The 1,153,433-nt window shown below is 45.0% G+C and overlaps 1 protein-coding gene and 1 long non-coding RNA gene across 2 annotated transcripts; one reads left to right on the top strand and one right to left on the bottom strand.

Moving 5' to 3' along the window:
• Window positions 1–200,487: 200,487 nt before the first annotated feature.
• Window positions 200,488–958,676, bottom strand: PUDP (pseudouridine 5'-phosphatase). Its single transcript, XM_085622590.1, has 4 exons — window positions 958,562–958,676; window positions 633,168–633,386; window positions 501,168–501,397; window positions 200,488–200,774 (listed from the first exon to the last, which is right to left on the bottom strand). Exons 1-4 carry the CDS (start codon window positions 958,662–958,664, stop codon window positions 200,598–200,600), a joined length of 729 nt encoding a protein of 242 aa, XP_085478716.1. The 5' UTR covers window positions 958,665–958,676; the 3' UTR covers window positions 200,488–200,597.
• Window positions 944,216–967,337, top strand: LOC146805359 (uncharacterized). Its single transcript, XR_014967831.1, has 3 exons — window positions 944,216–944,358; window positions 944,447–944,532; window positions 967,040–967,337. It is a non-coding gene; the product is annotated as an uncharacterized LOC146805359 (long non-coding RNA).
• Window positions 967,338–1,153,433: the final 186,096 nt, after the last annotated feature.

Here is a 1,153,433-nt window from a genome sequence, read left to right as displayed (position 1 = left end):
ACACCACTGCACTGCCCTAAACCCTGAAACACCAGCCCAAGAATGACCCCCTACACTGCCCGCACACCACTGCACTGCCCTAAACCCTGAAACACCACCCCCAGCGCGACCCCCTACACTGCCCGAACACAACTGCTCTGCCCCATACCATAAAACACCACCCCAAGCACGTCCCCCTACACTGCCTGAACACCACTACACTGCCAAAAACCCTGAAACACTAGCCCCAGTATGACCCCTATACTGCCCGAACACCACTGCAATGCCCTAAACCCTGGAAAAATAGCCCCAGCACGACACCCTACAGCGCCCGAACACCACTGCACTGCCCTAAACCCTGAAACACTAGCCCCAGAATGACCCACTACACTGCCCAAACACCACTGCACTGCCCTAAACCCTGAAACACCAGCCCCAGCATGACCCCCTACACTGCCTGAACACCACTGCACTGCTCTAAACCCTGAAACTCCACCCCATCACAGCCCCCTACACTGCCCGAACACCACTGCTCTGCCCTAAATCCTGAATCTCCACCCCATCACGACCAATACACTGCCCGAACACCACTGCACTGCCCTAAACTCTGAAACACCACCCCCAGCACGACCCCCTACACTGCCCAAACACCAATGCACTGCCCTAAACCCTTAAACACCACCCCCCGCACGACCCCCTACACTACCCGAACACCACTGCCCTGCTCTAAACCCTGAAACACCACCCCCCAGCAAGACCCCCTACACTGCTTGAACACCGCTGCACTGCACTAAACCCTGAAACACCAGCCCCAGCACGACCCCCTACACTGCCTAAACACCACTGCACTGACCTAAATCCTGAAACTCCACCCCCATCACAGCCCCCTACACTGCCCGAACACCACTGCTCTGCCCAAATCCGGAATCTCCACCCCACCATGACCCCTACACTGCCCGAACACCACTGCACTGCCCTAAACCCTGAAACACCACCACCCAGCAAGACCCCCTACACTGCCCGAATACCACTTAACTGTCCTAAACCCTGAAACACAACCACTGCATGACCCCATACACTGCCTGAACACCACGGCACAGCCCTAAACCATGAAACACCACCCCCTGCATGACCCCCAACACTGCACGAACACCACTGCCCTAAACCCTGAAACACCACACCCTGCACGACCCCCTACACTGCCCGAACACCACTGCACTGCCCTAAACCCTGAAACACCATCCCCTGCAAGACCCCCTACACTGCCTGAACACCACTGCACTGCCCTAAACCCTGAAACACCACCCCGTGCACGACCCCCTACACTGCCAGAACACCACTGCACTGCCCTAAACCCTGAAACACCAGGCCCAGCACGACCCCCTACACTGCCGGAACACCACTGCACTGCCCTAAACCCTGAAAAACCACCCCCTGCACGACCCCCTACACTGCCCGAACACCACTGCACTGCCCTAAACCCTAAAACACCACCCCCTGCATGACCCCCTGCACTGCCTGAACACCAATGCACTGCCCTAAACCCTGAAACATCACCCCCTGCATGACCCCCTACACTGCCCGAACACAACTGCACTGCCCTAAACCCTTAAAAACCACCTCCTGCACGACCCCCTATACTGTCCGAACACCACTGCACTACCCTAAAACCTGAAACACCACCCTCCGCACGACCCCCTACACTGCTCTAACACCACTGCACTGCCCTAAACACTGAAACACCACCCCCAGTAAGACCCCCTACACTGATCGAACACCACTGCACTGCCCTAAACCCGGAAACACCACCACCAGCAAGACCCCCTACACTGCCCGAACACCACTGCACTGCCCTAAACCCTGAAACACCACCCCCTGCACGACCCTTTACACTGCCCGAACACCACTGCACTGCCCTAAACTCTAAACCACCACCCCCAGCATGACCCCCTAACAACCAGAACACAACTGCACTGCCCTAAACCCTAAAACACCACCCCCAGCACAACCCCCTACACTACCCAAACACCACTGTGCTGCCCTAAACCCTAAAACAACACCCCCAGCATGAACTCCTACACTTCCCAAACACCAATGCACTGCCCTAAACCCTAAAACCCCACCCCCAGCACGACCCCTACACTACCCAAACACCACCGCACTACCCTAAACCCTAAATCTACCCCCAGCATGACCCCCTACACTACCCAAACACCACTGCACTACCCTAAACCCTAAATCTACCTCAGCACGACCCCACACGACCCAAACACCACCACACTACCCTAAACCCTAAAACACTACCCCAGCACGACCCCCTACACTACACAAACATCACTGCACTACCCTAAACCCTATAACACCAGCCCTAGCATGACCCCCTACACTGCCCGAACACCAGTGCACTGCCATAAACCCTAAAACAGCAGTCCCCTCACGACCCCCTACACTGCCCAAACACCACTGCACTGCCCCAAACCCTGAAACACCAGCCCCAGCACAACCCCCTACACTGCCTGAACACCACTGCACTGCCCTAAACCCCGAAACTCTACCCCCATCACAGCCCCCTACACTGCCCGAACACCACTGCTCTGCCCAAATCCTGAATCTCCACCCCCACCACGACCAATACACTGCCCGAACACCACTGCACTGCCCTAATCCCTGAAACACCAGGCCCAGCACGACCCCCTACACTGCCGGAACACCACTGCACTGCCCTAAACCCTGAAACACCACCCCCTGCACGAGCCCCCTCACTGCACCAACCCACTGCACTGCCCTAAACCCTGAAACATCAGGCCCAGCACGACCCCCTACACTGCCGGAAAACAGCACTGCACTGCCCTAAATCCTGAAACACAACCCCTGCATGACCCCCTACACTGCCTGAACACCACTGTACTGCCCTAAACCCTGAAACACCACCGCCAGCAAGACCCCTACACTGCCTGAACACCACTGCACTGCCCTAAACCCTGAAACACCACCTCCTGCACGACCCTTTACACTGCCCGAACACCACTGCACTGCCCTAAACTCTAAACCACCACCACCAGCATGACCCCTTACAAAACCAGAACACAACTGCACTGCCCTAAACCCTAAAACACCACCCCCAGCACAACCCCCTACACTACCCAAACACCACTGCGCTGCCCTAAACCCTAAAACAACACTCCCAGCATGAACTCCTACACTTCCCAAACACCACAGCACTGCCCTAAACCCTAAAACCCCACCCCCAGCACAACCCCCATAGTACTCAAACAACACTGCACTACAGTAAACCCTAAATCTACAACCAGATCGACCTCCTACACTACCCAAACACCACCGCACTACCCTAAACCCTAAATCTACCCTCAGCACGACCCCAAACTACCCAAACACCACCACACTACCCTAAACCCTAAAACACTACCCCAGCACGACCCCCTACACTACACAAACATCACTGCACTACCCTAAACCCTAAAACACCAGCCCTAGCACGACCCCCTACACTGCCCGAACACCAGTGCACTGCCATAAACCCTAAAACAGCAGTCCCCTCACGACCCCCTACACTGCCCAAACACCACTGCACTGCCCTAAACCCTAAAAAAGCAGCCCAAGCACGACCCCCTACACTGCCCGAACACCACTGCACTGCCCCAAACCCTGAAACACCAGCCCTAGCACAACCCCCTACACTGCCTGAACACCACGGCACAGCCCTAAACCATGAAACACCACCCCCTGCATGACCCCCAACACTGCACGAACACCACTGCCCTAAACCCTGAAACACCACACCCTGCACGACCCCCTACACTGCCCGAACACCACTGCACTGCCCTAAACCCTGAAACACCATCCCCTGCAAGACCCCCTACACTGCCTGAACACCACTGCACTGCCCTAAACCCTGAAACACCACCCCGTGCACGACCCCCTACACTGCCAGAACACCACTGCACTGCCCTAAACCCTGAAACACCAGGCCCAGCACGACCCCCTACACTGCCGGAACACCACTGCACTGCCCTAAACCCTGAAAAACCACCCCCTGCACGACCCCCTACACTGCCCGAACACCACTGCACTGCCCTAAACCCTAAAACACCACCCCCTGCATGACCCCCTGCATTGCCTGAACACCAATGCACTGCCCTAAACCCTGAAACATCACCCCCGCAAGACCCCCTACACTGCCCGAACACAACTGCACTGCCCTAAACCCTTAAAAACCACCTCCTGCACGACCCCCTATACTGTCCGAACACCACTGCACTACCCTAAAACCTGAAACACCACCCTCCGCACGACCCCCTACACTGCTCTAACACCACTGCACTGCCCTAAACACTGAAACACCACCCCCAGTAAGACCCCCTACACTGATCGAACACCACTGCACTGCCCTAAACCCGGAAACACCACCACCAGCAAGACCCCCTACACTGCCCGAACACCACTGCACTGCCCTAAACCCTGAAACACCACCCCCTGCACGACCCTTTACACTGCCCGAACACCACTGCACTGCCCTAAACTCTAAACCACCACCCCCAGCATGACCCCCTACAAAACCAGAACACAACTGCACTGCCCTAAACCCTAAAACACCACCCCCAGCACAACCCCCTACACTACCCAAACACCACTGTGCTGCCCTAAACCCTAAAACAACACCCCCAGCATGAACTCCTACACTTCCCAAACACCACTGCACTGCCCTAAACCCTAAAACCCCACCCCCAGCACGACCCCTACAGTACTCAAACAACACTGCACTACAGTAAACCCTAAATCTACAACCAGATCGACCCCCTACACTACCCAAACACCACCGCACTACCCTAAACCCTAAATCTACCCCCAGCATGACCCCCTACACTACCCAAACACCACTGCACTACCCTAAACCCTAAATCTACCTCAGCACGACCCCACACGACCCAAACACCACCACACTACCCTAAACCCTAAAACACTACCCCAGCACGACCCCCTACACTACACAAACATCACTGCACTACCCTAAACCCTAAAACACCAGCCCTAGCATGACCCCCTACACTGCCCGAACACCAGTGCACTGCCATAAACCCTAAAACAGCAGTCCCCTCACGACCCCCTACACTGCCCAAACACCACTGCACTGCCCCAAACCCTGAAACACCAGCCCCAGCACAACCCCCTACACTGCCTGAACACCACTGCACTGCCCTAAACCCCGAAACTCTACCCCCATCACAGCCCCCTACACTGCCCGAACACCACTGCTCTGCCCAAATCCTGAATCTCCACCCCCACCACGACCAATACACTGCCCGAACACCACTGCACTGCCCTAATCCCTGAAACACCAGGCCCAGCACGACCCCCTACACTGCCGGAACACCACTGCACTGCCCTAAACCCTGAAACACCACCCCCTGCACGAGCCCCCTCACTGCACCAACCCACTGCACTGCCCTAAACCCTGAAACATCAGGCCCAGCACGACCCCCTACACTGCCGGAAAACAGCACTGCACTGCCCTAAATCCTGAAACACAACCCCTGCATGACCCCCTACACTGCCTGAACACCACTGTACTGCCCTAAACCCTGAAACACCACCGCCAGCAAGACCCCTACACTGCCTGAACACCACTGCACTGCCCTAAACCCTGAAACACCACCTCCTGCACGACCCTTTACACTGCCCGAACACCACTGCACTGCCCTAAACTCTAAACCACCACCACCAGCATGACCCCTTACAAAACCAGAACACAACTGCACTGCCCTAAACCCTAAAACACCATCCCCAGCACAACCCCTACACTACCCAAACACCACTGCGCTGCCCTAAACCCTAAAACAACACTCCCAGCATGAACTCCTACACTTCCCAAACACCACTGCACTGCCCTAAACCCTAAAACCCCACCCCCAGCACAACCCCCATAGTACTCAAACAACACTGCACTACAGTAAACCCTAAATCTACAACCAGATCGACCCCCTACACTACCCAAACACCACCGCACTACCCTAAACCCTAAATCTACCCTCAGCACGACCCCAAACTACCCAAACACCACCACACTACCCTAAACCCTAAAACACTACCCCAGCACGACCCCCTACACTACACAAACATCACTGCACTACCCTAAACCCTAAAACACCAGCCCTAGCACGACCCCCTACACTGCCCGAACACCAGTGCACTGCCATAAACCCTAAAACAGCAGTCCCCTCACAACCCCCTACACTGCCCAAACACCACTGCACTGCCCTAAACACTAAAACAGCAGCCCAAGCACGACCCCCTACACTGCCCGAACACCACTGCACTGCCCCAAACCCTGAAACACCAGCCCTAGCACAACCCCCTACACTGCCTGAACACCACGGCACAGCCCTAAACCATGAAACACCACCCCCTGCATGACCCCCAACACTGCACGAACACCACTGCCCTAAACCCTGAAACACCACACCCTGCACGACCCCCTACACTGCCCGAACACCACTGCACTGCCCTAAACCCTGAAACACCATCCCCTGCAAGACCCCCTACACTGCCTGAACACCACTGCACTGCCCTAAACCCTGAAACACCACCCCGTGCACGACCCCCTACACTGCCAGAACACCACTGCACTGCCCTAAACCCTGAAACACCAGGCCCAGCACGACCCCCTACACTGCCGGAACACCACTGCACTGCCCTAAACCCTGAAAAACCACCCCCTGCACGACCCCCTACACTGCCCAAACACCACTGCACTGCCCTAAACCCTAAAACACCACCCCCTGCATGACCCCCTGCATTGCCTGAACACCAATGCACTGCCCTAAACCCTGAAACATCACCCCCGCAAGACCCCCTACACTGCCCGAACACAACTGCACTGCCCTAAACCCTTAAAAACCACCTCCTGCACGACCCCCTATACTGTCCGAACACCACTGCACTACCCTAAAACCTGAAACACCACCCTCCGCACGACCCCCTACACTGCTCTAACACCACTGCACTGCCCTAAACACTGAAACACCACCCCCAGTAAGACCCCCTACACTGATCGAACACCACTGCACTGCCCTAAACCCGGAAACACCACCACCAGCAAGACCCCCTACACTGCCCGAACACCACTGCACTGCCCTAAACCCTGAAACACCACCCCGTGCACGACCCTTTACACTGCCCGAACACCACTGCACTGCCCTAAACTCTAAACCACCACCCCCAGCATGACCCCCTACAAAACCAGAACACAACTGCACTGCCCTAAACCCTAAAACACCACCCCCAGCACAACCCCCTACACTACCCAAACACCACTGTGCTGCCCTAAACCCTAAAACAACACCCCCAGCATGAACTCCTACACTTCCCAAACACCACTGCACTGCCCTAAACCCTAAAACCCCACCCCCAGCACGACCCCTACAGTACTCAAACAACACTGCACTACAGTAAACCCTAAATCTACAACCAGATCGACCCCCTACACTACCCAAACACCACCGCACTACCCTAAACCCTAAATCTACCCCCAGCATGACCCCCTACACTACCCAAACACCACTGCACTACCCTAAACCCTAAATCTACCTCAGCACGACCCCACACGACCCAAACACCACCACACTACCCTAAACCCTAAAACACTACCCCAGCACGACCCCCTACACTACACAAACATCACTGCACTACCCTAAACCCTAAAACACCAGCCCTAGCATGACCCCCTACACTGCCCGAACACCAGTGCACTGCCATAAACCCTAAAACAGCAGTCCCCTCACGACCCCCTACACTGCCCAAACACCACTGCACTGCCCCAAACCCTGAAACACCAGCCCCAGCACAACCCCCTACACTGCCTGAACACCACTGCACTGCCCTAAACCCCGAAACTCTACCCCCATCACAGCCCCCTACACTGCCCGAACACCACTGCTCTGCCCAAATCCTGAATCTCCACCCCCACCACGACCAATACACTGCCCGAACACCACTGCACTGCCCTAATCCCTGAAACACCAGGCCCAGCACGACCCCCTACACTGCCGGAACACCACTGCACTGCCCTAAACCCTGAAACACCACCCCCTGCACGAGCCCCCTCACTGCACCAACCCACTGCACTGCCCTAAACCCTGAAACATCAGGCCCAGCACGACCCCCTACACTGCCGGAAAACAGCACTGCACTGCCCTAAATCCTGAAACACAACCCCTGCATGACCCCCTACACTGCCTGAACACCACTGTACTGCCCTAAACCCTGAAACACCACCGCCAGCAAGACCCCTACACTGCCTGAACACCACTGCACTGCCCTAAACCCTGAAACACCACCTCCTGCACGACCCTTTACACTGCCCGAACACCACTGCACTGCCCTAAACTCTAAACCACCACCCCCAGCATGACCCCTTACAAAACCAGAACACAACTGCACTGCCCTAAACCCTAAAACACCATCCCCAGCACAACCCCCTACACTACCCAAACACCACTGCGCTGCCCTAAACCCTAAAACAACACTCCCAGCATGAACTCCTACACTTCCCAAACACCACTGCACTGCCCTAAACCCTAAAACCCCACCCCCAGCACAACCCCCACAGTACTCAAACAACACTGCACTACAGTAAACCCTAAATCTACAACCAGATCGACCCCCTACACTACCCAAACACCACCGCACTACCCTAAACCCTAAATCTACCCCCAGCATGACCCCTACACTACCCAAACACCACTGCACTACCCTAAACCCTAAATCTACCCTCAGCACGACCCCAAACTACCCAAACACCACCAAACTACCCTAAACCCTAAAACACTACCCCAGCACGACCCCCTACACTACACAAACATCACTGCACTACCCTAAACCCTAAAACACCAACCCTAGCACGACCCCCTACACTGCCCGAACACCAGTGCACTGCCATAAACCCTAAAACAGCAGTCCCCTCACGACCCCTACACTGCCCAAACACCACTGCACTGCCCTAAACCCTAAAACAGCAGCCCAAGCACGACCCCCTACACTGCCCGAACACCACTGCACTGCCCCAAACCCTGAAACACCAGCCCTAGCACAACCCCCTACACTGCCTGAACACCACTGCACTGCCCTAAACCCCAAAACTCTACCCCCATCACAGCCCCCTACACTGCCCGAACACCACTGCTCTGCCCAAATCCTGAATCTCCACCCCCACCACGACCAATACACTGCCCGAACACCACTGCACTGCCCTAATCCCTGAAACACCAGGCCCAGCACAACCCCCTACACTGCCGGAACACCCCTGCACTGCCCTAAACCCTGAAACACCACCCCCTGCACGAGCCCCCTACACTGCACCAACCCACTGCACTGCCCTAAACCCTGAAACATCAGGCCCAGCACGACCCCCTACACTGCCGGAAAACAGCACTGCACTGCCCTAAATCCTGAAACACAACCCCTGCATGACCCCCTACACAGCCTGAACACCACAGTACTGCCCTAAACCCTGAAACACCACCCCCAGCAAGACCCCCTACACTGCCTGAACACCACTGCACTGCCCTAAACCCTGAAACACCACCCCCAGCAAGACCCCCAACACTGCCCGAACACCACGGCACTGCCCTAAACCCTGAAACATAACCCCCAGCAAGACCCCCTACACTGCCCGAACACCACTGCCCTGCCCTAAACCCTGAAACACCACCCCTGCATGACCCTTTACACTGCCCAAACACTTCTGCACTGCCCTAAATCCTGAAACACAACCCCTGCATGACCCCCTACACAGCCTGAACACCACAGTACTGCCCTAAACCCTGAAACACCACCCCCAGCAAGACCCCCTACACTGCCTGAACACCACTGCACTGCCCTAAACCCTGAAACACCACCCCCAGCAAGACCCCCAACACTGCCCGAACACCACGGCACTGCCCTAAACCCTGAAACATAACCCCCAGCAAGACCCCCTACACTGCCTGAACACCATTGCACTGCCCTAAACCCTAAAAAACCACCCCCAACACGACCCCTACACTACCCGAACACAACTGCACTGCCCTAAACCCTAAAACACCACCCCCAGCACGACCCCCTACACTACCCAAACACCACTGTGCTGCCCTAAACCCTAAAACACCACCCCCAGCATGAACTCCTACACTTCCCAAACACCACTGCACTGCCCTAAACCCTAAAACCCCAACCCCAGCACGACCCCTACAGTACTCAAACAACACTGCACTACAATAAACCCTAAATCTACCACCAGCTCGACCCCTACACTACCCAAACACCATTGCACTACCCTAAACCCTAAATCTATCACCAGCACGACCCCATACACTACCCAAACACCACTGCACTACCCTAAACCCTAAATCTACCCTCAGCACAACCCCACACTACCGAAACACCACCACACTACCCTAAACCCTAAAACACTACCCCCAGCGCGACCCCACTAAACTCCCAAAACACCACTGCACTACCCTAAACCCTAAAACACTACCCCCATTATGACCCCTACACTGCCTGAACACCATTGCACTGCCCTAAACCCTGAAAAAACACCCCCAGCACGACCCCTACACTACCCGAACACAACTGCACTGCCCTAAACCCTAAAACACCACCCCCAGCATGACCCCCTACACTACCCAAACACCACTGCGCTGCCCTAAACCCTAAAACACCACCCCCAGCATGAACTCCTACACTTCCCAAACACCACTGCACTGCCCTAAACCCTAAAACCCCAACCCCAGCACGACCCCTACAGTACTCAAACAACACTGCACTACAATAAACCCTAAATCTACCACCAGCTCGACCCCTACACTACCCAAACACCATTGCACTACCCTAAACCCTAAATCTATCACCAGCACGACCCCCTACACTACCCAAACACCACTGCACTACCCTAAACCCTAAATCTACCCTCAGCACAACCCCACACTACCGAAACACCACGAAACTACCCTAAACCATAAAACACTACCCCCAGCGCGACCCCACTAAACTCCCAAAACACCACTGCACTACCCTAAACCCTAAAACACTACCCCCAGCATGACCCCTACACTGCCTGAACACCATTGCACTGCCCTAAACCCTGAAAAAACACCCCCAGCACGACCCCTACACTACCCGAACACAACTGCACTGCCCTAAACCCTAAAACACCACCCCCAGCATGACCCCCTACACTACCCAAACACCACTGCGCTGCCCTAAACCCTAAAACACCACCCCCAGCATGAAGTCCTACACTTCCCAAACACCACTGCACTGCCCTAAACCCTAAAACCCCACCCCCAGCACGACCCCTACAGTACTCAAACAACACTGCACTACAGTAAACCCTAAATCTACCACCAGCTCGACCCCCTACACTACCCAAACACCATTGCACTACCCTAAACCCTAAATCTATCCCCAGCACGACCCTCTACACTACCCAAACACCACTGCACTACCCTAAACCCTAAATCTACCCTCAGCACAACCCCACACTACCCAAACACCACCACACTACCCTAAACCCTAAAACACTACCCCCAGCGTGACCCCAATAAAATCCCAAAACACCACTGCACTACCCTAAACCCTAAAACACTACCCCCAGCACGACCCCCTACACTACACAAAGATCACTGCACTACCCTAAACCCTAAAACACCAGCCCTAGCATGACCCCCTACACTGCCCGAACACCAGTGCACTGCCAAAAACGCTAAAACAGCAGTCCCATCACGACCCCCTACACTGCCCAAACACCACTGCACTGCCCTAAACCCTAAAACAGCAGCCCCAGCATGACCCCCTACACTGCCCGAACACCACTGCACTGCCCTAAACACTGAAACACCAGTCCCAGCACAACCCCCTACACTGCCTGAACAACACTGCACTGCCCTAAACCCTGAAACTCCACCCCATCACAGCCCCCTGCACTTCCCGAACACCACTGCTCTGCCCTAAATCCTGAATCTCCACTCCCACCACGACCAAAACACTGCCCGAACACCACTGTTCTGCCCTAAACCCTGAAACACCACCCCCAGCACGACCCCCTACACTGCCCGGACACCACTGCACTGCCCTAAACCCTGAAAAACCACCCCAGCACGACCCCTACACTGCCCGAACATCACTGCACTGCCCTAAAACCTGTAACACCACCCCCAGCACAACCCCCTACACTGCCGGAACACCACTGCACTGCCCTAAACCCTGAAACACCAGGCCCAGCATGACCCCCTACACTGCCGTAACACCACTGCACTGCCCTAAACCCTGAAACACCACCCCCTGCAAGACCCCCTACACTGACCGAACACCACTGCACTGCCCTAAACCCTGAAACACCACCCCCTGCACAACCCCCTACACTGCCGGAACACCACTGCACTGCCCTAAACCCTGAAACACAAGGCCCAGCATGACCCCCTACACTGCCGGAACACCACTGCACTGCCCTAAACCCTGAAACACCACCCCCTGCACAACCCCCTACACTGCCCGAACACCACTGCACTGCCCTAAACCCTGAATCACCACCCCCTGCACGACCCCCTACACTGCCCGAACACCACTGCACTGCCCTAAACCCTGAAACACCACCCCCTGCACGAACCCCTACACTGCCCGAACACCAATGCACTGCCATAAAACCTGAAACATCACCCCCTGCAAGACCCCCTACACTGCCCGAACACCACTGCACTGCCCTAAACCCTGAAAACCACCCCCTGCATGACCCTCTATACTGCCTGAACACCACTGCACTACCCTAAAACCCGAAACACCACCCTCCGCACGACCCCCTACACTGCTCGAACACCACTGCACTGCCCTAAGCACTGAAACACCACCCCCAGCAAGACCCCCTACACTGATCGAACACCACGGCACTGCCCTAAACCCTGAAACACAACAACCAGCAAGACCCCATACACTGCCCGAACACCACTGCACTGCCCTAAACCCTGAAACACCACCCCCTGCACGACCCTTTACACTGCCCAAACACCACTGCACTGCCCTAAACCCTGAAACACCACCCCCTGCACGACCGCCTACACTGCCCGAACACCACTCCACTGCCCTAAACTCTAAACCACCACCCCCAGCATGACCCCCTACACTGCCTGAACACCATTGCACTGCCCTAAACCCTGAAAAAACACCCCCAGCACGACCCCTACACTACCCGAACACAACTGCACTGCATTAAACCCTAAAACACCACCCCCAGCACGACCCCCTACACTACCCATGCAAAAACAACAATTGATGGACAGAATGCAGAACAATGTCATACATTCACCCCAGTACAGAGATCTGGGCCTAAATCCATCGTTTTTCTGCTCACCATGCCATTCCAGTTTGAACCCAGCCATATGCAAATCAGTCTTGACCCTGTGCCCCATGGGAACAGTCCAGCCTGAACTGCCAAGCCAGGTCCTCCCTGGACTGGAAACAAGCATCCTAGGACCGGTTTCGGGCTTTCAGCCCTCGTCAGCCAGGATAGCTTGATTCCAGTGGCATGGAGAGCAAGGGACTCACGTCTGAGCATACCCTTCCCACTCGGGGTGACAAATGCAAAAACAACAATTGATGGACAGAATGCAGAACAATGTCATACATTCACCCCAGTACAGAGATCTGGGCCTAAATCCATCGTTTTTTTGCTCACCATGCCATTCCAGTTTGAACCCAGCCATATGCAAATCAGTCTTGACCCTGTGCCCCATGGGAACAGTCCAGCCCGAACTGCCAAGCCAGGTCCTCCCTGGACTGGAAACAAGCATCCTAGGACCGGTTTCGGGCTTTCAGCCCTCGTCAGCCAGGATAGCTTGATTCCAGTGGCATGGAGAGCAAGGGACTCACGTCTGAGCATACCCTTCCCACTCGGGGTGACAAATGCAAAAACAACAATTGATGGACAGAATGCAGAACAATGTCATACATTCACCCCAGTACAGAGATCTGGGCCTAAATCCATCGTTTTTTTGCTCACCATGCCATTCCAGTTTGAACCCAGCCATATGCAAATCAGTCTTGACCCTGTGCCCCATGGGAACAGTCCAGCCCGAACTGCCAAGCCAGGTCCTCCCTGGACTGGAAACAAGCATCCTAGGACCGGTTTCGGGCTTTCAGCCCTCGTCAGCCAGGATAGCTTGATTCCAGTGGCATGGAGAGCAAGGGACTCACGTCTGAGCATACCCTTCCCACTCGGGGTGACAAATGCAAAAACAACAATTGATGGACAGAATGCAGAACAATGTCATACATTCACCCCAGTACAGAGATCTGGGCCTAAATCCATCGTTTTTTTGCTCACCATGCCATTCCAGTTTGAACCCAGCCATATGCAAATCAGTCTTGACCCTGTGCCCTATGGGAACAGTCCAGCCCGAACTGCCAAGCCAGGTCCTCCTTGGACTGGAAACAAGCATCCTAGGAACGGTTTCGGGCTTTCAGCCCTCGTCAGCCAGGATAGCTTGATTCCAGTGGCATGGAGAGCAAGGGACTCACGTCTGAGCATACCCTTCCCACTCGGGGTGACAAATGCAAAAACAACAATTGATGGACAGAATGCAGAACAATGTCATACATTCACCCCAGTACAGAGATCTGGGCCTAAATCCATAGTTTTTTTGCTCACCATGCCATTCCAGTTTGAACCCAGCCATATGCAAATCAGTCTTGACCCTGTGCCCCATGGGAACAGTCCAGCCCGAACTGCCAAGCCAGGTCCTCCCTGGACTGGAAACAAGCATCCTAGGACCGGTTTCGGGCTTTCAGCCCTCGTCAGCCAGGATAGCTTGATTCCAGTGGCATGGAGAGCAAGGGACTCACGTCTGAGCATACCCTTCCCACTCGGGGTGACAAATGCAAAAACAACAATTGATGGACAGAATGCAGAACAATGTCATACATTCACCCCAGTACAGAGATCTGGGCCTAAATCCATCGTTTTTTTGCTCACCATGCCATTCCAGTTTGAACCCAGCCATATGCAAATCAGTCTTGACCCTGTGCCCCATGGGAACAGTCCAGCCCGAACTGCCAAGCCAGGTCCTCCCTGGACTGGAAACAAGCATCCTAGGACCGGTTTCGGGCTTTCAGCCCTCGTCAGCCAGGATAGCTTGATTCCAGTGGCATGGAGAGCAAGGGACTCACGTCTGAGCATACCCTTCCCACTCGGGGTGACAAATGCAAAAACAACAATTGATGGACAGAATGCAGAACAATGTCATACATTCACCCCAGTACAGAGATCTGGGCCTAAATCCATCGTTTTTTTGCTCACCATGCCATTCCAGTTTGAACCCAGCCATATGCAAATCAGTCTTGACCCTGTGCCCCATGGGAACATTCCAGCCCGAACTGCCAAGCCAGGTCCTCCCTGGACTAGAAACAAGCATCCTAGGACCGGTTTCGGGCTTTCAGCCCTCGTCAGCCAGGATAGCTTGATTCCAGTGGCATGGAGAGCAAGGGACTCACGTCTGAGCATACCCTTCCCACTCGGGGTGACAAATGCAAAAACAACAATTGATGGACAGAATGCAGAACAATGTCATACATTCACCCCAGTACAGAGATCTGGGCCTAAATCCATCGTTGTTTTGCTCACCATGCCATTCCAGTTTGAACCCAGCCATATGCAAATCAGTCTTGACCCTGTGCCCCATAGGAACAGTCCAGCCCGAACTGCCAAGCCAGGTCCTCCCTGGACTGGAAACAAGCATCCTAGGACCGGTTTCGGGCTTTCAGCCCTCGTCAGCCAGGATAGCTTGATTCCAGTGGCATGGAGAGCAAGGGACTCACGTCTGAGCATACCCTTCCCACTCGGGGTGACAAATGCAAAAACAACAATTGATGGACAGAATGCAGAACAATGTCATACATTCACCCCAGTACAGAGATCTGGGCCTAAATCCATCGTTTTTTTGCTCACCATGCCATTCCAGTTTGAACCCAGCCATATGCAAATCAGTCTTGACCCTGTGCCCCATGGGAACAGTCCAGCCCGAACTGCCAAGCCAGGCCCTACACTGGCCGAACATCACTGCACTGCCCTAAACACTGAAACACCACCCCCCAGTAAGACCCCCTACACTGATCGAACACCACTGCACTGCCCTAAACCCGGAAACACCACCACCAGCAAGACCCCCTACACTGCCCGAACACCACTGCACTGCCCTAAACCCTGAAACACCACCCCCTGCACGACCCTTTACACTACCCGAACACCACTGCACTGCCCTAAACTCTAAACCACCACCCCCAGCATGACCCCCTACAAAACCAGAACACAACTGCACTGCCCTAAACCCTAAAACACCACCCCCAGCACAACCCCCTACACTACCCAAACACCACTGCGCTGCCCTAAACCCTAAAACACCACCCCCAGCATGAACTCCTACACTTCCCAAACACCACTGCACTGCCCTAAACCCTAAACCCCACCCCCAGCACGACCCCTACAGTACTCAAACAACACTGCACTACAGTAAACCCTAAATCTACCACCAGCTCGACCCCCTACACTACCCAAACACCATTGCACTACCCTAAACCCTAAATCTATCCCCAGCACGACCCCCTATACTACCCAAACACCACTGCACTACCCTAAACCCTGAATCTACCCTCAGCACAACCCCACACTACCCAAACACCACCACACTACCCTAAAACACTACCCCCAGCGCGACCCCACTAAACTCCCAAAACAACACTGCACTACCCTAAACCCTAAAACACTACCCCAGCACGTCTGCCTACACTACACAAACATCACTGCACTACCCTAAAACACCAGCACTAGCACGACCCCCTACACTGCCCGAACACCAGTGCACTGCCAAAAACCCTAAAACAGCAGTCCCATCACAACCCCCTACAATGCCCAAACACCACTGCACTGCCCTAAACCCTAAAACAGCAGCCCCAGCATGACCCCCTACACTGCCTGAACACCACTGCACTGCCCTAAACACTGAAACACCAGTCCCAGCACAACCCCCTACACTTCCTGAACACCACTGCACTGCCCTAAACCCTAAAACTCCACCCCATCACAGCCCCCTACACTGCCCGAACACCACTGCTCTGCCATAACTCCTGAATCCCCACCCCCACCACGACCAATACAGTGCCTGAACACCACTGTTCTGCCCTAAACCCTGAAACACCACCCCCAGCACGACCCCCTACACCGTCCGGACACCACTGCGCTGCCCTAAACCCTAAAACACTACCCCAGCATGAACTCCTACACTTCCCAAACACCACTGCACTGCCCTAAACCCTAAAACCCCACCCCCAGCACGACCCCTACAGTACTCAAACAACACTACACTACAGTAAACCCTAAATCTACCACCAGCTAGACCCCCTACACTACCCAAACACCATTGCACTACCCTAAACCCTAAATCTACACTCAGCACAACCCCACACTACCCAAACCCCACCACACTACCCTAAACCCTAAAACACTACCCCCAGCACGACCCCCTACACTACACAAACATCACTGCACTACCCTAAACCCTAAAACACCAGCTCTAGCACGACCGCCTACACTGCCCGAAAACCAGTGCACTGCCAAAAACCCTAAAACAGCAGTCCCATCACGACCCCCCACACTGCCCAAACACCACTGCACTGCCCTAAACCCTAAAACAGCAGCCCGAGCACGACCCCCTACACTGCCCGAACACCACTGCACTGCCCTAAACCCTGAAACACTAGTCCCAGCACAACCCCCTACACTGCCTGAACACCACTGCACTGCCCTAAACCCTGAAACTCCACCTTATCACAGCTCCCTACACTGCCCGAACACCACTGCTTTGCCCTAAATCCTGAATCTCCACTCCCACCACGACCAATACACTGCCCGAACACCACTGTTTTGCCCTAAACCCTGAAACACCACCCCCAGCACGACCCCCTACACTGCCCGGACACCACTGCACTGCCCTAAACCCTGAAACACCACCCCAGCACAACCCCTACACTGCCCAAACATCACTGCACTGCCCTAAACCCTGTAACACCACCCCCAGCACAACCCCCTACACTGCCGGAACACCACTGCACTGCCCTAAACCCTGAAACACCAGGCCCAGCACGACCCCCTACACTGCCGGAACACCACTGCACTGCCCTAAACCCTGAAACACCACCCCCTGCACGACCCCCTACACTGCCTGAACCCCACAGCACTGCCCTAAACCCTGAAACACCACCCCTGCACAACCCCCACACTGCCCGAACACCACTGCACTGCCCTAATCCCTGAAACACCACCCCCTGCACGACCCCCTACACTGCCCGAACACCAATGCACTGCCCTAAACCCTGAAACACCACCCCCTGCACGACCCCCTACACTGCCCGAACACCACTGCACTGCCATAAACCCTGAAACACCCTCCCTGCAAGACCCCCTACACTGCCCGAACACCACTGCACTGCCCATACCCTGAAACACCACCCCCTGCACGACCCCTACACTGCCGGAACACAACTGCACTGCCCTAAACCCTGAAACACCAGGCCCAGCACAACCTCCTACACTGCCGGAACACCACTGCACTGCCCTAAACCCTGAAACACCACCCCCTGCACAACCCCCTACACTGCCCGAACACCACTGCACTGCCCTAAAACCTGAAACACCACCACCTGCACGACCCCCTACACTGTCCGAACACCACTGCACTGCCCTAAACCCTGAAATACTACCCCTGCACGACCCCCTTCACTGCAAGAACACCACTGCACTGCCTTAAACCCTGAAACACCACCCCTGCATGACCCCCTACACTGCCCGAACACCACTGCACTAAACCCTGAAACTCCACCCCCCCGCACGACCCCCTACACTGCCCGAACACCCCTGCACTGCCCTAAACCCTGAAACACCAGCCCCCCACAACCCCCTACACTGCCCGAACACCACTGCACTGCCCTAAACCCTGAAACACCACCCACCGCACGACCCCCCACATTGCCCGAACACCACTGCACTGCCCGACACCCTAAAACACCACCCCCCGCAAAACCCCCTACACTGCCCGAACACCACTGCCCTGCCCTAAACCATGAAACACCACCCCCCAGCGAGACCCCCTACACTGCCCAAACACCACTGCACTGCCCTAAGCCCTGAAACACCACCCCTGCATGACCCCCTACATTGCCCGAACGCCACTGCACTGCCCTAAACCCTGAAACTCCACCCTCAGCAAGACCCCCTACACTGCCCGAATACAACTGCACTGCCCTAAACCCTGAAACACCATCCCCTGCTTGACCCCTACACTGCCCAAACACCACTGCACTGCCCTAAACCCTGAAACTCCACCCCCAGCAAGACCCCCTACACTGCCCGAATACAACTGCACTGCCCTAAACCCTGAAACACCATCCACTGCATGACCCCCTACACTGCCCGAACACCACTGCACTGCCTTAAACTCTGGAATACCACCCCCTGCATGACCCCCAACACTGCATGAACACCACTGTCCTAAACCCTGAAACACCATCCCCCAGCACGACCCCCTACACTGCCCAAACACCCCTGCTCTGCCCTAAACTCTGGAATACCACCCCCTGCATGACCACCAACACTGCACGAACACCACTGCCCTAAACCCTGAAACACCACCCTCGGCACGACCCCCTACACTGCCCGAATACCACTGCACAGCCCTAAACCCTGAAACTACAGCCCCAGCACGACCCCCTACCCTGCCCGAACACAACTGCACTGCCCTAAGCCCTGAAACATCACCCCCAGCATGACCCCCTACACTGCCCGAATACAACTGCACTGCCCTAAAGCCTGAAACACCATCCCCTGCAAGACCCCCTACACTGCCCGAACACCACTGCACTGCCCTAAACTCTGGAATACCACCCCTGCATGACCCCCTACACTTCCCGAACACCACTGCACTGCCCTATGCCCTGAAACACCACCCCCAGCAAGACCCCCTACACTGCCCGAATACCACTGCACTGTCCTAAACCCTGAAACACAACCCCTGCATGACCCCCTACACTGCCTGAACACCACTGTACTGCCCTAAACCCTGCAACACCACCCCCAGCAAGACCCCCTACACTGCCCGAACACCACTGCACTGCCCTAAACCCTGAAACACCACCCCCAGCAAGACCCCTACACTGCCCGAACACCACGGCACTGCCCAAAACCCTGAAACATCATCCCCAGCAAGACCCCCTACACTGCCCGAACACCACTGCACTGCCCTAAACCCTGAAACACCACCCCCTGCACGACCCTTTACACTGCCTGACCACCCCTGCACTGCCCTAAACCCTTTAACACCACCCCCTGCATGACCCCTACACTGCCCGACTACCACTGCACTGCCCTAAACCCTGAAACACCACCCCCAGCATGACCCCCTAGACTGCCCGAACACCACTACACTGCCCTAAACTCTAAACCACCAACCTCAGCATGACCCCCTACACTGCCCGAACACCATTGCACTGCCCTGAACCCTGAAACACCACCCCCAGCACAACCCCCTACACTACCCGAACACAACTGCACTGCCCTAATCCCTAAAACACCACAACCATCATGACCCCCTACACTACCCAAAAACCACTGCACTGCCCTAAACCCTAAAACACTACCCCCAGTACGACCCCCTACACTTCCCGAACACCACTGCACTGCCCTAAACCCTAAAACAGCAGCCCCAGTACGACCCCCTACACTGCCCGAACACCACTGCACTGCCCTAAACCCTGAAACACCAGCCCCAGCACGACCACCTACACTGCCTGAACACCACTGCACTGCCCTAAACCCTGAAACTCCACCCCCATCACAGCCCCCGACACTGCCCGAACACCACTGCTCTGCCCTAAATCCTGAATCTCCACCCACCACGACCCCTACACTGCCTGAACACCAATGCTCTGCCCTAAACCCTGAAACACCACCCCCAGCACGACCCCCTACACTGCCCGAACGCCACTGCACTGCCCTAAACCCTGAAACACCACCCCAGCACGACCCCTACACTGCCCGAACATCACTGCACTGCCCTAAACCCTGAAACACCAGCCCCAGCATGACCCCTACACTGCCCGAACACCACTGCACTGCCCTAAACCCTGAAACACCACCCCCAGCACGACCCCCTACTCTGCCGGAACACCACTGCACTGCCCTAAATTCTGAAACACCACCCCCTGCACGATCCCCTATACTGCCCGAACACCACTGCACTGCCCTAAACCCTGAAACACCACTCCCTGCACAACCCCCTACACTGCCCGAACACCACTGCACTGCCATAAACCCTGAAACACCCCCCCTGCAAGACCCCCTACACTGCCCGAACACCACTGCACTGCCCTAAACCCTGAAACACCACCCCCTGCACGACCCCTACACTGCCGGAACACAACTGCACTGCCCTAAACCCTGAAACACCAGGCCCAGCACAACCTCCTACACTGCCGGAACACCACTGCACTGCCCTAAACCCTGAAACACCACCCCCTGCACAACCCCCTACACTGCCCGAACACCACTGCACTGCCCTAAAACCTGAAACACCACCACGTGCACGACCCCCTACACTGCCCGAACACCACTGCACTGCCCTAAACCCTGAAATACTACCCCTGCACGACCCCCTTCACTGCAAGAACACCACTGCACTGCCTTAAACCCTGAAACACCACCCCTGCATGACCCCCTACACTGCCCGAACACCACTGCACTAAACCCTGAAACTCCACCCCCCCGCACGACCCCCTACACTGCCCGAACACCCCTGCACTGCCCTAAACCCTGAAACACCAGCCCCCCACAACCCCCAACACTGCCCGAACACCACTGCACTGCCCTAAACCCTGAAACACCACCCACCGCACGACCCCCCACATTGCCCGAACACCACTGCACTGCCCGACACCCTGAAACACCACCCCCCGCAAAACCCCCTACACTGCCCGAACACCACTGCCCTGCCCTAAACCATGAAACACCACCCCCCAGCGAGACCCCCTACACTGCCCGAACACCACTGCACTGCCCTAAGCCCTGAAACACCACCCCTGCATGACCCCCTACATTGCCCGAACGCCACTGCACTGCCCTAAACCCTGAAACTCCACCCCCAGCAAGACCCCCTACACTGCCCGAATACAACTGCACTGCCCTAAACCCTGAAACACCATCCCCTGCTTGACCCCTACACTGCCCAAACACCACTGCACTGCCCTAAACCCTGAAACTCCACCCCCAGCAAGACCCCCTACACTGCCCGAATACAACTGCACTGCCCTAAACCCTGAAACACCATCCACTGCATGACCCCCTACACTGCCCGAACACCACTGCACTGCCTTAAACTCTGGAATACCACCCCCTGCATGACCCCAACACTGCATGAACACCACTGTCCTAAACCCTGAAACACCATCCCCCAGCACGACCCCCTACACTGCCCAAACACCCCTGCTCTGCCCTAAACTCTGGAATACCATCCCCTGCATGACCACCAACACTGCACGAACACCACTGCCCTAAACCCTGAAACACCACCCTCGGCACGACCCCCTACACTGCCCGAATACCACTGCTCAGCCCTAAACCCTGAAACTACAGCCCCAGCACGACCCCCTACACTGCCCGAACACAACTGCACTGCCCTAAGCCCTGAAACATCAACCCCGGCATGACCCCCTACACTGCCCGAATACAACTGCACTGCCCTAAAGCCTGAAACACCATCCCCTGCAAGACCCCCTACACTGCCCGAACACCACTGCACTGCCCTAAACTCTGGAATACCACCCCCTGCATGACCCCCTACACTGCCACAACACCACTGCACTGCCCTATGCCCTGAAACACCACCCCCAGCAAGACCCCCTACACTGCCCGAATACCACTGCACTGTCCTAAACCCTGAAACACAACCCCCGCATGACCCCCTACACTGCCTGAACACCACTGTACTGCCCTAAACCCTGCAACACCACCCCCAGCAAGACCCCCTACACTGCCCGAACACCACTGCACTGCCCTAAACCCTGAAACACCACCCCCAGCAAGACCCCTACACTGCCCGAACACCACGGCACTGCCCAAAACCCTGAAACATCATCCCCAGCAAGACCCCCTACACTGCCCGAACACCACTGCACTGCCCTAAACCCTGAAACACCACCCCCTGCACGACCCTTTACACTGCCTGACCACCCCTGCACTGCCCTAAACCCTTTAACACCACCCCCTGCATGACCCCTACACTGCCCGACTACCACTGCACTGCCCTAAACCCTGAAACACCACCCCCAGCATGACCCCCTAGACTGCCCGAACACCACTACACTGCCCTAAACTCTAAACCACCACCCTCAGCATGACCCCCTACACTGCCCGAACACCATTGCACTGCCCTGAACCCTGAAACACCACCCCCAGCACAACCCCCTACACTACCCGAACACAACTGCACTGCCCTAATCCCTAAAACACCACAACCATCATGACCCCCTACACTACCCAAAAACCACTGCACTGTCCTAAACCCTAAAACACTACCCCCAGCATGACCCCCTACACTTCCCAAACACTTCTGCACTGCCCTAAACCCTAAAACCCCACCCCAGCACGACCCCTACAGTACTCAAACACCACTGCACTACAGTAAACCCTAAAACATTACCCCAGCACGACCTCCTACACTACCCAAACACCACTGCACTACCCTAAATCCTAAAACACTACCGCAGCATGACCCCCTACACTACCCAAACACCACTGCACTACCCTAAACCCTAAAACACTACCCTCAGCGCGACCCCCCTAAACTCCCAAAACACCACTGTACTACCCTAAACCCTAAAACACTACCCCCAGCATGACCACCTACACTACACAAACATCACTGCACTACCCTAAACCACCAGCCCTAGCACGACCCCCTACACTGCCCGAACACTACTGCACTGGCATAAACCCTAAAACAGCAGCCCCAACATAACCCCCTACACTGCCCAAACACCACTGCACTGCCCTAAACCCTAAAACAGCAGCCCCAGTACGACCCCCTACACTGCCCGAACACCACTGCACTGCCCTAAACCCTGAAACACCAGCCCCAGCACGACCACCTACACTGCCTGAACACCACTGCACTGCCCTAAACCCTGAAACTCCACCCCCATCACAGCCCCCGACACTGCCCGAACACCACTGCTCTGCCCTAAATCCTGAATCTCCACCCACCACGACCCCTACACTGCCTGAACACCAATGCTCTGCCCTAAACCCTGAAACACCACCCCCAGCACGACCCCCTACACTGCCCGAACGCCACTGCACTGCCCTAAACCCTGAAACACCACCCCAGCACGACCCCTACACTGCCCGAACATCACTGCACTGCCCTAAACCCTGAAACACCAGCCCCAGCATGACCCCTACACACCCCGAACACCACTGCACTGCCCTAAACCCTGAAACACCACCCCCAGCACGACCCCCTACTCTGCCGGAACACCACTGCACTGCCCTAAACCCTGAAACACCACCCCCTGCACGACCCCCTACACTGCCCGAACAGCACTGCACTGCCCTAAACCCTGAAACACCACTCCCTGCACAACCCCCTACACTGCCCGAACACCACTACACTGCCCTAAACCCTGAAACACCACCCCTTGCATGACCCCCTACACTGCCCGAACACCACTGCACTGCCCTAAACCCTGAAACACCACCCCCTGCACGACCCCCTACACTGCCCGAACACCACTGCACTGCCCTAAACCCTGAAACACCACTCCCTGCACAACCCCCTACACTGCCCGAACACCACTACACTGCCCTAAACCCTGAAACACCACCCCTGCACGACCCCCTACATTGCCCAAACGCCACTGCACTGCCCTAAACCCTGAAACTCCACCCCCAGCAAGACCCCCTACACTGCCCGAATACAACTGCACTGCCCTAAACCCTGAAACACCAACCCCTGCTTGACCCCTACACTGCCCAAACACCACTGCACTGCCCTATACCCTGAAACTCCACCCCCAGCAAGACCCCCTACACTGCCCGAATACAACTGCACTGCCCTAAACCCTGAAACACCATCCACTGCATGACCCCCTACACTGCCCGAACACCACTGCACTGCCTTAAACTCTGGAATACCACCCCCTGCATGACCCCCAACACTGCATGAACACCACTGTCCTAAACCCTGAAACCCCAGCACGACCCCCTACACTGCCCAAACAACCCTGCTCTACCCTAAACTCTGGAATACCACCCCCTGCATGACCACCAATACTGCACGAACACCACGGCCCTAAACCCTGAAACACCACCCTCGGCACGACCCCCTACACTGCCCGAATACCACTGCACAGCCCTAAACCCTGAAACTACAGCCCCAGCACGACCCCCTACACTGCCCGAACACAACTGCACTGCCCTAAGCCCTGAAACATCACCCCCAGCATGACCCCCTACACTGCCCGAATACAACTGCACTGCCCTAAAGCCTGAAACACCATCCCCTGCAAGACCGCCTACACTGCCCGAACACCACTGCACTGCCCTAAACTCTGGAATACCACCCCCTGCATGACCCCCTACACTGCCCGAACACCACTGCACTGCCCTATGCCCTGAAACACCACCCCCAGCAAGACCCCCTACACTGCCCGAATACCACTGCACTGTACTAAACCCTGAAACACAACCCCTGCATGACCGCCTACACTGCCTGAACACCACTGTACTGCCCTAAACCCTGCAACACCACCCCCAGCAAGACCCCCTACACTGCCCGAACACCACTGCACTGCCCTAAACCCTGAAACACCACCCCCAGCAAGACCCCCTACACTGCCCGAACACCACGGCACTGCCCTAAACCCTGAAACATCATCCCCAGCAAGACCCCCTACACTGCCCGAACACCACTGCACTGCCCTAAACCCTGAAACACCACCCCCTGCACGACCCTTTACACTGCCTGACCACCCCTGCACTGCCCTAAACCCTTTAACACCATCCCCTGCATGACCCCTACACTGCCCGACTACCACTGCACTGCCCTAAACCCTGAAACACCACCCCCAGCATGACCCCCTAGACTGCCCGAACACCACTACACTGCCCTAAACTCTAAACCACCACCCTCAGCATGACCCCCTACACTGCCCGAACACCATTGCACTGCCCTGAACCCTGAAACACCACCCCCAGCACAACCCCCTACACTACCCGAACACAACTGCACTGCCCTAATCCCTAAAACACCACAACCATCATGACCCCCTACACTACCCAAACACCACTGCACTGCCCTAAACCCTAAAACACTACCCCCAGCATGACCCCCTACACTTCCCAAACACCTCTGCAGTGCCCTAAACCCTAAAACCCCACCCCAGCACGACCCCTACAGTACTCAAACACCACTGCACTACAGTAAACCCTAAATCTACCACCAGCTCGACCCCCTACACGACCCAAACACCACTACACCACCCTAAACCCTAAAACATTACCCCAGCACGACCTCCTACACTACCCAAACACCACTGCACTACCCTAAATCCTAAAACACTACCGCAGCATGACCCCCTACACTACCCAAACACCACTGCACTACCCTAAACCCTAAAACACTACCCCCAGCGCGACCCCCCTAAACTCCCAAAACACCACTGCACTACCCTAAACCCTAAAACACTACCCCCAGCATGACCCCCTACACTACACAAACATCACTGCACTACCCTAAACCACCAGCCCTAGCACGACCCCCTACACTGCCCGAACACTACTGCACTGCCATAAACCCTAAAACAGCAGCCCCAGCATAACCCCCTACACTGCCCAAACACCACTGCACTGCCCTAAACCCTAAAACAGCAGCCCCAGTACGACCCCCTACACTGCCCGAACACCACTGCACTGCCCTAAACCCTGAAACACCAGCCCCAGCACGACCACCTACACTGCCTGAACACCACTGCACTGCCCTAAACCCTGAAACTCCACCCCCATCACAGCCCCCGATACTGCCCGAACACCACTGCTCTGCCCTAAATCCTGAATCTCCACCCACCACGACCCCTACACTGCCTGAACACCAATGCTCTGCCCTAAACCCTGAAACACCACCCCCAGCACGACCCCCTACACTGCCCGAACGCCACTGCACTGCCCTAAACCCTGAAACACCACCCCAGCACGACCCCTACACTGCCCGAACATCACTGCACTGCCCTAAACCCTGAAACACCAGCCCCAGCATGACCCCTTCACTGCCCGAACACCAATGCACTGCCCTAAACCCTGAAACACCACCCCCAGCACGACCCCCTACTCTGCCGGAACACCACTGCACTGCCCTAAACCCTGAAACACCACCCCCTGCACGACCCCCTACACTGCCCGAACACCACTGCACTGCCCTAAACCCTGAAACACCACTCCCTGCACAACCCCCTACACTGCCCAAACACCACTACACTGCCCTAAACCCTGAAACACCACCCCTTGCATGACCCCCTACACTGCCCGAACACCACTGCACTGCCCTAAACCCTGAAACACCGTCAGTTCCACCCATTTTTTTCTGTGCCACCGAAGCAAACAGGCGGACCCAGATATTCACATTCAGGGGCGCTATAGTTAGTTGGACACTTCACTCGTTCAAAACCATAGAAATTCCCCTGTTATAGTTAGTTCAGCTAACTATAACTGGCGCGCCCGCAATGCACTGCTGATGACCTCACATATTACATCACTCATGACATGGTCAGTAACATCACTCATGACATCACTGATGACATCTCAAATGACATCACTCATGACATCATCCAGTGAATGTGTATTTTCTGAAAATTAAATATGTTTTATATTTGTATATCTCAAGGTCGATGGAAGAGTAAATGGGTATATAAGTGTCTAAATGGATGATTTCATTTTTGTAAAATTGATTGTATAACTGATTAAGTGTATCTTAGTGAATACATGGGTTAGTGAGTAATGTTTAAATATGTAAATATCTGTATCAGTCTCTCACTTTGTGTATAAGTGGCTGCTTGGGTTGGTGAGTAGCTACATGAGTGTCTATATGGGTTATTAGTTGGTTTTTTGAGTATCAGTATGAGTGTCTGAGTGTCCGTATGGTTTGGTGGGGGGTAATACTTAGTGCCTAGATGCATGAATGAGTGACTCACTGTTTGTATGTGTTGAAGACAGCATGTGTGCAGGACTGTATAGGTGGATGAGTATGTGTATGGGTGTGTTAGTGAGTGAATGACTGTCTCAATAGTGTCTTTATGAGTAACTACATATGTTTTAAACTAGTATATGTGAGTATTGGTGTATATAAGTGAGTATATGTGAGAGTGAGAGATTGGAAGAGATCCTGTACAAATAAGTAGGTGTTTCTATAAGTGATTGTTTAAGAGAGTAAATATGTGTAAGTTTCTGTAGAAGTAAGTGTGGTAGTGGGTGTATAACTGTATATGCAAGTAAATGGATGTTTGATACTATGTTTGCATGTGTGACTATGTGTGTGAGTAACTCTATGGATGAGTGGCAGTGTGTAACAGGATGTATAAGTGTATGAGTACATATGATGAGTGAGTACATGTATGAGTGACCGCATAAGGACTGTTGGTGAATGAGTGGATGTGTGTGTAGATCTTGGAATTACTGAATAGGTGTGTTGTAACTGATATTGGTATGTCCATTGTTTTGAAAATGTTAGTTTGTATTTTTGAGTGTGTGTATCAAAGGTTATATTAGGGTGAGAGGAGGTCTGCCACTCTATCACAAGGATGATGTCATCAGTGATGTCATGAGTGATGTCATTTGAGATGTCATCAGTGATGTCATGAGTGATGACACTGACCATGTCATGAGTGATGTAATATGTGACGTCATCAGCAGTGCATTGCGGGCGCGCGAGTTATAGTTAGCTGAACTAACTATAATGGGGGAATTTCTATGGTTTTGAACGAGTGAAATGTCAAACTAACTATAACGCCCCTGAAACCTATGTTTTTTCTGTGAATATATATATATATATGTATATAAAAACACAATATATACATACATAAATTCATACATATATATATGCCAGAATTGATTGTAATACCAACTTGACGGAAATTGCACGTAATTACAATGAATTAGATATACTATCCAATCCTAGCAACAAGGAGTCCATCGATAAAAGCATTAGAGAAATGAAGGAACGAATCAAAAAACAAGAAGATGTGATTAAGAACAGGAAAGCATATAAATTCGCTTGTGACAAGAATGACTAAGAGCGAGGACAGGACACTTTTGCGCGTAAATACGAACTTCTTAAAAAACACAAAACAACGGTTACAGCGCCAAGACAACTACCAGTGAACCCCAACACAACCAATAATATGTATGCCTCCATATCCGATGCCAGCACAATTCCCAGCGACACAGAATCAGAGCGCAGTGGGGATGCAGCATCATATTTAAGATCTGAGATGGGCCCTTTATCGTATGTGGGGGAAATGGATTTTATCAGGGAACAATGCAAGCAGTCATTACGACTGAGGAATACAAACGCGCCGTCAAACAAAAAAGGAACATCCAAAGGCACAAAAGGCGCAAATGTCTCAGGCTCCAGAGGAAGGGGGCAGCAGAAGAAAACCTGGCAGGCACGCTAACACCCGTTGATAAAACCATAATCAATCTTACCAATATCCAACTGAATGAAGCTGAGAAACAACCATTAGCATTAGGTCTAAGTTACTGCCCGGAGAGCAATTTTAACTATGTAGAAACCCACATAGACGTCTATAAATTTTTTCGCAATTTGAAACTAACGAAGTTCTTTACCATCAAGAATCACGGAATTAAAGCCAAAGATCACACCATACAAGTGCCCAATGTCGGGCTTACAGCCGGTGAAATGTCTTTGCTAAAAACGTTACACACATTACAAGAGGAGGCACTTGACAGCAACACAACAGGCAACAGTACTCAAAGTATGGCACAAGATGAGAGAATCAACATTTCGGCATAAGGGCGCAGTCCATTTAAAGCACCATCTACGTTTGTGCCAGTTATGCCTCGCGATGCGGTAGACATTTTCCATGACAGGGTAACTGAGGAATTGAAAAATCTCTATCGCAAGTCCAAATCCCTTATCAGGACTCCAAACCATCATACCACTCAGTATTTTCAATTAATGGCTAAACTAAAGAATAACTCTACTGTGGTAATCAACAAATCCGACAAAGGCACAACCGTGGTCCGAGGACTATCTATTTTTAACCATAGATATAACCACCCTGTACACTAGCATTCGACACGAAGACAGATTGAATGCAGTGGACTTTTATTTGAAAAAGAGACCTATGTCCATGTATCAGCACAATAACATGTTGTTAAAGATGATTCGATGGTGTCTTTGTAACAATGTTTTTACGTTTGATGGTAACATCTTTCAAAAAATGCAGGGTGTGGCTATGGGAGCATGCTTCTCCCCCAGCTATGCCTGTCTCCACGTAGGCTGGTGGGATGAGCATGTCCAACTAGTCCAACACAGGACTGAATGGGACAATCATGTTGTGGAAACGTGGAGATACATAGATGATGTATTCATTATTTGGAAGGGTACACAGGTACAGGCGAAGAAATTTGTAGACAATATTAATTGCAATTCTATGAACCTAAATTTTACGGCACATATTGGTCATAACACCACCAATTTTCTTGACATCACTGTATATATTGAGAATGGCAACATTGAAACATGTCTCTACATAAAACTCACGGCTGGTAATACTCTTTTACATGCCACAAGTTTTCATCCACGGCATACCATTACCAGTATTCCGTATGGGGAATTCTTGCGGATTCATAGAGTCTGCAGCACCAACGAAACATTTGCATTGCATCGAAATGCTGCCAAACAGAGGTTTATAGAGATAGGATATAATCCCATCAAACTATATATTGCTATCAAAAAAGAAAACAACAAAGATAGACAGGGTTTGCTCAATCAGAATGATAAGGACTTAATTACAGATTCCTCCGGTGACCAAACCTCAGTAGACAGTCCTTCACCCAACATCACAGAAGTAGCATCGTGTAGGCTTATCACCACCTACAGTAAACAAGCCAATGCCATCAAAGGCATTATCAATGCACAGTGGCCTATTGTTTTAACGGATGCTACCCTCAAGCAAATACTGACTACTAGACCCAACCTTACTTACCGCAAGGCATATTCCATGCACAATAACCTAGTCAGAACCAGCCCTGAATGCAACAATAAAATCAGTTGGTCAAAAAAAGGTTTTTACAGATGCAGCACGTGTTGTGCATGCAAATTTGGAGTCAATACTACCTCCTACTCCACTGCCTTTCCTGACATTCCAGTCAAACTCAGAGGTCATTTCACACGCCTTACCGAATATGCCGTGTACGTTTTACAGTGTAAATGTGGGTTATGCTACGTCGGTAGTACAAAGCTACAGGCTTATGCGCGTATTTTACAACACTTACGCGCAACAGTTAATTCAGATCCCACATATCCTGTCGCAAGACACATCAAAACAGAACACAATAACAACCTAAATGTTCTTCGGTACTATGTCATAGACAGTGTACCTCCCAACAAACCAGGTGGTAATCGAGAAAAAAAGTTAAGACAACTAGAATCTCAATATATAGTTGAACTTCATACCAAAGCACCACAGGGTTTAAATTTATGCGAGGATCTGCACAATTATTTATAACTATATATAGCCTTGTCAATTTTACCGGTAGCGTTTTCACTTTTCTGCATTATGATTAGTTGCCCTAACTCAGTTTTATCACAGAAGGGGAGTATCATCGTTTGGTGTCATTGAAGTCATTTTTTATAGGAATTACTACACTTAGGTGATATCTCTAGCTCTACCGTTTGCAGTACCTGGGGGCTCCCAGGCACATTAGAGATATGAGTCGTAGGTTTTACAATATTTGTATATTGCACCTTTACTATGATATTCACATCAGCTGCTAAATGTATATTTATCTGCACTTTTTATCCATGTAGTTGCACTTTTTGCACATTTGCACTATTCTTTTGCACTTTAATAACAGTTCTGCACTTTAGACTTTGATGATGTTTTTAATGAGTTTTTGCCATTCAAAATCAATGTGACAATTATTTATGAATCTCATGTTTACATAGTAGTATTTGCACTAAGAATTAGTACTCAATTGATATTTATTTATCTATGCCACAAAGGATGCTTTAACAATTGGCAGCACTTTGCTGAGTGTATATTTTCGAGGCTTTGTGTAGACGTTTCATTGTACCCGTTTAAGCACATATTATCACAGCATTGGTGCGCTTTACAGTTTGTGCTTTTAATGGTGTTTCCGCTATGGTTTCTTGAATAATGAATTTAATGTTGGATTTTTAAACATTTCATTCATTTTTTACTACGCATCAATACCTCGAATAATATTAAGCATTTGGTTTCAACTACAGAAAAACATCCATGCCGAAATAATAGTATTTTCTTTATGTCTATATAAGTTGCAGACTTGGTGTCACATGGTATAAGGGTATCCAATAAATCTTTCAATTACACGTAACGCGATCATGTGACCAAGGCCACTGCGTTGGCCGAAACGCGTCATGATCGACTGCACTCAAAACTAAAAAAATTAACGCTGTATTGGCAAAACCAGCATACGAAGTTGTCCAATTCTCTTGCCGTGCGTGAGTGCACATAGGAGTGGTAATTGGATATATATATATATATATGTACATTCAGTCAATCGAACGCTTTTATTTTAGTAGACTGGGCTGGACACAGGAGAGCTCCTAACAGGTAGCTGGAGAGTTACCAGTAGATGACGAGATTCTCGATGGAGAAGCCTGCCTTAAGAGCTGTATTAAAAATAAGATTCACAAAAATGTATATTTTCACGTGCAGACATTCACAATAGCATGGCCAGAAAGCTGCACCAGTCTGTGCTTTCCAGTGCTATTACTTGGATTATTGTCTGATGTCTACTATTTCCACAGGCAATACAGATTTACAGGAGGCAAGGTGCAGTGACAGGCGTGTTTGCAGAGTGGTGTGTAAAGGGGGCGTGGCCTCCTACCACCTCCCAGTAATTCCTCTGTGTGTGGCTTACTGGAAGTAACAGGAGGACTTGTTGGTCCCTAAGGACCCTCAGCAGCGAAGGGGACTTCATCCCCCAACCAGGAGCGTGCCAGGAGACGCATTTGCAGAGTAGTGGAGAAAGGGGGCGGGGACTCCGGTGAGTTGCCAGCTTTTTAAACCTGCGTGGCTCCCCTTCCCTGGCCAATTTTGTGCCCCAGAAACCCCATTCCCAGGATCCTGACCCTTTTTATGATTGCCCCCCCTCATAGGCCATTTTTGGCCCCAGGGGCCTCACCCCCGGGGTCTGCCACTTTTTAAATTTATTTTTTCTAAAGGGAGGGAGGCTGCACGGCCACACTGCTGAGGCCGATTTCAGCCCCGGGAACTCCATACCCTGGGGCTATGCCACTTCATTGGCGACCGTGGGGGAGCCTTAAGGCCCCCATGGTCCCTGCCGGCATTGCTTTTAAACACAGGGAGCTGCTGACATGCAGCTCCCTGTGCCTGATCTCAGAATATACAAATGCATCTTTTAGAAAAGATGATTTTTATATTGTGTGTTTGAAAATACCACTTTTAGAAAGGTATTTTCTTGCTTAGCCATCCTTTGTGCCTCTGCTGGTTTGTGGATTGACTGTTGGGCTTTGGAGTGGCCTTGGCTGGGAATGGGCATTCTCTTCAGACAGTCACTGGGGGGGTTGAGGTGTGTCCTGCCTTTCTTGGATGAGTCTGGGCTGGGCTGAATAGACCTGGGCTGCATTTAGAGTAGTGGCAGGAGATTTTCCTTTCACCTGAATGGGCCTGGTCTGCCTTACACAATGCTGTCTCCACCTCCTGCCGGGTAGCCGGACCAGGGAGGACAGACCAGCTTTGGACTGAACACAGAGCCACTCTGCCACAAGAGAACAAAGAGAAATTGAGCATCAATATTGGGGCACAGAAGCTAGAACTATGGAATACTTCTGGACTCAAGAGGAACCTCTGCCAAGGAGAAGAGCTTGGAAAGTAGAAGGAGAAGTACTTCCTTTTTGCTGTGTTCTGACTGGGGTTGCCTGCAGTGGCTGTGTCTGCCAAGGTGTGGACAACGACTTTGCTGTGTGCTGTGTATCCTGCTTGAAGAAGATCTCCAAGTGCTTGAAGTAGAGCTTGCCTCCTGTTCCGAAGTTTCAGGGACAGAAAGACTTCACCACCAGCTCCCCTGAACTTCCTTTCTGGGAGATCTGACCTGCCAAGAAGCGCCTGTTCCTGTATTGGGCCTCTGGAGGATGGTCCTGCTGCTGGTATCTGAGAAAAGAGAAGCAACTAAAGAAGCGTGACGCATCCACACCAGTTTCTGGTGCAACAACATTGTGGGAGAAGAATTCCCACACATCGTCAACGTGCTGCTGAAGAAACCGACACAGCGCCTTCCCGCGGCTTGGGAAATCACCACATGCCCAGTCTCGTGCACCGATCTCCGAAGTCCGAGATCACTGCACCGACTCCGACGCAGGCCCTGCTGTGCGACTGCAAGAACCAACGCATCAAGAGACCGTGGCTGGAGAGATAAACTTAGTGCAGTTACCGCTGCCGCATCGAGAACTGGCATATCACCGAATCCCCATGCATCCCACCAGGGTGCCAAGTCAACAACAATTTCAGTGCTGCAGTTAGAAACTGATGCATCACCACCCTACACAGTAAGAAACCAACGCATCACCTCCCCTCAGTAAGGAACTGACGCATCACCTCCTCTTCAGTAAGGAACCAACGCATCACCTTCCCTGGAACAAGGAACAAACGCATCACCTTCACTGTGCATAAGGAACCAACACGTTTCCTTCCCGGCGGCTGTTTTGGTTTATGATTTTGACCCATCCAGGGTGCTTTGTGTTGAACGTGTCACATATATAGTTTGCTATGGACAGAGATCTATACCCCTGTGAGTCGAAGAGGAACCTGACTAAAGCTGAACTGTGATCACCAATTAAACCCCAAAAAAGAACATTTGGGAATCCCAATTCTCGCGCCTCATTATTTTCCACCTTCACACAGTAAAACTTGGAATTACTCTTAAAACTCCTTTCCTTTGGTCCACACTTCAACGTTCTTGGGTTCCTCCCATCTCCCACTTTCATGCAAACAGTAGTCCTCCCTTTGTTTATTGAGGCTTATTGCCAAAAGTTCTCCTCCTGGACCTCACTATTTCTCACACACAATATGCTTTTCTCTATTCTTAAGATCATACAACTGCACCATACTACTGCACCTGCAGAGTAGATCAAATCAATGCAATGGGAATAAGCTTCTTTTAGAAGGTTAAACATTAAGAAATCCAAATGCTTAAGACCTTTGGTCACGTTAACGAAGCAAGCATTTCAGTACACGTTTAAATTCATGACTACAGATAGGTATACAGTTACAATATAGATGCAGAGTACTATTCAAATGAATACATGATTATATAGGAGTTAACAACATTATTCAAATCACAAAAATGGTGCTGCCTTCGTCGCATACAGTATGACCACGTTCGGCAGGCAGGGGCTTGGCGCCGCATTTGCCTGTCCCACGGACTCCTCCCCTCCCCATGATAATTCAGTTTGGAGGCGATCAAGCAGGATAGAAAGTGGTCAGCCAGCCCGCCCCCCAGGGTCGAGGTGGTCCCTTCTGGGGAAGAGAGCACCTTTGGGGGAGGGGCTATGTTGGGAAATAAATACTTGGTACCTGCAGTCTCTTCTCCACTTTGGCGGGCATTTGCTGGCAAGCAGAGGTGGTTTTGTTTGACGGTGAGCAAGGGTGGCTTGTTTTTGTTTGGTGGCTCAGGTCGGATCGTGAAGACGACAGCACTCACTACCACCTGGTTTTGGCCTTCGAGGAACAGAGGAGGCTTCGGTGTCGCAGAGGTGGAGGCACCCACTGTCCCCATATTTGGGCCTCACTTCATCTCTTGCAGAACGGAAATCAGCTCTTTGGACATTCATGTGAGCAGTGTGTGGGTGGTGTTTTCCCCAATTCGAGCTGCCCCAGTATTACATGTGTGCTCGTTCCCCATTATTATATTTCCCTGTGATTCTGGTTAAACCACTTAATCTCCCGATGAATACTAAAAACATAGTGTGTGTTTTATTAGCCACCCCAAGCCATATATGCATGCAATTCAGTTGCTGTACCTGAATGCAGACTCTCCTTCCCCTCACTATCTTTTATGCCCCCGCCATATGCATTGTACTGCAGATTCCCCACCGTGACATTTTGTTGGACACTTCTTACTGTACGCAAATTCAGCCCCTCTGCCCCTCGCTATCCTTATACCCCCAGCTCAGGGATATCCCCCAACCCATCAACATTGTTGACCCCTAGGGATTGAGTGGGGCAGGCATGGTTTATGCTTTGTTCCCCTCCCCCACATGCACAAGTGAGGATGGGTCATCACTATACCAACAGTTTGGGTTATCATCCTGCTCATGTCTAGGCTGGGTTTTCAAAACATGCCTGGATTCATGTTCCACTTTATTGTTGCCAAAGTTGTGAAATTATATTGTGAATTATAAGTGAACATTGGACACTGGACAGTATGCAATGTGATAATTTCAGTCTTTGGGCCTTGGGGCCATTACCAGTTTCTCCGATCCAACTTGCTTTGCATTCACTGTGTCAATAGCTAGAAAAGTGCCACACATTTTGTGCTGACTGTCTGGTCATAAGGCAAGTGCGAGGAAGTATAGCCCCGATGGAGATCCAGGTGCCTGCCCGCATTAAGGGGATTTTTAAGGAGTGCGCTGGGGGCACGGCAGGCGAGTCTGGTTGTGAAGACCGGTCAGCTTCGGTTCCAGGATGGCGTAAGGCCACTACAAGAGAATCCTTACCAGGAAAAGACCTTGGAAGTTAAATTCGGTTTTGGAGTCCTACTTATTGGGGCAGTTGAAATACTGCTAATAATGTGGGTTTCTCCCCAAGGTGGACAGTCATATTCAAGAGCAGCTATTCTAGCAACAACTGGGTTACTCTTTCTTGCATCAGGTAATTGAATAGAGAGGTTTAGCACAGTTACTGCACTTGTGCCACCATGTCAAAGGTCTAGGAACCGCCAGGGCTGGGGGACTCTAATGCTTAATCATGTTTTAGTCCTTAACTGTGGCAATTTTACAGCAAAAATTAATTTTTCTTTTTAAGGGACCTGACAAGGGGCAGCTTGTCATGCCACTTATCCCTATTTAGGTGACGGTGTTGGTCTTGCGTGTGAGTGAATTCCAGTCAACGGCCGCGGATATCGGTAGCGCCAAGCCATGGACAGCCAAGCCTCACCCAACCAACCAAAGAACACTGCCCACAGGTTACAGACAGAACCAGCAATAGGCCAAACACACAGTAAAAGGTTGAGTCCAACACCGTCACCCCTGTTCCACCAGCACGTACCCAACCCTTAGCCACGGGAACCACAGGTGGTGGAAACAGCAGTGCAGCAGGGGCCAGCAGCAACTTTATCAACCTCCATCACACCACCCAGCCAGGCACCAGTGCAGATGGCCTCAACAGCCTACCCAAACACTACGCCCTTCGTAAGCATCACAATGTTAGCATCAAGCCAATATTATCTAGCTTGGTAGGTACCTTTAGCAGCCAAGGAGGGCATATGGAGGAGGGAATTCATTGACATACACTCCTTATGCACAGCAAATATAGGGCGGACACAAGGAACATGGGAGGGAAACAGGATGACAAGAAGGGCAGACGACAAGGTTGGCAAGGATTATTGATAGAGAACTGGTTAGAGGCTTTTTCCATCTTGTCAGCTGTAATCAAGGAAAAGTACCCTGAGCAAGATCCGGCCTTTTTCCAGTATTCTAGGACCATACACAGCAAGGTTAGCAGGATTGGGGGGTTGGTTTGTTCTATTATGATAGGGGATTCAGGAAGAAAATGGCCATGTGTCCTGGCCTATGCTAGGACCAGAAGGAGGCCCTGCTATGGATGGAGTACATGGGGAAATGTATTCTCCCACAGAGAGATTTCTACAACAGGACACAGCAGGGACAGGGCCCCTTTAAATCTGCCAACAGGAGACGAAGCGAGCATTCAAGCAGCTCTTTTGGGGGTCCCTGGGAGGGGCTGGGCAAAAAGGTTTGTTGAAAAGGTTCACCTCAGGCAAGTGCAGGCTCTTCAATGCGGGTTCGTGCTCCTTGGGAAAAGCCTGCAGATTTGGCCATAGCTGCTTAAAGTGCGGGCCCACCACCCAGCTTCAACATGCAAGGGGAACCCAAAAAGCCCACATGACACAGCCAACAACTGAGGGAAGAGAAATGAACCCCCACCGGATTGCCATCCCATTGCCATGACCCCAGAGCATGCACAAGACAACTCCCCATCCGCATCTCTATGGACCAGAGGACCCTCCCTTATTAATGTGCAGGTCCTATTCCATTCATTGAGGTAGTACCCAAACCTCAAAGAGCGGGGTCTATTAGCAAAAGGTTTTCTTGAAGGTTTTACCATCCCTTAAAGCGGCCCCAGGGTAAGAAGGTGGACACAGAACTTGAAATCTGCCCTCGTGCATACGCAGGTGGTGGATGAGAAGCTGCACAAGGAACTAGGTTGGGGTTGGGTGGTGGGCCCCTTTCCAGTCACCCCTTTTCCCAGAGCTTATAGTGTCACAACTAAGCATAGTCAAAAAGAAGGAGTCCGGCAAATTCCTGTTGATTGACCATCTGTCTTACCCCGAGGGCAACACAGACAACAGTTGGCTTGACAGCGGGACCTGCTCTGTCACATAAAAAACATTTGATGAGGCAGTGGACTTGGTGAGGTGGGCGGGAAATGGGGCCTTGTTGGCCAAGGCTGATTTTGAGTCACCTTTCCGGTGGCTCCCAGTCCACCCCAGCAGTTTAAACCTCCTGGGCTTCCAGTGCGCAGGTGAATTCTATGTTGACAAATGCATGCCCATGAGTTGCTCTCTTTCATGTTCTTTTTTGAGGACTTCCGTACTTTCTTTGAATGGGCGGTGCAACAGAACACAAAAAGGGTTGGTCAACACACAACCTAGATGACGTTTTGTTCATAGGCAGGACGGGCACACCAGACTGTCTTTCTTGCATATGTTTCACAAGCTAGCAGATGAACTGGGGGTCCAACTGAAAAAACTAAGGGCTGGGCCACAACACTGACCTATTTAGGTATAGAATTGGACACAGTTAAAGGCATGTCTAGGCTTCCTGACGAGATCTCTGATATTGAGATGGTTTTGGCAAAGGAGAAGGCCACCCTAAGTGTCATATAAAGCATGCTGGAAAACTGAATTTCGCAGCTAGGGTCATCACGGCTGGGAGGGTTTTTGCCAGGAGACTGGCTCGGGCGACATCAAAAGTCACCTGAAAACTCCATTTAGTGAGACTCAACAAAGGGGTGAAGGAAGACCTACTAATGTGAGCTCAGTTCCAAAAACAATTCAACGGCTCCTTGATATGGAGAGCACCTTGGGCATCAAGTCCAGAACTTTCCCTGTTTACATATTCCTTGGGTAGACAGGGCTTTGGTATCATATTTGGTAGAGTGGTGCACTGCAGAAATGGCCCATTGCCTGGTGGAAAAAGAAGGTAACAGCAAATATTATGGTGTTGGAACTGTTCCCCATTGTGGCTGCCTTTCACATATTGCCCAATGACCTAGCTGAAAGGAGGGTCTTCCTCTGGTCTGACAATATGGTAGTGTTGCAGACCATTAATTCACACTCTGCCACCTGCCCCAAGGTACTGAGCTTGATGAGGGAGCTGGTGAGGGGGTGTTTCTAGAGGAAAATAGAGTTCAGGGTAAGACACATAGAGGGGGCCAGCAAAAATGGTGCTAAACTCTTTCTCGATTCCATTGGCAACGCTTCCAGGCAGCATGGCCGCAGGTGAACACCTCCATGGCACCTTTCCCACCCCAGCTCTGGCACCTCCTGCAGTGGACCCTGGACTCACCATGCTTATCGCTTGCCCAGGAACATGATCAGCTACAGGAACTATGTCAATACATTTGCAAGGGTGACTGTGACCAGGACCGGCAGTGCCCTCCCATTGGCGGCAAGAGTGCAGAAATGAGTACTATGGGCCAGGGAGGAAGGAAAGAGCCACTTCTGGTTAACAAGCCATCTTGCTGCAGTAGCTCACCATGCCAAGCTACAATGCCTCCTAGACTAAACCACCTCTTTTCCCCTCAGAGCGGCTTTAAAGGGTTGGGGGCATTCTGAGCACAGCGGGGTGGATAGCAGATCCAACATCAAATACCATATTTTGAGAGACATGTTAAATTGAGTACTCAGAGCCACCTACTAGTTTACCCAATTTTGTCTTGCCTACATATGCAATAATAAACCTGCAACAAAGCTTTCTCCAATAAGATTCTGGTGCGTCCTTGTCTTTTTTCTAGGTTCTCAGTCCAGGGTTGCATGTATGGTGGTGAGGGGGGCTATGTGATATCGATGCTATGGGACTGCCTGTGTTGTGTGCAGCTTGACCACCTTGGCGGGCAGGGGGTCTAGCGCTGCATTACCCTGCCCCACTGACCACCTATCCCCATGGCCATCCGGTTTTGGGGAGATAAAGCAGGTCATAAAGCAACCAGCCACCCCCTTGGGTCAAGGTGGTCACTTCTAGGGCAGAAAACACCATTGGGGGAGGAGCTGTGATTGATATAAATATCAAGTACCTGCAGGTCCTCATCCTCTTTAGCGGCCATATGGCAACAACTAACCCTTCCTTTCCCTATGCTTTCATGAGATTGTATGTCTTCGTGCATTGGCACAATGCTGTTACTGTTTTCGTGTTGCAGGCGTAGCTATGGGGTGATCCATAGGGGCTTGGTGCAGAAAGCAATCATGGAGTGGACACAGAGGGTGCGCTCCAGGCCAACTCCCCGGGAGTCCTTACAGCAGGACCCCAGGAAAAAAGTGACGGTGCCTCGTTAGTCCCACGTGCAGTTGTAAACCTGAGTAAATGAGGACCCCAAAAGGTATAGCGCCCGATGGTGTATAGTGCAGGCATTTGTTTGACAACCAGGTGGGCGGTCAGCATAGTTTGCTTGTCTGCTGGCCATCCTGGATCACCCATATGTTAACCCAATTTTGTCTTGCCTACACATGCAATAATAAACCTGCAAAAAGCTTTCTCCAAAATACTTCTGGCATGTCCTTGCCTATTTTTTCAGTGTTCTCAGTCCAGGGTTGCATGCATGGGGATGAAGGGGGCTTTGGGATATAGGCACTATGCAGATATATATGGGGAGTGCAATTCAATTTTATTGGAAGGAAAACATTAGCATGGCCACTTGTTCAAATGTCGAAATTATACCGTAAATGCCCTTGCTGTGGCTGTTCAGTGCACCACATCACGTTAATGATATTAAGTCACATGAATACACGCGGCCATGTGTAAACTTATACGTGGCCTGTTCACTCATGAAAAGGTGGAGCCAAAATGACACTCCAACACTGAGAACATATCTGTGACAGAAGGCCAACCTCAAAAGTCACTGGAATAATTTTAAGCCGTCTGAATACATCTCTTCACCGCAGCTTCTGTGTACCACACTTAATTAAGAAGCCCTGTTACATGTCTGTTAGTGTTGCTTGTTGTCATTAATCTTAACAATTCAGACTACTGCCTTCAGAGGCCAGCGTTTGAACGAGAAACTGTGCGTTGAATTCCAATGCACAATGATGCGTCGTCTTTAATGTATCATCATGCAATTCATCAGACGAAGATTTATGTTCAGGATTTAAAAGCATGTCTTCTTAAATCCTCACTACAATAAACAGATACTACTAGGTGTAATTAATTACCAGCTCTCGTCGATCGCTCGTTGCTGCCCTAACAAAGCCTCTTCTATTCACGCTTCATAGAATACAGTTTATTCCTTCTAAAATAGAAGCCACTATCAATGTTTTGTATTATTTATTCTACTGAATTTCTTGTCAAGAATGAACTTGGAGCTGACTTTTTGCACAGAAATTGACTAAATGAAAAGCATTTCTCCTCGTATCTTGTCTTTTTCATCTTCTATGGCGATTGTATCGCTTTTTCGCTTTGTCCAACTGCGCAGTAGCCTGTGAGTAAGTTACTTCTTTTCAACCTCGTCAATGTCCGGCATTGCGAAAAGGGGTTTGCTGTTTTTTTCCCCATGTTCCTTATGTATATTGCCTCCCTCGTCTACCTCACACCAGAGTGCAGTGACATCTTATCGTCTTAAGTTCCTCGCGCGCCCGGATGTGAGGTTCACCCTTTGATTTACTGCGAGGTTCACGCTTGTTTTTGTCCTCTGAGAAAGCCCCGTTTGATGCACTTTGTTTCCAGAGCTTCTCTGAAGCGCGGCTGCTTCCTTCGTGTGATAAGTTGATGGCGTGCCTAGTAACAGCCTCCTGCTTGCCCTTGAGTTCTTTTTTTGATTGAAAGATCCTTCAGAACACTTCATCTGAGAGTCACATGTACTCACTTGTCTTTGAAACGCGTGTTACCATGTGGCTGGTTCTGCAGATCTTATATTTTTCTTCTGTATTTTATTGCACCGCTGTTTTTTTCCTTCTGACACCACTAAAAAAGCAAATGCACAGTACGCTCAGAGACGTCATTTCAAGGCGGTACAAAGCCTGCGTTTACCTTACACTGTGCACGTAACTGGGGCTGAAAATACGACCCTTATGCCGGGAAAAGGGGAGCTCTGAAGAGATGCTTAGAGGTGGGCAAGATAACAAATTGAGAGAAACCAGTGGTCTGGCTTGGCTGTAAGAGCCTGTGCACGACCCTACTCATGTCCCCACTACTTTGGCAATGATGCCATTACAGAACCAATAGGTAAGTCATTTGTCAGGTACGTGAACTCGATATGTGGTCTAGGTTGCAATGAAACATGTAGAAACAATAATATCTATTGACCCCTTCGCTGCCAGACCTTTTCTCCCCACTGTGCTACACCCTTATTTGGCTATTTGGGGTAGTTCGTTCCTAGGCTCCCATAACATTTAGCCCACATAAGGTATCCACGTCATATATGCTTCCTTTCTTCCAACATGCTGAGGATTCTAAAGATACCCACGGTTTGTACAGAATTCTTTTGAGGGGACTGACAAATGAAGCGAAATAAAGCAACTTGTTGGGTTTTTGGGGAAAAATGGGAAAAAATTGCTGCAGGAGAACGTGTCTGTTTTTACACTGCAAATGGTGTCAACAAAGGGTTTGTGGTGCTAAAATCACCATCTTCCCAGCTTTCGGGAACAGGCAGACTTTTTTCAGAAAACCACAATTTTCTACACAATTTTAGCATTTTACTGGGACCTAGCCTATTTTTCAAATGTTTTGTACTTTCAACCTCCTTCCATTTAGTGGTAGACGTGGGTGTGAAACCAATAATGGATCTATGAAAGTTATACATTTCTGAAAAGTAAATACAATTATTGAATTTAGAAAGGGGTCATTTGTGTAGATCCACCAAGATTTTGTTTAGCAAATTTGAGGTTTGTAGGGGATTATGGGTAAGAAAACGTTAGGGGATCACGCAAGCCACACCTCCCTGAACTCCACTGGGTATCTAGTTTTCAGAAATGTGTGGGTTTGGTAGGTTTCCCTAGATGGACGCCTAGCCCAGGACCAAAAACACAGGTGCCCCCTTTGCAAAACCAGGTCATTTTGTGACACGTCATTTTGATGTCTTCACAATACGTTTTGGGCCCTTCCCTGTCACGGGTACTTGGCCCATCCACACAAGTGAGTTGTCATTTTTATCAGGAGCCCTAAGGAAATGCTGGGTGGTAGGAATTTCTTAAAATAAGACCTCTCCTCAGAGTGGTGAGTGTATGTAGAAGATTATGGATACACATTAGCCTCTCTGGTAAGGCTCTTCCCTAGAGTTAAAGTCCACACAATAGAGTGAAGTGAGGGGCTAGAGTCTCTGCTGAAACGTGCCCCAAAGGTAACAAATTACGTGTGCTAGAGAGTTTTTTTATTGAGCAGAAAGAACAATCATAGATACATGAATTGACTTATAAACACATGGCAGAAAATAGTGTTTGTACAGGTAATGGTGATGTAACACCAAGCTGCTAACTATACTCAATTGTAGATTATATATAATGCATGTTGATTAAAATGACCCAGAATCCAAGTTCACACCAAGTATCTATAACCATAGGCGGCGACTTCGAGCTTTTCTATAAGAAACAATAAAGTGCATATAATTAATTAGAACTGGTTCTCAAACTCATTTAACCTGTACTGTAACACCTCTTCACCCCATCCGAGGGGCAGATCCTGATCTAAAGCATGTGCAAAAGAGCAATTGAAAAGTGCTAGAATGCTCTTCAACTCTAAACAATACTATAGACAATACTATACCATTTTGTTCCTTATCTACATACATTCAACAAGGAAAATGTGTCAGTGCTTCCCAAAGTGCAATTATGTATTGATATAGTCTACTGAGGAAAAGTGCAAAAGTGCTTTGAAAAGTGAGCGGTGAGATTCTAGGTCAGAATGGCTTAATAAACAGTAGAGCAAATAATACAGAAACTTGCAAGATTTATCTCAATTTACTGGTATAGGCTACCCAGAGGATACTTTCTACTGAATCGATATAAAACTTTTTCCCACTGCTATAAAAACAGTTTTTGTGAAGGTGATATAGCACCTAGCTGCTAACTGGCCTCCATAATAGCTGATACATAATGCATGTAAATAAATGACCTAAAATCCGAGTTCACACCAAGTATATAAATCTATAAGCAATGACAATTTGTATAAAAAACAATAAAGTGCATTCAATTAATTAGAACAGGTTTTCAAACAGATTTGACCTCTGTTCTGTCGCCTCTGCTCTCCATCCGAAGCACAGATCCTGAACAAAAGCATGTGCAAAAGGGCAATTGAAAAATGCTAGAGTGCTGTTTAACTGCAAACAATACTGTAAACTATACTATACCACTCCATTCCTAATATAAATACATTCAACGAGAAAAGTACATTAGTGCTTCCAAAAGTGCAAATATGTATATATATATTTCACTGCGAAAAAGTGCAGAAGTGCTCTGAAAAGTGAAATTTCGAGAACGGGGGAGATTCCGATTCAGGAATATTTAATATACTGCAGATCGAACAATCCCAACATTTTACATGATTTATTGCAATTTGATGCTGTGAATTAAAGGAGCCCCCCCATGGGACACTTACTACTGGATCGATATAAAACATTTTTCGCTGCTTTTCCAGCTTACTGCCTGTTAGAAATGGGGATCTCTAGTTGGCAGCGGCTGGCGCCGATGTCCAAATAGCGATCCTTCTTCCTAAGTCAGAGTAAGGGCCTACACCCTTTGATAACCCCTGCTCAACCCTGTGGTAACGTAGCACGAGCAGACAGGCCTATCTCAGAGGCAGTGTGTGAAGCATTTGCGACCATACACAATAATGCAGTAAAGACACTACAAAGAGACACCACACAAGTAGCTATAGGAAAATAAGTATCTTTATATAGGCTTAACACAAGGCTCAAAAGCGATCAAGAAACCACAATGCACATAATTACAGATTCACTTCAAAAGCAATAGGGGCACTCAAAAAGCGTGTGGAATGAACTTAGTTTGAGGCCAGGGTCCACGCGATCCGGTGATGCACAATGTACCTGAGATTTAAAGGGGCACGGCACGCAGCCTCACAAGGAAGCCGCGGTGATGACAGGTTGACTCGCAGAGGCCACAGCTCCCCGCTGTAGCGGTCCGCGGTGTGCACTCACGATAATCCTGGGACGGGGCTTAAAGGCGGGCACCCAGCGGCACCCGCAGGTGATAACAAGATCCTCGAAGTGGTGACTAGTGCAGGCCCACAATAGCGACGATTCTCATAGGACAGCAAATGCGGGCACTCAGCGGCACAGCTCCTCAGCTGCAGCGGCCCACAATAGCGATAGCGATGATTCTCGTAGGACGGCCAAGGCGGGCTCTCAGCGGCAACAGCTTCTCAGCTGCAGCGGCCCACAATAGCGATAGCGATGATTCTCGTAGGACAGCCAAGGCGGACTCTCAGCGGCAACAGCTCCTCAGCTGCGGCGCCCACAATAGCGACCAAGATGACTTTGGTAACACAGGCAAATGCGGGCTCTCAGCGGCTACAGCTCCTCAGCTGCGGCGGCCCACAATAGCGATCGTGATGACTTTGGTAACACAGGCAAATGCGAGCTCTCAGCGGCAACAGCTCTTCAGCTGCGGCGGCCCACAATAGCGATCATGATGACTTTGGTAACACAGGCAAATGCGGGCACTCAGCGGCACAGCTCCTCAGCTGCAGTGGCCCACAATAGCGATAGCGATGATTCTCGTAGGACGGCCAAGGCGGGCTCTCAACGGCAACAGCTCCTCAGCTGCAGCAACCCACAATAGCGATAGCGATGATTCTCGTAGGACAGCCAATGCGGGCACTCAGCGGCACTGCTCCTTAGCTGCAGCGGCCCACAATAGCGATAGCGATGATTCTCATAGGACGGCCAATGCGGGCGGTCAGCGGCCCAGCTCCTCAGCTGCAGCGGACCACAATAGCGATAGCGATGATTCTCATAGGACAGCCAAGGCGGGCTCTCAGCGGCAACAGCTCCTCAGCTGCGGCGGCCCACAATAGTGATCAAGATGACTTTGGTAACACAGGCAAATGCGGGCTCTCAGCGGCAACAGCTCCTCAGCTGCGCCGGCCCACAATAGCGATCATGATGACTTTGGTAACACAGGCAAATGCGGGTTCTCAGCGGCAACAGCTCTTCAGCTGCGGCAGCCCACAATAGCGATCATGATGACTTTGGTAACACAGGCAAATGCGGGTTCTCAGCGGCAACAGCTCCTCAGCTGCGGCGGCCCACAATAGCGAAGCGATGACTTTCAGCCGCGTTCCCCACAGTAGAACCAGAGGCTCTGGAATTCTCAACAGAGGCCTCACCTGCGAGTAGAATCCCTCTCAAATAGGAATCCGGACGGCCGATGGGTGAAGTCTAATGTCCCTGAGACTTCGGCAGGAGGCAAGCTCAAATCAGGCCCTTGGGTAGTTGCTTCAGCAAGATGGATAAAAGTTTCAAAGTCCTTTCCCTATCGTTACACAGACAGAGGTTCGTCTTGACATCCAGAAGTAACACACTGTGTAGGGGTTTTAGGACAGATCTTTATACCTCAAAAGTCTTTGTTCTCAAAAAGTCACAAATCACTGAACCCAGCCAGAACCAGTTTGGTGTCATCCTGGAGCACTTTATTTACGAGGCTACATCCTGCCTTTCAGGGAGAGGGGGTCTGCCATCAGACGCACAGTGGGAGGTGTAGCCATCATTCACCTTGCCAGGCACAGCCCTGCTCAGATCAGAGGGTCACCCCTCCCCATCCTCCAACTGCAGATCTCTCTATTTAATCCAGGTTGGTCTCAGCCTGCCCTCATCCTCCAAAACCCGACAGCCAATACACATAACAGCAGAGCACACGGGAAGGCTTAGGCAAGAAAATACCTACTTCCCAAAAGTGGTAGTTTTAAACACAGAATATAAAAATAATCGTCACTAAAAGATGCACTTTAATATTTAGAGCTCAGGCATACTAAATTCGACTTTCCTATCATGTTCTTTGGGTCAATTAGGATTATACCAATTCATACAGTCAATTTACAATAGGGAGCATTCACGCTGTGGCACTGAATGGCCATGGCACAGCGCCCAGAGCATCTAACACCAGCAAACACAGAGGAGATAAAAGCGAAAAATGGAAGGGAGACCCACGCCAATGGTGCCAGGTCTAACACGGCCAATATTGCCAAATGTCAATAAACCTTTTCAGACCCCCTACTCACTTAGCATTAGCCTCTTCGAAATTCATAGTGCTAGACATTTTACTCTTCCAGTCTAAGACTGAAGGGACCTTAGCTGTCTGGAGAATAAATGAGCATGCAATGGTAAAAGCTATAGCTATACAATATTGTTGACCTTTTACGAATTGTTGGCTAACTTTGAGAGCTCCACAAAAAGCTAGGCAATAGTGAGCAATTATTAGCATGACCAATAGCCTTGAACACTTGTCACCAGAAATGTGTAAGATACGGGCATACAGATGACATATGGGGCCAACTCCCTTGGCCTGCTTGATGACACCAGCAACAGTTATTAGCAACCGCAGGATGCATCTTATGGAGAATTTCCGTGGTATGGTACACAAACCATCTAGACAAGAATGACATTCTTTTAAAATATGCTGCCCATAGAGATTTATTACTTATCTCTGCGATTAATTGACAATCTCTCACTGATACATGATATTGTGTTTTTTCCACTACCATAGAAAGAAATGCAGCTACATCAGGCTTCACAGAAAGATCCTGCAAGAATCTATACCAAGTTCCAATTCCTAGCACCTGTTCTTACCAAGAGTGCTGCTCATCGATTGGTTCCCTTGATTTTCATCTTTACAGTGATTTTGCACAAAATGCTTGATCTTATTAAAGCTTAAAAAGTATTGGATATATTGAAATATTGAAAAATTGCGGGCCACCCCTTTCTATTAGTACTTCTGATGAAATAGATTTCCCTTGTCCAAAGAAATCTCCCAGAGTTTTGAAGCCTAACGAGTGCCAGGATCTAATCTCCCAATCTGGCAAGGAAAGGCCCAGACAGATGCCCTTCTGCAACCAGATTAAAAAAGGCGATTTAATAGATTTACCCAGGGCATTCATCCATCCATAATTGTCTTGAAGTAAGTTGTATCTCGTTGTTTTTGGGTAGCTTCGCTATTTTTATATAACACTGGTAGGCCAATAACTGCTTCCTGAATCATCCTCTCGGAAAAAAAATGCATCTAACGCCCTATTTCCATTTAGATAACTTCAAAGTGCATCCAGTAAAGCATTGCTTCAAAAAAAGGGGGGAGGTAGAGGTAAAAAGGAACAAGCGGGCTTATCCTCCAAGTAAACACGTTATAATCACAGAGAGCCCTTCCGTTGAAAGGAGGGTTTTTTCCTTTCCATTCTGATGTTTGTTGGGAAAACAGTGAATTTTCCTCAGATAACCCTCACCCACCAGGGTTTCACCTTAGTACCATGCTTCATCATCGGGCTCTTCCCGTAGCGCTGTGGAACAGGGTACGACCTGCATGTTACATGGGAACACTTATTGTTGGTAAAATGTGTTTGGATGAAGTCTAAAGGTGTGAGGGGGGGGGAGATAATTACAAAATACCTGGCTAGTAGGAAAAGATTCTTTACTTGTACCTCTACCCGGGATGGTTTAAAATATGGGAAAATGTGGGAACTTAAAGGGGACAATGTGCCTTAGTTCCGCTAATCAACATGTTTCTTGCCCTACCCAAGGCTATTCTTCAGGACCAAGATTGAATGCTCCCTGGTACAACTCTTATATCCCTTCTTAGTCAGAAGAAACAAAATTGTGAAAAAGAATAAACATGATAAATATATACAGCACCGATTGGTGTTAGTGTCAGGATAAATCTGTGTAAACTATATGGGAAAGAAAAATTGAAAAAGAAAACCTTTGGGGTTAGCTTGTCATGGTATCAAGTCTAAGCACATATTGTGATGCCCAAATCATGGTAAAACATCACTTTGTTGATAAAAACATGATATATTTCTCACAATAGTGATGACCACTTCTTAAGAGGTTTGTCGCTTTAAAATGACACACAAGGCACTGCCAGGACAAACACACAATTAACATAAAGTGATCAGTAATGAAATAAAAGAACACACACATATTAGTTGCCTCACAATTTCAACATGAGACCGTATGGGGGAAGGCACACCTGTAGTCACACTCTGCATAAAATAAAAATAGGAGAAAGGCCCCCGAAACATGAGTTTTCCATAAGGGAGGAAGTATCAAAAAGGTTAGCAATACTGGTATGATCACCGGTAATGTGATCATCCGTATCTGAAGTGGCTATGGTGTACACATTGTCTCAAGGCTACTCCCTTGCTTAAGTGTTTGTGCCAGCCTGTGCCTCCATAGGTGCCTGTCAGTTGCTGCGGCAGGCTATTTACTTGGGATCACGGTGGTGAGATGTCAGCATCCTCGTGGCTGGGAAAACTGGGACGCTGACTTCACAAAATGGCCGCAGCTAGTGGCATTACGTCCTGGTTTCCAGGTGGGAAATCTCGTACTTGGGGCTATTTACATCGTGTTAGAACTGTGGTCATATTTTCAACAGAATATCTCCAAAAGGGATATAGACAAATAATTTACATAAGCTGGAGCAAAAAGTGTTATTTTAAAAAAAGTATATTCTGAAAATATGTATTTGAACAAATATGATGTTGGGAAGATTGGAAGCATTTTTGGAAATTTAGGAACCAAATATTGTGAAAAATTGAATACATTGAAAAAAATTGAGAAATTTGAAATTTGAACATTGGAAAAAATTCCCGCCCTGTTAAAGGTAAAGGGAAAAAAGGTTGTCACATCTCTTTTTATTTCAGACCCATACGCCAAAAAGGAAAACGTAAAATGGCTACTTTATAAAGTGACCCCAGGAGAATTTTCATTCAGACCATTGATATGAGTTTTTAGACGGAACACCCATAGTTGTTCCCTTTCAAAAAGTTGTAATTCTAGGTACACTCATTCAAGGATGACCAAGACAAAATCACTTGTGGTGTGGTCCTGTTATATGTAGTGAGATGACATTTTTGTGGTGGTTCACCAACATCTTAAATTGCTATGGTGTTCACCAATTCTCACTTTTACTTTCCTGCTGGTCATACTAATGTAGTGTAATTTACATGGGCAGGTAATCATATATAGCATGCATTTGGAGTTACAGTTGGTGAACTGCCTCAGATCTTATGTATTGTGATGTCATTAAATGTGATTGTACGTGTGGGTTGAGTAAGGTAGCAGACGTCACAGCTCCCACACGGGTGATGTCCTTGAACTGGAAAAAGCTGCATTTGGGTTTCTCTGGTGTTGTTGGTCAGAGGTCGTGTGTGTACTAGCATGTCCCTGAGACTACGCTCTCTCTTGTGAGTGAACATAGGTTTGGGAAAATGGAAGGTACCACTGTTCAAAGTGCGTCAATGTTTGTTAATGATCTTGCTTATTTGATTGGAAGCTGTGTTGTAGGTGGTGATCCATATTGGTCGTTCTTCCTGCTTTCTCTGTGGAAGAATCTCAAGTAGAGCTTCCCTATAGTTGTTCTTTGCCCTTTTCATGGGTCTGGAGATGATTCTCTCAGGGTAGTTTCTTGCTTCCAACTTCGATGATAAAGTTTCAGCTTATTGTCTGTAGTCACTGAGGTTGGAGCACTTTTGTCTTAGTCTTAGGAACTTCCCAAATGGCTGATTTTCTTTCAGATGCCTTGGGTGTAAACTGTCAAACATGAGGAGGCAGTTCTTTGCTGTGGGCTTAATGTGGGTGGTAGTCTTCAGGATTCCCTTGTCCGGAATGATGTTCAGATGCAGAAAAACTAGATCTGTACTAGAAATGGGGTACGTGAATCTTAAGAAGGTATTCTGGATGTTTAGTCATTGTAAAAATGCCAAGGCATTGGGCTTGTCTCCTTGCCAGATTACTAGGACATCATCGATATAAAGTTTACACATGTTAATGCGACTGAGGTATGATCTGTGTTGATTTAGGATTTTGTGTTTCTCAAGGTGATGTACATATAAACCAGCTATGCTTGGCGCAAATGTGCTGCCCATGCTGGTCCTGTGTTTTTGTAGGTACAATGTTTCTTCAAATCTGAAGAAATTAGAGGTCAAGGCCCATTTACAGCACTCCATTACAACGTTTCTAGGGGTCTGGTAATCCCACACAACCTTAAAAAGTACATTCCCAATGCTCTTTAGGGTTTTATTATGTGGGAGGCTAGGGTACAGGCTTTCAATATGTAGGCCTATCAGCAATTGCATATTAGCGTCAAAGGTGATGTTGTGAAGAAGTCTTAAAACATCTTTGGTGTCCTTGAGGTAGGTATCCGTGTTTTGTATGATAGCTCGCAAGAAAGCATCAGCGAACTTTGACAAATGCTCTAAAATTAAGCCAATCTCTGAGAAGATGGGTCGCCCTGGTGGAGATGTCGGGTTCTTATGTATTTGTGAATGGTGTAGAAGTATGGGGTGATAGGGGATTTGTTAATTAGGAAGAATTAGGACGTGTTGCAAAGTCATCCTGTACCCTGGGCACCCCCCAACTTATTGCTGACTGGTACTGGTGGTAACTGACTCTGACTGACCCTGGGCTCTGTCTAACCAGGCCCAGGGCCTGTGCCAAGCTGAAAGGAACACATTAGAATACAGTTAAAACACCTAACATACACTAGGGTACACTATGGTATGGTGGGGTACCCCTGTAATTGGCATGACCTACCACATAAGCTCCTAGTATATTATAGGGCAGGGGATTGAAACTACCTAGAAGTCCCCAGTACCCTGGGGCATGGCAGTTTAGAGACCAGCAGCTTTTTCTGCACTTGCATGTGTGCACTGCTGAAGCCTGAGGTCAGTTTAAAAACAGCCCTGGGTGCCAGGACTGCTTTTAAAAATAAATTGTGCCCAAACTCGACTTTGGTGGTAGGGGCACTTAAAAATGGATAACCTACGATGTTGTGGCATATTAGGGACCCCCAGGGTCTCCCCAAGGTATCCCAGGGGTTGGGGGTCATATATGTATAAGGTACACCCTTATAACATGAGTTTTTTATATGACTGGGTAAAGGGAAATTTCACATTTCACTCCCCACATTGTGGTAAAGTGCTGCTCAAATTCCACTTTGATGCTAGGAGCACTGTGGGAAGAGGATCAGCAATATTTCTGCAGATTCAGAACCCCTAAAGTCTCCCCTAGTTGCACAGGGAGTAGAGGGTCCTGTAGAAATTAGGGAAATACTTATAAAATATGTTTTTATAAGTACTGGTGCTAGAAAACTGGCCCAAGTCATTTTCCCCATTGTAAATCCCAGGCCCTATAGGTTAACATTGCAGGAAGTTATTAAATAATAACTCCTGATAGGAAAGAGATAGAGCTACAGTTCAAAGACTTCTCAGAATAGTATTGCTAAATCCAACAATATCGTATTGTTGAATTTCTCCTAAAGTGTACATACCAGAAGTTATAAGACTTTCTTGTTTGTAAGTCCTAATTCAGCCTTTCAGTGGTCTGCCCTGATTGGTCAGAGTTAAGTGGATTAGCCAGGCTGCTTTGAAGAGATGATAACGAGCCCTTGGGGTTACCAGCTCTGCTGGGAGGGCAGTGTGCTGGTCCATAGGAATACCAGGCCAGGGGGTGGCGTCGTAAACCATGCTCTTCAAAGGCAGAGGGGAGGCCTGGATGTCAGTTACACTTTTACACTTTTGACCCAGAGTCAGGGCTAGGATTAAGGAAGGTATGTGCAGATGGTAGTGGGAGAGTCTAGGGAAATAAGCCATCCCTGGGGATGTGTTTAGCCAGGTCTTGACTCTCTGCTGGAAAATCAGCCATTATGGATTTGGAAGATTTGATGCACTCTGGGACAAAATAATGCCACACTCTACAGGATGTGGTCATCGCCTTGAGGAGTCATCCTGCTCCCATTGGTCAGGAGTGACCTGCTGGTTGACCCAGAGAATTTTGAATAAGTATCTGAGAGGGGCAGAGCCCTCCAGATCTGCTGCTTGAAACTTACTGAAGCAAGAAGTGCCATGCTGAGAAGATTTTGCTGTGCAGTGAATTCTAAGGCCTGACCTCTGAAGACTGCACCATCTGAAACTACAGCAGCCCTGTGGATTACCTTGCTGGAAAAGAAGTAAAGAGTGAACTCCCTGAAAGCTACAGCTGAAAAGAGCTCAACTGGAACATTACCAACTAATTCCGCAACCTGGAGAACCACCAGTGGATTTGTAAGGGTTTTGTACTAGTAGATTGTGGGAACTGAAGTCCTCAACTTTCAACTACCCTCTTGGAGCTTCCAGACCCTTGGAGTGAGTTTTAGACACTTTAGTACCCTTTGAGGAACTTCAGGAAGATGTTCAAGAAGTTTGGAGAACTTTGGAGAAACTTTGAAAAAAAGCTCCATAGAGGGACGTACACAACCTGGCCAGCCAGGCTGCCTACCTTCAACCGCGAGCCGGCCAAGCCATCCAGGTTCGTCCTGCTAAAAGCTCCATCGCATCAACTTTCAGAGATTGACCGAAACTAGAAAAATCTGAAGCCAGCAAACCCTCACCGGATCCGGCAACATGAGGAGCGTCGAGAGACCCCACGAGAAAAAGCTCCAGAAAAGTTTCTAAGTCCGCTCGCAGAAAAGGTGACCGGGAGCAACTGCGAGAGCCAAGCCGCCTGCCTTCCATCGTGTGTCGGCCTGGATTCCTGGGTTGTCCCACTGAAGCAAACTTGAAATATTTTCCAGGGAAGTTGACCGGGACCTCGTCACAAGTCAAGCCAGCGAACCATCACCGGATCCGGACTGGCTGGGAGCTTCGAGGGGCCTCGCAAGAAAAAGCTCCAGAAAAGTTTCGACGTGTGAAGGTAGAAACTGAGACCGAGCTCAGGGCTCCATTGCTGCTGGCCTGAAACTTTGACTTTGCCCCGGTCTATCGCGAGCAGGTATCACAATATGGTGCTATAATCTTCTAAGTGCTATATTTTATTAAGACTGAAAATTCATATCTCCGGTTCCCTACATTGGATTTTTGTCGTTTTGGTGTCATTTTAAAGATACAAATATTTCCTATTTTTATAAATTGGTGTTGGATTTTTATTATGTGTTGTCTCTTAATTATTTACTGAAATGGTGTTTTCAAATGCTTTACATACCTGTCTGCTCGCAGCCTTGTTACCAAGGGTTGAGCATAGAAATAATTTTCTAAGACCTATGCTGAGTCCTATCATGTGTTAGTGGCCTTATTGCCAGTGGCAGACCTACATTTGCCCCTACCAATCTGCCACTTTCCAACAGGAAGTCACTCTCCTGTCATGAAATTCAGTTGTGTGACAGAACGTCTTCTGTCATAGTGAGTATATGTATCCTAAGAGATTCATTTTGGTCATCCTGGAGCGGTTCGTAGTTCCTGGTGTCTCTTAGTAGGGGGAGGCATTCACTTCTGTATGACTCCTCCTTTATCTGCTGGTTTTGTCACCATTTTTTTATCTGCGGTTAGTTATCTGACAGCCTGCTTCTGTTCCTTGGTGGTTTTGTGAAAGGTTTTTAGGGTATCTGGGTTAATCTCTCCGATTTCCTTCAGGGCGGCTTTTTCAAATGCTAGTATTTCTACTGGGATCACCGACGGTGGACTAAGATTTGATTTTGTTCGTAGTTCAGTATCTCCTTGTCTGTCCGTGTCTATGGGTTTGTTAATACAATATGCTCTCAACTTGAGATTTCTGATGAAATCATTTATTTCACAGCTCAATTTGAATTCGTCAAGTTTGGCTGTGGGGACAAAACCTACGCCTTCCTCCAGTACCAGTTTCACCCAGTAAAGCAGCCTGATAATAAATACAAATATTGGGACACCTCAAGCCTCTCTGTGATTTTTTGAGTTGTAGAACCCCTAACTCAACCCTCTCCGATTTTTTGTTCCAAATAAATCTCCTCAGAGCTGAATCTAGTTCCTGAAAGAAAGTATTAGGGATTTTAATGGGAACATTGGAAAATAAAAATATTAGTAATGGCAAGATCGACATTCTTATCATTGAGATGAGGCCTATTATAGTCAAAGGGAGTAAAGACCACTTATCAAGCAAACCCTTGATTTTACATAGCACTTTTCTATAGTTCATATGGAAGAGACTAGAAAAAATATTTGTCACAACTATACCAAGATATCAAATTGGGGATGCCACCGTTTCCCGAGACAGTAGTGAAATTGGGAGGTCATCAGCTGTTGCATTAAAAATCAGTAATTCTGTTTTGTTTTGGTTAATCTTGTACCCCCCAATCTTAGTAAAGTCTGTAATTGCCTGGAAAGATTGGTCTATATTATCCTCATCAGGCTGGAGATATATAATCTGTTGTAATTTAGATCCTATCCACTTGGTACTTTTCCCCACCCCTCCTGCCTTTCTTACTTTAGAATTTTCCTACAGTTGGGTCTGAAGCTAGCCTTAAAATGTTGAGAGAGATCTTGTGAGGCAAGCAGGATGTGGTGGCTGTGGAGCAGTGGAGGCGACTAATAAAGCCATTCTCTGGTATCCTCTTCGGAGTTTCTTTCTTTGCACCCACCTGCGGATTGAAGTCTACAACACTGGTGATGATTTGGCTTATGAAAGGGGGCATTTGCTGTCTCCTCCCCTTTTCTGTTCTCCACTAGTCACGTGCTGGAAAGGACTAAGCTACTAAGGTACGCTTTTACTATACAGTGCTTCACATTGGAAACAAGACTCTCCTCACTTGGTACCTCCTCTTGGAGATCTTTAGTCTGTCTGGATATCCTCTTCTCTTCATTTTTCATCCTGCTGCTGGAGAGTCCGGTTCTTTTCTACTGTTCTGTGTTCTCATAGTTCTCAATCTTTACGTGCGGCAACAGTTCCTGGCCTTCCTCTTTCAGAAGGTGCTCCGGTCTTTCCTCGTTCCCTACTCCTTTTACAAGCTGGAAAGATCGTTCTACATAAACCTCATTAGGCTGGAGATATAAAATCATATCATCAGCAAATAATTTAAGCCTCTCTATACCCTAAATGGGAGGCTTTCCATTATTGTTATTGCAAAGTGGGGAACAGCCATTACAATGGTTTTTACCACGCGTTGCCATTACATTGCATGCGTTACAACGCATGCGATGTTACAACGGGTGGTAAAAACCATGCATACTATTACATCGCATGCACTTTTACAACGCATGCGATGTAATGTGTAATGGCGGCGGAGGCGGCTATCCAAGTCGTTGTGAGGAAACTGAGGCTGTTTCCTCACAACAACGTGCAACAAGCAGGAAGGAGGAAGCAGGAACCTGTGGAGCAGAGACGGCGACGCTGGAGAGGAGAGAGGTAAGGGTGTTTGCGCTTGGGGTGGGGGTTACATTTGTAGGGTTCAGGGTAGTGTAAAAGTAGTGTTGTAATGTTTGTGTTGTAGTGTAGTGTAGTTATGTAGTGTTTGTTTAGTGTAGTGTATTAGGGTTTACGGTAGTGTAGTAGTGTTTATGTAGTGTAGTGTTTTAGGGTTTAGGGTAGTGTTGTAGTGTTTGAGTAGTGTAGTATTTTAGGGGTTAGGGTTGTGTAGTGTTTTATGGTTTAGGGAAGTGTAGTAGTGTTTGTGTAGTGTAGTGATTTAGGGTTTAGGGTAGTGTTGTAGAGTTTGTGTAGTATAGTGTTTTAGGGTTTAGGTTAGTGTAGTACTGTTTGTGTAGTGTAGTGTTTTAGGGTTTAGGGTAGTGTTGTTGTGTTTGTGTAGTGTTTTAGGAGTTAGGGTAGTGTAGTGTTTTAGGGTTTAGGGTAGTGTAGTAGTGTTTGAGTAGTGTAGTGTTTTAGGGTTTATGGTAGTGTTGTAGTATTTGTGTAGTGTGGTGTTTTAGGGTTTAGGGTAGTGTAGTGTTTTAGGATTTAGGGTAATGTAGTAGTGTCTGTGTAGTGTAGTGTTATAGGGTTTAGGTTAGTGTGGTACTGTTTGTGTAGTGTAGTGTTTTAGGGTTTAGGGTAGTGTTGTAGTGTTTGTGTAGTGTTTTAAGAGTTAGGGTAGTGTAGTGTTTTAGGGTTTAGTGTAGTGTAGTAGTATTTGAGTCGTGTAGTGTTTTAGGGTTTATGGTAGTGTTGTAGTATTTGTGTAGTGTAGTGTTTTAGGGTTTAGGGTAGTGCAGTGTTTTAGGATTTAGGGTAATGTAGTAGTGTTTGTGTAGTGTAGTGTTTTAGGGTTTAGGGTAGTGTAGTAGTGTTTAGGGTCATGTTGTAGAGTTTGTGTAGTGTAGTGGTTTAGGGTAGTCTAGTAGTGTTTGAGTAGTGTAATGCATTAGGGTTTAGGGTAGTGTTGTAGTGCGCGTGTGTAGTGTAGTGTTTTAGGGTAGTGTGGGGGGTCGTGTATGATAGTGTAGTGTAATTGTAGGGAGAGGAGTGGGGGGTGGGGGAGGGTTGTGTAGGTGTAGGGTAGTCCCTAACCTTGCAAACTAACCACGAGTATAGCTTTACCACGCATGCCTTTGCGTTGTAATGGCATGCGTGGTAAAGTCATATTCATGGTAATAGTTTGTGATGTAATGGAATGCGATGTCATTGACATCACGTAGTAATACCCACGTTGTAACTGCATGCGTGGTATTGCTATGCGATGTAATGACATACATCTTTGCAAAGTTGTATTGCCAGGGGTTCAATAAAATAAGAGAGTAAAATCGGGGCAAGGGGACACCCTTGACGTATTCCTCTTTTGATCATAATTGAACCTGCCATTTTGTAGTTTACCATCAACTTTACTTGAGCCCCATTATACTAATTGGCTAGCATTGAAATAAACTGAGAAGCAAAACCACATTTTTGAAGACTATGAAACAAGGCATCCCAGTTTACAAGGTTAAATGCCTTTTTGGCATCAATCATCATAACTAAGGATTTTAGTTAGATCACTGAGAAATAGTCAATTGCCTGAATTAAAAACTGGGTATTTGCAAATATTAATTGACATGCCCAAAACCACTATGGTCTACATGTATTAGCTGTTGTGCTGCTGGCATTTTACGGGCATCCCAGAGCTTCATCAGCAATTCATAGTCTGTATTGAGCAGACTGATCATCTGTATGAATGAACATATTTAGGATTCTTATCTCTTTTAAAAAAAATAAACTATTGTTGCTTCTTGAAAAGTGGAAGGGGTCTTACCCCCCTCTCTAATGAAGTTGAATAGATCGGCTAGAAATGGCACAAGTTTGCTGGAAAATATTTTTTTTAATTCTGTAGGTAGCCCATCATTTCCACAGGCTTTAGCATTAAGCATTCTCTTTAATGCTTGTTGAATCTCAGGGGGTGTTATCGGCTTCAACATTGCCTGGGTTAGAGACTTGGATTGAGAGGGGAGACACAAAGAATTGTAGTACTGTTTGATGAGACTCATTGGCACCGTGCATTGAGTCTGCTTAATATCAGAATAATGCTGAAAAAAAAGTTTAACAATGTCGTCCTGGTCTGTAATTACCTTCCCTGTGATCAGATTCTCTAAAGAATTAATCAATCCCTTCTCATTGTTAATTCATGTAGACCAGGCAAGGAACTTGCCAATATGCTGATTTTCCTCATATATTTTTTGTTGATAGTTATTCAATATTTTTGATTTTTTCTAAAGTAAAAAAATCTCTAAGATTTTGTTTTGCAGTTTCATCTATTCCAGACTCCATCTTAGTTCCAGCGCTTTGCTCACTTGCTTTGATAGCATTATCCAATGCTGCCTGATGGCTCGCTATCTGTTCGGAGCATTCCTTATTTTGATTTGCTTTACAAGCTTTGGTCCTCCCCTTAATGCTGCTTTAAAAGCCTCCCAAATTGAAAATAATGAAGCCGTATTACAATTGATGGTAAAAAAACTACAGAATAAAATGCTTTGTTTCATCCACCCACTGGGGATTGAAGAGCAGTGATGTATCAAATTGCCATCTAGGTCTATCTCTATTCTTTGACCCAAAATCAACTTCAAGGGAGACCAAAGAATGATCGGAATAAGCATTAGTACAGATATCCATCGGCCCCCTGTTTAATGATTTTGATATTTTATAAAAATCTATTTGTGAAGTAGTTTTAAATCTATAGGAGAAACATGAATACTGTTTAGCTTCTGAATGATCTTCTCTCCAAGGATTGATTAACTGATAGCTAGACCTAAAAGCTTTCATAACTGTTTTAGTTATAGGCTTAAGCTGCTTTTTATTCTTATTTGAGGTATCTTTAGCCAGATGATGAATACAATTTAAATCCCCCCCCCCCCAAATCAAGGGACCAACAGCTCCCCAGGTATTTTCAAAGATCTTTGTAAGAGCATCTGTATCATCACTTATTAGGACATTATAATTTATAAGATTGAGATTCTGATCATTTGTTCTTACTTTGACCCAGAGCCATCTGCCATATGGATCTCGAATCACTTCTCTCACCTACCAGTTAATACTAGTGCTTAAACAGATCGCGACTCCCCTTACCGTCCCCTATTCAGACGCGAAGAATGCATGGGAATACTTTCGAGGGACTACCAACTTCGGAGTGTTGCTCTTCAAATGGTTCTCCTGTAAGTAAATTACCTCTGGTGAAAAAGAGGCTAAACAACCCATCAGACTGCTGTATTTATGTTTATTGGCTAGCCCATTGACATTGCAAGAAAGCATTCGAATTTTGCTTTTTACAAATGAAGACATCATTTTTTTTAATCAAGATTTCTCTCAACATGTCTTGTGACTGGAATGTATACACAGCAGCTCCCTCTGTAGCAGATCATGTATCCGTTATTGGCTTGATTGCAATTCTACTTCATGTTGCAAGATCGTCTTGCAGCTAGATTTTTGCGATGCTGGCAACCCTTTTGAAATATCCTGCAGTGCTGTTTCTGTAGTGAGAACGTTGCTTTCTACGAGCGATCGACTTATTAATCAATCAATCAATCAATCAGGTGTCCGTTAAGAGCGACTACTTACCCTTAAGAGTCTGAAGGCGCTGGGGTTGGGGGCGTCGCAGGTTCCAGTCCATCAAGGAGGGGGTCTGTCGAAGAGCCAGGTTTTGAGGTTTCTTGCGAAGATGTGGAGCAATGTTATCTGTCTGAGGTGGAGCAGAAGGTCGTTCCAGGCTCTGGCCGCGTGGAAGGAGAAGGAGCGGCCTCCCGATCTGGTCTTTCTGGTGCGGGGGACCACGGCGTACGAGAGCTGAGTTGATCATAGGGTCCTTTGGGGTGCATGGAATTTGAGTCGGCTGTTCAGGTATGCTGGTCCAGTGTCGTGGAGGGCCTTGTGAGCGTGAGTTAGCATCTTGAAGGTGACTCTAGCTTTGATGGGGAGCCAGTGGAGTGTGCGCAGGTGCTGGGAGATGTGGCAGTTTCTTGGCAGGTTGAGGACCAGTCTTGCGGCAGCATTTTGGATGTTCTATAGCTTGCGGGTGAGGTTTTTGTTTATTCCGGCATAGAGTGTGTTGCTGTAGTCAAGCCTGTTGGTGACCAGGGTGTGAGTGACTGTCTTTCTGTGTTCGAGGGGGATCCATTTGAAGGTCTTACGTAGGAGGCGGAGGGTGTGGAAGCAGGAGGACGAGACGGAGTTGATCTGGCGGTCCATTTTGAGCTCTGAGTCCAGGATGATACCCAGGTTGCGTGCGTTGTCCGTGGGGGTGGGCAGGCTTCCGAGGACGGGGGGCCACCAGGTGTCAGGGTTTGGGCCCATGATGAGTACTTCTGTTTTGTTGGTGTTTAGTTGTAGGCAGCTGTTTTTCATCCATTTGGCGACGGCTTCCATGCCTTCTCAAAAGTTGTGTCTGGAGGAGTTGGGTTCGTTGGACAGGGAGAGCATGAGTTGGGTGTCATCTGCGTATAGCACAATGTTGAGTCCTGACAATGGGGGCGAGTGGAGCCATGTAGACATTGAAGAGCGTAGGGCTGAGGGAGGACCCCTGGGGGAATCCGCAGGTGGTAGGTGTTGGGTCCAAGAGGAAAGGGGGGAGTCTGACCCGTTCTGTCAGAGAGGAAGGAGCGGATCCAGTCGAGGGCCTTGTCTTGGATCCCTGCATCGTGGAGTCTGCATATTAGGGTGCGGTGAGAGACTGTGTCAATCGCCACTGAGAGGTTGAGGAGGATGAGGGCTGCTGATTCTCCTTTGTCCAGTAAGGTACGGATGTCGTCTGTTGCGGCGAGGAGGGTGGTTTCCGTACTGTGTTTTTTTCTGAAGCCGGAATGGGAGGAGTCGAGGATGTTGTGCTCTTCGATGAATGTGGCGAGCTGGCTGTTGATGGCTTTCTCGATGACTTTCACTGGGAATGGGAGCAGGGAAATGGGTCTGTAGTTTTTGAGGTCAGTGGGGTCAGCTGAGGGTTTCTTCAGGAGAGGGTTGATCTCAGCGTGTTTCCAGTCATCAGGGTATGAGACGGTTGCCAGGGAGCCATTCATGGTGTGGCAGAGCATGGGTGCGATGGTATCGGCAGCTCTGTTGAAAATGTGGTAGGGGCAGGGGTCCATGGGGGCCCCAGAGTGGATTGACTTCATCGTCTTCAGTGTGTCTTCGGTGGTGAGGGCTGTCCATTTGTCGATCGCTGGCTTTAGGGTGTCGGGGTGGTTGGGGGTTCAGTGTGTTGGTTGTCTTCGCCGAAATTGTCGTAAATGCTCTTGATTTTGTGGTGGAAAAAGGTGCTGAGCTTGTCGCAGAGGTCTTGTGAGGGAGGGATGTTGGTGGACTCGCTGGTGGGTCAGGCGAACTCCTTGATGATGTTGAAGAGTTCTTTGCTGTTGTGTGCATGAGTGGAGATTCTGTCTTCAATTGCTTTTTGGTGGTGATGGGCATTGGTGGCGGCTCTGAAGTTGTTGTGGGCTTCTGTGGATTTGGTGTTCCTCCAGGCCTTTTCGAGGCGGCGGCAAGTGCGTCTGGACTCTTGAAGTTCGGTGGTGAACCATCTAGCTTTCTTGGCGTGGGTGTTGTTGTTTTTCTTGAGGGGGCTATGGTGTTAGCGCTGTCGGAGATCCATCTGTGCAGGGTTCGGGCTGCGGTGTTGGGGTCTTTGTTTTCCGCGATGGTTGGGGTGGAGTTGCTGAGTGATGAGGTTAGCTGGTCGTCGGTGATTCTGGTCCAGTTTCTTTGTGGGAGTAGGTGCTGGTGTCTGTGGATGGTGGGTGTTCTGAAGGTGAAGTGAAGACATCGATGGTCAGTCCATGGGAGTTCGGTGGTGTGGCTGAAGATGATGGAGTTTCCTGTTGTGAAGAAGGGGTTGAGGGTGTGTCCTGCTGAGTGTGTGGGTTCGGTCACGATCTGGCGGAGTCCAATGTTGTGGAGGTTGTCCAAGAGGGATGTGGTGGTGCTGGGGTCCAGTTGGTTGTCAACTGGCAAATGTAATAGCTGTTGCGAATCTTGGATAATTTCCAGGGAGTTCAATACTTCCAGCGCTGTTGACTTTGCCCCCTTCAGTCCAAACAATGGGTGTGAGGGTATTTGCCCAAGACAGACGCTTTGTATAGTTGCTAGTACTGGGGTTGAATTCTCCAAAATTTTGGGATGCAATGTCTCACCTTGACCTGTTGCAGCCCCCTGCAGGGGTCTTTCCTGTTTTTTCTTTTTAGGGCTCATTTGCCTAGCCCGGCAAACAGCTTTGTTCCTGTAATTCAGTTGAAGCCAGAAACTAAGTTTGCTAACCTTTCAGATTCATGCTCTCATTACTCTCCACAATATTTTCCTCTCAATTTTCTGGGCTGATTGGTTCAACTTGTTTTTTCCCTCCCAGTACTTTTGAAACTTTGTTCTGTTTTGAAATTTTAGCCAGGGTGTGGGTTTTTGAGGTCCCATTTCATGCCCTTAATCTCTTCATAACCCCTGTTTCAGTGGGGTCAAAAGTCAGTTATTAAAGAGAACTTTAACACTGTTGAGAACCCCAAAAGAGTCAATGCAGGAGGCGGGGAGGGGGCGAGAACCGAGTGGCAGCAAGCCGCACCTAGGATGGCCGCCTTCCCTATCTCTCTTCATCAGCACCCTGATGGGAGGCCTAAAGCCCTCCAAGAGCAGTTCTAAAATTGCCCCTCTGAACTGATCCCCCTCCTACCTCGGAGAATGAAGTGGGAAGCGGGGGCGGCATACTCACTGAATATGCCCAAATCTACCAGAGCCACCTGCCTGAAGTATGCAGGACAGTACGTCAGGAAAGCACGTCATTCTTCACCAAGCTCACACATTTTCTATGTGTCAGTCAGTTTCCTTGAGCTGTGGTGTATATCCCGTAGGTGCTGCAGCTCCATTCCGCAGATGCCAATGGGGATTGGGAAGCCAGGGCTCCGAACTCGGGTCTAGGTTCGGTTCCCCACACTCCCAGCAACCATTGCCTCGTTGCCTGGTGCCACTGGTGAATCCGTAAAAGCGCCATACACCAACAGTGATCTGCGGGCGGTAATCAGTGGGAGTCACTGAAGCCTCACTCTGACCCTCTGCGTGGTGATCAGCTACCGGAAGTGTCCTCAGCTGAAGAGCAATGTGTACTAGAGTGTGTGAAGAGACACGGATAAGCACTGAGGATTCGCCTGAAGTTCTTACACACTCTTCTCTTGTTTGACACTTTCTACATAAAGATGAGGGGAGCAGTGGAAACTACAGTTGTACTACCTCTTTCCTAAGACCTTTGTTTTCAATAATATCTCTGCGTACTACCATGTCAAGAGGAAGTGTACTGTCTGCTGACAAATATCTAAAGAATAACATGTGCACGTAGCCAATTATGGAGAGACACTACCCTATTTAATAATACTGTTCTGCATGCTAACTTGTACTTAGTAGGCAATGGTTCTAGACAAGCCTATACAGAGACACCTTTCATCACAATGACACCAATTCATAGTAAAGTGTATACAGGAATTGAACTCTCTGATAAGAGCTCTCTCAGAGAGTGACCACCTTATGTAGTAGCATGTGCAGTGAGCGAATGAAGTCACCCATCACATCTCTTTAAAGATGTGTTTTTCCAGTACAAAAAAAGAAAACGTGTTATGCTATCTCTAGTCTGGGCATCTTATCACTATAACATTATTTTTAATGTAATCAAGTAAAAAAATGTTTTTACTTCTCAGAAAGTGCATTCACTCTGAATTTTTCCTGAACTCGTATATCAGGATACAAGCAGTGCGTATAATGTGAAAAATTCAATGTAATGCTATTCATCATTGAACTATGAGTGAAAATAAAGTATTAGGATTTTTTTTTTTTTAAAGGAATGTCTTTAAAGTATGCTAGATTAGAATACTAAACAGTTCCTACTAGCAATTACTGCCAGTAAGTAATTAATGTAACTTTAAGTTCTAAAATACACCTATTAGTAAAATAACTAACAGTAGATATTGTAGTTGAGACTAAAATATGGCAACTAGAAGAAAAGGATACATATTTGCTAATCCCCAGGACAGAACAGCTGTCTTTAAACTTTCCGGTTTGTAATATTGTGTTATGAATGGATACTGGAGTAATTACATTTTACTTTAAAGATGGCCGCACGTTAGCGCGGAGTTACACTTGGTATATATTTTGCACTATTATGTCCTACGATGGTTGCAACTTGCAAGAAGTTGGTATGTGTGTAAATTTGATTCGGCGGACTGTGTGGCAAATGATCGAGGAGAGATAGAAGAATTACTCAAGTCATTGGATTTTTGTTTTACCTGTAAGGATCAGTCGCTATGATGGGCAGATTTTGTCTGTCTTTGATGCTGATTAGCTATGTATAAGTATAAGTACCTATACCAAAATGGAACAGATGTTACATGCCGAACTTTGACGCATCGCCCCAACTGCTTGACTGGGAACCGATGCATTCAGCTTTGCCGCTTGCTCCATCCAAGGTACTTTTTTAGTGGGCCCTGCATGGGTCCTTACGCCATCCTGCCCACCATGGTGATTGGCCTGAACTTTGGATTTACCCCGGTCTAGTGTGACCTCATGTAACCTTTTAGCATTATTGCCTGCTAATCTGCCCCTACACGATTGGGGCTAGACCCTAAGTCTTTTCAGCTAAACAACTGAAAGCACTTCAGCCGGCCTATCCAGTTACATGTCAGGCATATTTGGATCCATCTTAAGGCTTGCAACATGCCTTTCATGTAACTTTTCATTTAATGTACTTGATAATTGCACGGAAATGGAAACAGGCAAGATACCCCATTTACAGATGTCGGGGTAGTAGATTTGCCTCCTCAAGTAATGAGCTAGAAAGTAAGTTCCATTTTGTTTTAGCAAAAATGTAAGTTTGTTACCCAGTCATCAACAGTTCCTTCGTAAATTTTCAATGGATCATACACCAGATGCTTTGTTTTGAACAGACACATGGTTGCAAGAGGCCGCTCTCCCAGATGTAATCGCAGCTTTGCCACCTAGTTACTCCATAGTGAGGAAAGATAAGACAGGGAAAACAGGCGGAGGGATTTCCATTGTATTTAAAAATAGTCTCAAATGCACCACTCAAGAACTTACAATACTGAATTGTGAAGCAAGTTCTTGAACTTACACACAAGTTCACTTTATCAGGTGCCTAAGCATACTGCCCTCTGGTTTATGCTGGGAATTGGTGTACATTGCTCCTAGATCTCTTTGCCCCTTACATTCTGAGATCTGCCAATTGTGTACTATTGGGTGACTTGAAGATCCATTTTGATAATGGTTCATGGTGTTTTAGTCAGACCTTAATCGAAGACCTCAGAGTCCTGTCCCTGGATCTAATTAACTCTGCAACTACACAGAAAGTAGAATTTCTTTTAGATTTGATCCTGGTGAATATACATTCACTGGATTCAGCTCCCCCTTAACCACTGATATGGTCAGACCATTACGCAGCACCATTTTTGGCCTGAACAGGCTATGGTCCGGCCAGAAGGAAGGATGGAACACAGATCAAGACCAGGACTTGGTCAAAACTGGACAGAGTAGGCCTCAACAGCCAAATGAGGAACTCCGTGCCCAGCTCAGTCCAAGTGTCCTAATTTGACCAGCCTAGGATCGATGACTGGCTGCGGTATGCACCGGACATAGTTTTGCTGGCTAAAATCAGTCACCTCTGCCCGGCATCAGGTCCCTTGGTTTACTGAGGCATAACAGGTAGAAAACTCTTTATGTAAGGGCCTAGAGAGGTCCTGGAGACTCGAATGTAATGGGGAGAGAAAGCGCATTTATAAAAATGCACTGAAAACATTCCATGGTCTCTGTAGAGTTGCTCACAGGACTTTTTATACGGAGCAAATTACTTCCACTCAAATTTGTCTGAATACTTTCTTTAGAGTGGTTAAAGACCTTTCTGATCGTCTTACCAGCACCAATACTGTCCCAACCTCAATGTGAGGAATTGGCGCGTTTCTTTTTTAAAATGGTGTCAGATATTCAGACTTCTCTAAAGATGGGAAGAAAGAATGCATCCTCACCAAGTATAACTATGGGTTCCCCAGCCTGCAGAGAATCACTGGGGTCATATTCAACCCAAGTGAGGCAGGAATTAAAAGCCTGGAAATAAATGGACCTGACTGTGTTTGTAGCACTATTGTCATAAATAAGATCCTCTTCTGCCTGCTCATCTCAGTACAGTAGACCCAGCCATCCTTCAGCTGTTTAGTGGGTCTCCTCGAAGGCTCCTTAAAGGAGGGGCATGTTCCACAGGCAAGGAAACATGCCCTGGCCGAGCCTCTTCTGCAGAAACCTAACTTGTATCCCAACAACTGGAGCAATTTTGGACCAGTTTCAATGCCTTCTATCATGTCAAAAATCATGGAGAAGCATGTTAATAGACATCTCTCCAGTTTTTTTGAGTCCCAGGGCTTACTACACCCTTCACAATCTGGGTTTAGGATGGGACACAGTACCAAATCAACTCTTCTAGGAGTCACAGAACATCATAGACGGCTCCTGGATCTCAGAGTGGCCATCGATACTGTGTCTCATGAGTTTCTCCTGGAGGGAATTCCTATATTTGTAGCTGAGCGCTATTTAAAATGTTATAATTTAATAATAAGCACTGTCTTTGGATTTCATTTTAAAAAATTAATATCTCAAGTTTTACTTATTGGATGTTTATCATTTTGGTCTTGTTTTACTCAAATATATATTCCCTATTTTCCTCAACTGGTGTGGAGTCTTTTTGTGGTGTTTTCACTGTGTTACTGTAATTAAATTGAAACAAATGATGGACGTAATGCTGAACAATGTAAATATTCACCCCCAGACCTGGGTTTAATCCATTGTTTTTCTGTCAACATGGCACCCCAGTTTAGATCCAGCCATATGCAATTCAGTCTAGACCCTGCTCCTCATGGGAACAGTCAAGCTCGAACTGCCAAGCTAGGTCCTTCCTGGACTGGAAATAAGCATCCTGGGTCCAGTATCGGGGTCTCACCCCTCATCAGCCAGGATTGCTTGAATCCAGTGGCACTGTGAGCATGGGCCCCACTTCTGAGCATACCCTTCCCACTTAGGGCGACAAGCCCTTAAAGAACAACAGATGGACAGAATGCTGAACAATGCAAACATTCACCCCCAGTCATAAAGATCTGGGTTTAACCCATAGTGTTTTTTGCTCAAAACGCCAACCAGTTTGGCCAATACAACACTTTCCCTATGTTTGCACCGGCTGGAGTGGGAATAGAAATTTGCATCTCCCGCACCGCTATGCAACCCCGACAAACAGCGCCCAAGGAAAGCTGCCTGGTTCACCACAGATCTCCAATAAGCCAGGCACACCTGTAGATGCCTGGAGAAGAACTAGAGAAACATCAAAACTACTCCACCTAGAAGGACGCCATGACAGACTAACACAAGCAAATCAGAACCACCAAGAGGAACTTCATCCACAACAAAATCCTCACCAACTCCACCAACTCCAAGGAACTCCTTACCGTCATTCAGGAATTCACCAACCCACACAGCGAAGCCACAGACATCACCCCAGCCCAAGACCTCTGCATCCACTCGAGGGCCCCCACTGACCACTGCCCTCCTCACATCCACCACAGAGCCGCAGCCACCATCGCACCCAGACTACAGTGCACCATCAACACCACCCTCCAAACAGGCACCTTCCCAGATGACTGGAAGCGAGCAGGAGTCAGTCCCCTGCTCAAAAAAGCAACAGCTGACCCCACCAACCTCAAGAAATACCGACCCATCTCACTCCTCCCCTTCGCAGCCAAAGTTGCAGAGAAAACAGTCAACAGGGAACTGACTTGATTCATCAAAGAGAATGCCGTCCTCGACCCATCCCAATCCAGATTCTGAAGCAACAACAGCACAGAGACCGCCCTGCTCGCCGCCACAGATGACATCCACACCCTCCTTGACCAAGGCCACTCCACAGCCCTGATCCTACTCGAACTATCAGTGGCTTTCGACACCGTCTCCCACCGCACACTAGTCACCAGACTACACAACGCCGGCATACAAGGAACAGCCCTGGATTGGATCCGATCGTTCCTTACCGGAAGAAGCCAAAGGATCAGACTACCACCTTTACTCTCCGATCCCACAAACCTCACCTGTGGAGTCCCACAGGAGTCATCACTGAGCCGGAACCTCTTCAACATCTACATGGCCCCCCTCGCAGCCATTGTACGACAACACAGCCTCAACATCGTATCCTTTTTGGCGACGACACCCAGCTCATCCTCTCCCTCACCAAAGACCCCACCACCTCCAAACTCAACTTCCAGAAAGGAATGCAAGACGTCGCAGTCTGGATGACCAGCAGCTGCCTGAAGCTCAATGCTGAGAAGACAGAAGTCCTCATCCTTGGAACCACCCCCTCAGCATAGGACAGCACCTGGTGGCCGACCGCCCTTGGATGCCCACCTTTCCCCTCAGACCATGCCAAAAACCTCAGCATCGTACTCAACTCAACACTCACCTTGAAGCGACAGGTCAACGGCGTCACATCCAGCTGCTTCAACATCTTCTACATCCTCCGGAAAACCTTCAGATGGATCCCCCCTGAGTCAAGGAAGACAGTCACCCACGCACTCATCACCAGCAGACTGGACTATGGGAACGCGCTCTACGCCGGCATCAACAAGTCCCTACTCCGCAAACTCGAGACAATACAGAACACTACTGCCAGACTTGTCCTCGGCATTCCCTGGCACAAACACATCAGCCAAACCTACGAAGACTCCATTGGCCCCCCGTTGAGAAAATAGTCCCCTTCAAAATCCTCACTCACGCCTAAAAATTACTACACAGCGACTGACCCAAATACCTCAACTACAGAATCAACTTCCACGTACCCAAAAGGAATCTCTGATCTTCCAGCTGTCACACTGGCTGAAACCCCGCACATCCACAGAGCCAGAGCAGGCAGGAGATCCTTCTCTCACATTGCAGCCAAAACCTGGAATAAACTACCGGAAGACATCAGATGCGCCCCCTCCCTGAACACGTTCAGGAAGGCTCTCAAGACCTGGCTCTTCGGCTAACAGATCTGCAGACTCCCCCCCCCCTCAGTGCCTTGAGACCCTCACAGGTGAGTAGCGTGCTTACAATTCCCGATTGATTGATTGATTGTATCTCTCCTGAGTTCAATGCTTTTCCTATAGTTGCAGAGACTGGAGTGGTAATAGTAAATGTAACCCCTCATGAGTCCAACACTTTCCCTACTGTTGCACAGACTGGAGTGGGAATAGTAACTTTTAGCCCTCCGGAGTCCAACCCTTTCCCTACAGTTGCACCAACTGGAGTAGGAAAGTTCTTTTTACCCCTCCTGAGTCTAATGCTTTCCCTACTGTTGCACTGACTGGAATGAGAATAGTAATTTTTACCCCTCTGCAATCCAACAGTTTTGCTACTGTTGCAGTGACTGGAGTGGGAATAGAAATGTTTACCCCTCCTGAGTCCAACCCTTTCCTTACTGTTGCACAGAGTGGAGTGGGACTAGTACATTTTACCTCCTGCAATCCAACACTTTCCCTACTGTTGCACCAACTGTAGTGAGAATAGTAATTTGTACTTATCCTGAATCCAATGCTTTCCCTAGTATTGTACCAACTGGAGTGGAAATAGTAGATTTGACCTCTCCTGAGTCCAATGCTTGCCCTACTGTTGCACAGACTGGAGTGCCAATAATACATTTTACCCTTCCTGAATCCAACTCTTTTCCTACTGTTGCACAGTCTGGAGTGGGAATAGTATATGTATTATTCCTACAAATGTATAGTTTTGTTTATATTGTTTACATTTAGATAAATATAATGTTTATGTGTATTTAAAATTATATTTTTTTTAATTGGTAATGTTTGTAATATGTAATATATTTTTAGTAAAATGTAATTTTTTATATTGTTTAATTTTGTATGCGCAATTAAATTGGTATGTTTTTTACATTATTTCCAGTCAGTTATTAAAGTTTACAAAAAATGTGTAAATTATAATATAAATTAAAATTATAATTTTAATAATAGTTTCAAAGTATATATGTCTGAATAGACATACATACATACATACATATGTGTGTGTGTGTGTGTGTTTTAGAGAGTAGAGGCATAACAAGACCTCAAAGCACTGCCACTGCGTTCTACTCTCATTCTTTCCCCCCTTTTTGGATTCCTGATTCCATTTTAAATACATAATGAACCTTCTTTGATAGGTTTGGTGCACGTACCACGTGGCTAGTATGCCAGGACTGATGTAGTGAACTCGATAACCAACAGTGGTGAGTCTTACATCTCTAATACATTTTTGACTTTATGCTCCAATGTTTTCTATATGTGATGCATGAGAGGATCAATTTGAGCTGTAACCCACTTTACAAACATATATTGAATATGTATGCACATATTATATGCTAATTTTGTTTCTTACTATAGGTTATACAGTGAGCATACTGAACAGATACCCTACTGGTTCAGCATACAACCTTTCTTGATTTTCATTATTACACGTTTTCTTGGTTTGTGAGCACATATATACACACTTTATTTTCAATCGCAGTAGCTGATCAACCGACCCTGACAAAGGCCATGACGCTATAATAGATCTCCAAGCTGAAACATGTTGGTATTGTATGGACACAGTCGCTCCTGTTAGCGTTATCTGTGTCACAAGCTGTTTGATTTGTTTCTAACCCTGACACTGGGTAGCAGAATAAAGTTGCTACTTAGCTAACCCCGTAGTCTGTTTTAGAACACACACACACCAGCACAGCACTTTTTACCACACCAAACTCACATAGGGTTTTAGTACACCTGCTGAACCAAAAATAAAACATCCCTGTGCTCCTCCCTCACAGAGAGAGGGTTGTAGCCCACGTAGGGACTAGGTCCCTCACGTGAGGAGGTACCCCTATGATGAAGCATGACACCTTTGGTGTGTGAGGGGAACTGTCCTTAAAAAGGGATTCCCCCAGCTATTAAACAAGTGGATGCAGCTCTTATTCTTGACCTCTCTGTAATATTTTGGACCCGTGACTTTTTTCAGTGTTATAATGAGGGGTGATACCCTGAAACCGGTCTCAGGATGCTTGTTTCCTGTCCAGGGAGGACCTGGCTAGGCACTGATTTGCATATGGCTGGAGCAAACTGGAATGGTATGGTGAGCAACACAACAATGGATTTAGGCCCAGCTCTCTGTACTGGGGGTGAATGTTTGACTTAATTCAGCATTCCATCTATCAACTGTTGTTTTTGCAACTGTAATTACAGTGTGCACACATAATTTACACATTGCTTCTTCAGGTAAGCCTGGCTGCTTTATGCCAAGCTACTAGAGGGTGAGCACAGGTTATGTATCTGACTTACCCTGACTAGGATACAGGGTGTATACTCTGCCAACCAGACACCTCAATTTCTAACATTTGTGATGAGCGGTGAGGATAGGACTTGTGTTTGTGCAGTACCTTACAATAATTTGGTGTACAATACTAGCCACATCTAAACCTATTTGATTAAATTGTTTCTGATTCTCATTGGCATTTTTCCATACTCTCTTTAATTGCCATTTTAGTTTTTTCCTAAAATCATGTCTCTGATTGGAGGTCCTACATCTGTACCTGCAAAACTGGAGTTTAAGCTGGCCAAACCGGAGAGTTACACAGTGGCCCAACTCAAAGATTTTTGCATAGACGTTGGGCTTCCTGTACAGAGCACCATCAGAAAGGCAGGGATGTAAGAGGCACCAAGGGTCTGGTCAGAAGCCCAGACTGCACTGAATGTGACCCCAGAGGTGGACGATATGATAATAGATGCGGATGTGGAACTGGATTCACTGGAGAATCTAGGACTGCCGGTGGGTCTGGGAACCAATTGAGTGAAAGTCCCCCCTAGGACAGGGAGCAGCATATCATCTGGAGGCATGCCCCCAAAGGAGTTGGAGGACAGGAGAGAGAAAAGAAGAGAAGGCTGGTTAAGCTCAGAGAGGAGGAGGAGGTTGAGAGAACCTTAGAGGAGATTAGAAGGGCTGAGGCTGAGAGAGCCTTAGCCAAGGAAAAACTTTCCATGGAGCAGCGGAGGCTGAGAGAGGCGTGGAAGAAAGAAAGGTATTGTGGGCTCATGAACTGAGTCTAAAGGAAGTAGACTTAAAAGCAAAGTGAGTAGAGTCCGGTGGTGGAATCAAAAGTACCATGTCCAGTGCTGAAGGGAGGGTTTACACACCCAGAGATTTAGTGCCTGACTTCATTTGGGGGTATGACATAGACAGGTGGTTAGAGGTGTATGAGATCATTTTAGCAGCACACAAGATCCCTGCGAAGGATTGGGGGGTTGTCCTATGCATGCATATACCTGGTGATTGGAGAGATGTCACCATGAAGGAGACCCTTGTCAAGAGGTATGGCTTCACCCCAGAAGAGTGCAGGTTGTGATTCAGGGGCAGTAGAAAACGGTCTCACCAATCCTGGAGGAATTTTGTGGGTCACTTTTGCAGGACACTGGATGGTTAGGGTAAGTATGGTGAACACTTTTGAGAGGCTGTGCAATTTTATTGCAAGAGAGCATATGCTTAGTCACCATTTTCCATAGCTACTCCAACACCTGGTGGATTCTAGGTTATCTGACCCCAAGGAGTTTGCAAAGGAGGCAGACCTATGGGCAAGTACTAGAGTGTCTGAGATGACATTGGAGTGTGAACCTAGGGAGGGTGGCACAGGTTCCCCCAAAAGAGTGAGGGGGTGGTAAATAGCGACTCAGACAGGTCCCAGTGTAGTAGGGTTCAAAAGGGTCCCATGTCCTTTCCAAGAGTAGGAGAAGGGGTGGGCAGAGGCCTCTGGTGCCCTATATCCACCCTATTTCCAGCGTCAGTTTTTGGATTGCTCTCAGAGGGGGAACAAGCAGGGGGTCTGGTCTGTACCTGGATACCATCCATTGATGGGAATCCCACAATGTCAGGAGAGCTGGGAGGGGCTGCTGCCACAAGCGCCCTATCAGGTCTGGTTTATGGGGGTACCACTCTACAGCTGAGTGTGCAAGGCCCAGATGGAGGGGCAGGAAGTGGAAACAGTCCATAGTGGGAGGACCAGTGGATCAGGGGTTACCAGTTCTGAGATCAGAGCTCCCCAAGACTGACCCTGTTTAAGCCACTTCTGGTCTGGGGGCTCCATGCACTGCCACAGGGACAGAGGCCTAGGGACCTGTGCCAGGCGGACTCTTGCACAACACATGCAAAATGTGTTCCCTTTGGCGGGCATAGTTATACTCCCCTGGAACTCCTGGCTTGCAGACCCTGAGTTGAAGGACCAGTCTAAGATACCACCCATGAACTGTTGGGAGGTGAAGTCAAAAAAGGGTGCAAGGCACCTGGGGCTACTGCCCCCCACTTTGAAAAACCACAGAGGTTAGAGACCCCTGGATGGCATGGGTCCTGGCTCGTGACACTGGCAGCTGTCAGTGGCCTCTGTTGGTTTGTGACCTTGTGGGTTGGGGTCAGAAATCAGACCCAATGGGTGGGATTGGCCACATCACTTTGTTGGCCATTATGGTACTACATGCCTACAGGGATACATCTGTGACCAAAGTAAGTTTAGGTGCTGCACACATGGGGTGTACAGATGGGTCAGTTCCCTGTGAGTCAGTTCAGTGGCCCCAGAGAGCATAGAAAGAGAGGGTTTCAACTAGGTTCCGAAGGGCATAGAACTGACATGTACCCCTGCAGGCAGTAGTGGGTCATTGTCCATGTTCTACCACCCCAAGAAGGGAAGTCCATCAAGGTACTGATTAGTCTGCCCTGACTTTAGGCTAGAGGGGGGTTGTGTTGGACCTGGTCCTTTCCGCGGGTCACCCCCAAATATTTTGCCTTCATCCTCCCTGTTTCTGAGCTTGTACTTGTTGGGTCTTGGACTCTGGGCACTTTACCACTGATAACCCCTGCTAAAGTGCATATGCTCTGTACTTAAAACATGCTAACATTGGCTTATCCACAATTGGCATATTTAATGTACCTATAATTCCATAGTAAAGTGCACTATATGTGCCCAGGGCCTGTACATGAAATGCTACTAGTGGGCCTGCAACACTGCTTGCACCACCCACTTCAGTGGCCTTTAAACAAGGCTCAGGGATGTTACTACAGAGCTTGTGTGTACAGTTTAAACTGTCATTTTGACCTGGCAAGTTAACCTACTTGTCAGACCCAAACCATCCCTTTTATTACATTGAAGACACCCCTAAAGTGCGCCCTAGGCAGCCCCATGGGCATAGTGCAGTGTATTTAAAAGGTAGGACATGTTCTTTTGAGTTTTACATTTCCTGGTAGTGGACAACTGCTAAATTTGTTTTTCGCTACTGTTAAGCCTATTTGTTCCATAGGTTAACATTGGGATTGCCTTAAACATCCTTTAAATGTAATCTCCAATTGGCAAAAGATAGATATTGTGGACTCACAATTTAAAATCATGGAGAAGTCAGATTTTAAATTGTAAGTCTGAAAATACCACTTTTAGAAAGTTGGCACTTATTTGCTTTGACCATTCTGTGTCTCTGCCTGTCTCTGAATACATATTTGGGTTAGTTGACAGCTGGTCTGTGTGCATTCCCTCTCAACAATGACATACTAAGGGAGAAACGGTGTGACATGTGAATCCTGATGGTCCATCACCAGACTGATGGGCCTTCCTGAGGTAGATTATGATGGGAGGAGCTGACAATTGCACCTGAATAGAGATGTGCCTGTCCCCACACGAAGAGTTGCAAACACTCCTGCAGTAAGTCTGGAGCCAGGGCAGGAAAGGCAGGGCCTCATGATCTTGAAAGGCCTTTTCTAAGTCTCTCCCACTTCAAAGGCACCTTTGGTTATGAGTACTGGACCCCCGACACTACCAAATCAGAACTTTGCTGGAAACAAGGACATTCTGCCAAAAAGAAGCTGCTGTGCTGTAGGAGGGACTGCCACTTTGCAAACTTAATTGCTGTGTTGGCCTGCTGAGTGTTGTGCTGTAGGAGGGACTGCTACTTTACTACCTGCTCTGCTATGTTGGCCTGCGGCTTCTTGTCTGAGAGTGAGAAGGACTGGACCTGCTCTCTACATCCTTGGACCCAGGTTTCTCCAAGGGCATGTTGGTTTGCCTCCTGTGCTTTGAAGTCCCAGGGTTACAAACGTCTTCTTGGAACTCTGCTGGTTCTGCTGGACTCCGTCATCTGTGAGTACTACCCTTGCCTAAGGTGCCCCCTCCAGTCTTGGGCCTCAGAAGTGGGTTCTGCAGCTGTTTTCTGCAAAATAGACGCAGTGACACTTTCCACTGATCGGAACAAACGCAGTGCTAATTCGATGACGACACGGGTCCCTACTGCGAGGCTCTACAAAGATGCAGCGCTGATCCGAAGACACCGCTACGAGGCTTGCCTTCGATGCAGCACCGGTCCTTTGACAAAGACAGCAAGGCTCGACTGCGTGACTCGGAACCAACGCATCGAATCTTCGACACCGACGTTTGCTCCATCCAAGGTACCTTTTCAGTGGGCCCTGCATAGATCTTGTAGCCGGCTTGCCCTCTAACACAGTTGACCTGAATTTTGGATATAACTTTGTCTGGCACTATTGACTTCTAAGCACTGTTTTTAGATTCAATCTTTAAAAATCCATATCTTACTTATTGGATTTTTGTTGTTTTAGTCTTGTTTTATGCAGATAAATATTCACTATTTATCTAAACTAGTGTAGAGTCTTGTGTGGTGTTTTCACTGTCATACTGTAATTAAAGTGTGCACAAATACTTTACACATTGCCTTATAAGTTAAGCTGTCTGCTCTGTGCCAAGCTACTAGAGTGTGAACACAGGTTAATTCAGGTAGAGTGTGGCTCCTGCTTTGAAAGGGTGTATACTCTGCCAACCAGAAACCTCAATTTCTAACAGTTTGGTAAACTAACAGCAGTGTCTCTATTTACACTTCTGAACAGAGTAAAGAGTCTCTGGAGGATTAAGGGAAACACTAGGCCCAGTGTTACCATATTTTAACAGGGAGGGTGCCGAATGTTTATGGTAAAGTTTAATGAAAAACCTCTCTATACAAGTTGTATCTAAGTGCATAGATTGTATGATTGTGTTCCCTGAGAGTGGGCTCTGTAGTGACAACTGTCTACAGAGTATAGGGTTTGTATACAAAAATGTATAAGAACAGTATAACTTGTGCAATAACATTTTAACTGGGTTCAAATTATTTTAATACAAGAACAGCTTCTTTTCTTAGAACTCTATACCTGGTCAATACTTTGGTTTCATAAAGCACAGCATCTCTACTGAGAGCTCTCTACAGAGTGAAATGTAGGTGTGAAAGACTGTAGAGAGAAACTTACCCTTTGCAAAAAAATCTTTTCTCTGTGTATACAGGGTGAATGTTTAGGTTCGCTAAGAGCTGCATCCGTACTGACACATCTATACAGAGTAAAGGCTTTGTGTAAAATATTTTACAGCAACACTAGGCCCTGTGCAATCACATTATAACATTCTGATTCTGTATGGTAGAGTTAAATACAAGACCTGATTCTTTTCTTAAAACTCTACACAGCATGAATGTTTGGTTTTATACCAAATTGGCATCTCATCTGACAGCTCTTTACAAGATGAGTAATAGATGTCAAAGATTATAGTAAGATACTTATCCTTCTCCAAACTCCTTTTCTCTCAGGTAAGAGCTACGTGTATAGTGACACCTCTGTTAGTAAAAACTGTCTTCACATAGTATAACAAAATCACTATGCCATTTATTATCAAATTTTTAAAAGCTACACATTCTGTATGGGAACTTGGATATAAGATTAGCTTCCTTTTCCTAGCACTAGCTACAGGGTAAATACTTCATTTTTATAACAACATATTATCACTGCTAAAACATCAGGATGTATGTTTTATTTTGCTAAGAGCCATATCTACACATTATGAGACAGTTCTAAATGATAGGTCTGCACTTCAGGATCTATGATTCGGTCTCCTATATGTAATCTAGTAAATCATACATAGTAAATTGAATAATTCCAAAATACATCAGCCATTCCAAAATGAACTCAACAAGATACCACACATACAAGCAGTTAAGGTTGAAGACAAAGCACTGCTCATTTATATAGGGGCACTTAATTTTTAAGAAAATTGACATTTTAACAGGAACAAACATAATAAAATAAACACAAATAACAAAGCAAAAACTCCAATTACCAAGGTTCTCTAAAACACCAGTCTCTTTCTATTATTTGTAATATTCACTTTCGACCATTATTATCATGTTTTTCACTATTAAAGTTCTTGACAATCACATTTTAGCTGTGACAAATTGTTAACACTCCCATAATAAGTACACAATTTTAAACTGTATTAAAACATTTTAAAGAATTAAAATCTTTAGTCATGGACTTCATACCTTATTTGCACTACTTTTTGAGGTAACTGAAAATGAAGCTGTATCTTCAATATAGCTCAATAAACCAAATTATTTTGCTCTCAAATCAAATTACCTCTGTTCCTCATGAGCCAAAGTGATTACGCTTGCTTCACCTCCACACCACCAAACGCAATGTCAATTGTCTGTGATTATGCAAGCGATATAGGTAGATGAACCTTCAAGCATTAATCATGTAGTGGGAATATCAACTATTGGTTAACCTTAATATTACCTCTGTCTTTCATTCTTAACATAGCAAATGTACCTTTGCCACAGTACTTGTAATACATGTACCATATTCCTATACAATGAATAGAGTAAGCTTTTAAATTAAAACAATTCTTAAGATGAAAAATCTGTGCTTTATTTATTTTGTTTTGTGTTTGTTTGATACACTTTATGACACTTGGACTGTCCTTTTTCACACGCTTTCCTAGTTCTCGCCAAACGATCTCGCAAGGATCGCGAAACACCACATGTCTGGGTCAATTGGTAAATTCCCATGCAACTGTCGTGACTGTTTTGTGGGATTGTACGAGTCCTACACAGCAAACTTCTCTCACAGGAGCTTTCTATTTACTCTTGTGAGTCTCTCTAAGGATCGTAGCAGAATTCCAAACTTACCCAGTTGTGCACTCCTTTACAAAACTCACACTCTTTAACCAATACCTGTGCACCGTGCAAACAGCAGTTGCTTACAACCTAACCTACATTTTTAACTGTCAAAAAACTATCAATAAAATGTGTAATGTTGCCACCAGCTCTAGGGAGAAAGTAGCTGAAGAAACCCAACCTGTCAAGTTGCTAGCCACTGAAGAAGATTCGCTGCTAGCTGCTGAGACCAATCGTCAACAGCCAAAAGTTGCATCTCAGTCAGTCGGACCCATGAATGCTGCCTGGGTCCGGATTGGTCGCCCAACAGGGACACTAACCACCACTAATGGATCTGTCTCTAACTGCTTTATCTGGAGATCTAAAGCCCAGCTGCTGAAGTACTTCTACACCCAGAAAGAGGACAATAAATTTGACACCGACCTCTGTGGACCAAGTCACCTCACATCACCCATGGACTGAGGAAGCACAACGAAGGCACCCAAATGAACCGCACCACAACCAGAGCATCTTTGAGTATCTTTTCATCTTGCATCCCCAGCAACAGGGCCACTCCATTAAAGTATATGGCCGTCATGCTGTAAAGGCTGGAACTGGACAGAAAAGCATTGTGGAAGCCAGGTAACTGTCCAAAGTATTCTTACATGCCCCCAGACCTTTGTCCTGTCAGATCTGGTCACATAATCCTGGCCAGAGTAGTTGAACTAACTTTCAGTAGCTTTTGAAAAGTTTACAAACTTTTTGTTTGCAGTCAAAATTAAATGTGATAACATCTTTGAAAAATCATATCTCTGGAACCTTCCAGTCGATTTTGTTCATCAAGGACTCATTGTTGTTTGGTATTATTTAATGCTTTACACTAAGTTCCTATGTTCATGCATTGCTTGCTGCTCGAAAGAACATAGGTGGTTCAAATGAGCCTGACTGGACTAAGTAAAGTTTTTTGAAGTGTGTTCCATTATAAGCCTACCTAGCCATACCATATAATACACCCAGATCCTCACATTCAGATCCTCACATTGTTGACTAGTGGAGGGGTCCATAACTTGTGTTTAGTTGATTTAGCTGTACCAGACAATGAATACTCATGCAGCAATGCTGGGTCTTCCTGAGTGGGATGGTGTCTCCACTGGAGCACAAAAGGCCTTAATTCAAGGGATTTTGGAACATGGAATATGGCCCAAGACTCTAGTTCCAAGAGGAGAGGCAGAAAGTCTAGCAAGACCAGCTCCAAAAGTCCATGGACCAGAAGGAGCCTAAACCTCAGGGAAGGGCCTGGTCTCTGAGCAGGAGGGTGCTTCCTTGAGAGATTTGCCAGACCTGGCAGAACTCCAAGGAGCAGGACTTAAGCCTGAGACAGTTGGATGTCACAGCGATAGGGAAAGCAAGATTAGAGGGTAAGGATTAATGGGACTGTAGACAATACAAATTTCAGTATAATTTACCATAATATGAACCAATACCCACCGACCAAAAGAGTCTTTTGATTCTGAAAGTAACTGTACAGTTAAATACTTATGACACAAAATAGCAACACCAGTCCTATTACCCAAAGCGGGAGAATGAAAGATGTATCCAACCCACTGTTGCTGAAGTTTAAATATGTCAGTTTCTGATAAATGAGTTTCTTGTAATAAAACTATTTGTCCCTTCAACCATGACAGATTTGTTGTCTCTTACTAGGATTTCTTTGGCCCTTAACGTTCCAAGTAATAAATCTAAGGTTCATTGTACATACTTATAAATCTAATAGTAACTCGCACTGATTGAAAGAACTGGAGTATATATAAGAAAGAAAGAAGCTGAAAAAGAAATAAAAGGTTGAAAAAGTAGAAGTATAGAACATGAAGTGGAAAGCAAAAAATACAAAAAGAAATGGGAAAAACATCCTGAACTAAAAGTACAAAAAGTGAAGGTGAAAATCAAAAAAATCGCATATAGAAACATTCCAAATAATGAGACAAACACTATATCAGGTGCAGGGAAGTGGGAACACCCACAGGAAGATATGCCAATCTTGGCTCATACACTCAAATGATATCAAAGACGAATTAATAACAAAATAAGGTAAATTACAACAAAATATTTATAAAGTGAACAATATTAGGCAAGAATTACACATAAAAGAAATGACTTTCAGCTATACAAAGGACAAATATATTGGGTGTGAAACATTTGACATTTAACAACTTACATCCATGGAACAAGTGTACTTACCAACATATCATCAGTACAGATATGTCTGCAAGAGAAGAAAAACTCATGGATTGTTATGAACAATCAGGGTAAGGATACTAAGAGGATACATAAAAATGTGTAATTATATTTAACAATGAGATAAAGTATGCTATAAAGCATGTTAATAAATTATTATATTGATGACAAAACTAATGTTTCACATTAAGCTGAAACTTTGTGGGAGTTGATGCATGGAAGGTGGTTAGTTCATGGTTTAGTATGCTTGATAAGTAATGGTAAATGACCTGGTGATGTGGGTGGTGGTTTTCCTAAGAAAATATCACCAACTAAAATTATAAAAATTATTAGCCTAATTGGTCTATTTCTTCTATTAAAATTGCTTGAAGTAATTTGCTTTAAACAAAACCTAAATTGTGGATCTAAAAAGAAAATGATGAACAGGAAGAGAAAGGGAGTAGAAACTGGACCAGATGACATCAAAATCAAAGAAGTATGAAGAGTTTAAAGCCTCAGCGAAAAAGAAGACAAAACTAAAAGTGATAAATCCTTTATTGTAGGGTTTTTGTATTGTGTTTTGTGACGATTTAAAAAATCATCGGGGTGTTAGATCAGATTTAATAATTAAACATTTAGGGCCAAATTACGATGTCGGGCAGATGTAACCGTTGTGGTCTCGGTACCGACAGACCTCCGGTCGGCGGTCCCGACACCACGATTACAATGCGACCGCTCATGGTGCGGTTGCATATTCCCATTTGTCTATGGGAGTTTGTGCTGTGGCCATAAACCGGTAGCACAAGCTCCCATAGACAAATTGGAGAATCTGTTCATCCCTGCACCACGTGGCAGGCACCTCATGGTGCCTAGCACACAGAGCAGGGATTAAAAGGGGGCACCATAGGTGCCTCCTCGGCCCCCAACCGGAGACCGCAGGGTGAAAGGGGCCCTGCTAGCGGATCAAAATTTCGCTTTCTGACAGACTTTCCATGTTGGGAAGCCCAACATGGAAAGCCTGTCAGAAACCAACATCATAATCCCTATGGCAGAAACGCCGTCCATAGGGATTAAGTGCCGGTCTTTGAGCCCATCGGAATCCAGCCTGGATGACTGGCCGGTTGCACTTTCAACTGCCTGCATCCTAATGCGGCAGTCGAAACTGAAACTGCGATGAGACTCGGAAAGCCTCCGACCTGTGGTCGGAAGCTTTCCGACTCTGATCATAATGAGGGCCTTAATGTTCATTTTTTGTATCTTTAAGTTGGCATAACCAGGCCTCGAGTTGACATAACTGAGCCCCAGACTGACTGTAAAAGAAATGCTGTTTTATTCTTCACATTTAAAAACCTGCTGGAGTTCTTTTCAATTAACAAGAATGTAGTTAATCTAACTTGTGCTTTAAAGGAAGCTCTGCCCGAGATGTTCCCATAATGTTGCATATCATCAAGGCTGTTGCTGATCCAAGCCATAAGTTTGTTTATTCATTTAAATTGTTTATTGTTTAGCAGTGCAATGTCATTTCTGCCTGCATGTAGGTCAAAGGAAACATTGGATTATTAATATAATTGGAGGGCTCTTTAGAATGCCTGTTTTATCAAATACAATTTCTCGAATGTTGATTGATTTATGTCATGTTACTTTATTAGTGCAGCCCTATAAAGCCACCTCACAGTCAAGAGTTTTCTTTTTCATTTCTCTGAATCTATAAGAAGTGTCTATTCTGGGATGTGTGACACACTTTCTCTTGATTACATATGAGGCAGACTCTCTGACAATCTGTCATTTGACCCTATACTTTCTATATAATTCTTAATATTTAATAAATCTTCATGGTTTTGACTTTGAATTTTGTCTAGTAAAAGTTTGTTTATTTGCCTTGGATCCTCATCCTTTAGGACTCACAGTGTCCTAGTCCTCAATATCAGCCCTTTCGCATGTATTTTGTGCAATTCTCCAACAAGCCTCTTACAGGCTAATCATAGGTGCTCTTCAAAGGTTATCTAGAAGCTCTAGCTCCAGTTTTAAATAAAACAGTCAGATAATAGCACATTCATGGACAGATACACACCACAACCCCAGATTACATTCCAATCGCTAAATTTCCTGTCCCATGTCAAAATTTGCTTCCCACTCTGAGACACTTCTGTGGTCATTTCTTCCAATGTTCCCACAAACAAACATGTCCTCCTGTTGATTGCTGAAGTCATGGCCTTCATCTCTTGCATCAGATCATAGAGCAAAGATTCATGGTGACAAAAAGGGGTCTGCACCCCTCTCAATTTCCTTAGAACACTTCCTCATGAAGCAGAACATGGTACAATAAAGTCTTTCTTTTCCTTATTTCCCTTACGTTTTATTGTGTTTATTGTCCTTCGGAGATGTCAGTTTATGCAGTAATATTATTGAATTGTGCCCCCCTCCCATTTTCTTTAGAAGTTCTCTTCATCCATGGGGGGCAATTACAGCAATGACCAGCATCACAGGGGCCATCATCTCAAATCCCACAAGTCGTGGGGAAGAGAAAAGTAGATCAGCCCCTCCAATTAGTGGTGTGCCTCCTAAACATGTCAGAGCAAAAAAGTCACCACTGTGCAGATTTTCCATGGACCCAAGTAGAATTTATGCAGAGAAACATCCTCAAATACTGATTTTTTTAAAATTGGGAATTGGAACTTTGGACAGTAAATTCCACATTTTCCAACAATAGTTTCTTCCAACAGTTGTAAAATGTGCTAAGAATCCTGCTCTTTGTGACCCAAAGGCTTTGGAGACCTTTGTTTTTATCTATATATTGCAACTAGAGTCGTTATTCAGTACGGAGTAGTAAATCGGTATTGCAGGGAAAAGAATAGGCCTACCTCTTATGTTGCAATGATAATCATTGACAATTTCTCTATATGTAGGAGGGACTGAGTAATTCATTAGGCCTATGATGCACAATATAAGAGCACATGAGGAGATAGGTTAATAAGAATCCCTGCAATACCTACTTTTCCTCTCCTTACTCATTTCCTCTCATTCTCTGCGGAAGCAGAAGGTTGATGCATCCAAGTATCCTCAAAGGCAGATTACTAGTACATCAACACATTGTATGGAAGGTAGCCATTTGTAAATTCGAAACATTTTATTTCAGCCATATTGCTTATGGGTTCCCCCTAGCTTAACAAATTAGACATACTCTGTACTGCAGACTTTTCTCTAAATTTTGGATGGATGTTTTATTTATTAGGGATAATGTATTTATTCCCATGTAATGCAGGGCACAAAAAGTAGGATTTCGACAAATAAGTGTACAATTTGTGGTACAGCCATGAAAAATACAGCTCCTACTGTACTCTATCAATATCATGAATAATAAAAAAGGCAATCTCAAGTTATGAGACATGAGCCTTCAATCAAAGCTGCATTTTTAATCCTTCCACCATTTTCTACTTCCCTTGTTCCGCGGAGATCTTATTATAGATTCATGTCCTTTTCATACATTTCATTCTAATTGTAGCTGTAGAGTACTGAGCTGAAAACCTATTTTTAATTTCCAAGGGTTTGATGTAAGGGAAATGAACTATTTATGAGCCGCAGTTCTGCCTGTGCCAAATAAGTATACATATCTCCACTTGATAGATCAGCTATAAAGTGAAGAATGTTCAACAATTGAAATATGCAGCATGTATGATGTCATGCGGAATATGTGCATCCGGTTTACACAAGTAGATGGATAGCTGAGTAGGCATGAAAACTGAGCTTTGAACAACATGGCTCCTGGTGGGTGCTAACTATTATCTATATGTTTTAACTAAACTAAGGGGCATATTAACAAGCCCCTATCGCCACCAGAATGTTACTTTTTTTGACGTTGTGGTGGCGTTACGAGCTTTGCCCTATTCAAAAGGCAGTGTTCAGCCAATTCACGTGGCTAAACGCTGCCTTGAAAATAAAGCACCTTTTCACACGTGAAAGGGGAGGGGGCAATGGGTGTTGTGGTGGGCGTTCCGCCGCAACACCCATTGATTTTGTCGCTGCCCTATATTTACAAGAGTGGCCTAAATATGGGGCAGCGCCAGAATTAAGACCAGAGAAAACCTAGCCTTAACAGGGCGCAGCAAGAAGAAATGCTTTATTTTTCCTCATGTTTGCTGTTTTAATGTGTGCTACATTGTGCAGAACACATAAAAATAGAAAAACGCCATGCATGATTGTTTATGTGCAGGAGGGTGTCCCTTCATGCACATAAACAATCATTTTAAAAATGACGAGTTGCAACTTCTATGTGTGCTGCACAAAGCAGCACACATAGAAGTTACAAGTAGCAATTTAAGATTGTTTATGTGCAGCAATTGACACCTTCCTGCACATAAACAATCATTCCCCACTGCACAGGCACCCTTGTACTATTGTGCAAGGGTGCCTGCGTTGGCGCTAGATAGCTAAAGTTAGAGCCAGCACAGGGGGAAACGCAGGGCTGCACAGTATTGTTGTAAATACAGTTCAGCCCTGCGTTTCAGAAGTGGCAGAGCGAGGCATTAAGCCAAAAAGGTTAGCACCGCGCTCCGCCACTTCTTTGTAAATATGTCCCTAAGGTCCTTAGAGTGTTGGTGGAGAGGGACATTTGCCAGAAGAGGCATTTAGCCTGTCCACTATATATAGAGTGTCAGTAACAATGAACAATACGATGGGCTGGACATCCACCACTTAATGGCTGATGTCCAGCATCCTCCCAACTCTAGTAAAAGACCTAATCCCTTTTAGAACAAATATAGTCAAACCTATATCTCAGCTTGCACATTGGCGTCTCGTAATAACTATGCCAATTTGAGTATCAATAAACATCCACTACCCCAGCTCACCTTAAACCACTCTAAGATTTTGCACAAAATGCGGAATATATTAGTTTGGGGCCTTTAAAGAGAAGTTGATGAATATGTGGCCTAGTAGAGTTATTTAATTTTTCTCTACTGGACATAGTCAATTTATTCCACTAAATTTGAAGCAAAGAAAGTAGAGTTCAAGTGGGAGGCCATATGCCACTGCCAACAGGGCTGATTAAAAAACTGGGGTAATGCTGCTGGCATAAATCTATTAATTTGCAGTTCTCATGACCAGTTTCCTCTCCTGTGCATCCTAGAGATTCACAGATCTGCCTGCAAGGGCTTATGCAATAAATAAACAAAAAGAGTTTAAAAAAAGAGTACATGGAGAGGTGCTTTGAGTCAGCTTGTTTGTTGATCAGCTTCTTAATGGCAGCCCAGCGTTTGAATTGCCAGTAAATTGTGTTAGTCCGCCTGAAAAGCTCCTTGGGCAATGCATGGTCAGTGAGCTGTCCAGCACTGTAAGGGAGATGCATAGTTCTCATTTGCTATACAAGACGTCTGGTAGGAATTAGGCCTAGTAGAAGTAACTAAGTTGTTGTATGTACACGTGCTCTTCCACCGGAAACCTTCTACTCGGACGCTGACATGCCCCAATCCTGTTGCTGCTTTCTGGCACTTTGTTTGCCTCGTCTCATCATTGATGTGCCCAAGGTAGTCTGCTGTTAGTCGCCTATGAATCTGGGGGTACCTGATCTGTCTACATCTCCTAGTAGAACTTAGGGCCTTATTTAGATCTCAGCCGATGGAATACTCAATCACAAACTGAGCGATATCCCGTCGGCCGCATAACAATCTCCATAGGATATAATGGGATCGTAATACGGCGGAGGAGATCTCCATAACGTTTGTGACAGAGTATTCCCCTCCGCCAAGATATCAATTAGACCCTTAGTCCAAGCCAGCCCTCCCGCCTCCCTGTATTCGAGACCTAATATGTTTTGTGCTCTTGTCCCACTGTCCTCATTTGTAGACAATTGGCTGTGAGGGCACAAAGGAGCAGAACGTAGTATGAAAAGTGCTGAAAAGAGCTGGCTGCTGATCAGGGAGGGAGTGAGTGGACAGGCTATGAACTGTTTACTGGAAGACATATGGTCTTATTATGAGTTTGGTGGTCCAGCCGCCCGAACACTAACAGCCACCAGGAGACCGCAGCACCAGCGGTCTTTAGACCACGTATTACGTGTTTACCACAGTGCCCACGGTGTGGCTGCGGAGAGTTTGTAGCGGTGGTGATTACATTTCCATATGTATCGATGCCTGTGTGAGCATTTCGACTGCATATGTGTCGGATGCACACATATGCATGAGAAATGTGGTGAAATACCACCTACCCATTGCTGGAGTCTGACCCATATGTGGGCAGTCCAGGCAATGGGTATATGATACAACAAGCATTTGCAAAGCCAATAGGTCTCGCCAATGGGCGAGCTATTGGTTTTGGCATTTGAGTGGAGGGGGCTAACGGGGAGGGGGCGGAAACAGGATTAATTTAAAAAGCGTTTTGAAACAGCCAGCTGTGACCACTTACTTTAATAATTTTATTTACATGGTATGATGCCCATTCACCATAAAAACTGCAGTTCTTCAGAAACCATCACAATGGAAGCCTAGAACGAAATTAAAATAAAAGCGGCGCCCTACATAAAGAATTAAAGGCACGCTTACAGTGAATGTGGCACCGGCGCACAGGAGAAGGCAACAAGGGAAATGGTTAATGGAGGAGGGGTATGGAGAAGAGAGGCTCGAACAGGACAGCAATTTATATCTACAGTGAACCAGGGGAGGGGGGCGATTGGGGGATGGGTGAAAAAGCAGCTGCTGAGCACTTTAGGAAAGGCAATAAATTGCTTTGCCAGTCTGAAATAAATGAAAATTAAAAGTGGCGCCATTCATAAATAATTAAAGGTACGCTTAAAGTGAATGTAGCGCCGTTCATAAACAAACGAAGCTGAAAGGACATGCTATATGTTATGTAGGGCGGGTACTCTGAGGTCTTACACCTGGCAGTGATTAAAAACTGATTGTGAAACGGTGCCCTACCAAACGAAGTACTCGGTAATTTATGTCCTCAACGTCACAGGGAAAAAACACTGTTTGGTTTGCCAACAATGACTGTAAAAATCCTTACGACAATGCATCTCAGAGATTCAGTTGCTGTTTAAATTTCACGTTTTGCTTCTTCCATTCCAAAACTGTATTTACTTTTTAAAGACGATACACTTCTGAATAGGGGTGTGCACAAATTTAATTTCTGTTTGAGTAACTACGTAAAATTAATTATCTGTAGATTATGCAAGATTGTGTAAAACGCAAATCTGGCATTAGTCCACTTTTCTCCTATTGTGAAATGTACCTTACCTCTAAAATAGATGCAAGGGCGCACACACTGGTACAACCCTATCTAACTCAATAAGTAGCACCGAGTAGGATTACAGTAATATCTGTTACAAAAGGGTTCGGAGCGCAAGCACTTTATGAAATATTATTGTTAAGCAGTGAGAATTGTAGTTTAATCACGGTTTACCCGCTTGGTCGCATTGTATAATCTTGGACAACTGACTCCGTGTGGCGAAGTTTCCTCATCTGCCGCAACCGTAGAAACAGGCTGAAAACCAGTTTTAAGGGTTGCACTAAACTCAACAAACAAGCCAGGTTCTGCAGATGAACTGGCAAGTAGAGTGTAAAAGGACGGACACACTGCCTTCTGCGAGAGAAAATCAGGCAGTCCGTGGTGGTTCAGAGTGAGAGAGAGAGAGCAAAGATGTAAATGCTTAAGTCGTGATCAGAGACAAACGGAGCCATAAAGATAAAGATCAGCATTCCGCGAGTGGTGCGCGTGCGGTGTAAGGAAGACAAGCAAAAGACCCAGGAGGAATGCAGCTGCCAGCCTGCTCGCTCCCGAGAGCAAAACGCCATGGGAGTGAACCTTTTAAGAAGAGGTGGGACATGCACCCGCCTTTGGCCAATTGCGTGCTTTCATTTTTTGAAAGAGACACGCAAAGGCCAATAGAATGTGAAAACCACACGCACAAGCTTTCTGAAAACTTTCAGAATGTCTGGAGTGATTCCAAGAGGTCCTCTCCTAGAGCAGCGCATGCGTGCTGCACTAGACTCGACCTAAAAAGGACTCACCTGCATGTTGCCACAAACAGGGTTGTAATACTTGGGGTGAAGATCCTGCTGTGAAGGGGGAACTGAAGAAAGAGACCCACATCTAACTGTGACTGAAAGAACAAAAAAGGGGTGAGTACGCACCCCAAATTCTCAGTTTCTGCCAATTTGAAGCTGGCGGTCACACCGCCGCAGTCAGCTCCTGGAAAAGCCAACTCATAAAATGAACGGCGGTAAAACTCCCCGGTACCGCCCTATGGGAGCTGCTTTTCACCAACCGCAACCCCGGCTGTCTGCTGTGTGCTGCCAGTGTCAGCAGTTCAGCTGCGGTCTTTGCAATAGCAATCCGTTCAACTTGTAATATGGCGGTTGGACCGCTGATTTCGCAGCATTCGGACCACGGCCACAGGAAAAGCAGCTCACAGACAGCCAAACTCGTAGTAAGGCCCACAGATTCCAGAGGCTGGATTGTCTTCGACGTGTAGTAACATGAAGCAAAGCCAGAGGTGAATGAATGGTGACAGAATAGGAAGTGAAGACAGTCTTTTGTGCGTCTTGTGTGCCTGAGATTACACAGATATCATGCAGATATCTGCAGAAACCCTTTTAAAACGTTTTATAAAATGATGTGCTGTGATATGTTTGCCCGTGGCTAGCTATTGATAACATACAAAGATTTTACATCTTTGAGATATTCATGATATTCCATCTAATTTACTATAAAAAAAAATCCCCCCGTCAAGCATGGTCCTTTGCAATGCATGAGAGGAACTGGCAAGAATATATGTGAAATAAAGTCCCTTTTACTTTATTTGATTTAGAAGAGAGCCAATCATTTTATGGAGGAAATGGAAATTTCTATCCTAGAAAGGTATAATGTTGGTTTCCTGGAACATGTTTTACCCCTTGGTGTTGCCGAATTAAGAACGTTTGATCATTTTCCAGAGATTAAAATAAGAATGGGGGATGTAGTAGCAGGGAATATAGTGAATTCAATAATCCCTAAAGATAGATGCAATTGAGAACGCCAAAGTGCAGGGTCAAAAGATGGCAAAACGTACGTGAGGTCCTGCTGGCCAGGACAAAATCTGTCATTTATAAAGCTTAAGAATGGTACATTAATGTTTGTAAGCACATTTTTGTTTTAGTAGAAGACTTTAAGGACTGGCTTGGTGGGCGTATTGACAAAAGGCAGCAGCCACATGTCATGGAGATGGACGGAAGTGGGCTGCGCATAGGCCTGCAATAACCTTGGGCCAAACCGCAAGGCATCCTCTAATGAGGCATCATGGCAGCTGATGACTTAGCCTGCTGTGAGGTACCTGACCAGCTGAGAGGCGTTGGCATAGCTGTTTGCATTGGAATGCAGCTGCGGACCAAGGATGAGGTGCATACCTAGCTGGGCTGCCTGGATGCAGCTTACATCTCTTACTTGGGCTGTATACCCTATCCCTGGCACCCCCATGCCTGCCAGCTGTGTCCCGCAGGAGTGTTCCTTGGGATCTATAGAAGTGGAGCCGTGAGCGGCAGGACCATCGATCAGCGGAAGCCTGAAAAAGTGTGCAGATTGGCATACATAAATTACAAGATTATTTCTAACTCTGGGCCCTAAGTATTGGCCTGACTATTAGCAGCATTTCACACATCAGCCACTTGGTTCTGGGTGAGCCTGCTTGTGCCCTCACCGTTATCTTCCTTGTCAGTTGGGTGTGGTGTAGCTCTACCTCCTCTGAGATGCAGAACTTTAACCTTTTGGGCCGCTGTGTTGTAACGTCTAGTGTGGACAGCCAATCACTTTAATTTACTCCCCTCTTTGGTCCTAACATTAATATTGTTATGTTAGTTATCCACTCTCTCTGGCTGTTAACTTACAATGTACATGGTAAAAAAGAGCCTCGCAAGGCCCACCAGGTGTTGGTCTATTTAATTAGGAATAAAGTTGAAATTAACCTCCTGAAAAAGACCCATCTGACTAATCTGGCCATCTCATGACTCTAAGCTAGATGGCTCAACTTTGTTGGTGATGCCTCTTATTCCTCAAACCTGAGAGGGTTTGCTATTATTATCAGAAAAGACATACCCTTGCAGCTGTACAAAAATATATGCGGTCTTGAAGGTTGGTTCATTATACTGCATGGTAGATTGTGGAGCAGGTTTGTGTCTACGGTCCGAATGGTTTGGGTCTACGGTCCTAATATTGATTGCCCTGACTTTTTCTAACATCTTTAGGTGACTGTGATGCAACTAAGGCAATTATTCGGGGAGGAGATTTTAATGCTATGAGTGATCCCCTCCTAGACAGATTGGGGGCAGCACTATGCCTCATTCTAAAGCAACATGATACTAAAGTGATATAATGTTTATGAATGCCGTACTTGATATTTGGCATGCTAAGTATCCTGACATTTTGGAAGGCATGTACATATCCGCGGTACATAATTCCTGGTCGAGATTTCATTAATACTTGGTAACTAAAGGCATCAGGATCTACACCACTCAAGTCGTACGTAAGCCCCAAAAATTACTGGGCCATGGCCAGATTCTTCACGAATTCTCATAATTGGACATAAAGTATTCAGTGAAGATGTTGCCACAGTGCTTTTAAAGACCCCATAATTAAAGACTAAACTCAAAAGTACCCAGCAATAATAGATTAGTTTGAGAGTACCGTCACTAGCCCTGACAAAGTATAGGAGGCCTTCAAGATCTTATTAAGGGGCGCTTGTCTATCTAAACAGGTAGGGATAATGAAAACTATCCGCAACCACCTTGAGTAATTAGAAACTGGTCTACCCAACATGGAAAGATGATATTGTTCCACCTGTAACAAAAATCCCCAGCAAGCAAGCAGAGTAAGAATTGTAGAATGCAGAGAGGCAGCTGAGTGGTCCATTAGCTACTTGGGCAGAGGCCAAGACCAGGACATACGGGGAGGGCAGGAGGCTAATCCATATCCTGGTCCGTCTCCTAAAGTTCCTGTGGGCTAGCTCAGATATCATTCAAATTAACCATGCTAATGATTCCATCATATACATGGCCTACGCCAATCTACAGGAATGGGTTGATTTTTACCTCGATCATAAATGTAAAACATCTCACTTCAGTGAGGATATCTATTTATTTCTTGACACAGTCAAGCTCGCCTGGTTAGGCTGTGCACCAAAGAGCACTGGATTTTTGCTTTAGCTAACCACTTGCCCTACATGCTGCCAACACTACCTAAGAGGTCAGCTGGATGTATCCGACTTGGATGATAAACTGGGGTTAATTCCCTAGGGTACTGCTTACTGTTAGCAATGATTTGATAATGCCCTTTGTATCGAGTGGCTGTTACTTTTTGTTGAATAAATTCAATAAAAAAGTTATATAGATGCATTTTTTCTGACCTTTACACAAATCTAGATGAAGTTCCTGCTGTTATTCACAGTTTTATAATGATTGTGCGAAAACTGTTCTGAATTCTATTCTCCATAAAAGCCAATTCCCTCAGCCATTATAACTGCAAAGGTTAATTTGTCTTTGATTTTTAGCAAGTATTTAGATGGAGTAAATACAAATGACATTCTGGGTTAAATATTGTGAAGTCTATTGTCCATGTATTCACTGCATCCTCAGAAAAAAACATGAAAGGCTAAGGAAAGCAAGAAAAGCTAAAAATGATCTACTTAAAGCATACTAAAATATGCTGCATTATTTGAGTTGATCCTACAACCGAGCCTAATAAACAGTGACCATCTTTGCTTGGTAACCAGTGCTTTTGGATCCATTGCTCCTCACATGTTACTAGGGTCCCAACTGAAAAAAAAACAAAGTCTGCTTCAGCCCTCAAAGCCAGAAAATAAGGGCAAATGTGATACTGCTTTGCAGACCGACAGCCCCAAATCCAAATTAAACACCTTTCAAATGGTCCTGATACCGGCGTATCTCACAAGAAGGAACATTCATGAGATATGTACAGCTTTAGGCTGAAACATGCAATGAAAGCCTGGAAAGGCAATAAGGCTCCTGTATTACAGTGGCAGCCACCACAAAACTCCAGTGGAGGCGGGGGTGGTAAGAGAGATGTATTAATTTTTTTAAAGTACCTGTCCTGCCACCGACGTGTCGGTGCTCCTCTTCACTCCTGGTGGTGTCCTAGCAGTCCCTTTGGACACTAGCACAGACTCCCCACCTAATTCAGATGCTGCTCTCATAGCATGAGAGCAGTGCCAGGACTAGGCTGAGCTGACTCGTTTGCTGCTCAGACAATGTCTTAGTGCCTCTGGCATTTCTTGAACCCGGCTGGGCAACACAGCCATGTTGGAGAAACCTACGTGCGTATGTCTGTTTGGCTGGCCTAAGGCGGCCAGCCAAACCGGCATGCACACTTTGCAATGCATACTACCCCCTCCTTCAGGCCATGCCTGGCCCGGTCCCATCAAAGACTCCTTATCTCAGTCAGTCAACAGAAAATCATCATTTTATTTTCTGCTGACTGACTCAATGTGACGTGCCTCCGCCATTACAGAAGAGCCTCCCCTGTTGTGTCATACTTTGATGGAGTTACTGCTCTGTGTGTAAGGTGACACTTAGGAATGTGTGGGGAACCAATTGTAATCTCTCAGGTGGTATAATCACTCTAGAAATACAGCAAGATTTTATCAGTGGCAGAATAAAGCTTTCCTTCTAATATTATTATAAGGTTGGCCAAATAACACAGGTCTGAAAGGGAATGGGAGGGTGCTACATGAGCAGGGGTTGATTGACCCTTAGCATAGAATACATTAAGAAAGGAAACCAGGAATAGAAGACTTTCAGTGATGTTCAATCATTGTAGTAGATTTTTTGTGTCTTTTTTTACAGATACAGTGGGCCTAATTACAATGTCGGTCGGAAAGCCTCTGACTGCTGGTTGGAGGTTTCCAACCCACATTGTAGGTTTAAAGAATGACCGCCGTATTATGATGATGGAGTTCGGAGTTTAAACATGCCGGGTAATCTGATGCGTTTCCGACGGGCTCAAGGAGCTGGAAAACCCTCATAATTCCTTCAGTACGGCCTTTCTGCTGTCGGGATTATGAGGTCGGTTTCCGACAGCCAATCCATGTCAGCCTTGCTATCAGAAACTGAATTTTGGGTCCCCTAGCAGGGACCCCTTCCCCCGGCCCTCCCCATTTGGCCCTGGGGTGCCCTATGGTGCCCCCTCAACATCCCTGCACTGTGTGGCAGGCACAGTGAGGTGCCTGACCGACATCGTAATGAGGGCCTATGTTGTAATACTGCAGAACTGTTCCAAAGTATGGAAGATATATAGTTGGATGCAGGATCAAAGAAAATAATATTTAGTCCCAGGAAATGTGAGCTATTACTGCCGCATTTTCTTACTGGCAAACAAGTGCATACTGGTAAAACCCCTGGACATGATACTTTTCTGAATCTCCACAAGGCGGCATGCTTGCATTCACCAGACTGTGCTTGTTTCACAGGATATCTTGAATGTCTGTTTCCATCCAGTGGCTAATGACGGGGATATTACTGATATTTTTAATAATGGACAGCAGCTAACTTTGTAAAACGCTTTATATCAATGATGGTAAAATTTGGTCTTCACCCTTTGAAAGTGTGTACCCGGTCTGACTCTGCAGAAAATAATACTTTTAGAATGGGTAGCAAATCAATTGGTATACATGCCTTGTCTAATATGGAGGCATGGTTCTTAGTGCCTTAGGGTGTTGATACATGTGCCCAGAAAGCAACTGCAATCCACTTTTTTATACTTTCATTTATGTCATTCAAGCTAGATGCTGTGTCCTCTTGCTCACTAACATTTTTATCTGAAACCAAATTGTGTAATATTCGGAACCCTCAAAATTATACTGCCTTGCCCCCGTCCTCATAGTGAATAGTTATAGGTCTGGGACGAAAAGGTGATAGTACTTTTTTGGCAGACTATTTATAGGCTAGCTGCTTTTTTGCAACTGTAGAAAAAAGTCCTTGTGAATTGTTCAATGAAGAGTGTGCAGGGAAGAAGGAAGACCCACTAGTTATAAAAGTATGTCATAACCCTCGAAAGGTTGAACCGGTTTTGGATTCCATGCATAAGGAGCTATTGGCCTATAAAAAGAAACATGCCCAGAGGAGTGTATGTTGATTTAAGAATGGCTGCCCACAAAAAAGAGACCACACATGTGTAAGAAATTATTACGTAGGCTATGCTTAGTGGACAAAGACTATGGGGCAGATTTACAAGTAAGTGACGCATCTGTGGAGATGCGTCACTTTCCATGTGCCAGCCTGCGATAACCTTGCGCCACCATGGATGCGCCGTATTTACAATACGGCGCACCATGGCGCAAGGATTAACAGATGCGTCAGAAATTCTGACGCATCTGTTGGCGCAAAAGTCACGCATTGCTGAAGTCGTGTAGCAAGCACGACGCAACTCCAGCAATGCATGGGGAGGCCTCTCTTCATTGTGCTGCAACACTCCTTACGGCTGCTCCAAGCAAGGTTTTGACGCAGTGGCATCCTAGAAGTGGCGCAGTGAAATCTTGTAGATTTCACTGCGTCACTTCTACTAGGCTTTTTTTCGTTGGAATGCCCACCCTGCATACATTATACCTGACGCGGGTATAATGTGACACAAGGCTTTGCAACGTGATGCATCTCCTTATATGCGTCACGTTGTAAAAGGGCCGCATTTTTACACCGCCGCTGCGTCACAAAAAGTGACGCAACGGCGGTGCAAACATGACACTAGGGGCTTGTAAATCTGCCCCTATATATCTAAGTGTTAGGGCTCATGAATGGCTGCCTCATTTTTTTCAGATGCTGACTATTGAGAATTATCTGTGATATTTACATGGTTTGACACAAGCAGAACTGTTTAAGTTGCAAGAGAGTGGAGCCTCTAATTTAGTGTAAAGAGGTACAAATACCAAAGCATAACGAACTCCCTTTGTCCAGATAATGTTCCAGTGGCTCTGTATCATGTAGAATTGAGCATACAGAGTCCTGTATTTATATTAGGTATTTGATGTACCTACTTCCACTGGCTTTGTCCCACGATCTTACCAACTCTTTTTAAGATGGAGCTGGAAAAATGTATCGGAAATTTTTGTTAATACATGCACACACCTGGGTGAGTACAAGTGGAGTTCTAATTATTAATCAGTCAGCTTTTATAAAAGGTGTGTGTACAATAGACCAGGCAGTAAGACTGTTTTTCTTAGGTACCACATACACTACAGTAAAAACAGTACTACTGTATGTGAGTTTTGTGGATCAGAACTCGGCTTTTAATTTGGAAAAATGCTAATTGATTGGGACCTATTGATTCAACGTGGATTATCCATATCCCTGTTCTTTTCTGTGCAAGGGCTACATAGCAAACAAAAGCTATAGACAATTCACAACAGCAACTTAGATTTATTTTAATGATATTCCCTATGTGGACGATTTAAATCTTGACATCCCAAAACAGAATAGTGTAAAAGTTCAGATGCTACTTTATGCAGATGACGTGGGTTCATTCCATTGTCATTGACATAACTCAACACTTCCTGACTTTTAAGATTTTAAAATGTATTCTATTGCTAAGCAGTTGAAAATTAATCAGTTAAAAAAATTAATGCCGTTTGAACAAGGCATCTCACTTAGAAGAACTTTTAATGTTAGTGCCGCTTTTCTAGAGCAAGTTTATTACATTAATGATTTAGGACGCGAAACACGGACACCGATCCCCACAAACCTTTGAGGCAGGAGCCGCCTCCATGACCTCTGCCCTGACTGCTGGTTGCGTCCGGAGGTGCTGAAAAGGGGCCATCTTCTCCCGCAGTACGGGACGCAAAATGGGGACTCCAACCCCCATAAACCTTTGCAGCAGGAGCCACCTCCGTGACCTCTGCCCTGACTGCTGGTTGCGCCCGGAGACGCTGAAAAGGGGCCATCATCTCCCGCAGCGTGGCACACGCACGGGCTGTGCCAGGGCAAAGCCTGGGCCAAGGACGGGCCCGTCCATGCCCGTCATTGCCAGGAAGAGGCAGGGCAGGCCCAACCCCCCCCCCCCCTCAACCCCCCCTTGGCGTTGATCTTTCAGCACAGCCACTCTGGTAAGACTTTTAAATGGACCTTTTACCATGCAGTACTATCCTACTGTTTTGTACAGTTGTCAATAACCCTCCCATACCTACTAGCAGGAGCTGGTGGTGGAATCAGGAATTTGCAACTCAGTGACTCATTTCAACAACAGTGTGAGTTATTCATGTATTGTAATAGCCTGGGCAGCACTTGAGACTTCTCCAATGTGATTATTGACTTTTCAACTTCCCTTTTTAAACATGTATTTTTGTCCCTCCTAACCGACCCATTGGATTGTATCTTGTTTTCCAGGTATAACTATAGGATATTTTCTAAGTCTTACTCTGTCGCACTTGGCTTACTCTAGGGGCGAGGCTATATCTTAGCTCTGTATGATCAAGAAATGGGTAAGCGCGCTTGTGTAAAAAACAACCCCAAGTGCCCATTTCCTCACCTATGCCCCAACCTCATTTGATAGGATGTTCCAGAGGGCTAATGGGGTGGTAACCTCCGAAATAGAGTTGACTGAGAGGCCCCTGTCTTTAACTCCAGATATCTTTTGTCCAGTGCCTGAGCCATCTACCTCCCAAGCCGTAACCCCTGTATCTGCTTCTAGGCTAACAGAGTCTATACAGAGGCCAATAGAGTCCCCTCCACCCTCACCCCAAGAACTACCAGTGAAGTCAGCTACACGCAAAGGTGGAACCACCACTAGTTTAGCTAAGAACGGGAAACACACAACCGTAAATGGGGTATGAGCTAAGAGGAAGAAAAACATTGAGTCAACCTCTAGGGGAGATGAACTACCTTGCGCGGTGGCAGTGATAGAAAACTCTACTAACCCTCGGTTAGAATCTGATTGATCACCTTGGGTCAGGAATCTGATAGCAGACCTGGAGACTCAGCTGAGAGCTATTGTAAAGGAAGAGCTTGCTCATCTACTTAATCACCTAGACACAGGACACTTAATGGGGCATAATAGGCACACTAACACCTCTGATTGTATTATCCAAGCCCCAGGGAAGAAGAAAGACTGTAACTCTAAGACAGACAGTGTAGATCAAACCTCCCGAGGCAAGCATGGTCCCCCGAGGGTGGCACTACCAAATGTGCCAATGGGAGCTAGTGGAATAGATGTTCATAACACTGAGACAGCGGAAACCACTGTGTCCCACTTAGAAGGGCTAGGTACCCAGCAGGCCCAAGACCTGAGGACTGTTCCTGGCCCCAGGAGCCTTATTAATGAGAAAGGGATCCATAACCTCGTCTCCCATATGGAGGACCCAAACAAAAAAAGGCCTACCCGAATTGAGCCCAGGGCAGGAAGGGAAGGGGAGGACCTTGTGGAGGCTATTGAGAAAGGCTAAGGAGTAGTGACTCTTCCGACTATAAGTCTACCTCCAGCCTGACTTCCATATGTCATTATACTGACAGGAGTACCCAAGATTAAAGATGGCCAGAAGAAAACGCAGCTGGACCTAAGGAACAAATGCCTTTATTGGCTGGCCAGGTACAGGCAGTTTTCCTATGACCAAGCAGGATAGATTTTAATGGTACGTAGAGTTGGCTGGGTAGGCAAGAGACCCAAGACAACGCAAGGGGACTGTATTGGTACTAATTTCAGCAATCCCCAAACTGTTAACACTCTAGCAGGCCATATTTCCTGTCCCTATGTACCATATACATGGGGTCAGGGCCAACACACTGGACTATTTTTACTTCCATAGTCGTAGCCAAAATAGGACCACTAAAACCTGTGCTCCAGCTAATTGGTCTCTCGAACAACCAACAGCAGGTCCACCCCCAGAACTCTCCTTTCTAACATCCCAGCGGCAGATAGGTTTGGGGTCTTAGAGGAGGTGGACTTGCTCCGAGATATGGGTCCTAGCGGTCTGGTAGGGATCTAAGGGAAACCAACAGCGGTCAGCTGAGCCAGAATACTCCCTGTGGTCATGGGGATAATCCAGGGGTTCCACAAATTGAAAACTAGCATGGAGCCTTTGACTTTCACGGGATTTGTGTAGACTTGTCTAGAAACCCAGTGCTGACTGCAGATGACTTCTTAATCCCTGGCCCATTCCAGTAGTGATTCCCCCGCAGAAGGTCTGGAAGTAGCCCCAATGGCCCAGTTGGAGGGCACCCAGAGTCCCGATGTTAACAGCCTTAATGCCCCTGGTGAAAACTCTAACCCTGAACACAAGCTGAGGGTCTTATCCTGGAACATCTACGGAATAAAAAGCAAACTGCATTGTCCAGAATGGGGGCTATTCGTAGGCAAATGTGATGTGTGAATGTTTCAGGAAACATGGGCAAGGGATGACATTGTGAGGATGGGATAAGCAACCTTCAAAGTGTTGGCCACGTCGGGCGGGAGAGGCAGACCCTCAAGCGGCTTATGTATTTGTGTTGCCACACACCTGTATTGTACAGTGGACCAGCTGAACACCTTGTCTAACGATATTCAGTGTACAGTACTCACTTTCTCATCTAGCCTTAAAATTGCCTTCATCAACATCTATTCCTGCCATGTAAGCATTTGCCACGAATCACATACCTTCGAACAACTGAACACTTTTATCGATACTGTCCCCTCGAACACAAGGCTGGTCATAGGGGAGACTTTAACTGTCAATTTGAGCCCCTTGCTGCCCCTACTGATGCTCTCTCTAACGATGAGGATCAACACTGGCTAATCCCTGACCCCCAAATCCAACCGATAAAGGCCTAGACACCATTAGCACTCCAGATCAATGCAGTAACACCAACTCATTCCCTAAGAGAGTGCAATGGCTGCACCAAGTCAGATGGACCAGGGAAGCTAACTTTTAATAGAACTGGACAATCCACCCTGTTGGATTATATTTTAGTAGAAATAAGACTATGGCAGTGGGTTGCTGATTTCACCGTCCTGCCAAGACAGGACAGCGATCACAACGCCTTGATTTTGGAGCTACAGCTCCCAGATCTTCATAACCCCATGGCCAGTGTTACCCCTGCTGGCAGCCTCCTCCGGGTGAATAGCGGCAGCGCCAGCATCGGGCGTCTTTTTGGAACAGCAGGAGAGAAGCCGGGGAAAGTGAAGAGTGATGGGGATGGTCTGACGATCTTGACCTCCCCCTCGGTCTCCTGTGCAGGTGGGGAGATCGATCCCCACTCTCCTGAGGAGGTCGCTGTTCCGTCTGGAGTTATTGACGCCCAACCGGATCGGCATCACCATTCTCCCCCTTATTGCCAGGGCGTCCAAGACGGTAGGAGGTTTTCAGTTCAACTAGTTAATGGTATTGAGAAACCAATAGCGAGGGAAGGTAAGAAACCTGGCAAAACTGTGTTTGGGGGAGAAAAGCGACAGCTTAAAGACAAGGTGAAAGTGAGTGGCGACCGATTAGTGGGGAAGGGGGCTAAAAATACTTTGTCTATTTCAAGTATATCTAAGCCTTCTACCTTGTCCAGTGATACTACAGCTTTTCTGAGCTATCAGGTCAAAGGCAGGAGTATAAAAAAGGCAAAGACTAAGGCTGTACCTAACATAGTGAAGGTCACCCCCTCCCTGAGGTCTTTTTTCAGGGTACAAACGGAGGTCCTACTCATTACAAATCAAGGTGAGATGCAAGCTACAGGCTCATCAGGGGTGGACCTTGAATCACTTGAGACGGCTATTCCCCCCCGCTGTCTTAGACATAACCTTCAAAACTGTTCCCCCCCCCACTATTGTTGGAACTGATGTTGTCAACATCGCTACTGCTACTGTTACTGCTACTGATGTCGGTGCCGGAGGTCAAACCCTAGGCGAAGGGGGATTGGAGTTAGGATCAGGTTTGGGGAACTTAGAGTCCGGGCACCTCCCTTCTTCACTTTCAATTACGATGGAAGCCGTATTTGCATCTTTAAAGGAAGACATAAAGCAGGGTTTTGCGGTATCAGCGGCTAACCAAGGGGAGATTAGGAGCTCATGTGAGATATTAGAAAAGAAAGTTGATCTCCTAAATACCAGAACAGAATTGCTGGAGCACTCTGTTGTCGAATTAAAATCCATTTTAGGGCGGCAGAGGTAAAAATCCAAGAGCTTCAAAAAGGAGAGGGTGTCCTGCGCGAAAGAGTGGAAATGTTGGAAAATAATTCCCGTAGGAACAACCTTCGCGTCTTGAATATTCCAGAGGGAAAAGAGGGCTCCGACTTGAGAAACTTTATGGCAAATCTTCTAAAAGAAACCCTGTCACTCGATGAACCAGTAGATTTTTTGATAAAAGACATACAGAGAATCCATAGGGATCCTTTCCGACTAAATCCAACCAGGACTAAGCCAAGGAAAATTCTTATTAATTTTCTGACTAACGCCGTGAAAGAAAAAATCCTGAATTTGGCTCTAAAAATGAAAACAGTAAGAAGTAAGGATTTTTCCTTTGAAGTTCGTTCGGATCTCTCAAGACAAACACTGGAAAGACAGTGGGAGCTTGGGAGAAGGATGGACAATTTTAAGAAGATCGGCGCCACGGTGCAACTTAAGTTTCCTGCCTTCCTGAAAGTGATTCATAACAACAAAATGCACAATGTTAGGTCTATTCAGGAGGCGGATGAATTATTGGAAAGTATCGGTAAAGGGTCCCCATAAGCAAATTTAACAGCTGAGGCGAGAGTTTTCATTTTCAGTAGTCTTCGGTAGTGATATGAGATATATATAGTATCATGATTTAGGAAAGGAAAGGGAAAGGTAGAAAGGGAAGAAGAAAGGGGAAAAAAAAGGAGAAGAAAAAGGGAAAGGAAAAGGAAAGGAGAGAAAAAATAAATAAATAAATAAATAAATAAATAAATAAAAGGGAAGAAAGGGGGAGAATGGGAAGGGGAAAGAAATAGAGCTTATACAATCAGTATGCACTGTTGCTTTTTTTCTTTTTTTGGTGGGTAACACAAACTGGGTAAATAGGCAGAGGAGTAGGGGGCCACAAACGCCACATCTGGACAAACAACTAGTCCAGGTAAATAGGGGTTGGGTTCTCCAAGGGGGGTGTAGGGTGGGGGGTTGTAAGGTGGGGGGTATGGGAGCACATGGGATTCATTAATAATAAGAACACCTCATTTGTCATACTCGTTATATTTGTAATACCTATTGTAGGTTTTGTTGACCAGAAAGTTTTAGTTATGCTAGGATTGTTTGATGAGAGGACCTGGAGGGAAGAGAGAGGAGTACTCCCCTAAATGAATTGTCTGCAAATATTATCCTGGAATGTAAATGGCTTGAGGGTGGGATCACGTAGAAGAAGAATATTACAATATCTAAGAGATTCCCCCGCTCAAGTCCTGGTCATCCAGGAGACGCATCTTCTTGAGGCAGAGACAAAAGACATACTGAAACCACAGAAGTGGGTGGACTCCTATTTTTGTATAGATCAGACAGCTAATATTAGGGGGGTATGTATTCTCTTTAAAAAATCAGCCAAAGCACAGATTTTGCAACATAAAATGGACCCAGGAGGGAGATGGATAATATTGAAAGTTACTGTTAGAGAGGTTCTTCTTACACTAGTTGGCTACTACGGCCCGAATCATGATGACCCCTCCAATCTCCAAACCATTTTTTCTCACTTACTGGACTTCCCTGAGTGTGGGCAGGAGATTTTAATATCGTTTTGAATCCCATATTGGACAAGACCCCGAATAGTAGAACAATCTCTTCTATGAGATCAAGGTCATCTCTCCTTATAATAATGTCGGAATTGGGTCACAAAGATATCTGGAGAGAAAGGTCAGGGCAACTGATGGGTGTATCATTCAGGAACTTTAAGTACGGTCATAAGTCACGGATTGACTATATACTGACTAGCCACACTCTTAGTGACAAAATAGAGGACATAATATATTTGCCATCACACTTGTCGGACCACTCCAGTATTTTATTGACTTCACGGAGCTTAGGCACCCAACAGGTCTTTTGACCGAACTCTCTTACTGGAAACAAGCGAGTTGAGTTTCCTTCTTTGGGAGACAAATCACTTTTTAGAGACCAATCTGGGAACTGCTGACATTACGATAGTTTGGGATACTCTTAAGGCTTTTTGGAGGGGTATAATAACTAACAGGGCAAGCTATAGAAGTAAGAAATACAGAGAAGAGATTGAGGACTTGGAGGTAGAAATGAGGAAGGTGGAAGCAAAATTAAATGCCCAAGAGGGAATTGGACACAAGGAAGATCTAGAAATTAAAAAGAAATTGAAGGAACAAATGGAGTCGGTTCTCCAGAGTCAGCTTATGCGTAGGTGGGAAGTGAGTAAGATGGCCCATTTTGAGTATGGGGAAGGCGCTGGAAAATTATTGGCTTCGAAGATCAAGGCAGACCAGCTCCGGAACCATATTAAAGAGATTTCATTGGGCAAAGAACCCCTATCTACTCAGACGCAGCAATAGGAGAAGCTTTCCTGGATTATTTCCAGGAAATATATAAAGAGACCTCCACAGACGATAATTCCAAGGCAAAATCTTGGCTGGAGAATATCGCTTTAACACCGATTAGCTCTAAACAACAACTGGTTTTGGGGCAATCTATTACACAGGAGGAAGTAAGGAAAGCATTGGCAAGTGGAAAAAAGGGCAAGGCGGCTGGCCCGGATGGGCTGCCAGTAGAACTATACCGTTCAATGGGAGAGAAATTAATATCTGTAATGACTCTCTTATTCAATAAAATCTTCATGGATGGTATTAGCCCACCGATGACATGGAATGATGCCACCGTAGTCCTTATTTTGAAACCCGGCAAAAACCCTTCCAGTTGTGGGTCTTATCGGCCTAAATCACTCCTAAATGCTGACTATAAAATCTACACAACTATCTTGCTAATAGATTGGGGGAGGTGGCTAAAGATATCCTTCATCCTGCCCAAAAGGGTTTTGTGAAAGGGCGAAAGTTAGCAGACCTCACTTACGATCTGGTCGGCGCAATAGATATTGCCTCTACATGTTCGCTTCCTCTCGCAGCCCTGACTTTGGACTCCACCAAGGCTTTCGATAGGGTGAACTGGATTTACCTATCGGAAGCCATGGAGAAATTCAACCTGGGCACAACATTTTGTCGGGCCGTACAGTTGATATATAAATCCCCAACTGCCAAGTTACTGGTGAACGGAAGTCTTAGAAAATCATTCAGTATAACTAGAGGAACTCGACAGGGTTGCCCTCTCTCCCCCCTGTTGTTCGATATATATATCGAACCATTCGCACAGATATTAAGGGATAACCCCGATATCGAATCATTTAAGTACGGGGAATGGGAGAGAAGGGTGGCCCTATATGCGGATGATATTTTGATTCTTTCCGCAGATCTAGATAGGACTCTACCGGCAGTAATTAAATCAGCGGAGGACTTTGGCAGGGTTTCCGGCAATTAGATAAATCCCGGTAAGACAGAAATCATGACTTGGAACATCCTGAATCCCGCACCACAGACAAGCTGTAGTATGCGTTATCTTGGTATTACAATCATTCAAGATATTAATAAACTAGCAGATACCAATCTATCACGAGTGTTTCGGGATTGCCGTAAACAAATAAAGTCATGGGTACATCTTCCCTTATCCATTCTAGGGAGAGTCAACTTGGTCAAAATGTCTATATTGCCTAAGGTTACTTTCCTTTTTAACGCAATCCCTCTCCACTTTGATAAAGACATCATAGGAAAATTCCAAGGGGAGATCAATTCTTTTATCTGGGCATACAAATCCATTAGAATTGCATGGAAGAAATTAAGACGAAGGAGGGAGAAGGGGGGCTGGATTTACCGGATTTACAATATTATGTTTGGGCATTTCAACTTACTCACTCTCGAATGTTGTTGAAAACGCCAAGCGACAAAGGGAGTGGAGCAATGTTTCTTGCCATGTTGAAAGGGGCGGGGTTGACACCGGAAGGGTTTATTTTTAAATTTGGCGATCAAAATTTCTTTAAGATAATTAAATTCAAAGTTTTGCAGGGGTTTGCCAGGATGTGGGCAGCATTAAGGAAGGCGACTGGTCTTAGCTATTTCTCCAAATTGGCCCCACTTTTGGACTCTCCAGGCTCCCCCGACTGCCTCCGGGATAGACTGGTTACCCCACTTAGAGATGCTGGAATTAAATTATGGGGAGATCTAATTAGTAATGAAATATTTATCATATGGGAAGATCTAGTAACGGTAGTGGGTAGCGATCTTTCAAAATTTAAATATATCCAGCTACATAGTTGGGTACAATCCCAGCTCAAAAAGGGAAAATCTATAGGTGGTGGAACTAGCTTGGAGCAACAGCTTGTGGAAAGGCCAGTAGGTAAAAAAGAAGTTTCTTATTGGTATTGGGCCATAGAACAGGAGGTAGATGGGGAGCTTAAGCTGGCTGATGAGCTGTGGAGCGGCTCGCTGCCTAATGAACAGTGTGACCATCTATGGCAGGAATCCTTTAAAATCCTCTTCAACATAGTTAAACCAGCATGGTTGAGGAGGAATCATTTATTTACGGCTCATCGTGCATATCTATCCCCCCTCAGACTTTCAAGAATTAGTAAAAATACACAAGTTAGTTGCCAAAAATGCGGTCACGTTGAGGCATCGGATCTTCATATGTTCAGAGACTGCCCTTCCATTCAGTCATTTTGGGAAAAAGTACAAAAAACATTGGAGAGTATTTTGGGGGCGGTAATTACAATCGATATTAAATTAATAATTTTCGGCTTACATACCCAGACACTAGGTCCAGCCAGACTTTTTCTCTTCTATTCAATCCTTCTGGCAAGAAGACAAATCTGTAAGCACTGGGCAGTCTTGGCCCCCCCTACCCACTCGGATTGGCTGACTTCTCTATATGAAACATCTAAAATGGATATGGCCAGAGAATGTAGCAGGAAAAAGCTCGCATACTGGGACTTGCTGTCACTTTGGAGATGAGGGTTTTTTTTTCTTTCTTTTGTTTTTTTTTCCCCCCTGTCCTATGATAATGCCTACTGGACACTCCCAGAGCCCATAAGGTCTTCCAAGAGTGGAATGATACCTAATCTCCCCAAAATAACAGTTGGGCAGTGCTCTTTGGTCTGATAACATGCCCCTCTAGGCTATGGGCTGAAAGCATCAAGAGAATCCGAGGGAGAGCCCATGTTATCCTAGCCTATCGATATAGGGGAATGTATAGACGGTCAGCACGTTATGGGTATTGGCGAATGAGGACAAAAAAAAAACAGCCTTTGATTTGGTCCCCAGAGAAAATTTGTGGGAGGTTCTTAAATAACAGGGAATCCCCCCTTTCTCTTGACATTGATCATGAGATTGCACGAGGGCAACTTTGCCCAGGTAAGGTACAGGAAATTTAGGAAATTAACCCCTCGCTTTCCAGTTAACAGATAAGTAAGGCAGGGGTGTGTGCTCGCCCCTACCCTTTTTTGTCTCTTCATCAACGCTCTGGTTGCCCAACTAAATGAGGTAGAGGACAACAACGCCCCCAAGCTGGTGCATAGTAATGTGCCAGCAATGATGTTTGCGGAAAACACCTTGCTGCTATCGGAGTTACCTATGGGCATCCAGAGGTTTCTTGACAGTTTTGTAACATTATGCAAAAACAGGGGGCTGGTGATTAATACACTAAAAAACAAGTTTATGGTTTTTAACCCAGCCAAAACATCTTGCCCAAACCCCTTCTTAAATGATACCTTGCTAGAGGGGTCACCATTGTTTACTATCTTGGTGTCACACTGTCCGAAATGTTTGAGTGGGATCCACAATTAGCCAAAGCAAGCCTCAAGTTAGCCCAGACGGTAGGGAGAGTCATGAAAACAAAAAGGAATTCCTCCTATAAACCAGCAGGACCGGTGGCTGAAATTTACAAAGTGCGAACCAAGAGCGCTGCAATGTATGGGGCTGAACTATGGGGTCATTGTACTCCTGGCAGAATGTCTAAAACAAAGAATAATTTTATGAGACAATTGTAGGGCCTTCCACTACGTACCCCTCTTATCCCCTTACACATGGACCTAGGAATCAGACCTATTGCAGAGGAGACGGGCCTTAGACCATTAACCTTCTGGCGTAGACTGTGGGTGACACCGGAACTAGCAGTCTATCAGTCAGAACTAAAGGAGATTTTTGGTCTCCCGGGTGTGGGTAAATTGCCATAGTTCTCACATATAAGGGATGTATGCTATAGGATAGGTCTTCCAAACCTATGGAGTAACCCGGAGGTATTGTGCCTGGTAATTTCACATCTAGAACTAGTAAGAGCCTATAGATCGCTCAAACTAGCTGAGATCCAGGGGAACACTCAACTTGGTCACCTAACTGCTGATTTTTTTAAATATTAAAACTGAGTATCACTTTGAGCCCCTTCTGGACGACATTCAACCTACTTTGACATGGAAACTATACATTCAGTTTAGAACAGGGACCTTGCTGCTTCGTGCCTTCACTAACAAATGGCTAAAAGCTTCCCCCCTTGGGTGCCCCGCTTGCAACTGTGTAGATGAGACTGCTATTCATGTCATTTTCTTTTGCTCTGGCTGTAAAATAGCCAGCTGGTGATGGCTAGTCCCACTTTGTAGAAATCTGGGGTGTAGGCAGTTCGTGGAGGCATTTAGAATATTGTAAACGGATACTCACCCACCTATTGTTTTTGCTGTCTCCCGTTTTTTGAACTCCATGTGGCACAAGCGAAGGGTGTTGTTAAACTCATCACTGCAAGTATAAAACATCCACAGTGTACATCTTGTCACTTTCTAATAATATTAATCATTTTAACTTTTTAACTCATTCTTAACTTACCTTTTTACCTTTTTACATTCCAAAACCTAATATTATTGATGAACTGAAACTCGACTAAACCAACATGATACGGGGTAAAATGTAGGATGACGAGATGAAGTTTTGAATTGTATCAACCTTTCTGTATGTATTATCCCTCTATAAATATAAGAGATGCAGCTGATTGAATCACGTGAGAATATCGTGAGAATATCTGTAATGGAAATAACATGTGAAGAAATCTGGATACATCTATTGTTTGTTAATATGAATACAAAATGTGAGGTGAATGAAAAATATTGTTGCATCAAACTCGACAAGATGCTAAATAGTATTCAGCAAAGGCCTTTGTTATGCAACTATCTAGCGGGTTGGCAATGTGAGGGGCATGGGTATTATTTGAATGAGATTACCCCTGAAACATGGTATATGATGTATTTAAAATTTCGACACACCCTTGGAACTCCCTCAGCTGTAACTTTAGGCATATGGGCTACTATCTTGTGTTTATGCACACAATCTGATTCTCAAAGTACCATGTCATTTCGTACATATATAGCAATACACAAAGAGGAATGCTCCCAATTCTATAAGTTGGTCTGGCTCTGTTTTCTCAAACTACCATTGAGCTCCCTTAACTAAGATCCTGTTATCTGGCCTTGGGGTAAAATTTCAATTACTTACTGTAGATCGATTTTGATGTTCTATTATCATTTGTAGTAGTCGTAGGAGTGGTATTAGTATTATTATTTTACTAATTACCCACAACTAGCAGCACACAATCTGGATCCTTATCAAGTTCAACAATCACAACTGATACTGTCTTTATCGCTGTTAATCCCTTTTAATTATCCTCTTTGTCGGTCTGGCATTAGTCAAGACTGTTTGATTTTACTAGAATTTAATGCATATTATACTTACTTATAAAAGCTTAGGCTAGCTCTCTTTATCCATTAGTCTGTTATTGTGTCATTGACATTTCACGTTCACTCACTACAGCTTAGAGCATGGCCAACAGGCCATCACTCTTCTCCCATTGGTGACGTTCACTAAGAATAACTGCATTTGCCCTTTTACACAGAGCATATCCACCCACAGTGTAGTTCCCTTCCGTGCCAGGGACTACTATGGCGATGTGTGCTTTTTGAGACTAAAATATATTTATACTTTTAGCCATTATTGTTCTTTTTAGTGTTTAAGAGTGTCTCCGTAGCTTTTGAAGCAATAGAGTTTTTCAAAAACCATGACAAAACAAGCATTGACAAAGCCAAAAGGCGGCAACCGGAGCCAGATTTATTGCCATTGACAAGGCTAGTTTGACTGTTTTTTGAAGGAAAGTTAACCATCCAATGTGAATGCCCAGTCAATATGTTTCCCTAAGCAGAAAAAAAATATGCCCCTCTAAATTCTTGTATGCATTGTCCCCACACTTTGTCTCCAGGACTGGATAGATTATATGCTAAATGTTCATGGTGGATTTATATTCAATTGCTTGTGTGAGAAATAGCTATCCGGAGACGCGTGAGCGTGTGATACAAAATGGCCGCCTCCCGGTGAGCTCCAGCACGATTTCGCCCGTTTTTACATAAAAACGACGAAATTTTGTCAGATTTTTGCCTATAATGAGGTCACTGTGGATTTGAAACCTGTACCTGTGCTGCGGAGCTGTTACCCACGTTTCTGGACAGCGGAAGCAGTGTTTCTTGTCTTCAGGCTCCTGCACCCAGCTCTGTCTTCAGGTACTGCCAGGCTTGTATGTCAAGGGGGCGGAGTGAACACTCAAGAAAGGGCCTGGCTTGGGCCTAGCCACTCCCACAGACCATTTTAGCTGCTGCACCAGTCATTTTAAGGATATTTTTACAAATAACGCTCTATTCTCTCATTAACTTTATATTTCTTTACAAATGTAATTCTTTATACAAGAAAAATTCTCTTCATAACAAAAGGAGACAGCAGGTTTCACCTCCGCCAATTAAATCTAAGGTGGTAGAGTCAACTGAACCATCCTTATCTTTAATTCTGGATGAAATTCAGGCACCTCGTGCTAATACAGATACAATTGCATCAGAGATTAAGAGCGTACGCAAAGAAATGGCCGGCTTATCAATGAAAACATCTGATAATTCAGTTAAAATACAAGATAATAAGGTTAGAATTTACGCTTTTAACCCACTGGTGGCGAAAATATCACCTATGTCTGCTCAATTCTTAGATTTGGAAAATCGCAACAGACATTAGAACATTGGAATGTGGAGCACTCCATTGTAGACAATGGAGTGCTCCATGCTTCTACGGGCCGGTAAAGGCCCGCAGAGCAACATTCCAATGTTTTACAAAAGCCACTCGAAGCTCGAGGGGATTTAAATCCCTTCGAGCTTCGAGAAGCCTTTGTTTAATTTATTAGAACATTCTGCCCTCTAGTGGCAGAATGTTCTAATAGCCTTATAGCCCTTCGTAGCAGGGCTATACCGCTATTAAAGTCCTGCAGCTATTGTTAAAGTCCCTCGCCTTCGGCTCGGGCCTTTAACGCTGCAGCAGGCCTTTAATAGCCGGTATAGCCCGCTACGGCGGGCTATAAGGCTATAATATAACCTACGCATTTTCAATTTACCAGAAGATGTTGAGGGTGCTAACTGAGGATTATATTTGGAAAATCTGATTCCTGGCCTCTTAAAAATCAAACTTTTTTAAATTGATATGGCACACAGGATTACTTCACATCGCAACCCTCAGCACACAAAACCTCGACAAATGATCGTTAAAGTTCTTTGTCATCATCATTTGGTTTTGATCAGGAAAGCAGCACGAGTAATCCCTTCCTTGATGGTCAATGGGAATAAAATATGTATACATCAAGATTTTGCCAAGGAGACTGTCTCAATTCGCAAGGAATTCACTGCTCTTCGTCCTCAACGAAGAAGTCTTGGTTTCAAATATGGTCTTTTTGATCCTTCCACAATGCGTATTTGGAAAGATAATTTTTCAAAATCCTTTCACCATCCTGAAGAATTAAGACGGTTTTTGGAGCATCAGTCTCAGCACTTAATGGATACTCATGACTCTGCTACTTGAATACTGCCAGTCATGTATTTTCTGACAAATTGATGATTTATTCTTGCATTGGGCTCCAACAGTTCCGGTCATGCTTGTAGAGGGTGTGTGCGTTTCATTATTGATATTAATGTATTATGTTTGTCGTTTTTTCCATGTTTCATTTCCTCCCTCCTTTCTGATTGTTCTGGAGCTACTATTTTTTCTCACTCTTTTCTTATTTATTGCTTTCCTCTTCTTGGCCTTTCTTTTTTCTCTCTTTCTCTTCCATTATGGCTAATGTTCATAACATTAAAGTAGTGTCATTAACTGTTAAAGGTTTACGTCATCCAGTTAAACGTACAACATTTTTTGATTATTTAAGTAGTTGTAAAGCAGATATGTTTTATACAGGAGACTCATATAGACAATAAAATCTTAGATTATATGAAGAAAAAGTGGGTTGATACAATTGTCTCCTCTCCTGCAAATGGTAAAAAAAAGGGGGTGGCTATTCTTTTTGCAAATAAATTACATAGCCTAATTTTGAGTAAAACTTCAGATGCTGACAGGAGATTTATAATAGTTAAAATTAAAGTTCATGATTCAGTCATATTTTTACTAAATGTTTATGGTCCTACTGCGGATGACCCTGTTTTTTGGTCTAATCTTACGACTGAGGTTCTAAAGTTGGGTAAAGTTCCTTTAATTGTGGGAGGTGATTTTAATGTTATATCTGATCCTTTATTAGATAGATTATCTCTTACTAAATTTCACCCTCCTAAGGTTTTTTACGCTTTTAAATCATTTATTCAAACCACTAAGTTAGTTGATATTTGGCGACTCCATTTCCCTACAGAAAAAAGTTTTACATTTCTTTCAAACCCACATAATTCTCATTCTATGATTGATTATTTATTAGTTTCCAAGCCACTAATTTACTCAGTGATTACTCCTAAGATTGGTAACATTGACATTTCAGATCCTGCTTTGATTTATTTTGTTTTGAATTTAAACTCAACTGTTACAAAGCAATCTAGATGGTGAATGAATACTGGCATTGCTCTTAATGAACATAATAAACCTAAGCTCTTAAATGCCATTCAAGATTATTTCCTATTCAACCCTGAAGGATCCACTTCTATGGATAATAGATGGGATGCTTTTAAAGCTTATATTAGAGGTGTAACTATTTCTATTATGGCCTATGAAAATAAATCCTTTAATGCAAATATTAAAAATGTAGAAAAACAAATTGCGAAATTTGAGAGACTTTTTATTACGTCCAATGATCCTCAGTATAGAGTTAAACTACAAAAGCTTCGATATGAGTTTAACACAATCCTTAGCAAGAAAGCTGGCATTCAGATTTCTAATTCTAAAGCCAAATTCTGTTTTAATGCCAACAGATCTGGAAAACTTTTAGCTAACTATGTACGTATAAAAAAAGATAAAACTCAAATAAATTCAATTCATGGCCCTAATGGTAATATTGCTTTATCTCACAATGATATCGTTAATGAATTTTTGGATATCTACTCTAATCTATATAACAAGCCCAATTTTCATGATGTCTCCTTAATTGATTCTTTTTTAACTACATGTGGTTTGCCCAAGATTTCACAATCAGATACAAATAGGCTTGATTCACCCATTACTGCAGATGAAATTTTATCAGCCATAAAATCTCTTAAAAAAAATAAGTCTCCTGGTTCCGATGGTATTCCGGCTGAGTTTTACAAAGAATTTCAGTTACAACTTTTGCCTTTTTTATTTCAACTTTTTACCTTTTTTGGCTCTTCAGGACTTACCTCCGGTTCTTTTACTGAGGCTTTAATTATTGTACTTCCCAAACCGGATAAGGATCCCACTCTTGTGTCAAATTATCGTCCTATATCTTTAATTAATCAAGATTGTAAATTATATGCTAAAATACTTGCTTCTAGATTATCCCCTGTGTTAGATTCTCTTATACACCCAGATCAATCTGGTTTTATGAAGAATAGATATTCTGCAAACAACTTTATTACATGTTATTGAACAAGGTTGTACTTTAACTATACCTTCAGGAGTTCTCACATTAGACGCTGAGAAAGCATTTGATAAAATTAATTGGCAATTACTATTTCATACCTTATTATCATTTCATTTTGGTGACACATTTATCCGTATGATTACTGCTCTATATTTTGCTCCTACTGCTAGTTTATTTATCAATGGCCAAGTTTCGGATCAATTTTCCCTTTTTAGAGGTACAAGACAAGGTTGCCCCCTTTCCCCACTTTTGTTTCTTATTGGTATTGAGCCTTTCCATACTTCTATAAGAAAATGTGATACTATTAAAGGAGTCAATATTAATGACGTTATTATTAAAACCTTAGCTTATGCTGATGATGTACTTTTATTTATTAGTGATCCTTTATCCTCATTCCCTTTCCTATAAGAGATTATTTCAAAGTATTCCACAGTTTCTGGATATAAATTAAATACTAACAAAACTGAATTTTTTCCCTTAAAAATTTTTTGTACTCCTGATATGATACCTATGAAGGAAATTATTTGGCAAAAGGATAAATTGAAATATCTTGGTATTTTATTCTCTCCTTCCATAAAATCAACAATAACTTTAAACTGTAACTGTATCTTAAATTATATTAAAGATAAAACATCCAAATGGTCTTCACTACATCTTTCATGGTGGGGAAGAATGGATTCTATTAAAATGACCATTACTTCTAAAATCTTCTACACCCTTGCTATGATTCCTACTCAGTTTTCATTAAAGTTTTATAAAGATGTTGATAAACTTCTCTCCAAATTTCTTTGGAATAGCAAGTCGCCTCATATTAGTTATAAATAATTAAAAATGCCCAAATGTAATGCTGGTTTTGGATTACCTGACTTTTTTCTTTATCATAAAGCTTTTATTTTGAAACAAAGTTCCATATGGTTTAACCATTCCTTATTAAATAATCCACCTATTTGGCTTCTTATTGAGAAGTCAATAGTAAATCCATTTCCACTACCCACTTTGTTAACCATGTCTAATAAATCGTAATTTTTCCATAAATCAGTTATTCTTAAATCCACTAAAATGATTTTTAATGATTTAGATTCATTTTTTTTAACTCCCATGTTTATTTCAGAAGACTTGTCATTATGGCATAGCAATGTCATTAAATTGAATAGAAATATCAATTTCTGGTATTCATGGATTAATGCTGGTATTTTTTATCTTAAAGATGTATATTCCAACAATGCTTTCATATCATTTGAGGCTTTACAAACAAAATTTAGTTTACCTCAGTCTGACCTTACCAAATATGAATATTTGTGTAATTTGATTTTAGATTCCTTTCCTAATGTTATTCCTTCTAATGTTAAAGCTGATTTATCAATCTATTTTCAAACTGTCTCCACATCATCTCATGGTGGTTCTATTTTGTATACAAAATTATCTAATACTCTAGGAACCAACATAAATATGATTTCTGTATTTTGGAATAATGAACTTTCAGTTTCCTTGTCTATGGATGCATGGAAAGATATTTAGCTTAGTAGTATTTCTAGATGGTTACCTGTTTTGCTTTATCAAACAAATTTGTATATTTTATTTAATTGTTTATGGACTCCATCACGTTTATTTCAAGCTAAACTTCTTCAGTCTGCAACTTTTTGGCATTGTAAATTACATCCTGGTACGCTACAACATATGCTTTTTGATTGTCCTTTAGTTTTTAAATTTTGGACTGAAGTTTGGGACATTATAAAAAAGATATTAAATATTCATGATGATATTTCATTCAAAATGTTAATATGCAAATCAGCTGTTCTTAGACAAAATTTAAATGACTTAGAAGGTAACCTTTTTAATTTCCTAATTTCAGCTGCTTTAAAATCTATTACATTCTGTTGGAAAGATGTTTTGATATTATCAGTTCATGCTTGGTGGTCCTGGGTTATTTTTACAAGAAGAGGAGCTCAGTTGTCCTTGACTGGAATTAATCATAATTCTAATTCTTATCACTCTTTTTGGAAACCTGTTGATGTATATTTATCTTCTTAGTTATATATTTATTGCTAGTTTTTATTTTATTGATATTCAATTACACTATCTATGCTATAGTAGCTTTATTTATAGTTAACGCAATAATTTTTATAGCTGTTTCCTTCCCCTTCTTTCCTTTTTATTTTTCTTGAATATTTGCAGTTTTCATTACCTACTGTAATTCATTAGATGTTCTTGTAATTTTATATAGTGACTAGGTATTTTCGCTCATTAATATATATTTTTTCTGTATTGTCTTTGTTTATTGTTTAATATGAAGATTCAATAAAATATTTTGAATTCAAAAAGAAATAGCTATCCATCTCCAACGGCTTGGGATACTTGGATCAGTGGGCCGGTCAACCGCCAACTCATTTTCTAAACTTATTTTCAAGTTCTTTTAAAAGAACTAGGCATATTAATGATATACATCACCTTGGGTATTTACTCTGATGCAAGTTAAGCTATTTATGTTAAATCAAAGGGGTTGTCAATACACTTTTAGTATGCGCATAAACCTTAACTCCCGATGTATAAAACAACAGCTTCTGTGAGCATGCTTAAGTACCTAGAATATAAGTTTGCTAATTTTTGGTGAGGACCAGGATGTTCAAACTGCATCTCCTACAAAAATAACAATCAGATAAAGTGTGAAGGGCTGCTACTTGTTTGTTTGTTCAATCTTGTGGCCCAGCATGTCACTCATATGTCTCAAAAGAATTATTGTATGGGTATTTCCGTTGCCATATATGTATCCTTTGAAGGGGGACAGATTTATACAGGGAGTGTTCACTTGGTTGACAGCATTTATTTTATACCTTACTACATGTTTTATGAATTTATTACAAATGTGTGACAAGCACGTACATTTTAACCATTGAATTGCTGGGCCTTAGAGTCAGACAATCAATTAATCGTTCGGTTTTACCTATATACGAAGGGACAGGGTTGGGAAATATGTTGTTTGTATGCCTACATTATATATCTCAATGGTCCATTTCTCACAAATGCACTTTTCATTAACCATCAGCTTGTTGGAAGATGGCCACATAGTGTGGCTTTGTGGATATCTTTACCAACATATGAAATGTGATGTTTTACCATATATGATATGATGTTTTATTTCGTCATACATTCATGGTGATTATGTGCTGATTTAAGTATTACATTTCTGCATCACAAACAGCTGCAATGGAACTGTTTTCAGAGACAGTGAAAAGAAAATGTATTTTATTTAGGCGGAATTAATGAGGAAGTATGTAAATAACATGTAATACTACAGTATGTTACTTTTTTAGATCGGAAAATAGACAGACTATTGAAATATGTGGTATTAGTAATAGTTACGTTTACATAATGCTAGAATTTGCATGACTTTTGTAATGGAAAATATATGTAACATATATCAGGCAACATAGGTGATAGATCTCTGTTGGGAAAATGGGCACAGCTATTTTCATCATGGGGAATTATTTCCACTAAATGAAACTATCTTATACCTGGCGCTGTAGGGCATGTGTTTCTGCAGGGAACATGGGCTATTTATAATATGGGGCATTATAGTTTTAAACGGTCGTTCAATATACTTGGTCCCTCCTTTACAATATTTATTCAGTAAAATCGCTATTTTCTACATGGGAAATTATGGGTGTTAAATTGCTGTTAAATATACCTGGCAATGTATGTTGGTGAAAGATGCAGGATGATCGAGGTGAGGCAGGTAGATCGAAGGGTGAGACGTCTTGATGAAAGTGTGACAACAGGGTCCACCCCCTCGGACTATCCCAGGTAGCAAGAAGCTGCCATCGAAAAGAGGAAAACAAAAGGGGACTTTCCTGACGAGGACGTAGGTTTGTAAGTACAAACCACACACATCATTCTTGCATTCCATAGTGCATATGTCTTTTTGTTTTTGGTCCAGACGGAAGCCATTTTGACCCTGAGAGGCATTAAAAGAAGATGGCAGAAACATATAGACCACACTGAGAAAAAGTGGGATATACTTAATATTCTACTTCCATCCCCATTGCTTTTACATGGACTTAGAATTACTCCATTAAAATGTTCACATCCAGTGTCAGGAAGTTTCGAGCCAATTTTAAAAACTACCTTTCACTAACTAACTCACAATCACTGATTCCGCCATCCCCCCCAAAAAAACAAGCTCCGCTGTAAACAGCTGTCCCAGCACACCCTGGAAGCACTCGGCGACCAGGGTGGGAACCCACTGATGAAGCATGTCACCTATCAGGTATGTGAGTGAGGGTTCTTTTAAAACACCCTGTGGGTTCCAAGGCAGCTTACCTAGAAAACTAAGAGAAAGTGGCTGATTATGAGCGTTATGGGGCTGAATAATACATCTGTCACTGTATTCTCTTGGTAGCTGTTAGGAATATGAAAATAGCAAACTTTTACACAAGGGAATATGGGTTGCAAATAGTTGCTGCATATATCATGCATGTCCTACTGTTGTGATATTGGGGATAGTGATTTTCTGCAAGGGTGATGACAGTTGTTAAATGACTGTTATATATGCCTGGCACTGGAGTTTCATGATTCCTGCAAGGAAAGGTTAACTAGTTCTTTTATTCACTGGGAATTTTGGCATTTGCCACAATGTTCTAATGTTACCCCGTTAGGAAAATTGAAATGGCTAATGTTTACACGGGAGATAATGAGTGATAAATGGCTGCTAAATATCAGGGACACAATGCTTTACAAACTCCCTTTGGGCTAATGGCTAATGTGGTTTTCTACATGAGGGATAGTGGGTCTTAAATGGATGTTACATATACTTGGTACTATATTTTCATGATTCCTTTAAGGCTACAGTAATAAGCTATTTAGCACATTGTGAAATTTGGGCTTTAAAGAAAAAATTGAATAGCTAATGTTTGCATGGGTGTACGGTTTGTAAATCGCTGTTAAATATCCTAGACACTCTGTTTTAATTTTTCATATAGGGATAATGGACATAACTATTTTCTACAGGGAAGAATATAGATGTTAAATGGTTGTTACTTAGACTTGGCATTGTATTTTTATGATTCCTCTGGTGAAACATTAATTAGATATTTTATGTGGTAGGGTTATCGGCTTTAAGGGGCTGGTGAATATACTTGCCACTGTGTTCTCATGTGTCTGTTGGAAACATGGAAATAGCTATTTTCTACATTGGAATTATGGGCAGTTAATGACTGATACATATAACTGGCAGTGTGTTTTCATGATTCTATGAGGATATAGTAATTGGTATTCCTGTTTTCCACATGGGGATGATGGGTATTAAATGGCTGTTACATCCATCTGGCACTGTGTTTTTATGATTGCTGTTAGGAAACAGTAATTAGATACATTACGCATGGGGGATTACAGGCTTTAAAGGTATGATCAATACATTTGCCACTATGTTCTAATGTTCCTGTTGGAAAAATGTTGACAGCTCATTTTTAAATGGGGGATTATAGAGGGTAAATGGCTGTTTCATTTAAAATTTTCATGATTCCTGTAAGGAAACAGTAATTAGCTATTTTACGTAACGGGATATGGGGTTTAGAGGGGCTCTGAACACACTTTCCTCTATATTCTTATGTTCAGGTTAGGAAAATTGGAATAACTAATTGTAAATGGGAGGAGACCTTAATGCTTTATTACCCATTGTGTGACCCAAATCTCTTTCTGGATATTTGAGTAAGTGGCTGCTGCATGCATATGTGTCATTTTTATAGCACTTCATAGCCCTGAAAAAGTTATGTAGTACAACAACTGCATGAAGTTTGTGGCCATACTTTGGTTCATTGCTTAAAGGGTTTTGGTTGCAGGTTGGCCTAAAAGAGTATGGATCCTGAATATCAACTCCAAAATATGGTGCAACGATAATTGTCAAAATATTATGCCTTTAAAAATATCGAGAAAGCAAATATCAGTATTAAGTTTCTCGTTTTTGTCCTTTTTAACATCAATACACTCTTTAACCTCTCTCGACCTGCGAGGGGGTCAGGGCTCCAAGCCCCAGACCTCCCTGTTGGGAATGCAGAGACACCAGTCAGAAGCTCCGATGAGCACTATTAAGGGCAGCAAGGACCCCCGAAGAGTGGGACGCTCTTCAACCTCTCTTGACCTGCAAGGGGGCCAGGACTCCAAGCCCCAGGACTTCCTGCTTGGAAGGGGGGACACCATTTGAAAGTGCAGGTGAGCGCTAGTAAGGGCTGGAAGGACCCCCACAGCACGAGACGTGCCCGGGTGAAGACTGGGCAAAGAGAGGATCCATCTGCAACCGTTCCCAGCCGGAGGAGGACCTGGGACCCATACTGTTCCTAACAAGGTACAACACATTGGGCGCTCGATGGGCGGGTCCGCCCAGTTGCAGACCGGCGGCTCTCCCAGTACGAGCGATGGCTAATAACACGATCTTCTGATAAGCAGCTCATCTCTGACCTGTACAGAATGCTTCAACTGCGATCCGCGCATACGTACAACGCTGGACGGACACGCTGGGAAAGAGAGCTCGGTCGGAACTTGACGCAGGAAGAGTGGGGGGGGAATAGCTTACAGAGCCAGACACTCAGCGTACCACATGGGCCTCACGGACACCCTCACGAAGATTGCGACCTATTGGTACTACACTCCGGAGCGCTTAAACGCGATAGATGGGCAGAGAGATGCACACTGCTGGAGGGGGTGTGGGCAGATAGGAACCCTGACTCATCTGCTTTGGGAGTGTGAGAGTGTTCAGCCATACTGGACCCAGGTGCTTGACGAGGTGGACAAACATTTCGACACTACGATCCCGCGCTTCCCGGCGTACACTCTGTTGGGCCTCCCAAACCCTTTGACATATCCGCTCAAATCACGCAGGGGACAACAGATTGCAATAGCGTTGGGGTCAGCGGTGCAGAATATACTTACTCATTGGCGCACTCTCACCATACCAACGTTTACAGGCTGGCTATACCGATTGTGGCATGTTCTGGGTATGGAGAAACTCACTTTGACATTGGCCGGAGAGGGTTCCAAGTTTGGGGAATTGTGGAGGCCCTTTCTGGCTCCGAGTTCAGGGAGGTTAATTGTCCTCGCTATCTGCGTCTGCTGCGGCTACCTGAGGAACAGACAGAGGGGTAGGGCTGGAGTGTTGCTGAGCTGCGGGAGGAAGGGGGATAGATGGACGTGGAAAAGGGGGAGGGGGAGGGGTGGGGTATGGGAGGGGGAGTTTATACTTTCGATATAAAGTTTGCTCCACGATAGCCAACAGGGATCACGTCGACTTCCCCAGACTAGCCCACGCTCGATTCCGACTGCGGAAGAGAAAGGTGGGGCTCATCCACCACTCAGAGACTAAGCACGGAGTTCATCTCTAGCAGGGTTGGAGCCTGTTTGTATGTTTTTGAAATGCCAATAAAAGATTTAAACCATAAACAAGGTACAACATTTATTTTGTATTTGTCTATGCATATCCACAACGGGAAGAGAAAAGCTGTGGGGTCTAAAACTAAAACTGGTGGAGTGGAGGGGTCCAAACCATCAGCTACGATTATGAAGCATTTGAACCTTGTTATGGGTATTTTGACATCAGAAATTGAATCTGTAGAAGAAAGCATTGGTGCCATTTGGTGTTAGTTACACTCTGCCCCTGGAACCTAGAGTTTTCATTGGAAATGCAGGAACCCAGAACCACATAGCTGAGCGCAATGCTGGCTCGGGCACTATTTCTGTGGAGAACCTACTCAGGCAAGACTTAAATACCTCACCTCATATAGAGATTTAAATAGAGGACAATCCTGTGAGTCTATTCAATTCTCTTCCCCAAAGATGAAAAAGAGCAAAGGGGATGCGATGGAGCAGCAGCAGAGACAACCATTGACCCATGACCGCTCTGTGCAAACCTTGACAGAGAAGATAATCAGGACCCTAACACGCGAGAAGGGGGAGAGGTTAGGGACCCATCTGGCAATATCAGTTCAGAGGTCCAGAGGAACATTAAGAGACAAGCCATGGATATGTTATCTGTTTTTTATGAAAAGTTGAACAAATCATGGCAGACATTTGTCAGAAGGTTGACTGTAAACTGAGAGGCATAGTTGAATCCATACCACCTAAGAGACATCCAATGGCACCTGCTAATAAAGAGGACCTAAGAGGACCCAAGCATATGGAAATACCTTCATGCTCATCAAGGTCTCTCATTCAAGGTATAGACCAAGCAAAGGAAACACCATTTGTGGGTATACATGCCCATGTGGTTTCACATCCTGATGTACAGATAAACCAGAAACATTATGATGACACCAAATTAGAGTCCCAAAAATCTCATTACAATGATGATGTATTCCACTTATCACCTGATTGTACGTCCTTCATTATCAGATGTACCAGGGGTCAGGCTGGACCATAAGGAGGATGGTTTATCTCTAAAACATAAAGTTGTACATTGGCTAAACATTAAATTGGGACTCCAAGGTGACCTCCATAATCAGATTTTACAGATGAGAAGGGGTGATGGACTGGCCCTCATAAATAGGGATCAACAAGTGACTGTGTTATAGTGAATTTTAAGGACCCTTCATTGGTGGGGCATTTGTTACATAATTTACATGGCTTAACTTCAGATTTATCAGGTATTCAGGGGCGCCCTTTAGGGTATTTTATAGACCAACTAGTTTTCTATGTAATGGACCCTGGTTGCCAGTCAGAGGGAGAGATTCACTGAAAGGGACTGGGAGGTGCTATAGCATTCCCACATCAAATCATTTTGCACCACTTGAAGGATCAATTCTAAATAGTAGACAACCATGCCCTACTTATATTGCCCAAACCACTCCACCTGAAGCCTCTACAGATGATGTATTAAATCTGGCTTCTCATATTCATGATGATCACAAATGCCCATTTCCTGTCTCTAAGAAGGGTTTACCTTGCGTTTCTAGGAATATTACAGGAGCCCAGTCTAAACTTCTCAACAATGATTGGTTAATATTTGTGAAAAAGTTTGACATTATCTGTTGTCAAGAGACATGGATGAGGCAAGATTTTTATGTTGATGGTTAGTATGGTTTTTTAAACATGCCACCCCTTCTACAGCAGGTAGAGCCAAGGGAGGACTGGCCACGTTTATTTCTGTTAACACTACCATGATCCAAGTACATAAAGCGTGGTCCCCACCGTTATCTTTAGTCACACTTTTACTCTTGAGATTTCTTTTGATATTTTACTGATACATTTTTATTATAATATTTTCAATCACAGCGATGGGGGACTAATAGATGAGTTTGAAGAGTTTATAGAAGACTTCTCTAAAAGAAGAATTCGCACAACCTTTTGATTTGGGCATGGGATTTCAACATATCAGCCTGTAAATTTTAGTGGCCAGTGAGTGTGTGGTATCTTGGACCACCCAAACCACATAATGATGCACTTTTCCCACTCTGTGAATGGTGAATATCTAAATAGGATAATGATGAAGTATGAGCTGGTGTTTTAAATGAGATTGACACTTTGAAAATACCAACTTATCTTGGTAGAGGGAATGAGAGCAAAATTGATTTTATATTAGTTTCATCTGAATCTTGTTCTTCCTTTAAGGAATTTGAAATTATTAGTAAGTGTTGCCGTGACCATAATTCTCTCACTACCTTTCTGAACATAATTATGAATAAGGCAGACTAAAATGGAAAGCTCACAAATTGTGAATACTCAAAATCGAAAGGTATACGAATAAAATGGAACAAGGTGTCCCCAGAAGCTTTTATTACTGGACTTGTTACTGCTAATCAGGCGTACTTTCTAACATGCCTGATTTGTATGACCAGAACTACATAATATCTAGTAAAGTTTTTTTTAAATATGCACATCTGTCTCATAAGCTGTCAGAGCTGAGGTAAAATATTTTAGGTGGTTTGATGCCACCTGCTCAGCTACACACAAACAGTTAAGCTCAGCCCTTCATTCAAACACTAGATGTCCCCTTGAGATTAAACAAGCCAGTGGCATTAATAAATGTGCACTGGAAGACCATAAGAGAGAGATAAGTCATAAGGCTTGGGAAGATGTTAGAAGCAGGAAGGGCGAAGGATCTTATGAGATTTTAGGAGGAAGTGAATCAGCTATTTTTCGAAGACTCAAGAACTCCCAAACAGGTGTCCCTAATATCTGCTGATACCTGGATGCAGCACACACTAATACTTTTCATACAGAAGAGACAGAATTTGATTCAAATGATGTGGGGCTGTCACTTGAGAAAGAACTGCGATGTCTCAGTAATACAATAAGTGTGGAGGAAGTAGTTGAGGCTATATCAAGGAGTATCGCTGGAAAGACCCCACGGCCCGACAGAGTTCCTGTTGTGATTTATAAATCTAACATACCCTTAAGGGTCCTAGAACTCACAAATGTATTTAAAGCCGCCATAATAGCTTGGCTCCCAGACTCCTGGAACAAAGCAATTATTGTACCAATCTTTAAGAAGGGAGATAGGTACCTGCCTAGCTGCTACCACCCAATTTCCTTAATATATTCAAGTGCTAAGATCTTATGCCGGGTCATTTTGTCAGGCTTGAAGGCTGGGCAGAAGAACATAAGATCCTGTCCAAAGTTCAGTTTGGTTGCCGCCCTGGGATTGGTACGATTAAACAATGCTTCAACTTGTATCTTGTGGCAGGGAAATACGTCTTGGCAAAGAAGGGGACCCTCGATTTAGCATTCATGGTTCTTTCCGATGCATTTGATTTGGTAAATCAAACAAAACTATGGGATATAATGGACCAACTGGGGGTAGAAAAGAACTGTTAATATTGAGAAAACCTTTGCATGCTAAAACCTAAATTTCAATCCTACATGGCACCACAGGTGAGTTAACCTCATTTGTTAGGACATACAGAGGGGTTTACCAAGGATATATAATGGCACTTTTCCTCTTTTTGTCGTATATAAATAAAGTAAATAAATATTTACTAGAAATGAGTATTGATATGCCGAGGATGGGAAATCGTTTAATTTCCCTTCTACAGTAGGCCAAAGATGCGGTTCTCATCTCAAGAACAGCGAATGGCCTCCATATTTTATTGCTTGCATATTAATCTTTTATGGAAAGTCTGGACCTAAAAGTAAACTTCAATAAGGGCCTGATCACGAGTTGGTGGGCTTGGGGCCGCCGGGACATCGGATCAACCGCTGTACCGCTGACGGTCCGACTGCCGTATTAGGAGACATGCCATCACATAGACAAAAGACTGCTGCCACCGCCAGGAAATCGTGACCGCGGCAACTTCAGAGTAGACCAATGAGTCTGACAGAGGGCAGACCGCCAGTGTAACCACCGGCCCAATTACGAGTTGCCTTACAGCTGGCATGAATGTTGCAGTCCAACCACCACATCTGAGCTGGCGGAAAGGGAGGGATATAAGGCAGAAACTTACCTTTACTCATTACTACACGTCCTGTGCCACCATGGAGCCAATTGTGCACATCTTTCCGCTGCTGTATATGCTTGATCATGTTCAAAACTGACACCGACGCTAACGTAACTGACGGTAAGTCATACTCCTACCCGTTTCCATAGACTCCTCAGCAAATCGATGCCCCGCCATGGACCTAGCAAGGGGGTTGGGGTCCCTTGGTCAAATATATTTCGTGGGACTCTGCTTGGGATTGTTTGAAATGTATAACCCAAATGTATCTATATGATGTCCTCCTTGGCCAAGTGACTGACACTGCACAGGCACACTGTACACAAATGGATGTGTTTGCATCTCCCAATCAGTGATAATGTGCGTGCATTAAATTGTGTCACACAACAGCACCTCTTCATCAATATCACACCTATCAATCTCCCTTACACCCCCACATTTCAAACATCCTAGGTTCTGTTGTGATATCAAATATACATCTGTATGGATGTGTCATCAAACTGAAAAACATATACTCTGCTACAACTCTGTATTGCACTCTCACCTATCATCCACAATAAAAGGTAATGTCAGTAAATTTTGACTTTTAAAATACTTTATTTAGACACTAAAGTCCATTAAAGTGCCAAATACTAGTTACAAAGAATTGTACAGGCATATATATTATATATATATTTTTTTTTTAATAGAAAATGTGCGCAAATAAGCAACAACACATTGTGCAGAGCATTCCATGCGTATAAAGTTAAAATAGCTAAGTTCATAACATAATATCTGCAAAATTCAACAAGCTTGCAAAGCCCTAGAGAAGTAGCGATCAGGGCAAGGTTCAGACTGGTTCAATTGTAAATCATACACAGATCTTACTCCACCAATGTGCTCATGTTCAAGCTTGGGCGCATACTTAAAGAAAATTGCCAGAGGGGGTGCAATCAGAGGGGTACCTTCTTTCATATTATATGGGAGTGCCCGATCATACAGCGGTACTGGCGGGGGTGACGTGAATAAGGTCGGAGGTAGTGGGACAGGAAGTATCGATGGATGCCAGGTGGCATGTGTTATGTATAACAGGGGAACAGACGTGGCCAAAATACCAGCGATTTGGCTGCTGGTGGCGGCAATGGCGACCAAAAGAAATATTGCGGGGCGTGGGGAGCAGTACAGCCACCAACAGTGAAACATTGGAAGAGGGATATGGACTGGTGCTGCGCGGCCAAAAAAACAGTATACAAAGGCAGGGGGTGTTCCAAGAAATGTGAAAAGCTGTGGCAGCAATGGGAAGTATACAGGGGTACCTGGGAGACACCTGGAGGCACAGAGCGGGAAGGGGAGGTGGGTAGGGATGTGTCGAGAGAGGAACCTGACTGAACAGCTGAATGGGGTTATAACGTTCAAATGCTACAAGACATGTACCACCAGATTATGATGTATTAACAAGATTGATTAGCAAGATGTTGTGTATTGAAACTGACGAATGTTCAATAAAAAGGAAGTTTAAAAAAAAATTCAACAATCTAATGCCATAGACTCATGACATTTAGATTGCAGCAAAAGTTAATAATAGGCTTTATGCCTTATTAATATATCTATCTATCTATCTATATATATATATTACCTACTGGCGGTCGCCAGTAGGTAGTTATAGTTAGGACCTATTTTCCATAGGAAATCCGCAACATTCTATTCCCAATAACTTTGGCGCCAGTTGACGAATCTTCTGGAAATTTTCAAAGCCTTTGGCCAGCTCCAGTCTGCTCCTATCCTGAAAGTCTCGAGGTGATTCGTCAAGCGGGGGCTGAAAAAAAAGGGGGTCCCAAAACGTGTTTTCCCCATGCAATTTTCCGTAGGAACATTTAGTCGCAGCTACAGCTCGAACTGCTGAACGAAATTACACCAAATTTGGCAAAAAGGTAGCCCTTGGTTCAGAGTCATGCCTTTTGGTTAAATGGTGTGAATCCGTTCTGTAGTTCCTGAGAAAATCAAAAGTAAAATCACATATATATCTGGGTGGAGCCTAACCACATATCTCATCGTGAGATCTGATTGGCTGTCAGCACTTCATCCAAGAAGTGTTGGCAGCCATCTTGGGACCAATATACATGATAGCACCTCATTAAAAAGCATTGCGGTTAATAGAAGGTTTTAAGACTTTAGTTACATTATAAATCATTTGTTGATGGTACTATACTCATTTTAGGATTTTACCATGTGAAAAAGCCTTCTGCTGGAACATCATGAATCATGTTTGAGAGAAAACTATTTTCTCATGCTTTTCTCACAGAGGTTTGGAAGGTGATCTATAAGCTAAACTGAGAGCATATTTTCTGTAAATTCACATTATCTTTCTCAGTCATGTGAAAATGAAGTCTGACATTCTCAGTAAAACATGTACATCCAACAAGGGCAGAGACTGTCAGTTGATTCCTTTGTGTTCTACTGCAGCTTCCCAGAGTGTTCTAAAGAACAACTAGAGCGCTAACAGTCTTACTTATGACAAAAGTATGGCACACCTGAAGCCATCTTGATTGGAATAAAGTGGTAACACTTAAAACATTTAATTTGCAAAGAAACAAAATGAGGGGGTTCATTTTGCCATAGGAATTATGATTAGTGCTGCAGAAAGAAAAATTAGGGCGCATTTTGACTTCTCCAATCCTCTTCTTTTTCATTAAAGAATTCTAACATGCAGACTGAAACATGCAATTTGAATACCTGCAGCAGACTTCCCTGGTGAGCAGTAGCTTTACTACAGTGATCTAATGAGCAACTAGAGTGCTAACATTCTGAATTTATGGCAAATGTGTGACACATCTGAATGCCTTCTTGATGGAATCAAAGTAAAAAACGGAAAGTATTTCCTACTGAGGAGACTGTATTAAATGAGGAAATTAGGAAACTTCATAACAAATAAATCCCCCAAGATGGCCACCAGAGACAAAAGAGCCCAAATGCAGCACAAATATCACCCAGATGTAGCCCACATGTAGCCCAATGACAGAAGTGTGCAAAACACTTTTTATTTTTTGTGTTTTTGTAGTTTTATTTAGTGCAGACTTGTCAAGTATTAGAGTGCTTTACATGAGCATTGGTTACATCACACAAGAAAAAAATCATTTTGGTTGTAGACATGGGGAGATTAAGTGATTTGACCAGAATCACAGAATGTCGAGCTGAAGCAGAAACTCCACCCTGGTTCCCCAGTTGCAAAGTCTGCAGCTCTGGAAGTAACACCACATCCTCCCCCCTATGTGCAACATTTAATCAAGTGGTCAACTGGATAAAAAACATAAAGATAACAAATAATATAAAAGTGCTTTGTCACTAATTCAAAAACTCAGAAAATATGTCCTCATTTTAGTTTTTTAGAGCACTAACCATACTTTTGATGCAAATAAGACCCTCTCATATATGTAATTTCTAAAGGAAATGCTCTAGGTATTACAGTTTTGATTACATCAAGATGACGTCAGGCGTTCCACACTTTTGTAATAAATATAGAATGTTAGCAATCTAGTTGTTCATTAGGATACTGTTGAGAGGCAGAGGCCAGGGGCAAGGACTCTGAAAATTGAAGGCAGGTAGGGGGGGCAGAGGCAACAATTTGACCACACGGGGCAGGCAGGAAGGGCAGTGGCAGCACAACAGACTATGGAGGGCAGTGGAAAGGGGGGCAGGGGCAACAAACCAACAATACAGGACTGTCAAGAGAGGCTGTGGCAATATAATTGACCATTGTGGGCAGAAGGAAGAGGCAGTGGTAGTACAACGATACATGCCAACAGACCCGATTCAGCCAGGAAATGTCCAATGTTTTTAAGCCAAAAATGGGCTTTATTTGATCTGTCTCCTGTTTACAATCTCCTCTTTTTCAATGTAACTCAAAGGGGAAAATCAATACCCCAGTTTTTTAACAAAATCTCCCTCTTACCAAGTTCAAAATGTTCGCAAGTATGGTACATTGGATCATGGAAGGCAGGAGGAATTGGGGTAGGGACATGGACTCAGATAACAGAGGACAGGAGGAACATGGAGAGGTGCACCAAACTGACCCTACAGGGCAGGCATCAGGGTTTGCAGCAGCACAATACACCACACAGGGCATGCGGGATGGGAGTGCAGCACAACAAGCCATAGAAAGCAATAGGGAGGGGACAGGACCATGCACATGGACAACAGAGAACAGAGGGGAAAGAGGCAAAGGTAGATAGCTGACCATAATGGACAGACAGGAGAGAAAGCTGCAGCATAACAGACCATTAAGGGCAGGAGGGACGGATCAGGGGCATTACAATGGAACAGACAAGCCAGGAGGGAGGGAATAGGGGTCTGCACATGAAAACAGAGGGCTGGGGGCAAGAGGGCAGGGCAGGAGCAGCAAGATGACCATGGAGGTCAGGCAGGATGGACACCAGAAGCAAGACACATCATGGAGAGCAACAGTGAGACTATGATGGCATACACACAGACCATGGAGGGAAGGTGGGAGGGGGTCAGGGGCAGCTAGCTGACCACACAGGGAAGGTGGGAGGGGCCGTGGCAGCACAGAAGACCATGCATGGCAAGCAGGAGGGTTAGTGGCAGCACAATGGCTATGATGGGCAAGAAGGAGGTTGCAGGGGCATGCACAAAGGACCATGGAGGATAGAAGGGAGGGTCAGAACCTGGGCACAGACAAGAGAGTTCAGGTAAAGGGACTCACAACAGACCACGCGAGGCAGGCAGGAGGAGCAGTTGCAGCACAACAGACCAGGGAGGGCAGAAGGGTGTGGACAGGAGGAAGGGGATAAGGGCATGGAATGTGGACAGGCAGGGTGGAGGTGGCAGGGACAGGTTACAGTCATCTGACAATGCCAGGCAGGTGGGAGGGGAGTGGCAGCTCAACAGAACACTCAGAGTAGATAGGAGTGGCAGGTCCATGGAACATGGTGGACAAAAAGGATGGAGCAGGGGCATGCACAAAGACATCGGAGGGCAGGGGGAAGGAGAATAGGGACAGCAAGCTAAGCACAGAGGCTAAGCGGGAGGTCAATGATGGGGCATAGAATTGGGCAATGGAGGGCAGGAGGAGTGGACTGGTACATCATGCTAAATGGAGGGCAGTGGCAGCACATCAGACCATGCATGGCAGGAGGGAGGAGGCTAGTCCATGGATTCAGACAACAGAGGATAGGGAGGAGGTGGATGGGGCAGCAAGCTAACTGTTCAGAGAAGGTGGGTATTAGGAACTTTATTGTTTTTAAAATGTGTGTCTGTGCGAACTACTCAAAATATGAACAAGTATGCAGCATAATCTCACTTTTATTCAGGAAGAAGAGGACGTTTGTGATGTGACTCCGGGCTCACTTGGCAGAAACACCCCCTGACCCTTCACCCCCATCGCAAAATGTAATGCCCGAGAAAAGGGTAGGTGAACGCAGTGTTATATAGAATATAGTCCTGAGAGCATGATTGAAAATGAAAACTAGATATAGTGTATGGTATAAACTATGCACCAAAAAGTGTGATATTAGATGAATCGGGCATGAAATATAATATTCAATACACTGTGCGCAATGACAGATTTATTGGAGAGCGCGAGATAGCACAGGCACTAGCGTGTGCTATGCGATATGCTCCTTGGAGTGTAATATGCACAGGGCAGTGTTGTGTAACCTAACTAGTCTCTAAAGTTGTAATATAAAATATGTGCTGGGGAGTGTAACGTTGCATATGCACTTTGACAAAGATAGGGATCCCAGATTGTGATATGTATGGCATAGCGCTGTTCGCCTTTATGTGGGAAGGGTATGCCCAGACGTGGGTCCCGTGCTCACTACGCCACTGGAGTCAAGCTATCCTGGCTGAAGAGGGGTGAAACCCCGAAACCGGTCCTAGGATGCTTGATTCTGGTCCAGGGAAGACATAGCTTGGCAGTTCGGGCTGGACTGTTCCCATGAGGCACAGGGTCAAGACTGATTTGCATATGGTCATGTCTGAACTGGGGTGGCGTGGTGAGCAAAATAACGATGGATTAAACCCAGAACTGTGACTGGGGGTGAAAGTGATGCCAATGTGCAACATTCCGTCCATCATCTTGTGTGTTTTGCTGTTCGCCCTTTGTGGGAAGGGTATGCCCAGACGTGGATCCCGTGCTCACTACGCCACTGGAGTCAAGCTATCCTGGCTGAAGAGGGGTGAAACCCCAAAACCGGTCCTAGGATGCTTGATTCCGGTCCAGGGAAGACATGGCTTGGCAGTTCGGGCTGGACTGTTCTCATGAGGCACAGGGTCAAGACTGATTTGCATATGGCCATGTCTGAACTGGGGTGGCGTGGTGAGCAAAATAACGATGGATTTAAACCCAGATCTGTGACTGGGGGTGAAAGTTTTGCCAATGTGCAACAGTCCGTCCATCATCTTGTGTGTTTTGCTGTACGCCCTATGTGGGAAGGGTATGCCCAGACGTGGGTCCCGTGCTCACTACGCCACTGGAGTCAAGCTATCCTGGCTGAAGAGGGGTGAAACCCCGAAACCGGTCCTAGGATGCTTGATTCCGGTCCAGGGAAGAGATGTCTTGGCAGTTCGGGCTGGACTGTTCCCATGAGGCACAGGGTCAAGACTGATTTGCATATGGCCATGTCTGAACTGGGGTGGCATGGTGAGCAAAATAACGATGGATTAAACCCAGATCTGTGACTGGGGGTGAAACTTTTGCCAATGTGCAACATTCCGTCCATCATCTTGTGTGTTTTGCTGTGCGTTATAACAAAGGCATCGAGGAAGGCACGTTAGATGGGGCAATATAACCTGTGCGAAGGCAAGTGTGGCATGACATATTCACAGGGTGGTGTTACAGTGCACATGGGCTAGAGAGTATCATAGCATACGCACTAGCTGGTGGAATACAACACAGAGGTGTGTGGCACTCGGCGGGCACTGGTGGGTGTAACACAGCATTGGGCTCAGCCAGGAGCACGCTGTCACTCTCAAGTGAGGTTTGTCTCCTTTCCAGAGAGTAAAATAAAAAGTATTACACTTCCGGCGGTGGATGTGTGTTTTAGTAACCGTGAGAGGGGTTTCTTGCATAGTTTTGGTCGAATTTTTGTCGATTCCCCTTGGGTGTCTACTTGGAGAGTATCCATCGGCGGGGGCGCCGGGATTAGGCACGGTAGGGCGTCAGACACATCAGAGCTTCACTAGGGGTGTAAATACATTACATGTGGATTCATTGCATGCATAGTCGCCTTTTAATGAATGTCACGCAAATCGTCATGGTGATAGGTACGTACGGTTTGTCCAGCATGTCCTAGGTGTTTCTATAAATATATATTTTTAAAAAAACAAAAAACAAAGGCCGGCCCCGGGGGATGGGGTCCCCAGGGCCATAAGTGGCCTGAGGAGGGGGGCAACGCAGCCCACCTCCTAAAGAATTTTTTTTTTTTAAAAAGGCCATGCCACGGGGTTTGGGGTCCCCGGGGCCGATTAAGGCCTCAGGAGGGGGGCCATGCGGCCCCCTTCCAAATTTTTATTTTTCTAAAAAAAAAATTAGGGGGCAGGTCCTGGGGATGGGGTCCCCAGGGCCAAATATTTTTTTTTTTTTCTTTCTGTGCGTTTTTTCTTCTTTCTTCACATGTCCTATCTCTGTAGGCATAGTTAGAAATTAGCATTTAAAATACCTTTGAAATTCACTGAAAAAAACATAGGTTTCAGGCACGTTATAGTTAGGAATTAGCATTTAAAAAACCTTAGAAATTCACTGAAAAAAACATAGGTTTCAGGGGCGTTATAGTTAGCTGGACTTTTCACTCGTACAAAACCATTGAAATTCCCCCATTATAGTTAGTTCAGCTAACTATAACTCGTGCGCCCGCAATGCAGTGCTGATGACGTCACATATTACATCACTCATGACATGGTCAGTGACATCACTGATGACATCATCCTTGTGATAGAGTGGCAGACCTCCTCTCACCCTAATATAACCTTTGATAAACACATTCAAAAATAGAAACTAAAATTTTCAAAACAATGGACATACCAATACCAGTTACAACAACCTATTCAGTAATTCCAAGATCCACATCCACATACACTCATTCATCAACAGTCCTATACAGTCACTCATACATGTACTCACTCATCATATGTACTCATACACCTATACATCCTGTTACACAAGGCCACTCATCCATAGAGTTACTCACATACATAGTCACTCATGCTAATAAAGAATCAAACATCCATTTACTTTCATATACAGTTATACACACACCACCACACTTACGTCTACAGAAACTTACACATACATAGTCTTTTAAACAATCACTTATAGAAACACATACTTATTCATACAGGAACTCTTCGAATCTCTCACTCTCACATATACTCACTTAAATACACCAATAGTCACAAATACTAGTTTAAAACATATGTAGTTACTCATAAAGACACTATTGAGACAGTCATTCACTCACTAACACACCCATACACACACGCATCCACCCATACAGTCCTGCACACATGCTATCTTCAACACATACAAACAGTGAGTCACTCATTCATGCATCTATGCACTATGTAATACCCCCCACCGAACCATACAGACACTCAGACACTCATACTGATACTCAAAAAACCAACTAATAACCTATATAGACACTCATGTAGCTACTCACCAACCCATGCAGCCACTTATACACAAAGTGAGAGACTGATACAGATATTTACATATTTAAACATTACTCACTAAGCCATGTATTCACTAAGATACACTTAATCAGTCAGTTATACAATCAATTTTTCCCAAAAAATCATCCATTTAGACACTTATATACCCATTTATTCTTCCATCGACCTTGAGATATACATATATAAAACATAATTAATTTTCAGAAAAACACACATTCACTGGATGATGTCATCAGTGATGTCATTGGAGATGTCATCAGTGATGTCATGAGTGATGTCACTGACCATGTCATGAGTGATGTAATATGTGACGTCATCAGCAGTGCATTGCGGGCGCGCGAGTTGCAGTTAGCTGAACTAACAATAACGGGGGAATTTCAATGGTTTTGTACAAGTGAAAAGTCCAGGTAAATATAACGCCCCTGAAACCTATGTTTTTTTCAGTGAATATATATATTTATAATATCGAAAGAGAGAGGGAGGGATATCAATCCAATGGTTTAAAAAAGCTGTCTCTAGTTGAGGAACTCAATTTTTTATGGAGAGACAAGATTCAAAGGAAACAAAGGAGAAACAAAAGGAGGCACGAACGTAAGAAGTGTTGCAGAAGACACACCAAAGAAGCAGATACATATAAAAAAAACTAGGCAAGGAAATAGTGGATAACACCTGCAATAATATCATCAACAACAATACAGTGATTAACCTGTCCAGCATGGAATTAAATCAGGCTGAACTCCATTTGCTTTCTCTGGGGTTATCTTTCTGCCCGGAGAGAATTTTCAACTATGCTCCACCTAGGGTTGATGTTTTCAAATTTATTCGCAAGCTCAAACTACTGAAATTCCATATGCTGAAACCCAAGAAAAGAATTGACTCCCAGACTGTAAACTCTAGTGATCATGTTGAGTTACAAATATGTGATCTGCATGTATTACGTAGGCTATGCCATGTAATGCCATTGATTATTTGATGAAAAATTGGTGGAAGAGGTGAAAAGACTTACTCATACGACCCAGCAGAATCGTAGAAAGTATAATTAGCAACAAGTTAGATACCATAACTTGATGAGGAAACTACGGAATCAGAATCAAGTTATCATTCGTAGTTCCAACAAGGGTGGTAATATTGTTCTTTGGCCAATTAATGACCATCTACAGGAGGCATATAATCATCTTAATGATGTGAAATTTAATCAGAGGAGTGGTTGGCACACTGTATGAGCGATAGATTCACAATATCGAGATCAGCTAAGAACATGGAGGGATGAAGGATTATTGAGATATAAAGAATGGCATTTCCTGAGAAATTACTTCCCTACAACTGTCAGAATGATATCTACTGCCGAAAGTACACAAGAACATGACTCAGCCCCCAGGTAGACCTATTATTTCTGCACGTCAGAGCACTTTTGAAAATACCTCCCATTATATTGACTTTTTTTGCAGGACTTTGTGCGCAATCTACCATCTTTTGCATTAAACACTGGTGACTTTCTTAAAAATATTTATGATATTCCTTGACATCCAGAATACCTCCTAATGACTCTTGATGTTTCTTTCTTATATACTAGCATCATTCAGGAAGATGGGTTACGTGCTGTTGAGCATTTTTTGAATAGCTGACCATTGTGTATATATTCTCATAGTTGTATGTTACTCTCAATGATCAAGTGGTGCTTAGAGAAACAATTTCTTTTATATCAATCGAGAGGTGTTATATCAGAGGCGTGGGCTGGCGATGGGCACCTGCTTTGTCCCAGGTTACGAGTGTTTACACGTAGGCTGGTGGGAGGAGCGGGTGCTCATTGCCGACCATGATGATCTGTGGAGTGAACACATAGGGACAGATTTACAATAAACTGATGCATCTGTAGAGATGTGTCAGTTTCCCTGCGCCAGCCTGCACTACCCTTGTGCCACCATCAATGCGCCGTATTTACAATACCGACCACCATGGCGCAAGGATTGACAGATGCGTCAGAAATTCTGATGCATCTTTTGGCCCAAAAGTCATGCATTAATGGAGTTGTGTCACAAGCACGACGTAACTCCAGCAATGCATGTTGTACTGCGTCACTCCTTACGCCTACTTCAAGCAGGTGTAAGATTTTGATGCAGTGGCATCCTGGAAGTGGCGCAGTGAAAATCTGAGATTTCACTGTGTCACTTTTACAAGGCTTTCCTGCATGTGAACACCCCTCTGCATACATTATACCCGATGAAGGTATAATGTGACGCAGGGCTTTACAAAGTGGTGCATCTCCCTAGATGCGTCGCGTTGTAAATTGGTCATATTGTTTACACCACCATTGCGTCACTAAAGTGATGCAATAGTGCCGCAAAAGGGTCGCAAGGGGCTTGTAAATCTACCCCATAGTGTCTTGGCTTCGTTATATTGACAACTTGTTTTTAATATGGAGGGAAACACAAGGAGATGATGGATGGAGTGCTGAAACCTTTCAGACACTCACTCCCAGTCACAGATCTGGGCTGAATCCATCATCATTCTTTAGCTCACTTCGCCACCCCAGTTTTGACCCAGCCATATGCAAATCAGTCTTGACCCTGTGCCTCAGGGGAACAGTCCAGCCCGAACTGCCAGGCCAGGTCCTCCCTGGACCAGAATCAAGCATCCTGGGACCGGTTTTGGGGTAACACCATCTCCTTGTGTTTGCTTTAATATGGAGGGGACAATTGAATCAGCCAAGTCATTTGTGGATGATATCATTAACAACACAGTCAGTAAAGAGGTTGATTTTCTTGATCTGAAAGTATTCATCAAAGATGATAAGATTGAGACATGCCTGCAGAGGAAGGCTACTGCAGTGAACTCTACACTTCATGCTACCAGCTTCCATCCCATGCACTTGAAGGCCAGCATCCCCTATCGGGAAATGATACGCCTGAGAAGGAATTTTACTTGCCCTGCTGATGTTACATGTATGGAGGAAGAAACTACTGCTAGATCCTTACAGCGAGAATATAAATGAAAATGATCTGTTTTGGACAATACCATAAAGAAAGCTTACCAGAAGAGTAGGGAGGCACTTCTGTTCAATCGCTGTCAGACAGCACAAGACTACAATACCAGATTAATAATTACCTTCAGCAAGAAGGAAAATGAGCTCAGAGCTTTTAGCAGGAAGCAGTGGTCTTTAGTACAAGGTGATCCAGTTTTAGGACCCACGCTCCCCAATTTTCCATCTATTACCTTGAGGGATGATTTGGTAAGACAAGTAGAGAGGTGGTGGCAAGGAGCAAGGAATGGGTTTTACAAATGTGTAAATGTACAATGTGCAGAGTGTGTAAATTTGGTAAGAATATGAGTGTTTTGTGAGAGACCACAACATATTACTGGTGTGTTTAATTGTAAAACTGAATACGCGGTCTACATTTTGGAGTGTGACTGTAAATTAAAACATGTAGGAAGTACCAAGTTACGGGTCCATAATAGGATTTTACGACACTTGAGAGCCGTAACTAATTTGACCAGTCGTATCCAATTGTCAAACATTTTGCTCAGTATCATAATAGTAATTCAAACTGTATTAAATATTTTTTTATTGATTCAATACCTAAATTGGTCCGTGGAGGGAACGGTGAGAGGCTGTTGAGACAACTAGAGACACGATACATTTAGAAACTGGATTTGAAGGCTCCCAATGGATTGAATCAGGAATATGATCTCCATAGATTTCAATAGGATGTCCCAAGTGCATATGTTCAACTTGGAGTCAGGTTTACTAAATATGACAGACATAAATATGTTGCTATTCCCTTGTATAATATGAATTTACATTTCACTTCTTGGTGTTGGTATGCGTAGTGGTTTTTGCACGTATTTATGATGAATTAGTAGCATCCCTCTTTTATGTATTTTGATGAGTTTTCTGTGCACATTTAGGGGTATATTCACAAGAACGTGTGCTAAATATCACCAAAAAATGCTGACGCAACTTTACACATCGCAGCCCATCGCGAGAAAATAACCCCGTGTTAACGTGGAATTCACAACACGGCGGTAGCATGCAATCAAAAACGCGGCCAATGTCTGCGATACAACCGCCCCGACGAAGATAAAAACACAAACCACAACACCAGAAAACTTGCGATGAGCCCATTCGCGATGAGGAAAGCAGGGATAAGCACCGCCAGGCCCGCGAAACACACGGCAGGCGGGAATAAGCACAACAAAAGCCTGAAAAAGTAAGACAGACCAAACAGAAAACAATAGCCAACCACAATGGAGGCAACCCGAGCCAGCAGACTACCCCACCAAACCCATTGGCAACAACACTTTGTACATGACAGGCCAACTTGGACAAGATGAATGCAGCCTGAGAGCAGAGGAGGACAATGGCAGAAAACCAGAACTCCAGCAATGATGCAAAAGGCACAAACAAGCAGAAACATGCCAACAAGAAGGCAGCAATGCACACCGGAGGTGGGGGTCCAGCGCCACACCAGGATCTGGATGACATGGAGGAAATGGTGTCCACCACATCAGTCTGGAGATGGTGGCAGGACTTGGGGACCAGAAACTGCACCAAACAACAGACACAACAGCAACAGGGAGAGGAACCAGCAGGGACTGGGGGACGGGGGGACATGGGCACAATGGCACACATGCACAACTAAGCACAGCACAACTGCAGACAATCCATGCCCAAGAGTAACAACACCAACCAGGAGCACAAGTCACACAACCCGACAATGTCACACCACTGAACAAGCACAGAAGTGAAGACAATACCGCCTGAAAGCGAGAAGGGTGAGCCAAATCAGAGCTGAAGGGACATCTCACACACAATGCAGCACACACACATAGGAAGCAGAGCACCCCAACATCCAAAACAATGTGGTACAACACCAACTTGTGCACAACCAAACACAGGACACAAGTGCACCCGCCTGTGGCCGGTAAACGGCCATACACATCTGGCAAAGCACGAAACAGGGACATGATAATGCACAAGTACAAACACACAGTCCTGATGGGGTAGCAATGTATGTATGGCAGGGAGCCAGAGAGTCCGTGACACACACATTGGCATACAAATCAAGACACAACACAGTTGGAGACAAGTGAAGGTGCGGAAACTTTATCAACAAGTGTGAGTCAGTACGGCCAAGTGAAGTGCCATGATACGCAGACAAATGCAGCAGCATGTCTGAATGAGGAACGTAGGAAAGCGCCTATGTCCAGCTCAGGGGAGTCCCTCACCAACACAAGTCAGTACCAACCAGCGTTGGTTGTCCGCGCCTGGAACATGAGTCCTGGCCAATGCAGCCATGTCCACTGTTGTCTCAGGACATGTGACCATATCCACAACATGCAACCATGTGTCATGACAAGTGCAATGGCTCACATCCAGTTGTGGCTGCAGGTACCTTGTCACTCGTCCATGAACGCGATTGCAGCTGAGTAGGCCAACATCTCCAATGAGCGATCGTCATCCACCACATCTGACATGTCGTTGACGTAATCCATCAGCTGACCCGGACAGATGTGCTAACTCCAACTACTGGACCCAATGTGCACCAAAGCCCAATCGGGTAGTGTTTCAATGTGCTCACTGCACACAACGACTCGTGCAATCGCCCAGGTCCAATTTCCAGCCTGCATGCCAAACATCCATGCATACCATAAGTGACACTCCTGGTCATGGGCCATCAGGGGACACACACTCACGTCGTAATCCAGGTCAGCTACCGTTACGTTGGAGAGGCAGACATCCATGGACCACTTGAATATGCACGAGCGACAATGCAACACAGGCTGCATGCAGGTGACGTGCGCAAGGCAGAAGCTCAGCCGGTAACTGATCCTCAGCACTGCCAATGGCAGTGCCCCCAGTACATGCAGCAGACATGCACGGTACAGCTCCACGTGACTGGAGTAGACCATGTGTTCGGGATGGTCTGCCATTGTGTCAGTGGCTCTGCTTGAAGCGGCACTGGCTTGCCCTGAGACAGTCCTGTGGATGAAATGGCACAGCTCGGTGCAATGAGCAGTGTCTGTGTGCAACGGGTGCAGGCCTTGGGTGGGGTTGGGAGTTCGTGTGAAGGCCATTTCACGCACGCCAACTATGACCAAGGACTACTGCGTGTGGGATGTGTACATGTTGGTCTCACGTCAGGCAGTGCATCCTGTGGGAGTCGCAAGCAAATGCTATTGTATCTGTCAGGGTGTGCTGGGCACATGCAAGTTCCTGCTTTGAGCTGCAGATGTGCTACCACCTGATAGTACAGACAAAGGACCTTTCATCCCTACAGTAACTTCACCAGCTGCATGCATACAGGAGACGTACAGAGGCTGGTCGTGGTGGGATGTTTGCGACCCTGGGAATCATGGATGATATGCCCAGCACGATGCACATGAGCGGACTCACTGTGTGTCAGGTTGCCACACAGCTGCTCCTCCCTGCCATTGGCACCCACACTTGTGTGCGCTGCACGGTTGCATCACATGCACTCTTACGGGACACCATTCTAATGCCTGTCCGCGCATGTCCAGTGCCATGCCAACCACACCGCGACGCTGGCCTTCGAAGGTATGCGCCCACTTGGGTGTAGGTCAATGGTCCGGCCAGGGCAGACACAGGTGTCCAGCCCATGGCTGGCTGGGATCGCGCTGCGAATGAGGGCAGGCAACAGACTCATGCATCCGCAAGACTGATACACATCACACCTGACATGCATGTGCCAAGACCCCGAGCGTTCTTGCACTCCTACATGTTCCCGTACCTGCGGGCCTCCTAGTACATGCCACATTGCAACATCGTGTACTGTGGCCCTGTTGGCGACAACAACCCAAAACAGAGACACACTTACCGCACTTCCTGCACCGGGCCAGGTCCGGACCATGCCCTGCCCCTCTGCCGAACCAGCACACGCAGCCTGTGCATGCAGGGGGGCAGGTGTGGGGCTACATGTCCAGGGTCACTGCCAATGCTGAGATGACATGGCAACGTCCACAGATGACAGCACACTGTGATGTTGCAGGGCCCGTGCCCATCAAGCTGACACAATGAACACATGGACACACTTGCTCAGATGGTGTGAATGGCTACGGTCATGTGTGCACGGCCACATTTATTATCAGGCACACTTACTGGGTGACACCTTTGTTGGATGTGTGTGGGGTGTGTGCACACCAGCCAGCAAGGGCTGCCTGAAGCAGTCAGAAATTGACACCAGTGTACATCGTAAAGGACACAACCATTCAACCATAAAGGCCCAATGATTTGTGCTGCACAGAGTTAGTAGACCCGGATGCACAGCGGCCTGCTCGGGCCTGCCGCCATGGGCTTCTGACTTGCAATGCACTGGGTCAGGGTCACGGGTGCAGAGCAGGTTCACGAGATGACAAGGGGCCTTGTCGCGGAGTGTCTCGATGGACAGTGGAAGGTGTACCCCCAGGGCAGGATGCAGAGGGCAGTCCCACGCTGATACAGTCACCATGGTGGAGATGAATGGAACAGACACATGTCGGAGACCAAGTCCGGTCCAGCCAGAAGAAGATGTAGAAAACCACCAGGCCATGGGCTCTGACACCACCAAGGTCCAACCCGATGGTGCCCATGACTCATTGCACACAGAGTTAGTGTCACCAGTACAGTTAGGGGATGCTGCCTGCGATGAGGCAGGTGCAATGATGTGGATTCCTCCACATCTTACCCAAAACACAGTTCCACATGTGTGACCTACTGGACCACAGTGTAGGCCTGAGGAAGCGGTCAGCACGGGTTATTCACCGAGTGTCGCTGGCATAGGTTGGATGGCCCCACCGGCCTGCGTAGTTCAGGTTCAGTGGCACCACGGGACGCGGACTTGCGATGAACAGGGTTGATGGCACCAGGTCAGTTGTTGATAGTGTTCGGTCACCTTCGTGACTCTGACCTTGCTTTCTTCGGGACTGAGCATCATCGTCCTCTTACTCCTCTCTGTCCAACCACTGGTGTGGACTCTGCCATTCGTGATTCACAACTAGGTGCTGGATGTGGGACCTACTGGTCCGCAGGGTAGTCCTGGTCCCTCATCCACCTGTCTCCGGCTGGCTTTGAATAGGGTTAGTGGCACCACGTGTCGCCGGCTGGCGTTGAACAGGGTTAGTTGCACCACGTGTCTTCGACTGGCCTTGAACAGGGTTAGTGGCACCACGTGTCGCTGGCTGGTGTTGAACAGGGTTAGTGGCACCATATGTCTCTCGCTGGTGTTGAACAGGGTTAGTGGCACCACATGTCGCAAGATGCCCATATGGAACTATGCCTCACTGATCGGGGGGGGTCTGGTGCTGCGGCCGCTGCCCCGGCTTTGGGGTCACTGCCATTCAGGACTCAGGACACAGTTTCACATATGGGACCTACTGGGCCGAAGAGGACGCAGGTGTACTATATGAATGAGGAAGGAGTAATGTGGGCCAGCGTTGGGGGACCAGCGATGGTCTGCGGAGGTTGCAGAGGTCACGGAATTGGTGCTTGGAGCTTGCACTGGCACGTGGTGGACCCTCCTTGACACACGCCGGTGTCGGCAGGTGATCAGTGTGGCCTGGCTGCGCAGGGGTGGGCCTGACGGGTTCGGGGTCCAGCGGGCCGGGGCACGGCAGGCAAATAGGATCACAGGCAACTCCGCTCACGAGGACGGCGTCGGCCTCGTGGCGTGGTGAGAAGTGCCACCCTGGCAGAGACGTTGGGCTTTCCGGAAGAGGACCACGCCCAGGGCTACGTGCTTTTTATTCACACCCCTATGCTGGCCTCGCGGATGACAGGCCATCCCACTCCGCTCATGCTTACGGGGGGATGTAACAGGCAACATTTCTGTGAACTCCCTCACTGGCCAGGGTGACATGGTTGCGTCCACTGTCCATTACACTCCATACACCAGAGGTGTATATCGCCATGGATATGGGTGTGTCCTGCATACTGCGGTCTGTCCAGCACATCTCTGCCACTCTTGGCATTGTGTGCTTTCCCAGTCATGGTTCTCCTGCCTCCTTCACACATGACTGGTTGTCACCTCTCCCCACATTCAGCTAGATGTGGCTGAGGTGCCATGCCGTTGATGGCTCATGTTCACAGCTTGCCCAGGTTACCATTGTGAGTTGTTCTGTCGGGTCTGGTGTGTGGGCATGTTATTTTGCATGTTGGTTGTGATTTTGTGACGTGTGCATTGCCAGAATTGTGAGTTGCATGGTTGTGGACTTGAGGTGAGTGGGGTGTTCATTTGGAACTTGCCAAGGGGCTGTGCATTTCCCTTGCTGCCATCCTGGGGACGCTGGTTGCTGATGGACTGTCGGAGGATGGAGGAATCGTGCACACTGGCTGGGTATTTGGAGGCGAGATTGGCGGAGGTTCCACGGTGTTCGGTTGTTGCCTGCACATTGGTGTGAGATGTGTGCTTTCTGTTGCAGTGATTGTGTGCTGTGTCGGCAGGGGGCACAGGTATGACATATGTGCTGTGGATTGCCCCCAACACGTGCGTGAATCCAGCTATGGCGTATGGGCCTTGCTTGGTGTCCAGTGGATCCTGCGCATTGTGTTGGACGTATAGGGACTGGGGTACCAAGCTGATGTTGATGTCCAGGACAGGTGTGAGGGACTTGGATGTGGCTGGCTGTGTGACTCCTCCGACTCTGGCGGGTGTTGGTTGTGAGGTACCAAGGGCCAACAGGTGCAGCACAGCCAGCAGCTTTGTGTGGGGGTGGGATGTTGGTTGTTCGCTGTGTTAGTGTCATCGTCCTGTTAGGTGTTGTTGGTCAGGATGCATAGGATGGTTGTCCTTTTGAGCCTGTAGTGGGCAATGACATTGTCAGGTGTTGGGTCTGTGTGGCTGGTGCGTTTCCTGGGGGTTCGCTGTCTTTGTCTGCACTGCCTCTGTGGTGGCCCGAGGGGGGATGTTCTGGGTGGGTGTTGGGGTCCTGGGGTGGTGGCGGTAGATGTTGTGGCCCTCTTGGGTGTCCGGGCCGCATGACCAGTGGCTCCGTGGCATCTGTTGCCGTTCCGATGTGGCTGTGGGCTGTGCTCCCTTTTGTGGTGCAGGCTGTGGTCCGACTTTGCACCAGGTCCGAGCAGGTGTTATTTTCCTGCTGCTAACGAGCCTTATCACCGGTTTTGTGCTCTTATCGCAGTTCTGGCTGGTCGTTGTGAATGTTGTGGAGTGGTGTTGTTGCGGCTTTGGGCATGGGAACACCTACTCTGCATCTTATTAGCGATAGTTGCAGGGGTCTTCTGTGGTGATGTTTATTACGGCTGATATTGCAGGAAAACTGGTGCTGTGGGCTGTCAACACCAGCTTGTAAATTGGGCTATACATTTATTGCAACTTTGGCTGTGATAAAGTGCTGTCAACTCGGCGATAGCTCCTTCTGAATATCCCCCTTAGTGAAATAGGTATGAAGTTGATTGTTTTCAACTCATGAATTGTTCTATTTTTTGTTTATTAGTTTGGGTGATTATAATTTTGAATCTGGTAGTTGTTCTGTTATCCCAAGATTTAGATACATTATTTATGATTTTGGACATGGAATTTACCTCGTTATATTTATGAATGTATTCATTTTGCCTGAATTGGATTAACTGTATGAAATTTGAGTCTTAAACAATTTAAACCTTTTCCTCTGAATTAGCACCCTCGATATTTATAATAATTTTTGGATGCAGTTTGTTTTCCTAAATTTGTAAATTGTGGATTTATCCAGTGAAAAATTCTGTTACACAAAGATTATTAATATATTGTCTTTATTGCATACCATTTGAGTAGCAACATTGTACATTGTACACGCAGTTGAGGGGTTGTGCAATCATTTTGTATACATGCCTGGCTTTTACGTAAATTAAATTATTTGTTTTTACGAGTTGTTCACAGTATGTTTTCTACTTCTATGCACCTTTGTGGTGGGTATAAATGTGTTTGGCACTATCAAGGGGTGTATGTGATCAATTCCAGGATTGTCCAAAATGGATCATGCGGACAAGACTGCAATGAAATAGCAGAGCAAGTAAATTTGTGCCTGTGCACGGTTCTTGAAGGAGTTTATGGGGAAGGCAAGCGTCGAAACATGTTGACTGTCCCTTGTGTAAAGCAATGGTGATTATACAATAAAATTAAAAAAATACCAATCCTGCGGTGCCGTTTTTGATTCCTGTGACTTTTATACCATTGAATAAGTCCCAGTTCGATTGTCAATTTGGAATAAAGATTTTGGGGATTGCCAATTTTAACCATAATGCATTATTAAAGATTCCGAATGGCTGGCCTATTGCAAGCGCCGCTGGTATAAAAGGGAACAGTCATGTTATAACTGGATTTACCTGCTATGCCCATAAAGAAGGTCAGAGAACCGAAACGCATTGGGGACGCACTCTTTGTGGCTCTAAGTGCCTGCATTCAAGTGCATCCTTATTTTTCTATGGGCATCAGAGAAATGGATTTATATATATATATATATATATATATATATTCACTGGAAAAAACAAAGGTTAGAGTAATGTTATAGCTAGGTAAGGCAATAATATGTAACTTTCCGTTTAAAAAAAATAAGAAATTCACTGAAAATAACATAGGTTAAAGTGATGTTATAGTTTGTTTTTGAAATAACATCAAAACTAATGTTTAAAATTCAAAGAAAACACTAGAATTGACCTGATATAGTTTACTGTTTATTGAGATAACTATAACTTGTGCCTCTGCCATACACTGCTTACGGCCTCACATATTACATCATTTATGACATGTAGAATGACATCACTGATGACATAATCCAATGAGTGGAACAGTTTTCTATAGGCTTTTCAGACTAGAAGTTATTCAGCAAGCTACACTTAGACCCACTGATGCCATCATCCATGATCCTTCTCTTGTCATTGCTTTGTGATGTAAATTGACATATTTAGATGTTTATATCACATGTATCATCTATTTTCATAAGTTGTGCATCCATGCTACTGCTGTCCACATTTATCTAAAATACCGAACAAAATTATGAACAGAATATTTTGACTGCCTGCAGAGGGGGAAGAAGCAGGTGCTACAATAGAAGGAGTCCTGTTCTCTCTTCTCTCTCCAAATGTCCTTTAAAGCTTAGAGGAGGAAAGTATTTGTAAGGAGTTTGCAGAGAAATAAACTACTTAAACGTTTACCTGCTTAAATAGTCCTGAATCCTATCTCAAGATATTAAATATACACTAATGCCCAGATTAACAAACATTTTGAGCAAAGTTTCAGCCACAAAAGTGATGTAAATCTGCAAAAAATGTTTTTTTTATTTATGTTCCAGCTCAAAACTTGTTTTCTACTGGAAAACTGCCTGTAACTAATGTAAAGCAGAGCAAAGCACTCCATTTGCATTACTGTGCATCAAGGGGGAGTTCTATTGGTGGTACATAGCCATTTCCATGAAACTACCCACGGTTTTTGATGCAAAAACAGATCTATTATTAATAATGCCAAAAAGATAACATGAAAGCAGGAGTTAAAAAGAAGAAATGCTTTTATTTCTCCTAACATTTACCACTTTGCCTGTGTGCTGCACTGCACAGCACACATCCAAAGTACGCAAAGTTTTAAAGTTTGTGTAGGTGCAGTATTTTGAGCTGGAAGGGTACGCTTCCAGCACAAATCCTTTGCTAGACTCATGCAGACTCCTTTGCAGCATGGTGCAAAGGTGTGTGCGCCGCGCTCGCTCCGCAGCCGAATTGTGCACAAGCACTAGGAAGAGAGCAGAAAAGTGCCACATCTCTGTAGATATGGTGCTTACCTGTGCTGTCCCTGTCATGCAATCAGCGCAGCAACTTTGGATACTGAGCTGCATTGAGTGACATTTTTGTTAATATGAGCTCCCCGGGCCTCTCTTTGTTATGCTGTGGTTAAGATTTGCCAATTCTATGTCTCTTACCTGTACTCACAGGTCTAAGGGTAGTATCAGCGTACAGGACAGTAAGAATACAAGAACATTTCAGAAGGTTAAACAATGCAACATTTCTTCCTGCTCAGTGTTTAATTGTAAAGTGAAGGTTGGTATTCACTTTGTGACCCAGTGAAGTCCGTGAGTGGAGTTTGTTGGAAGACATCATCAGACAAACGTGCAATAGCTGTGAGAGTGTCTGAAATTGATATGTTATGTTAAAAACAATTGTAGAGCGCAGCATATACCCGGGGTGTCTTTTCACTAAATATAAAGTGGATATAGAACAGAGGTTTGTTCTACCAGGACCTAAGGTGTAGTGATGCGCAAGCAGCAGTGCAATGGTTGGTGGGGTGAAGAACACTATTACAGGAAGGACTCAGAGCGCAGCATAAAGCAGTACCGGCAGCAGTTTTGAGGTTTTAGAACCCCACCACATGAAAGTAAGGGGGAAGATGTACCTGGATTGCCTGCATTGGGAAGCGAAGAGCCCAAGAGGGGTGTCGGCTGCTTCATGTACATCTTTTCAATGGAGTAGCCCAAAAAATCAATAAAGCTGCATTGAAAAACAAAACGCCTTATTTTCAAAGAATGCATGCACATATGGCAAGCCACCCATACCATATGAGTATGGTCAGTCATGAAATCAAAGGGGCATATGACTATACTTTCAGTTTTTTTCATTGCTAACTACAAACTAGACACGTGGGGGAGATTTACAAAAAAATCATTTAACACAGAGCAGCCCTCAGCGAGGCTGCGCCGTGTTGTGCAACAGGGAGGGAGCAGGAGAGCGCCATATCTTCAGAGATATGGCTCTCTCCTCCCCTTTCCCTTGTGCCGGCGCTGATTACAGCTGCCGTGCTCCACGCAGACACCTTAGCGCCATAGCGCTAGAGTGTGTGCATTAGTCTAGTATAGGTTTTGTACAGGAAGGGTACCCTTCCTGTACAAAATACAATGCCCAGACACCATGCATAGTTTTCCCCACTTTGTATGCGTGCTGCACAGTGCAGCACACATGCAAAGTTGGAAAAGGAAGGAGAAATGAAAGCATTTTTTTTTCTGTGCATCTACTTGAAAAGGGCGCAGTTTTTTCACGCTAAACCCAATCAACTTTATTTAGTAAATTGGGTCTAGAGTGAGAAGCCTTGGGTGGTTGCATGGGAACGCCCATGCTCCACCATTTGTACACCCCATGGCATAAAGTAATGCGAAGCAGCGCTATGCGCTGCTTCGCATTACTTTCCCATTATTTCCAATGCTAAACATGTTTGGCGCTGGAAAGTAAATAGGAAAAAAGATTTTGCGCCATGTTGCGTCACTTTGGTGACACAAACACGGTGCAAAATCTTAGTAAATCTCCCCATCTGTGTCAATGACAAGGTTGGCTATCTCTCTAGGCAGCAGCTTCCTAATAAGATAAATTCTGGACCATTCTCTTCCTCTATTCCAACACTGTTGCAATTTCTCAATCAGATGTCTGTCTTTAGAGAGGAAAGTACTGGCATTAATCGGTGCAACTAAGTACTGGTTACAGGGCACAAGGCCTGCTTGCACTTAAAAGCCTTTTTTCTGCTTATAAAGCAGAAAAAATTCTTTCATCATATTTGGGTTTTTTGTTTATTTTAAAGATGCTGAATCAGAGGGACCAGTTTGGAGGATGGCCTTAATAAACCACCAATACGTTTGAAATAAAGGGGCATGCTATATGTCAACTACTTTATCACTATGAAGATTGTACCAAGGTATTTCCTATATTGTGCCCCAGACACCCTATGAGTTTTCTGGCCAGAGTTAACTTTCGTTGGTTTGCTCTGAAACCATGGTGTAGCTCACTATAGCCAGGGCCACTGGATTAATGTGATTCAGCAGTTCCGGTGTTTTCCACATAATTACGCCCATGTAATTCATCATCTGCTGCATTGTCTGGAGTTCTCAACAAACATAAATTGTTTTTAGCTCGAATGCTAAAAGCGTAGCAAGGCACGTTGCCGCACAGTGGTTGGACCTTCACAGAGATTGATAGCATTGCCTTCCAGTTGCTTATTGATATGTCTGGGTGTAAAATGGATAGTAATGAGGTGAAACATTTGTCCATAGAGTGCTAACTTGAGTAAAATCACAATATAAAGAAGTAATACCATCACAAAATGTGCTGCATTATTTGCCTTTTCTTGGTGCATTATATAGTCAACCCTGTCACATAAAATGATACTCCCCTGCCACATAATTCTAGTGGCCCTGTTTACAGCAGACAACAGAAAAGTGTTACAGATGATCACAACAGGAATTGCTGAAGATCATATTACTTTTAAGCTAAATACCCAAGTATACTTGATCAGGTCTTAAGAATTGATCCATTAGAGGGAGGAATGTTGATGAGGCACAATGTAAAACGAAAGGTATAACCTGGAAATGATAGAGAACATAAGGCGTGGTAAAGTCAGAACTTTTCTATCCTAACAATGCAGCCTTAACTTTCAGTACTCTTTAAAATTGAACGTGAAACTCCATTTAAGTTCCTTAAAGTAATACCGAAATTAATTAAATTGACTGATTTCAGAATCAAGGCAATAGGCGAGCACAATTCGGAAATGAATTATTTTCTTACCTTTAAAAAAAGCATGTTATCTATTTTATTTGATGCCTCTTCTTTTTGTTCCTTGGGAAGACTGAATAGCATTTTGCGACTAGCCAGGGATTCTGAGAACAATCCCTGATTAACACTCTTAATTTTACATCTGCAGAGATCTTTGGCCCAACCACGTAGTCTCCCTATGGTAAAGTATATGCAAAATTAAAAATGTTTATTAAACTTGACAAATATATTAAGATGTTTGTATGATGAATATTGTGTAAAATAATATTGTATATTTAATACAGCACTAAATTAAAAAAATGCTACAGCACTATTAACTGAATTTTTAACTAAATGTTTAATTAATGAAAATATAATTTGCATTTAATTTTTTCCAGATGTCTAAATTAAAACATCAATTTCTACCTGAAGTAAAAAAATTACAGATGTTAGAAATAAGAAGACATTTAAATAAAATGTGTTGTTATAGTATTTATTAACTGGAAAAAGGTTATGAACATATTTTTAAATTAGATTAAATATATGTAATTTTTTAACTAATTATTTTTACTATCAAATTATAGTTTTTTATGTTTAACTCTTTTAAATAATTTAACTTAACATTACTTCCTGTGGTGTTTTATTCTAAGTCCCCAACTCCATTATTTTCTATGGGATGGGATTGCAATACCAGTGGTTGACCATGTGTGGTTCCAGTTCTGAGCTGGAGTACTTTATGACTGTTTTCGGTCCCTTTTTGGCTGTAGTAACTCTAGAAATGTAGTTTGTGAATAGCCATGGGCTTACTCTTGTGGGTGGGTTGAAGTCCCTTCCTAAACCTCTCCCTGGCCCTCCCTAAACCTTTCCTTACTCCTTCCTTAAAACCTCCCATTTATTCAAAAGTATCCCCATTTTCAATCCACTCTCATACGTCCATTCCACATTTACTACTTACCGTTCGGGCCAGATATCTCGGCACATAAAGGGATAGGATAGGCAGAGTCATAAACTCCGCACCTAGGTTTGTGAAAAGCATTTTGAATTAAGTTTTTAGCACTACAAAACATAGTACAAAATGCACTTTGTGAATAGTCCTCAATACATATCATGCCTCATAAAAGGAAATTAAAAAAGCCAAGAGGTACTTAATTAAACACTACAAAAATAGGCCTACCAGAATAAAAGGAGAATAGCAGCCTCATGCAGAAAATGGATTATTCTTGGAATAGTCTATCCATGAGGCACATTAAAGTCATTGGCTGTATACAATGTTCAGAAAAACATTTAAAGGAGAATGAAAGTTTGGCCTACAGGGTTCTGTGCCAGAGCTGGACATGCAGGGAAGCTATATAGGGGATGTGCCACTGAAAAGGAGTTCAACTCTTCCTCAGATGCTTTATAAGAATATTAAGACCAGACTTCTTTCTTAGACTTTGTTGCGACCTGAAAAACGTGCAGAGGTGTTTAACCGAAGCAATGCTCGTACACACACCATTGTGGTGTCTTGCAACGGGAGGAAATGTGGTATATGGCTGCTAATGCTGTCGAACTTGGACATGAGGAATCAGGTTCGATTTCCGGCCCCGCCACCCATCTTGTGATTCGAGGCAAATCTCTTGCTCTCACCTGCCTTTAGAGGAAAACACATTGGGGCATATGAACAAGCCAGGCGATAAAATTATCGCCGCTTTAGCGGAAGAAAACTGCCGCTAAAACGGCGATAATGGGCTTGATAATATGCTCTATGGAATTCCAATTGAGGCCCATGTTAAATGTGAAGGACACCTAACATGGGCTTCAATTGGAATTCCATAGAGCATATTATCAAGCCCATTATCGCCGTTTTAGCGGCATTTTTCTGCCGCTCAAGCGGCGATAATTTTACCGCCTGGCTTGTTAATATGCCCCTTAGTTTGCTGTAATGCCCTCGGGCCACGCTCACGCTATAAACAACTGCAATGTCATTCAGGAGCTCTGTTTTCTCCTATCTTCGTCTTATTTACAACAGCGACCACAAGGCAGGCAAGGTCAGCTGCAGATGGCTAAAATGTGTACTGCAGCGCGTACCTTTTGTTTGAGGTATGTGCCAATTAAACATGTTCAGCATACAAAGAGACATGCGTAATATCGCTATAAGTGAGGAATTCTACTTCTGCTTCATGTAAATGTTACCTACCTGCTAAAGTCAGCGAGGAAACTGAAGGGAAAAGGGTCTAGTAAGGGATGTAAATCAAACGCATAATGCAGTGCGGATTACCAGAATCGTCCGTGCTTTTATACCCATAGAGGTTTCCCATAACAAATGCTTGTTATTTCATGCCAGCTTCCCATTCACAATAATGAAGATGGCTTCATGGGTACAATGAGTCTCAGATGACAAAACAGTAAGCAACCTAATTATACAAGCCACTAGACCTATATCTAATCGCATTCTATACTTAGGACACATAAGGAGTAACCAGGGATGGGGCCCGAGTGTCTAGAATCTCAGACCTAAATAGAGGGAACTAGGACTGAATCCGGACTCAGCTCAACAGGCTGTGATTCTGGGCGTATAAGTAATCTCCCAGTGTGTATAATGAAAAAAAATAACATGTTACAGGCTGGTGTTCTAATGACCTCGTGCTATAAACAATTGCTGAAATATTTTTTCACATTGAGGGTTGCAGATGTTTTTGCTTTGAGTTTCCAAACCTGCCAACTACTCACATGATGCCACTGTGTGTCACACAATATCACCTTTCTTCATGCCATAGCCTGGAAAAGAGCCAGTATCAGAAGGCGGCTGCGAGGGCGAGCTGGAAACCCCTGCACTGAGTATGTTTCCAGTTTGTTTTTGGAGTTTCCAGGCAGCCGATGTCCATTAAGGGGTACAAAAAACCCCAGGACATCGGCAGGAGGTGGTGGGGTTTAGGGGCAGAGGGCAGAAGTGGCTCTCAGGAAGAACTTGGCTAAAAGCCGCACCCCTCCAAGGCCCTGCCCCTTCCTCACACAGTGCTTTTTAGGTCTCGCCTGAGACAGCGCTTTAGCGCTGCTCTCGCGAGAGCTTTTGTAAATGGGGGATCTGGAAGTGCAAACGAGTACTTTCAGGCCTCCAAATACAGTGCATGTGCGCCGGCCGGGCGCGCGCACCATTTGGAGGCCTGAAAGCACTCGTTTGCTTTCACTTTCGTGGGCCGCACGGCAGTAAAGATCGGCAGTAAAGATTGCAATCTCTTTGTTCCCAGCATCAGTGAGATGCAAATGAACAAACAGCGTCAGGCCAAAGGTCTTATTTTTTTAAAAACAAACCAGGTCACTGCTACAGTGAAAGGAACAACAAGCATTTACAATGCAATAGGTCTCGCATTTACGCGAGTTTGAGCTATTCACATTGCAAATAACAATGCCTTTTATTTGTGTTTTCGTTTTTCAAACATAAATAAAAGGCATCGTCATTTACCATGCCAATAGCTTAAACACGCGTAAATGCGAGACCTATTGCATTGCAAATGCTTGTTTAGGTTGGCAGGTCTGAATTTCTTCTAGGTGACAGCACTTTGTAAGCAGTGGTTGACACCTCAGGCAGTTGCAGCAAATATTATATTAACTACCAGATAGGCTGTGATTAAAAAAATATATGACTCATTTCTTTCACAAACTGTGCATGTTTCTTTTGTATTATGTGTGAATAACTTTAGGATACATCTCCGGGAAAGTTTCTGAGAAACTTTCCCAGAGACCAACACCCCTTTGAACCAGGGCTCCTAACAGTGCTTCATTTGTAAAAGAATAGGTGCTTGGACCAAAGATTTGCTCAGAAGCATGCAGCCAGGTTTATCAAAGGTCGGATGCCAGCCACCAATGCTACTTAGTTTTGCTTGCGCCTCGTGTGTTTTACATCCACCACCAGACCATCCGTGCCCCTATATATCTCTCTGGCAGGTTATTTTTTATCCCTGCTTTCTGTCTTTGCTTCAATTTTACCGTCCTTTTTTCTCTTCTTTCTTCTTTCCTCCTTTTATTTTTTCTCTATCTTGCTGGATCAAAGCCAGTTGAGGAGAAATAACTGCCAGTTCTAAAAAACGAGATCCACTGATTTCACCTGCAGCCACTGGCTCAAATTAAGCACTGGCATATTAAGATGTTTGCACTTACCAGCAACTTTCCAGATTTAGTGGTGCTGGCCGTAGTTGCTGTGGTCTCTCCTGGGATGCTGGAGAAGCTTCAAGGGTGTACAAAAGAAAGGGGCACTCGGTAGCCGTAAGGCTCTTAATGGCAGAGACCAAGGAGGATTGGAAACAGCTGCATGTCACAATAAATTTAGGTCACATTTAAAACGTTGATATGATGGCAGAACACCCTAGAAAGGGCAATTATGTCATTTATGGCTTTGTGAAGCTTGGCATGGGAAACAGGAGTTGCAGGGTGGAAAAGTAGCCATTTGCTTCATCTTCTAAGTCTGATATCCACGGGGCAAATGACAAGAAGAAGCTAGGCTTCAGCGCAGGGAAGGACAAATGAAATATCATTTTGGGCAAATGAGAGGGAAAAAAATGGCATTTTCCCCTGAAATCATTTCAATGTTATTGGCCTCTTATCAGTAAGAGCTGTGAAGGTAAGCAAATGCCAGCATCTATTCAGAATACGCTCATATTCAGTCCTTACCTTTAAAATATATATATATATATATATATATATATATATATATATATATATATATATGGCTCCACTAAAGCAAGGTCAGCAAAAGACGCTCTCTACATTTTTTAAGTAATGCACAGGTGCATAGGAGAAAATGGACAATACCAGTAGGGGTGCAGCGCAGCGCACCAGAGATGAAACAGACAAAAACAAACATATGCAGGAGTGTTGTGGTCTGCCAATAGAAAAGGAGGCAGCACTAGCTGCAGCAAAACAAGAGGCAGCATGCAGGAAGGTGGGAGAAGGCAGCAGATGCCCGGCAAAAATCATGGATGGCGTAGGCGATGTGCAAGCAACAAAGAAGAGGACAAGAGCAAAATGGGCATTGCGTGATTGGGAGTCAGAAAAAACAGTGGGACTGAAGAAGATCACTAGAAAATACAATGGTTGTCCTTAAAAAGAAAGAATATTGATGCCCTTATTAGGGGGTGGGTTTGGAAGCAAACAAGCAGAACTAATGAGAATGCTAGGTTACAAAGAGGGTAAACAATGTTAGGAATAAGTAAGAAGACTCCTTGGTAAACAATAGGGAGGGAGGTGATGTTCAGGTAGGTATCGGAGTCAGGCTAGTGTTGCACAGCTTATACTTTCCCAAGTAAAACTGTATGTTTGATGGACAACATAAATATAAGGGGATTAAGCAAGACTGATTCCAAACGCAACCTCAGGATATGGAGACCTTCGTTCTGCTAGCTCACAGTGCATCATCTGTACCCCTAACCTGGCATGGTAACAAATGGATTGTGCAACCTCAGAACATGACAACCCTGACTCCCCAAGATAATTGTGGCAACACATCTAAAACCTTTTTGTTTGGTTACTCATGGATACCCAAAGAGATACTCAAGAAATACACAGCAAGGTGTTTATTCAATCATTGTGATTCTTGTACAAAAGATGTGTGCTACAATAATCAATAGAAGGAAACAGAATAGCATAGTTAGCATTATGAGAATGGTGAAGAAAATCAATAATTCCACTTTTGTGATATAACAGTGAATATATGCTGGCATATACTTACTGTAACATATTTTACTCCTACCTAACTTAATATGTCTAGGGTGGCCAAATCCCTGTAGAATAATGTAATTCCCCATTACCTGTAAGTGTCATCAGGCTGTCTGTCTTGGTGAAGAGCTGGGAATCCCTCGTAGATGTAAACAGGAATCAGCTGGGTGAAATTCCGACTTGCAGCGACCTTGCAGTGTCAGCGAAATGCTCCTCTAACTAAACAAGTTGTTGATGCTGTTTATATACGAAACAGCCCCCATACTGTCATGGCGAAGCCTCAGTCAGGCTGCTTTTGCTTATTCTACTGTGATAGCTCTGTCGCCTAACGGACATTAACAAACAACAAAATTTGCACAGTTTATCTCTTGTAATGAATGCTCGAATATTGTGATAGTGTGCCTACAAAGTGGAAATGCAAGCAATGCAATTTGAGAGATTATTATCCTGCGCAGACATGCAAGCAAATGTATGTCGAATGGAGGAGAGAAGGCAACTGAACAACGTGAGCATGTAAAGTGCTGTTTCTAACTGGGCCTAATGCAACCACGTGACAGTGGGAGGGAAGAGAGAAGAGTAGTGCCAAAGTCGTACAATGGGGCAAGTGCAGGAAACGTGGCTTATCTGTAGACAGAAACAGCAATATAGAGGCTGCTCCTGGTGGGTAGAGGAGCATTATGTAGTGTGTGGCTTCATATGGTGCCTGTATTCTAGTCATCTCAAGGAAGGAGAGAGGCAGTCAGATAGATGGGGTATCCTATTGGGCTGAGCTATATTAGAAGTATGGCTCGTCTCTAAATTGTATGCTTAATTCTCATTCCAGAAATGCCTGGAATGTACACTCTGAACTTCAGCGGCAGCATAGGAGGAACCAGTCAATAACTGCAATATGTAAGGAAGTATTGTAAGGTATCCCTGGCTTTTGATAACCATCATCTGAATATCAGCTTGATTTCTGAATGCCATTGTGTGATTTTGTTTCCTAAATGTGGTCTCTCATACACAGAGAAAGGGTGGATTAATTAGTCCCATTATGAGTACCGAAAGTGCACTGGCATGGTGCTGGTATAAGATGTATGATTTGCTATAATTTGTTTTTCCTTAGTGTCAGAGCAAATCTTCCATCCTCCACATCCGAGGCTACACGTCATAGCATAAATTCGTCATGCCTGCCTCAGTGGCTACTGTCAGATTCATTGACATGTTTTTTGTCTTGCTTTCATTAGAGCTGGCCAGAATGGATGAATAGAACCTGGAATCAAAATTCAAAGTCATTTATGGAGCTGTAGAAACATCATTGTATATCAAAGTCCATCTGTATTCCATGTTGTTTCTTTTGAGTAGAGTGCTAAGCAGCAATAATTTGTATAATGCATTTTCATAGATGAATTATGCTGTACAACAGCAACTAATATTATGTACTTACATAAAATAAAATCCTATTTTTATTTTGTTAACAAGAAAACTCACTGTGAGGTTGTTTGCCTTTAATAAGAGTCGCAAACCCTGGACGAAGTTAAAAGGCTCTCTAACTCGAGTTCTGTATCCAAAATGTCTTTTGATTAACTTGACTGGACTCAATACTCATAAGAGATTCCTCCTTTGAACCTTAGCAGATATGAACTGTTCTATGAGGATTGCTTAAGAAGTATGTATAGGCAAAAGCTAAGTGCAGTCGGATTTAAACAGCGTTAGAATAAATTGCTTACAATTTAGACGGTGTAGAAACAAATAAATGAGTTTCATTATACAGTTAAGCTCTTATGGGAAGGCTGGTTTAATGGGACCGGCAAACATAAGAAAAAGAGGAAAAAAATCTAATGCAGCGTTACAGTTAAAGCAGTTGAAACTTGATAAAGAGGGAACATTAGAAAAATGTGGGAAATTAATTTTCCAATTGGCTTGCGTTGAAGTAAAGATTTTCTAAGGAGAACGCTGATATAAAACTTCTTCTAGCATCACAAATCGAAGGCCTTACAGCTTAACTTGAAAGCGCTGGCATGAATGTATATTTACTGTAAAACGTAGAGAGGGACCCCTTATCCGATCCAAGGGAAAAAGGGTACTTATAATAAGTCAAAGAAAAAAATCCCCTTGGATAGCCTAGTATCTCAAAAAACCATACACACCAAATAATCAGCAATAATAGAGGAGAAATGAAAATAGGAAAAATATAAACGTGTTTTGCCCAAACAATGAACTGAACGACAAATCGGCAATATAAATCAAAACAAAATTTATTAGCACCATTCATTTGTTACACATACAAGGAGTAAAAAATATATATAAATACAAACCATTTATACAGAAAAGTTTCTTGAAAAAAACACAAATATAAACTCAAAAGTTCATACATATGTTGAAGTACTCAGAACAGTTTTTAACATATTTTCCTAAGAAAAACTTTTTTGACTTTTTTCTGAGTACTTCAACATATGTATGAACTTTTGAGTTTATATTTGTTTTTTAAAGAAACTTTTCTGTATAAATTGTTTGTATTTATATATATTTTTTACTCCTTGCATGTGTAACAAATGAATGGTGCTAATAAATTTTGTATTGATTTATATTGGCGATTTGTCATTCAGTTCATTGCTTGGGCAAAACACGTTTATATTTTTCCTATTTTCATTTCTTCTCTATTATTGCTGATTATTTGGTGTGTATGGTTTTTTTGAGATACTAGGCTATCCAAGGGGATTTTTTTTTAACTTATGAATGTATATTTATGCATGCTTGCATTACTAGCACAAAGCTACATGGAATGCAAAAGAGCGCTGTAGATACTTTAGGGGTTGAAAAGGGACAGGGTTGCGGACATATTATGAAGAGCAGATTTTCTCATCAACTTCAATATGGGAGGCAAGAGTAACCAGGAGGGGGGCGTGGCTTGACGCCCGTGGTGGATGACAGCGCCAATGTGAGGCTCCTCGGGATGGCACGGACCGGCCACGTTTTAAAACCACCAACCTCTTTTTGGTAAGGGCCCACTATCACCGGAAGATGTGCTGACACCCGGGGCTCATTTTCTGAGCTTTCCCGGCAACGAACATGCCGCTCTTCCTCATGGCACACCTCTCATGTTATTTACATTGATTTCTGACGCCATCTTGGGCACACCGATTCTACCCAGGTCCGACGCCTGGTGAAAGTAGTGCTACTCCCCACCTTGCAAAAGCATTCTTCTTTCTTGTGAACTGATTTTTTTAAATGTCTGGTAATGCTCTTTATGTCTGAGGAGGCTGAAGAGGCTTGCTTTCTGTATAAATTTCAGCCAGTCACGCTGAAGCTGCCATTTTGTCCTCATGCATAATTTCTGAAACAATAATTTTGCTGGGGCTTTTGGAGAAGCTATTCCTGTCTAGTGTTCTCTCTAATTTTCCTTAAACAAGTAACTTGTGAGAAACACCTCTAGGATTGCTCATGTGGGAAATGTTTTGTTTTTCCTCATAACGTAACCTTCCTTCAAGCTCTGAAGAATGTGACCGTCATATGGGTGCACCGAATACTCCTCAGTTGAGTGCTTGGAGAGGTTGAAGAGGCTCATTTGCTGGGTGAATTCTATCCAGCCATATTATGTTTGATATCTGGTCCTCATACCTCACCCCTGCCATAATTTTGTTTGGGCTTTTGGGGCGCTGTTCATCTTTAATGTGCTCCATTTTTCTCTAGTTGGGTTATAAGTGAGAATTTTTCTTTTCACTTTCTTTTGAGGCAACTTAACATATTTTCTTGTCCACAAAAGGCCTGACAATATTCTTTAATACATCTCTGTACTTGAAAAAATAAAAAATCTGCATATTTGTGTCTTCTTATAGGCAGACTGAAACAATTGGGCCCCCCGGTGCTTTGCTCCTCGCAGACCTTTATTAAAAATTAAAAGATTTTTAAAGATTTTCTAAAATGGAGGACTCTTAGGTTGCTGTTTCTAAAACCTTGTCATCTCCATGCAATACTGCTCCTGAAGCGTTGAAGGCTACTACCAAACGTCTGAAAAAAGACCCTCCCTCTCCTTCACAATCTTCCTCACCTGCTTCTTTGAACATGTTATTAGAGGAGATACGTGCGCTTTGTCCATTCATGGAGGAAACAACTACCAAGCTGCAGCTTCTGACAGAAAACTTGTCCCAGATGAATGATCGCTTTACCTCTGTGGAACACAACGTCTCCTCTTATGCGCACACAAATGAAAAAGTTAATGTTCTTCAATCCCAAGTCTTCTCACATCAACGCCAAGTTGAAGACCTTGAAAACAGAAGTAGAAGAAATAATCTTCGTATTTATGGTCTGCTAAGGGGCTCAGAGGGCTCAGATCCTCTCTCTTTTTTTAAATCATTCCTTCCAAAACTACTACATTTACCAGAAGGAACATCATTCAACATTCAACATGCAAGATGCTCATAGACTCAGTCATCAACGCACAGATATAGCCTCTTCTCGGAGACCAAGAGGGGTTATCATGTACTTTCTTGAATATACGGATCTACTTAAAGTACGTTCAGCAGTTAAGTCAATGCAGCGCGTTTCATGGTCAGGTTCCATATTATTTTTTGCTCAAGATTACGTTAGAGCCACAGCAAACAAACGCAAAGAATTTCTCAACATCAGACCTGATCTCCAAGCCAATGGGGTCTCGATACGGCCTTTTCCATCCATGCCTCTTTAAGGTTACTTATAAGAAAGAGACTATGACATATGAAGAGCCTATCAAATTGCAGAGCTTCATCAACTCTGGCATGACCGAATCAATGGAACTTTCTGGGGCTGCGCCATCTCTACACGTTTGATGTTTTTCTAATATATTCATGGTTGTAATTTCTTTCCTTGAACTCTAATGTTACAGAGCTCTAGTTTATGGTTTATTAACTCGTTGTTGTTCACTTTTTACCATATTCATCGTTTATCAAGTTTATTTGTTATGTCATCCTATTTCATAACTTCAATTTATTTTTATGTTAACTGCTCTTTTTTTCCTTTTCCCAGGGTTGTCCTTGTTTGTTCCTGTCATATACCCTTTCCCCCTGTGTAATGAAATTATGTGGCTCGTCCCTCTTCTACGTTCTGTTAAGCCTGGGCGTGCCGTCCTTTCCATGTGGTCTCACCTCCTACCTTCCTATGTTTTAGATGTAGGTATGTTGTTTTTCCTTTATTGTTACTTTTCTGTTTTTTTCTCCATTTCCTCTTTTTTTCTGCTCTATATCATTTTTCAATCTATGTCTTTTCTTCTCTTCTCTTTCTGGTTTATTGCCTCATACTCATATATGCATTCATCGTTCTTGAATTCCCTCTATCACTGTAATCTATGCTCTCACAGTTGGATTGTTGCATATTCTATTCTACAATCTCTGATATATTTTTGTTATCCTATTGTTGTTTCTATGTCCTCAAAAATTATATCATGGAAAGTCAGAGGTTTGAATTTTCTTATCAAAAGACGTTTTTTTAACACATTTATCTAAATTGGGAGCCGATATTGCTTTTTTTACAAGAATCTCATCTCACTGCCACAGAATCTTTGAAATTGAAGAAAGGTTGGGTTGGGAATGTTTTTTTCTCACAAAGTGATGGTAAACGTAATGGTGTGATAACTCTTTGTCATAAATCAATTAAAATTAACCTGCTTTCTCAGCAATCCGATGAACAAGGAAGATGGTTATATACTAAATTACAAATTGGAGGTGTTCCAGTCTCATTATGTAAAGTGTATGCTCCCACTAATGGAGGTCCCATGTTTTGGTTGTCTTTATCCCAGCAAATGTCATCCTGTATTGATGAAAATTTCATTTTCACTGGTGATTGCAACCAAGTGTTAGACCCTTTTTTTTATAGAACGAAATTCAATGGTTTTGTTTAAACCTCATAAAGCACATACATTATTTACCCAGATTATTCAGCAATATAAACTCATTGATGCCTGGAAAATTTGTAATCCTACCACGAGGGAATTTACATTTTTCTACCCAGCTCATCAAATCCAATCTTGTATAATTACTTCTTTGTTTTGCACAATATCTCCCAGTCATTAAGAAATAAGGATATTAGTTCTATTTTAATCTATGATCATACTACCATTTCTATTCAATTGGATATAATGCCCTAGATCTAATTTACCTAGAAGATGGCGATTTAATAACCACTTCTTTTAGATCCGAATTTTAACTCCTCTTTTGTCTCCTTTTTCAATGAATATTTTTCCTTAAACCAAACTGACACTCTTCCCTTCTCCATCACCTGGGCTGCATTTAAAGCAGCTGCTAGAGACTTCATCATTGGTTTTGTTCCAGAAAGCGTAAAAACGCATACAAAATAACTTATGATTTTCTGGCTGAGATAAAGAGATTGGAACACTCCTATTACTCCATGAAATCCACATCTTGTCTCTCACAACTCATCAAGGCAAAGTTTCAATTTAATAAGGAGTCAACTGATAATGCTTCCCTTTACTTGTTGAAATCCAGTGCAAACTTTTACGCGGGTCAGAATAAGGCTGGCAAGCTTTTGGCGAATTACTTGAAAATTAGGCATAATAAGTTAGATATTGACTCCTTTATGGATGAACACAATACATTGCGAACTAAAGACTCAGAGCTATTAAATGAATTTCTTCTTTTCTATAAATCACTATACACACCTGAAGTCACTCCTTCGGATTCCGATATTTCGCAATTCCTCTCAGGTATTCGCAGATCCTCTAACACCCAAATTGATTTCACCCCTTAAGAATCTAACATCTCACAACAGGAACTTCTTAATGCTCTGCAAACACTCAAAAAAAGACAAAGCCCCGGGACCAGATGGTTTTCACAGTTGAGTTTTCCCACACTTCGCTCCAATTCTTCTCCCCAAGTTACTTACTCTCTTACACCTTTTCACACATTCAGGAGAATCATCGGAGTCCTTTTTAGAATCTCTAATTTGTCTAATACCCAAGGAAGGGAAAGATTTAAAATATTGTAAGAATTACAGGCCCATTTCACTTGTTAACATGGATTATAAAATCTTTTTGAAAGCCTTGGCTATTAGCCTTGAGTCTTTCCTCCCTCAACTATTGGGTGCAGAACACACTGGTTTTGTTAAGGGCCGTCTCATTTCTGATAACACTTGTTTATTTTTTTATATTTTAATTGAAAGCCACCCACTTACCACATTCATTAGCTGCTGTGGCCTTAAATGCGGAGAAAGTGTTTGATCGAGTTAATTGGTCTTGTCTTTTTCAAACACTCAATTGGTCTGGTTTAGGCCCAAAGATCATTTCCCTGATCTCCATTTTATATTCTAACCCACGAGCAGCCGTTTTTGTTAATGGTACCTCATCTTCCTATTTTGATCTGAAAAGAGGTGTCCGACAAGGTTGCATGAAAGCCGGAGTTAAAAAGAAGAAATGCTTTTATTTCTCCTAACATTTACCACTTTGCCTGGAATTATGTGGCAGGGGAGTATCATTTTATGAGACAGGGTTGACTATATAATGCACCAAGAAAAGGCAAATAATGCAGCACATTTTGTGATGGTATTACTTCTTTATATTGTGATTTTTACTCAAGTTAACACTCTATGGACTTTGGTGACACAAACACGGTGCAAAATCTTAGTAAAGCTCCCCATCTGTGTCAATGACAAGGTTGGCTATCTCTCTAGGCAGCAGCTTCCTAATAAGATAAATTCTGGACCAGTCTATTCTTCTATTCCAAAACTGTTGCTATTTCTCAATCAGGTGTCTGTCTTTAGAGAGCAAAGTACTGGCATTAATCGGTGCAACTAAGTACTGGTTACAGGGCACAAGGCCTGCTTGCACTTAAAAGCCTTTTTTCTGCTTATAAAGCAGAAAAAATACTTTCATCATATTTGGGTTGATTGTTTATTTTAAAGATGCTGAATCAGAGGGACCAGTTTGGAGGATGGCCTCAATAAACCACCAATACGTTTGAAATAAAGGGGCATGCTCTATGTCAACTACTTTATCACTATGAAGATTGTACCAAGGTATTTCCTATATTGTGCCCCAGACACCCTATGAGTTTTCTGGCCAGAATTAACTTTCGTTGGTTTGCTCTGAAACCATGGTGTAGCTCACTATAGCCAGGGCCACTGGATTAATGTGATTCAGCAGTTCCGGTGTTTTCCACATAATTACGCCCATGTAATTCATCATCTGCTGCATTGTCTGGAGTTCTCAACAAACATAAATTGTTTTTACCTCGCATGCTAAAAGCGTAGCAAGGCACGTTGCCGCACAGTGGTTGGACCTTCACAGTGATTGATAGCATTGCCTTCCAGTTGCTTATTGATATGTCTGGGTGTAAAATGGATACTAATGAGGTGAAACATTTGTCCATAGAGTGTTAACTTGAGTAAAAATCACAATATAAAGAAGTAATACCATCACAAAATGTGCTGCATTATTTGCCTTTTCTTGGTGCATTATATAGTCAACCTTGTCACATAAAATGATACTCCCCTGCCACATAATTCCAGTGGCCCTGTTTACAGCAGACAACAGAAAAGTGTTACAGATGATCACAACAGGAATTGCTGAAGATCATATTACTTTTAAGCTAAACACCCAAGTATACTTGATCAGGTCTTAAGAATTGATCCATTAGAGGGAGGAATGTTGATGAGGCACAATGTAAAACGAAAGGTATAACCTGGAAATGATAGAGAACATAAGGCGTGGTAAAGTCAGAACTTTTCTATCCTAACAATGCAGCCTTAACTTTCAGTACTCTTTAAAATTGAACGTGAAACTCCATTTAAGTTCCTTAAAGTAATACCGAAATTAATTAAATTGACTGATTTCAGAATCAAGGCAATAGGCGAGCACAATTCGGAAATGAATTATTTTCTTACCTTTAAAAAAAGCATGTTATCTATTTTATTTGATGCCTCTTCTTTTTGTTCCTTGGGAAGACTGAATAGCATTTTGCGACTAGCCAGGGATTCTGAGAACAATCCCTGATTAACACTCTTAATTTTACATCTGCAGAGATCTTTGGCCCAATCACGTCGTCTCCCTATGGTAAAGTGTATGCAAAATTAAAAATGTTTATTAAACTTGACAAATATATTAAGATGTTTGTATGATGAATATTGTGTAAAATAATATTGTATATTTAATACAGCACTAAATTAAAAAAATGCTACAGCACTATTAACTGAATTTTTAACTAAATGTTTAATTAATGAAAATATAATTTGCATTTAATTTTTTCCAGATGTCTAAATTAAAACATCAATTTCTACCTGAAGTAAAAAAATTACAGATGTTAGAAATAAGAAGACATTTAAATAAAATGTGTTGTTATAGTATTTATTAACTGGAAAAAGGTTATGAACATATTTTTAAATTAGATTAAATATATGTAATTTTTTAACTAATTATTTTTACTATCAAATTATAGTTTTTTATGTTTAACTCTTTTAAATAATTTAACTTAACATTACTTCCTGTGGTGTTTTATTCTAAGTCCCCAACTCCATTATTTTCTATGGGATGGGATTGCAATACCAGTGGTTGACCATGTGTGGTTCCAGTTCTGAGCTGGAGTACTTTATGACTGTTTTCGGTCCCTTTTTGGCTGTAGTAACTCTAGAAATGTAGTTTGTGAATAGCCATGGGCTTACTCTTGTGGGTGGGTTGAAGTCCCTTCCTAAACCTCTCCCTGGCCCTCCCTAAACCTTTCCTTACTCCTTCCTTAAAACCTCCCATTTATTCAAAAGTATTCCCCATTTTCAATCCACTCTCATACGTCCATTCCACATTTACTACTTACCGTTCGGGCCAGATATCTCGGCACATAAAGGGATAGGATAGGCAGAGTCATAAACTCCGCACCTAGGTTTGTGAAAAGCATTTTGAATTAAGTTTTTAGCACTACAAAACATAGTACAAAATGCACTTTGTGAATAGTCCTCAATACATATCATGCCTCATAAAAGGAAATTAAAAAAGCCAAGAGGTACTTAATTAAACACTACAAAAATAGGCCTACCAGAATAAAAGGAGAATAGCAGCCTCATGCAGAAAATTGATTATTCTTGGAATAGTCTATCCATGAGGCACATTAAAGTCATTGGCTGTATACAATGTTCAGAAAAACATTTAAAGGAGAATGAAAGTTTGGCCTACAGGGTTCTGTGCCAGAGCTGGACATGCAGGGAAGCTATATAGGGGATGTGCCACTGAAAAGGAGTTCAACTCTTCCTCAGATGCTTTATAAGAATATTAAGACCAGACTTCTTTCTTAGACTTTGTTGCGACCTGAAAAACGTGCAGAGGTGTTTAACCGAAGCAATGCTCGTACACACACCATTGTGGTGTCTTGCAACGGGAGGAAATGTGGTATATGGCTGCTAATGCTGTCGAACTTGGACATGAGGAATCAGGTTCGATTTCCGGCCCCGCCACCCATCTTGTGATTCGAGGCAAATCTCTTGCTCTCACCTGCCTTTAGAGGAAAACACATTGGGGCATATGAACAAGCCAGGCGATAAAATTATCGCCGCTTTAGCGGAAGAAAACTGCCGCTAAAACGGCGATAATGGGCTTGATAATATGCTCTATGGAATTCCAATTGAGGCCCATGTTAAATGTGAAGGACACCTAACATGGGCTTCAATTGGAATTCCATAGAGCATATTATCAAGCCCATTATCGCCGTTTTAGCGGCATTTTTCTGCCGCTCAAGCGGCGATAATTTTACCGCCTGGCTTGTTAATATGCCCCTTAGTTTGCTGTAATGCCCTCGGGCCACGCTCGCGCTATAAACAACTGCAATGTCATTCAGGAGCTCTGTTTTCTCCTATCTTCGTCTTATTTACAACAGCGACCACAAGGCAGGCAAGGTCAGCTGCAGATGGCTAAAATGTGTACTGCAGCGCGTACCTTTTGTTTGAGGTATGTGCCAATTAAACATGTTCAGCATACAAAGAGACATGCGTAATATCGCTATAAGTGAGGAATTCTACTTCTGCTTCATGTAAATGTTACCTACCTGCTAAAGTCAGCGAGGAAACTGAAGGGAAAAGGGTCTAGTAAGGGATGTAAATCAAACGCATAATGCAGTGCGGATTACCAGAATCGTCCGTGCTTTTATACCCATAGAGGTTTCCCATAACAAATGCTTGTTATTTCATGCCAGCTTCCCATTCACAATAATGAAGATGGCTTCATGGGTACAATGAGTCTCAGATGACAAAACAGTAAGCAACCTAATTATACAAGCCACTAGACCTATATCTAATCGCATTCTATACTTAGGACACATAAGGAGTAACCAGGGATGGGGCCCGAGTGTCTAGAATCTCAGACCTAAATAGAGGGAACTAGGACTGAATCCGGACTCAGCTCAACAGGCTGTGATTCTGGGCGTATAAGTAATCTCCCAGTGTGTATAATGAAAAAAAATAACATGTTACAGGCTGGTGTTCTAATGACCTCGTGCTATAAACAATTGCTGAAATATTTTTTCACATTGAGGGTTGCAGATGTTTTTGCTTTGAGTTTCCAAACCTGCCAACTACTCACATGATGCCACTGTGTGTCACACAATATCACCTTTCTTCATGCCATAGCCTGGAAAAGAGCCAGTATCAGAAGGCGGCTGCGAGGGCGAGCTGGAAACCCCTGCACTGAGTATGTTTCCAGTTTGTTTTTGGAGTTTCCAGGCAGCCGATGTCCATTAAGGGGTACAAAAAACCCCAGGACATCGGCAGGAGGTGGTGGGGTTTAGGGGCAGAGGGCAGAAGTGGCTCTCAGGAAGAACTTGGCTAAAAGCCGCACCCCTCCAAGGCCCTGCCCCTTCCTCACACAGTGCTTTTTAGGTCTCGCCTGAGACAGCGCTTTAGCGCTGCTCTCGCGAGAGCTTTTGTAAATGGGGGATCTGGAAGTGCAAACGAGTACTTTCAGGCCTCCAAATACAGTGCATGTGCGCCGGCCGGGCGCGCGCACCATTTGGAGGCCTGAAAGCACTCGTTTGCTTTCACTTTCGTGGGCCGCACGGCAGTAAAGATCGGCAGTAAAGATTGCAATCTCTTTGTTCCCAGCATCAGTGAGATGCAAATGAACAAACAGCGTGAGGCCAAAGGTCTTATTTTTTTAAAAACAAACCAGGTCACTGCTACAGTGAAAGGAACAACAAGCATTTACAATGCAATAGGTCTCGCATTTACGCGAGTTTGAGCTATTCACATTGCAAATAACAATGCCTTTTATTTGTGTTTTCGTTTTTCAAACATAAATAAAAGGCATCGTCATTTACCATGCCAATAGCTTAAACACGCGTAAATGCGAGACCTATTGCATTGCAAATGCTTGATTAGGTTGGCAGGTCTGAATTTCTTCTAGGTGACAGCACTTTGTAAGCAGTGGTTGACACCTCAGGCAGTTGCAGCAAATATTATATTAACTACCAGATAGGCTGTGATTAAAAAAATATATGACTCATTTCTTTCACAAACTGTGCATGTTTCTTTTGTATTATGTGTGAATAACTTTAGGATACATCTCCGGGAAAGTTTCTGAGAAACTTTCCCAGAGACCAACACCCCTTTGAACCAGGGCTCCTAACAGTGCTTCATTTGTAAAAGAATAGGTGCTTGGACCAAAGATTTGCTCAGAAGCATGCAGCCAGGTTTATCAAAGGTCGGATGCCAGCCACCAATGCTACTTAGTTTTGCTTGCGCCTCGTGTGTTTTACATCCACCACCAGACCATCCGTGCCCCTATATATCTCTCTGGCAGGTTATTTTTTATCCCTGCTTTCTGTCTTTGCTTCAATTTTACCGTCCTTTTTTCTCTTCTTTCTTCTTTCCTCCTTTTATTTTTTCTCTATCTTGCTGGATCAAAGCCAGTTGAGGAGAAATAACTGCCAGTTCTAAAAAACGAGATCCACTGATTTCACCTGCAGCCACTGGCTCAAATTAAGCACTGGCATATAAAGATGTTTGCACTTACCAGCAACTTTCCAGATTTAGTGGTGCTGGCCGTAGTTGCTGTGGTCTCTCCTGGGATGCTGGAGAAGCTTCAAGGGTGTACAAAAGAAAGGGGCACTCGGTAGCCGTAAGGCTCTTAATGGCAGAGACCAAGGAGGATTGGAAACAGCTGCATGTCACAATAAATTTAGGTCACATTTAAAACGTTGATATGATGGCAGAACACCCTAGAAAGGGCAATTATGTCATTTATGGCTTTGTGAAGCTTGGCATGGGAAACAGGAGTTGCAGGGTGGAAAAGTAGCCATTTGCTTCATCTTCTAAGTCTGATATCCACGGGGCAAATGACAAGAAGAAGCTAGGCTTCAGCGCAGGGAAGGACAAATGAAATATCATTTTGGGCAAATGAGAGGGAAAAAAATGGCATTTTCCCCTGAAATCATTTCAATGTTATTGGCCTCTTATCAGTAAGAGCTGTGAAGGTAAGCAAATGCCAGCATCTATTCAGAATACGCTCATATTCAGTCCTTACCTTTAAAATATATATATATATATATATATATATATATATATATGGCTCCACTAAAGCAAGGTCAGCAAAAGACGCTCTCTACATTTTTTAAGTAATGCACAGGTGCATAGGAGAAAATGGACAATACCAGTAGGGGTGCAGCGCAGCGCACCAGAGATGAAACAGACAAAAACAAACATATGCAGGAGTGTTGTGGTCTGCCAATAGAAAAGGAGGCAGCACTAGCTGCAGCAAAACAAGAGGCAGCATGCAGGAAGGTGGGAGAAGGCAGCAGATGCCCGGCAAAAATCATGGATGGCGTAGGCGATGTGCAAGCAACAAAGAAGAGGACAAGAGCAAAATGGGCATTGCGTGATTGGGAGTCAGAAAAAACAGTGGGACTGAAGAAGATCACTAGAAAATACAATGGTTGTCCTTAAAAAGAAAGAATATTGATGCCCTTATTAGGGGGTGGGTTTGGAAGCAAACAAGCAGAACTAATGAGAATGCTAGGTTACAAAGAGGGTAAACAATGTTAGGAATAAGTAAGAAGACTCCTTGGTAAACAATAGGGAGGGAGGTGATGTTCAGGTAGGTATCGGAGTCAGGCTAGTGTTGCACAGCTTATACTTTCCCAAGTAAAACTGTATGTTTGATGGACAACATAAATATAAGGGGATTAAGCAAGACTGATTCCAAACGCAACCTCAGGATATGGAGACCTTCGTTCTGCTAGCTCACAGTGCATCATCTGTACCCCTAACCTGGCATGGTAACAAATGGATTGTGCAACCTCAGAACATGACAACCCTGACTCCCCAAGATAATTGTGGCAACACATCTAAAACCTTTTTGTTTGGTTACTCATGGATACCCAAAGAGATACTCAAGAAATACACAGCAAGGTGTTTATTCAATCATTGTGATTCTTGTACAAAAGATGTGTGCTACAATAATCAATAGAAGGAAACAGAATAGCATAGTTAGCATTATGAGAATGGTGAAGAAAATCAATAATTCCACTTTTGTGATATAACAGTGAATATATGCTGGCATATACTTACTGTAACATATTTTACTCCTACCTAACTTAATATGTCTAGGGTGGCCAAATCCCTGTAGAATAATGTAATTCCCCATTACCTGTAAGTGTCATCAGGCTGTCTGTCTTGGTGAAGAGCTGGGAATCCCTCGTAGATGTAAACAGGAATCAGCTGGGTGAAATTCCGACTTGCAGCGACCTTGCAGTGTCAGCGAAATGCTCCTCTAACTAAACAAGTTGTTGATGCTGTTTATATACGAAACAGCCCCCATACTGTCATGGCGAAGCCTCAGTCAGGCTGCTTTTGCTTATTCTACTGTGATAGCTCTGTCGCCTAACGGACATTAACAAACAACAAAATTTGCACAGTTTATCTCTTGTAATGAATGCTCGAATATTGTGATAGTGTGCCTACAAAGTGGAAATGCAAGCAATGCAATTTGAGAGATTATTATCCTGCGCAGACATGCAAGCAAATGTATGTCGAATGGAGGAGAGAAGGCAACTGAACAACGTGAGCATGTAAAGTGCTGTTTCTAACTGGGCCTAATGCAACCACGTGACAGTGGGAGGGAAGAGAGAAGAGTAGTGCCAAAGTCGTACAATGGGGCAAGTGCAGGAAACGTGGCTTATCTGTAGACAGAAACAGCAATATAGAGGCTGCTCCTGGTGGGTAGAGGAGCATTATGTAGTGTGTGGCTTCATATGGTGCCTGTATTCTAGTCATCTCAAGGAAGGAGAGAGGCAGTCAGATAGATGGGGTATCCTATTGGGCTGAGCTATATTAGAAGTATGGCTCGTCTCTAAATTGTATGCTTAATTCTCATTCCAGAAATGCCTGGAATGTACACTCTGAACTTCAGCGGCAGCATAGGAGGAACCAGTCAATAACTGCAATATGTAAGGAAGTATTGTAAGGTATCCCTGGCTTTTGATAACCATCATCTGAATATCAGCTTGATTTCTGAATGCCATTGTGTGATTTTGTTTCCTAAATGTGGTCTCTCATACACAGAGAAAGGGTGGATTAATTAGTCCCATTATGAGTACCGAAAGTGCACTGGCATGGTGCTGGTATAAGATGTATGATTTGCTATAATTTGTTTTTCCTTAGTGTCAGAGCAAATCTTCCATCCTCCACATCCGAGGCTACACGTCATAGCATAAATTCGTCATGCCTGCCTCAGTGGCTACTGTCAGATTCATTGACATGTTTTTTGTCTTGCTTTCATTAGAGCTGGCCAGAATGGATGAATAGAACCTGGAATCAAAATTCAAAGTCATTTATGGAGCTGTAGAAACATCATTGTATATCAAAGTCCATCTGTATTCCATGTTGTTTCTTTTGAGTAGAGTGCTAAGCAGCAATAATTTGTATAATGCATTTTCATAGATGAATTATGCTGTACAACAGCAACTAATATTATGTACTTACATAAAATAAAATCCTATTTTTATTTTGTTAACAAGAAAACTCACTGTGAGGTTGTTTGCCTTTAATAAGAGTCGCAAACCCTGGACGAAGTTAAAAGGCTCTCTAACTCGAGTTCTGTATCCAAAATGTCTTTTGATTAACTTGACTGGACTCAATACTCATAAGAGATTCCTCCTTTGAACCTTAGCAGATATGAACTGTTCTATGAGGATTGCTTAAGAAGTATGTATAGGCAAAAGCTAAGTGCAGTCGGATTTAAACAGCGTTAGAATAAATTGCTTACAATTTAGACGGTGTAGAAACAAATAAATGAGTTTCATTATACAGTTAAGCTCTTATGGGAAGGCTGGTTTAATGGGACCGGCAAACATAAGAAAAAGAGGAAAAAAATCTAATGCAGCGTTACAGTTAAAGCAGTTGAAACTTGATAAAGAGGGAACATTAGAAAAATGTGGGAAATTAATTTTCCAATTGGCTTGCGTTGAAGTAAAGATTTTCTAAGGAGAACGCTGATATAAAACTTCTTCTAGCATCACAAATCGAAGGCCTTACAGCTTAACTTGAAAGCGCTGGCATGAATGTATATTTACTGTAAAACGTAGAGAGGGACCCCTTATCCGATCCAAGGGAAAAAGGGTACTTATAATAAGTCAAAGAAAAAAATCCCCTTGGATAGCCTAGTATCTCAAAAAACCATACACACCAAATAATCAGCAATAATAGAGGAGAAATGAAAATAGGAAAAATATAAACGTGTTTTGCCCAAACAATGAACTGAACGACAAATCGGCAATATAAATCAAAACAAAATTTATTAGCACCATTCATTTGTTACACATACAAGGAGTAAAAAATATATATAAATACAAACCATTTATACAGAAAAGTTTCTTGAAAAAAACACAAATATAAACTCAAAAGTTCATACATATGTTGAAGTACTCAGAACAGTTTTTAACATATTTTCCTAAGAAAAACTTTTTTGACTTTTTTCTGAGTACTTCAACATATGTATGAACTTTTGAGTTTATATTTGTTTTTTAAAGAAACTTTTCTGTATAAATTGTTTGTATTTATATATATTTTTTACTCCTTGCATGTGTAACAAATGAATGGTGCTAATAAATTTTGTATTGATTTATATTGGCGATTTGTCATTCAGTTCATTGCTTGGGCAAAACACGTTTATATTTTTCCTATTTTCATTTCTTCTCTATTATTGCTGATTATTTGGTGTGTATGGTTTTTTTGAGATACTAGGCTATCCAAGGGGATTTTTTTTTAACTTATGAATGTATATTTATGCATGCTTGCATTACTAGCACAAAGCTACATGGAATGCAAAAGAGCGCTGTAGATACTTTAGGGGTTGAAAAGGGACAGGGTTGCGGACATATTATGAAGAGCAGATTTTCTCATCAACTTCAATATGGGAGGCAAGAGTAACCAGGAGGGGGGCGTGGCTTGACGCCCGTGGTGGATGACAGCGCCAATGTGAGGCTCCTCGGGATGGCACGGACCGGCCACGTTTTAAAACCACCAACCTCTTTTTGGTAAGGGCCCACTATCACCGGAAGATGTGCTGACACCCGGGGCTCATTTTCTGAGCTTTCCCGGCAACGAACATGCCGCTCTTCCTCATGGCACACCTCTCATGTTATTTACATTGATTTCTGACGCCATCTTGGGCACACCGATTCTACCCAGGTCCGACGCCTGGTGAAAGTAGTGCTACTCCCCACCTTGCAAAAGCATTCTTCTTTCTTGTGAACTGATTTTTTTAAAAGTCTGGTAATGCTCTTTATGTCTGAGGAGGCTGAAGAGGCTTGCTTTCTGTATAAATTTCAGCCAGTCACACTGAAGCTGCCATTTTGTCCTCATGCATAATTTCTGAAACAATAATTTTGCTGGGGCTTTTGGAGAAGCTATTCCTGTCTAGTGTTCTCTCTAATTTTCCTTAAACAAGTAACTTGTGAGAAACACCTCTAGGATTGCTCATGTGGGAAATGTTTTGTTTTTCCTCATAACGTAACCTTCCTTCAAGCTCTGAAGAATGTGACCGTCATATGGGTGCACCGAATACTCCTCAGTTGAGTGCTTGGAGAGGTTGAAGAGGCTCATTTGCTGGGTGAATTCTATCCAGCCATATTATGTTTGATATCTGGTCCTCATACCTCACCCCTGCCATAATTTTGTTTGGGCTTTTGGGGCGCTGTTCATCTTTAATGTGCTCCATTTTTCTCTAGTTGGGTTATAAGTGAGAATTTTTCTTTTCACTTTCTTTTGAGGCAACTTAACATATTTTCTTGTCCACAAAAGGCCTGACAATATTCTTTAATACATCTCTGTACTTGAAAAAATAAAAAATCTGCATATTTGTGTCTTCTTATAGGCAGACTGAAACAATTGGGCCCCCCGGTGCTTTGCTCCTCGCAGACCTTTATTAAAAATTAAAAGATTTTTAAAGATTTTCTAAAATGGAGGACTCTTAGGTTGCTGTTTCTAAAACCTTGTCATCTCCATGCAATACTGCTCCTGAAGCGTTGAAGGCTACTACCAAACGTCTGAAAAAAGACCCTCCCTCTCCTTCACAATCTTCCTCACCTGCTTCTTTGAACATGTTATTAGAGGAGATACGTGCGCTTTGTCCATTCATGGAGGAAACAACTACCAAGCTGCAGCTTCTGACAGAAAACTTGTCCCAGATGAATGATCGTTTTACCTCTGTGGAACACAACGTCTCCTCTTATGCGCACACAAATGAAAAAGTTAATGTTCTTCAATCCCAAGTCTTCTCACATCAACGCCAAGTTGAAGACCTTGAAAACAGAAGTAGAAGAAATAATCTTCGTATTTATGGTCTGCTAAGGGGCTCAGAGGGCTCAGATCCTCTCTCTTTTTTTAAATCATTCCTTCCAAAACTACTACATTTACCAGAAGGAACATCATTCAACATTCAACATGCAAGATGCTCATAGACTCAGTCATCAACGCACAGATATAGCCTCTTCTCGGAGACCAAGAGGGGTTATCATGTACTTTCTTGAATATACGGATCTACTTAAAGTACGTTCAGCAGTTAAGTCAATGCAGCGCGTTTCATGGTCAGGTTCCATATTATTTTTTGCTCAAGATTACGTTAGAGCCACAGCAAACAAACGCAAAGAATTTCTCAACATCAGACCTGATCTCCAAGCCAATGGGGGCTCGATACGGCCTTTTCCATCCATGCCTCTTTAAGGTTACTTATAAGAAAGAGACTATGACATATGAAGAGCCTATCAAATTGCAGAGCTTCATCAACTCTGGCATGACCGAATCAATGGAACTTTCTGGGGCTGCGCCATCTCTACACGTTTGATGTTTTTCTAATATATTCATGGTTGTAATTTCTTTCCTTGAACTCTAATGTTACAGAGCTCTAGTTTATGGTTTATTAACTCGTTGTTGTTCACTTTTTACCATATTCATCGTTTATCAAGTTTATTTGTTATGTCATCCTATTTCATAACTTCAATTTATTTTTATGTTAACTGCTCTTTTTTTCCTTTTCCCAGGGTTGTCCTTGTTTGTTCCTGTCATATACCCTTTCCCCCTGTGTAATGAAATTATGTGGCTCGTCCCTCTTCTACGTTCTGTTAAGCCTGGGCGTGCCGTCCTTTCCATGTGGTCTCACCTCCTACCTTCCTATGTTTTAGATGTAGGTATGTTGTTTTTCCTTTATTGTTACTTTTCTGTTTTTTTCTCCATTTCCTCTTTTTTTCTGCTCTATATCATTTTTCAATCTATGTCTTTTCTTCTCTTCTCTTTCTGGTTTATTGCCTCATACTCATATATGCATTCATCGTTCTTGAATTCCCTCTATCACTGTAATCTATGCTCTCACAGTTGGATTGTTGCATATTCTATTCTACAATCTCTGATATATTTTTGTTATCCTATTGTTGTTTCTACGTCCTCAAAAATTATATCCTGGAAAGTCAGAGGTTTGAATTTTCTTATCAAAAGACGTTTTTTTAACACATTTATCTAAATTGGGAGCCGATATTGCTTTTTTTACAAGAATCTCATCTCACTGCCACAGAATCTTTGAAATTGAAGAAAGGTTGGGTTGGGAATGTTTTTTTCTCACAAAGTGATGGTAAACGTAATGGTGTCATAAATCAATTAAAATTAACCTGCTTTCTCAGCAATCCGATGAACAAGGAAGATGGTTATATACTAAATTACAAATTGGAGGTGTTCCAGTCTCATTATGTAAAGTGTATGCTCCCACTAATGGAGGTCCCATGTTTTGGTTGTCTTTATCCCAGCAAATGTCATCCTGTATTGATGAAAATTTCATTTTCACTGGTGATTGCAACCAAGTGTTAGACCCTTTTTTTTATAGAACGAAATTCAATGGTTTTGTTTAAACCTCATAAAGCACATACATTATTTACCCAGATTATTCAGCAATATAAACTCATTGATGCCTGGAAAATTTGTAATCCTACCACGAGGGAATTTACATTTTTCTACCCAGCTCATCAAATCCAATCTTGTATAATTACTTCTTTGTTTTGCACAATATCTCCCAGTCATTAAGAAATAAGGATATTGGTTCTATTTTAATCTATGATCATACTACCATTTCTATTCAATTGGATATAATGCCCTAGATCTAATTTACCTAGAAGATGGCGATTTAATAACCACTTCTTTTAGATCCGAATTTTAACTCCTCTTTTGTCTCCTTTTTCAATGAATATTTTTCCTTAAACCAAACTGACACTCTTCCCTTCTCCATCACCTGGGATGCATTTAAAGCAGCTGCTAGAGACTTCATCATTGGTTTTGTTCCAGAAAGCGTAAAAACGCATACAAAATAACTTATGATTTTCTGGCTGAGATAAAGAGATTGGAACACTCCTATTACTCCATGAAATCCACATCTTGTCTCTCACAACTCATCAAGGCAAAGTTTCAATTTAATAAGGAGTCAACTGATAATGCTTCCCTTTACTTGTTGAAATCCAGTGCAAAGTTTTACGCGGGTCAGAATAAGGCTGGCAAGCTTTTGGCGAATTACTTGAAAATTAGGCATAATAAGTTAGATATTGACTCCTTTATGGATGAACACAATACATTGCGAACTAAAGACTCAGAGCTATTAAATGAATTTCTTCTTTTCTATAAATCACTATACACACCTGAAGTCACTCCTTCGGATTCCGATATTTCGCAATTCCTCTCAGGTATTCGCAGATCCTCTAACACCCAAATTGATTTCACCCCTTAAGAATCTAACATCTCACAACAGGAACTTCTTAATGCTCTGCAAACACTCAAAAAAAGACAAAGCCCCGGGACCAGATGGTTTTCACAGTTGAGTTTTCCCACACTTCGCTCCAATTCTTCTCCCCAAGTTACTTACTCTCTTACACCTTTTCACACATTCAGGAGAATCATCGGAGTCCTTTTTAGAATCTCTAATTTGTCTAATACCCAAGGAAGGGAAAGATTTAAAATATTGTAAGAATTACAGGCCCATTTCACTTGTTAACATGGATTATAAAATCTTTTTGAAAGCCTTGGCTATTAGCCTTGAGTCTTTCCTCCCTCAACTATTGGGTGCAGAACACACTGGTTTTGTTAAGGGCCGTCTCATTTCTGATAACACTTGTTTATTTTTTTATATTTTAATTGAAAGCCACCCACTTACCACATTCATTAGCAGCTGTGGCCTTAAATGCGGAGAAAGTGTTTGATCGAGTTAATTGGTCTTGTCTTTTTCAAACACTCAATTGGTCTGGTTTAGGCCCAAAGATCATTTCCCTGATCTCCATTTTATATTCTAACCCACGAGCAGCCGTTTTTGTTAATGGTACCTCATCTTCCTATTTTGATCTGAAAAGAGGTGTCCGACAAGGTTGCATGAAAGCCGGAGTTAAAAAGAAGAAATGCTTTTATTTCTCCTAACATTTACCACTTTGCCTGGAATTATGTGGCAGGGGAGTATCATTTTATGAGACAGGGTTGACTATATAATGCACCAAGAAAAGGCAAATAATGCAGCACATTTTGTGATGGTATTACTTCTTTATATTGTGATTTTTACTCAAGTTAACACTCTATGGACTTTGGTGACACAAACACGGTGCAAAATCTTAGTAAAGCTCCCCATCTGTGTCAATGACAAGGTTGGCTATCTCTCTAGGCAGCAGCTTCCTAATAAGATAAATTCTGGACCAGTCTATTCTTCTATTCCAAAACTGTTGCTATTTCTCAATCAGGTGTCTGTCTTTAGAGAGCAAAGTACTGGCATTAATCGGTGCAACTAAGTACTGGTTACAGGGCACAAGGCCTGCTTGCACTTAAAAGCCTTTTTTCTGCTTATAAAGCAGAAAAAATACTTTCATCATATTTGGGTTGATTGTTTATTTTAAAGATGCTGAATCAGAGGGACCAGTTTGGAGGATGGCCTCAATAAACCACCAATACGTTTGAAATAAAGGGGCATGCTCTATGTCAACTACTTTATCACTATGAAGATTGTACCAAGGTATTTCCTATATTGTGCCCCAGACACCCTATGAGTTTTCTGGCCAGAATTAACTTTCGTTGGTTTGCTCTGAAACCATGGTGTAGCTCACTATAGCCAGGGCCACTGGATTAATGTGATTCAGCAGTTCCGGTGTTTTCCACATAATTACGCCCATGTAATTCATCATCTGCTGCATTGTCTGGAGTTCTCAACAAACATAAATTGTTTTTACCTCGCATGCTAAAAGCGTAGCAAGGCACGTTGCCGCACAGTGGTTGGACCTTCACAGTGATTGATAGCATTGCCTTCCAGTTGCTTATTGATATGTCTGGGTGTAAAATGGATACTAATGAGGTGAAACATTTGTCCATAGAGTGTTAACTTGAGTAAAAATCACAATATAAAGAAGTAATACCATCACAAAATGTGCTGCATTATTTGCCTTTTCTTGGTGCATTATATAGTCAACCTTGTCACATAAAATGATACTCCCCTGCCACATAATTCCAGTGGCCCTGTTTACAGCAGACAACAGAAAAGTGTTACAGATGATCACAACAGGAATTGCTGAAGATCATATTACTTTTAAGCTAAACACCCAAGTATACTTGATCAGGTCTTAAGAATTGATCCATTAGAGGGAGGAATGTTGCTGAGGCACCATGTAAAACGAAAGGTATAACCTGGAAATGATAGAGAACATAAGGCGTGGTAAAGTCAGAACTTTTCTATCCTAACAATGCAGCCTTAACTTTCAGTACTCTTTAAAATTGAATGTGAAACTCCATTTAGGTTCCTTAAAGTAATACCGAAATTAATTAAATTGACTGATTTCAGAATCAAGGCAATAGGCGAGCACAATTCGGAAATTAATTATTTTCTTACCTTTAAAAAAAGCATGTTATCTATTTTATTTGATGCCTCTTCTTTTTGTTCCTTGGGAAGACTGAATAGCATTTTGCGACTAGCCAGGGATTCTGAGAACAATCCCTGATTAACACTCTTAATTTTACATCTGCAGAGATCTTTGGCCCAACCGCGTAGTCTCCCTATGGTAAAGTATATGCAAAATTAAAAATGTTTATTAAACTTGACAAATATATTAAGATGTTTGTATGATGAATATTGTGTAAAATAATAATGTATATTTAATACAGTACTAAATTAAAAAAATGCTACAGCACTATTAACTGAATTTTTAACTAAATGTTTAATTAATGAAAATATAATTTGCATTTCATTTTTTCCAGAAGTCTAAATTAAAACATAAATTTCTACCTGAAGTAAAAAAATTACAGATGTTAGAAATAAGAAGACATTTAAATAAAATGTGTTGTTATAGTATTTATTAACTGGAAAAAGGTTATGAACATATTTTTAAATTAGATTAAATATATGTAATTTTGTAACTAATTATTTTTACTATCAAATTATAGTTTTTTATTTTTAACTCTTTTAAATAATTTAACTTAACATTACTTCCTGTGGTGTTTTATTCTAAGTCCCTAACTCCATTAGTTTCTATGGGATGGGATTGCAATACCAGTGGTTGACCATGTGTGGTTCCAGTTCTGAGCTGGAGTACTTTATTACTGTTTTCGGTCCCTTTTTGGCCGTAGTAACTCTAGAAATGTAGTTTGTGAATAGCCATGGGCTTACTCTTGTGGGTGGGTTAAAGTCCCTTCCTAAACCTCTCCCTGGCCCTCCCTAAACCTTTCCTTACTCCTTCCTTAAAACCTCCCATTTATTCAAAAGTATTCCCCATTTTCAATCCACTCTCATACGTCCATTCCACATTTACTACTTACCGTTCGGGGCAGATATCTCGGCACATATAGGGATAGGATAGGCAGAGTCATAAACTCCGCACCTAGGTTTGTGAAAAGCATTTTGAATTAAGTTTTTAGCACTACAAAACATAGTACAAAATGCACTTTGTGAATAGTCCTCAATACATATCATGCCTAATAAAAGGAAATTAAAAAAGCCAAGAGTTACTTAATTAAACACTACAAAAATAGGCCTACCAGAATAAAAGGAGAATAGCAGCCTCATGCAGAAAATGGATTATTCTTGAGGCACATTAAAGTCCATGGCTGTATACAATGTTCAGAAAAACATTTAAAGGAGAATGAAAGTTTGGCATACAGGGTTCTGTGCCAGAGCTGGTCATGGAGGGAAGCTATATAGGGGATGTGCCACTGAAAAGGAGTTCAACTCTTCCTCGGATGCTTTATAAGAACATTAAGACCTGACTTCTTTCTTAGACTTTGTTGCGACCTGGAAAACGTGCAGAGGTGTTTAACCGAAGCAATGCTTGTAACACACACCATTGTGGTGTCTTGCAACGGGAGGAAATGTGGTCGAACTTGGACATGAGGAATCAGGGTCGATTTCCGGCCCTGCCACCCATCTTGTGATTCGAGGCAAATCTCTTGCTCTCACCTGCCTTTAGAGGAAAACACATTGTAACTTAGCTTGCTGTAATGCCCTTGGGCCACGCTCGCGCTATAAACAACTGCAATGTCATTCAGGAGCTCTGTTTTCTCCTATCTTCGTCTTATTTACAACAGCGACCACAAGGCAGGTAAGGCAGCTGCAGATGGCTAAAATGTGTACTGCAGCGCGTATCTTTTGTTTGAGGTATGTGCCAATTAAACATGTTCAGTATGCAAAGAGACATGCGTAATAGCGCTATACGTCAGGAATTCGACTTCTGCTTCATGTAAGTGTTACCTACCTGCTAAATTCAGCGAGGAAACTGAAGGAAAAGGGTCTATTAAGGGAGGTAAATCAAACACATAATGCAGTGCGGATTAACAGAATCGTCCGTGCTTTTATACCCATAGAGGTTTCCCATAACAAAGGCTTGTTATTTCATGCCAGCTTCCCATTCACAATAATGAAGATGGCTTCATGGGTACAATGAGTCTCAAATGACAAATCAGTAAGCAACCTAATAATACAAGCCACTAGACCTATATCTAATCGCATTCTATACTTAGGACACATACGGAGTAACCAGGGATGGGGCCGAGTGTCTAGAATCTCAGACCTAAATAGAGGGAACTAGGACTGAATCCGGACTCAGCTCAAAAAGCTGTGATTCTGGGCGAATAAGTAATCTCCCAGTGTGTATAATGAAAAAAATAACATGTTACAGGCTGGTGTTCTAATGACCTCGTGCTATAAACAATTGCTGAAATATTTTTTCACACTGAGGGTTGCAGATGTTTTTCCTTTGAGTTTCCAAACCTGCCAACTACTCACATGATGCCACTGTGTGTCACACAATATCACCTTTCTTCACGCCATCGCCTGGTAAAAGAGCCAGTATCAGAAGGAGGCCGGGAGGGCGAGCTGGAAACGCCGGCACTGAGTACGTTTCCAGTTTGTTTTTGGAGTTTCTAGGCAGACGATGTCCATTAAGGAGTACGAAAAACCCCGGGACATCGGCAGGAGGTGGTGGGGTTTAGGGGCAGAGGGCAGAAGTGCCTCTCAGGAAGAGCTTGGCTAAAAGCCACGCCCTTCCAAGGCCCTGCCCCTTCCTCACACCGTGCTTTTTTAGGTTGGCAGGTCTGAGTTTCTTCTTGGTGACAGCACTTTGTAATCAGTGGTTGACACCTCAGGCAGTTGCAGCAACTATTATATTAACTACCAGATAGGCTGTGATTAAAAAAATATATGACTCATTTCTTTCACAAACTGTGCATGTTTCTTTTGTATTATGTGTGAATAACTTTAGGATACATCTCCGGGAAAGTTTCTGAGAAACTTTCCCAGAGACCAACACCCCTTTGAACCAGGGCTCCTAACAGTGCTTCATTTGTAAAAGAATAGGTGCTTGGACCAAAGATTTGCTCAGAAGCATGCAGCCAGGTTTATCAAAGGTCGGATGCCAGCCATCAATGCTACTTAGTTTTGCTTGCGCCTCGTGTGTTTTACATCCACCACCAGACCATCCGTGCCCCTATATATCTCTCTAGCTCTTAATGGCAGAGACCAAGGAGGATTGGAAACAGCTACATGTCACAATAAATTTAGGTCACATTTAAATGTGGTCTCTCATACACAGAGCAAGGGTGGATTAATTAGTCCCATTATGAGTAGCGAAAGTGCACTGGCATGGTGCTGGTATAAGATGTATGATTTGCTATAATTTGTTTTTCCTTTGTGTCAGAGCATATCTTCCATCCTCCACATCCGAGGCTACACGTCAATGCTACTTAGTTTTGCTTGCGCCTCGTGTGTTTTATATCCACCACCAGACCATCCGTGCCCCTATATATCTCTCTGGCAGGTTATTTTTTATCCCTGCTTTCTGTCTTTGCCTCAATTTTACCATCCTTTTTTCTCTTCTTTCTTCTTTCCTCCTTTTATTTTTTTCTCTGTCTTGCTGGATCAAAGCCAGTTGAGGAGAAATAACTGCCAGTTCTAAAAAACGAGATCCACTGATTTCACCTGAAGCCACTGTCTCAAATTAAGCACTGGCATAAAAAGATGTTTGCACTTACCAGCAACTTTCCAGATTTAGTGGTGCTGGCCGTAGTTGCTGTGGTCTCTCCTGGGATGCTGGAGAAGCTTCAAGGGTGTACAAAAGAAAGGGGCACTCGGTAGCCGTAAGGCTCTTAATGGCAGAGACCAAGGAGGATTGGAAACAGCTGCATGTCACAATAAATTTAGGTCACATTTAAAACGTTGATATGATGGCAGAACACCCTGGAAAGGGCAATTATGTCATTAATGGCCTTGTGAAGCTTGGCATGGGAAACAGGAGTTGCAGGGAGGAAAAGTAGCCATTTGCTTCATCTTCTAAGTCTGATATACACGGGGCAAATGACAAGAAGAAGCTAGGCTTCAGAGCAGGGAAGGACAAATGAAATATCATTTTGGGAAAATGAGAGGGGAAAAAAATTGCATTTTCCCCTGAAATCATTTCAATGTTATTGGCCTCTTATCAGTAAGAGCTGTGAAGGTAAGCAAATGCCATCCTCACTTCAGAATAAGCTCATATTCAGTCCTTACCTTTAAAATATATATATATATGGCTCCACTAAAGCAAGGATAGCAAAAGACACTATCTTCTTTTTTTTAAGTAATGCACAGGTGCATAAGAGAAAATGGACAATACCAGTAGGGGGGCAGCGCACCAGAGATGAAACAGACAAAAACAAACATATGCAGGAGTGTTGTGGTCTGCCAATAGAAAAGGAGGCAGCACTAGCTGCAGCAAAACAAGAGGCAGCATGCAGGAAGGTGGGAGAAGGCAGCAGATGCCCGGCAAAAATCATGGATGGCGCAGGTGATGTGCAAGCACCAAAAAAGAGGACAAGAGCACAATGGGCATTGCGTGATGGGGAGTCAGAAAAAACAGTGGGACTGAAAAAGATCACTAGAAAATACAATGGTTGTCCTTAAAAAGGAAGAATATTGATGCCCTTATTAGGGGGTGGGTTTGGAAGCAAACAAGCAGAACTAATGAGAATGCTAGGTTACAAAGAGGGTAAACAATGTTAGGAATAAGTAAGAAGACTCCTTGGTAAACAATAGGAAGGGAGGTGATGTTCAGGTAGGTATCGGAGCCAGGCAAGTGTTGCACAGCTTATACTTTCCCAAGTAAAACTGTACGTTTGATGGACAATATAAATATAAGGATTAAGCAAGACTGATTCCAAGCACACCCTCAGGATATGGTGACCTTCGTTCTGCTAGCTCACAGTGCATCATCTGTACCCCTAACCTGGCATGGTAACAAATGGATTGTGCAACCTCAGAACATGACAACCCTGACTCCCCAAGATAATTGTGGTAACACATCTAGAACCTTTTTGTTTGGTTACTCATGTATACCCAAAGAGATACTCAAGAAATACTCAGCAAGGTGTTTCAATATTTATTCAATCATTGTGATTCTTGTACAAAAGATGTGTGCTACAATAACCAATGGAAGGAAACAGAATAGGATAGTTAGCATTATGAGAATGGTGAAGAAAATCAATAATTCCACTTTTGTGATATAACAGAGAATATATGCTGGCATATACTTACTGTAATATATTTTACTCCTACCTAACTTAATATGTCTAGGGTGGACGATCGGCCAAATCCCTGTAGAATAATGTAACTCCCCATTACCTGTAAGTGACATCAGGCTGTCTGTCTTGGTGAAGAGCTGGGAATCCCTCATAGATGTAAACAGGAATCAGCTGGGTGGAATTCCGACTTGCAGAGACCTTGCAGTGTCAGCAAAATGCTCCTCTAATTAAACAAGTTTTTGATGCTGTTTATATAAGAAACAGCCCCCATACTGCCATGGCGAAGCCCCAGTCAGGCTGCTTTTGCTTATTCTACTGTGATAGCTCTGTCGCCTAACGGACATTAACAAACAACAACATTTGCACAGTTTATCTCTTGTAATGAATGCTCAAATATTGTGATAGTGTGACTACAAAGTGGAAATGCAAGCAATGCAGTTTGAGAGATTATTATCCTGTGCAGACATGCAACCAAATGTATGTCGAATGGAGGAGAGAAGGCAACTGAACAACGTGAGCATGTAAAGTGCTGTTTCTTACTGGGCCTAATGCAGCCACGTGACAGTGGGAGGGAAGAGAGAAGAGTAGTGCCAAAGTCGTACAATGGGGTAAGTGCAGGAAACATGGCTTATCTGTAGACAGAAACAGCAAGATAGAGGCTGCTCCTGGTGGGTAGAGGAGCATTATGTAGTGTGTGGCTTCATATGGTGTCTGTATTCTAGTCATCTGAAGGAAAGAGAGAGGCAGTCAGATAGATGGGGTATCCTAATGGGTTGAGCTATATTAGAAGTATGGCTCGTCTCTAAATTGTATGCTTAATTCTCATTCCAGAAATGCCTGGAATGTACACTCTGAACTTCAGCGGCAGCATAGGAGGAACCAGTCAATAACTGCAATATGTAAGGAAGTATTGTAAGGTATACCTGTTTTTTGATAACCATCATCTGAATATGAGCTTGATTTCTGAATGCCATTGTGTGATTTTGTTTCCTAAATGTGGTCTCTCATACACAGAGCAAGGGTGGATTAATTAGTCCCATTATGAGTACCGAAAGTGCACTGGCATGGTGCTGGTATAAGATGTATGATTTGCTATAATTTGTTTTTCCTTTGTGTCAGAGCATATCTTCCATCCTCCACATCCGAGGCTACACGTCATAGCATAAATTCGTCATGCCTGCCTCAGTGGCTACTGTCAGATTCACTTGACATGTTTTTTGTCTTGCTTTCATTAGAGCTGGCCAGAATGGATGAATAGAACCTGGAATCAAAATTCAAAGTCATTTATGGAGCTGTAGAAACATCATTGTATATCAAAGTCCATCTGTATTCCATGTTGTTTCTTTTGAGTAGAGTGCTGAGCAGCAATAATTTGTATAATGCATTTTCATAGATGAATTATGCTGTACAACAGCAACTAATATTATGTACTTACATAAAATAAAATCCAATTTGTATTTTGTTAACAAGAAAACTCACTGTGAGGTTGTTTGCCTTTAATAAGAGTCGCAAACCCTGGACGAAGTTAAAAGGCTCTCTAACTCGAGTTCTGTATCCAAAATGTCTTTTGATTAACTTGACTGGACTCAATACTCATAAGAGATTCCTCCTTTGAATCTTAGCAGATATGGACTGTTCTATGAGGATTGCTTAAGCAGTATGGAGAGGCAAAAGCTAAGTGCAGTCGGATTTAAACGGCGTTAGAATAAATTGCTTACAATTTAGATGGTGTCGAAACAAATAAATGAGTTTCATTACACAGTTAAGCTCTTATGAGAAGGCTGGTTTAATGGGACCGGCAAACATAAGAAAAAGAGGAATGCAGCGTTACAGTTAAAGCAGTTGAAACTTGATAAATTCATGCATGCTAACATTTGGGTACAGAGAAGAGGGAACATTAGAAAAATGTGGGAAATTAATTTTCCAATTGGCTTGCGTTGAAGTAAAGATTTTCTAAGGAGAATGCTGATATAAAACTTCTTCTAGCTTCACAAATCGAAGGCCTTACAGCTTAACTTGAAAGCGCTGGCATGAATGTATATTTATGCATGCTTGCATTACTAGCACAAAGCTACATGGAATGCAAAAGAGCGCTGTAGATACTTTAGGGGTTGAAAAGGGACAGGGTTGTGGACATATTATGAAGAGCAGATTTTCTCATCAACTTCAATATGGGAGGCAAGAGTAACCAGGAGGGGGGCGTGGCTTGACGCCCGTGGTGGATGGCGGCACCAATGTGAGGCTCCTCGGGACGGCACGGACCGGCCGCATTTTGAAACCACCAACCTCTTCGTGGTAAGGGCCCACTATCACCGGAAGATGTGCTGACACCCGGGACTCATTTTCGGAGCTTTCCCGGCGATGAACATGCCGCTCTCCCTCATGGCACACCTCTCAAGTTATTTACGTTGATTTCGGACGCCATCTTGGGCACACCGTTTCTACCCAGGTCCGACACTTGGTGAAGATATTGCTACTCCCCACCTTGCAAGAGCATTGTTCTTTCTGCTGAACTGATTTTTTAAAAAGTCTGGTAATGCTCTTCATGTCTGAGGAGGCTGAAGAGGCTTGCTTTCTGTATAAATTTCAGCCAGTCACGCTGCAGCCGCCATTTTGTCATCATGCATCATTTCTGCCACAATAATTTCGTTGGGGCTTTTGGAGAAACTATTCCTGTCTAGTGTGAAGTAGGAATAGTCAGAGTACTTTGATAAGTAGGAGGTTTTTGTTTTATTTGTTCAAACATGAGAAGTTCTTTTTCAAGTATTCCAACATTCAAGTTATATCCTTTATTGTTTATTTATTATATTGATTCTTTCTTCACACTAAAACAAAGCGATCAGCTGACACGTGTTTCACCCAGTGGCTAAAATTGGGCCAGGGCTTTTTCAAGGCTTAAAATTCGAAGTAGTGGCACATCATGTTAGCATTGACGTTTTGTATTCAAAAATACTTCACGATAGAGCAGGGCGAATATTTTAATCTCTTCGAAACAGTCGGAGTCCCGAGATAATCCCAACACGGCTCTTCCTACTGAATTGTCAATTACAAAAACAAAACGTCAATGCTAACATGATGGGTGAAACACGTGTCGTCTGATCGCTTTGTTTAAGTGTGAAGAAAGAAACAATATAATAAATAAACAATGAAGGATATAACTTGAATGTTGGAATACTTGAAAAAGAACTTCTCATGTCTGAACAAATAAAACAAAAACCTGTACTTATCAAAGTACTCTGACTATTCCTACTTCAAACTAACTAAGGAGGAGCTTTTGACTCACAACTTTGCGTATGTACTTTTTCCTGAGGCCATAGAGGCCCAGTGCCTCGAGTCAATCTCCTTAAGATATAAGTTATATATATTGGGCAATTCTCTCTGGAACTGGGACCCCTGTACCTTAGCAACTTTGCATTCCTGTCTAGTGTGCTCTAATTTTCCTTAAACAAGTAACTTGTGAGAAACACCTCCAGGATTGCTCCTGTGGGAAATATTTTGCTTTTCTTCATAATGTAACCTTCCTTCAAGCTCTGAAGAATGTGACTGCCATTTTGGGTGCACTGAATACTCCTCAGTTAAGTGCTTGGGGAGGTTGAAGAGGCTCATTTACTGGGTGAATTCTATTCAGCCATATTACGTTTGATATCTGGCTCTCATACCTCACCCCTGCCATCATTTTGTTTGGGCTTTTGGGGGCGCTGTTCATCTTTAATATGCTCCATTTTTCTCTAGTTGGGCTATAAGTGAGATTTTTTCATATCACTTTCTTTTGAGGCAACTTAACATATTTTCTTGTCCACAAAAGGCCTGACAATAATCTTTAATACATCTCTGTACTTGAAAAAATAAAAAAATCTGCATATTTGTGTCTTCTTATGGCAGACTGAAACAATTGGGCCCCCCGGTGCTTTGCTCCTCACAGACCTTTATTAAAAATTAAAAGTTTAGAGAATTTTCTAAAATGGAGGACTCTTAGGTTGCTGTTTCTAAAACCTCATCATCTCCATGCAATACTGCTCCTGCAGAATTGAAGGCTACTACTAAACGTCTGAAAAAAGACCCTCCCTCTCCTCCGAAATCTTCCTCACCTGTCTCTTTGGACATGTTAGAGGAGATACGTGCGCTTTGTCCATTCATGGAGGAAACAACTACCAAGCTGCAGCTTCTGACAGAAAACTGGTCTCAGATGAATGATCACCTTACCTCTGTGGAACACAACGTCTCCTCTTATGCACACACAAATGAAAAAGTTAATGTTCTTCAATCTCAAGTCTCCTCACATCAACGCCAAGTTAAAGACCTTGTAAACAGAAATAGAAGAAATAATCTTCGTATTTATGGTCTGCCAGTGGGCTCAGAAGGCTCAGATCCTCTCTCTTTTTTAAATCATTCCTTCCAAAATCACTACATTTACCAGAAGGAACATCACTCAACATTCAGCATGCTCATAGACTCAGTGATCAACGCACAGATATATACTCTTCTCGGAGACCAAGAGGGGTTATGATGTACTTCCTTGAATATACAGATCTACTTAAAGTACTTTCAGCAGTTAAGTCAATGCAACGCGTTTCATGGTCAGGTTCCACATTATTTTTTGGTCAAGATTACGCTAGAGCCACAGCAAACAAACGTAAAGAATTTCTCAACATGAGACCTGATCTCCAAGCCATGGGGGCTCGATACGGCCTTTTCCATCCATGCCTCTTTAAGGTTACTTATAAGAAAGAGACTATGACATATGAAGAGCCGATCAAATTTCAGAGCTTCATCAACTCTAGCATGACAGAATCAATGGAACTTTCTGGGGCTGCGTCATCTCTACACGTTTGGTGTTTTTCTTCTTTATTCATGGTTGTAATTTCTTTCCTTGAACTCTAATGTTACAGAGCTCTAGTTTATGGTTTATTAACTCGTTGTTGTTCACTTTTTGCCATATTCATTGTTTATCAAGTTTATTTGTTATGTCATCCTATTTCATAACTTCAATTGATTTTTATGGTAACTGCTCTTTTTTTCCTTTTCCCCAGGGTTGTCCTTCCTTGTTCCTGTCATATACCCTTGCCCCCTGTGTAATGAAATGATGTGGCTCGTCCCTCTTCTACGTTCTGTTGAGCCTGGGCATGCCGTCCTTTCCATGTGGTCTCACCCCCCACCTTCCTATGATGTTTTTAGATGTAGGTATGTTGTTTTTCCTTTATTTTTACTCTTTTCTGTATTTTTCTCCATTTCCTCTTTTTTTCTGCTCTATTTAATTTTTTCAATCTATGTCTTTTCTTCTCTTCTCTTTCTGGTTTATTGCCTCATACTCATATATGCATTCATCGTTCTTGAATTCCCTCTATCACTATAATCTATGCTCTCACGGTTGGATGGTCTGCTTCGACCTTTATATTTTTGTTATCCTATTGTTGTTTCTATGTCCTTGAAAATTATATCATGGACTTCTCAGAGGTTTGAATTCTCCCATCAAAAGACAACATTTTTTAACACATTTATCTAAATTGGGAGCCGATATTGCTTTTTTTACAAGAATCTCATCTCACTGCCACAGAATCTTTGAAATTGAAGAAAGGTTTTGTTGGGAATGTTTTTTCTCACCAGGTGATGGTAAACGTAACGGTGTGATAACTCTTTGTCATAAATTGATTAAAATTAACTTGCTTTCTCAGCAATCCGATGAAGAAGGAAGATGGTTATATACTAAATTACAAATTGGAGGTGTTCCAGTCTCTTTATTTAATGTGCATGCTCCCACTAATGGAGGTCCCATGTTTTGGTCATCTTTATCCCAGCAAATTGCATCCTGTATTGATGAAAATGCCATTTTCACTGGTGATTGCAACCAAGTGTTAGACCCTTTTATAGACGCAAATTCAATGGTTTCTTTTAAACCTCATAAAGCACATACATTATTTACCCAGATTATTCAGCAATATAAACTCATAGAGGCCTGGAAAATTTGTAATCCTACCACGAGGGAATTTACATTTTTCTACCCAGCTCATCAAATCCAATCTGGTATAGATTACTTCTTGGTTTCGCACAATATCTCCCAGTCATTAAGAAATGCAGATATTGGTTCTATTTTAATCTAGTGTAATCTCTGATCACACTACCATTTCTATTCAATTGGATATAATGCCAAGATCTAACTTACCTAGAAGATGGCGATTTAATAACTCACTTCTTTTAGATCCGAATTTTAATTCCTCTTTTGTCTCGTTTTTCAATGAATATTTTTCCTTAAACCAAACTGACATTCTTCCCTTCTCCGTCATCTGGGATGCATTTAAAGCAGCTGCTAGAGACTTCATCAGTGGTTTTGTTTCCAGAAAGCGTAAAAATGCATGCAAAATAACTTATGATCTTCTGGCTGAGATAAAGAGATTGGAACATTCCTATTACTCCACGAAATCCAAATCTTGTCTCTTACAACTCATCAAGGCAAAGTTTCAATTTAATGAGGAGTCAACTGATAATGCTTCACTTTACTTGTTGAAATCCAGTGCAAAATTTTATGCGGGTCAGAATAAGGCTGGCAAGCTTTTGGCGAATTACTTGAAAATTAGGCATAATAAGTTAGATATTGACTCCTTTATGGATGAACACAATACATTGCGAACTAAAGACTCAGAGATATTAAATGAATTTCTTCTTTTCTATAAATCACTATACACACCTGAAGTCACTCCTTCGGATTCCGATATTTCGCAATTCCTCTCAGGCATTCGCAGATCCTCTAACACCCAAATTGATTTCACCCCTTAAGAATCTAACATCTCACAACAGGAACTTCTTAATGTTTTGCAAACACTCCAAAAAGACAAAGACAAAGCCCCGGGACCAGATGGTTTCACAGTTGAGTTTTATACACACTTCACTCCAATTCTTCTCCCCAAGTTACTTACTCTCTTACACCATTTCATACATTCAGGAGAATTTTCTGGGTCCTTTTTAGAAGCTCTAATTTGCCTAATACCCAAGGAAGGGAAAGATTTAAAATATTGCAAGAATTACAGGCCCATTTCACTTATTAACATGGATTATAACATCTTTTCGAAAGCCTTGGCTATTAGCCTTGAGTCTTTCCTCCCTCAACTATTGGGTGCAGAACAAACTGGTTTTGTTAAGGGCCGTCTCATTTCTGATAACACTTGTTTATTTTTTTCATATTTTATCGAAAGCCACCCACTTACCACATTCATTAGCAGCTGTGGCCTTAAACGCGGAGAAAGCGTTTGATCGAGTTAATTGGTCTTATCTTTTTCAAACACTTAATTGGTTTGGTTTAGGCCCAAAGATCATTTCCCTGATCTCCATTTTATATTCTAACCCACGAGCAGCCGTTTTTGTTAATGGTACCTCATCTTCCTATTTTGATCTGAAAAGAGGTGTCTGACATGGTTGCCCTTTATCCTCGTTCCTCTTTAATTTGACTTTGGAACCTTTTTTGCCCAGATGACATAAAAGGATTTGACACTATAGACATACAAGTTAAATTAGCAGCATATGCTGATGATATCTTATTATTTCTCTCCAACCCACAATCCTCTGTACCTGCCTTTTTACAAGAAGTGGACCTCTTTTGCCTCCATTTCTGGTTATAAGCTCAATAGGGACAGATGCGAAATACTTCCTTTAACTAAATATACCTTTAAAGACAAATTTAAATCTTAGAATTTTGCTTGGAATTCGCATCATATTAAATATTTAGGTCTCTATTTTACCCCTTTAATTCCAAATACATTATCTCTATGTATGGAGAAATGTATACATAAAATCTCCACTCTAACAACTATATGGCATTCCTTATATCTCTCATGGTGGGGCCGTCTGGACACTCTTAAAATGTTGCTTTCCCCCTTAGTTTTATATACTATTTCTAATATCCCAGTTCCCATTCCCTTAAAATTGTTTACAAAAATCAACTCTATACTATCTTCTTTCTTATGGAATAATACAAAATCTTGCATGTCTCTGCTGAGGTTGATAAAACCAAAAGTAGAAAGTGGAGTCAATTATCCTAACTTTCCTATTTACCAAAAATCTTTCTTACTTTGCCAGGCCTCGAGGTGGCTATCTGACTCCCCACTGGATTGTCCTCTATGGGTTGATCTTGAACGCTCTTTTCTTTCTCCTTTCTCGTTTAAAGAAATTCTCTCTTTCACCCGTAGACCACAATCTATTTTTACCCCTGTTCCCAAACACACCTGTAAACTTCTGGAACCTACTCCAATTACTCCCCCTATTGACTCAGACTCCTTTTTTAACTCCACATTATGGCACAATAAATGTATTCTGATTCGTGGAAAACCCTTCTATTGGAAATCCTGGAGACACAAGGGTGCAATATGGACACACTAGCTTTTTTCCCAAAATGAAGCCTTGTCTTTTTCTGAAGCTAGTCAACTTTTTGACCTGCCTCCTTCCTCCCATTCCAAGTACAATCTGATTAAACAAGCCCTTTCAAGTGCATATACTCAAGTTTTATCTCATCCTGAACCTTTCCCGGTTAACAGTCTACATACTTTCCTATTTCCCTGCCCTAAGCTGCCACTATTTACACTCATATCCGATCCTCACATTCAAATAAAGAAAACACTACGGTTGAGCTTTCTTGGGAGGATGATCTTGATTTGGATTGGTCTCCTTCTTTATGGAATAAAATGTGGTCCAAGATCAGGAAAACCTCTAGGGCAGCTAACACCACACAAACATTATTTTTTATTTATAATAGGCTTTTGCTGCACCCGGTCGTTTTACATAAAAGACATAATGAAGTACCTGATACCTCTTGGCCATGCTCCTTCCCCATTTGCTGATTTGAAACTTCTACTTTTTAAGTGTCCACCTGTATATACATTCTGGAAAATGGTATGGGCTCAAATTAATTTAATTTCCAACTCCAACTTCCCTTTCTCTGTCACATATTTATTTTTGGGTAGTCTATCGCCCATTTGGGATGATTACATCTGCAACATAAGGATTGTTGATTTCTTATTGACAGTTGCTTTTCAGCAGATTATTAAAAATTGGAAAGATTCTACAAACATATCATTTCAAGCATGGTGGTATGCGATATGTTACAACCACAGACTGGATACAGCACTTGTTCATCCCATCCATTTAGCCACAAAGCATTTGAATCTATAGTTACCTGTTACAATGTTCATTGATTCTAGTGTTAAGCGTTCTTTCTCCCTAACTCCTATTCAACAGGAAGTTGCTCGACCTCCATGATATTCCGTAGCTTATGATAATATTTCATAATGTATTATTATTCTTGTGTTACTATTATATTGTTTCATACAAATTAGGTGAGATGCATTATTTTATTGGTTATACTGTTATCTTATTGCTTTGCCATTCGAACCTAGTCATGTTTGCATGAGGTTTTATACTAATTGACTTCCTTTTACTCTTTCTTTTTCTATTTATTTATTCTTTATCATAACATTGTATTCTTATTGCTTGTTTTTCTAATAAAATCACTTTTTTGAACTCAAAAAGAGTAAACAGGAGGTTTCTTGGCAGTGGCAGAAGAGATGTTCATTGAAGAAATGAATTATCGGTTCCTTTATGAAGAAGAGAGCAGACCTACACCTGTTCACATAGATTGTTGTTTAAGATTCTAGATGTTATCTTTTCAAGGCTTGTCTTCTGGTCATTTCTCAAACCGGAGAGATAGGAATAGAACATGTGTATTAACCCCTCATGTGCTTACAGGATGTTGAACAAGACATAAAGAATGAATGTGTCAAAAGCTGTTCACACATAGAGATGCACTGGGGGCAACTAGGTCCCTCACGAATGAACAGAAGAGTGTTATCCAGGACCATGATGGTCACTGCCCTTTTCCTGCATCATGCTTTGAAGAATGACTCATAGGTATGTAGGAGGGAGATGACTGATTTGTTCTTTAGGCGGATGGTGACTGCTGTCTCTGATCTTTCTAACCAAGAGTAGATGTGATAAGCTGCTAATTGGTGGGGTTGTAAGGGTCGAGGAAAGCGTGTTTTAGCAAGGCTTTATCCAGTCTTCAGTGCATTGTGGAAAGTGTCTTTTGCAAGCAAGGTTATTACTATGCTCAGGTGGGTATGTGATTGCTTATCCCAAAGAGGTCTATCAGGGTTGAGAGGATGTTATCTTCATAAGCATTGGTTTTCAGTACAGTAATACGTCAGAAGTAATTCAGGGTGATCCGCATGAAGGCCGTTCATTTAGTTGTGCTGCAGGAGGGGGGAACAGACTTGGTCCTCATTTATTTGATGTTGTAATCACAGTGTGTCTGATGTTGCTGGTTTTTCCTGTGGATGAATATCATTGCACCTTTGACTTGAGAAATTGTTTGAGGGATTTGGTTTCAAAGCGATGCAGTCTTTCACAATCGTGAATATGGATTTGCTTCTGGTTGTGGCTCCACTGATTATTATAGTGTAGTATGCAGCTTTCATTGTAGCGAAGATGTTTCTATAAGTAGCATAATAGCTTACATTTTTTAAAGGATTTTGGTTTTTTATTTTCTATTTGGAGAAGGTCTGTTTTCCGTGTTTGAGTTGTTTGAGGTACCAGGATGTGGGGGGCTTTGGTTTCTGGGTGTGTAGTTTCAGAAGGGCATTTGTACCATTGTTGCCTTTTAGGTTGTTGTTGAGTGTATCCAGAGGGATGATCACTTTTAATATGGAGCTGGCTATGCTTGCCTTGCTTGTGACATCTAGCTTAAGGAAGTTGATGTGGATGTCTTTCAAGACACTGCACTGTTGAGGCTCCGTTTTGGTTACCCATTGAGAGTGGATGACACACTGCTTGAGGATTGTGATAGCTGCAGTCAGATCATTAAAAAGGGTTTGAGTAGTAGCAGCTGAGGATCTTCATAGAAGTGAAGGCAAGAACAAGACATTTGCCTTTTTGCGTTGTTTTATTCACCCGGTATACTACATCTTGCTTCCTCATTCTGAAAGTTTGAAGTCTTTGAGGAAGATGTGATTTGTATGATTGATAAATGAGAATGTGATTAGACTACCTTCAAATGTTACTGCTGTACTTTATCAACCAACTTTCATTCATTCATTCATTCAAGAGGTCTGCGATTTCTTTGATCAAGGTTTTTCTGGCACAGTGAACACAGTATTCAGGTGGTATGTGGCTGTCTGGGAGGCTGAGAGGGGGTGGCAGAGGGTGAGACCTCCACTGGGATGAACGCTCCTGGAGAGCACAAACCTTGAAGGAATTGAAGAGGACAGCAAGGACTCCTACAATGTTTTGTATTCAGTCATTGCAGTGTATGAGGCAAGATTTGGTGGTTAGGACATCTAGAATATGTTTGGCAGTAGATAAGAACCGTTTTACTCTGATGATTACTATATATTGCTGAGGTGTGGTGATGATATCCTGTCACATGAGCTGGGGGTTAAAAAAGTGCTTATTCTTTTTAATTGTCTGGTATTGCCATTTGCTAGGCCAGGCCATCGAGATATAGTTAACCACTCCTTGTAAAGAGCATTCAAAAGACAAAGTCTACAATAGAAAGTTTGACTCGTTTAAGCATCCTTGACTCTCTGAGATATTATGAGCAAGCAGTCCAAGAGGGTTGTGTGGTTGTAAAAGCAGCATGCATGTCCATTTATGGTGTTTAAGTAATGTAATCTGTAACTGTCTTGATTTTTCAAAATGCTTGACCAAAGGATCCTGTGTGGTAAGAGATACAGGGTGCCTCTAGCACCCGAGGTAATATTTTTTTTAATCACTGCTTCTCTCGGAACTTTGCTCATATGTTCATACTTTTAGAAGATCATCTACTCTTGCTCATGAGCTCACTCTGCACCTGCTCATTATTTTACTGAAGCCTCCCTTACATGATTTATTCTAGAAAATTCATAATATGGAAATGTATGCTTCTTCTCACCTCTGGGAGTTTCAGTCCATGGCAGATACTGCAGCTTACTTTTGCTCCATTTTTTTTACTCACAGATTTTAATAAGTACATTTTTAGACTTGGCAGGGAGAGGTAGCATGGACTGGAATGGACCTCCGCTCTACAACTCAGTACATGCCAAAGGAAAGACAGAGACCACTCCATAGTGTGCATGGTTCTTTTTCTGTTGTACGGATCCTACTAATTCAGTAATACTGTGCGTTTGGGCAACATAAGTATCGAAACTATAGGGGGCTGTGTCCGTGCATACAATCAGAATATAATCAGAATATGTTGAACTAGTTCCTGGCTAGCTCACAGGGCGCCATCTGGACCCCTAAACCTTACAGGGTACCCAATGGAGTCTGCAACCTCATAGCATGACAACCCTAATTCTCCCAAGGAAATCGTGGGAACAGATCTATCCTAGCACAAGAAATAATAATAATACTTGGATTTGTATTGCGTGGCTAATCACCCATGAGGGTCTCTAGGCGCTGTCCATAGGCATGTGGAGATTAAGTGATTTGCCAAAATCACAAGATGTTGAGCCGACATCGAGACTGGAACCTGTATCCCCAGCTCCGAAGTTGACAGCTTCGGCCATTACGTCATACATCCTCACCCATGAAATTAGCATTTCAAACATTTATTGAAGCAATTGGATTTTTGTGTAAAATACGTGTGCTGAAATTATAAGCAAGTCATAGAACAGGCACCCGTCCCTCTCAGGAGAGTGATGGAATTCAGATGGGCTCGATTTCAGGCATGGGCCAAGCGCAACAATCCATTGAAATGCGACTCTGTTGAAAAAAGTCTTGGTGCAGTTTTTGTAATAAAACTGGTCCTATTCGTTCTCTGTCTGAGATCTGATCCGGCTGTCAATGTTGATTCTACTCACCCACAGCTGTTGCCGAACAGACGGCACCAAACAAGGCCAACCTGAGCAGTGCACTCTGTCCATTGACAGAATATTGTACGGTATGATAATGTGCCTACGAAGAAATGGAAGTGTACACAAACCCTTCGTGAGTACACTATCTAGTATATGCATGCATGCAAATATGTGCTAAAAGTCGGTTTAAAAAGATGTCAATTTTAAGCATGAGCTTGCAAAATGTAAGTGTTTGTGCTCAGGGCATACTAACCTCACGTCTCCCACTCCTTATCTGTAGGATGACTGAAAAGATTCATGTGAAACCTAAAAATATACTCAAATAAAAGTATAAATTGCTCATCAAACCTAAAACTCTGAAAAATATCTTTACTTTAATGACAAAGCACAAAGAAAGATAAATAGCATTAAAAGCCAATTTAAAAAAAAATGTGATTTATATCTGCATAATAAGAAATCAATTTTTGTATTAAAAAGCTGCCTAATATAAAAAGCTCTTGAAACTGCACGAATGTTTAAATGTTCTCCATCAGTAGAAACAATGTTGTTTTCAGCTTCTGCAGATCATGTTTTCATTGACCCCAATCACAAGTTCCAAAGAACAAACATGCTAGTATATAAATCAATCAGCAGCAGCTGAAGTTGTGACACTTAGTAGTGCATCTGCATAGGAAAATCCAGGAGTTGAGGCATTAAGAGAAGGCTCATAATTAGGGCTCCCAGTTTTCCGTTTTTACTAATTTTTTGCAAATAAATACAGATAGAAAACTATTTATTTCCTGTTTGTATTTATTTTTAAATACAGAAAAATACGGAAAATAGGCCTTCTTTGGTTGATTTTTTTTTTTCCTTCGTTTTACATTTTATGTTACGATTTGTTTTTTTTAATTTGTAGTGACTAATGTACTAAATCTGGCTATTATTTATCAAACATTTCCATTCTGTTTCTGTTTCCTAAGCTGTATCTCTTGATTACCTCTTAGTGGGTTAGCTCTGTAATCTGTACAGATCAGAGCGAGAAACCTTAGTAGGAGAGTCGGAAAATCAAATACTGGATTCATTATGTCATATTGCATAAGGGATAAATGGGGTCAGAAACGTGCATCGTTTCTGCATCGGAAGATGACATAATTCGTTTCTAAAGATTACGACAGAGCTGCTGCTATCTATCCCGCAGCTTCAGCTGTTGAGCTTTGGCGCGCACCTCAAATGGAACTCTGCAAACGCGCGCGCGCAGGAGTTTTGTTCCTCATGGGCACTCATCAGTGTCGTAATCCCTCAAAGATGGCAGGAAACGGGGCCAGAGCAGCGGAGGGAGAAGTAGATGCCACGCACGTGCAAGAGGCAGTGCTAGAGTCCAGCCGCTTCCCTTCTCATGGTGAATCTGATACAAAACAGCAACTTTCATCAAACTATTCTATCTAGGTTACCGTGTGCTGAGTTCCACTCAGTGCCAGAATGGGTTCGTGGTTGACACAAAAATGACAATATCTTTTTACCAAGCTTAGACTTATTTACTGTTACACATTACCTTGACTGGAAACTCTTTATTGAACGATTTCGGCATCATGAACATCAGCTGCTGCACAGGCCCAGCAAAGGCATGGTGTACAGTAGAACAGCCGCTAATGTCCAACAATGGGCCTTTTTGCATTTTAAAACAGCCTACTATAGACTTTCCTACTAAACTGGGCTCTGTCGTCATCATACTTTGTTTGATGGACACATAGCGGGAGTCTTTTTTACAATGAATATTCAGACCCATTTTGATTTACCCTTTACATTTTATAGGCTAACCGTTTATGGGGAACATGCAAATGATGTTACTGTAGAAATCGGTTTTAAAGGAAGATAAAAAGGTCAAGCACATATCTTTGAACAGAGTCATAATTGTTCTTTTTTCTATCTGAACAGAAATGAAGCACTGATGGAACTAGAAAAGGCCTCTCTTAATGCAAACAAATCAATACACAAAGTAGTGATGAAATACCATGATCTCCTAAAATACAATTGTAACATTTTCCTCAACTCTTGCTTTGTTATCATTAAAAGATTGTCCCACATAAAAGAACTGCAAGTTTTGAGTACTGTGTTTGCATTTGTTAAAATCGAGAAGGCTTATAGAGTCATACACTTGCATAGGTTGTGAACTATGAGGCTGGGACTAGACAGCATTTCTAAAGACTTGCGAGGCAGACTGATTACTCTTTTCTGCAAATCGAGCACTATTGATGGGATCTAGTGAAAAGTGTCCCTTACAATTTAGCTCTTCTTCATGCTCACAATTAGCACAGCTGTGGCATCTCTCGACACAATACGGCATAGTTGTGCCGCAGTATTATCTGTGGTGTTTGGTCAACTGTGCCGACAGGCTCATCACATAATTACGATCAGTGCTTAATTTGTAAAAGTGAAGTGCCAGGGCCTCATCAGGAGGCCGCTGCAGCCTACACCACCCTTTGTCCCTGCTCGTCCTACCCATGACAATGCCAAACCAGGTACTAACCATCACAGTCCTACAAGTGCGACAATTCAGACTATTTCAGGCCCCAAAAGCTAAAAGATTAGCATGGGCGGCAGGTATTAGTTATTTTTAACATATATTGAATTAGTAAACAAGTGTTGTTGTGCTCACTCTAAATCAGACAAACAGCCCATCATGTGGCAGACTGTCATAGGTGCCAATGCTGTCAATTAAGTGCGGGCGCTGAGCACCGGAAACCACCGGCTCAAATTATGCACTGATTACGATGAACTAAAACTATGGTTATTGTCATTCTACTTGGAGAGACAATACAGTTTCCCATCAGAAGAACAAGGATGGACAAAGAGCATTTTCTTGATTAATTCAATGGTGTCTGAAGGGATAGTTGGAGATTTGGCACTGTACTGCAGAAGAAGAACGTAATTGATGAAGGTATGGCAATCAAAGTCCTATATGTTAAAGAGGGTTATTTAATGTCAAGTACTGGACGTCGTCACAAATTCTTTTTAGTATTATTTATTATATCATGCCCATTTCATTCAAACCACAAACAAGAATTACATATTTTCATAATTTCCAGACAGATCCAGCTTGATAGGAGTTTCAACTAATAAGGCCCAGGCAGTATAAATCTTTAGAATATCAGCAAATCGTTTTTTGGAATGTTTCCTATTCTAAATTGCTTGCCAGTAAATGTAATATTAACTGAACAGCTTAATATAGAGTTCCAAACATCTTTCTATTGTACAACATTACTGAAAATGGCAAAGTAAAAAAAAAGTAATTATCTCTGATGGGGGGCAAAGTTGTGAAAATGAGGCTATGTAATTAATTTACTTCCAGCCCTATGTAATTCAGAGGTTGCTGCCCTTGTTCTCGCAGTTTGACAACTACCTATTGGTTGTCGCACTGATTAAAACAAGGCTAAAAAGCTTCAACTGACAATGGATGTTTTTTTCCCAGAATCTCCTTAAGGTCTGCTTTTTTCAGATTTCTTCCGATGGTCACTGATTGTAGGATTCCATCGACTCTACTCTGAAATCTTTTTTGGGCCCCATTACCGTCTGGCATTAAAATGCATTTTAAGCGTAACGCCTAAATATCTTCAACCCAAAATCTGTATAATGTCCATCTTTATTCAATTTGGGAATCTTTCTTCATACAGGACTATCACTCTGGATGAAGATACAACACAGTTTATAATTTGGAAAGGGAGCTCATAGTGCTAACATTATTGCACCTAACACATCCTTAGTAATTTCTGTCTGCATTTTTAATATGCAGCGTCTTGGTCATGTATATCCACCATTGACATATTAGAGCAGACAACATTTGTGTAATTTCTAAATGTTTCAAAGTAAGACTATTGTAATGTTCTCTAGGTATCAAATGTTCACTCTTAACTAGACCAGCCAGCCTACCTATTTAGAGGCACCCAACGTTACAGCTCTGCTAAGCCGATCGAAAGGCCATTCAACGATTGCCTATTCGAAAAACTATTAAAGACACTGTGTTTCATCCATTGTGTCCTCTATAGTAACTCTTATTGTTACATTTCCAAAAGATTCTTAAAGTATACTCCATCTAGATTACTGCTCTCTTTCTCTTCAGTAAGGTTATACATCCCTTGTTTTCACAGAGCTCGTTTTGGCGGCAGACCTTTCCGCTCCAGGCTTCTCTGGCCTGGAGAACCTTGCCAAAGTATGTACAATGTGCACCTAATCACGTAACATTCAGGAAAGGTCTTAAAACCAGGCTATTTCACAAATATAATGCTTCTCATTTAGAATCCTCATTAACTTTTGAGCAGGGAGACTGTTCACTGATAGTGTGTTAATAAATCAAAATAAACAAATACATTGGCTTTTCTGGTCCTCATTCCAGTTATGGAATGCCTAGATGTGGTTACAATGGTTGATACTACATATATAGCGATTTGTTAACTTTATTTCAGCTGATTACGGTTTCCCGTCTATCTTCTCAGCCATTTAAGCACTTGTCCAAATAACACTGTTATGTAACACAAACAACACACAATAAAAGAAACCAATTTGTTAATCATTTTATCAGTGGGTGGTGTAGTTCTTCTCAGAGTAGTGGCTGGAAGGTGTGTGGGGTGTGTACAAGATGAGTTTGAGAGCAATAAATAGCAATACTAAGGAGACATATTCCTATGCCTTTTATTTGTAACTTTCCACTGTTGGAAACATTAATAAAAAATTATACCAAAGAGGAGCCTTCTCAGAGTAAAAAATCAAATTCAATGGAACAGCTTTAATCATATGCTGGTAGACCAAACAGTTCAGGCTTAAAATCTTCCAAAGACTTCAACACCACTGTAGCGTCCTTTGTAAGATCTCGGTTCAGATTTTCATCGGGGACCATGACCACCTGCATCCCAGCTGTCAGTGCTGCCTGAACCCCAAAGGGAGCATCTTCGAACACCAGGCACTGCACATAAAAACAAAAGAAAAGAAAAATAAGATTTAACACATGCACAACACAAAAACACGAAGTTGAGCAAAGCATTTCAGGACTACTAAAATAAAAGGCATACAATATATATATTATACTTTTACACCACTCTAAGCTGTTAAAAGCTTCACGATCCACCGCTTGAAATAATGTTCTGGAAATAGATTTGACACACAGGATTCACAGAATTTAAAGTGAAAGCGGAAGTGAAACTACGTTAATGGTAGGTACTACTTTTTAGTCAACATGATTAGTGTTATAAACACAGATGAATATCAAAAAAAGTGAAAGTGAAACTTTGCATATTGTTGAAAACTAAAACAGCGATGGTTAAGCATTTACTAAAGACATTAACTTTCCTGCCTTAGAACATGTCTATTGTCTTATGTTGACTAATGTCTGGACTCCATTTTGTATTGTTATGTCTCCACGTGTTGTGCACGAGAAGAGTCCTTCCTTCTCCCTAGTTGCTCTTGTAATCTGCCTAGTAACAGTCTATAAATAGCTCCTTTGTCCGTCTGGCGCATGCCCAGACTTGACCACATCTGTTATCAGTTAATCCTTGCTTGACCATGTTTTCGCGGGCTCAGGAAATTGGTTACTCCGCCCACATATTGGTTCTGTATCGAAAATGCCCATAAAAGGTAAAAATGCTCGCCTCATGATGTATCCACCCATTTATGAGCCCCTCTGTTGTGTATAAAAGGGGACCGTGTACGCAAGTTCTTTGTACTACTCTGTGCAATACTGAAGAGTGTTGTATAGGTTGTAGGACCACCCTTAAGGGTTAATAAACTTTGTCTTTGTACTTTGCAGTTTCCGTGCCAACTTCCTTGTAGCTTCCATTACAGGAGAGCGAACCCTTGTATGCTGCGGGCCTAGCTGGGGCCTGTATTCATCAATATGGCAAGTACTACTTTATAACCAAACTCAAGTGACAAAACTCGAAAAATAGCAAACAGGTTTACAGACTTTCATCCGATAAGCAACTGCTTTAAATTTCTGAGACCATAGGAAAAAAGCAACAGCTTAAGCAATATTACTTAAAGGAGAGGGCACTCCCAGGTAAGTATTGACCAGGGTGGAATCAGAGAGTCGCGTGGCGAAGTTAAGAGCCCTACTCTACCTAAGTCAAAACCTATCTGGGAGAGCCCTCCCCGTGGTATAATAATGATGTTGTGAATAACCACTTTAAAACTTGGGGTGAAATACCCAAAATTGTTTGTTAGGTGGTGTAATTATCATGGGACTATTTAGGAAAAAGATTACAAGAGCCACAGCTGTCAAATTGTTGGGTGATAACTTTTGTCCCATTAATTTTGTAATTAATGCCTGGATTTGAGGCTTCCAAAAAGGTGCTCACAGAAAGGGTGACAACTGATTCTCATATTAATATAAACCATCTGTTTATGGGCATAGCAATTTTAATAATTGTTGGAAATTCTAAGGTGATTTCACCATATGAAAAATGTTGAGCGCCTGCTTGGATCTGATGAGTAAGGTTTTTGAGAAAGTGGTGCTCACACATGATTTTCTTATGGCAATGATGGTAAGTGCTTTAGAAGTTCAACGAGGACACATTTTCAACAAATATATTCCTCTGCCATGAGAGGGAAAAGTTTGATATGTCGAGTAACACATGCATTTCCAACAACAGCCGCAGTCAGTTAGCTGACACGTCAGTATTCTACTGCAGCTTCACCACAGGGTTCCAATGAGCAACAAGAACACTAGCAATCTAAGTTTAGAAGTAGTGTGTGGCACACTGGTAAGCCATATTGCTGGAATAGGAGTTATAGAATTTAGAAGAATTCCTACAGAGAACACTGCAGTAAATGAACACAATTATTAATTTAATTTTGTCATACAAACTACTGTGGGGAACACTACAATGATGACACATTTTCTATAAATTCTTAAATATTTTAATCATCCATGCCAGAAATATGTCTGGCAAGCTGAGTGAAACATACTTTCAACAGCAGCAGCAGTCTGTCAGCTGATTCCCTTGTGGTCATCTGTAACTTCACCACAGATTTCTAATGAACAACTAGAGTGCTAACGTAATATCTTCATTATAAAATGGGTGCCAAGTTGCTGAATAGAATGTGTTCAATTTAAAGACTTTTCTGTGGAGGAAGCTGAAGCAATTAGCTTCAAGGTGTTAAGGCACAAATGAAACCAGCAGGTTACAAATCTGTGAGGAAAGGCGTAGATTTATAGTCATTTTGGCATAATATATTTTTTAAGGTCTAAAACTGCTTAATGAGTGATCTCAATTTGAGTCCAACATCCTTTTTCAACATATGTTTCCTCAGACCACCTACCCTTTCTCGCTTAATGTGTGGCAGTAGATTTTTAGAGGTACAGGAAGTTATTTGCAGCCTGAGCTCGTATTTAAAAGGAATAGATTTGCGTTCCTATGGATAGTGAGACCCTTCAAATGAGTTGCTGTTTGGACATTTAATTTTTATTTATCTTTTTCTCATTTCATTTTGTCTTTAGTTTCACCTTCCAGAATGAGTGTCCTCTGGCCTTCAAGTAATTTTTATTGTGAAGTAAATATAAGGAAATTATAAAACACATTTAAAAAAATAAAACATGCATAAATATATTGTCTATAAAAATGTGCCGTATATCTTATAGACAGGGCCACTGGAATTATGTGATTGTGTGGCTGCTGCGATTTTCGCATCATTATAGATTTGCCACATTAGCCACATAATCCACTGCTAAAAATCCGCTGTATAATCTGCAGGTTTTAACCCCCAAAAACATTTTTTTTCTAGCTCAAACCGTTAAACATTTACTAAAACACAGTGACACGTGTTGCCACGCTGTGAAAGGCCCTTTCATAGGTTGAATGGTCACCCTTATGTTGCTTATTGCTATGTTTGGGTCTTAAACCGGTAATAATCAGGTGCAACCAATGCCTAGACACTGTTAACAAGTGTAAAAATTACAAAATTATGAAGTAACACTGTCAAAAATTGTGCCGAATTATAATGCATAAATTGCCTTTTCTTGCCGCATAATTTAGCCAACCCTGAGGCATAACATGGCCCTCTCTTACCGCAAAATTCCAGTGGCCCTGCTTATAGACAACTGCAAAGGTAATTAATGATTTTAAAAAAAAATAAGTAACGTAAATCAGGTAGAATACTGATGCCACTTTAATAAAAGACCTTTAAAGTATAATACAAACAGATCGAAAACAATGTTTTCAGGGATTCATTCAGTCCTCAGATAAGAACCATTTTCATGTTCATGTTCAGCAGTTGGTGCGGGACAGTGGATGATTCCAAAGCTCTCATCTCCAGCAGCAAATCTCCCAGTTTAGGTACAGTCTGTGACCTAGAAGAACACTCTAGTGCTTTATTAAAACTGTCCTTTTCACAGGTAGCTTTTATACTAATTAGATGTTGTGATAGTTGTGGAAATCTACCCTTGCGTTCTTGACTAGCGCTGACCAAGTTCTGCTACGAGATGTGAAAACAATGCATATGCGTTCGTAAATGCTAATATTGCATTGCTGATGTGGCTATGTCTGCAAGACTTTGTGCTATCACTATGTGTAACACCGAGCACTCATTCACTCATGTACGATTGTTAATCCTGTTTTGTTCCTTCTCTCCTTTCCCAAAGGTAAAACCTAATAAAAACATGTTTAAAAAGGTGTTGTGATATGTGGGTTGTACTGTAAAGTGGCTTTCTCTTGTAACAACTACTAATCTCCTCTGTAGGTATCGACTTGCTAGGAAGCAATCAAAATGCAGCATTTTCGGTAGTGTACAGCTGTCCGATATACAATTGTGCACACAATTGTTGTGATGTCCTCTGCAAGAAAAACCACTAGACAGGGGAATCGATTGGCTGAAAATGTTCATCAAACAGCACCTTGGGATTAGCAGGAAAAACATTGTATGGATTTTGACTTGTGACTGACTGTAAATAGAAGCGCACGAATTGCTGACTGAGTAGCCGAATGGAACTCAATCCCGGTTTTATCTTACTTTGTAAAAGCGAAAAGTAACTAAATAATTGTGTTGGTCTGCCAAACGCCATTCTCTTGACATAGGCGCTTGAATGCAAGAGGTATGGAAATTCTGTACTTAGCGGCTATTTGCTTTTGTTTGCCTCAGTTTGTGTGAAATGTTTGAAGAATTGAAAAATGGGCATTAATGGACAAGGGATTACAGCTCTATTTAGCAGAGCATTGAATTCTGAGCACACAATAGAATACGCATGTTTTTCTTATCCACAAAAGGTAGCAGAACACAATACAAACTGCAGCGTTGCTTTGATTCGCTAATATGACAATAGAACACACACGCTTACATATAAGAACATATGAATTTGCATTAAAATTAGGCTATATTTTTCTATGTTGTTTTCTTCAAAATACTGGCACTGCCATAATCTTTTGTCTCACCTGGTATTGTGGAAAATGTCCTTAGAAGCCCAATGTCATATTTCAAAAATAAGCAAGAGAGAGTATTGAAACCTAGCAGTGCACTTAAAAGGACTGAACAAAAGAGAGTGCACAGCCTTCACCAGAACAGAACTCCGGAAATTCATGCCATTTAGAGGTATTTGCATAACTTTAGGTGATGCTCGTCGTTTAGAAGGCACGTTGCTCTGTGGCCTTTACATGTATCTGAAGCAGTCAAAAATAAATAAAGTAAAGTTGAGTCACATAAGAAAGTAAGGAAGTTGGAGTTAAAAAAGAATCCAGTAAACTACGTGTTTGGATTTTGTTCCGTGTCAGTGTTCATATTTGGGTAGAGTCTGAGTGGGATGGCAGGACGTTGTAAATGTATTAATATAGCGCTTATTACCCACGACCAGGCGTTTAAGAGCTTTACGCTGGGAACACGCTGCTCCAGAAGCCAAGGTTAACAGCGAGTCCCGATCTATTTGCTACAATTGTTTTTTGGGGATTAGTTGTATATGCTCACGTAAATCATGCCATACCTTCACCCCAGTTTATTTGAGGTAGCTTAAATAATAGTCGTTAGGTGTTATTAGTGATGAAGTGCAGATGTTTGATGAGGTTAATAGATGATTTAGAGGGAATAAGGTAATATTAGGTTGTTGGAGTGTGACTTTTAAAATAGGAGACATAATACAGAACAAAAGGTAGAATAGCATAGAGGTATCCCACCGCCATATAAATATCATCAATCAGGTGTAAGCAGACGCTTAATGTGGGTGACAGAAACATTTGTATAACATGTCTTGCAAAAGCAAAACAGCACTTTTCCTCACCCTCATTTTTAGCAACTATATTGATTATATCGATCAGGTATTGCGAGAGCCAAAGGCAGCCTCATCTAGGGTACGATATACTTGCACCTATTATGCTTGGTGTGGGTGACAAATACCTCATTTCAAAGGCTGACTGATCATTAAAAAGAATTGTAAGAAATTGGGTTACTGGTTGACTGGGTGTAAGCCCTGGTCAAGCAGCAAACCCAATCCTTGTCAGGGTGAGGCACAAGCAAACCCCAAATGAAACTATGCTCAACCCTCTGGTCCCTTGGCGCAAAGCAGTCAGGCTTAACATAGAGGCAATGTGTAAAGCGATGTGTAAAGCATTTATGCAACACTTCAAACAGTAAAAACAGTGACACCACCACACAAAAACGACCCCCACCAAGTTAGAAAAATAGAGCTTAATTTAATATATAAAACTAGACCGAAATGGCAAAAATCCAATAAGCTAGACTGGAGATACTGATTTTTTTAAAGATTTAAGTTAAAATTTATTTATTTATTTATTTATAAATTTATAAAGCGCCTGGTGACCCGGAGGCATCCCCGCGCTATAGAGCTGTGATATCCCAAGAGGAGGGGGGACCGGAGGATTATTTGGGGAATAAGAAAGTTTTTAGTTTTTTCCGGAAGAGGGCGTGGCAGGGTTCCAGACGCAAGTGGCGAGGCAGTGCGTTCCAGCCTGAGGAGGCTTTGACCGAAAAGCGACGGCCACCGGTCCGAGCCTTCTTAAATTTAGGGACGATGGCCAAATGCTCGTCGTCCGAGCGCAGTGCCCTAGGGGCTTTGTAGGGGGCGACAAGGTCTTTCAGGGCGGCAGGGCCGGCACCATTAATGAGTTTGTGACTGGTGCACATTGCCTTAAACTCGACTCGTTGGCGGACAGGGAGCCAGTGCAGGGCCTTGAGGGCTGATTTGGCAGAGGCTCTGGGGGGGAGGTCCATTATAATCCTTGCCGCGGCGTTTTGTGCCCGTTGGAGTTTGGCTAAGGTAAACTCCGGTGCACCGAGGTAGACGGCGTTGCTATAGTCGAGTCTGGCTAGGATGAGCCCTTGAACCAGCAGTTTCCTGGATATTGGAGGAAGGAGAGGGAGAATTTTTCGGGTTGACCGCAGGAGGCCAAAGCATGATCCAGCGGTCTTGGTTGCCTGGGTCTTCATGGTGAGGCTTGGTTCCAGCCAAACGCCTAGCGTTTTGACTTCTGACTTTGGAGTGGGTATCTCACCAAAGGTGTCCGGCCACACCGAAGCGGGGATTGATGACCATTTGTTGCCCAGGAGCATAATTTCGGTTTTAGAACCGTTCAATTTAAGGGAAGATTCGCACATCCAGGAGTAGATGTCTTGGAGGCAGTTCCGCAGGCTATCTGGGTGTTTGTCCAGCTGGGAGAGGGAGACGACAAGTTGGGTGTCGTCAGCGTAGTTGACAATTTTGATCCCATAGGGGGTCACGACGTCTTCCAGGGGGGCCATGTAAACATTAAACAGGGTGGGACTAAGCGAGGACCCCTGCGGGACTCCACAAGTCAGTGGAAGGGGGTCTGAGCGAGAGTTGCCGTCCCACACCTGAAATGAACGGCCTGATAGGAAGGAGTTAATCCAGGCGTGTGCTGAGCCCACAATTCCTGCCCTGGCCAGGCGATGTAGAAGGACACGGTGATCCACCGTGTCAAAGGCGGCACTGAGGTCCAGGAGGATCACTGCCACTGATCCTCCTGAATCCAGAATGCGCCTTGATTCCTCAATGACGGAGAGGAGGGCTGTGTCCGTGCCCTGGCCGGGCCTAAAGCCAGTTTGAGATGGGCGCAGGATTTTGTTGGTCTCAAGGAATTGGGAGAGTTGGGAATTAACTAGTTTCTCCGCCATCTTGCTGATGCAGGGAAGGAGTGATATGGGTCTATAGTTAGACATATCGTCAGGATTCAGATGGGGTTTCTTTAGCAGGGCTTTGACAACCGCATTTTTCCAGTTGGGCGGCACTGTGCCTTGGCGCAAGGAGATGTTAATGAGATCCCTGATGGTGGAGTCTATGCTGGGGGCGGCAGCTTTTAATAGTCTGGCCGGGGCTGGGTCAAGAGGAGAGCCGCTTTTCATTTTGGCTAACGTGGCGGAGACCTCAATGAGGGAGGTTGCTCTAAAGGAGGACAGCCGCGGGCTGTTGATCCAGACCTCAGTATCAGTGGAGATGTGGGGGGTGATGCTGGGGAGAGAGTCCAATATTCGCGAGATTTTAGAGTCGAAGAAGGAGGCAAAGTCATTACTTCTGTCTGGGGGGGCATGGGAAACGGTGGGTGCTGATGGAATGTTGAGGAGTTCTTTGACAATCAGGTACGCTTCTTTTGTGGAATTGGTGGCGTTTTGTATTCTGTTGTCATAGAATCCTGCCTTAGCAAGTTTGAGAGCTGATTTGTAGCGTCTAACTGCACTATTGTAGAGGTCTTTGTTACTGTGGAGCCAGTCCTTTCTCCACTGCCTCTCGGCCTTTTTGCACTCTTTGCGTAGATCCCTGAGGTCAGGAGTATACCAGGGGGCCTGGCCTTTTATCCTGTTTTTGATCTCCCGATTTTTTATGGGGATAAGATTATCGAGAGTGGAGGATATCCAGTCTCTGACTTGGGAGTCGGCGGTGGAGGGGTCCTCAGAAAGACTGGGGGTCGAAGCGTCCAGGGCTGTGGACCAATCCTCCACCGAGAGTCTGGCCCACGCTCTGTCTCTGGTGAAGGTGGGGGGTTTTTGAGGCTTTTTGAAAGCTCCAGGGAGATGGGTCGTGACTAGAAAGTGGTCCGTCCACGGGAGGGGTTGGGAGTTAATGAAAAGGAGGGAAGGGATGTTGGAAAACACCGGGTCGAGAAGGTGCCCTTTCGTGTGAGTTGGTTCAGAGTTGGCGAGAAGCAGACCCAAGGCCGCTAGGTCGTCAATAAAGTCGGTTGCCCCAGTGTCAAGGGGATCCTCGAGATGGATGTTTAGGTCGCCTGTTATAAGGAAGTTAGGTGTCAGGTGTGCCGCGGAGGAAACGGTTTCCAGGAGGGCGGCTGTGAAGGGGCCAGAGTGGCCGGGCGGCCGATACACCAGAAGGCCTGACAGGGAGTTCGTCGAAGACAGCTGAATCGTGAAGAGGCAGCTCTCTGAGTCTTGGATCGCGCAGTCTTTGGATCGACAGATAAAGTGGTCCCTGTGGATAATGGCTAAACCACCTCCTCTACCTAGGGGACGGGGTTGAGACATGATGAGGAAGCCCGGGGGGAGAGCTAGGACAACGTCAGCGTTGGAATGCTCCGTAATCCAGGTTTCTGTGAGGAAAAGTATGTCCAGTTTAAGGTCGACAATAAGATGGTTGATAAGCAGGGCATGTTTGGGAAGTGATCTGCAGTTAAGGGTCGAGATTTTAAGGACAGGGGGAGGGACGGGGGGTTTTGGAAGGGAGAGATTGCCTGGTTTGCATTTGTCACAGCGGCGAAAAGGGACAGTGGGGTCGTGTAGTGCCAGACATGAGCTGTTTTTAGTGGGTCTAAGGCTGAGGAGCTCTCTGCGGGAATAGCTTACCTTAGAGGCGGCTGGGACAGGCATATAGTCTGGCCCTAGGCCCGGTCGTGCGCGGACGGGCGCAGACGGGCTTGCCTTAGGCGCGCCTTCGGCGCGCAAACGGCGCTCCCGCTGCGCTCGTCCGCTGCGCTGGAATGGCCGACACATTTGTAGTAGATGTTAAGGGCGTGGCCTCGCAGTGGGCGTGGCTTCGCCTTCGACCGCGCTGGCGGTGTGGGCGTTTTCCTCTCAGGCAGCGTGGGCTCGCTGTGTTTTGGAGGGTCTAGGAGGGCAGGCTGAGCGCTTGACTGCAGCGCTTCTGCTCAGGGGAGCTTCGTGGTCAGTTACCGAAATTAAAAACAACAGTAAGTGAAAAATAGTGGTGACAGCGTTAAAATACAATTTTTTGATGCAGCGTGCTAACCTCCGGCTTTCCGCCTCAGAGGGAGTATAATCAGAAGTGGGTGTTGCGCTCTCGGGAGCGTTTAAGTAGTCCGGTGGGCGTGGCCTCGCAGTGGGCGTGGCTTCGCCTTCGACCGCGCTGGCGGTGTGGGCGTTTTCCTCTCAGGCAGCGTGGGCTCGCTGTGTTTTGGAGGGTCTAGGAGGGCAGGCTGAGCGCTTGACTGCAGCGCTTCTGCTCAGGGGAGCTTCGTGGTCAGTTACCGAAATTAAAAACAACAGTAAGTGAAAAATAGTGGTGACAGCGTTAAAATACAATTTTTTGATGCAGCGTGCTAACCTCCGGCTTTCCGCCTCAGAGGGAGTATAATCAGAAGGTGTCAAAACGAACAAAGCGCCAGCTCTGGATATCTGGTCGCATCGGACCGCAACAAAGTCACATGTTCAGGCCGGCTGCAATGGAGTGCAGGCAGGCTACAGGGACCGAGTTAGGCCCGCTGAATAAGGTACCTTAAATCCTGGCATGCAGGGCGATGTGTGGATCCGTGTTGAAGGTGCGTCGCACAGCCAACGCGATGTATCGGTTCAGGGATATGGTGAGGCTGAAATGGAAGGGCTGCATCATCGTGGAGGCTCCAGTTGACAGGGCTTCCAATCGAAGTCAGGTGTCAAGGATGCAGCGTCCAGTCGAGGCGATGCGTTGGTTTCAAAGAGTTGCAAGGCTGCATTGTAGAGTCTGGTGTCACTGTCAAGGCTGCTGTTGACAACAGATGCAAGGGCCGGCACCAACGATGCATTGCGCAGTCAGGGCGATGCGGTTGTTCAGAAGAGCTGGGATGCAATACAGGTCTTTGCGACTGGTCCAATCCAAGCAGCAGCTGCAATGCATTGGTTCTGCTAGGGTTTGCCGCAGGCAGCAGAAGAGATGCGCGAGTTCTGCCGGATCCACACTGGCTGGCAGAGCACTATAAGCCCTCTTCCAAGGGTCCAGGCCTGAGATGGCACCACTTGGCAGGGTAAACTCACAGATGGCAGAGTCTAGATGCAAGGTTGTTAAAAGCCTGTTTTGTCCCTGAGGCTTCGGATCACAAGACCAGCCAACTAGCCCTTGGAGTCACTCCAGGTCCTGGGTTCATAAGATGCAGGTCCAGTCCTTCTCACTCAGCCAAGAGGGCAGCAGGTCAGCACAGCGGGGAAGCAGTGCCTTCAGTGCAGCAGTCCAGTAGAGTGGAAATCCTTGTAGCAACACAGCAGTCTTTCTTCCTGCCAGAGTATATACAAGTCCAGAAGTGTACTGAAGAGTTGGTGTTTGAGGTCCAGAATGTATACTCAGTTGTGCCGTTGAAGTGGGGGAGAAGCTTATAGAATGTTCCCTCTGAAGTCCCCAGGCATCCTGCCTTCCCTGTACTGGCTCCAGACTAACTGCAGGGGAGTATGCAGCCATTTGTGTGGAGGCAGGACACATCCTATTCAGGTGTAAGTGGGGCCGAGTCCAGTTCCTTCCGCCTGTCCTGCCAATGATGGGCCATCTAGGCACCCCCACGCTCCCTATTGTGTGCGGCTTTCTAGGAGGAATACACAAAGCCCAACTGTCAGCTACACCCAGTCAGTGACCAGAGACAGGCTATAGGCACTTAATGGCTAAGGCAAGAAAATGCCAACTTTCTAAAAGTGGCTTTTACTGGACTGCATTTTAAAATCCAACTTCACCATAAGTTAGGATTTTAAATTGTGATTCCAGAGACAAAAAACACGAACTTGTCATCTGTTCCCATTTGGAACTTACACTTATATAATGCAATAAGGCAACTCCAATGTTATCCTATGGGGTTGATAGTCCCCGCAGAAGTAAAAAACGAATTTAAGAGTGTTTCACTACCAGGAAATGCAAATCTTAACCCCTTCAGTGCCACGCCCTTTCCCCCTCCTGTGTGTCACAACTCGGACCTTCAGCGCGGCGCGAGTGAAGCGAGCGCGGGGCGAGGGACTACATCTCCCAGCATGCGGAGCGGAAGGCGCGAACACGGGACCTATATAGGCCCCGCCTTCCTTCGCTCCGGTGCTTGTCAATCAAGACTCGAATCCCAACGAGCCCAGAACGCTGCTAGCGTTCTCCTTCGTACCGAGATCTATTCGAAGCTACGCAACTACCCTCGGCAGATCGTCACCACGAGGGACGAGGAGCCCCGACGCGAAGTACTTTCCCAACCCGCCGAAGGCACTTCTCCACCTTCCTGACGACCAGAGAGTCCTCTACGGAGTTACCGCGCCCAGCACACCGGCCGTCGCCGTGGAGCTTCACCTGCGCTGCAACGCCGTAAGTCTCCCGACTTCAACCCGACACTTCTCGCCCATTTGACCTAGGAGTTACCACATCCCCATCCTCACGGGCAAGAACGCAGGGACGCCTTATCCGGACGCCGCGTTCGCCCTCAAGGGGTTGTGGTACCGCTCCCTTGTTTTTTCCTTCCGGTGTACCTTTCCCGATTACCGGATTCTGCACTGTGCGTCAGGAACTACCGGCGTATAATTGCAGAACACTCCCTCCTTCCCGCTTGGAGCCGATTGAAAGGCTCGGAGAGCGACCAAGACATCTTTTTCCCTATGCGCTTGAAGCCGCTTGAAAGGCTTGGAGAGCGGCATAGCCCATAGAATCATTCCGGGGTCATCACGCTGGACTTGTGAGTACGGGTCTCAATCTTGGGGCTCTCTGTAATCTCTCCTGTGCTGTGGTCCAGTCCTGGTCTCAGTAGCTCACTCTGTTCTCTCTTTCCAGGGTTACCCGGGATCACGGTTCCCATCGGAAGATCACCTCACCCCCAAGAAGTCTTACCTGTCCCCTTTCCGGGGTTCCCTTCCGTTCCGTCTCCCCCTTTAGGTGGTGTGTCACGCTAGACGTGTCATTCAGGGTTCGGCGGGCAACACCACATAGGGGGAGGGAATTATCAGCATTGCTCCCGCTGTGTCCGTCGTACAAGGTGAGTGGTTCTCAACCTTGTATCTCAGATCCTGACAAGTTGACAAGCCCACGTATACGTACAGCCTGAGCGATGGATGCGGATACTACCCTGACCGCTATATTGGACACCTTAACGGCCTTGCGAGGAGAGGTTGATGCCTTTCGGGCAGAAAACTTCGCTCTTAAACAAGAGATGGACACCTATACACGTCATACAGCCCATGCATCTGCCCCTCGCCCCTCCTGAAAGGTTCTTTGGGGACCCAAAGAAGTTTGGAGTATTCATGGGGCAGTGTAGACTGCATTTCTTGTGCAAACCTGCTGTCTTTCCAACGGATCAAGCTAAAACTGCCTTTGTGCTGTCTTACCTCGGAGGCAACGCAGCGAATTGGTCTTTTCCCTTGATAGAACGTGACGACCCGGTATTATACCACTTCCCGAATTTCTGTGTAGAAATGCGACGGCTGTTTGATCGGAAGGGTCATCAACTGTCCCTGGATAAAGAACTCCTCACTCTCAAGCAAGGTACTCAGGACTTGCTTACGTACATTACCACTTTCAATAGGTTGATTGTGGAAACTGAGTGGCCCGAAGAAAAGAGGACGTCGCTATTTTATCAAGGACTAAGAGGGGAGTTGAAGGACGTCCTGGCCCAAGTGGTTCAGCTACCTTCTACGTGTGATGATCTCATTGACTTAACCGTCCAGTTAGACCACCGTCTTCTGGAGCGAAAGGGAGATAAGCTACGAGTAGAACCAAGAATCATCCCTTCGAGGCCCCGTGTTAGTCCCGAGGACCGAATCTCTCCAAGCGACGGCTCTGAGCCTATGCAGATCGGGGGAATTCGAGGCCCCCTAAGTCCAGCAGAAAGAGAGAAGAGGAGAAGTCAGAAGTTGTGCTTATACTGCGGGAAACCCGGGCATTTCATCAAAGAATGCAAGAGTCGGATGAAAACGGCCAGCCCAGGAGGATCAGTGCACAAAACCCTGTCGGTGGTTAACACAGAGGCAGAATATCCGGAAAACTAACATCCTCAAACAGGTTGGAGACCCCCTGTTTGAGGCCTACGGTCACTAAGGTCTCACCAGCAGTCGCTAACACCTTAGCAATCATCCGTAGCCCACATGAACATTTGTGCGGTCCTGGACTTACCCTCGGAGATATCAGTGGTTGTCCATGCCTTACTGGACTCGGGGGCAACTGGAAATTTTATAGACCAACAGTACGCCAGAGAACTGCATCTGCCTTGCGATCAAAAGGAGGCGCCTGAGATGGTGAAGGCGGTGGACGGATCTGCTCTGACGTCGGGTCCTGTGCGGTTTCACACACACCCACTCCGGATGCAGATTGGAGAAAACCATGTAGAACGTATACGTTTCGATCTGATCGATGCTCCCCAGTTTAAACTGATATTAGGAATGCCATGGTTGACGTTACATGACCCGCTGGTAAGATGGGCCGCGCGCACCGTGTCGCTGAACTCTCCTTTTTGTCGAGAGCACTGTACCAGGGAGGCAGAGAACAACGCCTTACCTAAGCCAAGTCCAGCAGCGATGCTCGCGAGTGCAGGCGTGGAACAGCAGGTGTGCTGTCTATCGACCCTACCGGCAATATATAATGAATTCAAGACAGTGTTTGACAAAAAGGAAGCCAGTCATCTGCCCCCCCACAGGGAGTACGATTGTGTTATCGAATTGGAAGCCGGGGCTAGCATTCCCTGCAGCCGGGTCTATGCCCTCACAGAAGCCGAAACAACTTACCTGCAGCAATATCTAGCAGACATGCTGGCTTCGGGATTCATACGCACATCTTCCTCTCCCGCGTCCTCGCCGATCTTCTTTATACCGAAGAAGGAAGGGGGATTGAGGGCTTGTATTGACTTTCGTGCCATTAACTGGGTGACCATAAAAAATCGGTACCCGCTCCCCTTGATTCCCGTGCTGTTGGACCAGTTAAAAACGGCCAAGGTCTTTACTAAGCTCGATCTCAGGGGGGCTTATCATCTGGTCAGGGTAAGGCGGGGGGATGAGTGGAAGACGGCGTTCCGAACGAAGTTCGGGCTCTACGAGTACCGAGTAATGCCCTTCGGTCTCTGCAACGCCCCCGCCGCCTTCCAATTCTTTATGGACGAAGTGCTGAGAGGACTTTTGGATGTCTCCTGCATCGTCTATATAGACGACATCTTGGTCTATTCTGCCTCCACGGAAGAGCACGTGCATCATGTCTCAGAAGTACTAGAGCGACTAAAACAATACTCCCTTTACGCAAAACTGGAAAAATGCCTATTCCACGTCCCTGAGGTAGACTTCCTGGGCTATGTCATCGGTCCTGGTGGAGTGTGCATGGATGACAAGAAGACACAAGCCATTATCCAATGGAAAACTCCCGCCTCGGTGAAATCCTTGCAAAGTTTCATAGGCTTCGCAAATTTCTATCGAAGATTTATACAGGGCTTCTCTCATATCATCCAGCCACTTACCAAATTGCTGCGAAAGGGAGCTACTTTCGAGTGGTCGGAAGAAGCGGAACGAGCGTTTCAGGCCCTGAAGCAGTGCTTCATTACCGCACCGGTGTTGCGGCATCCAGATGCGGCGCAGCCCTTCGTATTGGAAACGGATGCATCGCATTTTGCAGTTGGAGGGATACTGTCGCAACGCCATCCAGATACGGGCCAACTCCATCCCATAGCCTTCTTCTCCAGGAAACTATCAGCTTGTGAAATCAACTACAGTACCACGGACAAGGAGCTGCTGGCAATTAAGAAAGGATGTGAAGAGTGGAGACACCATCTACTGGGAGCTCGACACACGGTGGAGATATTCACGGACCACCGGAATCTCCTGTTTCTGAAGACAGCCAGGGCCCTCACTCCCAGACAACTCCGCTGGTCATTATTTTTTTCCGACTATGATTTTGTGATTCAGTATCGCCCAGGACCGCAAAACGGCAAAGCAGATGCCTTATCCCGAATTCAGCACCCTCATGAACCCAGTGACATACCCCTAGAGGAACCCCCCATCATCCTGCAGAAAGCCTCCTTTCCAGAGGACCTCCTTGCCGCAACCAGCATTGACGACTTTCTAGCGGATGTACGAGCTCAGACAGAGAAGATGGACTCGCCTGCTTGGGTAGCAGAAAACCCCTCCCGTCGTTCCGCCTCTCAAGGCCTCTTGTATCATGAGAAAAAACTATTTCTTCCTTCAGAGGAGTTACGGCAGCTGGCTCTGCACTGGGTACATGATACTCCGTTAGGGGGGCATTTGGGAGCCCGCAAAACTAGGCAAGCCCTGCAAAGATACTTCTGGTGGACTACCTTGGGACCAGATACCATAAACTACGTCTCGGGGTGTGCTGTGTGCGCTCAAGGTAAAGCGCAGCATAGGAAGCCCTGTGGGATGCTGCGTTCGATCCCGATTCCTCCGTATCCCTGGCACACGGTGTCCATGGACTTCGTCGTGGACATGCCCCTAGTCTGGGCCTAACTACCATCTTGGTAGTGGTAGACCACCTTACCAAAATGGGTCACTTTCTAGCCCTCGACAAACTGCCTTCGTCCTCCAATCTGGCCCTCATTTTTCTGCAACAGATTGTGCGGTTACACGGAATACCGGCTGTTCTCATCACGGACCGGGGGACACAATTCACCTCTCGCTTCTGGAAGGCCTTGTGTGCGGCGATGAGCATTGACGCGCGCCTGTCCACAAGCTATCACCCACAGACTGACGGAAAAACGGAGAGGTTAAATCAAACCTTGGAACAATACCTCGGGTGCTTCACTATCTCGCATGAAGAGGAGTGGGGCAGACTGCTGTGGCTAGCGGAGTTCGCATATAACAACGCCGAGCATTCCTCGTTGGGGTGCTCGCCTTTCTATTGTCTATCAGGTCACCACCCTAACATGCTACCCTTCGAATGGCCAGTGCAAACACTACATCCCACCATACAAGAACATCATTCACACCTTCGCTCCGTTCTCCAGGCAGCCAAGGCACGATTAGCAGCGGCACAGAAGCACGACAAACAGTACGCAGACAAACGAAGGTCTCCTGAGCCAGCGTATGGGGTGGGGGACAGGGTATGGCTTAACACTAAGTACCTAAGATTCAAGGGCAACACCCGTCTGCAGCCACGATACGTAGGGCCGTATGCCATAGAGAGAGTGATAAATCCGGTAGCCATGAAGCTAGGCCTCCCCGCGTCGTGGAGTATCCACCCAGTATTCCACGTCTCGCTGTTAAAACCTTGCCTCCCTCATACCAGGCTCCATCAAAAACCCCTGCCTCTGTTGGTGGATGATGGAGAAGAATACGAGGTCAAGAGAATTCTAGACGTGAAACGTGTAAGGGGGAGACTCCTCTACCTTATTGACTGGAAGGGATACGGACCGGAGGAGAGATCGTGGGAACCCATAGCTAATTTACACTGCCCTGCTCTGTTGAAGAGATTTCACGCAACCCATCCTTCCAAACCTGGAGGCCCGTCGAGACGCTGGGCGCGAAAGGGGGGTTCTGTCACAACTCGGACCTTCAGCGCGGCGCGAGTGAAGCGAGCGCGGGGCGAGGGACTACATCTCCCAGCATGCGGAGCGGAAGGCGCGAACACGGGACCTATATAGGCCCCGCCTTCCTTCGCTCCGGTGCTTGTCAATCAAGACTCGAATCCCAACGAGCCCAGAACGCTGCTAGCGTTCTCCTTCGTACCGAGATCTATTCGAAGCTACGCAACTACCCTCGGCAGATCGTCACCACGAGGGACGAGGAGCCCCGACGCGAAGTACTTTCCCAACCCGCCGAAGGCACTTCTCCACCTTCCTGACGACCAGAGAGTCCTCTACGGAGTTACCGCGCCCAGCACACCGGCCGTCGCCGTGGAGCTTCACCTGCGCTGCAACGCCGTAAGTCTCCCGACTTCAACCCGACACTTCTCGCCCATTTGACCTAGGAGTTACCACATCCCCATCCTCACGGGCAAGAACGCAGGGACGCCTTATCCGGACGCCGCGTTCGCCCTCAAGGGGTTGTGGTACCGCTCCCTTTACTCTTTGTTTTTTCCTTCCGGTGTACCTTTCCCGATTACCGGATTCTGCACTGTGCGTCAGGAACTACCGGCGTATAATTGCAGAACACTCCCTCCTTCCTGCTTGGAGCCGATTGAAAGGCTCGGAGAGCGACCAAGACATCTTTTTCCCTATGCGCTTGAAGCCGCTTGAAAGGCTTGGAGAGCGGCATAGCCCATAGAATCATTCCGGGGTCATCACGCTGGACTTGTGAGTACGGGTCTCAATCTTGGGGCTCTCTGTAATCTCTCCTGTGCTGTGGTCCAGTCCTGGTCTCAGTAGCTCACTCTGTTCTCTCTTTCCAGGGTTACCCGGGATCACGGTTCCCATCGGAAGATCACCTCACCCCCAAGAAGTCTTACCTGTCCCCTTTCCGGGGTTCCCTTCCGTTCCGTCTCCCCTTTAGGTGGTGTGTCACGCTAGACGTGTCATTCAGGGTTAGGCGGGCAACACCACATAGGGGGAGGGAATTATCAGCATCGCTCCCGCTGTGTCCGTCGTACAAGGTGAGTGGTTCTCAACCTTGTATCTCAGATCCTGACACTGTGCCGGGCGTTTCACACGCTGGTAGGTTTCATGACGAGATAGTCTCGTCATGGGCACAGCGCGACCGTGCTCCATGACGAGACTATCTCGTCATGGGCACAGAAGAGGTTAAAAGCACATGTCCTACTTTTTAAATACATTGCACCATGCCCTCTGGGCTGTCCAGGGCCTACCCTAGGGGTGACTTATGTATTCAAAAGGAAGGTTTGGGCTGGCCAAAGTTTTTTTTTGCCAGGTCATATTGGGAGTTAAAAACTAGACACTCACTGGCTGCAATGGCAGTCCTGAAACAGGTTTAAAGGGTTACCTGAGTGGGTGACACAGTGAGTGCTTCAGACCCACAAGTAGCATATAATTTACATGCCCTGGGTACATGTAGTACCACTTTACTAGAGACTTACAAGTAAATTAATTAAGCCACTTAGGTATAAGTCAATGTTAACATGCTGAGAGGAGAGAGTGCAAGCACTTTAGCACTGGTTAGACAGCTGACATGTGCTTAGCCTCCTTTTAGCTTACAGGCCTGTGGTTTTCTCAAGGCTGAAAAAATAGTATAACAACAGAACCTTATTCACTAAACACCAGATAACTAATTTTAAAACCAAATGGTGCTACCTAGCAAGTGAGACTCACATTCCACTGCAAAGATGATTAAAGTATCCACCAAGTGAAACTAGGAGCTCTCTAAATAACGTCCTCAGTCTTTAACACAATTGCACTTCAGATAACCTCATGTGGTGGAAGAGCATGTATTGTGAGGAAATAGATAGCGGGAATCCTGCGTTGGGGCTTGAAAAAAGGGTATGAGTTGACTTTGTAAAAATTAAAACGTTGTGTATTGAAACACTATGCATGATGAATTTTGATAACCCCATAATAACGGTTTAGAAATGTCTTTATGTGTATTTAAACTAAATCGCATTCCATTAGGCTCCATTAAAGATGTGGTATTATTGATCCATAACAAAAGAAGTGTTTGTTTCGAGGTTGGTGATCGATTTGAATTGAGCACTCTCTCTTTTATGCGGTAGCCAACACAATGAAGATTCTAAGATCATTTGTGTTATAAGTCCTAACGCCTATTTTCAAAGCCATAAGTGCTAAACATTCTCTGAGGATGCTTTTAATTGGAGTTGCAATAAAATGTTCTGTGAGAAAAACACATTATCTTTGTGAACAAGCCATGGTAAATGCATCAGTCTGAGAAGATCACTCTTTTAAAGTTTGCACTATAAAAGAGTCTAAAGAGGAACTGTAGAGATTGTGGCAAAGAATCATAGCATTTCATGCAAAGTACCTTCATAGTGCACACAATGACTGTGACCTTGGTGGAGCAGCAAAGGTAAACACAGGCCACTAGGGCTCCCTGAAATAACGTAGAAGGACCCAAAATTTAAATTTTCCTTGTTCAGTTTTCCCTTACCTTAGTCTTACTTACAATAACGACTTACAAAGCAATTTAGGTCAGCTTCAGATGGCTGTGAAATGTACAATGCAGCCTGCATCTTGTTTGAGCTATGTACCAATTACAACATATTCAGTATGCAAGGATACATTTAAAATATCGTTACAAGGTAGAAATACGACTTCTGCAGCATGTAATTGTTTGCTACCTGCTAGTCTCGGAGACAGAAACGAAGGAATTGGGTCTATTAATGCAGGAAAAACAAACGCGCCTGGCTGCCAAAATTTCCCATGGGGGACTTACAGTCCTGAAGGGCAGTGGAAGAGCAGACATCTTTGCAAATTTGCAATTTGCAAATGGCTTCGCTTGGAGGAGGCGAAGAACTGTACTTTTCTTAAAGAACAGATTGCTACAGCGTTAGATGTTTGAATATTCAAAAATACTAATGTAGTTGCATCCCGAGGCTGCAGCAACGTTTCTGTAGACAGGAAGAGCTGAACAGATATCATTAAAAGGAAAATATGATTACCTTAGTTCAGTTATAAAGTGTGAGAAATTGGGCTGTTGGTTGACTGGGGTGTGATCCCTGGTCAAGAAAAGCAATCCCTTGCAGGGTGAACCAAAAGAAGTCATTAAATTAACCTGTGCTTAACCCTGGGTAGCTTGCCACAAAAAGCCATCAGATTTAACTTAGAAGCAATGTGTAAAGTACTTATGCAGCACACAAACAGTATTTACTTGAAACACAACACAAACAAATCCTAAACTAAATTAGAAACAGAGTACATTTTACTAAAGGGTTTGACACCAAAACTAAAAATCCAATCAGTAGAACTGGAGTTGTGAATTTTTAAATCTTTTAGTAAAAATTAGCAGTGAAAAGATCAATGCGCCAACCGCAGACATCTAGTCACACAAGATTGGACCAAAATTAAAAAATATGGTAGACCGCGATGGAGTGTGGTTCATATACAACAAGTAGATTGGGTCTGGTCAGTGCTTACCTTCAGACTTAGAAATATTTCTGAATATGATGTTCAGACAAGGTGAAGTTCAGCAGGGCAAGGTTACAGGAGTTGTCCGAAAAGGGAGCGGAGTTGTCAGATAGCCTTGGGTCAGAGCCGCGGTCAAGATTTCTACATTTAGACTTAGGCCCTAATTACGAGGGCCATCGGGTTGCACACCGACAGGTAGTCGGTGGCGGTCTGACCACCCTTCGGTCTAACTGCTTAATTAAAATGTCGGCAGTTGGACCCACAGTGGTCGGGAGGAAGACCGCTGTTTCTTCCAGGATCAGTGATCCAGACAAGGCGGCGGTCAGAATCGCATTCCCGAAAGGTGGTGGTGCTGAGGCAGGCACCACCGATGGGATTACAATATCTCTTTCCAACAGTAGTTTCATTTCGGGAAGACCCCATAAAAAGGCTGTCGGAAACAGAATTTTGGGGCCCCAAACAGGGTCTCTATCTGTCATGGAGCACAATAAAGTGTCCAGAGGGTCACATTTAGTGTTTTAACTCACCTCCATGCACAGTGTGGCATGGACAACATGGTTTATGTTTATGCTTTGTAAAGCGCATGGCTACCTGAAGGCTTCCCCGCGCTGGTGAGTACTGTGCTGAGAGTAGGGCCTCTGGTACATTAACAGGAAAACATCCATGTCTTTAGTTTCTTCCTGAAGGAAATTTAATTTTCCAGTGTGCTGGACCTGGGTGGAGGATCGTTCCACAACTTTGGTACTACGTGTGCAAACGATCCTTCTTCCCATCTCATCCTTTTTACCATGGTTGTACTGAGGGAATGAAGATGTGAGGATCTCAGGTGTCTAGTTTTAACATAAGTGGTTACCAACTCTCTGAGCTTTACAGGGCCCTTGTTATTTATGGCCCTATGAACAATACAGAGGGAGTTAAACTTAATCCTTACCTCAATTAGGAGCCAATGCAGCTGTTTGAGGGGTTCTCCTGGGGAGACATAACTAGGAACCTTTAGAAGGAGCCTTGCTGCCGCATTTTGCACAGTCTGAAGTCTCTTGGTTACCTATTTGAGTGCGCCCGCATAAAGTGAGTTGCCATAATCCAGACGGGAAACTATGAGGGATTGAATGACCGTTTTCCTTAGATGCCAAGGGATCAATACCAGTATCTTCATGCCACATGCTGCACCAAGGTGCCAATGGTTGCTCCATTCCACAGCGGCATGTGTGGCCGCCCTTTTCCTTGGCTGCAGCACAAGCTGCTGTGGTATGGAAAACTTTCCAACCACACAGCGGCCATATCGTAATGTGGTGGTCGGACTGCCGCATGCTTGTCGGGAGGTTTCCTGACCGCCGCAATAGCGGTCGGGGGGCCTACCGTCCGCTATTGTAAAAAGACCTTTAGTCTCAAAAATCTTCAGCTGAACAAGGCAGAGTGCTGATGCCTTAGACAGTTCCACAAGGTTAGATACCCCTTTGGTAAAGGACACTAAAACAGACTTGCTGCTGTCGTGACCAATGTAGCAGGAGAAGCCGTGAAGTGTATCCAACAGGCAATGCACCTCGGGCGGATAGGCGAGCAGGTTGGTCCCAGTCTCCTCCTGATTCTCAGTTGTTAGCCCAAAATGTTCCAAGTCCTCACTTTTGAGTTCTTGCTATCTGGTCACCTTCAGCACCACTTCCAAGGGTCAGAACTGGTGGGACACCTCTTGGACGGTCAGGACTTACTCAGGCTGGTTTCAGGTGTAGGTCCAAGGTGAAGGAAGCCTTTTGTGTCCCTGAGGCTCAGATTAGGAGTCCAGCAAACTAGCCCTTTGGAGTCACTTTGGGGATCCTGAGTTCAAGGTTCCAAGGACAGTACTTCTTCCCCAGGTAAGAGGGCAAGCAGGGCAGAAAGCCAGCATGGGGTCAGCAGTCCAGCAGTAGTTCTTCTTAGCAGAGTTTCAAAGGTCCAGAAATGTACTGAAGAATTGGTGTATGAGGTGCTGCTTTTATACCCAGATGCCCTATTTCTGGAAGGTGGGACAAGCTTCTACACAGTGGATTTGAAGCGCATGGAATTTCCTGACTCCCATGCCCTGACTCCAAGGTGGCAACAGAGACAATGGATACTTTGTGTGGGCAGAGAACTCCCAATTCAGTTTCTAGTGGGGCTGTACCCGGCTCCGACCCCTCATCCTGCCAGCAGATGACCCATCAAGAAAAATATCTAAACTCTCTATTGTATGGCTATCTGGGAGGAATTCACAAAGTCTAAGTGTCAGTTACACCCAGAAATGTGGCACAGAACAAGCTACAGGCACAAAAGGGCTAAGGGCAGAAAAATTCCAACTTTCTAAAAATAGCATTTTCAAAACTGTAACCAAAAACCCGACTTTACCATTAAATAAGGCTTTTCATTACAATTCTAAAGACACCCAACAGTGTATATTTACCTGTTCCCAATTGGAAATGACAGCTTAATAAATGAAATAAGGACTACCAATGTTATCCTATTTAGAGGTAGGCCTCACAGTACAGTAGTGAAAAATGAATTTAGGAGTTTTTTGTTTTTTTACTACCGGAACATGTAAAACTTAAAATTACATGTACAACCTTTTATTACATAGCACCCTCCCCTACGGGCTACCTAAGGCCTATCTTAGGGGTGACTTTTAATGTAATAAAAGGGGAGTTTAAGGCTTGGCGAGAATATTTTAATGCCAAGTCGTCATGGTAGTTTAAAACCGCTTTCAGGCTCCAGTGGCAGGCCTGGGATATGTTTTACAGTGTTACTTAGTTGGGTGACAAAATAAGTCCTGCAGGCCCACTGGTAGCATTTAATTGCCAGGCTCTGGGTATTCGGTATACCACTCTACAAGGGACTTACAAGTAAATTAAATATGCCACCAGGGTATAAGCCCATGTTTTAAGGAGAGAGCTGAGGCACTTAGTACTGGTTAGCAGTGCTAAAGTGCACAGAGTCCTAAGGTTAACAAAAACTAATTCAACAAAAAGTGGAGGGTAAAAGGCAAACGGTTTGGGGGTGACCCTGCATAGAGGGCTAGATCTAACATAAAGCTATACTAGAAGCACTCTTTGGTTTCACTACAGAGGGCTCACATTGTGCTATACAACTCACTTTACAAAAACACAGTTTATATTTCGGTGAGTGCTCACAGCATCTTTGTGCTCAGTGCATTTTGATGTTTTTCATACCCAATATAATCTGACAATGATATATGCTTTCAGCATTTCAAAAAGATTTGAAAGGCATTTATTGGGTGGGGTTTAATAAAATCTGAGGATATTTCTGTTTTAGAGAAGTTAGCATAGTCGTAGTAATAAAGAGGGTTTCAAGTTTTTGTTTTAAGGGATGAAGGGCGCTCACCTACACCGTGGCAGTATTGATCATTGGGTCAAATCCTTACCTTGGACATGATTGTTTTTAACAAGGTTGGGCTCCTGAATGATATGGAGCTCTTTATGAGAAACTTGCTACATATTTAGTATCTTACTGAGTATTTGAGCCTATTTTCTGATATTCTTCTAATACACTAAGCTTAATCTCATTGATTTCTGAGAGAACTGGGGGACCCCCATATAATTAAAAAATTACATTGTGGTAGACAATGGTATTTATTCTAGTCTCACTAATGTAAAGTAAAAAACAACATCAGACAAGAGTATAAATTATCCTTTGTATCCAAGCTCAACATGATTCAGCCATTCTGTGTTTTTTTAAGGACTGAGGGCCAAACTACACTGCCTACCCACTACCTATTAGTGAAGGTTTCTGAGTGCAGTGAGGGATGTGTTAGGATGTGAGCAAATTAAAAAAATGTAGTAAACATAAGGATTCTTCCAGTTGTTTTTATGCTTAGTATTTGAAGGTTCACGTGAGCCCCCCTCCCATGGATCTATTCATAGCAAACTACCCAACATTGCTCAAGTCAATCCAGAGACCTGCAGCGACCCATTGATAAAAAACATCAAAGATCATGTTACTTTTGAGGCCCTGCCTGTACATGTACCAAAATGTTCCCTCAAACATCTGTAAAAGAGCTGCCTTAAGTATATATGTGATGGGAAGAGGTGGAAGATGAGGAATAAACAGAGGATTCTTTACACAAAGCCAAGAGAGGGTTTGGGCATCCCCAATTTAATTTATTATCATTATTCTTATAGAGTGTCTCAATTCAGGTATACCTGGTGTTGACTGGGGACTAACACTGAGAAGCTGTTGGGCTCTCTGGATCATGCTCCCCGTGAGAGCTCCTGTGGATAAAGAAAAGATGCACTGTCTTAACAATGCTGGGGTCGTCGGTACTCAGAACAGCACTAAGGGCCTGGCATAAAATCAAGACCAGGAAGGAACTAACAAGTTACCAATCACCATTCAAACCCCTCTTCAGTAATTCACACTTCCTGCCAGGGCAGCATTTAAGAGCTGTGAAAAGAATAGTTATCAGAAATGTGGGCATATTGTTTTAGCAAGGGCAACATTAAACCCTTAGAACAAATAAGACTGGTTTAAATTTCGAGGAGCGGGAGAGTATCCACTACATGCAGATACATCATTGGGCACTACACAGTAAGATTAGACCTGTGCCAACGAAGGGGCTCACAGATTTTTTTAAAAAGCACCACTGACAAGAACAAACATCGTCGGCAGAGACGCTGCCGAGACGGAGCTTCTAGGATGCATGGGTAAGGGGATTGGGTGCCACGTTCCAGTGCCTAATTTGTGAAAGAAAGAGTGCCAGTGACCGAAGCCATGCTTATAACCCAGTAGCCAGCGCAATGAAACATCGGAGTGTCAAATACAAAGGCTGGTAATATTAAACCACCTCATGCCTCTTTAATACTCGTTAGACACTCCTTGCCGCCTTAAGTCTTTGTTATAGGTTCCTGTTTTTTCTGTTTGTGACGTTTTCTTTCAACTTTCTCTTCCTTCGTCTTTCTGAATTGTGTGCTTTTTCCTCTCTTGCTCTCGGTAAATATCTTTTGCACAAAAATAAGTTTCGGTCCCCAAAAATAACTGCAGGTGCTCTCCACCCGCAACCACTGGCTCAAATTAGGTACTGCTACATTCACTGATAAGGACATGGTTGATATTATGCATCATTTACATAGGGAGTAGAAATGTGAATGGGGCTGAAGGTTGCTCAAAAACCCCTTTTAGAGGTCCCCTTGCAGACGGGTGCAGTCAGTGCCTGCAAGGGGATGTCTGTGGGGGCCCATTGGACCCCCATTGCTTCCTACAGAGGGGTGCTCTCAGGGGGCGCACTCATAGTGCACTCACAGCACACTGTGAGTGCGCCCCCTGAGAACTTCTTTGCCTCTATGGCTGCGTCTATAATACGGCGAGGGCGCAGAGGGAAAGGAACTCCCTCACTTGCATAGGGCATGCCCCCATACAAACAAGGGAACACCCTCTGAAGGTAGCGCTGGGGCTTTAAGTGCACCTGCGCTATCGGTATTACAGAAGAGGCCGCACAAGTGTCTGCAGCACCTTCTGCAAACCCAAAGTGCCCCAGGGGCACGCAAAGCAGGCGCAAACGCTTGCTGCCCCACCAGGACACTTACTGTAACACGGCTCCTGGCGTTGTACAAGCCTACAGGGAATCATTCTTCTTTTTGTGACTATTCTTCGTGTAAACACTGGGGGCACGCACTGATACAAGTGAGAGCGGTCATTGACTGTTCTGGGCAAATGCATTTGCCTTGTTAGACACAACATGTACACTTTGTTTGAAAACTCTAACAAAGAATGGCAAAAAAACAATGGTATTGGAGCATTTAACAGTTGTGACAACCTATGGCGAAGGAGTGAATGATGGAACTGACTGGAGTTATGTAAGTGTTGAACATAGGACCGCTCAAATTTCATAGCTACTGGGCTTTATGCAGAGTGGTAGGGAAGGTGTAGGCTTTGTGCGCTGCATGAAAGGAAAGCCCAGCACCAACCAAGTGCAGAGTTGTTTATTCCTCATTATTTCAGTTTGCGAGGAGGGCTGTGTGGCTCACTAGGTCAAGGGCTGCTGATATCTGCTATATGACAATGCCTGCAGTTTCACCGTTACCAGAGGATTTTAGTTCATCCCATATGATGCCCGACTACCTTTCAGTCCCAAACTATTTTGAAATTAACCTCAACTACTTCAATATGGCCCAAGCCTGTGTTAATCTTGCACAAAAATGTAATAAAATAAATAGAATGCAACTTTTAAAATTCATTACATTGACAACCCTCAAACTCCCAGCTGGAACTCGACGATCTCATCTTGTTTTTGCTAATTACTTTATCACAATCTCTGAGATATATAAGAACGAGCCTCCTCTCGGAGTACCCTAACCAGTTTAAAGTCACAGCGCTCCCCCAGAAGGTCCAGCCGCGCCCACAGTGCTTGCCACCGAGACTACCACGGAGCACAGCTGTTCTAGAGGAAGACTCCTGGCGAAGCAGTAATAATTCCATATGCTGGGATACGTGTACCGGGTGCGGGAATGCCATCAAAGCAACCCTGACAATTTTATTGGAAAATATCACAACAGAAATATATCTGTTTCCTCCTTTTAACATCCTAGTTTACACCTCCTTTTCTTACATCTACTGCAGTGTTTCTGATAATATCCCTCCTCCTCCTACTATCATTAAAAAAAATACCTTTTTAATTTCGCCATTACTTGCTAACGTCATTTCCTGTAATGGCGGCGTTTCTATGGGATGACGAACCTATCTATCCCGCACATCAGCGTGGGTCAAACAGCCCCTTGCTGTTGCTATGCTGGCTGCTCGCTCTATTTGCAGACGAGAATACACAAATACCCTGTTTTCGTTTCTTCTGTTAGGTCCCAAGTGTCCGTGGGCTGTTCTCGAGAAGGAATGCCCTCACTTAACCCCGCGGTGCTCTAGCTGGAAGAACGCACGCTGCAAGTAAACTATAAAGCAGCCCTGCACTGTTCATTTGGGAAGTAAAATGCAATTTCTTTGTATGGCTGAAAAGAACTGCCCTATCGCCACTCCTGATAAGAGTGCATTTCTATTTGAGCGTGGAGCATACATTTCCCTTATTTATTTATTTGGGGAGAAAAGCTATTGGCAAACGATATAATTTAGCCAATATATGTATCACTTAATAACTCGGGAAATAATGCCGATATAACAATACACATGCACATAACGCAGGACCTGCTTATATATACATGTTCAAGGGTATGTGTAACTTCGAAAAGAACACTGAGCTCATTGTTTGCAGCTGAAAATGTAGTGTACGTATAGTCTAAGAAGAGCAAACAAAGACGAATAAAGAACCAGTGATCGATGAAATATACATAAGAAAGCCTTTCGAGCGGTCGACCTCAAAGCTGGGGAACAGGGTTTTAGTCTCAGCAGGGACGCTCAACATCCGGTGCAAACCACTGAATCTCCCCCTGCCTAATAAAAAAAATGAAAATATAACCCAACTAGTGCTCAGTAAAGCGCTCTGAGACCTTCGGGTCTATGTAGTTCGCGCCATATAAAACTCAAAATATTATTTTTATTTAAACCTGACCAACAATAATCAATATTTACTGGAAAAGCAATTAGTAAGGTGGTCCCCAGTGTTGTATACATTAGATCCTATAACGATTATATTGCCAGTTGACCATGTCACCCAACCCTGAGCATGCCTGTTTTGTCTTTGGCGAGAAGAGATCATCAGATTCCTTTTGCTGAATATTCAAATTGAATAGCAAAATGAAAGACAGTAACAAAATTACTGCATACTGCAAATGAAGGCTCATGTGCCTTCATAGGCAGTTAGGCAATAGTTCTGACAAATTCTGGCACTGTCCTTGGAAGCACAGGAGCCAGTTATTGCTGCAAGCTAAAAAAAATTGCCAGCTGCCTGCTCTTGAGGGTTTGAGTTTAAGTAAGTAAACAACTTCTAAAGCACAAATGCCGAGGCGTCTTGGCGCTAACGCTCTAAAACGGAAGCATATGATAAATAATTTCTTACCAGAAGTAAAACGCCATGAATTCAACGATTTCCTAAAAACCAAAATTCAGGGTCTTACAGGGTAACTTTATTTGATTAAAAATATAATCATTAAAGCAGGACATACATACCATACATATACAGAATAAGTAGTTAAAATGACCAAGGTGATATAAAAATGCGAGTTTTAAAACTAAGTAGCAGCAAAATATTTTTTCAAAATATTGAGAATGTAACAAAAAAGTAGGTGTTACTGTCAGAGTCTGTGAAGAAGACCCAGAATTACAAAGAGACCCAGAGAGTGTAAACATTTCATTAAACAGCTGTCAAATGTCGATATCGATGAAGGATCATCGTGTTCACATACCCTAGTGTTGCAGGCACAAAGAACACAGGGGAGACCTGAGTAAGGCTTTGTGGGTCTACAGTTTTGTTTTAGTCACCTGTAGCCCTCTTTAAAATTGCTACCGGGCCTACAATTTGCTGGTTAAATTTACGATGTACATAGTGAATAAAAATTGTAAAACTTATGTTTAAGGCTGTGTTCTCTGGGTTCAAAGCCACAATGATTGCCTGCCTACAGGACCAAACTCCCAGTCTATTCCATTCTGGCCTCAATTTTAATCTGCGCTGAGTCAAAAGTGCAGGCCAGAGGCATACGACATGCTCCATAGATTCCACCGGGGCCCCGCAGCCCCTGCACTGTTGGGTGTCTGACGTGCGACGCCAAATAGGTAAATGTTTCAGCAGGTGCCATTCCCCCAGTCTAAGCGCCATAAATCGCAATTTTAGATACAAAGGATATGCGCAGGGCAGATATAAAATTCAGTTCAGATCTCAGAGTGAAAAGCAATGTGTTCCAAAGTTTACTTGCAGAGTAGAGAAGCTTCTACCTCCACACTTGGTTTTCATTATCTTTGTGATAGACACTAATTTGGCTATTCCTGGTTCAAGACTACGATGGGGGGGTATACCAAGAAAAGAGTCTCTGAAAATAGAGGGGGCCAGTATTGTGCAGGGCCCAATGGACCATGCACAAGGCCTTGAATTTGACCCTCTCACAAACTGGTAGCCAATAAAGGTCAAAAATGCTCTTTGAGACAGAGGTAGATTTAGGTATCTTCAATAGTGTGCGAGCCGCCGTATTTTGCAATGTTTGAAGCTTAAGCTGTAACTGATTCTGAATTCTCAAATACAAAGCATTGTAATAATCAGTTTTACAGAGAACCAAGGCTACAATGACCATCTTTTGCATATCAGGAGGAATGAAAGGAAGAACACTTTTGAAGGGAGTAATGGATTTGATCAGTCAAGGCTTACTCACTCTTGGAGGGTAGCATGGGGTAGAATATTTAGTTCAATCAGCATATAGATCATAAAATTCATATTTTAGACTTTGCATATACGAATAAAATTACAAATCCTGCAGTATATACAAAAACTGATAATTCATGGGCAAAAACTTGTCATATTATTGCTTTATGAGGTATTAGAATATTGTTACCATATTTGAGCATTATTGGTAATGATTATGCATGTCAGCACATATGTTGGAGTTACTCCTAGCTGTCTACTTCAGCAGCAAAGCATTTTCTTTGTCCTAGCAGAGTAATAATTAACCTCACAGGAAGACAGCCATGAATATTGCCTCTGGTCCTCGTCTTAATCTATAAATGTGTGCTGAGCTCCATGAAGTACAAAATGAGCACTGAATATGATGAAGGGATCTAGCTGGCATAAATTCAGCGGTCCAGTCAAATTCAAAGTTAGTCCCAGATCTTTGGGGGAGAAAGGTCATTTAAATGTTAGTGTGCTACATCTTGATGCCAGCAAGTTTCATGGTCAACTGGCATGCTTAATTTGTGCACTGCTCTCAGAGAATTCTTCTTTTCAATAAAACAAAGCACAGGGCATTGGGTTGAGTAGGCAGCCCATCTTCATTGTATGAAGTGTGCAGTATTGGCCCTGACTTCAGTCCATCATTTTGTTCAGGAGTTGGTCTTGTCAGGCCACAAGCTCATCTGCTACAATCAGTTTGGTCCAATCCTGGTGCAGCCGAAGGTCCTGCATGCCTCATTTAATGTGCATGCATCCAAAGTCAAACAGATGTACTTGACTTCAGAATGAATGCTAGAGGTAGAGCGAAATCAGAGGAGCAGTGAATGGGGATTTGTGGAGAGCATGTTGATGCAAAAAGGCGAGAATGCCACGTAGGCATACTCACTCTTGAGCTCACTAGTGCTTGTAGTTGTAGATTTTTTTGGGGGGGATCTCGTGAGATCACTGGTGAGGAGTAGAACAGACTTCAAGGTTTGTGTCCACATTGCTAGACTCTTTTGGCTGCCTCGGGGTTACCACGCAGTACAGGTCAGTCGGAATGCAGGCTAGCAGAGTGTGGACAGTGGCCTTCAGGCCGGGTGCTCAGCTCCACTTTCTGGAAGCTCCAGCAGTAGCAAGTTCACACAAGTCCAGTTCAAAATGATATTCCACAAGCTGAAGGGAAGCTCATGTTTATATGTACAAGTTCAAGCAGTTGGCCAACACCACTGCCAATCAGAAGTGGTTCATGATCCAGAGTCCAATGGTCCAGTCAATGATGCAGTCACAGTTTTATTCCTTACAGAGGAGCTCAGGAAGGTCCTCTACCCAGAATGAAATGACGTGGTCACTGCCTACATTAGGATGACCGGTACACCATCTAGGTGGATGATCTGGCAGAAAAAGTTGAGTACTCCCTTGGAAGCAAAGAACATCAGAAAAACCAAAGAAACGGAAAAGGGCGTTATCGTCTTTTGGGGAGCATTCATTTATGAACAGCAGTCGGTCCCATGATAGACATCATAAAATTCACAGATTACCCGCACGACGGACTAACAGCAGCAAAAATGATAGTAAGAATCATATTTTAATGATAGAACATTGATCTTCTTTGACGTCAGCCAGAGGGCATATAACAAGAGAAGCGTTTATTTTGTTGAGAAAATGAAATGAAAATTATAGTTCCAATGACCTTCATGCCCCAGTTCTCCATCCAGCTAGACTAAAGGTTTTGCATATGAGAGTGAGTGAGAGAGCGTGTGTGTATGAGGCCTGGGTTGGGGAAATTGAGATATTTGGCTGATGTGTATGACTTTTCCTTGATGGTTTTGTTCTTTCCTAAAATAAGTTGAAAGATGCTAAACAAAACATTATCTTTGGTATATTTCTAAAAGCAGTAATTCATATTTGTATGTTCATTGGGCTTAGATGACCAGCAGTTCCCCCTCTCGCCCCCCCCAGTGCCTTGAGACCCTTACGGGTGAGTAGTTGCACTTTACAAAACAACTGATTGATTGAAGTCACAGTATTCGCCAACTAACTACCTGCAAAGAGATCACTTTCTGCAAAAAGAGACAGACCTGTCATGACTGATTTTCAACAGACGGCGATAGGTGGAATCAAAGTGCTTCTATAACAGACACGCCAGACTGAAGGTGAAAGTGGCGGACCAGGAGGAGGTGTATGCAGAGAGACGTTAAAAAATGAAGGACCAGATCCACCATTCCCATTCACAAACAAGGGATGTGCAGTTTGCACACAACGTGGTTTGAGAACGGGAATGGAATTTGCAACGTTACCAGTGTACTAATACGTTGAATTGCAAATTTACAATTCGCACGGGGTCACAAAACAGCCCGTCTAATGAATATCAACCAGTGACTGACTCATAAATGGCACCCTGTGACTGCCTTTGAATGCAGGGCTAAGGGCTTGCAAATGACAGCAGACTCCCGTCACTGCACTCACTTTCCCTAATGGGGATCCTTTTAAAAAATATTTTTTTAATAAAAGCAGCTAACGCACACTAAAGAACAGGAGCTGGTTTAACAAAAAATGTTTCCCATTTGGAACGATAATATGGAGAAAGCTGTAGTCCCATGGGAGCTTTTGTTTGCAAACCAGTTACCACTACAACACTGGGTTTGATAACTCATCAATGATATTAACCACTGATACATCTTTTTACAATACGCCACCTGGAGGGCAGCGCCCCTTTCACACCCCTCATGATCAGAAATCCAGGATGGGGCGAGTTGTGTGGCTCTCATCAGGTTCTCCTACCAAGAAGCCCCTGCAAACCTTGACAAAAAGCACATATTTTCTGTGAGGAAAACTACTGGAATCTGAGGGGAGACACACATTTCCTACCATCCAGCATATTTCCCAAGTATCTGGATATACATGGTACCTCACTTGTGTAGGCCCCAATATGGACACCACATTTTTCCACTGAAAATAAACCCTTTTTTTGCAATGTGAGTAGCATTTGATTTTGGGCCCTAGTTGAGCCGGCACCTAGGGAAATCTAGCAATCTTGCACATTTTTAAAAACTAGATACCCGGGGGAATCTAGGGTGTGGTGGCTTGCATGGCTCTCACCAGGTTTCCTACCCAGAAGCCCTTGCAAAGCTCAAACGTTGGCTTAAAATACACGTTCTATTGCTATCTGTGCAGGAAAGTCCAGGAATCTGTGGGGATCCACACATTTCATACCCCCCAGAGATCTCACATGTCTCCAGATAATAACCGAACCCCACTTGTGTGGGTAGGCCAAGAGACAGCAACACAAAATATCCTAAAGCGCTATGTAAAAAGATCAGTGGTAGAGGTAGCTGCATTATTTGGGGCAGTGTTTGGATGCCACCCAGGGAAACCTATCAACCACAGACATTTTGGAAACATGTGTGATTTAAGCAAGGTCTGAGGTTTGAAGAGCATTGTGGGTAAGAACATGGTGTGGGATCCACAGAGCACACCACCCTGGACTCATCTGAGTGTCTATTTTTCAGAAATGACTGGGTCTAGTAGGTTTCCCCAGATGGTGGACTACTCAAGCCCAAAAAGTACAACCATTCACCGAGGCAAGTGGACCGATATTAGGATTTAATCCCACTCTCCTGGACCATATGTAAAAATAATACCCAAAATAATTAAATGTCCTCTCATTTGCCATTGGGCTGGGATGTTTTAGTCAGCAGGGGAGCAGTAAGACTGTTGAGGCTTTAGGGGTGAGGGTGGGGCCCAATGATAGGATGGCCCAGACCCACCCCATCATTTTATAAAAGAATAAAATATTCCTGACATACAACAGGCTTTCTGCCCCCCACCCTGGCAAACTGGGGACAAACCATGTTTGCCCCTGATGGGGCAGATAGGCTGATTTGTCCTTTTTGCACTGGGGGTGTGGCCAATGCCAGGGTGCATTGCCGCACCCCTTTCTTTTGTCCCAAGTGCAAAATCTCCGGTATCTAATAGGCTTCTACATCCGCTGGGGGGGGGGGGCAGATTAGAGGCATCTTCCCCAAATGGGACAAACCTCTTATCTGCCCCCAGGGGGGCAGACAGACACCTTTGCCCCTTCAGGAATGGGGATATGGCTCGATGCCACGGTAAGACACCTACTTCTTTTAGCTATTTTGGCACCATTTGTTACTCTCTGCTATGCAGTGAGCTTTCTGCTCCCACCCGGGGAGGCAGATTGGGCCAAACCTCCAATCTGCCCTCTAGGGACAGCAAAAAGACTTCTTTGGGGGAGGGGGTCATGGCCCTACCTATGGGAGGGTAGATTCGTACAAATACCCTCATCTGCCACCTTGGGTAGAGAGACCGTTGGGGGTGGAGGAACATGTCCATGTCCAAAGTGGGCAGGCCCCACCACTTGTGTTTTTTTTTCCAAGTTTCCCTGGTGGGTGGGGCAGAAAGACTGGTTGACTGTTTTTGAGGCGGGTGCATGACCATGCCCATGGTGGGAAGACCTACCCCTCCTTTTACTACTATATATATATACTTTTTGTTATCCCTGGTGTCTAGTGGGCTTTCTGTCACCAGGGTAATCACCCCGATCCACCCACGGGGGGTGCTTGAGAGAAACATGCACCCTATTTCCAAGTGGGGCATGGACAGCATCCCTTTTAGTTCTTTTTTTACAAAACTATTCCCCGGTGTCTATGGAGCTTTCTGCCCCCCACCCCCAGGAGGGCACAAATACTATTTTACTCTTTGGGGGTGCAGGTATCATCATGCACGTGTTGGGCAGCGCCCACCCGTTTTTTAAAATTAATTTCCCTTGGTGTATGCCCCCCACCCTGGTAAACTGGCCCTCACACGGGGGATGGGCAGAATGGGGGTAATTATCTAATCTGCCTCACAGGGGGGACAAAAAGATAAAACGTTTTTGGGGGCCTGAAGAGACCACAAGCTCTTGCTCAAGGTGCCGCTCCCCAATGAAAAATCTCTGGTGTCTAAGAGAGATAGCCCAGCTTGCCATGCGTGCTGTTCGTCATTTTCTCTTGCAAAAAACAGAAGAAGACTCGGGCTGCTGGGGAAGCTCTTCCCCAGCAGCCCACAACCTCAAACCTAAAAAAAAGTAAATCCTATGGTGAAAGCACCAGATTGTCCTTTTGCTTGTGAATACCCAAACGTATTAATTTGTGGGCCAATTAAACCTTCTAGTTCATTCAATCCCCGGAATTCCCACACCATTGCCGCGGGGGGTAATACTTTTTTTTAAACGAGAAAGGGACTTCAGTGAATTAGAAAAGTTGGTTGCACTTGTAAAAAAGCACATCTGTGGATGTACGTCAAATTTTCAAATGCATACAACTAGGTGAGTAAGGCCCTCAGAATCTGCAGTTTCCCTTCTGGGCACTACTGTGGGCCTTGTTTGTCACACAGATATTATTCAGTGCTGTAAGTACATCCCCATGCGGTTCGTGCTAGAATAGTGCAGTCTTGCTTTTTGTCATCTCTCCACCTTACTCACCTCTCTCTGTACTGAGCCCCCCATGCCCCCAGTCGTCGCTCACAAATGGAAAGATTATACAATTATTTTTATTTTAATACTTTCTAAGTGTTCTAAAGGTCCCATGGAATTGCATAATTTCTGGAAGTGATCTGTTTTTTTCCACTGTGCTGCACCTGGACCACACTTTTCTAGTACCTATATCTCAATCTCTCGCTACTTTTTCTTCCTTATTTTTTCTTCATCTATTTATTTATTTATTTTTGAGTTTTATAGAGTGTGAACCAGACCCATGAGGGTATCAGAGCGCTTTACAGGATTGACAGGTGGTAAAAACAGTCTTAGGACGGGTGTATACAATTGGGATAGGAACAGGTAGATGCATTATACAAGGAAAGAAATAATAGGCTGTAACATATCACAGATACAGTTGGTATAAAAACAGGTGGGATGCCCATAAGTGCCAGGCAGGAAAAACCATGGGTGATGCCGCAATAGAAGGAGAGACAAAATCGCTGAGGTGGTTGAAATGCAAGCGTTAGGAGAGGAATTTGCCCATAAGGAAAGTTTTGGCCTCCTTTTTAAAATGTGCCAAAGATGGAAGTCTTCTGATGGTGGGTCGGAGTGAGTTCCATATTCTTGGGGCGGCTCTAGAGAACCCGATTGTACATTTTTTTTTCCGCAAGCGTGCTGGTTGAAGCAAAAGGTCTCTGGCGGATCGTGAGTTTCTGGCTCCTCCGGCTATCATGAGTTTCTGGGCGAGAAAAGCAGGGGAATTGGGGTATAGAGCCTTGTGAGTGATGCAAGCCAGCTTAAGTTGGATTCTGGCCTCAAGAGGAAGCCAGTTTAGAGCTTTAAGGTGGAAAGAGATATGGTCGAATTTCTTAGAACCTGTTAGGAGTCTGGCGGCGGCGTTGAGGCAGGCTTTCAATGGGGCCAAAGAGTTCTTGGGTAGACCAGCGAGGGTAGAGCATCTATATTCTAGTCCAGATTTGACTAGTGCCTGGGTTGCCATTTTTAGGTCAGGGTGTCGAGGAAAGGTTTCAGGTGCCTTAGGTAGCTCAGGTGAAATCTGGCAGTTTTGGCCATCGAGTTGATATGGCCACTCATATTCAAGTTGCAGTCTAGGGTTGTTCCCAGGGATTTAGCAGAGTCCACAATGGTAGGAGGGCAGTTTAACGCTGTGATAGCCTTGATCCTTTCCTGAATGTCTGAATTGGTTTTGGGTGGGGAGATAAGGAGAAATTCCGTTTTTTTGCGTTAAGTTTGAGCTGGTTAGAGGTGAGCCAATGCACCATCAGCTTCAAGGACTCATTCAGGGAGTGAATGTCCTCAGGAGAAGAGATTTTAATGTAGATCTGTGTGTCGTCTGCATACATGTGGTAGGCGATGTTGGCAGTGCGTAGCATCTCTGTGAGCGGTTCAAGGTAAAGAATGAAGAGGGTAGGGGACAGGGTTGATCCTTGGGGGACTCCAACCGTGACCGGAGAGGGAGCGGATAAGTTACCATTGATTAGGATTCTCTGTGAGCGATTCTGGATGAAGGACCTAAACCATTCAAGAACGGTGCCATCCAATCCCATCCAGAGTTTGAAACATTCCAGGACAGTTTCGTGGTTGACCGTATCAAACGCTGAGGATAGGTCTAGGAGGATTAGGGGACAGGTTTTGCCTTGGTCAAGGGCTTGGAGGGCATCATCCACGATGTGGAGGAGGGTGGTTTCCGTGCTGTGTCCAGGTCTGAACGCGGATTGGAAGTCATCAAGTAGGTGGAAGTTGGTAATGTGTTGGCTCAACTGCTGTTGCACACATTTCTCCAGAACTTTCGCTAGGAGTGGGATGTTCTATATCGGTCTATAGCTGTCAGGGGAAGCAGGATCCAGCATCGTTTTTTTTTAGATGGGGACAACTTGTCCGGCTTTAAGAGAGTCAGGTATCGATCCCAGTAGTAGGGATGCATTGATTATTGCAGTCCAAGAAGGGATGATTGCCTGAGAGGCGCCCGCTAGGCAGTCAGAAGGGAGAGGATAATTGTAGTGATTGTTCGGGTTTAAGGAGGATAGAATTTTCGAGACAGAGTGTTCGTCATACACTTTAAAGTTGGACCAGAGCGCTAGGTTTTTGGGTGAAGTGCAGGAGGGCAGTACGGAGAGAAGAGGTAAAGCAGGCATAGTTTGGGAGTGCGTTGCGGAATTAAGTTAGTTTCCTAGGGCAGTGATTTTGTCACAGAAGAAAGAGGAAAATTCCTCGCATGATTTTAGAGATTTAGGGGTTTCTTTGGAGGTTTTAGCCAGTTTGTTAGATTGATGTTTGACCAGGTCGAAAAGCTTGCGAGGTCTGTTCTTGGCGTTCTCCAGTTCTGTTCTGAAGAATTCTTTTTTTGAGTTGAGGATTTTCCTATTGTAGGCGTTTCTGGACTGACGGAGAGGTTTTAGATGGGCTGCTGACGGGTGCTGTTTCCAGTTACATTCTGACTGCCGGAGGGATCTCTTTTCCATGTTGAGGGAACCGTTGAACCTGGGGTTCCTGTCTTTGATCTGGGTTCTTTTTAGTTTTAGCGGAGCAAGGTCATTGAAAATGTTGGATATAGTTGTGGAATAATGATCAGTGAGGTTGTTGACCATAGTGAGATGGGGGGAGGAGGTCAGACTCACAGCGAGCAGCCAGTTTCCCGTGGTCAAGGTTCTTGGTGTCTCTAACCCAATGTTTGGGAATCACGGGTTGTGGTGTCCAAGTCTTGTGGGTGCCAGGCAGACGGAAGGTGATAGCGTGGTGGTCAAACCAATCACATGGGTCTATAGAGATAAGTTTGACCGCTGAATCCTTTGTGATGATCTAGTCCAGAGTGGCGCCTTTCGAGTGAGTTGGGAGTGAGCAGGCTTGGGTAAGGGCATGGTCGGCCAAGAAGTCTCTGATGGCATTGACCTTAGAGTCCTTGGGGTCGTTCCATTGCAAGTTGAAGTCGCCAAGGAAAATGTCATTAGAGTTAGGGGAGGCCTTGGCTGTGATGATTTCCATGAGGAGGTCAGTGAAGGTGTCATTCGTGCCTGTTGGTGGTAAAAGAGGGTGATGGTGTTGCATATGGAAAGTGCAAGGTATTCGCAGGAGTCTGTAGGATCAGCCAGAAGTTCAGTAACATGGAGGTTAGAGCGGTAGATGCAGGCAATGCCTCCCCCTTTTTTATGGGATTGCCTGTCCAGCCTTACTATGTTGTAATTGGGCGGGACTAAGAGGTCTAGGCAGGGCGATGAGGATTCATTGAGCCAGGATTCAGTCAAGACTGCTAAGTCCGATTTTTGGCTCAGGATGAGATCGGCGACATCAGAGGCATGATTTGCTGCTGAGCGGCAGTTAATTAGGAGGCCGGATAGTGGGGGGTCAGAGTGTGTGTCGTGAGTAGGGGCAGAGATGGGTACTAGGACTAGGTTGCTGTTGATCACTACTCTGTCACGGAGGGTAGCTGATCTGTTAGGGTTGATTGCAAATAGGGTGTTCGTCACTCAAATCTGGGGGGTAAGGGCTAATCAGTGCCGAATCGTAGCTATTGAGGAGGTCTACAACTTCTTCCTCCGTGAGGTCTAGAGAGCTAGGCGTTACGGGGGGCGGTTTGTAGGTACGGAGGAGGGCCAGAGTTTCCTCTTCTGAGAGGTGGCAAGGCTGCTTGTGAGGGCGCAGGTGTCTCAGGGATAGAGGTAAAGGGTGAAGGGGGGGCTCGGAAGAAGGGGGAGTAGAGTTCTGCGAGAGCTTGAAGTTCGAGAAGGAGAGTTCTGTGAGGCGCAGGAGGTTCTTTAGATCCAGAATGGAGTTGTGGATGATAAAGGTTAGTTCGGTAGCTCTGCGGTGGCAAGTATCCATACCCTAAAGGAGGGATGCTCTTGCGGGCCGGAGGAGTGGGAGCGCTTCTGATAGGATGTGTTGGTAGCCTAGTAGTAAGGCTGAGTCGGCCGGTGTCAGGAACCCTTGCCGGAGTTTCAATATCCCTATGAGAGGGAAGATTTTGCGGGCAGGAGGTTAGAGGTTTGGGAACGCATCTGTTGGCAAGATCTGGTAGCATGGTAGAGGGGCTGGGTCGGCTAGAGTCGAGAGTCCTAGGTGGAGTTTCAGAAACCATGAGAGAGGGAAGAACTTGCGGACTAGGGTCGAGAGTCCTAGGTGGAGTTTTAGAAACCATGAGAGAGGAAAGAGCTTGCAGGCAGGAGGTCACAGATTTAGGCATGTATTGGTTTGCATGTGTTGGTGGCATGGTGGCGGGGCTAGGTCGACCAGTGTCGTGTACCCTAGGAAGGATGGTTTGTGACGGGAGGCACCCTTGATGGATTGGGCGAGGGATGGTGCAGGAGGAGCGTGGACGGAGGACGGAGGAGGGTCATGCACATATTTTTTAAGGAGGGTGAAGAGGTCCTCGAATTTATTGAGTTCTTTGGGTGGAGCTTGGATCAGGATGATGCCATTTTTGTATAGGGTGATGGCGAGGTCGGCATGCAGGTTTACGGAGGGTGTGGTTCTGAGTTTATAGCTGTATGGAATGTTCCTGGCTTTGTGTGCCTTAAGGAGGTTCGAGAAGGCTTTGCGCCATAGGGATGTTTTCCTGGAGTAGAAGATGAGGTCATTAATGACTGTGCCCTTGTCCGCACTGTATCGCAGGTCGGAGACCAAGGTCTCGGGATGATTTTCAGGATGGAATGTTTGAAGGATTTAGCGGCGGTTTTGGAGAGATTAGGAGGATAGACCATGGTGTAGGTGTTGTCACCCATGGAGGTCAAACAGGGTTCTGCCATGCTTGGGAGCAGTTGGGAGGCTCCTGCCTAGGAGGTCCGCAGAGTTGCCGGGCTCTGGCCATGAGGAACAAGCTTCAGGGCCTACACAGGAAGACCGCAGTCTAGCAGAGAGTCCAGAAGGATGGGAGTAGCAAAAGATCCAGTGGCTGGGCGGAATGCGATAGAGTAGGGTGATTTAGGGGAGCATGATCTCAATGCACCTCACAATGGCTCCGTGGAAGAAAGTCAGGGGGAGATCAAATTTGCGGGGTAGAGGCAACAACGGGCCAAACAAGATGGGCGACACCCCATATGCGAGGGGCACGCAGTTGGCGTGGCAGATCTCCGGGCCACTTCATCCGCAAGCAGGATATCACTGTTATAGGAGGCCATCTGCAGGTGCGAGGCTTGCTGAGAAGCGCTGAAGCGACAGGCCGCAGGGTGAAGTTGCAGCGGGCTGAGATCAGTGGGAGACCTCAGGGCCGAGGCTGCGGCAGGACAGACCAAGTCGCGCCAGGGTAGGCCTCAGCACCTAAGCTCCTTATATGGGACAGGAATGCAGGGAGCAACATAGGAAGAGGTGCTCAGAAGCCCGGGTGTCAAGGCCCCATACCCTGGTAGATCAGCAGTTATTCCAGGGGACCCACCAAGCGCCATCAGGCCAAGATTTTCCAGAGTCCAGATTAAGTAGAGAGCGAGGAGGGGGGGGGGGCAGACTCACCAGAAACAAGATGCCAGGGGTCTGGGCCGGTCAAGGCGAGGAGTTGCAGTCATCCCCTGGGCAAGAAACCTGTGTCAGCCAGTGTAACATCTAGGAAAATAAGAGAACCCAGCCCCCTGCTGGTCCTGGACAAAGCATCGATCCTTCGGAGTTGGAGGACTGAGGCCGGATAGATGAGACCGTAAATTAAAATCCATGGCAAAGGTAGCGAGTAGCGGTTGCAGGTTCAGGGTTCACAGGATCAAAAAGTGCTGGCAATCACTGCCAGGCATCCTAGATCCGGGCCGGACAGAAGGGCAGCGAGGCAAGGCTGCAAAATGGCGCCGTAGACCGAATGGTGCCGGTGACCACAATCCAGGATCAGAGATCATGCTCCCGGCCAGGATGACCCATCTGTATTTCCTTTTCTCTGCTTAGTCTCTTCTCTCTTTCTATCTCAATCTCATTGATCTTTTTTCTTCCATCTTGTTCTTTACTATGCCTAGGCTGTGCCACTCCATTTCTTTTAGTTTGCAGGTCAGGCTATAGACAGCTTCAGCTGCTGTCGGGAAGAGCTCGGGTCACCAATACTTACAAAAACTACATAAGAAGTATAGAGAGTGGGCTTTAGTGTTAAGGAACATCTTGGGCCATCTATAGAAGCCAGCTGAAGCTAAAACCTCTACTATGGGAAGGTGGATGAGCAAGCCGCAAGGGTAAATGGTTCTTTACTGAAATGCAGCTTATTTGATTATGGTCGTCCAAAACCCACAATCATTGCTTTTAATTGAAAGGAAGAAACAGGACATGAATCAAGATAAAGGCAAATCCATATTCACAAAAATTCAGAATAACTCTTGGAGGCAGCCATGTTATGATGGTAAGTGTGATCTACCCTCTATGACTAACAATTCTGCAGCTTTTTAGCAAACAAGAGTCCAGGTTGGTATTGTATCTGTACATCACAGTGGCACGTAAGGTATGGCTAGTTTCTTGAAATCCTGCATTGTCATGTATTTATATGTATGGTTCGTCAGACCGAGCGCACAATGCATTGTCATCATCTGTTCTCTTTGGTGGCAGGGTGGTTGCAGTTCAGCTAAAGGGTTTTAATGTCAGAAACCTCCTTGGCATTAAGTTTTAAAACAAATTTCATTGTAGTTCATTTACAAGTGTCCAAAATTCATTACACTTCTGACATCATACATATGACATATTATTTCTTACTGTAATACTTAGGTCATTACCCCTTCAGCTATTGCATGGGTACTCGTAAACATTTTCCCAAGGGTCACAAAGTGTGGTCTGTGGTGTGACCGAGGGCCGCAATTATGCCAGTAGGGTGGCGGTAGGGGTCTGGATTGTTTAGGGAGGTCTAAAAAAAATGTTAAATAAACAGGCAAGCATTTATTTGCAGGTTAATAAATGCTTGCTTGTTTATTTAAGAGTTTTTCTGAATATTAGTGCTCAGCAACTAAACAAAAGCTTGTGCTGCTGTTCACCAGGGGGGCCGCATGTAAAGGTCAAGAGGGCCGCAAGCGGCCCCCGGGCTGTACTTTGAGCTATTGGCATTCTTGCTTGGATGGCCTGCCAAGCCCCCAGCATTTTGCAGATGTATACATTACTCCACTGACTTTTAGATTAGGGCTTTGGTGATGTGCCATAAAGTAGCCTTCAGCTGTCACAGCGCTTGAGTGCTGCCAATGTTTTTGCCATGAAATGTGGCTTAATATGTAGTTTTCCCTCCTCCCGTTGCCTGTGTACTCTCACACTAGGCAGTGTGCTTCAAAAAGGAATTCCACCCCAAAGTCCTCTGCCCATGGGTCTCTCTCTGCATTGCGTGAATACAGCACCCTGCAATAGTGGAGGCTCCTGTCATTACTGATGTGCTTCAGATCACCATCCTACACAACAGCTGGCTTACAACACTACCACCCAGAGCAATATCTCAATCGAACAGCTCCTTTAAGGTGGACCAGGTTTCGCAGCGGTGGAAACACGCTACTGTGGTCCCACTCCTAAATAAAACTCCTTTAGATCCAAATGAGCCTGAAAGTGTCAGGCCTATCTCACTGCTTCCCTTTTTTCCTAAGGTTGCAGAGAAATATGTAAATCAGAAGCTCTCAATTTTTATTGAGACAAAGGAGCTTCTCCTTAGGACACAGTCAGGCTTCCAACCCCTTTATAGCACAGAATCTACATTGCTGCCTGCCTCTGAGTCCATTTGCCAAATTGTTGACAAGGGTGACGTTGCAGCCATGTTGATGCTGGACCTTAGTGCTGCTTTCGACACCGTATCCCACAACCTTTTACTTGAACGTTTGTGAAACTGCAATGTCAGCCGTAAGACCTTGCAGTGCTTCACTTCTTTTTTACAGAACCACTCCTTTCAAGAATCATTAAAACCTTTAAAATATCAGATTTTTCTGCTGCAGCAGGAGGTGCCTCAGGGCTCTTCCTTGAGCCCTACTGTATTCAATCTGTATATGTGCCCCCTGGTTGATATCATTGGGCGTCACAGGATCAATATCAAAATGTACATCGATGATATGCAGCTGATTTATCACCCTGTCACCAAAGGAAGCTCACATGGCAGTTCTGCTTAGGGCCTGTTTGTCAGAGGTGGGCCAGTGGATGGACCTCAATTGCCTAAGACTTAATGCCAGGAAAACAGAGGTACTTGTCATAGGTAAGCAGCCTTAGATTTGGTCCTCTGCCTGGTGACCAGATTCACTTGGGCCTTACACCGCTTAAGGTCAAAGTCAAAACTCTTTGCGTCTGTTTTGATGCCAATTTCTTTAGACAGTCAGGTCATGGCCTTAGTGGGTACGTGTTTTGGAATCTTAAAAACTCTCAAGACGATCCTTGGACTTCTCCCTGAGCAACCAGGAAGTCTGTAGTCCAGGCCCTGGTGATATCCAGGCTGGACTATTGTAATGTTCTGTATTTGGGAGTCTCATAGTCTCAGCTGATGACACTTCAGTGCATGCAGAATGCAGTAACTCGCCTGCTTCCTGAATCTTCCTAGATGGTCCTCTATGGGCTCTGCACTCTCCAAACTGCACTGGCTACCCCTGAAGAAAAGGCTCTCTTTCAAAGCCATGTGCTACTGTAAAAGGATCCTTAAGGATAAGGACCCTTGTTACTTGCATCCTTTCTTCAAGCCCTATTCTCCCACAAGGAACCTAAGACCTGCTGGGGCCTTGTCGGCATGCATCCCAATTGTAAAGAGAGCACCGTATTGGGGGCTGCTCCTTTAGTTTTTTAGCAGCTAAGCTGTAGTACTCCCTTCCTCTTCAACGCAGACAGGAAAAAACTGAACTAGCTTTCACCAAGAATAAAGAAAATCAGGCTGTTCAGGTCGGCTTGATTTGTGATGTCTCATTAGTAAACCGTTTTGTTTCTGACCCTTGGGAGCGAGACCCTAGCGCTGGGACACTTTGGTAGAAGTAACTACGAGTGCTATAAATTATTTTATTGTTATAAATTATTATTATTAGCTCATTAAATTTCATCACGAACAATACCGCCTTTAAGGCGGAATTCCAAGTCCATACATGACTTGATGGCGGTACTCCAACAACAAAAGGATTCCGCAGTATAGTCGAAGTTTGAATAACTCTTCCAACTGAGTGAGACACGAGAAGACAATGATGCAGCCATTGGGAAGCAAGGCTCTTCCAGGTAAGTGCCCTGATATAATAGAATTTTAAAGATGGCTGCCACACTCTAGTTCTCATTTGACATGAATCCTTCATTCCATTAGCTCTGTCTTGGTTTGGGAAAAGTATAAATACGTTTATTACAGACACACACTACTCAATACTACGAAGTAATTTACAAATATACATAAGTCTGGTGGAAATACCTTTGGCAAGATTACATTTGGCCCCTGAAGGGTCATCAACTCCAAATTCGCAGTTATACCCCATTCGTGTATAAGGTAACACATAACTATTTTTGGGGGTGTCGATTTACATTAGATCACCGTTTTCACATTTCCAGGCTAGGATCACGTTATAGTAATACTTCGTTCATCACTAACTTCTGTAACCATAATCCCTCTGCACTTGTTAATGAGAGTCAAGCATTGTTATCATGTGCCCACATTATCATTAATAAAGCATGTCATCCCGGCATTATCGATAGTAAAGCATGACATCCTCTTCTACACTTATTAGGAGTAATCAGGCATTGCAATAAGGTGGTTGCATCATCAGTAATATACATTGCAGCCTATCAGGAATAAGGATTACTGTCAGCATTAACAATCCTTTAAAAAAAGGCTTGTCGTTGACATCTTTGAATAAAGCAGGTTCATCTAATGGTGCATAATACTTTGAAAGAAAGCATTGCCAAACTGCCATGAAGAATGCGTTTTCAATAAAGCATTTCAAGTCCTCTGACAATCACCTTTAAATAAAGCATTTTCAACATGTACTATGTGTCGGTTTTTAACAGCTTTTAGGCCACAATGCAACCATAAACTTAGCATCTAGAGGCTTTTGCACTCCCAGCTGTAAAGTTCCTGCTCCAGCCTGGAGAGTGTTTGAAAAGGTCTGGAATGATCCGAGTCTCCTTCACCCTCTTAACCAGGGTCATCTTTAAGGAACAGTGCCTTGGGAGGAGCTGCTGCCCTCCTGCAGCCCCCAATGCTCATTTTCCCTCATTGGCGGGGGTCCTTGGCATACTGGGTCTGCACAACAGCAGAAACAATGGGATTTTGCCAGGCCCCACTGGTCATTATGGGGCACTCCTCCATTGAGAGCTTGAATAATTGAGGTGCGGCTTCAGACACTTTTATTTTTACTTAGCGCCGCGTAGCCTCACATTGTATGGTGTGTCCTTTCTTTGTTCTTTTATGTTGAGGGTCTCAGTCACCCTTGGGCACCCCCATGCATCTCAAACGCTGTGGAAACACAGATAGTCCACCCCTGGCAGCCCTGCCGGCTTTGTGCCCCGCCAGCACTTCCCCATGAAACCACGGGAGCCGGCAGTTATTCTCCCCTGCTCCGCCTAGGACACGGGAAGTGGGGCATGCCCACCACTATTGGGGGGAGTGCAGTGGCGCTCCCCGTGCACCACCCTGGAGCTGGGGCCCAAGAATGGGGCCCAGACCCTTCCTCTGTCTCTCAGAGGGCGCAACAGTGCTCCCCCACTGAAAAAAAAATTGGGGGCCCAGAGTTGGGTTCCTTGGCCCCCTGGGGACTCCTTGGGCGGATGGGGCGAAAGCACTCCCCTGATTTTTTTTTTATGGTGGGGGCCCGAAGATGGGCTCCAATGGGGAATCCGGTCTGGGGATAGTGATCCTTGGGCTTCTGGACGCTCTGGGGAGGTAGCCCCATGTTAGAACCCTTCCAGCCTAATAAATATATAATGCTTGTTTTGACCCCTGGGCCCTGACCCATCCCGGGGGTTTAGGTTCCTCAGGCAGCAGAGTTCTACATGCTGCCACCCTTGGAAGGAGCCGTAAAAGGTCGAATCCTTTGTCCTATAGTATCTCGGGCCCCGTTAGGCCATTTTGCTCCATATTGGGCTCATTTTGCTTCTGGTGGTGAGCCCTAGCAACTTGGAGCACTTTCCTTAGCACTCCGGTCCTCTAAGGTGGTGAACTTTACAGGCAACAGATTCCACCAGCTCCCTGTGCCAGCCTTTCTCCTTGTTCACTTCTGGTGTTTCTCTCCTCCTTGGCGTAGAAGTCTAGTTCTCCCCCCAACTAGCCCTTAGGGTATTTAAGCTAGCTTCTCTGGTCATGGGAAGAGCTCCACTGGTCCTTTGGCAACTGTAGCCAGAGTCCTTAGTCACGATAGGCATAAGGGGGTTCCTCCTTCCAGTTGTCCATGGCTGCCCCTTCCAGTGGCAGTGTCCAGTTGAAAAAAACAAGTAAGAGAGCTCTCTACCTTGTGTAAGACCTTTTAGTGGGGGTAGAAGGTTCTAGAAGCGAGGCACCTCTGGCCTATCCTGGGGTTCTTCATCACATCTATACCCCTGTCCCAACCCCCTCCTACACAGCATGCTGAGCCAATTCAAAATGGGGACACCCAGGAGTCACTAGTCACATTTTCTCAGCTCTGTCCCTCGCTGACATCACTGCCAGGGCCTTTCCAAACAAATCTTCAAAAGAGAGCCTGCTTCTATGTTGGCTCGAGAGTTCTGGTCTTCTTCCTATATTTAGTGGGCTTTAGCTGGTGCATCCCTGGTACAGAGTGACAGCTGACTGATTGATGCAGATCCTCCATGCCTTGGAGAGGCCTTTGTTCCTGCTGCTGGGGCGAAAGGTAACTAACCTTGCACAGCAGGCTGACAAAAGGCCCGGACTCTGATCCTGAATAAAGCCAGAAAAATATGACATTATGAAGGATCCATAGGTTGTAAAGATATTTCGATATGTAACTGGCCTCTGTGGGCCAAAGGCAAGCGGAACGGCACTCTAGGGCACTCTTCCCCATGGGTGGATTTCACTGCAGACAAAACAGTAAACCACACTGACTTTCCGTTTGAGTGTACACTGACATTATGAGGCCTACCACAGGTCAATATCCAATCCTGCAGAGTCCCCTCAGCGCCAGGCTACCTGTGCACAGTTATCGGGCCGTGCATGACAGGAGTCTCACATACACAGCCCTCACACGTGTGCACACGTGTTCCAGTGTAACCAGGCAAATGGCCCTTACCCATTGATGCACCACAGAAGCCTAATCTTAAAAGGCAGACACAGGCGGTAAACATGCACTGTTCATTTACTGTTTGTTTACCGTGGGTGAGTTACCAATTATGAGGCTCACCCCCATATGTGCAGATTTAATGGACAGAACCCATCGTCTCACACTTCTGAACAACTAAAATGTGCGAACCAATAAGAATGTCTACTGTTTATGCTCACTCTACCTCGATTGCCCCCTGTAATAAATCCTTGCCTACTCTGACCACAAGTAATGCATCCCGTGTTGATGTTCCTGACAGCTGAATCTGTTCCGAAGGTGGATACGAGGCTCTCCTGGTGACTGTGAAGATCAATGTGTTGGTGGGCTACTCCTCCTAGTCTAGTAACCGAGGAATGCTCCCTCAGCAGGCTGACATAAAACTCACAGCCCTTTCCTGCATTTCAATAACCTTATTAATGAAATTAAGCACTTAAATCTTTGTGCCAGCAGTGTCATGGCCCATGGACAGAAAACAGCACCTTAACACAGCACTCAGCAACCATGTATTGCTTCAGCAGCCCTTCTCAAACTGCAATCTATGGTGTGGTAATCTGGTTTGCCCACTCCAAAAGAGACTGTGACTCACCATTAGAAGCGGCTCCTCCGCTCAGGCGGAGGAGCAATGCCCCCTGCCAGGAACCTTAAACACTATGTTTATTGTCGTTTGCTTTTTATTTCTACCACTGAGTTTTGGGGGCGGGTAAGAGTGGGGGCCAGGAGGTGTTTAGCACTGCTATTCAGTGTGCATGATGGTCTGGCCAGCTGTGTTGGGTTGTAGAAAGCAAGCACAGGCTCCCAGTCTCACTGGGAGTGCAAATCATCTGCACTCAGGCCAATCCTGGCGCTGCTTTTGTGCTGCCACCAGCAGCATGAGAGCAGTGTCAGGATTGGCCAGTGACGCCTATGCTTGCGGAGAAGAGTAGCCTGGAAAAGCGCGATGCGGCGATCCGCTGATATGGCACGTAAGTTGTCTTTTTTAGGTCTCGCCTGACCCAGTGCATGCGCTGGTCTGGCGAGACTTATTGAGAGGGCTCCAAAAAGTGCTACCAGGCAAGCCTAGACCTACAGTGCATGTGCGCGGGCGCGCGCGCCGCGCTTTACCGCGATTACTTTCACTTTCGTGGCCGCTTTGATGTTTGATCGCGATCACTTTCACATTCGCGGCCGCGCGGCTGCTTTGCATAGCCAATAGGTCTCGCTTTTGGGACCTTATAAGTATTTAGTTGTGTAACTGGTGCATAGCTAAACACTTATAAGGTCCCAAAGGCGAGACCTATTGGCTATGCCAATGCTTGTTATTTTTTTCGCACATCCCCTCTCTGTACCCCCCTGCCACTTCCGCTCCACACGCCACTCTTCCAAGATACCGGCCGCCACTGCTCACCATAAATTCTATATGTGCTAGTCACTTTTCCTGGGTCACCCGTCTAGACTGTCACGCTCTGTGAAAGTAGGAATAGACTAGGCATTGGCAGGTGCAGGCGTCATGCCGGGCAGGAGTGCATAGCTTAGCTACTTGAACATGCACACTGCATACCCAGCACGTTGCAGCACCCGAGCCCGATAATGGATATGGATTTTTTTTTTAACTAAGAGGGATAGTCAGAAGGTATAGGGGAGAGAACATTACGGAATAATCATTATATTATCCTATAAAATACTGTGAGTCACAAAAGTGGAACATGCCAATAAATTAGGATATTCAACGCAAGACACTTGAAAATAGACCGAGATAGACAATATTTCCTGCTTATTTCCCTTCCCGTTGCTGGCTCACTGTTCTTGCCTCTTCCCCCCAAGCTAATTTATAGAACTCTCCTATTTTTAGCTCTACTTTCCCTGTGCAGGTTTAATGCTGCTTCCCTGAGCGCACCAGTAATAGCTCTGGGGTTCAAAATGTATTCATTCTCTTATCATCAGCTGAGAATGTTGCTCTGCGTTTTTTAACTCTGCTCGCCAGGAAACTGAGACCGGAACATAGGGTGTTGGGAATTTATTTAATGCAACTTTAAAGCTAAACATAATGAAGGGATTGTCGGTTTCGCTTCTGGGTAATTAAGAGGCTTAATTGCGTCTGAGTTAGGGAGAATTAGTTAAGCTTTTTATCATGCATACTGCCAACCATTCTCAGTAGCTTCTCCTCCAGAGCAAGAGCAGTGACGTCATTAAAGTCATTTAGGTCTTTTACTGCAGACTGTTGAAGTGTTGGCATTTCATTATGCTGGTGGATATTACCACGTTTCTCAAAAAAACAACATAAAGTTGTTTTGAGAGGCATTTATGCTTATATATGAGAAGTACCCTGCATATCACAGTTGTTTGTGCCTTTTATGTTGGCAGAAGACAATAACTATGGAGACAGAATTAATGCAAAAAATTGTCTCATTCCATCGTAAACACTAATAAAACTTTAGGTAATGCTTCAGATTTTGACAGCAATTATGTTTCAGCATGATAACAATGACATAGAAACAGTAGGTTGTATTCGTAGAGACATTTCTTTAGGAGGCAATATGAAAGACAAATACAGCATTTCAAGAGCACACGCAAACAAAACCAGCCAAGAATAAAGTGAGGAAAGTAAATTATTTGCCTGCTGCACTCCATTAATGAAGAACTGTTATTATGTGCTTTGTTGAAAGGGAGAACAAAATGCATTGATTTCACAGACTAAAAACGTGATAGAATAAACAAACCTTGACAAAGTCAATAGTCTTTGCTGTTGACGTGCATACATTTACCAGCACACTTATTACATACATCAATTCTCAAAACGCTCAATAAGTATACAGGCACCCATGCACACACACCAACAAACATACAGGATCAATGAAATCCCACCAAAAGCCATACATGATCATATACAGCATGGAACCCAGAGTGGTACACGTTCGCAGAGCTCAGGATAATATGTAGCAAGGGGCAAGTCTACAGGCTATAGCCAAATTGGGCTCCACAAGGCTGGATACCTTGCCCGTGAGGTCCTGCTGAATTGGATTTGCTGCTACGTAAAAGCACAGAGCTGGAGAAAGCTGAATGGAATTTCTAGCAGTTTCCTCGCTGGAGATACCATTATTAAATGTAATAGTATATCCCAGAGTTTCTCTATGAAACAGCTAGCCTTACTACGGTGAAAATAACTTTTCGGTGCTAGTCACTGTAGGGACATGTTTAACATTACATTTCTACTTGTCCTATTTTTAAAAAGCATGCAGCCTGTTTTATGGGCTGTAAGGTCTACCTGGGGTGACTTAATAATATTTAAAAGGAAGGTTCAGACCTGTCTAAAGATTTATGTTGACAGGTCAAATTGCAATTTTTAAACTGCTCAGTCAGGCTACTGTGGTAGGCCTGAAGGCATCTTTTACACTGCCACTGTAGGTGATGACACAATAGGTGCTGCATTTCACTAGTGGTATTTACCTAACATGCTCTGTGCACATTTGTACCATATATTGGGGACTTATAGGTAAGCTAAATATGCCAAATAGAGTTATGCCAATTCAACCATGTTTAAAGGGAGAGCACAAGTACGTTACTACTGGTAAGCAGAGGTAAAGTGCACAGAGTTCTACAGTCAGGACAAATAAATAGAGCAAACATCTAGGGGTTCCCACACAAAATATGGTAATTTTCAACATATTGTGCAGTCCAAATCTAGCTGGGCATTCAAATCTTTATAGTAAATGTGAGAATTGTCTGTAGACGTACATGACCTCCCTTGAGGTGGACCTTGACAGCTCGCCCATTTATTTATTTATTCGCAGTTTTTTTATAGTGTGGTCAGACCCAATTTGTCTACAGAGCGCTTTAAAGCGGGCATGAGGTAACAGTGTAGCGGGTAGTACTAAACACACCAAGGATTAAATAGGAAAATGCACAAGTCTCAGATGCATAGATAGAGGATGACAAAAACAGCTAGAGAGAAAAACAGAAAATTAAAAACTACACTTAACTGCTAACTGGTGTTGATGAAGAGAGGCATGGGTTAGATAACTTGCATATGATAATAAGAGATTCGCACAGATTCAACATTATCAAAAAGTATATTTTTGACTTGTAGCAATTCTGAAGACGGACACCAGAAGATGTGGCTTTGGAACTGTGGATTTTTAAATAAAATGTAAATGACATCTAAGAAGAGGGCAAAAGGGAAGCATTTCCATAGTTGTCTGAAAAAACAGAGCTAGCTGAAAAAGCTTGCTTAACGTTTTTATGAAAATAGGGGGCTTCAAGATGGAGGATATCAGAACTTCCAAGGTAGTCATTTAACTTGCTTGGCAGTTTGGTCTCCCTGTGTGGATTTTGGCACTAAACAGGCCCGTTTGAAGAATATTTTGGTGTCCATAGGAAGTGATTTGGGGGAAAATAATATTGAAGAGATGTGTTCTCTTCTTTTGGTTGCAGATGCTACTACATGAATGGCAGCTTTTAAAACAGTAAAGTGAATTTTAAGGTTACCCATACATAATTAGATTCCATAATAATTTCTTGAGAGGGCACACGCTTGCACTACCGTTATAAAGTCTTCATCAAGAATAGAATAAGAGAATTTATCCCACAAAGGAGGCTGATATGAAACGCCACAGCCTTTAGAAATGGCACTGATGCAAATTAAGGTTCTTATTTAAAATGAAACCAAGAGATTTCAAGAATGGTTGGTTAGCAGTCGAGCAGATTTATTGCATCAAGCTAGGTTTGAACTTGTGTAGAGCACTGACATAGGGATCACAAAAGAATAATTTTTATGCAAGTTTAGTTTTAGATGATGAAGTGACATCCATGACTGAATGTGTGTAAGGATCATTTCAAAGTCATGAGTGAAAATAAGTTGTTGGTTGGCATAGAACAGAGGTTTCAGGTCTATATTAAAAGGGATTGAAATTATGTTTTCGGGTAAGTAATCAAGGATATCATTTAACAAGTCATGAATAATATAATATGTGGTAAGCTCTCCACGACAGTGGTGCAAGTCATGTTAAGTGTCCAACCAACCCTCTTCAAGGTACATGCCCTGCTGTCTGTGTCCGAGGTGGGCCAAATTGGCTAGCCTCCGCCAGGCCCTAAATCGCACCACTCTTTCCAGGCAAGTGGACTACCTCTGGTGTATACAGTCTTAGGCCATGTGCAGCTGGGTGAGCTGAGGCCAGAACGTGCATCTGCAGACGGGTCGGCAGTTGGCCATCTGAGCGCTTGGCCTTCCACCTTAGGCAGTGGGCTCCAAGGCCGCGTCACCAGCCAGGCCCTGCAATCTACACTCTGTGGGCATGCAGCCAACCCCCACTGTGCAAATGCACTATGACCATGTGTAGTGAAGGTGAGTATCAGGGCCCAGCCTGCAGCTAGGTTCTGCAGACAACCCACTATGAGTACACAATCATTTTTGTTGTTTTTTTGTGTTCATAAGTTTGTTATATTTTACATTTTTTATGTGTATTTTGTTAAACTTGGTACATTTGTAAACTACTTTTTTAATTCTTCATTTAAAAAAAAACTTCGAATAAAGTCTTTGTGAAGCTTTTATTTAAGATGCGCATAGGAGTTAACATCGTTATTCCTCTCCCTTGACCAGATGACCTTACTGCACCACTTGCAGTAGGTGGAGAAGAAATGCAACTGGCAATCTTCTTTCTCTTCTGATTGTTGGTGGATGTCTGAGGCCAAGGTATCTTCCTCTCCTTACTCACAATGCTGCCTCTGCATCTCTGCTCTGCTGAACTGATTGGGATGCATGGCCTCCATGTGCCTTATCATGCCACTAGTACCGACCACCAAGAGAACCCATGGATGCCTTTGTTGTAAGACAGGGTCACATACAGTGCATGTGAGGTTGCAGGCATTTTCTTTTTATTTTCTCTGCAGAACTTCCAAACCAAACAATCTCTTCGAGGCTGAGGCAAAGCAACACCCATTGTTGTTGTAGCCTGTTGGTTTGTTTTTAGATAGTGTGTAGCGTTTAACCAATTAGATAGCTCCTTTCCCTTTTTGGCGTTACCGTATTCAATGATTCCCTGCAGCACACAAAATAAACAATGCTATGGTGCTGCAACATTCTTGCAAGAATGGCAAGACGGTAGTTGATTTACTGGTGCTGTGAACCCAAAGCTAGAGCCTTGAATCCTACAACTGTTTACAAAACTGAGTTTGATAAGAAAATATTAATTTTATTGTTTGAGGGTAGGGGTTTGCTAACATCAACTAAAAACTCACAACGTCTGTAGCACATTTACAATGTCCACATTTTGAGTATTTTTGGAGATGCTGTACCAGGAACTGGAAGTGCAACTCCAAATGAAGAGGGTTTGCTAATCCTGGGGCACCACTGGAAATTTCATTGGTTCCTGTGAATGTACAGTTACACTTTCAAGGAATTCTTCACCTTTTGCACGTCATGAACTTCCTTGCCATAAGAGATCTATGTAGCAAAGAAGAGCGTATAGTTGGTTTTGCTGTTTCGTCATTTTTTGGGGAAACAAAACTTCAGCCAGGGCGTCCATCTAACCCACTGAAGCATGATGTGCACGGCCTATGTCCGTGCACAGTGGGTGATGCCTGGCCAGGCAATGTGTCCATCCTGCAGCGTGTGGACAATCCCTACTGAACAAGGCCTTCAGCCTTACACAGTAGGCATTGCCAAAAGAGCCTGGCCTCTGGCCTTACATTACAGACAACCTCCTTCGACCATTCACAGTTGGGGATCCCCACAGGACATGTCATACATCCTGCCCTTCATCTCACACTCAACGGTGACCAAAAGGAGGTGTGCTGCAGGAGCAACGAACCCTCTCCAAGCGGCCAACTTCTGCTGCCCATGGCATATGGCCATTTGCAGCAGGGGTGTGCTCCAGAAGAGAGACACCCTCACAGGCAGTTAACACCCACTGTGCATGGTATGTGGTCCACTGCCAGGCCTTGAAACCATTCACAGACAGACAACCCTCACTACCTATAGCCTTCCGCTATGTGCAGCTGGGATGTGCTGCAGAAGCAACTCACTCTCCACGGGTTGTCAACCTCCTGGAAGTGCGGCCTGTGACCAAGCATGGTGATATGGCCAAAAGGACTGGCCTCCACAACATTCAGCCATATGTAACTGGGGTTTGCTGCAGAAGCGAACCATCTGCCACAGACTATCATCTACCGCTGCACATGGCCTAGAGCCGTGCGCAGCTGGGATTGGTTGCAAAACCTGGTGTCTTGCCTGGCTCTGCCTCCACCCACCCCTCCATGGGAAGGGAATCCCAAACGTGCATGATAATCGGCCATGTGCAGTGGGGGTGGCACAATAACTGCCCTCCACAGCCTTCAACCATGTGTAATGGGGTGAGCTGTAGAAGACACCCACACTCCACTGTCGGCTAACCCCTGATGCACACAGACTGTGGGTATTGGCTGTAAGAGTATTCCATCCTCTGGGCACAGCCAACCCCACTGTGAAAGGTCTTCAGATAAGCACAGTTAGGGATGGCAGCAAACCTTGTCTCTGACCAGGCATCGCACCCTGTCCTCCACAGACAACCATAACAGTGAGGGTGAGCGTTTTACCAACTGTTTTGTGTCATTCATTTTGAAAGTTCTAGTCTCATGGTTAATGTACCTGCACTAGATTTGTTCTGTTCACAGATTTGGAAACCAGCTAACCATATGAATACAGCACAAAACAGCACGATTTAATACCCGCCGCTTCACACGCCATAAAAAGTTTTATTTGTGGGAGATTTCAAATATCTACATACATCATTTATCAGAAACAGTGATATAATACAATCGCCCACTTGCACAAAATATTGGCATGTAAACTCCAGACTCTCTAATCCTGTGTAAAAAGACTTGGAAATAGTCCAATCAAAACCTTGGTAAGCACATTCAGCCATGCTCATCCGCCATGTCAACTACAATCAGCTTCATTATAGAATTCAAGCCTTATATTATTCTCAAGAGTCAGGCTCTAATATATATATTGAGATGTGCTTTTTAAAAATTATTTGTTGTTAACAAGGGCATTGATTAAACTTTGCATAATCTTAACAGCTTTACCCAATAATAAAAGGCCCATTTCTTCTGTCTACCAGTTTCCAAGGTTACAATCATAGCATGTTTCTAGTCTCTAATCAGGTCAAGCGTTCACCATATATATATCATATTCTTCAGAAGAGTACAACTTTAAAATCATTGCTAGTCCTTTTTATCATTTTACCAGTTTCAGTTATTTACAGCATAGGCTTAACTTTGCAATGCATAGTATCCACTTGCAAAGGTAAGAGGTCAAGCTGTGTTTCTGGAAGAGAGAGACAATATCTCTTGGTTGCCTCTCACTATACTTTTCTTTGTAACCTGCCATTTTTGTTCCCATAAATAGTATCCAAACACAAAGCAATTACTTTAGAGTAAGCACTTTTTTTCTGTTAAAAAACACTGCTTCTTATTAACGATTTGTCATTTTTAGGGGTGGGTGGAATTTGCGAAAGTGACTTTCGCAAATTATCGCGAAAATGTTATAAAATCTCCGCAAACACGCGGAAATATCGCGAAGATGCGGAAGTTTTTTTCCCGCCCGTTCGCGGTATTTTCTGCGTGGTCGCGGCTCGCCAACTTACCCATGCGGTTGCTCGCGGGCGCGGCCATCTTGTTTTCACTCTTCTCGCGGTGCATGATCGCGAGAAGAAAGACGTGATCGCGCGACCAATGACATTACTGCGGGCGCGAACTGTCGCGAGACAGCGCAAATGGCTACCAACAATCCAACATCTCGTGGAGAACGCAACCGGATCGGGAAAACTTGTCGGCGAATGCGGGGATTCAGGTAAGGCGATCGCGCGAGAATGTATTATTTTACAGCGCGAGCAAGAAACAAATTATCGCTAAGCTGCGGAATGCGGAAATTTTGACATTTTCGCACTCTCCGCGGAACGCGAAAATGTCAAATTATCGCAATTTCCGCGAGCGGAACGGAAATTTAGCCCAGGCCTAGTCATTTTGCAGCTAATTTTATGAGATTTACAAGGACTTTAGCAGCATGGCTTGTGTCTGGATACTTTGTCACAATCCTCTGTCCACTGGCCTCATGAATATGCTGGATCTTAATAAGTAAATAGGATTACCTAATGTGGACATAATATGACTTGGCCTCCACGGAACGGTGGAAAGCATTCAACATATGATCAACTGGAGGTATTGATGTGCATTGTAGGGAGGGGTTGATTTAGGCATGGTTACTGATGTTGCTTTACCTTTCGAAATGAAATAAACTTTTGGAAAGGTGATGGGTCTCTTCTCCTCACAGTCTTTACACATTCAAATATCTGTCTGAAGCAAAAGAGGAAATGGAGTGACCTAATTTGTCCACAAACTAACACATCCAGTAAACATGTCAATAAAGCGATTTCTGGGGAGGAGCCTAGCGCCTGACCAAGATGGCCGCGTGAGCTTTGAGCTCCCGAGACCCTCGTGCCCTCCGTCGCCTATCCTGTCTCTAATCCTGTCTGTATGCATGGCATCGTGCAGATGACTTGTCAGGGAGGCGAATGATGCTACCCGAGCTCGGATCGCCCACCGGGAACCGGAGTTATGAATGGCGGAAGATTGAGGCCTATCTCCGAGGGATGCCAGGGGCTAGAGTTGGCAGGATGCCCGACCTCTAATTGAACAACAGCGGCCAGGCGAGGTGTGAACTACCGGACGGAGGTCCCCATCCTTTCACTTTCACTTTCTCGCCCCTTGTTTGCCCTGCCCGGGGAGCGCTCTCGGCTGCTTTATTATCCTTTGGACGCTCTGCAAGCTACCCTGGCGGCCCATCGCAGGACTGAGCACTCCTGATTCCTTTCGCTGAGAGAGGGCCGTCCTGTTTGAACTGACCTGCTTGAGCCAACCATGTCGGGCAAAGCAGAGGTGGATCGGCTGAAGCCTAAGGCCACCAGGCGGGGAGCCTATACTCAAGCCAACAATATGGACCGATATGCCCACCAGAAGGGGTCACCGGGTGGACCGAGCCAGTCGCCGGATACACAGAAGACTGCCTTACCCTTGGCCCCGGAGCTCTCGCTGCAGGATGTCATGGGAGCGCTCGAAGGGCTGCAGACTTCGATTGGGAGACAGTTTGATGCCCTGCGCACAAAGTGGATACCATCTTGGTGGACGTCAATCTGATCGGAGCGGATTTGGGCAAAACAAACGAACGAGTTAAAACCCTGGACCTCAAGACCACGGGCCTCGCTGATGATGTCTCGGAACTACAGACCGAAGTCCGTAAGTTGCGGACCGAGAGCGATCTCGCCGCCCGACGGCTGGAGGATTTTGAGAGCCGGGCCAGGCGCAACAACGTGCGCGTTATCGGGGTCCCGGAGTCCTCGGACGAGTCTTCTGTAGACCTGCTCGTGGAGGACTTGGTGCTTAACCATCTGCAGCCTAGGGGTCTTGAAAAGTTTTTTGCAGTTGAGAGGGCCCATAGAGTGCCGGGTGGGAGGCCCAAGGTGGGAGCCACACCGAGGCCGATTGTCGCCCGGCTCTTTCATTTTCGAGATCGGGACGCTATCCTTCAAGCATCGAGGGTGACGGGCCCGGTCCCCTTCCAGAATGCGTCGGTGAATTTCTATCCTGACTTCACCCAGCAGGTGCAGAGGCAGAGGCAGGGCTTCCTGGGGGTGAAGAGGCGGCTTCGGGAGAGGGAACTGAAGTATGCCATGCTCTTCCCTGCCAGACTACGTGTGGTGTACGAAGACCGAACATTCTTCTTTGAGTCGCCTATCATGGCCGATGTATGGCTGGACGCTCTGCCCCGACGACGGACGGGAGAGGACACTGCCGCAGACGGGGACAGTGGCCGGGATGGACAAGGTTGATGTCTTCGGAGCCGGACTGACTCGATTTGTCTCCAGCTAATGACTTGAACAAAGTGCAGTAAATACGGAGGGTTGTGGGAGGATGATGGGAGCTCTTTCCTCCCTTAGGGTACTTTTTGTAGATTTTGGGTTTGGTAGGGCGACAGGCACACTGCAAGTTGGGGGGGCTTTGTAAGCTGCAGCAGGGGTGCAGGGTGGGGGGGATAGTTGGGATTTTGGGTTTGTTGTTGGGGGGTTCGTTTTTGCAAGGCGTGGTGATTGTTTTCAGGACTGTTCCATGGTGGCTCTTCGGGTGTGGGGTGGGCCTCTTCACGTTTGGGGATGGGGGGTAGGGGTTTAAGTGTTATTAGCTGGAATGTTAATGGCTTGGGGGATCGCATTAAGCGCGGGATTGTTTTGCAATTCTTGAAACGGTCATTGCCGGATGTCGCCCTACTGCAGGAGACACACCTTATAGGTAACACGTGCTATGCTCTCAATAGGAAGGGTTATAAATTCATAGCTCATTCGGGATTCTCCTCTGGGTCCAGGGGGGTGGGCATCCTAATCAGAGCCTCGCTACCATTTGAGGTGGACTCCACCATTGTTGACAATAGGGGGAGGTTTGTGGCGGTGGCGGGGAGGTGGGAAGGAAGAACTTTGGTTTTAGTTTCGGTTTATGTCCCTCCGGCCCTGCAGGCCACCACGTTTACAGATCTGGGTAGGGCCTTGCTGGATCTCCCGGGGGGTATGCTTGTTGTGGGGGGTGATTTCAATGCTGTCGGCTCTGGGCTGCTGGACAGATACCCGCCCAGAGACACAGGGGGGGCTCAGAAGTGGCTTCCAGACTTTCTAGACACACTTGGCCTGATAGACTGCTGGAGACTCCGGCACCCCACACAGAGCCAATACACCTTCCACTCCGGGGCGCATGGTAGCCTCTCTAGGATTGATTACCTGCTCACTCTGGCTGCACACGCCTCATTGGTGTCCGAGGCCAGGCACATGGCGCGTGGTATATCGGACCATTCGCCAGTGTGGGTCAGGCTGGATGTCGGCCGTGAGGGAGGGGGAAGGGTGGCTCCTATTAACCCTTGGTACTTTCGAGACCCCAAGATGCGCAGCGCATTGGTGAAGAGAGTGGATAATTTTTTCAAGGACAATCAGGGATCCGTGGACTCGGCAGTGTCGCTATGGGAAGCATTTAAGACCGTGCTGCGAGGGGAGGCCCTCTCCCTTGTAGTGGCGGCCAAGCGTCGGAGAGATGGCGAGGTTATGCAGGTTGAGGAGGAGATCGTGGCTTTGGAGGGAGCGCTAGAGAAGGAGGTCACAGAGGCCTCACTGCATGAGCTGATCTTGAAGCAAGCCGAATATAAGGACCTGGTGACGAATGCCGCTAAGACCCTCAGTAGGGAACAGCAGGGCCACCTGTATGATGTTGGTGACAAGGCCGGGAAACTCCTAGCCTGGCTGGACAAAAAAGAACGGGTTAATAGAGTAGTGCCGGAGTTGACGGGAGAGGGGGGAGAGGTGATTGTGGAACCTGAGAGGATTGTACAGTGTTTCTCGGACTATTTCAGTATGGTTTATGCCTCAGTGTCGGATAGGCCGCCCGAGGACTCGCGTGACCTCTTGCGTGATATCGCTTTGCCCTGCCTCTCTGACGTAGATAGGGATGATCTTGATGGTGACATAACGGTCGAAGAGGTGGCGGGAGCTATCCGCGCGCTGAACTCGGGCAAGGCCTCGGGCCCGAACGGCTTGCCGGTTGACCTGTATAAGCTGTTTCCGGATAGGGTCGCCCCTCACCTGGGCGCCATGTTCGTGGAGGCGCGGGCGGGTGGGGCCCTCCCGTTGGATCAGCGACTGGCGACAATTGTTGTTATACACAAAGATGGTAAACCCCGAGATAAGTGTGCCTCATATAGGCCTATCTCACTCCTTAACGCCGAGCCGAAGATTCTGGCTAAAATCCTGGCGGCCCGATTGGTCAGGGTACTCGGAGACCTGATCCATCCGGATCAATCCGGTTTTATTCCGCATCGTAACACTGCGTTAAACCTTCGGCACCTTCATGGTGTAATCGCCAGGGCGGGCACGCTGTGTGAACCAGCTATTGTGGCGTCTCTCGATGCCACGATGGCCTTTGATACGGTGGAATGGGCATATTTGTGGGCGGTGCTGGCCAAGTTCGGCTTTGGCCATGGTTTTGTGAGCTGGGTGAGGTTGCTGTACGAGGGCCCCCTTGCGAGTGTGGTGGTAAATGGCCGGGCATCGACTCCGTTTCAGCTTGGGAGGGGCACTCGGAAAGGCTGCCCCCTGTCGCCACTGTTGTTCGCCCTCGCCCTTGAGCCGCTGGCAGCGTGGATACGCTGGCACCCGGATATACGGGGACTTAGATGGTCGCCCGAATACGAGGACCGAATTTCGCTATATGCTGATGACATCCTGTTGTATCTTGCCTCGCCCAAGAACTCACTTATAGTGGTCTGTGACGTGCTTACATCTTTCGGTAGGAACTCGGGTCTCGTCATCAACTGGATTAAATCGTATTTATATGTTCTGAGTGGCGAGGTTCCACCGATCCCGCGAACTTGTTCGATCCAGATCGCTCAGCAGGGCTTCGTGTATCTGGGGATCTTTATCTCCACGGACTCCGCTTTGCGGTATGAGAGGAACCTGCTCCCCCCCCTGGCGCGCCTGCGGCGGGATGTAGAAGGCTGGCGGAGGCTGCCGCTCTCCCTCGTTGGGCGCGCTGCCTTGTTCAAAATGATGTCTCTTCCCCGGTTCCTCTACGCATTGCAGAATAGTCTAGACTGGGTACCGGCCAATTACTTTCGGGAGGTCGAAAGCCTCCAATGAACGTTGTTGTGGGATGGGCGGCCGCGAATAGCGATTGCTAAGTTGACGCTTCCATGGTATGATGGGGGTATTGCGCTTCCAGACATCCGACGCTACTATTGGGCCACCCAGTTGAGCGCGATTAATCATGGTCTCTATGGCCCTGCCCTCAGCCCTGGGTATGCCATGGACAGGTGGTTGCTGCGCGGTGGTAACTATCACAGGGCGTTGTACTCGCGGTCCCTGGACTCGTCCCTCACTGGGCCCACTGGGGTGGCGGGGTGCGTGTGTGGAAGATGGCAACTGACTCGCTGGGCTGGAAGGATAGGCTCACCCTTGCTACCCCGCTGTTTGAATCCGAAAAATTGGGTAGGCTTTGGCATACAAAAGGTTTCGATAAATGGGACTTGATCGGCATCTCCAGGGTCGGAGATGTGCTGATTAAGGGGAGGGTGAAGTCCTTTGAAGAGTTGCAGAAGGAGTATGAGTTGGGGACATCCGAGTTTTTCCGCTATGTTCAGGTGCGGCATGCCCTTCGGTCAGTCCTCGTAGAGGGTGAGAAGGTGCCTGAGTCCTCTCCTTTGGAGGAACGGATCCTTGATGGCCATATGCCTGAGAGTACGATCTCGCTTATCTACAAGAAGTTGATAAATGTTCGGGCGGATATGCTTCTGGGGCTGCGGGACCAGTGGACTAGGGATGGACTCGAGTTGGATGATGAGGACTGGCAGTCTGCTGTTTCCTCTCCCAAGGAGGTTGCGATCCCGTCGCGTCTGCGGCTGGTGCAGCTCAAAATACTGCATCGAGTGTATGTGACGGGGCCGAGGCTGGTTCATATGGGATTCTCTGAGGAAGGCCTATGTAGGAGGGGATGTGGTATGGTGGGTACTTTCCTGCATATCATTTGGGAATGTGGTGTCATCTCGGAATTCTGGAGGAGAGTCCATGCAGTGATGGGGGAGGTGACGGGTATTGCTATGCAGCCGGAAGCGCGGTGCTGTCTCCTGAATGTCTGGGGGCCCACTGATCACGATGAGGCACAGACCCAGTGGGTGACTCCGGGTGACATGGTCGCTAAGAGAGAAATTGCGCGATTGTGGGGCTCCGTGGGGCCCCCCACATTGACCGCGTGGAAAGAAAATATGGACTGGAGTATGCTCAGGGAAAAGACAGTATATTGCGCTAGAGGCCGCCCTCGGAAGTGGCACGCCATCTGGGGGCGGTGGAATCAATACAGGGGAGGAATATGTCTTGCCCCTGATTTGGAACCCCCCGAGGAACAGCTCTCCTCTTGACATTCTTTCCAGCTCAGTCTATAAGATGTGATGGATAATTGGCTTCTTGGGCCTCTGCTGTCCCCCTTCTTCCTCTTAGCACAGTACTGTGACTGTTAGATGATTGGGGTCCGGCCTCCCCTGGGGGGCTATCACCATGGGCATTCAGTGTTTTCGCCTTGCTGGGGTTGGTTGTGTGTTTGTGTTTATTTAAAAATGGAATCTTTTCACTGCTCCTTTAATGCAATGTGGACGTTTCTCTGTCCTTCTCTACCGAAGCTGCCGAACCCCCGGGTTGTCGGCTGAATAGCTGTGTCCAGAATCTTGAAGAAATAAAGGTTTTTTAAAAAAAAACAAAAAAACAAAAAAAAATAAAGCGATTTCTGCATACTTCAAGAAACACAGCATGGGATCTATCTTTACAACACTAACATTTGGGTTGACATGCCTGGAATATTTTCGAAGTGGTGGGAGTGCAATTGACAGCAGAAGGCAATACGATCTTCCTAGGCAACCTGAAAGCCAATTTCATCTATAAGCCTGCCCAATACACATCACGAACACAAAGACACTTTTGAGAGCCATCTTTAATGTAGAAATGCATTTAGTTTTTTAAATAAAAACTTTTTAGCAACTTTATGGTGCCACAGATCAACTGCAAAACTCAATTTTCCTCCATGAATTGATGAATTTTCCCGCAACTCCCTTCATGGATTCGTGACAGGTCAACGGACCCGATAAATTGCCAAAGAAAAAGAAACATGTAGTATGTTTTTACACTGTACAAGCAAGAGTTAGGCCCCACCCACAGCAGTGGTCTTTTGTTGATAGCAGCAGCCTCTCAGCCCTGCTGCGAACTGGCTTAGGCCTCATACAGCAGGGATGGGCTGCAGGGCTTGGCCAAGCCGTATCTGCCACACGTGTCTCATTCCCCAGTGCATACGGTCCTTTGCTGTGCATAGCTGGGTAGATGGCAGGGCTTAGGCAAAGGCCAGGCCCTGCGCCACACCCTTTTGATGGCATTCGACCCCAGCTGTGCACGGCCTTCAGCTGTCTGCACAGGTGAGGGGGGTCACATAAATTGAAGGTTTGGGCCTCTGGCAAGCTTCAAGGACCTATTCAGGATTTGTAGCTCAGGTACCGGGGCCAGGGATCCATCAGTAGGCCAACATAGGTCCATGAAGCTTGCCCTGGTTTTGCAGCATCAGGAATGTGAAGCTTGCTGGTGTAATAACTACTAGACTGGGTCGGTGGCCTTAATGGGATCATACTGGAAGCTGTAGAGGATCTGTGGGCCAGCATGTGCTTTCCTTGCCCACTCATGTGCCCTTCCATTTTTCCTTTTAGAGAAAAACGCGACGGAGTCCTCACATCCTGTAATAGTGGCTGTTACATTTTCCTTTAATGCTGCGGCCCGCCCTTCAGATCATTTCTGTTTGGCGACTCTGACATGGCAGCTTAATAATCAAAAGATCTGAAAAATTCCTACGGAAACTATAAAGACACTGGCGCTTTTGTTGTTAGTGTGAAATAAATAAATAAACATATATATATTCTAGATGCAAGAGCACAGTTTGTGGAGGGGCCATGGCTCGCAAGAGGTGAATTTTCCAGTGGATCATGATGCACTTCTCTTCCCTATACAATGTTAATAAATAGAATATTATACTCTGTGACTCAGAAAGTATCATTTGTCTCATGGAATTTTAGTCACATGTATTTGTTTTGAAAATTACATTTAACCAAAAACAGTAAACAAGGTTTTAAATTTAGCCAGTAAAGTAACACTGAAGAGCCCTTATGACCATTACATAGAGTTGTTTCCTTGTATAAAATGATTTTAACATGCAATCTGAGAGTTGGTAAACATTGTTTTTCATAAATATGTATATTTTGCAGTACTGTGGTAATAAAGTGCAATTTGACCTTTTCGCTTTTTAGTATGAAATGTGTGATAGTGCATTTATTAGTACAGTTGGTCTAAATAAATGTGGCACTGGAGCAATACACTCTCCAGGGACACATTTATTTTCACTGTGATGGCAGGCAGGCAGGGATGGATGGATGGATGGATGGATGGATGGATGGATGGATGGATGGATGGATGGATGGATGGATAGACGGACAAACAGAAAATAGCTATTGAGACTGCATTTGGACCTAGGGTGAGCAAGGACTTTGATGGCTTAATGGATGATACAATCGATAAGGCAACGACTAATGCCTCTAGTAGCTCCCACGTCTGTATGCAATATGATACATCATGACCACTCTGGGATTTAAATCACTGTGAATTATTTTCAGGTTTGAGAACCTCTCTTCTCTTCCTATTAACTTATCAAGACCTAGCATTCTCATGAGGCTCAGTGGACACAGGAGAGACCAAACATCCCAGACACAAACAATGCTGCTAGGGTGTGCCCCACAACAGCCATGAAGTCAGACAAATCATGTGATTTAATAGGGCCATGCAGCTTTACCCTCTTAGTTTTCCCACAAGTAAAGATTTTTGGAACATAGCTTTTTTTGCACTCATCTTTTAACAATATGAGTTACAGCTATCACTTTATTAAGTTCAGTTTGAGCCACTGCATTAACTTCCATGTAAACACTGTTTTTTCCCCTAAGAATATCTAAAATGAATGCTCTCCCATAAGCCTGACATGAGCCAGTAGATTGTTTTAGGGCGGTGCCACTGGTGCAGCCCACTGGCGGCTGGCCTGGAAGGGGGCACTGACTTCTTGGGGAGGGGGGGGGGGGGGGGGTTCTATTTAGCAATAACTTACTATTGAAAAGCACCTGCTGCAGAGTTCCTTGTGCAGGAGGCAATAACAATGTGAAGATAACTCTTGTGATTAATGTTCCTGCTAGAGAGAGATCGAAGTTTTGTCTAGTGGCAGTTTGGACTTGCCATAAAGTAGCGTAGAGGGTTAATATGCCTGATGCAAAGAGCAGATCTCTTATTTATGTGGACAGCTGAGTGGATTAGTAACGTCAGCCTTTACCAGCACTTTAAAAACAAGCATTTGCAATGCAATAGGTCTCGCCTTTACGTAAGGCCTATTGCATTGGAAATGGTTTGCATCACGGACAACGAGAGGGAGGGCGGGCGGGGGAGAAGGCACGGACAATGGGAGTGAGGGCAGGAGGGGGGGAGAAGACACAGACAACGGGAGGGAGGGCAGGGAGAAGGCACGGACAACAGGTTGGAGAAGGGACGGACAATGTGAGGGATGTCGGGCGGGGGAAAAAGGCATGGACAACAGGAGGGAGAGCGGGGGGGTAAAGAAGGCACCAAAGCATGTTGTGCCTGCAGGGGGAGAACCTCATTAAAGAAAATAGTGCTCACAGTCTAAATAACACATACCGTGTAACAACCGAAGTAAAGGGGCCAGTCGCCATGGGAAGTGACAACTGAAGAGGAGGCGGTACTAAGGAGGGACTAACAAGCCCATTTACGAATAAGAAGCCAGCATTTAGAACAGACAATGACACAAGCCAATGGCAAATATGGGCGAAGAGTGGGCGAGGCTTCTATTCGCTACTTTACCACAACAAGTCTCGCAGAACAGCGCATACGCGCTGGCTCTAGGCTCAACCTAAATATTAAATGTACATAACAGAGGGGCTATGGAGAGATGAGAGACTCTTTTGCCAGGTGATAGTGAGGGAATCTTTGGAGGAGGTCATGGGAAGGAGGTGCAAAAAAAAGATTAGAGACACCAGCGCGGAAGCCGACCCTGGCCGTAAGATGCAACCAGCAGCATTCATATCTCTATTTAAACTACGCCCATTTTATGAACCACTTCTTGAAATGATACCAACTGTTTCATAGAAATTATTACTCCTACTTCTAAAGATTTCGCATACTCTGTTCTTATATAAAAATCTATTCATTTGTGTTAATTTATATTAGTATTTCACATAGTTCAGACCTAGCTACAAGGAGTGGTAAAGTGCTGCACAGAAGCAACTGAAACAGTATTGTGTTCATGAAGTCTAGGTGAAATTAGATCACAGAAGCCAAAAGATGATGGTGAGGCGGTTTATAACAACGTTATCAGGAAAATAACTGAAAATATCCATATAGTCAATTTTCCCATTACACATTTTTCAATCACATACTTTCACAATTTGAGATAGAGTAAGATTTAGTTTCCTCGTAATCATATGATTTTTGGTCAAGTGCAGTAACCGAGATTAGTACACACGATAGCAGGTTGAAATTTAAAACGAGTACTTTGAATAAGGTAATAATAAAAGCTGTTTCTTAAGATTGAAGATAAAACGCGGGAACCGGTTGGCAATTAGTATGCTACCTACATCTTCAGTACATTCTCCAGCCACAGAAAGAATCTTATTTCGGCATTCGGGTGGATGGAAAAAAAGTACATTATATTCATATTTTAGAAATATAGATCTAAAAGTTGCGACTACCTTGCTAAACAGGGCCACTTGTTAAGTATTAAAAGGCATATGGAGGCTGTAAGCACATTCCCTACCTCTGGCCACAAAAAGCGGAAATTCAAATTTAAGCTGCTGTGCACTTTTGTCCTGCTCCCCCACTCCCATTTTCTAAAAAGGAGAAGCGATTCTTTGGCATATTGACTTTGTGTGCCTGTGAAATTCCAAAAACCTGACTAAAAAGTGAAAACTTCGCCTCTCATGTCAGACTGGCTGAGAGTCATAGGGGGATATGTACAAGCCCCTATCGCCACCACAACGTCACTTTTATCAACGTTGTGGTGGTAATAGGGGCTTAGCCTTATTTATAAGGCAGCGTTAAGCCACTTAACATGGCTTAACGCTGCCTTGTAAATAAGGGTCCCTTTCACACTACAGTTAGCGTGAAAGGGGTGGGAAGTGGGTGTTGCGGTGGGCGTTCCACAGCATTACCCATTCATTTTGACGCTGCCCCCTATGTACAAGGGCAGCGAACATAGGAGACAGCGCCAAAATTAAGACCAGGTAAAATCTGGTCTTAAGTTGGTGAAATTAGGAGAAAAGCATTATTTCTCCTCGTGTTTGCTTTTTCCATGTGCGCTGCCTTGCTCAGCACACATGGAAAAAGCAAAATGCCAAGGATTGTTTATGCACAGGAATGTTTATGTACAGGAAGATCCCCCTTCCTGTGCATAAACAATCTTTAAAAACGTTGAATTTTTTGTGACTTTCATGTGTGCTGCATTAAGCAGCACACATGAAAGTCACAGAATGACATTTAGGACTATTTATGTGCAGAAGGGACAACTTCCTACACATAAACAATCCTTTCCTGCATGCAGACACCCTTGAACTACAGTGCAAGGGTGTATAGTGCAAGGGTGCCTGCTTTGGCGCTACACTGCTAAGTGTAGCGTAATCGCAGGGAGAAACGCAAGGCTGCACCATATCGTTGTAAATATGGTGCACCCTTGCGTTTCAGAAGTGGTGGGTGAGGCGTTAAGCCATGATGGCTAACGCCTCACTCCGCCACTTCTAATGTACATATCCCCCATAGGTTTAAAATGTGAAATGCATCATCTGGTTGACATCAAGATGGCAACATATATCAGATCTGTGGTCTGCGTACCCACCGAGGGGAGAAGCTAAGTGCCTAGCAGACTCTGGACTTTAAGCTTCGTGGTCTCTTTGGAGAACCCGCTGCACTGTGGAAGTGGTGTGTGGTGGTCATGGTAAACAGTGAAGTACCACACTCACTAGACAAAATGTTGGTGGGAACAAAGCCTGCATTCCTTGTGTTGCTTTCTGAGGTGAGGCCTATCATCCAGCCTATGGCTGGGGTTCTGGGATTAGGGCCTTTGCCATGGGACCTACAAATATGCGAAGTGCCCAGCTGCCACAATGCTCTATGAGCAGTGTGCACCATTCGTAGAGGGGAGTGATGCACCTGGGTAACCTAGTGAGAGGGTACAGGCAGAACTTATGGGAGGGAAGGCAGGGAGCCTCATTTAGTAAAACAAGGGAAGCAAGGTCCATTCCAAGAAGGTATGCTGTGGTGCTTTACTCCTGTAGACACCACCCAGACAACACCAGGAGACGCACAAGAAAAAAGTAGTTTGCCATGTTGACTGTTGGGGAGAGGCCAGTTGTACAGTTTATAGCAGGTGCTCTAGGGTAGAGGCCCTCACTGGGTGACACTTGGATGAACAGAGTGCCCAGCCCCTGTGGCTGCTGCACTTTGATAGTTGTGCATGCTAGTGTGGGAGAAGAGTAATGTGCCTGGCCTGTCTATTGAGAAGTGGCGGGTTGGGCTTAAGGAGAGACTGGTGAGACAGGGGAAGTGATGTGCTTGCTAAAAGAGGAGTGCAAGATTTCTTGCCCCACACCAGAGGAAGAAAGATTAACCAGATGACAGACGAGAATGCCCTACAAGGGACAGTGGTGAATGTCAGATCATTAAGCATCAGATGTGCAAATTCCTATGACGGGCATACGTGGCCCAGACCACCAAAGCTTCACACCACTCATAGCTAAAGGACTTCCAGCAATAGTGAGAGAAAAGAGCCCTGTATGCAGTGGGAGACCCACCTCTGCTGAGGAGGGGGACAAACCCCATCTGCTGCAGAGCAAGACAGATTAAACTAGTACCTCAGCAGAGGTACCTGTCTGTGGAAAATGTACGGGTGGGGCTGATTAGGAGACAGTCAGGGTCTACGAGATGCTGGCGATGGTAAGTATAGAAACAAACAAAGGATGCCCACAATCAGGTGCAAGTAAAACAAGAAAGAGGTATTCTGCAGCAATAACTTTTGCTGCATGCCCAAGTCTGAGAATCACCTTTTGCACTCAAAGTTTCTTTTCTTGATGACTGTTCACTCCATCGTCTCAATAAATACACTGGTACTATAGGCAAGCTCGATAGGAAAGAACAATGGAGATATAGAAGTCTTTTTTGGGGGAGGGTGGCTTCAAAAAGAAAGGGTGGGGGCGGCAAGGACATCTAAAATATGGCAAGTAGCTAAGGATTCCCTAAGAGGAGCCTATTCCTTGCATCACTGTGATGGTGACCAAAAGCTTCATGCAGCAGTTCTTCCAGGACATTTCAACAGTGATCAGCTCCATCGAAGAGGAGCATAAGCAAAATCTTAAAGAATTCAACAAAGAGATTACTGACCTGTGCGGCAGAGTTTACTAACTGGAGGAAACATAGGACGAATGGACCTTGAAACAAAAATTATTCAGAGCCAGTATACTTGTGATGGAGAAACAATATACAACCCTCCAAAAGAAGCAAGACCTATACCACCAAAATTAAGGGCGTTCCCAAGGGTGCAGTGGAGCAAAGATGTCAAGATATGCATTCAAGAATTGTTTTGTGCGATCTTAGTAATTGGAGATGTCCCAGACCAGACTAAGTAGGGTGCAACGTACGAAAACTTGATCCACCAAAACCTCGGCACCCCTAGACATTTTATCCTAGATACTTCACTTCAATGAGAATGACTGCTTTATGGTAGCAGCTAGAAACAGCAGGGGCTGTACGGCATTAGAACTTCTGTAGAGACTTTTCTCATCCTCTCACAAATCAGGATACAGAAGAGAAGAGCTTTCCACCCAGTGACAGACTTTCAAAGATTGCAGGGTGTGAAATATAGTTAGTGACATCCATTAAGAAGTATCTTAATTTGGCGGAAAAGAGGGGTGGCCACAGGAAGACCCCTAAAACTGGCTCAGTGTCCTAAGCATCTTTGAGCAACTTCAGCATTCTGTATCCCTTGCATCAGGACTCTTCATTGACTTCAATGGTGATTTGTCCTCAAGATTCAGAACTGGACGTGAGACTGCTAAAACTGAAACCTAACTGTCCCACTGGACCTCACTGGTCCCTGTGACTGGCTCACTATTGGAGCTGACATCCCCAAAAGTGTCCCTATAGATGTTTTCTACTTGGTTGTTGTGGCTAACCCTAAACAACGATCGCAGTAGATTACTAAGATGCATTGCATTTAGTGAAATTCAGTGATGTATTGTTTCCTTGAAAATTCGTATCTCCAGAATCCTTTAGTGCATTTTTGTCGTTGAGGTGTCTATTTGAAAGATGAAAATACAAACTATTTTTAGAAATTGATGTGAGATTTTTATTGTGCTGCCTTTGCTTCTTTTTCAACTTTTTCGGTACTTCTAAATGCTTTGCCCTTGTCCCTTTGATAAATCCTGATTGCTATGAGTCACAGCTACCCAGGAGTCCTCTAAGGTTTTATAAATCAGCCTGAGTGGACCTGATACAGAAATGTTCAAAATACACTATGTAATAAGCCATATTTCTCACACCTTTGTACAGCAGATGAGAGGCGAGTCCATTCCCAAGGGCATGTTTAGTCTTTAGAATGTTCGATTTTCATTGGAAAGATAGTCGCCGAATTCCAAACTCAATTATTGGGGGTTCTCCTCAGAACACGAAACAGGTAAGGGTCTTTTGGAAATGTGCTGCATGTCTTTGGACTTTAGGATGGCTGGCCTGGTGGTATAGCTCATCTAGGGTAGGGTTATACTTTTCAATGCACTGTGTCTTGTGTTATAAATATGCAGGGATATTTTCCCTAGTAAATGAACATTCATGGGAGGACTAAATTAATACTGTTGATGGAAGGCCCATAAAGAGATTCCCAACCTGAGTCTAAATGATTGCATTGTTGTACACTGAATCACTATGGAATCAATTTTCTATTTCATATTTGCTACACCAAAGCATGGGTGATAGGTTATTCTTAACCATTGAAACTTTATCTGCTATATAAACTCATATAATCTTTGTGAACACATGAACTTGTATTGAGACCGAATTATTACTGACAGTACTGTCAATATGAGGAGCTCCTTGATGGGGAGTGATAACTAATCATTGAAGCATTACAAATTGTAATAGTTTCAGATCACAAAGTCATTTTGGACATTCATATTGGCATTTTTGTATACTGTTATTTGTAATCAAAGGTGTGCAGAAAGAGTGCCGGGACAAAACCAGATCCCCGGGTAGGCAGGGATTTTCCTAAAAACAAATAATAATAATAATTGGGGTGTGAACCCTCCACCCTACAAAGGCAGATTGGTTGTAAACCCCAAATCTGTCTCTCAGCGGAGCAGAAAGAGTGCGAGGACCTTTAGGGTTAGGGCACAGAAAGATGCCAGGCTGAGTTACCCACACCCCTTCTTTTTTATTACCTTTTCTCCAGGTATCTAGTGGACTTTCTGCTGAGAGTCTGGGGGGACAGGTTGGGGGTGAAAATTCCAACCCGACCCTCAGGAGCAGAAAGACTGTTGCGTCTATTCTGAAGTGGGGGCATGACCCAATGTCTGGTTGACCTGCCTTCACCCCTTTTTTGGGGGGTCCCTGATGTCTAGTGGGGTGGTTCCCTTCTGAGGATCACTCTCTGAGGGTGATACCCAAGCAGGTATCTATTAGGGAGAGATAGTGCTGAAAAGGGGAAATTGTCCCCTTTCCAGTGCTGCCGCTCCAACAGAGATCAGTGCTCGGAGGCAGAGTTATGCCCCCTATCACCCTCCCCAGCACTGATCAAAGTGAACGCAGACAGTGAAATTAGGCTTTCCCTTCGTTTGATGTGACGTCAGCGAGCTGTGTTGCATCAAACAAAAGTACACCTTCTTTTATCAAAAGAAAATGTTTTTGGCGCGTGCACTACAAGCATTCTCTGCTTTAATGCCTTGGGCGAGTCTTTCACGTCCTCTGCACTGTGGAGATAATGCAGAGGATATAAACAGGTCATCCAATGCATTAAATTGGTTGATTGTGTGGTTATGTTGCTTATGTATGTTCTTGTGTTTAGTTTTGTTTTTTACAGGTATGTCAACAAATGCTGTTGCACTCCCACCCAAAAGCAACATATGGGAGAGGTGGTTTGGGCAGTGCCGCCAGGAAGCCCTGCCCCCTCACTGGCGTAACGAAAATTGAGGGGGCCTCCCTGCACGGTACGAAGAGGGGCCCCCTCCAGGCTCAATCATGAGCTCTCTGGTCAGAGTGTAGAGAGGGACCCCTGGAGCTTGGGGCCCACCCGCACCGCGGGGGGCTGTGGGGGCCTGTGTTACGCCCCTGTACCCCCTCTAATGCCTCTCCACGAGTACTCATGCAGTGATAGGCTCAGGGGCTGCCATATCCTAGGCCCCACATACTTTTTCACTTAACAAAAAAAATCAACACTGGTAAGTGTGCCTTTAGCATGAATTCAACACAACGATCTGCTGATGTGTGATCAGTGTATGGAAAAACTCAAATGTCTCCACACTTTATAAACAACGTGTCATCTGACTTCTGTACCGCACAGCTTGATGACAGAACTGTCACTGAGACAGGCGAGATTAGCATCAAAACACACATTATGAGTTTATGTGTGAAAACCTGCAGCTCTCTGCTTTTACAAACAGCTTTGAGGATTGCTTCAGCACCCGGTCGCCAGTGCTGTGTAAGTGTCTCGGCCTTGATAGGCAGGCACATTCTGCTCCACGTTCAGTGTTGCCTAACAAACATCACAGCTGACAGGTGCTTTAATATTGCAAACAAAAACAAGTCAGCTTCCTTCAAGGCAGAGTTGTCACATTTTACCTCCCTTCTGAAACCTGACAAAAATCTTTCAAGGAATGAAAAGGCACACGGGGGTGTGGGGGGAGCTGAAAGGGAATGTGTATACCCACAGCTCCTGCCTTGGCACCAGAGTGCACCCACTCGCTGAAGTATTTTCAGCTAAACATACTGATATTTGCATTGTGCACTACACTGTATGCTGGATGATTTGAAGTTGTCTCATGCTCTAATTTATCATTACATTTCTTAGGTAAGCGATGTTAATAAACTGTTGCAATTATCAGTGGGCAAAGGGAGAGCTTTGAGATTATTTTAAGAAAACCGTGTTCGCAATCCACAGTGAAGGGGCTTAGAAACTAATCCTAAAAGGGCCTGTTTCACAGAGCCTCTTCTCTCCCTGGCTTGGTGGGCAATACTCTTGGAAATTCTTGAGCAAGTCAGAAGCAAATCAGACTTAGAAAAACATATGTAGTGAATCTGGCCCAAACTGTTTTAATTTCATCCATAGAAATCATGCCAGATACGAAACAGATGAACACAATGATTGGTGTATTCTAGCCAACTATTTTAGGAACTGTTAATATTGTACTGCATATTTGGAAAGGTAACAAGCATTGGCTAAGCCAAGAGGTCTCGCCTATCTGAGCGCTCCTGGATTTGCCAATGTCATTTAGCCATACTGTACAGCAATGTGGCCGCTATTCAGCATGGCTGTACTGTGCACACCACATAGGTTTGCTTTACATGCATTTACTTTGTTGTTCTCGAGCTTGCACTTACTTACCTTCAAATGCTTTGGTAAGTTCCACGTTCTGGCGTGTTGCTCTTCAGTGTGTTTTATTCAGTTGTCTGGCAGTTGCGGTTGGACACACCCTGAGGTGGCAGCAGCTGGTCTTTGGTTCCCGCTTTCTACTATGAAATAAACTTCTTAGTACTTCTAAACATTCTTGGTGAGCCGCTTCTTTACAGTGGCTAAATGTTAGTGGTGTGGCACAGAGTGATACACACTAGAGTGGCGTAGAGTAGGGTGGGCGTACAGTAGTGTGGAATAGACTGACGTAGAGTGAAGTGGAATAGAGCAGCGCAGAGTGGAGTGGTACACAGTAGAGTGGAGTGGAGTTCAGTAGAGTGGAGTGGAGTTGAGTATCGTAGAGTTGTGTAAAGAAGAGTGACAGAGTGGCATAGAGCAGAGTTGCAGAGTGAAGTGTTGTGGAGTGGTGTAGAGTCAATTGTAGTGGAGTAGAGTAGAGTAGAGTGGCGTAGAGTAGAGAGGCATGACACTGAGTAAAGTGAAGTGGCGTGGAGTAGAATCAAATGGCGCACAGAGTGTAGAGCGTGGAGTTGTGTAGAGTATAGTGATGCAGAGTGGCATGGCGTAGAGTGGAATGGCACAGAGTATAGTGGAGTGGCGTAGAGTGAAATAGAATGTCGCTGATCGGAATGGAGTGGTGTAGAGCAGAATGACATGGCTTGTTTTAGAGTGGAGTGGCATAGAGTGAAATGGCGTAGAGTAGTGTCACACAGAGAATAGTGGAGTGGCGTAGAATTCAGTGGAGTGGCAAAGAATAGAGTGACAGAGTAGAGGGGAGTAGAGCAAAGAGCCATAGAGTGGGTGGCATGGAGTGACAGAGTGGCTAGACTTGCGTAGAGTAATGGAGTAGCGTAGAGCAGAGTAGCATAGAATGAAGTGACATGGAGTGGTGTAGCGTGGAAGGGCACAGAATAGAGAGGAGTGGTGTAGAATTAAGTGGCATGGAGTGGCAGAGTGGAGAGGCAGAGTGGAGTGGCAAGGAGGGGAGTAGAGTGGGATGGAGTGGCATGAAATGGCATAGAGTGGCATGGAATGATCTAGCGTGGAATGGAGTGGTGAAAAGTAGTGGCGTAGAATGGAATACAGTGAAGTGGCATAAAGTGCAGTGGAGTAGAGTGGAGTGGCACAGAGTAGAGTGGCAGAGTAGAATAGAGTTTTGCAGAGCAGAATGGGGTGGCGTAGAGCAGAGTGGTGTACAGTGGAGTGGTGTGAGTTGGTATTGAGTGGAGTGGCATAGAGCGGCATACAATAGAGTGGCATAGAGTAAAGTATTATGGAGTGGCATAGATTAGAGTAGAGTACAGTGACAGAGTGAAGTGCTGTAGACTGGAGTGGCGTAGAGTCTAGTGGCACAGAGTGTAGGGGAACGGAGTGGCATAGAGTATAGTGATGTAGAGTAGAATGGCAGAGTGGAAAGGAGTGGCGTACAGTGGAATGGTGTACAGTGGCATGGAGTGGCATAGAGTGGAATGGAGTGGTGTAGGGTGAAATGGAGTGGCGTAGAGCAGAGTGGTATAGAATGATGTTTCATGGAGGGATGTAGTGTGGAGTGGCATTCAGTGAAATGGCGTAGAGTAGCGTGGTGCAGAGTAGAGTGGAGTGGAGTGGCGTAAAATTGAGTGAAGTAGATTGATGTGGTGAAAAGTACAGTAGAGCAGAGTTGCGTAGAGTTACGTGGAGTGGCGTAGAGTGGGTGGAGTGGCATAGAGTGGTATTGAGCAGTGGAGGGGTAGAGTAGAGTGGCTCAGAACAGAGTGGCAAGGAGTGGTGTAGAGTAGGGTGGTGTGGCATGGAAGGTGTAAAGCAGAGTGACGTAGAGTAGAGTGGCATATAGTGAAGTGGCTTAGAGTGCAATGGAGTATATTATAGTGGAGTAGCACAGAGTAGAACAGCACATAGTGGGATAGAGTGATCCAGAGTAGAATGGTGTAGAGTAGAGTGGCGTGGAGCACAGTGGCGTACAGTGAAGTGGCATGGAGTGGCATACAATAGAGTGGAGTGGTGTGGTGTAGATTGAAGTGGCATGATGTGGGGTGTCAGAGTGGAGTGGCATAGAGTAGTGGGGTGGAGTGGCATGCAGTGGTGAGGAGTGGTGTGGAGTGGCATAGAGCCGAAAAGAATGGTGCACAGTGGAGTGGCATTGACTAGAGTGGATAGAGTACAGTAGCATGGAGAGGAGTGGCATAGAGTGGAGTGGCAAAGAGCAGAGTGGCATAGAGCGGCTTGGAGTTGTGTACAGTGGACTAAAGTGTAGTAGAGTGGGATGGCGTTCAGCGGAGTGGCATAGGGTAAAGTGGCACTGAGTGAAATGCTGTGGCGTGGCACATAGTACAGTGGTGTAGACTGGAGTGAGTGGTGTGCAGTGGAGTGGTGTAGAGTTCCACAGAGAAGTGTAGAGTGGCACAGAGTAGAGTGGGGTGGTGTAGACTGGCGTAGAGTGATGCAGAGTATTGTGAAGTGGCATAAATTGCAGTGGCGTGGAGACGAGTGGAGATGCATAGACTGTAGTGGCACAGAGTTGAGTGGAGTGGGGTAGAGTGGAGTGGCAGAGTGGAGTGGCAGAGAGTGGAGTGGCAGAGAGTGGAGTGGCGGAGAGTGGAGTGGCGGAGAACAGAGTGCCATATAATAGAGTAGAATACAATGGTGGGTGGAGTGGTATAGAGTGGAGTGGAGTAAAGTTGAAGTGGCACAGAGTGGGGTGGCGGAGAGTGAAGTTGTGGAGAATGGTGTAGAATAGAGTGGCATAGATCAGAGTGGACTAGAGCAGTACAGTTAAGAGTGTAAGTAACTTAACATTTTAACTGCTGGGCCTTCCTCCACCCCAGTGCTGAGCCCTTTTTTGGCTATTTGGGTTAGTTTGCACTTTTTCCACATAAGCTATCCATGCCAAATTTGAATCCTTTTTTCCCAACATACTGGGGACTCTAAAGGTACCCAAGGTTTATGGATTGCCGTGGAAGGACTGAGAAAGAGGCAAAATATAGCTATAATCTGAGTTTTTGGGGAAACATAGGAACAAAGTGCTCCAGATTAAAGTGCATGTTTTTCTTCCATAAATGGCATCAACAAATAGTTTGCTGTGCAGGGTGTCATCATCTTCACAGCTTTCAGGAACATGCAGAACCGAATAAAAGAAAACGATATTTTTATCACAGTTTTTGGTAATTTTCAAAGAGGTAGCCCATTTTTCCTATTTTTTGTGCCCTTAACCTACTTTGAGTTTGTGGTGGAAACTAATGTGAAATGCATGGGTGACCCAAGAAAGCTATACATTTCGAAAACACGGACAATACTCCAAATTCAGCAAGGGGTCATATGTGTAGATCCCTCAAGGTTTTTCCTAAGAAACTGAAGGGGATATGTAGAAGTGTAGTGAGGATACGGGATTCACTGCGGACATTGCTAAATTAGCGTTCGTTAGTACACGCTTGGCTGCCATGATGCCGCTTTTGCACACGTTTCGACATATCTTTGTTATCGCAAATCCTCTGCTTGTGCTCGTTCACATGAGAACCGTCTACCTTCACATTTCTTGCTGTACTCTGTGGGTTTCGTCTGTACATCGCGTTCAAGGTCGAAAAACAATGTCCCTTGTTAATCTGCTTTGTCAATCCTGCGCATGTTAGACATAATACACACAAAGCTGCACTACTGAAAACCGAGTGCTTTTAATATGGCATTGCATGCATGTTAGGCACTTGGAGAAAACCTTTCCGAAGAGAAGACCTGTGTTTGTTCGGAGATGTAAACCTTTGCATCTAAACCTGGAGGTATGGGGTCCCCCATGACAAAGCCCAAAGGTCTTCTATAATTATTATAAACTAGTTCCTAGCAGGGGGAGGGTGGTAAGGCACAGTAGTCCTTTTTCCACTGTTGTTATAAAATTATATCCCCGTTCATATATTATGGAATTGTAACAATGCTCACTATATTGAGTTTATGCATATTGCTGCTAGTATTGGCTCGTTTACTGCATTATAGAGCACAGTAGTTGAAATAAACATTTTGAACTATACTGTGTCTCTGATTACTCACGTTGTGGACAAGTATGAGTGAGTGAGCGAAAGAGTGTTCTTGCTCCCACGATTCCTGAGAGAGTCTGAGTTACATGCTCTAGGATGTCTAATCATTGGCAGCTTCGCTGTAGTACGGAGAACGAATGAGACACTATAGCTAGTCGGATTGGGGTTCCGGGCACTAAGGTGGGTTGTTGGTACACCACTATACACCGAAGTCCTGGTTTCCTGCGCGTAGTTCTGTATATGTGCAGAATCCATGCAACACAAGGAAGTGGCGGAGAGAGGCGATAGCCATCATGGCTTAACGCCTCACTCCGCCACTTCTGAAACGCAAGGCTGCACCATATTTCCAAGAATGTGGTGCAGCCTTGCATTTCCCTCAGCGATGGCGCTAAGTTTAGCAACTTAGCGCCAACGCAGGCATCCTTGCACCATAGTGCAAGGGTGTCTGCGTGCAGGGGAGGATTGTTTATGTGTACGAAGGTGTCCCTTCCTGCACATAAAGAATCCTAAAATGCGAATATGTCACTGTCATAAACAATCCAAGCAAAAACATGGTGAAATAATGCATTTCTCCTCTTTTTGCCAACTTAAGACCAGCTTTTACCTGGTCTTAATTTTGGAGCTGCCTCCTATGTACACCACCCTTGTACATAGGGGGCAGTGTCAAAAACAATGGGTGTTGCGTTGGAGCAACCACTGCAACACCCACTGCCCACCTCTTTCACACTAACCATAACAAGGGGAAACTGCCCAAAACCCAACATGAAGATAGCACATTTTTCCACTGAAAACTGACCCTTTTTTACAAAGTGGGTAGCTGTAGATTTTTGGACCTAGCTCAGCCTACACCTAGGGAAACATAGCAAACATGCACATTTTTTTAAACTAGACACCTACGGGAATCTAGGGTGGTGTGACTTGAGTGACTCTCGACAGATTGTTTTACTCAGAATCCCCTGCAAACCTCAAACTTTGACTAAAAAAACACATTTCCTCAAATTTCTGTGATGGAAGGTTCTTGAATCTGCGGGCAGCTACAAACTTCCTTCCTTCCAGCATTCCAGACGTTTTCCTCACAGAAATATGAGGAAAGTGTGTTTTTTTAATCAAAGTTTGCAGTTTGCAGGGCATTGTGGGTAAGAAAATGTTGTGGAATCCACAAGAAGCACACCACCCTGGACTGTCCTGGGTGTCTAGTTTTCAGAACTGTCTGGATCTGGTGGGTTTTCCCGTGTGGCAGCATACCCAAGCTCAACAAGTGCAGCCATTCACCATTGCATGTGGGATGATATTGGGAGTTAGCCACACTCTCTTTGTCCATATGGGAAAAAAACACCCAAAGGAATCAAATGTTCTCTTGTTTGCCATTAGGACGGGCTTTTGTAGTGAACTGGGGAGCAGAAAGACTGTTAAGGGTTTAGGGGTGAGGGAGGGTCAGATGTTAGGCTGGGCCATAACCACCCCATCATTTCATTTAAAAAATATATTCCTGCCATACAGCGGGATTTTCGTCCCTAAGAGGTAAATTGAGGTGAAACCTCCTGCCTGCCCCTTGGCAAAAATAATGGTTTGTTCCTTTTGGGGGTGAGTCGTGGCAAATCTAAGAGTGCAGCACCCCACCCACTTTCTTTTGCGCCAAAGACAAAATCCCTAGTGTCAGGTGGACTTTCTACCTCACCCGGGGCATATTTGGGGGAATCTCCCAAGTTGGGACAAAACTCCTACCTGCCCCTAGAGGGCAAAAATATACTATTGCCCCTTCTGGAGAAGTGGTATGGCTCCTTCTTTGGTTTGGTTTGGTTCCATTTTGAAATGCCTGGTGTTTAGTGAGCAACTGACCATGCCCATGATGATCAGCCCCCACCTCTATTGTTTTATTTCCTGGTGTCTAGTGGGCCATCTGCCACCCCGTGGGGCAGATTGGGGGCAATCACCCTACCTGCCCTCCAGGGGGTAGAAAGACTGTTGCCATAATTTATTAGGGTTGAGAGCACAGCCATGTCCACAGTGGGCAGACCCCACCCATATATATTTTTTATTGACCCTGGTGTCTAATGGGCATTCTTCCCTCCCTCGGAGGGGGCAGATCGGAGGTAATCGGGAGAGAGAATATCTATTCTCTTGTTTGGGTGGGGGCATGGCCATGCCAATGGTGGCCAGCCCTCCTCTATATTTTCTTTCAAAAAAGACATTCCCTAGTGTCTACTGGGCTTTCTGCCCCCTGGGAGACTGATTAGGGTAATCACCCCCATCTGCCATCGGGGAGGGGGTAGAAAGCTGTCTCCATATTTTGGTGTGTAGGGAAGGGAGCATGGCAATGCCCATAATGGGTAGCCCCCACCCCTATATATTTTTTTTATTGACCCTGGTGTCTAGTGGGCTTTCTATCCTGGGGGAGCAGATCAAGAGTAATTACCCCCATTGCACCCCAGGGGAGCAGAAAGACTGTCTGTCCTTTTGTTGGGAGTGGGAGCATAGCCATGCCCATAGTGGGCAGGCCCCATCCCTATATAATTTTTTTTAAAAGAATATTCCTTGGTGTTTAGTGGGCTTTCTGCCCCCCGAAGGGCAGAGTGGTGCCAATAAAAACATCTGCCCTGGTGGTGGGGGGGCGGCAGAATGACTGTCCGCATATTTGTTTAGGGGTGGGTCCATGGCCATGCCCATAGTGGGCCGGGCCCCCATCCCTATATTTCTTTTTTTAAATGACCCTGGTGTCGAGTGGGCTTTCTCCGGATAGGAACCAAACTTCAAATCAATGCAAATGTAAATGTATGAGGCACAAACGGGATAAATGACTGAAGGACAAGCAACTTGAAGGTGTAAATAAGTTGTTAGTGTGGCATTTATACACAGGACCGGTTCAAGGATTTCCAGGGCCCCGGGCAGAAAGGGAATGTGCAAGGGCCCTCTAATTTACATAAGTGACACATTCAGGACTCCGGAAGCTGCTTTGTGCAGACTCCTCCTGGGCCGCAGCTCCTCCTCTCAGCCACCTACAAGCACCACTTTTACAGCCCATTTTGGGCTGAAAGTGTGAGAATTGCTGGACGGCTGAGAGTTAAAACTGTGGGGATGCTAAAGTTCTGACAATGGGCGTCCCGCAGTGTCTCTGAATGGGCAGCGGGGCAGGAGGCCTAATTGCAGGACAAAACTGCAAAACGCGTCTCCTTGCAACTGGGACACCATCCCTAAGAGGCCCAGGGAGGGCCCCCTCCCCTACCTCTCATGGGCCCAATTGCAAAGAGACACCTTTCTTTGAATTCAAACGACAGGAGTACAAGAGGGCTGGTGGTGTGCTAAACTGGTGCAGGGCCCCATGCTGGTGGGCTGAGTGCGAGTCCCTGGCCAGCTGCCCACACTGCCCATGCCTAGCTCCGGCCCTGTTTATACATTTATACATTTTAATTGCTTAATCCAACCCACGTAAAATTTGATTCCACTCTATCCCACTCCTTGTGATGCTATGTTATAATTATGTCCAGAGAGCAGGGGCGTAACACAAGCCTCCGCAGCCCCCGCAGTGCGGGTGGGCCCCAAGGTCCAGGGGGCCCCCTCGGCACTGCACTCTGGCCAGAGAGCTCCTGATAGAGCCTGGAGGGGGGCCCTCTTTGTACCATGCAGGGAGGCCCCCTCAATTTTCGTTATGCCAGTGCCAGAGAGGTGTCTTGCCACTGTCTTTGCTAAAACAAATTGACAGAGAGCTCATTGACTGCCAAACAGCCGCGTTTTTAAAGCTTTTCAACAACAAGAGTAGAATGGTCATGGATTTGACACGCATGGGTAAGGTATTCCATATTTTGGATGTGCAGATCACATAACTTCTTCCGCCCCAGGAGGAGAGATTGAAGTTGGGAACTAGGGCATTTTTGGCCGATGAGGACTGCAATGTCCTAACTGGAAGGTACCATTTGAAGCTGTTTTTCAAATAGTCTGGCCCTATATCGTGCAGTGTTTTTTAGACAATGCAGAGGGCCGTAATATGTGTTTTTGCTTGACTGGTAGCCAATGACGTATTTTTTATTGCTTTCGATGTGGATTGAATTTTCGGGATCCCTAAGGGGGGACCCAGGGGGTGCAGGGCGCGAGCCAGGTCTCCCCCTGGGTGGCTTCGCACAATGGAGCGGCCACCCAGGTGCCAGGGTAGAGGGTTAATTAGGGGCGCGAGGCGCGCCGAAGTTGATAAGTAGGGGAAGACAGCGGCGGGAAAATCACTGGGCCCTCGGGAGCGGGGAGGAGGGGCTGGTTTACTCTCTTTTGTCCCACCCACCCACCCTCTGGTTTATTAGCATGGTTTTCTTCATCAATTTTTCCCGGTGTTGGCATGACACCGATTTTCTTTTTCCTTTTGCCACGGTAAGACAGGTTTTTTCTTGTGTTTTGTTTTTCAGGCTGTACAGTGCCCTGGGCAGGCGGGGTTTTTGCTGGGGGGGTGGGCAGCCTTGAGCGGGTTAGCCTATCCTCCAACGGGGGAGGGGGGGAGCAGTCACGTGATCAGGAAATGAGAAGTAGGGGAAAATGCACACAGGGGTCGGGATTCTGTTTAGGGGTAGGGCTTTTACATTGGGGGTTAGGTTTGGGGTGATTTGAGGACAAACTGTGGAAAGTTATTGCATTGCAAAAAGTTATGATTTGGCACCTGTCTTAATAAAGTGGCCTTTTTTGCTAACAAGTAAGTGGTGGTTGGTGATTTATTGTGCGACAGCCATCGTCCCGTTGCATTTTTCAGGGTTTGCAGTTTGTTTACGAATTGCTGTTGCATGTTAATGTATAGGCCATTGAAGTGATGTATTTTTGAGAGTCCCAGAGATGTGACTACTGTGTTCTGTTTGTCAGGGGGAATGTAAGGACGGATCCATGCCACTTCCCTCTATGACATAGTTTACCTGTGCCTGCATTTTTTAACTTACTCATACAAGTAAAAGTCTGAAAGTGTCCGACTTTAAGGCATAGAATATCTACGTAACTCCTATAACGCATCCAGCCGTGGCCCGTGCAGGTAAGAGTGATGTGGCCGTGGGGCCAGGTGAGGGGGGATTTCGACGTATGATGATGAGGGAAAATACGTTATTTAATTAATTTTACCTCGTAATCGTCCGTCGAAATTCCCTCTCACCTGGCCCCACCGCTCTTACCTGCACAGGCCCCGCATGTATCAGAGACAAACAGAACTAATGGGAACACATCTGCTGCACCTTTCGCTGCTTAGTGCTCTCACCCAAAAGCTGAGAAAGATGTCACTATTTTTTCCCAAAAAATTCCCTGATAGGAAATATTAATTAAAAATAGCAATGCTGGATTGGACACAATGACCATTCATGCGGATGAAGGCGCATTTCATACGGGTAAAGCCTCCTCACCACTACTGTTTAGTATGCAATCATACGGCAGAATTTGCCAGAAGGTTAACAAAAAGAAAGATTTGCATTTCCGTACTAAAGCTAAAGCATCGTGGTTCTCGTGCCAGATGGCGAGGTACAGCGCGCGGCTACGAGATCAACACTGTACAGGTGCAGAGTGAAAGCAAACAGAACTTGCAGACGACATTAAAGGGGGTAGCAAAGCAAGAAGGGAAAGCATTCATTTGCAAGTCTCAGGCGGCCTCCTGTGAATCAGAAACAGTTTCTACAGTCCTGGCTCTTGCACGAGTGATTTGACAGGGATGCTCGAAGGAGAAATGATAGCTCATAAAATCTGGTTGAAGTGAGGGGGTATTTATGTGGGTGACACTGGAAGGGAGGGTGAAAGAAAAAGAGAGGTTTAAGTCTTTTAAATCCCCTGCTCCTATTCAGGATTAAATCAAGTGAAAGGATGCGAGCCTCTGAGTGACAGCTGGGCATAGACAGTCCGACTCTGCAGAAGGGAGAAGGTCACATTTACATGTGAGGTTACTCTGATCATCCCGGATGGCTGCGGCTTTCTTTTTTATAGAGAGCTGTGTGTGTGGAACAACCCTGCGAACTTTGTGAGGCATCTCGAGTCATGTGCCTCAAGAAATTCAAATTCCCAAGCATGCCTGAAACAGTGCTCGGTTGTATGAACTGCAGAGATCTAAATTCAGCTGAATGCGGCTGGAAATAGCAACCGAGACTGTACTTCCGTCGCGAGCAAAGACCGTGATCCTCCTGGGGACAAATGTCCCAGCTACTCACTACCTAGCACTGACACCCCCGAGCTGCGGTGTCTCTGGAGGTTTGCCAGCTCAGAATCGCAGATTTTTTTTTCTAAATTGTCCCCGGGTGCGCGCTCAGTGTAGCACGGCTTTGGTGACTGCCTTGGTCGTTCTTACTTTGAAACTGCTCTTCAAAACTGCAGAGCAAAAGACAATTAATCGGATAAGAGAATCCTGCACGTCTGCAGACCAAATACTATCACTGTAACACTTTCATGAGACGTCCGGGTAGGGGTACTACAATAATATTGAGTTATTCCCACTGTCTTGCCAAAATACCCTATCCAAAATGTCTGCCACTAGAACGTGAAGGCAAGTATGAACAGCAGTGGCGGCTCCTTCGCTATGGCGGAGGAGCGTCGCCTCACTACTTTTAAGCAGTGCCAAATAGAAACATAAAATGATAATAACTTTTATTATCATTTTATGCTTTGTGTCCTGCTGCTTTGCGGAGTGGCAGGGCTGATCTGCTCTCGGGGCAGGGGAGGAGTAGTTTGCCCACTCCTAAGTGCGCAATGACTGTTTGATCGTCCCTCTCAGGCCGCCCAACACAGTCATGCACAATTTCCCCTTATCCATGCAGGCTGCATTACAGCCTGCGTGAAGGACGTGCCCACCCCTCCAGCCCCTGGCTGAGCACCATGTCACGGCGCTCAGACCAAACACTATGCTGCATTGCAGCGTTGTGATTGGCTTTGGGGAGGAAGCCTGGCTGCCTGCTTCCTGTTCCTAGAGTCGGAGGCAGGAGAACAGAATCAGAGACGCGGGACCTGGCGGCAAGGTAAGTTATTTTTTTTATTCCCCCTATGATACCCCCACCCTGCGACCCCCTGTGCCCGCCCGCCACCCGAGAGCCATGCCAGCCGCCACTGGGGGTAGGTATAAGTTTATTATCCTAGACCTCCACTCTGTGATCCTTGACAATATTTCAGTCTTTTAGGTAAGTAGATGTGGAGTTAAAAATAGTAAATCAATACTTAGCTATGCATACTTAGCATGGCAATATAGCAGTAGTAACTATTCTAGATACAGTACTTTTGTAGTCGATATTCTAACACACAACAGGAGAGTAGCCTTGTTCTGCTAGGTCTGCAGCAGCAACCCCAAACTTGAATGCGATCTCCTAAGTTTTTAGTCTCATAGACGTCATGACAAGTCATGACGTACAGCTGCTGGAGCGGGTAGTACACAATTTTGTATACCCCCCCATTCTGCATGTTTATATTAATCTGAATAATTAACTAATAGTAATCTTATTAATTGATTTGCAGTGAAATACTTATCAATCATAGTAACAAAAGAATTACACGTGGGAATTGCACTTTGCATGGTTATATTAATTGTAAACTAACTCATGTACGCATTCTAATAGTAGAAAATTAGATATTGCATGGTATATGTTGCTTTGGTGATGTATTTGTGATTTGTGCTTTATTAAGTGAGTGTAAACTGCTCTGAGTGTTACTTCTGCTAGATAAATACACACACATATGGGTATTAGTGAGGGGATAACATTTTATTAGCCATTTATATGTTTTAATTACGTTTTTGTGTTTCTTTTGCTTAAGTTGAACATTTCGGCCTAGACAAGATGGCTGAACGAGACGTTGAACGTGACTGCCCTGACAACACGAGGTTCTGGGTGAAGTGCGCAGGCGTTACTGCCAGCAGCAGTGGCCTGGACCTGACCCCGGGAGAACATGTACCCTTCAAGGTCTCTCTGGGAACGTCGCCAGCAGCAAAGACAATGACCGATTTAAAAACCGGAACCAGCGAGTGCGATGAGTTCATCACATGGACACCCTGAGAACTTCACCTCGCGACCCCAAGTCTACCAATCAGGACTTTCTAAACCCCAATCTTGATACTTTTTTACATTATTTTCATTATAAAAGTAGGTAGGGAATTGAACTATATACTCTCGCTCTTCTTTGACGAACTCGATTTCCTGACGTTATGCTGATGGAGAGGACGGTGACACTGCTGAACAGCTGTTATCCTGAATCTTTGAGAGACTGAATTGCGGCCTAACTTTGCTGAATCAAGATTTTGACCTGACCTGACTGACTTAGAGGACGACTTTTAGCCAGAATAGGCAAATATGATGCTCTAAAATGCTGATGATGATTTCCAACGATTCTTGCAATTTTTCTTAGATAAAGAATATTTGATTAATTGTCAAATGTGTTGTGTCGATTATTTGAAGAAGAGAATTAAGGAAAAGAAGTAGTGTGTAGATAGATGAGTTTAATCACTAAAATCATAGATAACAACTAAATGATTCATCTCCTTATGAGAGGAATATCTTAGGGTTGAAGTCAATGTATTTAGGGTGAGGTAAAGGTATTCCTTTCATGTAAGCGTTTGGAAGCTTATTTCCCTAGGAAAGTAGATCAACGGAGTGTAAGTATTGGTGTTATGGGCCCCACCAATGAATGTATATGAGTGAATTAGCTGTTGAGGATTTTGGTCTGTGACGAAAGGGGAATTTGATGTTCCACGCTGCAACACAACCAGGCCCTCACTGACTTTTCGTATCAACGTTATAGCAATCTGCAGGCACACAGTGGTAGGAGGAGAGGGGGGTAGCGGCTTATCAGAGTGTGGGACATAACATGTCAAAAAGAAGACAAAATACAAGTAGTGGGGAAAAACAGCTAAAAATTACAAGACGGACAAAATCAGCAAAGAAAATCACATTCTTTGAAGAAACATTCTCAAGTAAAAAATATTTTTACTAATAAATTCTCTGGCAATTTTTTTCCCACAAACTTTTCCAGCAGGTGAAGATGGGCAAAATATTGGGAAAGGTTATATATTGTCAAAAGTTTCCCAACATTTTTCTAACTCTGAAGGTGAAGCTTGAAACTTCGCATACCCCTGCCCTGGTCCAGTATAAAACCAAATCCTAGTTCAAAATATCTGATAGTATAGGAATTGACACAATTTTTATCAGCACCCATTGTATATTTTTGATCAGGGAGGCATGAATTAAGACAGTGACAAATTTATATACCCGCCTTTCAAACAATTCTGGTCAATACTAGACTCAAATGCAAAATATGCTAAATACCTATATTCATATGTCTGGTACAGTAAAACAAATTGGTTACATTAGCACAAGCCTATAACTTCAGAGATGTATAGAAAAACATAGTAATCTTTAAAATCAGAAATTTCGGTGAATATATCTTCCCACACATTCCTCCCCATATGAGTATCCTCTAGGCACAAGACTGGAACTAGAAACAATGTCCCTAGCAACAGGTCTCCATGGCCACCAGGTGGCACCAACCATCCTCAGCCAAGACTCTGCCCTCACCAGATATGAAGATACTAGCGTATACAAGGTGCAAATCAACATGCTGGTTGCAGTTCCTGCTTTCTTTTCCATTCCCCATTGAGGCATGAGAAGAATAAATGACAATCCCACTACCACATACATGTTGGCATACCTTGGGAATTTATTAATCTCAGCACCTATTCACGGTGAAGGAGGGATGGTAATGAGGAATTCAGTAGTGATGATTACCCAAGAAAGATATGTAGCATAGCCCTGGCAAAGTATCTGTCACTCTGCACTTGAGGTCTGAAGCAGTAATATTTAGTAAACATATGTAAAGATAACCATGTGGCTTCCTGACAAATGTCAAGTGATGGCATACCTTTCGAGAAAGCCATAGAAGTAGCCAAGGCAGTCGTGTAGTGGGCACATATGCAACACTGAGGCTTTTTCTTGGCCACGGCATTAAAGATAATAATACAGAGGATAAATATGCTTGAAATTGTGCACTTGGTCATTGCTTTGCCCTTCATGGCTTGAGCAAATCTTATAAACAACTAATCATCCATTGTGTCCTGCTTTGTGGGACTGATGTAGTAAGACACTGCACACCTGGAGTTAATTCAGTCTCTGCAACCACTCCTACTCAGTGGTGGGATAAGGAGCAGGGAAGAAAGATGGAATACTACTGGACTGGCCAATGCAAAAGCTAAAGAACAATTTCTATAAGTAATATGAGCAGGTGCGAAGAACCAGTTTAACCAAATGTAACATAGTGAAAAGTCGACCCAAGAGGGCCTACAGTTCATCAATTCAATGGGCTGAAGTCAGTGCTACTAACAAGCCAGTTTGCAGTGCCAGAAGACTAGCTCGGCAACTGTGAATTGGTTCAAATAGAGACAACATAAAGAAAGTTAGCACAAAATTCAAATCCAATTGAACAGGAATAAATGAAGTGGGACGAAACAAGCAAAGCAAAACTTTCAGACAGCATGCCATTCGTGGTGACTTTGGCAGCTAGGGCCACCAAATTACCCTTTAAAGTACCCACTGCTAGGCCCTGCTGGGCAGGAGATGGTGTGAAGCATAAAGCATTTGAAAAGTGAACATGAAAGGATTTCAGACCGTCAGACATATACCCCTGAAAAGCTAATTCCAACAACGCGCACACATCGATTTTGTTGCTGGTTTCCTGCCAGCCAAGATGACATTTGCCGCATTAGGTACCATGCAGAAGGTCTCTAGTAGGCATTTCTTAATTCACACATACAATCATTGTATTTAGGAGATTGGGTTGAAGCACCTGGTCATCCTGCTACAAAAGCAGGTTCACCCTCTGCGGTAGAGAAAGAGACACTGAGCACAAGCACTGATTTCCAACAAATTGGGAAAGCAAATTCTCCACACCCAGTCTGGGACAACCAGGATGAACTGTGCTCAACCCTCCCACACTTTCAGAAGAACCCTCCAACAGAAGCTGGACTGGGTGAAAAGGATAAAGCAGGCCAAATCACCAAATGATTCTGGAGAACCCCCCAGGGACGTCTTCAGGGGGAAGTGTATGGCACAAAACTGAAGACCATGGCAAAGAGCTCCACCCATGGAGCTCTTTGCCCCTATGGCCCACTTGCCCCTTTTGCCTGGAGAAGGTCATTTCCATCACTTTGCAGTGAAGTTCATACTTAAGGTTCTCTAAGAAGAGGTGACTCGCAGTATTCACTCTCACACTGATGGTGTCTCCAAGGTGTGCCTGTACAGGGAAAATACTTGCTGCTGGACCCACCACCACAGTCAAATCGCCTCCCAGCACAGGGTCCATGACCCTACACCATTCTCTCTGTTGATTTAATGAGCTGGGAGGTGGTTTGTCCAACAGAACTTGAATAGCACTCCCTGAGATGGTAGGGAGGAAACCTTCATGACAAGATAGAACGCATGTAGTTTCAACCCATTTATATGTAGGCACTGCTAAAAACACAGACCAAAGGACCAGTGCCATGCACAAATGACACATATACTGTCGTATACATTTATGCATACTTTAACAATTTCAGTGTATGCTATTCAGAACTCGCAGGCAGCATGAACACATATTAACAAATAATGAACAAACAAGTTATATCAGAGAATTAAAGTCAAACTAGAGTCAATAATGTGTATTTCACCATGAACTATTAGGGGGACTGTTGCAAATTCCATAAATAGTAATGGAGCAAGCCCAAATGTCCCTGTAGCGATAAACCCGGGGCTGCAGTGCGCTATATACCTCCAAGAGATCAGAGCAGATGGTCAAGTCAAGGAGCCAGTGTACGCACCTAGGAGGATCATTCTTCCTTCAGGTAGTAGCCCCTCTGAGTTTCCCAACCAACAGACCCATGGCTGCAAATTGGCAATGGGGTTTAGGAACATCTTTGACATATCGCAAAAGGGCCAGCAGAGGCGTGAGCATTTAGTAAGAGGACACCACCTTGTTAACCTCTTACCTCAATTTAAGTTTGTATTCATGTATCTGGGGGCACCCCAGGCCATATGAAAGATGTCTGATGCAGGGGTGCTAGGACAAATCTATCCATGACATTGGTATATAGTAAGCCCTATGAAGAAACTTAAGTTGCAGCAGCCAGAATCTTCCATCTAACAATATTTACTGGTCTGCTTACAGCAGTAGGTCCAGCACACGCCGGTGATAAGAAAGCTCAACTAGCGCTTGGGTTCAAGGAGTGCGACTGCATGAGTGACGCTGCTGTATATTCTTGTAATCAATTTCGTTAGGCTCATTGTGAAGAGTGGTCATTCGGGAAATTCAGCAGGAAAGGACAGATAGAAAGCTCTGAGGAAGCTGAGGAGTCTATTATATACTAATATGTGCATAGCACTAGGCTGTTCAGATTCCTTAGACACATCAATGAAGAGGAAGTAGAAATTCACAAAAAGAGCAGCCATGGCGAGAAGAGATCTTGCCTTTGGGTACTTCATCGTCCTCAGTTCTGATGTCAGCGTTAAGCATGAATTATGGAGGAGTGGGGAGTACATATCAGGGAAGATTGTGGCAAGGCATATAGAGCGCATATTGAGGTATTGTACCTTTGGAATCTGCTTGCCACAGGCATACTGACTAGAACTATCATGGCATTTGCAGACGAACTGAGTTGAGCATTTTCATGATCATTCAAAGTGTAAGAGACGTTCTCTCTGGGTCTACACACATACTTAAGGTTGGCATGGCTTAATTTTTACTAAATGTATTGCAGTCGATTTCCAGCTGAATTATGGGGTCCCAACGGAAAACCACCTGCCCAAGAGCACTTAGTGCTCGAGATGATGGGTGATAATTTTTATCTTGAATGCAAAAAGTCACTTAGCCACAAAATAAATTTTGAATTGAAAAACACATCTAAAGTGCTATAGTTCGAATACAGAAAACGGGAAAAAGTCAAGTAAGGTCTAAGAAAGACAGACGTCGTGTTTACACCAACACAATGCCAAACAATCTTAATTTCGTTAAGAGTCAGAAAACTTCCCTTGAGAAAAGCCATTACTGCAATTATGTGAACACCATATTGTACTTATAATCCATATATGTATTTCTTGTATATGCTGATGTGCCTCGAAAGCTTTATTTTTTCCAAATTTAAAATCTGATTAGATGTTCAGTAATTATTTTTCATCCTGACAAATTAGGTGAGATGTCGGTGGAGGGGTGGGTAGGCCAGCAGGCACAAGTCACCTTTTTCTTCTGCCGGTCTGTTAAAAAACAAATCGCCAGCAATAACATGGCAGGAAAAATCTTTTGTGACACATTTCTTATAGGATTATTCATATTATATGCACAAATAGCCCCCGAGTTTGCATTACATATTTCCATGCAGCTGACCCAGGGCACCATGCAATTACATCATGGTTCAGCTAAATGGAAAATATACATCAATTATTTCAGCCTCGATTTGAAAAAAAAGGTTGAAAGAGCAGAGCTTTGATCATATTAGGGAGTGTGGATAACGGTTTAAAAAAAAGCACAGCATACTGCACCACTGGACACAACTGCACATGTTACAGATTTGAGTAGCAAGGCTTAGGAGCAAACACCAGAAAGAGGAAGGTTAACAGGTGGAGGAAATCATTCCGGTTACACAACCACTAGAACACATATATATCTTGAATATAATCAAGTATGTACACTATCACAACGTGTACTGAAGCAAATGTTATTATTCTGGTTGAACAACCCATGTGTCTGGCTTAATGCACATGCGATTCGCTTGCTATAGAAAATATCCTGATTCACAATCGCCAGGGCTTTGTTTGAATCCTAACACTAAAACCACTCACTTTAGCGGACAACCGCTAAGAAGGTGATCTCGTTTAGGTGAATGTAGAAAATGTTTTTAGAGACAGATAATAGGGTTGAAAATTGTGAGACTCCCATTAAAGTCTTAGAGGCATTCTGTTTGCCAGGCAGGTGAATGGGACCAGATGGTAACACCTACCAAATGTGGGTGAACTGACGGGTGTAGCCCGCCCCTAAGTTCACACACATAACAGCAGTAGGTAGATACAAAATGACAGCCACACTTGCCTAGACAACCCATTCCTCTCATGGATGGCTGTTTGAGAATATTCAGATTTAGTTGCATGGCCTACATGTACCCAGAAAAAAAAATATTCCTTATGATTTTACACTAACACTTCAATGTGGACCTTTCTACAGGGCTCTCACCCACCCCAGGACTATATTTTGAGTTGAAGGAGAATGTATGCAAAATCTTCAAGAAGAAGTACCTTCTTCATTATTACCAGATCTTTGTGTGGAACTGTGCAATGTCCTACTGTAAGGCAGCACTAAAGCAATTCAATTGTCGAAAATAATGCAATACACAGGGAAATAGGAATAACCAGGCAGCTTTTGGTGCACAGACTGAACACGTTATTGGCCTGTGGTTTTGTCCACACATCTTATTTACTATGATATCTAAATATCAGACATGGTCCAAAGAAAAGGTGAGCAGCCATAAAACATTGGTCATGAAATATTGTCTGTGATGCTTTATCTAGCAAAAACACCTTTTAAGTCAGAAATTCTTTGCAGGAGAAAGAACACAGTACAAAACAGCAATAATCTGTTGGTTAAAACACATCCAAGCATTGGTGTGAAACTTAAGTGCGTTTCGTGAACACTACAAAGAAGGGAGATGGAACAGTGAAGCCAAACATGCATAATCCAAATAGTACATAGATACAGAATTACAGATAACATGAATTATCGTAAAGAGGGATGTACGCAAGTGATAATATGGGATGTGACAGATGAGGGATGTGGCAAGGTTTGATGGGCCAGACCACATTAGGGTGAAGCAGCGCTGCTTAATCTGTGGTCCAAGATGCCTACTAAGGGGTCCACGACTGCTTAGAAAGAGAAGTAATATTAACAGATTAATAAAGAGTATGTAAATAAAGAAACAAAATGTAAAATTCAACATTTTGAAACGATCCGTAAATGTGGAAATTTGAAATTGGAGACTTAAAATTAAGTTGGGATCCTCAAATTGATTTTTAGCAGCGATGCAAGTGCATCAAACAGAGTACAGTAAGGACGATGGCTGAACTCAACTGAATTTCGAAAAGTTCCAACCTGCCCTTTAAAAATAACATTTTGAATGAATATGTTTATTTCAGGGATAGTCCATATAAAACAACAATGACTTAAACACTTCGGGCCTCATTTATGAAAAGTGACGCATCACTGCGTGAAAACAGTGATGCGCCACTTTTCACTGCGCCCTCCCTGCGACTCCAGTGATGCGTCATATTTACAGAATGACGCATCATGTCGCAAGGAGTCACAGATACGTCAGTATTTCTGACGTATCTGTAGCCGCAAAAGTGACGCATCGCTGGAGTGTGTCACGAAAGTGACGCAACTCCAGCAATGTGTCCTTTCACATGGGGCAAGCCCCATGTGAAAGGGCCTGCGTCAGTCTTACGCCTGCTGTGAGGCAGGCGCAAGAAATTGACGCATTTGCACACTAAAAGTGGCGCAGTGGAATCTCGTAGATTTCACTGCGTCACTTCTACGACCCTTTCTTGCGTCAAAACGCCCCCCTTGCATACATTATACCTGGCGCAGGTATAATGTGGCGCAGGGGTTTACAAAGTGACGCATCTACCTAGATGCGTCACTTTGCAAATATGGCGCAACATGGCGCATGTTTTATGCCACTGGTGCGTCACAAAAAGTGACGCACCGGCGGCGCAAAAGTGACGCAGGGGCTCATAAATGAGCCCCTTCATCTTTAAAATCCATTTTTAGAAAAATACAAAAAGTATACGAAAGACCTACAATATTTATATATATGCAGAGAGTTCATTGCGCCATAATAACAGTTTGCTTCGCATATGCCAAGTTGTTTGTAAAAACGAGCCAAGCCAGACTAAAAACTATTGGACTTCTTGAGCCAGATTTCAATATCCGCTGTGCAACTTTCAACAAACGGCATATTGGTATAATCCACAATTTCTGTTGAGCCATGTGAAGCAATGGAAACACCTCTTAACAGTCTAGCACCAGGCCCATAGGACTGCTACATTACAAATTTTTACTTAGTATAACTTACTAAAGAGTCATTGTTCTTTCTTCGTCGCAGTAAGGGGTGGAATCTAGGATAATCTAATGTCAGTCAGCCCAATGGTGACTATTTATTGACACATACCCAAGCACAGTTTCAAAGAAAGAACCTTAATCTCAGATAAATAACTCAAACAGTTCTTTAAAATAAATTAATTATTGTATTAGAGATTCAAAATTATTACAAGTAAGTAACTTCTTTAGCACTTCTGTCATGCATACTAATGTATGCTAACAAAATTCTAAAAATTTAGTAAATCAAATCAAAGAAAGCAAAGGATGGTTTGCAAGGTAACAGGATGGTTCAAGTAAAAGTCTCTCAAAGGGACACAGGATTCGAGTTAAAGTCCACTAGGGGAAAGCTTCGGAAGGTTGACCATACAAATCAGGCTTCTCCAACCAGTAGCCTGTGAGCTACTGATAGCTCTCTAGCTACTTGTAAGGAGCTCTCCAGTGTATAGCTCGGACTACTAAATTGGAAGCTTTTGCTTGGTTCAAAGAATGTATCAATCCCAAATTAAAATATTTGATGGTTCAATCATGTTTTATTGCGGAGACTTATTAGAAATATTATCACATTGGTGCCTGGGGCATTGCAACTTTGGCTGTCATGTAATAACCATAGTTAGGCATTCCAAATTCAAATACAAAATCATGTTTGGAGTGTGCAGTAATGAAATCTTCTCTGACATGGACACTGTTACACACTAATAACATTACTAGCTCAGGATGATTTTCATATACCATAAGTAGCGCTTATAACAGAAAAGGTTGGAGATACCTGATATAGGTAACTCCCTTCCTCAGAGCGAAGATGGTTGGTTAGAGATGTGGAGGTATACTAATTTCCCATATGCTATCCTAATGGGATGTGCCTATGGCCTTCCTGTGCATAGTTCTGGGCCCCTCTGTATTTCTCATGGAGGCAAGATCAGAGCCTGATATTCAGCAACAGGAAAATGGCAAAGAAGGCCCTCATCACCAGCTAGCTAGGCTACTGCAATGCACTCTATGCAGGTACCTCTGCCAAACTCAAGCAAAGACTCCAGATGATCTAGATTGATGCTGCCAGACTGATCCTCAATCTGCCCTGGAGGACACACATCACATAGCACATAAATGAGCCCCACTGGCTCTCCGTCAAGAAGAAATGACAGTTCAAGCTTCTGACTAATGTCTATAAAGCCCTTCACGACCAAGGTCACGCATACATTAACCACTGCCTGCATTTCCACCGACCGACCAGGAATCTACGCTCTGCACACCTCACCCTCGCATAGATACCACGCATCTGCCACTGCCACTCCAGAGGACAATCCTTCACCCACCTCATTGTCAAAGTCTGGAAAGCCCTCCCCCTTCACCTCCACACTGCACCCTCGCTGACCCTCTTCAGGAAAGGACTCAGGACCAGGCACTTTGACTGATACCTGCAGCCCGGTGCCTGGATACCCTCTAGGGTGATACGCTACGCTATAGAAGTACAACTTGCAAATTAAATGGTACTGGTGGGCCTGCAAAACTAACTGTGTCACCCACTTAAGTATCCTTTTAAACATGTCTCAGGTCTCCCACTGCAGTCTATGTGTGCAGTTTTAGACTGCATTTCGACTTGGGAAAATAAACCTTTTACGAGGGCTAATACTCCCTTTTTAATACATATAAGTCACTCCTAAGGTAGGCCCTAAAAAGCCCATAGGGCAGGGTGCAGTGCATTTAAAAGTTTGGACTTGTACTTTTAAATTTTACATGTACTAGTAGTGTGGGTTGGCCTTCAAAATTATCACACATCCTCAACTTCTATATGTAGTGCACAATTATGCCCTCCTGACAGATTTCTTGCTTCATTGCGATTCAAAATCACTAGTTACCTCTAGGCAGGAGGCCTGGCAATCGCGGACATTCGGCTTTACTATTGGGCCGCTCAGTCAGACGAAATACATGATGGACTCTTTGCCAACAGAGCGGTTCAAGCTACTTGTCTTGAAATGGAGACCATGGGTATTCCTCATCTATTGTCACAAATGTATAGGGACAAAATCACCCTGGCTCTTCCACCGGTCTCTAGGTTTCCGTTAGACAGCTGCCATTGAGTGCTGAAGATGATGGGCTGGCACAAGTGTATAACAAAGGACACATTCCTATTATATGGTAATAGATTGCCATCAGTGGCCCAATTCACTGGGAACAGGAAATGGGACGTCGTTAAGATCTCCAAGGAGGGGGATGTATGGAAGTCTAGTCAGATAAAGTCCTTTAAGCAAGTACAGATAAAATTCAAGTTGCATACCACACAGTTTTTTGGACACTGTTAGAAATGGTGGTCTCTAGTTGGCAGAGGTAGGTACCTTTGACCAAATAGGGACCCTTGCTTCTAGTCAGGGTAAGGGGGATACACACTTTAGATAACCCCTGCTCACCCCCTTGGTAGCTTGGCAAGAGCAGATAGGCTTATCCCAAAGGTAATGTGTAAAGTATTTGTACCAACACTCACAGTAACACAGTGAAAACACCACAAATGGACACCATGCCAGTTTAGAAAAATTAAATATCTTTATCTAAACTAAACAAGACTAAAACTACAAAAATCCAACATACAGATATTCAGTCAGACTTTGGTCTCTAAGTATCTGGGATGGGTAACGCAAAACAAACAAAAGGGTCGCAGAGAAGGCGATGCGTCTATTCTTCCTGCGCTCCGGTTACGATGCGACAAGATGGCGACTCGATGCGTTGGACGATCCGGTGCGACAAAATATCGTCTCTGTTGCGATGCGAGGTGGAGGCGATGCGTGCACGCCCGACGGTCATGCAGCGAACTCGTGGTTTTCTGAGCCGGGACAGGCCCTGCGACACGCTTCCCCGGTGATGAGACAGCACCCTCTGTGGCGGCTACACGCTCCTCCGGTGTTGCGGCGGCAAGCAACAGCAGCGGCATAACACTTCCTCAATGATGCGACAGCGGCTGCTGTGGTGGCGTCACACTTCTCTCTCATTGTGTCGTGCTTCCAGCTCCCAACAGCAAAAAGGCCTCACACACAGTTACAGGCCCTCCTGGCAGACTGGAACTCCCAGCAAGGAAGTTCAGGGAAGCTGGGGGTGAAGTCCTTTTGTGCCTGGGACTTCAGAAACAAGAGGCCAGCTCTTCTCAGGCCCTTGGAGACTTTTCTTCAGATGGACACAGGACACAGCAAAGTCCTTCTTCAAGCAGGGGACACAGCACACAGCAGAGCCCCTTGGTCCTCTCCTCAGTAGAAACAGCAAACTGCAGGCCATCCCCAGACACACAGCAAGGCCAGTACTTCTCCTCAGTCTCTTCAGCTGATCTTCTTTGGCAGGGATTCCTCTTGATCACGAAGTAGTCTAACTTTCAGGGGTTTCAGCTCTCATAGTTATACCCCAAAAGTCTTTGTTCTCTATGTGTGAGGGGTCCTGGACCCAGTCCGAACCAGTTCTGGGTGCACTCTGCCAGTGCACAACTTCTTCCTTTGTTAGTGTGGGCCAGGGTCATCAGACACACCGCAGGAGGTGTGTCTGATGAGCAGCATTGTGGAAGTGTAGGAGAGTAGGATCTGCTTCACATGGGTACCCCCACTTTTTGGTGGTGTTTCACTGTTTTTCGACCTTAGTCTGGTTGTGGCCCTGCTAATCAGGACCCCAGCCTAGCTCCTTCCTCTCTAAAATGGTTTCCATGTACTTTAGGTACATTTCTAATTGGATTCTGGAGGGCCTTATAAGCCCTAGTATATGGTATACTGTGTACCTAGGTCATAGGTACCTCAGAGGCCTACCAGGGGCTGAAGCATGTATTATGCCACCCCTGGGAAGCACTCCAAAATGACACCACAGGTCTGGTACTGCAGCCTGGATAAGGTGGTGCATGCACCCCTTAGTGTGGTATAGGCTACCTATATCACTACCATTGTACACCATATAAAACCGATAAGTCACTCCTATGGCAGGCTTTAACAATCCTGAGGGCAGAGTGCTTGGTTTTTATGTGAGAAGGAACCCCTGCATGAGCAGAGCCCCTCTGCAGCGTTCGGAGTACCTCCTCTGATGCTGTTTGTGGTGCAGCCTGACCATATACTCTTAAGTGCATTATAACCTTGCGGTAAATGCTAACTTTGGACTGGCTGCACGGAAACAAGTCGTGTTTGGTGCCAAACGCTTTGGAATACTTCCCCCCCCACCAGTTCTGGCGGCGGGGGTAGCATTCCACCCTTCTAGCGGGAGAGACATGTTCACACTGGTCTACCCGGTTAAGACTTTCTAAAGACCTGGCATCACAAAATGGATGCCACTGCCACAGACACGGGTCTGGCTTCCTGCTGCTGACTAAAACTCCGGCGGGGGAGGTCTGGACAATAGGTTTCCTGTCCCAGGGCAGTGTAATCACCTCCCCAGACAGGCAGATGTGTATTGGGACTGGGCGGGAGCACTCTCTGGTGCTTTGAAGACCTGCACTGGGGGCACACTTGGTGTCCCTGTGCATAGTCCAGTTCAAACCAGTTGCAGGGGCTACCTGCCCCTGCTCTGGCGTGAAACTGGACAAAGGAAATGGGTGTAACCACCCCTCTTTCCAAACCCTCCCATAGGTGGGTCCCTAGAATATGTCCAACCCCCAAACTTAGTATAAGTATGGGAACCCAGTCCTTGAGACTTTAGATTACCCTGGACGAAACTCTGCAACATAAATCCTGGACCTTCGACTTTCTATTTTGACTAGAAGACTGAAGAAATCTCCCTTGGGGTCAAGGAGTGACTCCCCTGCTTGGCAGGCACCAAAGAAGCAACTGACCGGTCTGCATCGCTGAAGCTCCCGCCGGACGCCGAAGTCTTTGCAACACCAGAGGTGGATTTCCAGACTTCCCCGAGGCTACCCTGAGTCCACAGCAAAGCTGAGGCCCGTGGCTATCGTGGGTGACGTGGAACCGTGACCCCTGGACACCGTGATCTTTTGCCAGTACATTCTCTTCCTGGTCTTCCTCAAAGTTGTGCTTTGGGCTCCGAGTAGCCCCAGCCTTGGGCATCTACAGCACCGAAGATCTCTGGCCTCCACTCCACGAGTGACCCGTGGGCCAGTTTCCAGTGTGACTGCTTGAGACTCCTTCGCGATCGCTAGCCCGTTGGCTAGTGGGTCCCCACGAAGGTACCTGCTCTTCTGATTGGACTTTCCTGGTTGCACCAGACGTGCCCTGACTTACCCTCACTGGGTGAGTCCCCGACCTTGCTGGTCTGCATCGAAGTCCTTTCTCTGTTTCCAAGTGACTTGCCGTTGCCAAGGCTTGTTGGGTCCTATCCGGTCGCTGACACCGCAGCACTCAACAGACTTTGTGGGAAAGCTTGAATCCAGCTCCTGGTTGTCGTCGACGCCTCCTGGACCTCGTGGCTGAAGAGTCAAGACACCCGTCAACTCACCTGAAGCACCCGACATCTGTGGGCATTCGACTATCGAGCCCCTTGTCACTGGCTAGTGACCCAGACTCTATTCCCTCTGCTTTCAGGTTCCTTCCATCCTCGATCCAGGCTTGGATCGCTTCGGACACTTCTCCTCTTCACGGCAGCAGCACTTCCTGAGCAGCTACCACTGAAAACGACGCCTCGACCCGACACCATTTGACACCTATGCACCCGGCTTCCCTGGGTGAGGTAACTCGAGTACTCCAGTGCTCCCATGGGTGTTGGCCCTAGACACCTCTAAGTACAAAAGAGTTTACTTGTAGTCAACCTCTAAGTGTCCTTAAACTCTTAATTTCCAACCGCGACTTTCCCCATAGAAGCTACCGGCGATTCACGGCTGTGTTCTCACACTGCACGCATCCCCGTGGGTCCCCTGTGTCGCTACCTTGGGTGGTTCCTTGTAGTCCAAGCACTTCTACAGGCTCTAGGCCTTGTGTCTAGCTCAGTCATGGTTCTTATACCATTTTATTGGTATATGGTTTGGTACGCCCCTAGGGCCCAAACGTGTATTTATGCTTTTACTGTTGAATACTGACTTGTAACTTAAGTACTTCAAACTCCAGCCTTATAAAGATACTAGAGGGTGTGTTTTATCTTAAATACATATATTTTAAATATATACCTGGTGTGGTTGTCTTTTCATTTGGTTATTCAAGAGATTATAGATTGGTAAAACAAGCTGCTTTACATTCCATCAAGACTTAGCCTGAAGGCTGCTCTCCATAGCTACCACTAGGATAGCTTTCAATAAAGGTTGCCTTTAACCTATCACCTTAAGGGGTTGTTTGGACTGGTACAGGTGCCCACTTTAATTAGTGGACAGCATATACCAGGCCAACTTCTCACAGGAAGGCAGTCCTCCCACCACTCCAAATGCATATAGGTCTATTCAGCCTAGTGCTGACTCAGCCAACCTCCTGGAGCCACCCCAGCCCCTGTCCCTCTCAAACCAGACAGTCAATCCACAAACAGGCAGAGGCACACAGAAAGGTTGAACAAGAAAATAGCCACTTTCTAAAAGTGCTATTTTCAAACACAGGATTTAAAAACCATCTTTACTAAAGGCAAATGCTATTTACCAGTATGCATCTGTTCTTGGCATGTAGAGCTGCAGATCTACACACTGTGCATAGATCACCATCTGGTGTTGGGCCCGGATATTTGCAGTTGTTTTTCTTCTTGGAAAGTCTTTGGAAGTCACGAGGTATGTGACTCCTCCTTTGTATCATACTGCGCATGGGCTTCGGCTCCATCCTCAGATTGTTTTTCGCCAGCAGGGAAATGATGGAGCGTAGTAGTAAGTAGTGAAGATGCCCATGTGTGTTGTATCTAAATAAGATAAAACTGGAACAGATAAAGGTAGCTGGTGAGGTGGGTGGGCGTGTGTAGATCTGCAGCTTTACATGCCAAGAACAGATGCATACTGGTAAGTAGCATTTGCAGTTCGAGGCATATGAGCTGCAGATTACACACTGTGCATAGATTATATAGCAGTACTCGCTCCTAGCGGTGACCACCAGTATCTGTTGCAGTTGTTTGAAACAGTGTTTTGAGGACAGCCTGGCCCACACTAGCTTGTTGCTTAGTTTGCACATCTACACAATAGTGTTTAGTGAAAGTGTGCGGTGTAGACCATGTAGCTGCTTTGCAGATATCATATAAGGGAATGTTCCCTAAAAATGCCATGGAAGCCCCAATTTACCTGTAGAGTGGGCTTTGGGGGGGAAACAGTTAGTGTTTGTTTCGCTTTATGGTAGCAAATCTGTATGCCTTTAACAATCCACCTAGCTATCCCAGACTTGGAGATGGGGTTGCCTTTGTGTGGTGGTGAGAAAGACACGAAGAGTTGTTTAGTCTTACGAAAGGGTTGAGTTCTTTCGATGTAGTAGAGTAACGCTCGTTTGACATCTAATGTGTGGAGAGCTCTTTCTGCGATGGTCTGTGGCTGCGAAAAGAATACAGGCAGTTCCACAGATTGGTTTAGGTGAAAGGGAGAAATGACTTTATGAAGGAATTTAGGGTTAGTGCGGAGAACCACTTTGTTGTGGTGCATTTGCAGAAAGGGTTCTTGAATGGTGAGTGCTTGTATCTCACTGACTCTTCTGAGGGAAGTGATGACTACAAGAAAAGCAGTTTTCCACGTTAGGAATTGAAGTTCACATTTGTGCAGAGGTTCAAAGGGAGGCCCCATTAGTCTGGTGAGAACGATGTTTAGGTTTCACACAGGTGAGGGGGGCACTCTGGGGGGAATTATTCGTTTGAGGCCTTCCATGAAGGCTTTTATGGCAGGTACTCTAAAGAGTGACAGATGTTGCCTGTTTTGTAGATAAGCTGCTATGGCTGCAAGGTGCAGTCTAATAGACGTGTAGGCTAGATTGCATTGTTGTAGGTGTAATAAATAGCCTATGATGTGTTGAATGGACACATCTAAGGGGTTGAAGTTATTGTTGTGACAATAAACCACAAAACGTTTCCACTTGGCTGCATAGCAAGCTCTAGTGGTAGGACGTCTAGCTTCTCCAATGATGTTCATACAGTCTGGGGGAAGATTCAGATACTATGAAACCAACAGAAGGAGTACAGTCCATTCAAAACAGAAATAGCAAACTAATAGTTATTGTAAAGGTGTATACGAGATCCTGCGAATAGTTGAGACACCCCTGCAGGAGATAGGAGTCCATCAGCCCACCCTTACTGGCGGAGCATCGTCATCTGGAACTCCAAGGAATCACTGTCTGAGCCCGAGATAGCAGATCGCCCAGGTGCACAGGCTAGTGAAACCCAGAAGGAAAATAAACTCCTGCCAGGGTGTATACCCAAATAGTCGAGGGCTCCTGTGAAGTGCAGTGCTGAAAGAGTGGTGTGAGGTTAAAAATGAATACTTGATCAAAAATGAGTTTAATATAAATTAATCAAGTTTCATATCTAAAAGAACCTATAGCCTGGTATGAATTTTACAGGCTAATTCTTGGTTCGTGTGAAAAAAAGTGTGGTCGACATGTTTCAGCCGGAGCGGTCACTTGACCCGGCTTTCTTCAGGACCGTGAAATTGAAAAAAAGCTACTGCTTAAAGTAATCACATAAAGTGAAAAAAACAACAATAAATGAACCCATGCAAACCAATTGTGAATGTGGGATATGTATGTGGCATTTGCCACCCTACCAGAACAGCTCAAGCATTGAGCGTGAGGACAATGTCTTCATTCCTGAAAATAGAATACACACATAAACCTCATGCACATCAGAACAAAACTATCAGTTGAAAAACGGCAGGGCTAGAGTTAGCCGTGCCTTTATTATCAAACAAACTCTTAGTGATGTTTGGAAATACGATTTGTATGTCAAAATAGTGGAAAAAACTAGAAAAAACTCACCCAGCTTTATGTGGGAGTAGAGCCTCACCTCACCCGGCTGACTACTCGGAGAAGGAGGCACCGCTCTGTTTAAATGTGGAGAAAGAAGCCAGACAGATTGCTGATTGATACCTGTCTGCTTAGAGCTCAACACACGTATTTTAAACGTATTAAAAAGAACCTACAGTAATTAAAAAGTCCAAAACCTCAAAAACCTCCTGACTCCCAGGATGTATTTATGGTATAGATCTCTGCAGACCAGTGTTATTCAGAGATCAAGTCTCTTAACAAACCAGTTACATAGTAGAAACCAGTGATAGGTGAAGTTATGTATGGTTATTGCCCATATAGAGTAGGGGAATGCTGGGAATTAGTAAAGGCTAATGGTAGTTGTTACACGTGTCCACTAAGCTCTACTTGTTAAATCTGGAAAGATAATTCGTTTCTAGAGCAAAAATAGCATGAGCTCCCAGCCTCCTCCCTTACCTGTCCGTCGATACCTCTGACTGACTCACGAGCTGTCTGGGAGGTATCGACCGGAAAGGGAGGGAGCTATTTATAGCGCTCGCGTGTGAAGTTTAAATCCGTGATCGAGATCAGCTGTGTATCTCGACCGAGAAAAGCGAGCGTGTCCATACTGGAGCGCATGCGCCTCAATGATACGCTGGCGGAGAGACAATCCTCCACAGCGCATGTGTCAGTGCGTTTGCATTGTAAAAATATATAATCCCAGTCTGCCTGGAAACTGACTATTGTAACCGTGATCAGGCAAAGCCGATCACCAACATGATGAAACCGCACGATAAAAATGTACGGGGAGCATACCAGATAACGCGCCTCTAGTGAAATCATCGTACATCTATCGCGCATGCGCAAGGAATGGATGGCAATTACTAGCGCATGTGTGCGCGTGAATCATTATGACAATTGAGCAGCTCTCGAGCACCTATTAAACAACAGAAACCAAAAACAGGGTATAGATGTTGACCCTGGTTGATTTAACAATGGAAAAGGTAATTCGTACTGTTTGCTCACAGCGAAGTCAATAATTATGACGCAGTGGCTTTAACTACTAGAGCCAATGTCATGCAGAGTAGGTAAAGGTAACGTAAGGTAAAGTCACCATGTGAACACGATGCCCACCAATCACTCCTGTTGGGAAGACTAGTAGTTGTCGCCCCTCTCATGCCAGTAAAATGCAGGACTAACAGCCAGATTGTCATCTCGGGGGTCAAGTTGGTAGTGATGCCCAATAGAGTGATCCAGTACCCTAGTAGTGTACTAGTAAATCGTGTTTTGCCTTTTATGGTATAAAATGACTAGGTCGTCAAAACAGAAAACCCCAAAGAGGACGGACATGGAAAAGTTCAGCACGTCCAGACAACTAACCAATAGATATAAAAGGGTGTGTTTGTTAGTGGAATGCGACCCAGTCAACTAACTGGATGTGCACAATTAGAAATTGCAGGTGGTCATTCAGTATGGCAGTAAGGCTGTCTTAAGTGTAAACGGAGGCCCACGGTATGTTATCATTCAGTCCTTGGGTGTCAGTCTTCAGCTTATAAACCCATTTTTGTTCTTTGGCAAATAAGAATTGAGAAACGTCCGTTATATGTTGGGGAATAAATGGACGTTCCAAGACAATCCACCTGAGGTCCTCAGCTTTGTGTTTCTTAGCTAGGAAGTGCTCAGTCAAACAGGTGGATTGTCTCATGCAGCGGATGGTGCTTTTGTGTTCGCTTATGCGAAGCTTGACTTTCCGTGTGGTGTACCCTATATAATGTAGGGAACAAGGGCAAGTGATTCTGTAAATTACGCAATCCGAATTACAATTCGTGTGGTTGCGTAATATCCAGGGACGTTCTGTGCCTATGTCTACAGATGTAGTTTTGATGGTCTGTCGACAGACACTACACATGCCACATGGGAAATGGCCCCGAACAGGTGGTAAGGACCACAAAGTATTGGTCTCACAGACAGGATGTGATAGTGGTCTTGTGTGGACCAGACTGTCTCGCAAACTTGGGCCCTTCTTGAAAGCAAATAAGGGAGGCGAGATACTGCCCGACGCTATGTTCAATATCGGCCAATGCTTACGTACTGTCTTCTGTATTTGGTTGGACACAGTGCAGAAAGTAGTAACAAAAGTGAGTCTCTCGCTGGTAGTCCTTGACACAGCGGTATCCAGTAGGGCATCGCGATGGTTATTAGATGCCCGTTTCCAGGCTTTTCGTACTAGATGTTTAGGATACTGTCGTGATTGTAGTTGTGTTGCTAATACTCCAGCATGTTTATCAAACAACTGTCTGGTAGAGCAGTTTCTGCGGATTCGCAGAAACTGGCCGACTGGAAGGTTCTCACGGAGTGCCCTCGGATGATGGCTGTTGAATGACAACAAAGAATTTTTAGACATGGGTTTTTTGTATAGTTCCGAACTCAATGAGTTTTCATGAACAAAGATGGAGATATCAAGGAAAGCCAGACGATGTTTACTGTATTCAATGGTGAAACGTAAAAACGCATTCTGTTGGTTTAGCCAAGAATGAAAGGCTAGGATTTCGTCACCTGTGCCTCGCCATACCACCAAGATGTCGTCTATGTATCTCTTCCACAGCACCAAATGATGAAGATAAGGGTTGCTGTGGTTGAGTACATAGTTCTGTTCGAATAGGTGGACATATAGGTTGGCGAGGCTGGGCGCGAAAACGCTGCCCATCGAAGTACCAGATGTCTGGAGAAAGATCTGATCTTCAAACTTGAAATAGTTCTCCATCATGGCCAGTCTGGCGCATTCCATGATAAAGGACACAGGGGTGATGCTATCCAAAGACCGTGCTTCTAAGAGTCCTCTGATTGCATCGAGGGTCTCAAGCTGCGGAATGCAAGTATACAATGACTCTACATCCAGGCTGACTAATAGATCGGTTTCGGGATTAAATTCAACCTCAGGTAAAATACGGAGGACATCGGCCGTATCTTTCAGATATGTAGGCATCTCGGTAACCATGGGTCTTAGAAACACGTCTACAAATTTAGACAAAGGTTCCAATAATGAACCAATCCCAGAGATAATGGGACGTCCAGGAGGTGGTCGTTGCTGTTTGTGAATTTTGGGGAGGCAGTAGAAATAGGGTATGACTGGGTTGTTGGTCACCAGAAATTTCGCCTCATGTGATGTTATCCATCCCTCTGCTTCCCCTTCCTCCACCAGCTGTCTAATCTCTAGGGAGAGTCTAGATGTAGGATCTGACTCTAAAGCCCGATAAGAATTAGCATCTGACAACTGCCTCAGACATTCAGCCCGGTAGATGACAGTATCTTGTAGGACCGTAGCCCCACCCTTGTCTGCTGGTTTTATGATGACCGACGTGTCCTTGATAAGATTTTTTAGGGCAGTTTGATCCTTCTTAGAAAAGTTACAGAAGGAGTGGGGGCGGGTGTCATACAATGTCATTAAATCATGAACAACCGCCTTTTCAAAAGTGGAGACTTGTGAGGGGACCTGATGAGGAAGAGGACTAAACGTACTTTTAGGACGTAATCCAGTATTGACCACATCGATCTCGTTGCCAACGGTTGTGACTGTTTGATCTTTCTCTTTAAAGAAGAAATGCAGCCGAATCTTCCTGAAGAATTTCTCGATTTCACATCTCAGGGTAAATGGATCACCTGAGTGTGTAGGAACAAAACCCAAACCCTTGTTGAGGACATTTTGTTCATCGGTCGTCAGGACTTTTGAACTCAGATTGACTACAAGGTCATTTACTCGCTGGTCGAGTTCGTGGGTGGTTGTTGATTGCCCCTCCTGCTCCGAGTGTTGGGAAATGTCTGGTCTGGTTGCCAGTGCACCGTTGGGGTTCCTCTCCGTTTGCCTCTGTTGCGTCCCTGACCTTGATCTAAAAAAGACTGATTAGGGAAGAATTGCTGCTGAGGTGGATAGGTGTGCATGTGTGGCGGAAAGGGGGGTTGGTAGCCCCAAGGTGCCGGTGGCCACCATTGACTCTGATTAGGGTAAAAGTTCTGATTACCCCTCCTTCGGTTGTATCTCCGAGATTGACCTCTCCCTCTTCCTTGTGGTGCCCCTGACGCACCTGAATCAGACTCGTCAGATCCTCCTTCGGACCCGGATGAAGAGTAATTGGAACCGTAGCGTCTCCCCTTGTTGTTAAATGTTGGGGCTACATATGTGTCGCTTGTGTACGGGTATATCTTTTCCCATGAAAATCGGGCAAGATCCTTCTTAAATTTATCGATTTTGTTCATCAGGATGTTGTCCCTATATTCTTTATTGGTTTTATTTGTCTCATCCATTTGTTTTTTGAAGAGGGCTGCTGTGATGGTAGTTTTAATTTGCCCCTCCAAAGTTTGGATCTCAACTAAGATTGCATCTGCCTGACGTTTCGCCGTGCTGATGATGAGAATGAGCCAGTCACGGGTACAGCGCCAGGCTATGAGTGACCAGTCTCGTGTGAACTGTTTATCTGTGAGGAATAATCTCGGGGTATTTGTCACAATAAGCCCTGTTGGGGCACATTTCCCTCGTAGGTACTCTGCCATGACTAAGCCATGAACCGCAGTCCGTGATTGATTTTTTCGGAGATTAAGTAAAGTGGCCCAGTCATCCTTAGGGTTACCTGTGATCTCTGGTAAAGAATCTAGGATGCTGGGATTGTCTGATAAAATGCTGCTCAGGGTTTCATCATCGAAAGCAAGGCCTGCAAAGTCGGCCATTATAGAGCAGGGATTTAAGGTTAAGGACACTAGGGAGCGGTATAAGACTACTAGAGATTCCTAGAGTCAAAAAGTTGAGACCCGCAGCCGTAGCTGCTCTACGAACAAAACAACAATTTTTTAGGAGGGTCAGAAAAGAGGGACTTGGTTTAAGGACTGAAACAGCTCCGATCCCCAATAGACACTATGAAACCAACAGAAGGAGTACAGTCCATTCAAAACAGAAATAGCAAACTAATAGTTATTGTAAAGGTGTATACGAGATCCTGCGAATAGTTGAGACACCCCTGCAGGAGATAGGAGTCCATCAGCCCACCCTTACTGGCGGAGCATCGTCATCTGGAACTCCAAGGAATCACTGTCTGAGCCCGAGATAGCAGATCGCCCAGGTGCACAGGCTAGTGAAACCCAGAAGGAAAATAAACTCCTGCCAGGGTGTATACCCAAATAGTCGAGGGCTCCTGTGAAGTGCAGTGCTGAAAGAGTGGTGTGAGGTTAAAAATGAATACTTGATCAAAAATGAGTTTAATATAAATTAATCAAGTTTCATATCTAAAAGAACCTATAGCCTGGTATGAATTTTACAGGCTAATTCTTGGTTCGTGTGAAAAAAAGTGTGGTCGACATGTTTCAGCCGGAGCGGTCACTTGACCCGGCTTTCTTCAGGACCGTGAAATTGAAAAAAAGCTACTGCTTAAAGTAATCACATAAAGTGAAAAAAACAACAATAAATGAACCCATGCAAACCAATTGTGAATGTGGGATATGTATGTGGCATTTGCCACCCTACCAGAACAGCTCAAGCATTGAGCGTGAGGACAATGTCTTCATTCCTGAAAATAGAATACACACATAAACCTCATGCACATCAGAACAAAACTATCAGTTGAAAAACGGCAGGGCTAGAGTTAGCCGTGCCTTTATTATCAAACAAACTCTTAGTGATGTTTGGAAATACGATTTGTATGTCAAAATAGTGGAAAAAACTAGAAAAAACTCACCCAGCTTTATGTGGGAGTAGAGCCTCACCTCACCCGGCTGACTACTCGGAGAAGGAGGCACCGCTCTGTTTAAATGTGGCGAAAGAAGCCAGACAGATTGCTGATTGATACCTGTCTGCTTAGAGCTCAACACACGTATTTTAAACGTATTAAAAAGAACCTACAGTAATTAAAAAGTCCAAAACCTCAAAAACCTCCTGACTCCCAGGATGTATTTATGGTATAGATCTCTGCAGACCAGTGTTATTCAGAGATCAAGTCTCTTAACAAACCAGTTACATAGTAGAAACCAGTGATAGGTGAAGTTATGTATGGTTATTGCCCATATAGAGTAGGGGAATGCTGGGAATTAGTAAAGGCTAATGGTAGTTGTTACACGTGTCCACTAAGCTCTACTTGTTAAATCTGGAAAGATAATTCGTTTCTAGAGCAAAAATAGCATGAGCTCCCAGCCTCCTCCCTTACCTGTCCGTCGATACCTCTGACTGACTCACGAGCTGTCTGGGAGGTATCGACCGGAAAGGGAGGGAGCTATTTATAGCGCTCGCGTATGAAGTTTAAATCCGTGATCGAGATCAGCTGTGTATCTCGACCGAGAAAAGCGAGCGTGTCCATACTGGAGCGCATGCGCCTCAATGATACGCTGGCGGAGAGACAATCCTCCACAGCGCATGTGTCAGTGCGTTTGCATTGTAAAAATATATAATCCCAGTCTGCCTGGAAACTGACTATTGTAACCGTGATCAGGCAAAGCCGATCACCAACATGATGAAACCGCACGATAAAAATGTACGGGGAGCATACCAGATAACGCGCCTCTAGTGAAATCATCGTACATCTATCGCGCATGCGCAAGGAATGGATGGCAATTACTAGCGCATGCGTGCGCGTGAATCATTATGACAATTGAGCAGCTCTCGAGCACCTATTAAACAACAGAAACCAAAAACAGGGTATAGATGTTGACCCTGGTTGATTTAACAATGGAAAAGGTAATTCGTACTGTTTGCTCACAGCGAAGTCAATAATTATGACGCAGTGGCTTTAACTACTAGAGCCAATGTCATGCAGAGTAGGTAAAGGTAACGTAAGGTAAAGTCACCATGTGAACACGATGCCCACCAATCACTCCTGTTGGGAAGACTAGTAGTTGTCGCCCCTCTCATGCCAGTAAAATGCAGGACTAACAGCCAGATTGTCATCTCGGGGGTCAAGTTGGTAGTGATGCCCAATAGAGTGATCCAGTACCCTAGTAGTGTACTAGTAAATCGTGTTTTGCCTTTTATGGTATAAAATGACTAGGTCGTCAAAACAGAAAACCCCAAAGAGGACGGACATGGAAAAGTTCAGCACGTCCAGACAACTAACCAATAGATATAAAAGGGTGTGTTTGTTAGTGGAATGCGACCCAGTCAACTAACTGGATGTGCACAATTAGAAATTGCAGGTGGTCATTCAGTATGGCAGTAAGGCTGTCTTAAGTGTAAACGGAGGCCCACGGTATGTTATCATTCAGTCCTTGGGTGTCAGTCTTCAGCTTATAAACCCATTTTTGTTCTTTGGCAAATAAGAATTGAGAAACGTCCGTTATATGTTGGGGAATAAATGGACGTTCCAAGACAATCCACCTGAGGTCCTCAGCTTTGTGTTTCTTAGCTAGGAAGTGCTCAGTCAAACAGGTGGATTGTCTCATGCAGCGGATGGTGCTTTTGTGTTCGCTTATGCGAAGCTTGACTTTCCGTGTGGTGTACCCTATATAATGTAGGGAACAAGGGCAAGTGATTCTGTAAATTACGCAATCCGAATTACAATTCGTGTGGTTGCGTAATATCCAGGGACGTTCTGTGCCTATGTCTACAGATGTAGTTTTGATGGTCTGTGGACAGACACTACACATGCCACATGGGAAATGGCCCCGAACAGGTGGTAAGGACCACAAAGTATTGGTCTCACAGACAGGATGTGATAGTGGTCTTGTGTGGACCAGACTGTCTCGCAAACTTGGGCCCTTCTTGAAAGCAAATAAGGGAGGCGAGATACTGCCCGACGCTATGTTCAATATCGGCCAATGCTTACGTACTGTCTTCTGTATTTGGTTGGACACAGTGCAGAAAGTAGTAACAAAAGTGAGTCTCTCGCTGGTAGTCCTTGACACAGCGGTATCCAGTAGGGCATCGCGATGGTTATTAGATGCCCGTTTCCAGGCTTTTCGTACTAGATGTTTAGGATACTGTCGTGATTGTAGTTGTGTTGCTAATACTCCAGCATGTTTATCAAACAACTGTCTGGTAGAGCAGTTTCTGCGGATTCGCAGAAACTGGCCGACTGGAAGGTTCTCACGGAGTGCCCTCGGATGATGGCTGTTGAATGACAACAAAGAATTTTTAGACATGGGTTTTTTGTATAGTTCCGAACTCAATGAGTTTTCATGAACAAAGATGGAGATATCAAGGAAAGCCAGACGATGTTTACTGTATTCAATGGTGAAACGTAAAAACGCATTCTGTTGGTTTAGCCAAGAATGAAAGGCTAGGATTTCGTCACCTGTGCCTCGCCATACCACCAAGATGTCGTCTATGTATCTCTTCCACAGCACCAAATGATGAAGATAAGGGTTGCTGTGGTTGAGTACATAGTTCTGTTCGAATAGGTGGACATATAGGTTGGCGAGGCTGGGCGCGAAAACGCTGCCCATCGAAGTACCAGATGTCTGGAGAAAGATCTGATCTTCAAACTTGAAATAGTTCTCCATCATGGCCAGTCTGGCGCATTCCATGATAAAGGACACAGGGGTGATGCTATCCAAAGACCGTGCTTCTAAGAGTCCTCTGATTGCATCGAGGGTCTCAAGCTGCGGAATGCAAGTATACAATGACTCTACATCCAGGCTGACTAATAGATCGGTTTCGGGATTAAATTCAACCTCAGGTAAAATACGGAGGACATCGGCCGTATCTTTCAGATATGTAGGCATCTCGGTAACCATGGGTCTTAGAAACACGTCTACAAATTTAGACAAAGGTTCCAATAATGAACCAATCCCAGAGATAATGGGACGTCCAGGAGGTGGTCGTTGCTGTTTGTGAATTTTGGGGAGGCAGTAGAAATAGGGTATGACTGGGTTGTTGGTCACCAGAAATTTCGCCTCATGTGATGTTATCCATCCCTCTGCTTCCCCTTCCTCCACCAGCTGTCTAATCTCTAGGGAGAGTCTAGATGTAGGATCTGACTCTAAAGCCCGATAAGAATTAGCATCTGACAACTGCCTCAGACATTCAGCCCGGTAGATGACAGTATCTTGTAGGACCGTAGCCCCACCCTTGTCTGCTGGTTTTATGATGACCGACGTGTCCTTGATAAGATTTTTTAGGGCAGTTTGATCCTTCTTAGAAAAGTTACAGAAGGAGTGGGGGCGGGTGTCATACAATGTCATTAAATCATGAACAACCGCCTTTTCAAAAGTGGAGACTTGTGAGGGGACCTGATGAGGAAGAGGACTAAACGTACTTTTAGGACGTAATCCAGTATTGACCACATCGATCTCGTTGCCAACGGTTGTGACTGTTTGATCTTTCTCTTTAAAGAAGAAATGCAGCCGAATCTTCCTGAAGAATTTCTCGATTTCACATCTCAGGGTAAATGGATCACCTGAGTGTGTAGGAACAAAACCCAAACCCTTGTTGAGGACATTTTGTTCATCGGTCGTCAGGACTTTTGAACTCAGATTGACTACAAGGTCATTTACTCGCTGGTCGAGTTCGTGGGTGGTTGTTGATTGCCCCTCCTGCTCCGAGTGTTGGGAAATGTCTGGTCTGGTTGCCAGTGCACCGTTGGGGTTCCTCTCCGTTTGCCTCTGTTGCGTCCCTGACCTTGATCTAAAAAAGACTGATTAGGGAAGAATTGCTGCTGAGGTGGATAGGTGTGCATGTGTGGCGGAAAGGGGGGTTGGTAGCCCCAAGGTGCCGGTGGCCACCATTGACTCTGATTAGGGTAAAAGTTCTGATTACCCCTCCTTCGGTTGTATCTCCGAGATTGACCTCTCCCTCTTCCTTGTGGTGCCCCTGACGCACCTGAATCAGACTCGTCAGATCCTCCTTCGGACCCGGATGAAGAGTAATTGGAACCGTAGCGTCTCCCCTTGTTGTTAAATGTTGGGGCTACATATGTGTCGCTTGTGTACGGGTATATCTTTTCCCATGAAAATCGGGCAAGATCCTTCTTAAATTTATCGATTTTGTTGATCAGGATGTTGTCCCTATATTCTTTATTGGTTTTATTTGTCTCATCCATTTGTTTTTTGAAGAGGGCTGCTGTGATGGTAGTTTTAATTTGCCCCTCCAAAGTTTGGATCTCAACTAAGATTGCATCTGCCTGACGTTTCGCCGTGCTGATGATGAGAATGAGCCAGTCACGGGTACAGCGCCAGGCTATGAGTGACCAGTCTCGTGTGAACTGTTTATCTGTGAGGAATAATCTCGGGGTATTTGTCACAATAAGCCCTGTTGGGGCACATTTCCCTCGTAGGTACTCTGCCATGACTAAGCCATGAACCGCAGTCCGTGATTGATTTTTTCGGAGATTAAGTAAAGTGGCCCAGTCATCCTTAGGGTTACCTGTGATCTCTGGTAAAGAATCTAGGATGCTGGGATTGTCTGATAAAATGCTGCTCAGGGTTTCATCATCGAAAGCAAGGCCTGCAAAGTCGGCCATTATAGAGCAGGGATTTAAGGTTAAGGACACTAGGGAGCGGTATAAGACTACTAGAGATTCCTAGAGTCAAAAAGTTGAGACCCGCAGCCGTAGCTGCTCTACGAACAAAACAACAATTTTTTAGGAGGGTCAGAAAAGAGGGACTTGGTTTAAGGACTGAAACAGCTCCGATCCCCAATAGACACTATGAAACCAACAGAAGGAGTACAGTCCATTCAAAACAGAAATAGCAAACTAATAGTTATTGTAAAGGTGTATACGAGATCCTGCGAATAGTTGAGACACCCCTGCAGGAGATAGGAGTCCATCAGCCCACCCTTACTGGCGGAGCATCGTCATCTGGAACTCCAAGGAATCACTGTCTGAGCCCGAGATAGCAGATCGCCCAGGTGCACAGGCTAGTGAAACCCAGAAGGAAAATAAACTCCTGCCAGGGTGTATACCCAAATAGTCGAGGGCTCCTGTGAAGTGCAGTGCTGAAAGAGTGGTGTGAGGTTAAAAATGAATACTTGATCAAAAATGAGTTTAATATAAATTAATCAAGTTTCATATCTAAAAGAACCTATAGCCTGGTATGAATTTTACAGGCTAATTCTTGGTTCGTGTGAAAAAAAGTGTGGTCGACATGTTTCAGCCGGAGCGGTCACTTGACCCGGCTTTCTTCAGGACCGTGAAATTGAAAAAAAGCTAGCTTTTTTTCAATTTCACGGTCCTGAAGAAAGCCGGGTCAAGTGACCGCTCCGGCTGAAACATGTCGACCACACTTTTTTTCACACGAACCAAGAATTAGCCTGTAAAATTCATACCAGGCTATAGGTTCTTTTAGATATGAAACTTGATTAATTTATATTAAACTCATTTTTGATCAAGTATTCATTTTTAACCTCACACCACTCTTTCAGCACTGCACTTCACAGGAGCCCTCGACTATTTGGGTATACACCCTGGCAGGAGTTTATTTTCCTTCTGGGTTTCACTAGCCTGTGCACCTGGGCGATCTGCTATCTCGGGCTCAGACAGTGATTCCTTGGAGTTCCAGATGACGATGCTCCGCCAGTAAGGGTGGGCTGATGGACTCCTATCTCCTGCAGGGGTGTCTCAACTATTCGCAGGATCTCGTATACACCTTTACAATAACTATTAGTTTGCTATTTCTGTTTTGAATGGACTGTACTCCTTCTGTTGGTTTCATAGTGTCTATTGGGGATCGGAGCTGTTTCAGTCCTTAAACCAAGTCCCTCTTTTCTGACCCTCCTAAAAAATTGTTGTTTTGTTCGTAGAGCAGCTACGGCTGCGGGTCTCAACTTTTTGACTCTAGGAATCTCTAGTAGTCTTATACCGCTCCCTAGTGTCCTTAACCTTAAATCCCTGCTCTATAATGGCCGACTTTGCAGGCCTTGCTTTCGATGATGAAACCCTGAGCAGCATTTTATCAGACAATCCCAGCATCCTAGATTCTTTACCAGAGATCACAGGTAACCCTAAGGATGACTGGGCCACTTTACTTAATCTCCGAAAAAATCAATCACGGACTGCGGTTCATGGCTTAGTCATGGCAGAGTACCTACGAGGGAAATGTGCCCCAACAGGGCTTATTGTGACAAATACCCCGAGATTATTCCTCACAGATAAACAGTTCACACGAGACTGGTCACTCATAGCCTGGCGCTGTACCCGTGACTGGCTCATTCTCATCATCAGCACGGCGAAACGTCAGGCAGATGCAATCTTAGTTGAGATCCAAACTTTGGAGGGGCAAATTAAAACTACCATCACAGCAGCCCTCTTCAAAAAACAAATGGATGAGACAAATAAAACCAATAAAGAATATAGGGACAACATCCTGATCAACAAAATCGATAAATTTAAGAAGGATCTTGCCCGATTTTCATGGGAAAAGATATACCCGTACACAAGCGACACATATGTAGCCCCAACATTTAACAACAAGGGGAGACGCTACGGTTCCAATTACTCTTCATCCGGGTCCGAAGGAGGATCTGACGAGTCTGATTCAGGTGCGTCAGGGGCACCACAAGGAAGAGGGAGAGGTCAATCTCGGAGATACAACCGAAGGAGGGGTAATCAGAACTTTTACCCTAATCAGAGTCAATGGTGGCCACCGGCACCTTGGGGCTACCAACCCCCCTTTCCGCCACACATGCACACCTATCCACCTCAGCAGCAATTCTTCCCTAATCAGTCTTTTTTAGATCAAGGTCAGGGACGCAACAGAGGCAAACGGAGAGGAACCCCAACGGTGCACTGGCAACCAGACCAGACATTTCCCAACACTCGGAGCAGGAGGGGCAATCAACAACCACCCACGAACTCGACCAGCGAGTAAATGACCTTGTAGTCAATCTGAGTTCAAAAGTCCTGACGACCGATGAACAAAATGTCCTCAACAAGGGTTTGGGTTTTGTTCCTACACACTCAGGTGATCCATTTACCCTGAGATGTGAAATCGAGAAATTCTTCAGGAAGATTCGGCTGCATTTCTTCTTTAAAGAGAAAGATCAAACAGTCACAACCGTTGGCAACGAGATCGATGTGGTCAATACTGGATTACGTCCTAAAAGTACGTTTAGTCCTCTTCCTCATCAGGTCCCCTCACAAGTCTCCACTTTTGAAAAGGCGGTTGTTCATGATTTAATGACATTGTATGACACCCGCCCCCACTCCTTCTGTAACTTTTCTAAGAAGGATCAAACTGCCCTAAAAAATCTTATCAAGGACACGTCGGTCATCATAAAACCAGCAGACAAGGGTGGGGCTACGGTCCTACAAGATACTGTCATCTACCGGGCTGAATGTCTGAGGCAGTTGTCAGATGCTAATTCTTATCGGGCTTTAGAGTCAGATCCTACATCTAGACTCTCCCTAGAGATTAGACAGCTGGTGGAGGAAGGGGAAGCAGAGGGATGGATAACATCACATGAGGCGAAATTTCTGGTGACCAACAACCCAGTCATACCCTATTTCTACTGCCTCCCCAAAATTCACAAACAGCAACGACCACCTCCTGGACGTCCCATTATCTCTGGGATTGGTTCATTATTGGAACCTTTGTCTAAATTTGTAGACGTGTTTCTAAGACCCATGGTTACCGAGATGCCTACATATCTGAAAGATACGGCCGATGTCCTCCGTATTTTACCTGAGGTTGAATTTAATCCCGAAACCGATCTATTAGTCAGCCTGGATGTAGAGTCATTGTATACTTGCATTCCGCAGCTTGAGACCCTCGATGCAATCAGAGGACTCTTAGAAGCACGGTCTTTGGATAGCATCACCCCTGTGTCCTTTATCATGGAATGCGCCAGACTGGCCATGATGGAGAACTATTTCAAGTTTGAAGATCAGATCTTTCTCCAGACATCTGGTACTTCGATGGGCAGCGTTTTCGCGCCCAGCCTCGCCAACCTATATGTCCACCTATTCGAACAGAACTATGTACTCAACCACAGCAACCCTTATCTTCATCATTTGGTGCTGTGGAAGAGATACATAGACGACATCTTGGTGGTATGGCGAGGCACAGGTGACGAAATCCTAGCCTTTCATTCTTGGCTAAACCAACAGAATGCGTTTTTACGTTTCACCATTGAATACAGTAAACATCGTCTGGCTTTCCTTGATATCTCCATCTTTGTTCATGAAAACTCATTGAGTTCGGAACTATACAAAAAACCCATGTCTAAAAATTCTTTGTTGTCATTCAACAGCCATCATCCGAGGGCACTCCGTGAGAACCTTCCAGTCGGCCAGTTTCTGCGAATCCGCAGAAACTGCTCTACCAGACAGTTGTTTGATAAACATGCTGGAGTATTAGCAACACAACTACAATCACGACAGTATCCTAAACATCTAGTACGAAAAGCCTGGAAACGGGCATCTAATAACCATCGCGATGCCCTACTGGATACCGCTGTGTCAAGGACTACCAGCGAGAGACTCACTTTTGTTACTACTTTCTGCACTGTGTCCAACCAAATACAGAAGACAGTACGTAAGCATTGGCCGATATTGAACATAGCGTCGGGCAGTATCTCGCCTCCCTTATTTGCTTTCAAGAAGGGCCCAAGTTTGCGAGACAGTCTGGTCCACACAAGACCACTATCACATCCTGTCTGTGAGACCAATACTTTGTGGTCCTTACCACCTGTTCGGGGCCATTTCCCATGTGGCATGTGTAGTGTCTGTCCACAGACCATCAAAACTACATCCGTAGACATAGGCACAGAACGTCCCTGGATATTACGCAACCACACGAATTGTAATTCGGATTGCGTAATTTACAGAATCACTTGCCCTTGTTCCCTACATTATATAGGGTACACCACACGGAAAGTCAAGCTTCGCATAAGCGAACACAAAAGCACCATCCGCTGCATGAGACAATCCACCTGTTTGACTGAGCACTTCCTAGCTAAGAAACACAAAGCTGAGGACCTCAGGTGGATTGTCTTGGAACGTCCATTTATTCCCCAACATATAACGGACGTTTCTCAATTCTTATTTGCCAAAGAACAAAAATGGGTTTATAAGCTGAAGACTGACACCCAAGGACTGAATGATAACATACCGTGGGCCTCCGTTTACACTTAAGACAGCCTTACTGCCATACTGAATGACCACCTGCAATTTCTAATTGTGCACATCCAGTTAGTTGACTGGGTCGCATTCCACTAACAAACACACCCTTTTATATCTATTGGTTAGTTGTCTGGACGTGCTGAACTTTTCCATGTCCGTCCTCTTTGGGGTTTTCTGTTTTGACGACCTAGTCATTTTATACCATAAAAGGCAAAACACGATTTACTAGTACACTACTAGGGTACTGGATCACTCTATTGGGCATCACTACCAACTTGACCCCCGAGATGACAATCTGGCTGTTAGTCCTGCATTTTACTGGCATGAGAGGGGCGACAACTACTAGTCTTCCCAACAGGAGTGATTGGTGGGCATCGTGTTCACATGGTGACTTTACCTTACGTTACCTTTACCTACTCTGCATGACATTGGCTCTAGTAGTTAAAGCCACTGCGTCATAATTATTGACTTCGCTGTGAGCAAACAGTACGAATTACCTTTTCCATTGTTAAATCAACCAGGGTCAACATCTATACCCTGTTTTTGGTTTCTGTTGTTTAATAGGTGCTCGAGAGCTGCTCAATTGTCATAATGATTCACGCGCACGCATGCGCTAGTAATTGCCATCCATTCCTTGCGCATGCGCGATAGATGTACGATGATTTCACTAGAGGCGCGTTATCTGGTATGCTCCCCGTACATTTTTATCGTGCGGTTTCATCATGTTGGTGATCGGCTTTGCCTGATCACGGTTACAATAGTCAGTTTCCAGGCAGACTGGGATTATATATTTTTACAATGCAAACGCACTGACACATGCGCTGTGGAGGATTGTCTCTCCGCCAGCGTATCATTGAGGCGCATGCGCTCCAGTATGGACACGCTCGCTTTTCTCGGTCGAGATACACAGCTGATCTCGATCACGGATTTAAACTTCACACGCGAGCGCTATAAATAGCTCCCTCCCTTTCCGGTCGATACCTCCCAGACAGCTCGTGAGTCAGTCAGAGGTATCGACGGACAGGTAAGGGAGGAGGCTGGGAGCTCATGCTATTTTTGCTCTAGAAACGAATTATCTTTCCAGATTTAACAAGTAGAGCTTAGTGGACACGTGTAACAACTACCATTAGCCTTTACTAATTCCCAGCATTCCCCTACTCTATATGGGCAATAACCATACATAACTTCACCTATCACTGGTTTCTACTATGTAACTGGTTTGTTAAGAGACTTGATCTCTGAATAACACTGGTCTGCAGAGATCTATACCATAAATACATCCTGGGAGTCAGGAGGTTTTTGAGGTTTTGGACTTTTTAATTACTGTAGGTTCTTTTTAATACGTTTAAAATACGTGTGTTGAGCTCTAAGCAGACAGGTATCAATCAGCAATCTGTCTGGCTTCTTTCTCCACATTTAAACAGAGCGGTGCCTCCTTCTCCGAGTAGTCAGCCGGGTGAGGTGAGGCTCTACTCCCACATAAAGCTGGGTGAGTTTTTTCTAGTTTTTTCCACTATTTTGACATACAAATCGTATTTCCAAACATCACTAAGAGTTTGTTTGATAATAAAGGCACGGCTAACTCTAGCCCTGCCGTTTTTCAACTGATAGTTTTGTTCTGATGTGCATGAGGTTTATGTGTGTATTCTATTTTCAGGAATGAAGACATTGTCCTCACGCTCAATGCTTGAGCTGTTCTGGTAGGGTGGCAAATGCCACATACATATCCCACATTCACAATTGGTTTGCATGGGTTCATTTATTGTTGTTTTTTTCACTTTATGTGATTACTTTAAGCAGTAGCTTTTTTTCAATTTCACGGTCCTGAAGAAAGCCGGGTCAAGTGACCGCTCCGGCTGAAACATGTCGACCACACTTTTTTTCACACGAACCAAGAATTAGCCTGTAAAATTCATACCAGGCTATAGGTTCTTTTAGATATGAAACTTGATTAATTTATATTAAACTCATTTTTGATCAAGTATTCATTTTTAACCTCACACCACTCTTTCAGCACTGCACTTCACAGGAGCCCTCGACTATTTGGGTATACACCCTGGCAGGAGTTTATTTTCCTTCTGGGTTTCACTAGCCTGTGCACCTGGGCGATCTGCTATCTCGGGCTCAGACAGTGATTCCTTGGAGTTCCAGATGACGATGCTCCGCCAGTAAGGGTGGGCTGATGGACTCCTATCTCCTGCAGGGGTGTCTCAACTATTCGCAGGATCTCGTATACACCTTTACAATAACTATTAGTTTGCTATTTCTGTTTTGAATGGACTGTACTCCTTCTGTTGGTTTCATAGTGTCTATTGGGGATCGGAGCTGTTTCAGTCCTTAAACCAAGTCCCTCTTTTCTGACCCTCCTAAAAAATTGTTGTTTTGTTGGAAGATTCAGATAACCAAATTCTAAGATTTCAGGAGCCAGATCGCAAGGTTGAGTTGAGCTGAGTCCGGGTGCCTGATCTCTCCATGGTTCTGGGTTAGGAGGTGTGGAGAGAGGTTTAACTTTTGGTGCGGTACTACAGAGAGTTCCAGCAGTGTGGTGTACCACGGCTGTCTGGCCCAAGTTGGAGCTACTAGGATGAGAGTAAGGGAGTGTTGTTGTAGTTTGCGCAAAACTAATGGAATGAGTGGGAGAGGCGGAAAAGCGTATGCAAATTTGCCTGACCAGTTCATCCATATCACATTGCCTTTGGATAATAGGTGTGGATATCTGGCAGCAAAGCTTGGGCATTTGGCGTTTTCGTGGGTGGCGAAGAGGTCTATCTGTGGATGCCCCCACATTTGAAAGAATGGATGAAGAACTTGTGGATGTAGTTCCCACTCGTGGATCTGTTGTGTTTGTCTGCTCAGCAGATCGGCCATAGTGCTTTGGACTCCTGGGACATGTTGGGCTAGGAGAAAGATTTTTTGGGGTATGGCCCATCTCCATATGCTCTGTGCTAGCTGAGAGAGCTGCGGAGAGTGAGTGCCTTCTTGTTTCTGTATATAGTACATGGCTGTCATGTTGTCCGTGCGGAATAGGACGGCCTTTCCTGATATGTGTGTTTGAAATGCCTTTAGTGCTAAGAATATGGCTAGTAGCTCCAGATAGTTGATGTGGAGCAATTTTTGTTGAGGTGTCCACCTGCCCTGCATGGTGTGATGTAGTAGGTGAGCTCCCCAGCCGGAGAGCGATGCGTCCGCTGTCAGTACTAAGGAACAGGGTCCTGGAACAGTCGCCCTTTGGAAAGGTTTTTGGTGGTCCACCACTGCAGACAGCGATGGGCACGACCGTCTACCAACACCAGATCTGTCAGTTGACCCTGGGCCTGGTTCCATTGGTGCGCTAAGCATTCTTGGAGAGGACGCATCTGGAGTCTTGCATGAGGTACTATAATATGCAAGAGGCCATCATTCCTATGAGTTGCATGAACCCTCGAGCTGGAAGAGAGTGTTCTGGTTGAAATTTGGCGCGTAGGGCCTGAATGTTTGCTATCCTGGCAGGACTGGGGTAGGCTAGCGCTCTTGAGGTGTCTATCGTGGCACCTAGGTATTGTTTTATGTGAGATGGTTGCAGATGGGACTTCGTGTGGTTTACTGTGAAGCCCAGCTCGTGAAGTAGCTGTATAGTGGCGTGAGTGTGTTATACACACTGGTTGTATGAGCTGGCTTTTATTAGCCAGTCGTCCAGCTATTAGAAGACGTGGATGTGTTGTCTTCGCAGATGTGCTGCTACTACCGTTAGGCACTTGGTAAACACTTGCGGTGCTGTGGTGACTCCGAATGGGAGCACTCTGAATTGATAGTGTTGACCGTCCACTACAAACCTGAGATACTTTCTGTGAGCTGTGTGAACGGGAATGTGGAAATAGGCGTCCTTGAGGTCTAGGGTGGCAAGGAAGTCGTTTTGGGAGAGCAGGGGAAGTACCTGCTGGAGTGTGACCATGTGGAAATGGTCCGAGTGTATATAGTGATTTAGGGGTCTGAGGTCTAGGATGGGCCTTAGAGTGTCGTCCCTTTTTGGTATGAGGAAATATGGGGAGTAAACTCCCATATTTTGCTGTTGGGTAGGAACTGGCTCTATCACACTCTTTTGTCGGAGGGAGATTACCTCCTGCTTGAGAAGTGACAAATGTTCCTGAGACATTGGGCGTTGTTTTGGTGGAATGTTTGGGGTGATTGATTTTAGTTCGAGGCAGTAGCCTGACTGAATTATTTGTGTTACCCATTTGTCTGAGGTGATAGTAGACCAGACATGAAGGAAATTGTGGAGTCTGCCCCCGACTGGAGTGGGATGGTCTGGGGGGAGTGAAGGGAAGTCATTGGGTAGGGGTGGAGGCAGAGCGGGAGGTATTAGTTTTGCCTCTGCCTTTATTGTTGTTACTTCTGTAGCCACCTCTCTGGTAACCCCTAGTGAAGGTGGATTGTGTTGGGGCTTTATAGGAAGTAGAGGCGCTGTCGGAGGAGTAGCCTCTAGGGGTGCTCCGAGATGAAGAACGGCGAAAGGAGCGCCTAGGTGTGTGTGACTGTAAGGCTCCCATAGATTTTGCCGTATCGGTGTCCTTCTTCATTTTCTCAAGGGCAACGTCTACGTTTGGGCCAAAGAGATGTTCTTTGTCAAAAGGGTGGTTAAGGATGGAAGCCTGTACCTCTGGTTTAAAGCCAGAAATCCGTAGCCAGGCATGCCTACGGAGGAGGACGCTGGTATTAATTGCCCTAGAGGCGGTGTCGGCAACATCGAGGGCACAGCATATGGAGGTGTTGGTGATGGTTTTTCCCTCCTGGATTAGCTCGTTGGCTCTATTTTTGTACTTGTCAGGGAGGTGTTGCATGATGGCTTCTAGCTCATCATAATGTGCCCTGTCGTATCGTGCTAAAAGCGCTTGTGTGTTCGCAATGCACCATATGTTGGCAGCCTGGGATGCCGTTCGCTTGCCACAGGCATCTAGGAGCTTGGACTCTTTATCAGGTGGTGGTGCCTCGCCTGATGCCTGGGAGTTTGCACGTTTCCTTGCAGTGGAGACTACAAGGGAGTCTAGTGGTGTGGGCCCTCTGATGCAGGTGGGGTCTGTAGGAGCGGCTTTACATTTCTTTTCGATGCGAGGGTTGATGACCCTGGCTCTGACTGGGTCCTTAAAGACCTCTGGCCCGTGTTTGATAATACCTTTAAGCATGGGCAGAATGGAAGTAGCCCTGTGGGTGGTATCAAAAGAGTCTAGGGGGAAGTCCTCCTCCACGGGGTCTGTATGGAGATCAACTCTGTGGTAGTGTGCAGCCCTATGTAGCAGTTGGTTAAACCCCATAGTGTCTTCTGGGGGGGGACCGTCTTGAAGGGTAAAGGTCGTCCTGCGGGACGTTAGGGACGTCTGGGATGTTGTAATTGTCCCATGGGTCTGGGGAGCCTGTAGGAGTGGGGTCTCCTGTGCGTTTGTCATGGAGTCCCTCCCCTATGTCTCCATAGACATCGTCATCATCCTCATCCGGAGAGGGTGTGGGGGAATGATGAGGTGGGGGTGGTGGAGGAGATGGAGGAGGTGGAGGAGGAGGTGGAGGAGGTGGTGGAGGAGGAGGTGAGGGTAGTCTCAAAGGGGAGGTACCAAAGTCTCTTTTCTTAGGGGGTGGACGTGGGGAAGGCTTGTCCAGCGGTCTCTTTTTGATGCTGAGCATCAAATGTCCAGTTTTTAAGTGTTTTTTTAAGTGGATCGGGCCGAAACAGTTCCTCTGTGAGAGGCCGATCCGTCGGCGTCGAAGGTGTCGGAGCCGTTGGTTTTTTAGTCTTGGAATCATCAGTTCGTTGTTTTGAACAGTGTGGTTTAGACATGTCCGGTTGTTTCCTCGGTTCTGAGATGGCTTTCGGCTTCGAGGTGTGGGTGTCGATGGCTTTGGATTTTTTGCTCGGTTCCGAAGATGGTGTCAGTACCGAGGAGCTAGTGGGTGTCTTCGGTGCTGAGTGCTTCGGTGTGGAGCTCGGCGCGGAGGAAGCCATTTTCTTTTTCGGTGCGGAGTGTTTCTCGGCGCCAACGGCAGGCTGCCTTGATCCCGAGCTGCCAGAAGGCTTGATGGGCTTCTTAACCAGGCCTGAAAGCGAGGTATGTGAAGCAGTGTCTTTGGTCGTGCCTAGGCCCGAGGGTGAAGGCGTGACCGGAGCCTTTTTCGATGCGGGGGGGGGAGATCGATAGTAGTACTCACGCCCCTCTGTGCCGGAGTGATGTCCTCGACATCTGAGTCGTCGGCTTCGGAGGCGCTGACGAGGCCCTCTTTGGTGTGCTGGTCCTCAGGAACATCTAGGCCTTCTCCGAAGATGTCGTCGGGGATTGCAGTCGATGCGTGTGCCATGGTTCTCCTCGCTCTTCGGTCTTGAATAGTCTTCTAGGACCGGAAGGATTTGCACGCCGGACAGTCTCGAGCCTCGTGTTCTGGGGAGAGGCAGAGGTTGCACACCTCATGAAGATCGGTGTGGGGAAATTTGGACCCACATCGAGGACACTTCTCTAATGGAGTCCTTTCCATGAGCCAGGACCGGAGCTGAGGTAGGCCCGAAGGCCTGCGTCGACGCCTGGAATCGAAGTTTATCGATGAGTCGCGTCGAGTGGGGAGATCGTGATCAATAACAATACCGCGGAAGGGAAGGATTGCGCGCCGATGAGAAGAACTGTAACTGGAAATGGTTCGGAACCAGAGCGCGAAGAACACATCCGAGCCCGATGGCGGAAAAAAACAATCTGAGGATGGAGCCGAAGCCCATGCGCAGTATGATACAAAGGAGGAGTCACATACCTCGTGACTTCCAAAGACTTTCCAAGAAGAAAGACAACTGCAAACATCCGGGCCCAACACCAGATGGCGGTCTATGCACAGTGTGTAATCTGCAGCTCATATACCTCGAACAGATGTGTTATTAAATTCTGAGTTCAGGGATACCACACTCTAATTTTCTATCTTGCGCCTATGGGGAGATATGCAGGTAAACATGTTACACAGCATTCACCTTTCTGTCCTATGGGCAAGATAGCCTTTCAATAGTGAAAAAAACGAAATTGGCAGTATTTCACTATCAGGACATGTTGCCCACACTATTACATGTCCTACTTTTCACATACACTGCACCCTGCCCAGGGGGGTACCTTGGGCCTACCATAGGGGTGTCCAATGTGTAAGGAAAGGGAAGGGTAAGGCCTAGCATGTGGGTACACTGGCCAGGTCACACTGGCAGTTAACAAATTGCCTGCAGGCACTGCGGTGGCAGGCCTGAGACATCTTTTCAGGGCTACTTATGTGGGTGGCACAATCAGTGCTGCAAGCCCACTAGTAGCATTTGAATGACTAGCCCTGGCACACTCAGTGCACTTTACTAGGGACCTACTGGTAAGACAAATATGCCAATCATGGATAACCAATCACCATAACAATTTACACAGAGAGCATATGCACTTTAGCACTGATCAGCAGTGGCAAAGTGCCCAGAGTTCTATAGCCAACAACCACAGTTCAGGAAAAATAAAGGAGGAAGAAGCAAAAAGTTTAGGGATAACCCTGCATAAAGGGTCATTTCCAACAGACACCTACAACTCCAGCACACCATGGAGGAATACAAAACCAAATTGGCCACAGTTCCTAAATTCAACTCACTTTAATAAAAATTGGTCTTAACAAATTAGAGAATAAGGATATTGTCTGTATCTACAGAGCGCTGGTTGTGAATTACCCGGACCTGCTCCAATCTATCAATGAGAAATGGGAAAGAGACTTGGGCTCCCTAGAGGAGGACAACTGGGCCAAGGCTAAGATGGCTTCTCGTCAGCTGATCATATCAGGACTTCTACTTTGATTACACTTTAAGTATTTTCACAGAATATATTATACAGCTTCTAGGTTGTTTAAAGTGGGGAAAAGTAAGGGTGATTAATGTCTTCGCTGCCACTCAAATAAGGGTACTTTCTTTAACGTTGTTTGGGACTACCCAGTGATTGAGGTTACTGGTCTAGAATACACGATATACTGGCACAAGTATGTGGGAGGGCGCTTGCCGCTGACCCTTGGATTGCCCTGCTTGGGATAATGACTGCGGAGTGTGGAGCCTGGGATTGTAATAGACTGGCTTTCACCGGGCCCTTACTTGCAAAAAGAGAGATAGCAAGATGCTGGAGCGCTTCCACCGTCCCACCTATGGAGCAATGGTACACAGGTATGGATATGTGTGCTGTGGCTAAGGAATCAGTATATAAAGCCAGGGGCTGCCCCCTAAAACATAACAAACATTGGGAGGGTGGCTGTATCAGCTCCAATCCGCAGACAAGGTGGCCTAGATCAGTGAAACTGGACCGGATTAGTAAGTTTGTCTGGTTTCATTATTTATTGTCCAGTGAAATGTGCTGGTAATTTATCGACTGGGCAGAGGGTTCTGATTGTGGTGGAGCTACATTGCCATATTAGTTATTTGTTTTATAACACACTAAAATCAATTTCTAAAAAAGAAGGAAGTAAAAAAGAAAAGGGGCTCTACCCCAAACTTGCTTTTTCAACCTTTCTAACAATGTCCAGCACCCATTTGTTTGAAACAATTTCCAAATGTCCATCAAGTAACCAGAGATCTGCCTGTTAGTGGGATTGTCAGGAACATTAACAAGGCTTAGTTTGAACAGTATGGACTTTTTCCCTGTTGGCTTCTTCTTAACATTTAAATTGTACCTAGGCTATTCCTGTTAACAAGAATGAGAGGAAGAAAATTCTGAGAGTATAAATGGAAAATGTATAGCAAAGGAAGAAGAAGAATTTTCCTACAGCACAAACGACTGCGACAGCTTCTGTAAACCCCTGACTGGTTCTGTACATTGAAAGTCTTATGAATCATATTTCCAGGGCTTACCACAAAGAATAGGCAACTTGAGCAAATCTGCCTTTTTCACGTCCTCCACCTTCCAATTTTGAGCCTATATTTGTCTACAGTTTACCACATGTTCCAATTTCAATCCATCAAGCAAGATCATCAGCAAAGTCATGTCCCTCCAGCAGACCAACAACCAGCTTTAGAAATGTTTGAAGTAAGGACTGGAGCTTGATGGCACAATAAAGCTACTGAAACAGTGCAAAACCTCTGGCTCTAATAAGATTTAAAATGTCTTAAAAAGCGTGTCTATCCTGGTTCATGCAGCAATGTACATGCTTGCGTTGTCAGAAAGTTCCCACCTTTCCTGAGGGAAGCTATTAAAGTGGTGGCTCTCAAAAGGGACAAGGACCCACTTGATCAATTGTCCTTCCTTCAGCTTTCACTGTTAAATCCCGACAGTAAGATACTGAAGAAATATGAATGAACAAACTATTGAATACCCTGACCACTCTGTAGTTTGCACAAACCAGAACTGCTTTATCTCAGTCCACAGCACATCTCAAATCTATGACAGCTGTTAAGCTGGCAGTAGTTTAAATAAGAGGAACCAGGAGCTTTTGGACAGGTCAAACACACATGCTCCTTTCGACAGTAACTGAAATACAGAAGTGTGCAGTTCCGTAGACAAAGGTAAAGTACTAATGGAATGTCAAGTCAGTGGAATATGCTCCAATAGAAGCAAGTGCCCTCACACACCCCGAAAGGAGTCATGCTTGATCATCTAGGCATGCTTCTTGTCGTGCTGGTGCTGCAATTCCTGACGGGCACCCGCTAAGGGGCTCTTTGCCGGAGATCTTTTGATTTTGCCATTGGATGAAGGGTGAGTATGTGGGGTGTGAAGTGTGTGTAGTATGGTGAAAGAGACAAAATAGCTATAGTGATGCTAGGTTTGAATAAACTTTACTAGTGTAGCTCACTATCCTAATTAAAACATATAGTGGTGCTCGGATGGGATACAATGGTCCTAGGGACCAGTCGTACTTAAGTTATAAAAAGTGAGGTCAACATGTTTCTTGCCTACAATAGCCCAAAAGGGTCTGTTGGCAATTCGTCAGGACCAGAAAAAATCAACCTACACTACTGCACAACTGATTCTTTCAAGTGTATTGGAAATTCTCGTAATCAGTCACAACATGTTATACAAAGTATGATTCTAAATTGTTAATCCAACTGACTCATTTTTGGGTCAATACGGGTCTAACGGAAATCGAACAGAGCAAACCACTCATTTGCGACTCGGCGGCGGTGTTGTGTGCACCTTTCCACCTACCCCGGCTCATGTTCCATGCCCAGATGATGAGGCATGACACCTTTTTGGGTGTGTGAGAGCACTTGCTCCTATTGGAGCATATTCCACCATCTTAACATTCCAGTAGTACTTTACCTTTGTCTAAAGAACTGCACACTTCTGAATTTCAGTAGCTGTTAAGCTGGCATCAGAGGGTTGGCCAGTGTCTCCCTTTCCACAGTCACCTTTCTTAATACAGAGACGGCATTAAAAACACTGGGCTTCATATATGAGTGCATGGTCACTGAGACTATGAACTTCAGCTTGGTAATAAAGGGTTGGACACACATTTGCTAATCGGACCCTGTAGGCCAGCTCCACACTGGAAGAGTGATCTCGGACGATTAGCACCCAAGAGACCCCTTTAATACATGTCCTGGCGATGGAGTCAATTGCCTACTTTCTGAAATGGTAGGTCATTGACTAATACCCTCATATGATAGGACAGCAACTCCCTAATAATCTATATGCTGATGAGGTGATGCCGTACAACAGGGACCCTTGTTCTGATCTTCCATCAGTAATGGAACTGGTGAAGTGGTTTGAATTTCTTCAGCCTCTGTATAAATTGGGCAGAGTCCTGCCTGATGCCAGTGTGTGTTGAGTTGAGTGTGAACTGACACTCTGGCAGGCTCATTGCAGTCGGGTGTGCACAAATGTTTAAATACCTGGGAGTACGAATCTACCAAACCAATGAAGTCCTTTTGCAGGGAAATCCCATCAGAGAATTGAGTGCCAAACAGATTTCAGTGGCATTTTGGAAGAGGCTTTAGCTGTCCAATTGCTATCTAAGAGCGGCCCTCGCAAAAAATGGTGGTCCTTATTAGCCATCTAAATGTCTTTCCTTATTGGCAGGTGGTCCATAAGTCATCCTTTAGGGAGCAGAGACACTCTCTTCTGATATGATTTGCAACGGGTAGGGGAAGGTTGGCTTAAGAAAAGCTCTGACATTTACTGGCTAGTGGTGACTTGGGGGCCCTTGGCTTGAAATTCGACTACTTTGCTGCACCCTTCCAGTTTCCAGCCCACAGGTTGTGCGAGGATGTCATGTGGCAAAACTCTTCTGATGAATGGCACCTGTCTTGTTGCGCTGCCAATCATGTTGTCTGGAGAAGTTAGTTGTGGTTTTGCTTTTAGCATTTTAGTGAGAGCAGCCTAGTTCTCCTGGAAAAGAAGCTTAAGGAAAATAGGGCCAGTGCTGACATATGCACCCTCTGTCTCCGTGGTGGGACCTACCTTTACTGTGCCAAAAACTTCAGGGGCATGGATGTGTCTATGTGGCCTTCACACTTTTGAATGACATATATAACTCTGGCACACTGTATATGTTTCCCGACAGCTGTATTGCTCTACCCTATTTTCTGATTTATGGCCCTATGACAGGAAGGCCCACATTACTTGGGACTGTCATATTCAGGACCCTCCAACCCATGAAGTCATGCACGTGCTGCTAGAAATTAGGATCCGTGGCAAAGCTATGACACTCCCAGATGCAGGGCCCTAAGCTATGCAACTAGAGGGCCATTGGGACTAAGGACTTGGGCAAGGCCTGAATGATGTGGATAGTTGCTCATTCTGTGTCGGTATCACATAATCCCCGTTTAAACATTGCAGTTTAACTACTGTCATCACACCTATCCAGCACTTGCCTGGCTCTGGACCATCCATAAATGCCATCCTTATATGGACACAGGACATATGGTGCCAGCCTTTTTCACAAGATGCAGTTGGGCCCAGTTTCACAGTAGTATACAAACAGGTCCCAAAGATTGTGATGGCTCTGACGGAAAGATTATCCTCCTCTAAGTCATGCCTACGGGGTCTATTTTTTTTTCTTTCAGATTTATATAGAGCGAACTCGACCCAAAGGTATTGGAGCGCTTTACATGAGCACCAGTTACACAAGGACACATTCATTTTTGGTAGGCACGGGGAGATTAAGTGATTTGCCCAGAATTACAGAATGCTGTGCCGACGCTAAGGCTCGAATCCGGTGCCCCAGCTCCAAAGTCTGCAGCTCTAGCCGTAAGGCTACATCCTCTCCCCAGTAATGCCTGTAGGGTTCTAGACAGCAGCATACATGTATAGATTTGTTGACCTTACTTGGCAAATGCAGAACAGCTCCAGTGTGGAAACTGTCCTCTCCGTGTACTGCGCCTGAACTGGAGATATGCACACCTGGGCCACTGCCAAATGTACTGCACAGCGTGCTACCTGCCTGTCCCAAAGCCACCCCAATGTAGAATTTATGCAATGCTGTCTGCAACAGACAACGGGAAGCTGTCTGTGGCGAGACCGCAAAAAGGGGTGTAATAACTTGTAAGGTGGACAGACAACACCATTTGACAGGAGGTGTTTACAGCATATGGTACAAAGCGCATTATACCAAAAGAATGTCTCTACAAAAGCCATTTCTACCTACAGGGCTTTAAGTAGGCCGGGTCTCACCGATGCTGAGCATCTGCAGTTTTTAATAGGGGCCTCGAAACAGGTCTCTCTATCGGGCTCTGTTTTGTGCCCTGGCACAGGCGGTCCTTTTTTTCCCAGACTGCAGTGAGCAGGCGAATTGATGTGTGCTGCTCATTTCTTTTTTTTTTGTGTTGAAATTTTTTATTGAATTTTTATAAAACAAGTACATCAAAGCATAGACAACTGAAAATGAAGAGAAAATAGATCCATGTTGAAAGAAACAATGCTGAAATATACATATGAATAAATATGATATAAATAAGATATAAATATGCATTTAAATAGATAAATACTAATTGAAGTAATAATGAAGTCAAGGCATAGGATGATACATTATAAAGACATGACCTATAAGGAGAAGAAAAAGGAAAAAGCTTAGACAATGGAAATGCGGGAAATATAGATAGAAAGAACAAAGAGAAAGTAATTAGATAAAGACAGAAGAACACTACAACAAATAAAGCAGAGGATACAGAAGGCAAAGAAAAGAAAAGAAATAAACAAAGGACAAGAGAGGGTAAAAGCTGATTAATGTGTTTGGGTAGAAGTAGAAGCAGGGGAACTAGCTGTATTTGATTTAAGAAATGGAGACCAAATTCGGAGAAAGGTGTCAGCTTGATCCTGAAGGTTATAGATAGTGCGTTCATGTGAGGCAGTCTGAATCATCGCTACCAACCAATCTTCCTGAGAGGGAGGCAAAGATGATTTCCAATGACGCAGGATACATATTTTAGCAGTAGCAAGTGAGGTATGAAAAAGACGAAGTTGTGGTTTCGAGAGCTTTGGGGAGTGGCGTAAGTCATGCAGGAGAATGTTAGTTGGTGTAAGTGGCAATTTTAGGGGCATAGTGGAATTCAAAGTAGTACCAATGTAAGCCCAATAGGATTGGATACTAGGGCATTCACAAATGATATGAGTAATATCGCAACCTGAATTGGTACATCTCCAGCAGTTAGAATGGGAAAGAAGACCAGCTTTGTGCAATTTGACTGGAGACCAATGCCAATCGTGTAGTATTTTGAAAAGACAAAATTTGAGCCTTGATTCACGAGCTCCCTTGTTCAAATTCTCTAGAATCAAATCCCATTCGGTGTTGGAAAAGGAAATTGAGAGGCGAGCTTGCCATTTACGCTGAAGATCGTGTGAAAGAGATTTAGAGAAAAGATGGGACGATAAAATTTTGTATATACCGGAGGTAACACCTTTAAATTTCCCCCAAATGTGCAAATAGGATAAAATAGGGGAATCTTGTAGTAGCCATGGCGGTGATCCCATATGGGTCTTCAGACATTGCTGGAGCTGAAGGTATTTAGAAGAATGATGTAGGGGAAGATCAAATTCTACCCTTAGCTGAGAGAATGGCTTAAAATCCCCATCATGTAGAAGCTGATCCGGATATAGGATACCTGCAGCACGCCAATCAGGCCAGGATAACATACGACCATTGATACGAATGCCCGAGTTATTCCATAGGGGGGCCTTAATGTGAATTCTTGGATTCGAACCTAGCAACCTATGACTTCTCTGCCAGGATTTATGCATGGCAGATAATATCGGATTCTTCGGGTCAAGACGACTAGTGCCACTACCATACAAAGGAGTAAGATTCGATTCCGAGGATAGAAGATGTCGTTCTATTTGGACCCATTGTGGCAAGTCTTTAATACCGGGTAAAAAATATGAGAGTTGGGAAATATGTAACGCCAAAGAGTAGTGTTCAATGGATGGAAGACCAATGCCGCCTGATAACTGATGAGCCTTCAACTTGGTTATGGCAAGACGCGGCTTAGCAGTACCCCAAATGAAGGTTTTAATCTGGGCGTCTACTGACCGGAGTAAGGATAAGGGAATCTGTAGGGGAAGCATGCCCAGAATGTAAATGAATCTCGGAAGAGTAACCATTTTAACAGCCTGAGCCCTACCCCAGAGAGAAAGACCCAAAGCCTTCCATTTATCAAAATCCCGACGCATTTGGGAGATAAGAGGAGACAAGTTATCTGTAACCATATCTTGTAACCCTTTATTAACTAGGACACCCAAATATTTGAGGCGTGAGGACTGCCAATGAAAAGGAAAACCAAAGATGGCTGCTTTTGTGGTACCGTTAGAAATAGGTAAAGCCTCACTTTTGTCCCAATTAATCTTATAACCTGAAAAGGAAGAGAAATCATTAAATCATCAGCGTACAGGTATATTTTGGAATGTCCAATAGGGAGGGGAATACCAGAAACTTCATCAGATTGACGGATGGTAGCAGCTAAAGGTTCCATAGCCAAAAGAAACAGAAGGGGGGATAGTGGACAACCTTGGCGTGTCCCTCTCTTAATTGTAAAGGAATCAGATAGAAATCCACCACAATTCACTTGAGCAGAAGGATGGTTATAAAGTAAACGTACTTTATCAATAAATTTTGTACCTAAGCCAAATTTTTCCATGACCGTGAAAAGATAATTCCATTCGATGCGATCAAACGCTTTTTCTGCGTCAAGTGAGAGGGCTAACGCATCATCTGTGAGATGTTGAGCCGACCACAGTGCATGGGCCAGAGAACGCAAATGGTTGCGGGAAGAGCGTCCCGGTACAAAGCCTACTTGGGAATGGTGTATCAAAGAAGGCAAGACTTTACGTAAACGAGACGCAAGGATACTAGCCAGGATTTTAATATCAGAGTTCAACAGGGAAATGGGACGATAACTACTGCAAAGCTGGGGGTCTTTGCCTGGCTTTGGTAGCACAACAATAATAGCTTTGTTAGAAAGGGGACCCAATGAAGATGCAGCATCCGCCTCCTGGAATGCGGCATGTAGAGTGTCAATAATATTGAGACCTGCCCAACGATAGAATTCAGGAGGAAACCCATCCTCACCAGGGGCCTTGTGATAGGGCAGGGCAGCGATCGCACTGGAAACCTCATCCCTAGTTATTTCACCCTCAAGGATGGCCTTACCATCCGCTGAAAGAGAAGGGAGATGCACCTTCGCAAGAAATGCCGTCATCTTATCCGAATCCATTCGATTATCAGAAGTATAGAGGGATTCATAAAAGGAGGCGAACTCATTGACAATGTCTTGAGGTTTTGTGCATAAGTGTCCTTGCGCAGATCTGATGGCCGGGATGGCCATAGATGCCTCCCTTTGACGCAACTGTGCGGCTAATAACCTTCCCGCCTTTTCTCCTTGCTCGTAGTGTCGACCTTTCATTTTCTGTAAGGCGTATTCTGCCTTAGATGTAAAAAGACTGTTTAAGGCCATTCGGGCTTGTTCAAGCAGTTTACGATTTTGTAAGGACGGAGAAGTGATATATAGGCGAGAATAGGTTTGTATGTCATGTTCGAGCTCCACTTGTTTCCTCGCATTTTGCTTATTAGCGATTGCTGCATCACGCATTAATTGTCCCCTTAAAGTAGCCTTAGCTGCAGCCCAAAGAGTCCTGCTGGAGGTCACGGATCCCTGATTATTAGAAAGATAAGTTTGAAGGTGTGACTGTAGTTGGGATTTACCAACAGGAGTTCTGTGGCGTTGGATATTCATTCGCCAGGGCTTACGTCCAGGACTAGAAAGTCCCAGTTCTAGGGAAAGGAGAACCGGAGCGTGGTCAGACAATGCCGCTTCCAGAATACAGGAATCCGTGACCAACTTAACTGCATTCTGTGAGATGAGGAAGTAGTCAAGACGAGAGAACGTACCATGAGTCGACGAAAAGAAAGTATATTCCTTATCCGTTGGGTGACTGATACGCCAATGGTCAACCAACCCCATATCTGAGATAATGTCACCTAGCAAAGCTCTATCTGAAGCATTGCCCCTATCTAGTGGACCAGTTTTATCTAGAATAGAATCTTGCGTCACATTCCAGTCTCCACCAATCAAATATTGCGATGCATTAATTTCGAGCAACAAGCGGGATAATTGAAGAAAGAATGTTTTCTTGGTACCCGTAGGGGCATATACAGATCCTACACAGACGCGAGAATCACCAATTTTAAGTTTAGCAAAAACGTAGCGGCCATTTACATCTGACCATGTTTTAGAGACAGTGACCGGAAGGGACTTGCGAAGAAGAATTGCAACTCCACACTTGCGAAGGGGACCTGCGTCCGTGGATTCATCCTGTTGAATGCTGCTATGTATAACCTTACCCACCCAGTCTCTACAAAGTTTGTCTGACTCTAGAGCATCCAAATGGGTCTCCTGAAGCAAGGCTACATCTACATGCTTAGTCTGAAGATAGGAAAGAACCTTCTTCCGTTTTATGTAATGGGTGAGACCATGTACATTCCAAGTAATTGCATTAAGAGAGTGTGTTTTTGCCATATTAGAACAACGCAAATATCAGAGACAGGGGAATGAAACACAAAACAACGTGCTGAACCAAACAAAGGAAAAAGAAAAGAAGTGACAAAAAGAAGGGGAGACAAAAATAAAATAAATGGAAACGAAACTTTGATTTAAATGGAATACATGAAAGAAGCGATCAGAAGAATAATAAAAGAAGAGAAAGGGAGATGAAATTTAGAGAGGTGATACAATAATAAGGAAAACTTTAAAATATTGGGTAAAAGCAAAGAGAGATCAAGAGACCGTAGACTGTTATCCGCGGGTCTGGGCGCACTAGAGCACCGCCACGGGAAAAGACCCCACAGAAAAGAGAAAAGATTAGGAGATTAGCAATGGTATAGAAGGAAAGCCCAGAAAAACATTGTGAAAAAGAACCTAGGTACGATAAAAAGGTAGAAAGAGCAAAATAGAGATTCAGAAGCAATATTGCTTAGAGGGGGGAGTCTAGTAATAATTAAATGTAAAGTAACCTAATATCATAAAGCATACAATGCGTGTATAAATAAACATAGACCAACATGCAATCGTGCAAATAGAATAATAAAACTGTAATTAAACCATTAGACGCCAAGGCGCCCAAGTAAATGCAAAATTAGTAAGAAATATTTAAGCAATAGATTGTAACAGGAGAAGCAATGAATATAAGAAGAAGAAAGAGTGATATTATTAGGCAGAGAAATAACAGTAAGCAGACTGAAGGAGAAAAGAAATAAGGTAGAAAGCTAGGAAGAAAGAGGTAAAAAAGGACAAGCAGATATTATAAGAACAGCAAAACATGTGAGAAATGTGGTAAATAATTAACAATAGAAATAAGACTTCTCAAGAAAAGAGAGTCTATAGTTAACTGCCAATAGTATTAAGGTCAGCAACTTCCATAAGGGAGAGAGTTATTCAGTCCGCATCCGAAGGAGTTTTAAGAGGAGAACGTGACTTGTCTCTCTGCAGATCTTGTGAAAATGTAGCAACCGAAACCGATTGTATTGCAGATTTCCTATCTTCTTGTGAGCGATGAAGACGTTCAAGATCCCTACCCCGAGGTCGGGGGCTGCTAGGAGGGCGCCTGTTGCGATCTGGCAATGTAGTGGAAGACTTAGAGGATGAATGGGGCTGAACTTGCTGTGAGGGTGTTGTGAGAACCTCCATTTCTTGAGGATGAAGACGGTCCAGGAATTGCTGAAGATGCTCGGGGTCAAAAAAGTCCTTAGAAACTCCATCTTTGGTAACGCGAAAGCGTGCTGGGTCAAATAGGCCATATTTGATACCTAATTGACGTAGTTGAGGTCGCATGGAGAGAAAGGCTTTCCGCCGCTCGTTAGTTTCCTTGGAGAAATCAGCTGCCATAAAAATGCGATGACCTTCAAAAGAAAAGGAGCCTTGAAGTCGAGCCGCGGATAACATTTGTCTTGTTTGTTCATGACGAAGAAGACAGGCAATAATCGGTCGTGGGCGTGCGGCAGGATCATCACGTGGAGGACCAATTCTATGAGCCCGTTGTATCTCCAGAGGTGGATTGAAAGGAATACCAGTTAGCTTTGGGAGTATACGACACAAAAATGCACTGGAACTCTGCCCTTCAATGCGCTCTGGAAAGCCAAAAAAACGGATGTTGTCTCTCCTACTTCTGTCTTCCAAATCAATGAGTTTACTATGGAAGAGTAAAAGGTCCCGGTCTTGATTTGGAAGAGATTCCAATCGATTCTCCACTGCCAGAACTCTAGAATCAAGGGATTCAAACTTCGTATGAAAGTTGGTAATTTCTGTCTTAATTGATTTAGTCTCCTCAGCTAGTGATGTCATTGTAAGGTGCATGTCATCTAATCGACGACTAACCTCGGAAATTTCGTGCAGGATACGTTGCAAAGCTGCCGCCGACACCTGCCCACCATTAGAGGCCGAAGCCTGAGGTGAAGCGGAAGGAGAGGAGGCATTGCCTTTTGTTGGCATATTGGTGGACTGCTTGAGGGCTTCTGCAAAAAGAAGTGGTTTAGAAGCCTTGTTTCCTTGCTTAGAGGCAGACATTTGAGGAGAATGCTTGATAAAAACTTTGAAAGTACGTAAAGCCGTCTTGCTGTTGAGGAATGCTTATATGTGGTTGCAGAAGAATACCAAGACATGCAAAAGAAACACTTAGTGACTGTATATGTATGACATTAATAAGCTAAAAGAAACTTATAATGCATTTCTAAACAGTAAAATGTACATCATTGCTTAATGACCCCCACTACTTACACTTGTTAATATGATAACAACTGCCGCTATATTCAAAGGCATGTAAATAGAGGTAAGATAAAATGAAACATCATGTGCGCGATTATGATAATAATAGTAAGCACAGCTACATGCACAGCAAGATGAACAAGGCTGTAGAATGCAAGGTAATCATAGTCAAAGCAGAAAAAGCACAGCCTAACTGAAGGAGTTGACCTGAGCACTATAATGGCATTTGGAAAAAAGCACACTCTTGTACAAGACATATAGACTACGCTAAAAGAGGCCATGAAGCATCGGCTGTAACCAAAGTCAAAAGGCGCGAAACTGTGACTGTAGCAAAGAAGTTCAGCTTGGAAGAACAGTTTAGCGTGATGAGTCGCAAATTAATTGCTGACCTGATCATTGACTGGATGAGATGAGCGATATAAGTGCCACAACGGGATTATAGAAGGAAGTAATCCTACCAGTAGCTGAGCGTCGACACGTCAAAAATGCTGACTCCTGTCAGGCGACATTCCTGAAAAGAAACATTACAGCAGGCAATTTGAGAAAGGCGCGGTTTCATGAGGAGATAGATACTTGTCAGGAGCAGCGAAGGCGCGGCCTCATGAGGAGGCGGGCGCCCGTCGTCAGCAACGAAGGCGCGGCTCCATAAGGAAGCAAGCGCTTTTCAGCAGCAACAGAGGCGCGGCTTCATGGGGGCAGGCGTTCTTCGCAACAGAGGCGCGGCTTGAGGAGGAAGAAGAGGCAGCCTGAGTAGATACGTCAGACAGGCCCCGCCAGACACGCAGCTCCACACAACCCTGTCATCGAGGCAGTCAACACCAAGGAAGCTTCGCCGTCACATCGTCGAAAACTTGCCCAAATCGTGCCCACCACCTTCCGGCTGCCGCAGGGCACAAGAAGAAGACTCCAAAGCCGCTGTGAGGTAGGAAATATCCGTTAAGGGTCCATCCCGTGACGGAGCTCACTCGTCAGGCGGCCATCTTCCTGCGTGGCCAGACCACGCCCCGTGCTGCTCATTTCTCACTAGTGGAGAAGTTATGGCATGACGTCATGCCAGGTGAGCGTTGTAGGGGATGGTAAATCCTTTAAAGAATCATTTTTTCTCTGGATTTCCCTTCTCTTTTTGAAATTCAGGAGCAGCAACATTGTCGTGGTGTCACCAGGGCTTTAAGTGGATGCTTTATCAATATTATATACAAGCCATAGTTGCTGCTTATTTATCTTATGCAACTAACAACAATTGACAAAGCCAATAGTCCTGATTTGTTGTCGGTATGATGTTACTTGCTGCATCATATATCTGGATGCATTGACATAAACAGTAAAATACAAGTTAGGCGGCACACTATGGTAAGCACAGATTTTTAGCTTACGTGTAAGCCATGACCTTAATTACATTGGCCACGTCCCTTTGAGAGACCCCCCCAGTTTTTTCATCCCACTTAAAGCCCTACCTACCAACCTACAACGACACACGATTTGAACGGAACTATGACAAACCTTAAATTTAGACATAAATGAGTATTTCACAGATTTCCGTACACAGTAACGCTCCGTGCTGTACAAGCACGCGGACAAACAATCACCCTTGCTGTGCAGCTGAACTGTGTGTTTGTTGCACCGCGGCTCCTCGTTGGGAAGCCTCCTACCTGGCGGAATACATGATAAAGCTCTCCGTCTCGCGTTATTTGCGGCGTGGCTTACATTGAGAACCTCAAGACCCGCGCGCTGCAGACTAACTTGCTGGGAGGGCTGCGTTGAAGGGAGATAGAGTCCTGTAAGATTTATTGTACAATTCCAGCTCCAAGTAATCTGGGTCATCATAGTGTGTGATAATAGGGGAGAGGCAGCGAGACGGCGGCTATCGATAGACACAGAAAAAGAAGGCGCGATAAACCGGCACTTAGCTCTGTGGTACGGCAGTAATTTACACTTTCTAAATGATACTCCGCCGTTGGGAGTAATGGAATCAGCACACAGGCAGGCCATAATTCCTCATTTAAAAACATGAGACAATTGCGGATTGAACACAGCCATTGTCATAACAGCTCATCGGATCTGTGTTGGATATTAGGTTGCTTAAAATTCATTTTCCTTGCAATTATTGTATATGTAGCCAATCTGTTTACTTTTGAGAAGGATTTCGAAAACATTTTTCACACGGCCATATCATATACCTTTACAGTTGCTAAAGGTTTGTGTTGTTCAATATTTATCGAACCTCTAGCCTTGTAGTCGTAGGAAACAGTTTCTTTTTTTAAGTGACCTTGAGAAATGTTCTCCTTACTCATACAATAAAAACATTCATAAGGAAAGCATTCATAAGTGATTTGTGTTTCAAATGTACAATAATAAGGTTCTTTATAGACTACAGTAAATATAACATTTTTTTAATTACTGTCAAATTTAGAGAATGAATGTTGATTTCATCGATGCAGCCCTCCCTCATATTGTTCTCTTCCTAGATCCATACTCTTAAATACAACAGAACACTTTAATAATATCTCAAACAAAACAAAAATTGACGGTAGGATTACAACTTCACAGTTTTTGAAATTACAGAATGAACTCTCCCCATCTCCCCGGCCTGCTGGCATAACGCAATGTGATGGGGCCCACCCGAAAAATATGAATAGAGGCCCCCGGGCCCCCCTGAAGAATATGAAAAGCGGCCCGATTCCACCATTTCTCATACATACATATTCATTGGACTTGGGCTAAAAGGGGTCTTCTGACTGGCTGGGGGCCCTCCTGGGGCCTGCGTTACGACCCTGTTGGGAGTTAGGAGACATTCTCCTAGAAGCATGAGAAGTTCTACTGTGAGCTGTGCTGCTCTGGGTTGTGTGATGGAGTGTGGTGCTGAGTTATAGGGAGGAACAGGGATAAAGGAGAAATGACACAAGAAAATTGAGAAGAGAGGTGAATGGTAGCTGAAAGGTGCGAAAAAAAGGAGCTGAAGGGGCAGGAAAGGTATAGTTTAAGAGGGAGAAACAAAGACAGCTGTATTACAACAGATGTACCTGCTTAATTTGAGCCTGTAGTTTCCGGTGCTCAGCACCAGAACTTAATCATCAACACAGGCTCTTTTCATGAGCACCAGTGAACAGGGAGATTAAGCGATTTTCCCAGATTCACTGGATAATGAGCAGACACAGAGACTCAAACCTGGTTTCTCAGCTCCGAAGTCGGCAGCTCTGGCAATTACCCCACATCCTCTCCCAACTTTCATGGTTAGTACTCGGTTCTGTTTTAAGCGGCGCTAACAGGAGAAATGGACTGGTGCAAGCTGCCTCCTGAGGAGAGCCCCGGTACCTTTTTTTTTTTTTTACAAATTAACCACTGCGTACATACCATCAAACAGCTCTCAACTTTTTCTCAGGTGGCTTCCAATAGGCTTGTAAGTCAACTAGGGATTGCTTGGAGAATAAATCACAACCCTTGGATTGTCTTTTAGTTACCCATAGCATAGTTTTAGCTACCCCTGGTCTCAAGAACTAGGAAGACAGGAACAAAAAGGCACCAAGATCCTTTTTGGAGTCTTGGCCACTGATAGCTTTAGCCTCTTGATTCAATATTTACCTCCCTATTCATGTTTGTCCCACCCAGAAGAACCCCATAGCATACTTGAGGGGATGCTCCCCCCCCCTATTTTTTAATGGAAGTGCGTGTGTTTCCTGGATCCGTTTTATTTTTTTAGTCTTTCTTTCCTTCCTCACAGTTTTTTCCACACCCCTGCCCCACCAATTAAAAAAATATTTTTATTGTCATTACTTTTTTTTCTTTTCAACAGATTGGTATCTGCCTGGCTGCTCATGTCCTCATTATTCCTTGCCCCTCATGCTTCCTTCCTTGCTCCCAGAGTTCTCAAAAATTAGATTATTTTTGCTTTTTTATTATTTTTCACAACAGCCTGGCAGCTGCCAGGCCACTTGCATCCTTTACACTGTTTTTTTCTCAATATTTTAATTTACCATTCTGACATAGCCAACCTTCATGATAGTAAGGTAAATTTAAAAGGGTCATGCCAAGGTGGTTGCTTGGCGTCAAGACTCATGAACACGTGTCACAACACACGAAGCACAGTGGCCACCTTGGAATCAGTATCCTTTGATAAGACACCCATTGTAAAATTATCAGCCATGTCTGCACATGCATTTATATGCCGATAGAAACATGGATTGTCAAAGCTAACTGCTCATCCTTCTAAAGCCGAGACTTATTGGCTTTGCCTGTGCTTGTTACTTTCTGTGTATTTGATTCCTTGCCCTTCCTCCATGCCCTCACCTGCAAAGAGGAGGAGGTTGAGACCCTAAGGGAGGGGTCAGGGTCACCCATGTGATCTCAACAAAGGTCAATGGGTGCATGAAGTCACTTTCACCACCCATGGTGTTTTGGTTATATTGCATCCAAGCCAACAGGTGTAATTATAGCTCCCACTAGACCTACGTATATCACCGGCACATCTCACATACTCTCATAATGCTTTGCCCTAGCCCAGATCTACCCTTAACATAGCCATTCAGAGGCCCCCACACACATTGCTCTCACCAGATACTCATATGGCCCAATATAAATACTTGCATAGGTCTCCAAGAGTCCCTCGTGAACCTCCCAACAGACCATCACAAAGCTAACAGCAGACCCTAAGGAGACTTACAAAAGGCACATAGACAGCCTTGAAAAAGACAACCATATTATTCAATAGAGTGGTACAGGGATCCAACTATGCCCTACAAAAACTACATTTCTCAGGATAATACCGTCAATGCATCAGTAAAACAAAATGTCATTGATGCGCCTTTGAATTACACACAAGTCTCAACAAGGACATTTTTCCAAACCAGGGTACCATGCGGCATTGAAAAATTAGCTGCCACTCTGACTGGCATCAATGTTACTCTGATTTCATCTCTTAGCCCTTTTTAACTTTATGTGTTGAGGTGGTGTAGAACTGAAATCATATGCCAGTTTATTGCTACAATAATGAACTACTCTGTGAGCATCCTCCCTTTGCATATGTCTCTTATTCCAATAATGAAGGCAAAACTATTTCTTGATGTCTTTGGAATATCAAATCATGGCTGCAATTGCATCAATTCGTTTTGCATCCGTACGTGCTTTTTCGCTGAAAGCTCCTGCCTTTCTTGACCCATTTAACAACCTTCTCCCTCTCATACTTTGATTATCTTGTTGATTAAAACCCTTTAACCTCCACAACTGTGCTCTTAATGTAACTGTTTCATCTTAAATCGGTCCGTTTCCCTTATGACAACCCTAGTCCTTCCCTACAATAACTTGAAAACATTTTAATTTATGGAATGTTTCTAACCTCACACTTACCAATTTTAGCATGTGCTATAATATATTTACTATTCTGTGTCTGTATCTACATTCTACCATCCTTGTATATTTATTGCTTGTTTACTGTTGTACACTTGTAACTAATCTCTAATTTCAAAAGCATCCTTGTATCCCTGTGGCAGGTTCACACTACATACAATCCTTAAATAAGTGAATAATCATCCGTAAAACAAGATAGCTAACCTACCGTCATGGAGTGCATGATCTTAATTACATCAGGTACCCTGAGTAAAACTGGTGTAGCCAACATCCACAGTCCATCAATTCTATGTCAGGACTGGAGGTGAGGATTATGCATTCTAACTTTACTTTAATCTCCAACAGCAGCCATAGAAAAATAGGTGCAAGACAACATTTTCCAAGGAAAAACAGTAGTCAAAAACAACTAGTCAGAGTCAAATCACAGCAAGATATCTCAGTGTGACTCTCCTCCTAATTTTCCGCTGCTCTATAGCAGATAAGAACTGTTTTCTGACCTCTGTGTTTACCTCATTCAATTGCTAAAACTTATTCAACTTTTGTATACCAATACATGGGTTCGAGTGCGGATGGGGAATGGCCACACACTAACAAAGGAAGTAATAACAACGGCAGGTCTAAAGCAGGGATGCGTATTGGCCCCTTTTCTTTTTAACTTGTTTCTAGCAGATTTAACGAAGGCCTTGGATGAAATAAATGCACACCCACCAAAACTAGCTTGCAAACAAATTTCCAATCTGCTATATGCAGACGATGTCATACTTCTAAGCCAGACGAAAGTGGGATTACAACGCCTAATAAATTGAATATCTTCATACTCAAAAGAAAACGGAATGGTGATAAATGAAACCAAGACTAAAGTTATGGTTATCACCAAAAATGAAAGATTAAAACATAAATCCAAACGGTTTATGGAGGATATCCAACTAGAACAAGTTGAAACATACAGGTACTTGGGGGTCTTATTCGATGAAAATGGAAATTTCCGCCCACAAAAATTAGATATACAAAGGAAAGCAAATGCTTTGACAGCAGCATTCCGGATACTGCAAAAATCATTAGGAAATCTTACTTATCGCCCCCTTTTAAAGGTTATATCGGCAAAACTCCTCCCCACTCTTACATATGGTAGTGAGGCATTAAGTGGGAAAGATACTGTGACTATAAATAATACAGTATCAAAAACTTTTAAATCCCTTTTTCATCTACCAAATAATGCATCACCCGCACAAATAAGGCTGGAGTTTAGTCTAAATAACCAATTGTACGCACAAAAGGGTCAATTTATCAAAGCATGGAACAGGATAAATAATGATCATGACAACCAATTGTCTCAACTACTATGGCAAGAAATAACTAACAGCAGAAAATTACAGGCTGGAAATATTTAAATATAGCGTTGGAGGAATTTGCTGTGATGCCATTCTGGAATAATACAATAAACAAGGAATCGTTCAAAAAGGCAATCAACAGATTAATAAATCATCTATCAATTATAAGAGATAAAGACATATTGGCAAAATGAAAACACGCATGGCCAATAATTAACGAGTTTACAAAAAAGCAGATTCAAGCTTATTTAGAAATACCATAGACATTAAAAAACAAACAAATCTTTATAAAGGCAAGATTCGGTGTGCTCCCTGGACTATGCCATCATCCTCCATGGATGAAGTTGGAGGGGCATAGAATATGCAGATTGTGTAAAACCAGAGAGGAGAATATTGTCCATTTGTTGTGTATCTGCCCTGAACTGCAAACTGAAAGAAAAACTATACTTAAAATACTTTTTAATGCACAAGGAATAAGGACATGTAGGCAAGCTTTGATAAGGTGTCTGCATTCGAATGATATAAGTATGAATTCTGCTTTTGTAAAGTTTTTATTAAGAGTAAGAGCAAAATTGGAAGATTATAATTAAGAAAACTTTTGCACAGTATGAAACCTTGTTTACACTCTTGGTATATTTTATTGTAACTGGTTCAGAATTTGATGCTGCTTTTTTATCTTGTTTTAGTGGTTTTATGTTACAGTATATATTATATGTGGAGGAGTGTGGCTCAATGGTTAGAGCGGCAGACCCTGATGCAGAGTTCTGGCCAGGGACCAGGGTCCGATTCCCGCCTCGGCGGGGCTCGGGCTCAATTTCCTCGGACCTGTCTATTCTCGCCTCGGTGCCTATTCTAATCACGGGCCCCACGCTGCAACTCTGGGCAATAGCTTGCTTAGCCTCCACACTGGCCCCAACAGCGCTAAGGATGCCTGGCTTCACCCTGGCGGTGCCCAGGAGTGGACACTTCACAGGGAAAGCCAGGAGGGGTTCCACAGCGGTATGAGTATCAGCGCCAGGAAACCGATAGGTGACACCGCAAGGTGGCTGTTTGGTGACAGTGCGCTCTATAAGTACCATGACATTCATATGTATAATGTCGCATTGTAAGATTTTAAGTAATCAAACAATAAAGAATTATTATTACCTTATTGAATGTGCTTGAGGTATTATACGGACACTGTTGATTGCAAGGCACACAGGGCACTGGTGATTGCTCATTTGAATGTGGTTTGGTGTTTTTCTTCTACAGGTTACATTGTGGCCAAGAAGGAGTAATGTATGCGGTGCTTTGCATTCTGACAACAGACAGAGGGAGCCAGATAGCATCAGAATGCTCTGCACTTTGGTAGGCTCCTCAGCAGATAGCAATGAGCTGTACTTTGGCTGGCAGCCCCGCAGAGCCTGTCAGAGTCAGGTTGCTGGGCATGCAGGATGGCACAGATAGTCTCAGCTCATAGCGAAACACCCATGGGCCAGATTGCTTTATTACCAGGACTGCATGGTTAGGGTATGCCCAGATGTGGGTCCCTTGTTCACTTTGACACTGGATTCAAGCTAGCCTGGCTGATGAGGGCTGTTAGCCCGAAACTGGTCCCAGGATGCCTGTTTACGGTCCAGGAAAGACATGGCTTGGTAGTTAGGGCTGGACTGTTCCCATGAGACACAGGGTCAAGACTGATTTGCTTATAGCTGAGTCTGAACTGGCACCGCAATGTGAGCTAAAGAACGATGATCGATTCAACCCAGAACTGTGACTGGGGGTGAGTGTCTGAAAAGTTACAGCGCACCATCCATTATCTCCATGTGTTTGCTTTGTTTGTGCTACATTGGCATGGTATGCCCAGACGTGGGTCCCTTGCTGACTTTGCCACTGGATTCAAGCCAGCCTGCCTGCTGAGGGCTGTTAGCCTGAAACCGGTCCCAGGATGCTTGTTTCCTGTCCAAGGAAGACATGGCTTGGTAGTTCCGGCTGGACTGTTCCCATGAGGCACAGGGTCAAGACTAATTTGAATATAGCTGTGTCTGAACTGGGGTGGCAAAGTGAGCTAAATAACAATGATGGATTCAACCCAGATCTGTGACTGGGGGTGAATGTCTGAAACATTTCAGCGGTTCGTCCATCATCTCCTTGTGTTTACTTTGTTTGCCTTAAGTTGGAAGGCTATGCCGAGACGTGGGTCGCTTGCTAACTTTGCCACTGGATTCAAGCTAGCCTGACTGGTGAGAGGATGTTAGCCTGAAACCAGTCCCAGGATGCTTGTTTCAGGTTCAAGGACGACATGGCTTGGCAGTTCGGACTGGACTGTTCCCATCAGGCACAGGGTCCAAACTGATTTGCATATAGCTGTGTCTGAACTGGGGTGGCGAAGTGAGATAAAGAACGATGATGGATTCACCCAGATCTGTGACTGGGGGTTAGTGTCTGACAAGTTTCAGCGCTACGTTCATCATCTCCTTGTGTTTGCTTGTTCGCCCTAAGTTGGCAGGGTATGTCCAGATGTGGGTCCCGTGCACACTTTGCCACTGGATCCAAGCTAGCCTGGCTGATGAAGGCTGTTAGCCGGAAACCGGTCCCAGGATGTTTGTTTCCGGTCCAGGGAAGACATGGCTTGGCAGTTCGGGCTGGACTGTTCCCATGAGGCACAGCGTCAAGACTGATTTGCATATAGCTGTGTCTGAACTGGGGTGGCGAAGTGAGCTAAAGAACGATGATGGATTCATCCCAGATCTGTGACTGGGGGTGAGTGTCTGAAAAGTTTCAGCACTACGTCCATCATCTCCTTGTGTTTACTTTGGTTAACAATTGTTGACACACAAAACCCCTTCTGGAAGGGAAACCTGGAACACCCCACGAGGAACCAAAGAACCCTACAGGCATCCCAGAGGCACTTTTGCCAAGACTAAGGTAAAAAGAAAATAGGGGCAGTATGTGCAGTCTAATGTCTTTCATGTTTCCCTATATTTCATTGTTATATACTTTGTTCATTATATTCTAATTGCCTAGGAGTTATTCTCGTTACACAACAGTCTAATGCCTTTGTCAGCCTGAGGCAGGCCTTCATGGTACAATCTAAATCGACTAAACTGGAACATGATTTCAGAGATATGCCATCAGCCTGCCCCAGCGGCTCGGCTGCACATTTTTAATGACAGATCCAGGCCCCATTCCAATTGATTCAAAGAGAAGGATTTCCATCCAGATGATGAAGGCCCTTACGATGTAGGCAGACCTGGACGCCCATGTCTCAGGGGTAAATGACGTAAGGCGGATGTGGGAGAGGACCGGAAAGATAAAACACCTAGGGACAAATTGGATGTTGAGAAAATCTACCACCCTCAATTGCATGAGTGAACCCTAGGGGAAAAGGTATGTAAGAAAACACCTGCACAAGAAAGGCGGCACCTTTAGGCAGAATGTCCTCAACCAATGATGGAGGGCAAGGCAACCGCAACACCTGATACTGTATACGTTCTTTTTTAACCTCAATTATAACTATAGTCTCGAAAAACATTTTTTATATATTATGTATGGGTTTGTAACATAACCATTTAGACATGGGATTCGAGGGATTTTGGAAATATGGGTGGGAAAGTGTAGAAATACTCAGGTATTAATTTAAACACCTGAGTATTAATTTATGTAAGTAATTAAACATTTTTAAATAGTTAAAAAAAACTATATTATGTATGAGTTTGTATCATAAGGTTTAAGGCACGGGGTGAGAGGTATTTTGGGGTTATGGGTCGGGAAGTGCATTCTTACTCAGGTATTGATTTTAATACCTAAGTATTAATTTTCTTAGCGAATTAATTAATAATTCAAATTTATAAAAGATATTATGTGTGGGTTTGTAACATAACCCTTTTGGCATGGGGTAAAATGGATTTAGGGGTTGTGGGTGGGAAAGTGTATTAATACGCAGGTATTAATTTTAATACTTGAGCATTATTTTTAAATATAGGTTTAATTAATAAAAAATATTAATATATATTATGCAAGAGTTTGTTACATAATCCTTTGGCACGGGATGTGAGGAATTAAGGGGTTAATGGTGGGGAAGTGCATTAATGCTCTAGTAATAATTTTAATACCTGAGCATTCAATATTTAAATAATTTTTTTAATTGAAAAAAGCTATTATGCGAGGGTTTGTAACATAACCTTGTAGGCATGGGATGTGAGGGATATAGGGGTTATGGGTGGGGAACTGTATTAATCCTCAGGTATTAATTTTAACACTTGAGTATTTATTTAATTACAGAATAAATTAAGATTTTAAAATAGTTAAAAAACATATATATTATGTATGGGTTTGTTACCTGATCCTTTATGCACGGGATGTTAGGGTTTTAGGGGTTATGGGTGGGGAAGTGCATTACTACTCAGGTTTTAATTTAAATACCGAATAATACATTTTTTAAAAATTAACTCTTTAAAATGTAAATTTAGAAAAATTCAAAAAATTCAAAAAATATTTAGAAACAAGTTTATAATTTCGAATAAATTATAGAAAATATAAAATAATAAATGAAGCACATACGATTTTTTACAAGATTGAAAAACATGTTATTCATAATTCAAAACAAATAGACTATAATAATGGTTATAAATAAGAAATACATTAAAAAAGTATTAATGAAAAGAATTTATTAAAAGATATAAATGTACAATTAAAAAAAGTTTGTTTAATTTTGAACTTTGTAAATATTTTTTTAAACATTACAAACATTTTTCCCACGCTATTCAAGTTGAACGTCCGTTTCTACAGTCAGTGGATCGTCGCGGTCAAGATCAGATGCAAGGGAGAGCTGCGGTCAGCTAAGAACTTTTAAATAACAATTTTTATTAGAGACAAAACAGCAGCAGCAAAGACAGTACATATGCAGTTCAGCTTTAACTACATGCATTCAAGTACGAGTTAAGTGTGCATTATCCTTCCGGAGCATCAGCATTAACATCGAGCAATAGGCTGGTCAGTACAGAGGGTTACACTCATCTCTACAGGTCTGGGAATCACCACTTCTGCCCATAGTTTGTTGTCACAGGGATTTATGTTGTCACGTCTGTGTCAGCCCCCTCCAATATTGCGTTTCTTTCCCATCGAAATTCCACCGTGGGAGAGATACAGATATCCCCCCTATATTTATTCCAACGCCCCCATTTTTTAACCCATTTTCGAGGGCAGCCTCAATCTTTATATCCAGTTTTCTCCGCTACCATAGCATGGTCCATGTCCTTAGCCCAATCACACAACTGTGGTAAAGTATCCACCCCCCACTTCTGGGCAATATTTCTCTTCGCTATGCTCCATCCCATGGTGGCCCACAATTGTTCGGTTTGAGTGAGGTCTGTTGCCTCCCAGATATTGAGGAGGCATAGGCGGGGAGATGGATGTATGGGTTTATCACAGGATCTAGTCATTTGTCGGGTAACGTCTATCCAGTATCGTTGTATGTGGGGGCATTCCCATAGGATGTGTACGAATGTGCCTGATTTATTGCAGTGTCTAAGACAGTTTGTATCTGGCCTCCTGCCTAGTTTAAATAGCAGTTTAGCATCGAAATATACGCGGTGTAGAATCTTAAGCTGGACCAGCCAGAGTCGCATCGGGATGGCTACCTCGCGGGGGGAAGCCAGCGCTTCGATCCAGTCCTTATCAGTGATAGCACCCAAGTCCGCCTCCCAACTAGCACGCAATTTCAGCATTGGATCGGGCTGGTTGTTGATAAGTTTCTAGTACGTTAGGGAGACAGCCTTGCTGTCCATTGGGTCCAGCAACAACCTGTCCTCCAGAGGAGAGGATTCTGGGAGGGAGGTGTCTGTAGGAAGGGCGCAGTCTATGGTGTGGCTAATCTGAAGATACCGGAAGTGCTCTGATGGTGCTAGCTGATATTTGAGTTGGAGTTCTGCAAATAAGGCCTTCTTGCCCTTAATCCACATATCCCCCACCGTGGAAATACCGATCAAGTCCCACTTATCGAATCCAGCACAAGCACTGAAGCGTCCCAAGATGTCGGGCTCCCACAGGGGGGTAGCCTTTGTCAGGCGCCCACGCCATCCCATCCGCCGTTGGGCCCAAGGCCACACTTCCACTGTACAGGCCATAGGGCCGGTCAAACCTAGCTTCTTGGGGTTTGAATATAGCGCTCTGTTGTAGCCGCCCTTCCCCATTAACCACAGATCAGTGCGGAAGCTGGGGTCGGCATGGGATCCGAACGCCCATTTGTTAATGGCAACTAATTGAGACGCCTGGTAATACCGGCGCATGTCCGGCAACCCGATGCCTCCATCGTACCACCCCATAGTGAGCTTGTGTATGGCTATCCGAGGTGGCCCATTATCCCATAATAGATTTCTAACTGCTGCATCAATCTGCGAAAAGTAAGAATCGGGGACCGGGAAGGGGGTGTTTTGCAGGGCATAAAGAAAGCGTGGCAGGGCGAGCATCTTGTATAGAGACGCTCTGCCCAGAAGGGTGAGGGGTAGCGTCCTCCAATGGGTGACATCAGTTTTAAACCTCTGCAACGGACCCAACAGATTCCGTTCATAGAACGCTGCCCCGTCAGTTGTTATAAAGATGCCGAGGTAACGAAAACCCTGGGCCGCCACAGGGATGGTGTATCCCCGAGGACTCTGCGGCGGATTACCCCAAAGGGAATACATCTGAGATTTGGACCAGTTTATCTAGTAACCGGAGTGGGTCCAGAATATATGGAAAATGTGGAGAACGCGGCGAAGTGAGCGAGCCGGCGAAGCGAGATAGAATAAAATGTCGTCTGCGTATAGCGATATGCGGTCTTCGTCCATCCACTTAAAACCTCGGATATCAGTGTCTCCTCTGATCCAGACCGCTAAAGGCTCGAAGGCCAGGGCAAAAAGGAGCGGCGACAGTGGGCAGCCCTGCCTCGTGCCACGACACAGGGGGAAGGAGCCCGAACGATGGTTGTTCACCGAGACGTGGGCAATGGGAAGGTTGTATAATAGTAATAGGATATCTCAAAAAAAGAGTGGGGGTCTAAGGGATATGGTTTAAAGACTCAAACAGTTTATAATCCCAATTCAACATATCATATATAAGAAAAACTGGGTGGGTCAGGTTATTATACAACCTTATCATATATAAGAAAAACTGTAAGTCGAAAATAGTTTTAGGACCTTAACGCTACCACTCAGTGAATACTGATTCAAAACTAACTGCTGTCAAAAATGTCCCAGTGGGTATGTGTATGCATGAGAAGGATTCTCATCACCAACGACAAGTGGTTCGCTTCATCATTTGGGAACCCAGGAACTTCGCCAGAGAACCATCCTCTACCAGATGAACGTAGATACTGGTTCAATGTGTGTCCCAAATGTATCTATCGGTATATTGTCTGAATCGAGGGAGACCACAATAAAGATGATAAGGGGTGATGTATGCAGACAAGTCTTTTCCAACACAGTTATTTGTTTAAACTGTCATAGCACTGTTTTATTTTATTTTGGTATCAAGGTAGCACTCTAATAAAAACTTTTTTGTGCCTTGTTAACCAATTTTAATCATCACTTTCCTTATCACGTACACTGCATACATCACCCCTCATCATCTTTATTGTGGTCTCCCTCGATTCAGACAATATACCGATAGATACATTTGGGACACACATTGAACCAGTATCTACGTTCATCTGGTAGAGGATGGTTCTCTGGCGAAGTTCCTGGGTTCCCAAATGATGAAGCGAGCCACTTGTCGTGGGTGATGGGAATCCTTCTCATGCATACACATACCCACTGGGACATTTTGGACATTTTTGACAGAAGTTAGTTTTGAATCAGTATTCACTGAGTGGTAGCGTTAAGGTCATAAAACTATTTTCGACTCACAGTTTTTCTTATATATGATAAGGTTGTATAATAACCTGACCCACCCAATCAACTTGGGCCAAAGACCAATGCGAGTCAAAACAGCGAACAGATAATCCCAGGCCACGGTGTCAAATGCCATTTTTGCGTCAAGCGCGAGCAAGATCGCCTCCTCCTCTATAGTCGCCACACAACCCAGTGCGCCATTGACGCGACGTAAGTTACGCGCTGTATTGTGACCTGGCATAAACCCCGATTGGTCCGGGTGAATCAAGTCAGCGAGATATGGAAGTAGTAGATTAGCCAACAATTTGGCCAACATTTTGGCCTCCACAGTTATCAATGAGATAGGTCGGTACGATGTGCACTCATCCTCTGGTTTGCCGGGTTTGCAGATAACCACGATGGTGGCCTCGAGGATGTCGGCTGGGAGGAGGCCGGTCTCATAGCATTCATTGTACAGATTCAGTAAGTGTAGAGCGAGCTTCGTCGCCATGGGTTTCAAGAGTTCGATTGGAAGCCCATTAGGGCCCATCGCCTTACCGGCCCGGATATCTTGAATTACTTTCGGAATCTCTTCAACTGAAAGATCAGCATCCAAGGCCTCCCTGTCTTGTTGGAATCTCGATAGCAGCGAGGAGATCTGCCGCCCATGGTGCTTGTGAATCCCGTGGCATTTTGTAAATTTGCTCATAGTCTTTGGCGAATGTCTCTGCAATGCTCTGAGGGTCAGTGATCAGAACGTCATCTACCCCTTGATCGCGCGCACCTATCTCGCTGACTGTTCCTTGCGTTCCAGCCATGCCAGAAGTTTTCCCATTCGCTCGCCCTGTTCATATATTCTATGAGGGGAGGCGAGAGTACGCCTATTGGCGACCTCTAGCAGCAGCTGTTTATAATCATGTCTCTTAACATTTAGGTTGTGTTGAATATCCTGATCGGGGTTCTGTGAGGCAGTGCGTTCAAGAGTTAAGATCTCTTTTTCCAGTTCATTCACACGCCGGTTGCGCTCCGCCCTGTGGCCTATCATCAAAGACAATGCTCTCCCCTTTATAACTGCCCCAAATGCACCCCAGAGCATTATTGCCGACTCAGTGTATTTCCGTAAGCTGTCCCTGACTTGTGGGATCTTTAGTGCCCAGGTCTGAATCCTGATGGGGCCTGGTTGCACTGCACGGTGTGGTCCGAAGACTGCTGTGGCCGGGGAATGATCAGATACACCTCTTGCAAGGCAGGCGGGATCGGTCCCGTATGTGTTGTGCTTGGGTAAACAAGTAGTCAAGTCGTGATTGGCTGCCATGTATACCTGATTGGAACGTGAAGAGTGTATCCTGGGGGTGAGACCATCTCCAGACGTCCACCATCCCCAGGGCATTAGTAAAGTCGTGTAGTTGCGAGTCGTGTGCAGAGTCACGCCTGGGCAGGGACCGGTCTATTTGGCCATTCATTGCCAGGTTAAAATCTCCTCCCATCACCAACGTACCAATGGGTAAGTTCAATAGCATCGCACCCCCCTCTGTTAGTGTCATGTGTTGAAGGCCCGGTGGGGCATACACTGAGATAACATTAAGAATTCTGCCATCCCAGCTGCCCGAACAAGCAGGATATCTACACTGCGGATCAGTCCATGTGTCTTGTATCATGTAAGGACAGCCCTTTCGAAGGAGGATCCCCAGCCCCCTGGACCCGGATGTAAATCCAGAGTGTGTGACCATATGATAACCCTTCCTATCCAGGGCCTTACAGGAGTTACCTATTAGATGGGTTTCTTGGAGCAGAACCATATCCACCCCCTGACGGTGAATGGATTGTAGCACTATTCCACGCTTGATTTTGTTCCCTAGCCCATTAACATTCCATGTCATGAGTCTAAGACCCTGACCTCTCGCCATAAGATTCTAATAGCGGTGTAATGGAGTGAACAGAGTGTCCATGGTGAGTGAAACCCTCAGTGACGATTTTCCGTGCTACTTCAATTGTGTTACAGCGCTCTGTGGCGTCATGAGGTGTGAAATCAACGAATTGAGTGTTAATATTGACCATAATGCACTGATACCAGATGCAATTCCGTACCAAGCTGTAAATGTGTAAGCAATTACTTTGTCTTGCTGCAAAGTGCCCTCCAATAACTGCCCCGAACAACGTAAACTCAATAATACCCTCAGAACAACAAACTCCCCCCCTCCCTGCCTCCCTGCTCAGCGGGACTAAAACCGCCCGCCACCCCCAACAAGCAGAGTGCCTGTCGCCCACCCATGAACAATTTCAGGGAATGCGGGTGACCCCACTCCCGGTTTGCAAATCGTTATAAGACATTTCTTCGCTCCCCGGCCCAACCCCACCCTAAAGCACTATGTCACACAGAGGCTCATCTCAACCCTCGCAAAGTGCCCCGCGGCACCCACATCATCAATAACAGTGTGATAACAGTTTTATCCTGATCTCGCACCGCCCAACATGCTAAACGAACATATCCAACTGCGGCGTAGGAATTATAGTAAGGCACTAAGGGTGAGCCCCCAAGACTAGGCAGCCCCAACGGCCCAGGCATCAGACAACCCCCTCTGCATCCCCCCATTACTGTTCTACTACAGTGTCACGTTCGGGAAGTCATGGCGCCAATACCATGAGGCCGCAGGGGAACATTGCCAATCCCAAACAATCTTACCAACCACAGAATCAGCGCCCTCCCGTGTGTCCCTGAGAGTCAGAGTCAGAATGTGGAGGGGATAGTCTCTGTTGGCGCCAGTCAGTGTTGTCATCCGCTGTAGAGCATGCTTTTTTCCCTTTCTTTTCGACCGTGCGCCAGCCATCAAGCCAGTCCCAAGCTTCTTCTGGTCGGGTGAAAAACCAGGATTTACCATTTGCTTCCACACGAAGCTTGGCAGGAAACAGCATTGCGTACTTGACTTCTTGGTCACGGAGGGCCCGTTTTACCTTCAGGAAACTCCTTCGTTGTTTCTGAACTCTCATTGTGAAGTCTGGGAAAAACATGATTTTGCTGTTCTCCAAGGTCGGGGCCGCCCTTGCCGTCTGCAGAATGACATCACGGTCTCGAAAATTGAAGACCCTTGCCAATAGTGGTCTTGGAGGGGCTCCAGGCTTTGGGCGTCCCCCGGGCACTCGGTGAGCTTTTTCGATCGTAAAGCATTTGGAAAGTCCTCTGGGTTGGAGATGTTTAAGGACCAGTTCCTCCACAAAGAGGTCTGCCGCCTGCCCCTCCGCACGCTCGGGCACACCAATAATGCGAACATTGTTCCGTTGCATGCGACCCTCGTAGTCGTCCAGCTGCAGGGCCATCGCCTCGTGGGAGGAGCGGAGGTCTTTGATTTCTTTCTTGAGCAGGGCGGTGTCCGTAACCAATTCCTTAGTGGTGGTCTCTACAGTTTCGACCCTTTTCTGTTATCTTCTTCATATTCTCTCGAATCAGTGCCATATCTGTGGCCACTGTGTCAATCTGCACCTCGAGGGATGTCCTTATCGCCGTTATTGCTTCCAGTAGATCCTTATTCGATGGTTCTGCTGCCTCTCCCGGTGTCACCGCCTCCGTTCGGTCTCCATTTAGTTGTTTCTGCCAGGCGAACTTCTCTAGCTTGGTCTGAGTCGTAACGCGGTTCGAGCAGCCGGACGCCATTGTGTTCTGCCGCAGGTACACCACCGCTGATCAGTGCGCCACCGCTACTCCCCGCCGCCTGCGGTGAAATACTTCACCCGGCCTGTCGGCTTTCGCAGGGGGCACCCCACATAGAGGGGTATCTAATCAGGATCGCCTTGCGAAGGCCGCTGCAGGACGGTCAACTCGTGTCAGTGTCCCAGCTATGGGCGGTCAGCCAAAGAACAGGGCACAACTCCTGTGGCTGCAGGAATCCCTTAATAGAAGTAGTACTCCTTGTTTGTGCAGATAGGCTTGCAGGTCCCACGGGTCAGGGGCTCCCCGGGTGAGGAGTGCCTATGTTAGGCACAGCGGGCGCACTGGGACATCAGTGCCTCTTCAATGTCCAGTTCTACAGTGACTGAACCGGCGCGGCCTGCGTAGGTCAGACCTGGTATCGATATTTCGAGGTCCCACAGACGTGACCACGAGGTCCCAAAGCCCTGGTAGCAATCGGCTCGCTGCCCGTTATCCCACCGGGCACCTTCCACTAGTCACCAGGTCAGGCGTGAGAACTATGGGGTGGGTAAAGGACAGGGCTTAAAAGTGCATCCAGAGTGTGCCTGAGTGAAGTTGTACTGACACGCCCCCAGCAGCGGGACCGTGGAGAGACCACCCGCATTAGAGTTCACAGGCCCCCACTTAGTCTTTGGCAACTAAAACAGTTTTGTCCACTGTATCTATGCAGTAGGCGGCCACTCCATTCACACCTTCAGCCAGATGGTTGGCCCCAATGCCTATATGCCAGTATGTCGTGGATCACCTCCAGTCACAGGTCTCACTGCAGGATACAACGGTGACTCGGGGGGCTCTCAGCGTGCACCCCCCCATTGGCAGTGCCGCCCCTGCAGTCTGTCTGCGGCTGCGTAGCTGTCTCAGGACCGTACCGAGACCACACACATGTGGCAGCGTTGTTTTGCACCTCTGTGCACCACGGGGGCCGCCGCACCCTCCACCGGGCCCCGGTCACTCACCGGATTGTCGGGGGTGGTCCATACAGCCTCTGTTGGAGCTCCGGTCCCGCCGGCTCTGCCAAGGATGTCTATCAGGGGGCTGCCGAAGAGGCTCCATCAATATAGGCCGCAGCCTCGCGTGGCGTCAGGTTGGCAAGGCCTCGCTCCTCCGCCGGCAGGGGCACTCACAGGGTCCCGGGCTCCGGAGCACACGCTGAGCAGTTCCGCCGATTTCCACCAAAGTGAAGCCGATGACCACCGGGCACCACAGGAACACTTCCCCGTCACCAGGGCGGGAATCGGGCCGGCTGGAGCGGATTAAATCAGGATTAATCGGGAGTGGCGCTCCGGAGAGAAACTACAGAGCGGCCATTCCCGTTGGTGGCTAGCCATGCCCCAATAGTTAAGAACTTTTAAATATTTTATATGTAGCGTTGTAGGTGGCTAAATTAATTGTAAGGATAAAAAAGGGAGGTAGTTATATGGAGGTTAGTGTAAAACACAATGTTATGTATGTTTTAACCCATTTTTCATCCTATTCAGGTAGCTGTTTTAGGCCTACGTCGGGAGGATTGCGGTTATGACAAGATTAGTTAAAGGCAAATCTAAAAAAAAAAATTGTATACATTTTTAAACTTAGTTGTAATAAAAGCAATTTTTTTATTTTTTCAATTATCTGCAACATGTTTTTTTAGTACTGTTCGGTGGTTTTTTTGTAATAGCAGCCACTTGTTTAACAGCAGTTACGGCCGGCCTGACTTGCGGGTCCTACCCATTGGCACTCTACCCTCAACAAATGACAATACGAAATGTGTTTTTAACAATGTTAAATTCCCTTTATTTTGAGGGCATGCAAAAAATATTGTTGTACAATATCCATCTGCATAACCAAAATAAAACTATAACTGTCATGTGGTTACTGCACCACCAAAGCAAAATAAACTGGGCACACTGTATGGCACATTGGAGCAGACAAGTCATTTCTTGCCACTACGTTGAGCATGGGGGGATCTGGCAGCTGGGATTACAGGCTGGCAGCTGCTGCTTCTACACCACATTGGTGTTTCTGCAGCAGAGGTACTACTGCGGCTGGACACCTCACTGCTGCCTCTGTTGCTCCTCCACTAGCAAACATGTTTGTTTGCATAGCCTCCACTGCAGCTGTAATCTGTTGCAGCCCTCGTGCAACGTCACCACTGTAGTGGCCCATCTCGATCTGCAGAACCAGGGTGAGCTTGGTATGTTGTATGGTTGCATGCGCCAGCCTACCGATTGCCCTGGTCATAGAGTCCATTCTGTGTGCCCGGCTGCGCACCATTCTCCTTTGCTGCCCTCTCTCCTCAGACAACTCTGTGCACAGCTGACCAATAGCCCCTGTAAGGGCATCAGATTTACCCTGAGTGCGGCCCTGGTTCTTAGCCATCTGTTGTGTGATGTTCAAAAATCCCTGGCTCAGCTTGGTGTGGGTTAGCCTAATCTGTTTTTGCTGCAGGCACTGAACCTTCGGCATAGCTTGTTCCAGGCCATCAAACACCCCCTGAGTGGCTGCTCCAGTATGGGAGGGTTTGTGCAGCCTATCTTGCAGCTGCCTACCAGAATGCTGTGTCAGACGCAGCTGCCGGCTCCTGGTGACCAGAGTGCGTTGGGATAGTGCTGACTGCTGGGATGCTGTGATGTCAAGCACGGGAGCCTGTGGGGACCTGGATGCAGCAGTAGCATGGACATTAGAGCAACTTGGCTCACTTGCTGTTCCCTCATCTTGCCCTTCATCTATCTGTCCCTGATCCTAGGCTTCATCAGTCTCATCCGCCATTTGCTCTCCTCCCAGAGGTGTATCTATATTGCAAATATGAAAATAAAGAAAAAATATGTGGTACTATGTTAATTAGCTCATGTCAGTCCTTAACTGCAATTTTTTATGTCACTGACTACGTTTCCCATAATGCACCAGCTGTGAATTTTGGTTCATGTAGATGGAGCATCTAGATGTAGTTGGGCGTGGGTGTCTGGCATGCATGAGAGGTGCAGGCGTTTGGTTGAAATGCTGACATGGTACACATTTCACACTTACCATGGGGTGGTGGAGGCAGATATGTATCGAGGGTGCAGAATTCTACCACTGTTTCTCTCTACAGGGTACTCTCCAATATAGCTTCTGCTGAAGAATGTTCAGAAACATTGGATGGGCCTCCTATTGTCCTTTGGACTTCACGCAGCTGTGCTGCCACCCCCTCCTTAGGTCTGGAGCGCAGGTCATACCACCCTTCTTTCAAATCGTCCTGGGACCTGTCAGCCACACCCAGGGCATTAATGCGCAGCTGCATTTCTCTCCATATTTTTCTTTTGTCCGACTCTGGGACAGTGTGATGTGCCCTCCCAAACAGCTGCTCATGGTTGTTGCAGCATTCCTCTATCAGTATGTCTAGTTCCTTTTCGGAGATTTTCAGTTTGCGCAGATGCTCCTTGCCTGCCTTCTCATTGGACTTGCTTGACATCTTAGGATTTTTTTGGCAGCCTGTCTGCAGTGTTGGACTGAACTGCTGCACCTTACTATGTGCTACAATTCTGTTCAGGCTCAAGGGACACCAGTTCCTGTTTTGGGGTCCTCCTGCTCTCCTAGGAAGTGTTTCAGCTTTTTTTTATTGCAGTTGCTATTTGTGACCGCAAAATGGTCTTTTCTGCCATGTTCGCTATTTGCTAATGCTAAACAGGCATTTTGGACATGAACGCTATCTGCGAGTGCTTACCGACTCGCAATCAGCCTCCTCGCAAAATTGTGATGCAAGTCATTTGCGACTAGCAATTTGGGGACCAGTTGGGTACGAACAATGTGATTTGCGACTCGCAAATTGCAAGTCGCAATTTGCCACAAATTGCGACTCGCAAATTTCAGCGGTTCTACATCTGGTCCTATATTCATTAAAAATATTGCTTTCTATAAAAACAGCAAATAACATGTTTAAGGCATGCCATTAATGTGCATGTCCTAGCAAGCTATGTATCTACGCTACCGCTTGTACTACCAGTCATCCTTGACTTGTCACTTTGAAATCTAGCAATGATCTACTCCCTACATGACTACTGCTCTGCAAAGCCTAATCTCCGAACTATTCAGTGCCTCTGCGCTACCTTATGTAAATTTTTCACCAGACGTGTTCTCACAAAGCGGGCCTGTACCTTTCTATCCCTGCTATATTTAATTATATTTCTCTATTCTACTACAGCATGTGTCTACCTCCCTCTCTTGGGACATGATTCCATTTTGTGCTGCCTTTCTATTCTATTATTGGAGATAGCTTAGGCCTGTATTTCCCCTTTAATAGGTACATCTGTAAATGCCTTTCAGCTAATACCTGCATTGACATGTATGGACCTTCTTCATTTTCTACATTTAGCATAACAAATATATTTAATGAACACACATAATGACAAACATATCATTTCTCCTTGGATCACTAGCTCTCTTTTTCGACTTAATGTGAAGTACTGCAAGTTGAAGGACAATGGTGAAGATTTATTCTCTAGAGCAAAAATGGAATTTCAATTAAAAATTAGATAACTAAAAAGCTATATGTTCAACGCAGATTGTTTTCCAGGCCCAATATACAAAATAGGCTTATACTGTAGTCTAGATCCAGTGTAGATCCATCAATGGAAAATGCATTGGCCAATGTAATACTCGCACTTTGGTGTCACTGTTATTACTGAAACGTGTAATTTAGCATTACTTCCATAATTCAATTCTTCCCAGGTAACTGGGCATTGCGGGAATAAAGAAACTCTTTATAATTGATATATTCAATGTCAAATGTGGCCCTACATGTAAAACGATTGAATCTGACCACTTAACACTGCAGCCTTGTTGGCAGTGTGAAAGAACAACTTGGCAGCCCTGCGGCCATATTTTTGTTCAACTGTGTGCGGGTGGTGTAAGGATGTTCAGCTTCCCACATTGGGCATGACTTTTTCGTTCCACTTGCAGAGTTGTTGCACATTTTTACCCGAAAGGGGTGTTTACAACGCTCTCGCTACTAATAGCCAATAAAAGAAAATGAAGAAACCAAACAAAAAAGATGAATTTTCGAACAACTATCACAATCAAGAAACTACAGAACGTGCAAAAAATCAGATTAACTTTTGGCTCACATTTTGTCTTTCTTTCGTTTGTGGAAGTTCTTTGCAAAATAGGTTTATCTATGGAGACTGTATTCTGCAGGAGCTCAATATACTCAAACAATATTTCATCTCTCACATGTACTTCAACCCCTAAAATAAAGAACACTTCCTGCACATGCTCAGGGGATACACTAGTTGCTAAGATTAGCATGTGTTCTTTACTTCTCTTACATGCCTCGGTTGCCCAGCACTAGGTTTCCGTGCTCTTTTCATGGCATAGCATCGATCTCTCTATGGATCAGTCAAGATCAGAATGATATAGCGCTTTGAAAAACACAAGCAACATGTTGACTTATTTTAAATTTGTCTGTAATTACCATTGTTCTGGAAAGAGTGGTGTGAATCACAGTAATTAACTGCCACATTTGTTTTCTATTCCCAACTTGTTGTCCATTTACTCAAGCATTTATTAAACATCTGTGGTGTTAATTTGTATTTGAAAGTGCAGCTTGTAAACCATAACTTACTCTTGCAAAAGCATGTGTAATGTATGCTGGTGTCAATAGAGTAGGAAACATGTCAGTGGAAGTACAGTCGCACTGAGATGATTCCCATAACATTGATTTGCATTAGGTTTTTAAGTATATCAAAACGTATTCCACTTTCCAAAGTGGAGGTTTCATTAATATCTAATTGTTCCTTGTTTCTTATTTTTCTGGATGACATTTTTTTTGAGTCAGCTGCATGTCTGCTCTTCTATTGTGAATTTTTCTATGGCCTTTCTGAGAGTAAGCAAACAATGTGTAGAGTTGTAGCAATCAGCAAAAAACACTGTCAGTGAGAAGTGCTTTTTGATGTGTAGGCGGGGCGGGATTATGATTCCATAGCGAGCACTATATACCTAACTTCAGTGACAATTTCCAAAGGATCCTATCACAAAAACAAAAAAATGGCTTAGTCCAAAAGAGCAAGGGGAGACCAACAGAGTAGTAGAATACTTCTCTAAAAGAAGTTCACCAAGCAATGATTCAGATTTTATTAATTATGTAAAACTGCTATTTTAAGAATAGCAACATCTGTAATATTCGCTAAGTAAATTCATGGGACCCAACCACACATTCACAATAAATACAAGAAAAATGCTCTTCGTGAGCTAGGTCTCTCTCTCCTCCCCCTCTATATATAGAGAGAGAGAATATATATATATATATATATATATATATATATATATATATATATCAATACCGCAACAAACAGCTTCCGCTGTTATTAGCCTCCCCCCTCACTCACTTCTGATGGCGGTCCGTGGTGAGGTGGCAATCCTCGAAAATCAAATGAACGCCGTTATTCCTTCGTACTCCGTACTTGAAAAACACAGCAACCACGGACAACTCTTGAGCTTCAAACCACAGTTCTTTATTTAGAGCATCAGCCAAACGACCGACTCAACGCGTTTCGGGATGAAAATCCCTTGCTCGTTTGGCTGCTGCTCTAAATAAAGAACTGTGGTTTGAAGCTCAAGAGTTGTCCGTGGTTGCTGTGTTTTTCAAGTACGGAGTACGAAGGAATAACGGCGTTCATTTGATATATATATATATATGTGATCAAGGCCTCTAGGGGTCAAAACGCGTCATGATGGCTGGTGTTGGAGGAGCTGAATAAACTTTACATTTTTGCACTACATCGTGGTCCCGGAGTGCTCCTGAGATTTATATATATATAGTGAATGTGTGGTTGGGTCTCATCTCATGAACTTACTTAGAGAATATATATATATATATATATATATCAAGAGAGAGAGAGAGAGAGATCAATTTTCTGAGAAAAAGAGGAGCAGACTGCCACTACACAAAGTGTAGTGCCACTTCATGTTTTGTTTCTTTGTTAGAAAAGTAATATACAAATAGCGTGTTTTCCTCTTTTTTTTGCCAAGCAACCCCTGCTTTTAATATCTGAAGTCATTCAAACATCAGATTGAGATTTATTAAGCTGTCAGACTAACTCAATTTCACAATAACATCCACAATTTCAGTTCAATTCAACACATTTTATTGCTCCATAAACAGAAGTCTCCCTCATAAAAGCCTGACCCTTCCCTTCTCTTTGAAATACGATGGGGACGCCTCTGAAAATGAAAAACTGACTGACAAAAGGAGACAGGCAGGGAGAAACGTGCACACATGAACCCAGAGCAACTCTGTAACAAAGCAAATGCAAACGCAGTGGAGCAGAAAAAACACAAGGTTTCGCCTGGAAGAAGTCCATAAATTGCGGATGAGCAGCAATACCTGCAATGTAAAAAAAGTTTGATTTTAATTTGATGTGGTAGAATCTGGCAGATGCTCGAGTCCAGAATATACCTTGGTGTATATGGCTTCAGGTGTTTTTGTATTCATCCCATGAGATTCATTCAAAGTAAAACATGCGCAAGATAAGTCTATCAATTCCAGCATATTAGTGCGTCATAATCTTTCCATCTATGGGTAACATGTATACATAAAAGTCTGACAGTCCGAGCAATTGCTAAATGTATACACTATATATGGGATAAAGTACCCCTAGCGTACATTATAAAGATATTGCAAGTCACAGAGGAGTTCCATAACCATATAGAGGAACGAGACTGAAGGCCAAGTTTCTTTATAAGGTTGTGGAACTCCAAGGTGACTTGCAATATCCTTATCATGTACGCCAGGGGGTACATTCATATCAGATGAAATAAAACATATTTCAAACACCACAACAGGCATTTGACTATCTTTTTGGAGGTCCTAGGGGAGCCCTGGTAGAGGAATTGCATCCCGCTCCCCTTCTACATCTCCTATACTCTAGGAGGGATCAGGCAAACTGTGGAGACATAGAGGACAATGTCCTGGTTGGCCTTCCTCGCCCCAGTTTATGTAATAACTGCTGAGGGTCACCTCCTGCAAAAAAACTGCATATCCTTATCCTATACTCGCCCTCGATTGCGAGATGCCCCTCTCTAGGTGTAAGTTTGTCATTCTGATGCCTTGCAGTTTTTCTCCCTGTGGAAGTTAGTTGTTAACTACTGATATACTTCATCCCCTGCTGACATGGGTAATATGGAGACATGTGCACGCATAAAATACTGATGTCCCCGACACCCCCTACCCTTAATGGGGGATGGCATGCTGTTTCTCCAGGAGCACCCCAGGGGTTAAACCCTTACAGATTTTACATTTCTTTGATCCATCTGTATGTGTTCCCTTTCTTGCTTTCTAGATGTACAGTGTCACTGTTGGCTCTAATTCCTTTCCGAGGGTGGGAGAGCTTTATTTCTTGATACAATTGGGCCATCAGAGTGGGAGGGTGAGCGAATGGGAATTATTTTCAGTTGTCAATCTGTTAGAGAGGTCGACTTGGTGGTTTGGGACGTAAGCGTGAGAGAGAGAGGGGGGATTGTTCTCTCTTTTTTTTCAGGCATGGATGTTCAATGGTATGGTAGACTCCTGGCATAAATACCTATCAATATGGTCCCCTGACCACTGGTTGGGTTGTCATCTGAATGCTGCTTGTTACTCCCCACAACTTAATAATGATGACGACACTAAAAGGCACTACGCATGAAACTACACACCAAGTAGGACCTGGAACAATAGAGGACTGGGTGTCCCTAGAAAAATGCAGCATACATTATCTTTTCTAGACAGGCACCATGTAAGCATAACCCTCCTGCAGGATATGCATCTTGACCAACCCAGGATATGTTCCTTTGAAAAAAAAGCTGGGCTGCCCTTTTGTAGCATCCTCATACTTGACCTACATTCATGGGGGTCACTATTTTAGTGAAAAGAGTGGTTCTCTTTATGCCTGTTGGACCGTGCATGGATACGCAAGGACGCTATGCTATCCTCTAGGGCCAACTGGGTGACAATTATTAACTGCTATGCACTAAATATAGATGATCTGACCTCTTTTGACTCATTTTGGGGGAGGCTCCTCGCTACACACCCCAGCACGCTCCTGTGGTGCGGCAACTTTAATTGCACCCTCCAGGACAGGCTGAATAATTTGAGGCTTACTGCTAGACCGCTCTCCTCAGTCTTGAGGCACCTCACTGAGATAATGAAGAACCACAGACGGTTGAATGTCTGGATGCATTGGCACCTGCAGGTTAAAGAGGGTACCTTCCACTCTGCCATCTAAAATACGTGGACTAGGATTTTACCACTCGTTAGTGACACAGGATGGGGCCCTTAGGCGGTGGAGGTCAGACATCTGCCCAGGACACTATGGGATCACTCCCTTGTATTGTTAGGCATAAAGCTACCTGGATTGTGGTCCTTGGGCAGACATTGGCAACTAAACCCGGAGCACTTCTTGGACACAGTGTTTGTGGAGTGCTAGACCTTGCACCTTTGGTGTGGTTTCCCCTGACCTTTTGCCTTCTGACCTCCTGTTTTGCTAACTTTAGCATTCTGGGCACTTTATCACTGCTAACCAGTGCATGTGCTCTGTACTCTAAACATGGTACATTGGCTATTCCACAATTGGCACATTTAATTTACCTATAAGTCTTGAGTGAAGTGCACTCCATGTGCCCAGTACTTGATAATTAACAGCTACTAGTGGACCTGCATCACTGATTGTGCCACACACTTAAGTAGCACTTTAAACATGGCTCAGGCCTGCCGCTGCAGAGCCTGTGTATGCAGTTTAAACTGCCATGTCGCCCTGGCAAGTTAACCTACTTGCCAGGCTTTTTACTACATACAAGTCACTCCTAATGTAGGCCCTGGGCAGCCCTAAAGGCAGGGTCCAGTGTATTTAAAGAGTAGGACATGTACCTTTAAGTTTGTCATGTCCTGGTAGAGAACTACTCTTAAATCCATTTTTCACTACTGCTAGGCCTTTCTCGCTCGTAGGTTAACATGTGGACTGCCTTTTAACATTTTATAGGTGCAGTTTCTCATTGGGACAAGTTAGGAAAATCACATTTGGTGTATCTGGGTTCACTTTTTAAAACACAACTTATGGTGAAGTTGGTTGTTATATTGCAGTTCTGAAAATGCCAGTTTTAAAAAGTTGTCATTAGCTTGCTGAAACCATTTGGTGCCTTCTGCTGTCCCTGCAATAGACTTCTGGGCATCAGCTTGCTTCCTGCATTCCCTCTAGACAGCCAACAAAGGCAGGGTAGGTGTGAATGAGCAGCCATCTGCATGTTGATGGGTAATTCTTAAGGAGGATGAGAGGGAGGAGCTGACACACCTGAATAGGGCTGTGCCTATCCCCACACAAAGTAATGCAAACCTTCCTGTAGTAAATCTGGGGCCAGGAAAGGCAGGGCCTTGTGCACTTCAAAGCATCTCTTTGAGGTCTCCCTACATCAAAGGCCAAATTGAGTATAAGTACTGGACCTCTGACACCCTGATTTTAAAACACTTCTGGATATAAGGACATTCTGCCAGGAAGAAGAGCTGCTGTGCTGCAAGAGGGACTGCCATTTTGATAACTCCTTTGCTGTGTTGGCCTGCTGACTTCTGCTCCTTGCATGAGAGTGAGAAGGACTAGACCTGCTCTCTACATCATTGAACCCAAGATTCTCCAAGGACTTGCTGGCTTTCCTCTTGTTTTGAAATCTCAGGGCCAGCAAATACTTCTTTTAACTCTTCTTCAGCTGCTGAACTCTGTCAACTGTGAGTCCTGTCCTGCCAAGAGGTGGTAATCCAGTCCTGGGCCTTGAAAGTGGGTCGTGCAGCTGTTTTTCTACAAGAATCGATGCTGTGTTAGCTTTGTGCTGATCAGAACTGACGCCTTGCACTTTGACTCTGAGGCAGCGCTAATTCGGAGACATTCCTGCACGGCTCGACAACGCCGCCGGACCCGACTGCGAAGCTAGATGATGACGCAGCACCTGCATCGTAAGTGGTTTGACACAGACGCAGGACACGACTGCAAGGCTCGATGAAGACACATCGCCTGCATCAAAATGAGTTCAATGATGACATGGGACCCAACTGATCACAACTAACGCATTGAGTCTTCAGCGCCGACGCTTACTCCATCCAAAGTACTTTTTCATCGGGTCCATCATCGTTCCTGTAGCCAGCCTGCCCTCCATTGCGGTCGGCCTCAACTTTGGATTTACCCTGGTCCAGCGTGACATCAAGTAACCCCTAAAGGCTATTGGCTTTTAAGTACTATATTGCAGTTTATTCTTTACAAATTCATAAGTCAAATTTTTGTATTGGATTTTTGTCGTTTTGGTGTTGTTTTACTCAGATAAATATTCTCTATGTTTGCAAACTGGTATGGAGTCTTTTTTTTGGTGTTTTCACTGTGTGTCCGTAATTAAAGTTTTGCACAACTACTTTACACATTACCTCTTAAGTTAAGCCTGACTGCTTTGTGCCAAGCTACCAGAGGGTAAGCAAATGTTAATTTAGGTTGTGTATCGGGCTTAACCTGACTAGGATTGTGGTCCCTACTTGGACAGGGTGAAAACCTCTGCCAACTAAAGACCCAATTTCTAAAGCAGAGAAAATGTATGCACACATTGACGAATTCCTCTGGACCAAGTTGGGTCTGTGGAAAGTGGGGGACAGTATGGGAGGTTTTTAATGTCACGGAGCATGGACTTTGCATGTCAAAGTGTATGGGTATTTTGCAATCACTTTGTGCACTACTGGATAAACTAGAGCAACAAACTAAGGAGTTGTAGGAGATGGCTGCCGGAGACCCATCTCGTGCAATGCTGGCACTCATTGGAGTCAAGCTGACTGAGCACTCTGAGATGGCGGAGCATGAGTGCCGCTTCCGGGGGAGATATGCCAGTGCCAGAGCATATGGTGAAGGAAAAAGGCCTGTCAGAACATTGGTTATCATGGTTAATACCCCCTGGGAGACCAAAAGCATTGGGTGGGTGATGGATGGCTCTGGGGAGTTTCACCAGATCATGGATGCCATTATACAAACCTTCCATTCCCATTGTACACAGTTAGGCACTTCCAGGGGGACCACTCAGGACCGGGCAATTGTGGAATTCTTAGAGACAACTGCCCTGGGCTGGTTGAGCATCACTTGCAAGCTCTTGGCTGAGCCTTTCACATTGCAATAACTAAAGTACCTATTTGTGAGCTCTCTACCTGCAAGACCTAAGAACTGGAAGGGCTGCCTACAGAATTTTATAAGTCATACTCTCGCCCATTGATACCTCGACTGCTACCAGTGTTTGAGGAGGCTCATCAACAGCATATACGCCCCCATCCATGCGTGAGTCCATCACAGTTATGCTTCTGAAATCAGGAAAGGACCCTCAGTCCTGCGATTCTGATCACCTATTGTCCATCATCAAGTGTGATGCAAAAATATTGGCCAAATTAATGGTCAACCGCTTCAATCTATTGCTACCCGATCTGGTCCGGCCGGATCAATTGGGTTTAATGTCGGGTCTCTCGACTGCGCACAATTGGCACTCCTTTGCCATCCTTCAAGACCTAGAGCCTGATCCTAATGCAGTGTTTTGAGATGCCTCTCAAGCCTTCAACTCCCTGGAGTGGTGCTATCTATTTAATATCCTGGCTAGAATAGGACTTCCGCTGGTCTTTCTAGACTGGATTCATCTCCTGTACATGTGCCCTGTGGCGAAGATCCGCATCAATGGACAGATGTTACCCTCCTGGCTACTGCTCGAGGCAGGGGTGCCTCATTTCCCCAATATCATTTGCTGATGGGCAGGCTCAGTTAGCACTACGATAAACATGCAATCGGTTACACAAGTCGGCCAGTCCTTTTTTTCCTATATGCAGATAACATGACTCTGTACTTGAGAGATCCAGACATATGCCTCAATAACATACTGAGAGAATACATGCAATATATCTGTCCAGTTCCCGCTCACCCCAACACCCTAAAATACATCCTAGACAGGAGCGTAACACAGGCCCCCGCAGCCCCCGTGATACGGGGGGGGCCCCAAGCGGGCCCCTCAGCACTGCACTATGGCCGGAGAGCTGCTGATTGAGTCCAGAGGGGGCCACTCCACTTACCCTGCAGGGAGGCCCCCTCAATTTTCGTTACACCAGTGATCCTGGAATATCCACTGGAGTGTTGCAGTGACTTTGTCAAATATCTGGGAGTAGGGGTGCATAGGGACAACTATGGCTGTGCCTTGACCAAGATGTCTGGACAGAACAGAAGATGGCTGGGTCTTCCTCTGTTACTCACAGGAAGAATAGGCCTCATCAAGATGGTGCTACTCCCACGCCTGTTGTACCTGTTTATTAATATATCTTTGCCACTAATGCAAGCCCTGTTCCTACAGATTTGCGTGCAGTATGTAAGAATCACTTGGACAGCAAAGAGGCCCAGGATACCATGGGACACTTTTGCACTCCTGTTCCACCAGGAGGAGTTTAAGGACCCACACCCAGGGCTGTATTACCTATGCATGCAGGCACACTTCTGGTTTCGCCCAGTCCTGTATCTCCCACATGTAGCGATGGAGAAAGATGTAGTCCATCCATCACCCTTGACATCGATGCTCAATGTCCTGATGCCCCGCTGCCAACACCTCACAGTGGTAACAGTGACGTCTAAGACCCGGTCTGGACTGTCCAGACTCACAGGCAAGAAGCTGCCCCCTCGCTCCTCCTCCATCGCCATTCACTCCTATCTGTTACACATGACCCAAAAGCAATTGCTCAACTCCACACACGGGGCCTTGACACATGGGGTGATTTATATGACAAAAACAATTCAAGTCACTCACTGACTTCGGTGAATCAGCCATATATGCCTGTCAATGTCTTTATTTATCACAGACTAAGGGGTAGCATGTGCAGTCATTCTGGACTTCCTAAAAGAGCCCTCACTTAGTCACAACGTGGAAAAACTATCAGCCCTAAGCAGAACTCTACTAATTTCCATAATGTACACAACGGCATTGGAGGAAAAACCCCTGGATCGCCTACAGATGAAACTTGGGTAGGCGGAAAAGCGGGCCTCGATATACTATATAAGATATAGCGATAGTGCTGTTAAAAAGTACGATATCAGCCAGTAGTCGGCTACGCATTATTCTTTATGAATTTCTACATACGGCCTACAACACGCCCAAAACCCTTCACAAGTTTGCACTGCGTCAGGACTCTAGGTGTGGCCGATGTGGCCAGGAGGATGCAGGTTTTCTGCATCGCCCATGGTAGTGTGGTGGCATCAGTGACTACTGGTGGATGGTGCTCACGACCCTCTGGGACATGATAGAACACAACATACCACATGACCCCCGGGTGCCACTACTGGAATGGGTGTGGGATGTGCCCCCTTCTTTTCGTCACTATAAATCGCTGGCCCTTCTGAAAGCGAAACACATAGTGACCTGCTGCTGGAGTAGGGTCAGATCACTTAAGCATAAGCAGTGGCTCAGTTCTCTGATCTATTGTAATGAACAGATGGAACTCTATGTGGAACCGCTGCCGCCCACTCCTCGACCAAGAGACATTTGGAACCCACTTAAGAGCTACTTGAGAGCAACTGATGCTCGCAGTGACGACACAGGAGTGAAATGAACAGGCATGCTGAGGCAGACAGCGCTTGTGGTGGCCGGCCCTGCGCAGAGTGTCATTGGCTGTGGATTAACCGGGTGGGGGGGAGGGAGAGATAACGTAATTATTGCTCACCGCACAATTATGGCACTCAGTTGTAGGTGAGGAAGCATAAAGAAAGAAACATGTAAACTATGTCTGAATATTTTATGTCACTGAATTTAGAAGGCAGGCAGTGCAACACAGTCATTTATGGAAATATTCGAAGAATTCGGAGCCAATCAAATCATTGCACAGTTCGGCTATTTAACTTCTGCAAGAACAATCCAATGCAAAGAACTACTACAAGTATGTGTGGAAAAACAAAATCAGAGGCAGGCTAAACTATATCGCACCTCCCACAGTGTTCCCCACAATTTGATCTGGTACACTTATTCCCTAGTTGCAGCCACTGAATAGTACTACTGCAGGGCAGATAAATATAGAAAAACCAGTGGGGTGGTGCACCCAAAAGTGGTTTGCATTGCGATGACACGACTGCCCAGAGTTGTCAAGATCGTTGACTTAATGGAATTATATGGATTATTGAATGAAAAACCCTGAAGAAGTTCGTTTTCTGAACGAAATGCGCTGGAGAAGGCTGTATACAGTTTTTTCATGAATATGAAATAAAGGATGTCAGATGAAAAATAAAGAAGACATAGGAAGCTGGATGTTTTCGACCACCACACTTGTTTTTCCATTTTTACAGATATATTGAGAGGTGTGTTGCGCATGTGTGTTCATGTCTATGCACGTTTTTGCTACTGTTTCAACGAGTACCCAAAGTGGTAGGTGTGTAGCTATATGGCAGAAGACTGCAAATTAACTTCTTTCCAAGCAGCAGCTCATGTATATCACTCCCCGCATCTGCAGAAGTGTAAGACACTCCTTCTCCTACATTGCAGCAAAGACCTGGAACAGCCTCAACACGCAACTCTGGACCATCATCTTCCAGAATTCCGAAAGGCCCTTAATACCTGGCTGTTCGAATAAGCCTCTGGGACCTGCAAGAGCCTGGATACCCTATTGGGTGATTAACCGCGCTTTATACATCCTGATTGATTGATTAAACAGTCCCAGTAATCTATATGTTGCAAGAATTAGAAAAATAGATGTAATGTTTGAGCCTGGAGATGTAGGCATAGTCCTAAATGATAAAAAAAAGAAGAGGAAATCTTATGAATCTATGCTAAAAAAGTACACATTACTATCTTTAATTATAATTTTACATTAAGTCCATCCATCTCTTGTCGCTTCATAAGTAAGCAAGACTGTTCCTAGAACAATGACAGATCAGACTTTCCTGTGTTATGATTTGGGAAGTTGGAGTGCATGCACTATGGCTAATGATGGCAAGCCACTGTGCTGAAATCCAGAACAGGCTATTCAATTTAGAGTTCCAATATCCTTAACTTTCACACAGATCTGACTCCGGCATCTCACTCCTCAAAAACAAGATCCTGTACCAAAAAAGGATAATCACAGAAACCCTCTAAAAGGTCAAGTTCGCAAGAGATCCCCTCCCACAGATCCAAAATTGCAATGCGATCATGGTATCTCCAGGGGGAAATAATTCAGCAATGATATACCGGCACTCTGCTCCAATGGGATGGAGAAATTATTTCTTTCATCTGAGGTAGCTGATATATAATCTCACTAGATCCTGAGAGAACTGCAAAAATGCTATGCAATTCTGTCCCTACTAGGTCATCTCTCTTTTAAAGCTATTCTTAAAAAAAATTGTTCCCCCCACAAGTCCCTACACGAGAGACGTTTTTGGCATCAAAGACCATGGAAGTGGTTATGTTAGACCAGAAAAAAAAGAAATACTCCTACCCAATCGATTCCTCACTCAAAAGAATAAAAGTTTTAAACAACTTCTAAAAGACAGATCACAAATAGTCACTGGCAGGAGATTTTCACTACTGGAAGATCAGTTGCTTAGATGTGTGTTTCAAATCACCAAATGTCTGTTTTGACGTTCCTGCAGGCCTCAACTGAAGAAAAACCCTGATGACTATATTGGAGAATAGTAGATTTGTACTGCTACTTTGTCAATAAAAATTTCTAAAAAAACTAAACTGGGGAATAGTTTCATCAGTCAAAAGCGCTCTATTTTTAGTCTCAAATGTTGTTCACGGATTGTAAAACCAAAGGGGATGAGGGACGAAGCGTTTGAGGAAATCAAACACTCACCCCAGTCAACTGATCTGGGTTTAATACATCATCATTCTTTAGCTCACTCCACCACCCCAGTTCAGACATGCCCATATGCAAATCAGTCTGACCCTGTGCCTCATGGGAACAGTCCAGCCAGAACTGCCAAACCATGTCTTCCCTGGACCGGAAACAAGCATCCTGGGACCGGTTTCGGGTTCATACCCCTCATCAGCCAGGCTATCTTGATTCCAGTGGCAAAGTGAGCAAGGGACCCACGTCTGGGCATACCCTGTACTGCAGCAGCTCCTCTCCACTTCAGAAACTGTTACAGGTTTATGTTTTCTTTATACGGCACTACGTGATTGTAGCAACAGAGACCAGGCCCCTCATGGTCAAAGGAATGAGAATATTTCACTATAAAGTCATGACACTCGACAGCCTGGGTACCTACATGCATCCTCTAGCATCAGAGTGGTCTGTCTCAGACACTAGAGGGAGTTCCAAAGGCCTGAGAGCTCATACAGGTGATTTTGCATTGGGTCCTGTGCAAAAAAGGGGCACTAAGGACTCCAGGCCCCAATTAGAGACAGTCCCCCTATCAATGGACGACTGGCTTCCCACTGAGACAGAAGACTGGCGAGGAAGGCAAAGGTGAGTTATGCTGGAGAACTTGATGTTCTCAAATATTGTAGCTGAACTGAAGTTCAGAATCTAGACAGCGGTGTCTCCTTCGGGATCACTCAAACAGATTTTAGGCTATTCATAAATCTATGTCCAAATAGATTATTCAGTGAATAGAAACACTCATGCTCCAAAAAGGTTCCAAAATATATTGTTTAAAACATTATAATGCCCATTAAAAACATATCAGGTTCTCCAAATGAGTGAAATGGCCCAGTGCATGTGAGTTGTGATAACGTGAGAAAAGCAATATAAAGCTACTCTTGACATGACAATCTTTGTCTGGAACATCAGATGCTAAAATGGCCATGTTTTATCGTACATCATACAGCAAAAAAATGTTTATATCTAGTCCAAAACCTCTATTCATTAATGTTTCAACTTCACTATTGATTCAAATGAGGTGTTCATCAGAACAGTAGGGATGCTCCTTGTAGAATAATATGAAGGGCATAGGTTACTACCTCATTGGGTAATTATCATGGACTAAAAGGTATACTTTATTTCCAGTAATGTGGAATTTATGCCAACATAACAGGAAAAAACATAAAATGGTTTCATAATGACTATGGTGTAGTGAATTAAGCGCAACACATGTGCTAAGGTAATGTAGAATGTGCACTACATGCAAGGGAACATACCACTAACCACTCAATATGCAAATACTGGGGTGAAAGAATCTACTGGCCCTGTTACGATATGAAAACTATGAAAACATAGCTAAACTTAAATGTTTGTTTCATAAAAGGGCTATCAATTGGCAGACAAACAAACTTACCAGAGTTCATATTGGAAAGACTTTTCTAGTCAGCGCGAAGCAGCATGAGGCATTGTAAGCCAACAGAGTCATCTTGGATAAGTTGCATGGGCCAGTATAGGTCCCCGCTAACTTAACTTTTACTTTTTAAAGATACACACAATTTCATCACTATTCTAGATGATTTTGACTAGAGAGTGAAGGGAGTTGCTATAGGGACTGGGTTCCCTTCAGACTTGTATATGGATAATTGTCAACACCAACATATATATAACAGTACAAACCCTTTTACAGCTAACATAACTGTTGGACCTGGCCCTCTATGCAGGATCAGCCCCACACGTTTTGCCTTCACCCCTCCTGATTTTTTAACCAGTTTTTGTTGTGGTATGTTTCAGGGTTAGGTAATTTTAGACCTGACGACCTTTGGTGTGGTCTTCCTCCACACATTTTGCCTTATCACCTCTGTTTGCTGATATTTGTTTTTTGTTGGCTTTATGATTCTGTGCATTTAACCACAGCTAACCAGTGCTAAAGTGTATGAGCTCTCTCCTTTAAACATGGCAAATTGGCTTACACCTAATTCGCATGTTTAATTTACTTAACAATTCCTAGTAAAGTGGTACTACAGGTACCCAGGGTCTGTAAATTAAATGGTACTAGTGGGCCTGCGGCACGTATTGTGACACCCACTAAAGAAGCTGTTTCAAACCTGTCTCAGGCCTGCCATTCTAGCCTGTGTGTGAAGTTTTAAACTGCCATTTTGACATGGCAAAATAATATTTTCGGCAGGTCTAAACTTTCTTCTTTAATAGATAGCCACCCTCTAGGGTACGCTATAAACAGCCCATAAGACAGGATGAGTTGTATTGAAAAAGTGGACATGTACTTTTAAGTTTTACATGTACTGGAAAACTCTCAAATTCATTTTTCACTACTGCAAACCATTCCTCTCCAATAGATTAACATTGGGTTACCTTATTATATTTAATAATTGATAACATTGTTTGGGAGCGGGTAAGAACACCATGTTTTGTGTCTGAGAAATTGTAATTTAAACCCCTCTATAATGGTAAAGCCTGATTTTAAGTCACAATTCCGAAAATGCCACTTTTAGAAAGTTGGCGTTTTCTTGTTCTAACCATTTAGTACCTGCAGCCTGTTCCTTCGTCATATGACTAGGTGTCGTTGGCAGTTGGTCTTTGTGTATTCGACCCAGGCAGCATCACAATAAAGGGTCTAGGTGCCCCCAGAAAGACTGGGACCAGGGCAGGGAGGCAGTCAATTCCTGACACTTCTGCAAGGGAAGCCTCCTGAAGTTTATTCCTCTTCAAAGGGGGCACCAGGTATAAAAACAAGACCCTCAGACCCACTCTTCAATGTACTCCTGGACCTGTGGACACTACAGAAGAAGGACTGCCCTGCTGCCAGAGGACTGCCCTGCTGTCTGAGAAGGAAGACTGGACATGCTCCCTTAATCCCAGGCTACCCGAGTGACTCCAATGGATAGTTAGCTGGCCTCCTGTCCTGAGCTACAGGGACACAACAAGCTCAAGAGGCCTCCACGCAAATGTACAGCTGACCTACTGCACTGGACCTGCCTGGACCTGCTGGCCTCTGCTGGAGTGAGTTCTAGATTCCCAAGAGGTGCCCTCAGATCCTGGACGCTTGGCTTGGTATCAGTTGAGGTTCTCCTACAGGAAAAAGAGAAATCCTGAAGTTTTGGGCTCTTCTCGGCCGTAAACTGGCAGTTCGCACCAAGATCTTGCCGCCCACACTAACCATCAACAGGAATAAACGGTGAACCTGACTCTTCGCGCTTCAGTGACCGCCAGCAACGCAAGATCTTCACTTGGTGCTACAGCAGCGACAGCCCGCGGTGACCACCAACAGGAATCTCCAACAACGATCATCTACAACGCCCGACAGGATCTTCGCGCTACAGTAATGACCATCTGCGTTGCTGTGGCTGCTCCATGTGCAACAGCGATGATCATCCCCAATGCTCTCCCTGCTGCTCCACACGGCCTCTTTCACCATGAATGGAACTCTGTGAAGTAGAGTTTAAAAGGTAACATTTTCAGCAGAACTAACCTGGTATCTGTATCCAGCCCGCACTCCATCACAGTTGGCCTGAACTTGTGACATTCACTTCGTTTCGCATGACCAGTAACTGCAAGCGGCGCTTTGTGATTTTAGGTGCTATATGCCCCTTAAATATTTGAAATTGGGTACCTCCAGTTCTACTGATTTTTGTTGTTTCGATGTCAAATAATGTATTAAACCTTACCCTATATTTTCTAAATTAGTGTGAGATTTTTGATGTCATGTGTTCGACTTTATTGCGGTTTGTGTGCTGCATAAATACTTCACACATTCCCTCTAAGTTAAGCATGACTGCTTTTGTTGCAAACTACCAGACAGTTAAGCATAGGTTCATTGAGTGACTTTTTGTTGTTCCCTCTGACAACGATTGTGGCTCTCGCTTGTGAAGGGTTTCACCCTCTCAACCAACAACCCAAATTCTCACATTAACACTCTAGGGAAGGCATATAAATGATGTGTTTCAGGTATGCATCTACAAAAAAAAGGGGGGAGTAAGAGGACGTACGCTGGGGCCACCCTCCAAAGCCAGAATTTTTTAATGAAATAAAGGACCGAACCTTACTTTTGCGAGGAGTGTCTTGTGTCTTTACCTGGGAAAAAACCTTAAGTTTTTTGTAAAACCCTCACCCACTAGGGTTACCCCTAGTGGCATGCTTCATCATAGGGTCCTTCCCGTTCTGCTACGGAACGGGCGTGCTGCGACCAAACGGATTACGCGGGAGCACTGATTTACATACTGCGAGTGGCATATGTTCCTGCAGGGAAGGAGTGAAGTACTACTCCCATGCATATGCTCACTAATTCTAATGCTGCATTAACCCTGAGTACCACTGTTCACTCCAAATGTCAGCATGCTAGGAATATCACAATTGAGGGCTGGCACTCGTCATCCATTTTATTTACATATTAGTAAGAATTTCTGTTACCCTAAAATAGATGGCAAATATTCCAATAAGTACCATATCACCACCAAAGGTCCCCCTTTTGTTATTCTCATTTTCACAAGAATGAATGGTGTTCAAAAGTTAACTCATGGGTAAAGATATCAGCATCAAAAAAGAGCAGTCTACTCATAGATACAGTAAGAATCTATTTACTCATAAAATCAACTCATATTTGTAGTTTGATAACATGGCATGCATGGATAATAGGAAAGAGACACATTTGCAACACCTACATTTCAGTACTTGACTACCACTTTGTAGCCCCAATCATACTCTAATTGCAGTGACTACAAAAAAATTTCTATTGACTGACAGTAGTGCATGAATAACTTCTCTGTGTCAATGATCGCAATTTAAAGCTTAGCTATTTTTCTGTACTGCGGCCAACTGCTAACTGATGTATTATCTTGTCTGTGGATATCCTTTCATGAGCGCATATCCTTGTGCTACACTATTGTTCACCTCAGCAACATTTCATTGACAACCACATCTATAAAAATAATGAAGGCCAGGGCAAGGTTTAAAGCTACTTTCTTGTGATTAATCAAAGGAATGTAACTGGAATCTTCTTCCTTTTCAGAAGAGCTGGAAAAATCAAGTAATATGGAAATATTTAACACAGCATAGGTGCTCAAGGTCACACTTGGTGACATAAAGAGAAAGAGAAGAGATAATATTTCAAAATTATGTAAATATGAAAAACAATATCTTCATTACGGTTTTTAAGCCAGGAATGATTAAAGCAAGTACTTTTTTAAACAGGTCTCTAACACTCCTGATGAACTTACATTTTCTTAAGGTAGTTAAAGCAGAATATGCCTCAAGGATGGGAACTTTACCTTAAATTTCTTTTTTTTTTTAAAGACAGGCATACTTGTCTCCCATCATTGAGGTATTATTTGTTTAAATTACTGGTGGAGAGGAACCTTCAATACCTGCATTCCTCCAGTGATATTACTAGCAAATTGACAAACCTCTCCTGGATAACAAAGTTCGGGTGGTGTGCACATTCAAAATAAAATAAAGTCCCCTTCTTGATTTTATGATCGAAGCCAATTTATATTCAACATGCTTTAAAGCATACGATGGCCATATTATCTTCCTGCAAGAAGGGGCATTATATTGTGAGCTTTTTGTACTGAACCCAAATCTAATTAAGAATAGGAGTAACAGGTCCAATGATTTTCATTAGCCATTTAAATTCTTCTTTATGACTAATCACCAATACGATAATAAATTGCTTTCGGAAAATACAAACATTAATTTAATATGTTTCTATAATTGTTCAAAATGCCGTACTACATGGGCAGTTTTCTCACCTAAGAATTTACAATAAGCAGACACTAATTCACCATCCAGCCTATGGTTTAAGCTATTCAAAACTCAAACCTGTAGGACTTATGAGTACTTAATTTTAGCATGTTGGAAATACGGGAATGATAGCAGGAGTGGGTACCAGGGGCATAAAATAGTTGAATCTTGTGTGACTGGTTCCCATCCAGACTACATCTGTTCTTTGCTATGCTTCCTCTGACAAACAAACATTTTTAAGTGAATGTTGATTATCAAATGCTATTTGATGCAATATAACTGAGACAAAGTCAGAAACATTCCACCTTTGACCACAGGCATATCAGGCAAAGCACAATCAACAAGAAAAAAGCAAGTAATTGATTTAGAGTTTAAAGAGAAACCATAAGAGAGCACAACTTTGAAACATTCCTCTAGCAATGTAAGATATGATCATGATTGCCACCTCATACCAAACCTAACTCTAATAGAATTACTCAATACCAACATGTAGTTGGTGTATCATTTCTTTTAAAGATGGTGATGTAACCTGAGATGTAAGAGTGGTCTAAAGCAAGAAACGGGAGGCCGAACATGCATGCATGGCAACATTTCATAAGAATCATGAGATAAATTTCGAAGTAAAATATTGCAGGAAGAGTTGACAAGTAGATCCTTTAGCATGAGGGTTGGTCTATGCATGATGGCGGGAAGGCATGATGGGCATATAATGATGGTTAGTCCATGCATGGTGTCACTAGTCTGTACATCTTTACCAATGTCAACGCTTTTTTTATGATCATTGAGTAATCATGGTTTGTTCTTGGTCAACTATGGATAAACACGCTTTGACTGTTTGTGTGATTGCACATGTGCCTAGGGTGGGGAGTGGGCAGAGCTCATGTACATTCTGACAGAAATAGTTGAGTTGTTTTTCTCTCAGCAAGGAATTTGTCCTTCGGTGGTCCATAGGGGTTTTTCCAATTTTACAAAAATGAGCCTGATGTTCTATCCCTACTCAGAAACCAGGTATGTGCAAATTGTACGCCAAATGGTTTAAGAGCAGAGATGCAATTTGCAATGTGAACTGTGTGCTAATAGGCTGCGTCCCAAATTGTTTAATTATAGGGGTTACAAAATGACCTGCCTAGTATTATTTAGAAGGGTCACATTTTGTGACCCTCCCACCTTCTCACTCCCGAGAAAGGCTTCAAAGGCACAGATGGTGGTCAGCACTACGCCTGTATTTGCTTCGCTAAGCAGGACACACTTTTAAAAGCAGCCACATCCATCAAAGAGATAAGTGCTTCTTATTTTTTTATTAGGAAAAAGTAGGTTCCTGTTTGGAACACATCAGGGGAAGCAGTTCCCACCGTGGCCATCCAGTACTATGCCCAAAGGGAATCAGTTAACTCCCTGACTCAAGACGAAATAACATTTCAATGGTTTGTAACTGCAACTTAGGTCACAGACCATTGTGTTCCTTAGTGAGCTGCAAAAAAAGGTTGAAACGCTTTTTTCCCGCCTCCCCTCCACCCCACCTCCTGTCTGCAGTTCGAAAATGTTTGCAAAAACCATTTTACGAGTTGGAAAAACCTTTCTGATTTGTAAGAAGAGCTCTTTACATTGTGGAAAACCGCTTAGCCGTCACAAAGCCAGGCTCCTATCCTTTGCCCCACAAAGCCCTTTAGTACACAAGGCCCAAATTCACATAAGAACACTGAGGTACCATAAAAAATGGCACAGGAAAATCTCCCCTTATAATTCACTCGGGCCGTGAACAGTTTATGCATTCAACTGTTTCAATATCGCAGAGTAAGATATTAGATGATTAAAAGTGGTTGGCTGACATTTCCATCTGGACTCCACTTTGAATCACACTCCCTATTATTCGCAGATAAAAGAATGATGGAGGGGAAGTGGCAGGCTTAATGTTTTAGCAGATAAAAATGTCAGCCTGCCAAAGTCTTCAAGATCACTTTAGGATAGTAGACTTTCATATTGAAAATGACACTCCATCACAGGCATAGGAGCCAGAGACTACTGTGCCTGACTGAGACAATAAGATCACAATGTGATGATCAACATTTCAGTCTCTTTCAGATCATTCTTAACTGCAAAGTGCAAGGCCAAAGGGATTTTGGTCCTAATAAATGTTCTGCAACAACATTAAGTGCCTAATTTATGGAAGACAACATTTAAATTTAGTTTGACAGTGTTATGTAGATTTAAGTGGAGGTGTTCAAATATGTACTCGGGGGATTATGAAATGCACATCACATTTGCTGTTTCTGAAAACACATCTATAAAAAAGAAACAACCAGGAAAGTGAATTAAAAAAATATTTTCTTGTATTAACAAACGTTCAAAATGAAAGTGAAATGCATTAAGATCAAATTACACTCAATATTCATAACATTTGTTTAAGTGCTGGGTGCATAACAATTTGACAAATGTCTCCAACATTTAAATTGCGAGCTCGAATATGACTTCGATGAAAAATGGCTTTTTTGTCTTAGTCCAATGCCACATCGTCTTTCGTACTAATCATAGTCGTTAAAGGAGAAAGTAAACAAATACAGGTAAACTCGTTGGCCTTACAAAAAAAAAATGTCCTCGGCATGCTTAATGTCTTATTTCAAATTTGTATTTTTCCCATGAAAAGTGACATGTGGTCGTGATGTTGTGCTTAGTATTGTTGTTTTTTTATTCGTTCTTGAATTTATAAATACAATTTTTATTCAACTTCGAAGCATCCATATGTATGAGTAGCTCAAGAAAACTCTTAATGCATGTGTAAATGGGCAGCACCGTTTTTTTCTTTAATTCAATCTATTTCAACCATTTTTACTGGTACGGCATGACCTCTCCCACTACTGCTTATTTTGGTCAGATGGAGGACTTCCTCAGCATTCCTACTACAGATATTTGGGAGCAGTGCGCTGTCACTGTCCTTCTGGGTTGTAGGTGTCTCTTTGTTTTTTTAAAGTCTCTAGCAGGCGCCAAGTCCCGCCATTAGTCCTTATTAAAGTAGTCGGAGGCATCTGCCTGGCTTTATCACTGCTACTGGAATGCGTCCTATGTGCACACATGATGACATAACCAAAGGTTGTGCAAATTTTAGGATCAGCATTTGTAGGCAGTGAAGACAGAGGGGAAATGCTCCATCCCCGCTAAGAAGCTCTGCTGTGATGTCGAGATGTTTGTAAATTGCATCAACCATTCACAGTTGGGAATGAATGGCAAAGAGTATGCACTGGAACAAGGACATGGGGCTTCTTGCAACCTGAATATACTAGCCTTTCATAATTCTTATGACTAGCTTGGAAGAAATCCCTATCCTGAAGCGGTGGACCACATTTAAGAGCTTTTTCTTCAGTTTTACAGATAGAGGCTTATTTCAGTTCGTTTTTATTTCGATAATTAAAAATCATCATAAAAATACAATTTATCACATTTCATTCCTGAACTTCAACAATTTAAAAAGAGAAGGATTAAAAACATATACTAGGGACATGATTTGTGGGTCAGGGGCAGAAAGGACATGTAAATACGATTATATTAGAGGCTTATTTACATAAGCAAGATACTACTGAGCCAGTCTCTTCTGGGAACACAAAAATATCAGAAGAGTAGGCCCTGAAAACAGGGTATTCATCTTTGACTGTGTGAGTTTTGGGGGCTTTTGCTCCAATATAGAAGAACTTTGCCGGATATGGCAGATGTTGCGTTCTTTGAAATACTATGGTTTTGAACATGACCAGTGCCCACCTCTCTGGCTTTGATAAAAGTTTACAGTGGTGTTCTAGGATTTGTTTGGAAGAAACGCTAATTCGCTTAGGTGGTGAGTGACTATGTAATGGACCCTAAATTGGACAAGATTACAAATGTAATCAATATAGAACAGAGTAAATCTATAATATTTTGATCATTAAACATCATGTGATGACACAGTGAGAGTGATCTGTGAAATCATCGTCGACTGCACAGCCAAATAGTGGGAAAATGAAACAGATATACTGTTAGCTGCTTGTATGTTCATTTTTTAAACGCCAGCCACATTGTTAGCTCAGGTTCTTAGAATACACATTGAATGTCCAGCCAACAGATTAAGTCCGTTGTCGTTTTGTACCCTCAGTTTTGCATAAGTTGTAGTATCTTTTGACAGAATGACTTATGAAAAACCTAGTTACAAAAAGGTAACAAGTGTTTTGTTATATTGTAAAATACTATCATCTTATTATCCTGATGAAGATCCCTGATTTAATTAGATGAGTAGGGTCAAAACGTCAAGGGACCTGAATGGGGCACTTAATTGACAAGGGGTACAAAAACAAACTAGAAGGGGGAGGGGGTAAGACCCTTACGATTATATCAAGCTTTTATTGATGGTCCCAGAGGGGTGTCCATTCTTATGAAGGTCTTAACTGGTACAGTTAGTTCCTATAGAGAAATGAGAGTGGTGTGAATTTGTCTCTTAGATGTTTAACTTCAGCTAATGCAAAAAACTATTTAAAGTATCCGATTTTTCAATACATGCATTGTCTTAACATGTATTTATCATTTATGCATTACAAGTATACTGTATGCAAAGTATGAAAGGAAAAGAAATGACAAATAATTGCATTTTCCGAAATGTGTTGCTGCACGTTTTGTAAGGTGCCCCCAATAGTCTATCACACAAGGGTACATATAGGAGATATGCATTAAAACAAAATGAAATTTAAAAAACATATCGAAAGATGGTTGGTCTTTCTGCCCAATTTATCAATAATAAATTAATTGTAGATAAATTAAGATATTGATAATAATTGCCCTGTGTTAAAAAGTTAACAAAACAGATATAAACCAATATTGCTTGAGGAATTACATCAAATAAGGGAGAACTATAGTGAAAATTTTTCAAAGACAAATATTACTAAGTAACTGAAAAAATCCAGTGTATTTCATACCTGAAGATACAGCAGACTTTGTAAAACTCCCTTCTACTGAGAAATTGCAGAGGTGTTTTAAATGTGCTGCTTCCTTAAGAAGGCCAAGAAGCTAGAAGTTTGATTCTTGGTTCATATACTGAATTCTTTAATGACCAATATACTGCCAAAGGAAGACAGTGAACAGCAGTGACTGCATCCCTATTATTGAAAGAGATTAGAGGATTAATGATAGTATGTCTGTGACTTGACTGACACAGATAAAAAAATCTAAAAAGGTTCATACACAGTAAATTGTGATGTATCAAATTGAAAGAAGCTGAGTGTAGCCATTACTAACTATATAAATGCACAATAAATGGTTTTCGTAGAACTGATAATATTGGAATTGTGTCTTCTGTTGGCTACCATATAGTCTGGATTGCAAACAATAACTTTGGTTGACATTCAATGATATATATATATATATATATATATATATATATATATATATATATATATTATCTACTGGCGGTCGCCAGTAGATAGTTATAGTTAGGACCCTGTTTCCATAGGAAATCCGCAACATTCTATTTGGAATAACTTTGGCGCCGGTCGATGAATCCTCGCGAAATTTTCAAAATAGGTGGGGCGCTACGCTCCGCTCCTACCCTGAAAGTCTCGGGGGGATTCGTCAAGCGGGGGCTGAGAAAAAAGGGGGGTCCCAAAACGCGTTTTTCCCATGCATTTTTCCATAGGACCTTTAGACACAGCTACAGCCCGAACGGCTGAACAGAGTTACTTGAAATTTGGCAGAGAGGTAGTCCTCAGGTCAAGGAAGTGCCTTTTGTAGGTCTGGTGTAAATCTGTTCAGTAGTTCCTGAGAAAATAGCATTTAAATCAATATATATATGTGGGCGGAGCCTAACCACACATCTCATCCTGAGATCTGATTGGCTGTCAGCACTTCATCCAAGAAGTGTTGGCAGCCATCTTGGGACCAATATACATGATAGCACCTCATTAAAAAGCATTGCAGTTAATAGAAGATTTTAAGACTTTAGTTACATTATAAATCATTTGTTGATGGTACCATACTCATTTTAGGAATTGTGGTATGTTCTAAGGTGATTTCACCATGTGAAAAAGCCTTCTGCTGGGATATCATGATTGAGAGAAAAATATTTTCTCATGCTTTTACCACAGAGGTTTGGAAGGTGATCAATAAGCTAAACTGAGAGCTTATTTTCTGTAAATTCACATTATCTTTCTCAGTCAGGTGAGAATGAAGTCTGACATTCTCAGTAAAACATGTACATCCAACAAGGGCAGAGACTGTCAGTTGATTCCTTTGTGTTCTACTGCAGCTTTCCAGAGTGTTCCAAAGAACTACTAGAGCGCTAACCGTCCTACTTATGATAAATGTATGGCACACCTGAAGCCATCTTGCTTGGATTAAAGTGGTAACTCTTAAAACATTTAATTTAAAAAGGAACAAAATGAGGTGGTTCATTTTTCCATAAAAAGTATGATTAGTGCTGCATAAAGAAAAATTAGGGCATATTTTGAGTGACTTCTCAAATCCTGGCATGCAGACTGAAACATGCACTTTCAATACCAGCAGCAGTTTTCCCTGGTGAGCAGTAGCTTTACTACAGTGATCTAATGAGCAAAAAGAGTGCTAACATTCTGATTTTATGGCAAATGTGTGACACATTTGAATGCCTTCTTGATGGAATCAAAGTAAAAAACTGAAAGTATTTCCTACTGAGGAGACTGCAGTAAATGAGGAAATTAGGAAACTTCATAACAAATAAGTCTCCCAAGATGGCCACCAGAGACAAAAGAGCCCAAATGTAGCCCAAATATCACCCAGATGTAGCCCAAGTATAGTCCAATGACAGAATGTCCAAGAATGTTCTTAAAAACAACTAGAGCACTTACTGTCTTCATTATGACAAAAGTATGGCACACCTGAAGCCATCTTGATTGGAATAAACTGGTAACACTTAAAACATTTAATTTAAAAAGGAACACAATGAGGGGGTTCATTTTGCCATAGAAATTATGATTAATGCTGAAGAAAGAAAATGAGGGCACATTTTGAGTGACTTCTCAAATCCTCTTCTATTTCATTAAAAAATTCTGACATGCAGACTGAAACATGCACTTTTAATACCAGGAGCAGACTTCCATGGTGAGCAGTAGTTTTACTACAGTGATCTAATGAGCAACTAGAGTGCTAACATTCAGAATTCATGGCAAATGTGTGACATATCTGAATACCTTCATGATGGAATCAAAGTAAAAAACTGAAAGCATTTCCGACTGAGGAGACTGCAGTACATGAGGAAATTAGGAAACTTCATAACAAATAAATCTCCCAAGATGGCCACCGGAGACAAAAGAGCCCAAATGTAGCCCAAAATCACCCAGATATAGCCCAAATATAGCCCAATGACAGAAGTGTGCAAAACACTTATTATTTTGTGTTTTTGCAGTGTTATATAGTGCAGACTTGTCAGGTATTGGAGTGCTTTACATGAGCATTGGTTACATCACACAAGAACAAATTCATTTTGGTTGTAGACATGGGGAGACTAAGTGATTTGACCAGAATCACAGAATGTCGAGCTGAAGCAGAAACTTCAACCTGGTTCCCCAGTTGCAAAGTCTGCAGTTCTGGAAGTAACACCACATCCTCTCCCCTAAGTGCAACATTTAATCAAGTTGTCAACTAGATAAAAAAACATAAAGATAACAAATAATTTAAAAGTGCTTTGTCGCTATTTGAAAACTCAGAAAATATGTCCTTATTTTAGTCTTTTAGAGCACTAACCATAATTTTGATGCCAATAAGACCCTCTCATATATGTAATTTCTAAAGGAATGCTCTAGGTTTTACAGTTTTGATTACATCAAGATGATGTCAGGCGCTCCACACTTTTGTAATAAATATAGAATGTTAGCAATCTAGTTGTTCATTAGGATACTGTTGAGAGGCAGAGGCCAGGGGCACGGACTCTGAAAATTGAAGGCAGGTAGGAGGGTGCAAAGGCAACAATTTAACCACACTGAGCAGGCAGGAAGGGCCGTGGAAGCACAACAGACTATGGAGGGCAGTGGAAAGGGGGGCAGGGGCAACAAACCAACAATACAGGACTTGCAAGAGAGGCTGTTGGAGGGAAGATCTATTACGGGTCAAGGAAGCTAGGGGCGGTCCCCAGAGCCCCGGGAGCCACCGCAGAACTGAGCAGGAGAGTGAGTCAGGGACAAAAGGGGCACCTTAATTTGAGCCGGGGTGCCTAGGAACGCTTGCTCCAAAAATGAAGAAAACAGACATATGAGACATGGAATTGGAGGCAGAATACAATGGCAGTTTAATGAGAAGATGCAACTTCAAAGAAACCGCAGAATAGAGACCTAAAGTACAAAATACAGAATCCAGATAATCATACAGCTGTCATGATATTCTCTGTATCTCAATTAATGGACTGACAGAGAGAGAGAGAAAACACATCTATAAATGCATCATGAGAAACAAGTTACACCAAGGAAAATGTTACCTAGGGACACTCACATTTACTCTTAGAGCAAGCATTCCTGCAATTACAATACAACATCTTTTAAATGCAAAAGTAAAGAGAACAATGGTTAAACATAACATGACATTTCATATAGGTAAAATAGAATAAGATACTTCAAGCAAAGCCGAGCAAGACATTTTAAGCAAAGGAAGACAAGAGCTCCCAGTTCTTGGGGAAAATCTGCACAGCCTGTTAACCTACATACAGACGGCGAGGTTGTCCGTCGATATCTGTGGGTGCTCCCTTTTTATATCATTTTGTGGGCTCCTTTGCACGCTACATCTACCTACGTATGCTACCCAAAAGCTTCGTCTGCAGATTTTACCAGACATTTCGTCATTTACCCACTTAATGCGGACAATGGACTGGGTGAAAAGGTCAGTCTCTCAGGCCAATCGCTTATCGTAAGTTCCATAGAGCAAGCAGAAAATAATGGGTATTGTACAGGAATTCAATATATTCATGTATAAAATCTCCTCAGTTCTCCTAACTTGACGCTCTGCGGTTGCCACTTCCTTAAAAGCGGGAAACCTGCCCAGGAAGCAAGTACCAGTCCAGGATGCAGCCTACTGTATGTCGACAGCTTCAGGGGGATGTTGAACTTTGATACCGAGCACGGAGCACTCGGGTAGGGTGGGGGCTACTAGTTTGGAGCAGAAGGCCTCGCAGACCTGCCTTCAGACTGCTATACACTAAAATTGCAGAGCTATGGTCAATTTAACAAAGAGGCCTACATATTGAACAGAAGGGCCTACACAGGGGTTTTATGCTGGCTGAGTGGTAAGGATGTCTCAGGATAATTATATAGCAACACAGGACCCGCTGGTCAATTTAATACGGCCTACAAATGCGGCTGGCAGGGCAAGGACAAGGGTCTCATACTTCAGGTGTGGACAGAACGGGCCAGGGGCCCCCTGTGATACAAAATCTACCCTCCTTCAAGGCTGTGGCAATGTAATAGACCATTGTGGGCAGAAGGAAGAGGCAATGGTAGTACAACCATACATGCCAAAAGACCCGATTCAGCCAGGAAACGTCCAATGTTTTTAAGCTCAAATGGGCTTTATTTGATCTGTCTCCTGTCTACAATATCCTCTTTTTCAATGTAACTCAAAGGGGAAAATCAATACCCCAGTTTTTTTTCAAAATCTCCCTCTTACCAAGTTCAAAATGTTCGCAAGTATGGTACATTGGATCATGGAAGGAAATGGGATAGGGACATGGACTTGGATAACAGAGGACAGGAGAGACATGGAGAGGTGCACCAAACTGACCCTGCAGGGCAGGCATCAGGGTTTGCAGCAGCACAATACACCACACAGGGCATGCAGGACGGGAGTGCAGCACAACAATCCATAGAAAGCAAGAGGGAGGGGACAGGACCATGCACATGGACAACAGAGAACAGAGGGGCAAGAGGCAATGGTAGCTAGCTGACCATAATGGACAGACAGGAGAGAAGGCTGCAGCATAACAGACCATAAAGGGCAGGAGGGACGGATCAGGGGCATTACAATGGAACAGACAAGCCAGGAGGGAGGGAGTAGGGGTCTGCACATGTAAACAGAGGGCTGGGGGCAAGGGGGCAGGGCAGGAGCAGCAAGATGGCCATGGAGGTCAGGCAGGATGGGCACTAGAAGCAAGACACAACATGAAGAGCAACAGTGAGACTGTGATGGCATACACACAGACCATGGAGGGAAGGTGGGAGGGGGTCAGGGGCAGCTAACTGACCACACAGGGAAGGTGGGAGGGGCCATGGCAGCACAGAAGACCATGCATGGCAAGTGGGAGGGTTAGTGGCAGCACAATGGCTATGATGGGCAAGAAGGAGGGTGCAGGGGGATGCACAAAGGACGATGGAGGATAGAAGGGAGGGTCAGGACCTGTGCACAGACAAGAAAGTTCAGGGGAAGGGGCCTCACAACAGACCACACGGGGCAGGCAGGAGGAGCAGTTGCAGCACAACAGACCAGGGAGGGCAGAAGGGTGTGGCAGTACAATGGACCATGTAGGACAGGAGGAAGAGGATAGAGGCATGGCATGTGGACAGGCAGGGTGGAGGTGGCAGGGACAGGTTACAGTCATCTGACAATGCTAGGCAGGTGGGAGGGGAGTGGCAGCTCAACAGAACACTCAGAGTAGATAGGAGTGGCAGGTCCATGGGACATGGTGGGCAAAAAGGATGGAGCAGGGGCATGCACAAAGACATCGGAGGGCAGGGGGAAGGAGAATAGGGGCAGCAAGCTAAGCACAGAGTTTAAGCAGGAGGTCAATGATGGGGCATAGAATTGGGCAATGGAGGGCAGGAGGAGTGGACTGGTACATCATACTAAATTGAGGGCAATGGCAGCACATCAGACCATGCATGGCAGGAGGGAGGAGGCTAGTCCATGGATTCACACAACAGAGGATAGGGAGGAGGGGGATGGGGCAGCAAGCTAACTGTTCAGAGAAGGCGGGTATTAGAAACTTTATTGTTTTTAAAACATTTTGTCTGTGCAAACTACTTAACATATGAACAAGTATGCAGCATAATCTCACTTTTATTCAGGAAGAAGAAGACGTTAGTGACTGTGACTCCGGGCTCACTTGGCAAAAACACCCCCTGACCCTCCACCCCCTATCGCAAAATGTAATGCCCGTGAAAAGGGTAGGTGAACACAGTGTTATATAGAACATAGTCCTGAGAGCACGATTGAAAATGAAAACTAGATATAGTGTATGGTATAAACTATGCACCAAAAAGTGTGATATAAGATGAACCAGGCGTGAAATATAATATGCAATACATTGTGCGCAATGACAGATTCATTGGAGAGCGCGAGATAGCACAGGCACTAGCGTGTGCTATGCGATATGCGCCTTGGAGTGTAATATGCACAGGGCAGTGTTGTGTAACCTAACTAGTCTCTAAAGTTGTAATATAAAATATGTGCTGGGGAGTGTAACGTTGCATATGCACTGTGACAAAGATATGGATCCCAAATTGTAATATGTATGGCATAGCACTGTGCGTTATAACATAGGCATCGAGGAAGGCACGTTAGATGGGGCAATATAACCCGTGCGAAGACAAGTGTGGCATGACATTTTCACGGGGTGGTGTTACAGTGCACATGGGCTAGAGAGTGTCATAGCATATGCACTAGCTAGTGGAATACAATACAGAGGTGTGTGGCACTCGGCAGGCAACGGTGGGTGTAACACAGCATTGGGCTCTGTCAGGAGCGCGCTGTGACTCGCAAGTGATGTTCGTCCCCTTTCCAGAGAGTAAAATAAAAAGTATTACACATCCGGCAGTGGATGTGTGTTTTATTAACTGTGAGGGGGGTTTCTTGCATAGTTTTGGTCGAATTTTTGTCGAATCCCCTTTGAATGGCTTGGTGTGCATGTGTATTAAATGTGCCCGTCAATAGCTACCCATGTTTGTATAAATAAACGACAAGGGTGTCTACCGGGATTAGGCACGGTAGAGCATCAGACATGTCAGAGCTTCACTAGTGGTGTAAATACATTCCACGTGGATTAATTGCATGCATAGTCGCCTTTTAATGAATATCACGCAAATCGTCATGGTGATAGGTACGTACGGTTTGTCCAGCATGTCCTAGGTGTGTCTATAAATATATATTTTTTAAAAATAATAAAAAACAGTGGCCGGCCCTGGGGATTGGGGTCAAAAAAATATAATTAGGAGACAGGCCCTGGGGGATGGGGTCATCAGGGCCAATAAATTAGAATAAGAAGGGGAACCACACAGCCCCCCTTCTTAAAAAAATAAAATAAATAAAAGACTGGCATCGTGCCGGAGGCCATGCCCCCTCCATGCAGCACTCTGCAAACGCGCCCCCAACAGGCATCTCCAGTATGCGCCAGGGAGCTGCGCTGCAGACAGGTGTTCTGAGGCCAAGCCCCTTTTTACACCTCTCTGCAACGCAGCTCTGTGGCGCTTACTGGAGGTACCTAGTGGTCTAGTGTGACCCTAGGGACCCTTAGGATTCAAGGGGACTTAATCTCTCAACTTAGAACAGCCACAGGGCGCGTTTACACAGTGGTGAAGGGAGGGGACGGGGCCTGAGGTGACGTGTGCAAACACGCACCATGGCACGTTTTAAATTGGGGATATAATTTCCCTTCAATACTTAGGCCCCTGGGGGCTAACTAGCCCACCAAGTGCTTCCAGTAAGCGCCACTGAGCTGCATTGCAGAGAGGTGGTCCAGGCCGTGCCACTTTTTACACCTCTCTGCAACGCAGCTCTGTGGCACTTACTGGAGGTACCTAGTGGGCTAGTTGGACCCTAGGGACCCTCAGGACTCAAATGAACTTAATCTCCCAACTAAAAACGGACACAGGGCGTGTTTACACAATGGTGAAAGGAGGGGACGGGGCCTGAGTTAACGTGTGCAAAAACGCCCTGTGGCCTGTTTTAAGAGGTAGTTTTAATCCCCATGCCCTATTATATACTAGGGGCTTATAGAGGAGGTAAGGCTAATCACAGGGGGACCCCAACGCATAATGTTCCCTAGTGTATGTAGGTGTTTTCACTGTATTCTAAGTGTCTTTTAACATAGCACTGGCTCTAGGACTGGTTAGTCAGACTCAGTTACCACCAGTATCCGTCTGAAAAAGTTGAGGGTACAGGATGATTTTGCAACAAGGCTTCTTTCTGCTCTTCTTTTTGTTCTTTCTGCACGTTATCCTTCTTCCTGCACTTATCTTCGTATTTGAGGACTTCTGTTGCTTCTTTCTGCACTTCTTTTGTTTCTTTCTGTGCATTTTTTCTTCTTTCTTCACATGTCCTATCTCTGTAGGCATAGTTAGAAATTAGCATTTAAAAAACCTTTGAAATTAACAGAAAAAACCATAGGTTTCAGGCACGTTATAGTTAGGAATTAGCATTTAAAAAACCTCAGAAATTCACTGAAAAAACCATAGGTTTCAGGGGTGTTATAGTTAGCTGGACTTTTCACTTGTACAAAACCATTGAAATTCCCCCGTTATAGTTAGTTCAGCTAACTATAACTCGCGCGCCCGCAATGCACTGCTGATGACGTCACATATTACATCACTCATGACATGGTCAGTGACATCACTCATGACATCACTGATGACATCTCAAATGACATCACTGATGACATCATCCTTTTGATAGAGTGGCAGACCTCCTCTCACCCTAATATAACCTTTGATACACACATTCAAAAATAGAGACTAAAATTTTCAAAACAATGGACATACCAATACCAGTTACAACAACCTCTTCAGTAATTCTAAGATCCACATACACATCCACTCATTCACCAACAGTCCAATACAGTCACTCATACATGTACTCACTCATCATATGTACTCATACACCTATACATCCTGTTACACAATGCCACTCATCCATAGTTACTCACACACATAGTCACTCATGCTAATAAAGAATCAAACATACATTTACTTGCATATACAGTTATACACACACCACCACACTTACTTCTACGGAAACTTACACATACTTAGTCTTTTAAACAATCACTTATAGAAACACATACTTATTCATACAGGAACTCTTTCAATCTCTCACTCTCACATATACTCACATATATACACCAATAGTCACATATACTAGTTTAAAACATATGTAGTTACTCATAAAGACACTATTGAGACAGTCATTCACTCACTAACACACCCATACACACACTCATCCACCCATACAGTCCTGCACACATACTGTGTTCAACACATACAAACAGTGAGTCACTCATTCATGCACCTATGCACTACATAATACCCCCACCGAACCATGCAGACACTCAGACTGATACTCAAAAAACCAACTAATAACCTATATAGACACCCATGTAGCTACTCACCAACCCATGCAGCCACTTATACACAAAGTGAGAGACTGATACAGATATTTACATATTTAAACATTACTCACTAAGCCATGTATTCACTATGATACACTTAATCAGTCAGTTACACAATCAATTTTTCAAAAACAAATCATCCATTTAGACACTTATATACCCATTTATTCTTCCATCGACCTTGAGATATACATATATAAAACATATTTAATTTTCAGAATAACACACATTCACTGGATGATGTCATCAGTGATGTCATCAGTGATGTCATTTGAGATGTCATCAGTGATGTCATGAGTGATGTCACTGACCATGTCATGAGTGATGTAATATGTGACGTCATCAGCAGTGCATTGCGGGCGCGCGAGTTATAGTTAGCTGAACTAACTATAACGGGGGAATTTCAATGGTTTTGTACAAGTGAAAAGTCCAGCTAACTATAACACCCCTGAAACCTATGGTTTTTTCAGTGAATATATATATATATATATATATATATATATATATATATATATATATATATATATATATATATTATCTACTGGCGGTCGCCAGTAGATAGTTATAGTTAGGACCGAGTTTCCATAGGAAATCTCAAAATTCTATTTTGAATAACTTTGGCGCCGATTGACGAATCCTCGCGAAATTTTCAAAACTAATGGGGCACTCCGCTCCGCTCCTACCCTGAAAGTCTCGGGGTGATTCGTCAAGCGGGGGCCGAGAAAAAGGGGGGGTCCCAAAACGCGTTTTCCCCATGGATTTTTCCATAGGGACTTTAGTCGCAGCTACAGCCCGAACGGCTGAACAGAATTACGTGAAATTTGGCAGAGAGGTAGCCATAAGGTCCATGAAGTGCCTTTTGCAGGTTTGGTGTAAATCTGTTCAGTATTTCCAGAGAAAATAGCATTTAAATCAATATATATATCTGTACGCGCGCAGCGTGCGCGCTGGGTGCGCGCACCTTGCCGTCCGCGAGCGCAATTCTGATTGGTTGTTAGATCTTAGTAAACATTCGAATCGGTCGAAACCAGGAAGTGTCGGCCGCCATTTTGTCTCTCGCAGTCTGAGGGGGTGAAAAACAAATGTGGAGAACGTGAAAAGGGGGCAGGGTAGACAGTTCCTGACCCCCTAGCCGTGGTCAGGGGGTCCCAGAAGGACCCCCAAGGCCCAAAAAAGTCTAGGACGCATGTTGGAAAACCCCTTAAACAACCGCTAAACTAAACGTTGGTAATCAGTCAGAGTACTCCAGGGAGCTCTGAAAAACCTGATCACGGCCCATTGTAGCTTTAGAGTGGAAGGAGATAGTCCTAATGAGAACCCATCTTGCAGAAACTGAAGGATCAGGGCAAGAGGAGCAGACAGAGGCCTAACCTGCTGTTCCCTACAACGTTTCCCACATGAAACCCAGAGGCTAGCGTAGGAGGCCCTAGTGGAAGGTCTCCTAGCACCCTGAATAGAAGAGGACAGTGAAACAAAACAACACAGCGCCATCCATCCAGACGGCTCAGTCTTTAAACCGTCAAGCGCAGGCAAACCAGCGATGGCTTCTGAAGGAACGAGAAACACAGTTGGGAGAATTTGGAGGTAGCAACCACTCCCTGCCCCTCCTCACTCTCATCAAAAGAGGAAACCAAGAGGAGTGGCCCCATGCTATAGCAACCAGGACTACCTGTGCGCCCTCTCTCCTCATAGATTTCAGGATTAAAGGAGGGACAGCAAACAGGGAGGAGGGAAAGGAGGAAAAGCAAACAGCGTACCCCGAGGCCATGGAATGGACAGGACATTTATCCCCCAAGCTGGCTGTTCCCACATGCTGGAACAAAAACGAGGAAGAAGAGAGTAGTGAGCATCTGCAAAATGATCCACCACCGGGCACTCCCACCTCTGCCAAATCTGGTGGAACAGCCGGGGACAAAGACAAAAATCACGAGAGGAGGGAATCACCTTGCTCAACATTTGCCCAGGAGTTCAGAAGACCCTGAATATTAATCGCAGTCTGAGATGGGAGATGAAACTGACTCCTATAACAAATACGATCCGAGATGCGAGATATCGACCGGTCGTTGGTTTACCCACGGCTTGTTGATGTAGGAGTTTGCTGTAGTATTGTCTGTCCTGATAAGAAAAGAACAGTTCTGAAACCATGAAGAAAAGGCCAGGATGACCAAATTAATCGCTTCCAGTTCCCTCCAGTTCGTTGACTTAGCACTCTGGAATGATGTCCACAGACCCTGCACCTGATGACAGTCCATCCAAATCACCTAACTCTTTATGGTGGCATCTGCTGTTAGAATTACTGAAGAAAGTGGAGATATGGGGACCCCCTTTAATATATTCAAGGGATCCAACCACCAGGCCAGACCCTGCCGTACATATCTTGCCACTGGCATATGGAGAAACATATCCCGCGAGGAGGGATCCCAGCCTCAAAGCAGGAAGTGTATGAAAATCCTCAGATGAAACTGAGCCCAAGGCACCAGAAATACAGTGGATGCCAGAACCCCATTGGACTCTCAACCAGTTCAAAACCTCAGAGAAGGGGAGCACAGAAGGGCCATAAGATGTGACTGAATCTTCTCTAACCTGTTGTCTGGAATAGTAACTATTTCAAGGTCGATACAAAACTTAACTCCAATAAAGACATGATCCTCAGCCAGAATCAACTGTGAGTTCTGAGAGTTGATAAGAAATCAATGAGAAGTTAACACCTTGATCACATGGCAGACCTGATCTGCCGCCTGACTGGCCAATTCTGCCAAAATCAGGCAATTATCCAGATAGAGTTAGACGTAAATCCCTTTTCAATGAAGATGATCCATCAATGGAGCAAGAACCTTTGTGAACACCCATGGTGCAGACTTCAGGCCAAATGGTAGTACAGAGAACTGAAAGTGAGCTCCCTCCACCTCGAAACGGAGATACTTTTGATGCAGAAGGTGAATAGGAACGTGCAAGTAAGCATTCTGTAAATCGATGGTAGCCATAAAGTCTTGCATAGAAATCAGAGGAATGATTTGCAAGGTTACCATATGAAAATGTATTGTCTTTATTAAAAGATTGAGCCTTTTCAAGCCGAGCACAGAACAAACGCCTCCCAACACTTTCTGCATCAAAAATAGGATGGAGTACACTCCCTACCCCGGTTCCTTTTCCTAAACCAGTATGATGGCCTTCATTTTCAGCTATGCAGAAAAAACATCCCACAAAGTCCGCCTCCGAGGAGGGCTTCTGGGACAGGAGTACGGCTGTAAAACATACTTGGAGGTGGAGAGTTGAACTTGATGGAGTAGCGGTTCTGAATGATGTTCAGAACCTACTAATCTGAAATGGAAGCTTTCCACTGAGAACAAAGGTCCTTGAGCCTTCCTCCCACAACCTCCAGGTTTGGGGGACAGGAATAGTTAGGGCCGCTGAGAGGAAGGACCCTCGTTGCTATAACCCTCCTGAGACTTCCCAGACTTGCTGGGATGGAATTCATGCTGTCTTGAGAAGTAAGATTTAGTATCTGCTTTGTGGAAATCCTTGAAATCCCTAGCCCAGGGTTTAAAGGATCTGGCAGAAGAGGATTTATAAAACCAGGAATGTTTATTGTCTTTAAATGATTTCCTCATCATGTTTTCCTGCCGATGGGCAAAAAACTTCTTACCCTCAAAATGAAGCTTCATCAAAAATAACGTCTCCAAAAAATCAGCTTTCAATCCTGCAGCCAAATATGGTGGTGGGCCATCACCACCGAGCTAGAAGCCACAGAAGCCGCCTTGATGATATCGGCCGATATATCTGTTAAAATTTGGACTCCTGTTCCACATGAACCAGGAAATCCGAAACATCTACACCCTCCTGCTTCGGCTCAGTCAAAGCATCAAAATCCTTAACTAAGGACTGCGGGGTCAAGGCAGCCTAAGAAGCAGCACGCAGAGTCAGGTTAGCAACCCCAAAACACCATTTCAGACTCACATCCTTTTTATCAGTAGAGGCCGAGTGTGAGCGGTCATCAGGATTCAAAGATGACCTCTCCAACAAAGGAACTAAAATTGAGTCCACTTTAATGTTCTGGGGCAACACAGATTCTGTCTCTTCCAATTGATAAGATATCTGTAAAAATCGTGGAATTTGAAATTGATCCGGCTCCTTCCATCTTTCAAAAATTGTTTCCCAAATTTTGGAGTGAAAAGGAAGAGTCACTGGAGCCGCCTTGGCAAACTGAGGAAACAAACTATCCACGTTCTCCTCAATAAAGGGAGGATCCAGCACCAAATTATCTAGAATATGCAACAGAATAGCCCCTAAGTCCTCTTTGGGGAGAATCTTTCTGGCAAAGGAACTAGGTTTCTCGGGCAACGAACCACTGTCTGAATCAGAAGAAATGTCCAAACACCTCCTTTTCTTATTGCGAGAAGGCCTGGCAGCCAATGCCCTTGCCACCACCACATCAATCATGGCCTGAACCTGTCTGGCCGTCGATCTGTCCTCCTAATCAGGACAGTGAATAGAAAGATATTTCAGAGACTTCTCCATCCTCACCCTCTGAAGAAGGTATAGGGGAAAGCTTCCTCATCTCACAACGCTTTTCCATAATGATACCAAGCAGAAGTGACAAAAACAGGATATAAATACCGAATTACCCTGCAGACCACCTCAATAGGGAAGAAACACATAGGTCCCCTCAATAAGGTAAAGGAGAAACATGAGAAGCAAATCCCATGGCGCCACAGCATTGCTGCAGTCCCATAAGTGTGCTCCGCTTACCTGTCTCTCCTGTTTGACCTGTGGTGAGCACTGCAATCGCCAACTACAATCATAAAGGTCCCAGCCAGAGAGGCACAGAACTCTCCAATAGGGACTGTGTTTAGCCACTCAGGCTCTCGAATGGCTGAAAACCTGGAAATAATGTAATACAATGCAGGCAGGAGGACACATAGAAACCTTGGATGCCGAAGCGGTGCCTGCCAAAAGTTCCACCAATGCCCGGGGCCCTGCCAGAGAAGAAATTAGCCAGAGTTGTCAGAGAAAAACACTGGGACAGGCAAATAGCACCTGCTCGTCGTGGAGGCGACAGACAGAAATAGGAGGTAAGGAGTGGGGGGTATTAAAAATAGGGGGAGTGTCAGTGGAGGCACAGGAGGACTCATTCTGTCAGTAAGCCAAACGAGAGGAAGGAGGAGGTAATGAGATGCTTTGGGTTAGAAAATAGTTTGACTCCATAACATACATATATATACTTCATGCTTGGTTTCATGTAAACGCTTTCCCATGAAATGTTTAGCCATCCAACACACTCCCTGTGAGAATGGGTCATGTTGCTGGACTTCTCAACACTTTTTGCATTACTTACACTGTGTGTAAATATACAATTGCAGATAAGTGCAGGAAAGGCATTGAAACTTCTCTGTCACTCACTTGTGATTTCCAATACCAAAAGACTTGTGTCAGTTTTAAGTATAAAAATTCCAAATGTTTGGCTTAACATCTGCATTGCTAGCTCTGCAAATCACCAGAGTTTTCATGCAGGAGCTACATTTCTTCTCAGGTAAAAATCCAACCCATGCTAACAAAATATGTGTGTCAGGCCCAAACTTCGTGGTATGTGTTTTTTCCCGAATTACATTTATGCTAAATCTGGTCCCAGCAAAACAGGTAACGCTTGTATCTGATTTTTGTAAACAGCAAAAATAATTAATTTTTTTAATATGGCTTATAAACCATCGTGACTTAGTAGCATTGGTCCCTGCTATCATTGGACAATTTTAAGAAGTTTTTTCATCAATAAGGAACATTTTGAATGTACAGTTTAGGTTTTTTATGTGTAAATTGTGTATTCAAAGAGAATTTTTGCAACGATTTATTGTAGAGTTCATAGTACAGAAAATGTATAAACACAATTCATTAAAAATAAGTTTTCTCTGGGTTGAAGAGAATTGATGATGATCCTGAGATGACTAAAGGTTTCTGCATAACTTTACAGTTATCCTTGTGAGGTGCATATGGTAAAGGAATTTATAATGTTAGGGTGGGATTACCTCTTACTCTCTGGTGGATAAAGCTATGCAAAAACTTGGTTGTCATACGTCAAACTGCAATTTTTTGAGTTTGAGTAATTTACTGACCTAAAAAATACAAAATACTTTTTGGTACGAATGCAAAATTTAGCACCAACACAGTTATAGGCAGAAGTGCATGAAGATTCACTTTCTAACTTAGTAGAGTTCAAGTCAAACCCATGCAGGATTTGACAGACAATATAAGATAACATATAGAGTTATAGATGTGTTACTGTAAATTACAGGGCTGTTTTTCATCAATGGATTCTGAGTGACACCAAGCAGACAATTAGAGTGAAGCTTGAGCTCTACATGATATCCCTCAGAACCCCAAGATAAAAAAATAGCCTTGTAATTTACCTTTGCACCATCTATAATGTTATGTTTCATATGCCATACTACCCCAAATCATCATTCTCTTCTTTCAAGACATACAGAAGGGAGTCATATATAAACTGTGAAAAAGTGTTTAAAAACTCTTTTCCTGCCATCCAACCTTCTCCATACAAAAACGCATCCCTGCTCATCTCCAAACATATATAAAAGAAAATACCTGGCACCTACTCACCCCACTCTATGCATATACCTCCTTACTCACCTTCTTAAAAACGCTGTATCCAAAAAATATCTGACCTCTGGTCACCCGCCCACACCACCCACATGAAAATCCTCCCCAGCCCAAAATGTAAAAAAAATAAACTGGCCTCTTTGAGAACCACGTGTTTGTACCGCTTCATTTCTCCTGCCGGTACAGATCATCAGAGACTTGTAGTGACAGCGGACAAGGAGTGTGATGCTGGCACAGTGTCACCTGCATTCTCCTGTCAGCCTTGGGTCTGTGGACACCCGGGAGAGGCATGAGAAGGGAGCTGAGACAGCCACTGCATCACCTAATTGGGATCTCTGGAGACCTGGGTGAGGTGGCTAAACACAGGGGAGGCTTGGGTTTCCACTGGACAACATCACAACAGTGGTTAACCACTTTGGTTAACCTTTGTTGTGATGCCATTGCAGTGAATAAGGATCACTACTTGGTTATTCACACTTAAGTCTTCCAATGGAAGCCACATGCAACATTTCCAATACACAACAGTCTTAAGCGATAAGGAGTATCTAAAAATAATAATAATGTGTCAACTATGATATTACTATGGTAGAAAGTAAGCAATGACTAAACTAGGATAAAAATGATCGGCTGTTGATAAGGGTGTTAGAGATAGAGCACAAGTAATATAGTTAAAAATGGTATGCATCTTTATTTTATAGTTATTTATATAGTGCAAACGATTTCAGTGACACAAGCTTCATAGTCAGCTCAGAGCTGAATAGAGTATGAATTACATGCAGTTACTTGTGCACCTTAATGTTTTCACAGAGCTCTCTTCTCTCAAGAGAGCAGACGTACTCTGCAGCACTTCCCTCTACGTTACTGCACTCTACTGTGCAACACTCTAATCTGCGCCACTGCATTCTACGATGCTGCATTGTACGCTGCTGAAATCTATGCCGCTGCACTCTAAGCTCCTGCACTCGATGCCACTATACTCTGCAGCACTCTAGCTGATGCACTCTGCACCAGTCTACTCTACGCCACTCCACTGTATGCCACTGTACGTGATTCCACTCTGTACCACTCCAACACACAACACTCTCTGCCACTCCACTCTACAACTCTACTCCCCTCCACGACACTTCACACCACTCTCCTCTACACAACTAACCTTTGGCCATGCTGAACAGCAGCCACACTGGTGTACAACATGGCTAAAGCACATTGGCAAAGCCAATAGCTCTTGCATAGGTGAGACCTACTGGCTTGTTTAGTTTTTTCTGTTGGTACTGAAAGACATAAGGTCATCAGGAGAGGACTCAGGAGCAGGAGTGTCTGACTATCTCTAGGTCTGTGCTCACAGTTTTGAATTTTTTGCTTAGTTAAGGTTTTGTTTTGCTGCCAATTAATTTACTTCAAGTGTACCAGATGTAGTCTATTCCATAGGAATGTGCATCTATGACTCTTTTGTTTATGGCTAAGAGGAGTAGGCCTTCTTCGGCTACTCTAGGCTTTGAAGACTTGTTTTCATTTCCCATATTTCTTCTGTAATGTGTTTCCACACCCCCCTTCATCCTGTGGATTGCAGTCATCAACAAGCCTGGCTGTTTCTTGGCTATATAAACAAGCATTGGCAAAGCCAATAGGTCTCGCCTTTGGGACCGTATAAGTGTTTAGCCATGCAACAGTTGATGTTGTTGCACCAAGGATATTGTGCTGCATAACTAAATACTTAGAAGGTCCCAAAAGCGAGACCTATTGGCTATGCCAATGCTTGTTTTTGTTGTCTGGCATCTTGAAACTTGCCGCACTATCCAGGGGACATTTCCAAGCACATAAACCATAGGGGAAACAGGTTGCCCAGTGGATGGTGGTCGGCGCCACAGATAGGGAATCTTAGGAGACGTCCCTTTCTAATAGGTGCCTGTTAGCAAATGAATGCTGACAGCCGTGTGGACATAGTGCACGTGAGAGCACTTTGTGACCACCTCCTTTGCAGCTGTATGTCACTACATTGTGAAGCCTGCCTCTCAACCAGTTGTAAATGTATCTGAAAAGATATTCATTTTACCCTTTCAATAGTATTTTAAAGTGAGTTGTATTTACCACTTTATTAAATATCTTTGCTAATCCATCGCAGATCTGTTTTAAAAGTAGGACTCTGATGTTGTGTAGCTGCACATCTGTTTGGCTGCCTGCCCGCTCAAGCCTTTTTCCACACTGGAATGTTTTCATTGTTCCCACCGTAGTTGTGTATTACAAACACAATCAACATTTGATATGAGATTGAACTTCATTCATGTGCATCTTGCACTCAAGAAGTTCCTGCTTTATAATGGTGTATAGATTATTTTCCAATAGCTAGAGTCGATTTTTCAATATTCTTGTATATTCTAGTTTATTGAAATTGTGCTGATATATGCTGAATTGACCATCCTGCCAAATGTTTCTTGCACAGATTGAATGTGGTACATAAGAAGTGCTCTTCAGTTTGTATGGATCCATAGACCTTAGAATGGCGAGTGGATGTTGATGGATGGTAGAGAATCGCTTGTAATTGCATGTATATAGTGCTTACTACCCCTGACGAGGAGTCGAAGCGCTTCTTGGCGAGTAGCACGTTACTGTGGAACCCAAAACGTTTTATTGGTGAAATAGTATAGCGAAATATGAAATTAATTTGAGTGGTGAACATTTTGCTCTGTTATTTGGATTGAAAAGGATAGTGGAGGGATAGAAGAGGGAAAGGTTTGCATTTATATAGCGCTTGCTACCCCTGATGAGGTGTTGAATCACTTTTCGGCAGGTAGCACTCTGGGGAAATTAGTTTAGGGGAATATGAAGTTAATTTGAGCGGTGGAAATGCAAGTGTTTTATTTGTTTTGAAAAGGGATAGTGGAGGGGTTGAAGAGGGTGAACTTATTGTAAATAGTGCATGGTAAATAGATTACTGCTATGCTTAATTTGTGGGAAAAATGAGTGTCAGGCCCTGGTGAGGAGGCCACCACAGCTTGCATCAACCACTGCCCCTGCCAGTTCTGCTAATGACATTGCCTACAGAACCACTAACCATCACGCTGCTACAAGTGTGACAATTCAAAATGTTCGAGGCCCCAAAGCGATAAGAATGGCTTAGGCGGCTGGAATAGTTTTAAAATGATATTGAATTACTAAACAGCTGTTGTTCTGCTCATCTTTTATTTGCACAAACAACGCCACCATCTGGCACTGTCATAAGTGCTGGTGTTGACAATTAAGCGCCCGTTTTTAGGCACCGGAAACCACCTGTTCAAATTAAGCACTGGATTGCTGGACAGCAGATGGTGGATATATAATGGAAGCAGAATTAATTGAGAATGGGTTGAGGGATTGATGGATGACTTGATAGAATATGAGTTGAAGGGGGAATGGGTGTGAAGTGGTGAATGGTGGGTGGATTAGGGTCGGCTTTAGGGCAGTGCGACCGACGCAGCCACACTGGGAGCTGACCTGGAGGGGGGTGCTGACCTCAGTTGGGGGCACTGTGTTTAGCAATAACTTACGATTTAAAAGCAGCTGACGCAGAGTTTCTTGTGCATCCAGATTTCAGGCAGCAATAAAAATGTCAAGATAATTCTCGTGATTAATGTTCCTGCTAGAAAGAGAGATCAGTTTTGTCTAGTGGCAGTTTTGACTCACCATCAAGTAGCACAAAGGGTTAATTTGCCTGCTGCAAAGAACAGCTTTGTATTTAAATTGGATAGCTGAGTGGAGTAATAAAGCAAGTCTTTACCAGCACTTTAAAACAAATGAAATGTATGTGAGAGAGGGGCAATGGAGAGTTGAGGGGCCCTTTTGCCGGGTGGTAGTGAGGGAATCTGAGGAGGAGGCCATGGGCGGGGGAGGAGGTGCGGGTGCTATAAAAAATAGTTGCACTGGGCACCACCAGTGCTAAAGCCGGCCCTGGGGTGGCTAGTGAATGGATGGTGAAGGGTAAATGTATGGGGGATGGGATGGTGAAAGAAGGATAGTGAGCGGATATGGAATGGTAGCTGTAAATGAAAATCCGTCTTTCAGTCGGTGAAGGTTTACACAGACTCTAGGATACAATTAGGAAGGGACCTCCATACATGCATTTTAAAACAGCACTGTTCAGTTGAGCCTCCATATCGTCCAGAATTCTCTTAACCCCGAAATTTCAATAAGCTGCAAACAGGAATTCTCTACAAGACCAGAGGCCATATTTTGTAAAGGGCACATTGCCCAGTTCTGCACCACGGGCACCTTTAACAGGGTCCACTGGGAGCAGACCTTTTCAATGTACCCTATTACAGATAATGTGCTGCCTCCAGGGCAACTTCAAGCTCTCTCCTGCCCTGGGGGCAACTTATTAGTGAAAAGCAGGCCGGCTGTTGGAAGCAACCGGTCCATCTTGTGCACTGGTTCGTGTCCCCTTAGGATTGGTCGGGACTACATGTGCACTGTCGTGATCTGTATAACAGAAAGGGTTGCACAAGTGTCGGCATCACTTTCTCTAATACCAAAGTGCTCTTGGGGAAAAATAGATAGGAACACGACACACACATGCTGTGCCCCTGGTGCTCTTTCTGTAATGCAGCCCAGAAAGGCCACCATTCCTCACCCCCCAACACCCGTCCCCACAGGACTGTGCCCCGGGCCTCTGTCCAGTGGGCAGGGGAAATCTTCATCTAGATATAAAGTCGAAACGAGCATCCATGTGTCCAAAGTCTACCATTTTGGGACACATAAAAGAGCAATTTATGTGGGCATCAATCACTCTGCCCTTTGGCTCCTAATTAACTTACATGCACCGTGGCATTGTTACGCATACATCGTCAATAAAGAAACATGCCACAGCGTGCCCTACAAATGACCCAACTGAGAGTTGAAGAAATTGAGCACCTTCGAAACAAGCAATGCAGTTAGTCAAGCAAGGCACCCTGACTGCTCAGCAAATATATCAGTTGCATAGTCATTCCATGGGGAACAAAATACAGCTTTTCTAATTAACATGGCCTTATTTTGTACGTCACTGCACAGTGCTGATCACTTGTACCTTGAACACATAGGAGAAAGTGGGAGTGGAGTGAGTGGACTCATCCTCGGGTAAAGCAACGAGCCAGCTGACCGCCAGTCATTTCTTCCATCATGGAAGCCGCACATGGACAATGTGGATAAGCAGTTAGGACTCTAGGTTTTGTGGCTGATAAAGTGTCATTGAATCGTGCCCTCCGAAATGATCCTTCATTAACTGAGGTGTGAGGCCTGCCTAGGAGGCTGTACCTGGGGGCTAATGTTGCAACATGCTCATACATGTATTACTTCAAAGGAATCATTGGGGCGTGCCCTGGTTGTCATCGCTGGAACTGTTTGTAATGCGGTTTGCCACTGTGGTGCTATGTTACGCGCAATGCAAAACATAAACTTATTTTGTTACTGTTACTTTTGTCGTTGCCCTTGATCTGCATTAATCCTTAGGTGTGGTTGCTAACATAAACATTGCCTACATAACGTGCAGCATATCTGTAAATAGATTCACTTTATACTATTTAAAGCAGGTACATAAAAATAAATGATGGTGTAAACTTACTTCTGGGAGAGCAGCTTGATGTCCAGTGATTCGTCATACTTAAGCCACATTAATAGGGATATTTTAAAACCGCGAAAGTGAAGGTAATCAGGGTCAAGCGCGGCGCGCGCGCCCGCGCACATGCACTGTAGCTGTAGGCTGGCCTGGTAGCACTTTTCGGAGCCCTCTCAATAAGTCTCGCCAGACCAGCGCATGCGCTGGGTCAGGCGAGACCTAAAAAGGAAGTTAAGGATGAGTGTATTCATATTGTAGAAGTAAAGGTCGGACATCTAACAACATTTTGATAGAAATTACAGTTGCTTGTCCTAGATAAAGGCTACTTTTCAATGGAAAAGAAAATAATGTGATAGGAAAAATAACACTAATTTATTGTATTTAACAGTTTTATATCGAGTGAACCAGACATGCCAGGGCAGCAGGGTGTTTCACAGAGATACAGGAAGTCAAACTGAACACGCAAAAAAATGTACAATATAAAGTATTAAAGTTGACAAACTTAACGGCATAGCTAGACACCAGGATAACTGAGCATTAGAAAAGTTGTCATTTAAGTTCTACACTAAGAGTGACTTTGAAGCGGCTTGTTGTTATATCAGTAGGGATGGGGTTTTAGACTTAGAGTGTACTCTCTCGGAAAGCTTATCTGAAGGAGAGTGTTGGCGCCTCTGAGTTAGGATGAGACTCCAGAAAAAAACAGTGTATGGACTAGATATTTTGCTGCCCCCGCATGCATAGTTTTACGGCCAGCTTGAATGAGCCCCGTTGAAGCTGCCATAATAAAGAGGTGGTGGGCTGGGGTGGAGGGGGCGCGGGGAGAGTGCGCGGGGGAGGGTTTAATAATATATATATATTTTTTTTTAAACAAAGACATACCTGGAGCTGCCGCCCACCCCCGGCATTGCGCTCGGCCTTATAATTCCTGGTCCCAGCAAGCACTAGGGCAGCGTCACAGACTCCCTGCAATCCCCACGCTGCTCTCATGTGAGAGCAGCACAGGGATTGGTCTGAGCGGGCCGGAAAGACGGTCTGCTCAGACCAGGGTGTCTGTGGAAGTTTCTAAAGCCAGTCTGCTCGATGCAGCCGGGCTGGAGAAACCGAAGTGCGCATGTGTGTTTTGGTCAGCCTGAGACGCCGTCGTAACACATATGCGCACTTAGTGAGTGCACATAGCACTCTTTCGCAGGTCCCTGCACATGCTGGCTCAGAGCCGGCAAACAAAAAATAAATAGATGACATTGTTTTATTTTTCATTTGCTGGCTTTGAGCCAGGCAGTGGGACAACGCTCCTCCATAATCACGGAGACAGCCGCAACTGGCCTTAAGGGCTGCTTCTAAAAGGGAAAGGTGGATTCTGTGGACCATAATGCAGGAAGTTGAGCTAAGTCCTCAGGTGAAGATATTTTTTTATACAAGGGTGTTCAATGTACAAATGGTAGGAGATTTTGGAGCTGAGACCTTTAATCTATACAATGAAAAGTGTTGGAGGTAGAAGAAAACCTTGAGGAACTCTCTAAAGCAGGAGAGATTTATTTTTTTAAGTGCATGCAGGAAAAATGCACTTCAGTGACTTCACCTGCTTTAACTCTGCACCGAGGAGGGCAGAATCTTGCTGATAACGTATACATATAGCCTGTTCAGTTTTGCTGTGCTTAGCGACACAAAATAATGTATTCTGGAAAGGGTTACACTAATATAAGATGCACTGTCGATCGGTTCGAACTGCAAACAGCACACTGGCATGTTTACTCCTTTTGCTAAAGGCACGAACTAACGCTGCGCGTGAACGTACACAGCACGCGCTCTGATGATTACTTAGCTGAGGACAGAATGGACAAACTGGCGTTTTCTTGGAGGCATATTAATTGCCTGCACATATCCCAGAAGACGTGAGGCGAACAGACAAAAACATTAATCTTGTCTATAGATTATTTTTCATTATAACCGAATTTTGCATTGGTTTGTTCCATTTGGAACCTGGGAAAACTTCGAGAAAGGACAGTGCTAGTGTGTTTTTTTTTTATGCTACTTAGCACGCTGAATTAATATACCCATAACGGCTTCTCTAAAACAATTAGTAACACATCTCCAATGACCTACTAATCTGCTTGCCATGCTTTATGCCTTTGGAGGTACACATTGCTCGTAAGGTTACGTGGCTGAAAATTCTCCTCACGTACAAGGTCAGAAGGAGGTTCAGACTAATTTGTTTTTCTGCATTGCGTTTATTCAAATCCCTTACTCTTGCCACATACCTGAATCATTAGCAAGATATACACACACAAAAATAAGGGCCACCCAAAAGAATAGGGACCAATGGTAAAAACCTTTTTTACTCATAGGCAATAGGCACAGAACCCCCTGGGCCAGAATGTGTGAGAAATGTAAAAGTTTTTTTTTTCATTTGCGTAAAACAGAAGCATCCAATAATAAGTATGAGGCGCAGTAAAGTGGACAGCGTCTAAAATACTTAAAAACGAAATTACTTTCGAACATGGCCAACTCTTGACCTCATAATAACCGTAGCTGTACATGAAAAACCGGTTGGTTAAAACATGTTGAAGAAAAAAATAAAATGTATTGCAGAGGTGGTAAAATCAGTGCCAGGAACACAGGGACATTGGACGTTGGTTGGGGCTCCACTTTCCTTGTTTTCTGTAAGCTTATTTATTACACAAATAGCAAATAATGCTACAATGTTCACTATTAGTGTAATCAAAATGGAGTGCACTTAGGTGGAATATGATCCTCCCTGGCAGCTGAGGAAAGTATAAAATGCTTTTAAATGTATGAAAAATGTGTGAAAAAGGTGATTTGTTCAGCTAAATTTGAGGTTTGCAGGGCATTCTGGGTAAGGAAACGTTGGGGGATCCACGCAAGCCATACCTCCCTCGAATCCCCCGGGTGTCTATTTTTCAGAAATGTGTGGGTTTGGTAGGTTTCCCTAGGTGGCTGCCGAGCACCGGGCCAAAAACCCAAGTGACCCCCCTTGCAAAACCAGGTCGTTTTGAGATAGGCAATTTTCATGTGGCCTCACTACGTTGTGGGCCCTTGCCTGTCGCGGGTACTTGGGCCTCCCACATGAGTGAGGCACTGTTTTTATCGGGAGACCCGGGGGAACGCTGGGTGGTAGGAAATTTGTGTCAGCCCGGTGATGCCACAACTTTCCCACACAAAAATGTGTGAAAAAGGTGATTTTTTTCAGCTAAATTTGAGGTTTGCATGGCATTCTGGGTAAGGAAATGTTGGGGGATCCACGCAAGCCATACCTCCCTGGAATCCCCCGGGTGTCTAGTTTTCAGAAATGTGTGGGTTTAGTAGGTTTCCCTAGGTGCTGGCAGAGCTAGCGTTCAAAAACTACAGCTAGGCACTTTGCCAAAAAAGGTTCATTTTTCACTGCGAAATTGAGGTGTGTCCACGATGCGTTTTGCGCCGTTACCCGTCGCGGGCACTAGACCGACCCACACAAGTGAGGTACCATTTTTCTCGGAAGACTTTGGGGAACACGGGGTGGGTGGAAATTTGTGGATCATCGCAGATTCCAGAACTTTCCACCAGAGAAATGTGGGGAATATGTGTTTTTTGTGGCAATTTTTTAGGTTTGCAAGGGATTCTGGGTAACAGAACCTGGTGGGAGGCAGTCAAGTCACCCCATCCTGGATTCCCCTGGGTGTCTAGTTTAAAAAAATGTATAGGTTTGCTAGGTTTCCCTAGGTGCCGGCAAAGCTAGGGTTAAAAAACTACAGCTAGGCACTTTGCTAAAAAAGGGTAGTTTTGCATTGTGAAAATGTGGTGTGTTCACGTTGGGTTTTGAGCCATTTCCTGTCGTGGGCACTATGCCTACCCATACAAGTGAGGTACCATTTTCATCGGGAGACTTAGGGTAATTCAGATTTGTAAAGGAACTGTTATTACCTTTCTGCCTTCCAAATGAAAGACATTGTGTAAAAAAGAAACCATTCTAAAAAATGACTGATAATTCTCATGCTAGTATGAGTATTCCCAATTTCGGAAATGTGCAAATATCTACTGTTTCTAAACTCTATATTTTGTTCCCATTTCAGAAATACATAGGTGTCTTTCATACCAATTTTTCCATGTACACATTTTTACAGAATAATTACTATATACCTGGTACATAATAAAAAACCATTGCAAGTTGCTGCTCAGTTTTTGGCTCTGGGTTCGTCGGGTTCTTGGTGAACCTACAAGTCCTATATATATCCAGCGGATGTAACGGTATATTGCTTTCAAAAGAGCTGTCATAATTAGAAGTTACAGGTGAAAACGTTGACACAAAAGGCTTGTTTTTTTCAACAAATTTTCAATTTATCCTATATTTAACTGTTAGTGTCTATAAAGAAACCTTGATGGATCTACACAAATGACCCCTTGCTGAATTCAGAATTTTGTCTACTTCTCTAAAATGTATAGCTTTCCAGGATCCATTATTGCTTTTGTACCCATTTCTACCATTAACTGGAAGGAGGTCGAAAGCACAAAAAATAGCAAAAATAGGCTATGTCCCAGAAAAATGCCAAAACTGTGTAAAAAATGTTGGGTTTCTGACAAAAGTCTGGTATCCCCTAAAAGCTGAGAAAATGGTGATTTCAGCCCCACAAACCCCTTTTTGATAACATTTGCAGGGATAAACCCAGATGCTTTCATTTGCAGCCCGTTTTTCCCATTTTTTCCCCAAAAACTAAATTTTGCTGTATTTTGGCTCATTTCTGTGACCCCTCAAGGGGAATCCACAAACCCTGAGTACCTTTATAATCCCCATGATGTTGGAAGAAAAGGACGCAAATTTGGCATGGATACCTTATGTGGTCAAAATGTTACAGGGGCCTCAGCGCGCACTACCCCAAATAGCCAAAAAAGGGCGTGGCACAGGAGGGGGAAAAGGCCTGGCAGCGAAGGGGTTAATTGAAGGTGACATACAACGTACAATACAAGGGATTTTTTGGGATAATCTGACCTCTTCCTATGACATTCTCTTGGCAGAGGCGGACTGGCCCCCGGCTTTCATTTTAGATGCTCCTAGAGAGGAGGAGGTAATCCTCCCGTCCTTTGCGCACACAGTGCCAAAGGAGCACGCTGAAAGGTTTGCCGAAGAGTGGGCTCAGGTGCTTGCACCGGCTTTGTATCGTACTCAGGTGGGCTGGGATAAATTGTCTCCCAGCCGTGAGATTCCCTTGCGGTCTATGCCTCAACCACAACCCCAATATCCCATGCACTGCAAAGCTAGATCTCACGTTGCGGAACTCCTTGAGCAATTGGAATATCAGGGAGTTATTGAAACATGTGTGTCACCAATGAATAATCCTTTATTCACTGTAACAAAGCCTGATGGGTCGTACCGCCTAGTTTTGGGTTACCGGCATTTGAACTCTCATTGCCGGACGTGCGCGGTACAGAATACCCACAGTTCTGCCCTCGTTGATAGTCTCGTGAGAAAAAGGTTAAAGACCACGCTTGACATATCCAATGGCTTTTACAGCCATAACCTGTCCTCTATTAGTAGTCAGTGGACAGCGTTTACTTCTGGCGGCAAACAAAAGCAGTTTAAGAGATTAGCCATGGGCTATAAAGACAGCCCTGGCGTCTTTGCCGCACGTGTTGTCTCTCTGTTGGAGAGCATTGACCCTGATGCGTACTCGTATGTTGATGATATCTATCTCACAGACGACGAGTTGTGGCCGAATCTGTGTCGCGTTGATCGCATTATTGTTATGTTTGCAGACTTCGGTTACAAATTCAACTTTGCGAAGTCTCACATTGCAGAGTATACAGTGTTGTTTTTGGGCTACGAGCTCAACAATGAGGGTCGAAGATTAGCTCCTCACTTTCTGGAGAAGTGCGCATGCCTGCGTGCTCCTACAACATTGAAAAAATTACAGTCTTTGCTGGGCTTTCTGAATTTCGGTCGTACGTACATTCCCGATTATGCCCAGCGTATCAAGCCACTATATGCCTTGGTACAACCTACTTTTTCCAAATCGAGCTGGCTGCCAGAGCATTCAGCTATTTTGCAATCTTTGCAGGCTGATCTTCTTGCTTCGAAATATTTACTGACACGTGATAACCACACTAACCTGGTGAATAGAATTGTGCCAGGCGCAGTGGGTTTCATGTACTTAACGTTCAATGAGGGCGATACCGTCCCCATTGCATACAAATCACACTTGTACACTTCGGATGAACTGCGCTTTTCCACAGTTGAAAAGGTTTTGACTGCGGTGCAGATGGCGATTCTTAAAGAACGAGCGCTATCGCATGGACAACGCATGCTAGTGGTTACACCATATCCTGCTCTAGAGGCAGTGACGAAAGCCAGTGTACCTAATTCTAAAGCTTTGCATCCGCGTTGGATACAATGGGCCACTTCTTTGACATCGCCAGATGTCACCTATATCTTCAATGCCTCATTGCAGACTCAGGAGTTTTTGCAGTATGAATTCGTTCATCCGGCTCCTCTGTCTTTGCGCCCGCTCGAAGATTACCATTGTTTCATTTACACCGACAGTTCGGCACAACCGTCGACCGAATCGAAGCATGCCTATTCAGCAGCCTGCGCAATTGTGCCGGGTACTTTCGTGAATGGTGAATTCCAGTCTGATAAGGGCTTCACATCAGACAATAGTCAGTCAAGCCAGCTGAAATGGGATTATTATGCTTCCCATTTTGACAGAAGAATGGAAGATGAGCAAAGAGCTCACACATTGAATTTGGAAACCACTGCAGACGCTTGCAACAACTCAGGGGACCAGGCACCCCCTCCTTCGATGGAATTAATATATGCTACATTGAAACAAATGCAGTCGGAGGCACGTCAGGAGCATAAGAGGGCCCATCTGGCTACTAAAAAGCTACAGGGTGTGGTGCGTAAAGTGAATTAAACCTGCTCAGAGATCGCAGAGCGTACCACCGCATTGGAAGAGCGTATCGTGCAATTAGAGGCCAGTGCGGAAACCTCAGAGAAATTGTCTACTTCTAATGAGAGTAGGATGACTGACATTCCTTTGGAAACTCAAGGACTTTGAAAATAGACAGCGTCGGAACAATCTGCGACTCCTTGGTATTGCAGAAAAGGCTGAAGGGGACGATATCCGTGGTGGATTTACGCTGAGGCTTTTTAGGGAGGCTTTCCCTGAGTTGGCACATTGGAACTGGGATGCGGAGGTCCAAAGGGTGCATCAGTTTCCCCTGATACTTAAGAAGAGGCCAGGGCAAGATGAAAAACCAAGGGCTATTCTTATCTTTTTTGGTAATTTTCTCCTACGGCAGTCTATTTTTGAAAAGGCCGGACCCGATGCAAGGAGGTCGGTAGCAGAACACTCTTTTTTCGTGCGGCCTGACTTTTGCCACTCTACGGTGGAGAGAAGATGGCGACTCCGTCAATTAATCACTCCCTTTCAGAAACTAAGATGTGAGGTTTTCTTAATGAACCCGGCCAGACTCAAGATTGTGTACAAAGGCTCGACTAGAGTATTTGTATCTGAGATTAAGGCACAGGAATACCTACAGGAATTGTCCTAAGGTACTCCTTTAGGAACTGAGCTGGAGTTGAGATTCTCAAATGGTTGATGCTAGCTTCTGTTTTTTCTTCTCTGGGGTCTTTTTTATTTTCCCTCTCCATATTATTGGTCTTTTTTTTTTTGGTAGGAGGCGGCTAGGGGCACAACAACATGCAGGAGGCATCACAAGGGTCTTCAGACCTTTTTTTTTGCCTTTTTGAGTCGGGTGGGGAGATCCAAAGGGAGACAGAGAAGTTATTTTATTGTATGGTGATGTACACTTGGTTTATTGCTTGGTATTTATTGGTTTGGCTTGTGAAATGGGTGGAAACTGTTGCTTACGGCTAAATGAGGAAAATTAGAATCGCATCTGTCAATATCTGCGGGTTAAATGATCCCCAAAAAAGAAGGCGAATAAGCCTCGATGTTCGATTTTTGAAGGCAGACATCTTATGCCTTCAAGAAACCTATATTGAGGGTAGTAGGAAAGGGGTTCTAGAGATGGGGGGGGTATCACCTTGTTGCATATACGACACAAGAAACTTGGACAAAAGGGGAGGCGATATTGGCCAGAAAGGGAATGGGAAGCTATCCACGCGTTCTCGTTGATAAAATGGGAAGATGGGCCATTGTACAAATGTGTCTGGATAATAGAATGTATACTCTTTGTGCAGTGTATGGGTCTGTGCTGGATGACCCTACACTGTATGATTGGCTGAAAGTGGAGCTTGTGGGTTGGCCTCTTCCCTTGATATTATGCGGGGATCTTAATATTAACACGAGTTGTCAGGTCACCACCCACAGGGTCATGTACCAAGGGCTTAAACCCAGAGTTTTTAAATCACTTTTACAACTTGAATCACTGCATGGGTTAGTAGATGTTTGGGCAGAGAAGAGGGGATATGACCCCGGTTTTACGTATTTTTCCGCACCACATCAAATGCACGCTAGATTGGATTACTTTTTTGTTTCACAAGAGCTTTTAGTTGGTTGCTCGATAAGCCAATTCCCAAAAGTCATGTCAGACCACAATCCCCTGGTGATTGAGCTAGAATTTGGGGGACAACCCTTGCAGACAAGCTGGACATTCAGCAGGGCCTTATTAAGCGAAGAGGGGTATATACAGCAATTGAGGGATTGGATTCCGAGGTTTATTGAGGAGAATTTAGGGAGCACCAGTGTAGGTATAGTATGGGACACACTGAAGGCAGGGGTCAGCGGAGAAACTTCTAGGTATGGCTGGGAGGTGCAAAAAAAGGACAACATTTTGCTACAATCATTATACAAGAATTTGGGGAAGGCAGAAGATGAGTTGATTGAGGTATTAAAAGCAGGGGGTGATTCGGCGGCAGCACAATTAAAGATCACTATCGCGAGATCCGCTATCACAGAGATATCGCTTAAGAAGGCAGCCGGTAAATATGTGGCTTGGAGAAGTAAGGCCTACGAGAATAGCGAGAGAGTGGGCCATATGCTGGCTATGCGCACAAGGGAGAAAACGGCTCAAACTCGGGTCAGGGAAATTAGAGATCCGGGGGCTGGTATGATAAGTGAGCCAGATGCTATCCTCGCTGCATTCCAAAACTTTTATCAAAGACTATATACGGAGGATACCCGGGTTGAGGACCAGGAAATGGAAGATTATTTAAGGGGGCAAATTTGTGATCAGCTATCTGCTGAGGAGAGAACTAGCCTAGATGCACCAATTACAATGGACGAAGTAATTGAGGCTATAGATTCCCTTCCATTAGGTAAAGCCACTGGTTGTGATCTAATCCCAGGGGAATTTTATAAAAAGTTTAAGACTCAGCTTTTGGCGCTTATGGTGGAGGTATTCCATAGAGCACAATTAGATCTGGCAGCCCCTGACTCCTGGAAAAGCGCTAATATTATAGTTTTTCAGAAAAAAAGGTAAACCTGCCACGGAATTGGGGTCGTATCGACCAATTACGCTGGTGAATAGTGATGTAGAAATCTACTATAAAATGATAGCGAAAAGGTTAGCCATGGTTATTCTAAAACTGGTCTCTCCTCAACCTTCTTCCCGAGTGCCACAAATATGCCTGTTGAATTGCTCACATTTGAAAAAAACGTACTAAGAGACATAGACTATCTTGACAAGAAGAAAGTGTTTACCAAATGGAATCTCAGGAAAGATGAAAAACAGGCCCTAGACCACTTATCACAAAACAACAACCTGATAATCAAGCCTACCGATAAAGGCGGAGGGATAGTGATTTGGCCCAGAGAGAACTATGAGTTGGAAGTACACCGTCAACTATCTGACAAAAAATATTATCGGAGAACTGACGAAGATTGGAATCAAAAGATAAAAACAAAACTAATGTCCATCATAGAGACTGGAAAAGCAGAAGGATGGCTATCAAACAAAGAGTCACAATTTCTCATCAATGAAAGCCCAAGGACACCAATCATGTATGTCCTCCCAAAAATACACAAGGACCCGAGAAGCCCACCGGGAAGACCCATCATTTCGGGAGTCAATTCCATACTGGAACGACCCGCTAAATATGTGGATACTTTCTTAAAACCACTAATATGCGATACCCTGAGTTACATAAAGGACACCATGCAAGCAATTAACATGCTGGAAAACCATCCATTTGATGAAGACAACGAAATATTAGTGACCCTTGACATCGTCAGTCTTTATTCAAATATTCCTCAAGAAGCAGGTCTTGAAGCCCTACAAGTCTTTTTAGACAAACGAGCTCGACCACACATTGTTCCAACATCTTCGATACTACAGATAGCAGAAATATGTTTAAAATACAATTTTTTCACATTCAATGACATACAATTTCTACTAATCATGGGTACAGCGATGGGTTGTCCTTTCGCTCCAGAAATGGCCATAATGTTTATGGCCTTATTCGAAGAAAGGTGGGTATATAACAACAACCCCCATGATGGACACATTAAAATCTGGCGTCGATATATCGACGATGTGTTCATGCTCTGGAGAGGTAATGAAGAACAACTAGGAATCTTTGTGGCTTGGCTTAACAACAGGAACCCGAATTTTCAATTTACTGTAAATACCAACAAAACAGAAATGAATTTTCTTGATATTTTGGTGAAACATGAAGACGGCCGTCTATATACCACCCTTTTCACAAAAAAAACTGACAGAAACACATTTTTACATTTTTCAAGTTTCCACCAACGAAACTTGCGAGAAAATTTACCATTCAACCAATTTCTCAGGATAAGGCGCAACTGCTCAAAAAAGGAAGACTACTTCAAAAATGCGACAGAACTTTTAGAAAAACTGAAAAAGAGAAACTACCCAAAAAAGCTTCTGAAGAAAGCAATGAAAAGAGCGTGGTACACTCCGCAAGAATCTCTTCTGACTCCAAAAAACAAAAAGGAAGACATGCCCATTGTCTGCGTAACAACATTTTCAGGATGTACAAATGAAATACAAAAAATCATCAGAAAGAATTGGAACACAGTCAAGAGTCTGCCTCCCTTCAGACAGACACCAATTTTCGCCCTGAAAAAAAACACGAGTATAAAAGAAAGACTAGTATGCGCAAACACAACTATGCCAAAACCAGAAACTACACTAAGGACAATGTTGTCATTGCCACCAATCAAAGGACACAGAAGATGTGGTAATTGCGTCTCATGTGACAGTACAATCGAAGGAACAAAATTCACATATGGTACCAAGTTCATTAATCGATGACTTTACGAACTGCAACACCCAAAATGTTATCTACTGTGTTGTTTGCCCTTGCTCACTAGCATACATTGGAAAAACGACGCAACCCATAAAAAAACGGATTTCCCAACATCGGTCAAGAATCAAATGTAAGACTCCAAACGCACCTATGGTTGCACACTGCATTGAAAGAAATCATGGATCCAATGAAATAAAATGGACAGTATTGCGACACATAAAAGGTAAAAATATCGAATCCCTTTTATCCAAGATAGAAGCAAAAACCATAATGTTCTTGGGTACAATTGGAAATGGACTGAATGAAATGACAGAACTATCGAATGTCATATAAAGGTTTCTTCTGTATTCCCCCACCCATGTGTACTGGAATCACAGGTCAATCAGTTTTTCAACAAATCGTAGATTGGGTGAAAATGACAATCGAATATACTGCTCTAAAATTAATAATCAGTGCCCCCATAATGCAAATTGGCGATACAAAGGAAAAGTAAACAGAGATATGGTTGCCATGTAAGGAGATCAGTTAAGCACTTATTGCAACGTGCCGAGTAGGAGGCTCATAACCACATCCCTCGACAAACGAACATGAAATGCCTTCCGACAAAAAAAACCATAAGGAAAAAGGAAAGAAATATTGATTAATAGGACACCGTGGACGCAACAATAGCAAAGTATCCACAACTTTATTGAACAACAAACGATCAAAATAAACAAAGTATCTCCACGGCTATAGCCAATGGACGACGCAGAATTGCAACTGCATAAACAAAATATCTCCATGGCAACATCACCGGCATGACGTGGAACGCAGGCACGTCCCGCGCATGGCAAATAGATCAAACAGCTGGCATCCCAAACGTAAGAGGCTCCAAAACGGCGAGGACGCGGAGAAAATAAACCGGATGAAAAGCGGAATTCGAGACCCTTGAACGCAAGTAAGTCGAAACGAGCGAAAAAGAACCATGATTCACGAACTAACACCACAAACGGGTGGTATGCGGTACAAGAAGGCTTTCCTTCGGGCATAAGAACAAACACACATTAAGCGTTCAAAGTCCGTAATCCGCTCTAACAAAACAAGCAAAAATGCAGTCCTTCCGTTCTTCATACAGAAGCCGCTCCTAAAAAAATAGTAATAAGGGAGTCAAGTTACGCGCTAGATGCAAGATAATAGAGTGAAAATTCCTTCCCCATTGGTCTCCTAAAATATATCTTTTAAACTTTTTCAGAAACGAGCCACTGCACGAACGTATAGAGCTGCACATTCCATGAAATTGAACAGGCTTTTACTTCCCTACGAATCAGACTGGGTAGGTACACTACTAACAAACCCAGTAAGTCCAACAATGGATGCATATGTTAGATTACCAGAGGGGTACCCCTATCCTAATATACATATATCCTTGCAGGACAAAGGTAGCAGCCAGCCTGAAAAATCTGAATAATTGAAAACATGGTACGTAAGTTTAACAGACCTAATTTACTCATAAGATGCATTAAAAAGAATGTACACTAAAATTAGATACATTGTTACCCATACAGGCAAAAGATGTCCCACCAGAACATTAATAAGCCCTGAGGAAGACCTCACCACAAAGTCGCAGGTCCATACATTACAGGTCGAAACGCGTTGGCAACATACAAGCAGCGATTCAGAACTTATTGGGAAAAATATCTAAGTGTTTATGCTTCCCCGGAGTAGGAACAACAATTAATTTAAAGTTCCCCCATAAAACCAATTAAAAAATTCTTTTCTGACCCTGCTAAGGACCAAAAGAGATTGTGACAATTGAGGACCAACTGAGTTAGGGTTCCAAAAATGCAATCAGCTGGACATTTGTGTACTGTTATGTATTGTAAATATTTTTTATGTAAGTGATTTATTTTGAGCAATAGATGCATGTTTTGTTATATGTTGATGCTGAAAAGTGTAAATAAGTGTACAAGAAATCTGTTAATTTTCATGGAAAAGACAGGTGAAAAGTCTATTGATGAAGTGTTTTCTCTCTTTAAATCAAGTGTAAAATAGAAAAATTAAATTGATACTTACAGTCAATAAAAAGGACTGAAAGACAAAGAAAAATTGTGATTTATGGGCTCAGAGGCACCCACATGTTTATATAGCCGGTCTCTCCTTTCCAGCACGGATTTGTACCTGGAAGGGGGACAACTGAGCATATTCGATGCATAATTACACTTTTTCATTATGCGAAGGTGGCAGGAGACCCTATGGCTGCAATATTACTCGACGCTGAAAAAGCGTTTGATAGGGTCTCCTGGCCCTTTTTATGGCTGATTATGAAGCGGAAAGGCCTTGGTAAAGGCTTTATTGGTGCAGTTAAATGTATGTATTTAGAACCTGTGGCTAGGGGAGCTATGATGAATGCTTCATCAGATGTAATTAAAATTACCCGTGGTACGCGGCAGGGGTGCCCATGCTCCCTGCTGATATTTGCCCTTTACATAGATCCTCTAATCAACAAAATTGCAGAGAACAATAGGATACTAGCTGTCCAGTGTATCGTTGGGGATACGAAGATATTAGCATATGCAGATGACCTTGCTTTAATAACAGCTAATCCACAAGAGGCTATCGAGGAGGTGGAAAGGGAGGCTGAAGAGTTTGGCAAAATCTCAGGGTTCTTTCTTAATAAAAATAAGACAATGATCGTTAAAAATGTTAAAGCATGCCTGAATGATACACGAGTAGTGGGAAATACCAGGTACTTAGGGGTTGAGATCTCCTCTAATGTGGATGAGATAAGTACACATTAATCTGGAGCCTCTGTTGCAAAAGACCAGAGTTGAGTTCAATAGAATGAACAGCCTGATCCTTACACTTCTAGGAAGATGTAATGTCATAAAGATGCTACTTTTGCCCTGAATTGTATATTTCTTTAGAGCTATCCCTGTGGAAATAAATAAGATCTGGTTCTCTGCTTTTAATCAATTAATCTCTAAATTCTTGTGGGCGGGGAAACGCCCTCGCAGAGCACTTAGATACATGACTCTGCCTAAAGATAGGGGGGGGGTCTGTTCCCAACTTCCAGATCTATTACTGGGCTGTCGCATTACAACATATGCCGGAATTGCTGGGGAAGGAGAGAGCAGAATCAGAGGAAATATCTTATACCTCAATATATAGCTTAGTAATGGGGGCGAAGGCCAATGGCTGTCTTATGCGCCATAATGATTATGCCTATTTTAAAAGAGTGAAATTTAAAATTATGCTAGGTGCATTTAAGTTCTGGAAGGCAGTTAGGAAGAAACTTAAGATGAATAGGATACATAGATATACGCCTATTGCGGGTAACAACTTATTGCCGGAAATTTTCCGGGACGGTTATATGAAGGCATGGATGGCTAGGGGCATTAGGCATACAGGTGATCTTATGATGGATAATACTATGCATTCGTTTGACGTAATTAAGGAGAAATATGGGATTGGCAATAACTATTTCTTCAAATTCTTACAAGTGAGGGATTACCTATCTAAAAAAACAATCACAGGCTATAAAGTCCCCTTACTGGAGCTTGCTCTAGGGGCTTCCTCGCCAATATCGAAATTTTATAAATTACTTAATAATGAGATGGAGGACGACCTTATAAAACACACTGATCGCTGGCAGGAACTGCTGCAAGCAGGGGCAGGGGAGTGTGAGGACTCTTTATTAGTGAGTGAGACTGTGGTCTTCTCAGCCAATTTGCAAGTACAATGCTTTAAAACGTGGTTGAATTTATATATTACTCAAGAGAGAATTTCCAAATGGGGAGGATCCTCTGGTATACATCGTTCTCGCTGCGATTGCTTTGCTGCAGATAGTTTGCATATGTTCGCCACATGTCCTAGATTGTCAATCTTGCTGTGTGAAGTGGGCAAGTATATCAAGAATATGTTTGGGTTTGAGGTAGCTCTCACGCCGCAAGTCACTGTATTGGGAGTAAGTAATCAAGAAATGATAGCTCCAAAGCGGGCTTTGCTTTTTGCTGCGATGGCAGTATTTAGGATTTGCATAGCTACTGTATGGTTAGACAAAGAACCCCCTTCAGTACATTGCTGGCTGGGGAAACTTTTAGCCACTTATCACTGGGAGAAAGCAGTATTTTTATGTTCTAGTGTAAAAGCAAAGAAAAGGGGGCTTGAAATGTGGGGACCAATTACCAACTGGATTACTGAGGCTTCAGCTTGTGATATAATTTAAACTGCGATAGCTAAACCACCTGGGCAAGCGTTAAAGATGGTGCATTAACTATCTTTATGTTTTCACTAAATGCAAAGGTCTAAATTAGATTATATATGGATGTAAACCAAATTTTTGTCTTTCTTTGGGTCCATGAGAGGGGAGGGGTGGGGGGGTAGGATAGGGGGCCGGGGGGTTTGTTTAGAAGGGAGGGTGGGAGTTAAGCTAAAAAATGGACACCCTATGCATATGTATTTAAATGTATATTACAGAAATGTAATTTTACAATTCCTCTTTTTTTTCTGTAAGTGATGGTGTCTGAATAAAGATATTTAAAAAAAAAAAAAAAAGGAAGTCTCTTGTTCCTCAACAAAAGGGAGAACTATGCTCTGGGACGGCGATCATACAGCGCCAGCACTGCCCCACCTCAAGTCTGTTTCCGGAAAGAATGCCTCATTGTAGTTACTGTAGAACTGCAGACACATCTTACCATGCAGTACTTGCACGTCATGGGACGGGGCAGACACTTGACGCGTTGGTTTGCGGCCTCACTCCGAACTCATGCAGCAGTAAGCCTCGCACCACTTCGCCACAAGTGGGAACATGATCCACACGCATCCCTAGGAACATGCGCTTTAGGCAGATACAGACCTACATCATCCACAGAGCATACCTCATCCTTCCTTATGAGACACTTTCCGCATGTTTCATTGTGGACAGGCACACAGGGTGCTCTTGAGAAAACCGCCACCAGGCTTCCCAGACCACACCATAAATACCCGACTGCTTAATTATCATGACAGGGATGTTATTCATTACTCTTTAATGTACAACTTCCACAGATTTGTGATATTCCCGGACTATACACAGCTGGAGCAGCAGCACTGTCCATTATTTATGGAAGCCAAACGGAAGCTACAAAGCCTTAACATCCGCTACATGCTCCTTTTCTGGGCCAAAAAGAAGGTCATTTACCAGGTCCACATCCTGTTCTTTGACACTCTGGAGGAGGTGTGGTGATGGACAGAAGAAAAGAAAGTGATTTGGCCAAACACACCACCATCGTTTGGTGGCAACCATTCTTCATCAGGGCATCCTCAGCGGTCCGTGGGAGGGCTTTGGTCTCGCCCCTGAAATAGGAACCGGTCCCATTTGAAACATCCCAAAGGGCCGCCTGCTTCCCTCAACCACAATGAGGAAATGCAAAAATGAAAATGAAATTGACAAACGCACAGTGGAAGCTGCAGATAGGTAAAGTTACCGGACTGTCAGAGGAGCCCTGATCGACCTTCTTGCTACCTTCAATGTGCTTTGCTGTACCCATGAAACTTCTGATATTCTTTGCAACGAGCTTTGAGAATATGCAACTGACATTCACTATGGTCGGGGAAGACGCTATCTTCGGGAGGTTGCAGGGTGTGGAGTTCAGAGTTCAAGATTGCCCACCCAGAACACTCCTTCTCACACAGTGGGGGAGACATTTCCATATTTTTTATTTCCTTTCTTTGAGGGGAGTAGTTGGGATGTGAACTGCATAATGGGGTAGTCTGGATGCTCCGTTGGCATCACCCACTATTTTATCCCACATCAGATGCTTCAGGTTCATGAAATATGGAGTGGGTTAATATGTTCAGGTCTCTGCCTCATGGTTTTCAGACTCCATATTACGCTCGGTTACTCCAGGAAGGTGACCCTCTCGCCGTACCCATGGCTTATCGGAATGTTCTTGCTTCCACCCATGCCTCCGGTGGCTAACAACTCACAGGTACTAAAGAGGGATCAGTTACTAAGCATTTCATGGAATTTGAATGGCCGTTTAGACAAGGTAAAGTGAGGGGCGGTGCTAAAGTTGCCAAAGAGGCTCCAACTTGATGTTATGTTGCTGCAAGAGACCCACTTTGCTACTTTGCTGGTAACAGTGTTCCATTCCTGGCTAGGTTGAGCTTTTCCCAGGTTTGTCACTCTGATTTTGCAAAGGGTACTTAAGGCATTGCAATACTTATTAGACATCATGTATCATTCAAAGTCACACGAAAATAGGTGGCCCAATATGGGAGGTATGTGGCCATTGCAGGTCTTTCAGATAACAACCCATTGATGTTAGTCAATCACTATGCCCCGCCACCTTTGACAAATGCTTTTCTTGACACCCTCACACAGCTACCGGGAACTCTGCGGGTGAAACCACTGGTTTTGGGTGGTGACTTGAATGGGGTTATCAAGGACTCCCGAGACCGGAGCAGGCGGTACAGGGAGCGCCCCGCTTTGTTGACGGCGCACTTCCAGGACGCTTTGAGCCTTTCAGATATCAGGAAGCAACTTCACTTGCAAGAACAGGGCTTTACTTTTATGCGGGTGCTCACAGATCATTTGCATGCCTTGACTACTTTCTGTTACCTAAAACAGAGGTACCAGGAAGAACGACAGCTATCAATCTTAAAACATTCTTTGGGACAGTAACACAAATAGACCAAGAGATTCAGGGAACAACTGATTTTTTTTGATGATGATGATAATGATAAATGTATAAAGCGCGACAAATACCCTAAGGTGTCTAGGCGCTGCCTTCAGAATGTATGGATCTGACTGGAGTGGAATAACATTTCTGCCTTGAAGATTCATTTTTTAAGCCCTTTCTATATTTTAGCAGGAAGTCTCTTTTTTTAAGCGAGGTTGGCAGAGAGTTTCACAGTTTGGCTTGTAATGAAACTCCTGCCACCCCACCTTGCCATACTTACTCTAGGGACAACGAGATTTCAAAGCTCAACTGACCTAAGGGACCTTGCTGGGATATATGGCTTAAAATAGTTTGCAACTGTGTTGGCCCTAGATTGTTCAAAGATTTAAACGCAATGCAGAGCGATTTAAACTGGATCAGTTTTGCTACCAGCAACCAGTGCAGATGGGATAGGGCTTTGGAAGGAGAATTGAATTTAGAGATTCCTAGGAGTGATCTTGCTGCTGCATTTTGAGCAATCTGCAGCTTTTGGATACTGCGTTTAGAGGCGCTGGTAAAAAGAGCATTGCAGTAATCCAGTGTAGATGAAATAAGTACGGATACCATAGTTTTCCTGAGATCCATAGGGATTGAGGGGAGTACTTTTCTCAAGATTTTGAGGATGAAGAAACAGGCAGATGTGATAAAGTTAGTTTGTGCTTCAAATGATAGTTTAGTATCGAAGATGACTCCTAGGTTTTTGGCTTTAGACGCTGGTATGCGTAAAGGACCAAGTTGGACAGGCCACCAACTTTCTGACCATAGAGAGGGGTTGTTTCCAAATAAAAGAACCTCAGTCTTGGAGGAGTTTAACTTCAGACAATTGTCTGTCATCCAGTTACCTATATGACTCATACAGTCATGAAATCTGGTGGCTGTGAAACTGGATGAACTGCTCACCAAGACAATTATCTGAGTGTAGTCTGCATACGATACTAGCGCAAAGCCATAGCTTTTTATCAATTTAGCCAGGTGGGTGCCATAAAGATTGAAAAGCGCTGGGCTCAGGGAAGATCCCTGAGGAACGCCACATGGTAGGGTAAAGGAGGCGGGGACATAGTCACCCAACGTTACCAATTGAGACCGCTCAGACAGAAAGAAACCCAGCAGGGAGAGCGCATTATACCTGATCCCAATGGAAGATAAACAATCTATCAGCAGCTCATAACCAACCGTATCAAATGCTGCTGCTAAGTCCAAAAGGATCAGGGCAGCGCTCCCCCCTTATCCAAGGTCCGTCTGAGCTCCTCGGTGGCCGTAATGAGAGCCATCTCTGTGCTATTGTACGCATGAAATCCGAATCGGGAGGAGTCCAGAATTGCATTCTCATCAACAAAAGAAGACAGTTCAGTGTTAATGGCTTTCTCAATCACCTTTGAGGGAAAGGGAAGTCTTGATATGGGTCTATAATTAGAGGTGTCCTATGTGTCCAGGTTATTTTTTTTTAATAAGGGTAGTATGGAGGCTTTTTTCCACTCCATTGGGAAACACCCTGATGTGAATATAGAGTTAAAAATAGTCGTGAGGGAAATAGCTATGGTTTCCAGGGACAAGTGCAGAATGTTGGGTGGACAGGGATCTGAGGGTGATCCTGATTTGATTGCGCAAATTATTTTGGCTGTCTGTTCGATGGTCAAGGCGATGAAGGATGAGAGTATTTGAGATACCGATACCACTATAGATTGTATCTTGTTCAGTTGAGTGGGAGTCTGTGTCAGGCAGTTATCCTGGAGCACACAGGTGTCAAAGACAGCGTTGAATTTGTGCTGAAAAGATTCAGCCAGGGAGTTACAGAACTCCTGCCTAACATTAGAGTCCTGTGATACTGGGAGTTTGGACACATTTTTCACTGTGGTGAATAGGACTTTAGGAGACCCATTGGACGCTCTGATTTTTTCCGTGAAGTAGGAAGCCTTTTCGCTAAGGATAAGGTTCTTGTATACTCGAAGAGATGATTTATATTCAGTTTTGGTATGTAAATTGTCATCAAGTCTCCATTTCCTCTCCAGTTTATGGCATCGTTGTTTCTGAACTCTAGGAATATTGTTGAAGCAGGGTTCTGAAGGGGAGCTCCTTAAATGTCGACTGTTTCTTGGGGGAATTAATTGCATCGCTGGCGAGTTAAGCCAGGACTGGTAATTTGACATCGCTTGATTAGGGTCGGTGGAAATGTGCGGCAGAGTTTGCAAAAGAAGGGAGTTAAGCTGTTTAGCCTCTAATTTACTGCAGCAGCGACTAATAAAAGATTCCCCAGAATCATTGGGAACTATCTTTCGTGGCAGTGAGATTTCCAAAAGGACTGCAATATGATCAAACCAAATGAGAGGAAGTGATCTGGTCCATCTTAGATGAGGATTATTAGAGAAAATCCCATCCAGAGTGTCCAGCAGTATGTGTTGGACCTTTTAATAGTTGACATAGTCCAACGCTGGCCATTTCATCAAGAAGCACTTCGGTGTCATGGTCAGTTACATTTTCCATGTGAAAGTTAAAGTCTCCTAAGATGGAGAAGATGGGAAGTTTAGCCTTGCGAACTAAGAGATGTCCTAGATTGTCAATAAATGTGGCCTTAGTGCTAGGTGGACAGTAAAGTAGAATGCCATTGAAAGAATATTGAACATCTAGTTCGACCTTAAAGTATATGGCTTCGCAGTCCAAGTTATTCAGTAACGCTTTGAAACATGATTTAAAACTTGATTTAAGAATTAGGGCTATACCTACGCCTTTTTTTCCTTTAGACACCAAAAAGGTTTTTGATTACGTTGAGTGGGAATTTAGATTTGTAGTTCTGAAGAAGTCAGAGGTAGGAGATTTATTTCTCAAATCAACTTGATTGTTGCACATGATGGCCCCGGCCCGTATTCACATCACTATTCATCTAACTGAGTCTATACTGATTAGAAGGGGTAACCAACAGGGATGTCCTCCCTCCCCCTTGTTATATCTATTAATGACAGAACTGCTGTTATGGGCAGTGGAGGAAACACATGTAAACGGAGGTGGTAAAAAATTCCTGTGAAACCGGCATATAAGACCCGCACACATAGGAGATCTCCTGCTATATGGCAGAGAGCCTTTTATAAATATCCCTTGAATTCTACATGAAATATGACGCTTTCTAAAGCCTATCTGGCCTAATGTTAATCTGAGGTAAATCGCTTCTGTTTCCATTGTAAGAAAGTGCCCTCTTTTTGCATGGTTGCAGCCACTTTTTGCTGAACTGCTGATGTACTTTAAGTGAGTGTGTGCTGGACTCCTGCCAAACAGGTACCCAGGGCCTATGTTCTTTCCCTAAAACTGCATTAATAACAAAACACAATAGGCACTCTCTGGCCACAGGTCAGCCCTGGTAAATGGTACCACAGGTACCGAGGGCACTGTGACTAGGAAAGGCCTCTAGGGGGCTGCAGCACTTATGGTGCCACCCTTAGAGGCTTTACCTTTACTCACACACACTGCCTTTGCAGGCTGCGTGTTTTGGTGCAGAACAAAGCGAAGAGTCGACATGGCTAATATCCCTGTGTGCCATGCCTACAACCCACTGCCCTGGCATAGATCAGCCACCCCTCTAGCTGGGTGCACTATACCAGTGGTGAGGGTACAGGTGCATGAGCCGTGTACACCTACAGTGTCTAAGCCAATTCTTGGACATTGTAAGTGCAGTAATGCCATTAAGAGTATATGGTGCTGGGAGTTTGTAATTACAAACTCCACAGTAGCATAATGGCTTTACTGAAAACAGGGAAGTTTGGTATCGAACTTCTCAGCACATTAAACCCACACTGATGCCAGTGTGGGATTTAATGAAAATTCCACTGCACTCTGTGCACACTATACCTCCTTTTGGTATAGTATCTATAGAGCCAGCTTCCTACATCCATTAACAGCCATTATTAAGTATTGTAAATAGAAATTCACCGTGAAATGGACAACTGACCTAGGGCCAGATGTACGATCCTACCAATTTGCGAGTCGCAAATTGTGTGGTTTATGTACAATGTGCAACAGTGTCTCAGACACTGTTTCGATTCCCAATGGGGTCACTAATTGCTTAGCTCATTAATATTCATGAGGCAGGTGCAATTTGCGACCCCATTAGGAATGGCTAGCACTCCCAGGGATGGTGGCCTGCTGGGATCAGCAGACTACCATGTCTGTGACTGCTTTTTACAAAAAGCATTTTTTTAAATGCAGTCCGTTTTCCTTAAAGGAAAACGGGATGTATTTTAAAAAAGAAACGTTACTGTTTCATTTTTTAAGAGTAGGCAGTGGTCTGTGGGACCACTGCCTGCTCTTAAAAATATTTTGAATGCCAGTCACAAAGGGGAAGGGGTCCCCTTCCCGTTTCAAGTGGCTTACCACCTACTTGAAGTAGGTAGTAAACTGTGAGTTTTTAGCGACCGCAATTGCAGTCGCAAAACAATGGTATATACCATTGGGACTCGCTATTAGAAAGGGACGCCCTTGGCACGCCCCTTCCTAATAGCGAGTCGGAAACCCTATTTTGCTAGTCGGTAATCATTTACCAACTCACAAAATAGGGCATGTACATGGGCCAAACCTATTTTGCGGTCGCAAATGTGCTGATTTCCCATATGCGGCTGCAAGAAAAGGTCGTGCATCTGGCCCTCAGTCTGTTATTTAGGTATAAAAGTCAACAGAGAACCTACAATAGTTATTAGCAGCAATTACAGAATGGCTTTAAATAATTTTATCACACATGATTTCCAGTTTATATGCTTTATCCTGGAGCATTACAGCTACAACTTTGGTGAGGTCTCACCAGAAGTAGCTAGTGAAGAGCAATGGTTATACTACTGTTCAGCACTTATAATGTCTCCCTAAATGCAAGATAAAGACAAATAAATTCAAATACATACAGAAATTCCAATACACTCCAGTTAGGCTACATTGTTATGGCCTGAGGGAACATGCTTGCTGTTCATGATGTAGGGAACAGACAGCAAATGTCATGCATCTAGCATGGAATTGCCCAGTATAAGTAATTTTGGGAATAAGGCGTTTATTGAGTTAGGCAAGATAATAGAAATTAATTGGGTACCTTATCCCATTGTAGCTTTACTTGTCTATATAAAGGAAACATTTGTATAAACATATGGCGTTAGAACTACTAGACAAACGGCAAACCAACATACAAAGGGGTAGAGGCCCCCCTACCAACTATAATTGATGGGATTAAAAACCTGATATACTGCAAAACCATGTCAGATAATTTCAGTATATTTATGCAGCTCACTCTAGACCTAAGGATATTTGGGCACAGTTGCACACATAGTTAGACAGCCGTATCCTAAATACATAATTATTGTTTGTGATGCTCTCGTTGTTGACCTAGATGTTCCTATGAGTTATTGGTTGTTAAATGTCGCTCTTAAGATTCTAGCGGATAACCTAAAAATGATCAATGATTTTTCAAGCTTGTTTAATATTTTTTGATTTTTATAGCAACATTCCTATGATTTTGATTGCAAAATATCAAATGTACTATGCTTGGTAACCTGCTTAAAGGGCTACACTCTTAAAGCTACCCTTCATATGTAACTCTGTAGTATGTTATAATGAGAATTTTGTTTTTAAAAACTGCCATAAATAGTTTCTTTAGTGTAAACCACACAACTAAAATGAATCAAATCCTAGTCACTGACACACAGCCCACGGGCTCATTTGTCTGCCAGGATGCAGCATCAAGAGACCATTGATTCTGAAAGAAGAACTTGGTACAGTCTAACCTACATGCACTTATGCTGAATAGTACCCAACGGAATCTCACATAAAAAACATTATTTAAGAAAGACTTATTGGCAATTGTGCCAATTGAAGATGGTCGGAAAGAAATTGTACCCGGTGTTCCCATACCTGGGAAAATGTGGGCTCAGGAACACCGGCTCAGGTATAATTGGGCAGAGTAGTATCCCATCCTTGGATACCGCTCCAGCCAATTTATAATCAGGCCTATATTGCTGTCATTAAGATCAATGTACAAAAACATTGCCTCCACATTTATAACTACATTGTAAAGATAAGTGTTGTATGTCAAAAATACTGTATAGCTATATCCTCTGATATAAAATCTTGTGTCCTATATATATAATTTCCTAAACTATTGTTCTACTAAGTGTAGTATTCCATTTTAACTCCAATGAAGTGATATTTTGTAGATGTAACCTTGCCAGCATCATATCTAGCAGCAAATGATGGTCAGCATGATTAGATGAGAATTACAGTTGCTTGAGCACAGATCAATTTACCAGAACCAATGTTAATTTTCTTAAGCCTACGAACAGTTTACAACACTCACTATTCCTTCTACAGCTCAACCTTCTACAGAATTAAAGATCCATATATTTCCTTGTGTGCAACAGATAATGGACCCAATAATCGGCTACCACATTTTATCATTATTTTGGTACCTTCCTGTAATCGTGGCATGGGCCGAACTTTCAATAGTAAGCAATAGGAATTTCCATTTCAGACCAACTCGAAGTACCCTCAAACCAGTGGAATCAATAACAATTCCCAAGAAACACCAAAAAATGTCGCTCTTGCCAAAAATAAACACCTTTACAGTTTTTCTTGGTACATTTTTTTCATTGTATTCTTTACAGTACACTTGAAAGGTTAATAATGCCTACTGTAAGCCTAGTGACATGGGGTCAAGTAATATTCTACAGTTGACATAAAGCAACTTGGAAACTCAAGCGCCAGCAATTTCTGGGGGAAAGTACGTCCCTCCAGAAAACAGTGGGTGATGCCCACAAGAAGCATGCCACAAAGCAGATTTGAGACAAAGCATTTTAGAAAAATAAGTAGCTTAATAAAAATCAATTTTTTTCTGTGGACGTCCCCCTCAATGTTATATTTTATTTAGACTATAGGCTGACGAAAGTTAGAATGTAAGCAGTTATTCCTCTTTTATGCATACTTTTTCTTAACCTGGCACTACAGATCCAGGCAAATGTGTTTTTGAAATTAGCAAAGCTTCAGATATCTTCTTTTTTATGTGTTTCCCAGCAACCTTCAGAGGCCTAGACATATATGTAATGTTACCACTCAATTCAGCAAGCATGATCGAGCTCAAGGACCTACAACACTTTTATCTGCTCAACCGTGGAGGCCCATGATTGAAATATTGCAAATATTACGCTTCTTATGTCCAGGAATGCTATCCAACCTCTAGTCTGGGGGAGTATCTTTGTGTTTTTTTTCTTTTAAAGAGTAACAAAAATCACGTCCCTTCCAGGATTTAAGCTACAGAAATAGATACAACTTCGTGAAAAAGAAGCACAAAGTTTCTACTACCAGAGAATGTTAACCCCTTCAGTGCCCGCCCCTTTCCCCACCCTGTGCCGGCCGTTGTATTAGCGGGCGGGGTTTATGACGAGCTGGTCTCGTCATGGGCACAGCGCAACCGCGGCCCATGACGAGACCAGCTCGTCATGGGCATTGAAGAGGTTAATAACATAGGAAGAACAACAGTGCAACCTAGGGCACTGTGACAGTATCAGAGCTTTAAAAGCCATGCTTTTTTTAATTAATGAAAGCTTTAGATCTTCTACTAAAGCAAATTCCAATTCTATTACAGGCCCGGAGGCTTCAGATTATGCTTCTCTTTCATTTACTGCAAACAAACAGCAGCCAATGAGAATCATAATAACATATAACACAACATTCCCAGAATGCTTAGTGTAATAAAAACAATAACCATAGAGACTAGCTCTATATAACAGTCCTCAAACCGGAACCCCTCCTCTTTCTTTGCTGCTCCTCACAGAGATAAGTGCTCGATTTCCTAACTTGCTTTGTCTCTTGCTTGGTACTTCAGTGTATTATTTGCAGCCTTTATTGTGTGGTTTACTGTGTATTTTATGCCGATTTGCTTGGTGCTTCGAATTTCGCGCGCTCGTTTGCCTTCTGGCAGCGCACTGCGCTCACGCGCTTCAGCGGACGATCGGAAGGTGGCGGTTCCGTTTATTAAGCGCTCCTCCCCTTCCGATCGCCGCCTCCTCTGTGCCCGGTCCATTTCGCTGCGTTACTAGCGGCGGGCGGTGCTCTCCCTCATTCGAGCCCACAGTGTGTTTCTGAGCCTCGCGTTGCGTAGCCCAATTGGGCTCCTTTTGGGCTTCTTTTGGGCTGACCGACGCCTACTTAGTTTTTCCTCCTCGCTCTACGCGATTCTATCTCGCACGTTGGAGCTACAGGTTGCCCCCTCTCAGTACCCTTCAATTGACGCCTTCCCAGGCTGGAGAATAGTGGCAGGCTCCCAGCTGTGTGCAGGCTGGTAGGACAGTTAAGGATCTCTGTGCCGTAAGGGTTTTTTGATTACAGCTTTGCTGAGGAGCATATTTATTCATACTTTTTCAAAGTGTTTTGCACTAGGGTGGCTCCCCCTTGACTATCCCCTTGGGATTCATATATATCTATATATATTTTTGGTCTTGACGTGCTGCCTTCCCCTTGGTGGACATGGAAGACTGGGCCGACTTTGAGGAGGATGAGTATGGGTACTATGAGGAGGAGCATGCCCCCCTCCTCAAGGACAACCTGGTGCAGGCTTTAGACGCCTCTGTTCAAGACTCCGTCACTAAGGCGGTTGAGGTGGCGGTCCCAAAGACTGTAAATAAGGCATTGGCTGCTGCATTAAAGCCTATTACAGCGCAGCTGGAAACTTTTGCCAAACGTCATGGCTTGTTGCAGCAAGATACCGCACAAACTTCTACTTCCTCAGGGGGTAAATCGAAATCTAAGTCTTCCAAAGCTTACAATTGGCCGCATGCCCAAACGATCACCACTCTCCCCCCCCTGCGGCCAGGGATCACCCATATTCAGGGGTTCCTAATCCTTTACCTGCGGCGTCCAGGGTGGTCACGGATACGGACACGGACTCCACCAGTCACACTATGTCTCCCAAAAAGAAAAAACCCAAGAAGTCGGTGGTGCGCTCTCAGTCTCCCCCAGTCTATCAGCCTTCTACACCCTTTGACTTCGATCCACAAGATGTAGTGCATCCTAGGTCTTCGGATTGGGCTCCTCCGCCGGAGGTGGCGGACTACATCCATCAGAATTTGCGTCGTAGTTTCGACAGAGATGTCAGGAACCACCTAAGATCGGAATGTCCCCACCCAGATATTCCAGACAAGGTCGCAGAGACCCCGGCCATCGACCCTAACATGTTACCTTTCTTGAAAAAGTACCAAAAGGATCCTAAGAAGGGCATTGATCGCGCTTGGCGCGGATGCCAAGATAAGTTATTAGACATCATTGGCCCGTGGTCTATGGTCTTGGAGATGGCTCTGAAAGCCAAAGAGTCTGGAGCATTGATTGACCCTGACATACTTGCAGGTTGGACCCAACGCGCTATCTGCTTTTTAGGCAATGCGAATTGCGCCATTTCAGCCGAGCGCAGGAAATCCCTCCTTATGCGCATGGATACTAACCTGACTGAATTGGCTGGGGCTGCACCGGGTCCCCTGGCGGACGGCTTGCTCTTCGGGGACCGTTTTGTGAAAGACGTCTCCAAATACGTAGGGACTTTCACTAGTTTAGACAAGGCCCAATCAAATATCAAAAGGGTATTCACTACTGGCCTTTTTGGAAGGGCCGGGCGAGGCAGGGGCCGCTCGCCAGGCCGCCAATACCAACAGGGTCCCGCGAGAGGTGGATATGGCCGAGGCCGCGGAGACTTTCAGGACTCAACCAGAGGTGGAACCTTCTACCCCACATGACGATCCAATCGTCGTGGTTTCCACCGCGGTGGCCACAGAGGAAACTCCCGTCCTCAAATTACAGCAGGTAAGCCCAATGCCTTTGTCTGTTTATCCTCTGGGGGGTCGCCACTTTCTTCACAATTGGCAGGCCCTTACTCAGGACGCTTGGGTTCTTCAAACAGTGCAAGGCTTTCACATAGACTTTTATCAAACTCCTTTTCAAGAGTCTCTTCCCTCTATTTTTTTCCCAACAAGACGTGCATTTTATAGATCAAGAATTAGACGAACTGCTGCAGAAGCGTGCGGTGACCTATTGCGAGGAGGACGGTCCTGTGGGCTTCTGCAGCACCATTTTCCTCGTACAGAAGAGGGGTGGAGGGTTCCGGCTGGTTCTCAACCTGAAGGGGTTCAATTACTTTGTTCTTTAGCGTCACTTCAAGATGGAGGGTATCCATCTTCTGGCGGATCTTTTGAGGCAGGCGGACTGGCTAGTCCGCCTCGATCTCAAGGACGCATACCTTATGGTGCCCATTTTTCCTCCCCATTGCAGATTTCTACAATTTCAGTGGCACGGCAGGCGCCTGGAATATTTGGTCCTACCTTTTGGTCTTTCCTCGGCTCCGTGGTGTTTCACCAAACTCCTGAAGCCAGTGGTAGCGCATCTCCGGGAGCAGGGTATACGTCTTATAATCTATCTCGACGATATTCTGATTATGGCTCCCTCAGCGCACATAGCATCCCTTCACCTGCAGCTAGCGATGTCACTATTAGAGAATCTGGGCTTTGTAGTGAATAGGGAGAAGTCGGTTCTCACTCCGACGCAATCCCTGGAAATCCTGGGATTTGTGATCAATACGCAGTCAGCACAATTGCTTCTGCCCAAACAGAAGAGCAGGGACCTGAAGAAGGAATTGAGAAAGACTCTGGACAGACAGGTGATGTCTCTGAGGGAGATCGCTCGTCTGGTGGGCCTATTAGCATCCTCCATACAAGCGATTTTCCCGGGCCCTCTACACTATCGCGCCTTACAGCGCCTAAAGATCAGACATCTCCAGAAGGGCCTCTCTTATTCGGACCTCGTCCCACTCACGGAGGAAGCCCGTGTGGAAATCCAATGGTGGTTGACCCATGTGGAGGCATGGAACGGTCGCAAGATCTTCGGATCTCACCCCGAGGTGATCATAGAATTGGATGCCAGCAGGTCAGGCTGGGGAGCCCGCTGCGGGGAGGTCACTACGGGGGGCAGGTGGTCTCGCCAGGAGTTGGAACTTCATATCAATTGTCTCGAGCTCCTGGCGGGCTCGTTTGCGATTCGCACTCTCTCCCCCAGGAAGGTTTCATGCTGTATTCTGTTGCGAATGGACAACATTTCAGCTGTACGCTATATCAACAAGCTGGGGGGTACCAGATCCCCGATGTTGGCGGAGATCGCCAAAGACTTTTGGCATTATTGCCTAGCGCATCAGATATCAGTGATTACGGAATACCTTCCGGGGCGAGACAATGCGGTGGCGGATTGGCAATCTCGCCACTTGAAGGATTACAGAGATTGGAAACTTCATCCATCTCTGTTCCATCAGATCCAATCTCTGTGGGGCCCCTTCCACACGGATCTTTTTGCCTCCAGACTGAACTGTCAGTTGGAGGCGTTCTTCAGCTGGAGGCCGGATCCCTTGGCGAGAGCAACGGATGCATTCACTCAGGATTGGTCCCTGAATCTTCAGTACGCATTTCCCCTCTTTGTTCTGATACCCAGGGTGGCGAATCAAGTTTCTTGGCAGGGAGCGGAGATTGTGCTGATTACTCCAATTTGGAAATCGCAGCCGTGGTTCCCAGTTCTCCTAGAGATGGCGTGCGACTGCCCGCTTCGCCTCCCTTGCTTCCCTCGGATGCTCCAGGACCCTCAGGGAGAGCTCCACCCGCTAGTTCTAGCGGGACAGCTGTCCCTGATGGCCTGGAGGCTTTCCGGCAACAGTGGTCGTTGCCAGGAATTTCGGAGCAAGCTTCCAGCTTTATTCAACAAGCTTGGGCCCCTTCCACCAGGAAGAGATACGGATCTGCCTGGAAGGCCTGGTTGGGTAGGTGCTTGGAGAAACACCTGGATCCCGTGGAAGCAGATATCTCTCACATATTGAATTTTCTATCTCAAAAGGCCGCCGAAGGTTTATCTTACAGATCAGTGAATAATTTTCGTTCCGCCATTTCAGCAGGGCATTCGCAGCTGGATGGCAGGCCGGTGGGCATGCATCCGGTGGTGTGTAAGCTTTGGAAAGGAATTTGCGTCTCCAATCCACCTAAGTTTACTTCTTTGTGGGATGTTTCAAAGGTTTTGAATCTGTTTGATGCATGGCCTAATAATGAATTATTATCTCGTAAACAGTTGTCAGCTAAGCTAGCCATGCTGTTATGTTTATCCTCCTGCCGCAGGGTGTTAAAGTGCTTGATTTGGAGGGTAGGATTTTTTCTCCTGAAGGAGTGTCCTTTGTTATCACTGCTCGTACTAAAACTTTTTCCAGGTCTATAGATTACAATGCGTTTCCTTTGAATGAAAAGCTTTGTGTGGTCAAATGTCTTAAGGTGTATGAGGATTGTACACGATCATTTTGCCCTTCTGGATGTTCCAGGTTACTTATTGCCTTACAGAAACCGTTTAAACCTGTGACTTCCGCTACTATTGCCAGATGGCTGAGATTTGTTATGTCAGAAGCAGGCATTGATGTTCATTTGTTTGGTGCACATTCAGTGAGAGGTGCTATGGCCTCCAAGTCATTCATGCTGGGTACCAGTATACATGATATCATGAAAGCTGCCAACTGGTTTTCCACTTCTACTTTGAAGCAGTTTTATTATAAACCTGAAGGCAATGTAGCCTCTGTGGTGTTACATAAGCATTAAACTAGCATAATCTGAAGCCTCCGGTCCTGTAATAGATTAAAACATTAGCTAGAATTCACGCCAAGAATTTTCAATTCTATTAAGGACACGGAGGCGAGGATTATCCTGCCCAGGGACAACAGAATAATTGTGATGATTCATAATGTCATGTTACCCACCCTGATTTATCAGTCGATGACAATTATTACGAGTGTGATATTTCTGTTTCAGGCGCTGATCAGAGAGGAGATTAGACCAGAGTGTGGTTCTCGGAGGAGTTGGTTCCATGATCTTCACTTTCCAGTTCTACGTTTCCTGTGGTTCCAGCCTCCTGTAGTGGTTTGGATGTTTTGCCGTTGTTTTTCGGACTTATGCTAATGGACTTGGACTCTGCTCGTTGGGCAAAGAAAGAGGAGGGGTTCCGGTTTGAGGACTGTTATATAGAGCTAGTCTCTATGGTTATTGTTCTTCTTACACTAAGCATTCTGGGGATGTTGTGTTATGTGTTATCATGATTCTCATTGGCTGCTGTTTGTTTGCAGTAAATGAAAGAGAACCATAATCCTCGCCTCCGTGTCCTTAATAGAATTGAAAATTCTTGCCGCGAATGCAAGCTAATTTTTTTTCCTTCCATAACATGATGTCAGGAAGCTCACATTTTGCATACATATCTAAGATATATCCTTCGTTTCAGGGATTTAGCATTTGGACAGTGGAGATTATATACTTTTTACTGCACTGGCAGCACCTGTTTCCAGAATGTCTGGGTGCCTTTCTTGTTAATAATATTCAGGATCGTGGTTCTTTCAAAGAACTTCAATGTTGCTTTCTTGATGTGTTTACATTGTTGTTAATGTATGGCTACTGTCATTCACTATAGTACATTCAGAATGTTAATGGACACAGGAATAACATGCAAAGCGTATATTTTTTCTAAATTGACTGAATCTCTGCATGAAATCAGCTATTTATGGAATCCATGGGTTACTACTAACCGATGCATATTCCTGGCTGCTCCCAGGTAGGGTCAACCAGTGTTCATACAATATCTCATTATTTGCAAAGCGAAACCTGAGTATTGTGCCATAATTAGGACATCTCTGGCCTACCCATCAGACACTAAAGTAGAACAGAAGTCAAGCAAAACAGGAAGCTAGGGAGAACATCAATGTTTCCCCTCCCTTATGAAAGTATTATCAGCAGAAACTGGGCACTTTGCATCTTTTCTATTGTGTGCAGTGCTCGAAATTGATAAAAATTTATTTAATAATGGAGAGGGACGATAGTACTACATGTGTGTGGTAGACCGATGGGAGGGTCTTGTTCAACAAAAAATGAGCATGCAGGGCAGCTCCTCCATTTGAGCAGAGGAGCATGGCCCCCCTTAAAAATCCTCCCAAAGATGAAAAATAAAATGGTAATTAATTACCATTTTATTTTTCAACCCCCATCCCGAGCCAAGCGTCAAGGTGGGGATGGGAGCGGGGCCGCTGCTGAGTGACAGAAGCATGTCACTCAGCAGGGAGGAGGGTGGGCTGGCATGGCACAGTTTAAAGTGTGATGTATTTTTGGCCAGTCGTCTTGTGATGGCCAGCCACATGAGCACTTTAAACATCTCGTTAGAGAAAGCTGAAGACTCCAGACCGCTGTGGAGCTCCGAGTGGGGCCGTTCCCTCCAATCCTAGGCCTGCTCTCATTCTGGTGAGAGAAGCCCTAGGATTGGCCGAGGGAGTTGTTGCTTCTGGTTCCTATGTGGAAAGAAGAGGTCCGGAGCGAGGACATCGCCGAGCTTAGGTACGTTTAAAAAAAAAAAGTATATATATTTTTTCAAGCGTGCGCCCCCGCCCCCCTCCCCGTAGATGCCAGCCGCCGCTAGAGCCAGTGTCTTAAAGAATGTGATGGCTCCAAAGACGTGTCATGGGTAGGGGCTACGGTGAAAAATGTGTTCCGGTACAGACAAAGGCGAATGCTCAGATGGCGATTGTTTTCCTCACACCGGCAAAGAACATGCACAAATCATGTAACTTGCACAGGTTATGCCAGCAAATTTCACTTAAGAGCTGTGCCCTTGGAAAACTCTTCTGCACCATTATATCACACTGTTGGCTCTTTGGTCAAAGGACTTGCCCAGGTAATATTTCCGTGGGGAACCATAGATCAATAATAATAATAATTTGATTTTCTGTGGTCATTTTTAAGCGCTATAGGCAACAGGTGTTAACATTTGCGAATTTCAACGTATCTTCTTCAAAGGTATGAAATCCAGAGATGACTTTGCTGGTAATGACATTCCTGACCTGCAAATGCATGGATTTCAGCCACTCACGCTACCTCAATGAGCCATCTTGTCTGATGCGTCAAGCACATTTGCCAAAGTAAAAAAACCACAGTACTTATGCATTCTGGTTGTTTATAAGGATGATGATGCGTTTGACGTCTTATAGTCCCCTCTGTATAGGGTGACCAGGTGTCCCGGATTTGCCCAGATAGTCCTGGTTTTCGCCAGTTATCACGGCAGATTTCAGGGAATTAAACTCATTTCCTAGTTTTTTTAGGGTGAGCTGAAAAGGGTGGGAGGTATTTTTTTATGTTTTGCAAAGCTGGGATATAGTTAGTTAGCAGCTGTTATAAGAAAGCAATTTAATTAACAGGCATGCAACTGGCTTTAAAAATGGCATTTTATGTATTTTCTTACTGCCTTTTCTGTAATTTTCTGCTAAGGAGCACTGTCATTCTGTGCGCTGGGTTGAAGTAAAATTGTAGTTCTTCTTCTATTTTTGGGAAATGACCCTTTTTTCGCTTTAAAATTCTGGTCACCCTACCTCTGCACCAACCCTTAACAATTCAGCCCTGAGGTGACTAGCAAATGCTAGAATATGCTCGCCAGGGCAGTGTAAAACGATGGTATGGCGTATCTTTAAGTAGACATGAGAAAGCATGAGAAAATAGGACTTCGGGCAGCTACAGGGGTTTTATTGGTTTAGAAGAAATAAAACGTCCACTGCAGCTTCAGGGCAAGTAATTTATCCGTGCCAGATATAAAAATAGATGGAGGTAAAAAGAGGTTATAACCAGGCGTATTGTCCAAATGAACATGAACTAGAGCTATCGTGACATTTGAAGCGCTCACCTGAACAGCACACTCACTACACATCGGCGGTGTTTGAACGTAGGAGGGGAGAGAGCTCGCGCAGCTGCGTTGCAGGCGGCTGGTTTTGCGGCGCTCATAAAGGTTAAAAGAACTATCGGCGCTGTAAATGGAAATGACTCGCTGTTAATCTTATGAATGGGTGGCATGGCAACAGATACTGCATTGCCTCCACAAAACTCTTGATATTTATCATAGAGGTTTGAAAGCATCATTTCCTGAAAGTAGTTTGGAGCTCTATCGCTTCTTAATGCATGCAATTTCAACGAACGAAATATATTCTCGTCCCATGTGCAGTGAGGTGTTTTTTTTTTTTTTTGGGGGGGGGGGGGGGGGCAAAGATGTAGGACTGGCAAGCAATGGAGTGTATTTTTCCCCTAGTCCTCCCAGTGTCGTTTAATTAATCTAGATAATCTAGGTGGACTTGAAATATTTCGTTGTCACAACACACACACACACACACAATGACCATAAAAATTAAGTGGTTACCTATTTTGCAGTGTATATGTTCCTCTGCCTTATCTGATATGCTGCGCTCTGCGTTTAAGCATTTGAAAGCTGATGCCCAGGACGCCGTCCGATCAAGATGGCAACTAGCTAGCTCCCAGATTGCACAAGAGAAGACACTCATGGCATGGTAGCCAGTTTTTCACCACAAATTCATACGTTGTATTGCTTCATGGTGCGAGTGGCTGCAATGTTTCCATTTGCTCGCAAGGTATTTGTCAAACTTAATGAAAAGTGTTTGATTGGGCAGCTCAGCTGGGGCCACCTGATAATAAGTATCCTTATTTACCTGTAAACTCAAGTGGGTGTCCGTGTCTTCAGTAGGTCCACCACTAGTTACAGAAAATAAAGAATGAGAAAGTGAGGCAGATGTGTGCCTGCGAGAGGTATTTGTTAAAGTTGTCAACAAAGACAAAGGAAGATGGAAAATTCATTGGGAAAGGTAAGATTCTCTGAAACCTAAACAATGAATCCCACAATACCAAACTGTATTTGACTTGCATAGTTATTGCACTGGAGCAATTTTAGTTATCTCCAATTGGCAGTGGTGGCTGCTCTGATGTAGAAGTGGTGAGCCAACGTGAACGCGGTGGGTGAAATAATAAATTAACGCACTTATCTGCCGCTGAGGCCACCGCCTCAGTGCTCCTCTCCTGACACTGGTGCACACTGCACAGGCTCCCAGTCGCCAATCACTGGTACCAGTATGAGAGCAGCGCCATGATTGGCCTGAGCGGGCTGGCTTAACGCTCGCTCAGGCACAGGGAACCTGTGCCTGTTCACCACCCGACTGTGCAACACAGCTGGGTTGGAGAAGTGTAAGTCTGAATGTCGGGTTGGCTGTCCCAAGACAACTGGCCAGACTGACATGCACACTTACAGTGTCCACCACTCCTCCTGCCTACTGCTGATGTGATGCTCTGTCAGTATAACCTCGCCCCAACATTCCCCTGGTAATGGCTAGGTAAGAAAAAATAAAATGATAAAATGGTTTTATTATCATTTTATTTGTCATGTTTGCCTCTGCTGCCTCTCAGCAGGGGACGACACTCCTCCGCCATAACGGAGGAGCTGTACCTCCCAATTGGGTATTAAAGATAGCAAGTTTATTTTCTTGGAATTAAGTCAAGTAGGCACTTAAGTTTTCAAATTTTTGGCAAAGTAAATATATAAAATCCAGTGACAAATGCAATGAGTTTACAAGAGAAGTTGCTTCTATGAATTAACCAGCCCTCTCAGCACAAAGTATGGTGTGCAGTATAATAAACGCAATAAGGTTCATATGTTTTACTGTTGATGATCCTCTATGCAGTTCGGACCCTGAACCACTTACAATGTAGCCAAAGAACCGGATTCAAGCACATCTACTTGAATGCACCATGCACATGTATAGATTTAACTTATCTAAATCTTCAGTTGTGCATTTATCGATTCTCCCTTCAAGAACTGAATTTCTTCTTAAGTACTTTTCATATTATTTAAGGCTATGATACAAACCAGTTGATGAAAGTTAGAAATTGGGTTATTGTTTGAGGGGAGTAAGTACCCACCTCAAGTAATAATCATAATTCTTTTCAGGGAAAACCACTAAAGTCACTTCCCTGAGCCCAACCCTGTGGTTGCTATGGCTCAGAGCAGACAGTCTTAACTTAGAGGTTATGTGCAAAGTATTGATGCAGTACTAAAACAGTGATACATTTAAAATCCAAATAATAAAAATCCCCAAACATATTAGAAAAATAGAGTAATATTTAGGGAATAAAATTAAACTAAAATGACAAAAATGTAGCAAGAGGAATCGAACATATGAATTTCTCAAGTTTTAGGTAGAAATAGCACCAACAAGCACAAAGTACCAATGATAGTCAATGGTCGCGGTAGAACATGAGTGTGAGTCAGATACACTAACCAGGTTTGTCCTGGTCAAAGATATTACCTTCTGACTTTAGCTCTTTAAGTCCCAATCCACCACAAGAGTACACTTCTAAATCTCACAGGGCCCCAAGGGAGGCACTGTGAGACTCACAGAGGGGCAGGCAGAGACTTACAGATGAGTCCAGTCCACGAGACATACAGGGTGTAGTGTCCCTCCGGATCCTCTTCTTCCCTAAAAGACTGCTTAACATTGGGTTACCTTTGAGGGCCATGCAGAGAAGCGATCAGGTCTGCTTTGATGAGGAGGAAGAATTCATCTGCTTAATGCATCCTTGTACCATCACCTATGCACCCACCTATCCACCCACAGTCATCTGTTCATCTACCCTTCTGGGCACTTTGTACACTATGTGGGAGAGGTGTGGCATAGTGGCCAGCATGGCTGACTCCGGAGTGTGGGATCATGGTTCGATCCCGGGCACAGGTGGCAGCTTAGCTCAGCATCATGTGACTCTGGGCAATGGCTCACTTAATCTTTCTGACAGCCCCCAGCACCTTGAAACCCTTAAGGGTGATATGCATGTGCTTTACAAATAGGAATTAGTAGTATTATTTATTAACATTATGTATAATCTATTCACCCAGTAATTTCTCCACCCAACATTATATTAACACTTAGGCACCTATGCACTAATTAATTTTTTCTTCAACCCAGACACTGATCTACCATTCCACATACATCTACTCAAGCTATGCATCAATCAACATATCTACAACTGTCCATCATCCAGCCATTACGGAAGCACATATCCATCCAGCCACATCTGCACGAATATAGCTCTGTAAATGCACCCATCAATCTACCCATCCAGCATTGCATCCATCCAGTTATTTATTCATCTTTGTTAAAACTACACCGCCATCAATACATCGCCTTCATGTATCTAACCAAAATCCACCAGTGCATACATGTGACCATCCATGTGTTCCCTGACTGAATGTGTGTCTCCATGTGTGTTTTTTTCTACATATGTATGTTCACATCTTGGTGGCGTCTGCGTGCATATGGATTTCTGCCTGTGTTTTCTGTTTCTGCATCAAAACAGGGCTGGCCTTTACTCGAATAATGCCTTATGCAAAACCAAATTTGGTGCCTCTTTTAATCCTTCCTCCTTCATTTCCCCCTTCCCTTTACACTTCTGCCTTTCATAAGAGCTGTATATAACAGGTGTTTCTATGACACAACATAATATTGTTGCTTTTGTGCTATGGTGTCTTGTGGAATGATTAAACAGTGCTCTGTTGTCTGACACTGTTGTATGTTATATTCATTATGGTTGCATAGCGCCAGGGTGCCCTCCTGATGGTAACTGTGTGTGTTATGAAAAATATTAATTCACGAGGAAGATATTAATTAGTGCTATTGTAGTTGTAACCACTACCTTTATCATAAGATCCCTAGTGTGCCTGGGGGAGAAACAGGGCAATGCTGAGTTATGGAAGGTCTGTGCCCACTCATCTTCACTGCGCCTGGTCTGGTCTCCCCCCTTGCTACTGCAGATGATCTTAGTGAAGGGGGACTCTTGTGCCCACAGGTCAGTCAGGTCCTGGCTGACGATTGACCAGCTGGTGAATACCAATTTCCCTTCTCTTTCCTCTCACCTGATTTAACTATTAAGAAGCTTAAGTGAAGGAAAGAGGCTATGGGTGGGGGTGAGAGGAGAGAAAGGTAAAGGAAAGGAGACAAAGGAAGAGAATGAAAAGATTTGGAGAGAAAATGTAAAGCTGCTGGTGGTCTGAAATAATAATAATTAAAAAAAAATAACGGTAGTTCGATCAGCACCTTGTGTGTTCCTCTAAGCCAGGATCTCTGAGCCCAGCTCACCGATGCCCAAAGTGGCCCACAGCGTTGATTTCTTCATTAGGGATGCAGGCCTTGCCTTACTTATATTTGGCCCCTGGTCTCCGCAGAATAACGTGCATTAAAAAATAAACAAGAACTGTGTAATTACTTCATTAAAATAAGTCCGGGACCAGGAGTCAGTCAGCCTTTGGTCGGTGCAATGGCAAGGTTTAAATGGACAGGTCAGGTCACATGACATGACATGAGTCACTGTCAGACAGGCAACTACTACAAGCGAGCACCTAGTGAGCAAAGTGCGCATTTTTTTGGCCAGTTGCTTTTCACCAGCCAAACCAACATGCGCACTACAGGCTTCTCTGTACTGCACATTGCGTGGCTGGCGGTTGCACAAAACCGCAGACCCCCAGTCACAGAATGAGCGGTGAGTTTGCCTGCTCACGCCAATTCTGGCGCTACACTCGGCACAATAGCAGCGTCTGGATTGGCTGCAGGGTGCAGTTACCAGGTCTAGTGTAGGCCTTTCTACACATTGCACTGCTGGGTTGGGAGGGTCTGCCCAACGGAGCAATGACCAATCAGTGTAATGGCTTATTGTAATGCCATGCAGTGATTGGCCATTTCTAACGTTGCTGGGCTTGGCTGGGGTGATCGGGCCTGCCTCTCTGTTTATCCCCTCCTCTCGGCGAGACCACACCAATGCCGTTGGTCCGGAGCCTGGTTGTGGGGTAAACTTGGAGCAGTGGACTACCGACTACTGATGACTCGAACTCGCACACGACAAAGTCAATCAACAACTGAGCAACAGTTGGTGCCAGTCACTACTAGTCCAAATGTCCACTTTTTTGTTTGGTTTACTGCGGCTGCAGGCCCATGATGTAATTTAATTTGCTGCATAACTAGTAGCCTGGCCTGGTAACAAGTATCCCGGCGGGTTACCTGTTACCCAGCTGGGTTACTTGTTACCCAGCCGGGTTACTTGTTGAGCAGCAAATTAAATTATATCATGGGCCTGCGGCCGCATCACAAACCATGTTTCTTTAATCTTTTCTACTAACTGTTGTTACTTACTAGCATAAAACATGGTCTGCGGCCACAGGCCCGTATAATTTAATTTGCTGTGTTATGGGGTCTGACACCCGGCCGGGTTAGGCTATTGTACCTTGTTACGCAGCAAATTAAATTCTACAGGCCTGCGGCCGCGGGCCATGTTTTCTGCTAATAACAGATTCTGTCTTTAGCAGAAAACATGGCCAGCGACCGCAGGCCCGTATAATTTAATTTGCTGCATAACAAGTAACTCAGCCAAGTCTCCATTTGGCCACTCCCAGCTGGGTCACAGACTCCATAACGCAGCAAATTAAATTATACGGGCCTTTAGCCGCGGGCCATGTTTCCTGCTAGTAAGTAACAACAGTTAGCAGAAAATATTAAAGAAACATGGTCCGCGCCGTGGCCGCAGGCCCATATAATTTAATTTGCTGCATAACAAGTAACCCTGCTGGATACTTGTTACACGGCCGGGTTACTAGTTATGCAGCAAATTAAAATATATGGGCCTGTGGCCGCAGTAACCCCAGACGAGTCTAATTTGGCCACTCCAAGCCAGGTCTCAGACAGACTCTATAATAACGCAGCAAATTAAATTATACGAGCCTGCAGCTGCGGGCCATGTCTACTGTTAACAACAATAGATTCTGTTGTTAGCAGAAAACATGGCCCGTGGCCACAGGCCTGCATAACTTAATTTGCTGCATAACAAGTTACCCGGCCGGGTTACTTGTTATGCAGCAAATTAAATTATACGGGCCTGTGGCCGCAGTAAACCAGGCCAAGTCTCTATTTGGCCACTCCCAGCGTTTCTCAGACTCCAGTCCATAATGAAGCAGCAAATTAAATTACACAGGCCTGCGGTCTCGGGACATGTTTTCTGCTAACAACAGATTCTGTTGAAGGCAGGAAACATGGTCTGCGGGCGCAGGCCCGTACAATTGAATTTGCTGCCTAATAAGCACCCCGGCCGGGTCCCAGACTTCATTTGGCCACTCCAAGTGGAGTTTGTGACGAGCTCAGTTGTTCGATAAATTAAAAATATCTGTGAGGTACTCAACATTGTTATCACGAAGTCTGTTATGATGCTCTGTGGTTGTACTGAATAAGCAGCTACCTATGTTATTATATGACATCTCTTTATTATTGTAATAACTGCACTTTCACAATTGCTTTATTAACCTTCTTGCTTTCTCAAATTTGCTTGAAAACTCACCATTTGCCCACTCTTTTTTCAAAATTTTCTCAGAGGGAGAACCCATCCAGTCTCCCCTTAGGTCACTCGGGCTGGCTCGTTACGCTAGCTCGCCGATGTGCACTCCGCCACAAATTTTACACCCCACCACTTTCAAATGTCACCAGCCACCAGTGCTGACCCTGATAAAAACATATCACGTAACAAACGTATATTGCAACAAAGAACACATGCACCAAATGGAAGCCAACCTATGGCAAAGGTTGTTTGGTCGTAAGACCTCCTTTTTAGGTCTCACTAGCATAGGCTGTGCACATGCACAGTCTCGCTGGTGAGATTTAACGTTTTGGGGATTTTTCGTAAGGGGCGTTAAGCCCCGCCCCTCTTTCCCATTGGCCGGCGTCACCGTTTATGCTAAACGGCGGCCAGCCATTGGGAAAGAGCTGTTGGTGACGTTTTCGCTCTGCTATTTCTGCCGTCCCACTTGGACGGCCTCGCCTGCTTTCCTTCTGAAGTAAAAGGTTTCTTATCTTTATGGGGCCAAACACATGGCCCCATAAAGATAAGAAACCTTTTAGCAGGCGAGGCCTGGGACGGCAGAAAAAGGGAGAAAAGAAATGTCATGGCGAGCGCTTGTTTTGAAGGTGCTGCACAGTGTCCCAAAGCTGTACAGCAGCACCACCAAAAGCAATTGACAAAGCCAAAGGCAAGACCTTTTGGTTTTGCCACTGTTGGTTTCCTTTGTGCACGTTATCCTATTAGAAATTTTAGTATTCTCTTGGGAAAATACTTGTGCTAGGCAGCAGTTTCACGAGTTTAGCCTTAACGCCTTTTACCAATATTAATGTGCTGCATGTTAACAAATGTATACATCACTGTAAGAACTACTTGAATGATCAACTATATTTATTTTTGATTTTCGCTCCATTTTATTGTGTAGCTCTCTGATGCTGAAGCAGGTTTCTCGTTGCCTGCCCTGGCAAATTTCAGTTGTTTTATTTAGCACACCCCGGTTTTCACAGAAAGTGTGACAACTAATACAGAGGGAGGCAAATGCTCATGTATTCCACTGCAGAATAAGTTGTCAGCCCCTAGCACAAAGTTATTGAGTTAACAAAGATGATTCTGTTTACAAAAGTTGCATCTAATTACCCTTAGTATCACGTTTTGTGTTGTCTATGTTGGTGAGAGCTATCGATTAAAGGCACTAAGGCTCTCTCTAAAGACAACACTGTAGTCTACTTAATGTTTATGGAATGCCGTGCATTTAAATGTCAGACCATCGTGAGCCCAGTCTTTTGGCGATTTTCGGGGTTCTACTGTGGGTTCCAATGCACTTGTGGTTTGCAGGTTTCGTGCAGTATGAGGTTAGACGTCGGCGCGTGCACAGTGTGGTTGACCAGGCGTGGCTGACAGTGCTACCCCACGGCAGCTCATGCAGTGTTGAGCATGAAGGGGTGACAGTTCAGCGGGGCTGGAGGGTTTGCATTTACCCTCCAAATTCAACCTCCACATCACACCCCACACATCCCGGCCACATTCCATGGGCCCTGGGAGTCCCGTGCCACTCGGTGTGCATGCGCAGTACGGCCCCTCGCGCCGGTGCCATAGAGTTTGCGCCCCGCGGGCAGAGCGGCCCCGTCACGCAGTGCTCTCTGGGATACGGGGTGTCTGTCTGGGGCAGTTCCGGATTCCCCGCTGCGGCCCGAGCGCTGGTCCCAAGAGGTGAGGGGGCAACGGGGAGTGGGCGCACACTGCGGGGTAGAGGCCTTGGAGGGTGCCTGGGGGTGCTGCCACACCCCTGTGCCGCGTGGACAGCGGTTTATGCAGAACATTCCGTGCATACTGAATCCTGCGGCTCCCACGGCCACGTCTCACATTCTGGGGCGGGTGTCGCTCGCCACCGGGGTGGCCACCGACGCTACCCGGCACTGGGTGGGCTTGGGGACCCTCCAGACCCCCGTCACCCTGTCCCACAGAGGGAGCCGAGCCCTCTGTCACCCCCGGGACCCCGTAGTCTCATGGCTATGGGCAGCTTCCTTCAAGGAAGAGAAGGTGGAGTGGGGGAAGGGCGTGGAACTGAAGGCGGGTGCTGGGAAGAGGGCAACAGAAGCCTGGGGTGAGCAGATCAAGAGATGCTGGGGTGGAGCAGGAGCTTGGAGTGTATAACTGCGTCTTTTTGGACACCAGAGGGGCAGATTTACAAGCCCCTTGCGCCACTTTTGCGTCACTTTTAACATGGGAAAAGTGAGGCAAAAGTGGCGCAAGGGGATTGTAAATAAGCCCCAGAGTGTGGAACTGAAGGCTAAGGTGGGCGTGGAACTTGAGGTGGAGGCTAGGAAGGGGGGACAGAAGCCTGGGGGTGATCAGTTCTAGAGATGCTGGGGTGAGACAGGAGCTTGGAGTGTATAGCTGCTCTGGGGTATGAACTCAGAGTGTGGAACTGAAGGCTGAGGTGGGCGTGAAACCGAAGGTGGGGGCTGGGAAGGGGGTGACAGAAGCCTGGAGGTGAGCAGATCTGGAGATCAGAAGCTGGGTTAGGACAGGAGCTTGGATGTATAGCTGCGTCTGGGTGGGTGTGACAGAAGGCTGTGGTGCATGTAGAACTGAAGGTGGAGGCTCGGGTGGAGGTAGAAGTGAGGGAGGAGGCTCGGGTGGTGGTAGAAGTGAGGGAGGAGGCTTGTGTGGGGGTAGAAGTGAGGGAGGAGGTTCGAGTGAGGGAGGAGGCTCGGGTGGGGGTTGAAGTGAGGGAGGGCACTCCGGTGGGGGTAGCACTGAATGTGGGGTCTGGGAAGGGTGGGACATGATTCCGGGAGGTGAGCAGAGCCAGGTGCTTGGAGCTGGGGCCTAGCAAGAGTGAGAAAGTAGTGCTGAATGTAGGGAGCTGGGATGGGTGGTGTAGGAGCTGAGGGCGCAGAAATGAAGGTGGTGAGTGTGCGACACAATCCTTTATCTAAGCAGAGATGGAACGCTGGCTCTAGGGCCAGAGCATGGAAGTGTGTAACTACCTCTGTGGAAGGAAGGTTAGGAACTTAGGGTGTAGCACTAAGGATAGAGGCCGAGGAGGGTGTGACAGAGAAACGTTGGGTGTGAGCAGGGATGAAGATGGTGATTTGGGAATGGTGTACAGCTGAAGGTGGAGGTTGGGACAGAAACTTGGGGTGAGAGAAGAACTGAAGATGGAATGTTTGAATTTGGGATTGGTACAATAGCTTGGGTGGGAGTAGATCTGGAGAAGGAAACTGGTCTGGGTGAGCTGAGAACAGGGCAAAAGATGGGGGATTGAGAGCTATGGTGTGAGAAGATGATGGTGTATAATTGAAGAGGGGGAAGATAATTCAGAAATTTGAAGTGTGAGGAAGGTGAAATGAGGATCAGGGAGCCTACGTGGGTGATGCATCAGCTGGGGCGACACTAGTGTTGAAAATGGAGAGCTAGGGTGGGTGAGACAGGTTTGGGGTGAAGGGCAGAGCTGAAAATTGGGATTTTGGATCTGGTCAGAGTAGGGCTGGAGCTGACAGCCAAGTGTCCTCTTTTTTTTTGCAGATTGAACGTAGTACTTAAAACAACATTAAAAGCGGACTACAGGATGCCACATGGAATATGGAAAGATTGTGGGAATACTTTAAAATACGTTCATATTTTGTTTTGTTTTCTAAATATACATTAAATATATGTTATAAGTATTTAGATATGTATAAATACTTCTAGACCGGTTTTGACTTACCAGGGGCCTCATCAGTGAAAAGCAGCTTGACACCTTTACTGGTATACACGGCGCGCTGAGGAAAACAGAAAAGGTGATGGGTGGAATGCTTGAATTAAACTCAGCACTGGAAATTACTTGAGGCTGTATTACATTCCATAGTTTTGGCCTCTGTCCCACTCTATGCAGAGCCCAGCCTTATGCAGATTAGCCTTGCTTCTGCTCCATTAGCAACAGTTCAGTCCAAACGCACTGGCTAAATTCCCTCTACAATAGAAAGCAAGAAACTCCAGAAGGGGCTTGACCAAATTCTGGCTTCAAGGATGAGGGGCAACTTAATTCCTATATTTTTGTAATTGAGGTGCTTTAAGTATGCCCATGCATAAGTCCTGCGCTATCAGTACTATTAAAATGGAGGTGCACTTCACTGACATTGTGAGAGGAGAGGTGAAGGGGCTTCGTAGTATGAGGCAGTTTGATAGTTACAGTTAAGTTTAAGAAGCTATCATAGCACAGCTATCTTGCAGTCGGCTTATTTCAAGAAGCCTGTTAAACTTTTCATAAACAGTACTAACATTTCTTAACAAGACTGCAGTACTTTTAATGGCACAGTGCCATTTCTCTTCATTTGGCAGATTTAGACCATTATATTTTAAAGCGATTCATTAGCAAATAAGTAACCATGATGATTAGTCATCAATTGAAATGATTTTGAAGATTCAGTGGTATTAATTCATGACACACTCCCTCTGGGAAAGGTTTAAAAAATGGATGCACAACTGTCTTTTGTAAGGCACTCTGGGCTTGTAAGTTGCTTTAAAGAATCTGTCCATTTGCTTTTTTTTTTTCTTCAATTGTCCTCTCTCACACTATGGAGAGCTCTATTTCACCTTTGTTTTGCTTCAGTTATCCCCTTCCCCATGCTTTTATTTTTCTAAATCTTCTGTCCCTCACATTTTTTTCTCCCTGCTCTTTCCCAGACTCCAGTTTTCCTTTTATCTTCCTGCTGCCATCTTTTATATCACTCCCCTTCTCCAATGTACATTTGTGAACGGTCACTCCCATAAATCTATACCTTTTTCCCCAATTTATTCCATCTGTTGCAAGTTTGACCTATTGGCATTGTAAATGACAATGGCTTTTATTTATGTTACAAAAACCAAAACATAAATAAAAGGCAATGTAATTTACAATAAAAATAGCTCAAATTCTCGCAAATGCGAGACCTATTGCATTGCAAATGCTTGTTACAAAAGCTCTAGTTATGGCCTGGCTTTGCAAACAGCTGTCCTCAGACAATTATGTGAGCAACACTAGATAGGCTGCTTTGGCTCTGTCCACATAGTGGGAGCCAGGAGTGCATGTTTAGATTGGTCAGAAACTGTGTGGTTCCACAAAAAGTGTTTGACCTCAACACAACTGTGATCTTTTTGTTTATTTATCTAGCTGCCTGAGGTTGAATTTTCAGGGGCACACACATGGCATTGCAATGCCAAAATAGTGTCTTAGAAAACTATATAATTTATGGTGTTTTTCTCTGGCAGAACCACAGATGGAGGAAGGCAGTCATTAGTCTACATGGATTTTTAGGTCTGGCTTGACAATGTATTCATAAGTCGACCTATTGGTGTTGCCAATTCTTGAACATTTAGTAGGCATCGCAGTACTACAGGCCTCCCCACAGGATGTGGATGTGAATGTGGCTCGATTAAGTTTCCGAAAGCTATTTCCGGTTGGCCAAAAACCGCCATTCCAAGCCCCAACAAGCACCTCAGGGCGTTTACAGCTTTGTGGACCGCAGCGCTTCATTTATCCTAATAAAACCTTTATCTGACAGTACCAGCTTTCCAAGAAACAGCAAGGGCAAAGGACAACGCTGAGAACATTAATTTGGACTGGCTGCCGGACGTCCTTGGCCTCCTCTGATAGAGGCTGACAATCAAGCCCGTGTAGCAGAAGAACCGTTAAATGACTGCTGCAAGACAGTCAGTTAACTAACAACAAACACAACACAGATAAGGCCATCAAATTCGTTCCATTCGGTGAGCACTGGACCTGAGTTGCATTCCAAAATTGAAGTGAAGTGACGAAACACTGACTTTAAAAGGAGAACAGTTTGGAACTGTAACAATTATATTTTAAAGCTGATGGTTTTTTGGGGGTGCTTCTGCTGCAGTACGTTAATATTTTTTTTTTAAATTACTGAACGTTGCAGAGCATTTTGTTTGGCAGCTCTAACAATGACAAGGTTCCAGATTGGTCACTGTTTTCTCCACGTTTTGGGGTACATTTCTATGCATTGTAGAAAAAGGAATGGGATATCGGTGTGCCTTTATCATCTTTACGCTGACTCAATTTTTTCTAACGTCTTTAGCCACAGCTCAGAGCCTATCTCCTTTTTAAATCATGATTTTATTCTTCTGTTTCTGTGAACTAAGCTAAATTTAGATAAATGTGCTGGGAAGAAACTTGGTCCAACCTTTTGTTTGAAGTTTGTTGGCAGGTTTGATACATTAGGACATTTAAGCAGTACAATGCACACCTAAGGAAATATGCTTAGAGCATCCTTCTTGGCCAGGATGTGTCCTACTAAGAGAATGAATTGTGTTTTTTAGAAGAAAAAGATATAAACTTGGCATCAGTGATGTTTATACCCAAAATGTCATTCAAGCGCTGTAGGCATTGGTGCAAAGCACCACAAAAGAAGTGAAATGCTTAGATCCGTATAATAGAGAGAAAACTGTATTTTGGCAGCCATTTTCGAATGTGGAGGCCTGTGGTGCTTGTAGCCAGCGCCTACAAAAAGTGAAATTACAATTTGAGTACAAACAATACTTCTGCCAAGTTTCAAGCTTTTACCTAAAAATGCACAATCATGCACATAATGTGCTATTATTAATTATTAAAATATCAATATATTACTATCCGAGGAAAAACGATAGTGATATCAGTGTACACCCACCACTTGATAAATTAGGGTCAGAGGTACATAGACTTCCGTTTACGATTTTCTAATAGCGAATTTTTGCGATTCGCGATTAGGAAATCGTAAACAGCTATGTACAACAGTGTGTTTTACACTGTTTGCTATTCCCAATGGGTCACAAGGGACCAACCTCATTAATATTCATGAGGCAGGTCAAAATGTGCGACCCATAGGGAATGGCTAGCACTGATAGGGATGGTGGACTGCTGTGGTCACCAGACCACCATGCCTGTGACTGCTTTTTAAATAAAGCAGTAGTTTTATTTTCAAATGCAGCCCATTTTCCTTAACCCCTTCAGCGCGGCGCGGATTTCCGCGCGGTGCTGAAGTTTCTGTGCGCGGGCGGGGCCATGACGGAGCGGTTCCGTCATGCGCACAGCACAACTGACGCTCATGACGGAACCGCTCCGTCATGAGCGTCGAAGGGGTTAAAGAAAAACGGGATGCATTTAAAAAAGAAAAATGAAAAAATGTTGCCACCCACATTCACAAAGGGTAAGGGGTCCCATGGGGACCTCTTCCCTTTTGCGAATGGTTTATCACCTTCTTCATGGAGTTGGTAAAGTATGAATGTTTTGTGACCGCATTCCGGTCGCAAAACAGTCATACATCCCCCTGCAACTCGCTAATAGGAAGGGACGCCATTGACACGCCCCTTGCTAATAGAGACTCGCAAACCCAATTTGGGATTTGGTAATAGCTTACCAAATCGCAAATAGGGCTTTGTACCTTTTTTATGGTTGCAAACGGAAGATTCTTTTTTCTTTTATAAACATTTTTATTTGCATTTTTATAAACCAATACAAAACAAGCAGTGTGTCACAGTTTAGCACAACCACAGCAAAACAGCTGCACAATATCCACACCGAAAAACAACTCATTCCCCACAGTCCAGTGAGACAGGTGGTACCTTCGCTAAGCACTGTACTAACATTATGTTCCCCAACCACTCCGTCTCCCCCAATATTCGGAGATAGAGGCCCACTGGTCCCCACATCCAGAGCCCAGTTAGATCCGAGAACTGTGTCACGTTACGACTCTCCCAGCCCTCCATCCATCCCACGATATTTCCTCCTTTTTCCCTACACCTTATGGAATTTCCTTGGGCACCCTCTCTCCTTGTATGTAACCCTCTCTGCCACCATATTCATGTCTATTGCTCTCCTCCAGTTGGGGAGGCAGTGACGCTCCCCACGTGCGGGCCACATCCCGTTTCGCTACCACCAACGCCAGTAGCGCAAAGATAAGTTGCGGGTGCCCCAAGTCCACATCCCCAGGTATGCCCAGCAGCACAAATTTGGGATCTACAGGCAACGTTTCCTCCAGTACGTTACTCAGCTCACCCAATACGCGGGACCAGTACACTTGTAGCACGGGGCAGTCCCAGAGAATATGATAGAAGTCCCCCTGTGGCTGTCCGCAACGTAAGCAGTAGGGGTCTTTGGCTCAGCCCATACGGTGCAGGCGCACCCTATCATAATACACCTTGTGCAGTATTTTGTATTGGATGAGTCGCAGGAGAGATTTTATCACTACTTCTCTGTGGTGCATTAGGGCCGCCTCCCAGTCCAAGGTTTCTAACGTGCTCAAGTCTCGTTCCCACGCCTCTCTAAGTTTCCCTAGTCTGTCAGGCATATTATTATTCAGTGTCTTGTACGTGAGAGAGACTGCTTTATTGTGTATCCTTTCCTGCAGCAGGCGACCCTCTAACGGGGCGTATTCTGGCAGGGAAGGGGAGAGGGAGCTTTCGGCCATCCAGGCATGCCTCAACTGCGCTTTCTTGAGAAATTGAGTAGTGTGGAGATCGAACTCCGTTGCAAGTGTCCGAAAAGGTTTGAGCCCACCCCGTGCCACTACATCACCTAAATTGGAAATGCCTATAGCATCCCAGCCTCCGAAGCCCCGCAGTTTGCAGAGTTCCTTCAGCCAGGTACAGTGCCAAATTGGGGTCTGTTTTGTGGGCTTGTGTGTCCAACCCAGTACCTTCGTCGCCCTGTCCCAGACTGCCAAGGTTATTTGCATGGCTGGGAGTAGGCGTCCTCTCCCTCGCCCTCCGTATAGAAAGTACAGGCATGAACTATGTGCCAGAGTGCTCCTCTCTAGCCTATAGGCAGGGTGGTCTGCCGGTACATGGATCCAGTCATTCAGCGGCGTCAAATGCTCCGCCCAGTAATAGGCCTCGATATCCGGCAAGGATATTCCCCCGTTGTACTGGTTCCGCTGTAGCGTACTCAGGGCAATCCAGGGATTCTTCCCTAGCCACAGCAGAGAGCGTAGTTCTGCTTCAATCACCCGGAACGTCTGCCTGGGGAGCGGGAAGTATTCATTTTGGAGAGCATATAGGAAGCGGGCAGGGTGATCATTTTGAACACCGCGGCACGGCCGAGAATCGTAAGAGAGAGTGCCCTACACCGCTGGGCGTCAGCCGCGAAATTCGTTATGACCCGTTGAATGTTGGTTTGGTATGACAGATGTCTATCCGTGGTTAAATAGACCCCCAGATACTTGAATCCCGTCTGTGCTATCTGTAGTGCCCCGGGAAGGGGTGGCCACATCTCCCTATCTCTTGGGCTGTATATGACCGATTTGTGCTAATTGATGGCATAGCCCGAGAAGGACCCATATCTATCCAGGAGGTCAAACAGGGTGGGAACTGTGTCCTCCGGTCGAGTGACATATAACAAGATCATCTGCATATAGCGAGAGTTTTTCCTCCCTTGTGTCTGACGGCGTGATCTGAAACCCCTGTATCTCCTCGTTCTGTCTGATCTCGCACGCCACTATTTCGACAGTAAGAGCGAATAGTAGGGGGGACAACGGGCAACCCTGCCTGGTTCCCCGCCGGATGGGGAAGTCATCTGACAACAGTCCATTCACCTTAACCCGCGCTCGGGGGTCTGCATAAAGAAGTCCGACCCACTTCCGGAAGTTGGGCCCAAAGCCAAATTTGACCAGAGCGGCCTCTAGAAAAGGCCAATGCACAGCGTCAAACGCTTTTTCAGCGTCTAGGGAGAGGAACATATGGGGATCGTCATGGCCCTGCACCGCCATGAGCCAATTGTGGGCCCTCCGCAAGTTCTGTCTGGTTGCCCGCTCTGGTAGGAAACCTGTCTGGTCGCAGTGAACTAAGCCCGAGATTACTTGGCGTAGACGGAGGGCTAAGATGGACGCCAGGAGTTTGGTCTCTATGTTGAGGAGTGAGATTGGGCGATAGGAGGCACACTCTTCCGGGGTTTTTCCCGGTTTATGTATGGGAATAATCGTGGCCATCCTGAGATCCAGAGGGAGAACACCCTTCTGCGCCGTGTCACGGAACAATGCTAAGAGATGTACCGCCAGGAGGTCTGCCCCTTTCTTATAAAATTCCGCAGGGAATCCGTTCGGACCCGGGGCTTTCCCTGGACGCAATTTTGTGATTGTGTCTTTCAGTTCGTCCCCCTTTATATCCGCTTCCAACGCCTCCCTCTCGATATCATCCAATCTCAGGGTCTGGATAGTGTCTAGGTACGCTGATACCTCTGTCGGTGTACCCAATTCCTGGGTTTCGTAAAAGGCTCTAAAATAGTCAGCGAACATTCGTACTATCTGCACATCCCCTCTATGTTCCCGCCCCTGATGGTCCTTCACGTAGTCCACCCATCGGGCTTCCGCGTCCCTGCGACTAAGCCATGCCAACAGCTTGCCAGATTTATCTCCCACATCATAAAGTCTATGGAGGGTCACCTGCGTTTTGGCCTCCTCCATAGCCAAGGCCCTGTAGTTCTTTGGCGCATCCGTCAAGTGTCGGAGAACCTGTGGGTCTCTACCCGCAATATACCTGTGTTCTAGTGCCAGAATTTGGCTTTCCAGAGTGGTGAGCTCTTCCTGCGCCTTCCGCTTCTCCCACGCTATTCTATTCTGGGCCCTATCCCGGAGCACTGTCTTATAAGCTTCCCACACTATAACACCCGACTGTACCAAACCCACATTTTCAGTAAAATAAACGGTTGTATCCGCCCGGAGCCCCTGCAGCACCTCCCTGTTCTGCAGGTCCCAAGCAGCCTCCAGTTCCCCTGTCTTGCCCGAGGCCGCCCCCCTCCCTTAACAAGCAGGGGTGAGTGATCCGAAATTCCCCTGGCCAGGTACTCTGCCTCATATATGGTAGTAAAGACACTTCTGGGTAAAAACACGTAGTCCAATCGTGAGTGGACCCTGTGTGCACCAGAATAATAGGAGTATTGTCGTGTGCCTGGATATAAGCATCACCATGCGTCCATCAGGCCCAGTGTATCTGTCAGTTGGGCCAATAGGGTAGTGGGTGATGGGTCAGCCCAGTCCCCCGATCTGTCCCTAGGGAAGGACATTACATCATTAAAATCCCCTCCTATGATGTGTAACATGCCCGGTGTTTCCAATAGGATATCAGTCACCCCATGAAGAGTCCTGGTTTGCAGTTTAGGAGGGGCATATACCGATACGATAGTGACCTTACGTCGTCCCCAGGAGCCTGTCACTCCCACGTACGTTCCCTGGGGGTCGATCCATGTATGCGTTACCCTGAACGGGGGGGACTTTTTAATCAGGATGGCCACCCCTCTGGAGCCCGTGGAGTAGCCCGCATGGGCTAATACCGTGTAGGCCCCCCTTGTTATAAACCCACATTTTGTACCCTTAAGGTGGGTCTCCTGTAAAAGGACTATGTGCGGATGGACTTGTTTTACGTAAGAAGACACCAGGCCCCATTTGATTTTGTCACCTAGGCCGTTTACGTTCCAGGTGAGTACCGTGTAGGAGCCATCCTCCATCCCCCTCGCCGGGGGCGCAGGGTCAGGCGGTGAACCCATGGGCGTACCTTAGTATGTCGTACCTTGTGGTGGGGAGGTAGGTGATTGTGTACATTGTTGTGACTGTGTGGCCGCTAAACAGGAAACCATAACAAAACAAACAAACCCCACCAATAGGGAACCCGTCCATCCACCGCCCCCATCCCATCTTCCTCTTCCCCCATGTCGCATCCCCCACCAGTCGCTAGAGAATGAACCTTAGGGTGGTAGAGGTCTGTCACCCTCCCAAGCCCAACTTACGCCATAAGTACCAACTCCTGCAGCGTTCCCAGAGACCTACGATTGGGACCCTCCCCAAACCAGGAGAAGGTCAGTGGAAGAGGAGACTCTGAAACCAGCCGGAGGAAGAGAAAAGAACAGAAGAAGAAGTGTCCAGTAGCCAATAGGAGGTAATAGAGAGAAGGGGCTACAGGAAGTCCAGGACTATAACCAGTCCAAATGAGTAGAAGGAGAGGAAAAGAAGAGTAGAAGGAGAGGAAAAGAAGAGAGAAAGGAGGGGTGGGTGTTCAGGTTGCATGCACCGGAGATTCAGTCCGCATCCACCGAAAACCTCGAAGGCCCTGAGTTACGAGTGCAAATCCAGTGGTTCTCCCTGGGAGGCCAAAGCGTCCGTCGCTGCGTCCCGCTCCATCGCCATTATTTCAGCCACCAAGGGGTGCAGGGAGGGATCTTCAGATTCCTCCCCTCCGGAGGTAGAGTCCCAGTTTTCGGCCTCCGTGTCTGGAGCAGAGAGCTCGGGGAGATGAAGGGTGCGAGAGCCCGCCGAGAGACGGGAGTCCAGCGAATGGCCACTGCGTCTTTGAGTTCTGCCATTGTCCTTAGGTGCGTAGGGGGTCCTTTCCAGATGTCGATCTTTGCGATCCCGCCGGGGTCTCAGCGTTCTCTGTGGGCCAAGTGACCGCCCGGCCCCGTCCACTGGTGTCATATTACGACTGGGGAGTTTCTCCGTCCGGTCCAGCGTGGGCCTTTCTTCTAGCCACTGCCAGGCCTCCTCCGGGGTCTGAAAGAAGTGTACTTTGCCCAAGAACATCACTTTCAATTTTGCGGGAAAGAGGAGCATATATTGGATCTGGCGCTCTCTCAATTTGGCCTTCATGGAGTCGAACGTGCGTCTCTGTTTCTGCACCTCTCTACTATAGTCAGGGAAGATCATTATGCGCGTATTTTCGTGCCGGATCTCCCCCAGCTTCCTGGCCTCTCTAAGGATCATGTCTCTGTCCAGAAAGTTCAGAAAACGATCTATTACTGGTCGTGGCTGTGCTCCTACAGGCGGGCGGCCCACCAACGCTCTGGGGGCCCTCTCGATAACGAAATAAGCAGAGAATTTGTCTTTCGGGAAAGTGTGGAGAAGCCAGGAGTGGAGAAATTCGGACATGTGCGCTCCCTCAATTCCTTCCCTAAAGCCCACGAAGCGGAGGTTGTTGCGATGCGCTCTGTTTTCCGCATCGTCCACTCACCACTGCAGGTCTCTATGGGAAGACTGTAGCTCCGTCACACCTTAGCGCAGATCCTTCAACGTTTCCTCTGCCTCCCCCAGCCGGGTCTCCGACTCCGTGACCCTCTCTGCCAAGTTCCGCAGATCCTGGCACAGGAGCGTCACCTCCGTGCCCACGGCGCCAATTTCCCCCTCAAGTGCTGCTCTTGAGGCATTAATTGCCTGAAGGACAGTGTCCGTGTCCGATCGGGTACTCGGACTTTCCTCCGGAGGGGGGTGATGACCTTTGTATAGCGGTCCATCTTGCCCTGTCTTGGTGGCTTCGGGTCTTTATCCTTACCCATGGGCTTTATAGCAAGGCAGGGGCCCCTCCTGGATGTGGAAGACCCTCGGGCCCTGCGCAGCACCCCCAGAGGGGTATGTCCAACTCCGGCAGTACCACCCGCGTCCCTCAGTGCTCTCAGCCGGGCAGGCAAGTCAGTGAGCCCCGGCGCAGAGGGGGGCCACACGAGTGTATCCAGTCACCTTTCTCGGGCCTCAAGGGACTATATCACCAATGCGGATCTACAGGCATGCCCCCAGTCTGGGTCCTTCCACTCCTCGTTCTCACCCCAGAGTCCTCCCTGCGTGCGACGTCGCACAGGTCCAGGCCAGCCCCGGACTGGGGCAGGTTCACCTCTCGCCGTCACCCCCAGTTAGCAGGTGTCAATCCCTCCTCAGGCACTCACCGGCCAAGCGCCAGACGCCAGTGTTCCAGGATCTCCAGACACCAAACTGCTCAAGTGCCTGGACTCCGGGTGCCACTCAGCTCATCAGGCCCAGCGCCAGCACAGCGCCCGTCTCAAGAAGGGCCACGGAGATTGACACACCTCCCGACTTCGTTCTGCAGGCCTGGCTAGCTTTCAGGGCTGTCGGCGAGTGCAGTTCGTCACAGCTCGCGTGTTCGCACATCAGGTGAGATCCATCCTCATCAAGGCAGTCCCCGCACGGGGCAGCGGCACCCCCTCCGTCGCTGTGAGACCGAGTGGCCACCGGGCGCTTCTCGCCGGCCTGCGGCGGTATTTCCACGCCGCCAAGCCCCAGCAAGCTGCAGATACTCCTCCGGCGGAGGAGGGGGGCTTAGGCGCTGCTGGCACTGCGCGTTTCCCCTAGCCCAACGGAGTCACCGCTCACCAGCCAAGCCGCAGACGAACCCCCAGGGGGTGTGTGAGAGGGGGGCAGCACACCGCCGCCGCGCAGCCTCAAAGGCGGCCTCCACCGTTCTCCGCCGTGCTCCACCGCCGGAGGTCTCCCGGTCCGGAGCTAATCCCTCCTCAGCGCCATCTTGGGTGCAGGCAGGGTCGTCTCATCGGGCGGATTCAGGGCTCCGTATAAACAGTCAGGACCTCCGAATCTACCTTTGGCGTTATCGAAGCACTCCGCAACCTCCAGGGAATGAAATGTGTTGTTCTCCGGGCCCGCGGGTCCCCGGATTCTACTTCGGATATAGCTTTCTGCCGCAGCTCGGCGACTCACTCGGCCATGTTGCTGGCCATGCCCCCCAAACGGCCCGATTCTTGAGAGCAGAAAAAAGCTTTGTACAACTGGCCCATAGCCTTTCCCGGTAGACAGACTAGAACAACAATTCGCAGATGTCCAGAAACGTGTTTTAAAGCGAGGGCATATTCTAGAAGGAGACCAGATTGGGGTACAGCGCAGCATCTGGTAGAAGAGGAACCAGGGTGCAGTGTTCACTTAAGTTACAATGCCTTGTCATCAACTATATCAGGCTTGTCCATCGGAAGCCATTGACCTCTGCCCTCTCTTCCAAGGCTCCTACCGATATTACTGCCTCTCATCGTTTACCATTCGGCTAATGTCCTCAGAGAGGAATGGACATTTCAACATACCATATAAATGACGCAATTTTTCTAATTGCTTGTAAACAATGCACGTAAATGAAAAATCGATGGCTTCACCCATATTGCCTTCCTGCCCAGGAGGAGTGGAATTGCTTCCACTCGCCCTACACATGTATTTATTTTTGAAACTCAGTACCATTGGCAGGTGGGTGAATATGTGTTCATCTCACAGTTCAGCCCAAAGCATTAATTCAGACAGATGTGCTGGTGAAAAAGAGCACTATACCCCTTATAGCAACCCCTCTGTCGAGTAAATTCATATGCAGGGATTGTAAGAGGCAGTAGATCATTGTACAGGATTGAACCAACTAGATCTTTGGTTTCTCGGGGGGATTGCCTCTCAGGCCTGGGCATGGCTTGTCTGCTTCCTCTGGCAACCAACTATCTTCTGGCACCCCTTGGGTTGCACATTGGATATTGGGTAGTTAAGAAAATCAGAGAAAAGAGTGAGGTGGCCCACCTGGCTTTGGGCAACATTCTCTACCTCCTCTGGGTAGAAGACCTTTCCGCCCCTGACCAGAAGCAGGTGGTCACCCCAATCTGTCCCCAGAGGGGCAGACAGACTCACTAAACACCAGAGAAAAAAATGACAAATGCAGTAGATGACCTGCCTTTCTTGGTATCAGGTCGCTCCCATCTCCTTAGAAAAAAATAATTTTCTGTCACCTTAGAAGTAGATTCGGGCTTTAATTCCAAACTGCCTCCAGAGGAACAGAAATGCACATTAGACACAAAACAAAGTAAAAAATAACAAAAGGTGAATGGAGTGTGGGCTCGCCCTTTTTCGGATTGGGTTCCCCCCAAAAAATTGTCTTTGAGAAAAAGACTTTCAAGCCCATCCTGGATGGCAGAATGAATTTACCCACACTACCTTTTATTGAGGTACACAATCCCCCTTCTACTTAAGACCCTGGGGGTTGAAAGGCTTACTAGTCATCAATTCTAATATTTATATCAAATTGAGCAGCTGCGCAATTCACAGTTTGTGTAAGTACCCTGAGGAAATAGAAACCTACCTCTATGTCTAATGCCTTAAAATCTGAGCGATTGGGGCCAATGTAACCCAAGGTTAAAAAGGATAATCCTTAGTAGACCATAAAGTACAGGTTTCTCCAATAGGTTGGTCATCTACAAAAACTGGATGCTACACTTCAGGGGAGCAACACTTGGGGAACACATATATTTAATGTACTGCGCACCAGACTTCCCATAATTGGTAATGGCTTCCAGAAGACAGAGCAAGCATAATGTGGCAGGGCAAAATATCACTCTTTAGCACCCGCAGGACACTCAGTTACAAAAGGGTAAAGCAACTGCCAGTAGACATCTCATCAGGAGCTGCTCTGATATTGGGTATGACGGGGTATCTGCTCAAAGTGCATGACCTTACTGACTGTGGAATGTTCACTAAAAAGAACGTACAAATGTATCAGAGTTGCACAACCTTTCAGAATACACCCTCCATGCATGTTCAAATAATCAGAACAAGTTTCAAACCATTAGTAACGTCCAAACCATTGCCAAATGATTTTGGTGCAATTTCATCAGGACAGGAGGACAAGTGAGACAGCACAGTGACCCTAATAGTCAAAGCCTGTGTAAAAGAAATGACATCACCAGCCGTCCTTAAAGATATATTTTAAAGACATTACAGAATAGAACCTAACTGAAATCAGTTTATAAGACCTGATTTAGAGTTTGGCTGACGGAATTTACTTCCTTGGGATGGTGGAGGACAATACCTCTGCCATCCAGACGGGCCATACCCAAAATTCAGAGTTTTCCACCAGCTCTGCGGACAGCTCTCTACATTGACAGGAACTCCCATTTTGGCAGTTCCTTGCAATGCAGGAAAAGTTAGATTAACGGTATCAGCCTTGATGACCGGCCTTCAAATGTTTTTTGTTTTTCAAAAACGAACTCCTAAAGCAGGAGTTTTTGTTTGAAAAACAAAAAACTAAAGGCCCGCACCCTGTGGGTTTTATCCTGTTGTGTGGACACCCTTTTTGTTTTTTCCTGCCCCCTACCACCAGGTTTTTCCTGGCGGTGATGGAAAGGAAAACAAAAAGACTTTACACTGTCAAGCCTAAATAGGGAGGGCAGTATAAAGCCTTTCCTCCAATGTCCCCCTACTCTGCTGGGCAATTGGAGGCAGTATTCAGTCGATGGAGCCAACGGGGGATCCATCAACCAAAGAGAGTGGAGTGGGGCAGTGTGGAGTGGATAGTCGTAGATTAAAATGTTTAAGAGTAGAATAAAGTGGCATAGAGTAGAGTGGTGCATGGTAGAGTGGAGGGGTGCAGGGTAGAGTGAAGTGGCATAGTATGCAGTGGCGTAAAGTGGATTGTTTCAGAGTAGAGTGAAGTGGCATAGAGTGGAGTGTTGCCGGTTAGAAGGGAGTGGTGCAGGGTAGAGTGGTGGAGAGTGCATTGGTAGAGAGTAGAGTGGTGGAGAGTAGAGTAGAGAAGAGTAGAGTGAAGTGGCGAACAGTGCAGTGCCATAGAATGCAATGGTGCACAGCAGATTAGAATGCCGTGGAGTGGATTGACAGAGTAGATTGGCATAGAGTGCAGTGACGGAGAGTGTAGTGGCATAGAGTGCATTGGCACAGAGTGCATTGGCACAGACTGCAGTAGAGTGGCGCAGAGTAGAGTGGTGCAGAGTAAACTGCAATGGCATAGAGTGCAGTGACGCAGAGCAGAAGGGTGGAGAGTTCAGTGGTGGAGCATGCAGTGTTGCAGAGTAGAGTGTAGAAGAGTAGGAGTGTAGAACAGTGCAGTGGTGAAGTGTGCATTGGTGGAGAGTGCAGTGTTGTAGAGTAGAGTGGTGCAGAGTAAATTTGTATAGAGAGCAGTGGAATAAAGTGGCATAGAGAGCAGTCGCTTAGAGTTCAGTGGAATAGAGTGGAATGGTGTAGAGTAAGTATAGTGGCAAACAGTGTAGTGGAGTAGACTGTATTGGTGCGGAGTAAAGTGTAATAGAGTGCATTAGCATAAAATGCAGTGGTGTGGAGTGGAGTGGACCAGGGTATATGGAATGGCGCAATGTGGAATTGAGTGGACTATGTGAACACTGGACTAAGTTTCAGATGTGTTAATCTAAAATATATTTCTCTTCCATACATTGGAAAGTATTTTCAATTTCTATATGATACTTTTGAAAAGAATTTGACAGTGTCAATTTTGAAGGCTTAATAGGCAGATACATAAGTATTTAATGAGTGGGTTAGGAGGTGAATAAAGGGCGCTCTAGATCCCTCAAAGGAGTTGTGCTTCTCCCTGGGATTTAACATTGGTTCTCACAGCCTTTCAAGGATTTCAATTTGAGTCTCATCATTTAAATAGAAAAAGAGGGCAGCCCAGTAATCCAGGGACCTAGGCTGGACAATAGCTAAACAGTAAACTGGTCTCTATGGGGGTAGTATAGGCCTTGACTACCACAGCAATAGTGTTATTTTGGGAAAAGTAAAAAAAGACTCCCCTATGAGTAAGTTTCAGTTGTGTTTTACTGCATTTATTTATACATATCTCATTATGAATATATTGATCAATTCATGCAGTATAATATTATACTTATATAAGGTGCTCCTAAAAACCGATGGCACAGTGAAAGTGATAATTGGTGATTGAAAAATGCATTCATGCGATGTACAACATATATATACATGTGGCTGATAGGGACAATAGATTGTTTTAAAGTCCACACCCATGAAACTAATGTTGACATCAAAAATCTTAAAAACACGGTGCACATCTGTTATTTGTCGATGTTTCGACCACTCAACATTTAGAGCAGGGTCATCATCAGATCAGAAGGAGAATTATCTAAAACAGAGACACCAAAAGATTGGGGCATAACTTCCCTCAATCAAACAAATATCAGACAGATTGTCCTGGACCAACTTCAACGTAGATTTTGGCATGCCCAAAATTAAGGACATTGAAAGTCCCATACACGTAGAAGTGTCACACTGTTTCTAAGGGCAACTTCAAAATTGAATTTACGCACGCAAGGTATTCAAAAACGGTATAACTTGATGACTCATTATACCACTGATGCACTTACAAGTGGGATGCATTTAAACAAGCACCAAATTGCTTCTAGAAAACCAGCACAGGATGGTAACAGGACTGAAATTTCAAAGCAGCATGAACCACAAATGCATTAATCACCCGAGTAGTAGTCGGAGGCCCCTTTTAGAGATGCACTCTCTATTCAGTTTGTGTAAATACTAATGAAACGCTGCCCCTGCTTGGCCCAAAGGTTACACTACTCCAATTTGAGTCTCTTGGCAGTGTAGAACTGAAATTTCTGATCCTGCAGGTGTTATTTTTGGGAACAATTACAGTGCAAGAAGGTTTGAAGAACTAGGTGCTCTACTGTGCAAACCACCTTATTGACAAATTATTTGAGCCTTTATGGGATCATCTTGAAAGCAGGCCCAAAGTTTATACTCAAGGTGATATCTATGGCTCACAGAAATGAGGAGGCCAATAACAGTACTGGAAATATCCACTAATTGGGTTGAAACTCCTTTGGTGGAGGTACCAGGGGTAACCTTATGAGAGGCTGTAGAGCAGCCACATAGGCTTCTTCCCACACTTTTGTGAATCATTATAGCAATAAGAATTAAGAAGCGCAGAGTGCTTCCTTTGGAAATTATGTTTTGGCTTATTCATTTTCAATATTTATGGACTAAACGTCTTCACTAATACAGTTTGTTAACATTACTGGTAAGCATGTATACTAACTTTTTTGTGAATTGAGATAGCCAGTATGATTTTGGTATTACTCAAACACGAGTACTGGGATAAAAACGAGGGATGTTGGGATAATGCTCCGATTACTTACCAGTAATCTTCATTATTCTTAGACCTACTTGTTCTGACTGCCAACCGCGTTTGCACCCTGACTGTTGGCCTCCTTTAAAATTTCATAAAGTCTGGATTAGATTCTGGGAGGCTAAACTTATAGCCATTAAACGTTCTGTTCTTTTTCCTGTTATGACATGGACTCACTTAAGTAATGACTGTGATAGGATGAGTAGGTCTAAGGATAATACAAATGACCAGTTAGTGAACACATCTAGTGTACCAGCATGCAGACTCCATTGAAACAGCTTTCAAGTTTTTGTTCATGCTTCTATGTGGCAGAGATACCCTTGGGTGAAAATAGAAAAGAACCATGATTACGAATAATGTACTTGTTTCCCCCTTTACCTAAAGTAAAGGAATCACACATTTCACAGTAGTAGATAAAGGTCAACTATCTGTAATCTTTTTGTTTCCAATCTTATTATTGACATTTTCAATAAAGAGGACAATACACAGGTGAGCACAGTTAAAAACCAAGGTATCAGACGCCTGGACACTTCAAAACCTTTCTATCCCCCCCTAGACCCTACCCTATCTAGGTGCGACTTACAACATTATTGGAAGGCTCTGACATGGCCCTCTGTTCGCAAACAACAACAGCTTCTGGGGCAGTACGAATATTACCTCCGGAAGCATTACAGTGTCACCAAATATTGACCCATTTCCGCGGGAGCCCAAACTTCATAGACAACCCTTTCAGGCCGGCATACACTAGTCCGTGTTGTGTTTTAGCCTACCAGCAGGGGAACTTGTTCCACTCCCCACATCTTGGCAATAATCCTTTATGCGATGACCAACCCAAATGGTAATCATATATGATCTATACAGAGCCGGTCTGTTTCCTCCCAGATATTCAGGAGACACCATTTCGCTGTTGGGTTGAGGGAGGATCCACTTATTCCGTTCAGAAAATAAATTACCACCACCCAAAAGCTTGTATTTTTGGACATTCCTAAATCGTGTGGTAAAAGGTACCCCTTAGCCACAACCCTGCCTGCAATTGACTCTTGTTGTCGTACCCATCTTGAACAGTGTAGATGGGGGATAACACAAGTGGTTAAGGATTTTTAATTGTACCAGACAGAAACCTGACCGCAAGCCCACATCTCTGAGGGAGGTGATGGCTTCCTCTCAGTCCTCTTCTTCAAGGCCCCCCCATATCATGTGTTCAGCGCTCATGCAAGTGTGTAAGAACTTCAGGTATGTTATAGAGTATTTTCTTATATGTCAGTGACATGGCCTTCCACAGCATATTTCAACAAGGAGCCTGTCCTCAAGTGGGGAGGACTCTGGTAATATTGTGCCCCTTGATAGCGCCGCCCTCAGTGCATGTCTGATCTGTAGATAGTGATATGTCTCGGTAGGTGCTAATTGTTAGTCTTGCTGTAAGTCTGTAAAATGAAAGTCACCATGTTGCCATAAGTCCCCCACCCTGTGTGCTAGATGTCAACCACTATTGCCCCTTAAGTTTCAAACTCTTAGGAGGTCCATAGAGTACCCTTAGATAACCCCTCCCCATTGCAGCACTAGCTAGTCTATTTAGTAGGTCGGCTCATTGAGGGTCCAAAGTCCAGCCAATAATAGTGGGTAACTGCGCTGCCCAGTAATACTGTTGGATATCTGGCAAGGCTACTCCACCATCGTACCTCTCCTCTATTTATGTTGTGCAATGCTTGCCGGGCTACCATCCCTCAACAGCATTCCGATTTCACTCTCTATGGCCCTAAAGTATGATCTGTGCACTGGATATGGCGTGTTTTGTAAAATGTATAAAAAGCAGGGCTGGGACATTATTTTAAACAGAGCAGCTCTGCCCAGGAGTGTCAGCAGAAGAGATCGCCAATGTTGGAAATTTCACCTTAATCTTTTGAGAGGTGGCATGAAGTTCTCATAAAAAAATAACGTTGGGCTCTTCATAACATCAAGTCTGAGGTAGCAGAAGCCTTCGGTAACAAGTTCCGCAGTGCAATTGCGGGGCAATCGGGGTGGGTGCCCTTGCAGGTTGTATATTTGGGATTTTCGCAAACTTATCATGTACCCTGCGTAGCGGGACAATATGTGAAATATCTGCATTAACCTGTTTAGTGTAAGCTCTGGATCTGTCACATAGAGCAGGACATCGACCACGTATAAGGAGATTTTATCTTCCCACTGTTTGGTCCATTTCAGTCCCCGGAACAGTGGGTCCTGCCTTATCCAGGCCAGTAGGGGTTTCAAAGCAAACACAAATGTCAAGGGTGACAGGGGACTACCTTGCTGTATTCCACGCTGCAATTGGAAGACTAGGGACTTTCCTCCGTTCGCCCTTACCTGCACGAGCGGATCGGTATACAAGAGTCGTACCCATTTAATAATACTTGGACCGAAGACCATTCTAGCCAGCACCTTGAACATATACACACATTCAACCAAGTCAAATGCCGTTCAAGCATCTAGCGAGAATACCAGTGCCTGTTACTGTAATAGAGGATCTCTACTTAGCATGATATGGAAACGTCTGAGGTTTAATGTGGTTCTACGATGGGGCATAAACATCCTGATTGGTCTGGGTGTATCAGGCCCATGATCACTTGAGTGAGTCGGGTGGCCAGAAGCTTGGCCAGTATCTTTGCCTCAGGATTGAGGCAGCACATCCAATCAACGACTTTCTATAAACATCTTCACAAGATGTGGGGCTGTTTTGTGGGTCAGCAGTTTGTATAATTCAATTGGCAGTCCGTTTGGACCACCTGCCTTGCTCAAGGACAACTCTCTCACCGCGGTTGCTATGTCCTCTGAGGTAATCTCCTCTTTGAGGAGCGCTTGATCTGGTGTACGTAAGGTTGGCACTTGTAAGTTAGCTAGAAACTCCCATGAGTCCTCTGCTGTGGCAGACACAGAGGGGGAATATAACTGAGCATAGTAAGCAGTGAAGACGTCTGCCACCTGTTGCTGTAAGCGCACCAAACCTTCCTCCTACGACTGCACTTCTAACACCCATCGGATTGCCTGCTCTCTCTTATCTAACCAGGCCAGCAATTTGTTGGCTTTGTCACCGACCTCATACACTCGGTGTTGCGTTGCTCTATGACTTGAAAAGGTGGCTTATATTGCCACGTCTCTGTGTTGGCATTGTTTAAGAGCAAGGGCATATCTAGCTTCAGCATTGTCCTGTTAATCAGAGCTCTTTCAAGTGCCTTAAGTTCTCGTTCCAGCGAGTCAAGTCGAGATTGTTTGTCTTTTTTGTGTCCTGCTATTAAAGCAAATACCTGTCTCCTAATTACTCCCAAAGGGTCAGGACAAAGTCGACCTATTTTTCATTCTCAGTGAAGTAGTGCTTCGTAATTTCCAGATTCCCCACATCATTGCCCCCGCTGTAGGGGGGAAGAGGCAGACTTCCTACACATGTTGTGGTCCTGTCCCTGTCTTAGGGACTATTGGGTGGGGGTTCGAGATACCTTGAGTGCAATCACTGGACGCCCTGTCCCGGAAGACGCATTATATTGTCTCGCAGGCCTCCGTAGACGCACAAAAGTGCAGAAAGCGCTGTTACGGTTTGTAGACCTGGCCCTTATCCTGGCAGTGAGGGCTCTTACTATGCGATGGAAGTCCCCTAGGAGCCCGGCGGTATCCACGTGGCAGAGTGATATGATTCAGTGGGGGAGGGCAGAGGGTGCAGCGCTTCGCAGGGAAGAGGATAGGGGGCTCAGGAAACAACCAATGTCGCTAGACTGGGAGGCTTTGTTGCTTAAGCTGGAGTCACTCGATCTCCTACCCCCGCAGAATATCACAACCCAGTAACACGCAGGATTCCTATAAGAACCTTTCAGGGTAGGTTTAGTACCCAGACACACAGCTTCACTAACCCGAGGGCAATGCTACTATTTGAAGTCTAGGTTACACCGCCGCAGAGAGATAGATGGTGAAACCACAACACGATTGACCAGGAGTGGGGAGAGGGTGGGCTAGGGAGGGGGAGAGGGGATGGTTTAATGCAGATTCCTTGTTGACTGGAATGTAGTTGTCCTTTAGTGTCGATTTATATTGTCAGATCAAATTGTATTGATGTTACCAACGCCATTGGAAATTATCATCTTTGCTTTTATTGTTCAGGAAATGACACATATAGCCATTATAAGTCATATGTATAATGTTTTTAATATAAAGGCAAAAGACTGTCTCTGTGGAATGACTATTACATTTCAAACTGTTGAAGTCATCAATAAAGTTTGTTAAAAAAAAAAAAGTAGTGCTTTGTAGTGGTTTGGAGACCCTATTTTCATCTTGGGTAATTTCAGATACCATGGATTCCATCTGCTGAACTGTAAGGGGTGGCGACTTTCTGATCAGGATTCCCACTGCTCTGGAGCCAGTCGTATAGCCTGAGTGTCCTGCTAGTTTGTAGCCCCAACGGTTAAGTGCCTTGTAGATGTTTCCTTTCAAGTGAGTCTCTTGTAGCAGGCCTACGTAGGGGGGAGCATGCCCTTTAAGGCATTGTAGTATTACTCCCCTATTGATTTTGTCACCCAGGCTGTTGACATCCCATGATAGCTGGTGTGTCATCACATATCCATCGTGTGTTTACAACTGTGGCATGGTAGCAATGACCCATGAGCCCAACCAGCTGGGGGCTGGGGGAACCACTGCAGTATACTTGTTTAGGTGTGATGTCTGTGCTCTCAAGCTTGAATGCCCACTCCAGCGGGTCCAACAGTAAAAAACATGAAAAATCACAAATTCACCCCCCTCCCTGCCTCCATGCATTGCAGACTCAAAACTGCCCGCCACCCAAACCTTGCAGAGTGCCTGTCTCCCTTAGCCAGAACTAAACGGTAAGAGACAGTGGCAATTACTAACATCTAACCCACCCGCTACTCCCCTAAAACCAAGAGTCATCGGGTCCCTCCTTCCATTCAGGATTCGTTATAGCAACTCTTCCAAAAGCATGGGAGAACATTTGAGGCAGTCCGAGCCGCCAGTGCCCATGTCAGAAGGGCAAGAGTTTTTCATGGTAACAGGTCCTTTCAGCCTTCTCCATCAGACCAGTCTGGGCGCTGTTCTTGTGGTGCCTTGGCCTGGGACTGCTGTCGCTCTGGCGATCCTTATTTGATGCTTGGATTGTCTGTGGTCTCTCAATGGACCATGGTGGTTAACTCGCTATGCTGACGTTGTGAGCGATTCTTCGGTTTTGCGCCTGACCTGCCTCTACCCCTAAAGCCAGTTCACACCACCTCTGGAGTAATAAGATGCCACGTTTTCCATTCAGCCACCACTCTGAGTTGCACTGCGAACAGCATTGAGTACCTCATGTCCCATTCTCAGAGGAGTCAATTTACTTCCACAAAGCTCCAACGGAGTCTCTGAACCCTGGGGGGATAGTCTGGGAAGACATTTCTAGCTGTGTTTTCAAGCAGTGGGTTGGGCCGCCTGGAGTATACCATTGTAATCTATGAAATTAAAGATCCGGGCAATAACTGTGCATGGGGTTGCACCCGGATTTGAAGGGGGACCCAGTGTGCTCTTTCCACCAAAGCATATTTGGAGAGTCCATGCGGTTAGAGCACATTCAGTATTAAGTCTTCAACAAACAAGTCTACTGAAGACCCCTTTGCCTTCTCGGTCCCCCCAACCAAGTGAATATTGTTGGGCCTTGAGCAACCCTCAAAATATTACTATTTCGCACCCAGAGTTTCTGTTGTGGAGCGCAGCTCCTTGGCCTGTTTCTTTAGGGAGACAGTTTTCTCTTTCACAGATGTAAGGAGTCCTCCGCCTCCTTCACACGTGTGCTCATGTTACATAGGTCTACTCTTACAAGACTCAATTCGGTCGAGACTGTGTCAATTTTAGTTTCTAGGGAGTCCTTGACTCCCTGTATTGCTGCCATGATATACTTGAGCGTGTCTGCCTTTTTGCTGTGTGGACTGGTCTGTCTTTTCTGCCATATATTCCATGGCCATATATTCCAACTTGGTTGTTGCGCAGTGCGTCCCCACTTCCCCTGGTCATCTCCGCAGGGCAGATGGATCGTTCGAACTATCTGTAAATTAGTCATTATTCTGACATACAGTCAAGCCCTCTAATGAGTTTAACCCCTTCAGTGCCCATGACGAGCTGGACTCGTCATGGGCCGCGGTTGCGCTGTGCCCATGACGAGTCCAGCTCGTCATAGACCCCGCCCGCTAATGCAACGGCCGGCAGAGGGCGGGGAAAGGGGCGGGCACTGAAGGGGTTAAAACAATTTGTATGGCTAACAAATGTTGACATAATAAAGATATGCAATAAAAAAGATAGTAAAGCGAAAACAGTATGTTCAGGGAAAAAGACCAGCGGGGCTAGCAGGGGCTCAAAACTCTAAAATCGACCCATGCCTGCGTGTGTGACCACAAGGAGTCCTTGCTTCAGATAAACTATATTGCATGTTTCTAATCATTAAGCGAGTGGACACAAAGAGAGCTTTATGCATCATTGAAACTGTAGCAACCAGCAAGTGATAAATGTGTGGACATTCTTTAGCACAGTAACAAATAACAATTTATAGTCAACCAGCGTTGCAAGTGTAGCCATTAAACTTCATGACCATACAAGAATCACCGTATACACGCAGTCATATTCAAGTTACTGGTAGCAACTGGGCATATAATGCTTCATGCAGACTATTGGTAGAACCCTGGAGTAATAGGCACAACCATCATAAACCTGACCACCTTAGGCATATTGAGCAGCATCTTAATATAATTCACAGCGTTGTGGTATATTTGGTAAGCACCCTGTTAATGGACCATGGCAGGCCTTAAAAAATTTACTATTTGTTAAACTCCCCTTCAGAAATGATTTTACAATATGTGCGCTTTCTACTTCCTATGAGTTTATAAATATCTCAAGGTCAGAGTTGAATCTGTAAGAGGCATACTATGCATTGAAGTCTCTTTGCTGTATTCATTAATGAAAGGATGTTACTTATCATTGATCATTGTGACACATCAATCATACCCAGGTCCATCCCAGAGTGAACACGATCAGGTTCCTAACTCTGTTCACGACACAGGAACTGGCAATAAAGTTTTTCAGTGTGCCTATGAGTCCTCTGTGTCAACAAGTGCCAGAGGCCTTGCTGAATTTTAAACTGAAAATATCCATTAGTTCCTATATTTCTAAGTGATTGAGTCTGAAATCTGTTTTCCAAGTATACGGGCTTATTCTGTTCTTTTCTTTAGAACATTCCCGAAGACTGAAAAGAATACGTGTTATCAGTATAAAAACAAACTTTGAGATATTAATCCTTTAGAAGATGGGCAAATAAACAGATAGAGTTCAACCTAAATGAGCATTGCTCCGGAAATGCTCTCTGATGTCAGACGGTGAATGAAGATCATTGTGACACATCAATCATACCCAGGTCCATCCCAGAGTGAACACAATCAGGTTCCTAACTCTGTTCACGACACAGGAACTGGCAATAAAGTTTTTCAGTGTGCCTATGAGTCCTCTGTGTCAACAAGGGTCAGAGGCCTTGCTGAATTTTAAACTGAAAATATCCATTAGTTCCTATATTTCTAAGTGATTGAGTCTGAAATCTGTTTTCCAAGTATACAGGCTTATTCTGTTTTTTTCTTTAGAACATTCCCGAACATGACTGCAGTCTATCAAACAGATAGAGTTCAACCTAAATGAGCATTGCTCCGGAAATGCTCTCTGATGCCAGACGGTGAATGAAGATAGAATGGTTGACAGTGTCATAAGTGTCTGAAAGATCTAATGAAATGCCTGCTCTGACACTGTTCCCATCCATACTTATACACAGATCATCCAGCATCAATATCACTACCATCTCCGTGCCCATATCAGGCATGGATCTGGCCTGAAAGTCAGCTAGCACAGAGATGGATTTGACCAATCCTTGCACTTGTAAAGGAAATTCATTTTTGGGTAATTTGGATAGGTACAAAATGGTGTATATTGACCTGTATTTCAAAGAGTCATTAAGATAAACCATGGGCTTAGAAGGGGAGATACAATAACGTTTTAAGGAGCTTCAGAACTCGCCTACTGCTTCGAGAAGCATTGATAAGGTTAGAGCCTAATGGGGCAACGTTTTCTTTAGTTTTAACAAAATTAGGGAATGTGAGGCTTGCTAGGCTCTGGAGTATTTGCGCTTCTTCAGAGCTCTGGCACAGTCATCTCTCTGGGTCCTCAAGCAGCACAGGAATTCATGGCACTGCACTGAAGGTGATGGAGCAGGATTTCACAAAACGAAACCTGCTCGGAGCAACACCCCCATAATACTTACTAACAGTAAGTAGAAATAGAAATTAACATGCACCTTACACACACACACACGTGGGGAAAAGCTTTGCACAAATTTGCACTAATGTGAAATAATATATGAAAGGACTAAAACCTATAATTCTGTAAGTTTCAGAGATAAAAGAAAGATGCATGTTTAGGCCGCATGTGCAATTTGTAATTGCATGTTGCTTCTTGCTTCAGAATACTAATTAATGCCGCTTTTCCGCTTAAAGCTTATGCTAGGTAATTTTAACTGGGAATAGTACGCGGGAGGGCGGTACACAGTGAAAACTACACTATCACATAATTAATAAATGTTTATTTGCATTTACTGTAGTATGCTGGACGCGAACACCATCTTGCTTAGAGTAATTACGAATGGGAGGGGGAAGATATTTGGAGCGCCGGAGACCTGACAGAAGAATAACAGGCACGCTGTGCTCGGCAGAAATGAGTCCCGGAGCATTTGTCAATATGCCAGAGGACATGGTCAATCGTGAGAACAGATGTTCCTTCCGCAGAAGATGTTAATAACTTTAACGGAATGTAACATTTGAATGTAAAATGAATAAAGGACCAGAAAAACTATGTGAACGGAAGTTAAACAAAGAAATGTCTAATGCTTGGGGTAAAGTCACCGTGGGGTGACAGAACCACCTCTTGAAAGGACCAATCAGCTGTTAGAATGTACGAGATGTTGTAACTAACATATATGAGTTAGGATACGGGAGCTGCAATCATTCATTTCTTTGCACATTAGGGGGATGGAATGATACTAGTGCAGTAGGTTGACTGGGTTGTTGAAGTATCTCCAATATATATTTTGGCCGAAGCGTGACGTTAAGATGGTGGTTTTCTTTGTTTGTTGTAGGTTTGTTTGTAATGAGAAAAAAATATTATATCTGATTTGCTTCAATATGTCACTGAACGGGATGGCCAAGTGTAATTATGGATATGTACAATGTCTTGTATCTGCCTGAACACTGGAGAATAAATCTACTGACAGCCGATACATAGGAAATGTACTAAGACGGACATTTATGGCCAGTGGCCTGTTGCATAGTCTTGTAGTTTACTATAGGGAACAAAAGGCCTGATAATACCAACTGTACCTTTTATTGCATTTGTACTGGCCGCCCGTTCCATATCCGATCCCTGCCCCTTACCTTCCCTTTCCTTACTGTTTCCTTTCCCCAAATGTTTGACAAAATGCAAATAAAGATATTTAAATAAAGAAGAATGTACGAGATGTTGCAACTTAGGTGGGATGGTATGGAGATTGTAAGGTATAATTGGGGTGCATTTAGGGGTGTGTTTTAGACTTACAGGGAGGAAGAGAAGAAGGGTGGATACGGGACTGACCGTCGGTCTGCAGAGAGGCGTAGCTGTTTCCTGTCCTTTACCTGTTTTCAGGTCCTGTCTCCTTTGTTCCCTGATTCTATCTCGGGGGACCCTCACCATTCCCTAGCCCAGGGGGTGGTTTTCCTACAGACCCACTAGGTTTGTATCATCGTACATGCAAAGGTATTATCCTGAAACTTTTGTCTCTTCACCTATCCACTCCGTCATAATATTGTTTCTTGCATAATATTTGCTGAAACTTTTGTCTCTTAATCTATCCCCTCCATTATATGGTTACTGTATATGTTGATGTGAGAAACAAATGTGCTTTAATTTGCATTTAAAGACGACTTGTCTTCTTTGATGACTTTGTGTTTGTATTTTGTGCCATTTTGCATATGAGCATTACAGAATTATGAACAAAAATTGAGATAAACTTTATTAATCTTAACCGAGAGTCTGTGGTTTATTAAAAAATAAACTGATTAATTAAGTTAGATGTGTCATATCATTGCCATCAACTATTAAATTAATTGATCCATCAATCAAGTAGAAGGAAAGTTGATGTATAGGATAGAAATATATACTTGAGATGTTAACTATGAATTAACCCCTTCGCTGCTAGGCCTTTTCCCCTCCTGTGCTAAGCCCTTTTTGGGCTATTTGAGGTAGTGCGCGCTTAGGCCCCTGTAACTTTTTGACCACATTAGGTATCCACGCCAAATTTGCGTCCTTTTCTTCCAACATCTTGGGGATTCTAAAGGTACCCAGGGTTTGTGGATTCTCCTAGAGGGTTCCCAGAAATTAGTCAAAATACAGCAATTTTTTTTTTTTTTTGTGAAAAATGTGAAAAATGGGCTGCAAATGAAAGCTTCTGGGTTTTTCTCTGCAAATGGTATCAAAAAAGGGTTTGTGGGGCTGAAATCACAATTTCTCCAGCTTTTAGGGAATGACAGACTTTTGTTAGAAAACCAACATTTTTTACACAGTTTTGGCATTTTTCTGGGACATACCCTATTTTTGCTATTTTTTGTGCTTTCAACCTCCTTCCAGTTAACGGTAGAAAAGGGTAACAAAACAATAATGGATCCTGGAAAGCTATACATTTTTGAAAAGTAGACAAAATTCTGAATTCAGCAAGGGGTCATTTGCGTAGATCCATCAAGGTTTCTTTATAGAAATTTACAGGCAAATATATGAGAAATTAAAAATTTGTTGAAAAAAGCAGCCTCTTGAGTCAACGTTTTTACCTGTAACTTCTTCGAATTATGACATCTCTTTGAAAGCAATGTACCGTTACATCCGGTAGACCTTCCTGGTTGTGTGGACATATAGGACTTGTAGGTTCATCAAGAGCCCAACGAACCCAGAGTAGAAAAATGAGCAGCATTTTGTAATGTTTTTTTTTTTTGGTCCGGGTATATAGCAATTATTGTGGGAAAATGTATACTTGGAAAAATCGGTATGAAAGTCACCTATGTATTTCTGAAATGGGAACAAATTACAGAGTTCAGAAACAGTGCATATTTGCACATTTTCGAAATTGGGAATACTCATATTTGCATGACAATTATTGGTCATTTTTCAAAATGACTTTTTTTTTACACAATGTCTTTCATTTGGAAGGGAGAAATGCATCAAAAATCAACAGGTAATAACAGTAGCTTTACAAATTTGAACTACCCTAAGTCTCCCGAGAAAAATGGTACCTCACTTGTGTGGGTAGGCATAGTGCCCACGACAGGAAGTGGCTCAAAACCTAAGGTGAACACACCACATTTTCACACTGAAAATTTACACTTTTTTTGCAAAGAGTCTAGCTGTAGTTTTTGAACCCTAGCCCTGCCGGCACCTAGGGAAACCTAGCAAACCTATACATTTTTGAAAACTAGACACCCAGGGGAATCCAGGATGGGGTGACTTGACTGCCTCCCACCATGGTCTGTTACCCAGAATCCCTTGCAAACGTAAAAAATTGAAAAAAAAACCACATTTTCCCCACATTTCTGTGATGCAAAGTTCTGGAATCTGCGTGGATCCACAAATTTCCACCCACCCCGCGTTCCCCAAAGTCCTACGAGAAAAATGGTACCTCACTTGTGCGGGTCGGCCTAGTGCCCGCGACAGGAAACGGCGCAAAACGCAACGTGGTTTTGGAGTGAAAAATGACCCTTTTTTTGGCAAAGTGACTAGCTGTAGATTTTGTACCCTAGCCCTGCCGGCACCTAGGGAAACCTAGCAAACCTATACATTTCTGAAAACTAGACACCCAGGGGAATCCAGGATGGGGTGACTTGACTGCCTCCCACCATGGTCTGTTACCCAGAATCCCTTGCAAACGTAAAAAATTGAAAAAAAAAACACATTTTCCCCACATTTCTGTGATGCAAAGTTCTGGAATCTGCGTGGATCCACAAATTTCCACCCACCCCGCGTTCCCCAAAGTCCTACGAGAAAAATGGTACCTCACTTGTGCGGGTCGGCCTAGTGCCCGCGACAGGAAACGGCGCAAAACGCAACGTGGTTTTGGAGTGAAAAATGACCCTTTTTTTGGCAAAGTGACTAGCTGTAGATTTTGTACCCTAGCCCTGCCGGCACCTAGGGAAACCTAGCAAACCTATACATTTCTGAAAACTAGACACCCAGGGGAATCCAGGATGGGGTGACTTGACTGCCTCCCACCATGGTCTGTTACCCAGAATCCCTTGCAAACGTAAAAAATTGAAAAAAAAACCACATTTTCCCCACATTTCTGTGATGCAAAGTTCTGGAATCTGCGTGGATCCACAAATTTCCACCCACCCCGCGTTCCCCAAAGTCCTACGAGAAAAATGGTACCTCACTTGTGCGGGTCGGCCTAGTGCCCGCGACAGGAAACGGCGCAAAACGCAACGTGGTTTTGGAGTGAAAAATGACCCTTTTTTTGGCAAAGTGACTAGCTGTAGATTTTGTACCCTAGCCCTGCCGGCACCTAGGGAAACCTAGCAAACCTATACATTTCTGAAAACTAGACACCCAGGGGAATCCAGGATGGGGTGACTTGACTGCCTCCCACCATGGTCTGTTACCCAGAATCCCTTGCAAACGTAAAAAATTGACAAAAAAAACACATTTTCCCCACATTTCTGTGATGGAAAGTTCTGGAATCTGCGTGGATCCACAAATTTCCACCCACCCCGCGTTCCCCAAAGTCCTACGAGAAAAATGGTACCTCACTTGTGCGGGTCGGCCTAGTGCCCGCGACAGGAAACGGCGCAAAACGCAACATGGTTTTGGAGTGAAAAATGACCCTTTTTTTGGCAAAGTGACTAGCTGTAGATTTTGTACCCTAGCCCTGCCGGCACCTAGGGAAACCTAGCAAACCTATACATTTCTGAAAACTAGACACCCAGGGGAATCCAGGATGGGGTGACTTGACTGCCTCCCACCATGGTCTGTTACCCAGAATCCCTTGCAAACGTAAAAAATTGACAAAAAAAACACATTTTCCCCACATTTCTGTGATGGAAAGTTCTGGAATCTGTGTGGATCCACAAATTTCCACCCACCCCGCGTTCCCCAAAGTCCTACGAGAAAAATGGTACCTCACTTGTGCGGGTCGGCCTAGTGCCCGCGACAGGAAACGGCGCAAAACGCAACATGGTTTTGGAGTGAAAAATGACCCTTTTTTTGGCAAAGTGACTAGCTGTAGATTTTGTACCCTAGCCCTGCCGGCACCTAGGGAAACCTAGCAAACCTATACATTTCTGAAAACTAGACACCCAGGGGAATCCAGGATGGGGTGACTTGACTGCCTCCCACCATGGTCTGTTACCCAGAATCCCTTGCAAACGTAAAAAATTGACAAAAAAAACACATTTTCCCCACATTTCTGTGATGGAAAGTTCTGGAATCTGCGTGGATCCACAAATTTCCACCCACCCCGCGTTCCCCAAAGTCCTACGAGAAAAATGGTACCTCACTTGTGCGGGTCGGCCTAGTGCCCGCGACAGGAAACGGCGCAAAACGCAACGTGGTTTTGGAGTGAAAAATGACCCTTTTTTTGGCAAAGTGACTAGCTGTAGATTTTGTACCCTAGCCCTGCCGGCACCTAGGGAAACCTAGCAAACCTATACATTTCTGAAAACTAGACACCCAGGGGAATCCAGGATGGGGTGACTTGACTGCCTCCCACCATGGTCTGTTACCCAGAATCCCTTGCAAACGTAAAAAATTGACAAAAAAAACACATTTTCCCCACATTTCTGTGATGGAAAGTTCTGGAATCTGCGTGGATCCACAAATTTCCACCCACCCCGCGTTCCCCAAAGTCCTACGAGAAAAATGGTACCTCACTTGTGCGGGTCGGCCTAGTGCCCGCGACAGGAAACGGCGCAAAACGCAACATGGTTTTGGAGTGAAAAATGACCCTTTTTTTGGCAAAGTGACTAGCTGTAGATTTTGTACCCTAGCCCTGCCGGCACCTAGGGAAACCTAGCAAACCTATACATTTCTGAAAACTAGACACCCAGGGGAATCCAGGATGGGGTGACTTGACTGCCTCCCACCATGGTCTGTTACCCAGAATCCCTTGCAAACATAAAAAATTGACAAAAAAAACACATTTTCCCCACATTTCTGTGATGGAAAGTTCTGGAATCTGCGTGGATCCACAAATTTCCACCCACCCCGCGTTCCCCAAAGTCCTACGAGAAAAATGGTACCTCACTTGTGCGGGTCGGCCTAGTGCCCGCGACAGGAAACGGCGCAAAACGCAACATGGTTTTGGAGTGAAAAATGACCCTTTTTTTGGCAAAGTGACTAGCTGTAGATTTTGTACCCTAGCCCTGCCGGCACCTAGGGAAACCTAGCAAACCTATACATTTCTGAAAACTAGACACCCAGGGGAATCCAGGATGGGGTGACTTGACTGCCTCCCACCATGGTCTGTTACCCAGAATCCCTTGCAAACGTAAAAAATTGACAAAAAAAACACATTTTCCCCACATTTCTGTGATGGAAAGTTCTGGAATCTGCGTGGATCCACAAATTTCCACCCACCCCGCGTTCCCCAAAGTCCTACGAGAAAAATGGTACCTCACTTGTGCGGGTCGGCCTAGTGCCCGCGACAGGAAACGGCGCAAAACGCAACGTGGTTTTGGAGTGAAAAATGACCCTTTTTTTGGCAAAGTGACTAGCTGTAGATTTTGTACCCTAGCCCTGCCGGCACCTAGGGAAACCTAGCAAACCTATACATTTCTGAAAACTAGACACCCAGGGGAATCCAGGATGGGGTGACTTGACTGCCTCCCACCATGGTCTGTTACCCAGAATCCCTTGCAAACGTAAAAAATTGACAAAAAAAACACATTTTCCCCACATTTCTGTGATGGAAAGTTCTGGAATCTGCGTGGATCCACAAATTTCCACCCACCCCGCGTTCCCCAAAGTCCTACGAGAAAAATGGTACCTCACTTGTGCGGGTCGGCCTAGTGCCCGCGACAGGAAACGGCGCAAAACGCAACGTGGTTTTGGAGTGAAAAATGACCCTTTTTTTGGCAAAGTGACTAGCTGTAGATTTTGTACCCTAGCCCTGCCGGCACCTAGGGAAACCTAGCAAACCTATACATTTCTGAAAACTAGACACCCAGGGGAATCCAGGATGGGGTGACTTGACTGCCTCCCACCATGGTCTGTTACCCAGAATCCCTTGCAAACGTAAAAAATTGACAAAAAAAACACATTTTCCCCACATTTCTGTGATGGAAAGTTCTGGAATCTGCGTGGATCCACAAATTTCCACCCACCCCGCGTTCCCCAAAGTCCTACGAGAAAAATGGTACCTCACTTGTGCGGGTCGGCCTAGTGCCCGCGACAGGAAACGGCGCAAAACGCAACGTGGTTTTGGAGTGAAAAATGACCCTTTTTTTGGCAAAGTGACTAGCTGTAGATTTTGTACCCTAGCCCTGCCGGCACCTAGGGAAACCTAGCAAACCTATACATTTCTGAAAACTAGACACCCAGGGGAATCCAGGATGGGGTGACTTGACTGCCTCCCACCATGGTCTGTTACCCAGAATCCCTTGCAAACGTAAAAAATTGACAAAAAAAACACATTTTCCCCACATTTCTGTGATGGAAAGTTCTGGAATCTGCGTGGATCCACAAATTTCCACCCACCCCGCGTTCCCCAAAGTCCTACGAGAAAAATGGTACCTCACTTGTGCGGGTCGGCCTAGTGCCCGCGACAGGAAACGGCGCAAAACGCAACGTGGTTTTGGAGTGAAAAATGACCCTTTTTTTTGGCAAAGTGACTAGCTGTAGATTTTGTACCCTAGCCCTGCCGGCACCTAGGGAAACCTAGCAAACCTATACATTTCTGAAAACTAGACACCCAGGGGAATCCAGGATGGGGTGACTTGACTGCCTCCCACCATGGTCTGTTACCCAGAATCCCTTGCAAACGTAAAAAATTGACAAAAAAAACACATTTTCCCCACATTTCTGTGATGGAAAGTTCTGGAATCTGCGTGGATCCACAAATTTCCACCCACCCCGCGTTCCCCAAAGTCCTACGAGAAAAATGGTACCTCACTTGTGCGGGTCGGCCTAGTGCCCGCGACAGGAAACGGCGCAAAACGCAACGTGGTTTTGGAGTGAAAAATGACCCTTTTTTTGGCAAAGTGACTAGCTGTAGATTTTGTACCCTAGCCCTGCCGGCACCTAGGGAAACCTACCAAACCTATACATTTCTGAAAACTAGACACCCGGCGGTTTCCAGGGAGGTATGGCTTGCGTGGATCCCCCAACGTTTCCTTACCCAGAATCCCCTGCAAACCTCAATTTTTGCTCAAAAAATCACTTTTTTAACACATTTTGGGGTGGGAAAGTAGTGGCATCACCGGGCTCACACAAATTTACCACCACCCAGCGTTCCCCCAGGTCTCCCGGTAAAAATGGTGCCTCACTTGTGTGGGAGGCCCAAGTACCCGCGGCAGGCAAGGGCCCCAAAGGTAGTGAGGCCACCTCAAGATGGCCTATCGCCAAACCACCTGGTTTTGCAAGGGGGGTCACTTTGGTTTTTGGCCCGGTGCGCGGCGGCCATCTAGGGAAACCTACCAAACCCAGGCATTTTTGAAAACTAGACACCCGGCGGCTTCCAGGGAGGTATGGCTTGCGTGGATCCCCCAACGTTTCCTTACCCAGAATCCCCTGCAAACCTCAATTTTTGCTCAAAAAATCACTTTTTTCACACATTTTGGGGTGGGAAAGTAGTGGCATCACCGGGCTCACACAAATTTACCACCACCCAGCGTTCCCCCAGGTCTCCCGGTAAAAATGGTGCCTCACTTGTGTGGGAGGCCCAAGTACCCGCGGCAGGCAAGGGCCCCAAACGTAGTGAGGCCACCTCAAGATGGCCTATCGCCAAACCACCTGGTTTTGCAAGGGGGGTCACTTTGGTTTTTGGCCCGGTGCGCGGCGGCCATCTAGGGAAACCTACCAAACCCAGGCATTTTTGAAAACTAGACACCCGGCGGCTTCCAGGGAGGTATGGCTTGCGTGGATCCCCCAACGTTTCCTTACCCAGAATCCCCTGCAAACCTCAATTTTTGCTCAAAAAATCACTTTTTTCACACATTTTGGGGTGGGAAAGTAGTGGCATCACCGGGCTCACACAAATTTACCACCACCCAGCGTTCCCCCAGGTCTCCCGGTAAAAATGGTGCCTCACTTGTGTGGGAGGCCCAAGTACCCGCGGCAGGCAAGGGCCCCAAACGTAGTGAGGCCACCTCAAGATGGCCTATCGCCAAACCACCTGGTTTTGCAAGGGGGGTCACTTTGGTTTTTGGCCCGGTGCGCGGCGGCCATCTAGGGAAACCTACCAAACCCAGGCATTTTTGAAAACTAGACACCCGGCGGCTTCCAGGGAGGTATGGCTTGCGTGGATCCCCCAACGTTTCCTTACCCAGAATCCCCTGCAAACCTCAATTTTTGCTCAAAAAATCACTTTTTTCACACATTTTGGGGTGGGAAAGTAGTGGCATCACCGGGCTCACACAAATTTACCACCACCCAGCGTTCCCCCAGGTCTCCCGGTAAAAATGGTGCCTCACTTGTGTGGGAGGCCCAAGTACCCGCGGCAGGCAAGGGCCCCAAACGTAGTGAGGCCACCTCAAGATGGCCTATCGCCAAACCACCTGGTTTTGCAAGGGGGGTCACTTTGGTTTTTGGCCCGGTGCGCGGCGGCCATCTAGGGAAACCTACCAAACCCAGGCATTTTTGAAAACTAGACACCCGGCGGCTTCCAGGGAGGTATGGCTTGCGTGGATCCCCCAACGTTTCCTTACCCAGAATCCCCTGCAAACCTCAATTTTTGCTCAAAAAATCACTTTTTTCACACATTTTGGGGTGGGAAAGTAGTGGCATCACCGGGCTCACACAAATTTACCACCACCCAGCGTTCCCCCAGGTCTCCCGGTAAAAATGGTGCCTCACTTGTGTGGGAGGCCCAAGTACCCGCGGCAGGCAAGGGCCCCAAACGTAGTGAGGCCACCTCAAGATGGCCTATCGCCAAACCACCTGGTTTTGCAAGGGGGGTCACTTTGGTTTTTGGCCCGGTGCGCGGCGGCCATCTAGGGAAACCTACCAAACCCAGGCATTTTTGAAAACTAGACACCCGGCGGCTTCCAGGGAGGTATGGCTTGCGTGGATCCCCCAACGTTTCCTTACCCAGAATCCCCTGCAAACCTCAATTTTTGCTCAAAAAATCACATTTTTAACACATTTGGGGGTGGGAAAGTAGTGGCATCACCGGGCTCACACAAATTTACCACCACCCAGCGTTCCCCCAGGTCTCCCGGTAAAAATGGTGCCTCACTTGTGTGGGAGGCCCAAGTACCCGCGGCAGGCAAGGGCCCCAAACGTAGTGAGGCCACCTCAAGATGGCCTATCGCCAAACCACCTGGTTTTGCAAGGGGGGTCACTTTGGTTTTTGGCCCGGTGCGCGGCGGCCATCTAGGGAAACCTACCAAACCCAGGCATTTTTGAAAACTAGACACCCGGCGGCTTCCAGGGAGGTATGGCTTGCGTGGATCCCCCAACGTTTCCTTACCCAGAATCCCCTGCAAACCTCAATTTTTGCTCAAAAAATCACTTTTTTCACACATTTTGGGGTGGGAAAGTAGTGGCATCACCGGGCTCACACAAATTTACCACCACCCAGCGTTCCCCCAGGTCTCCCGGTAAAAATGGTGCCTCACTTGTGTGGGAGGCCCAAGTACCCGCGGCAGGCAAGGGCCCCAAACGTAGTGAGGCCACCTCAAGATGGCCTATCGCCAAACCACCTGGTTTTGCAAGGGGGGTCACTTTGGTTTTTGGCCCGGTGCGCGGCGGCCATCTAGGGAAACCTACCAAACCCAGGCATTTTTGAAAACTAGACACCCGGCGGCTTCCAGGGAGGTATGGCTTGCGTGGATCCCCCAACGTTTCCTTACCCAGAATCCCCTGCAAACCTCAATTTTTGCTCAAAAAATCACATTTTTAACACATTTGGGGGTGGGAAAGTAGTGGCATCACCGGGCTCACACAAATTTACCACCACCCAGCGTTCCCCCAGGTCTCCCGGTAAAAATGGTGCCTCACATGTGTGGGAGGCCCAAGTACCCGCGGCAGGCAAGGGCCCCAAACGTAGTGAGGCCACCTCAAGATGGCCTATCGCCAAACCACCTGGTTTTGCAAGGGGGGTCACTTTGGTTTTTGGCCCGGTGCGCGGCGGCCATCTAGGGAAACCTACCAAACCCAGGCATTTTTGAAAACTAGACACCCGGCGGCTTCCAGGGAGGTATGGCTTGCGTGGATCCCCCAACGTTTCCTTACCCAGAATCCCCTGCAAACCTCAATTTTTGCTCAAAAAATCACATTTTTAACACATTTGGGGGTGGGAAAGTAGTGGCATCACCGGGCTCACACAAATTTACCACCACCCAGCGTTCCCCCAGGTCTCCCGGTAAAAATGGTGCCTCACTTGTGTGGGAGGCCCAAGTACCCGCGGCAGGCAAGGGCCCCAAACGTAGTGAGGCAACATCAACATTGCCTATCCCAAAGGTCGCCTCACTACGTTTGGGGCCCTTGCCTGCCGCGGGTACTTGGGCCTCCCACACAAGTGAGGCACCATTTTTACCGGGAGACCTGGGGGAACGCTGGGTGGTGGTAAATTTGTGTGAGCCCGGTGATGCCACTACTTTCCCACCCCAAAATGTGTGAAAAAAGTGATTTTTTGAGCAAAAATTGAGGTTTGCAGGGGATTCTGGGTAAGGAAACGTTGGGGGATCCACGCAAGCCATACCTCCCTGGAAGCCGCCGGGTGTCTAGTTTTCAAAAATGCCTGGGTTTGGTAGGTTTCCCTAGATGGCCGCCGCGCACCGGGCCAAAAACCAAAGTGACCCCCCTTGCAAAACCAGGTGGTTTGGCGATAGGCCATCTTGAGGTGGCCTCACTACGTTTGGGGCCCTTGCCTGCCGCGGGTACTTGGGCCTCCCACACAAGTGAGGCACCATTTTTACCGGGAGACCTGGGGGAACGCTGGGTGGTGGTAAATTTGTGTGAGCCCGGTGATGCCACTACTTTCCCACCCCAAAATGTGTGAAAAAAGTGATTTTTTGAGCAAAAATTGAGGTTTGCAGGGGATTCTGGGTAAGGAAACGTTGGGGGATCCACGCAAGCCATACCTCCCTGGAAGCCGCCGGGTGTCTAGTTTTCAAAAATGCCTGGGTTTGGTAGGTTTCCCTAGATGGCCGCCGCGCACCGGGCCAAAAACCAAAGTGACCCCCCTTGCAAAACCAGGTGGTTTGGCGATAGGCCATCTTGAGGTGGCCTCACTACCTTTGGGGCCCTTGCCTGCCGCGGGTACTTGGGCCTCCCACACAAGTGAGGCACCATTTTTACCGGGAGACCTGGGGGAACGCTGGGTGGTGGTAAATTTGTGTGAGCCCGGTGATGCCACTACTTTCCCACCCCAAAATGTGTGAAAAAAGTGATTTTTTGAGCAAAAATTGAGGTTTGCAGGGGATTCTGGGTAAGGAAACGTTGGGGGATCCACGCAAGCCATACCTCCCTGGAAGCCGCCGGGTGTCTAGTTTTCAAAAATGCCTGGGTTTGGTAGGTTTCCCTAGATGGCCGCCGCGCACCGGGCCAAAAACCAAAGTGACCCCCCTTGCAAAACCAGGTGGTTTGGCGATAGGCCATCTTGAGGTGGCCTCACTACCTTTGGGGCCCTTGCCTGCCGCGGGTACTTGGGCCTCCCACACAAGTGAGGCACCATTTTTACCGGGAGACCTGGGGGAACGCTGGGTGGTGGTAAATTTGTGTGAGCCCGGTGATGCCACTACTTTCCCACCCCAAAATGTGTGAAAAAAGTGATTTTTTGAGCAAAAATTGAGGTTTGCAGGGGATTCTGGGTAAGGAAACGTTGGGGGATCCACGCAAGCCATACCTCCCTGGAAGCCGCCGGGTGTCTAGTTTTCAAAAATGCCTGGGTTTGGTAGGTTTCCCTAGATGGCCGCCGCGCACCGGGCCAAAAACCAAAGTGACCCCCCTTGCAAAACCAGGTGGTTTGGCGATAGGCCATCTTGAGGTGGCCTCACTACGTTTGGGGCCCTTGCCTGCCGCGGGTACTTGGGCCTCCCACACAAGTGAGGCACCATTTTTACCGGGAGACCTGGGGGAACGCTGGGTGGTGGTAAATTTGTGTGAGCCCGGTGATGCCACTACTTTCCCACCCCAAAATGTGTGAAAAAAGTGATTTTTTGAGCAAAAATTGAGGTTTGCAGGGGATTCTGGGTAAGGAAACGTTGGGGGATCCACGCAAGCCATACCTCCCTGGAAGCCGCCGGGTGTCTAGTTTTCAAAAATGCCTGGGTTTGGTAGGTTTCCCTAGATGGCCGCCGCGCACCGGGCCAAAAACCAAAGTGACCCCCCTTGCAAAACCAGGTGGTTTGGCGATAGGCCATCTTGAGGTGGCCTCACTACGTTTGGGGCCCTTGCCTGCCGCGGGTACTTGGGCCTCCCACACAAGTGAGGCACCATTTTTACCGGGAGACCTGGGGGAACGCTGGGTGGTGGTAAATTTGTGTGAGCCCGGTGATGCCACTACTTTCCCACCCCAAAATGTGTGAAAAAAGTGATTTTTTGAGCAAAAATTGAGGTTTGCAGGGGATTCTGGGTAAGGAAACGTTGGGGGATCCACGCAAGCCATACCTCCCTGGAAGCCGCCGGGTGTCTAGTTTTCAAAAATGCCTGGGTTTGGTAGGTTTCCCTAGATGGCCGCCGCGCACCGGGCCAAAAACCAAAGTGACCCCCCTTGCAAAACCAGGTGGTTTGGCGATAGGCCATCTTGAGGTGGCCTCACTACGTTTGGGGCCCTTGCCTGCCGCGGGTACTTGGGCCTCCCACACAAGTGAGGCACCATTTTTACCGGGAGACCTGGGGGAACGCTGGGTGGTGGTAAATTTGTGTGAGCCCGGTGATGCCACTACTTTCCCACCCCAAAATGTGTGAAAAAAGTGATTTTTTGAGCAAAAATTGAGGTTTGCAGGGGATTCTGGGTAAGGAAACGTTGGGGGATCCACGCAAGCCATACCTCCCTGGAAGCCGCCGGGTGTCTAGTTTTCAAAAATGCCTGGGTTTGGTAGGTTTCCCTAGATGGCCGCCGCGCACCGGGCCAAAAACCAAAGTGACCCCCCTTGCAAAACCAGGTGGTTTGGCGATAGGCCATCTTGAGGTGGCCTCACTACCTTTGGGGCCCTTGCCTGCCGCGGGTACTTGGGCCTCCCACACAAGTGAGGCACCATTTTTACCGGGAGACCTGGGGGAACGCTGGGTGGTGGTAAATTTGTGTGAGCCCGGTGATGCCACTACTTTCCCACCCCAAAATGTGTGAAAAAAGTGATTTTTTGAGCAAAAATTGAGGTTTGCAGGGGATTCTGGGTAAGGAAACATTGGGGGATCCACGCAAGCCATACCTCCCTGGAAGCCGCCGGGTGTCTAGTTTTCAAAAATGCCTGGGTTTGGTAGGTTTCCCTAGATGGCCGCCGCGCACCGGGCCAAAAACCAAAGTGACCCCCCTTGCAAAACCAGGTGGTTTGGCGATAGGCCATCTTGAGGTGGCCTCACTACCTTTGGGGCCCTTGCCTGCCGCGGGTACTTGGGCCTCCCACACAAGTGAGGCACCATTTTTACCGGGAGACCTGGGGGAACGCTGGGTGGTGGTAAATTTGTGTGAGCCCGGTGATGCCACTACTTTCCCACCCCAAAATGTGTGAAAAAAGTGATTTTTTGGGCAAAAATTGAGGTTTGCAGGGGATTCTGGGTAAGGAAACGTTGGGGGATCCACGCAAGCCATACCTCCCTGGAAGCCGCCGGGTGTCTAGTTTTCAAAAATGCCTGGGTTTGGTAGGTTTCCCTAGATGGCCGCCGAGCCCTGGGCAAAAAACAAAAGTAACCCCCCTTGCATAACCAGATTACCTATTGTTACTACAGCGTGAGAATTTAGGAATAATACTGCAAAGAAAATGTGGCAGACAATTTGAGGTTTACAGGACAATGGGGATAAAAAATATTTTTCAAATCACTAGAGAGACATCACCATGAACTCCCAAAGGTTTTCGACAATATCTACAGTTGGTGGGTTATTCTTACATGGAAAGTGTACCTTGGCAGAGAAACAAAAAAAAAAGATTCCTGCACAACCATCTATTCCTCAAACACACACACATACTGGTTGGATTTGGCACGAGGGCAAGTCATGGTTCAGTGTATTAAATTTTATTAACAAGAGATTTCACAAATATGAAATGCACTGTCAATAATTAAATTCACAAAAATCCAAACCAATGACTTGCAGCTCGTGAGCTGTAAAGCCACGTCAAGGCACCAACCGCTTTACAGGCCATTCACACACCTTTCATACGTGATACAAACAAGACCATTCGCACCACCAGGTACAAAAGCAACACAGTACAAAAATCACCAAAAAGGGACAAGGTACACCCTGCTTCAAAAAAACAAATATTACTGCACAGTCATCTAACCCGCAAGCACACGCACATACTGGTTGGATTTGGCACGAGGGTGAGTGATGGTTCAGTAGATAAAATTGTATTACCAAGTGATTTCACAAAAAATGAAATGCACTGGTAATAATTGAAAGGGCAAGAAACTGAACCATTGACTCACAGCTCGTGAGCTGTAAAGCCACGACAAGGCACCAACCTCTTTACAGGCCATTCATACACCTTTCATACGTGTGAGACATACAAAACCATTCACACCGCCAGCCGCGGGCCCATCACATAACAAAACTCACACCGGCACACAGCGCCATTCAAGGGCCCATCACTTTCACACGCCCACAATCCAGACACAGCAACTACACAGGCAGAAGGATTGCGTGGAGTGGCACTCAGCTAGCAGTGTGTGTAGTGACCAGCAGAAAGTCACTACTCACACACAGCCAGCCAAGCACCGGTCGACACACACCGCTAGCCAAACGCCAGTCCACGCACACCGCTAGCCAAGCGCCAGTCCAGGCACACCACCATCCAATCGCCAGTCCAGGCACACCGGCAGCCAATCGCCAATCCACCTACACCGCCAGCCAAGCTCCAGTCCACGGACACCACCAGACAAGCACCATTCCACACACACCGCCAGCCAAGCTCCAGTCCACACACACCACCAGACAAGCTCCAGTCCACGGACACCACCAGCCAAGCTCCAGTCCACGGACACCACCAGCCAAACACCAGTCCGCACACACCACCAGTCCACACACACTGCCAGCCAAGAACCAGTCCACGCACAGCGCCAGCCAAGCACCATTCCACGCACACCACCAGCCAAGCACCATTCCACGCACACCGCCAGCCAAGCACCATTCCACGCACACCACCAGCCACGCACACCACCAGCCACGCACCAGTCCACGCACACCGCCAGTCCATGCACACCGCCAGTCCACGCACACCGTCAGCCAAGCACCATTCCACGCACACCACCAACCAAGTGCCAGTCCACACACACCAACAGCCAAGCGCAAGCCTACACACACCGCCATCACATTTTGGATTTTTTTAGAAAAAAATAAAAACACAAACAAATTGCAAATAGATACAAATTTTCTAACAGAAAATCAGCAACTAAATACATTGCACTAACACCAACCTTGAAACAGAATCAAATTATCCAAAGAATACAGACCAGCCAGTTCACTTTACCACTCAAGAATCCTCCCAAAAATTTTTTCGCGTGTGGTACGCTCTAAAACAAGCAGAGAGACACAGTGCAGGATGAGAGGGACAATCGGGGCAGTACATACGACACTCCTTCCGCGTACCTCTTCGCCAACAGACTCTACATCTCCTACTGGGAAAATCTTTTGCGGGTGTGGGAGGAATGTGATCTGGAAAGTGGCGTTCTTTCAATCTAGCAACATCCTCCACCAGTCCAACTCTAGGAACACTTGCCTGTTCCACTACAACAAGGCTGCCTATTACAGACTCCTGAAACTTAGCAAAAGTCATCTTTGACTCATGGCAAGAATCCTGGAACACAACAAAAGCATTAAACATTGCCAAGTGGAAAAGATGGATAGCCAACTTCTTGTACCAAATGTAAGCCTTACGAAGAGCAGTGTAAGGTTCCAACCTCTGATCTACTCTGTCAACACCACCCATGTACCTATTATAGTCTAAAACACATACAGGTTTGCGCGCTTCAGCGACCTGACCCCAAACAGTCACAGGTGCAGTGCTTTCATCATGGATGGAAGTCAGCATGTAGACATCTCTCCTGTCTGTAAACTTCACAGCAAGAAGCTCCTGGCAACGCAACGCACTGCACTGTCCCCGCACAAGCTTTTGACAAACAAGTTCTTTCGGAAAACCTTTACGGTTACAGCGGACTGTGCCACAAGCAAAAGTGTCCACTTTGGCCAATTCCCTGAACAACCGTACACCAGTGTAGAAGTTATCTACATATAAATGGTGGCCTTTGTTAAAAAATCCTCTTCCAAGTTCCCAAACAATTTTCTCAGTCACTCCAAAAGTGGACGGACAACCAGGGAGGTTAAACCTAGATTCCTTACCGGTGTACACCCTGAAATTGGAGACATATCCAGTCCTACTGTCACACAGCATATACAGCTTTATTCCATAGCGTGCCCTCTTACTAGGAATGTATTGCCTAAAAACCAAGCGGCCCTTGAACAACACCAAAGACTCATCCACTGCAATTTCTCTACCAGGGGCATAAATCTCAGAAAATCGATCAACAAAGTGATCAAGGACAGGCCTAATCTTAAAAAGACGGTCACAATCAGGGTGATCTCGTGGCAACGCTAAACCATTATCTACAAAGTGCATCATCCGAAGCAGAAGCAAATACCTGTCACGACTCATGACTGCCGGAAAAATAGACGTTGCCATCAAGGGACTGCTAGACCAATATGAAGCCAATGATGGCTTCCTTAGCAAGCCCATCAAAAAAGTTAAACCCAAGAACTTCTTCATCTCTTCAACATTTGTGGGAGTCCACCGGGTAGCTCTAGAGTGTGGCTTAAGACTGGCACTGTTGTCCCTCAAAAACTGTTCGGCATACAAATTAGTCTGCTCAACAATCTCTGCCAAAAACACATCGTCCATAAACAACTGAAAAAAATTTACAGGCAAAAAGTTCTCGGTATTCACTCTAGACCCTGGAACACCAGTAAACTCAGGAAATTCCGGCTGCACCATGCCAGGGGCAACCCAGAGGTCATCACTTTCAACGGGAAGACTTGCAGCCCCAGCCTGCAGCCCAGATGTCTCTTGCCGCACTACACCAACGGAAAGGCTTGCAGCCCCAGCCTGCAGCCCAGATGTCTCTTGCCGCACTACACCAACGGGAAGCCTTGCAGTCCCAGCCTGCAGCCCAGATGTCTCTTGCCGCACTACACCAACGGGAAGCCTTGCAGCCGCAGGCTGCAGCCCAGATGCCTCTTGCCGCACTATCGGCACATCAGTCTCCTCCTCTAACACAGGCACTTCATCCGCACTAAGAGTATCTTCATCATCCGATGACCCCATACGGAGAGAAAACTCACTGCCAGAATCTTCCCCTGCCCCCTCTCCCTCAGAAGCAGAGTCAGTCTCTGACCCAATATCAGAGGAAGACTCAAACAGCAAACCAACAACCTGCTGAGCAGTCATCCTGCGGCTAGCCATTATACCTACTAAGATGGAAGACTGCACAAACAAGTCAACAACAACCAACAATGTGCACACCAAGTAAGTAAAGAATTGTGTACCTTTATCACAAAGATCAATGTACTCAAAAACTATACAATCCAATTACAAGAGACAGCTGCACTCACCAGAAATAAACTCTGCAGTGACACAGCAAAGACCAACGATATCAAACTAGAAAGAAGAAAAAAAAACAAATTACTCACAAGACAACAAAATACACATCGAGCACCAATGCAAAAAGTTTTTGACACTCAAAAACCAAACATACTGCTATTATTACACCATTTGCAAAAAAAAAACAGGCAGAGAAATCAAACACATTTACATTGTACAAAAATAAGTCTCTTACCAAACTACACAAACAGCAGAACCACCAGCCACAAAACGGCAACGTGAAAAGAAGAAAAGCCTTCACCTAGAACAAAAAAGTAAACAAAAAAAAAACATTACAATTGGAAATCACAAAAAATATAACAATAAACATTCTAACATGCTATGTCACTACCCAAATGGTCAATCGGGTTGTGTGCCAGGTGGGGCAGAAAACAAATTGCACCCTGGAAGCGAGGGGTCACTTCTATTTTTATTTGAACTAATTCCCTGGGGTCTAGTGGGCTTTTCTGCCCCCCGTGGGAGCAGAAACGGCGAAAAAATAAAACCGATCCCCCGGGCAGAAAAGTCTTCAAAAAATTTAGGGGCCCAAGGAAGCGACCCTTGCCCAAGGGGTCGCTTCCTACAATAATATTTATATCCCTGGTGTCTAGTGGGCTTTTCTGCCCCCCCCCCCCCAGGAGCAGAAATGGCAAAAAAATAACACCGATCTGCCCCCAGAGGGGGCAGAAAAGTCTTCCAAATATTTAGGGGCCCTAGGAAGCGACCCTTGCCCAAGGGGTCGCTTCCTTCATAAATACTGATATCCCTAGTGTCTAGTGGGCTTTTCTGCCCCCCCTGGGAGCAGAAACGGCGAAAAAAAAACACCGATCTGCCCCCAGAGGGGGCAGAAAAGTCTTCAAATAATAAATGGCCCCAAGGAAGCGACCCTTACCCAAGGGGTCGCTTCCTACATAAATACTAATATCCCTGGTGTCTAGTGGGCTTTTCTGCCCCCCCCTGGGAGCAGAAACGGCGAAAAAAAAACACCGATCTGCCCCCAGAGGGGGCAGAAAAGTCTTCAGATATAAATTGGCCCCAAGGAAGCGACCCTTACCCAAGGGGTCGCTTCCAACATAAATACTAATATCCCTGGTGTCTAGTGGGCTTTTCTGCCCCCCCTGGGAGCAGAAACGGCGAAAAAAAAACACCGATCTGCCCCCAGAGGGGGCAGAAAAGTCTACAGAATAATAATTGGCCCCAGGAAGCGACCCTTACCCAAGGGGTCGCTTCCAACATAAATACTAATATCCCTGGTGTCTAGTGGGCTTTTCTGCCCCCCCTGGGAGCAGAAACGGTGAAAAAAAAACACCGATCTGCCCCCAGAGGGGGCAGAAAAGTCTACAGATAATAATTGGCCCCAGGAAGCGACCCTTACCCAAGGGGTCGCTTCCAAAATAAAAAAAAACACATCCCTGGTGTCTAGTGGGGCATCCCTGCTCCACGATCGCGACGCTGTGCGCGATCGTGGAGCAGGAATGCCCTGTATTGAGACATCAGGGGAGAGGAAATACTCTTTCCTCTCCCCCGACGCCTCAATACACTCTACAAGGCCCCCGCCACCCCACCGGAGCAAACACCACTCACCTTCCTCTATGGACGCCTGGAAGCAAATGGCTTCCAGGCGTCCGAGCACTTCCTGATGACGCCAGCGCGCGCTGTGCGCGCTGACGTCACCAGGAAGCGTGGGGGGGCTCGGGGGTGGCAGCGGAAACTCTTCCGCTGCCATCCCCGTCTGTGGGGGCACGATCGGTGCCCCAGGGGGGGAGCGCCAGCGCTTCCCCCAGGGGCTGTCCTCATGACGGAGCGGTTCCGTCATGAGCACAGCCCAACTGATGCTCATGACGGAACCGCTCCGTCATGAGCATCCAAGGGGTTAATAAACGAGATAGAAAACTGAAACATTGAAACAAAATTGACCCCAGAGTATTAGGGATACATACGGGTGAATGTGTATTTTTTTGAGATATTTGTAGGTTTTGATTACTGATTAGAAATTAGGTTGCGCTGGATAAGTTTTTCTGGTAGCAGAGAATGGTTTATTATTGTTTAGTTTGGTAATGATTATTGATTAAATGTTCTTAACACAAAACGTTAGGGTCATGTTCTATGTTGTCTAGAAGTACAGGTACGGAGTTGCCTGAGGAATCCTGGGAACTTAGCCTGAAGTAGGCAGAGGAAGAGTGTAGGTAAAGAAATCACACTGCAGAAGTACTTTGTCTGTTGGAAATAATACCGAAAATCTACGCAGGGCTGTCGGTGTTATAATTAGGAAATTCGGTATAAAAGTAGAGTGTTTGAAAATAGCGAAGGGTCCACTTCCAAAACTCTAGTCTTATCCCCAGGGGAGTAACAAGACCTCTTTTCACACCAAAACGCCCTCCTTTGGCTTTATCCCTAGAGGAGTAATAGGTCCACCTGAAGCTTGTTAGAGAAGTAAAATGATGCTGCTCGTTATTATTGCTTGCAGTGGAAAACAATTCTTGGAAGAAAGTGAAAATTGTCTCTTTCCTTAGTTGAACAGACAAGGTAGCATTGTTTTGTGTTCTCACTAACCATATTTTTGATTGAGAAGGTTCAGAAAAATATCGCAGTAATAATTTGTAAAGGGAAGGTCAGTAGAAGGAGTAATACTAGTGTCACAAAAAGGCTGTGCTGATATTGGTCAGGCAGCAAGAACCTACTGAGCTCTGATTGGTGGGTTGTGTGAGCTGCACTGGTATTGGTCAAGGAAGCTGGAACGTAGTGAGTCGTGATTGGACGATTGGTGTGAAACGCGCTGGCATAGGTCAAGAGCCGACAAATAGAGTATATAGAACAGCGGAAGATTTTTCTTTTTTTGATATAGAACATTAGTGCAAAGGGATTCGAAAAATGAAGTTGCTACAGAAGATAAAGATTTTTTTCAAAAAGGATAAACCGATTGTAACTAGAGAGGGAGTTCCTATTCCGCCCCCGAAAACGCCTGCTTTTTTTATGATGTTAGAGCGAGGATATGATACATTGGTATGGTTAGAGAATTGGGAGAACTACGCAAAGGATGATGGTGTTATAGCCTTTCCACAGCATGGTACATTTAATGTAAGAATACTGCAGAATTTGCGAAATCAAAGGAATTCACTAGAACCAAATCCTAGATTGACACATTATGAAGCTTTGGAAGAATGGGAAGTTGAGGCATTTGAGAGAGAGAGAGACACAGAAATGGTATCGGAAGATATAGGAGTTGGAGACACGGTTATCCTTATGTGAGCAGGGCAGAAAAATTGAAAAGATGGAGAAGAGCTGCGGTAACGGAAGTGTTGTATCCAGTTTTAACAGTTGATGAAGAAACTCGAGGTAAATGTAAGGAGAAAAAGAAAAATCTAGAGACTCCAAGTGTAGGGGGTTATATGAACGATTCAGAGGACGATGAATTGCTTGAGGTTATGATGAACAAAAGACCTCCACCTTATGAAGAAAATTTAGGAGAAATAACTCCAACAATTACAGATATAGCAAAGTTAATACGGGAGAATGAGTTAAATCTGTTGAATAAGGCAAAGTTAGAACAGGTTCAGAAAATGAACCAGTTGAGTCTAAATGCAGAAGCATTGACGGTACCGGTAGTTCCGTTATATGGAGAAAGACAAAAGGTATCCAAAGGGTATGCTTTAGCTGTCCCAGGAAGCAGTAACAGGAGTGGAATAAATGTTGATGATCAGGCAAATGTAAATAATACACTGTTAGATCTTCCAGTTTGCGAGTTGATAACTGAAACTCCCTAAAGAAGCATACAAATAGACACAAGGAAGATTGGATTAAATATAACCCCAGTAACTGTGAGTTCAGCAGGTTCATCACCAGAAGAACTAAATAATTGGATAAATGAAATTACAAAACCAAAAGCTCAACCACAGAGTATAAATGTGAGTCAGTTAAAAGTGGATTTGGAGGAAATGATCATTGATACAGTTAGTCCAGATAGATTAGGGACTTACAGAGATGAAGAATTGTTGTTTTTGTGTAAAAGTATTACATGGGGGCAAAGAATATACATGAGAAAATATCAGAGGCTGCTAGTGAATATGGAATTGATACAGAGAAATCAAAAGTCTTACAGAAAACATACAGATTGGCTTTTACTGACAAGGATTTAGAGAGTTTGAATGCGTCTGGGAAAAGATTGCTAATAAAATAATTAATTAATATTTTGAAGAAATGGGGAGATGTAGACTGATGGAGAAGTAGATGGGCGAGAAAGAAGGAAGAAGCAGCTAGTAAATGTGCATCCATGTTCCCATTAAAAGAAACAGAGCAAGTAGAAAGGGAGTGCCCGATGAGAGAAGTTCCAGGTGGTGCATATGTTCATGTTCCTTGGTCAAGACAGGATATATTGTCTTTTACAAATGATTTCCCCAGGTTAAGGGAGAAACCAGTTGAATGGTACAAACAGGTAGATAGGTTTGTGAAAGTTTCGAAGGTATTATTAAGGGATTTGGATGGATTGTTTGATATTGTTGTGCCAGCAGATTTGTGCACAGAGTGTGAGATCACTGTTGTTTGGCCAAAAGAGGCTCGAGATTCTAAAACAGGTGCTTCATCAGAGGAGGTAATGAAAAAGTATAATCATGTGATCACATTTTTGAAAGGGAAAATTTCCCCAAAGGAAACTGATTGGGTCAAGATTGACAGGACAAAGCTCCCTGCTTTCATGGGGGATACGCCAGTGGCATTTGCAGATTCTGGATGCTACTGAAAATTTGAAAGACATGTCCTTCTGAGAAAGGACCTAGGCAGAAACAGAGCAGTTTAAACTAGGCCCATTGAAGACAAATAAGGGGAAACAGAGTATGCAGCTCCCCTGAGAGGAATCGGTTGACTGGGGCTGCTCTCTGGTTACCACCATGCTGCAGAAAACTGTGGCACATGAGAAGACAGGGAGGCAGTGCTGAGGAGCATGTGGTGCATCCAGTGGTACTGATGGAGTATAACGTTTGAGTTTTTGCCATTAAATATTATTCAAATGCTTGATCCTGGCCTGAGGCTAATGCTTCCACATAAGCCAACGTAGGGTTTTTGATGGGTATTTTCGGGCCTGTTGGTTGAGTTTTTGTTGAGGATTGGAGTTTAGCACTGATTAACTCCTGCCTCCTCTCTTTTTCCAATCTCCTGTCTAGGTTTGTACTAATGGGGAGTGCAACATTATGTAGCCTGGGCAACAATCACAAGACAGATATTTTTGTACAATTGTGAAACTTACATGTTCAACTGTACAGAGATATACAACATTCTGGGTACCGTAAATACAGGGTTTGAAACACGAAGAAGCAATTAGTGCACCTCCATTGAAACACACAAAACATTAAAAGCTAAGGCAGAGTTATTATTTAAACTTACTTGCATTAGGCACACATACTTAGAGTGGCTCAAATGCAATTCTGTTTATTTCCTTCTGCAGCTCTCAACAAATGACCATAGTACTTGACTGAAAGATTCTATTATTTCCTCTTCCACTTGACATTTTCACAATTGTGAAGGCCTCCCATTATGAATTCTGGTTGGGGACAAATAACCACTCCTAACATCCTTCAATGATTAAGTAGGAGTATGCTAGCACGACACATAAATGGATATAGATTTCATATGGCTGAAGAGGGCTTCTGTTTTAAAAGGAAATATTCTTAAGTGAACAGAATGGGTGTAAGAAAGAGATTCTTCTAGTCCAACAAATGTTTAATAAACACATCCTTAAAATGTTACTTAAATTGAAGTCATACAATCTTCCCAACGAAGCCCAAGGTAAGTGTTTCAAACTATTCAAACATGATGACAAGGCAATATCTGTTTCTTCAACTAATCCTGTATTAATAACTTAAACTATCTACTCATTCATGATTTAAAAACCTTCTACATCACTTCTTCTTTACAAATTAATAGAAAAACACACCAGCCAACCACCCAGATTTACTCACATTATAAATTGGGAAGAGTGTTAAATAATACGTCCACAGAAAATGTGACCAATATTTGATGATAAAAAACCTCAAGAGCAGCTCGCAAAGTACAATCTCTTTTTTTTTTAAACCTTGCAGCTTTTATCTCAAGGCAGACTGTTCAACTTCAATCTGGTACCTGATGTTATAAATACCACGCCTCTTCTATTAATGAGTTTTTAAGTAAGTACACTATTATGATGATGACGATTGTGACAAACTCCATCCCTTTCTTGCCCAGGGCACTACTGATGTAAGCAGAAGAATCATCCAACTTATGATAGTGGTGCACTATATGTCACAGCCATAGATTGAAACAGGCCCTTACAAATAGCCATCTCCACAAAACTAATGAATAATAGTATTTTTTTTAATATACCATGCGCTACCACATTTAAAAAAAAGTTGTAGCAGTAGTATTAACAAGTGCACTACTATCAATTCGCAGAATATCAGACGATTACATGGAAAAGTGGGCTCTACTAGAATTCGAACCTATGATCTCCATGTAACAGATGCAAGTGGGTATCACTTAACTCAGAGTTGTCTATCCACCTTTAACAGCAGCATGGTTTCCATGCGCATATAGTACGACAATCAACGGACCTCAATTTCAGAGTGCACTAACATCAGAATACACAAACCCTAGCAAATTACTTCTATATTCATTATATTTTTATCTTCTAGGTATCCCCATTCTTGAATTATATAAGCATTTATTTTCAGTTTATGATATATAAAAATATAAATGGACATCTATTAATGTTGTTATTCATTACAATATGATAATTACATGTTTGAATACATCAAGTTTTTCTGTACAAATTGAATTTTCTTTTCCAGTGACTGTTTTTAAATAATGATCAAAGCTTCATAGAAATCTTGGCTTCTAACTTATTGCTTTTAAATAATGGGCACAGTTTCACAGAATGTAAGTGAGTGAAAGACGGTTTGGGCTTTATTACTAATTGTTTATTCTGAAAATGTTCAACAACGTTCAGACACAATATATAAACTAGAACAGAGCATAATAAGATAGAGAGAAACTAGGTGCCAAGGATTTCAGACTGAGGGTCATAGAGAGCTGAAATTACCTTCCTTTCTTTAGGGCTATGGGGAAGGCACATCCAGCCTGCCTTTGGCTGTCTTTGCTACAGGCTAGCACATGATAATAGCATCTGCTGTTTCTTTGCTAAACATTGGTTCTATTGTTCAGAAGAGATATGTGGGTTTGAACCATATTTAAAACTTAAAGTCGCCCTCTTTTGGTGCTTAATCAGCCAATATTAGGAAGCTTTTTGATACCATCACAATGTTGCAATATTTTTTACTATTCTGCCTCCTGATAGGTCTATCTATCTCGCTTATTTTTTTACAATAGTTACTATTCATATTGTGTGCATTAGGAAAGATGTTGCTGGTTTCCTAGTGTTCTTGAATGTGCCTTTCCATGATGAAAGAGGGTTTGAGTTCCACTAACTAGCCCAGTGAAATCTCACATCACTAGTCATTACCTAGAAAGCACTCAATTCAAGTAGAGTTCAGTGGGTTGCGTGATGGCTGCAGCCGACTGTGCTTTTTGACTCAGGTTGCCATATTGAGTGAGTACTTACTGCCAGAGGATATAGAGCCCATTTCTGGGCAATGTTCTGGAGAGAAATCTAGAAAACGTATTACTACATCTTTTACTCTACACATTTTGCTTCCCTTTTAATTACTTTCAATTGTTGTACTTGTCTTTGCTGTGTGGCCCTCTGTGCCCTATATTTGATCGATAGTAGCCAGTGACTATAAAATCAGCAATGTGGGTAGGTATGCAGTTCCTTCGAGGGGTTGTAGTGTTTGCTCCTATCTCTAATAGGTCAGATCCAGGGTGAATTCCCTTTTTGGAATAGGAGCCTTTACACACTCAAAAGAATGTAATACTTCATCATAAGACTATTGCTCTTCGTCGAGCCGGCGCTGCAATGCTCAATGGGCACCCTCGAGGGGGCTCTTCAGCACAGATCTTTTTCCAAAGAAGCCATATGTGAAGAGCCTGTGTTGGGCCCTAAGTGTAGATGCTTGTGGGATGGGAGTGGAGTGTGTGACTAAAACGGAACAGGTAAGTCTCAGGACCAAAAACTATTTATTCGATCAGTGTACCTGTCCTGGTTAAAAACAATGTGGGCCACCAGTAAAAATAATGTATTTGGGTGGCAGAAAAAACAAAGGGTCAGCATGTTTCTTTCCTCAATTTGTCCATAAATGATCAGGGCATTTCTTCAAGACCAGGGGGTCTAATTCTATCTACACAATGCTTGGAACCAATAATATGTAGCATTTGATCCAATCAGATGGGTGTTATCTGATTTACACCATAAAAACCTGCATAGGCTTGCCTTTTTGAACTAGCCAGGTAGACACAATTGTGTTTGCTTGTATGCCTCATTGAGGTCATCTAGAGAGGCATGCTGTGATTTCAGCACAATAGTCCTAGCCAATTTTGCATAGTGACCTATCCAGCCTCCAGCGCCTCAGCAAAACACTCCGGATGGAATCATTTCTGACACCCTGTTTTCATCAACATCCTCCTCAAAATGTCTTCAACTTGTACACTTAATTCCTCTCTTTTGCTGTCCCTACATAAATCAGATCAATGTTCCCTCAGATAAAGCAAGTCTCTCAACCTTTATGAATTAAAGTAAAACTATCTTTACATTGATCTCTAAAAATGTATTCTTTGGGGCCTTTCATTCTGTATATGTTCAACATTGTATACATATGCACATTTTGACTGGGGATTGCTTGCATCAATAAAAAGCTGTGGGATTCTACGAGCTTCATGTTATATCCCTGTGACTCAAACTGTAAATCAGTGTGACAGTTTAGCTCAAGTTGTAAATCAGTGTGACAGTTTAGAACGCTGGAAAACTGCGAGATATACTGAAGACAATGCAATAGCAAACTACCAATAATGCCTGGTATAGGCCTTCTGTTAAAACTTGGGTGGAATGTACTTCCTCCTCAGGCTATATTGGCTATTAAAAATGCTACCTCGTTACATTCCCTCACATGGGATTATGGCCTACAACTCTGGTAGTGGGTGTTTCCCTTGGTAGTGGGATACGTTAAAGCTGATACGTGTAATGTGTATGTAAGCATGAAATAAAAAGTACCTACACTGTGGCAGTCCATTGTTGCTTCAGATGCATGATGCTGGACCACCCACCTGATAGCCATGGCCTGGTTTCTTTAGTCTGACTTCAAGCGGACAACACAAACACAATGCTGTCTAGTATAGTATCTAATGTTTCAAAAGCTTCTGCAGCAATAACTATGTTCTATCCAAATCTCAGCCCTCCCCCTTGGAGCAATGCCACATTAAACACATTAAATAAATTGAGGTGTCTAATGAATAGACTCTTCTCACTTCTATCCTTGATCAGTTAAATCACACTTCTCTCTTTAAACTGAGCCCTTCCTTAAAAGATACGTTTTTTCAAGTTTTTATTTTATGTAGTCCTTATTTTCAAGACAGTGATACACTTTTATTGATACAAACATCTATCCAATTATGAACAAGTCAAGCTTCATGCCAATAAGAACTAATCACTTCATGTCTTAATACTTCCTTTATTTCTTGTTACTCTTCTGATGAAACTCAATATAATGAAATACAACAAAAACAAAGAAATACACTTAAACTACCACTGACAAGATGAGATTTAACAAGCTGTAAGAACCAATAAAATGCAATACCGACTCTACATGCTGAACTTTTAAGTGCTTAAACGCCCCCTACCTTTTCCAGTGGTGGTGGCGGATTAAATCTTTGTGCACAGACCAAGAACGCGTCTGGATGTGGCTTGCCGTTCTTCACTTCAGGGTCATCTCCGAGCACTATGTGATGAAACAAATTGAAGAAATCCTTGTGCCGGACTGTTTTCATATCAAATGTTACCTTTGCTGAACTGGTAGCAACAGCCATCGGGATCTTATATCTCAGCAGATGATTGACCAATTTCTGTACCCCTGTTACAGGAAGAATAAAAAAAAAAAAAAGGTTAAAGGGAAGCAAATTACACATGGGAGAAATACCTACGGTGCCAAGCAATGCAAGGTTAGGGCAAGCAACAGTTTTGTCTTTGTTTCATATAGAAAAAACAAGCATCTGCAATGGAATAGGTCTCGCATTTACACGAGTTTGAGCTATTGGCATAGTAAATGACAATGCCTTTTATTTATGTTTTGGTTTTTGAAACATTAATAAAAGGCACTGTCATTTACAATGCCAATAGCTTAAACTCTCTCAAATGCGAGACCTATTGCATTCCAAATTCTTGAAGGGATCGCTGAGTTGCCTCCTTCTGTCTCCCATGGCCCCTGAAGTGCTACCCATTTGCTACGCGTTGAATAAACAAACTGGTGGTCAAAACTGCGCATGAGACACCCACCTGCCCTCCTGCAGTAAGAGAAACTCATTAAAGAAAATTGTGCTTACAGACTAAAGATGAAGTACCGTGTAAAAACCAAAGAAAAAAGCCCAGTCCTGATGTGAGGTTACAAATGAAGATAAGGCAGTACTAAGGAGGGACTAACAAGCCTGATAACAAATAAGAGGCCAGCATTTAAGAAGGACAATCACACAAGACAATGACACAAGACAATGACACAAGCCAAAGACAAATATGGGCAGAGAGTGGGCGGGGCTTCAAGTACATGCTCCAATACAGCATGGCTCGCAGAGCTGAGCAAGCGATGCCCAGGCTCAACCTAACAAAAGGCTGTAATAAATGCTTTAGACTCCCACTCATGAAACTCCCAGGCAAAATGTTGAAAATGTACTCACTGTACCTTATGAGTAGGTTTTGAGTACTTTTCTGACTCACAAAAATTCCAGCAGCATTTTGGCTAACTGTGTCTGTTGTTAATTGCCTGGACTATTCACATAAAAGGCAATTTAATAATCCACTGCCTTTCAGCTAATTACACACTAAACAAATACCAGGATGTGAATTATTAATTTGGAAAATGGGAGCACTTATCAACACACCCAGGTTAGGCCTCAGCATATTTTTCATGTGAAACTCTGCTCAACCCCTGGTACCTGTGGCATAGGGATCAGAAAGCAATGCCCCAGAGAAATGTGTGTTCAATTCAAACAGAACTAACAATTTTACAGTCAAGAAAACAAAACAATAAAACTCTCAAACCGAGTTCGAAAAAAATAGACAAATTGTTAACAAAAACACACCAAAACACTCAAAATTGGAGAAGAGGGAATCAGAGATATGCATTTAAAAAAAACGTAAGCTAAAAAGCTCCTACAAAAAGTAAAGCTCCATGGAAAAATATTAGGCAATGACTGTAGGGAGAGCCTACCAGCTGCTTGGCAGCAGCGGGCTGAAGCCCCGCATATGATATTGAATGAGTGATGACACGCTCACCTGTGGACGGAGTGATGAGGCACACCCAGCCTAGGGAGACATGTCGTTTGGTAATGAAGTGAGCGGTATAAGCGACATCGATGCCACCAGCATTGGCAACCTCTGTAGTATCCCCCTCTTCCCTGGTCAGGGTCACCCCGTAAGGGTTAGGGGGGACCATCAATGATTGTCTTAAGGGGGTAAAGAGTGGAACTCACAATTGCCAGACTGGAAACTCTTTATCAAAGGCTGGTAAAAGGCCTTAATGGGGATGGGGGCGTCAAGTGAAAATGGCATTGGGAGTCCCCCAAGGTAAAGCTAATTGGGAATAATATATGTCCACATCTCTGGTGCTGGCTAGGATTTCCTGAGTATTTCACACTAAGAGAATGGTGCAGTCCAATGAGAATGGAGATTTAGGCTCACTATGCTCCAATGGCGATACCAGAAGACAGATAATACCCAGTACACACCATAATATGTGCTGTCAAACTGACAAAGTGCTAAGTAACAAGCTTTTTTGCAGCCCTGGACCAGCAGGAAAAGACACCTGGTTGTCAGAGCTGTCAACTTAGAAGTCGCCTCCGAACCCACCTGACATAATGACATTAACAAAGGAGAATCTAATAACGAGTGAGCAAACTTTTAAAGAATTAACTGCGAGAAGAGATTAATGCCTACATAGCAAAGAGACTAGCTTACCTAAACACAGACCAGAGAAAGAAATTGCCATCTTGAGAAATGGCAGATTCAGTGGGCAAAAGAGTCTGTGAGGTAGATGCCAATATTCAGCTATTAGGAGAAAGAATGCTCTGCTCTCTGAATGTCCAGCTACAATAGCGCAAACAGACACAGAAGCCCAAAAATGCAAAGCCTTAGAAAATCTCACAGAAAGAGAAACTTATAGGGTGCAAGCGCTACAAAATGGTGCAGAATGAATTGGCATGGAGCAATTGTAAAGACGACTCCCCACTAATCGGTATTATGAGTCCAACACACACAAGAGGAATGGCGATGAACACCTAGTGTTGACCTCCTGCCATGTCAGTTCCAGAGTACATTCTACCAACATTCCAGAAATTCCAGCTGGTGACAATGACATACAGGTGATGATACCTAATACGGTGTCCCACAAGGTATACAAATAAATACTCAATATCGTAACAGTATTCATTCAAGTCCACACAGTAGTGCCAAAATATACTGGAGAGTCTAGGGGCCAAGAGGCACATTAGCAAAATTTCACAACCAGTAAAATAAAGAGAGAGAATTAAGGGTGGCACAAAGCAAAGACCAAATAAGCTACAAGGGTTATGGTTGGTCTCCCTTCCAGCAGTGCTCCGATTTCCCTTATTCACTGGCAGCAGTTTAGACCCATCACAGACAAGCTGAAAAAGAACGGGATCCGATAATGCTGGATGTTTCCATTTGGCATTGCTTTTGAATTTCAAAATAAATTTCACCAAACCTCAAATAGAGCACCTGGATCCTGGAAGTAAAGTTAGACGATCAACCTGCAGATGATACAGATCAAAGGACTGGGAGGAATGAAAAACACCGCTCATGGTAACCAGGAGAGTCAAGAACTCCCAAACCACAGCAAAATCAATGGACACAAAACAAGGCCACAGTCGGGAAGGAGGTGTCACCGTACCCTCAGGACTGAGTCTACATTGACGAAGGAGGCTAAAAGCAGAGGGGTGGGTTCCCAGAGTGCTGTGGGAGATGAACTGGACTTGTTGTCACCCTGTCGTCATGCATGCTGAAAGCACAAAAGACATAGTCCCAACATTTGACACTCTGACTCAATATTCTTTACTTAAGCACAATAGTATATTGTAAATAGGCAAATAGGCCGTGGGAGCCCACCAGTAAGGTAGCCCCAATAATGGTGCAGACATTTACCAGGTCACTGTCTGGGGACGTTCCTCAAATTATGAGGCTCGACCATGGCAGTGGAAGAATGATCACGAGGTTCAAATGTTAGACATGTTTGATTTGACAAGATGTTATGGGGAAAGTTATGGGGGGGAACTGAACTTCACTGTATCCTATCAGGAATGTCCTCATGTCTCACAGAGGGGTGGATGGTGGATTGATACAGGCAGATGAGTCCCTTAACGTGCAATATTCAGAAATAGAGTATCATATGGAGGAGTCATCGGATGGTTAGAGTAATGACAAGAGGCTAAACACCCCTAACAAAAGAACAAAAACATGGCAGTACATTTGGAAGGAAAGGTTTCATATAGTGGACATTCAGGAAACCAATCCAAAGAGCCCACAATAGTCAAGATTTCAGCACAGGCCATATTCTCAGGCATACTACTTCTCAAATCACACCCAGCACAATGGGGTGGCCCTGTTTTTATGCATAATGCGCCCACTAACCCATTTAGAAACCAAATAAGATAACAAAGGGTGGGTTGTTTGTCAACTTAAAGGCAAGACGTTGACAATAGCTACAGCCTGTGCTCTCAATTTGAGCACAGATAAAATCGTAGGCAACCCATCAGAGATTGCTGAGGGAGATATTATCCTCTTGGCTAATTTTAACACTGTTTGTACCATGAAAAGCAATAGATTGGGAAGGACACCACATTCTAGAGCATTCTCATAGAGGTTAAAACACACAATACGGGAATTGGACCTCAATGATCTCTGACGAGCTCAATATGAGCCTGAGCTAGACTTACCATTTTTCTCATTTGTTCATAGAATGTACTTGAGAATCGATTATATTTTGGTAAGCAGAACAGTGTTCTCTGTAGTCGCTCAGTCAGAGATTTACCCAACAGCTACCTCAGACTGTTTCCCAGTAACAGTCCCAGAAAACTGGAATTGCACGTTGAGGTAAGGGGGGTGATGGATACTACATCCTTACCTACTACAAGACTCAATCCTAAGAAGTGAGTTATGCACAATTATTATGGGCTATTTTCAAAATAGTTAAACTGCAGAGGTTTCACAGATGGTGCTCTGAGATGCCAGCAAGGCTGTTTTTGCGGGATGTTTTTGTTGAAATAATGTTCAATAGCAGAAAAACTAGACGACATCAGAGGGATCGATTGGAGGAAAATTTGTGAAAGGGAGTGTAGAAATAAACTATTAGACAGTCTCTTCAGGATAGCGACATCTTTCAAAAGGCAGCAAAGCACCATAGACACAAATAATGCCAACCATACCTTACTCTGCTTAAAACATGTTCAATACACCCAGAAGAACAAAGTAGGCCCACACTTGGCCAGACTGCTCAGCATTGAGCAGGATAGAGATTTTGTCAGACAATGGACTAGGGTTTGGTGAAAGAGCGTGCAAAAGAAGATGGTAAAATGAAGGTATTCTGTGATTTCTACTTACGGTAATATGCTCCCCAAAATTTGTCAAAAACAGGCTAGGCAAAATACAAAGACAAACGCCCAATTCCGAAGCTTTGAACACCAAGAGGGTCAGGAATCCCGGTAGTGGAGGATGAGTTCAAGGCATCCTATCAAGACACTTAGAATTATTAAAGCACCAGGCCACATGAGTATAATGAGGGATTTTAGAAGACTTTCTCTGATTTCTAGTGCCATACCTAACTAGGTTATACAATACTTTTGCAAATAGATCAAGGGTAGTGCCATCGATGGCCAAGGCTACCATTTCTAGATAGGGTAATGATACCAAATTATGTTCTTCACAAAGGCCAATAGTGGTATTAAATGTGGACACTAAAATCTATGCAAAGATTCTCGTCGTGAAATTGGAGGACATTCTCCTGGGCCTTATACAACCAGCCCAAACAAGGTTCATTAAACATTGGCAAATGCATGATAACCTAAGGAGAGTGATCCACCTAGGCAAAAAGACTAAACAAAGATAATCCCAGTAGTCTTGATAACACTTGACGGAGAGAAAGCTTTCGACCCCGTGGACTGGTGCTTTCTGGCTAAAGTACTCGAAAAGAGCTTTGGACTAAACTTTCTATCAGTGGCCCTAGAAGGCTACAGAGCACCCACATCGAGAACATCTTCTGAAAAAGGACACACCAGGATTGCCCTCTGTCGCATAATGTAATTATAGCTTCAACAACCAGCAGCCAGCAGTTAGTTCCCAATCCTTGCTGACCTCCTCCTTTGTGAGTGCAATTAATCCTTAATCGCAACCCAGCATGAAGGGCCCGTGGGGGGGAAGGACACTATTTACTCCAGTTTGTGCCCAGCATCCCCCATTAACATACTACTCTAAGCAAATGGGGAGATGAAATTGCGTACACCCAATCAGACAGGCAAAAAAAAAAAGTCCAGAAATCAAGTTCTGCAGTTACTATAATCCATACTGTCTCTCATGTGATCAGGTAGAGGTTAATAGCTATGAAGACTCATAAGGGGCCGCTTGCTGATCGCCTGCATCCCCTGTAGCCACTAAATACCAAGCCCACATGCATCCTCAGGAGCCCTGAAGGAACGCCGTTATCACTTGCCACATTGCCGCATTGCTGCATTAAGTATGGTCCAGGCCACTGCGGAAGCGAACCATGGCATTACGATGCCATTTTCGGCAGTCTCGCCGTTCTGTCAGCAGCTCGAAATGGTCGTGGCCGGCGACCTTTACTCCAGGTGCGCTAGCGGAGACGCGTGTAGGAGGAGTCCGCTGTCGTCGCCCGCCGAGCAGTTACTCATGCAGGTTGTAGCTATAATTACATTATGCACACACTTAAGCGCAAGCCTCCCGGAATTGATACAGCCTCTTTCAACTAGTCCACTCCTATCCCGAGACAACGACAGAAGGTCATCTCGGAGAAACCACTCACGAAGGTTACGAGCACTGCGACACGGACAGCAGAGAATGGACAATAAAGTGCAGCAAATCTTAGAAGCTGGGTGCCTTGAGGCCCTGGCTACTCAGACGGGGAGAGAAAGCGGGTCAGAAATAGAGAACAGCAGAGATATCACACGTGCCGATAGCGTGGAAAACAAAGAGAACAGTTATTTATTGGAGGTCTGCCCAAAATCGATCACAGCAGAGTCTTTCTCAACCTCCGTCTGCTGTAAGCAGTACCCTCTTTTTTCTAAACTGCATATAGCTCCGGCAGCTTTAAGCGCCAGTAGTCCGGGTCAAATTCAGCAGCTGCTACAGCCTGCCCAAATATCACCCCAGCGCAGGAACAATCTCCACATGCAGAAAGTTGGTCAGCAACTGACAGAACAATAGCACTAGTATCAGCCGGTGAGAAAGCTGCTCCCCAAGATTCACAACAACTGCTCGATTCGCAAGTTGGCCAAACCGTGAAAAACATTTTTGAGCTCATCCTTTCTGAGATAAAAGAGCTTCGCTTAACACAATCTTAGGAAATTGCATCCCTCCACACAAGATTGTCAAATATTGAGGAAACTATGAGTAAACTTCTGGAGCTCATGACAGAGGCAGAGGAGAGGGTCTCTGTTTTGGAGGACAAGACAGAGACTTTGCAACAGGAGCTGGTGCAGATAGAATGGTGTAAATACTCTCTCGAGACTCAGTTCCAAGATCTAGAGAACTATAACAGATGCTCAAACCTTCGCTTGGTGGGAATTCCAGAATTGGTTGAGGGACCCCAAGGGCAAAATTGGGTAGAATCTCTATTGAAGGAGCCTATCCCAGAGCTAAAAGGGGATTTAACAATCACAAGGGCACATAGGATACCCTCTCAGCGTTTCCCTAATGCAAAATATTCTCGAACAATATTGGTCAACTTCGCCAATTATTGAATACAGGAGAAAATATTGGCTAAAGCCATTGAAAAAAGATCTTTTACGATGCAAACGGTTCCTCGATTCAATATTATTTCAGTTATGACCGCAGTGGCTCCAAAAAGAAGAAGAGACTTTGTACGAATGATTGACTCTTTTAAAACAAAAGCCGGACATGCGACTATTGTGCAGCAATCCAAGTTGAAAGTTCTTGCAAATGGCAAATTTCATATATTCGATGTCGGAAAAGCGCACAAACTCCTACAGCGCATGTCTAGTTCACTGTAAAACCGTCATATGCTGGCAAAGTTATGATCTCTATAGACTATAGTGGCACTTTTTGGGGTGAAGGGGGTTTCGGCTGCTGGTTCTTGGTTTTGGTTCAGCTAAGAATTCCCATTAGAGTAGCACAGGGGCAGTCAGGAGCCGGAGGACCTAGTGTCTTCTTGTTGACCAGGTGCACACTACCACAGGTGCAAATCCATGGCACCTAAGGTGTATAGTGGGATTTGTGAGAAGGTGTGGGCTATTGCCCCAAGGGGCACAAGGGGGTGGGATTGGGTGGGTAAGCTGGGTGGATATAGGGCAGGACACTGGGTGCTTATATGGGTAAAAAATGGAAAGTACATCTTTTTGCCTTGACAAAAGTAAATAGGTCTGTAAGAGAAGAGCAAACGTTTGAGGTAGTAGGCACCAGGAGGGTTTTTCCTCTTCAAACATTATTTCATAGGTGTTTATAAATGACACAACTTTAATCTGCACAAGCACTTTAGGTATATAGTGTATCTCTGTGTTCACAGGGTCAAAAATAGAGATAAATGGAGAGATATTATATAACTATGGTGGCGATATTGTATAAATGGATTCAGCTTTTTCTATATTTTGGCTCAAAATGCAAGATGCACTTTATACTCTATGCATGTATGTGGAGCATTATCTATGCACTTTGCACTTTTTATTTTGCACTTTATCGTGCATAAGCACTTTAATATGGGGTAAAAATGCTATTAAGTCTGGTTTTAGTGTACATATGAGTTGTATAAGTATGTATGTGCAATATTAGCTATGCACTCTGCACTTTGTATTTTGCACTATGCACTTTTTTTTGAATAGGCACTTTAATAAGAAGTTTAAAAAAAATTGTTCAAAAATGCACTTTATATTAGCCAGGACTGCTACACTATTAGGTAATTATGATTGCTTATTGCTGATGCAGGATGTATATCCCATACCTCTGTGTGCTTTAACAGGTTTGGGATGGGGGGGTGCTCTAAGGAATAGTTATTTATAATGATTGTACAGCGCACTTCAAAAGATGGATGGAGAGGTGGGTTGATTAGTAGACATATTCTTTTTTTAAATGTAGAAAGATTCCATCTGCATTGTTTCTTTAAAAACCAATTGCCTCAACAATAGGATTAAAGTTCGGGCCTTAAATGAATGGATACGTGGCCACATTCCCGACATCTTATTAATTCAAGAGACGCATTATATGGGAAAAACTCAGTCTATGCACAGAATGTTTAGGTATTGGGCAAGTGGCCAATACTTTTCATCAGAAGAATGAACAGAGAGGGACCCCTTATTAGACAAAGGAATAGGGTTCCGTTTTCAGCACAAAAATGTAAAAACTTTCCTTTGGCAAACCAATGATCACTTGATGATCACAGAATTCTCATGCCTGCAACAACCAAACAACACTCACACTCCGCTTCAAAAAGGGAAGAGAATATTCTTTCAAACACATATACCACTACACTGTAGACAATAAATCATATCATCTGTTTTATTTAAAATACATAAGAAACAAACAAAGAATCCTAGATTTTCGTCATTAAAAACACAGTACAGGAATGAATTAATTTGCACAATATTGCATATTGAAAATAAGCAAAACACATATCCTCAACGAGAGTAAAGATGGGAAAGGAGAACGAAAAGAAGAGAGAGAGTATCTATAAGGCAATACACTTTGTCATTGAAACAACCTATCCGTAACCAAATTAAGTTAAGGCTGGAACTCGATAAAAAATCGAAATTTTGTCTGTTGTGCCAACCAGCGTCACAGATTTAGGAAACTATCCACGGGTACATAACCTCCAAAGAAATTGCAACAAAGCAATCTCAAAAGATAGAAAGGTCTCAATTAGAGTTAGTGGTTTACAATACAAATGAACAATACATTAGAAATAAGAGTGCAAAAAATAAATTGGATCTTGTACATGCATGTAAAAAGATGCAAGAATACTATTATAACATAGGCTACTTGGATAATTTCACATACTTTCAAAAAGTGTATGAGGAAAGTGAATTTTCTGGGAAATTTTTAGCCTGGCAAATAAGAGAACGACAAGCATCCAAGACGGTAACATCTTTGGTGGAAAAAAAATACAAAAGCTCGTATGACAGAAGAAACACAAATTAATGAACACTTTTTAAATCATCATAAAGCTATCTACTCCACGAGACAGGAGGTTAATATTTTAAAACTTAAGGAGTTCCTAGATGAGCTCCCCATTCCCAAAATACAGGTTAATCACATAAGGGATATGTTGGCAGATATTACACTCAAAGAAATAGAGGAAGTGGTGCTATCACTAGCAAACGGTACAGCACGGTACAGCATGTGGAAAAGATGGACTTCCAGCTGAGCTATACAAAACGTTTTCTACAGTATTAAATTCTGAATTGCTAGTATTAGCTAATCATATTCTGAGAGGGGGAGAGGTACCCCTCTCCTTTAAAACCGCAGTAGTAGTTAGTTTTTTAAAGAAAATCCTAACATTACTACTACTAAATGCTTTTTGTGAATACCGAAAGTCGTAAAGTTAGGATTTTGTCTCAGTTTAGTAGTAGTAAAGTTAGGAATCCTAACTTTACTACTACTAAATGCCTTTTGTGAATACCGAAAGTCGTAAAGTTAGGATTTTGTCTCAGATTACTTTTGTGAATCTGGCCCAATATTAGCAGCCCACTGGAGAAATAAAGATTCACTGCCTAGAGGCGGGACAGAGGGTGCTGAGGGTTTGTTTTGTTAACTTGGTTTACTGAATTGGGATGGAGATTGCAACGAAATGTATAGCTCTGCATTCATCAACAAGAATTGCATTTGAGCATAGTCTTTCCTATTGCTAATGTCTATGGCATACCAAATTAAATAATAAAATCATTGTAGTTAAATAAATTTTTAAAAAACGATTCTCCCTCCTTTGGGGTTGGAACAAGACGGTTTAGAAGGGCCCCGGGAATGAATGGAAGAAGATCCAGCCACCCCTATTTGGCATTTCCAATGCAAAAGAAAAAATGTGAAGGATGTCCTTTGTTCAACCAAATATTCTAGGTCCCTCCAAGTCGCCTAATCCCTGTTAAGTGGGCAGCTATTGACAACATCCTACCTTTCTGGGCCCAGAGGCCTAACCACTGATACCTGGCTGCAGGGTAATTCACTCACAGCCGGGTATTGGGACCTCTGGCACGGGGCGGTCCTGAACGCGTTTTAGCTCAGGTAACAGAAAGTACAACTTAATAAAGTAATTTTTCCAATACATTTATCAAAAACCTAGTTTCACCAATACATTTTTTTTTTAACTGAGTGGGAAATTAACTTTGAAACATTTTGATATAATTTTCTTAAATGGAGAGAGAAAATAAAGATTTGAATTACACCTAAGCCTGTTAATTGAACATCAAACTTAACCTTCACAGTGAAAACAGCTTTTGAGGATTTATTCACAGCAAGGACACATTATTTCGAAGAGGTAGTGTGCTGCTTTTTTGTATATTAAGCACCAAGCCCTGAGGGGTTACAGGGTACACTTCAGGGGGTGACTTAATATATAAAAATACTTTTGCCTACATGGCAAAGGACCTTTTCTTTTACATGTGTCCCTACAGCCGCGCCAAAGCGGTGGCACTGGATGCCATATATTTTTGTCACATACGTGGGTGGTGTGAACACACACTTCAGCCCCCAAATGACATTTAACTTCCACGCACCTGGTGCATTTTAGGTACCATCTATCATAGCGATACATGAAAAATTAAATAGTCCAACTGGGTGAAACCCATTTCGATATTGCTATTTTAGGGCCAGAATATACACACAGTGGCCCTGAATAGCTTTGTCACACTGCACAGTCATATTACCCGAAAAATTTGGTTCCAGAAGATGGAGATAAATCTGTGGTGACCATGCAGAAAAGAAAGATTTCCTACACATACATATATAAATATACTAAGTACAGAAATGTACATGTGTTCATTCAGCATGCGGACATCTCACACTTATGTAATTTTTGTTTTTGTTTGCCCAGATGGAAAATAAATTTCCTCATGGAGAAACACCTCCGGCCACACATTCTCCAATCAGGTTCTCTCTGCCCATTACATCTAAAAACTGGTTTACTCCTATAATTGACAGGAAGAAATCTTGGCCTATTTTCAGGCCACGAAACTACCAGCAAATCCTTTGTGAATAACCACAAATTTATTTTAGTTGTTCGCCAACGTTTGCAATGTTCAAAGACCCGCTCCTGAGAGCAGATTTGATAATGCAGAAATTGATATACTGTTAATTATTTACAAGCGTACATTCACATCATTCCTGGTTCTGTGAAGCAGGAATCCAAATATGAACTTGTATATTAAGTTTATTGTTTATACAAGTAAAACACAGGTGGGCAAATAACTTGACAATCAGTGCCTTAGCTTTTAAAATGATCCCTGCCATGCTTAACACCAACATTGTGGTGGTTGTGATTATGATACCAGTGAAAAAAGATGTTTGAAGATATTGGAAAGATACCCTAACTTCAGTGAACTAAACACTGGTCATAAAATACTAAAACGGTTTAACTAAAAAATAAGTCGCACATTGAAGCTTTACAAAAAATGCTTTAAGGATGTGGGCTGTTGGCTTCTATATACCAGATTGGAGTTCACATTTAGAAAAATTTGTTATATTTTAAGAGAGTATATGGATGAGCCCTTGTGAACATGTTCACCACGCGCAAAAATCTCTGTTTAGAGAGAAGAGTTGTAGATGGAAAAGGAAACACTGCAATTATTTTTCTTCGCCATTCTCCCTCTAGGCTAACGTTTAAATATTCCAGCTATATATATATGATTTTCCCTGCTCCACTGACCCATTTTGTCTAATTTGGCTCCTGTTAGAGCCCCTGGCATGAACAATATGCAGAACTAATATATCTGAGGAATGATGGATGCTTTTTTAGTCAGCACTGTAAATCTTTTCCACTTGAATAAATCCTGCACTGCCATTATTATACAAAGCAAACACAAATGTGTTAAGTAAAAAAACACACTGCAGGTACAGTTCTGCACCATGGATCCAATTTAAGCTTTTCCGTTCTACTTTGAAATACTTAAGAGAATACTGACTGACACCGCAAGCTGTGATGGAAAATGATCCCTGCCATGCTTAACACCAACATTGTGGTGGTTGTGATTATGATACCAGTGAAAAAAGATGTTTGAAGATATTGGAAAGATACCCTAACTTCAGTGAACTAAACACTGGTCATAAAATACTAAAACGGTTTAACTAAAAAATAAGTCGCACATTGAAGCTTTACAAAAAATGCTTTAAGGATGTGGGCTGTTGGCTTCTATATACCAGATTGGAGTTCACATTTAGAAAAATTTGTTATATTTTAAGAGAGTATATGGATGAGCCCTTGTGAACATGTTCACCACGCGCAAAAATCTCTGTTTAGAGAGAAGAGTTGTAGATGGAAAAGGAAACACTGCAATTATTTTTCTTCGCCATTCTCCCTCTAGGCTAACGTTTAAATATTCCAGCTATATATATATGATTTTCCCTGCTCCACTGACCCATTTTGTCTAATTTGGCTCCTGTTAGAGCCCCTGGCATGAACAATATGCAGAACTAATATATCTGAGGAATGATGGATGCTTTTTTAGTCAGCACTGTAAATCTTTTCCACTTGAATAAATCCTGCACTGCCATTATTATACAAAGCAAACACAAATGTGTTAAGTAAAAAAACACACTGCAGGTACAGTTCTGCACCATGGATCCAATTTAAGCTTTTCCGTTCTACTTTGAAATACTTAAGAGAATACTGACTGACACCGCAAGCTGTGATGGAAAATTGTTTTGTTCTTCGAAAGTGTCTACTTTTTTAATGCATGCTTGTCAATGGCATTTAGTGCACAACCTACCTAGAAGCTAAAAATGCAGTAACTATTGTGCAGCAAAGAATTTGGAAAATGTAAGTGTCTTCAACATAACTCCACAAAACTCCAGTTTCAAAGTGGACTCCCAGGATACAAACGCTTGGTGGTGGTACGCCTGTTTAGATAGTTTCCAATTTATGGAAAAGGGGTTCCTTAGCTATTTGTTACGATGTTGTGATTTTTCACTTTTATGGCCCACTTATTTATCTTTAGAAATGTAATGATATTAATTAAGTAGGTACATTCATGCCTGAGAATATTTTTTTTAAGTATGTACATTGCTGTATACCTTGTTATTTTACCCTGAGCACTTATGTGGCTACACTCTATTACTTTAGCCCCAAATCTTACTTGGCTCCAAAACGGAAGTGTCAATTTTGCACCTCACAGAGACGTTTCTACTTGGGCAGCCACAGATCTCATCTTGGTGAGCAGGCCTCTGTGACCACCCCCTGGCCTCGCTCGACCTGAATCCAGCCTCAGGACTAGATTCATCTATCTCAGAAGCCTGCTGGACGCAAGGGCTCGCATTACACAACAGGCAATTGTTGCTGAAGCCTACTGGACGCTAGTCGGCCTTCCAGCGCGTCAGGCATAGCTCGGTGTACTAGAGGAAAGCATTAGATAACAGCGTGAGGCCGAGCCAACGCCAGATTTGGGGCCATCTCGCTTTAGGCTTAGTGCCATTACGTTTTAGTACTATTACCCTGACGATTTTTAAATCTGTAACAATGTGATGGTGTCAGTTGACAGTTACAGTAGCTTTCTTCAACAGCTGAGTGGTTTTGACAATTATAGGTCAGGAGAGGGTTCCAAGCATTTTATTACCTTTGGGTTTTTATTCTGATACTGATAATATCTTGACACAGATATTTTACCAGTTTATTATAGAACGACTGAGAGTCACCTGAGATCCCTGAGGGGAAAATTAATTAAGAATGTATGAAAAAGATAATACAGCATGAAATGAGAAGCTCTTTGTGAATGAGTCCATTGACAAGGTCATGCAAAAATGGAAGAGTAAGAGGGGATCCGGTAACGAATATTGGACAGTATTAGAGGACAACTCAGATAATGGAGAATAGAAAGGAAAGAAGACAAGGGGAATTGAAAAAGGGCACATACTCTTAAAGAGAGTGGGAGGTCTTAGCACCTGAAAAGAGAGCGATGCCCTATGCAGCATCCTACCTAAAAGGAAAGGTGTCCTTTGCGGCATGCAAGAGATGGATGTGCTGCGTGGCACGCATGAAATGGATACTCTAGATGTTGAGTTTGTGGAAGATGAATACCAGAAAGATCATGAAGATGAGTGTGAGCTTGATGTTTAACAGGAAGACGATGGGGTTGATGACCTATTTGCTGAGGATGTTATTCCTTCTGCTTCAAAGGATAGTGTTAGGAACCCTTTGGGGGAAGAAATGTTCTCACCCCATAATGTTAAGCACCCAAGAAGTGAGGAATTTTAGTCTTAAGAACATTTGTGGAATTTTATTAAGAAGTGGATTAGGAATCTATTTAAAAAGGAGGTGAGGAATGTGTTGAAAGCAGAATGCTCTAGACCTGTCATTAACAATAAGGTCTGCCTCACCCCAAACCTAGATCTCAAACGAATCACCTTTTTATTCAAGATGGACAGAGAACCCAGGAAGGGACTATAAAGGTCCCTGAAACAGTTCCAGGACCGGCTCCTGGATGTAGATGGCCCATTGGCAAGAATAACTGCCAAGAGTGAAGAGGCATGCGCTAAGTGTCTTCTACTGGATCTAGACCTTCTAAGGGGTTGGAACCAAAAAGCTATGGTACTACTGGGAAATGCTAAAGCTGGCCTTAACACTGAAAGACGTAGCGTGGTCTTGATGAAAATAAACCTTAAGTAAGGGGATTTCACTGGGATGGAAGCCAGCTAGAATCCGAAAGGGCCTATTATTCAGGTAAGACATGGTCTAAATACTTGGTAAATACATTGCTACCTTCACAGCCCTTGACCAGGCTCAAAACAACATGCGCAGTCTTCCGTGGAAGTGTTTTTTGGCAGGGCCGGCAGAAGGGGACTTTCTGTTGGTCGAGGCTACCAGAGGTCCCAGTTCAGTTATTTCAAGCAGAGAGACTATGGTAAAGGATATCAAGCCAGTATGGGTGCTTCCTTCAACCCTCAGAGAAGCCTCTATCAGCGAGCAAAAGAAAGTAAGCCCCGAGGCCAGGGTTAATCTGAATATCAAGGTGAGTGCAACAACTTCTGCTTCTTCACTGAGAAAAGTAGGTGGTCGGCTAAAATATTTTACCAAAGTGTGCGAGAATATAACACAAGACCCATCGGTTTTAGAAACAATTCAGGGTTTCAAAATAGATTTTACGGGAATCCCCTTTCAGTACATTCCTCCAAGGGAGTTGGTTTCGAACTCGGACCAACAGAGTATAGTAAAAGACAAGATAAAGTCCTTGTTGATGAAAGGGGCTACTGTAGAGGTGAGAAAAGAAGACACTCTCCCTGGTAGAGAAAAAAGACAAGGGGTGGAGACCTATTATAAACTTAAGGGATTTGAACAGATTACTGGTGTACAGACATTTCAAGATGGAAGGGATCCATCTCTTGAGAGACATGTTGTTGAAAAAGGACTGGTTGGTAAAGTTGGATCTGAAAGATGCTTACTTTACAATTCCAATAGTGAAGAGTAACCAGCCTTACCTTCAGTTCACCTGGCGAATCGTCTTAACCAATTTTGTTCTCTTCCATTTGACCTATCTTCAGCAACATGGTTCTTCATCAAGGTGATGAGGGCAGTGGTTTATACCTGAGAGAGAGGGGTATTTGAATGACCATTTATCTACATGACAATTTGGTAATGTCCCAATGTCAGACTCAAAACCTGAAATATTTGGATATGGTCAAAAACCTACTGGAGAGTGTAGGTTTCGTGGTGAACAAGGAGAAATCTGTTTTGACCCCATCACGCACTCTGGAATTTTTAGGCTTCATGATAGACACGGTCAACATGGTTTTGCTGTTGCCAGTAAAGAAAATAGCTAAGATAAGGAAAGAGATTTGCTAGGTACACAAAAAGGAGTTTTTGACTCTTAGAGAACTAGCGAGGCTGATAGGTCTATTATCCCCTTCAATTCAGGCGGTCTTTTGTGGTCCATTACACTATCATGCATTACAAAGAGTAAAGACGAAAGCACTCCAGGCAGGCTTATGGTATGGAAACAAGATAAACCTAGGCCAGAAGGCAAAGATGGAATTTGGTTAGTGGTTAGAGAATTTAGATGCCTGGAAAGGGCAGGCAATTTTTGGTTGTTCTCTGGACTTCATTTTGGAGTCAGATGTGAGTCTAACTGGCTGGGGTGCACATTTGGGTGTGCAAGAGACTGGTGAATTGTGGTCAAACACGGAGAGAGTACTACACATAAATTGTTTGGAGTTGACAGTAGGACCTTATGCTTTCATGAATTTCAGACATTATTTGCAAGGCAGAGCAATACTGTTGAAGATGGACAGTGATTCTGCAGTGACCTATATATATCGATTAGGAAGCATAAGGTTCCTTGATCTGTCAAATATGGCCAAAGAGCTTTGGTTGTTTTGTTTAGGACACAAAATTAGTTTGAGGACAGAAGATTTGCCTGAGAACGAGAATGTATCTGCAGATTGGAATTGAAGGTTTTTAAGAGATTACAGCAATTGGAAATTGAATCGGGAGTGTTTCAGGAAACTAGATCAATCCTCGGATCCTCTGGAGATAGAGTGATGCAAGGAGCCAGGCAATTAACAGACATCCGCAGGACTAGTGAGCAAATATAATCAGGCAAATTGGTCTACTAAATAGATCTAACATGATTAGAAATGCTTCAGGTAAAACAAGATCGGAGTTGGCATACATCTGGGAGTTTAGTCACTTTAGTGAAGATCCAGAGAAGGAGGGTCTATGAGGAGAAAAAGGAATGTACTTACTAAGCACCTGGGCCAGACTGGGATGAAAGCTGTGACCTAACAAAAATGTTCAAACCAGGGGCATGGCTTGGCCACGAAAGATGGCGGTCGCTCTGTGAAGAGCTCCAGCTGCGAGCACAATATCTGATACAAATCAGCTGTAAACTAAGCTGCTCCATTGCTGCAGCGAGCCCACAAGGACTGCCGTGTTGTGGTGCAACTATACCCTGCCCCTCCACCCCACCTCCCCATTTTTGGACTCAGACTGCTGGAACCGACAACACAGCACCTTGTGGCCTGCTCCCACTTATACGGCCCTTCCTTGCCTGTTGGCACCTTTGTTGGGGTGCCATTGTGCCCAGGGATGGCCGGGTGAGGGGTCTTGCTACTGGGCCCTGCTGTGAGGCTGTGATCTGCCTGCGACTCAGTGGCTGGATCGGGTCACAGTGTGCTCCCCAACGCCGCCTGAGGCCAATTCTCTGATATCAGCGGCTGAGTCGAGCCATGAGGTGGGTCCTCCTCCTTTCTGTGCTGACTGAGGGGACTCCCCACATCTGGCAAACAAGTCTGGGGTGGTTTCTCTCCCTCCCCTGCTCCCCCCACCCCTGGCCTCTCCTGCTTATGGCCTGGGATCATCGGCTAGGTTAGGCCGCGGGCGGTGCTTCTGGTGAGGCGCTAAGGGTCTGCAGAGGTGTTGCCCTTTGGCTGCCCACACTTGCTGATTTCATTGCTTATTTGCCCTGACATTGGTGGCCTCATTGGGCCGCAGGAAACGTCTTGCAAGACTTTCTTTCTCGCCCCCACGTACTGACGGCCATGAGTTTGCAGCTTTTGGATGGAGGGGGGTGCTTGGTGACTCTCTCGGCCCCGTGCTCTCTTCCATTTCCCTCCCATCCAACAGACATTGTCACACCCTCATCCTGGCTGGTGCATCAGTGGATCTTCGGCTGCCATTTTCCGAACGCAGTACTTACAGCCTGGTCGTGCTGCAGGCTGTGCTCTGGTCGAGGAGCTGGAGGCCGTGAGAGTGTGGCCCCTTATTTTTACTGCATTTGTCAGATTGGACTGTGGGAGGTGCGGAAGGGCTGTTTCTGCTTGCTGACTCTCTTGCCCCTCTGCCCCAGAGCCTGTGGCTGCACTGGGCCAAATGGCACGATTTGAGGCTTCCTCTTCCTTCCTCCTCCCCTCACCATGTCCCTGCCATTGCCTCTGCTGTTGGTGGACATGCGGGAAGACTGTTGATTCCCCCCCTGCTCTCCTACACAAGCCTCCTGTTGGGGAGTGACACTGTCACATCCTGGTCCTGTCTGTGAAGTCAGAGGGTTTTTCAGCAGTCATTTTTGGACTGTGACATTTGGGGAATTTCCTGTTCGTGTCTGACCCTGGGAGTTTCCTTGCTTGTTGGCCCCCGCTGGACAGGGTGTGCGACCTTCTCCTTCCTCTTTGGGTGGTCGAAGTCTTTGTTGGCTGCAACGGATTGCTGGTTGTGCCACAACCACGTGGAGTAGGCATGGACCTCCTAGTACCGGCTTTTCATAGTGCCATCCGGCATGATTCTTCTGCCATCGGTTTTTCATTGTGGGGGTGCACTGGTGTAGACTGTCCCACTGAGGGTGCGATACATATCAGCTCCTTCTTCCTTTGTCAGAGGCTTCCCCCGGCCCACTATTCTCCCTTGCTACTCTTGGGAGTGAGATTCCCTTTCACAACGGTGTTTGCCATGGAGAAGGATAAGCTGGCCCAGCCCTTCACATAGGGGAAGATAGACAAATATATACTAAACCCACTTCCTCAGCAGAGCCCTTGACTGAACCTGTGGGTGCTCAGAGGACTGCCCTCCAGTTCTCTGATGAGTCCCTATCCTGCAAGTTATCCTGGAACTTCGCACTTCTGTTGAGGGGAAGATAGGGAGTTTTGTGTCAATCTCTCTCTTATCTGCCAAGACTTAAGCGACGCAGTGGACAAGGCTGCGTATCACAAGACCAGGCTTTGGGTAGCAGAGGGCTCTATGCAGTCCTGTCAATCAGAGAAGGGTGCCCTGCAGCGCTCTGTGGTCGTGCTAGAGGCGCGTATTGAGGATGAGGAGGGGTACTCATGGCGGAACAGCATGTGAGTGGTAGGCATACCCGACGGTCCTGAGGGTTCGAACATGACTGCCCTTTATTACCACTTGCTCCGGTCCTGGGTCCTGTCTGATGCCATGTTGTAATGCTTTATTGTGGAACGTGCCCAAAGATCCCTTATGCCAAGCCTCCGCTGGGGCCTTCGCCGTGGCCAGGCATTGCCCGAATACTGAATTATGCTGATTGATATGCTATATTGTGGGTCACTTACCCTCAGGACTCGTTACATTGGAACTCGGTCCAGGGGACGATTTTCCCAGACTATACACTTTGTGCCCAGCACTGCTCGTTCCAGAAGGTGATAGAAAAACGTAGGGTGCCGGGAGTACAATATATGCTTATTTTTTCTGTATGTCTTAAAATGTTCTTTGGGGCGAATTATTCTTTTTTGACACTCCAGAATTGGCCTGGGGATGGGCAGAGGAGAGGCCCCGTGTTAGACTTGGCATCTTTTTGCGTGTTTCCCTTGAGTTTTTGCTTTCTGACCTCCCAGTTTTGACTCTTTTAGTGAATATGATTTTTACATTCTGTGTTTGTTTGAAAATACCACTTTTAGAAAGTAGGTATTTTCTTGCTCAGTCATCCCGTGTGCCTTTGCTGGAATGTGGATTGCCTGTCTGGGTTTTAGATGACAGAAGGCTGACGAGCAGGAGTGGCTCCAGATAGTCTAGATGGGTCAATAAAGGGCTGAATAGACCTGGGCTGCAATTGGGGAAGGGGGAGGAGATTTCCTTGCACCTCAAAGGGCCTGGTCTGCCTCTGACAATGCCATCTCCACCTCCTGCCAGGAAGTCACACCAGAGAAGGCAGAACTGGTTCTGGGTGGGCACAGACACTCTCTGCATAAGAGATCAAAGGATTTTGGGATATAAATATTGGGGTCCAGACCCCTGAACTTTAGAACTCTTTTGGACCAAGAAGACTGCCAAGAAGACGAGCCGGAGAAGCTGTGAGGAGGAACTACCACTTTCCTGTGTACTTTGCTGTGATGGCCTGCAGTAGCTGCTTCTGTCTTGGGTAGTGAAAGGACTGGACTGAACTTTCTGCAATCTACTTTGTGAGTTTCTCCAAGGGCTTGAGGTAGATCTTGCACCCTGTTCAAGAAATCTCAGGAACAGCAAAGACTTCAAGCTCTTCTGCTCTTAGCACTGGGGACTGTGTGTTTTGTACTGCAACAGAAGAAAAGCAACCGGACAACGTCTATGATGCAGCTGCGGACTCCGTGTCCCAAAGGCACAGCAGAGGGCACCGCCGCAATGTCGCACCGCAACCCTGGTCTCACCGACGACACCTGCTGACACTGTCACAGAGCCGCTGCTCGCTTCACGACGACGCCTTGGTATTCCCGACAACGCCGCTCCATGTCGAAATCAACGCCGCAGCTTGCACCGTGGTTCGAGGGCACTCCTCGTAAAGTTACAAGATGCACCCCCCTCATCCCGCACCACAGCCATGGCCTACCGACGCCGACGCCATCGACTCCAGTTTGTCAGCCGACAACAGCACTTCAGCAACGACGACGCCGCTGCCTGCACCATGACCTGCCAGCACCGCGACGAGCACCGCATTCACTTCGCATCGCAACCCTGGTCTCATTGACGACGCAATCTGACGCCGCCAATGAGCCGCTGCTCGCACCGCGACCTGAGGGCACCGCACGCCGCACCGCGGCACTTCGCACCGCAGCACCCGACTCCTGCCGACGCCAGCCCTCCTGACTTCAACAGAGAGGAGATCGATCTGCAACGTGTGTGACTTCAAGGGCCCCGATGACTCCGGAACCGACCTCCGGAACTGACGCCGGCGGACGCTGTGCTTTTGGAAGCTCAACGAGAGGTCGCCGATGCCCTGCATTTCTAAAAGGTACTGTTTGCGGGTCTTCCCGACACCGTAGCTTGCCCACGACGCCGCGGTCAGCCAGAACTGTTTGGATTTGTTTGCTCACGACGCCGTGATAGCCCCGGACGGAGCTATCGACATCAAGGAACTGTTTTTCAAGCATAATTTGATAGCTGAAGATTTTTGAGTAGTGTATTGTGGATTTTTATCGTTTTTGGTCTTGCCTGAAGTATATAAAAATATTGGATATTTTTCTAAACTGGTGTCCTTTTGTAGTGCTTACACTGTATTACTGTTGGTTATGTGCAAATGCTTTACACACTGCCTCTAAGATAAGCCTGACTGCTCATGCCAAGCTACCAAGGGGGTGAGCAGGGGTTATTTTAGGAGTGTAACTCCCTTATCTTGACTAGAGTGGTGGTTTCTGCCTGGCTTTGGCACATGATGGAATCAAAACAGAAATATATTGATGTTGCAGTGTTATTTAATCACACTGAACCTAGCTAACATTTTGTCAGAAAAACATTGAAGGACATACACTTTTGAAAAAACATCATCATTGCATTGCCCAAAGGGGAATGTGGAAGGGAAAGGATGGTGATTCAAGTGAGGTAGTGCGGTAAAAAGAGTATAGGTGGTTATAAATATCACAATCAAACATTCAGGCATATACTATTCATATGCCAAGAAACCAAAAGAAATTAATTTTTTGTCACAGTACATAACATCTGTACAAAATTTTGCCATGAAACACAAGAAATACACAGTAAAACAAGTACTGTTGAAGAGACTGGCATTAACGAAGTGTCGACGTTTCGACCCCTGTGTGTGTGTAGGTTCTTCCAGGCGCGGTGCGTCCATTGGGGCGTTGCCCCCCCCGCCCCCGCACCCGCTCGCGCCCGCAGCTCCCTCCTCGGTGTCTCTGAACTTAGTTTACTTAAATTCAGAGACGCCGAGGGTGGGGAGAACTCAACTGACAATGCATGTCAGTCAGCATGACGTCGGACCGTGGGCGGTCCGGCGTCATGTTGACTGAATGCATTGTCAGACAAGCCAGGGAAAGGCAGCACTGCAGCACAAGTGCGCATGAGTGGGCATGGAGAGCTAATTTTTAGCCCGTGCCCAGTCATGCGTACTTGTGTTTTTACTGCCTTGCGCATGCCCATTAGGAGCCCCTCGGTCTCCTAATGGGCAGGCGGCGGGCGTAGCGTAAGCTGTGCCCTCAGCCAATCCTGGCGCTGCTGGAGCAGCGTCAGTAGAGGGGTTGGCAGTGACGTCGCGGCTGTTCCTGTTTGTTGAAGAGCGCGCGCGGGACCCCGGCCCAGGAGCAGTCGAGCAGAGGCGGCGCGGACTGGTAAGTTTGCTTTTATTATATTTTAATTGTAAACGTCCCCGGCCGTCAACCTACCAAACCCCCCACTCCCCCCGTGAGTATTGCTAATGTGGCCGGGGTCAGGAAAGCAGCGGATGGCGTGAGTGATCAGCTCGAGTTCGTAATGTTGAAGGCTGAATATGCACGTGGACAGCGAGAACAAGGCCAGTTACAATTATTGCTAGGTGTGAGGAAGTGAAGTGTACGAATCGGAGAGCTTATAAGTTCAGTTTCTTGGGCGAGTGGAATGTAAACAGCACTGCACAGTTACACAAACCAGTGCACGCAAGGACTTGATCTAAAATACCACACAGACAATTATTAAAAAAATTAACATGGTGTTGTCACACGGTTTGTTTTCCCTCAATGATTCTGGTGTTTGCAGATTATTGTTTTTAAGGGGTGGGATGTGCAGCCTTGGTAAGGACCTGGCTGTGTGATGTCCCTTGTAGTGAAATGTTCTGCGAGGAGCTCAGATGGCATGGAGTCTCATAAATGAGTATTTTAGTGTTTCTTTCCTGGTTGGTAAATTCATTTATTTCGTTCATGAATGTGTTTATTACTGTTTTTTGTTTATTCAGGCACTGCTCTCTTCATATGCTATTCATTTTGCATGCATACTCCTATATCGTTGCATCCATGCTGGGTGGTGTTCTTGGGTCACATTATCACATAGGATGCCTAGGGGCTTGTTCCCTGCATATGTTGTCTGTTTTCAGGGTGTCAATCGCCCCAATTCCTTTTGTTGTTACCCACTGTGGCCAATTACCTCGCATGTGCATGAATTGTGTGCCTGTCCAATACCGTGTGCGCTTCGGTGGTCACAGTACCATCTCTGTGCAGTATTCGCCATTTTCACCCGGAGTTTTTTCAGATATTACACAACAGCTTAATCAGCATTTGAATACTGATAGCCTGTGTTAGTTGAGCTCTGGGGATAGTCAGAGTAATTACAAAAAAGGCGAGAAGGACCCTCGAACCCACCTCATGGCAGTCAGGCTCACTAGCTAGTCTCACTCGCCACGGCGCACTCACCCCAAACATTTACGCCCCACTACTTTCAAATGTCACCAGCCGCCACTGGGTTCTTCCAACCATTACTGGCGGGGTCTTCCTCAGGACAAATATGGGAGGTGGGGGGGACGGGGCACTTATGAAGAACAAAAGGGATGGTGCGTCAGATCCATATCCAAGTGAAATAAAACCAGTGACATGAGAAGTACTGGTCAATATAATTACCGTGAGTGGCTACAAGGGGACCTCTCACAAGTCAATGGTGTAGGGTCGTATGGGCTCCGTGGCTCCAAAACAACATACGAAGGAGAGAGTGAGATAACACCTGCAAAAATAAGGTGCCTGTCAGCCAACTATGGCATCTAGAACATAGGGCAGAAGGCAAATAAGTGATTGCCTCGACATTTAAAAACACTTACTTTAAAGATAAATCCTGCAGGTTTTGTCCAGACAATTCTCAGATCCAAAACTCTGTCGTACAACTCCCGTATCATACGAATGGCAGAAATCCCGAATAAATCAAGGGAGTCTGTAGATCTAATAAAAACAATCAACAGCTGGATTCAGGACCCGGTGGGAATGGAAACAGATGTGATGGGCATGAATGGCACGGATGGGTCGTGATGGCAGTGACCGCATTGTCTTAAATGGGAAACCGGTGATTGTTAATCCGGGATCTGGTAGAGGGTGGCGTCGTTGACAGACTCAGCGGAGACGTCAAATGCCACTAGAGGAACAATGTGAATTTTAATTGCATGAAAAAAGTTCTCTGGTTAAAAGGAGCTAAAGTGAAAGGCAGCATTCCCTGGTTTAGAAAGAACCCCAAATGTGTCTAAAAATATCAAGCGTTATAGGATTGAAGCGTGAAACAAAGTTAACTCGATCGTCTATAGAGCGTGTGGGTATTAAAATCAGAATCTAAGATTTGGGCGTGGAACAGAGTAAACGCGATCGTCTAAGGAGTGTGTGGGGGTTAATAACAGACGCACTAAGTCACTACCAAAAATCGGTTAAAACAAGATTGCCCGTCAAGCTGTGGGCCAAAGCGTACCGCTGTGTGACAAAACAAGAATGTTAGAAAAGGGGGGGGCATATATCATGCGCGAGCACTCACCATTGACTCATCCGTTGTTCTCCAAATGCTGAGATTAACCGATTACCGGCACGAAGCCTCCTATATATAGGGAGCGTAACGCGTGCACCCGCTCATCGTCGCGTGACGTTAAAGGTCATGCAGACTCTAGATGCCTGTCAATGGGGCCGAGGTGAACGTGAAGACAGACTAATCTGTCAAAACTACGGTGCATAATTACACCCAATCGTTAGTGATAGTCCTGCTCCCAGTACATTAAACAATGGTTTGAAAGTTAGCTACCTATGGTTGAGCAACTCACACAATACGAAGTTGAAATCATAACCCACAGCTACGATTCTTGTTGTATGACAATGAATAAACAAAGTGGTTTCAAAACGAACTTTCAATGACTAAGCCAATAACACCAAGTTGTACACATATCAAACAGCTAAAATCCTTGTTGTACAGATTTAGATAAACATCTGTAATAATAAACAGTTGCCATGACACCCGCATTGTGTATACATTATAGTAGAAACATTAATGCATTAAATGACCGATCTAGTGATGGCTTAAAATTCTAACACAAATTATTATAAGGACATTCATGCTTGAAAGCTAATACATGTTATTAAACGGGCATCCATGATAGTTTAGCATCTCAGTGTCACAGATATATGTGTCAGAGTGTGAAATATACGGTTGTGTGTGAGCATATTATAACAGCGTTAGCGCTACCAAACTCAACCCACATAGTACTGATCGGTGGGGGAAGACCAGACTGAAAAATACAGTTGTGTGTGGGCATATTAAAACAACGTTAGAGCTACCAAACTCAGCCCATGTAGTACTGATCGGTGTAGAGGCCAGATAGAAGCCTCACCAGTCAGGTATCGGTCATTCAGTAGTTAGACAAGCTAGGTGAGCATTACTTGTGTCCAGTTCATTGAGCCCATTGGTGATCGTGTCCAGGCGTACCATCCATTTCGATTTGCGTGTGTTCAGGATTGATCCAATGTCACCTCCTCTTGGTGCCAGTTCAGCTTTCTCTATCACCAGCCACTGTAGTTGGTCAGGGTTGTGTCCGTTTGCAGAGAAATGTTCAAACAGCGGGCCCCTTGGACCGAACACCTTAACCTACTTTGATGTTAGAGTATTCTGGCATTGATTTTCTGCTATGTCTGGCCCACATACAGTAGTCCACAGGGGCAGACGATAACATAAATAACATTCATGGAATTACAGTTTGTGAAGGATTGTAAGACAATCGTCTGCTGTTTGTAGGTAAAGTTCTTTGTTTGAATCGTAGTGTGGCACGCTTTGCACTGGCCACACTTATGGTGTCCGTTGATCGGTGGCAGGTCCCACATAGATTGGATCGTGGGTTCCTTTTCAATTTCCAGAAATGAGTGGACCACATGATCCTTGATACTCTTGCATTTTCTAAAAGAGTGCATGGGTGGCGTTGGCTGATCAATGTCCTCCGAGATTAAGTTCCAATGTTTATTGATGACCTTTATGGCATTGCTCCTAGTCGAGAACGTTGTCACGCAGATTAACCTCCTTTTTGTCCTTTGGTGTCAGCAAATCTTCCTGTGGGATGAACCAGGCCCTTTTCTGAGCTCTTCTCACCATTCTTCTCGGGTAGCCCCTTGACAGTAGTCGGGTACACAGATCATCGGATTCTGTCATGTAGTCTGCCTTTTTGGAGCAGTTCCTCCTGATCCGTAAAAATTGCCCAACCGGTAGATTGTCTCATAGGGCCCGTGGGTGGTGGCTATTATACCTAAGGAGTGAGTTGCATTCTGATGGCTTACGATACAGTGTAGTATAGAGCTCCTGATTCTCACAACAAATTTTGATGTCCAGGAATGCTATTTCATTCGCATCCGATTGTATCGTGAATTTGATATCATGGTCGCATAAGTTCAACCGGTCGTGGAAGAGGCTCAGCTCCGTCATGTCTCCAGTCCAAATCATCAAGATGTCGTCTATATACCTTTTCCATAAATTGACCCTGTGTTGGAAGGGATTGTTGTTAAAAATAAATGATTGCTCAAAATTATCCATGTAAATGATTGCCAGATCTGGGGCGAAGGCTGCCCCCATCGCCACACCCTTTGTTTGTTCGTAATAGTAGCCTAGGAAAAAGAAGACGTTTTTCTTCATCACTATTGTTAATAGGCTGATGATAAACTCAGTAGGGACAGCCACGGGGGCTGGTCGTCGATTCAGAACATTTTTCATCACCTCCAATGCTGGGTCTTGCGGTATACTTGTGTATAATGATACAACATCGCACGTCACTAGTAGTTGGTCATCAGTATTGAAAGGCTATTGGTCGATCAAAGTTATTGTCTGCATAGTATCTCTCAAGTATTGTGGTAAATAAAATACATTACCGGGACTTAATTTGATACAGAAACATAATAAAATAGCTCAGTAAAATGAGAGGCAGAATCTGTGGTATTAGAGGTTCGGAATGGGCTTTATTCCAATGAACGATTATAATCGGTTGCTCCAAGTTCCATCACCACGGAGGTTCAGGAAGTGAAGTACATACTTTATTGACAAGAAATGACTTTTATAGATCATACATTACAATGAAGCGAATGCAGTAGGCGTAACAATTGATAAGGAAAATGACGATTTATCTGCGTAACCAAAAAATGGGTGTAATAAGGAGTAAAAAGGAACATAATTGGTTATGATGTCATATATAGGTGGATCTATAAGATAATACTTGGCATAGATGCGCGCGCAGCAGCATGACGTGTGATTGACGTGCAACTAGGGGGTGAAGGGGACTTGACATTTAGCTCTACATGTGGAGACGAAAAGTCTGGGGGGTCAAGTCAACCTAATCCCAAATCATATCTAACATCCTATGTTTAAAGAACTATGTTATCCACAAAAGAAGGACTCTCGGACAGAATCTATTCTATACTGACTGTGCGTGCGTGTACAAGCGTCTAAGTGTCTACACTAGATGCGAGGGGGTAGGAATATTCCATGGTAACAGGACTATGAATTACTTGCATAAGACAGAGAAGCCGAGCCTTTGCTCGGTAGCTGGAAGAATGTTTACTTAAACTACTGGACAGGAATGCATCGGCTGAGGGGCGAAGCAGATAACTCGAAGGTGAAATATAGTTCTTGGCAGAGAATAGGCTGATGTCAGGCTTCGTGAGCCGCGCAGAGAATGAGACAAAGTTCATGGTCACTGATGCAGGCTCAGACTGGAGCTTTCAGAGGCAGAAGGCAAGAAGAGTTCGATGACAGAATCAGGGCCTACTTGCCTGGACTGTAAAATGGCATAAGTGAACCATATAAAGCCGGTGGCTTTTCGTACTTAGGAATGGAATATCCGGCCTATTCATGGCGGATCTGACAGAGGACATGTTAACGGTGGACGCACATGTGTTTGCGTCTTCATAACTGGAACTGGAGGGAACATACATGTACTTGTAACATGCACATAGAACCGTTGGGGTCCAAGATAGGGGACATAACTGACCAGAAAAATCCATATTTCCACATTCCCTCCTTGTCCCCTACTTGCCCGTCAAGAGATATCAATCTTCATTAATCCATTGATCTGTTCATATAACATCATTTGTTCTTCTTTCTTCTTCCGTGACGAATGAGATCTTGGTGGTGGAATACACGATGTGGCACACAGACCACAGATCGCTGGTCCACATTGTAGACATAGACAGCAACTGAATAGTATGAGAAGGCCAATACCTAGGAAGGATAGAACCTTCCATCCAAGGGTAGATATTATACTCCAAAACCAACCGGACCAAGTCCAAGTGCCTGGGTTCTGGTGTATCTGGCTTACAATCTTATGAAGGCGAGTTATAGCTTTATATACAGATGGCGAATTTTCTGGTATGAATACGCAGCAACTTGATCCGATGACCCTACAAGCTCCGCCCCTATCAGCCAGGATGACGTCAAGGACAAGACGATTTTGAAGCACAACAATCCGCATAGCAGACTGCTCTTCTGTTAAATTGCCTAAGGCGGAAATAGTTTCATTCACTACTGCTTCAAGGGTTCTAGTTAATCTACGTATCAGCTTACTATTAGTAACAGTACCTATATAGGGAAAGATGCCTTTATTGAAATCTGTGTATTTTTCCCATGCTGTTTCAGTGTAATCGACAATTGGGAGATCTCTCCGCTCTCTATTGTGTACTAAATGAATATTTCTATAATAATCAGGAGGAGCTAGGAAAACAGGTGGCAAAAGGAATGCAATGTAGCAGGTACCATCCCAATCTAGAGGTAGACGCATATATGCAGTCTGACCACATATAAAGTAGGAGTGGCGATAAGCTCTGAATGAGGATTTGCCTTGATCACTGAATTCTACTATAGTAGTGCATTTACTATGGCCCATATGTATGGAACCAACCTTTCTTACACACAATTCACCCTTCGCTGGGAATACTGACATGGTGGGTAAGACTAGTTCAACTTCGGATACGACATTTAGAATCATGAGATTAGGTGTAAAATTACCTAATCCATATACTTCATTTTCTAGATCAGTTCCTGTTCTTTTGGGGCGACCCTCCTTGTCAGGGTAACAGACTTTGAATAAAACTAGGTTCAGATTTCCCCATACCCAATGGTCTTGATAAACTGCTGTGTCTGAGTCTATGGAATTGATTAAGCTGAACCATGCTCCACAGGAGCCATTATGTGTAAACGGATGTGGAAAGAAAGGCAGGACTCCTTCATAATTCTGATAGGGAGGGAGTCGGCCACACACCCAACAATTAGTAGCATTACTAGTCTGATGGGAATGATGTAACATACTAATGAAAGTGTTATTGCGCAGCGCAAGTCTATAAGACAATTCATGCGGAGGTAAGTCACTAAAAGAATGTTCAGCAGTAACATTGTAAACATTTCTGGCAATAGGGTAATATGTGTGCAACAATATACTTGCAGTAATTATTAAAAGACTCAAGAAAAACAAGATTAATAATGTCACTATGCAATGGCTACGCAGTGATTTACAATACGCCTGTCGTTTCATCATTTTTCGCGACTGTCCATGATTCAGGTCTAGGCGATACATGTCGGAGACAGATTCAACCGCTTCACCTAGGAGAGGACTTAAACAATCAAATCGTCCGACGTTCTAGGCCTCAATTTTACTTTATAGAGTTCGGTTTTAGTCTTTTCAACCAAAGGAAGTTTTGAATCAGTCTGTGAGGGAGTGCAGGGCACAATGTCTATATCCGAGGATAGTCCATGAAATTTCTTGATATGACTTGAATGAATCCAGCCCTTGCGGCCCTCGATCTTCACGGCTGTCCTTGTAGTGAGCAGAACCAACTTGGGTGTCTTCCACCTGGGCTCCAGCTGAGTCTTTCGGTCGAAATTTCTCACAAATACGAGATCACCCGGAACTACGTCATGGGGTTTCACCTCAGTGTTGTCGGGAAAGGCTGCAGCTACCTGTGAACGACAAGATTGTAGTGCAGACATCAAGGAAGCCAAGTAATCTGTCAGCATATTACAGTCAACATCAGTTATTTTGCGTGGTATAGGCGTCCCCCACATATTTGGTGGTCTGCCAAAGATCACCTCATACGGGGATAGCCCTGTTCGAGAGTGTGCTACCATTCTCATGTAAAAGAGTGCAACTGGTAACGCTACTATCCAGTCGACACCTTTCTCTCTGCATATTTTGGACAATCTGATTTTCAGTATCTGATTATGTCTTTCTACGAGACCTGCTGCCTCGGGGTGTCGGACACAGTGGAATTTCCACTGATATCCTAACAGAAGTGAAACATGTTTCATTAATTCGGATGAGAACGGCTGGCCGTTATCTGAGTAGACAACACGTGGTAAACCGTATCGTGGGAAGAATTCTCGAACCAACTGTTTGGCAGTAGTCGGGGCAGTGTAATCTGAAACCGGGTATGCCTCCGTCCAACGGGACAGAGCGCAGACAACTACGAGAACATATTTGAATCCTCGACATCGTTCCATCTGGATATAATCCATCTGGAGGACTTCAAAAGGGTGATTAGGAGGATGAAATCCACCTTGTTCTACGGGAACACTTTTTCCTGGGTTAAACTGACAACAGATCATACAGGTACGGACCTTTTGTTTGGCTGCTGCTCGTAAATGTTTATTGAACCAAATGTGTTGAATGCTATCTAGCATAGCTTTTTCTCCTAGATGTGCTGGACTATGGATAGTGTTAATAATGACTTGGACCATTGAATCAGGGAGGAACCATACAGACTTTTCCTTCATCATCCATCCTTGGTCCGTTTGGATCCCTCCTAATTCAGTCCATTTCTTTATTTCGTCTGGTGTAGCATGTGTCTGTATGTCAGTTACGTCAAGGGTAGGATCTTTAACTGTCATACAATGTGTCGGCATCGGGACTATTGTCTTTGTCATGTCGGATGTTTGGGTTTGAGCAGTCTGTTTAGCTGTTCTGTCGGCTAGATCATTGCCTTGAGAAATGATATCAGTAACTTTCGTATGAGCTTTACATTTCATAATTGATATTGCAGTCGGTAGATGTATTGCATCTAATAAGGCATGAATGAGGGGTCCGTGCTGAATGTGGGCACCGTGGGAAGTTAAATAACCTCTCTCTCGCCACAGCACGCCAAAGTCATGTACAACTCCGAATGCATAACGTGAATCAGTGTATATGTTGACTTTTTTACTTGTGGCTTGAATACAGGCTTGTGTCAGAGCGATGAGCTCTGCGGCTTGAGCTGACAAAGTATTTATACGATTAGTTTCAATGACTTCAGTATCTGTTGTGACTGCGTAAGCGGCCACTAACTCTCCTGTACTTGTTCTCATACATGAACCATCTACATACAATGTCAGGTCTGGATCTGACAATGGGACATCGGTTAAGTCTTGTCTGGGTTTTGTCGTTATAGTAATAACTTCAATACATTCATGAGCTAGTGGGTCTGTTCCGGTTACTGGCAAAAGTGTGGCAGGATTCAATGTGTTACAGCGTCTGATTTCTATATGTGGCTGAAACAATGTAAGTTCGTACCCTGTAAGTCGCGCTATAGTCAAGTGTTGTGTTTGCGTTCTATTTACAAGAACCTCTACTGCGTGTGGTACTTGAACTGTCAATGGATGTCCTAACACTATGGCATCGCTTTGTCTGATTGCTAAAGCTGTCGCTGCTACTGATTTTAGGCATGCAGGCAAAGCCTGAGCTACGGGATCTAATGTACTAGAAAAATAAGCACATGGTTTGTGTGCTCCTGCTTGTTCCTGTGTGAGTACTGACAGGGCAGTACCTTCGCGTTCTGTAACAAAGAGTGTAAAATGTTTTCTGTAACATGGCGTTGCTAAAACAGGTGCTTGACATAAAGCTTTCTTTAGGCTTTCAAAAGCTTGTGTATGTTCCTGAGTCCAAGGGAGAACAGTCGATGTGGCTGCCTCCTGGGTTGTCAACTGAATGAGTGATTTTGCTAGAAATGCATATTGGGGGATCCACTGTCTACAATATGAAGTGAGGCCTATAAAAGCCCGCACCTCCTTTTGTGTCTTGGGTATTGGCATGTTAGCTATTAGCTGAATGCGGTCTGGTGTAAGCTGCCTTCCCTCCTTGGACAGCGAGTGTCCAAGATAAATAACTCGCTGGACACAGAATTGCAGCTTAGAAGGGGACACCTTGTGCCCTTTTTCGGCTAGAAATTGTAAAACTGTCAGTGATGCTTTTTCACATTCGGGTTCGCTTCGGGCGGTGATCAGCAGATCATCGACATATTGAAGCAGAGCAGTGTTAACTGGCATGTGGATACTGTCAAGTTCTCGTTTCAGTGCTTGGCTATAGATGCTGGGGCTTTCTGTAAATCCTTGAGGTGCGCGTGAGAATTTAAAGCTACGTCCATTTAAACTAAATCCGAATAAATATTGACTTTCCGGATCTATTGGGACGCTGAAAAAGGCATTCTTGAGATCGATTACAGTAAAGAATGTCGCTTCGGAATCAATAGCTGTCAGTAATGACGAGATATCTGGGACCACAGGAAATTGTGGCACAATGCATTTGTTTAATTCGCGCAGATCAATAACCAATCGATATACTGGCGGGGCCTTAGGATCTGTTCGTTTAAGAATCGGAATTATTGGTGAATTACATATATTGGAGTCGGTTTCTACAACCACTCCTTGGGCAATGAGCTCGTCAATGATTTGTAGTAAAGCCACTACAGCATCTGGTGGTAACTTGTATTGTCGCATTCGTGGTAGCACCACTCCTGCCTTTAATGTGACTCGATATGGTGTAATATTCATGCATCCAACATCAGTAGGGCCTTGTGCCCATAGATGTGTAGGTAAAGTCTGCAGTCGGGGATCCATGTCTCTAGACACATAATGACCTTTAAAATCACGTAAAAACAACCTTACTCCTTCCGGAGAACAACATATTATGGCTCCTAGAGCTTTCAGTGTTTTTATTCCTAACAGATTTTCTGGACATGATTTAGTAAGTAATAAATCTGTAGTTCGGGTCAAAGGTCCTATCGTAAGTGGAAGAGGCTGTGATACTTCATTAACAATAGGTTTTCCTGAAAAACCAAGGGAAATATTCTGTGAGCCTGAGAGGGGTGCCCCTGGAACTTCACTACGTTTTATGGTTGTTCGACTTGCCCCTGTATCGAGTAAAAATTTTCTGTCTTGACCTAATAATTCACTATGTATATAAGGTCCTTCTTGATCTACAGGGATCTCGATAAGGGGTAAGTCAACTTCCCTCTCTAGGCTTGTTCATGCGTATCGTTGATACTCAGGATATTCATACTGTGCGGTCTGATACATTTGTCGTGTTGTTGTCTGTGTGGCAGCAACAGGCAGCGCTGGTGCAGCTGGCACAAACTGTATAGACTGTTGTGCGGCTGGCATGGCCTGTGCATGCTGCGGAGCTCCTTGTTCATTCTGATCTTGTCTAAGTGGCCGTGGTCTTTCTTGTGTTTTACCCATGGCGATATTATGTTTTAAAACTGGACAATCGTGTACGTAATGACCTGGCTTTTTACAATAATTACATGTCCCTTTTACAGGTCCTGCTGAATCGGAATGTGTCATACCCTTTTTATGTCCTTCAGCTGGAACTGTCTGGGAAACTAGCATTTTCATTTTCGTGTCTTTCATGCGTCTGTGTTCATGTTCTTGTTCCTCTCTAATTCTATTGTGATGGTACTGTAACATTTGTAACATTTGTGATGGAGTGTTACCTTGCCAGGTACTCTCGAATTTTAATACTCTATTCTTTACTTGGGGCAGGGCATTTTCTACTAATTTTGTTACGAACAGATGTGGGTATGATTCGCTACTTGCTTTTAGGCCACTATTTATACCAAAACATTTTTCAAATCGGGCATAGTAATCACTAGTGTCTTCATCTTGCTTCTGTTTACAGGCTGAAATTGTACCCCAATCTTCCTTTTTCGTAGTTAATAAACGTGGCAGTACCTGTACTAATAAACCTGGTAGTGCTTTAGTTTTATCCCCGAGTCCTGCTCCTGCAGTTCGGGCCTTTTCTTCTGCTTCTAATACTGACCATTCTATCTTTTGGTCTCCTACCTCCCACTCTTTTTCCCTGAGTTTCTCATAAATGCCAGCAGGCATCAATACCTTTAATATTGTCATAATGTCGGGATAGGTATACTCTCCCATGAGTAACATGTCTTTAATTTCTCGGTGAAAACCCGCTGGATCTTTGTCATGACTGGGTACCACTTTCTTCATTTCTAACAATTCTATTTTTGATATGGGCGTATATACAAATACGCGCTTAAACTCGTTGTCCTCGCCCTTTATTGGGTGCACTTCTCGTAAGGGATTCTGTCTATCCATGTAATACGTGGTTCTTTCCTTGATGGGCAGTGAAACATGTTCTGAACATACAAAAAGAATGTATTGCTTTCTTGATTCTAGAATTTCTTTAATTAATTTAGTACCTGAACCTCTCCATCTATTCATGAGTAATTCAGTCAATATGTCAGGTAAGGGACCAGGGTCCGAATGCTGACTCTGATATAGTATAATGAGTTGTTGAATCATATAAATCCCAGCTAACCGCTGTTCATCTGGGGTGAGATTCAAAAATGCGCGTGCTACTGTATCATCACTATATTTTCCGGGACTGTCCACCCAATGGACAGCTGCCCTAGCTAAATCTTGTTCATCCATAGAATCGAGGAAATGATAACCCCTTCGTTCTCGGAGTAGTTTGTCGGCGGCTTGGAACGAATGCTCGTTAGACCTGATGTTAATTATAGGTATTTGGAAATTCCTGTTATTATCTGGACATATCGGACGTATCGGGTCAATAGGACGTCTAGTACTATTACAAGATCTTCTTCTACCTACATAGGCTATAGTTTCTGACTGTCCTGTGGGCAGTCCTGATGCTTCTTCCTCGCTTTGTTCGAACTGATCTACCGCTGATCTTTCTTCGTGTAGGCGTTCTATTTCTTTACGGATCTTTCGGCACATGGCTATTATACAATTTTGTTTATCATGTCTACCTTCTGATATATTCTGGCTCCATCGGGTAAGAATTTGCATTGCTTCCGGGTCTACCCCCGGTCGGTCTTCATTTCTGATCACACAATTTATGAGGAAACGTAACAGTTCCCCCTGTATCTCCACTTTCTGGTATTCCATAGCTCTGTTAATACATTCTGGATCTCGCCCTGTTTGGACAAAATGGTATATTTTATCTAGATGCGCAGTCATTCCTGGTAACTTCCCTAAGTACACTGCGGCTCGTCTGATACGCAATGATGCTAGGGTCATTTCGTCCTCTTTTCCGGGCACAGGGTCATATCTGCAATCTATAAGAAGTTCCTTAAGCGTACGGGCATTAATGAGTTTGGGTGTACGTGAATGTCCTGACTCTTGAAAAGTAAGTTTATTTATTCTGGGTGGCGTAGAAAAAATGTTACTAGCACCTCCCGTAGCCCCATCTGGGGTGTCGGGTGTGAAAGGATTCGTTGAACGTGACACAGCAACTATAGGTGTGGACACAGCTATAGAAGCAGCTGTAGGAACAGATGTAGAAACAGATGTGCTTGTCGGAACTCGTTGCTGTAGAGATATGGGTACCGGATCTTGGCGTTGAACCTCCCTGACAGGCGGTCTATGTGGGGCGGAATTAGCATACTCGGGAGCTGCGTCATCTAAATATGAGGAAAGAAAAACATCTTCTGCGGTTCTAGGATGCCCCTTAGGATGTACCTTTATCGGGAACAATGGGGTTGGCAAGTCTTTCGGTATTTCTGGAGTAGCCTTAGGTAATCCTTCGGCCAGAAGGGGATACATACCATTCATAAGGGCATTTCTTTGTCTGTCTACTTGTTCTGATTTCACTCGGATACCTTCCTCAATTAATAGATTTTCTCGAACTTTATTGGAATTCTCTTTACTCTTCTCTTCCTGTCTACGTGCTTTTTCTGTTCGTCTATGTGATTCTTTACGCCATAATTCAATGGCGTCTTTCTGTGACTGTCTGACTTTCCTTTTCCATAACTCTTCTTCTACTTTCATGATGCACTCTGCATCCCAGGTTCCCGCTGTGGGCCACCTCTGACTTTCTAGTAATTCCTTGGTGTAGTCTACCCATAAATCAAGAAATAATATAGCGTCTAAGCCATGTTTATGATACATGAAGTACCCTGGAGTGTCCCTAGGAGGAATAGGAACGGCTTCTTCGAGTACCCCTTTTCTTGTAGTGATCTGTCTTAGTTTCGAAAAGAGCGGCATGTTGAGAACTGATCTGATACTTGATTTTGAACACACTTAGTACAAAAGCACAATAATGAACAACCATTCATACCACAATATGCAGGACGTTTAACACATTAAACATTAAACATTAAACATTTCTTTAACCTTTAAAATAACCAACAATGATGATCGTCTGTATGACTAATCACCAAGCATAATTCTTTGACAATAACTAGATACTTCGGAATACTTGATATACTGCTAAACAGTACATATACACTGCTAAAACAGTGCAGACCGGATTTGTGTACCCAAACCCGTCTTGACCGGCACAACCTATGTGCACGTCAGAAATGCCTCCCCAGCAATGGTACTCACCGGGTAGCTTCGGAAACGGAAAGCCTCGGAAACTGGACTTGGACCGGACTGGACTCGACTCGACTCGTCGGAAACTGGACTCGACTTGGGACTTCGGAAACTGGACTCGACTTCGAACTGGTGGGCCTCTGTATACCTCGGATCTTGCTCTCTCAGCTAGGCTCTTGGTCGGGATACTTCGCACTTCTCACCGCCTCGTCTGGGTGTTGATCGCAGCCTCAGTCGCCCCCGCTTGACCGGAGGGAGACACAGGAAATCCTGCTGGTACGCGTTATTGTCCGTCCAGCTGTGGCAGGAGACCGGGCCTGCAACTCACCGCCGGCGCGTGAGATGAGAAAGTGTCCCTATTCGGGCGCCATTCTTGTGGTAAATAAAATACATTACCGGGACTTAATTTGATACAGAAACATAATAAAATAGCTCAGTAAAATGAGAGGCAGAATCCGTGGTATTAGAGGTTCGGAATGGGCTTTATTCCAATGAACGATTATAATCGGTTGCTCCAAGTTCCATCACCACGGAGGTTCAGGAAGTGAAGTACATACTTTATTGACAAGAAATGACTTTTATAGATCATACATTACAATGAAGCGAATGCAGTAGGCGTAACAATTGATAAGGAAAATGACGATTTATCTGCGTAACCAAAAAATGGGTGTAATAAGGAGTAAAAAGGAACATAATTGGTTATGATGTCATATATAGGTGGATCTATAAGATAATACTTGGCATAGATGCGCGCGCAGCAGCATGACGTGTGATTGACGTGCAACTAGGGGGTGAAGGGGACTTGACATTTAGCTCTACATGTGGAGACGAAAAGTCTGGGGGGTCAAGTCAACCTAATCCCAAATCATATCTAACATCCTATGTTTAAAGAACTATGTTATCCACAAAAGAAGGACTCTCGGACAGAATCTATTCTATACTGACTGTGCGTGCGTGTACAAGCGTCTAAGTGTCTACACTAGATGCGAGGGGGTAGGAATATTCCATGGTAACAGGACTATGAATTACTTGCATAAGACAGAGAAGCCGAGCCTTTGCTCGGTAGCTGGAAGAATGTTTACTTAAACTACTGGACAGGAATGCATCGGCTGAGGGGCGAAGCAGATAACTCGAAGGTGAAATATAGTTCTTGGCAGAGAATAGGCTGATGTCAGGCTTCGTGAGCCGCGCAGAGAATGAGACAAAGTTCATGGTCACTGATGCAGGCTCAGACTGGAGCTTTCAGAGGCAGAAGGCAAGAAGAGTTCGATGACAGAATCAGGGCCTACTTGCCTGGACTGTAAAATGGCATAAGTGAACCATATAAAGCCGGTGGCTTTTCGTACTTAGGAATGGAATATCCGGCCTATTCATGGCGGATCTGACAGAGGACATGTTAACGGTGGACGCACATGTGTTTGCGTCTTCATAACTGGAACTGGAGGGAACATACATGTACTTGTAACATGCACATAGAACCGTTGGGGTCCAAGATAGGGGACATAACTGACCAGAAAAATCCATATTTCCACAGTATGCTAGAGTATTCTCAGCAATAGGTTTTAAGAAAAAGTCTATGTTCTTGAATAGAGGCTCAAGTAGTGATCCACACCCTGACACTATGGGGCAGCCTGGTGGATTGGACATATCCTTATGGATTTTAGGCAGGGTGTAAATAGTGGGAAGCCGGGGATGTTTCTGATTTAAAAATAGTCAAATTCAAGTTTACTCAAAAACCCTAGCTCCAATGCTTCAGATGTAAGACCCAGGATTTCAACTGCCAGGTCCTTGGTGGGATCCGTTCTAAGTTGGGCGTAGCTGACCCCATCCTGCATTTGTTTCATGATCTCTGTCTTGTAGGCTGTTGTGTCCTGCACTACGATCGCCCCGTCCTTGTCGGCCGATTTGATCACAACATCCTTATTATTTTTCAAACTCAAAAGGGCCACTTTTTCAGACTTGTGGTATTCTGGGTGGTGTGCTTGTATGTGGTTAGTAATCTGGACACATCCTTCATTGCCATGGTTTCATAGGCCAATATTCTATTGGTCATGGCACTGGTTGGAGGGAAAAAGGTGGAGGGGACCCTCAGTCCTGTTTGTGATGTTATCGGTGCTGCTGCTGAGTTTCTAAAGAAACACCTCAGGCGGATTTTACAAAAAAATTTGAGAAGTTCAGTTTTAATGTTGAAAATGTTAGGATGGCAAGTCGGTACAAATGATAAACCTTTTGAAAGAATTTCCTCTTCCTCTTCCTTCAGTGAGTATGAAGAGATGTTCACCACCGGGTTGACGTTTGCAACTACCATCTGTAGACCTTCCCGCGGGTTGAGATTTCGCCGTGGTCCTCGGGTTGGAAGCGGACTTGTTTGGACACTGCTCAGCGGCCTCTCTCCCAGCCGGTATTGGTGGGCTGTTGGCCTCTCTGAGGGCCTCTTGGCCAGTTCCCACCCCGTCCTCTTGGGGGTCTCCATTGGCCCTTGCCTAAAAAAACAGAGGGTAACCCTGGGGTGGATACCAATTCTCCCGGTACCCGTAGCCTGAGCTCGGGCCCTGTTGCTCGCTGTCGGTGCTCACCGATTAATCTGAGAACGTGGTATAATTCCTTCTCCCTCTGTAGCCGCCTCTGTCCCTTCCTGTAAATCGTCCCTGGTTGTCTTTTTTGTAGTAATCCTCGTTCAGGTAAGGATACGTATTCTTTATCTCATAGAAACGTATGACCTTCGACAGTTTGTCTAGTTTCTTATTCTGAGTGGTTGTTTCAAAATCCTTCAGAGTCTTTTTCCAAGGCTACTATTACGTACAAACAAAGGGTGTGGCGATGGGGGCAGCCTTCGTCCCAGATCTGGCAATCATTTACATGGATAATTTTGAGCAATCATTTATTTTTAACAACAATCCCTTCCAACACAGGGTCAATTTGTGGAAAAGGTATATAGACGACATCTTGATGATCTGGACTGGAGACACGACGGTGCTGAGCGTCTTCCACGACTGGTTGAACTTATGCGACCATGATATCAAATTCACGATACAATCGGATGCGAATTAAATAGCATTCCTGGACATCAAAATTTGTTGCGAGAATCAGGAGCTCTATACTACACTGTATCGTAAGCCATCAGAATGCAGCTCACTCCTTAGGTATAATAGCCACCACCCATGGGCCATAGGAGACAATCTACTGGTTGGGCACTTTTTACGGATCATGAGGAACTGCTCCAAAAAGGCAGACTAGATGACAGAATCTGATGATCTGTGTACCCGACTAATGTCAAGGGGCTACCCGAGAAGAATGGTGAGAAGAGCTCAGAAAAGGGCCTGGTTCGACCCACGGTAAGATTTGCTGATACCAAAAGACAAGAAGGATGTATCACTACAGAGGTTAATTTGCGTGACAACGTTCTTGACTAGGAGCAATGCCATAAAGAAGGTCATCAATAAACATTGGAACTTAATCTCGGAGGACATTGATCAGCCAACGCCACCCATGCACTCTTTTAGAAAAGGCAAGAGTATCAAGGATCATGTGGTCCACTCATTTCTGGAAATTGAAAAGGAACCCACGATCCAATCTATGTGGAACCTGCCACCGATCAAGGGACACAAAAGGGGGTGGCGATGGACGGAGCATCAGAACCAATCAAACACTCACACCCAGTCAACAGATCTGGGTTTGATCCATCACCGTTCTTTAGCCCACTCTGCCACCCCAGTTCAGACATGGCCATATGCAAATCAGTCTGACCCTGTGCCTCATGGGAACAGTCCAGCCCGAACTGCCAAGCCATGCCTTCCCTGGACCGGAAACAAGCTACCTAGGACCGATCAAGGGACACCATAAGTGTGGCCAGTGCAAAGCGTGCCACACTATGATTCAAACAAAGAACTTTACCTACAAACAGCAGACGATTGTCTTACAATCCTTCACAAACTGTAATTCCATGAATGTTATTCATGTTATCGTCTGCCCCTGTGGACTTCTGTATGTGGGCCAGACACAGCAGAAAATCAAGGCCAGAATACTCCAACATCAAAGTAGGTTAAGGTGTTCGGTCCAAGGTGCCCCGCTGGTTGAACATTTCTCTGCAAACGGACACAACCCTGACCAACTACAGTGGCTGCTTATAGAGAAAGCTGAACTGGGACCAAGAGGAGGTGACATTGGATCAATCCTGAACACACGCGAATCGAAATGGATGGTACGCCTGGACACGATCACCAATGGGCTCAATGAACTGGACACAAGTAAGGCTCAACTAGCTTGTCTAACTACTGAATGACTGATACCCGACTGGTGAGGCTTCTATCTGGCCTCTCCCACCGATCAGTACTATGTGGGTTGAGTTTGGTAGCGCTAACGCTGTTATTATATGCTCACACACAACCGTATATTTCACACTCTGACACATATATCTGTGACACTGAGATGCTAAACTATCATGGATGCCCGTTTAATAACATGTATTAGCTTTCAAGCATGAATGTCCTTATAATAATTTGTGTTAGAGTTTTAAGCCATCACTAGATCGGTCATTTAATGCATTAACGTTTCTACTATAACGTATACACAATGCGGGTGTCATTGCAACTGTTTATTATTACAGATGTTTATCTAAATTTGTACAACAAGGATTTTAGCTGTTTGATATGTGTACAACTTGGTGTTATTGGCTTAGTCACTGGAAGCTCGTTTTGAAACCACTGTGTTTATTCATTTTCATACAACAAGAATCGTAGCTGTGGGTTATGATTTCAACTTTGTATTGTGTGAGTTGCTCAACCATAGGTAGCTAACTTTCAAACCATTGTTTAATGTACTGGGAGCAGGACTATCACTAACGATTGGGAGTTATTATGCACCGTAGTTTTGACAGATTAGTCTGTCTTCACGTTCAACTCGGCCCCGTTGACAGGCATCTAGCGTCTGCATGGGCTTTAACGTCACGCGGCGATGAGCGGGTGCACGTGTTACGCTCCCTACATATAGGAGGCTTCGTGCCGGCAATCGGTTGATCTCAGCATTTAGAGAACAACGATTGAGTCAATGGTGAGTGCTCGCGCATGAGATATGCCCCCCCTTTTCTAACATTCTCCTCGTTTTGTCACACAGCGGTACGCTTTGGCCCACAGCTTGACGGGCAATCTTGTTTTAACCGATTTTTGGTAGTGACTTAGTGCATCTGGTATTAACCCCCACACACTCCTTAGACGATCGCGTTTACTCTGTTCCACGCCCAAATCTTAGATTCCGATTTTAATCCCCACACGCTCTATCGATGATCGCGTTAACTTTGTTTCACGCTTCAATCCTATAACGCTTGATATTTTTAGACACATTTGGGGTTCTTTCTATACCAGGGAATGCTGACTTTCACTTTAGCGCCTTTTAACCAGAGAACTTTTTTCATGCAATTAACATTCACATTGTTCCTATAGTGGCACTCAACATCTCCCTTGAGTCTGTCAACCACGCCACCCCCTACCAGATCCCCGATTAACAATCACTGGTTTCCCTTTTAAGACAATGCGGCCACTGCCATCACTACCCATCCGCGCCATTCATATGCCCATCACATCTGTTTCCATTCCCACCGGGTCCTGAGTCCAGCTGTTGATTGTTTTTATCCTCTTTGATTAGATCTACAGACTCCCTTGATTTTTTCGGGATTTCTGCCATTCATATGATACGGGATTTGTACGACAGAGTTTTGGATCTGAGAATTGTCTGGACAAAACCTGCAGGATTTATCTTTAGAGTAAGTGTTTTTAAAAGTCTAGGCAATCACTCATTTGCCTTCTGCCCTATGTTCTAGATGCCATAGTTGGCTGACAGGCACCTTATTTTTGCAGGTGTTATCTCACTCTCTCCTTCGTATGTTATTTTGGAGCCACGGAGCCCATACGACCCTACACCATTGACTTGTGAGAGGTCCCCTCGTAGCCACTCACGGTAATTATATTGGCCAGTACTTCTCATGTCACTGGTTTTATTTTACTTGGATATGGATCTGATGCACCATCCCTTTTGTTCTTCGTAGGTGCCCCATTCCCCCCACCCCCCACATTTGTCCTAAGGAAGACCCCGCCAGTAAGGGTTGGAAGAACCTACACACACACAGGGGTCGAAACGTCGACACTTCGTTAATGCCAGTCTCTTCAACAGTACTTGTTTTACTGTGTATTTCTTGTGTTTCATGGCAAAATTTTGTACAGATGTTATTTACTGTGACCAAAAAAATATTTTGGGGGGTTTCTTGGCATATAAATAGTATATGCCTGAATGTTTGATTGTGATATTTATCACCGCCTATACTCTTTTTACCTCACTACCTCACTAGAATCACCATTCTTCGCCTTCCACGTTCCCCGTTGGGCACTGCAATGATGATGTTTTTTTAAAAATGTATGTCCTTCAATGTTTTTCTGACAAAATGTTAGCTAGGTTCAGTGTAATTAAATAACACTGCAACATCAATGTGTTTCTGTTTTGATTCCTTAATTTAAATATCATAGTATCCTTTCCATCTTGACACTATTTCGATGTTCTAATACTGGGACCACCGTAATATATACTGTCTTGTGCCCAGGTCCCAGGGATTTTGGGTTTACCCTTTATTTGTAACTGGCTTTGGCACACCAAAAATCCCATTTCTAACACCCCGTCTAAGCAACATGGATATACCATCGGGAGAGGACGCTCCCCTTGCCCGGGAGACTCCTATGGAGCAACGTAGGCTGCAACCCTCCCGTCACCACCCTTGGTACATGCAAGGCTTCTGTCGCTTTGGAACGGTGGCTGACCTGGATCGCAGGGCTGCTGGGGGTGGGGGAGTGGCACTCCCTCCCTGACCATAAACATCGACCTGGTTTCGGCCATCCCTGATGCAGCATCTGTAGGCTTCCTTTGACTCCTAATGTTGTTTTTTGTCTATTTCTCTGTTACTGAGATTTGCATCTTGTTTAATGGCTGCTGCACATGTTATGTCTTCCTCTAATATGTTGTTTTCATGTTATTTTGTCTGTTCATTTGATTTGACTGTATGATGTCATTGCACATGCTCAGTTTCATTACAGGTGTGTTTACTGGGTATGGGGTGGGTCGCACTACGGTGCCTGAGGCCTATTGGCACACGCCCTCCAGTACATGGGTGGGGATTTGGGTGGAGTGAGTTTTGGCAACAGTCAGAGAGTGGCTTGGTCTTGAGTGCGCCCGTTTGGCGTCACCCTGAGGATTGTACCACGACAGGTACTTCTTGTTTTCGAAGTATAGAGGGGGATGGGAGTGGTGGGGATTGGTTTGGGCATGGTTTTTTTCTTTTCCTTCTTTTTTGTTTGCATTACACTATAGGCACACACACTGTTGTTATTGCTCCACTACTGTGCTCACTCCCCACACCTCACATATGACTTCTCTACAGACCCTCATGGTGACTGACCTTCCTGTAGCTGATAAGCCTGGGTCTGTCCGGTTCCTAACTTTGAATGCCTACGTATTACTCGATAAAATCAAAAGGGGGGAGGTCATGAGAGCTGCCCAGAGGGTGGGTCCCAACTTCCTGCGGGAAACTCATTTAGTGGGAAACAAGTGCCCCTTGGCTTGGTTCTGAGCGAGTGTTTCACTCTGGGTTTCATAGAGGTTCCAGTGCTGTAGCTGTGCTCATAAGGCAGGCGTCCCATTTAACCACATCCAGACTTGGTACAATGTTCAGGGTCATTATGTTGCGATAACTGGCCTCCTGGAATAAGCCCTTTTCTCTTTTCAATGTGTACATGCCCCCCCCCCCTTGTCTGCACCATTCTTGCACATCCTACACACCATTGTTTTGGAGTTTGCTGTGGGTCCTTGGCGGCTAGGGGGAGACATTAACGGTGTCGCTTGTACGCACTTGAACCGATCTTCTGGGGGCTGAGTCCAGGGAGTCTCTTTGCCGCAGATGCCCCGGCTTTATTCATCAATGCTACTGGTTTGCTGGATGCATGGCGGTTTTGTTGCCCCACGGAAAGGGAATACACTTTCTTCTTGGGGGTGCATCAACCCTTTTCCCGGCTCAATTATTTTCTTTTGCCCAAATCCCTGGGCTACGAGATCAGCAAGGTGCACATATGGCCATGGGGACTGTCGGACCACTCAACTGTTGAGTTACAAATGTTGATCGGAGAGAGTAGGGGGCCACCTCAGTGGTGGCTGAGCAATTGGACCCTGGAAGATGCCCAGTTTGGGTCGGCCCTTCATGACGCCTTGCATGAATACTTTCACCATAACGTGGGCTCAGTTTCCTCATCGAGGCTTCTATGGGAGGCTTGGAAGGCCACGACACAGGTTTCGGCAATAGTTATAAGGCGCCTCACTGTGACCGCACAGACATTGAGGTGGAAGAGTGTCTTCTTGAGCTGGAGGCTCAATTTCTGCCCCCCCCCCTCTCACCCGGCAGTCCTTCAGGACTAGCTGCACCCCAGAAATGTCATAGATCAGACCCTGATGGAGGAAGTGCGCTCAGTGTGGATGGCGACTCAGAGTAGCATCTATCAATGGGGGATAAATCCAGCAAAATCCTTCAATGGCTTTGCTCTATCGCACTTGCACAGGACCCGATCCCTAGCATCCTCAATGCCATGGGGGAACGTGTCCGTTGATCAGATGGTTGCCGTGCCTTTGTTGAGTACTATAGCACACTATATGCCTGGCGTGACGATGAAACCCCCTCAGGGATGAAGTAATTTTCTGGTATCTCCCTACCTGTACCCTTTCTCCCCTTGACACAGAAGCTTTAGAGTTGGATATCACAGTGGAGGAGTTGGAGGCTGTTCTGATTCAGCTGTGTCCGGGGATATCACCGGGTCCCAAGCCCTCCCGGCTGAATTTTATAAGGTTACCTGGACACTCGTGGGCCACACCTACTAGGAGGTTTTTTTAGAAGCCCTGAATGGCAAACTGCTGCTTCTGACCTTTAGAACCTCGGACATGATAGTCCTTCTTAAGCCACTTCAACCATCAGAGAGCTGCGGGTCTTATTGCCTAATCTCACTTCTCAACATCGAGGTTAAGGTATGGGCCAAGGCATTGGCTAATAGGTTGAGCAAGGTCATATCCACTTTGGTTCACCCAGACCAATCTGGACTCATGCCAGGCCACACTACGAGACAATATTCGGCAGGCGTGTAATGCTATTATCCTTTCGCAGCGTCATCATACTGATAGTGCACTCCTGCAAGTGAACTTCAGTAAAGCTTTTGATTCGGTTGCTTGGCAGTTTCTGTTTTACCTCCTCCCCAACTGAACTTCGGACCTTAGTAAATCAGTTATGTGAAGCTTCTTAACACTGATCTGTTCCCTCAGGTCAGGTGGGTGGGTTCACCTCCGCTACCTCTCTGGTCGAGCAGGTGACGCGCTATCTCTCTTCTTCTTTTCGCCTTATCCATAGAACCTCTGTTGAGCTGGGTCCATGTCAATGTGCAGCAGCAGGGGTTTGAGTGGAGTCCTGGCATATAGGAGTGGATTGCATTACATGCCAAGCTACTTCTTTTAACCAACCTCTGTGACTCAGGCCGCATTTGATCCAGATCTTTGATATCTTTGGGAGATTTTCCAGACTCTGAATTCATCTATGTAAGACCTCCGTGTTTGTGGCTAGTGGGGGAGCGGAGGGTTTGTTGTGGTCATCGGGCCTCCACATCCTCTCAGAGGGGTGCTGGTATTGGGAGTGTACATCACCTTGGATGAAACCCAGGCATGGGCCCTAAATAAACAACCGCAATTTGAAAGAATAACAGCTTATTTCAAGCACTGTGCGACGTTGCCCCTCTTCCTACTCTGCAGGTTGGCCATCTTGAGACCCTCACGGGTGAGTACCGCACTTTAAAAAAAACCTGAGTGGTTGATGAATGGAATAATTAGTGCCATAAATCAAGATGGAGAAAAGAATGTATATTCACAAGCTGGCATTTTTTTTAAAAATACATTTTTTTTTACAAATGGACAGTGTAAAGAATTGTTATGCAATTAATGTATTTTTGTAATTAAAAAGTTTTACCTGTCACATAAAGCTACACATAAGTAAAGCTAAAGTTAATTAAAATGGTTTTCAACCACAATCAATATAATGAGGAGGCATAAAAAAATGGAAGCATACTACCATTATAATGTAAGTTTCCTTCAATAAGATGTGTCACTTCCCTAGATGGCCAGACTAATAGCAGTATCATCTTTCACCAAGGGGTTGAGCAGTCAGTAAATTGGTTTTGGTGGACTCTTTACTTTGTAACCCCGAAGAATGGACCAAGTAGCCGAAAGTCTTCTTGGATACTGCAGCAGGGTTCGAGTGTCTGGAAATTCCTAGACTGCAACCGGGAAGAGACATCCTAGATGGAGGGTGTTAGAAGGGTCTCTAGTAGGAAGAGGTAGGTATCTTTTTCCAAATAGTCAGGTTAAGGGGGATACACTTATAAAATAACCCCTGATCACCCCCTTGGTAGCTTGGCACACGCAGACAGGCTTATCTCAAAGGCAGTGCGTAAAGCATTTGTGAACACATAAACACTACAAATGGACATCACACCAGTTTAGAAAAATAAGTAATATTTATCTAAACCAAACAAGACCAAAATGACAAAAATCCACAATACAGAAATAAAAAAATGACTTTTAAATGGTAGAAATACTTCAGTTCAAAGCAAATTGCAGATGCAGCACTTTTCACACAAATTACCTAGGATCCGTCAGGCACACCAACAAAAATTGTCGCAGGGAAGGTGATGTGTCGGTTCCGTACACTCAAGGAAGGTGATGCATCAGTTCCTTGCTCCGGGGAAGGTGGTGCGTCGGTTCCTTACTGCCACGCAGGGGAGGTGATGCGTCTGTGCCTTACTGGAGAGGAGGTGATGCGTCGGTTTCTTTCTGCGTGGGGAGGTGATGCGTTGGTTTCTTACTACATCCCCCAACAATGCGAAAGACCTGGCACCTTGATGCGATGCGACAATCCAGTACAATGCGTGCGTTCTTGCAGCCGCACAGCAGGGTTTGCGTCGGAATAGATGTGGTGATCTCATACTTCGGAGGCCAGTGCACTCGATGTGGCGATTTCTCGAGCCGCAGGCAGGCGCTGCGTCAGTTTCTTCGGTGATGCATTGGAAACAGGTACGGATGCGTCGCGCTCCTCGATGTTGTGTTGCTTTTCCAGCTTCCGCAGCCAGAACAACCTCCAAAGGCCCAGAACAGCTACAGGCATCTCTTGGCAGGTTAGAACTCTCAGAAAGGAAGTTCATGGGAGCTGGTGGTGAAATCTTTGTGTCCCTGGACTTCAGAACAGGAGCAAGCTCAGTTTCAAGCCCTTGGAGATCTTCCTCAAAAAGGGGACACAACAAACAGCAAAGTCATTTTCCCTTGCCTTGGCAGAAAGTAGCCACTGCAGGCCAACCCCAGGTAGCAAACAGCACAGTGTCAGTACCCCTCCTCAGTTGCTCCAGCTCTTCTCCATGACAAAGGTGTAAGGAGAGCCAGGAGAGTTCTGCAGGAGCGTCAGGAACCCGGAGAAAATGCCTCAGTCTTCCCCAACGGCCTTCCGACTCTATCAGACTCTAGAGTATCGGATGACACGCCAGGGGAAAACAGGGAAACAAAACAAGGAAAGGTGGGGTTAAACTCCTGTAGCGTGACTGGCGCCTGGTCAGGAATAAGTGAGGCAACACCCCGCTGTAAAACAAAGACTGTGTTAATTTCTGTCTTCTCAGAACGACCCTCCTGAATAACTAGACTCTTGACATCACCTACCACTGTGTGGTTACATCTAATCGTGTAGAGGGAAGGCGTCAGTGGTTCAAATGTAACATCCTATACAATAGAGAGCACAGGGTTAAAAGGGAGTTGGTACCATATACTAAAGCATAAACTATAAATGTGTGCAGCTCACCCCACTCGTTCTGCTGGAACGCTACCCGCACACAGGATTGTACTTCACCTTGTGTCCACTACGAATAATAGTGGAGTTGTTCACCTGAGACATATGGTACAATCTGCCAAAAGATCAAAGCCACACTGAGTCCCCCCCCTTACGTTTACCATAAACCAACGTATAGAAAAAGGCAGCGCATTGCGCTGTTACCGTGATTCTGTTGTAAGGAGAACCAGCACAGTGATCCACGCAAGTATCCCAAGGGAACAACAGGACACTTTCTTCATGGGATAGGCGAGGTAACACCCACGCAAGTATGTAAAGCCAACAGTTAGACTACAAGGCTGAACACACACAGGCAATGCCCGGCCCGATGGAGAGAACAGAGCCAGCCGCTGGTCGGAGCACCAAACTTAGGGTAAGGGGGAGATAATAAGGTAAAAATGAAACACTTTAGGGGACGTAATTCGGCTTCAGCTACTCCCTAGGATTTGAGGAGTGGATTGGCAATGCCCGGCCCGGCAGTGAAGGAATGATCAGCGTGCTCGACCTGGCGGCGAGGTAAGCGTCAACCGCGGGGCAAAGCAACAGGGGCTGAGAGATATGAGGAGGACAGGAACGTTGAAGAAAGCCTCTCTCTATGCACCATGGAGAGAGAGGCAATGTCCAACCCGGCAGCGAAGGAGGATATGGCTGCGGGGCGGACACCGCGTACGGAGGAATCAGCGGCAACTACACGGCAAGTATTCGACCCACAAGGGACCAAAAGCGGAAACAGGAAACACAACAACGGAAGTCAGGCACCAAGGACTAGGACGGAAGTGGAGCTCGAAGCAAGAACGCTAAGCGCGTTTGCATGCGTCGAGGTTCCTTAAATACTGGAGCGTCTTGGGGCTTGGACCGCGGGGCATGACAAAAGGTTCCTCTTGATTCCCGGAAGTGATCTAAAGGTCTGGGGTCTGGGCCCCTATTTTTCTACAGCAAACTCCTTTGTTCTCTGTGGCAGAGAAGCTCTTTGCCCAGCTAAAACCAATTTTGTCTTCTCTGGTGCAGCCTCCTGGCAAGAGGTGGAGACAGCATTGTGGAAGGAAGACCAGGCCCATTCAGGTGAAAGGAAATCTCCTCCTCCTACTCTAAATGCAGCCCAGGTCTTTTCAACCCAGCCCTGACTCATCCAGACTCTCTGGAGCCACTGCACATCCCCAGCGCCTGTCACTTCAAAGCCAGACAGTCAATACACATCCTAGCAGAGGCACACTGGATTGCTAAGCAAGATAAAACCTACTTTCTAAAAGTGGTATTTTCAAATACGGAATGTAAAAATCACCCTCACTAAAAGATGCATTTTAACCTTCTGAGTTTCGGCATACTAAACGATATTTTCCTACATTGTTCCCAGGGGTAGTTATGTTTATAATATGTTATAAGCAAACTCTCCATGCTATCCTATGGGAACAGGTAGCCTTGCAATAGTGAAAAACGAAACTGGCAGTATTTCACTATCGGGACATGCCACACACACCAGGGCATATCCTACCTTTCACATACACTGCACCCTGCCCACAGGGGTACCTTGGGCCTACCTTAGGGGTGACTAACATGTAAAAAAAAGGGAAGCTTAGGGCCTTGCAAGTGGGTGCACTTGCAAGGTCGACATGGCAGTACCAGACTGCACACAGGCTCTGCAATGGCAGATCTGAGTTACATTTACAGGCTGCTTATGTAGGTGGCACAATCAGTACTGCAGCCCACCAGCAGCATTTGATCTACAGGCCCTGGGCACACACAGTGCACTGTACTAGGGACTGACTAGTAAATCAAATATGCCAATCATGGAATCCCCAATCCATAACAATAATGTATAAAGGGAGCACTTGCACTTTGGCACTGAACAGCAGTAGCAAAGTGCCCAACGCATCTAGACCAGCAAAACGAAGGCCAACACACAGCAAAAACACAGGAGGCAAATGCAAAAATACAGGGGAAACCCAAGTCAAAGATGCCAGGTCTAACAAAGGGTCGCGCTCCAATCTGGCACAAAGATTAGATTCAGAATGAGGAATCGGTGCCTGGAGGACTAGGGAGATACCAAAAGTTGTTTTGGGTTTAAGCATGGAAAACCATACAAAACTGGCTAGCTAACACCCACGTATCTAGAGTGTAAGGTGACCAAGTGATATAAATGGACATTCAGTTTAGTTATGGCAGGGGCAGTGGCATCAGGAAAGCCTGTTTTGAAGTGCTGCTATGGCATTAAAGGGCTTCTTTCCTCACAATCCTCGAGTTGAACAATAACATTTATAAGATGGTATCGCACTTTGACTTTACCATTTTCTCAAAATACACAAAATGATACCACGAAATGAAAGGTAATAAATGGTATTGTAAATGTGCCCATTTCACAAGGAATACATCACAGTGCCTAGGATAGCAATGTATGTACTATATGTTTGGAATCTGATCTGGAAAACTTCCCTTGAAAAAGTTGGAAATTTGCTCACACAGGTTTAAGATTATATTTTTTTCTTAATAAATTTCTGACTTTTCAACAATCAACAAATAATTCTAGGATTATTCCTGAGATACTGGGCCTGTCGCAAATTCCCGCGAGGAGTATACAGGGAAAACTATAGGTGTTTATTTCATTAGGAGATGATAAGAAGCAAAACTGCATTTAACTTTGCAATTTTTTTTGTATTACTCTATGTGGAAAACATTTTTCCCGCTACAGAAACCCTTTCATCTAAACACCCATCTATTTTGAGGCTGTGCTTGCCCTAGTCCCACACTAAACATAGATCACTCCTTTCCTTGACAGAAAATCTACAAATATTTTCAGTGCAGGAAACTATATATATATGGAGAACATACCCACCTCTCCAGCCCCTGGCTGAACGCAGATCAATTACAACACTCCATTGCAGTGTTGTGATTGGCTTAGGGGAGGGAACCTGGCTGCCTGCCTCCTATTCCTGAAGTCGGAAGCAGGAGCGGCGACGCAAGACCCAGCAGCAGCAAGGTAAGTGTTTTTTTTTGTTGCTTATTCCCTCCTTTGTTACCTCCACCCGCAATCCCCTTCCCCGCAATCCCCTCCCCAAGCGCCCGCCTCCCCACCAGAGAGCCATGCCGGCCACAACTGTACATGGGAACATTTTAGAAGAGAAATGTGGGAGTTTTAGAAAAAATAAAAGGGAGAATGTATTTTCCCCATTGACCTCTTGAAACTGAAGGAATTTCAGGCGAGAGACAAGCAAAATAAAGCACAAGAGCGTATCAGAGCGAAGCAGATCTATAGGGCATTCTGACATCCAAAGCACCTTCCTAGCTCTTAACTGAGTCACTGCTGAACCATTCAGCAGCGGCTAATTTGCGTTATGCAGGGGATGCCTGGGTGTTTCACCGTCCTGCTGTGTTTGAAAGAGCAGGGCCTGTCAATCACATTCACACTGTCCTTGCTGTGAGGAAACGCAGGAAGAATCCCACGTGAAGAGAGAGAGAGATTCAAAGAAATGTGTGGAGTGCTTTTGTGTGTGCATGTCCGCTTGTTTCTGTGTGATGTGCGCGTGCACTCTAGAATATATGCATATTGTGCCAAATGCAACCAAGTAAGAACAGTATGATAGTAAGAAGCTGCAAATATTGCAACATAAGAGACGATTAACATATTGTGTTTGGCCTTCATTTTGTGTAATGAGTTAACAAGTTTTGTTTATATTGATACATTACTCACATGTTTTGATATGTCCTGCAACAACTGGTGTAGAACTCATTATTAATGCTGCTATTCAAAAGTCTCTCTTGTTCTGAGGCACACTGAATTTTAGCCTCAATAGTGCTGTTGATGGTTTGCATTCATTTAAAAGCTCCTTCTGTTATGATTTAGGGCCTATTCCCAGGTCTTCACACCATCCTCTATTAACATATCCAGATGTTAATCTGCAGATATGGGAAGTTTGAAACTACTATCAACGGAAATGTAAGGGCAAAATGAATACTCAATAGAAATGTCTATCACTATGTTTCGCTCCGCCTCCAGCCCCGCCCACTAACCACGCCTGAGCTCAATTTAATGAGTACCTGCACTTATTTTTTCCCATTTAAAGCACTGGTCTATTTGCATGTATGTGTTTATGTGAGAGACAGTTGTATATGTGGTAATGTATGTGGCTGGGTAAGCATGTGAGTGAAAGTAAGGTCAAATGGTGTGTGTTGTTGCTTCCCCTACCGATGGGCATTTTGGTAAATTGAAGTTTATGGTCCTAGGATTTAAATTTCAAAATGGAAGTCTTACTCACTTGACAACACGACTTATCCATCCTGTCCAAATACATTTTAAACAAGCAAACAGGAATATTTCAGACATAAATATGCATGTATTTTGCCACACACCGCACTGCTCATTTATATGATAACTCCCAACTTTCCCTTTTTCCTCCTTCCGGTAGCGCGAGCTGATTTGACACTTCGTTGCATCTGGCACTTCCTCTTAAGGCATGCCATTTGCAGTGGATGGAGACGTTCCCCAGAAGCATCAACAATACCAGCTTTATCCGAGATTGTTCGAGCTAGATTCTGTCATCGCCCAGCTGTAGCGCGCCTCGCATAAGTGGAATTGTTCCTGCACTTAGGCAGGTAGATGGAAAAAGCAAATAGCCAATCAGGCGAGCCATCCATTGTTCACGCTCAATTCAGCCAGAGACTTGATTAATGTTTCAGAACATTTACTGCGCTGAAAAAGATTTTCCTTCCGTCCGCGGGGAAATACAGTGATTTTGGAACCCAGTGCCCGGCTGATCACATGGTTATTTTTCCCCAATTTGTGGACTGTTCGAGTGGTTTATTTGCTTCAGTCTCTAGGTACTGCTTGCTGTCTCAGCTAAGCCATCACGGAGCGCCTGTGACTGTGTGCCTGGCACGCAGGGAGTTTAGTTGACCGAGGAGATGGAATGTTCTCGAACGGCTCCTTCTCTCCAGGGTTCTAGGAAATCCCCATTCAGTTTATTGTTTGGAAAAGAACATCGCGCTGTTTCGGTTTTGCGCGAGACCTGGCCTTTCTAAAAACAACATATGATGTACTGCGCATACAAGGGACTGTGTTGCTGTGTGACGTATTTCAAACAATCAATATATGTTTAAATAGGCTATCAAAGAAAATATGAGAAATCTAACTCGAACAAATCATAAAAAGCAAACAACAACCTTGCTTTTTGATTGAATTAAGTCTTTCACTGTCATGTGAACATAGTTAAAAAGATTTCTGACTGAAACCGGTCATAGTTGAAACCGGGGGTGTGCAAAGCTTTATTATTCGAGCGTACACTTGCAGAGCAGATTACATGCTTATTCGACTAACTTTATTTAGTCTGTGTAGTTTCTCGCTTTTCCTACTCTTTCATATGCACTTGTGTAGTTTGCTCTCCCAAGTGTTGTTAGTTGGCGCCGGGCATGCCGCAAACATTTTTTACGCGAGTTTTTACCTTGCTTAGATTTTTCTCACGAGTTCTCCCGTGGCACCAATAACTCGCAAGCATTTTGTACGGAAGTACAAATACTTTGCTTAGCTTTTTCGTCACAACCACCCTGCCACGAGTCATGGGTTACTCCTGAACATTTTCCACGCGAGAGCATAATTTGTTAAGGTTATGCTCTCTCAGTCAAAACAAACTACACTCACATACAAATAGTCACAGCGTAAATGAGTTTTCATGTGAAAGTGAAACTTGTCAGAAACTTTGCAACATTTGTGTATTTTTCGTCGATTTTCTTAGATACCTGAAGTTCACAATAAAAAACTTTGCACTTCCACGCACCCCTTTTAAATAAATCATCTTCATCATAAAAGCTTTATTCGGCACAAATTGTCTGAGCTGTAAAAGCACAAAATGTTACAGTAAATTATCACAGTATTTTTAAAAACAATGATCTCTTTAATCTAGAATTCATACAGTGCCAAAGCAGTTAGAATAAAACTTAAAACGTGAATAAAATAAAATTATATAGAAACATCATGCATAAATACAAGGCATCGGACAATAACCGTAAGGTTAAAATTAAATTCTGCTGACCAATGTTTACATATCACCATGAAGCCCCAATGGAATCACCAAAAAACAAAATAAAGAGCTAAAATTAGTTCATTTACCCTTATAGAGTTTTCCGGTTTCATGAGTCATCTAAGAAAGCTCTAATACAGATTACTCTGAAGAGAAACAGGTCAACCCTGTCGGATACTCTTGCGTCCCCTAATTCATAAAAAAATGTAAAAGCCGCCTGATGATAAATATTTTTTTATTAAATAATTAAAACTTCAAAAGCACATGGATATCTTTGGTAGAACATTTCTTGGATGCCAATGAAATTACAATGAATAAAGTATAAAAGTTAAACAATATGTCATTTCTGTTATCAATTAGCATATTATATGTTGGATAGTTACAATTTGCTCCCTGGGACATTCCTGTTTGGTAGAGAGCAGCATATTAGAACAATTAATAAGCTCCAAATATGTTGTTTTAGGACTCTTTACTGAGTCCAGCTAGAGCACATTCTGTGTGTGGTATTTATTTGTGCACACTTTGTTACGGAAGACAAGTCTCATATTAGGAGAGTGGTTCTTGCAATCATAGTTTTTGTTTTACGGTTTTATATAGCCCGAACTTGGACGAAGTGCCTAAGAGCGCTTTACATTAGCACCAGATTAAATTACACAAGGTCATTTTTTTCTACTTTTAGGTCTGGTGTTAGCCAAGATCATTTCATTTGACTAAAATTATATCTATAACTTACTTACCTAAAGTAGCTTTCAGCCAGCTCTCTTCATTCATTGGTCCGTTATTGTGTCATTCACATATTTCTAGTGCCCACTACTACATACAGAATGCAGCAGTGGTTCAGCCCACTTTGGCCATATACTGCAAAAGGCGAGGGCTGAATGGGGCGCGCCGCCATTATGGCGGTCGCACCCGTCCCCGGCATCCGCAAGGGGGTGGGAGGGTGAGGCCGCGTCAGCAAGTGACGCGCGCGGTTTTCCTCTCTCCTCCCCCAGCGTCAGCCCAATAGGTGCAAGGTTCGTGGGGACGCCGGAAGCACTTCTGTGCTTCTGGTGCAGAAACGTTTGGCGGGCGTCCAGGCTGACCGGTCTCAGCCGGTCGGCCTGGGCCCCCTCCTTAAAAGAGGCGGTGGGGAGCAGAACAGTCTCTTGTTCTTGCTCCTCACCTTTAGGTTCCCCCGGGCCGGCTGCGGGCCCGCAATGCTTCTTCTTTCTTTTGCCCACCCACCATCCCCTAAGGCATAGCAGTGTTTCTGTAGTAGCATAAATAAAGCGCAAAGGCGAATTTCCCTTTTTTAATTAGTTTTTGTCGTATTTTAGAGTGTCTCTGGTCAGGCGGTAAGGTCATGAGGGGTAAGCATAGTCTTCGGTCCTCAACGGTCAGCACCATATGATTCCAGGGGGTAGTGACAGCCGGTAGGTAGGCTGTCAGGGTGCGGGGGCCGGGGAAGTCCTCCTTCCCAGTGGGCCTGGGGCCACCCCTGCACGCGCATGCGCATTAAGGCGCCGCTATGCAGAAGTCTGCAGCCCCCATGTAATGGAATGTAAGGCACAGGGCGTAGGGGGGACCCGGGGGAAAGTATCCATCCGATAAGCTGTAACTCCCTGCGCAACCTTATCAGTATATGGGGACCGGGGGAGCTGCCTGTCATTGACTTTACCGTAGGCTCTAGAGGGGGCACTCAGAAAGTAAATAACATGCTTTTGATAGATTTACGGCAGGAGTGTCTTGTGTATTAGACTGTGTTAAGGTTAGGCGTGAATATCTAACTGAAAAATGTAGCTGTAAATGTATCTGTACTTTCTGCGTAAAGTTTTTTGTATAAATGTTTTTTCCTAAATTTGTTTTGTTAAATGTTAATAAATACGGCCGGGGGGGGGGGGGGGGGGGGGGTTACTCCCCCCTAATCCAAAAATTAAGAATTATCTGTTTGGACTCACAAGTGTTTACATTGAGGGTGAGGGAGATGTTATCCATAATCTTAGGGTCGGTCGTTTAGAGTTCTAGAGTAGGGGACATGGGTAAGTACCAGACCATATGACTTTACTGTGAGTGATTACATTCCGCCCTTTCACAAGGAGCACATCCACATACAGAGTAGTTCTCTTAAGTGATAGGGACTACTATGGCAACATGAACATCTTGAGACCAAAAACATATTTGTGCATTTAGCCAATTTATTTGATAAATTAATGAGGACCCAGCAGCTTCCACAACAAAGTTTTGCAAAAACCATAGCAAGACAATACGAGCATTGAAAAAGCTAAAAAGATGGCGACAAATGCAATACCTAATAGCAGTGTCAGTGCTTGTTTTATACGGCATGGGGGAGCTTAGGTGATCTACCTAGTTTTGTTGTAGGAATCCTAATCTGTTAGGCCCTACATTAGATAAGAGCAGCAGTGACCTTGCCTCCAATCCGCCACCCCTAACCCCGGCGTTGGAAGTCACTGATGTGCTAAAATGCAGTTTAGCAGGAGTGGAGGGAGATGGGCTGTTTCTGACTTACTCTGGCACAGCCAATGTGCATCTCCTTTTTCCTTGGGCGCTTATCTAGGACGAGTGGAGGCTGCCTCTTATTTCACATTAGTGACTGGTGATGCAGAGCTGCTGGTTTATATCATTTTTATCTCCTGGACAATCCTCAATCCAGGCGGCATGAAGAAATTGCGGGCCAGGATGAATCTAGTTATGGCCCATGCGGTTTGGTACAGTGTTGGGCAGAAGGGCATTGGTGATATTGTTGTCCAGATAAAGTACTGATAGGTAAGTGTTCAATGCAAAACTGGGGAAACTGATTAATTTGGTCTTTGTTCCCCCATCCAACATGACAGCTACCTATTATGCATTGCTGCCATTAGAACCAGCACTGTCCTGATACCTGAGGCCAACATTATTTCCCTTTGCATCTTAACCCTTTGAGGTTTCCATCCATGCGTGTAAAGCCTCACTGCACCAGAAGTCCCATGTTCACTCGTTTGGGAATAATATCTGAGCTGTAACTTATCTGTTTATATTTATCTGGCATCTTGTTGTGCTGGAGCATAACCATAGGTCCGGTTATGCCTGTGTTTGACAAGCAGAGGACAGGTGAAAATGGTTTGGTGATTCCATATGTTGGGAATAAGATAACACGTTTAGCTGGTCCCTCAGGAGATTCAGGAAAAAGAACAGAAAGTAGTGATCTGAGGCAATCCAGACATGACACATGTAGTGAAGGATTAGAGGTACAGTCTAATTCAAGACTGGATGCTAGTGAAGCTAGTTGTTCAGGGATGCCGATTTTAGAACCGCAGAAGAAAGTGGTTCCAGTGAGAAAAACTACTGAAATAACAGCTGAAGATTTGAATGATTGGATGAAAGTTCTTCAAAAGAGGGATAAAGATTCACAAGCAATTGATGTGGCTAGGTTACGTGTAGAATTAGAACAGCTTGTTGCAGGGACAGTTCCTACAGAAATTCTTAAAAATCATCATGATGGTGAACTGTTGTTTATGTGTAAAAATATCACCTGGAGAGCGAGAAATACACATGACAGGTTAAGAGCAATAGCGAATGAACAGGGAGTTGACATTGATAAGGTGAAAGCTCTGCAAAAGTCTTACAGGATGGATTTCACAGACAAAGATATTGAAAATTTGAATGGTACTGGTAGAACAGGACAGATTAAAGAAATGGTCGCATTATTGCGAAGATGGGGTGATGTAGAGAAGTGGAAGGATAGGTGGTACAAGAAAAGAGAAGAATTAGGAGATAGAACTTATTCAGCATTTCCTGTGAGAGAAAAGGAGAAACCAGTGGATACTTATCCTATGAGAGAAATACCTGGAGGAGGATATGTACATGTTCCATGGACCAGACAGGATATTTTATCATTTACGAATGATTTCCCTCGACTGAGAGAAAAGCCCGTCGAGTGGTATAGGCAGGTAGACAGGTTTGTGAAATTGTCAAAAGTGCTGTGGATTGACCTGAATAGTCTGTTTGATATAATTGTTCCAGCAGACTTGTGGACTGAGTGTAAAATAGTTGTGAGTTGGCCTACTGAGGAATATCCAAGAGATCAGAGAACAGGAGCACCAGATCCAGAGGTAATGAGAAAGTATGATCAGGTGATGGTATACCTGAAAAGCAAAGTACCTGCAAAAGAGACAGACTGGGTTAAAATAGATCGAACACAACAGGAAGCAAAAGAATCAGTTCATGCTTTTTACGAGAGGCTGAAACTGGCGTTTAAACAATTCAGTGGAGATGAACACCTGGGTGACAAAGATTTGAGTCATTTTGTATACAGATTTGTATATGGCCTGAGACCTGAGATTAGTGAGAGAATTCGTGAACATACCGTGGACTGGCAGAGTAAGAAAATAGATGAGATTCTGAGACATGCAAAATACTTTAGTGATGAAATTGAAGCAAAACAGAGAAAGCTGAAAGAAAAAGCAATGTGGGCACAAGTGAAAGTTGCGGAAAGACAGGAAGCACAGTTAGTGGAACAGGCGAATAATGCAGGAAATAATGCAGGGAATAGACCTAGGTATGCAGGGAAAGGAAAGGGAAATCTTGAGGAAGCCAAAAAGAAGTTCCCATGTCACAACTGTGGCCAACTGGGACATTGGAGATCTGAGTGTACCAATCCACCATTAGTGAATAATGAAGGTAAAACCTTAAATCAACAGGTGCAGAACGAAGGGAATAATCAACAGCAGCAACAACAGAAAGTTGTGAGACAGCAGAGTCAAGAGCCAAAACCGCCCTTGCCGCAGAATAGAGGATCACAAAAGTATAATCCGGATTCGGGATTCTACAATGATGAGCAGGTAAACAAACCAAGGCGTTCTAACCAGGTACAACAGTACTTGTTAAAGAATGAAGGGAGTGAGTCTGAGGGTGATTATTGACGGTGCCGAAGGGAGGAAGAAGAGTGCATACTTGGTGCAACTCTAGAAATAGACCAGGCAGGACCATTTGTAGATGGGAAAATAAATGAAGAAAGTGTTACTTTTTTAGTAGACACAGGTGCGACAAGATCAACTGTCAGGTCAACAGATATTAGAAATCTTCCTCTCTCGGATGAAGCAATCCAAGTAGTTGGTGTAGCCAATACACAAATCAGGACACGTCTTACTGAACCAGTAAGAGTACAAATAGGGAAATTTTCAGACATGCACAGATTTATTGTCTGTGACACTAGTCCAGTGAACTTGTTAGGTAGGGATCTACCTTGTAAGATGAATTGTACAATATTTTGTACACCGGATGGAATAGCTTTTGAAACACCAGATGAGGATGTTTTGTACCGAATGACTCTAGAAAATAGAGAGAGTGAGTTTATTGGTGCATATGCTGTGTTTGATCCGGAGGATTTGCCTCAAGAGCTGAGAGACACAGTGAAAAGGACAGTTTGGGATTTTACTGGAGAGGATGTGGGATTGATGAATAATGTAGATCCTGTGAAAATTTCAGTGAAAGAGGGAATTACGTATCCTAACATTCCTCAATATAAAATGACACCAGAAATAATTGAAGGAATAACTCCTATAATTGAGAAAATGATTCAGCAGGGAGTTCTGAGAGAACTACTGAGTAGCCCGTGTAATTCACCGATAATGGGGCTAAAGAAGCCTAATGGGAAGTTCAGGATTGTACAAGATTTGAGAAAAGTTAACCAAATTGTGGTGGCATGTTGTCCTATTGTGCCAAATCCATCAGTGATTTTGTATCAGATTCCACATGATGCTGAGTGGTATACAGTGATTGATTTGTGTCATGCTTTCTTTTCAATTCCATTGCATCATGACAGCCAGCCGATTTTTGCATTTAGGTTTGGCCAACGTATTTTAGCATGGTGTCGTATCCCACAGGGGTATACAGAGAGTCCTTCGATTTTCAATCAGTTATTGAAAAAGTCATTGGAGAGCTTGATTATGCCCGAAAACTCAGTACTAGTGCAGTATATTGATGACCTACTTGTGGCATCAAAGACACATGAAGCTTGTGAAGTAGATACTATAGCTTTACTGAATCATCTGGCAGATGGAGGGTTAAAAGTATCTCCAGCCAAATTGCAATTCTGCAAGAAAGAGGTGCATTATCTTGGACACAATATTGAAAAAGGTCTGAGAAAAGTGACTGATGACAGGATCAAAATCATCAGGGGAATGAAGGCCCCAAAGACCCAGAGGGAAGTGAGAATGTTCCTGGGTATGGTGGGTTATTGTCGTCAGTGGATAATTAATTTTTCTTTGATAGCAAAGCCACTGATTAAGCTGACAAAAAGTGAGATGACAGACCCATTGGAACTAGATGGAGAACAAATGGCAGCATTTGAAGAGCTGAAAAGCAGAATGTGTGAAGCCCCTGCTTTGGGTATGCCAGACTATGAAAAGGAGTTTGAATTGTACTGCAGTGAGAGGAATGGATGTGCACTTTCAGTGTTAATTCAGAAGCATGGACAGCTGAGGAGGCCTATTGCGTACTTCTCATCGACACTTGACCCTGTAGCTGTAGGTTTACCAGGATGTTTGAAATCTGTGGCTGCAACATGCAGAAGCCTGGAACAGAGTGAGGGAATCATAATGGGATATCCTGTAAGGGTATTCGTACCTCATAATGTGGCAATTCTTTTGACAAGAAGCAGAACTCAATACATGTCACATAGTCGGCTGACTAAATATGAGAAAGTCATTCTGGGAGTATCAAATGTGACTCTTGAGAGATGTGTGAATGTGAATCCAGCAACATTGTTGCCGGATATTGAAAATGTGGGTGTGAAAACAGAAGATGATCACAATTGTTTGGATGTGCTTGATTACTGTACAAAACCGAGACCAGACATAAGGGATCTTCCCTTGCTTGGGAGTGATCATGTGCTGTTTGTGGATGGTTCATGTCTGAGGAATGATGAGAGTGTGCTGTGTGCAGCATATGCAGTGTGCAAGGTTTCAGAGGTTATGGAAGCATCACCATTGAAAGGAGTGAAATCTGCACAAGTTGCTGAATTGGTGGCATTGACAAAGCGTGTGAAATTGGGAAAGATTTGAGACTGACTGTGATGACTGATAGTCAGTATGGATTTGGAGTTGTGCATGATTTTGGCCAACTTTGGCTGCAAAGAGGTTTCTTGACGTCGAGTGGGACTCCAATAAAGAATGCTGTAGTGATTGGAAAATTACTGGAGGCGATACAGCTGCCTAAAGAATTAGCAGTTGTGAAATGTGCTGCTCATGGACAAGGAGATGATTTTGTGACAGTTGGCAATCGATACGCAAATGACATTGCTCAATATTGCGCTAAAAATAACCAGTCAATTAATCGGGAACGAGAAGGTGAAATGTCTTTTTGTTCTGTGATGTTTACTAATGTCTTAGAGACGTGGGATGAAGTGAAACAGTTGCAGGATGAGGCAGGAGAGGAAGAAAAGAAAGACTGGATCAAGGCAGGTTGTGCCCCAAGAGAGACAGACCATGTTTGGGTCTATAGAGATGGCAGACCAGTAATGCCGAACTCCATACTGTCGACAATGGCAAGGATGTATCATGGACAGGGACATTTGGGAAGGGATGCGATGATCAGGTCTTTTAAGCAAACCTGGTACAATGCAGTCTGGGAACAATAGGCAGAGAAGGAGGTCCTTTTACAAGAATGCAGATTGATTTCATTGAAATGCCCCAAGTGAACAGACTAAGGTATGTACTAGTGGTAGTCTGTTTGTTTTCAAGATGGGTTGAGGCCTATCCGACTAGGAAAAATGATGGAGTAACAGTGGCAAAGTTACTGTTAAGAGAGTTGATTCCTAGGTACGGGTTTCCGGTAACGATTGAGTCTGATAGAGGTGGACACTTCTATAATGAACTCATGAGTTTGATTTGTGAAGCATTAAGCATACAGCAGAAGCTACATTGTGCATACAGACCAGAGGCTTCTGGTGTTGTTGAGCAGATAAACGGCACAATCAAGAACAGGATTGGTAAGACGTGTTTAGCCACTGGTATGAAATGGCCCGATGTCTTGCCTCTAGTGCTAATGACTATTAGATCTACTCCAGATAGAACTACTGGTTTAAGTCCGCACGAAATCATAATGGGACGTGCAATGCGACATGCATATGTACCTGTCAATAAGTTGATGACAATAACTGATGACATGATTTTGGATTACTGTAAAGGCCTGGCTGACGCAGTTCATTCTGTGTTTCACCAGGTTGGAGAAGAAGCTACCACACTTGAGAAGAAGCAAGCTCATGATCTGAGTCCAGGGGACTGGGTGAGGATTAAAGTACACAGAAGAAGAAATTGCTTGGTTCCAAGGTGGGGAAGACCAAGACAAGTCATTCTAACTACGACAACTGCAGTAAAGTGTGCTGGTGTGAAAAACTGGGTACATGCGAGTCATACTCTGAGAGTTCCAAACCCAAAGGATGGGACTGGCAAGGAGTATTTTGAAGAATCAGATTCCAGTGATGATGAAGACCCAGAACCAGTGAGAAAAAATCAAAATTCAGGAAAAGAAGCAGAAAAGACTTCAAGAGAACCATTGAGAATCTCAGAAGGGAGATCAGATTCTGTAAGAGAGCCTGAAGTTCCAAAAGGCAGTGGGGGAAAAAGAAGAGAAAAGAGCAGTTCCACAGAAATTACTCCTGAATCAGAAGAGGAGGAGATTGAAGAACCACTTGAGATTATACCTGAAGAAGTAGGGTCAGAAGAAGATAGTGAGGGACAGATTGCGGAAGACCCCCGAGGAGGTGTAGGGAACATTCTTGACAAGCTAGGTGAAGGGACAAGTAGACAGCAAGAAGATTGCGTGTCGGAGACCCGAGGAGGGACAGAAGTAGGGAAGTCTCAAATAGTGGTGAAAAAGACTGTGGAGCGAAAGAAAACTGCTGAAGAACAAGAGGCATTTGAAACAGAATCGGATGAAAGTGAGAATGAAAAATCAGAAGGTCGAGTTCTGAGAAAGAGAACTTGGATTGGAGAAAGAAATAATACAGAAACGAGACCGAAAAAGGTTGTAAGAGGAGATTTTTGGCCTAACAACAGAGTAAAGAGGCTGAGATACAGACTGATAAGAGCAAATACATCGAAAGCTGAACAAGTGAATGAGGTGTGGAGTCAAAATGAAGTAAAAAGAAAGGAACAAAAGGAGTCAAGAGAACCTGAGGAGATAAAGAGAATTAGAAAACCCAACCAAAAGTACAGATCACCGGAATGGTCTTATGTGGCACTGTCTGAAGAAGGAGAAGAAGAAACAGTGAATCGAGACAATCCGGAAGGGATCTTGAGAAAAGTGGTTGAGGAAAAGGAAAAATCTGTTGGAATCTTAAAAGTTATCCTGACTGACATTGGAGAAGAGTCGGATGCACAGGATGTTGTTGATGATCTGATACAATTTGATGTTGCTGAAGAAGAAGGAGTGAAAAGTGATGAATATCCAAATTGAGTGAACTGAAGAAATCACTTGGAGAAAAGTGAAAAGGAGAAAGTCTGAAATTCAGCTGTCTGAAGTAATCCAAAGTTCAAGAAATTTCAGTAGTGGAGTAGTAGAGGCTAAGTCAAAAGACAAGGTCAAAGTAGTAAAATGGCTAACATAGAGAATAACCAAAGTAGATGTGCCTTCTTAAGAAGATGGTGTAGAATGTGCTGCTTCTGTACTGGATTATTAATGCTACTATGGGGTGTTTTAGCTTTATTAGTTACATTTAGAGTTACAATAGGTACATTTGAGATGCATACAGAGAATGTGACAAATGCAGAGAAGAGTTCGCAAAAAGTAGTTCCAACTAGAATTAGTAATACTTACATACATAAAGATAGGTCAATTAATGATTTTTCTAGTAATGTTTTTTCAAAGTTGTTATACGAATATGTGAAAACAATGGAAGTTAGGGATTGCTACGTTTGTATGCAATTACCTGCATCCGTTTCAGAGGGTGTTACTTATCACCATTTACCAGCTACGTATGGAATTTCTTGTAGTGTATTAAGTAGTGTTTTTTATTTGTTAGGGAAAATAGATTATGAGATGTCTAACAAAGATAGTATTATTGGGCAATTGCCTATGAACAAAGAGCTGAATTCAGCTAAAGAAGCTAACATTTTTGGTGAGATTTTTATTGAGAAAGAAGAATTAACATTAGATTACATTTTTAAGAATAATTTAACTTGCAGTTTGAAAGAAGGGGAGAAAGCTTTCCTAAACATGGTGGAGGAAAGGAGATTGAGCATGCATGAAAAGGCAGGGAAATATAAAGTGAGTGAGACAATTTGGGACATTGAGATGGGAAAAGAATTAAGAAATGGGGCTAGTCCAACTTTAGCTCTAGATGCACCACAGAAGGGTAAGCTGTGCATTACAAGAAGGAAATCCCAATATGATACATATTTTGTTGGGACTAGTGAATGTCATGATACATACTTCATTGCAACAGGATGGGGTTTCAGAGGTGGAGAAGATACAATTTTTCCAGGAGTGTACTATGTTTGTGGGAACAAGGCTTATTACAGGTTGCCTGACCATTGGTATGGCACGTGTTATGTGGGCCTGGTCTTTCCAAAGATCTTTCATATAGATAGAATAGAAGATGTAGAACATATTAATTTACTAACGCGTTTTAAGAGAGAAACTTGGTCTGAAATTGTAGGTGATATTTTTGGAGCTTTAATTCCAGCAGTGGGAATTTCTTTGAATGCTTATGGGATTCGGAAACTGTCAACAGTGGTGGATCGCTTATCGACAAATACCGCTGGAGGGTTTCTTTTGGTGAATACGGAATTAATTGCCGTACGTGCCATGTCTATGCAAAATAGACTTGCCCTTGATATTCTATTAGCTAAGGAGGGTGGAGTTTGTGGAATGCTGAAAGTTCAACATTGTTGCACTTACATTCCAGATGAAAGCAAAGACCTGAAGGTCTATATAAAAAATATTACTGATTTGCATGAAGAATTAGTACCACTTGAAGCTGAAAGTATTTGGACTAAAATAGCTAATAAAATAGTTGCTGTTAAAAGTTTTATTGCAAAAATAGGTAGTACTATTATAGGTAAGATATTGTTTCCTTTGACTTGTATAATTGTTGCTTTATTGATACTTAGATTGGTGTGTTTGTGTTGTAAAAACAGGGGAGGGAAAAAGAAATTAATTAAAAGAAACAATGAAAAGAGAAATAAAAGGTTGAAAAGAGAACCACAAGAAATTGAATTAGAAGAATTAAGGGAGAGTGTCTACTTAGAAACAAAGAGGGATGATGAAAGAGTGTCTGGTGTGTAGTGTTGTGTAAGGAGAAAAAGACATTTCCAATTTCTCCTAAAATGGGACTAAATTTCACGAATTTTTTTTTTTGGGTTGTTTATTTGGTGATTATATCACCAAAGGGGGGATTGCTGGAGCAGAGTTTTCTGATGAAAATCTATTGGGTTTTTTAAGCTCTGGTTTGTCTATTTGTCATAATTAAAATTATTAATTATTAATTACTAATTATTTGTTTTGTGTAAATGTTTTAAACTTACCAACACGTACTAATGAGAAGAAAACCGACACGTGGGAATGCTTTCGTTTGCTTATTGATAATGTGCATGTTTTATTAAATAAACGTTGCTGAGTGCTGTTTATTTTAAAGCACGAAACGCTTTTTAATTAATGCTTTTCTGTGTTGCAAAGGCTAGATAATTACATACACATAAGGGTATTAGTGGGGTTAACACTGTTTAATCACTATGCTGTGGTAACGTTGTTTTTGTCTCTTTTAATTAAGATGGTCTATTTTGGCCTAGAATAAAATGGCCGCCGTTTGCAGCCTGGCCTCGAGTGAGAGATTTGTGATGAGAGGGCCTTGCTGAATATGGTTGAAGTCATCTGACCACAGTCTTCGCCTGGTTAAAATTTTCCGTGAGGACAGCAGCAGTGCTGGGCAAGTCTCCAAGAAACATCCGAATAGCCTTGGAGGACAAAGGAGCCCTAATGAATGAACTCTGAGATCATCATGTTAGTTCCGAGGAAATGTGGATGTCAAAAGATACTTTTTAATTTTTAGTTCCTGTTCTGTCTTTTTATTTTTGTGATTTTTCTGAGCGGAGATTTTCCAAATGTAGCGATGCTACATCCTTTCCTGCTCGCTTTGCTCAGCGGTTCAGCGGATATCGAAAACATTTTATGTTGCCTTCTATTGTTAAACACATTATAAATATTGTTAGCTTAGAGAGGGTCTTTGCCACTTTGCCACTTCTTCCCAAACCTGCATTGGTGAGGATCTATGCTGTGAGGACGGCGACTCGGGAGACTTTTATCGAGAGACCTGTCCTGATGACCCATTCTGACATTTAGCTAGAATAGGTAATTATGAGAAAAATTATTTACTCTGATTGATTTTCTTTGACTAATTTTAGATAAAGTACCATAATTTTAAATACGGTGTTGGTGATTATTTCTTGTCAATTATTGAGTACTCTATTTTGATTATTGTTGTATAGATTGTTTAGATTATGACTCAGGACAATTACAATAACTAGGTCTTATCGACCTCAGTGTAGATGTAGGGTGTTTAGGAGTTTTCTTTCCATAGGTTCAGTGCTGGTAGAGTATTTGAGTGTATGTTAGTGAAATGGGCCCTAGTGTATGATGAGTGTATGTGCGTGTAACTGTGAAATTACTCTATCCATGGAAGCAGGGAGATTTTATACACCCCAATCTGCATCAGTTGTACTTTCTGTTTAAGAAAGCTTGTGAGAGTTTTTTATGCATGTTTTTTCCCCTCCATTTTTTGTCACTCCTGGTGACTCTCTTCTTCTCATCTTCGGAAAAGTTTTGCTGTTCTAATTTGACACCAATTCCAGTATTCTTTCTGGGCTTTTGAGGGTTGTCGTGGGGGGGGGGAGGGGCGGGACCCTGGAGAAGGTCTTTCTTATCACCTTTCTTTCTTTCACAATGACAGATGAGAGTCAAAATACGGGTTGTGTCATATTTTGTTCGAGTTACTTTTCTGACTTTGGCTTTTTATTAAGCCTGGGCAAAGCACTACGCTACGCTCGCGTAGTTTGCGAAGTTTGCGCTACTTCGCACTATGCGAATTGCACGTAGCACAGTGCGAACACGCGTAGCGTAGTGTTGCGTAGTGCAGCGGTCATTTTTTTCTTGCTCGCGGTCCTCAACGTCAAGTTGGCGACTGCGAGCAAGCAAAATGACATCCCGGCGAGACTTTTTCCTCATTCGCGATCCGCAACATCAAGTTGGGGATCGCGAGCGTGGAAAATAAACCTCCCGGCGAGATTCTCAACGCGAGGAGGTCAGGTTTCTCATTGCGAGTGGTCGCGTATGCTCGCGACCGCTCGCGATGAGAAACTACCAGTTCGCGTTGAGAAAGCTGCCGCTCGAGTAAAAATCTACTCGAGCAGCAGAAAACTACAGCTCGCACTGTGCAAGATGCTGTTTTCAATGATTGCACAGTGCCGGTTGCTTGTCCGCACTGTGCAATCATTGAAAACAACATCTTGCACAGTGCGAACATGGTACTACGCAGTTCGCGAAGTGCTACGCGTAGCTCGCGTAGTGCGAAGTGCACTTTGCGTAGCTTCGCGTAGTGCTACTTCGCGAACTACGCCCAGGGCTACTTTTTATTCCCTCGAGTGCCACTCCTGATGTCGGTCCACTTCTTATTTTCAGCAATTTATTTTCTTCATTTTATTTGGTTATTTGTAAAGCGAAGACCTATCCCCAAAGAGCAGTGGAACGATGTAAATAGCAGCAGAGTACACATAGGTTTACATCAAAACACAAGCTAATAACTAAGAGAAATGTGAAAATTACAGAATAAACAAGGCATTTTAGTGGTGAGAAGCACAAGGACTACCGCAAGGGTGGATGGAAAATCGGGAATAGGTGAGTTTGAAAAAATGTATTGAATTGTACCGGTGATGGAGCGTGTCTACAGTGCAAAGGAGATCATTTCGAAATCCTGGTCTTAGGCACTGAGGGGCATATGTATCAAACCCTTTTCCCGTTCTCAAACGGGCCGATTCTCAGAATCGGCCCGTTTGCGAACGGGAAAAGGCCTTTTGGGATGTATCATCCCAAAAGGGCATCGCAAATTAGAGAATCGCAAAATTTGCGATTCTCTATTTTGCGATTGCATTTAAGGAAATGAAATGTATGAAGCCTAGAAAAATTGCAATTTGGCCGTAAGAAATCGCAAATTACCACCAACTTCAAGTTGGTGTTAATTTGCGATTTCATTGAAAAATGCACTTTTTGGCATTTTTCAAAGTGCCATGTGATGCACAGACATGCCCTTAGGGCATGTATGTGCGCCACATGTGCATACATACATATTTCAGGGGTGCAACAGGGTGTCCTTTTGACACCATAGCACCCTTGGAATTGCATTCTCATTTTGCGATTCTCAAATTGCGAATCGCAAAATGAGAATGTCTTCCCATTCATTCCTATGGGCCTCCTAGCCCATAGGAATGAATGGGAAGATTTTTCTTGACTGCAATTAGCAATTTGCTAATCGCAATTAAGGAATGCCAAGGAATCGCAAAACATTTGCGAATTTTTTATTACATCCCGTTTTGAAATTCTCAAATAGCGATTCCCTAAAAATCGCTATTTGAGAATTGCAAAAACGGAACTTGATACATATGCCCCTGACAGACAAACTAAAAAGGGGACGGACAACAATATGGTTAAACTGACCTTCAATAGGAGCTCACTATATGTTTTACTTGAAGAAATCGGGGAATACTGGTAAGTATCAGGCTTCAACTTAAACTTAGTAAAGTCTCGAATCTTAATTATCTTTACCACTAAATAGGAAATGGCTCCCAGAAGGGAGGCATTCCCCTTTCCATGGGTTTAACACCAAGTCACATATTTAGAAATTTAAATTGCAAGCACACTCAAGAAACCAGCGGCAGTGAATTGCAGTGACAAACTGAAGCAATCTCTCAAGCAAGATATACAGCCATGGTATATGGGAGGATTACCACGGTGGGTTAGTATAGCTGTAATTAAAATTGTCACTTTGCAGGGTGCTGTAAATGTTTTCAAATCTATTGCTGCAAGCATAGAGGTGCTTTGCAAAAATTGCAAACCATAATAGATGATTTTAAATGGCCAGGAAAGAAAAGAAGACGTTGCAAATTTTTAATGCAATGCAGGCGTACACATCAAAGCAATCCCTTGGATCAGAAGGGAGCCCAGGGCATGGGAGTTGGATTTTGCCTAGAGCCACTTTGGGAATCTGGGGCATAGTAGCATTGTCAACTTGCCTATTGACTGTTCCATCATCCTTAATACCTAATGTAGGGCATCCAGACGTCTCACCAGACATCAAAAAATGTTTTTTGCAGAATAGAAATTGAACGCAAAGTTTGTGATAAGGATGGATAATGTCCATAGAATATCTCAAGCGTGACTTTTCTCTCTCAGAGTTGGAAAGATACAGGTATACGCCTGAGAGACACTGGGTCTTACACTTGAATAGTCACTAACAGTGAGACTACATATCAGACATGTGAAATGGGTCATCATGAAAAGAAGATGATAGGAAGTTGGTCTGAGAGATATATAAATAACTAAAGATGCAAAAAAGGGCAGCAAAATCCACTGGTATGAAAAAATGGGAGGCAAACTGGGAAGAATGCTTATGGGGAGACAGTGTGCAGAGGTACACACAGGAGTTTGCAGTGACGCATGTACTACCTCAATTAGAGAGACACTGGGCAAGAGGGCCACATACACCAGTTAGACTATGGAAATAGGACCAACAGAAATCAGATAAAGCTGAAAAGGATGTCACAAAAAGGGAAATCTGATATGCTTGCTTTGGCAATGCCCTATATTGCAGACTACTGGAAAATTATATTAGATGTGTTGGACGAAATGTTTGATAAATTCCTATCCAAATTCTTTGCATACTTGATTCTAAGATTAGCTAAGACGCAATCTTACCCCTGCAGTCACGAAGATGCAAGCAAATGTCACATTTTCTGTACAGCTAAACAATGCATTTAACAAAGTGGAGGGCTAGAACTCCTCCAGACCTTAGGATTGGTGATACAAGATTGCAGGGGTATGGGGAAAATTGATCAAACTATATTGTAGAGATCTTTGGGAAAGATTGGTAACTGGTCCTATGTTATCTAGCCAAAGAATTTACTGAGCTTACATGTTGAAAGTACTTGAGTTTAATCAATATTGCCACAGAAGCAATAACTGGAACGGTTGTTTTATCCTACAATTAAGAAGAAGTTCATGTTAACTATATAAAAAAGTTGATTCCAATGTTATGATCAGTACTGAATTAAAATATGGCAACCGAGGCTTAACCAGGATACGGCAAGTCACCAAGAACAGCTGTACCTACTGTACAGAGGCGTGTATCCGGTCCCAAACACTTGAGGTAATTACTATATTCTCATTATGTATAAGGTTTGCTGTACCCTTTTAATAAGCCAATGTCTTGATCCCTGCCAAAAACTGGGCCTGTATAACTAAGCCTGCAAGAACTGCACAGAGTCTTGGTTATTTCAACTTCAGGTGGGCCAAGATCAGTCTTATGCAGACTCACCAGGATTTAGCGATTTTGTAATTCACTGAACAAAAATTTAAAATTGACACTTTCGTGAAATGGCTGCAGAGAAATGCCAAAATGCTTCCTTCACCACTCCTTTTGCTGTTCCCAGCGTGTCTACTTGGCCTAATGAAAGTAAGATGTGCATGAGGCAGGAGAGGTAAGAAGCCATGAACAGCACCTCCAGAGCCCCAGCAGTACCACCGCCCTCCTGATTACCATCGCAACCCAACACATGTTGAGTGGCAGTTACACCTGAATTCTCTTTTAAAACCCTCTGGTCATGCCACCATGAGATGCACCATGTGGACAGTGTGTCTAGGAGCAGATCACAAGGAGGAGCCTGTGTGCAGGTCATATATTAAGATTCAGAGCAGCCCCACATCTTGTCTGTATGGAGTAGAACATTGATGCTCAGGACCTGCACTTCCCTGGGATTTGTGCAAATCATTTTACCACTGCTTTGCCCCGGCTCTCGTTCCCTGTCCTGCCAGTACCTGAAATTGACAATATCATCTACAGGTAAGTAGAATTTCAGGTGGTGTGGCAGAAGGGCTGCGGATTACATCCGTGTCTCTGCCTGAGAGTCCACATCACTGCAGAAATTATCTTTTTGCTGGAGAGTTCTGAGTTCCCTATGGTGCAAAAGATCAACTCTACAGTGATATGTTTTTTAAATTCTAAATAAGGGTTCTGACGTGAAGATGAAGCAACTGCAGCGTATGCTATCTACAAACACCACACTTAGGGGGGAAGAGGGGGGGACAACATCTGTGCATATTTCGCTACAGCGTTGTTTGTACCTTTAGGGTAACAATGTTGTTTTGACAATCAAACAGAAAAACACTTAGGGTGCTGCAAATCTGAAATACACGACAACAATCAACAATAATAATAACAGCGACTGTCTTTTCAAACATTATTATGTTTTATGGCTGGATGGTGTAATGTTAGTGAGCTAGAGATCAAAATAAAATACTACATTATACCTTAAGTTAATCAGCGACTACTGGTCAATACTGCAAAATGCATTGCTCTAATGCGTAAATGACTGCAGGTCAAATGTGATACAATCAGAAGTCTTCTGTAGGAAGGAGGGATGTGGAGTTGCCATGTTGTGGCAGCTTTCGCTACCGTCCCTGCATGGCTCAGCTGGCATTTCCTGCCTCTGTCGAAGACAAAAATGACAGAGATCCACTCAGAAGGAGGTTGTCATGCTGGGGTAATTGGGGGGCGGTTGTTATATTTCATGCACCCCCCTCTTTCTGCTACACAGGATCCCCAGTAAATCTGCTGGAGCCTGTGGCAGACATGTTGGGGAAGCCACTTACATGGATTCCATCCTCACTTAAATGGAGAGAGCAAATCACACACTGCTCATATTACACATTAGCAGGTTCTGTATCCCTTCTTGAGGGTGAGCGGGAGGGTTGGAAAATCAGGCATGAGACTTTTTTTGAAGGGCGGGTAAGAAGGCAGGACAAAAAACTGCAAGAATGCAAGCAAAAGCGCAATTGTGAGCGACAAAATAATGATTTGTAGTGCTGCTAAAACTGGTAATTCATGCAGCAATACCATGAGCAGTCTGATTACAGAGGAAGCACAAAGCACATCCTGCAATGCTGAAAGAATATTCAACCCTACATTAGGTGTATGTTTAAATGCAGGTGGTTCACCATTTGCAAGAGCTGTCAGTTGCTATTAATGAAAGAATCCCCTTTAATGTAGCACATTCTCCCGTACAAGAGAAAAGTCCAAAAGGATATAAAAGCCAGGAGAATCAATAACAGCAGCACACAGTTGGTACAGACTCTAGGGAAATGCACAGCTCATTCTCTTCTGCATGCACTCACATGAAAATAACTTCTCTATAAAAAAGCATGTGATTGGCCATATTTTGACTATTGTTAATAGGGTGCATGGCTTATCAAAAGCCGTGCAGTAGAATTCCAATGGGAGGAGAATAAGGATGATACGCTGCAACATTCCATAGCCTATCCCACTTTCTAACCGCCACCTCCGAACTGTCCAGGATTACAGGGAGGCAAATTAAGAAATGGCCACATCTCATGGGGGCACAAAGGTTCCATGTCCTTTTCTCTATTGTTCTGAAGGATCGCTACTGGAGAGGTATTCTGGTGCACCAAGGCCAGCCTTTGCGTGGAGAGCAGAAGAACGCCATTAAGAAGGGATGGTAGCCTGTGACACTCTACAGCAAGCACCTACTTCTTCCAACCACTGTCTCCAGTTCTACCAGGGTTTGGTGTTGTATAAAATGCACAGTTGTTAAGATGAAATGTAGGAAAGTATTGAAACGGCGGGTTTAGGGTAGTATTACTGGAGTTCCAAAATAATATGTGAAATGTTCGACCATTACCAAAGGGCAGCCATGTGAAGGTTGACTTAGTGGCCATCTTGGATTGGGAGTTAAGAATTCCAAGTACTATGCATTACCCCAAAACTCCAGTAGTCTTGAAGCTTGATGGTGGGTGCGTTTTGCTCAGGATAATTGAGCTACTTCTCCCGCTGGACCATCATTCTCTTCAAATTGTCTCATGAGGTGGACAGAGATGGCCTCCTTGGCCTTTCAGATCATGTCAATGCTCGCCCGGCACACTCAGCCACTAAACAATTAAAATGCCATGTCATTCCACAAACCGAAAAACTGTCCTGTGGGCTAATCTAAGTTATTCTGACACAGGTAGCAAAGCTTGCCATTATGCTGTCCTGTGGGCAAAACTCAAAAGTAGATGACTGAAGGTGGCTGTAAAGGATGACACAAAGCCTTTTGTGTATTATTATATATAATTTTGATTTATTACAAAAGTCTGACAATCTAAAACTGTCTTCAGGCCAGTTAAGCCAAATAATAAATGCTAAAAGGATTTATAATAAAATGGATATTAGAAGGCCCATTACAGTTTTCTGTAATATACAGATTTGTGACCTTCAAAAAAATCTCCCCAGGTGTGTAATTTCCCCCCCTTGATTCCATGGTGGCCTACAGCTACCGCTGAAACCCCTGGTGGCACTCGCGCTAGGGAGACGGTAATGACTGCAGTTCTACTGATTCGTGGATTGGAGACAGGGGCGTAACACATGCCCCCGCATGCCCCCGCAGACCCCGCAGTGCGGGGGGGCCCCAAGCTAAAGGGGGCCCCCTCAGCACAGTGCTCCAGCCCGGGAGCTCCTGACTGAGCCCGGAGGGGGCCCCTCCATGTAGCTTGCAGGGGGGGGGCCTCAAGTTTCGTTGCGCCACTGATTGGAGACACTTCTTGAAGTACATAACAAGGCCTGCGACTTACGCTATCCATTGATCCAGGGAAGCAGGCACTGCTGGGACTCTTTTACCGATGCTATTATAGTCCATGGGATGCGCGCATTGATCTGACAGCCTTTTGGATGTCGGTGTCTTTGAAGTACAGCCGCCCGGTGCTGCCTCCCGCACAATCTACAGCGGAGACTTTATTAAAGACACAATCTCTCTGTGCTGTGTCACTCATGTTGAACAACGCACAGAGACAACACAAAACCGTGAAGCACCTTTCAAAGTGCAGATCATGAAGCTCTGATACTCCAAATATAAGCGTGTCTTTTTGGATTTGGCGTTTTGTGCTAAAAGGTAAGAATCGTGAGAAAGAAAAAATAATAATAATAATAGCAGGAAACGTAACAGAAAAACACGCGGACGGATATTTATTTACTTCTAATTTAAAATGTCTGGGAATTAATCTCGCAGTTATGCTATAAAACGAATAATCTACAGTATGACGGGCTAATTTACTAAAATAAACAAAGCAACAAGAGTGTTTACTTTTTTTTACTTAACTTTACAGTAATTGAGGATAAGGAAGAAATACAATTGAAACGTGAGTAGTCGGCAGTCTAAAGCTTGTGTGACCATCTCCAGTATTTGAGTCCTTCTAAAATTGATTGTACATACTCGGTGTACTCAAAGTGTTCTTCCAGTGGAAGAAAATCATGGTCCCTTCCATTATATAGGCCGCCGCCCCTTCAACAAGGAGTGTGTCAAGAGTTTGCCTTGCCGAGACTCCTTGAAATGCACTTACTTCTCTTTTGCCCAAAATTTGCCCTCAATACAATGAAGAGGATTCTTGACGTTCACTGAGCCATAAACTGGCTAGTCCAATAGGCAGTGCCAACAGGTCGCCATTTTTTGTCTTCATATTTATTTAAATCGTACTTTAAGAATAAATAAAAACGACAAATCAGTTGAACATAGGCCCCTCTAACCTACCAACCAGTACAGATGTAAAGTAGCTCATATAAAAAATCTGAACTCCCATGCTAACACATTTTATGTTCGTTTAAGGTTATTTTCAGTATATCTAATTGAAGTATGTATGTATATGGTATTTCTATAGCGCAAACCTAGCCAAAGGCAACAAAGTGCAGTACATGATCAAAGATTAAAAGCCCACAATATGTGAAAAATACCTACTATTGTACCTGGGCACTCAGTGTGCAATGGATGGGCACCATCATGTCATGGATACCCACAGTGAACCAAGAACTACCACTATTATGCTGGGCCTGCATTTTATCACCATTATGGCCTCATTATACCAAGGGTGGGCACCACAAAGTCACGCATTCCCGCATACTCCCACATGGGCACAAATATGCATATATGCACTAGTAGGGCTTATTACGTCTCTGTGGTCTTCAAAAGCAATTGTTTTTGGAGACTGGAACCCATCTTGCAAACCACAGCCTGCCGTCTCAATCTGAGCCAATGAAAAATCGAATATGTCTCATTCCTGCCTGTTCCACACTTTAGGACTGCCCCGGACCAGGCATTCACATTGGGTCAGGCTGCCGCTTAGATAGGGTCATGCGGGCCATGCGGTAGCACAGTGCAGTTAGTTACTTTCACTTGTTATGGAGACTGGTACCAGGTACTGCAAGGAGCACTGGCGTAACGAAAGTTGAGGGGGCCCCCCTTTCAAGGTACATATTTACAATGGAGCTCTCAGGACTGAGTACGGTGCTGAGGGGGCCCCCTGCAGCTCGGGGCCCTCCCCCCCACACCGCGGAGGCTGCGGGGTCCTGTGTTACGCCTCTGGCAAGGGGGCAGCACTGGCCAGCAGTTACAGCCACAAAGCTCGGGAGCCTCAGTGGAAACTGAAAACTGGTCCTCCCTTCCGGCTGCCATAGACTACCTGGCAGAGCTCAGGGAAGCCCCGAAACACCAGAGGGAAGGTAATGGCAGCTAAACTCTTATTCTATTTGCAAAAGATAAAGCACACATTGAGGTCAGTACTTGTATGATGTGTAGTAGGAGGTGGGCAACATTAATGGGTACTACAAACACAACGCTGTGATCCTTTATACAGTAAATGCAACAGACTCGTTTGAAGCAGCGTCTAGCTGGTTCTGGACCCTCCAATTCTTTTGGTGGATAAGACAAATGATTTGTTAGTGAACATAAATGAGTGAAACGGACAAGCCCGGATTGGAACCTCAACAGCAGCCACTGATTAAAAAGTATTTTCTCTTCTTAGAACATGTAATGTGGTGAAACCAATCAGGTGATGAACCATAGCTGTAGAAAACCCCTATAGTGAGCTCTGTTGAGCAAAACAGCAGCCTTATGACTGACTACAAGACATCTGTAAATTATTCATCATGCTAGGTAAAGTGCCTTTACTGTCTGTTCAATCAAAATCGTATTAAAGAGCGCTGAATTTAATGTGCCTGCTTCCTAGATCTCTATATAATGTGTATATCAATAGTTATAACGTAAGCAGAGGCCATTCAGCCCTTGGTCCTTTCAGGATTTCACATGTAATACCATCTATGATAAGGAATCAAATAGGTGAAGTAGGAGCAGGATATATTTCTGTCACATACAGGAAAGGTGCAGCGCAGAATGCAGCAATGATAGCCTTTTTACACTCACAAAGAACATGTACAGTACATGCAAGCATCTCACACACACCATAGGTGCAGCTCGGGCACCAGCATAAAATATTCCCTCGTATACAGAAAAGGAAAACCACTGGGAACCAGTTGTGGCTACTGCTACAATGGAGTGGAAGGGCAGCAAGGAAGCAGGAGCGTCGGACGGGGAGCACGGGGAAAGGTGGGGGGGGGGGGGGTTGAATTAAACAACAACAAAAAAACCTTACCTGTTCCTAAAGCCGCCTTGCGCTTTGGTGCTCCTCCGTTCTGCTGCTGTGTATGGGATAACAGACTCCCCATCCAATCCATGCGTGGGGATTGGCCTGAGCGGGCTGGTTTTATGCTCTGTTCAGGCACAGGGAGTCTGGGCTTTTCTCTAACCCGGCTGTAAAATACATCCGGGTTACAGAAATCTGTTAGCATGTCTGTTTGGCCGGCCTAGGACGGCCGGTCAAACAGACATGCGCAGTTAGCAGTGCACAACACTCCTTCCCTCCCCGTGCCAGGCCCGCCCCTCCCTAAACGCGCTGGCTCAAAGCTGGCAGCTGAAAAGTAAAACAATAGTAAAATATTGTTTTACTTTTGAGCTGCTGGCTCTGAGCCAGTGGGACAACAGTCCTCCACCATTGCGGAGCAGCCACCACTGCCGGGAACAGCAAAGCAATGACATACACACCAAGCAGGAACTCCACACAAAAATATACAACACATACAGCAGCCTTTCTGCAATATTGCTACAGTGCAATCTTCCCTCGCTCACAGAAAAGTTATAGCACTGGAAGTAGCAATACAGCCTAACACAAACAACACACAATGCTCGTGACAAGAGGTAGCAAAGCAAGCTTCCCTAGCATACATAGATTAAGTGCAGCTTTTCAGCAGCTCTGCAAATTCACTTGCACCCAGGAAATGGGCAACATACAAAGCCATATATTAAGCATTGATCCTACAATGAAAAGGAGCAGATAAATGAGCAGCAGTGTAATGTTCACATGTACACACACACTAATATATCACATGCACTAGCTGTGCTGTCTTCACCCACACAGAAAAAAAAGTACAATGTAAGTAGTAGGAACGCACACCAAACACAGAGCACAGAGTATGGCATGGCTACCAGCATTACCTTTGCACTCTCAGTACACATGCAGGCATACAGCATGGGCAGCAGCAGTATAAGCTGCCTTCACACATGGAAGAAATGCAGTAGCAACACAAGCTTTCTCCACACACACAGCATATGTGCTTCATTCATATAAAAAACGTACTGCACAGGCAGCTCCAATGAAAAATTCCATCACACACAAGTTGATTGAAAATATCTGTAGCAGTAGCCAAAATGTCTCACACCCACAGAACAGGTATTACTATTAAACACAACAATCAGCAAAAATTAATGCTTCCTTCTTGCATCAAAAATTCGACACAACATGAAGAAGTGTTTTTCTTTACTCACAAACACAAAACAAACACAGTCAGTATCAGTGTAATGTTAATTCCGAAGTCAGGATATGTACAGCACAAACAGCAGCAGTGCAGCCTACAGGCACACTCAAAACAAGCATTTGCAATGCAATAGGTCTCGCATTTACGCGAGTTTGAGCTATTGTAAATTATAATGTCTTTTAATTATGTTTTGGTTTTTAAAACAAATAAAAGGCATTATCATTTGCAATGCGAGTAGCTTAAACTCTCGCAAATGCGAAACCTATTGCATTGCAAATGCTTGTTTTTTATGCACTTCAACCGCTGGGTGGCCCCTGGCCAAAGTCTGGTCTCAATCTCCATAGGCACAACAGTAAGCGGGTGTCACCCTCTCGGTGGGTTATCGGTTATCGTATTTGGTTTTGGTTTGCGGTGGGTGTTGACTGCAGAGATTGATAGCAGGCCAGGCCAAGAGTACCCCCCCCCCGTCCCCCAAGCCATGGCACTGCAGTATTCCAGGCCCTTCTGATATTCACTGCTGTTGTTCAGGTCAAAAGTTCTATTAAACTTTTTTTTTGAAGTTGAGTTCTATCTACAAACAAAACTTCTGGCTGAATACTGATCGTTAGTATGTGCATTGGTTTATGCAATATATTGTAGCTGTGTTCGACACAGGGGATTTAAGAGCCTTGGCTAACTTTTGCAAACAACAGCATCCCAGGGCAGTGCTGGGAACGGGCAGCCTCGCCTCTGACACAGGTCGGTACTCCCTACAAAGGTCAGAGCCTGCAGAGGACGCCGGAGAGCGCACTTTACCACAAGTGGACACCTAACCCAGCCCTATCGATCCGGCAGCAAGCATTCTGTGACACCCGAGCCGTAAAATTGGAGGGCACTGACGCTTCACAAGAACCTCTGACAGGTGGCGTTTCCAGAGGGAACAATATGAAACACATAAATGCTTTTATTCTAACCGATCAGCAATGATTTTCACGGGGGAGGACAAACAGGAAATGTGTCCCCACATCTTTTGTGCTGACACCACTTCAAAACAATACAGTTGGGGCCAGGAGCTCCAGGCCTGCGCTCTGTGCGCGCCGAAGGGAAAGTTAGGGCTGAGAAAGGCCAGTTCTCCACTTCAAAACAATGCAGCTGGGGCCAGGAGCTCGATGCCTGCGTTCTCTGCACGCCAAGGGAAAGTTAGGGCTGAGAAAGCCCCTTTCTCCTCCAAACCATCTGCTCGCCAAATGCAACGTGTGCTCTGCTGGGTTTACTTAAAAAAGTGCTCACTGTGTCACGCCGCGAGTAAATGATCCAGTCAGGGTGGGCGGTGCCAAAAGGAGACAGGGCGGTAACAAGGAGGGACAAAAAAGCCTCACTCACAATGGAAAGCCAGGGTTTAGCATGCACGATGACGCAAGCCAATGGAAAGAAGTGGCGGAGCCAAGACTCCACTTCTGAAATTGGCTTGATTACAAGAAGCCTCGCAGAGCGAGCAACGCATGCGCACTGCAACACTAGGCGAGACCTAAAAAGGTACTGTATAAGCGCTAAAAGTCCAATACACATTTGGTTAACAGAAATACAAGAGTGACTCTCCCAGCCCTGATACGGTATGGGCAGCACTAGAGTAAGCTCTTCTTGTACAAAAAAAGGTGCAGTACATGTATAATGTACCATAAAACACTGCATCTGTGCATCAACTGTGTAAGTTTCCCTCACAAAAAAGGGTGCAGGAGCAACAGTGAAATATTCCCTCACACTCAAATTGACCAGAGCACCCACAGGTGTAGTAGAAAATTGTCTCACACACAGAGCAGCAAACATACAATGTTCTCTCATGCACAACAAATGTATAGCACCAGAAGCAGTGAAAGATTTCAACTTACATGCACAAAACACGTAAAATCCAGGAAGTATAAGTGCTAGGTTCATTCAAAAATACTTGACTGGTAAAGCATTTGTATGGTATTAATTATGATGTCAACACATGACAGCCAATTTCACCTGCACATTATCAGCGTGAGTGTCCTAGACTGGCTGTTCTCCAGTATTCTGGCATTCAACATTACCACGACTGTTATTCAATGGTGCACAACTCACATTCTTTTTCATATACCTAGCACCCTCTGTTCCGCATTGCTGTTGTGTCCCTGGTTTGTATTTGCCCTCTTGAGTCAGATCTGCAAGTCATCTACAAACCCCTCCTGCATTAGAGGAGGTGGTATGGGCACCCATCCATCACAAGGCCCGCACTGAGGCAAATGTGTCAGCAGAGACCCTTCTACTGCAGACTCCAGCAGCTGCCTCCCAAGGAGGCTTCCTCAGCTACTGCTTCTGTCCTGGGCCCCTGAGTGCCCCCAGGATGTTAGTGTAAGTGGTGCAGTGACTGTGACCATGTTTCCTGAATACCCACCAGTATTCACAAGTAGGTGCCCTTCTTGCTCACAATCCATCCTGCTTGTATAAGTAATGTTATAATGTGCAAGAACATAACAAAACTAATAAGTTGGAAGCGCGAGATAGGTTGGTGGGAAAATACCATTTCTTGATATATGTTTGTTACACTGTGAAAACCTTGGTAAACCACATCAATTAGCAGTGTGTGATAGTTTGCCAGAAAAGGACTCATTTATGATACAACTTCGATAAACTACTACAGTCCAGTAAAACAAAGTAGGGAGTAGTGCCTGGCTGTTGGGAACTGTCCAAAATGATGAGCTATGAACCCAGATAATAGCAATGAAACATGTATTTGTGTTGTGATAAATATCAGTGAAAATGAGCTCTGACTAATTGGGTTTAGGGATACACAGGTTGGCTGATTTAGACCCTGGTTTAACCATTAAAGTCTAATAGTTTAAAATGTTGAAACAAGAACATATGTGAAACATTAAAATGTTGTCAGATAGGGTTACAGCAAATACACTGCTTAAAAGTATGTTAAAGCAACTGTAATTAAGATGGACGTCGTTGTTGACATTAGCCAAACTCTGGTCTCAATCTCCATAGGCACAACAGTAAGCGGGTGTCACCCTCTCGGTGGGTTATCGGTTATCGTATTTGGTTTTGGTTTGCGGTGGGTGTTGGCTGCAGAGATTGATAGCAGGCCAGGCCAAGAGTACCCCCCGTCCCCCAAGCCATGGCACTGCAGTATTCCAGGTGCTTCTGATATTCACTGCTGTTGTTCAGGTTAAAAGTTCTATTAAACTTTTTTTTGAAATTGAGTTCTATCTACAAACAAAACTTCTGGCTGAATACTGATCGTTAGTATGTGCATTGGTTTATGCAATATATTGTAGCTGTGTTCGACACAGGGGATTTAAGAGCCTTGGCTAACTTTTGCAAACAACAGCATCCCAGGGCAGTGCTGGGAGCGGGCAGCCTCGCCTCTGACACAGGTCGGTACTCCCTACAAAGGTCAGAGCCTGCAGAGGACGCCGGAGAGTGCACTTTACCACAAGTGGACACCTAACCCAGCCCTATCGATCCGGCAGCAAGCATTCTGTGACACCCGAGCCGTAAAATTGGAGGGCACTGACGCTTCACAAGAACCTCTGACAGGTGGCGTTTCCAGAGGGAACAATATGAAACACATAAAATGCTTTTATTCTAACCGATCAGCAATGATTTTCACGGGGGAGGACAAACAGGAAATGTGTCCCCACATCTTTTGTGCTGACACCACTTCAAAACAATACAGCTGGGGCCAGGAGCTCCAGGCCTGCGCTCTCTGCGTGCCGAAGGGAAAGTTAGGGCTGAGAAAGGCCAATTCTCCACTTCAAAACAATGCAGCTGGGGCAAGAAGCTCGATGTCTGCGTTCTCTGCACGCCAAGGGAAAGTTAGGGCTGAGAAAGCCCCTTTCTCCTCCAAACCATCTGCTCGCCAAATGCAACGTGTGCTCTGCTGGGTTTACTTAAAAAAGTGCTCAGCGGCTAATTAAAAGACACTGTGTCACGCCGCGAGTAAAAGATCCAGTCAGGGTGGGCGGTGCCAAAAGGAGACAGGGCGGTAACAAGGAGGGACAAAAAAGCCTCACTCACAATGGAAAGCCAGGGTTTAGCATGCACGATGACGCACGCCAATGGAAACAAGGGGCGGAGCCAAGACTCCACTTCTGAAATTGGCTTGATTACAAGAAGCCTCGCAGAGCGAGCAACGCATGCGCACTGCAACACTAGGCGAGACCTAAAAAGGTACTGTATAAGCGCTAAAAGTCCAATACACATTTGGTTAACAGAAATACAAGAGTGACTCTCCCAGCCCAGATACGGTATGGGCAGCACTAGAGTAAGCTCTTCTTGTACAAAAAAAGGTGCAGTACATGTATAATGTACCATAAAACACTGCATCTGTGCATCAACTGTGTAAGCTTCCCTCACAAAAAAGGGTGCAGGAGCAACAGTGAAATATTCCCTCACACTTAAGTTGACCAGAGCACCCACAGGTGTAGTAGAAAATTCTCATATACACAGAGCAGCAAAAATACAATGTTCTCTCATGCACAACAAAGGTATAGCACCAGAAGCAGTGAAAGATTTCAACTTACATGCACAAAACACGTAAAATCCAGGAAGTATAAGTGCTAGGTTCATTCACAAATACTTGACTGGTAAAGCATTTGTATGGTATTAATTATGATGTAAACACATGACAGCCAATTTCACCTGCACATTATCAGCGTGAGTGTCCTAGACTGGCTGTTCTCCAGTATTCTGGCCTTCAACATTACCACGACTGTTCTTCAATGGTGCACAACTCACATTCTGTTTCATATACCTAGCACCCTCTGCTCCGCATTGCTGTTGTGTCCCTGGTTTGTATTTGCCCTCTTGAGTCAGATCTGCAAGTCATCTACAAACCCCTCCTGCATTAGAGGAGGTGGTATGGGCACCCATCCATCCCAAGGCCCGCACTGAGGCAAATGTGTCAGCAGAGACCCTTCTACTGCAGACTCCAGCAGCTGCCTCCCAAGGAGGCTTCCTCAGCTACTGCTTCTGTCCTGGGCCCCTGAGTGCCCCCAGGATGTTAGTGTAAGTGGTGCAGTGCCTGTGACCATGTTTCCTGAATACCCACCAGTATTCACATGTAGGCGCCCTTCTTGCTCACAATCCATCCTGCTTGTATAAGTAATGTTATAATGTGCAAGAACATAACAAAACTAATACGTTGGAAGCGTGAGATAGGTTGGTGGGAAAATACCATTTCTTGATATATGTTTGTTACACTGTGAAAACCTTGGTAAACCAAATCAATTAGCAGTGTGTGATAGTTTGCCAGAAAAGGACTCATTTATGATACAACTTCGATAAACTACTACAGTCCAGTAAAACAAAGTAGGGAGTAGTGCCTGGTTGTTGGGAACTGTCCAAAATGATGAGCTATGAACCCAGATAATAGCAATGAAACATGTATTTGTGTTGTGATAAATATCAGTGAAAATGAGCTCTGACTAATTGGGTTTAGGGATTCACAGGTTGGCTGATTTAGACCCTGGTTTAACCATTAAAGTGTAATAGTTTAAAATGTTGAAACAAGAACATATGTGAAACATTAAAATGTTGTCAGATAGGGTTACAGCAAATACACTGCTTAAAAGTATGTTAAAGCAACTGTAATTAAGATGGACGTCGTTGTTGACATTAGCCAAACTCACAGACACAGCAGCAAAACCTTCAAGCGACTGATGTGAAATTCAAATTAAGGGTTTATAATTTCCATAAACATGTGACTGTTACTATAACCGACTTTTAAAAGTCTAAACATTAAGAGATGTATGTATTCTTTTTATTATTTTATTTGCAACCTTAACAGAGCACAGCTTATCATAGAAATCAATGAGCGCTACAAAAAACAATCATTACAGAAAAATAAAGGTCTATACATAATAGAGGTGTACTATGTATCATGAGAGGTAACAGAATTGTACAACAAGAAGTAGAAAATAGAAAGAAGTAGAGAAGGAGAAAAGGCCCATAGTAGTCTTTATTGCAAAACATTGATTAGACTGTCTTTTACCTCAAAATCATAAAATAAAGTAAAATATACCAGAGTGCTTCCATAACTTTAAGAATAACAATGTTAATATTAGATAATGTTATATACATTCATGGTGAATTAAACTTAACTATCACGGTCAGGTTGTTGAGAAATGACATTGATTTCTACAATTGCTTGCTAGACAGATATAAGAATGTGTTCCGGAGAACTCATTTGTTTAAATCTAACACACGTGCCAGTCTTGGGCCAGTTACTCATCTTAGAAAACTCACAATAGTTCCCAAAGCTTGCTTTGTCCTTCAGAACAGCACAAAAAAACACAACACAAAACCAATCAGCCCAATAATTGCAATTAAATATATCTTTTCGTAGTGATAAATTCTCTGAAAGTGAGTTCTGCCCTGATCTAGTTTGAGGGTATACATGTTGGTTGATGTAGATGGACAAACGTTTAACTAATAAACCGTTACAGTTTAACATTTAAAAGAATAACATGAAACATATTTTTAACAGTAACACGTTGGCAAAATGGGTGTTATAACACAAAGATTGCACAAAAGAATATTGAAGCAATTTTAATGACCAGAATATTCTTTCTGCTGGCATTAACTGAACTCACAGACAAAGCAACCAAACATTAAAATAACTGGTGTGAACTTCAAGTTAATGGTAAAAGTGACTGTTAGTGTAGCACTCTATTATGATAATGCTAAACATAAAGATATGTATATATTTCATTGGTATTACATTCGTAAATTGTACACAGCATAACTCATAAAATAAATCAATTGGTGCTACACATTTTCATAAATAAAATAATTAAAAAACAATTTTCACAGAAAAATTAAAAACAATGCAGAATTGAAGTACAACATAAAAAAGGAGACAGAAAAGATCAGAACTTGAACCCATACGTTAGAAAACAACACAGAAGAGACCAAGAAAGATAATAAAACCATTTATAGAATTAGGTTAGTTGAAAGGTTAACTTGAGAAAAAGGGCTTGCAAAACAAAGGCAAAAGTTGATATTCATTCAATAAATCACAACATAAATCATAATTAATGGAGGAAAAGGCTTGATCCTAAATCAGTATTGCCAATATAAATCTATGCTTTATTTCGAGATATGTCTGAAACTCTTCCTCAAAATTTGGCCTCTTCGGACCTACAACTAAGATTTAAGGTACAAGACTGGAACTTAAAGAATGTGTATGTCTCAGCACAGATCTCTACATTCTAACTATATGTATATCTCAAATCTAGCCAGACTCATAATGTAAATATAAAACAAAATAGAACAAATGTAGTTTATTAAGTACAGTAATAATGGATGATTGGTTAAGGTTAAAAGTTAAAGTGGTAGTAAACATTGTTTGCTAGTCAGATATGGGTTATCAGTCTTGTTTGTAACAGGGGCATCTTAATAGAACGTCTGTTGAAACTATGCAAGGTTAATGTAATCTGCAATACCATAAAATGCAACATGCCAATTTCTAAAGGATATCTATCTATATATAGGAGGCACCAAAGTAAAAAATAAAAAGACAGCATTATTTTTAACAGCAAATTTGATGAATGTAAACGATAACATACAAATACATTGTGATATCATCTACATTAACAAGACAACTATGGGAAATAATGACTAGCATAAACAAAAAGGGAATAACCCACACAAAATGAATTAGGGAGGACCAATCAAAATAAATATTTTGTGTCATATTAATATAGTGATGATAGTGCAGGTCTGTAAATTGTTTGCAGATCCTCTCATGCATTTTTTCTCGATTGTTACATGCAAGCATGTTTTGTCAGAGAGCAAAAGTAATACAAGAATCAGCTCGTCATTTCAAATGACAAAACGCCATAAATAACTAGCACAACCACAAATTTTGACCCATATATAAGCACAAGGTGTCAGGGCTCCAATTCTAGAAAAGCAAACACATACTAATTCAGAATTGTCATTTCAGTTATCAGATGCACCCTGCTTAATAAATGTGCTCAATAGGAGCACAGTTTGAAGACTTCAAATTAGTCAATCAAAAATATTTCTGCAGGTCAGCATAAACTGTTGTCTAGAAATCTAAATAATGCCCTGGTCTCTGGTGCTCAGAAATGTCTATACATTGACTTGTGCTGGGTAAGATGCACACTGAAATGTAACTTTATCAAAGTAATTCTATGGCGTTTGTTTGAACACATTGCATAAAGTATGGTTAATGACCTTCTGTGTGAAAATCTCCTTTTCATCATTGTGCCAAACATGGAGAAATCAATAAGCTTAGAACGGGGCAGACATTTTTTTTTTTTTACTATTAACACAAGCTTTGTGATTCTGATCATCCATCTAACAACAAAAGTACTCTATTCACCAGAAAAGGCGGCAAATACATGTATCCTCGAGATCCAGCTCCTTCATGACAGCTGCTTGGTATTCAATAGCAACATCAGATTCCAAGGAACGTATATCAATCTATTTTTTTAGTTTATACTTTTTATTAAAATAATAGGAATTACAAGTACATACCACAAAAGTGTAATAAACATGTGACTATTACAAAATATACAACCAATTGGGTAGTAATTTCATTTCAATAGTATTAATTACCCCTTGCTGGGGTCAAAGACCAGAGACCGCGGAAGAGAGGCAGAGTACGGACCGGGAGCTGGGGGAGTGTAGGACCACATTCCCCAGTGTCCCCTGCGGCTTCCAGCGCCGTTGCGCAGCCGCCAGTATTGCTTGTGCGCCAGAAGGCGCCTTTAAAATCCTTCAGGGGCTCCCGCAGCGCGGGACACCCTGTGGCTGTTTGTTTTACCCCTGCTGGGGTCAAAGACCGGAGACCACGGAAGGGAGGCGGAGTACGCACCAGGAGCTGGGGGAGTGTAGGACCATACTCACCAGTGTCCCCTGCGGCTTCCGGCGCCGTTGCGCAGCCGCCAGCGTTGCTTGTGCACCAGGAGGCGCCTTTAAAATCCTTCAGGGGCTCCCGTAGCGCGGGCCGCGCGTGGGTGTGCCCGGGCCGTGACCGAGCCAAGGGCGGGCCCGTCTGCGCCCGTCCGCGGCCGTTTGAGGCCGGGCTGGTCCATCCCCCCATGGTTTTCACCACAGAAGCAAGCAGAAAGAAGCAAGCAGACTTGGTTCCTGGACATTACTCGGCTCAAGGTCAGTGCACCATTAACCCTCCATATTTTAACTGTACCGGCGGGCTTTCCTGTTTTACTTGGTTGTACTTGAACTACATTTGGGACGACCTGGTACATGGCCTAGACAAGAGCAGGTGCCCTACTGATATTCTAGAACACAAGCGCCGATCCCACAGTATCTATATCAATAAAGCAAGTTGAAAACAAGTAGAAAAATGGGCAAGCGAATCTGTGCTGATAAGAAACAAACAGCTCTCCCGAAACCAAAACCTAAAGCCCAACCCACCTCCATTGATAGGATGGTGGAGAGAGCAATAGGAGTGGTGGCAAAAGAAATCGAATGGACTGAGAGACGGCTATCACTCACTCCAAATTTGGACCTTCCCTTGATAGATTTGGACACATCACAAGCCTCTGGTCCCTTGATCAGAACACCCCCAGGGCCCAGATATCTATCGACAAGGTGCCCAATGTTTAAATACATATGGAGGTAGTACCCACGCGTCAAGTGAAGAGAGGAAAACCTAAAGCACCAGTGAGAACAGGGGTGAAAAAGAAGAAGGCAGTAGAGGAAATCACGGATGATAATGATAGCGGGGAAGGATGTTTGACCAGTAGTAAGGAACTACCTGCATGGGTCACAAATTTAGAGGTGGACTTACAATTTCAAGTAAGGGCTATTGTAAAGGACAAACTTAAATTGTTGGTGGTAAGGGTTGATACGCTGACCATGCTTCTAGAGGCCAGAGCAGGGGTCACAAACGGAAGAGAAGGGATTGGAAGTGGCCAAGTAACACAGGCTGTATCTAGTATCAGCAAGGCTGCCCCTACTTCATGTCAGAGTGGCCCCTCCTCCCACTACCGCTAATGACCAAGTAAGACAGTGTATTGCAAGCCCTAGCAGGGTAAAATCAACACCAGTTCATCCACATAGCAGTGGTCCATGGCAAGAAAGTCGACAGCGGGAGGGGGTAGGACCCATAAAAAAAAATACTGACATTTTTAAAGAAAATCATCCTCCACCGTGTATTAATTTACCACCAGCCTCAACTCCTTACGTTGTTGTTTTGTCAGGTATCCTCAAGCTTGGGAGGGGGCAAAAGAAATCACAGAAGGGTCTAAAAAAATAAATGTATGTTCTGGTTGGCTAACAACAAGCAATTTCACTATGAGGATGCAGGAGAAATCCTAACGACCCGTCGAGTTGGCTGGGTGGGTTGGAGACCTAAGGTATTGCAGGGAGACTGTGTAGTGACAAACTTTAGAAACCCATCAGTCGCCCGAGCAATCCTAAGTAGGGATGACTGGAGACAGGAGGGGACCATAAGAGCCCTTCTGCTAGGTTATTTTTATCCCCCAGGGAGACCACAACACTGCAGAGATGGATGTGAGGGGAGGCCTCTAAAACAAAATTACCAAATTGATAATTTGGAATTCAAACGGTCTAGGCAACCACTCTTCAATATTCCCACAACCGATAGATTTGGTGTCCTTGAAGGAGTGGATTGCCTCGAACGTAAAGGGTATGGGTTGAAGGAGTATAATTACCTGGAAGAGTTAGAGGGAAATATTGTCTAAGCAGGGGAGACCGTAGACCAGCATATGACACTAGAAGAGGGTAAGACCAGTGGGAGGTCGAGAGGGACCGTAAGGGGTAGCAAGGCAGAATCTAAAGGGGTTAAAACTAACAGCCAATCCCGTATATTCAATAGCGAGACTTCTTAGAAGTTAGGCTTGTGTACTGGCGGGATTTTGCTCCCTCGTCCCCAGAACTTGTGGCCAAAGATAGTCGTCCCGATCTATCGAGGTTGCGAGTTATATCTTGGGACGAACCGGCCTTGCCCCCAAGATGGATAATCCTGATTGGGGAGCTTTATTGAGCAATATGAAATCTGTATGTTTCAAGAAACATGGGCAACGGGGGACATCCCCAAACTAGGCTATGCCATATATACCATAGCGGTACAAAAGGGGGTGGTGATGGACAGAGCATCAGAACCAATCAAACACTCACACCCAGTCAACAGATCTGGGTTGGATCCATCACCGTTCTTTAGCCCACTCTGCCACCCCAGTTCAGACAATCCATCACCACCCCCTTTTGTACCGCTTTGTTCGCCATAAGTTGGCAGGGTATGCTCAGACGTGAGTCCCTTGCTCACTTTGCCACTGGATTCAAGCAAGCCTGGCTGAAGACGGCTGAAATGCCAGAAACCGGTCCTAGGAAGCTTGTTTCCGGTCCAGGGAAGGCATGGCTTGGCAGTTCGGGCTGGACTGTTCCCATGAGGCACAGGGTCAGACTGATTTGCATATGGTCATGTCTGAACTGGGGTGGCAGAGTGGGCTAAAGAACGGTGATGGATCAAACCCAGATCTGTTGACTGGGTGTGAGTGTTTGATTGGTTCTGATGCTCCGTCCATCACCACCCCCTTTTGTACCGCTATATATACCATAGCAGCGTCTTCAGGGGAAAGGGGAGGCCGTCAGGGGGGCTGTTCATCTGGGTGGGGACCCATTTGGGCTGCACATCTACACAGCTAGAAACATCTTCAAATGACATTCTGTGTGTCCTCCTTAACTTCCCTTTAAGGATTACAATTGCTTTAATAAGTGTCTACTCGAGACCAGTTAGCCGTAGTCAAGAGTCAAAGACTCTAGATGAGCTAACGACATTCCTTGTTACTATCCCTCATAACTACCTGTTGATTGTAGGTGGGGACTTCAATTGCCAGTACGAGCCCCTAGATAGTTTGAATAGGGATAACCCGTGCAAAGAAGATTTACATTGGGCTGTACCAGAAACAACTTGTCCGTTAGTAAGAGTCTGCACCCCTCTGGTACTCCAGATGAATTCTCTTGTATTAAAATACTCATTGAGGGCATGTAACGGCAGAACTAAGTCTAATACCACTGGTAAGCACACTTTTAATAGAATTGGCCAAGGCTCCTTAATTGATTATATTTTGGTTAGTTTAACATCGTGGCACAGGGTACTAGACTTTAAGATTGTGCCACGCCACGATAGTGACCATAATGCCCTAGTTTTAGAATTGCTTACATTAAACCCTGAGAGTACCACAGATCTGGCTACATCAGCGGATGGCAGATTGACTCTTACTAATTACAGGAAGAGAGTCCGATGGGCGGAACTAAGTCAATCTCAAGAAAAGTTAAGCGCCCTGCATCAAACTGTTATTCCAATTCTCATGGATTCTATTCAATCTGTCTCGGCTGACAGTACCCAAATTGAGTTACTGAAGGTCGCCCTAAATCATACTAGTTTAACGGCCACTATGGTTGATTCTTTCTTCCCAACCAAAAAAGTTAGCAACAACAGGACACCCGACATCCTTGGTACAATGAAAAAGTTCGAAAGGCTAAAATAGCTCTGATTTCTGCCATTAAGGTTAATGATAGACCTCTGATTAAAACCTATAGAGCAGCCTTTCGAATTAGTATTGAGGTGGCAAAAAGAGGGTGGGAGAGTGACCAGTGGGAAACTCTTAGAAGCTCCATATTTCTGGATTTAATTTAACGCCGTCATGCGAGGCATGGCAATCCCTACTAGTTGGGCCGGGGCTGAAATAATACCAGTTTATAAAAAGGGATCCCCGATCTTGACCACAAATTATAGGCCCATAAGCCTTATTGACATTAGCCAAAAACAATTACACGGGTGTTGTTATACCGCCTGCAGAGCTGGATGGAGGAGCATAAAGTTCTTAGCCCGCTCCAAGCTGGGTTTAGAGAAAAAATGTCCATATTGGACCAGATCTTCAGGTTTAAAATTATTACACTGGAAGACCGTGTGTATAGAGGGTGGCAGCCTCTATCTAATTTTTGTAGACCTGAAATCTGCATTCGATCAGGTCCCAAGAAATCAATTCTGGGCAGTCCTGCTGGAGATGGGGGTTTCGTTATATATGTGTCAAATCATAAAGCGGCTACACGAAGGAAATTACGCGCAAATATGATTTGACAAGCACAGGGAACTCACCACACCCATCCCTGTAGGTAGAGGAGTACGCCAGGGTTGCATTCTTGCCCCGGCCCTTTTTAGTCTTTTTATAAATGGGTTAGTTGACTCTTCAAATACTGAGAATGATTTAGATGCACCCCAGCTGGCAGCACATAATATCCCGATCATGATACTTTGCTACTATCAAAATCTCCAATGGGTATACAGAGGGTCCTAAAAAAATGTGATGCCTTCTGCAAGGAAAGGGGGCTTGAGATTAATCTGCAAAAACCAAAATTCATGGTATTTAACTCAGCCAAAAGTACCCGATCGAACCCATGTTTCGACGGTAGACCCCTAGAGAAGGTATCTGTCTTCTTTGATTATCTCGGCATCACAATCACTGAAAAAATGGACTGGGGGGCACAAATTAAAAAAAAACAGCCTGAAGTTAGTGCAAACAACAGGGGGTCTGTCCAAGGTGTTCCGAAATTCTAGCCATAAACCGGTGGCCCAGTCGTAGAAATATATATACGGTTCAAGCGAGAAGTGCTGCTCTATTTGGAGCTGAAATGTGGGGCCACGGTCACATTGATAGCCTAACACAAATGGAAAACTCCTTGGTTAGACAATTGTTTGGTCTCCCCCGTATTACCTCACTCATACCGCTACGATTAGATCTGGGGGTCAGGTCAATTGAGGAAGAAGCTTCTCTGAGACCCCTTTTATACTGGAGACGTTTGTGGGTTACTCCAGAACTGTTTGAGTACAGAGAAGAACTAAGAGAGGTGATGAATCTACCTGGGGCGAGGAGACTACCATGGCTCACCTATGTTAGGAACACCCTTACACTTATGGGTCTGGGTAATCTATGGGATAATTCTGAAATTACATGTCCCACAGTCCCAAGGAAAGAGCTAAATGTTTGCTACTGAGAGTATAAACTGGTCCAGCTACAGGGGAACCACTTAATGGGAAAACCTACTGTAGCCGTCATGGAAATTAAAGAGCAGTACATACTAGAGCCGGCACTTAATGACAACAAGCCGGCTGCCGCAAGGAAGCTCTATTTACAATTTAGGCACGGGGTATTGCCACTGCCTGCTCTTACAAACATTGGATTGCCCGGCCTGCGATGGCGCAGAAGAATCTGAATACCACGTGTTCTTTTTCTGTACTGGCTATAAGAAAGCAAGAAAACGATATGCAGCAATTTGGGAACTAGACAATGTTCAGAGGCTTTCAGGTTACTGAAATATAATGCTAGTCTCCCCATAGCTTTCTCGGTGGAAGGCTTCTTGTTTTCCATGCGGTGTACCCGTAGAGTTTTCCTAAAAACGAGCCCCAAAGATGGTGATTAAATCTGTGTGCATGCTTTCTTAATTGAAGGAATTTTATATGAATTGTATGTGTATTATAGTATTATTTTAATAATGTATTATTACCATGGTGTACATTACTTCGGGGAGCAGGATTATTAAGAAGTAGAATTGATCTCCAAGGGTCTACAACAATGTTTTTAGTCTTTTCCTTGATTGAAGTAAAATTTTAATATATGAACTTTTCATCAATCAAATAAGGCATTGTCAATTACTTATTATATTTTGCACAAGCACTTTAATGTAACCAGTTATGATGCTAATAATCCCCTTATTGACTAATACACACTCTTTATACAAGCACACATATTTCCGTTTGAATAGTCGATTTGAGAGATAGAGCAAGTGCGGAAAAATAGCCTGGTATTGTAAATTGTACTTATGCACTGCACACGCAATTAACTGCAGATCGTGATTTCAGGATTGATTGCAATATAGATTTCCGCAGGCTACATTATGTATTTAGCATACAATGCCACATGATGTTTGTATATTTTTTACTTGTTTTAATATAAATGAAATGTTAGATCCTGTTTTAAATGCTTTTATGGTCATGTTGACTGAAATAAAGTTTTATAATGAATTAAATGAATTACAACTACAACAATAATAATAGTATTGTCTACAAAATAGACGTATATTGTGTAACATGAGAGATAACAAAATTGCATAAAAAGGAGAAAGAATTACATAAGAGAAGGAGAAAAGGTACATGCAGCTTTCTTTTGTTAAACATAAGAGTGTAATTTACATTAATGTTATTAAATGAACTAACATATACTAGAATGCTCCCATAATAAGATTTACAATGCTAATGCTATATATGTAAATAGAATAATTACCGTTTATATAAAATCATGGTGGATTAAAGATAATATTCTGAGAAACATGTCTTGACATAGTCATTAAACATTTCATAAATATCTAGAGAAAGGAAACCCAAAAATATATTTTTCTTCAGGAACATCTACATTAAGATTAACTCAAATTCTGATCCACCAGGTTTTAAAAGATATGATTATTACAATCGTTCCAAGAATAAGTTATTTATTGAAATGCGATTGCAATTACTAACAACTATAACTTATAACATGTAATTGTTGGCATTACATTTGACTGATAATACCAAAGATCCCAGGAAAATAAAGATGCAACAGCAGTTTAATTAAAATATACATTTTGCACTAGCTAGATTATGGTTATCGATCTACAATCAATCGTTTCCAAAGGAATTTGTAAATTTCTTAATTTACACATTGAACAAGTGACTTGCCTTCGGTAACAATGTATCTGTAAGAGACATAGGTTAGTTATAGATTCCTTACCTTAGAATTACCCCAGGCATCAGACTGGATCCGTAGAAATTTTCTTAGTGGTAACCCTGCGCGTCAGTAGGTGGCGTTGGTTGACTCGTCATCCGTCGTCATCGGCGTGTTCGCCAGGATGACGTTGCGGAGGCCTATTTAGACACCACCCCTGCGCTTTGACGTCAGTTCTTTCCTTTTCTGCGCCAGCCTAGCGCAGATCTGGAGAGAGCTACCCCTTTAGTCACTTTTTGACCAAGCTTTTTTCAACTTTTGTGTACTTCTTTTTTGAGTCTTCGACTCCTGGTGCGCGAGGAATGTCCCATCGTCAGACTGGCTTCTAGCCCTGCGACGCCTGATACAGACTGATGTTTGTGACGGACCCACACCTTGTGTGTCTCTGGTGCCTGGAGCGTGACCACGATCCTTAATTATGCTCCGACTGCCTGGCCATGAATCCAACATCTTTGCGGGAGGGGTCCCGAAGCTCTAAGGGGGGCACGGCAGTCGGCTCCGCTTTGTTCCCAGTCTTGCTCAAGAGGAAGGTCTTGAGACTGGTCGTGGGGCTCCATAACTCGTCGCACTCCAAGTCTTTGGGTAAGTCGAAGCACAAGAGAAGCACTGGCGCTCTTCACCTTCTCCCTCCCTTCACCTTCTGAGTTGTTATTTGTGACTTTGCTGAATTAATGCCTTTTTTCTTGGCATATGCACAAATTATTGTGCCTTTTGAAATGAATACGGCATGTGTTTCTTAAACTATATGTATATTTTGTGAATGACAATATTGTAGGATCTAAATGCAAAGGTTTCTGTTTTACATGGTATCAATATGAATTTCTCTTCTATTATCGCTAAATGATGACATGCTATTGATATTAAAAGATCTGTAGAGCATGCTTATACCTGGAGGCGTCTTGGCGCTGTCTGTGATTAGTGGAGGAGAGACAGTTAGTTAGAGAAAAGCCACGTTTTTCGCGACTTTCTGAAAGCCAAGAGAGTGGTGGCAGATTTTAGATTTGAGGAAGACTGTTACATTTAAGAGCAGTACACCTGATGAAGCTCCTGCCTCCTCAGGACACACGTTTGTGGGGAGGAACAACCAGATTTCTGGAGTGGCTGGAGCGTAGGGATCTACCTGGAGAATACCATTTAAAGTTGTTCTTCAAGTAGTCAGGGCCAATTCCATGAAGTGCTTTGAAAGCTATGCAGAGTACCTTAAAAGCGACATGCTGCTGGATAGGCAGCCAATGTAGCTTACTTATGGCCTGGGATGCTGATTTGAATCTGGGAATGTCAAGGAGCATCTAAACTGCAGTGTGCTGCATTGTCTGGAGTTCATTCAATGATCTTTTTTGTAGATTTTGGAAGAGTCCATTGCAGTAATCCAGTCTTGCAAGGACTAAGGCTGTGACCAAGGTCTTTAAGGAATCGAAGGGGATAAGATGGGCGAATTCTTTTAATATCGTCAAGATGTAAGAAGAGGAAGAGATGACGGCATTGACTTGGTCTTGAGAACACCTAGAGTTTGAACATTTGTTGTTGGCATGGGGAGTGTCCCTAGTTATTTTGGCCACCAAGAGGAGGACCAGAAGGAAACATTGTTTCTGAAAAGCATGACTTCCGTCTTGGTTGAGTGTTATTTGGGACAGTTATCACTCATCCAATTGCTGATTGCAGCCATGCAGTTCCGAAATGTATCAGCTGTATTGGCGACGTCATTGGGGAGTGACAAAATTATCCGGGTGTGTTCTGCATAGGTCACCAATGAAAATCCAAAAGACTTAATCAAATTGGGCAAGGGAGTGACATAGACATTGAACAGGGTCGGGCTTAATGACTGTTGCGGGGATTCTGCTCATGCACAGGACTGTGTACAGGAAACCAGGACCTCAGTGAATTGTGGTGTACCAAAAAACCCACCTCAGTACCCAGAACCCCTATCCGACTAGCATCAGTGTCTCATTCGTTCTCCGTCCATATCGAAGCTACCAATGATTAGACAACCCAGAACAAGCGACTTAGAATACTCTCAGGAATGGTGGGAATCAAGAACACCTTTTCGTTGTTATCCTCATATCAGTCCACAACATGAGTAATCAGAGACACGGAAAAGTTTAAAATGTTTATTTTTAACTACGTGCTCTAAGATGCAGTATTTTGGCTAACATAAGCAAAAAAATTATTAGAAATAATACCATCAGCATTGTTACAATTCCATAAAACACAAAGGGAGAAATCATATTATAATGATAGTGGAAACAGGTCCTATAATACCTTGTGTACCACCCTCCCCTGGCTAATAAGCTAGTTTTATATAATAATAGAAGGTGTCTAGGTTTGAATGGGGAACCCCATACCTCCAAGATCCGCGTAGGTGAATCACATCACAGGATCAGCACTGCTCTCTGTGTCTGGAAAGGTTTTCTCCAAGAGTGCCAGAACCATGCAGGCAATGCAATATTAAAGGCACCCGATATTTGCAGCTGTGTGCTTGTTGTGTCTAGAGCGTGGGCAGATCAACCTGAATTCAACAGCATACATTGTTATTTGAATTTGACGGTTTCTGCACATAGTGTTCAGACTAAGGCCATGGTGCACGTCTAGGGATGTGAAAAACAGACCGTTCTCATTTGAAGAAAAAGCAAGCAAGCAGTTTTACTTATAATAACCTCTTAACCTCCACCTAGACCCCTCGGAATCCAGCTTCCGGAAGAATTTAAAAACTCACCTTTTTTCAAAATAGTCGTGCCTACTCCTCACTACTGCTCTGAGTCTCTCAGCTGTAGCGCGGGGACACGCTTCTAGCGTAACCAAGCGCTTTATAAACCTCCCTAATAATAATAATAATAACAGCTACCTAGAGTGTCGTGTGCAAAAGCAGCAAACTGGCAAGATGGCATTAACATCTAAAACACTTATACTAACATAGCAATGTGTGCAGGCAAAACCCTGCCTCCACTACATGACAAGCCCTGAGGAACCCCACACATCAGAACAAAAGGCTATGAGGTGAATTCCTTGTGGGTTGCCGATTGAATCCTATCGGGGAGAAAAAAGTGAAGTAGTTCAAGGGCTGTATCTTTCATCATGATATTCCATAAAAGGTCAATCATACAAGTGTGATTGACCGTCTCAAACAAGAATGATTGATCATGATTGATCGTGTCAGGATTGACCTGACAGCAAACAGGTCGAGTAAGATAAGGACTGCATCCCTTATCTAATGATGATCTGATTTTGTCTGTGGCCAGAATAAGTGCAGTTTCCGTACTATGGCCACTTCTGAATCCAAACTGGTTCTTGTCAAGAAGATTGTTAATTTCAATGTATAAAGACAATTGAATGTTCATGACTTTTCCAGCCATCATGGCTGGTAACAGAAGCCTGGATATAGGACGGTAGCTGTTAACATCTTGAGGATTTAGGCTGGATTTTTTTATTAATGGAAGGACTTGTGCCTTTTTCCATTGCTTGGGTAAGTGTCCTGTGCTGAACATGGTGTTGAAGATTTTAGCCAAGTAGTTTGAAACACCATCGGGAACGAGTTGAATTATTTGTTCCTTTGATCAATGTTTGTCCAGCCCACACTTTTTGCTTTCCTTGTTGGCACTCGCAGGCTGTTTTGGGAGCTGCCTGGCTCCTTTATGTGGCCACCATATTACTAAGGGCTTAGACCCTGTTTTAATTTGTTTATGCTTTTAACTTTTTTCCCTTTTAGTTGCCTTTTCATTTTGTTTACTAGTATTCTTTAGCATCAGGGGAGCCTCCGGCTAGACAAGGGGATTGCTGTACTCAAGGCAGATTATTTTTTAAACCTACCTGTTTTTCTTAATCACGCTGCAAAGTGCTGTATTGAAGCCACGTCTCCAAACACGCCCATTCTTCATGACGGACAATTTAGTCAACTACATAGCGCGTCCGCGAAGCAGGCGGGCCAATGGCAAGCCTGCCAGCGCCTGTCTGGGACCGGCTGCGCCCAGACAGCGCCCAGGGTCCGTCCCCCTGGTGATTTTGAACCCCAGCCCTCACAACGGTGAATCTACTCAAGAGAAGAACTTCTACTCCTCAAATCAGGTAAGGTGACAAATTCTGTAATATTCAACCCTTCCGCAGCCATAGATGCCACCTTCACATGTCAGAAGTGTAACTTCAGGTGCCTAAACCACAAGCCATGTGGCGGCAATCCGGCACTTTTCCCAGTTAGGCCCAATAATCATAAAATCACTGGCAACTAGAACCCTAAAACCCAATGTGCATTGATTAATAAAAGGTCCCTGACAAAGCACACTTTTGAATTTTCTGAAGTCATGTATAGTCATTAGCTGGATTTCGCCTTCGTTACTGAAACTTGGGCAGACCCTATATCAGGTCCTGACATGTTTACGGCCACACCCCTGGGGAACGCTATCCATAGACTAGACAGGCTACACAAGCAAGGTGGAGCTCTAGTGGTTTTATAACGTGACATCTATGCAGCCACTCTTTCTCCAGTCACCCTTAAAAAATGCAAAGCACTAAACTTCAACATTGAGCTCACCAAAACTCAGTCCTTCAATAGACTCCTTCTATATCGTCCCCCTGTATCAAGATCCATGTTCATCCAAGATATTAATTTCCTTTTGGAATCTTTTTCTTTGAAACCAATTTCACAGTGTTAGGTGACTTGCACTATCACTTGGAGAACAACTCTGTCAGGTACACAGAAGCACTATTAGACAGCATGTCCTGCCTTAGCCTAACCCAGATAATGGATGGACCTACTCACCTTGCTGGCCACACACTTGATGGCATCTTTACTAATAACACATATTTGGCTAGCACAGATATCCTCACTTAGACCTGCACTGATCACAAAGCAGTGACCTTTGAAATAGAAACCCCCTTAAAAAACTTTCTAATAGTTTCCCCTTGGAACACAACAATCTTGCATCTGTGGCATAAAATCCAAGCAGTTGATCTTAGTCATCTCCTAGCTAGCTAGAACTGAGCCAGCTCAGTCAGTGGACCCAGAGAAATTCTCTACATCAAGCTCACCACATTGCCTGCTGCCAAGTCCCAACACAGCGGGTGGCAGATAGGACTTCTGCAATACCCAGGCTAACTTTTTCCAGAGTTTCCATTAGTAGCCATTCCTCTGACCTGCACAATGAAACCACCTTCCTGAAATATACACACCTTTCAGTTGATCAAGTCGACAGCTGATTCTTAACATCAAGTCTGAGTCCCCATCAGATCCTTGTCCACCTCGAATAATTCCAATCTTTGAACTAAATCATATCCATGATTGGATGTGAATTCAGGTTTTTAATGTGATTTTAAATGTGCACTTTGTTTATATGGAATATTGATAGGAAGTGTTTTTTATGGTTATTAACATTGCACTGGTTTGGCTTATGTATATTTATTACATATAAACCTTTATGTATTGTATCACAGCCCTGAAGAAGTTCATTCTTGAACAAAACGCTTTGGATGAGGCTGTATTATTAAAGATGAAAACAGAAGGAAAATAAAAGTGATTTATTATTTGGAGATAAAATAAAGAAGACACAAGAACTTCAGAAATTACGAATGGACTTTTTTTTTGGTGCTCCACTATACTTGTAATTTTATGCTAGTCTGCTATGAAGAAGTATCAGTGAGAAGCTGATACTGTTTAGGGAGAGCACCAAGATTGTAAGTCGGGGAGGTGTAAGGAGGTGTAGCTAACCAATGTTTGTAATTGACTAGGAGAGATAACGGTTTTAAGAGGTTTCACTACATTTCTCTCAATAGTAAACCAGAGTGGGGCAGATTTTATTACTGATGATTCTATTTGGTATTATGGGCCAGCCGTACGACCATTTGATTTTGCGCCTCGCAATTTGCGACAAATTGCGAGTCGCAAATTGCGAGGCACAAAATCAAATGTACAACAGTGTGTTTAACATTGTTTGCGATTCCCAATGGGGTCGCAAATTGAGAGGCTCATTAATATTAATGAGCCTCTCGCAATCTGCGAGTCCATTGGGAATGACAGGCCCTCCCAGGGATGGTGGCCTGCTGGGCGCAGCAGCCCACCATGTCTGGGACTGCTTTTAAATAAAGCAGTTAAAAAAAAAACAAATGCAGCCCGTTTTCCTTTAAGGTAAACGGGATGCATTAAAAAGAAAATGAAACATTTTCGTTTCATTTTTTAATGGCAGGCAGTGGTCCCTGGGACCACTGCCTTCCCTTAAAAAAATATTTTGCATGCATTTGCAAAGGGGAAGGTGTCCCCTGGGTACCCCTTCGCATTTGCGAATGCATTCCCACCTACTTGAAGTAGGTGGTAATTGTGAGTGTTTTGCGACCGCAATTGTGGTTGCAAAACATTAGTACATGTATTTGAGACTCTAAACACTTTTTTGCCACTCTCAATTCATTTGCAACTCGCAAAATTGTGTTGGTACATGGCCATGACAATTTTAGCATGCGCAAACGGGTCGCTAACCCGTTTGCACATGTTAAAATTGTTTGTACATCTGGCCCCAAATCCTTATCATCACTAATTATCAGGTCGGGTAAACGTAGTAATTTGTGGGTCCACTCATTCAATCTCCTTGGTCAAACCTATCATCAAAAATGTATATGGGGGATTCATTGAAATATATGACTATATTAATTAAGCAGTCTTATTGGGGAATGTCAGTAGTAACTTTGCAGTGGAGCAACTTAGTACTGGGATGTGTGTTATTTTTGTAGCTTTGATCTAACAACCACGCCACAATAGGAACTTAGGCGACCATGTTTCAATAAAGTTTTTAAATTATGTTTTCAACATTGATGCTTATGGTTTCCTCTATGGTACTAGAGAAAATGATGGGACCCAAAAATTCAAGTGGACTGTGCTATTTTCAGTGTTTGATCACTGAACTCATGAAGTGCACATTCAGCAGCATTATGTCTGATTTATGTCAATAAACGCGAAAACCTGAACTCAGCGAGTAGGTTTTTAAGACTGAGATTCCCATGCAGGGCTTAAATGAAATTAAGTAAACTATGAGTAAACAAGCACTTTGTAAGCAATGTCTTCAAGTTATGATTTTAAACCTTTTCTGTATTTTAGAAGGTCCTGATGAAAAGTTCCAGTTCTACCAGACATAGAAGTGGGGACATTGGACCTCTATACCTGGTGCCTAGTTTTAAGGTAAAGTAGTCTGAGTTAGAACTTTAAGCCTAATATGAACTTTAGGCTTCTGATATAATGACTTTATACCACTGTGACTTCCAGAACTGTTCATTAAAACTTTCAAAAGTCTTTTTTTGTACACATGGTGATAGCAGTGGTGGGGATCTTGGACCCTCTTGTCTATTTTTGCATACGAGAGATGAGCTAAGATAAGTCTTCCTTTGTTTAATAACTTTATTTGTTATTCAACAGAACAGTGGTAGCCGGTATAGTAGATGGTACAGGGTGTTTCCCAGCCACCATAGACCTAGGATTAGTCTAACAGAAATTACAGAAATGCAGAATTTGGCACCTGCAAAGAAGGGCAATAACTGTCCCTTTTCAAATACTTGTAGGAAAATGCAATCTCAATAGAATATACTTAACTAACCACTTACAAATGAGAGTTTGCAGTATGTTCCTCAGCTGTGCTGTGATTTGTGTTGCTCTTTGTATGCCAAGATGCAATTTACACATATGGTTCTAAGGATGGCTGTTGGAATCTGTAAGACTTTTCGCCTCAATAGATTATCATCAGTAGGATATGTTTATGGAATTAACTGCCACTGAGACCAACTGCAAAAAGAACTATTGATGCACAGAATGCAGAACAGTGTCATACATTCACCCCAGTACAGAGATCTGGGCCTAAATCCATCGTTTTTTTGCTCACCATGCCATTCCAGTTTGGACCCAGCCATATGCAAATCAGTCTTGACCCTGCGCCCAATGGGAACAGTCCAGCCCGAACTGCCAGACCAGGTCCTCCCTGGACTGGAAACAAGCATCAAAAGGCCGGTTTCGGGGTTTCACCCCTCTTCAGCCAGGATAGCTTCATTTCAGTGGCATGGAGAGCACGGGACTCACGTCTGAGCATACCAGTCCAACTCAGGGTGACAAATGCAAAAAGAACTATTGATGGACAGAATGCAGAACAATGTCATACATTCACCCCAGGACAGAGATCTGGACCTAAATCCATCGTTTTTTTGCTGCAACAGGAAAATTGCAATTTTCCAAAGAATGTGTAAACTCCATTCTAAATGCTACTCCAGACAGCAGATAACATTCAAAGTTCAAACATCTCAAATTGCCTTGGAACCTGTATAAAAACTCAGTCGATTCTAGCACCTGGGTCGTGAATTGCTCAAAACACATTACTCCAAACAAACGAGGAACTTGAACTCCAGTCTTGGTTAAAATTATGTTCTTTTGCCTCCTGACTGAAGTTCCTATTCTTTAGCACTGTGCAGTTCAACTAAATGGCCAACCTAGCAGCAGCCTATCCTGTTATCATAGCTCTGAAATACACTTCCATATTCATCTAAAAAATAAACACTTTTATTTATTCAAAGTGTACACAGCAAATAACACAACAATGCTCCTTTTCAGATAAGCACACTGCTTCTGCAATCGAGTTGTACTTATCCTTTACAAGCGGAGACTTCTGGGTGGAATACTATTAGCCCCAATGTATTTGATAATATATAGATTACCTAAACAAAAACATTTGTGGAATGCAATTTTATGTCACAAATTGAATCTTGCATTGTGTCAACGTTTGTGTGCAATACACCAGGGTTCTTTCTTACAGAATCAAAACCCAGTTCGAAGCTTTCCTGGAAATATTATATATTTAAAATAAAATATATGATTGTTGAAGCTTTCCTATTAACAGCTATGAGGTTTCGCTGCAATTTCTCACTCTGGCTCCTGGGTAACATCTCTTTCCTAGGAAAGAGAAAAGGCATTGAGTGTGCCCCTGTAGTACTCCCCTCCTACCAAACCCACTTGTGAGGGAAAAGCTAGGCCTGACACCACGAGGTAGGATGTCTTTGTAGGTGACGCAATGAAGGAAATACTACCTGGCTCTGCTTGTTTAAAAGAAGTAAAAATGGGTGTGTGTTGGGAGTTGGGATGTTCTTTAAGACCGCCTCCACCGCCTCCTTAAAGGCAATAACCTTTATGATCGCCTCCTCGAAGGCAATAACCTCAGGAGGTATAGAGGCTGCATGGGAAAGACTTTCTTTTTAGTACAGTTTACCCTGGTCTGGGTCTGGTTGAGTTAACTCATAAAAAATGTTTAATCTTACTTTACGAAAGAATTCTGCCATCTCTATCGTAGTTTAAATTTGAGGTTATTGCCTTCGAGGAGGCGGTCATAAAGGACATCAAAAAATCTAGACCCTAAGAAAGTAGATTATGACAACCTCACAATGGAAGAAAAACTGGTCATGAAATGTCTAAATGAAAGAAAAAAATGTGTCATCAAATAGGCAGATGAAGGAGGGACTGCTGTGATTCACACAAAAGAAAACTACCACGAAGCATATATGTCTCTGCTATGAGTGAGAGAAATGATAAAGTCCTAGAACACTGATCCTACTAACTCTTTACAATCTGAGATAAAAACTCTAGTACAAACAGCCAGGGAGAATGGGTGGCTCACCGAGAGTTTTTGATAACTCTAAGACTAAAAAAACACCATATTTATGTATGCTACCTAAAATCCACAAACCGCGTAAATCCCCTCCAGGAAGGCCAGAGGTTTCGGGAATGGGTTCAGTTTTCGAACCCATCTATGAATTTGCTGATTGGTTCCTTTTCCCACTACTAAAAAAAACGTAGTCTTACAAAAAAGATAATAAGTATCTATTGAATACACTGTCTGATTTTGACTGCAGAACTGCTGATGAGGCTTGATGTGGAGACTCTCTATACCAGCATACCACAGTAGGAGAGCATCTGCACCATTGAAAATCTACTACAAAGCTCCAGTCCATTGGTTTATGAAATTGGCCATACTGGCTCAATTCTAACCAGATCCCCTCTTTGGACGTCACAATCACAACAGTAGAGGGGAAATTAAAAACCAATGTGTATACCAAGCCAGGAGATAAAAATAGCTTGCTTGATTTCAAGAATGCGCATCTTTAAAGGAAAACCTACCTAAAGGACAATAACTCCGTAAAAGACAGAACTATTCAGATTTAGCAGACTTTGAATCAAAAGCTAAGAACTTGACTGACCAACTTACTGAATGTTTCTACGCAAAGAGACTGATTGATTCAGAGAGGAATTACAAGGGGACGACCATAGGCAAGTCCTTTTGGAACATAAACAGGCAGTAGCCAAGACAGAATTGACCTGCATGAGTATGTACAGCAATGTCTCTAACGAGGTCAGGGAAATTATCACTATATACTGGAGTATCCCCAACAGTGGTAGATTGCAGTTCGAGAAACCCTTATTCTCTTTAAAATGAAGTTCACGACTAAGAGATTTCTGGCGATTTAGGACTCAATAAACCATGACAATAGAGGAGCCACACTAATTGTAACTCCATGAATGTGGTATACCTCATTAAGTTAAACATCTGAATTAGCAAACATTGCAGTAATATTCGCTGTCAACATGTTACTACACGCTTAACAGCACAATCTCTCAACAAAGGCCACACTGAGAATGAGTTGCACTGGAGTATTATTGGAAAAATGACACAAGACCGTATATGAATAGAACACTGTTGGATAGAGAACAACGCTGGGTATATAGGCTACGTACAAATTTAACTGGAATAAATGATGACATACCATGGACTCAGCTAAATGCCTTACAGTGATAAATCAGACAACAGGTCTCCTTCACCTTGATCACATTTTCTAATATATAACACTTCACGCACCAAGTAACTAAGATATCTGATCTACAGGATTATAGGGCATGTAGTACTACAATTTGTACTCCTCATTAGTATGAACTTTCAGCATGTGGAATTCACACGGTGACAATTTGGTCCCTTTTCCGAATCTGAGTAATGCGCATAATTAGCTCTGATCCCAGGATTAAATATGCTAAAAAAAGCTCTTTGTAATAATTTTTTAACAATTATTTTTAGATATGGGCCCCATTTTCACTTTATAAAGATCAGGGGGCTAAGGTTGTCCTGTTTTCAAATGTTTGGATCCTTGGCATTTTCTAAAATAGGCACTCATTTTGGGGACTACATTCCTTATGAGCCTTTGTACTTCGAGGCAATATGTGCATGCGCGCATATTGCGCACCCATGCCCGGAACTCAAGGAAGCTTCTAAAAACTACAACCCCCATGATACCAGGCGCACGATGATGGTTAAGAAGGGGGATAAGAGGCTACATGCACATGCACAGGCATGCACATCGTGTACTGACACGAGGATCCACAAAAGACCCCACTTGTTTCTCTTCCCCCCCAAATCAACACTGTTTGTTCTTTATCTTTCTGGGGGAGACGGAGCATGAATAGGTATGGCATGGCATCCTTCATGAAGTGAATACTTTGGCAATTAAATATTTTATGGATATAGACTTGTAACTACAGTATGTGACAACTGGGAAATGTCATCCACTCCTCATGTGTGACATACATATCTTTAAAATTTAGGGTAAGAACTTTGAATGTACTTACTTAACATGTTATTTGCATGTGCCATTCTTTCACAGTTTGCAGTACTACATGCTAATGATCGTGGATATACTCCAAGCCAAATAACCATAGTTTGTCTCTTATTTGTTCTATACATGCTTACTGAGAAGCAGCATGCAGGATTGATTTTTTAGGGTGCTGTGTGATCAATGAATGGGTAAATGCGATAGAGGACTACAGAAGAGCAAGGGTTGTCTGATACCATTATATTTCAGTATAATTTCTTTGCAGGACTCAAAACAATTAAGTCATCGGAGAAGGGTGACTGAGCCCTGTGTATGTTGCATGTTTATGTTTACATGTGGTGTCTATGAATCTAGTTAGGCTGAATTGACATTGACATTGTTTCTGAGGCATTGATTGGAGTCCTGGAGGGACTGAGACAAATCTGAATTAAACCTACCATCACTGTAATCCCTGAGAAACACAAGTAAGTTTTGACCCACTGTTTGACTGGAATCAAACTATACCTGGCTGAAGAATCCTAACTAAGGCGAAACCAGTCCTAGGTTGCTCGTGTTCCAGTTCAGAAAGGGTCTGCCATTGAGTTAGAGCTGGACTGTTCCGATGAGCAGGGTCAAGAGTGGTTTGCATATGGCTGAGTCCAAACTGAAGTGGCATGGTGTGCAAAAGAATGATGGATTGGGAAGCAGCCCGAGCGATTGCCACTGGCTGAGAATAATTCAAGCAATCCATCTATCAACTTGCTGTTTTTGCATTTGCCGCCCTAAGTGTGCCAGGTATGCCCAGACATGGGTCCCAGACTCACTGTGCCACTGGAACCAATCTATAACTGGCTGAAGAGCCCTAACTAGGGGAAAACTGGTCCTAGGTTGCTTGTGTTGCAGTTCAAAGAGGACATGGCCTGGCAGTTCGGGCTGGACTGTTCCCATGAGGAGCAGAGTCAAGAATGATTTGCATATGGCTGGGTCAAAACTGAGGTGGCATTGTGGGCAACAAAAAAATCAGACTGGGATGCAGCCAGAGCGACTGCCAGTGGTTGAGATTATTTCAAGCATTCCATCCATCACCTTGTTGTTTTGACATTTACTGCCATAAGTGAGCCATGTATGCCCAAACGTGGGTCCCACGCTCACTGTGTCACTGGAACCAAACTATAACTGGATGAAGGCCCTAACTAGGGTGAAACCGGTCCTAGGTTGCTTGTGCTCTGGTTCAAAGAGGGCCTGGCCTGGCAGTTCGGGCTGGATTGTTCTCATGAGGAGCAAGTTCAAGACTGATTTGCCTATGGATGGGTCCAAACTGAGGTGGCATGGTGGGCGAAAAAAAGATGGATTAGGATGTGGCCTGAGTGATTGCCAGAGACTGAGATTAATTTAAGCATTCCATCCATCACCTTAGAGGAGCGTTGCCCCATTGTTCTCAGAACAAAGCAGCAAAAAGAAAATTACAATAACTTTGTTTTTATAATTTTAAAAAATTGTATCTGCGGGGCTGGGTTGGGGCGGGGCGGGGCTGATGGCGCTGGAGTAGGAGTGGTTTGCACACTCCCTAAGTGCACATGACTGTTTGGCAGGTTCTCTTTGGCCGACCAAACAGTCATCCGTACTTTGCATGTTCCCCATCACATGCTGGATTGCAGCATTGTGATTGTCTCAAGGGGGCTCGGGAGTGACATGCTTCCTGTTACCGGGACTACAGGAAGAAGGAAGCTGAACATGATGAAGGAGAGGCGGTGGCTGGCGAAAAGAAAAGTGGTATTTCTTTTTATATTCTCTACCACTGCCCCTCCACCGCTGCTCCATGCCATCCGCTACTGCTATTACATAGGATAAAATCCTCTCAGAGGAGAGGACATTGAGTGTTTCAGGACAGGGATACCCAACTGGGAACACCCACAAGATCATGGGTTTGAGGGTATTCACAAACTGCTACAATGCCCGTTTCCATTCTGAGGACAATACGAGATGCACAATTGTAAAGGGCTAGCTTAAATCCCTTTCTAGGGTGGGAATGGGAAGGGAACACAACCAAAATGTTCAAGGCGGTAGGGGAAGGGGTTTCTCCATAGGAAATATTTTTCTCATGACGAAACTAAATAAAAATGCAATTGAACTGATGTATAAGCATTTTCAGTGCACAAGTGCTTACTGCATGATTACACGTGCAAAACTGCCTTCACACAGATGTGATCAGGAGTTCACAAAACCTTTCCAGGAGTATTCCTGAAAGTCTGTGACTGTCACGGGTTTCTGGGAATACTTTTGGAAACAGTCCTGAGTAACACAAATATGTCCCTACCTATTGTAGAGCAGCATGAGCATAACTGAAAACAGTACAGGATTTATATGTAGGCTTTAGAAGCATTCTATATATTGTTTCTCTACATTTTTTATTCTAACTACTCGATGGAGTATTATTAACCGCTAAAGTGATGGCCGACGCCAGCACTCTCTGCTGGGGAGGACTTTAAAGGACCATCTGGTGCACACACCGGAGGGTTTACTGTTTACATTTTAGAGGTCGGGATGCTGGGGATGACCTTTCTCTGCACCACAAAAACTTTTTTTTTGTTAGTGAAATGACGATCAGCGCGTATGTTGTGCTGACGTCACTTCACTGAAAATGAGGCAATCGGCTCATTTCACTTTGTGCTCGGGGGCATATCTCAGCCCTTCCCTGAGCACAGATTTGTATTGTAAGGAGAGATTCTCCCCTTTCCAATGATATCTCTCTGTGCTGGATCTCTGCTTGGCAGTAGCAGTAGGAGGATGATCTCCATACCGGGGGGCCACCCACCCACTATACACCAGGGATGATTGAGGGAGGAGCGGTCCCCTATATCACCCTGTGCATTGTGCTCCCTCCCTGCCCCAGACTCCATTAGTCTTTCTGCCCCCCATGGGGTGGTGGGTGTTGGGTGGGTTGGTTTACCACCAATCAGCTACCCGATATGTCAGGAAGCGCATCAGACACCAGAGATTACTTTTCAGTATTTTGTTTTTTTAGGGTAGTGGCCCCAATGGAATGGGCCTGTGCGTCCACCCTGACCTGGGCCCCATTAGTCTTTTGCCCCTTTCGGTGTGTTCACCACCTATCTGCTCCCTCGTGGCAGAAAATCCCACCAGAACTCGAGGGATTTCTACATAGCAGTACTTCTTTGCGGGTGGAGCGTCTCCAATGACATAGGCTTGTGCCTCCACACAGCTCAGGCCCGTTAGTTTTTCTACCCCCACTGGGGGTGGATGGAGGTGTTCACCCCCAAACTGCCCCCTATGGGCATAAAGCCCACTAGAGACAAGGGATGTATTTTAATGTCGTAGATAAAAAAAATATGGTGTGGGTTGACCACCCTGGTGTTGGACCTATCCTCCAGCACTAACATCTCAACAGTATTTCTGCCCACCTAGGACACAGAGCCCCATTCACATGGCAAGCAAAATGAAATGTGGATTCTTTTGCCTGTAGTTTTGATATATGGGCTGGCAGACTAAATCAAAATTTCCTCCTACTTGCCATAGTGAAACGTTGCATTATTCGGGAACCGCGCTCTGCAACCCAGGGAAACCAACTAAAGCCAGCCATTATGAAAACTAGACACACAGGGGACTCCAAGGTGGTGTGTGTTGCATAGATACCAATGTTTTCTTACACATAATGCCCTGCAGACCTTAAACTTGGCCTAAAATCATGCATTTTCCTAACATTTCTGTGAGGTAAAGTTCCAGAACTTGTAAGGAATAAAATATGTCCTACCACCCAGTGTTCCTCCATTTGTCCTGATAAAAAAAGGTAACCCCCATGTGTGGCTGACCCTAACACCCACAACACAAAGGCCTCAGAACTAAGCATGGAGAAATTGGCATTTGAGGTAGCGACGGTATTTGGCCCCGGGCTGGACTACCACCCAAGGATACCTTCCAAATACAGACATTTCTGACAACCAGACACCTGGGGGAGTTCAGGGTGGGTGCCTCACATGGATCCAATGAAGGTTTCTTACCCACAGGTCTTTCAAACCTCAAACATTTTCCTAAAATCACACATTTTGCTTGCATTTCTGTGATGTAAACTTACGGACTCTTCAGGGATCCACAAAATTTCTGCCCTACATCTTCTGATACTTCACTTGTGTGGCTGAGAGTAGTGGATGCAACAAGGTCAATGGGAGTCCTAGCCGGAGAATTTTGATTAACCCTGGTTTGATACGTTCCTGTCACAATGACCCTTAGCTGAATTTAATCTACTTTTCAGAAATGTATGGCTTTCCAGGATCACCCGTGGGTTTCACACCGGTTTCTTCTGCAAACTGAAAGTAGGGAGAAACCACAAAAACTAGGAAAAATGGTCTACCTTTTAGAAAAATCTGTGGTAAAAAGAAGGTAGTAATTTTAGCTCAGTAAGGGCCAGATGTATCAAGATTAAACTTTGCGAGTCTATAATAGCGAATTTTACCGATTCGCAAAATGCAACGTATGTAGGTTTCTGCAAATATTTTGCGATTCCTATATATTCCTTAATAGTGAGCCGCAAATTGCGATTCGCTATTAAAGAATGCCTTCACATTAATTCCTATGGGCCTAGCGCCCATTGGAATGAATGGGAATTGCATGTGCAATTTGCAAGTACCCAATAGGTACTCGTAATTAATTTCAAGTGTGCAACGGTGCCAAAAGGATACCCTGTTGCCCCCCTGAAATATGCATGTGTGCACATGTGGCGCATGTGTGCCACATGGCACTTAGAAAAATGCAAAATTGTGCATTTTTCTAAGGATTTGCAATATACCACCAACTTGAAGTTGGTGGTAAATTGTGATTCCTTAAAGCAGGGTTGCAATTTAAAAAGCGCTTCCTGCATTGCATTTAGAGGAACGCAAATTGCAATTCTCTAAATGCATTCGCAAAATAGGTAATCACAAAAATTGTGATTCCCTATTTTGCAATTGCCTTTTGGGATGATACATCCCAAAAGGCTTTTTCCCGTTCGCAATTGGGAAAACGCTTGATACATTTGGCCCTTAATCTTTCGTTGATGCCATTTTTAGGGGGGGAACTGACACTTTCTTAAGCAGCACTGGTTTCCCATTTCCCCCAAAAAAACAAATTTAGGTATATTTTGGCTATTTTCTTGGTCTTCTCCAATGGAATCCACAAACCCTCAGTAGCCCTATGATGCTGGGAAAAAAGGATGCAAGTATGATGTGGATACCTTATGTAGACAAAAGGTTATGGAGGCATAAGTGCAAAGTACCCCAAATAGCCAAAAAAAAGGTCTCAGCACTGGGGTGGAAAAGCCACAGCTTTTAAGGGGTTACAAGGGCGTCTACTGCAGAGATAAAAAACAATAATTTCTTTCAGTCATTCATCTTTATCAATCACCAGCAATAGGTGTTCTAGAATGTTCCTGTGGTTCATGATGTCAGCTGGGGTTATGAGATGTATTTTGACATCACTCACTGGATTCCTCTTTAAAGAGATAAATTCACAATAATAACCTCTAGTTTCAGGACTGAGCCAAGATAAGGCAGAAAAAAATGTGTTACCCAGTTTAGCCACGGTCTCATCTTCAGGAACTTAACTACATAACAATACACCAACTGCATACACTTGAGTAAATTAGGTATTTTTCAAATCTGACAGCCAAGCTGAGGTCTCTACACCTCCTCCCTATTCAAACTTTTTGTTGCGATATAGCCAAAGGCATAAGGTGCCAAAGCTTTTGCAATCAAGTCTAAATATAAAATCTTATTTAAAAATAGCATTTGTCTCAAACTAGGCAATATTAAATAATTATTGAAAAGTTCATCAATAAAGAGGCACAGGGATCGGGGCAAAGACTAAAAGGGGAATTGCACTGCGACATTTTATCGCAAATCTGGGAAATTCAAAGTGTAGGGCAAATCAATAGCTCAAGCATGAAGATGCAGGGTTTCTACTCTGGTCCATTTTACTACAGAAGAGGTTACTTCCACAGGTGAGGTTAAGTTGCGTAACTTGAGGAGGAAGCTTATCCTTTTTTGCCACGCCTCTCTTATTAACAGTCATTGTTCATTTAGTTTGAAAAAATAAATGTAATAATTTAGTTTAAACCTAAAAAACAAAACAGACTTATAGATGTCTCAAGCTGTTACAATCTGAGTTCAGAAATTCCAGGAAACGGTCGGGCAGTAATTTTACTAATATATATGTGTTCTTACGAGGGCATTGAATCATGCATGCCCCCACTTGTTGAAAAGATCATTAAAGTTTTGACCTTATATTGCTTGTAATTTTCTGACTCATTGAGCACGTTTAATTCCTTCACAAATTTACATTTAATTCACTGGTTAGAGAGAAGCAATTAGGCACTAATGTATACAAATTATTGACAGTTAATCCAATTAGGAACGTACAAGTTATAATTAAACCCTTTGTTAGAGATAATGTAGAACAAGTGTAGAAGTATACATAACTAGCAACTGTAATGATGGTAAAATATCTCAAATTTTCAACGCAAAACAATATTAAAACATAAAAGGGCTGTCATAATTTAAAATACATTACACATTTTAGATTACCCATTTACATATTTTATTCTAAAAATGCCCTGATGAACAGACCTTTCAAGAAGCTTTAAATTAATTATTTTTTTAAACCGTGTGTCACTGCTTTAAACTCCACAATAGAGCATTTTTTGTTTTTTGGCTTTTTTATTAGAAAAAAAATGTTTTACTTTCAGGTTCTGAATAAGGATTGAACATTGTCCAGTGAACCCTGCACCCAACATCTTTCTATGCTAATTATTGATTGCTTGCAGTATGCTCAATAGAAAAAATACATATTGGTTTATAGTGTAGAGGAAGTCAGTGACAGACAAGGAAAGGGAACCAAAGAAGGTAGGTAGAGGAAAAGGCAGAGTAAGTACCTGGTGAAGATCACTTTGAGCTCACCCGGCATCCTCCCCACCCTGCCATGACCAGGTTAAGGTAAATCGGTCAAAGTGTATAATGACAAATGCTTAATAATGCGTCGACACATGTCTGCTTCCCATTATGTAGCTGCTAGGGAATATAATATGTATAATAGCTGTATATATTTACATAGGGAAGTGTGTACCGTGACGTCACCTTTTATATTGCTTTTCAAGGATTCCTGTGATGTCTCCTTCCCCTTTCCTTATCCCTTCCCCGTTTCTCTTTTTTTAATTTTCTTTCCTCTTGACTATGCTGGCGAAGGAGTTGTTTGTTGTACTGATTGCAATGTTAAATGCCAATAAATGCATCAAAAAATACGTCTTAAGGTAAATAAATATGAGGATTAAGCACCTTTTCCAAAACATTTCCCAGGTTTGAAAGTCCTGAGCTACTACTGTATCACAATGTCAACTGAATGTTCTTGAGAAGTATGTCAGTAAATGGATTCTATAACGAGAGAGGAGGCTTTCTGCTTCACTTTCCCAATTGTGCTGACAGCAACTCCTATAAAACAGTATCCCAAAATCTATACCACCAGACCCCAGGGTAGTGAAACTACAAAGACACGAGCCACTTCAATCAGTATGCTCTTGCCTCAATAATCAATAGCCAGAGTTCATTGGAAAAGAGCATTTTTATTTGCTCCTGAGAGCAGATTTGGTGTTCTCTGTGGATCTGTGATGATTTCGTTGTAATACTTATTTCTCACAGGGTTTATATACGCTCGATTGTGTATCTAATGTTTACTTGACATGGTGCCTCTGTTTTCACTTGGACTGCCATGCTTGCAGTGAGCAAGAAGGTGTGGGCTAGTGAGGAACACAATGTCTGCTTAAGAGTTGCTGGGTGTTGCGCGGCTGTGCAGCGCGGGCCTAGCAGCAGCAGCGCTGAACAAACGGAGACCACGCCAGCTTGGTGTGTCGGTGCGCAAGTGCCCAAACGGGGCACGCCCCCTTTATTTATACATTGCGCGTACGCCACCGTCGTGGCATACGTACGTCGTTGGTGACATAGGCGCTCTAGCGGCAGACGCTAGAGCGCTGACTGCAACATCCCTATCCAACTTAGATAATGAAACTCGGACCAGGAGTCCCTCTTTTCAGTCACTTACTTGGCAGGCAAAGTCTTTGAGACTGCTGCTTGGCGGAGGGTTCCGTCGCAGCTCGTACCTGGCCGTCGCTCGGGTGTTGGTAGTCGACGGGCCGTCACGTTCCGCCTCCTCAGCTTCGGAGCTGGGCCCGTCCCGGGCTGCCACCCCTTCGGGCTGGTCGGGCGGTGGTGACTGTTCTCTCGCGGGGACCCGGACGTCCTCCTCCTCCTCTCCCCCGGACTCTAGGCGGTGTCTTGTGGCTGTGGGGATGCGTTTGAACCACGAGATGTTTCGGGTGGCTGATTCGTTTCCCCGGCGAGCCGTGACCATTGTCCCCCGGCGGCGTTCCACCGTCCAACTTCCCGGCTCGTATCGTGGCTTGAACTTTCCCCCCGGTCGTCGGTCCCTGATGAGGACATTGTCCCCCGGCCCAAGGGCGCGCTCCCGACACCCTCTCGCCCGGCTCACTTGCTGGTTTCGGCGTGATCGTCGTCGCAGCGCTTGTTCCGCCTCAAATGGTGGGGGGGCCCACCCTGGGACTGTGGGTAGACCATCCCGGCGGGTCCCCTTCAGCATGAGGGTCCAGGGGGCTTGCTTGGTGGAGCAGTGGGGTGTGCTCCGATACTCTCCGAGGAAGCGCTGAACTTCTCGCTCAGGGTCCAGCCGCTCGGCACTGGCAATGCGGAGGATCTTGTTTAGTGTCCTCATAAAACGTTCGACCTCGCCGTTTGCCTGAGGCCACTGCGGGGTGATCCGCCGGTGCCGTATTCCTTGGAGGGCGAGGAACTCCTTAAACTCGTGGCCTTGAAACGGCGGCCCATTGTCACTTTTTAGTTCCGACGGGCGTCCGAACATGTGGAATATCTTTTCCAGTGCTGGTCCTACAAACGTGAACGCGGTGGACGGCAGCGCCTCCACCAGGGGGTACTTGGAGAAATTGTCCATCACTACTAGCGTTACTCTCCCATCGGGGAGGGTCCCAAAATCAACGCTGATTTTGTCCCAGGGGTGTCTTCCTGGCTCTTCAGTTGCGATGGGGGCTGGATGTTCCGGTCTGCTAGTCATCTGACACGCTGGACAGCTCCTTACGATGTCACCCACCAGGGCGTCCAGTCCCGGGAACCACACCTTTTCTCGCATCCTGGCCTTCATTTTCTCCGTCCCTTGATGTCCCCTGTGGGCGAGAAGGGTGGCTTGACGGCGCAGCGCTGTTGGCATGACGATCCTGGCTCCCCTCAGGACTATCCCGTCTCTGGTGGTGCTGAGCTCGTTCCGTACTCGCCCGATCTGCTGCAGGTCCGCCCTTTCTTCCTGTGTCCACGTGTTGGCAGACTGTAAGAAGTTGGCCCACGACCCTCGCTGTAGGGCTTCCCTGGTCTTGGTCATCACGGGGTCTTGTTCCGCGGCTTGCATAATCTCCTGTAGTGTCAGTACCTGTGGGCATGTTAGTGCCGCGATGAAATCGAGGTGTGCTTCGGCGTCGTCTTCCTCCGTTGTCCCCGCCGGGATGTGTTCGCGATGGCCCGGGTGTCTGGACAGGAAGTCGGCCGGGTTCTTGGCGCCAGGCCGGTACGTTATGTCCATATGGTACTGTTGCAGTCCGATGGCCCACCGTTCTATCCGCGGCGGGGGGTGTGGAGCTGTCCCTCTGAACAGGGGTACCAGCGGTTGATGGTCCGTCACGACCGTGAACGGATGTCCACAGACGTACAGGTGGAAATGTCGACAGCCCCATCTTATGGCTAGTGCCTCCCGCTCAATCTGGGAATATCTCCGTTCGGTCGCTGTGAGGGCCTTGCTTGCGTAGGCCAACGTGGCCCACCGGCCTGGTTCTTGCTCTTGGGTGAGGACTGCCCCAAGTCCTACTGGGCTGGCGTCAACTATCAGCTCCGTCTTCCGTGCCGGGTCGAAATATACTAAGGTGGCCTGGTCGAGGAGCGCTGTTTTGACGGATTGGAACGCCGAGTCTTCTTGGGGCCCCCATTGCCACGGGGCGTCCTTTTTCGTGAGTTGTCGGAGTGGCTCAGCAATCGTTGCTAGGTTCGGAATGAACCTTCCACAGTACGTGGCCATCCCCAGAAAGCTGCGTACCTCTGCGGCGGATGTGGGTGCAGGAGTGTCCTTGATGGCTTGGGATTTTCGGGGATCCACTTGAATGCCGTCGTTTGTAAACGTATACCCGAAGAACTCCATCCGCTGCTGAAACAGCTGGCACTTGTCTTTGTGAAGTGTGACTCCGTACTCTCTGAGGCGTGTCAGCGGGGCTCTGACTTGCCGATAGTGTTCGTCTACGGTTGTGGAGTGAATCAGGATGTCGTCACTCACATTCATGACTCCAGGCAGGCCTTGTAAGATGTCTCTGATAGTGTTCTGGAAGATCTCCGCCGCTGACGATATCCCGAAATTAAGTCGCCGGTATCGTCTCAGTCCTAGGTGTGTACTGAAAGTGGTGATGTACCTACTCCCCTTGGCCAACGTTAGCTGGTGGTAGCCTGCGTTTAGGTCCAATTTGGAGAACCATCGCGCGCCGTTAAGGTCTGCGATGATGTCATCCATGGTGGGCGTGATGTGCCTCTCCCTCTTGATGGCTTTGTTGGGGAGCCTCATATCGATACACACCCGGATTTTGCCTGGTTGACGAGGTTTTTCCGCGATTACCATCGGGGACACCCACGGAGTGGGGCCGGTGACTGTCTCTATGACCCCTTGTTCTTCTAGTTTCTTGAGTTCTTCCTCTACCAGAGGTCGTAGACAGAACGGAATTCGCCTGTGCTTCAGGGCTGTGGGCGTGACGGAGCGGTCGATGTGGAGCTTGACCGGTGGGCGTTTGATGTTCCCTAGGCCGGTGAATAGTTCCGGGAACTGATCCAGCAGGTCGGCCGTTTGCGTGTCTTGAACTTTCCGGAGGAACATCAGGAGCCCTAGATCTTCAGCGGCATGCCCGCTCAGGAGGGTGTCTACCTCTTGATTGATGATGTGCACCTCAATGGTGATTTCGGCATCCTCCGTTCCCACCGGCACTGTCATTTTCCCTAGGAGGGGCAAAGGAATATCGCTGCCATAGGCATAGATCCGGGCCTTCGAGGTTTTGAGTTCTGGCTTTGGTCGGAGGCGGTTGTACTGCTGCACTCCCATAACAGTGACGGATGCCCCCGTGTCGATCACGGCGTTCACCTTTGATCCTGCGACCATGATGTCGCACCGAGGCTGAGGACGTCTTGTGCTTTTTAAGGCCCTGGTGAACGAGACCACATATGTCTCTTCTTCGTCGTCGGACTCCGAGTCGTCCTCTTGTAGGGCTTGCGTGTGTCGAGGCCCTGTGTCGGTTCTGGAGGAGAGGGATAGTTGGGATAGTTGCCTCACCATGCCTCTTGTGGGCCTCTTCCCTCGAGCATCCTTCCGTGTGGCGCGCTTCCTGCAGACGGAGGAGAAATGGTTCAGGGTGCCACAGTTGGGGCACGTCTTCCCTTTCGCTGGGCAGGTTTTCCCTTGATGTTCTTCATACCCGCAGTAGTCGCACTGCGTCGGGGGCGACTGTCTAGCTGCTGGTCGGCGTTTCTTCTCGTGCGTCCGCACTGCGTCTGCACGCTCCGTTTTGACGGTCACGCTTGGCCCCGCGCCTCGCGTGAGTGCTTGTTCCATCTCTTCCGCCCGTGCGTCGGATAGATCGTGGGAGCAGGCTAGCACCAGGATGTCAGCCATTGGAATGTTCGGTTGGCGGAGGATGAGGCTCCGCAACTTCTTACTACGGATGCCGTAGATGAGCTGCACTCTGATTTCCTCCTTCGCGCGGTCGCCGACCAGGTGGGTGTCCGCGAGCACCCTCAGCCGTGCATGAAATGCGTCCACCGACCCCCCTTCTTTTTGCTTCGCCTGACGCATTTTGAAGACTTCGAAATCCGGATTCATCTGGGGGTCAAAGTGCGTGTTGAGGGCCGTCACGGCCGCGTCGTAGTCGTCTGCGCCACCAGTGTTAGGAGGTGCTTGAATAGCAGGTAAACCTCCTCCCCCGCGTAGTGAAGAAGGAGTGACCGCTTCACCGCGCCATCCGTCTCCCTGGAGCCGATGAAATAGTTGTTGAGCCATGTCTGCCAGCGTGGTGCGGCTGTTGCAGGGTCAGCAGTCTCACTGAATGGTGGCAGGACGCCGGTAGGCGGGTGGAACGGGTGGCTAGGCGGTGGGGGGTTGTCATCCCCCATGGCACTGCAGTGGAGGGTGGCTCCGGGTGGTGGAGCGGGTGCACTAAGGCCGGATAACGGGCAGCACGGCCGGGGCCCCAGGCAATGGCTGGCACGTGAGCCTGGTTAGAAGAAGTGGCGTGAAAATGCAGGCCTGAGGCAGGGCTGGAGGGCGGGAATCTTCATCCGCTATGTGCTGTAGGCTGTGATTGGTGCACACGTGCTCACCTCGAGGAGCAGGCCGTGTCAGGGCTGGAGCGTCGGGAGGGCGAACAGCTGGTGCGGCCGCAGGGCAGGCCCGAGGGAGGTCCAATTAGAGCAGGTGCGCGATCGCGGGGCTCCACTCTGCCTATTGCTGAAAGATTCAGCCCACCCCGAAATTTTTTCTTAGCCCCCCCCCCCCCGAAATTTGGCTCTAGTTGCGCCTCTGATGTAGGTCCATTGGCAAAGTAGAGCAAAGATAGGGAGCTGTCTGATGCCTGTGTTTGGTTCCTATAGGAAGATAATGACCTAGGAGGCTGGGCACAGTAAAGCAAGTTAGAGCTTCATAAACTACGTATTTGTCACGGAGAGGAGGGGGCTTTCCTCACACTCAAGCATTCACTCATTCTTATGGACCACATTCGGGAAGACAGCCATAAGAGCGCTCAGTTTTGCATTACATCTAGGGCTGTGACACTTCTCTAAACTGCACTGTCTTATCAAACATCTTAGTTCACCACACCCCCAAATGGCCCAAAGAGGAAACTCTTGGTAGTTCATTCATTTGGAATATTAGAACATTCGAAGGTTGGGAGCTCCATTGTGGACAATGGAGTGCTCCATGCTTCTACGGGCCAGTAAAGGCCTGCAGAGCAACATTCCAATGTTTTACAAAGGCCTCTCAGAGCTCGAGGGGATTTAAATCCCCTCGAGCTTCGAGAGGCCTTTGTTTTATTTGTTAGAACATTCTGCCCATTCGGCTCGGGCCTTTAACTCGGTAGCGGGCCATTAATAGCCGGTATAGCCCGCTACGATGGGCTATAAGGCTATATTAACTATTTTCTGATCGCCTGATGTATAACAAGGACGAGTGAATGATTTTAGTACTTGGCCTTTCAGTTTCAACCTGGAAGCAACAGGCTCAGCAATGAAGGATGCCTTCAGTGGAAAGAAAGAGAGATTCCTCTGAGTGGAGGGGGATCTGGCAATGTTCTGGATAAGACCATACAATGATAGGTGGCTAACACCATTTAGCCACACTAAATAGTTGGTAGCTGCTTGGGGCAAAAGGCAGGCAACATCTGGATGTGATTCGAGAACAGCACATATAATTCCAGAGAACATTGTAAAATCCTGTGAAATTTAGAGTCGGCTGTCAAGTTCACTAAACTGTCCTGGACCAATGCAACCAACAAGAGATACTGCTCCTCGAGGCAGGTTTTGTGTAGCTGATGTGTGGAACGGAAGGCAACCCTATAGCAGTAGTTCACTATTGAACTGTCTGGCTCATTTGTGGAACAAATATCGCAGAATGGTAAATTTGTTCCATTCACCATTTCGCAGGGCATGATACGGCAGAGTTATCTTCAGTAAAGAGACTTCCTTTGGTTTGCCACCTCCTGGGTGAAATTCATCTTTGAAAACCTGCAGGCGCTGAACATCAAGAGCTGTGAGATGTGAATCATGTGTCAAAATTCTCAGAAAGGCGGCCAGTAAATTAAAACTTATTTCATAGGACTTTGTTCGCAAAGCTGTCATATTGTTCTGCTTAATATCCTGTAAGAAGGTATCGGATATACGGATTGGCTGTCAGAGAATGTTTACCCGGATAGGGTAATGGTTAACATGTCCTCGAGGTGCAAGACCAACACCACCTGTATGATCACATATACAAATTTTCTCGCTTATGCTACCTTGTAAGGGGTTCTGTGCCTTAAGACATTTGAAGCATTCACAGAGGCACTGAGGTCTGACTCGACTGGGCAGTTCCTGATTTTCATTAGTCCCTTTTGGCCAGATGGGGGTGATGCGGAAGGCAGGTGTAGATACATTAAGATTTGTGGCCCATTCCACCAGAGGAGTCATGACATCTAAGGTCGTTCTTATGGGGTTTTGTGGGAAGATATAAGGGCAGCTGACTGTTTTGACAAAGTAAAACCCTCACCTCCCGTCCTGAGACAGAATATTATTTTTTTCCTATCTACTGTAAAAGAAAAACATGATTCTATGAAGGACACTGAGACGAGGATTAAGATGCACAGAGAAAATTAGGAGTAGAGTTATCCTTTGTGGAGGGTATGATGCTAACATTGGTATGAGTTAGCAGCAGAGATGATGTGCTAAAATCCGTGTACTTTATACGAACGCCATGATGCTGTTTGTTGTTTTTTTCCTTCTCTTCCTATAATGTTGTCTCTAATTTGCAAGGCATTTCTGCAATGGAGAGAGCCTCACAATAGTTTGCTGTTTTAACAGGTTTTGGGATGAAGCAGCCTACCGGAGAGAGATTTTATGTGTATTCAAAGACCACAAAAGGCTATTTTTTATGACATTGGTAGAAGGTTTGGAGGAAGGTTGGTTAGGTGAAGAGAGCAGGTGTTTGTAGTTTCACCACCCAGGGGGTTCTAGGTAATATAGTTTTTATAAAATGCTTTTTTGAAGCTGCTGTCGGTAGAGTAAAGGAAAGAGTTATAAGAAGCTTAGTTTTCATTTTTTAATACTGCTTTGTTGAAGCTGTCAGTAGAATAAAAGAAAAACAAGCAGAATCTTTGCCTCAGAGTCCTTAATGGAACTTTCCTTTACAGTAGCTATGATAGTAAGGGAAATTCCCACTGGTGGTAAGCAATGCAAAATCGTTTTCTTGATAGTTTCAAATCAGAAACATAGTTATCGGCACTGTTTATTTTCTAAGTTCTATAAATAGGATATATTACTAGGGTCGTACTAAATGTGTCTTAGGTCTATTGTTTTGTTGCAAACAATGTGGGGAGAGGAGTTGGCCTAAAGGCTAGGTCGGTCGACCTCGAATCTGGGGAACTGGGTTCCAGTCTCAGCAATGACACTGAACATTCTGTGATCCTGGGCAAATCTCTTAATCTCCCCGTGCCTAGCAAAAATGAATGTGTCCTAATGTAACGCAACTGGTGCTATGTAAAGCGCTTTGATACCCGATTCGGGTCAAGTTCGCGCTATATAAAACTCCACGAATTTTTTTTTTTTTTTTACAAAATATGAAATATTACGAATGGGTTGAAACGTTTCAACCTGGTTTATGATGGTGTGTGTATATTTGACACCAAGAATACATGCAAATGAAACATAACTAATACATATATTATTGTTCAATATGGAAACATGGGGTTCATTATTCAAGTATCCACCTCATTTCTGATAGGTGCAACCGAAAAGAAACCTGTATGAAGGAGTGGTTAGTGCAAGGGCACAGCTGTTGATTGCGATGCTACTGAGGTGCAGGCTAGTTGTACGGTTTTCAACTTAGGGTGCAAAAGGCTGCTACATCAACTTTTCTGAGGATAGGGCATAAAAACACATAGATATCGAAAGAGGACTATTTTAGTAATACTATCATGTTTGGTGCCTTTGAGAAAAGAGTGACCACTGCCCATTAGTGTCTTCTCTTAATTTCGCAGTAGGCCTGGCAATAGACGATTCTCACGGTAGAAGGCCATGCACTGAAACACTAAAATTAAAAGACACATTCCATGCCACACTCACACTTATTCGTACTTCGGCTCGCCTTCCCTTATTCTTCCCCTTTTTATTTTGTTTCTTCTCACAGCTGCAAGCGTATTTAAGCCAAAAACTCGAAGCCTTTTTAGTTAGCATGTGTGCTGGTTTGAGGGAGAGGTGTGGCACAGCGGCCAGGGCGGCTGACTCCAGAGCACGGGTCTCACTGTTCGATTCCCGGCGTCGCGGCAGGTCAGCCCAGCACCATGTGACTCTGGGCAATAGCTTGCTTAATCTCCCAGATGGCCCCCAGCGCCTTGAGGGTGATTAGTTTGCGCTTTACAAATACTGGGTTTGTGTCTTACGAAATACTCGTTTCTTAGTTAAATGCACGGTAGAAGTGCACGACTTGATTCTAGACAATAATTGAAATATGCTTTTGCTCACCAAGACCTGGTTAAAAGAATGGAGCTTCATTAATCACATGGCGGCTGGTTCCCCTTCTTTCAGGTATTTCCAGAGTTCAGCAGGCCTAACATGTGGAAATATTCGCCCTCGTTAACCGAATCACAAGGGCCCGATCAAGTCAGGGACATCTTAAGGATTTTGGGGGCGCAGGGCCAAACATATTTTGGGGGCCCCCGTTTGGAACAGTTTTGAATTTATGAACCAATTTCAGCTTTTTCCTGCCCTTTTGGCCAGGTCACCGATGGTGCATATTCGAAATGTGTTTCCATCTAATATTCAGGGATAGTGATGTGTGTTTTCAATATTGTAACAGCAGCAGCTCAGCTCACTAATATTATTGTCAATAATATCTGTGACTCCTCCCAATTTTCCTATGTGAGATTCTGTTTTGCTCTAAAATAAAATATTTTTTTATGGCTGTTGCAGGAAACATCAACACAACATTTCTCCGCAAAATGTCTTTGATGGACTCCTATAGATCACCCACTTTTAAAATAAAGTAAAAGAAAACGGTATTTAAAACAATTTGTTAAATACTTATTTGAGGTCATCAGGGCGAGACTCTCTGCAGGACAGAGCTGTCCATTAGAGGGGGGGGGGGCTGAAAGGCTGGGGCCCTGGCCCAGAGCCCACTTTGCCCATGCCTTAAAACGTCTCTGGATCAAGTGAATTCGCCCTCGACTATAATTACTATTTCCTCTTGACGTGTCCTAGCCATATACTGCACTCCATTTAGTCACTTTACTTACTCGAACCCAATAACAATAATTATATAATTACGATTTACCAAAGTCATCTTGCACCAAGTAGCCCAGATGCTTTCCAGCAGGATCACTGACATTCTCCAACCATCTGGGTCAATGCACCTGTTTTAATGCTTAAATGCAAATGGTTATTCTAGACTTATGAAGGCTCCATTCTTTGTGCAGACTGATTCCGATCTTGTGCCTCCCACTAACTTCACAGTGCTGTCTGCCTGTTCTTGAGAACTTCCTAGGGACCGTCTGGCCGTACCTCATGAGAGCTCACGATTTCCCTTTGTTGTGATGACGACATTGACATTTTATAAGAGGTCAAAATGCCCTCGACTTAGATACATTTAGACTCGTTGAACTAGCTTTTCCTGTATTTCTCTGAGCATTGAGTAGTTTGTTTGCCAGTATACACAAGTCACCCTTTGACGCTTGCTGCACTGAGTGATCACTGCTTTTAGTGATCCAATGTCTTTTATTTATTTTACTCATGAAATCAATAATTTGTTAATTTACTTAAGTGTCTGTACTGTTAATGTAGGAGTTAGGTGATTGAGGCTTGCAAGTATTAACTAAACGTTAGATCTTACTGCAAGGTGAAATGTCGGTCTTGTTATGCCCAGCCACCCAAGTGGGGTACCATTTTTAACAGGAGAAGTGTGGAAGGAATTTTGTGGATCTTAGCAGATTCTGGAACCTTTCCTCAAAGAAATGTGAGGCAAATTCACAATGTTAGCAAAAGTTTGAGACTTTCAAGCCATTCTGCGTAAAAAAAATGTAGTGGGATCCACACGAGTATCACCAATGTGGACTCTCCTGTGTGTCCAAACGCTTTGCATTCAGCCTCCTATATTTCTAAATTATTTTTTGCTAGCCTTAGGACACTGTGAACTTAACCACTATTAAGCAGTGCTAAAATGCTTGTGCTCACTCCTTACAACATGGTAAAATTGGCTTACACCTAATTGGCATATTTAGTTCCTAGTAAAGTGGTATACCATATACCAAGGGCCTGTAAATGAAATGCTACTAGTGGGCCTGCAGCACTTATTGTGCCACCCAGTTAAGAAGCTCTACAAAACATGTCCCTGGTCTGCCCTTTCAGTTTGAATGCTGTTTTACACTTTAAATTCAACTTGGCAAAATAAACACCTTGCCAAGCCCGAAAAGGAAGGCCCCAGGTAGCCCATAGGGCAGGATGGGTTACAATTAAAAGACTTGACAAGTAAATTGAAAGTTTTACATGTACTGGAAGTGAAAAACTCTCAAATTCCGTCTACCTCTACCAGAGGATAACATTGGGTTGCCTTATTGCATTTAATAAGGGATACCCTTTAATTGGGAACAGGTGAACATTTGATGTTTAGTATCTGAAAAATTGTACATTTAAAACCCTCTTTAATGGTAAAGTCAGAATTTAAGTTACAATTTTGAAAATGCCACCTTTAGAAAGTTGTCATTTTCCTGCCCTATTTGGTGCCTGGAGACTGTTTCTGAGTCACATAACCGGGTGTAGTTGGCAGTTGGACTTTGCTTATTCCCCTCAGCCAGCTATATAATCGAGGGATTAGGTGGTCCTGGATGGGTCATCACTGGCATGGAAGGGATGGGGTTGAGCTGGACACAGCCCCACTTGCAACTGAATAGGCTGTGCCAGCCTTCACACAAATGATTTGTCACCACTTCATCGTTCATGCAGCCAGCTTGGATCCAGAGCAGATGAGGCAGGAAACTTCAAGCACTTCAAAGGGAATTCTCTGGAAACCTCTCCTGCTTCAAAGAAGGCACCCAATATACAAATAGGACCCTCAGACCTATTCTTTAGTTCACTTCCTGGACCTGTGCTAGGATTCTCAGAGGACTGACTGCTGCTGTGGTACTTGAGAATACTGCTCTGCTACACCTGGAGGAACTACTTTGCTGCCTGAAGCCTGCCTCAAACCCACAAGGGCTGCCCTGCTGTCTGACCCTGTTCCACTTCCTGGACCCAGGACTACCAGAGTGACTCCAAGGGCTAGTTGGCTGGCCTCCTGATCAGAGCCTATGGAACGGAAAAGGCTCCAACCATCTTTAACCTGCACCTGGACACAGCCTGAGTGTGTCCTAACCCCACCCCCCAAAGTGATGACCCTCAGTCCTGTACCCTTGGTGGTGATGTTAAAGGTGCCCAGATTGCCAAAATCCAAAACTTAGGAAATTTCTGCCTACAAATTGCCCTGAGAACCATAAGAAGTTCGGGATCAGCCTGTTTGTTTATCCACTCTAGGTGCATTGCTGGTCAGCCTGACTATGCGGCAGCTCCTGCAACGCTCTTCTCCACAGCAGCAAATCTTTTCAGCCGCCCTTAGCCAAAGGGGTATCCGGCCTAATGGAACTCTATTCAGTTACAGCCTCCAGTTCCGTTCCGCTGGTTGCCAAGTGAGCCAGGGCTCTAAGAGTGTAGGGATTTAAAGAGTGGGAGTTGGAGAACTGGTTCAGCGAAATCAGTATGTGCTCAGTTGGTTGGGTTGATTGCAAGGAACCTGAAATAAAACAAAGGATTTAAGATTACCTTGTTGAGCAGCGTCTACCTGCCCACACTATGGGACTGACAGATAAATGGAGTAGTGGGAACTGTGGGGGTAAAAAAGTGATCACTGATGAAGGCCTTCTTGTGATAAAGGAATCAAGCAATTCACAGACAGACGGAGATGTAGAAGTCTCCGGGTTGAGGGTTGTAATATACAGAGGTTTGTTTACCATTAGTTTAGAGGGCACATCATGTGCTTGTAGGTAATTTTGAAGGAACACGATGGTGAGAGATCTGATGAGAAACTGAGTAGAGGTGAAGCTGTGTGACAATTTGCAGAGGTGGCCTATGAGGAAGCAAATGATTTGCTAAGTTATTAGTAACATAAAGATAAAGAAGTGATAGAATTACATTCCACCCTAGTGACCAAAGAATCCAGGGACGCTTTTACTGACATAATTGAATAATACGTAATTTAAAGGAACAGAGGTCCCATGCAAGAATGGTAAAAAGGTTATCACAATCTCTACAAAGAGAGACTGGAATACAAAGGAGCAATCAATACAGTTTTATAAAAGAAAATTATTAAGGATGAAAATTCGCAATACATAATGAACAAAACAATAAGTGAACTAGCTGTGCGGATGTTAAAAGGGAAATCAGCTGATTTCCTTAACCCAGGCTGGTGACTTAAAAAGTGACTTTTGGTGAAAGGTGAGAATACGTAAAAGTCAGATCAACATCTCATACTCAAATAACAAATATAAAATAAAGAATTGAGTTTAGAGACGACTGTCGACGACGTTTCGATCCCCATACGAATAGTGGGATCTCTTCAGGACAAGGCCTGCCTTGGAAGAAACGTAGTAGCCGCAAAACTGCGGGAACGGCAATTGCGGTAAGATGCAGCAAGGGCGATCCGAAATCAGGGGCGAGTGAGCGCGAACACTGTGTCCGCGTCTGGAAATGGAGAACCTGAGATACGTGCCGGGTCTGAAGCGCGGTAATGGAGAAGGTCTCTGTTGCTTGCAGAGTAATGGAGAACCATGCAGGTGAATTAGGGTGTGGCGATCCGCGCCGTGCATTCCAAATGGGAGTGGAGCAAAGCCTTCGGTGCTGGACCGGCCGTGTGGTGATAACCGGAGCTTCCGGGGTTGCAGAGTAACAGGATGTGTACTCGATGTGTATAATTGAATAATACAGCTAATTCACAACACTGTTTTTTGCTCTCTCCAACTCAGTCACGCTGTTACCACGTTGTCATACTTCAAGAATGCTGGACATCAAATGTGAGTATTAGGGGGTGATTTATTTCAGCCACACATGATGAGCTGCTGGAGGCACACAGCAACTCTCAATTGCCGCACTTACTCGACCGTTCCACGTGGAAACTTGATATGACAATGCCAAAGTTCCACAAGCTCATGCCTCAAGCCACACTCACCTCATAGTTCACTACATGGCTCTTTCCTTTTACAAAAATATTTCTAGTCAACATTATACATGAATAATTTGACTCCAACCTTGAAAGAAAACTAAGCAAATATTAGTGGATATTCACTATGATGAAAACATAAAAAAACTCTTCTCAAACTTCTAACATTTGATAATATGAGTATATATTCAGAACAGTAAAAAGAAAACATTACAATGACGTAATATCACTATGACTATAAAGATAGGATATTTCTAAAATGGAAATTAATACCTTTACAACTAAGCATATTTTTTAAACCGAAAAGGTAAATTCCTCACTCTTCCACTGTGCCTTACACTGAATTCTGGGTCTATTTTCCCTACATTTGAAATTTGGTTGGGTGTACTTACTTCCAACACGGACTTCAACAAACTCGAGTCTGAAACACGAACATCTTTCCATTAGCATCCACTTCCTTCTCACTAACATTCACTTTCTCCTGTTCCACCATTGTCCACCTTGTACTTTCGCACTATTTTTATTGACATCCACCACTTTAACCGGGACTCCGAATGTAATCGTTTTTCACTACTAGGACATGTGAAACTTAAAAGCACATGTCCTACTTTTTGAGTACACTGCACCCTGCCCATGGTCTGTCCAGGCCCTACTCTAGGGGTGACCTATGTGTAAAAAAAGGAACGTTTAGGACTGACAAGTAGGTTAACTTGTCAGGTCGAAATGGCATTATAAAACTGAACACACCGGCTCTGTAGTGGCAGGCCAGAGACATGTTTGAAGGCTATTCATGTGGGTGGCACAATTAGTGCTGCAGGCCCATTAGTAGCATTTGATTTACAGGCCTTGGGCACATGTAGTGCACTGTACTAGGGACTTATCAGTAAACCAAATGTGCCAATCACGGAGAAACCAAATGCCATTACATTTTAGACACTGAGCACATGTACTTTAGCACTGGTCCGCAGTGAAAAATTGCACAGAGTCCTAAAGCCAGCAAAAACGAAGTTCAGCACAAAGACAAAACAAGAGGTCAGAAGGCAAAATGTCAGGGGAAATCACGCCATAAGATGCCAGGTCCAACAGATACCAAAATATTTTTGCGATTTTACCGCTGAATTTGAACCCAGGAAATCTTAACAATATTCAAATGCTCCATTGAAACAGGCAAATGGTCAGATTTTGCATTTCTTTTAATAGTGAGTTAACAGACACATGTCCAGTTGTGAAAGGTATCAAAAAAGTATCCTTCCACCAACTCTCTTGAGTCTATTCATTAACGGTGTGCACAGCGTCCTTAACACTGTCTCTGTAAATTTCCCTACCTCAAGCTAACTTGCCTACACATATTTTAATGTCCTAAATGATTATGTTCTTTTAAGCAGATCTACAAATAGTAATGTCACCTCACCATCTGCTTGTGAGGTCATCCACAACTGAATACTGCTGTGTATTAATGCTCATATATGTAATAACATTTTGCTGGGTAGATAAGAGATATGAAAGATAATTTGGTATTTTACACTGCTCTGTTTTAGTACAGTGAATAATTATTTGGAACCACATAGTTCAATGGTAAAGGTTTGAGGTCAGAACCTTTGCTCAAAGTGGGAACATCGCTTATTTCACATTTTCCTTTCAGTTAATCACACAAAGGCTGTCCTCTTTCTATCCAAATTTATATATACTGTTTAAAGTGCTTGTTCTGATACTATATATGGTGCTGAAATTCAGGGTAATGGGAAATCTGAAAGTGTAGATGTAATTGAATTACATACTAGTTGGTGCTCTATGATGTGTGCCAAAATATTTCTATTGCTTTACGCTAGACCCATTACTTTTTTGGATCCCATTTACTCAAATATCCACTGGGCTTGCTACAGCGAGCCGCAGAGGGATTTGCTAAATTGAATGTTACAGCATGTTCTAAATTATTTGCTGCAAAATGGGTTGATACATTTAAAAATGTGGAATTGGATCTTTACATCTTTTGGGGAATTAATTATAGAAAGCAAAAACCAAAGGAAATGATGGACGGAGTGGTGAACATTGCAAGCACTCACCCCCAGTCAACTGATCTGGGTTTAATCCATCACCGTTCTTTAGCCCACTCTGCCACCCCAGTTCAGACATGGCCATATGCAAATCAGTCTGACCCTGTGCCTCATGGGAACAGTCCAGCCCGAACTGCCAAGCCATGTCTTCCCTGGACCGGAAACAAGCTTCCTAGGACCGGTTTCTGGCATTTCAGCCGTCTTCAGCCAGGTTTGCTTGAATCCAGTGGCAAAGTGAGCAAGGGACTCACGTCTGAGCATACCCTGCCAACTTATGGCGAACAAAGCAAAAACCAAAGGAAATGATGGACGGAGTGGTGAACATTGCAAGCACTCACCCCCAGTCAACTGATCTGGGTTTAATCCATCACCGTTCTTTAGCCCACTCTGTCACCCCAGTTCAGACATGGCCATATGTATATAAGTTGGCAGGGTATGCTCAGACGTGAGTCCCTTGCTCACTTGGCCACTGGATTCAAGCAAGCCTGGCTGAAGACGGCTGAAATGCCAGAGACCGGTCCTAGGAAGCTTGTTTCCGGTCCAGGGAAGACATGGTTTGGCAGTTCGGGCTGGACTGCTCCCATGAGGCACAGGGTCAGACTGATTTGCATATGGCCATATCTGAACTGGGGTGGCAGAGTGGGCTAAAGAACGGTGATGGATTAAACCCAGATCAGTTGACTGGGGGTGAGTGCTTGCAATGTTCAACACTCCGTCCATCATTTCCCTTGGTTTTTGCTTTGTTAGCCATAAGTTGGCAGGGTATGCTCAGACGTGAGTCCCTTGCTCACTTTGCCACTGGATTCAAGCAAGCCTGGCTGAAGACGGCTGAAATGCCAGAGACCGGTCCTAGGAAGCTTGTTTCCGGTCCAGGGAAGACATGGTTTGGCAGTTCGGGCTGGACTGTTCCCATGAGGCACAGGGTCAGACTGATTTGCATATGGCCATATCTGAACTGGGGTGGCAGAGTGGGCTAAAGAACGGTGATGGATTAAACCCAGATCAGTTGACTGGGGGTGAGTGCTTGCAATGTTCAACACTCCGTCCATCATTTCCCTTGGTTTTTGCTTTGTTCGCCATAAGTTGGCAGGGTATGCTCAGACGTGAGTCCCTTGCTCACTTTGCCACTGGATTCAAGCAAGCCTGGCTGAAGACGGCTGAAATGCCAGAGACCGGTCCTAGGAAGCTTGTTTCCGGTCCAGGGAAGACATGGTTTGGCAGTTCGGGCTGGACTGTTCCCATGAGGCACAGGGTCAGACTGATTTGCATATGGCCATATCTGAACTGGGTGGCAGAGTGGGCTAAAGAACGGTGATGGATTAAACCCAGATCAGTTGACTGGGGGTGAGTGCTTGCAATGTTCAACACTCCGTCCATCATTTCCCTTGGTTTTTGCTTTGTTCGCCATAAGTTGGCAGGGTATGCTCAGACGTGAGTCCCTTGCTCACTTTGCCACTGGATTCAAGCAAGCCTGGCTGAAGACGGCTGAAATGCCAGAGACCGGTCCTAGGAAGCTTGTTTCCGGTCCAGGGAAGACATGGTTTGGCAGTTCGGGCTGGACTGTTCCCATGAGGCACAGGGTCAGACTGATTTGCATATGGCCATATCTGAACTGGGGTGGCAGAGTGGGCTAAAGAACGGTGATGGATTAAACCCAGATCAGTTGACTGGGGGTGAGTGCTTGCAATGTTCAACACTCCGTCCATCATTTCCCTTGGTTTTTGAATTAATTATAGAAGCCTATTGGTTTTGTCTAAAATACAAATACCTACATGCAGCACGTATTTTGAACCAGTTTGGGCTGGGTCGGCTCCTCTGGCAACACGTGTTCTGTAAACCTCTTTCACTTTATCGGGGGTGGATGGCTCAAATTGTTTTCACACCTGCTGTATTGGGTCATCACCATGCTATATTATTGGCCTTGGAAGGTATTTTCTGCAACTCTAACCGTGTCTCATTAATCAGTGAAAACAATTTGAACCAGCGAGCCTTGATAAAGCGGATGAGTTCCAAGAGATCTCAGCGAAACACGTGTCGGCTGCCACCACTAAATTCTCAGTATTAACTTGTGGTTGATGTGATGTGAAGTCTAACACCGTAAACATTAAGAATAACAACCAAATCAAAGTTTCACAGATCGGATTATGAGACAACCTTTACTATGAATGTTGTTGTTTTAATGAGTATTTGTGCTAACAGGCGCCTCTGTCTTCTATTTTTGGTGCTCCAGGCCAGTGCACCCTAAACAGCTAAAAACAAATAAATAAACGATAAAATGAATAGTGAACAATATATATGAAACAGGGAGCAGGAGGACTTTAGATTTGCCTTATACCTTCATACTCAAGCAGCTTAAATAGCAATAAACAGATTTGCTCTAGTTTCTATTAATTCTTATTCAGCATTGAACAAACTAACTTCAGTACAATAATTTTCATTGGGAGGCTAAGAAACAAAAAGCCTGGGTGACAAGCAACACATGCTATTTATTATGTTTCAAGTTAATTAAGATGAACATTGCTTTAGGATCTGTATGCATTTTAGAAGCAGAAAGAATAATTGGGTGGGACAGAAAATAGTTTGAAAATGTGGAATACCTGGCATTAAAGAGGCACTTGGAAATACTTTCTCTTGCTTAATCCGGCTCTCCGTTAACAGTTCCTCTGCAGTGATAGGGAGATCCAGTTGGTCACGAATTACCTGAGCAGCTGGCAACGACTGTTTGCCCATAACTAAGGATTTGACTTCCCATGTGTATTTCTTTCCATATCGAGCACAGATTTCTTGGAACACGTCTGTGTACAGCTGTTCAGTATCTGGAAAGGCAACATTTGAAAATATGAGTACTAATGGATAAAGTTTTTATTGCTTAACAAAAATCATTGCAATTGAAACATCTTAATAATCGGACAATATATAAAAAACATTATCACATTTAGTTACAGGCCAATAATAAAACTGTGAGCATTTTTTTTTCTAAACGATGACAAAAATATTCTTGACAATTTATGAATACTTTCATATTTATTCAATAAAACCGATTAACTTTCATCAATCCTTATAAACAGTTAACTATACAATCTATCAGACATGGACTGGACTGTGAGTACTAGCCAAAACGTACATTATGCGGTTGAAAGAGGCTGGGTTACATTAAAGGCTCACGTATGCTCTATTTCAACTCTAGTTTAAGAGAGAAAAATATACAAGTGCATAAGTGATATAGAGAACAAATCTGATGCTAAAAATACATACACAAAGTGTATTTATTGAACGGTCGAAAGGAGACCTGATCACAAAGGCATGTAATAGTATGTTAAGGGGTACTCCTGGGGTACTCCTTTACATACCCTTAGTTGCTTTATTAATCGCGTCCAAAAACATCTAAAACGGGAAAAACTGTGAACATTCAGTCCTATTAATCCACAATTAGTACAAAGAGAAAAGAAAGTGTTCTCTTTTCACTTTTGCTACTAGGGTGTTAGACGTTTGGATTCTGATTCATAATTGCATACATGAGTACGTAAATTGAGTTCTCCTGCAGTACGATTTATCATAGTCGTATTTTTTGTGAATCGGCCCCATCATATTTTAGATGATGTATGAAATCCTGTAACTGTAATCTGGCAGAACTGTTTTTACTTCATTCCATCTTTAATCACCAGGCAAATTATTCAGAGGACAAAGTGCACATAAACCGCTGGTATTTACATACGAATTCGAAATCCCTGTCTTTGAACACTGGTATCACTTTTGCTCAAAAGATGGTCATGAAGTTGCAGAAAGGAGCCACTCGACAAAACGTGCTGTGCTCAAAGACTGTACTTTAATCTGGAATGGATGAAATCGCTTTTCCTCTCTGTAATTATAGGCAACAGTTGAATCACTAAACGGTTGGAAGTTCAGAACAAAACTGACAACAATCACACGGTGCTCCAGTTTATAAAATTCCCAGTTGCTGTTTGCATATAAACGTCCTCATTACGAGTAGAGCAGAGCTGCTTCACTGGAGGGGATGATACCATCTTCCCCCGCACAGCATGTTGGGGGGATATGCAGGGTGCATGTCGTCCCCCATGCCAAGAAGTTGGGCCCCATTTAATATGCTGAACATGTTCCAGTGTAATTTTCCGACACCGGGACACATTCAGCAGCGCCTCCACGTTGTCTGCTTTCCCTTGCGAGCAGCAAGATGCAGGCAGTGGAGGGGCTTTCTTACTTTCACCCCCACCCGGGCAACATACAAAGGCCTAATTTAGAGGGTTAGCAGCCCTCCTTTTGTTCGAGTAGCATCACGACTTGGAGCTATGTCGAGCCTATCGCCTAGAATCCAGAGCTATGGACGGGAAACAAAGGCACACAGCTTGTTATGCCTCGCTTAAGGGAAGCAAGCTGTTGAATGTGTTCAATCATATCTAAAACAGATATGAATGCACTGGCATTTAGGATGTAATCGTATGTACGAGTATTTCAGGGGTCGCTCCTCCGCTAAGGCAGAGGAGCATCGCTCTACTTTCTTTTAGCAAAAGGGAAAATTAAATGATAATAACGCAATGTTATTATATAATATTTTTTTTCCGTGCGGAGGCAGTTTTGTGGGGCGGGGCTAGGCTGGGCAGCACAAGGGGGAGGAGTGGTGGCACCCTCGTAAGTGCGCATAAATGTTTGGAAGGCCCTCTGGGGGCGGCCAAACCTTGATGCGCACTTTACATCTTCTCCACCCAGGCTACATTACAGCCTCGGTGGAGAACATGCCCAAGCTCCCATTCCTCATCTGAGCGCCGAACCATGGCGCTCAGACCAACAACCACGCTGCATTGCAGCATTGTGATTGGCTATGAGGAGCCTGGGTGCTTCCCGTACAAACAGAAGCCAGGAAGAGGACAAAGAGGACGAAAGAGAGGCAGCGGCTGGCCAGCCGATAAGTCAATATTCCCCCCCTTACCCCTTTCTCCGCTCCACCACTGCTTCGCCGGGAGCAGCCACGACTGTTAACATGAATAACAATTTACATGCAACATTCATTTTTAATTTAAATATTTTATAGTGCTTCTCCCATGTCACTAAATCATACAAGTTTGTAAATCAATGTACAGGATATGTGTCATAATACAATGACAGGGCCACTGGAATTATGAGGCAGGGACAGACCAAATTGTGCGGCAGGGTTGACAAAATTATGTGGCAGGAAAAGACAAATTATCCGACAAGAAAAGTCAAATTATGCCTTATAATGCAGTACATCTAGTGCTAGTATTACCTCATTATTTTGGAATTCATGCATATCTTGACATTATCAGGGCAAAGGTTTAATCGCATTAGTACAACTTTGACACCCAAATACAGAAATAAGCAAAGGAAAGGTGACCAGTCAAACTTTGCAAAAGGCCTTCCACTGCTTGGCAACGCGTCACTGTGCTTTTAGTAGCTTTAAATCAGTTTGACCTATAAACAAATATTTTTTGTTGAAATCTGAAGATTATGCAGCAAATGATGGATTATGTGGCAAATGCTACAAATACATTATTATAAGGAAAACGCTGCAACTGTAACATCACATAATTCCAGTGGGCCTGAATGAGGGTTACAATGTATAGGAGTCACACATCGTCCTTCATAGCTCACTGTGCTAGATTAGCAGGATTGCAGTGACAAAATGATTTACATGTTAAAAACAGTAACCCACTTACCTATCTACATAAAATAAAAATCTGTCATCTGCATGCTACATGGTGTGCTTTGCAGAAGACACCTTAACCCTCAATGCTGCTTTGAGTCGAAACTGTGATCAGACAAAACACATATCTCCAGCAGATGCATTAATCACCATAGTTATCGTACAATTATTATTTGTTGAGATTTACGGGGCACAAAAAGATCTCTGCAGCAGGTGCCTTAACCCCATAAGATATTTCAAAATGTGGCCTTTGCATCCAGTTAAGCCAGAACAGATTTACTGTCAGGTTTCTCCTTGTTGCTAATTTATTTGGGGCAGAGTATTTTATTTTTTGTTAAATAAAAGTTGACTGTCAGACTGCTTTCCATGACTCTCCTCCACGTGACCCCATCAGCATTTGTTGCACATAGACATGGGTAAGCCAACACATTAACAGGGAGACCCGAGCCAGAGTTGTGCAAAGAGGTTGGCTTTGCTGTCTGTATAAGGCTGTGCACGAGAGCGCCCTGGAAAGGTTTGGCAAGTAAATCATACAACAAACGGTATGGTGTCTTCAACATTCAATGAAGTGTATTCAGCATGCAGAAGTGTTTTAACTTAGTACATCAGATCATATCACTATATTGATTAAAAGTGGTGGTTTTTAAACATGAACTTGTAAACATTCCTGCCCACACCTGCCCCGGCTACAATGGTATTGGTAAACTAGAAGAAGGTCAGTTGTCATGCATACCCTAACAATGGCGCAGATTCCTATTATAAATGGAGAAACACAGCAGTCTACTAAATGAAACACAAATGGTTTTTGAACAGCGCACATCCTGAACTCACCTATCTGAAGGTGCTCTCATATGTGGTGATAAAAAAGGCTCAGTGAAATAAACTACTTGAATAAGATCACATAATTGGCGAGCATGTGAACTGTGATTGATCATTAGTTTTCTTGTTGTACATTGTGCAGTTCAGGCCTCAGATGGGTATCTTTTTATGTTAACTGTGAATGCTCTGTCTTTAACTCTTGGTGCACAAGGTTAGAGCATGGTGTCAGGCAGAAGCCACATGGAAGGGTGGCTTATGTTGGGCTTGAGAGCCCAAGAAGACCTCAAGGGAGCCAGAGCCAGCCAACTGACTTGAGCTTTTATTGACTTGTCCACCTCTAGTTGCACACCAATTAAAAAGGTAAGCAGTCAGAATGTTGGTCTTTTTGTTCTTGTGCCCCTACACCTGCTTATCCACCCTGACTCTTGCTTTCCATTTGAGCTGGAGCACACACTGCACATGGACAGAAAGAGGAAGAAAGAAGCCAGATGGCGATTGCTGGTGGAGAGGAGTCAGCTGTAGCGAGGCCTTCATTCCAGCTCTTCGTAAGTACTACTACCCCAGCCAAAATTCACCCTGTCCCACAGCAAAATAAATATTGCATCTTATCTTTCTGACAAACTGTTGCCCCTGCTATCTGAACCTGCAACTGAAACTGCCTGAGCACTAATGGCCTCTGCAAAAGTGAGTCCCTGATCTCCAAGAGTTGCCTCTTAAGGTCCTGGACACTCGGCTGGTATCAGAGTGCACTCCTCTGACTCAAAAAGGAGAACGCCTAAAGTTTTGGGCTCTAAGCGACTGGAGCCCATTCGCACCAAGGTCTTGCTGCCTGTGCTGAATGCCAACAAAAAGCTCCAGTGAACGTAACTCTTGGCGATACTGCGACCACCGGCAACATGAGATCTTCACTTTGCGCTACAGCATTGGCAGTGTGTGGTGACCACCAACGTTAAATTCTCCAGCAACAACCATCTGTGATGCTCATCGGCATCTTCGCTCTACAGTGGCACTTGTCCGCAACGCCTGGCCAGCTTGAACTTGTGACTTTTATCCGGCCTCACAAGTCCAGATAACCGCAAGTGGCGCTTTGTGCTTTTAAGTGCTATACTCATCTGAAGTTTTTTAAATTGTGTTTCTCTAGTTTATCTGATTGGAATTTTGTTGATCTGGTGTCATTTAGACAGCTGGGTGAGAGCAGTTTAAAGTGCGCATGTGTGGCTGGCCATCGCAAGACAGCCGGCATAAAAGACATGCGCACTTTAAACAATGGGTTGTGTAATGCATAACACACCCTCCTCCTACCTGCTGCTGTCACTGAGCAGCTACCCGCCCCTGTCATGACGCTCTGTTCAGGATGGGGGATAAAATTAAAATGGTAATAAATTACCATTTTATTTTTCGTCTCGGGGGCAGTTAAGTGGGTCGACGCTCCTCCGCTGCAACAGTGGTGCCGCCCCTGCTCATGACAAAAGACCAGCGCAGACTTACTTGCAGAGAATAGCCAACTCAAGTTCCCTCATCCACACCCAGTAAGACAGCAGGCATACCTATCCTAATCAGACTTAATTCCCAGATACAGTTCACACTCATAAAGAAACACAGCACAGGAAGGTTAACACTTGCTGCACTTGACTGAATGCCATCCTCCGGGACACTTGGCAACTGCATTAGTACCAGCAGTTTCTTTTTACAATACGATAATGAACTCCAGAGTATCTTTTTATCGTGCTTCTACCAACCTCATAATGAACAATAGTAAAGAATCTCCTTGATACGCTTCTCCTGTACTTTTGCAATGTTTGTATCTAGGAAAATCTTGCACACTCCCTGTCTATGCCTCCACTACTGTCTGTAGACACCGTTTCCAAAGGGTAAACATTGTTTACCACGCATGCGATACAACGCATGCTATTACAACACGGTCATTACAACAACCGCTTTGTTACATTGCATACCATTACAACGCAAGACATTACAATAACTTGCTATTGAGGGCAGAAGGTGTCGGATTTAAAGTCCAATACCTTCCCTACTGTTTCACAGACAGGAGTTGGAATAGCAAATGTTACTATTCCAAGATCCAGCGCCCCCGCCCCTACAGCAAGTCATTGTAATGACTTGCGTTGTAATGGTATGCGATGTTACAACACGGTTGTTGTAATGATCGCGTTGTAATGGCATGCGTTGTAAACGCAAGCAATGTAACGTGGCCTATTCTTTCCAAAGACATTTTAATGCTTCATAAATAAGCCTGCAGAGAGGCTCTGATTTGGTGCTTGAGGACAGTATGTGTACAATTAAGCAGCTTTCCTGTGCAATGTATGGAACCTCTCTATTAGTCTTATGACTCCACAATGAACGCAGTCCTCCACGTCACAGTCTTTCTTTTTTTTTTATGTAATAAAGAATTTCAGATTTTACTTTGAATTATGACTGTACCAGCTTTTTAAAATAATGTATAACTAAAGAATCTTCTTGATCCCTTTTTCCTGTTTTTTGTAATCTTTTTATCATGCAAAATAAAGCATTATTATTGTTATTAGCATTACACTGAATTTACATGATCCAAATACACACCAGGAGGCATGCATTTCACAATGCCTTCATCGCATGAGGCAACTACTAAAGGGAAGCATTGTTGTGCGGGAGACTTTCACCTGGTATGGGACGGCAATCTTGATCGCTCCAGTGTCCAGACCATAGTGCAGCCCTCAAACACAAACATTTATGTGAAGAAACAGGTCTGGTTGACACCTGGAGACATCCACATTACAGGGAGAGGGACTACTTCTTCTCCACTTCCAACAGAACCGACACAAGGAAAGACTGCATTCTCATAGATAAAAGACAAATAAGCAAGGTGCACAGTGATGGGGGATTCTACCCTTTCAGATTATGTACATGTGACAGCAGAATGGGATGTTGAAACTGAAAGGAAGAGGGTTGGAAATGGAGAGTCAACGAATACCTTATAAGAGACCCAGGAAAACTTGTCAAACTATAGGCCAAGATAGAATTCCTACATAAAGACGAAGGGAATGACACCGCACAGCTCATGAAGTGGGATGCACGGAAAGCATACATTAGGGGCCTCTCCAAACAATAGAGAACAGCAACTAGAATATGTCGGGATAGTTAGGAAATTAATAATCCAACAAAAATCTACTAAAGCCCATAGTACAGAAGGGAAAGTAAGGAAAATAAACAGATTCAGAGCACAACTTAACATAAATGAAAAAACAAAGGGGAGGGTGCCCTCCTGAGATTAAAATATAGGTTTTACACAAAAGGAATAAGTCAGTTTGAGTGCTAGCCTTACAGTTAAGGGCCAGACAAAAACAAGAGGCATATAATTGAAATATGCAACACGGTCGGTGAGAACAGACTGGATGAAGAGGGGAAGGTCAATCACTCAATCAATCAGTATTTGTAAGCACAGCTAATCCCAACTAGGGGTATCCAGGCGCCTGATGTCTCGGAGGGCTCTAGTTAAAGAGCCAGGTCTTGAGTCCCTTCCAGAAGTCCGCTAGAGAGGGTGCTGTTCGTAGGTGGGGAGGGGTCGTTCCAGGCAGCGAGCTAGGAGAAGGAACAACCTCTACTGTGGCTCTAGCAGATGCAGGGAAAGTGAGCAAGAGTGAGGGAGGCGGAGTGCAGTTGTCTGGCAGGTTGGTAGTATTTCTCGCATTTTTACCAAAAGCTCTATAAAAGGGGCAGTAGGTGGCGCATGTTTAACCATATGTTTTCTACCTCGCCTCGCATAGGAACAAAGAATATTTAGATAAGCCCATTGAGGAAGTTTGATTGGCCATAAGATCACTGAAGTGTGGGAGAGCACTTGGGACAGATGGCTATTCAGCAATGCTACATAAAAACTTGGCAGGGACATTACCATCAGCCGCGGTCAGTAGTGTTATGTTTATGAGGAACGCCCCTGGCTACAGAGAGGGTGGTCTGGGATGCAGTGCATACAACAAAATTCATTTTATTAATTTATATGTTAACTTACCTGTAAATCTCCGTAATCCATAGTTTACTACTCCCCACCCTGCCCCTCCCCCTCCCCACGTCACCGCCCTGCAGTTACTCCTACTACCGACCGCGGCTGATTACCATTGACTCTGAAATTCTGTGTTGGAGCGATGTCGGGCTCACTCAATCACCGTGAGAGAACGATATAACTGTTATCCTAACACCAGATAAAGCTCGACAAGAATGTAAATTCCACAGACCCATTGCCCTTTTGTAACCTAGATACCGAACAGGTTTGATAAATATGGGCCTGGCCTCACAGAGGCGGATTAACCAGGGTTCATTAGGGGGCACCAAACTCATGACAGCATCTAAAGAGCCACTCACCTAACAGAAAAAGCAAACAGAAAAAATATACCAGCCGTTATGGTAGCACTGAAAACTGAAAAAGCAATTGTTAGAGTTTCTTGAAAATCACCCTGCATAAACTAGGACTAGTCACACAATTTTGCAGTTGGATACTAGCCAGCTATAAAAATCCGAAGGACTAAAGTCTCAGTGTTTTGGGACTATGGCCCGACCTGCATCCAGATGTGTCCCCGACAAAATCACCCAACTGCTGGAGAGGGTGTTGGCAGAGGGGGACGCTAATGTATGCACTATGCCACTACGCTAAACTGCAGCGATACTGGAAGAGATGTTCAGACAAGTATTAATACTATATTTTCCACAGATATCCCTCCGTTCCCAGTATATACTCTCCAGGGCATACCTTATAAACTGACATATTCTCTCCGCTAGATCCGAGGCAAAGTAATAACACTACCAATATGGGCTGCTAAACAAGCCACTACTACACAATGGGGGAGAAAAGAGGTGCCATTATACAATGCATGACTGTCGAATGTAGGAGCACTTGGGACAGTACAAATGTCATCCGGTATAAAAAGGCGAGGGGCTCAGTTTGAGAAAGTTTTGATTCCCTGAATAGAGTTTTCGTCACAGGAATTTAAGGAGCTTACCTACCGAAAATACTTATGGATATTCCCAGGGCACAAGTCCTAAAAAAAGAAGTGGGGGGACGCTGACGTCATGACAGGAAGTGACGCCACGAAAGGTGGCTTGCACCATCAGACTCATTGCCTCCCCTCGCTCACCCTTTAGATGCGATTGCATCAGAGAAGCCAGCGCGTGAGCAGCGTTCTGAATGAGCTCCGATCTCGCCCCGGAGAGGCCAAAGAGTGAATGTGTGGCTCCATTTGCTCCAGTTATCGAGCTCCCGGTAAAATAAGTGGGGGGACACCGTCCACCCACGTGGTACCCTGACTCGAGCCCTAGATATTCCATCTAACACAATTTCCCAGAACGGACCGATTAAGGACGTGTCTCCAGGAGACACTTCGGGTGGAAGGGGTGGATGCAGCATCATACAATGAACCCAAATGTCGATCCCATTCATTTCCTAAATCTGATCAGAGTATCCTGCTTACTATAGTCTCTTAATCCACTATTTAACTGGAGTTTTGCACCCCACCAGCCACTAGATGAAGGTGGATGTATGTGTGGCTATGAAACTGCCGGTAAGACAGAGTTAAACCATATAAATCAGACCTCTAGAGTGGTAGTGAATGGGAACAAATCGGATATAATACAGCTGTAGAGGAGAACATGACAGGGTTGCCCCTTCTCGCCCCTCTTATTTGCTGTCACTTGGGATCCTTGGGCTGCAAGGACCAGAGACGACCCCTAGTTTCAAAGGCATACCATTCGGTGGAGTTCAGCATAAAATGTGCCACTTTGCTGATGATGCACTACTGACTTCAACAGAGCCAGAGAAATCACTAGGGGCACTAATGCAAATTCCAAATGAACACAGACAAATCTGAAATACTTAATATTTCCCTGCCCAGAGAAGAGGCTGATCAGTTGAGGAATCGATTTCCCTTTTTATAGGCAGGAATGCATATCCTCTATTTGGGATTAAATGTCACACCTAACTTAGATTAAATGGTCAAAGTGAACCAGTCTCTCCTAAAGAAGGTGATTTTGACTGGCTTGTAAAGATAAAGCAGCCTTCCACTTTAATGGCTGGGGAAAATAGGCACTTTAAAAATTAATGCTCTTCAGTACTGTCTTCATGTTTTCCAAACACCGCCCACTCAGATCTCAAAAGAAGAAATATTATCTGTGCAGAGGAAATTATTGGCTTTTATGTGTAGGGGGGTGGAAGAGCCAGCATCTCTTCAACACTCTCGTCAGCCTCTAGATCCAAAGTGGTATGGCATTCCCAGACATTTAGAGATACAACAAAACAACACCTTTGAGACTCCTCCAAGATTGGGTTGCCTGCAGGACAAACAACAAATTGATTTTTATTGATGGAGCTGTGAGAGGACAGCCCCTTTCAGTTGTCTTATGCCTGCCTAGGTATACAAGCCCTAAATACACATACACCAGTGATATAAAAGGCATACTAATGAAAACTCAGGATGAAGTGAACTGGAAGTTGGAGCTGACTTCTTACCCTTTACACTGATTCACTTTAATCCTGAGTACACTCTAGCCTTGCAGGGGCAGCCATTTTGTAGATGGCAAGATGGTGAATGTCCCATAGTGCATGACCTATTCCACAAAGGAGAGATTAAATCCATCCTACAATGCAAACGGAGTTCTCTTTTACCCTCTTCAGTGCCCATGACGAGATAGTCTCGTCATGGAGCACGGTTGCGCTGTGCCCATGACGAGACTATCTCGTCATGAACCCCGCCCGCTAATGCAACGCCCGGCACAGGGCGGGGAAAGGGCGTGGCACTGAAGGGGTTACAGAAGACAGTAGATTGATTTATGCTCAAATATGTCACTGGGTCATGCACCCCAACATTACATCTTTGGCAACAAGAGGTTCTACTTCCTATAAAAAATCCATGATAAGTTGCCCAGTATCAAACGGGGCAATATTGAATACATATAAATTGCTGGAAAAGGAATAACTAAGTAACAACTGAAAATTCCACAAAGTGTGGGTGGGGAACTTACAGAGAATTATAGCAGGCAAAGACTGAGATAACCGGCGGAATTGTATAATTGCTATCTATTAAATGTAATGCACAGTGGACAAAAGCATGAACTCGTGTATAATTGGTGCCCTACACCTCAAAGTTTCAAAGAGACATATCTCAATCTAAAAGCTGAATGCTGGAGATGTGGGGATCCAGAAGGATCAAGCTTGCAAATTTTGTGGCCATGTGCTACATTCAGACATTTTCAAAAGGAGATGCTCAGCAACATTAAACAAACTATAGGTTTCCCAATATGGGAACCCCCAGATGTAGTCTTGTTCAGCATTCACAATGTGAAAGGGCGCTGAGGACACTCATTGGGCATCTTTTAATATTCACCGAACTACTGATTCCTGCTGACTGAAAAAAGTCTGAACCCTTTACAAGGTTAAGGTGTTTCACTAAATTAGGGATGGTTCTATCTATGGAGAAAATAATGTATGAGTCGGCTTAACAGTGCCACCAGTTTCAAAGACCACTAATTGGTCATCTTACAAGCATCAAATGTGTTTTTACCAGACCTCAAAGATTAAGAGTATTAGATCTAAATTTCTAAAGTGATTTGCAAACCAGATGTTATGAAATGGAGGAGGGAGATCGGCTTGCATCTAAATGCCTAATTATGTCTGCGAGGAGGGGGCAATGGAAGTTGTGGGTGAGAAGGTGAAAAGGGGAAAACTTAAATGAGTTATGACACAATATGACCTTTTTAAAGAATTATACAATATGTTTGTGATGGTATGAATTGTCTATTTTCAATAAAAATATGTTTTCAAAGTAAAAAGAACACACATCTAGGTTAATATCAGCAAATGTCCTGCCTACATACCTCCAATAGCTCCCATCTGTATTTGGTTACGCCAGCTCCAATCTTCTAGATGTTATACAACAATCTGTCAGTAATTTGTGTAGTGTTTTTTGGGTTGGAAAGGGATTGATTTTGCCAGATCCATCCACAGCCTTGGCAAAGGTTCTGTGCCTATATAAGTCAGTTTCCCATCTCATCTATTAAGGCCAGCCTGTGGTATCTTGGGCTTCATCCAAGGCTTTATAATTGTTAGAAAACTGCCCTTTTGAATTTACGTAAGATTTAGATACCATTTCTAACTACATCATATCTGAATGTCCAGCAGTTTATTTACCAAAACTAAAGACCACTATCTGATCTGAAGGAAGAGAGGGCTAACTCATCCAGATCAAATAATTCTTTACAATCTTCAAATTATTTAATGTGGCCCATTTGAAACATATCTATCAAGATCCTATAATCCCCTATCTTCCACTTGCCCAAGCATCCACATGTAAGGCTGGGGTTAAGTTTATATCGTGATGTATTGAAGTGTAACAGGAGGGATGTCTCGTAACTTTGGAATCGGAAACTATATTGTTTCAGACATCAAAAAGCAGTCTGAGAGCCTCAAATGTGTATGTGTTCATTTATCTATCAGCTTTGGGAAACTAAGTGATATTCCACACCGGCCTCCCAGCTGCTACACTGTCCATATGCAGTTAGTGTTTTCCAGATTCCCTGTGGGACCATCCATAAATAACACTCAGTTGTTCCGCTCTACATTAATTAGTAAAATCTGGTAACCTAAGCCCCCTGCACATTTCTTCTTCCTTCAGAACTTTTCAAACAGAATCAAGTTTCTTCCCTTCACATTTAAGATCATTGCACATGCTTATGTCTCTGCGTTCTCCAAACTATTTGCTAATATCGTTGTGTAGCTCTTCAGATTTACACAGAGCAACACAATAGGGGAATTGCCAAAGAAACAGTGCTGCAACTGGCCAGAGAGAAGGGGGACTTGCTTTATGAAGTGTTAGACCTGGCATCCTTGTTGTGGTCTTTATGCAAGCTTTGTGCCTTAAGCCTTCCTGATTTTCTGACTTTGCTTTTACTTTCTTTAGGATTCTGCAAACGTTTCCACTGCTAACGGGTGCTGAAGTGCTTCTGCTCTTTCCTTCACACATTGTAGAATTGGCTTATACACAATTGGCATATTTAATTAACTTGTACGTCCCTAGTAAAGTGGCACTAACTGTGCCCAGGGCCTGTAAATTAAATACTACCAGGGAGCCTGCTGCACTGATTATGCCATCCACTTAAGTAGCACTTTAAACATGTCTTATGTCTGCTATTGCAGCCTTTGTGTGCAGTTTTAAACTGCCATGTCAACCTCTCAAAATAATCCTTTTGCCAGGCCCAAACCTTCTTTTTTAAGACATGTAAGTCACCTCTAGGGTAGGTCCTGGACAGCCCAGAGAGTAGGGTGCAGTGTATTTAAAAAGTTGGGCATGTACTTTTTAGTTGTACATGTCCTAGCAGTAAAATACTCAAAGTAGTCTTTCATTACGGCATGGTCTACCTCTCCCATAGGATAACATTGGAGTTACCTTATAATATTTATTGAGTGATCATTTGCACATGGGAGAAGGTAACTAATTAATGTTTAGTGTCTTTGGAATTGTTATGAAAAATCATCTCTCATGGTGATATCTGAATTTAAGTACAATTTTGAAAATGCCACTTTCAGAAAGTTGCAAAAAGAACAATTGATGGACAGAATGCAGAACAATGTCATTCATTCACCCCAATACAGAGATCTGGGCCTAAATCCATCGTTATTTTGCTCACCATGCCATTCCAATTTGGACCCAGCCATATGCAAATCAGTCTTGACCCTGCGCCCAATGGGAACAGTCCAGTCCAAACTGCCAGGCCAGGCCCTCCCTGGACTGGAAACAAGCATCCTAGGACCGGTTTCAGGCTGTCTGTGGGTCACATAACTAGGTGTAGTTGACAGGAGGCTTTGTGCATTGCTCCTTTACAGTCACACACACCAGGGAGCTTAGGTGTGCATGGATGAGGCATCACTGGTAGGATGGGAGGGTGGAGCGGAGTACAGCCCTACTTACACTTAAATAGGCTGTGCCTTTCCTCCACACAAAGGGCTGCATACCCCCTGTTGTTAGTCTGCAGCCAGGACAGGGGAGGCAGGATCCCCACTTCAAAGGGTGGCGCAGGTATAAATATTGACTCCATGACACCAACTCTTCAGTACACATCTGAACTTGTGGATACTCTGTCAGGAAGAAGGACTGCTACTTTGCTAGACTGCTACTCTGATGGAGCTGCTGCCCCTCTGTGCTGACCTGCTACCCTCTTGCCTGGGTGAGAAGGACTGGACCTGCATCTGTTGAATCCAGGTCCCTAAAGCGACTCCAAGGGCTAGGTGGCTGGCCTCCTGGTTAGAACTTCAGGGACAGAAGGCTTGAGCAACCTTGAACCCAGCACCTCGACTCTGTCAACTGTGAGTCCTACCTTGCCAGGTGGTGCCACCGCAGTCCTGGACAGAAACCGCCTTTAGAATGCGTCCATTACCACGCAATCCCATCATCACACACTCTACTGACTGGATTTTTGTCATTTTGGTCTTGTTTTATTCATTAAAAATTACTATTTTTTTCTAATCCTGGTGTCGGATCCTTTTGTGGTGTGTTTTAACTTTGTCACTGTTGGAAGTGTTGCTCAAATACTTTATACATTGCCTTTGATTTAAGCCTGACTGCTTTGTGCCAAGTTACCAGAGGATTGAGCACATGTTAATTTGGGGGTTTGCTTGTGCTTTACCCTGACAAGAATTGTGGTTGCTGCTTGAGCATACTGAAAAGAAATAACTACGTTGCTGAGCTTTCCTTGACACAAGGTGTCAGTGGGCATATTTCATGTTTATGCGCACTGCACAATCTGGTCGATGTTGCCAGATGTATGTTTGCACCAGTGTGCAATCACAAAACCAGTTATTGCAACTCTTTGCTTGGGGGCGGGGTGAATCATGTTAATGAGGATGGGGTATAGACAGATAATTGGGTCGATTTCAGAGTAAGTGGAGGGTTGTTCTGGTTAAATGTAACATACAGAAAGTGTCACTCTGCAACAGAGCAATATAGCTGTCACAGGTTGGACACTGGTGTTTATGCAGGTCGCAATGTTGACCAATACATGAAGTAGAATGGGATTGGGCTAAAAACTGACCACACCATTATAAATAAAATTCCTCACTTGGAATGCATTTGTCTAAATAACTAGGCCAAATCCAAAATACAAGTGTTGGCTTACCTGCAATGGGACAATGTTTGCATCAGTATGCTTCCTGAGAGCAATTTCACAGACAGGGGGCACGCAGCATTTGATGGAAGTATCTGTGCAACAGGTAATAGGCACCATAAAGTACACACTTGAGGTGGGTGGCAATTTTGATACACAAATCAGTGAGGTTCAGGGTAGATAAATTCATTAGTGGTGAAGATGGCAGGTAGGTGATGGTGCTGATCCTTACTAATGTATACAGCACAACTTATGATCAACCAATCTTTTAATGAAGAGCTTTTGGAGAAACGACGAAATGCTGCAAATGTATTTCTTTCCACTGGGAACTTCAATACCAACTTAGACCTCAGTAGAGACTGATCTACAGATTAGATCAGTCCCAAGGCACCAGCCACAGAGCAGTGTTACAGTATGAGGATCTTTTCCACGTGGGGCATGTTTTGCACCTCAAACCACCCAGATCTGAAAGCATATCCATGCTAGTCAACGCTACAGAGTGCTTCTACAGAGTCAGAGCATAACTGTGAGACTGATGCATGACTTACAGCAAATTGATAGAGTTACCCAGAACGCTGTGAGACCACTCACTGGGGCTCCTTCGGGTGAAGTGGGTTCTGGCACTGACATGAACAGACTCTGGCAACTCAAAACCTCAACTTTGACTGACATGGCATTTTGCAGGAAGGTAAGTGAATATATTGGATGATACTTTGGGATAAACGAGCACTTTGTATCTATTCAGGCCACAGAACAACAGAACAGTGGAGAAGTGTGGCTCAATGGTTAGAGCGGCAGACCTCGATGCAGAGCACTGGTCCGGGACCAGGGTTCGATTCCCGTCGCGGCAGGGTCTCGGGCTATAAATTCCGCGGACCGGATATTCTCGCCTTAGTGCCTATTCTAATCATGGGTTCCACGCTGCAACTCTGGGCAATAGCTTGCTTAATCTCCACAACGGCCCCAACAGCGCTGGGATGCCTGGCCTCACCATGGGGGTGCCCAGGAGTGGACACCTCACATGGAAAGCCAGGAAGGGTTCCTTCAGCGGTATGAATACAGCGCTGAGATACCCGTAGTGGTGATCGGCGCTATATAAATACCTATACATTTACATTTACAGAACAGGAAGCAATGAAGGCCTGCAATAGAAGCATTTATGTACCTAGGGTGTGTGGGGGACCTCATTAACTAAGAGGAACATTAAATAACTTAGAGAATAAGCTAAGCCATCTGGAACTATAATATGAAGCAACTGCGCTCAAGACAATACTCAATGGGATCAGGAAACGAGTAGCAGAGCTCAGGGGACGCGTAAACGTGTCCTCTGTGAAGTGATATTTTCAGTGAGACCATTTGAGGAGGAAAGTGGCCTGGTCGCAGTTTGGCATGGATGTTAGACCAATTGTGTGCTGCGCTGCGGGAATTAATAGTACATTTTGGCCCTGGTGTTTAATGTAGTGCTAGGCATCAGATAATTGCATTTTTTTCTAGTACAGTAAGTAACATCTTTACAACTATTCACTCAATGGTGCTAAAGTTGGCAAGCACATAACAAGGAAAGTTTATGAAAGTCCTGTCAGAATTCAAACCTGCAACATGCTGGCTGCACACACCTCAGGAGCAGGCACTTCACTCACTGAGCTATCTTACCTATCATATTATAGAGCATAAATTATCTCTGACAAACAAAGGGTCGGGACAGTACTACTACAATACAGCAATTCCAGGCAGTTGCTAGGGTATGGACAGAAGGGCCAGACTGCCTCTAGAACTAGCAAATATGGCTATTAAGAGGGGGGAAATGGCATTTTGTATAGATTGACAACAAAACTTGAATAAGCTCTACAAAAGGTAAAGCGTTCAATATATATATATATTTGTTTTAATTCGAGAATCCATTTATCTGGCATCTCACCTCTAGGCATGCATTGACAAAGACTGATTGTGGAGTCATGTTAAGAAATAATTTAGGTTCGGGTATTTTTTTTGCAGACAGATGGATTTTGACTGCGGCCTCCGAATGCAGGCACGTTTTCTAGTTGCTGACTGAGCACACAGAACGAGCTTTCCCCAAAAAGGTCGGTAAGACCCCTTGGCATGTCTCCAATCTTTAAGGGAGTTCTGGCGTGAGAAACGTATTTTCTAGGTAGGGGACATTAGTCAAGGTTACAGAGGCTGAAAAGATGAATCAAGGTGAAAAACTCCGAGTCACAGATGAGTCCGCCAGCAGCTGGGGTGACGTGGACCATAAGATTGGGTTGGCAGCTCAGACAGTGCACAAGACATTTTCGTGCCTGGGATAATCTCTAAGCACTTTGCTTGAAATTGGATCAGCAACAGGTTGCGCTTGTGAGGTGAAATGCACCGGACATGGCAGATTCCAGTCCGATAATTCCTTTAGCCGCTCTACAGTGGCACTTTATTCTTCTGTTCAGGTCCTAGTCTCTGATAGACAAGATTAGCACCTCGGCGCCAGATGAATGCCCAGCTGTTACCTTTGTAAACGTTTCCTCGCCACAAGACGCGGACGAGGGATTTCGCGATAATACAAAAATGAACCAAGGAACGTCATGTTACCGTTCATGCCGGAATCATTTAATAACATTTTAGAAACTCTTGATTATGAAAAAGCTGCAGGCCAAAACTTCTTACTACTGAAAATGGCACTGTCGTAAATTCGCGACCACCGACATGCACTAACAAAGAGCCGATTCTAAATATTAGCATTCATTATTTGGAATTTTCATTTCACCATTAAAAACGTTTTTTTTAATTCCGTGTCTGTTTGCTACTGCCTCATCCGTCATCGTCATTAAACACCACTGTGCGTCGGAGAGTGACAGTTCTACAAACAGTGTTGATTGATGAAGTTGTGGCGCGTGCAGGCAGCGCCTACTCCAAAACTAAGCCGGCGTAGCTAGGCCTTGATGAGCTGAATTTATGAAGGGCGTCATTTTCTGCTCCTTAATTACGGCAGGCGTCTTTCCAGACCTTACCACAGTTTTGGCCTTATAACCTCACAAATCGAATGGATTCCCCCCACATTCAGCGCGGAATCAACTGTGCGCGCGCAGCTGACTTGTTTGCCAAATTAATTTGCATTCCTCCACTCCTCGCTCTCTTTAGCTCACAGAGGCACGCGGTAAAAAATCACAACAATATCGGACGCTATCCGATGCATACATTCCCCATTCAGCATCCACTAATCATTGTTTTGCCCTCCTCCGGGCGTTTGGAATGCTGCTCGGTTCTTCGCTAGTGCCAACGATTGCATTTTAATGTACTAATTACTTTCTGCTAAAAAGAGGTCCTTTGTGTATTTGTATTTTTAAATTTGATCGCTTTTGTAGTCTTAAAATGATTTACAAATACCCATTTAGAGGCGCGAGCACAAATCTATAGAGAGAAAGGAAACAGGACTAACATTTTTAAGGATAGATTGACTGCTAGCCAGAAGAACAATATGTATGACACCCTTGCGTCCCACGACAGGAGACAAGGTTAGTGTTGCACTGTATGCTGAATAAATACTCTGGGTTGGATGCTTGGGGGATATTGCATATACGTGTTTCTTTTGATCCAGTTTTAGAAGCATGTCCATCAATACTTAATTATTAAATATTCCCTCGAAAGCAATGTTAACATTTTATTAATTCTCTTCCAAATTAGAGGGTAACATAGTTTGAGAGAATGAAACACAAATGCAGACTAGCATTGGGAGTCGACCATAAAGGAGGGGAAAGGGAGTGTAAGACTAAATAGGTGTATAATGACAGTCTGCTTCTGAATCAGCCCTACTTGCTGCATTTTTTAAAATTATTATTTTGAATACTTTATTGCTCAGTCATATGTTGCGCACAGAATGACAAACTGGGACATACCCACAAAAAACAATACCGTAACCATCCAGGTATTTCAGTATTGACTCAAAAACAAATATTAGATTCGCCATCACCATACATTTTTCGTCGACCACCTTTTCGTCACTAAATACACATAATTCACAATTGCCAAAACTATCTGCATGTTTATGGTGATAAATGCATGCATTATTTTTAATGCTTTGGACATGGTCTTTTCAAAATAGCTCGCCTCAAAACTCTCCCTTAATTGAGAGGTATCACCATCCTTCAAACGCTTCATCAGGATTCCAAAACAAGGAGAATGCTTTCCACAGATGTCAATGGGACCACACGCCTGAAAACCTTTCTTACAATCCAAAAAATGATTTCAATGTGTTCTTCCTTTAAAACCACTCAATCTCACCCTCCTTAAATACTCAAAATGTCGATAGGTATGAAACAGGTGCCTAAACAGATGTCTTTCTTAAAAGTATCCAGAAATTCTTTATGAATAAATAGTTTATGCTATAATGGCCCCATTGACCACATTCACCAACTTCTTCTCTGGTATGGATATTGCAAGAAATTGGGTTTTTGATTTAGGGGGTGAAAACCGTTCTCACACATCAACTACAATTCTTGCGGGGTGAACCACGAAAGCCACTAAATAAACCTGTGCTAACCATCTGCTAGCTTGGCACAAAAGCAGTCAGGCTTATCTTAGAGGCACTGTGTTAGGTATTTATGCCGCACTTAAACAGTAATAAAGTGAAAACACAACACAACAAAAATCCCAAACCAATTTAGTAAAATAGAGAAAAAAATCATACATAAAATGAGATCACAACGAATCCAATGAAACAATCCAATCAGTAAAACCAGAAATATGCAATTTTAAAGGTTTGTGTAAAAATAGGACCAAGTAGAATAAAGCGCTTAGGGCCAGATGTATCAACCTTGCATTTTGCGAGTCCTTAATAGCCAACTTTACCGATTTGATATTAAGGACTCCCAAAATGCAATGTATGTAGGATTCGCATTTCAAATAGCGATTCCTACACATTCCTTATTTGAGGCCCATAGGAATGAATGGGAATTGCATGCGCAATTTGCGAGTACCCATTAGGTACTTGAAGTTGGTGGTAATTTGCGATTTCTAAAGGCAAAATCGCACGACTTAGGTGCTTACAGAATTGCATTTAAGGAATCGCAATTTGCGATTCCTTAAATGCATTCGCAGAATAGGGAATCGCAAATTCCATATTGTCCGAGGGCCTTTTGGGATGATACATCCCAAAAGGCTTTTTTCCGTTCGCAAACAGACCGATTCTGAGAATCGGCCCGTTTGCGAACGGGAAAAAGGCTTCATACATATGCCCCCTAATGTGTGTATCTGGTAGCCCTAGACCTGGAAAAAGTCACAAGTTCAGGTCGGCTGTGATGGAGGAGCTCAACTGAGTAAGCACTATTTGGGATCAGAAGCTCACTCCAGCAGAGGCCAGATGGGCAAAGGCAGGTCCAGTTGCAGTCCAGACATGTCAGGTAGACAGTGGCAGGGAGGCTCCCGGAGCTTGTTGGTTCTCTGTAGCTCAGAACAATCGGTCAACCAACTGACCCTTGGGGTCACTCTGGTAGTCCTGGGTTTCAAGGAGACGGTTCTCTCTCGTTCAAGCAGGGAGGCGGGTCTCAAGTAGTAGGGCAGGCCTCTGAGAAACAAGGCAGGCCTCAAGCAGCAGGGCAGTCACCTGAGAAACAAGGCGTGGTCGCTATGGTCAAGTGACTTTTTAATGCGGTCGAATCTTTCATCAATGATGGCCAGGTTGCAGTCGGTGGCCTGAATTAGTATAATACCATTGTTATAGATGGATATAGTAGCATTTGCTCTGAATGAGGGTGATGTCACAGCCGAAGTTTAAGACAGTGGGAACATTTCTTGGCTGCGGCGATTCTGAGCAAGGATTGGAACGCAAGTCGCTAGTGATCGCCCCTTTCTTTTGACAGAAATAGGGGTCAGAGATAAGGGATTCTGGGTTAGCTTTGAGTATTCTGTGTTTTAGCGATTTAATAGCGTTTTTGGAGAGGTTGGGAGGGTAGTTAATTGTGTGGCAATTCGAACCTGATTTCCGGAGTCTGGAATCCAGTCTAGGCTGAGCGAGAGGGGGGCATGTTGGGCGGGATTATGTAGTGAGTGATAAAGGAGGGGAGGGAGTATACTGGTTCTTAGTATATGAACCTCAGTGACCTTGAGACATGCAAGTGGTGGTTTTAGGGTGTGGGGTATAAGGGAGGCCGCGGACATGCACCTTTTGAGTCAGTTTGCTATTGACATTGTGACCATGTTCTGTGCGCGCAGTGTTGAGAGCTAAATAGAGGGGAGCTGGGACAGATCAATTAATGCTCCTGGAGCGTATGTAAAGTAGTCCCCATCAGCAGTTCGGGGCATCCCTTGCTAGAGCAGAAATATATATCTGAGATAAGTGTTTCAGGGTAAGTTTTGAGTAACCAGTGTTTAAAGAGTTTTGCTGCGTTTTTTCAATAGATTGGGGGATATTTTATGGTGAAGGCAGTGATGCCCATGGGTTCCAATTTTGCGACCATTGTTTAACGAGATAGGGAACCACGTCCGGTTAAGTAAGACCAAGGAGGGGCTAATGAAAGATATCCAAAAGCCATGGGGTGGAGAACGGTAGGACCGGTGTAGAGGCTAAGAATTTAAGAGTCTACCTTTGTCTGTAGTGTAGCTGTTAGAGAGGTCATTTGTTTTATTTACATGACTAGGGTAAGATGGCAGCAATGATCTCCTTAAATGATGTCCTCTTTCCTTTTCTATCACTGGGTTTGAAGATTTCAGTCCTTTGTTTGTTTCTTGGAAGTATCCATTTTGTATGAGGCGATCCTTGTGTTAAGCAAGAGGGAGATGTGATTTCCACAAAAAACAGAGTTCAAGCCCCAGATGGAGCAAATGCTCTCCAGGGCCAGGAATTTCAGCCCTCGTTAATTATACACTGTGCCCGATAACTGCAGTGCAATTGCACCGTAGTGGGCGGGGCTAAAATCAATGTTACAGGGTCTGCCAGATACATTGGCCGGTATCACTCACCCGCACGCTTCTTGTTAATTCACCCCAGGCAGAGGCGTCGGGTCAGGGCCGGGCGTCCAGCATGCATTCAGTGTATCCATCATGCCTTTAGGGTGCTCGGCGAGCGTGCCCCCACTGCTGTAGGATCCTCCGCAGAACTTGGGGAGATTCAGTGGTGATGGTAGAGCGCCCCCGCCCCATTCCAACCCCGACCCGACCCGGATCGCGGTCTCCGAGCAGGGGGATCACGGCAGGATGTCACCAAGAGGAAAGCCAGCCGCGTATCAAATGCAGGGCATGACTGGAGCTCTCGATCCGGGACCTGCAGCAAGCGTCCCGAGCGATTAAGGGAACCACACAACCCTCACTGGTCCTGGAACTCCAAACGAATGAAGGGAGATCCTAGTGCCTCCACTACGCTCCGTCAATCCCACCTCTGATCGCGGTCTTTGGTCAAGGCGATCGAAACAGTAAAGCACTGAATGAAGGCAGGGAGGTTCAGCGCCCCTTCTCGCTCTGTCGATCTCACCCCTGAATGTGGTCTCACGGCAGGGGGAATGGGCAGGAAAAATGCCACAGGACCCACTGATGCGAGTGGCCGGAGCGCCCCTCCTCGCTCTGTCGATCTCACCCCTGAATGCGGTCTCGAGGCAGGGGGATCGAGATAGAAAAAACGCCACCGGACCCTTACTTAAGGTCATTTAAAAGAGGGACCGTTGTCTCCAAATCTGATGTGAATACCAACAAGTCGTCTGCATATAGCGCCACCTTATTCTCCCAGTCCTTGTGTCTGAAAGGAATTATTTGAGTCTCTTTTCTAATCTTCACTGCCAATGGTTCAATGTATAAATTAAAAAGGAGAGGGGATAAGGGGCATCCTTGTTTTGTCCCTCTTGAAATACTAAAGGGCATGGAAAGATTACCATTTATCAACAGTTGGAAGACTTATGGCAAGTATCTTTTAACTTTATTTACTCCACGGTATATCCCTCCAACTTAAGAAGGAACCACATCTTCTGTCATCATAGAGTATATTGGACGCCGGACAGACTACAGACTATCGAAGTTGGGGAAAGGAAGAACGTCAAAGTATGTAAAATGTTGCCAAGAGAAGGCAGATGATATCTATATGTTCCTGGAGTGCCCTATGATTCAGGAATTTTGGGGAGATGTAAGTAAAGATATTTCAGCTACACTGGACACAGTACTCCAGGTAAGCCTACCCCTTTTATTTTTGGGGATATCATCTGTGCATGCTGATTTTACCAACGACAAAAAAAAGTTGGTCTTTTATCTGATTCTGTTGGCACGAAGAGAGATATGTAAAAAAATGATTAGTAGTTTGCCACCAACTGAAATAGATTGGAGAAAAGCTGTTAAAAGTATAATGAGTCTGGATAGAACATCAGAAAAAAAGGAACACATTTTGGATGCCTGCTTTAAAGTGGTTAGAGCTTAAATGAAAGGAGGAGCTAAGGGAAGGGTTTGGTCCTATTATTATGCCTTCTTTTTCATGGTCTCCAAATTCTCCTGGATGATCTGCAGTCCGGCCGGTTTCTGTTCAGGGCAGAGAAACAAGGGAGAACTATATGGGACATTAAGACCTTTGATTTAAAGAAATAGCTCTGGTAGGCGTTGGAATCGGGGGGGCCAGAGTCTGATTCCAAGGTAAACGAGGACCAAAAAAGTAAATAATAAAATAAAACAGAACAACATTCACTAACTAAATTATAACTATGCTCCCTTTTGGATGCTTGGCTTTAACCGAAGGCATTATCACATGGCTATATGGATGCAATGTGTTGGACTTGGCCCTTTTTGCAGGGTCATCCCTAAACTTTTTGATTTCCTCCTAGCCTTTTTTCTGAGATGATGTTGGTGGTTTTAGGACTCTGGGCACTTTAGCACTGCTGTCCAGTGTAAAGTGTGTGTGCTCTCTGTGTTAAATATGGTAAGGATTGGTCTACACCTGTTTGGCATATTTAATTTACCTGTCAGTCCCTTGTAAAGTGGTATCTCATATACCAGGGGCTGGTAAATTAAACGCTACTGGTGGGCTTGCAGTGCTGTTTGTGCCACCCACCAAAGAAGCCTTTCAAACCTATCTCAGGCCTCTGCCATTGCAGTGCCTGTGCGTGCAGTGTTACTGCAGCTGTGTCATGGCACCTATAGTGTGTGCCATGCCTGTGACCCCCCTTTTACATGTCAGTCACCCCTAAGGTAGGCCCTAGAAGGCCCTATGGGCAGGATGTATTGTAGGTAAAAGGTAGGACGTGTACCTTAACTGTGGGACATGTCTTGGTAGTGACAAACCGCCATTTTGGGTTTCTCACTGCTGTGAGGCTGCCCTTTCATAGGAATGCATTGGGGCTTCCCTGATAAGTGTTTCAGTGGTAATTCCTGATATGAGAGGAGCAGCGTGGTCAAGTTTGGTACGGTTGGAATAGTAATAATAAATGCTGCGCAATGGTGTGCACAGATTTATTATCACTATTTTAGAAATGCCACTTTTAGAAGTGTGCTAAGTGTCTGCCTGCCTGATGTGGATTGCATGTCTGGCTTTGGAGTGACAGGCGCTGGTGAGGTGTGTGTGGCTCCAGGAGGGACAGGGTGAGTCAGTGCTAGGCTGAATAGGGCATCTGCATTTGGAGTAGTGGGTGGAGTAGTCCCCTGACCCTGAATAGATCTTTGCCTGCCTATGTGAATGCTGGCTCCGCCCCCCTGTGGTGTGTCTGATGACAGAGGCCCAACCTGACAAAGGGGAAGAGGAGCCCAGTGAACAAAGTGCTCCACACACTCCAGAACCAGTGTGGAGTGGTTCCCCCAAGCCCTGTGCCAGGCCAGACAAAGGAATTTGGGATATAAGTACTGGGGCTGTGGCCCCATGAAGGATGGTGCGTTGTGCTTCCTTGTGCTGAGGGGACCTGCTGCTGCTGGGCTCTAGGAGGAACCTCCACAAGGGACTGCCTCCAGGCTGGAGGGCCCAGTGAGCTGGCCAGCCTGGGCCTAGCCTTGTGCCTCTAGAACTTTGCTGGCTGGAGCTGTGGGTCTTAGCCCCTCGTGAGCGCTATCTTTTTGTGCCAGCTCAGAAGGAGCGCTGGTGCCTGGCAGCGTGCTGCTGCAAGGACTGCTGGGGGAATCCCGGCATAGGGATCTCCCCCCGTGCTGCTGTGGGGCCAAGCGGGAGCCCACCCCTCATTTGTGCTATTTAGCGGGAGCCCACCTCTTGTTTGTGCTTCTTTGACAGGAGCCTACCCCGCATTTGGCTTTAATTGCAGACGGGAGCCCACCCCGCACTTGAGGAAGAAACAGAGCTGGAGCCCTCCCCGCGTCTGTACACTGTCTGTGGAGTGGGAGCCCACCCCACAATTTTGTGTTTATTTTTCGGCGGGAGCCCACCCCGCTCTTTGCCCTAGAGAAAAGAGGCCTCCGCGTTTTCCAGCGGCGACCTGGAAGACAGGCAAGTCGCCTGACCGTCGGCGGGGCCAGGAAGCGGAAGTTGTGGCCGGTGGAAGAGCGGATCTTCAATGCGCTGGAGAGAGCCCCGCGTGTGGCTAAAGCCTGGCGGCAGCAGCGGGGGAAACCCGAGGCACAGTGTCCGTGCCGCCCCTGCCGCATTGGAGGACACATGAAGAGCCCCGGTGAGGGGGGCTCCCATTAGGTCGCTTCCGTGTCTGCTGCCTACGACCAAGAGACCGGGGGGGGCACAGAAACCAAAGCAGCCCCCGTGAGCGGGGTCTGAATCCGAAGTATTGCCGGTGCAGTGAGTGGCACCAGAAGAGCCCCGGTGAGTGTGTCTCCCCGAGGCACATTGTTGGTGCCTGGAGTTGCGTTGATGATCCCTGGGTACAGAGGTGCCCGGGCTGATTTCCTTTTGGGGCCAGTTTGAGTTGCAGAGTCCCAGAGTGGGGCTCTCACGGCACATCGGTGCAGTGTCCTTTGGGCTGACCCCAGCTGCCCTGCGAGAACGCAGGCAGCTGCAACGTTGGGGGCTATTTTATTGTTGAGTCCCAGTGGGGACCCAGGAGGCACAGTGGTGCCAGTTCTTCTTTGTGCCAATCCCAGCTGCCCTGCGAGAGCGCAGGCAGCTGCAATGTTTGGGGGCCATTTCTCTTCTTAAGGAAAGGGTGAGTTGCACCCCATGCCCCAGCGCATCTGCGCACTGTGTTTTCGCTGCCAAGGCAGCCAGGGGGCCATTCGAGAGGCCTCATTTCACGCCCTGCATTTCTGGACATGGGGCATTGGAGCCCCAGTGAAAGGCCAGCTGGCCTGGGGTCAGTTTCTAAGGTGATGTATGCACCTAGTCAGTGTACTGTGGTGCACTTCATTTTTATTGCATAATGTGTTTATGCTTGTGATGCCTATTGCGTAATGTGTTTATGCGTAGGAGGTTTAGGCCCCAATGTAATTTATGTGATGCCTATGACATAAGGTGTTTATGTTGTTGATTATGCCTAATCTAATGTGATTTATTGGATAATGTGTTCATGCTGGTGAGGCCTATTGTGTAATGTGTTTATGCTAATGAGGTTTGGGCCTAATGTGTTTTATGCCTAATGTGATAATGCTGAGGTCATTATTGTACCAGCAGTTACTGGTTGTGTTTTATATTTACTTCCTGCATTCTGATGGTTCTAACCGTGGCCCGATCGGCCTGGTCCTGTATATAATCCCCTGTGAATATGGCCTAGTGCCAGTTGGCACAGTGTATATTGTGTGATTATGATTCTAATGTGTTTATAATAATAGAAAGGCTATTTTTGGTATAACCTTGTTCGGAGTTTCTTCTCTGGTGTGCCTAGTGTGTTGCTGCTGTGTGTGTGTGTTGCACAAACGCTTTACACATTGCCTCTGGGATAAGCCTGACTGCTCGTGCCAAGCTACCAAGAGGGTGAGCAGGGATTATCTTCAACATGTAACTCCCTTACCCTGATAAGAGTGGTGGTTTCTGCCTGGCTTAGGCGCAAGCCCTAGTCTACCAGAAATCCCATTTCTAACACAATGAAATTCTTAAAGAGAAAGACAATTATAATTTAGCAAGGAAACTAGTTAAAACATCCCCTGTGATATACAGGGCTGTAAGCAATGTATACAAAAAACAGCTAAAACTATGTACATGATGTAGAGGCTTTCAAATCCGAGTCAGTGGTTACCATAAGACTTTTAAAAAAAGACTTGAAATTGTAGTAGTAAATATCTATGTAAGACCTGTGAAATGAAGTTCCTGCAAGATGCTTTGGATAATGTGCAGGCAATCTTATTCAATAGAATACTAACATCAAAGAAGCCTGCTTCAAATAGCAGGCAATTTCAACACAATAACAGGAAACCAGGATACAACAAGCAACAAAGTATTAGAGGAATTAAATGAAAAAAGAACAGCCCTTCTGGTGTGGAAGTCTATAATCAATAAAGACATGAGGCAGTTACATATCTAATGTATCTCATTATTCGTCAGCTGCGAGGAGCCAGGTGACAGTGTGGACAGGACTCGAAAATACAGAAGTTGCATGTGGTTGTTAGAGATTTCAAGACATATTGCATATATTGCATAAATAATACACAGCCAATGAGAGCCAGTTGCTCTGCGAAACAGAAGTGGTTTTCCACTCATTTATCAAACTATGAATCAGAAGAACGTCCGTAGCTATACATTGGCATTAATTTATGAAATCAGCAAGAGAAGCATAGCAACAGCTTGTCACATTACTTGTGACTCGGTCATTACTCAAGGCCTTGCAGTTGCAGCAAAAGTGCAGACAGTTACATTTCACCCAGAGGCTAACAGCCTGTGCACCATCTCCAGGCTTGCTACAGCTCATAAGAAGAGGCCACCTTTTAACATCTTTTATAGAAGGAAATGGAATTGGTAGAAGGAACATTCAAAGTCAATGCAATACATGTCCCTTCCTATTGTTAAAGTACAGCAAGTTCAAACTAAAAATATATTTTTATCCTCATTCAAAAATGGCACCATTAAGCAGCCTTCATGTATGGTTTCTAGAGAAAGATCACAATCCTGCTATGATTAAGCTAAAGGCTTCTGCTGGGAATGTATAGGAACACGGGTGAAGCTCTGAGATCAGCAACAAAACGTACCTCGAAAAAAATCAGCAAGTCCCTTTATATAACGGAAACTAAAATATGTCATATCCAACTAGGACAGATATTAGTGCCCACAAAGGGAGTAAATGTCAACCTGTGGTATAAACAAAAGCACTTTGGCATAAAATTATATCTGGACCAAAAAAACAGATTTAAAGAACACAATAAACTTATAAAGGGATCAGAAAAGCTTCCAAGGAAAAACATAGAATTTAAAATGCCTCTGAAGAAAGCAATGAAAAACATAAATGTTATTAATAGCAAAGGGAATAGGCAACGGACCAAAGATCATTGTGGTAAAGATCACAGAAAGAAAATGGATTAAGATTTCAGATCAATCTTCAACATTGCCTGGACCAACACTTCTAGTTTCTGACAGTGGTACAAACCTTCCATATTCAGAACATTTATGTACAGCAAATAGCCAGTGAAAAAAGAGAAAGTAACAGACTAGATAAAATATTGTTCTCTCACTGAGCCTAGACTAAAAGTGAGAGCGCAAAAAATCAGAGTGTAATAAAACACCACCAGCAACGATTTTCCCTACTGGTTACAAGCAGTGATCAATCAATCAATCAATCAAGAATTTGTAAAGCGCGCTATATACCCGTGAGGGTCTCAAGGAGCTGGGGGGAGAGGGGGGGCGCTGCTGATCGAAGAGCCAGGTCTTGAGAAGTCGTCTGAAGGCCAGCAGGTCCTGGGTCTGTCGTAGGTTGGTAGGGAGAGTGTTCCAGGTCTTGGCGGCGAGGTAGGAGAAGGATCTGCCGCCGGCGGTGGTTTTCCGGATGCAAGTGACTGTGGCGAGGGTAAGGTTGGCAGAGCGGAGGCGTAGAAGCTGAGTCGGTCATTGAGGTATGCTGGTCCGGTGTTGTGTAGGGCTTTGTGTGCGTGGATGAGGAGCTTGAAGATGATCCTCTTGTTGACAGGAAGCCAGTGGAGGCCTCTCAGGTGGGGTGTGATGTGGCTGCGACGGGGGACGTCAAGGATCTGTCGTGCCGAGGCGTTCTGGATAAGTTGCAGCCGTCTCAGGAGCTTGTTTGTTGTTCCTGCGTAGAGGGCGTTCCCGTAGTCCAGTCGGCTGGTGACGAGGGCCTGGGTGACGGTTTTTCTCGTGTCAGGGGGGATCTATTTGAAGATCCTGCGGAGTATTCGGAGGGTGTTGAAGCAGGACACGGAAATGGCGTTGACTTGCTTGGTCATGGAGAGGGCGGAGTCGAGGATGATCCCCAGGGTGCGTGCGTGGTCGGTGGGTTCCGAGGCTGTTCCTAGCGATGTTGGCCACCAGGAGTCGTCCCAGGCTGATGGGGTGGGGCCGAGGATGGCAGAGAACTCCCTTCTTGAGTCAAGGATTGCAAGTATCTTGGTATCTCTATTATAAGAAGAGCTCCACTTCCACCCCAGAGGCTTACAAGACAATTATCATCATAGATACTGTATTCCTCTACATTCTTCATTATCTTGTCTAACATTCAAACTTGGATGAATGAAGATGACATTGTAGACATTTACATACAAAGGCAACTAATCTATGTAGCCATTCTCAACTTCTTTAAAGCCTTTGCCTCTCCAGACAGAATCTAACTTTTGGTAAAGCTCCAAAAGATGGGGACCAATCTATGTCTACTTTATATCATTGTTCATCCTTATAAGAGTCAGCTTGAATGGTATGTCTGAACAAGAATCTGATTGGACAGAGGGTAAAATAAGGCTGCATACCTGCTCGCACATGGTACAATTTGATAATGGCAGCAACGATGCTGTCACCAATGCCATCCCTAAGATTGGTATTATGCGATGGCCACGTCTACATTTATAAAAGCTCCACGCAAGTAAACTGAAAACACAAGACAAGAAAAGTTCCATTGATGATGAACGCAAATTACAGTTGTTTATTAATAATAGTGCAAGAGAAGAGAGTACAACTGGCTAATGGCCCACTTTCCTCACTAGAGTTAATCAGCTCAAACTTCAGATGAACACCAGTCAGGTGTTAGAGACATAAGTTAAAGAGATTTAGGTTCAAGGAGGAACTGTAGGGGATCCACACCTTACACACACTTACTTAGAGCAGACGGGAGGGAGAGCTAATTACTGATTTATTCTGGCCACACAATGGAAGAAACCCACGACAGAGACACTTGTTGGGTGTCAACAGCAAATGCAGTACACGCCTGAAGCCATAGGGTCTACCCAAGGGAGATGAGAGCAAAAGAGAATACAAATGCATAGCTATGAAGTATTGCTAATTTCCTCAAATTGAAGACAAGGACTGAAGTATAGGAGTCCAATTTATACTGCAATATGCTTATGTCTGGCTTACAATGAACCAAATGGAGCTAGGACATGTAGGTTAAACTGATCAGGACAGGGCAGGAAATGCTATTAATCGAGGAAGAAGATTGGCAGTAAGTCCGATGGTTGTGGCAAGAGAGCAGAGGGTGTTGAATTGGGGCAGAATTGAATTGCCAATTGGAATAGCAGGAATGGGCACGGCTTCTTAAATAGAGAGGAATAGGAAGGATGAAGAGAGCAATAAGGTGCAGCGATGTCAGAAGCTTTGGTGTGCCACGTATAAAAAGGTTTGCAGAGCCCCTTTTAGTTTTGTGATCCAAGAAGCAGCTCCCAGCCAAGAGAAAGTTAGAACACAGTATTTACACCACATTTTAGTGTTGCTACACTGGCTGTTTTAAGAAGGAATGGGTCATGTATTTTGTTCTATGATTTAAAACATGTTGTATTAGGAAAGGGGAACCCCAAAATGCACATGGCCCTAACATTCAAAGATGCTAGACAAGAGACCTGATAAGGTTTGGGGCTTTGACTAGGAAGGGGAGAAATCAACTGCTGATCGACTCAATGGGGACTAAAGGGAATTTATTAACTGTTCATAAAGCAGAATGACTGACTGGGCACACATAGTGTTACTTTGTAATATTTCTGGTTACAACGAAATATCTCCGACATTCTTTTGTATCTCTTAGTTCCTTGCTGTGTGTATCCGCCCAGGATGATCACCCCAGTAAAGACAATTAACACTCCAAGCTTCTATAAACATTGATGTTGTGTTTATTCAATCAACAATATATCGAATGCCGTAACAGTTTCACTCACCTATACTTAAGACAGTGTAATATATTTTCATTGAGGCATGATGCACCGATTTAAATCACCATTAAATACACACGAGTGCTTGCATATAGTCTATACCATTGGCTGTTGCTGTTGGTAGCATTCCAAACCATTGTTTTTATCCCACTGTGCCACTTAGACAGAAGTCTCCTTATGCAATTCAGTACTGACCTGGTTTCTCATGGGAACAGTCCATGCCGAACAGCAAGCCAAGGCTCCCTCTGAAGGGAAAACAAGCAACCCTTGACCAGTTCGCCCTCATCAGTTAAGTACGGCTTGGTTCCAATGGCACATCGAGCAAGAGGCCCACATCTGGGCATACCCATGGCCACTTAGGACGTTAGACAAACACATAAGGCGATGGGAGAAATGCTTGTAAATAATCTAAATCACCGGCAATCGCTCTGGGTAGCATTCCAACACCATTGTTTTTCACCCACTATGCCACCGGAAAACAGATGTCCACCATAGCAAATCATTATTGACCCTGCACATCGTGGGAACAGTCCATCTCGAACTGCCAGGCGAGGCCTCTTCCATAAGAGAACACAAGCAACACTATAATGGTTTTGGCCTTGTAAGTGAGATACAGCTTGGATCTGAGCACCCAAGCTATACCTAAATATTGAGGGCAAAGCCAGTTGGTTAAAAGCATTTTTTGCTGATGCTGATCAGCATAGTTAAAAACAGGGGCCAAGTCAACTGATCTACAATGGCAAGACCTCTTTCTTTGCTAATAAAATTTAATGCAGCCTTCGTTTCTTTCATAATTCTTAGTTTATGAAGTTAGGATTTTTTTTATGTGTATATAAATTGTCTTTTTCTGAAATAAATCAACCGTTTTATGCGAGTTTATTTGATTTAAGGCAATGGCAGACTTCAATGCATGCAACGTGAGGAGTTTGACAACCAACACATTTACCACAGACCTGTTCATTAAAGAAACTGGAAAAGATTTTACATACCACAACCTTTTTTTCCATACGTATTGCTTAGCTCTGCTGCATGGAGAACAAATGTCCCTGACCCTTAGCAAAAACAATAAAGGGAGCCGTAAATGATTACTGTTAGAAATTGGGTTTTTAGTTGGTAGAGGTATGCACCCTGTCCAAGGAGGGACTACAATCCTCGTCAGGGTAAGTCAGATACATAACCTAAATTAACCTGTGCTCACACTCTGATAGCTTGGCACAGAGTAGGCAGGCTTAACTTAATCAGAAATGTGTAAAGTATTTGTGCAACACTTAAATTACAGTAACACAGCAAAAACACCACATAAAGACTCCACACCAGTTTAGAAAAATAGAGAATATTTATCTGAGTAAAAACAAGACCAAAAAGACAAAAATCCAACAAATGAAAATCAAGATATTAATTTTTAAAGGATAAGCTGAGTGGTTACTTGATGTCGCAATAGACAGGGGTAAATCTACATTTTGGGTCTACAGTGATGGAGGGCAGGGCAGCGATAGGATTCAGACAGGTCTCGCTAACAAAGTACCTTGGATGGAGCAAACTTTGACTTTGAAGACTTGATGTGAGAAGGCGCCACATCATCGATCCGTGTATGGAGGCGAAGCGTCGGCACTGATCCGCCCAGTCAATGAATGCTTCGGTGTCGAACGCCTTTATGATGCTAGCACTGCGTCGTTGTCGAGCCATGCTATTCATCGAGGTGATGTTGTCAGTGTCGAACCTCGCAGTGATGTTTTCGGGTTGAGGCAATGCTGGCATCAAACTTCAAAATCAGGACCCATGTCATCGTTAAGCCGCGTAGGGAGGTCTTCGGCTCTAAACCTCATTGGCGTCGATGAGCACTGCATCAGTTCCTAGCGGCGCAAAGTCATCACCGCAATGATTTTGAAGCAAATCCGGCTGCAGAACCCACTTCTGAGGCCCAGGACTGGTTAGCACCTCAAGCCAGGGAGGACCTACAGATGGCAGAGTCCAGCAGCTGAAGCAGAGTTGATGGAAGTCTTTGTTGGCCCTGAGACTTCAAGAACAGAGGGCAAGCCAGCTAGCCCTTAAATAGCTTGGGGTCAAGGATTTAGAGAGCAGGTCCAGTCCTTCTCATTCACAGGCAAGAGGCAGCAGGCAAGCACAGCAAGGGAGGACGCAAAGTGTCAAAACCTCCACCAGCACAGCATACAGAAGGCAGTAGGGTAACACAGCAAAGTAGTTAGCAAAGTGGAAGTGCCTCCTGCAGCAAAGCAGCTCTTCTACCAGGCAGGATGTCCTTGATCCCAGCAAGTTCTGATTTGGTGGTGTCAAAGGTCCAGTAATTATACCCAGTTGTGCCTTTGAAGTTAGGGAGACTTCAAAGCATGCTTTAAGGTTCACAAGGTCCCTGTCTTTCCTTCCCTGGCTGCAGGCTCCCTACAGGGTGGTATGCAGCTCTTTGTGAGGGGACAAGCACATCCCTATTCAGGTGCAAGTGTCAGTTCCTCTCTCCCAATCTACCTCAGGAAGGGCACACTCCAGATTCCTTTGTGTGACTGTCTAGGGAAAATACATAAAGACCCGCAGCCACATAACCCAGACAATTCATCAGAGACCGACAGAGGCACAGAATGGTTAAAGTAAGAAAAAGCCAACTTTCTTAAAGTGGCATTTTCAGACTTACAATTTATGATCCGACTATACCATAAGTTGTGATTTTAAATTGTGAGTAAAAAGACACCAACCTTCAAAATTCTATCTTATCCCAATTGGAAATTACATTTAAACACTGTTTTAAGTGAATTCCAATGTTAACTTACCGGAGAGCTAGGCCTAGCATTGTGAAAAACGATTTTAGCAGTTTTTCACTACTAGGACATGTAAAACTCAAAAGCACATTTCCTACCTTTTAAATACACTGCACCAGGCCCATAGAGCTGCCTAGGGCCTACCTTAGGTATGACTTCTATGCAATAGAAGGAAACATTTGGGCCTGGGAAGTTGGTTAACTTGACCAGTAGACATGGCAGTTTAAACTGCACACACAGGCTCTGCAATAGCAGGCCTGAGCCATGTTTAAAGGTCTACCGAAGTGGGTAGCCCAATCAGTGCTGCAGACCCACTAGTAGCATTAAATGTACAGACCCTGGGTACTGATAAGCCACTCTACTAGGCCTTTATAAGTAAATTAAATATGGTTAAGACCAATGTTACCATGTTTAGAGTAGAGAGCAGATGCACTTTAGCACTGGCTAGCAGTGCTCAGTGCACAGAATCCTAAAGTCACAAACGATTAAGTCAGCAAAACATGAGGTCAGAAGGTAAAAAGTCAGGAGAGACCATGCCAAGGACGCCCGGTCTAACAATAACTAACTTCAACTATGGAGGGCACTCAGTTGAATGTTTAATGAAAAACAGCAAAAAGCCTTAAAATACTTCCACCTTGCTAATATTCAAAACACATTTTAAATCACTGGATTTGCCAGTAGAGCCTTTAGATGGGTAAGTCTGGGGCTTTACACTCTTTACAGTAGTTTCATAATGAAGGTATTAACTTCAGCCATGTTGCTATGATCCATGGTCTTTTGGCAGTCTTACTGTAGTGAGGGTATAAGGCCTACACCCTGAACCATAATATATAAGCAACACATCTACACCACAAACATGATAGGTGTACTTTCAGACTGACTTCAGGCAACTTACACATAGCATTTACCTAATCGTGGTACGTCAAATATTCCATGTTTATTAACTAAACAAGTGCAAATCACATAATTGCTTATGAATGAAAATTATGAGTTCCACTATTAACACTTGGGGAGAAGCCATTTGTCTGAAAATGCATCACTATAACACTATATAATATAATACTCTGATAGTGACATCTAATAAAAAATTAAGGATCCCATTGCCACTTCCACTGCAAAGATCTTCTTTAAATTCCCATGCAATGAGATTGTTTTGGTGTAACAACTTTTACTATCGTAGAAGATTCATCAGGGGAATGCCTGGTATCTATGCCAACCAACGCAAGCAACCCTCAATGAGGTGAGCACAATCTGCTTGCAGTGGCCACAGCCTTAGACAGCCTAAAAAGTGAAGGGGCCACATTACCATCTCAAAAGGCTCCATAAAATGCTTTAGGGACTCCTGATTTCCTATGGTGCATAATTAACCCTCCACCTTCAGGATAGAAGCCATTCTAGTGAACAGATCAATTTGACCATCATTAAGATCTTGACAAGCATCACTGTCATACCTGTCAAAGTTTTTTTCCATCTTTTTTGGGACTGAAATGTCCTCTCCCTGGTAATGGACATGCCCCCGTGCCCTGAGTGCCCTGTCTCACGGATTGCGGTCTTGTTGAATCAGTAGGCCTTCCCAGAGCACTGCCATCATGCACTGCCATCATATTGGTGGAAGGATACCACCTTTAACAGAAGTTTATTAGCACAAGTGCGGTATTGGCAGCATGCTGTGAAGTGATCAGTAGGAGTGAACAGATCCTTTCTAACCTGGGCCACTGAAGTGAGGCCTACAGGCTCACTCATTTTAAAGTTCCGCTGCTGTGTGCTTAAGATACCCCTTGGCTTACATTGGTTTGGTGTGTAGTGCTGGGTAGAACATAAGTGGTGTATCTGCGCTGGGTGTATGTGTTCCAGGGAATGGCACAATACAAGGGTACTGCAGTAATGTGCATTGGGTGCATGCTGAATGCTTCTGCAGGTTGTATGCGTGCCTGAGAGTGGTACAGTACATGAAGGATGTAGTGCTGGGCAGTGCATGCATGTTAAATGTATGTACTGAATGTATGTGTGCCTATGAGTGGTACAGTACAGGAAGGAAAAAGTGTTATGCAGTGTGTGTATGCTGAATGTATTTGTGTTTGTATGTGAGAAGTATTTTATTGCTTGTGGTAGAAATAAAATACTTTTTTCCTAAAAGCGAGTATTCAGCTGGACAATTATATCTGCTGCACGCATTTTGAGTTGTGAGCTTTTTTTTCACTCCCCAGTAACCACCTCCACATGGGGAAACCTTGGATTGCTCAGACCATGCTAACGCCAAGAGTCAAGTGCTGAAGGGTTAGTGGATCCAGTTGCTCAGAATCTATGGGGCCGGAGACATCAGAAGTAAAAGGCCTCAACCCCCATGGTTAGGCCCAGTAACTCCTGTTGTTTTCCCCGCCACCTTCTGAAAGGGGTTTCGACAATCTTCATGCATCTGAGCTCGAAAGATAAGGCAGTTGGAGTGGAATTCCATTATCTGAGAGACCACCTTTTATCTAAATCAGGTTCAGGAGAGCAGCATTCACCTGCGTTGGAATGTCAACATACAGTTTCTCTGCCTGAGTAGCAGAGAGATATTTCTAGGGCACTGCTGAAGAGGAGGATCAAGGGAGAATTTCTGTTCCTTTTATATTCTCACATGAATAAAATACTGAGACTTTCACCTCTTTAATGGAACAGTTTGTCAGAAAAGTCACAATATTATTTTCATTGGACATTTCTGTTGGAGATTATTTCATATGATCCATTGCATACAAAGTGACCAAACCATCAGTGGCGGCTCCTCTGCAAAGGTGGAGGAGAACCACCCACTGCTCTTTGAGCAGTCAAAAAGGAAAAACAAAATGATAATAACCTAATGTTGTTATCATTTTAATTTTTCATACTGAGGCAGTTTTGTTTACCACACGGGGCAGGGAAGGCAGGCCTGGGCTGGGCTGTTGTCACAGCCAGCAGCGGAAGAAGTGGTTGGTGCACTTAAGTGCGCATGACAGTTTGGCTGGCCATCTTGGGCCGGCCGAACAGACATGCGCACTTAACATTTTTCTTCCCGACTGTATTGTACAGCCGGGTGGAGAACATGCACAAGCTCACACCCCCTGTCTGAGCTCTAAAACAGGCTGCTCAGACCAACGATGACGCTGCTGTAATGCTGGTGACATCAGCATCGATTGGCTTGGGGGGGGTCTGGGAGCCTATGTGTATCAGTGTATCAACAGAAGAGGATGGAGGTCAGGCGGAGGCCGGCAGCCAGGTAGGTGAAATTTATTTATTTTCTTTTCACCTGAAAAGTCCAAGAGGGAAAGGTTGATTAAAAGCTTTGAGAGACGGCATGTGAAGTATTAAAGATGCTAGAATTGTTAGGTAGCGTAGATAATTCCTTTGATTCACTGCATTCTCCAGTGGAGAGGCATTGTGAATGAGGTTAGATTAAGATAGGCCAGACGGAAGAACACAGTGTTGGGGTCCTTTTCAGAACTTTGATTGGTCCCGCTGTTATCTTGGAGCAGGGGTCTGTCTGCTCCAAGATTTATGACCTGGTGCTTTAAAGGTTTTCTAGCAAGTACCCTTCTTGTTGAAAGGAGCTGGGGTGATAATATTGTTTGAAGCTGATTGGAGACTGCACATTGGCCTTTAGTAATGCATTCATTTTATTAGGTATTTTTGGGCTAGAAACCAATACAATTCATGGTAATCTTGAATGTATCCCACTGTTCCATCGGCAGAAAGTATAAGGCACAAAGAATAGATGGGATGTGTTCTGTCACCTTAGTACCCAGGACCAGTCTTGATGCTTGGTTTGTATCTACGAAAGTTCATCTTTAAGCTGTTGAGGCATACATTGCTCTCCCTCATCTATTTATGTATACAAGTGAATCAGGTAGTACTGTCTGATCTGGATGTCCAATCTGCTCCAGAGAAGATCAAGAGCTGCATATCGGCTATGCTTGTTTGAAAAGGCATCTCATACTGGTCAATAAAACGAACTGGAAGACATAGGTGCACTGTGCAAGGGAGATAGAAATGTGGATTTCTGAGATGAATGGTCCGAGCTTTCTCCTACTCAAACTCTCCTAAAGGAATGACTTGATCCTTCCTTGGGCAATCACAGAAATGGCAAAGTAGTTCTGGATGTGATGGAGTATGAGGGGATAATCAACAGCGTCATGGGTCACCGAGATGACTAGCAGTAGAAAATGTTCTACATGATGTTGATCAAAGCTCTATGACACTCCTCACATATGTCAATGAACATAGGTTAGGTACCTCTGGCTGGTCTAAAGCTTGATTGTCAGTCAATGTCTTCCCTTTTTTATTGCATCCCTAATTTTCCTTCCATTTTTCAAATCTTTTCAAAAGTTGAAAGGTTCAAGATTGACAAGATTTTCACATCTGAACCAATAGAGGAAGGTAAAATTCATTTATCCGTAGACCAGCCCACTTCCAACAAGGAAATAAACAATCAATAATGAGTGAAAATCCACTCATTTCATCTCAAGTCCCTGTATCTCTTCAAAGAAGACATTTAGACTTTTAGAAGAACTCTCACCCGCAATAGTTTAGTGGCATACTTCATCACTGGACTCAATCTTCTCCGAAGAGGTACAGAGGTTAGAGTAGAAACAAGAGTGGGCTTTCTCTTAGTACTGGTTGCTAAAGTCATTCGCACATTCGACAAGCTTTTTAGGACAGATGTTATTAGCACTTTTTCTATTTGGACTGTGACCTCAGCATGGTGATATAAGGTGTTAGTGATACCTGTCACATCTGAGATGAGGTAGGCAGGAGGAAGGTGCATAGAAGCTGATCACTATTTAAGATACCTTTAGTTGTTTTTTTATATGTCCACTTACATAGGCATGAAATTTGGAAATGCCAGTAAGATGATAGATGGTGTTTTCATTTCTATGGCAATTGAAGGTGACTAGTTGAAGATTTTCTGATTTGTTAATTTTATTAGTAGGAGAATAACAGCAGGAACGCCATGACAAGTTTTATGAGGGGATGAACGCATGTATCAGTTGGACTATGCCAGACCCCGTTAGAGTGAGTCACAGGGCACAAGAGGACTACTGGGCTCAACCGTGGGGGTTAAGGTTGTTTGCCACTGATATCCAGGGGCTCGTTCTCCTATGGCTCTGCAAATCGGGTGGAGTACACTTTCTACACTTGACTCTTAGGGTAGAGACAGCAGACACAGGCTTCTAAGGGAGGTAGCTTGGGGGTTTGGGGTGCTTAGGTTCAGCAATCAACAATCAGTAAACAGACACAATATACTGAAAGTCCAGCATAGCACTTGTCTTCACAGGAAAGAAAGTAGTTTAATCACACAGATGCACGACAATCTACGCAAATAATTTACTAAACAATTTAGGGCTACACCCACCCTCTTCCTCTCTACTCGCAGTTTATCCCCCTTATGTCTAGGATCCCCTTCTGATGAGATGAGTATCAGAGTGAATCAGGCTCATGTGCAGTTTTTACATCCATGCAGTCAAACGTGCTCAGTTTATTTTGTTGTTACTGCACCCTGGGATAGGCAACACTTTCCTCTCTGGCTGCTCTGCACCAGAGTCAGCCCTTCCACACATCCAGACAAGGTCATGGTGAGCCAACAAGTTCTGCTGGGGAACGTAAACTGGGTGTGTGCATCGTGGATCAGATCAGCATGTCTGCCCAGCATCGATCAGACATGCTTTAGGCTGATGCAGTAGCAGGTGCAGGCTCTGGCAGGGAAATCTTCTAACAATATGGAAATGAGGGCATGCCTGGGCCAAAGCAGATACACTCTGCAGACTGGGCATCGGCAAGCTCAGAGGTTGCAGTCCCAGTAGGACCAACATGCAATCCCATGTGGGCAGATGGCAATCTCATAGTTGTGCCATTGTCCAAGCCAACTGCGAACAGAAAGCTGTAGCTCTCGTCCTGGACCTACAGCAAATCAGCAGTATTAACCCTCCTCCAGGCCTACAGCAAACCAGCAGTAGTAGCCCTCATACAAGCCTGCAGCAAACACAAAGTTACACACACCCCCCTCCCGGAATCACATAATTGTAGCCTTGACTGGGTAAACAATGAGCACAGATAGACGGTTGCCACCAGGAACCGAAATGAGAACCCAGGGGTGCCCCAAGCATCAGGGGTCTCCCTAGTTCACTCGAATAGTCGGCTATTCCTGAACGTGATATTGCCACCAGGGAAATGGTGGGCCTCTCTCCTCCTGGACAATCTCTTTATCGGCTAAGCCAAAGAGACTCTTCCCCTCTCACAACAAGCAGGCAGGCACCCATGAACTTCCAGGCAGGTCAAAAGCTTCTCAAGTAGTAAATTCAGACTTCAGGTAATTTCCCCTTACCTTTGGGAGAAAGACCGGTAGGCAAACACTACCCCTTGTTGCACTCTGTGGAGCATCCCTTCCTGGGTCATAAAGGACTTTGAACAAAGTAAGGTGGTTTGGGTCCCACTTTTTATCCAACTTCTAGCAAGGGAATATGGATTCACTCTCTCAAATGTAGAACCAATTTAGGGTAGTTCTCCTTTAAAGTATCCTCTCCAGGCTGTTCTCAAGATACAGGGTTTCAGTAGAATGATGCTCCTCACAGCAGGTAGCACTGGGGCTCGCATTCCTCCTGGGGAATCCACAACAGAAGCACAAAGAGGTGTGGGATTTTTGCAATTGGCTGTCATCAGCCCAACTGAAAGGGTAATCAGGGACAAACAAAAGGGCAGGTCTAGCCTTCTACCTAACTCTGCAGTCCCACCTCTCACCCCTACAAAAATGGATCCTACTGGTCTCCATTACTCTGGACACTCATATACACCATGCATGTAGTACATTGAGCACGTGCACAACACACTTAAGACACACTCAGGATGCCAGTGCAAAAAACTGGCCAAGTGCATAGAAGCAAAACTTCACATGGATGGGCAGGTATTTCTCCAGTCCAGTGACCCAGATAAAAAGGTCTGGTCACATTATTGATCCATAATACACAATATGCTGCCACCACTGCTCTATTTTCTAAACCCATGACAGGGACAGTAGTCGTCTGTCACAAATGAGAGCCCGCTTGGTCACACAGGACAGGTAGAGATAGCTGGACATGCTTAGATTAAGGTGATGTCAAGAGAGAAGGGGGGGGACCGGGAGCCGTTGTTTAAACAGGTCCTGCACACAAGACTCCTAGTGAACTGTGCTATAAGGGATGTGCAGTTCCTAAGGGGGGGGGCAGGGGAAAGACAGGTCTTTCTTCGTGATGCCCTCACACACCCTGAAGGATGTCATGCTTTATCATAGGGTGTTGCTCCTCGTCGGGCTGGCGCTGCAATGCCCGACGGGCTCATCGTAAACCGGGCTCTTTGGCGGAGATCTTTTTGAAGAAGCCGTGGGGTGCGAGCAGGTAAGAGGGCAAGGATAGTGTAGTGCACAGGAAGTGGATATTAAAATAAGTCTGGATCAGTCCTATTCAAAAACATTTTTTAATGGTTAAGGTAGTTCCAGCTTAATTAAAAGGTGTATGGATACCCTATGTGGATGCAATGTTCCTAGAGGGCTATCGCTGTGTCAACATGTTTCGTGCCCTTGTTGCTCCTAACGAGTCGTATGGCACTTCATCAGGACCTAAGTGGATAGATGGTGCACTACTAGAGGTCTGATTCCTGAGGTATGGGGAGGTGACCAGACACAATAGAGTGAAGCCCTAGTAGACCTATACTGGGCAATAGACCCCCAGAATAGTGATCTTCGGCCTGACAGGGTGTAGAGAGCATGTTGTTGCTCTGATGTGCAGGGTGGACGGCAACTGGCTGAAATTTTACCCTCGCTCTGGGTCCCGTGCTCTGTACACCCCGTCAGTGGGAGTAAAAATAGGCAGAGGTACAAGCAGAAGAAGTGAGAAAGCCCATAAACTCCCATGGAGTCCTAGATGCTAAAGAAATAAGCATTGGTACAGCCAAATAGGCTGTGTCTTTTGGCTTGAAAAGCAGAATTATTACTAGGCCTGGGCGAAAATTTCGTTCCGTTCGCGGAAATTGCGATAATTTGACATTTTCGCGTTCCGCGGAGAGCGCGAAAATGTAAAAATTTCCGCATTCCGCAGCTTGGCGATAATTTGTTTCTTGCTCGCGCTGTAGAATAATACATTCTCACGCGCGCGCGATCGCCTTACCTGAATCCCTGCGTTCGCCGACAAGTTTTCTTGATCCGGTCGCGTTCTCCATGAGATGTTGTATTGTTTTTAGCCATTTGCGCTGTCTCGCGACAGTTCGCGCCCGCAGTGACGTCATGCGTCGCGCGATCACGTCTTTCTTCTCGCGATCATGCACCGCGAGACAACTGAAAACAAGATGGCCGTGCCCGCGAGCAACCACGTGGGTAAGTTGGCGAGCCGCAACCATGCAGAAAATCTTGCGAACATGCGGGAAAAAAACTTCCGCATCTTCGCGATATTTCCGCGTGTTTGCGATAATTTTTAACATTTTCGCAATAATTTGCGAAAGTGGATTTCGCAAATTCCGCCCACCCCTACTTATTACCCTATCTACAATACTGAACAACATCAGCAAAAAGAGAAAATAAAAGCTTTTTGTGGATACTATACCACATCAGCCAAAAAAAGAAAAGAAAGAAGCACAATGACGTATAAGCTTGGATGAATCATCACACGTTCCCGTTTCATGTCAGCACACTGACATTTTGTAGGTGCATACAGCATGATGAAGCCCCCGTTTTATTTTTTGTATTTTATTTACTGTTCCACGATTGTGTGCACCATCTTGAAGAGGTAAAAAAAATATCAAAAATGTGTGCGAAAGTGACATTTGAGAAAGTAGCAGCCCAGCAGCAAATTCGATTTTTCTAGCCACTTCCAAAAATTTTAAATTAAAAAAATTCAGACGACCTTGCCAAAACAGGAATGGAAGCGACGGAAGAACAGAGAGTTGGGTGAGTGGTGGAAGTCACCATGGGGGGGGGCATCAAGGAGTGGGGAGTCAAGGGGGATTCCAAAAACATTTACTGGAGAGTCCCATATCTAAATTTAAGATAAAGCTGTTTGGCGAGAGATGGCATAATTATGTCTAAAAAGGACTGAAAAGATCATTATAAGCAGCATAAAAATTGGTGAAGTGTTCAATACATTTTTATGCTAGATAAAAATGTCTACATTAGTCTGATTGTATCGAATACCATGTGCTAGAACAGCTTTATGTTCTTATGATTTGCCGCCTTTGAGAGTTGCTATCATCCCACTCTCTTTAATCTTGGGTTAATATTTTCTTAGAAATATTTATAGCTGCTTGTATATTATCACTATTCTTCAACCGAATTAAAGTAATTAAATTGCTCTTAGTTCACTTACATGGCTTGTTGAGTCATGGGCTGTGCTACGAGTTATAATAAAAATGCTTCAGTTCTCTATGGAATTTTTTTTTTTTTTAAGATTTAAAAAGTTCATCGTGAGCACATCCTGTGCTATTGGGCTGGGGGGGACTACCATATGTTGGAAACAGAGACTCTAGCCCTTCAGCCAATTCCCTATATAGGTTAGCCTGTGACTCAGGCTGCTGCTTCAGGGAAGCCATTTCACATCGTGTCTCTTATTTGGGACAGTAAATTCTATCCTAGTCTGTAAGACAGTTGATGCTGCCAGAAAAAAAACACTAATCTTCAAAGTTAAATTGAGAGCATTATGTTTGCCGTCATTGCATTCTTTGATTGTCATATCTCTCCAATCTTTCCACAGACTTAGATCTTACATGATATAATCAATTTGACTGGCTTGGTCTATTTTAGGTATGACCTTCTTTCATGTCAGAGAAATGCACCCATTACAAGATCTGACCCTAAGAGATATTGTGAGTGCAAAACACTAAGGGCCAGATGTACGACCATTCATTTTTGCAAGTCGCAACTTGCCACCATGTCTGTGACTGCTTTTTCAATAAAGCAGTTTTTTTTAATGCATCCTGTTTTCCTTAAAGGAAAACGGGATGCATTTACAAAAAAGAAAAAAATGAAACTTTTCAGTTTCATTTTTTAAGAGCATGCAGTGGTCCCTGGGACCACTGCCTGCTCTTAAAAAATATTTTCGCACTGCTTCACAAAGGTTATGCCATCTCTCGCCAAACAGCTTTATCTTAAATTTAGATATGGGACTCTCCAGTAAATGTTTTTGGAATCCCCCTTGACTCCCCACTCCTTGATGCCCCCCCACAAAGATTAAAGGGTCTCCTGGGGATCCCTTCCCATTTGCGAATGGTTTACCACCTGTTAGAATCCGGGTTCTCTGGTTGGCACAGGTAGGTACTTGTGACAAGCAGGGAACCTTTCCTCTAGTCAGGGTAAGGGGTTACACTCCTAAAATAACCCCTGCTCACCCTCTAGGTAGTTTGGCGCAAGCAGACAAGGTTTATCTCAGAGCGTTATAGGTTAAGCATTTGTGAACACATACAGTAACCAAGTGACAACACTACAAATGGACACCACACAGGTTGTATATTAAAAATAAGGATTCTTTATATAGAGTTACCACAAGACCATTAAACATCAAAAATACACAATACTGTTACTTTAGATGGTAGAATTTTGCTTAGTTCTCTTAAGTTCTTAAATGCGACACTTTAAGTCAATGTACCTTTTAGATGCGACACGCAGGGCAACGAAAGTGTTGCAACGATGTTGATGTGATGAAGTTTTTGGTGCAAAGAAATAAAGACGTGAAGATCTTCCAGATGCGTTATGCTTCTCCGATGTTGCGAGAAGACTCGACTCGATGCGTCAGCTACAGCGGCGTCACCCTTTACGCGATGCGACGACAGCGGCCTTGGCAGCGGCACTCTTCTCCGACGTTTGCAAGACGCTTCCGCTCGATGCGATGTTGCAGCGGCGACACCCCTTTACGCGATGCGACGACAGCAGCTCCGACGGCGGCACGCTTCTCCGTGGATGCGAGGCGCTTTTCTTGATGCGGTGCAATGCGACAGCTACGATGGCTGCAATGGCGACACGCTTCTTCCTCGATGCGAGACTCTTCTCTTGATGAGGTGCGATGCGTCAGCTACGATGGCTGCGATGGCGACACGCTTCTTCGGCGTCGCGAGACACTTCTTGGATGATGCGAGACGCTTCCGCTCGATGCGATGCTGCAGCGGCGACACACTTTACGAGATGTGATGACAGGAGCTCCGACGGCAGCACGCTTCTCCTTCTTGAGTCGCGCTTCCAGCTCCTTGCGACACGCAGTCCCTCAGAAGGCCAAATAACAGCAGCAGGCACTTCCAAAGAACTTTGGGGAGCTGGGGGATGAAGTCTGTTGTTCCTGAGACTTCAGCAGGAGGCAAGCTCTATTCCAAGCCCTTGGAGATCTTTTGAAGCACAAGTTGAAATAAAGTCTTTGTAGTCTTTCTCCTCTCCTTCAGCAGCAAGGAAACCACTGCAGGCCAATCCCTCAGGTCAGGGACATTACTCCTCCTTACAGCTTTCCCGGTTCCTTCTCTTCAGGCAGAGGTTCTTCTTGTCAAGCAGGATCTAATTTCTTGGGAGCAGGGTCCCAATACTTATACCCCTAATTCCTTTGTTCCTCTGGGGTAGAGTGGCCTTTGCCCAGTACAATCCAGTTCCTGAGCACTTTGTTGACATGACTCTGACATTCTATTCAGGGTGCAGGGCAGAGACATCAGCCGCTCCACAGGAGGTGGAGCCAGCATTGTGGTGGCAGAGCACAGCCCTATTCAGAGTCCAGGTGCACTCCTCCCACCCATCTGGATGTCAATCTCTCTATTCACCACCAGGCTACCTAGCCCTGCCCCTCTGGGTTTCCCCAGCCCTGTCACTCACACAAACCAGACAGGCAGATACACATCATAGCAGAGGCGGGCTGAAATGGTTAGGCAAGCAAATACCAACTTTCTAAAAGGGGTATTTGCAAACACAGAATATTAAAATAAACTTTACTAAAAGACGTATTTTATTATTCTGAGTTCAGGCATACTAAACTCGAATTTCTACCATGTTCCCTGGGTCTGTTAGGATCATAGGATGTAACAATTCTAACAGCCCATTCTGGCCTATGGGAACAGATAGCCTTGCAATAGTGAAAAACGAAAATGGCTGTAATTCACTATTAGGACATGCCACACACATCAGGGCTTGTCCTACCTTATGCTTACAATGCACCCTGCCCTTGGGCCTACTATAGGGGTGACTAATATGAAGTTAAGGGAAGGTTTAGGGACTGGGAAGTGCGTGCACTTGCCCAGTCAGCATGACAGTACCAGACTGCACGCAGGTTCTGCAATGGCAGACCTTAGACACATTTTACTAGGCCGCTTCTGTGGGTGGCACAACTAGTGCTGCAAGGCCACCAGCAGCATTTGTATTTACAAACCCTGGGCACTCCTGGTGCACTTTACTGGGGTCTGACAGTGAACCAAATAAGCCAATCATGGAATCCAACCAACATATACATTTTACAGTAGGGAGAGCATATGCACTTTAGCACTGATCAGCAGTGGTAAAGTGCCCAGAGTCATAGAACAGCCAACAACAGGTCAGAAAAAATACAGGAGGAAGGTAAAAATTTCAGGGATGACCCTGCAAAAAGGGCCAAGTCCAACACCACCCTTTTGAAAAGAGTTGGAAACTGTGAGTGTTTTGTGACCGCAAATGCGGTTGCAAAATGTACATGCCATATGCACTCGCTATTAGGAAGGGACGCCCTTGGCACGCCCCTTCCTAATAGTAAGTTGCTAACCATATTTTCTGAGTCGCTAATAGGTTAGCGACTTGCAAAATAGGGTTAGTACATTGGGCAGACCTTTTTTGCAGTAGCAAGTGGGCAGAATTCCCCATTGTGACCGCAAAAAACAATCGTACATCTGGCCATAAAACTGTCGGTAGGGGAGACATATAAACAGTCCCTGAAGGGATCAGTGAAAGAATTCAACCCATCCAGTCAGTACACTATGAACCCAAAATTCGACTTAGTGGCCAAATACAATAATAAGGAAGAAAGCAATTGAATCAAGAGCGGACACCTTACCAGAGAACAAAGCAATCATATATAATGGGATGACCTAAATCCAATCTGAGTACATATTATGTATTGGAAACAACAGACTTGCCAACAGATAGCTGAAGCTGTCTGGAGCTGAGTTCTAAACAGGAACTGTCCAAAGAACAACTCATTTGGAGGGTCTCCAAAAACCCATTGGAGCACAAATCTATTCACTAAAATTAAGAGATCTGTCTGCGAACAACTTCATGAGCTTATAAAAAAAAAACGAATTAAGTCCATTTAATGGAATTCACCCCCTGAAGCTCTTATACTTGAAACTGCTTCACAGGAAAAAACAGCAGCTCCTATTTCAGCAACATAGCAGTGCCTCACCCCTGTCATGAACATAGAATATTGTTGAAAATAAATCTGTAGAGGACCTACACACTGTTGCTGCTGTTCCAAAGGGCAGAAAAAAATGCATACCATCTGAAACAAACAAGGAAAATGCTTTTCAATAACTTATCGTCAAAACATCAGCAGCAAAGTCACCAAAATACAAGAAGCAGAGAGTTTAAGAAAAACGTGTAAAATGCATAGACCAAATGTATGACCAGCGGATACTGCTTCATCCTTCAGTCAATATTCACAGTCTTAATCCTGTGCCGTGTTTGTCCTGAACAGTCCACTAAAACCACCCTCATGTTAGGTCAGGGATTATATCAATATTTTCTGCCAGACAGGGAAATAAACTTTTAATACAGAGTGAGTCCGGACCGTGTCTAATGGCTAAGCAAAAGGATTATAGCTTCAGTAAAAGAAGTCCAAGCAGTACTGAGGCGGGGATTTTAATAGGTAAATAAAATGAACATCCTTTTATGTCGCCCAGCATACTGATAAGTCAAGGCATGCACCATGCCGGCAGCGTCTGAGTCTGAGCTGGATGAACTGAAATGCACCACCTGATGTTTTTCCAGAGTCAAGGTTTCCTAAACTTTCTAGGTAAAAACAAAATTAAATGGTATTATTACTCAATTTTTATAAAAAGTCAAGTTTCAAGGTGACAAAAAACATTTAACTTTCTATGCATCTTTTAAAGCTGAAAGTAAAAGTTGTTAGTCAACTAACTCAACTGTCAGTCAACCCTGTCAGCCAACAGTTTTGGAGGATGGGCAGAACAAGGACATTTTGAGATATGCTATCAATGATAAATAAGAAACGATGCTGGAAACAATAGCTTGTTCTGTGAGTGCTTATATTTCACTCTGTGCATGAGACAGGCATGAATGACTATGCGAGTCCTTGCACTTTTAGCTAGGATCAGTATTTAAACAATTGAAGAGAAATCTTCATGAATATGCAAGCATGTGCCCTTTTGTGCATGATCAGTATTAAAACAATTTGAGAAAAACCTTATCACAAGAGAAGCAACACCACTGTTCAATGATCTAGAATGAAGACATGAGATAACTTTCCTGGTGCCGATCAGCAAACACCCTACTCCTACTCAAACAAAATAACCTTTACAATGGTTGTCACTCTGTGGCTCAATTTATTCGGCAGACGACCTCATCTAATGAGAACCTTATGCACGCCTCATATTAGTGATACAAATGCTCCATTGGCTAGTTCTTGGTGAAGTCTACTCATTTGCAGGTATTCCTTGCCTAGCTAAGGCAATTGCAAAATGTGTCTCTACCCAACTAATGAGTAATGTTATTGACAACAGCCTGCTCAGTGTTTATGAACCTTGATTGGACTGGATAAGAGTATTCAAATAGAAAAAGATGTCATTTATGACACATCTTGCATAATGAAAAGCCCTAGATTCTGCCTCCGACATTCTGTTTGGCAAGTCACTAGCATCTGATACAGTACACCACGAAGTCTAATTAAATGAATGCTCTTTATTTATTTATATTATTTAAGGACTTGTATAGCGCGTGAATCACCCCCGTAGGGGTATCTCAGCGCTAACGGACCCATAGTGAGAAGGCTGTCACCCAGGAGCAAGGAGCCAGAACAGAACAATTTTTAGCCCTTTCCTAAACTGTAGATGGTCTGAGCACTGCCTCAAGGAAATGGGAGGCTGATTCCAGTAAAGAGGTGCCAAATATGAAAAAGCTTTTCCCCCTGTCCTTAGCATCTTAATCTTTGGTATCTTGAGGAGAGATTTCGAAGCGGAGCGGAGATCGCTATGGGGAATGTACCGGTTAAGTTTCTCTGCCAGATAAAAAGGCCATTTACCCCACACTGCTTTGTGAATAATACAACAAACTTTACATTTTATGCGTTTGCGTTCAGGCAGCCAGTGGAGCATTTGGAGAAGAGGAAGTGAGGCGGTTCGATAAGGGGCATTCAGTGTTAAGCGGGCCGCCATATTCTGTTCCACCTGTAGGAGAGCCAGAGAAGATTCATTGGTTGCAATCAGCAAAGCGTTGCAATAGTCAAATCTGCTCAACACTAGAGCCTGAATAAGAGACTTCCTTATAGAGTCAGGAAGGAAAGGGAAGACTCTTCTTAACAAGCTAAGCACGTGGAAGCAGTAACCCACCACATGGGTCACATGCTCCTGCATGGTTAGGGTCTGATCAATACAAACCCCTAAATTTCAAATGGATATTAGTAGAAAAGACTCTAACTGGTCCACATCTCCCCTGCAAGAACACAAATTTAGCTTGTTGAAGTCGAGGATGCAGGCCACATCCATGATAATGTCATTCAAAATCACTATGCCTTTATAACATCCCCCTTGTTCTTCAAAACATATATATATACACACACACACACACACACACACACACCCTTGAGCGTTCTGATAGGCAGATTGGGTATTGTAGTTCATTTACAGAAGAAAGACACAACACTACCTGGAAGTAACTATATAAGAGGACACTATTCAAGGTGACAGGCAATCATTGAGAACTGAGATGCACAACACTACCTAAAATTTAATCCCCCAACCAAAATAATCGGCGTTCCTGCATTTTACTGCCAATCCCACCATACTTCCTGGACTGAACAGACTCGCAAAAATCACAGCTAAAGAAATCACACACTTTAGCATCAAACACACAATCCCTGCTGTTAGTGTGGATTCAAAACCAGTCCTCAATCTCCACTGCAGAAAAACATGGAAGGGAACACGGTTTCTGCTATCCAAAATAAAAATATACACCTTTGAAAATAATCATCACAAAAACAAACAAACATTTGTAGCTGGGCAATAAAAGAACAAACTGACTGCTTTTCACAGACATACACAATGTATATTTTTAAGCAACTGTGGCTCTTGATACAATTAGACAGTCTGAGGCCTTTGCACTGGTCCTCTGCAAGCATATTTCATATTCACACGTGTATTTAAACTACTGGAGCATCATCCATAATACTCCAAGACACCTGGTAAAAAGATCCTCACAATCTCAGGAGAAACCCACTCTCTTCCTAACAAACACTCTCTGGCATATACATTCCAATATTCTAATGCTACATATGCTGAATAAATACAGATCTGGATGTGCTTAGTGAATCTGTACTTACTTCCAACTAATCTAAAAGTAGCCTCCTCTAAAACACACTTAAAGAATGCATTCAATACCTTTTCCTTCACAAAATATATTGCCAAAGCATCTCTGCATTATTACAACCAGAGTATGTCCCAATGTTGAGCACTGAAGTGAATCTCTATTTGTCCATTTGATGTGCATTTCTTATTTTTGATTGCACCATTATTTCCTAGAAACATATCAGAAACCTTTACGTAGAAAAATAGATATACGGATGCTGCTGGGGTAGAAGAAAGAGTGGTAACAGAGAATAGAGGACTGAACAGTGTGAGATCGGATGAGTGTGTTCCAATATGAGTGTACAAGAAGACTTGAGTGACTGTATAACACATATATCTAAAAGATATACTATCACTTTCCTCACTCCACGACGTCATCTTTGTCACCAAGACCTGGCACAACCCCGCATCCACACCCGAAATTGCCTCAGAAACTCCTGTCGGCTACATGACAGCACACTGGGACTGCTTCAACAGACACAGAGGTGGAATCGACATCATCCACAAAGAAACAATCCACTGCACTACTACCGCAAACATAACATCACCTTCCAACTCCAATCCGATGGCAAATCCAGCATTAGAGGCACCCATGCCTACAGGCCTCCAGGCCTCCAGGACCACAGCCAGTGGCGCAATGAAACTTGAGGGCCCTCCTGTAAAGTACATGTAGGGGCTCCGTCTGTGGAGTCAGTCAGGAGCTCTAAGGCCAGGGTACTGTGATAAGGGGGCCCTCTGGATCTCGGGGGCCCCTGCACTGCAGGGGCCGATGTTACTCCGTTGACCATGGCCCCGTTTCTTCAAAGCCGTCCCCAAATTCAATGCCCTGCTCCCCATTGACTCCAAACACCACATCTTCCATGGAGACCGCAATTTTCACTTCAACCATCTTTAATGACATCAACGCTGCCAATTTCCTCAAAAGTATGAACAACATCGGCCTCACCCAACTAGTCACCAACCCCACACACAGCTCAGGACACGCTCAACCCCATCTTCAAGGCTAGTGAGAGTCAAGTACAGCCATGACACCAAGCCATCGTCCACTTCACCATCTCAGGATTTCCCAGTACCAAGCCTCCCAGCTCCTCACACCACAGCTGAAACAAAGTATCAGAGAGCCAGAGGACTGACGCCCTCAACATTTCCCACCTTGACACCGCAACCAACCTTGAACAGGCTGACAAGAACTTCTCTGCCTGGATCATCAATTGTGCCAAGAGAGTCACCCCCGTCAAATCCACCAAACTCAAGACTCACTAAACAGGCCAGCTGGAACACCACAGAACTGAGAACCATGAAACAACTGCAAGCAACTAGAAAGAAAATGCAAGGAGTTCACAGACCGAGGCATCTTCAAGACATCCCTCAACCAGTACCACCAACGCCTGAAAAAAACTAAAAGAAGCGCCCTAGCCGACCGCATCAAATCCATTTAAAACCACAGCTAAGAACTCTTCAACATCGTCAGAGAGTTCTCCAGCCCGACAGCCACCAAAAACATCATCACCCCTTCCCAGGAACTCTGCGACACCCTGGCGGACTTCTTCCACAAAAAGATCTCCACCATCTATAAAACTTCGAACCCCAAGCCACCTCCACCACATCCTCAGCCTCCTCACTACCACAGATACAAACCCCGACCACCTGGCACCAGCTTACCACATAAAACACCACATCAATCATGAGCATTGTCTACCCAGGAGCTCCCACGGACTCTGTCCCCATCACATATTCAACCTCAGAAGCAAGATGATCAGCAACAAGCTCCCCACCATTTTCAATGCATCCATCACCACGCCCACCTGCCCCAATGAATGGAAACATACAGAAGTCAAACCCCTTCTCAAGAAACTGTCCACAGATCCTAGCGAACTCCAGAACTACCGTCCCATCTCTCTGCTCCCTTTTCCCGCCAAAGTTCTCAAAAAGGCCATCAACTGCCAACTCGCTGATTACCTGGAAAACAACAATCTTCTGGACACCTCCCAATCCAGATTCCACCTCAACCACAGCACCAAAACTGCCCTGATCGCTGCCGCCAATGACATCAGAACCCTCCACGACCGAGGAAAAATGGCGGCCCTGATCCTCCTCGCCCTCACAGCAGTGTTCGATACAGTTTCCCACCACACCCTTATTAAGAGGCTTCATCACATTAGAATCCAAGGAAAGACACTCAAATGGATCTCCTCCTTCCTCGCAGGAAGAACCCAGAGAGTCCGCCTACCACCTTTCATCTCAGAACTCAGGAACATCATCTGCAGTGTTCTGAAAGTCTTGTCCTCCACCCTACATTATTCAACACCTACATGACCCCCTTGGCTAACATCAAGAGTACCCATTGACTAAACATCATATCTTACGAAGACAACACCCAGCTCATCCTCTTGCTATCAGAAGATCCCTCCACCATAATGACCAACTTAGGCAAGTGCACAATGAGCGTTGCCAACTGGATGAAAGACAACTGCCTAAAACTCAACACAGACAAAACAAAAGTACTGATCTTCGGGAACAACACCTCCCCATGGAACGACTCCTAGTAGCCTTCCAAACTAGGACCCTCACCCATGCCAACAGACCATGCCTGCAACCTTGGCATTATCCTGGACAGCAAGCTCATCTTGAAAACGCAGTCTCTTCCACCTGCTTCCTCACACTTCGCATGCTCCGCAAGATCTTCAAATGGCTCCCTGTCAACAACAGACAAATCGTCACTCAAGCCCTAGTCACTAGCTAGCGGGACTACAGAAATGCGCTTACGTAGGAATAACCATGCACCTACTGAAGAGACTGCAGACCATACACACTTCCGCAGCCAGACTCATCCTCGACCTGCACAAATAAACCCACATCACCCCCCACCTAATGAAGCTCCACTGGCTCCCAATTCAGAAGAGATGCCAATTCAAGATGCTGATCCACACCTACAAAGCCCTTCACAATCAAGGATCAGCATACATCAAACACTGCATGATCTTCCACGAACCCTCCAGACACCTAGGCTCCGCCTCCCTCTGCTCGCACCCTTCCCGCAACCGTCGAAGCAACACTGAAGGACACTCCTTCGCCTATCCCGCTGCAAAGTCCTGAAACGACGAATCCCTTTACCTGTGGACCACATCCTCTCTTTTGGAATTTATGAAAGGACACAAGACCTGGCTGTTCAACTGAACCCTCCCAAAGCAGAAAGGCTCTCAGCACCTGAATACCCTTGTGGGTGATTAGCAGCGCTTTATAAATCCCATTTTGATTTGATTAAAAAGTGTACGATATATGCATACCCAAAAGAAACCCCATACTGTGTTGTCCTATACATTGACACTCACCAGGGCGTAACACAGGCCCCCGCTGCCCCCGCAACCTCCAGGGGGCCCCCTCTGCACTGCACTTCGGCTGGAGAGCTCCAGACTGAGTTAGGAGGGGGCCCCTCCACGTACCCTGCAGGGGGGCCCTCTCAAGTTTCATTATGCCACTGACACTCACTAGGTTCACTGTCTCCCCATCTTGGTGTATATAAATAGCCGCAGTTGGAGAACTCTCCTCTGACTTTCACTATCTATTCCTAACTGCCAGCCTATACCTGCTTTCTGCTCATATAATTTCTTCTACTAAACACATGAAGAAATACGGCTTCCAGATGATTCAATGGATTTTTATTTTTTTCTTTGTTGCACTTTTGCTACTAATGGAGCAGGGCTTTCTGTATCGCAATCCCTGGGTATGATCACTAAATAACTCCCGCCACTGGTCGTATGGACCTTTGATGATCGAAGAAGAGAAATGAGGAGCAATCATCTACATAACCAATACATTGTTAAAGATTTATTATTGAGTCGATGAAGAGTTAGTGTGAGTTAAATAATTTTATTTTCACATATTTTAAGTTTTCATCTATTTATTTGACATTAATCTTTAGATTTCAGCATTAGAAGTCAACATAAACAATCAATCGATATTGGATTATAAAATAATATTTATAATTTTTGTCACGATGACGGTCAAAATTGTAATAATACAACATGCATGTTCCATAAAGGAAACTCCCTATTGTAAATAGTATTTGAGTTAAGAGAAGAAAGGTGTCAGTTCAGAAACTCATAAAGAGTTCTGATAAAAGAAGATTAATGCATAAACATTAAGCCTTTGCATTATAGCTGCAAAGTATTCTCAGCTCAAAATAACAGCAGACAATTCAAGGAATAATCAAAGAAAGCAGCCTTACATGAAGAATGGCATCAGAGACTCAAAAGGTGAGTCTCTGGTCAGAGAGTCGGGGAAGGAATCTGTAAGATCTGCCACTCGGGGTCTGAGGTCTATGCTCTGCACTCTCTACTGTTCTAGGAACACGCACTGTTATAAATACACAAATTCTCAGTTGCAACATTATTTTCCTTTGTCTTCTTCATCCACCAATAGAAAATCAGAAGACTGACTTTCAGACATTAGTCCTTGGAAGGTTACAAAGTTGAGTTCTTGTAGTCCAAAACTACTTTCCATTAATCATTTTTCCTGTGGCTATTATCTCCTCCCGATGATAACCTCACTATCAGTTGTCTAATCGAAAACATCTGAAGTTGCAACATCTGCAGCAAACAGAAGAACAATATCTTGCATAAACAATCATTCAATGTGAAAACAGGGCTTTCAGTGTTAATGCATTAATTTCAAGTTAATACGGCAACAGCAGCTAGGCTAACTTAGTTTGGCACTCTATTTGCGTGAAGGCCTATAATACCCAAGTACAGTTAACTACTACGATCTTTTTTCATATCAGCATGTATTATTTTAAACATAAACTCGTGCACATTATTAAAATTAGTGTTTTCAATAACATAACATTGGCTAAAGGACTGCTTAGTAAATGTAAATAAAGACACAAGACAATTATAGTCACTGTTCTTCCCATCAAAGCCATATTTCTGGCCCACAGTATCCATATAATAATAAATACAGATACAACCTTCAAATGTATATAAGCCTTTCCAAGCTGCTGTTGGAGTCAGCCTCTGCTGTTTTCATCACCCCTCTACCGTTCCTTAGTGGAAAATCACCTAATCTCAGTTTTGTGACATATTTCCAGATCATCCGCAAAATTGTGGTTGTGACTTCGCTTTCTCCATCTCGTGGGACTTTAACCTTAACATACAATTTGAATGACAGCTTGCGGAGGACCTCCTCCGAGTACTGCTGGCTGGGTATGGTAAAGGGGTCTATTCCCTGCCCCCTCCCTTTTCTCCAATTCAAAGTTTTTTGTGTACTTGAAATGTACACATCTCAAAGATTCTGAATGTCTAGAAATCGTTACTATCATACTAAGAATGATTATTGTGAAAGGCAAACCTCAGAAATTGTGATTATAGGTGTAAACTGGACACTTATTTCATGGGTTGCTGGACTGCTGATAAGATTTTGTTTCTAAAGGCCTCCACATATTTTTACAGTTAAAAGGGCATCAAGAAATGGCCTTACCAGTAATCTTCCAGTTTTTCCCATGGATAAAATATACAAGCTGACAGCTAGACTGGATTACAAAGTGAAGACTTTTTAGGTCGAGCCTATAAGACAGAGCAAACTGTCTAGTTGCGAAAAATGTATTGTGAACTTACAGTGGGCCCACCGACTGCTTACCATTGGCTGGCTTCATTGTAACTTTCATTTGCTTCCTTCTTATTGGATGGCTTTCCTTTTCCTTCTTGTGTTTGTCCCTGCCCTGGAAGATAGGTTCTTTATCTATGTGCTTCCAATGCTCACTTTTAGAGAAGTACTTTTTTCTTTTAGGTTAAGCACTGCATGAGAGAGCATGTCTTTTCTTCTGCAGGAAAACACCCTGTACCCTCTTCCTTGTGCAGTTTTCTTGCCCTACAATGCCCCCATGCCCTCATACACCTATACTCCGTGTTGCTCTTCCTCCAGGGCTTCTTCCTCCTGCAACACCACAAATACATGAAAGTTTACTTTTCATGGGGGCTGACTTACTCCATCATATTTGCTGATGAGCAATATTACTCTGTATAGTGCATAACATGAAACGACTGTCAGGGCTGGCTTTAGCACTGGTGGCGCCCGGTGCGACGATTATTTTTGGCGCCCCCCACACCCTATGACCGTCTCCTCGAATTCTGTCACTACCGCCAGGCAAAAGTGCCTCTCATCTCTCCAATCATAAGTTACTGTTCAATACAGCAACCCCACTGAGGTCAGCGCCCCCTCCACAGGTCAGCGCCCAGTGCGGCTGCACCAGTCGCACTGCCCTAAAGCCGGCCCTGACGACTGTGCTGTACTGGAATGAAGCTGACTGCAGTAGATTGTAGCAGATAAAACAAACAGACCATGACGATTCTTTAGAAGCGTAATTCTTTGATGACTGTTTGGAAAACTGAGGACAAATATTATAGCACCATTTGACACGCATTAAGTTTCTTAATAAGTAAGTTTAAAGTCCACTTTTCCAATAAATTTTATTCTGTTTTTATGAATCACTTACAAGCAGCTCAGCGTACAAATAGTTTTTTTTTATGCAGCAGTCGCTACAAACTAGTGTGCTTCAAGGTGCCCACTGATAGCTATTTTTCATTTTCACCCAACTCAATGGCTGTTTGTAGTTTTCAACAGTTGCCGATCGAAATGCTGCTGTTATTCAAAAGTAAGATCTTGGGGCCCCTCGGCGGGAGCTTAGATCACAAATATCTGATTTTCAGCTTGGGTTTGTTCCCAGCATCCTATTTCTATTCTCACAATGCAAAACACCCCTGTTATTGACTGAACTTTACCCTTCCCTTAAATGAAAACATTACATGGTTTAAAAAGTGCCACACCACATAAGTGCCTTCATATTTCCAACCCCTTAAAAATGAACAATGTTTTATCAATGAACAGAAAAACTCAAGCAGATGGGGTTCAGTCACAAATGACAAATTAATTCAGCTAAGACTGACAGAAAACAGAACTACTGAGGCAGCCAGGGTGTGGCTGGAGACATATTATGAACTATCTCTCAAGTAGGCAGTGGTCTGGCAGCCTCAGCAGTTTCGCATCTCTCTTCTGCCATCTAATTGAATGTTTTTCCCTAGGATACCACTGACATTCCAGATGTAAGAGAGAGGTTTCCTGTGCTAGCCAATACAGTTTAAACGGCTATGTTATATAGTTGCCATTTGTGTAGAGTACAATCTGCTATTGGTTATGCACCAAAGCAATCTTGGTAGTTTAGGGATACTTTTCCGACAGCTGCAGATTTGAATCAAAGACGGTATTCGGACTCACCTTGTGAACGGGTATGTTTCTCCGTTGGGTGAATGTGTCAACTTCAATGAGCTGTAGATGAATTTTCTTGGTGGTTTGTTCTATGAGAAGTGGGCTAGAATGAGGGGTTCTGCCAAATTGTTAGTGCATCTACTAAGTCACTATGCACGCCCACTGCCCGGCGGATGCATATGTGTGTACAATGAGTGCCATAATAGTCAAATAATAGCTTGATTTATCCTTAGCTTTCTAGGGAGTTTTGTCTTAATTTGTTCTGTTGAGGAATTATGTGTAGTGTGCCCTGGGGAAGAGTGCGGTTGTGAATAGTCCGAGATGGGGTGGAAAGAAATGACATGTTTTTCTTTCACTTGCTTTGCAAATTATTAACAGGAAAACCTCATAGACTGTATAAGGATTAGTGACACATGAGATGAATTATATTTTATCAACATTTGTTACATAATGTCTATGTGCAGTAAATAAAAAGTGTTAGAGTTTATTTGCTCTCAATTTAAGGTCTCTGGAAGGAAGACCGGCTTTGCCATAATTCTAATTTGTGATATACAGGTCACACCAGTTGTCACCAGTGATTGCGTAACTTGCAGAGTCATCTTGCTGGCTTTTAGTGGTGGCTCTCATCAGTGATTGCGTAACTTGCAGAGTCATCTTGCTGGCTTTTAGTGGTGGCTCTCATCAGTGATTGCGTAACTTGCACAGTCATCTTGCTGGCTTTTAGTGCTGGCTCTCATCTGTGATTGCGTAACTTGCAGAGTCATCTTGCTGGCTTTTAGTGGTGGCTCTCATCAGTGATTGCGTAACTTGCAGTCATCTTGCTGGCTTTTAGTGGTGGCTCTCATCAGTGATTGCCTAACTTGCAGTCATCTTGCTGGCTCTTAGTGGTGGCTCTCATCAGTGATTGCGTAACTTGCAGTCATCTTGCTGGCTTTTAGTGGTGGCTCTCATCAGTGATTGCGTAACTTGCAGTCATCTTGCTGGCTTTTAGTGGTGGCTCTCATCAGTGATTGCGTAACTTGCAGTCATCTTGCTGGCTTTTAGTGGTGGCTCTCATCAGTGATTGCGTAACTTGCAGTCATCTTGCTGGCTTTTAGTGGTGGCTCTGCAGTTAGTGCAGTGCTGATCCATGGATATATGCCTTCTTTAAAGGTTTTTCTATGTCTCTTGGCTTCTGCCTCTCCCAGGACTCACTACTAACAGATGTCCTTTCCCTGGGTCTGTGCTCCTAATTCTAGCCTGTCGTCACCAAGCCTGTCATAGGTTAGCATTTTAACAATATGAACAGGTACAGTTTTATCCTAAGTGATTTATTGCGTTCTACCTGCTTGTGATGCCTGGGTGTGTCATTTAGTGCATCATGCAGTGCTTCTTCACAGCATTTTCTGCATCCTGGGGCCCTTCCTTCACCATCTGTCTATTTCACGTGAACATTCTGTGGGATGCTGGTGCACTGTAGGGCCGTGACATAGGGTTTTAGTGATTCTGGGACCTGGCCTATTTGGTCTTTCAGTACCTGGTGGTCAAAAGTGTCACTTTCCTTGATATGACACCAGAATGTAACAGTATTCCTGGGCAATAAGCAGCTGTGTATTCTTCCCTGTTTTGCTCTGTGCATGGTACGTGGGACTACACTACTCATTTGCAGAACTGGAGGTACAAGGTTTCTTTAAAAGATTGATCTCATTCTGAATCCTTTCTAGGTTTCAACTACAGGTAGATTTTAGCAGTCTGTAGTTACAAGACCTATCGGGTACAATACTAACTCTTTGCATGTGCTTTGGGTCAAAATATTGCTCTTGATTGGTAGGCTTTTTTGTCTTTTTAGGTCTTGCTTACCAGATAGTGCAAGCTGCCAGGCTGCGAAAGACCTACTGTGAGCTTGTCAAAAACCTACAGTGAGCTTCGAGCCTGCCTATGCTTACCATTCATTGCCTTTATTGTTGGTCTCATTTGCTTGCTTCTTCGATGATGCTTTGCCTTCCGCTTCTTCGGCTTGTACCTCCCGTAGATCATAACCTCTTTACTATCCTTTTGATGAAATGACTTGTATCCTTCCACTGCTCACATTTAGTTCACTACTTTTTATCTTTCAGCACTCAAAGAGAGTGCATAAGTTGTTAGCTCCTTCCTTCATGTGCTGCTTCCTTCCTCAAACATCTGCAGGTGCTCCGTGTTATGCTCTCTCTCTCTCTCTCTCTCTCTCTCATGTGCTTCTTTCCCTGCCTCCCCACACCCAGAGTTGCTCTCTCCCTCGTGCGTTGCTTTGTTCCACCACAAACCTGGATTTTTATTTGAATTCCCCCCTACTGCTTCTCCCCCATCCACTTTTCAACTGCTCCTACACCAATTGCGGTCATTTCAGTTTTATTAGTGCATGTTTTTTGGAGGGCCCAGCAGCTGCCATTCACTTATAGGCACATAGCTACATCAAACCTCCTTTCTTGCGCATAGCATTCCGATTAGCAACACAATAAGATGGCACCTGCCATCTTAGATCAGAATTTAAAAAAGGAAAATGGCACCCGTGTCAGTCCGCTGGCATGTGCATGCATGGAGATGTGTGCGCGTGACTGCAGAATGGCGCGATCTGCACCAGCTGACACATCGTCATGCCTTTTTAGGTCTCGGCTCGAAGGCTGCGCTTGCGCAGTCTCGATCCGAGATTTAATGACTTGGAGAAGAGGGGCTTGAACCTGCCCCTCTTCTCTCCTGTTCTCCATTGGCTGGCCTCTTGAATGCTGGCCAGCCATTGGAGAAGAGGTCCGTCACTCTGAACAGGCCCCGTCCTTTTCGGATTCGGGGCCTAATTATCTCCTCCAGCCAATGGCAAGAGGAGAGTAAAGGAAAACACGCCCCCGAATTCGAAACCGCCACTGCGTTTCTCCGAGGCATTTCTGCTTCGCCTCGGAGAAAGGCAGTGGTGTGCTCGTCCTCTCTGCCACACGTCGGACCCTGCGTGCAACCCTGCTCACCTCTGGTGCAGTTCTAATTTATCTGCTGCACAAGTATGCGGTGGGATTGCCCCGTCCCTGCCTCCCCCTCCTCTGCCCACCCGGTAGAGAATTCTGGTAGCAGCACGTTGCCCCCTGTGCAGCTCCTGCGCCGTGCTCGCCCACAGCTGTTCTGCCGCCGTATTGCCGAAACTGATCACTGCGTCCCCAAGAAGCAGCAGCTGCCGGTGACCACACTTAGCTCCTGGATTTCCCCATATCTCGGCGTGTACTGGTGAGTTTCCTCCTTTATTTTATATTAAAATTACGAGGGAGCCTACCCCTTTTACTGCCGAAGCAACATAATCACCGCCGCAGCCCACAGGAAGCCAGGCATCCTTGCCCGGGACATGTGCGGAGCCTGCGGTGTAGCAGGAAGTGTCTGCTCAAATGGGGCTCCAGTGCGTCACTCCTTACTTCTCTCGTTCTGTCTGTTACCCCTTTCTTCTCTCATTTCTTTCTTCACCCCTTCCATCACTCCGTTCTTCTCTCGTTCTTTCCTTCTATCCTTCAATTTCTCATTCCTTCCTTTATCCCTTCCATATATCATTCCTTCGTTTACCCCTTCCTTTACTCCTTCCTTCTCTCATTCCTTCTCTTATCTTCTTTCATTCCTTGTTTAACAGCCTAATGAATACGATTGACAGTTATTTCTCACCCAAAGAGTCCTTCGTGTATGTCTAATATTAATGGGGACATCCTGAGCAGAAGAAACAAGCATTTACAATGCAACGGTCTCGGCATTGTTAAAGTTAGAGCTATTGGCATTGCTCATGACAATGCCGTCTCTTTAAATGTTTTAAAAACAAAAACATAAACAAAAATAATGTCATGAGCAATGCCAATAGCTCTAACTTTACCAATGCCGAGACCATTGCATTGTAAATGCTTGTTTCTTTGCTGATGCTGTGCAGCAACAGTAAACAACACAGGCAAAGCCAATAGGTCCAAAAGGCAAGACCTATTGGCTTTGCCAAAGCTTTCTCCTTAAGGAGCCATAGAAAAATAAAGTGCGAATTGACAAGAATAACACTCCGGCAAGTGTAGGCGAGGTTTCAGCAGAAGATGTAGGCAACGAAACATTGATTCACTTTAGAAAAGCCAGTTCACAACCAAGTCTTAAAAATAAAGGATTTCCTCTAATTGTGACTTTAATGATCCCAGGGCTGTCTTTCACAGTACTAACAGATCTTTGTTATAATGTGAGCCAAATATGATGCCTAGGGATTGGGCTTCTAGACACTAGAGGTGCTGGGGGCAGGGGTGACGGGAGGGGTTTTATTGTCTTTTGGCAGTGGAAGATGTCTTGCTGGCAGAGTGATATCTGCAGGCTAAGTATTTCCCTGCAGAGAAGCACAACATCCATCTGGAGCTTGAAGGAATTCTTGGCATGTATTGAAAGGTGTCTCTGAGAAAGACAACACCCTTTGTCTTTTGCTATTATTATTATTCTTATATTTAAATTTATATGGCGCAACAGCTACCCGGAGGTTTCCCGGCGCCTACGGACCCATGCAGGAAAGAAGAGAGCAGCGAGTCAGAGATCAGTGATTGAATAACCACGTTTTGATGCTTTTTAGGAATTTGGCATAGTTATGTTCAAAACGAAGTGAGAGTGGAAGACGGGGCCAAGTGGGCAAAGGACCGACCACCCATACGAGTGAGTTTGAACCTAGGGGTCACAAACTTTGCCTGCTTGGAAGATCTAAGAAGGCGAGTAGGAATGTACGGGTGAACTAAGGTGCTAAGGTAACGGGGAGCAGTACCGGCATTGATTCTGTGCATATAGCAAAGGGCTTTGTATTTGGACCGATTTTCAATCCTTAGCCAGTGTAAGTCCCAGAGGGTCCCTGTGATGGAGGCTATTCGACGTAGCAGACAAAGGAGTCTGGCCGCTGAGTTTTGGACCACTTGCAGCCTCCGGATTACCTCCTTGTTGGCACCTAGATATAAAACATTACCGTAGTCCAGTCTGGGTACGATCAGGGCTTGAACCACAGTCTTTTGAGTCATTGGTGGCAGCATCCATAGAATTTTTTTTAACCATTTCAAAATTACAAACCAAGTTGAGGCAACCTTGACCGCTTGTTGACGCATAGACAATTGATCATCTATAATAATGCCAAGGTTGCGAACAGATTGCGAAGGATGGGGAAGGGCACCCATTTGCAGAGGCCAGTGTTGTGGGCCCCAAAGAGCTATGTTTCCACTGAGAATTAAGAGTTCCGTTTTTCCTCCATTCAGCTTCAATTTGTTAGTGTGCATCCATCCAGCAATTTCTTGTAAGCCTGATTGAAGAGAGGATACCTTAGAGGTGTCTTTCGTAGATAAAGAAAAGATAAGCTGGGTGTCATCAGAGTAAGAATATATAGTTAGCCCAGCCGCTTCTGCTAAGGATGCTAGAGGGCTGATGTAAATGTTGACGAGCATAGGGCTTAGAATAGAGCCCTGGGGCACTCCATAATAGGAGACATGGGATCTGGAGCTGGCCGTTGGGGAGAAAACCTGAAACGTACGGCTGGTTGGAAAGCTCGCCAGCCATTTCAGTGCACTGCCGACAATGCCCTTAGAATGTAGAACTTGAAGAAGGGTCTCATGGGACACGGTGTCAAAAGCGGCACTGAAGTCTAATAATATGAGTGCCACTGTGTCTCCCTTATCAAGTCGTTGGAGGATAGTTTCGGTGACTCCCAGGAGCATCGATTCGGTGGAAAAACCTGTTCTAAAACCAGATTGGGACGGATGCAGAATGTTTTGGGAGTCCACAAATTGTGTCAATTGGCGATTGATATGTTTTTCTAGAATTTTGGAGAATGCAGGGAGCAACGAAATAGGACGGAAGTTAGAGAGAACTTCCGGATCAGCATTAGCTTTCTTTAGCAAAGGGAAGATCATAGCATGTTTCCAGGCAACTGGCACTACTGCCTCAACCAGTGAGGCATTGAGAAGTTCCATAATGAGTTTAAGAATATGGGGGTCCTATTTTTTTAGAACGGAGATAGGTATTGCTCACTGTCGCAAGAAACAGAATAATGGCTGCTGTTATGTTATGTTAAAAATTTCTTATGGAGCGCACGTACACCGATTGGTTTCTTGACGCTGTCTCTAGGATTTGCCGGAGCCCTATAGGTTTGGTCGTATGCTTGAGTTTTAGTCATAGGCTTGGATAAATAATCAGGTCTTGAGACGCCTTCTGAATCTCAGACTGTCAGTGCAAGCTCTGATGTCAAGTGGAAGAGAGTTCCAGAATCTAGGTGCCAGCACTGCAAACCTGCATCCACCTAGTCACTCTGTTTGTAGGAGGGTATGGCCAAGAGATTCATGTGTGCTGAGCGCAGGCTTCGGAGAGGTACATACTTTTGAACAAGGCTAGAAATTAATTTAGAGGTGCTGCTCCTTGCTTTCCCTACAAGGGGGGGCATATAGCTGTACGATTCTTCCTATCACAACCAGTACAAACAATAAGATAGACTTGTAGACCACTATCATGTTGTCCTTATCTCTGTGACCTCAAGTCGATGTCTTGATTTTGCAGAAACTGTCTGACGATGTCTGTCTGAATTTGTGTTGCTTGCCCCACTGTCAGAGTCAGTGCTGCCGACTATGCAACTGCAGAACCAGGATTGAGTTTCGGCGTCGGTTCAGCATACTGTGATTCTGGGCAAATCACTTAATCTCCCGGCGCCTACCCATAAAATAAAAATAATTAATGTATCCTTGTGTAACGTAATGGGTGCTCATGTAAAGCGCTCCAATACCTTTGGGTCGAGTTTGCGCTATATAAAACTGAAAAAAAAAATCTCCTTGTCATTGTTTGTGACTCACTGTCCAAGTTTCTTTGAATTTTGTCACCCTGTGTCTCTTTAATCTGATCCCAAAGAATATGTCACAGTGCCCGAATGAATACGGCTCCCTACTTCAGTTATGTAGACAGTGTTGCTGTAAAGATTTCAGTTCCACTCTGACTCCCTATCTGCTTGTATAGGTTCCACTATGAACGGCACTTGTCCCCATTGTAATGTCGTGACATGTGCTGGGCGCTAGGACCAGCACATGAGAAGGGGAGATGGGAGGAGAGCGAGGGGCGGCGGAAGAGGAGGAGCGAGGAAAGGGCAGAGTAGAGCAGGGTTAGGAAAGAGAACGAAGCAAGGAAATAAAGCTCCTACAAGAAATATAGTGTCGGCGTCATTCATGATACAGGGGCGACACTACAACTGGCGACGAGAGTGGTCGCAACCTGTGCATGCTGCTTACCTGCTTCCTACCGTGCGTGTGCTCCGCTGCCTTGGAGCTGTGCTTGCGACCGGGTGCCCATCCCGGCCGCGTTGTGCCCGCTGTAGCGCTGTCTCGCTCTGCTGCCTCGGAGATGATGGATCCGCCTCTGCGCGCCCTGGGAGTCCACCCCAGCCGCGTGCAGTCGTCCAGGAGAGGTCGCTGTTCTGATCGCGATCCGGGAGCCCACCCCGGTCGCGTGTGGCGAAGAGCCCGCTGGTCTGATCGCGATACGGGAGCCGACCCCGGTCGCGTGTAGCGAGGAGCCCGCTGGTCTCATCGTGATCCGGGAGCCCACCCCGGTCGCTTGTGGTGAGGAGCCCGCTGTTCTCATCGCGATACGGGAGCCCACCCCGGTCGCATGTGGTGAGGAGGCTGCTGCCAGAATACCTGGTGCCCGTGTGAATGCCTGCATGGCTGCTCTCACAGAATTAAGGCCCAAATCTCGCGAGGAGCGAGATCTCACCGGCGGCCATCTTGAAGTCAGGCGCCTCACCCAATCCTCTGCGAGGAGTACCCGGCGGCCATTTTAAGGTCAGGCGTTTGCTGCCAATGGCAATGGGAGACGATTTCTGGTGCGTATAATTCAATTTCAAGGCCATTTAAAAGACGGATGGGACTGCCTGCACATCTAGGTGCATACCCTTAATGTCCAGTGGTACGAGTGACCAGTCATATCTGTCCAGTGGCTGGTGGACTGCTCTTTTACTTCATAGGCGCCCTGTTACTGATTCTACATACTAGCGACATTAAAGAGGGGCATTGACGGTGCCAGTCTGGACTGAGTGGCAGGCGCTTGGAGGGCCCCTGTGACTTGCCCATCTTTGCAAAGCATCTGCTTCACCATTTTCATACGGCATGTCGGGATCGCCAACGTCAAGACAGGATCATGCCTCTGCCAGCGCCAGCACCAGGCCAGACTCGTCTACATCCACCGGGCACATGGCTGGACCCAGACTCGGTTTGATCGGAGTCTCTTTTCTACGCCCACCGGAACCCCTGGTCCTCATATCGGGGGGAGGTATGGGCCTTCGCTGGCAGGAGTGGCTAGAAGACTTTGAAGACTTCATGAAAGGGTCTCATGTAACCGAGGAAGAGCAGCAACTGATTGCATTACGCACTTTAATTAGGAAATACGTTGGTCAGATTATAAAGGAGCTTCTGGCCGATGCTGCTTCATCCTATGTCAATGTGCGTGACGCACTAAACAGAAAATTCCTTCACAAACGGAATGTTGACTACGAAAGATATACATTCAATTTGGCTTTGCAAGAAAAAGATGAACCCATGAACACTTACATCACGCGACTCCGACGTTTGGCCCGCTACTGTGAATTTGATTCTTTCTCGACGGAAGACGCACTTCGCCTGCGAATCATAGAAGGATGCCAGTCTGAGTCATTACGTAGACGTCTGCTAAAGAAGAGCTACTCGCTGGATGAGATCGAGGAAATGACGCGAGTACATGATCAGGCAGAAGAACATGCCAAGAAAATGGAGGCTGGAAAAGGCGAAAAACGTGAACAAGCATTTCAGCTCCAATCCTGTAACACCAAAAGATCCTCCCCTACAAAGCAAAGATCTTCCAGATCCAAAGTTCAGTCACATTATGCAAGTCGCCGGCGTCGCAGTTCTAGCCGGACTGATAAGCGACAGGCGCGCCAACTTAAATGCTATCGCTGTGGGTATGACTTCCCTCATACGGAGACGTGCCCTGCCTTAGGCCAAAAATGCAGGAAGTGTGGTTGGGATAACCACTTTGAAAACTTTGCGGAGCCTCTTGCAAAGACACCCACAGAGACAATTACAGACAATCCAGACAGTCTAACACTCGCCATCATGCCAAAGCAGTGTGGGACTACAGAGATTCTTCCACTGGGTCTTCACAGTCCAGTTGTCAGTCTCATGGGACATATCGATCTCGCCGATCACCATCTCGTGAGTCAAGGTCGCTGTCACCAAAATCGCAAGACAGCGATGAGTATGTCTGCATGGTTGCGGACCCGGACCGGCTGAAGGAATATCCGCAACTAGATATTAAAACGGACACACACTGGGCCAAGTTTGTTATGGATAGTGGAGCGTCTCTCAACTACATTTCAGTTGCAGAATACAAGAAAATGAGTCCACCACCACACTTGCATAAAGCCAACGTGCGAGTGTACACCTGGATGTCGAAGAAACCTCTTCCGTGTTTAGGACAATTCCTGACTAATCTTACATACAAGGACAGAACTATTCCAGCTCACATTCATGTCATTGATGGTCCGGAAGCGGATTGTCTTCTCAGTTTGCCCACGGCGGAACGACTTCGACTAGTGGACATTTTGTATAAAGTAGATGATGAACCGGACATAGTTCATAAGTTTCCAAAATTATTCACCGGCCTTGGAAAGATGGCTCACTGCCAAGTGCGACTGCACATAAACGAACAAGTGACTCCTATAGCGCAACATCACCGGAAAATTCCATTTCACCTTCAACAGTCCGTAGAGGAGGAACTACAGGATCTTCTCCAGGCTGACATCATTGAGAGAACGTCAGGACCCACGCCCTGGGTCTCTCCGGTGGTCGTCGTGCCTAAGAAGGGCTCTCCTGACAAAGTGCGCCTCTGCGTCGATATGAGGGTACCCAACACCGCCATTGAACGAGAAAGACACCCGGGACCTCATATTAGTAACATGATTGCGTCACTCAATGGTGCGCAAATATTTTCCAAATTAGATCTCAACAAGGGCTATCACCAATTGGAACTTCATGAAAAATCGAGATATATTACCACCTTCTCGACTCACCAAGGCCTATTTAGATACAAAAGACTCAGCTTTGGGGTCTCTTCGGCCGCTGAGATATTCCAGGAGGCCATCAGAAAGGTAATCCATCACATTCCCAACACTCTAAATACAATGACGACATCCTGGTATATGTAGCAACTATGCAAGAACACGACACAGCGCTGGACCGAGTTTGCCATGCTCTATTGGAGGCCAATCTCACTTTAAATAAGGATAAATGTGAATTCCATAAGTCCACTTTGAAATTCTTCGGACACATCTTCTCAGGCGCGGGAATGAAAGCAGATCCAGAAAAGATTGCCGCTCTGAATGACACCCCCAGGCCGCAAGACGCAGGGGATGTACGTTCCTTCTTAGGCATGGCAAGCTACTGTGCATGCTATGTCAAGGACTATGCCACCATTAGCTACCCTCTGAGAAAGCTGACCAAACAAGGACACCCATTTTAATGGACCACAAGATGTGATCAAGCCTTTCATGAAATCAAAACTGCGGTTGAATCTGCCAACAATCTGGGAGAAAAACCGAAATCACTGTGGATGCAAGTCCCGTAGGATTGGGGGCGATATTAGCTCAATATGACAATGAGAGTGACCAACGGTATATTGTAGCATATGCCAGTAGGAGCCTCACAGACACAGAGAGAGCCTACTCTCAGCCTGAAAAGGAAAGCCTGGCGGTAGTTTGGGCCTGCGAGCATTTCCACATTTTCATCTATGGGAAGCAGTTCACGCTTATCACGAATCACCAGGCCCTGATAACCATCTTCGGAAATCCCCGAGCCAAAATGCCACCCAGAATAGAGCGCTGGGGCATCCGCCTTCAGGAATACACTTATACTATAATCCACAAGCCAGGAAAAGCTGCAAACCCTGCTGACTACATGTCACGACATCCTAAGGCAACGTCCAAATCCAATCGATCACTGGCTGAGGAGTACATCCATTTTGTAGTGGCTCAAGCAAAATTGCCCGCAGTTCCCTTAGAGGCCATCCTTGAAGCTACAAATGAAGATGTCACACTTCAAGATGTAAAACATCGCATTCGGGCAAACATTTGGAAGCACTTAGAAGAAGTAGGACAGAGTGAACGGATCGACAATCAGGAACTGGCTTCTTTCAAACATGTGAAGGAGGAACTGTCCATCACCGCCAACGGCCTCATACTAAGGGACAAGCGGATCATCATCCCGAAACAGCTGCGTCAAGGAGTCATCAACCTAGCACATGAAGGACACAGAGGCATCGTAGCCACGAAGCGAGCGTTGCGGGAACGGGTCTGGTTCCCTATGCTGGATCAGATGGTGGAACTTACACTGAAGGATTGTCCACAGTGTCAGCTAGTAAGTCGAGAGGATCCCCCTGCGCCGCTTCAGATGTCTGAACTGCCGGATGGTGTGTGGCATCATGTTGCAGTGGACTTTTTTGGACCGCTACAATCCAACAAGTATGTCCTAGTCATCATGGACGAATACTCACGCTTCCCTATTGCGCACCTCATAGCGTCAACCAAAGCGGCCACTGTTATACCGGTACTTGATGAGGTATTCGCAGCATGGGGCATACCGAAGGTTGTAAAAACAGATAACGGCCCTCCATTCAATGGACAAGACTTCGCGGAATTTGCCAAACACCTCAATTTCAAACACCGGAAGATCACGCCTCTGTGGCCCCAGGCCAATGGAATGGTAGAAAGATTTATGGCCACTTTAAAGAAGACCATCCAGCAGGCAGAACTTTCAAAGCGTGATGTGCAAGTGGCTCTAAATTAAGTATTACGCGCCTATTGAACCACACCGCACATGACCACAGGCAAGCCTTAATGTTGGGTCGCACTGTGCGCACCAGAATACCAACTTGGGAAGATGCAACTAGTGGTTTGTCTCAAGACTCTGAGCACGAAGAAGTAGCAGTCACGGACAAACTGAAAAAGGAAAAAATTAAGGAATATGCTGACCGGCGGAGAAAAGCTGCACAGCCATCTATCCATGAAGGGGACTGGGTATTGGTGAGACAAGAACAACGGAGAAAAGCAGACTGTCGATATCAAGCCTGCCCACTCCTGGTGACAAAACAAAAGGGAACCATGATTACGGCTGAGGCGGAGAACAAGAGGGTCACGAGGAATGTGACTCATTTTCAGAAATGCACGCCCAATATCCGAGAAGCGTTGACTGCACCCATCAGTGTAGAAACAGGAGATGCATCTGGGTCAGTAAGTGATCATCGACCGTCCATGCCTCCTGACGAAAGGGAACAGGCGGTTCGAAATGTTCATCTCCGGCCGCAACAAACTCATCGAAGACCAGTTCGCCTAATTGAAGAACTGTAACTATATTAGTTTATATTACACTGTACCTCTGACATGCATGGACACAGGTAAAACAGTTAAAAGTGTTTAAGAAGGGGGAAGATGTAATGTCGTGACATGTGCTGGGGGCTAGGACCAGCACATGAGAAGGGGAGATGGGAGGAGAGCGAGGGGCGGCAGAAGAGGAGGAGTGAGGAATGCCGCTGCCCGCGTCCCACGCAGGGGGACATCAGCAGGGCAGCCCTCTAGTGGCCACCCGTCGGAGCCTTCCCCCCCCCCTCCGCCTCTCTCGTGAGGCCGTGTCTCGGGGAGGGGAGGCCCCAATGGGTTTGGCTGTGGGAGGCGTGCCGCGGGGCTGTGCGAGTCCTCCCCACCCCTTTTAAGCATCGCACCCCCGCAGATCGCCCTCTGCCTTCTGCGCTCCTCCTGGCCACGCGAATTTGCGCTCCTCCTGGCCACGCGAGATCCGTTCGCCTCGTCGCTCCGGTCGCCGTCGTCTGGCCATACGTGTCGTCTGCGAGTCGCTGGTAAGTCTTGCCGCAACCACTCCGCCCCGGCCCTGTCCCTGGGTAGTACCAGGTGACGAGGGCCCTGTGGCTCGGAATTGCCACGGGTGGAGGGGGCGCAAGATGGAGTCTTTGGGGCGCGAAGGGGGGTCGGTGTTAGGCGGGAAAACTTCGGCATCGGGCACTGAGTAATGGTGTGGCTGGCCAGTCATAGCGGTCGACGTTTTCTGGGGGACCGGTATTCGAGGCTTGGCTACAAGCAAGGGTCTCGGCGGCGCAACACTGACAATTGCAATGAGGGTGTGTGACAATAGCTAGTGTTTCACATGATTGCGCCTTCAGTGCTGACCGCGAGTCGGGCATCGTCAGCGCTCCTACCACCTCCCCGGGGGAAGGGGCGCAGGGCTCAGCATATACCCCTTCGACGGCGCAGCCGCCTTTGGGGCATAGATCGGGGTTACGGACGTTTGGACTGTAGTACGCGGCAGCGTCGCGCTTTAATATTTAAAGGTCAGACCCGTGGATAAATCGGGGAGGGGATGTGGCGCCTCGGCTAGCCTCCCGACGTTGGGGCGGAGTGCCAGTGTTCAAGCCTCGGGGTCGCGTCCGCTTACTGTGCTGTTGGGGCGGGTCGCTTGGTCTCTCCGTGCCTGAACGCGTAGTGTAAATACGGAGCTCGTGTGAAGCGCTCCGCTGCCTTCGGGTCGAGTTCGCACCATATAATTATGCAAATAATTTTCAGCCGTTGAGCGTTATAATACCTGCTGGGTTGCCACGTGTTGCGGTGCTCGTCAAGACACCCCAAATCCCCCCCCCACCCCCCCCCACAGGGCTACATAGTTGTGAAGCAACCGGGGCGCCCGCGGATCACGGGAGGTGCAGGCGGTAGGTGCTCACGAGGTCTGTCGCCGCCCCCCCCCCTCCGTTGGCTGTATCGCGGAGCGGGTGTGAGGGGGGGCATGCATGGGGCGACGTGCTCAGGAGCGCGTGGCTGGGGGGATGAGGAGGGGAGCGGGTCCCGGAAACCCGGTCAAAATTTCATAAGTTGGCAAATCTCTTCTTTACGATCGGGATATTCGAGCATGGGAGGTGGTGCCTAGCCCCCAGTGCTGTAATGTGCGTTTTTAATGCGGCGCTCACGCAAAACGCGCCGATGCCTTCTGGTCGATTCCGCGCATTCGAAACATGCAGCATGCCAATCCCCAAGTGCCGCGATGGGGGATTTAAATACGGCGCTCCCGCGACGCGCTCCAACACCTTGTGGTTGAAGGCGCGCTATATATAACATGCAGCATGCGAGCCCCCCAGTGCCGTGGCGTAGGTTTTCAAATACGGCGATCGGGTAAAGCGTTCTAAGGCCTTCTGGCCGAATGCGCACTATATATCTTGCATGATGTTAAGCTCCTAGTGCCGGGATGTGAGAATTAATACGGCGCGCGCGTAAAGCGCGCCAATACCTTCTGGTCAAATTCGCGCTATATAAACAGGCAGCATGTATGGGTTGGCTGCCTAGAAGGTTGATGGTGGAGGCAGGGATTGCATTGTTCACGGGCCTGCTGAGATGAGTGCCGAGTAGATTATAGTTGGGCTCGCGTCATGCACGTGGGTCAGTGGGTGGTTGCTTGTGAGAGAGGCATCCTTTGTTATTGGCAAATACAATTTTGATTTAAGGTCCTCAGATGCAACAGCGTGCTGCGAGTTTAAATGCAGCGCCCAAGCAAAGCGCTCCGTGATGTGGCAGCACACATCGTCGGTGGACGTTTGGCTACACCTGAAGGGTTTTAAGAATGTTATCTATTTTAGGATAATGTCTGACATTCTTAGGGCTTCTCCGTTCTTTGTACACTTTTGGTTGCACGGAGGGATAAGGCGAATGTTTATGTCTGTGTTCAGCATACTGTACCCTGAGGACCGGGATGACTCAGCTTCAGTAAGGGACGCTGTAGAGGGCAGTCACTACATGCGCCGTATTACCCAGTCCTCCCCGATCCCTAAGACTTAGAATGGGGGAAATGATTCTTAGTCAGTCTCATCAAAAGAGGTACTGATGCGTTAGGGACACTGCGTGGGTAATGAGGTAATTGCGCCAGACTGCCGTGTCCATAGGTGCCGCCTTGGGTGTATTGTGCTGCATCGAGCCGTTTAGCCAGGGAGCAGTGCCGGTGATTCCTCGCAGTGAGTAGGGGGCCCACTGGGGCCTTTTCAGTGTCCTAAGTTGGCTCATTGAGTTATACCGCGAGCATTGGGCACGGCGAGGCGGAGTTTTATGATCCCTGCATTTCCAGGCGGCGCCATTGATGCCAATTTATACGGCCCCCGGGCAATTTTGGGCACGCTTGGTCTGGCTTTTGCATGGGGTTATACTGAGATCAGAGCAGCCCAGGAGCTGTTGCTCCAGGGCAGGGTTGGTACATTTGGGGCGCGGGCACCTGGTGTTGCACCGCTTGGCGTTGGGAGGTCATATGACACGGCAGTTGTGTCACATGGTGCATTTCAGTGCTCAATGGAGCAGAGGCGTGCAGATGGCCAGGTGGTATACCTCGGGTCGTTGGTTCGGTCCCGTTCTAGGAGCTAACTTGATCCAGAGAACGTTGATTGTCGGGTGATGTGTCCAGGGCTGAGATTGCTCTGCATTTTGTGTGTGGACAGGGTTTATGTCCATCTACGCATCGGATTGATGATGTACTGGACGTGGTGGCTTGGGTGGGGCTGAACAGTCTGGTTTCGAAATAGAGGTCTTTATTGGTCACGCTGAAACGAGTTAGATTGCGATGGTGCCACAAACTGCTACTTTGGCACTGTTACTTCCCGCTGCTGATCGTGGACGTTTTATACAATGTGATCACCGACATTCAGAATGACAATGCCCAACCTCTTTGGCAGGTTAGGCTAGAGTGTTTCGATATGTTCTTTTATTTGTTGGTCGACGTACGAACACCCTATTGTTTGTGGATGTATATTACAGAGTGTTATAAGGTGGTTATGCCCCAGGGTGGCACTGTGCCGCGGCTTTTTGATTCTCCTTTATCGTCAGCTTGTTCTTGTATAAGGCCATGCTGGTCTCGGTGTGAGTGAGTCTGCTGGCCTGCCCGCGGGTTTTTGGGTGAGCCCGGTTAAGGTGACCTGGTGCCTCTGCGACCGTAGCGGTGCTGCTGCCCACCCCCCTTGTGTTCGGGCTGGGCCTCCATGTGCAAACTCGCCACTGCAGCTCATATAGACTTGGACCTGTGGGTCGTTTGGGGCTCTGGTGGGAGAGCAGCGCCTTGCGCTACTTGGCTTTTAGTGACTGCCTTGGTGTTTTCACGTGTCGTGGACATGGGAATTTTAAATAATAGCATAAAGCTTAGAGACAGCGGCAGGGCGCCCCATCGTCATCGCCGTCTGTCACATGTTGTCATATGTCTACTTGCAGGTAGTATGGCGGCGCTTGGGTGAATGGTCAAACGCAAGCCCTTAAGTCCAGTAGTTAAGCTGCAGGGGCAGGATCAAGATGGCCACGTGTTAACTGTTATCCTCCACGGGGTGTGCCCGTTCGCAGTAATGCAGCCACCTCGTACGTGATGTGCAGTTGTGGTGAAGCAAACGTGGTGCTTGGGGGCAACTCAAGCAAAGACCTATGACTTCGGGGTCCATTGTTCAACTTGAGCTAATCGCACATGGTGGTACGTCGCGGGGTCTGCCCACACCAAAGTGGGCCATGATCACGCAAATCATAGGATCAGAGTGCGGTGTCGTTCATATATGGCGCTATACCGTCATTCCGTCCCACGGGTCCTCGTAGTGCCCTCAGTTACATCAGACGTTATTAATAAGTTGGAAATATGGCGACTGGCATTGAGACGATTGTCGAACCTCATGTGTGCCTTACACTTCCAGGTTCAGCATCATGGGTACTAGTGGGGAAATCCCGGCATATGGAATTTTGTTTCCCACAAAGGCGCAAGAACTGGTTGCTATGTCGCTCACGTCATTGAATTGGATGACATCTGCATAGCAACAGATGATAGGGCATGGATGCAGGTGGCACAATTGATACTGGTGCAAGATAATTATTGTTTTACCGTAGGAAACCGGGAGGTTATGCCCAGGTTCTGTCTTTCTTTGCCACCGGTCATACATAACATCTTGAAGGTATTTATTATTGTGAGTTCCACGCTTAAGTCAAGAGATGCTGCTGCCTTTCATCTTTAACCATAGTGGCAGCTTAGTCTATACAGGAAAGTCAGCAGCCTGAGCTGTTTTGAGACAGGCGGAAGGCCTCGGTTTGTGTGTCATACATAACATCTTTAAGGTTATTCTCCCTGTCCACAGGGAGGCAAGGTAAAGCCCAGCGGTAGATATTTGGTGTCGCTCATGGATGCCCTGTGTTGGGTGAATGATATCTGAGAGCTGTACTCCTTCGAAAAGGACATTGCCAAATAGTCAAGCCAATGGCACATCAAGTGGTTATGGAAAAAATCTCGAAAGTAATTTTGTTATGGAACAAAAAAAAAAAATCCATTCTACGATATTAATGTGTTGACGTGAAATTTTCACCTTGGCCACGTCACGACCCCCAAGATTAAAACTACATGTGGTGTTCCCCAGGGATCCTTTAAATGGAAACACTTTGGTGGAACAAGGTTTATCACACTAGGTCCCAGATATTGGAACTCCCTACCTCTAGAGATTAGGTCCTGCACAGACCTCATGACTTCCCGCAAACTCCTAAAACATGGCTAGTTAGACAGGTATATGAGTAACATACCACTCTAACAGGTTTCAGAGTAGCGCCAGGAAACCAATCTGGTACGTGTGCCCTACAAATTTAGTATAACAGAACATAACAAATGTTGGATTGGATTTCATATTCTTTTAGGAGCTGAACATAATGTGTTTATGCATAAACTGTGAGATTCGAAAACGGCTCGTGGAACCACACAGGTTGTTTCACAAGGTGACAGCAAGCCACACTGTTGGAATAAACAATTAATAAAAACGAAATTACACTATTTTGAAATTAATTGAATAGAAGTCAACAAGTTTAACGATATTTTGGACTAATAGTTATGGTTTAAGGTGAGATAAGGTTACCTCGTTTTACAAAATCAATTCTAAGAAATTGCAGTTCAAGTTGTATCAGTCAATAACATTAACTAACAACATTATATAACAAACGGTAAATAATTTCAGTGCCTGTATTGAAGGAAAAAAAAAAAAAAAGCGCATGTGCACATAGGTTCATAATTGTTGTGGTTAGCATTAGGTTTGAATTAGGGAAGGAGGTGCTGAGCCAATTAATTATTGAAACTGATTTGATTTCTATAAATATTAGTTCAGATTACATGCCGTCTTCAGGAAATAAACTTTAATTTAAGTAAATTAAAAAGTAGGAATGAACCAAAATATTTCAATAATATTTATCTTAGTTTGAGTTTATATGAACTATTGAACAAAAAAAAAGCCAGAATAAGACTCCATCATCCAATTTAATGTAACTTAATTTGAATAAATATTCAATAAAACCTGTATTATCTGGTTAGTTAGGATAGATCCCCAGTATGCTAGGTCATTATTGGCAGTAGAGAGGCAAAAACAAGGAGATGTTGCTGAGATATTGGTCATTTGAAGTAAACAATAGGATAATAATACAATGTGAAAGGAAGCAAAAGTAGGGAGTTTATGGCCGAAAAGGTAAATACGGCAGAGTTAGCTGTTTTATCGATTTTCATTGATTTGTATTAGCATGCTGTAGGAAGGGGAGATTGTCTCAACGAAACATTGCCAGTAATGCTGTCACTAGCCAAGGTTGTGGCATTAACCATTCAGAGACGGTGACATGAAGCAGCCAGGGACAGTGAGCATATGTTTTCCGTGTGCTGGGTGAGAGTTTAAAGACAGAGGCTGTTGCCCCCATACTGTCTGATGTTCACAGCTTTTAAGTGCCCATCCCGTCATTAGATACCCGTGATGACAGCTTGTGTTTATAAACGTAGGGAAGGCAGTTAACCCACACGTTACCTTCATCTTGCTTTATTGTGCTGTAGCTGTTGGAAACACACTTCCAAGCCAGAAAGGACCCTAATTTGGCCCAATTGAAATATCACAATAGGATTTCATGTCCATAAACGCCAATTTCATCGATGCCTTGTTACCCATGCCATATTTTCCAACATGAGAAGCGGATTTAGGTGTTGCTCTCCTTCGCTCAGTCTTTCCTGTAGCCTAGGGAGTTTGAAACGTTCACAAATTTTGGTCCTCGAGCTGAAAGATATGTATCCTTCAGAAGCAAATTCTCAGCTGTTAGTCAGTCAGTCATATTGGCTTCATCCGGAGTCATGATATAGGCGTCCAGATAAGCAGTCAGCTTGCAATATTTGGCCCTGCCTAGAAATCCTGCAAACCTCGAAGCAGCAGCAATTCGGGAACCATAAACACTATCAATACAACACCTTTTTTAGACAAAGTGGAACATGTAACCTTCTTCGTGCTAGGAAAGAAACTCTGTTTTCCGAAAATACACCCACCTTTACCTGCAGAGTACATATTCTTCCATTGTTTATATAATTATGTTCAAGGAATGAAGGGTATAGATGGATTGAAGAAGTAAAAAAAAAAAAAAAAAAAGCGATGGCTCAGCTCTACAATGTAGGTTTTGGATCTTCACACAATTACGGTAGGAAGATCTGCAGTTGCATCGCAAAGAAAGTTAGGAACATCATTCACATATAAGCTGAACAGCAGTGGGGCCAAAAGACATCCTTGCGTCAATTCGCTTTTTCTAGAAATCCCCTTTGTTAGTCTGCCCTGGGTTTCTGAGTAAAGTTGCAAATTATTGCTGTTATTTACGGGTTACAGAACAGGATCCAAGTTAGCCCACTAAAGCTAGCTCGCAGGGGCAGGGCACCTATAACAGCGAAGGCAGGAAGGGGGGGCTCTGGCAGCGACGGGAGCCTCCCCAGAGCTGTGGCGGAGTTACAGGGCGATCTGGAGGCAGAAGGGTACACTAAGGGTACCTCTGCGACAGGCGGTACAGTAAGGGTACCCCTGTCAGGCACAGTAAGGGTGCCCGAGCCAAGGTCCGGGAGCCGAAGGAGGTTCTGGGAAGACCGCGACGGCGCCCCGTTAGTCCTTCGGGCGGTTGGGGGGCCTGACCAACCGGGGGTGTGCCATAACACGCTCCGCCCCCGTTAAAAGGGGCGGGAGTATTAGACAGATCACGTGATCCAAAGGAGGATCTGAAAAAAATGTGCCGCACTGCCGGGCATCGACCCACCGTGCGTGCTGGCTCGCAAGGTGGGCGGAGCAGCGAGGGGCTGCTTGCCCTGGATCGCCCGTAAGATAACCCACTTATCGTCATACTTATGTTGTATGAAATAAACCTGCAGCAGTTCTTCACCCATAACGAATGTGTCAGTGTAATCTTTGGGTGACGTCTGTGCATGCGTGTTGAGTGGAGCGGATGACGGTGTGGTCACTATGGGCGGAGTAGAGCAGGGTTAGGAACGAGAACGAAGCAAGGAAATAAAGCTCCTACAAGGAATATAGTGTCGGCGTCATTCATGATACAGGGGCGACACTACACCCATGAAATGGAGTATTTTTCTCTCAATCAGTGGTGCCATAAATTCTGCCTATTCATGTCACTTTGACACGGTTTCAATGCTTGAGTTGCCCAGGCCTGCGTGGATAACCCTGCCTCATTCAGTACAAGCGACAGAGTTCCCAACGCTAACAGTGAAGCTGTCACTGTCGCTAGTACTGTATGTTCGCCTTCGCTGTCAGTGTCTCCCGGACAGTGTACCTGGCTTCCTGTATCACGTTATCAGACACGACGCTGTGGAATTGACATAAATCACTGCCAGCATCAGCAACGTAGCATGAATGTTTTGAACTGGGACAAAAGGTGATCCTGTCTACAAGGAATAAACTGATACAATACAAAGCTTCCCATAGAGAGTTCCTCCCACTGGTTACGCATCACTCCTACAAATCATTTCCGGGTCACAGGTGCACGTATGAGCTCGCGAGTGTGCGGAGTTGCCAGGCAACTAGGAATGCCGGGATGAGATCGAACGCAAATACTGCGCGAGTCCAATCGCCGTAATCCTGAGGGCACTTGGAATCAAGGCCTATGTGATTTACATCTTTCCGTGGATATTACAGTTACACGCTATGAGCTTGTTTGACTAGAAGAAGAATCTGCTCAGAAAATAAGCAGGGCTTTTTCTCTCAAAAGTTTTGGTTGGTAGCAGAACTGTGGCGAATGACAGTTGTCTTCGTCTGCTTGAGAGGTCGTTTGGAGGTATTCGCTACAATAATTCGCACACAGCCACTGTTTCTTCTTTGCTTATCTCGGTTTGTCTGATCCAATTTCAGAAAGTCTCTATAAGATTACAGCAAATCCTCTTCTGCCTAGTCAAAACCCCACTGCCAGCTGTACCTTTGACCTTTTGTATTATTCTTGTGTTTACCTCCGTCTTTTTTCCAGCTGCTCAAGTTGTCCTTTTCTGGCCCTTTGCTTGCAGAATAAAGCGATTATTCACTCAGGACTGCATACTCTCTGTTCATGTACCATTCTGATTTCTATTTAAGTGCGGTAATATTTTTTTTCCCCCACTCTGACAGACAGTCCAGACAGCATTCGGTATAATGCTCCCCATTTGGCCCTTCAGCTCTGTGTGGTGTGAGTAGTTACAAGTTGTTCTGTCTGACATCAGAGATTTTGTAATGTATTTTTCATGAACAAGTAAAATATATGTGGCTTTTACAACTGCATGCTGGCATGAAGAGGTTCAATATAGCAAAAAGAGGGAAGAAACGAATTTCACAATAGGAAAAACGTCCACCACTTTAATTGCAAGCATCGGGTAAGATTTTCTCTAATATAGAAAAGACAATGGGCCAAGAAACATCAGAATGGCCACTGACAGCAAAAATTATTTATTAGTCTGCTGCAAAAGGAAATACCTCAGTTTCCTGGCCCTAAGGGACTAAGGCCGGGATGTACTATAGTTGTGGACTCAAAAAGCGGGCATAATTTGCGACCAGTCTTCTTGCAGCCAGATACTTACTTTGCGAACTGCCCTATCTACTAACAGGTTGGTTTGCAAAATAAGAATTTGGATTGAGTCAGAATCAAACCTACCAAATTAATATACATTAGGTAGGTTACAAATGTTGACTATGTTGATGTATACTTGTGGCAACAGTCACAGGGATGGCGACCTGCAAAGGGTCAGCAGAGCACCATGTCTGTGATTCTTTTAAATAAAGTATTTCGTCCATAAAGGAAACTGAAATCCTTGATAACAGCCTTCTCCCACAGAAACTTTTTCTACAAATTCCAAAGGGTAAGGGGTCTAAATGCGAACCTTTCCCTTCTGTGAATGAGTTACCGGGAGGTTGACAACTTCTCAATGGTGTGCGACCCATTGATATACACCAAATACTGATTCAGTGCTTGCCCAAAACAAGCTCTTTCCAAATACCGAATCAGCATCAGTCGTAAATCCACTTTAGAGTCTGTAACACTTTACTGACAACTAAAATGGGTTTGGTACATAGCCAGTGTTGGACCTGGCCCTTTCTGCAGGGCCATTTCAGATGTTTGCCTTCCTCTGCCTTCATTTGCTGAACCTGTTTTGCTGGCTTTTAGGACTGTGCACTTTTTGCATGCTAAACAGTGATAAAATGCTTGTGCTTTCTCTTTTAAACATGGTAAAATTAGTCATGATTGGTTCATTTAATTTACTTGTAAGACCCTAGTATATGGTGCTACGTGTACCCATCGCCTGCAAATTAAATGCTACGGGTACTTGTGCCCCCCCACTAAAGTAGCCTTTTAAAAAACATGTCTCAGGCCTGCCATTGTAACATGCTGTGCAGTTTTTTTTAACTTCTTTTTATTGAACATGTAACAAGCTTCCGATATACATCGTACAAAAAAATCATACATTTCCGCGAATTTACATGAATTACCTGTACCCCATAGCGCATCATACATCATTTCCAATTGGTTCCCTGCTGCCACCATTGCCCTTCAGGGAAGTATTACCCACCTGTTCTCTCTTGGAAGACTCTGGAACGCTCCTCAAGCCTCTGCCCAATGGCCCCTATACTTTGCCCTCACCCCCAATATCTTTTCCCATTTGCGCGGGAAGCCCCTGCTCTGATGGATCGATTGTTCCGCCCTGTGACACCAATCCATGTCCCTCTTCCAGGATTCCACTGACGGGGCATCTCCTGCCCCTCATGCACGGGCAATGTTCCTCTTGGCCAATGCCAGCCAGGTCTTGGCCCACTGTGGCCATGTAAGCTCTCCTGTTACTCCCAGAATGTGCATGTTGTGCAGTTTTAAACTGCCATTTTGACATGGCAAAATAAATCTTTTACCAGGCCTAAACCTTTCTTATTAATACTTATAAGTCACCCTTAAAGTAGGCCCTACCACTCATAGGGTGGGGTGCTTGGAATTTAAAAAGTAGGACATGTGTTTAAGTTTTACATTTCCTGCCACGGAAAAACTCCTAAAATTGTTTTTTAGTGCTGTAAGGACATCTCTCTGATGGACTAAGACTGGGTTACCTTATTATGTTTAATAAGTGCTGACTTAAGTTTAGGACCAGACAGAGTATGCTGTTTACAGTCAAATAAATGGTAATTTTAAATCCTCTTAAATGGTAAAGTCGGATTTTAAGTTACTATTCTCAAAATGACACTTTTAGAAAGTTGGCATTTTTGTACCCTTCTGTCTGTGTCCAGGGTCACATGTCTGTGAATGGCTCTTCTGTGGTGTTTGTATATTGCTTCCAGATATTGAAACAAAAGAAGCCTAGGTGTGAAGGGAAAGGGTCTTCCCGGGAGAATGGTTGGGAAGGAGTTATGAATTGCCCTGAGTACACTTGAAAGGGCCCTGCGTACAGCACACACAAGGCCTGATCTTGCCTTTGTCACCCTAGGCAGTTTGAAGCCAAGCCCAGGAGAAGGGGAAGAATTGGCCAGAACCAGTTTTGGTTGTAGGTCAGAGAATTCCCCCACACAAAAAATGGCACCAGGTATAAATGTGGCATCTTCAAAACAACTCATCAGAACACTCCTGTACTGTTTGGGTGTGGAAGCAAGATGGCGGCTGAGTGCTCGGCCGTTTGAGCAAGGCTGCTTACCTCCCAGACCTCTTGCCTCTGAAAATGCCTCGGACATTGAGTTAGCGATACGGCATTGCTGTTTTGGGATGCTCTGGCGAATGCTCTTTCTGTGTAAAGAGACTTTCCTTTACCACGGCCGCTCCGGCTGCTCCGGTGGAAAACTTTCTTTCGAGTCTAAACCTCGACCACAGTACTCTATGCCGCCTAAGGGGTTGAATCGAGCGTCCCGCTCCAAACAAGCCATTCCGCCGGTTAAGCTGTGCCCTGCCCGAAACGCTGGGATGCAGGAGGGGGGCCCAGCTCATACCGATGCCCACAAAAGCTCCTTCGAAGAGCAAATATCCGTCTCTGGTGATGTACAGAGCACTGTTCCGTCCCTCTTTCTCAAGGCTCGGGGTGATAAGAATTATCTACAAAATGCTGCGCAGTCTAACACGCCGCAACCGCAACCGCAGCCCTCTGCCTCTGCCTTGTTACCTGCTCTGGATGTTGGGGTGCCCGGGACAGAGGCTAGCGGTCGGAGAGCGGTGCCTCACGCTGAATCACCGAGGAATGGGATTATGGGAGCTGTAGTCCTGCCGCCAATAGTAACTCCGAAACCCTTGCAAAAGGGAGGTGCTCCCAAAGACTTACACCAAACTCCCACAGGTACGAACTTTATTGATGGATTAATTAACAAAGAATGTGGGGGGTCTGTGGAGGATTCTCTACTCTTATTGGGCGTCGCTCAATCCGAGGGTTGCAGTACAGAAACTCATGATAAACTATCAATTGGGGATGATTTCTTTTCTTTGTCTGATCGCTCTTCTTCCGAAAGCTTGGTGAAAGGATGGCTGGGCGAGGGCTTTTCAGGAGGAGAGGGTGATGAAGACTTAGTAGCAGAACTGAGGCAAATATCCATGGAAGATGCCCAAGGGGGACCATCGGGTATGGGGAGTTTACAAGGGTCTGATGACTCCTCGAACTGGGCGTATCAAGACTCGCCCAACCCTAAAATTAAAACTAATACTCAAACCCCCACTGTACTAACCGCAGCAAGTACCCTCGATCCTTCGGACCGCGAGCACCGAAAAATTACGCTCGACACTATCTATGATGTCATCACGGCATATAGGGCAGAGGCTCAGGCGGATAGTGTTCATACTCAAAATTCGTTGAAGAAACTACAGAACTCTCTACATAGAGTTGCTAAGTCGTGCGCTGATACTGCCAATAGAATCGGCGAAGCTGAAACCCGCATATCTACATTAGAGGACGATGTGATCTCCCAAAGAAAGGAAATCATGGCACTGAACACCCAAAGGGACGACTATGCTTGGAAGTTGACGGATATGGAAAATAGGCTTAGACGTAATAACCTTAGAATTTTTGGGGTTCCAGAGGGAAAGGAAGGTGCAGATCCCCGTCAGTTCGTCGTAGAGCTCCTCTCTGAGTCTTTTTCCGAATTCACCAGTTGGGACTGGAAGGCAGAAGTTCAAAGGGCTCATCGATTCCCATTTTTTCAGAGGAAAACGACAGGTCAAGAAAACCCTTTTCCTAGAGCTATTCTAATTTCATTGAATCATTTTCTGGCCCGAGAAGCCCGTTTCGATTTGGCCCGTCCCAATAAGAAAGCCCGTGCCAAAGGCTGTGAGTTCTTTGTACGCCCGGATTTCTGTCAAGCAACAGTGGACCTTAGGTGGAGATTTCGACAGTTAATCTCTAAGCTTCAAGAAAAAGGGGCACAGGTTTTCTTACAAAACCCCGCCAAGCTCAAAGTTATCATCAACGGATGGTCATCAGTGTTCACGGAAGAACGCACTGCCAAAGAATTTCTGCAGAAGCTATAGACAGTGTTTTTGTCATCTTGGATTCTTTTTTCTCAAAGTCTAGCATGGTCCTGCATGACTTTTGATTGATGGGATTTTCTTTTTTTTTCCTTTACTGAGCTAACGAGTTAATGAGATCTAAACTAATGCTCAGTTAAGTTTCAGGGATTTCTAATTTAGTAGATTGTGACTCTAAATGCTCTTTATCTATTATTGATCAATTTATTATTAGGCAGGATACGCTAAGATAAGTTAGTCCTGAACGGCAGAATATTTTCTCTATGTTTATGTTTTTTTTTGTTTTTTGTTTTTTTTGGTGGCAAAGAGGTCCTGGGGGGAGGAGGCAGCCCGACTCGGCATCTACCGGGACAATAGTCCCTGCGCTTCATGGGAAGGGAAAGGGTGGGTTGGGAGGGGGGTGGCAGGTTAGGGTGGGGGTGGGGGTGGGGGCGGTGCTGGGGGTTTGGGTAAGGGGTGGTGATGGGGAGTGTAAGAATAAATCAGCATTGATGGCTTTATTAGTATTTTATTGTTGGAACCTAAAGTGTATTCTTCTTGAAATAAGTAGATTGATGTTTCTTCAACCTGTGGCTGTGTTATTACTTGTAGCTGGGCCAAACAGTCTAAAATTAAATACACAAGGCGTAAAATGAGAACACTATCTTTATGTACTCTAAACATATGTGGGCTGAACGACTTTAAAAAAAAGGCAGGTTCTGGCCAAGATTGTTAGTGGTTTCTCCTGGGACATTTTATGTCTTCAGGAGACACATATAGCTTGGGCCAACAGGGCATGGCTCAAAAGAATTGGGATGGAGTTAATTGCTTGCTCAAAGCAATCCTCCAATAATAGAGGTGTGGCAATTCTCTGTAAAGCTGGGGTTTTGTCCTGTAAGAAACATAAAGAAGACCAAAAAGGAAGGTGGGTGATTGTTGAAGCACTGTTTGGTAATGAGGAGACAGTTACCATTTGTACAATTTATGGGCCCAATTTGGATGAACCTGAGCTATACGATTTTCTAAATTTGGAACTCGCTATGTGGCCTCAACCTGTTATACTTTGCGGGGACGTTAATATACATATAGATGAATCAGTTAATCTAAGGTCTGTCCCTACATATTTTGGACGAAAACCAAGAGTTTACAAATCTTTACGTAACCTAGTAATGAAGCAGGGTCTTCACGATACTTGGAATAGATTTAATAAGGCACAGCAGGGAAGTACTTTTTACTCTGCTCCACATAATAAACTATTTCGGCTTGATTATATACTGGCTTCACCTTCTATCCTGGATAGAGCTACTATTACCATATTGCCGAGACTAATCTCTGATCACAATCCCCTTATGCTAAAATTTGAGATGTCTGCTGTGTCACTTTTAAGGTCCAATTGGACTTTTGATAGGAAGCTCTTAGCCGATAAGGAATACCAGGACCATATTAAATCTTGGCTCCCAGGATTTTTTTTAACTCACAAAAATTCAGCTCCAGTCACAGTTGTTTGGGATACTGTTAAGGCCGGTGTAAGGGGGGAAACCCTAAGATTTGCAATACGTAAGCGTAAAACTCTTAGACATAGATTCAAACAATCTACCCTAGAGCTAAGTTTATTGGAGCGTGAGTTAGCTCAGAAGATTAAAGATCGGTTGGACGTCTCTGTAGTACAAAACAATCTAATTAAACTGAGGTCTCTAATTTTTCAGCATTATGCTGATGAAATGGCCACTAAATATCAAACGTTTAGAAGGGAATGCTTTGAATATGGGGAGCAGGTGGGAAAGGTCTTGGCAAATAGATTACGGCAAAAACAGATACAAGCAAAGATCGATAAAATTAAAGATATAGACGGGCTTTTACAAGATTCGGAGTCTGATGTTCGCGAGGTATTTACAATTTTTTATCAAAAGCTATATGTGAACGAGGAAACTGCTGATCCAGGGGAGTATCTGGGGGATATCTCCTCCTTAGATTTAGATCTGGCTCAGAAGGATATTCTCGCTACTCCCATAACTTGGGAGGAAATTAAATTGGCAATGTTATCTCTACCTTGGGGCAAAGCAATGGGGCCAGATTCGATCCCTTTGGAATTTTATATACTGTTTCAGTCCGTCCTACGGGACCTATTAATTTCTTTATTTCAGCTTGCATTCAGTGGTATAGTACCTAACTCATGGTCCAAAACAACCATTATAGTTTTCAAAAAGAAAGGGAAGGATGCGCTTGAACCTGCTTCATACCGCCCCATCACACTAATTAACGCAGATAGCAAGATTTTTTCTAAACTCCTTGCTAGAAGATTGGGAAGGGTTATAGCACCATTAGTCTCTTATCGTCAGCACGGTTTTTTAGCAGGTAGAGATACTATAGACCATGTCCGTCGAGTAATTTCCCTTTTGGATTGGTCTCAGGTGTCAGAAGTCCCAATAGGGGTAGCCCTGTTGGATGCCGAGAAGGCATTCGACAGGGTTTCCTGGGAATTTTTATGGGCAGTTCTTCATTGGAAAGGATTCCCATTACCCTTTATTAAAGCTGTACAAGCTCTCTATACCAGTCCTGCAGCCTCAATTCGTATATCTGGGCGGTACTCTGTGGAGTTTAAGATACACAGGGGCACCCGGCAGGGATGCCCCTGTTCACCTCTCCTTTTTGCTCTCTACATTGAACCCCTATTGGCTAAAATTGAGCAGGATTTTGAGATTATACCAGCTAAACCTATGTCTCAACCTATTAAAGTGTTAGCCTACGCTGACGATGTGGCGGTTATTACAACGGATGTCGCCAAATCGATGAGACGTATTGAAATTCTGACTACGGATTTTGGATCTGTATCCGGCTACAAACTGAATCTACACAAGACGCAAGTTCTCTTTACCGGTACTGGTCCTCTTCCTGGTGTTAACACTGTCTCAGAGGCTGTATACTTGGGTGTTAAAATTGCTTAGAAGGTACAAACCATTGTTAGCCTTAATTTGGATCCAATTCTAATCTCATCCAATAGATTGTTGGAAAATTTGGATTATTTACACCTATCTATTTATGGCAGGTGCAATGTCATTAAGATGGTGGTTTTTCCGAGATTTCTTAATTTACTTCGCTCAATTCCTCTTCTTGTACCCAACTTATATTTTACAAAAATAGAAAGAATGTGTTCTCACTTAATATGGGGGTATAAGAGGTCAAGGAGAGCTTTTAAGAAACTTACTTTAACTAGGGCAAGGGGGGGACTGAGCATCCCTCAGTTTCAGTATTATTATTGGGCGGCGATGCTCCAACACATGGGGATTTTATTTTTTGCTACTCAGGCATATCTTGACCCTGCTTCTTCACCATCCATATATGAGCTTATTATAGGGCCAGAAGCCAAATACTTATTTTCTACATTTTTTTAGCCCAGCTACTACAAAAGAACTCGTTTTAAGACTCTGGGGGCTGCGGCTGCAGTTTGGTCAAAAGTGCTTAAACTTTTTACCTCAAAGGAATATATTCGATACATGCCCCTAGGAACAATAGGGAAACTTCCTACAATTTTTTGTGATACAACCATGCGGAGATGGAACACTCAGGGGATTAGAGTTATTGGGGACCTTTTTTTAAACAATCAATTGATGTCCTTTTCTGAACTTCAAGAGAAGTACGGGCTGCAACGTACTGACTTTTTTAAACATCTCCAAATCCGAAGTTTTTTAGATAAATTAGTCTCAAGAGGGCAGATAAGTTTGGAAAAGAATCCAATCTTGGAATGTATAAAAGGGAGATGTAAGATTTCTCAACTGTCTAAAATTATAATTGCAACCCAACAGGACGATCTTGCTCATTTTGAGCAACGCTGGGACAGGCGGCTGGGGATAGTAGGTGTTGATTTACAATTAGTTTTGAACCTTATTGATGTTGTTATATTCTCAGGTAGCTTTAAAAGCCAATGTTATATGGCTATCTTTGATTTATATTATTCCCCAGCGAAGATAGCTAAATGGGGAACAAATCGGGGGGGATTTATGTCCCAGATGCACTCAGAGGGCTGCTGACTTGGTGCACATGATATTTGAATGTCCTGTATTAGCCCCCTTTCTTAAAGAAATACAATGTTTTCTGAACTCAGGTCTAGGAGTCTCTGTCGATATTACACCCCAATTAGTGCTATTTGGTTATGATTTTGGGGCTAATAGCAGAAAGCGTTCAACCCCTGAGAAAGGTTTTTTGTTTCTATGTATGGCCATTATCCGCTTGTGTATTACATCTCAATGTCTCAGTTCGGATGCACCGTCTTTTTCTATATGGAAAGCCAAACTGCTATCCCTGTATAATTTGGAAATTGCTCTATATAATCATAAAGGTATACGAAGAAAAGAATTTGGGTTTGCATTATGGGCCCCAGTAATGAATTGGGTTTGACTGCTTTATTTTTTTTGTCTCTGCTCACTCTTTATTGAACGACAATTGTTTCTTTTCTTCCCTTGATTGTAAGTCTGTTATCATCGATGCTGATTTAATAAAATCAATAAAAAAAACAAATTTAAAAAAAAGAACACTCCTGGACCTGTGGAAGCTTCAGAAGAAGGACTGCCCTGCTGTCTAATGAAGGGAGACTGGACCTGCTTGCCTTTAACCAACGCTCTCCAGAAGTGACTACAACCGTCAGTTGGCTGACCTTCTGTTTGAGCTACAGGGACATAACAAGCTGGCAGAGGCCTCCCTGCAAGTGCCCATATGACTTGCACAATCAGGATCTGCCCAAGTCCTGCTGTTTGACTCTGCTGGAGTCAATCTTGATGATACCCAGGTCCTGCACCTTTGGCTTGCCTAAGTGGATACTCCTCTTTTAGAAATGGTGAAGATATATAAGTTTGGGACTCCGTACAACCACAAATTGACTTCTTCGCGGAACCTATACTTCGCACCAAAAACAACCGTCAGCAAGGACCACCCATGCGAAGCGCCAGTGAGAACTGCTCTTCACGCCAAGAACGACAGCTTGTGTTGAATGCAAACATGAATCTCTAGTGACAACTGGCTCTTCATGCTACACCAGCGACCGTCCGCGGTGCATGACATGCTTCTTGCACCGACAATCTCCTCCTCACGGAATCCGTCAACGTCTCTCTGCTCGTGGACTTGAGAGGGTAATTCTTCAACTGAACTTCTCTGGTCTCTGTATCCACCTCGCACTCCATTGCGGTCGGCCAGAACTTTTGACTTTAGCCTGGTCCAGCGGGACCGGATAACCACAGTTAGCGCTTTGTGCTTTTTGGTGCTATTTTCACCTAAAACTTTAAAAACTCATATTTCTGGTTCTACTGATTGGACTTTTGGCATTTTCATGTCATTTTATTTATTTAAGCGGACTGTATTTTGCTCAATTAGTTAGGGATTTTTCTTCTGTTGTGTTTTGACTTTGTTACTGTTTGAGTGTTGCATAAATACTTTACACATTGCCTCTAAGTTAAGCCTGACTGTTTTATGCCAAGCTGCCAAAGGGTTAAGCACAGATACATTTGGTGACTTTTGTAGTTCACCCTGATAAGGACTGTGTTTATTATTTGAGTGGGGGGGGGGGGGGTCCACTCCTTTCAAAGAAAAGCCAATTTTCTTACACCCAGAAACATTTTTGCAGTCACAAATTCTGAACTGGAGTGTTTGGCAAAAGAAAAAATGTTTCATACATCTGATCCTAGGTACTACATTTCAATGCCAATTATTTTTATTATTTATTATTACTTTTGTTTTTGTAAAACAAATGCAATAAATAGGGATGGGGCTGAAGGATGATCCTTGGGGCACGCCGCAGGTGATCTTGGTGGCTTCGGAACGGGGGGAGGCGGACCCTCTGGGTTCTGTCGGTGAGGAAGGAGGTGATCCAATCTGCGACAAAGCCCTGGACTGGATCACCTCCTTCCTCACCGACAGAACCCAGAGGGTCCGCCTCCCCCCGTTCCGTTCCGAAGCTACCAAGATCACCTGTGGTGGGCCCCATGGATCATCCCTCAGCCCCTCCCTCTTCAACGCCTACATGGCAGGGCTCGCCAACATCGTCTGCTCGCACAACCTCAACATCGTCTCCTATGCCGACGACACCCAGTTGATCCTCTCACTTACCAAAGACCCCGCCACTGCCAAAACCAACCTCCACGAAGGAAAGAAGGCCGTTGCTGAATGAATGAAGAACAGTTGCCTGAAACTAAACTCAGACAAGACAGAGGTCCTCATCCTCGGCTCCACCCCCTCTGCCTGGGACGACTCTTGGTGGCCAGCCGCTCTGGGAGCCGCACCCACACCCACCGACCACGCACGCAATCTGGGGTTCATCCTGGACTCATCGCTCTCAATGACCCAGCAAGTCAACGCCGTCTCCTCCTCCTGCTTCAACACCCTCCGGATGCTTCGCAAGATCTACAGATGGATCCCCACCGGAACCAGAAGGACGGTCACCCAGGCCCTCGTCAGCAGCAGACTGGACTACGGCAACGCCCTCTACGCAGGAACCACGGCTAAACTCCAGAAAAGACTACAACATATACAGTACGCCTCCGCACACGCCTCAGCCTCGACATCCCCTGCCACACCTACATCACAGCCAACCTGAAAGACCTGCACTGGCACCCAGTCAACAAGAGGATCACCTTCAAGCACCTCACCTACATGCACAAAGCACTCCACAACGCTGGACCAGCATACCTCAACAAACGTCTCACCTTCTACACCCCGAACCGCCAGCTTTGATCCACCGACCTCGCCCTCACAACCGTCTCACGCATCCACAGGACGACCACCGGCGGCAGATCCTTTTCCTACCTTGCCGCCAAGACATGGAACACCCTCCCCACCCATCTGCGACAGATCCAAGACCTGCTGACCTTCAGGAGACGTCTCAAGACCTGGCTGTTCGAGCAGTAGCTGCACCCCCCTCTTTCCCCCCCCCAGCGCCTTGAGACCCTCACGGGTGATTAGTGCGCTCTACAAATGATTGATTGATAAAGAGCTAATTAAACAAGAATAGGCTCTTTTTACAAAGTTTGAGGTTTGCAAGGGATTCTGGGTAACAAAACCTTGTAAGAGCCACACAAGTCACCCCATCCTGGCTTCCCCTGGGTGTCTAGTTTGCAAAAATGTACAGGTTTACTAGGTTTCCCTAGATGCCATCTGAGCTAGGGTCCAATATCCACAGCTAGGAACATTGCCAAAAAGGGCCAGTTTTCAGTGGAAAAATGTGATGTGTCCATGTTGCGTTTTGGGACGTTTCCTGTTGCCGGCACTAGGCCTACCCACACAAGTGAGGTACCATTTTTATTGGGAAACTTGGGGAATGCTGGCTGGGTGGAAATTTGTGGATCCCTGCAGATTCCAGAACTTTCCATCACAGAAATGTGAGGAAAATGTGTTCTTTTGCTTTACAAAGTTTGAGGTTTGCAAGGGTTTTTGGGTAACAGAACCTGGTGAGAGGCACCCCAGCTTAGATTCCCGTGGGTGTCTAGTTTAAAAATATATACAGGTTTGCTAGGTTCCAAAATCCACAGCTAGGCACATTGCAAAAGAAGGTCAGTGCCTAGTAGGCTTTTTGACGCCCTGGGGGAGGGTGGGGGGGATGTCAGCTCAAGGGGCTATTGCCCTGATATGCCCCCAAAGGGAGAAGAAAGACTATGGTAATTTTTTGGGGGGTGGGAACATTGGCATTCCCATTCCTGGCATCTCCCACCCCTGATCTTTGAAAAAAAATAATCCCTGGTGCCTAGTTGATTTTTGGCCCCCACAGAGGGGGGGCAGACAAGGGACTATATCCACCATCTGCTTCCCGGGGGCAAAAAGATGATGGCAATTTATTTTGGGGTGTGGGCATTGGCATGCATATTCTGGCTAGCCCCTCACCTCTATGTATAAAAAAAAATCCCTAGGGCTTAGTGGGCTTTCTGCAACCCGGGGGGGGGGGGACAGATCAGGGGCTATTGCCCATATCTTGCCCCTGGAGGGGGGGCAGAAAGACTGTGGCATTTTGGTGGAGTGGGGGCATTGGCGTGCCCATTCTGGGCAGCTCTTACCCCTGAACTTTGAGAAAAAAAATCCCTGGTGCCTAGGGCGCTTTCTGCCCCTTGGGGTACTGCCCCATCTGGCAGAAAGACTGAATATGCCCAGTAGAAATGGGGGAGTAAAGACACTTGCTCAAGGGGCTGCTCCCCCCTCTCTGGTGCCTAGTTGGTGCATCCCTGCCTGGGGATCGCCCTTCTGGGGTGGTCCCCAAGCAGGGATCCACTAGGGAGCAGAACCATTGGAAAGTGTAGCTTCTCCCCCTTTCCAATGATACCTCTCCCGTATGTTTCGGTGCTCAGGGGGCTTAGATAGCCCCATGAGCACCGAAACAGTGAAACTGAAACTAGGTTTGTTTCAATTTCATGTAATGACGTCAGCGCGTCATGGGTGCGATCGTCATTACATTGGGAAAAAAAATGCCTCGGGAGGTTGGGGAAGCTCTTTCCCACCTCCCAAGGCCAACACTGGTGCTCATGACGAAACCATTCCGTCTTGAGCACCGAAAGAGTTAGGGATAGCAGGTAAGATATTTATTTTTCACATTTGGGTCAGGGAGGAGAGGACATGTTATGTATAGCTCTCCCATTATCCTCTGCCCCTGTACAGTATGTGAAGGCAGGGCCAGATAATTTTGAGGGCATGCAAAACATAAAATTATAGATGGGTAAAAAGTGAATTACGTGGATGTTTTTCACCTTGGGGTTCTGGGTGACATCATAGATAACACAAGCTTCACTCTCATTGTGTATTTGATGTCACTCAGACCACTTCGGTGAAAAACATTCCTTTAATTCAATGTTACCCATCTATAATTCTATGTGTTATAAGAGCCTCTATCGTTTATTTCAGTTTTTAAATTTCATAACCCACTACTATGACATCATAACATTTAATAACAAAACAGGTTACCCACTGCTGTGATGTCATAAAGTACTTCCAGACCAAGCTGCCAGGACTCTCTGAGAGCCTATCAGCACAGCTCTGCTTGTGTGCTTTGACTGAAAGCAGAAATCATTCATAGCTGCAGGCGGGGGAAGGAAGGCAGGGAAGGTGATGGGTTTGAGTTAAAGATGTCAGGTAAGATATATATTTTTCATATTTGTGTGAGAGCCATTAGTGTGAATGATTGGAGTTTAAATCCAGTAATTCACTGCTATGACATGGCAATACTGGTTAACAGAACCTTTTAACCAAAGTTGCTCCATCATAAAGGAATTCTATGTCAGGATCATAACCCATTAATAGTGGAGTGTCCCTGGGCTCGGTTGGCTAGAGCTCCCAGGCCATGAACATTCGAAAGAAAACTACTGCTGGATCAATCCTATTGGGATCACATGAGAAACTGGATAACCAAATGTTTAAATATTAACAGAAGAACTGCTTCTGATTGCACAGTCTGGGACACATTTAATGCTGAACTGCGCGGTGAGACTAAAAGCTTCACAGCCTTTCGATGGAAGATTGTTCAGGAGCAGATTAAGGGCCGTGTGGAGGAGCTGCGGGTGGCAGAGATGGAATTAACATGCAATATTAAGGATGGTCTTAACACAGATCAGAGTCAACAGACGGTCGCCATAATTAAGTCTAAATTATTGAAATTTTTGGGCAGGATTTGTCCGCAAAGTATCTGCAATATCGTACAATGATGTACGAATTTGGGGAAAACTCGGGTAGAACTCTTGCCAAAAGGCTTCAACAGAAAAGTTTGGTTAACCAAATTATTAGAATACAGGATCAGCAGGGTTATATTCAGGACACGCAGAAGGGGGTCATGGATGTGTTTAAGAAGTTTTATACCTTGCTCTATAAGGAAGATAATGCTAGACTTCAGAGTGAGTCTTTGGCTGAGGGCTTTCTTCAGGATATTGACACTTCTAAAGTCACAACAGGACAGAATGAGGCTCTTTCTGCTCCAATTATGTGGTAGGAAGTTGAGCTGGCAATAAAATCTTTGGCCAACGGAAAGGCTGCTGGCCCTGACGCTATTCCCTTAGAATTTTATAGGGCGTTTTCTTCAGAGATCCGCCAGAACATGCTATCAGTCTTTAGGGCAGCACAGGGGGGGGTCATACCGGATTCCTGGCGACAAACCATGATAGTTATTTTTAAGAAAAAAGACTAGCCCGAGTTAAACCCCTCATCCTATCGACCTATCTCACTGATAAATACAGATAGTAAAATATATTCAAAAATTCTACCTTCTAGACTTGCGGAGGTTATTACTCCACTAGTTTCTCTACGCCAGCATGGGTTTATCCCGGGTAGGGATACGGCCGACCATGTTCGGCGGGTCATTGCCCTATTGGATTGGGCTCAGGCTACGGGCTCTCCCCTCGAAGTGAAGGCGTCCGACAGGGTCTCCTGGGGGTTCTTATGGGCAGTGCTCCACTGGAAGGGTTTTAGCATCGAATTTGCCCAGGCCGTTCAGGCACTGTATATTTCTCCAGTTGCAACACTCCGTATCTCTGCTCAGGAGTCAGGGCCTTTTAACATCAGCAGGGGCACTAGGCAAGGGTGTCCCTGCTCGCCCTTGCTCTTTGCTCTGTACAATGAACCCTTTCTTAGTAAAATCGAAGGGAATTTAAATATCTTGCCGATCAGGGTCAATGGTACAGAGTACAAGACGCTGGCCTATGTGGACGATATTGTGGTTTTAACCAGCGATGTCGGTCCTGCTTTCGCAGCTTTAAAGACTCTTGCTGAACAATATGGCTCGCTATCAGGGTACAAGCTGAATGCTTCAAAAACGCAGGTTATTCAGTCAACCGCTATGTGTTCTTCCGATGTTCCTGCTGTCACGGAAGCAACATATCTAGGGGTCAAAATCACTGCCTCCACTGCCTCTGTAGCCAACATTCCCGATTTGAATATTCTTCCAGTGGTCGAATCTGTCAATGCTAACTTGGAAAGATTAGACCAATTGCATCTCTCATTGTGTGGCTGCTGTAATATACTTAAAATGCTGGTCCTCCCAATGTTTTTGTACTTATTTAGAACTATTCCACTAGAGCTCTCACAACTGAGCTTGTAAGGGCCGAAAGGATTTGCTATAGGTTCCTCTGGGGATACCGTTGTTCATGCAGGGCAGCTAAGTGGATGTGTCTTCCTAGGAGTCGGGGATGGGCGGTCCCAAATCTTTTACTATATTATTGGTCAGCCATGTTGCAACACTTTGGGCTACTGCTGGTGGGAGATAGGGCAGAGGTCCCACTCTCCAATAGACCAACTATCTATGAGATAGGCCTGGGAGAGGCGGCCAAGGATATTTTAATGCGAATTCTTGAGCCGAGCTACTTTAAAAAAACAAGGTTTAAAGTCATCGGGGCTCTGTTTTCGGTTTGGCAGCAAATCTGCCACAAATGGTCAATTCCGAATATTCATATCCACACGCCCTTTAAAGCTGTTGGCGTTTTGCCTTCTATTTTCCAGGATTAGGTCATCTTTAGATGGCAGCAACTGGGTCTGATGGATATAGGTGATCTAAGCTCTGGCGGGCAAATGACCTCTTTTTCCTTTTTAAGGGAAAAGTATCATTTAAATATTCACGATTTTTTCAAATATCTTCAGATTAGAAGTTTTATTGATAAACATCAACATGGCACCCCCACAATGTTTGATAAGGTTACCCTAATCAAATAAGTTCAAAGGAGGGTTAGAATAGGTACAATTTATCAACATCTGTTATCTGGTCTCCCGGATGATCTTGATCTACAAAATCTTAAGTGGGAGGGAAAATTTGGTAAGACTGGGGTGGATATAAGGCCCGCATTGTAATTAGAAAGCCATGTTTTAGTCTCCGGTAGCCTACGGACTCAAAGCTCCATGGCAATGTTTGACTTATACTATACACCGGCAAAAATTGCAAAGTGGGGGGGCCGGAAGGGTGACCGCTGTGCTAGGTGTGCGCTTCAAGCAGCCAATGCCATACACATGTTTGTCTCGTGTCCAAATTTGGGGGAATTTTTTCGCAAAGTGGAGTGCTTCATAAATTCGACGTTTGATATCTCGGTTATTATCTCACCAGAGATGGTGATAATGGGGTATGAAGGCACTGGGATGGTTGAAAGAACTAGATATGTTACCGCTTTCATGTTTGTAGCAATGGCTATGATTCGGTTGTGTATCACGTCCCAATGGTTAAGCCCCGAAGCCCCCACCTTTTTTAACTGGAGAGCTAGGATGTTAGCTCTGTACAATTTGGAGTCTTCAGTGTTTCTACTAAGGGGGAGAAGGAGGCGTGAGCTGGCCGCTAAGATCTGGGCCCCGCTAGTGGAATGGTTAAAGCAATGACTTCTTAGCATGGAAAAGGGCCAAATGTAAATCTTATGTATAATGTTTTTCTACAGTTGTTTTGCTCTGTTGTCTCTATCCTGCCTATTAGGTTCTATAATTGATCCTCAATTTTATGTGATGTTTTTTAGTTCTTATTCTCCGTTATGTTTCTCATATACTTTGTTCTTTCTTTTTTATTTGTTGGTTTTGCATATCTCTGTAAATGGTGCTTGCCACGACTAGTTTTGATTTTCAAATTAAGAAAATAAAGTTAAAAAAAAAAAAGGAATTTTATGTCAGGACCCAGAGGCCAGGATTATGCCATCATTTTCTTCATTTGTTGAACAGTGGCCATTTTAAACATATATAAAAAACACTTAATTTCCAATAACTCATAGGGAAAGAAGAAAACTCATTGTCCAATCAGATCAGAGTGTGTCCTCTTGAGACTCCATCCGCCTACGATCGTCCTCTGTTTTTTACTGCTGCAGCCGAGATGAGTATCGGGACCACGGTCCCCTCTTCACATAAGCGTGTTTCTGCCTGTTTATAATTGCCTTTGCATGTTTGTTTAACTGATACAACTCTTCTGTATTTTAGGGTGACTGTGGGAATACTATCACTCCTTTGTGGCTGCTTGAGTGTTTTTCTAACAGTTAGCCATCTCTGTGGAGCAGTGGGGCTGGCACACTGCGGTCTTCTGACCGGTAGAGGGCGAGCATCCTTGTGCATCATGTCTCTTAACTCATCGCTTCTCTCCCTGCCATGCGGATTGGAGAATATTTTTCAGCACTTCCAGTCTTTGCAGAGAGTTCTCTGACTGCGTATCTGACACAGTAGGGTGCCCCCACACAGCCTGGAAATTAAAGCCCCTCCTGGGGTATGTATTCTTGCATAATTACACAGCGGTGCTGCTCACAAGTGTAGGGCATCGACCCAGGCAGTTTTCATCGGCCAGATAAACATAAGGCAGTGTTGGTTGTCCTATGAGTCCTACAGCCTCTTAATTTAACAAAATTGTAGCGCTGCGCTACCCCTTATATTTCTGGGTTTCCCCCAGACAAGATATTGCCCTTTATAGTATTCACTAAGTGGGCTACTTATTGATACGTACAGATACCTACCTGATCCAATGGAACTGTATGAAGACTCATACACTGAAGAATACGAGGTATCTTACTTCCTGGAGTCCGATGAGTTTTGCGAAGGTGGTAGATGCCTCCTTTCACCGGGCAGTCTAGGACGTGGTAGCACCTCTGGATAAGAAGCTTTTAGCTATAGCACAGCAATGCCTAGAACCCATCCTCCCGAAGGAAGGGCTGCGTGGGCTTTCCGCCCCACTATCTCCTCGGTTGATCATGAATTCTACAGAGAACCAGTGCAAGCGCCTGCAATCTCCCGAGGTACATCTAGATGCCTTTTCAAGACTGAAGAAGGCCTTCTTAGGCCATGCCCTGCCTCCGTCCCCAATGCTAGAACCCACAGGGGCCTCGCCGGTGCCACTGTCTGAAGCCCTGCTTTCTCCGCCTCTGATGGATCCCCTGTGGGATCGGTTGCAGACTCGTACCATGATCGGTCCTGGAGACCAAACAACACCCCTTCGGGCCGGACCCATCAGCAGACTGGACCCCCGGTACACAGCCTAACATGCTGGACCAGGAGGCGCTCATGTGTTTGTGCTCAGCAGAATGGTCGGCGGCTGAGAAGGTGGTCACGTATGTGACCGGGAGATTAGGTAAGTCCCTGGACTACGAGATTCACAACCGCCTGCGGGTGAATGCCCTCACCCCTCTCTGTATGGCAAAGTAGTGGCTACCCCCAAGATTGTCTCCCGCATGGCCACTTTTTGGGCCAAGTATGTTAGAGAGCCAAAGAAGGGCACTGACCGCTCCTGGCATTCATGCCAGGATAAATTACTGGATTAGATGGGTCCATTGATCAATATCCTAGACATCACTGAGGATGCAAAGGCATCTGGGGCGCTTATATCCCCTGAAGTTCTCTCTGGATGGCCCCAGCGTGCAGTTTTATTGCTGGGCAACACAAACTGCACTGTGTCTTTGGAGGGACACAGGTCTCTACTGATCAACATAGATCCTCAGTTAGAGTACCTGGCGACCTTAGGAGTGGGTCAGGTCGCACAAGACGGACTCTTTGCTGAGCCTTTCATCAAACAACTCGGAAAGTTAGTCTCTTCTTTTAACTCGCTCAACAAAGCGCAGTCATTCATCAAGCGCATTTTCACCCACAGGTTTTCTCGGGGATCCGCCATGGCTGTGAGCACTCAGCGGGCCTCCCTCACTCTCATGCCCCCGGTAGAGGTCAGCCCTCCCAAAGAGGACAATGGCAGGACCCTGTCTGCGGCTTTTATCCCACAATGAAGCACCTCTGCCGCAGACGATAACAAGGTGATTCCCGCGGAGATGGCTCCTCCGCCAACACACACAGTGAGTCTACACCTTATTTCTCACAAATGTTTGGGGGGTCATCTGGCACATTTCGTGCATACTTGGAGCACTCTTACCTCCAACTCTTGGGCTCTACAGACAGTATGGGTGTTCCATATAGATTTCTACAGTTTGCCTTTCAGCCTTTTCCACCTTACCCTATCCACTTCTCAGGGAGGGAGGAAGCTCTTATTCAGATGGAAAATCAGGAGCTCCTAGCGTAAGGGGTCATATCTCTGTCCATGCACCATCCCTCGTGTTTCCCAAGCAATTTGCTCCATGTGGAGAAGTGTGAAGGAGGACAACGCCTGGTGATCAATCTACAGGAATGCAACGATTGCTGTTTTTCCGCCATTTCAAGATGGAGGGTATTCATCTCCTACGGGACGTCCCCAGGCCTAACGACTGGCTGGTACATCTGGATCTGAAGGACGCATACCTCAGGATCCTGGTTTCCTTGCCACAACTTTGGTTTCTGCATTTCCAGTGGAAAGGTCAGACTTTCTAATTGAACTCCCTCCCTTTCAGCCTATCATCTGCCCCGTGGTTCTCCAAAGTGCTCAGACAAGAGGCAGAATATATGAGGGTGTCTGGTATCCACAGATTGTTTAATTGTATGACATGCTCTTCATGGATCAGTGCCCAAGTGCTCCGTCTATGCACGTGTGAATAGCAGTGAACCTCCTTCAGCCTTTCTGTTTCATCACAAACTGCCAAAAGTCAGCCCTTACTCCTTCCCAATCCTTTACCTTCCTGGGCTTTGTGATAAATTTCCCATCCAGAAAAATAGCCAAGATACAAAACTTTCCACATCTCTCTGGCAAACCACCAGGGTCAGTGGCCTCTTGTCAACCTCCATTTAGACCATTTTTTTCTGAGCCCCTTTCACTTCAGGGCCATGCAGTGCCTGAAGGCGTCACACCTGCGCTGCGTCCTCATGTACTCCCAACCTCGTCCCCTCATGCACCTCCACCTGGAACAGGAACGCGATATTCGGCTCACAACCGGATCTCATGATAGAATTCGATGCCAGTGGCACAGGTTGGGGCACACACTGTGGGGAGTTCACCACTGGAGGATGGTCCACCACAGAACAGAACCTGCAGATCTACTGTCTGGAGCTGATGGCGGGTTCCTTCACAGTGAGGTGGTAGACTTGGGAATTCACCCAGTGCAGTTTGCTCTTGAAGATGGACAGTGTAGCGGTGGTCCACTACATCAACCATTTGGGAGGCACGCACTCCAGAGGGCTGTCAGATCTTGCAAAGAGTTTCTGACAGTACTGTCTCGACCACCATGTGTTGGTGGTGGAAGAACACCACCTGGGCGCTGACAACCAGTTGCGGATTGGCAGTCCTGGCACCTCAAGGATATGAGCATGTGAAACTGCTGCCAGACACATTCCAAGCTCCCTCAGCTCGATAGGGTCCTTTCACAACAGACCTCTTTGCATCCCGCCTGGATCGCCAGCTTCCCGGTACTTCTGTTGGAGATCAGATCCCAGTGTGATAGTGACCAACGCATTTCTCCTAGTTTGGGCAGGGGAGTCGGGTTATGCCTTCCCTCCTTTGGCCATGATAATGAGACTCATGACGCAGATGCGCAGATCTAGTGGTCGTGACCCAAATATGGAAGTTGCAAGTTTGGTTTCTGGTTCTGATGGAACGTTCTTGGGATTTTCCAATCCGTCTACCCCTAGATCAGTATCTCCTCACAGATCCCTCCAGGAATCCCCACTTATTGATGAGCAATGGATTTCTTCTGCTTAAATTGTGGAGGATTACAGGTTGTGATGGCGAGTACCAGGACTTTCGCGAAACGCTGCAGACCTCCTCTCGGTAGCCAGGGCGGATGGTACGATCAAACGATATCAATCTTGATGGTTGGGTTGGTGTCAGAAACGGGACTTGGTTCCTGTGGAGACGGACGTTGTCCACCTCTAGAACTTTTTTGGCCTCTCTGGCAGTGGACAGGATGGTCTATAGATTGGTTATCACCTTCCAATCTGCTATTTCCTCGGAACATGCCCATGTGGGAGGTATTCCAGTGGCGGAGCATCCATTGGTTCGTAAACTGCTCAGGGGAATCAGGCTGTCTCTTCCTCCGGAGGCGAGATATTCGGCTCTTTGGGATGTTAACAAAGTGTTGCACCTTTTTTTTGCCTGGTCTCATAACAAATATCTTTCCTGCTTTCCTGTAAACAGATGTTGTCAAAGTTGGCTACTCTGTTGTGTTTGGTGTCTTGCCAATGGGTCTCGGATGACCGGGTCCTGGATCTCACGGGAAGAGATTTGATTCTGGATAGAGTTTCCTTCCATGTCTCTCAACGTACGAAGTGTAACTCTAGAATAATTTCATACCCGGATTTTCAAGATTCTCCAAAGTTATGTGAAGTTTGCTGTGTTTGCTGTGTCAAGACGTATGAGGCTATGACTGAAGAACTCCGTCCCGATAGGGAGACGCAATTACTTATTGCCCTTTGTAAACCGCATAAGGTAGTTTCCTCCCTGACCCTCGCAAGGTGGGTTCAATGGGCAATGCAGAAGGCAGGTGTTGACACTAAGGTGTTCGGAACTCATTCTACCAGAGGACGTATGGCATCAAAAGTATTCTCCCTAGGAGCTTGTTTGGAGAACATTATGAATGCGGTGGACTGGTCCTTGGATTCGACCTTTAAAAGGTTCTATTTCACGTCAGTTCCCTCCATAACGATTATTGTGGTAGATAAGCTTTAAACTTGCATAATCCTTGCTTCCGGGTCCTGTCATAGAATGAAATATTTCCTAGCATTTGGAAACTAAAGAATCAATTCTATTAAGGACACGGAGGCAAGGATTAGCCCACCCTCTGTTCCATGCATAGCTCCCAACCGGGGATGTAGGATACGTCTGCGTGGATGTTAGTAACATGTGTTGACTTCATTCAATGATATGTGCTCAAGTTCCTAGTGGAATACTAAACTGTCTCTTCTAAATGTTCGCATCATCGCATTTACGGCATAACATGACCTCCGAGTGTTTTAAGGGACGGCGTTATGTATCTTTAAAACTGCCCTATAAATTACCTTTGAATCCCCTTACTGCACATAATTAACCCTTCCAATGTTTTATGAGATGCAAAGGCAGGAAAGAAACCAATTAACAGCAAGTAGCGATCTCTAATATAACCACCCAACCCATTTTATTTACTACGTAAAATCAATATAAAATGTAATTACCAAGTTCCAGAGTCTTTTTCAAACATGAAGCCACTTTCACTCACTACTATGCTCAAGGACACACTGAAAATGCGACTAATGAAAAGTAAAATTGTCTTCAAAAAGTTTATTTTCCATTTTTTGAATAACTATTATAATTTGTCTTTGTAAATACAGGTGCAGTCAGGCGCACACTTTAGATCACACACCTCATGTACAATGGCACATATTTAACTGTATCACAAATACCTGTCTGTACTTAAAAGTGTTAGCTCGGATAACCTCATTAGTTCCAAATGTACATGACAACATTAACAGTGTGTTGCTTCCTAATATCTGTAGTCGCACATCCTGTCATTTTTAATGTACACCAGACACATACATCACCAGGCATACCACTGGAAATGGCATGTGCCATATCCCACGGGCCCTTCATTACTTCGTGAGGAAATCAATTTAACATACAGCTAAGTACATAGGAATAGAGATACTATGCAAATAAAAAATATATATATTTTATGCCCTCCACAGGACAAACATTTTTCTCTGGAGAGAATGTCCTTCCTCTACATCCTTCACAGATTTGGGGTGAGCCGTTCTTCCTCTCACACTGGAAGGGTTGCTACTCGAACTAATGGCTACACTGATTTTCAATCTATTTCCAGGGTGGGAAGGGGTTGTATAGGACTTTGTGAAAGCTCAAAATTGACATGTTAGTAGGTCCCTTGCGTGGGATTAACTACTGTTGATTTCTCCACACTCATGGCAGAGAAACCTGCACGAGTAAATCCAGTAATAATAAACACAAAGGAACTGTCTCATGTAGAACTAACACTAAATGAATAACCTAAGGTGGAAACTAATAAAGTGTAAGGACAAAAGCCCTCACCCACCCATTGGGTGGCATGATTCATCATCGGGCCTCTCCTGGTACCAACCAAATGGGTCCTATGGTGCAAACTGCTACCCAATAAATGTATTTATTTAGGGAGCTTAGAAGGAATGTTTTGACGACTGTAATGCTATGCCACTCATATGGTCTCTCAAAAGTGAAAACTATGTGCAGAGGGCAAACAAAAATAGTGAAGGTGAAGATTAAAAACACCTACTGGGTAGAAATTTTAATTTTATTTTCATCCCCCAGAGGTGTCATTAAAAGGAGAAGTGAGTAATATTTTTACACACTAAGCAGAGGTCGACATGTTTCTGCCCTTTCAAACCCTTTATCAAGGTGTCATCGGAATAATTCAAGACCTTATACACCCTCTCTGGTTTAAATTTATAGTAAAAATCATTGAAATGTAATCCGACCCGCAACTTCTGATAGCAATGTGATGTCAAGTGTTCGATCCCATTGTCAGCGATATAGAGCCTATAAGAAAGCATTTCAACAACAGTTATGAGTAGATTGACAACATATGTCCACATAATAAATCTCAAAGTCCCAGTAAATAGTTGCTCCTTGAGTAATGCACACACAGTGGTGGAGAGTGCACAAGTGTAAACCATTGCATGCTCAACCCAGAATTTGCTTCTTAAATCTGTCTCTTGCCCTACAAGTATTCCAGTACTGAAGCATCCCCAATGTAAGATAATGCCTAATTATAGGTTTTATATCGCTGACAACGGGAGCAAGCACCCGACATCACATGCATATACTAATCCCCCAGTATATTTTGTAGGAATTGTGCCTTGGTAGCATTGGTGCAAAAAACGAAAATAGGAGAACATGAGTCCAGAAAATGATAGAGATACATGAGGCAGGAAAAGATATGTGTATAATAAATATAAGAGGAAACGAATTTGACCAATAATATTGATATATACAGATTTGGGTAGCATCATCACAGAAACAAACTAACCTTTTCACGTTAGTCTAAAAAACATACATATTCAACTGGATAGTCCAGAAGACTGTGTACATATTCATGAATATACAATGGGGATATGAAAACACAGAAAATAAAGTATAAGAATAATGTAGTAGGAGGGGAAGGTCGGTTTGGAACTTAGAATACTAATGAGTACTGATTGAGAAGAACCAACATCATGAAATAGTAAGGAACAATACAGATACAGAAAATGGAGGTTACTATTTCTAGCCTCTCTTCAGGACCAATGCAACACTCAAATCCCTCCACAAACGACTGAATGTAGCAGAGGTCTATACACCACTGCGTATAAATATTTGTTGTCACGTTTTGCGTGTGCAGAGCAGGGGGTGACTGTCAAAGAGAGTAGATAGAGTGGAACAGAAGATGATGAGGACCTGTACGTGTGAGGCTGAGGAGTCAGCAACACATTTTGTTAATAAAAGATCATAAGTGTATTTACATACGTTTTTTCTATGAAGGAAAAAGAGTGACTGAACGTCAGAGCAAGTTTGGCATGATGACTGTATTCACATGGGAGCTGAGGTATATTAGTTTGCTTTTGTTTTAAAAAGTGAGCATAAACTGGTATGCTCCTTTCAGAGCCTTTGTTGAAAGCTTCAAGGTAAGTATCACTTTTTCTCTTTAAAAGAATGAACTGAACAAAAAAAGAAATTTTGTTTAGTGATGCTTTTCCACCGTTATGGGACATTTTTAATCTTGTGAATACCTATTTACATTGCTCTATCTCTGTCCTTTCTGAAATTTTTATTAGTTTGCTCGATCACGAGTGAAATCACTATAAAATAAATAACATTTGGAGATATCATTCCCAAAGTACTTCCTTTTTTTGTATCCACCTCAACGGACGTAGTATTTTTACAGCCATATTTAGATTTCTCTACCCTCAGGAATGGGGTGCAAATGACTGTCTGCTTCTTGTAATAAAAATGTTTCCACTGGCAATGACAGATTCTTTACAGGGCACTTACCTACCAGAGAACAACTAGCACCCATCAAAGCTAAATTCAGAAGTAAGGCCACCAACCAATGGTTCAAAGCAGATGTAGACAATCTTGCATATGGGAGAATGAAACCATGGTGAATGTGTTCAAAACCAATTCTGAAGTCCATTAGACAAACCTTTTGCCACAAGCCAAGAAAGCTCCCTACACTAAATCTTTCAGGAGAGCTCTTCAGTATTGCTTAGGAAATTTGAGATCCCAGCTCTCAAAGCTTCCCAGACCAGCACTGTGAACATCTTCCACCATTCTTTTTAGGAAAAGTAAGAAACATTCAAACAAAAGTAAGAGATGATTGGTAAAGAACACTGTGCCCCCAATAAGCCCACCAAGCGTAAGAAATTTCTTCAGGGATCTCAAACTGACTACTGACAAGCTCATTACAACTTGAGACAACAGCGAGGAAAATCAAGGCCTGCAGAGAGAAAATTGAGTCATGTCTGACATGAGAGTGCAAGGACTTTATCACAATTCTTGTCTCAGATCTTTCACCATTGAAAAATGCATCCCTTGCCACAATGGAGGATTGACTACTGAAACAGTGTGTCTATCAGTTCCTCCATATAACGCAATAAACAAGCATCTGCAATGCAATAGGTCTCACATTTACGAGAGTTTGTGCTATTGGCTTCTGTCTCCCATGGCCCCTGAAGAGCTCCCCGTTTGCTACGAGTTAAATAAACACGCCGGTGGTCACAACTGCGCATGAGAGACAATCCTGCAGTAAGAGAATAGTGCTTACAGACTAAAGAAGATGTACCGTGCAACAATGGAAGTAAAATGGCCAGTCCTCATAGAAGATTACAAATGACGACAAGGCGGTACTAAGGAGGGACTAACAAACCTATGAACGAATCAGAAGCCAGCAATTACGAAGGACAATGACAAAAGCTAATGAGAAATATGGGCAGAGAGTGGGCGGAGCTTCAAGTACATACTCCAATATAGCATGGATTGCAGAGCAGTGCATGCGCTGCCCAGGCTCGACCTAAAAACTACAGGGACTGTAAAACAAGGCAGCTAGAGCATGCCTCAATCTAAAAAAGCAAGAGAGCTAAAAACCCGCCTTTAAATTACTCTAGTGGCTCCAAGGGAAACAAAGAATAGACAACACACAGAGTTCGCCCGCTCTGGGTTCAAAATAACTAAGTAATCCTAAAAAACACTACATCTCTCCTTGGAATCCACCCGCTGGCATTGCTAACTTGATCAAACAGATCATGTGAAACAGAGAGAAAAAGAAAGGGAAAATGCCACACATGACAAGCATCATTATTTAGAACAAATTGACTGTGTCTCTAAAATAAAAACAAAAACATGAACGGTTCAGAAAAGTTCTAAAACATACTTTTTCAAACAGGTATGCGAAAACTTGCAGTGTAGCCCCATCCCTCCCCCTATTTGCAATCGGGAAACCAAGTTCTGGTGCATTGTCCTCACCCATCTTGTTGAGGCTACGGAACAAAATCAGGAGTCTTGACAACCATAACAACCCAATAAAGATGAATGACTGACAAGCCTTTCCCGACCCACCACAGTGTAAAAACCTCACTGACTCGACCATGAAGGGTGAATGTCACACAACACAAAACCCACTAATACAAAAACTTAAATTATAAATTGTGAAACTGGCTAAGGTGCACCACCTGGACACACAGTGCTTCCTCAAATAGGTTTTTATCACATTTATCATATAGAATTGATATAACAGAATATACAATGTGGAATAACAGTGCTTAATTTGTTAATTAAATAAGTGTACGGACTCTCGTCAGGAGGCAGCTTGCACCAGCCCATTTCTCCTGTTAGCACCGCCTAAAACAGAACCAACTACTAACCATGAAAATGGGGAGAGGATGTGGCGTAATGGGCAGAGCTCCCGACTCCGTAGCTGGGGAACCAGGTTAGAGTGTCGGTGACGGCTCAACATCCTGTGATTCAGGGCAAATCACCTAATCTCCCGGTGCCTACCATAAATGAATGTTTCCTTAACTGTTGCTAATGAAAAGCGCTGGTGTTGATGAAGTGTCGGTTTTGAGCACCGGAAACCACCAGTTCAAATTAAGCACTGAAATAACAGAACAGGCATGTCTCACATTACATCATCATGATTCAGCTGTGTAAATAACAAATACATTTTTTTAGTTAATGGTTGCTTTTTAGTTTGAGAAACACAGTTGTGTTATTTTGAGAAATAAACTGCCCTATGTCGGTGCTCTTTTTATTTTACTATTGTAAGAAACAGACACACAGAAGGACAGTCTCAGAACGATCAATGAGTTGATGTATTTCTAGCCTAAATCTGGCAGAGGTATACATTTATTTGTTTAGCGCCTTAGAAACGATAATCTTCGTTGTTTGAGTCTCCATTGTGCCAGTCTCCCAGGTTGTGGCATGAGCAAAATCCCACCCGTCTTCACTTCACAGGTTACACTAATCATGTAAACCAGTAGTGAAGTTTGAGGCTAGTTTTACCTCAGCCAGCATCTCTTTGTTGAACAAAGCAAACATAAGGAGATGATGAACGGAGTGCTGAAACTTTTCAGACACTCGCCCCCAGTCACAGATTTGTGTTGAATCAATCATCGTTCTTTAGCTCACTTTGCCACCCCAGTTCAGACACAGCTATATACAAATCAGTCTTGACCCTGTGCCTCATGGGAACAGTCCAGCCCGAACTGCCAAGCCAGGTCTTCCCTGAACTGGAAACAAGCATCCTGGGACTGGTTTTGGGGTTTCACCCCTCATCAGCCAGGATAGCTTGACTCCAGTGGCATGGAGAGCACGGGACCCACGTCTAGGGATACCTGTCCCACTCGGGGTGACAAACACAAAAAGAACAATTGATGGACAGAATGCATCCTTTGGCTTACTGTTGAAGACCAACAAAATAATTCTAGAGTATGTGTTAAGATTTGTCAATTCTATTAAGGACAAAGAGGCGAGAGCTTCACACCCCTCAACCAGTAATCCAAATTGTTACAGGTGACTTATCTTTTAACCCCTTCAGCGCGGCGCGGATTACCGCGCTGTGCTGAAGGTTCTATTGCGCGGGCGGGGACATGACGGAGCGGTTCCGTCATACGCACAGCGCAACCGATGCGCATGACGGAACCGCTCCGTCATGCGCATCGAAGGGGTTAATAGATTGTCTACGGGCATCAGGTATGCAATAGGGTCACTCTTGTTAGCTACCCCTGGTTCAATTATAATAGCTTGGGATGCTTAATGAGTTCTTCCAAGTAAATCTGAGAAAAGTTTTGCAAAAGACAATAAAGTTTGATTTAAAATTGTCTTTCGATCTTCGCTAAGGGAAACCCCAATATAGATATCTGCTATAGTATTTTCTTCAGACACCGGGGTGGTTGCTAGATTTATTTTAAGGTTCAGAGTGCCTAGCCAGTTTTTAAAGAAGATTGATGTGATAGTTTTGCCTTCGGGTTCTTGACATCTGGAGTTTATGAGTAAGTTTTCCTATTCGTTCAACTATTAGATATGGTCTCTGTCACTTGGATCACTTTGTTATCAGTAGTGGGTAACAATACTAAAACCCAATCACCTACCTTTAGTTCTCTTTACTTCGTGCTCTTATTATAAAAATATGGTTGTTCTTGTTGTGATTTATCCAAATGTATTTGGGCCATTTCTCATAGTTTTCCTAAAAGGGTTTCAAGTAAATATATGTTGTTTAATAGGGTTTTATCATCTTGAGAGGTTTCCTCCCTGGCTACTTGTGTTTGTGGCCATAGCAGCTCTAGTGCACTAGATGGACTACCAAGGCCGACAGATGGGATGGTGTGACTGGTAAGTGTTCCCATGCCTCCTCCTTCTCTCAACAACTGGACACTGAGGGATGGTGCCATTCCAACACAAAGAAGGGCACGCACAGTTTCCCCCCAGGCTTGACTCAACTCCAGTTGAAAGCTTCACAGTTTTTGTGCAAACACTTACTGCATAGGCACACTCAAGGTGGGCTCTTCTTCATTTGGAACCATTCCTGTTGTGCAAGAGAAACCATAGCAGAGCCACTTTGAAGAAACACCTGTTTCACTCAAAGCTGAGATTACACACAGAAGTACCCATCAGACCTATTGTGCAAATGCTACCAAATAGGAATCTCTTCACAAACAGATTAGGTGCTTCATGCTAACAGCTGTTCCCATCCAACTTGACCCAATAACAAGTTATGATTGCACAAAATCTACAATAATTGGAAAGAATGAATAAAAAGGAAATTCACCTTTCAATCTTGCTTGTGGGTATGGGATTATGTAAAGGTGTTTTAGAAGATTCAGCTGCAGAGAAGGAAACTGTGGTGCTAACAGTGCCACAAGCCACCGAGGAACATTAAGCTATCTGCCAATCATTCTGAAAGTACCATATCCCTTCTGTGCCAAATAGTCCTGGAAAAGCCTTATATTGAATTTGCATGAATTCTCTATGTTGGACAATATAATTCACTGAACATAAAAAGATACAACAAACAGTTTCAATGTTGTACAGATTACTGTCTACTTACCATATACCTAGGTGAATAAGAGCAATGCTCCTAAGTATGTGGGAATGTGACAATCTGTACAACATTGAAATTGATCGCTATACCTCTTTGTGTTCAGTGAATTATATTGTCCAACATACACACCCTTCATATTGTAGTTGTTTTTGTAGTGTGTTTGATGGGAATGTTCCCTGCTTAGTAAACAATTATGTATCCCTGCTCTTTGTGCCGGCCAAAAATTGGAGGTCCAGAACATGATCCATGACTTAGAGGGAGACACCAATCGTACCCTCATAGTGGGCTCAGGACTACTTTCCATGCAATGGGGGAATCACATAAAGTGGTGGAGGCAGTGTGCTATATTTTGTAACTCTTTAGTGTGACCAGACCTTTTTCTTGGTGTCAGAGAATGCGGTCTATCGACTCTTCTCGTATTAAGTTTTGCTGCTTTGTGAACCCCCAAACCTTGCACTGACATATATGGGCCTGTTGAGTGTGTGAAGTGAATGTATGTCACATGTATGGTATTTAGATTGATTCGCAGTCCTGGGGCAGCAGGATTCTTTCCAGATGCCTCTGGTTGAGTACGGTACCAGATGGTGGATGAGGACAGCTTCGCTGGACAGAGGAAGAGCACTGCTTGCATTCCTGTGGCTGGAGGGTAGAGACCCAGACATAGAGACCCAGACATTGAAGTAAGAGAGGCTGGAGACAAGGCTTCTGTTAGATGTTAAATAGTGACCTTGTTAGCAAAGGGCTTCTGATAAGTATTTCTGAGCACAGCCACATGATAGAAGGCATTGATAAGGGGTGGGACTGCAGTTTCTGCTATTCACCATAGCAGAGTTTATAGGCAGGGTCTACCCTTTTGTCTGTCCCTATTTGTTGCTTCAGGGAGGCCAAAGACAGCTAGGTTCAAACATCTCAAAATTCATTGTGCCCTTGCAACCAGTTCCATTGCTACCTGCTGTGAGAGCACAAAGGTTGTGTCTAAAAAACATCCAGAAAATGAAATTTGAAAAAAAGAAAAACCCAAACTAGTGGTGAATGCTTAGACAGGGGAGTCACATCCCTAGACCTGAAAACTTCATAAAACTGGGATCCAATCCACCCCAAGTTCTTGATCATGGGCAGGAGTGAATACTCAAAGTGCTGCTGGGTGATATGGGGTGGTGTCAGTCTAACAGCTAGTACCCTAGAGGTGAAGGGACATCACCTAAAGTCTGTATTTTCTGCCGGAGCTAAGTGTCTTCCTAGTGCCTATAAGCCTGTCTGCCTGCCTGCCTGCCTGCCTGCTGAGACAGGGAAGGAGAATGCCTGGCCCTGCAGGCAGAGAGACTGTCAAGGAGGAGAAGTCCAGCATGTGTAACACCCAGAGTAAGCTGACTACAACATACAGCGAAGCCAGGAGACACCCATGCCTTAAGGGTTATCCCCAGTTTCTCTGCATGGATTTTACTGTAAATTGTACCAGGACTTTGTGAGCACAAAACTCACTGTGTCTTCTGGTAACCTGCTATGAGCCATTTACCCAAAAGTTACATTTATTGAGCAAGTTGTGCTTGCACTTCCTTCACTTTGCTCTTTGCTAAGAGATTAGTCGTGTGGCACTTGGGTCATGGCAAAGCCCCAATGAAAGATCAATGGCTTCAGGAACTGTACAGTGACTTTTTGCTTGCATACTCCCGGCTGGGGGATATCTGGACACAATTTCGGAATTTCTTGCTTCGCTCATGTGTAGTGCAATCTAAGTAACCCTATTGACTGTTCAATTGTATTTGTTGTTGGTTTGCCTACTTCATTTGGGGGAGGAACGACATTAATGTATTGCTGAGTAATGACCAATGTGTTGCTTGTCTGCCTCGCCTAGAGCTATTGCGCCATGCTGATACCTATGTATTGTGCCGTCCTTTTGTTTGTACCCCAGGAAATTCAATATAAATGTTATGAAAAAAAGCCTACTATGAGCCAGAGAGACCAGGTCTCCTCAAAGTGAAATCCACAATTGGCCAGGAAGAAGCAGACACACCATCATGGATGACACGGCCCGGAGATCGCAACTGCGATACCTAAGCACTTGTTTATACCGGGGCGTTTTTGCAACTGTTAAAGACAAGTGCTGTGCAGCACTGCCTCTGTCCAGCCACCCCTCCCCCAAAGTGAGTTTGTGACCACAGCCACAACCGATGTGAAGCCACTGCTGTGAGGGCAGGTACTCTAACAGCACATGTTGTCTACTAATACTGCAAATGCCATCCAGTAGGTAAAAGTTGGCCTGAGCCTGCAACCAGAATGAGAGAGGAAAATGTGCAGAAGAATCTGTTGTGTGTGCTTAAAACATTTTGCCTGAGTGAATGCAAACGGGAAAAATGCATTGAATGGAGTTGCACACCTGTTCAGTAGGATAACTTAAAAGGAATCCGAGCCTGTTCCTAATTAATGCCTATGTCCACTGTATACTAGGGACTATAGCTATTAGAAATTATCTAAAGCAGGGAGAGAGTACCGTAAGGTGAGATGTACCGCCTTACTGAACATCATAACCAAGATTACAATCCAGTCGTTGCAATTACTATTGAAACCTGTAGTATTTCATTTTGCTCTGAGATTAAAGTATTTCTAAAGGGTAAGCCCTAGGCTGTACAATACATTATTGTGTCTGTTGGCTGACAGGTGAGTTTTGAGCTCTGGCTCCCAGCTTTTGTCCATATTACATCCATGAGAAGAACTTCACTCCTCACTACCCTGAGAATCAAGTGCGAAAAGGGTTGTACTTGGCCAAGTTTGCAGCACTACTGGACGGAATCCAGACTGCCAGTGGCAAACCACCTCAACCAACATGGTTGGAACATTGTAGCCCCTATCTGCACCCTGTCTCCCAGCCTCCCCAAGTGGGGTCTGACATGGTGTTACTGACGTGAAGACATAAGGTCCACTACCTTTTAAGTAGTCTACAACTCAAATTTTGCAAAATCATCAACATGTCTGCCTTTCACAGAGATGTTGTCTGTCCTTGTCTTTCCAAGAACGGTGAAAGTGTCAAGACGAATCAAAAATTCCCCAATTTCACAATATTTCAATTGCATATAAAGTGTATATATATATATATATATATATATACAATTTCATCATATTCAAATCACATTATAAAATGATACTTTCCATCTTAAAATACATTAATATAGTAAAAACATACTCTCATTAAAAATACGAACATTCCCTATAAGATGTGATAAAACATAATCAATTTTAACTACTAGCTAATGGCTGGAAGGTCAACTGGGTTCTCCTCAACCTTAAGGCTGCCCACAAAAAGGAAGCTAAGCAGAAGCACACAAACGGGTCACCAACCATTTGGATAAAATATAGTGCTACCCGACATTGCCTAAAATTGTATTTTCGAATGGGAGGTAAAATGTCAAGTCAATTTGATATAGACAAAACACCTGATGTGACATCAGTCTGGAACAAGTGCCCTGTTATTTCAATTTAAAGGTCAAATAACAATCAACAGTAAAAACAGTGTAGCCTGAATTTTCGTACTTTTACCACACATGTTTAAAGGACTGCTTCCTAAAGTAGCATCTTCATGCTTATTGGTTATATCAAACATACCTACGGTGACACTGCAATTTCCATCTCTGATAAGGTACAGTATGAAAGGTTTGCCAATTAACCACCTGTCAAGAAAGGTCCTTTGTTCCAGATTATCGCGAGCAAGATACTGCCAGAACAGACGTTGATCCTGCTTGTAAGAAATGGTGCTGCCGTATTGTGCTTTCTACTGAAAGGTGATGTCAAGCCCGGAAGGATTTGATGATGATGCTGAATAGGCGTTTGCCTTTAGCAGGGAACACGTCCTCCTTGACTCCTGATAGTTATAGCGTTTGTTATAAACAAGGTATGCAGTGCATTCACCTTCCCTAAGAAAATCTAGCTGCAAGTTATTCAACTTTCCATGCTCTCCTCGCGTAGCGCATACAAGTAGGTTTTAGGGTGTTAGCTTTTTAGATGAAATTTTAGCTATGTTAGAATTTTTTATTTTATTTTTACTGTTTGCAACATGCATCTGTGCTATTTTAATTGTATTCTATATGGTTATTTTAGATATGTTGAGCAACAGGGTGCACCGGTTGAAATAAGCGCATCTTGTGTCTGTGTTATTGAAGAGATCGAAAAAAGGTTTGTTTCTGATCACCACAGTTTCCCTGGATCCCTGTTAAAGGACTTTTAGTAACCCAAAAGTATTGACACTATTTGAACTATGTATTGGATGGGGTTCTGCAGGGCTACAAAAACCTGTCTCTCACATTTAATTGTGGTGCATTGAACTAAGTTCACTTGTGTCACCCGTGAGTGTGAAACATACCTTGTAGAGCTGAGCTGGAGACTCCGTTTACGCAACATTACGTTTCATTTCCAACTGAGGAGTCAAGAGCTTCAGGATTTGTGGGTGGCTCTCATTGCCCTTCCCAGCGCCAATAATTTGTGAGATATTTTAAGTTCTAATTTTATTTAATGGGCAAAGTGATTTCATCAAAACACAGAACAAAATTTGGTCAATTCAGAAGTTGCAATTTTGGTGATGATATAAGAATAATAATGACTAATGGCTGACAGGGTTTTCCCACTCACCATTCTTCCTGCCAACAGAAGCCCCGCCCACCCCAGGACCTACTTAATGCAGGCCGCAGTGTGACCACATCAGTATGCACCTGGACACCTAGTTTGCCACTTGCCTGTGGCCTCCAGTTCCTGTTTGTTCCAGACTGATCCAGTGACAAAGCAGCTGCCTGGAATTTCCAGCTGGGGTTTTCCCACTCACCGTTCTTCCTGCCAACTTAAACCCCGCCCACCTCAGGACCTACTTAGTGCAGGCCGCAGCACAACCACATCAGTAGGCACCTGGACACCTAGCTTGCCACTTGCCTGTGGCCTCCAGTTCCTGTTTGTTCCAGATTGATCCAGTGACAAAGCAGCTGCCTTGATTTCCCAGCTGGGGTTTTCCCACTCGCCGTTCTTCCTGGCAACAGAAGCATTGCCCACAACAGGACCTACTTAATGCAGGCCGAAGCACAACCATGTGCCAAGGGGCAAGCCCATCTTTGACCGTACGCACCTGGATCGCATCCAGCGCCACGACACGTGGCTCTTACTCCCGCAAAGACACACCATCGCCGAGCTCTACACCCTCGACCATGGATGCTGCAACACTGCCACCGCGCTGACCCACACTCCATGGTAGAACCTTTCACCTGCATCCATTGCCACTTCACCTGCCACTGCATACACACCAGCCCACCCCAAACACACCACAGACACCACCTGAATAAAAACACCAACTTACATGCACCCTTCTCATCACACGCCCACTATGCAAGCATTCCACTAAAATTATGGGACCTCATCGCCACCCGCGCACCCAAAATCGTCTTCCTCATTGAGACCTGGCTCAACCCCACATCTACCCCAGACACCGCCACAGCGATCCCGACGGATATAAAATCCCTCACCAGGACCGCACCAACAAGCCAGGAGGAGGAAACGCCATCATCCACAGAGAGATTATACAGTTTACCACCACCACTGACACTACCACCGCCCCCATGGAACATCTCAACTTCAAGATCCACACGGATGACAAGACAGCCATCAGAGGCACCCTTGCATACCGTCCCACAGGCCTACGCTCCAGCTTCTGCAACATAATCGCAGACTTCATTGCGTCCCTAGCCTTTAACTCCAAGGACTGCATCTTCCTCGGCGAGCTAAATTTCCACATCGACGACCCCAATGCCAAAAACACGGCAGTTCCAGATTGACCCAAATCGTCCATAACCCTACACAGCCCGCAGGACACATGCTGGACCCAATTTTCACCTCCATCAACCACGTCAAATACAGCAGCCATGTCACAGAACTCACATGGACCGTTCACTCCATTATCTACTTCAGCACCTCCAGCACTCGCATCGCCACCCCCAAAATGGCCAACGCCCCCCACCAAATGTTGAAAGAATCCCAGAGACCAGTTTGGCAAATGTCTCAACAACCCTGCTACCACCACCAACCTCGAACAGAGAGTGAAAAACTTCAAAGCTTGGATCACCAATTGTGCAGACAGCATCATCCCCATCAAACACAACAGCTAGAGAAAATCCTCCAAAAAGACCAGCTGGTACACCCAAGAACTCAGAACAGAGAAACAGGACAGCAAACAGTTTATAGAGGAGATGGTGCTTAACTAAGGACACCTGCGATAGGGCACCTTCAAGACCTCCCTCAACCTCTACCATCACCTGCTGAGGGCAACAAAGAAGACAGCCCTTGCCGCACACATCGAAACCAGCGGCCAACACCACCAAGGACCTTTTTTTACATTGTTAAGGAATTCTCCATCCCGACTGCCAGCGAAAACAACATCATACCCTCACAGGAGCTGTGCGACAAACTTGCCCACTTCTTTCACAACAAGATCGCAACCATATACAGAAACTTTGAACCCCAACCCACACCTACGGACTTCCTCAACAGATACGCCACCATCATAACTGACATGAACCACAAACTGACCACCTGGAAAATCCTCTCCACCGAGGACACCACCTCCACCATAAAATCCGTCCTCTTGGTACCTCCAACAGACCCATGCCCGCACTACATCTTCAACCTCGGAAACCAAAGGATCGGCCAGGAACTCATCACCCTACTCTACACCTCTATTACCAACGCAGCATTTCCAGACACCTGGAAACACGACTAATTCAAACCACTATTCAAAAAACCCTCCATCGACCCCAAGCAAACTCAAAAACTACCGGCCAATCTCAGTGCTGCCATTCCCAGCTACTTGAAAAGATCATCAAAAATAAACTCATGACACACCTGGAGCAGAATCAGCTACCAAACCCACTCTGATTGCAGCCCCGGAGACATCTAAACCCTCTGTGACCGAGGAGAAACAGCAGCTTTGATCCAGCTCAACCTCTCAGCAGCATTCAACACTGTATCTCACCACATGCTGTACAAAAGACTCCACCACATCGGCATCCATGGGGACGTGCTCAGATGGATCGCCTCCTTCCTCACAGGAATAACCAAGAGGATCCACCTCCCACTTTTCACCTCTGATTCCAAGGAGATCACCTGTGGTGTCCCCTAGGACTCATCCCTCACCCCACGCTCTTCAACACATATATGACCACGCTGGCCAACATCATCATATCCCACGGTCTCAACATAATTTCCTCCGCAGACGACACCTAACTCATCCTCTCACTCACCAACGACCCAACCAGAACCAACTTCCACAGATGCATGACAAAAGTCGGTGACTGGATGAAGAACAACTGCATGCAGCTGAACACAGACAAGACGGAAGTACTGATCTTTGGCAACAGCAGCAACACATGAAACAACTCCTAGTGGCCATCAGACCTAGCGCCCTCACTCACTCCCTCTGACCATGTTAGAAACCTCAGAATCATCATTGACAACAAGCTAACCATGAAATTACAGATCAACGCAGTCTCTTTCCTCAAGAACACTTCATAAGATCTTCAAGTGGCTACCCCTACACACGAGACTCACGGTGACACAGGCGCTCATCACCAGCCAACTGGACTCAGGCAACGCCCTCTAAATAGGAATCACCACACACCTCCTACAGAGACTTCAGACCACCCAGCATGACGCATCCAGTCTCATCCTAGGCCTTCCCCGACTAACCCACATCACACCCCAACTCAGGCGACTCCACTGGCTCCCCGTACAGAAGAGATGCCGATTCAAGCTGCTGATCCACGCACACAAGACTCTACGCAACCAAGGACCCACATATATTAACCACCGCCTGAACCTCCACCAACCGTCGAGAAGACTACGCGCCACCTCATTTTCACTTGCCTATGCTCCCCGCATCTACCGAAGCAGAAGTGGAGGACGCTCCTTCTTCCACATCGCAGAAAAGACCTGGAACAGCCTCCCCGCGCACCTCCGGACCATCATCTCACTTCTGGAATTCCGAATGGTCCTCAAGGCTAGTTGTTCTAATAAGCCTCTGGGACCTGCAAGCGCCTGGATACCCTATCAGGTAATTAACCGTGCTTTATAAATCCTGATTGATTGATAATGCAGGAAATGGGGAAAGGAAGTGATATTAAGCAAAAAGACAAAGAATTGTGGCCTAAAGTACATCGAGAGGCAAGCCATTCCAATTGTTGGAGTCCAAGAGGGAAGATCCACAAATATACAATTAAGCACATGGCTAACAGACTGCAACTAGCATGACTTGAGTGAATGCCCCGCAGAGTTCTACCAGTTACTAAAGGTATTCCAGCACCTTAGGGATTGTTCACCTGCCAAACAAAATTGTGATGCTCTATAGTAGGTTCTGACATCTGGAAAAAAAGCTCCCCTTTACATCTGAGCCTAAGTAATTTATTCCAACCTACTCTTAGAGGTTTTCCTTGGCGCAAACAATTCCATAATGATTTTTACAAGGTATGGAAGGCCTATTCTTAAAGGGAATTCTGGAAACATGACTAAAAATCTAGTTATTACCGCCATGATGACTGCAGCTATTCTACCTAGCCATAAAATAATCAGAGAGTTTCACTTCGGCTGGACTTTTTAGATATTTTGTACTGAGCAGCTATGTTGGCTATTAGTGGGTCTGGAATGGTTGCAGTAAGGTGCATCCCATTGGTGCGGTTAGGTGTAACTGATAGTAAGGTGTATACCATACTGTTGACCGCATTGAAACAGTTGTTACAGTTCATGTACGGTTAACACGCTAATCAAATGTTACCATGTACATTCCAACAATGCACGTGCTGATAAATGGGTAAATCAAATGGTTATTTGGCAACTCTATCGTAAATGCTACAGTTCTTATAAGCAGCATGTTTCAGTGGTCCCTGACTAATATAATGAACCGTCTGAATTCTATTGGCGCCATTAGTGCATAGAAGAAAATGACTAAGCTCTGGGTGCTTTATCTAGTGAATGTTGGCAGACCTACTGAGGGTGTGCAGAAAAGAAGACATCACAATCCATAGCCAGTCACCCAAAAGGGAGCCGTATGTAAATATCCTTTCACAGTTCCATCGCACGGTGCCCAGGAAGAACTGACATTACAATCCACTGAGTAACAACTCATCCCCATACAAAAGTCCTACCCCCTTTTTAAAGGTCCAATCAATAGTCAGAAGAAGGTGCACTGACTTCAAATAGAAACAATGCGCTAGCGTGCCGTAAGAAGACAGTACACCAAACAGACCCTTGGACGAGGAAACAAGTCATCCGAGGCAATTCTCTCAAAAGCTGAATGCCATTCTTGTGTTCCTCGCAAAGCAATGGAGCTTGTGTAACTTCAGTCAACAATCAGGGCTGCTGCAGGACACAAACACTGGACCTACAGGTGGGAAGGGGAAGGTAAGATGATGTCTACAAGGGCTCATAGAATCCTGGTTGACATTAAAAAAAAATCCAAGCACAGACTATTTTGTTAAAGTATATATGATGCACTAGGTCCTAACATCAGCCCTGCAAGGTCTGCTAAAGTGAATTACAGGAAAACATTTCAAAACACATTAAATACACAATGACATTGTAGGAGCTACCAAAATTCTGCCTAGATCACAATGCACGGCTCATGGGGTCTAGTGCCCCACGATAAGCTGAACTTCCTCAGTGTTCCAGGAAATGCCACAATTTTCAGCAAGTGATAAATGGTTCTATTAACACACAGTGCAAATCCTCAACTATAAGGTGTGTGTTCTAAGATGGGCAACTTTTCGGGGACTTCTGTTGCCACCTATATTTGGGCCACAAAAAACAGCAGTCTTCTTTTTCCATTTAGATTCTCTTAAAAAATCCAGGCCTTGATTACTCCTGTCGAAGTGGATGACTGATCACCATAGGTAAGAAGCTAATTACTAGTATAGAACTATATAGGTACTCTACATTTCATTCATCATAGGTTTTGAGCATGTGTCAAATTCAAATTTACTGCTGCCATTTCCAATTGCCAATTTAGGGAAAGTGGATTTTTCTACCACAAATTAGTACTACTTTTGATCACAAACTACTATTAAATATAACTACTTACGAATATCCATTAATAAACCAGATCTTCCGTCTGTACTTATAAGTCTAGAGATACACCCACAAAGCTCTCCACAATCACTGGCCCTGCCTACCTGAACAGCCGCATTCCTTCCAACAACGTTCCAGACACCTCCACTCTGCCAGTCTCTCACAAGCACTCAACTGATGCATACACAAAAGCAGAGCAGGGGCCATGCCTTCTCAAACCTGGACCTCCCACATCACAGCAGATCATCCTCCTCTCTTCCTGGCTTTTGCAAAAAGCTGAAGACCTAGCTTTTTTACTGGGCCCCCAGGGCTGGCCTCACACACCAGCGACGGAGTGCTTGGATACCCTCATGGGTGATTAGCTCGCTATAAAATCATAACCTGCGTGGTCTCTCCCTAACTTTTTGCCTTCAGAGCTCCTGTTTTTGATGACTTTATTTTTGCTGGCCTTCGGACTCTGTGCACTTTACCACTGCTAACAAGAGCTTGTGATATCAGCTTAAAACATGGCAACATTGTCGGATACCCAATTGGCATATTTAATTTACTTGTAAACCCTTAATGAAGTGCACTACCTGTGACCAGGGCCTGTAAATGAAATGCTACTAGTGGTCCTGCAGCACTGATTGTGTCATCCACTTAAGAAGTATTTTAAACATGTCTCAGGCCAGGCATTGCAGTGTCTGTGTTTGCCGTTTTAAACTGCCATTTCGACCTGGCAAGGTCTTTTTCCAGGCCCAAACCTTCCTTTTTAATACATATAAGTCAACCCTAGGGTAGGTCCTTGATAGCCCAGAGGGCAGGGTGCAATATATTTAAAAAGTAGGACATGTACTTCTACGTTTTACATGTCCTGGTAGTGACAAACTCTTAAATTCGTTTTTCACTACTGCAAGGCCTATCTCTCCCATAGGTTGACATTGAAGTTACCATTAAACATTTTTTAAGTGTAATTTCCAAATGGGAAGAGATAACTAGATCATTTCTAGTGTCTCTAGAATCACAATTTAAAATCCCAACTTATGGGGAAGTCATATTTTAAATTGCATGTCTGAAAATACCCTTTTAGAAAGTTTACATATTCTTGCCTTAGCCATTTGGTTCCTGCAGCCTGTCTCTGATCACATGACTAAGTGCACTTTGCAGTTGGGCTTTGTGTATTCCTCTAAGACTGCAACACACAATGGGAGCTTAGGTGTGACTGGATGGGCCACCACTGGCAGGATGAAAGGTAGAAGCTGGGCACAGCCCCACTTACACCTGAATAGGTAGTGTCCTGCCTCGACACAAAGGGCTGAATACCCCTGTAGTAAGACTGGAGCCAGAGCCAGGAAGGCAGGGCACCAGTGCACTTCAAAGGCATGCCTCTAGAAGCTGCTCCTCACTCCAAAGGCACAACTCTGCCTTTGACCAGATGCCGTGACAGCCTGGTCACCAACAGCAGGAGTGAGGAGTTCCTTCTTTTTCCTCTTGTTTCAAGCTACTGGGGTGGCGCCTATGCCCCCCCCCTCCCCCGGCCCACACCACCACCGCGCCGACTGGGCACCTGCTTCACCCATGCTAGCCTGGCGGCTCACGCAGCGAGGCGGAAGTGATCAACCACGTTGGCAATACCCGCTGAGGGACCTGGTGGATCACGGCAACATCGCTCGGCGTGGCATGGGCCGCAAAGACCCAAAGCAAACAACTCCTCCATTTGAGAAGCTCGCAGACACCACCCCAGTACAAGATCCAGCCATGGATGGCCACATAATTAGCAGGTCTGGCCGGCTGCTTGGGATGCGGAAACTCCTGCTGACACTTGTGAACTTTTGCGCCCTAACTAGCCCCCGCTGCACGATGCTGGGTGCGCGGCAAGGGGTGCAGCCTGCTGTGCCAGTCCTGCCCTGCGCTGCTCGTCTCGGCTCTAAATCCTTTCTTCCTCCTACCCCTTTACCCTATCCCCTTACCCTTCCTTGCTCCATTAACCTTTTCCCCTCTGTTCTTTAAATGCTTTTCGTGATGCTTATGTAACTTGTCACTGTTGTAAAATTGTAACATTAGTGTTCCTAATGTAAAACGCTCGCTCCTATCCCCTCTCCCCCAAATCTCTCCCCTTACCTGCTACACCACCTAGCCCCCTGTCCTTTGTGCCCTTTGACTAAGCACTCCTTCTCCCCTTGTTGGGGAAAGATCCAATATTTATACTCTGGAGTCTCAGCGAACCCGCTGAGAGAGTCCACAGCGCCAAGGGAGCCACTCACAACTGAGGTATGGTATGGCCCCCCTTGCCAAAGCACTCCCTCTCCCCTTTTTGGAGAAGGATCCAGTATGTAGGCCTTGGAGTCTCAGAGACCCCTCTGAGAGAGTCCACTGCGTAAAGGGAGCCTCTCGCAACAGAGATGGGGAAATGATACCACTTCCCCTATGATCACAGTTTACTGGACTTTGGACGCAGCTTTGACTCGTCTTCCGGTTTGTGTCCCCATCGCCCTCCCCCCCCTCTTTCCATGCTGAGTCTCTCCCCCTCCCCTCCTCTTTCCCTCCTTCATTCTCGGTCTACTTCCCCTGCTCCTTACCTTACTGCTTTTTCCCTTACCTATATGTGCTTATTGTTTATCTCGACCTTACAAGTAACTATATTGCCATGCTCTAACAACTGTGTAACCTTTGTAACAATGTAACCTGCAACTATGATCTTATACTCATGTAAAGCGCTCTGATACCTCCGGGTCTAGCCAGCACTATATAAAACCTTTAAAATAAATAAATAAATAAACTCTGGATAAAAGGACTTCTGACACCACCACTTCAGTACACTTCTGGACCTGAGGATACTCTGCCAGGAAAAATGACTGCTGTTCTGCTACAAGGGCTGCCACTCTGCTGGACTGCTGCGCTGAAGGAACTGCTGCCCTGCTGAGGTGACCTGCTGTCTGCTACCCTCTTGCCTAGGGAAGAAGAACTGGACCTGTAACTTCATCTTGAACTCAGGATCCCAGAGTGACTCAAAGGATTAATCTGCTGTCCTCCTGATCTGAGCCTCAGAGGCATAAAAGGCTCTCCAACTGCGCCTAGACCTGTATTTAGCAAGTTCCTGACCCCAAAGTGGTGCCTCTCAGGTCTTGGGCCCTTGGTGTGGGGCATGGACTTTTTAAATCAAGCTTATGGGCTCTTCGTGAACAGGCCCAGTCGCACCAAGACCGCGCCAAAATTCAGTTCTAGCCGGCGCTAGCCCATCTCTTTGCACAAGAGCATCGACAGCCTGCGGGAGGCTGCCAATGGAAAGCTGCAGACCATCCGTCCGCAACGGCCAGCCTGCTTTCGCACCACACCGTCTACCTCCTTAGATGCTCTCCTCGCGACCCTCTCAAACGCAAACGGGAATCTTGGCACAAAACCTTCAGCAGACTAATCTGGGACTTCATCTGACCCAAGCTCCATTGTGGTCAGCTTATACTTTAGACTTCTTACCCCGTCCAGCGTTCTTTTAGAGGCTATATTGCAGTTTATTCTTTAAATAGTCATAACTTCGGTTCTACTGATTAGATCTTTGTCATTGTTATCTTGTCTTATTTATTAAAATATGCTCTATTCTGCTAACCTGGTGTGGAATCATTTTTGTGTGGTGTTTTCATTGTAATACTTTTCAAAGTTTTGCACATATACTTTACACATTGCTTTTAAGTTAAGCCTGACTGCTCTTTGCCAAGCTACCAGGGGGTGAGCACAAGTTAGTTTGGGGTTTGCTTGTGCCTTACCCTTACAAACATTGTGCTTGCTGCTTGACCAGGGCACACACCCCAGTTAACCAGTACCCCATTTTTCTCACAACATCATTGATAATATCACTACAACATCTGAAATGACATCATTGAGGACAACACTGTGCATGACGAGGGTGCAAGTTACAGTTAGTTTAGGGGCACGAGTTACAGTTACTCGAGCAGGTGAATTTCAGTGGTTCTGTTTATAATAATAGTGGTTGAGTCATTTCTCAAGCTTGTCCAAAACTTGAAATATGAGACCTAATATTTTAATCTGCACTTAGATTTTCTCATAAACAACCAGAGCCTTCCACAGTGAAAATTGCTTTCGGGGCTTGTTACTGTAGAGACATGACAACAGTCCTAATTTTAAATACTATGTGCACTACCTTGTGGGCTACAAGGCCTACACAGGGGTGACATTATTATTTAAATGAATGTTAGTCCCCTGTCAAAAGGGTTACTTTCAAAGCTCAGGCTGCAGGTTTAAACTGCAGCAGTCAGGCTACATTAGTAGGCCTGAAGACATGTTTTTCTGGTCACATTATTAGTTAGCACAGTAAGTCCTGCAGACCAAAGAGACTCCTCATCCTAGGCAAGACCTTAGTTTCTACAAATCCTTTTTTCAGTGTCAAACTTTTCACACAAGGTCCTCTTCACCTGAATGGAGAACTGGCTATCATGGGCACCAGTTCTGGTACTCCCTTTGGTCTTCCAACATTCTGTGGGGTGGACCTTCACTGTCCAACAAGAAGTTCCTAACACTGGCTGAATGCTTCAGTCGTTCTTTTATACTTGTGTCCCAGAAGGGGTCTGTGTATTGCTCATCTGCACTATGGAAGAGGAATATGCTTGGTTGGCCACTTTGTTTATCTGACATTGGTCTAGCCAGATATTCTCTTTGTCTTCAGGTGAGGGCAGGCAGGAGAAGGCAGCGGTGGGAGTCATCCACTCCCAGGCACACATATCATGGGCACAAGGAAAAAGATAGCCTTCACACCTTTTATCTATCAACCTTTTGGGGGTGACACATAGGGAAAAAGGAGAAACTCTTACACAAGATGGTATTGCACTTCTAAAAAGACAGAGGTCTGTAGCTTCCTACACCTTGTACTCCCGCCCAAGATGATTTTTCTTTAAGAAGGACAATAGGCATGAAAAGACAAGGGCCTAGCCCTGCATTTCTAAAGAGTCCGTTATCTCAATCCTGCAAAACAAAGGCTATAGAATTGCAAACACAACACATTCGATCTTTGGGGCAAGCAGCCTCCATTTTTTGCATTTCGCTAGTAGTAATCCAAGATGGATTCCACTAGTCCACAATCACACAGGGGCTATACACTGCTGGATCATGCTATAACACACCAACACAGAATATACATTACCAGTGTGCGGCTAGAAGTCTGCTCGCCTTTCACCAGGTACATGTAAAATAGTTTTTTTAAACTGTTCCACTACAATCTATTACATGATGCCGCCGCTGCCAGTCTCACGTAATTCATCAAGCTGACAGTAGTCACTCTCTTTATGGAGGGTATGCTTGGTGACGCCCTCCAGGCAGGTCTACACTGGATCTCAATTTCACAAACTAACAAGGCCTACCAAGCCAACAGGTCTAAGCCATGAAATCTATTGGCTTTGTCAATGCTTGTTTGCTCTTAGGGACAAGTCCCAACCCCGGGCTTGGCTTCAGACTAAGTCAGTGGCTGTGGATATGCAAGCCTCCTTGGTGGTCATTTCTAAATGTAGATTTGTAATAGACTTAACAAAATGCATGGTCTCAAGAGATGCAAATGCATCTGCAGTGGCCATCTGTGAATGCATTTTGTTAATGGTTTAAATAACCTTTTTTAGTGTTTTAACAAATACATTCAAAAACAGGTCCTGCGAATGCATGCACACCCGGGAAGCCCATCTTTGAAAGCATTTTTTTTAAAGCTTGAAAACCAATCACTAAGGAAAAGAAGCACACATCCACGGTGGCCATATTTTAATGTATTTTGTGTGCATCAATAAAATACATTGAAATATGTTTGCTGTGTATGTGTGTGCATGCACACTCATGTGCAGCCAGTGCTTTAAATGGGAAAAAATAAGTGCAGGTACTCATTAAAATGAGTTAGAGGTGTGGCAAATGGGCGGGGCTAGGGGTGGGGCTAAGGGCAAGATATGATGATACATAATGACTTCTGTACCAGTTGCAGCACATATCAAAACGCATGAGAAATGCATTTTTGTAAACAAATCAGGTAAACTCATTGCACAAAGCGAAAGCCAAACAGGATGATATGTTAACATTTCCTTGTTTTGTAATATTTGCTGCTTCTTAATGCCATGTTATTTGTTGTTTGGCACAATACTATATATTCTCAAGCGTGAGCAAAGAGAGCGAAACAAGCAGACATGTACGCAAAAGCATTCCACCCATTCCCTTTAAAATATCTCCTGAGAGTGTCCTGATTCTCTCCCTTTCTCTCTCTTTTCTCTCACACAAAAATAGGCACACAGTATCGGCAAGCACACAGACATATAAATATGTATGTATAAACGATTAATAAAGTTAACAAGAAATGCACAGGATTTTGACTGTACTCAAATTTGTATTAAAATACCATTTCAAAGCCCATTCATGATTTCAGAACTCAAGAAATATCTGCTATTTTTATGTGAAAAAAGTGGCAATCCTAACTTCACCTGTCACCTCATTTCTACACATTCATCCATCCCACTTCCTTCTATGTTTATCTTAACTTACCCTCAACCAAATCCATTTGCCAGTTGTCATGGCGCTCATTCCTGGAGTGCTGGCGCGTTCCCTGCTGTTCATTTCTCTATGGGAAGGGCCAGTACTTAATTTGTAAAATAAATAAGTGCCAGGGCTCAAAGTTTTATCTCAGAACCTCGTTTCCAGCGTTGTCGAATGCGAGGTTGACAGTTGTTTCATCTACCACCAGAAACTCTCTCCCTCTTTATCTCAGTTTTGCAGGTACTTTTCGCTCCTACTTTTTCCCTTTGTCTCTATTTTCTAGTTGTTACCTTCTTGCATCTTTACCCATTTTTAGGTCTCGCCTAACCCAGCGCATGCGCTGGTCTGGCGAGACTTATTGAGAGGGCTCCAAAAAGTATTACCAGGCCAGCCTGGAGCTACAGTGCATGTGCGCGCGCCGCGCTTTACCGCGATTACTTTCACTTTAGCGGCCGCTTTGATGTTTGATCGTGATCGCAATCACTTTTACTTTTGCGGCCGCACGGCCGCTTTGCATAGCCAATTGGTCTCGCTTTTGGGACCTTATAAGTATTTAGTTATGCAACTGTTGCATGGCTAAACACTTATAAGGTCCCAAAGGCGAGACCTATTGGCTATGCCAATGCTGGTTACCTTTCTCTCTCGTTCTGACCCAATCCCTAAAAATAAGTGCTACTGGGCATCACCTTCAAACACCAGCTCAAATTAAGCACTGGAGATAGGATTTGTGGTGGAAGTGTGGGCCTAGACATTGGCTCTCTGGGCCTGTCTTGGTTTTTAAATGTAAAAAAGACACGCACGTATTTGTTACCGGAACGAAGTTGACAATAATTAGTTATCGAAAGGCTTCTCTCTTTCTGTGTAGCCGAGCATGTTCAATAAGGCCCGTACAGGAGGAGGCAGAAACAGGCATTCACTGGCAGATTCACAGTGAAGTGCATCCCAGCGGTCCCATCCAGCCCAGCTACGGCAACAAAGTGTCCACGAGGCTGTCCCAGGAATTAGATATATGCAATGGCAGGACACCACTGCACACGAAAGGCGAACGAAACAAGAGGTCCAAAGTTAAGGCACTATTCATAATTGATAAAAGAAGGCACAGTGATATTTATTTGCCTACCTACCCTCACCCACTAGGAACATTTCTGTAGCACTCATGACACAGGCAGTGTTTGAGGGGGTGAGAAGAACTGTGGACTCCATCCTAATGCCGGCTCTTCCAGTTCATCTCCGCGCTTCTAGGGACACTGTGACATTTAGGAGACTTCTTAAGACCTGGTTCTTATGTTATGCTTTCTAGTCCCATTGTTTAAAAGGATCAGACTTGCTAGGTATAGCTGGGACACTCTCTGAGTAGCTGACTCGCTCTACAAATCCCTAAATAATAATATTATTAATATACACTTATACTAAGGGCCTCTTTACAACAGCGGAGGAACACATTAAGTGACAGGGTTGACTAACTTATGGGGCAAGAAAAAGCAAATTATGCAGTATCATGTGTCACATCCTGTAGCAGTTTTAACTCCCTGGTTTGTCCCTTAAAAGTCTCATCCATACAAAACGTATCCCATAGACTATGCAAAATACAAAGATGTATTTAAAAAGAAAAGCATTCACATTAACTTGATCGCATTGAAAATGGTATTCACTAACAAGTAATGATTTTGTGAGGCTTGAAAACTGAGAAACACTATTTTATGAGCACCAACCCTTTTAACACGAAGAAGAAAATAGTGTGTTACAAGAAGCGTGTATATGTAGGCTTGTTCTCTGCTGGACATTGAATAAAACATGCTTGCATGTGCACACTTCTTGAAATAAAAGGGGTGCCTCTTTTATTCTATTTTTCCCAGTTATGTTTCAAACATGGTCTTCACTTTTGGATTGACACAGTGTCCACTCTTGGACCTTTTTTAGATACCTCTTTCCAAAAATAAAGGAACCCTTGTGACAGTATAATGACTCTCGCGAGATGCAAGACATCAGGTGCAAAAGAGAAGCAAAATGTTTGAGTTTGTTCTTTGTGTATCTTCTTGAAATAAATGTTGCTTGGAGAAAAGTGTCACCAGTTATCCATCAATTTGCACCAATACTTAAATACACCATTTTCAAGAGAAAGTAGGAATCAATATTTGCACCCTGTTTAGATTGCATTTGAATAAGAAAGGATTTGTTCATGATTCCGAAAAACGCCATTCTAAACCCCACCAACTGTCAATGCTGTCTTGGAAATTAAATAAATAAAAAGACTACAGTTGAAATGTGGGTGCAATAGAAAAGACTGTATGCCCAATGTTGGAGAATAAAAGAATACATAGTAGATTATAATTTTTTCTTAGCAATTAACAATTTGAAGTTTAGTTCTGTACTGTTTTATATACACTTATAACAGTATAAAAGAGGAACAAATATCTATCTATTGCTGCTTCACAATGAGCACTCACAGACACAACAAGAACTTGCAATGCAATAGGTCTCGCATTTACGAGAGTTTAAGCTACTGTCATTTACAATGGCAAAAGCTCAAACTCTTGTAAATGCGAGACCTATTTCACTTCAAATAAGCGGCCATCATTGACCGGGGCTGCTCGATAGTGTAAGCGCGCATGGCGAGGAAAGCTCACTGTAGTTGCAGTAGGAGAAACCCATTAAAGAAAAAGTGCTTACAGACTAAATAAGACATACTGTGGCCCAACCGAAGTAAAAGGGCCAGTCGCCATGGGAGGTTGCAAATGCAGACAAGGCGGTACCAAGGAGGGACTACCGAGCCTAATAACCACTCGCAAGCTAGCGTTCAGGAAGGACAATAACACAAGCCAATGACAAATATGGGCTGAGAGTGGGCGAGGCTTCAAAGCCATACTGCAATACTGCATGCCTGGCAGCAGCGCATGCACTGCCCAGGCTCGAGCTAAAAATAGTTTCACTCATTTCTCCTACAAATAGTATAGTCAGTGCATGAGCCGCAAAAATACATTGTGTGCAACCGCACGGAAGAGAAAAACTGCACATCAATTGTAGCGTTGATGTCCCTAAAGCCCGCAGCACATCTATCACAATACTGCAAGACATCAGCATAAATTCAACAGGCCCCACTTTCAAGTGCACCATGATGGATATCCTGACAGAGCAAAAACGTTTCACTTGGCTCTGCCAGGTGGTGCTCACAGCTAGCAGAGGTGAAGATAAATTGACAGTCTCAGTTTTAAACTGTGACATCCAACCTAGTGTTTTACCCTCGCACTGGTTATAGGGAAACAAAAAATATGGTTTAAAAAAACAATAGCTTCAAAAGAGCCATAGTTATCCACTCTTGTAGATGAGGGAATGGGTTCCTTAAAGTTAACTCCCTACCTGAGCATAACAGAGGAAATAAATAAGGTTTGCATAAACAAACGTACGTACACAAAAATGAAATGAAGAAACAGACTAAAAAGCTGGAACAAAAAATTAGCAATATTTTGAGGTCGCCGAATGATGGTAGCCAAAATTCAATAGGCAACCAGAACTGTAAGCTCTCTTCTCAGATAAAAGAAATGGAGGTGCTATCAGGGGCGTCTCCTCCACTAGGGCAGAGAAGCGTCGCCCCACTGCTTCTCGCAGTTCGAGAAGCAGAAATGTAAAATGGTAATAACTTTCTGTTATTACCATTTTATGTTTGGTTGCAGGCGGGTGGGAGGAGCTGCTCTGAGAGCAGGGCGGGGGAAGGGTGGTGTGCCTGCCCACTCACAAGGGCGCAAAAAATGTTTGTCGGCCCGCTAGGGCCCCTACCAAACCAGTCATGCGCACTCTGCCCTTCTCCATGCAGGCTGCAATGTATCCTACATGGAGAAAATGGCCTCCCCATAAGGGACTGCTGGGCGGCATTCCCACCAATCACATCACTGCTTGCAGCGTTGTGATTGGCTTAGGGGAGGGAGGGAGCCTGGTTGCCTGCTTCTGCTTCCAGTTCCTGAAGAGCAGGAGAGCAGAGAAGACGTGGGACCCGGCCGCCTGGCTGGCAGGAAGGTATGTTTAATTATATATTTTTTTTAAATTAAATTAACCCCCCGCACGACCCACCCACCCCCACCGGTGAGTCATGTCGGCCGCAACTGGGTGCTATATTTGCATTGATCTCACACACAGTATGAAACGAGACCAACCACGCCTACACTGATTAAACCTATTCTATAATTGTCGACTAAACCACATTTCCTCCTCTTATCCATTACTTCACAAGAAGGTACATGAAGTTCGGAAAGTTCGTGTGGGGATCTTCTTTCGTTGTCAGGTCTGATCATAAACCCCTGAAAGAAATTTTTGAGAAGAAGGGTTTGGACTCAATTTCCTCGAGGATCAGGAGATGGGTCATTTCCTTACAGGAGTATAACTTCATGTTTGAATACATTCCAGGAAAGGCAAATGTAACGGCAGACTGTCTGTCGAGATTGGTGGAGGTGGTAGAGAATGATAAATCTCAGGATGAAAATGATCAGTGTGATGCTGAGTGTGGCATAAGAGTTTGTGACGTTACGCTGGGGGCTGTAAAGGAAGATGAGTGGAGGGATGAGTTGCAAAAGGATAGTGAATTGTGTTCTGTGATGTCTCTTTTGGAACAGCATAAGTCTCGAAGTCTGGTTAAACCTTGGTCCTTAGTTGCGAATGAGTTAGCTGTTGTTGATGGGGTTCTAATGAGGGGCACAAGAAGGATTCCCCCATTGAGTTTGAGAGAAGTCATCGTGAACATGGCTCATGAAGGGCATATGGGCATTTCTAAAACCAAAGAGCGCATCCGACAGGATTTCTGGTGGCCTGGATTAGATTTGATAACGTACTGTTAGGGAGTGTACACATTGTCAAGCTAGTGATAAGGTGCTCAAACCAAGATATTCACCTATGGTTTGTAGAAGTTTACCAAAAAGTCCATGGGATGAATTAGCTATCGATATTGTGGGACCATTGTATGGAGAACATCAGACTCCTTACCTGTTGGTGTTGCTGGATTTGTATTCACGATGGGTGGAGGTGAGTTTGGTGAGAGAGATCACTTCTCTTTCTGTGATCAGTTTTTTAGAATCTGTGTTCAAACGCGAGAGTTTTCCTAACTCTATTCTTTCTGACAATGGTCCGCAGTTCTGTTCTGCTCAGATGGAGGAGTATTTTGTAAAATGTGGAATTGAACATAAAAAAATTGCATTATATCATCCAGAGGCGAATGGTGCTTTGGAGAGATTTAACAGGACTTTAAATGAGAGTATACAATTAGCAAAGGTAAACTGTTTAGATTGGAGAAAAGAACTGCAGTGTCGTATAACAGCCTACAGGTACACTCCTCATGCATCAACGGGGAAGACTCCTTTTGAACTGCTCAGGGGAAGGTCTCCAAATACTTGTTTGTGTCCTGGCTGGATGGTTGCTGGGAAGGGTTTGAAAAACAATGGTATTGGGGAATGGAGAGACAAAGAAGTGTCTCTGCAAAACAAAAGGAAGATTTATGTTGATAGAAGGAATAATGCGAAAGTTACAAATTTTGAGGTTGGAGATAAAGTAAAGGTCAAAGCTCCTGTTGGGTGTCAAAATTGGTCAAAATATACCTCTCCAAAAACTATCATTAAGCTGTTTAAAAATGCTGTCAAGACGGATGATGGTCGCATCTGGAATCATAGTCGTGTAGCACATTTTCGGGGGTGTGGTGTGGCCGACAGGAGGGATGATACTTCTTATCGTTTTCCCTCAGACATTGATGTAAGGTCTGATAGTACTTGTAGGGGTGTCAGAACACGCAGGTTTCCTTTGCATTTACGTGATTTTGTGTAGTTCTTTCTACCTTCTTTTTCTTGTTGTTCAAATGTGTTTATTGTTCTCATGTTACTTTTGTTCTAATGTAAAGAGGAAGAAGTGTAATGATGTAACATGGCTCCATGCCAGAACACTAGGCATGGAACCAGCTTGTTCTGAGGTTCTGTCATGTGAGGGTTCTATGATGACAGTTGATATGCTGGCTGTTGGTTGAGGCTGTAATAAATACCTCTTACCACATATCTTCATCTGGTGTGGATTCACTTTATTACACATGAGTGACAACATTTTACCAGTTTGCTGCACAGTGCAGATTTTCTACGGTTTGTAGTGAGCACTTGTGGCATATCACACTCATTTGGACATACAATGTGTGATGTTAGTCCACAGATGAGTTTGTGCATTAGGTGGGATGCTCTCACCCTAAGGCCCAAATTACAAATTGGCCATGAACTTTTAATTACTTTTTTCACAGACATTGTAATTAAGAGCTGCGTGGTGAACTCCGCACTCCCTGCATTTTACTAGGGGTAAAATATGTGGCGACTCTGGAGAAATGCCAAATTCTGTGCTGAGGAAAACTCTAGCCCATTTCTGTATTCTTGCTATCCCACGTGCTTACTCAGGCCACAAGATCCTCCAGTAACGTCATACATATCAAATGCACATACACCTACACTCCCTCCAATCTAATCAGCACATCCAATCCAATATGCATTCTTTTAACTGACAGATTAGCCGATGCTCGCCACCCTGAAATCACCAACGTCATCTCAATATTCTTTGCATGACCGAATTCTAGTTTAAGGATTATACCCAATTATACCTTCTCTCTTATTCCACTAATGATTATCAGCAGTGAAGGACACTGCCTTTAAGAGGGTTCTCATCAATTCATGGTTAATTAAGTTCTATATTGCTTGTCCTTGATCCAATGTTTATGTGTTTAGCTGTGTGTAGTGCCCTACCCTATATATAGAAACCTAAAAAATACTATAGTTGTGTCTCTGACTGAAGAGAATTCCATCTGCACTGGTATTTTGACAATTATTCTTTCGCTTCTGGACCTTTAGATTTTGGAATACAGAAGTGGCAGCACGCCTGCTCAAAAGGTTACAGACAGCGCATCCTCTGTACAAAATGGTAATTCCCTTCATCTTCATTGTAGCCCAACTACAGTTGGACTGAGCATAATATAAGGTCAGACTACTACGTTGACACCCAGTGGTGGCTGCCACATACAAAAGGTAGCACGGGGGAATGCGGGCGGTGGAGCGCGGGGGGAATATAAACAAGCATTGGCATAGCCAATAGGTCACGCCTTTGGGACCTTATAAGTGTTTAGCCATGCAACACTTGATGTTGTTGCACCAAGGATATTGTGCTGGATAACTAAACACTTATAAGGTCCCAAAGGCGAGACCTATTGGCTATGCCAATGCTTGTTTTTAGTCCTTCTTCTATGACGGAGCACTGATTGCAGGTCCTGGTGCAACTGTGCGTTCCCAATTCACCTCAAAATGAATGTCTGCTGATTTTACTGCAGTCCAGGATAACAAAGAATGTCTGACTAAATGTCCAGCTGCGAGGGTTGTTTCATGTCCATGAAGATCCCAGCGCCCTGTAGTGGAATAAACTGGTGAATAAGAGTGCCGTGCGCGCAACTGGAGTGCCCCTTAGTTTTCTGTCTATGGAAGGTGAGCCTACTTGGTAATGTTCCTCGTTGCCAAAAAAATGAAATGCGTGTCGCGTGTCTAAAGAAAACTTGGCAAGTCTCAATGCGTTCAGGTGCAACTTCCAGAAAGTGAACGGGAGAGATTTCTGGAATGCCTAAAACTGTTGCATTGGCATTCTTGTTGAGTGATGCACTTGGTATGAAAATCAGAGGATGGAAATTATTTGGAGATGTTTTTTTTTCTTCAAACCCATTTCCTTTTTTGCATCAGGTATGAAGCAAACATTCACGTTTATTATATATGTTATCTTTACACAAGTTAATCAAATCCCGCCAAAAATGCATATTGACCAAATGCAAGGGCGGGATAGTGCCGTTAAATGGGGAGCGTGTGAAATAACTATCAAAGCACTGAGATGTAACAAACGTAGTTATGATTTCAATGTTCTTGTACAATTTGTATAACACTGTAGAAAACCTAGCATATCATTTTTGACATGTGTAGCAACATATTTCAAACTCACTTTACATAAACAGTGAATATTTTGGACTGAGGTGGTTCGCAAAAATCTGCATTTTCACATGTGAGCGTAGTGGCTTGAAATTAGGGTGGGACAGTGTTTTTTGCGGGTAATAGTTTTGTGGTAGCTGGATCTATAGATCCCATTGTAAACAGTCTGGTTATTTAAACTGGCACTCCTGCAAAACCAATTACTGACTAGACATACCTCCTGTGTAGTGTCAAAGATTAGATACATTTATTCGGAGGAAAACACGTTTGCTCGTCTACTTGAAAGCAGTGCCAGTGCCTACATGTTAATTCGCCATGCTAGCATAATAAAACAAGCATTGGCCCCGCGGGGTGTAGGCAGTTAGTTAATGTAAGCGTTCTGGGAGGGAGAGTAAGGGGCTAAACGGGGACCCACTCTATACAGTGCGGTTGTTTACTTGCTAAAGTCGAGTGCAATTCGTTTGGCGCACAGTTGAAGGATGAGAGGGGCAGAGCCTCGTTCAGTGATTAGCGAAGTCACGCTTCGGTTCCCGTTCGGCTGAGGTTTGCTGAGAGGCGGGGCGAGCGCGTGCGGGAAGAGGGGGTGAGGAGGAAAGAGGAAAGATGGGCTGGGGATGAAGGCATCCCAGTCATGTGGTCAGAAGCCTTTGATTTATGTCTAAATGCTTGCGAGGCTGCAAGGACTGTGCTGGTTGGTTAACTTGTTGCAGGAACACCGCTTTTGGTTGGAGGTTTGGTAATGTATGTGACGGCATTATGTGCATACGTCGCATGAGCTCCGCGTCACTTGAACTTGCCGCTTTTGGTTGGAGGCGTGGTAATGTATGTGACGTATGCGGGACTGGGCACTGCAGCGGAACCAGAAGCAGGGCTTGATTCACTTGGTTATCTGTATGAGGTTAGGACAGTAAAGCAAATTTTCATGTTACCTTTTTGTTGCCGTAAACCCTTTAAGAACAGTGCGATCCAAATGTAAACGAAGAACCTGTCGAACTATGAGATCTGAGGGGATGCACTGCAGGGGAGCGATAAGGTGCACGTAAATACCCGACTATATGCCACATTCTATCCACACCTTGGTAAACAGCAATGTAGATGAACACAATCGCTGCAGTCCACTCCCTGGGATAAATGCAACGGCAATAGGTGCTTATACTGTGGTGTATGCAAAAGCAAATAAAAGCAGACGGCCCCCTATTGAAAGTGAAAGTGCAAGTGCGGTGCTTTGTCTACATAAGTAACTTGACCCATGAAAAAACAGGAACACCAGGAGTGTCTTTGCTGATTTGGTGCGCGCGCTTTAAGGGTGCCCGCGAGCGATGCGCTTCAGCGATGCGCTTAATGAGGAAGAGATAGGAAAGCCAGATGGAGGCTGTGCGCGTAACCGCGCGCATAACCGCAAGCTTTAGGCCTCAAGCAAAAGCATGTGGTCGGATTTTTAAAGCCCAATCACTAAATGTTTCGCCAGAAGAGCGTATGCGCTGGCTCAGGCGAGACCTAAAAAGGTAGAAGTTACCTTAAGTTGCCGGTCGCATCCCCGTCGGGCAGGGAGTTTTCTCTTCCGTTCTGCAGCAGACACTGGGGCTGCATCAGATTCCCTGTCCAATCCCCACACTGCAGAGATGCGGGGATTGTCCAGAGCGGGCTTAAAATACTCTCAGGTCAGGGAGTCTGTGGGGTTTCGCCAGCCCGGCTGCTCAATGCAGCTGGGCTGGAGAAACCTAAAGTGCGCATGTGTGTTTTTGTCGGCCTGAGACAGCCATACAAACACATCTGCGCACTTAGAGAGTGCACATAGCACTCCTCCTACTCCCTCCCGGGCCTCCCCCCTCACTGCACACGCTGGCTGAGCCAGCTGGTTAAAAATAAAACGATAATCAAATAGAGTTTTATTTTTTAGCTGCTGGCTTTGCCAGTGGGGCAACACTCCTCCACCATTGCAAAGGAGCCGCCCCTGCTGACACCAGGCCGCACAGGACGTCGGAGGCCATAAGCCTACCGTGCACATCCGATAGCCTTTGTTTTTATTGACTGCCTGGGGCTCACCATTAAAACAGTCTTTGGGACACCCAGGACAGTATTTTAAACCTCACTCAGAGCACACCCACAGCACCCTCACGAACCAAAAAAACCCGCTCCGCAGTAATCTGGCGTCGAAGCACACCTGAGGTACACTCGGAACCTCGGGTGGGGCCCAATGATGAAGCATGCCACCAACTAGGTTGGTCGGTGAGGGCCTTCATAAATACATAAAAACTCTCCCATTTTCTCATGCCAAGTCAAATTCTTTAAACTTTTACCTGTTAATAATTCAGACTTCATTCCATGAAGATCACAAATGTTTTATACAGTTAGTTTTAATATATTACTATTCACTATGCTAGGTCCATCCACACATATTGGATACTATTTTATCAGCAGACATCTGGGAACGCAGGATGGAAGGACATTTGCAGTGGATGGAAGTTCCTGTATTTTCTGTTACATAAATTCAGTGTTTTACCAAATTTGATGTTTGCAGAGCATTGTCAGTAATATAATGGAAGCATCCATGAAAGCCACACCTCTCTCCTAGGACGCTACTTTTCATGAATGTCCGTGTCAATCCAATTTTATTTGCTTTTTGTAAGTGCATCCAAATACAGAAAAATGCAAACAATTCCCACATATACATGTATAGTCATTTACATCAAAATATAAAATTATTCCAATGATTGGAACGATTTAAATAAATAAAAATACTGTAACAATCAGGGGCATATTAGACGCCCCGCGGCCCCTGTGGTGCGGGGGGGGGCAGGGTTTCTTGTTTAGGAGGGGGCCCCTCTTACCCTCTAAGCCATGCCATTGTATGCCTTGCAGAATGTGTGCAATGGCAAGGAATAAGAAATAGTTAAACACCTGGGAAAACCCTCTGCTTTCCCGTGTAGTCGTGTAGTTCCCAGTATATTAAGAGGGGGGGGGGGGCTCAACCGTTCAAGGGGCCCCCATTGAATCCAAGACCAATAAATGTCTGTGTGATCTGGGTGACGTCAGGGACCCTCAACACATTCTGCAGATTGCCTGATCATTTTGCGTTCCGCCACTGGTGACAATCACATAAAGGAGCAGAGGACATTACAGAACATAAAGCTCCATATACAGAGCCCAATAAGCAACAGAGAAAAAACTAGCATCATCACAGCAGTTTTAATTTTTATCCACAACTCACTATGTTTATCCATGCCACAACAGCTTAAATGAAATTTTATGCTGATCAAGAGAGAAGGAAAATCTTCGACTAAACCAGGAATGATGTGCAGAAATGTTAACTCTAAGTGAATATAATCCCTTAATGGAAAATTGCGCCCAGGGCTCTAAAATCAGTCGCTGTAATGCCGGCTTCAACGCACTGTGCCTGTATTGAAATAGCCTCAGCTAGAGGAATTTCTTCAGAGCTTTTCCCTCCATTTAAAAAAAAAAAACATTTATCCTGTGGTATAAATTCTACAGTAAAGAGTAGGAGACGCTGCTGCGTCGTGCACATTCAACAGGTGATCAAAATGTCTCCTACCAAATCCACAATGCACATTTCTGTGGCTTCTCCCGTAAGAAATAACATGCACACCTAGCTGGCTGATATATATATATATAAGAAGTTTAACTATTTGACGACAGAATAACCCAAAAGAAAGTGTAAGATTAAACTCACTGCACACAGTTATTATTTAGCCATCAATTCAACTGATTATTTGTTTTGGGTCAAGAGAATACCAATTCCTTTCTTCTTTCCAAATTTAGTTTCAACGAATGTTATTTGGTATATTTTGTCATCTATCGAGGCCTCTCTGGCAAACCGATAGGCATTGTAATGTTGCTCAGATGTTGGGCCTATCTAGAAATGAGGGCACTGCTGGCACGCTAGTAACCGTGGTGGCCAGCCCGAAACTGAGCCACGCCCAGCACTCTGGGCCTTTTGATAACCCCACGTGGTCTCGACATCCGTCGAGCCCACCTTATGTTGGTGCGCTTTAAGGGGGTGATTAACTGCATCACCGCCCCTACCGCTGCGAGAGACGTGGACCATCCCACAGTCTCTCGCCATATTACATTCCTCCTTTACCAGGAGACACAAATGAGAGGAACACTGTCTTAAGAACATAAACTTAAACTCTCAGTCCAGACCTCTAAAAATCGGTTGAATTATAACAAAATGGAACAGTTTTACTTGGACGCTCTTTGCCGCTGCTCACCCTGGCTGCAACCCGACCCACAGTCGCCGACTAGCCGCTGGTCACATAGTCCTTATACATCTGGGATGATTTGGGACAGGGTCAGAGGTGATATCGGCCTTGACTGCTCCGCAGCTGCGAGTCCGGTGGCTGGTCAACTGGATCCCGGGTGGAGGTTGGGCTTTGGTCAGCACTCGGCTCCTGGTCCGGGAGTGACGAGGACGGGTGATCGGTGGGAATGTCCACAGTGTCTGACCGCCCGGGTCCAGTCGCTCCACTGCAAGGAGTTGCGGGTCCATTTCTGGGCCTCCCATTACGTCCTGAAGGCTCGGAGGCTTCGCCTCCGTCAGTGGGCGGGACTCTTTTGAAGAAAGATACATTGCGGGTGACTGTCTCTAATCCACACTGTGCGGTCATCATGGTGCCCTTTATGGCGGTGACAGTCCACAGGTGAAGCTCGAACGGTGTACGGAATTTCCCTCCTGGATGTCGGTCTTGCACGAGCACCTGGTCACCCACGGCAATAGGGCTCTCTCTGGCATGTCTCTTCCAGGACGCCGCTTCGTTAGTTTTTCCCCGCCTGAGGTCCGACAGATTCGGGGGATTCGCTGCTTCCGCCCATGTGGGATGGTGGGGAATGGTGTCTGTAACCGCTCGGCCGAAACACAGTCGACTTGGGGAGATGCCGGTGGTGCAGTGGGGGGTGAGCCGGTACTCCCTGAGAAATTGGTACACCGCCTGTTCTATGTTGAGCCCTTCGGCTAGCGCAATCTGGATCGTTTTGTTCAGCGTTCGCATCAGCCGTTCTACTTCGCCATTGCCTTGGGGCCACCTCGGTGTTATTTTCCGGTGCTTTATTTTGTGGGAAGCTAAGTACTCGGCTATCTCGGCACTGGTGAACGGCGGCCCATTGTCAGTGCGGAGTTCCCCGAAGAGTCCATGGGTGGCTATTACTTTTTCCAGTTTGGGGATGACTTCTGCAGCGGACGTTGAGGATACGAACTCCACTTCTGGATATCTGGAAAAGTCATCGACAATCACAAGCATGTGTTTTCCCCCTGGTAGGCTGCCAAAGTCTGCACTCGCTCTGTCCCATGGGCCGCTCGGGGCTGCTTCGGTGATTACCGGTGCCGGTTTATTTGGTAGGCTTGTGGCGAGGCACATGGGACAATGCTGCACTAGTGACTCTATTTGGTGGTCCAGGCCAGGGAACCAGACTTTACTGCGAAGCCGGTTCTTTGATTTGACAATCCCTTGGTGTGCGCCATGGGTGAGAAGGGCCGCTTGTCTGGTGAGGCTTGCTGGTAGGACAAGGCGCGGGCCACGCAGGAGGCAGGCATCCGCTGACACTGACAGTTCGTGATGGACTTGGTGTAACGATGTTAGTGTTGCTTGGGCCACCGCCGTCCGCAGGGGTGAAGGATTTTGTAGAGGCCGCCAGTCTCATGAGGAGACTGCTTGTATTGCTATTTGGATGCAGTCGTCGTCCTATGTGGTGGCTACGACCTCTTGCAGCGACATCGGGAGTGGGCGGGACCGCTCAATTACCATCCGCACGTAGTCTTCAGTGGTGGCAGCTTCTGCAGCTTCCGGAGGGGTGGCTGGCCGGGCGTACTGTGATAAGAAATCAGCTGGGTTCCGGGTGCCCGGTCTGTATTCCACCGTCAGCTGGAACTCCTGTAGCTGCAATATCCACTTCTCAACCCGTGGGGGAGGGCGAGACGAGGAGCCTTGGAAGAGCGGAACCAGTGGCTTGTGGTCGGTAATGACCGTGAAAGGATGGCCGTACAAGTAGATGTGGAAATGGCGGCACCTCCAGGGAATGGCTATGGCCTCTCTTTCAATTTGTGAATAACGCTGCTCTGTAGGTGTGAGTGTCCTGCTCGCATAGGCAACTGGTGCCCACTCACCGCAGTCTTGACGTTGCGCCAGGATGGCGTTGACCACCAGCTGGGAGTCATGGCGCGGGTCGAAATAGGCGAGTGTGGTATCCGCGGACAGGGCGGCTTTTGTCTGCTGGAACGCTTGTTCTTGTTCCGGGCCCCAGGTCCAATGGGCGGCGGTTTTTGTGAGCTCTCGTAGTGGGCCTGTCAGATCTGATAGGTTCTTAATGAACCGGTCGCAATATGTGACCATGCCTACGAAGCTGCGGACTCCTGTTACTGATGTGGGGGCTGGCGCTTCCTCGACATCCTTCACTTGGTGGGATCGGGCCCGATGCCTCTGTCTGAGAAACGATATCCGAATAAGCTGATGTCTCAGCGTAGGAACTCGCACTTCTCCCTGTGTAGGGTCAATCCGCAGTCTCTGAGGCGTGTGAACACTGCGTTGAGGCGGAGGAGGTGATCTCCCAGAAAGGAGATGTGCACCAGAATATCATCGCACACATTGAGCACTCCTTCCAGCCCTTGAAGGACGGTCTTGATAACGTTTTGGAAAATTTCGGTTGCGCTGGAGATTCCAAAGTTGAGGCGTTTGTAGCACCAGAGGCCTGCATGTGTGGAGAAGGTCGTAATCGGGCGAGAGTCCGGGTGGAGAGGGACTTGATGATACCCTGATCGAAGGTCCATTTTCAAGAACCACTTCGACCCCGCGAGCTCGCCTATGATGTCGTCGACAGTGGGCGTCAGGTGGCGTTCCCGTTTGATGGCGAGGTTCGGGATCCGCATGTCGATGCAGATACGGACAGTGTCCGGCTGCTTCGGTTTCTTTGCGACTACGATGGGGGACACCCACGGGGTGGGGCCAGGCACCCGTTCAATAATTCCGGCTGCTTCCAAAAGGCGGAGTTCTGTCTCAACTTTTGGGCGGAGGTGGAAGGCAATCCTCCTGTGCCTGAGGGCAACTGGGGCTACAGACTTGTCGATGTGCAGGCGGACTGCTGGGCCTTTGAGGCATCCGATCCCATCAAAGAGAGGTGCAAACTCGGATATTAGGTGGTCTAGATTGTGCGCTCGCACTGTGAAAGCAAAATGGATGAGGTGCAGTTCTTCCGCGGTTCGGCAGCCGAGTAAGAAACCTGACCCTTCTCGGGAGACATAGATCTTGGATGACTGGCGAACGTCGTTGTGAGAGAGCTCCGCTTGGAATACTCCGCACATTCGGAGCGGGGGGTGGGTCCCAAAGGCGTACACTTGGATGTTAGTGCTGCGGAGCGCTGGTGGATTGGGTAGTAGTCTGTAGGCACTGACGGCCATGAGGTTAATCGTTGCTCCCATGTCGATGAGTGTCGCTACCGGGTGACCTTGTACGTTGACGGTGCACATGGGCGCTGCTTGCGGGGAGGCGGAGAGAGCATGTAGCATGTGCACCACATGCACAGTTGCAGCATCATCTTCGTCCATGTCACCACTCGAGGAGTCATCCGGGAGGGGCTCAAGCATCCGCACTTGTCATGATGGGCCTTACGACTGTCGCGAGGACTTCGAGCGACAGACTTTTGAGAAATGGTTGACCTTTCCGCACGCGCTGCAAGTTTTCCCTTGAGCTGGACAGGTGCTGTCATGTGGGAGTGGGCCTCCACACCATCCACAGAGGCGGACCTTGGAGCTTTGTCTGGCGCTTTGGGCCGAGGGTTTCCTGGGCCTTTGCTGCGGGCCTCGTGCGTCAGAACGGACAGCGCAGACAGGTTCTTCTTTGATGGCTACTGTGGCCTTGAGCTCCATATGGGCCGCCCTGGCCTTGGACAGTTCTTTGGAGCGCCCTAGGGTCAGGATGTCTTTCATTGGCATATTGTGTTCCTCAAGAACGCGCTCGCATAGTTTGGAAGAAGTGCACCCCTGGATGAACTGTGCTCGGACCTCATCGTCCTCATCGGGTAGGGTGCACGTGCTTGCCAACTCTTTGAGGCGGGCGTAGAATACGTCGACAGACTCCTCCGGGAGCTGTTTTGCCTGGCGGAGTAGGAAACGCTCGTAGTCCGGGTTGGCATACGGCTCAAAATGGGCTGTGATGGCGTCGCGCATCGTGACATAGGTCTTCGGGGGCCCAGCTTCGTGGACAGTCTTCGCGACTTTGTGAATGTCTGCACCGCCGAGGTGGAGGAGCATGGACCGTTGGCGTGGGGCCTGTATTTCCGCAGTCTCGAAGAACGTCTCCAACCGCTCCACCCACTCTTTCCATCACGCAGCCTGGGAGGGCGGTGGGCCCGTGATGGTGAATGGTTCCAGTGGCGGGACGGTGGTCATGCTGGCGCAGCGACAGACAGCCGACGGGACACAGGAGGGTCACTCAGCTATGGTGGCAGGGCGCAGGAGCGTTTACTGCAGGCTGAAATAGTGGTGCGGGACCACGTGGTGGCGCGACGACGCGCTGGCTGGCATCGGGAAAACCGGAGGCGGCGACCAGGGCCCAGACAGGGCATGCGTGCTGTGACCTTCACTGGTTCCTGGGCCAGCGCTTCGAGAGACAATGCTTGGCGAGGCAGCAGAGCACTTCGGGGGCAGAGCGTGTAGGTGGGGCCCCTAGAAAGGCAGGTCCTCCTGACGTGTCTGGCAGTATCCCCTCCAGTGCAACCGGGGTAGATTGGCAGGCTGATAGAGGGCAGCAGAGATGCACACTTTAAAATAAGCTGCCTGTGTATCCCGGGGCCGGGGTCACACAACATTGCTGCCAGAGGGGGCAGCAGAGAGGCGGTAAACGCTTACCGCTCTGTTGCGCGTCTTCCGCTGCACCAGGCGCTTCAGGGACACACGCGGGCAGACGGGCGTGCGTGCCTACGCACCACTCCTCGCTCCGGTGCTTCAGGGACACATGCGGGCAGACGGGCGTGCGCGCCCACCCACTTCTACTCGCTCCGTGCTCCAGGTGAGCACCGACGGTCCGGTGTGGCGCTCAAGAGGCTGCCAGGCGGGAACACGGGCTGACACCAGCGGCCTGCGGGGCACGGCGGGACACCGGCAGGGGGCCACACGGCAGAGGCGGACCTGCGGAGGCAGCGAGGGACAGCACGGCAGGTTGGAGGTAGGAAAGCAGCGTGCTGACACCACCTCGTCGCCAGTGTAATGTTGCTCAGATGTTGGGCATATCTAGAAATGAGGGCACTGCTGACACGCTAGTAACTGTGGTGGCCAGCCCGAAACTGAGCCACGCCCAGCGCTCTGGGCCTTTTATTGATAACCCCATGTGGTCTCGACATCCGTCGAGCCCACCTTATGTTGGTGCAATTTGAGGGGGTGATTAACTGCATCACCGCCCCTACCGCTGCGAGAGACGTGGACCATCCCACAGTCTCTCGCGATATTACAGGCATTAGTTTGCAAATGATAAAGTATGAAACACATTTTACCCACACTAGGTGGAACTTTTCACATTATGGAACAACGGAGGGAAAAAGGTAAATATAAGGAGAATAGCACCAAGCGAGAAGATATCACTGTTTAAGCTGTTTCTGGTAGTCATACTTGCTGTTAAGACGTTAACTACATCCATTAAAACTTTTGACCATGTATAGCTATGTAAGACACTCACGAGATCCAACAGGCCAGATGGAATGCCTTCGACTTCTTGCTCTGACCACAATGTATATCTGCTGACAAAACCAAAAGCTGAGGTGAAAACAATAAATACAGCTTAAATAGCCTGATCTTTAAAAAGTACCCTATTTATCCACTAAAGACTGAAACACTATAATGTTATCAAGGCATGAGCATCCTTCACAAAATCTGAATGGCTACATAGGTAGAATTCTATTCTCCTTAACACCCTCCTGCAGATGGCCTAATAGAGATTTTCACAACAGTTTACCGCAAAAATTGAAAACAGCAATCTGCCTGCAATATTTTGTAGCAACTTAGGGCCATATGTATGAACACATTTTCCCATAGACACACAATGGGTAAAACACTTTGATACATCTGGCCCTTAGAGCCTTTTCTCTGGGTAGGTAGGTAGAATTTTACATCTCCATTACTCTGTGATATTTCCTGATCAATTAGGCATTTAAAATGTGGATTGGTGACATTTCATTTCTGAGTGTGTTATTCCATCATTGACCTCTGCTGAAGAACCATTTGTGCCTGCAGCCTGTCACATGACTGTGATTAGAATGGTTAGCATGGATTATGCATTCCTCCCACACAGTGAAACAAAGGGAGACTAGAGTTGACAGGATGACCATACTGTCAGGGTGTGTGAGACAGAGCTGTTCCCTGCCCCGCTTACATTTTTTAAAAAGCTGCCTCAGCACAATCACAAATAACTTTGCACTAGCCTTTTGTCTCCCAGAGCACTTGGAGCCTGGTCTGGGAGAAAGTAATTTCCAGGACCATCTTTGGGGGGAAACTCCAGACGATTTTTCCACTTCAAAGCTGGCATCAGGTATAAAAATCGGACCTTGAGATCTCCTCTTTTTTTTTTTTTTTAAAACCTTTATTACAATTTCAGAGAAATACAAGTATGGGCCTACAACCAACAGGCCGGCCGCTAAAATGCAGTGTAACCCTAGGCACAGCTGAACATTCACATCGATGAAGCAACAAAAAAGGGGTCACTGGAGAGTTAATCATCGCAGTCGGCCGCAGCCGCAGTCCATAAACAAACAAGAAAGGTTTCATATTTTTAAGAAACGAAAAACAGCAAACACACAAGGCAGAGGAAATTAATAGCAGTAACATGTGCCCCTCGTATCAAGGGAGTTATCCAACCCGGGTAGACAGAGGGGGGGGGGGGGGCAAGGCCGAAGAAACCAAATTTGCATGTCGCAGGAGCATACAGGAATGCGCGGGCTAGGGAGACAGAGCGGCATCTATCTCACGCATTAGAGGCGGGGCGCATATACCTCCACAATAGGAGTTCCAGGGACCCCACACCTTAATCCACTTCCCAGGCTTGCCTCTCGCCACATACACCGTTTTCTCTCTGAACATACACCAGTCCATGTGTTCTTTCCACTCGGAGACCGTGGGTGGCCTCTGGGAGCCCCACAATTGTGCAATGTCGCGCTTCGCTACCATATAGCCCAGAGTCACCCATTGCGTCTGCGTCACATTGTAATCAGTCGGCTCCCAGACATTCAGCAAACATCTTCGTGCCTCCGGCAACAAGGCAACATGCGTGACTGCTTCTAACACCGCATGCACTCTGCACCAAAACCGAGTCACCTCCGCACACTCCCACAGGATATGGAGGAAACTCCCCAGGAGTCCACAGCCTCGCTTACACAAACCATCCACCGAATACCCCATACGCATCAGAACAGGCCCCGTGACGTACACTCTATGGAGTATTTTAAGCTGGACGAACCGCAACCGGGCCGGGATAGCCACCTCTTTCGGGGAGGCCACCGCCGACACCCAATTCTCGTCGTCCAGTTCTAAACCGTCGGCAATCCATGTCTCCCGCAATGAAGCCAGCAAACCCATCCGATCATTAATAAGCTTCATATAAATCAGCGAAATGGTGCTATCCGGCACATAGCCGTCCAATATCCTGTCCTCCAACGGGGAATGCTCCGGAATAGCCGCCACGTCCGAAAACACGGAACACAAGGCATGATGGACCTGAGCATACCGATAGTATTCCCTATCATTCAACTGGTATTCAGTTTTCAGCATGTCGAACATCTTAAATTTCCCTTTCGTCCAGAGATCCCCTACCGTGCTGATACCAATCGTATCCCACCTATCAAAGCCTTTCGTAGTATACAGATAACCCAAACGCTGGGACGCATACAATGGCGTAGCCCGAGTCAAACGATCCCTCCACCCCATCGCCGCATTTGCTGCATGCCACACCTGTACCGCGACCCGCGTCGGGCCCGTCAACCGCGCATCAAAGGACCCCGAGTATAGCGCTCGATTATAGTCTCCGCCCGGCAATAGCAATTTGTCCATCTCAAAAGCCGGGTTCAAAGCAGGGCCATACATCCCGTGATTGACGGCAGCCAACTGGGAGGCCCAGTAGTATCGCTTAATGTCAGGGAGGGCAACCCCCCCATCATACCACGGTAGAGTTAGTTTGGCAAGAGCAATCCGCGGCCGCCCATCCCAAAACAATCGACGCTGGAGACACTCCACCTCCCGAAAATAACGGGCCGGCACTACGTCCATGGTGTTCTGCAGGGCGTACAAAAAGCGTGGCAGCGACATCATTTTGAACAGTGTTGCCCGGCCAAGTGGCGAGAGCGGCAACCGCCGCCAACCCGCCACATCCGCCCTTAGGCGCTGAAGGGGGGGGGAGAAGATTCCGTTCGTAGCGGGCCACCGGGTCCAGTGTTATAAAAATTCCCAAATACGTAAATCCCGACGGCGCAATCTGGATAGGGCACCCCGCGGAAGGGGGGGGGCCTCCCCGGAAAGAACGTATACACAGGACTTAGCCCAGTTGATGACCAATCCGGAATTGCGACCAAAGGAGCTCAAAACATCCACCAACACAATGAGCGATTTGCGCGGTGATGCAAGATACAAAAGGATATCGTCCGCGTATAGGGAGACCCGATCCTCGTATTCCGGCGTCCATCTAAGGCCACGCATCGAGGGTTCCCACCGCAACCACTCCGCAAGGGGCTCAAGACAAAGCGCAAAAAGAAGAGGCGACAGTGGACATCCCTGTCGGGTGCCCCTACCCAAAACAAAGGGAGCCGACACACGTCCGTTGACCACCACCTGTGCCAGTGGATTGTCATAAAGCAATTTCACCCAACCGATAAATCCCGGGCCAAAACCAAACTTCGCCAATGCTGCCCAGATGTACGGCCATTCCAAGGTATCAAACGCCATGGTAGCGTCCAAGGACGCCAAAATGGCCGGCTCACGAATGAATGGAGCGCGAGCCAGGACGCCATGCAATCGCCGCAGGTTCAAAGCGGTATTGCGATGGGGTATAAAGCCGGATTGATCCTGATGAATCAGGTCGCCCACAACCCGGATCAGACGATTGGCCAGTACCTTGGCGAGGATTTTGGGCTCCGCGTTTAACAAGGAGATGGGCCTGTAAGAAGCACACCGATCCCGCGGCTTCCCCTCCTTATGGATAACCACAATAGTAGCAAGACGTTGGTCAGGGGGGAGGGAGCCCGCCGCCTTAGCCTCAAGGAACATGTCTCGGAGATAAGGCGCAATCAAAGCTGGGCGCAACTTCTATAATTCGATGGGAAGTCCGTTAGGACCCATGGCCTTACCCGAGGCAATAGAGCGAATGGCCAAAGCAATCTCATCTGGCGACAGGGCCGCATCCATCAATACTTTATCCTCATCAGATAGGGAAGGCAGAGTAATGTCTCGAAGCAGCAGTCGGGAGTCTTCCTCCGAGCGCTCTGAGACCGGAGAGTAGACCCCGTGAAAATACTCCGCGAAGCAATCAACTATATCACCGGGGTCCGTCACACACACACCGTCGACCCTCTCAACCTCCGGTACCACTCGACTCGCTCTCTCCTTCTTATCCAACCAAGCAATCAACTTCCCGGCCTTATCACCCATATCATACAAACGCCCCTGTTGCTCCCTGCTCATACTCCTAGCAGATTCAGTAACCAGCGCCTTATAGTCGGCCTGCTTAAGCTCCAACACATGCAATCTATCATCTGTAACACCTTGCTCCAAATCACTCTCCAACTCAGTGATCTCATCTTCTAGCCGAACAACCTCCTGCGCAGCGCATTTTTTGGTGTAGGAAATGAGAGATAGGGCCTGGCCCCGGAGCACCGTCTTAAAGGCCTCCCAAAGGGAGATGGCGGAAGACACCGACCCCACGTTGTCATTAAAGTAGTGTTCCAGAGACTTAACCAAGTCTGCACGAATCATGGGGTTTCGTAGGTGCCAGGGGTTGATCGGCGCCACCCTCCCCTCCGCCCCCAGGGCGATATCTAGGTGTAACAAGAGGGGGGAGTGATCTGATATACCGCGTGCCAAATGTCGCACCTCCCCAATCATCCCAGCTTGGGCCGCAGGCACTAGCATATAGTCAAGCCTCGAAAGACTACCATGGGCCCCGGAATGGAAGGTATACTGCGCCTGTCCAGGGTGTTTCAACCGCCAGCAATCTATCAGTCCCAGGGTATCCAGAAAGCCCCCCAGCCAGTTCTGGGCCCGAGGGAGGTCCCTAGGGGGGTATCGATCCTCAACTCCAGAAACCACAGCGTTAAAGTCCCCCCCCAGGACCAACACCCCCCCCCGGAAGCCCAAGCAGCAGGCGTCCCAAATCGGCATAGGTGGCCGTCTGCAGGCCCGGCGGCACATAGACCGTGACCAGCGTAATCAACCTACCCTCCCACCTCCCCACCAGCGCAGTGTAGCGCCCTCTGTCGTCGTGGAGCACCTCATCCACCACCAATGGGAGAGAGGTCCCGACTAAAATGCCCACTCCCCTCGAGCCAGAGGTGAAACCAGAATGGGCCAGAAGGCGATACCCTCGTCTGTTCATGGCATGGAAAGAGTTCCCTTTGAGGTGCGTTTCCTGCAGGAACACAATGTCAGGCGAAATACGTTTCAAGAAATGCAGGACTACCCCCCGCTTTATCCTGTCCCCCAGCCCATTCACATTCCAGGAAAGAAGTTTCAGCCCCCTACCCCCCATCCCTCCCAACACAAAACATCCCTCTCCCGGGGAGCACAATCATAGTAGCACAACATGAAATATTACGCCGCCTTGTGAAACAAACAAACAACCCCCAACCCCACCCCATCAACCCCAACAAAACTCCCCCCTCCCTGCACCCCTGCGTGAGCCCGAACAGCCCCCCCAACCTGCAGTGTGCCTGTCGCCCCAATATAAAATTCACTACAGAAAGGACAAAAAAAGAACCTCCAGAAGGAGGAAAGGGCCCCAGCAAGCCCCCCGCAACCTCCAAACACCACGGGGCAAAGTGTCACAAACTGGAGTCCAGTGCAGCCACAGGTGCAAAACGTTACCAGTGCAGTCCAGCGCCAAAATCACTGTTCCATTCCTACTCCGTCAGACCCTCTCCGCTCTCCGTCATCCGACCCTCCGGCTCCCGACTCTTGGGCAGGGCATCCAGCCACTCTCCCACCGCCTCCGGCCGGTCGAAGAAGTGTGAGCGACCATCTAGCTCGACCCGCAGCCTAGCCGGGAATAGCATCGCATACTTGAAGTCCATGTCTCTCAAGCGCCGTTTGATGGCCGAGAAACCCATCCGTTGCTTTTGAACCGCTTGCGTAAAGTCTGGGTAAAAGCTAACATTAGAGTTCTCAAATCGTAATGGCCCAGCCACCCTCGACGCCTGCAGGATAGCGTCTCTATCCCGAAAATTAAAAAGTCGGGCAATGATCGGCCGCGGGGGGGCCCCCACCTTAGGCGCACCCCCTGGAACCCTGTGGGCCCGTTCAACAGCGAAGAACTTGCTCAGCCCTTTGGGCGCTAGATGAGTCACCACTAGATCCTCCACAAAGAGATCCACAGCAGACTCCTCCGATCGTTCGGGCACGCCGATAATGCGGACGTTGTTCCGCCTGGCCCTGCCTTCAGAGTCCTCGAGGCGACGCTCAGTCAGGTCACTAGTGAGCTGTAACCTCCGCACCGTCGTCTGCAAAGCGGCCACATCTACCGTTAGGCTCAACGACGCTTGGGCCAACGAGTCGACCCGGTCATTGGTTTTCGACAGGTCCGCTCTGACCAAGGTGACATCAATCAGCACCGAGTCCAATTTGTTGGCCAGAGTATCCAGTTGTTGGTTCACAGTCACCTTCATCTCCTCAATGGCCCCCATGGCATCCAGCAGAGTCAATTCGGGTGATGCGCCCGAGGCCTCCTTGGGCGGCTCAGGCGATTTACGTGATCCACTAGGGGATCCCTTTGGCTGCGCATAGCGGTCCATATTGTTGGCCTGGGAATAGGCTCCCCTCCGGGTAGATTTGGGTTTCAGTTTGTCGCAATCCACTCTTGTCGTCATCGTCAGCGATCAGCAAGGTCAGCACCCTCCAGCACCCGGAGGAAGGCTAGGAGATCCGGGCCGCTAGCTGAAGTAGGCCCGTTTACAGGGCAAGACTAGGCTTCGCACTCCGTACTCGGCGCAGCTCTCCCAATGTCTCCTCATCAGTGTCAGTAGACCAACTCGAAACCGAAAGTGAAAGTGCGGGGTCGGGGCAGGCCCAGCCTGGCATGCCGCTGTTGTTCACTTCGCAGCCGGGCACCTCACCAACCCGAGTCCGGGACCAAGACCGGAGAAGGACGCAAACTTCAGATCGCCAAAAAAACGGTTCCCGGAGTCCAATTTCGATTCGGAAAACGAGTGGCACCTTAGCGCAAGATCATAAACAAAAGCCCGTCGAAAAAATCAGGATTATGACAGGATAGACGTGGGAGATTGCGGAGGCCCTCGGGAGCCACAAGCCTACGCGGCCATCTTGGTTGCGCGCTAGGCTCCTCCCCCCGAGATCTCCTCTTTAGATCACTGCTGGATCTGCAGATGACACTCAGAAGGCATGCCCTAAACTTCAGAGGATTGCCTTGCAACTTGAGGCCTGCTTTGTGTTCACAGCACTGCCCTGTTCCTTGAAGCCTGCCCTGAACCCTCAGAGGACTGCCCTGCTGCCTAAGGACCACCTTGCTACTTGAACCCAGGACTACCAGAGTGACTCCAATGGCTATTTTGCTGGCCTCCTGTTTTGAGCTACAGGGACACAAAAAGCTCTAACAACTTCAAACCTAGACCCGGCCTGAAGTGAGTCCTACCCTCCAATTGGGGCCAATCTAGCTCTGGACCCTTGGAAGTGGTGCTAAAATTGCCCAAACAGCCTAAAAACAAAACTTGGGACTTAAAAATATTTCAGCCAAAAAGTGCCTTGAGAACAGAAAGAAGACTGGGACCTACCTTCTTGCTGATCTACTCAAGGTGCATCGTCAGTTGGTCTGACTTGCAGTAGCTCCCGTTAAGTTCTTCTCTGCAGCAGCAAAACCTGTTATGCAGGTCCTCGCAGAAGGGGTATCTGGCCTCGTGGAGCTCTTACTGGCTACAGCTGCTGGAGAGTTTCAACTTTCAAAAAAAAGAGTATGAACATACAAATATTCACCCTGACTTCATCCAGCGGCTACTTGATGACAACGCCTCCTCCTCAGACAGCACCGGCTGCCTTGCCCCTCTCAACTTTACCTTCTGAAACATTTTTCTTCAAACTTTTTTTGAATTCCGAAGGTAAGCAGAGACCAGTCCCAACCCACCTCATGTATCCAAACCGTGCTCCATCATGGACGGCCATACATTTCAACTTTGCCCCAATCTGGCCTGACTATATGTCCACGGTTGGCCCTATAATCTTTTAGGCAACAGTTTTTACTAAAACTTTAAAAATTCACAACTCCGGTCCTACTGACTGTAGTTTTGTCGTTTTCATGTCTAAAAATTTATACACATTTAGTCTATTTTGCTAAATTGGTGTGGGATTTTTTTATGTAGTGTTTTCGCTTTATTACTATTTAAGTGCTACACAAATACTTTACACATTGCCTCTAAGTTAACCCTGACTGCATTTGTGCCAAGCTACCAAAGGGTTGAGCATACGTTTTTTTAATGACTTTTCTGGTACACTCTGTGAGAAGTTGGCCTGGTATATACTGTCCACTAGTTAAAGTGGGCACCTTGCACCAGTCCAAACAACACTTATTGATGATTAGGTTAAAGACAACCTTTATTGAAAGCTATCCTACTGGTAGCTATGGAGAGCAGCCTTCAGGCTAAGTCTCGAAGGAATGTAAAGCATCTTGGTTTACCATATTATAACCTCCTGAATGACCAAATGAAAGGAGAACCACACAAGAAATATATAAAATATATGTATTTATTACTAAACACTCTCTACTAACCTCTTCATGAGATTAGAGAACAAGGCACACAATATTGAAGCACTAGAACAACAGTAAATAGCACAATACACAGTGGGCTCCAGGGGGAGACCAAACCATATACTAAGAAAGTGGTATAACAACCACGCCTTGATTGAACACAGTGCCTAGAGCACGTAGAATAGCTGGGACCCCAAGGAACCACCCAAGGTAGTGACACAGGGGACCCACGGAGGACGTGTGCAGTGTGAGAACACAGCCGCGAGCTCCGTACAACTCTATGGGAAAGTCACGGTTGGAATTTTAAAGATTAAGGACACTTAGGAGAGGACTTCAAGCAAACCCTTTGGAACATAGAAGGTTCTAAGGCCAGCACCCTTGAGAGTACCGAGGTACCCTGTTACCTATCCCAGGAGAGCCGGGAGCATAAGGGTCAAGTGGTGTCGGAAACGCTCGTTGATTTCAATGGCGTGATGCAAAGAAGTGCTGCTGCCGGAAAGATGAGAAGTGTCTGGTGTAATCCAAGCCTGGATCGGAGCTGAGAAGAACCTGAAAGCAGAGGGGACAGAGTCTGGGTCACTTCACAGTGACCAGGGGCACGATAGACGAATGCTCACCGATGTCGGGTGTTTCAGGTGAGAAGAGGTGAAGCTTAACTCTGCAGCCACGGGGACCAGGAGACGTCGACGACGACCAAAGTCCAGAGGTGAGCTATCCCATGAAGGATGTCGAGTGCCGGGGGGGGGGGTCAGTGGCCGGATTGAACACCAACAAGCCTTGGCAACTGCAATCCACGCGGTCAGAGGAAAGATGGTTCGGTGAAGGATCAGCAAGGTCCTGGGGACTCTCCAAGCGATGGAGAGTCAGGGCACGTCTGGAGCAACCAGGGAAGCCCACTGAAAGTTAATGTTGCCTTCACAGGGACCTACAGGCCAACAGACCAGGGATCGCGAAGGGACCTCGAGCTGAATCACAAAATACCAGCCCACGGAACACTCGTGGAGTGTAGGCTGGAAATCTTCGGTGGAATTACTGCTCGGGGTCAAGACTACAAGTAGCCCAAAGCACAGCCTCAGGAATCGCCGAAAAGCATATGCTGCTCCAAATGGACATGGTGCACAGGGGTACGGGTTGCACGGTCCGCAAGAGGGCTGTGGGTCTCAGGATTGCTGAGAGCACTAGTCGACCTCGGGGACAATTGGGAACCCACCTTCTGTGTTGCAGAAATCTTAGAAGTCCTCAGGAGCTCGGGAGATGCAAACCGGTCAGATGCATTTAAGGTGCCTGCCTTGCAGGGGAGTAACTCCTTTACTCCAAGGGAGATTCTTCAGTCATCCAGCGTAGTGTAGAGAGTCGAAGTACTTGGTTTCTGTAGCAGAGTTTCATCCAGGTTAATCTAAACTCCTGTAGTCAGGGGTTCCTACTTTATACCCAAGGAAGGGGTGGGACAAACTCTGGGGACCCACCTATGGGAGGGTCAAGACAGAGGGGTGGCTACACCCATGTCCTTTGTCCAGTTTTGCGCCAGAGCAGGAGAAAATGGGTCCTGCAACCGGTTTGAGCTGGACTATTTAAGTCCTGATGATGATCCGCTCATCCTTCAAACGGATCGAAACGCCGTCGACACCCTAATACACCTTACATGCAAAAAACCTTTAGTTCATTCCGCTGTAAAGGTGTTTTGTAGTGATTTGTTCTTGTAACACTGTATATCCTCCTTGTGTAACAAACCGGAAAAGCTTTGCCTGAGCCCCCTGTTATTTATTTTTTTCCCGTGTTTATGTACTCTACTGGCTAAGTAGGACACAGCATTGTGTCCCATTTTATGTATTGTTTTGTATGATTATATCCTAAACCTACAAGTAAATATCAGACCTATGTCCGGCTGGACAAGTCCACTAAATATAGCTACGACTGAGTCTATATTCATTCCTTTGGTTTCCATTTCACTTTCTGGGGACCACTGTTGTTGAAAACAAAGGACTATGCACAGGGACACCAAATGTGCCCCCAGTGCAGACATCAAAGCACTCTCAGAGTGCACCCACCCGGCCCCAATACACTAAAGCCTGTCTGGGAGGTGGTCACACCTCCCTGTGACAGGAAACCTATTGTCAAGCCTTCCCCTGCCGGAGTCTTGTCCAGCAGACGGAGGGCAGACTCATGTCTGCGGCTGGCAGCATCCATTTTGTGATGCCAGATTCTGTTAAGCTGGTACCGGGTGTACTGGTGTTGTCATATTTCTCACAAAGGACAGCAATGCCCCAGTGTGCAGAGCCCAAAAACCAGCAAAAGAATTCATAAAAAATGGTGGAACCACTCAAAAAAGATATTTTTTATCACAGTGTAACATTAGATTACTTTTGTAGATTGGCCTTCAGAAACAAAAAAAAATTCAGATGAAAACCTGGTCACCTGTTCTCTTTTTCCACACTTACATAGACTGTTTTTCAATCTTGATTACTTTCCTCAGAAAACGCTTGATCGATCTACACAAATGCTTTGTCTAGTGTACAGAAACATAAAGCTTTTTGGAATCACTCATGAGTCATACATGGGTTTCCTCCACGAATTGTAAGTAGGTATAAACTTAAAAATGGGAAACATTGACCAACACTTGGAAAACTCAAACAAACATCAGTGAACATTTTTTTTTTTTCTGCTGTCTGTTACTGAAGGAGGAAAGAGTGCAATCTTATCACAGCAAAGCTTATTAGTCAATTAAACCCCTAAACATCGCAAGAATCATACATTCTGGATATTTAGCTAAAAATGTCTAAAAACAAAACTTATTATACCTCAGAGCAGCGGTTGCACATCTTAATTAAAAGACACTTTCATTATATGCTGCCCTTCCTGGTTATACAAATAAAAGAAACATGTACTAATAGTTAAAAGAGATAGTATAAGGCAATCCAATAAGAACACCTACTCACAGATCTAAAAGTAATTTCTCATGAGCCAGCTTTTTCTATATATACTTGACTGCGGCTAAATGTAGGTCTACCAGTAAAATGCCAGTGTGTAAGAATATTATACAAATAAAGTGCCATGCCAACGTGTAATCCTACACAGCAGATAAAGTGCCCATGTGCAATAAATATCTGCTTGTTAAGAAAATATTTCCATCACTTGACGGTATAGGGAGCAGCTTTTATCGATTTCCCCAGCAGCCTGTCCTTACACATCAATTTACCCATTCACATTTATTTACAACACTTGACTAAATTGATCAAGCCTTTTATCTATTTCTTAGAAGCCCAGACAAACAGAACCATGAATCCAATAGGTGCTTGACGAATCACAACATAGCACCCCCCCCCCCACCACCTCTTCCCCCCGGCCACCCAGGACCGGACCTATACTTCTATCAGGTTTTTTAAAACAGCCAGGAACTGTACTAATCTAATATTCAGCATTATGTTTCTTGGGTCCAATGACCTGGTTCCCAGCAGGGCCTAATTCCCAGATTGATGAACTCTCTTCTCAATAGACTAAACCACTGATTAACCAGAACTGGACAGATACATATGACGTGCTGTAGAGTCTCAGTCCCCTGATGGCATAGTCGGCCGCTCGTGTCATTGCCTAGGGCGCCTTTCCTTCATTTTGGCAGGAAGCCTAATGTGGGTATCTCACCATGTCTGAAGGACAGGAATGACTGTTTGACATTCCAGTGGTAAGGGGCTGCAAGGAGTGATGATTCCCTTAGGGATGAGTGTGATTTCAACACCAGCCACCCATGTAGACGCCTGATCAACCTTTCTTTATCTGCGGTCCAACTTTGCAGTTTAAACGATTTGTTTACCATTTTCTTGAAGGCTTGCTTAGATATATTAGAGTTCTATAGATCACCCATTTCTAGCATCCTAATACTATTCGCGAGATAGTTGTTATAGGCACCATTCCCCCATTGTAAGTTAATTTCAGACCAACCTTAATTAGCTAACATATAGTGGGTAGCTGCAAGCAGTTTGCGGCACAGCTTTACAAATGCCGCAGGTCTAGCAAATGACTGTTTTGTAAGTAAAAATTCCAAACAAATTTGTGCAGGTGAAGCCGATCTGGGTAGACAGAAGGTTTGTTAGTAAGATCTTATCACTAGTTTGTCGAGTAGTGTAGCTTCAGTGCCTAACACTTTCTCTGATCTATATGTAAGAGTTGGTATCAATTTGGCCTTTATTACTGCTCCCAGAGGTTTCAGGTCGTGGCCTCGGATGGATCTTGCCAATGATGAGAATGCATGGTTGATTGCTTCGCTTTCCCCTTAATCACCTTTTTCTGGCGTGCAAATGTGCCACTTCCGTCTATTTTCACCCCTAAATAAACATAAGTGGCAGCCTCATCAATTTTGTTTCCACTGAGATGCCATTTACAATTTTTTGTTGATGGGCCGATTAAGAGCCATTACAGTTATTTCTTTGTGATTTACTTCCAGACCATTCTTATCTGCATATATACCAAGGCAGTTAAGTAGCCTTCGAAGGCCTATTCGAGTGTTACTGAGTATAAGTAAATCATCTGCATAGAGGATGTTTGACAGTTGTTGACTACCCCAACTCTGTGCATGAGCTGCCCTCCCATCTAACTCTGTTGAAAGTTACGCAATGTATAGGTTAAACAGAAGGGGGGCTAAAACGCAGCCTTGATGATGCAATTTGTATGGAAAAACATGAGTTCCACCACATTTTTGCTATATTTTCAAGCCCCGTCTCAGAACCTTTACAATCCACAACATGTGGGAAAAAACAAAGCATATCTGTCCCAAGTGTCTTTCGTTGAGAAGAAAAAAGCAATGAATATTATGAGCATACTGCCCTAAAAAGAGGTGGGGGCTCGGAAATTAAGGGGTTAAGATTGTCTGCAAAACACTGCCTTGTAGCTGGGCAGGGGCGGCTCCTCCGCTATGGCGGAGGAGCATCTCCCCACTGCTTTTAAGCAGTGAGAAACATAAAATAATAATAACTTAGAGTTATTATCATTGTATGCTTCGTGTCCTGCTGCTTTGCGGCAGGAGGAGCTGCTCTGCTCTCGGAGCAGAAGAGAAGTGGTTTGCCCACTCCTAAGTGTGCAATGACTGTTTGGTCGGCCCTCTGTGGCCGCCCAAACCAGTCATGCGCACTTACCCCATTCTCCATGCAGGCTGCATTACAGTCTGCATGGAGAACATGCCCACCCATCCAGCCCCTTGCTGAGCGCCGTGCCACGGCGCTCAGACCAATCACAACGCTGTATTGTAGCATTGTGATTGGCTTAGGGGAGGGAGCCTGGCTGCCTGCTTCCTGATACTGTCACAGTGAGAGGCAGGAGCAGAGACGAGGAACACAGCCTCAAGGTGAGTTTTTTTTTTAATTCTGATTTCCCCGTTGCAAACCCCGCCCCTTGACCCCCTGCGTCCACCACCACCTGAGAGCCACGCCGGCCGCCACTGTAGCTGGGGCCAAACTACTAAAGGTGGACCAAGGGTATACTCTATACTTTAACCTATTTGCTTATGATTATCCAAAGCTTGCATCAAGTCAATGACCACCCATTGACTGCTAAATTAATTTCACTCATACTCATGACAATTTGTTCACGGCGGATAGTTCGGCAAATCTTTATGTAATGTTTTTTATTTTTCTAAGATGCAAAAATATGCAGCGACAAGCAGCCACTTAACACGAGCTACAACACACAGAAATACGCACCTATAAGTCTTAGGACATTTATTGTAAGTGACAGAGACCAAAAGCTAACAAGAAAAAACTAAGTGACTACAGATGAATCACGGTTCTTAACATGAGCCTCAGGACTAAGTTCGCAGCTAGAGAAAATAAAGAACACTAAATCACAACGTGCAGCAGACACTGTACATTTCAGTTGCAGATGTTTTTATGCAAATAACCAATAGAGCAAACATGTCTGCAGTACCAAAAGATTATGTCTGCTAATTTGAGCCCTGATTGCGAATTAAAAGATATAATTAGATGTGACATAATCCACTAAAAAAGTCCAATTACATAGTTTCCATTAATGGAATGGATATGTAAAGCTTGCTCTCTGTCAAGGAAGGGTTTTTTTTTTTCATTTAGTTGCCTGCCTTCAGGCATAGGTTTAAACTGTTGTTTAATTGAAATGTTATCATCGCACGTTGCCTGGCGATTTCTAAAGGTTCAACGTCGGAGAGCAGTGAATCAACACATGCCTTTTGGGATGCCGCTGCATTACACGTTCTAACGCCCATGCGCCCTGTTCAACCCCGGGTGATTTTCCAGCAAGTACGGATGAAACTGTACACAACACGGGAAGAAGTAATTCTATTCAGTTCACGAGGGAAATATAGTGGTTTAGAGATGTTTAAAGGGACAGCCGGATTGGCGTGACGCACTGGGATCTGAAAAGAGATGTTTGACGCTGCCTTCTGGCTGTCCCAATTTATGAAAGGTTTCCTTGGGGATCAAACGAACAAGGCGCTAAGCAGCCATCAGGCCTACAAGTGTCTGATTATCCCAAGAGAAGCTTCTACCCTGACATACTTTTGCACATAGGCTGCTCTCGTTAAAATCCTGTAACCGTGTTATAACTTCGTTGGTACAGGGCACGTGAGAATGTTCATGACTGAATACCTTAATAATATTTATTGTAACAGAAAGGCAAGCATATAGGTTACACCTGTACTATTTTTTTTTTACAGTATCTCTTGATCGGAGGATAAAAGGCACAATTCAGAGCGGTAAAGGAAAATGGCTTATTCAAGGTTTTTAAGTCATTCACTTGAGACAACTTGCTCTGCGTGGAGCACCTCAGTCATAAATAACCCCAGCTTCATGCTGTCACTAAGCCATCAAAGAGCTCCGCAATCACACAGAGAGTCGAGACTGAAGGCCGAGATCTTTATAATTTCACAGAACTCTGAGGTGACATGCAATACTCGCATGGGGGTATTTTATTCCTTATAATACGTGCATATGCCAACACTCTTTCCCAACAGGCTTTAAATGTCTCAGTTTCTTGCTTCAAATTATCACATCAAAACTATGGTTGCCGATCAGAGACTCAACGTTGAATCTCATATGAAAATAAACATCAATATGTAGTTATTTGGTAGCAGAATATATTTGTAAAACTTTAATAAGCTACTTTTAAAAGTGGAATTAGATAATAATGTTTGATAACTGCATCATCCAGATGGATTCTTACACTTTCGCGTAATGACATCCAGATATGCAGAACTTAAAACATATGCCATAAATGCATACCAAGCAGTTGACTACTGTGAATTTTCAGTGGAAAATATTTCAAAAGTATTAGATGGTTAGTACATCTGGTAATCAACACTGCTTATTTTGAATGGACTGAGCGCTTCGGGGTGCAATACTGTACTGTGTGACAGGTGAGTGAGCAGTTCCCCACGAGACCCCTGTTCCATGCCTGCTCCCCAATATTTAATCCAGCAACAGCAAGTGATTATTAGGCACAGCCAGACATGAGACACCTCCAACATGGAATGACTCTTCCCCATGCACACAGAAGCAGGCCACTTTGGGTTGCTAAATTGCAATTACGGTTATGCCCCTCTGTCACCCATTCATGAGTAGTATACGATGCATCAATCAGATCAGCTGGCCAATACTTATCAACAGATCTGTGAAAGCGAAGTGGATGCTGTAAAAAGTTTTTGCTGTTCCCCTCAACACAATTACAGCCTACCGTATGAAGATGCAAGCGGTGAGGACTGCTCCTCTACCTACATTTGGCCTGCTTTTCTCAAGGAATGTCCTATCTGTGGGTCATTCACCCTCCGTTCCGGAGTATGGTGGGGTTCTCACCCATCCTGGAGGTGGTGAACAAGGGGTTGAAGGAGAGTCAGATGGGGACACTGCAGGTCCAGATGAGCAACATAGCTCCAGCCGCCCTTGGTGCCTATTTACGTCATGCAAGCATGTGAATCTTTCAAACCCAGATAATAATTCCTCAGGAGATTCAGATATGTTGGAGAAGGAAGATCTGTGCCACCCCACGTCTTCGGAGTGGTCTTCTTTGTAAAATGTCCCCAAAATGTGTCACATAAACAATGGATACCTCTTGATAAGGAGGTCAGGGGCCAACTAAAAGTTGAATGCCTGCACATTTTCTTGGAGGGGATGGTAGCGATCACACCCGAGACTTACATCAAGACGGCCTTTTTCCATTACAAGTTTATAAGTACCTCAAAAAAGGGATCGGCAATTCCTGGCTGGCCTGTCAGGACAAGTTGCTCAATGTTTCATGCCCTCTCACTGAGATGCTGGACATGGCTTAGGAGGCCAAAGCGACTGGAGATCTAATAACCCCTGATATCCTGCTGGGTTGGACACAGAGGATGATTAGCTTCCTTGGCAACACCAACTGTGCACTCTCGACCAATCGCTGGTGCTCTCTACTAGATAGAATAAACCCTAAGCTAGAGGAGCTAGCCAACACTATTGTAGATGGGGGACTCTTTGGGGAGCCGTTTTTGAATGAACTCAGGATGCATTGATTCCTGACCTAAAGTCCATAGGAGGGTTCCGCTTCCGCTTTTGCCGCGAGTGAGCTGGGAGAGCTGGGAGAGCAGAGAAACGCCGAGACGCCGCGACTGCCTCGGATAATCTCACAATCCACAATTCACGACTTACCGCAGATGCCCCCCCCCCACCTTCCGAGTTGTATCAGGCTCCCTATCAGTGGGCAGACAGACGAAGTGCAAACGGACCGCAGCTCAGTTCTGTTTGGCTGCATTTTCATTTAGTTGAACCGTGCAGCCTGCAGCCCGTGAGCGAGCGGAGAGGAGCGGAGCGAAGGGGGCATTTCGGCCCCTCAAACACAGCAGCGCTCACAAGGAGCTGGCCCTCGCGAGGAGCTGGTCCGGACTGGAAAGGCGTGGGAGCCCAGCCGCTTTGCTACCTTGCCACTTTAGCCGTTCTGGGAGCCATTTCGAAGCCACACGCTGAGCTCGGTGCCCGGTGCTGTAAAACGTCCTGGGAGATGTCCTGCTTTTGACACCTGGTGAGTGTGGAGAGCGGCCGTGTGTGCCAACGTGTGTGCCAACGGAGGGTGGCCGCTGGGGGGGGGAACTCAAGGTCCCCTTGTGGCAAACAGTGCCGCTCCTTGGCACAGCACTGTGGCGCAACTCAGCAAGCTGTGGCTCCTTTAACAACATTTTGCTCTAACTGTTTAAAACTGCAAAAAACTCTAAAAACATCATAAAAGGCTCTTAATATCTGCGGGCTTAAGACCATCAAGGCTGGTTATTCAAAAGCTCAGGAGGAAGGGGACTTGCATGTTGCTGGCTAAAAAGGTGCAATCCTCAAGCACAGCTACTGTGTTGTTGGTGCTGCTATGAGCCTCACTCACTATCGCAGCAGAAAGTTCCAGGGAGCCCAGCTACCCCAAAAGAGTGCCCCTTGACAGCCCAAGCAATCAGAACAAGTGAAACACACAGCCCATAAGCAAGTTTCATTAATTTCAGCAAAACTCGGTGATCTTAGTCTCACCTGAAGGGCCAGTAGGGGGAGTCTTGTGACGCTTGTGGGTGCAAAGAGCACATAAGGAAGAGAGCGATATAAAGGGTGACAAATTCCCAACACCCTCTCTACTCGGAGTGGAAAAAAAATGTTCAAAGGGAAACCGAATTGTCAAAAGAGGATGGAGTCAGATGAAAGCACAGACAAACGTCCCACAACAAGGGTCACAAGAAGTACGGTCCAGATCCAAAAGCAGGAGTTGGAGCCAAAAATAGTGAGCTCTCCTCAACATCCTCCCCAACCGGGGCTCATCACTCATTATTTCCAAGCACCAGGTAGCCCATCATCCCTGGACAAGTCCTTTGAAAGGGTCGATGAGACCATAGTGCTCAACCCACCAAGCACAAGAGCCCAGCCAGGAGCACATCGAACCATCCCTTACCCCCACCAGAAACTGCATTTTTGGGCAAGGAACCAGTCTCTTTTCCAATGAGGGGGACTGGGAACACGATGAACAGAAAGGACTGGTCCAGCCCCCTCTTGGCGGGCATAAAGTGGTAAATGAAGGAGAGATTAGTAAACTCTGCTCTGAGAGGATCGATGACACTGAGCCCCGGGGGCACCCCCAGCACACAGAATCTGCAGAACTTGACAGGAAGCTAACTCGAGTGGCAAACAGACTCTCACTGACTGAAGCCCTGATTCACTGATATCAGGACATGGACATGGCCGAGGACAATGAGGGCAAAGAATCAGCTCCAAACACCTCCATCCCCCCCACCCACCACCCTGCGATCAGTCAAAATGACCTCATCTACTGGCCGCCGACAACCCGATTCACCCGAGACAGGAGACCTCACCGTTTCCTTTCTACAAAAATTAGAACTAACAATAGAAAGAACTTTGGACCTCAGACCAAAAACTTATTGGGAAAGGGGAAGAGGCAAAAGGCCGAGTGGGGGGGAGGCTATTAATAGGTCAAGAAGATCAAGAAGATATCCCCCATTTGAAAACCATCAGTGAAGCACAAAAGTCCATAGCCAAGGCTCTGATTTAGCAAACAACAAAAATGGAGGTCCAAGTTGATCTTTTACAATCAATAGCCCAATGCCTAGCAAACCAGGGCAATAAGCTGGCAAAATTGGAGGCAATAATTATTCACAATCAGGCCAGGATAGCCCGCACAAGCTCATGTGCCGATATAATAGAAAAGTGGACAGAGATGCCGGAAATATTGGGGGACATAATAGCTTTAGCCAACAGCAAGGGAGACTCACTAAAGACACCTGAAACCCTTGAACCGATGTCAGGGGGCAAATACTTAACAGCACTCAAAGGAGAACACAGACTAGTTACGAGCCCTGAATCAAAAGTCCGCGAGAATGAAAGCGGGAGCGCAAAGATCCTGGCATCCCCAACCAGGAGCGACATTAAGGAAATTCCGGTAAGTCCATACACAAAGGAAGCAGAAGAGTTGAAGGTGACCACTGAGGGGGTAGTAGGAGCAAGGTCAGAAGCCCTCTTATCAAGGAGGGCAAAGAAAAAGATGAAAAAACAACTGAAGAGATCGAAATTGAAAAGAAGATCAATCTTGCCGGTAATGCTGAACAGTCAAAGACCTGAGGGGAAAAGCAACTTAATGTCACTTTACCCAATCTTTAATTTTAAACAGCAGAATAGGACCCGGGGAATCCCGGAAGACAAAGACAATGCCGAAAAAAGAGATGGTCCAACGCAACAAAGTAGGGCTCAGGCGGCCCAACAACCAACAGGGCTAACATCAAAAACAGGCCAGGTGGCAACATACAGGGACAGCCTGGGAAAGGAGGACACTTGCACACAAATAAGGCCTCATGATCCACTGAGACCGGAGGATTACAAAGCCCCGAAGGAGTATACCATACTTTCCTCGACGGAGCAAAAGCAAAAAGAATGCTGGGCTGGAAGTCAAAATAGGATTGTTGGTGAACAACAGTGGCGAATTCCCAACAAGTCCTCCCCAAGCCTGGGACCAAGTAGCCAGAGCTCTGGGGGGACCACACAAATACAACACCCCAAGGAAACTCCCACAATACATGAGGAAGTGCTCACCCCCAGATATCATATGGAAGGCCCTTATGACATCCTAAATAGAACTAACGTCCTTTGACTTTTTGGACATGTTACGTCCTTGTCCCAGATCACTTCGGAAAATATGGAGTGGGTAAAGTTCAAAAGGACACATGGAGGTAGTCATGGTGACTCAACTTTCTTGGGAGTTAGTGAACAATCTCTCCAACAGTTAGTCCTTGGCGAAGCTCAACAACTAGCAAGCTGGGGCATAGATGTAACAGAACCCATTCAACCAAAATATCCATCCATCCTCATACCTCACAAAGAGGAGGCAGGGGGCCGTATCAATTTTGAAGGGCACAAACTATTACGGAAAACTGGGGGAAAACACTTTAGAACGCCCAAGTACACCAATAAACATCTCCATCTCCCATATAGATAATCTGCGGAGAGTGTTAATGGGTCAATCCAAGAAGGCTATAAGATTGGATCACTGGTAACAGTATCCCTAGCCAAAGACAAATTTGGGGCAGTGCAGGAAGGAAAATGGCGGGCGAGAAGATCAACATCAACCACCTAACATTGACTTCCATCAAGAATTAACTCTCATCTCATGGAATATTGCAGGGCTACGTAAAAATGCAGGAAATAAGGAAGTACTGGATTACCTTGCAAAAGGGGATATTATGTGCTGCCAAGAAACATGGACAATGACATAAACCCCCATAGCAGGCTTCCATGAACATCGGGTAAATGCCACAAAAAAAACATCTTTGGAGGTCCTTCTGGGGGCCTCTCGATCTTTATAAGTCATGCCCATAAATTTAAAATCACAGAAATAAGAGTAAATACTCCAGATCTGCAAGCTATGACAATTGCCGGGCTAAGGGCAAGTCGCCAGCCGTTTAGCCTGCTATTAATAAACTGTTATATCAATCCGGCACTGAAACTAGCCAGCATGGAATCCCTCATCACCACAATGGAAGAAATATTAATCAAATATGAGCACTATAATGTGATCATTGCCGGTGACTTCAACTTGAGAGGACTGGAAGGGGCCTCAGGCAAGCAAAATAAAGGGCACAAGGCGGGCCCACTGCTCTCTCTTCTTAAAAATTTCAAACTTCACTCAACTCACTACATGAAGAAACTATGCTCACCTACGTGGTGTCCCAAACCATCATTCAGGAACATATCCACCATTGCCTATATTCTAACCAATGAGAAATTGGCTAATAAGTTGAATGATTACACAGTCAACGACAGAGGGAAAGTGATTATAGGCCTTTATGCGCAATATTCAACCTGGGAGTGGAATCTTGAGAACTCCAGAAATTAATGGGTGAACCCACAGGAGACGAACACTTTAGAGCATTTAAAAGAATAAAATTCAGGAGTGGGCATCAACGTGGCAAGCTCGCAGGTTGTGGGAGGCCCATCCGACGGTGATAGGTCATTGGGAAGTTCTGACAGATGATCTTTGGTAGAATGTGGGCAAAAATCACTGCAAAAAAATGTTTTCCAACAAGGTCTCCTCCCCTAAGAAGTCAAGAGCACCGAAGTGCCTGAGTCAAAGCAAATGCGCTCTCATGAAGGCACTTAGAGCAAAAAAGAAAAGAGGAACATTGCCAGGAGAGGTTCCCATAGCCGCATTGAGATCAGCCCACAGGAAAAAAGTAGGCGAGTTAAAAAGAAAGGAAATGGAACAGAAATGGCTCACAGTATTTGCCCTGATAAAGGAAAATAACAATGCCAATCTATGGAGATACATCAACTGCTTGAACTCCCAGTCTAGGAGCAAGGAGAACAATATCGCAAGTAACGAGTGGGAAGCGTATGTAAAGGGACTATACACCAGAGGCCTACCAGCTGCCGAGTATGCCCTTCCCAAGAAGTTCTCGGAAACAAGCAATTACACGGAACCCCTTTCCAAAATTCTGGAAAAGGCCATGAACACCCAACTCAGTACATTTCTTCAGTCTAACAACTCTCTGGACCCGTCCCAATATGGGTTTAGAGCAGACCACAGCACGGAGTTGGCCTTACTAAAATCTACGGAAGAGATTAGAGAGGCCGCAGACAAGGGAGGCAATGCCATACTGATCCTGCTGGATCAGTCTGCGGCCTTCGACACGGTCCATCACAAAGTGTTGATGGACCGGTTATCTCATTTTGGAGTCGAAGGTCAAGCATGGAAACTCCTGCAATCATTTTTATCTGATAGGTCACAAACTGTGGATCTGGATGGTAATATGTCCAAACCGTTTTCACTTCCATGTGGGGTGCCACAGGGCTCATCACTCAGCCCAACGCTCTTTAATATCTATGTGGCATCCCTGGCAGGAGTCATTAGATCCTTTGGCTTCCAAATCACCTCCTACGCTGACGACACTCAAATAGTGTTGTCACTGACTGAGGGTGGGGAAAAGGAAGCAGGGGTACGTTTCCTTGACTGTATGGGTGCCATCTCGGGCTGGATGTCCTCCAACTGTCTAAAATTAAACTCTAGCAAGACCGAGGTCATAAAGTTTGGGAATAATCCTTGTGTGTGGACACCTGAATGGTGGCCGGAAGACCTTGGTTTTTGCCCCATACACACAAGGAAAGCAAAAAACCTTGGGGTATTGGTGGACAATAAACTCACCATGGTTGACCAAATAAGTATGGTGATCTCAGCTTGCTATCTGGTCCTAAGAATCAATAAGAACATTTTTGTTTTTCCTGACCGAAAGCAGTCTCAAGACAGTGGTAACAGCCCTCATAATGTCGCGCTTGGACTACTGCAATGGCCTATATCTTAATGCCCAAAAGCAACATATCAATCGGCTCCAACTAGCCCAAAATACAGCTGCCAGATTGTTGTCAGGAACTCCAAAATTTGTCTCCGCAAAAGAGGAGCTCAGGCAATTGCACTGGCTCCCGGTTGAACAAAGAACACACTTTAAGGCACAATGCACCGTTTTTAAGGCCATTAATGGAGCAGGACCCGAGTTCCTTATGCGTAAATTCCAATGGTATGTCCCTGGAAGAATGTTACGGTCCACTGGAGCTAAACTAGTTCAAGTTCCCGCATTTAAAAGAGCCAATTGGGGAGGCAGGAGTTGTATCACTTGTGCATCTAGGGCATGGAACGAGCTTACGTTTTATCTCAGGAATGCCCCGGATCTCCTCTCCTTCAGGAAGGGGTTGAAGACATAGCTGTTCTTCCAGTAGCATACACTCTAGTTTCCCCCGGAGCCAGTGCTTAGCTCCAGGACGCCCCAGGGTACCGTGTGCTCTACAAGTACGATTAACATAACATAACATAACAAAAGCAAACAGGAAGCAGGATTAAAGACGATTGAGGGAAACTGCTTCTCAGAACCAGAGACAACAAGGGTGATCAGGATAATGCTAAACAATGGAGCTCGAGGACCTAATGGCATTCCAGCGCTGGTATTTAAATCAGCTCAAGCATTTTTTGCCTCAACTCTTACCCCTCTATACAACCATGCTTACTCAACAGCAATAATACCACAATCATGGAAAGGATCTGTTCTTTTCCCCATCCATAAAAAAGATGATCACTCCAACCCTGTAAACTATAGGCTAGTGGCCCTGCTTGATGTAGAAGCCAAAGCCTATGTGAAATTACTACTGAAAAAGCTGGAGGCATGGGCAAATATCAATAACATTTTACCATTCTATCAGACCAGCTTCAGGGCATACAGCTCAACAATGGACAACATCATGGCTCTGGCCTACCTCTCCAAAAAAGCTGTCAAAGACTGGCATCCACCGCTGTTTTGCTGTTTCATAGATTATAGCACAGCTTTGACAGAGTTGATGGGGCGGACTGTGTGGAAAACTGACAGCCTGGGGGATTCCATCAATGCTTTTGAAAGCAATCATAGCTTTCTATGAGGGGACCTGGGTTCAAGTCAAGATAAGCCCCACCGCCTTTAGATTAATTATCATGTAAGTGACTGTTAGTACACATGTCAAAGGTGGGAAAGAACATTTCATGATTACTCTTTGTTGAATAACTTTTCTACTTGTATTTTCAGGACAGCTCGCATGCACACATCACCACAATGCTCTCCAAGACTGAGAAGAGACGTACATACAAATCCAAGAAAACAGTGCTGGAAGGCATGCAAGTCTCTCTGTTTGTTTTTTCGTCCCAACTCCCTTCACTTCTGGGGCGGCAGTTGATTCAGGGTTACAATTCCCTGATTTGACTCTAGGAGAGATAGAAGGTCCAGCATAGTCTATGTGGACAAGAGCTAGGTAAGTGGCATGACAATGCCTATGAAATTTTAAATTAAGGCCAGAAAGGAAAGGCGATCATTAGCGAGGAGCTTCTTTCACTGTTATGTAAAAAGAATACTTTCAAATCTCTACTCCAGATTTCTCCATGTAATCCCTGAAAAATCAAGATGTATGCATGTAGATGCACATCACCATCACAATCAACAAAATGTTCACCACTAATGGGACTCACGAAAGACACACTTTTCAAGCTGAAATCTCTACTGACAAAACATGAAAAGGGATGCTTCTGACTTATTCAGTAGCTGCTGCATTTCAGTTCATTATGTTTGCATTCGGTGTGCAAATATGCAAACTGTAATACATTACAGTAACATTACAGGACGTTTTTCAAAAATAAGACTATGTAAAAAACAAAAGCACCAAACGTATTAGGGATGAGAAAGTCAAGCCAGTTCCATTAGGCCACTGCAAGGTAAACTTCCACAATCATAGCAAAATGGAATACAAACTGAACATGCCTGAGAAGGTAGCAATTGGTCCGCTTTGTTCGCCATAAGTTGGCAGGGTATGCTCAGACGTGAGTCCCTTGCTCACTTTGCCACTGGATTCAAGCAAGCCTGGCTGAAGATGGCTGAAATGCCAGAAACCGGTCCTAGGAAGCTTGTTTCCGGTCCAGGGAAGGCATGGCTTGGCAGTTCCGGCTGGACTGTTCCCATGAGGCACAGGGTCAGACTGATTTACATATGGCCATGTCTGAACTGGGGTGGCAGAGTGGGCTAAAGAACGGTGATGGATCAAACCCAGATCTGTTGACTGGGTGTGAGTGTTTGATTGGTTCTGATGCTCTGTCCATCACCACCCCCTTTTGTACCGCTTTGTTCGCCATAAGGTGGCAGGGTATGCTCAGACGTGAGTCCCTTGCTCACTTTGCCACTGGATTCAAGCACGCCTGGCTGAAGACGGCTGAAATGCCAGAAACCGGTCCTAGGAAGCTTGTTTCCGGTCCAGGGAAGGCATGGCTTGGCAGTTCGGGCTGGACTGTTCCCATGAGGCACAGGGTCAGACTGATTTGCATATGGCCATGTCTGAACTGGGGTGGCAGAGTGGGCTAAAGAACGGTGATGGATCAAACCCAGATCTGTTGACTGGGTGTGAGTGTTTGATTGGTTCTGATGCTCCGTCCATCACCACCCCCTTTTGTACCGCTTTGTTCGCCATAAGTTGGCAGGGTATGCTCAGACGTGAGTCCCTTGCTCACTTTGCCACTGGATTCAAGCATGCCTGGCTGAAGACGGCTGAAATGCCAGAAACCGGTCCTAGGAAGCTTGTTTCCGGTCCAGGGAAGGCATGGCTTGGCAGTTCGGGCTGGACTGTTCCCATGAGGCACAGGGTCAGACTGATTTGCATATGGCCATGTCTGAACTGGGGTGGCAGAGTGGGCTAAAGAACGGTGATGGATCAAACCCAGATCTGTTGACTGGGTGTGAGTGTTTGATTGGTTCTGATACTCCGTCTATCACCACCCCCTTTTGTACCACAATATAATACAAGCATTGACCGCGCGGCTCACTGAGAACATCAAAGCGGCCGAAAGCGGGCGAAAGGGGAGAAAGGAGGGGTGAGTGCAAGCCGAGGTGACAAGAAGGGCTGGGCGAGAAAAGAGGGGGGGAATGCCAGCAGCAGACAAGCCTGATTAAAGCTGACGAAAAGGGAGGGGGATAAGGGAGGAGGGAGTGCGAGCAGCAGCTGTGCATGTGCACGCCATCATGCACTCAAGCTTCAGGCCTGCAATCATGTGGGTAGCACTATAAAAACCCATATACTAAATGTCTCTCCGAGAAGCGCATGCGCGCTGTCTCAGCGAGATCTAAAAACCACCCAGACATAGGCAAATGGACCGTTCAGCTGTAAGACCAATCGTTCATAGTTATCTACAGACCAGGGTCCGAAAACCAGTAAATCCAGAGAAGCTACTGTGGCTACAAATATCAGCCTAGCAAAGACAGGTAAAAGCATGTACTTCATTTATAGTTTTTTTTTTTTTTTTTTGTCCTCATGCGCCACCAAGGTTCTATATGCGTGATCGGTAGGTTAGCAAACAAAATGCTAGCTCAGTCGGCGACTGGAGGGGACCAAACGGTGAGCGAGAGCCTCGTCCCGTAGCAGTATAGCTTGACATTCCCACGATCGACATAGCATAACCTTATAGAGGATTTTGAAGATCCACCAAAATGCTGAACAAGACTGTCCAGGCATTACACATACCCAGACAGAGTATAGATGGCTTAATCATTGGACCTGGGGAAAAAAAAAAAAAAAAAAAACCCCAGACTCTCAATGATCCCATCTTAGGAGGTTCCAAAAAGACCTTTTCTCAGGATTCCCTATTCTGACCAAATCCAGCTTGGAGACTTGCAGGGTGGAAGCAAACCATTCTATGACTGAGGGAGGTGAACAGTCCTTCCACTTCTTACATATCTCCCTTCTAGCAAGCAATATTGCATAGAAGACAAGCTTTTTCGCCATATTGGAAACCCCCTCTAGGATTCCAAAGATCACTAACTGAGAATCCAATACTATGTTGAAATCGACAGACATTGACAGAATCTTACAAATAGATTCTCAGAACTGCAACAAAGATGGACACTCGTAGAACATGTGGATGTCCGAGCCAGCCAGGAGACCACATCTAGCACACTTCACCGTGTTCCCTTGAGTAAATTTGGACAGGCGAAGGGGAGAGTAGTACGCTCTGTGGATAGTATAGAGGTGGTTCCTGCGCAACCATGCCGGCTTCACGACATCCCACAACATTCTACATGATTTCCCCCATACCTCTTGCAGACTGGTATTGCTTATATCTGACCCCCAAAGCTCCTCAGGTAGCTGGAATTCCCCGTCTAACTCCTCCAAAATCAAATTGTACCATAAAGAGATCTCTTTCCTGGCCGGGGGTTTGTCGATTAACAAATTTATGAAAGTACTATAGCCGCCTAATGGGGGCTTGCTTCTCTGAGAGGGCTGTGTTATATAAGATCTATACCAACTGGCCATTTGCAGATATTTTAGCCTAGATAGGCCAGAACCAATCTTCTCCCTCAGACAATCCCAAGAAAGCAATTCACCCTCAACAAATAGGTCTCCCCAACACTCCAACCCTGCCTCTCTAATGGGTAGTGCAAGCAGATCACACAACCAGGCCGGGGGATCGGGGAGATCCCATAAGGGAGTCCTACTGCTATAATACCCTATTTTGGTGGCTTTTAGGACCTGGGCCCAAGTCCTTGCCATCCCCAGTAGGATCTTCAGCCTGATCTTTTTGAAGTATTTCGGATCTCCAAATTTCAAGAGGAATCCAGACTGACTAACCCCCTCTCCATCTAGCAGGGTCGCATATAATATTCCTACACCAGACTCTGATGGCTTTTTTAACAACATTCTGGCATGGGAAAGCTGGAACGCCCATGCATACAACTGGATGTCCGGAGCAGCAAAGCCCCCCTTTTCCCTACGCCTCCTTATCTTTTTCCACGAGATTCTTGGAAGATGTTTATTCCAAATAAATGTATTAATCTCGGCCTGGAATGTTTTAATAGGAATTGGATCAAAGTACAGGGGAATAGTACTAAATAGAAAGGAGAGCTTTGGCAGAACCGTCATCTTGACCAGATTTGACCGCCCCAGTAACGACAGAGGGAGACAAGACCAGGACTGAAGTAACTTTCGACAGTCCTTGACGATCTTTAAAAAGTTGGTCTTGACAATCTGGTCTAAATCCTCAACAATGTCAAGGCCCAGGTATCTTAACTTCTTTCCTGGCTGAATACCGGCAATGCTCGTGCACTGATCCATACCCCAAGTCATCATCTCAGTTTTGGTGGTATTGATCTCATATCCTGATACTTCTCCAAAGGCTGAGGCTAGCTTGAGTATTTCTGGAAGAGCCATATGGGGATCGGAGGTATAAATAATGATGTCATCCGCATATAGGGCCACTTTTCTCTCCCAGCCCCTACACGCAAACTCCTTGATGTTAACATTATCCCTCAGAGTTTGTGCAAACGGTTCGACATAAAGGTCAAATAGGAGCGGAGAGAGAGGGCAGCCCTGCCTAGTGCCTCTCGAGATGTTAAAGGGATCGGACAAACCTCCGTTCACCAATACACGAGCACTTGGGTTCCGATATAAAAGGGCAATTGTCCGCCGAAACACTGGTCCCACTCCAAACTTCGCCAGGGCCTCCGACAGATACGACCAATTCACTCTGTCGAAGGCCTTGGCAGCATCCAGGGTGAGGACCGCCAAGGGGGACAGCTCCAGAACTGCAAGATCTATTGCCCCAATTAGGTCGTATGTCAGTTCATATAACTGGCGCCCCCTGACAAACCCTTTCTGATCGGGATGTAATATTTTGGGTGCAACAAGAGCTAGCCTATTTGCCAAAATTGAAGCAAATAGTTTGTAATCTGAATTCAGAATGGAAATAGGCCTATATGAGCTACATGCCGTTGATGGTTTCCCCGGTTTTAAAATTACAGTGATAGACGCACTGTCCCAGGACTTAGGGGGGGACCCGCCAGCCAATAGGATGTTATTAAATAGTCGAACCAGAAAAGAGGCAAGTTCCCGCTCAAGCACCTTATATATTTCGGCCGGGAGGCCATCTGTACCAGACGCCTTCCCCTTTTTGGCATCATGTAGAGCCTTGATGACTTCCTCCTCCGAGATTTCACCTTCTAATGTTTCGCTCTGCTCAGCAGAAAGTGCTGGAAGAGTGATCTTGCTAAGCCAGAAATTAATGGTATTTAAACTAATATTTTTATCTTCACGATAAATAATTTGAAAAAAGTCCCTAAAGGCAGATCTAATGTCATCATCGCGGGAGAGCGGGGAACCATTGACTCTAATCGCCTCGATGTTATTCCGTACTTGGTCAATTTTGGTTTTCCAGGCCAATAGTTTCCCCGCTCCTTCTCCATATTGAAAGTGTGCAAGCTTGCTGGCCTCCCACCTTTCTTGAACCCTCTGATTTAAAATCGAAGCTAGGTGGCCCTTTGAGGAGAGTAAACTCTCAGACAGAGAAGAACGGACCGCTGCTGTATTATAATTATTCCATTCATCTAATTGGGTCTGGATCTTAACAATATTTGCTTCGGCTGACATAACGGCCTCCCTATATTCCTTCCTCCTGAAAGCCGCTTTATTTGTAATAAGCCCTCTCAGAAATGCTTTCAGAGAGTCCCATACAATTCCAATGCCTGCCGAGTCAATATTTACCCTTAAAAAGAGGCTCACTTCAGACCTTAAATAGAGAACGTCTTCTGAGTGGGAGAGTAAGGAGCGATCGAAGGACCAACTCCTCGCCGGCGCCCTCAATAGTGATGTAAGATCCAAAGCTATGGCCGAGTGGTCTGACAGGTGGATTGGAAGGTATTTAATATCTTTAACAAGATCTACTAAAGAATGGCTAATTAGTATGAAATCAATTCTAGATTGATGGTTATACTTGTGATTTCTGTAGGAGACACCCTGTTTTTCCCCTGCCCTTAACCTCCAAATATCTACATATCCAAACTGCTTCATAGCGTTTAACAAAACAGACCTTGATTTAGATGAAGTTAGCGATCGACTATTGCAAGATTTGTCCAGGGAGGGGTTCAGGACAATATTAAAGTCACCCGCAAAAACTACAGGTTCTGGAAAAGTCAAAAGATGAGATAAAATTATCTCTAATGAAGACGGGTCGTCCTGATTGGGACCGTAATACCCCACCAGAGTTATCTGGGTACCCAAGATGGAGAGTGCTACAATTACCCACCTGCCTGCAGGATCGACTTTGAAATCCAATACCCTAGCTCTAAGATACTTTTTAAAAATGATCGATACTCCTCTACAAGTCAAAGACTGGGAAGTAGAAATTGCAAAGTCGATCCACTTATTACTTTTGACTACTGCGTCCATTTCATCCTGAGTCAAGTGCGTCTCCTGTAATAAAATGACCTGTGCCTCTGAGTCTCTAACATATTGCAATAGTTTCCTAGCCCTGGGTTTAGTACGTAGACCATTAACATTCCACGATAATATCTTTAAATTAGCCAAAGCCATGATGTTAGATAGCTGACCCTAAAAGTACAAAACCTCGCGTAGGTGCCCACATTTATCTGAGCTAACTTTATGGCAGACAACAACATATCTAAGATTTTCATATCCAAAGCAAGAGATAATAGAACAGTAAGATGGCACAAGAGGAAATTTTTAATCATTTTACCCCGTGACCCTCCCAACCCCCAACCCCACACCCCCTCCACCCCCCCCTGGAGAACCCGTGGTGTATCTAACCGGATTGAATCCAGCAGATGGCACCCCCAACTCAAGCTCCCTTGTTTCACACGCACCCCTGAACTGAGTTACAATCAAGAAGAAAAAGTTTGAAAACATTTTGGAGTAACCGTTTATATAAGCGGAAGGTGGATAGGAAAGTAGTTGGGAGAATACACAAAGAAATTTCTTCTCAACCCTCTTTTTTTTTTTTTTTTTTTTTAATGTTATTTTTTTTTTTTTAATTATTGCAGTATATTTTTTTTTTCCCTTCCTTCCTTCCTTCTTTCCTTCCTTCCTTCCTTATCATTTAACTCCCCTTATCAAATAAGTACTTCATTTATAGTTGATTGAACATGCCCATGTCCAACGTTCAAAGGCTAATTCATTACAGCCACTTATGGGAATTGTTGGACTTGGCCCTGTCAGATGGGTCATCCCCAAACTTTTTGTCTTCACCCTCCTGTTTTCGGAACCCAATATTGTTGGTTTTTAAGAATGCACACTAGTGCTAAAGTACTTGTGCTCTCTCCCTTATTCATGGTAACATTCGCTTACACCCAAATGGCATACTTAATTTACTTGGAAATCCCTAGTAAAGTGGTACTATATGTACCCAGAGTCTGTCAATTAAATTCTACTAATGGGCTAGCAGTACAAATGGTGCCATCCACTTAAGTAGCCCTTTTAAACATGTCTCAGGACTGGCATTGCAGTCTGTGTGTCTAGCTTTAAACTGCCATTTCGACTGGCAAAATAAACTTCTTGTAAGGCATATACCTTACTTTTTAATACACAAAGTCACATTATACATATAAGTTGGGCATGTAATTTTATGTTTTACATGTCCTGAGAGTAAAACAAACTCTAAAAATCTGTTTTCTCTACCTCTCCCATTGGATACATTGGGTTACTTTACTACAATTACTAAGTGATAACTTTCAATTGTGAGCAGATAGGAACATCAGGCTTGGCGTTTAAAGAATTGCAATTTAAAACCTTTCTTAATAGTGAAGTTAGATTTATGTCACAAATCTGAAAATGCTACTTTTAGAAAGTTGGCATTTTCTTGTCCTAACCATTTGTTTCATGCATCCTGTATCCTGGGTCACATGCCAAGGTGTAGCTGGCAGTTGGCCTTTGTTTATTTTCCCAGACAGCAAGACAAGGGGGTAATAGGTTTTGGCAGGATGGGCCATATATGCACTTGATGGAGGGGCTGAGCTGTTACTTACCACACTTGCACATCACAAAGATCATGTCTGAGCACACTCACAAAGAGTTTGGCACCAGTCTCTTGTGTCCCCAGACAAGCAGGAGCCAGGGCAGGGAGGCAGGAAATACCAAGCACCTTTGGCGGTGAAACCTCTAGAAGCTTCTCCTACTTCAAAACTAGCACCAAGTAGAAATATTGGACCCTCAGATCCAACAGTACACCTCTGTACCAGTGATACAATAGAAGAGGGGCTGCTATACTGCTCTGCTGCTAGGACTGCTACCCTGCTACTTTGCTGCCGTGCTTACTGAGAAGGAAGACTGGGCCTGCACCCTTCATCCCAGGCTGATGAAACTCCAAGTTCCAGCCAACTGACATCCTGTTCTGAGCTAGAGGGGCATAACAAGCTCCAAAAGGCATTCTGCATCTGCCAAGCTGACCAGCTGCCTGGACCTGCAGTTGGACCTGCCTGAGCCCTCCTGGCCTCAGCTGGAGTGAGTTCCTGATCCTCAAGAAGTGTCCCTCAGGCCCTGGACCCTTGATGTGGCATTTGTGGAGCTCCTCCACAAAGAGAAGGAAGAATCCTGGAGTTTTGGGATCTTCACGACCGCAACCAGGCCTGTTCGCACCAAGATCTTGCCATCTGCGCCGTCTGCCAACATGAAGCTCCAGTCAACCCGACTCTTTCTGCCACTGCAACCACCAGCTACGCCTGGCAAAGTGGGGTCTGCACTTTGCACTACAGTATCAACATCCCACGGAGGCCACCAACACAAATCCCCAGCAACTACTGTCCACCACACCCGACAGGATCTTCGCACAACAGCAACAACTGTCAGCGATGCCTGGCCTGCTCTTCGCACTACAGTGACAGCCATCTGCGATGCAGTCACTGCTACTCGTGGCCCCCTCTACCATGAAAGGAACTCTCCATGCTGGACTTTGGAAGGTAACCCTTTAAGTTGGACTAACAAGGTCCCTGTATTCAACCCATGCTCCATAGCAGTCTGCCTTCACTTGTGACTTTCACCCGTTCTAGCAAGACCAGATAACCACAAGTGGTGCTTTATGATTTTAGATGCTATACTTACCTTAAATCTCTGAAATTGCATATCTTCAGTTCTACTGATTGGATTTTTGTCGTTTTGGTCTCAAATTATTTATTTTATTTACTGAAGTTTTCTAGATTGGTGTGGGATTATTCTTTTGTTTTGTTTTCTCTTTATTACTGTTTGAAGTGCAGCATAAATACTCCACATATTGCCTCTAAATTAAGCCTGCTTGTTTCCATGCCAAGCCACCAGAGGGTTGAGCACAGGTTAATTTGGGCTTTGCTTGTGAAACACCCTGACAAGAATTGTGGTTACTGCTTGAGTAGGGTTTCATTCCCCTCAACCAGTAACCCAATTTCCTACATAGGTTTTCAACGGCGAGATTAGGACTTATGTTTGTGCAGTGCCATACAATCATTTTGTGCTTAATTAAAAATCCCAGATCAATAATTTGAAACCAATTCAAGTTGTTTTAAATTCTCTTTGATTGGCTCTTATGATTTTTCCAAATCCACTCTCACTCTACCTGTCTGTGACCATACCTGAAGAAATGGAATTCAATCTCAACAAATTGGAGATGTACACTATGGTTAAGCTCAAGCAGTTCTGTAAGGAAAGGGTACTTATAACAATGAAAGGATCAAGAAGTTGGAGCTTCAGAAAGCTTGGATAACTTGGGAGTGGTGCACCAGTTGCTGACAGAAACAGAAGATGGGGATGGGGAGGATGATATGGAGGAGCAGGGCCATGATGCAAACCCTGAGATGCAGCATTTAAGGGATGGGAATGACTTGCCTCCTGAGTTGGAACTCCATGCCAGAGCGGACAGCAGTATCAGAGTAGCTAGTGGACAGGAAGGCTGAAAGAAAGTTTAGACTGCAAATGGCCAAGCTCCGGATGGAGGAGAAGAAAGCTGATGCAGAGAGAGCTTTGGCTGAAAAGAAACTGGCCTTGGAGGCAGAGGTGAGAAAAATGTCTCATGAAAGGAGCCTCAGAGAGATGGAAATAAGAGCTAGGTATGCGGAGTCCAGCAACAATGGTGACAGCATACTAAGAGTGTCTGAGGAAGGGGGCAAGAATGCTCACATACCTAAAGATCTGGTGCCCAGCTATGTGGTGTGGAATGACATTGACAAGTGAGCTTCTGCCAATGAAGTGGCCCTTAAGATGCATAGGGTCCCAGAAGAGTTTTAGGGGCCATCACTCTGGAACACATGCCTACATCAGGGAGAAATACTCTTGTAACCTGTGGTTGTTGTTATGCATCTTCCCCATAGTTGCAAGTTCTCTACTGCTCAGCCAGTGTGAGTGTGATGTAATTGAATGTTGATGAGTGCCTGGTTGGTATGAATGTGAGTTGAAGAAAGTCGGCTGAGCAGCAAGGATGCTGCTCCTGGTGGGGCTATTTATACTGAACCGGCAACTTGTAACAAGTGATTCTTCTACAATCAATCTACACCTTATAATCTACGTGACCTGGCTATGTGACATCTTTCATTACAACACTGATGATGACTGGGGAACGAATCTACATGAAAAAGGAGATTAAAGATAAAGACTACTATAGAAACATAGAAGAGGTTTAAGTTTTAAGAAGAGAAGAGAAACGCCCTGACAGCCCCACCTGTGTCTTTCTCACCAGACAGTCTTTCTCACCAGAAATATTTGGCGTTATTACCTGCTTGATTTAAAAGTGTATTCTGTTTTAGTTTGACTTTGGTACCAACAAGGGAGAAGCTGGCATTTCATCACTTTGACAGTACATGCTGGTGAGTAGGTAACCAGCGGCAAGTGGGCTTTAACCTGAATTTTCAAGTGTATGCTGTACTATCGCGAAGCAAGTACAGATCTTACTGGTGGTGAGTGTAGGAGTCAAGACACTCAAAGGGCAATGATAGTGCTTCATTACAGGCCTGCAGCCAATGTGAGTAACTTTAAAGGCATGCTTTGAGCCGCCACCTCAAGGTAAACCGCTGGAGGGGCGCGGGCATTCAGACACACAAGACCGTCCAACTGTACTTGAAGAGTGCCAGGTCCTTTGGGATTGGAATGTGAAGCACGTTTCCAAGGCTGGCGCATGTATGTTGTTAGTGCAGGGAAGAGCGTAGCTGTTATCCTACCGTACACTGCTGCCATGGTTTCCAAGGATCGTGCGCGGCATTCAGGGAGGCCGTGAGTGTCAGGCTGCACAGTAGTGACAGACCACGTCACTGAAGAACTAGAATGCGATCTGCAGTTTCGCATTGGTTTAAACACCAGGAAGTGGTTACGGCATACGGGAGGAAAAAACTTGAATGGTGGTACATTATTAAGTATGGGCACAACAACAGGGTATTCTCAGTGGTGAATTGTGGGATATTGTGCATTGACATGAGGAATACTGTTAGCTCATCATAGCAGTCTAATGATTGATCAACACTGATTGGGAAGCGTGTGACTGGCTACATTCCCATTGAATGCTAAAGAGCGCTGATCAGGCTGGTGTGAGGGTACATCAGTGGAAGGTTACCGATCGTGTTTCAAATTGGATTTTGGCCCCATCCTGGGTACTGTGAACATTTAAGTAAAGTGTATATCTTGGACTCTCTTAAAGCGAGAAACAGAATGGTAATCTGTGAATCTGTGTATTGAGACAAATTGTGATGTGTTGGTTGAGGAGTCGTTCACCGGGGTGAAGGACGAGTTAGGGAGGATTTCTAATGTTGTGTTCTTTAGATATGCTGTCAAGTGTTTTGATGCTATTCTAAATATGCTATGCTAAAGTCTTATTTTCAGTGCTATGTGGAGAATAGCGCATGATGTCGGAGATGCTAGCATGGATGTTTTGGTTTGGTGTTTGGTCAAGGCCATTCTGAGTTTGTTGCCTAAGTGTATTTGTCATTGATATTCTGGATTTGTGGCCTGTGTATATTGTGCTGTGTGTAATGTGCTGAATTTTCAATGCCATAGCCTAATTTTAGGAATGTTTTAAGAGGTTGTATGCTAGAGTCTTATTTGCAATTGTGACTTAAGAGTTTGGGTGGAGTGTGTAGTGTCATGTTGAATATTTACCTTTGCTCCTGTTGTTTAGGCAGAAGGGAGGGATGTGGCTATGTACTCCTGGTCCTGCCATGTGTACACAAAAGAGGGGTATGCCTTGTAGCCTGCATTTTAATGCTTTTGAGCCTTATGCAGTATGAGGAGGGTGTTGTATGTATTTTGCCACGCGGACAGTAGCGGAGTGATGTGTTCATGTACCCCTGGTCCTGTTAGGTGTGGAGCATGTGGGTTGCAGTATAGGGCGAGTGTGTGGGTTGTACCCTAGTGTTGCGAAGTGTTCTTCCTTAAGGGGTTAAGGAGAGGTGTAGGGGTTGTGTGTCGCACCCTAATGTTGCTAGTGTCCTCCTTAAGGGGTTAGGGAAGTTGCAGGGGCATGTGGCTTGCACCCTAATGTTTCTAGTGTGTTGCAGTGTAGGGTAAGTGTGTGTTGCATCCTACTGAATCTGTGAGAGTGCTTCCTAAAGGGGTTAACGGTTAACTGTGTAGAGTAGGGGGCACATTAGTTCCCTAAATGCTGTAGAGGATTTACCTGTGTTGATTATTTATGAATTGGATGTTTATAGGACTGATTGATCATTTAATTTCATTGATAGTCCTTTTGTAATTGATGATTGATTAGGATGAATATTTAGGGGACTGAATCATTGTTTATTTCCATCTTACGGCTACTGGTATTTTCAATTGTTTCTCTAAGGGGAGGATATGTGTTGTGATCGGTGGTTGTTGCTATGCATCTTCTCCATGGTTCCGAGTTCCCTGCTGCTCATCCAGTGGAAGTGTGATATAATTGGAATGTTGATAAGTGCCTGGTTGGTATGAATGTCAGTTGGAGAGAGTGGGCTGAGCAGCAAGGATGCTCCTCCTGGTGGGGCTATTTATGCTGGACCTGTAATTTGTAACTTAAGTGATTCCTCTACAATACATCTATATCTTATAATCCACTTGACCTGGCTATGCACCATCTTTCATTACAGCAGATACCTTGCTTACATTGGAGGTTGGGGACCAAATGAAGTCCATTTGAATGAAAATAATCCTTGTCACCAAGTTTGGACTCATCCCAGAGAAGTAACGCATTAGATTCAGGGATAGCCAAAAGATGCAGAACCAGTCTTGGCTGGATTTTTTTGATAACACCAGCGAGGTACTAAATGGTTAGCTGTTTAATCTGATATTGAGATAGCACATGTTCAATATCTGTTTTACAAAGCTACGCCAGCATCTGATTGATAATAGCCTCCTTTACCTCAGTGGGCTTGCAAAGGAGGCGGACCTTTGGGATTGCACCAGAGTGTCTAAGAGAGTGATCCCAAGAAGGGTGGTTCAGGTTCCCCCAGCAGAGTGAGGAGAGGTTAAAGATCACTCAGAAAAGCCCCTGAGTAAGAATGGGTGGGAAAGGGTTCCCAGGCCCCTTCTGAGAGACAGGGGGGTCAGATCTGGTGGGTGGTGGCCTAGGGGAAGGGTTCCCAAGCCCCTTCTAGGAAACGGGGGGAATCTGGTGGGCGAAGGCCTAGGGTATCCAATTTCCAATCCTTCTTCTTTCAGTGCTCCCAGTTAGGACAAATGCAGGGGTACTCTGTCCATTGGTGGGACCTCTACAGCGAAGGCCAATGTGGCAAACAATCTACTTGTAAGTACCTAGTAAAGTGGTACTACATGTACCCAGGGCCTGTAAATTAAATGTGACTAGCTGGCCTGCTACACTAATTGTGTCGCTCACTTAAGTATCCCTTTTAAACATGGCTCAGGCCTGCCATTGCAGCCTGTGGGTGCAGTTTAAAACTGCCATTTCGACCAGGCAAAATAAACCTTTTGCCAAGCCTTCCTTTTTAATAGATATCAGTCATCCCCAAGGTAGGGTCTATATAGTCCATAAGGCTGGGCGCAGTGTATTTAAAAAGGTGGACATGTACTTTTAAGTTTTACATGTCCTGGTGGTGAAAAACTCATATTAGTTTTATACTACTGCAAGGCCTACCTCGCCCATAGGTTAACATTGGAGTTACCTTATTACATTTAATAATCTGTATTTTCCAAATGGGAACAGGTAACTCATTCATGTTTGGTGTCTTTGGAAGTGTAATGAAAAATCCTAATTCATGGTAAAGTTGGATTTTAAATAACAATTGTGAAAATGCCACTTTTAGAAAGTTGCCATTTTCTTACCATGCCTGCATCCTGTTTCTGGGCCACCTGACTGGGTGTAGTTGACAGTTGGGCTTTGTGCATTACTCCTAGACAACCACACACAATACAGAGCTTAGGTGTGCCTGGATGGGCCATCACTGTCAGGATGAAAGTGAGGACCTGAACAAAGCCCCACTTAAACTTGAAAAGGCTGTGTCCTGCCTCTACACAAAGGGCTGCATACTACCTGTAGTTAGTTCCAACAACCTCAATCCCAGAACGTGGTACATGCTGTCTGTGAGTCTACCCTGCAAAGTGGTGCCACCCAAGTTCTGGACCCTTGGGAGTGGGCCTAAGGGGCTCTTCCAGCAGAGTTCAGTGAGGCGCAATCCCAAGTAGAATTGACTCATTGCTGATGCTGTGTGCGTCAGTACTGGCGCAAAGACCCATATTACAGCCTGCTGCACAATCAGAACCGCCGCTGCAAGATGTTTCCCCAGTACAGGCCCTCGTATCCCTCGTCAACTGCAGCCTCGTTGGCAAAGCCAGACTGCATCGCAGCTCCTCGGAAGCAACACATTTCCCCGACTGCGCGACACTGCACATCGCATCGCAACTCCTTGTTGATGGAATCCCTGACCTCGACGCAGGACCTCGTATTGTAGCCTCTACACAACTCGGAACAAACACATCGCTTCGGCTGTGCGTCACATCTTCAACGCGAATCTTCGCAATGCACTGCAAAACAGGATTTAAGATACTTTGTTCAGCGGGACTAACTGGGTCCCTGTAGGCAGCCAGCGCTCCATCACGTTGGCCTGAACTTCTGACTTTGTACCGGTCTGGTGTAGACAGATGCTAACAGTGGCGCTTTGTGCTTTATGGTACTATTTTCACTGAAATCTTTAAAACTGCATATGTCCTGCTCTCCTACCTGGATTTTTGTTGTTTTGGTCTTGATTTATTTATTAAAAATAACTCTACATTTCTAACTTGGTGTAGGAACCTTTTTGTGTGGTATTTTTCTCTGTATTACTGTTCAAAGTGTTGCACAAATACTGTACACATTTACTCTAAGTCAAGCCTGACTGCTCTGTGCCAAGCTACCAGAGGGTTGAGCACAGGTTAATTTAGGGTTGGTTCATGCAATACCCCGACAAGGATTGTGGTTTCTGCCTGACCAGGGCTCACACCCCAGTCAATCAACAACACAATTTCTTACAGTTTTGGGTTTTCTTCTGTTGTGTTTTCACTTTATTACTGTTTGGAGTGCTGCATAAATACATTGCCTCTACGTTAAGCTTGACTATTTTTTGTGCCGAACTACCAGAGAGTTGAGCACAGGTTCATTTGGGGTTTGCTTGTGTTTCATCCTGACAAGAATTGCAGTTGCTGCTTGAGTAGGGTTTCACCCCTCCCCTCAACTAGTAACTCAATTTCCTAAAGGAAGTAATGTCTAACAATTGCCAAAGAATTTACCAAGGAAAGAAAACAAGGGTGAGCTTAGTCTGCTCCCCAGTGGTGATATAGCAGTAGGGCACTCAGACACTGCCTTAGCTTCACTGGATACAAATCTGCTCCTAGTGATACTAGGGTGGTATCAAGACTAAATGACCCTGGCCACTCAGAAAGAAGAGTAGCAGCAATATACTGGGAGTAACAACTCCAGGGGGAACTGTGTCACTTACAAGGAGGCCTACGGAGTTCTACATGGTAATATGAAGTTGTTGTGTCTGGTGCATTTTGCATCTTTTAACGCTGCTAAAGTCAAATCTTCTTTTATTGTAAGTTGGCGCACTTCAGCTCCTATTCATATTGGTGTAATAAAGATCGCCTACATAACTTATGCAAAAATAATAGCAGTTGTTGTGGCACACACTTAGCAATACAGCATATAACACTACACTGAATCTTAGGGTCAATCATGCCCTTCCCATACTGTTATATAGTGCTAAGCATCGCTCACAATGAAAAACATCTCAACTCGATGTAGCCATTGCACCGGGAGAGAGGGTGAAGAGATGAGAATCTAAAATGTCAACTTCTCTTATTCTTATTGAAAAAGAGGCAATCAAGACAGCACTGTTATTCAGTGATGCAGGTTGAATGTAGATTAAATTAGGAAGGGGGATGTGTTTTAGATGATCTAAAACAACTGTTAAATAAAATATTTAAAAAAAACTGTGCTGTGATGTTGAGTGGGCCTTCTTAACATACAACTTCAAAGGACAAGTATTATACAGATAATCTGCTTCAGTAGCCCATGTATGTGGATAACGTGGAAAATTTTACTTGGCATAAGCTGCAGCCATTTTTGGCTGTGGTGTCCATTAACGTTTCCTTAGTAATTCTTTCGTCTTTTCACTCTGCTTGTGCTATCTATTTTAGTTAACTTCATTACTCAGCTAAAAGCAATGTAAGAGTTTGTAGCTGCCAGTACACCTGTTAACTGTCAATTATATTACTGCTGCCATAAGCACTCTTGTTCCCCCTCCCACTTTGCTGACCAAGTGGTTATTCATCTGCCCTTGTTTGCAGAAAACTATTTCCAAAACTTGTTCTCCCTATTTCTGTTCACGTGCTTACCCTGCACAAAACCTGTATAAAAGGGAACTGTTTTGTGAAGCCAGTGTACTACCTCCTCCAGCACTTGAGAGTGCTGTGTGATCGTTGTCCCACTCATGAGTGATTAATAAACTTGTTATTAATTCCCACTCCAGTGCTGATCTCTACTTTGTTTTTGAACCCGTGGACAATAGGGTGACCCTGCAACAGTGTACCCCTAAAAAGGTATATTTCCACATGTATATCTTTCATGGCACAGGGCAGTATATCCACCCATGACCTTCTGCCTAGAGTTTAAGTACCTGAGATGTAAGTCACCATTTTGCTTAACATCCTAAAATGTCAATTATACTGAATAGGTGTTTTACTGGCTGATGAGCAAAATGACTGCATGATGTACAATTTCCAACCAAGGCCTTCATTGGGAGTGGACTCTAATTTTCCAATGAGATGGTAACAGCACTTACAGGCTCCATCGGACTTATGAGGTGAGTGGGAATGTTGTGTGTCTCTTACTTTTACGCTAAGATTACAGCTACTGAACACAGGCAAACGTCTCTATTGAAATTCTGGAAATTAACAAATACAGGGGGACTCAGAACCAGAATTACTGATTCCTTGGGTAATTTCTTACTTCTTTGTGGAACCTCTCGGACCAACTGAAAATGGGACAGGCTATCTGTACAAGAATCTTTACATCCAGGTTGATCATAGTGATGGGCCTATAGGAGGAGGGGTCCTCAGGATCTCCGCCTGGTTTCAACATAAGGCTAAGAATTCCCTTCGGTATGGGGCAAGGTGCCAAAGCTCCGTCCTTCCACAAAGACATTTAACAATCTATCCCCTAGCACATCAGCGCTTGGAATTCATTAGTTAGGTAAGGAGACACACAGATTCTTTCTATCTTCCACTTTTAAAACCAAGAGCAAAACTAAAGCTGAGGAATCAATTGGATTTGTGAACATTCCAATCTGTGCCAGGGACGAGAAGGAATGGATTTTTCTAGTGAAGAAGGGGAAAACTATTGACTGGGAAGTTTAAGAACATTTCAGAAGATTTTAAATACAGCAATATCTTTTTGATTTTCAGGATTAAATTTTTTTAAATAGGCTAGTAGAAGCCTTATACCACTTTTACCTTTGCCAAATTGTATGAAAAAGTATAAACATGCAAACACTAGTTAAAAAGAAAATAAATATAGGTGTCAGATAATATTCAATCACGATCGCAGAAGAGGTGCAGAGACAGACACCCTGGAGGGTGGCTGCCATTCATTCCAGTTCCAAGCAAACACAAGGAGATCATGGACGGTGCGTTGAAACTTTTCAGACACTCATCCCCATACAGAGATCTGGGTTGAATCCACAATCATTCTTTAGCTCACTTCGCCACCTCAGTTCAACCCCGCTCTATGCAAATCAGTCTTGACCCAGTGCCTCATGGAAACAGTCCAGCCCAAACTGCCAAGCCAGGTCTTCCCTGAACCGGAAACAAGAATCCTGTGACCGGTTTTAGGGTAACACCCCTCTTCAGCCAGGCTAGCTTGAATCCAGTGGCAAAGTGAGCAAGGGACCCACGTCATCTTCTGACCCTAAATTCAAAGACAGTTAAGAAAAGAGTGGCGGTGGGCGAGCTACCCCCCAAGAGTACGGAAACCGTGCCGGAAAGATTTGCCTGTAACTCTGACGGATTGTGTGTTGTATGAGCACCAACTCAGAACTGCAGCAGCAATGCACCAAGACGATAATACTGAGGAGAGTAACAGACAGGACCCAGTGCACAGATTATACAACAGTCCTTCTGTAAAGAACGAGACAAATTAAAATGGCTGATAAGATCCATCTACCCCTCTTATTGGTCTCTCTAAATTGGTCATTGCTTTTAGCAGTCTGGAGTCTGACATATCGTTTAAGTTCAATGAAAAAGTCTTGTGCCTTGGAGACTCATATCATGAGGCGCCAGGTTACAACAGTTCCTGCCCTAACAGTACCATGAAAACAGCATCTTTCGATTGTCAGTCACCAATGCATAGGGGAACTGATGCTAAAGATTATCCTACTCTGGAGCCACAACCACAGTAACCAATTCTCAGTAATATGCACACCATGGGCAGAACATTGGATATTATGGCGAATAATTTAGCAGCATACAGTATAAAAATGGATGACCAAACAAAAATCCTTCATGACGTGTCATCTAGCATAGCAACCATCGACTCCTGCATGCAAGCAATGGAGTGTGTGGTGATAGAATTCCTTAAGTGCAATGCATTCTCCAATTAGATAAAAACTTGTACAAAGATTGTCATAAGCTTGCAGAAATCCTGGAAGTCATCAGCTCAATTTTAGATAACTGTAAAAATGCAACGGGACAAGGACATGTCCAGCAAGTGCAAATAAGTTGGATCCCAATATTTCTGACCCCTCTATGCAATGGGATGTATAAGGGCAGGCCTTGAGTGAGGTCCAGAGCCCAAAAGCAGATCCAGAAGATAGAGTTGACAAAGGGTCAAAGGATTGCTCCAACCACAGCGTTTTTTCTTCGAGATACAGCTTTTCCATAGAACCACAGAAATAAAGGCAATTTCTCAAGCAATCGCACAAACGACGATTGTATAAACTTTAAAAAAACCATAAAAGAAAAATCACAGAAAGACCAGCATGCTAGATACCAGAAGTGCAAGGAGAAAAATCTTCATGTAAGGAAGAGAAAACAACAAAGGTGGTAGAACATAACAATTGTGATGGGCAAGCCGGAAGTGAGAAAGAAGCAGGTAAACCAAGAAAGACACCTATAAATGCAGGAAATAAATCAAATGAAGAGCAAAATCTGAAATGTGAAGCATCCTGCAGGAAGTAAACTCATATATAAAGATTCCCTACTGGCCCCAGGATAGTTCCTGACCTGTAGCCAGAAGGCAGGTCGCTGCTGCTAACCACCTGAATGTGTTGAGCAGTGCAGAGAGTTGATAAACAAATAAAACAATCTCAACAATGAGCATCAAGGCAATCTTACACAAGGTATACTCAGGATCAATGGTCACCACTCAAGATAATGATCAGTTTAGTATGGGACCAGGGTCTGGTGCTGGTAACAAGGGCAGGCTGCAGTATCCACCCAACTGTAGACCACCCAAGTAGGACCAGTGAGAACATCATAGAAGCTGTGCAGAGTACAATAGTCATACTTGGAGGATCCAAAAATAACATCTACGATAATGATTCACTTTGATGGCTCTCCACTGCTACCTTTAATAAAACCTGCAAATACAACATTAATACCTGAACTAAAGGCCATCAAACAACAGCAGTCCATCTATAACATAAAATCCCAAGACTGCACACTGCCAGGTCTAGTAACCCAAGAAGCAATGTTAAGGGCAAATCTCACATACATCGCAGGTATTACACCGGCACCTGAGGTGTCCTTGGTGTTTAATAGACCAGTTTACAACCTGCAACAGAAAAATATTGGAATAATCACCACAAAACCCTGAGCTAGGAGGATGGGACCTGGGGATCTGTATTCAGGTATGGGACAAGAAGATCCTGTAAGTCCTTCAGCAAATGCTATGGCACCTAGAGAGTTGTGCAAGGACCCTGTAATCTTGATATTTACACCAACATTATGATACCGGGAAAATCACAACATCCTCAATAGATACAATCTATTGAGAGTTCTAAACTACTTGCAAGGGTTACAAAATGTGTCATCATAGGAACTACTGAGAGTTGGATTTGCACCGGCTCACTCTACAGAAGGTGGGGATTTCATAATAAAATGCTGTGCAAATAAGCATACAGCGGAGTTGATTCTTGGCAGTAGCAATACAGTGGCCAACTGGGGAATACTGGTTCATGACGGTACCCCAAGACCTTATCCAATGGTATTTGAAAGTGTATATATGCAGATCCAATAAGCACCAGGATGCAGAACTTCAGAAAACCTGTGTATTATCATCAGCTTTGGGTGCCCCCAGCCATGTCTTTAAGGAGGAAGCTCGAACTTTAAAGGTTAATATACAGTGGACGACTGTAAGCGAACATCTACAAAGCTCGGGGAACAACCAAAGCTATGCCAATATGACTTACACAATACCTGAAGTGACAAAAAGAGGGCGACCATGGGCCGGATACCCAGCACATGTTGCTCACCATCGATAGGAATTAGGTGCTGGTCTAAGTCATAAGATAGGCTAAAGGTGATGAGTTGGAATATCGCTGAACTGAAAAAGAAGTTAGATGACACAGATTGGGTAAAATTTATCAAATCAAATACTATTCGCTGCTTCCAGGAGACTTGGGCTCTGGATGAGTTTACTGTGAATGGATTTATTGTGTTCTCAACTGAAACCACAAAGGAAACAAAAGGGAGACTGAGAGGTGGTCTCACTATTTGCATTTTCACTCAACTAGATAAAGTTTGCCAAGTATTCACTAAAATTAATAAGAATTTTCAAATGCTGGTGATTTCCAGCAAAGTTTGGATGTTAACCATAATGAATGTTCCCTTTTTTCCAGGCCTGCAATGGGACTTTTCTAGGCAATTGGATGAGCAGGAGAACTACATTGATGCTGCCTGGCAAAATAGTTTGGCACCTTCATTTTCCAACTACTCACAAGCAGAGCAACATGTCATTCTGGTTTGTGAGGATTTTAATACCAAACCGGGCGACACAGTGGCCAACTTAGATGTGCTGCACAATCATGTTATCCGCAAAGCAACCTATCCAAGTACTTTGCTAACTTGCCACTCAAGGAGAGGTGCCTCCCTAACATCTCTTGTGCTTAAAAATGATCTTCGTCCTCTAAATGGATCTATGCCCTCAGATTCACCTGCTCACCACACCTTCTGATCAGGCGGTTAAGCAAGTTTGATAGATTATATTTTAATTAATCTCGAATCATGGCAGCTGGTCAACGATTTCGTAATAGAGCAAAGAGTTGAGAGTGATTGTGACTGAATGATAGCATTTTTAAATGTTCCAGCAAGGATTAAATAGAATACTACCGGTGTCTCTGAGTGAATGAAAAGTGCACTACAATTAACAGCTAATAGGAGGTCCATGGCATAAATAAAGCAGACCAGAACTGAGTGCTGACAGAGCCCAAACCATCCCCTCAAATAGCACTCAGGGACTGACAGGAGTCTAGTGACTTCAATGACGTAGAGATCATTTAAAGATTTAAGAACTCGATTAATTTGTCCCAGAGGCATGGTGGTCGACAACCAGACCGTGGAAGTAGGCATGCCGGTAATTGTAAAGTCTTGCATATAGAATGGTTTCATCAGGAGTGCAGCAAGCAAGAAAGCAAAGCATGACACTCCTGAGTGGGGATAACCAGCTGAAAGAGCTACGGCAGAAGAACAAAAGTCTCATTAAATATTTTTTTTAAAACAAGTCCAAATAAAGGCTTGGAAGGCACTCATGGAAACTCTCTCGAATAAGAACACCAGGCGCTTTTGGGAGCTAATAAGGTGGGGATCAAAAGGTACCCCAAGACAGCTGGAAAACACGTTTATGCCAGTTTCCTGGTTCAACAATTTTTTCACAGTAAATAGGCTTCCAAGTCTGAGAAACCTTCGCATTAAGGGATTCAAATTGGAGAATGAAGGCCTCATGAATAACGATTGTCCTATGGAGGAGCACTTTAACATTAAGGATGTTAGAAGGCATACCAACAAACAAGGAAAAGGAGAGTAAAGTTCGATTAGCAATTCTCAGCCAGAAACTAAACAAAGCCCCAGGTCCTGATCGGATTTCAGAAGACAGGCATAGATCTGAGCTTACTTTTTGGGTACCTATTTTGACTGCAGTGTACAATGCAATTTATTTCCAGGAGAGGGTACCACTATCATGGAAATCTGCGATAATTGTTCCCTTACACAAGAAAGGTCCCAGAATGATCCCTCTATTTACTGACCAATCTCCCCACTCAATATAGTGGGGAAAATATATGCTAAGCTTTTGTCCACTGGTCTAGAGGACTGGCTAAGTGATAATGGATTCACCAATGAATGCTCAAGAAGCAGGTTTCCAGAAAGGGCAAAGAACAATTGTTTAAGCAATACGACTATTTAATATCTGCCTGAAATACACCAGCATCAAAAAAGTCAAAACTACACCTGAGTTTTATAGATCTAAAAATGGCTTCTGACACTGTAAACAGTGAGCTACTTTGGCAAACATTATTAGCTTAGGGCTGTCCAGCAAAATTAGTGTCAGCCATTCAGGAATTATATAGCAGTAATACTTAATCGGTCAGGTAGGGCTCAAGAGGCGAAATTACTGAAAGCTTTAGTATAAACATTGGAGTAATTAATACAAGGATGTGTATTGGCTCCAGCCTTGTTTAACATTTTCATCAACGACATTGCCGACTACCGCCCGGCCCGGAGATGGGTTTGGCTACGGAGCTCCACGTCTCCGTATAGCCACGGGTGATCCGCGACTCCGCCCCTCCCCCCTGGCAATGGCAGTGGCTTGTTTCTGAGCTCGGAGAGCTGCTTCCATGGGGGAATGCTGGCATTCTGCTTCTGGTACGTGGTGCGCGAAGTCCGGTTTCGTGTGAGGAAGGGACTGCGAGGCAAATAGCAACGGAGAATCTACGGCGAATAAATCTTCTTTCACACCCTTTTCGATGGTGAAGTCAGTTCGGAGTTGCAGCGCTTCCTGAGGCAAGTCGGCTCTCCCCCTCCCCCTGGGGCCCTCTCTTGTGATAGCAGCTGCTGGGAGGTCGCTTGATAGCCACACGGCGCAATTTCAAAACGAAGCGACGCTGCCAAAAGCCTAAAGGGGAAGAGGAAGAAAAACGGAAACGAGGAGGTGAGGAGGAGGGTAGGAGGAGTTGGACAGAAACAGGTTGTCTAGGAAAGATGTGAAATCATGGAGATATTTATCTAAGCCTCATTTGGAAAAAAAAACAGGAGAACTGAAGTTATGTGAAAAAAAAGGGCTAGGGAGATTAAGGGAGAGCTGTATTGGGATAGAAATTCACAAAATATTGAAAGTGAAGAAAGGGGGAAAAAATGGGTAAGCCCCAGAAGGAAGGAAATCCTGCTAGTAAAACTAGTAAAGCAGATGTTGCGGCTCGCCTTAAGACAAAAACACGCCAGGCCTTAGCTAAAAAAGCTGCACTTCGGGCTGCAAAGGACAAAGAAAAACAAAATAATTCCACTTCCCCCAGCCTCGACAGCACCCTTGAGAGCTCAGAGGAAGAGCCCTCCCTTACCATTCTCTCTCCGCAAAGTGAGCGGCAGCCTGAAACAGCGGTGTTGGCGGCTGACCAGTCAAATAACCAGTCAAACGACATATTAGAACAATCGGAAGCCGCTGCTGTATTAATTAGTTCACAACCAGATGACCTAAATAAAAAGGTAAAAGAAATTAAAGAGTTTCCGCTGTTCGTAAAGAGAACTATCCCACAGCCTTTACAACCTTTATACCCCCAACCCTCCTCACCAACCTTAAACTCAGGCTTAGTTATAAGATCACCTAAAGCCTCACTGCAGGACACAGGATCAAAAGCTCTTGAGGACCAGGTAGCAATGTTACAAAATCCTGAAATAGATCACTTAGGAGTCCAGCAGCAGCATTTGGAGTTAATTCAAGCACAAACTTTGGCAGCATGTCGCATGTCATCAACCTCCTCGAATGCAGTAGCGAAGAAGATCTCTAGGTCAGATCCTTCGCAAGACTCAACAGATTCAGCAGCTAGAAGGAATACAATTGAAATCTCTGGGAATACGATGCTCTCACAGCTTCAGCCCCAGCTTCAGCTACTATCCCATTCTCAGCCTCAAGTGGGACCTAAAGGACATGCTGTGTCAGAAGCTACAGCAGTGCAGATAGATCCCAAGATGGGAAGTCCGAGTATCGGCATAGACGACTCACAAAACAACTCTAGCCAGAATATAGAGTCAACAGAGATCTATCAGCTAAATATTAGAGACATGTTGAATCAAATCTTGCAAGAGATACGTGAAATGGAAAAGGCGCAGCAAGTGGAAACTGCTGCTCTTCATTTAAGATTGGGCAAAATTGAGGAAGTGATGACCAGCTTCCCTATAAGACTACAGGAGGCAGAGGCTAGAATCTCCGTGTTGGAAGAGCAAATCAATATGGCCATGGAAGCGGCAAAAGAGGCGGCGAAAAAGAAAAACTATTTGGAGAACAAATTGGAGGAACTTGATAATCATTCTCGTAGATCCAATCTTCGAATTGTTGGGGCACCTGAAGGAATAGAAGGCTCCCAACCAAAAAAAGGGGGTGACAGTTTGGTGATCTACCAAACTGTCACCCCCTTTTTTTCGCACACTCGGGGTTCCTTTCTTCCGGGCCTGCGCGGTCTATACTCACTCTTTTTGTAATCTTGGCGGTCTACACTCACTCTTTCTGTAATCTTGACTATTTCGTCGACCCCACCATACTCATCTCACATTTTCTCCTACCCCCCTCTCTTTCATGCTCGCCTTTTCTTCCCTTTGTCCTCAATCTTCTTTTCTCTTATGAAGTGCCCATTTACCTTTTTCCCTTCACTATTTTTGACCTTCTTCTTTCCCACTCTCTTCTCACCCATTGTTAAGTTAAACTTATGTTATTTACCTATAAAACTTTTTTATGTAACTTAACAAGCCTTATTGTATAAAATGACAGCCCTGAAGAAGCCCATGTTTGGGCGAAACGCGTTGGCTGTATTCGAATTTTACCAACAACACGAATAAAGCACAACTCGAAAAACACAAGCAACGACGTGGACTCACTGTTTGACCGCATTATTATTGTTTTATATACTTTATTTTACGCATCGTAATCTATTGCCTCTCATACCCCCTTTTTTCTAAAATCAATTTATGGCAGCCCTGTATGGGGCCAACATTAAAGGGGTGGGAAACTGGTATAGGTTGCTGCATAAACAGGGTCAGGCTTCCGTGATAGAGATCCATCTGGACAAAATAAATCGTGAAACTGGGTGTAGGCTGACTACTAAGGAGTGGGAGTCCATGTGCCTTCTTGGAAGTAAATCTTTGTGCGCCGCAAATTTTATAAGGATGGCCTTCTTATCACGTTGGATATCCTATTGAACTCCGGCCGCTTTAAGCAAAAGATTTCCTGGCGCAGAAAATAGGTGTTTTCGCTGCCAAACAGATGATGAGGGCGGATGGCACCATATTTTTTATGCATGTCCAGGACTTATTTTTTTTTGGGAGGAACTTTTTTCGGATATCGGGCAAGCAATCAGTAAGAACATTCTGTTCGAGGCCGAAGCTGTCTTATTTGGGATCAGTAGTGACGAAAGGTTATCATCCGAATCCGAAAAGACTTTTCTATTTATTTCGTGTATGGTGGCCCGTTCCCTAATTTTGCAGAATTGGAAATCTCGGGAAATACCTTCCCATCTGAAATGGTACAATAAAATGAAAAGAACCAGAAAATTTGAGGAAGCTTATGCGAAGAGGGTAGGGGCCATAAACAAATTTGAAAGAAATTGGAAGTTTCTTAGTGAATTGGAAAAATCTAAAGAGAGATCATAACACTTGAGTTGGTTAACTAATGTAGCAGCTTTTTTGCACTAGCACTTTTTTCCATTGCACTTTTAAAGCACTAGCACTTTAATAGCTCTAGCACTTTATAGAATGCTTTTTGCACTTTGGTTAATGATATGAGAAAATTTTACAGTTATAAAGGAAAAAGGAACTTAAGTACACCAGGCGCTTTTCTTAATGCTGATGTGCCTTTGGATAGATTTGATACTTGTTCCATGAATGATAACATAATTTGCTGCTTTTTTTCTAGCTTCTTGTCACTTTTTTTTTCTTTTTGTAACTGGTTTTCAACGTAAGTAAGAATGTTTTTCAGTCTACTATGTATTTCTTGAACCAAGGCTCTGCTCAATAAAAAAAAATTAAAAAAAAGACACTGCCGACGACCTAGAGGTCCAAAATCTTGGGACCCCGGTATGTGGGGGGCAATTTTGTTTTTCACCCACACAGTGCTTCTGTCACATACAGAAATAGCCATGCACAAGCTATTGTACGCATTCAAAAACTATTGTAATAAAAAGGATCTACGGATCAATACTGTGAAAACAAAATACATGATTATAAAGGGAAGTGCTTAAATGCGGAACTCTTTTGAAATATATGGAACACCGCTGGATTGTGATGACCACTACAATTACCTAGGAGTAAGGTTTGACTCCAAGTTGTCTTGTTCCACCCAACTACCTAAAGGAGAGGCGACATTGAGTCAATATAGTGGCGGGGTACTCCGTTTTGCCAGAACCCAGGGGAGCCGACTGATTGCCCCCCACCCTCCCGAAGCCTACTGAGTGCAAGTCCTTGATGCAGGTCTATATGGAGCAGAGCTATGAGGCTATCAAAATGTGAAAGGCTTGGCTAAGGCTGAGAACCGCTTTCAATGTCGCCTTCTTCTACTTGGTCGTAGGACTCCTATGGATGCATTAAGGCATGAGCTGGGTGTTAAATCTATTGAGCTTTATGCAGCATTATGTCCCATCCAATATTGGGTAAGAATTCGGACAAAACCTGAGTTGGAACTCTACCTAGTCATTACGTGAGAGGTATGGATGCAAGACAAACAAGTCAAATTTCCCTAGTATAGTTATGTGGCTAACACACTGCAAGCCATAGGATGTGCTGATTGCTGGACTGAACCGGGAAAAATGACGAAGGACACTAGGCAGGTTGCGAAGGAAAGGCTTTGGAAATATAGGTCTACAAATGTGTTCAGACACAGTTAGAGCAGCTTCAGATACTCAAGCCCTTTCTCATTTAAAAACTCTATCGGGATAAATTGAACCCCCCTTTTAAAAGATCATTGTATATTAATTTTGGGCTAGGTAGTTTGCCGGTTAAGCACTACACTAGCCCATGACAAAAGGGTGGGAGCAGTTCATCCAATTATGGATGTAAACTTGGGGGGGGGGGGGGGGTTAGATTATGAAATGCACTTTATGCTGATTTGTACTTTTACTTTGAGAGACAGAAGAGAATATCTCCGTCCACTTTTTATAGCCTATGTTACGAAAAAATTGTAATGATGTCTTGACATTGTGTATGCGCACTGATTCTGACCAAATCATTGATCAAGTTAACATATATGTGTGTGTGTGTATGTGTCTGGCTTGGAGAGTAACTAGAGAGTTGCACTAGTCCTGCTATTCAATATTTGTCCGTGACAAGCGGTGGGGGGGGTTTGAATCACTTCATTAACCTTGATTGGTTTTATATGTATTTATGTGACCTTTTACCTTGAAGTTGTTTTGCTTCCCATGAAATGCTCCTGTGAGTCCTGATTGGTACAAAAGTCCTCCATGTGGTACAGCAATGGATGTACTTCTGGCCGTTTGCAAAAATATGTTTTCAAGAGATTTAACGCTGTAAGGACAGACCACTGGCCCAGACACCAGCACCTTCTCAATATAAGGACCACCGTGACAAGCACCTTAACTTTGAATGAATTTTTATTTACATCTCTGTGACCTTTTACCCAGATGTTGTTCTGATCAGCTGTAAAAAAGCAATAGTATCAGGGTCTCTTTGAAATGTTCTTCATTAGGGAGTCCCGGTTGGTACAAACATTATCAATATGATCCAATAATTGATGTACTTCTGGTCAGTTGCAATAAAATGCTCCTGCAAGAGTTAACGCTTCAAGAACTGTCCAAATGCTCAGGCACTAGCACTTTCTTAGTAGCAGGGCCCTCGTGACAAGCACTGTTAATGTTGTCTCATTCGAATTTGGTGACTTTTGATTTACTTACGTGGCTTCACCATTTTTGCCCTATGATCAGCATTAATGAATGTACTTTTTAGTATTTTAGAGCTGCCTGTCAGCGATGTACCTGCATGTTTTATTGTCATGCTATGTTTTAATCATTTAAGTGTGCTATTTATTTTTAAATTGTCGAATATTTTGCTATGTATATTGTATGACCTTTCTATGTCAGGCTGACACAATAAATAAATAAATCAATAAATAAATAAATAAATAAATAAATAAATAAATAACAAAAAATAGACAATGGCAACGACATCCAAAGAGTCGAAACATAGGGAGCAGAAAGGGGAATTATTTGACCCAGCACCTCTGGAGATGCTGGGAACCACAGGGCCTCTAAAAACCTTATTGGGATCAAAGATACATGCCGCTCACAGTGGGAAATCTGTCATATTGGTGTGAAGTAAGGCGTGACAGTCCACTTCCATCATCAAAATAGAGGGTGAAGTCACCTCAACAGAGGAGAAACTGAGGAATATGCAGAACACGTTCGAGAAAGTAGAGCAGGCCCTAAGTTTCTCTTACAAGAAACAAGAAGAAATAGAATTTGGAGAGGAAACACCTAAGAATGATTGTAAACACTTCACAGACTTTACGTAATGTACTAATCACTCTAACTTGAGGTGACAGTGGAGCGCGTCATAAACTAGCTCTGCTCTGCTAACCTGAGGATCTTGAGGTTTCCTGCCCCTCACCTGTTCTGATTAAGAACTTCCTTATAGTACTTAATGGAAAGAAGGTGGACTCTGCGATACTGCACGGGGTGTTCAGACTCCCAACCCAAGGTCCGAGGGGTGTCTATGTGAAATAATGAACAGCTATTGCGGTGTTCAGGTCAAGTGACAGTAGAGATGTGGTTCTTGGAGCAATGATCCACAAGACGTCTCATGACCATGGAGACTAAGGCTTTTGGCTTTCCGGGTTTCAGAAGGGAAACCCACAGAAAGAGAAGGGACAGTGTGGCACAATGTAAGTTATAGGGTTGTACACAAACAAGAAGTTTATATGAGAGTAACGGTGGACATGGCCAAGCATTTTTTGAGGGCAATAAGGAGGATGGTTCCAATTAAGGTGGCAGCTGCCTGGATTATTTGTGGTTACAAAGGGTATTTAGTGTAGGGTCTATCCTCTGTGCTAGGTGTAGCCTGCAGGATGTGGGGCTTTTTATTGTCGACTTTCAAAGTGAGATGATGCTCCATACTGCTGTTTTTCTGTGTTCATTGTCTATACTGTGGACTCCGGCGCTATGGGTTGCTTGCATATGTGTGGTGGGATTTCTATTAAACAGTCTTACGGGGAAAAAACGACAAACAAGGTATGCTGTTCAAATGCACAGGGTCAACGCTTTCTAATACACCGCAGGGGTACACAACAACAAAAACGTAATTTATTTTAATTATAAATTGTCTTTTAGGTTTACACATGTCTTCAGTTGTATCTATTCTACTGTAATCATATTCATAAAATATTTCATGCATAAATTATTTCATTAAACATTCTTTTGTTAAGAGATCCAAAACAATTTGGAAGATTCTTCAGGAGACAATAAATATTCTCTGTTTATTAAAAAAAAAAAGTGAGTGCATGTACTTAAAACAAATTATGAGCAACTTGTATGAAGCATCACCAATGTGTTCAAACTAATACACAACTCTGTGTCGGTTTCTTACAATTAAAACAATTAACCCAATTGATTACAGTGCTACTTAGTTCACATTGATGCTCGGCCATTATAGCAAATCGTGTTTCTAAGATTTAAATCTTGATATATATTTTAGATGAGAAAGAATACATATTTTTTCGTAGCATCTATATTTGAGCCACTAAGAATCGGAACAATTTCTACAAATACTACCACACACCAAAAAACCCTAGTGCTGCAGACAATAGCTTTTAATAACTACTACAGTACAATCTTAGAAGGCACGAGGGATCCAAGCTCATAACTTTGGAGCCCAACGGGATCAATGTAAAATCGCTATGAGTAGACAATATACTGCAGCACGCGCTTCCTCTAATGTGGATTGTAAAATACAATTACTGCGGCACTCCATCTGCCATCCATCTGGAGACACCGAGAAATGTACCATACCTTACAAGAACAGGTAGGGGATAAAAATCAAACATGATAAATACCAGACTATATTTAGACATGGTGAAAAAAAGAATGCTTGCTACTTATGCGACAGATTAAGGGAATAATGCACCCTGCACTGGGTCTAAAAATGAAGAAACTAAGCTGGAAGAGTTTATAAATAGTTGTATATTTGAAGATAACAGAAAAGCATTAAAAAATGATGAACAGTGCCAAAGAATTCAAGAAAGGAACCAGATAGTGCCTTAAACCATCTTGTTAATCCTGATGTAACTTTTTTTAATTACTTTTTTTTCAGTTTTATATGGCTTGAACTTGGCCCAAGGGAATTAGAACCAGATTGCATTACACATTTTCACTCAGTATTCCTTTACTCTTTGGAAGCATCAACCAAGACATGGGTTTGTTTCGGCATTTTGTACATCCATCTGGGCAAACAGGATAATGCATCTGGGCGTCACACGTGCATTAGCTTATGTATGATTATGCAACAGAACTATGATGACAAAGGTACCAAGGGCACTGTGACCACGGAAGGCCTCTAAGGGCTGCAGCACTTATTGTGCCACCCTTAGAGGCATTGTACCTTTACACCCACACACTGCCTTTGCAGGCTGCGTGTTTTGGTGCAGAACAAAGTGAAGAGTCGACATGGCACTCATCCTTGTGTGCCATGCCTACAGCCCACTGCCCTGGCATAGGTAAGTCACCCCTCAAGATGGGTGCCCTATACCAGTGGTAAGGGTACAGGTGCATGAGCCTTGTACCCCTACAGTGTTTAAGTCAATTCTTAGACATTGTAAGTGCAGTAATGCCATAAAGAGTATATGGTATGGGAGTTTGTCATTATGAACTCCACTGCACCATAATGATTTTACTGAAAACTGAGAAGTTTGGTATCAAACTTTTCAGCACATTAAACCCACACTAATGCCAGTGTGGGATTTAATGAAAAATGCACTCAGAGGGCATCTTAGAGATGCCTCCTAAAAAATGATCTAACTCTAGTGTCCTGGCTGAGTGGCGGCTCGCCAGCTGCCACCACCAGACATGTTTCTGGACCCCTGGGTCGAGAGCCTGCCACTCTCAGGGTCCTGGAACAAAGCACATCCTGGGACGAGGTGCCACGCCTCCTCCCCCAGGAAGGGCAGGGTCCACAAAGGGGAAGCTTCAAAGGCCTGCGGCCTTTGTGAGCTACCCCAGTCATTTGCTGCTCCGAGCAACTGGCTCCCACAGGTTTGACCCCTCACTTTGGGCAGGAGAATAGGTGGGAAAACCAGGTTAGGAAGAGAGGTGTGTCCACCTTTGCCAACCCCACCCCTCAGGTGGGGGAGACGAGGTGAACACAACTCTCAGTCCCCGCCATCTTGCAGATGGGGGGACCCAGACAACCAAAGTGAGGCTTATGCCCCCTCCCACTGTTGGTGGCATAATAGGGGGTGTACCCACCCAAGGGAAGGGACCCATTGGTCCCAACCTGTTCCTACCTGTAATGCCGCTAAGGGGCAACTCTGAACCTTACCTCCTCAGACCAGAGTCAAAAAGAGGAAGCAAGAAGAAGAAGGACCGAACAGCCGTGCGCAGAGAAGAAGAAGAGGACACCAACTGACTTGGCCCCAGCCCTACTGGCCTGTCCCGACCTCAGACTCCTCCAACAGAACCTCAGTGTGTTCTGCAGCCAGCAGTCCTCGAAAACCCAGAAAACCTGCCCTGCCTTTGTGACTAAAAAGGACTTTATCTACCGTGAGCACCGGACTTGCTCAAAAGTAACGGACTCTGACTCGGGCTGACTCCGTGAGTCTCCACCACTCCACTCCCGGCGCCCCAAGCACGACTGAACCAACACTCTAATGAGGTCCTCCTAGAGATCCTAGCCTGGATCCAAGTGACCCCTGAACCTCAACAAGCTCCCAAATCAAACATGCAGCCAACAACTGGAAGGTCCCCTCAACCGTGACTGAAGGCGACACCCTGACCGACTCCGTAACCAAAGCGGTCCAGAAAGAGCAACCATGACCGTCTGACCGACACTGTGACCGAACTCTTGTGGTCACAGGACGACCCCATTCGCCTCAGCAGCAGCTGACTGACTCCGAGGGAACCGTGACCAAATCTGCAGCATCAGCCAAGACCGCATCCTACACCCGGCTGCCCCTGTGCCACTGGTGGTGTAGTTCTTGTGCTGGCCATTGGGTCTGTAGTGTAGGTCCTATTTCCCTAATAGGCTCTGCGCATTGGAATAATATACACTATAGTTTTGGCATAGGACAGAGGTCAGTATGCCCCTATCGAGTATATTAAACGTAATTACTTTGTGTACCAGCTAACTCAGAGGCCACTAGAAACTCCTTGTGAAACAAGAAGGAAGAAGTTTCTGGCAACCGCATAGACATGACAACTTTGTTTCCCTGTAGAATCGGAACACTCTCAGAATCGTGGAAACAATAGATAACAGTTTCACTCAGCTAATCATGCATGCTTAGTTTCTTCAGAGTTTACACAGAAAGAATAGACGGGCGTTTCAATAAAAGGATTTATTGAACAGTCTTGTTTCTCATGTAAGAGATATGTGCTGTTACAATCATACGACAGTATGCAAGATATATTATGTACAGCGTAAACAGTAGAAAGAAATAATACTGCGCTAGCATTATCTTTTAGCTATGAAACATATTTTCGTATACACAAATAACATAGGCTAAAAATGCGAGTACTCATTCGATGCGTTCTCTAACTAATTCTACCAAAGTGTACCTAAGTGTAGGACAAGGTAAGAAGTAGGTGCTGTATGCTATAGTCTGGTATACCATAGTATGGTATGCTAAGTCTGATATGCCAAGAGTCCCTATAGGTTCTAGTCAGCTCCATACCTTAAGAATGAGAGAGGTTGGAATCTCTATCCGGTTCTCAAACTCTAGTACCCCGCGAAGGGAGTTAGAACACTGGAAGCTGGATTCTCTGCGATGGGATGACAGCTTCTTGTCAGTGTGTCAGGCCGGGACACGGGCTCCTCTAAGTCGAGGTAGACGTCATGAAGGAACCCTTAGGGTATAGTAGTTCATGCATAATAAATGAGTTCTTGGAGAAATCAATAATCCTGGGCTAGGGAAACTCCCATCAGCTTAAGGGTCTGTTTTCTAAGAACTCGTTGTGACTTCGGGTGGAAGGATGTAGGTGACCATGCCTGTATTTGGATAGCATGGCTAATGTCTAAATAAGGACTGGGATCCTATGCCTATATAAGGGCAATGCGAATTGTGCCTATATAAGGACATGTATCAGGAAAACCTATATACGGACACCTAAAGCGGAACACAACAGGTCTATAGTGCTGACCTCAATCACAGGAGCTTGTGTTCCCCAATCTGGTGGCCTGTTCACCGCAGTCCCCAAGCCCAAGGCTCTGCTTAGTCCGTTGGCTAACATGTGGTCCCTGCACTCTGCACCCTGCCGCCTCTGTGTCCATTTAACCGAATCTTTCCCACGGACCAGTAAAACTCAGTTCTGCCTTCTCAGGGCTAAATGTGGCTTGTGAGTAGTACTGTAAACCTGTATTAAGGGGGGCTGTTTCCTGATAATTGAAAGCGGATCCTTGCTGCCTACCTGTGTGGCCTTGTGTGTTTCTTGGGGCCACTCGTTTTTCTCCAACTGGCCTCACGACTCCCCCCCGCCGTCGCCTGACATCGCGACCGCCGTGTGGGGGGAGTTCTCAACGGGGACTACATTACCCAGGCCCCTTAGCGACCCGGAAGCAGAAACCACGCACTTTGCGCGCCCGGAGGCGCTACTTAACTGATCCCGCCCCCGGCAGAGCGGGGGCTGTTTCCTGATAATTGAAAGCGGATCCTTGCTGCCTACCTGTGTGGCCTTGTGTGTTTCTTGGGGCCACTCGTTTTTCTCCAACTGGCCTCACGACTCCCCCCCGCCGTCGCCTGACATCGCGACCGCCGTGTGGGGGGAGTTCTCAACGGGGACTACATTACCCAGGCCCCTTAGCGACCCGGAAGCAGAAACCACGCACTTTGCGCGCCCGGAGGCGCTACTTAACTGATCCCGACCCCGCGTCGCGGGATCGCGCGCGGGTCGGCGCCGGGAGAAGCCCGGGACAAGGGCGGGACCGTCTGTGGCCGTCCGGGGCCGGAAGAGGCCGGGCTGGGCCACACCCTGTTTCGTTCGTCATTGCAAGTAAGCCGCTGTTGGTTTCACAACCGGGACAATTGATGACTGTTGACACTTACACTTTGTCGATCACCTCGCTGTAGGTCCCGTGAAAATGGCAGGGAAGGGGAAACGTACCGTAGCTCCCTCCACAATTGCAGGGACCATGGACCAATTTATCACCCGTGCCGTCTCGGTCCTGGAACATGAAATTGCCATTACTGAAAGACGTCTCTCAACAGAGCCCCTATTTACAAGGCGTTCATCACTGGGCCCCCTAGTTCATGTAAGCTCACCAAGCAATAACAGAGAGCAGCCACGAGAGGAGGTATCACGACTCATATCAGATACAACTGACCTAGTGGCTGCATCACCAGTAGAGGAAGTAGTATCTATACTAGCACCTAAAACCCCTCGCCCCCAGACTAGAGCAGGGGCTAGACCTTCTACATCCACTAGACTAGTTGCACAGAAAAGGAAAAGGGGGGGGGCGACTGATCGCTCTAGACCAGCTAAAGTTTCCAAAGTACCTAAAAATATTGTCCCCCTTGATTTACCTAATATTAGCCCCGGCACTTCTGCGGAGGATGCTGGTAGACCTGAGTTACCTCCTTTTGATCCAAGTAACTTTGCTCTTCAGTTAGAAAGCATCGTTCGTACTTTAATATCCCCTTTAATGGAAAGGATCGAAATGGTTGTATCAAAAGTAGATAAATTGGAACAAACTATTTTGGATAACTTTTGCTCGTTGAAGAATGTCGTTAAACTATGTGCTAAGGACATATCCAAAAATAATTACCCTGTTGGTTCTGCTGGTCCTGTCCTACCCACATCTGTCATACCGCCTGTCTCTACCCTTACTCCAATTGCTGTAGATACTTCAACCACAAACAGCAATCAGTCATCTCGACAGACGGGAATGACACAAAACTGTAAATCCCCGAGGTGTGAGGGTAGGTTAAGTAAAGATACGCAGGGCACCAATACAAATATTATGCATTTGGGTGGTCCGAGCACTAATCTGCTCAGTTTGAACGCTGCTCCTCAAGGAAATGAATCTAGGCCATCCCCGATCCAACTCCATCTCCCTCGTGAATCCTTCCCTTATGTTGTAGTTTTAACTGGTGTTCCCGAACTTCCCACTAACAAATATGAATCTTATGAGCAATTAAAAAACAAAGTTAGTCACTGGCTCAACATTCATAGACCTATTCCAAATGAACTGAATGGTCGAATTCTATTTGTTAGAAGGGTCCAATGGGTAGGACCTTTACCTAAAAATACTCAGGGCGATTGTGTCGTTGTTAATTTTAAAGATGCGCGCCTTCCAAAGTTTATCACGGAAATTAATTCCTATGGCCCTAGATCTGGAATTGCGGTGCATGATTTAAACTACTTCTATACCATACCTACATGCCATTGACAATTTCATAGTACTGACACCCCCTTAATTCCTGTGGCATTAGGGGCTACTGTTAACCCAACAATGGATGGATTGGTAATCATGCCAGAGATCTCACCGTTGTCATCACATATGTTGGAAGTGAGGGCAAATGTATCTGGATACTCTGCTGAGCCCCGTGTTATATGCGCGGGTAAAAACTTGGGCACTCTTTTGTCTTGGAACCTGGCTAGTATTACAACTAAAATTGATACTCCTGAATGGGCGAGTTTTATTAATGATTTCGATGTCTGCCTATTTCAGGAAACATGGTCCCTCGAGGCCCAGTACATGCCGGGTTATCTGAATTTTTATGTCCCAGCAACCAAAGGCACAAAAGGTCGTCCTTCTGGTGGTTTAACTATATGGGCTCGTCAGAATTTATTTTCACATGCCACAGGGATTGACACTGGGTCCCAGGATATCCAACTGGTCAGGCTCACGTTCGGCCCCAAGAGGTCTGTGGATATATACAACGTCTACCTTCGGGGCACGAAGGGGAAGAAGTCAAGTGTGCTTGAATCCCTTACTGCACTCATAGAATCTAAATCGAGTAGTAGGGACTTGATTGTAGCTGGGGATTTTAACGTCACTTTTGAACCCCTCCTAGATAGCGATTCTGAATGGGGGCTTGACCCCGAAGAGGACCTACGCCGGGGCATCCCAGCCCTCGCATTACCTCCAATCAAACGGTGGTCTATGGTGGCAACACAGGTCAATGCACTCTGTCTAGAATTCGGACTCCGGGCATTGAACGGAAGAGTCAATGGAGATAAGCTTGGAGCACCGACCTTCGACAACGGCCGCTCATGCAGCCGGATTGATTATGTCCTCTGCTGTATGAGACTGTGGTCCTCCCCTATAGATATGGAGGTGGTGCAAAGATTGGAGAGCGACCACAATCCCATTTGTGTCTCTCATAGTTGGTGGGGCAAATCATGTTTATCGTCAAAAGAACCAATTCTGGTCCCCCCCGTAAGTGTGCCTACCAATGACCTACGAAGGCTAAAATGGGCATCAGTAAAGTCTAAAGATTTAGTAATAGCCCTTTCACCCCCGAATACTGTTTAGCTGCACTGTCTTGTGTAGCTGCAGGACGGGCTCCTGGGTTGGATGGTATTCCTTCTGATCTCTTTCTAGAGAATAAAGATCCATGGAGCAAGTATATCGCTCTTATAGCGAACGCCGTGGCTGAAGGCGCGCCAGTACCTAAATCTTGGGGAGGCGCTGTCATAATTCCAATTTATAAAAAGGGTGACAAAAGCCTCCCGGGGAACTACAGACCCATCAGCCTAATTGACACAATTCAAAAAGTCATTGGGAGGATGGTCCTGAATGAGGTACATAATTGGATTGACGCGAACGAGATTCTTTCTAGTCTCCAGGCGGGTTTCCGCAAATCCATTAGCACCATTGATCAGGTGTTCCGCTTTAAGCAACTGTTATGGAAAGTTGTTGAACTGGGCAAAGGCAGTCTCTATGTCACCTTCGTGGACTTAAGAGCTGCCTTTGACCTCGTCCCTCGTGAACAGCTCTGGAGGGTCCTAGAAAAGCTAGGATTATCCTTGGAACTCCTGACCTTAATTAGAAGATTGCACGAATCCAACTTTGCAAAAATTCAATGGGGTGGCCTGGGGGAATCAACCATCGAGTTCCCAGTAGAGCGGGGAGTCCGTCAAGGATGTGCAATGGCCCCAACACTATTCTCTTTGTACATTAATGGAATAGTGGACTACATGCTTCAGACCAATACTGATGCTCCAAAATTGGCAGGTGTTACAACACCAATACTAATGTTTGCCGATGACACTCTCATAGTGTCAAAAACCCCGAGCGGCATGCAGAAGGCATTGGCAATTTTTGAAAATTTCTGTAAAGACCATGGACTGGAGGTCAACGTGGCAAAGACAAAGCTTATGACCTTTAACCCACACACTAGCTATAGGGTTGGTAAGCTTAGGATGAATGGCCAAACCCTCGAGGAGGTCACTAACTTCACATACTTAGGCATTCATATGTCCCACAACAATCGGTGGAACAGGCATTTGGAAATGTCAACATTGAAACTCACCCAAATATCGGGAACGCTGGTCAAAGAGTTAAAAAAATCTCTTACTAAACCTCTTAAACCGGTGTTACAAGTCTATGAGGCAAAGGCCTTAAACTCGGTTCTGTATGGAGCTGAGTTATGGGGCTTTGATACATTAACACCCCTCATGGTAGTTGAAAACAAATTTTTCCGCTCCATTACAGGCTTGCCACAAAGTACGCCAATGGTCCCACTGCGTTACGACCTAGGTAGGAAGTCCATCAAAGATTTGGCAAATCTCCGCCCAGTTTTATACTGGAGGAGATTGTGGACTACTCCGGAGCTTCGACCTTACGCAGTGGGTATCATGGACGTAATCCAGGTTGACACGTTTCATAAAATTAAGTGGTTAAGGAACCTCCGAGATTCACTAATTGCTTCGGGACTGGAAAACCTATGGGATGACCCAGAGGCCGCTGACTTCCCTATAAAAAAGCTTATGAAAAAACTTTATTGGGACAAGGTAAATCACAGGGTGTGGGCAGCCTCTACTTCCCCTTCCATGACTCATCGTTTCCTAGAGGCAAAGGTTATACCCCTATTGGAACCCTACTGGGATTTGATAACATCTCCAAAGGATAGGAAACTCTATTTTCAACTCAGAGCAGGCTCTCTTCCATTAAGGGCTTTAACTTCTGGGTGGTTTGGTGGAAGTACATGTACCTGCCCTGCTTGTGGAGACAAACGAGAAACCACTGGCCATTTCCTTTTCGTGTGCCCAGTATATGCCGCCCCTCGACGTCACTGGCTTTCCCCTTTATGCAAATTGATGGGCACTAGGAGCTCTGCCGTAGCTATTCGAATTTTATGCACGAGCACCTTACCAGTCCATTCAATAGGCCTAGCTAAATATTTGGGGTGGGCATGGTCACTTAGATTAAAAACCCTTCACTCCTTAGAGAATGTACATGGGCAGGCTTGAAGCTTGCAAAATGTACTGCTGTCATTTTTGCCTCAATTATCCTTTTTAATCATGTGCATTTTACGTCATTTGTCTGTTGCTTGTTTAATATTTTCTTATCAAAAAGGTTTTATCTATTTATTGGAATGTATTTATTGAACCGGTTATTGTGATTTTATATATTTGTGATTTGTTGTGTCTTGTATGAATTATTTTTAATTCGAATAAAGACTTATGACTGTATTAAGTTTTGCAAAAAGCATTGTCTCATTTTTCTTTCCCTCAGGATATGCACCAGCCTTGCATCTAGAGATACCTGGCTGCGCAAGAAAAGTAATTGCAAAAGTAATTCTACTGTAAACTAATTCACTGCATCCAAACTGTATTTAAATTGCATGTGCTTGCAAAGTATTTTTATACTTACCTGTACCAGGCCTGGCTTGGTTCTAGACAATAAATATAACTAAATAATATTTTCATACAAACCAATTGGTCAGAGTTCAGTCCTTGAGTGTGTGAAATCATTTCTTGCCTGAGTTGTACAATATATGCTTAGCATTACCCTCTGATAAGGCCTTACTGCTCGCCCACACTATCACAAATAGAGAGTAAGGTGCTGTCTACTTTAACCTCTGCCTACCGTTGGGAATCCACTGGACTGTGTACACTATACCTTACTTTGGTATAGTATTTACAGAGCCAGCTTCCTACAGCGCTGTGACTGGAACAGCTGCATTTATTGTAAGCAAGACTTGAACAAAGGCGTACACATTGCACGTTAAGACAGGCTACAACTCTTTAGTCTGTACTTTAAAAAAAAAATTAAACAGACTTGGTGGTGACATGAAGGAATGTTGTGGGCCAGGAAAGGGGGCAACCACACTGAACAAGGCTGCCACATGCAAATCTTTTTTCTACAGAGCTATATTTGGTCAATGTTTACATTTTCTTTCTCTTACAACACAATATTTCCTAGGGATCCTCCCAAATTCATAAACTCGCTGCACAGAATGGTAATCAAAGTTGTAAATTACTTGTAGGAGTGTTGTCCCTCGCAAGCACATCACTCCTCACATCTGGTTCTACCTCTCATTTTCTGCTGTGTCATCCCTAATATCCATCTCATCCTTTGACCACTCCTTCTGACAGTCTGCATCAGTTTCCCTTTTTTTCTACCATGAATATTTATTATGTATTCATCGTTCTTGCTCATGTTGTATTTTTGCTCTTGGAGTTAATGTTTGTGGTTGTGTTCTTATACTCAGAAAAACAGATCCCCTAACACACTGCTAACAATAAACAAGCATTGCCAAAGCCAATAGGTCTCACCATTGGGGCCTATTGGCTTTGCCAATGGTTTTGAGCTATCCTGTACAGCATCACCTCAGGTGTCTGAAAAGAGAAAGGGGTGTAGTAAGAACTGTAAGGATAATATAATAATGTTGGCAGGGTTCTGGGGATGGGGTCCCCAAGCTGAAATCAGCCTAGGGAGGAAGGCTGCATGCCCCCCTCTACCTTAAATATGGTGCCAGGGCCTAGATAATGGGGTTGCTGGGCTGAAATCATCCAGGGGAAGGGAGTTGTGTGCCCCTCTCCCTCTTAAATATGTTAATAGGCCCCGCAGGAGGGGCCCCAGGGCCAAAAGTGGCCCGGGGAGGGGGGCCGTGTGTCCCTTCCCTATAAAAAGTTCACTGGGGCCAGAGGATGCTGTCCCAGGGGCAGAAATCCCCCCGGAGAAGGTGGGTCACGTGCCCCCACCGCATAATTTTAAGAGTGACCCTTGGGAATGCGGTCACCAGGGCCTAATAAAGCTCGGGGAGGATGACCACATGCCCCCGCTTCCCCATAATAAAAAAAGGGCCCTGAGGGATGGGTATCACTGGAGCTAATAAGGCTTATGGAGGGGGGCCACATGGCCCCCTCTCCTTTAAAAAAAAAAAAAAAGGCCCTGGGTGATGGGGTCCCCAGGGCCTAAGAAGGCTCGGGGAGGGAAGCCACATGGCCCCCCTCCCCTTTGAAATATATATGGCCCCAGGGGATGGGGTCCCCTCCTCTTTAAAGAAAAAAGCCCTAGGGTCCACAGGGCCAAGATCTGACGCCAACCCCCTGCAGCTGTGTCCGGTGTGGGAGTGGGTGCCTTTGGGGGGGGATGCCCACAGGGCAAGGGCCTGGCTGCAGGCCATGCTTGGTGGCCAACCCCCCCCTCTACAGGGCCAAAGGCCAAGCGCAGCATGGGGTTGGCTGCATGCATGCAGGCCCGATGGCCAACCCCCCTGCCATTCACAGTAAGTGTGAGAGGATGGAGAAGATGACCGTAAGAGAAAAACAGTTTATTTATAGATTGTTTTCTATAGCACAAACTCGACATGACCAGGTTTCATAGTGTTGTACGGAACTTTAATATATGATGTACGTGGTAATATAAATGCAGAACACTACAATGCTTTACAATACAAGTAATACAAGAAGCAATTGACCTGCGACAGATGTATAAATTAAGCAAACAGGGAGCAATCAATAAGCAGGACAGAGCAAAGATGAAATAGCATGGGGATAAAACACACAATAAAACAGTCTTGGAGCACTGCACAAAACATTTGCTTAGAAAAGTACAGAAAGCACAGAGTGGAACAGTGTCAGAGTGCTGTAAAAGAGCATTTACAACAGGAGTAAAATGAACGATGCAGTCAAGGAAGATGTCAGCGAGACGTAATCAAGTGCGCACATGTGGTAAAACCATACTGGATAAAACTGAAGTAAAGCATTACATCGTGAATTGAGCGTCACCTGTAAACCGTGACCTCACATAAGAGAAGCAGCGTAGATCTAATTATCAGAGGCTATTATGCCGTGAAGGCAGAAAGAGTATTATGCAGCCGCAAGGCGAGGTTTCTGAACCAGTGTATTTTTAGAAGATATTTGAAGCACAGAATGAGGGGTGTGCCTGACTTTGGTAGAGTTCCCTGCAAAAGGTCTGAGCAATTCTTACTTCTTAAAAAGTGGGGTACATGGATTTCTTTTACTTTGTTATTATTTTTTTTAGGATTGCGGGTCTCGAAAACCTTCAGGCATGGATAACTTATGAGAATGGTGACAGAGTGTTGACGTGTATCCGGATTTCTCGTTTAGTCACAACTTAGGTTTGTGGCTACATCGAGGCACTGACTTGTTTCCACTGGTTAAGAAAACACAATTAATGAGTTTTCATACATTTGCAAGCCCAAAGCTGCAATTGAAAGTTAAAAAAAGAACTCTCTCCACCTTAGAAAATGTTGACAAATTGAAAAACAAGGAAAAAAGCGCAAGCGATATGGAGGGAGCATCGGGCACGTCGGGATAAGCGGATGGGCACAGATTAGCTTGAATCATTCTGTGCTTGGTCCCTGCTCCACAGAAATGAGTGAAAATGACGTTTCACCTAGTCTGGCTAAAAAAGGAGGCTGTAAACAAGAGTGACATCAAGCCAACAAATGGTAAGCAATAGGTGGGCTCCAATCCCTTTTTGTAGACAATTAGTGTCTCGCAAACGAGTTGCATGTGCTAGTGCATCCTCTCGCAGCCTTCACCCTAAAAAGTGGAAAAAAATTTCATCTCCTTATGGACACATTGTGTCCACACTATAGACTAATTTTTGTTTTCACTTTTTTTTTGATAATCAATGTTATTGATTTTAAATTAGTACATATGCAGCAGTGAGAACACAGCCAACTTTTGCACAGCAAGCAGTATACAACAGTGACAGAAAAAACGGGGAGGAGTAAGTCACATAAGTCCGACTAGGAATAACAAGCGACAATGTCCATGACCATGTCCATAAGGAAGCTTCAGGAAGTTCAGTCTTATATCACCCCGACCCATTTACCCCACACCCTTCGAAACTTTTTAGGGCAGCCACGGGTAGCATACATGGGGCGTTTCTGCGCTGCACACCAATCCACCCCTCTGCGCCACTGTGTCATGGAAGGGGCCAACGGATCCAGCCAAAATGGCTGCAATATCTCGTTTAGCTACCATCAGACCATCAGTGACACCCAAGAGAATGTTCATCGGGATCATCGGGACCTCCCAGCCCAGGACCTCAGTAAGATCAGCGGTCACTAGCTCCCAGTAATGCGCAATGTCGGGACAGAGCCATACCATGTGATAGAAATCTGCATCTGGGCAGTGACAGCGGGGACAGGAAGCATCAAGTCGGAGCCCAGAGCGATGAAGGCGCAATGGCGTGAGGTAGGCCGCGTGCAAATAGTATACTTGAACCAATCGGAGCAGCGCTGAAGCTGTAACTATTTTAGGGGCCATCAGCGCATCCCTCCACTCTGCATCATCTAAAGGACCAATCCAACCCTCCCATTTAGCCCGGAGAGAGGGAAGGGAATTAGGGGTGTTATTTGTGAGGGAACAATAAATGCGGGAAATCCCCCTCTTCCCCAAATCACCAGTCATAACCTGTGCTTCAGGCAGGCTATATTCGGGCAAGGAGGTTCACTCCGAGACGTGGGTATGGAGTGCATGGCGCAACTGAAGATAGCGGTAGAACTGAGAAGCATGGAGGGAGAACTGGGTCTGCAATTCTGAGATTTCGCAAATGTGGCTCCTGCGCCAGACATCTCCCAGCTGGGAAATTCCAAAAAGGTCCCAGGCTCTAAACCCAGAAAGAGTGGCGACGTCTTTGAGCTGTGTGCTGCACCACAAGGGGGTATATTGGGTCAATCTGCCAGACCAGCGGGTGAGACGCAGGGCGGCTCGCCAGGCCAAAAACACCCTGCGAGTAACTACCGGCAGAGTGTGGGGGATAGCAGTTCCGTACAGCATCCCTTGAATACCCGAGAAACCCAGCACATGCAGTTCCGGGCGGTAAGCCGGATCCGCCCAACCACCATTGAACCAGTCATGGAGGGTAAGAAGCCTGGTCGTCAGATAATAGAGATGTAGGTTCGTCATTCCTAACCCCCCATCAAAAGGCGGAATCGTGCATTTATTGAGGGCCAATCTCGGCCTCCGACCCCCCCACAGGAATTTAGTGGCCAAGCCATCCATCTCACGGAACCAGGACCACGAGAAGACGAGGGGCATGTTTTGGAGCATATAGAGGAAATGGGGCAGGACCATCATCTTAAAACGAGCGATCCTGCCCATAAGGTTCAGTGGCAACGTATGCCTTCAAAGGAGCTCAGCGCAAACCCGTTTCACCAGAGGGCTGACATTGAGAGATCATGCGAGATCAGGGAGGCGCGTCACCCAGATCCCCAAGTACTTGAACGACTGCCGCCGGAGAGGGATCGAGGACTGCCAATCGAAACACTCTCTCGACAGATGAAGAGGGACCAGGACCGACTTGGCTGCGTTCAATCCGAGACCAGAGACACGCTCGAAGAGGTGGAGGGCTCGGAGACATCGAGGCCCTGAGCAGGCTGGGTCCGACAGAAAGATCAGGACGTCGTCAGCATAGAGGACAATCTTGTCTTCCCCCAAAACAGGCCATTGCCACCCCGTGAGGAGCGGGTCCGCGCGGATGAGGGAGGCAAAGGGCTCCATCGCTAACGTGAAAAGGAGGCTCGTGCCTCTCCCAATGGGGAAGGGGCGCGAAAGGGCTCCATTGACCATCAGCTGGGCCCGCAGCTTGCAGTAAAGGGTCTTGACCAGATTGCGAAAGGGGGGCCCAAAGCCCATCTCCGACAACACCGCCTCCAGATACCGCCAATCCACGGAATCAAATGCTTTCTCGAAATCCACAAGGAGCAACGAGAGATAGGGAGTCAGTTGTTGTCGGTGCGCCAGAGCAAAGTAGAGCCGTCTAAGGCAGTGCCTAGTACCCCGGGCGGGCATAAAGCCGCATTGGTCCATGTGGACCAAAGTGCTCAGGTGAGGGCGTATGCGCTGTGCCAAGACCGAAGCAAAGATTTTGAGCTCTGAATTGATAAGGGACATAGGGCGGTAATCAGAGCAGTGGGCAGAGAGGGGCTGAGACTTAGGAATCATCAAAATGTGGCCAGATCCGTTTCAGGACGGAAGGAAGCATGGTCTGCCGCCTCGCGATACAGTGCCAGGAGATGGGGGATCAAAGTGTCCCGGTAAGAAGAGTAGAACTCCTGTGGGAGGCCATCTGGTCCCGGAGTCTTACCCGCCGCCATGTGGGAGATAGCATTGTTGATTTCTTCCGGAGTAATCGGGAGATCAAGGTTTTCCGCTTCAGCGTCAGTGAGCCAAGGGAGGAGGAATCTTTCACTCCAGAGGAGTTCCGAGAGAGCGAGGTCTGGAGGTTGGGCAGCGTACAAAGAAGCATAGTATGAAGCAAAACATGGGCCACCTCCGTGGGGGCCTGATGGGCCTTCCCATGGGAATCCATCACCTCAGGAATAATATGGTTAGCCACTGGATAAGGGGCTAAGCGGTGGAGGAGTTTCCCATTTTTATCTCCCACCCATACACTCGCACCAAGGAGGACCTCCACAACAGCTTAGCGAACTCCATGGAGGCCTGTCTGAGCTCATCCCTCAGAAATGCGAGCGTCCGATCCTGAGCTTCCGTTCGTCCTCCAGGCGGCCGGGCCTCCAGCCGGGCATCTTGGGCCTCCAGGAGCGTAAGCCGGGCCTCCTGTTCCGCGCGTTGGAGTTTAAGTTGGCCTTTGGCAAACCCGCGAATAGTTGCCTTGGCGGCTTCCCATAAGGTACCAGGGGACGAGACCGAGCCTTGGATAGCGGCGAAGTAGTGACGCAGTTCGAGCCCTATGTGCTTCCGGAAGTCTTTGTCCTGGAGAAACCAGGCGTTAAGCCGCCAGACCGGGCGTGAAGAGGCCGGGAGCCTACCCAGGCGCATCGAAACTGGGGAGTGATCTGATATGCCTCTGGGAAGGATAGTGATGTCCTGGATCGACCGACAGTCCAGGACTGGAAGGAATAGATAGTCTAACCTGGCCTGTGTGTGGTGGGCGGCCGATGTGTGCGTGAACATACGAGTAGCCAGATGCCAGAGTCGCCAGGCGTCTCCCAGATTCGCAGCCCAGTTCAAAAGCAGTGCGGAGTAGGAAACCCAAGAGACAGAAGGGACAGTAGCAGAATCAAGGTCCGGGTCCATAACCGCATTAAAGTCCCCCCCAACTACAGTGATCCCCGGGGGCAGGACGGCTACCAGTGGAGCAAGGCGCCGGAGCATGGATGCCAGGAGAGAAGGGGGAGAGTACACGGCCATCAGGTTCAAGGGTTGGGTCCCAATGTTCCCTTCCAGAATAACAAAGCATCCTCCCGGGTCATGTATTACTTTACGCTCGATGAAAGGGAGCGCGCGGTGCAGCAGGACCGCCACCCCGCGAAATCCCCAGGTACACCCAGAGTGCCAAACCCCACTATATCCATAGCGTGCCAGAAAGGGGCAACGGTTGCCTACCAGGTGGGTCTCCTGAAGCAGCAATATGTCCACATTGTGTCACTGGGCATTCCGCAGGGCTGCAGTGCGCTTAACCTTATCTAGGAGGCCGTTAACATTCCATGACATAATATGAAGTGAGGTGAAACTGGTCGTCAGACATGGAGAGGGTGGGGTGATGACTGGGTCACCAAGCACACGCAGAGAGCATAGTGGTGCCAGCACGTGGGGTGCAAGACATAGACCGACAATGTTGGTCGCTGTGTGGATGTCGCTGAATGAGGCAATTTTGCTGGCATAAGAAGAACAAAAAACAAACAATAAAACCCGGGACAACGGTCCCCCCACCCGAACCCAACCCTTACCCCCTATACTTCAGGATCAGAAGCATCTGTCGCCCTAAAAGTGGAAACTAGCAAAAACCAAACTAAAACGCTCGGGACTGGGAAACGTGGAGGACCCCTCCTCTTTGCAGGATATGCATGGTTAAGTACGTCTGGAGTTGGAGCAGTGATGAGACGAGCCACCTTCTCCGGCCGCGGAGCCAAGCCCGGCAGGCAGAGAGAGACTCAGGCGGGCTCCCTGAAGAGCATCGGGCTGCGCGACAGGTCAGTGTTGGGGAGGTCCAGCGGTGAAGGCCGGGGCAAGGTGTTCCCAGGATCCAGGCGGCCTGAGGAACCAGACCGCTGCACACCCGAAGGTTCTCCAGGAAATGGAGCCGGCTGCCGAGAGGAACCCAGCGGAGAGTCTGAGTGGGCCCGCCGCTGACCACGGCGTCATCGTGAGCGGTTGCGTTGGGGCCAGGGGCCAGGAGCCCCCGGATGCCAGACCCACCAAGCACTCCGCCAGCTAATCGGTGGCGGTCTTCGGCCCGCAGGGGGACGTCCTCCGTGGCCCAAGTCCAAGCCTCCTCGGGGGTATCAAAGAATAGGGTCTTGGAGAACACCACTCGTAGGCGTGCCGGAAAAAGGAGCTTGTACTGTATTTTGAGGGCACGCAGCTTTTGCTTAACTTCCCCAAACGAGCGGCGCTGATCCTGGACCTCCCGAGTATAGTCAGGGAAGACCATGATGGTATGGTTTTCATAACGAAGACAGTCGCGGTCTTTGAAATTAAGAATTCGCATGATGGGCCTGGGGGCTGCCCCGGGATGCGGCCTAGGGGCAAGGGAGCGGTGTGCTCGTTCAATCGCAAACCACAGGGAGAGGGAGCCCTCAGCGACCCACGAGCGAAGCCACCTTTCCATGAAGTCCGCCGGGCGACCCTGCTCCACCCCCTCCGGGAACCCCACCAGGCGGAGGTTGTTGCAGCGGGACCTATTTTCCACGTCTTCCGCCCTCCGATGCAGCTCTCGGGTGTTAGACTGAAGCCGGGTGACTTGCTCTTTAAGCTGCTGGACATCATCCTCCACAGTGGAGCTGTGTGACTCGGTCTCCGTGATCCAGGCAACCGCATTCCTCAGATCTTGCCGGATGAGTGTGATGTCAACTCGAACCTCGGCAATCTTGCCTTCCACAGAGGATTGCGAAGCATGTATTGCCTGTAGAATGGTAGTCAGGTCCACAGCTGGTGGGGCTTCCCTGTCCACAGTTCCCCCAACTGCCCCGGCATCCGTGGTAGTAGAGCGGTCCATTTTGGTCTGAGTGGCCGGGGTCTTGGCCGCCCTGTCACGACCCACGGTCGTCATTCAATGAAGTCTGTACCCTACCGGTTCCTCAGCCAGTCTCCACAGCGGGGGCAACCAATCAAGATCAAAGGATGCAGACCACCCGAGGCGGTCCCAAAGCAGGCGCGAGGCCTCCGCACCTAGGGCCCTGGACCGCGCCAGGCAAGACAGTGGGGTGGCAGAGGGAATGCCCAGGTAGTCCTTACGCCGAAATAGCTGCAAGCAAACGGTTCTCCTTTGGGTCACAGTCGCAGCAGGGGGCAGCACAGTGGAGGACTTGCCCAGGTCCGGCAGCCAGGGCCACCGAGCGGAAGGATCTACAGACCCCGGCAGGTGCCCCAAGACAGATCAGGAGGAACCAAAGGGGGCCAGCCTGCAGGGCCGCATACCGCTCGATGCGTGTGGTCGAACCCCCACCACATCCGTGTCGCAGCTCCTCAGAGGCGGAGCAGTGATAGCCGATGCGCAGGCTGCAAGGGGGAACCAGACTACAACAGGCCCAAGGACAGCATCTGGAAGACAGGACAACCGGGGACAGGGGCGGTGGAAGGCCCGCTCTAGGAGCCCCGCAGAAGACGCAGGCAGCACCTCCTCACCAGGCTGAAGTAGTGACGCAGTCCCAGCAGGTCGGTAGGCAAAGTACCAGGGCCCAGGAGGTCGAACCCGCAGCAGACGAGGCGGGAGGAGCAACAGACCAAAACACTTGCAGCACCTCTCAGTGCCCAGATCACACAAGCAGGCTAGGCGCCCGGGGGGTTACTCACAGCAGTCCCAAGACCCCCTCTCCCTCGTCGCCAGGACTCACCGTTCTCCAAGTCCGCCAATTGCCGGGCCTGCGTCTCCTCCAGGCTACCACCCAGCATCCAGGGCCTCTCCCCACCACCAGCCCCCGCCGCCCGATTCGGAGGCCGATACCACGGCAGCGCAGCCGGAGTGCAGCCACACCCTAACCCCCGGACCAGGCTCCCGCTGTCCGAGGTGATAGCCGATATTATGGGAGCGCCGTAGGGGAGTCAGGTACACCGCCACAAATGTTTGCCACAATGTCCCAACCACAGTGGAGGTCAGAAGGCAGCCTGTGGGTGTCGCCGTCCCAGGGGGCCGTATGAGCACACAACTGTCCCAATCACAAATACCCCGCCACAGATGTCGCAGCTGCGAGCCGGGGCAGAGGGCAGCTTGTAGGTATCCTGTCCCCAGGGGGCCATATGAGCACACGAATGTCCCAGCCACAAATGTCCCACCACAAATACCCCAGCCGTGGGCGGGGGTCAGAAGGCGGCCTGTAAGTTGTGCCGCCACAGGGGGCCGTAGGAGCCACTCCGCAACACAGGCGTACCAAATTCAGTGGCGTGGAGCCGACCTCCACCGCGGGCAAGAAGGAGGAGGGGGCAGGCTGGATCAAGGCCTTCCCATAGGCCACTGCCCACCCTCCAAGGCTCAAGCGCCTCCTCACCTCGACCCCGGGACCAGGCTCCTGCCGTCCGAGGTGACGGCCGACATTATAGGAGTGCAGCAGGGGAGCCAGGTGTACCGCCACAAATGTTCCTACTTCAGGCAGAGGGCAGAAGGCAGCCTCACGCCCGCGATCACCACAACAGCGGGGGCCAGCGGCAGCCAGAGTCCACGTGGGAGCACGGCCCGGAAGGGAAAGAGGAGGAGGCAATTGTCTCAGCTGCGGGCGGGGGTCAGGAGGCAGCCCGTCAGCTGCACCGTCACTGGGGGCCGTAGGAGCAGCCCCCCACCGCAGGGGTGCCAAGCTCCGCGGCAGGGAGCCGACCTCTACCGCGGCAAGGAAGGAGGAGGGGGCAAACCGAATCAAAGCCCTCCCTCATGCCACGGCCCAATTGCAGAGTACCAGCGGGGTCACACACCGATCTCCGGACCCGGCTCCCGCCGTCCGAAGAGAAGGCCGATAGGATGGCAGCGCCGCGGGGGAGCCAGGTGTACCACCACAAACGTTCCAGCAGAGGGCAGAAGGCAGCCTCACGCCCGCTATCACCACAACAGCGGGGTGTCGGCGGCAGCCAGAGTCCGTGCGGGAGCACGGCCCGGGAGGAGAAGAGGAGGCAAGTGGCGTCCAGACCGCCACAGCACCGCAGAAGCCGGCCGCTCCCCAGGGACCTCTCAGGCCGGTGCAGAGATTACAGCTAGAACCCAGGCAGCTCAGTCCCCGGCGGCAGGTATCGAGTGGGAAGAAGGGGCAGCCGCCATCTTAGAAGCGAGCGCCGACTGGACCATCAGGCGATCGCAAGAAAGTACTGGTGTCCAGAGTCGAAACAGCCAGGACCACTGCCAGGTATGTGGCCAGAGTGAGGGCGTCGAAATTCAGGGCTAGATGGCAATTAGGACGGGCGGAGTGCGGGCGGATAGCGGAGGGGTCCAGGAGCACACTCAAGGTGCAACCGCCATCTTAGCCTGCCAGGCCACGCCTCCCTTTTGTTTTCACTTTTATAATTATACAGTTCAAAATGTTTGTATCCGTTGACCTGCAGTGGATATAAATAAGTTACCTACTATTTTTGACACAATATGAAGGTAGCCATTAGCGTATGTATTTCGTTGTGTACATATATATTGGTAGGAATGGTATGCATCGCGCGGGTAGCGCACGATGCTTTAGAAATGCATTATGTGTTCATTTGAAATGTGGCTCCCGCATGGAGTGTCCACTAGATAGAGGTTTGAATGGCGCATGTCAGTTGCTGTTCGCTCATCTAACTGGGAAGACGCTCTGTGTGTTGGGTGGAGTTTGGATCTCAAATAGACTCTTCAAACAAGATACGGCTATCTTGCAACCTTATTTCATTTGGTGACGAGCGGATTACACTCCACCCGCATACCCATGCCTAGGATTACCTTACAGCCGGTTGGTACCTGCCTCGATTTCTACTTTGATCATCGGCATTTCCTCCACGATATCTCTTCAACTTCTATCTTTGTAGACTCCTCGGACATTTTCAAAGTGAGACTAGGCAGAGGTACGTGTATTTCATTTATCATTCATGGAGCTCCCGCTTGCTCGCGCTCTTCTCCTTGCGACGATCTTCTGATCTCAATCGCATCGATCGTCCCTCACACGTGCCGACGTCATCACGTTACGTGGCGCCATCTTTGATTGGGATGTTTTACACATCGCATCTCATTTAAAGCAGATCTACTTTACTGCTTCTACGTTTCCCGGAATTCAACGTCAGTTTAATCAGCTGATTAGCTTGATTTATATTTCGGCGATACGCACACCTACTTAATTTGCTTATTTAAGTACAGCGTGTCTAATTTTAAGCCACAGCGACACGCACGCTTCACAATTGTTTAGTAATTTCCCCAGTTCAACCTGTGTGTCAGTTTCAAAATGCCATTTCAGCGACACGCACGCTAATACAGTGCAGTTTTTAAATTCATTTCTGCAGTTTCCATTCAATTAAAGCGTGTCCAATTTATATCTTCAGCGACACGCACGCTTCCACATATTCATTCTTTGTTATTTCAGCGACACACACGCTATTATTCTTCAGGCAGAATTTTTAAAGCAGTTTTAAAGACATTTCTTCAAATTATATTTAATAAACCAGCAGCGTGTTTGTTTTCAGTGGCACGCACAAATCTGTGTTTCTTCTAGCTACCTTATATTCAGTGTGGTGTTCAATTTATAATGGCTAATATCCAACAGATAACATAGCCTCCTCCATTTTTAAGCAAACCTGGGAGCCCACCAATTATTTGGTCAGAGTGGTACAGACTTTGAGAATCATTTAGTGGCTATTGACGCTGTCGATTATTCACCTGCTAGTAAATTCGCTTTATTATTTGGATATCTTGGCCAAGCAGCACAGTGAATTTTCGACAGTATTGTACCTATTCCACCTCCAGCATCCCATTCTGGCGATGGCCAATGGAACGTTTATCTTGAGGCGGTCGCTCGTCTTAAAAAACAATTTTCCGACTAACCAAATATTATGCTGGAGTGACATAACTTTTATAAAAGGAAACAAAAAGATGAGGAGAAAGTAGAGGAATATATATCGGCACTCAGAGTGTTCGCTACCACATGTGGTTTTGGTCCTTTAGCGGACAATTATATCAGAGACCAATTTGTTTTTAAATGCGCATCTCGTAAGATCAAGGAAAGAATTTTGGGATGCAAAAATCCATCTTTGCCCGACGTGAATGAGTTAGCCCTGAGTATTGAGCGTTTAGCTATTTCTAGCAAAGCTATGCAAGAAGAATCAAAACCCGGGGTTAATCTTATAACTTCTTCTGATGTTGAACAAGATAATTCAGTATGCGCTGTGAATGTTAAGAGTAAAAATGTATAATTTAACCAAAAGAAACAAACTTTTTTCTGTTATAGGTGCAGATCCAAAAATCATATTGGGAATTTTCCTGGTTGTCCCGCTATTAACCAACGCTGTGTCATTTGTAATCAAATTGGGCATTTCCAGGGAGTGTGCAGAAATGCAAAGAAACCTCTAAATGTAAACTGTATTGCAACCGATATAGATTCATGTAGTAATTCTCTTAGTAATGTGATTGTAACCCTAGACTGTGGAGGTGAAACAAATTCTATAAAAGGTCCTTTGTGTTCCGCTGTAATTGATAACGTACCTCTCCAGGTTATGGCGTACTCGTGTTCACCTATTACGACTGAAAAAGAGACACCACTTTCAATGATTTATGAACTGACCGAGTAAAATTACTACAATCTGACGTTAATCCAAAAGCCTTTGGAGAAAAAGACATAAACATGATTGGTTATTTTTCTGGTGTAGTACAGTGTCTAGGTAGAGAAGCAGAAACAAAAATTTACGGAGCGGAAAAAGGGAAAAATATAATTGGATGAAAGGATTTAGCACCTATGGGTCTATACTTAGTACCAGGCGATAAAAATCCAATTAAAGTAGGGGAATTGCCTGTATGTAATGTTGAATGTACTGTATCAGCGAGGGACACTAACGTGTTGAAGAAAATAATCACAGAGTTCCAGCCTGCGTTTAGTGAACAAGTTGGTATTGTTAAAGGCGTTGAACACCACATTAGATTGGCGCCTGGGGCTCAACCAGTTGCACTTAAAGTGCGTTCCTTCCCATTGAGTGTGAGAGATGAACTGAAACTCACTTTACAAAGTTTGTGTGATCAAGGCATTATTATGGCTACAGATTCATCACAGTGGGTGGCACCCATTGTTGTCGCGCGCAAAACGTTTGGTGAGATCAGGCTTTGTGCGGACTTACGCGCACTTAATAAAAATATAATTGTGGATTGCCACCCACTGCCTAGAATCCACAAATTATTGGCGAATCTGGGAGGAGCCAAATGGTTCTCATTGATAGACTTAAGATCAGCTTATCACCAAGTCGCATTGACAACAGATTCTCAAGAATTGACTACGTTTGGGACCCCTTTCAGGGCATACAAATTTTTACGCCTTCCATTTGGCCTTGCATCGACTGGTAGTGTGTTCCAGAAGCTGATGGACACACTATTCCACGATATCAAAGGTGTCCAAGCCTATTTGGATGACATTTTAATATATGCCAAATCATTTGAGGAACACAATGACATATTAAAACACGTACTTTCGATTTTGAGGTCTAAAAAAATGACAGTAAGATCTGACAAATGTAAATTCGCTGTTCAAGAATTGGAATATTTGGGACACACAGTATCAAAGCATTGGATTAAGCCAAACTTTTCCGTAATGAGGGCAATCGAAGAAGCAAGGGCTTCCACTGATAAAGATGCTTTACGGTTGTTTCTCGGCTTAGCCGAATACTATGCAAGGTTTGTGCCTTGTTATGCACAAGCAGTTGAACCATTGTCAGTTGCTGTTCGTACATCTAACTGGGAAGACGCACCGTGTGTTGGGTGGAGTTTGGATCTCAAATAAACTCTTCAAACAAGATACGGCTATCTTGCAACCTTATTTCAATCAGTTTGCTCAAAGAATGTACTAGTGAAAAACTTTCAAATCTGTCTTCGACCAGCATACAGAGAAAACAAATTGAAAAGAATCTGTATTTTAATGTAGAATTGTCTTTTTAACTCAAACATAACCATATCAAACAATAGAACTGCTACCTCTATTGTACATCAAACTACAAACCCTCTCATATTCGTCTGGCGTATGAAAGGTAACTGATCGTAATATATCTCAGGGTATTAAGATCACCCCTCAAGTTAGGGATTACTTTTTGTGTGTTCGTTTTAGGAATTGCGGCGATGCACAAATGTAAGGATATCTGCACTTTGTGTGCAACATAAACATTAAAATACCTTATTGTATTGATTTTAATTTGTCTTCTTGAATGTGTCTGTTCTTGTTTTAAAGTTTAATCTTTTCTTTCAAGGATAAGGATGGTTATGTATACCGGAGCCCTGAAAAAGCAGCAGGACGCAGTAAAATACTTGTTGGCCCAAGTGTATAAGATTTGGCTGTGATTAATATCAGGATTGGGTCATCACTTGATCTCTTCAGTGGAATGATGACCACTTAGAGTATTCAAACTATATCAATATCATTAGGATTGGACATAATCATCACATATTTGGATTAGATGATAGGAATGTTTAAAACTTCCTTGACAGAGATATAAAACTCTAATTCTTTAACAGAAAAATGACACTTTTTTTTCTTAAAATGTACACGAATCGCCTATGTAATTTTCTATATATTTTTGTATAGTAAAAGATTAAGTCTTAAGAGATTCGCTTGCCTTTATTTATAGGTTTATTGTCCTTTGTGTGGGGAGGATCTTTTCTTAATTGATTGGCGAGGTCAACTCTCTGAAAATGGAATTCAAAATAGTTTTCAAAACGATGCATATCGACATTTCTAGCCCTTCATACACAAACTGAACCCTTTCATGGGGCACTTAGACCACAACACTTCAATTGGCCTGCAAGGTATTTTACTAATCCGAAAGATTTAATACATTGCATGGAATGCTGAACGCGTATGGCCCTTCCTGGTTGAGGATGGATAGTGTTTTGCTAATCAAGTGCTTAAACACTTTGACAAAATAGAGGCATTTGGCATTTTACTTAGAATTCTCTCTTCCTAAAGTGGTTGCTTAGTTTATTCATAGCCCTTTGTTTGGGTTTGTATAATTTTACAAACTACTGTTACTATCAATCTGTATGGTTTAGTTACACTGGTTTGCTTGCTCACTCCTGGAAAAAGTTTTACTCCTCTTATGACCTCTAAAGAAACTTAAATGTGTCATGGCCTGTTCTTTTCAGTGCCAGGATGACTTGGAAGATATTTGACTAATCCCAAACCTCAAGTTCTTTCTCTACAATGGTAAATGCACATTTTATTTTCTGGCTTAGTGTAGATGTTTATTTACTAGTCTCGAACATAAGGATTTTGCCAAAATGTGTCACCTAACATACACCAATAGTTCATAACACAACAGGGTGCAACAGATTTTCTAATTCATGAAACACCTGATTTAAGAGAGTGGTAAATATGATACTCAAAAGTTTTGATTAAAAAAAAAGTCAGACCTATGCAGACACTGAAGATGTTAGTGCTACAGTCTTTTTTTGTGGAGTACTTGTATTATGTTGGTAAACATGAAAAAGGTCCAAATGCAGATTGACCAGAGTGTCTTGACAGGGTTTTCTTAAAATGCCAAGAATGTAGCATACTAGATCATATGAGGAGGTGATCTTAACAGTTTTAAAGAGCTACCTAAAAAGGTCACATACTAGCTGCATACCACTATCGGAGGTGGCAATGGCTGTTTTAGGAAGTATGCAGATGTTGGATGTAGTAGACATATGTATACAAACACATGAGAGAGAGAAAGCCTATTCATATTAAACTGCTTACAAAGCTCTATTTCGCTTAAAAATTACCAGCTCCTGTTCGAAGACTGAATCTATTTGGTAATAGATTCCCGAATACTGTCCAGAAGGTTGTCGGATCACTCCTCCATAAACCTTGAGTGGTAATATTCAAATGAGAACATATATAAGATGGTTCTGGCGGTTCCTGTCAAATTCCCTAAGGAACTGGTGTTTCAAACAGAGATTAGCAAATCAATAAAGGAGCTCTTTAACATTAATGTGAGCTCTGTCCCCTCGATAGGCTCAGTGCTATTGTGGGAGGCCATTAATGTATACATATGCAGAGCCTCCTAGAGAAACTGAGGAAGGTCCTTAGACCTGCGAGATCAAAAATATTCAAAACAGAAAGAAAACAGGCAGAGTTGGACAGACAATATTCTGAGACTCGCAGTAATGACAGACTAGCTGTAGTAACTGTGGAACTGTTCAAGTTGAATGAACATCCAGACAGAGAAGCCAGATTACTTAATAAACATGTGAGGTCAGAAATATGGGAATGGCAAATAGCCATAGAAAACTCAGGCCTGACTCAAAGTCACCCAGTACACAAAGTAGTACTGGGGCAGTGCCAGACTCAGCCAGGCAAATGGTATACACGAATGCTGGTATCATGATCACATTTACTGGATGCTAGGTTGAATTATACACCTCAAAGTCATCAGACACCCCTGGAAGCACAGACCAATATTTAGATGATATAACGCTGGCATGGATAGATGACATATTCAGGTAGGCTCTGTTGGAGACAATACCATAGCTGAAATTAATGAAGTGATAAAGGGCCTTGCTGGTGGAAGGACAAATGGGTTGAATGGCCTAACTACAAAGTTTTTCAAGAAAAATCGGGATGTATTTGCCATGCATATGTTGTCCTAAGAGGCTTTGACAGGGAATTGTACTACCCACAATCAGGGAATTGGGCATAGCGGCCCTCCTGAAGCTGATAAATGCAGCTCACTATACTCGCCATACCGACCATTCTACTTACTAATATAAACAGTCTGATATTAGAACATGTCACAGAAAACACACTAAGTCCTTTCATGGCAGGATGGGGAAATGAGACCAGGCAATTTACATCACGCGAAGAACAACCTTGATAGGCCTGGCCTGAATTAGATGGGGAATTTATATGACGATACAAAGCTCATCTCTATATATCAATTCAAAAATAAAGGGGGTGTCTATTGAATCAATGTCTTTTTAAATTTTAAGCAATTTCACTTGTTACAGGTAGGCAAGAAAGTACCACCTGAAAGCAAATTATTGATCTAAATTATATTGATGGCTAAAACACATGGATGGGTGCCTTGAATATAAGCTGCCATTCTAAATCACACAACATCTGACACGAAATGCTATAAAAAAATAAAGGGAAGTTTACTGCAGCACAGTCTTTAAGGATGAACAATGGCAATACTGTTGCACCCAAATAGCATAAGTGTCGCTTAACAACAAGCACAAGCTGTTGCATTACAGATGCATGCACAAAGTGTCCTACACTCCTGTAAAGATACACAACGTTGACCCACTGGCCAGCACAGAGTAGCACAGGCCTAGGCAACTAACTTCTGATTTCATTAATCTCGCCTGAAGATATACATGCTTATTAGCGTCCTGTTTTCGATACTCAGTCAAAAATGCTATGTATTGTGTTTTGATCCCGAATCAATTTTTGGCACTTGTTGGTCAGTCAGTATCCCTAAGCCGATCAGGAAGCTTGCACCACTGGCTTTGGTGTTGGCCAAGCATCGGGTACTTATGTCTTGCAAACAAAGTCCACTACTTCTACTGGTTGACTGGTTGCATGATAAAGCAGTTTACAATAGGAATACCTATACATGAAAAATACTATTGCCCACTGCTGCTCACCCAAAATACATATTAGACTCACTGTGAAGTCTACAAGAGTGAGCGCAGAAACCGGCCAACTGGCATGGATGCATTCGAAGGTTTCGCAAGAAACCAATTTGATGAATTAATGATTACATAGACGACATATGATTATATTATTAATGTATTGAATGCATCATCTAGGTATTGAGAGAGGGGACTTAAGGTATACTAAGCACATACCATCGTAATTGAGATAAGGTTTCTTTGCAACGTACCTCATCACGTTGATGTTAATGTTTTATTTGATCAGCTTAAAGTAGTGTTATCAATGAACTGACGTGTTTCTTTTGGTAATGCCTTCAGCGTAAAAAGGGAGCTTCCCCACTGTTCCTTCTTTATGTTTACATACTCAACAGAGGGTTGTCAATTTAGCAACACCATCTAACAAGGCTATATTTATACTAATTGACTAAGGTTTTGAATGAGTGTCAATATGAGCATAACAGGTTGCTTAAGCTTCCAAATGGGTGAGTATGAGGGACTGTGTATGAGCCAGGTGCGCAGCGCCCATTAGACCAAGATGGGAAACATAGTTTATAACACATACGTACGAATGTGTGTCATTACAACAATTGTTTTACAACGTGAAACCCATTACAACACATGTCATTACATTGCATAATCCATTACAACGCATTCCCCAAAGTAATGCCCCAGCGGAGTTAGAATAGTAATTGCGTTCTAATGGCTTATGCATTGTAATGAGATGCATTGTAACAACATGCGTTGTAATGGATTTTGCGTTGGAAAACAATCGCTGTATTGACACGCATTGTAACATGTGCGTTGTAACGCGTCCTATTCGACTAAGAGGGCTTTAGCCTCCCCCTGCTACCCTCCCAATGGTCTGCCATAGCCTGGGCTGTGGAGTGTACAGGCAGTTCATGAACTATATTGGGGCTGGGGAGGAGTTGACGACTCAGACAGGCCTCATCCAAAGTACTTTGCAGATCTTCAAAAGACCATTTATCAGTTAACCGGTCTTTGTGTGTTTTAATATTTTACGGCCCCCTGCTGTCACTTCTCTTGCTAAGCACTGTTGCTGCCAGCTTGGGAAAAAGGATTTCATTAACAATATAAAGGTGGGCATGCAGCATATGAATATGGAGTGCTGAGTCATTCAAATGTTCTGGTTTGGCTCCTGGGCAGGGCCCTCCCGCAATTAGAGGTAGGGGCGTCATTAGTCGCGCCATGAGCAGAAACCTGCCTTGGAACCCAAGGTTGGTTTTAGTGCTGTGGGGGGACGTCATCAAAGTGTGCTGCAGTTCAGGGTGCATTTAAGACTGCGTGCAACAGCAGCAGTCCCAGCTTCCTCTGCATTGCGCCCTTGGAACTATCCGTAATCGTTCAGGTCTTTGCTGGCTTCATCGATATTCCTCCCAGCTGATGTGTGTCACAAGGTGAGTTGGGCGCGCTGGAGAGGACTGTCAGTTGTGTAGCCTTTCCTTATGTGTTGCTATCTCTGTATCGTGCATGATCTATGGCTGTTGTGTCGTGGGCCCTAGGTTCACATGTTAATGAGACGTGACACAGACACTGGAGGCATGCTTAGTGAACTGGCCACAAGCATGTGCACCTGGGACCTGTTATTGGCAGGGTCACGTCACTCAAGATGCCTATGATAGATGGGTGTGGGGTGCCTGTGTGCCCAACCCTCAAGGGAGTGGCTGGCAATACAAGTGCTTGCTGAGACACTAGAACATGTCCAGCACAACACTACATATGGCGCCTGTCCGGCTCGCAATTGGGAGCTGGTGAGTCTCGCCAGTTGCAGCGTGTTTTGTGCCCTTTGTATCCAGGAGGCGTTAAGACTCTCCGGGTTGCATGCTTTATTGTCCTTTTTGTCTGATGTTTTTTGTGTCGTATCCGTTGGATCAAGGAGGCGGTAAGACTCTCCAGGATTATTTCAATTTGTAATACCCTTTGCTTTTGGATGACTTTCCCCCACAATCAGTAGCTGGTGAGTCTCGCTGGTTGCATCGTGTTTTGTGTTCCTCTCATGTCCGTTGGTTCCGACAGGCGGTAAGACTGCCCGGGCTTATTTCAATTTATGAGTCCTTTGTTGTCAGATGTTTCACCCGCAACCATGAGCTGGAAAGCCTCGCCGGTTGCACGGTGTCTGTTACATTAGCAGCTGCATTGGGTAAACCCGGCTTTGCTTGGGTGTGGGCCACGACTGCAACTCTGAGATGGTAAGTCTCACTGGGTTGCGGCAAATACTGTACATGCTTTTGTTGTCTTGCTGCCATTTATACTTTGAGTTATTATTGCTTAATTTCAAGTATGATGCAACTCAGAATTTTCAATATCAGTCGTTTACAAGTTTTATTAATTCAAGTCGTATTTCGAGCAGTGCTTGCAATCTCAATAAACAAAGTTTGTACCTGAGAACAGTATGTTATTTTATGCTCTGTCATACACTGTATTGTACTGTTATAAATCAGCTGCCTTATAAAACGATCATCTGATCAGGAATGATTTGTTGGCCTTCATATACCCAGACCTTCTTGGCTATTCTCTATACTTCGTTCTTTTCCCATGTGACATCAGCTACTTTTTGTATATTTTAAAGGCGATTGTTAATCTTTTCTACATCGTCTGCGGAGTTACGTGCTCGGCTTCTCTTTTTTATTTTCTTGGTTAGCCTTTGCAGCGGTGCAGTGCCCTTGGGGGCAAGAGGGGGGTTGGGCGTCAACATGTTTTTTGTTTCTTGTTCGCCCTGAGGCTAAAATAAAGCTTGGGCTATATTTTGGTGAAGTTACAATCTTTATGGCACGGCGTCCTCGCATTTGGTAAGTCCTTTGAGGAGGGACTGTGCTCCTGTTGGCCTTGGTCCCCAGGGGATCAGTAGGTACATTTTGGTTCGTTCAGGGCAGGGTTATGCTACTCCAGTGATTTTTGGCCATGCTGGCCCACTCTAACTTGTTCTTATCTCTATCCTCCTGCTTAGTGATCATGGTGGTCTTCTCTTGACCGCTGACAGCGTACTAATTTGTCACTCTTCACAATTCTCCTTTCCTTGGTGAATCAGAAGCATGACCCGAAGTGTGCATGCTCGGCCACAGAAAGCCATGCTTTGCAGGAAGAACTCTGCTACTTCAGCGAGCTTTGAAAGGCAGCAAAATCTCATGGCATCGATTGGGCCCTCAAGATGGTGTCTGAAGGCACGGTCAAGGATCAGCAGCCAACAACGCCTCCCCCCAAGTGCCAGAGAAAAGCACCCTGTGCCAAGCGGCGCAGCTAGTTCTCAATCAAAGATTGTCTCCAAAGCAGGGGGTGAGTCAAAGAGGCAATCACCTTTGCCCTGCCAGGGAGGGCAGTGTTCCATTGGGCCCGCCTATAGTGCCAAAGCGGGAGTAGTGGGTCAGAGTAACAGGCGATGATCTCCCCGCGACAGGCTCAGCCCTACTAAAGTGCAAGCGGCCCCATCCCTACAGCCTTCAACTTCACCTGTAGCAACTCGCTCACTCATAGGCTCATCCGCTCCATTGGGAGGAGGGGCTGGAGTAGCATCCACACCAAAATCCACACCAGTAGTGGTACCCTCAGTGGAGGGCACAGCGGCACGGCTGCTCAAGTCTGGGCGCAACCAGCACTCTCTACTCCCACTGGTGTTTGCAGCACAGGACAGCTAGTTATCTCCACCAGTCCCATGCTCTTTGGTTCAACGTCGCCCACTCTGGCCCCTTCTTTGGCGATCGCGTGACATGTGCCAGACAAAATCAGGAAAAAGTCCCACAAACTTGAATTCTGTGACGGATTTGACTTAATAAATGCTGGTGTGGTTATGTGGAAGATCAGGCCTGGAAGATCAGGCCTGGAAAAGAGGGCAAGCAGAAGCCAAAGAAGGTTTAAGTTGAGTGGAACCTGAAGAACTGGGTGAAAGATTTTACATTTACTCAGTTATCCTGGCAGAAAAGTTCCTGGCTTTAGCTCCCCAGTTGTTTGGCTGCATGTCTCTCTTATACAGTGCGGCGTTGGAGTTTCAGGGGTCAGCGTGGTTACAATATGGCATTAAATTTAGGCAGATGAAGGCGATCAGGGCTGAGGTGGCATAGGATCAAAGGGAGATTAACATTTCGCACACTGAATTGAACATGGCTCCTCCCTTGTCAAAATATTCTTAGTTCTTTCTGGCAAAGACGTTGTTTGGGGACAAAAAGTCAGTCTGCTGGCAGTACAACAAAAAATAATTTGAAAGAGGAGCAGTCAAACACCTCTGCAACTTCTGCAGAGCCCAAGGGCATCCTGAGTTTAAGTGCTTCAAAATACATGGGAAACCAAAAGAGAAACCCGCTCCAAAAAGTCATTGACTCATCTGCTTGCTACTGTCGAAGCTTGGTGCCCCACTGTCCCTGAGGGAATTGCAACATGCCTGGCCCCCAGGACCAAACATGCATATGAGGTTGCATGTCGAGTGTAAATGCAACCTTTAGTTCACCTGTCAGTCCAAGCGTTTTTTCCCAGTGGGAGTATTGCATTTTTTGGCTATGCAGAGGGCTTGAGGTAAGTACCTACTATTACTAAGACAGCAGATTCCTGCAATCACCTTCTTCGCTGGTCTGTGGGGTGTGAGGGATTTGACCAAGGATATTAGAGTGCGGAGGGCCATCAAGGATTGGCAGCGCCTGGACCCCATGGCGCAGGACAGCATGAGACCCATTGATATAGTCTTATTGGTGCGTATTGTGGGCATTCTTCCCTGGGTCTGATCAGCCCAGTAGGAAGTTTACCTAGGCAGGCAAGCTTACTATCTTGCTTGCTTTGGGGCATTCAGGATTTCAGAGTTGGTAGCAACCTCCAGGGAGGGGCAGGGCATTGGGATGTTTCAGATATAATATTGTTAGGGAATGCCTTACGGGTGAGAGTGAGGTGGTCGAAGACACACCCACTAGGGAGAGGGACACACCCACAAGGGAGAAGGACATTGGTGCACTATCAGGTGGCTCGGATACTGCTTATTGCCTGGTAGTCCTGATGCAGAACTTCCTTCAATGCCGCCCCCTAAGCGGAAATACCAATCTGCTGGTGCATACAGATGGTGCCCCACTCACACGTTTTTAGTTCACATGGATTTGCAAATGCTCTTTGGCACTGCCAGGCGAAGATATAGCACACTTTAGCTCCCACTCCTTCCGTATCGACACAGCCACTACTGCAGCAGCTTTGGGCCTATCCTCGGAAGCCATTAAGGGAGTAGGTAGATAGAGGTCATCCTGCTTCTAACGCTACGTCAGGCCACACTTGGCCTTGAGGTATGGGCGGATTCCTGGCTGGCGGGACTGTTAACACCGGTGACATTTTTTTTGTCTTCTTGTTCCGCAGTCTGCAAGCAACGCATGGAGAACGTTTGCTTGCGTGGTCATTCATGTGTACATAGAGCGGTCAACCAGTTTCGCGGACAGAGTTCGAGAGGGTACAACTGGCAGCAGGAGTCAAGCATCATTGGGTGGGTATTGGGGGGCTTAGATTGGAGAACCTCTTTGAACACCTCCAAAGGGAGCTCGAGGAAGGGGGTTTGCCCATCCCTGACATTCTCATTATTCAACTATATGGTCCCGTTGGGGAGGCAGGGTGCAGGAGGCACTATTCTCAGCCCTTTTTAGGTCGAGCCTAGTGCAGAGCGCATGCACTGCTCTAGGAAAACGGCCTCTTGGAATCACTCTGGACTCTTCACACGCTTGTGCGTGTGTTTTTTTGTATTATTTCAATAGGTCTTTGCGTGTGTCTTTCTAAAAAGACAGCACGCAATTGGGCAAAGGCGGCTGCATGTCCCACCTTTCCTAGTAAATGTATCCGCCCACGGCCTATGGCTTGGGGTTGCAGGGGCGCCATCTAATCGGGGTCATGTCACCATCTCTTTTTAAGTAGCGCGTTAACCGCGCTGCCGTGCTCACTCGCCCCCGCTTCTTTCTCGCGCCATTCTTTTTAACCAACCCTCCCTTCACATGCACACGCACAGCCCTGCAAATTCGCTGTTTGCAATGAGAAACTTGTGCATTCGCTGTCATGCTAGGCCCATTGCTGTTGACTTGTAGAAGGAGGAAGGCAGCAGTATCGTGTTTTGACAGTGGCGGCCGAGGCAGAGGTAGCAAGGCCTCTGCTTACACACACGGCTCCTGATTTTCTCTACTGTGCTCGTTTTCTGCTTTGGTACTGGTATTATATAATACGATCTTAACTTAAAGGAAGGCACCCTATTAATCTTATGTTTGACCTCACAACCGTAGGTTCAAACCCCAGCGCGTCTGCTCAGCCTCTCATCCTACTAGAGACTGACGGACTAATTAATATTCATTTGGTTGGCAATAAACATCTGTTACTATGTACCAAGATGAAGCATACTCCAGCCCCGCCTTCACTTGCACACTGGGGTAACTCACTTTCGCCTCCTTTCAATTCGGCTCCTGATTTTCTATACTGTGCTCGCTTTCTGATTTGGTACTGGCATTATATAATGCAATCTTAACTTTAAGGCAAGCACCCTATCAATCTTATGTTTCACCTCACAACCGCAGGTTCGAACCCCAGCACGTCTGCTCAGCCTTTCATCCTACTAGAGGCCTACGAACTAATTAACATTGATTTGGTTGGCAATAAATATCTGTTACTCGGCACCAAGATGCAGCATACTCCAGCCCCGCCTTCACTTGCACACTGGGATAACTCACTTTCACCTCCTTTCAATTCGGCTCCTAATTTTCTATACTGTGCTCGCTTTCTGATTTGGTACTGATTTGGTACTGGCATTAAATAATAGGAGACAGCAGCGGCAGCGCGCAGGCTGCCATCTGTTTTGGGTCAGGTTTCATTTCCAGACCTTGCCGCTTTCATTAGAAGGTGCATCCCCTCCACTCCACCGCCACAAGAGTACGCTTTCATTTTCTCTAAAACACAAAGGAACACGAAATCAATTACAGTGACATCTTACTTTTCAGCGGAATCGTCAGCACCGTCTAATGAGCGGGCCTTGGCCAACAAGCCTACCCTGGAAGGCAACCAGGAGCTGCTACAGTAGTTAAAGCTCCTTAAAGACCACTCATGTCTTAGGGAGGAAGGGAACGATCCTCGTGGGGTTTCAGTAAATAGCTACATTGTGATGGTTAACCATTTGTTGATTGGATAATCATGCTTCTGGTTAAACAAAACAGAAGAACGTTAGCAATCAGCATTTTGCATTATGGAGAAAAAAGAAGCATCTACAGCAGGTAGGCACAGCGTAACTCTACAGAGTGCATCTTTTCTCTTCCCCACCTCAGAAATCTGCAAGCACTTCTCCTTTCATTCCTTTTTATTTTTTGCATTATGTAGTGCGAATGAAGGTATCAAAGCACTTTACATAAGTAGTAGTTCCATTACAGAAATCTGCCCGGTGGGTGATAATGTGCTGCATGGCTAAACACTTATAAGGTCCCTAAGGTGAGACCTATTGGCTATGCCAATGCTTGTTAAAGTGAGGAACCGCCTACTGGATGCTGGGATTTTATGGTTTGAGGTTATACTGTGGTCAGCCAGGCTTGGGGGGGGGGGGGGGGAGGTGGGGGTGCCAGACAGGGCTGTAAATGATTCAGTGTAGAAGCTTAATGATTCGGAGCAAAAAATTCTGGCTGGTTCCTCTATCGGTACGATTCGGCACAGTTTGATCCAGCGATCATGGGGTAATTTGCTCCATAAGGATGGGGTTTACTTGTCTTCGAGTGCTCAGGAGTTCTTCATTCAGACTATCTTAGGGGCCGTTGCTTAAATCTGCCTATGGCGGAGTCGCTGGAAGCAGAGAAACTGGGGCTACCCAAGAATTGGACTCTTTTGCTGGACTGACCCTTTGGTGGGGTGATGTTTGTGTGGGCACTGGGCTGCTGGGAGGGGGGACTGACCTGCTGGCAGTCCTTGTCCCCGCTGCCCTACCCCACGATGTCTTGAGTGGAATTTTAGGGGGCTCCGCCTATGGACATGTGTCCCAGCAGGGCCGGCTCACTATGTGGTGCTCTGGTGTGTGTGTTGGAATGGTTAGAATGGTACCCCTCTGAGATGAAGGGGATGTGCTGATGTTCATTCCAAAGTCTGCCAGACAATGTTTCCTTCCCCTAATAGTTCACGGATTCCCTAGGCAAAGGAACTGGGAGACGTATATCCGTATCTCTATAGGGGCCTTCTGGCAGACTGTATTCAGCATATATTTTGGGCCAATACGATGTAAAGTGTCACAAATCTGGTAGTTACTGTTCAATACTTGAGTGTATTTCTGCGATGCATCCTGTATTCTTATGACTACTTTTCTGCTGAGCAAGGACCATTTCATTTTGTTTACTGTCCAATAAAAAGCTATGGCTTGGTCTAATCATCAGCAGTGTATTTCCCTTCCTGAACTCCTACAGTGGGGCAGGGGAATGATCCACTGGGCAGTGACTTGCACATTGTGTGCAAACTATGGGCAGGCGCCCCAGCAACTAGAAGTAGGGGCGCCATTAGTCACACTACGGACAGGAGACTGCCTTTGGAGCCCATTGTTGGTTTCAGTGCTGTGACGTGAGGTCATCAAGGTGTGCCACAGTTCAGGGGCATTTAAGGAGGCATGCATCAGCAGCGGTCCTCTCTTCCTCTGCATCGCATCCTTGGAACCCCTCGGACTTGTGCACCTTCTCTTGGAAAGAGGTGGAGTCCCTGGCAGCAGAGAAACAGGGATACCCAAGAATTGGATTCTTTTGCTGGGCTGACCCCTTGGCAGGGTGATGTTTGTGTGGGCACTGGGCAGGCAGGAGGGAGACTGACCTGCTGGTGGTCCTGGATCCTTCTGCCCTACCTGCGATTTCTTGAGTCAGATTTTTGGGGGAGTCGCCTGTGGACAGGTACCCCGTCAGGGCTGATGCGCTATGCGGTGTCCTGGTGTATGTGTGGGAATGGTAAGATGGGTACCCCTCTGGGATGGAGGGGATGTGCAGATGTTCATTCAAAAGTCTGCCAGCCAAATGTTTCCTTCGCCAAATAGTTCACGGATGCCCTAGGTAAAGGACCTGGGATACGTAGCTCTTTATATCTATTGGGGCCTTTTGGCACAATGCATTCAGTATATCTTGTGGCCAATAAGATGCAAAGTGTCACAAATCTGGTAGTTGATGTTCAATACTTGAATGTGTTTCTGTGTTGCATCTTGTATTTCTATGACACCTTGTCTGCTGAGCAAAGACAAATTTCACTCTGTTTACTATCAAATAAAAAGGCTATGCCTTGGTCCAACCATCAGCACAATATTCTACTTCCTGAGCTCCTACGGTGGCGGAATGTTCAATGGGGCAGCAACTAGCACGTTGTGCGTGCACTCAAAACAGGAATTGAGCCCTCTGCATGATATATAATTTGTCATTTAAAAATGTGCTAAAGACTCAAATTTCAAAGAGTATTTGTTTACTTTTAAGGGTTTCACTTCAGTACACTACTATGAATTTCTGCATTGACTGTGACATTTATCAGAAGTCACAGTTTCTAAACGTAAACTTTTAAACATTCATGCCAGCGATGATGATGCTATTAGCAGGCCATTGGAATCATGCGATTCTGGGACCGCAGCATTTTTCAAATCATTTTGGATTTGCCGCATTCGCAAAATAATCCTTTGTCTGCTGCATAATCTGTAGATTTTAACAAAAAGAAAATAGTTTCTTGCTAAAATGGATGAAAAGTTACTAAAACTTAGCAATACAGGTTCCTTACTGTGGAAGGCCCTTCGCAAGGTGGTCATATGTCAGTTGCTTATTGCTGTAGTTAGGTGTTAATTTGACACTAATAAGGTGAAATCTTTTCGAAGACAGTGTTACCATGCGTAACAAGCATTTGTAATGCAATAGGTCTCGCATTCACGCGAGTTTGAGCTATTATTATTGTAATTGACAATGCCTTTTATTTATGTTTTAAAACACAAAACATAAATAAAAGGCATTGTCCTTTACAATGCTAACAGCGTAAGCTCGCGTGAATGTGAGACCTATTGCATTGCAAATGCTTGTTGTCATTGTAACACAGTCCGAGACAACAAATGGCATTCTCTCATGATAATGCTATACCATTGTACTAACTGGAGCAGCGCCTACTGCTGCTGAGCTGAAAGCAGCTGTTCCGGGCGCTAGGAGTGGGGACTGTGCGGGGAGGGGAAGAGGGCTTTTAGTTTAAGATTGCCAGTCTGCAGCCGGGGATCCTCGAAGACCAAATGTGAACGCTTCTCTGATGTAACCCACTAAGACAAATCCAATCACGGTATCCCTCACTCATTAGGAATGAATGAATGTGCTATAGCGTTTATGCAAACCAGAGAAAAATTAGAGAAAAATGGCAATTCTTTTTAAGAATGTGTTCTCAACATAATCGGCTAGTTACATCAATAAGATTTACGTCAGCTCTTAAGCCTATATTTTGTGTCGTAATTATTTCAGACACCAAAAAAGGCAATTGTTACATTGCTGCTTATATTCGGAATGGGGCTGGAGTGTTGCAGGGCATGTTAATACAAAGAACTAATTATTTGGAGATCTTTAAATAAGGACAAAAACGTACGTGCATACCTAAATCTCCTTATGCTTGCATTTAAACGCAATATATGCCAAAAATAAATTAAACAGCTGCTAATAATGTAAGCATTCTGTTTAGCTCAGTGTCCAGCTTCTTCCAACCTGAGCAGTAAGCGACACTAAATGTCGTCATTTTCCTGCAATAGTGCATGAGTTATCAGAGACAGCAGGAGTTTCCTTTCTAAAATGGTGGCATGCTAGCCCCTCACAATACAAGAATAATAAATTGAAAACTATAGGCTTTGTCAGTGCTTGCATTCTTCAAGATATAGTGGTTCCGCTGTGATTTGCCATAGTTATCGTTTTAGACTTGAATGTTTTCCCAGTTTCACAGTAATTAACTGAAATGTTAAGGTGTGTGGGAGCCCTCAGAGTCTTGCTGTTTTGAAAATCGATAGCTAATCGCCATGATGTTCCTGGTTGGTGTTAGAAAGATCAGGTCACGCCCACGCCTCCATTCTGAGGGAGACCTCCTTAGGGGACGAATGTTCAATTTACAGCATGCATGGCTTTTTATATTTACCAGCATGTGAAGACATCCTTGGAGAAAAAACCTAGCAATTGCATTTTCACAGCATGTTTCCAAACTGCAACATGTTACCAGAACAAGGTTAACATGTTCTGTGTCAAAGCATAGGTCAAGTTTATTTCAAGTCAAGCATAAGAAAGTGGATATTTATAAAACAACCTTGATTAGAGGGACATCATGATGTTTTGAAGTGAAGACGCAAGTACTAATTGCCACTACAAGCGAGTTTGTGCAGCCATCAACCAATTTACATTTGCGCTAAATTCAAGCTAGGGGCAAACAAACTGTAGAGCGCAAAAACCTTTCTGCAAAAGATGGTATTTTCGCGATGACTGAAGCAGCTTCTACTTACAAAATAAACACTACGGCAGCCCTTCCTCCCGCCCCCGGCACACACACACAGACCCTATTCTTCAAACCGGTTTCGGGTCTTGGCGGGACAACATCCTATGATTATGGGCAAATCACTTATTTTTTCCGTACCTACAAATGAATAAGCCGATCTTTAATGCAACTGGCTCCTAATGTAAAGCACTCCGAAACCTTCAGGTCGAGTTTGCGCTGTATTTAAAGACGCCCCTCTCCTCCACGAGAGTATGATTGGTGTGTGCGCTTGCTGGTGCTTGTGGCGGGTAGTGAGGATGATCTGGGAGTCGAGTGAGCTGAGCTCCAAGACCGGTAAGACAGCTGCTCCGTATTTTGTGCAGTGGCATATGCCCTGCAGGTGGTGGTAGAGCAAGTAAATATTGGAGACGAACAGCAGGATGGATGGGTCCAAAGAGTGTGGGCCTCTCGAAGGCCCGGTGTGTGACAAATTCAGAAGCTGCTACCCGAGTAGGCGTGGGATGAGGAAAGTTTGGCGGCAGTAACTGGTATGGAAACTCATTGAATTCCGGAGCAGACAAGGAGGAAAAGGGCCAATACAGGGAGCCCACCAGTCCCCGGGCTGACTATTGTGGATCTTTAATTCCTGCCATGAAATCGCCACGGCCGCTTCAAGCGCTGCTGGAAAGGGGAATGTTGCGCGCGCATGTTAATGCGCACTATTTGTTAAAAAAAACAGTTACGCTGTGTAAGGGCAAGGACACTGAAGGTAGTCGGTGCTGCTTCCGGAATAAAAAGAAGTGACGCAACGGAAGCACAGCCAGTAATAAGCACACTAACAAAAGAAATGCCTGAGTTAACTAATGCCAAGCGGCAGGAAAAATTACCCGGCAATAGGTGGAGTTTCACCCATGATATAGATTACTTTATGTCTCGGAGAGACAGCGCATGCGCGCTGCTTAGGCGAGACCTAATGAAATAGAAACGTTTAATTTTTTTTTTTTAAATGCATCCTTTTTTCCTTTAAGGAAGCCGGGTTGCATTTCAACAACAACAAAAAAAGTTGCTTTATTTAAAAGCAAACGCAGACACAGGGGTCTGCTGTCCCCAGCAGGCCACCATCCCTGTGGCCCATTCCCAATGAGTCGCAAATTGCGACCTGCCTCATGAATGTTGATGAGGCAGGTCATTTGCGACCCAATTGAGAACCGCTAAATGTGTCTGAGACACATTAGTACATTTCATTTAGCAAGTCTCTAATTCCGACTCGTAAAAAAAATCGCAATCAGCTACTCGCAAAATGAAATGGTCGTGCATCTGGCCCAATGTCCTTCAGCCCAAAACCCCCTTGAGTCTGTTGTCACTTGCTTTGTTCACTCAGTGACAGTCAAATGTGACTTTTAAGCCCTACCACTTTAAAAAGCTACAAGCTGCCACTGAAGTTTGATGGTATACCTCTTCCCGAGAAGATTTTAGTATCTTCTAGTTTGTTTGTATCAGATGTTTAACTGCTCAAATTCCCGCCTACAAATTAAAGGCATATTCTTCTTTAAAGTTATGGCATGCACAGCACACTGTTATTTTGTGACACATAGGAGGTGATTTATAAACCCAGATCCAAGGAGTCTTAACGACTGCCCAAAAGGAGAAAAGTGGTTATCAAAGGTCAGGTTGCGATTTTATCAAAATTATCGTCAACAAATGACAGTAGGGTGATGTCAGGGCTTTAAGTGGTGCAGAGCACCCCGGAAGTTCTAGAAAGCAGGTGCTGAGAGGGGTCCCTATCTCACCCTCGTTGAAAAAAATGCATCTTAACTCTGCAGCAGTGCCACCCTTCACTGCCTTTGATGTAACTTCAAAGAGATTCGCAATAGTTCTTTCACAGTCTCATCATTCCAGAACTGAAGCATTTTCAATATTTTTTTTGCAGATTTATATAGCGCGAACTTGACCCGAAGGTATTGGAGCGCTTTACATGAGCACAGGGAGATTAAGTGATTTGCCCAGAATCACAGGATGTGAACGAGATCCCGAGGCTCGAAACTTGTTTTCCCAGCTCCAAAGTCGTCAATCTAGCCGTCCGATCACATCCTCTCCCCAATATGCTATACTACGATGCCATAGTTGTTACTTATTTAACTTGTGCAACTGACAAAGCCAATAGCCCTGGCATGTTGTAGGTGTAATATTACTTGTTTTATTATATATCTGAAAGTAGTGACCGAAGCAGCAAAATACCAGTCAGGCGGCAAACTTTGCTAAGCATAGATTTTCAGTTTGTGTTTTAAGCCACACCCTTAATTACATCGACCACGCCCCTTTGCGAGACCCCCAGTGTTTTCATCCCACTTAAAGCCCTGGGGCTGGGTGCTCTCTATTACCGCTAGCCCACGAAAAGGTATTTCATCCAGATGATCCACCCTCCTTTCAACTAACTTATTCTATAAAAACGTACCCGTTCTCTTCGATTACCCTCCTTGAATATAAATGTTCAATGCATTGAGATGGAAATGAAGAAGTAACCTTAATGCAGGTGAGACAAAACTGCTGTCACAAGTTCGAAAAGTCGGAAACTATGCACCTAAGTATAGTAATTAGTGGGAAGGCACTGTCTTTATCAGCAAGATAGCCTACGGAACATTACTTACAGAGATGGGCGGTAAATTAATTCAGGCTACTGTCCGTTGTTGACCTTTAATACAATAGATTTGCCTGCAATTTAGATACTTCCGAGTTCACGACAACCACTTCAATGGTTGAACATAGACTTGAAGGCGTTAGGATCTCGCCTTGCGTAAGGTCACCTGGGATTGGAGCATTAATGGCAAGTCTGCCAAACCTAGTTCGCTATACAGAATTCCGATGTGCTCATTGGCTGTGCAGCCCGCACTTCCTTCAGGTGGTTATAAACGCAGGAAATCCATGATCCGTCCCGTAGTTTAAAAATGAGGCTTTGTTGTGTTTTTCACCCCTTCTGGGAGCCCCTGCCTATTGCTAGAAGAATGAGCCCACCCCGATTGCTGCTTGATGCTGTTTAGGAGGTGGGAGGGGTGTTTATGTACGTAAGCATACGGGCGCCGTAATAAATAAATAAATAATGCGATCGCTGCTTGATGCTGTTTTGGGAGGTGGGAGGGGTGTTTCTCTACGCAAGCATACGGGCGCCGTAATAAATAAATAAATAAAGCGATCGCTGCTTGATGCTGTTTGGGAGGTGGGAGGGACACAACATAGCATGACGACTCGCGAGCAACAGATGACGGGTGGGCGGGGCCTAGGGGAGACAGGGCAGACACCATCCCCACTTCCAGAGAAGCCGGACACAAAAACAACGACAATAGATCTCGCCAAGGCGAAGCAGCGCATGCGCTGCAACGCAGGCGAGACATAAAAATTACAAAATAATGGCGTAATACTAGCACAAAATGCACAGCATTGAGCCACATAATTTGTCTTCTCTTGACGCATAATTGATTCAAAACTGCTCCATAATTTGGTCGTCCTCTGCTGCATAATTCCAGTTGCTCTAGCTATTAGTGAACCAAGAGGTAAGCCTGTTGTCATTTGAAGCCTGCTTAGATTTTTATAACATATGAGCAACATTAAAGTCTATTAAAATATAAAAGTGAAGTTTTTGTAGAGGGCACATCCTAAATTGAGGAGTATTATTTTTTTATAAGATGATTTTATTATTTTGAAGAACATATCAGTCACTTATACATCAGCATTTAGTACATTATATCACAGAGTAAAACACAGCACAAGTTCAACAAATATTTCACTCGTGTTCGGCCATAAATTTAGTATATTTTGAGGCACATTGAAATAAGGTAATTCCCTAGGGTAAACACATTTTGTCTAGCAGGAAACCAGGTTATTTGGTACACAATTTAGCCACTAGATGATGGGAGGGGGCCTAATGACTGACATAAAGGCATGAGTGGCAGAAGCCACACGAAGTCTTGGCTAGAAGTTCCAAGAGGACTTTTTCCAGAGCTGGAGGGCAGCATCTGGCTCTGGCCTGCAATGTTTCTACCACCTCTAGAAAAGTAACTTTCTGCATATCGAAAAGTATGACATTTTGGTGAAGGATAAGCTTCGATAATCATACTTCAAATTACACCTGAATCACCACTTGCCAACTGTCAAGGACAAAGTGAATTACTTAGAGTGTCTAGCAATAAATCATCCTGCATTCACACAGCTCACACTACACTCACACAGGTTCACTAGTCATCCTGCCCTCACATCAATCAATCAATCAATCAATCAAGGAATTTATATCGCGCACTACTCACCCGGAAGGGTCTCAAGGCGCTTGGGGGAGGGGGTCTGCTACTGCTCGAACAGCCAGGTCTTGAGCTGTTTCCTGAAGGCGAGGTGGTTCTGGGTCAGCCGTAGGTGGACGGGCAGGGAGTTCCATGTCTTAGCCGCCAGGTAGGAGAAGGATCTTCCCCCGGCGGTGGCCCTCTTGATGCGAGGGACGACGGCGTGGGCGAGGTTCGCGGATCGTAGCTGGCGGGTGGGCGTGTAGAAGGTCAGGCGGTCGTTGAGGTACCTTGGGCCCAGGTCGTGGAGGGATTTGTGTGCGTGGGTGAGGAGTCTGAAGGTGATCCTCTTGTTGACAGGGAGCCAGTGCAGGTCTCTCAGGTGGCTTGAGATGTGGCTGCGTCGGGGTACGTCCAGGATGAGTCGGGCGGAGGCGTTCTGGATACGCTGAAGTCTTTTCTGAAGCTTGGCTGTGGTACCGGCGTAGAGGGTGTTTCCGTAGTCTAGTCTGCTGGTGACGAGGGCCTGGGTGACCGTCTTCCTGGTCTCGGTCGGGATCCATCGGAAGATCTTACGAAGCATGCGGAGGTTGAGGAAGCAAGTTGAGGAGACGGCGTTGACTTGTCTGGTCATCGATAGGGAGGAGTCAAGGATGAAGCCCAAGTTGCGTGCGTGGTCCGTAGGCTTGGGTGCAGTGCCTAGGGCCGGGGGCCACCAGGAGTCGTCCCATGCGGAGGGCGACGGTCCCAGGATGAGGACTTCTGTCTTGTCCGTGTTCAGTTTCAGGCGGCTGATGTCCATCCATTTGGCGACGTCTTTCATCCCTTCGTGTAGGCTGGTTTTGGCGGTGTCGGGCTCTCTGGTGAGGGAGAGAATCAGCTGGGTGTCATCGGCGTAGGAGATGATGTTGAGGTTGTGTTGTCGTGCGATGGCAGCGAGGGGTTTCATGTAGATGTTGAAGAGAGTGGGGCTGAGCGATGATCCTTGCGGGACGCCGCAGATGACTCCGGTGGCTTCAGAGAGGAATGGAGGGAGGCGTACTCTCTGTGTTCTGCCGGAGAGGTATGAGATGATCCATTCCAGGGCCTTCCCTTGGATGCCAGTGTCGTTGAGGCGTTGGACTAGGGTGCGGTGGCAGACAGTGTCAAATGCTGCGGAGAGGTCTAGGAGGATGAGTGCCGCTGTTTCACCATTGTCGAGCAGGGCTCGGATGTCGTCGGTGGCTGCGATGAGGGCGGTCTCGGTGCTGTGGTTGGCTCTGAATCCGGACTGTGATGGGTCGAGGGATCCGTTCGTCTCGAGGAAGGCGGTCAGTTGCTTGTTGACGATCTTCTCGATGACTTTGGCAGGGAAGGGAAGGAGCGAGATGGGGCGGAAGTTCTTGAGGTCGGTCGGGTCCGCTGTTGGTTTCTTCAGCAGTGCGCTGACCTCGGCGTGCTTCCAGCTCTCCGGGAAGGTGGCTGTGTCGAAGGAGGTGTTGATGATGTGTCGGAGGTGGGGTGTGATGGTAGAGGCGGCCTTGTTGAAGACATGGTGGGGGCACGGGTCTGTCGGCGATCCGGAGTGGATGGTGTTCATCATGCGTGTTGAGTCTTCGGGGGTCACCTCGGTCCATGTCTGGAGGATGGCGGCGGGGTGCGTAGGTTCGACCGAAGGGTGCGGGGGTGAAACGCCGAAGCTGTTGTGGATGTTGGCGATCTTGCAGTGGAAGTACGAGGCGAGGGAGTCGCAGAGGTCCTGTGAGGGAGTGATGTCGTTGTTGCCGGTGCTGGGGTTGGAGAACTCCTTGACGATGTTGAAGAGCTCCTTGCTGTCATGGGCGTTCTTGTCCAGTCGTTCCTTCAGAGATTTCTTCTTGGTGGTGCGAATGAGCTGGTGATGTCTGCGGGTGGCGAGTTTGAGGGCGGTCATGTTGTCGGTGGTCTTGTCGAGGAGCCAGGCCTTCTAGAGGGTGCGGCAGGCCTTCTTGGAGTTCTTGAGTTTGTCGGTGAACCAGGGGGCCTTCTTGCTTCTGGGCCTGGTGAGTGGGTTCTTCAGTGGGGCGAGGTCGTCGGCACAGGAGGTCAGCCACTGCGTGAGGTCGAGGGCTGCTGTGTTAGGGTCCGTTGTCCTGACAGGTGGGTTCTGGCTGAGGGAGGTGGCGAGCTGGTCGACGGTGATCTTGCTCCAGTTCCTGCGAGGAACCTGCTTCGGGTGGTGGTGGACCGTGTTCTTTTCGAAGCTGAAGTGGACGCAGCTGTGGTCAGTCCAGTGAAGTCCGGTGGAGTGGCTGAAGGTGACGTGCTTGCTGGATGAGAAGACGGGGTCGAGCGTGTGGCCGGCGTAGTGCGTGGGGGTGTTGACCAGTTGCTTGAGTCCGAGGGTGGCCAGGTTGTCCAGCAGGGTGGTGGTGTTGCGGTCCTTGTTGTTCTCCAGGTGGAAGTTGAGGTCCCCGAGGAGGATGTAGTCGGCGGAGGGGAGGGCGTGGGGGCTGATGAAGTCCGTGATGTCTTCGCAGAACTGTGCGCGTGGTCCCGGGGGTCTGTATATGAGGGTGCCTCTGAGGGTAGTCTTGGGGTCGGTGTGGATCTGGAAGTGCAGGTATTCGGCGGCGATGAAAGCGTCGATGGAGTCAGTCGAGATGCGAACGGTGCTTTTGTGAACGATGGCGATGCCTCCTCCGGTCTGGTTGACGCGATCTTTCCTGATGATCTTGTAGCCGTCCGGGATGGATATGGCGATGTCGGGGGCTGAGGAGGCGTTCATCCAGGTTTCCGTGAGGAAGGCGACGTCTGGAGATGTGGTGTCGAGGAGGTTCCAGAGTTCCACGGCGTGTCTGTGGACGGAGCGGGTGTTGATCAGGATGCACTTGAGGTGGTTGCTGTTGTCCGTCTTGATGGGTGCGGTGCCTGTTCGGAGGCAGGAGAAGTTGCAGGATCGGCAGACGAAGGGTCCATGGGTGCATCGCGGGGACGCTCTGTAGCATCCGGGGGCTCGGGCGGTTTTGAGTGCGATGAGCGTGGCGAAGTCGTAGGTCCTGCGGGGGGGTTGGCGGGCGCGGGGACCAGGGGGTCTGGCGCTGGGCGCGGTCCAGGCGCGGACGGGCGCAGACGGGCTTACCTTCGGCGCTCAATCGGCGCTCCCGCTGCGCGCGTCCGCTGCGCGGTTGCTCAGGGGGCGTCATAAATCAGGAGCCGGGAGGGAGGGTCAGCTGGGAGGCGGGAGCGGGGTGGCCAATGGGCAGGGAGGGGAGGCGGGACTGCAGGCGGAGGCGGGAGCAGGAAGCAGGAGACCGGGGCAGTGGCGGCAGGAAAAACGGCGGGAAAAATGGAGGGGAAGTGACCGGGGCAGCGGCGGTGGTCGGCGGCCGAGGAAGGGGCAGCGGCGGCAGGCGAAGAGTGGCAGGCGGTACCTACGAGGTAGCAGGCAGAAGGCAGCGGCGTGGAGGAGGTAAGTGGCGGCAGTCACAGCGGTAGGCAGGCGCCAGGCAGGCAGGCGGCAGCGCAGTGAAGTAGGAGCGACCGGCTGTGGGGGCACAGGGGCTCACCTTTTACTCTCCCGATCCACTCACAAGAGCACCCTGGTCACCAAATTCTCACATGAACTCACCACTCACATCTCTCACCCTGCACTTAAATAGATATTCCTTTCACCCTGCACTCACACTGCTCACCGTCACTCAGAACTTACACAGCACACCTCTAAAACAGAACACATTAAACTACGTAACACTTGTGAACATGCACACATGCCTTCAAATGCACCCATAAAATACCTGATCTTTTTGCAGTATGAGATACCTATTCAGTTCCATCTGTAACTACAGGTCCATTGCAAGAGGGGGAGCACATACTAAGAGTGTGGGATAGTCCGGAAAAGGTGATTCAGAGGAGGCTGTGGCTGTAGGCTTGAGAGGCAGGATCAGTGTTAGGTTGCGGGGATCAGCCAAGATCAGCCAAGATGGAAGCAACTAAAGGTAGCAGGAGGGGGAGCAGCAGAACAGGCCAAGGATGAAGCCCTGTAACTGAGGCTGTGAGTTGGAGGGGGAGTTGACTGTGACTGCAGAATATGAGTGTGGTAGCAGGTGGGTAAAGGAATACAGCTCAAGAGGCACTTGTTGGCCCTGCACCGAGCTCTCCTGGCCTTCATAACAGTTGGTGTGAAGAAAGGTAGGGGGAGGAGGGTCACATTTAGCCAGTCATGCTGCTTTTGCTGCTTCTGAAGCCATGATGTAGATTAAAATCTGAGCCCTATTGGCCAACATAGCAGTAGGGTTCTGCAGGGGCTGGTACCATGGGGGAGAGCATGCTGAAGCTACAGCAGTTGTTTCACATGGGAGCAAGCTGTGGCGGAGCAGGTGAAATTGGTGAGAGTGAACTGAGGTTATGGGTTGGTGTAAGAGGAAGGACTATCATGAGCCTGTTGTGACACGGTACCACAGGCTAAGGCTGCAGTGCACAGCAGTTCAGAATGTCACTAATGCAAATGGGGAAGAAAAAACAGACTCACTGCCACGTTATTGTGTTTTAACGGGGCAGCCATCTAAGGTGAGGGAATACAACTCAGAAATCAATAGGGGTGCAACAGGCACTGCACTCTTTCTTGGCATCATCACACAAGTTCTGCGCAATCAAATGCTGTAAACATGTGGGCAGAGTCAAAGTCTCTGACAGTTGTGCTTCCTAAAATCTTTTTCAGTTTATCACACAATGTGTGCTTTACATAAAACCCTCCCTAAGCCAAACAGGGTTTGAGCCAAGAGAGCCTTCTAACCGCTGGCAAATAATAGACAAGATAGAACAATTTAAAGATCTACTTCAAAACATATACCTACATTCAAAGAAAATAACCTCCTATCAAACTACCAAAACAAATTCTGATATGGCTGACTCACAGAAGCAACAGTGATTTCCATGTGGGATGATTTTGAAGCTACAGTGGCTTAGAAATGGGGCACCATCACACCTATTACTTGAACTCTTCTATGCCTTTGATACTTTTCATCATCTCAAGCTTCTACAGAAACATGACAACTTCAGAGTGCAGGGCACATAACTAAATCTGATGTACCTTTTCTATCAGACACATCATCATCCCACTCCTCTCTTCAGGTCAGCTCCATTCAATTGACAACTAATGTACCAAACATCCTTAGCCCCATTTACTTTAGCTCTCTATTGCACCCAATCTCCTCTACAATCTCAAACATTAATGTTAAGCAGATAATGAACAAATCCTAATTATGAAAACCCATCTGACTTTGACTCATACTCAATTAGACAATGTCTCAAACAGTCAAATAATGAATGATATGTCCGTTCTTTAATCTTACCATTATTAGAAAGGGTTAAAATAGTCACCGAAAAAGTTGACAGGCTGGAACAAACCATTCTGGACAACTTTTGTTCATTAAAAATGTTGTCAAATCGTCCACTAAGGACATTGGCAAAACCAACTGCCTGCACGCTGGAAATTCCCCGTCCTCTGTACTGTCCCCAACTGACAAATCCCTCATATTAACTAACACAGGTCCAGGTACTGACCCACCCATATTAGTGACAAATACTCATCAGTCTTCAGGGCGGGAGGGAAGGTCTAGCAACGAATCTATGGGTAATAACACCAAGGAATCTGTGGACGTGAGAGTAGTTACCGATCTAGTTACTCCCGGTAATCCACCTAGTTTACCCTTAGCTCAAGTTCATTTACCACCCGAATCCCTCCCCTACGTTGTAGTTCTAACTGGAGTCCCCGAATTACCTGATAGCAAAACTGAATCCTTCCAGGAATTAAAAAATAAAGTGAGTCATTGGCTAAATACACACAGGCCAATCCCAAATTACCTGAATGGGAGGATTCTATTTGTTAGAAGAGTACAATGGGTAGGTTCAAGACCCAAAAACACCCAGGGCGATTGTATTATTGTCAATTTCGAAGACACATGAATCTCGAGGTTCATCACCGAATATACACCGTATGGGCTTAGATCAGGAATAGAGGTGCACAACTTAAACTATTTTTATAATCCAGGTTCCCGGTATTGACAATCGCATTGTAAGTTAAACATCACACCTCCCAAGCTTGTGAGGGCAATAGAAAGCGGTTTCACTAGTGGACGTGATGCAGCCTCCTTGGTCCCCATCGGGGTGACCGTTCCCCTCAGGGTCTCATGGTCGAGTCAGTGTAGGACGGGTGTGAGGGCAAATGTACCAAGTCAGGCCGTAGTACACCACGATACTCAGTCTGGCAACAGACTAGGCACTTTCTTGTCCTGGAACCTAGCTGGTATTAAGACTAAATTAGATTCCCCTGAATGGGTCGGTTTTGTCAATAAATACGATATTTGCCTTTTTCAGGAAACGTGGATCTGTGAGGCTCAGTTCCTCCTGGGATATCTGAATTTCCACGTCCCAGCGATTCAAGGCCCGAAAGGCCATCCCATGGGTGGATTAACCATCTGGGCCCGCCAGGGCTTATTTTCAAGTGCTGCCATGATCGACACGGGTTTCCCGGATATTCAATTAGTGAGACTAACCTTTGGTTACACGGGCACATTAGACATTTACAATTTATACCTTCGGGGGACAAAAGGGAAGAAGTCACGGGTATTGGACATTCTGATCAGCCTCATAGAAACCAAATCGAGCAATAGGGATCTGATTGTTGCAGGTGACTTCAATGTTACATTTGAACCCCTTTTAGACCCGGACTCAGAATGGAGCCTTGACCCCGAAGAGGATCGGTTGTGGGGAATACCAGTCCTCCTGCTCTTTCCTATTAAGAGGTGGTCTACGGTAGCAGTGCAGGTAAATGCACTTTGCTACGAGAAAGGTTTAAGGGCTCTGAATGGCAGGACCTCAGGGGACAAGAAGGGTGCCCCCACCTTCGACAATGGCCGCTCAGCAAGTAGGATCGATTACGTCCTTTGCTGTATGAGGCTGTGGCAGCACATCACTGACATGGTGGTTGAGACAAGAATTGAGAGTGACCACAACCCCATTTGTGTCACCCACTCCTGGTGGGGGGATCGTAGCTTGGTGAGAGAGGACCCAAAACTGGCTACCCCTGGTTGTGTCCCTACTAATGATATGCGGAGACTTAAGTGGACACAGGTAAAGACCAACGCCACGGCTATTGCTAGCATTGACATTGAGCTTTCCCAAACTACCGCGAGATTGGAAGATGTTGTGGGAACAAAAGAAAGCAATGACCAAGCAACTAGATTACACGAGTCCTTCTTCGAGGGGCTACGTGGTTTTTTTCTTAAGCCAATAAGCAAGGGCAACAAGCCTCTTTTTAAGCGATTGAGGTGGTACGATGGGGAGTGTAGACGAGCCAGAGGTAACTTAACACAAGCCCTCTCTAGTGGGAGCAAAACAAGCATACAACTAGCCAGACACTCTTACAAGAAGTGCCTTGCCCAAGCGAAAAAAAGATGGGACGAATTGTACTGGCTAGACTTGAAGGAGGCTTGTTACGCCAGGGACACTAGAATGTTCTGGAATGTGATTAAGTGGAACAGAGGCGGATCCCCTGAAAATCCATCTAACCATGTTTCCCAAGAGTGGATAGGGTATTTCAAACCCCAATATGCACGTAATTCCCTGTACAAATGCCCGGGGCCGATATCACATGTTTTTTACTTGCGTGGTCCCTTTAGCACCAAGGACGTTCTAGCTGCCTTGGCCTGTGTAGCTGCTGGGCGGGCACCGGGTTTGGATGGGGTCCCATCTGATCTCTTCCTTAATAACAAGCCTTGCTGGAGCAAGTATATTGCTTTAGTGGCTAATGCCGTGGCCGAAGGCGCCCCAGTGCCCAAATCTTGGGGGGGTGCTATTATAATCCCTATTTTTAAAAAGGGAGATAAAACCCTCCCAGGAAACTACAGGCCCATCAGCCTAATAGACACAATTCAAAAGGTCATTGGGAGGATGGTACTGAATGTGCTTCTGGCTTGGATTGAAGACAATAGGATACTCTCCAGTTTCCAAGCTGGTTTTCGTAAATTTACCAGCACTGTGGACCAGGTTTTCCGCTTTGTACAATTGCACTGGAAGGTAGTCACGTTAGGCAAAGGCAGCCTCTACGTCGCTTTTGTGGACCTAAGAGCTGCCTTTGACCTCGTTCCTCGCGAGCAACTCTGGAGGGTCCTTGAAAAGCTTGGGCTTTCCTTGGAACTCTTGACCTTAATCAGGCGGCTCCATGAGCCTAATTTTGCAAAAATACAGTGGGGAGGCCCGGGGGATACAACCCCCGAGTTTCCGGTTGAGCGAGGTGTGCGCCAAGGCTGTGCCATGGCACCCACGCTCTTCTCCCTGTACATCAATGGAGTAGTAGATTACATGCTCCGATTCAACACCGACGCTCCTAAGTTGGCCGGAGTGACTACTCCAATATTGATGTTTGCTGACGATACTCTCATAGTATCCAAAACCCCGAGCGGCATGCAAAGGGCCCTGACAGTTTTTGAAGACTTCTGTAATAATCATGGCCTAGAGGTCAATGTGACCAAGACTAAACTTATGGCCTTTAACCCGCATCCAAGTTATAGAGCAGGAAAACTCATAATGAATGGGCAAATACTTGAGGAGGTTAAAAACTTTGTCTATCTGGGCATGCACGTGACACAAGATAATAAGTGGAATAGACATTTGGAAATGTCTACACTGAAATTCACGCAGATAACGAGAACCCTGATTAGTGAGCATAAAAAATCCTACACTAAGCCTGTTAAACCCGTGCTCCAAGTATACGAGGCAAAGGCCCTAAGCTCAGTGTTGTACGGGGCCGAGCTCTGGGGTTTCGACCTATTGTCATCTTTAACAGTCGCTGAAAATAAATGTTATCGTAGTATAGTTGGTCTCCCACAGAGCACGCCTATGGTACCACTACGTTACGATCTAGGTAGGAAGGCCATCAAGGATTTAGCCAAACTCCGCCCGGTCCTTTACTGGAGGAGACTCTGGACCACCCCGGAGCTCCAGCCTTATGCAATGGGCCTCATGGACGTAATGCAGGCCGATACGTTCCACAAGATTGGGTGGCTTAGGAACCTCCGGGAAACTCTGAAAGACCTGGGTTTGGAGGGGATATGGAGCGACCCAGTTGCTGCCGGATTTCCCACAAAGAGGCTTTTGAAAATGCTCTATTGGGAGCGGGTAAACCATCGGGTTTGGAGTGATTCTATCTCCCCCACGATGACTAGCCGATTTTTAGAGGCGAAGGTAACTCCAGTTTTCGAACCTTATTGGGATCTGATTACTCAACCCAGAGATAGGAAACTATATTTCCAATTTAGAGCAGGTTCTCTCCCACTTAGGGCCTTAACTAGCGGGTGGTTTGGTGTAAGTGTAGGACCTTGCCCCGTTTGTGGCGCTCAAGAGGAATCAATTGCCCACTTCCTGTTTGTTTGCCCAACATATGCCAACCCCAGACGAACATGGCTGTCTCCTTTGTGCAAAACATTGGCCACAAGGAGTTCCGCTGTTGCTTTAAGAGTTCTAAGCACAAGCACTTTTCCAGTCCATTCAATTGCCCTAGCTAAATACCTGGGCTGGGCATGGGTCTTAAGGCACAAGGCTCTCAGGGAAACTGCGGGAGTTCTCCCGTAGGGCTTCACCCTTCGGGGACATTGGTTAAAAATTTTCCAGTCCCAAATGTAGTCTTATTTTTTCAGTCTGCTGATATGTTTAATTCCTCTTTTAACCCCAAATTTTAGGTATTTAATGGATGATTTTATATATTTTATAGAGAATGTGATCAGTAATAATTTTGTGTTTTGTATATGTTCGTGTCTTGTATGAATTATTTTAAATTCGAATAAAGACTATATGAAATAAAATGAATGATATCTAACCACAGCAAAATAAACACGCCACAAATCAAAATATCCAATGCAGTAAATGGATCAAACACCACCCATCAACAAGATGACCTCAGCAAGTAGGCCCACCACCAAACAACTGAGCCCAAGTGAGGAACAAATACGGTCTCCAGTCTGTCAATCATAATAGGATTGTGTTTGTCCAATACATTTAAACTGCAGTTTGCCACGTCTTTCCCTCATATTGGCTATGAAGATCTCTCCACCAACATCGCTTGAAATGCTTGTCCCGCTCCATTGAATGGAAGGGTTACCCCCCATCCCCCACCTGAGTCTAGATGCACACATGATATTAGTTGCCCCCTGATATGAGCTGACCCCAAGCATGAGTGAATGTTAATCAGCTAGTTGTGCGCTGCACACAGAGTAAGGCCTGATGGCTTTGCCAATATTGCTTTCTATAAGTCAGACTACATTGCTGTTTATTAAGTTTCTAGGTTTCTGTTACTCGTTTGTTTTACAGGCAGGTGTTTTTTTCTATGGATAACCTCAAAATTACTTCAGGCACCATTTCCTATGTCCTCGTTTGACAAGTTATCCCCAACTGTGGAGTTCTGAAATAGTTTATCAGCATAAATTGCCACAGACTCTGAGTATCTGTTGTCCACTTTACCAAGACGTTTGCCTCCAGGGTTCAGCACAAGCTAAAATTTAACAATTTGTATTCACAAGTGCCATTTGTGTCTGCGTTTCTGAAACAAATATCTAGAGGTGCCCTCTTTAGTTACTGACACTTAGATGCATAATTGCTTGATTGTCTTCATACATATGCTTAACATAAAGGAGTATATAACATTTTATTTTGCATTTTAGGCTTAACATCTTTCAACAGGAAGTTGAGCTAGCTAGTGTATCATGTTACCCAAGATAACCCCTTAACGTATAAAACTTTAGAAACCTATAAAGTAGATATATGAATTACAGAAAACACAAATTGGAGTGTACCGGAGCACATTTATCTCCCATTAAATATCATTAAACATGGAATATAAAACCGCATGGGACTGTAAAAACAGGCACAAATCACAAGCATTACCGTGAATGTATAAGAAAGCAACAGCGCAAAAAGCTGCAAAACGAACACCACTGTGAAACGCACATCCTATTAACGCCCTGTTCTGTCTTACTTATTTACAGAGGTATGTGTGCCTCTGAATTGTCACTCGATAGGAAACCTATCTTTACAGTATTAATACCTGTAACCCTCAAATGCAACTTTAGCCATGAAAAACTAAAATAGCTGGATGACTGGCACCCCAAATTTGTCAGGATGTGTACCTGCCTCCATTTGGTGGATCTTGCTGGTATTAGAGTTCAGCCATCTTGGAGTCATGAGTAAAATTCAGACTGCCCAGTGTGCATACATCCATTCTGTAGGAATACATTCATATTTTAAAATAAGAACCAAATATACTCTTTTTTTGTTTACTTTAGGATTAACTTCCTGATTGGCTGACTTTTCCCCTGGCCTTCACAATGGACCACGAGTGTTATTTGGCCCACCCACCCACACCCCTACTGGCTGGTCCAAGGGTGCCTGTGTTGGGCTTCTCCCACTTTTTCTTTCAGATATTGTCCTAAGAAGCTCAGAGCACACCCAGTTCCCTACAGCTTTCCTGGTCTTAAGCATGTGCAAAGGGAGGTTGTCTCACACCAATTTCCACCTCCCCTCCCCCCCCCACACTGCACATGTATATGTGGGTGTTCAGCCACATTTTCAGAATATTTTCGTACGCCTCCTTCACGCTTGCATTTTCGTGGGTGTAGGAGCACCAGAAACATGCCCTGCTCCTCCTGTCAAGTATAATGCTGAAGATGAAGGAGGACCAGGAGGTGTGAATAGAGGGGGTTTTGTCAAGATTTTGTACGCTTTTGTCAAGATTTTGTATGCTCACAATCAACAAACATACCATTTTGTTTACATTTATTTTAGCCCAGATACCAGGGATATTTGATATTATATGGCAAATAGTTGTTATGGAAAAACTGGGAATTTTACATCCAAATCTTTGGAGAAGCTATGTGATGTTTACAGGAGTAAATGGGATGTTATGTTACATGATACTTTGTTCCCTTCTTCAACGCCCTCTCAACTATTCTTCACTCTCTAGATGGTCGGAGGAGCTTTCTTTGAAAGCAAAGAACCAGGATTACAGCCTTGGTACTGTATCCATTGGAAGATATACAACGTAAACTTAGCTAGGGAGCCACAGAGCATTCTATAGTATAAGAGGGTAGGAACAAGATAAATTGGGTACAAAAGCAGGTAAGTGGACAGAGAAGGAGGTGAGCTGTCTTCTGGTATTGGCTAAAGGGGCAGAAGGACCTAAGCATTTCCTTAATGGTAGCAGATGATATGCTCAATAAAGAGATCCGTTTTGCTTCTTTCTGAAATGGAATAGTAAAGCAGAGAACCTGATCTTCAATAGCATGTTGCTCTAGGTAATGGCTGCATAGCCTGAACAGGCTTGTCCTTTCCTTTCGTGCATTTCTTGTATTCAAATCGATCTTTGTCACAACTTAACATTTTGAGGTGCTTCTTGAGCTGATGAAATCTTCTTACAGGTATGTTGGGGTGTTGGATGCTACTTCTTTTTAGGTAATTTATCAGGTCTTCAAAATGATGCACTGATGAGGCCTTAGCTGGTACATCAGGGTGGAATCAATGTGGCTGAACTTCTTTCGTCTTTGGATGAGTCTAGTGGTGGCGAATAGAATACCCCACAAATGAGTTAGGTATATCATTAAATGGAGTATTGCCACTATCTAGGTGAATAATGAACAAGACGTGAATGGTGGTTCTGACAATCTTACTCTGGAAGATATCGTTTTATTCTATGCAGGAGTGATAACTGTTATGAGGCTGAATTAATTCTCTGGGCAATGTGGGCTGAAAGCGAGGAGGCAGGAGTAAGGACCGGCAACTCACACTCAAAAGAAGCAGATTAGAGTGAATGTAACTGAAGCATATCTGTTGGGTCTTAGTCCTCTACCCTAGTAGCTTGCTTTGTCATTATTTATCATCTAATAAAGCTTCCAGAGCTCTGACAAACGTGTGTGCTTCTCCATAACTGCGTTTGACTTTTACCAAAAGATCACAATATTGTCACGGCAGAACGGGAGCCTGGGGGTGAGATGTATATCAGAGATTTTTAAAAAGAAGGAGCAGAGGAGATCTTTGCGATAGGAATTTCAAAATTTGATTTGAGCCTCATCTTAGATGGAAAGTGCACACAGGAAATATACAGCTGAAAATGATTACCTGCACTGAAGGTTTTAGAAGTTATTTTATTGAATTAGGATACAAAAGTGTTTACACACTAAAGAAGGCATATGAAAGTTACATTTTGACTTTACTTATGTATGATGCAGAAGGTTTTTCCCAAAAAGTCTAAACTAGAAGATAATTTGTGAAAATGGTGTTTTAACTTTTGGCATAGTATGGAGAAGATACTCATGGAAATGGCATACCACCCCTCGCACCAAGGGAAGACCTTCCTCGGCTTTCGACCCCAAACCTCCAAAGCCGGCCTCTACCCCTCTCTAAGAACCTGCGCAAATGCACTCATGACTCGGAGGTGGACCTGGACGCTTTTGCCAGCCTGACGACGTTTGTAGGGGCAAACCGCCCCATGCCCATGAACTTGTGCAACACCACCGGCTTCTCGCAACCCAGCGAGACTGCGCCCAGTTACCACCCCCTGCCTTCAGATGGTTCCCCTACAGATTTGGAGAGCATGTTCGACCATGACCGGTCCTGAAGACCCTCATCCAATTCCCCTACTGGGACACGGGCAAGTATTGAGGTGCCCGCTGACTCCCAATCAGACCTCTTAGACCATGAGGAACTCATGCAAACTCGCGCTTCTGAGTGGATACCCTGTGACCAGGTGGCCAAGTATGTGACCAGCAGGCTCCATAAGCCTCTTGATCAGGAGGTTAGAAATCGCATTCAGGCCGAATGTTCCCGCCCATCTATGGACGGCAGAGTGGCCCTCACGCCCGACAGATGCATGTATGGCCACTTTTCTGGTGAACTACATTAAGGATCCTAGGAAGATGGAGGGCCTAGGCACCTACCCAACTATACTACGACCTCTACGATAGTTTCGATCTGACATGCGGCAACTGCCGCGCTGGGTTGGAAGGGTAAAATTATGCAGGTTACTCCATTGCTGGAATCGTGCCAATTAGGTATGCTCTTTGGTCAACTAGGGTTTGAAAACTGGGATCTGATTGGTCTCTGTGGGCGAAAGGTGCGGTGGTTCCATTTGGTGAGTTACAAGCACAATACCAACTGCATGAGGGGGAAACGTTTCGAATTCTTCAGGCATGTAGTGCATTATGTAAGGCAATTCCCAAGGGCTCCGATCTGCCCGTCTCCTCGCCTCTGGAGGATAGGCTTCTAGACGATTATCTCCCGGATAAGGCCATCTCTCTGACCTATAGTAAAATACTTAATAATTCACCGGAAACTCTCGACAAACTATGCATAAAATGGTGTGATGACGTGGGGGACTTGCCTGACGAGGATTAGAGGGAGGCCCTGGATTCTCCCCGGGTGGTGGTTGTCCATTACCGCTTCAAGCTCATACAGCTTAAAATACTTCACAGGGCCTATTATACCAGCGCAGCACTTGTTAAAATGGGTCTCTCGGATTCCCCGCTCTGCCCCCGAGGCTGTGGTTCCACGGGCACCTTCTTTTTTTTTTTTTTTTTTTTTTTTTATAAAACCTTTATTTCGGTAAATGCACAATACACAGCGTCTGCCTACAACCCCTCGGGGCCGGCCGCTATGACATTGTAGAACATAGAACAATAATGTCAGGATAGGAAAAGGTTTAATTTTATGATTTTGTCGGGTACAATGTAGTGAACTACGAGAGGAGTCGAAGCTAACATTGACCAGGAGAGACATAACCATTCACGGAGCTCCCAGAAGGAGGCGTTATATAGGAAAGCATTTGCAAGGAAACAGGTAGCCACCATCCGGGAACTAAGAGCAAACACTATACCACAGAATGATAGAACACAATAAACTCCCAACTAACACTGAACCCCGACCCCGAAGAAACAAAGAAACATAAAAGAAAAGGAAACCGAAGAAGAAGAGCGAAAGAAAGAGAAAGAGGGCCATAGAGACAAAGAAAAGACATGGAACACATCCCATCCCCCCACCCTGCATACCAGCGGAAGGCCACGGCCCACCCCCCCCCAATAGGCATGCCTGTCGCCCCAAATGAACCCCAAGTAGGAAGAGAGTCCGGAGAGTGGGAAGGAACATCCCAGTCTCCGACTCCCAGAGAAGGCCGGAGGAGGAAATTTTACATACTCCCGGTCACCACAGCCCCATAAGCATCCCCCACCCTGAATATCATCAGCACAACTGAAGTAGCAAGCAAAGCAGCAGGTGGGGAGACTCCATTCCAAATGTGCAAATAAATCAGATAATTAACAGTCCCGTCCTAGTACCCGCCCGCCAATACGTACAGCAAACTAAAGGGAATCGCCCAGCCCTGGCCCGATCCTAAGTGGCCCCACAGATCCACCCCCGCAATCAACAATAGCAAATTACCCACATGCGGCACAGCAAATACATGGACAAATATTCTAGTCCGGGTCATGCCAGGCGGTCAGGCAGGATCATCAAGGGAGACAACATCAGCCCTGGCCAGAACGCGGAGACCCCACCAAGCATGGCCACCGCTGGGAGTGTACCTCAGGCAGAACAAAGGAGCAAGATGGCCGCTCCCGGCTTAGAAGACGCAGAGGGAGAGGAAGCGAGAGTTCCCAATCATAAACCATCACCACAGCGACAGTAACCAACACAGTTTTCCCCACAGAACGGCACACACTCCGGCGATGTTGAGGAAGCCGTGGCAACACTTGCAGAGGCAGAGTCTCAGCTTGTAAAGTGGAAGGGAGCTTTGTATCTGCAACTTTGTCATTAAAAGAACACTCGACACTGTAGCCAGGGAGAGGACGTTCCACAGTATCCCCCTGTCGCCACATTGTATCCACCTCGAAGGGAATGAGAGGCATTGGGGGGTCAGACAACCGCAGTAGTTCCCTGGATGGCATAGCAGCATCGATCTTCCGCTCCAGTTCTCGAGTGTGTTGGCACCATGTCGCCCTCAAGTCCTCCAGGGCTAGAAGGATATCACCATAGGTCAGGTCTGCTCCTCGCTTCCGCTATCGGCAGTATGTAAAGGCGCCACCAGGACACCCTCCAGCTCGACAGTAGGCAGGGAAGCTTGCGTCAGGGGTATGGAGGCTTCCGTCTTTCCGGCGAGGTAGACCGGCACCGCCACCATTTTGGCAGTTAGCCCACAGCGGAGGGGTGAGGGCGACTCCATAGGGCGGAGGAATAGTAGTTAAGGCAAGAAAAGTTACTGCCGCTATACGGGGCTCACTCGGTGGGAGAGCCCTCGGCTGTATTGCAATGCGGGTGGTGGGCGCTCTAAAACGGATACCGCTCTGACCGCTGGTAGCAGGACAAAGAAAGGTTCGCCAGCCCGGGCCCAATCATACAGGAATTCTCTCCGTCGCGAAGAAGGCTCCGCCAAGCCGCCCACTCCACATCCGGTCACATTTCCCCAGGCGCCGGTCCAGCCCCAGGTCGTCTCACCGTACGTGATAAGCGGTGTCCGGTGACGGTGGTCGGGCCAGGGTGCGTGGGCAAGGTCCGAAGTCGGCAAACTCTATGAATCCTCGACCAAAAAAAGCCGGCGGGGACATCGGAGGAATGCGGAAAGTATCAGCGCATTCGTGGTTACATTTGCTCGCACCGTAGGCAGGATTAAAGATCAGGATGTCATATAAACAGCAGACGGGCTGCGGAGCCGGGAGCTCAGACGTCCTCACGGGCACCTTCTTACACCAGTGGTGGGACTGTCCTGTCCTTCAACAGTATTGGAGTAAGGTTTTGTCCACCATGTTTCGAATATGTCATAAATCTATAGAAACCTCTCCTCGACTTTGTCTCCTAAACATTTGGGACGCCACTGACCTTTCTCGAACTGAACAAACATGGGCCTCGCTGGGCTGTATAATAGCAAAACACAATATTGCCAGAACATGGAAGGGGGTGTCATGCCCCAACACAGGGACTGGGCGGGCGACATGGACTGGTGCATGTGGGCCGAAAGAGTGGTGTAAGAGAGCAGGGGATGCCCAGGTAAATGGACTAAAATATGGGGCCCCTGGAACGAAAGCAGAGGTTTTCTGTGCACCTCCTTTGGTGATGGTTCCCCATTTAATGTTGGTACTGAGACACTTTAAGGTTTAATGCCAGTATGTGACCGAAATATTATCAGTGACATTACTTTCTATTGTATTGATTATATGTACTTTGTGTTTCTTTCACGTGATTTGGCCATCTTGACAACTGCTCTCTTTTGTGTTTGTGTTTCTTTTTCGTATTGCTTTTTGTTGTTTCTCTCAATAAAAAAGGTTTTATTTAAAAAAAAAAAAAAAATGGATCCTAAGAAGGGTGCCAGGACAAGCTCCTGGACATCACAGGCTCACTTGTACAGATCTTTTATATTGCAGAGGGAGCCAAGGCGTCCAGTGCTTTGATTCCCCCTAACGTACTGTCCAGTTGGGCCTAATGGGCCAGTATATTTCTCAGGAATGCCAACTGAGCTATCTCGACAGAGAGGCGCAGGTCTTTGCTAATTAAGACGGACTCCAAGCTAGGAGAATTGACAACATCACAGGCGGGCCAGGTGGCAAAGGACAGGCTCTTTGGCGACCTGTTTGTTAAAGAGCTCGTCAAATTTGTCTCGACATTCAATTCACTTGACAAGACACAATCCATTATCAAAAGCATCTTCAATTAATGTATTTTCTCTGGGGTCGGCCGTGGAAGGGGCCGCTCGGCTGGCCATTCCCAGTACTCCGCCTCAGGCAGGGGCCAATATTCCCAGTAAGGTCACTGGCAGGACTCCTCGCGCTTCAGGGGATTGTACCCCACCAAAGGGCGGTTGTGCTCAGGAGGTCACAGTAATGGGCCCTGCAGTGCAGGAGGCAACTGCAATTCATAAGGTGAGCTGCAACAGTTGTCCGATGCCTGGGTGTTCCAAACAGTACCGGGAATCCACACAGAGTTCTACAGGTCCCCCTTCCATCCTGTTTCCCCCCTCCCCATCCCTTTCTCCAGGAAGTCACCCTTATTCAGCGCGAGGTTCAGGAACTTTTGGCCAAAGGGGCAATCTGTCCTTCCAATCCTCACCCCTTAGGGTTTATACGCTATCTGTTTGTGGTCCAGAAGCAGGACGGCGGTCAGTGCCCGGTGATCAATCTCCAGGAATTCAATGAGTGGTTGGTATACAGCCACTTCAAGATTGAGAGCATCCACCTCCTGCGCAATCTTCTCTGACCCAATGACTGGATAGTCTGGCTGGACCTCAAAGATGTTTATCTCATGGTCATCATTTTTCCACCGCATCGTCGGTTTCTCCAATTCTAAGGGCAGGGCCAAACTTTCGAGTTCACCTCTCTACCGTTCGACCTGTCGTCAGCCCCGAGTGCTCTGTCCCGTCACCTACAGATGGCAGTGAATCTCCTTCAATTCCTACGGTTTGTCATCAACCAAGCGAAGTCAAGTCTGGTCCCTCCGCGCTCTACCACCTTTCTGGGCTTTGTGATCAATTCAGTGGGGACTACGCTGGGCCCCCCAGGATGATGGCCGAAATACGGCATGAGGTGAGGAGGACGCTGGCGAAACCAAGGACCTTCCCTTCATCAGATAGCCAGGGTGGTAAGCCTATTGTCATCTTCAATTCAGACCATCTTCCCGGGGCTCTTACATTTTCGGGCCTTACAACGGTTGAAAGCGTCTCACCTTTGCAGCGGTCTCACATACTCCCAGTACGCACCCCTGTCAGACGAGGCCAGGGTGGAACTCCAGTGGTGGCTCTTCAACATGGAGGAGCGAAATGGTCCTACCACTTTCGGATCACAACCAGATCTCATGATCAAGTCCAATTGCAGCAGTTCCGGTTGGGGGACTCATTGTAGGGAATTCACCACCGGCAGAGGATGGTCTGCAGCAGAACAGTCACTGCACATCGATTGCCTGGAACTGATGGTGGGCTCCTTTGTGGTCAAATGTTGGATCAAGGACAGGGTGCAATCTTGCGCCCTGCTGGAGATTGATAATGTAGCGGGAGTCCGCTACATTAATCACCTTGGGGGGTGGGGGGTACAGGTCCAAGGTCCTATCGGACCTAGCCAATAATTTTTGGGATCGCTGCCTGGAGTACCATATTTAGGTGGTGGTAGAACACCTCCCAGGGTCAACCAACCAAGTGGCGGATTGGCCTCTCGCCATCTCATAGATTTGCGGCTGTGGAGGACTTTTCCAGCAATGTCCCAAGCCCTTTCCTCCCTTCACGATCGACTTGTTCGCGTCCCGACTAGATCATCAGCTTCCCCAGTACTTCAGCTGGAGACCAGACCCGGGAGCAGTTGCAACCAAAGCTTTCCTCTAGGATTGGTCATCGGAGCAGGATTATGCCTGTCCTATATTCGCCATTATCATGCAGCTGTCAGCTCAGGTGCACCGGCAGAAGGTGGATGTGGTGGTGATCACTCCGGTGTGGAAGTCACAAGTGTGTTTTCCAGTTCTGATGGAACTTTCTTGGGCTTCTCCCATGCATCTCCACCACTATCCTCATCTTCTGAACAACCCCTCCGGGATTCCTCATCATTTGGTGACAAGTGGCAACCTCCAGTTTATGGCGTGGAGGATTACAGGTCAAGATGGCAAGTCCCTGGCCTATCGAGAAATGCAGCGGACCTCCTCTCTCGAGATTAGGAGGACAGTATCATTAAGAGATTTTGCACGGCCTCGTCTCAATGGGAGGTTTGGTGTCTTGATCCCATGGGGACTGACACTGTTCACATCCTGAATTTCCTGGCCTCTTTAGTGGCAGGAGGAATGACTTACAGATCGGTCAATACATTTACACCAGCAATCTCTGTAGGCCACATTGTGATTGCAAGTTTACCAGTGGGAGAACATCCTCTGGTCAAAAAATTGCTTCATGGTATTAAACTGTTCCTGCCTCTGGAACCCAAGTACTCGGTCCTCTGGGACATGAATAAAGATTGAAACCTCCTGTCCTCATGGACAAGTAACAGATACCTTTCCCGGAAACAGTTGTCTGCTAATCTGGCCATTCTGCTGTGCCTGATCTCCTGTAGGAGAGTGTCATATATTGCTAGACGAACTAAATGTCATTTCCAAGTGGTTTCCTATCCGGTCTTCCCAAAGGGATCCAAATTGTGCGTTGTCAGATGGATCAAGGCCTACGAGACTACGACGGCGGAGCTTTGTCCCCACAGGGAGTAGCAACTGTTTATTGCTTGGAGGAAACCTTTTCAAGTAGTCTCCTCACCGACTATCACTAGATGGGTGCCGTGGATCATGCAGGAAGCAGGGATCGACACTAGGATTCTTGGTGCGCACTCTGATCGGGGGCGAGGGCCTCAAAAGCTTTTGCTTTGGGAGCCCGCTTGGAGGATATTTTTAACGCAGCAGACTGGACATCTGATTGAACCTTCAAAAGGTTTTATTTCAAACCAGTCTCCTCCATTGCGGCCCCAGTGGTGGATAAGCTTTAAACTAGCATAATCTTCGCCTCCGGGTCCTGCCATAGAATGAAAAATCTCCCAGCTATCGTTACGGAAAGTCTCAATTCTATTAAGGACTCAGAGACGAGGATTAATCCACCCTCTCATGAATGATAACCCACCCGGGTTATTGGATCTGCTTATTGGAGTAAGTAAATCTTTCTTATGTTGTTTGAAGTTCTTTGTATAAAAGGGTTTGCTGTATTGTATGGCTTCATGATTCCTTGACTTTGATTTAGCCTGCTGCTATCGTTTGAGATCTTCTTTTCCAGGTTAACCACTGCTCTCTAAATTACAGGGATGGAGTTCTCCAAACAGGAGTGAAGAACTTCCATAGTCAGCTTGGTCGCAGGAAGAAAGAGGGCAATAGATGAAGGATACAGCAAGTTGTAGACCATGGTAGCATCTGATTGGATATTAACTTGTTTGTTTGTAAACTGCATTGTTCCGTGAGGTAATGGGAAATGAAGTTTTTTATAGTTGTAGTTTACAGTTAACAAGGCTGCTGTTCAATAAAATGAAGAAAGAAGAGTGTAATCCTAGCCTCCAAGACTTTTATTGAACGGAAAATTACTGTTGCGAAAGCTAGGAAATCTTTCATTGTACCACCCATTTGAGTAGCATTTTAAACCGGTCTCAGGCCTGCCATTGCAGCCTGAATGTGCAGTTTTAAGGTGCCAATTTGACCTGCCAAAATAAATATTTTGCTAGGCTCAAAGGTTCCTTTTTAATACATGTAAGACATTCTTAGGGTAGGCCCTGGATAGCCCTGAGGGCGGGTTGAAATGTGTTTAAAAAGTAGGAGATGTGCTTTTAAGTTTTACCTGTCCTGGTAGAAAAAAGTCTTACACTTATTTTTCACTACTGCAAGCCTACCTATCCCGTAGGATAACATTGTAGTTAACTTAATAAATTTTATAAGCTGTAATTTCCAAATGGGAACAGGTCATCATATCATGTTTGGTGTATTTGGAATTGTAATGGAAAATCCTAACTTATGGTGAAGTCGGATTTTAAATTACAATTTTGAAAATACCACTTTTAAAAAAGTTAAACATCAATGGGGTAACACTGTGTTCCTCAGAACCTGGTTATCGTTTAGTACACATAAACAAACGGTTCTGTCAGAAAGAACTTGATACACATACACTTGTCTAATTATTTCAATGAGGAAATAAATTCAAAAGACAACACAGCAACAACAACAAAAAAACACAAGGGTTTTTTTAACTAAATGCACCACATACAGTCAATGAGAATTAAATTACAGTAATTCATATCATTTTAAAAGGTGCTCCATGTGTGCCAAGTGAACAGGAAGCAGATTCAAATTCTTTGGTGGTCAAATTTGAAAAGTTTAGAGCCTCCCATAGATGGGCTAATTTCATCTCTCCTGGGAAGCCCAAAAAGTAGAGATACTATACAGGCAGCATATATACATCATCGACGTTTCAACCCTAATATACAGTGTGTGCTTTCTATTCATCTAAACGCGTTTTCATCAGGACTGGGGATGGAACAAACTGTTCATCAAAATATATACTGTCAGACCTCATATGTGTTTAAAAAGCAATCTATAGCCTATTGGGCGGCAAAGACTCAGCTGGAGAAGGAGAAAGCCAAAGAATGACCTTCATTCACCCAAAAACATGTGTCTCGGATAAATTGGGCAGGTAATTTCTATTTTGTTAGTGACTGCTTGATTAGTTCCCCAAATAACAGAGTCCTCTGTCAAAGTGACTTCTGCAAATGTGAAAAATAAATAAATGAAAACCGAATTTCAGTGAATATGGCATCAAAAATAGCTAGAGCTTAGTGAAAAAATCACTATGTAATAACTCACCACATAGTCTGAAAAATGGGTGTAGAGTTAATATTTCATTTCATCTTGTTCAGTGTTACTGATTCAAAGTTTAAAATATAATTAAATGCATCAGTGGAAATTAACTGACTCAAAGTGGGGTACAGAGGGAAGATTTTTCGTAGTTTCATCATATATCCTAAATCGTCTGTCTCCCACTCAATGAGATGCTATTAATGACGTGCTGCATCAAGTTGACAGATAAAGCAGAAGCTGCAAGCTGGCGTTGGCGTCCACACTTCCTACTCGAGTCAATTACCTACTTCCAAGTTGGCCACACAGAAGTGTGCATTTCATGCTTTTGAGGAAACCATCAGCGCTCTTCACTGTTTGATAAACTGTATCATGGTGAAGATAAATCTATATACAGTAAGGAGCACTGCGGGAGTGTTTGCAGAAATGTATTCAAAATAGTGCGTATTTTGCAACTGTTGCACAGTGGAAAAAACAATATAGGCAGCTCAGTGCCATACGGCGAATGTGCCCACATAAAAATATGAGGAGCCCTTGTATTTTGCAGTGCATGCTGCTACATTGCTGCAGATTCCTAGCTGTAACTTTCTGGCGGATCTGGCCAACATATGTCAGATTATATGGGCCTTTGACTATGTAAATAATATCAGTACTGTTGCAATTGGTCTGGTTGCTAAGGGTATACTTCCTCACATTTTGTGAGACATATTTTGTGTCGATGGTTAAATCACAAGCCTTACTTACATCTCCCACACCTGAAAAGACCCAGTAAAGGAGACAAATTCCATTGAGACAACATTTCAGGTGGATTCTGTATTTTCAGCAAGGCTCTCACAAATTGATCCCTGACACTTTTGCCTTTCTTAAACCAAACAACAGTTTGTCACTTGTATCCAGTTCATCCTAGATTGGTCCCAATACCTATCAATGATTCTCATAATATCATTACAGCAAGTGTAAAATGTTGTTACGCAATATCATTCTTTCTTTAGTGCTATCTATTCTGTTCTTAGGCTCTAACAAAGTGTCTCGTGGGCAGCACCAAGCCCGTTTGCGGGTATGTTTTAGTAGTCGTTTGGGGTAACCTCTCTCATGCAGTCCCTCAATCAAAGTGTCAGACTCCCAAAAATAGTCTATCTTGCGGGAACAATTCCATCTGAGCCTTAAGAATTGTCCATAGGGAGGATCTGCACAAATAATGTACATACTGTCTTTGAATTAAGCCTGACTGCTCTGTGCCAAGCTACCAGATGGTTTAGCACATATTAATTTAGGGTTGGATTGTGCCTCACCCTGCAGAGGATTTGGTTGTTGCTTGACCAGGGCTCACACCCGAGTCAACCAACAACCCAATTTTTTACAGCTGGTGACTGATTTTTAATCAGAAGGAGTGGGTCAGTAGCTAGTGAGTAAGCAAGGGAGGAAATATTTCAAAGTATTGGGATCATCTGTTCAGTTTTAAGTGGATTGAGGAAGATGCCTTGTGAGAGATTTCTATTGACTGTTGAAGAAGGATGTGAGTCTTTTTCTGGAAAGGGATTCCACAAGAGTGAAAGATAAGTTGGCGTCCACATATTGGTGGTTTTAAGGGTGCCAAGGATGGTATCAAATGTGAGCATTTTAAAGGAGGTCCACACTGGTATGTTGATTGGATGGATGGAAACGGAGGAGTTAGTTTGCGTAGTACTGGTCATTTGGTCCATATTCTTGAGTGTTATTTCGGTGAGGAACTGGTTAGGAACTGGTTGATGACTGTAGGAAATTCCCTTTGCTCATTGTACTCTCCAGTTTTGTCTGCTTTTATACCCTTAGCATTTGAACTTCTAATGCCGCCTGACTTGGTAAAGAGGGCTCAACCTCTGAACGATTATTTTAAGTTTGACAATTCACTTCACTTTCAATCAACTTCCTTTCATAGTCATTCAATCTCTCCTACTTTAGGACTAAAATTACATGTGGTCAGGACACTAGGTTGACACTGGGAGGTGAAATATATTAAGTAGTACCATTTTGTTGGGGAAGTGTAGAAAACTGTTCTGAACAATAACATATGTTATCAAATTATAGATTGGATGGTATAATGTTCTCCTCTGCAGTCTGGAAATATGTCTATGATGTATCAGTGCACATGTTCAGCCTGTCTCAGCGTTCTGCAATACAGGCACATTTTAATTAAACGTGAAATTTCTATCTAGACTAGGCTGTGATTAGCATACTATTTACATTAAACTAAGAGTTTCGAATAAAATGCTCAAATATCTGTATTACTTTTTAAGGCATGTGGCTTTGAAGTTCTTATGTCTTTCAGAGGCAAAGAAGAACTGCTGGCACAATTAAACATCCATAGCCTAGTGAATGCCTAATAAATTCATACTAATAGCCCTGTGTGAGATCCGCCTACGCTGGATAAAAAAGGCATCCTTACAGAAAGGGCAGTATGAAGTGAAGCTGTGAGAGATTAGTGTGCCGGAAGTTAGTTAATGGAGATTTGAGCAGTTCATTTTCATAGCCCCAGTAAAACTGTCTAAAATGTTCAGTGGGAAGTGCTGTCCTTTCTGGAGATTTCTGATCTCTTGAAAGACTGGTTGAATTGTTTTGGGAGACCTGAGGGGTGCGTTTTTGGCAGGTCTATGCTGAACCTTTTGTTCATTTAATCACACTGGATTTCCCACCTGCAAGGGTTTCTGGGAGATTTTATTAGTAAAACTGTAGGAAAGAAATGAGAGTATGATGTGGGACAAAGTAGTATAGGATAATGGACTTCCAGGAATAAACACTGTACATATGATCATCTACTTTTCCCCAGAATATAATTTAGAAATGGAGAAGAAAGGAAGAGGTTCAGAACTAAATCTGGGAGCAATCCTTAGCGACCTGCATGAGGACACTGGCACAGCTGTTTCAGCTTTACCTGAATTTCTACTCCAATCACTTTTTCCAGAACTGGGGAAGACAGTTTCCTGATCTGGCCTCAAATGATTCCAGTAAGAAAATTGGGTTATTAGTTGAGAGAGGCGTGAGCACTCATCAAGTACTAAGCACATTCCTTGCAGGAGTAAATCACAAAAGTCGCAAAATAAACCTGTGCTTAACCCTCTGGTAGCTTGGCACAAACATCAGGCTTAACTAAGAGGCAATGTGTAAAGTTTTTAAGGTGCAATCAAACAGTAATAAAGTGAAAACAGAGGATAAATCCCAAACTAACTTAGAAAATTGGAGTACACGTTAATAAATAAAGCGATACAAAGACAACAAAAATCCATTAAGCAGAAATGGAGTCATGTGGTGGCGCTGGACTGGACAAAGTCAAAAGTTCAGGCTGACCCCGATGAAGTGCGGGTCGAACAAAGGGGTCAGGTTCCTCCTGGAGAAGAGTTCACCTTCTCAAAATCCAAGAGAGGAGTCACAGTTGGAGTTTTGTTTTGGCGAGAGATGCAGGTGGTCGCTGTTTGGCACGAAGGGCAAGTCGCTGTCAGAGCTTTGCACTGGCGGGTGACATGGCGATCATTGCTGATGCCAGGAGTCCGCTCTTGGTCACGAAGAGGACCAAATGTCTGAATTTTCACCTGCAGCTAAGTTTTAAAGGAGGAGGAATACACTGATGGCAGCCAAGCGTCCAGGACCTGAGGAATACCTCTTCGGGATCAGGACTAACTCTAGCAGAGGACACTAGCAGGGCTCAAGTATGTCCAGTTGCTGCTGGTCAGCTGGGCAGTTGCAGAGAAGGCCTATGGAAGCTTGTTGTGTTCCTGTAGCTCAAACAGGAGGTCAGCCAACTGACCCTTGTAGTCAATTCTGGGATCCTGGGTTCCTTCTCCAGACAGCAGGGTAGTCCTTCTTCTGAATATTCCACATATTCAGGTATGTTCTGATGAGAGGTTCTGAGGGTGCCATTCGTATACCCAGTGCCATCCTCTGGAGTGGGGGCAAGGTCTCCCCTCTTCCCTGGGTTTGGTTCCAATCTGTCTAAGGGGACAAAGACAAGAGCAGGCTTGGTGTCAGGTTCCTTTATGTGTTTTGCAGGCACTGCTGGAGCTGAACCCCTACCACTGTATTTTCCACCTTTGAAAGTATTTTGTGCCTCGCTATCAACCCAAGGAAGTCGAACGCCTTTTACTTCCGGGATGGATCCCACCCAGATTAGATCCATTTTGGTAATTACACTTTGCCCGTAGCACACACTACATTTAAAAATTTAGAAATCCAATTATACAGGGCACAGGTGGATCAACTAGAAGGCAATCTGCTGAAGGCTATCACTTCAGTATGCTCGAGTGTGGCCTTTTGGATATCCCTGCCGCTCTCAGTAATGGGGAGGATTGCCATCTCTAAGATGGTAGTGCTTCCCCGTCTATTATATTTTTTTGTGAATCTGCCTTTGGTGGTACCGCAAGCAATCTTCCGCACCCTGAACACTATCCTCACAGAACTCATCTGGGGTGAAGGCCGTTGGAGAGTAAGCCTCCAGAGACTACAACTGGAAACCCACAGGGGAGGTCTAGGGGCCCCTGATTTTAGGGCCTATTATCATGCATGCCAACTCCAGTGGCTGTCTTACTGGACGGCGGGGAGGATCCTACAAGAAATAGGTTATACGCCTCGGGACCTGGATAGGGTTGCGCTACATTTCCTACTTCTGCCAAAAGCCAAAATCCCCTCGGATGGGCCCCCACTGCTTAAGACGGCACTACATTGTTGGCGTAGGGCCCTGCAATACACTTCAGGTGCAATCCCCTATGCGAATAATATCCCATTAGTGGGCATGCCAATCCCTGGGGGTGGGCTTACGAGGGCCAGGCTACATGACTGGACAGAGGCTGGCGTGAAGGTCGTTGGGTCGCTCTTTGGTGACAGCAACCTCCTAGACCACGGCACGTTCGTACAGGCCACTGGAGCGCCGGAACGACTATATCTGGTTCATGCGGCAGTGTCTCATTATATCAGGAAGACATGGGCGCCTCAACGCAGGGAGCCTCCACAACATGACCTGGTTCACTTACTATACTACATGGGGGTCGGAGGCCACCTAGTCAAATGGTTATACACAGGTATTAGGGCGCATGCGGATATTGCACTTATTGACCTTAGAACTAAATGGGCGGAGGACGCAGACATAGAACTTACCGACAAGGCCTGGGAGAGCATGTTAGAACATCCCAAGCGGGTATCCCACAATGTTAAACTTAAATTTATTCAAACAATGGTACTGCACAGATCCTACCTAACCCCAAAGAGAATACATTGCATGTTCCCGGAGGCGCAACACTGCTGTCCCAGATGCAAGGTAGACAAGGCGGATTTTGTCCATATGTTATGGGCATGCTCACGCCTCCATGACTACTGGAGTGACGAGTGGAGTCCGGCATTCCCTAGGTGAAGTTACGCACCTAACAGTCCAGGACAGGATCCTGGAGTGCCTCATGGGCCTCCGCAAACGCACTAGTGCACAGAATACAACTACGGTTTCTGGACCTTGCCCTTATATTGACAGTACGAACAATCACCATGAGATGGAAGTCCCCTAGAAGTCCCTTGTTGACCACATGGCAGGACGATGTGATACTCTGGGGCAACGCCGAAAGTGCGGCACTTAGAAGAGAGGAGGCAAGGGGGTTGCAGAAACATCCTATTTCTATGGCGTGTGACATTATGATGGAGGTCTTTAAACAGCTGGACCTTTTACCCACACACAGTAACCCTTCCCAATAACACATTCAAATAGCTTATGACTGTACGTCAGGGAGGTTTCTATAGGCACCAGACACATTGCAACCGTGCACAGGCAGTGGTGGACAAATCACGATATGAGGACAGTACTAATAGGCAGCAACTCACATAAATAATGGCAGACCAGGAGGGAGGGTGGTGGGAGGGGGGAAGTTCCATATGTTATGTTTCTGAAATGTTTAAACATACTATGTAAAGCAAAACACATACTATGTGCCATTACTACTGGAGAAATATTGCATCTCAAGTAAACACACCTTTAACTCCTGACCGCAATGGCGGAGGTATAACTATGGTCATTTACAACGAACTGTCTCAGCATAAAGATGCAATTTGTACATGGAAAGGGAAATAACAAAACAAAATGCCAATTGTAATAACTATGTCATGTTGCAATCCCATTTTGGTAATCAATAAAGTATGTTTTAAAAAACATAAAAATGTGTACTGCAGGCAGAGTCCTTTGAAGTGTAATCAGGGCAGTGCATAACTCCTACCCAGCAATCCTGTCAGGAAAACCCACTCACTCTACACCTAGGCCCCTTTTGTCCCCATGTCTGGAAGGAACACATATCACACCACAGGAGAGTCGTTCTCAGTCATGTGACCGTGGACACTGACAGAAAGGCCATTTGGTTTGGGCAGAAAATGCCAGCATTCAAAAATTAAAAATGCAAAAAGAACAATTGATTGACAGAATGCAGAACAATGTCGTACACTCACCCCAGTACAGAGATCTGGGCCTAAATCCATCTTTTTATGCTCCCTATGCCATTCCAGTTTGAATCCAGCCATATGCAATTCAGTCTTGACCCTGCTCCATGTGGGAACAGTCCAGCCCGAACTGCCAGGCCAAGTCCTCCCTGGACTGGAAACAAGCATCCTAGGACCGGTTTCGGGGTTTCACCTTTCACTTCCAAAAGTGGCATTTTTAGAATAATAACTTAAAATCCGACTTTACCACTAAAAAAGATTTTAAATAAATTCATATGAGTGGAAGAAGTATCTCTCCATCTTTTTCCAAACAAAAGCTATCACTCATTAAGTGTAATAAGGTAACCCAGTGTTAGTTTTTTAGGAGTGATAGCCTTGCTACAGTGCAAAAAAAACTTAAGGGGTTTTCCACTGTCAGCACAAGCAAAACTTAAATACACATGTTCTACTTTTTAAATACCATGCTCCCTGCCCTTTGCAGCTTTAGGGCCTACCTTAGGAGTAACTTATAAGTATTAAAAAGTGTTTTCAAAGCAATCAGTCTTGCCTTTGGGACCTTATATGTATTTAGCTATGCAGCACATTCGCCTGGGTGCTGAAACATCTACTGTTCTTTAACATGGAGGGAAGGTAAGCACCAAACTGAGTGAAACGCCAGGTATGGGAACACATAGAGAGAAATATTGCCTTTCAGCTCAAAATGGTATAGTCCAAAGCTCTGTTTTTAATATTAAATCAGGGCCTTCAGTGGTCATATCACTGAAAATACAAGATTATTGTCTACAGGTGCTTGTGGAAGACACTTTCTATGGACTTGAATCTAGAGAATGGTAAAGTGATTCTGGTATTTTACTGACCTCTGCTGGTCATTTTCTATCATGAAAGCTAAATATTGGCAGTTGCCAGAATTTCTTTTTTTTTAAAGTCCCTCAGCAGACAGCAATTCTGGTATTGTACTGACCTCTACTGGTTATTTTCTATCAAGACAGTTAAATAGAGGCAGTTGAACAAGCAGAATGCAATTCTGGTATTTTACTGACCCCTACTGGTCGTTTTATATCAAGACTGTTAAACAGAGGCAGTTGAACCGAAGAAAAAGTCCCTCAGTGGAAGCAGACAAGTCCTAGGGTTGATCTCTAGAGCCCAGAAAGTACATACATATATAAGTATATACTAAAGTATATACAAGAGGTGTCGAATGCTCGACCTAAAAAGGAAGGTTTACACCTGGTAAAAGGATTATTTTGCCAGGTCAAAATGGAAGTTTAAAAACTGCACTACAAGCTGCAGTGGCAGGCCTTAAAAATGTTTCAAAAAGCTACTATAGTGGGTGGCGCAATGAGTGCTGCTGCCATTAGTAGCATGTAATTTACAGGCGGTGGGTACATGCAGTACCATTTGCTAGGGACTTAAAAGCAAATTAAATGTACCAGTCAGGTGTAGACCAATGCTACCATGCTTTCAACAGAAAGCACAAGCACCATACCATTGATTAACAGGAGTAAAGTGCTAGAAGTCAACAAAAACAGGTTCAGCACAGGAAGGCAAAAATCTCAGATGACCGTGAAGAAAGCGCCTGAACCAACAATTCAAAATATAGCAACGACGGAGGGCTGCTCTGCCTCTACAGAACAGTGGTCTTGGATGTAGAATTCTCTGACTAAGTAGGTTTATGTTTAGAGAGGTTGATGCTCTGTAAAGGATTCCCAGTTCTCTAGATGTGCTAGAAATCCTGATTGAGCATGTACCAAGTCAATACAAAGTTTATTGTGAAGATTACTTAAAACCATTACAATATAAAATGTTTAAAAGACATGTTATACAAAGGACAAATAGAAAGTGGTGGGTCCTTGCAAAACCCTCTAGTGTAAATGCATTTAGTGCCTAAGAATAAAACTCATAGTGTACAAGCAGTTTTAGTTAAGTTTAGGGTAGTTTGGCTGTTTAAGATCTATTACAGGTGAATCAATTTGAGTTTTTATGCGAGAGAATTACAAATAGTTTAAATCCACTACAAATTGGATTAAATACATACCAAGTGTTAAAACTCAGTTACAAAGAGGCCAGACTTTGCAATGCCTAATGTCCGTAGTGCAGGAACTAGAAGTTATCAATCCACTGTCATCTCTGTGCTTTGTTCTGTGTTTTCAAGAAGATCCTGCACTGCTTTACAAAATGTGCCTATTCTTGCCAGTTCAGTCCGTTGAGCATGTACCAATTGTGTGGGTACAAGTGTCCAGCTCAGGAGTGCTGAGCCTTGTTGTCGAAAGCATTTCCTGAAATCTTGAATAGCCCAAAATTGCAAAGTGCCTCCAAGAGAAAAAGCTACACGATATTCCAGAAGAATGTCTGTCAACTTGCTTCTAGTAAAGGTAACTTCCACTAACTGTGTTCAAGAGGGCTGGAGTCCAGGAATAAACTATTTGAAAATTTGTGTTACAAAAAGAATGGTTGATATTTGCATGATCTGAGCTTTATTTTGCCCCTGTCTGCGCGTTATTGACCTTTATTCTGCCTCTTTCTGCTCGTTCGTAACTTTTATTGGCTCTTTCTGCTAGTTTCTGACCTTCATTCTGCCTCTTGCTGCTCGTTTCTGATCTCTAGTTTGCCTCTTTCTGCTTGTTTCTGACCTTTATTCTGCCTTTTTCTGCTCGAATCTGACCTTTATTTTGCCTCTTGCTGCTCATTTCTGACCTTTATTTTGCCTCTTTCTGCTCGTTTGTGACTTTTATTCTGCATCTTTCTGCTGGTTTCTGACGTATTCTGCCTCTGCATCTTGTTTATGACCTTTATTCTGCTTTTTCTGCTCGGGCTGACCTCAATTCTGCCTCTTGCTGCTCTTTTCTCACCTATATTTAGCCTCTTACTGCTCATTGCTGACCTTTTTCTGCCTCTTTCTGCTTTCTTACCTTCATCTTGCCTCTTTCTGACCTTTATTGTGCCTCTTTCTGCTTGTTTCTGACTTTTATTTAGCTTCTTACTGCTCTTCTTCGGGACCGCGGGGAGCCTCAAGGCCCCCGTGGCGCCCTGCCGGCTTCCCGCCTCTTTCGGGAGCCGGCATTATTTTCACACACAGGAAGTTGCTAAACATGCTGCCCCCTGTGTCTGAAAGCAATTAGTCTCTTTCCCTGCTCGCTTGAGAGTGGACAGGGAAGCAGACAAATGCTCAGCTTCCTGCAAGCAAGAGCATTTTCTCTGCTTTCGTTTGCTGAAAGCGGAGTGTGGCTTGGCGGGAGCGGTTAAAGCTCCTGCCAAGCCACAGCAAACAGTTATGTCCCGAGGCTGGGCACCCCGGAACATTGCAGGAGTCAGCCTTGGGGGGGTGTCAGTTCCCATGGTCGTTATTGGCTCCAGGAGGGGGCCCCCCCACCTTTGAAGTAGACGAGCTGGCCCTGGGGACCGCCACCTATTATTGCTCGGGAGGGGGCTGCTCTGCACCCTCCCAGTTTTATTGTTCATTTGGCCCTGGGGAGATGGTAGTCCCTGGGACCTTGGGGGGTTCGGCATGGTCTCTCACATTACCTTTAATTTAATCCTGGGGAGGCAGTGGTTTCCGGGGACGCGAGGGGGGTCCGCAAGGCCCCCCATTTTTTATTTTCTTTTTGGCCCAGGGGAGGAGGTGGTGCCTGGGGGTGGGGGTCAGAGTGCCCCCCCTTTATTAACCCAGAAGCCCTGGGAAGGTGGTGGTCCCTGTGGCTTTTATAAGCCCCAGGATGGGGGTCGGCGCACCCCTTCTTTAATTGCCATATAACCCCAAGACCTGCTGCAAAGGGGGCCTATTAGTAAAGTAGGGCAAGAGCCAGTGCTTCTTTTTTGGGGGGGTGGGAGCCGCGGCTCCATCGCAGCTCCCGCCAAATCTTTTTTTTTTCCCCTAAAAGGTTTTTGCCTAGGCTGGGTCTCTCTGGGACCACCCAAAGAGGCCTAAGGGGTCAGGGTATTATTACCCTGCCCTCTTCTCTTTTGTTTTATTTTTTGTGAGTCCCAATACTTCCTGGTTTGAAGTGTTGGCAGCAAATCAGATCTCAGCACGAGATCAGGAGGGCTCACGGAGCCTTCGCGTCCCTATATTTACAAATTGTTTTTTTTCTTAATATCTCAAAAACTGCTCAACGGATTTACACCAATTTAGAAAACTGTAGCTTTCTAGACCAACAGCTACCTTTCTTCCCAATTTGGTGTAATTCTGTTCAGCCGTTCAGGCTGAAGCTGTGTCTAAAATCTCCATGGGAATAAACATGGAAAAAATGCATTTTGGGACCCCGCCTTTTTTCTCGGGCCCCCGTCTGACAGTTCACCCTGAAACTTTCAAGGCAGCAGCTGAAGTGAGCGTCATACGAGTTTTGAAAATTTCACGAGGATTCATCAAACAACGCCAAAGTTATTGCCACATGAAAAAACGTTCTTCGCTCAGAAACTTAGGGGCTCATTAGGATGGTGTAACGATCACCACCGCCGGGCTGGCAGTGGCGATCGATACGCCATCTTATTGTGAAATACATCCCGCTATATTATGATGGCAGTGGGTATTGCGGCGGACACAAAGTCCATCCGCCACTTTTCCGCCGGTCGGCAATCGTTACGATTGCCGGCCGGGCGGAGCTGGGCCAGTAATATGGTGCCTAGCAGGCACCCCCAGCCATATCAGGATGCGGGTGGTTAAAGGCCTTTAGATGGCGGCGATGCCGCCATGGAAAGGCTGGCGGGGATTGACTTCGGGGGCCCGTGGTCGCCTATGGGCGGGGGGTGCACTTGGGGGGTACCCATGGTACCCCCCTGCAGTTCCCTGCACCAAGTGGCAGGCACCGCGTGGTGCCTGCCATGTGGTGCAGGGAAATGCTGTGCATGCCCTTTTACCATTGGGGATGGTGCTGCAGCCAGTAGCACCGTCCGCAATGGTAAAAGGCCAGGATACTGGCGGGCGTATCCTAATTGGGCCATTGGGACCGCCGCACGTCTGACGGTCGGTCCCATCACCGTTATGATGGAATCGTAATGAGCCCCTAAGTCCTAACTATTTTTTTTTACTTTATTTATACATTTTTAACAGATACAAGGCTGCGGCCCACTGCCCCGGAGGGGTGGACATAGGAGAGAAATAAAGGTGCAAGATTGTACATGTATACATACAGCTACATAGTAATCATACTGCAGGCAAGAATAGTGAGTCCTCAATGCATTTGCAGGTCCGCTATAATATATAGGCTTGCCAGTCTGTGTAACAGTCCGGGTGTCAGCAGCCGCAGGTTAGCAACAAAATAAAAGGAGGAGATATATAGTTGAGAAAGGGATCTCAAATGGAATGCAAAGGAAGGAAGAGAAAGAAGAAGAGGAGGGAGGCTAGAGGGAGAAGGAGAGGGAATGGTAGGGTAGCTCGCTGGTTGAGTTGGGGAGGTGAGTGTTCCGGCATGTGGGCCGACCACCCTCCAGCAGCGCACACGTCAGCACAGCCGCTCATCCTTCCACTGCTGGAGTGCATGCGCGATCATCCGAGTGTGCTTGCCTTTGTAGTGGTTCCCACTAAGTCCTAACTATAGCTACATGTTGGCGGAGAAAATAAAGTTCATCCACCTCAGGTCCTTCCTGGAAAGTTTTGGGATGATCCGTCATACAGAGGGCGAGAAAAAGGGGTGCCTCAAAATGCAAAATCCCCATGCATTTTCTATTGACTTCTTTAGACAAGGATACAGCAAAAACAGCTGAACGGGATTACCATATTTGGCAGGAAGTTATATCTTGGTCCGCAGATTGTGCTTGTTGTGATTTGGTGTAAATCCGGTCAGTAGTTTTTGAGAAATTAAGGGACACATATAATTGTATATCTGGACGGCTGTCTCCGCGGGAGAGCCAATTTAAAAATAGAGCATTCTGATTGGTCCAGGGAGCTTTATTTCCCTTGGATCATCCTGCTCAGACTCCTGCAGAAGAGAGCGCTCTGATTGGTTGCCAACAATGTGAGAAAAATGTTGCTGGCAGCCATTACAGGACTCAGGGACCCTGTCCTGAAGTAAAAAAAATAATATTATAAGGGGCAAGGTAGGAAAAAAAAGAATAGGACAGAAAAGGCCATGATTGGGGGGAAAAAAATGGCGGTTGGGCTGCATTTGATACACTTAAAGGCTGGGGAGCCCACCCCCGGCGCTATGTTCATAAAGGGGAATGATGCTGTGTGGCCCCCCTCTTCGAGCCTCCAGAGGCCCGGGACTACATTTATTTATATGGGGAGGGTGGCCGTGCGGGTTCCCCCTTCCTCAGCACTCTAAAGGCCATGGAGAACCCACCCCTGGTCCAAAACTTTACAAAATGGGGAGGAAGCCATGTGGCCGACCTCCCCGAGCTGCAAAAGGGAGCCCACGCACAGGGCTGAAATTTAACAAAAAGGGGAGAAGGCCACGCTTCCCCCCTCTCAGAGCCTCAAAAGGCCCTGTGGAACCCACCTCCAGGGATGATTATCTTAAGGGAGGGGGCCGTGCAGCCGCCTCCCTGAGCCATTAACGACCCTGGGGACCCCATCCACCCTAGGCCAGCTCCCAAGCTATGCCCCGGGGAGCCCACTCCAGGAACATAGCAGTTTCCCTTCCTGCACTGGGGCAGGCAAGGAAACCTGTGTTTGCTCTCGCTTGGCGGGAGCATTTTCAAACTTTCCCCTAAGCAGGAGAATACACCAAGTCCACTACCAGCGGACGGGACCTTAAAAATGCTCCCGCCCGCTGGGGGATGACTTTTGATCTATTTCCATGCCCACAGTGCTGCGGGCAGGGAAACAGATCATAAGAATGCTTCCATATGGAACAAGCAGCATTTGGAGCTGCTCCCTCCAGGCGAGAGCAATGCCAAGCTCTCACGGTACGTGGGGAGCTGACTGTCCAAGTCCCCGTGTAATGATATCAACCCCAGGAGGTGTGCTGTGTGACCCCCTTCCCATTGAAATGATGCTGGCCCTAGGGGATGGGGTTCCAGGGGCCAAAATCAGCATAGGGAGGGGGACTGTGTGGCCAGCTCCTCCTGACAATTACGCTAATCCTTGGGCCAAAATCAACCCAGGGCGGGGAGTCTCGCGCGCCCCCTTCCCTGTATTGAAATAAGTGGTCCTGCGGGATGGGGTCACCGGGGTCCGATAAGGGCCCAGGGAGGAGGGCCACATGCCCTCCTCCCCCTAAAAATTACACCAGGCCCCGGGGCCGATAGCTTGGGGATAGAGGCACATAGCCCCCTTTAAAAAAATAGACAGCCCTGGTGATTGGGTCGCGCAGGCCCCTCCCCTTTTTTACTATAACTTTACTTTAACCTTTAACTTTACTATAACATTACTTTAACCTTTGTTTCTTTCAGTGAAAATATATATATATATATTTATATATATATTTATATTTAACTGCTCCGATGCACCTTTTAAAAACGGGTCACTCGCGGCGGGTGCTGCTCACACGGTGGTGCTCCGTGTTCAATATCTCGCTCCCAAATTCCTCTCTCCCGTCCGGGAAGAAGGTAGCAGCACTCACGGGTTTGGTTGGTAGTCAGTTTTATTAAGCGCTTCACAGACGCGTTTCGGGTCTCCCCTTCGAAGTGTGTTTAACTATGTACACAGCGCAGCGCCATTTTATATACAAAAAGCACATCACATTTCTGGGTAATTGAAAGCAAGGAAGGACATTGCCGCCCCATACATTATTTGGGCGCCATCTTTGAGTGTACAAATGTCGTATTTCACACTAAATTAGTGTTCGATACTCACAGAATGTTCGTTCATCCTTTACCACAATAAATATTGTATCAGATGTATTTAAATCATGATTTGTACATAAATCCCATTTTGTTACTAAATCTCGCCGTGGATCGGCTAATAGCGGGTTAGTTGAACCGCCCTGTTCCTCATCGCTTTCGTCATTATTGCCGTGTATCGGCTGATAAAACCCAAATGTGTATTTTTCATGTTAAGAGGTGTTGAATATTTACAATATTGTTTTCCTTCTGTCTTCTATTGATTTACGTTCTAACAGTCCCCTAGGTCCCCAGGTGCACCGTTAACTCTTCCCCACTATTCATACCCTTCGGGCTTTTCGTTTGTAGGTCAATAATAAATCTTGACTCAAGCCTCCTCAACTTAAGTACCCTGTCCCCTCCTCTAATATGGGGTGGTACATGGTCCAGCCCAAAGTATTGAAGCAGGTTCCTGTTACTCTGATGTTTGATAGCGAAATGTCTCGCCACCGGATACCTCATGTCTTTGTTTGTGATAGCACGCACGTGCTCCAAAATCCTGATTTTAACACTATGTATCGTGCTCCCGATGTACCTTAACTTACAAGGGCACATCAGGCAGTAAACTACATGGGTAGTTTGACATGTGATGAATTTCCTGATGGTTTTACTTTCCTTCATACCATTAATTTCATAATTCAAGGTTCTTTTACTGAATGCACAAGCTTTACATTTACCACAAGGGTAAAAGCCTTTTAGTTCCCCAAATGTTCCTTGTTTTGCTATGGGATTATCTAGATGACTATGGACCAGCTTGTTTCTTAGTGACCTAGCTTTTCTAAAGGTCATTAATGGGACAGGGGGGATATCTTTTCCGATAATCAAATCCGTTTTCAGAATATTCCAATTTTTTCGGAAGATGTGTTTTAAAGAATCTGCATCCTCCGAGAAAGTTGTAATCAAGCGAAATTTGCCCTCTTCTTTCTTTTCTTCTTTTTTATTGATCTCCAATAGTTTCTTTCTGGGTATCTTGTTTACTTTTTCTAGTGTGTTATCTAGTAATGTTACGTCATAACCTCTGGCCGCAAATCTTTCAAGGCTCTCTTTGGCTACATTCAAAAAGTCACATTCCCTTGAGCAGTTGCGTTTTAAACGCAAGAGTTCCCCGTATGGAATGCTTTTCTTCAGCCTCTCTGGATGACTGCTTGTGGCATGCAATGTACTGTTGCCTGCAGTCGGCTTTCGATAAAGAACCGTAGTTATCTTGTTATCTTGTATCCTTACCTCAACGTCGAGATAGTTCACTGCCACTGAACTAATCTCGCCTGTGAAGTGTAGATTAAGATTGTTCTTATTTAGATGATTAATGTAGTCTTTAGCACTATTGACGGACCCCCTCCAAACTATGAAGAGGTCGTCAATGTACCTATGCCAGGTCACTATATTTGCTGTCCATATATCATTGGAAGGGGATAGGACCATCTGCTCCTCCCACCAGCCCACGAATAAATTTGCGTAACTGGGGGCGAAGCAGGTGCCCATCGCGGTCCCCGACACCTGCCTGTAGAGGTCTCCTTGAAATAGAAATATGTTATTATGTAGGCAAAACTGTATGAGCTCAATTAACATATTACTGTGTTCTAGTAAATTTAATGCTCTTTTCTTCAAGAAATATTCCACCGCCTTCAGTCCCTGTTTATGGTCTATGCATGTATACAATCCTGTGATGTCCAGTATTATAAAGACAAATGATGACTCCCATCTTAAGTTTTCAATACGAAAAATGAAATCCTTGGTATCTCTGATGTAAGAAGATAACTGTAAAACAGATTGAAATAGGAAATGATCTACAAACACAGACAGATTTTTAGTTAGGCTCCCCAATGATGAAACTATGGGTCTGCCGGGAGGATTTATTTTGTCCTTGTGAACCTTTGGTAAGTGGTAATAAGTGGGGATTATGGGATTAGTTGTTCTCAGGAATAGAAATTCCTCCATAGTTAGCATAGATTTGTCCTGCCACTTTTTAATTAGTTGATGGTATTCATTTACACTCTCCTCATATCTTTTCCTGGTTGTTAGTTCGTAATTTTGTTTGTCAGTCAATTGGCGTAGAGCTTCTCTCACATATTGCTCCCTTGGTATCAAGATAGTAACAGGAACCTGCTTTAATACTTTGGGCTGGACCATGTACCACCCCATATTAGAGGAGGGGACAGGGTACTTAAGTTGAGGAGGCTTGAGTCAAGATTTATTATTGACCTACAAACGAAAAGCCCGAAGGGTATGAATAGTGGGGAAGAGTTAACGGTGCACCTGGGGACCTAGGGGACTGTTAGAACGTAAATCAATAGAAGACAGAAGGAAAACAATATTGTAAATATTCAACACCTCTTAACATGAAAAATACACATTTGGGTTTTATCAGTCGATACACGGCAATAATGACGAAAGCGATGAGGAACAGGGCGGTTCAACTAACCCGCTATTAGCCGATCCACGGCGAGATTTAGTAACAAAATGGGATTTATGTACAAATCATGATTTAAATACATCTGATACAATATTTATTGTGGTAAAGGATGAACGAACATTCTGTGAGTATCGAACACTAATTTAGTGTGAAATACGACATTTGTACACTCAAAGATGGCGCCCAAATAATGTATGGGGCGGCAATGTCCTTCCTTGCTTTCAATCACCCAGAAATGTGATGTGCTTTTTGTATATAAAATGGCGCTGCGCTGTGTACATTGTTAAACACACTGACGAAGGGGAGACCTGAAACGCGTCTGTGAAGCGCTTAATAAAACTGGCTACCAACCAAACCCGTGAGTGCTGCTACCTTCTTCCCGGACGGGAGAGAGGAATTTGGGAGCGAGATATATTTATATATATATATATATATATATCCACCACAATTTTTCCTTGATTTGGGGTCGCGATCATTGCAGATAAGCATTCCGCTTCATTCAACCAAAGGCGTGCAGCTTCCCTTTCCTTCGTGTCGTCCCTGGCCTTACGCGTTTCGAATTCTTTTAATTCTCATCAGAGGACCAGAGTGATGTCAGAAAAACTATACAAAATGGTGTGATATCTTCCAATAGCTGTACAGGTTTGTCCCAGTCATACCTTTTGGAAGGTCACAAAGTGTTCCTCCAAAGGTCCTGCAAGGTTAATCTGACCTTTAGGGGCTTGTGTCAGATACCACTTTTGACTTTGTCCCACTAGAGAATTCTGATCTTTAATATAAGTCGAAATAGATACGTTTGTCTGAAAGAACCAGTATCTTCAAACAAGGTATATGCACTTGCACATCTGCTTTGTTTGGAACATTGTCCATCTTTGAGCATTTGATATAAGAAGTCCATGCTTGACTGAAGGCTCATTTAACAAGAACCTATACTCCCCTAGTGCCCTGTCCACATATAGCTTCCACATTGGTCCCAGTAAACACTTTCAAAAACCAAAATGTGGTCTCAATATCAGTAGTGACTGGGTAGAAATCACAAACCTCAAGCTGGACACATGCTCTCACCTGTCAGCCTATTGTCTGATTCTGTCCCTCTACAAGTTTCTTCAACTCGATGTCTGGTCTCCATCTAAGCCTCTAATAACACAGGCTTGACCTTCCAGAACCCTGTTTAATAATGCTCATTGAAACAAAACTCGCAGTAAACATTCAGTCAAGGTTGCACATGGGTCAGCCACGAGAATACACTATTCACCGTTCATCATTTCTCTACTATCTATTTATTTTTAACATAATAGGTGGGTAACAGAGGGCGAGGAACCCATGCTTGGTGCCTCTTCGGGCCTTGAGACACACTGCAAACTCACCTTCAACAGAGCACCTTGACTTTCAGGTAGACATGATGGTGAATTATTTTAAGTGAGAGACCAGCTTCCTAAGCTGCTGGCCTCGTTGGAAGCAGTAATACCAAGGACACTACAGCGGGACTGGAAAACACACAAGAGAATTCTGGTAGAGATTCAGGGTGGTGGCTCCCATAGCGGGAGCAGCGGTGGCACTGCAGAGCAAGGAGAGAATACACCACAGTGGTTATAACAGAGACCTGGTACCAGTTGTTGATTCAACTTTTGCCCTCTGCAGATTGATAGGCCTTCTGACCAGAGCACGACAAGTGGTTCCAAGCAATCTTCCCTTTTTGCAACAATACTAACCAAAGAGATAAACAGTAATCTACAAAGACAAAACGTGTTTTTTCTCCCTGAAATGCTCAACATCCAGGTAACTGCAAGAAGGTGACTGGTTCATCCGACATATTGATGCAACTCTTATGTAGGGGAGTCTCTTTTTCATGACCATGTTAAGAGATCCACAGAGAGTCACAGCCTTTTTGCACCAATGCATCATCATTGGAGGGTCCCAACAGAGCAAACTGTAGCTTTCATTTCAAGCACAGGACACCACATATGAGGTATCAACTGTCGACTGACAATGATGGAGTAAGCAATGCAAAGCTATGAGAGAGCCGAAACAGGCAGAGATTTGAGAAATGTGCATACTCTTTGACTGCAACCTAGAAACCAAAAACCTTAAGAACAAGGGCACCAAGATCTAAATTGAAGGGATCCCCACCCTGTCTGCAATAGGAACTGATGTACAACAATTCCTACATTCTGTGGTTTTATACAGCATAGAAGACACCAGTATCTTTGTATTTTAAAGAAGTGCACTTACTCACCAAGGGACCACTGGCTAGGGAAAAGGCATGGATGCTGTCCTAAGATGGTCGGTTTTTCCAGGAAGCTAGCAACCCGAATTGGATGGAGGTGGCTCAAATGCAATGTGTTTCCAAAACTGAGCAACGTCACCATGATATGTAGATAAGTTTAAGAGATCAACAGGTAGATGATCTTCAAGAGAGTAGATGCCTCCTTAAAGTTTCCAGTCAAACTACGAGCCTAAGTTGAAGGCAAGACATAGTTTGCTTCAAATCCAGATGCTTAAAACAAAACCTATGCTCAAAAAAGAACAAGAAGTTCCAACTAAGAGAGTGCACAATGCCTGAACACAGTGGCGTAGCAGTGGTTAAAGATGTAAATGAGGCTCTGGAAATACATTCATTTTAGCAATATGCCAGCTGTGATCAGAGGGTCCTGGCATCCCCTCTGTACGAAATTGGGTTACTGGTTGAGGACGGTGAAATCCTACTCAGGCTGCAACCACAATCCTTGTCAGGGTGAAGTCACAAGCAAACCCCAAACTAACCTGTGCTTAATCCTCTGGAAGCTTGGCACAAAAGCAGTCAGGCTTAACTTAGAGGCAAAGTGTAAAGTATTAATGCAGCACTTCAAACAGCAATAGAGTGAAACCTGACACAAGACAAATCCCACACCAACTTAGAAAAACGTAAAATGTCATAAAAACGTTTAAGACCGAAACAACAAAATTCCAATCAGTAGTACAGGAGGGTGCAATTTTGAAGATTTAAGTGAAAATGGCACCATAAAGCACAAAGCGCCAACAGTGGATATCTGATCGCGCCAGACCGGGACAAAGTCACAAGTTCAGGCCAACCACAGTGGAGCGCGCGCCTTCTACAGTTAGGCCTGCTGAACAAGATTACCTTAAACCCTGGTTGCGTAGTGATGCAGAGTCCCACGTCAAGGATGCGTCACGCAGCAGAAATTCCTAGGAGCTGCAAAGCTGCGATGCAAGGATCCATCCTATTGTAGGTGTTTTTGTTTGAACAACTCTTTGGTGATGGCTTCGTAAGCTTTAGTGTTTGTGACCAGTTTATCAGCTGATAGTGTGTATGTGTTGCAGTGTACATGTCTACCTCACGCATCCCATTTTGTTTCTGTCCATCGCTTCTACCCATATAGCACAGCCCTTTTTCAATGTCTTTCTGAGATATGTTTCCGTGACCATGTCTCTTTCTGGGCCTCTGTCTCCTATATCTGTCCCTGTGTTTTCCCATATGTCTCTCTGCCTCAGAAACCGTTTTCCCTGACGCAGAGATGGTCTCTTCCTGTCCTATAATCCCTGTTTCCCTCACTAGTCATCTGAGCCAACCTGTCAAAGTGTCCGTCTCTCCTAGTCAAAATGCTCGTTTTCAACAATTTTCTAAAACACAACACAAAATCAGCTTTAGGGAGACTGGAAAGGCAACACTGTCAAAACTGAAGTCTGCTATACGTGTGAGAAAAAAGACTGAACGAATGCCAGATGTTACAGCGAAACTGCTTCTGTGGATAGCTTTTCGTGCTTATAAGTTTAAGAAACAGTGATTTATGAATACATTACACCTACACCTTTTCAGTGGGTGTACTCTCAGTTGCTAGAGAAACGCGCAAGGTTACCATCTTCTGAAGGTGGTTAAAGTGAACATTAGTAATACTGTGACAAAACAGAGAGGTAAACATCTTTATCATAACGTCGTGGGAATAACTAGAACATATGTCTTGTTCTGTTTGAGTGGGCGGAAATGATGTTTAGATTCCAGCCAACAGGGAGATACTAAAAATGCAAAGAGGGCCAAATATACATTTTAATTACTATTCTAAATAACAGCACGTATTATTTAAATGTAAATTTAAGCAATTGTGAAATTCACTGATCGTGAAATTCACTGTCCTTCTATAACTGCCAACATATTTCTCATTCTTTTGACATTAAGTTAATTTTTTCACAGGCCTTCATAGAGACTCAAGAGCTATTCAAATATGCACATTTTTGTAAATCACCTGGCGGCTCTTGGAAACTGCAACACAAGTTTACTTCTAGACCCTACATGAAGTAATCACCCCATGATTGCTTTGTATAAATATTGGCAATTTCTTACTTTAACCATTGTGTGCCCTCTGCCAGTCCCTAGAATACACATCTGGGTTGGATGACAGGTGGCTACATGAATTTACTCTAGACAGTCACACACAGAGGGTGCTAAGGTGTGGCCTGCACATCGTGATGGCCCATCACAAGGCTGATGAGCCTTCCTGAGCTAGAGTAGTGGTAGGAGCTGACACGTACACCTGAATGGGGCTGTGCCTGTCCACACAAGAGCTGCATACCCCCTGTAATGTTTCTGGAGCCAGGGCCAGGAAGAGGCAGGGTCTTGTGCACTACAAAGACCTTTCTTTGAAGTCTCCCTACTCCAAAGGCTAAAATGGGTATAAGTACTGAAGCTCTGACACCATATACTCAGAACACTTCTGGACTGAGGGCATTCAGCCAGGAAGAAGAGCTGTTGTGCTGCTAGGAGGGACAGCCACTTTGCTGGTTGCTTTGTTGTGTTGGCCCGCTGCCTGCTTCTTGCCTGTGAGTGAAAGGACTGGACCTTGCTCTCTGCATCCTGCTTCCTAAAGGTTCGCCAAAGACTTGACTGAGCTTGCCTCCTGCTGCTGAAGTCTCAGCGACATCAAAGACTTCACCTGCACCTTTGAACCAGCACTTGGGCTCCTTTGCTGTGAGTCCTGACCTACCAATAGGTGACAAACCCAGTCCTGGGCCCTTGGAGGTGAATTTAGTGCTGCAAAACAAGACAGTCTGTCTGGCTTGCAACCCCAGAACTGTGACTTCAACGCAGCCCTGACCTGCTGCAGTGCCTTCAAGACCACTGCAGCATGAGTCGCGCCACCGCGCCACGGATGTCCATGGTGCCCCATCCCTACTCTGACGCATGCCCGGCCGTGTGTGACTACCGATCAATGCAGTGCCTTAGGCCCAGTGGTTCGAGTCCAGCGACGATGAACAGACACTCTGCTCTCTCGACATCAACGCCACATCACCTTCTAGAACCAAGGCATCACACCCGCAACTGACGCATCACCTCCTCAATGCAACGCATCACCCCAGAGCAGTACAAGCTTTAATTACCCTGCACCCCCTTAAGGAACCGACGCCTCACCTGAAACCGCGACACCTCACCTTCACTACGTGATGCCGCGTTTTTGGTTCAACGCCGTCTTTTAGGTTTTTGCTGCCCCCAAAGTACTGAAGCACGCCCAGGTAGCCCCATTTGGAGCTACAGACTTCTAAGCACTGCAATTTTGATTAAATCTTTAAAAATGTATATCTTGGAGAGAGAGAGAGAGAGAGAGAGAGAGAGAGAGAGAGAGAGAGAGAGAGAGAGAGAGAGAGAGAGAGAGTGAGTGAGAGAGAGAGTGTGTTTTTTTTTGTTTGTTTTTTTACACATTGCCTCTTTAGTTTAGGTTGTCTGCTCTGTGCCAAGCTACCAGAGAGTGAGCACAGGTAAACCTTTAGTGTGTACTACACTTACCCAGACTAGAATGTGGGTCCCTACTTGGGAAGGATGCATAACTCTGTCAACAAGAGACCAATCATATTTCTGACATAAATACAGCTCTAGTTAGCATAATTGCTGACAACAGAGAAAATGACATCACATGACCTCTGACCCAATTACATCACAGGAAGTGACATTACAGGCAGCGAAGTCACAGGAAGTGATCTTCCAAACAGTGCATTCATATTATGCAACTTTTTGACTCATTACAGCTTCTCTTCTTAAATTTGGTCAACGGTAATTATGTTTTATAGTTTAAAACACACCATCAAATAGTGTGAAGCGCTAAGCTGCAGTCTAAAGTTAAGACCACCATATGCTACAAATGTCTATGCCGTACAATTACCAGTGCACTAATCAAAATGATCCAAAAACCATGTTCAGCATGTGCACCACTATTCATTCACTCATAATGATAGTTACATTCATACTGTACATACAATATAAAGAAAATCTAGCTACTAATACTGGTGTCTTCCGGTGGAATCATAGAAACCCATCGCAGTCAATTTAGGACAGATGACAGCAGCAGGCAGCTCGGTCCATAGTGGCAGGCAGGCCAGGTCGCTGCCCACCAAGGCCTTGTGAGAAGAAGAGGCCGCGACAGAGTGCTGTGGCTGGGTTGCACAAAAGGGCTGGGGGCCCCACTAGGCCCATATGAGGACCCGGGGTGGTGATAAGGCACCTGGCTAGTGACTCAGGGCCTGGTAGCAGCCGCCATCCTCACCAGAAATCCCACAAACTGTGAAAGAATCAGGACTAGACAGGCTAACAACTGACTCCCAAGTCATAAATCCAAGCTCCTTAGCCCATCCTAATCTTGTGTTTTAAAATTGTATGAGTTTCATGAATATCTCTGGGGTAGGCTTGCAATAGGAACCGTGGCAAACATCGGTCAGGCATTTCCATCCCAGCTACAAGTTGCAGCACTGCCCACCAAGTAAAAACTGGAACAAGTAAGTCCTGACAGTCTTTCTCAGGTTTTGGACTGCACCTGCAAAGCTGCTAGTAGTAATCCTGATACCCCTGGACGTCTGGTCAGCACAGTGCATGCGAATCGGCTGTTTCGGCTCAAAGTCAGGTAGGTTTATTCAGTATTTGGTATTACTCGTTTCGGATTACTTTCTTCTTCAGATGTCACAACATACTGCACTGGTGCCGATTACAGTCCTTCCTTTAATGCCTCATGCATCTTCCCCATTGGTGGAGAGCAAAGGACTGCAGCATCCAGCATCCCTCAGGACGGATGTCGGAAAAGGTAGCCAGAGCCCAGAATCTTCTCCCTTGGGACTAAACAAACTGTCCTTGTATGTCCTACGCCTTCTGCAGCCTCAGCTATGGACGCATCCAGGAAGCAGCACGACAGTGCAGAGTGCCTCTCCGTGAAGTCACGGTCCAATCTAGGCCGAATGTTCGCCCTCCCGTTGCCGCAGTGTTTCAAGCACAATTCGATCCTTCGAACTTCTTCCACCTTTGTGCCACTGAAGTGCTTGACTCGTTAGGGCGGGTCCCTTTGTTTGCGCTGTGGCCGCGCAACTAATATCCACCGAACGTCACCTCCTTGGAGAAACAACAGGGGACACAGCGGCTCATAGTCAGGTAAGTTTATTCAGTATTTGGCATTACGCGTTTCGGATTACTTCCTGCTTCAGATGACACAACATAGCAATGGTGTCGATTACAGTCCTTCCTTTAATGCCTCATGCATCTTCCCCATTGGTGGAGAGCAAAGGACTGCAGGATCCAGCATCCCTCTGGACGGATGCCGGAAAAGGCTGCCAGAGCCCAGAATCTTCTCCCTTGGGACTAAACAAACTGTCCTTGTATGTCCTACGCCTTCTGCAGCCTCCGCTACGGGAGCATCCAGGAAGCAGCGCGACAATGCACAGTGCCTTACCGTGAAGTCACGGTCCAATCTAGGCCGAATGTTCGCTCTCCCGTGGTCGCAGCGTTTCAAGCACAATTCGATCCCTCGAACTTCTTCCACCCTTGTGCCACTGAAGTGCTTGACTCGTTAGGGCGGGTCCCCTTTATTGCGCTGTGGCCGCGCAACTAAAATCCACTGAACGACGCCTCCTTGGAGAAACAACAGGGGACATAGCAGTTCATAGTCAGGTAGGTTTATTCAGTGTGTATATACATACACACACACACATATATACAAGTATCCATCACAAAGATGGTATAAGAGCTCTGGGGCATTATCTCGGCACCAGTCCAATGTGGCTATATCAACACTACAAGATACTGGTCAATATGACATAATTCTGCCTTGAAAATAACGTTTTCATGTTCCAGAATCAGATTTTCCAACTGATCCCTGGCGTTGGCATGGGAGCCAGTTCCCCCCCCCCCAGTTTAGCATGTCTACACATGGGTTGGTGGGAGGAACTGGTCCTCAGGGCAAACTTCAAGGAAACACTGGATTAACAGAATATTGTATGGTTTAGATACATTGATGATCTGTTTGTAATATGGTGGGGGTCCAGAGAAAGCGCACTCAACTTTGTGTCTGAAATCAATGCTAACATATCAATTTGAAATTTACAGCATCACTAAGTGCAGAATCAGTCTATTTTCTTGATGAACAGGTGATTATCGTCAACAAAAGAATTGAAACCAGGTTACACCAAAAGTAGACAGCAGGGAATACTGTATTACATGCTACTAGTTTCCATCCAAAGCCCTTGATACATAACATCTCTTGCGGCGAAATGCTAATAATTAAAAGAATTTGCAGTGATGATATAGATCTAATGGCAGCCCAAAGGGATAGGAAAAGACGGTTTTTGGCAAGAGGATATTCAGAATTTACAATAGACACAGCAATCAGAAAAACACAAACCCTATGTAGATCAGATCTGTTGTTTGGGACTACAAGAAATAGGGAGGGCACTCCAGCAGTAATGCACAAACCACAAAGAGAGCAAGGAACTAGACTTATTCTTACGTACAACAAACAAGAAGGCAGATTACGAAACATAATTAAAAAGAATTGACCGCTTGTATTGAGTGACCCCATTATTGGGGCGTTACTGCCTAAAAGCCCTGCCATTACCTTCAGAAAAGCCATTTCTATGAGTGATGCTCTAGTCAGCAGCAGTCTGGAAGCCGTGACCACTGGTAATTAGCTAACACAAAGAAAGGGTTTGGTGAAATGTAGCACCTGCCGGGCATGCAAGTTTGGCATTAATAAAACAACCTACTCAAAACCTTTTGAGGATAAGCCCAACACTATTAAAAAATGTGTAACCTGTATGACGGACTATGTAGTCTATGTATTGGAGTGTTCTTATGGATTATGCTACATGGGTAGCACCAAATTGCAAGCCCACAAGCCAATACTCCAACACATCAGGGCGATCACTAACTCTGATTCGTCCTACCCTGTTGCTTGCCATTTCAAAGAAACACACAACAACAATCTAGAACATATTAGATATTATTTGTTGGACTCAATTTTGAGTCCAAGCTGTGGGGGAAACTGAGAGGCTGCCATGAGAAAACTGGAAACGTGTTACATCATTGAGGTCGATACTAAAACCCCTCAGGAGCTCAATTTCAGTGAGGATCTTTACACCGGTCTATAATGCCGACAGCTGGGTGTTCCCATTTGAAAATACTGCCCTACATAAGCATTTTCTGTCATCATAGTTATGCATATGTCTACCTACGAAAAGGCAAAACAAATGCAAAAAAGGCTAGCAGCCCATTTATCCCTTATAAACCTCCTTAGGATACCCATAGTTATAGTTACCCAAGACAACTTAAATTTTATATTCATCTGATCAATATACAGGGTAACTTCAGGGTCGGGATGATATTGGCTAATAGCATTTTCCAAGTTCTTGCTACTACCGCCCGTTTCTTTTACTTAACCCCTTGCATGCCCGCCCCTTTCCCCCCCCCAGTGCCGCGCCTTGCATTAGCGGGCGGAGTTCATGACGAGCTGGACTCGTCATGGGCACAGCGCCACCGCAGCCCATGACGAGTCCAGCTCGTCATGGGCACTGAAGGGGTTAATATTAAGTTTATCCCCATAGATTTAGTTATTAGTCAGGGGCACTGTTCACTGTTTTGCACTATAGCACTTTAAACAAACTCATAATATTGATCATAGAGTGGCATTAGGCCCACAGGGGCTATAGTATGCAACAAGGGTCACATGAATTATAGCCTTGCTATGATAAGATAGCGGTCATGGTAACAAGAAGGATATGAGGATGTTGTAACAATATCAGTTACCACTATTGGTCAATATCACTGTACAACACACACAACGTTGACTTATATAATTGTATTTTAACTTCCATTATTTAAGCACAAAGTGTTTTATGCACAGTATTATTATCTATTTCCTTTTAACATCAATATAAAGGAATTATTTATTGCTCTCATTGTGACCAAACTGGATTATTTTGCAATATGAACCTATACGAGTCTGTTTGTTACTATTTATTAATCACGTGTTCATGCACTTGTCACTTTAAATGTGGTTACTCCTACCACAGCCGTGTCATGTGATCAAGACCTGTCCAGGCCATATATATGTTTCGCCTGTATCCACAGGCTTGCTCACACCCTGTATATATGTATATATATGCACACAACAACCAGCTCCCACAGAAGCATCCATGGGAGAAGGCACGGACTCGAGGCAGTCAGGATACGGCATCAGTTTTATTTAGTCAGGTCACCCTCAATCCCCAAGATAAAACTAGAAGCCTTTATCAATCTGGTTGGCGCCATTGCAACAATTGTATATATAGCCCGTCCCACTTAAGGCATTGATAGACATAAAAAGCATACTACCAAGCACAAAACCACAATGTAACCCAGTAGTGAGTATATAAGATTTCTATGTATGGATATTATCAACGATGAAACAGGTAATTAACCTTTAGTAATGTGTATATATATATATACCTCCCTTTACTTCACCACATTGTAGTACCATCTCCCTCCACTCTCCCCTAAATCCAAAATGCCTCCTGTAGTCCTCAAATAATCTCAGTTTGCACACTTTATCAGCTGTTTCTCTGGTTTTCTTTTATGCTTTAGTTTCATAAGTTTTAAAATCTAAGGATGCACATAAGCAACTTTCGACAATACAGTAGCACCAATGTACAGTGTCCCTGATTTACGACTTGCTTGCACTGATGGTGGCAGTGCACACACTCCATCTGAAAATATTTTACTGCCAGAGAACGGTAATGGTTCCTTTGAATTACTTTAATATTTATCTTTATAAAGTGCTTTATTAACATATTTCTAATTGACTACCAATGCCCTCTGGGTGGTATCAAGCGACCTCAAAGTCCCTCATCATCTCCTGAATATACTAAGAAGACTGCACATAGGCAATTATGCCCAAATTTGGTATGGGAAGCAGGGGGAACTCACTCCACCCATTCCAATCAACAGAGGAGTTAGACAGGGCTGTGTGTTTGCTCCCACCCTGTTTTGTATTTACATCAATGGATTGGTTGGTGCACTGAGCAGATTGAAGGATATAGACGCTCTTAAACTAGCGCACAAGTTAATCCCAGCAATGATGTTTGCAGATGATACCCTCCTGCTCTCCAAGTCACCAATGGGCATCCAGAGAATCCTTGATGGTTTTGGCGAGATTTGTAGAAACAGGGTTGGAGATCAATATACAGAAGACAATATAAATGGTCTTCAACCCCACTTGCACAACCCGTCCAGACCCGCACATGAATGGTATCCAACTTGAGCAGGTATCTGTCTTTGACTATCTAGGTCTTACCCTAAAAGAAAAAATGGACTTGGGGCCACAAATGGATAAGTCAAGCCTTAACCTAGCCCAGACCACAGGCGGTCTGGCCAAGATATACAGAAACTCTTTTCACAACCGCATTGGACCGGTTATAGAGATCTATAAAACCCAACTAAGGAGTGCTGCTATGTATGGAGCCAAGCTCTGGGGACATCGTCTTCCCAAGACCATCATCAAGACTGAGAATAATGTCTTCAGACAGTTGTTTGGCCTACCAGCGAGCTCCCCACTTGTTCCACTGCATCTGGACTTAGGGGTGAGACCAATCGTAGAGGAAATTGGCAGCAGACCCCTAATATTCTGGCACAGGCTATGGGTGACCTTTGAACTGGCCGAATATAGGACAGAGCTACAAGAAATACTGTGATTTCCCGGTATACATAAACTAGCATGGTTTGCACACATCGAGGAAAGGTCTTAATGCTATAGGTAGAGTCAGTATATGGAGTAACCCGGAGGTAGCATGTAATGCAAGCTCGCGTATACAATTAGTCAGTAGCTATGAGGGGGGTTAACTTGCCTAACTCCATGAAAACTCTGCTACCGGCTCTCTTACAGTTAATTTCCTGAAAATAAAGGGCACCTACAATTCGGAGCCTTGCTTAGATGATATACAACCGGCCCTAGCTAAGAAGCTCTATCTACAGTTCAGGAACGGCTCCCTCCCTCTGCATGCATTTTCTAACAAATGGACTGGCAGTTCTGCTCTGGGGTGCCCAGTATGCAGTAGGGAAGAGGAAACAGAGCTCTACGTATTTTTCTTTTGTCCTGGATACACAAAAATTAGACAAAGATAGTTGGTACAATTGTGTGGAAACTTAGGTACAAGGAGCTGGAAGAAGCATTTAATCTTCTGAAACATAATACCCAAATCCAATTGTTTATGCTGTATCTCGTTTTTTAACTTCTATGTGGTGGGTGCGTAAGGCTTTTTTGGAACCAGTAATGTACTTAACATTGATTGATCTTTTTATCTGAGTTTTAGTTTTTAAATCTGTTTTTATGTATTGTATGTTTTTTGCAATGCTATTTTATGGTCCATGGACCGGAACAAAAAAAGATTAGATTGGAATATTCGAAACATTGAGATGTAATGTATGGAATTATTTTTAGTGTCTGAAGAAATAATGTTTTTTATTACGTACTTTTATGAATTTAAAAAAACAATTCTGAATAAAGTTTTTTTTGGTTTGGACTACACACATTCATATAATAAGCAGGGTCGAAGTCATACTTCAGAACGATCTCAACAATTCAAAATAACTGCCCAACAACCACCATTCAAGGAAAAGGGGGGAGAAAACAGTAACTAACACATACATAATGCTCCAGGTTTACAAATAAAATCAATGTAAGTGGCCTACACTGTGTAAGAAAAGATTACAGTAAATGCAAATATGTGTAACGGCTAAATTAAAAATCTGCACTGAATACATGCATGTGGACAAACTTTAATCTGACAATGAAAACATTTTTCCTTTACAAAATGTCCTCCCACCTGTGTGGACAGATTGACAAAATATCGCAGAACTCTCAAGTTTCCCTGATCTATGCATGCAAAAGTGTATTCTGTTTTTTGTGTTTTTACCATCATAAAACCAGGTCTGCAGGAAGCTCAATTCAAAGGAAAAACATGGACTGGAAGACAGTCTCATACAAGAAACTGGGAGACTGAAGGTCTTATTGAGGTAAGGAAGCTAGTATTTTGCTAGGCATGCAAGACGCCATAGTGAAGCCTCAGGTAAGGTTCTATAAAGCTCCTCCCTGCCAAATGCAAAACGCTGGATCCCTCAGTATGGATTCTGTAAGGTGGTGGGTAGTTCCAGCAAAGAGGAGGAATACAAAAATGTACAAAAATGTACTGATGCTATGCAGCCGACAGAAGTGGTATGATCAGGAAAGGAATATTTGCTCCATGGCGGAAAAACTTTCATGCAGGCATGACCATTTTGTGTGTGTCACATTAAGGTATCTGTTCCTTTTATCCAGCTGCACTTCACACTTTAGGACTTGCAATTTTTTTTCGAGGCATAAAACAACTTGTCTCATCTTACAAAGTTTGTTGAATAAAGAGCAAGTACTGGATGAATTTGGCACCCATGATATGAGGCCTCTTGATGGCTCTGTATGTGGTGTATATATATTTGTCAAAAATCACGGGGGGCATAAATCACAAGCTCCTAAGTATCAGAGTCTCAAAGAGAATAGTTACGGAGACACTCAACCACATATTCACAGCACTGGGGGTCAAAGGGATGTGATGTTGCTGGAGCAGGTAAAATAAGCTAAAATAGAGATCCTGTTCCATTTTTCGTATGTTTGTATTAAAATTACTAAATAATAATCGTAATAATTAATGTTGTGATGTCGTATTCATTAAATCAACCTTATTAACAGAAAGATTACACGTGGGAATGCATCGGCATGGCTGAAATAATAAGTAAACTAAATTTGTGCGCATACTGACTAAGATATACGTTGCTTATGTACAGTTCTTGTGATTTGCGCTTAAATAAACATGCACTAATGGCTTTAAATGTCGCATATGGCTAGATAAATGCATACACATATGGGTACTAGTTGGGGAATAACACTGTTTTAATTATTTCCATGTATTAATTATGATTTTTCGTTTATTTTGCTTAAGTTGACCATTGTGGCCTGCTCCAAAATGGCCACCATCCGAAGCCTGCATTTGCCTAGTTGAATTATAAAAGAAAAGCATTCTGCACTGACTGCAACCCTGCCCTCCAGTTGAACCACAAGCTATGTCATGGTGACTGCCTGGGAAGAGTGCCAAGACGACCCTGAACGTGCCGAAATGACAAAGATAAAGAACATTTAGAGATGTAAAAACCGGACCTGTACCATTGAAAGAAACATTTACTGGGGTCGTGTCCTTTCTGCTTGCAACAAATGTTGTTACACAGGACAAAGACAATCAAGACTTTACGTGAGAAAGCGCCTGGGAAGATCTGCACATGTTGCGGTGAAATCCGGTCACGGAATTTGAGACAGCCAATGAGATTTGCAAGAATTCGGAAATGTAACTTTAATATTGTAATTTTCTGTATAAAAATGAGTAGCTCAGAGAGGTTAGTAAGTCGTTGTCATCCAGAAGAAGCCCCTTCCTGAATCTATGTCCCGACGCTGACGAAGAGGACGGTGACGCATATGACAGAGCCAGAGATGCTGACAGATGCTTTGAGGACCAGTTCTGACTTAGAAAACGACAAATAGCCAGAATAGGTAAATATGACAAGAGATGATGCTGCATTTTGCTAGGTTTAACTTGCATTTGATTAAGATAAAGAGAAAGCATTATTTTAATAAATGTGTCGGGTGATTATTTTAGTGAATGAGTTATTTGACTATATTTGAATGTATATTTTATTGTCAAACCAGCAACTAGACGGTCTAGTCGACCTATCTGAAGGATGGACCGTTAGGGTGATTTTAGGAAAGTGGTTCTTCCTCCAGATCTAATAAATGCAGATCGGTAAGGTAAAGTTATTTTCCCCTTTATAGGCACGGATAGTTTGGTTAGAATGAATGTTGGTGTTATGGGCCCCACCAGCGTATGATGTGTGAGTGTGCGTGTGACTGTGAAATCATTCCGTCCGTGGAAGTAGAGGGGATTTGGAAGCTCAGATCTGCATCAGTTACTTGGTAGCAGAAGAATGGCTGTCTATTGTTTTGGTTTGATGATTTGCGTGTAAATAGGCTTATTGATTATTGATTTGTATTGATATATGTACTAACATTCTACGTTGAAGTCGTCTTAAGTTCTATGTAGTGTGTACAGCTTCTGGGATGTAGGAAGTCGGTGACAGTTCCGTAGTAAGGCAGAGGTAAGCGCTGCTCTCGGGAAAGTCGGAATTGTTAGCCCTGTACGCATGCAGGGGAAAACGTGTGACAAGTGAAGTTGCGCGTCGCATTGTCTGTGTTCGATTCGGTGGCACCGCCGTGTGTTGCCATTGGAGACATTTTCGGTATAAAAGAAGTGTGTATGATAGCGAAAGGTTATCTGTGAAGTTCTGGTCTTAAGTATCAGGGATCCTTTTGGCATTCCGATAACGTTTTTCACTGGAAAGGTAATAGGTATTCTCTGAGCTTGTTAGAAGGACAGGGCAGAGGTAAGCGCTGCTTTGTTAACGTATGTTATAATTCTGTAGTAGGACAGACTGTTCGCTGTTCTCGGGAAAGACAGATTTCTGTGTGAATGTACTACATTTCCTGGTGTGGAAGTGCGTGAATGTATAGGCATTTTGTTGATTGTAGGACTCCTAGGGGCGTTCCGGGAGGAAACAGTTAATGTATGCTTGCTAGAAGGGCAGAGTAGAGGGATGTGCTACTTTGTCAACGGAAGTAACGATTCCGTAGTGGAGCAGAGGTAAGCGCTGTTCCCGGGAAAGGCGGGATTCTCGTGAGAAAGGTCTTTTACTATTCTGTGGTTAGCGGAGCAGACAATGGAGATGTTTATATGTTGTAACTAACAGACTCGTAGAATCTGAAACAAAGTCTACCGAGAAGTCTGTAAAGGAGGGGTAGACGAGTGACAGAAGACAGGAGCAGGAGCTGCTGCAGCGACTGCTGACGTCAGGGAGACCGCGCTGTGATTGGACAGTGGGTTAGAACAGTGGAAGCGCTGTGATTGGTGCGTTAGTGTACGCCGCGCAGGGATTGGAAGAAGTACAGGGTGACGTAGACGCTCCAGGATTGGTGCGTTGGTGTGAGTCGCGCTGGGATTTGTGGACTGAGACAGTGACGTAGATGCTCCGGATTGGTGCGTTTGTGTGAGTCGCGCTGTTATTGGACAAAAGATCGTACAGTTGTAGAAAGGACTAGAAAGTTGTGGTAAACGAGAAAATGTACTACCACAGCGTGGAAAAGAAGAAAAAGTCCTTGTTTAATAAAATGCGAACCTGGTTCGATAAAGACAAGGAAGTAGTAACAAGGGAAGGGCAATTATTGCCTCCGACAAGAACCCCCGCATCCTTCATGGTTGCGAAATATGGGTATCATACCTGTATTTGGTTAGACAATTGGGTGAAATATACCAAGGACGATGGAGTTTTAGCTTTCCCAGAACATGGCTCATTTAATCTGGCCACGTTAAGACATTTAAGGGAAAGAATGATGTGTCTAGAGCCCCGACCGAGGCCGACACAGTTCGAGGCATTGGTGGAATGGGAAGATGAAGTGCATGAAAGGGAAAGACAGAGGAGTGGGAACAGGTACAGACACATGTTCGGACGAAATAATGATCGTGAAACTCATCATGATCGGATGAGAAGGTGGCGAGACGCTAGCATGACTGAAGGGCTGTTTCCTATGAGAATAGAAGGGGAGACCGAAGGGGTAAAATGTACAGAGAAACGAAATAATGTGGAAACTAGGAGGTATGGAGCGAATGAGTCTGATGATGACCTCTTAGAAGATATGTTTTACAAGAATCCACTTCCATATAGACGCGAACCAGAGGTAGGAATGGCGAGTGCCCCAATGAGAGAGACCCTAAGGACAATAAAGACAGAGGTTATGACACCAGAAGTGAAAGGAAATAAATCAAATAGAGAGAGAGAAGACGAAATCGAGGATGAAAAGACGAGGGAACTAGCCAGAACCACACAAGAATTGACAGAGAAAATAAGAGAATTGACCAAGAATCTTGAAGCGGTTACGGTTCCTGTAACTATAGGTCCCGTTATGCCTATTTTTGACACACAGAAAATCAGTGAACATGGTCTAACAGTTCCATATGTGAACAATAGACAAAATGTTCAGCCAGAACAGACCCCAACAAGGACAGGAGAGAATCCGTGGAGACCCACAATATGTGAAAACGGAATAAATGAGCAGAATGACCCGTTTATGAATTCTGCATATATGGAATGGAACAGGGTGATTGGAGGATCCATACTAGAACCCCAAAAAGTGACAGAACCAGTGAGTACAGAAAAATCCCTGGGAATAACCACTGAAGAGTTGAATGAATGGTTGAAAAGTTTGCAGGAGAAAGAAAATGAATCCCAAGTAATGGATGTAGCTAGATTACGCATGGTACTAGAAGAACTCATATTAGGAACGATCCCTGTAGAAACGCAAAAAAATTACCAGGATGAGGAATTACTGTTCCTTTGTAAGAGCATTACATGGAGAGCAAAGAACACACATGACAGGCTGATGGAAATAGCGAGTGAAATGGGAATTGACATAGACCGGATGAAGGGTTTGCAAAAACCTTACCGGGTGGATTTCACAGACAAGGACATCGAAAACTTGAACACCATAGGCCGAATAGGGCAGATTAAGGACATAATCACTTTGTTAAGAAAATGGGGAGATGCTGAAAAATGGAGAAGTAGGTGGGGTAGAAAGCAGGAAGAATCATCAGGTAGAGCTTTCCCTATGAGAGAGAAGGATAAGTCAGTGACAGCATTTCCTATGAGAGAGATTCCAGGAGGAGGTGTACATGTCCCGTGGACCAGACAAGACATTTTGTCATTTACTAATGACTTCCCTCGATTGAGAGAAAAGCCCGTCGAGTGGTATAGACAGGTAGACAGATTTGTGAAGCTGTCAAAGGTGTTGTGGATTGACCTGAATAGTCTGTTTGATATAATCGTACCAGCAGACTTGTGGGCAGAATGCAAGATAGTCATAGATTGGCCAACAAAAGTATACTCAAGAGATCCCAAAACGGGAGCACCAGATCCCGAGGTCATGACAAAATATGAGCAGGTTATGGTTTTCCTGAAGAACAAGGTACCTCCGAAAGAAACAGACTGGGTTAAAATCGACAGAACGCAGCAGGAAGTGAAAGAATCAGTTCATGCCTATTATGAAAGACTAATACTGGCTTGTAAGCAGTTTAGTGGAGATGAACATCTAGGTGAGAAGGATTTGAGCCATTTTGTATACAGATTTGTATATGGTTTGCGTCCTGAAATTGGCGAGATGATTAGACAGCATACGGTGGACTGGCAGAGTAAAAAGATTGATGAAATCTTGAGACATGCTAAATATTTTAGTGATGAAATTGAGGCAAAACAGAGAAAGTTGAAAGAAAAAGCAATGTGGGCACAAGTGAAGGTTGCAGAAAGGCAGGAAGCCCAGTTAATTGAACAGGCGAACAACCCAGGGAATAAACCAAGATTTGGCACGGGAAAGGGAAAGGGTAATATTGAGGAAGCGAAGAAAAAGTTTCCTTGCCACAACTGCGGAGAATTAGGGCATTGGAAATCCGATTGTAAGAATCCTCCTTGTGCTAATACTGGAAATCAACCATTGAATCCACAGGTGCAGAGTGAGGGAAGTGGCCAGCAGCAGCAACAGCAGAAGGCTGTTAAGCCGCAGAATCAAGAGCCAAAGCCGCCCTTGCCGCACAACAAAGGTCCTCAGAAGTATAATCAGGAGACGGGATTTTACAACGAAGGACAGGTAAACAAATCAAAACGTGCGAATGCTGTGTCACAATATTGGCTGAGGAATGAGGGAAGTGACACTGAGGAGGAAGTTTGACGGTCCCAAGGGGAGGAAGTAGAGTGCGTACTTGGCGCATCTCTAGAAATAGACCAGACAGGACCTTTTGTAGATGGGAAAATTAATGATGAAAGCATCACTTTCTTAGTCGATACTGGTGCTACACGATCTGCTGTCAGGTCAGCTGATGTTAAAAACCTTCCTCTCTCGGATGAGACAATTCAAGTAGTTGGTGTGTCCAACACACAGATTAAGACTTATCTTACTGAACCAGTAAGGGTTAGAATAGGGAAATTTTCAGACATGCACCGATTTGTGGTGTGTGACACCAGTCCTGTGAATCTGTTAGGCAGAGACATATTGTGCAAGATGAACTGCACCATTTTTTGTACACCAGATGGAATAGCTTTTGAGACACCAGATGAGGATGTCCTATACAGAATGACCATATACAACAGAGAAAGTGAGGCTGTTGGAACATATGCAGTATTCAATCCTGATGAGTTGCCCCCAGAATTAAAGCAGACTGTGAAAGCATCAGTTTGGGATTTTACAGGAGATGTAGGCCTGATGAGAAATGTTGATCCAGTAAAAATTTCTGTAAAAGAAGGTATAGCTTACCCAAATATTCCACAGTACAGACTGACACCTGAAATAATTGAAGGAATAACCCCTATAATTGAGAAAACGATCCAGCAGGGGGTGTTGAGAGAAATATTAAGTAGTCCATGTAATTCACCAATAATGGGACTGAATAAACCCAATGGGAAGTTCAGAATAGTACAGGATTTGAGAAAAATTAACAAAATTGTTGTACCATGTTGTCCTATTGTACCAAATCCATCAGTGATTTTGTACCAGATTCCCCATGATGCTGAATGGTACACAGTAATTGATTTGTGCCATGCTTTCTTTTCAATTCCGTTGCATCACGACAGCCAACCGATATTTGCATTTCGGTTTGGACAGCGTATTTTGGCATGGTGCCGAATTCCACAGGGGTATACAGAGAGCCCCTCCATATTTAACCAGTTGTTAAAGAAATCTTTGGAAAGTCTGACAATGCCTGAAAATTCAGTATTGGTTCAGTACATTGATGACCTGCTTGTGGCATCAAAAACACGTGAAGCTTGCGAAGTGGACACTATTGCATTGCTGAATCACTTGGCAGATGGAGGATTAAAGGTATCTCCAGCCAAATTGCAATTTTGTAAGAAAGAAGTTCACTACCTAGGACATAACATTGAGAAAGGCCTGAGGAAGGTGACAATTGACAGAATCAGAATTATCAAAGGAATGAGAGCCCCGATGACACAAAGAGAAGTGAGAATGTTTTTGGGAATGGTTGGCTATTGTCGTCAGTGGATAAGTAATTTCTCCCTGATTGCCAGGCCATTAATAAAGTTGACCAAAAGTGAAGTAAAGGACCCTTTTGAATTAACCAAAGAACAATTGGCAGCATTCAAAGAATTGAAAAACAGGTTGTGCGAAGCACCTGCCCTAGGTATGCCAGATTATGAAAAAGAATTTGAATTGTACTGTAGTGAAAGAAATGGTTGTGCACTCTCAGTGTTTTTTTTTTTTAAAAAAACCTTTATTCGCATAAATCAGGTACACAGCTATTCAGCCGACATCCCGGAGGTTCGGCAGCTAAACAGTCAACACGTGAAGTCCTCCATAGCTCTAATGCAGGAGAATGACAAAGGTCTCATTTTTCAAAACTACCTACAATAAACACAACAAGCAAGGCAGTATACACTACAAATTCGTGCCAGTTTCCAGCGGGGGCGCGGCCCCATTTCCAAACATCAAATCAAAGCCACTGGTCGGGAGGATGAGGGAGAGCAGAGGCACTAACATTCTAACGGAGGTGCATCAGAAGAACCCAAGTCGGAAGTGAGGCTAGGGGGAGAGTTGCTCCTCTGGCGGTTCAATGGCAGGAGGCAGACATATGCCTCCCCTATATTGGTTCCAACTTCCCCATACCTTATGCCATTTCTTAGGCCTCCCCCGTGCACTATACACCGTTTTCTCCCTAAACATGCTCCAGTCCATGTTGTCCTTCCATGCATCCAGGGTGGGCGGGTTATGGGATCCCCACAGTCGTGCTATATCTCGCTTAGCCACCATATTGCCTAGTGTCACCCATTGAGTCTGCGCTGCGTCATAGTCCGTAGGACCCCACACATTCAAAAGACAGCGCCGCGCCTCTGGGTGCAGTACTATGCCCGTGACCTCCTGCATCACCACATGAATCCGCTTCCAAAAGTCCGCAATCACACCACACTCCCATATGATATGTAGAAAAGTGCCCACCATCCCGCAGCCCCTCTTGCATAACCCATCCTCGGAAAAGCCCATATGAACCAGCCGGGGCCCAGTGACGTAGACTCTGTGCAGTATCTTAAGCTGGACCAGCCGTAGTCTGGCGGGGATCGCGACCTCCTTAGGAGAGGAGACGGCGTATTGCCAATCTTCATCGTCCAGCTCAAGGCCGTCCCTAATCCACTGATCCCGAACCCCCATGAGGAGGTCGGTCCGGACATTCACAAGCTTTTTGTAAATTAGGGAGATTGTGCTCTCCGGCATATGGCCGTCCAGGACCCGGTCCTCCAAGGGAGAGGACTCAGGCACCCTTTCCCCCTCAACGAGCACCGACCGCAGCGCATGGCGCACCTGCGCGTACCGGAAATATTCCGTGCCCTCCAGCGCATATTCCGTCCGTAGTTCTGCACTCTCAGTGTTAATGCAGAAACATGGACGTCTGAGGAGGCCAGTTGCGTACTTCTTATCAACACTTGACCCAGTAGCTGTGGGTTTAACAGGTTGCATAAAAGCAGTAGCTGCTACATGCAAAAGTCTGGAACAAAGTGAGGGAATCATAATGGGATATCCTGTACGGGTATTCGTACCTCACGATGTGGCAATCCTTTTAACAAGGAGCCGGACACAGTTCATGTCACATAGTCGGCTGACTAAATATGAGAAAGTCATTCTAGGAACATCAAATGTGAGTCTGGAGAGATGTGTGAATGTGAATCCAGCAACGTTGTTGCCAGATGCTGAAAGTGTGCAGGTAAGAGATGAAATTGATCATGATTGCTTGGATGTGCTTGACTATTGTACGAAACCCAGACCAGATATAAAAGATTTGCCACTGCCTGAAAGTGACCATGTGCTTTTTGTGGATGGATCTTGCTTGAGAACGGATGAAGGTGTGTTGAGTGCAGCCTATGCAGTATGCACAGTGGATGGAGTGGTGGAAGCATCACCCTTGAAAGGAGTTAAATCCGCTCAAGTGGCAGAATTGATGGCATTGACCAAAGCCTGTAAAATTGGAAAGAATCTGAGAGCGACTGTGATGACTGACAGCCAATACGGATTCGGAGTTGTCCATGATTTTGGCCAGCTATGGCTACAAAGAGGTTTCCTGACCTCAAGTGGAACTCCCATTAAGAATGCTGAAGTGGTTGGAAGATTGCTTGAGGTGATACAGCTGCCTAAAGAACTGGCTGTTGTTAAATGTGCTGCTCACAGTCAAGGAGATGATTTTATTTCCATAGGGAATAAATTCGCAAATGACATGGCTCAGTATTGTGCGAGGAACAATTACTCAATCAATCGGGGAAAACAAAGAGAACTGTCTTCTTGCTCTTTAATGTTTACTAACGTTGTAGAGACATGGGAAGAAGTGAAGCAGTTACAGGATGAGGTAGGAGATGAGGAAATGAAGCAATGGGTAAAGGCAGGATGTGCACCAAGAGAAAAAGACCATGTATGGGTCTATAGAGATGGAAGACCAGTGATGCCGGATAGCATGCTATCTACCATGGCAAGGATGTATCATGGCCAGGGACACCTGGGGAGGGATGCTATGATAAGAGCCTTTAAGCAAACTTGGTACAATCCAAAGTTCAGGTTAATAGCAGAAAGTCTTTGTCAAAGATGCCTGAAAGGTCCTCTGTCTGGTTGAGACGATTAGGATATTTGGTATCTAAATTCAAGATATACCTGGTCTCAAGTTGTCTGAGGGCTCTGACACGGTCACCTCCTCTTTTCTTTTATGGAATACTGTCTATTAGAAAGTATTTCAAAAGAGTAGGATCTGATTTGTGTTGGTCCTCAAAATGTCAGCAGTACAATCCTGGAAAGAAAACTGTGGTGAGCCTTGGAACAATAGGCAGGGAAGGAGGACCCTTCACCAGAATGCAAGTAGATTTCATTGAAATGCCACCTGTCAACAGGCTGAGGTATGTCTTGGTGGTAGTTTGTCTGTTTTCCAGGTGGGTAGAGGCTTTCCCCACAAGAAGGAATGATGGGATAACAGTAGCAAAGCTTTTGCTGAGAGAATTCATCCCAAGATACGGGTTCCCAGTGACCATTGAATCAGATAGAGGGGGACACTTCTATAATGAGATCATGAGTTTGATTTGCGAAGCATTGAGCATACAGCAGAAGCTGTATTGTGCCTACCGACCAGAGGCTTCTGGTGTGGTTGAACAAATGAATGGTACCATCAAAAACAGAATTGGTAAAATGTGCTTAGCCACTGGAATGAAATGGCCTGATGTCTTGCCTCTAGTCTTAATGACAATTAGGTCTACTCCCGACAGAACTACAGGTTTGAGTCCACATGAAATTATCATGGGACGTGCCATGAGACATGCATTTGTACCTGTCAACAAGCTGATGACAATAACTGATGACATGATTTTGGATTACTGTAAAGGCCTGGCTGACGCAGTCCATTCTGTGTTTCACCAGGTTGGAGAAGACACCACCACACTTGAAAAGAAACCAGCCCATGATTTGAGCCCTGGGGACTGGGTGAGAATAAAGGTCCACAGAAGAAGAAATTGCTTGGTTCCAAGGTGGGGAAGACCAAGGCAAGTGGTCCTGACCACAACGACTGCTGTGAAGTGTGCAGGAGTGAAAAACTGGATACATGCAAGTCACACACTGAGAGTTCCAAGCCCAGGAGAAGGTATTGGAAGAGAGTATTTTGATGATTCAGATTCAAGTGACGACTCAGACAGCGAAACATCCAGAAGAGGAAGAAGAAGAAATCCTGAAAGGGGGGAAAGAGGACCACGTTCAGTTTCCCACCCACCAAAAGGAATTCTGAAGAAAATATTGCAAACCCCAGAGACTAGACCAGAGTCTGGAGAATTGCCTGAAATACCAACTATCAGTAGTGAACACAAAAAGAAAGAAAGAAAAGAAAAGAACATTACAACAGAAGTGAACCTTGAAGCAAACAAGGAAACCGGAGAAGTCTCACCTGAGATAATCATTGTAGATGAAGCAGGGACAGAAGTAAAGAGAGAGGGACAGATTTCTGTGGAAAACCCCCGAGGCGGTGTAGGGAACATCAACACTGAGCTAGGTGAAGGGACAAGTAGTCAGAAAGAAGATTGCGTGCCGGAGACCCGAGGAGGGACAGAAGTAGGGCAATCTCAGGTTATTGAAAAAGAAACTGTTACTGAAAAAGAAACTGTTACCGAAAAGGAAACAGTAGCTGAAAAGAAGACTTCTGCTGAAGAAGAAATTGTTGGTGAAGAAGAGGCAATCGAGACTGAATCTGAAGAAAGTGGAAATGAGACACCTGAAGTTCGAGTTCTGAGAAAGAGAACTTGGATTAAGGAGAAAAACACCAAAGAAGGGAAACCAAAGAGAAATGCTAAAGGAGACCTTTGGCCAAACAAAATAAAAAGACTGAGATATCGATTGACACGAGGTGAATCATCCAAAGCTGAACAAGTAAATGAAGTGACAAGTCAAACGCAAGTTAAAGAAGGAGAAGCAGATATTGCTGAAGAAAATAAAAGACTCAGAAAACCCAACCAGAAGTACAAGTCACCGGAATGAACATATGCGGTACTGCCTGAACAAGGAGAAGAGGCAGACAGTCAAGGAAATCCAGAGGAGACTTTACTAAGAGTGGTTGAGGAAGAAGAAGCTGTGGGAATCCTGAGAGTTATCTTGTCCGATATTGGAGAAGAAACGGAGGTTCAGGACCTTCTGCAGTTTGATGACAATGATGAAAGAGTGAAAAGTGATGAGAGACCAGATTGAGACATCCAAAGAAATCAGTTGGAAAAGATACTGAAGACCTAGATAGAGAACTAAAAGAATTGTAATAACCTGTTGGGTACTTGCTGCCCTAGAAATCCAGTAGTGGAGTAGAAGAGGCTAAGTCAAAAGACACGGTCAGATTGACCAGATGGCTAACACAGAAAATAACCAGAATAGATGTACCTTCATGAGAAGATGGTGCAAGATGTGCTGCTGTTGTACAGGATTATTAATGCTTCTGTGGAGCGTGCTTGCTCTACTAATTTCTTTCAAAGTAACTATAGACACTTTAGGAGGACACACTGAGAACATGACTAACATAGGGAAAAGTTTCCAGAAAGTAGTTCTAACTAGTATAAGTAACACACATGTACATAAGGATAGGTCTATTAATGATTTTTCTAGCAAAGTGTTTTCAAAATTATTGTACGAATATGTCAAGACAATGGACGTAAGGGATTGCTACGTATGTATGCAATTACCTGCTTCTGTTTCAGAAGGAGTGACTTATCATCACCTCCCAGCTACGTATGGAATTTCATGTAGTGTATTACTTAGTATATTTTATCAATTAGGGAAAGTAAACTATAATTTGTCTAATGTAGATAACATTTTAGGGCAATTGCCAATGAACAAAGATTTGAATCCTGCTAAGGAAGCTAACATTTTAGGTGAAATTTTTATAGAAACTAAGGAATTAACATTAGAATACATTTACAGAAATAATCTAACTTGCAGTTTGAAGGAGGAAGAGAAAATATTTCTAGACATGGTTGAAGAAAGAAGATTAGGGATGCATAAGAATACTGATGGGAAAAGAATAAGTGACCCATTATGGGATACAGGGAAAGAGAACGAATTGAAAAATGGAGCCAGTCCAACTTTGGCCATAGATGCATCACAGAAGGGAAAATTATGTATCACGAGAAGGAAATCCCAATATGACACTTATTTCATAGGGACTAGTGAGTGCCATGATACATACTTTATTGCAACCGGATGGGGATTTAGAGGAGGAGAAGATCCAGTCTTTCTTGGATTGTATTACATTTGTGGGAATAAGGCTTATTACAGGTTGCCTGATCATTGGTATGGCACATGTTATGTTGGCCTGGTCTTTCCAAAACTCTTTCACATGGATAGAGTAGATAACACTGAAGAAACTAACATACTAAAACGTGGTAAAAGAGAAACATGGACAGAAATCATAGGTGATATTTTTGGAGCATTGATACCTGCAGTGGGAATAACTTTGAACGCACTTAATATTCGAAAATTGTCAACAGTTGTGGATCGTTTATCCACAAACACAGCAGGAGGCTTCCTATTAGTAGATACTGAACTGGTTGCCTTACGTGCTATGGTGATGCAAAATCGACTTGCCCTTGATATTCTATTGGCAAAAGAGTGTGGAGTCTGTGGAATGCTGAAAGTTCAACATTGTTGCACTTACATTCCTGACGAAAGCAAAGACTTAAAGGTCTATATCAAAAATATTACTGATTTGCATGAAGAGTTAGTACCACTGGAAGCTGAAAATATTTGGACTAGAATGGCAAATAAAATGATTGCTATTAAGAATTTCATAGCTAAATTAGGTAGTACCATATTTGGTAAGATATTGTTTCCATTAACTTGTGTGATTGTTGCATTATTAATCCTTAGATTAGGATGTATGTGTTGTAGATATAGAAGAAATAAAAAGAAAACTAAAAGAGAAATAGTAAAAAGGAGAGAAAAGAAAAATGAAAGAGAAATACACGAGATTGAATTAGAAGAATTAAGAGAAAGTATGTATATAGAAGCAAAAAGAGAAGATGAAAAAGAAACTAGATTATAAAATCTGAGCAAAAAGACATGTTGAATTTGATAAAAGGGGAAAGAAATTTGAGAATTTTTGGGTGATTATTTGGTGATAAAATCACCAAAGGGGGGATTGCTGGAGCAGGTAGAATAAGCTAAAATAGAGCTCCTGTTCCATTTTTCGTATGTTTGTATTAAAATTACTAAATAATAATCGTAATAATTAATGTTGTGATGTCGTATTCATTAAATCAACCTTATTAACAGAAAGATTACATGTGGGAATGCATCGGCATGGCTGAAATAATAAGTAAACTAAATTTGTACGCATACTGACTAAGATATACGTTGCTTATGTACAGTTCTTGTGATTTGCGCTTAAATAAACATGCACTAATGGCTTTAAATGTCGCATATGGCTAGATAAATGCATACACATATGGGTACTAGTTGGGGAATAACACTGTTTTAATTATTTCCATGTATTAATTATGATTTTTCGTTTATTTTGCTTAAGTTGACCATTGTGGCCTGCTACAAAATGGCCACCATCCGAAGCCTGCATTTGCCTAGTTGAATTATAAAAGAAAAGCGTGTTGCACTGACTGCAACCCTGCCCTCCAGTTGAACCACAAGCTATGTCATGGTGACTGCCTGGGAAGAGTGCCAAGACGACCCTGAACGTGCTGAAATGACAAAGATAAAGAACATTTAGAGATATAAAAACCGGACCTGTACCGTTGAAAGAAACATTTACTGGGGTCGTGTCCTTTCTGCTTGCCACAAATGTTGTTACACAGGACAAAGACAATCAAGACTTTACGTGAGAAAGCACCTGGGAAGATCTGCACATGTTGCGGTGAAATCCGGTCACGGAATTTGAGACAGCCAATGAGATTTGCAAGAATTCGGAAATGTAACTTTAATATTGTAATTTTCTGTATAAAAATGAGTAGCTCAGAGAGGTTAGTAAGTCGTTGTCATCCGGAAGAAGCCCCTTCCTGAATCTATGTCCCGACGCTGACGAAGAGGACGGTGACGCATATGACAGAGCCAGAGATGCTGACAGATGCTTTGAGGACCAGTTCTGACTTAGAAAACGACTAATAGCCAGAATAGGTAAATATGACAAGAGATGATGCTGCATTTTGCTAGGTTTAACTTGCATTTGATTAAGATAAAGAGAAAGCATTATTTTAATAAATGTGTCGGGTGATTATTTTAGTGAATGAGTTATTTGACTATATTTGAATGTATATTTTATTGTCAAACCAGCAACTAGACGGTCTAGTCGACCTATCTGCAGGAGGGACCGTTAGGGTGATTTTAGGAAAGTGGTTCTTCCTCCAGATCTAATAAATGCAGATCGGTAAGGTAAAGTTATTTTCCCCTTTATAGGCATGGATAGTTTGGTTAGAATGAATGTTGGTGTTATGGGCCCCACCAGCGTATGATGTGTGAGTGTGCGTGTGACTGTGAAATCATTCCGTCCGTGGAAGATGAGGGGATTTGGAAGCTCAGATCTGCATCAATGTCACTTTCGCTGCCCCCTGCCAATTGGTGAATTGACATCCATGTCAGTGGAGAGAAACATGTGGACAACGTTTGCGAAACAGAGAAACAATTGCAAAATGAACTTTGAGTATTCTCCTGTCAAAAATTATATTTAAGGTTTAAATTCATTATAGTAAGGGATAAAAGAAAAACACCATGCCGGCAAGTACACGGGTAAGCCTTTACCAAGCACAAACAGCCCATGAAAATATACCAACAGTCATAGTCGGACTGGTCTACAGGACAATCCAAAATTGCCACAAGGGCTGATCTAACAGGTGAGTGTGTGGGCCGTTTTTTAGCTGTTTGTGTGCCTGTCTTTTATCGTCTGGTGGACCAGATTTTAGTGATGATTTCCCGGAAATTACCACAAACATTGAATGTAGCAAGAATAAATGCATGCTGTCTCCCATTCCTTGCAAAGCTCTTACAAAATGTATTGTTCAAAGTTCAAAACTACTCCAATTCGCAAATATGGGCCAATTTGTTTGTTTTCTAATTTGCTATAGAGGGCCACTTTTATTTTGATGCCCGGGCCTATTTTCTGCCCCAGTCCACCACTGCAACAATTCTCCAAACCATATAGTCACCATGTAGTAAACCTACAGCATTTTACTTTAGTGCAAAGAACACAGCACCTCAGTATCAGTATAGCTCTGAGGAAGGGGGGCATATGAAGAGATGAAAGTCAGAGGAACCTCCACAAGCAAACCTGTCAAAGAAATGTTGTTTCAGTGTCCCTTCCCCGCCTCTTCTCAGGAGGTACACTCTAGGGTCTCAAGACCTCTTTGACCAGCTCAAACCTCAAATTTCCCACATATCACCAAGTCATCTGGAAATGTCTGCACCAGAGGAGTATTCCTTGCACACAGATGCTAGAAAGGAAATAGACACCTCTAGCTGTGTGACATTTTACCCCATCAGCTACCTTGGGTTTCCGAGCATATTTAAGGGATGCAGTAACATTGAGATTATTAAAATCATTCTTAACCTCCATAACACATTCTTGTTCCAAATGTCTGAGCTGAGACCCAGGGACAAGCACCTATCCTCAATGAGATCCACCTATTACGGTACTATGCAGTACTCTACTCAAAGGTCGGGCGATGGCAGGACCAACAAAAAAGCTCTAGCTCAAGCCCCAGCAGATATTGCTAAACTCATGGAAATTCCATGTGCCTGTGGAATTAGTGCTAGCCCCTTGTCAGTTTGCAGTCCACTCAAAGATGGCAAAAACAGTTTAACAGATTTCCAGATCCCACCTGCATTGATTGATGGCAGAACCTCCCACACACTCAGTTGCAAGCTTCTCCTCCATTTTTCTAAAAAGCCAATACCACTTCTGAAGCAAGGCAAGGAAGCAGTATAATGTGCAAACCTTTTTATTTCTGTTATCCCAGCAGAAATAACGATGAAAAAGAAGAGCACTGAGACATCAGGGCAAAATAGTATATAGGCCAGCAGCAATCAAGAGAAAACCTCTTTATTGCTACTTCTTGAATGGAATAGTCATATAGTAAATCACTGCTTTTCACTCCAATCGCAAATGAGCCTTGGTAACTACTGCAGTTAGCGTTCGGTTTGAAAACTTTGGAAAACGTATAATAAATTGTGATCGTCTACTCTGGCCCACTCTAGCTGACTAACTACAGCAGGGAGAAAGTCACAGAGACCAGTAAGGCTTAGCAGGACTGTGGCATCGCAATCAAAACTGTCTTCAGTCCAGTTCCAGGCTCTATGGGTGAAGTGCCATGGACATCAATGAAGTGGTCCTAATGCAAGGGATACAGTATGCTGAAGATGCTCTGGATGCTGACCCAGTAAACAGGAGTCTTCCTAGGGCCACCACTTGGTCCACAAACATGGTGGGGAGACTTTGCCCACCAAGGTCAATGCCCCTTGAAGTCCAGCCAAAAAACAGTTTCCACAAGTCTACTGGTCTCCAGTCACAGTAAAACTAGTGTTCCCTTTTAACTGAGCCTAGTGTATGTCCTGGGCAAGCAAACTGCAAATCCGACGTCTCTATCAGTTCCAGCAGACATGGGTGCAACTTTTGAGTGTCGGAACTCAGTCTCCCAGGCTGCGCTTCGACAGACAGTGGGGATCAAGCAATTTTGGCTACCAACCCACTTTGGCAGGCTTCTTCAAATGTTGTGGCCCTGTAGTTGTAACAGGAAGCCAGTCAACTTCTGAGGCTCTGGGACGACATTCCTCAAGCTTGGCACCACAGGCACAGTCTTCTCTTTGCTAGCCCAAGGATCAGCAGGAGCAGTCCAGTCTTTGATGCGGCCACTCTTTGCTGGGTCCAGGGAGCAGTAGGGCAGTCTTTTTTCACTCCTCTCTTTAGTGCATATGTGATCTGAGGGCTGAGTGCCAGGGATTCTACTTTTACGTCCACAGCTTGCCTCGGGATGCAGAGATTACTAGCCAATTGGCCACCAGGTCACTCCCGCCTGATGAGGACTTCCTGCAAGGTTAAATAGCAGGTGCATGAAATAGCCAGGACTCTGCACGCAGGCGGTGACCTTTCCCTCATCCTGTAAAGACTAGAATGCAAACGGATCAGAGATTGCAACTCCACTACAGAAGGACTGAACTCTATGGAAGAGGTGGAGGAACTTTATCTCAGGCAATAAATAAGGGTTTTTCCTTCTCCCTCGAAAAAGAGACTAAAATTGCATTTAGTCTGCCTAGACTGATTTTAGGGTAAACTGGACCTATCCTTTATGGGTTCTTTCTTAATTTTCATTTTACCATAATTTTCTCTTGGAGAGTGTTATCTATATGTGAATACATAGGTATTTTATAATTCTATAATAATCAGCTTTGGCATTGTTGCTTACATGTGCAATCTCGTTATTCTGTTTTATATTACATCTATTTATTTATGCTTGGTTTAATTCACCACACAACTTATGCTTGGTGAGGCATGGAATGTATTTTTTGGCCAGCATCTTTAATAGCCGAGGGCCCCACCACTTTTTCCATTATTGCTTGGAATGCGACTCCTTTCAAGCCTCGTTTTCATTGTGGACGCTCCTGCCTACGAAGCTTGGAATGCATCTTCTGCCAAGTTTCGGTTCAGACCAAAGCCCTGCCCCCTTTTCCATTTATACACACACTAACGTGAGGGAGGGTCCTTGCTCCCCATTCTCAGTTTTTGCCACAGCAACCTGAGCGTACAGCTATCTTCCGAGACGGTGCATTGCCACGGGTGCCAGGAAGAAATTCCTTCTCTGCGTTATTCCCCGTCAGCTTATGGCTAAGTTTCCTGGTCAGAGCCGGCTGACTCTTTGTAAGTTGTCATGCTGCAATGTCGGTACTTTACTCATTAATACCCTTCGTTGCGTGCCCCCCTGCAACTTTGCTTTATTTCTTTCCAGAGTTTTCACAGAGTAAGGTACTTCTCCCTCATTATTTTGCTCTGTGAGCATGCTGACAGTTGCAAGCCACGCCCGTCATCACTCAGGTAACCCATGTCTTAGATTTGTTTAATTTCACACAATGTACCACCTCTACATATTCCCGTTATTGTTTTTTGCTCTTTTTATTTAGGATGCCCGTGCAATTATAAGTCTTGATGAGACCCCTCCACCCTTTCAGGGGTCGATACGCCATCGACAGATCATTGTATCAGACAAACAGTTGTCTGTATCTATCCTCTCTACGAGACGTATCAATAACTCAGAAGTTGTCTATTACTAAACAAAAGCCCCTTTTACATTATTACATGTCTTACTTTTTAATATACAGCACGCTGCCTTAGGGCTCAACAAGGCTAATTTAAGGGTGAAATATATTTGAGGGGCACTTTAACATACAGGCTCTGGGTACATCTGGTACCATATACTGGGGACGTATAAGTAAGTTGATTTGTGACAATTGGATATAAGCTAATTAAACATAAACTTTAAGGGTAAGAGCTCTAGCACTCATTAGTAGGCTCTCAGTGTACTCCCAGAGTCATTGCTCCAAGTACCTAATAGTCATAAAAGGGGCAAAAAGTGAAGGGGAACCTGCAAAAAGCCATTTCCTCACAATGAAAATGTGACCACTGCACAGCACAGAAAACAAGATGTTCATTAAGTGCACAGTTCAAAGTGCTTAAGTAATTACAAAATGAAAAACAAACCTTCTTTGAATAACTATCAATGCAAAAAGAATGAATCAAGGTAGCACAGCTATATTCACAGGGAACTATAGAAAATATTTTACAGCTGCCTGTGAAATACGAATTTCCTCAAAAGACAGCCCCTACTAAGATCTTACGGCATGGAGGACCACATTATGTGGCAAGGTAATCTAAATGATGCAGCAAAAAATGCAAATGATGCAGCACATTCATTAGTAATATTTTTATACATTTGAAAAAGAAACAACATTTCTGGTGAAATCTGATAACTTTTCAAATTATGTGGTGAGTGGAGTTAATGCACAATCATACAGTAAATGATGCCTCCAAGGTGGCAGAGGTGGGGTAGGTTCGCATCCTCACTTGCGCCTGGACGCAAGTTGTGTCTCCAGCAAGCTAAAAATTAGATAGATCTCTTCAACCACCCGAGGGGGCCCTTTGCTTTGCTTTCCCTAATAGAGTGGATAGAGTAAAAGGTTGTAGATTGGCATAGAGTTGAGTAGAGTGTCATAGACTGCCACCGAGTTGAGTACAGTGTTGTATAGTGGAATAGACTGGGGTAAACAGTCATACAGTGGAGTCGAGTTGAGTGGCATACCATAGAGTGGAGTAAAGTGGCATATGGTGGAGGGGTGTGTCCTACAGTATAGAGCGGTGGAATGGAGTGCAGTGTACTGGCTTAGCAAATACTGGAATACACTTTTATAGAGTTGAGTGGCGTGTCTTATAGTGGAGCGGTATGCCATGTCGTAGAGTGTGGGAAACTGTTGTAGAGTGTGGGGAACTGGAATAGAGTGGAGTGGCACAGAGTGAACTACAGTGTTGTAGAGTGGAGTAAGATAGAGTAGAGTATTGTACAGTGGAATGGCATAGAGTGTTGTAGAGGGAAGTGCCAAACAGTGCAAATAAGTGGAAAAGAGCAGAGTGGAGTAGTGTATTATAGAGTAGAGGGAATTGTGGTGGAGAAGCTTAAAGGGAGGTGCGTAGAGTGTGGAACAGAGTGGACTACGGTGTTGTACAGTGACTGACTGGAGTAGACAGTTGTAAAGAGAAGTAGCATAGAGTAGAGTAGAGTTTGGTAAAGTTGAAGGGCACAGAGTGTCGTAGAGTGGAAAAGAGGGTAGTAGAGTGGAGTAGACTAGAGTGGCATAGACTGGAGTGGGGAAGAGTTCAGATGCCCAGATTCCGTATTCCTTCTGCGACATTCTGGCTGGAAATTTAGCACTGAAGGCCTCATTACCAGTTGGTCGGATCACAACTGACAGGCCGTCGGTTGAATGTGCGACCGACATTTGGTGCTGCAGTCCGACCGGCTCATTATGATGCAGGCGGTCAGAGGCAGCGGGCAGAGGAACCGATGAATGCTTCCGACGGGCTCAAGGAGCCCATTGGACGGAGCGTAATACTGTACAATAGGGGCAGTGCCTGCTCAGGCACCGCCATAGGGATTACGATTTCTCTTTCAGACAGCCTTTCAATGGTGGTCCAACCGCCATAGAAAAGCTGTTGGAAACAGACTATGGGGACTCCTAGCAGGGCCCCCACCCCACCATGGCCTCCGCTATGAGTTAACCTCCAAACATCCATACCCCGTGTGCCAGGCAACACATGGTGCCAGGCACACAGGGCATGGATGTTTGAAAACATCAAGTTTTCCAATGTGGCTTGTGCTTTGGCCCTTTTTGCCCGCAACACAAGCCCCAATGGATAAAGGAATGTTTCCGACGCCTCATGGGCGGTCGCATCTTAATTTGTCGTATGGAACCGCCGATTACTAGTCAGGCAGTTTCCATTCCAAAACGGTGTCGGTCGGACGCTCGTCGCGGGGCATCGTAATAAGGCCCGAGTTTCTAGACTTCTCTACATGAAAGGTTATTTAGCCTAATTGTATTTGTATGCTGATTTATGACTGTGAATATTTTCCAGTCTGATATGCAAAAGCTTCATGCCCTTTACAGAGACCTTTCTATCTCATCAGAACTCTTCATTGGGTGTCTGAACTGAGACCTTTCCCTCTTAATCCCAAATTAATTTGGATGAGGGAATTTTCTTTACGGAACACGCTCGTTGTATTATTACTATTCTAACTGTGATTTAACAAATATTTTGTTCTATTTCATGATCAAATATCGATTGATGAATTATATTAACTTTTAATGCCGAAACCTAAAGATTAATTACTAATGAATAAATAGATGAAAGACTAAAAGATCTGAAAATGAAACCCTTTAACTCACACTAACTCTGTTTATTGACTGACTTTAAAGTCTTTAATGATTTATTGTTATGAAGATGTTTGATTCCTCATTTCTCCTCAGCAATGAACAAAGGTCTATACGACCAATGGTGGGGGCTATTTAATACTTGAAGACGGAGGTATAGAAAACCCCAGACCCCCAGTGTTGCACATCTGAATGCCACCTTGATGGAATCCAAACTGCAAAATGGAAAGCATTTCCTACAGAGGATACTGCAATGGGGGTTTCTTTTGTGGAACATAAATTATTATTAATGCCATAGAATGCTTAAATCAGGAGACATTTTTTCAAATATTTTATTCAATGTTAGTAAAACAGTCTGGCACACAGAGTGAAACGTACTTCCATCAGCAGCAGCAGTCTGTCAGTTAGCTTCCTAGTGCTCAACTGCAGCTTTATAACAGAGTTCTAATGAAGAACTGGATCACTAACATTTTGTATTCAAGACAAAAGTAACACTCTAAAATGCCATTTTGTTGCAATAGAAGCTGTTTAATTTAAAGCCTTTCCTAAGCAGCAGGCTGAAGTAAATGAGCAATAAAATGCTAATGCAGATACCAAACCATCAGATTAAAGTGGAAGGGAGGTATGAGATGAGTTTTTAGTAATTTAAGGCAATATGTATTTTTTAAAGAGGCTAAAAAATAGTTAAAGAGAGAAATGTGCATAATTACAGAATTCACTTTCTACATCTGTATACTCACCCTAACCATCCTATCATTCGCTTAACAGCTCCCTAAAATTAAAATAGCAACATTTTGGTAGCCAATGTTTGTGCACCGTACGGGTGGCCACCCACACAGGTGTTGGGCACTGGGACAATTTCGACAAAAGACTGATCAATAAACAGCAGAATTTCACTGAAAAAAGGGCTAAAGCAGCAATATTGTTAGGATGGGTCTAGGACTTTAACATATGTAACCTAAAGATTCACTGAAAAAAACCAAAGGTTGAAATGACATAATAGTTGTGTTGAAATGAGACAAAGACGCTTGTTACAAAAAAACACATTAAAATAGGCCAGTAATAGTAATGTTAACAAACTAACTTGCAGCCTCTTCATGCACTGCTAATAGCCTCAGATATTAAATCACTCATGACATGTTAAATGACATCACTGATGATATCACTAGTTAGATTTAAAGAACAACATTGTTCAAATTACAAATGAGTACCGCTGACCCCACTCAAAAAGAAGTTACAGAAAAAACAGGTGATGCGTGTGGGAAATGATCACGCATGGAGGGTATGGTACGTATGTCATGGCTGATATAACACATGAGGTCATAAGTAGTGCACAATGGGGGTGCAATTTATCGCTAGATGACTAAACTATAACTGGTGTAGTTCAGTGATCTTCAGGATTTTCAAAGTTAGTGCTTGTCTACTTCCAACACCTAACTTTAACATCAATTTTTTTTTCAGAGTCACACTCAAAGACGGCATAGAAAGCCATCTACAAAGACAAAATACATTTTGAAAACAAGGACTTCATACAAAATATATCAAGACAATACCCTTTCAGGCTTAGAGTGCTTAATACATTATGCTAAACAGGAAGCAAGGAATTTGGGGGTTTCCAAGTATAGGCGGATTGCAGCTCCTTTATATAGAGTACCCTATAACACAAGCAGCACTCAGAATTTGTTCACCTCAAATATTAGTTTTTCTAACCGAGTTTAAATTTAAAGCACAGGATTAGCACAGTGCCACCGATGCTGAACTGAAAAATGACAAAAACTTTTTGCCACTCCAGGCACAGTATCACAGATTTGGATTGGTAAAATAGCATCCAAGTCAACCTGGATTAATTAAAGCAACCACTAACACGTGTTTCAGTCTAGTAAGAGCTAATCAGTGAGGTACAGCTTTGTCCAGACACATGGGTACACCTAGTATAAGTCACAACAATACCCTTTCAGGCTTAGAGTGCCAAATAAATTATGCTAAACAGGAAGCAAGGAACTCGGAGTAGTTTTCAATTGTAGGCCGAGAGCAACTCTTTATATGGAGCACCCTACAACACCAGCAACACTCTGAATCTGTCTGTTTTTCTAGCAGAGTTTTAAGCAAAGGATTAGAACTGTACCAATCACACCAACAGAAAAATGTAGCTGTAATACTGTGCCTGGAGTGGTAAAAGGCCTTTGTCATTTTTCAGCTTAGCGTGGATGGGACTGTGCTAATCCTATGCTTAAAGACTTTGCTGTAAAATTGGCAAAAAAATGTGGCAAGTGTTATAAATGAGCAGCTTGAGCCACTCATTGATTATTCACTGCTACCAGGAAGGAACATCCCATAATGCCCTTCATGGGCCAATTGAAATAAACTTTGGTGCATGGTGGTGTCCCAGAAGCATATTATTTTTTAAGTGCTTCGGGGGTGGAGCTGAAGGGAATACAGCAGCATCCCAGACATACTTAAAAGAATTAACCCTGTTTTTTCTGGGGACTATAGAACGTGACTCCAGTTAAATCTAGTGATATTTTTAAGCATAGCCAAAGCTGGAGCTTTTGCTTTTCAGCTTGGACGTGCTGGGATTCTTTGTGGTTGGTCTTATGGCTGCATTATGTGGCTCAAGGAGTGTAAAAGAAAGACTTTGGCACTTGTTTTGTGTTGTTTTGATTAGAAATGCTTTAATGCAAAACATTTATTGAAAGAAGTTGCAATGATCTCTTGACAAAAACAATAGGTCTACCTTTCATACACTGAGAGTGGCTTACATTTAAAAAAAAGAAACTAGAAATTACCTGATAAAATAGACAAATGTTAAGTGGGATTATAGTTAACATAACATTTTAAAATAAAAAAAACTGAAATTCTACCTTAAGCCCTTCAAGTAACTAGAGCTCACCATGCACTGCTTATATCCTCACATATTACATCAGTCAAGACATGTTCAATGACAGCATTGAAACCATCTTTGATGACATCTGAAATTACATCATTTATGACAAGAACTGTTCCTGGAAGGGGGGGGGGGGGTGGAGAATTATAGTTACTTTAGACCACAAGTTATATAGTCCTTTAACTTTTGGTTTTTTCTGTAACTTTCCAAGTTTTTTTATGTAAAAGTAAGATATTATTACAAATCCTAACTATAACGTCACTTTAACCTTTGTTTTTTCAGCAATTATATTACCTACTGGCGGTCGCCAGTAGGTAGTTATAGTTAGGACCCCAACATTCTATTTTGAATAACTTTGGCGCCGGTCGACGAATCCTCGCGAATTTCTCAAAATAGGTGTGGCGCTACGCTCCGCTCCTACCCTGAAAGTCTCGGGGGGATTCGTCAAGCGGGGGCTGAGATAAAAGGGGGGTCCCAAAACGCGTTTTTCCCATGCATTTTTCCATAGGACCTTTAGAACGAGCTACAGCCCGAACGGCTGAACAGAATTACTAGAAATTTGGCAGAGAGGTAGTCCCTAGGTCAAGGAAGTGCCTTTTGTAGGTTTGGTGTAAATCTGTTCAGTAGATTCTGAGAAAATAGCCTTTAAATCAATATATATATCTGAGCCCGCTTACGGTACGCTTACCGTACGCTTACCGTACGCTTACCGTAAGCGTACGGTGGCGTGCGCGAGCGCGACTCTGATTGGCTCTTAGATCTTAGTAAACATTCGAATCGGCCGAAACCAGGAAGCGGCGTCCGCCATTTTGTCTCTCGCACTGAGTGTTGTTTATCAAACATGATGGCCAAAAACATGTTACGGGGCTGTTTTGACAACTCCCTCCCACATAGTCATGTTGAGGGAGTCCCCAAACATCCCCCAAGAGCAAAAACGGTTTTATTTTTTTTTCGGCAATTTCGCGGGGTACGCTTACCGTACGCTTACCGTACGCTTACCGTACGCTTACGGTAAAAAAATAAAAATAAAAAAAACACTATCCACACTTACCCCACCCCCTGTGCTTTTGGTGGCCACAGGCCACCAAATGTGCAGGGCTTATTAATAGAGAAAAAAAACGTAATTTTGGCAACATGAAATTATAAAATCGAAATAAAAAAACACTATCCACATTGACCTCACCCCCTGTGCTTTTGGTGGCCGAAGGCCACCAAATGTACAGGGCTTATTAAAGTTGATAAAAACCGTGCACGGAACGAACTGCGTTAAGTGGGCGCGCACGCCACAAATGGCGTAAAGTAACTTAGCATTTAAAAAACCGTACAAATTCACTGAAAAAACCATAGGTTTCACACACGTTATAGTTAGGAAATAGCATTTAAAAAACCTTGCTAATTCACTGAAAAAACCATAGGTTTCACACATGTTATAGTTAGCTGGACATTTTACTGATAAAAAACCAATGAAATTCCCCCGTTATAGTTACTGTAGGCAACTATAACTCACGCGACCGTAATCCTCTGCTGATGACATATGTGTCTTTATGAAAAAAAAATATTTGTAATATATGTATAGCTAAAATTTAATGGAAGAAGACATGGGCAAATAAGTGTCTAAATACAGTATTAGCATCAGCAGAGGATTGCGGTCGCGTGAGTTATAGTTGCCTACAGTAACTATAACGGGGGAATTTCATTGGTTTTTTATCAGTAAAATGTCCAGCTAACTATAACATGTGTGAAACCTATGGTTTTTTCAGTGAATTAGCAAGGTTTTTTAAATGCTATTTCCTAACTATAACGTGTGTGAAACCTATGGTTTTTTCAGTGAATATATATATAGATATATATATATATATATATAATTTTTATTATTTTGGGTTTTTTGAGTTTTCAAAGGTCTAGATCGTCATTGTTATGTGGCCAGACACATCATATTCTTTTCAATGTACTAAACTTTTGCATGCAGATTCTGACAGTTCTGATTTAGGTCTTAAACGGCCAAACTCTAAGGGCATGCCACTGTGTTTTGCTTAGGACTTCTAGATTAATCAGTCAAATTCTCTTAGCTAGACACAGTTAGAAATACCAAGACTCTGAAAGAAAATGTAGAATAAGCTTTGGTCCAGCTGCTCTATATAGAAACAGCTGCTGGACCAAAGCAGCAGCCAGTATTCAGAAATACTTACAAATATTGTGAGCGTATGACCCTTCTTCATACTCTGTCAGAGAGTTGGTATTTCAAAGTGGTAAGAGCCCAATGTAGCATGCAGAAGCTAATGGTGATGACAACCATGAAGGAGTGCTTATGAGTAAATGAATGCGATACTATACCCATTCTCAGAACTGTGTCTAGCTAAAAGAATCTGGGTGATTCAAGTGAAAATCCTAAGCAAAGTGGGAAGTAAATAAGAATAGGGCCTGGAATAGAGTTATGCATGGCTATGTGCATATGGCCTTGTGTCAATGTGTGTGCCGGAGCTTTTGAAGTGAGTTTGTCATGCATATGTGTTCTTGTTTGTGTGTACTTGTGTGACTGCCTTTGAGGGAAAAATTAGTAGAATTAGCATATTGTGACCTTGGCATTTTGTGGCCCTGATATCAGTGTTAAGGGGCATTCTTGACAATAGTCTGGCTAAACCTAAAAATACAGGGGCCCTCCCATGAGGTACTGTGGGCATTCTTGGCAGCATTCCGACTATCCATACCACAATAGTGGTATAGCTCTGGCATATTACTGGCAGTTTCAGCAACATTCCTGCTATCCCTATCATAACAGTGGTTGATCCATGACATACCACAGACATCCTTGGCAAGATTTCCACAACACCTGGTAAAATAGTAACTCTTGTATGTAAAACTATGGTCATTCTTGGTGACACTGTGGCTATCCTTGCCGTGTTATCGACCGAATCCCTCAGAATGTGGACGTTCTTGGTAATGCTCTGGGTATCTCTTCCATGATAGCGGCCCATACATTACACTTTGCAAGCATTCTTGGTCATGTGGTAGCTGAGTCTAACAAAAATGTTGTTCATTCATTACATATTATTGACATTCAGGCTATACCTACAAAACAGATGCCATTCAATTACAAATGTGGATAATCCTGGCAAAATTATGTGTTCAGTGCCACAATAGTGGCCCATCCACAAAATGTTGCTGGCAGTTTTGGCAATGTTTTGGCATTATGACTAGACCTACAATGACAGTGCCCCATGCAGGACATATTGTAGACATTCTTGGTGACATTCTACCTAAACCATCCATAAAAGTGACATAACATAGGTGTTCTTGACAAGTGTGGCTATACCTGGCAGATAATTATTCCATTCATAACACACTGTGGGCATTCTTTGCAACATCAGTTAGCCCTGCCTAAACAGTGGCCAATCCATTAAATACTGTTGCCATTCATGGCAACATCCCGGCTATACTTTGCAAAATAATGACATATTGTGGCTATTCTTGCCATGTAAGTGGACCATCCGGGAGAATGTGGACATGCTCGGCACTGTTTTGGGTATCTCTAACATGATATCGGCCCATCCATTACAAGCATTCTTGGCCACATGCTGGCTGTATATAACAAAAAAGTTGTTCATTCATTACATATTAGTGACATTCAGGCTATACCTACAAATGTAGTGGCCAATCAATTACTTATGTGGACAATCCTGGTACAATATTGCCTTCAGTGGAGAAGTGTAGCTCACTGGTTAGAGGAGGCATACCCTGAAGCAGAGATCAGACCCGGGACCTGGGTTCGATTCCCGACGCGGCAGGGTCCAGAGCCCAATCGTCCACGGACTCGATAATTCTCGCTTCGGTGCCCACTCTAAGCATGAGTTCACACTATGCAGCTCTGGGCAACAAGCCTGCTTAATCTCCACAACGGCCCCCCGCGGCGGGATGCCTGGCTTTCACCTTGGGGATGCCCAGTACGGGTTATCTTACAGGGAAAAACCAGGACGGGTTCCCAATGCAAGCGCCAAGATGCCCGTAGGGTGATAGCTGCGCTCTATAAGTACATCAATCAATCAATCAATCAATCAATCAATCAATCAGTGCCATAATAGTGGCCTAGCCACAGTATTGTGTGGGCATTTTTGGAATCATTTTGGCATCTGACTAGCCCTCCAACAGTGGGTCATACATGGCATATTGTGGTCATTCTTGGCGGCATTCCAGCTAACCCATCCATAAAATTGACATACCATAGATGTTCTTGACAATATTGTGGATATACCTGGCAAATAATAAATACATTAATGACATACTGTGAGCATTCTGTGTGACATCAGCTAGCCCTGCCTAAAGAGTGGCCAATCCATAAAATAATGTTGGCAACATCCCGGCTATACTTTGCAAAACAAATTACATATTGTGGGCATTCTTGCCAACATTCTGGCTACACCTTGCAAAATAGTGGCAATTCCAGGATTTATGGTTAGCATACCTAATGATATTCTGTCTACCTCTGGCATTATAGTTGTCTACTCTTGACATGCTGTGGCCATTATAGACAACATTTTGGCTACTTGTGGCATAATGGTGTCCCGTAATTAAATATTAGGTTCTCTTTGGTACATCTAACACACAAACTTGCAAGTGTGTCGGCTCCTTTGCAAGTTAACCCTAACAACAACCACAGGTACAGTGCAGGCCTAGAGTGGTATAGTGTAGAACTAGAGAAACCAGGGATACTTAAGCAAAGGTGCTACCCAGATGATGAATGTGTTATTAATTATGTATGTACAATAAATATGTAGAGTTCCATGATGTGAATCATTTTCTTTAACTAATAAATCAATGTAAAAGACAATGGGAAAATCTGTCTAAAGACAAGCACAGCCACACTTTCAAGGAAGATGGATTTTCAGATAAAGCAGCACTGCTTTCACCTGAGATGCCGCAATGTTAAAGAAAAACAAAACGCATGTGGCACCCCTATCATTTAGGTACAAGATGTTTGTCTCTCTCTTTTCTTTCCCCTACAACAATATTAAGCACTGCTACCCTAGAAAGGATGAAAGCACCACTCTAGATATTCACGCTAAGCAACAAAACGCTTTCCACATAGACCATTCCAGGCAACCACTTCCCAAAAATGTTGCGTGCTACCAAACTGATAGTGTATGTCAGCACCTCGGCAAGGTATGAAGTATTACACAAATGCAATTATAATTTAAATACTAATAACAATTTCTGCCAATATTACTGACATTCCTGGACATTTCTACAGTATTTACTAACAACATTTAAATGAATGTTTTAAAGTCCCGGCTGCCCCACAAAAGCACATCAGGGTCTCCATATTCTCAATATCATTATATGCATAGTATTGGCATTGCTGGGGGGGGTAATTTTTCCGCTCTGCGTGGATTGACTAGCTGATCCTATGCTTAAAGACTTTACTGTAAAAATGACATAAGGCTTTGTCGCTTTTCTAGCTCAGCATGGATGGTACAATGCAAATCCAATACTTCAAATTCTGCCAGGAAAATAGACATTAGAGTAGAGCAGATTTAGAGTGTTGGTTGTGTTATGGAAGAGTCCAAATAAAGGAATTAATCTCCACCTAAAACTTAGGAAATGCAGTTTTGCAGATGAACGTTGTTTTTTCTGCGTATTAAATACATAAATTGGGCTTACACTATCCTAGGCTGTGTTTACACTGTCCTCCATTTTGGACCGTCACAATATATCATGTGATAACTGCTGCTGTTCCTCTTGTTCTAAATAAAGAATTGTGAGATTCACACTAACAGCAAATGTTCCCAGAGGCTTTCCCCTCACTGCACCTAACCAATGACGTATTATCTGTCCCAGGCTATCGTTAAACAGTGTATCAATTTGAATGCTCGCTTAAACCATGAAAATGACTGCAAACTCAATGTATTACTACCATGAGAGAAACTTTGAATGTATTTTGTAGTAAAATGTTTCGTCTTACTCGTTCCCTATTGATGCATATCCTGAGAACTATGGGGCATATCAACAAGGGCTTTATCTCTGCATTTTTGGCTTTAAAAGCCAAAAAAGCAGAGATAAAACTAGCACCCTATCAACAACAGGGTGCTAACATACAAATTTGCGTGTTAGCACCCTTTTACTCTACGCTTCCCCTTGCATCTCTAATGAGATGCAAAGGGGGCGTTCCAGACTAAAATAATAGGAGAAATGTCGCTAAGCGACATTTCTCCTATTATCAAGAATATCGCTAACCCTGTTAGAGACAAAAAAAGCAGCGCTAACCGCGGTTAACGCTGCTTTTTTACGTCTGGTATTTTTCTGACTTAGCCATGATATCCTATGGAAGGTGGATATCATGGCTAAGTTTGTCTGTCCCTATCAACAAGCTAACGTGAGATTATCGCTGGGTTTCCAGCGATAATCTCACGTTAGCCACTTAGCGTGAGGATTTTTATCGCTATTGAGATAAGCGTTGCTAATAGCACGCTATCTCAGCGATAAAAATCAACGCTAGCCGGCGATAATTATCCTAGCGCTAAGTGCGCTTAGCGATAATTATCGCCGGTTGTTGTTGATATGCCCCTATGGGGCATATCAACAAGGGCTTTATCTCTGCTTTTTTGGCTTTATAAGCCAAAAAAGCAGAGATAAAACTAGCACCCTATCAACAACAGGGTGCTAACATGCAAATTTGCATGCTAGCACCCTTTTACTCTACGCTTCCCCTTGCATCTCTAATGAGATGCAAAGGGGGCGTTCCAGAGTAAAATAATAGGAGAAATGTCGCTAAGCGACATTTCTCCTATTATCAAGAATGTCGCTAACCCTGTTAGAGACAAAAAAAGCAGCGCTAACCGCGGTTAACGCTGCTTTTTTACGTCTGGTATTTTTCTGACTTAGCCATGATATCCTATGTAAGATGGATACCATGGCTAAGTTTGCCTGTCCCCATCAACAAGGTAACGTGAGATTATCGCTGGGTTTCCAGCGATAATTTCACGTTAGCCTGTTAGCGTGAGGATTTTTATCGCTATTGAGATAAGCGTTGCTAATAGCACGCTATCCCAGCGATAAAAATTCACGCTAGCCGGCGATAATTATCCTAGCGCTAAGTGCGCTTAGATATAATTTTCGCTGGTTGTTGTTGATATGCCCCTATGTACTCTTATAAAATGCATGGACATCATAGTTGAAAGTCCTATAAAAGGGTGCTTGCATTTCTTTGTATTGGATTCTTTTTCCCGCACCTTTAGAAGGTGTATCTATGCAGGATTTTACTTAGAACTCCAAGGGGTTTTCTGTACTTATGATCTGTATGCTTTGCTACTAAAATTTCTCATAGGATGTTTTACGGAAACTACCTATTAATCATTTATAAAAAAGCTTTGAAAAGACAACCATTGTCTGTCATTCTTACAAGAATGTTTATCACCCGTGACTACGCTTAATCAAGTCCAGGAGTACCAAAGACCATAACTACACCGCTCTCGGTCCTTGCCCTTGCCGTGCCCCATGGGTTGGATTTTAGGATGTTTGTACGTTGACACATATATTTATATATTATAAATAGGCGCATAATTGTCATTTGCTGATGGACGCACCAATTTTATGTCACCCTTTGTGCGCTCACCCCCCACCAAACAAAAAACAAATAATCACTTTTACAGGCGCACCACTGATGCAAAACTGTCACGAGGTCCTTAAATCTCCAGTATATTTTAGCTGCCCTATAGGAGTTTTAAGACTATACTTAACTTAAAGTGCAAAAACAGAATGCAAACTGTTTTGGCAAAAAATAGGAATGACTTTCTGGTGCGGTCAGACATGACTAAGAGTTACTTGGAAGTTACATACATTTAGTAAAAGTGAGAGAGCGTGGGCTAAAAGTATAGTCCTTGTGTGACCAGAGTATTTCGATCTCGACGGACCCTCATTCAAACTTTTGGGAGCTAATGTAAATGCTTTTGTTTTTTATTAATTAGGCAAAAAAGAACCACTTGGGTATTTATTTATTAAGTCTTTCAACGACGTGACATGACGATAATAATTTTGGGTTGTAACTCTCCGTTTCATTCCAGTGTGTCTGTACTAAGGGTTGACGGAAAACACATACATATTTAGTGCAACGAAATATCAACGTTCACCCCTGTAAATGAATGGGGGTTGCACTTGGGAATTAGTGATACTGATTGTTTACGTGAATTGAAGGGCAGGTTCAGTTCCTAGCTGACTCAGGTACAATAGTGTATTTAAAAAACGCAAAGAAGGAATCGGAGCTACAGACCCAGCAGCAGCCCGTCCATGTCAAAGATGACGTGGGTGACAGGTAAGAACTGTGCTTGTCGCATGATCCCAGCTTCTGCGCGCTCCATGCTGTCAGCATCCATAGACCCAGGCAACAAAACAAAAGAAGGACTGGGGGTTAGTAATCATACCCTGCACAGCTGAACGGCAACCGGGGAAGAACGAAGCAGCCATCTTAGAAAGGGTAACTTTCATATTAAACGCAGATTTTCATAATCAACTCGTTATACAAAGTATACACTGTAAAGTAGATGGCATATCCCTAGGTTCCCAACACAAAGTAAAACCGTAGAAGCTAAAAGCAATAAAAAATGTATACATTTAATTTACATATGATCATCTTTCGTAAAATTGGAACGTTTCATTTCTAGTTCAATGGTTTGTGATAAAGTACGTTCCGTTGATTGTTAAGTCCAACTAATGTTTCTAAATAGAAGTTCCATATTATTCTGGACAATTAGGACTGATTAGAACTGCGGCATGCCCATGTGGGCACGTGATAATATTACAGGTAAGAGGCATCCGAACTCAGGATAAAACAGCTTCGTTTTTTGTCGGTGTCGTTTTATCGTTTTCAGTTTTTAAAGCTCAACACATTTGTATTACCTTTTAAAAATACGAAATATTCAGCCTTTGCAATGGAAAGTTAAGTGTGTCACCCTGCCCACCAGCCCACAGAATAATTAATTCAATAAGCTTAGCTATCCAGACCGTGTAATTGCCAGTTCCCATTTAATTTGTATTGCAAAATTTTTGAAAATTCTTACAATTCCTCTGTGGGGCTCTGAAGTGCTTGCTTACATGGGTAATGTAGTGTTGCGCGCACTTCCCAGGTCAAACAGGATGACATTAGAAGCCATCCCAGAGTCATTGGATGATCATCCAACTACTGTATAAGTCATTTTCATGTCATCAGACATCATCAAGCTCTTGAAGTGATCAGCAAGGTTCAGACACTCGCCCTGACAATTTGAGGATGACTTGAAAATGATTACCTGATGACTTCGCCAGATGGGATTGTTCCTGATGATTTCAGAATGATTTGAAAATGAGTATTCGATTACTTCACAAAATGAGTTTGTTCGTGATGTTTGATGATTATTTGAAAATTAGTACTGATTACTTCGTAGGCGCTATTTGCAATCAACAGGAGGAGATTAGTTGATTACTTGTAGAGCATATCCACCAATTTAGTTTAATTTTTGTTATAAAAGTTTAACCCGTGATGCGATTTGGGATTTCAGAATTGCATGATTACTACACAATGAAAACCATTAAAAATATTACATGTATCTTTTATTATATGCAAATAAGCATCCAGTGTCAGATAACTGTGTTTTAGTTAAATCACAGTTAATCACAGTTAATACTTTAACAGGATTTTATTAACAAAATTAACGAAAGCAAAGATCTAAGCATTAAAATGATCAACAATTAATATTAATGATGTAAATGAAGCATTGAAGGCAGGACCACTAGGATTGATTTGAAATGTATTATGCAATAATGCAGCAGGATGAGGTAAACGTGCATATACTACATCAAATAGGGTAAAATTATGAAGAAATAGCTGTTGTCTAAATACACACATCTACAGCAGTATTTCATCAATAAACTTTATTCGGTGTCAGACCATAAAAGTACCGAATGCGTATATACAGCCCAATTAATATTTGAAATGTTAAAAAGCCATCATAAAGCATAAAACACAATAATTTCATCAATATAAGCCGTAAAAACAATGCAGTAGATGCTATAAGAACTAAAAGCTAGCTTATTTAGGGAGCTCTGTGCATGTGGGGGACTGATTAATTGTGGCTTTACAACGGGGTGTAACAGATGAGATGTTGGGTGATGTACTTCCACTAGCTTAGGGTGGGGTTGGGCTCTGGGCCTTCCTTCTTATCTCCCACATGTGCCCCAGAAACTTTGCTGTTGCGCACACGAGTGCTGATCTAGTGTCCGATTTCAATAAGCGCAAAGCTGCACCGGAGTCGCGGTTTCCGAGCTGCTTGCAAATGGGAGATAGCCATTTGTCTCTATTTAACCACACTGCACACTAACACTGCTGTACTGCCGACTTCCCAAAAGCAAATCCTAATTACCTACTTTTGATTTCACCCACCTCACCTAAAGGTGTTTTTTAAAAAAATGGCTTCCTTGCAGCCCTCAGATCCATCCTGATAAGATATTCAAAACTGAAAACTGAGCGATCCATGCCAAAGACATAGACACAAGATTAATTGTTGGCATTGACGCTGGACACCAATATGTAAGTCTGCATCACATGTCCTATAGCAATGCTTGAAATGCAAGGACTCGCCATCAAAACATCTGTTCCCTTCAATAAGTGCCCATTAAATGCACCGTCTCACAGAACTGTAGGGCAAATAGGCATAAAGAAATTCAAGAAAGACCAGCGTTAATCTGCGTTTAAATCAAGCAAATGAGGGGAGAATTTTTTTAATTGCTTCCTGAAAGGAATTATTACGGAGACAAAAAAAAATCGGGTCCCCTTTTGAACATTAAAACTGTCAGCTGCCCACTGCTGATGGACGAGAACGCTGTAAAGTTTTGTTTTGAATAAATAACTTTTCTAATTTTCACAATGTTGTGAAGTTCAGAGGAATGCAGGTGTTCCTGGTCCCACACAGTAAGTCTCCTGGGTCCCCAGGCGCTTCGCACCCCTTTAATGCCTGCTGTGCTGCATGAATAAGGAAGCGGTACAAAAGGGGGTGGTGATGGACGGAGCATCAGAACCAATCAAACACTCACACCCAGTCAACAGATCTGGGTTTGATCCATCACCGTTCTTTAGCCCACTCTGCCACCCCAGTTCAGACATGGCCATATGCAAATCAGTCTGACCCTGTGCCTCATGGGAACAGTCCAGCCCGAACTGCCAAGCCATGTCTTCCCTGGACCGGAAACAAGCTTCCTAGGACCGGTTTCTGGCATTTCAGCTGTCTTCAGCCAGGCTTGCTTGAATCCAGCGGCAAAGTGAGCAAGGGACTCACGTCTGAGCATACCCTGCCAACTTATGGCGAACAAAGCGGTACAAAAGGGGGTGGTGGTGATGGACGGAGCATCAGAACCAATCAAACACTCACACCCAGTCAACAGATCTGGGTTTGATCCATCACCGTTCTTTAGCCCACTCTGCCACCCCAGTTCAGACATGGCCATATGCAAATCAGTCTGACCCTGTGCCTCATGGGAACAGTCCAGCCCAAACTGCCAAGCCATGTCTTTCCAGGACCGGAAACAAGCTTCCTAGGACCGGTTTCTGGCATTTCAGCCGTCTTCAGCCAGGCTTGCTTGAATCCAGTGGCAAAGTGAGCAAGGGACTCACGTCTGAGCATACCCTGCCAACTTATTGCGAACAAAGCAAAAACCAAAGGAAATGATGGACGGAGTGTTGAACATTGCAAGCACTCACCCCCAGTCAACTGATCTGGGTTTAATCCATCACCGTTCTTTAGCCCACTCTGCCACCCCAGTTCAGACATGGCCATATGCAAATCAGTCTGACCCTGTGCCTCATGGGAACAGTCCAGCCCGAACTGCCAAGCCATGTCTTCCCTGGACCGGAAACAAGCTTTCTAGGACCAGTTTCTGGCATGTCAGCCGTCTTCAGCCAGTCTTGCTTGAATCCAGTGGCAAAGTGAGCAAGGGACTCACGTCTGAGCATACCCTGCCAACTTATGGCGAACAAAGCGGTACAAAAGGGGGTGGTGATGGACGGAGCATCAGAACCAATCAAACACTCACACCCAGTCAACAGATCTGGGTTTGATCCATCACCGTTCTTTAGCCCACTCTGCCACCCCAGTTCAGACAGTCCAGCCCGAACTGCCAAGCCATGTCTTCCCTGGACCGGAAACAAGCTTCCTAGGACCGGTTTCTGGCATTTCAGATTAAACCCAGATCAGTTGACTGGGGGTGAGTGCTTGCAATGTTCAACACTCTGTCCATCATTTCCTTTGGCTTTTGCTTTGTTCGCCATAAGTTGGCAGGGTATGCTCAGACGTGAGTCCCTTGCTCACTTTGCCACTGGATTCAAGCAAGCCTGGCTGAAGACGGCTGAAATGCCAGAAACCGGTCATAGGAAGCTTGTTTCCGGTCCAGGGAAGACATGGCTTGGCAGTTCGGGCTGGACTGTTCCCATGAGGCACAGGGTCAGACTGATTTGCATATGGCCATGTCTGAACTGGGGTGGCAGAGTGGGCTAAAGAACGGTGATGGATTAAACCCAGATCAGTTGACTGGGGGTGAGTGCTTGCAATGTTCAACACTCCGTCCATCATTTCCTTTGGTTTTTGCTTTGTTCGCCATAAGTTGGCAGGGTATGCTCAGACGTGAGTCCCTTGCTCACTTTGCCACTGGATTCAAGCAAGCCTGGCTGAAGACGGCTGAAATGCCAGAAACCGGTCCTAGGAAGCTTGTTTCCGGTCCAGGGAAGACATGGCTTGGCAGTTTGGGCTGGACTGTTCCCATGAGGCACAGGGTCAGACTGATTTGCATATGGCCATGTCTGAACTGGGGTGGCAGAGTGGGCTAAAGAACGGTGATGAATTAAACCCAGATCAGTTGACTGGGGGTGAGTGCTTGCAATGTTCAACACTCTGTCCATCATTTCCTTTGGTTTTTGCTTTGTTTGCCATAATTTGGCAGGGTATGCTCAGACGTGAGTCCCTTGCTCACTTTGCCACTGGATTCAAGCAAGCCTGGCTGAAGACGGCTGACATGCCAGAAACTGGTCCTAGGAAGCTTGTTTCCGGTCCAGGGAAGACATGGCTTGGCAGTTCGGGCTGGACTGTTCCCATGAGGCACAGGGTCAGACTGATTTGCATATGGCCATGTCTGAACTGGGGTGGCAGAGTGGGCTAAAGAACAGTGATGGATTAAACCCAGATCAGTTGACTGGGGGTGAGTGCTTGCAATGTTCAACACTCCGTCCATCATTTCCTTTGGTTTTTGCTTTGTTCGCCATAAGTTGGCAGGGTATGCTCAGACGTGAGTCCCTTGCTCACTTTGCCACTGGATTCAAGCAAGCCTGGCTGAAGACGGCTGAAATGCCAGAAACCGGTCCTAGGAAGCTTGTTTCCGGTCCAGGGAAGACATGGCTTGGCAGTTCGGGCTGGACTGTTCCCATGAGGCACAGGGTCAGACTGATTTGCATATGGCCATGTCTGAACTGGGGTGGCAGAGTGGGCTAAAGAACGGTGATGGATTAAACCCAGATCAGTTGACTGGGGATGAGTGCTTGCAATGTTCAACACTCCGTCCATCATTTCCTTTGGTTTTTGCTTTGTTCGCCATAAGTTGGCAGGGTATGCTCAGACGTGAGTCCCTTGCTCACTTTGCCACTGGATTCAAGCAAGCCTGGTTGAAGACGGCTGAAATGCCAGAAACCGGTCCTAGGAAGCTTGTTTCCGGTCCAGGGAAGACATGGCTTGGCAGTTCGGGCTGGACTGTTACCATGAGGCACAGGGTCAGACTGATTTGCATATGGCCATGTCTGAACTTGGGTGGCAGAGTGGGCTAAAGAACGGTGATGGATTAAACCCAGATCAGTTGACTGGGGGTGAGTGCTTGCAATGTTCAACACTCTGTCCATCATTTCCTTTGGTTTTTGCTTTGTTTGCCATAAGTTGGCAGGGTATGCTCAGACGTGAGTCCCTTGCTCACTTTGCCACTGGATTCAAGCAAGCCTGGCTGAAGACGGCTGACATGCCAGAAACTGGTCCTAGGAAGCTTGTTTCCGGTCCAGGGAAGACATGGCTTGGCAGTTTGGGCTGGACTGTTCCCATGAGGCACAGGGTCAGACTGATTTGCATATGGCTATGTCTGAACTGGGGTGGCAGAGTGGGCTAAAGAACGGTGATGGATTAAACCCAGATCAGTTGACTGGGGGTGAGTGCTTGCAATGTTCAACACTCCGTCCATCATTTCCTTTGGTTTTTGCTTTGTTCGCCATAAGTTGGCAGGGTATGCTCAGACGTGAGTTCCTTGCTCACTTTGCCACTGGATTCAAGCAAGCCTGGCTGAAGACGGCTGAAATGCCAGAAACCGGTCCTAGGAAACTTGTTTCCGGTCCAGGGAAGACATGGCTTGGCAGTTCGGGCTGGACTGTTCCCATGAGGCACAGGGTCAGACTGATTTGCATATGGCCATGTCTGAACTGGGGTGGCAGAGTGGGCTAAAGAACGGTGATGGATTAAACCCAGATCAGTTGACTGGGGGTGAGTGCTTGCAATGTTCAACACTCCGTCCATCATTTCCTTTGGTTTTTGCATGAATAAGGAAGACAGCACTACAGCCAGGCGACGCCTTAAAACAATTAACTTCGGCTACACAAGAGGGAAACAAGAGCATGCGCAGGCTGTAACTAGTGTGTATGGTTACTAGAATTTTACCAATTTGAGTTTTGGATATGTCTTTACACTAAAGAAAACTTTAGAAAAAGCCATGGAAAAACAAAACTTTTCCAGCATGTTTGTTGGTTGGCTTAGCTGCAACAGCTGACCCAGGACATAAAACTTAGTTTCATTAGAGAAACGCTGTGTGCTTCAATCAGCGACGGCCCGTATAGGGCGTGTTACCGGGGCGGTGACGTGGGGAAGAGGAGGAGCAGGGTGGGGGGGTTGCAAAATGCGGCATACGGCCGATTGCAGGTAAGTTACGAAAAAAATAAAGAAAACAAATTTTGTTGCGCGCGCTGCATCGCATTTTTTCATGGTTTTCCGGCAACAACGGCAATTGCCGGATTTTCGGACACGCTGCTGGCGTTCATGTAACAACCCTGGGTCCTTCCACTCAAACACAATGGGGCAGATCTATATTGGAGATGCGCCACTTTTACGCCGCCGTTGCGTCTCTTTTGTGACGCAGCGGCGGTGTAAACCCTGCGCCACGTTGCGCCATATTTACATCGTGACGCATCTATGGAGATGCGTCACGATGTAAAGCCCTGCGCCACGTAAAACCTGCGTCAGGTTTCACGTGGGCGTGTCGACAGAGGGGGGGGCGTTCCGTCGCAGGAACGCCCCTGAAAAGTGACTCAGTCAAATCTATAAGATTTGACTGAGTCACTTTCCCAACGCTGATGCGCCAAAACCCTGCGCCTGCTTGAAGCAGGCGTAAGGCTTGACGCACCATGTTAGGGATAGGGTAGGTTGGAACAGTGCTGGAGTTGCGTCGCGCTTGCGACGCAACTGAAGCACTGTGCCAACCTTACGCCATCGGATGCGTCACGCATCTGTTTATTCCTGCGCCATGATGCGCCGCATTGTAAATGCGGCGCATCATGTGTGGCGCAAGGGTAAACTTGCGTGACGCATCATTCCTGGCGCATCCTTGCTGATTTGCAGGGATGCGCCAGGAAACATAAATCTGCCCCAGTATTTTTTCAACATCGGAAGGCCGGGTTCGTTGGGAAGTACACAACGCGTCAGTTCTGTGAGGGCTGATTTTTTCCCACATTGTGAATGTTTATCAGATATAATGTAATTTGGAGGGCGTTCACTTCACAGCGGCCATTTCGGCCATTTCTGCAGGTCATTCTCAAATAGAGGCAAGTTTGGGGGGCTTGCGCCGGTTTTTTCTGGTTGTTATTGAAAGGTAATGGGTAGCAGAAAACCCCAGGCCAGAATAATCCTCTCTGTGGGAGGTTCTCTCTATTTTCCTTATTTGATAAATGGCCAAATAATAATATGTGGATAAGGAATAGATTATCGTCAGACTGTGTTACGAGGCCTTCTACCGGTTGGTGTTCCTACGGCGTGACAAGCCCTCGATTTTACAGGTACAGTATCTACTCCAGGAAGTTTTCATTCTACTTAAATGTCAGGACTATATCTGGTCAAGACCTGTTCAAATTAAGTTTTTCCAAATATGCAATTTATGTGTGGTTTCCATGCCTTAAGGCTTACAAGGGAGATAATCAGCTTTTACTACCTGGGGTTTGATATAATTGTTTGATTAATAGTTGATTACATTACAAAAACCTTTTAAATATGTGTCTGCGGCTATTATAGCCGGTGGTTGAAGGCAGTTATGCCAGAAGATGGTATTCATAACATCATTTTTGAGACAGTCTGTTCGTGGGGCCATACCTCTCAATATTGTTTGAACATTTCCAATGTTCAGGACATTTCAAGATCTACTGTTTGATTTTCTCAGTCTCCATTCCAACAGTTTATTATAAACCGGTGGTGATATAACTGTAGTGGTGTTTAATAAGCATTAAACTAGCATAATCAGAAGCCTCCGGTCCTGTAATAGAATAAAAAATTAGCTAGTATTCGCGCCAAGAATTTTCAATTCCTTTAAGGAAACGGAGGCGAGGATTATCCCACCCGGTTTTATTACAATGTTAATAATAATTAACCACCCACATGTATTGGTTATTCTGTATAAGCAGAAGTTACGGGTTTTCCCTGTCTCATCCTTTCAGGTTCTGAAAAAGAAGACGGAGCAGAAGTACTTCTGGCTTAGAAGACGTAAACTTTCCAGTTTGATTATGGCTCTTCCATGTTGAAGGATGATTGTTGGGACTCATGTTCCTTATATTGGACTTAAATCGTTAATGTTTTTCATCGACAAGGTTCGAGCAAAGAAAGAGGAGGAGAAACAGGATACAGTGGCTCTTATAGGGCTATACAGGATGTGATGTATGGACGAGCATCATGGGAAATGTAGTTTTATTTGCATACAAAACGTTTTCATTGGCTGCTGTGAGTAGCAAATAAAAGAAAGAGAAGCATAATCCTTGCCTCCGTGTCCTTAATAGAATTGAAAATTCTTGGCGCGAATGCTAGCTAATTTTTTACTCATAGCCTACGTACATCCTGTGGCGCCGGAAATTACGTCACTGCCTGCACCTGGGCACTGTGACCAATGCAACTTGGAGGTTTCTGCGTCGAGGTCTCTTACAGCAAGTACTATGGCGATTCCTTGTACTCTCTTTTATTTCTGCTACCTTGAAGAGTTTCAGTGCTGCATAGGAAGATGTAATCGGCAGCCAAAGATCGGATTCCTGGCACCAGGTAACAGGGGGCATTGTTTCCTTCCGTTTGTTATCACAGTTTAAACACCCGGTAAAAAAATATATATTTCTGTTACAAAGCTAACTTGAGTCTGAAATATATCCTTTGGAGATATGCTCGTCCACTTTATGTGATTTTTATGGCACACAAGTTTAGATCTGCAGAGATTTAAGAGGCAGATCTCTGACTTTACACTGTTTCGAAAAAGCAAAAATATTTATCCGTAATTGCATCAGCATGCTTCTTTTCTTATATTGCACAACTTACTTTTAGTCTGTTGCCAGGACAATGTTTAGCTGCTGATATCAATTATCAGAGTTGTCACCTTTCCCAGAGAAAAATACAGCCCATGTCGTCGTGTTTTCAGAGTCTGCTACGATTCTTAACTAGAACTTTATATGAAATCGCCTCTATTCATTGTGAACACAGCCTTTCTGTCTTTGTATACCTTAATTGTTGTTTTGGGGTCATTAATGATGTTGCAGAACACATTTTAAAATTGTTTTCTCGTTACATGATTTAATGTTTAAAGTATGTACTGATAAGGGAAAACTACAGGCATAGGGGGATTTTCCTAACTTTTGTACCGGCAGGGAGATTATAATACTGGCCATGCTGTACAAAACTAGCCAGATGGCAACCCTGGAAGTAATCGTAAAACTCACCAAGAGACATTCCTCTACCAAACTTATAGGTAGCTATTATTTTAGCAAAAAATCCTTACATTTTCTATAAGTTCTTTATTCTGTCGACCACCACAAGCATTGTCACATAAGTGACTACCAATATTGTGTGATTTGAAAGCCTGAGTTATGCATACTGGGATTAAAACCCTTAACTGCATTTTACATGAGATTATTTTCTGCATGTTCATTAACCCACTGAGTTCCCAAACACACCCTTTATAGCAGTATATGAAGTTGAACCTGTGCAGTGAGGGGTAACTCCGTTTGTTGAGCACCACAGCTTTAGGAGCAGTCTGAATCCTTGTGTGGTGAACTCAGCCTTTCATCTTACCAATATTAATTTACTGCACCACTCCACTCTACTTTATGCCACTCCACACCACACAATTCCACTCAAAGCTACTCTACCCCACTTTACTCTACTACACCATGCCACTCCACACAGTGCCCCTCTACTGCATTCTATGGCACTCTACGCCACTCTACACAATGCCACTATGCCATTCTGCACAATGCCACTCAACGCCACTCTACTCCATGTCACTCTATCCCACCGTACTCTGCACCACTCCACCCTATCCCCGCCACTCTGTCCAGCTCCACCTATGCCATTTGACTCTGTGCTACTCTACGCCACGCCACACCACTAACTTTTAGCCATGCTAAACAGCAGCCACGCTGCTGTACAACATGGCTAAAGGACATTGGCATAAACAATATCTCTCACATAAGCGCAACTGTTGGATTTGCCAATGCTTGTTTTAATTGTGAACCCCCCCATACCGATTCAGTATTTGGAAGGGACATGTTGTAAGCATCCCTTGCAAATATCGAATTGATTTGTGATGTGTCGATGTTTTGCAACCGTAGTCTGTTTGCAGAACAAGTAAAAGTTACCAGCTCTGGAATTGGGGTGATAACTCGTTGTCAAAGGGAATGGGTCCAAAGGACAATTATCGCTTTGTTAATGTAAAAAAACACAAGTTTAGTGGAGAGTAGGCAGTTGTCCAGGAGACTACTGCAAAGTCTCAGGCTTTTTAACAACAACAAATGCCATCCCTATCCTATACGAAAAGGGGTTCCTGCATTTAAAAAAAGTTTTCTTTATTGAAAGGTGATCACGGACATCATGATCTGTTGACCCTCAGGGGTAAAGATCCCTGTGATGGCCACCAGTCTGAGTGAGTCCAGCTTGCAACCTGCTCTATTAACATTCATGTATGTTAGATAACTACCTACTCTGAATCACTATTTTACTAACCAACATATTTGGTAGCATTTTACTAACCAACCTAGGTTGGTTTGTGACATTTTTTAGTGGTTGCAAAAGTACTGCCTGTAAATTGCGACCACTTCGCACATCTGGCCTTAGTCTCCAACTCTGTCTGTGCTGCTGGTACTTTACGAGGGATGAAAGGGGGGGAGTGGGGGCTGGGGGTGAGAGTAGGTCCACTTTTTCAACCCATTATTTTGCCTCTGCAATGCTCTCTATGGTCACCAACCTTGCCTTTGATCTTGCACTGATTGAGGCATGGTCAAATTCAATGTGAGCTGAGAACAGGCAGACCCATCTATGCTGCCTGTTGAACTGCCTTCTCATAGACCCTTGCTTCCAACGTTTTCAGTGTGCCTTGAAGATGCGTACATGTGCTACATGGATTTAAAGAAGCCACCACTAAATTACATGATGAATAGCAGACCGTCGCTTGGCTATAGGCAGTGTAGAAGTACTGGGAAGGGATGCAAACTGGATTCAGCTCCTCGACCTTTGCCTATGTTGCATTCAGCATAACACAAACCTCTGTTCTTATATCTCAGAGGGAAACCCTGGACCATTCGCTTCCACTCAGGAACACTGCCCTGCAGCCATTTTGCATGGGTCACCCCCTGCATCCTGTTTTCTACAGACCCTCTTCTTTTCATAATTGCCCCTTGTAGCCCATAATGACCTTTTGTGAGACCCTGTTCAGCTGTTGTGACTCCCCTGCATTCTCTTTCCCATTTTGAGGAACCAGGGTTCTATTTTATCTCACACAGGAAGCTCTGATTCCATCCTTTTCTCTTCCTACAAGGAGCCTAATGAGCCTGTTTCCTTGTACCTGTAAGGCACCTTGCAGTACTTCTCTAACTTTAAGAGCACTGTTTGAATCTTGTTCCCAAATGAGGATTCTCTGAAGCCTCCTCTTGTATTGGTTTGGCCACCTCAATATCGCTTTCAGAAGCAAATACTATCTTGTATGCTTTCTGATAGCTGTGCCAGTTTCTCTTAAGCCTCTACCCGCACAGAGCCATCCGCGGCTGCTTCTCGGCAGTGATTCGTGGGGTTCAGAGTTCAATATTACCAAATCCATGTAAGAGTATAGCATCCTTCGTAATTTTCTCCTTTTTTTTCTTCTTTTTTATGCATTGAATAACTTGTAGTTCTTATTCAGTAATGGGATGAGCAGGACTACACATGTAGAATTGAAAGCAGAATCTTGGTATGGATTCGCTACTCTGACCTGAACCTGGTAAGGAGGGCCAGCACAGAGGCCTGGTGGGGTTTTTGGCAGCAAGAGTGGGGTACCACATGGGGGGGGAAGGTTAGGTACTGCATACCAAGACACAGCAAACTTCAGTGATGCATATAGTGTGCAGTACCAGAGGAGCATCAAGGGAGGAAGGAAGAAGATTGGAGCCTGCAGCCAGACTTGCAGTAAACTGGACTGGGCCTGAGAGGAGAAGAAACAGGTATTAATACAAGCAAAAGTGAGACGTTTACAAGGTGAGAATGACTTCTTAAAAGGTAGGTGCAACTGAAAATTTAAACCCAGGTCACATAATCCTCTGCACTTAATTCTCTGACGCTTTCTTTTCCACCTCTCATTTGCGTAGCTCAAAAGTATTTTTTGCGCTTACCAACTGTGATGGGTTTACAAACCTTACTGCATGGTAGCACAGTTATGAGGCAGACATGGAAATTAGCTGGCCGCTCAACATTTGTAGTGAGCACTGTTTTTGACATATTCAAAGGCACTAACAAATGCAGCATTCTCTAAAATATGCAGTGGCTCATTTATAGAACATAAGGTGACTGGCTTTATTTTCCGCTTTTACCATATTTGTTCTCTTAAACTCTGAGTTTTTCTGTAGTACTAATAGTTTATGTTTGAGAAACAAAGATTTCCTGAAAAAGGAAACTGTTTAATGGATAGATTATGGCTAATCTGTATTTTTTATGCTAACCATCTGATTTTGTTCACATGCTCTGTATATATGTCAAATCGCCATCCACAACCACTACTTTATTTTTTTACAGTATGTATACATAATGACATGTATGATAATACAATGTGTTGTTACATGCAGACTGATCTGCAGCATCGGCTGAAGGATTCTAAAGGGCCCTCCCGAGTACCAAATATGCTAGTCTTGAAGAGAGCATTGCACAAGGATCAACTAGTAACAATCGTTCAGGTGAAAGTTATTGTATTGTTTGCATAAAAATATTAATATACATGATATATTTGTTTTGAGCCTTAAAACCGCTTTGCATAGGTTATCCCCCTAGTATATCTCATTGGAAAAGGATTAAATCATTGCTGTTTTGTATTCTCTCTCTCCACTTTTCCAGCCACTTGTTTCTAAAGGAGCGAGTCTTTCCTGGTCTCATGAAAATAATTCAAACCATAAATCTGTATTAGAAGGAACTACATTGATGGCACACTGTGTTCCCAGCTTTATATTAGACTGTGCTTGGTAGACTATGTAATAGTGCTGTATGAAGGCTTCTATTTGTCTTACGATACTGGTCGCCAGACCAGTTTAAAAACTTTTTACTAGTTAAGCATGATGCAAGCACAATCAAATATCAAATCTCCCTCAGTGCCCATCTTTAAGAAGCCATATCTTGAGCCTGTGACTGTTTATTCTCTGTTTGCACAGCTGAGATCTGTTGACCACATTTGGTGGTACTGGTAAAACAGTCTATTGGGTTTTACTTTTCTACATCTGTACCTTAGCCTGTCTCTTGTCTTTCCTGCTATGATCTCTACATCTCAAAATCCAGAGAGACAGTGTCTAAAGATGCTACCATGTAAAACTATGGCATCCCATAGTGTAGAGCTAAGATCCTTCACTTTCCTCTTCAATTGAAAAACAGAACAAAAATGAAACAGCACATTTGCAGATGATCATTTTTAGGTCACAGCCTACCAGACAGCACAGCTGTCTGGTTTGCTGAAGACATATTGGAGACATTCAGAAAGTTGGCCTAGGAATGCATTCCGCCCATTGCTTACCATTGGCTTTGTAACTCACATTTTCTAGATTTCTATTTGCCGGCTTTATTTGCTTTAGGCTGACTAGCTCGAGTTCGTCCCTCCCTTTGCTCAAACCTTGTTTACTGTATTCTTTCATGAACTCCCATTCTGTAAACAGGCCTTTAAATCTTGTTCTTATCTTGTCGCATTTGCTGTGCATTCAAAGACTAAGGTCAAATGTCAGATTGTGTCTTCCAGGGGGCTTGGTATTTATTTGTCTTTCTTTGACTTCAAAGTGAGACGATTTATGTAATAATTATGCTGACTAGTGGGAGTCTGCTTGAGGAAGGCTCTACAGATGTTGTTTTTTTCCTAGCACACAACAAAATGTAAATGTCTGTAAATAAACTGTGCTGATGATCAAATCAATACATTGGGTAATACATTTCCACACATTATTAATTGTGCGCTGTATACTTTTATCAGTAAAACAGAATGAGAGTGCAAATGTAATGGTCATTTCAATTGAAGATGTGGTGTCTTTAATGGCAGTAGGCTCGCATACTGTGCATACTCCATGTTACTCCACTCTACTCTGAACCACGCCACTCTACTCTGCACCACTCCACGCCACTGCACTCTGCGCCACTCCACACTACGTCACTGCTCTACGCCACTCTACTCTATGCCAATGCACTCTACTATGTACCACTGCACACTTCACCACTTCACTCTACACCACTGCACCACTCCACGCTACACTACTCTGCAACACCGCACTCTATAGAGGTGTAGAGCATTGGCGTAGAGTCCAGTGCTATAAGTGGGTATAACACTGTACTTAACGCCAATGCACTCTCATTCACTTTACTCAAAACCAATGCACACTACATGCCAATCTACTCTGCACCAAATCACTCTAGGCCACTGCACTCTACACCACTCTATTCTACTCTGCACCACTGCTCTCTATGCCTCTCAAATCTGTGCCACTACACTGTACGCCACTCTACTCTGTGCCACTGCACTCTATGCCACTCTACTCCAATGCACTCCAGGCTACTCTACACCACTGCACTCTACAACTGTATACTCTGCACTTTCAGCCACTCTACTTTGTCACTATACGCCTCTGTACTCTATGCCAATCCACTCTAGTCCATTCTGCACCACTGCACTCTAAGACACTCTACTCTATACCACTGCACTCTACGCCGCTTCACTCTACTCTGAAACAGTCTACCCTACCACTGTAGTCTACACCACTCTATTGCACTCTTCGCCACTCCACATCACTACATACCACACCACTGCACTCTACCCCACTGTACTCTACACCACTTTTGTCAAAACAATACACTCTATGCCACTGCACTCTATACCACTGCACTCTTCACCACTCTATGCTGCGCTACACTATGCCACTCTACTCTAAACCACTTCAGTCTAGGCCAATTCACTCTACATCACTTTACTCAAAACCAATGCATCCTAAGCCTTCATACCTATGCCAACTACATTGCACCACTACGCTTTACACCACTATACTCTACAACATTCTACTCTATGCCACTGCACTCTACGACACTCTTTCTACTCTGCACAACTGTACTCTGTCAATGCTCTGTGCATCCCTCTACTCTGCACCACTCGATGCTGCTGCACTCAACACTGCTGCACTCTATGCTATGCCACTGTACTCTAAACCACTGTGCTCTATGCCAATGCACTCTACACCACTTTACTCAGTCAGAGCACTCTACACCATTGCACCTATGCCAACTACTTTGCACCACTGCGCTTTACGACACTATACTTTAAAATATTCTACTCTACGCCTTTGCACTGTCACTTCATTCTACGTCACTGCACTCTATGCCACCCTAGTCTCCCCTGCACCACTGTACTCTACGTTACTGCTCTCTGAACCATTCTCCGACCCTGCAGTCTAACAATATTCTACATGAGTGCAGTCTACGACACTGCACCACTCTACTCTATGCCACTGCACTCTATGCTATTCTACACCACTCTACTCAAAACCAAGGGACTCTACACCAATCTACTCTGCACCACTTTACTTTACGCCATTTCACTCTAGGCCACTCTACTAAACTATACTCTATGATGCTCTATCCAATTGATGCTCTACCCCATTAAACTCTGCTCCACTGACAATCTACTCCACTCTATGCCACTCCATACCACTTTACTCCACTGTCTGCCCCACTGACACTCTATGCCACTTCATAGCAATCTACTCCACTCTGTGCCATTCTACAGCACTACTCCACTCTACGACACTTCCTCTAGGCCACTCTGCTCTATGACAATCTACTCTGCTGTACGCTACTCTGCTCTACGCATTACCCTCTACGCCACTCCACTCTGCTCTATACCACTTCATGCCACTGTGTGCCACTCTACGATACTCTACTCCGCTCTAACACTGTGCTCCACTCAACTCAAAGCCCTTCCATTCTAAAGCACTCCACAACACTGCATACTACTCCACGTCACTGCTCTCCTAACCACGCCACTCAACTCTACTGTATGCCACTCCATAACACTGCACTCAACTCGGCTCCACTTAACAACAGACCATGCCACTCTCATTTATCACACTAACTTTGAGCCATGCTGAACAGCACCCACTCTGGTGTACAACATTGCTAAAACATATTGGCAAAGCCAATAGCTCTTGCATAGGAGAGACCTATTGGCTTTGCCACATTCTGGCCCATCACTCGTCTAGTTCAGAGAGAGAGAGATTTTCTTTTGTTACCTATAAGCCTCTAAATGCTTTAACTGTACTTATGCTCCTTTTTGCCCCTATGACACAAGCTCTCCCTAAGCGAAGTACACGTACTGTTAACTTATGAACCCTTATACCAATAACATCTTATCATGCTGGCTGTAAATAAATGTTCTGAGTTTTGAAGGCAGGCCAGTCTAATAGAAGCAAGGTACTAATCTATGCTTTTGTCATCTCTTTTTTATTTTTTTATTTTTTATAGTTTTACGAAACCCTTGTGCAAGCCGCAACAGCTGCCAATCTCCAAAAAACAGATCTATGAAGAAAAAGCTTGCCATGAAAATGCTGTCTGAGGAGAACTAAAGAAAATGCTGAATCTGAAAACTTACAACAATGTCGCTTGTTTTCATTGACTTCTTTTATTTATGCATATCTTTAATATTGTCTTGTATGGTATCCTGGAATACTGCGGGGCAAAGTATGTGTTTTAACTTAATAAAATTAAATGTTAAAATGTCATTCAAGTCCATTTTATTTCAATTAGCAAGTCTCTATGTTAAAAAACATGGTATAATAAACTGTACCTCATACCCTATTAGTATGGGTGAGTGTCACAAGATACAACACTGCTTTTAAATACAAATTATATGATCTTTTTCTGGCATCTACTTTTCTCACAGGTTTCCATCACTGTCCACCTTTTATTGTGAAGATGCACAAAACTATATGACAAAGAAAAAGCATTGGTTGGTCTTATTACTGGTTATTTTCTTAAATAGCTATATTGTACAAAGAAGGAATATTTGTTACACCCAAACACAATTGCCATTTTTAAAAGAAGGTGGTGCTTCTCCAGTTATTACTCACAAGTTTGTTTTTCTAAATTCTTCCTGATGGACCCTCGATTGGCAATATGTCAATCAGAGATTGTACTCCCATCACAGAACCCTCAAGGTGATAAACCCTAACTTAATATTTAGTCATTAGGGAATAATCTGCGACTATCCAACCCTTTTTATGGAATCGTTGAGATTCATCACACAGTTGTCATTAAATCATTCAAACATATCCCATAATAATTTGGACGATGATAGAAAATAATAATAGAGTAATCCATGCGCATTCTAAAGTTTTCATAAATTATCATAGAATAGTTCAGGCTCGTTCTTAAGTTATCCTAATATAATACTCAAGTAATACCCAGCCATACTGAAGTTGTTCTGAAATCATTCTAGTGTAATTCACATTCATCCTGAAGTTGTCACTTAGTATTCCGGAGTAGTAGGAGATTATCACACACTTTTAAATGAGGTAATCAGGAACTAATCCTGGAGTAGTTTCTCTGATGACTCTATAGAGTGACCACTGCCCCTGCCTGCAGGGCCGGTCTCTCCACACACCGCGCGGCTCCCTCCGTGAGTGCCAGGACCCCTGACCCCTCCGCTGCTACCTCGTACAGCTGTCTGCCTGGATTGCTGTTCTGCCGGTTCTTTGCCTGTCTGTGTTTTTTCCCTAGCCTGTGCCCCTGATTTTGTATTTTGTTGTGCCTTCCTGTGCCCTTGCATTTTCGCAGTCCTAGTGTCCTTTCCCGCCGCTTCTCCCCCTCCCCGCTCCCCGCCGCTGCTCCCCTGCGGCCCGCCCCTTTTCTCTTTTGTAACCCGCCCATTGGCCACCCCGCTCCCGCCTCCCAGCTGCTCCTCCCTCCCACTTCGCCATTTATGGAGGTCGACGCACGGGAGCGCAGTGGATGTGCGCAGCGGGTGCGCCGATTGTGCGCCGAAGGCGCGCCAAAGGCAAGCCGGTCTGCGCCCGCCCGCGCCTGGCCCGCGCCCAGCGCCAGGAGCCCTGGTCCTCGACGATGCCAACGCACCCGATGCACCTATGACACAGCCACCCTCCACGCATTCAACGCCGGCCGGAACCCCACCTGCTACCGAGCAACCCCGAAACGCACCCACGGACCCTTCACCTGCCAAGCCTGCCGATTCACCTGCCTCCGGACCTGCACCGCACCCGCCAAACCAAGCACCAGCAACAACCACCTCAAGTGCATCCTGCTCAACACCCGCTCCGTCCACAGGCATGCCGTGGAACTCTGGAACCTCCTCGACACCCCATCACCAGACGTCGCCTTCCTCACGGAAACCTGGATGACCGGCTCCTCAGCACCCGACATCGCCATAGCCATCCCGGACGGATACAAGATCACCCGGAGGGACCGCGTCAACCAGACTGGAGGAGGCATCGCCATCGTTCACAAGAACACCATCCGCATCACGACCAACTCCGACGACACCTTCACCGCCGCCGAACACCTCCACTTCCAGATACACACCGACCCCAAGACCGCACTCAGAGGCACCCTCATCTACAGACCCCCGGGACCGCGCACACAATTCAGCAAGGACATCGCAGACTTCATCAGCCCACACGCCCTCCCCTCCACGGACTACATCCTCCTAGGGGACCTCAACTTCCACCTGGAGAACAACAATGACAGCAACACCGCCGCCCTGCTGGACAACCTCGGACTCAAGCAACTGCTGAACACCCCCACCCACTACGCCGGCCACACGCTTGACCCAGTCTTCTCCTCCAGCAAGTACGTCTCCTTCAGCCACTCCACCGGACTTCATTGGACTGACCACAGCTGCGTCCACTTCAGCTTCAGAAGAACCACGACCCACCACCACCCACAACAGGCTCCTCGCAGGAGCTGGAACAAGGTCACCGCCGACCAGCTCACCACCTCCCTCAGCCAGAACCCTCCCGCCAGCACAACGGACCCCAACGAAGCTGCCCGCAACCTCACTCAGTGGATCACCAACTGCGCAGATGACCTCGCACCACTGAAGACCCCTGCCAGCAGACCCGGCAGCAAGAAAGCCTCCTGGTTCACCGACGAACTTAAGAACTCCAAGAAGAAATGCTGCACCCTTGAGAAAGCCTGGCGCAACGACCAGACCACAGACAACATGACTGCCCTCAAGCACGCCACCCGCAAACACCACCAGCTGATCCGCACCACCAAGAAAAAAGCATTCAAAGAACGACTGGACAACAACGCCCACAACAGCAAGGAACTCTTCAGCATCATCAAAGAGCTCTCCAACCCCAGCACCGGAAACAACGACATCACACCCTCGCAAGACCTCTGCGACTCACTCGCCTCGTTCTTCCACCGCAAGATCGCCGACATACACAACAGCTTCGATGCACAGACCAGGCACCCAACCACTGAACCAACGCCCCCCACCACCACCCTCCACGCCTGGACCCCAGTCAGCACCGAAGACACCACCCGCACGATGAACACCATCCACTCCGGATCCCCAACCGACCCCTGCCCCCACCACATCTTCAACAAGGCCGACTCCATCATCGCACCCCAACTCCGGGACATCATCAACACCTCCTTCAACACCGCCACCTTCCCGGAGAGCTGGAAGCACGCCGAGCTCAGCGCCCTCCTGAAGAAACCTACAGCGGACCCCACCGACCTCAAGAACTTCCGCCCCATCTCGCTCCTCCCATTTCCTGCCAAAGTCATCGAGAAGACCGTCAACAGACAGCTTGCCGCCTTCCTCGAGACGAACGGATCCCTCGACCACTCGCAGTCCGGCGTCCGAGCCAACCACAGCACCGAGGCCACCCTCATCGCGGCCACTGACGACATCAGATCCCTGCTCGACAACGGGGAAACAGCGGCCCTCATTCTCCTGGACCTCTCCGCAGCGTTCGATACTGTTTGCCACCACACCCTAGTGCAACGCCTCAGCAACATCGGAATCCAAGAGAAGGCACTGGATTGGATCATCTCGTTCCTCACCGGAAGAACCCAGAGAGTCCGCCTCCCCCCGTTCAGATCCGAGGCCACCGAAGTCATCTGCGGCGTACCACAAGGATCATCGCTCAGCCCCACCCTCTTCAACGTCTACATGAGCCCCCTCGCGGCCATCGCACGCCAACACAACCTCAACATCATCTCCTACGCCAACGACACCCAGCTGATCCTCTCCCTCACCAACGACCCCGCCACCGCCAGAACCAGCCTACACGAAGGGATGAAAGACGTCGCCGAGTGGATGAAGAACAGCCGCCTGAAACTGTGCTCAGACAAGACGGAAGTCCTTATCCTGGGATCATCGCCCACCGCCTGGGACGACTCCTGGTGGCCACCTGCCCTGGGCACCACTCCCAAGCCAACGGACCACGCACGCAACCTGGGCTTCATCCTGGACTCCTCCCTTTCGATGACCAGACAAGTCAACGCCGTCTCATCATCATGCTTCAACACCCTCCGTAAGATCTTCCGATGGATCCCCACCGAAACCAGGAAGACGGTCACCCATGCCCTCGTCACCAGCCGACTGGACTATGGAAACACCCTCTACGCCGGAACCACAGCCAAACTCCAGAAAAGACTCCAGAGCATCCAGAACGCCTCCGCACGACCCGTCCTGGACATCCCCCGACACAGCCACATCTCCGGCCACCTGAGAAACCTGCATTGGCTCCCCGTCAGCAAGAGGATCACGTTCAGACTCCTCATCCACGCACACAAAGCCCTCCACGACCTGGGCCCCAAGTACCTCAACAACCGCCTGACCTTCTACACGCCCACCCGCCAGCTACGATCGACCAGCCACGCCCTCGCCGCCGTTCCACGCATCCGCAAAGCCACCGCCGGAGGAAGATCCTTCTCCTACCTGGCGGCCAAGACATGGAACTCCCTCCCCTTCCACCTTCGGCTAACCCAGGACCATCTCTCCTTCAGGAAGCAACTCAAGACCTGGCTCTTCGAGCAGTAACGGACCCCTCTCCCCCAGCGCCTTGAGACCCTTCCGGGTGAGTAGCGCGCTTTACAAATGCTATGATTGATTGATTGATTTAAACATTTTGCCCTATAGGCATACTTCAGGATGGCTTGGGATGACTTCCCCAGATAATTGCAGGAATAGCCTGGCTGAAGTCATCGGATGGTTTCAGAATGACTCCAGGATGATCTTCCTTTTGACTTGGGTTGGCCCACATGCTGCTAAATGAGGGTGCCCACGGCTCACGCAGTGGGCCACCCTAAAGGGCGGCCACCTTAGTGCCTCTTAGGCACACCGCCACCCCTCTAGTTGAGGGGACCCCATGGAGGAGTCTCCCAGCCTGGCACGCTGGTTGCATCACTTCCGGCGCGGAGAGGGTAGGGACGAGGTATTTATACCTGCCCCCGTCCATCTGGCGCCCTCTTTGGCGCTGGACACGCCGTCTATGGTCGACCCCTGGCTCCGTGTTGGGATCTTGGATCAGCAGTCGGTGGTTGCGGCGGTGTGTCTGGGCCCTTTGGGCAGTTTGTGTGGTCTCCTGGAGACGCTCTCCTTGGGCTGGATGCTTCTGCCTATAGGTGGGTAAAATCAGAGCTCACGTTTGCCCCCCCTCCTCTTTCTGAAATAAGGATAGTAGAGGGAGGGAGCAATGTGCCGATGTAGGACAGCGGTCGAGTGCGGCCACGGGTCACTGCACTGTGCGACCGGCGGCAGTGGCATAAGAGCACCGGCGGCCCACGGAATGGGTTGAGGGCTCAAGTCCTGGTCTTGTACGGCCTTTGTTGTGTCCATGGGCCTTAGCTCTCTGTCGTTGCTCATGGGGTAGGCGGTTGAGTGAGCCAAGCCGGCCATTCCGGCCTCCTGTGCGGCAGAGCAATAGTGTTTTTTGCCAGTGGGGGACAGTAAGCAGCAAGGTGTGGCCAGCATTCCCTGTCGGTGCACGGGCCCCCACTTGTGTCACGGATATGCAGTCACGGATATGCAGTGTCTGGGGGTGGAAGCGTAGCTCGGCATTGTTCTCTGAGTTTCTCCGCACCTTCTCTGGGGTTTCGTGGTCCCTGCCTCCGCATGCGTAGGTTTCTGTGTTAGTGCGGGGCATTAAAAGCCCCCTCCCCTCTGCTCCCCTCCCTATTTGTCAGGTGGCTCCGACCTCCTGGTTTGGGAGCTGGGCAGGAGTTTGTCTTGGGTCCCAACTGTGAGGGGTGGGGGTGATTCAGCGGGCGGGGCCAGGCGGGTTCATGTGATCTTCACGGGTCAATTGCCTGCGACCTGGCCATGCACAGGCCCCGACGGGCGGCTGGTTGCCATGGGAGCTGAACCAAAGTCGTGTTGAACCCTGCTTCTCTCCTGCTGTGTGGTTGCGGGCTCTTCCCTGGTGGGCCAATGCTCGATGGTTGGGTGTACGGAGGGGGGAGAGTTGACTCGCATTCAGGCCGCGAGCTTTCTTCCTGATTGCCGGGCTGGCTCACGTGCATAAGGCGAGGGCACAGAGAGCCGCTTTCACCCGCATGGCAGTTCGAGTCCCAGTCTAGGCTCACTCAGCCTTTCACCCTTCCTACACAAGGTGAGAGACGGGCATGCCAGCGGCGGTGGGAACAATTGGAGCATGACGCACTGAACAAGTTTGATGTCCGTTGTTGTAAGCCCCACAGTTCACCGATATTGCCCGAAGTGACCAAGGAGGTCTGATTTAATTAAAAAGTTTTAATGCCTGGCGTAGGTTCCCACCGTTAATCGGGTAGGGTGTAATGACAGTGCGCACGAGTTAGAGACTGGCTCTTTATGGGTTTGATCCTCACAGGGGCAAGACTTTGTAATTTAATGTCGGTTTTTCGTCTCTAAAAAAAACCAACAAAAACATTATGACATGAGGCGCACATCAAAGACCGATGCCATTTTAACTGTTGTAAATGTCCTTTGTCGGCTACTCTGCTGTTTACAGTGAATGTCTCCGAGGTGCGCAAAAGATTGTTGCTAGTCTATCATTCTAATGTCTGCTTTCAAGTGGTGCCACTGTGAGGATGTTGGGATGCCAGGGCGTACGTTAAAGACGGGGTTGCAAGAGTAAGTTAAGGTCATAAAGTATCATACAAGTGGGAGAGAGAGAACGAGTATATGTTTTAAATTAGGACAAAACCGTGTTCAAGCTTAGTCGATTCCTCTTTATCAGAGTTGATCAGTTACAGGTTTTGGAACACAATATTACAGGGTACAGCCATGTTGGGGCCACCGGGTGTCATTGGCCCACAGTAACTTTCTTCCTGGGCTTCGTGATTTACCTCTACTTGTGACCGCGCTGAAATGTCTGTTTATCGCTTGCTATTTCTTTGACTCGAAGCGTCTGAAGGCAGAGTTACGTGGGGCGGGCTATTGCTGAGGAGGACTGAGGTTGAGAAGGTGGAATACGTTAATATTGAAAATAGGTATGGAGCTTCAAATACTATAGCCAGTCTTCAGTGCATGATTGAATGTTACCAGAAGTGATGCTAACAAACATACTGTGATGTTTTCCCTGTTGGGCAGAGTCCAGGGTCGGCTTTGGCCGCGGGGTCGGTCCCTGGGCCCGAGGCTTTTGAAGTGTTGGCGCGGGAGCAGCATCTGTAGCGGGGCACCCCCAAGGGGGGGGATCGGTGCTGTGGGGCTACATGTTGGGTAAAATTGAGGGTCCAGGTCCATTTGCAGTCCAGTTTCTCCGGAGGAAGGGGGCCCAGCAGATTGGGATCAAAAGTCTCCTGCGGGCCGGGATTTGAAGCCCCAGTTCCTGCGGAAAGATCACCCTCGTGCATTGTTGGCTGAGGCTTGTCCTGCTTCGATTGCATTTGTTGGGTAACAGCTGGGTTGCACATACATTCATCCACTCTACTGTGCGGCACTGCTGATTTCAGTTGATTCGTGGTGCTGCTTAGTGGGATAGGTCTTATTGGCTGTAGAACTTGCCTTTTTCAATTTAATTGAGGCATTTAATTCCATTTCAGAATGGAAGCATTTTCAATATGCTATGCAACAAAGCTATAATTTCGGCTTATTTATCGTATACAACTAATAAGCATTGGCAAAGCCAATAGTTTGGCTTGTTGTAGGTGTAGTGTTACTTTTGTAGTGGATATAGGCATGCAATGACATAGCCCCAAAATACCAGACGGCGGCACACCAAGCTAAGCACAAATATAGGTTGCCCCATCACCGGATGGGCGTGCCCGCACAATATAGAGCTGCGAGATAGATGTATAGTTGATGAACGGAATACAAGGGGGGGGCGTTTGCGAGGAAAATTACCCGGCTGTGGCCCACGTGCAGCATGCGGGCACTTGAGTAACACTGCGGTAAAGTATTAGGGGTGGAGTTTGCAACTGTGATGTTACTTCTAAGAAACTCAACATAGAGCTTGCACCGTCTCATCATTTCAGAACTGTAACATTTTCGATTTTCTTACACTGAAACCATAGATGTTGCTTATTTGCCCTATGCAACTATCAATCATTGACTAAGTATATAGTCCCGGCTGGCAACAGGCCCAATGCCTTGGGGATTAAAAGACGGATACTATGAAAAAAGAGGCGGAATTATGCGGCACACTAGGCTAAACATGAGAGTTCAGCTTAAATGTTTAATCCAATGCCATAGACAGAGCCTCAGGGATTGGGCCAGCAGCATTAGGCCACCGGGTAGCTCGACCAAGTACTTTAAAGCGTACACATGGCACATTTGATAAGTGGCGCAGGATAATTATTCCTTTAAGGTCAGCCTTGGGGCAGTCAAATGGGGACGACTTCGACAATAGATGAACATGTGGTTTGATCACTAGCGTGTTCAGTGAGTAGGGATGATTGGCAAAGTTCTGCCATGCCCTTGACTATTATTCTTTGACTGGAAATTGGGTCATATCCAGCTTGTGTAAGCGGGGTGGGGCAAGTTGACTAACAGCAAATATGTAGCATGTAAATTTGGATGGAGGGGTAAGCGAGGGATGCTTGGACTGCGCTCAAGGGCAGGCGATTTTTTTTCGTGGGCTTAGCTTTGTTTGCTACTGTGAGAAGGTGGCCTGGTATATGCTGTCCACTAATTAAAGTGAGCACCCTGTACCAGTATACACGACCCTTTTGATGTATGAGGTCAAAGATAACCTTATTGAAAGCTACCTAGTGGTAGCTATGGAGAGCAGCCTTCAGGCTTAATCTTGAAGGAATGTAAAGCAGCTTGTTTTACCAGAATATCACCTCCTAAATGACTAAATGAAAGGCGAACCACACAGTGTTTATATAAAAATATGTATTTATTAATATAACACTCTCTACTAGTTTCTATAAGAGACTAGGGCACAAAGTACACAATACTGAATCAATAGAACATTCGTAAATAGCAAAATACACAGCGGGCTTCAGGGGGAGACCGAACCATATACTAGAAAAATGGTATAACAACAAGGACTTGACTAGACACAGTGCCTAGAGCAGGTAGAATCACTGGGACCCCAAGGAACCACCCAGAGGAGTGACACAGGGAGCCCACGGAGGACGGGTGCAGTGAGGAAACAGAGACGCGTGCTCTGTACAACTCTATGGGAAAGTCGCGGTTGCAAATTTGCAAGTTAAGGACACTTCTAAGAGGACTTCGAGCAAACCCTTTGGAACATAGGAGGTTCTAAGGCCAACCCACCAGTGAGTAATTAAGTACCCGTGTTACCTATCTCAGAGGAGCCGGGTGCATAGGGGTCAAGTGGTGTTGGAAACCTTTGTCGTTTTCAATGGAGAGTTGCAAAGAAGTACTGCTGCCCGGAGGGCGAAGAATGTCAGGTGGAATCCAAGCCTGGATTTGAGGTGAGAAGAACCTGAAAGCAGAGGGGACAGAGTCTGGGTCACTTCAGGTGACCAGAGGTTCGGTGGTCTATGCCCACCAATGTCGAGTGCTTCAGGAGTGAAGAAGGGTTGCTTGATTTCTGCAGCCACGAGGACCAGGAGACGTCGAGGACAAGCAGGGTACGGAGGTGAGCTGTCCTACGAAGGATGTCGAGTGCTGAGGGGTCAATGTCCGGCTGGAGCACCAACAAGCCTTGGCAAATGCAACCCAAACGGTCAGAGGAAACAGGTTACGGTGTGGATTAGCAAGGTCCAGGGCACTCTCCAAGCAATGGAGAGTCAGGGCACGTCTGGAGAAACCAAGAACAAACCAGGTGACCCTCGCCAGGACCCAAAGGCCAACGGACCAGTGATCGCAAGGAGACCTCAAGCAAGTTTGCAAAGTACCAGCCCACAGGACACACGAGGAGTGGAGGCCGGAAATCTTCGGTGCAAATACTGCTCAGGGTCAGGACTACACAGAGTCCAATGCACAAGCTAGGCAATCATCACTAAGCATATGCAACTGCAAAAGTACGCAGTGCACAGGGATTCGGGTTGCACGGTCCCCACGAGGGATACTGGTCTCAGAGTCGCTGAGAGGGCAGATCAACCTAAGGCACCTTCGGGAAGCCACCTCCTGTGTTGCTGAAATCTTCGTAGTCCTCAGGAGCATGGGAGAAGCAAACCAGTCAGATGTGTTTAGGTGCCTGCTTTTGCAGGGGAGTAACTCCTTTATTCCAAGGGAGATTCTTCAGTCGTCCAGCGTCGTGCAGGCAGTCAAAGTACTTGGTTTCTTCTTAGCAGAATCTTGTCCAGGTATAATCTAAAGTCCTGCAGTCAGGTAACCCACTTTATACCCATGGGAAGGGGTTGGAAAGATTCTGTGCACCCTCCTAGGGGAGGGGCAGGACAGGGGGGTGGCTACACCCATGTCCTTTGTCCAGTTTCGCACCAGAGCAGGAGCCAATGGCTCCCATAACTGGTTTGAGCTGGACTATGCACAGGGACACCAAATGTGCCCCCAGTGCAGACTTTCTGGCACTCTCAGAGTGCACCCACCCAGCCCCAATACACTAAACCCTGTCTGGGAGGTGGTCACACCTCCCTGTGACAGGATGCCTATTGTCATGCCTTCCTCTACTCGAGCTTGACTCAGCAGCAGGAGAGCAGAATCATGTCTGTGGCTGGCAGCGTTCATTTTGTGCTGCCCAGGTCAAGAAAGCTGGTACTGGGTAGACCTGTGACCCACATATGTCCCTGTGGAAGGGTGGAATCAAAGCTCTCACACCAGTTACTGGTGTGGAGATATGATTCCAAGGTGTTTGACACCAAACACGGCATGTTTCTAAGCAGCGGTTTTAAAGTTAGCATTTACCGCAAGGTTTTAATGCACCTAAACATATATGTCTGGCTGCATCACAGACAACCCTGGAGAATGGTCTCCGAAGGCTGCAGAGGGGCTCTGCTCATGCAGGTGCAACCTCTCACGTAAAACCCAGGCCCCCGCCTTCAGAATTGTTAAGGCCTGCCATAGGGGTGACTGATAGGTATTTAAGTGTTGTGATTTAGATAGATATAGTGAACCTATATCTTAAGTAAGTGATGCAAGCACCAGCTTACACAGTCTGCTGTAGCAGGCTTGTCGTGTCAATTCGTATGGCCTCTCAGGGGTGGCATAATACATGCTTCAGCCCATGGGAGGCCTCTGGGGTACCTATGCCCTAGGTACATGGTGTACCACATACCAGGTACTGATAAGGGTACCCCAGTATCGAATCTGGAGTGTACCTAAAGTACATACATAGCAATTTAAGGGAGAAAACAGATAGACCGGGATCCTGGATATCAGGATCCCATTCACATTAGTCAAAAACCAGCAAAACACCAGGAAAAAAGTGGGGGTAACCATGCAGGCTGATCCTACCTTCCTACAGCTACCCTGCACCCGGTTTAACAGACTAGGGTGATGCAGTGGAATTTGTGGCAAGCATGTGCCAAGAGATGGGTCTTGTGATACAATCCATAACCTGGTTTAGTATCCAGGCCAAGGAGTGGCTGTGTGACACTCTGGTGCTGGAGATGGTCAGTCTTTTGCATGCCTTTCTAGATGTTTGTTGCTAGCTCGGTCCTGTCCAAGCTAGGGTTCAAATCCCAGAAGCCTGCACTAGGGCACCTTTTATGGATCACCAGACTGCAGCACATTCACCCAAATTCCATGCAGCAGGCTTGGGATACAGTTTCACATGTCTGTTGAGCTGCAGCTGGCTGTTCTCTTTAGGGGACTTCATAACAGGGTAGATCACGCTGGCCTAGAATACAAAAGTCCCTATGGGCATAGTAGAGGCACATGGGTCCTCCAATTTCTACTCTTCCAGGTCCCGGTAAAGGCGCCATATGGCTGCATGCTTTAAATCTGCATGTTTCATAGGCTAATGCCACAGGTTTATGCTTCAATTGGCTAGAATCAGAGACCGGAAGGGCCATTTTCTGCAGCATATGTCCCACAAAATCGGGAAAAATAATAGGTCTGGCTCTTCAAAGGCAGGTAATAGTCCCCCCACCCACCTCAAGATCACACAGACTCTGAATAATGGAATGAAATTTACTTTCAACGAATGTAATGCATTTAATCGCAGCTTCAGACAGCTGATATCATTGTGAGTTTCAGAGGCTATGGGGTTGTACCTGCATGCAATATGTTCCTTGTACAGGAGCAGGGGAAAGCAGATCTTGGGGCAGGTTAGCATACCTCAAAGGTGTATTGGTGAGTTTCATGTATGTGTATCTCTGGTCTTATGGCGCTGGAGAGACACACCCAGTTGGCACACTGTGTTCTTCGGCCGCCCCACCTATGGGACATTTGGGAGTATGTTCATGGTAAATTTTGTGCTTATTATGGTTCTCAAGACCAAAGCGGTTGTATCTCTTCAAGGGGAAGAGATATAAGGCCTGAACAAACAAATGGTGTGGCAAGTTTGTTAAACTACGGGTACATCACAGTGTGTGAATCTCGTGTTTAAGAAAACCTAGATGGAGCATGGGGCAATTTCATGTTTTAGTATGTCAGCAGCACTCTACCAGTCTGAACTACAGCACTGGTATTCATTTGACTCATTTTCAGTAATAAGACATTGTGTTTTATAATTTAGTTTCAACACATGGGTCAACAATCTCAGGATGTGTTGCAGTTACCTGATGCCCAAGCATTGTTACCTTTAGAAGCCACATGGCTTCATCCTTCTAAGTAGAAACCTCAGATAGCTTTGATATGTGTTTTGAAATGCAGTGCTCTGTGGACGTGAGCTGAAGTTAATACCTTCTTTTCTGGTTCGGGCGAAAGGGCTGCAGAGTTTGAGGGTAAAAGTGGAGCCGAACCTGTTTTCTCGTGTGTCCATTCAGTTAAATCCTAGGGGTACTAGTAGGTGTGTGAAACTGATGCTTAGGGAATCCTGACAGAGCATGGGTAGATGTTGGGAATAGGTCCACAGCACTCCACCAGTTCGCCCCCATCTGTGGTATTATATTTTCCCAATTTGACTACGAGGATGAACAACATATTAGCTCAATATTCAAACACAATGGTATGATTCATACAGAGGATATCTTGACCACATGCATGCCACGGTGCCCTCATGTCAAAAGATGGGGCATTCAACTCAGGTAGGGGTCTAGTGGCTAGCAGACTATTGCACCCCGGTAGGGGGCCGTGTTTGACCCCAGGGTCGCAGGCCGGCCTGGTTGGTCCACCCAGCTAATACAAGTACCACCAGTTAGGTAACAGACACCTGTCATCCAGAGCCAAGATACCTTTTGGGTGACGGGCGCTCAAATACACTTTAGGGCTGGCATGGCCAGGGTCAACCTCAATTCTTGCTGGCTTGCCACCTAGCTCCTCTGATTGGCTACCCTACCCCTGCTGGGTAATGAAAGCGAACACACATCGCTAGTAGCATCTGCCAGTCTCGGTGCTGAGATAGCAATGCAAGCGTTGGAGCGCTAGGTAGAACACTTTAGTGTCTAATTGGCCACTTATTACTTTTGTACGAAAACCTATCTCATCCAACGTCTCCACGAGTCGCGGGGACAGCATTGTCAGGAAGGTTTAATGCTACTCGCAGTAACTGCAGGAAGTCTATAATAATAGCCTCCAGGCCATCCATTGTGGTTAGATACCTCTCCAAAACGTACCTCTCCAGTGAGTGGTGCTTGCCATGAGTGTCGTGGAGATGTAGATTAAAGAGCAATTCAGGGTTCCCATTGTTTTTTTAGACAAAGCACCACTGCACATTAGGATAGAGGGTGATCAGAATGGGCAGAGGATGGGTGATGGCAAAGCTAGACTGCCAGCTTGCTTAAAAAAATTATCGTATCACCAAGTAGATGGGTACTGGGAGGCAAACCAGTGAGAAGGCAATCTTAGATTCCAACAGTATCATTGTTTAATAATACGCAAGACTCTCTGGTTCTAAGGGATATGAATGTTCCAGCTTGAATTACAAGGTGACGAGAAGGTAAGCCGAATTCTTCGATTTTGTGGAAGGCAATCAATTCCGGGGATAACTAAGTGAACTAGGTCTATAGCTGGATTGAGCACCCAGGTTCACAGCTGGTTAGCAGGTATGCAGGTATGTGTGTATCTGTGATTGGGCTTTAGTTAAGTAAGCCTGGTGGGCAGCGTATGTTGTCACTCCAATAAAGGTGCTGTGACTGCAATAGTGTGCACAATACGAACATTTCCTCAAACCAGATTTCACACCGTTATGGTGTTATAGCCATAGTAGATAGGCTGGTTGTGAAAACTGTCATCTAACAAGTGTGCTGCTGTCCCAAAAGTTGGGGAACCAAGGTGTTAAGGTGCATAAAGTGCTAGAAGGCTTGGTAACTACAGGTTGCTTGAGGTTGGACCTGCATTAGCTTGAAGGGTAATAAAGCTGTGGTTAAGAGTAGAGTTCCTTCCAGGGAGGCCATCACATTCCTACGGAAAGGAAAATAAAGCCGGGTTCAGGCCCACCAAGCGGGAGGGCATGGTTCAACTCTAATTCAAGTTAAAATAGGAATGGCTGGTTAATTGGGCGTGGCCTCTTCGTGGAACACCACGTGGTAGTGATAAGGATGGGGTACACATATCAGAATTAAATAAGGAAATGGTCTACCTAGAAGGGCTAACGGCAGGTTGCAGGTGGTTTAGGAGAATGCCATGGTGGGGGGAGGGGGGCCCGGATATGACGGTAACCACATCCTGGGCATTGGCGGAGTTACAGGGCAATCCGGAGGTGGAAGGGTACAGAAGGGTACCTCCTCAGGAGCACAATATGGGTGCCTGTTCCAAACCCCAGGAATCTTTACGGCAGGACCCTGGAGAAAGAATAGTTGGTGCCCCGCTAGTCCTTCGGGCGGTTGGAAGCCTCAGCAACCGGAGGCTTGCCTTGCAACGCTCCGCCCTAGAAAGGGTGTGAGTAAAGTGGTGGACCATTGGTTCACGGTATTCAAGGGGGGAATCCCCTCATAACTGGTAGCACCGATTGGATTGACCATGGTGCAGTTTAGCTCTTCAAGCGGGCAGGGCAGCATAGGTCAGTCACCGCTGCCTGCCCTTGGAACGCCTGTAAGTTAACCCACCACATTGACATACTTTTGTATGGAATAAAGCTGCAGCAAACTTTTCCTAACAAAATTGTGTTGTGTGATTGATTTATTCCAATTGCATGCTAGGTTCTGCAAAGGTAGGGAGGGTTGCCTATATAGGCACTATGAATGCCACAGACACCGGAAGTATGGTTTGTTAACTGCCCAAGAGCACATTCACCTGGGCCCTTTTTTTTTGACAGGGTCACATCACTCGTGACACCGGTGATGGATGGGTGTCTGGTGCATGTGTGTCCAGCCCTCTAGGGAGTGGCTGGTAAACTCGGTGCCTGCTGAGACACTAGAACGTGTCCAGCAGGACATTACATTTCTCCCAAACTTTATTGAAAAATAAAACATCAGTCCAACCTGTGGGGTTAAACAACAATCAAATAAGCACCAGAGGGTCCATCAGCCTCTAGAATCTTGCAGTGGAAAGGCAGCAGAAATTGGGCCTGGTGACTTGGACTGCAGCAGGACATCTTCGCTTGCACTCATAATTTAACCTGAGTGGCTCAGGACACGAATCCCGGCTTGGAGACATCAACCGCACTCTGGCAGCCTACCAGTGGACCCTGTCTGTTGGTTTGATGTCGCTCTACTCCGCTGACATTGAGGATGATTTGAGGTAGGTCATACCAGTTTATAAACAGGGTGCGACATGAGCGTGGTTGGAGTCCATGGTAAAAGTTCACAAATGTGTTTCCTGATCAACTGAAGCCTCTGTTAGACGACCTTGCTGCATCCTGGAGTCCAACTCTCCTGCCATGGGGAGACCCCTTGTCTGGGTTGCCAAAGGACTGCGTATTGGCTGCGCTGGGGCTGCATGTGTGCCTACGTGGCGGCAGGTGCAAGACGAGCCAGTGCCTAGTCGCTCTCATAACCTTAGGGGTGGATGGATCTTGGTTAAAGACATGCTATCTCTGCCGTAATTCAGATGCAAGTTAGGGTAGCGGGTACTCTCTGGTTCTTCTTGTCAGTTGGCACTGCCACAATGTGGGACTCCGGTCCATGTGTTCAGTACTTTAGGGACGGTAGTGTTTGACACACTTGACACCGACTGGCGTGTTGGCATCACCAGCCGTGTGGTGAATCTGGACGACATTTGGTAATGACTTGGAATGGTGGGTACAGGCCTTTGTTTCTTGAGTCGATCACCTGGAGTGGGGGTGACCAGGCACTTCCATTTTCTTTGGGGAGACACGTGCATCAGTGCGCTTTGTTGTCATGGGCTGCTGAGCCATTGGTGACAGTGGGTAGTTGGGTACGCGGAGAAAGGTGAGGCAGAGACTCTGTTCGCACATGCTTGCTATTGGTGTGTCGGAATGCACTCTTTCATGGCAATGATGATGTGGTTGCCATTGAACCTGGATGACATGTTGCGGCGACTTGCTGGGAGAGAGTATGTCTGGAAGGATATTGCAGCCAGGTATCTTCGTCTTGCTGAGGCTTTTCTTTACCTGCAGCATCTGCGGTCAGGAGCAGGGATGCCGTCCAACTTAGACTGCCGACGCTCGGGGATGGACGGTCACACTGGGAAGTGTTGGGGAGGGACGCGGTTCGCGCTGGCTGCGGCTTACATTTGGTTCTCCCATTGAGCTGTCCAGAGGATGTCCGTCTGCCTTGGTGGCTGTCTGGTGTCTCTGGGTGCGCTCTTGTCTTGTGGTGGTGCGATTCCTCATTCTTCTCTCCTCGGTCTCTCCAGTGCGCTTGTGGTCGTCCGGTTCTTCATGGTGACAGGATTGTCACGCTTCTTGGCGGTTCCTCCTCCGGGTGCATTAGCACGCACCTTCTTCCAAACAAGCCAACAGGGCTTATCAACTTCAATGGTCCCTGAACCATGAGGGCGAGACTTCCAGTCGCTCTTCTCTCTTCTTCCTCCAGGGTGCTGGGTGGTATCCACCCACTTGTCTTCTGTGCTCCTTCTTCAGGGATTTTAGCGGCGCTCCTCTACCAGGATGGCAGTCACCTTCTTTGCTCAAGGGCGTTGTGCTTGTGCCTCGAGCCTGCGCCATTGTGGTGCCTGCTCCTGCCTTCATTCTGGCATGCTTGGCGGGGTCAGTCAGCAGTGTGACGTGCTCCTTGCTTGCTGTGTGATGTGGTATCCGCCCATGTGTCGAATGTCTGTGGAGCACATGTTGCGGTGGCAGCTTGCCACATGGATTGTGTGACTCTCCTCTTGCCTGTCATGTGCCACTGCATACTCCATCTTGAGGCAGTGTGAGGGATGACACTGTGCTGTCTTTGGCCCACTGCGGGGCTTTGCTGGTGCAGGAGAGATGTAGAGGCTCTACCTCCTGCATTCAGCATTGCTTCTTCTCTGTGGAGAGGTCTCTCTCTTCCTGCGTTCGGGCCACGCTAGGCCTTTCCTCCTCTCTTGTATCTGTATACTACTCAGCTGGGTCTCTGTGTTCTTGCATTTTCTCTCTGGCAGAGGTTCTCTTTTGCTATAGTGGGAAAACCTGAGTGGCCTGTTTCCACTAGTGTGCGCATGATGCTCTCCTCCTTTCTAGGGAGAGAGACAGTTATTTTCTAGTCTTCTGGACTGCCTGGTCTCCTTTGCAGCATGGGAACCGAGCAATTGTGCTGGTTGTTGCCTTTCAGGTGAGTCTGTGCAGGGGACAAAGTAGCTACTGTTGGGATTTGCTGTTTAGGCCTTGAAAATGTGCTGTATTGGGCTTTCAACACTTTGTTGTCAGCTGCTCTGGGCGGAGGTGCGAGCCTGGAGCCTCCTGCCAGGATAATTGCTCCCTGCCGATTGTGCATCTGTGGGCAGTGTGTGTCCGTGATGCAGGGGTGAGTGCTGGCTGGTGCACCACTCCTCATGCTATGTATGCCTTTTCCAGGGATCTGTCTTTTGCAGGGATAGTTATAAAATCACCTTCTCTGCTTCAGATGCGAGGAAAACTGCTAGGGGCCACTACAACCACAAATCATTCACGCCAGGGCAGCTCTTCTGAGGCTACCAGCCTATTCAGTTCAAACACCGGTGTTGTTGGAGCACTAGCAGTGCTCGTGGGGCAGGTGTCCTCCACTGCGGGTTGTGCTTGCCAGTGCAGAGCCGTGCACTGAGCTGCCACTAAGTAGCGCTGCAGCCACCATCCGCCCTGTGGTAGGCCCCGGCACTCTGGCTAGGTTGGAGCCTCATGGCGAGGTCGCTGGCTGCTGGTATGTTCCTTGAAGCAGGCTTAGCCTTGGGCTGCTCGAGGTATTTATTTATTTATTTATTTGTGGCAACTTTTGGGCTTCTTTTACTTCTGCTGGTCTCTTCACCGGGAGCTGCAGCCTTTGACGGGGGCTGCAGGCTGTGCCTGTATGTACCAGCGTCCTCAGATGCAGTCTCCTTTGTTAGCTATAAAGAAAATCCAATTTGTACCACTCTGGCGCATTTGTACTGAAAGCTTGACTGCTCGGGCCGGTTTTGCCCCGACATGCCAGTATATTTGCGGGACTGATCCAGTCCTCTGGGGGGCCTCGATTCGAGCCACACGCTCTTGCGCCAATCTTCTCAGGCCCATATGCAGTGCTGCTGACGACAGTATGGTGGCACTGTAGCCACTTCTCTTCACGAGGCCACACCTGCTTCCCTGATGCTGTAGGTCTCCGGAGATGCCGGTGCAGGGCTCTAAGCACTGGTCGATCCAGGACTAATTTTCAGCTGCAGGCAATTAAAAATTTGCGAACATTCGTGACAAGAATTTTCAATTCTATTAAGGACACAGAGGCAAGTATTATGCTTCTCATTTCTTTACTCTAGAAGCTCAGCAGCCAATGAAAATACAATAACAAAATCACGTGACCACCCATAGAATATCATGATATATATAAGGACCCAGCACAACCATAGTGTCCTCTTTCTTTGTAACCATAGTAGTTAAGTCTATGCACGGTCTGTTCTTGAAAACCAACCGGCGGACGAGGGTTTCTTCAAACCATCCAAACTTGAAGGCCCAACGGGGCTGTCCTTCTAACCGGGACACGGCCCAGGAACTCCAACAGCGTGGGAACATGAAGAACTGTGTAACCTCAGCAGCAGCTGCACGAGTAGTCAGGCTTTACTTATTATCTGCACCTGAAATAGTAAAGGAGTACTCCGTCATAGCAGTTCATCATCACAAGACGAAATATCAACAATGCTGAATAAAGGGTGGGAGAAAGAAGACATAGGCAGTATAAACATCAATATTGATCAATTACATGTCATATAATGCATCACAGTTTTTGGGTGGGATAACTCTCGCCTCCGTGTCCTTAATAGAATTGAAAATTCTTGTCACAAATGTTTCCAAATTTTATATTCTTTGTCAGGACCGGAGGCTCCGATTATGCTTGTTCAAAGCTTAGCCACCACCACAGAAGCCACATCCACAATAGGTTTGTAATAAAAAGCCTTAAACATACTTTCAGTGGTGCAGTCAGCTGCGTTCATAATGTCTGACAAACTGACACCCGCTGAATAGGCCTTAGAGGCCATAGCACCACGAGCTGAATGTGCTCCAAACTTGGAAGTATCAATACCCGCTTCGCCCATGAGCCAACGCATCCATCGAGACAAAGTCGCTGGAGTCACTGGGCCAAAGGGTTTCTGCAGAGCAATCAATAATTGACCTTGCATATCAGCACGAAATTCTGCAGTACTTACCTCGTTGTCTTTAACACATTTCACTACGCACAGCTTAGGATTATTGGGAAAAGCTGGGTATGAAATAGATGCAGTATTACATTTAGTCCTTCTAGACAAGGTGAAGGTCACCCCTTCCCCTATAAAACCTACGCCCCGCCAAATCCAATGCTCGCACATCCGAAACTCGTTTAAATGAAACTAGACATAATAGCATCGTTAGTTTAGCTGAAAGCTGTTTCCGGGACAAATACTTATTAGAAGGCCAAGCCTTCAGAAATTTAAGGACAATGGAGACATCCCATAACTGAGAGTATTTGAGACACAGGGGCTTCACCATCCGTACGCCTCTATGCAGTTTACACACCAACGGATGCTCCCCAATGGGCTTACCATCCATGGGTATATGACCAGCCAAGATGGCGGACCGAAAGTTGTTGACTGTTCTGTACGCTAAACCTGAAGACGCTGATGAAGCTAGAAAGTTAACAACTAGAGAGACATGTGCCTTAGAGGGATCCACCTCCCGTTGAGAGCACCAATCACACCATCTTCTCCAAGATGAAGCATATCTTTTATGGGTGTTCGCTGACCAGGCTTCATTGATAAATCTGTCAGCCTCTCGTGAAAGGCCTGGGACTTTCCATCTGCCCCTGAAACCCGCCAAGCTACAAGAGGAAGTTGACCTGATAGCACTAATGGATGGGGGTTCTGTAGAGGGTCCAACAATAGGTTCGCTAACCGAGGAAGAAGAATGGGAACTGCACAAATCATGCCCAGAAGGACCGGGAACCATGCTTGTGCTCTCCATAAAGGAGTGATCAGGATGAGTTCCGCTCGATAAGATCTGGTTCGTGCTAGAACCCTGGAGATCATCATGAACGGGGGAAATGCATAGCAGAATGTCGACGGCCGCGCCTGTAGGAATGCGTCTGAGGCAAGAGCCTCCGAGTCCGGCCTCCAACTGAAAAACGTGGGAACCTGTCTGTTGAGACGGGATGCAAATAGGTCTATCTGACAGGAACCCCAAAGACGTGTCAGGTTCTGAAATACCTGGGGAAGCAGCATCCAGTTACTGAAATCTTGCAGATGGCGGGAGTGCCAGTCTGCCACTTCGTTGCTGTAGCCTGGAAGATATTCCGAGATTCTTTTCCGAAGGTAGAAGTGCCAGAAGTCTTTGGCAATCTCTGCCAACATTCAGGATTTCGTACCGCCCAGTTTGTTGACGTAGCGTACTGCCGAAATATTGTCCATCCGAAGAAGGATACAACAATCTGTCTGGGGAGACAAGCATCGGATCGCAAAGGAACCAGCCAACAGTTCCAGGCAGTTGATATGTAAGGATAACTCGTCCGGCGACCAACGACCACCCATGGACAACTGGCGGTAACGGGCTCCCCAACATCACCGGCTGGCATCGGATTCGATTACGGCATCCGGGGCTGATCCGAATAGAGCTCGGCCGTTCCAGGCCTACATGTGGTGTAACCACCATATCATCTCTAGCCTCGCCTCCTCTGAGAGGGGAATTTGTTCTGAGTAACTGAGGCCTTTTTGGAGATGGCGGATCTTGAGCCGTTGAAGGGCTCGGTAGTGGAGGGGGCCCGGGAAGTTAGCCTGAATGGACGAAGCCAGCAAGACCACTAATCGGGCTAAGGACCTCAGAGGTATTGTCTGTTTGTGAAGCGTAGCTCTCAATTCTCGTTTGATAGCTCTGATCTTCTGCATTGGCAGTAAGAGTTGACAAGTCAGGTAATTAACTAAGAAGCCTAGGAACTCGATCGATTGAGTTGGAGATAGAATCGACTTCTGTGGATTCACAATGAACCCCAGATTCTGCAAGAGATTGATCGCCCAATTAAGGTGCAAGTCCACTAGCTGAGGGGATGTCGCCATGATAATGATGTCGTCTAGGTAGACGATGAGGCGTATACCCCGGACTCTGAGATATTCTAACACTGGTCGAAGAAGCTTCGTAAAGCACCATGGTGCTGACGCTAGGCCGAACGGGAGAACCTTGTACTCGTAACAAATCCCTTTCCACAGAAACTGTAGCAATCGCCTGTGAGGGGTGAAAATGGGAATGGACAAATACGTATCCTTCAGGTCCAGCTGGACCATCCATTCTCCTTCCTGGAGGAGATTGTGCAGAAGTTGGATGCCTTCCATCTTGAAATGCCTGTAAACAATCCAGGAAATCTTTTAAGTTTAAAACCAGTCTGGATCCACCCCATTTCTTCTCCACAAGGAAGACGTTGCTGAGGAAACCTCAAGGGTGGAGAGTGGAGATCGCTATGGCACCTTTCCGAAGCAAGGACTCGATTTCTGCTGAGATAAAGCTCTGATCTCGTTGGGAAAACGACATCGGAGTGGGATGCACATCATGGGATGGGGAGTCGTAGAAATCTATTCTGTACCCCTGCACTGTTTCTAACACCCAAGCATCCTGAGAGATCTCGCGCCAGTTGTTGAGAAAACACCCTACTCTGCCCCCCAAAATCACTTCGGAACAAGGAATCAGGCTCACCTGAGTTTCTGGACTCTTGTTGACCACTGGAATTGCCACCAAATCTTCCTTTGCGGAACTTGTTTCGGTACCGTCGAGTGGGGTAGAAGGAGGAGGTATTGGAATTGTTGTTGTCCTGATATCCTCCTCTCTGCTGGCCACACGGGGCGCCTGACCGTAACCCCGGCCGAACGAGCGCCCACAAAAGCGTCGGGCCCTGGCCTCCACCAGCTTATTCAACAACCTACGCATAAAGGAGGCCATACGCTCGACTTGGTGTTTGCCAAATCGTCTGAAACAGAGGTACTCAGCATTTCTCTACTAAACTGGACTGATCATTTCTTAATACAGTTCAGGATGACTTTACAAGGAGACAAACCGGTAGGGAAAAATCAAGCTAACTATAGGTGGGGGAGGGACTGGGCTAAGCTCTCCAAAAAGGGCACAACCCCTCTTTTCTCAAGACGGAACCTGTTTGATCCAGAGGAGGTGCCTGGAGAGAACTATAATAGATATTGTAACTCCATTAACCAAGTGTTGGAGGGATATATACCAGACAAAAAACTCAGAATGCGTAGAACTCCGTCGGCCCCTTGGTTTAGTGAGGAGCTTAAAGTGCTGCTTTCAGCTTGCCGACAGGCCGAAAGAAGCTGGCGCAGGTTGTACTTAGAAACAGACAAAAAAGCTCTAAAAATAATACAAACTCAATATAAGATGGCTATTAGGGAGGCCAAGTCGCAATTCTACGCTAGTTCCATTCTGCAGGCATCTAATGGAACTAAGGCCCTCTTCAACATCGTAAGAGACCTTCGTAATCCTGGGTGTCTGGCTAGCACAGTTCAGCTATCACAAAACCTGTGCAATGAAATTGCCACATTTTTTATTGATAAAGTCAATAATATTGTGGGTGGGTTTGATCAGAGTGTCATCGAGATCCTCCCGACTATCGTAGATATCAGGAGAGATAACTCTTTGAGCTATTTCCAACCCCCCACGGAGGACCCCTTCAACAGCATAGCGCGGGAGATATCATCTGGGTCACCCCTTGACCCCCTTCCTCATAAGATCTGGAAGGAATTTGGCCCCGACCTATTCCCGGATCTGTGGCAAATCTGCTGTCAATCCCTGAATGAAGGAATTGTACCAAGTGGTTGGAAGCAGGCGATAGTCACCCCCCTATTAAAAAACCTTCCTTAGATCCATCGCTGCCAGCCAACTTCCGTCCCATATCCTTCCTACCATTTCCAGTTAAAATCTTGGAAAAATTGGTTAGCAAGTCCCTGTCTAATTTCCTGGAAGAAAACCTGCTCTTGGATAGGGACCAGTTTGGGTTTCGGCCAGGGCATGGGACGGAAACCGCGTTGACGACCGTCCTGGACAAACTTCGAATGCGAGCCGACAGTGGCAGCTCCTCAGTGTTGGTGCTGTTGGACATGTCGGCCGCTTTCGACACGGTTAGTCACGCGGTTTTGCTGGCAAGATTGGAAGGTTTGGGGGTGACAGGCCGTGCCTTGGCATGGTTACAGTCCTATTTGACTGATCGTCAACAGGCAGTGACCTTGACACCATTTGTCTCCCCCTGGTCCTCGGTATACCATGGAGTGCCTCAGGGCTCAGCAATTAGCCCAATCCTCTTTAATGTCTATTTAGGGCCCCTGATCCCTTTAATAAAATCTCATGGGATCGAAGTGGTTAACTACGCGGACAACATTCAGCTGATGTTCACCACGGAAGGAGAGCACGCAGTCTCTCTAAGCTCTTTTCAGGCATGTATGAGGAAGGTCTCTGACTGGCTGAAGGCCAATTCATTGCAGCTGAATGCTGGGAAAACGGAGCTACTGCACTGCTGTGCAGCCAAAATGTCTAAACATCTTCTGGGCGAGTTCCGGCTCAGACCGGAGGACGCCCCCATAGCTGCAGCAATAACAGTCCGTAATTTGGGGGTCATGGTGGACGAAGACCTTCAGCTGCAATCTCAGGCTAACAAAACAATCGGTACCTGTATTGCCCTGATGAGAGCTCTTCGCCAAATCCTCCCACTACTCCCTAACGAGGCCAGGTCCCTGGTGGTCCAGAGTGTGATCCTGAGCAGACTGGACTATTGTAATTCACTGTACCTGGGTGCTCCCCACTACATTGTACAGGGTTTACAAAGAATACAGTCTATGGCAGCCAAACTGGCCCTCAGGAGACAGCGTGATTCATCTGTAACGCTGGCACTAAGGGACCTCCACTGGCTGCCTGTTAAAGATAGAATCAATTTCAAGTCGCTGGTCACGGTTTACAAAGCCCTACACAACACTGGCCCGTTACCATTGCGCGAACGTTTCTCCTGGTATGAACCTAAGAGACTCCTCCGGTCTACTAGCCAAAGCCTGGTATCTGTCGCCAGAGTAAAACTTGCCAGGATGGGTGCCAGGGCTTTTAGTACGGCGGCAGCCCGCCTCTGGAATAAGATTCCCCAAAATCTGCGCCAGGCCAAAACGCTTCTGGCCTTCAGGAAATAACTTAAGACATGGCTTTTTCGCCAGGAATAGGTGGCATCGATCCTGACCACTGGCTATTCGTTCTGCTTGCTTCATGTCATCACAGTCTCTTAGCGCCAGGATAACCGTAGGGTGGCAGATGCGCTATACAAAAACCTATACAATACAATACAATACAAAAACCGGGCGGAAAGCCCGTTTAAGCGATCCTTGGGCCTTATCAAGCCCACTGAAGGTAGCCACAAATTTGGTTAATTCTTTCAAGAAAGGTTGTCCAAATAATAGACCCTGGGCTAGTGGGCACGATTTAGATGTGGACAGCTCGGCTAGTTTGGGGTCCAGCTTCAGGAGAATGGACTGGCGGCGTTCCGTCAAAAGTGCACAGTTGGCATTACCAAGTTGGCACACCGCCCTCTGGGCCCAGCCAATCACCTCGTCAGGATCAATGGTGAGAGACGACTCTTTGGCTTTAAAGCCAAGCTCAAGAATTTTGGTCAGGGGCCCAGCTATATCCAATAATTTGTCCTGACAGGACCTCCAAGATCTGTCAAGGCCCTTCTTGGGGTCCTTTGAGTATTTCTTTAGGTAGGTTAGCATCGAGGGGTCCACCTCGGGGGTTTCTGCTACCTTGTCCGCCAGATCAGGCCTAGGGCACTCAGATCGAAGTCTTGCCCGTACTTCTTTATCGAACGCCTGGCGTAGGTGGGACTGGACATAATCTGCCACCTCTTGGGGTGGGAGCCAAGCAGTAGAATTCGGGTGGATGATGTCAGCAGGCTCAAAATTAAGGACTCTAGGGGAGGGGGTCGGTTCTGAATGTTTCTCCTTCCTTGCCGTTTTGGAACGTCTAGGAGCCTCCTCTAGGTCAGTGGAAGGGTCCGAAAAGGTGTCCTGGTCATCATCGTCCTGAGATATCTCAGTGATCGTGGCTTCTCTACTAGAAGTAGTGCGTTCCTGATCTGCCATTGATTTGGCTAATCTAGCAAAGTCTGCAGCATGGGGGTTCGCCTTTCCTTTACCCCCAGGTCTGGCACGAGATCCTGAAGAGGGGTGCCAACCTTGCTGCTTGGCATAGGTACAAAGGTGACGTTTGATGGGTGCAATTGCCCTTAATAGTGCCGAATTTACGGAATGCTGGACACCTGCGTCCAGTACCTCCACAAGGTCTTGTTCTATAGACCCAGAGGGTTCCTCCTCATAATAATAATAGTCCTCCTCGTAGTACTCCGCCATCTTGACGCACCAAGTGTGGATTCACCGACCCAGGAGGACAGCCTGTGATTGTATAAGTTAAATACAGGCTGGTATAATGTATACAGAAGAGGTCAGGAGGAGTGGTAACCCCAGGCAAGCCCAAACAATCCACTAAGGATGTGTAAAATACCAATTTCTGACGTGGAGGGAGGGAAAGCTTGCTTAATACCCACTCTAGGCAAAGCCTATGCGTTATTATGCAGCCCCACAGTATTTGCAAACAAATAGGGCGTCAGGGCAGCCAAAAACGAGCCTTTTCTGCTGTAAAGTGTAAAAGCACAAGGGTCTGAAACATGAAAACGCTGCTTCGGCGTTCATCAAATGCCCGATAGTGTATTTCCAAGGCAAAATGGCCACCGTGCATGTGCGGTGGCAGGGGCTCGTGAAAATAGAAAGAGGACTGCGCATCGCCCAGACGCGCATCCTCGCTCCCCGGGACCTCCCGCTCCACAAAGTAACCACGACCTCCGATTGAAGTCGGAGAAGTACTGCGCAGCGCTGAGGGTAAACAGCTGCGAACGGAGCAACAAAGGGCGCCATATAAGCGAAGGTGAGCGCACACAAGCGATTATCAGCACTGCCTGGTGAAGTCAATATTCAGGGAAAAACACAGGTTAAAAGCAGTCACACAGGTATAATTAGTCATAAGACTTTCAAAACAGCGATCGTAAGCGCAAGCATCTGACAGCAAACCGCCATATATCAGATAAACATATCCCCAATACAAGTAAAGTAAAGGCACTTAACTGGCTGCGGAGCAGCAAAGAAAGAGGACACTATGGTTGTGCTGGGTCCTTATATATCATGATACTCTATGGTTGGTCACGTGATTTTGTTATTGTATTTTCATTGGCTGCTGAGCTTCTAGAGTAAAGAAATGAGAAGCATAATCGGAGCCTCCGGTCCTGACATAGAATTCTGGTGCAGCACATAGGCCTTCCTCACCACATTAACCCGGTCGGGGCTGCCCCGTAGAGGTTAGTCTGTCCTGGTGCTACATTCACTTCTCTCTCACGGACGCTGTGGCAACGGGTGCGAGGCTTTCTTTCACGTCAGTCAGTATTCAAGAACTGTGCCTCAGTATCAGTATTGAGCTGCTACAGTAATCATAATGTCATGCTCAGTGTCAGCTGTGCAATAACTGTAGATAGATATGTTTATACTAAGCGTGTTATTTTATTTAGTGTTTTAGTGTTGGTACCCTAGTCTTGCAAAGTTCTAACTCTATAATTAACAGGTGTTAAGAATACCCATGTTAAAGATTGTTAATTTATGTACAACAGAAGGATAAGGGGCAAAGTCAGTTCTTTCAAGCTTTTTGCGAAAACCCTGCATGTTAGTCACAGATCTTTGCAACGGGTACATTAACCCAATGAACTATCAAACTAGTTTAAAAAAAATATCTGTTAGAAAAAGCTCTCTTTCGTATGATACTGACAAGGTAATCAAACTAATGAATGTTGCCAACTTTTTGAAAAATTGCAATAGTAAAATTTGCCATTTTGTTTGTTAAACTGCATGCAAATTGGACAATAAATCTTACAAATGAGGATCTTGATAGATGTGCGCCCCCGTTATTGTTAGAATTATCAAAGGTACAATGTTCAATACTACAATAAACCCATTGCATGCTCAGGCAGTTAAACTCATTTTGCACACAGACTACAGGCCAGTAAGCTAACATTGTGTAAAAACAATTCTTTGGATTGGAGCTGCTCTGTCACTTTGTCCTCCAGTAGATCTCGAGTTTTCATTAATGTTTGTAGATGAAAATGTAAAAGGGCTTCTCCTGCAATCAACCTTGTTGATTTTTGCCTGCCTCAAGTCTGTCTTGGCCAATCAACAATCAGATTGTTGCGACTAAACGAGCAATCAAGGTTCTCGACTACTGCTCACTCTTTTCTTAGCAGGGAAATGCAGACCTGTTCGAGCAGCCCTTATTATGGCCTGGTACTACCTATACCCCCTCCTCCATTGTCAAGACCCACACAATATCAAGAAAAAGAGTTTAGTTGGAAAAGGGGATCATAGATAACCCCCGGCCGTATTTATTAACAAAATTAATCAAACGATGAATAATACAATATTTATAAAAATTACGCAGACAATCATATAATTGGCATTTGATTACATTTTGATATGTACAGATTCAGATGGCTATCTTTAACATAACTCTAATACAAGCTGTTCCTATCTGAATCTAAGCATAATATCATCCATAATCATAATGGCAATAATTTTCTGCATATCCATGTTTGAGCCTACAGCAAGGTCAATAACTGGTTTCAGACCCTTATCAATTGAAACCCCGCCCTCCCGCCGGAGTGGGCATGCGCAGAGGGTCCATTCACCGTGAGGGTACTTCCCCCCCAGTTACCCCCGTACGCTCTGTATACTATCTCCATCAGGGGCCCTTGCAGTTCTGCGCCCTTTACTGGCGCCATTGTGCACGTGCGGGGTGGCTTAACAGCCTAGGAAAAGCGTAACTCCCCCCTCCCCCGCACCCATACAGCCAAAATGGCTGTCACTGCCCCTGGAGTTCTAGGAGGGACGACTTGTCTCTCCCCCTTGGGCGACCCCATTCAAGAATGGCGCCGCCCCCTAAGGACCTTAAATTTACTGCTCACCAATCATGACCTTACCGCCTGACCACGGAATCGCACTAAAATACGACAATTTTTACCTTAAAAAAGGGGAAAAACAAGTTATTTACACATCACAACCTAAAACGAAAAAAGAAAACAATCATACACTACACAACCTCTGCTTTAGGGGATGGTGGGTGGGCAAATATGAAATGCAGCCTCCTAGCGAGGTTGCACTGCAGGCTGGGGAGCGCGGAGGGCAAAGAGGAAGATTCCTCTGCTCCCCAGCCTTTTATGGCTACCACTAGCCGCCAGACCGGTTCTCTCCGGACTGGGGGGCTGGCAACTTGCGTGACCTGGAAGGGATTCTTTTCACTTCCGGGTCACGACCCAGCTTGCCAATGAGAGAGGGGGGGCGCGCCTGTCGCGTCACTGCTGTACACGGCAGGCCTGCCTCCCCGGTCATCGGGGGCCGGCAGGACCGCCATATTATCGGCGTGTCCGATGCCGGCCCCACCTCTTCTATATGGCCTGGTACTACCTATACCCCTCCTCCCTTGTTAAGACCGACACAATATCAAGAACAAGAGTTTAGTTGGAAAAGGGGGTCGTAGATAACCCACGGCCATATTTATTAACAAAATTAATCAAGCAATGAATAATACAATATTTACAAAAATTACGCAGACAATCATATAATTAACATTTGATTACATTTTGATATGTACAGATTCAGATGGCTATCCTTAACATAACTCTAATACAAGTTGTTCCTATCCGAATCTAAGCATAATATCATCCATAATCATAATGGCAATAATTTTCTGCATATCCATGTTTGAGCCTACGGCAAGGTCAATAACTGGTGTCGGATCCTTATCTATTAAACCCCGCCCTCCCGCCGGAGTGCGCATGCGCAGAGGGCCCATTTACCGTGAGGGTACTTCCTCCCCAGTTACCCCCATACGCTCTATATACTATCTCCATCAGGGGCCTTTGCAGTTCTGCACCCTTTACTGGCGCCATTGTGCACGTGCGGGGTGGCCAAACAGCCTAGGAAAAGCGTAACTCCCCCCTCCCCTGCACCCATACAGCCAAAAGGGCTGTCACTGCCCCTGGAGTTCTAGGAGGAACGACTTGTCTCTCCCCCTTGGGCGACCCCATTCAAGAATGGCGCCGCCCTCTAAGGACCTTAAATTTACTGCTCACGAATCATGACCGTACCGCCACAGGCCAGCATAGTTTCCCGACTATCTGGCCCCCCACCACCATGCTACCTAGGAGGTCATGCCCTGCCTTTCAAGCCCACTAACCATGCCAGCAGATTCTCCGAGAGGATTGCATTACCCACCGTTGATAAGTGGACACCGTCTTTTAAGAAGCACGAGTCCCCCCTGATGCACCCGTGGGCGATCGTCTGTAACTGAGGAGACCTAAACAACCCCTCTATCTTGTTGTTGATACGTCTTACTGAGTGGTTCAATGCCCTCACAGACTCCCCCCCCCTCCATTGATATCTAGGTACCATTTGCGACCATGCTATGGTGCATCCCTGGCATGCTTTTGCTAACCAACCCACCTCTGTTATTATGGATTCCACTAGCCCTCTTCTACCCAGATTCACCAGATCATTCCCTCCTAGGTGTAAGATATGATATCTGGATGGGGACCACTTTTGCTCAACAAATCCCCTACAAAACCCCTGCCCTGATTCAAACAAAGGCCCCCTCTCCCATGGAATGAGACCTTTAAACCAGCCTGCTCCGCCCTGTGTATGTAGTTCCCTGAAAAGAAAAATGCCTTCAAACGTTTCACATATGAATGGCCTATAATCCAAACCACCTGTGCTCCCGACTCTGGCAGAGGTTCATATCCTTGCTTCGCTAGTTGCGGATGATCCAATGCCAGTTTCCCCCCTGCGTGAAAAGTTTGAAAAATTGTAGAGATTAAGAAGAAAAAAGACACGCATCAGTACAGTGCACACAGCCTACTTACAACATGTGCAGCCACACATAGCGTTTGTAACAATTGGAGGACCATCTCCCAATTCTCTTGACATTGCTGCTGTGTAACCCCCTTGCTGTTGCCTCTGTTGCCGCCCCTATCCTAAAAGAATGGGTTCAGAAGCGACCAGGATCTAAACCTGTCCGCTTAACTGCCATATCCATGACCCACTGCAACCGAGTGAGAGGTGTACCGTCTGCATGAATTAATAGTGTCCACCCCCTGTAGGAGGTCTATGCCGCAAAAATGCTTCCAATTGTGCTACAGGGCAGCATGGATTACCATGTGCTCGTTGCAAAACCAACCTCTTCCCGTGGGCCTCTCGGTCAGTTTTGGACTTCTTAATGGATATTAGTAGGGCATCGCCATGTACTTTTGCATGGTCTAACTGCAAACCCCCTTGTGTATCCTGCTTATTCTGGGCGACCAATTCCCCAATGCGAAATGTGCCATAAAAAGCTAGTGAAAAAGCCGCCCTGAATAATAAAGCTTCCCCTTTGGTGTTGCAGACAGCGTCAAGCGTCCCCAGTAGGGCTGCTAGCAGCTCCACTCCTATTGGACGTCTCGAGTCAGGTGTTGTTCCCTGGATGCGCTGTCAACCCTTTAAAGCCTTCCTGACTGTGAAGCTATCAGTGGGATCCCCCTTGTCCCTGGTACGGGCGAAGAAAGATATCGCTGCCACGTGGCGCCTGGCTGCCACCACTGAGCGCCCCTCCTCATGTAAAACACCTAAGTAACGTAGCAGTGCCCCTGGGGAATGCCATTCTTCTGCCCAATCCTTTCCCAAGAAAGTACAATATGCCCAAAACACCCCTTCATAGGTTTTCCTGGTCCTGGGGGCTAGGCTAGCTGCCACGAGGTTCGGTTGTTGGGGCACTAATCAGCCAAAGTACTTCTGGGAAGGGTGTTGGGTTCGCTTCTGCAGAAGGGAGGTGTGTTCTGAAGACCTGCATCTTGAAGCGAGAGAGTGCATCAGCAGCGTTATTTAACACACCTGGCACATGTTTAGCCTTAAACAGTATGTTCTCTTTCATACACAACAGGACTATCTCTTTTAACAGGCGGAGGATCATCTTACATCTCGCTGCTTGCTGATTGATGCATTCCACCACAGTCATGTTGTCAGACCAAAATACTACAGATTGGTTACGCAGTCTGTCAGGCCATACCGTTAAGGCCACCCAGATAGGAAACAATTCTAAGAAGCCAATGTTAGCCGTTAATCCATTCTGCACCCATGTGTCTGGCCACTGTTGCGCCACCCACTCATTGACAAGTATGGCACCAAATCCCACAATACCCACAGCGTCAGTCCATAAACCTAACTTTGCAGAGGTAGTGGGTGGACCGGGCCAGACCACCCTGCCGTTGAAGTCCTGCAGGAATGGCATCTAAATTCGCATGTCCTGCCGAACCTCAGCCGACAGCCTGGTGTGATGGTGCTTTTCTTGAATCCCGGTCATGGCCTTGGCGATGGAGCGGGAGAATGGGCGTGCCATTGGAATCACTCTGAGGGCGAAGTTCAACTGTCCTACTGTTTGCTGCAATTGATGCAAGGTAACCTTATCCTTGGCCGGGCATTGCTGTAAGGATGCTCTGAATTTCTTAATCTTATCTTCCTGCAAGCGGAAGCACCCTTGGACTGAATCTAGCTCAATACCTAAGAATTCTATCGTTGTTGCTGGTCCAACTGTCTTTCCCGGCGCCAGGGGAACCCCAAAAGCCCGCATGAGTGTGCAGAATTACTGCAATGCCCATGCACACTTCTGAGAGCCCGCCGACCCCAGGATAAGAAAGTCATCTAGATAGTGCATGACAAACTGGTGCCCGGTCACACGTCTAAAAACCCATTCCAAAAATGAACTGAATTTTTCAAAATAGGCGCAGAAGACCGAGCAACTTATGGGCATACACATATCCATGGAGAATATTTCTTGAAACTTAAAGCCTAGCAAGTGAAAGTCCTCTGGGTGAACCGGTAAAAGACGAAAAGCTGATTCAATATCAGATTTTGCCAGCAAAGCGCCAGGGCCCAGCCCCCTAAGCATTTCCACGGCCTGATCAAATGAAGCGTATTTCACACTACAAATTTCATCACTGATGGCATCATTCAGCAAATTGCCTCTAGGTGCCGATAGATTATGGATTAACCTGAACTCGCCCTCCTCTTTTTTGGGGACAACACCCAAAGGAGAACAAACAAAATTATGCACCGGAATGTGATAAAACGGGCCCATTATTCTGCCCAGGCGTAACTCTTTAGCAATCATAGTTGACGCCACGCCTGGGTTGGTCCTTACTGACAATTGATTTTTGCATTCGGGCGTCCCGATATAATCTGGGGCAGGGATCCTAAACCCATACGTGAAACCCTCTTGTAGTGTCCTAGCAGTAGAATGACAAGGGTATTTGTTTAGCCACACGGTCATAGCTGTGATGTCAATGGGGGAATGTGTGACTTGGTGCACTCTACCATCACTCCTGCTTTCTCTTGTCTTTATCCCTAGGTTTTTTGAGACACTTGGATTCTGGGTGGGAAGGATTTGCGCAGACAGAGCAGGCATGTTTAAACTTACATGTGCCTGGCGCCCTAGTGCATGTTCTCCTGTTAAAATCCCAACAAGTCCAATGAAATTGCAGCCTCCTAGCGAGGTTGCACTGAATGCTGGGGAGCGCGGAGGGCAAAGAGGAAGATTCCTCTGCTCCCCAGCCTTTTATGACTACCACTAGCCCCCAGACCGGTTCTGTCCGGCCTGGGGGGCTGGCAACTTACATGACCCGGAAGTGAAAGGAATCACTTCCGGGTCACGACCCAGCTTGCCAATGAGAGAGGGGGGGGCGCGCCTGTCGCGTCACTGCTGTGCGTGACAGGCCCGCCTCCCCGGTCGTCGGGGGCCGGCAGGACCGCCATTTTATCGGCGTGTCCGATGTCGGCCCCACCTCTTCTATAGGGAGCTGAAACCCACGAAAATGCAAGAAAAACTCGAGTACTGCAGCTGCCCTGTTTCTCATAATGAGATAAAATGGAAGGAAAGCTTATACAAAGTGCAGTGATTCGGTAGGAAAGGGTTAGGTGAGAGAAACAAAGGTGAGTGAGGGATTAAGCCTTGCCCCCTTAGGAGGACCAGGGATGCCGTATCTTTTTAGCCTGCTCGGGTACTTATCTATGATCAGCAAATCCTGCTTTTTCTGCACTGCTGTATATTTCACGCTTAATACTTTCTATCCCCTCTAACATTTACTTTCTATACTCTGGTGTCCACTCGCATGTACACACGCTCTTTATGCACGTTTCACAACCGCTCTTTTTGTACACACACTTTACACTACACATTCCTTCTTTGACTTTCTACCATGCATATCCACTTTCCACCTCCCATACACTCTCCGCATCCACACCCGTCCGTAAATATGCACCCTCTATTTGTCTTCTCCTAAGTAGATCTGTGCCCTCTATTTCCACTTCTGGTCCTCTTTACATACACTCTCCCCCACACACTGGCTCTCCTGGCTGTACACTTGCTCTCAACATGAGCTCAACACTATAAATATCCCTCACCCTGTAAACCCACTGTCATTTTAATTCTTTGCTATCCACCCTTTGATCTGTTTGCCTCCCTTTATGTGCTTTCTCAACTCTGGCCATCTGTTCTTCTGCTTCATTTCACATGTCCATCCTATACATGAGATGGCTCTCACATATCCATTCTCAGCCCTAAGTATTTGCCCTACACCTGCAATCTTTACTTTCTGCACTGTATGTACACTCATGGAACTGCATAAGCTTTTGACTCTCCATTATAATCTCGCCAGGTAAGTTTTCAATTCCGGGTGGGTAGCATTCACTTTGTCATGTAAATACACTCTTTATCCTGAACATCCCCTCTCCACATGCATCCGCTCTCTCCACCCTGTTCATGTGCTCGCTCCACTTCCCATTTGCTCGCTCCACTTCCCATTTGCTACATGGATTCTCCAAGCTCTACATTTGTCCTCCACTAATTTTACAAGATCTCACCCCTTCACTTTTTTCTTACTGTACTTCTGCTCTCCTCCCTACATGTGCTTGGAGCATGCCAAACACCCACTTTCCTTATTGTAATTGCACTTTTATTCTTATATATCTCCTCTACACATGCGCTTCCCCCTCATGTGCTCTCTACCCTGTACAGGTGCTCTGTACTCAAGACCTGCATTCTCCATCGCAAACATTTACTCCACATACTCCATATCCGCTCCCTACCTTATTTATCTGCTCTCTATCCTGTAAATCCACTGTTAACATGAACTATCCACTCTCAACATCCACGCTCTACATTTTCTCTCCCACCTTTACATCCACTCTCCAACCTCCACTTGCGCTTTACACCCTCCATCCTACTGTCTGCCATCCAGCTTCACCCTTCACCTATACACTCAGTCTCCTATATCCACACTCCATGTTCCACACCCACACTTCAATATCTATATGCACTCTCCACCACCCATATTTGCCCTTCCCATGTGCTCTCCATCTTTTACTTAGTTTTCAATGCTCTCCATTTGTGCTTTGCCTTCCATATTCATTATCCATGCTGTACACCCACCCTCCATATATGCTCTCCACTCAGCATCTGCACTTTCTATCTTCTTACATCTACTCTCAGTGGACCACACTCACTCAATATCTATCCTACTCACATCTAACTATATGTGCTATGGGAGCTATACATCTCCTCTCCACCCTCTACATACATGCTCCACAGTGTTACATCAAACCCCGTCACCACTCTGTTCATTTACTTTCCATCTTGTGATACCACTGTTGTTGCTGTACATATACCTTCTCTTCTGCTCTCACCACCCTAAACATCTGCTCTTCACTTGTCCACATCTTCTCTTCACCCTCCACATGCGCTCTGTACATGCAATCTGAAATCTTTCATTGCCTGTCCACTCTTTATATGACCTCTATATTTTCCCTCCACCCTACACATCAACAACTGCACCAACTTCCATAAACCAATCAAACACCTCAACTTAGCCAGACTCCCTACTTGCACACATCCCCTGCATATACAGAACCTGTGGTCATGCTTACTCCTACCTCACTGCCAAAGCCTGGAACAACCTTCCCTTGCATGTCAGAGCTGTCTCCTTCTTTCCTGAATTCTGATAGAAACTAGAGACTTGGCTCTTTACCTAGGCCAGGCACTGGCTCGGCTAAGGCTTCTCTGACTTTCAGCAGGAGGATACCCTACACTCTAAAAATATTAATAAAATAAGTTTGCTTTCTGCCTCCCACGTCTACTCTCTGCTCAGTACATCTGCCTGCCACCCTTCGCATGTTTTCTCTCATCCATGCTCCATATCTGCTCTTCACCTTGTGCATGTGCTCTCTACATCCATATATATTCATGTAACAACCCACAACCAATCTCCACCTTATACATTCACTCTCCTGAGCATCTATTTTCCAGTCTACATGTGCTTTCCATGCTCTCAATGCACTGTCCAACATCTACATCCATCCTCCACTCTGTTATTACATTATGCATCTGCTCTGCACAGTTCACTTGTGTTCTTCAAGCTGGGCAAGCAACTCTCTACACTCTACCTGTACACTTCAACCTGTAAGTTTGCTCCCCGCACTCAACATGCTGTCTATACCCTGAACATATGCTTCCAGGGGGGCTCCCCAGTCTGTATATCTGCTCTTCACACATGCTTGCCAATTTGTACATCCCCCCAGCACGTGCTCTCTCTGCATCTGCTGTGCAACCTACACATCCCCAACATGTAATATTCTCTTGCATATACTCTTTAGTCTATATGTTCAATGCCAGTTTTCGAAAGCATTCCCAACCTCCTCACTTAAGTAGCTCTGCAAACTCAGCTTACACTCTCCAGTACCTACATCCAACTTAACAGTCTAAACTCTCCACCACTACTCTCCAAATACCCACACCACATTGAATATCTACTTCCCACACCATACCTCAGCACATCTTCCCTCCACATGTTCTTCTCCCAGATATCTGTTCCTCACCTTCCACATATGCCCTGTAGAGGCAATCCCCTTGCTTTTTATTCTTCTCGTGGGCACTTCAGCATCCATGGAGGTTTTCCTTCCATATGCTGTCTACTCCAATTCACCTGTTCATCCACTATATTTGCTCTCTACTTCTGTTGCGCACTCCACATCCACACTCCCCTGCATTTACCCTTGAGCTACACGCACTGTCCAGCATGGACACCTGTTTTCCACATCATCTATTCTTTATTTGTGCACTATGTCTTTCACTTTATCGCTACTATCTACATCTGCTCTTTACTTTATTTATTCAACCTTTGCTGCCTTTTTGTTTTTTGCTCTCTATGCTAAACATTTCTTCTATGGACATCTAGTCACCCCATAACTGCTAAACCTGTCCATCTCCTCTACATCTGCTGTTCACCCACTCTCCACCATTCATATACCCGCAGCTCTTCTTTTATACACTCCATACTTCACATACATACTCTCCACCCACTATATCTGCTCTTCTCCCTATACATAAGATCCCGTATTTACATTTGCCCCCACCACAGAAATTCCATCCTACACATTCTACATGTGCTCCATGCTACACAAGCACTCTCCGTGCACAGAATTCACTCTTCACCCTCCAGATGCAACACATCTGCTGTCTGAACTGCACCCTACAGCCAGTTTCCATGGTCAAAACCTACTCTGCATATCCCTTCTTAACAAACCTCATCCCCACTTCTGTGTAGACGCTACTTAATCTTTCCACACTGTCTATCCATGCTCTAGTCTGTATACTGTACATGTCCCACAACAACCCCTTTATCCTACTCCATCCAAACCCTTTCACCACTCTGTATTTCAGCTCTCCACCCTTGTGTCCCCTCATACTTTTGTGCTACATGCGTTGTCCACACTGACTCTTCAGCCTAAATGTGCAATCTCCACCATCTGTCTGCACTCTCCATCCTCTGTAGCTGCCCTCTACACCTATTATTTTCTTACACAGCCATTCTAAGCTCCCTGAATCTTCACGCCAAGTTTTAGACCCACTCTTCACCCAGTACATCAGTTTTCCACTCTACATGTCTGCTGTATCTATTCTCCAATTACCAAATCCGCTGCCACTGCACATTTCTCTCCGTTGACTAAATTAACCATCCACCCCTTTATCTGCCATTTATACCTGCTCTCTGTTCGTTCCTCTCAGCCCACTTCATTCTTTCTGTCTCTACCCTGTACATCCTCACTGCCTGTAACATTTCCTATTAACCCGTATATCTGCTCTCAACCATGTACATGCCCTATTTATTCACTCTTCATCCTCTTCATCCACCCTCTCTACATCTACTGTTTGTATTTTATGCACTACATTCTCTCTTTATCCTTGACAGGAGCTCTGCATAACCATTAAACATTCACTGGCAGTCCACCTCTACTCAACTATAGATCCCACATACACACTCCATTTTTTACTATTCATACTATTCAAACAGCTCTACAACCACTACTGCAACTTACTGTGATCCGCTGTCCGCATCCAATTTCACAATCAACTCCCACTCCACCTTCTTCTCTTCACAAGTAGGCTCCATATTTGCCATCAAACCTTTTCCATCTACTTCAGATACAATATTCGCATGCTCCTCTACAGCACTGTTTTTTCCACGATCCATAACTGCTGCTTAGTTCTGCACACTCAGTGTTTGTACTGAAACTCTCCCCATCGTCTCACTCTATATGAACATCGACACTGTACACCATCCACAGTTTATGCGTTACCACTTACAACACCGTTTACTAATTGCATAATCACCACTATTAACTTCCTCTCAGTCGATGTTAACCTACAGATACTACGCTATATTCTTGTCCTTCAACTATCCCAATGCAGTGCCACAAAAACACACTTAATGAAGCAATCGGAGCACAACTGCCAACAGGTACTTACAATACTACTTGTAGTTACCCTCCGCTCACTAGTGGCCACTAACATTCATTTTCAATTTTTCCCCCAGATACCTGTCTTCCTTATCCTCGTCCATGCTACACCACTTACTCTTATCCCTCACCAGTGGCGGATGGTGACATTTGAAAGTGATGAGGCGTAAAATGCTGGTCCTACTGCACTGTAGCGAGCGAGCCCAAACAACCTAAGGGGGATCCGGGGGGGTTCTCCCGCCTGAGAAAAATTTGAAAACAAGAGTGGAAAAATGGTGCATTTTCATGCAAATTTGAGAAAGCAGGAAGGTTAATAAAGCAATTGTGAAAGTGCAGTTATTACATTAATGCAGTTTGCATGCAGCTCTTAGATGACAGTTAATAGCTCACTGTTGTATGTTAGGATTTTAACTTACAAACTGCAAGTAACAAAACAGGTTAATGTGCCTGATGCAAAGAACATGTACCTGATGATGATCACAAAATGCACATGATCTAAATAGGTCAGTGAGTCACTGCTTTTGTCAGAGAGATCCTTTTGTTCTTTGTAGCAGGCACATTAACCTTCTGAGCTACGTTTCCATGAGTCAAAAGTTCGACTAGACAAAACTCCTTCCACATGTAACATGAAGGAAGTATGAGCTCTATCCAGCCAGGACAGAGGAAACATGCACTGGACAAAAGGAATGGACAGGAAGACAGGGTTCACAGAGGGAGACAGGAAGGGTCGATCTAGATGGAGACTGGGAAGTGTAAAATGGATATCAGCAGCTTGGCCTCCATCTTGTACACAGCAAAAACACGGTCTAAAAATAATGCACATTCTCTGCCCTGGGAGTGTGTAAAGGCAAGTCCAATCGGGACGTGACTCACACAACAAATAAGCTTTTGTGAGTAAAATGTCAGCAAGCAAACGGGCTATAAGAATAAGGCCAAAACTAGCTTAACCCAAACAACAACATTATAAGATAGGTGTATTACCTTCATGGGGATGGCTATGTGTGTTTTGGATTCCTAGGTACTGGCAATTGTCCTGATTGATGTTCTGGGGTTTGAGAGATGGGTAACAGCACCACTGGCTCATTTTTGCCAGCGGGAACACCGACACTCATTTTTGGGACCAGGACACTTAAAACTTACAACAATGGTCTTGCCTCCAAGCTCGCCGTACTCCTTAGGTGCAGGGCAAACGTCGGCCGGACATGCATGAACACACTCGCTGATTTGGCTCTGAAACTTTGCTGCAGTTAGTTCTCTAAAGCTACACCTCTCAGCACACTCTGCACTCTTCTAGGGACTCAAGTACACAGGGCATGGTCCACCAACCCCTTGTAAGGGAGCACAGGACACGCTCTGCCCTCCTAATAACAGTTCCCAGAGTGCATGGCATGGTCTGCGCCCCTGAGATTAGAGGTCCTTGTGCTCTTCCCAGTGACCGCGCAGCAGTGTCTCCCCACTCACAGGATTTCACAGGCTAGCATCAGTCCGCCCCCACCCAAACAAAAAGAGGTTGACGGTCATCCCGCTTACAGCAGAATGCCACCCACCCCTCCTCCTCCGCCATTGGCAGCCCGGCACAACAATGTATAACTGGGAAAGGGCTGGGACCGGAGAGCAGGGACACAAAGCAGTTCATGGTTTTAGCGCCTGAAGCTCTCCTGCTAGCGTGGTCACTGAATAAGGGCAACCCACGTGTGCCCTATTATGAGGTGTGCGTGCTCAGGGCAAGGGGGAAGGGGGTCTGGCACAGCGGTCTAGCGGGGGCACTCACCTGCTGGGGGGCTCCCTCCACGCAGGCTCTGGGGGACTCACTTTTAACGACGATCAGCAGCACAGGCGCATCCCGGGCACTGGTACGTCCGCTTTAGGAATGTTAATTACGTCTCCTCCCCTCTCGAGGCCTGCCCAGATGGCACGGGTCACCCTCCCAGGCTGCGCGGGAAGAGGGGCTCACCTCAGCCGGCTGCAGTGAGTGCAAACTCTTGACACCCCGGTAACAGGGAGCTGCGCCCCTTTCCGCGAGTCCTGCAGTCTCGCCTTCCAGGCTCGGAGACGTGTCTGCTTTTATTTCACTGCAAGGGAGTCTCTTCTTCCAGGCACAGGGGGTCTGTCCTTTCACTCCCGTGGAGTGCTTTTCTCCGCACAGGCTAGGGAAGGCTGCTCCACCCTCACCACACTTGAAGTTTGCTAATACCTGGCCTCGAGGGGTCGCCTAGCTGTGAGTCCGCCCTCACAGCCTCAAACCAGAGAGGCCTCCCCCTCTGTCTCTCCAGAGCAGAGGGACTCTTCCAGTGCCCAGTGGGTCTGTCTCCTCACTCCAGGAGCCGGGAGTCTCTCATCCAAGCCTTGCATCTCCCGCCTCTCAGCCCCAACAGGTCTCCACCTCGTACCAGCAAGTCTCTTTCCTTGCTCCGCAGGCTGGTGCTCTTTCCACGGCGGGAGATCTTCTAAGTGTGTCGAGGAGTCAGCCCAGCTTCGCATGAATGGAGCTGGTGTGTTCAGTGTCTGCTCCTGGGCCGGGGTTTGGTGCGTTGGCACATTCAATGTCTTCTGCATGAGTGACTGCCGGCTGGCAACCCCTCTCAGCCAATCCAGACGCTGCTCCAGCAGCGCCAGGATTGTCTGAGGGCAGGGATACTCCCTGCCAATTAGGAGACCGGGGGCTGCTCATGAAGCAACCCTCGTCTCTTAAGGGGAAGGCTAGTGCGCATGTTCGGGCTGATCGTAAAAATGATCAGCCCAAAAACGAACATGCGCACTATTGCGCTGTCACTCAACGAGAGTGCTGCTGCAGCCCCACCCCCTTCAGTGTCCGTGTTCTACTTCTGATGGTAATTCCAATCAGGAGTCCTGGTTGCTGCAATTAGCATCAGAAATAGAACGAATTCGGGGCTGTGGCATTAGTGGGGCAACGCCCCTAATGGACGCAAAGCCACTGTCCCTCACTCAGTTAAAATGAATATCGTTCATACCCCTCAACACCAAATATTCACACCAGTGTCTGACACACATGCAATTGACATTACTGCCTATTGATGACACCATAGTGATTCCCATTCGGCTAATCCAACCACTTACCTGCCTGAACTCAAACCCCTCACTCACACTAATATCTATTATTACTGGTCACTCACGACACCACTTACATTTACCCACGCTACAATAGAAGCTTACAAAACTACTGACTCTGAATTGAACACACACTCGCTCAAAACCATTCACAATAAAAAGTGCACTTTTCTCTCTCCCTCCCTCTCCACTAAGGTCTCACATGAAGTTCACTTTCAGTGTTTATAATCACCTTCTAACCTATACCTCCTTTTCCAGTCATTGGCTAATACCCATCACAACTCATGTCAGCAAGAAATAAACTAAAGGAGAGTTAATAAGAGTAAGTTAAGTGGGTAGAAGCCATGGCTCTGACGTTTATTTACCAATAGTCAGGTGCAAACACTCATGTTGAATATACTGTATGCGGGCTTGCACATATTTACCACCATAGTTTCTATTTAGCAAAACATGGGAACCCTGAATTTCAAAAATCCAGTAATCTTTGTTAAGGACCTGAACATTCTTTTTAACTTTGCAACTTCAAATGCGTAACAAGATGTAAAAACAGTTTGTATCTTAATTTCTGGTAATGCTGAGGGAGGCATAGTGAAATAATACAAAAAAATCACCCAGGTCCTCTACAGGAAGTACTGGGAGTTCTTCCAGTGGAAGAAATAAGAGAAACCCTACGCTGACTTTGACATCTTGGCAGGATGGGAACCGACATCAACAGAGAAGAGGATCACGGTTGAGATGACCAACCCCACATCCCTGACAAGGACATTGTGTCACTCCTCCAACGATACGGGACCATAAAGATGGGACCCACCAAAGTCAGAGACAGCAGAGGAATCTGGAACATGACCTGTGAAGCGATTGTCAGCCTCCAAGGACCCAGAATTAAGGGATGGCCCGAGACACCCACCTGCGTGCTTCTACCTAGGAGCTGACGAGGGAAAGATCAAGTATCCAGGCCAACCCTTCAAATCCCGAAAGTGCCAGGCCATTGGACACATGGGAAAGGACTGCCCGCAGAAGTACTGCAGGATCTGCAAACAGACCTGACACGAGGCAAGCGGATGCAGCAGGATCAAGAATTGCAACTTCTGCAGAGGAGAGTGTCACACCTACTACCGATGCCCCAAGTCTGATTTACCAAGGACCTATGCAGTGACAGCAGTAGGAACCCCACCCTGGAGAGCCACCAGACCAACGGTATCCTCAGCAGCCAAGGTGAACGCCATCCTGAAGGATGCAAGGCTACAGACGGCCAAGACACCAGAAGCACCCAGGAAGGCAGAACAGGAGGGCCCGGCCCGAAGGTCCCAACACGCCCAGGACTGGACCCAAGGACCACAGAGGGCCTCAAGGCAGGACTAGCCACAGTGGAGGAACCAACACCCCATGACTGGAATGGCACAGGCAAGGAAGTCCACCAACCCAAGGGAGCCCCCGAGGAAGGAGCACCACAAGCAGCCCCATCAAAGGAAACTCCAAGGGACACAGACCCGACGCCAGATCCAGGGGCAAAGGAGGAGGAGGAGGTGACAAAAGACTCGGCCACGTCAAAGGGAAAAAAGAAGAAGGAGAAACAACCCGACATGAAAGCAGAGAACAGCAGCAGAGAAGACAACACGATTGCAAAAGCATGGATTCAGGTCAGGTCCCAGTCGCTGTGCCAGAAGACGGCAAAAGAGAGGGAGGAGGCAGGGGAACAGAGACGGACCAACGACAAAACCCAACAGGCAACCCTGCAAGGAACATCACAGCCCAGACCCAAGCCAGAGAAGTTGGAGGTGGACGCAGCGTCAGACACAGCCCTCCAGCAGGGAAGCAGGAAGAGGACGATGAGAAGAAAAGAAAACTTCCTAGCCAGCAAGAAGATTAACAAGGCCAGCACAGAGGAAGATGAGAACGTCATCATCGTCAAAAGTGAAGCGGACAACAGCGAAGAGATGGAGGACAAAGAGGAGGACCAGGAGGAGGGATCCCCCCAGTCGGTACTCCAAGAACTCCATTAGCAACTGACCATGGTGGGAATCACAGGCGACACAGCGCAGTGGATCTCCGACGTGGGAACAGAGGTGTTCATCGGAAACTCTGAGGACAGCACAGAGGAGGGAGAGCAGGACCAACAGGAAGCTCAGCACCCCAAGTAGAGCAACCCAAGGACTTCAACCCCAGTAAGTTTCAAACCAGACACTGACTGCTAGCGCTGAGACAATGGCTGTATCATTGTTCACCCTAAACGGCAGAAGTGTGAAGGATCAGGTCAGGCGGGTTGGCATGTTGCGTTTCCTGGCCGCCCACAACCAAGAAATCTGCTTTCTGCAGGAGTGCGGGATTCCTTACGCCCAGTCGTAAAGCCAGCGCAAACGGAAGTAAGCGCAAGGGCCATGTTTTGGTCCTGTGGAAATGATTACAAATTGTCTGGAGTGGGCATTCTGATCAAGGCAAGGCATTTCACCATGGACAAGGTCACTGAGCAGGTCAACTTCAGAGTGCTTGTTGTGGATGGCTTGTGGGCCGGCGAGCCTGTTAGGCTCATCAATGTATATGCCCCCAGAGAAGAATGAGCGGCTCGAGATGTTCAGGGTGCTCAGGATGCAACTCGTGACCTCCAGGGCCATTCTGATGGGTGGTGATTTCAACTGCATAGTAGAGGTGGATGGACGCACTGGGTCAGACTCTGTAGGGATGGACGTGACGTCCAGGCTGTTGGTGGAGATGATAGGTGAGGCGTCCCTCGGGGATGTGATCGGGAGGATGGGGCCGAAAACCAGGAATTTTTCCTGGAGTAGGCTGGACGGATCCGTGAGTTCACGGATTGACTTCCTATACACCTACCCAACAATAAAGCCTGGGTGAAGCTCTGTGGTAGCTGTCCACTTCTCTGACCACAGAACAGTCAGTTTCAAGGGGGAACTTACAGGGAAGTTACCCGCTGGCCCAGGATTGTGGAAACTAGACAGCTCGTTGTTGGAAAATGAGGAGTTAGTGGCGAACCTCAGAGTCACATATGTAGAGTGGAGGGACATGAAGGACCACTTTCACTCCGCCAGCGAGTGGTGGGAATGGGTAAAGGACAGGTTCCGGAGCTTTTTCCACGATGCAAGCAGAGCTACTGCATAGGAAAAGAAGGCGTCGTTCAGGAAACTGCAGAGCAAACTGCAGCAACTGTACCAGCTCCGGGAATGGGACATGGATGACGAACTGGAGGAAACCTGAAAAAGAGCTCACAGAGCACTTTAAGGAGGAATCCAGGAAAATCACCTTCCGGACCAGAACCGTGAACCTTGAGAAGAACGAGAAAGGCAACTCCTTCTTCTTCAAGAAACTTCACTGAGCCCACACACCACTGGTAGAGCTTCGGAGCTCTGTGGGCAACCTCCAGAGTGAGAAAGAGCAAGTCATTAGACTTGTAACTGACTTTTATGGCGAGCTTTACTTACCGAAGTTGTCAGAGAGAGCCCAGGTGGATAGTTTCCTGGAGGGCATCTCGAAGACACTGGGTTTCGGAAGAGAGAGAGAGGGCCTGAACGCGCCCTTCACCCTGGAAGAGTTGCACTGGGCTCTACGACCTCCAAGAGAGGTATTGCGCCTGGAAATGACGGTCTCCCAGTGGTACATTGTGTCGAACTGTGGGACCTGATCAGGCCGGGCTTGCTGGACCTCTACAAGGAAATGGTGGGCAAGAGCAGTACGCTGCAATCCATGCAAGAGGGTATAATAACACTTTTGTACAAGCAGAAGGGAGAGAGAAAAGACTTCAAGAACTGGAGGCCCATCTCTTTTCTTAATGTGGACTGCAAAATTCTCACAAAGGTGATGGCCAACTGCATAAAGAAAGTGATAGCAAAGATAGTTCACCCTGACCAGTCCTGTGTGATACCAGGTCGGCAAATCGCAGACAGTCTGGACACAATTGAGTATGTCAAGAGCCGCAAGGTTCAGATGACCTTTGTCAGCCTGGATCAAGAAAAGACGTTCAACCGCGTTTCCCATTATTTCATGGACCGGACACTTAGAGCACTGGGTCTGAGAGACTTCTTTTGTGACGTTGTGACCACAATGTATAGAGATATCTTTAGCACATCGTTGGTTAATGGCTGAAGAACCAACCCCTTCCCCGTCCTGTCAGGTGTTAGGCAAGGCTGTCTGCTCGTTCCTCTTCTGTTCATCTGCATGATAAAGCTCCTCAGCAAACGAATCAGACACAGTAGGAACATCAGAGAAGTGACAGCGCCAGGAAGCAACGGAAAGGGCGAAGTGAAGTACTCGCTCTACATCGTTGATGTCTCGGTCTTCTGTGCAGACAGACAATCCGTTAAAGAGCTGGAGAGGACTTGTATTGAGTTTAGAAAGGCGTCAGGAGCGAAGCTCAAGAGCGCCACATTGGAAAGCCTACTCTTCGGCCACTGAACCCCCACCCAAGACCCACTGCTATTCCCAATCAAGCAGGATTTCCTGAAGAACCTTGCAGTCTGGTTCGGACGAGAAGATGCGTCAGAGAAGACATAGGAAGAGAGACTGGAGAAGACGAAGCAGAAGCTGGGACTCTGGAGCCTCCGGAAGCTGACGATTGAAGGGAAGCCTTTGGTCCAGCGGAACGAGACACTGCCAGTGCTCCAGGTTGTCTCTCAAGTGTGGCCTTTGCAGACCCGTATGGCCAAGGTCATCACAAGAATGATCTTCTACTTCATCTGGAGCTCAAAGATAGACAGAGTGAAGAGGGAGGTGATGTTCAAGACCCTTGACAAGGGTGACAAGGGATTGCATCCTGAGGGAAATCTTTGTGTGCCACTATGTGAGGAGCACCCTGAGGAATGAAGATGAGAGCCATGCCGGCTTTCTGAAGGTACGCTTCTTCCTGTTGCCATCGGATGGGCAGAGAGGGTGAGCACCGTCTCCTACAACTGGGAGACCCTGTGGTTCTCGAAAGAAGTGGAGAAGTTAGTCAAGGAGTTCGGACTGGAAGTTGCCGCCCCAGCCATGTGGATTCCGAAGATCGTCCAATGCATATACGTGCAAGGGACGTCAGCGAACCGATTGGCGCCCTCCCCTCAGCCACAGCAGGCCACGTGTGGGAGAACGTCACTTCCAAGCGCCTGACCAACCAGCACAAAGACATCGCCTGGATGGCCATCCAAGGAGGACTTCCAGTGAGAGCCTTCATGCATACAAGAGGACTCAACCGATACAAGTCCTGCCCGATAGGGTGACCCCCGGATGAGAATACCTACCATCTCTTCTGGGGGCGTGCGTACACACAAAACCTGCTGAAGGTCCTAGGCACGGAGCTTAGGGCCAGGATACCTACATTATGCATCACTGCGGACTCTGTGATGTATTTTCTGTTCCCAGGGACACATGGACTGAGGGACCTCAAGGACTGCTGGAGGCTCCTGTGCTATTTTAAAGATGGTCTTCTGTTTTCCAGAAACCGCCTGGTAGTAGGGAAGGAGACATCAACCCTGATGTGCCAAAAGATGATCGACAGCCTCCTGCGTGACTACGAAGCACTGGACAGATCAGATGAAGACAGTGACCAAATGGGTGCCCTTGTACCCTTACACGGGGGGCCCTGAAAGGCTCAGGCAACGAAGATGACGATGACAGCTGAGGACCCAAAGGGGTCTCCCTGGCCTTACATGGGGGGGAGGGGCGGAGGGGCGGAGGGGCCACTAACCTGTTTTGCCCTTTTTTACTTTTCCCAGGAAACGGCTGGTGACAGGGAAGGGAGAAGGTGGATGAAGACAGATGTAGTTATTTACTGTATGTATTTTACTAACGTGACCTTTTTCCTTCACAGGTAAACGGTCAATGGGCTAGCTTGTGCACTTGTTGTCAAGTTTGTTACCAATGACGTACAAATAAATAGGGCTTTGTGGAAGATGACGATTGCTGTATCGAACCAGAAGTGAGGTCCTAACAAGGGTTTAGGAGACAAAAAAATGTGTAACATTTTTATAATTTCAGTGTAATTATGAGTGACATTCAACGATTATGAGTAAGGCTCCCTGTTTTCCGTTTTTACGGATTTTTACAGATAAATATAGACCGAAAACAATGTGTTTTCTGTCTATATTTATTTTTTAAAGTGGATAAATACAGAAAATGTCCTTTTAAGTAACACTTCGTGCTGTCTTTTATGAATTATTGCCCAACAGCTAAGCAGATGGACAGCATGGGAAATTAAAAAACAGGATGAAATTTCTTTAAATAACCACGTGTCAACAAACATTTGTGGTATAATGCTAATATTTACCAGTGGATGTACTGTTATGTAATATTTGGCAAGTCAATAGCTAAAACATGACAAGCATCAAAGTATGAGCGTGCGTCTATCATTTAAATAAATATCGAAATGTACACTTTTTCAACTACATTTATACGCAAAACACAAAATAAATATGGTTAAATTCAGATAAAATGGCCCAAACATAAATATGGATAAATACAGACGGAAATGTTAAAAAAATAAATGCCATAAAACCGGGAGCCCTAATTATGAGTGACACTTTCTGGTGAGCAAAATCAAGCAACGAAGACGAGGGAAACTAAGTATCAGAAATGACACCCATTGGAGCAAGAGAAATTCTAAGAAGATCTTGAAACTGCCGCAAAGTACCTGAAATGGAAGGGCACAAACCTAGTGCCCTTGTAACCTGACCATACTGTAAAATAAATGTGTAACCATGATATTAAACATCAAGCAAGTCTTTCAGAGGCAGTTCTTTATTCAAGGTCTGTGCACATATGCAGACACGCAGTTTAATTCAAAAGATAATGCTTACTGCAAGTGTATGTGTGCGTGGGGGGGCAAAGAAGAATGAGAGAGGAAGCCTGGTGAGTGACATAGATGAGTTGATGAAGAGACAGGCATGTTACAAAAAGTACAGTTGAAAGAGAGAGATGGGGCATGGCAGCCGAGTTTTCAGTTTGCTTATGTGTGACTTTAGTAGGTTTGCCAAATACTTATGTGTGACATTTCATCATCATGTCTTATATGTGACACTTTGAGTGACACTTTATCCTGAGGTAAGTTAAGCAAATCGATGTCTATTTCACTGTTAATTACATAAATAGCCCAATGTTTTACAATTCCAAGAGCTCTTCCAATGCAAATATTTAAGTTCAAATAAATCCAACTCTTGTGATTCTGATTAATTCTTAAGCAGTCTCTGTTCCATAACCTTTAGCTAAGCTCTCTCTTCCATCCCACGCATGTACTTTCACTTCTGCCTTGCCCTTCTGTCTATTTTGCATTGAAATGAAATGAAAATAACATTTATATAGCGCAATGGCTACCCTCAGGCCTCCCAGCGCTGTGGACTAACGCAGAATAACAGGAGAGGAGCGGATAAGATGCATTCATTGAAAAGAATGTTTTTTTAGAAGCTTTCGAAAGGAGAGCAGGTTTTGATCTTTCCGCAGATGGAGTGAGAGGGAGTTCTATGAGTTAGCAGCGTTGCGGGAGAAGGAACGCCCGCCCCATCTAGCCTTCCTTATTCTGTGTGTGGTGACTAGAAAGGAAGACATAGAGTGGAGATCTCTGGGAGGTTGATAGGGAGTGATCATGGATTGGATTGAGACTGGGCCCTTCTTCCAGAAGGCCCTATGAGTCAGGCACATTGCCTTAAACTGGATCCTTGCCTTAATTGGTAGCAAATGGAGGCTCCTTAGTGCAGGTTTCGCCGATTGTTGACGGGAGACCTGCAAAACCATGCGAGCAGCACAGTTCTGAATGACCTGGAGCTTATGGATGGTGGCTTGGGGGGCTCCCAGGTAGAGGGAATTCCCATAGTCCAGGCGAGAGAGGATGAGGGCCTGAACCATGATCCTTCTCGCCTGAAAAGGGAGAAGGGGGAGGATCTTACGGAGCATCCTCAGGAGGCCGTAGCAAGTGGCTGAGATTTTGATGGCCTGTTGATTAAAACTGAGCGAGCGATCAAGCCACACACGAAGGCTCTTGATCTCAGTCTTCGGATCTGGTGCGGGACCGAGGCAGTTTGGCCAGAGCAAAACCAGGTCGAATGAGGATGAGTTGCCCAGGAGCATAAGCTTGGTCTTATCCCCGTTCAGCTTAAGGCATGAGTGTTCCATCCACTTGGCAACTTCCTCTAGGCACGGGCCTAGAGTGCTAGACGACCTCTCAGGGTGGTTCAATGCCACGACGAGCTGCGTGTCATCTGCATATGTGATGTTTTTAATGCCAAATGGATGGACAATCTCAGCCAAGGGTCTCATATAGATGATAAACAACGTGGGGCTCAGGGAGGAGCCCTGAGGAACCCCACAGCTGAGAGACAACCGGTTGGAGACAACATCACCCTCAAAGACCTGAAAGAACCGATCGCTGAGAAAGGATTGTAGCCAAGTTATGGCCGTCCCGGTAACTCCCACACTTTTTAGCCGGTGGATCAGTGTGTGATGGTTAACAGTGTCGAAAGCGGCACTGAGGTCAAGTAGGATGATCGCTGCCTTGCCTCCCTGATCCAGTATCCGCCTCGCCTCCTCGGTTACTGCCAGAAGAGCCGTTCCAGTCCCTTGTTGAGGACGAAAGCCAATTTGGGAATGATGAAGGAGCTCTTTGGATTCTAGAAAATCTACAAGGGTAGAATTTTCTATGCTTTTCCAGAATCTTACTCATCCAAGGGAGGAGCCAAATGGGGCGAACGTTGGCTAGGTTGGACTGGTCAAGATTAGGTTTCTTTAAGAGGGCCTTTACCGGAGCACACTTCCATGCGGCGGGAACAGTTCTGGAAGAGATGGAGGAGTTGACCAGATCAAGGATTACCGGACGAATGGTGTCGGCAGCTAGAATCAGGGGGGAAGGAGGGGTAGGATCAATAGGGGAGCCCGACTTTACTTTTGCCATGACCAAGTCCAATGAGGCAAGATCCAGAAGTGGTAATTGCCATAGTGTAATTTGGGTTCCGGCAAGTGGCTCCAAAGTCGGTGACATAGATTGTTGATTCTGAAAGGCCGGAATGGACATGTAAATGTTGTGAATTTTCTGTTGGAAAAACTCTGCCAAGTTATAGCACCTAGTAAGTGCCCCCTCTGATGTTGGCTGCTTCTGAGGTAGATTGGAGAGGGACTTGGCGATTCGAAAAATTTCTCTGTGGGAGTTTGCCGCTAAGATGATTTTCTCCTCATAAAAAGCAGCTTGGGCAGATTTAATTTCAGCTTTGTATGATCTAATAGCCTTTCTGTATTTAAGTTTCCTGGAATCAGAATAATTTTGTCTCCAAGAGCGTTCCAGTCTTCTACACGATTGTTTAAGTTCTCTCAGCCTGGGAGAAAACCAGGGAGCAGTCTTTGGCCTGGCTTGTTTGTGGGTGTTTTTTTTGGGAGGACTACATCGAGGGTGCTTTGGATCCATTTATTGAACATTTCATTGGCCACGATGGGGTTCGGATCACTGGCTGGTTTACTGACCTCAAGAACAAAAATCCAGTGCTCAGTGGGGAGCTTAGACCAGTTCCGTTCCAGAGTTGATATTATATTAGGGGAGAAAGTGGGTCCATGGGTTTCCCAGATTAAATGGATTAAAAAGTGGTCCGACCAAGGAAGTGGAGTGGGGGTGCCTACAGTAAGATCTCGTAAATTACTGAAGACAGGGTCGAGTAGATGACCTTTTTTTGATATGTGTATGTTTAGAGACTCTCTGAGTGAGGTGAAGTGTGGGGAGATTAGATATGAGTTAATTAGCTGAATGGTCGGAGGGGTTATCTATGTGGAGATTAAGATCTCCAAGCACCGTAAAATTAGAAGGTGAACAGGCTAAGGAGGCGACAGTGGAAGGCAAGGCAGTAGGAAATAGCCCGAGTGGGCCTGGGGGTGGCGGTATAACAGCAGACCAGAAAAGGTGTTAGTCTGAGAAAAATCAATTGAAAAGGCCAGGCTTTCGCAGTCTTGTAGAGGGTCTGTTGTGATGCGGCAGTTGAAAATGTCCTTAAAAACAATGGCTATACCCCCACCTCTACCCGTCTTGCGATCGGCCCTGAGTGATAGATACCCAGGAGGGAGGGTTTGATTAAGGACATAGTCTGCCTCTGGGTAAAGCCAAGTCTCTGTTAAAAAGAGAACTTCGGGTTTTAAATCTTCCAGCAGGATGGCAAGTTCAGTGGAGTGTTTAGCAAACGGTCTACAATTTAGGAGGAACATCCTCAATGGAGATGGGGACGCAACGCGCATCTCAGCTTTGGAGCATGACTGGAAGGCAAATTCACAGTGAGAGACTTTATTTGCCACATTAAGAGAGTGCAAGCAGTTCGCGTTACAGTTCTTTCTCAGCGTATATAGTGCTGGGGAGCTGTAAGATCTACAAGTTCCAGAAAAACAGGCGGGGGTTGTGGCCCCTGGGCCCCGTTCGGCGCGGACGGGCGCATTCCATCTCAGGTACCCTCTGCTCATTTGCTGCTCAAGTAATATCTGTCATGTACAAATATCATCCCTTCCATTCTCCGGTTATTTATGCATTTAACTCCCCTCAGGTTCTTTCTCACCTCCATTCCAACAGAAATTGTCCTTGTCATTGCACTCTGGCACAGTTCATTCATACCATTTCTCTCTTTGTTGTCTCAGTCTCACCTTCATTTACCTTCCGTACCCCATTGATGGTATTTCTTTACTCCCCCTCTATAAGGAACTCATCAATCTGGTCTTGTATCCTCTACTGTTACTACACAATAAACTGCTTTCTCTCATGTTCCTTTCTGCTTGTGTACAATTAGGTTCCCATGTTCAGCCTCAAAGAATGTTTTCATCCATTCCACTCAGGTATCCTCTACCCCTTCTCAATTCGAAATTGCATACTCACCTGTATGATGTAACAAGGTTCACTAGCTTCAAAGGTTCAAAATGCATCTCTGTGAATGCACATTTGCCTGCTCACTCTCCACCTCAAAGCAAACACCTTGTTGTATCCTTAACCCCTACGTTATCTTGCACCACCCAATTCTCACAAATACAATACCCCTGCGTGGATTCTTTGCGTTTTGAACCTTTGGAGCTAGTGAACCTTGTTACATCATGCAGGACAAAGGATTTCTACTGATGCACATCGCGATTTCTCTAATGAACAGTGCAGAATTAGCTGCAAAGGCTGTTCTGTAACAGTCTACTCATAAGGCAGCTGCTAGATCAGCCTTGGAGCTTTTATTCATGTTGGAGGGAGATGGCCATTGGTATCTCAAATAAAGGATGAGGCAGTCAGTCTCATTCAACTCAAATACCCCATATCATATGAGACAACTATACCCAGTTCTGTTTGGCTATGACACTTTCTATACTGGGGTTATTAAGTGCATACTTACAGTGAAACCACAAGCCCCAGAATCCAATTTGTAGTAAGCTAAAAAAAATAATATATATATATATATTCACTTAAAAAACCATAGGTTTCACACAAGTTATAGTTAGCTGTACATTTCACTCGTAAAAAACCAATGAAATTCCACGTTATAGTTAGATCAGGTAACTATAACTTGCGCGCCCACAATAAACTGCTGATGACGTCACATATTACATCACTTATGACATGGTCAGTGACATCACTCATGACATCAATGATGACATCTGAAATGACACATTGTGCATTGCGGTCGCGCAAGTTATAGTTACCTGATCTAACTATAACGTGGAATTTCATTGGTTTTTTACGAGTGAAATGTACAGCTAACTATAACTTGTGTGAAACCTATGGTTTTTTAAGTGAATTTGCAAGGTTATGTATTTATTGAATTTTTGCGCGCTTGGCGCACCGAGCGCCCACGTTGCGCATTTCGTACCGTGCACACCTCGCCATTTTTTACAAAATATCAATTGTTTTTTTCTCCCTTGGGGGTCCTTAGATTTATATATTAAATGTGATTGTTAATTCTTTTTTTTTTTTTTTTTACCGTACGGTAAGCTTACTGTACGCGCACTCCGCGATTTTTTTTTAAAATTATTAAATTTATTTTTCATACTTTTTGGTCCTTCGTGAACCCCCTGACGAACGCTAGGGGGTCTGCAACTCTCTTCGTTGCCCCCTTTTCAAGTTATCAACCTTTGTTTTTCAGTGCGAGAGATAGAAAATGGCGGCCGATACTTTCTGATTTCGACCGATTCGAATGTTTACAGTCATGTAACCACCAATCAGAATTGAGCTCGCGCACGGCACCGTACGCGTACGGTAAGCTTACCGTAAGCGCACGGAGCGCGCTTACGGATATATATATTGATTTAAATGCTATTTTCTCAGGACCTACTGAACAGATTGACACCAGACCTGCAAAAGGCACATCCCTGACCTGAGGACTACCTCTCTGCCCAATTTCAAGTAATTCTGTTCAGCCGTTCGGGCTGTAGCTCGGACTAAAGGTCCTATGGGAAAATGCATGGGGAAAACGCGTTTTGGGACCCCCCTTTTTTCTCAGCCCCCGCTTGACAAATCCCCCCGAGACTTTCAGGGTAGGAGCGGAGCGTAGCGCCCCATTAGTTTTGAAAAATTCGCGAGGATTCGTCAACCGGCGCCAAAGTTATTCCAAATAGAATGTTGCGGATTTCCTATGGAAACACGGTCCTAACTATTAACTATCTACTGGCGACCGTCAGTAGATAATATATATATATATATATATATATATATATATATATATATATATATATATATATATATATATATATATAAACAGAATTTTCTGAAGATGTCACATGACGAGGAGCCGATTAGCAGATATGAGCAAAGCATAAATTAGTTCCTGAAGGATCTTGGAATCTTCCTGCGCAAGATACCATCTCTGCTAATTAACTAAAGCACTTCACTGACCATTGTGGGAGGAAACGACAGGCTGCTGCACAAAACTCTTTCTTGAAGCAGAAACAAGCATTTGCAATGCAATTGGTCTCGCCTTTAAGACCTTATATGTATTTAGCTATGCAGCACATTAGCCTGGGGTCTGAAACATCTACTGTTCTTCAACATGGAGGGAAAGTAAGCACCAAACTGCGTGACATGTCAGGTAAGGGAACACATGTAGAGAAATATTGCCTTTGAGCGGGAAATGGTATAGTCCAAAGCTCTGATTTTAATATAAGATCAGGGCCTTCGGTAGTCATATCACTAAAAATACAAGATTTGAAAAAAATATTGTCTACGGGTGCTCGTGGAAGACAATTTCTATGGACTGGAATCTAGAAAATGCTAAAGTAATTCTGGTATTTTACTGACCTCTGCTGGTCGTTTTCTATCAAGAGAGTTAGATAGAGACAGTTGCCAGAAAAAATAAGAAAGTCCCTCAGCAGAAAGCAATTCTCGCATTTTATTGACCTCTACTGATTGTTTTCTATCAAGCCAGGTAAATGGAGGCAGTTGAACAAGCAGAAATCAATTCTGGTATTTTACTGACCTCTACTGGGCGTTTTCTATCAAGACAGTTAAAGTAGAGGCAGTTGAACAGAAAAAAAAGTCCCTAAGCGGAAGCAGACAAGTCCTATGGCTGATCTCCAGATCCCAGAAAGTACATACACATATAAGTATATACTAAAGTATATACAAGAGGATCTCGAATGCTCGACCTAACAAAGGACCAAAGTCTCATGTTTTATTCTATTTCTATATTCACAAGCTTTCCACGCCAGGAAAGCTTCTCACCTTGCAGGCACCCAGCCAATACGACAGAAACACGTTTTGTCTGCAAAATGAGAGAAAAATGTACAACTGTCTGAAAGAGAGTGATTAAATACCGTGACTGTTTTGTGCAGCAGCCAATCATTTCACTTCGACATGAGGGAAATGTTTTGATTTTCATAAGGCGTTTTGGGATTCATATGCCACAGTGAGGGCGACTGAAACTTAAAAGTGGACGTTCAACAAGTAGACATAGCAAAACAACATTTGTGCCACTGCCTGTAACTGCATCTATTCTGAATATATGACAAACACAATAAAAACCCACAACCAAAGAAGTGCAAAATAATTTCTTGAACTAAAATGTTTCTGACCTCAACATTGCTGCATATTCTGGCTTACACGCTTCTTTCTGTGCGATACACACTGCTCTCAGTCCGTGCACCACTGGGTTTCCTTTAGGCGAAACCCGACCGCTGTGCCCGGAGCTCTAGCTGTCAGAGCATAGGTAGCAGCAGGGCTTTAAGTGGGCCGGGTCTGAGCACCGGCAGTTTTTTTTTGGGTCCCTCGAAACGGGTCTCTATCGGGCTCTATTTTCGTGGCTACTAAAGGTAGTCCGTTCTTTATTTTTTTTTTTTCAGACCCGTTTTGAGGGCCCCCAAAAAAACTGCCGGTGCTCAGACTCTGCCCACTGTTGCTGCACTCATGGGCGTAGGAAGTGTGGGGGACGCGGCCACGCGGGGGATATATCCCCCCCAGATTTTGGAGTGGGGGGGACACGGGGGACAAGGGTGGGGGGGACGAGGGGACAAAGGAATTTACCCTCTCCCTTCTGTTATCACAGGGCCATTAGCACGTGAATGCGCTACCTAATGGCCCTGCACTTGACCTGCCTGGAGTCAGAGGTCACCCGCCCTCTGCCTTTTGTTATGCTGCAGGAAGGCTCAGCCGTTCTGGGAAGGGCAGAGAACGGAGAAAAAATAAACGCTGTCTCTTTTCCTTCATGGCAAGGACCGTGTCCACTACTCCTGACCTGCCTCTGGTGGCTGCCCTCCTCTCTTTATTCCTCCATCTCTTTCTGTCTCTGTCTCGCTCCTGCTTACGTGCTGATTTCAAGAGGCAGCTCTTAAGGTACTCTCTCTTGCCTCTCCTTTTCTTTATTTTTTCCCCTGTGAAATTGATCCAAAAAAGACTGAACACTTTGGCTGTAAATGTCCTCATTTTCTGACCGTTTTCGATTGAAAAGAAAAACCTCGGAATGGAGAGAAAAAATAGTTAAATACCTAAATAAAGCAATACAGAGTGGACAGCAGACAGGCCAGACTGTTATTTACACCCACACACATTAGCGCCACTTTACAGAGTTTGCCAGTGAAAGCGCTAGTTTCTTTTTATCTTCTTTCTTTGAACAACATTGTTTTCCCAGGGTGGGTAAGTGCGTCATTCCTAAAGGGACTGCAATACCTGGTTGATGGGTAGAGTGGAAACGTTTAATATGATCGTTTCCAACTTTTTAATTATTTTAGCTTATAAAATGCGGCTCTGTGTTTGGGGATGTGGTCTTTTTTAAACCAAACTGCATAAATTTTGAAAGGATATAAGCAATGGACATTGAAAGGCGTCCCTTCCTGGTCCAGTAGCCATGTCTTGAACTTTTCACGCAAAATCACTTACTGATTTTTGAATAATGAGTTTAAAACCGTTAATGTAACCATGTTTTTTTCTGATTACAATTCGCATGCTTTGCTTATTCATGCATTCCCTATGAGTGTTTGCTTTTTCCAGGGTGTTATTCCTTTTTTTTCAGGCAGCATTTTACTGTTGCTTAGTGCATAATTTTAATTTAGTCGCAGCACAATTGAGTTGTGCTGAAGGCAGTGCGAGTTTCTCTCAGTGGGGCAGTATGGTGTTCAGTGTGGGAGAGAATGTGGCACTCTGGCCAGAGCTGCTGAATTTGGAACTGGAGAACCATGTTCAGACCTTCATGACCAGTTCACCATACCACACTCCTGACAGAGCTTATTCCGATGCTACACCTTAGAAGGCCCGATAGACCTTAGAAGCCCAGGTGTCTTAGCACCCGCAGGTGGACCTGTCCACCACAATCCATACTGCAGTTCAATTCCAGTCTTACGGGCAGGCATATGAAGAAGCACATCCTAGATCGACAGTGAATCTGTCTCTGAGGTCACAAGACCCTTGAGGCCAGTCCACCTCACCCATTGGTACCTCCATTGGCCTTTTTCCAGCACTAGCAGTGCAACTTGCCAGGGGTTGGCAATGTAGGATTTGCATGCACACCAAACTTAGGGGGTGATTATAATGGCTGTGGGACCACCACGTCACCCCGTCAGTGGCTGTCCCACCGCCATTGGTGACTGCGTCACAGCCCGCCATATTACAATGGCGGGTGGTTACCTGGCGGTCGGACAGACCAACCACCACGCACCCGACGGGCTTCTTGAGCCCGCCGGTGTGGTGGAGGGGCTCGTGGTTCCTACAATGCTGGTGGTGCCTACCATGCACTGCAGCAGGGATTACGATGTCCCTTAGCCGCCAGCTTATCAATGGCGGTTCACCTGCCATGGAAATGCTGGCGAAAGGGACATTGGGGGCCCGTAGCAGGCCCCTTTACCCCTGGCCCTCAGACATGGGTCCTGGGGGGCATCTATGATGCCCCACAACATATCACTGAACCATGTGGCAGGCACCGATATATTTAACATGTTCCTTTTTTTTTTACTTTGCGGCGGATGATGCAGCCAGCAGCACCTGCTGCAATGTAAAAGATAGGCACTGCGAACACCGTAGTGGCAGTCGCATTGTAATGCCTATCGTGGGGCCTCCACCTTGAAGGCCAGCGGTCCCATTCCCCGATTCGATGGCGGTGGTACTGAAGTCCATTTGGACTGAGCTGAAAAAGGATAAGATTCATAAACTGTAATTTTACAAAAATTAATGTCACATCTAGCATGAATTAAATTTAACAAAAGAAAATTGTGTGTGTACTCCTACTAAAATATTGACAGGAGTTAAAGTATATAATTATGGACTGCAGCCATGTGACAGATAAAGGTCACAGTTAAGAAATCCTCAATTTATGTCATCTGGCCGTGTGTGAAAGAAAATGGAAAAATCTTCATGCCTATGGATAAAACTCAATGGTCCTCCATTTGAAATATTTGACCCAAAGCTGTATGTAAAGAGTTGGCTTGCAAAAGGTAGAAGGTCTGCTGAAGAAAATTGTTGTGAGAAACCCCAGCAAAACAAACACACTGAATATCTTCGAGGGTTTTGGGGAATCCTGCAATAGATTTCTAAGTAATATAAATATTCTTTACATGTTTTTTAAAGTGTTTGGTATTTTTATGGGTTATACTTAATAAATATACCTTTTTGCCTATTTTATTATCCTTTGCTGGATGCGACTTCATGATTTTCTTAAGCACACAGTGCTAGTTATTTTGATTTAGACCACGCCCCTACTCGGATAGGCCACGCCCCTTCAAGACATTAACCACGCCCCTTTTAGAGCACCCCCAGTTTTTTTCCCACTTAAAGCACTGGGTAGCAGGGATGGGAGAGAGGGCTCCTTCAATAAAGCGCAAAGCTCCAGGGTGCTTTCTCTGCCGAGCTGTAGGCCTGAAATGTCCAATGTGGAAAAGACTCTCCGTTTAAGGAGAGTCACGGGTACAGAGGCATGGAGCCACAAGATACCCTGCATGTCAGAGCTGGGGGCTGTGTTCACTGTCTGGATCAACGTACAATCATCAAGCAGTGTCCCACAGGTCCGCACACCGCAGCGAGGTTAATCAGGGAGCTCGAAGACTGAGGTTGGTCTGCTCTGATCAGTGGAGGCGCACCATCAAGCTTCATGTGCCGTGCCCACGTGGGTACACTTTCACCTTTACACAATCACTGTTGATGGAGGCTCTGAAAGGGCAGATCCAAGAGACTCAATACCGCCTAGAATCAGGAGGAGCGCCTCCCTTTGTTAAATCATCTAAGCGATATGTCGGCTAAGGGTCCCAGCGATTGAGTGTAAAGTGCCAACTTACTAAATGAGGAAACGCTGATACCTCTCACTGCGGGGCAATTCTGGGGGCTTGCGGTCATGCTGAAAAAAAGTACAGAATGTGTCATACTAACTCAAGTTGCGTGGGACTTGGCAGGACTGTTCATGCATAGCTACAAAGGTTTCAAAATGCTTTATGTGTGACATTCTCAGAATTTCAGTGTAATTATAAGTGACATTCAACGGCTATGAGTGACACTTTCTCGCGAGCAAATGAAATGAACATACAGAACAAGCAAAAATATATTACATATTACGAAACGGGCCTAGTTGTGCCAACCTCGTTAAATGTGTAATATGCACTTCGAATACATGATTATATGTGCATAGATAACTTCGAAATAAATGCAACAAAAATAAATGCAAATGTAAATGAATGAGCTCATGGTTACGTATGCAATGCACTTTCAATTAATGCAATATGACTCAAAACATGAGGGTAAATATATGTAGGAACTACACATTTTCCTAATGAATCTAAAGATTAGTGTGCACACATTCATGAGTCTCTAGTTTTCTACAGTGATTAGACTTATATCTGAATGCTTCATCCACATTAATAAAGTTAAGACACACAGACCATATAGTGCTAAGTGCACATAAATATTGTGTTTCTGTAACGTGTAAAGGTGGAGCCTAAATTACGCTGCTTCAGTTGTCTTCCCTCTACAGGCTTTTTACTTCTGGGACCTGTTGTCGCATTCCATCTATGTTCAGTTCCTGAGTGGGACTAGTGGTTCACTCTGGGACTAGTTAAAGTTTATATGCTACCTGCACCAGGTTATGATTTGGTCCCCTTTCGCATGCTGTGCTGTGTGTGATCCAATCCTTATACTCCAAAATTAAAACTGCAGTAACATATCTTTCCTCTTTTCTAACCCCACTTTTCCCTGTAGCCTGGGCCCTACCTACCAACTTTGACAATTTATCAGAGAAGTAGGTGGCCTCCCAAGGGGGAGAAGGTGGGATTGGGTTTGACCTCTCCCCCCATATGTTAGAGCTCCAAGGTTGTGACAGATGGCAAACCAAATAAATGAAGTCTAATGTTAATCTCCTGCAGGTAATGATGTCACAAGCTATTACCGAGCTTAATGAGGATCCTAAAGTCGCTTGACAAGATCACTCTCTACTTGAAAAATTACATCACGTCATTAATCCTTTTAGTTTCTTCCGGACAGACGACACTACTTCTATTCTCAGACATCAGAAGAAGTCATTCCATGTCAGGTCTTCCTCACATGTCACATTATGCTGTGCCATTTCTGACAAGTCCTGAAAAGATTTTCAGGCGCTAATTTTCAACTTTCAGTGGAATAGGGGACTGTTAAAGAGGTATGAAGTTTCTGATAACTTTTGACAGCCAGCTGATTGTGTTCACGCTCCACAACGGATCTCCGAATCTCACAAACATTTCCCATCCAAGCCCATACCCTATAGTGCGGAAGATAATTTTTTTGGGGGGTGGGGGTTCTTTCAAGCCACCAGATTGTTTAGGGCATAAGAGACCAAGAAGACAGGTTACATAGAGAGTGCAAGTGGAGAACTCAAAATGACACCACAAGAACTAAACCCCTCAGAGTCACACATGCAGTCCCAGCCACAGTAGTTATGTTTACACTAAAATTAATTGTAATTTAAAACCCACTTTAATGCTAGAGTGGGATTTTCTGACACAATTCTGAAAATGCTGTTTTTAGAAAGTTGCCATTTTCTTGTCCTAACCATTTGGTGCATGCAGTCTGTATCCTGGGTCACATGACTAGGTGTAGTTGGCAGTTGGCCTTTATGCATTCCTCCCAGACAGCGACACAAAAGCAGACTACGTGTTGGTAGGATAGGTCATCCTGCCAGGATCAGAGGGGCAGAGCTGTGCACAGCCCTTCTTTCTTTTCAAAGGAGAAGCCTCAGCACATTCACAAAGGAATCTACACTAGACGTTTGTCACCTCAGATATCCTAGGACCAGGGCAGACAGGAAAGAAATTCCGGAACCATCCATGGGGGACAACTCCAGAGGTTTTTCCACTTCAAAGTTGGCACCGAAAATAAAAATAGGACCACCAGACCAACTCTTCAGTGCACTCCTGGACCTGTAGACTTTACTGAAGAAGGATTGCCCTGCTGCCATAGGACTGACCTGCTGTCTGCCCTGTTGTCCGAGAAGGAAGACTGAGCCTGTTCCTTTCATCCCAGGCTAACCTGACTGACTCTAAGGGTCAGTTGGCTGATATCCTGTTTTGAGTTGCCAAGACACAAAAAGCTCTAGAGGCCTCCATACAACTGCCCAGCTGACCTTCTGCGCTGGACCTGCAACTGAATGTGCGTGAACTGTGCTGGCCTCTGCTAGAGTGAGTCCCAGATCCCCAAGAGGACCCTTGACCGGCATCAGAATGCATTCCTCTACAAAAAGGGAGAATACTGAAGTTTTGGACTCCTCGCGACCACCACTGGGCTGAATTTACGCCAGGATCTTGCCATCCAAGAAAACGCCAATGCTAAGCTCCGGTGATTCCAACTCTTGGCGCTACAGTGACCGCCAGCAATGAACGGCAACGTGAGATTAACACTTTGGACTACAGTGACGACAGCCCACGGTGCACATCAATGTGAAGCTTCGCAGTGACTGGCCATGATACCCGACAAGATCTGCACATTACAGTGACGACCATCTGCGATATCAGGCCTGATTTTCTCGTTACAGCAACGACCACCCGCAGAGCTCTCCCCGCACCTTCCTCCACCACGAACCGGACATTTCACACCAGACTGTTGACAAGGTAACTTTTTCAGTGGGACAAACCTAGTCCCTGTATTTGGCCCATGCTCAATTGTGGTCAGCCGAAACTTGTGACTATCCTTCAGTCTAGCACAATAAGATGACTGTGTGCGGCTCTTTGTACATTTAGGCGCTATACTTATCTGAAACCTTTGAAATTGCTTATCTGTAGTTCTACTGATTGTATTTTTGTTGTTTTGGACTCAAATGATTTTTTTACATTTTACTCTCTTATTCTAAAGTTTTGAGGGAATTGTTTTGGGATGTGTTTTTATTTTATTGCTGTTTAAGAGCTGCATAAATACACTTTGGGTCTATGTTAAGCCTGACTGCTTTTTTGTGAAGCTACCAGAGGGCTAAGCACAGGTTAATTTAGTGACTTTTATGGTTCATCCTGACATGGATGTGGTTGTCGCTTGAGAAGAGTTCACAGCCCCCTCAACTAAAAACCCAATTTCCTACCGTGGCTCAGTCAACATACCGTATAGCCATGTGCATTGAGGATATCACAGAAAGCACAGACAGTGATGTGCGCTTACAACAAGTACAGATAACAGCCAAAAACAATTATTGGAAAACATTCCTGACCAGACAAGAGTCAGAAACACTGACAACCAATGCACCATGACAGTATTGCAGACAGTTAGCAACAATTGGTGCATAACGGATGAAGGATTGATGCTGCAGCGATGCATACATGTTAGAGGCAGGTTTAGAGTGGTTCCACTGGTGCAGCTGCACCTGATGCTGAGGTGGGGGGGTGCTGTGTTTAGAATAACTTATGGATTTAAAAACACCTGCTGCAGAGTTACTTGTGTGTGCAGTTTTCAAGCAACATTAACCATGTCAAGATAACTTTGGTGATTAATGTTCCTGCTGGAGAGTTTTGTCTAGTTGCAGTTTTGGTTCATCATAAAGTAGTGCAGAGGGTTAATGTGCCTGTTCTAAAGAAATTGTACCATGCAGATCACCGGATTTTATTTTATGTGGATAGCTCAGTGGATTACTACTTTTGTCACAGAGATCCATTTACTGGGGCCAGGTGGTTGAGATGCTGCAGAAACTGGGGGAGTGACACTAAGGCCAGAACACCCTGCTTGTCTACTGGGTATACTTAAACAACGCAAGGGAAGGAAAATGCAATGGCAATTCACACAACTGGCGCTATTACTAGTGGAAAGACGAGTAGCTATGACTTGGATGGGCACTGGGGGACCCGATCTACAAACATGGGGCAAAGATGTGAAAGAATGGGCTGTAGCAGAAGAGGTCAGACTACAAGGGTGTAGGGTAGATGAGCATGCAGATGAAGATATGGAGAGTGTACATAGCGGAATGTAAAGCAGCGCTGAGAGGGCAGGACTCAGGGCATTCTGTCTCTGATTAGGAGGGACGTGCCTTGCCTATAAAAAGTCTCGAGACTAGGAACAAAGGAACCTCCTTTACTTACTGTATACAGCATAGGACCTGTAATACTGGGGGCCTTGAGAAGATGCGAATGTATCCCTAGAAAATACACTGGGAAAAGGTGGAAGGGCTATAAAGATTGTTGCATGTTTGTAAATTAAATGTTATACAACAGAACACTTGCTATGTATTCAACAAATGTGACACTGGAAAAAAATAAACACATTCTATAGAAAAAATTATTCTGGGTAAACATCTACCTATCTAAGTATCTGCTAACTTAAGTTCTCCTTATTGCTTGATCTCTGGGTAACATGCTCACAAACGTAAACTTAACCTATAAACATGTAAAAACTAACTACCAACCCCCTTGCACCTGCTTGAAGCAACAACCAATTACATTATTTTGTCCCCAAGTGCAGCTGTGATCCACAAAAACGCCTAGACTCCATGCCTGACCTTATAGAACCCCCCCCAACTAAAAGATAATACAGGGGAGGGAGGGTGGGTGGGAAATCAACTTTTCCTCTTCCTAGGCCAGCTGCCATGTTACCTTACACAAAATGGTGACACAGCACCCGAAATGGCCGGATAAATACCCCTCCTTCTGCCAGCCCCAAAATAGTCCAATAATCGCAATTGGACCTGGGCCACAGAAGTGGCCCCAAAAACTCTGGGAGTGCAAGCCTGCCTAGTGGTCGTCTGTCCCCGAAAGCTCCATTGGGCCAAAGAGGACGCAGCACAGACCACAATCACGCTCTTCATGTGTGAAAAAAACCACTTTATTGAAGACAGGTTCACCTCACAATTTTAACCTTGGCCTTTGTCTTACAAAACTACACATAACTATACATTTATTCACCTACCTTGCCTCCTCTCCCCACCCTTAAGGTTGCCACCCTTACCCTTTCCTTGCAAGTATTTAAAACCCCTACTCGGTCATGAACTGTTGAACTTTAACCCTTGTAACCTGTTACCTACTTGTTTAAACATCTACCTATCTAAGTATAACCTATCTTGACTTCTCCTTATTTCTTGCTCCTTGGTAACTTGTTCACAACCGTAAACTCAACCTGTAAACATGTAAAAAAATAGCTACCAACCGCCACTCAGAAAAGTCCCTCCTCTCCCTGACTTTTCTGACCCCTCCAAAAATATTTAGGGTACCTCTGTATGTCCAATGCCCTGTACAGCTCCTCTTTTATCTGAATCACAATTAGTTCCACCCCGGAGCAAGACAAGTGTATTACATCCATGAAATAAACGCCTATACTTCAGCTCGGGGTGCTCTCCTCTACTGAAACCTTCCCCCCTACAAAATAATCTCATATCCTTGTTGATGTAAATTGCGGCAGGTCGTTCTGCCCCCTTCCACTGTCTCAGTGGGCTAAATTCCATAGAAATGACGAATTATCCAGACTATTGCTGCCTGATCTCCAATAAATTAATTTTCATCTGCTTCAGCAAAGCTAAGCCATTGCATACTACTAGATCAATCTCTCCCAAATGCACAATTAAAACATCAGGGCATATGTATTGTTTCAGTAAATTGTTCAAGCAGGGCAGGAGTTTGTGCCACTGCATACTACCCTACCAGTGCCAAGAAATGTTAAATAACGAGGTGTCCAACACAAGGTTCAAACCTTTCCCCTTCTGAAGTTCATGTTGTTCATCCCATTTTACGAATGAATGCCCGACTATCCAAATGGACAGCTCTGCCATATCCGGCCCGCTACTGCACCTAAAAAGACTCACATGTAAGAACATGGAAATCTACATACTGCATACTAAGTACCCCTGCTCCCCCAACCTGACATATTTCTTAAAACAATCAGAAGTCCAATGCCCTGATTGCATGATGATTCTGTCCCTGCCCCAATCCTGCTGCGCTGCATCTGTAGATACCCCAATACTGAAAGAGTGAATGTCATTTTGCTCGGGGCTTCCCCCAGCTCTCTGCATCACCCACAATAGCTGCAGAGTGGTCACCACCTGTCCAGAAACCCTGCAAAAGACCACCCCAAACCCCTCACCAGCTATACTTCTCAGTTAAAACCCCCAGTGGACTGGACACAAAGCCGGATCAGCGCTGGCCTTTATTCATACCACTTTACCTGTTCCCCTTTGGTCCGTCTTAGATTGTTTCAGCGTGACTGCTACCACCCCTAGCTGCCCCTCCCTAGCCCATACCTTCCTCCAATCCAACCCTGACACTCGTTTCCTCCCCAACAGCTCAGACACCCTGATTGCGACAAAATACATTCATGACATCAAGGTGGAAAATAACGCTGTCTCCTCACTACCCTTGCATATCCCGATAGAACCCATAACAGCCTGGCTAAAAGTGCTTTCGTCACTGGCCTCCTCACCCTAGACCTGTTCTCCGTCTCCCTGGCCCATCCCTCAAGGATGCGTCTGCTCAGCTCACCTGCAGAAGTAGCATAACCCCACAAAAGCTTGCCCATAAAAGCAATCCCTGCTAGCTTCCTGTAATCGTGACCTTGGACAAACCTCTGTCAATCAATGACAAAATAAACTGCACAATAGCTTTCTCCCTTGCCCAAACTTCTTACCTCTTCTGTGCCCCTCTGTCCATAAACTCCTGCCAGGCTTGACTATAAGCATTCCTAATGGATACAGCCAGGGACCCTACCACCAGTTGCAGCATCCTTTGTTTCCTATGGACCACATCCCCGCAGACACCAGCATCTTGATGGTGTCCGCCTCCTTGGCCTGCCCATGGAACTGCTCCCACTGGGAACGAGACAAAGCGTCCGCAGTGTCATTGTCCACCCCTAACACATGACTGGCTTGAAATGCAATGTCATGTTTCAAACAATTTAGGATGCAAACTCTCAGCAACTTAAGCACCTGCCTGTCCCAAGCTGATTGCTTATTGACCACGTGAACAGCCGCCATGTTGTTCACCCTGAAAATGTCTTTCTAATGTGTCTGTGACTGCTACCACTAGAGGAAAGAATTCCAAGATGGCAATACTCCAGCCCCCCTGCTTCCAGTGCCTCGGCCACTCTTCAGTGCACCACCTACCCTGACAGTATAGTCCAAAACCACTAGATCCTGCTGCGTCCCAGTATATTTGCACATCCCATTGACATTGCTTTGGTGCTGTCATGGGAATGCCATTGAATTCCTCTAAAAACCTGCGCCACATGCTTAAGTCGTTCTTCGTCCCTGCCGATAAGCACATGTGATGTGCAGCAGCGTAAGCCCCACAAATGACCAGCTCAGTTTTCTGCAAAATGTTCTCCCCATCCGGATTACTCTACATGCAAAATTCAAATCCCTTAGCAGAACCTGTACTTCCCTAACTGCCACTTTCTGTCTGGCCAACATGTCATCTTTCAGCATCTGCAGATTTGTATCTGCTGGTAGGCATGCCTCCATTGCCACCATGTCCAAATCAATTCCCAGAAATTACAATACCGTGCTTGGACCTTGTGTCTTTTCTAGTGCCACGTGCACCCCCATTACCCCATGAGCTCTTGGAACCTTGTCAACTGCTGCTGATAGTCCGTTGAACCGGGTTGGCTGACCAGGAAGAAGTCGTCATGGTAGTGTGCCATTGTCTCTTTACCGGTTTGCCATGAGAAAACCCATTGTAGGAATGAACTGAAACACACAAACAAGGCACACAAGATAGAATAGCCCATGGGTAATGCATTGTCCACAAATATTTGCCCATAAAACTGAATGCCTAATAGCTGGAAATCATCGGGGTGTACCGGCAGTAGCATTTTGGCATCTCCGCACCTTTTCCTATCTTCTCAACCAGTCCCCTGGCTAAATCCACTGATGAATAGGAAACAGACATTAGTTCCTCAGATATTAAATCATTTACCGAAGTTCCCTCCAGCCAAGACAAGTGTTGTATCAATCTAAACCGCCCTGGCTCTTTCTTTGGGACCACCCCAATAGGCGAAATTATCAGGTCTCTGATCGGCCAATCTGTAAATGGGCCCTCTATTCTCCCCTTGTTAACTTCCTTGAACGGCTTCTCCTGCACTACTGCTTTGTAATAATTCACCCTTCTCAAGTTTTCTGCCTACCTGGCAGACTGTGGCCCATCGTACCCCAGCCTAAACCCTTCCTTGAAACCAAGACTCAACAACATGGTATCCTCCCTGAGGGGATATTATGCCAACCAAGCATCAAGACATGGTTGTTAAATGGGTGTACAAGCTGTTTCCCACGTAACCTTGTGCTCCCCGCCCTCCCCTGCCAAACATTGTACAAGGGGGTGTCACCCAGCACATTTCGAACACTTGTGTCTGAATTTGCAATACTCTCTTGAGGAGGCACCCTTATTGAAGTCCCAACAGGCTCCCTGAAAACCCCCTTGATTCTTTGTTGTATATCCCACACCACATCGGGTGGGGTGGCTTTGAAAGGGGCGGTAGATTAACGGGAGCCCACAGGCTGTATATGTGGTCTTCCCAAACTTAACTGAGCCCATCGTCTGTTGATACTGATCTGTAGCGATCTCCCTCCATTGTTCTTCCGGTTCCCAGTCAAGCCTGGCCCAAACTCCCCATCATAGTATGACCAAGTGTCCCCCTGGTATGTTACCTGTGCCCTCCTGATTACATCCATGTATTTAAGAAGGGACACACAACTCTGTAAGACCTCTGACCCTTGGTCAAAGGCATACTCTCTCCCCAGCAGCTTCGCGCCTATTTCACTGAAGTTGAAGCCTTCAAACCTCCTCCTGGGAGGGGTTCGAGACCGCAGCCTCACAGTTTTTTCCTCCATGTGCCATGTGTTTTAATTCCTGGTATTGTCTTGTTAACTCCTGTGGTAGAATCCGGGTTCTCTGGTTGGCACAGGTAGGTACTTGTGTCAAGCAGGGAACCTTTCCTCCAGTCAGGGTAGGGGGGTACACTCCAACAATAACCCCTGCTCACCCTCTAGGTATCTTGGCGCGAGCAGACAAGGCCTATCTCAGAGCGTTCAGGTTAAGCATTTGTGAACACACACACAGTAACTCAGTGACAACCCCACAAATGGACTCCACACTGGGATATATAAAAATAATACTTTATATATATAGTTTAGGCTTAGCACAAGACCAGATAACGTTTAAATGGCCCACAATACTTATTAGACAAAGAGTTCTTGGTTTTAGCGTAGTTTTAAAGTTCTGTGCGCTTCGTTCCTGTCCGTACGCTTCGTACGTGGTAAAAACTGCTTGGGAACGGGTCTCACATGCACTGTAGGCGCTTCAAGATGAAGCATACACCCTACGGTGCGAACAGGCACAGTACCTTTACTTGGTGAGTTTGTCACGGATGCTGCGCTGGCAGCAAGCGCGATGTACGGTGCGTTGTCCTCCTGCGTACTGCGGTACATTAGACCTTGGGCGTGCAGGGCTTCAGGGGACGGTGCGTAGGTACGGTGCATTCAAAGTTCGTCGCGGCGTTCGTGCCGTACCATGAGATCGGCAATCTTGATTCGAAGTGCTGGATACAAGCGAACAGTACGCTCCGCACAGGGGAGACGTACGCAACTACCGTACGCACTGCAGCCTTTCCAAATCAGGGGAAAGGAGCATACGCCGGCAGTACGGTTCGTAGGGGATAGTAGCAAGTACGGTTCGCAGTCCTTTCATTACGGTGCGAGCTACGGCTCGTAGGGGCCTGTTAGTCGCGTTGCTCAGGCCGGACGATACCTTGCTTTGCGGTGCGAGCTACGGCTCGTAGAGGGGCCTTAGTCACGGTGTTTGGGTCGGACAGCAGGATACCAGCTTTCAGGGGGTACGCTGCGATCAGCGAGACGTACGCAGCAGTTCGAGTCGAAGATGCGTGGAAAACGGTCCGTTTTCCAAGGCGATCTCATGGCGGTGAAGTCCACTGGTCCTGGGACTTCGTTCAGGGGGCAAGCTCACTCACAAGCCCTTGGAGATCTCTCAGCACAAGTCAAATAAAAGTTCCTTGAGTCTTTTCTTCCTCTTCTTCAGCAGCAAGGCAACCACTGCAGGCCAATCCCCCAGGTCAGGGACAGTACTCCTCCATGCAGCTTTTCCAGTTCCTTCAGGTCGGACAGAGGTTTCTTCTTGGCAGGACAGGATCTAGTTTCTTAGGAGCAGGGCTCCTACATTTATACCACAAATCCTTTGTTCTCCCAGGCCAGGGGGGTCCTTGCCTAGTTCAGTCCAGTTCTGGAGCACTTTGTTGATGCGATGCAGGCTTCTTCTTTCAGGGTGCAGGGCAGAGCTATCAGACGCTCCACAGGGGGCGGAGCCAGCATTGTGGTGGCAGAGCACAGCCCTATTCAGAGTCCAGGTGTACTACTCCCACCCATCTATATGTCAATCTTCCTATTCACCACCAGGCTACCTAGCCCTGCCCATCTGGGTTTCCCCAGCCCTGTCACTCACACAAGCCAGACAGCAGATACACATCACGCAGAGCCAGGCTGAAATGGTTAGGCAAGCAAAGGCCAACTTTCTAAAAGTGGCATTTGCAAACGCAGAATATTAAAATAAACCTTACTAAAAGATGTACCTTATTATTCTGAGTTCAGGCATACTAAACTCGACTTTCTACCATGTTCCCAGGGTCTGTTAGGATCATAGGATGTAACAATCTTAACAGCCCATTCTGGCCTATGAGAACAGGGTAGCCTTACAATAGTGAAAAACGAAAATGGCTGTAATTCACTATTAGGACATGCCACACACACCAGGGCCTGTCCTACCTTATGCTACAATGCACCCTGCCCTTGGGCCTACCATAGGGGTGACTAACATGAAGTTAAGGGAAGGTTTAGGGACTGGCAAGTGGGTGCACTTGCCAGTCAGCATGTCAGTACCAGACTGCACGCAGGTTCTGCAATGGCAGACCTAGACACATTTTACCAGGCCGCTTCTGTGGGTGGCACAACCAGTGCTGCAAGCCCACCAGCGGCATTTGTATTTACACGCCCTGGCACTCCTGGTGCCCTTTACTGGGGTCTGATAGTAAACCAAATAGGCCAATCATGGAATCCAACCAACATATACATTTTACAATGGGGAGAGCATATGCACTTTAGCACTCAACAGCAGTGGTAAAGTGCCCAGAGTCATAAAACAGCCAACAACAGGTCAGAAAAAATGCAGTAGGAAGGCAAAAAGTTTAGGGATGACCCTGCAAAAAGGGCCAAGTCCAACATCCTGGTATTGTCTTGTTAATTCCTGGTATTGTCTTGTCCATTCATTTTTATTTGCCTTACACCTCAGTGCCCATTCTTTACCGTTCCCCCCGTTTCCAGTTCCCACCACTTCTGCCCCTGTGTCCTCCCCCTGTCCACACCCGATCCCACCTCCTGCCTGCTCGTCCCTCCCCGCTCCCCTACTTAATGGCAGCTGCTGTGCGGTAGCGCAGCGGACGCGCACAGCGGGCACGCCGCTGGCACACTGAAGGCATGCCTAAGGCAAGCCCGTCTGTGTCCATCTGTGACCTGACCGCGACCCGAACGCGACCAGCGCCAGGAACCCTGGATCTACAACCTTCTATCGCTACGACTCCGCTGCCCTCCTCGCACTCAACCCCGGAAGGTCCACAGACTGCCAACAGGCCTCACCGAACACGACCCATGGCCACTTCTCCTGCCTCCGCTGCCGCCAGACCACCACCAATGCCAGCACCGACGACACCCTCAGATGCATCCTCCTCAACGTGCGCTCCATACACAAACATGCCATGGAAATCTGGAACCTACTCGACTCTCTCTCACCCCACGCCTGCGCATCAATGACCTACATGCTCATTGGAGACTTCAACTTCCACCTCAACTACCCCAGTGATCCCAACTCCACCATCCTTCATGATAACCGCTCCAACATCGGACTCAACCACCTCGTCACCGTGGACAAACCTAAGGCACCAAAATCAGCCCGCCGCCCCCATGAAGAAACTGGAGCAAGGTCACCGACGAGCAACTGATCTCCGCCCTCTCCCGAGGCAACCACACCCAGGCATCCGACGCAAACACCGGAGCCAGAGGATTCCACATGCGGATCTACAACTGCCCAGACGAGCTCTCCCCGCTACGCAACCCCGGCAAACGACGCCCCAGAATAGCCGCCTGGTTCACCACTGACCTCCAAGAAGCCAGGCACACCTGCAGACGCCTGTAAAAGAACTGGAGGAACTCCAAGATAACTGATAACTACTCCACCTACAAGGATGCCATGACAGACTTCCACAACCAAATCAGAACAACAAAAAGGAACTTCATCCACAACAAAATCCTCACCAACTCCAAGGAACTCTCTTAGTGTCATTCAGGAATTCACCAACCCACGCAGCGAAGCCACAGACATCACCCCGTCCCAAGACCTCTGTGACAAGCTCGGAACCTACTTCCACCTCAAGATCAGAACTCTCTACGACAACTTCATCGACCACCCACAAGACACCTCAGCCAGCCCACCACCTGCCGAAGACACCAGCCAGCCCACCATCTCCAACTGGATACCAATCATGACCAAGGACACTGAAAGGCATCCACTCAGGGGCCCCCACTGACCCCTGACCCCCACACATCTACCACAGAGCCGCAGACACCATTGCACCCGAACTGCAACACACCATCAACACCACCTTCAAAACAGGCACCTTCCTAGATGACTGGAAACGCGCTGAAGTCAGGCCCCTGCTCAAGAAGCCCATGGCCGACACCACTGACCTCAAAAACTACCAGCCCATCTCGCTTCTCCCCTTCGCAGCCAAGGTGGCAAAGAAAACAGTCAACATGGAACTGACACGATTCATCGAAGAGCACACCGTCCTCGACCTGAACCAGTCCGGATTCCGAACCAACCACAGCACTGACACCGCCCTACTCGCCACCACAGACGACATCCGCACCCTCCTGGTCCAAGGCCACTCCTCAGCCCTCATCCTCCTTGACCTGTTTGCATCCTTTGACACCGCACACTGGTTGCTAGACTACACAATGCCGGCCGACAAGGAACTGCCATAGACTGGATCCGTTCGTTCCTCACCGGAAGAAGCCAGAGGATCAGACTACCGCCTTTTCTCTCTGCCCTCACGGAAATCACCTGCGGAGTCCCACAGGGATCGTCTCTGAGCCCGACCCTCTTCAATATCTACACGGCCCCCTTCACAGACATCGTCCGACAACACCGCCTTAACATCGTATCCTATGCCGACGACACCCAGCTCATTGTCTCCCTCACCAAAGACCCCACCACCGCGAAACTCAACTTCCAGAGAGGAATGCAAGAAGTTGCAGTCTGGATGACCAACAGCTGCCTAAAACTCAACAATGAGAAGACAGAAGTCTTCGTCCTTGGAACCTCCCCTTCAGCATGGGACAACACCTGGTGGTCCACCGCCCTCGGAAGTCCCCCAACCCCCACAGACCACACCAAAAACCTCGGCATCATACTCGACTCATCCCTCGCCATAAATTGTCAGGTCAATGCCGTCACCTCCAGCTTCTTCAACACCCTCCGCATCCTCCGCAAGACCTTCAAATGGATCCCCCCAGAGTCAAGGAAAACAGTCACCCATGCACTCATCACCAGCAGACTGGACTATGGCAACGCACTCTGCGCCGGCATCAACGAATCCCTATTCCGCAAACTCCAAACAATACAGAACACCGCGGCCAGACTTATCCTCGGCATCCCCCGGCACTAACACATTAGCCAACACCTGCGGCGACTCCACTATCTGCCCGTGGAGAAGAGAGTCACCTTCAAAATCCTCACTCATGCCTACAAGTGCCTACACAACAACGGACCCAAATACCACAACGACAGAATAAAATTCCACGTACCCAAAAGAAACTTGCAATCGTCCTACCTGTCACTTGCGGAAACCCAGCGCATCCACAGAGCCAGAGCAGGCAGAAGATCGTTCTCTCACATTGCAGCCAAGACTGGGAACGAGCTACCGGCAGACATCAGACTCCCCCCCTCCTTGAACACCTTCAGGAAATCTCTCAAGACCTGGCTCTTCGGCTGAACGGAATGGCGTACCCCCCCCCCCCCCCCAGCGCCTTGAGATCCTCACGGGTGAGTAGCGCGCTTATAATTCCCTGGTTGATTGATTGATTCTATTTTTCACAATAAACAATTGTGTTTATCAGGCAGGCTGCCGTCCAATTTTCTATTGTCATGGGCACCTTAGGCCTCTTTGACATCTCCAGTTCCTCCACCTTCGATCCTTCTTTTGCCCTCAGTTCCCTGTGAACCAATTTCAGCATTTCTACATGTTCCCCTTTCCATATCTTTTCTTTGGTTGTTAGCATAAGGTGTGCCCCCTGTGGCTTTGTCACACCCAATTAAGAAAGCTTCTTGATTTTCACTTTGTGACTTTCTTTTGCCTCATCCCCATGTGACCTATTGCTGTCCGTCTCCACAGCTTTTCCTTTCTTTGTGTGTTTTCGTCTCTTGTTCTTTGTCTTTCTGATCCTCCAACATCGAAACATGTGCAGTCTCCCCCTCTAATTTCTGTGCCTCTGTGTCCACCCCAGTATCTTTCACACACAAACCTTCTCGGAGATGGACCGCCCACCTGCCTCCGCTCCACCCGCTTCAGTCCCCATTGACACCTTATCATTTGGGTGAACTTGATATGTATACCCCCAGTGCCCCTACCTTGCGCCAAGGTCAGCATCTGCACTGGATCTAGCTGCCTAACCAGTCATGCAGGGGCTCGAATGGCGGCGGCCTGTGCAGTGTAACTGTCTCTCTTTCTCTGATTCTGCAACAGACTAGGCACATCGCTACTGTGGCTCCCCCACTCCTCCTGCACCCCTGGTTTCTTTTTTCAATAATCTTCCCATCTTCTATACTCTCTTTATCGTAATCCAACTGTGTGGTGTCAACCTCCATGCCCCCTGAACCTGGCTGCCCATCCACACGAGCTTCAACACTTTCCCACCTGCAGCAAATGTACTCTTCTAAATCTATCACCGGGTACCAATGGGCTTCATGATGCCCTTCAGCTCCAGCCACGTGCTATTTTTCTGCCAACCTCACCGGTGAACCAGAGGCTGCATTGACCCAACTAGGTTGGTGCACCACCGAGGCCACTTTCGACCTTTGCATGGCAGTGTTGTGACCGTCCCTAAACGCACTCCTGCTGGCTGCCCCAGACCATGCCATCCCTTTACCTCCGTGTCATGGAGCCGCATGGTACTCACCCGAGTCTGCCTTATCCTGCGGCTGCTGTACCTACAAAGAAAAAGTAAGGTCTGGAAAGCAGGGTTAGTAGCCCTGCCTGTTCCTGCCCTTGGAAACCACCACCAATAACCCCCGCTGCCCTGCTCCCCCTCAGGGGACGTACATACTTTGGCCAGTGGCATACGTTCCGCTGTCTGGCTGACCCCACACTCCCTCCTGCTCCTCCCCATTGCTCCAGGATAGCCGCAACTATGGCGGACGCTGGACCCCATTCCTGCCCGTCCCTATGTCCTCTGCACTCTCCCTATCCCCCCTACTGCACCTCATTGGCTCCTGGATGTGCCTCCTGTTTCCAACTCCCTCCTTGGACCACAGAAACCTGAGCCTCCAGGGAGCCCTGTCCAACCACCCTCCCAGCTCTAATGATGCTGGAGGGCCCCACCAGGGCCCCGTCCGTCTCTCCCCTTCTTTAGGCTTCTCATCCCACCCCAGGCCCCTCTCCCCCAATGTCAACTGCTGTGCGCTGCCTCTCGCCGAAACTGAGCCCCACCCTGTGCCAGCCCCCCTTTTGTGGACTCACCCCCCTTTCACCTTGTCACCCTACCTCCCCACCTGTCTCTCACCCCGAGCCCCGCCCTCCCCATGTCTGCCCTCCCAATTGATTCAATTTAGGGGCCCCCATCACAGGAACAGTGGACTCCTCCCCTACTGCCCCAGAGCTTGAAAACTCCCTTCGCCCCTCGCCAGTGTTGCCAGATTGGGCTATTTCCCGCACAATTGGGCGACATTTTTTCCAATTGTGCGGGAAAAACTCATACCTGGCGGGGGGCTACTTTTTGGGCTGTTTTTAGGCCAGTGTGCGCAATTTACTGGCTGTGGGCGGCGCCGACCATGATGAGTTTGTGGCGTGCGCATATCACAGTGGCGCAGAAGGTCCAGCGTGGCAAATGAGCGCACAGACCGCGCTATCATCAATACAGCAGTGCTATTGGAGGAGGACGACTGACACAGCCAGGGTCTGCCACTGACGTTACAGCAGTGCTATTGGAGGAGGAAGACTGACACAGCCAGGGTCTGCCACTGACGTAAGTTACGTAACGCGCTCCTTTTGGCACAGGCGGGTGCGCAGTGCGCACTGTACTCGGAGATGCAGGTGCATTAGAAGTAAGCGGTGCATGAGCGGTAGGATAGAATATTGAGAGTTGAAGCAAAGCCATGGAGTGTGAGGTAAGTAATGTAGGGGCTGCCAAGGTGGTGTGGAGGAAGTAGGCTCTCTGCGTTGGTAGTAGTAGTCACCATGGCAGGTGACAAAAGAGCTCCTTGAGCGAGCACGTGCACCCTTGTACCCCCATGTGAACTAGTGCGAGTGACACCCGGGAGGGGAGGGTAGTTAGCCTGATAAAATGTAAGGTCTAAATTGCAGCTTCACTTGAAGTGACTTTGGCTAAACTTGAGTTTTCAGTGATTGGCATTTGGAGTCTGACAATGTTCCTTTTAAGGTGGTTTAGTGCGTGTTCGTTCAGCATTTTATGACAATATGTTTCGCATATGAAGGTGATAACAAATGGTTCCCTTTAAAAGTACCCTTCATTTGCTTCTCATGCTTTTCCGAGCTGAAAGACGATACCAATCTTGTTTTCATATTTGTAACATACCACAGTAGCCTATATATTTACTATTTGTGATTAAATATTTATTCTTAATCATTTTCCATAGCGTTATTGGCCATTGAGTGGGGGCTTAAGTTTTTTTTTAACTTTTCATACGAACAAATGCGAGTTGATAGTTATTGAACATATTTTAAGAGACTTTGCTAGTCTAAGGTCCGTAACTATACCTGTTTTAAGTCATCTTTAATCCATTTCATAGATTAATCAATGGTGTAAATATTAACATCTTTTTCCTGAGGTGAGTTGCATTGCAGGCGCAGCGTGAGATAATCCGTGGCATTTATTCCTATTGTTACCTGGTTAAAAGTTTCTCTAGCTGATATCGGAGTGGGCAAATAAAAGGCACTGCAAGTGATCAGTGATGCGGAGGGAGACTCCGGTTGTTATTCAAACGGGTTCTAGTTTAAAGGCGGGAGTTTATCAGCCTTGTGTTTTTATTTTTTATTATACATTGAGACTTAAATTGCACATAGTGAGTGAGTGATGGTGGCGTCTTCACTTAATTCCCTTGTTTTTTGTATTGCAAATTTGTGTTGATGTTTTACCAGATTTAAGTTTCCCAGATTACGCGTGTGCTGTGAATGTTGCGTTTTCTGATAGTCACACCATGGGTTCTAGGCTCGAGTAGTGAGTCACTTTCCTAGTGATTGACAAATTCGGTGTCTTCAATACCGTAGCGCCAGAATGAATTGCTTGTAGTGTGACGAGGAGTCATGAGTGTCAAGGAAGGGCTTGTTTGCCTACCCTGCAGCCTACTTCTGTTGCGCATGGGAGTTCCTTGGTGCCCAGCAGATGTATTAAAGTGAGATTAGTGTAGATTAGTGTAGGAAGTGTCCATCTTTTCTGCGCTGCCACGGTCAGCTGCCCCCTCTTCCTTTTATTCCCTCGCTTTCTGTCTCTCTCTCAGCTCCTCACTTGCTGAAACCCGTGCTTCACTAAACGTCTCTTATCCTCAGTTTCATTCTACTTTCCTTCATTCGTCCCCTTGTGAAATGGATACAAAAAAGAAAGAAACACTTTTGTTGGAAATGTCTTTTTCTTACATATTTTTGTTCCAAAATGCAGCCTCAGGACAAACAGAAAAAAACAGGTGCAAAATAGGAAAACTAAATAACTGAATAACGCAATACATAGCAGTTGCAAACTTGCCAGATTGGTTTTATTCTCACACAAACACATTAGCCCACTTTACAGAGTTTGCCATTGAAGCGCTACTTTCGTTTTCTCGTAATTCTTTGAAAAATATTGTTTTCCCTGGGTGTATTAGTGCACCATTCCAGGAGGTTCTGCAATACCTGGTTGATGACTGGAGTGTATAGTTCTTTATTGTGATTCTTCTCTGCTCTTTTCCTTATTTTATTTTATAAAATGTGTACTACTGTTCTGTGTTCAGGGATGTGGTCTTTTTAAACCATACTACTTATGTTTTGTAAGGATTTAAGCAATGGACATTGAAACGGGTCCCTGCCGGGCCCTGTAGTCATGTGCTTAACATTTCAGGCAAAAACACTCATTGATTTCTAAATGAGTATAAACGTGTTAAGGTAATAACCATGTTGCTCTGCTTACATTTCACATGCTTTACTTAATCTTGCATTGTCTATGAAGCTCCAGGATGATGTTACTTTATTTTCAGGCAGCATATTGCTCTTGTGCATAATTTGAATTGAATTGCATCCAGGTATTTATTGCGGGTCACAATTCGGATGTAGATGAAGGCAGTGCTAGTTTCTCTCAGTGGGACAAAGGATGTGACACTATGGCCAGAGCTGTCGAATTTGGTACTGGGGAACCAGGTTCAGTCTTCATGAAAAGTCCACCAGACTGCTCTCCTGAGGAAGCACATTCCCATGCTAGACCTTAGAAACCCTAGCTAAAGCTTTGAAGCTCTGTAGTCATAGCAACTTGAAGGTCTGTCCACCACAATCCATACTGAAGTTCACCTCCAGTCTTGCAGGTAGGCCTACGAAGCAGCACACCCTAGAGCAATAGTGACTGTCACTGAAGTCACAGGTCCCTTGAGGTCAGTCCGCCTCACCCATTGGTACCTCCATTGGCCTTGTTTAAGCAGGACTAGTGCAACTCACCAGGGATCTGAAATGCAGGATTTGCACGCATGGCAAACTAAGGGGCATATGCTGTAGGGTGGAGAGAACCACCGGCCTCCCCAAAACTTGTGGCCTAAGCTATAAAGACAGGAAATTGCAATCGCCAGCACATGTTACTCTATTTCCTAAACAAATGACAGCAGTAGCATACGTAAGTCCACTTACACACAAAGCAAACATAGTGATGAGGTTCTTTGTTTCTTTTATTCTTTTCCTCTTTTTTCTTTTATACATACAAGTCCTTAGCCAGCCAACACGTGTTTCGTCACCACAGTGGGAATATTAACCCGCAACTTTTTCAAGGCTCTAATGTCACTTGTCCTAATCTATTTCAAATGTGGTGATAATTCCAACCCATAAGGTGTATTAGCGAAGATATTCATATATTGCTCTAATAGTTTTCGTCGTGTGTATAGTTGCAAAATTCAGTCTCGTTCAGATATCGTACCTTGAGTGGTCTTGAAAATGAGTATCTTTTAAAACAGGTGCCCAGTTAACCTCCTCCCACTATCTATATATTGAATAGAATTTAAATACATCCTTAAAATGTCTTCTGAAGACTACTTTTGCAAAATTTGAGAGTTTCGACTTTGGGCTGGTTTTTGGGCTGGAACTGGTCTGCGTTGGGCTGGATTGGGCTTATACTTGAGCAGCTTTGGGCTTCGGGTGGGTCTCACAATCTGGCAACATTGCCCCTTGCAAGGCCCATTATCACCTTCAGCACTGCCTACATCAGGCCTGTGAACCACACACCCCTCTCCCTCCCTCGCTGCTGGCACGGCTTCTCCAGCTGCAGAATTCCCTGTCTTGCCTCAATGCATGCAGGTAGCAGCACTGCCCTTCCATGAATTGGAGCCCCCCTCACCCCGCCTTCTTATCATTCAGGGCAGCTCTTCTCCCGTGGCCCCTGGGACATACCGTCTTCGTCATTTTTGCTCCCCTGGACTGTGGCAGTAAGCAAGGCCACACCGCCGCAGCCACACTGCCGGCCGAACACCTTGCAGGCCGCACTGTCCCCCGGACCATCGGAATCACGAGGTCCATGCGCCTGCCTCCACCAGCAGACACAAGGCCTCGCCATCTTGAAGTACGCTTTTTACAACTAGCCCTGCTAAATTCCTAAATAAATCAACTTTTCCTCTCCCAAGTCGGCTGTCGTGCGATCTTACACAAAATGGTGACACGGCGCCCGAAATGGCCGACTAAATCCCCCCGCTCCCACCAGCCCAAAAATAGCCCAACAAGCCCAAATGGGTCTAGGTCGCACCATTGGCCCCAAAAAAACCCGGGGTGCAAGCATTCCTAGCGATCCGCTGTCCCCCAAAGCTCACTTTCACATCAGTCATAGTTCAACTCTGCTACTTCTTTGCCCTGTACTGGATAAGTACGTGCTAAATTAAGAACCTGCAGAGAGAGCAGTTGTCTGAGATCACAAAAGCTCATTGTCCTCGAGTTTACCTACCTTTTCTGCCAGTCTATACGTTTCTCACGAGGCTGCAGCTGTAAATTTGTGTGTAGAAGCATAAAATGGCTGACAAGAGCAGTGCCATATTTCAATCCCTTTCACTCATGGCCTACAAGTGTATTCTGCAACGTGTAAAAGGGCTTCTTGCCAGTAATACCCCTTCCACTCAGGCGGCAGTTATGAGAAACAAGAGCCATAATTATTCTTGAAGTCACTCTCCATATTTTTTCAAGTCTCAGATTTGAAAGGAGCTGCACTACACCGGATATAAATAGCCCGGGCGCAGACCTTTCAACCTCAATTTATGATTGAAATTGCCTTCCTAGCGTCCATCCTTTTTCTACTGGATATTTTGTGCTCCCGTGCCACTCATGTGATTAAAGTAAAAACAGGTCTTTGTGGGAAACCGTCATCCAATTCATAATTAATTAAACTGCTCTTCATTCATTAAAATCGTGCCTGAGCTAAACAGCTGAAAGATGAGCAACAAAGCAGCTAATGGAAGCGGATTTGTAAGTGTTGCGTGGAAGTTATTATTTCATAATGTTCTCTGCTGCGCCTACCTACAGTAAATATGTGAGGTAAAATTATGTTTTGCACTGCTGGTTCCTGAGGGTTCCGAACAGGATTTGTGCCAATCACTTTAACAACCAATTTTGAAAGTATTATTTCTTAATCGCCTCTTTTATTTTGTAAGTGATTTTTTAAGCCCAGCACCTGTGCCCTGGCCTCGAACACGAAAACATGTAATGTGATTGCCTACAAGTTAATAACCAGATCCCCGCTAATAATGCGAGTGGATGTTTCTAATTATACAGCAAATGCCATCTGATCCCGTTTCATGTAAACCCAGCTGTCCCCAAGGTGCGACAGCAACAGCTTTCTGTGGTAATTTATCCGAAACGCTACATCTACGTTCTGACGAGTGGAGGACAGGATTCGTCGCGTGGCCCAGAGCAGTTGTTGTAACTACTTCACTTGACATAAAATGAAATGCTTCATTACTTCAAAGAGTAGGCATGGAAAACTACAGCAATGGATGTCACAGTTTAGTTGCTAAATGAATTTTTGTATAACATGGGACAGGCAAGGATAACATTCCGATAAATAGAGCTAGACAGCAAACCCGTATCAAGGGTTACTCTTCCGCCATTTTGTCAGCCCCTGCTTCGTCCCTGAGAACATGTTTGAGTCGGACCCGTGTCCAGTGGTTTTCGGAAAGGGTTAGCATTGAATGTCCATGTACCAAGGACCACTTCGAGCTGTTTCTCTAATTTCTCTGAGGAAGTGCATCCAAAATCAATTCAATTTGGCCGAAGCATCATTTTAGAAACATCTGCATAGAAACCTCTAATTTTGTCTGACAGGCTGCCTGGAGCCCATCACCACTCAGGCGACTGGCTCCGGCCCGTGGCTCCTGCTAACCCCTGGCTGTTTCATACAAATGAAGAGGGGAGGCCTGTGGCAGGGAAGGCGAGGGAGCGTAAGCAGAAAATCAAATACCCCTGAGCCATCTTCGGAGCCATCTTCTGACCCAGCCTGTAGCAGTGGGAACGAAGGGCTGGGATGTGAAAGCTGGCCCCCACCACACAGTGGCAGACATATTGAATGTACAAGTGGAATATAGAATTCAATATGCCATTGAAAACCGGTCGCACAGGAAGTGAAGGCAAAGGCTAGGATCCGGCCTTATCAACCCTAGTTTGATAACGAAGGGAATCTCATAATACCGAAGTCCTAATAGGATAACATAAAAATGAATTCGCATTTATATATGCTATACTTAAGAAGTTGAAAGTTGCATGTAAAAAAATATATATCATGTACATTTCCATTTCTCAACTTTTTTCCTGTTTGGGTTCTAGGTGTGATACCAGGGCCTAAGGGAGAAAACACAATATTGTAGGGTGTTGGTGAGGCTTAATATGGACCCTCCTGGGGAGAGGTATGCACAAGAGATTAGAAAGGTTGAAAGTTGAATGGACTGAGACACATTCAAAGAATTGGTTGGCAGGTGGGATAGGAAGCATAACAGTGACTGTAAGGAGATGTACTGGGTAGAAGAGGACAGCAGAAAACGTAGCAGGACAAGATTTTTCCAAAACAAAATATGGGGACAAACGAGACATGACAGACACTTTGCAAATCAGCAAGTTCACTGGTTGATTCTTGGATAAAACATGGATTAACTAGGAGGTTACTTAAAGTTTCACCCACAGTGCAGCAGCATATTACCCTACAAGCAGACAATGTCACCCCATATTAGCAAAAACAAGTATGACAATGTCTTGTTGTTTACGGTGGAAAAATCCTTGCACTGTTCCATGTGCCTGGAGACTATGGGAAGAAAAGAGTTGGTGGAAACTATGAAGTGTGGCCAGAGACATGGCGAAATTTAGATTACGCCAGTATAACGCGTGGAATTTCAGGTATTTCATGTTTGTTACGCCTCTTACATGAAATTACAGACATTATCCCACTTTGTGTAATTACATTCCATTCCTGTTAAAAATTTACTGCAAGTGTCACGATTTGACACACAAAACAACAGAATACGAGCAGCTGTTGTTCGCGATGCTTTTGTTTAACTGAATCCTAGCGCCAAAAAATGATGCAACAGATTTCTTATGAACATGAAGAATTTTGCATAATTTTTTGGTAATTTTGCATAATCACGTGAAACAAAATTACGTGAATTTCGCACAGCGCTTTAGGAAGGTAATTTAAGTAAAAGGCAATATGAGATGTGACAGGCTTAGGATACAACCATTGGGAGAAGCTGTATATCTGACAAGTCTTTGGGGGTAGTACATTTGTGCCAAGGGACATGGGTTAAGGGAGATATTCAACTGGAGCACATATCACACATTGGCTATCACAATACACAGATAATATTTGTTCATTTTGGCATATTGCCAATTTAGTGGTTGTTAGACCTGGCACCTTGGCGTGAGTCTCCCTTCCACTTTGTCGCTGTGCCTCAAGTGTTTTGCTGGTGTTAGCTGCTCAGAGCACGGTGCCACTGGCAACCAGTGCCACAGTGCAAGTGCTCCCTATTTAAAATGTATATGTTGGTTGGATTCCATGATTGGCTTATTTGGTTTACTGTCAGACCCCAGTAAAGTGCACCAGGGCTTGTAAATACAAATGCTGCTGGTGGGCTTGCAGCACTGGTTGTGCCACCCACAGAAGCGGCCTAGTAAAATGTGTCTAAGGTCTGCCATTGCAGAACCTGTGTGCAGTCTGGTACTGTCATGCTGACTGGGCAAGTGCACCCACTTCCCAGTCCCTAAACCTTCCCTTAACTTCATATTAGTCACCCCTATGGTAGGCCCAAGGGCAGGGTGCATTGTAAGCATAAGGTAGGACAAGCCCTGATGTGTGTGGCATGTCCTAATAGTGAATTACAGCCATTTTCGTTTTTCACTATTGTAAGGCTACCTGTTCCCATAGGCCAGAATGGGCTGTTAGAATTGTTACATCCTATGATCCTAACAGACCCAGGGAACATGGTAGAAATTCGAGTTTAGTATGCCTGAACTCAGAATAATAAAATACATCTTTTAGTAAAGTTTATTTTAATATTCTGTGTTTGCAAATACCACTTTTAGAAAGTTGGTATTTGCTTGCCTAACCATTTCAGCCCGCCTCTGCTATGATGTGTATCTGCCTGTCTGGTTTGTGTGAGTGACAGGGCTGGGGAAACCCAGAGGGGCAGGGCTAGGTAGCCTGGTGGTGAATAGAGAGATTGACATCCAGATGGGCGGGAGGAGTGCACCTGGACTCTGAATAGGGCTGTGCTCTGCCACCACAATGCTGGCTCCACCTCCTGTGGAGTGGCTGATGTCTCTGCCCTGCACCCTGAATAGAAAGTCAGAGTCATGTCAACAAAGTGCTCAGGAACTGGTTTGGACTGGGCAAAGGCTCCTCTAACCCAGAGGAACAAAGGAATTAGGGGTATAAGTATTGGGACCCTGCTCCCAAGAAATTAGATCCTGCTTGACAAGAAGAACCTCTGCCTGAGGAGAAGGAACTGGGAAAGCTGTAAGGAGGAGTACTGTCCCTGACCTGGGGGATTGGCCTGCAGTGGTTGCCTTGCTGCTGAAGGAGAGGAGAAAGACTACAAAAGACTTTATTTCAACTTGTGCTTAAAAAGATCTCCAAGGGCTTGGAATAGAGCTTGCCTCCTGCTGAAGTCTCAGGAACAACAGACTTCAACCCCCAGCTCCCCAGAGTTCTTTGGAAGTGCCTGCTGCTGTTGTTGGGCCTTCTGAGGGACTGCGTATCGCAAGGAGCTGGAAGCGCGACTCAAGGAGGAGAAGCGTGCCGCCGTCGGAGCTGCTGTCGTCGCATCTCGTAAAGTGTGTCGCCGCTGCAGCATCGCATCGAGCGGCAGCATCTCGCATTATCCAAGAAGTAAAGGGTGACGCCGTAAAGGGTGACGCCGCTGTAGCTGACGCATCAAGTCGAGTCTTCTCGCAACATCAGAGAAACGTAACGCATCTGGAAGATCTTCACGTCTTTATTTCTTTGCACCAAAAACTTCATCGCATCAACATCGTTGCAACACTTTTGTTGCCCTGCGTGTCGCATCTAAAAGGTACATTGACTTAAAGGGTCGCATTTAAGAACTTAAGAGAACTAAGCAAAATTCTACTATCTTAACTAACAGTATTGTGTATTATTGTCGTTTATTGGTCTTGTGGTAACTCTATATAAAGCATCCTTATTTTTAATATAAAACCTGTGTGGTGTCCATTTGTAGTGTTGTCACTTGGTTACTGTATGTGTTCACAAATGCTTAACATATAACGCTCTGAGATAAGTCTTGTCTGCTCGCGCCAAGCTACCTAGAGGGTGAGCAGGGGTTATTTTAGTAGTGTACCCCCTTATCCTGACTAGAGGAAAGGTTCCCTGCTTGTCACAAGTACCTACCTGTGCCAACCAGAGAACCCGGATTCTAACATTGGTGGTCAGCTGAGGATTCTAGACTTGCATTTGTGACTCATGTACAGTGATTGGTGAACACTACTTAGTAAGTGCAGACCTTTTTTTTTTTTTTTTTTGAAACTTTTTTTTTTTTAAACTTTATTTATTTTTTGAAAAGAAACAATACAGAGATCTCCGCAGTGGTTACGTTCAACATAGGTGTGAGAGATACATTTCGACAATTCTATCCTCCTGTCCAATAACAATCCATAAGCCTGGCTCCAGGCACCATTATCCTGTAAACCATTACAACAGTCACATCCGTCGGAACCCATAGATGAATACTGTGCAGCACTGACCCTCCCCACATCCGCCCAGGTCATTTGAACTCAACATTCATATTGGTCATATCAAATCCCTGCGCAACCCTCATCTCCGTACCCGAAGTACGGGAACCCGCAGTGCCCCAGCCATCCCAAGGCCCACCCAGTCGCGCACCTCCTCCAAAGCAAGAACCTAACCTACCCCTGTGGGCACTATTCCTGAGCTGGAGTGTGATTGAGAGGAGCTCGGCAGATTCGCAATGTATGTTTTATATGGGCCCCAGATGTCCTTGGGACGGACCACGCTGGGAAGGAGACTGGAGTAAATCTCGCTGTTCGTGCTGCAGAACGCCATTGCCGTGAGCCATGCTTTAGCCGTGGGAGCTGCCCTACCACCCCACCGCCTAGCAATTTCTCGTTTAGCTAACAGAAAGCCCAGAGACGCAAGCCTCCGAACTGGTTTGGGAATGTTGACCGTATAGCCCAGCAATGCCACCTCGGGGGTAGGAACCAGCGTAAGCCCCAGCATCTCCTCTAGGATTTTGTGTACCTGTGTCCAGTATGGTTGCAGTCTCGGACAGGTCCAGGTCATATGGGCAAAATCTGCATGAGGTGAAGAGCACTTCCAACATGTGTGAGGCCGTTTGGGATCAATGGAATGGAGTCTATCCGGTGTCATATAGCTACGGCGGAAAAACTTGTAATGTAGAAGTTTGTGGCGGCTATTGAGCGAAATCCTATTAGTGACTTTGCAGCAAGCGGACCATTGCTCATCCGTAATAGGCCTACCCAAGTCCGCCTCCCAGGCCATACGCAACTGGTCATCTGAGCAAGGAACCAGCGCAACACACGTCTTGTACAGTTTAGAAATAATATGCGCACCTGTATCCCTGTCAATGAGGAGAGTTAGGGGCTCGAATGAGGCCGGCTCGAGGGGGAATCCCTTAATTTCCGACCGAACCGTAAAGTATAGCCGGTTAAGGATGAATTTATCCATGAAAGTGGCATCACTGAATCGTGCTTCTTCCGATACCGAGAATATGTGCCCGCCCGGGTATAAATCCCCAATTTTGGTGAGGTTAAACTTCGTTAACGTGAGTTGCACAAGCTTCTCGCCCGTGCCCAGCAACCAACCTGCATTGGGAAGTGGGAGAGAAGAGGAGTATAAAAGGGGCTGGTCCAAGTAGCGCGATAGTCTGTTCCAGGCCCAGCAAGTGGTGGACACCGTTTGAATATCCACTGGACTTCTAGGTACGCCCCTGGGTAATACCGCTGACAAGCGACCCGGGAGAACAAAATCCGCCTCTGGACGAAGAAATGGGATCCGCGCGTCGGGGTGATACCAGGCGTAGGCGTGGGCGCACTGAGCTACCAGATAATATAAATACAAATCCGGTACTCCAAAGCCGCCTTTGTCGTGCGGGAGCGTGAGAATATTCCAACGGATCCGGGGGTGCTTTCCTCCCCAGACCAATCTAATTAAATGGGACCCCAGGGTGGCGAAAAAGTTTTGGGTGAGGGGGATAGGGATATTATTAAAAAGATACAAAAATTTAGGAAGCACTATCATTTTTATAAGGGCGATTCTGGCCGCCATGGAAAGCGGAAGCCGCAGCCACCTGTCCACCTGTGACTCGAGCTTCGCAATCGCACAGCCATAGTTAAGGCGGATAATTTCGTCCGTGCTCAGGTGTATATGTATGCCCAAATATCTCACCGAGTCTGAGCACCACTCCAGCGGAAACTCACATTGCCAAGGGGAGGTGCCGCTAGTCAGTGGGAAAATTATAGACTTGTGCCAATTGATAAGCAGCCCGAGTGGCGGCCGAAGCGAAGTATTTCACGTATCAGGGGAGCCAGGTTTAGCTGCGGCTCCCTGACATACAGTATGGTGTCGTCAGCGTAGAGGGAGACCAACAGGGGACCCGTCCGGAACTGGAGACCCCTGTGGAGATGTCGCTCCTGAAAGTGTCTGATTAGGGGGTCCATTGCGAGGATGAACAACAATGGAGACAGCGGGCAGCCCTGACGCGTGCCGCGAGTAAGAGCAAATGGGCGAGACAAGGTGCCATTAATACGAAGGCGCCCTGTAGGACGACTATATAAGAGCCGCGTGGTGGCAATAAAGCCAGCCGGCATGCCCATTTGCTGCATCACGGAAAGGAAAAATGGCCATTCTAAGGAGTCAAAAGCTTTTTCGGTGTCGAGGAGAATAGCCGCCGCGGGTGTGTCAGGATTTATTCTATGTAATACTGTTAATAGAGTCCGCAAATTCAATGATGTCGAACGATGGGGGATGAAGCCAGATTGAGCAGGCGCAATGATAAATTCCATCAATTGTGAAAGTCTGTTGGCAACTATTTTGGCAAGAATTTTATAATCGATGTTCAACAATGAAAGGGGTCTGTATGACCCACACATCATCGGGTCCTTATTCGGCTTTGGAAGCAGGACAATGACTGCCTCGCTAAGAGAGAGTCTCACGTTCCAGGGCCTCCGCATACACCTCAATAAGTTTGGGTGCCAGCAGATCTGAAAATGCCTTATAAAAATCCCCTGACAAGCCATCGAGGCCTGGGGCCGAGGAACTCCGCAATACTTTAATCGCCCCTCGAACCGCTGTCACCGTTATGGGTTCCGCCATGAATTCCTGCATGCCCTTTTCTAAGAATACTAGCGCGATTTCCGATAAGTAGGCGTCCCGCGAAGAAGAGGAATCACTCTGCTTGGTCATGTATAAAGTCGAGAAGTAGGCCAGGAACTCGTCCCTAATCTCGGAGGGTGTCGTGCGGAGCGCTCCGTCTTCCCCCTTGACCTCGGTTACTAAGGACTTATCATACGGCGGTCGCAAAGCCTGCGCCAACGTGCGCCCCGGCCGGTCTCCCTCACCGTATCTGCGTGCAGTGTGGTATTTTCCAAGATAAAGGATCTCCCTGTCCGCGGCTTCCCAGTAGTCGGACAGTAGACGCAGTCGCCTAGCAAAAACGTTGTCAGACGGTGCCTGCCGCGCCTCCGCATCTATCGAGCCTAACTGGGCCTCTAGCTGAGTGAGTGTCGTGCGCAACGCCTTTAGGACCCCGGCATGCTTAGCTATGCAAACCCCCCTAATGTATGGCTTAAACCCCTCCCAGAGAACAGCCCAAGAATCCACCGAGCCGGTGTTAATCGTGAAGTAATCTTCAATCGCCTCGGAAACCTCGTGACAGAAGAGGTCGTCCAAGAGCGCTCTCCCAGGGAATCGCCATTGTCGCTCAAAACCTTCGGGGCGTGGGACGTCCAAGAATAGTAAAACCGGAGAGTGATCTGAGTAAGTTCTAGGGAAAGTCTTTAGAGTACGAAACCAGGGGGACAGACCCGGGGATAGCAGCCAGTATTCAATCCTGGTCCAGGTGTTGTGCTGGCCTGAGAAATGTGTGTAATCAGTGGTGTCGGGATTGCGCCTGCGCCATATGTCAATCAGGGAAAATTGGTGGCAGAGTTCTAAGAGGGCGCGCCGCGCCCTGGGCTTAGAGTCAGCGGCCTCCGAGGTACTGTCCAAACCCACATCCATCAATAGGTTGAAGTCGCCGCCAATCAGGAGCAAGGCCGGCTCCAGGGTTGCGAGTTGGGCGGCAAGCGCGTGGAAAAAGTCAGGGGAATCAGTGTTGGGAGAATACACACACACCAGAGTGATCCCGTGTCGCATCAGCACCCCTCTCACTATACAATAGCGCCCCTCTTTGTCCCCTATAAACTGCTGGCAATGAAACGGGACTCTCTTGTGAATCAACACTGCCGCTCCTCTAGCATAGTTACTAAAATTAGTAGTGAGTGCAGACCTTAACGCAACCAATACTTGTTGGTAGATTCTTTTTGGGACTTTCTATTTTTGAGTACTGCCAAGCTTAACCATGGTGGAGAAAGCAGCATCCATAGTCTCTGTTGATAATGAATGGGAATGGGAAGAAGAGAAACTGGAAAGCTACAAAGTATCACAGATAAAGTTCTTCTGCAGGAAATTTAATGTTTCTACTACTGGATGTAAAAACAAGGCAGAGTTCTACAAGGCGCTGAGGGCCTGGGTAGAAGCAAGGAATGCCACGGATAATGATAATGCAGAGGAGCAGCTGGATGGGCCAGTGGGTCCAAGAGGAAGGAGAACCCCTTCCCCTGCCGGTAGCAGTGTTTCTAGTAAAAGTCTATCTCCAGAGCAGCTGGCAGATAGAAAAGAGTGTAGGATGCATGAACTGGAGCTGACCAAGCTCAAGTTAAGTGGGCAGGTAGAATTTGAAATGCAAAGTAGAAAATTAGCCCTAGAAGAAAAAAAGCTACAGTATGAACATGAAAAGGTTTTGAGGGAGTTGGAGCTGAAAGCCCAGAGTTTAGAAAATGCTCCCTCTGGTGGCAGCACACCGTCAATGCCTGTAGAATCTAGAGTTTACATACCAAAAGATGTAGTAAAAGATTTTTTTTTAAATGATGACATAGGGCAGTGGTTCAAAGCCTATGAAGTAGCCATGTCTTCCCACCGGGTCCCTGAGAAGGATTGGGGAGCGGGGTTGTGGGGACGATTCCTTAGTGAGGGGCGGGACACACTGCTAGACTTGCCTTCAGATGATTATAATTCTTATCCCCATATGAAGGCAGCTTTGATGACTAGGTATGGGCTGACCCCTGAGTTGTATAGGCAAAGGTTCAGGGGTTGCACCAAGATTCCAAACAGTACGTATGTTGATTATGTGACTTTTTTTGCAGAGCACTGGATGGTTGGGTAAAGGGTAGCAAGGTTAATGATTTTCAAGGGCTTCTTGATGTAATGGCATGGGAGCACTTGTCCAGTAATTGTTTTCCTGAGCTACGCCAGCACCTGATTGATAGTAGGCTGACTAACCCTAGGAAGCTTGCTGAGGAGGCGGACCGCTGGGTCAGTACCAGGGTCCACAAGGGTCCAGTGGGAGACTCCGCTAAAGGTGGGCAGGGTCCCCAGCAGAAGAGTGGGGGGACAAGGGTAAACAGAGGGAGTTCCCAAGAAGGCCCCAAAGTAATCCCCAAGGGAACCAAGGGAAAGGTTCTCAGCCACCCCACCCCAGAAGCCGACCGGGGCCCGACAGGTCCACCTGTTCAAAAGGGGCCCATAAAATGTTACAAGTGTGGTAACATAGGGCATTTTGCCTCTGATTTAAAGTGTCCTTTGTATGGTAAACCAGCACCCACTGGTGCTCCTCCCCGGCAGATGGTTAGTGTAGCCGTGGGGTAGGAGATGGCAGTCCAAGGTGGGTGGGGTCCCGCAGAGATGTCCCTTGTCTCATTAGGAGACTGTGAGATGGTTCCCCAAACCCAGCTGCCTGATAACACTAAGAAATACAGGCAGTGGGTGACCATCAATGGCCGTAGGGTGGAAGCTCTCAGAGATACAGGAGCCAGTGTGACAGCTGTCAAGTGTCACCCGGTGTCTCAAGAGCAGGTTGTCCCAGGAGCATTCTATCCAGTTGTTGCCGCTGACAACACAGAGAGCCACTGCAAGGTGGCTCAGGTTCCCTTTGAGTGGGGGTGGTCTCTGGTACTCTTCAGTTAGCTGTGAGGCCCGCCGTGCCTGTAGACTGTCTGTTAGGGAACGACTAGGAGAACTCACCTTGGGCGAAGGTGGAGCGGAGTGCTCACCTGGAGATGTTGGGTATGCCGGATTGGGTGTGTGTCACCACACGGTCCATGGCAGCAAGTAGAGGTGCTCAAGAGGTCCTGGAGCCTGAGAGGGAGGCCCAGGGACCGGCCTTGGAGAGAAGAGGCAGGGGGAGCGGGAAACCGGCCCCTGAAGTTCCCACGGCCCAGGAGGAAGCAGACCTTGAGGGGTATGCCCTGGAGCCTACCGGGGAACAGATAGCTGAACTGGGGGACCTGCCTGAGCTGACCCATTGGCAGCAGGAAGGAGGCCCCTCCAGGGAGGACTTTTGTAAGGCACAGAAAGAATGCCCTTCTCTCGTGGGTATGCGGCAGCAGGCTGCAGACCAGGCCACAGGTGATCAGTCTGGGTCACATTTCATTTACTGGGAGAACGACCTCCTATATACAGAGCCTAAGGTTGCTGAGCCTGGGTCAGCCCGTGCGCTGGTGGTACCCCAGGACTTCAGAGCCTTCCTACTGGGGCTGGCTCACAATGTGCCATTGGCAGGACATTTGGGGCAGGACAAGACCTTTGAAAGGCTTGTCACCCACTTTTATTGGCCTCAAATGCGCAGGAGTTCAGGCACTCACTGCAGGACCTGTCAGACTTGCCAGGCAAGTGGAAAGAGTGAAAGGAAGTAGAAGGCTCCACTCCAGCCGTTTCCTGTGGTCGGTACCCCATTCCAGCGAGTGGGGATTGACATTGTGGGGCCACTGGACCCCAGGACAGCCATGGGCAACAGGTTTAGCCTGGTCCTGGTGGACCATGCCACCCGGTACCCGGAAGCCATCCCTCTGAGGACAGTGACGGCCCCCGTGGTGGGACGTGCACTGATGGGAATTTTCTCCATAGTGGGATTCCCTCTAGAGGTGGTGTCTGACCGGGGTACCAATTTCATATCCAAGTATATGAAATCCCTTTGGCAAGAGTGTGGTGTAACCTACAAGTTCACCACACCTTACCACCCCCAAGGAAACGGGTTGGTTGAGAGATTCAACCGTACCCTCAAGGGCATGCTAATGGGTCTGGAAGAACCCATGAGGCGTAAGTGGGATGTCCTCTTGCCATGCCTTCTCATTGCATACCGTGAGGTGCCACAGAAGTCTCTGGGGTTCAGCCCCTTTGAGCTCCTGTATGGCCACCCAGTGAGAGGACCTCTAAGTCTGGTCAAGGAAGGCTGGGAGCAATCTCCCAGGAAACCTCCCCAGAATGTATATAGCTACATGCTGGCCTTCAGAAATCAGACTAGGCGATTCAGGCAACTTGCTGAGGCAAATCTGGAAGCCAGCCAGGAGGAGATGAAGCGGTGGTACGACCAGAATGCCACTCAGGTAGAGCTTCAGCCTGGACAAAAGGTGTGGGTCTTGGCCCCCGTGGAGCCTTGTGCGCTCCAGGATAAGTGGATCGGTCCCTTTGAGGTTGTGGAGCGCAAGAGTCCAGTTACCTATTTGGTGGACTTGCGGTCTCCAAGGAACCCCTTAAGGGTCCTTCAAGTCAACCGCCTCAAGCCCCACTTGGAGAGGTCCCAAGTGGGCATGCTCTTGGCAACAGATGCTGGAATGGAAGAGGAAACCTAGCCTCTTCCTGACCTCCTGTCAGCCCAGGAGCAAGATGGGTCAGTGGATGGTGTCATCCTCTCTTCCGCCCTGACCTCTGCGCAACAGAATGATTGTCGCCAGCTGCTGGGACAATTTTCTGATCTGTTTTCCCTGGTTCCTGGTGTCACTGATTGGTGCGTCCATGATGTGGCCTACAGGGTGACTGACAGGGTGAGGGCCTGCATCAAGGAGGAGGTCTCCAAGATGTTTGCACTCGGGTGGTTGAGTCCTCCAGCAGTCCTTGGTCCAGCCCAGTGGTCTTGGTCCCAAAGGCTGCAGCGCCGGTAGCCACACCCGAACTCTGGTTCTGTGTGGACTACAGGGGACTCAATTCAGTCACCAGGACTGACGCACACCCAATCCCCAGAGCTGATGAGCTCATAGATCGGCTAGGGGCTGCCAACTACCTCAGCACGTTTGATTTAACGTCTGGGTACTGGCAGATCGCCTTGACCGAGGGGGCCAAAGAGAGGTCAGCATTTTCCACCCCAGATGGGCACTACCAGTTCCGGGTTATGCCCTTTGGGATGAAGAATGCCCCTGCCACCTTCCAGAGGTTGGTCAACCAGGTGTTGGTTGGACTGGACTCGTTCAGTGCAGCCTACCTGGATGACATCGCAGTGTTCAGCTCCACTTGGGAAGAACACCTGCGCCACCTCTGGGAAGTGTTGATGGCGCTGCGGAGGGCAGGCCTCACGATCAAGGCGAGTAAGTGCCAGATCGGGCAGGGTTCCGTATTGTACTTGGGGCACCAGGTTGGGAGCGGCCAGGTGGCGCCCCTTCAACCCAAGATAGAAACCATCCTGAATTGGGAGTCGCCCAAAACCCAGACAGAGGTGAGAGCCTTCCTAGGTCTCACCGGGTACTACAGGAGGTTTGTCAAGGGGTATGGCAACATTGTTGCCAACTTGACAGCGCTGACTTCTAGGAAGCATCCCAGGAAAGTGATTTGGACTGACACCTGTCAGAAAGCTTTTGAGGCCCTGAAAGCTGCTATGTGCACGGCGCCCGTGCTCTTGGCTCCCAACTTCTCCAAAGAGTTTATCGTTCAGACAGACGCTTCAGAGCATGGTGTGGGGGCTGTTCTTTCACAGATTAATGAGGAGGGCCTAGATCAACCTGTAGCCTTCCTTAGCAGGAGGTTACTTCCACGGGAACAGAGATGGAGTGCTATTGAGCGTGAGGCATTTGCTGTGGTCTGGGCGCTGAAGAAGCTAAGACCCTACCTGTTTGGGTCTCACTTCCGGGTTCAGACACACCACAGGCCCCTCAGATGGTTGATGCATATGAGGGGTGAGAATCCAAAGCTGTTGAGGTGGTCCATTTCCCTACAGGGTATGGATTTCGCGGTGGAACATCGCCCTGGTACAGATCACGCCAATGCTGACGGTCTGTCCAGATTTTTCCGCCTTAGTGATGAGGAACGCCCTGGTGTAGGGTAGTTCTCCCCACTTTTCAGCTGGAGGGGACACGTGTTAGACCTGGCACCTTGGCGTGAGTCTCCCTTACACTTTTTGTCGCTGTGCCTCAAGTGTTTTGCTGGTGTTAGCTGCTCAGAGCACTGTGCCACTGCCAACCAGTGCCACAGTGCAAGTGCTCCCTATTTAAAATGTATATGTTGGTTGGATTCCATGATTGGCTTATTTGGTTTTCTGTCAGACCCCAGTAAAGTGCTGCAGGAGTGCCCAGGGCTTATAAATACAAATGCTGCTGGTGGGCTTACAGCACTCGTTGTGCCATCCACAGAAGCGGCCTAGTAAAATGTGTCTAAGGTCTGCCATTGCAGAACCTGCGTGCAGTCTGGTACTGTCATTCTGACTGGGCAAGTGCACCCACTTCCCAGTCCCTAAACCTTCCCTTAACTTCATATTAGTCACCCCTATGGTAGGCCCAAGGGCAGGGTGCATTGTAAGCATAAGGTAGGACAAGCCCTGATGTGTGTGGCATGTCCTAATAGTGAATTACAGCCATTTTCGTTTTTCACTATTGTAAGGCTACCTGTTCCCATAGGCCAGAATGGGCTGTTAGAATTGTTACATCCTATGATCCTAACAGACCCAGGGAACATGGTAGAAATTCGAGTTTAGTATGCCTGAACTCAGAATAATAAAATACATCTTTTAGTAAAGTTTATTTTAATATTCTGCGTTTGCAAATACCACTTTTAGAAAGTTGGTATTTGCTTGCCTAACCATTTCAGCCCGCCTCTGCTATGATGTGTATCTGCCTGTCTGGTTTGTGTGAGTGACAGGGCTGGGGAAACCCAGAGGGGCAGGGCTAGGTAGCCTGGTGGTGAATAGAGAGATTGACATCCAGATGGGTGGGAGGAGTGCACCTGGACTCTGAATAGGGCTGTGCTCTGCCACCACAATGCTGGCTCCACCTCCTGTGGAGCGGCTGATGTCTCTGCCCTGCACCCTGAATAGAAAGTCAGAGTCATGTCAACAAAGTGCTCAGGAACTGGTTTGGACTGGGCAAAGGCCCCTCTACCCCAGAGGAACAAAGGAATTAGGGGTATAAGTATTGGGACCCTGCTCCCAAGAAATTAGATCCTGCTTGACAAGAAGAACCTCTGCCTGAGGAGAAGGAACTGGGAAATCTGTAAGGAGCAGTACTGTCCCTGACCTGGGGGATTGGCCTGCAGAGGTTGCCTTGCTGCTGAAGGAGAGGAGAAAGACTACAAAAGACTTTATTTCAACTTGTGCTTAAAAAGATCTCCAAGGGCTTGGAATAGAGCTTGCCTCCTGCTGAAGTCTCAGGAACAACAGACTTCACCCCCAGCTCCCCAGAGTTCTTTGGAAGTGCCTGCTGCTGTTGTTGGGCCTTCTGAGGGACTGCATATCGCAAAGAGCTGGAAGCACGACTCAAGGAGGAGAAGCGTGCCGCCATCGGAGCTGCTGTCGTCGCATCTCGTAAAGTGTGTCGCCGCTGCAGCTTCGCATCGAGCGGAAGCGTCTCGCATCATCCAAGAAGTGTCTCGCAACGCCGAAGAAGCGTGTCGCCATCGTAGCTGACGCATCGCACCGCATCAAGAGAAGAGTCTCGCATTGAGTAAGAAGCGTGTCGCCATCGCAGCCATTGTTGCTGTCGCATTGCCCCGCATCAAGAAAAGCGCCTCGCATCCATGGAGAGGCGTGCCGCCGTCGGAGCTGCTGTCATCGCATCGCGTAAAGGGGTGTCGCCGCTGCATCATCGCATCGAGCGGAAGCGTCTCGCAAACGTCGGAGAAGAGTGCCGCTGCCAAGGCCGCTGTCGTCGCATCGCGTAAAGGGGGACGCCGCTGCAGCTGACGCATCGAGTCGAGTCTTCTCGCAACATCGGAGAAGCGTAACGCATCTGGAAGATCTTCACGTCTTTATTTCTTTGCACAAAAAACTTCATCGCATCAACATCGTTGCAACACTTTCGTTGCCCTGCGTGTCGCATCTAAAAGGTACATTGACTTAAAGGGTCGCATTTAAGAACTTAAGAGAACTAAGCAAAATTCTACCATCTAAAGTAACAGTATTGTGTATTGTTGTCGTTTAATGGTCTTGTGGTAACTCTATATAAAGAATCCTTATTTTTAACCTCTTCAGTGCCCATGACGAGATAGTCTCGTCATGGAGCACGGTTGCGCTGTGCCCATGACGAGACTATCTCGTCATGAACCCCGCCCGCTAATGTAACGCCCGGCACAGGGCGGGGAAAGGGCGGGGCACTGAAGGGGTTAATATAAAACCTGTGTGGAGTCCATTTGTAGTGTTGTCACTTGGTTACTGTATGTGTTCACAAATGCTTAACCTATAACGCTCTGAGATAAGCCTTGTCTGCTCGTGCCAAGCTACCTAGAGGGTGAGCAGGGGTTATTTTAGGAGTGTACCCCCTTATCCTGACTAGAGGAAAGGTTCCCTGCTTGTCACAAGTACCTACCTGTGCCAACCAGAGAACCCGGATTCTAACAGTCAGTAGTATTATGATGTTCATTGGTCATACTGCTGCATCTCATTCATTTAGTTGCAAGCAGCCTTGTCACGGTACGGAATTCTAAACCATTTGTAGCAGTCATTCTGAAATCATCTGCACATTCCATGTAGGCCCAATAAATATGAGGTAAAAACCATTGTGGTACACCTACAATTTATCAGTACTGCAAGGACAGCTGTACAACCTTATATTCTTTTTTTTGTAACTTGGTTTCATTAAAAACACTGCATCAAAGGATCCAATGCATAGATTACATGACATTACTTTACTTCACCATCACTGAGTGTGAGATGAATTACTGTATGCAGCAGTGTGTTTTGGGTTAGAATAATGATCACAATTATAAACAGTGAAGCGAAAACAGCAATCAAAAAAGAGAAATACCCCCCACCCCTCCTGGCAGCGACCGGCAATCATCACTATTCGTGATATGGGCAATCTAGCAATTGGCAAGGTACTCATTTGAAATTTGTGGGAGAGGGCCATTATTCTAATTCTGCATTAAGACACAGTGAGTGCTGGGCAGATGGCGAGTTACGTGCAGTTTTGTTATCGCTTTGGGTTGTTGCTGCATTCACTTCTGTTAACATTTGGCCCCAGTCTAGTAGATCACTCTCAGCATTGTCATCCGTTCTTACTGCTCTAAGGCGGCACTCCTCATCCACTCCCCCCTCATGCAGATCGTCCCTTCATCTATCCCATGTGGGGGGGGGCGGATCCAATGGATCGATATCCGTCTCTTTGCCAGAACCAACCCTAGCATCACAAACTTATACCTTATCCTTGTCTCCTTCTTGGATGTTGTGAGTACGCCCAGAACGCAGTGTTTTATGGAGATTTCAATCCGCACCGCTGTTGCTGTTGGAAGAGATTGTACCCCCCGATTCCAGTACTGTTGTAGGCGCAAGCAACTCCAGGTCAAATGTAGGAATGTGGCAGGGTCTGTGCCGCACCATGGACAAGAGGGGGTCAGTCCTGGGGTAAACCGCGCGCGGGGCTGTGGGGTCAAATACGTACAATGTAAATAAGTAAGTTTAAACCTTGCGTTACTTGTTGCTTTGGCTACCTGTGCTAGCGCTCTCTTCCACTCGCCATCAGTCAGCAGGACAGGTAGGTTCTCCTCCCATTACCCTCTAATTACGGTAAGATTGTACCCACGATCCTCCTTTAATGCTTTGTATGTAAGCGAGATAAGATCCCTGCTGGGGCCCGGGTCCAACAGCATCTTCAGCATGTAGGATTCACTCCGGAAACGTAGTCCACATCTCGCGTACCGTACGTGATATTTTACCATATTGCAGAAAGTGTCCTGCCGGTACCTGTAACCAATTCTGTGCCTCGATGAAGGTCAGAAAGGTTTTGTTCTGATAGAGATCTCCAGCCGACTCGCATCCTCCCTCGTGCCACATCGAAATGTCCATAGTCACCTGAATATTCTGAAATCCCCTCAACCTTCGGAGGGGTAGTGTGCTAGCGTACAGTGCCCTTCAGAGATCCAGCACCACTGCCTGTTCCCAGGCTTCCGTAACCCGTCGTAATGTATAAGGGCAATCTCTGGGAACCCCAGAGCCCATCATAAGGAACCGCTGTAGCTGTGCCCCCTCGTTCCAGCTACCCAGCAAGTCCGTCTCCCCCGTATGTTCCCCCATACACCATTGTGCTGCGTACTACAGTAATCCTGCTATATATTATAATCTGAGATCTGGCAATTCTAGGCCATCCACATCCATATCCAGTTTAAGTGTTTCCAACTTGGCTTTGCTCCACCACCAGCCCACACTAGTGAGGTTAGGAGACCATTTAAGATCTCAAACGTGGACTTAGGAATTTTACAAAATTAATTCTGTAGTAAATTGAGGTAACAGGGCAGGAGCACCATCTTTGATAAAGCCACCTTCTCCATAACAGACAGTGGTAACCTATTTCAGAATTTTGTCGACGCCAGCAATCCTGTAAGGACTTTTCCCATTTTGAGGTCAAATTGAGTCTCCGATTGATGGGCCACCTGGATACCGAGATATCGAAAGTGATCGCACCTCCAGTCCATACCCACCACCGTAAGATCTTGGGATGTCATCCGCGCCAGAGCAGCAAGCGGGAACAATATTGTCTTCTGGCAAGTAATTCAGAGGCGAGAGGACAAACCAAATGAGGCTAATATTCCCCGGGCCACCGGGATCGCCTCTTCCGGTTCTGTGATATAGAGGAGCACATCATCGGCGTACATGGAGACTACATGCATATGGTCATCCACCACTATATCCCATGGTTCCATATCTCTCCGCAATCTCACCGCCAGGGGTTCCATAGCTAGTGTGAAGAGAAGTGGGGATAATGGGTATCCCTTTCGAGTGCCCTTCTCTATCTGTATAGTCTCTGACACCTGTCCCCCGTTCCGTACTCTGGCTCTTGGCTGATAATATAGTAATTTAATCGAAGCTAGGAATTCTCTGCCAAACCCCATTCTTCTCAGCACTTCCCAAAGTTAGCCCAACCGCAGTGTATTGAAGGCTGTTTCATGTCTAGGGCGACAACTGCCGCCCTGAGCTCGCTGTCCGCCACCGAATGTAGGACATGTGATAATCGCCGTAAGTTCACATGTGTTCCTCTCCCTGGTATAAAACCGCACTGGTCCTCATGTACCAGTGAGGTCATGACTCTTCTTAGTCTTATGGTCAGGAGTTTGGCCAATAATTTAGCATCCACTCCCAGCATGTAGAGGGGTCTGTATGCAGGTGGATCCTCAGGATCCCTATCGGGTTTGGGGAGCATGACAATCTGCGCCTCCTTCATGGAAGCCTTTTTGGCTTCCTGCAAGGTGTCCAATAGGCGCGGGAGCAGAATATCTGCATATATTAGAGAGAATATATATAGAACTCCACCAGAATGCCGTCTGGACCCAGTGTTTTGCATCGAGCCATGCCCCGTAGCGCTTCCTGCAGTTCCTCCAATTGGAGTGCAGCTTCCAGATCTTCACACTGCTCGTTCGTGAGTCACGGGAGCAGGACATCCAGGAGGAAGTCCCCCATCCCCTCATTCTCGATGGTCCCACGATAAATGTTGGCTAAGTGGTGAAATAGCATTGTATTAACACCAACCTGCATGTTGGCCATAGTTCCCTCAGAGCAACGCAGCGCTAGTATCAGGGGGTGGGTGTTCACGTTTTATCAAACACATCAGTAGTCTTCCCGATCCATTGCCCTCCTTATGCAATAATTGCCGATATTCCCTGCGAGTCAGACAGGTTAGTCTATCCCAGACCTCCCCATCCCTGCGCTGCACCTGTAGAAGTATGTCTGAAGGCCGAACCATCACACAGTTCTCACGCTGCAATTTAGCCAGCTCATCCTCTGCCTCCATCAGTTCCAACTCCAATTGCCACTCTAGACAAACAGTCCCCTCTGGTGACCACTTTAAACACATCCCATTCTGTGCTCCTAGTCTCAGTGGTTGACCAGTGCTTCGCAAAGTAATCTACTGTGGTTTCCCTAAGTTCCTCTCTGAACACTGGGTCACACAGTGTGGATGGTTGCAATTGCTCCTCTCGGGTCCCTATTCTAGTAACACAGGAGCATGATCAGACAGGCAACGGCCCAGCATAGCCATCCCCGGTACAGTACAACACACCTCTCGAGAAAGCAGAAAATGATCGAGTCTTCTGTAGACCTCACGGGCCAGTGTATAGCAAGTGTATTGTCGCTAATCCGGATGTATTTTTCACCAGATGTCTACACAATGGAGCCTGTCCACCACTCCCCTCAGGGCAGCCGACATATTTGGTTTAGTGTGGAGTTTTGGTGGATGCCTATCCAGTGAACCATCCATCACACAATTAAAATCACCAGCGCATATTAATGGTATCCCAATGTACAGGAGAAGCAAATCTTCCATACCATTACAAAAATGAGCATCATCCGTATTTGGGGCATAGATGTTCACCAGGCACACCTCCACCCCATCCAAGTCCCCATGCACTATCACATATCTGCCCACTACGTCAGCTTCATATTTTCGTAATTTAAACGGGACCTGTGGAGCTATCCAAATGGCCACCCCTCTGGCGTAAGTGGAGAAAGTAGATGCAAACAACTGCCCTCTCCATTTTTTGTGGAGTTACTGTGTCTCAGTGTCTAGGAGATGTGTCTCCTGCAGCATGGCTATATGAGTTCCCTGTCGTCGTAGATATGTTTTTGTACTATAACGCTTCACAAACAAGTTTAGCCCTCTCACATTCCATGTTATAATTTTATACTATCCCATAACCACCAGTACTTGCCAGCCCAAACTCTTATGCTGTCGACCTGCCTTTTTCCACCATCGCTGCCGGAGAGACTCATCTCTTGAACATTTGGAACAACCAACCCCCCGGGTAGACACTGCATTGAACAATCATGCAGTCCCATATAGCCCCCAAACCCAGAACCCCCAACCCACCTCCTGAACATCATTAACAATAGAACATTATCTACACATTTTGAAAAGGAACACAGAATAGAAACAAATAATACACACTCGCTCCTCACACACTCCATGCCTCATGTACTGCCCTCAAACTCTGCACATGCATTCATCGACTATGTATCCACTGTCAGGTCAGGGGTAGCAGTCCACCCGGACTAGCAATGCGTCCATCAACCAAGCCCGCCCTAGCCCAACTGTCACACACTCCCACACATAACACTACCATACATACACATTCACGTCATCAAGACTGCCACTGATCAGGAGTTATGACCCTCCAGAAAATAGAATAAGATGAGAAAGAGATAGGGAGGGGAGCAGAATAAGACATAGAGGCAAGGAAAGATCAGAGAAAGAAAGAAAAGAAAGAAGTAAAGGGGGAGAGGCGTCATCCGCCTGCTCAGCTGCTGTGTCCATCCGAGTTCCTCCTTCCCTCTGTAAAACACGAAGGAGGTGGGCACCACCATGACCCAAAATAATGTGCAGCATAGAGGGTATGATCTGTGATGTAGTCCCAGCGATACCCATCACTATGTCCATCCATTCGCCACTGTGTTATCCTTGTGCGAGCTCAGGAGGTGTATGTCAGCTGCGGGGTATCCTCAACAATGTCACCCATGCTTGTATCTGAACCTGTGGACTTTACTACTTCCACCAATGCCCTGGCAGCGTCTCGCTCGGCCTGTTGGGTATCCCAGTCTATTCGGGGGGACCTCCTGCCCCCACCGTCTGAGTCCGCTCCCTCCAAATCCAAGGATCCATCGCATTGCACCACCACCCTCTGTGTTGATCTAGTGGCTTTTTTGGACTTCCCTCTGCAACTGTTACTCTTTCTAACCTGGGGATTAGGGGAGGGTCTTCCCATCACTTGTCCCCTTCATAGTACCCTCCCGTCACCATAGATCTCCAGCCAATCCCAGAATGCCTCCGGTGTTGCAAAGAAATGTGTCCGGTCTGCGTGGAGAACTTTCAGCTTCTCAGGTTAAAGGAGCATGTATTGGAGGTTCATGTCTCGCAGCTTTTGTTTAACCCCAAGAAAGGACGCTCTCTGTTGCTGAACCAGATGGGTGTAGTCTGGAAATATATGAATCATCTAGTTCCCAAAGGCCGGATCTCCATCACGCCTGGCCGACCTGAGAAGGCAGTCTTTTTCCCTGAAATGTAAGATTTTGGCGCTGAGAGTCATGGGCTGAGCACCTGGCGGCAGTGCAGTGAGTGGTAGGTGCGCCCGTTCTACAATAAAAATAGAGGAGAGTTCGGCCATGGGGAGTGCCTCTTTGATCCATTTCTCCAGGAAAAGTTCCGGCTCTTTCCCTTCAACCCCCTTGGGACAGTCTACGAAGCGCTGGCTGCGTCTGCGGGAGCGCCCTCAGCATCTTCAGTTCGGCTCTCCAATGTCATTGTTTTTACGAAAGATCTGTTAATGTTGCCTTCAACGCTGAAACTTCTTCTTGCAATTCACTGACTGTTTGTTCCATGGCCAGCGAATGATCGGCAAACGTGAGGAGATCCGCGCCCAGCAGCCCCACGTCCAAGGAGACCACATCAATTTTTGCCTGTACTGTTGCACTAGAGGCGTCAATGGCAGCCAGTACTTGGGCCCCTGTGGGCTCAGGCTGCGTCGCGTCACCACCTGCCGGCGGCACAGGTAGTGAAATTGTTTTCAGGGGCGCCCCTGAGCTGTAAATTGATCCATTTTTGTCTGTTGAGCAGGCCTGGGAAGGTGATCCTTGCCCATTGCGCAACAGAAGGGCAAGGATCTACAGTAGGACGCTTGTCAAACCCACCCCTCTATTTATGAGTTGAGGAGTAGGAGTTGTGCTGCAGGGTGCAATTGTGCGGAAAACCCAGGTTTGCTGTGCAGGATGACAGCGGTACTGTTACGTCTATTGTTATTCATCTCACAGAAGAGGCTATCCACATTGCTACGATCTGCTGTGACACATCGGGAAACACACTCAGACTGCTGCTGGCTTCGGATCTGGGTCTTCGTGTCTGGGTACAGCCAATACTCCGCACATGCGTTGGGTCCCACTTTGTCGAGGACCCGGGGCCTGATCCCTGCAGTGTCCCACGCACAAGGCCCAATCTACTGCCGTCCACAACCCAGGCACAGTTTCTCCACACCTCTAATCTGTTCTGCGTGTTAAATCCGGCCGTCATGCACTGCTCGAGGCTGGTTCAGAACCACAGCGGAACGCCTGTCTCCAGTCTGCCGCAGAGGGGAGGGCAGGGAGGCCAGATCCGTGTCAACTCCTTACTTGGAGCGGGCAGGACAGCCCGGGTGCACCACATCCACAGCCAGTTCTTTCAGGAGGGGGGGGAGAGGAGGGGCAGCCCCCAGACAATACCCCCGTAAAGGCGTGTCCACCCAGGATATCGAGGCCATTTCAGTATGGTGCCATAGCCGGGCCCGTCAAATCTGCCATCTCCTCCAATAGTACCGCAGAAGAGGGGGTGCAGCATCCACTTCCCAGCGATGGTCTGGGGAGGAAATGCCCTGATCCAGCGGAGATTCCGCTTCCAGACGACCCGCAGCCCTCTTCAACACCCGTCAACCGGGTCTGGCCATTGAGTCTCCTCCGCACACCAAGCGCGCAGATCCCAGGGCCTGTGGTGAGGAGGGCTTCAGCTGTACTGCCAAAGAATCTAGATGTTCTAAGGTACTGCCACTTCAGGAACTGTCGGCGGACCCTTTTTCCTCTGAAATCTGTAAAGTTCTGCATCAATGTGTAACCTAGATTCTAGTACTAACACCCACGTGGATTGTGTGCGTTTGTGGCTAGAATAGTACACACAGTATGGACATGAGTGAGCCAGAGTAATGGAAGCCTTAAGGACCAGTTTTGATAAAAATCTTAGAGGGGGTTCAAATGACAACGGACTTCCCTCTTGGTTCACTACTAGCCAGGGCCACTGGAATCATGTGGCTGTGGAGGACCAAATTATGCAGAAGTGTTGACTAAATTATGCGTCAAGAAAAGGCAAATTATGCGGCGTAAGGTGGCACATTTCATGATAGTATTACCTCATTATTTTGTCATTTTTACACATGGGAACACTGTCCCTTAAAGATTTCAACTTATTGATTCCAATTTAACATGGAAATGCAGCCTTAAGCAACTGAAATATGACCATTCAACTTTTGTGAATGACCTTCCAGAGCGCAGAAACATGCATTGTCATGTTTTTGGTAAATGTTGACCCGTTTGAGCTAGAAACACGAGAGAGAGAGAGCTGCCTCCTAGGACGCGTTTTCCCCCGAGGATGGAGAACCGCGCACTCTTCTGACTGGCCACTTTTTTTTTTAAACATCGTTTTTTTCTTGAATAAATGTGTTCTCTCGCTTCTCCCTTCCTGTCAGCGAGGAGGTAGGACTGCACAGTATTGTCAGTATTGTAGGCTGCAGATATGTTGAGGGATTTTAAGACTCAGGTCTTGTGTCTGTCTATAGAGAGAGGGGCATCTTCTCTGATGGAGGTCCAAATTGACTCAGTGCATCTTGAAGGTCTGAGACTGGATTGTTAGTTGTGAATGATGTGGCTCTGTTGTTTTCTAGTAGTTGTTCTGTAAGCTTCCTTTTCTTGTGTGAACTCCCTTCTCAGAATCGTGCTAGGGAAATGGAGGTCTGTGGCTGTAGTTAGGCAACTCCTCTGATAAGGCTGTTGGTTTCTTTAGGTGACGTATGACAATAGCATACTTTAGACATTTTGGCACAATTCCCTTCACAAGAGAGGACTTGATAAAGGAAGTCAGATCTAATACTAAGGAACAGAGAAATTGATAAATAAAGGTAGCTGGATATCAGCTTTTTGGATGATTTCCTTTCATCATTGGGTTCGATATGGAAAAGCAGAATGTAGTGGAGGTAGAGCAACTGGAGATACTTATCTGATTTGCAGGAGATGGAGACTCATTTAACATTTTTGACTCATAAAAGTCCTTGCAGCACTGTTGTGATGCATCAGTGGTGTTTTTAATAGTAACCAGAGGGATCAACTCTTGGTAAATATGAAATTCTTATCATTTGATTGTGACTCCTACAATGCAGTTAGAGAGATAAACATTTTTGTTCTTTCAATACCATTGTGATAGTTCCTACGGTATCTCTTGCAGTGGTTTTGTACACTTTTAACATGGCAGATTTGTTTGGCATATCAGTTTCAATCAAGCTGCAGGATATCTCAAACCACTCAGCTGTTACAGCCTTGTAGCTGGAGATGTCAAGATTGTATGGCCTTCTTAACCGATTGGTAGTTCTTTTTAATCCAAAATTGTTCTAAATTTGGATTCTAAGAATTGTGTTTTAAATTGGAGTCCGCTTCTGCTTGGACTCTCTGGCTATCTAATTACGGTGAACCTCTTACATAATCTACTCAGCAGGTCATGAATGCCTACATAGGTCAAACCTTTAGTCTGCACATCAACTTCACTTTGAACTGCGTACACTGCTGTGGATCAACAACACTCATACTTTGTCTAGGAGAACCATGTAGTCATCATGCGTATGCTTTTGATTAATTCACACCCTTTGACTGGTATCATATAATGCAGTTCTCAGACACCTGGTCTAAGCATGGTGAGCACTTTATAAATACTCAAATAAAATAAATAACAAATAAAATATTTAATGAATAATACATGCAACTGCTTCAAGAGTGTGGATATATAAAGAGGGGTAAAGGATATCCTTGTCTTGTATGAGTTGGAAATATTCTGTATAGATATATATACACACATGAAATCCCTAATATTCATTAGGGGAGGGAACAAGAGGCAATGAGGTAATCAGGGTGAGTTGGTCTCCAAGTAATATAGGTACACACAACAAGAAGCTACCCTGAATGAGTGTCTGATTCTAATGGAAACTGAGGCGCACTACGCCTTCTTCTGTGTGGTGTTGCACATATCAAAAAAATGTAAGGTCTGTCCTCACACACCACCAGGTGTCATGCTTCATCATCTGCAGTCCTCGCTCTCTAAAAACGTGTTTGATAGAGAGCGGGCCTTCACCTGGAGACAGGGAGGCACTTCTACAACTAAGTGGGGGTCCGTGAACATGTTTCTGCCGTCGTGGCCAGGAGGGTCCATGGCATTCATCAGGATGTGAAAAGAGGGCTCCTATCTAGTCTCTAACAGACCAAAATAAATCCACTTTGGTAGGTTGACTTTTGTCAAACTCTACTTTGAGACTTCGTAACCCCAAGTTAAGGGTTGGGATGTCCCAGGGGAAGGGAGGAATTGAGGGACCCTTGTAGTCACACTTGCTTCAAGGTGCGTCCCTCGTGATGCTCCTACGATCTGTCCACGCCTCTTCCCACACAAAAGAAGGCGTTGTGCGCCTCAGTTTCCATTAGAATCAGACACTCATTCAGGGTAATTTCTTGTTGTATGTACCTTGGAAATATTCTTCCTTATATATTGATAGGGCCACTTCCTTGGGACCTTTGTTTAAAGTACCATGATAAACCTCATTCTATCCATGTCCTCATGGACCTGTGTATATTAAATCTAATTTTGTAATGACATTTGTAATTTCAGAAGGTAAATATAGTGTGTCTAAGAGGACTTTTTCTGTGAAGTTAATTTATGTTGTGCGGTACATCTACTATTTGATGTCCTTACCTTTTGCTTAATTGATCCTTATACCATACAAATGTACAAAAGCTTTTGCAATTTGTTTGGGATTCCCTGTCTAATGTATTAAGACATTTATTTTTCATTCTATTTTAATTATTTATTTACTTCTAACAATTTTAGCTCCTAGCACCGAGGGATGCGAGTCAAATGTTCTTTTGTGAATTGTTCCTCAACCAGTGCATTTCATACTCATGCAAAATAATCTAATATTTTCTAATTTAATCTAATCTATTCAAAATGCATATATATATAATATAATACTGTGTCTAAATAGAAATGCTTAAACATGCCACTTTTCATTCTCGCTGCAGAAAGTACATTGGAGCAAATTGCTATTGATGTATTTGAGACCCCGAGTTAAACTTGTTTTTTATTGTTGTGACTACGTGAAATATTGTCAAATATGGGCATTCTGGAAGGTTGTTTGCATACTTTGAGTACAAAACGATTTTTTATCACCTTAAAACAAGTTTTATTAGCTTTGCCAATAGTGGGGGCAAAGTAGCAGTAGGATTGCTTTCTTTTTCTATAGAACTGCATATAGGTCATAAAGAATTAAATGGGCAAACAGCTGATGATTGAGTGTACTTTTCAGATGAATAATAGTCCCTCATGCATTCCAATCAAAGCACTTCCTGGAAGTTAAAGTGATACAACAAATAACTAATAGCTGAGGTGAGACAGTAATACTCCTCTGTGTGCAGTCAAAGCCCAACCTAGGTGTATATTAAAGAGTTGGTAACAATACGACATACAGACAGCTGCTCCATCAAACCAGACCTTTGCAATGCAGTATACACAGCAAAGCAAAGCTATCTGGGTACCTGCAACACATGCCGGTTAATATTGCAGCAATACACTTCAAACTCAATGTTCAGAACAGAACCTTATGAATGCATTGCCTGTTATCTTGTAAAGAACATTTTCCCCAATCTTCCAAATGCATGTACAGCACACAGTCGGCTTTGTTTTCTAAATGTTTCAGAAAGCCATTTCATAACAGCAACAAGGTACACTCAGGGGACGTGCTTTGCAGCAAATATGTTATTTCTTGAGAGCTGAAAGCGCACTTGACTTCCGCCACACAAATCAGTAATGCAAGGCATTTTAACAAAAAATCCTTTGTGAGAGTATATTTATAAAGGGGCATGTATGCCGCCATAGCACTTTGGAACCGGTTTTGGCCTAACAGCATTTAACAAATGCCCATTATATTTTATTATCCATGTGATATAAATAAAATAAAATATCGTCTTGCAGACTTTCCATTTCAATTATTTTAGTTTTTCATTTAGAATAAAGGAAGGAACGACAGGTACCGAGGAAGCAGTGACATAATAAATACAGTGATCCAATGTTGTTTATGATAAATCTAAATAACAGGAAGCTACATTGGCATACCAGAGTGATGGCTGATCTCTTTCGTGGATACACGCCGTAAAAATGCTCTCAAACACTCACACACCTACACAACATTACTGCAAAGAGAAGCACAAGCTTTAAAATAAAGTCCTGCAAACAGCAGCGTCCTCCTTAACACTAATGATGCATACTAAACTGCTTTAATCCTTTTTAAGTCTCGCCTGAGCTAGCGCTTTAGCGCTGCTCTCGCGAGAGCTTTTGTAAAAGGGGGATCTGGAAGTGCAAACAGTGCTTTTCAGGCCTCCAAATACAGTGCATGTGCGCCGGGAGCGTGCACCATTTGGCAGCCTGAAAAGCACTGCCTGATCACTTTCCGGGCCGCTTTGATGTCCTCAGTGAGCCGCACAGCCACTAAGGACATCAAAGTGCACACCATTTGCCACCCCCTTCCTGCTTGTTATTGTCTAGCTAGGTGTTAAAGCGCTGCCTCGTGTGGTTTCTATCTATTTTGTTTCTCCTTCCTGTTCGTCCTTGTTTCCTTTGATCCCTATCTTTCCCTTTCTCAATCTCACCCTCTCCCTGCCTTTTACAACTGCGGCCGCACCACTGTGCCCGCCCCCACTCCCCCCTCCCACTCCCTCCTCGTCAGCTTCAGTGCGCGCTTGTTCCAATATGCCACGGGGTGACGTGAAACAAAGTGAAAGCAATCTCCGTTGGACGCAGACTCTTACACTGAAAAAGTACATCTGAGAGTTTGTATGATGAGCCCTTTTCACTCTACGCTGTGCCTTTCTTTTAGCATTGTACAGGGAACAGCTGGTAGTCCACTGCAGATAGTATGACGTGCAGTAATAACTGATGGACTTCCCGGCCATCATTTTATGGATAGCATCTACATAATGCCTACCGGGCAAAGCGGAAAAAAAGACTCTGAAAATGTTGGCATTACACCCGTTTTCTTGTTGAATCGCTTGCAGAAATTGTCACTTAAAGCGTCACGCGGGAGGCAGGCCAATGCCACCCACCAGCACACTGTAAACCTAGAAATATCACACATATGCACCCGTGTCAGTTATGACCTCATACACTCTCCTGGGCGATGCGGCTAACCGCTATGTGATGACAAGGCAGTCAGCCAGCCATACATTAAAGTAAACAAGCCCTCCTATTCACGGCAGACTGTTGTGGAGAAAGAATATTGGGCAGCACGTCTTTACAGTGTTACGGGAGTTGGCCGAACTGCGTACGTTTTATCCCAGCCATCTAGACAAAGAACACTCACTGCATTTATGAGGGTTGTAAACTACCACAGGAGCGAATGCAAATAAAGACCCAAGAGAACACGGCTAGTGTGCAGGTAACTCAATCTATTTTTTTTGTGTGCAGATTTATATAGCGTGAACTCGACCCAAAGGTGTTGGAGTTCTTTACACGAGCCCCAGTTACGTTACACAAGGACACATTCATTATTTGGTAGACGCAGGGAGATTAAGTGATTTGCCCAGAATCACAGGATGTTGAACAGAATGCACAGATCACGGCCCTCGCACCGGAGGGACTCGCTGTGTGCACTCACAGATGCACACAGCTTGCACGCTTAACTTTCGACAACAATGCAAACATTTGCTCAAAATGACACTATGAACGGTACTGCTGGCTAACAAGTGAGGCTTGGCTGAAAATATATCCCACGACACACACACCGCCAATCAGCAGCGATGCAAAACATGTACTGCACTGCCCCTCCCAACCTGAAACTAAAGAACCCTTGTATTGCAAGCATATTTGGGTCACAGCCAGGGGAATCCCAGTGAAGTATTGCAGCTGGTTCACTTTACCTTTATTATCAAGGACACACAAGGGACATCACACACACAAGAAAACCACACACACAGATACATCTGGTATGAAGTCTGAACGTGAGGAACTGCACGGATTAGAAGTGGGGGTGAAACAACAAATACCAGCATTTGAGCCAGAAACACAGGAGAGGCGGGTTGGTAGGGATTCTGCTCCACTCTGCATGGGTAACTGCTCATTGCATCACTCCCGTCTGCACCCCCCACGCGCAGCCTCTGTATTCTGCACTGTAGGCTGGGCATAACACTCGCCATATCTTCATCCGCGCAGGCCATCTTTACTCTGCTGTACACTGGGCAATCACCTGCCATTGTTACTCATCATAGAAGCACCACTGCCAGCGGCCGGTATGGGAGTAGGGCAGTGCCTGCTGTTGTAAAGTGGATATGGTGCTACTATGTGCTACTCCGCATACCCCCCCAACCCCCTAACTATTCTATTGGTGATTTACCAGCTACGATGGGAGCGATGACCCGTGTGGTGGCTTAACCAGACGGACACCAGCAGCATCGGATTCAGGACAAACTCAGGGCCAATTGTTTTTTTTGTTGTTGTTTTATTTTTATATAGCACGAACTTGAGTGAAAGGTGTGTATTTATGTTGCATTGAGTAGAGTACATAACTACACTCAATATAATACCATTCAGTACCACATAATTACACATCACATAATTACCCTGTATTCAGTACAACATAAATACACTCCACATACCACTCAGTACTACATAATTGCACGCCACATAATTACTCTCTACTTAATGCAACATAAATACTCTCCACACAATTCCAGTCTGTGCCACATAATTACATTGTCCTCAATGCAACATAAATGCACACCTTTCACTCAAGTTCGTGCTATATAAAAATAAAACAACAAAAAAAAAAACAATTGCAATGCAATAGGTCTCACATTACTGAATCTTGGAGTTTCTAGTGTTGCATTATTATTAGCAATGCCAACAGCTCAAACTTTTATAATGCGAGACCTATTGCATTGCAAATGCTTGTTTTACTAGCCTCAGTAGCCATTCTACACCCCATCACTCCACTTCCTACCTCTCCTTCACCCCCCTGCCGAAACACACCAACACCGCTATTTGCACCACCAATAACTTGACACTAGTGTGATCAAGCAACAATGTTAATGAATCAGAAGATGCAGAGAAGTTTCTGCTCAGAGGCCAGTCAATGCTTTGATGTGCAAACACAAGGAGATGATGGACAGAGCACTGAAACTTTTCAGACACTCACCCTGACTAACATATTTGCGTTGAATCTATCATTGTTCTTTAGCTGACTTCACCACCCCAGTTCAGACCCAGCTATATGCACATCTGACCCCGTGCTTCATGGGAACAGTCCAGTCCGAACTGCCAAGCCAGGTCTTCCCTGGGCCGTAAACAAGCATCCTGGGACTGGTTTCGGGGTAACTCCCCTCACCAGCCAGGCTAGCTTGAATCCACTGGCAAAGTGAACATGGGACCCATGTCTGGGCATACCCTGCCAACTTAGGGCGAACAAAGCAAACACAAGGAGATGATGGACCGAGCACTGAAACTTATCAGACACTCACCCCCAATCACAGATCTGGATTGAATCCATCATCGTTCTTTAGCTCACTTCGCCACCCCAGGTCAGACCCAGCTATATGCAAATCAGTCTTGACCCTGTTCCTCATGAGAACAGTCCAGCCCAAACTGCTGTTCTCTTATGCCCAGATCTCTGTACTGGGGTGAATCTATGACATTGTTCTGCATACTGTCCATCAATGATTTTTGCATTTGTCACCCGAGTGGGACGGGTATGCCCAGGTGTGGGTCCTCTGCTCTTCATGCCACTGGAGTCAAGCTATCGTGGCTGATGAGGGGTGAAACCCCGCAACCGGTCCTAGGATGCTTGTTTCCAGTTCAGGGAGGACCTGGCCTGGCTGTTCGGGTTGGACTGTTCCCATTGAGTGTAGGGTCAAGACTGATTTACATATGGCTGGGTTCAAACTGGAATGGCATGGGGACCAAAAAAACGATGGATTTAGGCCCAGATCTCTGTACTGATGTGAATGTATGACATTGTTGTGCATTCTGTCCATCAATTGTTTATTTTTTACCCTGAGTGGGATGGGTATGCCCAGACGTGTGTCCCATGCTCTTCATGCCACTGGAGATTAGCTATCCCGGCTGATGAGGGGTGAAACCCCGAAACCAGCCCTAGGATGCTTGTTTCCAGTCCAGGGAGGGCCTGGCCTTGCAGTTTGGGCTGGACTGTTCCCATTGGGTGCAGGGTCAGGACTGATTGGCATATGGCTGGGTTTAAAGTGGAATGCCATGGGGAGCAAAGAAAACGACGGATTTAGGCCCAGATCTCTGTACTGGGGTGAATGTATGACATTGTTCTGCATTCTGTCCATCAATTGTTCTTTTTGCAATGCTTTGATGGGTGACTGAACTGTGAACACAAAATGGGCCCCAAGCTGCCTCATTATATTCTTGAACTGCAGCCAGGATGCCAAATTTCTTTCTGCCCAGGGCACTAACGGAGCAAGGGCTGACTATGTTGTGGAGTGTCAGTATCTGACAACACAATTGCCATTTATTGTTGGTATTAATACATATCTACATTATGAATTCCACATACATGTGGGAACTACATTTGTAAAGTTCCTGAAATCCATGAACAAGCGAAAGGTACTTTTAGCTGACACCTAAAATTCATAACTAAGCCAGGATTAGTACAAAAGTAAGACACATCTAATGATATATTAATCTTTGTGATACTGGCCTCCAATGTTTAATTGCTAGTTTATGGGAGTATTCGTGGTAAGCGGAGCCTGCTGAAAAAGGATAAGATTGTCTGGTTAAGTGGTGTATTTATCTCTGAATAGCCTTATCATCAGGGATTTTCAGAATTTTTTGTGGTTTTCATTTGCCATAGATTTGTAGAGTGTTGTAGTGGACCGGACCTCTGAACATAAATGTTCTTCTTTTAATTGTACTTTTATGATCAACATTGCCTGACCTTATATCAATTTTTTTCAATTTCAGGAGTCAAGGAAGTAGAGCAGCACATACCATTTTTGATTTGTTTCAAATGTAGCTGCAGGGATTTCTGTTGAAGATTTTTTCTTTCTATGTTTTAAAGAATTTAGACTGGCCGCATCAATTAATTTCAAATTACTAGATATATATCACTAAGTGCTTCCTTGTCCCCATTCCTTAAATTAGTCAAATTACTTTATTGTGAAGCGCTTGCCATTTTATTTAGGTATAGCCTAGAGGCAGCTTAATTTGTCTTGCCCAGATGCATGTAATAAAAAAATTGTAAATGAAGAATACATACATATACACAAACATAGAAGGACTTTGTGTCATCCGTCTTCATCTGTTAGTCCTTTTAGCTTTCCTTCCCATTTTGCTTTTGCCCATCATAGAATACAGCATAGGACAGTGGTCTCTCTAAGTGGCCTGGGTATACCAAGACGTGGGTCCCATGCTCACTGTGTCAATGGAACCAAGCTGTACCCGGCTGATGAGCCCATAACTAGGAAGAAACCGGTCCTGGGTTGCTTGTGTTTTGGTTCAGGGAGGACCCCACTTGGTAGTTTGGGCTGGACTGTTCCCATGAGGAGCAGGGTTGAAAATGATATAGATGTGGCTGGGTCCAAACTGGGGTGACATGGTGAGCAAAGAAATTATGTATTGAGATGCTATCCCGAGCCATTGCCAGTGGTTAGACAAATTGCAAGAATTCCTCCATCATCTTTTGTGTACTTTGTGTACCACCCTAAATGGACTGGGGATGCCGAGACGTGGGGCCCATGCTCACGGTGTCACTGAACCCAAGGTGTACCCGGTTGATGAGCCCGTAACTAGGGCGAAACTGGTCCTGGGTTGCTTGCGTTCCAGTTTAGTGAGGGCCTGGCTTGGCAGTTTGTGCTGGACTGTTCCCATGAGGAGCAGGGTCAAGACTGTTTTGCATATGGCTGGGTCCTAACTAAGGTGGCATGGTGAGCCAAAAAACGATGGGTTGAGTTGCTGCACCGAGCGATTGCCAGCGGTTACTCAAATTGCAAGCATTCACCTATCACCTTTTGTGTGCTAGATACGATTACATCCAATACTAAATTTTAAAATCCCTTCTCATAAATCTTTTTTTATTAATTTATATAGATAGGGGAACATTTCATCACCTCCCAATACTTTCTGTGTTAAATCAATTAAGGGCTTTGTACACAGATATTTCAGAACATGTTTCTCCTAAATCATAGCATCAGATATTTTTATTACAGATTTGTTGGGAAAAGGCTCCTTTGATGCTATATTACCCATCACTGGCAACAGCCTCTCTTCAACAAAGTTATGACACTTTAGTTAAGATTTGGTCTTATGACAGTTTATTAACAAAGCATAGTAGGTGAGTTCCAGAAATTTCCATCCAAGAGGTCAATCAAAGTTCACACCTGATAGCCTGTTCCATCACTTTTTGAGGAAGATCTAACACTTCAGTATAGTGCTTTTTCTCAGGATAGTTTTGTTTCCAAATTCAAATTTGTGTCCACATAACATCACTGGGGGGATTTTTGAATAGCAAGCAGTCAGATTAGGAGCCAAAGAATAACCCCCATATTTTCTATTAAAATTTAAAAGGGCACTAGTGGAAATCGCTGCCCTTATTGTCAGTGATTAGAAATATCCTGACCATCAAAGGTTATCTGTAAAGAACAGACCTAGATATTTGTAACTTTTAACCTCCTCTGTTTCATTTGGTATAAACCATTTAAACGTTTGTTGCTTTTTGCCAAACACCATTACCTTTGTTTTAGCAATATTTATTTTCTGAGAATTGATTTAACATTATTGAGTAAGGGCATCAATTTTCCTCAATAACCCCATAGATCAAAAAGAATCAAATCAGAGCATGAGTGTGTTATCTATTTTTGGTGAGCAAGAGTGAGTGGTTTTGAGAATAGTAGGAAGATATGCTGGAAAAAGACTAAACAACATTGGAGAAAGAACACAACTTTGCTTCAGGCTATTTCATCTTGTTTTTTTTGGGATAGACGTACATGATTGTCACTCTCTACCTGTACCTAATTTAACGTACAGAATCATTGAATATGGGAAAATAACCCAAGTGGTATACCGCAGGCAACAAATCTATTCCGAAGGTGATCTCTGTCAAATGTGTCTAAAGCTGTTCGGAATTCAACCAAAAATGTACATAGCCTTTGATTAAGCTCTATTGACTTCTGAACTATAGCACACAATGAGAAACAGTAGTCCACTGTTGAGTGACCATCTCAGAATCTACTGTGCTCTATAGGGATCACATTTTCTTTTAGGCTTCATTGCTGTAAATGTGAAAGGAGAATTTTTGCAGTCCTCTTTGAGCCTACATCGGTCAGACTAATTAAACTATAACTTTGAGGTAAAATTCAATCCACTTTCTTAAAACTTGATTTTAATACCACACCCTCCATGATGTAGGGATTTCACTTTTTGCTGAAATCCACCTGAATAAAATAACATCAAAGTGAACTCACCATTCCAGGTTACAACCAGGGCTGGAAGATTATCCAGTCCAGCAACACAGGTACGTTTTAACATACAAATGGTATTTCTTACACTAAGCATTGAAAATTATTTGTACATTTCATGATCGATCACATGTTTATTTAATGGCATTATTACTGATGACCTGCCAGTCAGGTTAATGAGATGGGTTGCCGAAATATCATCTGGAATTGTATTTAATAATGAGGATGTGTTGGAGCCAAATATATTATTCACCATTTTTCAGAAATGTTTTTGATCTCCAGATGTGAGTATACAATTCATTTCTTCCCATTTAGAATAAAAGTAGGCAACTTTCCTTCCTCTTAATAATGCCTTATAATTCTTTGCCTCTTCTTTTATTTTACTATCGATAATCGAATCCCCTTGTGTGAGCCGTTTATTAACAGTTTGCAAAATGTCTTCTTCAACTTGCACCAGTTTTTCTTAGGCTCTGTGCTGAAACGCGTTGTGTAATTAAATACTTGGACCCATTTACATCCTTGCGGTGCCTTTTTTCCTGAGAGCGTACGAACTATTCTGTGATTTTGGGACACTTATATATATATATACACATATATATATGTATCTCAAGCTCGATGGGGTTTGTCCAACTAATTGAGCCGCACTCGAACTCCGCTCAGCTTTTCCCCCCATTAAAAGACTTTATTTAAGGTATGAGCTGCCACACAGTCCAGACATTAAGAGCATGCAGACCGCTGCCGACGCGTTTCGAGTAGTTCTCTTTATCAAGGACTGACACAGTCTGAAAGCGCATGTGTCGGCTTCACCTTCCTTTTATGCGCTATCATACGTCATGGATTGACGACTCTATATGAGAATACGTTGCAGTCTGGGAGGTGAAGTCCTGTATTTTCCCACAAATGGATGCGCTCTGAAGAAGTGAAGCCCATGAAACGCGTAAGGCTGCGGTCGTATGCTTTTAAGGACTGAGAAGGAAGCTGTGCATACCACTAACTGCTTTTACGGGGAAAAGCGGTGTTGTGTTTGAGTGCTGCTTTACTGTTGGTCACCCCACTGAGCCTTATCTATTACGCGGCCATCCTGCTGCGAAGCAAGCACCACCCCAAAACAAGGGGGCCACAAAGTTCCAAATGTGGGGCTCTGAGTGGAACACGCACCTTGGATTGCGCACGACTTTGTGTCTTAGGGCTCATGGAGAGCTTCAAATTAGCTACAATTAAGGAGGCATCCATTTGTGGACTATATAAACGGACTTCATCTCCCAGCAACCTGCACGTACAGTCTCATCCAGAGCAGCTAATTGGCAGCATACGATATGGTTTAACAGGACGTTTTGGTACGTAATTTCTTCTTCGACCGCTGTAGCCTCTAAAGAAGTGAAGCCCATGAAACGCGTAAGGCTGCGGTCGTATGCTTTTAAGGACTGAGAAGGAAGCTGCGCATACCAATAAATGCTTTTACGGGGAAAAGCGGTGTTGTGTTCGAGTGCTGCTTTACTGTTGGTCACCCCACTGAGCCTTATCTATTACGCGGCCATCCTGCTGCGAAGCAAGCACCACCCCAAAAGAAGGGGGCCACAAAGTTCCAAATGTGGGGCTCTGAGTGGAACACGCACCTTGGATTGAGCACGACTTTGTTTCTTAGGGCTCATGGAGAGCTTCAAATTAGCTACAATTAAGGAGGCATCCATTTGTGGACTATATAAACGGACTACATCTCCCAGCAACCCGCACGTACAGTCTCATCCAGAGCAGCTAATTGGCAGCGTACGATATGGTTTAACAGGAAGTTGTGGTACGTAATGCCTTCTTCGACCACTGTAGCCTCTGAAGAAGTGAAGCCCACGAAACGCGTAAGGCTGCGGTCGCATGCTTTTAAGGACTGAGAAAGAAGCTGTGCATACCAGTAAATGCTTTTACGGGGAAAAGCGGTGTTGTGTTCGAGTGCTGCTTTACTCTTGGTCACCCCACTGAGCCTTATCTATTACGCGGCCGTCCTGCCGCGAAGCAAGCACTACTCCAAAAGAAGAGGGCCACGAAGTTCCAAATGTGGGGCTCTGAGTGGAACACGCACCTTGGAATGAGCACAACTTTGTTTCTTAGGGCTCATGGAGAGCTTCAAATTAGCTACAATTAAGAAGGCATCCATTTGTGGATTATATAAACGGACTACATCTCCCAGCAACCCGCACGTACAGTCTCATCCAGAGCAGCTAATTGGCAGTGTACGATATGATTTAATAGGAAGTTGTGGTACATAATGCCTTCTTCGACCGCTGTAGCCTCTGAAGAAGTGAAGCCCACAAAATGCGTAAGGCTGCGGTCGTATGCTTTTAAGGACTGAGAAGGAAGCTGTGCATACCAATAAATGCTTTTACGGGGAAAAGCGGTGTTGTGTTCGAGTGCTGCTTTACTGTTGGTAACCCCACTGAGCCTTATCTATTACGCGGCAGTCCTGCCGCGAAGCAAACACCACCCCAAAAGAAGGGGGCCACAAAGTTCCAAATGTGGGGCTCTGAGTGGAACACGCACCTTGGATTGAGCACAACTTCATTTCTTAGGGCTCATGGAGAGCTTCAAATTAGCTACAATTAAGGAGGCATCCATTTGGGGACTATATAAATGGACTACATCTCCCAGCAACCCGCACGTACAGTCTCATCCAGAGCAGCTAACTGGCAGCGTACGATATGGTTTAACAGGAAGTTGTGGTACGTAATGCCTTCTTCGACCGCTGTAGCCTCTGAAGAAGTGAAGCCCACGAAACGCGTAAGGCTGCGGTCGTCTGCTATTAAGGACTGAGAAGGAAGCTGTGCATACCAATAAATGCTTTTACGGGGAAAAGCGGTGTTGTGTTCGAGTGCTGCTTTACTGTTGGTCACCCCACTGAGCCTTATCTATTACGTGGCCATCCTGCTGCGAAGCAAGCACCACCCCAAAAGAAGGGGGCCACGAAGTTCCAAATGTGGGGCTCTGAGTGGAACACGCACCTTGGATTGAGCACAACTTTGTTTCTTAGGGCTCATGGAGAGCTTCAAATTAGCTACAATTAAGGAGGCATCCATTTGTGGACTATATAAACGGACTACATCTCCCAGCAACCCGCGCGTACAGTCTGATCCAGAGCAGCTAATTGGCAGCGTACGATATGATTCAATAGGAAGTTGTGGCACGTAATGCCTTCTTCGACCGCTGTAGCCTCTGAAGAAGTAAAGCCCACGAAATGCGTACGGCTGCAGTCGTATGCTTTTAAGGACTGAGAAGGAAGCTGTGCATACCAATAAATGCTTTTACGGGGAAAAGCGGTGTTGTGTTCGAGTGCTGCTTTACTGTTGGTAACCCCACTGAGCCTTATCTATTACGCGGCCGTCCTGCCGCAAAGCAAGCACCACCCCAAAAGAAGGGGGCCACAAAGTTCCAAATGTGGGGCTCTGAGTGGAACACGCACCTTGGATTGAGCACAACTTCGTTTCTTAGGGCTCATGGAGAGCTTCAAATTAGCTACAATTAAGGAGGCATCCATTTGTGGACTATATAAAGAGACTACATCTCCCAGCAACCCGCAGGTACAGTCTCATCCAGAGTAGCTAATTGGCATCGTACAATATGATTCAATAGGCAGTTGTGGTACGTAATGCCTTCTTCGACCGCTGTAGCCTCTGAAGAAGTGAAGCCCACGAAACGCGTAAGGCTGCGGACGTATGCTTGTAAGGACTGAGAAGGAAGCTCTGCATACCAATAAATGCTTTTACGGGGAAAAGCGGTGTTGTGTTCGAGGGCTGCTTTACTGTTGGTCACCCCACTGAGCCTTATATATATATATATATATATATATATTCACTGAAAAAACCATAGGTTTCACACACGTTATAGTTAGGAATTAGCATTTAAAAAACCTTGCAAATTCACTGAAAAAACCATAGGTTTCACACATGTTATAGTTAGCGGAAATTTTACTGATAAAAAACCAGTGAAATTCCCCCGTTATAGTTAGTGCAGGCAACTATAACTCACGCGACCGCAATCCTCTGCTGATGCTAATACTGTATTTAGACACTTATATGCCCATGTCTTCTTCCATACATTTTTAGCTATACATATATTACAAATATTTTTTTTTCATAAAGACACATATGTCATCAGCAGAAGATTGCGGTCGCGTGAGTTATAGTTGCCTGCACTAACTATAACGGGGGAATTTCACTGGTTTTTTATCAGTAAATTTTCCGCTAACTATAACATGTGTGAAACCTATGGTTTTTTCAGTGAATTTGCAAGGTTTTTTAAATGCTAATTCCTAACTATAACGTGTGTGAAACCTATGGTTTTTTCAGTGAATTTGTACGGTTTTTTAAATGCTAAGTTACTTTACGCCATTCGAGGCGTGCGCGCCCACTTAACGCAGTTCGTTCCGTGCACGGTTTTTATCAACTTTAATAAGCCCTGTACATTTGGTGGCCTTCGGCCACCAAAAGCACAGGGGGTGGGGTCAATGTGGATAGTGTTTTTTTTATTTCAATTTTATAATTTCATGTTGCCAAAATTTAGTTTTTTTTACCTATTAATAAGCCCTGTACATTTGGTGGCCTTCGGCCACCAAAAGCACAGGGGGTGGGGTAAGTGTGGATAGTGTTTTTTTTATTTTTATTTTTTTACCGTACGCTTACGGTAAGCGTACGGTAAGCGTACCCCGCGAAATTGCCGAAAAAAAAATAAAACCGTTTTTGCTCTTGGGGGATGTTTGTGGACTCCCTCAACATGACTATGTGGGAGGGAGTTGTCAAAACAGCCCCGTAACATGTTTTTGGCCATCATGTTTGATAAACAACACTCAGTGCGAGAGACAAAATGGCGGCCGCCGCTTCCTGGTTTCGGCCGATTCGAATGTTTACTAAGATCTAAGAGCCAATCAGAATCGCGCTCGCGCACGCCACCGTACGCTTACCGTAAGCGTACGGTAAGCGTACCGTAAGCGGGCTCAGATATATATATTGATTTAAAGGCTATTTTCTCAGAATCTACTGAACAGATTTACACCAAACCTACAAAAGGCACTTCCTTGACCTAGGGACTACCTCTCTGCCAAATTTTGAGTAATTCTGTTCAGCCGTTCGGGCTGTAGCTCGTTCTAAAGGTCCTATGGAAAAATGCATGGGAAAAACGCGTTTTGGGACCCCCCTTTTATCTCAGCCCCCGCTTGACGGATCCCCCCGAGACTTTCAGGGTAGGAGCGGAGCGTAGCGCCCCACCTATTTTGAGAAATTCGCGAGGATTCGTCGACCGGCGCCAAAGTTATTCAAAATAGAATGTTGAGGTTTTCCTATGGAAACGTGGTCCTAACTATAACTACCTACTGGCGACCGCCAGTAGGTAATATATATATATATATATATATATATATGTATGTGTAGATGTATATAAATATTCAAGCTCCAAGTTTTCCTACAGTTTGGGGAGCACTCCAGGACCAGCAATGCCGCGTAGACTTGAACTGCTTACGAGGTGCGGCCTGACGCGTTTCGCTGTTTAGCTTTCTCGAAGGCCGGTCTCCTCTAATGTCCAGCAAAATGCACAACCATTTGTTTCAAAGAAGCTGCCTCCTGATAGGCTCATTCTTCTCCCACCGCATTGTGGTACGTGTAGTCTCGGTTGTTGCATGAATTGACCTTGTATAGGTGTCAGGCAAGAGGGGATTCCTAATGCTAACTCGTGATGAGTCTCGTGAGCTGGTAAGTCTTGATTCCGGTACCAGTCCTCCCAAAATGTGCTGGGCAGATTCCCAACTTCTTGGCCCGCTTTGATTGTCGCGGTGGTGCTGCCCCCGCGGCTGGAAATGCCGCGTATAAATTCAAGCTCCAAGTTTTCCAACAGTTTGGGGAGCACTCCAGGACCAGCAATGCCGCGTAGACTTGAACTGCTTACGAGGTGCGGCCTGACGCGTTTCGCTGTTTAGCTTTCTCGAAGGCCGGTCTCCTCTAATGTCCAGCAAAATGCACAACCATTTGTTTCAAAGAAGCTGCCTCCTGATAGGCTCATTCTTCTCCCACCGCATTGTGGTACGTGTAGTCTCGGTTGTTGCATGAATTGACCTTGTATAGGTGCCAGGCAAGAGGGGATTCCTAATGCTAACTCGTGATGAGTCTCGTGAGCTGGTAAGTCTTGATTCCGGTACCAGTCCTCCCAAAATGTGCTGGGCAGATTCCCAACTTCTTGGCCCGCTTTGATTGTCGCGGTGGTGCTGCCCCCGCGGCTGGAAATGCCGCGTATAAATTCAAGCTCCAAGTTTTCCAACAGTTTGGGGAGCACTCCAGGACCAGCAATGCCGCGTAGACTTGAACTGCTTACGAGGTGCGGCCTGACGCGTTTCGCTGTTTAGCTTTCTCGAAGGCCGGTCTCCTCTAATGTCCAGCAAAATGCACAACCATTTGTTTCAAAGAAGCTGCCTCCTGATAGGCTCATTCTTCTCCCACCGCATTGTGGTACGTGTAGTCTCGGGTGTTGCAAGAATTGACCTTGTATAGGTGCCAGGCAAGAGGGGATTCCTAATGCTAACTCGTGATGAGTCTCGTGAGCTGGTAAGTCTTGATTCCGGTACCAGTCCTCCCAAAATGTGCTGGGCAGATTCACAACTTCTTGGCCCGCTTTGATTGTCGCGGTGGTGCTGCCCCCGCGGCTGGAAATGCCGCGTATAAATTCAAGCTCCAAGTTTTCCAACAGTTTGGGGAGCACTCCAGGACCAGCAATGCCGCGTAGACTTGAACTGCTTACGAGGTGCGGCCTGACGCGTTTCGCTGTTTAGCTTTCTCGAAGGCCGGTCTCCTCTAATGTCCAGCAAAATGCACAACCATTTGTTTCAAAGAAGCTGCCTCCTGATAGGCTCATTCGTCTCCCACCGCATTGTGGTACGTGTAGTCTCGGTTGTTGCATGAATTGACCTTGTATAGGTGCCAGGCAAGAGGGGATTCCTAATGCTAACTCGTGATGAGTCTCGTGAGCTGGTAAGTCTTGATTCCGGTACCAGTCCTCCCAAAATGTGCTGGGCAGATTCCCAACTTCTTGGCCCGCTTTGATTGTCGCGGTGGTGCTGCCCCCGCGGCTGGAAATGCCACGTATAAATTCAAGATCCAAGTTTTCCAACAGTTTGGGGAGCACTCCAGGACCAGCAATGCCGCGTAGACTTGAACTGCTTACGAGGTGCGGCCTGACGCGTTTCGCTGTTTAGCTTTCTCGAAGGCCGGTCTCCTCTAATGTCCAGCAAAATGCACAACCATTTGTTTCAAAGAAGCTGCCTCCTGATAGGCTCATTCTTCTCCCACCGCATTGTGGTACGTGTAGTCTCGGTTGTTGCATGAATTGACCTTGTATAGGTGCCAGGCAAGAGGGGATTCCTGATGCTAACTCGTGATGAGTCTCGTGAGCTGGTAAGTCTTGATTCCGGTACCAGTCCTCCCAAAATGTGCTGGGCAGATTCCCAACTTCTTGGCCCGCTTTGATTGTCGCGGTGGTGCTGTCCCCGCGGCTGGAAATGCCGCGTATAAATTCAAGCTCCAAGTTTTCCAACAGTTTGGGGAGCACTCCAGGACCAGCAATGCCGCGTAGACTTGAACTGCTTACGAGGTGCGGCCTGACGCGTTTCGCTGTTTAGCTTTCTCGAAGGCCGGTCTCCTCTAATGTCCAGCAAAATGCACAACCATTTGTTTCAAAGAAGCTGCCTCCTGATAGGCTCATTCTTCTCCCACCGCATTGTGGTACGTGTAGTCTCGGTTGTTGCATGAATTGACCCTGTATAGGTGCCAGGCAAGAGGGGATTCCTAATGCTAACTCGTGATGAGTTTCGTGAGCTGGTAAGTCTTGATTCCGGTACCAGTCCTCCCAAAATGTGCTGGGCAGATTCCCAACTTCTTGGCCCGCTTTGATTGTCGCGGTGGTGCTGCCCCCGCGGCTGGAAATGCCACGTATAAATTCAAGCTCCAAGTTTTCCAATAGTTTGGGGAGCACTCCAGGACCAGCAATGCCGCGTAGACTTGAACTGCTTACGAGGTGCGGCCTGACGCGTTTCGCTGTTTAGCTTTCTCGAAGGCCGGTCTCCTCTAATGTCCAGCAAAATGCACAACCATTTGTTTCAAAGAAGCTGCCTCCTGATAGGCTCATTCTTCTCCCACCGCATTGTGGTACGTGTAGTCTCGGTTGTTGCATGAATTGACCTTGTATAGGTGCCAGGCAAGAGGGGATTCCTAATGCTAACTCGTGATGAGTCTCGTGAGCTGGTAAGTCTTGATTCCGGTACCAGTCCTCCCAAAATGTGCTGGGCAGATTCCCAACTTCTTGGCCCGCTTTGATTGTCGCGGTGGTGCTGCCCCCACGGCTGGAAATGCCGCGTATAAATTCAAGCTCCAAGTTTTCCAACAGTTTGGGGAGCACTCCAGGACCAGCAATGCCGCGTAGACTTGAACTGCTTACGAGGTGCGGCCTGACGCGTTTCGCTGTTTAGCTTTCTCGAAGGCCGGTCTCCTCTAATGTCCAGCAAAATGCACAACCATTTGTTTCAAAGAAGCTGCCTCCTGATAGGCTCATTCTTCTCCCACCGCATTGTGGTACGTGTAGTCTCGGTTGTTGCATGAATTGACCTTGTATAGGTGCCAGGCAAGAGGGGATTCCTAATGCTAACTCGTGATGAGTCTCGTGAGCTGGTAAGTCTTGATTCCGGTACCAGTCCTCCCAAAATGTGCTGGGCAGATTCCCAACTTCTTGGCCCGCTTTGATTGTCGCGGTGGTGCTGCCCCCGCGGCTGGAAATGCCGCGTATAAATTCAAGCTCCAAGTTTTCCAACAGTTTGGGGAGCACTCCAGGACCAGCAATGCCGCGTAGACTTGAACTGCTTACGAGGTGCGGCCTGACGCGTTTCGCTGTTTAGCTTTCTCGAAGGCCGGTCTCCTCTAATGTCCAGCAAAATGCACAACCATTTGTTTCAAAGAAGCTGCCTCCTGATAGGCTCATTCTTCTCCCACCGCATTGTGGTACGTGTAGTCTCGGTTGTTGCATGAATTGACCTTGTATAGGTGCCAGGCAAGAGGGGATTCCTAATGCTAACTCGTGATGAGTCTCGTGAGCTGGTCCTGGAGTGCTCCCCTAACCGTTGGAAAACTTGGAGCTTGAATTTATACGCGGCATTTCCAGCCGCGGGGGCAGCACCACCGCGATAATCAAAGCGGGCCAAAAAGTTGGGAATCTGCCCAGCACATTTTGGGAGGACTGGTACCGGAATCAAGACTTACCAGCTCACGAGACTCATCACGAGTTAGCATCAGGAATCCCCTCTTGCCTGGCACCTATACAAGGTCAATTCATGCAACAACCGAGACTACACATACCACAATGCGGTGGGAGAAGAATGAGCCTATCAGGAGGCAGCTTCTTTGAAACAAATGGTTGTGCATTTTGCTGGACATTAGAGGAGACCGGCCTTCGAGAAAGCTAAACAGCGAAACGCGTCAGGCCGCACCTCGTAAGCAGTTCAAGTCTACGCGGCATTGCTGGTCCTGGAGTGCTCCCCAAACCGTTGGAAAACTTGGAGCTTGAATTTATACGCGGCATTTCCAGCCGCGGGGGCAGCACCACCGCGATAATCAAAGCGGGCCAAGAAGTTGGGAATCTGCCCAGCACATTTTGGGAGGACTGGTACCGGAATCAAGACTTACCAGCTCACGAGACTCATCACGAGTTAGCATCAGGAATCCCCTCTTGCCTGGCACCTATACAAGGTCAATTCATGCAACAACCGAAACTACACGTACCACAATGCGGTGGGAGAAGAATGAGCCTATCAGGAGGCAGCTTCTTTGAAACAAATGGTTGTGCATTTTGCTGGACATTAGAGGAGACCGGCCTTCGAGAAAGCTAAACAGCGAAACGCGTCAGGCCGCACCTCGTAAGCAGTTCAAGTCTACGCGGCATTGCTGGTCCTGGAGTGCTCCCCAAACCGTTGGAAAACTTGGAGGTTGAATTTATACGCGGCATTTCCAGCCGCGGGGGCAGCACCACCGCAATAATCAAAGCGGGCCAAGAAGTTGGGAATCTGCCCAGCACATTTTGGGAGGACTGGTACCGGAATCAAGACTTACCAGCTCACGAGACTCATCACGAGTTAGCATCAGGAATCCCCTCTTGCCTGGCACCTATACAAGGTCAATTCATGCAACAACCGAGACTACACGTACCACAATGCGGTGGGAGAAGAATGAGCCTATCAGGAGGCAGCTTCTTTGAAACAAATGGTTGTGCATTTTGCTGGACATTAGAGGAGACCGCCCTTCGAGAAAGCTAAACAGCGAAACGCGTCAGGCCGCACCTCGTAAGCAGTTCAAGTCTACGCGGCATTGCTGGTCCTGGAGTGCTCCCCAAACCGTTGGAAAACTTGGAGCTTGAATTTATACGCGCATTTCCAGCCGCGGGGGCAGCACCACCGCGATAATCAAAGCGGGCCAAGAAGTTGGGAATCTGCCCAGCACATTTTGGGAGGACTGGTACCGGAATCAAGACTTACCAGCTCACGAGACTCATCACGAGTTAGCATCAGGAATCCCCTCTTGCCTGGCACCTATACAAGGTCAATTCATGCAACAACCGAGACTACACGTACCACAATGCGGTGGGAGAAGAATGAGCCTATCAGGAGGCAGCTTCTTTGAAACAAATGGTTGTGCATTTTGCTAGTCATTAGAGGAGACCGGCCTTCGAGAAAGCTAAACAGCGAAACGCGTCAGGCCGCACCTCGTAAGCAGTTCAAGTCTACGCGGCATTGCTGGTCCTGGAGTGCTCCCCAAACCGTTGGAAAACTTGGAGCTTGAATGTATATATATATATATATATATATATATATAGTTGTTCACCCAAAAAATAAAATAAACACTGCGTTTCTCTGTTTAATGACGATCTGATCAGATTTCAAGTTTACACTTGTCATCTTTGCTGTTTTTCTACATGCAGTTGACACCAATATCAATAAGCCTCTGGGTACTCTCCCACGCCCAGTCTTGAAACTATTCACAGTAAAAGTAACAGAGCCCGTAACAGCTGGTTTCTTCCACAACCAGGTTTCCTAAAGCATTAGAATGTGACAATGCTTAACAATATCTAAAAAATAGTCTCCATTGATAAGTGAGCAAAGCCAAGCGCTTTCTAGATCAGTAATTTAAGACTGTGTGAGCACCCTCCATATTATTCGACTCAAGGTTACAAGGAGGCACTGGGGACCAGACTTCGGGGTAAGATCAATTATCAAAATGGTTGACAGTTTCACAGTTGTATGCGAACTTACAGTAATTGACGGATTACAGCAATCCATAGCCAATAGTAAAACGTTTGGTGGCCATATTATATTTTTATGTGCATTAATACTTCAAGGGTTTACACCTGTTCTAAGTACACATAGTAGCTGGGATACACCTTACTGGGCTATCAAAAGTTTATGTGAGGGTTATGTTTTTTTTGTTTAATTTTTACTGCAAGTATATAGCTGCCAAATTAGGAGGTGGAGTGTTTCTTTTTCTTGTTTGTCATACACTTATATACTTTATATATATAAAAAACAAATGAACTGTTGCACCAGCTTGCCAAGGTTAGGCCTACTGACTTTGCTAATGGTTATTGTATAATGTTTTAATAAATCGCATGGCAGGATTCAGATTACCTGTGTTATTGTGGTGTTGATATGTTAGGCACACCACTTAGTTATCAACTTCAGAGTTCCTGTGAGAAGCGCAAGGAACTAGCGCTGGCGGCGGAGCCCCCATGACTGACTGCTGAGTCCTGAGATGTAGTAGCCCCTTCACTCCAGAGTACGGCACACGCTACTGATGCACAACGCTGCATGGTCGGCGGTTTGGCGGTGGAGGTGGTTCCTGGAAGACAGCTCCAGTGGATACGTTGAGGTGCTACAACTCTCCCTTTTCTCGGGTCACCAAAGAAGGTTTATGGGAAGCCGTATTCCTCTTTTCTACATGGCAACACAACAATATTATCTGAAGTGTGTGCCTGAAGGAGAGCTGCGCACCATGCTTAATTGAGGCATTGCGAGTACAGGATTGTTGTGAAGCCCGCTCAATCTACTAGGATTGCTGAGGAGCTGTGGGGCTGTAGCACTGAAGATCAGAGGCTCCTGGGCAGTGCCAGCATTAAACTATTGGGTGCACTGGGCTGATCACTCGCTTGGTGCGAGTGGAGTCACGGGGTGGGCTCAACCTACGGGTCCAGAGGCAGCTCATACGTTCCAATATAATGCAACAACAGGCCCCAAAACAGCCCGGGAGTTTCCCAACTTCCCCTGTCATACCAAAACAGTGTAAAAAAGCATCCCAGAGTTGTGTGGCAGGATGGCGAGAGAAGATGATATTGGGGGGCACTAACCTATTATAGGCTACCAAGGAAGTACAGTACACGGATAAGACAGAGTCTGCCCATTCATCATGCTCGACAGGAGAGGATATTTTCTATAGAGGATGGTGGAGAGGAGGTTGCAACTGATCTATTCCGGATGCAATCTTCCTCTATAATCAGTCAGTCTAGTCTACCCCTGACACATTACCTACAACATCCCTGTATACACCTGGGATATCTAAAGAGTATAATTTGTTTCAGAAACTGACCCCCAAAGCAAGCTTAGTACAGGCTGGGATGGTCCCAAGTTCGCAAGAGTTACCAAATCCAGTACAGACCAAGGTGGTGACTATACCCGACCTACCATTGTCAGCAAAGTCATTAGGAATTTCGGGGTGGGTAGGCGTTCTCGAAAAAGTAACAGTGGATCATGGATTGGCACAGGATAAGCAACACGATTTACATCAGGGAGACACTATAGGGGATTTGTTGTTGGGAGTGAATAATGCAGAGCTTCCTATAGACACTACACCTGGATCGCTACTGGTGGAAATTTTATTGCAGATTTGTTGGCTGAAACCACAGCAAGCATTGAAAACTGAAACAGTTCATCAAAGACTATCCAAAAATAAGGAAAGCCTGGTACAGCTACCTAAACATCTTCAGGAGGCCGAGCAAAGGATATCTGATCTCGAGGGCAGATTTTGAAGATTCGATAAGAACATTCTCCCAGAATTAAACAAACTATGCTAGTTGGTAACTATAGTGGAGGTGATGGAAAATCACACACGACATAGTAACTAGTTATTCGTATTCCAGAAGGAAGCGAGATGCAGGGTGATCCCTAGCTGATGAATCTTCTCATTAAGAAATGTATATTGCCAACAGCAACAAATGATTTATCCATTATGGGAGCACACAGGGTTCCGGCCCCACGTTCAGCAGATACTAAGTACCTGCGGATGATATTAGTTAACTTTGCAGATTTCCACATTAAAGAACAGATCCTGGCCACAGCAATCCATCAGAAATCTTTCGCATGAGAGTTTTTTCTGATCTAGCCTTAGTGACAGCCCGGCGCCATAAAGGATTTGATGGTCTGATTCAAGAATTTAAGCTGTGGGGGGACGCATCTGTAGTTCTACACGCTAAACTCAAAGTGTTGCTAAATGGACAATGTCATCTCTTTTCATCACTAGAAGATGCAAATGTTTTTTGGTCAAAATCAGCATAAGAATAATTTTGGATACAGGAGTTTTTTTAAAAATAATTTACACAATCTCTGGTGGGGGGGCTATGTCTTGAGCCCAGGTACCCCACCACAGCACCAATGGATGGCGTGAGGGCCAGAGGCTGGCAGATGGGGTGTCCTCCAGCCTTGAAGAAAAAATAAAATGAGCAGGACAAGAGCAAACTTTGTACAATACATTCTGGGGACATCACTGGCAAATGGGGGAAAAGTGGGAGAATAAATTAGATGACACAAAATATAAAAATAATTACATGTGATGTGAAAGGGCTGCTGAATCACATGAAAGTGGTGCTCTTCTTAAATGGCTAGTATCTTTCTCCCAGAAGTGATTTTCCTGCTGTAAACTCATTTCAGGACTAACACCCGCAAGACACGTCTACCAAATAAATACGCACATGCTTATTTTTCTTCAGCGAATGGAGCGATCCGCGGGGTAGGGATCTTATTAGCAAATACGATTGACTGGAAGATCAAGTAAGAGGTGCGTGAAGGGATGCGGAGATGGTTACGGATTAAGGTAAAGGTTGATGAAACAGTGTTACATTTTGTCAATTACTATGGACCCATTGTTGAAGAGACCAAAGCATTGGAGCAAATCTATGATATAGCTATGAATTCTGAAGTTGTTTTAATCATTGGGGTGATTTTAATTATATTCAAAATTTGACACTCGATACTTCCAACAAGGCATGGTGACAATTAAAGCTAAAAACTGCAAAGTTAATAACTACTATAAAAACAGCTTTTACATCGACTAACCCATTAGTGTGGGGCATCCCGTTTTTCCCCAGTTTACCTGCAATTCTTCTAGACATAGGACTGTATCACAATTAGATTTTTTCTTGATAGATAAGAGGTTGGTAAGATGGTGATATTAGCTAATTCTTTTTCAGACCATTCTAGAGTCTCCTTTATTCTAACTCCAGGGATCATTCCAAAAAAGAAATTGAGGTGGCAGTTTGATAAATCTTTGTTAGAGGATTTGACTTGGCAAAGGGAGATGAGAACTCTTGTTTGGGAATTTTTACAAATTAGCGAAAACACTGCTCCAATCTTCATGGTTTGGGAGTCATTTAAAGCTGCCTTTAGGGGTCACATTATTTCCTATAAAGCTAGGATAAGTAAACAGCGCGTGCAAAACGTTGAGGGACGGCAGGCTGCCATGGATACAGATAGACAAAAAGTAAGTTTAACTTCAACAGGGGCCCATATTTTTAAGGTACGGCAGCAGGAATTACTAAAGGCCAAGGAAGATCTAAAAGATTTCTTTTGTATTAGAAGAGATTGACCCCTTTCTTAAAAAATTAGAGCAGAATATTAACATCAAGGCAGTCAAGGTTAATGACTCTCAGTATAGGGCACTCGCGTACGTGAATGACATCGCAGTTCTTACTGCTGATTTCACCTCGGCGCTCCCAGAGGTGAAGTCCCTAGTTGATCAGTTCGGTACCATATCTGGATACAAGTTAAATATGGAGAAAACACAGATTGTCTGCTCCAGGGCTGCCCGAACCGTTGGTCTCCCGATTGTTCAGGAGGCAACATATTTAGGGGTAAGGATCACAGCGGCCATAGAGAAAATCCTGGATGTTAATATTATCCCGATAATGGATGATGTGAGCAAAAAACTAGAAAGGCTGAATCATCTACATTTATATTTATATAGGCGGTGTAATTTTATTAAAATGTCAATCCTCCCAAAACTTGTATATATATCTTTAAAATGGTTCCTCTAGAATCTTCATCATCCTCTCTAGCAAGGATGGACAGGATCTGTCAGAGATTTCTATGGGCTTACCGTAAACCTAGAAGGGCAGCTAAATGGCTGACCCTTCCAAGACTGCAGGGTGGGTAGGCAATACCTAGCTTTCTTTTCTACTACTGGGCATCAATCTTACAGCATAAAAGTTTTTTACTAGTCGGGGGTAAGGTGGTATTACCAGTTGAGGCCAGGCTGACTATATATGAAATAGAAATGGGGGCTGGAGCCAGGGGATGCTTGGTCACGATACTGGAGCCCAGCTTTATAAAAAAACTAAATTCAAAATATTGAAAGCTGCTTATAGAGTTTGGCAACAGGTACGAAGGAAATTGAAGATCCCCAATCTCAATGCTTATACCCCATTCTCTGCTCCGGGGCTACTTCAATCAATCTTTCAGGACCAAGTCATCTTTAGATGGGGGAAAAAGGGGAACAGCTCCTTGGGTGATTTATGCAGGGGTGGACAACTCCTACCATATACGAAGCATATCATCGAAAACTTTTATAAAGAGAAACAGGATATTGGTAGATTTTTGGCATGGACTCTGAAAACCCAGAAGAGTGAGCAAATAATAAATCAGCTTAACGACCCAATCACCGTTCAATTAGAAGAGGATAACCATAAGGTCACAGATATTTTTCTTGCTCATTTAAAAAAAATCTATAAGGAAACACAGGTAATAAAAGAACAAAACTTGATGTCATATTTTGAATCTGTTCAACTGCCCCAACAAACTGGGGGTATACTGTCATACTTAATAACCCTATAGAATTGTGAGAAATCGCTGGGGTACTAGAAAGTATGGCTAATGCTAAGGTCATCGGAAGCGATGGGATCCTAGTAGCGGTTTATAAAGTCTTTCAGGACAAATGACTTCAATTTCTAACTAACATTTTTAATCACATAAAAGGTGAGCTGGGTGTTCCTAAAAGATTTAAGGAGTCAGTTTTGATAATTATTCTTAAAAAGGATAAAAACCAGTGAGATCCTAACTCTTACTGCCCTATTAGTCTGCTAAACACGGACTACAAAATATTAATGAAAATTTGGGCAAAGAGGATTGTTTTTATGTGCCCAACAGCTGGTCCACATTGATCAAATTCTAGCCATTGATTACTTATCGGCAAATCAGGTCAAGGCTGCAATACTTATCATGGATGCCTAAAAGGCTTTCAAACTGGTAGACTAGCATGCCCTATTTTGTATTCTGGAAAAGTTTGGATTTCCATATCAGCTGATTGCTATGCTGAAAGAAGTATATAATCAGGCAGAGGCCAAAATTATTATTAATGGGGAGGAAGCTGGGATGGTCAACATCAATCAGGGTACTCAACAGAGATGTCTGTTATCTCCCCTTTTGTTTTCTCTTTTTATTGAACCTCTAGTAGCAAAAATCCATACTAATCCGCTGATTATATCCCCTATTAATTGGATGGCTAAAATTAAATTATACGCCAATGATATCGTTTTTATCTTAAAACTGAAGGATCTAATAGACAAAATGCGCTGAAAGAGAATGAGAAATTAACGTAAATTGGAGGTTATAGAGTAAATCAGCAAAAACGGAAATTCTTACATTTAACTCAAGTATCTCGGAGAACCTGGCCTGTTTGCAGCATGTTCTACCACACCCTATTAGATACCTTGGTATTTTTGTAACGAATGAACATGGTCAATTGTTCCCATTGAATTATGAAAATATGCTGTTGAAAGTTAAAACATTATTAGATAACTGGACTCTTTTGACTCTATCACTCATAGGGTGGATTTCAATGATAAAAATGTCCATACTGCCGCTATTCCTATTTCTTTTTATTAACCTCCCCTTAAAATTCCTAGTTCCTGCTTTAAAGAATTGGATGAAATGATGCAAAAGTTAGTCTGGAACAACAAGAAACCCAGGGTAAAATTAGCTAAACTTCAATTAGATATAGCACCAGAGGGTTTAGCACTACCACATTTTGCAACATATTACCAGGCCTCTCTGGTTAATTTGTCAATAGAGTTAGCTGAAACAAATTCAGTTTATGATAATTTTTTATTAAATCATATGGCAAATCACAGTGCAATCAAGTTAACAGTTTTATATGGTTGGCAAAACTTCCTAAAAGAACCAGATATAAGGTCTTATTGACGTTATTAGTATGAATCCAGCTCTTTTTAAGAACTCGAGATATATCAGCCTATAATGCCTATACCCATATCCAAGAATGTGTGGTGAGGGGTTTAATATTGTCTAGGGGGCTATACCACTTAGGGCAAGATCTAGGTTTTGTTCAGCTTGGGAATTTTTATAATCATGATAGATTAATCACATGGGAAATTATATCGGCACAACATAGCAATCAGAGTGTTGCTTTGTGGATGTGTTTTTGCCAGGTAGCTAATTTTCTTAAAAGCAATTATGCTATGCTGAGTGAACCAGCACGTCAGATCATCAGGCAAATGATAAAGAGGATGGTGGGTGTGGGATCCTGGTATCATTTACTGCACCAGAAGTCTAATGGGGATAAATGCATTACGGAATGGCTTTAGATGACAGGATGTACATTTTATATAAAAGAGTTGCAGCAGCTTAGTGGGATGGGTCACAGAGCACTGCGAGGGGCTAATTTTAAGAGAATTAATTATATATCCGGATGGATGGCATACTATACGCCATTGCGACTATACAAAATGTTTCCAACAATGGGTAATCATTGTTTTAGATGTCCAAAGTTGGAAGAAGGTGGCTGGGTGCATACTTTTTAGGATGTATTAACCTACAGCAATTTCAGAAAGATGTTTTTGTAACTATTGTCGTTGTATGTCTATACAAATTGTGCCATCTTGTGTATCAATTTCTACAACACTGGCAAAGTCACTCATTTTGCAGAATTGGGGAACAAATATAAAACAGACAATTGAGCACGGGATTAACAAGATGTGTAGGACCTATACATTTGACGAGGCTTATGCAAAGAGGGTGGATGCCACTGTAAGATTCAAGGCGACATGGGCACTGTTTTGCTCGCACTTTATAAAGTAATGAATTCTATTGTAATCAGATTGAACCAACTTCTGTAAGCACTCTTACATGGTTGTATCCAGTAGGAATGCTAACCGTGAATGTACTTTAATACCGTTTATATTACTAGCTGTGATCAAATTTATGCAGGGCTGTCTCTGGGTTCTGGTATTTTAGTAATTAATAGGCTGCTAGCTGTATTTGCACTTTGAAGATTTTTCTCTAATGCTGCTAGAGTTAATGGATTTTTATTCCTGCTAGTAAAGTTATATACGGTAATCTGATGGGAAAAAATGTTTTTTAGACTGTGTTGGGATTAATGTATCTCACTTACTCGTGGGAAGACTTGATTTATATTAGTAATGTGCCACGGTTCGGAGTCACATGCTGCTAGGAACTTTGGCTGAGATATGCTATTTTTGATATGTTGTACTTCTGACTATTTGTATGATATGCATTTTTCTCCCTTTAATATTGCTCTTTGTTCTAAACTTCAGATTTCCTACTTTCCACTTGGTTTTGTCTTGGATCTAACAAAGTACTAACCAGGGCCCGACTGGCTACCGGGCGTTTTGGTGTGCTGCCGAGCTGAGGGCTGATTTCACTGCGGTGGGGGCTGATTTTGTTGATGGGGACCTGCGTGTGCTCCTAAATAAACAAAGCAAAACGAATAGTTTTAAGCTCACGCAGGTCCCCGTCAACAAAATCAGCCCCCAGCTTGGCAGCACACTAAAACGCCCAGTAGGCAGTCCGGCCCTGGTACTAACACATCATATAGCATGAGCTTCTTGGCTACACAATTTGTGATAAAGAAGCACTATGTATGTTGTGTAGTAGTAGCTGCATGGAAATTAAAGGATTGCACTTTATTGGTTTTATTGGCCCTTAGTGGAAGTCATGTCACTTTCTCACACCAAGGTGCAATTTGCTTTTCTCACTGCACCAGGCTGGAGTAACTTGTTCAATGCCTTAGTAAAAAACACATTACATGTGCTTTGGTAGTGGTTTTCTCTAAAATTTTGTATGTGTGGAAATAATATATAATAGAAGACGTATTGCATTATTGTATGTATCTTTCCTAGCCCCGACAAAGTGTTAGGGTTACACCTATGAATTAGCTGATCGGAACACTACAAACTGATTCGAAGCAGTAAATAAAAAGAATTAAATGAAAGACCACCGATAAATTGGTTACTTGTTGAGTGTCATGGAGCAGCTTCTTTTATAATCTAGCTCGTTCATTTACTTTATTTTTTTATTTTTTACGTTTTATATATCCTGAACTCAGCCAAAAGGCACTGGACCGCGTTACAAGAGCACAGATACATCACACAAGGTCAAATAAATATTTTTATGCATGGGGAGATTAAATGATGTTGAGCCGACACTGGGACTTAAACGTAGTTCCCCAGTACCAGAGTTGGCAGCTCTGACCGTAATGCTACATTCTGTCCCCTCTGGCATGGCAGTTAGTAAATCATAATGTGCAATAGGATCATCAAGTGCATTATGACTTAATGGTACCGGACATTGAGTACATTCTGGTGATTCTTTTGCAGCGTTTTTGGCTACCTTCCATTCTTGTTGGTAATACATCATAATGTACAATAGGATCATCAAGAGAATCATGAATTAATGCCACTGGGCTTTGAAGACATTCTGGTGACTCTTTTGCAACTTCTTTGGCTACCTTCCATTCTGGCTCAATTTCTGCTTCCAACATTTTGATGGATGTTTGAAATGCAGGCCATACAATGTTGTTCTTATGCATATTAAAAATACTGATTCATATCGACCAAATTCAGGAACAGTTATTCCTCTATTTTCCATGGCTTGAATAGTTATAACAACATCAAGTATTTAAACTCCTTTCCTTCAGTCAGAAATAATCAAGCTAGGTGTATAATGTATTATAAAAAGTAAGCAGCCTTCACTATATGCCCCTGCAAGCCGCCCTGCTTCATTATTAGGAGTCATGTTTCCTATGTTCGTGTCATCTTGTAATACCTCGTGCAAGCTGACTATTTTTAGGTCTCGCCTGGCGTAGGCTGCGCACAAGCACAGTCTCGCTAGCGAGATTTAATGATTTAGGGTATTTCTGTAAAGGGCATTAAGCCCCGCCCTCTTTTCCATTGGCTGGCATCACCGTTTATGCTAAAGGGTGGCCAGACATTGGAAAAGAGCTGTTGGTGACGTTTTTGCCGGGCTTTTTGAGCCGTCCCATTTGGACGAGGTCGTCTGCCTTCCGTTGGTCATGAAAGCTTTCTTGTCTTTATGGGGCCATGTGTTTCAAACACATGGCCCCATAAAGACAAGAAAGCTTTCACTACAGATGAAAGTGAAAGGGGACTGTGCTTGTTTATTTTGAGGCGTAGAGTACCGGCACTTCTCAAGAGTGACGTAATACATTTGATTGGAGAGTACCGACACTTCTCAGAAACAAGCAGGTACTCTGTTACAGAGTACCTGCACTTCTATTTTTTCATTTCAAGCACTGCCGCTGACACAGATTTAACAGATGTAGAGTGTGAACGTTCCATGACGTAAAAAAACCCAACTGTGATGATACTCAGGTCAAGCTTTTGCTTTACTTGTTAGAAGGCAGAACAATGAGATACGCGGGGAGCCGTGTATTTTTAGGTACGTCTCACCGTTTGTGGCAGATGATGGCTAGACAAGTCCGTCTTTTATGTTTATTCCAAGGGTGCAGAGTAAACGTAGTTGCACAGCGCCGAGATGTAATCAGCTGCAAGGGTTGGGGTCCTTTTGTGTTTATTTAGCAATGCGCAGCGATGACGTCACTGTTACACGCGTCAGTATATCTGAGGTGACCTACTGAATGCGAGCACTTGTACAGGACACGGCATACTGTTTTGTCATGAGCGGACTCCGTGTACTTTTAAGTACGGTTATTACTTTGTAAAATAAATAGAAGTAAGTACTGAGGCTCAAAGCATTTCTTAGAAGTCTGCTGTTGGTGCCGCCGACTGACCAGATTGCCAACTTAATTTCTTTCACACCACCCTACACTTCCCGTCTGTATCACTGGTGCAGGTTCTTTTCAACACAACTCCCCCCTCCCCCTCCCCCTTTATCCCTTAGTCAATATTTTTCTATATTTGAGTTGCTCTCTTTTCTGCCATCCTCCCTCTTGGTCGGGATCAAACTCTGATGATGAAAAATAAGTCCAGTGCGCCCCCCCCCACCCCCCTTCCCCCCAAGTGCGGTGCCCACCTCGGCATCAGCAAGGACTTACTAACCAATACTCGAGGTAGCATATTACATGAAACACATGTTGGACATTATTAATGCCCACATTTGATTACGAAATCTAGTTACCGACTTGCATATACCACAGTTTCTCTTTTTGACATTTTACAAATTATTTTCTACTTTTCTCCTTCCAGATAATAATACTGCTTCAAATATATATATTTTTCATATAGTTCTTGATGTTGTAGAAGGGATGGGGGTGGGGTTCCTAACAGCACACACATTTCAGGGATGACGCAGCTGAGATATAAGGAACCAGAGTCACACAGATTTAATCTAGTATGCATCAGTACCAGCACTCGTTTCTGTTGGTTCTAAAGGCAACAGCCCACATGATTAATTATGTACATCTGACCTACCTCACCCCCAAACAGTTAATCATATGTTCCCACAGGTAAATCCCAAATGTCCATAATTAATTTGTCCCGTAGCTGACTTTTACCACATGTTATGGGCTTGCATGGAAATCGAAAAGTTTTGAACTGAAATAATAGCACTGACGGCAGAAATAACAGGCGAACCTTTGACAGTAGATCTAATTTCCTGTGTGCTGGGGGTGATAGCACGCAGTAAAAAAACAATATATGTCACAAAATGAATAAACCTAGCCCATTTCCCGACCAAGAGACAGTTATCAATGGCCTGGAATTCCCATGGGACTCCCCTGTTGAGTACATGGCTGGGGGGGGGGGCTATGTAAATGGACCATGGTGGAGTTGGAACAGTGGTCATCTCTAGCGGCTAGAGTGGGAAAAGGACCACCCCAGGGCAGCATGGGATAAATATATGGAGGCGACCAAAAGCCAAGACGTGGGGCTGGAAAAGGGACCCACTCGCGCTGTTGACAGTGGGGGAGACCTGGGGATGATGTGACACACAGGGCTGTGAAGAATAAAATCCAACCACCACACCACCAGTTAGACTTCAGAATGTTAAAATGGTTACCACTTTGAGAGGTTTAAACCTAACGTGGGTGTAGCTGACATAACACAGATAACACTAATACGCACACTAAAAGACAAGTGATGAACAGGTACCTTGGAGCAAGGAGATCAATGAATAACAAGCATTTGCAATGCAATAGGTCTCGCATTTATGCGAGTTTGAGCTATCGGCATTGTAAATGACAATGCCTTTTATTTATGTTTTGGTTTTTATTGAGTGCAGCGAGCCAGCCTGACCCCTACAAGGAGGGTTTGGGAAGGGTTCCACCACACCAAAACAATTTGTGCAAAAATGGTGCATTCTACAATAAGTTTTTTCATTATATATTAAATTCTGTTAGCTTTTAAAGCATTGTAAATGATGACCTTAGAGTGCACCAGGAATCAATAATCTTTTTTGGGGCTTTTCAATGACTCCCACACTATCACTCTCCAACAGTGCCCCTCATCTCTCCATAGGCCCTCCCTCACATGTATTTTATTTGTTTGATAGCGACTCTCACACCAGTGTAGGCTGTTAGAGCACTTTACATCACACACACACATACAGAGACAATAAATCATACAAGTGTAAATCAGTGTATAGAAAATGTTACATAAGACAAAGGGGACTACAAGGTGTAGGAATCATGTCATCCATACTGGTAGGCATTTTTAAAAAGTGCTTGGTCTGGAGAAGCTCAATGCCAGAATTCAGAACGTAGCACAGTGTTTAGGGTTGGCTTTACTAATAAGATTTTTTTTCAAACCACTAACAAAACCGTTCCTCACCCTTCTAGCCTTGCATGGAAACACCCAATACCTTGTGCTTTAGCTTCAATCTCTGCAAAGAGATTCAACATTCTCTTGTGGCTTGCAGCAACTCTGAGGTTTAGCCAAACAATGGTCAGTTGTCCAATAAGCCCTTAGTCTGGCTTTCGCGTCATAGAGGGCTGCCTTTCCACTATGCAAAAGATTTTCTGCTGACCCGGAGATGTGGGTGGATTGAGCCGGGCTTAGTCAGCACTCCAGGAGACTGCATAGTACTGAACTTTAAATCCCCGTTTTTGGTGCACAATCTACTGATTGGACCCACAAACCACGCCAAAGTGGACAGTAGAATTGTCTTTGTCCCTTTAGGCTACTTCTATAAAACCTCTGTTTTATATTCACAGAGAAATGCTCACTATTTGGACCCCCTGGCTACCCAGTCGAATAGCATCGTGGGTGCTCAGCAACTTTTCCCATCCCACTCGCATCAAATGAGGGGCAGTTCGAGGCACGACAGTTCTTACCCCAAACCAACAAGTTCAATTATGTATCTCCACTGCTAACAGAAAATAAGCCCTCTCCAACCCAGACTGACTATTAGGCGATGGTAAACAGACCACTCCCATTGTTGTTAACCTGGAAACGCCATCTCCAGAGGAGGGATCCTCTGGGAACTGCATGGATTGCCCCTTTACTATACTCAGCTGGAACATTGCAGGTCTAAAAGACAAAATTACCAACCCGGCCTGGCTCACTTACATCGCCAAGTTTGACTTTGTTGCTTTGCAGGAAACTTGCAGTAAACCCCTCCATCCTGTGATGGCTTTGCCTGTTATTTTTGCCCTGCCATTCCCTCTCCCCTCACCACAGCCAAGGGCGGCCTCTCCACTTGGCTTAACCTGAGTTTGCAAGTGGATTTAACTGTCATTGACTCCGGGAACTCTGTATTTTTAGTTTTGTTGATCCAGGACAAATTGCCTCCTTTTTTATTTTATCTAATTAACTTTTAAAATAATGATTTTTCAAACACAGTTTGTGTCCATTTTACGCACTTGTTCAATTTTCTTCCCAAATTGCAGTCTGTGGGAAACGGTGTACTGCCCCAGCCATATTACCTTTTGTGTCTGGGATTTCAATGCAAAGCTGGCAGCCTACTCAAAGGCCGAAGGGTCTTCATCCAAGGTACAATCGGGGGGGGCGGGAAGGGGAGTATTGTGACTGCAGAGGCGAGTAGTTGATATGGCATATAGCTGCAAATGACCTGGCCGACCTTATTGACCTGTCCAGAGGGAAGGACCCCCTCTTAACCTCTTTCATAGGACATGTTGGAACTCGGTCATTGACTATATGTTTTTGACAAGGAACTTTTTGGCATGGTTTTCTAAGGGGGGAGGTCATGAATGCCCTTTTAGCCTCAGGCCATTTGCTGGTGAACAGATCCAATCGCCCCACTAAAGCAATCCCTATCACCCAACACTTCTCCGATGGCCTTAGGCTTATTTGGCACTTAAAGGATCCAGGGGACATATTGTCTGCACTACTGAAGATGCAACTTAGATTGTTTTTTAATTGTTTTGGCAGATATAAGTGGGGACGGCATGCTAGCCCACTACAAAAGATTAAACCTGGGCATTAGGCACTTTTTGTCAAAACCTTCAGGGGGGGACTCGGTGGTTTGATGGTCACTGGTCGGCAGCCAACCGTAGATTAAGGAAGACACTGGTTGCTTGCCCCGGATATTGGGATGGATTCAGGCAACTCGCAAGCTTTATAAAATCTCCTTGAAGACAAGGAAGGATTCACTACATACAAGGGACTGGGAGCTCTTGGAACACGCTGCAGCAGGGAAAAATAGTAAGATGTTTTGGGATACAGTTAAGAAGATCTGGCAAAGGAACGCTCCGGAAAGCCCACCTTTGAGCAGCAACATCTTGGGGACCGAATAGGTATCGCATTTTAGTGCCATTTACACTAATGTGGATAAAGAGGGTTTGGGTGACCTTTGCAAAGTGCGCTACCCCATTGTACACCACTCTTGGTATCTCTGTCGGAAGTGGACGCTGCGATTTGTCAGAGTTCAGGTGGGAAAGCATTTGGACCAGATGGGGTGCCAATCAACCTAATAAAGTGCAACATCGATTTGTGGGGCCTTTGATCACTAACACTTTCAATCTCTCTTTGTACAAAAACATTCCCCGCTCTTGTGTCCTGTCTACCATCATACACATCTTCACAAAAGGAGATTGTATGTCACCCAAATGCTACCGTCCCATAGCCCTCATTGGTAGTGCAATAAAAATAATAGGCAGGGTTGTTTTTAACCGCCTTATTGCATGGGCTCAAGATAACAACACCCTTTGCCACTTTGAATTTTGCTTCCATCCTGTGCTGGGTATGGAGGAGCAATGCCTAAATTTGAATATGATAGTCAATAAGTATACTTTTGGTAAGTGCTGCCCATTGCACCTGGTGGTTATGGACCTCTCTACAGCTTTCAACTGTGTCAACAGAACCAAACTGTGGTTGATATTATTGGATCTTGGGGTGGAGGGCACACTAGTGAGCTTCTTGCACATGCTGCATGAAAACCTAGCTGCGACAGTCTGCTTCGGCCTGAAGGGTGGAACGACAACTGAATTCTCCCTCGCATGAGAAGTGCACAAAGGGTGTATCTTGGATCTGTTACTTTTCATTATTTACATAAACAGCATTTGTCCTCACCTGATTTTTCCCCCGTAAACACTTCTAAAATTGCTCATATACAGGTGCCCGCGCTATTGTGTGCTGATGACGCAATCAATCAATCAGGGGAATTGTAAGTGCACAACTCACCCGTGAGGGTCTCAAGGTGCTGGGGGGGGGGGGGTGAGCAGATCCGTTCAGTCGAAAAGCCAGGTCTTGAGTGTTTTCCTGAAAATGTTCAGGGAGGGGGCGCGTCTGATGTCAACCGGGAGCTTGTTACAGGTTTTGGCTGTGATGTAGGCAAAGGCTCTTCCACCTGTTCTGGCTCTGTGGATGCGAGGGGTTTCGGCGAGGGTGAGGTCGGCGGATCGGAGGTTTCTTTTGGGTAGGTGGAAGGAGATTCTTTCGTTGAGGTATTGGGGTCCGGTGTTGTGGAGGCATTTGTAGGTGTGGGTGAGTATATTGAAAGTAACTCTCTTCTCAACGGGGAGCCAGTGGGGGTATCGCAGGTGTTGGGTGATGTGTTTGTGTCTAGGGATGCCGAGTATGAGTCTGGCTGCAGTGTTCTCTATTGTCTGGAGCTTGCTGGGCAGAGACTTGTTGATCCCGTCGTAGAGGGCATTTCTGTAGTCGTATATACTGGTTATGAGTGTGTGGGTGACGGTCTTTCTTGATTCTGGGGGGATCCATTTGAATGTCTTTCAGAGAATGCGGAGGGTGTTGAAACAGCTGGAGGCAACAGAGCTGACCTGTCGGGTCATGGAGAGGGAGTAGTCGAGTATGATGCCTAGGTTCCGGGCGTGGTCGGTGGGAATGGGAAGGCTGCAGAGGGCAGTGGGCCACCAGGTGTTGTCCCATGCAGAGGGGGAGGGTCCGAGGACAATGACCTCTGTCTTCTCCAAGTTGAGCTTCAGGTGCTGCTGCTCATCCAGGATGCGATGTCCTTAATTCCTTCCTGGAAGTTGAGTCTGGTGGTGGTGGGGTCCTTGGTGAGGGAAAGGATGAGCTGGGTGTCGTCGTCGTAGGATACTATGCTGAGTCCATGCTGTCTGACGATGGCCGCAAGGGGGGCCATGTAGATGTTGAAGAGCGTGGGGCTGAGCAATGATCCTTGGGGCACTCTGCAGTTGATTGCCGTGGATTGGGAGAGGAAGTGAGGCAGTCTGATTTTTTGGGTTCTGCGAGTGAGGAATGAGCGGATCCAGTCGAGGGCCATTCCTTGTATGCCGGCGTTGTGGAGTCTGGCGCTGAGTGTGCGGTGGGAGACGGTGTCAAAAGCTGCCGAAAGGTCAAGTAGGATCAGGGCTGTGGTGTGTCCTTGGTCGAGGAGGGTGCAGATGTCATCTGTGGCAGCAAATAGAGTGGTCTCGGTGCTGTGGTTGCCGCGGAATCCGGATTGGGAGGGGTCGAGGATGGGGTTTACGTCGATGAATTTTGTTAGTTGTGCATTGACGGTCTTCTCAGTGACTTTGGCCGCGAATGGGAGGAGGGAGATGGGACAGTAGTTCTTGAGATCCGTGGAATCAGCTGAGGGTTTCTTGATCAGGGGTCTGACTTCTGCGAGTTTCCAGTCGTTGGGAAAGATTCCGGTCTTGAGGGTGGCATTAATGGTGCGTCGAAGTTCGAGAGCGATGGTGGTGGTGGCTCTGTGGAAGATGTGTGGTGGGAAGGGGTCTGTGGGGGCCCTGCGTGGATGCCTTTCATGGTCGAGGGAGTGTCTTTGGTGGTGACTGGGGTCCAGGGAGAGATGGTGGGATGGCTGTCGTTGCTGGGGAGGGAGGTGAGCTACTCCTCCCTGACTTTGCTCCAGTTCCTTCGTAGAGGGCGAGGTGCGGGTTTGTCGACACGGTCCTACTGGCACAAACCCCAAATGCTGTACGGGCACTTGTAGACCACTTAATCTCCTTTATGAGCAGTCCAGATTTGGTAACAAAGTTTGAGAAGTCGCTCATCATAGCATGTGAGCCCGGTAAAACAAATACTTCCAAGTTTTTAATAAAAGGACAACCACTAAGCAGTGCGAATAATTTCAGCTATTTTGCAATCATTTTTAATTCTATGGGCTTCTGGCAACCGCAGCTCAAGAGCTCACAACTTAAGCTCAGCAGAGTGACTTGCACAGTTTTTAATCTACCAAGGGCTGAGGGGAAAGGGACTATCTCCCCTCTTTTAAATATTTATCATGCTTAGTGTGCTTCCACAGCCCTATACGATGCAAGGGGTTGGGGACATCTTAACGCTTTCACCCTCCAACCAGAAGCAAATCGTGTTTGTCGGAGGCTACTCTATCACCCTTCCCCCAGCGCAAACTTCATCATACACTCAGAGCTAAACCTGCAGTATATATCGATCAAAGTAAATTTGTCTCCTCTGTTGTTATTTTTATTTATTTATTTATTTATTTATTTACGCAACTTTTATAGCGCGACAAATACCCGAAGGTGTCTCGGCGCTGTAGAGCAACTGGAATCTATCAACAAGTCATCCTCTTACTGATTAAACAGCCATGTTTTCAAGAGCCTGCGGAAGCTCATCAGATTCGGGGCAGTTTTGATGGCTGGTGGCAAGAGGTTCCAAAGTTTTGGAGTGGCCACAAGAAAGCGCCTGTCTCCCCAGGTGACCGATCTTGTGCGTGGCACCGGGAGGAGACTGTTATTGGCCGATCTTAATTGCCTCCTAGGAGTGTACAGCTGGAAAGCTTCAACCAGGAACCTAGGTCCAATGCCATGTACAGCCTTATAAGCAATACAGAGGGCCTTAAACTTGACGCGGCTCTCCACTCTCAGCCAATGAAGCTGACGAATACCAGGAGTGGTAGATTTGCGACGAGGGATGTTGAGAAGAATCCTAGCAGCCGCATTCTGAATAGATTGCAGCTTCGTTGTGACACGCTTCTGGGTGTGAAAGAGAAGTGCATTCCCATAATCTATCCTGGAGAAGACTAGGGTAGAGACCAGGGTCCTCCCAGCTGGCGGCGGGAGATAAGGCAGCAGCTTCTTAATTTTTTTCAAGATGAAAAAAGACGACGACACAACCTTGTTGGTGTGGAGGTCGAAAACCAACTTATTATCAAAGATCACTCCCAGGTTTCTGGTTTTTTCTACTGGGACAGGTGGAGGGCCAAGCTTTTCTGGCCACCAACCAAAGGACCATTCAGGGGAGAGTCTTCCAAAGGTCATGATCTCGGTCTTATCCGAATTGAGGCGAAGGCAGTTCAAAGCCATCCAGCTACTAACCTCAAGCATAGCTTTCTGAAAGTTGGCTGCTACCGTGAGACCATCCTTATGGATGCCCAGCACCAGCTGGGTATCGTCTGCATACGATGTAAGCTGTATCCCATAGGCCTTTATTATCCTCGCCAAGTCCGCTACATAGATATTAAAAAGCATGGGACTTAGCGAGGAGCCTTGTGGGACTCCACAAGGGAGTGCAGAGATAGGGGAATAGAAATCTCCCAACTTTACTGTCTGGGTACGGTTTGCCAGGAACGATGAGATAAGATCCCTGGCGCAACCGTTAATCCCCAAAGCAGTGACACGGTCTACCAAGATGGCATGGTCGACCGTGTCGAAAGCTGCTGACAGATCCAGAAGGATAAGAACAGCCGCCCCTCCCTGGTCCATGATCACCCTGATCTCGTCAGAGGCCTTTATCAAGGCAGTCTCTGTTCCATGCCCTTTCCTAAACCCAAACTGCGTATCGTCGAGAAGCTGGTGAGTCTCGACGAACTCTGAGAGCTGTCTATTCATCAGGTATTCGCATACTTTGGCAGGAAAGGGCAGGCACGCGATCGGTCTGTAGCTTACAACAGCTGTGGGATCTAAGGAAGGTTTTTTCAGGAGGGGTTTTATGACAGCGTTCTTCCATATACTTGGAAATTGGCCTGTCGAAAAAGCAGTATTGCAGATCTCCATGAGAGGGCGGGAAATCACTTCTGTGAGTTTTGACATCACGAATGGGGGACAAGGATCCAGTGGGGAGCCCGATTTGATGGTAGAGACGATTTTAATCACATCCTCATGTGAGGCGGGTAGAAAGCATGGAAAATGGTCATGGTTGTAGTAAGACAATGCTTCTTTCCCGCTACCACCTCTACATTCAGTTCTAGAGTTATCTTCAAAGGAAGCATATATATCTGCAACCTTTGTGATAAAGAAGGCTGCTAATTCGTTACAGAAAGCCTGTGAGGGCTCCACTTCAGGCCCGACAGGGGGGGTAGACAAGCTGGTGACAACAGAGAAGAGTTCTCTGGCCGAGTTAGCAGCGGTCTTAATTTGTGCCGAGAAAAATTCGGTTTTTCGGGCCAAGATTGCCTTTTTGTAAATCTGAAGGGCATCTTTATAAGTTTGTCTGGCTATGGGGCAGTAGACCTTCCTCCAGCGCCTTTCTAGATTTCTGCAGTGTTGGCGATGTAGTCGAAGATCTTCATTGTACCAGGGGGCCGAGGGGGATACTCTGTTGGGCTTCGTAATTTTCTCTGGGGCCACTAGGTCAGCGGCGCTTCGGATCCAGTCCTGAAAAGCCGAAGCCGAAAGTGCCGGAGTATTTCCACCCTGAGGACGGGAGGAAGCCAGGGAATGTAGCATCTGAGGCATATCTGCAGTTTTCCAGGCACGAGTGCCCATTCTGGTTCCCGGCCTGGAGACTAAAGGGGCAACAGGTCGTATGTCTATTTGAAAGATAATGGCCCTGTGGTCAGACCAAGTAATTGGGATGATATCTAATACAGATATACCAGGGTCATTCGTGAATAGACCATCAAGGGAATGTCCAGCTTGATGCGTAATGCCCTTGACTAGTTGGTGCAACCCTAAGTTGGAAAAATCAGCTGTGAGTTGGGCAGTATCGGAGTTGTCCTGCTCTTCCAAGTGAAAATTAAAATCTCCCAATATAGTGTATGTATCAGAACATATAATATTGTCACTTAGGTCAGAAAGGGAGGAAAGAAAAGAATTACGGGGGCCAGGGGGACGATAAAGTATGACACCCTTTAGTGCCTGCTTGGGGGTAATGCTAATGGCAAAAGCGGCTGATTCGCAGTTAGCCGAGTTTATAGGATCAAGTGTGGTACGATATTTATCCTTAAAGATAATAGCAAGGCCGCCACCTCTTCCTACAGGCCTATCATGTCTGACAACACTGTACCCCACCGGAGTAGCATTACAGAAATCCGGACCAGACCCGGCATCTGCCCAGGTCTCAGTAGCAAACAGTAGATCCAGATCATGAGTAATGATAAATTCATTGATATAAAAGCTATGACATGGAAGTGAGCGCGTATTGATGAGCGCAGCTCGACATCCATGCGAAGCTCTGTTCACTACAACATAGGACCTGCCATCCTGTAGGCCAGAATGGGCAGGAATGCTGGATTGGGGGAGAAGATATCCACAGCCTGGACACACAAATAATCGAGTGGCCATCGCATCTTTCAAGGGGGCCGTAGTACAGGTCGGACAGATCTTACCAACATGCAACTCTTTTAAGTGCCGGGAAGAGTACATCAGTCGGGGGGCAGGGGTTATGGCCCTGGGCCGTGTCCGGCCGCGGACGGGCGCAGACGGGCGCAGACGGGCTTGGCTTTGGCGCGGCTTCGGCGCGCGCCCGCTGCGCCAGCCCGCTGCGCCGTCTGAACAAGGTACTCATTATATAGAACGTGAGGAGGGTGGGAGGCCAGCGCGACTAGAGCGCAGCCCCAGCCCACACCCAAGATGGCGCCCGCCGCCGCCTTCCCCAAAACAAAAGCGGTAAGGCGAGGCAAGAGAATGATAGTGCAGCGTGAGTAGGTGTCAGTGTGCCTGCTCTCAATTCCCAATTAATCACTGTATTTTAAAAGTCCCCCAAATTATTTAGCACATAAAAATGTTTTTGCTTAAAAACGCTACTTTCTGATCAATAAAACGACAGGAATTGGATGATACACGCAAGTTTGCTCGCAGCCCTAGTACTCCCGACTAGGGAGAGCTCTGAAGGCAGCGAGCGGCGATAAAATCACAGCTAAATAGTCTGAGGAGGGCGGGAGGCCAGCGCGACTAGAGCGCAGCCCCAGCCCACACCCAAGATGGCGCCCGCCGCCGCCTTCCCCAAAACAAAAGCGGTAAGGCGAGGCAAGAGAATGATAGTGCAGCGTGAGTAGGTGTCAGTGTGCCTGCTCTCAATTCCCAATTAATCACTGTATTTTAAAAGTCCCCCAAATTATTTAGCACATAAAAATGTTTTTGCTTAAAAACGCTACTTTCTGATCAATAAAACGACAGGAATTGGATGATACACGCAAGTTTGCTCGCAGCCCTAGTACTCCCGACTAGGGAGAGCTCTGAAGGCAGCGAGCGGCGATAAAATCACAGCTAAATAGTCTGAGGAGGGCGGGAGGCCAGCGCGACTAGAGCGCAGCCCCAGCCCACACCCAAGATGGCGCCCGCCGCCGCCTTCCCCAAAACAAAAGCGGTAAGGCGAGGCAAGAGAATGATAGTGCAGCGTGAGTAAGTGTCAGTGTGCCTGCTCTCAATTCCCAATTAATCACTGTATTTTAAAAGTCCCCCAAATTATTTAGCACATAAAAATGTTTTTGCTTAAAAACGCTACTTTCTGATCAATAAAACGACAGGAATTGGATGATACACGCAAGTTTGCTCGCAGCCCTAGTACTCCCGACTAGGGAGAGCTCTGAAGGCTTGTTGTGGGTTAACATGCGGCTTAACCCTGATGCCTCTCTGTGCAGAGATATTATCGCCAACTGTCTCAATTTGGACAAGGGCCATGCAATTCTATAACTAGACTATATTTCAAAAACCTTTTGTGCAATGGGAATGTCCGCCCTGTTCAAGGCCCCCTCGAGTATCAAAATGATTCATAAACCAAGGGTTCAGCATCACTTCTCAATGCTTTGCAGGACAAAGAGGCTGCATATTGAATTAAGTAAGAGCTCTATGCAGGTTTATTTTGTTCTTGGGAGTTTTACATAGCGCAAACTTGACCCGAAGGTATCGAGTATCAGAGCGCTTTACATGAACACCAGTTGCGTTACATAAGGACACATTCATTTTTGTTAGGCATGGGGAGAGTAAGTGATTTGCCCAAAATCACAGGATGTTGAGCGTCGTTGCCGAGGGTTATTATAGATCCTTGGCGCCTCCTTGGAAAAGGCCGAGCGCTAATTAGCGCGCGCCTCCATTATGGCGGTCGGACCGGTCCCCGGGGAAAGGAGGAGGTGGGAGCACTCCCACCTCCCCATTATGCGTCCAATAGGGGCGTCTCAGAGGGGCGTGAACCGGAAGCACTTTAGTGCTTTCCGATTCACGCGGGCATCCAGCATGGGGGTCCGGCCGGTTTAGACCGGCCTGGCCCGTGCCCCCCCCTTTTAAAGGTGGTGTGGGGAGCAGAACAGTCTCTTGTTCTGCTCTCCCCACGGGCTCAGCACCCGGGCCACCAGCGGCCCGTAATGTATTTTCTCTTTTGTTTTGCTACAGGTAGCCTCGTGTGTCGAGAGAAGAGCAAAGGATCGTTTGGAGCGGGATTTAGTGTCGTCGAGCAGGTTTCATTGGTTGTGCCCCCCCTTTCTTCAGAGGCGTTCTGCAGCGTCGGCGCGGGACAAGGGCGGCCTGACCGGGCCTTCGCCCCACACCTGTGCTATGGATTCGGGGAGCCGGGCCTCATTCCAGCCAATAGGGAGAGGGATGAGGAACAGACGGGTGGCGGCCGGGGCGGGCCCTAGGCCGCAGCTGGTCGTGCGCACCCTCAATGTAGGCAGGTGAGCGTTGGTGCGAGTGGAAAATTATCTACAGCAGTGATGGGATGAACGGGGTGTTTGAGGTGGTTGAAAACTTGGTGCAGGGGCCTGTGTGTATTATTTCATCATCGATCTTATGGCTGTGTCTGTTGCAGAGAAGTGCAGGTAGTGAACGGCCCGCAAATTCTATATTGGGCGGGATAGCTCTGTGGGTTACTGTTTCTGTTGCAGAGATCCATAATTAGACTGCAGGTCCTAGCCAGACAAAGTAATTCACTGATTTATACATCTTCTGAAATCAGCAATGTGTGGGGCGCAAGTCATACATTCCACTCGTTGGGCTTTGACTAGGAACTGAAACTAAAAATGCAGACTTACCCGGCTTTTTTGTCGGGCAGTTGCGGAAGCCAGAGAAAGTTGAGAGGCGCGGGAAGAGGGTTGAGGCCTTGTGTGCAAGGGCACATGCAGGGAGGAAAGCGTGCTCGGTTTCCGGATAGGCTCGACCTCGGGTCGATGGCTTTCAGGCGCTGAAAATTGAAATATTCCCAATCCGTATTGTGCGCCAACCCTACTGTTTCCTTCCAGCTCCCGGGGCGCCAGCGGGCAGCCACACACCTGGCTCGTTGTAAGCGCTGCAGTTTAGGAGCGCGTCAATGCTGCTTTTTTCCTCCGCACACATCGTATTAATTACGCTTTTGGGGAGTATGACTGTGTGGAAAGGCGTAGATTGTCCATGGTGAACAACCTTTACAACGCAACTATTACAACGCACTACACTTACAACGAAATTTTTACAACGCAACATCCACTACAACGCATTCCATTACATCGCATGACACTACAACGCATGTTTAAAAACTACCTTTACAACGCATTCCATTACATCGCATACTACCTTTACTACGCATACCATTACAACGCAATCCAACACTTACCCTACTGTTGCACCCCCTGGAGTTAGAATAGTAATTTTTACCCCTATACTATCCAATACTTACCTTAAATGCAATTTAATATTATGCGTTGTAATGGTATGCGTTGTAAAGGTAGTATGCGATGTAATGGAATGCGTTGTAAAGGTAGTTTTTAAAAATGCGTTGTAGTGTCATGCTATGTAATGGAATGCGTTGTAGTGGATGTTGCGTTGTAAAAAATGCGTTGTAAGTGCATGCGTTGTAAAAGTGTGCGTTGTAACAACATACATCCATTGTCCATTGTTCAGTCTGGGTTATCAGCATTTATATCACGCTACCCCATGGCTGCCAAATTACGTGTAGTTAATTTTCAGGCCGTCATGTTTTTAAAGTTGCACCATGTAAGATGAGAATCGTGCGGTGCTTTCTTTGTCCAGTCAGGAGTATACATCTACAAGCCCAGTTGCATGATGTGGCTAAACAAGGGCTAGATGAAAGGCACCTACATGAGATGAGGACTAGGTGACACCTAGTTAGCCTATAGGAAAAAATATAAGGAGTTTTCATTCGCACAAGCATGCTGCTCCTATTAAGGAAACCTTCTACATGGCGTGATTTATTCTCGGTGTTTTGTGCGTGGCATGAAACACAAAACTCTACATTTTAAAAAGATTAATGTCTATGAAATTGCCCCATTGACAGTTAAACTATGTGAGGACGCAGTCTTATGCAGCTGCTTCGCCGTGGTTATTCCAAGCTCCCTGGTGGCTTTTATGTCCAACAAAGCCCCGTAGAAGCGCATTGCCCAGTCCAAATGGCAAAGGCAAACTGTTGTTTTTCCAGATTTATGAATGAAACGCTGTTGGCCAAAATAGTCGCGTGTTCCCCTATTTGCAAGAGGACCTTGTGGGACGTTCATTTAACTATAAAGATGACGCACTTGGTAATCAAACTGTAAAAGTGTTCAGACATCCAACCTACGCTGTCGCGTGACTTTGCGTCATTGTTGTCTGCCCGCATAGAGTGCAAACATTTCCGGAGCTTCCTTTCTCTCTTCAATTGGGATGGGGCTTTAAGCTCGATTTTGAACCCATTGCCAAATTTGGGGCATTCATAGTGCATTCAAAATAGGAGGGCAATTATCCTTGCAAAATGTTGGTATGCAATTAAGTAATTTGCCAGTAATTGTACCGCGTGGGTGTTTATCGCGTTTTGATGTGTACCGCATTGGTTTTTACCGCGGGGCGCTACCGCGTGGATGTTATAGCGTGACTGTTACCGGGTGTTACCACGTAGGTGTTTAACAAGGGGTTGTTGCCGTGTAAGGGTTAACTCTTAGGTGTTAACAAGTGGTTGTTACTGGGTGAGTGTTACCGGGCATTATCAAAGTAGCCGTTGCTGCATGGAGGTGGTGGCAGTTATGTTACCACATGGGCGTTATTGGGTATTACCACGTAGGTGTGACTGCATGTTGAGAAGTTATTTATTGTTTATAAAGTTTCGCAAGGGATTGGAAAGATTTTTCGAAAATGGGAATGGGTGTGCAGTTACTCTTCACATCGGACAGTAAGTGTAGCACGATGTAAGCTTGATGGAACCTTGATTCGCAAACCGGTAACACCTGGCATTTGTATGAGGTGCCAGGCACAGTATAGCAAGTGGTGTGATAGGGGTAGGATGTTCAAGAAGGGCAGCACGCTTTCACACACATACAAGTAGGGATGACTTTCGTAGCAGCAGTGTTCTACGCACGCACCTGAGGCTGCCTTTGTAGCGCATAACATGAGTACGCAACTATTCCCTTTAAGAAGAGCATATTGGAGTCATCCCATTTACCATCACGGTAGCGCACTACCTTGTGGTGAGGCAGACTATACAGCGGTTTATGAAAAACATGCATGTCTGATTGGACACCCATGTCACGCCCAATGATACAGGCCAGAGTGGGTGGTCAGTGAATCTTTTGTGTAACACTCGGTGGGAGCGCTTTTGAAATAAGAAATTTATCAACAAGCACTAAGGTCAGCCTATTAACAGTCTAAACAGTGGTTGGGCAGGGGACAGACAGTGATATTGTTGGCCACCACATACACCACCTCTTTTGTAGATATTGTTGAATCTATGCGGAACACATATCATATAAGTCAGGCGGATGTGTTTCTAATGCAGACTAATGTTGGGTCTGCTCTCTCTCACCCCAATGTCCGTGAATAACTGCGGAGATGATGGTTTAAAGGCTGTGTTCCTTTTATCTCCTGTGGGTGCCTGGCGAGAGCCCAGTGGCAACATGCTGCAGAGGAATGTGGTTGTTCTTGCAAAAAATGTATAAAAAGTTTCTTTTAGATCAAAATCAGGACGTCATATAAAAGAAACAGGAAGGGTCTCAGTTGGTAATTTTGGCAGCACTATTAATGATCTGCAGCCGTCTTCAATATGGATTTGGGCCTGGGGGTTCAAATCTCGGTGGGTTCATTCAGCCTTTATCCTTCTGAGTTGATAAACTGAATACCATTGAGTTGGGTAACAATAAACATCTGTGATTCAGCGCAAAGTTGCCCTCTGGTGAACATGAGCTTTGCAAAACTGTATGGAAAGCAATTGAATTTAACGTATAATACGGTGCGTAGAAGGTGCTTCTCTACACCACAGTGCCTCGCTATCTGTATTTTCAATGTAAGGCAACATCATGGGCAGAGGCAAGAGGCCTTTAGATTCAGCGGCACTACTGAGCAGTGCCGGTAGGGCATATGCTCTCTATCTGATGACAGGGATTGGTTTACCATGGGTGGCATATGGGATCTACTGGCAAAACCCTTAGAAAAGTGAAGAGTGTGTGCCAGACACTCTCATGGGAAGTCACGTGCAATGTTCCCTATGTAGGCTATGCTAAGCGGTCATAATTGAAAGTCTGATTTCAAAGGTTCCTCAGGTAAATGCAACTGGGGCTATACTAGGCACTCTTTATTGGTAATATATTTTTTCAATGATCCTCATTGGATGCGGTTGCCGGTATGCTAGGCGCTCTCATTGAAAAATCACATGCAATGTTCCCTATGTAAGCTATGCTAAGCGGTCAGAATTGAAAGTCCGATTTCAATATTCCTCAAGTAAAGCAACTGGTGCTATACTAGGCGCTCTTAATTGTAATATGATTTTCAAAGTGCCTCACATAATGCAATTGGCGCTATGCAGGCTATGCTAAGCGGTCAGAACTGAAAGTCAGATTTCAATATTCTTCAGGTAAATACAACTGGTGCTATGCTAGGTGCTCTGAATTAGTAATACGATTTTCAAGGTTCCTTCCCTCAATGCAAATGGCGCGAGGCTAGGCGCTCCCATTGAAAGTCTAATCACAAAAGGGCTCCACTACATGTGTGGAGGAGGAACAAGAGGCACGGGGTTCTAGGAGCTAGCAGCGTCCAATACTAAATGTTTACCACAAAAAGCTGCTCCTAGTGTGATAACCCAAATAAGTTACGAGAACGTCGTGAGTGTGGGCATCTCACAAAAAGTTACGGACTGGTCTCACACACCACCTGGTGTCATGCTTCATCATTGACCAGTCCTCGCCCTCTAAAACCTTCGTTTGATAGAGGGCGGGCATACACTTGACGACAAGGATGCACTTCTAAATGACTAAGTGGGGGCTCGTGATTTTGTGAGTGGATTTAAAAATCATTATGGTTATCAGAAGTGCTTTTTAATGTGACTGATAACTATATGATATTAAAAATATATGCGACGGTGAATGGGGTAGTTAATGTCCCCTAACCGTCTCGTGAGTGGTCAACATGTTTCTGACGTGTCGGCCCGGTTGGGTCCAAGGCATTTATCAGGACCTAAAATAACAGGGGGCTCCGTTCTTACCAACTGGTGGCAAGATACTACCACTGCGCGGGTGTGGCAAAGGCCACTCTCCACTTCCTAGATGGCTTCCAACGGTGAAGCCTAAAGAGAATATGGAAGAAATCAGAGTTACTTCGAACATATTGGGTCAACATACCTGTAAAGGAAAAGAGAACAATGCATGCATTGATTTCTATAGGTGAGTGATTATTGTGCGTGACTTCGTGACACTCTATTTGTGTACACATGTGTGAGAATTCGAGAGGTGATAGTAGCTGAGGCTACCACCAATCTTACCCTAATTCTATGGACTACTTGCCCCATGGGGGAGGGGGAGGAGAGAAATCCTGTTTGTCCGCTCTGCGAAAAGAAGCATAATAAACCATAGTTTCCATCAAACAAAGTGGAGGAGCAAGGTCTCCAAACATTCGGAACAACATCCACTCATGCACCCGAGCGAGTACGTAAAAACTTGCATGTCTCTCAGTTCATTCGCACTCTTACTATGACAGGTACTGGATTCCTCCTGGGTCCTATGTGTCCGCTCCCGGTCCTCCCGAATGTAGGAATGAGAGGGAGCGGCCGCCGTCTTTTATAGTGTGGCCGTGTCACTTAATATTTGTAATTGGCGTCAATTGAGGGAAGAAAAGTGTTGCCTGGTGTACGTTCCCCGGTGTCCCGAGCGCTCAGGAAAGAGTTCGCCTGGACCCAATATGGCATTTATGGGCGTGTCTAAGATAGTAATATGCGAAGAAAAGTGAGCCCATTCGGTGTAAGGCTGGGGGCGGTCCACGTGGTCGCGTGGTAGGCTGGAGTACCAGTAGGGGCGTGTGCACTTGTAAAGCAGACGCCGCATATGTAAAAATCAGGGCTTGCGCTTATCCTGGGCGCGTCAGTGCGTGCTTGGTTCGCATGGTGACGCCGCGCGCGCAGTGAAAAGAAATGCTGAGGGCACAAGATACAATCTGCCCATATTGTATAGTGTGTAGGAGGCTAACGTGTGCCCATAGCACCCGCCCATGAGAGGAGTGCCCTCAGCGTTTCTTTTCACGGCGAGCGCGGCTTCACCATGCGAACCAAGCACGCACTGACGCGCCCAGGCTAAGCGCAAGCCCTGATTTTTACATATGCGGCGTCTGCTTTACAAGGGTGACAGCAGGATGATGAGGCTGAGAAGGTGATATCCTGGAAGGCCCTCCTCACTAAGCCTTACCCATAGCTTCTGGAGTATACCTTACAATGGTACTGAGACTGTCATGTCGTACTGTTTGTAGACAATACCATGTAAAGTGTTAGTATCCGTTTGTTTATGATTTCTTTAATTTGGTTTGATTTTAATTTATAAAGTGCAACGTATGGCAGAGGGTATCTTGGATTTGTACATCTGCTATGGATCCTCTACACCAGGCCGAGTTAGAAATTAAAGTGAGAGAGTAAAAAGCTGGGATGTCAATTGTTTCCGAAAAGTCTGCAGATTGGATTGTCTGCTCAGTATTTCAGGCAGGGAATGCCAGAGCTTCGAGGTATGGTATACAACGCCTCTGCTGCCCCAAAAGATTCTATAAATCCTTGGTACTACTTCTTTCTTTGAGGCTGCTGATAAAGAGCTTTACTTGTTTTGCAAAGAGCCTTAAAGGCTACACTTTTCGTAACAGGGAGCCAGTGAAGTTCAGCCATAGTGGTCGAGATGGAATCAAACTTCTTTGTATTATAGAGCAGCCGAGCTGCTGCATTCTGAATCCTTTGCAACTTTTGTAACAGCCCTTGCTGCATGCCCAAATAAAGGGCACTGCAGGAGTCCAGTCTTGAAAAAAGTAGAGTAATGATAATAGTCTTCCTGAGATCGTATGGTATGAAGGGAAGAACTTTCTTTAAGATTCACAAAGGAGCATGATAACTGCTTATGTACATTTCATTTATGGTAACTGGTCTTTAGTGCCTTATGGACAGATGATATCTCAAGCTCCGGCATAGACTGGTATTCATGGACAATTGCCTCACAATGCAGTGTTATTGCTGCGTTCTAGTTCTTTGCAGGCCGATTCCTCATTGGACTTCCGATGTCGTTGGGCGTGTTGGGTGCACTCTAGGTCATGGTGTATTTAAACTGTGCCCGGTCGCCGACTGATGCTTCACATCGAATCATCCAGTCCAGCAACACTCACCTGCTTCAGCTCCATGATGGGGGCGTCGTGCTCATCGGGCAAGTTCTAATGCCGCCCAGCGGCTGAATTCCGCTGCTTTTCAACCCATGCCAGCACCTACGAGGAAACAACAAAAGAGTGAGCATGTTACAACACCAGTTAAAGCATCGTCCATCCATGGAGCCCCATGCATTAAAAAACACGCATAACTAACTACGGAATTCTAATCTAGCCTTCGCCACTCCCTGCGTGTGTAAGAAAGGTACTTCATAACTGTGTGTCTAGGATACAAAGTAAATGAGAATTTGCACTAATCCAAATGAGTAGTGTCCCTCTAAGTACAGCCAAAGAGCAACGAAGTTGCAGGGTGAGTCGAAAAGTAGTGCAGAGTTTCAAAGAAAGTTCCAATATACGATTTTATTAACAAATGTTTGATCAATGTTAAATTCCTCGTTACATTCACGGGATTGTAGATTAAACACAAAGGTTCAACACAGGACTTTTTAAATGCGCTCAATGCATTTCGGGACACGCACGACCCTTCATCAGGAGAAGTCCTAAAAGAATCCAAAAGGAGAGTTTTAACGACCTACTCGGATATATGGATATCAGTAAATGAACAAAAGTCCACCAATGTGAAAAAGATCCGAAATGGAGTGACGGTGAAAGTAAAGAAAACGTGGTTGGCGGTAGGGAGAACGGAGACCCACAGAGGAATCCCAAAATGTGTCTTATTGAAAGAAAAAACAACCAAGGAATGATTAGTTGATCCTGTAACGAGAGTGTGTGTGAAACGATATTTAAAAACAATAGGAACTTCGGGTCAACCCGTTATGGAGAACCGCTTGTGAAAAGAAAAGAAATTACGTGATACACTATAAGAAGCCCAATAACATGCATTTGAAAACAAAGCATACCTGAAAGTTAAGTAATCAAAAGTTTCAAACGTCCGAAAGACGAACAGCATATACGCGTGTAGTCTAACACCAACAGCTGTAGTGGATAGTAAAGAGTGAAAAGGAACACGCTAATAACCGTAACGTGAAAAGAGAAAGCGAAAAGGGGTTAAATGATAAATAACCCTAGCGGCAGCCATATTGAAATGGAGTCCTAACATAATGATGTTGATACAATGATAATACAATGGGAAACAAGAAGAAGGTGAAAGGGCTAAAGGAGTTTTGAAAACATTAAAAGTGAAACAGAAAAAGGTAAAAGGGCTGGAGGAGTTTGAAAACAATTAAAGAGACGAAAAAATGAAAAAGAAGGCAAAAACAGAAGTTTACTGATAGTGTAAACAAGTTGGAAGAAAATAAGTAAATAAAGTTATTTGAAATGAGGCAAAAAAACGCAAATAAAAAAACAAATTGATGGTCAAGAGTGTAAAGAAAAATGAGAGGATCAAGCAGGTAAATAGAACGTGGAGAGTTCATGGAAATTGACAAAAAATGAAACTAAATGCAAATAATATTGTGTTGACATAGAATACATGGGGAAACAACAAGTATGTAATATTCCAAGGAACTAGGTTGTACAGAGCAATGTTTATAAGAAACAACTGAGTTCGACGCGGTCATTGAGTCCGTGTGGGACCAGGGCATTCATTTTATAGATCCAAACCGTTTCCCTCTGGAGAAGATACTTGCGATTGTCTCTGTGATCTTTAATCGGTACCACCTCGCATACCAAAAATCTCAATTGGCTGATGTTGTGACTCTTAGCAAGAAAGTGCATCGCTATTGTAGATTTGGTATTCTTGTTGCGGATATTGCTTTTGTGTTCCGTTAATCGTACCTTAATTTTTCTCTCAGTCTTGCCAATATATATTAGGCCGCACGGGCACTTGAGCATGTAAACAAGGTTTTTGGAGTCGCATGTTGCTGTGACATGTAACTTGATGTTTTAACCCTGTGTAGGGTGCTGAGTTGAGTTGCCTTGGATAATGTTGTTACAATGGCCACAGTTATGGCAGGGAATTGTACCCTTATGAGAACCAACTGAATCATTAGACGATTGAAATTGTAAAAGTTCCATCAAATTCTTGCCCCTTTCGTATGCAAAAATTGGTCTTTCCAAAAATGTGTCTTTGAAATCAGGTTCAATTTGTAACATTGACCAATGTTTCAAAATGGTTTTTTTGATGTTGTAGCTCATGGTAGAAAATTTAGTGACCATAACAGATCTTGTCGTGGATTTTTTGATGTTACTGACTTTTAACAGTTGCGCTCTAGATTTGTATTTCACCCTTTCCAGAGAGGTTGATACGATTTCTTTGGGGTACCCACGATCAAAGAAGCGTTTTTCCATGTTCAGGTTTTCATGTGACAAGAGTGTCGGTTCAGAAATAATTCTTTTCACCCTGAGAAACTGAGAATATGGTAGATGATTTTTTAGTGAGGGTTGGTGGAAGCTGGAAAAATGTAACAAGTTATTTCTGTCAGTACTCTTTCTATAAAGAGTAGTCTCAATTCGGTCATCTTTGATGTATAGCAGTACATCCAAGTAGTTGATGGTATCATTGCGGATATCATAGGTAAATTTCAAACGATCATTTATCCCATTGAGCGTGTTGATGGCTTCTCTCAAAAGTTGCTCGGGACCTCTCCAAATCAAAAAAATATCGTTAATGTACCGTAGAAATAGTGACATGTATGGTTTCCATTGTGAGGTTTTTAGAATATGATCAAGTTCGAACTTGTGCATGAACAGTTGTGCATAGCAAGGAGCTGCACAATTGCCCATGGATGTACCGTTCAACTGCAGGTAAAATCTGTTATTGTAACAAAAATAGCTGTGGTAAAGTGTGAAATGAAGTAACTCAAGTAGAAATACTTTAAGATCTTCAGAAATAGAAGATTGCAAAAGAAAAAATTCAATGGCTTCCATGCCAAGATTATGAGGGATAGAAGTGTACAAAGAGGTTACATCTATGGTACAAAAAAGTGTATTCGTATCCCACTTAATATCACTTTGTTGGATGATATTCAAAAAATGAGTAGTGTCTCGCACATAGGTTGACATTTGTTGCACAAAGGGTTGGAGATGTCGATCAAGGTATTTGCCTATAGGTTCATGCAGTGAACCACATGTGGAGACGATCGGTCTCATTGGTGGATCGGTGAGACTCTTATGAATCTTAGGTAGCATTCTCAAAGACGGACGTGTCGGGAAATTCTGGGTAAAGAATCTACGTTCTTTTTCTCCAATGGTTCCACAACGGACCGCTTTGTCCACGATCTCATGTAAGGTAAGTTGTATGTCAGTTGTTGGATCCTTATCCAGTTCGGAATAAGTAGTGAAATCTCGTACATGCTCTTCCAGTTTAAGTCTGTAGTGGGAGGAATCCATTATGACTAGAGCACCCCCTTTATCTGCATTGAGGAACGTAAGATCTGGATTGTCTGCCAATTTTTGAAGAAGTGCTCTGTCTTTCACTGTCAAATTGCGATGAATCGTTTTGTGTGGTTTATATAACCTTGATAGATCACGTTTAACAAGGGTTTCGAAAGTATCAAGTACCTTGTGGCTAACAGGTGCCGTGTATGTACTCTTGGTTTTTAAACCGACCAAAGTGTCGGTAGATTGTGGCTGAGAATCCATCACAACGTTATCAAAGAAGTTCCTGAGTCTTAGTGAACGCATGAAACGGTGGAAACTGACCTCAGTCTCAACTTGGTTGGAGCAATAAGTGGGGACAAAAGATGAGCCTTTTTGGAGCAATTGTGTCTGGAATTGATCTAAAGACATTGAAGAAATGTTAATCACCAAATTGTCACGCTCATTTATCGTTGGCTCCTTGTGACTCTCTTGTCTAAGGATAGTGCCGTTGGTCTTCCGTTTTTTGCCCCGCCTGGGTCTGCGTTGTCTGGTAAGCCTGTCCCTAAAAAAGGAACCGCAGTAGATGAAGATGTAGAAGCAGTTGCTGGTGCCAGTTCAGTTGTGGATTGTATGCCTGTTGAGGATTTATCTACACGACTGCTCGGTTTGGGTCTATTCCTGGTGTTGTCAGAATCGCTGGAAGCTGGAGACGTATCTGTGTCAGAAGTTTTTCCAAAGGGTCTGCTCTGTCGTCTGCGAGCATAAACGTCCGCCCAATTATAGACCTCACCCAGTTTATAGTCTATAGTATCCCTTCGAAACTTACGGAGTTTTCTTTCATTAATCTCCTGTGTGTGCTTTTTAAGTTGTTCATTAATATCTTCTAGCGTTTGTGCAAGTTCCTCAGAAGTCATTTTGGTAGACAATTCTTGTTTAAGTTGGCTGATTTCTCTGTTAAGCTCCTCGAGAATGTTGGAAAGTTCCTCAATGATTAGGAGGATGAGATCTAGTGAGCATTTATTCAAAATGCCGTACCATCTTTCTATGAATTTTGGATCATTCTTACACAGTGATGGCTTTAGTGAGATTCTTAGTCCCCTCGGGATGCGTTGTGCACGGTGATATTGTATGAGGGTACTGGCATGAAGTCGTTGATTGATTTCACGTTTGGTTAAATATAAAAGTTGTTTGATATTGCTCTGTGCGGTGCCAGTCCCGGAAGAGGTCGGTTCAGTCTCTCCAATTAGTGAATATATTCTTTGTGCTTCCTCTTCGCCGAAGGCGAACGTGTCAGCTCTTTTATCGGTTAGGTTTGTGATGTCTTGGTAAGCCATGGTAAGGTGGGTGCTGTGGTGGTGGTTTAGCGAGCTGTGAATGAACAATGTGGAAAGACCACGCACACCAATTGTTGAATTGAATTTACACCAGTTAGGGCGTGCTGTAGAGGAAAGCGTCTCCTAAACCAGGACGCAAGAATAAATGAGAATTTGCACTAATTCAAATGAGTAGTGTCCCTCTAAGTACAGCCAAAGAGCAACGAAGTTGCAGGGTGAGTCGAAAAGTAGTGCAGAGTTTCAAAGAAAGTTCCAATATACGATTTTATTAACAAATGTTTGATCAATGTTAAATTCCTCGTTACATTCACGGGATTGTAGATTAAACACAAAGGTTCAACACAGGACTTTTTAAATGCGCTCAATGCATTTCGGGTCACGCACGACCCTTCATCAGGAGAAGTCCTAAAAGAATCCAAAAGGAGAGTTTTAACGACCTACTCGGATATATGGATATCAGTAAATGAACAAAAGTCCACCAATGTGAAAAAGATCCGAAATGGAGTGACGGTGAAAGTAAAGAAAACGTGGTTGGCGGTAGGGAGAACGGAGACCCACAGAGGAATCCCAAAATGTGTCTTATTGAAAGAAAAAACAACCAAGGAATGATTAGTTGATCCTGTAACGAGAGTGTGTGTGAAACGATATTTAAATTACAATAGGAAATTCGGGTCAACCCGTTATGGAGAACCGCTTGTGAAAAGAAAAGAAATTACGTGATACACTATAAGAAGCCCAATAACATGCATTTGAAAACAAAGCATACCTGAAAGTTAAGTAATCAAAAGTTTCAAACGTCCGAAAGACGAACAGCATATACGCGTGTAGTCTAACACCAACAGCTGTAGTGGATAGTAAAGAGTGAAAAGGAACACGCTAATAACCGTAACGTGAAAAGAGAAAGCGAAAAGGGGTTAAATGATAAATAACCCTAGCGGCAGCCATATTGAAATGGAGTCCTAACATAATGATGTTGATACAATGATAATACAATGGGAAACAAGAAGAAGGTGAAAGGGCTAAAGGAGTTTTGAAAACATTAAAAGTGAAACAGAAAAAGGTAAAAGGGCTGGAGGAGTTTGAAAACAATTAAAGAGACGAAAAAATGAAAAAGAAGGCAAAAACAGAAGTTTACTGATAGTGTAAACAAGTTGGAAGAAAATAAGTAAATAAAGTTATTTGAAATGAGGCAAAAAAACGCAAATAAAAAAGTTGTTTCTTATAAACATTGCTCTGTACAACCTAGTTCCTTGGAATATTACATACTTGTTGTTTCCCCATGTATTCTATGTCAACACAATATTATTTGCATTTAGTTTCATTTTTTGTCAATTTCCATGAACTCTCCACGTTCTATTTACCTGCTTGATCCTCTCATTTTTCTTTACACTCTTGACCATCAATTTGTTTTTTTATTTGCGTTTTTTTGCCTCATTTCAAATAACTTTATTTACTTATTTTCTTCCAACTTGTTTACACTATCAGTAAACTTCTGTTTTTGCCTTCTTTTTCATTTTTTCGTCTCTTTAATTGTTTTCAAACTCCTCCAGCCCTTTTACCTTTTTCTGTTTCACTTTTAATGTTTTCAAAACTCCTTTAGCCCTTTCACCTTCTTCTTGTTTCCCATTGTATTATCATTGTATCAACATCATTATGTTAGGACTCCATTTCAATATGGCTGCCGCTAGGGTTATTTATCATTTAACCCCTTTTCGCTTTCTCTTTTCACGTTACGGTTATTAGCGTGTTCCTTTTCACTCTTTACTATCCACTACAGCTGTTGGTGTTAGACTACACGCGTATATGCTGTTCGTCTTTCGGACGTTTGAAACTTTTGATTACTTAACTTTCAGGTATGCTTTGTTTTCAAATGCATGTTATTGGGCTTCTTATAGTGTATCACGTAATTTCTTTTCTTTTCACAAGCGGTTCTCCATAACGGGTTGACCCGAAGTTCCTATTGTTTTTAAATATCGTTTCACACACACTCTCGTTACAGGATCAACTAATCATTCCTTGGTTGTTTTTTCTTTCAATAAGACACATTTTGGGATTCCTTTGTGGGTCTCCGTTCTCCCTACCGCCAACCACGTTTTCTTTACTTTCACCGTCACTCCATTTCGGATCTTTTTCACATTGGTGGACTTTTGTTCATTTACTGATATCCATATATCCGAGTAGGTCGTTAAAACTCTCCTTTTGGATTCTTTTAGGACTTCTCCTGATGAAGGGTCGTGCGTGACCCGAAATGCATTGAGCGCAGTTAAAAAGTCCTGTGTTGAACCTTTGTGTTTAATCTACAATCCCGTGAATGTAACGACGAATTTAACATTGATCAAACATTTGTTAATAAAATCGTATATTGGAACTTTCTTTGAAACTCTGCACTACTTTTCGACTCACCCTGCAACTTCGTTGCTCTTTGGCTGTACTTAGAGGGACACTACTCATTTGGATTAGTGCAAATTCTCATTTATTCTTGCGTCCTGGTTTAGGAGACGCTTTCCTCTACAGCACGCCCTAACTGGTGTAAATTCAATTCAACAATTGGTGTGCGTGGTCTTTCCACATTTAGGATACAAAGTAACCCATGGTTATTTGAGGTCAACAAGCAAAGGACCAAGTGAAAGGCTTACAGAAACGAGCATCAGCCTTAGTAACTGTGATCGACCTTATGCAATAAGCATTTGTGGCGAGCATTGCACAAATAACGTAAAGTATTGGTGTGAGGAAACTTCTGTGGAACAAGTCAATCACATATTACAGAGATGCCACATATGTCCTCTGTAATCTCTTATGCTAACTGTTTTGACGTATGCATTGTAAAGTAGATCTTCATAGAACTCTGTATATTTTGCAGTAATTCCCCACAGCTGCATTCCAACTTCCAGCTGGAGCAGACGTACACAACAGAAATCATCCAAACCCGTGCTGCTGTCTTCCAGTTGATGACAGGTGCATATCAGTCATCACAGGTCATAAGCATCTTAGTCATGGAGGGTGGGTGTACGGGTGTCCATACACATACAGAGTGCCCTAATAATCTGCCCTATATCCTAAAAAAGGTCAACAATAGATTGACGAGGTTGACTAGGCGACATCCTGGAAGGCTCTCCTCCCTGAGTCTTGCCTGTAGCTTCCTGAGTATACCTTACAATCCTGAACAACAGGTAGTGTGTTGTGAGGTGGGTCCCTATCATTTTTGCAACATCGTGGTGCAAGCTTTCAGGTAAGGTTGCATCACTGTATCTTGTCTGTGTCATCCTAGGATTAGACAGATGTGCCTTCTTTCTTGAACATTCTGCCCCCACTTAAAACCTCTGCCCAGAAGAGAGAGAGAAGATAGATTTTGCAGGACCCTGAAGAAGACTAAATACCTGTCTGGGGTGCTTGAGCATCCTGGATATAGCCTGGATGGGACCCTGTGGACTTACCTCTCCTGTTAGAACCTCTGAGGGACAATCGAGGGATGAACCTGCTGGGGGACTTTGGAGAAGAAGGATTCCCCTAGAACTTCTGAGGACTTGGCCTGCAGAGTGATAATGTTTATCAGAAGGCCCCCTTGTATTCTGCTACCATACGGGTATCCTTCAAGTGGCCATAGCAGCTATGGGACTGGAAGAGTGCAGCCTTGGAGGGTATTCTGCCTTGAGGGTTGTGGATTACCCAGGTTGAGGAGAGCATCGGGTGCACGACAGAGGGCTCCCAGCTGAGGAGGGCATCGGGTGCTGGACCAAGGGCAGATGCTGAATATGGAGAGCAATAGCAAAAAGAAATCCAACTCTTCAAACATTTACAAATTGCTGAGCCCTGGCGGCCTGCAAAACAGTTCTAATGGTTAGAGCATTCCAGTAGGCGCAAAACAACCCGAGCAAGTATCTTCACCATCACAAACTTTTCCAGGTGCCCCAGGGAGGGCCAAGGCCCTTAGGAAAGAAGATTTCCATGGGGGAGGCATGTGTTAGCCCCTGTAATTATGCTTTCCGATATTGTTAAGTTTTATGTTGCTATGTATTTGATTTACATCAAATGTTGGCATTCTATGATCTGTATTCTTCTTCGCCATGCGCCCTTCAAACATGTTTATGTTTGAAGGTGCATCCCTTGTGCAGTCCTTAGGCATTGGCAAGCTGTACTTCGTGGAGGAAGGACGCACTCCTGTGATTTGCTATTCTGAAGAATAAACCTTTTCAAGAATACTTCACCTGTCAGCCTCTTCTGTTTGTGTGCATCCATTTCCTGCACTTTACATTTGGCCACGATTTTTGAACAGCATATTCACCATTTTGTGCATTGAAGAGGCTTTCTTGCATTTCAAAGCCTTTTTCTTAACTACGACTGCATCGGAGGCGGCTGTCATTGTCTCATCAACTTTCTCATGGATTCGGCATTGAGAGACAGATTTAATCTAATTTCGGATGGCACTCCTTTGCGTGCATGCTCACGCGACTTGCTATCTTCAACAAAACGTGATGACATCATCACGCTACTAAGTCAAGGAGGCCATCTTAGGTGAGCAGTACCTCACCAAGATCTTCTATTTCCACATAGCTTACATCATCACGCCTTTCATGTTCCGGCGGCCATCTTTAATTTGGGAAAGTGCAAAAATCTTTTCAGTCTTTCACAATAAACTTCGCTCCCGGCCTTTTTTCAGTCAGATCAACAGTCCTCGACTGTAACGATCTTTTAAAGGATCAATATTTGTCAATTTCAATGATCTCCACATGGAGCAACTTTAAAGCGGCTGCACTGTCAATTTCAACGATCTTCACACGGAGCAACTATAAAGTAACTGCACTTTCTTTATTTAAGGTATTTAAACAGTTGATCTTCATTTATTGAATTGAATATTTTAAACTTGATATTTACTACAATTGAAAGGTGACATTTAAAACAATTTTTTTTTACTTAGTTCTTTCTGAATTTCATTTAATTCTGCTTTAACTCTTCAAAGTCATGTTAACCAATCAAACAGTACATTTGAACCCCTTTTTACCTTCACCTGGCAAACCTAAAGAAAGTTGGAAGATTTGGTTTCGCAGTTTTGAGAATAATCTTGTAGCTATTGATGCTGAAGACTATTCACCCAGGCTCAAGTTGGCAATTCTTTTTTAGTCATTTAAGTAGCGCTGGTCAGTTTTCGCCAATCTTCCTCTTTCTCTTCCTCCAGCTGGCAATCGTGATGGATGGAATGTTTACACTGACACTATTTAAAGACTTAATAAGAAGTGTTTTGAACAATCAAGTGTCATTTTAGAGAGGTTTATTTTTATGAAGGGGAAACAAGACCCTAATGAAACAGTGGAAGAATACATTTCAGCATTAAAAAATTTGGCATCTGATTGTAACTTTGGCCTCTTTTTGGATACATACATTAGAGATCAGTTTCTCTATAGTTGTTTTCACAAAAAGATTCAAGAAAGAATTTTGGGCTGCAGAGATCTGTCATTATCAGAAGTAATAGATATGGCAAAGAGTATTGAAAGAGCGATCATTTCTTCTAAATGTATTTCAAATGATAATATTTCCTCTGTAAATGTTATACAGAATGTTCCATCTGTTAATGCTGTTACCTTTAAAACACGATGCGCTACAGGTTTGGTTCAAGATCTCATCTAGGGAATAGTCCTATTTGCCCTGCAACAGGTAAAAAGTGTGTGAATTGTCACAAATAGGTCACTTCCACTCGGTTTGCAGAAGCAAACAAGTAGTTCATGTTAGTTCTGTTATTCCTCAAGAGTGTGATGATTATAATACTAATACTGTTAATATACCTTTACAAAGTCTCAACATTAATACTGTAGATGTGCCTTTACAATATGTTTCACAAAAGATTATTCTATCTATTGATACTAATTCCAAGACTATTCTCAATGACTGTATGAAGGATCCTGCTTGTCAGGTAATGATTGGTAACCTTAACATTGACATGATGGAAGACTCAGGTGCTCCAGTGACTAATATTTCTGGTGTTCTTTTCAAAGATCATTGGGCTTCATACATCTTTTTAGAAGCTACAGACATAATTCCAAAGGCATATGGTGACAATATAATTGATATGCTTGGCTTCTTTTATGAAAACATAACTTGTTTAGGAAGAAAAACTTTCACAAAAATGTATGTTGCTTTAAAAGGAAAAAAACATTGTGGGCTGGCAAGACCTTGCTAGAATGGGTCTCAAACTAGTTCCAGGTTCTGACAACCCAGTTCAAATCAATGATGTTTCTGTTGCCATGGTGTCAGAAAGTTTTGATACTGATGTTCAAAAGATTATTTTGGAGTTTCCTGAAGTTTTTAGCAATTCAAATAGGTAGAATTTCTAAATTTGAACATCTCATTAAGTTAAAGCTCTTCCCATAGCACACAAACTCAGGTCAATTCCCTTGAGTGTTTAGGATGACCTCAAGAAATTACTTGATACAATGGTTTCTCAAGAGATAATTGCACCCACAGATTCCTCTCAATGGGTCAGTCCGATTGTCATAGTGAGAAAAAAAGATGGCAGTATCTGTTTATGTGCTGACTTTTGCTCTCTTAACAAAAACATTTTAGTGGACTGGCATCCCCTGCCCAAGATACAAGACCTTCTAAACGGCATGAGTGGTTCCAAGTTTTTCACCTTGCTAGATGTTTGCTCGGCATACCACCAAATTCCTCTTTCAATTTTTTGCACTGATTTAACCACTTTCATAACTCCTTTTGGAGCATTTAAATATTTAACATTACCTTTCGGCTTTGCCTCAGCGGCCAGCGTATTCCAAAAATTCATGGAGCACATCTTGAAAGGAATTGAATCTGTACAAGCCTATCAAGATGACATATTAATTTTCACTAAAGACAAGGAGGAACACATACTCACTTTAAAAAAAAGTTCTCTCCAAGTTTAAAGAAGTCGGAATCACCTTGGGCGAAGACAAATGTAGATTTTTTGCTAATTCAATAGATTATTTGGGTCATTTCATTTCATCTTTTGGTATCAAACCAAAACTCTCTTTTACTCAAGCCATTTCTAAAGTTGCCATCCCTTAGGACAAAGATGCATTGAAGTCATTCTTGGGTATGACAAAGTACTATTCAAGATTCATTGCAGGGTATGCACAAATTGTACAACCTTTACGTGCCCTCTTAAAAAAGAACTCAAGTTTTATTTGGTCTCAGGATGTTAATCATGCTTTTGATTCCATAAAAGGCTTGATTACAGAAGCACCTGCTTTGTCTTCTTTCTCACCAGGTCAAAGATGCTCAATCTCTGTAGACGCAAGTCAACTTGGTTTATGGGCGGTTCTTTGTCAATGGGCTGGTGGGAAAGAACACACAATTGGTTTTGCCTCAAGAGCACTTTCTCTTTCAGAATCCAAATACAGTACAATAGAGAGAGAAGCTCTTGCTTGTACCTGGGCTGTCAAAAAATTCAAGACTTTCATTTGGGGCACGCAATTTGATTTGTATTCTGATCACAAACCCTTATTGCCCTTATTGAATGGAAATGGCACAGGGAAAGCTTCGGCTAGATTGGTTCGTATTCTTTCAAGATTACATGAGTACAATTTTGTCATAAAGTACATTCCTGGAGGACGCAATATCAGAGCTGATTTTCTTTCAAGATTACCTTTGGAAGACAGTTTTTCTGATACTAATTTTGATGACATTGAATGTATTCTTGCTTCAGTTGAAAACATGCTCAGTTCTTCATTCATTTTCACTCACAATGATTGGATTCAGGCCTTCAAAGAGGGTTCTGTTCTTGAAGCTGCTAAAAATATGGTTGTTTCAGGTTGGCCAAAAGAACGTTCTTTACCTGCCTCACTTAAATCTTTTGCACAAGTCTCAGATGAACTCTCTATTGTTGATAATCTCATTCAAGGGGACCAATGTGTTCCACCTGTTTCCCTTCACTTGGACATTTTTGAGAATGCTCATGAGGGTCATCTAAGTGTTGGAGCCACTTCTAGAATATTAAAGGAGCATTTTTGGTGGCCAGATTTAGACAAAGATGTCTCACAATGGATAGACAAATGTCACACTTGTCTACTTTCAAACAAACACTGGAAAACAACTAAACTTCCTCTGCATTGTGTACCTGTTGCTGAAGATGCAAGGTCTAAGCTTGCCCTTGATTTTGCTGGCCCATTTGATTTACTTCCCTCTGACAAATGTTATATTATTGTGCTAATTGATTATTATTCAAAAGGGGTCGAATTTGAATTCTGTAACACACCTAATACCTTATCTGTGATTAGGTTTTTGATCAAAGTTTTTAACTCTGAAGGTTCTCCAAAAGAAATTGTCACAAACAATGGCACACATTTGACCTCTTTATTAATGCAAGAATTTTTTAAATCACATGACATAAAACATTTAAAAGTTGCTTTGTACTCTCCTTCCTCCAACAGGCTCGTTGAAAGGATCAATAGGTTCATAAAAGAAGGTATACAACCTGCTTTGGCTTGCAATCTTCCCGTAGATGATTTTCCTAAAAAGAAAATTTGGTCATTTATCATAAACTCTCAATCAACAACCGGGATTTCTCCTTTTAGACTTCTTTAAAAAAAGGGTGCTAATGGTAAGTTGTGTCCCAATTTGATAAAAATGTTAAAGAAAGATGAGAAGTCTTGTCTGGTGTGTCAAGACAAACTTAACATGCAGAAAAATGTTTTCATCCAACAAAATATTCATAGGAAAAATGTTGACTATCCATTTACTCATATTTCGCATGCTTTTGAAGTTGGTGATTGGGTCATGGTGAAAAATCCAAACAGAGTTAAAAAAGGCGCCTCGAAATTCTCCTTGCCAGTTCAAGTTCTCAAAACTGCGATAGGTTCACTCTTTTTGGACAAAAAAGGGTGGTGTAACAAAAGGGTTGTGGTCAGGTTATCCCCTGAACAGGTTTCAAAGATTTGAATGTCTAAAAATAGCTATACTAAGCATAATGTGGATTTTTCACATTTCCCTTTAGGTACCTCATCACTTGAAGTTTCAAATACGTCTAGAGATTCTCAAGTTGCTCACAATACTGTTCCTTTAGTTTCTCCTACCAATTCCTATTGTTCTAGTGAATCTAACCTTCAAGGAGTTGCATCTTTTCAACAAAGGAATTTGATTGGAGTTTCTCCTTCTACTGCTGTTGCGTGCAGAACAAATCGTAATTGTTATGTGACCACAAGGTTTAGAGATTTTTATATGTATTAACTTTTCTTTCTTTTCTTATGGGAGGGAGATGATGTAATGATGCTTACCTGATATTGTTACGTTTCATGTTCCTATGTATTCGATTTACATGATATGTTGGCATTCTATGTTCTGTACTCTTCTTCGTCAAGCGCCCTTTAAACATGTTTATGTTTGAAGGTGCATCCCTCGTGGAGTCCTTCATCGGCGAAGTACGTTGATGTCCAACAGGCATTGGCAAGCTGTACTTCGTGGAGGAAGGACGCACATCCGTGATTTGCTGTTCTGAAGAATAAAGCTTTTCAAGGATACTGCACGTGTCAGCCTATTCTGTTTGTGCGCATCCATTTCCTGCACTTTACAGCCCCCCATAAGAGGACTGTCTGCTGCAACTCCAGCTCCTGGGGACCAAAAAGGAGGGAGAGAAATTAGTGCCTCCCCGCTTAGCTACTTAAAGCATTCTGGGGGGGGTCCCATCTCACTCCGGTGTTTGAGGGGGCTGGCACACTTCACACAGAGCCTCCTGCGTGCATGACCGCACGTGGGAAGTGTTTGAATTGTGGTCTCAACCACACTGGTTGTAGGTGGGTGAGAGAGCAGGGAAGAAAGCTGAGGGGAGTGGGCAGGGGCTGGGGGTCTCCCCAAGGCCTCCAGCATGGGCTGAGAAAGGCAAGTGTCCCATTTGAGACAGGTGTACCCTGTCTGGAAAATCATTCACATGAAGACGTAGTAGAGAAAATAAAGCATTTCAATTGTGCTTAGGCCAAAGAGAGCCCTACAATCCTTTAGTTGGTGGGAAAAAGTTAGAATAAGTCCTCTGTTGGTTAGAAGGCAAGAGCACCCACATATTGGAGCAGTATTGGGGCCAGAGACCAGCAGTCCCTACATGAGGACCTTCCAAAATATATCAGTGTCACCTTTAATCTCCCAGTGGGTTGAATTATTGGCACCTGGAAATGCTTGTTCAGTTTTTAAGCTTGGGCTTTTGCTGAAAGGCTCCAGAGTGCAGGTGACTTTGCTGGTGGGTTTTAAGGCAGCATTGCAGCTTGTTGAAAGTAAAAGAAAGACTAATGCTCACATAATATTGAAATTAGAAAAACGTTATTGACAATAACATGTTAACCTTGAATCATTATATGTATTAATGAAGGTCACTCAAATGGTTTATTGGCAATCATAACATCAACAGGGAGTCACTACATTTTCTAATAATGTCATTTAAGATTAGTGATTTTAATGGTTATTGGTTTACTGTGACAAATTCCTTCATTTATCAAAGTAGTGACACCCTGACAAAGTCTCTAGGCCTGCCTTTTAATAACTGCACCCCATGTACTTGTGTCTAGCATATGTGTGTGGGGGAGTTATTACAGTTATGGTGTTAAGCTTGTGCTGTTTTGGTGGAAATTCACAGAATCAGCTCCAAGCGTACTTGGTTAACCGGGATGTTTTACATACGTATTGGATTCGCATTTGAAATGAGGGCTGCCGAGACAGACCTTTAACGTTAAACCTGTACTCGTATGGTTTTTCGATATTTACTGGACCATTCCCCTGATGAAGGGATCTTTCCCGAAATGCATTGGGAATACAGTAACGTCGAAGTCTAATTGTTAAAAAAGAAAAAAGTGTATGAATTCATGACATTTAATTCACATGTGATGGACAAAATCGTGAGTTGAAATGAAGTTGATAAATATATAGAAACCAGAAAAATATTTGGATCAATCTAGTTTGTTTAACTTGGAACTAGAGGGCCTTGAACCCCAAAGAGTGCAACGAGGGGACATTGGGTGAGATTCACCCGGTGCTTTTCTACAAATATAAGAGATAACACAAGTTTAGTTTCATCATTTCATAAACCCTTTTCAAGGGAGAAAAACTATATACTGTTTAAGAAAAAAACACGTAATTAAATACTTGTTTTTGAAACTTCTCTAAACTAATGCCCACTCAATTAATGGTTTATTTAAATAAACGATTGTGTTGACAGTAATTTTGCATTCGTTAAACATTAACACTTGAAAGGTGAAACCCAATTGTATATTGCTTTTTTCTTAAAAGAAGATACATTTTAGTAAGAAATTTCGAAAGAATTAGTCTCAAAGAGGCATATATTTGGGGAACAACCTTTACAACGCAACTTTTACAACGCACTACACTTACAACGCATTTTTTACAACGCAACATCCACTACAACGCATTCCATTACATCGCATGACACTACAACGCATTTTTAAAAACTACCTTTACAACGCATTCCATTACATCACATACTACCTTTACAACGCATACCATTACAACGCATAATATTACATTGCATTTAAGGTAAGTATGCACCCCCTGGAGTTAGAATAGTAAATTTTACCCCTACACTATCCAACACTTACCCTACTGTTGCACCCCCTGGAGTTAGAATAGTAAATTTTACCCCTACACTATCCAACACTTACCCTACTGTTGCACCCCCTGGAGTTAGAATAGTAATTTTTACCCCTATACTATCCAACACTTACCCTACTGTTGCACCCCCTGGAGTTAGAGTAGTAATTTTTACCCCTACACTATCCAACACTTACCCTACTGTTGCACCCCCTGGAGTTAGTATAGTAATTTTTACCCCTATACTATCCAACACTTACCCTACTGTTGCACCCCCTGGAGTTAGAATAGTAATTTTTACCCCTACACTATCCAACACTTACCCTACTGTTGCACCCCCTGGAGTTAGAATAGTAATTTTTACCCCTATACTATCCAACACTTACCCTACTGTTGCACCCCCTGGAGTTAGAATAGTAATTTTTACCCCTACACTATCCAACACTTACCCTACTGTTGCACCCCCTGGAGTTAGAATAGTAATTTTTACCCCTATACTATCCAACACTTACCCTACTGTTGCACCCCCTGGAGTTAGAATAGTATTTTTTACCCCTATACTATCCAACACTTACCCTACTGTTGCACCCCCTGGAGTTAGAATAGTAATTTTTACCCCTATACTATCCAACACTTACCCTACTGTTGCACCCCCTGGAGTGAGAATAGTAATTTTTACCCCTATACTATCCAACACTTACCTTAAATGCAATGTAATATAATGCGTTGTAATGGTATGCGTTGTAAAGGTAGTATGCGATGTAATGGAATGCGTTGTAAAGGTAGTTTTAAAAAATGCGTTGTAGTGTCATGCGATGTAATGGAATGCGTTGTAGTGGATGTTGCGTTGTAAAAATTGCGTTGTAAGTGCATGCGTTGTAAAAGTATGCGTTGTAACGTCATACATCCATATATTTAGGGACACACTGATGGCCTTCAAGAACTCTATTGTGATTGAATCCACAACAGTTAAACACTGTCAGTGATTCGCTGACTCTATAACGGAGGTGAAGGCTTAATGACAAAGGCAGCCCTATACATGGGAACATGTCGGCTCAGGAACTGAGTGGGACACTGAATTACCCAAACATGCAAATTGAGACTGAATTTGTGACACCTAGTTGTCTGCAAAGGAACACCGATAGCGAGAGTTAAACACCACCACATAAATTCACGTTATGTGAATGTCCACTAATCACCGGGACAGGCTCTCAATATGACACTGATTTATTTATTTATTGTATTTAAGTATTTATATATCCCACTGCTACCCGAGGGCATCCAGGCACTTGAAGAAACGGCACACATAGTACACTAGATATCATATTTCCAGTCCTTACACAGGGTTGCAGAGTAAAGTGCCATGTCTTTAGTCCCTTCCTAAAAGACAGCAGCTCAGAAGCATTCCTCAAATAGAATGGTAGCTTATTCCACCATCTTGTAGTAATGCTGAAGAAGCTTTTACCACCCCATCCCTGAAGGCGGAACGTAGGCTCTGTTACTAACTTCAGTGAAGTCGACCGAAGTGTACGTCTAGGGATGTGCCATATAAAGCACGTTATCAGGTAACTAGGACCTGAATTTTGTAATGCTTTAAAGGCAATGCATATGGCTTTAAACCTTAAGCACTTCTCCATTGGTAGCCAGTGGAGAGTGTTGAGGGCATGTTCATGTTTAGCTGATGTGTATTTGGCTGATCCAAAGAGCAATCTAGCGTCGGAGTTCTGGAGTACCTGTAGTTTCGCTACAACCGATTTGTTTGCTCGAACCAAAAGCTCATTGCAGTAGTCAAGTTTTGATAACAATAAGGCTGACACCACAGTTTTCTGTAAGTTTGTTGGAATAAAAGGGAGTACTTTCCTCAGGATTTTCAAGGTGTAATAAATAGATGCAGTAAGCATTTTTTCCATAATGACTCCAAGATTTTTAGCCTTAGTGACTGGGACGGGGACAGTTCCCAATTCTAATGGTCACCAGTCTGAGGACCAAAATGTTGTATCCTTGCCGAAAAGTAAAACCTCTGTTTTATTCGAGTTTAACTTAAAGCAGTTTTCGACCATCCATTCGCTAACACTTCTCATGCACTCCTTGAACTTCACTGCAGTATCCTGTTTTTTGCTTGAGATTGATATAATAATCTGCGTGTCATCTGCGTATGATACCAATTCAAAACCATGAGTTTTGATCATATGAGCCAGGGGAACAACATAAATGTTGAAAAGGGTAGGGCTCAGGGATGAGCCCTGGGGCACCTCACATGGGAGCCGAAAACATTTTGATTTAAATCCTCCTATTTTAACAAATTGTTCCCTACCATGCAGAAATGACTTAAGGAGTGCGAGGGCCGAACCACCAACTCCTGCCTCACGAAGCCGATCTATTAGAATGCCGTGTTCTAACGTGTCAAATGCAGGTGACAGATCTAGCACTTTCAAAGCTGCCGATCCTCCTTTGTCAACTGCCAGTCTGATTTCCTCGGTAGCGGTAAGCAAGGCCAGTTCAGTACTATGTTGGCTTCTAAAGCCATACTGGGTAGGATCTAGGACCTGATTTTTCTCAATAAAGGCACCTAGTTCCTGATTCATATGTTTTTCAAGAATCTTAGCCCTTAGAGGTAGGCAGGAGATGGGACAATAGTTTCCTACATCAGTTTTATCTAAATTAGGCTTTTTTAATAAAGGTAAAATAGATGTCTTTTTCTACAGCGAGGGGAAGGTTGCAGTTTCAATGGCAGTGTTTAGAGCCTCCATGAGAGGGCATGCGAGTGTCTCAGCTAACATGTGGCTTATTCTCGGAGGACAGGGGTCCAGCGGGGATCCTGACTTAGTTGCTACCAGAATCTCTGCTGTTTGTTCATGAGACATTAGTGTAAAATTTAAAAAACAGAGTGAAGTGTATTCATAGGCCGAGAAGAACAAGCCTGAAATTGGATTTTCAATATCAGATAGTGGAGCCTGACTAGTTAGTGTGCTAACCGAGTGAGCCGTGAATGTGTTGTAGATAGCGGAGACTTTATCACAAAAATGTTGCAAACAGTTCCTTAGAGTAGTTTTGTGCCCCTTCTATTCTTTCTGAATAATATCTGATTTTAGTGTTTTCAATCAATTTTTTATATTGTGCCAATCTTGACTTGTATCTTTCTTTTTCCCTGGCATCATAATGTTTACGCCAGCATCTTTCTTGACTACGGCAGAACCTTCTTAATGATCTTAGTTCTTCGGAGAACCAAGGTTCAGTAGGTGCAGTCCTGCTAAATTTTCCAGCTCTCTGGGGGATGGTAATGCGGGCTGCTGCTGAAATCCAATTATGATGTCGTAAGGAGGCTAATTCTGGATCTATAGAAAGGCAGGGTTTGCTCTGATTCAATTGATCTGTAAAAACGATTTTATCAAACGGCTGCCACAGGTAGCTTTTAAGTCTACTTGCTTGACCATGCTTAGAGCCTCTTAAAGGCGGTAAATCAAGGGTAAGCATTACGGCCGAATGGTCTGACCAAGATAGTTCCAAGGTACTGTTGAATTTAAGCAGAGGGCAGTCTGAAAAAACTGTGTCCACTCATGACATTCAAGAGACAATTTGTAAAAAGTTGAATATGAAATGAAATTAGGTTAACCAAAAAGTTAAGAGTAGCAAGGCAGAGTGTAAGAAGTACAAACCACTGCATAAAAGAACCAGATTTTCACAGCATCTATGTTCTCTCTGAAAATAAACAGCTCTTATTTTTTAGCAGGAAGGAGAGTGGGTGTAGGTACCATTGGCAAAAAAGAGCAGTAGTACAAAAAAACACGCATGCAAAAAATTATAAAATGATGGTTGACCAGTTGCTTATATACGAGTTAACATTTGTGTTTACAAATTACTACACTAAGAAAAATAGGTATTTATGGCCTTCCTTTACATCTTGGACTTTTCTGAGGTATTTACACCAATCCCACTATCCGTTCACACTTTACTATGTTATGGGAGTGATGTTTCTGGCATTTTGATGATTCACTATATAGAAGCTTATCTAAGAATCACTCACTTGGTGATCTACATAAACGTTATCATGATCAATGGTAGATTACTCTGCCATTACACATCTCCCTTTGATGTGTTTGTTTATTCTATCTTTGCACTACATTTGTACATGAACTATCGCTTCATTTTGCATTGTAACGTGGTGTCACTGGGCCATGGATTTTTTCTTATCTGTGTTTGCTTTTGGGTTCTGATTTGGAGTGAAGTATTAAGAATGAAGATCTTTTGACGATTTGTATTCCTGCCATGAAAAGCAGTACAATGGTGTTTTATATGTTTCACTTATACAGCCGTGAAAAAGTCGCGGGTGCACTACCCATGTATGCGACGAAACATGTTGGCTTTTTGTGCTTGCGACCAGTCATATGAGTGACAGAATAAAAAGACTCTTCTACTGAATTAAAGACTGAAGACTCTTTACAACTTACTTGTGTTGTGGATATATGCTGTTTAAAGATTCAATGTGTTACTGCTGTTACATTTTGATTACAATAATTTACGTGTGCTAGGGAAGTTGGTAAATGTTTATGTTGCAGCTCAGGCCGCACGTTTAGGAGAGGTGGGTGGTTCTCTCCTCCTTGTAGCACCGTATAAATAGCATTTCCTATCAGGGTAAAGTAGTACAGCAGCGCCTGTACCTGTGCCCAATACCACTGTTCGTCTGTGTTTCAAATGAAGCAGAGCCTATTAATTACAGGTACATGTTTCAGCAAACTGCAGCACACTCAGATACGCTCTCATTGCTTTACTCATATATGAGCACTTGGATGCATGTAAATCAAAAGAAAACAAGCAATAACAGTACAGCACTAATGCCAACCGTCCAATCTCAGAGCAGCACTCTATGAAGTACTCCTCACTCCTTACAGGGGCTCACCCTCTTTTACAATTCCTCTTGAAAGTTGCAATACAAGCACAACAACAATGCGAAGCAAAACTCAACAACTTTGTCTGCTCCACTAAATAATTAATGGTATTCAATCACACAAGAAATGGTCCGGAGCGACACTTTCTGGCCTACTCTGATTCACACTTGAGTGAAACCTTGACCAGCAGGGAATCACCCAGTTTAGTCTAGCTTCACCCCTGCACAAAAGTGTCCACCACACTAACCACACCTTATTCTCACACAAAGGTATATGTTCCTATCTCAATTGTGCCGTCGACTGCACCTCATGACAAGCACCACAAAATGTATCTGTTAGCTCAGGGTGCCTTCCACATCTTCTGGGAATGTGTTTCATGTTCTGTCTTATGAAGGTTTGTGTAGCTCCTGCTCATAACTGCATCTGTTGTGTGAGGGAGGCAAGAACAACCGTTTCCCAGGCAGTACCTCTTTTGAGAGCAATACCCTACTGTTTCTTCTAAAGAGGGCTGTGAAACTGCTTCCTATGCAGTATCATTTAATGAGATAGCTCCATCCATAACCTGGCACTTATTGTATAGTTCTTAACATTAGTGATGAACACATGTGATATCATCAGGGTTAAAGGCCAAGGGGCATCACTCGCTGGAAAGACAACGTTAGTCAAATGTTATATGATAACACTTCCTGCGTGTTATCGGTGTCGAAGTGTGTCACTTCCACTACCCTTTGCATTAGTGAAAGCAGCTTGGATTTAGGGGAAACAGGCATATGATATAGTAAGAAAGTTACAAAAAGTAAATGCACCTTGCATAATTTTGTAACTTTTGTGAATCAGGTAAAAGATTGTAAATCTCCTCGATATGTCACCTCCGCCTCCTAATACAAGGACATAAAATATGTTTGTCCATTTCTTCCTCTGCAAAAAAGGAGCCAAAAGCCCCCTCCACCAATGAAAATGCCATGGTAAAAGTAAGCAATATCACTGCAAATATACTGTCCAGAACTTCATATTTTAAAGGCGAT

This window comes from Triturus cristatus, chromosome 8, assembly GCF_964204655.1.
Source record: "Triturus cristatus chromosome 8, aTriCri1.1, whole genome shotgun sequence".
Classification (NCBI taxonomy): domain Eukaryota; kingdom Metazoa; phylum Chordata; class Amphibia; order Caudata; family Salamandridae; genus Triturus; species Triturus cristatus.
Note: the sequence above shows the minus strand (reverse complement) of the source record. Positions and strands in the feature narration are given on the sequence as shown.

What these genes read in the sequence shown, in the direction of transcription:
- PUDP (XM_085622590.1), bottom strand. Translation starts at nt 958,664, where the DNA reads ATGGATGCTGACAGCATGGAGCGCGCAGAAGCTGGGATCATGCGACAA. An exon ending in CATGGACGGGCTGCTGCTGG is followed by an intron (nt 633,387 to 958,561) that starts GTCTGTAGCTCC and finishes TTGCCTTTCCAG; the next exon opens with ATACTGAACAGCTGTACACA. An exon ending in AAGTGCCTCTTTAATGCCAG is followed by an intron (nt 501,398 to 633,167) that starts GTATTCCACATT and finishes TTCCTGTAACAG; the next exon opens with GGGTACAGAAATTGGTCAAT.